Raw genomic sequence first — 1153433 nt, forward strand, 5'->3', positions numbered from 1 at the left:
ACATTTGCTGACTTAAAAGACGAAAGGACAATTACCTCTTAATTCTGCAAGCAGACCACACAGACAATCTCAATCCTATCAGGAGGAGCAGCCAGCGTTTATGTACAATAGATAAAACAATGGAACACCATAGTGACGGGGTGTTAATCTCTGTAAGAACTGTGTGTAAAGAGGCTGCTGTCAGGACGGTATTTTGGGATTCCATCTCCACCTCAAGCTTGTGCAACTTGCGGTTGCTGAATAAAGAGGCTATTTGAACACGATCCCACAACAGGAACAGAGAATGCTCGCCCAGTGCTGAAGGTTGGACAAAAAGGAAAACTAAAGTTTCTGACAGTGGCTGACAATCCGAGTGGCGTTTGTGAGAAATGCCCGGAGCTATGTGGAAATTGTCAGGGTCTGGGCCACACAACAAGTGGCAGGGTAGAGGGGGGAATGTGGACATGGGTTATGTCCCCACCATAGTGCTGGACAGCATGGAAACTGACCTTTCCATCCAACTTGGCCATGCTGACCAGATATCTGAAGTTAATCTCATCCCATTTGCCAACACTTGACCCATATCTCTCTCAATTAATCTATCCATCCAGATGACTTTGAAATGTTGTAATTGTACCAATCCCACCACTTCCTCTGGTAGCTCATTCCATACATGCATCAACTTCTGTGTGAAAAGGTTGCCCCTTAGATCCCCTTCCCCATCTACCTTAAACCTATGCCCTCTAGTTATGGACACCAAAGGGTCTGATTCCATGCTGTACAGCTCTATGAATCTAGTGTAAGTGATAACATATTGGTGGTACACATTTGATGGGCCAAAGGGCCTTTTCTGTACTGTATGATTCTGTGATCAGAAAACTCCTGTAGAGTTCCACAAAAAGGAATGCTCTCTTAATTGGACACTATTTATAACAGATTAATGCAATAATAACTTTAACGTGGAATTTAAGAACAGACATCATTCCATTAGAGCACGTTCTTTCTGTGCTGAAACCATTCTGTTGTTGGTGGGAGATCAGGCTGAGGAGCTTTAACTATTTAGGTTTAGATGTTATGCATATAAGTCTGGAATAACAGTGGATTAGGAATCGTGTTTAGAGAGAATGGTACTCCAAGCCTCTCTAATCCTGTTGTGTTAACGAGAGAGAGAGGATGTCACATCTACAGATCCGACAGAAGAGTTGTGCAGCTTGTTCGGTCAGTTGAGTTGGTTCTGCTCTCAGACAAGACTGGATGTTGATTTTGATGGATCCCTATTAAACGCTACATCAGAACACTCCAAATCCAAGGAATGTGTCATGAGTAGATCAAACATGACATTTGGAGAAATAGGTGCTGACATTTCTATCCTTGTGGGGGCTGGGGGAAGTCTTCAGATCAGGGAACGTATGTGGAGAGAGAATTGGTTAATGTCTCGTGTCTGATCTCACTCTCATTCAGAACTGAAAAGGGCTGGAAAATGCTCATTTTTATGGCATAGACAGAGGGGTGAGTAAGACCGAGGGGAACATCTGGTGAGAAGTACCCCGAGCCAAAGAGATAGATTGCTAATGATAGTGAAGGTGAGATTGAGGTATCATATGGGTGTTAATGGAAGTGTGAAAGGGAGAAAGCATCCACACTGCTCAGAACAAAGTCAACAAGACATGTCTGTGTGAGCAAATGGAACAAAATTGGAGAGGACTAAGCAGGGTAGACTGATACAGTGAATGGTAGACCCCTGGGGATTGTTGCTGAATGAATAGCTCCAGGAGTGCAGACATTAATCCTTGAAAGTGGAGTTGCGGGTAGACAGAGTGATGAAGAAAGTGCTTGCTTTCGTGGGTCACAGCATTGATTAAATGAGTTGGGACGTCATGTGGTTGTACAGGACATTGGTGAGACCACTTTTATAACACGGCATAGAAGTCTGGTCGCCATTCATTTGGAAAGACCCTGTTAAACTTGTGAGGCTGCAGACAAGATTTACAGGGATGTTACTGGGACTGGAGGTTTTGAGTTATAGGGAGAGGCTGGGGCCTTTTTTTACCCTGGAGCGTTAGAGCCTGAGGGGTGACCTTATACTGATTTATAAAATTATGAGGGGCATGGAGAGAGTGAATAGCCAAGCTCTTTTTTTCTCGGGGAGGGGAGGGGGTGGAGGGGAGGGGAGGGGGTGGGGGGGAAGATTCAAAACTAGAGGGCATAGGTTTAAGGTGAGAGGGGGAAATATTTACAAAGGACCTAATGGGATACATTTTCATGCAGAAGGTGATGTTTGGATGGAATGAGCTGTCAGAGGAAGTGGGTACAATTGCACATTTTAAAACGTATCTGGATGAAGGGTTCAGGTTTAGAGAGATATGGGCTAAATGTGGAACTTGGGTCTGGGCCAGATTGAGACATCTGGTCGGCATGGATGAGTTGAACCGAAGGGTCTGTTTCCGTGTAGTGTGACTCTATATCTATCCTGTATGACCAAAACCAGACCTCTTCTCTGATAATCTTCCTGCTGGATTTTTTTTTAGAGCACCCAATTTCAGGAGATTTCTGGTGGGTAAAATTGGCATCTGTCCTGTATCATGGAAATTCTGGAAAATAAAAATAAATAGTTCTCCCTGTGAATGGTACAATCCTCCCCACTGCTACCTCTCCAATGAACAATTACAATCCTTTCCGCCCCCACACCCATTCAGGGTACAGTCCTCCCCTACCCACATCTGACATGAATGGTATGACACTTGCTGTCTGAATTGTATAATTGTCCCCTTCCCATGTGAATGGTACAATCCTTCCACCCCCCACCGCAACCCATGAATAGTAGGATCCTTCTCAGTTCCCCATTCCCCCCAGAATGGTACAATTCTCCCCTGAGAATCCTGAGCTGGGAACTCCCAAGTCTCTTTGTGTTTCCAGCATGGACCCTTTCTGGAACTCCACTTGCCCCCTCCTGAAAAATGTCCCTTTATACCACCACTTTGCCTTCTGCCAGCCAATCCTCAATCCATGTCAGCACCTTGCCCCTAACACCTGGGACTCTTATCTTATTTCACAGCCTCCTGTGCTGCACCTTGTCAAAGGCCTTCTGGAAATCCAAATCACTCTCATCCACTGGCTCTCCGTTTGTCTAACTTACTCATTCGCTGCTCAAAGAATCCTAATACATTTGTCAGACATGACCTCCTCTTGTCAAAGCCATGCCGATTCAGTTCTGTTTTACCACGCACCTCGAAATATTCCACACTCTCACCCTTCAAAATGCGTGTTCAGTTTACCCATTTTACCATAAATAAGCTCTTCTGTTAATTAAAATGTAACCAAGTTTAAAGACATCATATTATGTATGTACACTGTCTTTGCCCCTTGTAATATATTATCCTTCTGAAGAAGTCCTTCAAAAAATATTAGCACAAGGTATGAAATGGACATTGGAGTGAAAAAGGATGAGAGATGTCTTAATAGAGGTATACAAGATGTTGAGAGGCATAGATAGAGTAGATAGCATTGGAAGAAATGATTGTTACAAGTCGGCATAATTTTAAGGTAATTGGAGGAAGGTTTGGGGGAGATGTCAGAGTAGGTTCTTCACGCAGAGTGGTGGGTGCATGGAATCCACTGCCAGCAGTGGTAGTAGAGTCCGATATATTAGCAACATTTAAGCGATAGGCACATGGAAGTTAGTACAATGAAGGGTATGCCTCATCTGAGAGTAGGATAAAGTGCCTGTACTGTTCTGTGTTCTATGTCAAAAGTTTCGGATTTGTGAGCAGTACAGTCAGATCCGAGCAAACAAGGACATGCAGGTCATACGGCGCTTAGACCGAGCGAGGCGTGCAGGGTTACGGCTGCACAAGGGGTGCACAAAAGCAAGGTCAACATTTAGATTTCAAATTGGACCATTTGGATGGTGTTGGACAGAGGAAGGAAGTTGCCGTCTGAGTTAAAGCTCAACCTTCATTCAGAGAGAGGAGCAGGAGCAGCTTCAGAAGCTCATGGTCCACCTTCCGCATTCAGACAATACGGGGCGCTCTGATTGGCCGGATGACTCCTTCCGGTCCTCCAGGGTTTCCCAGAGATTGACCAGAACAATGAGGGGCGGTGCCCCATGCCTATCGGACACATGCGCAACAGCACCTCCCTCTCAGCGCACGTGCACTGTCCGCCATCAGAAGAGGGGTTTCTCCATCGCATGGGAGTGTGGGAGATATAGCTGCCATTAAAGAGATTAAATCAAGTGTCTCATATGCTTCCTTAACTGTCCTACTCGTGTGTTGTTGTAGTACATCTCAGGAACCAACCTTTAATCGATTTTAAATGTATACACTGAATGAAAGACTACAGGTGTTTACCTCTAAACTCTATTTCCAGTTCAGTGTCAGTATGTTGCTCTGTATCTGTCCTCAAATAAGGACCGAGTCAATACCCTCCACCTGTCACTCCTGAACGTTGATTTTGCTTTTTGTTTGCACATTCCAACACTCTGTTTCAATCATTTGTTAAAAGTTATTCGTGGTACATGAGAGTTGCTGGCTGGCCAGCATTTTGTTCCCCTTGAGAAGGTGGTGATGGGCTGCCGTTTTGAACTGCTGTGGTCCACACGCTTCACGATGACCAACAATGCCCTTAGGGAGGGAATTCCAGGATTTAGACCCAGCAACACTGAAGGAACAGCAATATATTTCCAAGTCAATATGATGAGTGGCTTGGAGGGGTACTTGCAAGAGATTGTGTTCCCAAGTAGCTTTTGTCCTGGTCCTTCTAGCTGGAAGTGGTTGTTAGTTTGGAAGGTATTTTCTCAGGTTCTTTGCTGAATTTCTGTGGTGCGTCTTGTAGATAGTACACACTACTGGTTCTGAACAGTGGAGCAGAGGGAGTGCATGTATGTGGATATGGTGCCAATCTATCAGGTTACTTTGTCCTGGATGGTATCAAGTTTTTTTCAGTGATGTTGAAGCTGCACTCATCTAAGCTGGTGGGAGAGTATTCCACTTCACTGCTAAATTGTGCCTTGTAGAAGATGGACAGATGAAAGTATTTGACAAATGCACTGCTTCCACAAGATCTAGTGGATTTGTGCCACTTTTACCCACCAAAAAGCTCCGGACAGTGAGTGCATTATAACAAATCCAGTGGGAAGATTATCACTAAAAAGGTCAAGTTTCGCTTATGAGGGGCATGGATAGGGTAAATAGGCAAAGTCTTTTCCCTGGGGTCAGGGAGTCCAGAACTAGAAGGCATAGGTTTTGGGTGAGAGGGGAAAGATATAAAAGAGACTTATGGGGCAACTTTTTCACACAGAGGGTGGTACGGGTACGGAATGAGCTGCCAGAGGAAGTGGTGGAGGCTGGTACAATTGCAACATTTACGAGGCACTTAAATGGGTATATGAATAGGAAGGGTTTGGAGGGATATGGGCCGGGTGCTGGCAGGTGGGACTAGTTTGGGTTGGGATATCTGGTCAGCGTGGACGGGTTGGACCGAGGGGTCTGTTTCCATGCTGTACATCTCTATGACTCTAAGTGTTATTGACTTATAGAGTCACACTGCACTGAAACAAACTTCAGTTCAACACATCCATGCTGACGAATTGTCCGAGACTGACCCAATCCTAATTTCCAGCATTTGGCCCATATCCCTCTAAACCCAAATGATTCATCCAGACACCTTTTAAATGATGTAATCGTACTCAACTGTACAACTTCCTTTAGCAGCTTGTTCCACACACACACAACCATCAGCATAAAAAGATGGTCCCTTGCATCCCTCGATCTAACCCCCCATCACCCACAGCACCCCTTGTCCATTCCCCTGCCACACATATCGCCCCCATTCATTCACCCCCGTCACCCACAGTGCCCCCTGTATGTACCCCTACCACCCACAACGCCCCCTGTTCATTCTGCCCGCCCCACCATCCACAGTGCCCTATCCATTTCCCCCGCCACCCACAGCACCCCCGTCCATTCCCCTCCCACCCTAAGCACCCCCTGTCCATTCCACTACCCCGCAATTCATAGTACCCTCTGTCCATTCACCCATGGCTCCCATCACCCTCACTGTCCATTCCCCCTACCACCCATAGCACCCCTGTCCATTTAGCCGGCACACACAGCGCCCCCTGTCAATTTCTCCCCCCCCCCGGCCCACATAGCGCCCCCTGTCCATTCTCCCTCTCTACTTCTAACACCCTGTCCGTTGTCTCTCACGCCACCCTCTGCACCACTGTTATTTCTCTTCGCACTCTCTCCCCTCTTTCCATTCTCTCTCCCTCACCCTCTGTCGCCATTCATTTTCCATCACTTCCCCCACCCTCTGCCACACAGCCCATTCCCTCTTCCCCCCACCTTCCATCCCCATCCATTCTCTACCCACCCAGTGCCCCTGTGCATTCTCTCTGTTTCTTTCTCTCCCAACACTCTGCATATCCAATTCGCTCTCTCCTCACCCCATTCTGTATCACTCCTCCCCAGCACTCTGCATCCCCTCCCCCATTTTCTCTCTCTCTTGCCCCTCTCTCATTCTCTGTCACCCCCAGTCTTTCTCTCCGCTCTACCCTCTGCCCCCCTGTCCATTTTCTCTCCCTCTCTCTCTCAATTCCACCCCCCCCCCGAATCTGTCTCTCTTCTCCCCAGCTTCCCCCTCACTCCAGTCTTTCTCGTGTCTTGAGCCCTCTTTGATCGTTGTATCAAGCCCTTCTAAGGAGAGAGACAGAGAGAATGGGTGGTGATGAAGGGAAAGATGAGAAATGGCTGATCTTTACAATTGACAATAGCTAAAATGATATATTCAGAAACATCGTTAAAGTCTGAAAGTGCATACATTCTTTTTTTTTAAATACCTGCTGAAATCTTTCTGAAACTTGCATTTAGGCTACAGCTCAGGACTGGCTGTAAGGGGTGAATGGACAATTTCTAGTCTTGTGTAATTGGTTCCAACTATGTAGAAATAGAGTTGTAGAGCACGGACACAAAGCCTTTCAGGCAAGGCTGACCAGATATCCCAATTTAATCTAATGACCCATTTGCCAGCATTTGGCCCATCTCCTTCTAAACTCTTCATATTCATATACCAATCCAGATGTCTTTTAAATGTTGTAATCGTAGCAGTCATCACCAATTCCTCTCGCAGCTCATTCCAAACGCACAACATACTCTGTGTGAAAAATTTGCCCCTTAGTTCCCTCCATAAATCTATACCCTGTAGTCCTAGACTCGCTCCGACTACCCTGGGGAGAAGGCATACAAAAGTTGAGCAGCCAGACAGAATGCAAAAGGAACTAAAAGTTGAACCACAGGAGAAAAAAAAATGGCTCCACCCTTTTTTTTCTCCTATCGGCATTTGAACACTTAAAAACTGTCAGTAACAGCGACATCTCCACAGATCATACTGCGTGTGCTCCTCGATGTCAGTAAGGCACTACTCATGTTTGGCAGTGTCAGCAAATCACTGCGCATGCTCCTCGCTGAAGAGGCGTGCGACTAACTTTTGACGAATCAATAGAAAGTCAAGGAGGACCGGAAGAAGAATGGTGCTCCTGCCACTCAGAGCTACCCTATTGTCTGAATGCGGAAGGTGGACCATGAGCTTCTGAACCTACTACTGCTCCACTATCTGAAAGATGATCGAGCTCCAGCCCAGACTGCAACTTCCTTCCTCTGTCCAACATCTGTGAGTATGGTACTCTTTTTTTTTTCTCACCCCCTTTTTCATTCTGGGATCAAAGGGCGTGGGTTTTGACCATGCTAAATTGCCTATAGTCATCAGGGATGTGTAGGTTAGGTGCATTATTGAGTAGTAAATGTAGAGTAATACGGTAGGAGAATGGGTCTGGGTGAGTTGCTCTTCGGTGGGTCAGTGTGGATGTGTTGGACTGCAGGGATTCTATAAACTATTGACTTGTAGCAACTGAAAGGAAAGGGAGTGAATCCAAAGGGAGGACAACTCAGGAAATGTTGGTCCAGGTCTGTGTCTCAATTGGTAAATAGACAGGCAGGAGGCTGGAAGAACGTAGCAAGCCAGGCAGCATCAGGAGGTGGAGAAGTTGAAGTTTCAGGTGCAACTCTTCTTCAGGACTTGGGGTGAGTATAGGGAGAGCTGCAGAACAAGGGTGTGCTGGGGTCAGCGTGGTGAAGTGCGAATAGGTGAAGACAGGGAGAGGGTACAACCAGGTTGGTTAATTTGTGGAAGGAATCTGGTTGGTGGCATGGAGGAGTGGAAGGGAGTTGGGGAATGGTAAGGGAGGATATCTGAAATTGGAGAACTCAGTGTTGAGTTCTGGGAGCTGTAGGCTGCCCAGGCAGAAGATGAGGTGTTGTTCCTCCAATTTGCAGTTAGGTTCATTGTGGCAATGGAGGAGGCCAAAGATAGTCATGTCAGAAAGGGAGTGGAAGGGGAATTGAAATGGCCAGTGACTGGGAGGTCCGGTTGGCCTCCGCGGACCCGGCTGCGATGCTTGGCAAACCATTCCCCAAGTTTACACTCAGTCTTCCCGATGTAGTGAAGACCACAATTGGCAAACATGTGGCAAATTCAAGACCTCAAAGTGAAGTTGGAGCCTTTGCTGTGAAAAAATGCAGAAAGGAGGTTTATTGTTTCAATGATGATATATTGAGACGTGGAGAAAGTGAGAACTGCAGATGCTGGAGATCAGAGTTGAAAAGTGTGGGCTGGAAAAGCACAGCAAGTCAAGCAGTATCCGAGGAGCAACACAGCTGACGTTTTGGGCATGAGCCCTTCATCAGAATGATGTGTGGATGTACAAAGGGACCGCAGCATGCTTCTACACCAGTCAATGCCAGTTGTCAGACAGGTGCAGCAAGCAATCAGCAAGGCAAGTGGTATGTTAGCAAGAGAAATTGAGTTCAAAAATCCGAATGTCTTCCTGCAGTTAGGGAGTCATTGAATATATTCAAGGCTGAGTTCAATGATTTTTGAACAGCAAAGAAGTGTATGTTTATGGGGAAAGGCAAGAAAATGGTTGAAAGACCAGTACAGAACAGTTAGTCATACAGCTTAGAAACAGACCCTTCAGTTCAACTTGTTCATGCTAATTATATTCACAAACTAAACTAGTCACACCTGCCTGTGTTTCGCCCCAAATCCCTCCAACTTTTCATATTCATGTACTTATCCAAATGTCTTTTAAACATTGTTACAGTACCTGCATCCACCACTTCATCTGGACATTCATTCCACATACAAATCACTCCCTGTGGGGAAAGAAAAGGTGCCCCACATGTCTTTTTAAAATGTTTCTCCTCTCACCTTCATTATTTGCTCGTGAATCTTGAAAACCCCCACCCGACAGAAAGGACACCTGCCGTTCACCTCATCTACTCCCCCTTATGATTTTATAAACCTCTATAAGGTTAACTCTCAACCTACTGTGCTCCAGCGGAAAATGTCCCAGCCTATTCACTTAGATGTTGGTGGATCCATATCCAGTTATGATTTGTTGAATGCTGGTGCAAGCTTGTAAGACCGAATGGCTTACTCCTGCTCCCAATTTTCTCGCACTGTGTCCAGGATAGCAAGACACCATAAGACATGGGAGTTGAAATTAGGCCATTCAGCCCATCTGGTCTGCTCAATCATTCAAACATGGCTGATAAGTTTCTCAACCCTATTCTCCCGCTTTCTCCCTATAACACTCGATCCCTTTGATACTTAAGAACCTATCTATCTCAGTCTTGAATATCCTAAGTGACCTCACCTCCACAGCCTTCTGTGGCAATGAATTCCATAGATTCACCATTCTCCGGCTGAAGACGTTTCTCCTTATCTCTGTTCTGAAAGGTTTTCCCTTCACTTTAAGGCTGGGCCCTCAGATCCTAATCTCTCCATCCAATGGAAACATCTTCCCAACGTCCACTCTGTCCAGGCCATTAAGTATTCTGTATGTTTCAATAAGATACCCCCGAGTATGGGCCAGTTAATCAGCATGAAACAGACCTTTCAGGATGAGGTACAGCAGGGATTAGGATAGGCAAAGTGAGAGTGGAGGGAGAGTGTGTGGGATGGAGATTTTCAGTTACTTGGTAATAGAAGAGGAAAGAGAGTTCGCTACGAATTAGAATTGATCGGATGGGCCAATAGGCTAAGGAGTAGCAGAGGGACTTTAATTCAGAGAAATGTGATGTTTTGCATTTTGCCATAAGGGGAAAAGACATGCAAAAGCAATAAAATGTCGAGCCACAGGGAAAAAAAACTTGTGGCTCCAACCTTTTTTTCTCCTATTGGCATTTGGACACTCAAAATCTGTCAAGGAACACGAGCATTCCCATTGAGCATTCTATGTATGTTTGCCGGTGTCAGCAACGCAGTGCGCATGTCTGCCGTGTCAGCAAAACACTGGGCATGCTCATCGCTGTCCGCAAAAAAGGCGCGAGACCTTCTTTTGACGAACCAATAGAGAACCCTGGAGGACCGGAAGGAGATTGGCCCTCCTGCCAATCAGAGCCACCCCATTGTCTGAATGCGGCGGTTTCAGCATGAGCTTCTGAAGCTGCTGCTCCTCTCTCTCTGAATGAAGATTGTGCTTCACCCAGACTGCAAATTCCTTCCTCTGTCTAAGATCTGTGAGTACGGCTGTCTATTTTCTCGCCCCCTGTTCCATTTCTTTTTAATTCTGGAGTTCAATTGTTGACTTGCAGAAACTGAGAGGAAAGGGAGTGAATTCTGGAGGGGACAGACTCTGGAAACGTTGGTCCAGGTCTGTGACGCAATGAGCAAAATAGACAGACAGGTGGCTGGAAGAAGAACACAGCAAGCCAGATAGCATCAGGAGAAGGAGAAGTGGACGTTTCAGTTTCTTCATGATGGGGGTGGGGCTGGGGGTAGAGGTGCAGATAAAGGGTGTGCTGGGGGCAGGGTGGTGAAGTGGGGATAGGTGAAGACAGGTAGAGGGTACGTCCTGGTTGGTCAATGGGAGGAATGAATCTGGGAGGGAGGGAGGAATGGAATCAAGGGATGGGAAGGGAAGGGCAGGGCGATTTTGTTTTGAAATTGGAGCACTCAATGTTGAGTTCTCCGGACTGTAGGCTGTCCAGGTGGAAGATGAGATGTTGTTCCTCAATTTGCGGTTTGGTTTGTTGTGGCAATGGAAAGTCTATGATGGTCATGTCAGAAAGGGAGTGGAAAGGGGAATTAAAATGGATGATGACTGGGGAGGTCTGGTTGGCCTCTGTGGACTCAGCTGCGATGTTCAGCGAACCATTCCCTAAGTTTACGCTCTGTCTCCCTGATGTAGAGAAGACCACAATTTGCAAACAGGTGGCAAATGCAGTACCACAATGTGAAGTTATAGCTTTTGATGTGACGAAAAAGCAGAATGGAGGTGTATTGTTTAAATGGTGATATAATGGGATGTGCAGATGCTGGAGATCAGAGTCAAAAGTGTGGTACTGGAATAGCACAGCAGGTTAGACAGCATCCAAGAAGTAGGAGAGTCGATGTTTCGGGCACGAGCCCTTCATCAGGACTGATGTGTGGATGTACAAAGAGGCCTTAGCGTCCTTTGGAACCAGTCAATACCAGTTGTCAGATGGGTGCAGCAAGCAATCAGCAAGGCAAGTGATATCTTAGCAAGAGAAATTGAGTTCAGAAGTGGGGATGTCTTCTTGCAGTTATGGGGACATTTAATATATTCAAGGCTGACTTCATCTAATGTTTGAACAACAAAGAAGTGGATGTTTATGGGAAAAGGCAAGAAAATGGTTTTAAGACCGGTACAGAACAGTTACAGAGTCATACAGCACAGAAACAGACCCTACAGTCGGACTAGTCCATGCTGACTATATTCACACAAACTAGTCCCACCTGCCAGTGTTTGGCCCATATCCCTCCAAATCTTTCCAATATATGTACTTACCTAAATGTCTTTTAAATGTTGTTACTGTACCTGTATCCACCACTTCCTCTGGATCTTCATTCCACACACAAACCATTCTGTGTAAACAAAAAAAAGTGCCTCTCATGCCTTTTTAAAATCTTTCTCCTCTCACCTTCAAATTTGCCGTGTAATCTTGAAGCCCCACCCTCGGGAAAGGATACCCAGCAGTCATCTCATCTATGCCAATCATGATTTTATAAACCTCTGTAAGATCACCTCTCAAACTATGCTTCAATGAAAACTTCCCAGCCTATTCACCTAGATGTTAGTAGATTCATGTCGAGTTAGCATCTGTTGAATGCTGGTGCAGGCTTCAAAGGCCCAATGGCTGACTCTTGCTCCCAATTCTCACAGTCTGTGTCCAGGACGGCAAGAGACCATAAGACATAGGAGCACATTTAGGTCATTCAGCCCATCGGGTCTGCTCTGCCATTCAATCATGGCTGATAGGTTTCTCAGCTCCATTCTCCTACTTTGTCTCCGTAATCCTCGATCTCCTTGATACTCTAGAACCTATCTATCTCAGTCTTCAATATCCTCAATGACCTGTCCACCACAGCCTTCTGTGGCAGTGAATTCCATAGATTCACGTCTGTCTGGCTGAAGAAGTTTCTTCTTATCTCCATTCTTAAAGGTCTTCCCTTTACTCTGAGGCTGTGCCCACTGGTTGGAGAGACTAGAACCAATGGAAACATCTTCCCAACGTCCACTCTGTCCAAGCTGGTCAGGATTTTGAATGTTTCAATTGGAACCCCCCTGAGTGTGGCCCTGTTAATCAGCATGAACCACACCCTTCAGGGATGAGGTTCAACAAAGTGAGAATGGAGGGAGTGTGTGTGGGATAGAGATTTTCAGCTTCAAAGGAATAAGAGAGGAAAGAGAGTTCACTATAAATTAGATTTGATCAGATGGGCTGATGGGCCAAGGAGTGGCAGATGGTGTTTAATTTAATGAAGTGTGTGGTTTGCATTTTGGTCAAGTAATCCAGGCAGGACTGACACAGTTAAGGGGAGTGTTGCAGAACAAAGAGACCTCGAGTGCGGGTTCATAGTTCCTTGAAAGTGGAGTCTCAGATAGACAGGACAGTGAAGAAGGAATTTGGTATGTTTTCCTTTATTGGCTAGAGCATTGAGTATAGGAGTTGGGAGGTCATGTTGTGACTGTACAGGACATTGGTTAGGCCACATTTGGAAGACTGCGTTCATTTCTGGTTTCCCTGTTATAGGAAAGATATTGTGAAACTTTGAATAGGATCGGAAAAGATTTACAAGGCTGTTGCCAGAGTTGGAGGGTTTGAGATACAAGAAGAAGCTGAATAGGCTGGGGATATTTTCCCTGGAGCATCGGAGGCTGAGGGGTGACCTGAAGACGTTCATAAGGGGCATGGATAGGGTGAATACCCAAGGCCTTTTGCCCAGGGTAGGGGAGTCCAAAACTAGAAGACATAAGTTTGAGGTGAGAGGGGAATTTTAAAAGGCATCTAGATGGGTACATGAATATGAAGGGTTTAGAGGGATATGGACCACATGCAGGCAAATTGGACAAGATTAATTTAGGATATCTGTTTGGCACAGACTAGTTGAATCGAAGGGTCTGTTTCCGTGCTATATGAGTTTAATCGTCGGCGGTGAAAGCAAAAGGGTCGTTGTGAAGACTGGACTTTCAAAGCAGCTTTCGAGGATGTTTTGCTCTTACTGGGAACAGAAGAATTTGACTGAAGTGTGTCGGTGTTAATGCCTTGATGTCTCATTTTGTTCCCACCTTTCTGGGGATGTTAACCATTTCATGTCTGGTTGTTCATCAAGAAGCTGAATTGCAGGTTCACCCTGAATTGACAAACTTTTGTTTTGCTTTCCAAAGTCAGACTTGCTCACTGTCAGCAGGAGCCCAATGTTGTGAAAGATATTAACTTTCAGGTGGAGTTACCCAAAATTCAGAGAGGTGTCAGTCTTGATGTTTTCGCTTTTCTGCCCCTGTAAGATCCTGAATCAGCAGCTTCAGGAAGATTAGTTAGAGCAGAGGGAGAGAGAGAGAGTGGGATGGTGTTTTCCTTTTTGTGGAACAACAAAAGAAAAGAATATTCTGCAGAAAGTAGAATTGCTTGTTCTGAATTTCAACCCTGCAATGGTAATAATGACTTTTGTAATCTCTTTTTGCAGAGTATTTGAAGATCTGAAGACAGAAGTTTCAAAATCAACAGAGAATGCCGCCTGCCCAAAACATTGACTCTCCTGCTCCTCGGATGCTGCCTGACTTGCTGTGCTTTCCCAGTGCCGCACTTTTCAACACTGACTCTCCAGCGTCTGCAGTCCTCACTTTGACGTCAATGTCTGACAGTCACTCAATCCATCGGGACCGCAACAATTTTCAACTATAATTCTGAGAGAAGGAGCAAAGCTTTTTGGTTCCTGTTTCGGTACATTTTCAGCGTCAGTGGGACTGGATGAGAAATCCTGTTGGTGCAGCGCACTGAATGTGGATCATGAAACAGCGATACGGTCTGGAAAGAGGAATTCACGACAGAGAGGGACTGTACACGCATTTGTGTGCAGCGCAAGCTTCGGCCATGGAGAAGCCAGAGGAATCCTGCCCTTTGGAGAAACCATGGAAGTGTGGCAACCGTGGAAAAGGCTTTCATGTCCCATCTGTCCTGGAGTCTCATTGGCGCAGCCACACTGGGGAGAAGCCGTTCTCCTGCCCTGTCAGTGGGAAAGTCTTCAGCGATTCCTCCACCCTGCTGAAGCACTGGCGGGCCCTGACAGGACAGCTGAAAGGCCTCTCCCTCGTGGACCCGCCAGTGCTTCAGCAGGGTAGAGGAATTGCTGAAGACTTTCCCGCAGTTGGGGCAGCAGAAAGGCATCTCCTCCAAGTGCAGGAAGGCCTTCAGCAATTCCTCTTCCCTGCTGAAGCACCGGCGGGTCCACACTGGGAAGAGGCCCTTCAGCTGCCTGAGTGCTGGAAGGCCGTCAACAATTCCTCCAACCTGCTGACCCACTGATGGGTCCACACGAGGGAGGGGCCGTTCTCCTGCACCGAGTGCTGGAAGGCCTTCAGCGATTCCTCCGCCCTGCTGAAGCACCAGCGGTTGCACACAGGGAGAGGCCTTTCAGTTGCCACGAATGCGGGAAGGCCTTCAGCAATTCTTCCAACCTGCTGAGGCATTGGCAGGTCCACATTGGGGAGAGTCCATTCTCCTGCCCCGAGTGCTGGAAGGCCTTCAGCAATTCCTCTGCCCTGTTGAAGCACCAGTGGGTCCACACTGGGGAGAGGCCGTTCTCGTGCCCCAAGTGTGGGAACGCGTTCAGCAATTCTTCCACCCTGCAAAAGCACCAGCAGATTCACAATGGGGAGAGGCCAATCACCCACTCTGTGCAGGAAGGGCATCACCCGCACCTCCCACCGACAGAGCCACCAGCGAGTTCATATGCCATCGCAAGGGTAGTGAAGGAACAATGGCCGAGTGCCATTATTGACTGGACCAATAGTAAAAGAAGTGAGGTGGCGTGGGGGGGGAGCGGAGGGGAGTGTGCGCGTTTTGACCTCGAGCTGTTTAAAAAGTAGCTACTTTTTCTACACCTTTTTTGCTGGGGAGATCTGAAGCTGTAACAAAGTTGGGTCACAATAAAGGTTACCTGAACTTACGGCCAGGCTCAGACTCTCAATGAAAGCTTTGAGCTCCAAGAGGTTTTGTTTTAAAGCTGCTCATTTCTTTCCAATGTCGTGTATCAGGTGGAGCAGTGAATGAGTAGCTGGTATTATTAGAAATTGTAAATTTTTCAGGAGCGCAGAGTGCATCGTTTCATCGTCATTGTACAATTTACTGGCAGCACCAAGGTGTGGGCTGCGTTCACTAGAAATGATATGGAGGAGCCAGTGTTCGACTGGGAAGGACAAAGTTAAAAATCACACAACACCAGGTTATAATCCAACAGGTTTATGTGGAAGCACTAACTTTTGGAGCAGTGCTCCTTCATCGGGTAGCTGTGAAGCAGGATCAAAAGGCACAGATTTTGTAGCCAAAGTTCAGTGTCATGCAACTGATAGGATATATTGAACAAACCTAGATTGCTGTTAAGTCATTCACCTTTTAGAATGGGTTGCAGGTTTCAGTTCATTAATATGTAAATCCCAGAACATCCTTTCTGTCACGTTCTTAAGATGACTTAAGATTTCATTAAAAAAAAAAGTGACAGCTCAGAAAATGCGTGAACGGTGTGGGGTTTGAGTCTGTCAGTATCCCAATCTTGAATTAGACTGGTTCTATTTCCAAAGTAGGAACTTTATAAAATATTACATGAATTGGCTGCCTGCAGACTGTGCACATTTTGAGCAAAATTGAAAGTATCTGCAAATGTAATTCTGCCAATACAAATTCACCCCATAGAGTTATATGTGTGTGTGTGCGTGCATGAGAGAGTGTGATTGTGTGCATGAGAGTTTGTGCGTGAGAGTGTGTGTAAGAGTGTTTGCATGCTTGGTAAATTGTGAGTGTGATGGAACATAAGCCTGTGAGAGTGTTGGGGGGTTGTATGTGTGTATGTGTATGAGAGAGGTGTGAATAAAAGCGAGGGATTGCATTTTGCTAAAACAAGGAAGTGCAAGACTTGTACAATTAATGGTAGGACCTTGGGTTGTATTGCAAAACAGTGAGAAGTTCAGCTACATAGTTCTTTGAAAGTTGCATCACTGGTAGACATGGCGGTTAAGAAGTCATTTAGCACCATTCCCTTCACTGTTTCACCATTGAGGATAGGAGATGGGACATCATGTTGAGGTTGTGCAGGATGTTGGTGAGGACACTTTCCAGGTACGGAGAGCATTTCTGGTGGCTCTGTAACAGGAAGAATTCTATTAAGAGGGTTCGATAAAGATCTACCAGGATGTTCCCAGGACTGGAGGGTTTGAGCTATAAGGAGAGGCTGGGACTTTTTTCATTGGAGCACAGGAGGATGAGGTATGACCTTATTGAGATTTATAAAATCATGAGGAGTGGAGGTAAGGTGAACAGCAAAGAGGGAGCTCAAAACTAGGGGCATTTTTTTCAAGATGAGAGGAGAGAGATTTAAAAGGAACCTGAGGGGCAATGTTTTGACAGAGGGTGGTTTGCATGTGGAATGAACTTGCTGAGGAAGTGGTAGATGTAGGGGCAGTTACAACGTTTAAATGATATTTGGATGGGTACATGAATAGAAAGGTTGAAGAGGGATGAAAGCAAATTACTGCAGATGCTGGAATCTGAAATCAAAAGAGAAAATGCTGGAAAATCTCAGCAGGTCTGGCAGCATCTGTAAGGAGAGAAAAGAACTGACGTTTCGAGTCTAACTGACCCTTTGTCAAAGGTTTAAGAGGGATATGGGTCAATTGCAGGCAAGTGGGACTAGTTTAGTTTGGGAATCCTGGTCGGCATGGATGAGTTGGATGAAGGGTCTGTTTTTGTGCTATATGTCTCTGAACCAAAGAAGTGATCTTATTGAAACCAATAGAATTCTGAAAGGGGCTTGACAGGATAGATGCAGATAAAATGCTCCATTGTGGAAGGAGTCATAGAATCCCGACAATGTGGAAGCAGGCCATTCAGCCCATCTATTCCACACTGGCCCTCCGAAAAGCATCCCACCCATACCCATCCCGTTACTCCATATTTCCCATGGCCAGTCCACCCTAACTGGCACATCCCTGGACACTATGGGCAATATAGTACAACCAATCCACCCTAACCTACACCCTTATCTATAAATTACCTTCTCGAGAATGTAATTTAAATGCAGAACTTTTCTAAGAAAAATGTCAGTCTGACAACATTGGGACTCAGACAGAATTCACACCTATTGTCTCGAAAAGGGATATTTCTGCTTATAAATAGGGCAACGTCTCCTCGAAATGTAGATTCATTTAGATATGACTGCGTCACTTTACATATTAAGATATTCCTTTTAATGTGCACGCATCCGTTTGAAATATAATCTTGTCCATTTAAATCTCTTTATTTGCAGAAATAGCCCGTTAAAATGTCCATGCCTTTTAAAATGCAGATTTCCCCCTTTAGATATGACGCCGTTCCGTTAGATGTCGGAATATCTGTTTAAATTGAGCCGTGAGCTTTCCCAATGTAGACAGGGCTCCTGGAAACGTGGCAGTGTCCCCCCTGCAGCTGCAGAGCGAGACAGGAGAGTTTGTTTTTGTGAATGAGCAGTTGTAGCGCGAGGTGGCTGTTGCTTGGTGACGGTGAGGCTCCCCCGGCCCCGCCCATCCCCCCGTGCAGACGTCACGCGGGGGCGGAGGCGGTTGGGAGGAGAAGTCGCTCGAGCGGGGAAGCGGCGGGAGGGCGGCCGTTAGGAAAATGGCGCCGTGCGGCCCGGGGCAGACACCCGTCAGTGGGCACCGCCGCCTTCCTGGCACAGCTGCTGTGTCACGGCCACACCGGCCGGCTGTACAGCAGGCAGGAGCCGGTGAGCATTCTGGAGGCGGATGGGGTTAAGGGCCTGCTTGGGAACTCGTCGGCCGCCTGGGTGGTGGAGTTCTACTGGTCGTGGGGCGGCCCCTGTGTCAACTATGGGGCCACCTGGAAGGTACTGGGCCCGGGAGGTGAAAGGTGAGGCAGGTTGTGGGGGGACGGAGGGGAAGGAATGTGGGGCCTGTCCTGTCATAGTGACATTTTACACTCACTTTCCATCTGCTTTTACTGGCGCTTGTGCTGTTTACCCTCACTGTTACTTGTGCAATTCCTTAGACTAGTGTGTAAATACTAGTGAAGGAGATTATGCACCAGCATATGTTCCTCAGTCATTGAAGGGGCAGGACCTGTGGAGAATGGTTAGTAAAGCATGTGGTGTGCTAAGCCTGGTTAACATGGATATAGTTTGTTATTTGTCAAATTATACTTTGTATTATTTAGAGTCGTCAGAGTTGTACAGCACGGAAACAGACACCTTTGGTCCAACCCCTCCATGCCGACCAGATATCCTAAATTAATCTCGTCCCATTAGCCAGCACTTGGCTCATATCCCTCTCAACCCATCCCATTTATATACCCATCCAGATGCCTCTTAAGTGCTGTAATTGTACCAGCCACCACCACTTCCTCTGGCAGCTCATTCCATACACACACCACCCCACCCTCTGCATGGAAAAGTTGCCCCTTATGTATACCTTTTATATATTTCCGCGCTCACCCTAAACCTATGCCCTCTCGTTCTGAACTTCACCTCGACACTGGGGAAAAGTCAAAAACGTTGAGCAGCCAGACAAGATGGAAAAGCAATAAAATGTTGTGCCGTATGGGGAAAACAATTATGGCTCTACCCTTTTTTTTTCTCCTATTGGCATTTGACACTTAAAATCTGTCAATAATACCAGCAGCGCCACTGAGCATATTGTGTGCGTTCCTGTGTTAACAAGCACGGCCATGTTCACCGGTGTCACCAAAACATTGCACATGTTCCTCACTGTCGGCAGAAAGGTGTGAGACCTTCTTTTGATTGACCAAGAGTACGACACACTCATTTCTCATCCCCTTTTCCATTTATTTTCCATTGTGATGTTCAATTGTTGACTTGCTGCAACTGAAAGGAAAGGGAGTGAATCCAGGGAGGGGACAGACTTGGGAAAAGTTGAGCCAGGTCTGTGACTTAATTGGCAAAATAGACATGCAGGAGGCTGGAAGAACGTAGCAAGCCAGGCAGCATCAGGAGGCCAAGTCAATGTTTTGGGTGTCACCCTTGTTGAGGACTGGGGATGGGTGTAGGGAGAGCTGCAGAACGATGTGCTGGGGGCAGGGTGGTGAATTGGGGATAGGCGGGGACAGGGAGAGGGTACAACCTGGTAGGTCAGTGGTAGGAAGGAATCTGGTTGGTGGCGGCAGGGAGGGGCTAGGAAGGAATTCAAGGGGTGGCGAGGGAGGTTATTTGAAATTGGTGAACTCCATGTTGAGTCCACCAGGCTGTCGGCTGCCCAGGTGGAAGATGTGTTGTTCCTCCAATTTGCGGTTTGGTTCGTTGTGGCAATGGAGGAGGCCAAAGATGGTCATATCAGAAATGGAGTGGGAAGGGGAATTAAAATGGGTGGCTACTGGGAGATCTGGTCAGCCTCTGCGGACTGGTCCCCAAGTTTATGCTCAGTTTCCCCAGTGTAGAGAAGACCACAATTGGCAAACACGTGGCCAATGTGAAGTTAGAGCTTTTGCTGTGTTAAAAAAAAGCAGAAAGGAGGTGCATTGTTTAAATGTTGATATACTGTTTTGGGATATGGAGAAAGTGAGGACAGCAGTTGCTGGAGATCAGAGTCGAACCGTGTGGTGCTGGAAAAGCACAGCAGATCAAACAGCATTCCAGGAGCAGGAGAATTGACATTTTGGGCATGAACCCTTTATCAGGAATGACGTGTGGATGTACAAAGGGGCCTCGGCATCCTTTAGGAGAAAGTGAGGACTGCAGATGCTGGAGATCAGAGCTGAAAATGTGTTGCTGGAAAAGCGCAGCAGGTCAGGCAGCATCCAAGGAGCAGGAGAATCGATGTTTCGGGCATGAGTTTCCTGAAGAAGGGCTCATGCCCGAAACGTCGATTCTCCTACTCCTTGGATGCTGCCTGACCTGCTGCGCTTTTCCAGCAACACATTTTCAGGCCTCAGCGTCCTTCCTCACCAGACAATGCCAGTTGTCAGGTGCAGCGAGCAATGAGTAGTGCAAGTGGTACATTAGCAAGAGGAATTGAGTTCAGAAGTGGGGATTTCTTCCTGCAGTTAAGGGGTCATTGAATATATTCAAGGCTGAGTTCATGTGATTTTTGAACAACAAAGAAGTGGATGTGTATGGGGGGGGAAAGTGAGAAAATGTCTGGACATTCATTCCACACACAAACCACTCTCTTTTTTAAAAAAAATTCTGCCCCTCCAGTCTTTTTAAAATCTTTCTCCTCTCACCTTCAAAATTTGCTGCCTAATCTTAAAACCCCCACCCAAGGGCAATGACACCTGCGATTCACCTCCTCTATCCCCCTCATGATTTTATACAACCTCTGCAAGGTTACCTCTCAACCTCCTGTGCTCCAGTGAGAAAAGTCACAGTCTATCTACCAAGATGTAGGTAGATTAATTCCCAGTTATGATGTGTTCAATGCTGGTGCAGGCTCGAAAGACCAAATGGTCTACTCCTGCTCCCAATTCTGACACTCTGTGCCCAGGACAGCAAAAGACCATCAGACATAGGTGCAGAAATTAGGCCGTTCAGCCCATCAGGTCTGTTCATACCACATAATTGTGGCTGATAAGTTTCTCAATCCCATTCTTTCACTTTCTCACTGTAACCCTCGATCCCCTTGATACTCAAGAACCTATCTATCTCATGTTGTAAATATCCTCAGTGACCTGGCCTCCACAGCTGTCTACGGCAATGAATTCCATAGGTTCATCACTGTCTGGCTGAAGACGTTTCTCCTTCTCTCTTTCTAAAACATCTTCCCTTTATCTAAGGCTGTGCCCTCTGCTCCTTGTCTCTCCTACCAATGGAAGCATCTTCCCAACGTCCACTCTGTCCCGGCTGGTCAATATTTTGACCCTTCAGAGTGAGGTACAGCAGGGATTCGGTTCACAAAGTGAAAACAGAGGGGGCCTATAAGTTAGAATTTTTGGGGTGGGCAACAGGCTGAGGAGTGTCAGATAGAGTTTAATTCAGAGAAATGAGGTATTGCATTTTGGTTGAGCAATCCAGGCAGGACTGACAGTTAAGGGGAGTGTTGCTAAACAAAGAGATCTTTGAGTTGCAGGTCAATAGACGAGTGAAGAAGGCGTTTGGTATGATTTCCTTTATTGGTCAGAGCATTGAATAAAGGAGTTGTGAGGTCATATTGTGGCTGTACATTGGTTAGGGCATTTTTGGAAACTACGTTAAGTTTTGCTCCCCCTGATATAGGAAAGAACTTATGAAACTTTGAAAGGGGTCGTGAGAATGTTTGTAAGGAAAACTTGTCCTTAAGCATTTAGACTAAAATGTAATGTTGAATTATAGAACACATTTGCTCCACACTAGAAAATAGACAGGCAGGGAGGATAAGGCATTTAAGAACATTTGTCTTAACATCAGTGAATTTGTATAAACAGGATATTGGGTGATCACATTCACGGCTGTTCCTTTGTGAAATGAATAAGTGTTTGATTCTGACCTCGAAATGAAACTCTGTATCAATTACTTCTCTCCCGAATTATTGCCTTTCACTGTTATCTGTCTAGTTCAGAACATGCAGTGCTTTTGTAAAAAAAAATTCATATAAAGAAAGCGTGTTTGTCACAGCACCGCCTTTGCAAAAAAACTTGTGTATAAAGATAGTATACAGAGTAGCCCGCCAGGGCTCTTGGAAGAAGAGTGATTGCTACTCTTCTGGGTTAATAGAATCCAGTTAGCTTGTCTTATAGGTATCAGTGTTATGTTGTAACGGTGATGGTATTAATGAAGGGGATAATTTAAAATTAAACTAAACTGTCTGTAAGAGTTTTATTTTTATTCCAGACTTCCAAAGAGTACGATCTCCGGGATGAACCCAGATAGGCTGACAGGTCTGAGTCCACAAGGGACTCCCTGGGCTGTCTCAATTTGGCACTGCGAGCAGGGTTCCAACAAGGGCTACATTTGAGTGAAACTGGAAAAGAGGAGTTCCATCGAAGGGTTGGACTCCAGACCAATGGGCCCATAAGGTAAAATTGTACCTTGATTACTCTCTGTCTACATCTGCGTGGTGTTTCCCCCATTTCACTCTCTCGGTACCCTGACGGAACCCTAAATGAGATCATTTAAATAGGACTAAAAACAGAAACTGTCAGGATTTTACAATGTTGAGAATGTTTTGCAGAAATCATTAGTCTTGTTGTTCATTGTCGGGTTGTTGATTAGTGAAAGTTTTAAGTCGAGATTATCTTCTCTGTTGTATCTGTTCAACTTGGCTTGTCTTGCTTTGCTGTTTGTTGTTTGTTAGTTATTGTTTTGTTCTGTTGGGTGTTCTTCATTTATGAAATATAGAGGGTGGCTGCTGCTTTTGTCATGTAGAAAAGAAAAATGCTGGCCAGTGATAGAATTCTTGCATACTTGGTTAAGCAACTATGTGCCACATCCAGGATTTATGAGACATCTGGAATGTGAGTGCCTAATTTCTCTTAAAATGTTCATGTGTATGTACGAGAGAGCGCGCGTGTGAGACAGACAGAGACTCAGCACTGATTCCCTGCAGCTTGCAGAAAGTTTAATCCTGTGAGATTTGGTTTGGATGCACATTTGCTTGTTGATGAATGAATGTTTGCTTTTGTATTTTGTGGGGTTGGAGCCCTTGTTGATCAGTAGTTTTATGAAGATTTAAAGTAGGTCGGATAACTGAGTGTGCCCCTAGATAAGATGGAAGACAAATGTCCCCTAACAGAAATAACAAGTCTGTATTATTAATTATGAGAAACAATTAAGGAGAATATCAGCTGCAGCTGCTCAACAGAATAAGGATTGGTCTCTAGAAGGCGCACATGATTTAACTCTATTCACTAAAATTGAACAAGGGATTTGGAAAAAAAGAAACGGAAGTAAGCAGAAAGAAGTCTAATCAGAGTGGGAAAGGGGAGCTCGGGGAAAAAATGGGAAAAATCCATGCAATCATCATGGAGACAAAACTGTATTAAAAGGGGAGTTAGTCCATTAACTGAGGAAGGATGTGAACTAAATTGGACAGAACTAAAACATAAATGTGAAGCACATGATTTAGAAGTAGAATTGGAATAGGCAAGGGAGAAAATTACAAAAACGCGAAGATTCAGAATCTACGTTGAAACGTCAAGGGCACCAAAGAAAAAGGAAACTGGTGAATAAACAACAGACTGCAATTGCAGCTGCGCAGGACGAAGCTGACAAGGACTGTTCCTTATACCCCACCCTCCCCTCTTCCAAAGACCCATTACGAAAGAATTCTGATCCGTTTGTAGATGGTGGGTGGGATACTGATTCGGAGGAGGAAATATTTTATGCCTCTAATTCTGTCAGCTGACCACCTCCGGTTCCCTGCCTGAACCCTCCCCCCTTACTCTGATGACGAACGTGCCAAGGCTCATGACCTCCCCCCAGCTGTTCTGCCGAATAAGAATTCGGCTTACCACAAACCCGGTGCCTACTGTACTAGGAGTCAATTAAAATTAAAACCTGGAAGGAACACTGAACAGACTCCTTTTGATTTCCACTGCCCCTAAACTAATAAGTCCCGAAGACACCGATGATTTGCAATCAAAGTCTCAGGACCTTAATATCAGACCTTGCACTCACCCTGATGTGGGAGGGCCAAAAAGAAATTTCCCGAATAGAAGAGGTTCCTAACCCACAGGCTCTGAATCCAGGACAAGCCCAATTTATGGATCTTTACCAACCATGGAAACCTCATGACTCTCAAGCATTATCAATAAGGCTGTAGATTATGGAAGGAATCCTGAGGGATCTGTTAATTACATTAATAGGACTAAGACCATTTATAATGCTGCCTCCCAAGACCTAATTCACCTCAGAATGCAGCTTTTTGCCTGAAAAATGGGCGAGTTCTGAGAAATTTTACAAGGTAATAATCATACCCAGCTTGTAGTCCGGCACCCGGTGGAAACTATCAGATTGGATTATTACCTGTCTCCATCAAGCAGTGCATCATGTAGTTGATGTGGGTAAAGTCTTAACATGTAAACCCAGCTCGGGCGAAGAGGCTGAGGAGTTCCTTACCCATTTTAAGGAATGCTATGGCGCTTCTTCTGGTGACACTAACTACCACAAGGATGATCATCCCAATTTAATGCCCTATGTATGACTCTCTTACCTGATCAGGTACAGAAAGCTATTAAAACACACAATATCCACTGGCAAGATGCTGAGGTTGCACAATTCAGCCGAGAGGTTTGTTATTTCTGAGAACTAAAGGATCCCAAGAGTAAGGCTACCATCGGCACGGTCAAGACAGAACTTGCCCAAACTACAGTGGCTAACCTTAAACGCAGGATTCAAAGAAGACCTTTCCGTCTGCAAGGTCAGTCAAGCTAGCAAATGAAACCCTCATACTATCGTCCAGTATGGCACTTCAGTAGAAATGGTACTGTGTATTCACAACATCCCAATGGACCTTGCGGTCCTCCTATGTATCCTTCCCCAACAGTCCATGATGCCCCTATACATCCCCTCATTACTCTTCCCTGCCTCCCCTACCCCCAAGAGTCCCCCAACAACTACACCTTTGTTTCAATTGCAGTGAACTAGGACATTAGTCCAAGAACTGCCCTTTCCATAGCAGTCCCTGGTTCATCACCGCAGTAAAAACAACAGACAATCTCCTAGTCTCCCTCCCCAGTGACCTCAGCAGGTTGCCCCTTTTACTGCACAAAACCCTTTTCAAAACTGACTCCCGGATATAGGGCAGCTTCCTGCTTTGAATTTTCCCATACTTACCGCTAGCCCAGAGGATGGACCTATGCTAATTCTTAACCATAATGGCCACGATATTGAATTTATGTTTGACACAGGAGCCACTGTTTCATCACTTCCCGTCCATCTTGCTAATGCTTTTGATTTTCAAAACTCGGACGATGATGAAATCCTGCAATGTTTTGATGGTTCCTCTAATAAACATGCATACGCTGTCCATCTGACAGTGGTGTGGAAAAATTGTGCCACGCTCCCTTTTTGCTTTGTTGTTACTAATGGATTATGTATCCCTCTACTTGCTAGAGATCTCCTCTGTCCTCTAAATAGTAAGCTATTGAATGTCATGATGATGGTATCCTGATTCAGGATCCACCTCATTTTGTTCAATGCATCAAAACCAAAGCCTCCTCGATGGTGGTCATTTGATTTGGATCCTTATGCTTTCGATCCTATTTTACATAACGTCCCTCACCCCCACATTACTTTAGCTTATGACTCATCCGGGAATGATCTCAGGTTTGAACACACACTATAATCCCTGACTGGGCACTACTCGGCACGCTTGGGTGATTGGTGAGATCAGATCACTAGCTGGTGGCGTTCTTTTCATGTCAGTTCCTCTTCATAGCTGGAAAACTGGCCCTCTCTTTTTCCCCTGTGTCACCACTCTCTTGAACCCAGAACACAAAGCCTAAGAAGTAGGTTTTGACACCAAACTTGCCGTGAAATTCAGCTGCTCACTCAAGGATCAATCCTATTTTATGCACAGCCTTAGTCGATTCATGGCAGTCTTCATCATCATCATGCCCACCCTCACCCGCAGGACGCAGTATACCCTGGAGTCTGGGTGGACTCTAAAACACAAGTGGGCCTTGCTAAGGTCCCACCCATCATTGTTCTGATCAAACCTAATTCTGTCTTCCTGTCTATACCTCAATACCCCCTGAAACCAGAAGGTGAAGCTGTCATTCAACCTGTCATTGCTTCATTTCTACCGCAAGGCCTTCTAGTCCCATGCCATTCTTCTGTCAATACACCTATCTTTCCGATCCCTACACCGGGATGTCCTGAATGTCGTTCACGACCTTCGTGAAGGAAATAAAATCATTGAGGCTCATAATCCTCCAGTTGCTAATCCTGCTACTATCCTCAGCCAAGTTCCAGTTGATGCCAAGCTCTTCACTATCGTTGACCTCCAACATGCATTCTTTTGTCTTCCTTTGCATCCAGATAGCCCAATACATTTTTGCCTCCTTTTAAGGGTCACCAATATATGTGGACTTGCCTACCTCAAGGGTTTATTCAGTCGCCAACACTCTTTTCAGAGACTCTTCACGCCCAGCTTGAATTATTTGAATTTCCTGGCGATGCTACCCTAGTTCAATACATCGATGACCTCCTCGCTAGCCCTGACAAAGTGTCCAATCACACTGACTCCACTACCTTTCTCAACCATCCACATCAATGTGGCTATATTGTATCCCCAAGCAAAGTTAAGACTAATCAGAAAGAAGTTAAGTTCCTAGGTACACTCATTTCTGAATTCGATTGGTGCTTGACACCTGAACGTATTGATCCTATTCTTTGTATTGCCCCTCTAACCACTCCTAAACATACGGTAGTTTCTCGACCTCATCAATTATTGCCGACAATGGATTCCTAATTGTGCCCTTCTGTTTTAAAAAATTCTCAAGGTCAAGGACCAGGCTCGCAGGAAAGTAGTCTGACACAGAACAAACAGCCAAGAGGCGAGTCTGCTAGAATATAAGTGTTTTATTCCCCGCAGTGTCACCACAACCAGTCTCGTACTTACAACGGGTCTGGTTTATACTCACTCTACACGTTACCCGAACTGGGAGCCGTCAGTTCTCGTCGAGCGGTTGCCAACAACCCACGCTCGGCGGTTAAACGTAACCCCGGAGCAGACTCTACCGAACTGGAGACTTCTCCAGCTGATATACTCTTTTCCAGATATAAACATTCATGTGAACAGCAGAGCAAGGCTAAAAAACACATTCCATTCTGGTTACATACAGATAAGAAGATTCACACGGGAAGGTGTATAACAAGATTCACACGGGACTAAGCGACACCTTCCATTTTCGGTTAGAGCAGAGCAAGGCTAAAAAACACATTCCATTCTGGTTATTCACACGGGAAGGTGTATAACAAGATTCACACGGGACCAAGCGACACCTTCCATTTTCGGTTAGATTCACACATGTATTGGGACACAATTTTAACCCTTTCACCACACCTTCTGACCCAAACATTATCTCCCCTGTCCTCGTCTAATGAGCTTTAACGGTATGAACTCACCCCATAACAACTACAAGTCTTTATGGAGCTTAAAACTACCCTCTCTTCAGCACCCACGCTAGGCCAACGTTTGTATGACTGCCACTTTCATCTTTATGTTGGCATCCTTGATACCTGTGCTTCAGCTGTTCTCACCCAGCAACATGGCTCCTCTTGGCGCCCTATTGCCTATTTTTCTACTAAGCTTGACCCCATTGCTCAAGGTATGCCTTCCTGCACCCAGATTCTCTCTGCCATCCATACTATGGTAGTGGCTGCCTCTAATATAACATTACATCAAAATGTAGAAGTCTGTACCTCACATTCTGCAGTATCCTTGCTGATTTCTAAACATACTCAACACCTCGTTAAGGTTCGTCTCAGTCGCTGTGAGATTTCATTACTTCTGAATCCGTTTCTCTCCTTTCAATGCTGCTCTAACATTAATCCCCTACATTCCTGCAGGAAGAACTGCTTGAACTGCCTGATCCTCCCCATGATTGTGTTCTCATACATGAACTTGTTACTAAACCATGTCCTGATCTTTCGGACAACACAGATGTGATCAACAAAACTGGTCAAGATGCAGGGAAGATACCTGCCCAACTGTCGTCTGATTCATATGGATGGAAGTTTACTTGCTGGCTATGATCGCTGTGTGGATGGATTGTACTAATAGTCCTTGGTCTCATCCTTATGCGTGAAATGGACTGTACATTATTTTTCACCTAAGCCAAAGAAGAGTCTGCTTATTTGACCCTTGTCTACCCCTCTACCTCCATGCCTGAACTTCCATGCTGAAATCCAGTATCTTTCAGACTCTGCTCCTCTGGACGATGACCCGACAGAGGAGGCACTTGACTTATTTGAAAATACAAATTGACTGAATGGACTAATTATTGTTATAAGTAAAGTAGTTGTCATGAAATAACAAAAGAAGGGAATAAGAAAGTCTATAGCATAAAACTTGTTTTTAAACATTTAAACTAAAATATAACATTGAATTATAGAGCACAGTTGCTGCACACTAGAAAATAGACAGGCAGGGAGGCTTGGTAAAAGGGGAGAACTCAAGGTATGCAGAAGATAACCAAGTGATAACAGGATACCCTGATGCAATTAAGTACATTTGCCTTAACAGTGAATCTGTGTAAATAGGACACAGAGTGATAACATTCATGGCTGTTCCCTTGTGAAATTAATGACAGCGTTTGATTCTGACCCCGAAACGAAACTTGGTACTGTCAAAAGCCTTGTAATTGACAGTCAGGTCCTGTGAATTATAATAGATTCCTATTACCCTTTGCAAGCTAGGCAAACAGAGGGAAAACATCTTTGCTGTTAAAAGTCCCTGACTTGAGAGTTCAAAAGGACAAGAGAGAGAAACCATTGTAGCACTGGGGCTCCCGAAGCCATTAAAAAAAACCTGCTTTGGATTGAACATAATTGTATTTTTGAGTTTATGATGGTATTGAGTAGCCATTACCGGTTATTAAATATGAACTCTGTAAAAGATAACATTGACGAAGCTTTAACTTACTTGCAGTTCTTGCAGACCACTCTACAGACCTTTCAGACTACCCCACTGTCAATTCCAACTAATCAGATTTTATGACTTATTTGAATCACAACCCTGAAAAGAGAACATGTTTAATTCGAAGACTAATGAATCAGTTTAAATGCAACCATTTGGTAACATCTCAGCCTCAGGTACAGTATGATTCAGTGCCTAAAAAGCAGGAGTTTACTCCTAGCTTAGAAATTATTCTCAGCCTAACATTGAAGAGATTCAGGCACAATGTGTCAGGAAGCCATTTTATGGTCAAAGGTTTGCCCTCCTGCTAAGAAGCCGTTTTGGAAAATAGTTGTATCTGACTTGTGACCTGTGCAAGGTTAGGAACTCTCCAATTAGCTCAGACTGGTACCTCTTTATGATAGGAGTTAATCTCGCTAGCAGGCACCTAACTCGGCTGGATATGTTTTTCTCACCCTACAGGCTTAGGGCCTGTAGGAGTGATTAGTCAAGCGTACAGGGACCTGTCAATTAACTTTTCTTCCTTACGAATTTAGAACATGCAATGTTTTTGTAAACCTTTGTGTAAAGGAAACCACTTTGTAGCAGTATATCAAAGTAACCTGCCAGGGCACTTGAAGAGTTGGTCCCCTACTCTTCTCGGTTACTAGAACCTAGCTAGTTTAGCTTATCGGTATCAGTGAAGCTATTGCTAAATAAAGGGGTTAACTAAAATTAAACTAAACTGCCTGTAAGAGGATTTTTTTTATTCCAGACTCTCAAAGAGTACGAACTCCGGGACGAATCGTGAGAGGCTGCAGGTCTACGAGGGATTCCCTGGGCCGTCTCAAATCCCTACTTTGACACTCCAACTCATCCATGTTGACAAGTTAGCCTAAACAGTCTAGTCCCATTTGCTAGCACTCGGCCCATATCCCTCTAAACCCTTCCATCCAGATTCCATTCAAATGTTGTAATTATACCAGCTTTCATGACTTCCTCAAGCAGCTAATTTCCATACCCACATCACCCTTTGCGTGAAAAGGTTGTCCCTTAAGTCCCTTTTATTTATTTGCCCTCTCACCCTAAATATATGCCATCAAGTTCTAGACTCCTCCCAACTCAGGGAAAAGACCTTGTCTGTTTATCCTATCAATGTCCCTCATGATTTTATAAACCTCTATAAGGTCGCCTCTCAGCCTCCGACGCTCTAGGAAAAACAGCACCAATCTATTCAGTTTCTCCCAATAGCTCAACGTCCTTCTAAATCTTTTCTGAACCCTTTCAAGTTTCACAACAAACTTCTGACAGGAAGGAGACCAGAACTGCACACAATATTCCAAAAGTGGTCTAACCAATGCCCTGTACAGCTGCAACATCACCTCCCAACTTCAAAACTTGATACTCTGACCAATAAAGGAAAGCATTCCAAACGCCACCTTCGTTATCCTATCTGCCTTTGACTCCACTTTCAAGGAGCTATGAATCTGCACTTCAAGGTCTCTTTGTTCAGCAACACTCCCTTGGATCTTACCATTAAGTGTATAAGTCCTCCTCTGATATGCTTTTCCAAAATGCAGTGCCGCATATGTATCTAAATTAAACTCCACCCTGTTATCCTCTGAGCTAAGCATCTTCACTGTCCACTACACCTCTAATTTTGGTGTCATCTGCAAACTTAGTAACTATAACTCGTATATTGACATCCACAGCATTTATATAAATGATGAAAAGTAGTGGACCCAGCACCCATCCTTGTGGTATACTACTGATCATAGGCCTCTATCTTCCTACCTGTGAGCTGGTTCTGTATGCAAATGGCTAGTTCTCCCTGTATTCCATGATATCTAACCTTGCGAACCTGTCTCCCTTGGGGAATCTTGTCAAACGCCATACTAAAGTCTATATAGTACCCTGGCATGTAGTCCGTCAGGCCCAGGGGACTTGTCTGCCCTCAATCCTAATAGTTTGCTGTGTACCTTTTCCCTCTCAACGTGGATTGTTTAAGTTCTATCCTTTCTATCACCTCTGACTTGCCCATTCCAATAGGAATGGTACTATTGTCCTCCAGCTTGAAAAACTGAGGAAAAGTATTGACTTAGCATCTCTGACATTTCAGTGTTCCTCCTATTAACTCAGTAGTTTCATTTTCCAAGGGACCATAGCGACTCTGTTCCCTTCAGCATGCCAACAGAAGCTTTTGCTATTCTTTTTGATATTTTTCGCTAGGTTTCTTTCGTAATTTATCTTCATTTTTTTTTAGTATCCCTTCGTTTTATGTTTGCAAGTTTTCCAATGTTTCAGCCTTCGAGGTCTGGAATAACATTTCGGAAAAGACTGAAAATGTTTAAAACAACGTTAAAACTTAAAGACAAACCCACCTTTCAGGTGGCTGGCGAGGGGAGCAGGGAACACATTGGCCCCGCCCCCATTGTCTCCGATTGGTTGGATGCCTCGTCGAACCGCGCCCACGACACGTGGGGTGACGTCACGGTCTGGCCACACAGCCCCTTGTGAGTTGGCGCATGTGCAGTGTAGGTCATGTAGCGAGACAAAGGCAGTGTTACTGAGTGGGAGAGGAATGGCGCCGGTGGCTTAAGGAACAAGAACAGGACCCGCTGGGAAAACTGAGCAGCCCTGGCTGCATGTGTCAAGAGAATCCGAGGAAACGTCACGGGTCCAGTGATCCTCCTTCAGAACAGAAACAGGTTTCGGAAACATCCCGGAGAGGTCGCCAGGCCTGAGCGCCCGGGGAGAGGGGACAGTGAGTACCTCCCTCGACACTGTCCTATCCCCCACTAGTCCAGGAACTCCCCACATACGTTCGAGACACCACCCACCTGCACCAAGACTTCCGTTTCCCCAGCCCCCAACGCCTCATCTTCACCATGGATACCCAATCCCTCTACACCTCCATCCGCCATGACCAGGGCCTCCAAGCCCTCCGTTTCTGCCTCTCCCGACGTCCCCAACAGTACCCTTCCACCGACACTCTCATTCATCTGGCTGAACTGGTCCTCACCTTTAACAATTTCTCCTTCGAATCCTCCCACTTCCTCCAGACCAAAGGGACAGCCATGGGCACCCGTATGGGAGAAAGTGAGGTCTGCAGATGCTGGAGATCAAAGTTGAAACTTTATTGCTGGAACAGCACAGCAGGTCAGGCAGCATCCAGGGAACAGGAGATTCGACGTTTCGGGCACAGGCCCTTCTTCAGGAATGAGCAGAGAGTGTTCAGCAGGAGAAGATAAAAGGTAGGGAGGAGGGACTTGGAGGAGGGGAGTTGGAAATGTGATAGGTGGAAAGAGGTCAAGGTGAGGGTGATAGGTCGGAGTAGGATGGAGGCGGAGAGGTCAAGAAGAAGACTGCAGGTCAGGAAGGCGGTGCCGGGCTGGAAGGATCCGGCTGAGACAAGGTGGGGGGAGGGGGGATGAAGAAACTGGTGAAGTCCAAGTTCATCCCCTGCGGTTGGAGGGTTCCCAGTCGGAAGATAAGACTCTCCCCCTCCGACCGTCGGGTTGTTGTGGTTTGGCGGTGGATGAGTCCAATGACCTGCATATCCTCGGTGGAGTGGGAGGGGGAGTTGAAATGCTGTGCCACAGGTTGGTTGGGTTGGTTCGTCCGGGTGGCCCAGAGGTGCTCTCTGAATCGCTCCGCAAGTAGGCGGCCTGTCTCCCCAATATAGAGGAGGCCACACCGGCTGCAGCGGATGCAGTAGATGATGTGGGTGGAGGTGCAGGTGAATCTGTGACGGATATGGAAGTTTCCCTTGGGGCCTTGGAGAGAAGTGAGGGGGGAGGTGTGGGCGCAAGTGTTGCACCTCCTGCGGTTGCAAGGGAAGGTGCCGGGAGTGGTGGTTGGGTCGGTGGGGCCCCAGCTATGCCTGTCTCTTTGTTGGCTACGTAGAACAGTCCATCTTCCATAATTAAACTGGCACCACTCCCCACCTCTTTCTCCGCTACATTCATGACTGCATTGGCGCCATCTCGTGCTCCCGTGAGGAGGTTGAGCAAACTTCACTGCCACATTCCACCCTGACCTTAAATTTACCTGGACCATCTGACACCTCCCTCTCCATCTCCATTAATAACGACCGACTTGATACCAGCATTTTATAAATCGACTCCCACAGCTACCTGGATTACACCTCTTCCCACCCTACCTCCTGCAAAAATGCCACCCTGTATTCCCAATTCCTTCGCCTCCGACGTATTTGCTCCGAGGAGGACCAGTTCCACCCCAGAACACACTAGATGGCCTCCTTCTTAAGATACCGCAATTTCCCTTCCCACGTGGTTAAAGATGCCCTCCAACGCATCTTGTCCACATCCCGCACCTCTGCCCTCAGACCCTGCCCCTCCAACCATATCAAGGACAGAACGCCCCTGGTACTCACCTTCCACCCTACCAACCTTCGCATAAACCAAATCATCCGCCAACATTTCCGCCACCTCCAAACAGACCCCACCACCAGGGATCTATTTCCCTCCCCATACCTTTCCACCTTCCGCAAAGACTGTTCCCTCTGTGACTACCTGGTCAGGTCCATGCCCCCCCTACAACCCACCCTCCCATCCTGGCACCTTCCCCTGCCACCGCAGGAATTGCAAAACCTGTGCACACACCTCCCATCCAAAGCCCTAAAGGAGCCTTCCACACCCATCAAAGTTTTACTTGCACATCCACCAATATTATTTATTGTATTCGTTGCTCCAGATGTGGTCTCCTGTACATTGGGGAGACTGGACGTCTCCTAGCAGAGCGCTTTAGGGAACACCTCTGGGACACCCGCACCAGTGGGCGGCACGGTGGCACAGTGGTTAGCACTGCTGCCTCATAGCGCCAGAGACCCGGGTTAAATTCCCGCCTTAGGCGACTGACTGTGTGGAGTTTGCACATTCTCCCCGTGTCTGCGTGGGTTTCCTCCGGGTGCTCCGGTTTCCTCCCACAGTCCTAAAGATGTGCAGGGTCAGGTGAATTGGCCATACTAAATTGCCTGTAGTGTTAGGTAAGGGGTAGATGTAGGGGTATGGGTGGGTTGCGCTTCGGCGGGGCGGTGTGGACTTGTTGGGCCGAAGGGCCTGTTTCCACACTGTAAGTAATCTAATCTAATCTCATCAATCAACCACACCGCCCTGTGGCCCAACATTTCAACTCCCACTCGCACTCTGCCGAAGACATGGAGGTCCTGGGCCTCCTTCACCACCAGACACCTGAAGGAAGAACGCCTCATCTTCCGCCTCGGAACACTTCAACCCCAGGGCATCAATGTGGACTTCAACAATTTCCTCATTTCCCCTTCCTCCACCTCACCCCACTTCCAAACTTCCAGCTCAGCACTGTCCCCATGACTTGTCCTACCTGCCTATCTTCTTTTCCACCTATCCACTCCACCACCCCCTCCCCCCATAGCTATCACCTTCTTCCCACCCCCACTCACCTATTGTACTCTGTTACTTTCTCCCCACCCCAACCCTTCAGGATCTCTGCCTGTATTCCTGATGAAGGGCTTTTGCCCGAAATGTTGATTTTACTGCTCTTCTGCTGCCTGAACTGCTGTGCTTTTCCAGCACCACTCTAATCTAGACTCTGGTTTCCAGCATCTGCAGTCATTGCTTTTATCGAGAGGAGACAGGTGAGACAGGGGAGGATTGGAAACCCCGGGAGGAGGGAGACTGGGGAGTTTCTAAACTCCTAGGGGAGGTCTGAGGCCGTGAATAAAAGCTCCACAGGCCCAGTGTTTTACTTTGTTTGGGGAAGGACCTCTGGGGGCAACCAGTCGCCATATTCGTGAGGGTAAGACGCATGTTGTCTTGGTTGAAACTTTATTGCTGGAACAGCACAGCAGGTCAGGCAGCATCCAGGGAACAGGAGATTCGACGTTTCGGGCACAGGCCCTTCTTCAGGAATGTTCCCTGGATGCTGCCTGACCTGCTGTGCTGTTCCAGCAATAAAGTTTCAACTTTGATCTCCAGCATCTGCAGACCTCACTTTCTCCTCGCATGTTGTCTTGGGGCGGGGAGCGTGAGCATCCATCTTGGTGAGGGCACCATCAACTGTCATTTCTGCGAGAGAATTCCAACTTTGTGGCAGCCTTTGTGTCAACCAGAATTTTCTCATTCTGGATGTAAGTTTGCTCGCTGAGCTGGAAGGTCATTTTCAGATGTTTCATCACCATACTGGGTAACATCATCAGTGAGTCGAGTTAAGCGCTGGTATTATGTCCTGCTTTCTATTTATGTCTTTTGGTTTTAGGATGGTGATATCATTTCCGTTCTTTTTCTCAGAGCATGGTAGATGGGGTCCAAATCAATAGATTTCCAGTTGGAATGACATGTTCCAAGGAATTCTTGTGTGTGTTTCTGGTTGGCTTATTGGATGGTAGCTTGTCATAGGATGGATGTATGGTCCCAGTCAACATGGTGTCCTCCTTTGTCTGTATGTAAAGATACTAGTGATAGTGGATCATGTGTTTTTGTGGATCAACAGTTTTTGTGGCTCGTTGATGTTCATATATCCTGGTGGCTAGTTTTATACCTGTTTGTCAGATGTAGTGTTTGTTACAGTCATAGAATCCCTATGTGTGGGAATATGCCCTTCGGCCCAACAGCTCCATACCGACCCTGTAGAGAGTATGCCAGCCAAGCCCATTCCTCTACAATTACCCCTGACTTATGTACCACTATGGGCAATTTTAGCATGTCCAATTCACCTAGCCTGCGTATCTTTGGATTGTGGGAGGAAACCGGAGCACCCGGAGGGAACCAACACAGACACTGGGAGATTGTGCACACTCCACACAGACAGTCACCCCAGGATGGGATTGAACCCGGGTCCCTGGTGCTGTGAGGCAGCAGTGCTAACCACTTATATTTCAACAGTCTTTCAACTTTAAACACATTCATCACAGTCTTCCCAGAGGATTAGACTGTTCTCTCTCATTAGAGATGGCTGGTGGTGGTTTATCTTGAGGGTCACCACACCTCAGCCGAGGGGAAAGGCCGAGAAGGAGATCCTCACATTTCTCCAGCTTGGGTGATACATAATGTGAAGCACCTTGGTATACTTTTGTTGAAGTGTGACCATCAGTATTAGCTGCTGCTATTGCTGTCATTTATTGGCAAGACTGATGTCAAGTGAAACAATTTCAGGAAGAAATTGGCAGCTGGCAGAGCTCCCCCACCCAATGCCAAAAAGGTGAATGCTTTTGTTGGTGAAAGAAAATTGGCAAAGAAAAAAAAGTTAAAGTATCATGTACCTTTAGAAAGAGTGGAAGGGTTGATTTTTCAAAATAAATGAAAACAACATTTATGAAATGGAGCAACAAACTAAATTAACAACGCAGGTTTCTTTTCACATAACTGCACTACTGCAAATGTCTGTATTATGGGAAAATGTTATGCACTAAAATCTGTTCTTATTTTGTAAAGAGTCAGGTCAATAGGTTTAATTTTGTCAACAGTGATCAATAAGATCTTGATTTATACAGCATCTATGTGAGATACACTGGGAGTTAATATTTGATCGAGTAAGTCCACTGACCACCACAAGAACAAAGATTTTCCCTGTCTGAACTGTCAGAAAAGATGTGCTTTCTTCACAAATTTTGACTTCTTGGTGTGTTTGTATGTCTTGCAATATTTGATTTTAAAATATGTAATTTACAGTGAAAATGAATTGTTTGTGCTTTTTAATGTTAAGTTTCAGGTACGCTGATAAGAAACGGTGTATGCATTTAGGCCGTCTAAAAATAGAATGCTTTTCATACTCAAAGTTGCTGTGCAAACAAAACACAATTTGGGAGGTGATGGTTGTTCCCTATCTCAAAGCCAATATAAATAATACCTGTGGTGTCAACACATGCAACCACTGCCTTTCACTCTTTTTTTTTGAAAATCATTGGGAATTTAACACACCACACTACTGCAGCAAAATCTGAGCACGTTACATCGGGCTTCCCATCAGGATGCTGTAACAAACCTCAACCTAATTTGGGATGTTGGGGAAAGTGAAAAATAAATGAATCACTGGTATATACCCTGTGGTTAAAGAGCGCTACAACAGTATTGTACGGACATGTCAGCTGTCTTGGTGAGACCTAACTTTACTCTGCGACACCTTGATTGGTTGTCGCTGACTGCATGTAAAACGAAACATTATGGAGTGAAGACATTTTTACGACTGAAACTGTTTTATTTGGCCTTCAGCAGTCACACCTACACTTTTACCATATATTTTGCTGCTTATTTTGATTTAACTTGATGATATGTAACCTCAGTTGCTAAACAACCCTCAGTGGAGCCTCCAGCGTTATTTGAGATCCAACACAAAAGCCAACTTCTTCCGAATACAAAATGTTGCAGACTACAAAGAAAAATCATACAAAAGCATTTATCAACACCCAGATCGATTTACCGCAAGAAATAGCAGTATTGGTCATTCTGCTCCACCATTCAGTGAGATCATGTCTGATCTGATAACCCTCAATTCCATTTTCCTGCCTTTTCCCCAAAACCCTTGATTCCCCACTGATCTTCCATTGACACCTTCAATTTTTCAGAAGCTTAACTTATATAGGACTTTGAATACTGAGACACTTGGACACACAGTACCAACATCAATCCTTGTTAATTGTCCTTGCTTCTGTGCCACAGAAAATTGTTTTCTGGATCCTTGTTTGAGTCTACAAACTGCTCAATAAGCTCAAACAACCCTCCTCTGTTCTTCTAATGAGCCAATATCTCTGATCGCTCCACTTCAATGAAACTGAAAAAGCTTGCTATCAGTTTTGGTTGCAGCCAATAGGGCCAGGATTAAAGATGATTCTCATTTTCCTAAATACTTGGAATAGATTCAATTGATTTTAAACAAACAAGATCTGACACATGTTTGGGTTCGTTTGAGAAGTTTAGCAGAATTGTTTTTCTCAGATGGGACAATGAAACTTCTTTAGATTGTTTCCACTATTGGAGGTCTACCTCCAGTTCTTAGCACATTATAATGATCTTCTGAACTAGTTTTATTTCATTATATCCATCCCTTTAAACAAACCAATTCTTCCCATAAGTAAATTCATCCATCTCCAGCACATTTCTAGGTGATATTTTTCCTTAAATTCCATTAAAATGTCCTATCACTTTCCTTAAATCTATGCCCCCTAATTGCTGAAGCCGTCCACCAAGGGGAAAAGTTTCTTCCTATCTCGACCCTAAGTGTCTTATCTGTACAAACAGGTTCTCACCCAGCCTTCTGTGCTCTAAGGAAAATACCCTCAGCCGATCTAATCACTCTCATAGCTGAGACCCACCAACATGCACCACCCTGGGTTAGTATTCCCTTCTGCACCCTTTCTAGTGCCATGACATCCTTCTAATAATGTGACGACCAGATCCACTACTCCAGCTGTGGCCCAACGAATGTCTTGTACAGTTCCATCATGATCTCCTGGCTCTCATGTTCAATGCCTTAACTATTAAGGGCAAGTATTTCATATGCCGCCTTAACCATTTCATCCACATGTCCTGTTGCCTTCAAGAATCTATGAACACATATACCTTTCTCTGATCTTCAGTATATTCTAAATTCTTGTGATTCATCATGTACTCCCTTGCCTGTTGATCCTCCTGAAATGTATCATCTCAATCTTTTCAGGATTGAACTCCATCTGTCATTGTTCTGCCTATCTGACCAACCCATCTTTATTGTCCTGTAGTCTAAAACGTTCCTCCTTGCCATATATTAGTGTGAGTTCTGAATTTCTTTTGGGCCTGATTTATTTAGGTTGCTATGTGTTTATTTTGTGGGATATTTTAAGAAGATTGGGAGGACACTTGGATCCAGTATCTCTTTATACCCAAAGAAGAAACTCAAACCAGATTTTTTTTTATCCAGTGTTTTCCCTGGTAACATTTTCGCAATGACTTCAATTCCCGCAACACCCTTAGCTTAACTTAAACTATGTTCAAATCACGACATCACTGAATGGAGATCATAACTTCTTGTACTATTAAATCTGTCTCAAGCAATGCTGCAAATTAGGTAACCTTGCATTATTATTTTATAACTGTGCTCAAAACCTTTTCTAAAAAGTGACCGGATGAAGACTGAAGTTGACTGAACTGCTTTCTTCATTTTATAATATTGCCAAAAAAGTACATGTTCGAACATATGCAATCTTTCTCTTTCTCTAAAATAGGTAATGAGGTGAAAGGGAATAATGGACAAAGCAATGAAAACAATGCTGACTCTAATTCAGCAAGTATGTTCTTTTCAATAAGTTTAATTCAATATTTACATTAATTACAGTTATGTGAGTGACACAAATAACAATACTTTAAGGCTGTTAATTAAGTTTAGAAATTCAATCACACTCTGTGTAGATGGCTTAAAATCATTATATCAAAAGCTTAAAGCGATTGCATAAAACACAAAACCTCAGTTATGTTTATTATTTCCCAAAATGGGTTATCAAGTAAAAGGGAAGAATTATTGGAGATTTGATGACAGCGGGCAAAATGGCAACTCTAATTTCGCAAGTATGCAAGGTTTAAGCTTAAAATGCATGACAGGTTTATTTATCCAAGAAATAAGCACCTTTACTCTCTCTAATATTAGCTCCAATTATCAATATTTGATATGAATTTAGAAGATCTAGCTTGAGAAATCTACAACATATTGCCACACGCTTGCCATAAATACGACAGTAAAAGTAGTGAAAATTAAGTCAGATCTTTGTGGTTACTGATCCAGAAGATACAGAAGCAGAATCAGTCCATTCGACTTGTTGAGTCTGCTCCACCATTCGATCATGGCCAATGTTTCTCAACCCCATTCTCCTGCCTCCTCCCTGTAACCCTTGATTTCTTTACTAATCAAGAGCCTATCTTTATCTGTTTTAAAAGCACTCAGTTACTTTCCTCATTTCAGTGGCAATGAGTTCCACAGAGTCACCTCTTTCTGACTGAAAAAAATCTTCCTTATCTCATCCCAGCATTTCTTGCCACGGAGAACTATGGGGGCAGAGTCCATGTCTATACTTCCTTGCATGGTAATTTGTAAATAACATTTGTTTTTTCAGCTTCATTAGCTGCTGCTTAAGTGTGTTGGTAGATTTGTGGGCTACCATGATGCAGAGAGGTTTGAGTTGTCTGGACATCATTTCACAGATGTCTTTGATGTAAGGTAATGTGGCTAGGGTTTCTGCGCGTGTGTCTGCTTGTTTGAGTTTGTTGTTGAGAAATCAGCGGACAGGGTTTATTAGGTACCGTTCTTCTTGAATATGCTGTATAAGTATTTATCTTCTGCTCTTCGTAGTTTCTGGGTGGTGCAGTGTGTAGTGGCTCGTTGAAATAGTGTCCTGATGCAGATTTGTTTGGGATGATTTGCTTCTGCATTAGGTACTTGGGTCTGTGTATGTTGTTTTCCTGTAGATGTTAGTCTGAAGTTCCCTATTGACTGTTCGCTCTACTGACATCTAGGAATGGCACTTTGTTGTTCTCTTTTGTGAATTTTATGCCAGTAAGGATATTGTTGATGGTGTTGTAGGTTTCCTCTAATTTGTTTCATTTTGTGATGACAGGTGTCATCTCTGTGGCGGACCCAAAATTTGGGTTGGAGCGTTGGGAGGGCTGTTTGTTCGAGTCTCTGCATTATTGCTTCTGCTAGGAACCTTGATATTGGTGGTCTCATGGGTGTTCTGTTGATTTGTTTGTAGGTCTTGTTATTGAATGTGAAGTGGGTGATAAGATATGGGTCCACAAGCTTGACAATGTTATCTTTGCTGATGACGTTGGTGCTGTTTGGTGTTTGTGTCTTTGGTGGTTCTTGTAGTGCAGTCAGTGTTTCTTTGGCCACGTTGATGTTAATGGATGTGAACGGGGCTGTTATGTAAAAGGACAGCATTATTTCATCCTCCTCTATCTTGGTGTCTTTGGTGTTCAGGAATTCTTGGGTGGAGTGAATGGAGTGGCATGAATCTTCTACTCAGTGGTTTAGTCTTCACTGGAGGTCTTTGACTAGTCTGTATATTGGTGTTCCAAGTAGTGAGACTATGGCCTGAGGTGGGCTTCTGGTTTGAAGAGGAGGAGAACAACAACAAAGTGCCATTCCTAGATGTCACAGTAGAGCGAACAGTCAATGGGGAACTTCACACTAGCGTCTACAAGAAACAATACACACGGACCAAATACCTAACTACAGAAGCAATCATCCCAACGCCCACAAACGAAGCTGCATCAGGAGATTATTTCAATGAGCCACCACACATTGCAGCCCAGAGGAACTGCGAAGAGCAGAAGAGAAACACGTATACGTATTCAAGAAGAACGGATACCCAATAAACCCAGTCCGCCGATTTCTCATTGATGCTTCCAAGCTAACCCTCAAATTTGGTTTGTCCCTGCATTCTTTCCTGGCTGTCTTTTGTGGGTTTTGAAAACTTTCCCAATCCTCTGACTGAGGATAAGAGTTGGGAAGTTGTGTTGTGGCTGTACAGGACATTGGGTAGACCACTTTTGGAATATTGTGTGCAATTCTGGTCTCGCTCCTATCAGAATGATGTTGTGAAACTTGAAAGGGTTCAGAACGCATTTAAAAGGATGTTGCCAGGGTTTGAGCTGAATGGGCTGGGCTGTTTTTCCTCGTGTATCAGAGGCTGAGGGGTGACTGAGAGTCATTAATAAAATCATGAGAGGCATGGATAGGGTAAATAGACAAGGACATTTCCCTGGGTGAGAGAGTCCAGAACTAGAGGGTAAAAGGTTTAGGGTGGAGGAGGGCAAGATTGAAAAGGGTCCTAAGGAGTAACCTTTTCATGCAGAGGGTGGTGTGTGTAAGGAATGAGCTGCCAGAGGAAGTGGTGGATGTTGATACAGCTATGACATTTAAAAGGCATCTGGATAAGTATATGAATAGGAAAGATTTAGAGGAATATGGGCCAAGTGCTGGCAAATGGGACTAGATTAGGCTAGGATATCTGGTTGGACCGAAGGGGCTGTTTCTGTGCTGTAGATCTGACTCTGGCTTGCCACTAACATTTGCCATGTCTGTATGTTTAGTTTCTCTCGGGTTGTCTGTGTCAATGCCTTGATGTCACATTCCACCCACCACATACCACCACCACCACCACAGGGACGATAACCAATTCATGTCTTTTTTTTTATCAAGAAGCTGTATTGCAGGTTCAACCTGAATTTACACTTGTTTTGCTTCCCAAAATCAGACTTGCTCACTCTCAGCAATATCCCAACATCCTGAAAGATATTAACTTTCATGTGGTGTTATCCAAAATTCGAAGGTGTCAGTCCTGACGTTTTTGCTTTTTCTGTCCCTGTAAGATCCTGAATCAGCACCTTCAGGAGAATTAATTTGAGGGAGTGAGAATAGAGGAAGAGAGAGAGAGTGGGATGCTTTCAATTTTGTGGAACAGCAAAAGAAAAAAATGTTCTGCAGAAAGTGGAGTAGCTTGTTCTGAATTTCTACCCTGGACTGACCGTGATGACTTTTGTAATCTCTTTTTCCAGAGTATTTGAAGATCTGAAGACTGAAGTTTAAAAATCAACAGATGAAGGGCCTATGCCTGAATCGTTGATTCTCCTGCTGTTTGGATGCTGCCTGACCTGCTGTGCTGTTCCAGCACCGCACTTTTCAACTCCGCTCCAGCGTCTACAGTCCCCACTTTCACATCAATGTCTGACAGTCACTCAATCCATCGGGACCTCAACGATTTTCAACTATGATTCTGTGAGAAGGAGCAAAACATTTTGGTTTCTGTTTCAGACCATTTTCAGCATTAGTGGGACTGGATGAGTGTCTCTACTGTTACAGCGCACTGTGTGTAAAGCCTGAAACAGTTATACAGCCAGGAAAGAGGAATTTACTGTGGGCAGGGGCCATACACATGGCTGTAGCTGCGGCCATGGTGAAACCAGAGGAATCCCACACCGTGGAGAAACCATGGAAGTGTTGCGACTGCGGGAGAGGCTTCAATGCCCCATCTGTCCTGGAGATTCATCGGCGAAGTCACACCGGGCAAAGGCCATTCTCCTGCCCCGAGTCCGGGAAAGGCTTTACTTGCTCCTCCCACCTGCTGGACCACCGCCGAGTCCACACTGGGGAGAAGCCATTCTCCTGCCCTGAGTGTGGGAAGGGCTTCACTTACTCCTCCCACCTGCTGGCCCACCAGCGCGTCCACGCTGGGGAGAGGCCCTTCCCTTGCTCTGAATGTGGGAAGGCCTTCAGCAAATCCTCGGACCTGCTGAAGCACCAGCGGGTCCACAGAGGGGAGAGGCCATTCAGCTGCCCTGAGTGCGGGAAGGCCTTCAGTGATTCCTCTACCCTGCTGAGGCACCAGTGGGTCCACACAGGGAAAAGACCGTACTCGTGCCCTGAGTGCAGGAAGGGCTTCACCCGCTCTTCTGCTCCGCTGACCCATCTGCGGGTCCACACGGGTGAGAAGCCCTTCAGCTGCCCCGAGTGTGGGATGGCCTTCAGCAGGTCTTCCCACCTGCTGAGGCACCAGCGGGTCCACACTGGGGAGAGGCCCTTCTCCTGCCTCCAGTGCGGAAAGTGCTTTACCCAGCCCTCCAACCTGCTGACCCACCAGCGGATCCACACCTGCGAGAGACCGTTCTCCTGCCCCGAGTGCGGGAAGGGTTTTGCTGTTTCCTCTCACCTCGTGGCCCACCGGCGGGTCCACACAGGGGAGAGGCCATTCAGTTGTCCCGAGTGCGGGAAGGCCTTCAGCAATTCCTCTGCCCTGCTTCGGCACCAGCGCGTCCACACCGGAGAGAAGCCGTTCTCCTGCCCCGAGTGCGGGAAGGGCTTTACCCGCTCCTCCACGCCACTGACCCACCGGCGGGTCCACACAGGGGAGAGGCCATTCAGCTGCCCCGAGTGCAGGAAGGCCTTCAGTGATTCCTCTGCCCTGCTGAAGCACCAGCGAGTCCACACCGGGGAGAGGCCCTTCAGCTGCCCTGAGTGCGGGAAGAGGTTTACATTTTCCCGCAACTTGCGGAAGCACCAGCGGGGGCACCAGCGCTCACAACAATCAGATTCCACTGCTGACATTGCCATGAGTCCTCCCCAGGACTGATTCTCCTGACAGTGGGTGCAGTGGGAGAGTTGGTGCACTGTATTTGTTTTCCATTGGACTGTAACCTCACGGCTCAGGGGTGGCATGGTGGCTCAGTGATTAGCACTGCCTCATGGCACCAGGAACCAAGGATCAATTCCACCCTTGGGGCGACTGTCGGTGTGGAGTTTGTGGAGGGTAGGAGAATGGATGAGATAAGAAACCGCTGCCTTTCTTGAGACAAGTCTCCCGGAGAGAAGTTGCAGACTGATTGTCTGATCTGTTGATCCTCACAGTGCCCCATTGCCCTCAGTTAACAGGAGGAGGTCCACACAGACGTACCGAAGCCCCTCTTTGGACAGTAGAAGGAAACTGTGCAGACAGGGAAAACGTGCAAACTCCACACAGACAGTTACCTGAGGCTGGAATTGAACCTGGGTCCCTTATGCTGTGAGGTAGCAATGCAAAGCAGTGTGCCACCCCAAAATGTTATAAAATTTGAATAAACCTACTAAGTTGGAAATGTGTCCATACCAAGAACTTCGTGTAAATGTTTGGAAGCAAAAGTCCATCGGAATTGTCTTTGGGATGGATCCAAAACTTACTTCGTTAATACTTTGACCTCTGGAACTGTCTGCCAGAGAGTGTGTTGGAGTCAGATTCAATTATGGATCATTAAACTGAAAAGGAAAGCAAGGTACTGTAGTGGATGTCAGAATATGAGTTTCCTGATTGGGACTGTTCACTTGCTCCTGTTACCATTTCAGGTTGCTAACTTTTCGTTAGCATCCTGCACATGTTGGGATTTTTTCTCCTTTCTAGTATCTACTTGAGTGACTCAGTGACAAATCTAGTTTATGAATTGTTCCTATGATATCTCATGAGAGGGTTTATGATATTCACAGTGTGTCCAAGTGAGGAAAAACAAACTGTTCATCTTAAATATTTGACTTTAAACAATGGAAATAAAATTAATGTTTGGAAAACACACAACTTGCTGTGTAGTAAGATAATCAGAAATAGGAATGAGAGTAAGTAATTGACCGTTGAGATGCTCTGTCTTTCATTTATCTAAATTCTCTTTCCTGCACTTGTTTTTTCATGACTTCATCCACTGAAGTGACTGCACTCCAAAAGCTTGTGATTTCAACATAAGAGCATAAGAATTAGGAGCAAGAGTCGGCCTTCCGGCCCGCTCCACCACTCAATAAGATCATGACGAATCTTTTCGTGGACTATGCTGCACTTACCTGCGTTTTCACCATATCCCTTACGTTTTTGAAAAATAAAAGAATTATCTACTGCTTCGAGTAATTGCTAAAGTAATGTTAAATACTTCCTGCGCAAGGAATTCCATAGATTAACAACCCTCTGGGTGAAGAAGTTTCTTCTCCGTTCAGTTTTCAACCTGCTTCGTCTAATCTTGAGGTCTCAGCTACCAATGCAACATCCTACTTTTATTTCTTTCATAATTTAATATATTTCTGTAAGATCCCTTCCAAACAAACCTGCTGGACTATAACCTGGTGTCATGTGACTTATGACTAAAAACTTATTATTACGCATCCTCATAGTGAAGAAGATAGGGACACTACCACTGCGCCATAAAAAAAAACCTCTGCAGCAAATAGGCCCTCTTCTATTGAATGAATGGGGAGAGGTTTCTTATTAACATGGGATACAAATATTATACCCTCAGAGCCCTTTACACTAAATTGAGCCCTCTTAGGTTGAATGAATGGATGCGGAGGTGCCACAGTTGAATTTGTTGATAACGTTAAAAATCACATCTTCCCCCTGAATATGTGACACTACCGCTATCGCCCCAGAGCCCGTTGCAGTAAATTGGGTCATCTGCTTTTGAATGAATGAACGGGAATGAAAAGGGCGGATACACTGACATGATTGTGAAATTCTCCACCAATCCCAAAGCTTGTGGTCGGTACCGACTAATCGGAGAGAGAGTTTACAGAGGGTGGGACCAACACGACACGGAATGCCAGCTGCCATTGGTCAGTTGATGTAAGGTGCGCTCTGATTGGAGGGGACGCGGATGACGCGCGTCACTGAAGGAGGAGACGGAAAGAAGAAGAAAAACAAAGATGGCGGCGCGAGGCTGCGGTTTTCTCATCGACTCAGCGGGCGGTTTCTGACGGAGGGAGGGGGGCAGACAGGCACCGTTTACCTCAGAAAATACCTTTAAAATACATTTCAAATTAAAGTCGGAACTTTTCAAACAAAAGTTGTGAAGAAAAGGAGACAGTCCCCGGTGGGGTTTATTGTTTATTTGTGTATAATTCCCGGGGCCCGGAAAGGGGGAGGTGACGGTTACCGGGTGAACGAGAAAACAAATTAAAAATGTCGGCGGTGGAGGAGAGAGAGCCGGCGCCGGCGGCTTCTTCGGCGGCGGCCGGAGCCCAGGAGCTCAACAACCCCCCGGAGCTGGAGGAAGGTCCGAGCTCCAAGAAGCGGGGGGTCCGGCTGGAGGCTGGATTTGCTCAAGGCTTGTATCTATTAACTTATTTAAATGGTACCTACTGTATGGGGCTATGGTTTACATTAAAACCGGAGGATCATGTCAGAGTGTTTGTTTATATTGAGCAGTTGTAGGTAAAATACACTCCCTGGAGGAGCACCTTCTATGATGCTGCATTTCTTGCCTTCTGCCCTTCCCCCATTTGTTATCTCTCATTTGATTTTACATTTTATTTGGTCAAATTTAATTTGATGTTAATGAGAGTTGGTGTTCACTGTGTGTTATTAATTTGTTTGTTGAATTATTGTAAGAAAAAAATTAATGGTGTCATGTCATTTCTGATGTCAGAGTTTGACATTGAATGTGCAGATGTGAATACCAGTAAGTTGTGAAAATAAATCAAGAACTTGTGCTTCTAACAAAAAAAGCAGTTCACTGATATTAATGGCATTGTCTCATTTGAGTCTGACCAACAAACCGTTTCATGTAGTCACCCAATTTAATTAAAATTTTCTTTAACTTAATTAAAGAAAATAACTCTAGCAGGCTAAGATTTGTACAATTTGTTTATAAGATTTATTTATAAGTCCATTGCTCTCGATGTGGTCTCTGCCACATTGGGGAGACTGGACGCCAACTTGCAGAACATTTCAGGGAACAGCTCTGAGACGCCAAAACTAAACGACCCCACCACCTTGTGGCTGAACACTTTAACTCCCCCCTCCCAATCCGTCAAGGACATGCAAGTCCTCGGCTGCCTCTCCCTCCAAGCTCTAGCTACCTGACGCTTGTAGGAAGAACACCTCGTCTTCTGCTTTGGGACCCACTAACTACATAGGATCAATATAGATTTCACCAGTTTCTTTATTTCCCCTCCCCCCACCCCACCCACCCCCACACCACACACCTTGTCCCAGATCCAGAGTTGAAAAATGTGGCGCCGTAAAAATGCCTAGAGGCCATGCCTTTAGGAATTCCCTGGCTGTTCTCTGGCATGGCACTCATCCACAGATTCTATCAACAAACACATTGACCTGGACCCAATACACCGTCCAATGCAGCGGACAGTTGGAACTGACAACCGGAAGCGGCAGAGACAAACCACTATAAATGCTGGAGGAAACATCACAGAAGCGCTTCACAAGAGGCTCCCAGGCACTAAGGATGTCACCTAGACAGGGGATGAAACGTCTGCAACAAAAATTCCCAGCTCGGCGAACAGAACCACAACAACGAGCACCCGAGCTACAAATCTTCTCACAAACTTTGAATTGAGCACAGGAGTTGGGACATCCTGTTGCAACTGTCACACATGCCACACAACACAAGGCGTGGCCTGTCTCTGACTTACCATCCCTTTGAATATCAGGGGGAAGACACCCCTTTCATTGTAACATTCAGGAAAGATGCCTTACTTCAACAAAAATGTGCTGTGCTCACAGATGTTTGGACAGAGGAAGGGAGTTGCAGTCTGGGGTGAAGCTCAATCTTCATTCAGAGAAAGAGAGGAGCAGCAGTAGCTTCAGAAGCTCATGGTCCAACTTGCGCATTCAGACAATAGGGGGACTCTTCTGGGTAAAATCTGGGAGTGAAGCAATGTCTCCTCCTTTCCATTCCTTATCCTGGGACGGAGAGAGAAGGGGGGAAGCACTGTTCATTTGCAGCAACGGGAGGCAGAGAGTATGAATCCAAGCAGGGAGCAAACTCTGCAAAAGTCAGTTTCAGTCGGCTTCTTCTGGAATATTGTGTGCAATTCTGGTCTCCCTTCTATCGGAACGATGTTGTGATACTTGAAAGGATTCAGAAAAGATTCACAAGGCTGTTGCCAGGGTAGGAGGGTTTGAACCACAAGGAGAGGCTGAATAGGATGGGGCTGTTTTCCCTAGAGCATCTCAGGCTGAGTGTGTGTTTTTTAAAGAGGTTTATAAAAACTTGAAGGGTGTGGATAGGGTGGATAGACAAAGTCTTTTCCCTGGGATAGGGGGAGTTCAGAACTAGAGGGCATAGGTTTAGGGCGAGAGGGGAAAAATTTAAAAGGGACCTTGCAGTCAACATTTTTTTGCAGAGGGTGAAGCGTGTATGGAATGAGCTGCCAGAGGAAGTGGTGGAGGCATCTGGATGGATATATGAAAAGGAAGGGTTTAGAGGGATATGGACCAAGTGATGGCAAATGGAACTAGACTAATTTTGGATATCCGATTGGCATGGACAAGGTAGATTGAAGGATCTGTTTCTGTGCTTTATGTCTCTGACTCTATGACTGGTGAAAAGCGTTGCCATTCGTCGAAACATTTATGTATCAGAAAATTATAAGAGGGTAAAGATTAGCCTCACGTCATTGATCCATGAATCCTGGTGTAGTATGGATGTATTTCCAGTAATAGAGTCAGTATGGCATGGAAGGAGTCCAAAACGACAGCTTCTTTTACAAAATGTCACAGTCACACTTAAAACTTACATTTCCAGAAGACTCAGATTTAAGACAACCGTGCGTTAAAGAAGACAGATAAGTCTGGGGTATATGTTACATATTTGATGGAATGTTTATAGCTCTCAAAGCCTGATTTGCAGTTGTTGCTGGGCTTGTAATATTGTACAGCAGAATATTGTGTATCTTCAGTAAGAACGTCAATACCGCATGATAGATGTCCATTCAGCAACTTGAGTGGACTCTTCATGGAGTATGCAATCCACCACATTACCCTGCTGTATACATTTACATAAAGATCAGCACAAAGATCTTGGGTATTAAGAGAGGAAAGAATGTTCCACAGAAACTAGAATTGTGTGTTTTGATTTTCTATTGTGGACTGACAGCGATGACCTTTGCAATCTCTTTCCACAGGAATATTACAAGAGAAGAATTTGGAGGCAGAAATCTCAGACCAAACATCACATCGAAGTCTGACAGTCGCTTGATTCACCAGGACTTGGATATTGATGGCCTTGAAAACAAAGGGGAGAAGGTCTGTCTGCTCAGTTAGGTTTTGAATGTCAGTGTGACTGGAAACTCAGAGTCTCATATACCCACACACCAGAGTAGTGACTGGAACATGCTTTACAGACTGAATGAGAGTCCTCCAATTACCAGTTCACCAGTAACACCACACCTATGCTGTAAGTGTGAGCGAGTTTCAACTGATTGTTGAACCTGGAGAAATACGAGTACACCTGCACCATGGAGAAATCATGAAAATGCAGGGAGTGTAGGAACGGTTTCCCTTCCCCTGCCTGCCCGATATTCATCAGCATTTATACACCGGGCAGCGGCCATTCGCCTGCATTCAGCACAGGAAAGGCTTCACTCAGTCGCATCACCTCCTGGTCCACATTGGGGAGAAACTGCTCATCTGTCCTGTATGCTGAAGTAGATGAAGGACATTTTTTTTTTTATCCTGGATGGAGCATACTGCAGGTATTCCTGAAATAGATACATTTGTCTCTGTCCCATTGAGTCTCCAGCACAGGGCCAGGCACAATTGGTCTCTGTGTTTATTCTCCACCTGAGCCTCCATCCCCCACTTTTCGAAAGTTCACTTTACACTACTTCACTTTTACAAAAGACCTACATTAATACCTGTTCTCACAAACCGAAAGAAATCCGAAGAGGATTGTCGCTTTTACAAAGAAAGGCATAATATAAATTAATTCATGGTAATTGCTTCTTCGCTTTAGGCCCATTTCGGCTTATGAAAGGAACACTCTACTTTCAAATAGTGGGGGAAAGCTGTATAATACAATACAACACAGTCACAGGCTCTTCTCTCTTGGTTTCGGCACACACACCTCCTCAAGCCTGTGCTAATTCTTAATCCTTACTTAGACCTGCAATTTATTGCCCATGTGTGGTTTCTGTTCCTCTGTTCACCTCCCCTTCATGTGTCTATCAAGATACACCTTAAACGTTGTTAAGGTGCCTGCTTCCACTACCTCCACTGGCAGTGCGTTCCAGAAACCCACCACCCCTCTGTGTAAATTCCCCACCCCCACCACTTCTCCCCCAAACAGTCCCCCTTTCACCTTGAACCTGTGCCCTCTTTTAGTTGACCTTTCCACCCTGGAGGGAAAAAACGCCTCTGACTCTCACAGAATCCCTCCAGCGTGGAAACAGACCATTCAGCCCAACAAGTCAACACCGGCCCTCCAAAGATTAACACATGGAGACCCGTTCCCTTACCCCTATTATCTACATTTACTCCTGACTAACGCACCGAACTTACACATCCCTGAACATTGGGGCAATTTACACACAGACAATCCAACTTAACCTGCCTCTCCCTGGACACTATGGGTAATTTAGCTTCGCTAATCCACCCTAACCTGTACAAATTTGGATTGTAGGAGGAAGCCGGAGCACCCGGAGGAAGCCCACACAGACACGGGAGGTGGGGTGCAGGGATAATGTGCCAATTCCACACAGACAGTTGCCTGAGACTAAAATCGAACGCAGGTCTCTGGCACTGTGAGGCGTCAGTGCGAACCACTGAGCTACCCTGCCACCCCTGTCCAGCCAATCTGTGTGTCTCATCATTTTGTCGAGGTCTCGTCTCAGCCTCTGTTTTTCCAAAGAAAACAATCCAGGTTTATGCCTCCTCTGCTCGTAACGAGAGCCCTCCAGACTAGGCAATGTCCTGGTGAACCTTGTCTGTACCCTCTATCAGAGCACCCACATCCTTCCAGTTGCACAGTGACCAGAACTGCACACAATATTCCGAATGTGGTCAGAATAAAGAGCTGTATGTAACTCTTACACTCAAGGAAGCGTGCTGTGTGCCTTCTTGACCACCATTCCCACCTGCATTACCACTTCCACGGATCTATATGCCCAGATCCCTCTGTATGCCAGTGCTCCTATGTGTTCTGCCATTTATCATACAATTCTTATATTTTCTTCATCACTATCGAGCTTCACTTTAACTGTCTTTCTCTCTTCATCTCTTTTTCCCCCCTCCTCACCCCTCCACACATCAGCATATCATAAGAACATAGGAGCAGAAATTAGGCCATTCATCCCATTGAGTCTGCTTCGCCATTCAATCATGGCTGATACGTTTCTCAACCCCATTCTCCCCGTAACCCTTAATCCCCTTGATACTCAAGAACCTATCTATCTCAGTCTTAAATATACTCAGTAACTTGGCCTCCGCAGCCTTCTGTGGCGGTGAATTCCATAGATTCACCACACTCTGGTTTAAGAAGTTTCTCTCTCCTCTGTTTTAAAGGGTCTTCCCTTGACGCGAAAGCTGAGCCCTCAGGTTCTAGTCTTTCCTACCAATGGAAACATATTCCCAACATCCACGCCGTTCATTATTCTGTAGGTTTCAATTAGATCCCCTCTCATCCTTCTGAACTCCATGAAGTATAAACCTAGAGACCTCTAATGTTCTTCATATGTTAAATTTTTCATTCCTGGACCACTCTTGTGAACCTCCTCTGAACATGTTCCAGGGCCAGTACATCCTTCCTGAGATATGGGGCCCAAATCTACATACAGTACTCTAATTGTGGGCTGATCGGAGCCTTACAGAGCCTCAGAAGTACATCCCTACATTTATATTCAAGTCTGATCAAAATAAATGCCTTCATTGCATTTGCCTCCCCAACTACTGACTCAACCTGTAAGTTTACCTTGAGAGAATCCTGGAGTAGAACTCTATAGTCTCTCCCCATAATCTTTCTGTTCCTGAGTAGCAGCAGAGATTTACAGATACCTCGATTGTTTTCAGGGATACCAAGGGATCTTGGGAATTGCCAGTATCTCAGGAGGAGGCAGAGAGGATTGTGGTGTGGTCCTGTAAACTGCAGAACTTTCCAAACTCCCTGAGTCAGCAGTAACTCTTTCTGGACCAAGAAACAAAAGGGCCACTGAGAAACTGCTACATCAGAAGACCTCAGAAGCAGAAATGAGGCCATTCAGCTCATTGAGTCTGCTCCACCATTCAATCATTCTTACCTATCAAGGGTTACGGGAGAATTGGGTTGAGAAACATATCAGCCATGATTGAATAGTGGAGCAGACTCAATAGGCTGAATGGCCTAATTTCTGGTAGTTAGTCATCCCTGGGAAGAAGGATGCAAAACAACAAGTTGTTTCCTGGGACCGATGATCTAAGTGTTTAATAACCTCATGACAAAAGGACAATTAGGTTTGTCTGTGGAAGGAAGGCACTGACATAAAGGCGTTTTTTGCAGGAAAGGCTGTATCAAACAAACCACTAACCCTCGAGGATAAGAAGGTAAGCTACAGACCGGAGATCTCCAGAAGTGTGGGGAGGTGGTGTTAGAATCTAAAGAAGCATCACATCACAGATTTGAAAGCGAGGAATCTCCACCAGAATGCAACTCCAGAAAGATGCAGCAGCAGTACTTGGAAGAAGAATGCTGCACTGAATCCCTAGATATTTCCAGAGACAGATACTGTTGGTGGAAACTCAGTTAAATTCTGCCATCAATTGGGTGATAGCCAAGTTGTGAGTGAGGTTGAACTTGTTACTTGAGGAGTTTTATTTTTGGTTGCTGCATACAATAAAGTGTAAATCATTGTTTCAGCTGTTAATTGTGTGCAGTTTCTGAGTTAAGAGCCAAATTAAGACGATTCACCCACAACCACAGAGAGAGGCTGGGATTCATGTTGACTCCATTGCATTCAGCAGTACATCACGTCAATACTCTTATAATGCGAAGGCTGACAGCCCCACCTTTCTCAAACAGAGGAGCGTGTCGCCCAATAATCTGTAAAATTAGCATGAAAAGTGGTGTAACCTGCTCTACTGAGAAGAATAAATCCCCAACACTTTAAAATCAACAATCAGCAATTTATTTATCCAACTCTCATGTGAACAAATGAACAAAAGTATTAACATACTGGATACAGGCCAGGAGCAGATGGGTGGCACTAGTTTAGTTGGGGATCATGGACTGGTTGGTCTGAATGGTCTGTTTCCAGGCTGCATGACCCCATAGCACGGAATGAATGGGGATCCATCCCAAAGATGATAAAGGTTTCAAGCACCACCTTAGGCAAATGTGTGGACACCCCTCCAGATAACTGAGGGCAGTGGGACACTGAGGGTCAGTAGATCAGTCAGCCAGCCAGTTCTCTCCAGGAGACTTGTCTCTCAAGAAAGGAAGTGGTTTCCTGTCCCATCAGCCAGATTATCCAGTTTGGATTAGGTCCTATATTTCCAACAAAATAGGTAGACAGGGCAGTGTCTATAACAAATATGTTATTCAACTTGGAAGCGTGCTGAAGACATATACAAGGATGTTACCAGGACTCAAGGGTCTGTGTAAAAGGGGGAGTTGAAACTTTATTGCTGGAACAGCACAGCAGGTCAGGCAGCATCCAGGGAACAGGAGATTCGACGTTTCGGGCACAGGCCCTTCTGTGTAAAAGGGAGAGGTTGGACAAGCTAAGATATTTTTATTTAGAGCATTAGAGACTGAGAGGGGCCCTTAGAGAAGTGAAGTGATCGTGAGAGGCATGGAGAGGGTGAATGCACTCATACGTTTACCCCGGGGTTGGGGAAGTGAGACTAGAGGGCATCAGTTTAAGGTTAGAGGAAAAAGAATAAAAGGGAATGGGAGGGGCAACTTTTTTTTTAATGCAGATGGTGGTACACATATGGAATGAAATGCCAGCGGAAGTGGTTGAGGTGGGTACATTAACAATACTTAAAAGGCATTTGGACAAATAAGTGGATAGGAAAGGTATGGAAGGAAATGGGCCAAGTGCAGGGAAATGGGCTTAGTGTTGATGGACAGTTTGGTCGGTGTGGACCATGTTGTGCCAAAGGGCCTGTCTCCTGCTGTGGGACTTTATGATTCGTGTCTCTTTGTCGGTCCGACAGTTTTGAGTTTCCAAATGAACATCTTACTAAATCAGGCTGAATAAACTCCAATCTCCAATCTCAACTCTGATGCGGAGGTGCTGGTATTGAATTGGGGTGGACAAGGTCAGAAGTCACATGGCACAAGATGAAGTGATGAAGGAGCAGCACTCATGAAAGAGCAATGCTCCTAAAGTTTGTGATTTCAAATAAACTTGTTGCACTGTAACATGGTGTCGTGTGACTTCTGACTTCTTCAACTCTGGGTTTGTCTCAAACTTGACGGGGTACTTTGTCCAACTCGGCATATTTTATCAGTATCTCTTGGAGGAATTCTTTTTTTTAAGATTAGATTCCCAACAGTATGGAAACAGGTCCTTTGGCCCAATAAGTCCACACTGGCCCTCCGCAGAGTAACCCAGCCAGACCCATTCCCCTATTCCTATTCCTCTACATTTACCCCTGACTAATGCACCACACCTACACATCCCTGAACACTATGGGACAATTTAGATTGGCCAATCCATCCTAACCTGCACACCTTTAGACCAGGGGAAGGAAACCGGAGCACTCAGAGGTAACCCAAAGAGACGTGGGGGGGTCATCGTGAAAGCTACACACAGACTGTCACCCAGAGGGTGGAATTGAACCCAGGTCAGCATCGTGAGGCAGTGGTACTAACCACTGAGTCACCATACCACCCGTGAGCTACATAGGTGGGCTTGGGGAGGGGGGTGGGGGGGGATGGTGAGTCCAGCACAAAACAAAAAAAAGCCCACTGCACCCACTGTCAGAATGGGCAAGAGGTTCAGCCCTTGGGATGACCCACTGCAGCGTCACTGGTGGAATCTGATTGTTGGGTGCACTGGTGCCCCCGCTGGTGCCTCCGCAAGTTGCAGGACAATGTGAACCTCCGCCCGCAGTCGGGGCAGGCAAACGGCCTCTCCCCGTTGTGGACCCATTGGTGGGCCAGCAGTTTGGAGGAGCAGGTGAACCCCTTTCCACACTCGGGGCAGCTGAATGGCCTTTCCCTGGTGTGGACCCGCTGGTGGGACAACAGGTCAGAGGAATTGCTGAAGGCCTTACCACACTCTGGGCAGCTGAAAGGCCTCTCCCCCGTGTGGACCCGCTGATGGGCCAGCAGGTTGGAGGATTTACTGAAGGCCTTCCCGCACTCTGGGCAGCTGAAGGGCCTCTCCCCCGTGTGGACCCATTGGTGCCTCAGCAGGTTGGAGGAATCGCTGAAGGCCTTCCTGCATTCGGGGCAGCTGAATGGCCTCTCCCCCGTGTGGACTCGCCGGTGCTTCAGCAGGTCGGAGGAATTGCTGAAGGCTTTCCCGCACTCGTGGCAACTGAAAATCCTCTCCCCTGCATGGATTCGCTGGTGGGTCTGGAGGTTGTCCACACAAGTGAACCCTTTCCCGCACACGGAGCAGTAAAACGTCCTCTCACCAGTCTGTATATGCTGGTGGGCCAGCAGGACACAGGAGCAAGTAAAGCCCTTCGCCTGCTTGGGGCAGGAGAACGGCCTCTTCCCACTGTGATTGCACTGATGAGCCGCCAGGACAGATGGGACATGGAAGCCCTTCCCGCAGTTGCCACACTTCCATGGTTTCTCAACGGGGAGTGTTGCCTCAGGTTTCTCCATGGCCGAAGCTTCAGCTGCACACACACACACACACGTGTACAACCCCGCCGTGAATTCTTCTTTCCAGGCAGTAGAGTTGTTTCAGGCTCCACACTCAGTGCGCTGCAACAGTCGGGTCTTTCAACCAGTCCCCCCGTACTCAAACAGGAAGCAAAAAGAAAGCTTTGCTCCTTCTCACAGAATCATAGTTGAAAATTGTTGCGGTCCTGATGGATTGAGTGACTGTCAGACATTGACGTGAAAGTGAGGAATGGAGACGCTGGAGAGTCAGAGTCAAAAAATGCGTCGCTGGAAAAGTGCAGCACGGCAAGCAGCATCAGATAAGCAGAAAAATGAACATTTTGGACTTGAGCCCTTTGTCTGTTGACTTTGACACTTCTGTCTTCAGATAGTCTGTAAGAAAAGATTACAAAAATCATCACTGCCAGTCCGGTTAAGAATGAGACATCAAGGCATGGACACTGACACCAGAGAGAAACTGTACATATAGATGTGGCAAATGTTAGTGGCAAGCCAGAGTGATAAAGATATGTAGCACAGAAACAGACCCTTTGGTCTAATTCATCCATAAGACCATAAGACATAGGAGTGGAAGTAAGGCCATTCGGCCCATCGAGTCCACTCCGCCATTCAATAAGATAAGAGACAACATTGCATTCGCTTTCTTAATCACGGACTCAACCTGCATGTTTACCTTTAGAGAATCCTCGACTAGCACTCCCAGATCCCTTTGTGCTTTGGCTTTATTAATTTTCTCACCATTTAGAAAGTAGTCTATGCTTTTATTCTTTTTGCCAAAGTGCAAGACCTCGCACTTGCTCACGTTAAATTCCATCAGCCATTTCCTGGACCACTCTCCCAACCTGTCTAGATCCTTCTGTAGCCTCCCCACTTCCTCAGTACTACCTGCCTGTCCACCTAACTTTGTATCATCGGCAAACTTCGCTAGAATGCCCCCGGTTCCCTCATCCAAATCATTAATATATAATGCGAACAGCTGTGGCCCCAGCACCGAACCCTGCGGGACACCGCTCGTCACCGGCTGCCATTCTGAAAAAGAACCTTTTATCCCAACTCTCTGCCTTCTGTTAGACAGTCAATCCTCAATCCATCCCAGCAGCTCACCTCGAACACGATGGGCCCTCACCTTGCTCAGCAGCCTCCCGTGTGGCACCTTATCAAAGGCCTTTTGAAAGTCTAGATAGACCACATCCACTGAGTTTCCCTGGTCTAACCTACTTGTTACCTCTTCAAAAAATTCCAACAGGTTTGTCAGGCATGACCTCCCTTTACTAAATCCATGTTGACTTGTTCTAATCAGATTCTGCTCTTCCAAGAATTTAGAAACCTCATCCTTAATGATGGATTCTAGAATTTTACCAACAACCGAGGTTAAGCTGATTGGCCTATAATTTTCCATCTTTTGCCTTGATCCTTTCTTGAACAAGGGGGTTACAACAGCCATCTTCCAATCATCCGGGACCTTTCCTGACTCCAGTGACTCTTGAAAGATCTCAACCAATGCCTCTGCTATTTCCTCAGCCACCTCTCTCAGAACTCTAGGGTGTATCCCATCGGGGCCAGGAGATTTATCAATTTTAAGACTTTTTAACTTTTCTAGCACTATCTCTTTCGTAATGGCAACCATACTCAACTCAGCCCCGTGACACCCTTTAATTTTTGGGATATTACTCATGTCTTCCACTGTGAATACTGACGCAAAGTACTTGTTAAGTTCTCCTGCTATTTCCTTATCTCCCATCACTAGGCTTCCTGCATCAGTTTGAAGTGGCCCAATGTCTACTTTTGTCTGTCGTTTGTTTCTTATTATTTCTAATATGACTGGCTAGCCTACCTTCATATTTGATCCTCTCCTTTCTTATTACACTCTTTGTTATCCTCTGTTTGCTTTTGTATCCTTCCCAATCTTCTGATTTCCCACTGTTATTAGCCACTTTATAGGATCTCTCTTTTTCTTTAATACATTTCCTGACTTCCTTTGTCAGCCAAGGTTGTCTAATCCCTCCCCGGTTAATCTTTCTTTTCTTGGGAATGAACCTCTGTACAGTGTCCTCAATTATACCTACAAACTCCTGCCATTTTTGCTCTACTGTCTTCCCGGTTAGCCTCTGCTTCCAGTCTATTTTAGTCAGTTCCTCTCTCATGCCCTCATAATTACCTTTATTCAACTATAACACCATTACATCCGATTTTGCCTTCTCCCTTTCAAACTCCAGACTGAACTCTGTCATATTATAGTCGCTACTTCCTAAGGGTTCCCGTACTTTAAGATCTTTTATAGAGTCTGGTTCATTGCAAAGCACTAGGTCCAGAATAGCCTGCTCTCTTGTGGGCTCCATGACAAGCTGTTCCAAAAAGCCATCCTGTAAGCATTCCATGAATTCCCTTTCTTTAGATCCACTAACAACATTATTTACCCAGTCCACCTGCATATTGAAGTCTCCCATGATCAATGTAACCTTGCCTTTCTGACATGCTTTCTCTATTTCCCGGTACATGTTGCATCCCTGGTCCTGACCACTGTTAGGAGGTCTATACACAACTCCAATTATGTTTTTTTTGCCTTTGTGGTTCGTCAATTCCACCCACACAGACTCCACATCATCCGACGCTATGTCATTCATTACCATAGATTTAATTTTGTTCTTAACTAACAAGGCAACCCCACCCCCTCTGCCCACCTCTCCGTCTTTTCGATAAGTTGAAAAACCATGGAGGTTTAACAGCCAGTCCTGACCCCCTGTAACCAAGTCTCTGTGATGCCTACTACATCATAATCATTCACTATTATCTGTGCCATTAGTTTTTTCGGCTTTGTTATGAATGCTACGAGCATTCAGGTAAAGTGCCTTAATGCTAACCTCCTTATCATTAGAGATGTTGGAAGTCATATGTCCCAAGTTATCCTTGCTTTTTACTGCATTCTCAGTCTGCCTCAATTTTAAATCCGCCTGGAAACATGCTATCCTGCTGCTTATCTTGCCATTTACCTCCATACTCCCTGTCGCTTTCACTTTCCCTTCCCCCCAACTCAGAAGTTTAAAGTCCGACTGACCACCCTATTTATCCTCTTCGCTAGAACATTGGTACCTGATCGGTTCAGGTGGAGACCGTCCCAACGGTACAGATCCCCCCTGTTCCAAAACTGATGCCAATGCCCCATGAAGTGGAATCCCTCTTTCCCACACCAATCCCTTAGCCACGTGTTTACTTGCCTAATTTTCTTGTCCCTATGCCAATTGGCACGTGGCTCGGGCAGTAATCCAGAGATTATGACCCTTGAGGACCTGTGCTTCAATTTCCTGCCTAGTGCTTCGTAATGCCCAAACAGGTCCTCCACCCTAGTCTTGCCTATGTTGTTGGTACCAACGTGGACCACAACAACTGGATCCTCCCCCTCCCGCTCCAATATCCTTTCAAGCCGGTCGAAGATGTCTCGCACCCTGGCACCGGGCAGGCAACACACCATGCGAGACTCCCGATCCGGCTTGCAAAGGATACTATCTGTCCCCCTAATTATAGAATCCCCTATAACCACTACTTGTCTATTCGCTCCCCCCTCTTGAATGGCCTTCTGGATCATGGTGCCTTGGTCAGTTGACTGATCCTGTCCAGAGCCCTTTTCCTCATCCGAACAGGGAGCAAGAATCTCGTACCTGTTGGACAAGGTCAAGGGCTGAGGCTCCTCCACTCCTGAACTCCGGTTCCCCCTACCTGCCTCACTTACAGTCACACTCTTTTGTGCCTGAGATGTCCGTGCCAATGAGATAACCTAACCTAATCTCGGCTGATTTGCCAGCATCTGGCCCATATCGTCTAAACCCTTCCTAATCGTATACCCATCCAGATGCCTTTTAATGTCATAATTGTGCCAGCACACACCACTTCCTCTGACAGCTCTTTCCTTAAACACGCCACTTTCTGCATGAAAGACTTATCCCTTAGGTTCCTTTGTTGAGTTCTTTTGCTTGAGCTTCTTACACTGCAATACGCCAACTTCTGTGAACAACCAAACTTTATTAAGTACAGTACACGCTGTGGAGAAACTCTTAACACTCTTCGCAATGCTGGTACACAACAGTACCAAAATAAAAAACAAACCCCGTAAACAAAGTAAAACTGAAACAGAGGCTTACAGTTGAAGTTAGAAGGGCAAAAGGAGACAGTGTTAGCAGCCTTTCTCCACATAGTCCACTGCTTAACTCACCCAAACGAGACTTCAGCTTTCAGGACTGACCACTCCCCTTTCATTATACAGGTCACTTCTAAAACATAAAAGCTTTGGCCTCAAGTCTCATCTGTTCACATATAACCAAAAGTGCCTCCCAATACCGTTTTTCATCTCTGTACTACACCAGTCGCTTCGGAGCCCGGGTCTTTTTACCACCCCTCTGAATAAAAAAACCAAGGACACAGCATCCTTGAGAAGAAAGACCAGCTTTTAGAAAAAAGGACCAGCTTTTAGTAAAAGGACCAGCTTTGTGACAGAGGGATATAGGCCATACACTGGCAGATGGGATTAGATTAGTTTCAGAACATAGCATGGAGTAGTTGGACTGAAGGGACTGTTTCTGTGCAGTTTGACTCGGTAATTGTTCTGCAATGGTCTGAAAACCATTTTTTTGCCTTCCCCCATAAACGTCCACTTCTTTGTTGTTCCAAAATAAGATGAACTCAGCCTTGAATATATTCAATGATCCCACAACTGCAGGGAGACATCCCCACTTCTGAATTCCATTCCTCTTGCTAATATACCACTTGCCTTGCTCATTGCTTGCTGCACATTTCTGACAACTGGCATTAACTGGTATGGAAGGACGCTGAGGCCCCTTTATACACATTCCTGATGAAGGGTTCGAGCCTGTAACGCTGACTCTCCTGCTCCTCGGATGCTGCCTCATCTGCTGTGCTTTTCGAGCACCACACTTTTTGACTCTGATCTCCAACATTTGCGGTCCTCACTTTCTCCACATCCCAATATATCACCATTTAAACAATGCATCTCCTTTCTGTTTCCCTCCCCACCCCCCACAGGGAATGCTATCACTTCACATCGTGGTACTGCATTTTCCATGAGTTTGCCAACTGAGACACAGACCTGGCCCAACTTTTCCAGAATCTCTCCCCTCCATAAATTGAGATTGAGAGAGAGACACACACAATAAATGTGTCTCTGATTAGTAGGAGGACCGCGCTCCTTCCGGTCCTCCAGGGCTTCCTATTGGCCCAACAAAAGAATTTCACGTGCAGTTTCCGCGGACAACCAGGAGCACGCGCAGGTTTTGCTGACACTGGCGAACATGCGCAGTGTGTGTTGTCACCGACGAGCACGCGCAGGTTTTGCTGACACCGGCGAACATGCGTAGTGTGTTGTCACCGAGGAGCATGCGCAAGATGCTCTGTGACGTTGCTGGTGTTACCGACAGGTTTTATGCCCAAATGACACTCGGAGACCAGAAAGGCTGGAGCGACGTTTTATATTTATCCTGCGGCTCCACATTTTATTCCTTTTGCATTTTATTTGACGACTCATCTTTTCCTCAGGGTAGGGGATTCCCAAACTGGAGGGCATAGATTGAAGGTGAGAGGGGAAAGATTTAAAAGGGACCGAAGGAGTAGAAAAAAAGTGTGAAAGTTAATTCCCCACAAGTGCCCTCTCCAAACCTGCACATCTTTGGATTGTGGGGAGAAACCGGAGCACCAAAGGAATCCCACGCAGACACAGGGAGAAGGTGCAAACTCCACTCAGACAGTTGCCCGAGACTGGGATCAAACCCGGGTCCCCAGCGCTATAAGGCAGCAATGCCAGCCACTGAGCCTGTTCAGAAAAAGCAGCAATTGATTTATATTAGGGTGAGGGGGGAAAGGACTAAAAGGGACCTAAAGGGCAACTATTTTACGCAGAGGGTGGTGCGTGGCTTGAATGAGCTCCCAGAGGAAGTGGTGGAGGCTGGTACAATTACAATATTCAAAAGGCATCTGGATGGGTATATGAACAGGAAGGTTTGGAGGGATATGGGCCAGGAGCTGGCAAATGGGCCTAGATTAATTTAGGATATATGATTGGCACGGAACAAACAGTTTGTTTCCACGCTCCACTACTGTTTCTACATAGTCAGAATTGTTATGACACGGACTGCACCCCCCCCCCCCCCCCACCACTAATTTAAACCCAAAAAAGATTTACCCCATGTGGTAATGTGAAAATTCAAGAGATAAGGAACTGTTTCTAAAAGTCACTATTTAAAGTTTTATTTAATGATCTAGGACACTAACTTGCAAGTGTTTAAATCTGCTGGGATTTTTTGTACTGCCAAATCTATTCAAATCTGTCTGAACCAGTTCAAATCTCGGACAAAAGCCCTCAAATTTTAAAACATTGGGTGCAACCTCCCCCACCTAATTTAAACCAGCAACATAGAGAAGGTTTAACCCATGCAGTAATCTGTGAAAATTCAAGAACCAAGAAACTATTCCCAAAGGTCAGTATTTGAAGTCAAAATTAACAACTTTATTTATTAAAGTCTAATGGAGAATAATTAATTAACAACTATTTACAACTCCTGTCTCTAACCTATCTTCTACTTCCCCTGTACGATACCAGTCCAATAAAAACCCCTGATTAAGATTTACCGAAAGGTTCAAACTTCAAAACCAGCCAGCTGTTAAATCTTCTCTTTGTACCTTCCTCTGTAGATTTGCTCTCCAGGTCGGTGTCGATGTTTTTTCTCTGTGCAGACTCCTTCTCTGGACAGATACATCTCAGGAGTTCTCACTAGCAGCCTACATTTGTTGGTCTTTTGACAGTTCTCATGTAACTGTTCAACTTTTTTTTTTGATTTTGTACTCCAAAGCATCAAATCATTTCATTGGTGTTAATATTAGATTAGATTAAATTCCCTACAGTGCGGAACCAGGCCCTTCGGCCCAACCAGTCCACACTGACACTCCAAAGAGTAACCCACCCAGACCCATTTCCCTCTGACGAATGCACCTAACACTACGGGCAAAATAGCATAGCCACTTCACCTGACCTGCACATCTTTGGACTGTGGGAGGAAACTGGAGCACCCAGAGGAAACCCAAGCAGACACGGGGAGAATGTGCAAACTCCACACAGTCAGTCACCCAAGGCTGGAATCGACCCTGGTGGTGTGAGGCAGCAGTGCTAACCAATATTCTCAAAATACTAAATTCAAACTTGATTGGAATTCAGTATTTTGGGGCAAGATTTAAATCGATTGGCCAAAATTGAGTATGTTTTTGTCTCCAGGCAACCCAGCTACTGAGCTGTTCGACCAAATGTTAAATTGTTACTTTGTTCAGAACGCTTGGTGCTTTGTCAGGTGGTTCTGCTCGCTTTTCAACTCTCTTGAAGATAGAATACACCTCTACACCTTCTAACAGAACCAATTTTTCAAGACTAGGAATCGGCCATTCACCCCTAACAGGAGAAAGTGAGTACTGCAGATGCTGGAGATTAAAGTCAAGAATGTGGTGCTGGAAAAGCACAGCAGGTCAGGCAACATCCGAGCAGCAGGAAAATTGACATTTCGAGCAAAAGCCTCATTCACCCCGAAGAGCCTGTCCTCAACTGCAAATAGTTCAAAGCAAGTTTGAGAAAGATGGCTGCAGCTTTGTCTTAATATAAAATTGAACATGCGTTCAAACTTTAATGCTGTTTCTGAATATATTATTTTAGCTATTCTCAATTTGAAAGATCAGCCAATTCTCGTGCACCCCCATCTCCCAGGCAGTTTCATCACCAACCATTCTCTCTCTCTCTTCTAAGAGCTTGATACAGCGATCAAAGAGAGCTCGAGGCATGAGAAAGTTCAGTGGGAGTTGGAAGTGAGACAGAATGGACAGGGTGACAGAGTGTGGGGGCCATTGACAGACTGGGAGGAACAGAGGGTGGTGAGGGCGGAAAGAAAGACTCGGGGGTCAAAGGGTGGAGGGAGAAAATGGGGGGCTGAGAGTTGCGGGGTGAGAGAGAATGGATGGGGGCAGTGGGTGGGGAGAGACACAGCACAATTCCCACCTTCCCCAGGACTGGGGCAGTGTCCCATGAACTGGAGCCTACTCCTCCCACAGCAGTCATTTCTCAATCCACATATGGCTAAAGGAGAAGAATTATATAATCCCTGCAGGCCATTTCACCTATCAAATTCACACCGACCTTCCACACAGCATCCCACCCAGACTCATCAACTTACTCTACAGCCCTGCAGTTCCCCATGGCTAACCCACTCTAACCTGCACATCCCTGGACACTTTAGCACAGCCGATCCATCCACAACTGCAGATCCTTGGACTGTGGGAGGAAACCGGAGCACCCAGAGGTAACCCACGCAGACAGAAGGGGGACAACATACCAAAGTTCACACAGACAGTCACGAGAAGGTGGAACCAAATCGCTTCTAACAATTCTCCCACACCTGCAAAACCCTGTGCACCATGGGTAATTTAGCAGGGCCAATCCACCCGAACCTGGGCAAAGATAAAAATCACATGACGCCAGTCCAACAGGTTTATTTGGAAGCACTAGCTTTCGGAGCACTGCTCCTTCATCAGGTGGTTGTGGAGTATAAGATCATAAGCCACTGAGTTTACAGCAAAACATTACAGAGTCATGCCACTGAAATGATACATTGAAGAAACCTGGATTGTAAAGTCTTTCATCTTTAGAATGAGTTGCTGGTGTCATTAATATGTAAACCCCAGAACTTCTTATAAGACACCTACTCGAGATAACTTAAGGTTTTATAATAAAAGATGACAACTCAGCTTAGACAATGCATTAAAGGTGTGAGGCCAGAGTCTGTCTGTATCCCAGTTTTTGAGTCAGACTGGTTCTATTTCCAAAGTGGAATTTATAAAATATTCTATGTATTATCTGCCTGCAGATTGTGCATTTTTTGAGCAAAATAGATGGTATTTGCAAATACAAATTCACCCCATAGACATCGGTGTGTGTGTGCACGCGCGCACACACACGAGAGAGAGTAAAAGTCTAGTTCCATACTGTATATCTCTATGTCTATTGCATAACAGATGCTTTATTTCTGTTGATGTAAATATTGTTATAAATCGTAGCTGGGTACTAATACTTAGATGTAAGGGAGAGACAATTTTTCAATTAGGGCACTATAAGAATCCTGGCAGACCCCTATTTCTAGGTTACTTGCCAATGAACAGACACAAGCACCTATTTAATTCTAACTTTTCGCCTTTTTTGTTATATTTTCTGGTATGATATTTTGTGTCTGGATGGTTGACAGGCTGGGAGATTGTGGGTTGGACTTTGATTGTTCCGGAAGGTGTCAAAGGAGGTTAAAGCTTCAGCAGAAATGAAGCAGAGCTGAAAGCGGACAACAACTGTGTGGGAACAGGGAGATCAATAGAGGACAAAGAAACCAGGACCTGAAATCCGAGCTGACACCAGACTACCCTGTGATCAGTGCTTTGATGAGCAGCGTCAACCCGCTACCTTTACCTAGCTTCCCATTCGACTTGAATGCCACATCTCCCCTCAATATTTAGGATCCAATCCTTGTCATCCTGAAGCTATGTCTCTGTAAGGAGTCCCAGATCATAATTATTCTCTTCAATGTGTGCAGTCAATTCATTCACTTTTGTTATGTTGCAGCGCTATTACGACACAGAGTAACCCCCTCTGCTAAATTAAACCAGAAACACAGAAATGATTCACCCCACGCAGTAATACGTAAAAGTTTGAGAGACAAAGTACTATCCCAGAGGTAAATATTTAAAGTAAGAATTAACAACTTTACTCTTTATGTCCAACACAGAGTATTAAAACTCACAAAAATGCCTGGTTTTATAGTCCAAAACATCGGATCATTTTATTGGTATCAATATTATCAAAATACTTAATTCAAACTTGATTGGACTTTGGTATTTTGGGGCAAAATTTAAACTGATTGGCCAAATTTGAATTTGTTTGTGCCTCATGGCAACCCAGTTGCTCTATTTGTGTTGACCAAATATTACATTCTCATCTTGTTTAGAACACTTTGTTCTGCTCAGCTTTTTAACTCCCTTCAAGGTACAGTACCTCTACCCCTTCAAGGTACAGTATCTCTACCCCTTCAAGGTACAGTACCTCTCCCCCTTCATAACAAGCACACATTCAGATACTGAGCTTTTAGTTTTATTGTTTGTAATCTTTTGAATCCAGTATTAATTGCTGGTACGTTTATTCTCCTTGTTCCTTTCTATTTTTCTCTGACGTCCATTTTCCACATCACTACATTGCTTACCAACCTTGATTTGGATTGGCTGTGCTAAATTGCCCATAGTGCCCAGGGATGTACAGGTTAGGTGGGTTAGCCAATGGGAAATGCAGGGTTATTGTTTCATAGTAATAGAAGTAGGAGTAGGCCGTTTGGCCTGTTGAGCCTGCTTCTCCATTTATTAAGATCGTGGCTGATCTATCCATCATCTCAGCTCTTCTTACTTGCGATATCTCAAACTCTTGATTCCCTAAGGGGTGTATGAGCAGGATGCTCTTCGGAGGGGTCAGAATGGACTTGATGGGCTGAATAGCCAGCTTCCACACTGTAGGGCTTCTATGATTTACCGCAGTTGTGTTTGCCTCAGATCACAGCTCCCAGAATCTCCCACCTTCTGCAAATTGAAAGACAAATCCCACCCTGCCCTCTCATATGTACGTTATCTAAATGCTTAATTGTTTCTAGTAAATACAGCCCACACCTCCCTCTGCTGCCAGTAACGTTTACAATGCTGATGAAACAATGCCATTCCTGCAGTACTGAAAATCGTAAGGCTTCTAACAACACCAGTTACTGATTCACCGCTCCTTCTGAAGGACAGTGTTGGAAATACAATGTTGGAGGCTGGCAGAAATGAGCAGTTTAACTCAAAATTCCACCTAACCCTTCACTGGGCACCCCAATCAGCCCACTGTCCTTACTGCTGGTAAACCTTAAAGCACTTCACCCCTACAGTGCAATGAATTCCCACTTTCCACTAAAATCCTAGACGTACTCACGTACTCAGTTGCTGTCTCACCAATGAAATATTTCATTGTCACTTCTTCTGCTTCCAGTAAAGGCAAAACATCTTTGAAAGCTGCTCTGAAAGTCCAATCTTCACAACAACACTTCTGCTTTCACACAAGATGATTAAAGTCATACAGCACAGAAACACAGCCTTCGGTCTAACTCATCCATGCCGACCAGATATCCTAAACCCATCTAATCCCATTTGTCAGCATTTGGCCTGTATCCCTTTAAATCCTTCTTATTTACATACCCATCCAGATGCCTTTAAATGTTGTAGTTGTAGCAACCTCCACCATTTCCTCTGGCAGCTCATTCCAAACATGCACTACCCTCTGTGTGAAAAGGTTGCCCCTCAGGTCCGTTTTAAATCTTTCCCTTTTCACGCGAATCCTATGCCCTCTAGGTTTGAAGTTGCCTACCATGGGGAAAGGATTTTGTCTATCCAACCTATCCATACCCCTTATAAACTTCTGTAAGGTCACCTATCAGCCTCTAATGCTACAGGGAAATTATCCCTGGCGTATTCAGCATCTTCCTATCGCTCAAACTCTCCAACTCTGTCTACATCTTTGTAAATCTTTTCTGAACCCTTTTAAGTTTCACAACGTTCTTCCAGAGGAGGGCAACTGGAATTGCACACAGTTTTCCAAAAGTGGCCTAACATGACCTCCCAACCCCTGTACTCAATGCTCTGACCAATAAAGAAAAGCGTACCAAATGCCTTCTTCACAATCCTGTCTCCCTGCAATTCCACTTTCAAGGAATTATGAACCTGCAAGGACACTTTGTTTAGCAACACTCACCATTAACTATGTAAGTCGTGCCCTGATTTGCCTTTCAAAATGTAACACCTCACATTTATCTAAATTAAACTCATGTTGCCATTCCTCGGCCCATCAAATCAATTCTAATTTATATTGAATTTTATTTCCCCTCTCACCCCTAAAAGCTGAGAATCTCCATCCCACACACACTTCCTCCATTCTGACTTTGCTGAACCTAATTCCTGCTGTAACTCATCCTGAAGGGTGTGGTTCATGCTGATTAACAGGCACACACTCGGGGGAGGTGGAGATCTAATTGAAACAGACAGAATTCTGAATGGCCTGGACAAAGTGCACATGGGGAAGATGTTCCTATTGGTAGGAGAGTCTAGGACCCGAGGGCACAGCATCAGAGTAAAAGGAATATCTTTTAGAACAAAGATAAGGCGAAACATTTTCAGCCGGTAAGTGGTGAATATGTGGAATTCATTGCTACAGAAGGCTGTGGAGGCCAGGTCACTGAGTAGATTTAAGATGGAGATAGATAGGTTCTTGAGTATCAAGGGGATCGAGGGTTACAGGGAGAAAGTGGGAGAATGGGATTGAGAAACGTATCAGCCAGAACTTAATAGTGCTGCACCCCTGATGGGCTGAGAGGCCTAATTTCTGCTCCTGTGTTTTATGGTCTCTTGTTGTTCTGGACTAGGAGTGTGCAAATTGGGAGCAGGAATAGGCCATTTAGCCTGTCAAGCTTGCACCAGCATTGAACAGATCATAAGTAGATCTGAGTATACCGACGTAAAAGGTAAAAACAAGGACTGCAGATGCTGGAAACCAAAGTCTAGATTAGAGTGGTGCTGGAAAAGCACAGCAGATCAGGTAGCTCCTTGGATGCTGCCTGACCTGCCATGAATATACCTACATTCAGGTTAATAAGCTGGAAATTTTTCCACTGGAGCAGAGGTGGATTATAACATCGTGAGGGGTATAGATCAGGTGAACGGCCAAAATCCTCTCGAAAGGCTGGGGGTCAAGATTACGAAGCAAATTTTGAAAGAGAGAGAGGAGAAAGATTTTAAAAGGATATGAGGGTCGCCATTTTCTTCCCCCCAGAGAGTGGTTTGTGTGTGGAATGAATTCCAGACAAAGGGGTGGATGCAGATACAGTTAGAACTTTTAAAAGACATTTGGATTAGTATATGAATGATGAAGTTTAATTTAAATAAATGTGAAGTGCTGGATTTTGGAAAAGCAAATCAAAGTAGGACTTAGCATAAAGTGTATAAGGTCCTGGGGAGTGTTGCTGAATAAAGAGACCTTGGAGTGCAGGTTCATAGTTCCTTGAAGGTCGAGTCCCAGGTAGATAGGATAGTGAAGGCAGCATTTGGCATGCTTTCCTTTATCGGTTACAGCACTGAGTAAAGGAGTTGGGAGGTAGGTGATGTTGCAGCTCTACAGGACATTGGTGAGACCACATTTGGAATATTGCGTGCTTGGAATATTGCATGCAACTCTGGTCTCCTGCCCATCAGAAGGACGGTGTGAAATTTGAAAGGGTTCAGAAAAGATTTACCTGCATGTTACCAGATTTGAAAAAAATAGCTTTCGGGAGAGGCTGAATAGGCTGCGGCTGTTACCCTGGAGCGTCGGAGGCTGAGGGATGACCTTTGAGGTTTATAAAGTCATGAGAGGCATGGATAGAGTAAATAGACAAAGTCTTCTCCCTGGGGTGGGGTAGTGCAGAACTAAAGGTTTTGGGCGAACGGGGAAAGACATAAAAGAGCTTTAAGGGGAGCCTTTTCACACAGAGTAGTGCATATATGAAATGACCAGCCAGAGGAAGTGGTGGAGACTGGTATATTTACAGAATTTAAGAGGCATTTGGATTGGTCTGTAATAGAAGGGGTTCGAAGGATATGGGCCCAGGGCTGGCAAATAGACTAGATTAGGATAACTGATAGGCATGGACAAATTGGACCAAAGGGTCTGTTTCTGTGCTGTACATCTCTATGACTCCAATATAAAAGGTTCAGAGGGATAGAGGTTAAACACAGGTAGGTGGGTCCAGTTTAGTTTGAGAACATAGTCAGCATAGTAAGTGATCTGTACTGGTCTTGCCTCCCCCATAATCATCACTTCTTTGTTGTTCAAAAATCAGATGAACTCAGCCTTGGATATATTCAATTACGCCCAAACTGCAGGAAGGCGTCCCCACTTCTGAACTAAATTCCTCTTGCTAATATACCACTTGCCTTGCTCACTACTTGCTGCACCTGTGTGACAACTTGCATTGACTGGATTAGAAGGACGCAGAGGCCTCTTTGTTCATCCACACATCATTGCTGATGAAAGGCTCGAGCCTGAAATGTCAATTCTCCTGTATTTGCCATTGAAAAAAAGACCTGGACTAACTTTCCCAGAGTCTGTCCCCTCCCTGGATTCACTCCGTTTCTCTTCAGTACCTGCAAGTCAACAGTTCAACCCCGGAATGGAAAAGGGGGTGAGAAAAAAGTGTGTTGTACTCACAGATGTTGGAGAGAGGAAGGAAGTTGCAGTCTGGGGTGAAGCTCAATCTTCATTCAGAGAGAGAGGAGCAGCAACAACCAGCTCAGAAGCACATGGTCCTACTTCCGCATCCAGACGATGGGTTTGCTGTAATTGGCAGGAGGACCAGTCTACATCCAGTCCTCCAGAGCTTCTCATTGGTCCATCAAAACAAGGTCACGGAGTGTTTCCGCTTCTTGCGTGAGCATGCGTAATATTTTGCTGACACCGTGGAAAATGCACACTGCGTTGCTGACACCGAGTAGCATGCGCAGTATGGAGATGTTGGCGTTACTGACAGATTTTCAAAGTTAAAAATCACACAATGCCAGGTTATAGCCCGACAGGTTTATTTGGAATCACTAGTTTTCGAAGCGCTGCTCCTTCATCGGTTGGTTGTGGAGCAGAATCATAGCACACAGTCTTCATAGCAACAGAATTGCAGTGTCATGGAATGGAATATTAAACAACTTTAGCTTACCTCTACCATTTTTTAGAATGACCATGTTAGTTTTGATTCCTTCACATGTAAATCCCAGAACTTTTCAAAAGTTACGTTGTCAAGCTAGCTTTTAACAATAGGTGTCATCTCAATCAGATAATGCATTGAAGGTGTTAAGTTAAAGTTTGTCTGTGTCCCAATGTTAGGTCAGACGGATTCTATTTCTATCGTTGTATTACAGAATCTTACGTCTATGAGTTTATGAGCAAAATAAAATGCGATTCTGCAAGTACAAATTCAACCCACAAACTTTTATGTGTGTGTGTGTGTGTGTGCAGGAGAAACCAAGTGATCATGTGTGTGTGAGAGAGTGTAATGGGGAATAAGTCTGAGAGGGTGTGTATGTGTATGTGTGTCTGTGTGTGTGAGAGAGAGTGTGTAATGGAGTATAAGTCTGTGAGAGGGTGTGTGTGAATGTATGCGTGTGTGTGAGTGTGAGAGAGAGAGAGAATGTATAGTGTGGTGTGACATGAACCCAAGGTCCCGGATGAGGCCGTCTCAATGGGTATTGAACTTGGCTATCAGCCTCTGCCCAGCCACTTTCCGTTGTTGCCTATCCTGAAGTTTACCTTGAAGAATAGTTACCCGAAGGTCCAAGGCTGAATGTCCCAGACCGCTGTAGTGTTCCCCGAGGGAATACTCCCGGCTGGTGATTGTTGTGCAGTGTCCATTCATCTGTTGCTGTAGCCTCTGCTTGGTCTCACCAATATACCAAGACTCAGGGCATCAATGCCTGCAGTGTATGAGATAAACAATGTTGGCTGAGTCACATGATTACCTGCTGCACTCATGGTGGGTGGTGTCCCCACGTGTAATGGTGGTAATCGTGTCAACATTCTGATTCGTCTTTCATCATCTGCCGTGACAGAGTTGTATCGTGTTGTCCTGAAGGCCAGGCAGTTTGCTGCGAACAATTATCTGTTTAAAGTTTGGCGGTTGTTTGAAGGCGGGAAGTGGAGGCGTGTGGAAGGTCTTGGTGAGATGCTCATCCTCATCAATAATGTGCTGCAGGCTCTGAAGAAGATTGCGTAGTGTTTTGGCTCCTGAGAAGTATTGGACAACAAAGGATACAGTTTTGGTTGCATCTCATGTCTGTCTCCCAAAGGAAGTCATTACAGTTTCTTGCTGTGACACATTGGAACTGGCAGTTGATGAGTTGAACATTTTACCCCGTTCTTATGAGAGCATGCTTGTGTACTTCCAAGTGTCTGTCATGTTCCTCCTCACCTGAACAGATCCTATGTATGTGAAGGGCTTGTCCAGAGGGGGTGCATGTTTTAATATGTTTCACGAGAGAAGTATAGCACTGTCAGGTTATCCATGGGTTTGCGGTACAGAGAAGTGCTGAGATACCCATCCTTGATAGAGCTGCATGTGTTCAAAAATGAGACAGATACTAAAGAGTGTGGTGAATGTGATAGTGGGATGAAACTTGTTAATATCACAGTCTCGTTGTTTCAGTGACTCCTCACCATGGGTCCACAGGAAGAAATGTCATCAATATAACTGATGTATAGTGTTGGTTGGAGGTCCTGTGCAGAAAAGAAGCCTTGTTTGAACCTCTGCGTGAAAATGTTGGCATACTGAGGTGCACATTTGGTCCCCATGGCTGTTCCATGTGTCTGGATGAAGAACTGGTTGCCAAAGGTGAAAATATTGTGGTCAAGGATGAAGTGGATGAGTTGTAGGACAGTGCTCAGAGATTGGCAGTTGTTGGTATTGAGTACTGAGGCTGTTACCGTGATGCCATCATCGTGAGGGATGCTGGTGGAGAGTACTGACACATCCACGGATTCAACTCGTCCGTGGATGCTGAACTTCTGGAAGGATTGGATCAGAAGTCTTGATGAATGCTGTCAATTCACGGTTGTGCTCTTTGGTCAGATCAGCTGGTAGTTGCCTGTCGTGTTCCTGGTCAGTTGTTTGTACACTTCCTTGCAGAAGTCCATTCTATTCCGAATTACTCAAAAACTGCATAAATCCATGTAAGATTCTGTAGCTCCCACTTTAGAAATAGAATCAGTCTGACCTAACATTGGGACACAGGCAGACTTTAATGTCTCACCTTCAATGCATTATCTGAGTTGAGATGACACCTATTGTTAAAAGCTATCTTGAGAATGTAAGTTTAAAAAAGTTCTGGGATTTACAAATGAAGGACCCGAAACTAACATGGTCATCCTAAAAGATGCAAGCTCTCCTGCACACTTTAGCACAGCTGATCCACCCTAAGGTGCAGATCTTTGGACTGTGGGAGGAAGCCAGAACACCCAGAGGTAACCAACACAGACACAAGGGGGAGAACATGCCAAACTTCACACAGACAGTCACCCAAGGGTGGAATCAAACCCAGGCTCCTGGCGTTATTAAGCAGCATTGCTAACCACTGAGCCACCATCCCACCCAGTGCTTTGAGGTTCTGCTTTGTCTTTGCAGCTTTTAACTTCTCATGCGCCCTCAGCAGAGGCTGTGTCCTGCTGACATCGTTGGACCACACCCATTGCACCTCCCTTTCCCACTTCTCCAGCCCTGAACGCATCGGTTCCTGAATCCTGGCACCAGATTCCGATACCATCTGTGCTTCTGCTGCCAACTGCAGAGAACGGAGGCAATCCCCGTCACTATTCTGTCCCATACCTCCCCCTCCCCAACGTTGTTCTTACTCCCACCACCCCACAGTTAGCTCCTCCCCCCTGCAGCCCTCTCCCAGATCCCCTTTGCCTGCCTGACCTGGGCTCACACCCTCCTGACCCTGTCCACTGACCCCATCAGAAGAATCTGTATGGAGGGAAAGACCATCTCCCAGAATAAAAAACATCTGATTAACTTTCCGCCTAGCCCTCCCAGCATGTCAGCAAACTGGCTTCCAGCTCCACCTCTCTGAGCCGAAGGTCCTCCAAGTTGTGGTTGCCCTGGATCACATCATCCAGAGCCTTCCACCTTTTGCAAATCGAAAGACAAGTTTCATCCTGCCCTCTCCCGTGTCCATTGTGTAACTGCTTAATCATTTTTCGTGGCCGGGCGAGTTTGGAACCCATGAGGACGGCCTTCACCAGGACATTGGGTTTATGTTACATTACAGGTGACCCCACTGCACTGTACACATTCTGTCTCTCTGTCTCTCACACACAGCCATACATTCTCACATACTCACGCAGCCACTCTCTCAGATATACGCGCTCTTTCAGATGCACAACACATGTACCCACCCAAACTCTCACCCACACACACATCCTCTCACAGACTTATACTCCTGCACACTCTCACTTTACCAAGCATGCACACACGCAAACACACACTCTCTCAGCCAGACTCACGGGGAAGCACACACTCACTCACTCTCATGCATGCACACATAGATAAGACCATGGGATGAATTTGCATTTGCAGAATTATGTTTGTAGATTCATTCTATTTTGCTCAAAAAGTGCACAATCTGCAGACAGTCAATCCATGTAATATTTTATAAATTCCTACTTTGGAAACAGAACCAGTATGACTCAAGACAGACTCGAACCTCACATCTTTCATGCATTGTCTGAGCTGAGATGGCACCTCTTTGTTAAACCTGAAGTTATCTCGAGACTGTGACTTAAAAGAAGTTTTGGGATTTACATACTAATGAACTGAAACCTGCAACCCATTCTAAAGATGAAACACTTAAAAGCAGTCGAGGTTTGTTCAATATATCATTTTGCTACAAATTCTGTGTCTTATGATCCTGCTGTACAGTTACCTGATGAAGGAGCAACACTCCGAAAGCTAGTGCTTCCAAATAAACCTGTTGGACTGTAACTGGAGTTTAACTTTGTTTCCAGTGAAAACAGCCCACCCCTCCCATTGCTGCCAGTAAACTTTACAATGCTGAGGAAACAATGAACCATCAGTCCTGAAAAATGTACAATTCTAATAATACGAGCTACACATTGACTGCTCCTTCTGATATAAGACATTGGAAACCTCGCGCCGGAGATTGAAAGAAATTAGCAGCTTTAAAAGAAAAACCTGTTGGATCTCATAGCCTTCAATGTTTGAGTCCGACGGTAAGTTCAGGTAACTTTTGTTGGGACCCAACTTTGTTGCAACTTCAGATCGTCCCAGCAAAAAAGTGCACAAAAAGTAGCTTTTTATTGAAACTCACACACACACACACACACACACACACACACACACACACACACACACACACACACACACACACACACACACACACACACACACACACACACACACACACACACACACACACACACACACACACACACACACACACACACACACACACACACACACACACACACTCCCCTGCATCCCACTTTCTTCTCTATTGGTCAGCTGAGTTTTCCCTTTGTAATTCGATCCTTGGTGCAGCCTTAGCCTGGAGGAAGTATTGCTTCACTCAGCAATTGCAACCCATAGCCTGTATGCAAGTAAGATTCCCCCCGCGCATTTGCAGATGGGCTGTCAAGAATCAACCACACTGCTGTGGGTCTGGAGTCACATATAGGCCAGGGAAAGGATGCAGCTGGGACGACTGAGTGAATCCTTTCCCACAACGGCAGTTTCCTCCCCTAAAGCATGGGTGAATCAGATTGGGGTATTTGTTCCCAGAAAATGGTTTCATAATGAGATTCTGAACTCCAGTTTTCTGACTGAACTCCAAATCCGCCATCTGCTATGGTGAGATTCAAACCCGGGAGTCCCCAGAACTGGGTTATTAATGCAGTCGATAATGGCACTCGGCCGAAGCTCCTTCAATCCCCCTGCGATGGGAGGTGAACTCACTGATGTCTCTGCAGGTGGGCCGAGCAGGTGAAGCCCTTCCCACACAGAGAGCAAGTGAACGGCCTCTTTGATCCTCCAAGCTGAGTAAATGGTGTGAAGTCCTGTACTTTTCACAGTCACCGCACTGAATCTCCCTCATTCGGGTGTATCAGTATTCTTCCTGCCACACCAGTGTCCAAGCAGACAAAAGCAAACATTTCTTCTCGACTGGAATGGCTGCTGATATTCAAGTCCCAATGAATCAAGTGACTCTGTCAGAAGCTGATGTATCTTTTGGTTTCAGATTTCTTTCCCCATGTCTTCCTGCAAAAGAAACCATGAAATAAGTCACGGTCAGTGCAGTCAAATGAACATAACTTCGGTGACAATTCCTAAGATTGCCAGATACCTGCTGATCATATATTATCCATGACACAGAAACCTGAAAACCCTCATTCAGCCAGATAGCATTAAGTATATAAAGAGGAAAACTTCATTTAGGTGACAATGACCTGGAACAACCTTCCTACAAAGGTGCTGGAAATGGAGCTGAATGAAGGATATGAAAATGAAATGTCACGGCTGCTTCAGGAAAGAAAGCCAGTAAAGTTGCTGAATGATTTCCTGCTGACCTGCTAAATAAAAATGAATACAATAAATACAGGATGTAATTCCATTACTATATTAGAAGGTGAAAAATCATAGCCATGCAGCTTGTACAACAGCGAATATCAGATATACACCATATGAAGCAATCATAAAATCCCTGCAGTGCATAAAGAGGCCATTTGGCCCATCAAGCCTACTCCGCCATTCTTTAAGATCATAGCTGATCTATCCATCATCTCAGCTCCTCTTACCAGCATTATCCTGACTACCTTAAATTCACCTACAATCCAAAATCCCATCGAACTGTGTCTTGAATATGCCTGCTTCTATTGCTTCCTTGGGCAAAGAATTCCATAGATTCACCACTCTCCAGGAAATGAAGTCCCTCCTCCTCTGCCTTAAACCTACCCCTAATCTTGTTACCTAGTCTAACCCACCAGCAGAAACGACGAGGTCGAGTGCGTCTGGGTGGCAAGCTGTTCGATGGGTCAGTGTGGACTTGATGGGTTGAATGGCCTCCTTCCACACTGTAGGGCTTCTATGATTTACTGCAGTTGTGTTTGCGCAGAACCACAACTCCCAGAACCTCCCAACTTCTGCAAATTGAAAGACAAGTCCCACCCTGCCCTCTCATATGTGTGTTATCTGACTGCTTCATCGCTTCCAGTGAATACAGCCCACACCTCCCACTGCTGCCGATAACCTTTACAATGCTGATGCAACAAGCAATACCTGCAGTACTGAAAACCGTAAGGCTTCCGATGGTACCAGTTACTGATTCACCGCTCCTTCTGATGTACAGCATTGGAAGTACATTGTTGGGGGCTGAAAGAAATGAGCAGTTTAAAACAAAAACCCACCGAAACCCTTCACTAGGCTTCCCACTCAGGACACTTTACTTAAAACACTTCAACCCCACATTGCAACAAATTCCCACATTCCAGCAAAATCCTGGATGTCCTCACTTACTCAGTTGCTGTCTCTCAAATGAAAGATTTCATTGTTGCTTCTGCTCCCAGTAAGGACAAAATATCTTTGAAAGCTGCTCTGAAAGTCCAGTCTTCACAATGACACTTCTGCTTTCCTTCAGTCCAAATTGTCTGTGCTGACCAGATATTCCAAATTAACATAGTCTCATTTGTCAGCACATAGCCTATATCCCTCTCAATTCACCCTGTTACCAGATGCCATTTAAAATGCTGTAATTATACCAGCCTCCACCACTTCCTCTGGCAGCTCATTCCATGCTTGCATCACTCTCTGTGTGAGAAAGTTGTCCATAAGGTTCCATTTAAATCTTTCCCCTCTCACCTCAAATCTATGCCCTCTAGTTTTGGACTTCCCTACTATGTGGAAATGTTTTTGGCTATTCACCCTATCCATGTTCCATATGAACTTCTATAAAGTCACCCCTCAGCCTTCAATACTCCAGGGAAAACAGCCCCGGCCTATTCAGCCTCTCCCTATAGATCAAACCTCCAACCTTGTAAATCTTTGCCAAACCCTTTTAAAGGTTCACAATATTTTTCCTGTAGCAGGGTAACAAGAACTGAATGCAGTATTCCAAAAGTGGCTGAATCAATTTTCAGTACAGGGGCAACATGGCCTCCCAACATCTGTACTGAAATGCACTGACCTATAAAGGGAAGCATACCAAACACCTCCTTCGCTATCCTGTCTACCTGTGACTCCACTTTCAAGAAACTATGAACCGGCACTCCAAGGTATCTTTGGTCAACAACACTCCCCATTAACTTCGCAGACCCTTCCCTGATCTGCCTTTCCAAAATCAAAATTTCAAAATGGGATTGAGAAACGTATCAGTTGTGATTGAATGGTGGAGTAGATCTGATGGGCTGAATGGCCTAATTTCTGCACCTATGTCATATGGTCTCTTGCTGTCCTGGACGCAGAGGGAGAGAATTTGGAGCAGGAATAGGTCATTTGGTCTTTCCAGTCGGCACCAGCATTGAACAGTTCATAACTGGATATAAATATACCGGCATCTCGGTGTACAGGATGGGATTTTTTTCACTGCAGCATCGGAGGTTGAGAGATGACCTTAGAGAGGATTATAAAATCTTCAGGGGTGTCGATGAGATGAACAGCAGGTATTCGTTCCCTGGGATGGGTGTTTCAAGGTTAGGGAGCAAACTTTGAAGATGAGAGGAGAAATATTTTAAAAAGACACGAGGGGCACCTTTTTATTTTAAGACAGAGAATGGTTCTCATGTGGTATTAATGTCCAGAGGAGGTGGTGGATGCAGGTACAGTTACAGTGTTTGAAAGACATTTGGATAAGTACATAGAGATGTACAGCATGGAAACAGACCCTTCGGTCCAACCCGTCCATGCCGACCAGATATCCCAAACCAATCTCGTCCCACCTGCCAGCACCCTGCCTATATCCCTCCAAACCCTTCCTATTCATATACCCATCCAAATGCCTCTTAAATGTTGCAATTGTAATAGGAAAGGTTCAGAGAGTCTGGGCCAAACACTGGAAGGTGGGACTAGTTTAGTTTTTAGAACACAGTCAGCATGGACTAGTTGGACTTAATGGTCTGTTTCTGTGCTGTATGACTGTAACTGTTCTATACTGGTCTTAAAGCCATTTTCTTACCTTTCCCCAAAACCATCCACTTCTTTGTTCTTCAAAGTCAAACGAACTCAGCCTTGAATATATTCAATGACCCTCTAACTGCAGGAAGACATTCACACTTCTGAAATCAATTCCTCTTGCTAATATACTACTTGCCTTGCTGATTGCTTGCTGCTCCTGTCTGACAACTAGCAGTGACTGGTATAGAAGGACGCTGAGGCCCCTTTGTCCATCCACACATCATTCCTGATGAAGGGCTCATGCCCAAAACATTGACTCTCCTCCTCCTCAGTTGTTGACTGACCTGCTGTGGTTTTCCAGCGCCACACTTTTCAACTCTGATCTGCATCATCTCACTTTCGCCACATCTCAACATATCACTACCTAAACAATGCGCTTCCTCTCTGCGTTTTTTTTTACATCAAAGGCTATACATTGTGTCACTGCATTTGCCATGTGTTTGCAAATTGAGACACAGACCTGGATCAACTTTTCCAGAGTCTGTCCCCCCCCCCCCCCCCCGACCCCCGCCGCCCCCCGATTCACTCTTTCCTTTTAGTTGCTGCAAGTTAACAATTGAAACCCAGAATGAAACAAAAAATGGAAAAAGTGGGGAGAAACAGACTGTTGTACTCACAAAAGTTAGAAAGAAGAAGGAAGTTACAGTCTGGGGTGAAGTTCACAGATAAGGGATTAGTGCTGCTGGAAGAGCACAGTAGTTCAGGCAGCATCCAATGAGCAGCGAAATCGACGTTTCGGGCAAAAGGCCTTCATCAGGAATAAAGGCAGAGAGCCTGAAGCGTGGAGAGATAAGCTAGAGGAGGGTGGGGGTGGGGAGAAAGTAGCATAGAGTACAATGGGTGAGTGGGGGAGGGGATGAAGGTGATAGGTCAGGGAGGAGAGGGTGGAGTGGATAGGTGGAAAAGGAGATAGGCAGGTAGGACAACTCCGGACAAGTCATGGGTACAGTGCTGAGCTGGAAGTTTGGAACTACGGTGAGGTGGGGGTCGGGGAATTGAGGAAACATTGTGCAGATGAGAAGGCGAGGTGCAGAACAGAGCGCTGTTATACCGAAAAGCTGCTAAAGACGACATTGAATGAATAGGAGAGAATGCTTTCTCAGCTGGGTTATGGTCCCAACACGCACCCGTTGTGCCAGGGGTTCCACCTCGGTTCCACTCTTCCTTCACTCGCAACACCCCACACCCACCTCCCATAGTGCCAAGGCACTTTCCCCTGCAACCGCCGAATGTGTAACACCTGCCCATTTACCTGCTCCCTCCTGAATATCCAAGGGCTCGAACATACCTGCCAGGTGAAGCAGCACTTTTGCCACAACCGAGTCCACTGCATTCGCTGCTCACAGTGTCATTTCCCCAATGTAGCATGAAGCATAAATTGGGTGACTGCTTCGCAGAACATCCCGGTTCTGCCCGCGGCAAAAAAGGCCCTGACCTTGCGGTTGCCTGCCACTTTAACACATCACCCTGTTCCCTGGCCAACATCTCTGTCTCAGGCTTGCAGCAGTGTTCTAGCTCCAGATGAAAGAACAACACCTCATTTTCCACTTGGAGACCTTACAGCCCTCCGGTCTTCAATATCGAGTTCCATAACTTTAGGGCCTGAACTCCCCCATGTCCTTGACCCCTATCACACAAACGACTCCTTGTTATCACCTCGTCTGCTATGACACACTACGTATTGTTAGCCGCTAACAGTCTCCATTAACAGTTATTCGCCCTCTCACGCGGATCGTTATTCACTCCTACGTCCTTCCTATTGTTCTCTCTCTGAGCTGGCGGCAAACACAGCAATGTACACTGGAGACTCTGAGCCAGCTGAAACTTGCTCAGTGTGAAGTACATACCACGTTGCTGCAAGAATTGCAAGCAGCAAAGCGTTTCCAGAACATCTGCTTGTCATTCTGTCCCAGGGGCGCTGATATTTGTCTCATCCCCAGGAACTGGACTACCTCCACTGGTGGATAATTAAACCATTTCATTTCTACTTGCACGTTGTTCTGCGGGGTGGGACGGGGTGTAGGGTGGGGTGCGGGTAGAGTCCATTCGCTCTTCTGCTCTCTCTCTCTCTGAAACCCTTGGGGTGAGAGGTGTCAGTTACATTAATGCGGGGAACATGAACAACTTTGATTGTGAACTTTCTCCAAGGGTCTGTTATCGGAGAGATAGAAAGATGCTGTGCTGGCAGGACAGAAAGAAATGGACACCGAGGACTCTTCGCCCAGGTAAATTCACATTGTTGTGCAGCCTTCTTGGTGTTCAGAAATCGTCTTCATGCAGCAATCTTCCGGAAAGTCTATTGCAAAGTGGGCATCGCTTTCTTTGCTGCGACCGCGCTGCAGTTAACATCTGAGCCCCAAGTGTCCCAGATGAAGAGAATCCGAGTGAAACCTTCACTCACTGAGAGTCATCCCCACGGCCCTGAGCTGAGGGACTGCAGGCAGTCCAACATGGAAGGGACGGTTAAAAATGAACCAGTTTTGCTCCCTCAGCCTCTCTGTCCCAGAGACAGGCAGTGGGACGGCATAAACACGTAGCATCATTCTCGCGCAGACAGAAGCCGTTCAGCCCATCGAGTCCACGGCGACTGTCTGTCACTTGTCTCTCTCTCTCTCTCTGAGGTTATTCACAATCGGTGGTATCCGTCCTAATAGGAGGGGACGATGTCTGAGTCATGGTGCGGTTTCTGACATGCTTGCGATTCTCGTCTGAACCAGGGTGGCGAATTACTGCAAGGAATGGACGAAACCGCAAGGCATGTGTTACAACTTTACCAGCTGATTGGCATCGCAGAGAACGGGTTTGCGATTCAGTTCAGATGAAACAGACGAAGGACAGAAAACCACTGAGACCTCTAAAACCATGCCACTTGAATTGAGTGGATTTGGTGAGTGCATCGATATGCGACATTTGGACAGTAGACGCAAATGCAGCTTGCAGAAGAGCGCACCGATCCAAAGGAAAGCAGCTCGAGGTGACATTAAACAATGGCAGAGGATGGTTTCGATCCAACGACCTCTGGGCTATGGGCCCAGCACGCTCCCGCTGCGCCACTCTGCTGCCGCACGTGGTGTCCCTTCCACAGAACACTTCAGGTTTTCGTCTGGCACGCGGCAGGCACGTTCGAGCCTGATGTCAAAGACCTCCACTGCTGTCGTGTAATATACTGTTTCGCAGACGTATGGAGGCTGTGTAAATATAAACTTATTTCTAAATTCCCACATTCTGTTGGTCGAACTGTGATTTCACACTGAATCACAACATGTGTCACAGCGCAGACGGAGGCCATGCGGCCCACCTTCGCTCTGCTGGTTCTACACTTAAGTAAACGTGTGTCTCTATTCGTTTCAATCTCTCGCCTTCTCAGCATAAATCTGCACATCTGAACGTGACCACCGAATTCCCTTTTGTGCCCATTAAATCTTACTCTTTGTCAATGACAGACAGGGACTTACTGACCCTAACCACTCCCTGTCCGAAAACGTTCTTCCTAATGTCACTTTTACTTCTTTTCATTGTGACTTTAAAATTCTGCCGAATTTTTGAGGTAGAGGTAAACAGCCAAAGATAATCACCGTCACTGCTTCCCTTCCATCAACTCAACTTTGTGAATCAGTATCTTTCACTGGCAAATAAAACACTTTTGTCCTCAAGTGCCTGCTTCATTTTGACCACGACTTCACGCCCCTCACTGTTCTAGTCTCATTTCCAAACACTTGGCTAATATCCTCAAAAGCAGCTCTGCGGGTATCTGCTTGTTCCACCCTGACAGGCAGTGGGTTGCAGATTCCCGACCAGTCCCAATGTGATTGAAATATTTCAACCTCTCCACTGGGTTGCATCTTTAAAAAAGCCGTGGAGCAATCTCCCTTTCCTTTTGACGACAGTTCTCAACTGCAGTCGGCAGGGTTCACACCTGCGTGGGGAAACCGCAATGGATTTCATGTCTATCGCATTCACCTCTCGGCCCACCAATACAGAACCACACTGACAGCTTCATTTCCGAGGTCTCTCAGCCTGTGGAGCTGAGAAAGAGTGAATCATTGCAGAGTTTGTTTGAATACAATCATTTCACAGTTTTCGAAAGGGTTAAATATCTGCACATGGCGAGTCTGAAAGATGAAATGGACGTTCAGTTAAAAAGAAATACAGAAATTGCAGGAGCAACTTAGCAGGTCAGGCAGCATCTGTAGAAAGAGAATCAGAGACAACATTTCAGAACTTCTTTTTTCCTCATCCAGGTGCAGCCAAACCTACTGAGTTGCTCCAGCAGTTTCGCTTTCTGTCTCGGACTGTTAGCATCCGCAGTCCTTGACTTTAGAAATTCAATCAATTCAGAAACCCCTTTGTGCTTCCTCAGTGGAAAAGATTTCCGTTTGGGAAACATTTTCCTGACACCATTAAAAACGCGCAACTTTGCGGCCAAGAAAGCGGCAGGAGCGTGACCAACAAACAAGCCGGCCCTGCGTAGTCTCGAACCATAAACCGCCCGTTTACGAGCCGAACGCGCTGACCAATTGCGCCACAGAGACAGGTCCAAGCATCACGTGCACAGTCTCGTTGAGGAAGCTACTATTCAATTCATAATTCAACCTGCCCCGCCCAGAATTACCATTGTCTTCTATCAGTTCAAACACAGCGAATACTGCAGAAAGCCAACGGGTCGAGCTGCATCTGTGGAAAGGTAAACAGAGCCGACGTTTTGAGTGTGTTACGGTTTTTGTTCAGAACTCAGTGTTTTGCCTCTTCCCGAATTTGGTCCAGGTCTGTGTCTCAATTGGCAAACACATGGCAAGTGCAGTGCCGCAATGTGAAGTTATCGCCTTGGCTGCTTAAAAAAAAAGCAGTGCATTGTTTAAATGGTGATATATTGGAATGTGGAGAAAGTGAGGAATAGAGGTGAAAGTCGAAAAATGTGGCACTGGAAAAGCAGAACAGGTCAGGTAGCATCTGAGGAGCAGGACAGTGAACGTTTCGGACACAAGCCCTTCATCAGGAATGATGTATGGATGTATAAAGGGGTCTCAGAGTCCCTCCACACCAGTCAATGCCAGTTGCCGGGCAGATGCAGCAGGCAATGAGCGAGGCAAGTGGTATATTACGAAGAGGAATTCAGTTCAGAAGTGGGGTCATTAAACATATTCAAGGCTAAATTCATCTGAGTTTTGAACAACAAAGAAGTGGATGGTTATGGGGTGGAGGTAAGAAAATGGTTTAAGACCAGTACAGGTCGGTCACAGAGTATGACAGCACTGAACAGACCCTTCATCCAACTCGTCCATGCTGAGTATGTTCTCAAACTAAACTCGTCCCACCTACCAGTGTTTGGCCCATAAACCTTCGAACCTTTCATATTCATGTACATATCCAAATGTCTTTTAAACGTTGTAACTGTACGTGTATAAAATCATGAGGGGTATGGATAGGATAAATAGACAAAGTCTTTTCCCAGGGGTGGGGGAGTCCAGAACGAGAGGGCATGGGTTTAGCATTAGAGGGGAAAGATACAAAAGAGATCTAAGGGGCAACGTTTTCACGCAGAGGATTGTACGTTTATTGAATGAACTGCCAGAGGAAGTGGTGAAGTCTAGTACGATTGCAAAATTTAAAAGGCATTTGGTTAGGTATATGAATAGGAAGGGTTTGGAGGGATATGGGGCCGTGTGCTGTCAGGTGGGACGAGATTGGGTTGGGACAGTTGGTCAGCATGGACAAGTTGGACCAAACAGTCTGTTTCTGTGCTGTACATCTCTATGACTCTATGACTTCTTCTGGACATTCATTCTGCACTCAGACCACTCTCTTAAAAACGATCCTTGTTCTGTCTTTATAAAATCTTTCTCTACTCACCTCAAAATATTTGCCCCCTGATCCTGAAACCCCCAGCTGAGGGAAAGGACACCTGCTGTTCACCTCATCCGTATCCCTCATGATTTTATAATCCTCTATATGCAGTGTGTAGTGGCTCATTGAAATAATGTCCTGATGCAGCTTCGTTTGTGGGTGTTGGGATGATTGCTTCGGTGGTTAAGCACTTGGTTTGCGTGTGTTGTTTTTCTGTAGACGCTAGTGTGAAGTTCCCTATTGACTGTTCGCTCTACTGTGACATCTAAGAATGGCACTTTGTTGTTGTTCTCCTCCTCTTCAAACCAGGAGCCCCCCTCAGGCCATAGTCTCACTACCTGGAACACCAATATACAGACTCATCAAAGGCCTCCACTGACGTTTAAAACATCAAGTCGAAGATTCACGCCACTCCATTTATTCCATCCAAGAATTCCTGAACACCAAAGACACGAAGTTAGAAGAGGATGGAATAATGATGTCCTTTGACATAACAGCCCTGTTCACATCCATTAACATCAACGTGGCCAAAGAAAACTGGAGACACTACTCGAAGAACCAAAGACACAAATACAGCACCAACTTCATCAGCAAAGATAGCACTATCCACCTCGTGTAACTGTGCCTTAACCACCCACTTCATATTCTGTAACAAGCCACAAACAAATCAACGAAACACCCATGAAACCACCAGTATCAGGATTCCTAGCAGAAGCAATAATGCAGAGTCTCAAACCAACAGCCCTTCCAACGATCCAAACCAAACTTTGTGTCCGCCACAGTGATGACACTTTTGTCATCAAAAAATGAAGTAAATTAGAGGAAACCTGCAACACCATCAACAATATCCTTACTGGCATAAAATTCACAAAAGAGGAGAACAACAACAAAGTGCCATTTCGAGATGTCACAGTAGAGCGAACAGTCAATGGTAAATTCAAAACAGCGTCTACAGGAAAACAACACACACGAACCAAGTACTTAGCTACAGAAGCAATGATCCCTACACATAAAAACAAGCCTGAATCAGGACACTATTTCAACGAGGCAATACACAATGCAGTAGCCAGTAACGACGAAGACCAATAAGGAACTGTACAGCGCATTTAAGGAGAATGGGTAGGCAAAAGATGCACTGAGAAATACTTCCCTGACCGGGAATCGAACCCGGGCTGCAGCGGTGAAAGCGCCAAATCCTAACCACTAGACCACCAGGGAGACAGCACTGCTCCCTCACAGCTCTAATGTAAATTGCTTCCCTGCCCGGAAATCGAACCTGGGCCACGATCGTGACAAGGCTTCCACCAATGTCATTGCTTGTATCCATTGCTCCCGATGCCGTCTCCTCTGCATTGGGGAGACTGGAGACTCCTCGCAGAGTCAAGTCACAGCGCTTGAGGGAACATCTCCAGGACACCCGCAGCAATCAACCCCATCACCCTCTCAACTCCCCCTCCCACTCTGCCGAGGACATGCAGGTCCTGGGCCTCCTCCATCGCCGCTCACTCCCCACCCGATGCCTGAAGGAAGAACGCCCCACCTTTCGCCTCGGATAAATTCAACCCCAGGACATCAATGTGGACTTCACCAGTTTCCTCATTTCCCCTCCCCCCACCTTACCTCAGTTCCAACCTTCCAGCTCAGCGCTGTCCTCATGACCTGTCCTACCTGCCAATCTCCCTTCTCAACTGTTCGCTCCACCCTCCTCTCTGACCTGTCACCTCCATCCTCACCCCAATTCACCTATTGTACTCTTTGCTACCTTCGACCCAGCACCCCCCAATTTATCTCGCCATCCCTGGAAGCGTCCTGCCTCTATTCCTGATGAAAGGCTTAAGCCCGAAATGTCGATTTTCCTGCTCCTCGGAAGCTGTCTGACCTGCTGTGCCTTTCCAGTAACACTCTGAACTAAACTCTGGTTTCCAGCATCTGCAGTGCCCACTTTTGCCTACCCAATAAACCCAGTGTGACGATTTCACATCAACAAACTGACACGAGCAGACACAACGTGTGCAGAAACCCTAGCCACATTACTTTACATGAAAGACATCTGTGAAATGATTTCCAGATAACTCAACCCTCTCAGCATTAAACAACGGCTAGTGAACCTTAAATACCCTATACAAACAACCCGCAAACGAATGTTATTTACAAAATACCATACAAGGAAATAGATGAACTCTGCCGCACAGTTCTCTGTGGCAAGAAATGCTGGGATGAGATAAGGAAGATTTTTTCAGCCAAAACGAATCGGCACTAACTGGACAGCCATTTAAAATCAACGCTGTCAGGCCAGGATGGAAGACCGGAAGGGATAATCAGTTTTCTTATTTCCTGAAGATTTACAAAGCTGAGACTGGGTTTTGGTGTTTGTTCCCTTTCCACTCCCAGGAGCCGCAGTGGTTGGGGCGGTGAGTTGGGGAAAGTGAAATGTGCCCGTGAGCAGCGTGTGGGGCTCTTTCAGCTTCCCCTCCTCTGACAGCGCTGTGACGTGACTTTGATGTTCTCAGGGACACTGACTGACGCGAGACAGTGAAAAGAGTTTCGTTCCTGCAGATCAGGAATTCAAACGGTATGCCGGCTTCAGGACAATGAGAAAGATTAATTGGGGTGTGTGAAGAAGCTGTGAGCTGCATTTCAAACAGGTAGGTGGAGTCAGATGCGTCATCCATTGCGCCCCTGGCACTGTGCGTACCTGACGCCGCCATGCTGCAGAGTTCTGACGTTATACGGACATGCGCAGCAATGGGAACATTCACAAGGTGAACAGCCAAAGATAATCACCGTCACTGCTTCCCTTCCATCGACCCAACTTTGTGAAGCAGTATCTTTCACTGGCAAATAAAACACCTTTGTCCTCAGGTGCCTGCCTCATTTCGACCACGACTTCACGCCCCTCACTGTTCTCGTCTCATTTCCAAACACTTGGCTCATAGCCTCAAAAGCAGCTCTGGAGATATCTGCTTGTTCCACCCTGACAGGCAGTGGGTTGCAGATTCCCGATCAGTCCCAATGTGATTGAAATATTTCAACCCCTCCACTGATTTGCATCTTTAAAAAAAACGTGGAACAATCTCCCTTTCTTTCTGACGGTAGTTCTCAACTGTCGTCGGCAGGGTTCACACCTGCGTGGGGAACCCGCAATGTATTTCATATCCATCGCATTCACCACTCGGCCCACCAATACAGAACCACACTGACAGCTTCATTTCCCAGGTCTCTCTGCCTGTGGAGCTGAGAAAGAGTAAATCATTGCAGAGTTTGTTTGAATCCAATCACTTCACAGTTTTCGAAAGGGTTAAATATCTGCAAATGGCGATTCTGGGTGTTTCATCCCGAAAGATGAAATGGACGTTCAGTTAAAAACAAAACCAGAAATTGCAGGAGCAACTCAGCAGGTCAGGCAGCATCTGTAGAAAGAGAATCAGAGACAACATTTGGGAACTTTTTTTTCCTCATCCAGGAACATCCAAAACTACTGAGTTGCTCCAGCAGTTTCGCTTTCTGTCTCGGACTGTCAGCATCCGCATTCCTTTACGTTAGAAATTCAATCAATTCAGAAACCCCTTTGTGCTTCCTCAGTGGAAAAGATTTCCGTTTGGGAAACATTTTCCTGACACCATTAAAAACGCGCATCTTTGCAGCCCAGAAAGCGGTTGGAGCGTGAACAACAAACGCTCCGCCTCTGAGTGGTCTCGAACCACCAACCTTCCGGTTAACAGCCGAACGCGCTGACCAATGGCGCCACAGAGACAGGTCCGCCCATCGCCCGCACAGTCTCGTTGAGGAAGCTATTATTCAATTCATAATTTAACCTTCCCGCCCAGAATTACCATTGTCTTCTATCAGTTCAAACACAGCGAATACTGCAGAAAGCCAACGGGTCGAGCTGCATCCGTGGAAAGGTAAACAGAGCCGACGTTTTGAGTGTGCTACGGTTTTTGTTCAGAACTCAGTGTTTTGCCTCTTCCCGAAGTTGGTCCAGGTCTGTATCTCAATTGGCAAACACATGGCAAGTGTAGTGCCGCAATGTGAAGTTATAGCCTTGGCTGTTTAAAAAAAAAGCAGTGCATTGTTTAAATGGTGATATATTGGAATGTGGAGAAAGTGAGGACTAGAGGTGAAAGTCGAAAAATGTGGCACTGGAAAAGCAGAACAGGTCAGCTGAGGAGCAGGACAGTGAACGTTTCGGGCACAAGCCCTTTATCAGGAATGATGTATGGATGTATAAAGGGGTCTCAGAGTCCCTCCATTCCAGTCAATGCCAGTTGTCGGGCAGATGCAGCAGGCAATGAGCGAGGCAAGTGGTATATTACGAAGAGGAATTCAGTTCAGAAGTGGGGTCATTGAACATATTCAAGGCTAAATTCATCTGAGTTTTGAACAACAAAGAAGTGGATGGTTATGGGGGGAGGTAAGAAAATGGTTTTAAGACCAGTACAGGTCAGTCACAGAGTATGACAGCACTGAACAGACCCTTCATCCAACTCGTCCATGCTGAGTATGTTCTCAAACTAAACTCGTCCCACCTACCAGTGTTTGCCCATAAACCTTCGAACCTTTCATATTCATGGACGTATTCAAACGTTGTAACTGTGCGTATATAAAATCATGAGGGGTATGGATAGGATAAATAGACAAAGTCTTTTTCCCTGGGGTGGGGGAGTCCAGAACGAGAGGGCATGGGTTTAGCGTTAGAGGGGAAAGATACAAAAGAGATCTAAGGGGCAATGTTTTCACGCAGAGGATTGTACGTTTATTGAATGAACTGCCAGAGGAAGTGGTGAAGTCTAGTACGATTGCAACATTTAAAAGGCATTTGGTTAGGTGTATGAATAGGAAGGGTTTGGAGGGATATGGGGCCGTGCGCTGTCAGGTGGGACTAGATTGTTTTGGGATAGTTGGTCGGCATGGACAAGTTGGACCAAACAGTCTGTTTCTGTGCTGTACATCTCTATGACTCTATGACTTCTTCTGGACATTCATTCTGCACTCAGACCACTCTCTTAAAAAACGATCCTTGTCCTGTCTTTATAAAATCTTTCTCTACTCACCTCAAAATATTTGCTCCCTGATCCTGAAAACCCCAGCTGAGGGAAAGAACACCTGCTGTTCACCTCATCCGTACCCCTCATGATTTTATAATCCTCTATATGCAGTGTTTAGGGGCTCATTGAAATAATGTCCTGATGCAGCTTCGTTTGTGGGTGTTGGGATGTTTGCTTCTGTGGTTAAGCACTTGGTTTGCGTGTGTTGTTTTTCTGTAGACGCAAGTTTGAAGTTCACTGTTGACTGTTCGCTCTACTGTGACATCTAAGAATGGCACTTTGTTGTTGTTCTCCTCCTCTTCAAACCAGGAGCCCCCCTCAGGCCTTAGTCTCACTACTTGGAACACCAACATACAGACTCATCAAAGGCCTCCACTGACGTTTAAAACACCAAGTCGAAGATTCACGCCACTCCATTTATTCCATCCAAGAATTCCTGAACACCAAAGAACTAAGTTAGAAGAGTATGGAATAATGATGTCCTTTGACATAACAGCCCTGTTCACATACATTAACATCAACGTGGCCAAAGAAAACTGGAACACTACTCGAAGAACCAAAGACATAAACACAGCACCAACTTCATCAGCAAAGATAGCACTATCCAGCTCGTGGAACTGTGCCTTAACCACCCACTTCATATTCAGTAACAAGCCCTACAAACAAATAAACGAAACACCCATGAAACCACCAGTATCAGGATTCCTAGCAGAAGCAATAATGCAGAGTCTCAAACCAACAGCCCTTCAAACGATCCGACTCAAACTTTGTTGTCCGCCACAGTGATGACACTTTTGTCATCAAAAAATGAAGGAAATTAGAGGAAACCTACAACACCATCAACAATATCATTACTGGCATAAAATTCACAAAAGAGGAGAACAACAACAAAGTGCCATTTCGAGATGTCACAGTAGAGCGAACAGTCAATGGTAAATTCAAAACAGCGTCTACAGGAAAACAACACACACGAACCAAGTACTTAGCTACAGAAGCAATGATCCCTCCACATACAAACAAGCCTGAATCAGGACACTATTTCAACGAGGAACGACACACTGCAGTAGCCAGTAACGACGAAGACCAAGAAGGAACTGTACAGCGCATTTAAGGAGAATGGGTCGGCAAAAGATCCACGGAGAAACACTTCCCTGACCGGGAATCGAACGCGGGCCGCAGCGGTGAAAGCGCCGAATCCTAACCACTAGACCACCAGGGAAACAGCAGCACTCCCTCACAGCCCTATTGTATATTGCTTCCCTGCCCGGAAATCGAACCTGGGCCACGATCGTGAGAAGGCTTCCACCAATGTCATTGCTTGTATCCATTGCTCCCGATGCGGTCTCCTCTACATTGGGGAGACTGGAGACTCCTCGCAGAGTCAATCACAGCGCTTGAGGGAACATCTCCAGGACACCCGCAGCAATCACCCTCTCAACTCCCCCTCCCACTCTGCCGAGGACACGCAGGTCCTGGGCCTCCTCCATCGCCGCTCACTCCCCACCCGATGCCTGAAGGAAGAACGCCCCATCTTTCACCTCGGATAAATTCAACCCCAGGACATCAATGTGGACTTCACCAGTTTCCTCATTTCCCCTCCCCCCACCTTACCTCAGTTCCAACCTTCCAGCTCAGCGCTGTCCTCATGACCTGTCCTCCCTGCCAATCTCCCTTCTCAACTGTCCGCTCCACCCTCCTCTCTGACCTGTCACCTCCATCCCCACCCCCATTCACCTATTGTACTCTTCGCTACCTTCGGCCCAGCACCCCCCCCCCCCACCCCCAATTTATCTCGTCATCCCTGGAAGCGTCCTGCCTCTATTCCTGATGAAGGGATTTTGCCCGAAACGTCGGTTTTCCTGCTCCTCGGAAGCTGTCTGACCTGCTGTGCTTTTCCAGCACCACTCTGATCAAAACTTTGGTTGCCAGCATCTGCAGTGCTCACTTTTGCCGACCCAATAAACCCAGTGTGACGATTTCACATCAACAAACTGACACTAGCAGACACAAGGTCTGCAGAAACCCTAGCCACATCACTTTACAAAAAAGACATCTGTGAAATGATGTCCAGAAAACTCAACCCTCTCAGCATGAATCAACAGCTAGTGAACCTTAAATACAAACAACCCGCGAACGAATGTTATTTACAAAATACCATACAAGGAAATATATACATGAACTCTGCCGCACAGTTCTCTGTGGCAAGAAATGCTGGGATGAGATAAGGAAGATTTTTTTCAGCCAAAACGAATCGGCACTAACTGGACAGCCATTTAAAATCAACGCTGTCAGGCCAGGATGGAAGATTGGAAGGGATAATCAGTTTTCTTATTTCCTGAAGATTTACAAAGCTGAGACTGGGTTTTGGTGATTGTTCCCTTTCCACTCCCAGGAGCCGCAGTGGTTGGGGCAGTGAGTTGGGGAAAGTGAAATGTGCCCGTGAGCAGCGTGTGGGGCTCTTTCAGCTTCCCCTCCTCTGACAGCGCTGTGACGTGAGTCTGATGTTCTCAGGGACACTTCCTGACGCGAGACAGTGAAAAGAGTCTCGTTCCTGCAGATCAGGAATTCAAACCTTATACCGGCTTCAGGACAATGAGAAAGATTAATTGGGGTGTGTGAAGAAGCTGTGAGCTGCATTTCAAACAGGGAGGTGGAGTCAGATGCGTCATCCATTGCGCCCCTGGCACTGTGCGGACCTGACGCCGCCATGCTGCAGAGTTCTGACGTTATACGGACATGCGCAGCAATGGGAACATTCACAAGGTGAACAGCCAAAGATCATCATCGTCACTGCTTCCCTTCCATTGTACCAAATTTGTGAAGCAGTATCTTTCACTGGCAAATAAAACACCTTTGTCCTCAGGTGTCTGCCTCATTTCGACCACGACTTCACGCCCCTCACTGTTCTCGTCTCATTTCCAAACACTTGGCTAATATCCTCAAAAGCAGCTCTGCGGGTATTTGCTTGTTCCACCCTGACAGGCAGTGGGTTGCAGATTCCCGATCAGTCCCAATGTGATTGAAATATTTCAACCCCTCCACTGATTTGCATCTTTAAAAAAAACGTGGAGCAATCTCCCTTTCTTTTTGACGACAGTTCTCAACTGTAGTCGGCAGGGTTCACACCTGCGTGGGGAAACCGCAATGGATTTCATGTCCATCGCATTCACCACTCGGCCCACGAATACAGAACCACCCTGACAGCTTCATTTCCCAGGTCTCTCTGCCTGTGGAGCTGAGAAAGAGTGAATCATTGCAGAGTTTGTTTAAATACAATCACTTCACAGGTTTCGAAAGGGTTAAATATCTGCAAATGGCGGGTCTGGGTGTTTCATCCCGAAGGATGAAATGGACGTTCAGTTAAAAACAAAACCAGAAATTGCAGGAGCAACCCAGCAGGTCAGGCAGCATCTGTAGAAAGAGAATCAGAGACAACATTTCAGAACTTTTTTTTCCCTCATCCAGGTACAGCCAAACCTCCTGAGTTGCTCCAGCAGTTTCGCTTTCTGTCTCGGACTGTAAGCATCCGCAGTCCTTTACGTGAGAAATTCAATCAATTCAGAAACACCTTTGTGCTTCCTCAGTGGAAAAGATTTCCGTTTGGGAAACATTTTGCTGACACCATTAAAACGCGCATCTTGGCAGCCAAGAAAGCAGTTGGAGCGAGAACAACAAACGCACCGTCTCGGGCTGGTCTCGAACTAACAACCTCCCGTTTAGTAGCCGAACGCGCTGACCAGTTGCGCCACAGAGACAGGCCCAGGCCTTGCTGCACAGTCTCATTGAGGAAGTTACTATTCAATTCATAATTCAACCTGCCCCGCACAGAAGTACCATTGTCAAAGCACTGATAACATGGTAGTCTGGTGTCAGCTCGGATTACAGGTCCTGATTTCTCTGTCCTCTGGTCCCCCTGTTCCCACAGAGTAAAATGTTGTCTGTTCTCAGCTCTACTCGAATTCTGCTGAATCTTTGACCCCCTTTTACACCTTCTGGAGCAATAAAATATTCTGAGCCTCCAGGAAATGACACCTTATTTTTTCCCCCTCCTGATTTTAAAAATCTCTATAAAGTTATCTGTCAACTTGCTAGGCTTCGTTGGAAAAATGTCCCAGCTTCTTCTTCACTCAAACCCTCCATTCCCAGCAGCACGCTGGTAAAGTAGGGAATAGGGATTTGTATCAAATCACATAAATGTACTGTCTGAAAAAATCTGGCTGTGTTCTTGCCTGAGATATTGAGAGTCCCTGGTGTAAGTAATTACGAATGCAATTATTTTGGTCACAGAATTGAACAATCATTTTGCAACAAAGGGGTCGACTCTGATAAGGAGGTAGTGGTCATTTCTAGGGGAAGTGAACAGTTTGTAGATCAGGGAGATGAAGTTCCAGACACTTGGGAAAGGTAAGAAATGACTGTGATAAATAAGACAAAGAACTGTGGATGCTGGAAAACTGAAACAAAAACTGACAACACTGGAAAAACTCAGCAGGACTGGAAGCATATGTGGAGAAAAAGCAGAGTTAAGGTTTCCAGTCCAACAACTCCTCTTCAGGATTCTGAAATAGTTTGTGAGAACCTCTTAAGACTACTGCTCCGCTTTAAGACCATAATACACAGGAGCAGCATGAGGCCATTTGGCCCATCGAGTCTACTCCACCAGTCGATCATGGCTGATATATTTCTCCATCCCATTCTGCTGCCCTCTCCTCATAACCCTTGACCCCTTACTAATCAAGAACCTATCTCTGTCTTAAATGCCCTCAATGACTTGGCATCCTCAACCCTTCTCCTAGTGGAAACATCATCTCCACATCCACTCTATCCGGTCATAGAGTGGCACAGCGCTGCCTGACCCACTGTGATCTTCAGCATTTGTTGTTTTCAGGAAGGATTCCAGCATCTACAACAACGCGCTTCTAAATTTTGTACCCAGTTGGTTAGCTCTCCCTGGATCCCGTGAGATTTAACCTTACTCAACAATCCACTGTGTGGTACAATTAACAAAGTTCCCAGGCCCCACCTCCTTTTGCAGACGTAAGTAGCACGATGGATCAGTGGTTAGCACTGCTGCCTTACCGCACCAAGCACCAGCGTTCGATTCCAGCCTTGGGGCGACTGTCTGTGTGGAGTTTGCACATTCTCCCTGCCGTGTCTGCGTGGGTTTCCTCCGGCTGCTCTGGTTTCCTCCCAAAGTCTAACGATGTGCGGTTTCGGGAGAAGTGACCATACTAAATGGGCCCAGAGTGTGCAGTAAGTGTAGTGTAGTGTAATGGGATAGGGGAAATTGTATGCATGGGTTACACTTTGGATGGTCTGTGTGGACTTGTTTGGCTGAATGGCGTGTTTCCACATTGTAGGAATTCTACGTGGCATTCACCCAACTCCAGAGTCTCAGCACTCTTGGCTTTTCCCATGGACAGTGTTGGGGAGGGAAACAATGTTTTACACGGGAGGGAGGTTCAGCGAGTGTGAAGCTAAAAGTACGCGCAGTGCATTACTTGAGCTGTTTTCCCCGGTATACCAGAGGCTGAGGGGTGACCTTACAGACGTTTATAGAGTCATGCGAGGCATGGATAGGTTAAATAGACAAAGTCATTTCCCAGGGATGGGAGAAGTCCAGAACAGGAGGGTAGTATGTTTGGCGTGAGAGAGGCAAGTGTAAGGCATGATCTGCCGGAGGAAGTAGTGGATGTTTTCCAATTATAACATTTAAAAGGCGTCTGGATGGATATATGAATAGGAAGAGTTCAGAGGGATATGGGCCAAGTGCTGGTAAATGAGACGAGATTAATTTAGGCTCTCTGGTCGGCACGGATGAGTTGGACTGAAGGACCTGTTTTTGTGCTGTGTATCTCAATGACTCTGGCTTGCTCGTAATGTTTGCCATGCCTGTATGTTCAGTTTCTGTCTGGTGTCGGTGCCAATGCCTTGATATCTCATTTCCTCCACCTCACCAGATGTTAACCATTCCGTGTCTGGTTGTTTCTCAAGAAGCTGCATTGAAGGTTCATCCTGAATTGGTACTTTTTTTGCTTCCCAAAATCAGACTTACTCACTCCTACATATCGTGAAAGATACTAACTTTCAGGTGGAGGTATCCAAAATTCAGAGGTGTCTGTCTTGATGTTTTCACTTTTCGGTCTCTGTAAGATCCTGAATCAGTGCCATGGGGAGAATTAGTTTGAGCGGAGTGAGAATAGAGGGGTGAGAGGGGGTGGGATGGTGCTTTCAATTTTGTGGGAAAAGAAAAGAATGTTCTGCGTAAAGTAGAATTGCTTGTTTGGAATTTCTAACCTGGACTGACAGTGATGAGTTTTGTAATCTCTTTTTACAGATTATTTGAAGATCTGAAGACGGAAGTTTCAATATCAATAGCTGAAGGGCTTTGCCTGAAACATTGACTCGACTGCTCCTGGGATGCTGCCTGATCTGTTGTGATTTTCCAGCATTGCACTTTGACTCTGACTCTCCAGTATTTGCTGTCCTCAATTTCACGTCAATGTCTGACAGTCACTGAATCCATCGGGACTATAACAATTTTCGACCATGATTCTGTGAGAAGGAACCAAGCGTTTTAGTTCCTGTTTCAGTACGTTTTCAGCATCAGTGAGACTGGAAGAGAGACCCGACTGTTGCAGCACTTTGATTGTGGAGCCAGTAAATGTTATACAGACTGGGAAGAGGAATTCACGGCAGAGAGGTACTGTACACGCGTTTGTGTGCAGGTGAAGCTTCGGTCATGGAGAAACCTAAGGAATCCCGTCCCGTGGAGAAACCGTGGAAGTGTGGCGACTGTGGGAAAGGCTTCCGTTTCCCATCTGACCTGGAGACTCATGGGCGCAGTCGCACCGGGGAGAGACTGTTCTCCTGCTCTGAGTGCTGAAAGGGCTTCAGCAATTCCACCCGCCTGCTGAGCCATCAGCGGGTCCACATTAGGGAGAGACCCTTCAGCTGCCCTGAGTGCGGGAAGACCTTCAGCATTTCCTCTGTCCTGCAGAGGTACCAGCGGGTCACACAAGCGAGAGGCCATTCTCCTGCCCCGAATGCGGGAAGGCCTTCAGCTATTCCTCCGTCCTGCTGACCCACTGCCGGGTCCACATATTGGAGAAGCCCTTCAGCTGCTCCAAGTGCGGGAAGGCCTTCAACGATACCTCTGCCCTGCTGAGGCACCAGCGGGTCCACACCGGGGAGAGCCCGTTCTCCTGCCTCAAGTGCGGGAAGGGCTTTAACCAGGCATCCCACCTTCGGGTCCATACCGGGGAGAGGCCCTTCCCCTGCCCAGAGTGCGGGCAGGCCTTCAGCAATTCCTCCCACCTGCTGAGGCACAGGCGGGGACCATACCGGGGAGAGGCCGTTCACCTGCCCCGAGTGCAGGCGGAGGTTCTCATCATTCTGCACCTTGCAGAAGCACCAGTGGGCACACCAGTGCTCCCAACAATCTGATTCTGCTGGTGAAACTGCTGTGGGTCACTGCCAGGACTGAACCCCTGCCCATTCTGACAGTGCTTATAGCGGGAGAGTCGGTCGGATTTTTTTGTTTTATGCCGTCGTGCTCCCAACCCCCGCAACTTTGCTTCCAGTGGGCACTGCTGCTCGTTGAGACCAGGAGCTGTTCTCTCTAGTGTTTTCTGTCCAGTTAAAGAATTATTGGCTCTGTCTGGAAACGAGCCCCAGTCTGTAAGAAATAGCTGAATACTTCAGGGTGTCCATTCACATTCAGCAGTGACTTTGAAATTAAATTTACGGTTATGTGCCTGTGAACAACTCATCATCGAAGAATTGCCCAACGGCTTGGCAATCCATTGTTGGGAATTGATTGCTTCAATTGATAATTTTAAAAATTCTCTTCCTTAATTTACCCCTTAATTTTGTGTCTATGGGATGGTGGAGGACTTGATCATAAGGCTTAAATCATCGCTATTAACTGGATTATCTAGTTTAACTTTGCCCTAGTAAATTTGCGGTATTCATAATTGTTTGTTCTTGTTTAAATTATAATTCTGGTGTGCAAGATCTGTTAATCAAGTGTGGCCCTCTTTATGAAACTGCTGTGGGTCACTCCCAGGACTCAGTCCCTGTGCATTCTGACAGCGTGTTTGTGCAGTGGGAGAGTCAGTGGGCTTTTTTGTTTTATGCCCTTGCCCCACCCTGCCCCGCCGCCAACTTTGCTTCCATTGGGCGTTGCTGCTTGTTGAGCCCAGGAGCTGTTCTCTCGAGATTCTACTGTCCAGTTAAAGAATTGTTGGCTCTTTCTGGGAATGAGTCCCAGCCTGTAAGAAATGACTGAATACTTTGGGGTGTCTCGTCACATTCAGCAGTGACTTTTAAATTGGATTTACAGTTACGTGTCTGTGAAAAACTCATAGTCCAAGTATTGCACAAAGGCTTGGCAATACATTGTTGGAAACTGTTTGTTTGAATTGGTAAGTTTTTTAAAAAAATTCTTTCTTAATTTGCCGCTGAAATTTCTATTTCTGAGATGATGGGGGACTTGATCAAAGGGTTTAATTCATTGCTATTAATTAGATTATCTACTTAACTTTGGCCGAGAAAAGTTGCCGTATTTATAATTGTTGGTTTTTGTTTAAATTATAATGTTGATGTGCAAGATCTGTTCTTCATCAAGTCTGGTTAGGAACAGTTGAGAAATTGAGGGACATTGCATGTTTTAATTTCACTGTGTTGTGAATCTGGTGAGAGTGACATTCATTTGTATTTGGTTGCTTACCCTGGGTTGGAATGTCTTTCACCCCAACTATTCACTATGGGAGTGAGTTCCACAGTCTCACCACACTCTGAGGTTTTTCATGAAATCCTTAGTACAGAATTGGAAGGGAAAATGTTGACGAGGGCAGAATATAGGGTCTTAACTGCAAAAGCCAGGAAGTCATTCGACAAAGTAAAACCATGACAATGTAGGGACAAATAAGGAACTTTGACAGCAATGAAGAGGTCACACGTCAGATTTCAAGATAATGGTCGTGACAAAAAGAAAAAGTACTCTGCTGATATTGGATATTGTAATTAAGCAAGTTTCGAGATGCTGCAGTTGGTTGAACATGATGACGTAAGAGATGAAATAACCAAAACCACGAATGTAATTTGATGCCGGTAACCATAAAGCAAGTGTATACTATTGATTGATAGAGGTCAATTGCGTGCAAGTAGGCCATTCAGCCCATCGAGTCAACATTGACTGACCGTCCCACCCAAAACCAGTTCGTTACTCTATCTCTGTAACACTGCAGCTCCCATGGTCAATCTACACTCACCTTCACATCCTTTGGACTGGGGTAGGAGGCCAGAGCACCAGAGGAAACCAACGCAGACACAAGGGGAGAATGTGCAAACTCCTCACAAAGAGTCGGCCCGAGGGTGGGTTCAAACTCAGATCACTGATGCCGTGAGGCAGCAGTGCTAACCACCGTGCCACCACCACATGCTGCTCTCTAATGAAGTGAATTTCAAAGACTTGGGAATACTTGAGAGAAAAACAAAACTCTCCTATCTTAAATGAGAGGCTAGTCTCTGGCTAGAAATGAGTGGACATTACATTTACATTAAGGCCTCTCCAGATGTTATACAGCTTCATCAGATCATCTGTTTCTTCTAAACGCAAATTGATACAAGCCCAGCCTGACATCCCCTTGTCCCCGATTATAAGTTGAGTAAATCAGCGACCCTCGACCTCACTGGCATGACACAGGATGCCCTCAATCCAAGTTGACCTGAATTGTCTCACCTCTTGACGCCCACGCCACCATGTGGTCAGCCGCAACTCAGCCCTGAACGAGAGCAGAGGATTTGAATAGACAGCAGTGAGGTGGACATTGCATTCCCAGAGAATATTGTTCAAGTGAGAAAGTTGTTCAGCTCACATTCAGATCATTGCAGGGATCATATCTTCTCTCATTTAAATATCTTAGATCCCAATAACGGTCTAGTTTTGTTGTACATTGTGTGTGTTTTACCTGATTTTCTGTTGCTGTCATTCCCATTAGGGTGTGTGAATTCAGTACCAGATAATAGGCTCAGTTCTGAATTATCCTTGAGGATTGGTGTAGAACGTACTAAGTGTCAGTCATAATGGAAGAAGCTCTCCTGTTTATTTAACCCTTTGCTGTCATTGTCCAGGGACTGAATGAATGGGGAAGTGTAGAGGGAGTTTTACTCTATATCTAACCCAATGCTCTCTCTGTCTTGACAGTGTTTGTTGGGGACAGTGTTGAGGTAGCTTCACTTTCAATTTAAGAGTAGACGAAGCATTATTCTGATTGTAATCCCATGCTGTCCTTTTCCTGGGAGTGTGAGATGGCATCTGTAATTGAAGTGAATGCAGACTTGCTGTGGGAGTGGAGGGTACTTCTACCTGAGCACACCCATCTTTGAGATTGCTGTGCTAATCAAGACAATCTCAGACACCTTCATTCACTTTTCCAACCAACCACAGGGTGGTTAAGGATGGTATAAATGCAAGCATTGCCAGCGATGCCCACACCCCATGCATGAATAAATACTTTTTGTTTAAAAGTTACATTCACGTTCCAAACCCTCTAATGTATGATGACTTACATGGAAAATTCCTGTCAGTTTGGAATATCATTTTAAAACATAGGAATGTGTCAACCATGTAGAAATATAACAAGAACAACAAATGGAGAAGTTAACAGGTAATGAGCAGGACCAGAATGCTGAGTCAGTCTGACCTCCATGGCTGAGAGAGTTCTCCCAAATGTTGAAGTTACACCAGTGCCTTTTACTCTTGCAGCTTGCCAAAAGTTTGTCCCCGATGTAAGATCATTCAATAACCCGAAGAACTAACTGTTTTTATCTCCATAGCTGCTGCCAGACCTGCTGAGTAATTCCAGCCCTTCTGCTTTATTCTTTTATCGGATTTGAGCTTCCCTAAGTCAATGTAATAAAGAACTGCAATGCTGGAGATCTGAAACACAAAAATGCACCAATTGCTGGAGAAACTCAATATGACTAGAAGCACAAGTGGAGAGAGAAGCAGAGTTAGCATTTCAAGTGCTGTGACCCTTCTTCACAACTGTTCTGGACTCAGGCCAGGATATTGACTCTGTTTCTTTCTCTCTCTCTCTCCACCGGTGTTGCCAGACTGGCTGAGTTTCTCCAGCAATTTCTGTTCTGACACTTGAACAAGGTTGATGTTTGTTATCCATCCTTAAGTGCAAGGTGTCTTGCTTATGCCAATTCAGAGGGCAATTTAAGAGTCAACCACATTGCTGTGTGTCTGGAGTCACATGTAAGCCAGACCAGGTAAGCATGGCAGTTTCCCTCCTGAAAGGACATTGGTGAACATGGGCTTTTATGACAATTGACGTCAGTGCCATCGATACCATACTGAGACTAATTTTGTGTTCCCCATTTATGATTTGAATTATTCACATCTCACCTCTTGCTGTGGTGGGATTTGAACTCATGTTCCCTGGATTACTCATCCTGTGACATTATGTCCACACTGTTGTTTCCCATCCTTTGCTATTTTGTGTTTGCTCTTTATGTCTTAGTCCTCAGATGTTTGGGAAATTGAACCTGTTTAAAAGATTGCCCTAAACCTGCCCCTTTGACCAAGTCTTTGGCCACCTGTCCTAATCTGTGCTCCACTCTTGTGATTTTTAAAGGAATTCTCATTATGTTCACGCGAAGCACTTTGAGATAGTTAACTGTACCACAGGTATTATTTGAATGCAGCTTGTATCCCTATCTTAATATCTGAAAATAGAGGGTCATATTTTAAAAGTAGAAGACAAAAATGAGGATGATTTTTCTTTCTTTCTGATGGTTGTGTGTCTTCCTCAAAAGGCAGTGAATTCAAAATCTTTAAGGCAGATGTAGACAGGTTCTTGCTAACCAAGTGGGTGACAGATTGTCGGGGATGTGGAGGAATGTAGAGCTGAGGTTGTATTCAGATCAGCCATGATCTTATTGAATGTTGCAGCAGGCTCGTAGGGCCGAGTGGCCTACTCCCGCCCTTTGTATCAAGCAGTCTGTGTCTCCCCTCTTATAGCTATGAACTGGATAATTCCTTTCCAATATTGCTCCTTGCAGACAGTTAAGTGAACACCAGGTGGTCTCCTATTGGGAGCAGGCATATTGTAGGAATTGCAATATTTCTTGTGTTAATTTTGTTGCTTCTTACTCAGTATTGCTGAGAATCATCTAAATAAAACCCAAAACACTTCTATAATTATCGCAACAATGGAAGTGTTGGTTTGGATGTAACATTGTTGAATAAGCCATTCCCAGCTTTTCCAGAATTCTGTGTTTAAAGCCCTCGAGTCTGGTTTCTACCCCTGAAACAGTTCTTATCAAGGTCATATTTGACATCCTTTGTAACGGTGACAGGGATAAACATTCCCTCGTCGACCTGCGGACAGCCTTGATCAGGGTTAATGACAGTACTGACCCTCTCCAACATCGCTGTATCCTCTGGGAGGGTCTGCTTTTAGTGTCTTCCGTTCTTATTTATTTAACCGTAGCTGCTGGTGTTGGCATCTATACTGATGATATCCAACTGTGCCTGAACACCACTTCTCTCCCGACTCCTCTTTCATTCATTATTTACCAATAATTTCATCTGAATGTCTGCCCAATTTCCAGCATTGGATAACCATAAACATTCCCTTAGTTAAATATTGTGAAGTGTGAAGCCATTGTTTTAGTCCCCAAGTTCGACCTGAGCACCCCCCGCCCCTCCCCCAACCCCAGTAACTCTGTTGACATCCTTCTTGTCACATTTAAAACTAGGATCGATAGATTCGTGATCAGTCGGGGGATGAACAGTTACAGGAAAAGGGCAGGAAAGTGGATATGGCGAATGCCAGATCAGGCACGATCCTACTGAATGGAGGAGCAGGCTCAAGAGGCTGAATGGCGTATTGCTGTTCCTATTTCTTGTGGATCCCGAGCCCTTACCTCTGATACAAGGCCCTGGCTTCAGTATGTGCCATTACTGAGAGTGCTGATGTTCCCTTGTGTAATATCAACAACTTAGCAGCTGCTGAAACCTCTTGCTCCTTTGTTACCTCTGAAGACAATATGCCAATGTGTTCAGGGGAGGCGATGGCCACTTTATTGTCACCAGACCATTCACCCAGGTAATGTTCACGGGACTTGGGTTCAAAATCTGCCACGGCAGATGGTGGAATCTGAATTCAATATAAATCTGGAATTAAGAGTCAAATGATGAAATCGTTGTGATTTGTTGTAAAAACTTATCTGGTTTCCTGCTGTCCAAACCTGGTCTGATCGACATGTGATTCAGATCCACTGTCAGCTGGTTGAATCTTCACTGCACTTTCAATCAAAACCTCCAGGCGGAGGTTCACTATAACCTCCCTACTTTTGTACTCCATTTAAAGGCCAATCTCCCTTTTGCCTTCCCGATTACTCACTGAACTTGGATGAAGAGTTCATGTCATCCTTACCACCTGCATTCTAATCAACTGTATCTACTGCAGTCTTGGCAATAGTACATTCACTTTACTTATCCAAGTAATTCATATAAATATAGTAAAAAATTTTGTGCCCCAGCACTGATCCCTGTGGAACGTTGCTAGTTGTAAGTTGCGATCCTGAGCATGCCCCTTATCCCTCCTGTATCATTGGTTAGCCAATCATCTATCCATACGATTAGACTGTTTCCAATACCATGTGCATATCATTGGCTCTGCCAGCAAGTCTTCCCAAACCGTTCTTGAAAAAGTGGTGGTGAGCTACCTCTTAAATTACTTCACAAATATGATGTGGTCTATAATAAAGGTTCAGGAGCGAGTTCCAGGATTTTGATCAATAACATCGAAGCAATGCGTATATGTCACACTTGGAATGTTGTGTTCACACTTATCTCCTCTTGCTGGTTGAAGTGATGGAGTGGAAGTTGCTCTTGAAGAGCCGCCACTCATATAATCAAGCCAGACAGATCGATTGTGGCCAGAGACACTGCCATCTTGCCTTCTCATCAATCTACATTCTTTCCATCCAAGTTTTAGTCACATCAAACTGCCTCGCAATGCTGTATGGCCACAGTAAACTATAATAACGTGAAGATCGCTGGGATGACTTTCTACATCCGACTGCAATATAATCACAAATCATTGTTTCCAGTTTTGGTGGAACAAAGGACATCGTATTGGTGGATAATTACAGTTAGTGCAGACACAGCTATCCATCGATATATATTAATTCTGATCACTTCAATGGCCAAATTTCAATTCAGAAACCAAGTGCACTCGGCTGCTTGTAACATAGACAACATGACAAAGTGGCTCATAGGAGGAGAAATGGGGCATTGAGGAGGAGTGAAATGTTTGCTTTTGGTCACCTCCACAATTGTTCGAAAAACAGGTTGAAACGATTCTTCCCAGGTGGCTGAAGTAATAATGTGGCATAACACTTCAGACAGCGCAAAGTGGAAGATCACTTTCTAGTGGAAGAAAAAGATATTTCTTATTTCTGAAAGAACTGGGAAACAGAAGAGGGAATGAAATCTGACTTGGGAGCTATTTCCTATTTGTTGAGAATGTTGCTTCATAACAGTCTTGGTTTAGAGCATAAGCTCTTCATCAGGAATAAAGGGTGGCCCAAGGGGGCTGAGAGGTAAATGGGAAGGAAGTGGGGCTGGATGAATGGCAGCTGGGAATGCAATAGGTAGATGGAGGTAGGGATTGATGGTAATAGGTCAGAGATGATGGTGGAGCAGATAGGTGAGAAGCAAGGTGGACAGGTATGACAGGTCAAGAGGTTGGTGTCGAATTGGAAGATTGGATCTGGGACAAGGTTGGGGAGTGGAAATGAGGAAACTGATGAAATCTACATTGATACCATGTGGTTGGAGGGTCCCAAGTCAGAAGGTGAGGTGTTTTTCTTACAAGCGTCGGGGAGCAAGAGTTTGGCAGTGGAGGCAGCCCAGGACTTGCATGTCCTTGGCGGAATGGGAGAGCGAGCGAAAGCGTTCAGCCACAGGGCGTCGGTCGTTTAGTTTTAGTGTCCCAGAGCTGTTCCCTGAAACGTTCCGCGAGTTGGCGTCTAGTTTCCCCAATGTGGATGAGACCATATTGCAAGCAATGGACATAATCTTATAAATAGATTGCATAAATCTTAGCCTGCCAGAGTTCTTTTCTTTATTTAAATTAATGAAAATTTTAACTAAATTGGGTGACTGCATGAAACGGTTTGTTGGTCAGATTTGAATCATCACTCCCAAATGAGACAATGCCATGAATATCAGTGAACTGCTCTTTTTGTTAAAAACCACAAGTTCTTGATGTATTTTCACAACTTACTGGTATTCACATCTGCACATTCAATGTCAAACTCTGACATCAGAAATGAAATTACACCATTAATTTTGACTTTCAATATTCGAAGAAGCAAATTAATAGCACACAATCAATACCCAGTCTGATTAAGATGAAATTAAATTTAACCAAAAAAAACATAAAACCAAGCTGGGAGATAAGAAATGGGGGAAGGGCATAAAGCAAGAAATGCAGCATCATAGAAGGTGCTCCTCCAGGGAGTGTATTTTACCAACTACCGCTGCTAAATATAAACACTCTGATATGATCCTCCGGTTTTAATGTAAACCATAGCCCCATACAGTAGGTACCATTTAAATGAGTTAAAAATACAAGCCTTGAGCAAATCCAGCCTCCAGCCTTACCCCCCGCTTCTTGGAGCTTGGACCTTCCTCAAGCTCCGGCGGGTCGTTGAACTCCTGGGCTCCAGCTGCCACTCCTCCACTGAAGAAGCTTTGGGAAGCAGATGCAAAGGCAACATACAGAACAGAGCACCATTGTAAATGAAAGCAGCTTACGGAGATATTGGGCAGAAGCATCACATGGTTTTTACCCATCGACCTCTGGGTTATGTGCCCAGCACACTCACGCAGCACTACTCTGCTTCTGGGCTCCCAGTAGCTGGATTGTGGATCAGTTTAAAGTAGGTCCTATATCTCTGACAACATCGGTACACAAGGCAGTGAAGAAAGGTTTCAGCACACTGGCCTTCATCAATTAGGGAATTGAGTATAGATGTTGGCAAGTTATGTTGTAGTTACACAGGACGTTGATGAGGTTGCACCTGGAATATTGTGATCAGTTTTGGTCCCCTTGGTGTTCTGACTTCTGACTTCTTCAACTCTGGGTTTGTGTTGAACTTGATGGGATACTTTGTCCAACTTAGCATGTTTAAACAGTATCGCTCAGATGATTGATTTGAAACTTTTCAGGAAGTGAGCTCAATAAGATTGAACTATTCAAAGTTACTTGGACCCTATTTTAAAATTACATCAGTACCAGTAGTCAAAGACACGTACAGTATGGAAACAGACCCTTCGGTCCAACTTGTCCATGCTGACCTGATATCCTAAATTAATCTAGTCCAATTTGACAGCACCTGACCCATATATTCTGGCAGCTCATTTCATATATGTACCACCCCCTACATGAAGACGTTGTCCCTTTAATATATTTCGCCTCTCACCCTAAACCTATGCCCTCTAGTTCTGGACTCCCCCACCCCTGAGAAAAGACCTTGTCTATTACCCTGTCCATGCCCCTCATGATTTTGTAACCTCTATTAGGTCACTCCTCTGCCTCCGATGCTCCAGGTAAAACAGCTCCAGCCTATTCAGCCTCTTCCTGGACTCAAACCCTACAACCGCCAGCATCATTCCCATAAATCGTTTCTCATGGAGAAGTTAACGTTTCAGTCCTGAAGAAGGGTTAATACCCAAAACGCTGACTACTCCACATTCTGAGGTTGTATTCTCCCAACCTCCTGCTTGCAACTTCAGGTTGCAATATGTAGTGGCTCAGTGGTTACCACTGCAGCCTCACAGCGCACAGGACCCAGGTTTGACTCCAGCCTTGGATAGCTGTCTGTGAGGAGTTTGCACAATCTCCCAGTGTCTGCATGGGTTTTCTCTGGGTGATCCTGTCTTCTTACATAAACCAAAGATGTGCAGGTCATGTTGATTGGCCATGCTTAATTGCCCATAGAGTTAGGTACATTAGTTAGAGGGAAATGGGTGTGGATGGGTTACTCTTCGGAGGGTTTGTGTGGACTTGTTGGGACAAATGGCCTGTTTCCTGTAGCTAATCTCATCTGCACTAATTTTGTCTCTAACGAATGGCAGAGTAGACTCGACGTGCCCAATGGCCTAACTTCTGATCCGATGGTCTTGCGGTCTGAGGTTTATTTGGATCATTTCATTGGCAATGTGCAGTCCCTGGCTCAATGAGCAGCAGTGCCCCCGCTGGTGCTTCCGCAAGTTGCAAGCAAACATGAACCTGTTCCCACACTCGGGCCAGCTGAAGGGCCTCCCACTGCTGAAGGACACACAGGTGTTTCAGCAGGGTGGAGCAATTGCTGAAGGCCTTCCCGCACTCAGGTCAGCAGAATGGCCTCACCCCCCCCCCCCCCCCGCCCCCGTGTGGACCAGCTGATGCTTCCGCAGTGTGGAGGAGCGGATAAAGCCCTTCCCACACTCGGGGCAGGAGAACGGCTTCTCGCCGGTGTGGACGGACTGGTGCCTCAGCAGGGCTGAGGAATTGCTGAAGGACTTCCTGCACTTAGGGCAACTGAACGACCACTCCCCCATGTGGACTCACCAATGGGCCAGCAGGTCGGAGGAAAGAGCAAAGCCCTTCCTACACTCGGGCAGAAGAACGGCCTCTCCTCAGTGTGGACCCATTGGTGTCTCAGCAGGTGGGAAGAACTGCTGAAGGCCATCTCGCACTTGGGGCCGGAGAACAGCCTTCCCCGGTGTGGACCAACTGTTGCGGCAGCAGGCAGAGGAATCACTGAAGGCCTTCCCGCACTCAGGGCAGCAGAAGGGCCTCTTCCCCTCTGTGGACCCACTGGTGCTTCAGAACCCTTTCAAATTTCACAATATCCTTCTGATAGGAGGGAGACCAGAATTGCACACAATATTCCAAAAGTGGTCTAACCAATGTCCTGTACAGCCACAACATAACTTCCCAACTCAAATACTCAGTCAGAGGATCGCGAAAGCTTTCAAAACCCACAAAAAACAAACAGGAATGAATGGAGGGACAAACCGAATTTTTGAGAGTCAGCTTGGAATCATCAATGAGAAATCGGCGGACTGGGTTTATTGGGTACCCGTTCTCCTTAAATACACTATATACGTATTTCTCTTCTGCTCTTCGTAGTTTCTCTGTGCTGCAGTGTGTAGTGGCTCGTTGAAATAATGTCCTGATGCAGCAACGTTTGTGGGTGTTGGGATGATTGTTTCTGTGGTTAAGAATTTGGTTTGTGTGTGTTGTTTTTCTGTAGATGCTAGTTTGAAGTTCCCCCATTGACTGTTCGCTCTACTGTGACATCTAAGAATGGCACTTTGTGGTTGTTCTCCTCTTCAAACCAGGAGTCCCCCTCAGCCCCAAAGCCTCACCATTTGGAACACCAATATGCAGACTAGTCAAACGCCTCCACTGAAAACACCAAGTCGAAGATTCACGCCACTCCATTTACTCCATCCAAGAATTCCTGAACACCAAAGACACTAAGATAGAAGAGGATGGAATAATGCTGTCCTTTGACATAACAGCCCTGTTCACATCCATTAACATCAACTTGGCCAAACAAAACTGAAGACACTACTCGAAGAACCAGAGACACAAACACAGCACCAACTTCATCAGCAAAGATAGCACTGTCAACCTCGTAGAACTGTGTCTTACCACCCACTTCATATTCAGTAACAAGCCCTCCAAACAAATCAACGAAATACCCATGAAACCACCAGTATCAGAATTCCGAGCAGAAGCAATAATGCAGAGACTCGAACAAACAGCCCTTCCAACGATCCACCCAAACTTTGGGTCCACTACAGTGATGACACTTTTGTCATCAAAAAATGAAACAAATTAGAGGAAACCTACAACACCATCAACAATATCCTCGCTGACATAAAATTCACAAAAGAGGAGAACAACAACAAAGTGCCATTTCTAGATGTCACAGTAGAGCGAACAGTCAATGGTAAATTCAAAACAGCGTCTACAGGAAAACAACGCATACGAACCAAGTACTGAACTACAGAAGCAATCATCCCTCCACAAACAAACAAATCTGAATCAGGACACTATTTCAACGAGCCACGACACACTGCAGCACCCAGGAACGACTATAAATAATTACACAGCGCATTTAAGAAGAATGGGTAGCCTGCACCCCTGAAAGTGCTTTCCCTGACCGGGAATCGAACCCGGGCCGCGGCGGTGAGAGCGCCAAATCCTAACCACTAGACCACCAGGGAGATGCTGATTCCGCTTGTCAGCTCTCCTAAAAATTACTTTCCTGCCCGGAAATCGAACCTGGGACGCGGTCGTCAGCAAGCTTTCACCTGTGCATCCAACAATGTCATTTCTTGTATCCATTGCTCCCGATGCGGTCTCCTCCACATTGGGGAGGCTGGAGACTCCTCGCAGAGTCCAGTCACGGCGCTTGAGGGGATATTTCCGGGACACCCGCAACAATCAACCCCATCGCCCTCTGGCCCAACATTTCAACACCCCCTCCCACTCTGCCGAGGACATGCAGGTCCTGGGCCTCCTCCATCGCCGCTCCCTCCCCACCCGATGCCTGGAGGAAGAACGCCCCATCTTCCGCCTCGGATAAATTCAAACCCAGAACATTAATGTAGACTTCACCAGTTTCCTCATTTCCCCTCCCCACACCTTACTTCAGTTCCAAACTTCCAGCACAGTGCTATCCTCATGACCTGTCCTACCTGCCAATCTCCCTTCCCACCTATCCGCTCCACCCTCCTCTCTGACCTGTCACCTCCATCCCCACCCCCATTCACCTATTGTACTCTTTGCTACCTTCGGCCCAGCACACCTCCACCCCCCAATTTATCTCTCCGCCCTGGAGGCGTCCTGCTTCCATTCCTGATGAAGGGCTTTTGCCCGAAAAGTCGATTTTCCTGCTCCTCGGAAGCTGTCTGACCTGCTGTGCTTTTCCAGCACCACTCTGATCTAAACTCTGGTTTCCAGCATCTGCAATCCGGACTTTTGCCTACCCAATAAACCCAGTGTGTCGATTTCACATCAACAAACTGACACAAGCAGACACAACGTGTGCAGAAACCCTAGCCACATTACTTTACATAAAAGACATCTGTGAAATGATGTCCAGACAACTCAACGCTCTCAGCATCATGGTAGCCCACAAACCTACCAACACACTTAAACAGCGACTAATGAACCTGGAATAGCCTATACAAACAACCCGCAAACGAATGTTATTTACAAAATACCATACAAGGAAATATATACATGAACGCTGCCGCACAGTTCTCTGTGGCAAGAAATGCTGGGATGAGATAAGGAATATTTTTTTCAGCCAAAACGAATCGGCACTAACTGGACAGCCATTTAAAATCAACGCTGTCAGGCCAGGATGCAAGATCCAACAGGATGAACAGATTTCTTATTTCCTGAAGATTTACAAAGCTGAGACTGGGTTTTGGTGTTTGTTCCCTTTCCACTCCCAGGAGCCGCAGTGGTTGGGGAGGTGAGTTGGAGAAAGTGAAATATGTCCATGAGCAGCGTGTGGAGCGATTTCAGCTTCCCCTCCTCTGACAGCGCTGTGACGTGACTCTGATGTTCTCAGGGACACTTACTGACCCGAGACAGTGAAAAGATTCCCATTCCCGCAAATCAGGAATTCAAACCGTATGCCGGCTTCAGGACAATGAGAAAGATTAACTGGGGTGTGTGAAGAAGCTGTGAGCTGCATTTCAAACAGGTAGGTGGAGTCAGATGCCTCATCCATTGCGCCCCCGGCCCTGTGCGTACCTGACCCCGCCATGCTGCTGAGTTCTGACGTTAACACGGACATGCGCAGCAATGGGAACATTCACAAGAGGAACAGCCAAAGATAATCACCGTCACTGCTTCCCTTCCATTGTCCCAACTTGGTGAAGCAGTATCTTTCACTGGCAAATAAAACACATTCGTCCTCAGGTGCCTGCTTCATTTCGATCACGACTTCACGCCCCTCACTGTTCTCGTCTCATTTCCAAACACTTGGCTCATAGCCTCAAAAGTAGCTCTGTGGGTATCTGCTTGTTCCACCCTGACAGGCAATGGGTTGCAGATTTCCAACCCCTCCACTGATGTGAATCTTAAAGAAGAAACCGGGGAACAGTCTTCCTTTCTTTTTGACGACATATCTCAACTGTCGTCGGCAAGGTTCACACCTGCGTGGGGAAACCGCAATCGATCTCAAATCCATCGTATTAACCACTCGACCCACGAACAAAGAACCACACTGACAGCTTCATTTCCCAGGTCTCTCTGCCTGTGGAGCTGAGAAATAGTGAGTTATTGCTGGGTTTGTTTGAATACAATCACTTCACAGGTTTCGAAAGGGTTACATACCTGCACATGGCGAGTCTGGTTGTTTCATCACGAAAGATGAAATAAACTTTCAGTTAAAAGCAAAAACAGAAATTGCAGGAGCAACACAGCAGGTCAGGCACCATCGGTGGAAAGAGAATCAGAGACAATATTTCAGAACTCTGTTTTCTCCCACAGGTACTGCCAAACCTGCTGAGTTTCTCCAGCAGCTCCTCTTTGTGTCTCTGATTCTCAGCATCCGCAGTCCTTTACGTTAGAAATTAAATCAATTCAACCTCATGTGCAGGAATGAGAATCCTTTCAATTTCCCAAAAAATTGTCAGAGATTTCAAGGCATTTGGGAAAAAAAGTAAAAGTGACATTAGGAAGAACACTTTCTTGTCCCTGTCCGACCGTGACAAGGAGGCAGATTCAAGAACACAAAAGGGCATTCGGTGGTCATGTCCAAAGTAACAATGTGGAGATTTACAGGGCGAAGGCAAGAGAATGATACGAATAGAGACTCTCATTTACTTGCTGTGTAGAACCAGCAGAACTAATGTGGGCCTCAAATTGCGCTGTGACACGTGTTGTGATTCAGAGTGAACTCACAGTTCAATCAACGGAAGGTGGGGATTTAGAAAAGTTTATATTTATACAATCTCCTCACGTCAACGCAACAACAAAGTGGTTTAATTATCCGCCAGTGGAGAGACCCGGTTCCTGGAGATGGGACATAGAGCTGGCTCAGGGATATCAATCCACATTGCTCTCTTTGCCACTAGTTCAGAGGGAGAACATTGGAGGGACAAAGGAGAGAATAACGATCTGTGTCGGGTTTGACTAACTGTTCATGGAGACTATTCCTGGCGAACAATAAGTCGTGTGTAACAGCAGACGATGTGATAACACGGCCTCGTGTGGATGTGGTAGGGATCAAGGGCATGCGGGAGTTCGGATCCAAATAATATTGAACTCGATCTTGAAGACTGGAGGATTCCAAACGGAAAATGAGGCGCTGGTCTTCCATCTGGAGCGGAGCTTTGCTGGAACACTGCTGCATGCCTGAAACAGAGATGTTGGCCAGGGAACAGGGTGGCGTGCTCAAGAGACAGGCAGCCAGACGGGCATCGCCTCTGGGTGGGCTCGAACCACCAACCTTTCGGTTAACAGCCGAACGCGCTGACCAATTGCGCCACAGAGACAGGCGATGACATGGGTTGCGCCATCACTTAGGGGAGGCTATTAGTGAATTCATAAGTCAGCCTCCCTGCCTCGAATTCCAGTTGTCGTCTATCAGTTTTACTTTTCCATAATAAAGCCTGGGAGTTTTATTGTGGAGACACCGGGGACAGGCTGGAGACACATCCATGTCAGGAGGAACGAGCTTTCTTACTCCGGGGCCGTCGCCCTTCGAGCCTTTCCGTGTTTTGCCTGTTCCCGAGTTCTCTCATTGGCTCGGAGGCGAGAAGGGGTTTGAATTCCTGATGTGCAGGAACGACAATTCTTTCAATGTCTCAGATCAATTCATGTCCCGAGAACATCAGAGTTAATCACCCGGCCTCTTCAACAAGGGGACGGTGTCTGGACTGTCTCTACTCAGTCGGACAGTTCATCTTTCATTCTCCTCTAAATACGCTTCCCAAAGAGTTTCTAAAGATTCACAAAGCTGGAGACTGGGATTTCTGTTTTGCTTCATGAACATTTTTCCATTTCCTAACTGACAATATTTTGCCAAAACCTCTTCCCAATTGTACGCCATGGTTCATTTCCAGAGATGAGGAATTTCCATTTTGGAGAGACATTCCCAAGGTTGGGAATGTTCGCTTTGGAGCAAAGAAGGTTAACTGGAGATTTCCTGGGGCTGTTGGTAATGATGGGAGAAGAAGCGGTGGGAATGGGCAGATTAATGATCAGAAGAATCAATTGCCACTGACCAGAGTCAGTTACCAGAGGACAGGGATTGAAGTTCTTGAATGAAAAGCAGCACTTGTGCCGATTAAACACAGAGAATACTGCAGAAAGCCAACAGGACGAGCAGCATCTGTGGAAAGGTAAACAGAGCTGACGTTGTGAGGCTGGTACGTTGTTTGTTCACAACCCGATTTTCCTGCATGGCAATCAATTCCCAGACATGAGAAAACGTGATTTTATCGAGACGGGTTTTGTGAAGTTTGAGCGATAATGCAGCCAACAGGAAGTCATTTAAAATCGCCAGTGAAGAAAGCATAGTCAGCAGGTTACCACCCTGAGCGGGGGAGCCCCAAAGAATCTCTACGCCAGCACCTTAAGTGTTCGGCCACAACTACACGCCCAAAGTTGTGGTCTAAAATTTCTCATGGAATGGTTCTAACAGGAAAGGTGAGTATTAGGCTTTTCCTGTCCGCGCCATAGTCCCAACGTATCCTGTTCTCCTGGATTTGATCAGGACAGAGGAGGCTGATGGGAGATCGAACTGAACTACACACATTGATGAGAGATAGAACGGGTGGGAAGGATCCATTCCCATGCATAGAGAGATTAATAATCAGGGCCGAAAATAAGGAGCCACTTCAAGAAATTTGGGGTTCATTCAGCAAAGCTAATGTGGAACTGTTCACAGAAAATTGTGATGAAAGTCTCTCGAGTTATTTTGATGAGAAGTGTTGATGATGCTAATACAATCGATAGGATGAACGTAGATTGGTAAATGTATTTGGCGACAGTTCTGTTCTAGCCCTGTGAGCGATACCTGGATCTGAAGGAATAAAAGGGGAATTAACAACATCGATCTGAAATTGGATACGTGACAAGAAACAGACCCATCATTAACAGTTGGCTTTTGAACTGGAGAAGGTTTCTCGTGAAATTAGCTTGAGGCTTAAGGTATGCAAGGTCAAGATAATTTAGGTCAAACACGGAAACGCGATCCTCATTAGCAGACAGTGAAAGGATTACAAGACGCAAATTAAACATTTTCAACAAGTGATACAGTGGACTGGGAAGATAAGTATTATAAACTGTGAACAACAAAGTTGTTGAGCACAACACTTACATTCAAAGACCGAAAACATCCAGGTCCTGATTAATCAGATTGCATTGTGGTGCTTTTCTGCAAAACATCCACTTGCAATGTCCTACAAAAGAGTGACAAAACCCATCCCTGTCAGCCCAAGATAGAAAATCCGAAGGGATGAACGTTTGCTGATTTTCTGAAGATTCACAAAGCGAAGACTGGCTTTTGGTGATTGTTTCCTTTCCACTCCCAGGAGCTGCAGTGGTTGAGGCGGTGAGTTGGGAAAAGTAAAATGTGCCCGTGAGCAGCGTGTGGGGCTATTTCAGCTTCCCCTCATCTGACAGCGCTGTTTCTTGACTCTGATGTTCTCGGGGACACTGACTGACGCAAGACAGTGAAAAGATTCCCATTCCCGCAGATCGGGAATTCAAACCGTATGCCGGCTTCAGGACAATGAGAAAGATTAATTGGGGTGTGTGAAGAAGCTGTGAGCTGCATTTCAAACAGGTAGGTGGAGTCAGATGCGTCATCCATTGCACCCGGGCCCTGTGCGTATCTAACCATGCTGCAGAGTTCTGACGTTAACACGGACATGCGCAGCAATGGGAACCTTCACAAGGTGAACAAACAAAGATAATCACCGTCACTGCCTCCCTTCCACAGGCCCAACTTTGTGAAGCAGTATCTTTCACTGGCAAAGGAAACACCCTTGTCCTCAGGTGCCTGCTTCATTTCGATCACGATTTCAAGCCCCTCACTGTTCTAATCTCATTTCCAAACACTTTGCTCACAGCCTCAAACGAAGCTCTGCGGGTATCTGCTTGTTCCACCCGAACAGGCAGTGGGTTGCAGATTCCCGACCAGCCCCAATGTGAGTGAAATATTTTTCCCCCTCCACTGATTTGAATCTGAAAGAAGAAGCCGGGGAGCAAGTTCCCTTTCTTTTCGACGACATTTCTCATTTTGTACTCGGCAGGGTTCACACCTGCGTGGGGAAACCGCAATGGATTTCAAGTCCATCGCATTAACCACTCGGCCCACGAATGCAGAACCACACTGACAGCCTCACTTCCCAGGTCTGTCTGCCTGTGGAGCTGAGAAAGAGTGAATCATCGCAGAGTTTGTTTGAATCTAATCACTTCACAGTGTTTCGAAAGGGTTAAATATCTGCACACGGTGTTTGCAGATATTTAGGTGTTTCATCCCAAAAGATGAAATGAACTTTCAGTTAAAAACAAAACTAGAAATTGCAGGAGGAATTCAGCAGGTCAGGCAACATCTGTGGAAAGCGAATCAGAGGCAACATTTCAGGATTCCGTTTTCTCCGACAGGTACTGTCAAACCTGCCGAGTTTCTCTTTTTGTCTCGGCCTCTCAGCATCCGCAGTCCCTTACGTTAGACATTAATTCAATTCAGAAACCCCTTGGTGGAGAAGATTTCCGTTTGGGGAACATTTTCCTGACCCCATTAAAAGCGTACAGCTTCGAAGCCAAGGAAGAACAGCGAACACAACGCCCCTGGATGGGGTCGAACCACCAACCTTTCAGTTAACAGCCGAACCCGCTGACCAACTGCACCAGAGAGACAGGCGACGACGAGGGTTGCGCCATCGCGTAGGGGAGGCTATTAGTGAATTCATAATTCAGCCACCCCGCCTAGAATTACATTTGGCGTCTATCAGTTTTACTTTTCCATAATAACGCCTGGGATATTTATTGTGGAGACACCGGGGACAGTCTGATCCCACTCTCTGGAGACTCATCCACGTCAGGAGGAACTAGCTTTCTTACTCCGGGGCCGTCGCCCTTCGAGCCTTTCAGTGTTTTGCCTGTTGGCTCGGAGGCGAGAAGGGGTTTGAATTCCTGATGTGCAGGAACGACAATTCTTTCAATGTCTCAGATCAGTTCATGTCCCGTGAACATCAGAGTCAATTTCCCGGCCTTAACAAAAAGGGGACGGTGTCAGGACAGTCTCTACTCAATCGGACAGTTCATCTTTCATTCTCCTCTAAATCCGCTTCCCAAAGAGTTTCTAAAGATTCACAAAGCTGGAGACTGGGATTTCTGTTTTGCTTCATGAACATTTTTCCATTTCCTAACTGACAATATTTTGCCAAAATCTCTTCCCAATTGTACCCCTTGCGTCATGTCCAGGGATGAGGAATTTCCATTTTGGAGAGACATTCTCAACGTTGGGAATGTTCGCTTTGGAGCAAAGAAGGTTAACTGGAGATTTCCTGGGGCTGTTGGTAATGATGGGAGAAGAAGCGGTGGGAATGGGCAGATTAATGATCAGAAGAATCAATTGCCACTGACAAGAGTCAGTTACCAGAGGACAGGGATTGAAGTTCTTGAATGAAAAGCAGCACTTGTGCCTAATAAACACAGAGAATACTGCAGACAGCCAACAGGACGAGCAGCATCTGTGGAAAGGTAAACAGAGCTGGCGTTATGAGGCTGGTACGTTGTTTGTTCAGAACCAGAGTTACCTGCATGGCAATCAATTCCCAGACATGAGAAAGCGGGACTTTATTGAGACGGGTTTAGTGAAGTTTGAGCGATAATGCAACCAACAGGAAGTCATTTAAAATCGCCAGCGAAGAAAGCATAGTCAGCAGGTTACCACCTTGGGCGGGGGAGCCCCAAAGGATCTCTACGCCAACACCTTAAGTGTTCGGCCAGAACTGCACGCCCAAAGTTGTGATGTAAAATTTCTCATGGAATGGTTTTAACAGGAAAGGTGAGTACTGGGCTTGTCCTGTCCGCGCCATAGCCCCAACGTATCCTGTTCCCCTGGATTTGATCAGGACAGAGGAGGCTGATGGGAGATCGAACTGAACTACACTCATGGATGAGTGATAGAGCGGGTGGGAAGGATCCATTCCCATGCATAGAGAGATTAATAATCAGGGCCGAAAATAAGGAGCCACTTCAAGAAATTTGGGGTTCATTCAGCAAAGCTAATGTAGAACTGTTCACAGAAAATTGTGATAAAACTCTCTCGAGTTATTTTGATGAGAAGTGTTGATGATGCTAATACAATCGGTAGGATGAACGTAGATTGGTAAATGTATTTGGTGACAGTTCTGTTCTAGCCCTGAGAGCGAAACTTGGATCTGAAGGAATAAAAGGGACATTAACAACATCGATCTGAAATTGGATACGTGACAAGAAACAGAGCCATCATTAACAGTTGGCTTTTGAACTGGAGAAGGTTTCTCGTGAAATTAGCTTGAGGCTTGAGGTATGCAAGGTCAAGATAATTTAGGTCAAACACGGAAACGCTATCCTCATTAGCAGACAGTGAAAGGATTACAAGACGCAAATTAAACATTTTCGACACGTGATACAGTGGACTGGGAAGATAAGTATTATAAACTGTGAACAACAAAGTTGTTGAGCACAACACTTACATTCAAAGACCGAAAACATCCAGGTCCTGATTAATCAGATTGCATTGTGGTGCTTTTCTGCAAAACATCCACTTGCAATGTCCTACAAAAGAGTGACAATACAAATCCCTCTCAGCCCAGGATAGAAAATCCGAAGGGATGAACGTTTGCGGATTTTCTGAAGATTCACAAAGCTAAGACTGGGTTTTGGTGATTGTTCCTTTCCACTCCCAGGAGCCGCAGTGGTTGAAGCGGTGAGTTGGGGAAAGTAAAATATGCCCGTGAGCAGCGTGTGGGGCTATTTCAGCTTCCCCTCCTCTGACAGCGCTGTGACTTGACTCCGATGTTCTCAGGGACATTGACTGACGCGAGACAGTGAAAAGATTCCCATTCCCGCAGATCGGGAATTCAAACCGTATGCCGGCTTCAGGACAATGAGAAAGATTAATTGGGGTGTGTGAAGAAGCTGTGAGCTGCATTTCAAACAGGTAGGTGGAGTCAGATGCGTCATCCATTGCGCCCCGGCCCTGTGCGTACCTCACGCCGCCATGCTGCAGAGTTCTGACGTTAACACGGACATGCGCAGCAATGGGAACCTTCACAAGGTGAACAACCAAAGATAATCACCGTCACTGATTCCCTTCCACAGGCCCAACTTTGTGAAGCAGCATCTTTCACTGGCAAAGGAAACACCCTTGTCCTCAGGTGCCTGCTTCATTTCGATCACGATTTCATGCCCGTCCCTGTTCTAATCTCATTTCCAAACACTTTCCTCACAGCCTCAAACAAATCTCTGCGGGTATCTGCTTGTTCCACCCGAACAGGCAGTGGGTTGCAGATTCCCACCAGTCCCAATGTGAGTGAAATACTTTTCCCCCTCCATTGATTTGAATCTTAAAGAAGAAGCCGGGGAGCAAGCTCCCTTTCTTTTCGACGACATTTCTCATTTTGTAGTCGGCAGGGTTCACACCTGCGTGGGGAAACCGCAATGGATTTCATGTCCATCGCATGAACCACACGGCCCACGAATACAGAACCACACTGACAACTTCACTTCCCAGGTCTGCCTGCCTTTGGAGCTGAGAAAGAGTGAATCATCGCAGAGTTTGTTTGAATCCAATCACTTCACAGTGATTCGAAAGGGTTAAATATCTACACTTGGCGAGTCGAGATGTTTCATCCCAAAAGGTGAAATTTCCGTTAAAAACAAAACTAGAAATTGCAGGAGGAACTCAGCAGGTCAGGCAACATCTGTGGAAAGAGAATCAGAGACAACATTTCAAAATTCTGTTTTCTCCGACAGGTACTGTCAAACCTGCCGAGTTTGTCTTTTTGTCTCGGCTTCTCAGCATCCGCAGTCCCTTACGTTAGACATTAATTCAATTCAGAAACCCCTTTGGGGAGAGGATTTCCGTTTGGGGAACACTTTCCTGACCCCATTAAAAGCGTGCAGCTTCGAAGCCAAGGAAGAACAGCAAACACTGCCACCATAGTTGAGCTTGAACCACCAACCTTTCGGTTGACGGCCGAACGCGCTGAACAAATGCGCCACAGAGACAGGCGTTGGCATCCGCTGTGCCATCGCTTAGGGGAGGCTATTAGTGAATTCATAATTCAGCCTCCCCGCCGAGAATTACTGTTGTTGTCTCCCGCGCAGTCTGGCGAGAGATCCCGGCTTTCTTAACTTGGCTTGTGCAAAAATGCCCGATTAAACTTCTCAAAAAGAACCTTCGTGAAACGAGGCTGGGCTCCCTGGAGTACGAATGGGACAGGAAGTGAAATGATTGGAGATAGCATTGAACAGGTTGACGTGTTTACTTCCCTAATTTTGTTATCCCTGTGCCAATTGGCACGTGACTTGGGAAGTAATGTTATTACACACACTGGAGCAGTGGGATTTGAACCTGAGCCTCAGGGCTCTATGGGTGACTACAGCTGCACCACAAAAAAAAATCTCTACTAAATAGGTCCTCTTGAGTTGAATGAGAGGAAACAGCTTCCTCCTCAACATGAGACACGACCACTGTACCCTCCGTGCCCATTACAATAAATTGAGCTGCCTCCTGTTGAATGAATGAGTGGGAACCCCTCTCCGAGCTCCAAGAAGCGGGGGGCCCGGCTGGAGGCTGGATATGCTCAAGGCTGGTATCTATTAACTTATTTAAATGGTACCTACTGTATGGGAGTATGGTTTACATTAAAACCGGAGGATCATGTAAGAGTGTTTGTTTATATTTCGCAGTTGTAGTTGGTAAAATACACTCCCTGGAGGAGCACCTTCTATGATGCTGCATTTCTTGCCTTCTGCCCTTCCCCCATTTGTTATCTCTCATCTCGATTTTACATTTTCAGTCAAATTTAATTTCACATTAATCAGCCTTGGTATTCACTGTGTATTATTAATTAATCTGTTGGATTGATGTAAAACAAAATTAATGGTGTAATTTCATTTATGTTGTCTGAGTTTGACATTGAATGTGCAGGTGTGAATGCCAGTAAGTTGTAAAAACAAATCAAGAACTTGTGCTTTTTAAACAAAAAGACGAGTTCAATGGTATTACTGGCATTGTCTCCTTTGAGGATGATGATTATAGTCTGACCAACAAACCATTTCATGCAGTCACCCAGTTTAATTAAAGTCTTTTGGAAAATAATTCTGGCAGGCAAAGATTTATACAACCCAAAATACGGTTGGTAATCATGTGTATTCTTATCTTTTAAGCCGTAACAGAAGGCATTGCGTGGCGGTTTGAGACTGAAACTTCGCTGGAAAGAATGTAGATTGATGAGGGAAGTCGAAATGGCAGAGTCTCGGGCCACAATCTATCAGTCTGGCTTGATTGCATGAGTGGTGGTTCTTCAAAAGCACCTTCCAAGTCATGACCTCAACCACCAAGAACAAACAAGTGTGAACACAGGCTTCCGACTGCAAGATATATCGCATTGTTTCTTTGTTATTGACCAAAATGCTGGAACTCACTCCTGAACATTGTTGCAGTCCACATCATATTTGTGAAGCAATTTAAGAGGCAGTTGAGCACCACCTTTTCAAGGTGTGTTTGGGAAGAGTTGTTGGCACAGCCAATGACATTCACATCTCATGAAATAGTAAGCAAAGAGCCCACAGTGTTGGGAGGCTGTATGTTAGCATGGATAGAGGATTGGCTAACTACCACAGTTGTGGTAAGGGGCATGTTCAGGATGACAACTTGTAACTCGTGGTGTACCACAGGGATCAGCGCTGGGGCCAACATTATTTACAATATATATACGAATTACTTGGATAAGTAAAGTGAATGTACTATTGCTAAATTTGTAGAAGAGACAGTTGATGTGAAAGCAGGTGGTGAGGATGACATTAGATATCTGGAGAGGGATATAGACAGGTTAAGCAAATGAGCGAAAGCTTGGCAGATGGGAAAATGAGGTAATACAGTTTGTCAGGAGGTGAAGAAATGAATATTAATGGAGAAAGCTTTAGAATAGAGGGATTTGGAATCACGTCCACGAATCTCTTCATCCAATTTCAGTGAGTAATAGGGAGGCAAATGGGAGGTTGGCCTTTTCAATAGAGTAGAAATGTAGGGAGGTTATAGTGAACCTATGTAAGGCATTAGTCAGGCCACAACTGAATACTGTGAACAGTTTAGGGCCCTTTACCTGAGGAAAGATATATTGGCATTGGAGGCAGTCCAGAGAAGGTTGACCATGATGATACCAGGGATGGAAAGAACGTCTTATGAGGAGAACTGAATAGTTTGGGCCTGTGCTTATTAGAAGTTAGAAGAATTAGAGGTAACCTTATTGTCACGTACAAGATTCTGAGGAGACTTGACAGGCTCGACGTGGAAAAGTGGGTGAGACTGGAACCAGAGGAAGTAACCTCCAAATAAGAGATTGCATGTTTAGGACAGATAGGAATTTCTCCTGAGGGCAGTAAATCTGTGGAACTTGATACTACAGAGGGCTGTTGAGCCTGGGTTGTTACGTGCATTCAAGGCTGAGATAGATTTTTTTTAAATCAGTAAGCGAATTGAGGATTATGGGGAAATGGCAGCAAAATGGAGTAAATGTTTCCCAGAATAATCGTGATCTGAACAAATGGCAGAGTCAACTCAATGGGCTGAATTGAATAGTAAATAGTAATTCTGTTCACCGAGCTGGAAGTTTTTGTTGCAAACATTTCGTCCCCTGTTTAGGCGACATCATCAGTGCTTGGGAGCCTCCTGCGAAGCGCTTCTTTGATGTTTCCTCCGGTGTTTATAGTGGTCTGACCCTGCCGCTTCCGGTTGTCAGTTTCAGCTGTCCGCTGTAGTGGTTGGTATATTGGGTCCAGGTCGATGTGTTTGTTGATGGAGTTTGTGGATGAATGCCATGCCTCTCGGAATTCCCTGGCTGTTCTCTGTCTGTCTTGCCCGATGATAGTAGTGTTGTCCCAGTCGAATTCATGTTGCTTGTTGTCTGCGTGTGTGGCTACTAAGGATAGCTGGCCGTGTCGTTTCGTGGCTAGTTGATGTTCATGTATGCGGATTGTTAGCTGTCTTCCTGTTTGTCCTATATAGTGTTTAGTGCAGTCCTTGCATGGTATTTTGTACACTACACCCGTCTTGCTCATGTTGGGTATCGGGTCCTTCGTTCTGGTGAGTTGTTGTCTGAGCGTGGCTGTTGGTTTGTGTACCGTTATGAGTCCTAGGGGTCACACAACAACGAGCACCCGAGCGACAAATCTTCGCACAAACTTTGAGTAAATAGGAAGGAGGAAAAGGATGCAACTGTCAATTACAGACCAGTCAGTGTTGGAAGCCTAGAGATTGTAGGGAGTTGGTGGCATTTGGGCATTGTTACTGGATTTAACATCTGGAGTTTCAAATTGATGCTGCTATGGCCCCGATGCAATTTGAAATCAATTTATGTATCTGGAATATAAACTTATCGCTACTTTAGTGATCTTATCAATTATCATAAGTACCTATCTTGTTCATTAATAACCTTTTTTTAAGGAAGGAAATCTTCAGTCCTTTCCCAGTTTGGTGAATGTGTCACTCTTGATCCAAAGTCATGTGGTTGACTCTTAACTGCCCTCTGAATTGGCACTTGGTTATTTTTTGGGAGACCAAGTGTCACGTTCCATGAATGAATAAAGAAAAATATTCAGGACAAGATTGTCAATGTCACTGTCAGTGAAGGGAAGATTGCGATCTAGTGATACTGGTTAAGTAGCCCAAAGATCTCGGTCTTCTGAGAACAAAAATTAAAATCCCATCATAGATGCTAGTGGACTTTATTTTCAACGAATAAAAAGATCTGGAAATGAGAGTTTATCTCTGCACTGGCAACCAGGAAACCATTATTGGCTAAGACAATGAATTGCAGCTGTTGGAGATCAGCAACAAAAGGCACAATTGCTGGGGAAATGCAGCAGGTCTGGCAGCATCTGTGGAAAGAAAACAGTTAATGTTTTGAATCCAGCCTAATTTTGAAAGGCCACCGGACTCAAAACAGTAACACTGTCGTCTCCTCATAGATGCTGCCAGAACTGTTGTTTTTGTCCAGTCATGACAGAGTGTTGTGAAAGTGTTCTTTTAGGGAGGGAAATCTACCACTCACAACTCTACACACGCGTGCACACGCTCACATCATGTGACTCCAGACCTACTACAATGTGGTTGACTCTCAACTGCCTTTTCGCAGGAAGCCAATCGCTCAGTCCAAAGGCCATGAGGGATGGGGAGCAAATGTTGGACGTGCTAGCAACAATCCCATCCCTCAAAATATTTTCTTATATATTTTAAAGCATAGGTTAATGAAGGACAACCAAAACAAACTGCTTTGGGAAAGTCATGCCCAACTAACCTGATTTGCTTGTAGTTATAAATATTGTTTTAAAATCCTCTTCAGAGAGGACATTGGTTCCATCATTGTTGCAATGCTGCATGCAATTTCTGTGCTTTCTGCTACAGGAAGGGTGTTGTGAAACTTGAAAGGGTTCAGAAAATATTTACAAGGATGCTGCCAGGGTTGGAGGGTTTGAGCTACAGGAAGAGGTTGAATAGATTGGAGCTATGTTCCCTGGAGCTTTGGAGGCTGAGGGGTGACATTAAAGACATTTATAAAATCATGAGGGACATGGGTAAGGTAAATAGGCAAGGTCTTCTCTCTTGGGGTGGGGAAGTCCAAAATTAGAGGGCATAGGTTTAAAGTTAATGGCAAATGGAGTTTAATATAGATAAGTGTGAGGTCTTACATTTTGTATAGTCAAATCAAGGTAGGAATTTCATGGTGAATGGTAGGACCTTAAGGAGTGTAGTGGAACAGAGGGATCTTGGAGTACAGGTTCACAGTTCTCTGAAAATGGAGTCACAGGTAGAAATTGTTTGGCACACTGGCCTTCATCAGTCATGGCATTCAGTATAAAATACCGAATTAGATTTGAGATAAGCACCAAATCTGTTTCATATGCAGTAATTCAAACCAAGGTTCATAGCTCCTAGAAAGTGGAGTCATGGGTAGACAGGTCGGTGAAGAAGACTTTCGGCATGCTTGCTTTCATCAGTCAGAGCACTGAGTACAGGAGTTGGGATGAATTGTTGCAGCTGTCACAGATTCCACACAACAACACAAGACGTGACCCTGCCCTCCCCTGACTGACTGTCCCTTTGCATATCAGGGGGAAGACACCCCTTTAATTGTAATGATCAGACAACATGCCATCCTTCAAAACAAGGTCTGCGTTCACAAATATTTGGACAGAGGAAAGAAGTTCTAGTCTGGGTGAAGATCAATCTTCATTGCGTGAGAGAGAGAGAGAGCAGCAGCAGCTTCAGGCGTTCATGGTCCAACTTCTGAAAAGACCTTGTCTGATTTGCAGCTGTTTGTGGGCTTGTAATATCGAGCTGCAGCATATTGTAGATCTTCAGTAAGCCCTGCCAGTGCTTCTATGTGGTCTGAAATTTATCGTACAATTTGTGTATTTCCTATGTATCTGTATCCAGCTTCACCTTAATTGTATTCCCCTCTTTATCTCTTTTCCCCCATCCTCACCCCTCCACACATCAGCATATCATTAGACTATAGGAGCAGAAATTATGCCATTCAGCCCATCGAGTCTGCTCCACCATTCAGTCATGGCTGATAAGTTTCTCAACCCCGTTCTCCCTATAACCTTTGATCCTCTTGATACTCAAGAAAATATATTCAATGATCTTACCTCCACAGCCTTCCGGGGCAGTGAATTCCATCGATTACCACTCTCTGTCTGAAGTTTTCCTTATTTCTGTTCTAAAACATCTTCCCTTTACTTTAAGGCTGAGGAGGAGGCATAGAGGAGCGTGGTGTGCACTTGTAAACTCCAGAACTTCCCAAACTTCACGACTCAACAATAACGCTTTCTGGAGCAAGAAATGAAAGGGCTGACGAGAAACTGTGACACCACAGGAAGTGAAATTAGGCCATTCAGCCCATTGAGTCTGCTCCACCATTCACTCATTCTTGAGTATCAAGGGGCTCAAACGTTACAGGAGAATGGGGTTAAGAAACATATCAGCCATGATTGAATAGCAAAGCAGATTCAATACGATAAATGGCTTGTTAACCATCCCTGGGAAGAAGGAGGCAACACAATAAGTTGTTTCTTGGGACAGGTAAGATAATGTTATTTTACAATGGTGTGACAAAAGGACAATTAATTCTGCCTGTGGAAGGAAAGCCCTGACATAGAGGGGTTAATTGCAGGGCAGGCTGTTTCAAACAGACAGCTAACCCTCAAGGATAAGAAGGTAAACTACAGACCTGAGGTCTCCAGCAATGTGAGGTGATGTTAGAGTCTTAAAAAAAAGTCACACCACAGATTTGAAATTGAGGAAACGCCACCAAAATTCAACTCCAGAATGATAAAGCAGCAGCAGTACTTAAAAGAATAATACTGCATTAAACCCCTGGACAATTCCAGAGATGGGCACTGTCGGTGGAAACCCAGTTAAATTCAGCCATCAACTGGGTGATAGCCATATTTGGGGGGGGGGGGGGTGGTGAAGCTGAATGAACTTGAGAGGTTTTATTTGTGGTTGCTACGTGCAATAAAGTGCAAATCATTGTTTCAGCATTTGATTGTCTGTGCGGTTTCTGAGTCAGGAGCCAAATTAAGGTGATTCACCCACAACCACACCAAGAGGCTGGGATTAGTATTGACTCCATTGCATTCAAGAGAATGTCATCAATACTGTTATAAAGCGAAGGCTGAACCCCGCCCCACCACTCTCCAAGATCTCAAACCGAAACGTCCAAAGAGTGGCACGTTGCCCTTTAATCTGTAAAGTCAGTGTGATAAGTGGTGTAACCTGCTGTAGTGTTAAAAGTAAATCCCTGACACTTTACAACCGACAATCAGCAATTTATTTAACCAACTCTCACGGTGAACAAATGAACAAAACTACTAACAAACTGAATAAATCCGTCCTAACTACTGAGTATTCTGGAATAAATCAAGATTCTTCTGGTATGCTGTTCCAATCAATGCATGTCCCACTCAGATAACACATAATAGAATTTAATCTCTCAGATTACAACCAGGTTATGTGTCTTCCGGAATATTCTGTGCCATCTTCTGTCGGGGATGCCTCCTCCGATTCCTCTGTCAGGAATGCCCTTCTCTATTTTTCTAAATGATGCTTTCTCTCATACACAGATGACTGAGAGCACCAATTCTTTATGATAGGATTGGTTCTGTTGTCAAAACTTTAGGAGTTAAATTTAATAAGTTTTTGGTAGCCAATGGGGCTGATTTAAATTGATTGGTGAAATTGCAAATGTGTTTTCTTGTCCTGCTAACTGTACAGCCCTTTGATACAAATGTTTCAGTTCAGGTGCTTTTTGTTGTGATCATGCTGCTCCTTTAAGAAGATGACAATGTTGGTTTATTTTCAGGAGGGGTTGCAAATGGCTTCCCATTCATCCAGGTTTAAGGTTTTCGCTAATGGTTAACAGATACTGGCTAAGGCAACAATCCGGGAAAAGGGTTTGACACTTTTTTTTCTAAAACACTTCTACAATGAAAGGGCAGTTGTCCCATTCTTTTCCCCTGCTTTTGGTTTTAGCAAGCAGTCTGTCTGAAGCTGCTGCAGGAAGAGATGTTTCCTGATTCAACAGATGTTTCTGGCTGACTCTAAAGCTTCAGGGAAAATAGTACCAGCGTATTCAGCCTCTCCCTGTTGCTCTAACCTTGCAACCCGGGCAAAATCCTTCCAAACCTTTTCTGAACCCTTTCAAGTTTCACAATGTCTTAAAAAGACGTCTACTTTGCTCGACTAATGTGGGAGAATTTTCTGCATGACGCGTTGTGTCTGAAAGAGCCCTTCCCTGTTCTGTGACAGAGCTGCAGTGACTTTCAAAAGCCTGACAAATGCGGTTATCAGTCAAAGATTCATTGGGAGAAGCTTCTCAATCACATCTGTAAATGGAGAAAGTGTTTTTAATAATGAGACATGAATAAAGGGCTGCATTAATCTTTTGTTCTGAAGATTTACTCATACATCTCAAAACAGAGCATATGAACCCGGTCACAAGAAGTCTACGGGAATATAAGACACCAATGCCTATTTCCTGACCAGGACCGACTTTACACAGAAAACATGGACATTTTAAATGAATGGGGTGCCATTCGTTTTAAGATCAGGTGAACTTAAGAGGCACAGCATTGGCTTAGAAATGAGAGATCCTTGACACACACACAGCCAAAATCATCACTGTCATTATTATCAAATTAGAATTTAGGCTGGATAGGCTGGGATGCTTTTCCACTGGAGCAGAGGAAGTTGAGAGGCAATATTTTCAAACCATGAGGGGTAGATTTGGGTTAATGGTAGCTGTCTCTTCCCTAGGGGGAGGATTTCAAGTCCAAGGACGCGTTTTTATGGCGAGAGGAGAAAGATGGAAGAAAAAATGTGGGGCAAAATATTTACAGAGTGTAGTTCACCTGGGGAAACAGCTGCCAGTGGAAGTGGTTGAAACAGGTACATTAACAATATTGAAAAGACGTTTCAAAAAATACATGGGTAGGAAAGCTTGAGAAGGATATGGGCCAAGTGCAGGGAAATGAGGTTAGTGTTGACAAACATTTTGGTCAGCATGGACCAGTTTGAGCTGAAGGGCCTGTCTCTGTGCTATAGTACTCTGTGACTGGCGTCTCTTCGTAACTCTGACAATGTTGAGTTTTCACATGAACCAGGAAAAAGTGAGGACTGCAAATGCTGGAGATCAGAGTTGAGAGTGTGGTGCTGGAAAAGCACAGCAGGCCTGACAGCACCCGAGTAGCAGGAGAATCGATGTTTCAGGCATAAGGGCAGCCAGATGAATATCTCACTAAATCATGCTGAATAAAATCTGATCTCATTCGTCAACTCTGATGTGGAGGTGCTGGGGGTGGACAGGTCAGAAGTCACACAACACCAGGTGAGAATCCCAATAGATTGATTTGAACTCATGAGCTTTCGAAGCACTGTTCCTTCATCAGGTGAAGTGATGAAGGAGCAGCACTGATGAAGGAGCAATGCTCCCAAAGCTTGGGATTTCAAATAAACCTGTTGGACTGTAACCTGGTGTTGTGTGACTTCTGACTTCAACTTCTTCAACTGCGCATTCATGTTGAACTTGATGGGATACTTTATCCAACTCGGCGCAGTTAACTCATATCGCTTGGAGGGGTTCATTTGAAACCTTTCAGGAGGCGAATTCAACAAGATTGAATTATTCAAAGTTACTCAATTCTAAACTTACATCAGGACCACTAGTCATAGAGAGGTACTGCTTGGAAACAGATCCTTCAGTCCGACTCGTCCACGCTGACCAGATATTCTAAATTAATCTAGTCCCATTTGCCAGCACTTGGCCCAAATCCCTCTAACCCTTTCTATTCATGTCCCCAACCAAATGTCTTTTAAATTCTACCAGCTTCCTCCACTTCCTCTGGCAGCTTGTTCCATACACGCACCACACTGCATGAAAAGTTTTCCCTTTCGGTCCCTTTTAAATCTTTCCCCTTTCACTCTAAACCCATTCCCTCTAGTCCTAACAACATCCTGATAAATCATTTCTGATGGAGTTGTCAACGTTTCGGGTAGAACCCTTCTTCAGTCCTGAGGGATAATACCTGAAATGCTGACTTCTCCACCTCCTGGTGCTGCCTGCCTTGTTGTGCCCAGCCTCCTGTTTGTCTATTTTAGATTCCAGCATCTGCATTTTTTATTTTGTCTCTAACAGATGGTGGAGCAGATTCGATGGGTCAAAATATCCTAACTTCTGCTCCAATAGTCTTGTGATCGTAGGTTTGTGCGGGTCCTGGGCTCAATGAGCAGCAGCGCCCACTGGAAGCAACGTTCACAGAATCATAGAATCACTACAGTGAGGAAACAGGTCCTTCTGCCCAACAAGTTCAGAGCGACCCTTTGAAGAGTAACTCACCCAGATACATTTTCCTACCCTATCACTCTGCACTACCCCTAACTAAGGCATCACACCTACACATTCATCAACACTATGGGACTATTTAGCTTGGCCAATTCGCCCAAACATGCGCACGTTTGCACTTTGGGAAGACACTGCAACACGCAGAGGAAACCCACGCAGACACAGCGGGGAATTACATGCAAACGCCACACTGACAGTCACCCTGAGGATGGAATCAAATCTGGGTCCCTGGCGCTATGAGGCAGCAGTGCTAACCACTGAGCCACCACCCCCACTCCCCCAGTAGAAAACAAAAAAGCCTACCAACTCTCCCACTACCCCCACTGTCAGAAAGGGCAGGAGGTTCTGTCCTGGGGGTGACCCTCAGCAGCGTTACCGGCAGAATCTGATTGTTAGGAGCATTGGTGCCTCCGCTGGTGCTTGTTCAAGCTGCAGGACATTGTGAACCTCTGCCCACACTCGGGGCAGGCAAACGGCCTCTCCCCAGTGTGGACCCGCTGGTACGTCAGTAGAGTGGAGGAGACAGCAAAGCCCTTCTCGCACTCGAGGCAGGTGAATGGCCTCTCCCCAGTGTGGACACACCGGTGTGTCAGCAGGTGAGAGGGTTGGGTAAAGCCCTTCCCGCACACAGAGCAGCTGAAGGGCCTTTCCCCAGTGTGGACCCACTGGTGCTTCAGCAGGTCGGAAGAGCGTGTAAAGCACTTCCCGCAGACAGAGCAGGTGAATGGCCTCTCGCCGGTGTGGACCCGCTGGTGGGTCAGCAGGTCAGAGGAATCGCTGAAGGCCTTCCCACATTTGGGGCAGGGGAAGGGCTTCTCACCAGTGTGGACCCGCCGGTGAATCACGAGGTGGGAGAAGCGAGTGAACACCTTCCCACAATCGGGGCAGCGGAAGGGCCTCTCCCCTGTGTGCACCCACTGGTGCCTCATCAGGGCGGAGGAATCGTTGAATGCCTTCCCACACTTGAGGCAGCTGAAGGGCCTCTCCCCTGTGTGAACCCGCAAGTGCCTCAGCCGGGCGGAGGAATCGCTGAAGCTCTTCCTGCACAGAGGGCAGCTGAAGGGCCTCTCCCCTGTGTGCACCCGCCGGTGCCTCAGCAGGGCGGAGGAATCACTGAAGGCCTTCCCACACTCAGGACACGAGAATGGCTTCTCCCTGGTGTGACTGCGCCGATGTGTCTCCAGGGCAGACGGGACATGGAAGCCTTTCCCGCAGTCGCCACACTTCCATGGTTTCTCCATGGCCGAAGCTACAGTTGCACACAAACGCGTGTATGTCCCCTCCCTGCCTTGAATTCCTCTTTTCAGGCCAGATAACTGTTTCAGGCTCGACACTCAGTGCGTTGCTGCAACAGTAGGGGCTCTCTTCCAGTCCCACTGATGCTGAAAACGTACTGAAACAGGAACCAATTGGATCACAGTTGAAAATTGTTGCAGTCCTGATGGATTGAGTGACTCACAAATGCTGGAGAATCAGAGTCGAAAACTGCAGGTCAGGCAGCATCTGAGGAGCAGGAGAGTCAATGGTTCAGGCATATGCCTTTCATCTGTTGATTTTGAAACTTCATCTTCATATCAAATACTCTGAAAAGAGATTAGATTAGATTAGATTAGATTACTTACAGCGTGGAAACAGGCCCTTCGGCCCAACAAGTCCACACCGACCCGCCGAAGCGCAACGCACCCATACCCCTACATTTACCCCTTATTACCTAACACTAAGGGCAATTTAGCATGGCCAATTCACCTAACCTGCACATCTTTGGACTGTGGGAGGAAACCGGAGCACCCGGAGGAAACCCACGCAGACACGGGGAGAACGTGCAAACTCCACACAGACAGTCGCCTGAGTCGGGAATTGAACCCGGGTCTCTGGCGCTGTGAGGCAGCAGTGCTAACCACTGTGCCACCGTGCCGCCCACCAAAAGTCATCACTGTCAGTCCAGGGGAGAAATTCAGAACAAGCAATTCTACTTTCTGCAGAACATTCTTTTCTTTTGTTATTCCACAAAACTGAAAGCACCATCCTTCTCTCTCTCTCTCCGTCTATTCTCACTCCATTCTAATTCTCCTGAAAGTGCTGATTCAGGATCTGACAGGGACAGAAGAGCAGAACAGTCACAACTGACATCTTTCTGAATTTTGGATCCCTCCACCTGAAAATTAATATCTTCCACGACATTGGGATCCTGTTGAGAGTGAGCAGGTCTGATTTTTGGTAGTAAAAATTAGAGTGCGTTACATTGTGGAAACAGGCCCTTCGGGCCAACAAGTCCACACGGCCCCGCCGAAGCGCAACCCACCCATACCCCTAACCTAACACTGCGGGAAATTTAGCATGGCCAATTCACCTAAACTGCATATTTTTGGATTGTGGGAGGAAATCGGAGCACCCGGAGGAAACCCACGCAGACACGGGGAGAACGTGCAAACTCCACACAGTCAGTCGCCTGAGGCGAGAATTGAACCGAGGACTCTGGCGGTGTGTGGCAGCAGTGCTAACCACTGTGCCACCGTGCCGCCCTTATGTGTAGTGTGTAAATTCAGGATGAACCTGCAATGCAACTTCTTGGCAATCAATCAGACACAAAATGGTTAACGTGCCCCCACAGGAGTTTTAGAATGAAACATCAAGGCTATGACACCAGAGAGAAATTGAACAGACTGGCGTGGCAAACCAGAGTCATCTAGATATACAGCACAAAAACAGGTCCTTTGGTCCAGTGGTCTATGCTGACCAGATATCCTCGCTGAATCTGGTCTCATTTGCCAGCATTTGGCCCATATCCCTCTAAACCCTTCCTATTCATAAACCGATCCAGATGCCTTTTAAATGTGTCATAATTATACCAGCATCTACTACTTCCTCTAGCAGCTCTTTCCTTACACGTGCAATCTTCTGCATGAATTGCCCCTTAGGTTCCTTTTAAATTCCTCGCCCCTCCCCGGGCCACCTCACCCTTAACCTATTACTCTATAGTTCTACACTCCCAGAGAAAAGCCCTTGTCTATTTACCCTATCCATCCCGCTCTTGATTTTATAAACAATGGAAGCATCAACGGCTCAGGGCGGGGATGGGGAGGGGGGTGGGGGGGGGGGCGGTGGGGGTGGGGAAAGGAAGCCGAATGTGCTGGAGCCAACGCGGAAGAAGAGGACTCAAAACCTTGAAGCTGCAATGAGGAATACTGCATGTGCTGTACTTGTCCCTGTTGATTTTATTTGTGGGAATCAAGTGCATTTTAAAAATAAAAACAAGATATCTATCCCTCCCCTTTCACAATCTACTAATGCTGTCCTGGAAACAGAGTGAGAGAATTGGGAGCAGGTGTTGGCCATTTGAGCCTGCACCAACATTGAACACATCATAACTGAATATGAATATACCTACAGTCAGGTGGATAGATTGGGTTTTCTTTCACTGGAGCAGAGGAGATTGAGTGGTGACCTTATAGAGGATTACAATATCATGAAGGGTACAGATGAGGTGAAAGGCAGGTGTCCTTTCCCTAGGGTGGGGCTTTCAAAATTAGGGAGTAAATTTTGAAGGGGAGAGGATAAAGATTTTAAAAAGACATGAAGAGCTCCATTTTTTTCACACAGAGAGTGGTTTGTGTGTGGAATGTGTGTCCAGAGGAAGTAGTGGATGCATGTACTGTGACAATGTTTAAATGACATTTGGAAATGGACATGAATAGGAAAGGTCCAGAGGGATATGGGCCAATCACTGGCAGATGGGACTAGTTGGGTTTGAGAACATAGTCAGCGTAGACCAGTTGGACCGAAGGGTCTGTTTCTGTGCTGTATGACCCTGTAGCTGTTCTGTACTGGTCTTAAAACCATTTTCTTGGAAACCCAAGATGGCGGTGGTTTAAGTGGTCTGCTGTGTTGGGCTCTGTGCCATACCCCCGGACATTTACACCTCCCCCCACCTCATTAACCATCCGTAGGAGAAAACAATTGCTAATATAAACTTACTGAACGTCTGGAGCTGCTATAATTGTGGTTTGACAGCTTTAGGACCAGAATGAAAGCAAATGAAGGAAAGGGGCCGACAGGGGTGCAGCAGGCAGGGCACTCCCCTACTGCATCGGGGGTGCCTGGAGCCATTGCTCAAACTCCCAGGGCAGACCCTTTGGGTTTAATGGGACACCAGCAGTTACTCTCGGAGTTTGCCAAATTCTGAGAAAAGATCGAAGCAGCGGTGGAACCACTATCTGCCACGCTGGAAAAGCATGGTCAGGAAATTCAAATGTTGGCCCGAAGAGAATAGGCAGCGGAGGAGAGGACCGTGGCATCGGAGACCATGGCGGAGGTCTCAGGAGGAAGGATCCAAACGCTGGAAGACCAGGTTCAGGTCCTTCAGGAGCAAGCGGACGACCTGGAAAACTAAAGTAGAAGAAATATGTTACAGCTCGTGGATCTTCTGGAATACGAGGAAGGCGAAGACCTCGTTGGATTCCTGGGGCTGGAGTTGGAGTCGGGCCTGTTGAGTGTGGAGCGGGCCCACCGGATCGAAATGCGCAGGTCCGGATCGGACCTGCAGCCCCGCGTGGTCCTAGTGCGCCTCCTGCATTATAAAGAAAAACAGTTAGTGATTGAAACAGCAAGAAGACTGGGAAGAGATCCACAGGCTTTAATGCACAAAGGCTCAAGAATAATATATTTTCAGGACTTCTCAGGAGCCTGGATTAAGAAAAGGGCATTTGATGAAGTTAAGAGAAAATTAAGGAGAAAATTAAGAATACAATATTCCTTGAAGTCCCTGACCATATTGCTTTTCACTCATGGAGGGACGGTGTATAATTTTGATTCAGCAGTAAAGGCAAAGGACTTTCCGAATTCTCTGAATTAAAGAAATCGAGTCGGGGTGAAGGCGGGAGGGACATCATTGCAGACAATGCTACTTTTTTGCCCCTTTTTTTGTGGTTATTGGCTTTATACGAACTGCCTTGACAAAAAACTGGAATTATTTAGTGTATTGGTCAGTTACATATTGTGTGGGGCCTTTTTCTTTTACTGCTGTCCTTTTGTTTTTGGATTGGGGGTGGCTATACCTGTGCTTAAGATGTATGGAGAAGGGGTGTGGGGAGATAGGTAACCATTGTTAACTCTCAGAATGTAAATAACATGTTTTTTACAATCTGTGAATTGGGGCACAGCCTCAGTGGAAAGGAGCCAGGATGGTGGCAATGGTGGGGTTTGGGGAGGGTGGGGATAAGAGATCTCTACATAATTGAGGGTTATTTGAGCGTTTGCTTAAGTTATATGTGGTGGTTAGATTTTTATTTATTGTAGTTTTTAATAGGAGCAGTTTTTAGACTTTATAGAGTTAATGTCTTTGTTGCTCACTGCACCTCGGATAAGCTTCCTCCTCTTGGGAAACCACGGGCTGCCCTGGATGACCATGGCTACTGATTCGTTCAGGTGGTACACCTGGAATGTAAAAGGGAGCCATTCCCCCGTTAAAAAGAAAGACGGTGCTGTCAAGCCTCAGGAAGGAAAAGGTGGACATCGCCCTGCTGCAGGGGACACATTTAACTGATAAGGAACATCTGAAACTGCAGCAAGGAGGTTATGATAGGGTATTCTTCTCCTCCTTTCGCTCCAAGTGGAGAGGAGTGGCTATACTGGTAAGAAGGAACCTCCGTTTGCAGGTAATAGAGCAAATTAAGGACAAACATGGACTGCCCGTCATTCTTAAAGCTCTAATACATGGAGAAGAGTATGGCGTCCTGAATGTGTATTGTCCCCCCGGTGCACCCTCTTAAATTTCTAATTGATGCAGTTGCTAAATTAATGAGTCTTGGGGTACGCCACATGGTCATTGGAGAGGATTTTAATCGCCTAATAGATCCCGAGGTAGACAGGATGCCAAGGGGCCAGGCAGGTACACCTGCGCAATGTAAGCAGTTGGTGGGCATGTGCGAGGAGTTGGGATTAGTGGATGTGTGGAGGCATCTCCACCCTAATGGAAGAGACTTTACTTTCTCTCCCAACCCACACAAGTACCACATGGGAACTGACACTTTTTAATGCCATTGGATTGCTTGGACAGAACATTGGCTTGTGAAATTGGCAATATAGCTGTCTCGGACCATGTGCCAGTGTATTTATATGGTAAAATCAAGAGTGGTGGAATGGATGCATAGCACTGGTGCATGGACCCATACCTGTTAAGGGATAGCAAATTTGTTGAGTACATCACAAGAGTTCAGAGCCATCTGGGATATCAACTCGGGTACGGCCAGTAATCCGGAAATACTGGAGGAGGCCACTAAGGCATATTTATGAGGCCTGATTATTTTTTATTCAACGACTAGAAGGACAGAAGGATGCAGAGGAAGGAGTAACAACAGATGCTGGAGACCCGTCTGCAGATAGTTGAGGAAGTATATTATAATAGGCCTTCACTGGTCAAGCTGCAGCTCTCCGGGCTGCTCCCAACCCATTGCACACACTGGGAAAAAAACGTCTGCTTTGCTCAACAAAGATTGTTTGAATTTGGAGATGAGCCACGTAGATATCTGGCTAGAAAGAAAAATGCTTCCCAATCTATTATGTCTGTTAGATAGAAGGTTGGCACAGTAACCCTTGAGTTAACGAAGATTAATGTTAGATTTAGTGAATACTTTGCAGAGTTCTATCAGTCAGAGGGAGATGAACACATTGCAGCGAGAATGCAGGCCTTCTTTGAGATCCTGCACCTCCCTAGTATAAATGCGGAACAGGTTTCCTGTTGAATGGGCCTATGACAATACAGGAGGTGCAGGAAGCAATAAAGCATCTCCAAGGTGGCAAACACTGGGGTCAGATGGATTCCCAAGTAAATTCTATAAGGAATTAATAAATGTGTTGGTGAGGCAAACACTGGGGTCAGATGGATTCCCAAGTGAATTCTATAAGGAATTAATAAATGTGTTGGTGGAGCCACCTCTGAGGATGTATAGCGATTCAGATGCACAGGATTATCTTCCGCCCTCTCTTAGTGAGGCTAATATCTCCCTCATTTTAAAGAAGGAGAAAGAGCCCGAAGAATGTGCTTCATACAGACCCATTTCACTGTTGAATGTAGAATTTAAAATTCTAACCAAGACGCTAGCCCTGAGGTTGGAAAAGGTGTTGTTCTGTATTGTGAAAGAAGATCAGATGGGTTTTGTAAAGGGCCGTAGCTCCTCCAACAATATCAGGAGGGTACTGAACATGGTGCAGGTATGCCAGCAAAGGTTGATCCTGGGTTCAGCGGCCTCCCTAGATGCAGAAAAGGCATTTGACCAGATAGAATGGCTATACCTTTTTGGGGTCCTCAAGCGCTTTGGTCTGGGGCCAACTTTTGCTAGATGGGTGGTGGTGTTGTATAATGATCCGAAGGCAGCAGTCATCACAAACGGCAATAAGTCAGATAAATTAAAACCTGGGAGAGGTAGTCGCCAAGCTGTCCTCTTTCACCGCTGCTATTTACCTTGGCAATTGAGCCATTAGCTGAGGCTATCAGGAGGGACCCTGAAATAGTGGCGCCAGGAGTGGGAATGGGGGAACATAAGATTACCCTATATGCTGATGATGTCCTTTTGTTCTTGGCCAATCTGGAGGAGTCCGTTCCTCGATTGATTCAAACAATTAATTTATTTGGCAGATTTTCGGGCTGCAAGATCAAATGTACAAAATCAGAAGCTATGCGGATGGGGGAGGGGAAGAATTAGTGGAGGTGCCTGATCTGAAGGATGGAATGCAGTTCCTGTTTAGATGGTCGTCAAAAGGGTTTTTGTATTTGGGAATTTTTATTACCCCTGCCTTCCACCAGCTGTATAAAGTTAACTATGTACAATTACTCGAGAGGATAAAGCAGGATTTGCAGCGGTGGGACGGATTACCGTTATCATGGTTAGGCCGAATAGCTCTGATTAAAATGAACGTTCTTCCTCGCCTGTTGTACCCCATGAGAATGCTCCTGTTGTTGCTACCCAGATGAGTATTACTGAGGCTCAATGGTTGGCTAGGTTCTTTTATTTGGTGTCGCAGCCGCCCCCTAATTAAGTTTACCAAATTGCAGCTCTCACAGGGTGAGGAGGAGTGGACCTTTTGGACTTGAAGAGATATCAAATAAGCGCTTTCTTAGCATATGTGCGTGACTGGGCAGGAGGGGACTTGGGTAGATTTTGCTTGACGTTGAAGCATTGCAGTCGAGATGTCCCCTAGTTAATCTATTATTCATTGATCAAGATGAAATCCGAGACTGAGCAGTGTAAGAGTACAATCATTTTAAATACAGTGAAAGCCTGGAGGATAATGAGGCAAGACAAGGGCAATTGGCTGAAGACCTCACTGATTACCCCACTGGTGGCAGCCCAAGGATTTAAACCTGGGGCAATGGACTCTGGCTTTAAGTCATGGGAGAATAAAGGAATCTTCTGTCTGGGAGATTTATTCCAGGGTTAGGTCTTGATGTCATTTAGCCAGCTAAGTCAGAAATATGCATTGTCTAATAGGGACCTTTTCCGGTACTTTCAGCCAACGGATTATATACAGAGGAATACCACGCTCCTGGCTCAGCATTACAGGTCAAATGTGGAATAAAGAGTACTCTGGTGTTCAGGTGCTCTTTCAGTTAGTACGTTGTATCATTTACAGAAGGGACGTACCTTAGGGGATGTGGAGGGACACTCTAGGATGTGGAATCGGGAGCTAGGATAGGATATTTCATTAGAAGTATGGCAAGATATATGGGAAAATGTAAGGAAAATTTCAATATGTAACAAAGCACAGGGCATGCAATTGAAGATTTTACATAGGGCTTATGTGGTGCCAGAGAGGCTAGCTAAGTTCAAGATAGGCACATCACCAGGGTGTCCCAAATGTAAAATTAGTATAGGCACTCACACACTGCTATTGGTCATGTTGTAAGATCCAGAGATACTGGAGTGCTATAGCAAGGGAGCTGAAGGGCATCCTGGGGGATTAAAGTTAAAGTGAATCCGGTATTTCTTCTTCTGGGGTTGCCAAATTTGTCTTCTCTCGGAGAACACAGGAACAGACTGTAACATTCTTATGCACTGTGCAAGGAAGAACATTTTAATTAATTGGACGTTGGAAAACCCCCAGGGCTTATGGGGTGGCATATGCTGGTGATGGAGCAACCACCCCAAGATGACCTCACAAATATGGTGCATCACAAAACAGTAGTTTTACAAGACGTGGCAGCCCTTTCTAAATTATATTGATGCAGACTGATCAGCAATATTAATTAGAGCCGTGGTATAGCTGTGGGAATCAGTCTGGGCGCTCATGGGGCCCTGGGAGGGCAAGGCTGGGTGAAAAGAATACGGGTGCAATAACTGGTGCTCCCATGGATGGGAGCCTTAATGGAGGTGTGGTGAGTGAAATAGAATAAAGTAATTTGATAGAATTAAAATTAACTTAAATTATGTTTAATTTTATTTTTATTCAATTTGATTGTAGTTTAGTTTAAGCTAAGTTTGTTCCAGCAGAATAATAGGTAGCTCATTATTAATAGTATCATAATATGACATTGTTGTACTGCTATGTTGCTGTATTTTGGTATTGTTCTTTTTTGTATATGGAGGTGTTGTGAGAGATTTGAAGGTTATTAGGTGGGATGCTCTAACGGGGGTCAGTGTGGATTGTTGGACCAAAGGGCCTGTTTCCACAGTGTAGGGGGTTTGATGATTCCCCCATCGTGTCAGCAGCCTGGCTTCCAGCTGCATCTCTTTGAGCCGAAGGTCCTCCAGCATGTTTTCCCTAGTTTCCAGCACCCAGAACCTCCCACCTTCTGCAAATCGAAAGACAAATCCCACCCTGCCCTCTCCAATGTGTGCAAAGTAACTGCTTATTCAGTTTTAGTGGCCCAGCAGAGGCTGGAAGCCAAGTTCAGAACACATGAGGATGGCCTCAACCAGGACCTTGGGTTCATGTCACATGACAGGTAACCCCACTTCACTGTCACGCTCTCTCACACCCACACAAAGCATACACTCTCACACACGCTCACATTCACACAGATCACTCTCTCAGACACACACACACATATACACCCTCTCTCAGGCTGATACTCTATCACTCACACACTATATCAAGCACACACACACATCCTCTCATGCATGCACACTTACATATAAGGCTTTTGTGTGATTTTGAATTTGCAGAATTATATTTGCAGATACATTGTGCGCTTTTTGAGCAAAGTACAATCTACAGGTAGTCAATCCATGTGAGATTTTATAAATTCCTACTTTGAAAATAGAACCAGTCTCACTCAAGATTGGGATAGAGACCTTAAGTTGTCTCGAGAATGTGTCTTCAAACAAGTTCTGGGATTTACATATTAATGAAACAAAACCTGCAACCTATTCTAAAAGATGAAAGACTTCACAACAATCTAAGTTTGTTCTATATCATTTCTGTTGCATGAAACTGCGATCTTTTGCTATAAATTCTCCTATGATCCTGCGCCACAAACACCTGATGAAGGAGCAGTGTTCCGAAAGTTAGTGCTTCCAAATAAACATGTTGGACTATAACCTGGTGTTGTATGATTTTTAACTTTGTTTCTCATGAATACATCCCACACTTCCCGGTGCTGCCAGTAAACGTTACAATGTCGATGAAATGATGCAATACCTGCAGAGATGAAAAATTTACAATTTCTAACGATATTAGCTACTCATTCACTGCTCCTTCTGATACATGACATTGGAAACTTAGTGCAAGAGGTTGAAAAGAGTGAGCAGCTTTAAAACAAAAACCTATTGGATCTCATAGCTTTCATTGACAGTCTGAGACCAGGGTTAAGTTCAAGTAACCTTTATTGCCACCCAACTTTGTTACAGCTTCAGATCTCCCCAGCAAAAAAAAAGTATATGAAAAGAAGCTTTTTTTTTAAACATCTCAAAGCTCACACACTCCTCCCAACTCCACTTCCTTTACTGTTGGTCAGCGCCGAGTTGTCCCTTTATAATTGGATCCTTGGTACAGCCTTAAGCTAAAGGAAGTATTGCCTCACTCAGCAATTTAAACCCGCACACTGTATTCATTTAAGTTACTCCCACTCATTTGCCATGGGGTGGGGGTGGGGGCAGTCAAGAGTCAACCATGCTGCTGTGGGTCTGGAGTCAGGTGTAGGTCAGACCGGGTAAAGGATGCAGTTGAGATGACTGAGTGAATCCTTTCCCACAATGGCAGTTTCCTTTCCTAAAAGGGACGTAAGTGAATTAGATGGCAGTTTCTCCCCCCAAAAATGGATTCATTATTAGATTCAGAACTCCAAATTTCTGACCGAATTCCAATCTCACCATCTGCCTCGGCGGGATTCAAACCCCGGGAATCCCCGGAACTGGATTGATAGTCCAGTCAACAATGTCACTCAGCCGTCGCTCCTTCAATCCCCCTGCAATGGCACATGAACTCAATAGACAATAGGTGCAGGAGTAGGCCACTCTGCCCTTCGAGCCTGCACCACTAATCGTTATGATCATGGCTGATCGTCCTCAATCAGTATCCTGTTCCTGCCTTACCTCCATAACCCTTGATTCCACTATCCTTGAGAGCTCTATCCAACTCTTTCTTAAACAAATCCAGAGACTGGGCCTCCACTGCCTTCTGGGGCACAGCATTCCACACAGCCACCACTCTCTGGGTGAAGATGTTTCTCCTCATCTCTGTCCTAAATGGCTTACCCCTTATTTTTAAGCTGCGTCCTGTGATTCGGGACTCACCCATCAGCGGAAACATTTTTCCTGCCTCCAGAGTGTCCAATCCTTTAATAATCTTATACGTCTCAATCAGATCCCCTCTCAGTCTTCTAAACTCAAGGATATACAAGCCCAGTCGCTCCAATATTTCAACATAAGATAGTCCTGCCATTCCAGGAATTGACCTCGTGAACCTACGCTGCACTCCCTCAATAGGCAGAATGTCTTTCCTCAAATTTGGAGACCAGAACTGCACACAATATTCCCGGTGCCGTCTCACCAGGGCCCTGTACAGCTGCAGAAGAAACTTTTTGCTTCTATACTCAATCCCTCTTGTAATGAAGGCCAGCATGCTATTAGCTTTCTTCACTACCTGCTGTACCTGCATGCTTGCCTTCATTGACTGGTGTACAAGAACACCCAGATTTCTTTGTACTGCCCCTTTACCTAACTTGACTCCATTTAGGTAGTAATCTGCCTTCCTGTTCTTGCCACCAAAGTGGATAACCATACATTAAACTGCATCTGCCATGCATCTGTCCACTCACCTCACCTGTCAAGGTCACCTTGTAATCTCCTAACATCCTCCTCATATTTCACCCTGCCACCCAGCTTTGTATCATCAGCAAATTTGCTAATGTGACTATTAATACCATCTTCCATATCATTAATATATATTGTAAAAAGCTGCGGACCCAGCACTGATCCCTGCAGTAGCCCACTGGTCACCGCCTGCCATTCTGTAAGGGAGACATTTATCACTAGTCTTTGTTTCCTGTCAGCCAACCAATTTTCAATCCAAGTCAGTAGTTTGCCCCCAATACTATGCGCCCTAATTTTGCTCACTAACCTCCTATGTGGGACTATATCAAAGGCTTTCTGAAAGTCCAGGTACACTACATCCACTGGATCCCCCTTGTCCATCTTCAGAGTTACATCCTCAAAAAATTCCAGAACTCGCTGGTGGCTCCGCAGTTGGGAGGAGCGGGTGAAGCCATTTCCACACTGAGAGCAGATGAACGCCCTCTCCATGATATGGACCCTTTGGTAGATTACAGTGTAGATGTCTGAGTGAACGCCTTCCCGCACACAGAGCATGTGAACGGCCTCTCCCTGGTGTGGATCGGCAGGTGCCTCCACAAGTTGCCCACATGACTGAAGCTTTTCTCGCACTTAGGGCAGGTGAACGGCGGCTCTTTGCTGTGGACCTGCTGATGGGTCAGCAGGGTGTAAGAATCGACAAATCCTTTCCTGCACTCAGAGCAGGTGAACGGCCTCTTCCCCAGGTGAACCCGCTGGTGTTTCAGGACGTGGGATGCATCGATGAATCGCTGCCCACACAGAGAGCAGGAGAACGGCCTCTCCCTACTGTGAACCTGCTGATGTGTCTGCAGGTGGGACGACTGAATGAATCATCTCCCACAATGGTGGCAGATGAACGGCCTCACCCTGGTGTGAACTCGCTGGTGTGTCTGCAGGCTGCACAGCCAACTGAATCCCTTCCCACATACTGAGCAGGAGAACAGCGTCTCCCCAGTGAGAACGCATCTGTGGGTGTCTAGCACCAATGGGGAAGGGAACCCTTTCCCACCGTCCCCACATTTCCATGGTTTCCCCATGAGGGGAGCATTCTTTGTGTCGCGCTGGGTTTGAAATTCAAAAAAGAATGGATACATAGTCTCTCCCCACTGTGAGGTTTGAGATTTTGATCCCCCAAGCTGAGTAAATTGTTTGACGCATTTTTCACAGACAGCGTACTGAATCTCCCTCACTCGGATGTCTCAGTATTATTCCTGCCATACGAGTGTTCAAAATCTCTTACACAGACAAAAGCAAACATTTCTTCTTGAATTGAATGGCTGCTGATATTCAAGCCCCAATGATTCAAGTGGCTCTGTCAGAAGATGACGTATCATTTGTTTTCAGATTTCTTTCTGCATGTCTTCCTCCAAAAAAAAATCACAAATTGAGTGATCACTGTCAGTACTGTTAAATGAACATAACATCGGTGGCAATTCCTGTATATTGCCAGATGAGTGCTGACCATATATTATGCAGGACGCAGAAAACCCTCATGCAACAAGATAGCCTTCAGTGTGTTTGGAGGAAAACTTAATTTAGATTGCAATAACCTGGAACAAGCTGTCGACAAAGGTGCTGGAAATGGAGCTGAATCACGAATATGATAATGAAATGTCAAGACTGCTTGGGAAAAGAAAGCCAGTGAAGTTACTGAATGACTTCCTGCTGTCCTAGTAAATACAAAAGAGACAAGAGATATAGAACGTAACTCTATTTCTGCATTAGAAGGTGAAAAATCATAGCCACAAAGTTTTATAACAGCCAACAATATCAGATATACACCATATGAAGCAACAGATGTCTACATTTGAAATCAATGTGCCAATCCCTTAAATACTGCTCAGTTCCATAAGAAACTACCATTATAATTCTGAACATGAGGAAAGAAGTAAACCTTTTCCAGGGTACAAACTCTATCCGTGCCAAACCGAGGGAATACACAAGGAAAATGTCTTTGAGAAGGACAGAGAGCATCTGAGCACCTTTGGAGAGCCTGCTCCCTCCATTGAGTCACTCCAGTTGCTACATGTGAACAGTCTCCACCCAACACAACCCCCCACCCACGCCTCTCTCTCTCCCCCTCCCAGGATGAGGAATAGAAAGGGGGAGACGTTGCTATGCTCCCAGATGTTGCCCAGAGGGAGGGAGTTTCACTCTGAAATTGACAGGGCTACCTCCACGTTGAGACGTCCACAATGGGGGAGAGAGGGCACATTGGGAGGGGAGGACACTTTGCAAACTCCTTTCGCTCTCCTCCACGTCAATGCAGTTTGAGTTCAAGCAAAGCACAGGGTATAATTTTAGCTTTACACTCTCAGAAAAACCCCACCTCTGTAAATCCAACACTTTACTCCCCCCTCCACTCCATGGAAATATCGATTTGAGAGATTCCAGAGTTGGAGTTGCTACCATACCTGCTGTAGGGGGTTTGGTAGAAGCTGTTTATTTTAATGAACCATTTCATTTCAACCTCATGCTTGCCATTCAAATACTAATTTTATACAGAGGGTGGTTGATGTGTGGAATGAACCTCCTCAGGAAGCGGTGGATGCGGGTACAATAAAAAGACATTTGTTTTAGTACATGAACAGGAAAAATTTGGAGGGATACAGGCCAACAGCAGGCAGGAGAGACTGATTTAGTTTGGGATTATGGTTGGCATGGACTGGTTGGACCAAAGGTCCATGACCATGCTGTATGACTTGATGGTAAGTTCATAGTTCCTTGAAAGGGGAGTCGCACATAGACAGAATAGTGAAGAAGGTGTTTGATATGCCTGCCTTTATTGGTCAGTGCACTGAGTGCAGGAGTCGGGAGGTCATGTTGCGACTGTAGAAGACATTGGTTAGGCTACGCTTGGAGTATTGCAAGCAATTCTGGTACCACCGATCCCACCCTGACACACCATAAACCAGAGATAGTGACTGAAATTGACTCTGATACAAAATCAAATCATTAAATCGCTCCAGTGCAGAAAGAGGCCATTTGACTCGTTGAATGCATTTGGGAGGATTTGGGAGGTCATGTTGTAGCTGTACAAGACATTGGTTCACCCACTTTTCGATTCTTGCATTCGATTCTGGTCTCCCTACTGTAGGATAGGAACGATGTTGTGAAACTTGAAAGTGTGCAGAAAAGATTGATAAGGATGTCGCCAGGGTTGGAGGGTTTGTTGTATAAGGAGAGCCTGAATAGGATGGGGCTGCTTCCCTGGAGTGTCAGAGGCTGTGGGGTGATCTTATGGACATTTATAAAATCATGAGGGGCACGGATAGAGTAAATAGGCTAGAGGAAGTGGTGGAGGCTAGTACAATTACAACATTTAAAAGGCATCTGGATGGGTGTGTGAATAGGAAAGGTTTGGAGGGATATGGGCCAAATGCTGGCAAATGGGACACTAGATTTAAATAGGACATCTTGTCAGCATGGATGTGTTGGATCAAAAAGTCTATTTCCGTGTTGTATATCTCTATGTTTATTTGATGACAGATGCTTTATTTCTGTTGATGTAAATATTGTTAGGGAAAGAGAATTCCTCTAGTAGGGGACGATAAGAATCCTGGGAGACCCCCAATTCTGGTTTACGATCTAATGAACACACTTTAAGCACCAAATGTGCATTTATGTCTCATTTTGTTTCATTTTTCTTGTTTTATTCCCTGCTCCAATGACCCTCTCAGTCTGGATGGTTCTCAGGCTGAGAATATTGTGGATTGGGCCTTGATCGACTGAATGTTTTATTGCTCTGGAAGGTGTAAAAGGGGCTCAAAGTTTCAGCAGAAAGCCAGCTGAGCTGAGAACAGACAACATCTTTTTCTGGGAACAGGGAGAAGAGGACAGAGAAATCAGAACCTGAAATCCGAGCCGACACCAGAGTACCATGTTATTTGTGCTTTGATTAGCAGTGCCAACCCTCGACCTTTACCTCGCTTCCTATTCAACTTGGATGCCACGTACCCCCTCAATATTCAGATCCAATCCTTGTCATCCTGAAGCCATGTCCCTGTAAGGAGTCTCAGATCATAATTATTCTCTTCAATGTGTGCAGTCAATTCATTCAGTTTTGTGACATTGCAGCACACATTCAGCCATACAGTCTTCAGTTTCAATTCTTGTGTTCTGTAGAATCCAGTTTTGATTGATTAGATTAGATTCCCTACAGTGTGGAAACAGGCCCTTCGGCCCAACAAGTCCACACCGACACCTTGAAGAGTAACCCTCCCAGACCCATTTCTTTCTGATTAATGAACCTCACACTATGGACAATTTAGCATGGTCATTTGACCTGACCTGCACATCTTTGGACTGGGACATTTACTTTCCGTGTCCCTTTCTATCATTCTCTGATGTTCATTTCCACATCACTACATTGCTCACCTGCCTTGATACGGATTGGCCATAAAAAATGCATGTTCATACATTCCCAGTAATAGAAGCAGGTCCATCAAGCTACTCCGCCATTCATTAAGATCATGGCTCATCTATCCATCGTCTCAGCTCCTCTTACCTGCATTATCCTGACTATCCTAAATTTACCTACCATACAAAATCCCATTGAACTATGTCTTGAATATGGCTGCTTCTACTGCTTCCTTGGGCAGAGAATTCCAATGATTCACCACTCTACGGGAAAAGCAGTTCCTTCTCCTCTGACTTAAACCTACTCCCCCTAATCTTGTGACCTAGTCTCACTCACCATAGAAACAACTAGATAGGGTGGGTCTGGGTGGCATGCTCGTCGGATGGGTCAGTGTGGACTTGATGGAATGAATAGCCTGCTTCCACGCTGTAGTGATTCTATGATGTACCGCAGTTGTGTTTGCCATGGACCACAGCACCAGAACCTCCCACCTTCTGCAAATCGAAAGACAAGTCCCACCCTGCCCTCTTGTACATGTGTTATCTAACTGCTTAATAATTTCTGGTGAATCCAGCCCACGCCTCCCGCTGCTGCCAGTAATTTTTACAAAGCTGATGAGACAATGCTATACCTGCAATACTGAAAATCATAAGGCTTCTAACGATACCAGTTGCTGATTCACCACTCCCACTGATGGACAGCATTGGAAATACAATGTTGGAGGCTGAAAGAAATGAGCAGTTTAAACAAAAACTCACATAACCCTACACTAGGCTCCCTGCTCAGCACACTTTACTTAAATCACTTCAACTCCACATTGCAACAAATTCCCACTTTCCACCAATATCCTGAATGTCCTCATTCACTCAGTTGCTGTCTCACAAATGAAAGATTTCATTGTAGCTTCTGCTCCCAGTCAAGACAAAACATCTTTGAAAGCTGCTCTGAAAGTCCAGTCTTCACAATGACACTTCTGCTTTCCTTCAGTCCAAATTGTCCGTGCTGACCAGATATCCCAAATTAACATAATCTCATTTGTCAGCACATAACCCATACCCCTCTCAATTCTCCCTATTACCAGATGCCTTTTGAAATGCTTTAATTATACCAGCCTCCACCACTTCCTCTGGCAGCTCATTCTATGCACACAACACCCTCTGCGTGAGAAAGGTGCCTGCAAAGTTCCTTTTAAATATTTTCCCTCTCACCTCAGACCTATGACCTCTAGTTTTGGTCTCCCCTACTCTGGGGAAAACGTTTCGCTATTCACCCTATCCATGCTCCTTATGAACTTCTATAAAGTCAACCCTCAGCCCCCAATGATCCAGAGAAAACAGCCCAGCCTATTCAGCCTTTCCATATAGATCAAACCCTCCAACTCTGGCAATAGCCTTGTAAATCTTTTCCAAATCCTTACAAAGGTTCGTAACACTTTTCCTGTAGCAGGGAAACCAGAACCGAATACAGTATTCCAAAAGTGGCCTAATCAATGTCCTGTACAGCCGCAACATGACCTCCCAATATCTGTATTGAAATGCACTGACCTATTAAAGCAAATATACCAAACACCTTCTTTGCTACCCTGTCTACCTGCGACTCCACTATGAACCAGCACTCCATGGTATGTTTATTCAACAACACTCCCCATCAAATGTGTAGATCCTGCCATGATCTGCCTTTCCAAAATCTATATTTCAAAATGGGGTCGAGAAATGTATAAGCCGTGATTGAATGGTGGAGCAGATCTGATGGACTAAATGGCTTAATTTCTGCGCCTATGTCGTATGGTCTCTTGCTGTCCTGGACACACTGAGAGAATTGGAAGCAGGAATACGTCATTTGTCTTTCCAGCTTTCGCCAGTATTGAACAGTTCATAACTCGATATAAATATACTGCATCTAGATGGATAGGCTAGGACTTTTTTCACTGGAGCATCAGAGGTTGAGAGGTGACCTTAGAGAGGATTATAAAATCATGAGGGGTATGGATGAGGTGAACGGCAGGTATTCTTTCCCTAGTGTGGGTGGTTCAAGATGAGGGAGCAAATTTTGAAGGTGAAGAAAGAAATATTTTAAAAAGACATGAGGGGCACCTTTTTTTAAAGATAAAGAGTAGTTCGTTTGAGCAATCAATGTCCAGAGGAGTTGCTGGATGCAGGTACAGTTACAATGTTTAAAAGACATTTGGATAAGTCCATGAATAAGAAAGGTTCGGAGGGATATAGGTCAATCATTGGCAGGTGGGACCAGTTTAGTTTCAGAACACCGCCAGCATGGACTAGTTCAACTGAATGGTCTGTTTCTGTGCTGTATGACTCTGTAAGTGTTCTGTACTGGTCTTAAAACCATTTTCTTGCATTCTCCCATAACTTCTTTGTTCTTCAAAGTCACATGAACTCAGCCTTGAATACATTCAATAATCGACCTAACTGCAGGAAGACATCCCCACTTCTGAACTCAATTCCTCTTGATGATATACCACTTGCTTTGCTCATTGCTTGCTGCACTTTCTGACAACTGGCAGTGACTGGTGTAGAAGGACACTGAGGGCCCTTTGTCTATCCACACATCACTCCTGATGAAGGGCTCGTGCCCGAAACGTTGACTCTCCTCCTCCTCAGTTGCTGCCTGACCGACTGTGGTTTTCCAGCGCCACAATATTCAACTCTGATCTCCAGCATCTCACTTTTGCCACATCTCAACATATCACCATTTAAACAATGCACCTCCTTTCTGCTATTTTTTTTTACACTGCAAAGGCTATAACTTCACATTGTGGTACTGCATTTGCCATGTGTTTGCAAGTTGACACACAGACCTGGATCAACTTTTCCAGAGTCTGGCCCCTCCTTCGGTTCACTCTTGAACCCCAGAATGAAAACGTGATGAGAAAAACACTGTTGTACTCACAAATGTTAGACAGAGGAAGGAAGTTACAGTCTGGGGTGAAGTTTAACCTTATGCAGAGAGAAAAAAGCAGCAGCAGCTTCAGAGCTCACGGTCCAACCTCCGCATTTCCACAATGGCCGGCTCTGATTGGCAGGAGGACAGACTCCTTCCGGTCCTCCAAGGTTCTCCACTGCTCCATGGAAAGGAGCTCGCGCTCTCCCAAGAGTATGCGCAGTGCTTTGCTGACACTGGCGATCATGCGCAGTACTTGCTGACACCGCGGAGCATGCTCAGTGTGCAGGAATTTGTTTCAAATTTTAAAGTTAAAAATCACAAAGCACCAGGTGATAGTCCAACAGACTTATTTGGAGAACTAGCTTTCGGAGCCCTGCTCCTTCATCAGCTGATTGTAGAGTATAACATCGTAAGACACAGAATTTATGATCTTATATTCCACAACCACCTGATGAAGTAGCAGCGCTCCGAAAGCTAGTGCTTCCAAACAAGCCGATTGGACTGTAACCTGGTGTTGTGTGATTTTTAACTTCGTACACCTTAGTCCAACACGGGCACCTCCATATCATGACAAATATTAAGCGTCCAAAGGCGAATACGAGAGAAAAATGCCGAAGCTATTTTATTTTGGCGATTTTTTCCCCCTGTGCCTCGACATTTTATTTCTTTTGCATTTTGTTTGGCTGCTCAACGTTTCTGTCTTTTCCCCAGGGTAGAGGTATTCCAAAACTAGAGAGCAAAGGTTTAGGGTGTGGGGGAAAGATTTTAAAAGATCCAAAAGACTGGGAATAGAACATTCACCCCTTACTGGGCGAAAGTGAGGACTGCAGATGCTGGAGATTCGGGTCGAGAGTGTGCAGCTGGAAAAGCACAGCAGGTCAGGCAGCATCCGAGGAGCAGGAGACTCGACGTTTCGGGCAAAACCCTTCGTCAGGAAATAGCCATGGGGAACTGCAGGGCTGTAGCGTAAACGAGTGAGTCTAAGTGGGATGCTGTTTGGAAGGTCGGTGTGAATGGCCTGTAGGGATGATATGGTTCCACTGCCTGAACCACGCGTCTTTTGAGAAGTGTGGGAGGAGTGGGTTCCAGTTCATGGGACAGTGACACGAGTCCTGGAGAAGGTGGCATTTGTGCTGTCTCTCTCTTCACATTTTGCCCCCCTGTCCATTTTCTCCCCATCCACTGCCACCTGCCCATTCTCTTTCCTCACACCGCACCCTCTATTCTCCCCCAACCATCTGAACCCCAGCCTGTTCCCCTGTCCATTTCCCTCCCTTCTCCACAACCACCAGCGACCCCCCAACACACGCCCCCAACAATCGTCCTTTCTCGTGCCTCAGCCCTCTTTGATCGCTTTATGAAGTCTTTCTCAGGGGAGAGAGAGAATGGATGGTGATGACTTTACCTGGGAGACACGGCATGTGAGAAATAGCTGATTTTTAAAATTGAGAATAACTCAAACCATATATTCAGAAACTTCGTTAAAGTCGGGGAAAATGTTATTTTTTTCAAAAAAAAGCTGCAGAAATCTTTCTGAAACTTGCATTGATGTTTGTGCAGTTAGGCCACAACAAATGACAGGCTGTAAGGAGTGAATGAGTGAATAAAAGACAAGTCCAATCTTGCCCTCGAGGAGAAAGTGAAAAATGCAGATGCTGGAGATCAGAGTCGAGAGTGTGGTGTTGGAAAAGCACAGCAGGTCAGGCAGCATCCAAGGAGCAGGAGAATCGACGTTTCGTGCATAAGCACTTGGCAATCGGCCATCGCTCCTTCAACCCCCCTGTGATGGCGCGTGAACTCGCTGGTGCCTCCGCAGGTGGGAGGAGCAGGTGAATCCCTTCCGGCACTTACAGCAGGTGAACGGCCTCTCTCCAGGGTGGACCCGCTGGTGGGTCAGCAGTGCAGCTGACTGAGTGAAACCCCTCCCGCACATGGGGCACGTGAATGGCTTCTCTCACTTGTGGACTTACTCATGCGTCTGCTGATGGCTGATCCGACTGAAGCCTTTCCTACACACTGAGCAGGTGAATGGCCTCTCCCGGTGTGAATCCGTCTGTGGGTTTCCAGCAGGGATGGGGAAGGGAATCCTTTCCCAAAGACCCCACATTTCCAATGTTTCCCCTTTGGAGAGAACTTTCCTTGTGTTGCTCTGGGATTGAAATTACAATCAGAACAGGTACATAGCCTTTCCCACCTTGAGGGGTGAGACTTTGATTCCTCCAAGCTGAGTAAATGGTTTGAAGCACTTTTCACAGTCAGCGCACTGAATCTCCCTCACTCGGTGTCTCAGTATTCTTCCTGCCACAGGACTGTCCAAAATCTCTCAAACAAACAAACAAAAGCAAACATGCCTTCTTGATTGGAATGGCTGCTGATATTCAAGTCCCAATGAATCAAGCGGCTCTGTCAGAAGTTGATGTATAATTTGCTATAAGATTTCTTTCTGCACGTCTTCCTGCAAAGAAAAATCACAAAATAAGTGATCACTGTCAGTACACTTAATGAACATAACATTGGTGGCGCTTCCTGTAGACTGCGAGATGTCTGCTGATCACATATTATCCAGGCCACAGAAACCTGAAAACCCTCATGCTGCCAGATCGGCTTAGCTGTGCATGGAGGAAAACTTCATTTCAGTGACAATAACATGGAACAAACTGCCTACAAAGATGCTGGAAATGGAGCTGAATCAAGGATATGAAAATGAAATGTTAAGGCTGCTTGAGAAAAGAAAGGCAGTAAAATTGCTGAAGGACTTCCTGCTGACCTATTAAATAAAAAATTATGACAAAAAAAGGACGTAACTCCATTACTACATTAGAAGGTGAATAATAATTACAACAGAAACTTTTACAACAGCCAACAATATCAGATATACACCATATAGAACAAAGAACAAAGAAAGTTTACAGCCCAGGAACAGACCCTTCAAGCCTGAGGCGATCCAAATGTACTGTCTAAACCTGTCGGTCAATTCCTTAGCATCTGTATCCCTCTACTCCCCACCCACTCATGCATTTATCCAGACGCATCTTTAATGTATCGACCGTGCCTGCCTCTACAACCTCTGCTGGCAACGCGTTCCAAACGCCCTCCACCCTCTGTGTGAAGTAAAACGCGTTTTCGCTTTGAATAAGTGCTGCCCTTGCCGCGTTCATTGTAGTGGTAGCTCTGCCTCATTCCTAATTCAGGCAGTTCGATCTCGTTTGATGAAGCTGCTTTTTGAGAGTATTGACTAGCCGTTTTTGCACAAGGCAGTGTAAGAAACAAAGACTCGTCCGGGATTTGAACCCGGGATCTCTCACAACCCCACGTATCAGAAAACCCGAAGCGAGAATCATACCCCTAGACCAACGAGCCACAGGCCGCAGGCGCCCTACATTTTTTGAGCAATGTGCCAATCCCTTAACTGCTACTCAGTTCCTTGAGAATCTAACCTTTTAGTTGTGAACATGAGGAAAGGACCAATCCTTTTCTAGGGTGCAACTGTATACGTGCCAAACTGAGGGAACACACAAGGAAAATAGCTTTAAGAGAGATAGAAAGTATTTGAGCACCTTTGGAGTGTCTGCTCCCTCCCAGGATTCACTCCAGTTGCTACAAGTGAACAGTGTTTCACCCACCCCGACCTCCCCTGGGAGACATTGCTTTGCTCCCAGATGTTGCCCAGAGGGAGGGAGTTTCACTCTGAAACTGACAGGGCTGCATCCGCATTGTGACGTCAACAATAGAGGGCGGGCCGGATAGCTGTCCTGCAGATGAGGCACGTGTGGAGGGGAGGGCACTTTGCAAATCCCATTCTCCTCCAAGTCCATGCAGATTGAGTTCAAGCAAAGCAAGGGGTTTAAATATACTATATAAAACCTCCTTTGTGCCTTGGGAAAACTCCGGCCGCGGGAAATGCAGTGTTACAGATTCAAAGTAACAGAAGCAGGAGTAGAGCATTTGGTCAAGCCTGCTCCGTCATTCATTAAGATCACAGCTCCACCAACCTGGACTATCCCGACTACCCTTAATTCCCCTACCATGCAAACACCCATCCAACTGCGTCTTCAATAAACTTCATGAAGCTGTCTCAACTGCTCTCTTGGGCAGAGAATCCCATGGAGTCTCACAGAGTGACACAGATGTACAGCACGGAAACAGACCCTTCGGTGCAACTCATCCATGCAGCCCAGATATCCTAACCTAATCTAGTCCCATTTGCCAGCACTTGGCCCAAATCCCCATAAAACCTTCCTACCCTCCAACCTCCAACCCTGGCAACATCCCTGTAAATCTTTTCTACACCTTTTCTAGTTTCACAACATCTTTCCGATAGGAAGCAGACCAAAATTACATGCAATATTCCAAACGTGGCCTGACCAATGTTCTGTACAGTGGCAACATGAGCTCCCAACATCTATCCTCGATGCTCTGACCAACAAAGGAAAGCACACCAAACGCCTTCTTTACTATCCAATCTGCCTGCGTCTCTACTTTTAAGGAACTATCAACCTGAACTCCAAGGTCTCTTTGTTCAGCAACACTTCCAAGGAACTTACCATTAAGTGTAAAAGTCCTGCTCTGATTTGATTTTCCAAAATGCAGCACCTCATATTTATCTACATTAACCTCCAACTGCCATTCCTCAGCCCATTGGCCCATCTGATCAAGGTTCCGTTGTGATCTGAGGTAACCTTCTTTACTGTCCACTACACCTCCAATTTTGGTGTCATCTACAAACTTGCTAACTATACCTCCTCCGTTTACATATAAATCATTTATATAAATGACAAAAAGTAGCGGACCCAGCATCAATCCTTGTGACACACCATTGGTCACAGGCCTTCAGTCTGAAAAGCAACCTCCATCACCACCCTCTGTCTTCTGCCTTCTAGCCAGTTTGTATCCAAATGGCTAGTTGTCCCTGCATGCCATGAGATTAAACCTTGCTCACCAGTCTCCCATGAGGAACCTTGATGACCGCCTTCCTGAAGTCCATATAGATCACGTCCATCGCTCTGCCCTCATCAATCCACTTTGTTACTTCTTCAAAAAATCCAATCATGTTCATGAGACATGATTTCCCAAGCATAAAGCCATGCTGACTATCCCTAATCAATTCTTGCCTTTCCAAATACATGTAAATCCTGTCTCTTAGGATTCTCTCCAAAACCTTGCCCATCGCGGATGTCAGGTTCACTGGTCTATAGTTCCCTGGCTTTTCCTTACCACCTTTCTTAAATAGAGGCACCACGTTAGCCACCCTCTAGCCTTCTGGCACCTCACCTGTGACTATTGATGATACAAATATCTCAGTAAGAGGCCCAGCAATCACTTCCCCAGTTTCCCACAGAGTTCTAGGGTACTCCTGATCAGGTCCTTGGGATTTATCCACTTTTCTGCATATCAAGATATCCAGCAATTTCTCATCTGAAATATGGGCATTTTTTCAACATGTCACCATCTACTTTCTCACATTCTAGATCTTCCATGCCCTTCTCCACAGTAAACACTGATGCACGATATCCGTTCAGTATCTCGCCCGCCACCCCCCCCCCCCACCCCCCCCCCCCCCCCCCCATTCTACTGCAGCTCCACAAAGGCCGCCTTGCTGATCTTTGACGGGCCCTATTCTCTCCCTTGTTATCCTTTTGTCCTTAACGTATTTATAAAAATCCTTTGGGTTATCCATGACTATTTGCCAAAGTTATCTCATGTCCCCTTTTTTGCCCTCATGATTTCCCTCTTAAGTATGCTCGTACTGCCTTCTCCTCTAAGGATTCACTCGATCTCTCTGCCGATACCTGATATATACATCCTTCTTTATCTTAACCAAAATCTCATTTTCTCTAGTCATCTAGCATTCCCCAAGCTACCAGCCTTTCCTTTCACCCGAACAGGAATATACTCAGATGAAGGAGCGTCGCTCAGAAAGCTAGTGTGCTTCCAAGTAAACCTGTTGGACTATAACCTGGTGTGGTGTGATTTTTTAACTTTGTACTCCCCAGTCCAACACCGGCATCTCCGAATCAGGAATATACTGTGCCTGAACTCTTGTTATCTCATATTTCCCATTTTCCAGCAGTCCTTTAACCTGCGAACATCTGCCCCCAATCAGCTTTTGAAAAATTTTGCCTAATACCTGAGTCTTCCTCCAATTTAGGACCTCAACTTTTAGATCTGATACATTATTTTCAATCACTGTTCTAAAGTTAATAGAATTATGGTTTACCCTTAGGTTTTGCACCCACGCCAGTATGTACATCCACATTGTGAATTAGAAAATGTCCTTGTACACACTTAACAAATTCCTCTATTTGGCAGATAGGAAAATGGGCAGGAGTTATACCTTGGGTCCACTCTTCCTTCATTCCCACCAAGCCTAACCCCATTCCCACCCCAATAGTCCAACGGCACTTTCCCCTGCAACTGCCGAATGTGTGACACCAGCCCATTTACCTGCTCCCTCCTCTCTATCCAAGGGTCCAAACTTACCTTCCAGGTGAAGCAGCACTTGACCTGCACTTCCCACAACCCAGTCGACTGCAGTTGCTGCTCATAATGTGGTCTCATCTACATTGGGGAAAACGAAGCATAAACTGGGTGACTGCTGCACAGAACATCTACGTTCTGCCTGCAAAAAAGACCCTGAGCTTCCAGTTGCCTGCCAATTCGACACCCCACCCTGTTCCCTGGCCAACATCTCTGTCTCAGGTTTGCTGTAGTGTTCCAGCGAAGCTCAGCACCAGCAGAAAGAAGAGCACCGAATATTACACTTGGGGAGCATACATCCCTCTGGTCCCAATATCAAATTCAATAAGTCTCGGGCCTGAACTCCATAGTATCCTCGTCCCTTCCACACACACCAAGCCTTGTTATCACATAGTCTGTCATTACACACTACCTATTCTTAGCCACGAACAGTCTCCATTCACCCTCCCACGCAGATCGTTATCAACTTCCTTTCCTGTCCACAGTTCTTCCCTCGCTTTGGGCTCTGTCCTGATCTATCATTAACTGCGTCCGCCTTCCTCCCATATAAACCAACGTTTTCCCAAAATATCTCCTGCATATAAACCAACGTTTTCCCAATCACGTTATTCACACCTGCGATGTGAACAGAACAGAGGTTCTACAACTCAATGAAGTCCAGTTGAAGGCCGAGATTGATAGATTCTTGTTGTCTAGAGGAATTAAGGGCTACGGGGAGAACGCTGGTAAGTGGAGCTGAAATGCGCATCAGCCATGATTGAATGGCGGAGTGGACTCGATGGGCCGAATGGCCTTACTTCCACTCCTATGTCTTATGGTCTTAAGGTAAGTGTCTCCAAGGGACCCTCCAGCAAGGGAGTTCTCGTAGAGATACTTGAACTAAGAGGTGGCGGATCGCCTACCCACTGACCTGTTAGATCACGTACAACATCCTGATCGGGAAAGCCACTGACTGAGTATCGATGCGATCTGGAACGATCTGAGATTATCCTGATGTCATCTGGTGCACCAGACCAGACGCTTTCAACGTGGAGTCGCTTGAACGATGGCGTGAGCTGCCAGAGGAAGTGGTGGGTGCTGGTACGATGACAAGTTAAAAGGCTCCTGGATGGGCATCTGAATATTAAGGGTTCAGATGGGTCAGGGCCAAGTGATGGCAAATGCAACTGGAGTCATAGAGATGTACAGCACAGAAACAGACCCTTTGGTCCTTGCTGACAAGATAGTCAACCCAATTTAGTCCCAGCTGTCAGCATCGGGCCCAGATAGAGGCCAAGTGATGGCAAACGTGACTAGATTAATTTAGGATATCTGGGCAGGTTGGACCAAAGGGTCTGTTTCCGTGCTATGTGACTCTAATTGTCTTCAGTGAAAGCAGAAGTGTGGTTATGAAGTCTGGACTTTCAGAGCATGATTTGCCCTGACTGGGAGCAGAAGAGTTTGACTGAAGTGTATTGGTGTTAATGCCTTGATGTCTCATTTTGCTCTCACCATCCTGGGGTCATTAACCATTTTGTGTCTGGTCCTTCCTCAAGAAGCTGCATTGCAGGTTCACCCTGAATTGTCACCTTTTTTTTGCTTCACAAAATCAGACCTGCTCACTCTCAGCAGGATCCCAGTGTTGTGAAAGATATTAACTTTCAGGTGGAGGTATCCAAAATTCAGAGAGATGTCAGTCTTGATGTTTTTGCTTTTTCTGCCCCTGTAAGATCCTGAATCAGCACCTTCAGGAGAATTAGATAGAGCGGAGTGAGAACAGAGGGGGAGAGAGAGTGGGATGGTGCTTTCAATTTTATGGAACAACAAAAGAATATTCCACAGAAAGTAGAATTGCTTGTTCTGAATTTCTACCCTGCACTGATAGTGATTGCTTTTGTAATCTCTTTTTGCAGAGTATTTGAAAATCTGAAGATTGAAGTTTCAAAATCAACAGATGAAGGGCTCATGCCCGAAACATTGACTCTCCTGTTCCTCGGATACTGCCTGACCTGCTGTGCATTTCTAGCGCCACATTTTTTGACTGACTGTCCAGCGTCTTCAGTCTTCACTTTGATGTCAATGTCTGACAGTTACACAATCCATCGGGACCGCAACGATTTTTGACTATGATTTCTGTGAGAGGGATCAACGCTTTTTGGTTCCTGTTTGAGGACGTTTTCAGCATCAATGGGACTGGACGAGAGCCCCCACTGTTGCAGCGCACTGTGCGTGGAGCCTGAAACAATTCTACGGCCTGGAAAGGGGATTTCACGGCACGGAGGGGCTCTACACGTGTTTGTGTGCAGCTGAAGCTGTGGCCATGGAGAAACCTGAGGAATCCCGCCCTGTAGAGGAACCGTGGAAGTGTGGCGACTGTGGGAAAGGCTTCCGTGTCCTGTCTGCCCTGGAGACTCATCGGCGCAGTCACACCGGGGAGAGGCCATTCCCCTGCACCAACTGCGGGAAGGCCTTCAGACATTCCTCCCACCTATTGGCCCACCAGCGGGTCCACACAGGGGAGAGGCCCTTCAGCTGCCCAGAGTGCGGGAAGGCCTTTACCCAGGCCTCCACCCTGCTGAGGCACAAGCGGGTCCACAGGGAGGAAAGGCCTTTCAGCTGCCCCAAGTGCGGGAAGGCCTTCAGCAATTCCTCCACCCTGCTGATCTACCAGCATGTCCACACGGGAGAGAGGCCCTTCAATTGCCCTGAATGCGGGAAGGCCTTTACCCAGGTCTCCAACCTGCTGAGGCACCAGCGTGTCCATACGGGGGAAAGGCCCTTCAGTTTCCCTGAATGCGGGAAGGCCTTCAGCGATTCCTCCACCCTGCGGAGTCACCGGCATGTCCACACAGGGGAGATGCCGTTCACCTGCTCTCAGTGTGGGAAGGGCTTCACCTGCTCCTCCAATCTGCGGAGCCACCAGCGTATCCACACGGGGGAGAGGCCCTTCAGCTGCACCAAGTCTGGGAAGGCCTTCAGCAATTCCTGCGCCCTGTTGAGGCACCAGCATGTCCACACCGGGGAGGGGCCGTTCACCTGCTCTCGGTGCCGAAAGGGCTTCACCTGCTCCTCCACCCTGCAGAGCCACCAGCGGATCCACACAGGGGAGAGACCCTTCAGCTGCTCTCAGTGCGAGAAGGCCTTTACCCACGTCTCCTCCCTGATGACCCACCAGCGTATCCACACGGGAGAGAGGCCGTTCACCTGCTCTCAGTGCGGGAAGGGCTTCACCTGCTCCTTCAACCTCCAGACCCACCAGCGGGTCCACACAGGGGAGAGGCCCTTTAGCTGCCCAGAGTGCGGGATGGCCTTTACCCAGGTCTCCACCCTGCTGAGGCACCAGCGGGTCCACACGGGGGAGAGGCCCTTCAGCTGCCCCGAGTGCGGGAAGGCCTTCAGGAATTCCTCCACCCTGCTGACCCACCAGCGCGTCCACCCGGGGGAGAGGCCATTCACCTGCTCTCAGTGCAGGAAGGGCTTCAGTTATTCCTCCCACCTGCTGACCCACCGGCGGGTCCACACGGGGGAGAGGCCCTTCAGCTGCCCAGAGTGCAGGAAGGCCTTTACCCAGGTCTCCACCCTGCTGAGGCACCAGCGGATCCACACCGGAGAGAGGCCGTTCACTTGCTCTCAGTGCGGGAAGGGCTTCACCTACTCCTCCAACCTGCAGAAACACCAGCGAGTTCACGTGCCATCGCAGGGGGATTGAAGGAGTGACGGCCGAGTGCCATTATCGATTGGACGATCAACCCGGTTCCGGGGACTCCCGGATTCGAATCCCGCCACGACAGATGGCAGAATTGGTATTCGGTCAGAAATATGGAGTTCGGAATCTAACGATGAGACCGTTTCAGGGAGGGGGTGGTGCGGGGGAGAAAGCCCCCATCTAATTCACTCTCTCCCTTGTTAGGGAAGGGAACCGCCATTGTGGGAAAGGATTCACTCAGTCGTTCCAGCTGCATCCTTTACCCGGTCTGGCCTACACGTGACTCCAGACCCACAGCAGTCTGGTTGACTCTACACTGCCCCTTCCTGGCAAATGAGCGGGGAGAAACTTACTTGGAGACAGGGTATGGGTTGAAATTGCTGAGTGAGGCAATACTTCCTCCGGGTTAGGGCTTTACCAATGATCCAATTACAAAGGGACAACTTGGTGCTGGCCAATAGTAAAGACAGTGAGAGGGGTGGGACAGGGGAGGTGTCGTGTGTGCGCTTTCACCTTGAGGTGCTCAAAAAGCAACTGCTTTTTCTCTGCCTTTTTGCTGGGGGATTCTGAAGCTGTAACAAAGTTTGGTTGCAATAAAGGTTACCTGAACTTACTACCGGGCTCAGACTCTCATTGAAAGCTTTGAGCTCCAAGAGGTTTTTGTTTTAAAGCTGCTCATTTCTTTCAGCCTCCTGCACTAAGTTTAGAACAAAGAACAAAGAACATAGAACAATACAGCGCACAACAGGCCCTTTGGCCCTCGATGTTGCGCCGACCTGTGAAGTATTCTCGGCTCATTCCCTGACATTATCCCAAAATCATCCATGCGCTTATCTAAGGATTGTTTAAATCTCCCTAATGTGGCTGAGTTGACTACCTTAGCAGGTAGGGCATTCCACGCCCTTACCACTCTCTGCATAAAGAACTTGCCTCTGACACCTGTCTTAAATCTATCACCCCTCAATTTGTAGTTATGCCCCCTCATACAAGCTGACTTCACCATCCTAGGAAATATTCTTTCACTGTCTACCCTATCTAATCCTCTGATCATCCAAGATGTTTCTTTCAAATCCCCCCTTAGCCTTCTTCTTTCCAATGAGAACATACCCAAGTCTCTCAGCCTTTCCTCATAAGACCCTCCCTCCAGACCAGGCAACAACCTGATAAATCTCCTCTGCACCTTTTCCAATGCTTCCCACATCCTTCCTGAAATATGGGGGCCAGAACTATACACAATATTCCAAATGTGACTGCACCAGTGTTTTGTATAGTTGCAGCATGATGTTGCGGTTCCGGAACTCAATCCCTCTACGAATGAAACCTAACACACCGTATGCCTTCTTCACAGCACTATCTACCTGGGTGTCAACTTTCAGGGATCTATGTACATGGACTCCAAGATCACTGCCTTCCTGATATTCTTCCCAAAGTGAATCACCTCACATTTAGCTGCATTAACTCCATTTGCCACCTCTCAGTCCAATTCTGCGAATCCATCCACCTATGCCTGCCTCTAAGTCATTTATAAAAATGACAAACCGCAGTGGTCCCAAAACAGATCCTTGTGGCACACCACGAGTAACCGGACACCAAGCTGAATATTTTCCATAAATCATCACTCGCTGCCTTCTTTGAGAAAGCTAGTTTCTAATCCAAACTGCTAAATTACCCTCAATCCCATGTCTCTTCAAAGTTTGGGAGAAGATTTGTAGCTCGGGTGCTCGTTGTTGTGGTTCTGTTCGCCGAGCTGGGAATTTGTGTTGCAGACGTTTCGTCCCCTGTCTCGGTGACACCATCACGATAAATGCTGGAGGAAAGATCACAGAAGCGCTTCACAGGAGGCTCCCAAGCACTGAGGATGTCACCTCGAGAGGGGACAAAACGTTTGCAACACAAATTGCCAGCTCGGCGAACACAACCACAACAACCCATGCCTCTGCTATTTCTCCAACAGCCTGCCATGTGGAACCTTATCACAGGCTTTACTGAGGTCCATGTACACCACGTCAACTGCCCTACCCTCATTTCCATACTGGTCACCTCAAAAAATGCAATGAGGTTTGTGAGACACGATCTGTCTTGATGAAACCATGTTGACTATCTGAAATCAAATTGTTGCTTGCAAGATGATTATAAATCCTATCTCTAATATTCCTTTCCAAAAGCTTTCCTTCAACAGAAGTAAGGCTCAGTGGGCTATAATTACCTGGGTCATCTCTGCTGCCCTTCTTGAACAAGGGCACAACATTAGCAATCCTACACTCTGATACTAAGCCTGTAGACAATAACAACTCAAATATCAAAACCAAAGGCTCTGCTATCTCCTCCCTCGCTTCCCAGAGAAACCTCGGATAAATCCCATCGGGCTCAGGGCACTTGTCTACTTTCACTCCTTCTAGAATTGATAACACCTGTGTGCAACTAACCTCGATCCTTTCGAGTCTAATATCTCGTACCTCATTCTTCTCCTCTACAATATTCTCCTTTTCCTGAGTGAAGACAGATGAGAGATATTCATTAACACCTCTCCAATCTCCACAGGGCCCACACTCAACTTCCCACTTCTATCTTTGACTGGCCCTATTCCTACCCTAATCATCCTTTTATTCCTCACATACCTATAGAAAGCTTTAGGGTTCTCCTTTATGTGTTAAAGACTGCTCATGTCCTCTCTTTGCTCTTAACTCTCTCTTTAAATCCTTCCTAGCTGATCTGTAACTCTCCATCACCTCATCTGAACCATCTTGCCTCATCAACACGTAAGCCTCCTTCTTCTTTGTAACAAGAGATGCAATTTCTGTTGTAAACCACGGTTCCCTTACCTTATCACTTCCTGCCTGACAGGGACATACCTATCAAGGGCACACAATACCTGTTCCTTAAACCAGCTCCACATTTCAATTGTTCCCATCCCCTGCATTTTGCTACCCTATTCTATGCATCCTAAGTTTTGCATAATTGCATTATAATTGCCCTTGCCCCATCAATAACTCTTGACCTGTGGCATGTTCCTATCCCTTTACATCGCTAAATGAAACCTAACTGAATTATGGTCACTCTCTCCAAAGTGCTCACCTTCTACTAAATCAAACATCTGGCCTGGTTCTCTTACCAAGCACCAGATCCAGACGTCCCCCCTTGTCGGCCCTTCGACATGTTGTGTCAGAAAACCATCTTGCACACACTGGACAAAAACTGATCCATACGACATACTAGAGTGAAAGCATGAGGTAAAAACAATGACTGCAGATGCTGGAAACCAGATTCTGGATCAGTGGTGCTGGAAGAGCACAGCAATTCAGGCAGCATCCGAGATGCTGCCTGAATTGCTGTGCTCTTCCAGCACCACTGATCCAGAATCTAGAGTGAAAGCATTTCCAGTCAATGTTGGCGAAGTTAAAGTCCCCCATAATGACCACCCTGTTCCTTTCATTCCTACCCAGAATAATTTTGCAAATCCTCTCTTCCACCTCCCTGGAACTCTGCAGAGGCCTGTAAAAAAAACTCCAAGCAGTGTGACCTCTCCTCTACTGTTTCTAACCTCAGCCCACATTACTTGAGTAGACGAGTTCTCATCAAAAGTTCTGTCAGCCACCGTTATACTATCCTTGACTAACAAGGCCACGCCTCTCCCTCTTTTACCGCTTTGGCTGTTCTTAATGAGAGATCAAAACCCTGGAACCTGCAACATCCATTCCTCACCCTGCTCTCTCCATGTCTCCGAAATGGCCACAACATCCAAATCCTGGGTACCTATCCATGCTGCAAGCTCACCAACTTATTGCGAATACTCTGGCGTTGAAGTAGACACACTTCAAACCAGTTCGCTGTCTGCCAGCACATTCCTGTGACCCTGAAATCCTGTCCCTGTCCTTCCTACTCTCATCCTCCTGTGCATTGCAGCTACACCCCCCGGTTCCCATCCCCTTGCTGAGTTAGTTTAAACCAACCCGAATAGCTCCAGCAAATTTCCCACCCAGGATATTAGTACCCCTCTGGTTCAAGTGAAGACTGTCCTGTTTGTACAAGTCCCACCTTCCCCAGAATGAGCCCCAATTATCCAAAAACCTGAAACCCTCCCTCCTGCACCATCCTTGCAGCCAGGTGTTCAGCTGATATCTCTCCCTATTCCTTGCATTGCTATCACGTGGCATGGGTAACAAACTAGAGATATACACTCTGTTTGTTCTAGCCCTCAGCTTCCACTCTAGCTCCCTGAAATCCTGCCTTACATCCCTATCCCTCTTTCTGTGGGAGATTAGAAATGTTTTTGCAGATGGGTGAGGGGGTGTAGTGGGGGGAAGGGAAGGGGAACATTATACAAACGGTCGAGGAATTCTTGTACCATGTAGCATACTTAAGGCTAAGACTTTATTGAATATAAAGGGTCTTTTAAAGAAAATAGTTTTAAGCTAGGGAATAACTTTAAAGTGTTGTAGTTGACCACAAAAAGAAGCAACAGGGGCATTTCACAATAAAGCTTATAGTATGATAAGAGAAACTGGATAAAAGAACAAACTAACAAACGAGGAACAAACAATACAGACAAGGACAGCAGGATGGCCAGATAAGAAAATAACTGACAAGTGAGGTAATCGGCTTATGATAGGATGGAAAAAGGGAGGCGTGATCCGCAACTTGTAAACTGAATAAGAAAGCTAACAGTCTCTGTTTTGGTGTGCATTTCTGCTTGATTGTAGAAGCGTCCAGTACTTGCAAGACTGTAATAAATTGTTCTTGTTTCCAAGGCTTTGTCTCAGGCTGATTGATTTGTGAGTGAGTTCTGTTTCTCACATTTCTACCTATGTTGTTGGTACCTATATGGACCATGACTTGGGGTTGGAAACCCTCTCCCTTCAGGACCCCAAAGATACGATCCGAGACATCACGCACCCTGGCACCTGGGAGGCAACACACTAACCGCGAGTCTTGTTCATTCCCAACAAACCTTCTATCTGACCCTCTAACTATTGAGTCCCCAATGACTAACACTCTCCTCATTTCCTTCCTTCCCTTCTGGTGCAACAGGGACAGGCTCTGTGCCAGAGACCTGGGCCCCAGTGCATACCCCTGGTAGGTCGTTATCCCCCCTCAACAGTACCCACTGACTTATACAGCAAGAAGGATATACAAATAAATCATCCCTCCTCTCCCAGGAACCTCTGCTCTCTGACTTCAAATTTAAAACCTCAAATCAGTGACTCCCCACTCCTGGGTTGCAGCTGCCGCTGAAAAACAGAAAATGTCACCTTTTTTTTGTGGTTAGCACTGCTGCCTCACAGCACCAGAGCCCCAAGGTTCAATTCCCCCCCCAACGTCTGCGCGGTTATCCTCCCACAGTCCAAAGACGTGCGGGTTAGGGTGAATTGGCCAAGCTAAATTGCCCCGTAGTGTTAGGTGACGGGGAATGGGGCTGGGTGTTTTGCTCTTCGGCGGGTCGGTGTGGACTTCTTGGCCCGAAGGGCCTGTTTCCACACTGGAGGGAATCTGATCTAAAGTTCTGGAATTTATATATTGATGAACTGAAACCTGCAACCCATTCTAAAAGATGAAGGACTCAGCAGCGGTCCAGGTTTGTTCCAAATATTGCATCGGTTGCATGACACTGTCATGTTTTGCTATTAATTCTGTGTCTTATGATCCTGCAGCACAGCTACCCGCAGAAGGAGCAGCGCTGCAGAAGCTCGTGCTTCCAAATACACCTGGGTGGGCGGGGTTTAGTCTGGGGGCGGGTTTTACGATCTGCGTTTGGAAGGGGCGGGGCTTACGCGTCGCCTTGGACGAGGAGGAGGCGGGACCAGGACCAGGGGGCGTGGCCACCCCGAAGCCGGAAGTGTGCCCGCGGCCTGTTTCCTCCGCTGGAGCCTCGGCTGCAGTAAGTAAGGTAAAGCTTTATCAATATTTCCTTTTACAGAGTTTGTATTTAATAACCAGTAATGGCTACTCAATATCATCATAAAGTCCCAAAATGCAATTCTTTTCAATCCATAGCAGATAAGCACTAAGAGTTAATTTTTCCGGGATTCAACAGCCTCAGCACTAAAATGGTCTCACAAGGGAACGGCTGTGAATGTTATCACTTGGTGTCCTGTTCACACAGATTCACTGATGCTGAGGCAAACGTTCTTAATTGCCTCACAGCATCCTGTTATCACTTGGTGAGCCCAGGTGTCCCTATCTTTAAGTTCTCTCCTCTTTCTGAGCCTTCCTGCCTGTTTATTTTCTTGTGCAGTAAATGTATTCAATAATTCAGCATTACATTTTAGTCTGAATGTTTAAAGACAAGTTTTAAAGCTATAGACTTTCTCACCCAGATGCCCACACCCTCATTCCTCCCTTTGATTGCACCGCGATCACTGAAAGAGAAGGCTAGTCTAAACAAATGCCCTTCAAGGTGGTCCAGCCATCAACATCCTGCAGAGCGGCACCACCATCTTCGCAGCTCATTTGTCATATTTATCATCGCCTTCGACACGTGTGGGTGAGCCATCAGATCGCGAAAGCAGCATCTTCTGGGGCAAATCTAAATCACTAAGGGACCTCATAAGCCGAGCAAGTAAATACCTAACAATACCAATACCGACAAGCAAACATAGCTAAATTGATAAGCCAATTGTACCATCACCGCGATCTGCAGTTTCCCCAACTGGTCCCTTCAGTCATTCTGTCAAGGAATGCCTGGATCTCTTCTTGTATCTTAGTAATATTGCGAGTGAGATCGGGAATGGCCATAGTGCATTTATCTTGGACAATGGTGCAGACCTCACCCTCCTCGGCAAGTATATAGTCTAAGGCATACTGATTCTGCACAGAGTAAAGACACAGGTCTGATAATCCCAGTTTACTATGTTCCAGAGCCTCTTTCATCTTATTTCCTCGAAAGGTCAGGCCTTCAAAGAGGGAGTTGCGGTTCTGTTGACTTGTCACTCCTGCCGATCCTTCCAACCTCAGGGTACTCTGGATTCCCCAGCCTATCGGGTGTCCTATATTGTCACCCAGTCCCTTGGGATCCTTCCAGTTGGAGCAAGGTTGGCTGAGACCGACCGCTGCATCCTCCTCAGATGGAGGTTCCATCGACTTGTCCACTGGCCAGGACAAGGTACTGTTGTGGGAACAAGGGCTCCGATAGTGACCTTATGAGGGACATCTTTGCCATCCAGGACAAGGAAATTGGTAGCTTTACCTTAGCTGAAGAAATAATAGTCTGGTTTGGTGTATATTAGGGAGAGTTTGTCAAAATAGGTTACTGAAATGTTACAGCAGGGGGTCTGGTCAGGTCTACAGGAGTAAAGGGTCAACGTTTTGCAAGAGGAGTCGCTTGAGCGCTGTAAAAAATGGGCCAAGTGATTTGAGCACTCGCACTGTATGGGAGACAATGGTCCTCAGAATGCTGTTCCCATTGGGCTCTCCCTTAGCTCTATTGTACACGGTCTTGGTGACAGTATCAGGTTCTGAAAAGAGAAAAGGCCTATAAATGCGCAAGGGAAGGGTTCCGTTCCAGGTCCATGTGCCGCATAAGGCTGCTGTACCCCAGCCGGTGTTACACCAGCTGTTTGTATACACAGAGCAGAGCTATTGGAAAGTGATATTTCTCTTCGCAGGGTCGGCAGTCGGAAGTCTGACGAATGGAATGGAATTGGGGACTGGGGACGGGGCAAGTAAGTCATCTCCCGATAGAGAGGAGTAACATACTACTGCCTCTGTGGTGAAGAGCATTCTGTGGGCCTGTATAAATAAGTTCTTTGTGGATTGAGGAGTTTCCCCTATCAGGCTTCCCTTTTCTCAAGTAGGCCCGACCTGCAAAATGGGATGGTGTTCCTGGACGTCCTTAAAATATTTACCATAATAACGGTTGATCATTTTTATCCTCACTAGGCTTGCGTCTGCAGGTAAAATCAAAAACACATGGTAACGACATGGTGACTCCCACTGATTTCTACTGTCCAGATGGACCATCTGGTCTTTCTGATGTAAGAGTCCATTGCCATAATCAATCTTCATCACGTTCCACACGTCTAAGGCGCCTGGTCCGGTGCAATGGACGACATCTCCTCAGCATGGGTGGTGGATAATCTCTGATCATTCCTGGTCGCATCCATACTTAGTGGCTTTCCCCATCAGGATGTTGTACGTGATCAGAAAGGTGAGGAGATAGGCGATCCCCCACATGTCCCTCCTCTTAGTTCAAGTATCTGCAATAAGATTAACATGAGAACAACAGCAAGATTCAAAAACCCAACTGGACAGGGTCCACTCCTTTTGTTGGGATTCCAGGATTCTCTCCTCCACTTCCCCCTTTAGATTGGTGCGGTCAATCTATTTACAATGGTGCAGTTGGACCCAAGCTGAGTGCCCAGTAACTTTGACCGCCGTAGGGGTGGGAAGTAAAACCTGGAAGGGGCCACACCAACGAGGTTGGAGACCTTTGCCAGTCCAGGTCTTGATTCCTGAAGAAGGGCTTATGCCCGAAACGTCGATTCTCCTGTTCCCTGGATGCTGCCTGACCTGCTGCGCTTTTCCAGCAACACATTTCCAGCAGTTCTTGACGAGCACCAATGAACCAGGCTCTACCCGTGACGAGGCTGAAAGTGAGGGAACATCGCTGTAGGCCACACGCTCCTGGGAGTGAAAGGCACGCATAACACTAGTTAGAGGAAGAACATAACCAATTATTGTTTCGGTCATTTGGAGGAAGTGGACTCAGAAGGGAGTCGAATCGTTCTCAGTGTATGGAGGCGGTGACCAGAGAGACTCTCAGCTGGAGACAGTCGTGTCTTGCCCGCAGATATGGATCGCATCTGAAATAAGGCCACAGGGATTAGCATAACCAGGAGAGGCCAGACTCTGCCATTAATTTGGCAAGTTTAGTCTTGAGTTTGGTTAAAACATTCAACAATGCCAGCCGCCTGAGGATGATAAGCACCATGCAGTTGCCGACAAATACAAAGCTGGGAACAGAGTTTTCCGTTAATATTACCTACAAAGTGTGGTCCATTGTCCGAGCTAATGCACGCAGGTATACTGAAGCGGGGAATTATTTCCTTAAACAAAATCTTCACCACAGTCTCACCAGTAGCGTTAGGAGGAGGTTAGGCTTCAATCCACTTACAAAAGACATCAGCAATAAGCAAAACATATTTACAGCAACTCAACTCATTTCTCCAACTCAATGAAGTCCAGTTGAAGTGTCTCCAAGGGACCCTCCAGCAAGGGAGTTCTCGTAGAGATACTTGAACTAAGAGGTGGCGGATCGCCTACCCACTGACCTGCTTGATCACGTACAACATCCTGATCGGGAAAGCCACTGACTGAGTATCGATGCGATCTGAATCGATCTAAGATTATCCTGATGTCATCTGGTGCACCAGACCAGTCGCTTTCAACGTGGAGTCGCTTGAACGAAGGCGTGAGCTGCCAGAGGAAGTGGTGGGTGCTGGTACGATGACAAGTTAAAAGGCTCCTGGACGGGCATCTGAATATGAAGGGTTCAGATGGGTCAGGGCCAAGTGATGGCAAATGCAACTGGAGTCAGAGATGTACAGCACAGAAACAGACCCTTCGGTCCAACCCGTCCTTGCTGACAAGATAGCCAACCCAATTTAGTCCCAGCTGCCAGCACCCGGCCCATATAGAGGCCAAGTGATGGCAAACGTGACTAGATTAATTTAGGATATCTGGGCAGGTTGGGTCAAAGGGTCTGTTTCCGTGCTGTATGATTCTAATTGTCTTCAGTGGAAGCAGAAGTGTGGTTGTGAAGGCTGGACTTTCAGAGCATGTTTTGCCCTGACTGCAAGCAGAAGAGTTTGACTGAAGTGTGTCGGTGTTAATGCCTTGACGTCTCATTTTGCTCCCACCTTCCCGGGGTCGATAACCATTTTGTGTCTGGTCCTTCCTCAAGAAGCTGCGTTGCAGGTTTACCCTGAATTGACACTTTTTTTTGCTTCCCAAAATCAGACCTGCTCACTCTCAGCAGGATCCCAGTGTTGTGAAAGATATTAACTTTCAGGTGGAGGTATCCAAAATTCAGAGAGATGTCAGTCTTGATGTTTTTGCTTTTTCTGCCCCTGTAAGATCCTGAATCAGCACCTTAAGGGGAATTAGTTAGAGCGGAGTGAGAACAGAGGGGGAGAGAGAGTGGGATGGTGCTTTCAATTTTGTGGAACAACAAAAGAATATTCCACAGAAAGTAGAATTACTTGTTCTGAATTTCTACCCTGCACTGTTAGTGATGACTTTTGTAATCTCCTTTTGCAGAGTAGTTGAAAATCTGAAGAGGGAAGTTTCAAAATCAATAGATGAAGGGCTTATGCCCGAAACATTGACTCTCCTGCTCCTCAGATGCTGCCTGACCTGCTGTGTTTTTCCAGCGCCACATTTTTTGACTGACTCTCCAGCGTCTGCAGTCCTCACTTTGATGTCAATGTCTGACAGTCACACAATCAATCGGGACCGCAACGATTTTTGACTGTGATTTCTGTGAGAGGGATCAACGCTTTTTGGTTCCTGTTTGACTGGACGAGAGCCCCCACTGTTGCAGCGCACTGTGTGTGGAGCCTGAAACAGTTATACTGCCTGGGAAGGGGATTTCACGGCAGGGAGGAGCTCTACACGTGTTTGTGTGCAGCTGAAGCTGTGGCCATGGAGAAACCTGAGGAATCCCGCCCTGTAGAAGAACCGTGGAAGTGTGGCGACTGTGGAAAAGGTTTCCGTGTCCCGTCTGCCCTGGAGACTCATCGGCGCAGTCACACCGGGGAGAGGCCATTCCCCTGCACCGACTGCGGGAAGGCCTTCAGACATTCCTCCCACTTGTTGGCCCACCAGCAGAAACACACGGGGACGAGGCCCTTCAGCTGCCCAGAGTGCGGGAAGGCCTTCAGCACATCCTCCCACCTGCTGACCCACCAGCGGGTCCACACAGGGGAGAGGCCCTTCAGCTGCCAAGAGTGCGGGAAGGCCTTTTCCCAGGCCTCCACCCTGCTGACCCACCAGCGGGTCCACACGGGGGAGAGGCCCTTCAGATGCCCAGAATGCGGGAAGGCCTTTACCCAGGCCTCCACCCTGCTGAGGCACCAGCGTGTCCACACGGGGGAAAGGCCCTTCACCTGCCGAGAGTGTGGGAAGGCCTTCAGCAATTCCTCCACCCTGCTGAGGCACCGGCGGGTCCACACGGGGGAGAGGCCGTTCACCTGTTCTCAGTGTGGGAAGGGCTTCACCTGCTCCTCCCACCTGCTGACCCACCAGCAGGTCCATACGGAGGAGAGGCCCTTCATTTGCGCTCAGTGCAGGAAGGGCTTCAGGTATTCCTCCCACCTGCTGAGGCACCAGTGTGTCCACACAGGGGAGAGGCCATTCAGCTGCCCCGAGTGCGGGAAGGCCTTCAGCAATTCCTCTACCCTGTTGGCCCACCAGCATGTCCATACGGGGGAGAGGCCGTTCAGCTGCTCTCAGTGCGGGAAGGGCTTCACCTGCTCCTCTAACCTGCGGAGCCACCAGCGGGTCCACACGGGGGAGAGGTCCTTCAGCTGCCCAGAGTGTGGGAAGGCCTTCAGCAATTCCTCCCACCTGCTGACCCACCGGCGGGTCCACACGGGGGAGAGGCCCTTCAGCTGCCCCGAGTGTGGGAAGGCCTTCAGCAATTCCTCCTCCCTGCTGACCCACCAGCATGTCCACACGGGGGAGAGACCGTTCACCTGCTCTCAGTGCGGGAAGGGCTTCACCTGCTCCTCCGCCCTGCTGAGGCACCAGCGGGTCCACACAGGGGAGAGGCCCTTCAGCTGCCCCGAGTGTGGGAAGGCCTTTACACAGGCCTCCACCATGCTGAGGCACCAGCGTGTCCACATGGAGGAGAGGCAGTTCAGTTGCTCTCAGTGCAGGAAGGGCTTCACCTGCTCCTCCCACCTGCTGACCCACCAGCGGGTCCACATGGGGTAGAGGCCCTTCACCTGCTCTCAGTGCGGGAAGGGCTTCAGGCATTCCTCCCATCTGCTGACCCACTGGCGGGTCGACACGGGGGAGAGGCCCTTCAGCTGCCCCGAGTGCAGGAAGGCCTTCAGGTATTCGTCCCACCTGCTGACTCACCAGCGGGTCCACACGGGAGAGAGGCCCTTCAGCTGCCCCAAGTGTGGAAAGGGCTTCAGCACATCTTCCACCCTGCTGAGGCATCAATGGATCCACACCAGGGAGAGGCCGTTCACCTGCTCTCAGTGCGGGAAGGGCTTCACCTACTCCTCCCACCTGCAGGAGCACCAGCGAGTTCACGTGCCATCGCAGGGGGATTGAAGGAGTGACGGCTGAGTGCCATTATCGATTGGACTATCAACCCGGTTCTGGGGACTCCTGGGTTCGAATCCCGCCATGACAGATGGCAGAATTGGTATTCGGTCAGAAATGTGGAGTTCGGAATCTAACGATGAGACCGTTTCAGGGAGGGGGTGGTGTGGGGGAGAAAGCCCCCATCTGATTCACTCTCTCCCTTGTTAGGGAAGGGAACCGCCATTGTGGGAAAGGATTCACTCAGTCGTTCCAGCTGCATCCTTTACCCGGTCTGCCCTACACGTGACTCCATACCCACAGCAGTTTGGTTGACTCTACACTGCCCCTTCCTGGCAAATGAGCGGGGAGAAACTTACTTGGAGACAGGATATGGGTTGAAATTGCTGAGTGAGGCAATACTTCCTCCAGGTTACGGCTGTACCAAGGATCCGATTACAAAGGGACAACTTGGTGCTGGCCAATAGTAAAGACAGTGAGGGGGGTGGGACAGGGGAGGTGTGGTGTGTGCACTTTGACCTTGAGGTGCTCAAAAAGCAACTGCTTTTTCTCTGCCTTTTTGCTGGGGGATCTGAAGCTGTAACAAAGTTGGGTTGCAATAAAGGTTACCTGAACTTACCACTGGGCTCAGACTCTCATTGAAAGCTTTGAGCTCCAAGAGGTTTTTGTTTTAAAGCTGTTCATTTCTTTCAGCCTCCTGCACTAAGTTTAGAACATAGAACAAAGAACATAGAACAATACAGCGCACAACAGGCCCTTCCGCCCTCGATGTTACGCGACCTGTGAACTATTCTCATCTCGTTCCCTGATACTATCCCAAAATCAACCATGCGCTTATCTAAGGATTGTTTAAATCTCCCCAATGTGGCTGAGTTGACTACCTTAGCAGGTAGGGAATTCCACACCCTTACCACACTCTGCATAAAGAACTTGCCTCTGACATCTGTCTTAAATCTATCACCCTTCAGTTTCTAGTTATGCCCCCTCGTACAAGCTGATGTCACCATCCTAGGAAATATTCTTTCACTGTCTACCCTATCTAATCCTCTGATCATCTTATATGTCTCTATCAAATCCCCTCTTAGCCTTCTTCTTTGCAATGAGAACGGACCCAAGTCTCTCAGCCTTTCCTCATAAGACCCTCCCTCCAGACCAGGCAACAACCTGGTAAATCTCTTCTGCACCGTTTCCAATGCTTCCCACATCCTTTCTGAAATATGGGGACCAAAACTATACACAATATTCCAAGTGTGGCCGCACTAGCGTTTTGTATAGTTGCAGCGTGATATTGCGGTTCCCCGGAACTCAATCCCTCTACGAACGAAACCTAACACACTGTATGCCTTCTTCACAGCACTATCCACCTGAGTGGCAACTTTCAGGGATCTATGCACATGGACTCCAAGATCACTGCCTTCCTGTTATTCTTCCCAAAGTGAATCACCTCACATTTAACTGCATTGAACTCCATTTGCCACCTCTCAGCCCAATTCTGCTAATCCATCCACCTATGCCTGCACCTAAGTCATTTTAAAAATGACAAACCGCAGTAGTCCCAAAACAGTTCCTTGTGGCACACCACTAGTAACCGGACTCCAGGCTGAATATTTTCCATAAACCACCACTCGCTGCCTTCTTTCAGAATGCCAGTTTCTAATCCAAACTGCTAAATCACCCTCAATCCCATGCCTCTGCATTTTCTCCAACAGCCTACCATGTGGAACCTTTACTGAGGTCCATGTACACCACGTCAACTGCCCTATCCTCATCTTCATGCTTGGTCACCTTCTCAAAAAACTCAATAAGGTTTGTGAGACACGATCTGCCCTTGATGAAACCATATTGACTATCTGAAATCAAATTGTTGCTTGCTAGATGATTATAAATCCTATCTCTAATATTCCTTTCCAAAAGCTTTTCTTCAACAGAAGTAAGGCTCACTAAACCTGTAGACAATGACGACTCAAATATTAAAACCAAAGGCTCTGCTATCTCCTCCCTCGCTTCCCAGAGAATCCTTGGATAAATCCCATCGGGCCCAGGGCACTTGTCTCCTTTCACTCCTTCTAGAATTGATAACACCTGTGTGCAACTAACCTCGATCCTTTTGAGTCTAATATCTCGTACCTCATTCTTCTCCTCTACAATATTCTCCTTTTCCTGAGTGAAGACCGATGAGAGATATTCATTAACACCTCTCCAATCTCCACAGGGCCCACACTCAACTTCCCACTTCTGTCTTTGATTAGCCCTATTCCTACCCTAATCATCCTTTTATTCCTCACATACCTATAGAAAGCTTTAGGTTCTCCTTTATTCTATTTGGTAACGACTGCTCATGTCCTCTCTTTGCTCTTAACTCTCTCTTTAAATCCTTCCTAGCTGATCTGTAACTCTCCATCACCTCATCTGAACCATCTTGCCTCATCAACACGTAAGCCTCCTTCTTCTTTGTAACAAGAGATGCAATTTCTGTTGTAAACCACGGTTCCCTTACCTTATCACTTCCTGCCTGACAGGGACATACCTATCAAGGGCACACAATATCTGTTCCTTAAACCAGCTCCACATTTCAATTGTTCCCATCCCCTGCATTTTGCCACCCTATTCTATGCATCCTAAGTCTTGCATAATTGCATTATAATTGCCCTTGCCCCATCAATAACTCTTGACCTGTGGCATGTTCCTATCCCTTTACATCGCTAAATGAAACCTAACTGAATTATGGTCACTCTTTCCAAAGTGCTCACCTTCCACTAAATCAAACACCTGGCCTGGTTCGTTACCAAGCACCAGATCCAGTGTGACCTCCCTTCTTGTCGGCCCTTCGACATACTGTGTCAGAAAGCCCTCCTGCACACACTGGACAAAAACTGATCCATACGACGTACTAGAATGAAAGCATTTCCAGTCAATGTTGGGGAAGTTAAAGTCCCCCATAATGACCAGCCTGTTCCTTTCACTCCTACCCAGAATAATTTTGCTAATCCCCTCTTCCATCTCCCTGGAACTCTGCGGAGGCCTATAAAAAAAACTGCAAGCAGTGTGACCTCTCCTCTCCTGTTTCTAACCTCAGCCCACATTACCTCAGTAGAACAGTCCTCATCAAAAGTTCTGTCAGCCACCGTTATACTATCCTTGACTAACAAGGCCACGCCTTTCCCTCTTTTATCGCCTTGGCTGTTCTTAATGAAAGATAAAAACTCTGGAACCTGCAACATCCATTCCTCACCCTGCTCTCTCCATGTCTCCGAAATGGCCACAACATCCAAGTCCCAGGTACCTATCCGTGCTGCAAGCTCACCGACTTTATTGCGGATACTCTGGCGTTGAAGTAGACACACTTCAAATCACTTCACTGTCTGCCAGCACATTCCTGTGACCCTGAAATCCTGTCCCTGTCCTTCCTACTCTCATCCTCCTGTGCATTGCAGCTACACCCCCCCGGTTCCCATCCCCCTGCTGAGCTAGTTTAAACCCACCCGAATAGCACCAGCAAATTTCCCACCCAGGATATTAGTACCCCTCTGGTTCAAGTGAAGACTGTCCTGTTTGTACAAGTCCCACCTTCCCCAATTATCCAAAAACCTGAAACCCTCCCTCCTGCACCATCCTTGCAGCCAGGTGTTCAGCTGATATATCTCCCTATTCCTTGCCTTGCTATCACGTGGCACGGGTAACAAACCAGAGATAACCACTCTGTTTGTTCTAGCCCTCAGCTTTCACCCTGCTCCCTGAAATCCTGCCTTACATCCCTATCCCTCTTTCTGTGGGAGATTAGAAATGTTTTTGCAGATGGGTGAGGGGGTGTAGTGGGGGGAAGGGAAGGGGAACATGATACAAACGGTCGAGGAATTCTTGTACCATGTAGCATACTTCAGGCTAAGACTTTAATGAATATAGAGGGTCTTTTAAAGAAAATAGTTTTAAGCTAGGAAATAACTTTAAAGTGTTGTAGTGGACCACAAGATGAAGCAGCAGGGGCATTTCACAATAAAGCTGAAGTAAAGTGATTCCGCAATAAAGTGATTCCGCAACTTGTAAACTGAATAAGAAAGCGAACAGGCTCTGTTTTGGCGCGCATTTCTGCTTGATTGCAGAAGCGTCCAGTACTTAGAAGACTGTAATAAATTGTTCTTGTTTCCAAAGCTTTGTCTCAGGCTGATTGATTTGTGAGTGAGTTCTGTTTCTCACAATTGAGGACCTTGTTCCGGGGTCCAAGACTCAGACCGCTCGACACTCTTGGGATGACCGGGGAGGTGCACCTCGCCGATTTCGGTGATCTCCGACTCCCTTGCTTGTCGTTCGCGGTTTGGGCGAGTACGATCCGGACTGGGAGACCCTGGAAACAAGGCGGGCAGACGCGGCGGGTTAATTCGGGCAGCTCTTGTGCACAGGAACCAGGTAGGGAAAGGTCTTCAAGGATATATCCGGGCGACTGGGGGCAGCGGTATTTACTGCAAGAATTGCTGCGGGACGGGGCGCACCGAAATGACCAGGTAACTCTGTGCACAGACCAAGGTCAGAAGAGAGACCTTTTATGTCTTGCCTTGGTGGTCAGGACATATAAAAGTATGGGGAATTGGTGATATATAAAATTAAGCATATGTCAATGGAAAACAGCCAGTGTCAGAAGGGCTAGTAGTTGAAGGGCTACTGAGGATGCCCTTCATAACTAACTTATGACCAGACGTCCAGATGAATATTCAAAAGCTAGAGGAGTTGTTGCGGAAAGCTCAAAGTGTCTGTGAGACACGGTGTCTGTGTGTGTGTGTGTGTGAGAGAGAGAGAGAGAGAAAGAGCTGTGCAGCAACTAGAAAGTTTAACCCGTTGTGATTTGGTTTGAATGCACATTTGTTTGTTGGTGATTGAATGTTTTTGCTTTGTTCCCTGGAGCTTGAGATCTGGCACTGTTTTGAATCTGATTTCTACTATGGAAATTTTAACATGATTTCTTTTCAGGTTAAGGATTTTACAGATAATGAAATAAAATGTTAACTCCTGTTCTTTTTACAGGTCATGACTGCCTTACTATCAGTTTCTAACTAATCTCTTTTATCCTTCCATAAAAGTGATTTATGGAGAACAGTTGAAGTCTCAAAAAGCATATAGTTAATCAGATTAATTGGACGAGTAAGGTGTCTAGTCAGGACCCTGAAGGGGGTGTGGAAGAAGGTGACACCGGACCTCATTAAGATTAATTAAATGAGCAACAATGGGAGGCACGGGGAGTTGCCTGGGTAACGATCGATCTGTAAATAATGTTAAAGGGGAATATATTTCACCCGACAGTCCTTTGGGGAGAATGTTGGGAAATTGGGAACACAACTCCCCGACACGGGGGAAAGATAAGGCTATAAGGGTAAACTACTATTGTTGTTTTGTCTGGACTAGATAAAGTATTAAGACGCCTGGTATTTTTTGGCCCATATTTGGGTCCGATGAGGATTGGCTGTGTCAAGGTCTTAATATATATGTCAATCGGAAAGAAGTGTACAGTCAAAAAGAGTCCGATTATGCGGCTTGTTGGATAGGGAGTGCGGGAGTAAAATTATGTCCCATGAATAGGGAGGAATCGGGGAAAGAACAGAAAAAGAATGAACAAGGGAAGCCCCATATACTACTCCCCGGAACGAGCCTCCAGCTCCCAAAGTAGAACCGTGTCCAGACACAGAAATGGGAACGGACTCTGAACTAAAAGATGCAGAACCTCGGGGGGGGGGCAGAGTCACTCGAGCCACCACACGTAAAGGAGGGGCAGAGATATTGGAAAATGTAAAATTATGTCCCTTACGAGAGGTTCCGATTGGGGAAGGTACAATCGGATATGTAAACGCTCCCTTAACTAGCAGTGAAGTTAGGGTCTTTACAAAGGAAATGAAAAGTTTATAGAGGATCCGGTTGGACTAGCCGAACAATTAGAGCAATTCCTAGGGCCTAATTTATATACCTGGGGAGAACTGATGGCAATTTTAGGAACATTATTTTCAGGGGAAGAAAGAGGTATGATTAGGAAAGCAGCTTTATAGGAATGGGAAAAGAGGCACCCAGTTGGGGAAGAAGGGGCCCCAGCAGAACAGAAATTCCCAAATGTTGACCCTCATTGGGAAAATAATGACAGAGAAGATCGGGAGTCAATGCGGGATCTATGAGAAATGGGAATATTAGGAATTTTCGAGGCGGCACCAACATCATAAAACTTTGTTAAGGACTTTGAAGTACGACAAGAGAAGGATGAAACCACTTGGCATTTCTTAAAAGGCTCAAGGAGGCCACAAGGAAGTGTTTGGGAATGGATCCCGATAATCAGACAGCACAGGGACTCTTAAAGGTCCAGTTTGTAACTAAATCATGGCCGGACATACAAAAGAAATTACAGAAATCAGATGGATGGAGTGAAAGACAGAAGGAAGAGGTGTTACGTGAGGCACAGAAAGTGTATGTGAAAAGGCAAGACGAGAAGCAGAAACAGAAAGCCAAAATGATGGTGGAGGCAGTAGAAGAAATAACAAAAAGGAGACTGGGATCAAGGGATAACAGGAAGAGTAGGGGAGGACACGAAAGACAAGGGTCAGATACCTGGGAAAGGAGGCAACAAACCAGAGATAACCACTCTGTTTGTTCCAACCCTCAGCTTCCACCCTAGCTCCCTGAAATCCTGCCTTGCATCCCTATTCCTCATTTTTTTGTGGTTAGCACTGCTGCCTCACAGCACCAGAGCCCCCGGTTCAATTCCCTTCCCCCCCCCCCCCCCCCCCCCCCCCACCGCGTCTGTGTGGGTTTCCTCCCACAGTCCAAAGACGTGTGGGTTAGGGTGAATTGGCCAAGCTAAATTGCCCCGTAGTGTTAGGTGACGGGGAATGGGGCTGGGTGTTTTGCTCTTCGGCGGGTCGGTGTGGACTTGTTGGCCCGAAGGGCCTGTTTCCACACTGGAGGGAATCTGATCTAAAGTTCCGGAATTTATATATTGATGAACTGAAACCTGCAACCCATTCTAAAAGATGAAGGACTCAGCAGCGGTCCAGGTTTGTTCCAAATATTGCATCGGTTGCATAACACTGTCATGTTTTGCTATTAATTCTGTGTCTTATGATCCTGCAGCACAGCTACCCGCAGAAGGAGCAGCGCTGCAGAAGCTCGTGCTTCCAAATACACCTGGGTGGGCGGGGTTTACCAAGAGGGGCGGGGTTTACAATCTGCGATCAGAAGGGGCGGGACTTACGCGTCGCTTTGGCGGAGGAGGGCCGGGACAAGGACAAGGGGGCGTGGCCATCCCAAAGCTGGAAGTATGCCCGCGGCCTGTTTTCTCCACTGGAGTCTCGGCTGCAGCAAGTATGGTAAAGCTTTATCAATATTTCCTTTTACAGAGTTTGTATTTAATAACCAGTAATGGCTACTCAATATCATCATAAAGTCCCAAAATGCAATTCATTTCAACCCATAGCAGATAAGCACTAAGAGTTAATTTTCCAACAGCCTCGGCACGAAAATGGTCTCACAAGGGAACGGCTGTGAATGTTATCACTTGGTGTCCTGTTCACACAGATTCACTGATGCTGAGGCAAACGTTCTTAATTGCCTCACAGCATCCTGTTATCGCTTGGTGAGCCCAGGTGTCCCTATCTTTAAGTTCTCTCCTCTTTCTGAGCCTTCCTGCCTGTTTATTTTCTAGTGCAGTAAATGTATTCAATAATTCAGCATTACATTTTAGTCTGAATGTTTAAAGACAAGTTTTAAGGCTATAGACTTTCTCACCCAGATGCCCATACCCTCATTCCTCCCTTTGATTGCACCGAGATCACTGAAAGAGAAGGCTAGTCCAAACGAATGCCCTTCAAGGTGGTCCAGCCATCAACATCCTGCAGAGCGGCACCACCATCTTCGCAGCTCATCTGGTCATATTTATCATCGCCATCGACACGTGTGGGTGAACCATCGGATCGCAAAAGGAGCATCTTCTGGGGCAAATCTTTATCACTAAGGGACCTCATAAGCCTAGCAATTAAATACCTAACAATACCAATACCGACAAACAGACATAGCTAAATTGATAAGCCAATTGAACCATGAGCCTGATCTGCAGTTTCCCCAACTGGTCCCTTCAGTCATTCTGGATCTCTGCTTGCGTCTTAGTTAATATTGCCAGTGAGATCGGGAATGCCCATAGTGCATTTATCTTGGACAATGGTGCAGACCTCACCCTCCTGGGGGAGTATATAGTCTCAGGCATACTGATTCTGCATAGAGTAAAGACAGGTCTGATAATCCCAGTTTACTCTGTTCCAGAGCCTCTTTAGTCTTATTTCCTCGAATGGTCAGGCCGCAAAAGAGGGAATTGCGGTTCTTTTAACTTGTCACTCCTGCCGATCCTTCCAACCCCAGGGTACTCTGGATTCCCCAGCCTATCGGGTGTCCTGTATTGTCCCGCAGTCCCTTGGGATCTTTCCAATTGGAGCAAGGTTGGCTGACACCGACCGCTGCATCCTCCTCAGATGGAGGTTCCATCGACCTGTCCACTGGCCAGGACAAGGTACTGTTGTGGAAACAAGGGCTCCGATGGTGACCTTATGAGGGACATCTTTGCCATCCAGGACAAGGAAATTGGTAGCTTTACCTTTACCTTAAGAAATAATAGTCTGGTTTGGTGTATATTAGGGAGAGTTTGTCAAAATAGGTTACTGAAATGTTACAGCAGGGGGTCTGGTCAGATTTACAGGAGTAAAGGGTCGACGTTTTAGATTAGATTAGATTAGGTTACTTACAGTGTGGAAACAATGATGAATAGATTGGAATCGGAGACTGCGGACGGGGCAAGTAAGTCATCTTCCGATAGAGAGGAGTAACATACTACTGCCTCTGGGGTGAATAGCGTTCTGTGGGCCTGTATAAATATGTTATTTGTGGATTGAGGAGTTTCCCCTATTAGTCCACACCGCCCCGCCGAAGCGCAACCCACCCATACCCCTACACATCTACCCCTTAGCTAACACTACGGGCAATTTACCATGGCCAATTCACCTGACCTGCACATCTTTGGACTGTGGGCGGAAACTGGAGCACCCGGAGGAAACCCACGCAGACACGTGGCGAATGTGCAAACTCCACGCAGTCAGTCGCCTGAGGCAGGAATTGAACCCGGGTCTCTGGAGCTGTGTGGCAGCAGTGCTAAGCACTGTGCCACCGTACCGCCCACGGTCCTCAGAATGCTGTTCCCATTGGGCTCTCCCTTAGCTCTATTGTACATGGTCTTGGTGACAGTATCAGGTTCTGAAAAGAGAAAAGGCCTATAAATGCACAAGGGAAGGGTTCCGTTCCAGGTCCATGTGCCGCATATGGCCTGCTGTACCCCAGCCAGTGTTACACCAGCTGTTTGTATACACAGACCCGAGGTATTGGAAAGTGATATTTCTCTTTGCAGGGTCGACAGTAGGAAGTCTGATGAATAGATTGGAATCGGGGACTGGGGACGGGGCAAGTAAGTCATCTCCCGATAGAGAGGAGTAACATACTACTGCCTCTGGGGTGAAGAGCGTTCTGTGGGCCTGTATAAATAAGTTGTTTGTGGATTGAGGAGTTTCCCCTATCAGGCTTCTCTTTTCTCGAGTCGGCCCGTCCTACAAAAAGGGACTATGTTCCTGGGCATATGTACCATAATAACGGGGTTGATCATTTTTATCCTCACTAGGCTTGCGTCTGCAGGTAAAATCAAAAAAACATGGTAACGACATGGTAACTCCCACTGATTTCTACTGTCCAGATGGAACATCTGGTCTTTCTGATGTAAGAGTCCATTGCAATAATCAATCTTCATCACGTTCCACACGTCAAAGGCGTCTGGTCCGGTGCACTGGACGACATCTCCTCTGCATAGGTGGTGGATAATCTCTGATCATTCCTGGTCGCATCCATACTTAGTGGCTTTCCCCATCAGGATGTTGTACGTGATCAGAAAGGTGAGGAGATAAGCGATCCCCCACATGTCCCTCCTCTTAGTTCAAGTATCTGTAATAAGATTAACTTTAGAACAACAGCAAAATTCAAAACCCAACTGGACAGGGTCCACTCCTTTTTTTGAGATCCCAGGATTCTCTCCTCCTCTTCCCCCCTTTTGATTGGTGCGGTCAATCAATTTACAACGGTGCAGTTGGACCCAAGCTGAGCACCCAGCGACTGGGACCGCCGTAGGGGTGGGAAGTAAAACCTGGAAGGGGCCATCCCAACGAGGTTGGAGACCTTTGCCAGTCCAGTTCTTGACGAGCACCAATGAACCAGGCTCTACCCGTGACGAGGCTGAAAGGGAGGGAACATCGCTGTAGGCCGCACGCTCCCGGGAGTGAAAGGCACGCAAAACATTGGTTAGAGCAAGAACATAACCAATGATTGCTTTGGTCATGTGGTGGAAGTGGACTCAGAAGGGAGCCGAATCGTTCCAAGGGGTACGGAGGCAGTGACCAGAGAAACTCTCAGCTGGAGACAGTCGTGTCTTGCCCACAGACATGGATCGCATCTGGAATAAGGCCACAGGGATTAGCATAACCAGGAGAGGCCACTCTCTGCCATTAATTTGGCAAGTTTAGTCTTGCATCTGGTTAAAACGTTCAACAATGCCGGCCGCCTGAGGATGATGAGCACCATGCAGTTGCCGACAAATACAAAGCTGGGAACAGAGTTTTCCGTTAATATTACCTACAAAGTGTGGTCCATTGTACGAGCAAATGCACGCAGGTATACTGAAGTGGGGAATTATTTCCTTAAACAAAATCTTCACCACAGTCTCAGCAGTAGCGTTAGGAGGAGGTTAGGCTTCAATCCACTTACAAAAGACATCAACAATAAGCAAAACATATTTATAGTAACTCAACTCATTTCTCCAACTCAATGAAGTCCAGTTGAAGTGTCTCCAAGGGACCCTCCAGCAAGGGAGTTCTCGTAGAGATACTTGAACTAAGAGGTGGGGGATCACCTACCCACTGACCTGTTTGATCACGTACAACATCCTGATCGGGAAAGCCACTGACTGAGTATCGATGCGATCTGGAATGATCTGAGATTATCCTGGTGTCATTTGGTGGACCAGATCAGACGCTTTCAACATGGAGTCGCTTGAGCGATGGCGTGAGCTGCCAGAGGAAGTGGTGGGTGCTGATACGATGACAAGTTAAAAGGCTCCTGGATGGTCATATGAATATGAAGGGTTCAGATGGGTCAGGGCCAAGTGATGGCAAATTCGACTGGAGTCATAGAGATGTACAGCACAGAAACAGACCCTTCGGTCCAACCCGTCCTTGTTAGCGCGGAGTGAGAACAGAGGGGGAGAGAGAGTGGGATGGTGCTTTCAATTTTGTGGAATAACAAAAGACAAGAATATTCCACAGAAAGTAGAATTGCTTGTTGAGAATTTCTACCCTGGTCTGATAGTGATAATTTTTATAATCCCTTTTTGCACAGTATTTGAAGAACTGAAGTCGAAAGATTCAAAATCAACAGATGAAGGGCTTATGCCCGAAACGTTGACTCTCCTGCTCCTTGGATGCTGCCTGACCTGTTGTTCTTTTCCAGCACCACACATTTCGACTCTGACTGTCCAGCGTCTGCAGTTCTCACTTTGACGTCAATGTCTGACAGTCACTCAATCCATCGGGACCGCAATAATTTTCAACTATGATTCTGTGAGAAGGAGCAAAGCTTTTTGGTTCCTGTTTGAGTATGTTTTCAGTATCAGTGGGACTGGATGAGACACCCTACTGTTGCAGCGCACTGAGTGTGGAGCCTGAAGCAGTTATACAGCTGGGAAAGAGGAATTGACGGCAGGGAGGGGCTGTATGCGTGTTTGTGTGTAACTGAAGCTTCAGCCATGGAGAAAACAGAGGAATCGCACCTTTTGGAGAAACAATGGAAGTGTGGTGACTGCGGGAAAAGTTTCTGTTACCCTGGACTCTCATTGGCACAGCCACACTGGGGAGAGGCCATTCCCCTGCCCCGAGTGTGGGAAGGCCTTCAGCAATTCCTCTACCCTGCTGACCCACCAATGGGTTCACACAGGTGAGGGGCCCTTCAGCTGCCCAGAGTGTGGGAAGTGCTTTACCCAGGTCTCCACCGTGCTGACCCACCGGCAGGTTCACACCAGGAAGAGGCCGTTCACCTGCTGTCAGTGCAGGAAGGCTTACACCTGCTCCTCTGCCCTGTGGAGGCACCAGCAAGTTCACCTGTAGGGGAATTGAAACAGTGATGGCCAAGTTGCATCCTTGGATTGAAATTGCTGAGTGAGGCAATACCTCTTCCGGGTTACAGCTGTACCAAGGATCCAATTACAAAGGGACGACTGGGTGCTAACCATTAGTAAAGAATGTGAGGTGGTGGTTGGGGGGGGGGAAGTGTATGTGCTTTGACCTTGAGCTGTTTAAAACGCAGCTACTTTTTCTCTGCCTTTTTGCAGGGTGGGATCTGAAGCTGTAACAAAGTTGGGTCACAATAAAGGTTACCTGAACTTACCGCCGGGCTCAGATTCTCATTGAAAGCTTTGACCTCCAAGAGGTTTTTGTTTTAAAGCTGATCAGTTCTTTCAGCCTCCTGCACTAAGCTTCCAATGTTGTCTATCAGGTGAATGAGGAGCCAGTATCATTAGAAATTGTGAATTTTTCAGGATTGGAGAGTGCATCATTTCATCGGCATTGTAAAGTTTACTGGCAGCATCGGGAGGTGTGGGCTGTGTTCAGTGGAAACGATGTGGAGGAGCCGGTGGTGGACTTGGCCTGGGTAAAGTGAAAAATCACACAACACCAGGTTATAGTCCAACAGGTTTATTTGGAAGCACTAGCTTTCGGAGCGCTAGCTTTCGGGTAGCTGTGGAGCAGGTTCAAAAGACACAGAATTTATAGCAAAAGCTCACAGTGTCATGCAACTGATAGGATATACTGAACAAACCGAGATTGCTGTTAAGTCTTCCATCTTTGAGAATGGATTGCAGGTTTTGGTTTTATTAATCTGTAAATCCCAGAACATCTTTTAAGTTACGTTCTTGAGATGACTTAAGGTTTTATTTTTAAAAAGGCTAACAGTTCAGACAATGCATTAAAGATGTGACGTTCGAGTCTGTCATACCCCAATCTTGGATCAGACTGGTTCTATTTCCAAAGTAGGAATTTATAAAATATTACATGGATTGACTGCCTGCAGTTTCTGCACTTTTTGAGCAAAGTAGAATGTATCTGCAAATAATTCTGCCAATTCAAATTAACTTTGTGGAGTTATTTGTGTGTGTGTGCATGTGAGTTTGTGTGCATGCTTGGTAAAGAGTATAAGCCTGTGAGAGTGTTGGGGGGTGTATGTGTGTATATATGTATGAGAGAAGTATGAATAAAAGCAAGGGGTTGCATTTTGCTGAAACAAGGAAGGGCGGACCGATACAGGTAATGGTAGGGCCTTGAGCCTTGTTGGAGAACAGAGACATGGGAGGATTCAGGTGCATAGCTGCATCACTGGGAGACAGGGTGGTTAAGAAGGTGTTTAGCACACTTGCCTTCATTGTTCACACCATTGAGTATAGGAGTTGGGGCATCATGTTGAGGTTGTACAGGATGTTGGTGAGGCCACTTTTAGAGTACTAAGTACAGTTCTGGTGGCCCTGTAATAGGAAGAATACTTTAGAGAGGGTTTGGTAAAGATTTACCAAGACATTGCCAGGACTGGAGAGTTTGAGTTATAAGGAGAGACTGGGACACTTTTCACTGAAGTGCAAGAGGTTGAGTGGTGATGTCATTGAGATTTATAAAATCATGAGGAGTGGAGGTAAGGTGAATAGCAAAGGGCTCTTCCTTAGTGAAGAAGTGCTCAAAACTAGGAGGCATATTTTTAAAAGTTAGGGGAGAGAAATTTAAAAGGAGCCTGAGGGACAACGTTTTGGTACTGGGTGGTTTGCATATGGAATGAACTTGCTGAGGAAGTGGTAGATGCAGGTACAACATTTACAACATTTAAATGACATTCGGATGGGTACATGAATAGAAAGGTTTAGAGGGATATGGGCCAAATGTAAGTTCGTGGGACTAGTTATTTTGGGAATTGGACGAGTTGGACCCAAGGGTCTATTTCTGTGTTGTCTGCCTCTATGAACCAGAAGTGATCTTATTGAAACCAGTAGAATTCTGAAAGGGGCTTGACAGAATAGATGCTGATCAAATGCTCCTTTGTGGTGGGAGTCATAGAATCATACTGGCCCTCTGAAGAGCATCCCACCCATACCTAACCCCTTTTTCCATATTTCCCATGGCTAATCCACCCTAACCTACACCCTAAAATACAGAGGAGGAAGTATTGGATGTCTTGAAACATAAAGGTGGATAAATCCCCAGGACCTGATCAGGTATAGCCTAGAGCTCCATGGGAAGCTAGAGAAGTGATTGCTGGGCCTGTTGCTGAGATATTATCATCAATAGTCACAGGTGAGGTGCCAGAAGACTGGAGCTTGGCTAACATGGTTCTACTGTTTAAGAAGGGTGGTAGACCAGTAAGCCTGATGTCATTGGTGGGCAAGTTGTTGGAGGGAGTCCTGAGGGACAGGATGTACATATATTTGGAAAGGCGAGGACTGATTAGGGATAGTCAAATGACATTGTGCATGGGAAATCATGTCTCACAAACTTGATTTAGTTTTTCTGAAGAAGTAACAGAGAGGATAGATGAGGGCAGAGCAGTAGATGTGATGTTTATGGACTTCAGTAAGGCATTCAACAAGGTTCCCCATGGGACACTGATTAGCAAGGTTAGATCTCACAGAATACAGGGAGAACTAGCCATTTGGATACAGAACGGGCTCAAAGGTAGAAGACAGAGGGTGGTGGTGGAGGGTTGTTTTTCGGACTGGAGGCCTGTGACCAGTGGAGTGCCACAAGGATCGGTACTGGGCCCTCTACTTTTTGTCATTTACATAAATGATTTGGATGTGAGCATAAGAGGTACAGTTAGTAAGTTTGCAGATGACACCAAAATTGGAGGTGTTCTGGACAGTGAAGAGGGTTATCTCAGATTACAACAGGATCTGGACCCGATGGGCTGAGAAATGACAAATGAAGTTTAATTCAGATAAATGCGAGGTGCTGCATTTTGGGAAAGCAAATCTTAGCAGGATTTATTTACTTAATAGTAAGGTCCTAGGGAGTGTTGCTGAACAAAGAGACCTTGGAGTGCAGGTTCATAGCTCCTTGAAAGTGGAGTTGTAGGTAGATAGGATAGTGAAGAAGGTGTTTGGTATGCTTTCCTTTATTGGTCAGAGTATTGAGTACAGAAGTTGGGAGGTCATGTTGCGGCTGTACAGGACATTGGTTAGGCCACTGTTGGAATATTGCATGCAATTCTGGTCTCCTTCCTATCAGAAAGATGTTGTGAAACTTGAAAGGGTTCAGAAAAGATTTACTAGGATGTTGCCAGGGTTGGAGGATTTGAGTTATAGGGAGAGGCTGAACAGGCTGGGGCTGTTTTCCCTGGAGCGTCGGAGGCTGAAGGGTGACCTTATAGAGGTTTACAAAATTATGAGGGGCATGGATAGTATAAATAGACCAAGTCTTTTCCCTGGGGTCGGGGAGTCCAGAACTAGAGGGCATAGGTTTAGGGTGAGAGGGGAAAGATATAAAATAGACCTAAGGGGCAATATTTTCATGCAGAGGGTGGTAAGTGTATGAAATGAGCTGCCAGAGAATGTGGTGGAGGCTGGTACAATTGCAACATTTAAGAGGCATTTAGATGGGTATATGAATAGGAAGGATATGGGCTAGGTGCTGGCAGGTGGGACTCGATTGGATTGGGATATCTGGTCGGCATGGACAGGTTGGACCAAAGGGTCTGTTTCCATGCTGTACATCTCTATGACTCTAAAAGCAATTTGTAGACAAGTAAAAAAGGCTGACCAGGCAAGGAGGTGATTAACCACCTCAGGGCATCCCTCTTAAACCATGCATCCTGTTTGTTTACAAATTAAACATGCTCCAGCTCTTTTCCTATCTGCTTTCTGGAAATCTGGGTGACACCAGGTTTGTAATACAGTACTAACCATTCCCTCCTTGCACATCATGCACATAATCAATTGAAAAAGGCAGCAGCAAAGAAGGAACACAAAGTAGTCCATCAGGGGTCACCCACATTTCGGTTTGAGAATTGAGGGAGAATCCGATTTGAGGCCATAGTTTGTGCTGCTCAGCAGGGGGCCTCCCCTGTGATTTCAGTCCCATACCCAGGCCTGGCGTACCTGTCCCCATATTGTCTCTATCTGGGTTTTGCTGGGGACCCAATGGGACCAGAAGTTTGGGGTGTCAGGCTGCCTGCTTGGCAGCAGCATCCATCTGCTCATTCCTTTGGAGACTGTTAACATTGCCTCAGCGTGAGCTGAACAACTTGATAGCTGCCAGATTGCTTGGACAAAACAGCATTACTATTGATCTGCCCCCTGGGGGTTACAAATCCTCTATGTACCCACAAGTCTCTGTAATCATGGGACACACCAAAAGCACAGTGAGAGTTGAAGATCTCAACACTGGGAGGGGTCTCTCAGTTCCAAGATCGGTCAAAAGAACACTAGGATTATGGTTTGCTTCAGCAAGGTTTCACACTTTAATTTGTAACGGCCGGGCAAAGATTTGTCCAGCAACACAGATATTAAAAGATTCTGTGTTCCTTGGAGAAACTGCATGATTAACTTGGAATAAAATATCAATTTTCATATGTTTCTTAAGAGACAGTACAGTCTTAATTACAGAGTAAATCCAATAAAATTACATAATGGACAACAGGTTAACCCAATGATATTTCCTGGGAAACAATGTTTTTTCACACGCATTATCTCCTCATACTTGTGCTTCAAGGTTAGCTAGGTTGGTCAGTAATATCCTATCTAGCTGAATTAGATCCATACTATGAAGAAGGCATTGTTTGCTTAATCTGTGATTCAGTTAGCTCAGGAATGCAGAAATGCAGCTTTTAGCCATTTTAAACACAGTGTTAATGTGTAGCCTGAAGCCATGTTGTTCTATTACTTTATATTGAGATGCTATTTTGTGGTTAATAAAAGCTCCTGACAACAGCCTAAATCCAGGTATTAGATCCTCATCTGGTGTAGACTTGCTCCGTCACTCAAAAGAAAACTAGATTTACAATTTAAAGCCATACGTGCTATTCTGCTAAATTAATCCAGTTGATTTGTTTTTGTTTAAAAACGTGAAAATCTCGTGAACAGTTCTTCCAATTAATCACTGGATATTCAAATTTCTCTTCAAATTAAAGATCATAACAGAACTGGGTGTTATTGTGGGATTTTGAATCTGGAGGGTGTGCTTGTGAAGCTTGAATGAACAATATTTCAAAGTGAATGTTATCGTGTTCAGTACTAAGACTTTCTGGAGATGAAAAATTTGCCCTTGTGTGTTTTGCAACACTTAACCAAGGTCAGTTCTATAGAATATGCAGACAGGTTGATCCGAGAGTTAAGAGCTGGGGCAAACATCAGAAATCATGGAGGCAAGAGCACAGCAATTAGAGTTAGAAAGTTAGCCAAAAATATAAAAACAGGAAGGAAAGTTTCATCAGCTTTTCTTAAAAAAAGTTAAGAAAAGAAAGTGTTGGTTCTGTAGAAAATGAGTCTGGGAATTCAATAACAGAGGATAAAGAGATGGTAGATGAATTGAAAAGAGCTTGAATCTGTCTTCACTAGAGAGGATACAAGTAACACCCTAGAACTAGCTGGAAATCAGGAACTGAATGGGAAGGAGGAACTAAAGACAATTACAATTACCAGGGAAGTAGTATTGAGTAAACTGTTGGAACTACAAGCTCAAGTCCCAGGTGCCCAAAGAATTTCATTCTAGACCCTTAAAGAAAAACTAGATAGTGAAATAGTTAATGCATTGGTTTTAATTTCCCCAACCTTATTAGTTTCAGGGAAGGTTTCTTTAGATTGGAAAACTCCTTCCTTCAAAAAGGCAGACCGAGAAATGGAAACTGCACACCATTTACCTTAACATATGTCAGAGGGAAAATGTTCAGAGCTATGATTAAAGATGTGATGACAGGGCACTTGTATAAGTTCAGGCAGCGTGAATCTGTTTTTGTCATTGGGAAATAATGTTGTAATAATGTTTTGAAGAACTGCCTCTCCGCACGGCGACTGAGCTGATGAATCTCATCCTCGTTTCAAACTTCCAGCTCAGCACTGTCCCCATGACTTGTCCGACCTGCCTATCTCCTTTTCCTGGATCAATGGTGCTGGAAGAGCACAGCAGTTCAGGCAGCATCTGAGGAGCTTCAGCAAAATCGACATTTCGGGCAAAAGCCCTTCATCAGGAATAAAGGCAGAGAGCCTGAAGAGTGGAGAGATAAGCTAGGGGAGGGTGGGGGTGGGGAGAGAGTAGCATAGAGTACAATAGGTCAATGGGGGAGGAGATGAAGGTGATAGGTCAGGAAGGAGAGGGTGGAGTGGATAGGTGGAAAAGGAGCGAGGCAGGTCGGACATGTCCGGACAAGTCAAGGGGACTGGAAGTTTGAAACTAGGATGAGGTGGGGGAAGGGGAAATGAGGAAGCTGTTGAAGTCCACATTGATGCCCTGGGGTTGAAGTGTTCCGAGGCGGAAGATGAGGCGTTCTTCCTCCAGGCGTCTGGTGGTGAGGGAGCGGCGGTGAAGGAGGCCCAGGACCTCCATGTCCTCAGCAGAGTGGGAGGGGGAGTTGAAATGTTGGGCCACGGGGCGGTGTGGTTGATTGGTGCGGGTGTCCCGGAGATGTTCCCTGAAGCACTCTGCTCGGAGGCGCCCAGTGTTTTGCCCTTACTGGGAGCAGAAGAATACAATGAAGTCTTGCATTTGTGAGAGAGCAACTGAGTAAGGGAGTACATCTGGGATTTTGGTGGAAAATGGGAATTCTTTGCACTGTGGGATGAAGCTCAACCTTATCCAGTTATTTCAGCTCGTGGGTGAGACTCGGCAGTTCATGCAGGCAGTCAATCCAGGTAATATTTTATAAATTCCTGCTTTGGAAATAGAACCAGTCTGATTCCAGATTGGGATACAGACAACCGCTGATCTCACACCTTTAATGCATGGTCTGAGCTGAGATGATATCTTTTGTTATAAAACCTTAAGTTATTTCAATAAAGTGTCTTTCAGGAAGTTCTGGGATTTACATATTAATGATACCTGCAGACCACTCTGAAAGCTGAAAGGCTTAACGATCCAAGTTTGTTCAATATATCATTTCAGTGGCAGGACACTACTGTTTTTCTATAAATGCTGTGCCTTATGATGTTATTCTCCACAGCCACCTGATGAAGGAGTAGCACTCCAAATGCTGGTCCTTCCAAATAAACCTTTTGGACGGTAACCTGGGTGTGTGAGATTTTTTTTAACTTTGTACAGGTTAGGGTGGATTGACCATGCTAAAGTGCTCACTGTGACCAGGGAGGTGCAGGTTTGTGTGAATTGGCTGTGCTAAATTACACATCGTGTCCAGGAACGGATTGGTCATGCTAAATTACCTGTAGTACCCAGGAATGTGCAAGTTAGGGTTAATTGGCCAGACTAACTTATCCAGAGTGAAGATCTAAACCCCTCTTAAGGGGCCTTTTGGTTCACGATTGGTCTAAAGAATCAATGGAATGCAGTCTGTACAAAGCAAGGCTATCAGTTTAATAAGGCATCTTGACACAATTCTGTCCAGCAACACAGCGGTTAAAGCTTCTGTGTTCCATGGTGAAGTTGTGCAATTACATTTGAAAATTACACATTATTTATTTAAGTTTTTTTAAGAGACAGTACAGCCTTAATTTCAAGAAAATACCAATCAAATATAATAAGGTGACATGATTCACAGCAGGTTAATCCAATGATATTTCCTGGGAAAGGAGTCTTAATTACGTAAATCATCATGCCATGGTAGCAGCTCAAGGTTAGTTCAATTGGTCAATTAATGTGTCAGTGTTCATTTTAAACAGACTCCATTGTCCTCTTATCTTTGGATTTTAGCTTAATTCTGCAAAACAGCAGGACAAGATCACAGAGTTCAATCATTATTCTCGGCCATTTTGTTCTATTATTTTAAATTGAAAAGCCATTTTGTGGTTAGTAAAAATCTACATATACTTGTTGCATGTGACAATAACCTAAATTCAAATTTTAGATCCTCACCTGAAGGATCAGAGTCTGAAGGGTGACCTTATAGATGTTTGTAAGAGGCATGGATATGGTGAATACCCAAGGTCTTTTGCCCAGGGTAAGGGAGTCCTACCCTGTTTGAGGTGAGAGGGGAATGATTTCAAAGGGACCTGAGGGGCAACTTCACGCAGAGAGTGGTGCATGTATGGAACGAGCTGCCAGAGGGAGTGGTGGCGGCTGGTAAAATTACAACATTTGAAAAGCATCTGGATGGGGATATGAATAGGAAGGGTTCAGAGGGATATGGGCCACATGCAGACAAATGAGACGAGATTAGTTTTGGATATCTGATCAGATGAATTGGACCAAAGGGTTTGTTTCAGTGCTGTATGACACTAATCGTCTTTGGAGAAAGCAGAAGTGTGGTTGTGAAGACTGGGCTTTCAGAGCAGCTTTCAAAGATGTTTTGTCCTTCCTGGGAGCAGAAGAAGTTCCAATGAAATCTTGCATTTGTGAGACAGCGACTGAGTAAAGGGAGTACATCTGCGATTTTGGCGAAAAATGGGAATTCATTGCACTGTGGGGATGAAGCCGAACCCTATCCAGTCACTTCTGCTGGTGGGTGAGACCAGACCTCAAGACTAGGGGGAGTAGATTTAGGACAGAGATGAGGAGGAGAAAGTGAGGACTACTGCTTTTCCTGGAGTGTAGTGAATCTATGAAATTCTCTTCATTAAGTATATTCAAAATGGGTTTTTACATGGTTGGGGAATTAAGGGTAGTTGGGGCAATGCTGCTAGGAGGAGCTGAGATGATGGATAGATCGGCCATGATCGCAATGAAGAACGGGGCAGGCTAGATGGGCAAAATGGCTGACTCCTGCTTTTATTCCTGAAGAAGGGCTTATGCCCGAAACGTCGATTCTCCTGATCCCTGGATGCTGCCTGACCTGCTGCGCTGTTCCAGCAACACATTTTCGGCTCTGATCTCCGGCATCTGCAGACCTCACTTTCTCCTCCTACTTTTATTACTGTGAAACTATTTCCCACAGCTAACCCATCACTGGGCACTATGGGTAGTTTAACATAGCGAATCCACTCTAACCTGCACCCTACCTGGACACCATGGGTAATTTAGCACAGCCAATCCAACCGAATCCGCACAACACTGAACACTGGGTAATTTAGCATGGTCAATCCACCCGAACCTGGACAAAGTTAAACATTACACAACACCAAGAAGTACTAGCTTTCGGAGCACTGCTCCATAATCAGGTGGTTGTGCAGTACAAGATCATAAGGCACAGAATTTATGGAAGAAGATTAAAGTGTCCTGCCACTGAAATGATATATTGAACAAACCTGGATGGTTACACCTCTCATCTTGTACAGTGGGTTGCAACTATCATTCATATGTAAATCTCGATAACATAAGGTTTTATCACAAAAGGTAACAACATCTGGGTGGCATGGTGGCTCAGAGGTTCTTAATTCTGCCTCACAGCGCTTGGGACCCAGGTTCAATTCCAGCCACTGCCCACAGTCTGTGTGGAGTTTGCACATACTCCCCGTGTCTGCATGAGATTTCTCCAGGTGCTCCGGTTTCCTCCCACAATCCAAAAGTATGCAGGTTAGGTGAATTGGCCATGCTTAAATTGCCCAGTGTGTTACATGCATTGGTCAGGGGTAAATATGGGGAATGGGGCCTGGTGGGTTACTGTTTGGAGGGTTGGTGTGGACCTGTTGGACCTGTTTCCGTACTGTAGGGAATTGAATCCAATCTCAGCTCAGACATTGCGTTAAAAGTCAGAGTCTGTCTTTATCCCCACCTTGAATCTGACTAGTTCTGTTTCTAAAGTAGGAATTTATAAAATACAACATGTTCTGACAGCTTGCAGATTGTGTATGTTTGAGCAAAATAGAATTTATTTGAAAATATAATTCTGCAAATGCAAATTCACCCCATGGACTTGTGTGTGCTTATAGCTAAAAAGTTTATGTCCGTGCTGTGTATCTCTGTCTATTTGGTAACAGATGCTTTATTTCTGTTGGCATAACTATTGTTGTAAGTCATAGCTGGGTACTAATAGTAAGATATAAAGCAAAGAGAATTCCTCAAGTAGGGCACTATCCTGGGAGACCCCTATTTCTGGTTTACTTCCTATTGACAAACATTAAGCATGAGCACCTATTTATTTCTATTTTTTTGTTTCACTTTTCTTGTTTGATTCCCTGGTACGACGACACTCTGTGTCTGGTCGGTTGTCAGGCTGGGAGATAGTGGATTGGGTTTTGATTGACTGAATGTTGTATTGTTCTGGAAGGTGTAAAGGGATGGGGGGGTGGTGTTGGAGAATCAAAACTTCAGCAGAGCTGAGAACAGACCAACATCTTACTCTGTGGGAACAGGAGATCAACAGAGGACAGAGAAACCAGGACCTGAAATCCGACCTTACACCGGATTACTGTGATCAGTGTTTTCATTAGCAATGCCAACTCTCTACCTTCACCTAGCTTCCCGTTTGACTACCCCCTCGATATTCAAGATCCAATCCTTGTCGTCCTGAAGCCATGTCTCTGTAGGGAGTCTCAGATCATAATTATTCTCTTCAATGTGTGCAGTCAATTCATTCACTTTTGTAACAGAGCAGCACACATGCAGACACACTGTTTTCGGTTTACATTTTTCTGATCTTTGCAATCCAGTTTTAATTGCTGGTACATTTACTCTCCCTGTCTCCATCATTCTGTGATGTTCATTTCCCACATCACTACATTGCTCACTGGCCTTGATTGGGATTGGCCATAGTGCCCAGGGATGTGCAGGTTAGGTGTATTTGACAGGGTAATGTAGAGCGGTAGGGGAATGGGTCTGGGTGGGTTCCCCTTCAGAGGGTCGGTGTGGACTCGTTGGGCCGAGTGGCCTGCTCCCACACTGTGGGGATTCTCTGAAGCGAAGGGATATTTGCAAACGGTGCAGGACAGCGCAGGCGCAGGTCGTGCCCCCGGCCTGGCCCCGCCCATCCGCTCCTTTCGTGACGTCACAACGCGGAAGTGACACTGAATGAATGAAAATCCCTCCGTCTGGGCTAATCCTGGGGCGGGAAAATCTGTTCACTTGTAGCAACGGGAGTGATTCCAGGGAGAGACCAGACCCTGTCAACTCAGGTATGGGAGTTAGTTACCAGGTGAGGAGGACAGAGATTGGGAGGAGTAGATATCTTTTCTGTTTTCCTTTTCAAAATGCACCCGATTTCCACAAGTAAATGCAACAGGTATAAGTACAGCAAATGCAGCTTCAAGCCGGCTGTGCATCCTCTGTTCTTCCTCTGCCTTGGCTCCAGCACATTTTTGGCTTCCCCCCCCCCCCCCCCCCCCACCTGCCCGGTGTTCATACCTCAATGTTTTCCCGGTTGTCTTTTGTGGGCTTTGAAAACTTTCCCAATCGTCTGGGTACAGGATTTGGGAGATTGTGTTGTAGCTGTCCAGGACATTGGTTAGGCCACATTTGGAATATTGTGTGCAGTACTGGTCTCTCTGCTGTAGGAAGGATGTCATAGAGTCATGGATGTTGTGAAACTTGAAAGGGTTCAGAAAAGATTGGCAAGGATGTTGTCAGGGTTTGAGCTGATCAGGATGGGGCTGTTTTCCCTTGAGTACCAGAGGCTGAGGGGTGACCCTACAGATTTCTATAAAATCATGAGGGGCATGGATAAGATGCATAGACAAGGTGTTTCCCTGGAAAGGAGTAGAACTAGAGGGTAATAGGTTTAGGGTTGGGGGGAGATTTAAAAGGGCCCTAAGGGGCTACTCTTATATTTAGAGGGTGGTGCATGTAAGGAATGAGCTGCCAGAGGAAGTGGTGGAGGCTGGTACAATTACAGCATTTAAAAGGCATCTCACTGGGTATATGAATAGAAAGGGTTTAGAGGGATATGGGCCAAGTGCTGTCAAATGGGACTAGTGATTTAGGATATCTGATCGGCATGGATGAGTTGGACCGAAGGGACTATTTCTGTGCTGTACATCTGGTAGACAATGGTCCTCAGAATTCTGTTCCCATTAGGCTCTCCCTTAACTCTATTGCTCATGGTCTTGGTGACAGTATCACATTCTGAAATGAGAAAAGACCTATAAATGCGCAAGGGAATAGTTCCGTTCCGGGAGTGTACACAGAGATGGGGATAGTTACTTAGGACGCATAAGGCCTGTTGTTCCCCAGCCGGTGGAACGCAAGCCATCTTTGTATATGGGCAGGAGGTATAAGGCTCCTTTTGTCTTACATGAGTGGGCGTGACAGGTCTCAAGTAGGCAGGTGATGTTATGTGGAACATGAACAATTGCACACCCATAGCCGGTTCCATTAAAGCAATTCTCATATGACCATGCAGTAGAGTGAAAAGATGTCAGCAAACAGGTAGCAGGAGGCTCATGTGGTGTTGGAAAGTGATACTGTATTTCTCTGCAGAGGGTCGGCAGTAGGGAGTCTGATGAATAGAATGGAATCGGGGACTGGGGACGGGGCAAGTAAGTCATCTCCCGATAGAGAGGAGTAACATACTACTGCCTCTGGGGTGAAGAGCGTTCTGTGGGCCTGTATAAATAAGTTGTTTGTGGATTGAGGAGTTTCCCCTATCAGGTTTCCCTTTTCTCGAGTCGGCCCGACCTGCAAAAAGGGAGGGCGCCCTTAAAATATTTACCATAATAACGGGGTTGATCACTTTTATCCTCACTAGGCTTTCGTCTGCAGGTAAAATCAAAAAGACATAACTCTTACTGATTTCTACTGTCCAGATGGACCATCTGGTCTTTCTGATGTAAGAGTTCATTGCAATAATCAATCTTCATCACGTTCCACACGTCAAAGGCGTCTGGTCCGCACTGGGAGACATCTCCTCAGCATGGGTGGTGGATAATCTCTGATCATTCCTGGTCGCATCCATAATTAGTGGCTTTCCCCATCAGGATGCTGTACGTGATCAGAAAGGTGTGGAGATAGGCGATCCCCCACATGTCCCTCCTCTTAGTTCAAGTATCTGTAATAAGATTAACATTAGAACAACAGCAAAATTCAAAAACCCAAATGGACAGGGTCCACTCCTTTTGTTGGGATTCCAGGATTCTCTCCTCCTCTTTCCCCCCCCCCCTTTTGATTGGTGCGGTCAATCAATTTACAATGGTGCAGTTGGACCCAAGCTGAGCGCCCAGCGACTGTGACCACCGTAGGGGTGGGAAGTAAAACCTGGAAGGGGCCATTCCAACGAGGTTGGAGACCTTTGCCAGTCCAGTTCTTGATGAGCACCAACAAACCAGGCTCTACCCGTGACGAGGCTGAAAGGGAGGGAACATCGCCATAGGCCGCACGCTCCTGGGAGTAAAAGGCACGCATAACACTAGTTAGAGCAAGAACATAACCAATGATTGCTTCAGTCATGTGGAAGTGGACTGAGAAGGGAGCTGAATCATTCCAAGGGGTACGGAGGGGGTGACCAGAGAGACACTCAACTGGAGACAGTCGCATCTTGCCCGCAGACATGGATCGCATCTGGAATAAGGCCACAGTGATTAGCATAACCAGGAGAGGCCAGACTTGGCCATTAATTTGGCAAGTTTAGTTTTGCATCTGGTTAAAACATTCAACAAGGCCGGCCGCCTGAGGATAAGCACCATGCAGTTGCCGACAAATACAAAGCTGGGAACAGAGTTCTCCGTTAATATTACCTACAAAGTGTGGTCCATTGTCCGAGCTAATGCACGCAGGTATACTGAAGTGGGGAATTATTTCCTGAAACAAAATCTTCACCACAGTCTCAGCAGTAGCGTTAGGAGGAGGGTAGGCTTCAATCCGCTTAGAAAAGACATCAACAATAAGCAAAACATATTTATAGTAACTCAACTCATTTCTCCAACTCAATGAAGTCCAGTTGAAGTGTCTCCAAGGGATCCTCCAGCAAGGGAGTTCTCGTAGAGATACTTGAACTAACAGGTGGGGGATCGCCTACCCACTGACCTGTTTGACCACGTACAACATCCTGATCGGGAAAGCCACTGACTTGAGTATCGATGCGATCTGGAATGATCTAAGATTATCCTGATGTCATCTGGTGCACCAGACCTGACGCTTTCAACGTGGAGTCACTTGAGCGATGGCGTGAGCTGCCAGAGGAAGTGGTGGGTGCTGGTACAATGACAAGTTAAAAGGCTCCTAGACGGGCATCTGAATATGAAGGGTTCAGATGGGTCAGGGCCAAGTGATGGCAAATGTGACTGGAGTCATAGAGATGTACAGCACAGAAACTGACCCTTCGGTCCAACTCGTCCTTGCTGACCAGATAGCCAACTCGGACAGATTTGGCCATGGGTCTGTTTCTGTGCTGTGTGACTCAAATTGTCTTCAGTGAACGCAGAAGTGTGGTTGTGAAGGCTGGACTTTCAGAGCGTGTTTTGCCCTGACTGAAAGCAGCTGAAAATGTGTTGTTGGAAAAGCGCAGCAGGTCAGGCAGCATCCAAGGAGCAGGAGAATCGACGTTTCGGGCATGAGCCCTCCTGCGCTTTTCCAGCAACACATTTTCAGCTCTGATCTCCAGCATCTGCAGTCCTCACTTTCTCCTGACTGGAAGCCGGAGAAGAGTTTGACTGAAGTGTGTCGGTGTTCATGCCTTGATGTCTCATTTTGCTCGCACCTTCCTGGGGTCATTAACCATTTCGTGTCTGGTCCTTCCTCAAGAAGCTGCATTGCAGGTTTACCCTGAATTGACACTTTTTTTTGCTTCCCAAAATCAGACCTGCTCACTCTCCGCAGGATCCCAGTGTTGTGAAAGATATTAACTTTCGGGTGGAGTTATCCAAAATTCAGAGAGATGTTAGTCTTGATGTTTTTGCTTTTTCTGCCCTTGTAAGATCCTGAATCAGCACCTTCAGGGGAATTAGTTGGAGCAGAGTGAGAACAGAGGGGGAGAGAGAGTGGGATGGTGCTTTCAATTTTGTGGTACAACAAAAGAATATTCCACAGAAAGTAGAATTGCTTGTTCTGAATTTCTACCCTGCACTGATGATCCCTTTTGTAATCCCTTTTTGCAGAGTATTTGAAAATCTGAAGACTGATGTTTCAAAATCAACGAATGAAGGGCTTACGCTCGAAACATTGACTCTCCTGCTCCTCGGATGCTGCCTGACCTCCTCTGCTTTTCGACTGACTGTCCAGCGTCTGCAGTCCTCACTTTGATGTCAATGTCTGACAGTCACACAATCCATCAGGACCGCAACGATTTTTGACTGTGATTTCTGTGAGAGGGATCAACGCTTTTTGGTTCCTGTTTGAGGAAGTTTTCAGCATCAGTGGGACTGGACGAGAGACCGCACTGTTGCAGCGCACTGTGTGTGGAGCCTGAAACAGTTATACGGCCTGGGAAGGGGATTTCACGGCAGGGAGGAGCTCTACACGTGTTTGTATGCAGCTGAAGCTGTGGCCATGGAGAAACCTGAGGAATCCCACCCCGTGGAGAAACCGTGGAAGTGTGGCGACTGTGGGAAAGGCTTCCGTGTCCCATCTGCCCTGGAGACTCATCGGCGCAGTCACACCGGGGAGAGGCCATTCCCCTGCACCGACTGCGGGAAGGCCTTCAGACATTCCTCCCACCTGTTGGCCCACCAGCAGGACCACACGGGGGAGAGGCCCTACAGCTGCCCAGATTGTGGGAAGGGCTTCAGGTATTCCTCCACCCTGCTGAGCCACCAGCGTGTCCACAAAGGGGAGAGGCCCTTCAGCTGCCCCGAGTGCGGGAAGGCCTTTACCGACGTCTCCTCCCTGATGAGGCACCAGCGTGTCCACACTGGGGAAAGGCCCTTCAGCTGCCCTGAGTGTGGGAAGGCCTTCAGTTATTCCTCCAACCTGCGGAGTCACCGACGCGTCCACACGGGGGAGAGGCCCTTCAGCTGCCCTGAGTGCGGGAAGGCCTATACCGACGTCTCCGCCCTGCAGAAGCACCAGCGGATCCACACTGGGGAGAGGCCCTTCAGCTGCCCCGAGTGTGGCAAGGCCTTTACCCACGTCTCTGCCCTGCGGAGCCACCGGCGCGTCCACACGGGGGAGAGTCCCTTCAGCTGCCCTGAATGCGGGAAGGCCGATACCGACGTCTCCTCCCTGATGAGGCACCAGCGGGCGCACACAGGGGAGAGGCCCTTCAGCTGCCCCGAGTGTGGGAAGGCCTTTACCGACATCTCCTCCCTGATGAGGCACCAGCGGATCCACACGAAGGAGAGGCCCTTTGCCTGCTCTTAGTGCCGGAAGGCATTCAGCAATTCCTCCACTCTGCTGATCCACCAGCATGTCCACACAGGGGAGAGGCCGTTCACCTGCTCTCAGTGTGGGAAGGGCTTCACCTGCTCCTCCAACCTGCGGAGCCACCAGCGGATCCACACCGGGGAGAGGCCCTTCAGCTGCCCCGAGTGTGGCAAGGCCCTTAGCGATTCCTCCAACCTGCTGACCCACCAGCGGATCCACACCGGGGAGAGGCCGTTCACCTGCTCTCAGTGCGGGAAGGGCTTCACCCGCTCCTCCCACCTGCGGAGCCACCAGCGAGTTCACGTGCCATCGCAGGGGGATTAAAGGAGTGATGGCCGAGTGCCATTATCGATTGGACCATCAACCCAGTTCCAGGGACTCCGGGTTTGAATCCCTCCCCGACAGATGGCAGAATTGGTATTCGGTCAGAAATGTGGAGTTCGGAATCTAACGATGAGAGTGTTTCAGGGAGAGGGTGGTGCGGGGGAGAAAGCCCACATCTGATTCACACTCTCCCTTGTTAGGGAAGGGAACCGCCATTGTGGGAAAGGATTCACTCGGTTGTTCCAGCTGCATCCTTTACCCGGTCTGGCCTACACGTGACTCCAGACCCACAGCAGTCTGGTTGACTCTACACTGCCCCTTCCTGGCAAAGGAGTGGGGAGAAACTTACTTGGAGACAAGGTATGGGTTGAAATTGCTGAGTGAGGCAATACTTCCTCCAGGTTACGGCTGCACTAAGGATCCAATTACAAAGGGACAACTTGCTGCTGGCCAATAGTAAAGACAGTGAGGGGGGGTCGGACAGGGGGAGGTGTGGTGTGTGCACTTTGACCTTGAGCTGTTCAAAAAGCAATTACTTTTTTCTCTGCCTTTTTGCTGGGGGATCTGAAGCTGTAACAAAGTTGGGTTGCAATAAAGGTTACCTGAACTTACCACCGGGCTCAGACTCTCATTGAAAGCTTTGAGCTCCAAGAAGTTTTTGTTTTAAAGCTGCTCATTTCTTTCAGCCTCCTGCACTAAGTTTAGAACAAAGAACATAGAACAATCCAGCGCAGAACAGGCCCTTCGGCCCTCGATGTTGCGTCGACCTGTGAACTATTCTCGTTCCCCTACACTATCTCAAAATCATCCATGCACTTATGTAAGGATTGTTTAAATCTCCCTAATGTGGCTGAGTTGACTACCTTAGCAGGTAGGGCATTCCCCTCCCTTACCACTCCGTGTAAAGAACTTGTCTCTGACATCTGTCTTAAAGCTATCCCCCCTCAATTTGTAGTTATGCCCCCTCGTACACGCTGACGTGATCATCCTAGGAAAACGTCTTTCTCTGTCTACCCTATCTAATCCTCTGATCATCTTGTATGTCTCTATCAAATCCCCCCTTAGCCGCCGCCTTTCCAATGAGAAAAGGCCCATGTCCTCATAAGACCTTCCCTCCAGACCAGGCAACATCCTGGTAAATCTCCTCTGCTTTTCCAATGCTTCCACATCCTTTCTGTAATTGGGTGACCAGAACTATACACAATATTCCAAGCGTGGCTGCACCAGCGTTTTGTATAGTTGCAGCATGATATTGCGGTTCCGGAACTCGATCCCTCTACCAATGAAACCTAACACACCGTATGCCTTCTTCACAGCACTATCCACCTGGGTGGCAACTTTCAGGGATCTACGCACATGGACTCCAAGATCCCTCTGCACATCCACACTACCAAGAATCTTTACATTGACCAAGTACTCTGCCATCCTGTTATTCTTCCCAAAGTGCATCACCTCGCATTTAGCTGCATTGAACTCCATTTGCCACCTCTCAGCCCAATTCTGCAGTTTATCCAAATTTCCCCCTGCAACCTGTAACATTCTTCCAAACTGTCCAGTACTCCACCGACTTTAGTGTCGTCTGCAAATTTACGAATCCATCCACCTATGCCTGTGTCTAAGTCAGTTATAAAAATGACAAACAGCAATGGTCCCAAAACTAGTAATTGGACTCCAGACTTAATATTTTCCATCAACCACCACTCGCTGCCTTCTTCCAGTTTCTAATCCAAACTGCTAAATCACCCTCAATTCAATGCCTCTGCATTTTCTCCATCAGCCTCCCATGTGGAACCTTATCAAAGGCTTTACTGAAGTCCAAGTATACCACATCAACTGCCCTACCCTCATCTACATCTACCTTCTCAAAGAACTCAATGAGATTTGTGAGACGCGACCTGCCCTCCACGAAACCATGTTGACTGTCTGAAATCAAATTGTTGCTTACTAGATGATTTTAAATCTTCTCTTATAATCCTTTCCAAAATCTTTTCTACAATAGATGTAAGGCTCACTGGTCTATAATTACCTGGGTCAACTCTGCTGCCTACTTGAACAAGGGCACAATATTTGCAATCCTCCAGTCCTCGGGTACTAAACCCGTAGACAATGGCGACTCAAATATCAAAGCCAAAGGCTCTGCTATCTCCTCCCTAGCTTCCCAGAGAATCCTTGGATAAATCCCATCCAGCCCAGGGGACTTGTCTACTTTCACTCCTTCTCAAATTGATAACACCTGTGTGTAACTGACCTCGATCCTTTCGAGTCTAATATCTCGTACCTCATTCTTTTCCTGAGTGAACACCGATACAGGGTCCATGCTCAACTTCTCACTTCTGTCTTTGACTGGCCCTATTCCTACCCTAATCATCCTTTTATTCCTCACATATCGATAGAAAGCTTGAGCGATTTCCTGTATTCTATTTGCTAAAGGCTGCTCCTATCCTCTCTTTGCTCTTCTTAACTCTCTCTTTAAATCCTTCCTACGTGATTTGTAATTCTCCATCGCCTCATCTGTTCCATCTTGCCTCATCAACACATAAGCCTCATGGAACAGCATCATAAGACACAGAACTTATATCAAAACATCAGTGTCATGCAACTGATAGAATATATTGAACAAACTTAGATAGTCTTCATCTCTTAGAATGGGTGTGGGCTTTGGTTCATTAATATGTAACACTTTTAGAGTACTCAGTACAGTTCTGTTGGCCCTGTAATAGGAAGAATACTATTAGAGAGGGTTTAATAAAGATTTACCAGGATGTTGTAAGGACTGGAGGGTTTGAGGTTATAAGGAGAGGCTGGGACTTTATTCACTGGAGCACAGGAAGTTGGGGGGGGGTGACCTCATTGAGATTGATAAAATCATGAGGGTGAATAGCAAAGGGCTCTTGCTTAGCGTCGGCGAGCTCAAAACTAGGGGGCATTTTTTTTTAATGTGAAGAGAGAGATTTAAAAGGAACCGGAGGGGCAACATTTTGAAAGAGGGTGATTTGCACGTGGAATGAACTTGCTGAGGATGTGGTAGATGCAGGTACAGTGACAACATTGAAACAGCATTTGGATGGGTACGTGAATGGAAAGGTTAGAGGGATATGGGCCAAATGCAGGCAAGTGGGACTGGTTTAGTTTGGTATCCTGGTCGGCATGGACGAATTGGACCGAAGTGTCTGTTTCTGTGCTGTATACCTTTATTGAAACTGGTAGAATTCTGAAAGGGGCTTGACAGGATAGATGCAGATAAAATGCTCCTTTGGTGGGGAGGGTCATCGAATTCCGACAATGTGGAAGCGGGCCATTCAGCCCATTGATTCCTCTCTGGCCCTCCTGAACAGTATCCTACTCATACCCAACCCCTTACTCCGTATTTCCCATGGCCAAGCCACCCTAACCTGTACATCCCTGGTCACTATGGATAACTTAGCACGGCCAATTCTCCCTAACCTACACCCGAATCTATAAATTACCTTCTCAAGAATGTAATTTAAATGCAGAGCTTTTCTAAAAAAAATGTCAGTCTGACTCAACATTGGGACACAGACAGAATTCACACCTATTGTCTCTACTTATAAATAGGGCAACGTCTCTTCGAAATGTAGATTCATTTAGATATAACTGCGTCATTTTACATATGAAATGTAATCTCGTCCATTTAAACGTCTTTATTTGCAGAAATACCCGTCAAAATGTCCACGTCCCTTTTAAAATGCAGATTGCCCCCTTTAGATATGACGCCGTTCCGTTAGATGTCGGAATATCTGTTTAAATTGAGCCGTGAGCTTTCCCAATGTAGACAGGGCTCCTGGAAACGTGGCAGTGTCCCCCCTGCAGCTGCAGAGCGAGACAGGAGAGTTTGTTTTTGTGAATGAGCAGTTGTAGCGCGAGGTGGCTGTTGCTTGGTGACGGTGAGGCTCCCCCGGCCCCGCCCATCCCCCCGTGCAGACGTCACGCGGGGGCGAAGGCGGTTGGGAGGAGAAGTCGCTCGAGCGGGAGGGCGGCCGTTAGGAAAATGGCGCCGTGCGGCCTGGGGCAGACACCCGTCACTGGGCACCGCCGCCTTCCTGGCGCAGCTGCTGTGTCACGGCCACACCGGCCGGCTGTACAGCAGGCAGGAGCCGGTAAGCATTCTGGAGGCGGATGGGGTTAAGGGCCTGTTTGGGAACTCGTCGGCAGCCTGGGTGGTGGAGTTCTACTGGTCGTGGGGCGGCCCCTGTGTCAACTATGGGGCCACCTGGAAGGTACTGGGCCCGGGAGGTGAAAGGGGAGGCAGGTTGTGGGGGGACGGAGGGGAAGGAATGTGGGGCCTGTCCTGTCATAGTGACATTTTACACTCACTTTCCATCTGCTTTTACTGGCGCTTGTGCTGTTTACCCCTCACTGTTTGTTTAATCCTTGTGCTGTTTACCCCTCACTGTGTGTTTAATCCTTGTGCTGTTTACCCCTCACTGTGTGTTTAATCCTTGTGCTGTTTGCCCCTCACTGTGTGTTTAATCCTTGTGCTGTTTGCCCTTTGCTGTTACTTGTGCAATTGCTGAGGGTAGTGTGTAAATACTAGTGAAGAAGATTATGCACCAGCATGTATATGTTCCTCAGGCATTGAAGGGGCAGGATCTGTTGAGAATGGTTGGTCAAGTGTGTGGTGTACTAAACCTTGTTAATATGGGTATAGTTATGATTTGGAGATGCCAGTGTTGGACAGGGATGTACAAAGTTAAAAATCACACAACACCAGGTTATAGTCCAACAGGTTTAATCAGCTGATGAAGTAGCATCGCTCCGAAAGCTAGTGTGCTTCCAATTAAACCTGTTGGACTATAACCTGGTGTTGTGTGATTTTTTAACTGGGTATAGTTTGTTCCTTGGAAAATATACTTTTTATTATTTAGAGTCATAGAGATGTACAGCACGGAAACAGACCCATTTGTTAATATGGGTATAGTTATGATTTGGAGATGCCTGTCCATGCCAGCCAAATATCCTAAATTAATCTAGTCACATTTGTCAGCACTTGGCTCATATCCCTCTAAACCCTTCCTATTCATAGACCCATCCAGATGCCTTTTAAATGCTGTAATTATACCGGCTTCCACTACTTCCTCTGGCAGTTCATTCCATACAAGCACCACCCTCTGCATGGAAACGTTGCCCCTTAGGTACCTTTTATATCTTTCTGCTCTCGCCCTAAACCTATGCCCTCTAGTTGTGAACTTCACCCCAACACTGAGGAAAAGACATAAAAACATTGAGCAGCCAGACAAATGCAAAAGCAATAAAATATCGAGGCACATAGTGTAAAACAAATTATGGCTCTAATCCTTTTTGTTCTCTGAGGCATATGGACACTTAAAATTTGTCAATAACGTCAGCATTGCTACAGAGCATATTGTGTACACTCCTCAGTGTCAACACGCAGGGCACATGTTTGCCGGTGTCACCAAAACATTGGGCATGTTCCTCGCTGTCGGCAGAAAAGGGGCGAGACCTACTTTTGATGGACAAATAAGGAGCACTGGAGGACCAGAAGGAGAGTTGTCCTCATGCCAATTGGAGCTCCCCTATTGTCTGAATGCGGAAGGTGGACCATGAGCTTCTTAAGGTCCTGCTCCTCCTCTCACACTGAATGAAGATTGAGCTTCACCTCAGACTGCAACTTCCTTCCTCTGTCCAACATCTGTGAGTACAGCACTCTCTTTTCTCACCCCCTTTTCCATTTACGTTTCATTCTGGGGTTCAATTGTTGACTTGGAGCAACTGAAAGGAATGGGAATGAATCCAGTGAGGGGATAGACTCTGGAAAAGTTAGTCCATGCCTGTGTCTCAATTGGCAAAACAGACAAGCAGGGGTCTGGAAGAATGCAGCAAGCCAGGCAGTATCAGGAGGTGGAGAAGTCGACGTTTCGAGTGTAACCCTTGTTCAGGACTGGGGGTGAGTATAGGGAGAGCTGCAGAACAAGGGTATGCTGAGGGCAGGGTGATGAAGTGGGGATAGGTGTAAATAGGTAGAGGGTACGACTTGGTTGGTGAATGTGAGGAAGGAACCTAGTTGGTGGCAGGGAGGTGGAGGGGCAGGGGCTCGGAAGGGAGGTTATTTGAAATTGGAGAACTCACTGTTGAGTCCTTCGGGCTGTGGACTGCTCAGGTGGAAGATGAGATGTTGTTCCTCCAATTTGCACTTTGGTTTGTTGTGGCAATGGATGGGGCCAAAAATGGTCATGTCAGAAAGGGAGTGGGAAGGGGAATGAAAATGGGTGGTGACTGGGAGGTCCGGTCGGCCTCTGCAGACCTTGCTGCGATGCTCGGCGAACCGTTCCCCAAGTTTATGCTCATGCTCCCCAACGTAGAGAAGGCCACAGTTGGCAAATACAGTACCCCAACGTCAAGTTATAGCCTTTGCTGTGAAATAAAGTAGAAAGGTATATTGTTTAAATGGTGATATATTGGGATGTGGAGAAAGTGAGGACTGGAAATGCTGGAGATTAGAGTCAAAAAGTGTGGTGCTGGAAAAGCGCAGTAGGTCAAGCAGCATCCGAGCAGTAGGACAGTCGAGGTTTTGGGCGCAAGCCCTTCATCAAGAGTGATGCGTGGATGTTCAGGGGGCATCAGTGTCCATCTGTGCCAGTTGTCAGACAGGTGCAGCAGGCAATGAGCAAGGCAAGTGGTGTATTAGCAAGAGGAATTAAGTTCAGAAGCGGGGATGTCTTCCTGCAGTTGGGGGGTCATTGAATATTCGAGGAGATAGTGAGGTCTGCCGATGCTGGAGATCAGAGCTGAAAATGTGTTGCTGGAACAGCGCAGCAGGTCAGGCAGCATCCAGGGAACAGGAGAATTGACGTTTGATTCCTAAAGAAGGGCCTATGCCTGAAACGTCGATTCTCTTGTTCCCTGGATGCTGCCTGACCTGCTGCGCTGTTCCAGCAACACATTTTCAGGTCATTGAATATATTCAAGGCTGAGTTCATCTGATTTTTATGTGGATGTTTATGGGGAAGGCAAGAAAATGGTCTTGAGACAAGTACAGAACCGAGTTACAGAACCATACAAGCACAAAAACAGACCCTTCAGTCCAACTAGTCCATGCTGACTATGTTCACCAGCTAAACCAGTCCCATCTGCCAGTGCTTTGTCCCATACCCTTCTGAACATTTCCTAATCATGTAATTATCCAAATGTCTTTTAAACCTTGTAACTGTACCTGCACCCACCACTTCCTCTGGATATTCAGTCCACACGTGAACCACACTCTGTACATAAAAAATATTGTGCCCTTCAAGTCTTTTTAAAATCTCTTTCTCCTCTCACATTCAAAATTTGCTCCCTCATCTTGAAACCCCCAGCCTAGGGGAAGGACACCTGTCATTCACCTCATCTCTCCCCTCATGATTTTATAAACCTTGATAAGGTCAAATCTCCACCTCCTATGCTCCAGTGAAAAAAGTCCCAGCCCATCCACCTAGATGCAGGTAGATCCATATCCAGTCATGATCGGTTCAATGCTGGTCCCAATTCTCTCTCACGGTGTCCAGGACAGCAAGAGACCACAAGACGTAGGAGCAGAAATTAGACCACCAGGTCTGCTCATTCCATTCAATCATCGCTGATCAGTTTCTCAATCCCATTCTTCCACTTTCAAAAAAGTGAAAACGGACGGAGAGAGTGTGGGATGGAGATTTTCCGCTTCTAGGGAATAATAGAGGAAAGAGAGTTCAGTATAAATTAGAATTTTTGGGATCGGCTGATGAGCCGAGGAGTGTCAGTTGGAGTTTAATTTAGAGAAGTCTGAGGTTTGCATTTTGGTCAAGCAATCCAGGCAGGACTGATGCAGTTAGGGGAATGTTGCAAAATAAAGAGACCTTGGAGTGCAGGTTCATAGTTCCTTGAACGTGGAGTCTCAGGTGAATAGAATAGTGAAGAAGGCGTTTGGTTTGCTTTCCTTCATTGCTCAGAGCATTCAGTTTCGGAGTTGGGAGGTCATGTAATACACCCTTCCCCCTCAAATGTGTGGTATCCAACTGCTTCATTGTTTCTCGTGAATACAGCCCACACCTCCCACTACTGCCATAACATGAAAGCACAAGCTTTTGGAGTTCTGCTCTTTTATCAGGTGGTTGTGGAGAATAAGATCATGATCACAGAATTTATAGCCAAAGGAGTCCAGTGTCATGGAGTTTTGATACATTAAACAATTTAGATTAAATCTTCCATCTTTTAGAATGGGGTTCTGTTCTTTGGTATGTTAATCCCAGAACCTGTTTTCAGTAACTTTCTCAAGAACGTAATTTAAATGCAGAGCTTTTCTATCCAAAATGTCAGGCTGACTCGACATTGGGACCCAGACAGAATTCACACCGATTGAAGGTTAGGCTGGGACTTTTTTCACTGGAGCACAGGAGGTTGAAAGGTGAAGGTGTCGGGTGCCTCATTAGCAAGTTTGCAGATGACATTCAGATTGATGGAATATCAGATAGTGAAGGGGACTGTCAGATGATACTGCAGAATATAGATTGGAGAGTTGGGAAGAGAAATGGAGTTTAATCCAGACAAATGCGAGGTGATGCATTTTGGAAGGCGCAATTCGAGAGCAAACTATACATTAAATGGGAAGGTCCTGGGGGAAATTGATGTACAGAGAGATCTGGGTGTTCAGAACTATTGTTCTCTGAAGATGGCAATGTCTGTCAGTAGAGTGGTTAAGGCAGCATACAACATGCTTTCCATCATCGGACGGAGTATTGAGTACAAGAGCTGGCAGGTCATGTTAAAGTTATATAAGATTTTGGTTCGGCCACATTTGGAATACTGCTGTACAATTCCGGTCGCCAGATTTCCCAAAGGATGTGGATGCTTTGGAGAGGGTGCAGAGGAGGTTCACCAGGATGTTGCCTGTTATGGAGAGCGCTAACTATGAGGAGAGGTTGAGTACATTAGGAGTATTTTCATTGGAAATAAGGAGGTTGAGGAGGGGTCTTGATTGAGGCCTATAAAACCATGAGGCATGTAGACAGGGGTGGATAGGAAGAATTTTTTTTTCCCCCATAGGGGAAGACTTAATTACTAGGAGTCACGAGTTCAAAGTGAGAGGGGAAACGTTTGAGGGAGATCTACATGGAAAGTTCTTTACACAGAGGGTGGTGGGTGCCTCATGCAGTGGAGGCAGTAGGGCTGGGATCGATAGCGTCATTTAAGATGTATCTAGACAGATACATGAATCGGCAGGGAGCAAAGGGATACAGATCCTTAGAAAGTAGGCGGCAGGTTTAGATAGAGAATCTCGATCAGCATAGCCTTGGAGGGCTGAAGGGCCTGTTCCTGTGCTGTAGGGTTCTTTGTTCTCTTTATAGAGGTTTCCAAAACTATGAGGGGCATAGATAAGGTGAACGGCATGTGTCATTTCAAGATTAGGCCGCAAATTAAGGTGAGAGGAGAAAGATTTTAATAAGAGATGAGGAGCACCTTTTTTGTAAACAGAGTGGTTTGTGTGTGGAATAAATGTCCAGAGGAAATAGTGGATGCTGGTTGTGTAACAACATTTAAAAGACATTTGGATAAGTACATGAATAGGAAAGGTTCAGGGGGATATGGGCCAAACACAGGTAGGTGGGACTAGTTTAGTTTGTGAATATAGTCAGCATGGACTAGTTGGGCTGAAGGGTCTGTTTCTGTGCTGTATGACCCTTTAACTGTTCTGTACTGGTCTTAAAATCATTTTACTTGCCTTCCCCCAGAAACATCCACTTCTTTCTTGTTCTAAAATCAGACGAACTCAGCCTTGAATATATTCAATGACCCCCTAACTGCAGAGACTTCTGAACTCATTTCCTCTTGCTAATATACCACTTGCCTTGCTGATTGCTTGCTGCACCTGTCTGACAACTGGCAGTGACTGGTGTGGAAGGACGCTGAGGCCACTTTTTACATTCACACATCATTCCTGAGGAAGGGCTCATGCCTGAAACGTTGATTCTCCTGCTTCTCGGATGCTGTCTGATCTCCTGTGCTTTTCCAGTGCCACACTTTTCAACTGTCATCTCCAGCATCTGCAGTCCTCACTTTCTCCACATCCCAATATGTCACCATTTAAACAACGCACCTCCTTTCAGCGGTTATTTGTTCATAACTGAGGCTATAACTTCACACTGTGGGACTGCATTTGCCATGTGGTTGCCAATTGAGATACAGACCTGATCCAACGTTTCCCGACTCTGTCCCCTCCCTGGATTCACTCACTTTCTTCAGTTGCTGCAAGTCAACAATTGGCTTCTCATTGGTCCATTTGAAGAAGGATTTGCGCCATTTTTGCAGACAGCGAAGAGCATGAATGGCTTTTGTTGAACCAGCATGGAAACAGACCCTTCGGTCCAACCCGTCCATGCCGACCAGATATCCCATCCCAATCTAGTCCCACCTGCCAGCATTTGGCCCATATCCCTCCAAACCCTTCCTATTCATGTACCCATCCAAATGCCTCTTAAATGTTACAATTGTACCAGCCTCCACCACTTCCTCTGGCAGCTCATTCCATACACGTACCACTTTCTGTGTGAAAACGTTTCCCAGTAGGTCTCTTTTATATCTTTCCCCTCTCACCCTAAACCTATGGCCTCTAGTTCTGGACTCCCCAACCCCAGGGAAAAGACTTTGTCTATCTATTCTATCCATGCCCCTTTGTAGACCTCAGCTTCCGACGCTCCAGGGAAAATAGCCCCAACCTGTTTAGCCTCTCCCTATACCTCAAATCCTCCAACCCTGGCAACATCCTTGTGAATCTTTTCTGAACTCTTTCAAGTTTCACAAAATCTTTCCAATAGGAAGGAGACCAGAATTGCACACAATATTGCAACAGTGGCCTAACCAATGTCCTGTACAACCGCCACATGACCTCCCAACTTCTGTACTCAATACTCTGACCAATAAAGGAAAGCATACCAAACACCACCTTTACAGTTCTATCTATCTGCGACGCCAGTTTCAAGGAGATATGAACCTGCACTCTGAGGTGTCTTCGTTCAGGAACACTCCCTAGGACCTTACCATTAAGTGTATAAGTCCTGCTAAGATTTGCTTTCCCAAAATGCAGCACTTCACATTTATCTGAATTAAACTCCATCTGCCACTTCTCAGCCCATTGGCCAATCTGGTAAAGATCCTGTTGTAATCTGAGGTAACCCTCTTCACTGTCCACTGCACCTCCAATTTTGGTATCATCTGCAAACTTACTAACTGTACCTCTTATGCTCGCATCCAAATCATTAACGTAAATGACAAAATGTAGAGGGCCCAGCACCGATCCTTCTGGCACTCCACTGGTCACAGGCCTCCAGTCTGAAAAACAACCCTCCATCACCACCCTCTGTCTTCTACCTTTCAGCCAGTTCTGTATCCAAATGGCTAGTTCTCCCTGTATTCCATGAGATCTAATCTTGCTAATCAGTCTCCCATGGGGAACCTTGTCGAACGCCTTACTGAAGTCTATATGTATCACATCTACCGCTCTGCCCTCCTCAATCCTCTTTACTTCCTCAAAAAACTCCAAATTTGAGACATGATTTCCCACACAAAAAGCCATGTTGACTATCCCTAATCAGTCCTTGCCTTTCCAAACACATGTACCACCTGTCCCTCAGGACTCCCTCCAACAACGTGCCCGCCACCGATGTCAGGCTCACTGGTCTATAGTTCCCTGGCTTGTCCTTACCACCCTTCTTAAACAGTGGCACCACGTTAGCCAACCTCCAGTCTTCTGGCACATCACCTGACATGTGCAGTGTGCTCTATGGAGATGCTGTTCCTGATGGATTTAAAGTGTCCAAATGCCACAATTTCTTCCCCTGTCACTCGACATAACCGCGCACGCTGCTCGCTGTGTTTGATGTTCATCTTCCCTATAACCCTCATGATTTTATAAATCTCAAATGAGGTCACCCCTCAACCTCCTGTGCTCCAGTGAAGAGTGTCTCAGCCTCTCCTTACAACTCAAACCCTCCAGTCCTGGCAACATCCTGGTAAATCTTTACTGAACCCTTTCTAATAGAATTCTTCCTATTACAGGGCCACCAGAAGCGTTCTCAGTACTCTACAAGTGGCTTCACCAACATCCTGTACAACTTCAACATTATGTCCCAGCTCCTTTATTCAATGGTGTGAACAATTAAGGTAAGTGTGCTGAATGCCTTCTGAAGCTTCCTTCCAACCAGTGACGCAACTTTCAAAGAAGTATATATCTGAACCCCCCCCCCCCGCCCCCCCACCATATCCCTCTGTACAAGCCCTGCCCTTCCTTATTTTGGCAAAATGCAACCCCTCACCTTTTATCTATACACATGTTCTCTCTCAGACATACACACATACACGCCCCCCCAACACACACACCCTTTCACAGGCTTCTCCTCCATCACACTCACTTTACCAAGCATGTGCACACATACTCTCTTACACACACTCTCATGCTGCACACATACATATAACAATGTGGTGCATTTGCAGAATTATATTTGCAGATATATTCAATTTTGCACAAAACGCACAATATGCAGGTAGTCAATCCATGTAATATTTTATAAATTCCTAGTTTGGAAATAGAACCAGTCGAATTTAAGATTGGGATACTCTCACACCTTTCATGCATTGTCTGGACTGAGATGTCACCTGTTTTTCAAAAAGACCTTAAGTGATCTTGAGAATATGACTTAATAGTAGTACTGTGATGTACACATTAATGAACTAAAACCTGTAACCCATTCTAAAAGATGAAAGATTTAACAGCAATCTACGTTTGTCAATATATCATCAGTTGCATGACACTGATCTTTTGCTCTTAACTCTGTGTCTTATGATCCTGCTCCACAGTTACCCGATGAAGGAGCAGCACTCCGAAAGCTGGTGCTTCCAAATAAACCTGTTGGACTATAACCTGGTGTTGTGATTTTTAAACCGTGTCCAACCTAGTCCAACAGCAGCACCTCCACCTCGTTTCTAGTGAACACAGCCCATACTTCCCAGTGCTGCCAGTAAACTGCCGATGAAACGATGCACTCCTGAAAAATTTATAGTATCTAACGAAACCAGCTACTCATTCACTGCTCCATCTAATACACAACATTGGAAACTTAGTGCAGAAGGCTGCAAGAAATGAGCAGCTTTAAAACAAAAACCGCTTGGAGCTTTCGATGAGAGCCTGAGCCCAGCAGTACGTTCTGGTTACCTTTTATTTTGTGTCCCAACATGGTTACAGCTTCAGATCCCCCACCCCTCCCCCAGCAAAAAGGGCAGAGAAAAAGTAGCTGTTTTTTAGACAACTCCACCACAGGGGAGAGGAGCAAATGGTGGGGCAAGGCCAACAGCAGGCCCCCACACTACGCCTGCATTGCCTTGCACAGTTTACAAAAATCCCTTCCCCTTCAGAGACTCCCCACAGTGTGGGAGCAGGCCAACTGGCCCAAAGACTACACACCGATCCTCCGAAAGGTAACCCACCCACACAATTCCCCTATTGCTCAACATTTACCCCTGACTAATGCACCTAACCTGCACATCCCTGGGCACTATCTGAACCTGGACAAAGTTAAAAATCTCACAACACCAGGCTAAGTCCGACAGTTTATTTGGAAACACGAGCTTCGGAGCACTGCTTCTTCATCAGGTGATTGTGGACAATAAGATCATATGGCACAGAATTGATAGGAAAACATTACAGTGCCCTGCCACTGAACTGATACATTGAACAAACCCTTCGGCCCAACAAGTCCACACCGACCCGCCGAAGCGAAACCCACCCATACCCCTACATTTACCCCTTACCTAACACTACGGGCAATTTAGTATGGCCAATTCACCTGACCCTGCACATCTTTGAACTGTGGGAGGAAACCGGAGCACCCGGAGGAAACCCACGCAGACACGGGGAGAACGTGCAAACTCCACACAGTCAGTCGCCTGAGGCGGGAATTGAACCCGGGTCTCTGGCGCGGTGAGGCAGCAGTGCTAACCACTGTGCCACCGTGCCGCCCACTAAGTTACAAAATGCGGGGTCAAAGCTTTAACAGAAATCCAGCAAAGCTGAGAACAGACCGACATCTTAGTCTGTGGGAACAGGAGGATCAACACAGGACAGAAATCAGGGCCTGAAATCTGAGCTGACACCAGACCACCGTGTGATCAGTGCTTTGATTAGCAGCATCCTTCTACATCAGTCAATGCCAGTTGTCAGACAGGTGCAGCAAGGCAAGTGGTATATTAACAAGTTGAACTGAGATTAGAAGTGGGGATGTCTTCCTGCAGTTAGGGGGTCATTGAATATATTCAAGGCTGAGTTCATCTGATTTTTGAACAATAAAGTGTGGATTTCTTTGAGCGCAAGAGGTTTTTTTTTATTTTGAATGGTTTATGTGTTGGATGCAGGTACAGTATCCACGTTGAAGGTGGAAGGCAAGAAAATGGTTTTAAGACCACGACAGAACAGTTACGTTAGACAGCACAGAAACGGACCCTTCAGTCCAACTATTCCATGCTGCCTATGTTCTCAAACTAAACTGGTGCCACTTGCCAGTGTTTGGCCCATATCCGTCCGCACCGTGCCTCTTCATATACTTATCCAAATGTCTTTTAAACGTTGCATCTGAATGTGCATCCACCACTTCCTCTTTACATTCACTCCACACGTGAAACACTCTGTTTATAAACAAACTTTTCCTGATTCTGTCCGCTCCGTGAATTCATTCCCTTTCCTTTCGGTTGCTGCAAGTCGTAAATTGAAGCCCAGAATGAAAAACATGGAAAAGGAGTTGTGAAGAGAGTACCATACACTCAGATGGTTGACAGAATAAGGAGGTTGCAGTCTGGAGCAAACTCAATCTTCATTCAGAGAGAGCAGCAGCAGCTTCCGAAGCTCATGTTCCAACGTCTGCATTCAGACAATAGGAAGGCTCTGATTGGCAGGAGGACCAGTCACCTTCCGGTCCTCCAGGGCTCCTGACTGGCCTCTTTCACTACCCTGTCTCCCAATGATGCAACTTTCAAAGAACTATGTACCTGATTTGGAGATGCCGGTGTTGGACAGGGGTGTGCGAAGTTAAATTTCACACAATACCAGGTGATACTCTAACAGGCTCATTTGTAAGCACTAGCATTTGGAGCACTGCTCTTTCATCAGGTGGTTGTGTCTTATGATCCTGTTCCACAAACACCCAATGAAGAAGCTCGTGCTTCCAAATAAGCCAGTTGGACGATAACCTGGTGTTGAGTTTTAACTTTATCCACCCCAGTCCAACACCGGCACCTCCACATCATGTCTAGTGAACCAAGCACACACTTCTCAGTGCTGCCAGGAAACTACAATGCTGATGACATTGCACTCCTGAAAATTTTACAATTTCTAACAATGCTGGCTACTCATTCACTGCTGCAACCGATACACAAACATTGGAAACATAGTACAGGAGACTGTCAGAAATGAGCACAGCAGGTCAGGCAGCATCTGAGGAGCAGGAACATCAACGTTTCTGGCAAAAACCTGAGGAAGGGCTTTTGCCCGAAATGTCAATTTCCCTGGTCCTCGCATGCTGCCTGACCTGCAGTGCTTTGCTAGCACCACTCTAATCTTGACTCTGATCTCCAGCATCAGCAGTTCTCACTTTCACATGTAAAATGAGCAGTTTTAAAACAAAAACCTGTTGCAGTTTAAAGCTCTCAGTGAGAGTCTGAGCTCAGTGTGAAGTTCAGGTAATCTTTATTGTGACCCAACTTTGTTACAGCTTCAGAATCTCCCAGCAGAAAGGCGTAGAAAAAGTAGCAATTTTTTAAAAATCGCTCAAGGTCAAAGTGCAACCCCTCACTTTCTTCATTATTGGTCACCACTGAGTCGTCCCTTTGTAACTGCATCCTTGGTACAGCCTTAACCTGGAGGAAGTATTGCCTCACTCAGCAATTTCAACCTGTATTCCAATCAAGTTGGATGAGCAGCGTAGAGTCCACCAGACTGTTGTGGGGCTGGAGTCACGTGTAGGCCAGACCGGGTAAAGGATGCAGCTGGGACGACTGCTCTAATAACTGCTCAAGTCTTCCCTAAAAAAGAACTGAGTGAATCAGATGGGGGTTTTCTTCCACCCCCACCCCACCGACAATGGTTTCACCGTTAGATTCTGAACTCCAGATTTCTGACCAAATTCGAATTCCACCATCTGTCGCGGTGGGAATCGAACTCGGGAGCCACTGGAACTGGGTTGATAGTCCAGTTAATAAAGGCACTCGGCCGTCATTCTTTCACTCCCCTGCAATGCCACATGATCCCGCTGGTGGCTCCGCAGGTGGGAGGAGCAGTTGAAGGCCTCTCCCCTGCGTGGACTCACGGTGCCTCAGCAGGGCAGAGGCCTGGAAAAAGGCCTACCCCGACACTGTGTAGGGGAACGGCCTCTTCCCCCGTGTGGACCCACTGGTGGATCAGCAAGAAGGAAGCCTGGGTAAAGGCCTACCCGAACTCTGGGCAGCTGAAGGGCCTCTTCCCCTGTGTGGACCCGTTGGTGCCTCAACAGGTTGGAGGATTCGCGGAATGTCTTTCTGCACTCGGGGCAGCTGAAGGGCCTCTCCCCCGTGTGGACCCACCGGTGCCTCAGCAGGGCAGAGGCCTGGGTAAAGGCCTTCCCGCACTCAGGGCAGCTGATTCCCTGCTGTGACTACACTGTGCCTGGATTGTTGACTGGCTGGGAGATTGTGGATTGAGGCTTGATTGACTGAATGTTTGTTTAATCCAGAAGGTGTCGAAGGGGGGGCGGTTCAGAGCTTCAACAGACATCCAGCAGAGCTGAGAACAGACAGACATCCACATGCCTTTTAAATGTTGTAATTGTGCCAGCCTCTACCACTTCCTCTGGCAGTTCGTTCCATACATGCACCACCCTCTGAAGTGGTTGCCCCTCCAATCTCTTAAATCATTCCACTCTCACCTCAAACATATGCCTTCTAGTTTTGGACTGCCAAACCCTGGGGAAAAGACCTTAGGGTTTCCCCTCTATCCATGGCCCTTACAAAGGTCTATAAGTTTACCCCTCAGCCTCGGATGCTCCATGGAAAATGCCCCTGGCCTATTCTTTTCTGACCCCTTTCAAAGTTTCATAACATCTTTCCTACAGCAGGGAGACCAGAACTAACTGCAGTATTCCAAAAGTGGCTTTACCAACATCCTGGACAGCCACAACATGACCTCCCAACTCATCTACTCAATGCTCTGACCAACAAAGGCTATCCTGTCTACCTGAGAACTATGGAACCTGCACTCCAAGGACTCTTTGTTCTGCAACATTCCCCATAACTGTGTCAGTCCTGCCTGGATTACTTGACCAAAATGCAACAACTCACATTTCTCCAAATTAAATTCCATTTACCACTCTTTGGCCCATCCGATCAATTCTAATTTATAGTGAACTCACTTTTCTCTCTCATTCCCTAGAAGCTGAAAATCTCCATCCCACACACACTCCCTCCATTCTCACTTTGCTGACCCTAATCCCTGCTGTACCTCATCCTGAAGGGTCTGGTTCATGCTGATTAACAGGCCCGCACTCGGGGGAGGTGGGGGGGGGGGTGTCTAATTGAAACATACATAATCTTCAAAGCCCGGACAGAGTGGACATTGCGAAGATGTTTCCATTGGTAGGACAGACTCGGGCCAGAGGGCACAGCCTTAGAGTAAATGGAAGACCTTTTAGAACGGAGAAACTTCTTCAGCCAGAGAGCGGTGAATCTGTGGAATCTATTTCCACAGAAGGCTGTGCAGGCTAGGTCACTGAGGATATTTAAAACTGAGACAGATAGGTTCTTGAGTATCAAGGGGATCAAAGGTTACGGGGAGAATGGGGCAGGTGGGACTAGTTTAGTTTGTGAACACAGTCAGCATGGTCTAGTTGGATTGAAGGGTCTGTTTGTGCTCTCTGGCTCTGTAACTGTTCTAAACTGGTCTTGAAACCATTTTCATGCCTTCCTCTTGTTCAAAAATCCAATTAAGATCATGGCTAATCTATTCACCATCTGAGATCCTCCTCCCTGCATTGTCCCAACTACCCTTAATTCCCCTACCATTGCAAAAACCCATCCAATTGTGTCTTGAATATACTTAATGAAGCTGCCTCTACTGCTTCCTGGGGCAGAGAATTCCATCGATACACTACACTCCAGATAAAGCAGTTCCTCCTCATCTCTGTCCTAAATTTACTCCTCCTAATCTTGAGCCTGGTTTCATTCACCAGCAGAAATGACTCAATAAGTAGAGTTTCATCCTCACAGTGCAATGAATTCCCACTTTGCACCAAAACCTCGGATTTACTCACTCACTCAGTTGCTGTCTCACAAATGCAAGATTTCATTGTACCTTCTACTCCCATTAAGGGCAAAACATCTTTGAAAAGTCCTCAGAAACACTTCTGCTCTCACCGAAGATGATTAGAGTCATACAGCACAGAAACAGACCCTTTGTCCATCCACATTAAGGGCAAAGCATCTTTGAAAGCTGCTCTGAAACTCCAGCCTTCACAATCACACTTCTGCTCTCACTGAAGATGATTAGAGTTATATAGAACCGAATCAGACCCTTTGTCCATCCACACATCATTCCTGATGAAGTGCTCGGGACCGAAATGTCGACTCTCCTGGTCCTCAGATGCTGCCTGACTTACCACCTTTTTCAGCACCACACTTTGACTCTAATCTCCAACATCTGCAGTTCTCACTTTCTCCACATCCCACAGTATCACCATATAAACAATACATCTCCTTCCTGCTTTTTTGTTTCATAGCAAAGACTATAACTTCACATTGAGATACTGCATTTGCCACGTGTTTGTAAATTGTGGTCTTCTCGACTTCCGGGAGTCTGAGCATAAACTTGGGGAACGGATTGGCGAGCATCACAGCTGGGTCCGCAGAGGCTGACCAGACCTCCCAGTCACCATCGATTTTAATTCCCCTTCCCACTCCCTTTCTGACAAGAACATCATAGGCTTCCTCTATTGCCACAACGAACCAAACCGCAAATTAGGGAACAACACCCCATCTTCCGCCCGGGCAGACTACAGCCTGCAGGACCCAACATCGAGTACTCCAATTTCAAATAACCTCCCTTTCCATCACCCGACTCCCTTCTCAGCCCCATGCCCCTCACTACCACTCCTTCCTGCCACCAACCTGATTTCTTCCACCCAATGATTAATCTGACCGATTCTTCACCTGTCCCCACTTTAGCTCCCGGTCCTGGCACCCATCCCCAGCCCTGAAGAAGGGTTACACCCGAAATATCGACTTCTACACCTCGTGATGCTGCCTGATTTGCTGTGCCCTTCCAGCCTCCTGTCTGTCTATTTTGCCAATTGAGACACAGACCTCGATCACTTTTTCATAGTCCGTCCCCTCCCTGGGTTCAATCCCTTTCCTTTCAGTTGCTGTAAGTCAACAATTGAACTCCGGAAAGAAATAGAAATGGCAAAGGGGACGAGAAAAGAGAGTGCTGTACTCACAGATCTTAGACAGAGGAAAGAATTTGCAGTCTGGGTGAAGCTCAATGTTGATTCAGAAAGAGGAGCGGGAGTAGCAGCTTCAGAAATTCATGGTCCAACTTCCGCATTCAGACAATGGGGTGGCTCTGATTGGCAGGAGGACCAGTTTTGTTTTGGTCCTCCACGGTTCCCTATTGGACCATCAAACGAAGGTCGCGCGCCATTTTTTGCGGAAAGCGATGAGCATGCCCAGTGTTTAGCTGACACCGGTGGGCATGTGCACTGCGTTACTGACACCGGGAAACATGCAGTATGCTCACTAGGGATGCTGGTGTTCCTGTCAGATTTTAAGAGTCCAAATGCCAATACGACAAAAAAGGGGTCGAGCTACAATTTGTTTTTCCCTGTGATTCGACATTGTATTGTTTTTGCATTCTGTCTGGCTGCTCAACTTTTGTATGTCTTTTCCCCACGTTGCGCGAGTCCAGAACTGGAGGGCATGGGTTTAGGGTGAGAGGGGAAAGATTTCAGAGGGGCAACCTTTTTGCACAGAATGCTGGTGGGGATCAGCCAGAGGAAGTGGTGGAGACCAGTACAATGATAATATTTAAAATGCATCTGGATGGGGATATGAATAGGACAGATTCAGAGGGATAAGGGGCCAAATGCTGGCAAATGGGTCACTAGATTAATTTAGGATATCTGGTCGGCATAGACCGAAGGGTATGTTTCTGTGCTCTGTGACGCTATTTCTAGATAGTTGGAACCAACTTCACAAGACTAGGACTAGGCCATTCACCCCTTACAGTCAAGATCAGAGTGGTGTTGGAAATCACAGCAGGTCAGGCAGCATCCAAGGAGTAGGAAAATTGATGTTTCAGGCAAAAGCCTCGAATGCTGCTTGACCAGCTGTGCTTTTCCAGCACCACTCTAATCTTGACTCTAATCTCCTGCATCTGCAGTGCTCATTTTCGCCCATTCACCCCTTCCAGCCTGTCCTGAGCGGTGGCCTGACTGCGTTTATTTCAGTGAAAGAATCAGACAGATTTCAGCAGCTCTTTTAAAAAATTTGAACACGCTTTCTGGCTTTAACGATGTTTCTGAAGATATCATTTTAGGTTTAGGGTGTAGGTTTGATATCCAGACGTTTCATCACCTGGCTAGGTAACATCTTCAGTGGCGACGCCAAGTGAAGCGAAGCTGTTGTCTCCTGCTTTCTATTAATTTCTTTCTCCTGGATGGGGTTCCTGGGGTTTGTAGTGATGTCATTTCCTGTTCGTTTTCTGAGAGGCTGATAGATGGTATCTCAGTCTATGTGTTTGTTTATGGCGTTGAGGTTGGAGTGCCAGGCCTCTAGGAATTCTCTGGCAAGTCTTTGCTTAGCCTGCCCCAGGATAGATGTGTTGTCCCAGTCGAAATGATGTTTTTTTTCATCCATGTGTAGGGCTACGAGGCCTGGCACTCCAAGCACAACACCATAAACAAACACATAGATCTACATGCCATCTGTCAACCCCTCAGAAAACGAACAGGAAATGACATCACCACATACCCCAGGAACCCCATCCAGGAGAAAGATATAAATAGAAAGCAGGAGACACAGCTTCGCTTCACTTGGAGATCGCCACTGATGATGTTACCTAGCCAGGTGATGAAACGTCTGGATATCAAACCTACAGCCCAGCGAGCAAACCTACACCCTAAACCTCAACCTGAGCTACAAACCTTGCAAAAACCATTTTAGGTATTCTCAATTTTGAAGATCAGCCATTTATCACCCCTCCCAACTCCCAGGTAGAGTCATTACTATCCATTATCTCTCTCTCTCTCTCTGTTCTTTGAAGGGCTTGATACAGCGGTCAAAGATGGTTCGAGGCTTGAGAAAGGACGGGTGTGGTGGGGGCTGGGGAGAATAGAGACCAAAAGGATGGGGGACAGAGAGAGAGAGAAAATGGCAGTCAGAGGGTGGGGGTAGAGAGAGAGAATGAGTGGGGTTGATAGAGAGATTGAGTGGGGAAGAGAGAGTGGGCGTGGCGGAGAGGTGGGGAAGGGCAGGGTGTTACTAGGCACACAGATACACAAGATGGCTACTGAGCCATCAGTTGGCCAACTTGACACACAAGATGGCCGCTGGATCACAATATGGAGAGAAACAGCAGAGCAGATACAGACACTGCCTGGGGCCACCAGAATGCCAGCACAATCGACTCACAACCCAGGTGATTAGTTTAAGGCGGGTGGGGGAGAGAATACACATAAGTAATGAACACTGCCCGCTGAAGTGTCTGGGTCCAGCCAACACCTCTTATAGAAGTGTCAGCGGAGCAGGTAAGGGCTGTTTGGCAGGGGCTGCTTGAAGGCTCGGTGACGTTTGTTTAACGGTTTAAATTTGAAAGTTTTTTTTTTAAAAAGCGCGAAGCGGATCTGGAAGTTGGTGTAGCGTAAGCTTACCTGGGTAGGTTTCTTTCCCTATAAAAGCACGCAGGAGAGGAACCCGAGGCACTGCAGAGGTGCCTAACCTAATAATAAGAACCGTTGTGGTTAGTAGGTAAGTGCTGCATTTTGCTTGTTCTATTCTTGGACCTAGTTTGTTTTTAAAAGGTTACTTTTAGAGGGATGGCAGTGAAGGCAGTGCAATGTTCCTCTTGCAACATGTTTGAGGTGAGGGATGCCATGTTCGTCCCTGCTGATTACTCTTGCAGGAAGTGCACCCATCTCCAGCTCCTCCAAGACCATGTTAGGGAACTGGAACTGGAGTTGGATGAACTTAGGATCATTCGGGAGGCAGAGGGGGTCATAGATCGGAGCTTTAGGGAAGTAGTAACTCCAAAGATTGCAAACAGATGGGTGACAGTGAGGGGGACTGGGAAGAAGCAGCCAGTGCAGGGACCCCTGCGGCCGTTACCCTCAAGAACAAGTATACCATTTTGGATACTTGTGGGGGGGATGACTTACCAGGGGTAAGCAATGGGGTTCAGGCCTCTGGCATGGAGCCTGTCCCCGTTGCTCAGAAGGGAAGGGTGGAGAAGAGCAGAGCAATAGTTCGGGGCACAGATAGGCGGTTCTGTGGGGGCGAGAGAGACTCACGTTTGGTATGTTGCCTCCCAGGTGCAAGGGTACGTGACGTCTCTGATCGTGTTTTCCGGATCCTTAAGGGGGAGGGGGAGCAGCCTGAAGTCGTGGTCCACATTGGTACAAACGACATAGGTAGGAAGAGGGTTGAGGATGTTAGGCAGGCTTTCAGGGAGCTAGGTTGGAAGCTCAGAGTTAGAACAAACAGAGTTGTTGTCTCTGGTTTGTTACCCGTGCCACAGGATAGAGAGTCGAGGAATAGGGAGAGAGAACAGTTAAATGCGTGGCTACAGGGATGGTGCAGGAGGGAGGGATTCCAGTATCTGGATAACTGGGGTTCTTTCTGGGGAAGGTGGGACCTCTATAAACAGGATGGTCTGCACCTGAACCTGAGGGGCACCAGTATCCTTGGGGGGAGGTTTGCTAGTGCACTTTGGTGGGGGGGGGGGGGGGTTTAAACTAATTCTACAGAGGCATGGGAACCTAGACTGTAGCTTTAGGGTGCAGGACCTGGAGTGTAGGGAGGTTAGGAACATGGCATCAATCTCAGAGGAGGGTGCCTGTAAACAGGAAAGTGGCTTGAAGTGTGTATACTTCAATGCAAGAAGTATATGAAATAAGGTAGGTGAACTTGCAGCATGGATTGGTACCTGGGATTTCGATGTTGTGGCTATTACGGAGACATGGGTAGAACAGGGACAGGATTGGCTGTTGCAGGTTCCAGGGTTTAAATGTTTTAGTAGGGTCAGAGGGGGGGGGGGGGTAAAAGAGGGGAAGGTGTGGCATTGCTTGTCAAAGATAGTATTACAGCGGTGGAAAGGACGATGGATGAAGACTCGCCATCTGAGGTAGTTTGGGCTGAGGTTAGGAATAGGAAAGGTGAGGTCACCCTGTTAGGAGTTTTCTACAGGCCTCCTAATAGTCCTAGAGACGTAGAAGAAAGGATTGATTCAGGAGAAGAGTGAAAGTAATAGGGTGGTTGTTATGGGGGACTTTAACTTTCCAGATATTGACTAGGAAAGCTATAGCTCGAGTTCGTTAGATGGGTCGGTGTTTGTCCAATGTGTGCAGGAGGGTTTCCTGACACAATGTGTAGACAGGCCAACAAGAGGTGAGGCCATACTGGATTTGGTTCTGGATAACGAACCAGGCCAGGTGTTAGAATTGGAGGTAGGTGAGCACTTTGGGGACAGCGACCACAATTCGGTGACTTTTACTCTAGTGATGGAGAGGGATAAGTGTGCACTGCAGGGCAAGAGTTATAGCTGAGGGCAGAGAAATTATGATATGGTGAGGCACGACTTAGGATGCGTGGCTTGGAAAAGTAGGCTTCAAGGGAAGGGCGCAATTGATATGTGGAGCTTGTTCAAGGAGCAACTATTGAGTGTTCTTGATAAGTATGTACCTGTCAGGCAGAGAGGAAAGGGTCGTGTGAGGGAACCGTGGTTTAATAAGGAATTGGAATCCCTTGTTAAAGGGAAGAGGGCGGCCTATGTAAAGATGAGGTGTGAAGGTTCAATTGGGGCGATTGATAGTTATAAGGTAGCCAGGAAAGATCTGAAGAGAGAGCTAAAAGCAGCAAGGAGGGGACATGAAAAGTTCTTAGTTGGTAGGTATAGGGAAAACCCAAAGGCTTTCTATAGGTATGTCAGGAATAAAAGAATGACTAGAGTAGGAATAGGTCCAGTCAAGGATAGTAGTGGGAAGTTGCGTGTGGAGGCTGAAGAGATTGGGGAAGACACTGAATGAATACTTTTCGTCAGTATTCACTCAGCAACAGGACATTATTGCCGATGTGAATACTGAGTCACAATTTATTAGAATGGATGGCTTTGAGGTATGTAGGAAAGAGGTGTTGGAAATCCTGGAAAGGGTGAAAATAGATAAGTCCCCTGGGCCTGATGGCATTTATCCTAGGATTCTCTGGGAAGCAAGGGAGGAGATTGCAGAGCCATTGGCCTTGATTTTTATGTCCTCAGTGTCTACAGGAATAGTGCCAGAAGACTGGAGAATAGCAAATGTGGTTCACTTGTTCAAGAAGGGGAGTAGGGATAACTCTAGTAACTATAGGCCGGCGAGTCTCACTTCTGTTGTGGGCAAAAGTCTTAGAGAGAATTGTAAGGGATAGGATTTATGAACATCTGGATAGGAATAATGTGATCAAGGATAGTCAGCATGGTTTTGTGAAGGGTAGGTCGTGCCTCACAAACCTTATTGAATTCTTTGAGAAGGTGAATAAGGAGGTGGACGAGGCTAAAGCGGTAGATGTGGTGTATATGGATTTTAGTAAGGCGTTTGATAAAGTTCCCCATGCTAGGCTACTGCAAAAAATACGGAGGTATGGCATTGAGGGTGAGTTGGAGGTTTGGATTCGGAATTGGCTGGCTGGAAGAAGACAGAGGGTAGTAGTTGATGGGAAAGGTTCATCTTGGAGTGCAGTTACTAGCGGTGTTCCGCAAGGATCTGTTTTGGGACCATTGCTGTTTGTCATTTTTATAAATAACCTGGAGGAGGGGCTAGAAGGTTGGGTGAGCAAGTTTGCGGATGATACGAAAGTCGGTGGAGTTGTTGACAGAGAGGAAGGATGTGTCAGGTTACAGCGGGATATCGATAAGCTGCAGAGCTGGGAAGAAAAGTGGCAAATGGAGTTCAATGTAGGTAAGTGTGAAGTGATTCACTTTGGTAAGAGTAACAAGAAGATGGGGTACTGGGCTAATGGTTGGATACTTGGTAGTGTGGATGAGCAGAGGGATCTTGGTGTCCATGTACACAGATCTCTGAAAGTTTCCATCCAGGTAAATAGTGCTGTGAAGAAGGCATATGGCATACTGGCTTTTATTGGTAGAGGAATTGAGTTCCGGAGTCCTGAGGTCATGTTGCAGATGTATAAGACTCTGGTGCGGCCGCATCTGGAGTATTGTGTGCAGTTTTGGTCACCATACTATAGGAAGGATGTGGAGGCACTGGAACGGGTGCAAAGGAGGTTTACCAGGATGTTGCCTGGTATGGTAGGAAGTTCGTATGAGGAAAGGCTGAGGCACCTGGGGCTGTTTTCATTGGAGAAAAGAAGGTTTAGGGGTGACTTGATAGAGGTGTACAAGATGATTAGGGGTTTAGATAGGGTTGACCATGAGAACCTTTTTCCACGTATAGAGTCAGCTATTACGAGGGGGCATAGCTTTAAATTAAGGGGTGGTAGGTATAGGACAGATGTTAGGGGTAGACTCTTTACTCAGCGAGTCGTGAGTTCATGGAATGCCCTGCCAGTAGCAGTGGTGGACTCTCCCTCTTTATGGGCATTTAAACGGGCATTGGATAGGCATATGGAGGATAGTGGGCTAGTGTAGGTTAGGTGGGCTTGGATCGGCGCAACATCGAGGGCCAAAGGGCCTGTACTGCGCTGTATTTTTCTATGTTCAATGTCTTTGGGATGGATCCAAAACTTACTTCGTTAATGATTGAAAATACTTTGACCTCTGGAACTGTCTGCCAGAGAGTGTGTTGGAGTCAGATTCATTAAACTGAAAAGGAAAGCAAGGTACTGTAGTGGATGTCAGAATATGAGTTTCCTGATTGGGAATGTTCACTTGCTCCTGTTACCATTTCAGGTTGCTAACTTTTCGTTAGCATCCTGCACATGTTGGGAATTTTTCTCCTTTCTAGTATCTCAGTGACAAATCTAGTTTATGAATTGTTCCTATGATATCTCATGAGCGGGTTTATGATATTCACAGTGTTGTGGGTCACAGTGTGTCCAAGTGAGGAAAAACAAACTGTTCATCTTAAATATTTGATTTTAAACAATGGAAATAAAATTAATGTTTGGTTAAACACAACTTGCTGTGTAGTAAGATCATCAGAAATAGGAATGGGAGTAAGTAATTGACCGTTGAGATGCTCTGTCTTTCATTTATCTAAATTCTCTTTCCTGCACTTGTTTTTTCATGACTTAATCTGCTGAAGTGACTACACTCCAAAAGCTTGTGATTTCAACATAAGAGCATAAGAACTAGGAGCAAGAGTCAGCCTTCCGGGCCTTCGAGTCTGCTCCACCACTCAATAAGATCATGACTAATCTTTTCGTGGACTCTGCTGCACTTACCTGCGTTTTCACCATATCCCTTAATTATTTTATTTTTCAAAAACGTATCTACTGCTTCTAGTGATTGCTGAAGTAATGTCAAATACTTCACTGGGCAAGGAATTCCATAGATTAACAACCCTCTGGGTGAAGAAGTTTCTTCTCAGTTCAGTTTTAAACCTGCTTCCTCTAATCTTGAGGCCATGTGCTCTTATCCCAGTCTCACCTACCAATGCAACATCCTACTTCTATTTCTTTCATAATTTAATATATTTCTGTAAGATCCCTTCCAAACAAACTTGCTGGACTATAACCTGGTGTCATGTGACTTATGACTAAAAAATTTGTTATTATGCATCCTCATAGCAGTGGGATTTCAGGGCTCGAAGATAGGGACACTACGCCTTAAAAAAAACCTCTGCAGCAAATAGGCCCTCTTCTACTGAATGAATGGGGAGAGGTTTCTTCTCAACATGGGATACAAATATTATACCCTCAGAGCCCTTTACACTAAATTGAGCCCTCTTTAGTTGAATGAATGGATGTGGAGGTGCCACAGTTGAATTGGTTGATAACGTTAAAAATCACATCTTCCCCCTGAATATGTGACACTACCGCTATAGCCCCACAGCCCTTTGCAGTAAATTGGGTCATCTGCTGTTGAATGAATGAACGGGAATGAAAAGGGTGGATACACTGACGTGATTGTGAAATTCTCCACCAATCCCAAAGCTTGTGGTCGGTACCGACTAATCGGAGAGAGATATTGCAGAGGGTGGGACCAACACGACGCACAAAGCCAGCCGCCATTGGTCAGGTGGAGTAAGGTCCGCTCTGATTGGAGGGGACGCGAATGACGCGCGTCACTGAAGGAGGAGACGGAATAAAGAAGAAAAACAAAGATGGCGGCGCGAGGCTGCGGTTTTGTCATCGACTCAGCGGGCGGTTTCTGACGGAGGGAGGGGGGCAGACAGGCATCGTTTACCTCAGAAAATACCTTTAAAATACATTTCAAATTAAAGCCAGAACTTTTCAAACAAAAGTTGTGAAGAAAAGGAGACGGTCCCCGGTGGGGTTTATTGTTTATTTTTGTATAATTCCCGGGGCCCGGGAAGGGGGAGGTGACAGTTATCGGGTGAACGAGAAAACAAATTTAAAATGTCGGCGGTGGAGGAGAGAGAGCCGGCGCCCGCGGCTTCTTCGGCGGCGGCCGGAGCCCAGGAGCTCAACAACCCCCCGGAGCTGGAGGAAGGTCCGAGCTCCAAGAAGCGGGGGGTCCGGCTGGAGGCTGGATTTGGTCAAGGCTTGTATCTATTAACTTATTTAAATGGTACCTACTGTATGGGGCTATGGTTTACATTAAAACCGGAGGATCATGTCAGAGTGTTTGTTTATATTGAGCAGTTGTAGTTGGTAAAATACACTCCCTGGAGGAGCACCTTCTATGATGTTGCATTTCTTGCCTTCTGCCCTTCCCCCATTTGTTATCTCTCATCTTGATTTTACTTTTTTTTTGGTCAAATTTAATTTCATATTAATGAGAGTTGGTGTTCACTGTGTGTTATTAATTTGTTTGTTGAATTACTGTAAGAAAAAAATTAATGGTGTCATGTCATTTCTGATGTCAGAGTTTGACATTGAATGTGCAGATGTGAATACCAATAAGTTGTGAAAATAAATCAAGAACTTGTGGTTCTAAAAAAAAAGCAGTTCACTGATATTAATGGCATTGTCTCATTTGAGGATGATGATTTGAGTCTGACCAACAAACCGTTTCATGTAGTCACCCAATTTAATTAAAATTTTCTTTAACTTAATTAAAGAAAATAACCCTGGCAGGCTAAAATTTGTACAATTTGTTTATAAGATTTATTTATATGTCCCTTGCTCTCGATGTGGTCTCTGCCACATTGGGGAGACTGGACGCCAACTTGCAGAACATTTCAGGGAACAGCTCTGGGACGCCAAAACGAAACGACCCCACCGCCTTGTGGCTTAACGCTTTAACTCCCCCTCCCAATCCGTCAAGGACACGCAAGTACTCTGGTGCCTTCCCCTCCAAGCTCTAGCTACCTGACGCTTGGAGGAAGAACATCTTGTTTTCTGCCTTGGGACCCAACAACTACATAGTATCAATGTAGATTTCACCAGTTTCCTTATTTCCCCTCCCCTCCCCCCACACCACACACCTTGTCACAGATCCAGAGTTGAAAAATGTGGTGCTGGAAAAATGCCTCGAGGCCATGCCTCTAGGAATTCCCTGGCGGTTCTCTGGCATGGCACTCATCCACAGATTCTATCAACAAACATATTGACCTGGACCCAATATACCGGCCACTGCAGCAGACAGTTGGAACTGACAACCGGAAGCGGCAGAAACAAACCACTATAAATGCTGGAGGAAACATCACAGAAGCGCTTCACAAGAGGCTCCCAAGCACTGAGGATATCACCTAGACAGGAGATGAAACGTCTGCAACAAAAATTCCCAGCTCGGCGAACAGAACCACAGCAATGAGCACCCGAGCTACAAATCTTCTCTCAAACTTTGAATTGAGCATAGGAGTTGGGACATCCTGTTGCAACTGTCACACGAGCCACACAACACAAGGCGTGGTCCTTCTCTGACTTACCATCCCTTGGAATATCGGGGGGAAGACACCCCTTTAATTGTAACATTCAGGAAATATGCCTTATTTCAACAAAAATGTGCTGTGCTCACAGATGTTTGGACAGAGAAAGGGAGTTGCAGTCTGGAGTGAAGCTCAACCTTCATTCAGAAAGAGAGGAGCAGCAGTAGCTTCAGAAGCTCACCGTCCAACTTGTGCATTCAGACAATAGGAGGGCTCTTCTGGGCAAAATCTGGGAATGAAGCAATGTCTCCCCCTTTCCATTCCTTATCCTGGAAGGGAGAGAGAAGGGGGGAAGCACTGTTCACTTGCAACAACGGGAGGCAGTATGAATACAAGCAGGGAGCAGACTCTGCAAAAGTCAGTTTCAGTCGGCTTCTTCTGAAATATTGTGTGCAATCCTGGTCTCCCTCCTATCGGCAGGATGTTGTGAAACATGAAAGGATTCAGAGAAGAGTCACAAGGCTGTTGCCAGGGTAGGAGGGTTTGAACCACAAGGAGAGGCTGAATAAGATGGGGCTGTTTTCCCTCGAGCATCGCAGGCTGAGTGTGTGTTTTTTAAAGAGGTTTATAAAACCTTGAGTGTGGATGGGGTGAATAGACAAGGTCTTTTCCCTGGGATAGGGGGAGTGCGGAACTAGAGGGCATAGGTTTAGGGCGAGAGGGGGAAAATTTAAAAGGGACTTTGCAGTCAACCTTTTTTTTGCAGAGGGTGAAGCGTGTATGGAATGAGCTGCGGAGGAAGTGGTGGAGGCATCTGGATGGTGATATGCAAAGGAAGGGTTTAGAGGGATATGGACCAAGTGATGGCAAATGGAACTAGACCACCTGCACCATGGAGAAATCATGAAAATGCAGGGAGTGTAGGAACGGTTTCCCTTCCCCGCCTGCCCGATATTCATCAGCATTTATATACCGGGCAGCGGCCATTCACCTGCATTCAGCACAGGAAAGGCTTCACTCAGTCGCATCACCTCCTGGTCCACATTGGGGAGAAACTGCTCATCTGCCCTGCATGCTGAAGCAGATGAAGGACATTTTTTTTTTATCCTGGATGGAGCATACTGCAGGTATACCTGAAATAGATACATTTGTCTCTATCCCATTGAGTCTCCAGCACAGGGCCAGTCTGGGCTGCTCAATTGGTGTCTCAGTGTTTATTATTCTGCACCTGAGCCTCCATCCACCCCTCTTCATTGCTCCCCCATCTCCTCTCCATCAGCATAAAGATATCCCCCACTTTTCGAAAGTTCACTTTGCACTACTTCACTTTAACAAAAGACCTACATTAATACCTGTTCTCACAAACCGAAAGAAATCCGAAGAGGATTGTCGCTTTTACAAAGAAAGGCATAATATAAATTAATTCATGGTAATTGCTTCTTTGCTTTAGGCCATTTCGGCTTATGAAAGGAACACTCTACTTTCAAATTGTGGGGGAAAGCTGTATCAATACAATACAGCACAGTCACAGGCCCTTCTCACTTGCTTTAGGCACATAGACCCCCTCAAGCCTGTGCTACTTATTAATTCTTACTTAGACCTGCTATTTATTGCCCATGTGTGGCTTCTGTTCCTCTATTCACCTCCCCTTCATGCGTCTATCAAGATACACCTTAAACGTTGTTAAGGTGCCTGCTTCCATTACCTCCACTGGCAGTGCGTTCCAGAAACCCACCACCCCTCTGTGTAAACTCCCCACCCCCACCACTTTCCCCCCAAACAGTCCTTGAACCTCTTTTAGTTGAACTTTCTACTTTGGAGGGAAATAAACACCTCTGACTATCATAGAATCCCTCCAGCGTGGAAACAGACCATTTAGCCCAACAAGTCAACACTGGCCCTCTAAAGATTAACACATAGAGACTCGTTTTCTTACCATTATCTACATTTACTCCTGACTAATGCACCGAACTTACACATCCCTGAACATTGGGGCAATTTACACACAGACAATCCAACTTATCCTGCCTCTCCCTGGACGCTATAGGTAATTTAGCATCGCTAATCCACCCTAACCTATACAAGTTTGGATTGTAGGAGGAAGCCGGAGCACCCGGAGGAAGCCCACACAGACACGGGAGGTGGGGTGCAGGGACAATGTGCCAACTCCACACAGATAGTTGCCTGAGACTAAAATCGAACACAGGTCTCTGGCACTGTGAGGCGTCAGTGCGAACCACTGAGCTACCCTGCCACCCCTGTCCAGCCAATCTGTGTATCTCAGCATTTGTCGAGGTCTCCTCTCAGCCTCTGTTTTTCCAAAGAAAATAATCCAGGTTTATGCCTCCTCTGCTCATAACGAGAGCCCTCCAGACTAGGTAATGTCCTGGTGAACCTTGTCTGTACCCTCTACCAGAGCACCCACATCCTTCCAGTAGCACCGTGACCAGAACTGCACACAATATTCCGAATGTGGCCAGAATAAACAGCTGTAACGTAACTCTTACACTTAAGGAAGTGTGCTGTGTGCTTTTTTGACCACCGTGCCCACCTGCATTACCACTTCCACGGATCTATATGCCCAGATCTCTCTGTATGCCAGTGCTCCTATGTGTTCTGCCATTTATCATACAATTCTTATATTTCCTTCATCTCTATCGAGCTTCACCTTAACTGTCTTTCTCTCTTCATCTCTTTTTCCCCCCTTCTCATCCCTCCACACATCAGCATATCATAAGACCATAGCAGCAGAAATTAGGCCATTCAGCCCATTGAGTCTGCTTCGCCATTCAATTATGGCTGATACGTTTCTCAACCCCATTCTCTCCCTTAACCCTTGATTCTCACGAACCTATCTATCTCCGTCTTAAATATATTCAGTAACCTGGCCTCCGCAGCCTTCTGTGGCAGTGAATTCCATAGACTCACCACACTCTGGCTGAAGGAGCCTCTCTTCCTCTGTTCTAAAGGGTCTTCCCTTGACGTGAAGGCTGAGCCCTCAGGTTCTAGTCTGTCCTACCAATGGAAACACCTTCCCAACATCCACACCGTTCATTATTTTGTAGGTTTCAATTAGATCCCCTCTCATCCTTCTGAACTCCATGAAGTATAAACCTAGAGTCCTCTAATGTTCTTCATATGTTAAATTTTTCATTCCTGGACCATTCTTGTGAACCTCCTCTGAACATGTTCTAGGGCCAGTACATCCTTCCTGAGATTTGGGGCCCAAATCTACATACAATACTCTAATTGTGGGCTGACCGGAGCCTTACAGAGCCTCAGAAGTACATCCCTGCATTTATATTCAAGTCTGATCAAAATAAATGCCATCATTGCATTTGCCTCCCCAACTACTGACTCAACCTGGAAGTTTACCTCGAGAGAATCCTGGAGTAGAACTCCATAGTCCCTTTTCACATCAGATTTCTGAATTTTCTCCCCATAGTCCTTCTGTTCCAGAGTAGCAGCAGAGATTTCCAGACACCTCGATTGTTTTCAGGGATACCAAGGATCTTGGGAATTGCCAGTATCTCAGGAGGAGGCAGAGGGGAATGTGGTATGGTCCTGTAAACTGCAGAACTTTCCAACTCCCTGAATCAGCAGGAACTCTTTCTGGACCAAGAAACAAAAGGGCCACTGAGAAACTGCTACATCAGGAGGCAGAAATTAGGCCATTCAGCCCATTGAATGGTGGAGCAGACTCAATCATTCTTAAGTATCAAGGGTTACAGGGAGAATTGGGTTGAGAAACGTATCAGCCACGATTGAATAGTGGAGCAGACTCAATAGGCTGAATGGCCTAATTTCTGGTAGTTAACCATCCCTGGGAAGAAGGACGCAAAACAACAAGATGTTTCCTGGGACAGATGAGCGAAGTGTTTAATAAGCTCATGATAAAAGGACAATTAAGTTTGTCTGTGGAAGGAAGGCCCTGACGTAAAGGGGTTTTTTGCAGGAAACGCTGTATCAAACAAACCACTAAACCTCGGGGATAAGAAGGTAAGCTACAGACCGGAGATCTCCAGAAGTATGGGGAGGTGGTGTTAGAATCTAAAGAAGCATCACATCACAGATTTGAAAGCGAGGAATCTCCACCAGAATTCAACCAGAATGATGTAGCAGCAGTACTTGGAAGAAGAATGCTGCACTGAATCCCTGGACACTTCCAGAGACAGATACTGTTGGGGGAAACTCAGTTAAATTCTGCCATCAATTGGGTGATAGCCAAGTTGTGAGTGAGGTTGAACTTGGTTACATAGAAGAATACAGCGCAGTACAGGCCCTTTGGCCCTCGATGTTGTGCCGATCCAAGCCCACCTAACCTACACTAACCCACTATCCTCCATATGCCTATCCAATGTCTGCTTAAATGCCCATAAAGAGGGAGAGTCCACCACTGCTACTGGCAGGGCATTTCATGAACTCACAACTCGCTGAGTAAAGAATCTACCCCTAACATCTGTCCTATACCGACCACCCCTTAATTTAAAGCTATGCCCCCTTGTAATAGCTGACTCCATACGTGGAAAAAGGTTCTCATTGTCAACCCTATCTAAACCTCTAATCATCTTGTACACCTCTATCAAGTCACCCCTAAACCTTTTCTCCAATGAAAACTTGAGGAGTTTTATTTTTGGTTGCTCCATACAATAAAGTGTTAATCATTGTTTCAGCAGTTAATTGTGTGCAGTTTCTGAGTTAAGAGCCAAATTAAGACGATTCACCCACAACCACAGTGAGAGGCTGGGATTCATGTTGACTCCATTGCATTCAGCACGACATTACGTCAATACTTTTATAAAGCAAAGGCTGACAGCCACACCTATCTCAAAGAGAAACACCCAGAGGAGCGTGTCGCCCAATAATCTGTAAAATTAGCATGAAAAGTGGTGTAACCTGCTCTAGTGATAAGAATAAATCCCCAACACTTTAAAATCAACAATCAGCAATTTATTTATCCAACTCTCACAGTGAACAAATGAACAAAAATATTAACATACTGGATACAGGCCAGGAGCAGATGGGTGGCACTAGTTTAGTTGGGGATCATGGACTGGTTGGTCTGAAGGGTCTGTTTCCAGGCTGCATGACTCCATAGCACGGAATGAATGAGGATCCATCCCAAAGATGATAAAGGTTTCAAGCACCACCTTAGGCAAATGTGTGGACTCCCTCCAGATAACTGAGGGCAGTGGGACACTGTGAGGGTCAGTAGATCAGTCAGCCAGCCAGTTCTCTCCAGGAGACTTGTCTCTCAAGAAAGGAAGTGGTTTCCTGCCCCATCAGCCAGATTACCCAGTTTGGATTCGGTCCTATATTTCCAACAAAATAGGTAGACAGGGCAGTGTCTATAACAAATATGTTATTAAACTTGGAAGAGTGCTGAAGACATATACAAGGATGTTACCAGGATTCAAGGGTCTGTGTAAAAGGGAGAGGTTGGACAAGCTAAGATATTTTTATTTAGAGCATTAAGAGTCTGAGAGAGGCCCTTCGAGAAGTGAAGAGATCGTGAGAGGGTGAATGCACTCAGACTTTTATCCCGGGGTTGGGGAAGTGAGGGCTAGAGGGCATCAGTTTAAGGTTAGAGGAAAAAGAATAAAAGGAAATGTGAGGGGCAACGTTTCTTTTCACGCAGACGGTGGTACACATATGGAATGAGATGCCAGCGGAAGTGGTTGAGGTGGGTACATTAACAACATTTAAAAGGCATTTGGGCAAATACATGGATAGGAAAGGTATGGAAGGAAATGGGCCAACTGCAGGGAAATGGGCTTAGTGTTGATGGACAGTTTGGTCGGTGTGGACCATGTTGGGCCGAAGGGCCTGTCTCCTGCTGTAGGACTATGATTTGCATCTCTTTGTTGGTCAGACAGTTTTGAGTTTCCAAATGGAACATCTCACAATCAGGCCGAATAAAATCCAATCTCATTCGTCAACTCTGATGCGGAGGTGCTGGTGTTGAATTGGGGTGGACAAGGTCAGAAGTCACATGGCACCAGATGAAGTGATGAGGGGGCAGTACTCATGAAAGAGCAATGCTTCTAAAGCTTGTGATTTCAAATAAACTTGTTGCACTATAACATGGTGTCGTGTGACTTCAGACTTCTTCAACTCAAACTTGATGGGATACTTTGTCCAACGCGACATATTTTATCAAGATTGCTTGGAGGAATTCTTTTTTTTAAAGATTAGATTCCCGACATTATGGAAACAGGTCCTTTGGCCCAACAAGTCCACACTGGCCCTCCGCAGAGTAACCCAGCCATTCCCCTATCCCTATTCCTCTACATTTACCCCAACTAATGCACCACACCGACACATCCCTGAACACTATGGGACAATTTAGATGGGCCAATTCATCCTAACCTGCACACCTTTAGACCAGGGGAAGGAAACCAGAGCACTCAGAGGTGACCCATACAGACGTGGGGCGTGCAATGTGAAAGCTACACACAGACTGTCTCCCCAAGGGTGGAATTGAACCCAGGTCAGCATCGTGAGGCAGTGATACTAACCACTGAGTCACCATGCCACCCCTGAGCCATGTAGGTGGGCTTGGTGGGGGCGAGTCCAGCACAAAACACAAAAGCTCACTGCACCCACTGTCAGAATGGGCGGGAGGTTCAGCCCTGGGGGTGACCCACTGCAGTGTCACTGGTGGAATCTGATTGTTGGATGCACTGGTGCCTCCGCAAGTTGCAGGACAATGAGAACCTCCGCCCGCAGTCAGGGCAGGCAAACGGCCTCTCCCCGGTGTGGACCCATTGATGGGTCAGCAGTTTGGAGGAGTGGGTGAACCCCTTCCCGCACTCGGGGCAGCTGAATGGCTTTTCCCTGGTGTGGACCCGCTGGTGGGACAGCAGGTCAGAGGAATTGCTGAAGGCCTTACCACACTCAGAGCAAGCGAAAGGCCTCTCCCTCATGTGGATTTGCCCGTGTCTCAGCAGGTCCGAGGAATTGCTGAAGGCCTTCCCGCACACTGGACAGCTGAAGGGCCTCTCCCCCGTGTGGACCCGCTGATGGGCCAGCAGGTTGGAGGATTTACTGAAGGCCTTCCCGCATTCTGGGCAGCTGAAGGGCCTCTCCCCCGTGTGGATCCGCTGATAGGCCAGCAGATTGGAGGAATTGCTGAAGGCCTTCCCACACTCTAGGCAGCTGAAGGGCCTCTCCCCCTTGTGGACCCGCTGGTGGCTCCGCAGGTGGGAGGTTTTGCTGAAGGCCTTCCCACACTCTGGGCAGCTGAAGGGCCTTTCCCCCGTGTGGATTCGCCGGTGGGTCAGCAGAGAGGAGGAATTGCTGAAGGCCTTCCCTCACTCTGGGCAGCTAAAGGGCCGCTCCCCCGTGTGGACCCGCTGATGGACCAGCAGGGAGGAGGAATTGCTGAAGGCCTTCCCACACTCTGGGCAGCTGAAGGGCCTCACCCCCGTGTGGACCCGCCGGTGCCTCAGCAGGTTGGAGGAATCGCTGAAGGCCTTCCCGCATTCGGGGCAGTTGAATGGCCTCTCCCCCGTGTGGACTCGCCGGTGCGTCAGCAGGTTGGAGGAATTGCTGAAGGCTTTCCCGCACTCGTGGCAACTGAAGAGCCTCTCCCCTGCATGGATTCGCTGGTGGGTCTGGAGGTTGTCCACCCAAGTGAATCCTTTCCCGCACATGGAGCAGTAAAACTTCCTTTCACCAGTGTGTATATGCTGGTGGGGCAGCAGGACACAGGAGCAAGTAAAGCCCTTTGCCCGCTCGGGGCAGGAGAACGGCCTCTTCCCAGTATGATTGCACTGATGAGCCGCCAGGACAGGTGGGACATGGAAGCCCTTCCCGCAGTCACCACAATTCCATGGTTTCTCAACAGGGCGTGTTTCCTCAGGTTTCTCCATGGCCGAAGCTTCAGCTGCACACACACGTGTACAACCCTGCCATGAATTCTTCTTTCCAGGCAGTAGAGTTGTTTCAGGCTCCACACTCAGTGCGCTGCAACAGTAGGGTCTTTCAACCAGTCCCCTGTACTCAAACTGGAACCAAAAAGAACGCTTTGCTCCTTCTCACAGAATCATAGTTGAAAATTGTTGCGGTCCTGATGGATTGAGTAACTGTCAGACATTGATGTGAAAGTGAGGAATGGAGACGCTGGAGAGTCAGAGTCAAAAACTGCATCGCTGGAAAAGCGCAGCACGGCAAGCAGCATCAGAGAAGCAGGAGAATCAACATTTTGGACATAAGCCCTTTATCTGTTAACTTGAAACTTCTGCCTTCAGATAGTCTGTAAGAAAAGATTACAAAAGTCATCACTGCCAATCCAGTTTTTTTTTATAGATATTTTTATTAGAAATTTAACATTTTAACAAGTTTACAAAAATAAACAAAACTCTCAGATATAAACATTGATATACAATTAACTCAAATATACAACAGCCAAAATTTAACAAAAAACAGAAAAAAAACAAAAAAGAAAAAAAGACAAACAAAACTCAACTATCTACTAATCTAACCTACAACTAACCAGAGTGCATATTTAAGTCTCTTACATGCTCGGGATGTGTTAGCATCAGATATAATAAAACCCGTATTCGTGCGGGATTCGTCCCCCGAGGGGCCCCGGACCAGCCAGGTTTGTAATCTCAATTAAATAAAAGCCCTTGTTAGGATAGCCGAAATATCTGTATTTATGTAATTCAAGAAGGGCTGCCATATTTTATAAAATAATTCGGTCTTTCGGTGCACCATATTTGTAAGGAAGTCAAGGGGAATACATTCCATAATTAATCTGTGCCAATTTGAAAGTCCAGGGTGGCCCTCAGTCGCCCAGTTCACCAAAATATTTTTCCTTGCACGAAAGAAAGAATAGAAAATAGTCTCTTCCCGTACGTGTCCAGGGAGGGAAGATTTGAAAAGCCCAAGAGGAGAGATACAGGGTCCACTTTAATTTCCGTTCCTAAAATTTCTGTCAGGGTACTTGCTACTTTAGTCCAATATCTACGGATCTTATGACAGGTCCATAGGCAATGTACATGAGTGCCCACTTCTATTTTGCATTTAGGACACATTGGAGATGCTCCTGCCTTAAATTTTGCCAATCGAACCGGTGCTATATGGGCCCTATGAAGTATCTTCAGCTGGATAGCCTGGGTTCTGTTACAGATAGTAATTCTTCTAGCATTTTCCCAAATATCATTCCACGTTTCTACAGAGATTTCTAGTCCCAAACCTGATCTCATGTTTTAAGCAGATTATACATATCTCCCGATACTTTATCATGTAGTAAATGATAAATAGTACTGACGGAAAATACCCCCACTGGTCGTAGGACACTACATTCTCTATCTGATTTATAAAGACTATCTGATAACATGGTCTTCTTCTGTATATAATCTCGAATTTGGAAGTATCGAAAGAGGTCTCCATTAGGTCATCCGAATTTCTGACGCAGCTGTTCAAAAGACATCAGGACCCCATCTTTAAATAGATCCCCTAAACATGAGATACCCCTGGATCTCCAGAGTTTAAAATTGGCATCTGTAAACTCCGGTTGGAATCCCCATGCTCCCACTATCGGTGCATAGGGGAATGTTTTATGTGAATTGCCCTCATTTTGCCGCATTCTATTCCAAGCACTGCCAGTCCAGTTAAGAATGAGATATCAAGGCATTGACACTGACACCAGAGAGAAACTGTACATATAGATGTGGCAAATGTTAGTGGCAAGCCAGAGTGATAGAGATATGTAGCACAGAAACAGACCCTTCGGTCTAATTCATGCGTGCCAACGAGATAACCTAACCTAATCTCGGCCAATTTGCCAGCATTTGGCCCATATCGTCTAAACCCTTCCTAATCGTATACCCATCCAGATGCCTTTTAATGTCATAATTGTACCAGCACCCACCACTTCCTCTGACAGCTCTTTCCTTAAACATGCCACTTTCTGCATGAAAGACTTATCCCTTAGGTTCCTTTGTTAAGTTCTTTTGCTTGAGCTTCTTACACTGCAATACGCCAACTTCTGTGAACAACCAAACTTTATTAAGTACAGTACAAGCTGTGGAGAAACTCTTAACACTCTTCCCAATGCTGGTACACAACAGTACCAAAAAAAAACAAATCCCTTAAACAAAGTAAAACTGAAACAGAGGCTTACAGTTGAAGTTAGAAGGGCAGAAGGAGACAGTGTTAGCAGCCTTTCTCCACATAGTCCACTGCTTAACTCACCCAAACGAGACTTCACCTTTCAGGACTGACCACTCCCCTTTCATTGTACAGGTCACTTCTAAAACAAAAGCTTTGGCCTCAAGTCTCATCTGTTCACATATAACCAAAAATGCCTCCCAATACTGTTTTTCATCTCTGTACTAAACCAGTCACTTCGGAGCCCGGGTTTTTTTTACCACCCCTCTGAAAAAAAAACCAAGGACACAGCATCCTTGAGAAGAATGACCAGCTTTTAGTAAAAAGGACCAGCTTTGTGACTGAGGGATATAGGCCAAACACTGGCAGATGGGATTAGATTAGTTTGAGAACATAGCATGGAGTAGTTGGTCTGAAGGGACTGTTTCTGTGCTGTTTGACTCGGTAATTGTTCTGCAATGGTCTGAAAACCATTTCCTTGCCTTCCCCCATAAACATCCACTTCTTTGTTGTTCCAAAATCAGATGAACTCAGCCTTGAATATATTCAATGATCCCATAACTGCAGGAAGACATCCCCACTTCTGATCTCAATTCCTCTTGCTAAGATAACACCTGCTTTGCTCATTGCTTGCTGCACCTATCTCACAACTGGCATTGACTGGTATGGAAGGACGCTGAGGCCCCTTTATACACATTCCTGATGAAGGGCTCATGCCTGTAACGCTGACTCTCCTGCTCCTCGGATGCTGCCTCATCATCTGTGCTTTTCGAGCACCACACTTTTTGACTCTGATCTCCAACATTTGCAGTCCTCACTTTCTCCACATCCCAATATATCACCATTTAAACAATGCATCTCCTTTCTGCTTCCCCGCCCACAGGGAATGCTATCACTTCACATCGTGGTACTGCATTTTCCATGAGTTTGCCAACTGAGACACAGACCTGGCCCAACTTTTCCAGAATCTCTCCCCTCCATAAATTGAGATTGAGAGAGAGACACACACAATAGGGGTGTCTCTGATTAGGAGGACCACGCTCCTTCCGGTCCTCCACTGGCGAACATGCGCAGTATGTGTTGTCACCTAGGAGCACGCGCAGGTTTTGCTGACACCGGCGAACATGCGTAGTGTGTTGTCACCGAGGAGCATGCGCAAGATGCTCTGTGACGTTGCTGGTGTTACCGACAGGTTTTGTGCCCAAATGACACTCGGAGACAAGAAAGGCTGGAGCGACATTTTATATTTATCCTGCAGCTCCACATTTTATTCCTTTTGCATTTTATTTGACGACTCATCTTTTCCTCAGGGTAGGGGACTCCCAAACTGGAGGGCATAGGTTGAGGGTGAGAGGGGAAAGATTTAAAAGGGACCTAAGGAGTAGAAAAAAAGTGTGAAAGTTAATTCCCCACAAGTGCCCTCTCCAAACCTGCAGATCTTTGGATTGTGGGGAGAAACCGGAGCACCAAAGGAATCCCATGCAGACATGGGGAGAAGGTGCAAACTCCACTCAGACAGTTGCTCGAGACTGGGATCAAACCTGGGTCCCGAGCGCTATAAGGCAGCAATGCCAGCCACTGAGCCTGTTCAGAAAAAGCAGCAATTGATTTATATGAGGGTGAGGGGGGAAAGGACTAAAAGGGACCTAAAGGGCAACTATTTTACGCAGCGGGTGGTGCGTGGATTGAATGAGCTCCCAGAGGAAGTGGTGGAGGCTGGTACAATTACAATATTCAAAAGGCATCTGGATGGGTATATGAACAGGAAGGTTTGGAGGGATATGGGCCAGGAACTGGCAAATGGACCTAGATTAATTTAGGATATCCGATTGGCACGGAACAAACAGTTTGTTTCCACACTCCACTACTGTTTCTATATAGTCAGAATTGTTATGACACGGACTGCACCCCCCCCCCCAACTAATTTAAACCCAAAAAAGATTTACCCCATGTGGTAATGTGAAAATTCAAGAGGTAAGGAACTGTTTCTAAAAGTCACTATTTAAAGTTTTATTTAATGATCTGGGACACTAACTTGCAAGTGTTTAAATCTGCTGGGATTTTTCGTACCGCCAAATCTATTCAAATCTGTCTAAACCAGTTCAAATCTCGGACGAAAGCCCTCAAATTTTAAAACATTGTGTGCAACCTCCCCCACCTAATTTAAACCAGCAACATAGAGAAGGTTTAACCCATGCAGTAATCTGAAAATTCAAGAACCAAGAAACTATTCCCAAAGGTCAGTATTTAAAGTAAAAATTAACAACTTTATTTATTAAAGTCTAACGGAGAATAATTAATTAACAACTATTTACAACTCCTGTCTCGAACCTATCTTCTACCTTCCCCTATACGATACCAGTCCAATAAAAACCCCTGATTAAGATTTACCTAAAGATTCAAACTTTAAACCCAGCCAGCTGTTAAATCTTCTCTTTGTATCTTCCTCTGTAGATTTGCTCTCCAGGTCGGTGTCGATGTTTTTTCTATGTGCAGACTCCTCTGGACAGGTACTCTCAGAGTTCTCACTCGCAGCCTACATTTGTTGGTCTTTTGGCAGTTCTCCTGTAACTGTTCAACTTTTTGTTTTGATTTTGTACTCCAAAGCATCAAATCGTTTCATTGGTGTTAATATTAGATTGGATTAAATTCCCTACAGTGCGGAACCAGGCCCTTCGGTCCAACCAGTCCACACTGACACTCCAAACAGTAACCCACCCAGACCCATTTCCCTCTGACGAATGCACCTAACACTATGGGCAATATAGCATAGTCGCTTCACCTGACCTGCACATCTTTGGACTGTGGGAGGAAACTGGAGCACCCAGAGCAAACCCACGCAGACACGGGGAGAATGTGCAAACTCCACACAGTCAGTCACCCAAGGCTGGAATCGACCCTGGTGGTGTGAGGCAGCAGTGCTAACAAATATTCTCAAAATACTAAATTCAAACTTGATTGGAATTCAGTATTTTGGGGCAAGATTTAAATCGATTGGCCAAAATTGAGTATGTTTTTGTCTCCAGGCAACCCAGCTACTGTGCTGTTCGACCAAATGTTAAATTGTTACCTTGTTCAGAACGTTTGGTGCTATGTCAGGTGGTTCTGCTCGCTTTTCAACTCTCTTGAAGGTAGAGTACACCTCTACACCTTCTAACAGAACCAATTTTTCAAGACTATGGTTCGGCCATTCACCCCTAACAGGAGAAAGTGAGTACTGCAGATGCTGGAGATTAGAGTCAAGAATGTGGTGCTGGAAAAGCACAGCAGGTCAGGCAACTTCCGAGGAGCAGGAAAATTGACATTTCGGGAAAATTGACATTTCGAGCAAAAGCCTCATTCACCCCGAACAGCCTGTCCTCAACTGCACATAGTTCAAAGCAAGTTTGAGAAAGATGGCTGCAGCTTTGTCTTAATATAAAATTGAACATGCATTCAAACTTTAATGCTGTTTCTGAATATATTATTTTAGCTATTCTCAATTTGAAAGATCAGCCATTTCTCGTGCACCCCCATCTCCCAGGCAGTTTCATCACCAACCATTCTCTCTCTCTTCTAAGAGCTTGATACAGCGATCAAAGAGAGCTCGAGGCATGAGAAAGTTCAGTGGGAGTTGGAAGAGAGACAGGGTGACAGAGTGTGGGGGCCATTGAGAGACTGGGGGGAACAGAGGATGGTGGGGGCTGAAAGGAAAGACTCGGGGGTCAAAGGGTGGAGGAAGAGAATGAGGGGGAGAGAGAGAAAATGGGGGGCAGAGAGTTGCGGGGTGAGAGAGAATGGATGGGGGCAGTGGGTGGGGAGAGAGACAGCACAATTCCCACCTTCCCCAGGACTGGGGCAGTGTCCCATGAACTGGAGCCTACTCCTCCCACAACAGGTCATTTCTCAATCCACATATGGCTAAAGGAGATGAATTATATAATCCCTGCAGGCCATTTCACCTATCAAATTCACACCGACCTTCCACACAGCATCCCACCCAGACTCATCAACTTACTCTACAGCCCTGCAGTTCCCCATGGCTAACCCACTCTAACCTGCACATCCCTGGACACTTTAGCACAGCCGATCCATCCGAAACTGCAGATCCTTGGACTGTGGAAGGAAACCAGAGCACCCAGAGGTAACCCGCGCAGACAGAAGGGGGAGAACATACCAAAGTTCACACAGTCATGAGAAGGTGGAATCAAATCGCTTCTAACAATTCTCCCACACCTGCAAAACCCTGAGCACCATGGGTAATTTGGCAGGGCCAATCCACCCTAACCTGGGCAAAGCTAAAAATCACATGACGCCCGTCCAACAGGTTTATTTGGAAGCACTGCTCCTTCATCAGGTGGTTGTGGAGTATAAGATCATAAGACACTGAGTTTACAGCAAAACATTACAGAGTCATGCCACTGAAATGATACATTGAAGAAACCTGGATTGTCAAGTCTTTCATCTTTAGAATGAGTTGCTGGTGTCATTAATATGTAAACCCCAGAACTTCTTATAGGACACCTACTCGAGATAACTTAAGGTTTTTGTAAGAAAAGATGACAACTTAGCTCAGACAATGCATTAAAGGTGTGAGGCCAGAGTCTGTCTGTATCCCATTTTTTGAGTCAGACTGGTTCTATTTCCAAAGTGGAATTTATAAAATATTCCATGTATTATCTGCCTGCAGATTGTGCATTTTTTGAGCAAAATAGATGGTATCTGCAAATACAAATTCACCCCATAGACCTCGGTGTGTGTGTGCATGCGCGCGCACACACGAGAGAGAGTAAAAGTCTAGTTCCATACTGTATATCTCTATGTCTATTGCATAACAGATGCTTTATTTCTGTTGATGTAAATATTGTTATAAATCATAGCTGGGTACTAATACTTAGACGTAAGGGAGAGAGAATTCTTCAATCAGGGCACTATAAGAATCCTGGCAGACCCTTATTTCTAGTTTACTTGCCAATGAACAGACACAAGCACCTGTTTAATTCTAACTTTTTGCCTTTTTTGTTATATTTTCTGGTATGATACTCTGTGTCTGGATGGTTGACAGGCTGGGAGATTGTGGGTTGGACTTTGATTGACTTTTATTGTTCCGGAAGGTGTCAAAGGAGGTTAAAGCTTCAGCAGAAATGAAGCAGAGCTGAGAACAGACAACAACTGTGTGGGAGATCAATAGAGGACAAAGAAACCAGGACCTGAAATCCAAGCTGACACCAGACTACCCTGTGATCAGTGCTTTGACACTGATCGTCAACCCGCTACCTTTACCTAGCTTCTCATTCGACTTGCATGCCACATCTCCCCTCAATATTTATGATCCAATCCTTGTCATCCTGAAGCTATGTCTCTGTAAGGAGTCCCAGATCATAATTATTCTCTTCAATGTGTGCAGTCAATTCATTCACTTTTGTTACGTTGCAGCGCTATTACGACACAGAGTAACCCCCTCTGCTAAATTAAACCAGAAACACAGAAATGATTCACCCCACGCAGTAATATGTAAAAGTTTGAGAGGCAAAGTACTATCCCAGAGGTAAATATTTAAAGTAAGAATTAACAACTTTACTCTTTATGTCCAACACAGAGTATTAAAACTCACAAAAATGCCGTATTTTATAGTCCAAAACATCGGATCATTTTATTGGTATCAATATTATCAAAATACTTAATTCAAACTTGATTGGACTTTGGGGCAAAATTTAAACTGATTGACCAAATTTGAATTTGTTTGTGCCTCATGGCAACCCAGTTGCTCTATTTGTGTTGACCAAATATTACATTCTCATCTTGTTTCGAACACTTTGTTCTGCTCAGCTTTTTAACTCCCTTCAAGGTACAGTACCTCTACCCCTTCAAGGTACAGTACCTCTAACCTTTCATAACAAGCACAAATTCAGATACTGAGCTTTTAGTTTTATTGTTTGTAATCTTTTGAATCCAGTATTAATTGCTGGTACTTTTATTCTCCTTGTTCCTTTCTATTTTTCTCTGATGTCCATTTTCCACATCACTACATTGCTTACCAACCTTGATTTGGATTGGCCATGCTAAATTGCCCATAGTGCCCAGGGATGTACAGGTTAGGTGGGTAATGGAAATGCAGGGTTATTGTTTCATAGTAATAGAAGTAGGAGTAGGCCGTTTGGCCTGCTTCACCATTTATTAAGATCGTGGCTGATCTATCCATCATCTCAGCTCTTCTTACTTGTGTTATCTCAAACTCTTGATTCCCTAAGGGGTGGGGGCGCGAGGGGTGTATGAGCAGGATGCTCTTCGGAGGGGTCAGAATGGACTTGATGGGCTGAATAGCCAGCTTCCACACTGTAGGGCTTCTATGATTTACCGCAGTTGTGTTTGCCTCAGATCACAGCTCCCAGAATCTCTCACCTTCTGCAAATCGAAAGACAAATCCCACCCTGCCCTCTCGTATGTACGTTATCTAAATGCTTAATTGTTTCTAGTAAATACAGGGCACAGGCCCTTCTTCATTCCTGAAGAAGGGCCTGTGCCCGAAACGTCGAATCTCCTGTTCCCTGGATGCTGCCTGACCTGCTGTGCTGTTCCAGCAATAAAGTTTCAACTTTGATCTCCAGCATCTGCAGACCTCACTTTCTCCTCTAGTAAATACAGCCCACACCTCCCTCTGCTGCCAGTAACGTTTACAATGCTGATGAAACAATGCCTTCCTGCAGTACTGAAAAGCCTAAGGCTTCTAACAATACCAGTTACTGATTCACCGCTCCTCCTGATGGACAACATTGGAAATACAATGTTGGAGGCTGGCAGAAATGAGCAGTTTAACTCAAAATTCCACCTAACCCTTCACTGGGCACCCCAATCAGCACACTGTCCTTACTGCTGGTAAGCCTTAAAGCACTTCACCCCCACAGTGCAATGATTCCCAATTTCCACCAAAATCCTAGACGTACTCAGTTGCTGTCTCACCAATGAAATATTTCATTGTCACTTCTTCTGCTTCCAGTAAAGGCAAAACACCTTTGAAAGCTGCGCTGAAAGTCCAATCTTCACAACAACACTTCTGCTTTCACACAAGATGATTAAAGTCATACAGCACAGAAACAGAGCCTTCGGTCAAACTCATCCATGTCGACCAGATATCCTAAACTCATCTAATTCCATTTGCCAGCATTTGGCCTGTATCCCTCTAAATCCTTCTTATTCACATACCCATCCAGATGCCTTTTAAATGTTGTAATTGTAGCAGCCTCCACCATTTCCTCTGGCAGCTCATTCCAAACATGTACTACCCTCTGTGTGAAAAAGTTGCCCCTCAGGTTCGTTTTAAATCTTTCCCTTTTCACGCGAATCCTATGCCCTCTAGGTTTGAAGTTGCCGACCATGGGGAAAGGATTTTGTCTATCCAACCTATCCATACCCCTTATAAACTTCTGCAAGGTCACCCATCAGCCTCTAATGCTACAGGGAAATTATCCCTGGCGTATTCAGCATCTTCCTATCGCTCAAACCCTCCAACTCTGCCTACATCTTTGTAAATCTTTTCTGAACCATTTTAAGTTTCACAACGTTCTTCTAGAGGAGGGCAACTGGAATTGCACACAGTTTTCCAAAAGTGGCCTAACATGACCTCCCAATCCCTGTACTCAATGCTCTGACCAATAAAGGAAAGCGTACCAAATGCCTTCTTCACAATCCTGTCTCCCTGCAATTCCACTTTCAAGGAATTATGAACCTGCAAGGACACTGTTTAGCAACACTCCCCATTAACTATGTAAGTCGTGCCCTGATTTGCCTTTCAAAATGTAACACCTCATATTTATCTAAATTAAATTCATGTTGCCATTCCTCGGCCCATCAGCCCATCCGATCAATTCTAATTTATATTGAACTTTATTTCCTCTCTCATCCCCTAAAAGCTGAGAATCTCCATCCCACAAACACTCCCCCCCGTTCTGACTTTGCTGAACCTAATTCCTGCTGTAACTCATCCTCAAGGGTGTGGTTCATGCTGATTAACAGACCCACACTCGGGGGAAATAGAGATCTAATTGAAACAGACAGAATTCTGAATGGCCTGGACAAAGTGCACATGGGGAAGATGTTCCTATTGGTAGGAGTCTCTAGGACCCGAGGGCACAGCATCAGAGTAAAAGGAATATCTTTTAGAACAAAGATAAGGCGAAACATTTTCAGCCGGTGAGTGGTGAATATGTGGAATTCATTGCTACAGAAGGCTGTGGAGGCCAGGTCACTGAGTAGATTTAAGATGGAGATAGATAGGTTCTTGAGTATCAAGGGGATCGAGGGTTACAGGGAGAAAGTGGGAGAATGGGATTGAGAAACTTATCAGCCAGAACTTAATAGTGCAGCACCCCTGATGGGCTCAGAGGCCTAATTTCTGCTCCTGTGTTTTATGGTCTCTTGCTGTTCTGGACTAGGAGTGTGCAAATTGGGAGCAGGAATAGGGCATTTAGCCTGTAGAGCTTGCACCAGCATTGAACAGATCATAAGTAGATCTGACTATACCGACGTAAAAGGCTAAAACAAGGACTGCAGATGCTGGAAACCAGAGTCTAGATTAGAGTGGTGCTGGAAAAGCACAGCAGATCAGGTAGCTCCTCGGATGCTGCCTGACCTGCCATGAATATACCTACATTCAGGTTAATAAGCTGGAAATTTTTCCACTGGAGCAGAGGAGGATTATAACATCGTGAGGGGTATAGATCAGGTGAACGGCCAAAATCCTCTCTCTAGGCTGGGGGTCAAGATTACGGAGCAAATTTTGAAAGAGAGAGAGGAGAAAGATTTTAAAAGGACATGAGCGTCGCCATTTTCTTCCCCCCAGAGAGTGGTTTGTGTGTGGAATGAATTTCCAGACAAAGGGGTGGATGCAGATACAGTTAGAACATTTAAAAGACATTTGGATTAGTATATGAATGATGAAGGTTAATTTAAATAAATGTGAAGTGCTGGATTTTGGAAAAGCAAATCAAAGTAGGACTTAGCATAAAGTGTATAAGGTCCTGGGGAGTGTTGGTGAATAAAGAGACCTTGGAGTGCAGGTTCATAGTTCCTTGAAGGTCGAGTCCCAGGTAGAGAGGATAGTGAAGGCAGCATTTGGCATGCTTTCCTTTGTTGGTTACAGCACTGAGTAAAGGAGTTGGGAGGTAGTGATGTTGCAGCTCTACAGGACATTGGTGAGACCACATTTGGAATATTGCGTGCTTGGAATATTGCATGCAACTCTGGTCTCCTGCCCATCAGAAGGACGGTGTGAAACTTGAAAGGGTTCAGAAAAGATTTACCAGCATGTTGCCAGATTTGAAAAAAATAGCTCTCGGGAGAGGCTGAATAGGCTGCGGCTGTTTCCCTGGAGCGTCGGAGGCTGAGGGATGACCTTAGAGGTTTATAAAGTCATGAGAGGCATGGATAGGGTAAATAGACAAAGTCTTCTCCCTGTGGTGGGGTAGTGCAGAACTAAAGGTTTTGGCCGAACGGGGAAAGACATAAAAGAGCTCAAAGGGGAGCCTTTTCACACAGTAGTGCATATATGAAATGACCAGCCAGAGGAAGTGGTGGAGACTGGTATAATTACAGAATTTAAGAGGCATTTGGATTGGTCTATAATAGAAGGGGTTCGAGGGATATGGCCCAGGGCTGGCAAACAGACTAGATTAGGACAACTGATAGGAATGGACAAATTGGACCAAAGGGTCTGTTTCTGTGCTGTACATCTCTATGACTCCAATATAAAAGGTTCAGAGGGATATAGGTTAAACACAGGTAGGTGGGTCCAGTTTAGTTTGAGAACATAGTCAGCATAGTAAGTGATCTGCACTGGTCTTGCCTCCCCCATAATCATCACTTCTTTGTTGTTCAAAAATCAGATGAACTCAGCCTTGGATATATTCAATTACGCCCAAACTGCAGGAAGGCGTCCCCACTTCTGATCTCAATTCCTCTTGCTAATAAACCACTTGCCTTGCTCACTACTTGCTGCACCTGTCTGACAACTTGCATTGACTGGATTAGAAGGACGCAGAGGCCCCTTTGTTCATCCACACATCATTGCTGATGAAAGGCTCGAGCCTGAAATGTCAATTCTCCTGTATTTGCCATTGAAAAAAAGACCTGGACTAACTTTCCCAGATTCTTTCCCCTCCCTGGATTCACTCCGTTTCCCTTCAGTTCCTGCAAGTCAACAGCTCAACCCCGGAATGGAAAAGGGGTGAGAAAAGAGTGTGTTGAACTCACAGATGTTGGAGAGAGGAAGGAAGTTGCAGTCTGGGGTGAAGCTCAATCTTCATTCAGAGAGACAGGAGCAGCAACAACCACCTCAGAAGCACATGGTCCTACTTCCGCATCCAGACGATGGGTTTGCTGTGATTGGCAGGAGGACCAGTCTACATCCGGTCCTCCAGAGCTTCTTATTGGTCTATCAAAACAAGGTCACGGAGTGTTTCCGCTTGTTGCGTGAGCATGCGTAATAGTTTGCTGACACCGTGGAACATGCGCAGTGCGTTGCTGACACCGAGTAGCATGCGCAGTATGGAGATGTTGGCATTACTGCAGATTTTCAACGTTAAAAATCACACAATGCCAGGTTATAGCCCGACAGGTTTATTTGGAATCACTAGTTTTCGAAGCACTGCTCCTTCATCGTTGGTTGTGGAGCAGAATCATAACACATAGGCTTTATAGCACCAGGATTGCAGTGACATGGGATGGAATATTAAACAACTTTAGCTTATCTCGACCATTTTTAGAATGACCATGTTAGTTTCGATTCCTTCACATGTAAATCCTAAAACTTTTCAAAAGTTACGTTGTCAAACTAGCTTTTAACAATACGTGTCATCTCAATCAGATGATGCATTGAAGGTGTTAAGTTAAAGTCTGTCTGTGTCCCAATGTTAGGTCAGACGGATTCTATTTCTATCGTTGTATTACAGAATATTACGTGTATGAGTTTTTGAGCAAAACAAAATGCGATTCTGCAAGTACAAATTCAACCCACAAACTTTTATGTATGTGTGTGTGTGTGCAGGAGAAACCAAGTGATCATGTGTGTGTGAGAGAGTGCAATGGGGAATAAGTCTGAGAGGGTGTGGGTGTGTGTGTGTGAGAGAGAGAGTGTATAATGGAGTATAAGTCTGCGAGAGGGTGTGTGTGAAGACATGCGCGCGCGTGTGTATGAGAGAGAGAGAGAATGTATAGTGTAGTGTGACATGAACCCAAGGTCCCGGTTGAGGCCGTCTCAAAGGGTATTGAACTTGGCTATCAGCCTCTGCCCAGCCACTTTCCGTTGTTGCCCATCCTGAAGTCTACTTTGAAGGATAGTCATCCGAAGGTCCAAGGCTGAATGTCCCAGACCGCTGTACTGTTCCCTGACTGGGAGGAAATACTCCTGGCTGGTGATTGTTGTGCAGTGTCCATTCATCTGTTGCTGTAGCCTCTGCTCGGTCTCACCAATATACCAAGACTCAGGGCATCATTGCCTGCAGCATATGAGATAAACAATGTTGGCTGAGTCACATGAGTACCTGCTGCACTCATGGTGGGTGGTGTCCCCACGTGTAATAGTGGTAATCGTGTCAACATTCTGATACGACTTTCATTATCTGCCGTGACAGAGTTGTATCATGTTGTCCTGAAGGTCAGGCAGTTTACTGCGAACAATTATCTGTTTAAAGTTTGGCGGTTGTTTGAAGGGGGTAAGTGGAGGCGTGGGGAAGGTCTTGGTGAGGTGCTCATCCTCATCAATAATGTGCTGCAGGCTGTGAAGAACATTGCGTAGTGTTCCTCCTCACCTGAACAGATCCTATGTATGCGAAGGGCTTGTCCAGAGGGGGTGTCTGGATGAAGAACTGGTTGCAGATCTTTGGACTGTGGGAGGAAGCCAGAACACCCAGAGGTAACCAACACAGACACAAGGGGGAGAGAACATGCCAACTTCACACAGTCACCCAAGGGTGGAATCAATCCCAGGCTCCTGGCGTTATTAAGCAGCATTGCTAACCACTGAGCCACCACCCCACCCAGTGCTTTGAGGTTCTGCTTTGTCTTTGCAGCTTTTAACTTCTCATGCGCTCTCAGCAGAGGCTGTCTCCTGCTGACATCGTTGGACCACACCCATTGCACCTCCCTTTCCCACTTCTCCAGCCCAGAGCACAGCGGTTCCTGAATCCTGGCACCAGATTCTGATGCCATCTGTGCTTCTGCTGCCAACTGCAGAGAACGGAGGCAATCCGCATCACTATTCTGTCCCTTATCTCCCCCTCCCTAACGTTGTTCTTACTCCCACCACCCCACAGTTAGTTCCCCCCCACCCAGCCCTCTCTCAGATCCCCTTTACCTGCCTGACCCGGGCTCACACCCTCCTGACCCTGTCCACTGACCCCATCTGAAGGCTCTCTACGGAGGGAAAGACCATCTCCCGGAATAAAAAACATCTGATTAACTTTCCGCCTTGCCTTCCCAGTGTGTCAGCAGCCTGGTTTCCAGCTCCACCTCTGAGCCGAAGGTCCTCCAAGTTGTGTTTCCCATGGATCACATCATCCAGAACCTTCCACCTTTTGCAAATTGAAAGACAAGTCTCACCCTGCCCTCTCCAGTGTCTATTGTGTAACTGCTTAAACATTTCTGGTGGCCGGACAGAGACTGATAGCCAAGTTTGGAACCCATGAGGATGGCCTTCACGAGGATCTTGGGTTCATGTTACATTACAGGTGACCTCACTACACTGTACACATTCTGTTTCTCTGTCTCTCACACACAGCCATACATTCTCAAATACTCACGCAGCCACTATCTCAGATATACGCGCTCTCTCAGATGCACACACATGTATCCACCCACACTCTCACCCACACACACATCCTCTCACAGACTTATACTCCTGCACACTCTCACTTTACCAAGCATGCACACACGCTAACACACACTCTCTCACCAGACTCACGTATATGCACACACTCACTCACTCTCATGCATGCACACATAGATAAGACTATGGGGTGAATTTGCATTTGCAGAATTATGTTTGTAGATACATTCTATTTTGCTCAAAAAGTGCACAATCTGCAGACAGTCAATCCATGTAATATTTTATAAATTCCTACTTTGACTCAAGACAGACTCGAACCTCACATCTTTCATGCATTGTCTGAGCTGAGATGGCACCTCTTTGTAAAACCTTAAGTTATCTCGAGACTGTGACTTAAAAGAAGTTTTGGGATTTACATACTAATGAACTGAAACCTGCAACCCATTCTAAAGATGAAACACTTAAAAGCAGTCGAGATTTGTTCAATGTATCAATTTGCTACAAATTCTGTGTCTTATGATCCTGCTGTACAGCTACCTGACGAAGGAGCAACACTCCAAAAGCTACTACTTCCAAATAAACCTGTTCGACTATAACTGGATTTTTAACTATGTTTCCAGTGAAAACAGCCCACCTCTCCCACTGCTGCCAGTAAACTTTACAATGCTGAGGAAACAATGAACCATCAGTCCTGAAAAATGTACAATTCTAATAATACGAGCTACACATTGACTGCTCCTTCTGATATAAGACATTGGAAACCTTGCGCCGGAGATGGAAATTGGCAACTTTAAAAGAAAAACCTGTTGGATCTCATAGCCTTCGAAGTCTGAGTCCGACGGTAAGTTCAGGTAACTTTTGTTGGGACCCAACTTTGTTGCAGCTTCAGATGCACAAAAAGTAGCGTTTTTTTTTAAACACACACACACACACTCCCCTGCATCCCACTTTCTTCTCTATTGGTCAGCTGAGTTGTCCCTTTGTAATTCGATCCTTGGTGCAGCCTTAGCCTGGAGGAAGTATTGCTTCACTCAGCAATTGCAACCCATAGCCTGTATGCAAGTAAGATTCCCCCCGCACATTTGCAGATGGGCTGTCAAGAATCAACCACACTGTTGTGGTCTAGAGTCACATATAGGCCAGACCAGGGAAAGGATGCAGCTGGTACGACTGAGTGAATCCTTTCCCACATCGGCAGGTTCCTCCCCTAAAGCACGAGTGAATCAGATTGGGGTGTTTGTTCCCCGAAAATGGTTTCATAATGAGATTCTGAACTCCAGATTTCTGACTGAACTCCAAATCCGCCATCTGCTATGGTGAGATTCAAACCCGGGAATCCCCAGAACTGGGTTATTAATGCAGTCGAGAATGGCACTCGGCCGAAGCTCCTTCAAGATGGGAGATGAACTGACTGATGTCTCTGCAGGTGGGAGGAGCGGGTGAAGCCCTTCCCGCACAGAGAGCAAGTGAACGGTCTCTTTGATCCTCCAAGCTGAGTAAATGGTGTGAAGTCCTGTACTTTTCACGGTCACCGCACTGAATCTCCCTCATTCAGGTGTATCAATATTCTTCCTGCCACACCAGTGTCCAAGCAGACAGAAGCAAACATTTCTTCTCGACTGGAATGGCTGCTGATATTCAAGTCCCAATGAATCAAGTGGCTCTGTCAGAAGCTGATGTATCTTTTGGTTTCAGATTTCTTTCCCCATGTCTTCCTGCAAATAAAATCACGAAATAAGTCACGGTCAGTACAGTCAAATGAAGATAACATCGGTGACAATTCCTTAGATTGCCAGATACCTGCTGATCACATATTATTCATGACACAGAAACCTGAAAACCTTCATTCAGCCAGATAGCATTAAGTATATAAAGAGGAAACTTCATTTAGGTGACAATGACCTGGAACAACCTTCCTACAAAGGTGCTGGAAATGGAGCTGGATGACGGATATGAAAATGAAATGTCAAGGCTGCTTCAGGAAAGAAAGCCAGTAAAGTTGTTGAAAGACTTCCTGCTGACCTGTTAAATAAAAATGAATACAAGAAATATAGGATGTAATTCCATTACTATATTAGAAGGTGAAAAATCATAGCTATGCAGCTTGTACAACAACGAATATCAGATATACACCATATGAAGCAATCATAAAATCCCTGCAGTGCAGAAAGAGGCCATTTGGATATCGAGCCTACTCCGCCATTCTTTAAGATCATGGCTGATCTATCCATCATCTCAGCTCCTCTTACCTGCATTATCCTGACTACCCTAAATTCACCTACCATCCAAAATCCCATCGAACTGTGTCTTGAATATGCCTGCTTCTATTGCTTCCTTGGGCAAAGAATTCCATAGAGTCACCACTCTCCAGGAAATGTAGTCCCTCCTCCTCTGCCTTAAACCTACCCCTAATCTTGCTACCTCGTCTAAACCACCAGCAGAAATGACGAGGTAGGGTGGGTCTGGGTAGCATGCTGTTCGATGGGTCAGTGTGGACTTGATGCGTTGAATGGCCTCCTTCCACACTGTAGGGCTTCTATGATTTACTGCAGTTGTGTTTGCCCAGAACCACAACTCCCAGAACCTCCCAACTTCTGCAAATTGAAAGACAAGTCCCACCCTGCCCTCTCATATGTGTGTTATCAAACTGCTTCATCGCTTCCAGTGAATACAGCCCACACCTCCCGCTGCTGCCAGTAACCTTTACAATGCTGATGCAACAATACAATACCTGCAGTACTGAAAATCGTAAGGCTTCTGATGATACCAGTTACTGATTCACCGCTCCTTCTGATGCACAGCATTGGAAGTACATTGTTGAGGGGCTGAAAGAAATGAGCAGTTTAAAACAAAAACCCACCGAAACCCTTCACTCGGCTTCCCACTCAGGACACTTTACTTAAAACACTTCAACCCCACATTGCAACAAATTCCCACATTCCATCAAAATCCTGGATGTCCTCACTTACTCAGTTGCTGCCTCTCAAATGAAAGATTTCATTGTAGCTTCTGCTCCCAGGAAGGACAAAATATCTTTGAAAGCTGCTCTGAAAGTCCAGTCTTCGCAATGACACTTCTGCTTTCCTTCAGTCCAAATTGTCTGTGCTGACCAGATATCCCAAATTAACACAGTCTCATTTGCCAGCACTTAGCCTATATTCCTCTCAATTCACCCTGTTACCAGATGCCATTTAAAATGCTGTAATTATACCAGCCTCCACCACTTCCTCTGGCAGCTCATTCCATGCTTGCATCACTCTCTGTGTGAGAAAGTTGTCCATAAGGTTCCTTTTAAATCTTTCCCCTCTCACCTCAAATCTATGCCCTCTAGTTTTGGACTTCCCTACTATGTGGAAATGTTTTTGGCTATTCGCCCTATCCATGCTCCTTATGAACTTCTATAAAGTCACCCCTCAGCCTCCAATGCTCCAGGGAAAACAGCCCCGGTCTATTCAGCCTCTCCCTATAGCTCAAACCCTCCAACCTTGTAAATCTTTGCCAAACCCTTTCAAAGGTTCACAACACTTTCCCTGTAGCAGGGTAACCAGAACTGAAAGCAGTATTCCAAAAGTGGCTGAATGATGTCCAGTACATGGGCAACATGACCTCCCAACATCTGTACTGAAATTCACTGACCTATAAAGGCAAGCATACCAAACACCTCCTTCACTATCCTGTCTACCTGTGACTCCACTTTCATGAAACTATGAACCAGCACTCCAAGGTATCTTTGGTCAACAACACTCCCCATTAACTTTGCAGATCCTTCCCTGATCTGCCTTTCTAAAATCAAAGTTTCAAAATGGGGTTGAGAAACGTATCAGTTGTGATTGAATGGTGGAGTAGATCTGATGGGCTGAATGGCCTCATTTCTGCACCTATGTCATATGGTCTCTTGCTGTCCTGGACGCAGAGTGAGAGAATTTGGAGCAGGAATAGGTCATTTGGTCTTTCAGTCGGCACCAGCATTGAACAGTTCATAACTGGATATAAATATACCGGCATCTAGGTGGACAGGGTGGGATTTTTTTCACTGCAGCATCGGAGGTTGAGAGATGACCTTAGAGAGGATTATAAAATCTTCAGGGGTATCGATGAGGTGAACAGCAGGTATTCTTTCCCTGGGATGGGTGTTTCAAGGTTAGGGAGCAAACCTTGAAGATGAGAGGAGAAATATTTTAAAAAGACATGAGGGGCACCTTTTTATTTTAAGACAGAGAATGGTTCTCATGTGGTATTAATGTCCAGAGGAGGTGGTGGATGCAGGTACAGTTACAGTGTTTAAAAGACATTTGGATAAGTACATAGAGATGTACAGCATGGAAACAGACCCTTCGGTCCAACCCGTCCATGCCGACCAGATATCCCAACCCAATCTAATCCCACCTGCCAGCACCCAGCCTATATCCCTCCAAACCCTTCCTATTCATATATCCATCCAAATGCCTCTTAAATGTTGCAATTGTAATAGAAAAGGTTCAGAGAGTCTGGGCCAAACACTGGCAGATGGGACTAGTTTAGTTTCAGAACACAGTCAGCATGGACTAGTTGGACTTAATGGTCTGTTTCTGTGCTGTATGACTGTAACTGTTCTATACTGGTCTTAAAGCCATTTTCTTACCTTCCCCCAATACCCATCCACTTATTTGTTCTTCAAAGCCAAATGAACTCAGCCTTGAATACATTCAATGACTGACCTAACTGCAGGAAGACATCCCCACTTCTGAACTCAATTCCACTTGCTCATATCCCACTTGCCTTGCTGATTGTTTGCTGCTCCTGTCTGACAACTGGCAGTGACTGGTGTAGGAGGACGCTGAGGCCCCTTTGTCCATCCACACATCATTCCTGATGAAGGGCTCATGCCCAAAACATTGACTCTCCTACTCCTCCGTTGCTGCCTTACCTGCTGTGGTTTTCCAGCGCCACACTTTTCAACTCTCATCTCCATCATCTCACTTTCACCACATCTCAACATATCACCATCTAAACAATGCACCTCCTCTCTGCGTTTTTTGAAAGCACCAAAGGCTATACATTGTGTCACTGCATTTGCCATGTGTTTGCAAATTGAGACACAGACCTGGATCAACTTTTCCAGAGTCTGTCCCCCCGCCGACCAACCCCCCCACCACCGATTCACTCTTTCCTTTCAGTTGCTGCAAGTTAACAATTGAACCTCAGAATGAAACAAAACATGGGAAAAGTGGTGAGAAACAGACTGTTGTACTCACAATAGTTAGACAGAGGAAGGAGGTTACAATCTGGGGTGAAGTTCACAGATTCTGAATTAGTGCTGCTGGAAGAGCACAGCAGTTCAGGCAGCATCCAAGGAGCAGCGAAATCGACGTTTCGGGCAAAAGCCCTTCATCAAGAATAAAGGCAGAGAGCCTGAAGCGAGGAGAGATAAGCTAGAGGAGGGTGGGGGTGGGGAGAAAGTAGCATAGAGTACAATAGGTGAGTGGGGGAGGGGATGAAGGTAATAGGTCAGGGAGGAGAGGGTGGAGTGGATAGGTGGAAAAGGAGCTAGGCAGGTCGGACAAGTCCGGACAAGTCATGGGTAAAGTGCTGAGCTGCAAGTTTCGAAGTAGGGTGAGGTGGGGGAAGGGGAAATGAGGAAACTGGTGAAGTCCACATTGAAGCCAACACCTCCTCCCTCACCTCTATCCAAGGCCCTAAAGGAGCCTTCCACATCCATCAAAGTTTTACCTGCACATCCACTAATATCATTTATTGTATCCGTTGCTCCCGACGCGGTCTCCTCTACAGTGGGGAGACTGGATGCCTCCTAGCAGAGTGCTTTAGGGAACATCTCCAGGACACCCACACCAATCAACCACACTGCCCCGTGGCCCAACATTTCAACTCCCCCTCCCACTCTTCCGAGGACATGGAGGTCCTGGGCCTCCTTCACCGCCGCTCCCTCACCACCAGACGCCTGGAGGAAGTACATCTCATCTTCCTCCACGGAACACTTCAACCCCAGGGCATCAATGTGGACTTCAACAGTTTCCTCATTTCCCCTTCTCCCACCTCACCCTAGTTCCAAACTTCCAGCTCAGCACTGTCCCCATGACTGGTCCGGACTTGTCCTACCTGCCTATCTCCTTTTCCACCTATCCACTCCACCCTCTCCTCCCTGACCTATCACCTTCATCCCCTCACCTATTGTACTCTATGCTACTTTCTCCCCACCCCCACCCTCCTCTAGCTTATCTCTCCACGCTTCAGGCTCTCTGCCTTTATTCCTGATGAAGGGCCCGAAACGTCGATTTCGCTGCTCCTTGGATGCTGCCTGAACTGCTGTGCTCTTCCAGCACCACTAATCCAGAATCTGGTTTCCAAGAACTGCTGTTATTGTTTTTACCACCTTGAAGTTCACAGAGAAAGGAGCAGCAGCAGCTTCAGAGCTCACGGTCCAACCTCCACATTTCGACAATGGCCGGCTCTGGTTGGCAGGAGGACCAGTCTCCTTGCGGTCCTCCAAGGTTTTCCATTGGTCCATGGAAAGGAGCTGACGCACAGTTTCTGCGGACACCAAGGAATATGCGCAGTGCTTTGCTGACACTGGCGGTCATGCGCATTGCTTGCTGACACCGCGGACCATGCTCAGTGTGCAGAAATTTGTTACAAATTTTAAAGTTAAAAATCACAAAACACCTGGTTATAGTCCAACAGACTTGTTTAGAAGCACTAGCTTTCACAGCGCTGCTCCTTCATCAGGCGGTTGTGGATTAAAAGATCGTAAGACAGAATTTATGATCGTATACTCCACAACCGCCTGATGAAGGAGCGGCGCTCCGAAAGCTAGTGCTTCCAAACAAGCCGATTGGACTGTAACCTGGTGTTGTGTGATTTTTAACTTCGTACACCCCAGTCCAACACGGGAACCTCCAGATCATGACAAATTTTAAGTGTCCAAATGCGAATTCGAGAGAAAAATACCAAAGCAAATTTTTGTCGAAATGTTTTTTTTCGCCCTGTGCCTCGACATGTTATTCCTTTTGCATTTTGTCTGGCTGCTCAACGTTTCTGTCTTTACCCCAGGGTAGAGGTATTGCAAAACTACAGGGTATAGGTTTAGGGTGAGGGGAAAAGATTTTAAAAGATTTAAAAGACTCGGAATATAACATTCACCCCTTACAGGGCGAAAGTGAGGACTGCAGATGCTGGAAATTAGGGTCGAGAGTGTGGAGCTGGAAAAGCACAAGAGGTCAGGCAGCATCTGAGGAGCAGGAGAATCGACGTTTTGGGCAAAACCCTTCATCAGGAAATAGCCATGGGGAACTGCAGGGCTGCAGCGTAATCGAGTGAGTCTGGGTAGGATGCTGTTGGGAAGGTCGGTGTGAATGGTCTGCAGGGATGATATGCCTTAGCCATGCTTATATTGAGAAATGGTTGCCCCAAATCTGCTGTGGGACGAGTGGGTTCCAGTTCGTGGGACACTGACACCAGTCCTGGGGAAGGTGGGATTTGTGCTGTCTCTCGCTTCCCATTCTGCCCCTTGTCCATTTTCTCCCCACCCACTGCCCCCGCCCTTTCTCCCCTCTTCACACTGCACCCCGATTCTCTCCCCAACCCTCTGAACCCCAGTCATTCTCTGCTCCACAACCTCTGTCTCCTCTCCATTTCTCTCCCTTCTCCACCACCACCAGTGCCCCCGCCCGTCCTTTCTCGTGCCTCAGCCCTCTTTGATCTAGTGGCCGAGCAGAGGCTGATAACCAAGTTTAGAACACATGATAATGGCCTCAGCCGAGACCCTGGGTTCACGTCACACTACAGGAGACCCAGCTACACAATACACTCTCACACACACAAGCACACTCTCTTACATACTCACACGCTCGTGCAGACCCTCTCTGATAGACATGCTCTCTCTCAGACACACAGTAACACATCCCCACACTCAAACCTACGCACACACCATCTCACATGCTGATACTCCATCTCACACACACATAGTACCCAGCATACACACACACTCACACACTGTACCCAGCATGCACACACACACACACACTCTCTCTCTCTCATGCATGCACTCACATATAGAAGTCTTTGGGGTGAATCTGCGTTTGCAGGATTATATATTTGGAAATAGAACCAGTCTCACTCAAGATTAGGATACAGATAGATCCTACCCTCACAGCTTTCATGCATTGTCTGATCTGAGGTGTCACCTCCTTTTATAGAACCTTAAGTTACCTGGAGAATGTGACTTTTAAAAAGTTCTGGGATTTACAGATTAATGAACCGAAATCTACATCCCGTTTTAAAACATGAAAGACTCAACAGCAATCTAGGTTTCTTCAAGATATCATTTATGTTACATGACACTATAATCTTTTATTATATATTCCGTGTCTTATGATCCTCCTCCCCAGCAATTACACGTCCAAAGAGAACTGTCCCAACTTTCCAATCTACCTTCAGAACTGACACTCCTCAGGCACGGCACCATTCACGTCAACCTGTTCCTACCCTGAGACCAACGAGCCACATACCATGGACGCAGCCAGCTCCAGAAGCAGCTGAGACTTGCTCAGTACGAAATACATTGTACATTGCTTCCAGAATTTCAAGCCGCAACGAGTTTCAAGAACATCTGCTTCTCAGTCTGTCTCCCTGCTCCCAGAACACTGCTGTTTGTCCTGTCCCCAGGGACCGGGCTCTCTCCACTAGCGGATAATTGAACCATTTTGTTTCTACTTGCAAGCTGTGCTGGTGGAAGGCAGAGCCCTTCGCTTTTCTGCTCTCTCTCACTATCACTTGGGGTAGGAGACGTCATTGACACGAATACATCAAATGGCAACTTTCAACTTGTTCTAAAGGTCTGTTATCGGAGAAATGACAAGGTGATGTGCTATCGGGACAGACAGAAATGGACACCGGAGACTCTTCCCTCAGGTAAATTGATATGAGTGCCTTCTTGTGCAGCCTGTTTGGTGTTCAGAATTTGCCTTAACAGCAATCCTGCAGAAAGTATTTTGTTACACGGGCGTCTGTTTCTTTACCGCAGGAAATGGACATAAAAACAGCAAGTCATGTGTTTCAACTTCACCAGTTCATTACGATCTGAGGGAAGAGGTTTCACACTTGAGATCAGAACACACCGACAGAAGAGGACGAGGCAACTCAGAGCTTCACAAGGGTACCAGCACAACTGTGTAAATCTGACCCTAACCACTCTCTGCACGAAAATGTTCTTCATAATGTTATTTTTACTTCCTTTCCTCAAGACTCTGCCTAATTGTTAGCGATCCTTCAGGCGTGGTGCCATTTTCACGATATTATTTTCTCTGTCTAGACGCCTCGTGTCTTGGAAAACGTCAACTGGGCCAGATTTCAAACGTATGTTCCTCAAGGAGAGCTGTCCCAACTTTCCAATCTGCCTTAATTACTGACATTCCACACACACGGCACAATTCACGACAACCTGCCCAGCGCTGTCTCCAATCACATCAATTCCCCGCTTCCTGAAATTTCACTCTCAGATTGGAGCAAAAACGCAGTTGGAGGATTCATTCAGACCCGGATTGTGTGGGCGAACAATCTGCAATACTTGTTCTAACTTTGAACAAGTGTTTCCCTTCGCTGTGTTCGCGGCAATGGTAGCTCAGCCCCATCCCCTACTTCTGGCAGTCCGATCTCGTTTAACGAAGATGCTTTTGTGAAAAAGTGATCTCGCACTTTTGCTCTTCTGCTGTCTCCATCACTGAATCCCTTGGGTGAGAGGTGTCAGTTTCACTAAAAAGGCCCTGACCTTGCGGTTGCCTGCCACTTTAACACATCACCCTGTTCCCTGGCCAACATCTCTGTCTCAGGCTTGCAGCAGTGTTCTAGCTCCAGATGAAAGAACAACACCTCATTTTCCACTTGCCGAATCGTTGTGGATCCTTTCAGGTGTGGGAGCATTTTCACAACATTATTTCCTGTTTCTAGGTCCCTCATGACTTGGAAAAGTTCGGTTCTCCGAGGAGAGCTGTTCCAATTTTCCAATCTCCCTTGATTGTTGACATTCCTCAAACACCGCACCACTCACGTCAACCTGTTGAACACTATCTCCAACTATTTCACTTCCCTGTTTTCTGCCTCATTCGTACTCCAAACAGCCCAACCTCGTTTCACGAAGGATGTTTTTTGAGAAACTTAATCAGGCAGTTTTGCACAAGTCAAGTTAAAAAATGCGGGCTCGTCCGGGATTTGACCCCGGGACCTCTCGCAACTCATTCGGCACAGTAAAGGACCCGAAGCGAGAATCATACGCCTAGACCAACGAGCCAGAGAGCCGGCGCGCTACCAACCCCCAACACCGCTTGCGCGACCTGAGACTTGCTCAGTATGAAATACATTTGAGATTGCTCTGAGAATTGCAAGCGGCAAAGAGTTTCCCGAACAGCTGCTTCTCATTCAGTCTCCCTGCTGCTGTTTGTCCCGTCCCCGGGAACCGGGCTCTCTCCACTGGCAGATAATTCAACCATTTTGCTTCGAAACTTTTCTCTGACACCCAAGTGGCCAGTGACAAGCATTGCCCTCCTCAACATAGGATACAGAGAACAGGAGAAGACCACGCAAATCTCCACGAGTGTATCAACTCGACTGTGCACATTGGGCCAGTATATCACTGGGAAATATTTATGTCCAAGCTATTTTCGGCAGCAGATGAGAAGGCGAGGTGCAGAACAGAGCGCTGTTATACCGGAAAGCTGCTAAAGACGACATTGAGTGAATAGGAGAGAATGCTTTCTCAGCTGGGTTATGGTCCCAACACGCACCCGTTGTGCCAGGGGTTCCACCTCGGTTCCACTCTTCCTTCACTCGCAACACCCCACACCCACCTCCCATAGTGCCAAGGCACTTTCCCCTGCAACCGCCGAATGTGTAACACCTGCCCATTTACCTGCTCCCTCCTCAATATCCAAGGGCTCAAACATACCTGCCAGGTGAAGCAGCACCTTTGCCACAACCTAGTCCGCTGCATTCGCTGCTCACAGTGTCATTTCCCCAATGTAGCATGAAGCATAAACTGGGTGACTGCTTCGCAGAACATCCCGGTTCTGCCCGCGGAAAAAAGGCCCTGGCCTTGCGGTTGCCTGCCACTTTAACACATCACCCTGTTCCCTGGCCAACATCTCTGTCTCAGGCTTGCAGGAGTGTTCTAGCTCCAGATGAAAGAACAACACCTCATTTTCCACTTGGAGACCTTACAGCCCTCCGGTCTTCAATATCGAGTTCCATAACTTTAGGGCCTGAACTCCCCCATGTCCTTGACCCCTACCACACAAACGACTCCTTGTTATCACCTCGTCTGCTATGACACACTACGTATTGTTACCCGCTAACAATCTCCATTAACAGTTATTCGCCCTCTCACGCGGATCGTTATTCACTCCCACGTCCTTCCTATTGTTCTCTCTCTGAGCTGACGGCAAACACAGCAATGTACATCGGAGACTCTGAGCCAGCTGAAACTTGCTCAGTGTGAAGTACATTCCACATTGCTCCAAGAATTGCAAGCAGCAAAGCGTTTCCAGAACATCTGCTTCTCATTCTGTCCCCGGGGCGCTGATATTTGTCTCATCCCCAGGAACTGGACTATCTCCACTGGTGGATAATTAAACCATTTTATTTCTACTTGCACGTTATTCTGGGGGGTGGGACGGGGTGTAGGGCGGGGGTCGGGTAGAGTCCATTCGCTCTTCTGCTCTCTCTCTCTCTGAAACCCTTGGGGTGAGAGGTCTCAGTTACGTTCATGCGGGGAACATGAACAACTTTGATTGTAAACTTTCTCCAAAGGTCTGTTATCGGAGAGAAATAAAGATGCTGTTTTGGCAGGACAGAAAGAAATGGACACCGAGGACTCTTCGCTCAGATAAATTCACATTGTTGTGCAGCCTTCTTGGTGTTCAGAAATCGTCTTCACGCAGCAATCTTACGGAAAGTCTATTGCAAAGTGGGCATCGCTTTCTTTGCTGCGACCGCGCAGCAGTTAACATCTGAGCCCCAAGTGTCCCAGATGAAGAGAATCCGAGTGAAACCTTCACTCACTGAGAGTCATCCCCACGGCCCTGAGCTGAGGGACTGCAGGCAGTCCAACACGGAAGGGACGGTTAAAAATGAACCAGTTTTTCTCCCTCAGCCTCTCTGTCCCAGAGACAGGCAGTGGGACGGCATAAACACGTAGCATCATTCTCGCCCAGACAGAAGCCGTTCAGACCATCGAGTCCACGGCGACTGTCTGTCACTTGTCTCTCTCTCTCTCTGAGGTTATTCACAATCGGTGGTATCCGTCCTAATAGTAGGGGACTATGTCTGAGTCGTGATGCGGTTTCTGACATGCTTGTCATCTCGTCTGAACCAGGGTGGCGAATTACTGCAAGGAATGGACGAAACCGCAAGGCATGTGTTTCAACTTTACCAGCTGATTGGCATCGCAGAGAACTGGGTTTGCGATTCAGTTCAGAGGAAACAGACGAAGTACAGAATACCACTGAGACCTCTAAAATCATGCCACTTGTTTTGAGTGGATTTGGCGAGTGCATCGATATGCGACATTTGGTAAGTAGATGCAAAAGCAGCTTGCAGAAGAGAACACCGATCTTAAGGTGATCTTACTGGAGGTGACATTGAACAATAGTAGAGGATGGTTTTGATCCATCGATCTCTGGGTTATGGGCCCAGCACGCTCCCGCTGCGCCACTCTGCTGCCGCACGCGGCGCCCCTTCCACAGAACACTTCAGGTTTTCGTCTGGCACGCGGCAGGCACGTTCGAGCCTGATGTCAAAGACCTCCACTGCTGTCGTGTAATATGCTGTTTCGCAGACGTATGGAGGCTGTGTGAATATAAACTTATTTCTAAATTCCCACATTCTGTTGGTCGAACTGTGATTTCACACTGAATCACAACATGTGTCACAGCGCAGACGGTGGCCATGCGGCCCACCTTCGCTCTGCTGGTTCTACACTTAAGTAAACGTGTGTCTCTATTCGTTTCATTCTCTCGCCTTCTCAGCGTAAATCTGCACATCTGAAAGTGACCACCGAATTCTCTTTTGTGTCCATTGAAAATTCCTCTTTGTCAGTGTCAGACAGGGACTTACTGACCCTAACCACTCCCTGTACGAAAACGTTCGTCCTAATGTCACTTTTACTTCTTTTCATTGTGACTTTGAAATTCTGCCGAATTTTTGAGTTAGAGGTAAACAGCCAAAGATAATCACCGTCACTGCTTCCCTTCCATCGACTCAACTTTGTGAATCAGTATCTTTCACTGGCAAATAAAACACTTTTGTCCTCAGGTGCCTGCTTCATTTTGACCACGACTTCACGCCCCTCACTGTTCTAGTCTCATTTCCAAACACTTGGCTCATATCCTCAAAAGCAGCTCTGTGGGTATCTGCTTGTTCAACCCTGACAGGTAGTGTGTTGCAGATTCCCGACAAGTCCCAATGTGATTGAAATATTTCAACCCCTCCACTGGTTTGCATCTTTAAAAATGCCGTGGAGCAATCTCCCTTTCTTTTTGACGACAGTTCTCAACTGTAGTCGGCAGGGTTCACACCTGCGTGGGGAAACCGCAATGGATTTCATGTCCATCGCATTCACCTCTCGGCCCACCAATACAGAACTACACTGACAGCTTCATTTCCCAGGTCTCTCTGCCTGTGGAGCTGAGAAAGAGTGAATCATTGCAGAGTTTGTTTGAATCCAATCATTTCACAGGTTTCGAAAGGGTTAAATATCTGCACATGGCGAGTCTGAAAGATGAAATGGACGTTCAGTTAAAAAGAAATACAGAAATTGCAGGAGCAACTCAGCATGTCAAGCAGCATCTGTAGAAAGAGAATCAGAGACAACATTTCAGAACTTTTTTTTTCCTCATCCAGGTACAGCCAAACCTACTGAGTTGCTCCAGCAGTTTCGCTTTCTGTCTCGGACTGTCAGCATCCGCATTCCTTTACGTTAGAAATTCAATCAATTCAGAAACCCCTTTGTGCTTCCTCAGTGGAAAAGATTTCCGTTTGGGAAACATTTTCCTGACACCATTAAAACGCGCAACTTTGCGGTCAAAGCGTGAACAACAAACACGCCAGCCCTGCGTAGTCTCGAACCGTGAACCGTCCGTTTACGAGCCGAACGCGCTGACCAATTGCGCCACAGAGACAGGTCCGAGCATTACGAGCACAGTCTCGTTGAGGAAGCTACTATTCAATTCATAATTCAACCTGGCCCGCCCAGAATTACCTTTGTCTTCTATCAGTTCAAACACAGCGAATACTGCAGAAAGCCAACGGGTCGAGCTGCATCTGTGGAAAGGTAAACAGAGCCGACGTTTTGAGTGTGTTACGGTTTTTGTTCAGAACTCAGTGTTTTGCCTCTTCCCGAAGTTGGTCCAGGTCTGTGTCTCAATTGGCAAACACATGGCAAGTGCAGTGCCGCAATGTGAAGTTATCGCCTTGGCTTTTTTTAAAAAAAAGCAGTGCATTGTTTAAATGGTGATATATTGGAATGTGGAGAAAGTGAGGACTAGAGGTGAAAGTCGAAAAATGTGGCACTGGAAAAGCAGAACAGGTCAGATAGCATCTGAGGAGCAGGACAGTGAACGTTTCGGACACAAGCCCTTCATCAGGAATGATGTATTGATGTACAAAGGGGTCTCAGAGTCCCCCCACACCAGTCAATACCCGTTGTCGGGCAGATGCAGCAGGCAATGAGCGAGGCAAGTGGTATATTACGAAGAGGAATTCAGTTCAGAAGTGGGGTCATTAAACATATTCAAGGCTAAATTCATCTGAGTTTTGAACAACAAAGAAGTGGATGGTTATGGGGTGGAGGTAAGAAAATGGTTTTAAGACCAGTACAGGTCGGTCACAGAGTATGACAGCACTGAACAGACCCTTCATCCAACTCGTCCATGCTGAGTATGTTCTCAAACTAAACTCGTCCCACCTACCAGTGTTTGGCCCATAAACCTTCGAACCTTTCATATTCATGTACTTATCCAAATGTCTTTTAAACGTTGTAACTGTACGTGTATAAAATCATGAGGGGTATGGATAGGATAAATAGACAAAGTCTTTTCCCAGGGGTGGGGGAGTCCAGAACGAGAGGGCATGGGTTTAGCATAAGAGGGGAAAGATACAAAAGAGATCTAAGGGGCAACGTTTTCACGCAGAGGATTGTACGTTTATTGAATGAACTGCCAGAGGAAGTGGTGAAGTCTAGTACGATTGCAACATTTAAAAGGCATTTGGTTAGGTATATGAATAGGAAGGGTTTGGAGGGATATGGGGCCGTGTGCTGTCAGGTGGGACGAGATTGGGTTGGGATAGTTGGTCGGCATGGACAAGTTGGATCAAACAGTCTGTTTCTGTGCTGTACATCTCTGTGACTCTATGACTTCTTCTGGACGTTCATTCTGCACTCAGACCACTCTCTTAAAAACGATCCTTGTTCTGTCTTTATAAAATCTTTCTCTACTCACCTCAAAATATTTGCTCCCTGATCCTGAAACCCCCAGCTGAGGGAAAGGACACCTGTTGTTCACCTCATCCGTATCCCTCATGATTTTATAATCCTCTATATGCAGTGTGTAGTGGCTCATTGAAATAATGTCCTGATGCAGCTTCGTTTGTGGGTGTTGGGATGATTGCTTCGGTGGTTAAGCACTTGGTTTGCGTGTGTTGTTTTTCTGTAGACGCTAGTGTGAAGTTCCCTATTGACTGTTCGCTCTACTGTGATATCTAAGAATGGCACTTTGTTGTTGTTCACCTCCTCTTCAAACCAGGAGCCCCCCTCAGGCCATAGTCTCACTACTTGGAACACCAATATACAGACTAGTCAAAGGCCTCCACTGAAGATTAAAACACCAAGTTGAAGATTCACGCCACTCCATTTATTCCATCCAAGAATTCCTGAACACCAAAGACACTAAGTTAGAAGAGGATGGAATAATGATGTCCTTTGACATAACAGCTCTGTTCACATCCATTAACATCAACGTGGCCAAAGAAAACTGAAGACACTACTCGAAGAACCAAAGACACAAATACAGCACTAACTTCATCAGCAAAGATAGCACTATCCACCTCGTGGAAGTGTGCCTTAACCACCCACTTCATATTCAGTAACAAGCCTCAAACAAATCAACGAAACACCCATGAAACCACCAGTATCAGGATTCCTAGCAGAAGCAATAATGCAGAGTCTCAAACCAACAGCCCTTCCAACGATCCAACCCAAACTTTGTTGTCCGCCACAGTGATGACACTTTTGTCATCAAAAAATGAAGTAAATTAGAGGAAACCTACAACACCATCAACAATATCCTTACTGGCATAAAATTCACAAAAGAGGAGAACAACAACAAAGTGCCATTTCGAGATGTCACAGTAGAGCGAACATTCAATGGTAAATTCAAAACAGCGTCTACAGGAAAACAACACACACGAACCAAGTACTTAGCTACAGAAGCAATGATCCCTACACATACAAACAAGCCTGAATCAGGACACTATTTCAACGAGGCAATACACACTGCAGTAGCCAGTAGCGACGAAGACCAATAAGGAACTGTGCAGCGCATTTAAGGAGAATCTCTGCAAAAGATCCACTGAGAAATACTGCCCTGACCGGGAATCCAACCCGGGCCGCAGCGGTGAAAGCACCGAATCCTAACCACCAGACCACCAGGGAGACAGCAGTGCTCCCTCACAGCTCTAATGTAAATTGCTTCCCTGCCCGGAAATCGAACCTGGGCCACGATCGTGAGAAGGCTTCCACCAATGTCATTGCTTGTATCCATTGCTCCCGATGCGGTCTCCTCTACATTGGGGAGACTGGAGACTCCTCGCAGAGTCAAGTCACAGCGCTTGAGGGAACATCTCCAGGACACCCGCACCAATCAACCCCATCACCCTCTCAACTCCCTCTCCCACTCTGCCGAGGACATGCAGGTCCTGGGCCTCCTCCATCGCCGCTCACTCCCCACCCGATGCCTGAAGGAAGAACGCCCCATCTTTCACCTCGGATAAATTCAACCCCAGGACATCAATGTGGACTTCACCAGTTCCCTCATTTCCCCTCCCCCCACCTTACCTCAGTTCCAACCTTCCAGCTCAGCGCTGTCCTCATGACCTGTCCTCCCTGCCAATCTCCCTTCTCAACTGTCCACTCCACCCTCCTCTCTGACCTGTCACCTCCATCCCCACCCCCATTCACCTATTGTATTCTTTGCTACCTTCGGCCCAGCCCCCCCACCCCCCTTCCCCCCCCCCAATTTATCTCGTCATCCCTGGAAGCGTCCTGCCTCTATTCATGAGGAAGGGCTTTTGCCCGAAACGTCGGTTTTCCTGCTCCTCGGAAGCTGTCTGACCTGCTGTGCTTTTCCAGCACCACTCTGATCAAACCTTTGGTTTCCAGCATCTGCAGTCCTCACTTTTGCCTACCCAATAAACCCAGTGTGACGATTTCACATCAACAAACTGACACTAGCAGACACAACGTCTGCAGAAACCCTAGCCACATTACTTTACATTAAAGACATCTGTGAAATGATGTCCAGACAACTCAACTCTCTCAGCATTAAACAACAGATAGTGAACCTTAAATACAAACAACCTGCGAACGAATGTTATTTACAAAATACCATACAAGGAAATTTATACATGAACTCTGCCGCACAGTTTTCTGTGGCAAGAAATGCTGGGATGAGATAAGGAAGATTTTTTTCGGCCAAAACGAATCGGCACTAACTGGACAGCCATTTAAAATCAACGCTGTCAGGCCAGGATGGAAGATTGGAAGGGACAATTAGTTTTCTTATTTCCTGAAGATTTACAAAGCTGAGACTGGGTTTTGGTGTTTGTTCCCTTTCCACTCCCAGAAGCCGCAGTGGTTGGGGCGGTGAGTTGGAGAAAGTGAAATGTGCCCGTGAGCAGCGTGTGGGGCTCTTTCAGCTTCCCCTCCTCTGACAGCGCTGTGACGTGACTTTGATGTTCTCAGGGACACTTCCTGACGCGAGACAGTGAAAAGAGTCTCGTTCCTGCAGATCAGGAATTCAAACCGTATGCCGGCTTCAGGACAATGAGAAAGATTAATTGGGGTGTGTGAAGAAGCTGTGAGCTGCATTTCAAAGAGGTCGGTGGAGTCAGATGCGTCATCCATTGCGCCCCTGGCACTGTGCGGACCTGACGCCGCCATGCTGCAGAGTTCTGACGTTATACGGACATGGGCAGCAATGGGAACATTCACAAGGTGAACAGCCAAAGATAATCACCGTCACTGCTTCCCTTCCATTGTACCAAATTTGTGAAGCAGTATCTTTCACTGGCAAATAAAACACTTTTGTCCTCAGGTGCCTGCCTCATTTCGACCACGACTTCACGCCCCTCACTGTTCTCGTCTCATTTCCAAACACTTGGCTCATATCCTCAAAAGCAGCTCTGTGGGTATCTGCTTGTCCCACCCTGACAGGCAGTGGGTTGCAGATTCCCGACCAGTCCCAATGTGATTGAAATATTTCAACCCATCCACTGATTTGCATCTTTAAAAAAACCGTGGAGCAATCTCCCTTTCTTTTTGACGACAGTTCTCAACTGTAGTCGGCAGGGTTCACACCTGCGTGGGGAAACCGCAATGGATTTCATGTCCATCGCATTCACCACTCGGCCCACCAATACAGAACCACACTGACAGCTTCATTTCCCAGGTCTCTCTGTCTGTGGAGCTGAGAAAGAGTGAATCATTGCAGAGTTTGTTTGAATCCAATCACTTCACAGGTTTCGAAAGGGTTAAATATCTGCAAATGGCGATTCTGGGTGTTTCATCCCGAAAGATGAAATGGGCGTTCAGTTAAAAACAAAACCAGAAATTGCAGGAGCAACTCAGCAGGTCAGGCAGCATCTGTAGAAAGAGAATCAGAGACAACATTTCAGAACTTTTTTTTCCTCATCCAGGTACTGAGTTGCTCCAGCAGTTTCGCTTTCTGTCTCGGACTGTAAGCATCCGCAGTCCTTTACGTTAGAAAATCTATCAATTCAGAAACCCCTTTGTGCTTCCTCAGTGGAAAAGATTTCCGTTTGGGAAACATTTTCCAGACACCATTAAAAACGCGCATCTTTGCAGCCAAGAAAGCGGTTTGAGCGTGAACAACAAACGCGCCGTCTCGGGGTGGTCTCCAACCACCAACCTTCCGGTTAACAGCCGAACGCGCTGACCAGTTGCGCCACAGAGACAGGCCCGGCCCTTCCTGCACAGTCTCCTTGAGGAAGTTACTATTCAATTCATAATTCAACCTGCCCCGCACAGAAGTGCCATTGTCAAAGCACTGATAACATGGTAGTCTGGTGTCAGCTCGATTTCAGGTCCTGATTTCTCTGTCCTCTGGTCCCCCTGTTCCCACAGAGTAAAATGTTGTCTGTTCTCAGCTCTACTCGATTTCTGCTGAATCTTTGACCCCCTTTTACACCTTCTGGAGCAATAAAATATTCTGAGCCTCCAGGAAATGACACCTTATTTTTTCCCCCTCCTGATTTTAAAAATCTCTATAAAGTTATCTGTCAACTTGCTAGGCTTCGTTGGAAAAATGTCCCAGCTTCTTCTTAACTCAAACCCTCCATTCCCAGCAGCACGCTGGTAAAGTAGGGAATAGGGATTTGTATCAAATCACATAAATGTACTGTCTGAAAAAATCTGGCTGTGTTCTTGCCTGAGATATTGAGAGTCCCTGGTGAAAGTAATTACGAATGCAATTATTTTGGTCACAGAATTGAACAATCATTTTGCAACAAAGGGGTCTACTCTGATAAGGAGATAGCGGTCATTTCTAGGGTAACTGAACAGTTTGTAGATCAGGGAGATGAAGTTCCAGACACTTGGGAAAGGCAAGAAATGACAGTGATAAATAAGACAAAGAACTGTGAATGCTGGAAAACTGAAACAAAAACTGACAACACTGGAAAAACTCAGCAGGACTGGAAGCATATGTGGAGAAAAAGCAGAGTTAAGGTTTCCAGTCCAACAACTCCTCTTCAGGATTCTGAAATAGTTTGTGAGAACCTCTTAAGACTACTGCTCCGCTTTAAGACAATAATACACAGGAGCAGGATGAGGCCATTTGGCCCATCGAGTCTACTCCACCAGTCGATCATGGCTGATATATTTCTCCATCCCATTCTGCTGCCTTCTCCTCATAACCCTTGACCCCTTACTAATCAAGAACCTATCTCTGTCTTAAATGCCCTCAATGACTTGGCATCCTCAACCCTTCTCCTAGTGGAAACATCATCTCCACATCCACACTATCCGGTCATAGAGTGGCACAGCGCTGCCTGACCCACTGTGATCTTCAGCATTTGTTGTTTTCAGGAAGGATTCCAGCATCTACAACAACACGCTTCTAAATTTTGTACCCAGTTGATTAGCTCTCCCTGGATCCCGTGAGATTTAACCTGACTCAACAATCCACTGTGTGGTACAATTAACAAAGTTCCCAGGCCCCACCTCCTTTTGCACACGTAAGTAGCACAATCAGTGGTAAGCACTGCTGCGTTACCGCACCAAGCACCAGCGTTCGATTCCAGCCTTGGGGCGACTGTCTGTGTGGAGTTTGCACATTCTCCCTGCCGTGTCTGCGTGGGTTTCTTCCGGCTGCTCTGGTTTCCTCCCAAAGTCTAACGATGTGCGGTTTCGGGAGAAGTGACCATACTAAATGGGCCCAGAGTGTGCAGTAAGTGTAGTATAGTGTAGTGTAATGGGATAGGGGAAATTGTATGCATGGGTTACACTTTGGATGGTCTGCGTGGACTTGTTTGGCTAAATGGCGTGTTTCCACATTGTAGGAATTCTACGTGGCATTCCCCCAACTCCAGAGTCTCAGCACTCTTGGCTTTTCCCATGGACAGTGTTGGGGAGGGAAACAATGTTTTACACGGGAGGGAGGTTCAGCGAGTGTGAAGCTAAAAGTACACGCAGTGCATAACTTGAGCTGTTTTCCCAGGTATACCAGAGGCTGAGGGGTGACCTTACAGACGTTTATAGAGTCATGCGAGGTATGGATAGGTTAAATAGACAAAGTCATTTCTCAGGGATGGGAGAAGTCCAGAACAGGAGGGTAGTATGTTTGGCGTGAGGGAGGCAAGTGTAAGGCATGATCTGCCGGAGGAAGTAGTGGATGTAGGTCCAATTATAGCATTTAAAAGGCGTCTGGATGGATATATGAATAGGAAGAGTTCAGAGGGATATGGGCCAAGTGCTGGTAAATGAGACGAGATTAATTTAGGCTATCTGGTCGGCACGGATGAGTTGGACTGAAGGACCTGTTTTTGTGCTGTGTATCTCAATGACTCTGGCTTGCCCGTAATGTTTGCCATGTCTGTATGTTCAGTTTCTGCCTGGTGTCGGTGCCAATGCCTTGATATCTCATTTCCTCCACCTCCCCAGATGTTAACCATTCCGTGTCTGGTTGTTTCTCAAGAAGCTGCATTGAAGGTTCATCCTGAATTGGTACTTTTTTTGCTTCCCAAAATCAGACTTACTCACTCCTACATATCGTGAAAGATACTAACTTTCAGGTGGATGTATCCAAAATTCAGAGGTGTCTGTCTTGATGTTTTCACTTTTCGGTCTCTGTAAGATCCTGAATCAGTACCATGGGGAGAATTAGTTTGAGCGGAGTGAGAATAGAGGGGTGAGAGGGGGTGGGATGGTGCTTTCAATTTTGTGGAAAAAGAAAAGAATGTTCTGCGTAAAGAAGAATTGCTTGTTTGGAATTTCTAACCTGGACTGACAGTGATGATTTTTGTAATCTCTTTTTACAGATTATTTGAAGATCTGAAGACGGAAGTTTCAATATCAATAGCTGAAGGGCTTTGCCTGAAACATTGACTCAACTGCTCCTCGGATGCTGCCTGATCTGTTGTGATTTTCCAGCATTGCACTTTGACTCTGACTCTCCAGCATTTGCTGTCCTCAATTTCACGTCAATGTCTGACAGTCACTGAATCCATCGGGACTATAACAATTTTCGACCATGATTCTGTGAGAAGGAACCAAGCGTTTTCGTTCCTGTTTCAGTACGTTTTCAGCATCAGTGAGACTGGAAGAGAGACCCTACTGTTGCAGCACTCTGATTGTGGATCCAGTAAATGTTATACCGACTGGGAAGTGGAATTCACGGCAGAGAGGTACTGTACACGCGTTTGTGTGCAGGTGAAGCTTCGGTCATAGAGAAACCTAAGGAATCCCGTCCCGTGGAGAAACCATGGAAGTGTGGCGACTGTGGGAAAGGCTTCCGTTTCCCATCTGACCTGGAGACTCATGGGCGCAGTCACACCGGGGAGAGACTGTTCTCCTGCTCTGAGTGCGGAAAGGGCTTCAACAATTCCTCCCGCCTGCTGAGCCATCAGCGGGTCCACATTAGGGAGAGACCCTTCAGCTGCCCTGAGTGCGGGAAGACCTTCAGCATTTCCTCTGTCCTGCAGAGGTACCAGCGGGTCACACAAGCGAGAGGCCATTCTCCTGCCCCGAATGCGGGAAGGCCTTCAGCTATTCCTCCGTCCTGCTGACCCACCGCCGGGTCCACATATTGGACAAGCCCTTCAGCTGCTCCAAATGCGGGAAGGCCTTCAACGATACCTCTGCCCTGCTGAGGCACCAGCGGGTCCACACCGGGGAGAGCCCGTTCTCCTGCCTCAAGTGCGGGAAGGGCTTTAACCAGGCATCCCACCTTCGGGTCCATACCGGGGAGAGGCCCTTCCCCTGCCCAGAGTGCGGGCAGGCCTTCAGCAATTCCTCCCACCTGCTGAGGCACAGGCGGGGACCATACCGGGAGAGGCCGTTCACCTGCTCCGAGTGCAGGCGGAGGTTCTCATCATTCTGCACCTTGCAGAAGCACCAGCGGGCACACCAGTGCTCCCAACAATCTGATTCTGCTGGTGAAACTGCTGTGGGTCACTGCCAGGACTGAACCCCTGCCCATTCTGACAGTGCTTACAGCGGGAGAGTCGGTCGGATTTTTTTGTTTTATGCAGTCGTGCTCCCCACCCCCGCAACTTTGCTTCCAGTGGGCACTGCTGCTCGTTGAGACCAGGAGCTGTTCTCTCTAGTGTTTTCTGTCCAGTTAAAGAATTATTGGCTCTGTCTGGGAACGAGCCCCAGTCTGTAAGACATAGCTGAATACTTCAGGGTGTCCATTCACATTCAGCAGTGACTTTGGAATTAAATTTACGGTTATGTGCCTGTGAACAACTCAGCATCGAAGAATTGCCCAACGGGTTGGCAATCCATTGTTGGGAATTGATTGCTTCAATTGATAATTTAAAAAATTCTCTTCCTTAATTTACCCCTTAATTTTGTCTATGGGATGCTGGAGGACTTGATCATAAGGCTTAAATCATCGCTATTAACTGGATTATTTTGTTTAACTTTGCCCTAGTAACTTTGCGGTATTCATAATTGTTTGTTCTTGTTTAAATTATAATTCTGGTGTGCAAGATGTGTTCATCAAGTGTGGTCCTCTTGATGAAACTGCTGTGGGTCACTCCCAGGACTGAGTCCCTGTGCATTCTGACAGTGTGTGTGCAGTGGGAGAGTCAGTGGGCTTTTTTGTTTTATGCCCTTGCCCCGCCCTGTCCCGCCGCCAACTTTGCTTCCATTGGGCGTTGCTGCTTGTTGAGCCCAGGAGCTGTTCTCTCTAGATTCTACTGTCCATTTAAAGAATTGTTGGCACTTTCTGGGAATGAGTCCCAGCCTGTAAGAAATAGCTGAATACTTTGGGGTGTCTATTCACATTCAGCAGTGACTTTTAAATTGGATTTACAGTTACGTGTCTGTGAAACACTCATAGTCCAAGTATTGCACAAAGGCTTGGCAATACATTGTTGGAAACTGTTTGTTTGAATTGGTAAGTTTTTTAAAAAAATTCTTTCTTAATTTGCCGCTGAAATTTCTATTTCTGAGATGATGGGGGACTTGATCAAAGGGTTTAATTCATTGCTATTAATTAGATTATCTACTTAACTTTGGCCTAGAAAAGTTGCCGTATTTATAATTGTTGGTTTTTGTTTAAATTATAATGTTGATGTGCAAGATCTGTTCTTCATCAAGTCTGGTTAGGAACAGTTGAGAAATTGAGGGACATTGCATGTTTTAATTTCACTGTGTTGTGAATCTGGTGAGAGTGACATTCATTTGTATTTGGTTGCTTACCCTTAGTTGTAATGTCTTTCACCCCAACTATTCACTATAGGAGTGAGTTCCACAGTCTCACCACACTCTGAGGTTTTTCATGAAATCTTTAGTACAGAATTGGAAGGGAAAGTGTTGACGAGGGCAGAATATAGGGTCTTAACTGCAAAAGCCAGGAAGTCATTCGACAAAGTAAAACCATGACAATGTAGGGACAAATAAGGAACTTTGACAGCAATGAAGAGGTCACACGTCAGATTTCAAGATAATGGTTGTGACAAAAAGAAAAAGTACTCTGCTGATATTGGATATTGTAATTAAGCAAGTTTCGAGATGCTGCAGTTGGTTGAATATGATGACGTAAGAGATGAAATAACCAAAACCACGAATGTAATTTGATGCCGGTAACCATAAAGCAAGAGTATACTGTTGCTTGATATAGGTCAATTGCGTGCAAGTAGGCCATTCAGCCCATAGAGTCAACATTGACTGACCGTCCCACCCAAAACCAGTTCGTTACTCTATCTCTGTAACACTGCATCTCCCATGGTCAATCTGCAGTCACCTGCACATCCTTTGGACTGTGGTAGGAGGCCAGAGCACCAGAGGAAACCAACGCAGACACAAGGGGAGAATGTGCAAACTCCTCACAAAGGGTGGGTTCAAACTCAGATCACTGATGCCGTGAGGCAGCAGTGCTACCCACCGTGCCACCACCACATGCTGCTTTCTAAAGAAGTGAATTTCAAAGACTTGGGAACACTTGAGAGAAAAACAAAACTCTCCTATCTTAAATGAGAGGCTAGTCTCTGGCTAGAAATGAGTGGACATTACATTTACATTCAGTCCTCTCCAGATGTTATACAGCTTCATCAGATCATCTGTTTCTTCTAAACGCAAATTGATACAAGCCCAGCCTGACATCTCCTTGTCCCCGATTATAAGTTGAGTAAATCAGCGACCCTCGACCTCACTGGCATGACACAGGATGCCCTCAATCCAAGTTGACCTTAATTGTCTAACCTCTTGACGCCCACGCCACCATGTGGTCAGCCGCAACTCAGCCCTGAACGAGAGCAGAGGAACTGAATAGACAGCAGTGAGGTGGACATTGCATTCCCAGAGAATATTGTTCAAGTGAGAAAGTTGTTCAGCTCACATTCAGATCATTGCAGGGATCATATCTCCTCTCATTTAAATATCTTAGATCCCAATAACGGTCTAGTTTTGTTGTACATTGTGTGTGTTTTACCTGATTTTCTGTTGCTGTCATTCCCTTTGGGTGTGTGAATTCAGTACCAGATAATAGGCTCAGTTCTGAATTTTCCTTGAGGATTGGTGTAGAACGTACTAAGTGTCAGTCATAATGGAAGAAGCTGTACTGTTTATTTAACCCTTTGCTGTCATTGTCCTGGGACTGAATGAATGGGGAAGTGTAGAGGGAGTTTTACTCTGTATCTAACCCAATGGTCTCTCTGTCTTGACAGTGTTTGTTGGGGACAGTGTTGAGGTAGCTTCACTTTCAATTTAAGAGTAGAGGAAGCTTTATTCTGATTGTAATCCCATGCTGTCCTTTTCCTGGGAGTGTGAGATGGCATCTGTAATTGAAGTGAATGCAGACTTGCTGTGGGAGTGGAGGGTACTTCTACCTGAGCACACCCATCTTTGAGATTGCTGTGCTGATCAAGACAATCTCAGACACCTTCATTCACTTTTCCAACCAACCACAGGGTGGTTAAGGATGGTATAAATGCAAGCATTGCCAGCGATGCCCACACACCATGCATGAATAAATACTTTTTGTTTAAAAGTTACATTCACGTTTCAAACCCTCTAATGTATGATTACTTACATGGAAAATTCCTGTCAGTTTGGAATATCATTTTAAAACATAGGAATGTGTCAACCATGTAGAAATATAACAAGAACAACAAATGAAGAAGTTAACAGGTAATGAGCAGGACCAGAATGCTGAGTCAGTCTGACCTCCATGGCTGAGAGAGTTCTCCCAGATGTTGAAGTTACACCAGTGCCTTTTACTCTTGCAGCTTGCCAAAAGTTTGTCCCCGATGTAAGATCATTCAATGACCCGAAGAACTAACTGTTTTTATCTCCATAGCTGCTGCCAGACTTGCTGAGTAATTCCAGCCCTTCTGTTTTATTCTATTATCGGATTTGAGCTTCCCTAAGTCAGTGTAATGAAGAACTGCAATGCTGGAGATCTGAAACACAAAAATGCACCAATTGCTGGAGAAACTCAATAGGACTGGAAGCACAAGTGGAGAGAGAAGCAGAGTTAGCATTTCAAGTGCTGTGACCCTTCTTCACAACTGTTCTGGGCGCATGTCAGGATATTGACTCTGTTTCTTTCTCTGTCTCTCCACCGGTGTTGCCAGACTGGCTGAGTTTCTCCAGCACTTTCTGTTCTGACACTTTCACAAGGTTGATGTTTGTTATCCATCCCTAAGTGCAAGGTGTCTTGCTTATGCCAATTCAGAGGGCAATTTAAGAGTCAACCACATTGCTGTGTTTCTGGAGTCACATGTAAGCCAGACCAGGTAAGCATGGCAGTTTCCCTCCTGAAAGGACATTGGTGAACATGGGCTTTTATGACTATTGACGTCAGTGCCATCGATACCATACTGAGACTAATTTTGTGTTCCCCATTTATGATTTGAATTATTCACATCTCACCTCTTGCTGTGGTGGGATTTGAACTCATGTTCCCTGGATTACTCATCCTGTGACATTATGTCCACACTGTTGTTTCCCATCTTTTGCTATTTTGTGTTTGCTCTTTACGTCTTTGTCCTCAGATGTTTGGGAAATTGAACCTGTTTAAAAGATTGCCCTAAACCTGCCCCTTTGACCAAGTCTTTGGTCACCTGTCCTAATCTGTGCTCCACTCTTGTGATTTTTAAAGGAATTCTCATTATGTTCACGTGAAGCACTTTGAGATAGTTAACTGTACCACAGGTATTATTTGAATGCAGCTTGTATTCCTATCTTAACATCTGAAAATAGAGGGTCATATTTTAAAAGTAGAAGACAAAAATGAGGATGATTTTTTTTCTTTCTCATGGTTGTGTGTCTTCCTCAAAAGGCAGTGAATTCAAAATCTTTAAGGCAGAGGTAGATAGGTTCTTGCTAACCAAGAGGGTGACAGATTGTCGGGAATGTGGAGGAATGTAGAGCTGAGGTTGTATTCAGATCAGCCATGATCTTATTGAATGTTGCAGCAGGCTCGTAGGGCCGAGTGGCCTACTCCCGCCCTTTGTAGCAAGCAGTCTGTGTCTCCCCTCTTATAGCTATGAACTGGATAATTCCTTTCCAATATTGCGCCTTGCAGACAGTTAAGTGAACACCAGATGGTCTCCTATTGGGAGCAGGCATATTGTAGCAATTGCAATATTTCTTGTGTTAATTTTGTTGCTTCTTACTCAGTATCGCTGAGAATCATCTAAATAAAAACCAAAACACTTCTATAATTATCGCACCAATGGAAGTGTTGGTTTGGATGTAACATTATTGAATTAGCCATTCCCATCTTTTCCAGAATTCTATATTTAAAGCCCTCGAGTCTGGTTTCTACCCCTGAAACAGTTCTTATCAAGGTCATATTTGACATCCTTTGTAACGGTGACAGGAATGAACATTCCCTCGTCGACCTGCGGACAGCCTTGATCAGGGTTAATGACAGTACTGACCCTCTCCAACATCGCTGTATCCTCTGGGAGGGTCTGCTTTTAGCGTCTTCCGTTCTTATTTATTTAACCGTAGCTGCTGGTGTTGGCATCTATACTGATGATATCCAACTGTGCCTGAACACCACTTCTCTCCCGACTCCTCTGTCATTCATAATTTACCAATAATTTCATCTGAATGCCTGCCCAATTTCCAGCATTGGATAACCATAAACATTCCCTTAGTTAAATATTGTGAAGTGTGAAGCCATTGTTTTAGTCCCCAAGTTCGACCTGAGCACCCCCCGCCCCTCCCCCAACCCCAGTAACTCTGTTGACATCCTTCTTGTCACATTTAAAACTAGGATCGATAGATTCGTGATCAGTCGGAGGATGAACAGTTCAAGGGAAAGGGCAGGAAAGTGGATGTGGGGAATGCCAGATCATCCACGATCCTACTGAATGGAGGAGCAGGCTCAAGAGGCTGAATGGCGTATTGCTGTTCCTATTTCTTGTGGATCCCGAGCCCTTCCCTCTGATACAGGGCCCTGGCTTCAGTATGTGCCATTACTGAGAGTGCTGATGTTCCCTTGTGTAATATCAACAACTTAGCAGCTGCTGAAACCTCTTGCTCCTTTGTTACCTCTGAACACAATATGCCAATGTGTTCAGGGGAGGCGATGGCCACTTTATTGTCACCAGACCATTCACCCAGGTAATGTTCACGGGACTTGGGTTCAAAACCTGCCACGGCAGATGTTGGAATCTGAATTCAATATAAATCTGGAATTAAGAGTCAAATGATGAAATCGTTGTGGTTTGTTGTAAAAACTTATCTGGTTTCCTGCTGTCCAAACCTGGTCTGATCTACATGTGATTCAGATCCACTGTCAGCTGGTTGAATCTTCACTGCACTTTCAATCAAAACCTCCAGGCGGAGGTTCACGATAACCTCCCTACTTTTGTACTCCATTTAAAGGCCAATCTCCCTTTTGCCTTCCCTATTACTCACTGAACTTGGATGAAGAGTTCATGTCATCCTTACCACCTGCATTCTAATCAACTGCAGTCCTGGCAATAGTACTTTCACTTTACTTATCCAAGTAATTCATATAAATATAGTAAATAATTTTGTGCCCCTGCACTGATCCCTGTGGAACGTTGCTAGTTGTAAGTTGCGATCCTGAGCATGCCCCTTATCCCTCCTGTATCATTGGTTAGCCAATCATCTATCCATACGATTAGACTGTTTCCAATATCATGTGCATATCATTGGCTCTGCCAGCAAGTCTTCCCAAACCGTCCTTGAAAAAGTGGTGGTGAGCTACCTCTTAAATTACTTCACAAATATGATGTGGTCTATAATAAAGGTTCAGGAGCGAGTTCCAGGATTTTGATCAATAACATCGAAGCAATGCGTATATGTCACAGTTGGAATGTTGTGTTCACACTTATCTCCTCTTGCTGGTTGAAGTGATGGAGTGGAAGTTGCTCTTGAACAGCCGCCACTCATATAATCAAGCCAGACTGATCGATTGTGGCCAGAGACACTGCCATTTTGCCTTCTCATCAATCTACATTCTTTCCATCCAAGTTTTAGTCACATCAAACTGCCACGCAATGCTGTTATGGCCACAGTAAACTATAATAACGTGAAGATCGCTGGGATGATTTTCTACATCCGACTGCAATATAAACACAGATCGTTGTTTCCAGTTTTGGTGGAACAAACGACATCGTATTGGTGGATAATTACAGTTAGTGCAGACACAGCTATCCATCGATAAATATTAATTCTGATCACTTCAATGGCCAAATTTCAATTCAGAAACCAAGTGCACTCGGCTGCTTGTAACATAGACAACATGACAAAGTGGCTCATAGGAGGAGAAATGGGGCATTGAGGAGGAGTGAAATGTTTGCTTTTGGTCACCTCCACAATTGTTAGAAAAACAGGTTGAAACGATTCTTAAAAGGTGGCTGAAGTAATAATGTGGCATAACACTTCAGACAGCGCAAAGTGGAAGATCACTTTCTAGTGGAAGAAAAAGATATTTCTTATTTCTGAAAGAACTGGGAAACAGAAGAGGGAATGAAATCTGACTTGGGAACTATTTCCTATTTGTTGAGAATGTTGTTTCATAACAGTCTTGGTTTAGAGCATAAGCTCTTCATCAGGAATAAAGGGTGGCCCAAGGGGGCTGAGAGGTAAATGGGAAGGAAGTGGGGCTGGATGAATGGCAGCTGGGAATGCAATAGGTAGATGGAGGTAGGGATTGATGGTAATAGGTCAGAGATGAGGGTGGAGCAAATAGGTGAGAAGCAAGGTGGACAGGTATGACAGGTCAAGAGGTTGGTGTCGAATTGGAAGGTTGGATCTGGGACAAGGTGGGGGAGAGGAAATGAGGAAACTGATGAAATCTACATTGATACCATGTGGTTGGAGGGTCCCAAGTCAGAAGGTGAGGTGTTTTTCTTACAAGCGTTGGTTAGCAAGAGTTTGGCAGTGGAGGCAGCCCAGGACTTGCATGTCCTTGGCGGAATGGGAGAGCGAGTTAAAGCGTTCAGCCACAGGGCGTCGGTCGTTTAGTTTTAGTGTCCCAGAGCTGTTCCCTGAAACGTTCCGCGAGTTGGCGTCCAGTTTCCCCAATGTGGATGAGACCATATTGCAAGCAATGGACATCATCTTATAAATAGATTGCATAAATCTTAGCCTGCCAGAGTTCTTTTCTTTAATTAAATTAATGAAAATTTTAACTAAATTGGGTGACTGCATGAAACGGTTTGCTGGTCAGATTTGAATCATCACTCCCAAATAAGACAATGCCATGAATATCAGTGAACTGCTCTTTTTGTTAAAAACCACAAGTTCTTGATGTATTTTCACAACTTACTGGTATTCACATCTGCACATTCAATGTCAAACTCTGACATCAGAAATGAAATTACGCCATTAATTTTGACTTTCAATATTCGAAGAAGCAAATTAATAGCACACAGTCAATACCCAGTCTGATTAATATGAAATTAAATTTAACCAAAAAAACATAAAACCAAGCTGGGAGATAAGAAATGGGGGAAGGGCACAAAGCAAGAAATGCAGCATCATAGAAGGTGCTCCTCCAGGGAGTGTATTTTACCAACTACCGCTGCTCAATATAAACACTCTGATATGATCCTCCGGTTTTAATGTAAACCATAGCCCCATACAGTAGGTACCATTTAAATGAGTTAAAAATACAAGCCTTGAGCAAATCCAGCCTCCAGCCTTACCCCCCGCTTCTTGGAGCTTGGACTTTCCTCAAGCTCCGGCGGGTTGTTGAACTCCTGGGCTCCAGCTGCCACTCCTCCACTGAAGAAGCTTTGGGAAGCAGATGCAAAGGCAACATACAGAACAGAGCACCATTGTAAATGAAAGCAGCTTACGGAGACATTGGACAATAGCATCACATGGTTTTTACCCATCGACCTCTGGGTTATGTGCCCAGCACACTCACGCAGCACTACTCTGTTTCTGGGCTCCCAGTAGCTGGATTGTGGATCAGTTTAAAGTAGGTCCTATATCTCTGATTACATTGGTACACAAGGCAGTGAAGAAAGGTTTCAGCACACTGGCCTTCATCAATTAGGGAATTGAGTATAGATGTTGGCAAGTTATGTTGTAGTTATACAGGACGTTGATAAGGTTGCACCTGGAATATTGTGATCAGTTTGGTCCCCTTGGTGTTCTGACTTCTGACTTCTTCAACTCTGGGTTTGTGTTGAACTTGATGGGATACTTTGTCCAACTTAGCATGTTTAAACAGTATCGCTCAGATGATTCATTTGAAACTTTTCAGGAAGTGAGCTCAATAAGATTGAACTATTCAAAGTTACTTGGACCCTATTTTAAAATTACATCAGGACCAGTAGTCAGAGACACGTACAGCATGGAAACAGACCCTTCAGTCCAACTTGTCCATGCTGACCTGATATCCTAAATTAATCTAGTCCCATTTGACAACACCTGACCCATATATTCTGGCAGCTCATTTCATATATGTACCAGCCCCTGCATGAAGACGTTGGCTCTTTAATATATTTCGCCTCTCACCCTAAACCTATGCCCTCTAGTTCTGGACTCCCCCACCCCTGAGAAAAGACCTTGTCTATTACCCTGTCCATACCCCTCATGATTTTGTAACTTCTATTAGGTCACTCTTCTGCCTCCGATGCTTCAGGTAAAACAGCTCCAGCCTATTCAGCCTCTCCCTGGAGCTCAAACCCTACAACCCCCAGCATCATTCCCATAAATCGTTTCTCATGGAGAAGTTAACGTTTCAGTCCTGAAGAAGGGTTAATACTCAAAACGCTGACTACTCCACATTCTGAGGCTGTATTCTCCCAACCTCCTGCTTGCAACTTCGGGTTGCAATATGTAGTGGCTCAGTGGTTACCACTGCAGCCTGACAGCGCACGGTTTGATTCCAGCCTTGGATAGCTGTCTGTGAGGAGTTTGCACAATCTCCCAGTGTCTGCATGGGTTTTCTCTGGGTGATCCTGTCTTCTTACATAAACCAAAGATGTGCAGGTCATGTTGATTGGCCATGCTTAATTGCCCATAGAGTTAGGTACATTAGTTAGAGGGAAATGGGTGTGGATGGGTTACTCTTCGGAGGGTTTGTGTGGACTTGTTGGGACAAATGGCTATTTCCTGTAGCTAATCTCATCTGCACTATTCTTGTCTCTAACGAATGGCAGAGTCGACTCGACGGGCCCAATGGCCTAACTTCTGCTCCGATGGTCTTGCGGTCTGAGGTTTATTTGGATCATTTCATTGACGATGTGCAGTCCCTGGCTCAATGAGCAGCAGTGCCCCCGCTGGTGCTTCCGCAAGTTGCAAGCAAACATGAACCTCTTCCCACACTCGGGCCAGCTGAAGGGCCTCCCACTGCTGAAGGACACACAGGTGTTTCAGCAGGGTGGAGGAATTGCTGAAGGCCTTCCCGCACTCAGGTCAGCAGAATGGCCTCCCCCTTCCCCCCCCCCCCCCCCCCCGCCCCCGTGTGGACCAGCTGGTGCTTCCGCAGTGTGGAGGAGCGGATAAAGCCCTTCCCACACTCGGGGCAGGAGAACGGCTTCTCCCAGGTGTGGATGGACTGGTGCCTCAGCAGGGCTGAGGAATTGCTGAAGGACTTCCTGCATTTAGGGCAACTGAACGACCACTCCCCCATGTGGACTCACCAATGGGCCAGCAGGTCGGAGGAAAGAGCAAAGCCCTTCCTGCACTCGGGGCAGAAGAACGGCCTCTCCTCAGAGTGGACCCACTGGTGTCTCAGTAGGTGGGAAGAACTGCTGAGGGCCATCTCGCACTTGGGGCCGGAGAACAGCCTTCCCCGGCGTGGACCAACTGGTGCGGCAGCAGGCAGAGGAATCACTGAAGGCCTTCCTACACTCAGGGCAGCAGAAGGGCCTCTTCCCCTCTGTAGACCCACTGGTGCTTCAGAACCCTTTCAAATTTCACAGTATCCTTCTGATAGGAGACCAGAATTGCACACAATATTCCAAAAGTGGTCTAACCAATGTCCTGTACAGCCACAACATAACTTCCCAACTCCAATACTCAGTCAGAGGATTGCGAAAGCTTTCAAAACCCACAAAAAACAAACAGGAAAGAATGGAGGGACAAACCGAATTTTTGAGAGTCAGCTTGGAAGCATCAATGAGAAATCGGCGGACTGGGTTTATTGGGGACCCGTTCTCCTTAAATACACTATATACGTATTCCTCTTCTGCTCTTCGTAGTTTCTCTGTGCTGCAGTGTGTAGTGGCTCGTTGAAGTAATGTCCTGCTGCAGCAACGTTTGTGGGTGTTGGGATGATTGTTTCTGTGGTTATGTATTTGGTTTGTGTGTGTTGTTTTTCTGTAGACGCTAGTTTGAAGTTCCCCGTTTGCTGTTCGCTCTACTGTGACATCTAAGAATGGTTCTTTGTTGTTGTTCTCCTCTTCAAACCAGGAGCCCCCCTCAGGCCCAAAGCCTCACCATTTGGAACACCAGTGTACAGACGAGTCAAAGGCCTCCACTGAAAACACCAAGTCGAAGATTCACGCCACTCCATTTACTCCATCCAAGAATTCCTGAACACCAAAGACACTAAGATAGAAGAGTATGGAATAATGCTGTCCTTTGACATAACAGCCCTGTTCACATCCATTAACATCAACTTGGCCAAAGAAAACTGAAGACACTACTCGAAGAACCAGAGACACAAACACAGCACCAACTTCATCAGCAAAGATAGTACTGTCAACCTCGTAGAACTGTGTCTTACCCCCCACTTCGTATTCAGTAACAAGCCCTACAAACAAATCAACGAAATACCCATGAAACCACCAGTATCAGGATTCCTCGCAGAAGCAATAATGCAGAGACTCGAACAAACAGCCCTTCCAACGATCCACCCAAACTTTGGGTCCACTACAGTGATGACACTTTTGTCATCAAAAACTAAAACAAATTAGAGGAAACCTACAACACCATCAACAATATCCTCGCTGACATAAAATTCACAAAAGAGGAGAACAACAACAAAGTGCCATTTCTGGATGTCACAGTAGAGCAAACAGTCAATGGTAAATTCAAAACAGCCTCTACAGGAAAACAACGCACACGAACCAAGTACTTAACTACAGAAGCAATCATCCCTCCACATACAAACAAATCTGAATCAGGACACTATTTCAACGAGCCACGACACACTGCAGCACCCAGGAACGACTATAAATAATTACACAGCGCATTTAAGAAGAATGGGGAGCCTGCATCCCTGAAAATGGTTTCCCTGACCGGGAATCGAACCCGGGCCGCGGCAGTGAGAGCGCCAAATCCTAACCACTAGTCCACCAGGGAGATGCGGATTCCGCGTGTCAGCTCTCCTAAAAATTACTTTCCTGCCCGGAAATCGAACCTGGGCCGCGGTCGTCAGCAAGCTTTCACCTGTGCATCCAACAATGTCATTTCTTGTATCCATTGCTCCCGATGCGGTCTCCTCCACATTGGGGAGGCTGGAGACTCCTCGCAGAGTCCAGTCACGGCGCTTGAGGGGATATTTCCAGGACAACCGCAACAATCAACCCCATCTCCCTCTGGCCCAACATTTCAACACCCCCTCCCACTCTGCCGAGGACATGTAAGTCCTGGGCCTCCTCCATCGCCGCTCCCTCCCCACCCGATGCCTGGAGGAAGAACGCCCCATCTTCCACCTCAGATAAATTCAAACCCAGAACATTAATGTAGACTTCACCAGTTTCCTCATTTCCCCTCCCCACACCTTACTTCAGTTCCAAACTTCCAGCACAGTGCTATCCTCATGACCTGTCCTACCTGCCAATCTCCCTTCCCACCTATCCGCTCCACCCTCCTCTCTGACCTGTCACCTCCATCCCCACCCCCACTCACCTATTGTACTCTTTGCTACCTTCGGCCCAGCACACCCCCACCCCCCAATTTATCTCTCCGCCCTGGAGGCGTCCTGCTTCCATTCAGGATGAAGGGCTTTTGCCCGAAAAGTCGATTTTCCTGCTCCTCGGAAGCTGTCTGACCTGCTGTGCTTTTCCAGCACCACTCTGATCTAAACTCTGGTTTCCAGCATCTGCAATCCGCACTTTTGCCTGCCCAATAAACCCAGTGTGTCGATTTCACATGAACAAACTGACACAAGCAGACATAACGTGTGCAGAAACCCTAGCCACATTACTTTACATAAAAGACATCTGGGAAATGATGTCCAGACAACTCAACACTCTCAGCATCATGGTAGCCCACAAACCTACCAACACACTTAAACAGCGGCTAATGAACCTGGAATAGCCTATACAAACAACCCGCAAACGAATGTTATTTACAAAATACCATACAAGGAAATATATACATGAACTCTGCTGCACAGTTCTCTGTGGCAAGAAATGCTGGGATGAGATAAGGAAGATTTTTTTCAGCCAAAACGAATCGGCACTGACTGGACAGCCATTTAAAATCAACGCTGTCAGGCCAGGATGGAAGATCCAACAGGATGAACAGATTTCTTATTTCCTGAAGATTTACAAAGCTGAGACTGGGTTTTGGTGTTTGTTCCCTTTCCACTCCCAGGAGCCGCAGTGGTTGGCGAGGTGAGTTGGAGAAAGTGAAGTATGTCCATGAGCAGCGTGTGGGGCGATTTCAGCTTCCCCTCCTCTGACAGCGCTGTGACGTGACTCTGATGTTCTCAGGGACACTTACTGACGCAAGACAGTGAAAAGATTCCCATTCCCGCAAATCAGGAATTCAAACCGTATGCCGGCTTCAGGACAATGAGAAAGATTAATTGGAGTGTGTGAAGAAGCTGTGAGCTGCATTTCAAACAGGTAGGTGGAGTCAGATGCGTCATCCATTGCGCCCCTGGCACTGAGCGTACCTGACGCCACCATGCTGCAGAGTTCTGACGTTAACACGGACATGCGCAGCAATGGGAACATTCACAAGAGGAACAGCCAAAGATAATCACCGTCACTGCTTCCCTTCCATTGTCCCAACTTGGTGAAGCAGTATCTTTCACTGGCAAATAAAACACATTCGTCCTCAGGTGCCTGCTTCATTTCGATCACGACTTCACGCCCCTCACTGTTCTCGTCTCATTTCCAAACACTTGGCTCATAGCCTCAAAAGTAGCTCTGTGGGTATCTGCTTGTTCCACCCTGACAGGCAATGGGTTGCAGATTTCCAACCCCTCCACTGATGTGAATCTTAAAGAAGAAACCGGGGAACAGTCTTCCTTTCTTTTTGACGACATTTCTCAACTGTAGTCGGCAAGGTTCACACCTGCGTGGGGAAACCGCAATCGATCTCAAATCCATCGTATTAACCACTCGACCCACGAATAAAGAACCACACTGACAGCTTCATTTTCCAGGTCTCCCTGCCTGTGGAGCTGAGAAAGAGTGAGTTATTGCTGGGTTTGTTTGAATACAATCACTTCACAGGTTTCGAAAGGGTTACATATCTGCACATGGCGAGTCTGGTTGTTTCATCACGAAAGATGCAATAAACTTTCAGTTAAAAGCAAAAACAGAAATTGCAGGAGCAACTCAGCAGGTCAGGCACCATCGGTGGAAAGAGAATCAGAGACAATATTTCAGAACTCTGTTTTCTCCCACAGGTACTGCCAAACCGGCTGAGTTCCTCCAGCAGCTCCTCTTTGTGTCTCTGATTCTCAGCATCCGCAGTCCTTTACGTTAGAAATTAAATCAATTCAGCCTCATGTGCAGGAATGAGAATTTCCCAAAAAATTGGCAGAGATTTCAAGGCATTTGGAAAAAAAAGTAAAAGTGACATTAGGAAGAACACTTTCTTGTCCCTGTCTGACCGTGACAAGGAGGCAGATTCAAGAACACAAAAGGGAATTCGGTGGTCATGTCCAAAGTAACAATGTGGAGATTTACAGGGCGAAGGCAAGAGAATGATACGAATAGAGACTCTCATTTACTTGCTGTGTAGAACCAGCAGAGCTAATGTGGGCCTCAAATTGCGCTGTGACACGTGTTGTGAATCAGAGTGAACTCACAGTTCAATCAACGGAAGGTGGGGATTTAGAAAAGTTTATATTTACACAATCTCCTCACGTCAGCGCAACAACAAAGTGGTTTAATTATCCGCCAGTGGAGAGAACCCGGTTCCTGGAGATGGGACAAAGAGCTGGCTCAGGGATATCAGTCCACATTGCTCTCTTTGCCACGAGTTCAGACGGAGAACATTGGAGGGACAAAGGAGAGAATAACGATCTGTGTCGGAGGGTGACTAACTGTTCATGGAGACTATTCCTGGCTAACAATAAGTCGTGTGTAACAGCAGACGATGTGATAACAAGGCCTCGTGTGGGTGTGGTAGGGATCAAGAGCATGCGGGAGTTCGGGTCCAAATAATATTGAACTCGATCTTGAAGACTGGAGGATTGCAAACGGAAAATGAGGCGCTGGTCTTCCATCTGGAGCGCAGCTTTGCTGGAACACTGCTGCATGCCTGAGACAGAGATGTGGGTCAGGGAACAGGGTGGCGTGTTAAAGTGACAGGTAACCAGAAGCTCATAGCCTCTGGGTGGGCTCAAACCACCAACCTTTCGGTTAACAGCCGAACGCGCTGACCAATTGCGCCACAGAGACAGGCGATGACATGGGCTGCGCCATCGCTTAGGTGAGGCTATTAGTGAATTCATAATTCAGCCTCCACGCCTAGAATTACAATTGTCATCTATCAGTTTTACTTTTCCATAATAAAGCCTGGGAGATTTATTGTGGAGACACCGGGGACAGTCTGCAGACACATCCATGTCAGGAGGAACTAGCTTTCTTACTCCGGGGCCGTCGCCCTTCGAGCCTTTCAGTGTTTTGCCTGTTCCCGATTTCTCTCATTGGCTCGGAGGCGAGAAGGGGTTTGAATTCCTGATGTGCAGGAATGACAATTCTTTCAATGTCTCAGATCAGTTCATGTCCCGAGAACCTCAGAGTCAATCTCCCGGCCTCTTCCACAAGGGGACGCTGTCTGGACTGTCTCTACTCAGTCGGACAGTTCATCTTTCATTCTCCTCTAAATCCGCTTCCCAAAGAGTTTCAAAAGATTCACAAAGCTGGAGACTGGGATTTCTGTTTTGCTTCATGAACATTTTTCCATTTCCTAACTGACAATATTTTGCCAAATTCTCTTCCCAATTATACACCTTGCGTCATGTCCAGGGATGAGGAATTTCCATTTTGGAGAGACATTCCCAAGGTTGGGAATGTTCGCTTTGGAGCAAAGAAGGTTAACTGGAGATTTCCTGGGGCTGTTGGTAATGATGGGAGAAGAAGCGGTGGGAATGGGCAGATTAATGATCAGAAGAACCAATTGCCACTGACCAGAGTCAGTTACCAGAGGACAGGGATTGACGTTCTTGAATGAAAAGCAGCACTTGTGCCGAATAAACACAGAGAATACTGCAGAAAGCCAACAGGTCGAGCAGCATCTGTGGAAAGGTAAACAGAGCTGACGTTGTGAGGCTGGTACGTTGTTTGTTCAGAACCCGAGGTTCCTGCATGGCAATCAATTCCCAGACATAAGAAAACGTGGCTTTATTGAGCACGGTTTTGTGAAGTTTGAGCGATAGTGCAACCAACAGGAAGTCATTTAAAATCGCCAGCGAAGAAAGCATAGTCAGCAGGTTACCAGCCTGGGCGGGGGAGCCCCAAAGCATCTCTACGCCAACACCTTACGTGTTCGGCCACAGCTAAGCGCCCAAAGTTGTGGTCTAAAATTTCTCATGGAATGGTTCTAACAGGAAAGGTGAGTATTGGGCTTGTCCTGTCCGCGCCATAGCCCCAACGTATCCTGTTTCCCTGGATTTGATCAGGACAGAGGAGGCTGATGGGAGATCGAACTGAACTACACACATTGATGAGGGATAGAGCGGGTGGGAAGGATCCATTCCCATGCGTAGAGAGATTAATAATCAGGGCCTAAAATAAGGAGCCACTTCAAGAAATTTGGGGTTCATTCAGCAAAGCTAATGTAGAACTGTTCACAGAAAATTGTGATGAAAGTCTCTCGAATTATTTTGATGAGAAGTGTTGATGATGCTAATACAATCGGTAGGATGAATGTAGATTGGTAAATGTATTTGGTGACAGTTCTGTTCTCGCCCTGTGAGCGAAACCTGGATCTGAAGGAATAAAAGGGACATTAACAACATCGATCTGAAATTGGATACGTGACAAGAAACAGAGCCATCATTAACAGTTGGCTTTTGAACTGGAGAAGGTTTCTCGTGAAATTAGCTTGAGGCTTGAGGTATGCAAGGTCAAGATAAAACACGGAAACGCTTTCCTCATTAGCACACAGTGAAAGGATTACAAGACGCAAATTAAACATTTTCGATAAGTGATACAGTGGACTGGGAAGATAAGTATTATAAACTGTGAACAACAAAGTTCTGGAGCACAACCCTTTCATTCAAAGACCGAAAACATCCAGGACCTGATTAATCAGATTGCATTGTGGTGCTTTTCTGCAAAACATCCACTTGCAATATCCTACAAAAGAGTGACAAAACCCATCCCTGTCAGCCCAGGATAGAAAATCCGAAGGGATGAACGTTTGCTGATTTTCTGAAGATTCACAAAGCTAAGACTGGGTTTTGGTGATTGTTTCCTTTCCACTCCCAGGAGCCGCAGTGGTTGAGGCGGTGAGTTGGGGAAAATAAAATGTGGCCGTGAGCAGCGTGTGGGGCTATTTCAGCTTCCCCTCATCTGACAGCGCTGTGACTTGACTCCGATGTTCTCAGGGACATTGACTGACGCGAGACAGTGAAAAGATTCCCATTCCCGCAGATCGGGACTTCAAACCGTATGCCGGCTTCAGGACAATGAGAAAGATTAATTGGGGTGTGTGAAGAAGCTGTGAGCTGCATTTCAAACAGGTAGGTGGAGTAGATGCGTCATCCATTGCACCCCGGCCCTGTGCGTATCTAACGCCGCCATGCTGCAGAGTTCTGACGTTAACACTGACAAGCGCAGCAATGGGAACCTTCACAAGGTGAACAAACAAAGATAATCACCGTCACTGCCTCCCTTCCACAGGCCCAACTTTGTGAAGCAGTATCTTTCACTGGCAAAGGAAACGCCCTTGTCCTCAGGTGCCTGCTTCATTTCGATCACGATTTCATGCCCGTCCCTGTTCTAATCTCATTTCCAAACACTTTGCTCACAGCCTCAAACGAAGCTCTGCGGGTATCTGCTTGTTCCACCCGAACAGGCAGTGGGTTGCAGATTCCCGACCAGCCCCAATGTGAGTGAAATATTTTTCCCCCTCCACTGATTTGAATCTGAAAGAAGAAGCCGGGGAGCAAGCTCCCTTTCTTTTCGACGACATTTCTCATTTTGTACTCGGCAGGGTTCACACCTGCGTGGGGAAATCGCAATGGATTTCAAGTCCATCGCATTAACCAGTCGGCCCACGAATACAGAACCACACTGACAACTTCACTTCCCGGGTCTGTGTGCCTTTGGAGCTGAGAAAGAGTGAATCATCGCAGAGTTTGTTGGAATCCAATCACTTCACAGTGTTTCGAAAGAGTTAAATATCTGCACACGGTGTTTGCAGATATTTAGGTGTTTCAACCCAAAAGATGAAATGAAATTTCAGTTAAAAACAAAACTAGAAATTGCAGGAGGAAATAAGCAGGTCAGGCAGCATCCGTGGAAAGAGAATCAGAGGCACCATTTCAGGATTCTGTTTTCTCCGACAGGTACTGTCAAACCTGCCGAGTTTCTCTTTTTGTCTCGGCTTCTCCGCATCCGCAGTCCCTGACGTTCGAAATTAATTCAATTCAGAAACCCCTTTGTGGAGAAGATTTCCGTTTGGGGAACATTTTCCTGACCCCATCAAAAGCACACAGCTTTGAAACCAAGGAATAACAACGAACACACCGCCCCTGAGTGGGCTCGAACCACCAACCTTTCGGTTAACAGCCGAACGCGCTGACCAATTGCGCCACAGAGACAGGGGACCACGAGGGTTGCGCCATCGCTTAGGGGAGGCTATTAGCGAATTCATAATTCAGCCACCCCGCCTAGAATTACATTTGGCGTCTATCAGTTTTACTTTTCCATAATAACGCCTGGGAGATTTATTGTGGAGACACCGGGGACAGGCTGGAGACTCATCCACGTCAGGAGGAACTAGCTTTCTTACTCCGGGGCCGTCGCCCTTCGAGCCTTTCAGTGTTTTGCCTGTTCCCGAGTTCTCTCATTGGCTCGGAGACGAGAAGGGGTTTGAATTCCTGATGTGCAGGAACGACAATTCTTTCAATGTCTCAGATCAGTTCATGTCCCGTGAACATCAGAGTCAATCTCCCGGCCTCTTCAACAAGGGGACGGTGTCAGGACAGTCTCTACTCAATCGGACAGTTCATCTTTCATTCTCCTCTAAATCCGCTTCCCAAAGAGTTTCTAAAGATTCACAAAGCTGGAGACTGGGATTTCTGTTTTGCTTCATGAACATTTTTCCATTTCCTAACTGACAATATTTTGCCAAAATCTCTTCCCAATTGTACCCCTTGCGTCATGTCCAGGGATGAGGAATTTCCATTTTGGAGAGACATTCTCAACGTTGGGAATGTTCGCTTTGGAGCAAAGAAGGTTAACTGGAGATTTCCTGGGGCTGTTGGTAATGATTGGAGAAGAAGCGGTGGGAATGGGCAGATTAATGATCAGAAGAACCAATTGCCACTGACAAGAGTCAGTTACCAGAGGACAGGGATTGAAGTTCTTGAATGAAAAGCAGCACTTGTGCCTAATAAACACAGAGAATACTGCAGAAAGCCAAAAGGTCGAGCAGCATCTGTGGAAATGTAAACAGAGCTGGCGTTATGAGGCTGGTACGTTGTTTGTTCAGAACCAGAGTTACCTGCATGGCAATCAATTCCCAGACATGAGAAAGCGGGACTTTATTGAGACGGGTTTAGTGAAGTTTGAGCGATAATGCAACCAACAGGAAGTCATTTAAAATCGCCAGCGAAGAAAGCATAGTCAGCAGGTTACCACCTTGGGCGGGGGAGCCCCAAAGGATCTCTACGCCAACACCTTAAGTGTTCGGCCACAACTGCACGCCCAAAGTTGTGGTCTAAAATTTCTCATGGAATGGTTCTAACAGGAAAGGTGAGTATTGGGCTTGTCCTGTCCGCGCCATAGCCCCAACGTATCCTGTTCCCCTGGATTTGATCAGGACAAAGGAGGCTGATGGGAGATCGAATTGAACTCCACACATGGATGAGTGATAGAGCGGGTGGGAAGGATCCATTCCCATGCATAGAGAGATTAATAATCAGGGCCGAAAATAAGGAGCCACTTCAAGAAATTTGGGGTTCATTCAGCAAAGCTAATGTAGAACTGTTCACAGAAAATTGTGATAAAAGTCTCTCGAGTTATTTTGATGAGAAGTGTTGATGATGCTAATACAATCGGTAGGATGAACGTAGATTGGTAAATGTATTTGGTGACAGTTCTGTTCTAGCCCTGAGAGCGAAACTTGGATCTGAAGGAATAAAAGGGACATTAACAACATCGATCTGAAATTGGATACGTGACAAGAAACAGAGCCATCATTAACAGTTGGCTTTTGAACTGGAGAAGGTTTCTCGTGAAATTAGCTTGAGGCTTGAGGTATGCAAGGTCAAGATAATTTAGGTAAAACACGGAAACGCGATCCTCATTAGCAGACAGTGAAAGGATTACAAGACGCAAATTAAACATTTTCAACAAGTGATACAGTGGACTGGGAAGATAAGTATTATAAACTGTGAACAACAAAGTTGTTGAGCACAACACTTACATTCAAAGACCGAAAACATCCAGGTCCTGATTAATCAGATTGCATTGTGGTGCTTTTCTGCAAAACATCCACTTGCAATGTCCTACAAAAGAGTGACAATACAAATCCCTCTCAGCCCAGGATAGAAAATCCGAAGGGATGAACGTTTGCGGATTTTCTGAAGATTCACAAAGCTAAGACTGGGGTTTGGTGATTGTTCCTTTCCACTCCCAGGAGCAGCAGTGGTTGAGGCGGTGAGTTGGGGAAAGTAAAATGTGCCCGTGAGCAGCGTGTGGGGCTATTTCAGCTTCCCCTCATCTGACAGCGCTGTGACTTGACTCCGATGTTCTCAGGGACATTGACTGACGCGAGACAGTGAAAAGATTCTCATTCCCGCAGATCGGGAATTCAAACCGTATGCCGGCTTCAGGACAATGAGAAAGATTAATTGGGGTGTGTGAAGAAGCTGTGAGCTGCATTTCAAACAGGTAGGTGGAGCAGATGCGTCATCCATTGCGCCCCGGCCCTGTGCGTATCTAACGCCACCATGCTGCAGAGTTCTGACGTTAACACGGACATGCGCAGCAATGGGAACCTTCACAAGGTGAACAACCAAAGATAATCACCATCACTGATTCCCTTCCACAGGCCCAACTTTGTGAAGCAGCATCTTTCACTGGCAAAGGAAACACCCTTGTCCTCAGGTGCCTGCTTCATTTCGATCACGATTTCATGCCCGTCCCTGTTCTAATCTCATTTCCAAACACTTTCTTCACAGCCTCAAACAAATCTCTGCGGGTATCTGCTTGTTCCACCCGAACAGGCAGTGGGTTGCAGATTCCCACCAGTCCCAATGTGAGTGAAATACTTTTCCCCCTCCACTGATTTGAATCTTAAAGAAGAAACCGGGGAGCAAGCTCCCCTTCTTTTCGACGACATTTCTCATTTTGTAGTCGGCAGGGTTCACACCTGCGTGGGGAAACCGCAATGGATTTCAAGTCCATCGCATGAACCACTCGGCCCACGAATACAGAACCACACTGACAACTTCACTTCCCAGGTCTGCCTGCCTGTGGAGCTGAGAAAGAGTGAATCATCGCAGAGTTTGTTTGAATCCAATCACTTCACAGTGATTCGAAAGGATTAAATATCTGCACATGGCGAGTCGAGATGTTTCATCCCAAAAGGTGAAATTTCCGTTAAAAACAAAACTAGAAATTGCAGGAGGAACTCAGCAGGTCAGGCAACATCTGTGGAAAGAGAATCAGAGACAACATTTCAAAATTCTGTTTTCTCCGACAGGTACTGTCAAACCTGCCGAGTTTGTCTTTTTGTCTCGGCTTCTCAGCATCCGCAGTCCCTTACGTTAGACATTAATTCAATTCAGAAACCCCTTTGGGGAGAGGATTTCCGTTTGGGGAACACTTTCCTGACCCCATTAAAAGCGTGCAGCTTCGAAGCCAAGGAAGAACAGCAAACACTGCCACCCTAGTTGGGCTTGAACGTTTCGGTTGACGGCCGAACGCGCTGAACAAATGCGCCACAGAGACAGGCGTTGGCATCCGCTGTGCCATCGCTTCGGGGAGGCTATTAGTGAATTCATAATTCAGCCTCCCCGCCGAGAATTACTGTTGTTGTCTCCCGCGCAGTCTGGCGAGAGATCCCGGCTTTCTTAACTTGACTTGTGCAAAAATGCCCGATTAAACTTCTCAAAAAGAACCTTCGTGAAACGAGGCTGGGCTCCCTGGAGTACGAATGGGACAGGAAGTGAAATGATTGGAGATAGCATTGAACAGGTTGACGTGTTTACTTCCCTAATTTTCTTCTCCCTGTGCCAATTGGCACGTGACTTGGGAAGTAATGTTATTACACACACTGGAGCAGTGGGATTTGAACCTGAGCCTCAGGGCTCTATGGGTGACTACAGCTGCACCACAAAAAAAAACCTCCAGTAAATAGGTCCTCTTGAGTTGAATGAGAGGAAACAGCTTCCTCCTCAACATGAGACACGACCAGTGTACCCTCCGTGCCCATTACAATAAATTGAGCCGCCTCCTGTTGAATGAATGAGTGGGAACCCCTCTCCGAGCTCCAAGAAGCGGGGAGCCCGGCTGGAGGCTGGATATGCTCAAGGCTGGTATCTATTAATTTATTTAAATGGTACCTATTGTATGGGAGTATGGTTTACATTAAAACCGGAGGATCATGTCAGAGTGTTTGTTTATATTTCGCAGTTGTAGTTGGTAAAATACACTCCCTGGAGGAGCACCTTCTGTGATGCTGCATTTCCTGCCTTCTGCCCTTCCCCCATTTGTTATCTCTCATCTCGATTTTACATTTTCAGTCAAATTTAATTTCACATTAATCAGCCTTGGTATTCACTGTGTATTATTAATTAATCTGTTGGATTGTTGTAAAACAAAATTAATGGTGTAATGCCAGTAAGTTGTAAAAACAAATCAAGAACTTGTGCTTTTTAAACAAAAAGACGAGTTCAATGGTATTACTGGCATTGTCTCCTTTGAGGATGATGATTATAGTCTGACCAACAAACCATTTCATGCAGTCACCCAGTTTAATTAAAGTCTTTTGGAAAATAATTCTGGCAGGCAAAGATTTATACAACCCAAAATACGGTTGGTAATCATGTGTATTCTTATCTTTTAAGCCGTAACAGAAGGCATGGCGGTTTGAGACTGAAACTTCGCTGGAAAGAATGTAGATTGATGAGGGAAGTCAAAATGGCAGAGTCTCGGGCCACAATCTATCAGTCTGGCTTGATTGCATGAGTGGTGGTGGTTCAAAAGCACCTTCCAAGTCATGACCTCAACCACCAAGAACAGACAAGTGTGAACACAGGCTTCCGACTGCAAGATATATCGCATTGTTTCTTTGTTATTGACCAAAATGCTGGAACTCACTCCTGAACATTGTTGCAGTCCACATCATATTTGTGAAGCAATTTAAGAGGCAGTTGAGCACCACCTTTTCAAGGTGTGTTTGGGAAGAGTTGTTGGCACAGCCAATGACATTCACATCTCATGAAATAGTAAGCAAAGAGCCCACAGTGTTGGGAGGCTGTATGTTAGCATGGATAGAGGATTGGCTAACTACCACAGTTGTGGTAAGGGGCATGTTCAGGATGACAACTTGTAACTCGTGGTGTACCACAGGGATCAGCGCTGGGGCCAACATTATTTACAATATATATACGAATTACTTGGATAAGTAAAGTGAAGGTACTATTGCTAAATTTGTAGAAGAGACAGTTGATGTGAAAGCAGGTGGTGAGGATGACATTAGATATCTGGAGAGGGATATAGACAGGTTAAGCAAATGAGCGAAAGCTTGGCAGATGGGAAAATGAGGTAATACAGTTTGTCAGGAGGTGAAGAAATGAATATTAATGGAGAAAGCTTTAGAATAGAGGGATTTGGAATCACGTCCACGAATCTCTTCATCCAATTTCAGTGAGTAATAGGGAGGCAAATGGGAGGTTGGCCTTTTCAATAGAGTAGAAATGTAGGGAGGTTATAGTGAACCTATGTAAGGCATTAGTCAGGCCACAACTGAATACTGTGAACAGTTTAGGGCCCTTTACCTGTAGGAAAGATATATTGGCATTGGAGGCAGTCCAGAGAAGGTTGACCATGATGATACCAGGGATGGAAAGAACGTCTTATGAGGAGAACTGAATAGTTTGGGCCTGTGCTTATTAGAAGTTGGAGAATTAGAGGTAACCTTATTGTCACGTACAAGATTCTGAGGAGACTTGACAGGCTCGACATGGAAAAGTGGGTGAGTCTGGAACCAGAGGAAGTAACCTCCAAATAAGAGATTGCATGTTTAGGACAGATAGGAATTTCTCCTGAGGGCAGTAAATCTGTGGAACTTGATACTACAGAGGGCTGTTGAGCCTGGGTTGTTACGTGCATTCAAGGCTGAGATAGATTTTTTTTAAATCAGTAAGCGAATTGAGGATTATGGGGAAATGGCAGCAAAATGGAGTAAATGTTTCCCAGAATAATCGTGATCTGAACAAATGGCAGAGTCAACTCAATGGGCTGAATTGAATAGTAAATAGTAATTCTGTTCACCGAGCTGGAAGTTTTTGTTGCAAACATTTCGTCCCCTGGCTAGGCGACATCATCAGTGCTTGGGAGCCTCCTGCGAAGCGCTTCTTTGATGTTTCCTCCGGTGTTTATAGTGGTCTGACCCTGCCGCTTCCGGTTGTCAGTTTCAGCTGTCCGCTGTAGTGGTTGGTATATTGGGTCCAGGTCGATGTGTTTGTTGATGGAGTTTGTGGATGAATGCCATGCCTCTCGGAATTCCCTGGCTGTTCTCTGTCTGTCTTGCCCGATGATAGTAGTGTTGTCCCAGTCGAATTCATGTTGCTTGTTGTCTGCGTGTGTGGCTACGAAGGATAGCTGGCCGTGTCGTTTCGTGGCTAGTTGATGTTCATGTATGCGGATTGTTAGCTGTCTTCCTGTTTGTCCTATATTGTGTTGAGTGCAGTCCTTGCATGGTATTTTGTACACTACATCCGTCTTGCTCATGTTGGGTATCGGGTCCTTCGTTCTGGTGAGTTGTTGTCTGAGCGTGGCTGTTGGTTTGTGTACCGTTATGAGTCCTAGGGGTCACACAACAACGAGCACCCGAGCGACAAATCTTCGCACAAACTTTGAGTAAATAGTAAGGAGGAAAAGGATGCAACTGTCAATTACAGACCAGTCAGTGTTGGAAGCCTAGAGATTGTAGGGAGTTGGTGGCATTTGGGCATTGTTACTGGATTTAACATCTGGAGTTTCAAATTGATGCTGCTATGGCCCCGATGCAATTTGAAATCAATTTATGTATCTGGAATATAAACTTATCGCTGCTTTCGTGATCTTATCAATTATCATAAGTACCTATCTTGTTCACTAATAACCTTTTTTTAAGGAAGGAAATCTTCAGTCCTTTCCCAGTTTGGTGAATGTGTCACTCTTGATCCAAAGTCATGTGGTTGACTCTTAACTGCCCTCTGAATTGGCACTTGGTTATTTTTTGGGAGACGAAGTGTCACGTTCCATGAATGAATAAAGAAAAATATTCAGGACAAGATTGTCAATGTCACTATCAGTGAAGGGAAGATTGCGATCTAGTGATACTGGTTAAGTAGCCCAAAGATCTCGGTCTTCTGAGAACAAAAATTAAAATCCCATCATGGATGCTAGTGGACTTTATTTTCAACGAATAAAAAGATCTGGAAATGAGAGTTTATCTCTGCACTGGCAACCAGGAAACCATTATTGGCTAAGACAATGAATTGCAGCTGTTGGAGATCAGCAACAAAAGACACAATTGCTGGGGAAATGCAGCAGGTCTGGCAGAATCTGTGGAAAGAAAACAGTTAATGTTTTGAATCCAGCCTAATTTTGAAAGGCCACCGGACTCAAAACAGTAACACTGTCGTCTCCTCATAGATGCTGCCAGAACTGTTGTTTTTGTCCAGTCATGACAGAGTGTTGTGAAAGTGTTCTTTTAGGGAGGGAAATCTACCACTGACAACTCTTCACACGCGTGCACACGCTCACATCATGTGACTCCAGACCTACTACAATGTGGTTGACTCTCAACTGCCTTTTCGCAGGAAGCCAATCGCTCAGTCCAAAGGCCATGAGGGATGGGGAGCAAATGTTGGACGTGCTAGCAACAATCCCATCCCTCAAAATATTTTCTTATATATTTTAAAGCATAGGTTAATGAAGGACAACCAAAACAAACTGCTTTGGGAAAGTCATGCCCAACTAACCTGATTTGCTTGTAGTTATAAATATTGTTTTAAAATCCTCTTCAGAGAGGACATTGGTTCCATCATTGTTGCAATGCTGCATGCAATTTCTGTGCTTTCTGCTACAGGAAGGGTGTTGTGAAACTTGAAAAGGTTCAGAAAATATTTACAAGGATGCTGCCAGGGTTGGAGGGTTTGAGCTACAGGAAGAGGTTGAATAGATTGGAGCTATGTTCCCTGGAGCTTTGGAGGCTGAGGGGTGACATTAAAGACATTTATAAAATCATGAGGGACATGGGTAAGGTAAATAGGCAAGGTCTTCTCCCTTGGGGTGGGGAAGTCCAAAATTAGAGGGCATAGGTTTAAAGTTAATGGCAAATGGAGTTTAATATAGATAAGTGTGAGGTCTTACATTCTGTATAGTCAAATCAAGGTAGGAATTTCATGGTGAATGGTAGGACCTTAAGGAGTGTAGTGGAACAGAGGGATCTTGGAGTACAGGTTCACAGTTCTCTGAAAATGGAGTCACAGGTAGAAATTGTTTGGCACACTGGCCTTCATCAGTCATGGCATTCAGTATAAAATACCGAATTAGATTTGAGATAAGCACCAAATCTGTTTCATATGCAGTAATTCAAACCAAGGTTCATAGCTCCTAGAAAGTGGAGTCATGGGTAGACAGGTCGGTGAAGAAGACTTTCGGCATGCTTGCTTTCATCAGTCAGAGCACTGAGTACAGGAGTTGGGATGAATTGTTGCAGCTGTCACAGATTCCACACAACAACACAAGACGTGACCCTGCCCTCCCCTGACTGACTGTCCCTTTGCATATCAGGGGGAAGACACCCCTTTAATTGTGATGATCAGACAACATGCCATCCTTCAAAACAAGGTCTGCGTTCACAAATATTTGGACAGAGGAAAGAAGTTCTAGTCTGGGTGAAGATCAATCTTCATTGCGTGAGAGAGAGAGAGAGAGAGAGAGAGAGAGAAAGAGCAGCAGCAGCTTCAGGCGTTCATGGTCCAACTTCTGAAAATACCTTATCTGATTTGCAGTTGTTTATGGGCTTGTAATATCGAACTGCAGCATATTGTAGATCTTCAGTAAACCCTGCCAGTGCTTCTATGTGGTCTAAAATTTATCGTACAATTCTTGTATTTCCTATGTATCTGTATCCAGCTTCACCTTAATTGTATTCCCCTCTTTAGCTCTTTTCCCCCATCCTCACCCCTCCACACATCAGCATATCATTAGACTATAGGAGCAGAAATTATGCCATTCAGCCCATCGAGTCTGCTCCACCATTCAGTCATGGCTGATAAGTTTCTCAACCCCGTTCTCCCTATAACCTTTGATCCTCTTGATACTCAAGAAAATATATTCAATGATCTTACCTCCACAGCTTTCCGGGGCAGTGAATTCCATCGATTACCACTCTCTGTCTGAAGTTTTCCTTATTTCTGTTCTAAAACGTCTTCCCTTTACTTTAAGGCTGAGGAGGAGGCATAGAGGAGCGTGGTGTGCACTTGTAAACTCCAGAACTTCCCAAACTTCACGAGTCAACAATAACGCTTTCTGGAGCAAGAAATGAAAGGGCTGACGAGAAACTGTGACACCACAGGAAGTGAAATTAGGCCATTCAGCCCATTGAGTCTGCTCCACCATTCACTCATTCTTGAGTATCAAGGGGCTCAAACGTTACGGGAGAATGGGGTTAAGAAACATATCAGCCATGATTGAATAGCAAAGCAGATTCAATACGATAAATGGCTTGTTAACCATCCCTGGGAAGAAGGAGGCAACACAATAAGTTGTTTCTTGGGACAGGTAAGATAATGTTATTTTACAATGGTGTGACAAAAGGACAATTAATTCTGCCTGTGGAAGGAAAGCCCTGACATAGAGGGGTTAATTGCAGGGCAGGCTGTTTCAAACAGACAGCTAACCCTCAAGGATAAGAAGGTAAACTACAGACCTGAGGTCTCCAGCAATGTGAGGTGATGTTAGAGTCTTAAAAAAAAGTCACACCACAGATTTGAAATTGAGGAAACGCCACCAAAATTCAACTCCAGAATGATAAAGCAGCAGCAGTACTTAAAAGAATAATACTGCATCAAACCCCTGGACACTTCCAGAGATGGGCACTGTCGATGGAAACCCAGTTAAATTCAGCCATCTACTGGGTGATAGCCAGGTTTGGGGGGGGGGGGGGGGGGGGTGGGGTTGGTGAAGCTGAATGAACTTGAGAGGTTTTATTTCTGGTTGCTACGTGCAATAAAGTGCAAATAATTGTTTCAGCATTTGATTTTCTGTGCGGTTTCTGAGTCAGGAGCCAAATTAAGGTGATTCACCCACAACCACACCAAGAGGCTGGGATTAATATTGACTCCATTGCATTCAAGAGAATGTCATCAATACTGTTACAAAGCGAAGGCTGAACCCCGCCCCACCACTCTCCAAGATCTCAAACCGAAACGTCCAAAGAGTGGCACGTTGCCCTTTAATCTGTAAAGTCAGTGTGATAAGTGGTGTAACCTGCTGTAGTGTTAAAAGTAAATCCCTGACACTTTACAACCGACAATCAGCAATTTATTTAACCAACTCTCACGGTGAACAAATGAACAAAACTACTAACAAACTGAATAAATCCTTCCTAACTACTGAGTATTCTGGAATAAATCAAGATTCTTCTGGTATGCTGTTCCAATCAATGCATGTCCCACTCAGATAACACATAATAGAATTTAATCTCTCAGATTACAACCAGGTTATGTGTCTTCCGGAATATTCTGTGCCATCTTCTGTCGGGGATGCCTCCTCCGATTCCTCTATCAGGAATGCCCTTCTCTATTTTTCTAAATGATGCTTTCTCTCATACACAGATGACTGAGAGCACCAATTCTTTATGATAGGATTGGTCCTGTTGTCAAAACTTTAGGATTTAAATTTAATAAGTTTTTGGTAGCCAATGGGGCTGATTTAAATTGATTGGTGAAATTGCAAATGGGTTTTCTTGTCCTGCTAACTGTACAGCCCTTTGATACAAATGTTTCAGTTCAGGTGCTTTTTGTTGTGATCATGTTGCTCCTTTAAGATTACGTTGTTGGTTTATTTTCAGGAGGGGTTGTAAATGGCTTCCCATTCATCTAGGATTAAGGTTTTTGCTAATGGTTAACAGATACTGGCTAAGGCAACAATCCGGGAAAAGGGTTTGACACTTTTTTTTCTAAAACTCTTCTACAATGAAAGGGCAGTTGTCCCATTCTTTTCCCCTGCTTTTGGTTTTAGCAAGCAGTCTGTCTGAAGCTGCTGCAGGAAGAGATGTTTCCTGATTCAACAGATGTTTCTGGCTGACTCTAAAGCTTCAGGGAAAATAGTACCAGCGTATTCAGCCTCTCCCTGTTGCTCGAACCTTGCAACCCGGGCAACATCCTTCCAAACCTTTTCTGAACCCTTTCAATTTTCACAATGTCTTAAAAAGACGTCTACTTTGCTCGACTAATGTGGGAGAATTTTCTGCATGACGCGTTGTGTCTGAAAGAGCCCTCCCCTGTGCTGTGACAGAGCTGCAGTGACTTTCAAAAGCCTGACAAATGCGGTTATCAGTCAAAGATTCATTGGGAGAAGCTTCTCAATCACATCTGTAAATGGAGAAAGTGTTTTTAATAATGAGACATGAATAAAGGGCTGCATTAATCTTTTGTTCTGAAGATTTACTCATACATCTCAAAACAGAGCATATGAACCCGGTCACAAGAAGTCTACGGGAATATAAGACACCAATGCCTATTTCCTGACCAGGACCGACTTTACACAGAAAACATGGACATTTTAAATGAATGGGGTGCCATTCGTTTTAAGATCAGGTGAACTTAAGAGGCACAGCATTGGCTTAGAAATGAGAGATCCTTGACACACACACAGCCAAAATCATCACTGCCATTATTATCAAATTAGAATTTAGGCTGGATAGGCTGGGATGTTTTTCCACTGGAGCAGAGGAAGTTGAGAGGCAATATTTTCAAACCATGAGGGGTAGATTTGGGTTAATGGTAGCTGTCTCTTCCCTAGGGGGAGGATTTCAAGTCCAAGGACGCGTTTTTATGGCGAGAGGAGAAAGATGGAAGAAGAAATGTGGGGCAAAATATTTACAGAGTGTAGTTCGCCTGGGGAAACAGCTGCCAGTGGAAGTGGTTGAAACAGGTACATTAACAATATTGAAAAGGCGTTTCAACAAATACATGGGTAGGAAAGCTTGAGAAGGATATGGGCCAAGTGCAGGGAAATGAGGTTAGTGTTGACAAACATTTTGGTCAGCATGGACCAGTTTGAGCTGAAGGGCCTGTCTCTGTGCAAGAGTACTCTGTGACTGGCGTCTCTTCGTAACTCTGACAATGTTGAGTTTTCACATGAACCAGGAAAAATTGAGGACTGCAAATGCTGGAGATCAGAGTTGAGAGTGTGGTGCTGGAAAAGCACAGCAGGTCTGACAGCACCCGAGTAGCAGGAGAATCGATGTTTCAGGCATAAGGGCAGCCAGATGAATATCTCACTAAATCATGCTGAATAAAATCTGATCTCATTCGTCAACTCTGATGTGGAGATGCTGGGGGTGGACAGGTCAGAAGTCACACAACACCAGGTGAGAATCCCAATAGATTGATTTGAACTCATGAGCTTTCGAAGCACTGTTCCTTCATCAGGTGAAGTGATGAAGGAGCAGCACTGATGAAGGAGCAATGCTCCCAAAGCTTGGGATTTCAAATAGACCTGTTGGACTGTAACCTCGTGTTGTGTGACCTCTGACTTCAACTTCTTCAACTGCGCATTCATGTTGAACTTGATGGGATACTTTATCCAACTCGGCGTAGTTAACTCATATCGCTTGGAGGGGTTCATTTGAAACCTTTCAGGAGGCGAATTCAACAAGATTGAATTATTCAAAGTTACTCAATTCTAAACTTACATCAGGACCGGTAGTCATAGAGAGGTACAGCGCGGAAACAGATCCTTCAGTCCGACTCGTCCACGCTGACCAGATATTCTAAATTAATCTAGTCCCATTTGCCAGCACTTGGCCCAAATCCCTCTAACCCTTTCTATTCATGTCCCCAACCAAATGTCTTTTAAATTCTACCAGCTTCCTCCACTTCCTCTGGCAGCTTGTTCCATACACGCACCACACTGCATGAAAAGTTTTCCCTTTCGGTCCCTTTTAAATCTTTCCCCTTTCACTCTAAACCCATTCCCTCTAGTCCTAACAACATCCTGATAAATCATTTCTGATGGAGTTGTCAACGTTTCGGGTAGAACCCTTCTTCAGTCCTGAGGGATAATACCTGAAATGCTAACTTCTCCACCTCCTGGTGCTGCCTGCCTTGTTGTGCCCAGCCTCCTGTTTGTCTATTTTAGATTACAGCATCTGCAGTTTTTTATTTTGTCTCTAACAGATGGTGGAGCAGATTCGATGGGTCAAAATATCCTAACTTCTGCTCCAATAGTCTTGTGGTCGTAGGTTTGTGCGGGTCCTGGGCTCAATGAGCAGCAGCGCCCACTGGAAGCAACGTTCACAGAATCATAGAATCACTACAGTGAGGAAACAGGTCCTTCTGCCCAACAAGTTCAGAGCGACCCTTTGAAGAGTAACTCACCCAGACACATTCTCCTACCCTATGACTCTGCACTACCCCTAACTAAGGCACCACACCTACACATTCATCAACACTATGGGACTATTTAGCTTGGCCAATTCGCCCAAACATGCGCACGTTTGGACTTTGGGAAGACACTGCAACATGCAGAGGAAACCCATGCAGACACAGCGGGGAATTACATGCAAACGCCACACAGACAGTCACCCTGAGGATGGAATTAAATCTGGGTCCCTGGCGCTATGAGGCAGCAGTGCTAACCACTGAGCCACCACCCCCACTCCCCCAGTAGAAAACAAAAAAGCCTACCAACTCTCCCACTACCCCCACTGTCAGAAAGGGCAGGAGGTTCTGTCCTGGGGGTGACCCTCAGCAGCGTTACCGGCAGAATCTGATTGTTAGGAGCGTTGGTGCCTCCGCTGGTGCTTGTTCAAGCTGCAGGACATTGTGAACCTCTGCCCACACTCGGGGCAGGCAAACGGCCTCTCCCCAGTGTGGACCCGCTGGTGCGTCAGTAGCGTGGAGGAGACAGCAAAGCCCTTCTCGCACTCGAGGCAGGTGAATGGCCTCTCTCCAGTGTGGACACACCGGTGTGTCAGCAGGTGGGAGGGTTGGGTAAAGCCCTTCCCGCACACAGAGCAGCTGAAGGGCCTTTCCCCAGTGTGGACCCGCTGGTGCTTCAGCAGGTCGGAAGAGCGTGTAAAGCACTTCCCGCAGACAGAGCAGGTGAATGGCCTCTCGCCGGTGTGGACCCGCTGGTGGGTCAGCAGGTCAGAGGAATCGCTGAAGGCCTTCCCACATTTGGGGCAGGGGAAGGGCTTCTCACCGGTGTGGACCCGCCGGTGAATCACGAGGTGGGAGAAGCGAGTGAACACCTTCCCACAATCGGGGCAGCGGAAGGGCCTCTCCCCTGTGTGCACCCACTGGTGCCTCATCAGGGCGGAGGAATCGTTGAATGCCTTCCCACACTTGAGGCAGCTGAAGGGCCTCTCCCCTGTGTGAACCCGCAAGTGCCTCAGCCGGGTGGAGGAATCGCTGAAGCTCTTCCTGCACTCAGGGCAGCTGAAGGGCCTCTCCGCTGTGTGCACCCGCCGGTGCCTCAGCAGGGCGGAGGAATCACTGAAGGCCTTCCCACACTCAGGACACGAGAATGGCTTCTCCCTGGTGTGACTGCGCCGATGTGTCTCCAGGGCAGACGGGACATGGAAGCCTTTCCCGCAGTCGCCACACTTCCATGGTTTCTCCATGGCCGAAGCTACAGTTGCACACAAACGCGTGTATGTCCCCTCCCTGCCTTGAATTCCTCTTTTCAGGCCAGATAACTGTTTCAGGCTCGACACTCAGTGCGTTGCTGCAACAGTAGGGGCTCTCTTCCAGTCCCACTGATGCTGAAAACGTACTGAAACAGGAACCAATTGGATCACAGTTGAAAATTGTTGCAGTCCTGATGGATTGAGTGACTCACAAATGCTGGAGAATCAGAGTCGAAAACTGCAGGTCAGGCAGCATCTGAGGAGCAGGAGAGTCAATGGTTCAGGCATATGCCTTTCATCTGTTGATTTTGAAACTTCATCTTCATATCAAATACCCTGAAAAGAGATTACAAAAGTCATCACTGTCAGTCCAGGTAGAAATTCAGAACAAGCAATTCTACTTTCTGCAGAACATTCTTTTCTTTTGTTATTCCACAAAACTGAAAGCACCATCCTTCTCTCTCTCTCCCTCTCTTCTCACTCCATTCTAATTCTCCTGAAAGTGCTGATTCAGGATCTGACAGGGACAGAAGAGCAGAACAGTCACAACTGACATCTTTCTGAATTTTGGATCCCTCCACCTGAAAATTAATATCTTCCACGACATTGGGATCCTGTTGAGAGTGAGCAGGTCTGATTTTTGGTAGTAAAAATTAGAGTGCGTTACATTGTGGAAACAGGCCCTTTGGGCCAACAAGTCCACACGGCCCCGCCGAAGCGCAACCCACCCATACCCCTAACCTAACACTGCGGGAAATTTAGCATGGCCAATTCACCTAAACTGCATATTTTTGGATTGTGGGAGGAAATCGGAGCACCCGGAGAAAACCCACGCAGACACGGGGAGAACGTGCAAACTCCACACAGTCAGTCGCCTGAGGCGGGAATTGAACCGAGGTCTCTGGCGGTGTGAGGCAGCAGTGCTAACCACGGTGCTACCGTGCCGCCCTTGTGTGTAGTGTGTAAATTCAGGATGAACCTGCAATGCAACTTCTTGGCAATCAATCAGACACAAAATGGTTAACGTACCCCCACAGGAGTTTTAGAATGAAACATCAAGGCTATGACACCAGAGAGAAATTGAACAGACTGGCGTGGCAAACCAGAGTCATCTAGATATACAGCACAGAAACAGGTCCTTTGGTCCACTGGTCTATGCTGACCAGATATCCTCGCTGAATCTGGTCTCATTTGCCAGCATTTGGCCCATATCCCTCTAAACCCTTCCTATTCATAAACCGATCCAGATGCCTTTTAAATGTGTCATAATTATACCAGCATCTACTACTTCCTCTAGCAGCTCTTTCCTTACACGCGCCATCTTCTGCATGAATTGCCCCTTAGGTTCCTTTTAAATTCCTCGCCCCCTCCCCGGGCCACCTCACCCTTAACCTATTACTCTATAGTTCTACACTCCCAGAGAAAAGACCTTGTCTATTTACCCTATCCATCCCGCTCTTGATTTTATAAACAATGGAAGCATCAACGGCTCAGGGCGGGGATGGGGAGGCGGGGTGGGGAAAGGAAGCCGAATGTGCTGGAGCCAACGCGGAAGAAGAGGACTCAAAACCTTGAAGCTGCAATGAGGAATACTGCATGTGCTGTACTTGTACCTGTTGATTTTATTTGTGGGAATCAAGTGCATTTTAAAAATAAAAACAAACAAGATATCTATCCCTCCCCTTTCACAATCTACTAAAGCTGTCCTGGAAACAGAGTGAGAGAATTGGGAGCAGGTGTTGGCCATTTGAGCCTGCACCAACATTGAACACATCATAACTGAATATGAATATACCTACAGTCAGGTGGATAGATTGGGTTTTCTTTCACTGGAGCAGAGGAGATTGAGTGGTGACCTTATAGAGGATTATAATATCATGAAGGGTACAGATGAGGTGAAAGGCAGGTGTCCTTTCCCTAGGGTGGGGCTTTCAAAATTAGGGAGCAAATTTTGAAGGGGAGAGGAGAAAGATTTTAAAAAGACATGAAGAGCTCCATTGTTTTCACACAGAGAGTGGTTTGTGTGTGGAATGTGTGTCCAGAGGAAGTAGTGGATGCTTGTACAGTGACAATGTTTAAATGACATTTGGAAATGGACATGAATAGGAAAGGTCCAGAGGGACATGGGCCAATCACTGGCAGATGGGACTAGTTGGGTTTGAGAACATAGTCAGCGTAGACCAGTTGGACCGAAGGGTCTGTTTCTGTGCTGTATGACCCTGTAGCTGTTCTGTACTGGTCTTAAAACCATTTTCTTGGAAACCCAAGATGGCGGTGGTTTAAGTGGTCTGCTGTGTTGGGCTCTGTGCCATACCCCCGGACATTTACACCTCCCCCCACCTCATTAACCATCCGTAGGAGAAAACAATTGCTAATATAAACTTACTGAACGTCTGGAGCTGCTATAATTGTGGTTTGACAGCTTTAGGACCAGAATGAAAACAAATGAAGGAAAGGGGCCGACAGGGGTGCAGCAGGCAGGGCACTCCCCTACTGCATCGGGGGCGCCTGGAGCCATTGCTCAAACTCCCAGGGCAGCCCCTTTGGGTTTAATGGGGCAGCAGTTACTCTCGGAGTTTGCCAAACTCTGAGAAAAGATTGAAGCAGCGGTGAAACCACTATCTGCCACGCTGGAAAAGCTTAGTCAGGAAATTCAAATGTTGGCCCGAAGAGAATAGGCAGTGGAGGAGAGGACCGTGGCATCGGAGACCATGGCGGAGGTCTCAGGAGGAAGGATCCAAACGCTGGAAGACCAGGTTCAGGTCCTTCAGGAGCAAGCGGACGACCTGGAAAACTAAAGTAGAAGAAATATCTTACAGCTCGTGGGTCTTCTGGAATACGAGGAAGGCGAAGACCTCGTTGGATTCCTGGGGCTGGAGTTGGAGTCGGGCCTGTTGAGTGTGGAGCGGGCCCACCGGATCGAAATGCGCAGGTCCGGATCGGACCTGCAGCCCCGCGTGGTCCTAGTGTGCCTCCAGCATTATAAAGAAATACAGTTAGTGATTGAAACAGCAAGAAGACTGGGAAGAGATCCACAGGCTTTAATGCACAAAGACTCAAGAATAATATATTTTCAGGACTTCTCAGGAGCCTGGATTAAGAAAAGGGCATTTGATGAAGTTAAGAGAAAATTAAGGGATCTGAACATACAATATTCCTTGAGGTCCCTGACCGTATTGCGTTTCACTCATGGAGGGACGGTATATAATTTTGATTCAGCAGAAAAGGCAAAGGACTTTGCGAATTCTCTGAATTAAAGAAATCGAGTCGGGGTGAAGGCGGGAGGGACATCATTTCAGACAACGCTACGTTTTTGCCCCTTTTTTGTGGTTATTGGCTTTATACGAACTGCCTTGACAAAAAACTGTAATTATTTAGTGTATCGGTCAGTTACATATTGTGTGGGGCCTTTTTCTTTTACTGCTGTCCTTTTGTTCTTGGATTGGGGGTGGCTATACCTGTGCTTAAGATGTATGGAGAAGGGGTGTGGAGAGATAGGCAACCATTGTTAACTCTCAGAATGTAAATAACATGTTTTTTACAATCTGTGAATTGGGGCACAGCCTCAGTGGAAAGGAGGCAGGATGGTGGCAATGGTGGGGTTTGGGGAGGGTGGGGATAAGAGATCTCTACATAATTGAGGGTTATTTGAGCGTTTGCTTAAGTTATATGTGGTGGTTAGATTTTTATTTATTGTAGTTTTTAATAGGAGCAGTTTTTAGACTTTATAGAGTTAATGTCTTTGTTGCTCACTGCACCTCGGATAAGCTTCCTCCTCTTGGGAAACCACGGGCTGCCCTGGATGACCATGGCTACTGATTCGTTCAGGTGGTACACCTGGAATGTAAAAGGGAGCCATTCCCCCGTTAAAAAGAAAGACGGTGCTGTCAAGCCTCAGGAAGGAAAAGGTGGGCATCGCCCTGCTGCAGGGGACACATTTAACTGATAAGGAACATCTGAAACTGCAGCAAGGAGGTTATGATAGGGTATTCTTCTCCTCCTTTAGCTCCAAGTGTAGAGGAGTGGCTATACTGGTAAGAAGGAACCTCCGTTTGCAGGTAATAGAGCAAATTAAGGACAAACATGGACTGTCCGTCATTCTTAAAGCTCTAATACATGGAGAAGAGTATGGCGTCCTGAATGTGTATTGTCCCCCGGTGCACCCTCTTAAATTTCTAATTGATGCAGTTGCTAAATTAATGAGTCTTGGGGTACGCCACATGGTCATTGGAAAGGATTTTAATCGCCTAATAGATCCCGAGGTAGACAGGATGCCAAGGGGCCAGGCAGATACACCTGCGCAACCTGAGCAGTTGGTGGGCATGTGCGAGGAGTTGGGATTAGTGGATGTGTGGAGGCATCTCCACCCTAATGGAAGAGACTTTACTTTCTCTCCCAACCCACACAAGTACCACATGGGAACTGACACTTTTTAATGCCATTGGATTGCTTGGACAGAACATTGGCTTGTGAAATTGGCAATATAGCTGTCTCGGACCATGTGCCAGTGTATTTAGATGGTAAAATCAAGAGTGGTGGAATGGATGCACAGCACTGGTGCATGGACCCATTCCTGTTAAGGGATAGCAAATTTGTTGAGTACATCACAAGAGTTCAGAGCCTTCTGGGATATCAACTCGGGTACGGCCAGTAATCCGGAAATACTGGAGGAGGCCACTAAGGCATATTTATGAGGCCTGATTATTTTTTATTCAACGACTAGAAGGACAGAAGGATGCAGAGGAAGGAGTAACAACAGATGCTGGAGACCCCTCTGCAGATAGCTGAGGAAGTATATTATAATAGGCCTTCACTGGTCAAGCTGCAGCTCTCCGGGCTGCTCCCAACCCATTGCACACACTGGGAAAAAAACGTCTGCTTTGCTCAACAAAGATTGTTTGAATTTGGAGATGAGCCACGTAGATATCTGGCTAGAAAGAAAAATGCTTCCCAATCTATTATGTCTGTTAGATAGAAGGTTGGCACAGTTACCCTTGAGTTAACGAAGATTAATGTTAGATTTAGTGAATACTTTGCAGAGTTCTATCAGTCAGAGGGAGATGAACACAGTGCAGCGAGAATGCAGGCCTTCTTTGAGATCCTGCACCTCCCTAGTATAAATGCGGAACAGGTTTCCTGTTGAATGGGCCTATGACAATACAGGAGGTGCAGGAAGCAATAAAGCATCTCCAAGGTGGCAAAGCACTGGGGTCAGATGGATTCCCAAGTAAATTCTATAAGGAATTAATAAATGTGTTGGTGAGGCAAACACTGGGGTCAGATGGATTCCCAAGTGAATTCTATAAGGAATTAATAAATGTGTTGGTGGAGCCACCTCTGGGGATGTATAGCTATTCATATGCACAGGATTATCTTCCGCCCTCTCTTAGTGAGGCTAATATCTCCCTCATTTTAAAGAAGGAGAAAGAGCCCGAAGAATGTGCTTCATACAGACCCATTTCACTGTTGAATGTAGAATTTAAAATTCTAACCAAGACGCTGGCCCTGAGGTTGGAAAAGGTGTTGTTCTGTATTGTGAAAGAAGATCAGATGGGTTTTGTAAAGGGCCGTAGCTCCTCCAACAATATCAGGAGGGTACTGAACATGGTGCAGGTATGCCAGCAAAGGTTGATCCTGGGTTCAGCGGCCTCCCTAGATGCAGAAAAGGCATTTGACCAGATAGAATGGCTATACCTGTTTGGGGTCCTCAAGCGCTTTGGTCTGGGGACAACCTTTGCTAGATGGGTGGTGGTGTTGTATAATGATCCGAAGGCAGCAGTCATCACAAACGGCAATAAGTCAGATAAATTAAAACCTGGGAGAGGTAGTCGCCAAGGCTGTCCTCTTTCACCGCTGCTATTTACCTTGGCAATTGAGCCATGAGCTGAGGCTATCAGGAGGGACCCTGAAATAGTGGCGCCAGGAGTGGGAATGGGGGAACATAAGATTACCCTATATGCTGATGATGTCCTTTTGTTCTTGGCCAATCTGGAGGAGTCCGTTCCTCGATTGATTCAAACAATTAATTTATTTGGCAGATTTTCGGGCTGCAAGATCAAATGTACAAAATCAGAAGCTATGCGGATGGGGGAGGGGAAGAATTAGTGGAGGTGCCTGATCTGAAGGATGGAATGCAGTTCCTGTTTAGATGGTCGTCAAAAGGGTTTTTGTATTTGGGAATTTTTATTACCCCTGCCTTCCACCAGCTGTATAAAGTTAACTATGTACAATTACTCGAGAGGATAAAGCAGGATTTGCAGCGGTGGGACGGATTACCATTATCATGGTTAGGCCGAATAGCTCTGATTAAAATGAATGTTCTTCCTCGCCTGTTGTACCCCATGAGAATGCTCCTGTTGTTGCTACCCAGATGAGTATTACTGAGGCTCAATGGTTGGCTAGGTTCTTTTATTTGGTGTCGCAGCCGCCCCCTAATTAAGTTTACCAAATTGCAGTTCTCACAGGGTGAGGAGGAGTGGACCTTTTGGACTTGAAGAGATATCAAATAAGCGCTTTCTTAGCATATGTGTGTGACTGGGCACGAGGGGACTTGGGTAGATTTTGCTTGACGTTGAAGCATTGCAGTCGAGATGTCCCCTAGTTAATCTATTATTCATTGATCAAGATGAAATCCGAGACTGAGCAGTGTAAGAGTACAATCATTTTAAATACAGTGAAAGCCTGGAGGATAATGAGGCAAGACAAGGGCAATTGGCTGAAGACCTCACTGATTACCCCACTGGTGGCAGCCCAAGGATTTAAACCTGGGGCAATGGACTCTGGCTTTAAGTCATGGGAGAATAAAGGAATCTTCTGTCTGGGAGATTTATTCCAGGGTTAGGTCTTGATGTCATTTAGCCAGCTAAGTCAGAAATATGCATTGTCTAATAGGGAACTTTTCCGGTACTTTCAGTCAACGGATTATATACAGAGGAATACCACGCTCCTGGCTCAGCATTACAGGTCAAATGTGGAATAAAGAGTACTCTGGTGTTCAGGTGCTCTTTCAGTTAGTACGTTGTATCATTTACAGAAGGGACGTACCTAAGGGGATGTGGAGGGACACTCTAGGATGTGGAATCGGGAGCTAGGATAGGATATTTCATTAGAAGTATGGCAAGATATATGGGAAAATGTAAGGAAAATTTCAATATGTAACAAAGCACAGGGCATGCAATTGAAGATTTTACATAGGACTCATGTGGTGCCAGAGAGGCTAGCTAAGTTCAAGATAGGCACATCACCAGGGTGTCCCAAATGTAAAATTAGTATAGGCACTCACACACTGCTATTGGTCATGTTGTAAGATCCAGAGATACTGGAGTGCTATAGTAAGGGAGCTGAAGGGCATCCTGGGGATTAAAGTTAAAGTGAATCCGGTATTTCTTCTTCTGGGGTTGCCAAATTTGCCTTCTCTCGGAGAACACAGGAACAGACTGTAACATTCTTATGCACTGTGCAAGGAAGAACATTTTAATTAATTGGACGTTGGAAAACCCCCAGGGCTTATGGGGTGGCACATGCTGGTGATGGAGCATCCACCCCAAGATGACCTCACAAATATGATGCACCACAAAACAGTAGTTTTACAAGACGTGGCAGCCCTTTCTAAATTATATTGATGCAGACTGATCAGCAATATTAATTAGAGCCGTGGTATAGCTGTGGGAATCAGTCTGGGCGCTCATGGGGCCCTGGGAGGGCAAGGCTGGGTGAAAAGAATACGGGTGCAATAACTGGTGCTCCCATGGATGGGAGCCTTAATGGAGGTGTGGTGAGTGAAATAGAATAAAGTAATGTGATAGAATTCAAATTAACTTAAATTATGTTTAATTTTATTTTTATTCAATTTGATTGTAGTTTAGTTTAAGCTAAGTTTGTTCCAGTAGAATAATAGGGAGCTCATTATTAATAGTATCATAATATGACATTGTTGTACTGCTATGTTTCTGTATTTTGGTATTGTTCTTTTTTGTATATGGAGGTGTTGTGAGAGATTTGAAAAAGTTTCTAATAAAAGTATATATTTTTTAAAATTTCTTGCCTTCCCCCATAACTATTTTTGACATTCAAAAGTCAGATGAACTCAGCTTTGAATATATTCAATATCTCCCTAACTACAGGAAGGCATCCCCACTTTGAACTGAATTCCTCTTGCTAATATACCACTTGCCTTGCTGATTGCTTGCTGCACCTATGTGACAACTGGCATTGACTGGAGTAGAAAGCCTGAGCAGAAGGTAGCTGAGGCACGTTTGTACATCCACACATCATTCCTGGTGAAGGACTTTTGCCCAAAACGTTAACTGTTCTGCACCTCGGATGCTGTCTGACCAGCTGTGCTTTTCCAGCGCCACATTTTTCGACTCTGATTTCCGTTATCTGCAGTCCTCACTTTCTCCACATCCCAATATATCACCATTTAAACAATGTACCTCCTTCCTGTTTTTATTTCATAGGAAAGGCTATCACTTCACACTGCGTTACTACATTTACCATGTGTTTGCCAATTAAGACACATACCTGAACCAACTTTGCTGCAAGTCAAGAACTGAACACCAGAGTGAAAAAATAAAATGGAAAAGGGGGTGAGAAGAGTGTGTTGTACTCACAGATGTTGGACAGAGGAAAGAAGTTGCAGTCTGGGATGAAGTTCAATCTTCATTCATAGAGAGAGGAGCAGCAACACCTTCACAAGCGCATGGTCTAACTTCCGCATTCCGACATTAGAGGGGAGGCTCTCAATGGCAGGAGGACCACACTCCTTCCCGTCCTTCAGGGCTTCCCATTGGTCGATCAAGAATGTTGCGTGCCGTTTCCGCTGACAGCAAAGAGCATGCGTAGTATTTTGCTGACACCAGCGTACATGTGCAATGCTTCCTGACATCGAGAAGCATGCGCAGTATGCCCAGTGGAGATGCTGGTCCAACTGCCAATCGGAGAGAAAAAAAAGCTGGAGTCAGACTTGTTTGTTTCCCTGAGGCTCAACAGTTTATTCCTTTTGCATTTTGTGTGGCTGCTCAATTTTTGAATGTCTTTTCCCCAGGGTAGAGGAAAGCCAAAACTGGAGGGGCATAGGTTTAGGGTGAGAGGGGGTTTAAATGGGACCGAACTCGTAACGTTTTCATGCAGAGCGTGGTATATGTATGGAATGAGCTGCCAGAGACAATGGTCGAGGCTGAAACAATTACAACATTTAAAAGGCATCTGGATGGGTATATGAATAGGAAGGGTTGAGAGAGATATGGGCCAAATGGTGGCAAATGGATTACCAGATTAATTTAGAATATGTGGTTGGCATGCACCGAAAAGTTTGTTTCCCTGCTCTGCAACTCTATGACTCTATTTCTAATTAATCTGAACCAACTTCGCAAGACGAGGAATTGACCATTCCATCCTTACAGCTTGTCCTCAACTGTGGCCTAATTGCACAGATTTCAATGCAAGTTTCAGAAAAATGCAGCTTTTAAAAAAAATTGAATTTGCTTTCAAACTTTACTTATGGTTTTGAAAGTATCATTTTAGCGATTCTCAATGTTAAAGATCAGCCATTTCTCACACCACACCCTCCCATCTCGCAGGTAGAGTCATCACCATCCACGCTCTCTCTATCCTTAGAAGGGCTGATACAGTGATCAAAGAGGGCTCGACGCACAAGAAAGGATGAGAATGGGGGTGCAGGTAGAGAAATTGGACGGGAAACAGAGGCTGGGCGTAGAGAGAGAGAGAGAAATCGACCCGGGGACAGAACATTGGAGTTAGAGAAACACTGGGGGTGCACAGGGTGGGGGCAGAGCGTTTGACAGAGAGAGAGAGAATGGGTGTGCAGAGTGTGGGGAGAGAGAATGGATGTGGGTCAGTGCGTGGGGAAAGAATGCAAGGGGGCAGAGGGTGGGGGAGAAAGAGAGCAACAATGAATGTTAGGAGAGGGTGAGGGAAGAGAGAGGGAATGGATGGAGAGCAGAGGGTGGGGAAAGAGAGAGAATGGAGGGGAGCAGAGAGTGGGAGGAGAGAGAGAATGAGTGTGGGGAGAGGGACTGGATGGAGGAAGGCAGAGGGTGGACGAGAGACTGGACTAGACAGGGGGAAGAGGGTATGGAGATAGAATGGACGGAGAGGATGGCATGTGTGTGAGAGGGGGGAAGCGAGATAGCGAGAGAGAATAGACAGGGGGCGCTGTGGGCATGATTGGATCTTGATTGAATGGGGAGTTGGTGAATGCGTCCCACCCACTCCCATCATCCCCTTCTTTGCACATGTGCAGTGCAGATTTTTGTGAATGATGCGAGAGAGAATCTGGAGCGTGAGCGCAATTCCCCTCAGATCCTGGCATCAGCAAACCACTGCCTTTCTGTTTTAAAAACTAAATAAAGATGTGGGCAATATACTGGGAATGGCAAGAAGTGACTAAGAAACTGAACCGAGAGTCAGCGCTTTCCGGTGAGGGGAGCTGGGCAAAAACAGGAGGATGGAAGGATGAATTCGAGTTGGAATCCATTGAAAGGTGGAGGAAATGGGAGACAGAGATTTCGGGTAGGAGATAGGGAAGGCTGTTCGGTACAAACTAGAATTCTCTTATCCTATTTCCTGCCCTGCACTGACAGCAATGATCTGTTTTCTCAAGGTATTAGCAGAGGAGGATTTGCTGTTCAGGCGTGCACAAAAAATTTACTCAGGGCCTGAATATCAGCAGCGTTTGAATCGAGGAGGGGAAGTTACTTCAAACATCAACGTGACTTGAGAAGCCCCGTGACTACACGCAGCCTGCGTGGGAGTGTTCCAGGGTTCTGACTGTGCAAAGAACTTTAACTCTGTAGCGAAATGTGGACTAGTGTTCTCGCTGTAGACGAGCCCTTCTTTAGATCGTTGAAGCTACTGAGACACAATGACCCTGTACCGTGGAAACTCTGTGGAAGCAAATTCAATTCCCCAAACGGGCTGGAGTGTCACCAGGACTGGCATGAAGCCAATCGATTCCTTCAATCCTGGAATGAAGTCAATCGATTCCTTCAATCCAAGACTGTGGGCGGCGCGGCAGTAGCTCAGTGGTTAGCACCGCTGCCTCACAGTGCCAGGGACTTGAGTTCGATCCCACCCTCATGGTGATTGTGTAGAGTTTGCACTTTTCTACCCTCCCCCCTCCCATCTGTGGGTGCTCTGGTTTCCTCCCAAGGTCCCAAAATGTGCAGCTTATAGTGGATTGGGCGTTCTAAATTCAGGGATTAGCTGTGGAGGTTATTAGGTGGGATGCTCTAACGGGGGTCAGTGTGGATTGTTGGGCCAAAGGGCCTGTTTCCACAGTGTGGGGGTTTGATGATTCCCCCATCGTGTCTGCAGCCTGGCTTCCAGCTGCATCTCTTTGAGCCGAAGGTCCTCCAGCATGTTTTCCCTAGTTTCCAGCACCCAGAACCTCCCACCTTCTGCAAATCGAAAGACAAATCCCACCCTGCCCTCTCCAATGTGTGCAAAGTAACTGCTTATTCAGTTTTAGTGGCCCAGCAGAGGCTGGAAGCCAAGTTCAGAACACATGAGGATGGCCTCAACCAGGACCTTGGGTTCATGTCACATGACAGGTAACCCCACTTCACTGTCACGCTCTCTCACACCCACACAAAGCATACACTCTCACACACGCTCACATTCACATAGATCACTCTCTCAGACACACACACACATATACACCCTCTCTCAGGCTGATACTCTATCACTCACACACTTTATCAAGCACACACACACATCCCCTCATGCATGCACACTTACATATAAGGCTTTTGTGTGATTTTGAATTTGCAGAATTATATTTGCAGATACATTGTGCGCTTTTTGAGCAAAATACAATCTACAGGCAGTCAATCCATGTGAGATTTTATAAATTCCTACTTTGAAAATAGAACCAGTCACACTCAAGATTGGGATAGAGACCTTAAGTTGTCTCGAGAATGTGTCTTCAAACAAGTTCTGGGATTTACATATTAATGAAACAAAACCTGCAACCTATTCTAAAAGATGAAAGACTTCACAACAATCTAAGTTTGTTCTATATCATTTCTGTTGCATGAAACTGCGATCTTTTGCTATAAATTCTCCTATGATCCTGCGCCACAAACACCTGATGAAGGAGCAGTGTTCCGAAAGTTAGTGCTTCCAAATAAACATGTTGGACTATAACCTGGTGTTGTATGATTTTTAACTTTGTTTCTCATGAATACATCCCACACTTCCCGGTGCTGCCAGTAAACGTTACAATGTCGATGAAATGATGCAATACCTGCAGAGATGAAAAATTTACAATTTCTAACGATATTAGCTACTCATTCACTGCTCCTTCTGATACATGACATTGGAAACTTAGTGCAAGAGGTTGAAAAGAGTGAGCAGCTTTAAAACAAAAACCTATTGGATCTCATAGCTTTCATTGACAGTCTGAGACTGGGGTTAAGTTCAAGTAACCTTTATTGCCACCCAACTTTGTTACAGCTTCAGATCTCCCCAGCAAAAAAAAAGTATATGAAAAGAAGCTTTTTTTTTAAACATCTCAAAGCTCACACACTCCTCCCAACTCCACTTCCTTTACTGTTGGTCAGCGCCGAGTTGTCCCTTTATAATTGGATCCTTGGTACAGCCTTAAGCTAAAGGAAGTATTGCCTCACTCAGCAATTTCAACCCGCACACTGTATTCATTTAAGTTACTCCCACTCATTTGCCATGGGGTGGGGATGGGGGCAGTCAAGAGTCAACCATGCTGCTGTGGGTCTGGAGTCAGGTGTAGGTCAGACCGGGTAAAGGATGCAGTTGAGATGACTGAGTGAATCCTTTCCCACAATGGCAGTTTCCTTTCCTAAAAGGGACATAAGTGAATTAGATGGCAGTTTCTCCCCCCAAAAATGGATTCATTATTAGATTCAGAACTCCAAATTTCTGACCGAATGATATGTGGAACTTGTTCAAGGGGCAACTATTGAGTGTCCTTGATGATTATGTACCTGTCAGGCAGGTAGGAAAGGGTCGTGCGAGGGAGCCGTGGTTTAATAAGGAATTGGAATCCCTTGTTAAATGGAAGAGGGCGGCCTATCTCAAGATGAGACGTGAAGGTTCAATTGGGGCGATAGAGAGTTATAGGGTAGCCAGGAAGGACCTGAAGAGAGAGCTAAAAGCAGCAAGGAGGGGACACGAAAGGTCCTTAGTAGATAGGATTAGGGAAAACCCTAAGGCTTTCTATAGGTATGTTAGGAATAAAAGAATGACTAGGGTAGGAATAGGTCCAGTCAAGGATAGTAGGGGGAAGTTGCGTGTGGAGGCGGAAGAGATTGGGGAGACACTGAATGAATACTTTTCTTCAGTATTCACTCAGGAACAGGGCATTGTTGTCGATGAGAATACTGAGGCACAAATAAGTAGAATGGATGGCTTTGAGGTATGTAGAGAAGAGGTGTTGGAAATCCTGGAAAAGGTGAAAATAGATAAGTCCCCTGGGCCTGATGGCATTTATCCTAGGATTCTCTGGGAAGCAAGGGAGGAGATTGCAGAGTCATTGGCCTTGATTTTTATGTCCTCTTTGTCTACAGGAGTAGTCCCAGAAGACTGGAGGATAGCAAATGTGGTTCCCTTGTTCAAAAAGGGGAGTAGGGATAGCCCTAGTAACTATAGGCCGGTGAGTCTCACTTCTGTTGTGGGCAAAGTCTTAGAGAGAATTGTAAGGGATAGGATTTATGCACATCTAGATAGGAATAATGTGATCAAGGATAGTCAGCATGGTTTTGTGAAGGGCAAGTCGTGCCTCACAAACCTTATTGAATTCTTTGAAAAGGTGACGAAGGAGGTTGATGAGGGGAAAGCGGTAGATGTGGTATATATGGATTTTAGTAAGGCGTTCGATAAGGTTCCCCATGGTAGGCTACTGCAGAAAATACGGAGATATGGCATTGAGGGTGAGTTGGAGGTTTGGATTAGGAATTGGCTGGATGGAAGAAGACAGAGGGTAGTAGTTGATGGCAAAGTTTCTTCATGGAGTGCCGTCACTAGCGGTGTTCCGCAAGGATCTGTTTTGGGACCATTGCTGTTTGTCATTTTTATAAATGACCTGGAAGAGGGGTTAGAAGGTTGGGTGAGCAAGTTTGCGGATGACACGAAAGTCGGAGGAGTTGTTGACAGTGAGGAAGCATGTGGCAGGTTACAGCAGGATATAGAGAAGCTGCAGAGCTGGGCAGAAAGGTGGCAGATGGAATTCAATGTAGCTAAGTGCGAGGTGATTCACTTTGGGAAGAATAACAAAAAGATGGGGTACTGGGCTAATGGCCGGATACTTGGTAGTGTGGATGAGCAGAGGGATCTTGGTGTCTATGTACACAGATCTCTGAAAGTTGCCACCCAGGTAAATAGTGCGGTGAGGAAGGCATATGGCGTACTGGCTTTTATTGGTAGAGGAATTGAGTTCCGGAGTCCTGAGGTCATGATGCAGTTGTATAAGACTCTGGTACGGCCGCATCTGGAATATTGTGTGCAGTTTTGGTCGCCATACTATAGGAAGGATGTGGAGGCATTGGAACGGGTGCAGAGGAGGTTTACCAGGATGTTGCCTGGTATGAAAGGAAAATCGTATGAGGAAAGACTGAGGCACTTGGGGCTGTTTTCACTAGAGAAAAGAAGGTTTAGGGGTGACTTGATTGAGGTGTACAAGATGATTAGGGGGTTAGATAGGGTCGACAGTATGAACCTTTTCCCGCGTATTGAGTCGGGTATTACAAGGGGGCATAGCTTTAAATTAAGGGGGGGTAGATATAGGACTGATGTTAGGGGTAGGTTCTTCACTCAGCGAGTCGTTAGTTCATGGAATGCCCTGCCAGTAACAGTGGTGGACTCTCCCTCTTTATGGGCATTTAAGAGGGCATTGGATAGGTATATGGAGGATAGTGGGTTAGTGTAGTTTAGGTGGGCTTGGATCGGCGCAACATCGAGGGCCCAAGGGCCTGTACTGCGCTGTATTCTTCTATGTTCTATGTTCTATGACTGAAGCTCTTCTCGCACTTAGGGCAGGTGAACGGCGCCTCTTTGCTGTGGACCTGCTGATGGGTCAGCAGGGTGTAAGAATCGACAAATCCTTTCCTGCACTCAGAGCAGGTGAACGGCCTCTTCCCCAGGTGAACCCGCTGGTGTTTCAGGACGTGTGATGCATCGATGTATCGCTGCCCACACAAAGAGCAGGAGAACGGCCTCTCCCTGATGTGAACCTGCTGGTGTGTCTGCAGGTGGGACAACTGAATGAATCATCTCCCACAATGGTGGCAGATGAACGGCCTCTCCCTGGTGTGAACTCGCTGGTGTGTCTGCAGGCTGCACAGCCAACTGAATCCCTTCCCACATACTGAGCAGGAGAACAGCGTCTCCCCAGTGAGAACGCATCTGTGGGTGTCTAGCACCAATGGGGAAGGGAACCCTTTCCCACAGTCCCCACATTTCCATGGTTTCCCCATGAGGGGAGCATTCTTTGTGTCGCGCTGGGTTTGAAATTCAAAACAGAATGGATACATAGTCTCTCCCCACTGTGAGGGTTGAGATTTTGATCCCCCAAGCTGAGTAAATTTTTTGACGCATTTTTCACAGACAGCGTACTGAATCTCCCTCACTCGGATGTCTCAGTATTATTCCTGCCATACGAGTGTTCAAAATCTCTCACACAGACAAAAGCAAACATTTCTTCTTGAATTGAATGGCTGCTGATATTCAAGCCCCAATGATTCAAGTGGCTCTGTCAGAAGATGACGTATCATTTGTTTTCAGATTTCTTTCTGCATGTCTTCCTCCAAAAAAAAATCACAAATTGAGTGATCACTGTCAGTACTGTTAAATGAACATAACATCGGTGGCAATTCCTGTATATTGCCAGATGAGTGCTGACCATATATTATGCAGGACGCAGAAAACCCTCATGCAATAAGATAGCCTTCAGTGTGTTTGGAGGAAAACTTAATTTAGATCGCAATAACCTGGAACAAGCTGTCGACAAAGGTGCTGGAAATGGAGCTGAATCACGAATATGATAATGAAATGTCAAGACTGCTTGGGAAAAGAAAGCCAGTGAAGTTACTGAATGACTTCCTGCTGTCCTAGTAAACACAAAAGAGACAAGAGATATAGAACGTAACTCTATTTCTGCATTAGAAGGTGAAAAATCATAGCCACAAAGTTTTTATAACAGCCAACAATATCAGATATACACCATATGAAGCAACAGATGTCTACATTTGAAATCAATGTGCCAATCCCTTAAATACTGCTCAGTTCCATGAGAAACGACCCTTATAATTTTGAACATGAGGAAAGAAGTAAACCTTTTCCAGGGTGCAAACTCTATACGTGCCAAACCGAGGGAATACACAAGGAAAATGTCTTTGAGAAGGACAGCGAGCATCTGAGCACCTTTGGAGAGCCTGCTCCCTCCATGGAGTCACTCCAGTTGCTACATGTGAACAGTCTCCACCCAACACAACCCCCCACCCACGCCTCTCTCTCTCCCCCTCCCAGGATGAGGAATAGAAAGGGGGAGACGTTGCTATGCTCCCAGATGTTGCCCAGAGGGAGGGAGTTTCACTCTAAAATTGACAGGGCTACCTCCACGTTGAGACGTCCACAATGGGGGAGAGAGGGCACATTGGGAGGGGAGGACACTTTGCAAACTCCTTTCGCTCTCCTCCACGTCAATGCAGTTTGAGTTCAAGCAAAGCACCGGGTATAATTTTAGCTTTACACTCTCAGAAAAACCCCACCTCTGTGAATCCAACACTTTACTCCCCCCTCCACTCCATGGAAATATCGATTTGAGAGATTCCAGAGTTGGAGTTGCTACCATACCTGCTGTAGGGGGTTTGGTAGAAGCTGTTTATTTTAATGAACCATTTCATTTCAACCTCATGCTTGCCATTCAAATATTAATTTTACACATAGGGTGGTTGATGTGTGGAATGAACCTCCTCAGGAAGCGGTGGATGCTGGTACAATAAAAAGACATTTGTTTTAGTACATGAACAGGAAATATTTGGAGGGATACAGGCCAACAGCAGGCAGGAGAGACTGATTTAGTTTGGGATTATGGTTGGCATGGACTGGTTGGACCAAAGGTCCATGACCATGCTGTATGACTCGATGGTAAGTTCATAGTTCCTTGAAAGGGGAGTCGCACATAGACAGAATAGTGAAGAAGGTGATTGATATGCCTGCCTTTATTGGTCAGTGCACTGAGTGCAGGAGTCGGGAGGTCATGTTGCGACTGTAGAAGACATTGGTTAGGCTACGTTTGGAGTATTGCATGCAATTCTGGTACCACCGATCCCACCCTGACACACCATAAACCAGAGATAGTGACTGAAATTGACTCTGATACAAAATCAAATCATTAAATCGCTCCAGTGCAGAAAGAGGCCATTTGACTCGTTGAATGCATTGAGTACAGGATTTGGGAGGTCATGTTGTAGCTGTACAAGACATTGGTTCACCCACTTTTCGATTCTTGCATTCGATTCTGGTCTCCCTACTGTAGGATAGGAACGATGTTGTGAAACTTGAAAGTGTGCAGAAAAGATTGATAAGGATGTCGCCAGGGTTGGAGGGTTTGTGGTATAAGGAGAGCCTGAATAGGATGGAGCTGCTTCCCTGGAGTGTCAGAGGCTGTGGGGTGATCTTATGGACATTTATAAAATCATGAGGGGCACGGATAGAGTAAATAGGCTAGAGGAAGTGGTGGAGGCTGGTACAATTACAACATTTAAAAGGCATCTGGATGGGTGTGTGAATAGGAAAGGTTTGGAGGGATATGGGCCAAATGCTGGCAAATGGGATACTAGATTTAAATAGGACATCTTGTCAGCATGGATGTGTTGGATCAAAAAGTCTATTTCCGTGTTGTATATCTCTATGTTTATTTGATGACAGATGCTTTATTTCTGTTGATGTAAATATTGTTAGGGAAAGAGAATTCCTCTAGTAGGGGACGATAAGAATCCTGGGAGACCCCCAATTCTGGTTTACGATCTAATGAACACACTTTAAGCACCAAATGTGCATTTATGTCTCATTTTGTTTCATTTTTCTTGTTTTATTCCCTGCTCCAATGACCCTCTCAGTCTGGATGGTTCTCAGGCTGAGAATATTGTGGATTGGGCCTTGATCGACTGAATGTTTTATTGCTCTGGAAGGTGTAAAAGGGGCTCAAAGTTTCAGCAGAAAGCCAGCTGAGCTGAGAACAGACAACATCTTTCTCTGGGAACAGGGAGAAGAGGACAGAGAAATCAGAACCTGAAATCCGAGCCGACACCAGAGTACCATGTTATTAGTGCTTTGATTAGCAGTGCCAACCCTCGACCTTTACCTCGCTTCCTATTCAACTTGAATGCCACGTACCCCCTCAATATTCAGATCCAATCCTTGTCATCCTGAAGCCATGTCCCTGTAAGGAGTCTCAGATCATAATTATTCTCTTCAATGTGTGCAGTCAATTCATTCAGTTTTGTGACATTGCAGCACACATTCAGCCATACAGTCTTCAGTTTCAATTCTTGTGTTCTGTAGAATCCAGTTTTGATTGATTAGATTAGATTCCCTACAGTGTGGAAACAGGCCCTTCGGCCCAACAAGTCCACACCGACACCCTGAAGAGTAACCCTCCCAGACCCATTTCTTTCTGATTAATGAACCTCACACTATGGACAATTTAGCATGGTCATTTGACCTGACCTGCACATCTTTGGACTGGGACATTTACTTTCCGTGTCCCTTTCTATCATTCTCTGATGTTCATTTCCACATCACTACATTGCTCACCTGCCTTGATACGGATTGGCCATAAAAAATGCATGTTCATACATTCCCAGTAATAGAAGCAGGAGTAGGCCATTTGGTCCATCAAGCTACTCCACCATTCATTAAGGTCATGGCTCATCTATCCATCGTCTCAGCTCCTCTTACCTGCATTATCCTGACTATCCTAAATTCACCTACCATACAAAATCCCATTGAACTATGTCTTGAATATGGCTGCTTCTACTGCTTCCTTGGGCAGAGAATTCCAATGATTCACCACTCTCCGGGAAAAGCAGTTCCTTCTCCTCTGACTTAAACCTACTCCCCCTAATCTTGTGACCTAGTCTCACTCACCATAGAAACAACTAGATAGGGTGGGTCTGGGTGGCATGCTCGTCGGATGGGTCAGTGTGGACTTGATGGAATGAATGGCCTGCTTCCACGCTGTAGTGATTCTATGATTTACCGCAGTTGTGTTTGCCATGGACCACAGCACCAGAACCTCCCACCTTCTGCAAATCGAAAGACAAGTCCCACCCTGCCCTCTTGTACATGTGTTACCTAACTGCTTAATCATTTCTGGTGAATCCAGCCCACGCCTCCCGCTGCTGCCAGTAATCTTTACAAAGCTGATGAGACAATGCTATACCTGCAATACTGAAAATCATAAGGCTTCTAACGATACCAGTTGCTGATTCACCACTCCCACTGATGGACAGGATTGGAAATACAATGTTGGAGGCTGAAAGAAATGAGCAGTTTAAACAAAAACTCACATAACCCTACACTAGGCTCCCTGCTCAGCACACTTTACTTAAATCACTTCAACTCCACATTGCAACAAATTCCCACTTTCCACCAATATCCTGAATGTCCTCACTCACTCAGTTGCTGTCTCACAAATGAAAGATTTCATTGTAGCTTCTGCTCCCAGTCAGGACAAAACATCTTTGAAAGCTGCTCTGAAAGTCCAGTCTTCACAATGACACTTCTGCTTTCCTTCAGTCCAAATTGTCCGTGCTGACCAGATATCCCAAATTAACATAATCTCATTTGTCAGCACATAACCCATACCCCTCTCAATTCTCCCTATTACCAGATGCCTTTTGAAATGCTTTAATTATACCAGCCTCCACCACTTCCTCTGGCAGCTCATTCTATGCACACAACACCCTCTGCGTGAGAAAGGTGCCTGCAAAGTTCCTTTTAAATATTTCCCCTCTCACCTCAGACCTATGACCTCTAGTTTTGGTCTCCCCTACTCTGGGGAAAACTTTTCGCTATTCACCCTATCCATGCTCCTTATGAACTTCTATAAAGTCAACCCTCAGCCCCCAATGATCCAGAGAAAACAGCCCAGCCTATTCAGCCTTTCCATATAGATCAAAACCTCCAACTCTGGCAATAGCCTTGTAAATCTTTTCCAAATCCTTACAAAGGTTCGTAACACTTTTCCTGTAGCAGGGAAACCAGAACCGAATACAGTATTCCAAAAGTGGCCTAATCAATGTCCTGTACAGCCGCAACATGACCTCCCAATATCTGTATTGAAATGCACTGACCTATTAAAGCAAATATACCAAACACCTTCTTTGCTACCCTGTCTACCTGCGACTCCACTATGAACCAGCACTCCATGGTATGTTTATTCAACAACACTCCCCATCAAATGTGTAGATCCTGCCATGATCTGCCTTTCCAAAATCTATATTTCAAAATGGGGTCGAGAAATGTATAAGCCGTGATTGAATGGTGGAGCAGATCTGATGGACTAAATAGCTTAATTTCTGCGCCTATGTCGTATGGTCTCTTGCTGTCCTGGACACACTGAGAGAATTGGAAGCAGGAATACGTCATTTGTCTTTCCAGCTTTCGCCAGTACTGAACAGTTCATAACTCGATATAAATATACCTGCATCTAGATGGATAGGCTAGGACTTTTTTCACTGGAGCATCAGAGGTTGAGAGGTGACCTTAGAGAGGATTATAAAATCATGAGGGGTATGGATGAGGTGAACGGCAGGTATTCTTTCCCTAGTGTGGGTGGTTCAAGATGAGGGAGCAAATTTTGAAGGTGAAGAAAGAAATATTTTAAAAAGACATGAGGGGCACCTTTTTTTTAAAGATAAAGAGTAGTTCGTTTGAGCAATCAATGTCCAGAGGAGTTGCTGGATGCAGGTACAGTTACAATGTTTAAAAGACATTTGGATAAGTCCATGAATAAGAAAGGGTCGGAGGGATATAGGTCAATCATTGGCAGGTGGGACCAGTTTAGTTTCAGAACACCGCCAGCATGGACTAGTTCAACTGAATGGTCTGTTTCTGTGCTGTATGACTCTGTAACTGTTCTGTACTGGTCTTAAAACCATTTTCTTGCATTCTCCCATAACTTATTTGTTCTTCAAAGTCACATGAACTCAGCCTTGAATACATTCAATAATCGACCTAACTGCAGGAAGACATCCCCACTTCTGAACTCAATTCCTCTTGCTGATATACCACTTGCTTTGCTCATTGCTTGCTGCACTTGCTGACAACTCTCAGTGACTGGTGTAGAAGGACACTGAGGGCCCTTTGTCTATCCACACATCACTCCTGATGAAGGGCTCGTGCCCGAAACGTCGACTCTCCTCCTCCTCAGTTGCTGCCTGACCGACTGTGGTTTTCCAGCGCCACAATATTCAACTCTGATCTCCAGCATCTCACTTTCGCCACATCTCAACATATCACCATTTAAACAATGCACCTCCTTTCTGCTATATTTTTTACACTGCAAAGGCTATAACTTCACATTGTGGTACTGCATTTGCCATGTGTTTGCAAGTTGACACACAGACCTGGATCAACTTTTCCAGAGTCTGGACCCTCCTTCGGTTCACTCTTGAACCCCAGAATGAAAACGTGATGAGAAAAACACTGTTGTACTTACAAATGTTAGACAGAGGAAGGAAGTTACAGTCTGGGGTGAAGTTTAACCTTATGCAGAGAGAAAAAAGTAGCAGCAGCTTCAGAGCTCACGGTCCAACCTCCGCATTTCCACCATGACCGGCTCTGATTGGCAGGAGGACCAGACTCCTTCCGGTCCTCCAAGGTTCTCCACTGCTCCATGGAAAGGAGCTCGCGCTCTCCCAAGAGTATGCGCAGTGCTTTGCTGACACTGGCGATCATGCGCAGTACTTGCTGACACCGCGGAGCATGCTCAGTGTGCAGGAATTTGTTTCAAATTTTAAAGTTAAAAATCACAAAGCACCAGGTGATAGTCCAACAGACTTATTTGGAAGCACTAGCTTTCGGAGCCCTGCTCCTTCATCAGCTGATTGTAGAGTATAACATCGTAAGACACAGAATTTATGATCTTACGATCTTATATTCCACAACCACCTGATGAAGTAGCAGCGCTCCGAAAGCTAGTGCTTCCAAACAAGCCTATTGGACTGTAACCTGGTGTTGTGTGATTTTTAACTTCGTACACCTTAGTCCAACACGGGCACCTCCCGATCATGACAAATATTAAGCGTCCAAATGCGAATACGAGAGAAAAATGCCGAAGCTATTTTATTTTGCCGATTTTTTCCCCCTGTGCCTCGACATTTTATTTCTTTTGCATTTTGTTTGGCTGCTCAATGTTTCTGTCTTTTCCCCAGGGTAGAGGTATTCCAAAACTAGAGAGCAAAGGTTTAGGGTGTGGGGGAAAGATTTTAAAAGATCTAAAAGACTAGGAATAGAACATTCACCCCTTACTGGGCGAAAGTGAGGACTGCAGATGCTGGAGATTAGGGTCGAGAGTGTGGAGCTGGAAAAGCACAGCAGGTCAGGCAGCATCCGAGGAGCAGGAGACTCGACATTTCGGGCAAAACCCTTCGTCAGGAAATAGCCATGGGGAACTGCAGGGTTGTAGCGTAAACGAGTGAGTCTAAGTGGGATGCTGTTTGGAAGGTCGGTGTGAATGGCCTGTAGGGATGATATGGTTCCACTGCCTTAGCCATGCATATATTGAGAAATGTGGGAGGAGTGGGTTCCAGTTCATGGGACACTGACACGAGTCCTGGAGAAGGTGGCATTTGTGCTGTCTCTCTCTTCACATTTTGCCCCCCTGTCCATTTTCTCCCCATCCACTGCCCCCTGCCCATACTCTCTCCTCACACCGCACCCTCTATTCTCTCCCCCAACCATCTGAACCCCAGCCTGTTCCCCTGTCCATTTCCCTCCCTTCTCCACAACCACCAGCGACCCCCCAACACACGCCCCCAACAATCGTCCTTTCTCGTGCCTCAGCCCTCTTTGATCGCTGTATGAAGTCTTTCTCAGGGGAGAGAGAGAATGGATGGTGATGACTTTACCTGGGAGACACGGCATGTGAGAAATAGCTGATTTTTAAAATTGAGAATAACTAAAACCATATATTCAGAAACTTCGTTAAAGTCGGGAAAAATGTTATTTTTTTCAAAAAAAAGCTGCAGAAATCTTTCTGAAACTTGCATTGATATATGTGCAGTTAGGCCACAACAAATGACAGGCTGTAAGGAGTGAATGAGTGAATAAAAGACAAGTCCAACCTTGCCCTCGAGGAGAAGGTGAAAACTGCAGACGCTGGAGATCAGAGTCGAGAGTGTGGTGTTGGAAAAGCACAGCAGGTCCGGCAGCATCCAAGGAGCAGGAGAATCGACGTTTCGTGCATAAGCACTTGGCACTCGGCCATCGCTCCTTCAACCCCCCTGTGATGGCGCGTGAACTCGCTGGTGCCTCCGCAGGTGGGAGGAGCAGGTGAATCCCTTCCGGCACATACAGCAGGTGAATGGCCTCTCTCCAGGGTGGACCCGCTGGTGGGTCAGCAGTGCAGCTGACTGAGTGAGACCCCTCCCGCACATGGGGCACGTGAATGGCTTCTCTCACTTGTGGACTCACTCATGCGTCTGCTGATGGCTGATCCGACTGAAGCCTTTCCTACACACTGAGCAGGTGAATGGCCTCTCCCGGTGTGAATCCGTCTGTGGGTTTCCAGCAGGGATGGGGAAGGGAATCCATTCCCACAGACCCCACATTTCCAATGTTTCCCCTTTGGAGAGAACTTTCCTTGTGTTGCTCTGGGATTGAAATTACAATCAGAACAGGTACATAGCCTTTCCCACCTTGAGGGGTGAGACTTTGATTCCTCCAAGCTGAGTAAATGGTTTGAAGCACTTTTCACAGTCAGCGCACTGAATCTCCCTCACTCGGTGTCTCAGTATTCTTCCTGCCACAGGACTGTCCAAAATCTCTCAAACAAACAAAAGCAAACATGCCTTCTTGATTGGAATGGCTGCTGATATTCAAGTCCCAATGAATCAAGCGGCTCTGTCAGAAGTTGATGTATCATTTGCTATAAGATTTCTTTCTGCACGTCTTCCTGCAAAGAAAAATCACAAAATAAGTGATCACTGTCAGTACAGTTAATGAACATAACATTGGTGGCGCTTCCTGTAGACTGCGAGATGTCTGCTGATCACATATTATCCAGGCCACAGAAACCTGAAAACCCTCATGCTGCCAGATCGGCTTAGCTGTGCATGGAGGAAAACTTCATTTCAGTGACAATAACATGGAACAAACTGCCTACAAAGATGCTGGAAATGGACGTGAATCAAGGATATGAAAATGAAATGTTAAGGCTGCTTGAGAAAAGAAAGGCAGTAAAATTGCTGAATGACTTCCTGCTGACCTATTAAATAAAAAATTATGACAAAAAAGGACGTAACTCCATTACTACATTAGAAGGTGAATAATAATTACAACAGAAACTTTTACAACAGCCAACAATATCAGATATACACCATATAGAACAAAGAACAAAGAAAGTTTCCAGCCCAGGAACAGGCCCTTCAAGCCTGAGGCGATCCAAATGTACTGTCTGAACCTGTCGGTCAATTCCTCAGCATCTGTATCCCTCTACTCCCCACCCACTCATGCATTTATCCAGACGCATCTTTAATGTATCGACCGTGCCTGCCTCTACCACCTCTGCTGGCAACGCGTTCCAAACGCCCTCCACCCTCTGAGTGAAGTAAAACGCGTTTTCGCTTTGAATAAGTGCTGCCCTTGCCGCGTTCATTGTAATGGTAGTTTTGCCTCATTTCTAATTCAGGCAGTTCGATCTCGTTTAATGAAGCTGCTTTTTGAGAGTATTGACTAGCCGTTTTTGCACCAGGCAGTGTAAGAAACAAGGGCTCGTCCGGGATTTGAACCCGGGATCTCTCGCAACCCCACGTATCAGAAAACCCGAAGCGAGAATCATACCCCTAGACCAACGAGCCACAGGCCGCAGGCGCCCTACATTTTTTGAGCAATGTGCCATCCCTTAACTGCTGCTCAGTTCCTTGAGAATCTAACTTTTTAGTTGTGAACATGAGGAAAGGACCAATCCTTTTCTAGGGTGCAACTGTATACGTGCCAAACTGAGGGAACACACAAGGAAAATAGCTTTAAGAGAGATAGAAAGTATTTGAGCACCTTTGGAGTGTCTGCTCCCTCCCAGGATTCACTCCAGTTGCTACAAGTGAACAGTGTTTCACCTACCCCGACCTCCCCTTCCCCCTCGCTGCTGGAGGATGGTATATGGAAAGGGGGAGACATTGCTTTGCTCCCAGATGTTGCCCAGAGGGAGGGAGTTTCACTCTGAAACTGACAGGGCTGCATCCGCATTGTGACGTCAACAATGGAGGGCGGGCCGGACAGCTGTCCTGCAGATGGGGCACTTTGCAAATCCCATTCTCCTCCAAGTCCATGCAGATTGAGTTCAAGCAAAGCAAGGGGTTTAAATATACTATAGAAAACCTCCTTTGTGCCTTGGGAAAACCCCGGCCGCGGGAAATGCAGTGTTACAGATTCAAAGTAACAGAAGCAGGAGTAGAGCATTTGGTCAAGCCTGCTCCGTCATTCATTAAGATCACAGCTCCACCAACCTGGACTATCCCGACTACCCTTAATTCCCCTACCATGCAAACACCCATCCAACTGCGTCTTCAATAAACTTCATGAAGCTGTCTCAACTGCTCTCTTGGGCAGAGAATCCCATGGAGTCTCACAGAGTGACACAGATGTACAGCACGGAAACAGACCCTTCGGTGCAACTCATCCATGCAGCCCAGATATCCTAACCTAATCTAGTCCCATTTGCCAGCACTTGGCCCAAATCCCCATAAAACCTTCCTACCCTCCAACCTCCAACCCTGGCAACATCCCTGTAAATCTTTTCTACACCTTTTCTAGTTTCACAACATCTTTCCGATAGGAAGCAGACCAAAATTACATGCAATATTCCAAACGTGGCCTGACCAATGTTCTGTACAGTGGCAACATGAGCTCCCAACATCTATCCTCGATGCTCTGACCAACAAAGGAAAGCACACCAAACGCCTTCTTTACTATCCAATCTGCCTGCGTCTCTACTTTTAAGGAACTATCAACCTGAACTCCAAGGTCTCTTTGTTCAGCAACACTTCCAAGGAACTTACCATTTAGTGTAAAAGTCCTGCTCTGATTTGATTTTCCAAAATGCAGCACCTCATATTTATCTACATTAACCTCCAACTGCCATTCCTCAGCCCATTGGCCCATCTGATCAAGGTTCCGTTGTGATCTGAGGTAACCTTCTTTACTGTCCACTACACCTCCAATTTTGGTGTCATCTACAAACTTGCTAACTATACCTCCTCCGTTTACATATAAATCATTTATATAAATGACAAAAAGTAGCGGACCCAGCACCAATCCTTGTGACACACCATTGGTCACAGACCTTCAGTCTGAAAAGCAACCTCCATCACCACCCTCTGTCTTCTGCCTTCTAGCCAGTTTGTATCCAAATGGCTAGTTGTCCCTGCATGCCATGAGATTAAACCTTGCTCACCAGTCTCCCATGAGGAACCTTGATGATCGCCTTCCTGAGGTCCATATAGATCACGTCCATCGCTCTGCCCTCATCAATCCACTTTGTTACTTCTTCAAAAAACCCAATCATGTTCATGAGACATGATTTCCCAAGCATAAAGCCATGCTGACTATCCCTAATCAATTCTTGCCTTTCCAAATACATGTAAATCCTGTCTCTTAGGATTCTCTCCAAAACCTTGCCCATCGCGGATGTCAGGTTCACTGGTCTATAGTTCCCTGGCTTTTCCTTACCACCTTTCTTAAATAGAGGCACCACGTTAGCCACCCTCTAGCCTTCTGGCACCTCACCTGTGACTATTGATGATACAAATATCTCAGTAAGAGGCCCAGCAATCACTTCCCCAGTTTCCCACAGAGTTCTAGGGTACTCCTGATCAGGTCCTTGGGATTTATCCACTTTTCTGCATATCAAGATATCCAGCAATTTCTCATCTGAAATATGGGCATTTTTTCAACATGTCACCATCTACTTTCTCACATTCTAGATCTTCCATGCCCTTCTCCACAGTAAACACTGATGCACGATATCCGTTCAGTATCTCGCCCGCCCCCCCCCCCCCCCCATTCTACTGCAGCTCCACAAAGGCCGCCTTGCTGATCTTTGACGGGCCCTATTCTCTCCCTTGTTATCCTTTTGTCCTTAACGTATTTATAAAAATCCTTTGGGTTATCCAGGACTATGTGCCAAAGCTATCTCATGTCCCCTTTTTTGCCTTCATGATTTCCCTCTTAAGTATGCTCGTACTGCCTTTATACTCTAAGGATTCACTCGATCTCTCTGCCGATACCTGATATATACATCCTTCTTTATCTTAACCAAAATCTTATTTTCTCTCGTCATCTAGCATTCCCCAAGCTACCAGCCTTTCCTTTCACCCGAACAGGAATATACTCAGATGAAGGAGCGTCGCTCAGAAAGCTAGTGTGCTTCCAAGTAAACCTGTTGGACTATAACCTGGTGTGGTGTGATTTTTTAACTTTGTACTCCCCAGTCCAACACCGGCATCTCCGAATCAGGAATATACTGTGCCTGAACTCTTGTTATCTCATATTTGAAGGCTTCCCATTTTCCAGCAGTCCTTTAACCTGCGAACATCTGCCCCCAATCAGCTTTTGAAAATTTTTGCCTAATACCTGACTCTTCCTCCAATTTAGAACCTCAACTTTTAGATCTGATACATTATTTTCAATCACTGTTCTAAAGTTAATAGAATTATGGTTTACCCTTAGGTTTTGCACCCACGCCAGTATGTACATCCACATTGTGAATTAGAAAATGTCCTTGTACACACTTAACAAATTCCTCTATTTGGCAGATAGGAAAATGGGCAGGAGTTATACCTTGGGTCCACTCTTCCTTCATTCCCACCAAGCCTAACCCCATTCCCACCCCAATAGTCCAACGGCACTTTCCCCTGCAACTGCCGAATGTGTGACACCAGCCCATTTACCTGCTCCCTCCTCTCTATCCAAGGGTCCAAATTTACCTTCCAGGTGAAGCAGCACTTGACCTGCACTTCCCACAACCCAGTCGACTGCAGTTGCTGCTCATAATGTGGTCTCATCTACATTGGGGAAAACGAAGCATAAACTGGGTGACTGCTGCACAGAACATCTACGTTCTGCCTGCAAAAAAGACCCTGAGCTTCCAGTTGCCTGCCAATTCGACACCCCACCCTGTTCCCTGGCCAACATCTCTGTCTCAGGTTTGCTGTCGTGTTCCAGCGAAGCTCAGCACCAGCAGAACGAAGAGAACCGAACATCCCTCTGTTCCCAATATCAAATTCAATAAGTCTCGGGCCTGAACTCCATAGTATCCTCGTCCCTTCCACACACACCAAGCCTTGTTACCACATAGTCTGTCATTACACACTACCTATTCTTAGCCACGAACAGTCTCCATTCACCCTCCCACGCAGATCGTTATCAACTTCCTTTCCTGTCCACAGTTCTTCCCTCGCTTTGGGCTCTGTCCTGATCTATCATTAACTGCGTCCGCCTTCCTCCCATATAAACCAACGTTTTCCCAAAATATCTCCTGCATATAAACCAACGTTTTCCCAATCACCATCAGTTCTGTGGAAGGGTCACCGGCTACTCCTGTTTTTTGTTTCAGATATACAGCATCCACAGTTCTTTCACCTTTTTATTGAGGTAGATTTGGAAATTACTTCGGGAGACAGAAGGAGAGGGGGCAGAGAAGAACACCGATGAACTGTTGATCTCCGTTGTTTCTCATAACGTAAAATCATTGAAGTGCGATCACTTCCCTTAAGCATGAAGAGAGGTCACGGGTTATGCGTGAGCTTGTGGCGCAACGGTAGCGCGTCTGACTCCAGATCAGAAGGTTGCGTGTTCGAATCACGTCAGGCTCACTGACGTCAACTTCTTCCATTTCAAATTAAGAAAGGAGAACTTCACTCCGGTTATCTGTTGAGCCAAATCTTCTTTGCAGAAATTTTCGATCACACGTGAAGCTTTGCTGTCAGTTTGATTTGTGAACACTGTGTCAGGGAGGTGGTGTGCCCCTTGTCTGGGTAAATGCTCAGCTCCCCCAGTTCATCACGGGATTTAAACACAGCCGTCTCCCTCTGGGCAGCCGCTTCAATCAGTTGGTGACAGCGCGGTGTGAATAACGTAATACCGATATTTTTACAACATAATCCAGAGACTCCCAGCTTTATGTTTCAATCTATCAGGAGAGTGTTAGCGAGTTCAGATAGAAATGTTTCCCACCAACTGCAAATCCTTTCCTCTCACTGGACACAGTTAAAATTATCTTTATTCAACAGAAGGAGCGGAAACTCTAGTCTGATGGCCTCTCTCCACATTAACGGTGAGCCTGAATTTTATAAACGGTGTCAGTAAAATCCAGTGGCGGACACTTATTTGGTTCAATCGATTTTTTTTGCCAAGTGTAATTCACCAAGAGGATGCTGCTGTGTGAAACAGCGTGGGGAATTACTGCAGGGCCTCCTGCGCATGAGACACACCGCAACTGATGTGTTTCACCTTCACCAGGCTCAACACAATATGTAAATAAGTGTCTCATTCTGTCGCCTTCTCCCTGTAAATCTGCACATTGTTACATTGAACATGCCCACCGAATTCCCATTTGTGTCAATTGAATCTGCCTCTTTGTCACTGTCAGACAGCGACTTACTGACCCCACTCCCTGTGCGAAAACTTTCTTCCTAATGTCACTTTTACTTATTTTCCTGATGACTTTAAATCTCTGCCAAATTATTCTCGATCCTTTCAGGCCTGGGAGCATTTGCACTGCATTGTTTCCTCTGTCTAAAACCCTCATGACGTGGAAAACTTCAATCAGACCAGCTTTCCGCCCTCTGTTCACCAAAGAGAGCTGCCCCAAACTTTCCAATCTCCCTTCATTGCTGACATTCCTCAGGACGGTACCATTCACATTAACCTGTTCAGCGCCGTCTGCAATCACTTCACTTCCCCGCTTCCTGAAGTGTCACCCTCAGAATTGAGCGTAATACAGGTGGAGGATTCATTCAGACTCGGATTGCGCGGGCGAAAAATCTGCAATACTTGTTTTCACTTTGAACAAGTGTTTCCCTTCGCCGTGTTCACTGCAATGGCAGCTCTGCGCCGTCCCTAATTCAGGCAGTCCGATCTTATTTAACGAAGCGGCTTTTTGAGAAAATTCATCAGGTATTTTTGCTCAGGTCAATTTAAGGAATGATGGTTCGCCTGGGATTGGAACCCGGGAATTCTCACACGGCTGCATATGCTCGAAGACCCAAAGCTAGAATCATATCCCAGACTAACGAGCCACCTCCGGAAGCAGCTGAGACTTGCTCAGTATGAAATCCATTGTGCATTGCTCCCAGAATTGCAAGTAAGGAAGAGTTTCAAGAACATCTGCTTCTCAATCTGTCTCGCTGCTTCCAGGACGCTGCTGTTTGTCCAGTCCCCAGGGACCGGGCTCTCTCCACTGGTGGATAATTGAACCATTTCGTTTCTACTTGCAAAATGTGCTGGTGGAAGGCAGAGCCCATTCACTCTTCTGCTCTCTCACACTATTACGTGAGGCAGGAGAAGTCAGTTACAGTCATGCGGAGGAAATGGGCAACTTTGAACGTGTTCCAAAGGTCCTGTTAACGGAGAGATAGAAAGATGCTGTGCTGTCGGGACAGAGAGAAATGGACACCGGAGACTCTTCCCTCAGGTAAATTGATATGAGTGCATTTTTGTGCAGCCTGCTTGGTGTTCAGAATTTGTCTTAACACAACAATCCTGCAGGAAGTCTTTTGTTACACCGTTGGTTTCTTTACTGCGGGCAATGGACTAAAACAGCAAGTCATGTGTTTCAACTTCACCGGTTCATTGCCATCTGAGAGAAGAGGTTTCACACGAGATCAGGACACACCGTCAGAGAACAGGACAAGACAACTCAGAGCTCCACAAGGGTGCCAGCGCAACTGTGTAAATTTGACTTGTGTATCGATGTGATATATTGAGCTCAGATACCCAGATTTGTTTTGGGAAACAAATGACATGGCAAGGAAAAGAACAGAGCGCCGTTATACGGGAAAGCTACGAAAGACATTAAGTGAGTAGGAGAAAATGGTTTCGCTTCTGGGTTATGATCCCATCATGCACTCGCTGTGCCATTCTCCTGCATTGCACGGTAGCTTTTCCAGAGAAATATTCAGCTTTTCATCTGGCGTGTGACTTGCATGTTCGAGAATGACGTCAAAAGATCTTCACTGCTGTAGTGTCATGTGCTGTTGTGCAGACATGTCGCCGATGTGCAAATATAAACTCAGAGACTAATGTACACTAGAGACTCTGAGCCAGCTGAAACTTGCTCAGTGTGAAATACATTCCACATTGCTCCAAGAATTGCAAGCAGCAAATTGTTTCCAGAACATCTGCTTGTCATTCTGTCCCAGGGGCGCTGATGTTTGTCTCATCCCCAGGAACTGGTCTATCTCCACTGGCGGATAATTAAACCAATTTGTTTCTACTTGTCCGCTTTTCTGGAGGGAGGGAAGAGTCCATTCGCTCTTCTGCTTTTTAACTCCCAATCCCTTGGGGTGAGAGGTATCACTTACACTTTGTGGGCGGCACGGTGGCACAGTGGTTAGCACTGCTGCCTCACAGAGACCCGGGTTAAATTCCCGCCTCAGGTGACTGACTGTGTGGAGTTTGCAGGTTCTCCCCGTGTCTGCGTGGGTTTCCTCCGGGTGCTCCGGTTTCCTCCCACAGTCCAAAGATGTGCAGGTCAGGTGAATTGACCATGCTAAATTCCCCGTAGTGTTAGGTAAGGGGTAAATGTAGGGGTATGGGTGAGTTGGGCTTCGGCGGGTCAGTGTGGACTTGTTGGGCCGAAGGGCCTGTTTCCACACTGTAAGTAATCTAATGAGTGGGAAGTGAGTAACTTTGATTGTGAATTTCCTCCAAACTTCTGTTATTGGAGAGATAGAAAGATGCTGTGCTGGCGGAGCAGAGAGAAATGGACACCGAGGACTCTTCCCTCAAGTAGATTCATATGAGTACATTGTTGTGCAGTCTGCTTGGTGTTCAGAATTCGTCTTCACGCAGCAATCTTACAGAAAATCTCTCGCAAAGTGGGCATCGCTTTCATCGCTGCGACCGCGCAGCAGTTAACATCTGAGCCTAAGTGCCCCAGATGAAGAGAATCCGAGTGAAACCTTCACTCACTGAGAGTCATCCCCACGGCACTGAGCTGCGGGACTGCAGGCAGTCCAACACGGAAGGGACGGTTAAATGAACCATTGTCGCTCCCTCAGCCTCTCTGTCCCATAGACAGGCAGTGGGACGGCAGAAACGCGTACCATCGTTCCCCCGCCGACAGAGGCGGTCCAGCCCATCGTGTCCACGGCGACTCGCTGCCACTTGTCTCTCTCTGAGGTGATTCACAATGAGTGATATCTGTCCGAATACTAAGGGGCTGTGTCTGAATGGTGATACCGTTTCTGACATGCTGATCGTCTTGTCATTCACGTACGAACCGGCGTGGCGAATTACGGCAGGCAAGGCACGAAATCACAAGGTATGCGTCTCAGCTCACTGGCATCTCAGAGAAGTGGGTTTGCGATTCAGTTCGTAGGAAGCCGACGAAAAACAGGAGAAGACCATTCAGACTTCGAAAACCAAGTTACTTGAACGGTGTGAGTTTCGGGATGATCCGGGGCATTCAGACAGTCGTTTGAAAGGCAAGATGCTGAGCAGAGTGCTATCACAAAGGACAGTTGCTGTAGAAGACACTGAACAATAGCAGAGGATGGTTTCGAGCCATCGACCTCTGGGTTATGGGCCCAGCGCACTCCCGCTGCGCCACTCTGCTCTTACGCACAGCACCCTCTTCCACAGGTCCCTTCAGATTTTCGTCTGGCGCCTGGCATGCACGTTCGAGACTGATGAGAAAGTGAGGTCTGTAGATGCTGGAGATCAGAGCTGAAAATGTGTTGCTGGAAAAGCACAGCAGGTCAGGCAGCATCCAGGAAACAGGAGAATCGACGTTTCGGGCATAAGCCCTTCTTCAGGAAGTTCGAGACTGATGTCAAAGATCTCCACTGCTGTCGTCTTATATAGTGTTGCGCAGACGTATGGAGGCTGTGTAAATATAAACTTTTTCTAACTTCCCACATTCTGTTGGTCGAACTGTGATTTCACTCTGAATAGACGCCATGCGGCCCACCTTCGCTCTGCTGGGTCGACACAGTAAGTAAACGTGGGTCTCTATTCGTATCATTCTCTTGCCTTCTCCATGTAATTCTGCACATTGTTACTTTAAACATGACCACCGAATTCCCGTTTGCGTCTAATGAATCTGCCTCTTTGTCAGTGTCAGTTAGGGATTTACTGACCCCAACCACCACTCCCTGTACGAAAGCGTTCTCCCTAATGTCACTTTGGGTTCTTTTCCCCATGACTTTAAAACTCTGCCGAATCGTTGCCGATCCTTTCAGGCGTGGGAGCATTTTGACTACATTACTTTCTCTGTCTCGACGTCGCATGACTTGGAAAGCTTCAATCGGGCCAGATTTGAAACTTCTGTTCTCCGAAGAGAGCTGTCCCAAATTTCCAATCGACCCTCATCGCTGACAGCCCTCAAACACCGCACCACTCACGTCAACCTATTCAACGGTATCACCAATCATTTCACTTCGCTGCTTTCTGTCCCATTGGTACGCCAGGGAGCCGAACCTGGTTTAACGAAGGTGCTTTTTGAGAAAATTAAGCCGGCACGTTTGCATAAGTCACAAAACGCGGGCTCGTCCGAGATTTGAACCCTGATCTCTCGCACGTCTGCATCGACGAAGACCCAAAGCAAGAATCATACTCCTAGACCAACGAGCCACCCAACTGGCGCCCCTGCTCCCACACTCTACCTCTTGAACCAGCTGAGTCTTGCTCAGAGTGAAGTACAGTTGAAATTGAACAGACTGGGGCTGTTTTCTCTGGAACGTCGGAGGCTGAAGGGTGACTTCATGCAAAATTATGAGGGACATGGATAGGATAAATAGGCAAAGTCTTTTCCCTGGGGTCGGGGAGTCAAGAACTAGAGGGCATAGATTTAGGGTGAGAGGAGAAAGATATAAAAGAGACCTTCGGGGCAACTTTTTCACGCAGAGGGTGGTGCATGCATGGAATGAGCTGCCAGAGAAAGTAGCGGAGGCTGGTACAATTGCAACATTTAAGAGGCGTTTGGATGGATATATGAATAGGAAGGGTTTGGAGGTATATGGGCCGGGTGCTGGCAGGTAGGACTAGATTGGGGTGGAATATCTGATCGGCATGGACGGGTGAGACCGAAGGGTCTGTTTCCATGCTGTATATCTCTATGACTCTTTGAACAGCTGCTTCTCATTCTGTCTCTCAGCTGCCGTTCGCCCGTCCTCAGGTACCGGGCCCTCTCCACTGGCAGAAAATTAAACCGTTTTCTTTCTAAACTTTTCTCTGACACCGGAATGACCAGTGACAAGCATTGCCCTCCTCAACATAGGGTACAGAGAACAGGAGAAGACCCCGCAGACCTCCACGAGTGTATCATCTCAACTGTGCACATTGGGCCTGTATATCAATGTGAAATATTTACGTCGAAGTTTTTTGGGAAGCAGATGAGAAGGCGAGATGCACAACAGAGCGCCGTTATACGGGAAAGCTGCTAAAGACGACATTGAGTGAATAGGAAAGATGGTTTCCCTTCTGGGTTATGCTCCCATCACGCACCGGCAGACATATCGCCGGCAAGCAAATATCAACTCTGTCTAAATTGCCACATTCTGTTTTTACGAACCGTGACTTCACTCAGAAGCACAATTTACCCGCTCCCTCCTGAATATCCTTCCAGGCTCGAACATACCTTCCAGGTGAAGCAGCACTTTACCTGCACATTTGCCGCAACCCAGTTTCCTGCATTCGCTGCTCATAGTGTCGTTTCCCCAACGGAGCATGAAGTATAAACTGGGTGACTGCTTCGCAGAACATCTTGGTTCTGCCCGCAAATAAAGGTCCTGAGCTTCTGCTTTCCTGCCACTTTAACACGCCACCCTGTTCCCTGGCCAACATCTCTGTCTCAGGCTTGTAGCAGTGCTCCAGCAAAGCTCAGCTCCAGATGGAAGAACAACGCCTCATATTCCACTTCAAAGCCCTACAGCCCTCCGGTCTTCAAGATCGAGTTGCATGACTTTAGGGCCTGAAATCCCCCATGTCCTTGACCCTTACCACACACATACGAGCCCTTGTTATCACATAGTCTGTTACGACACACTACTTATTGTTAGCAACTAACGGTCTCCATTAACAGTTATTCACCCACCCACACGGATCGTTATTCACTCCTTTGTCCCTCCTATTGTTCTTTCTCTGAGCTGGCGGGAAAGAGAGCAATGTACACTGGAGACTCTGAGCCAGTTGAAACTTGCTCAGTGTGAAATACATTCCACTTTGCTCCAAGAATTGCAAGCAGCAAAGAGTTTCCAGAACATCTGCTTGTCATTCTGTCCCCGGGATGCGGTTTCTGACATGCGGATCGTCTTGTCATTCACGTCCGAAACGGCGATTTGAATCCGGGATCTCTCTCAGATGACAGGAAACATGAGTTTGACTGGGACAACACTACTATTATAGGACAAGCCAAAACAGAGAACAGCCATGGAATTCCTAGAGGCATGGCACTCATCCACAGATTCTATCAACAAGCACATCGACCTGGACCCAATATACCGGCCACTGCAGCGGACATCTGGAACTGATAACCGGAAGCGGCAGGTACAAACCACTATAAATGCCGGAGGAAATTTCACAGAAGCGCTTCACAGGAGGCTCCCAAGCACTGAGGATGTCACCTAGACAGGGGACGAAACGTCTGCAACACAAATTCCCAGCTCGGCGAACAGAACCACAACAACGTTTTTGCTTGCAGGAACTGAATGACATAAACAGGATGCTCTCAAATTTCGATAGGAATTACACTTCCGTATAAGATTTGCGGAAAGCTTTGTAGCTCGGCTGCCGATTGTCGTCGCTCGCCGAGCTGGGACGTTGATTTGCAGCTAGGTGACATCTTCAGTGCGTTGGAGCCACCTGTGAAGCGCTGCTGTACTGTGTCTTCTGGAATGTATTTGGTTCTGTTTCTGCTGCTTTTGTTTGACGGTTCTGGTTGTTCGTTCGCAGTGATTGGCATGTGTCAATGTGTTTATTGGTGGAATTCCTGGATGAGTGCCGTGTTTGTTGAATTTCTCTGGCTGACCTCTGTTTAGTTGTACTATGACCGTTGTGCTGTCTCTGTCGATTTTATCGTCCTTATCATCTGTGTTTGTGTGGGTACCAGAGACAGTGTTTAATGGGTAGATGTTGTTCATGGTTACAGATTGCTAGTTGTCTGCCTGTTTGTCCTGTACTGTTTAGTTTTCGTGCAGCCTTTGCATGGAATCTTGTAAACTATATTTGTTTTCCACATGATGTGGTTGAGTCTTTTGTTCTGGTGAGTTGTTGTCTGAGCGTGGCTGTCAGTTTATGGGCTGTCATGAATCCGGGTGGTCGGAGATGTCTGGCTGTAAGTTCTGTGAGGTTTATTATATAAGGTAAAGTGGTGAGTGTGTTGGGTCGTGGCAGATCCTTGTCCCGTTGTTTGTCTGCTCGGCCCTTGTGGATGAAGTTGCGGGGATATCCGTTCCTGGTGAAGCCTCTGTAGACGTGTTCTTCTTCAGTCACAGGTCGGCAGTGCTGCAGTGTGTAGTCACCCTTTTGAATGGCGTCCTAATGCAGCTTCTCTTGTCTGTGTTTTGATGGTTGTAGTTCAGGGTCTGGTCTGGGGGTGTGGCTTTTCTGTACACTTTTGTAGCACATCCCCCGTTCTGTGTCCTTTCTCCCATGTACCGTCAGTTTCCAGTTTCCTGTCACTTCAACCTCCCACTGTGTTCCCATGACAACATTTCAGTCTCTGATTTGCTGCAGTGCTCCCACAAGGCACAGCGCAAGCTGGAAGAGCGAAACCTCATTTTCTCCTGAGAGACCGCGCTGCCTTCAGGACCCAACGCCGAGTTCAATCATTTTAGAACCTGCCCATCTTCTTCCACGGTCTTTACCCGCCCACTCATTCCATCAGTTCCGAAGACGGATCGTTGGGCTCAAAACATTATCTCTCCTTTCTCTCCACAGATGGACTAGAACTAGACCTGGTGGTTTTGTTCATTTGAAAATGAACAAAATGAGCAGGGAGACAGAATGAGAAGCGCTGTTCTGGAAACTCTTTGGCTGCTTGCAATTCTGAGAGCAATGGCGAATGTATTTCACACTGAGCAAGTCTCAGCTAGTTCAGGAGGTGCTGGAGCCAGCGGCCTATGGCTCGTTGGTCTAGGGGTATGATTCTCGCATTGGGTCTTCTAACGGGCAGACTTGCGAGAGATCCTGGCTTTCTTGACTTGTGCAAAAATGCCCGATTAAACTTCTCAAAAGGCACCTTCGTTAAACGATGCTGGGCTCCCTGGAGTACGAATGGGGCAGGAAGCGGGGAAGTGAAATGATTGGAGATAGTGTTGAACAGGTTGACGTGAGTGGTCCCGTGTTTGAGGAAGGTCAGCAATGAAGGTAGTTTGGAAAATTGGGACAGCTCTCCTCGGAGAACAGAAGTTTGAAATCCGGCTTGGCAAGTTTTCCAAGTCATGAGGGGACTAGAGATTGGAAATAATGTCGTGAAAGTGTTCCCACGCCTGAAAGGATCGAGAACGATTCGGCAGCGTTTTAAATTCATGAGGAAAAGAAGTAAAAGTGATATTCGGAAGAACGTTTTCGTACAGGGAGTGGTTAGGGTCAGTAAATCCCTCTCTGACAGTGACAAAGAGGCAGATTCAATGGACACAAAATTGAATTCGGTGGTCATGTTCGACCAACAGAATGTTCATATTAACACAGCCTCCACACCCCTGCGCAGCAGTATATTACATAACAGCAGTGGAGATCTTTGATATGAGTCTGGAACGTGCGTGCCAGGTGCCTGTCGAAAAGCTGAAGGGTCCTGAGAAAACGCACGGCATACTAAACACAGAGTGACGCAACGACAGCGTGCGGGCCCCACAACCCAGAGGCCCGCAGCTCGAAACCATCCTCTATTGCTATTGCTCAAACTCTCCTTGAGCAGCTTTCCTTTGTCATGAGCCTCTGTTCTATATCTTCACATTGCACCTGCTCCCTAAAACTTCGAGTGTCTGAGTGACATGTATCATACTGATACACTCGCCAAATTCACGCAGGCGAAGTGACTCGCTCCTGGAGGTCTGAGTGGTCTTCTCCTGTTCTCCGTCGAGTTCCTCTGAAGCGAATTGTAAAACCACTTTTCTGAGATGTCAATGAGCTGATAAAGTTGAAACACATGCCTTATGTTTTTGTCCATTCCCTGCAGTAATTCGCCATGCCGGTTCGGACGTGAATGATAAGACGGTCGGCATGTCAGAAACCGCATTACGACTCAGACACATTCCCCCATGATTAGGACAGATCACCAATTGTGAATAACCTCAGGGAGAGGCAAGTGACAGAGAATCGCCGTGGACTCGATGGGCTGAACGGCTTCTGTCTGCGCGAGAATGATGCTACGTGTTTATGCCGTCCCACTGCCTGTCTCTGGGACAGAGAGGCTGAGGGAGCAAAACTGGTTCATTTTTATCGTCCCTTCCGTGTTGGACTGCCTGCAGTCCCTCAGCTCAGGGCCGTGGGGATGACTCTCAGTGAGTGAAGGTTCCTTTCGGATTTTCTTCATCTGGGACACTTGGGGCTCAGATGGTTAACTGCTGCGCGGTCGCAGCAAAGAAAGCGATGCCCACTTTGCAATAGACTTTCCGTAAGATTGCTGCGTGAAGACGAACTCTGAACACCAAGAAGGCTGCACAACAATGTGAATTTACCTGAGCGAAGAGTCCTCGGTGTCCATTTCTCTCTGTCCCACCCACGCATTCGTGTAACTGATACCTCTCACCCCAAGGATTTCAGAGAGAGAGAGAGAGAGAGATAGCAGAAGAGCGAATACACTCTGCCCTCCCCCCAGCCTACACCCCCCCCCCAGAACAACGTGCAAGTAGAAATAAAATGGTTTAATTATCCACCAGTGGAGGTAGTCCAGTTCCTGGGGATGAGACAAATATCAGCGCCCCGGGGACAGAGTGACAAGCAGATGTTCTGGAAACGCTTTGCTGCTTGCAATTCTTGGAGCAATGTGGAATGTACTTCACACTGAGCAAGTTTCAGCTGGCTCAGAGTCTCCGATGTACATTGCTGTGTTTGCCGCCAGCTCAGAGAGAGAACAATAGGAAGGACGTCGGAGTGAATAACGATCCGCGTGAGAGGCGAATAACTGTTAATGGAGACTGTTAGCGGCTAACAATACGTGGTATGTCATAGCAGACGAGGTGATAACAAGGAGTCGTTTGTGTGGTAGGGGTCAAGGACATGGGGGAGTTCAGGCCCTAAAGTTATGGAACTCGATATTGAAGACCGGAGGGCTGTAAGGTCTCCAAGTGGAAAATGAGGTGTTGTTCTTTCATCTGGAGCTAGAGTACAGCTGCAAGCCTGAGACAGAGATGTTGGCCAGGGAACAGGGTGATGTGTTAAAGTGGCAGGCAACCGCAAGGTCAGGGCATTTTTCCTGCGGGCAGAACCGAGATGTTCTGCGAAGCAGTCACCCAGTTTATGCTTCATGCCACATTGGGGAAACGACGCTGTGAGCAGCGAATGCAGTGGAATGAAACAGCAGCAGGGAGACTGAATGAGAAGCAGCTGTTCGGGAAACTCTTTGCCGCTTGCAATCCTCAGAGCAATCTCAAATGTATTTCATACTGAGCAAGTCTCAGGTCGCTCAAGAGGCGTGGGGAGTTGAGTGTGTGTTTGCTGTCTGGCTCGTTGGTCGAGGCGTATGATTCTCGCTTAAGGTCTTTTACTGCACCGACTTGCGAGAGGTCCCGTGTTCAAATCCCGCATGCGCCCGCCTGTCTTAACTTGACGTGTCCAAAAATGCGTGGTTAATTTTCTCAAAAAACACCTTCGTGAAACGAGGTTCGGCTCCCTGGAGTACGAATGGGACAGAGAACAGGGAAGTGAAATGGTTGGAGATAGCGTTGAACAAGTTGACGTGAGTGGTGCGGTGTTTGAGGAATGTCAGCAATGAAGGTAGATTGGTAAATTGGGACAGCTCTGCTCGGAGAACCGAAGTTTTCCAAGTCATGAGGGACCTAGAAACAGGAAATAATGTTGTGAAAATGCTCCCACACCTGAAAGATTCCTCAACGATTCGGCAGAATTTTAAAGTCACGAGGAAAAGAAGTAAAAGTGACATTAGGAAGAACGTTTTCGTACAGGGAGTGGTTAGGGTCAGTAAGTCCCTGTCTGTCATTGACAAAGAGGAAGGAATTCGGTTTTCGTGTTCGACCTAACAATGTGCAGACTTGCCAGGTTTGGAGCATTTGAGCTACAGGGAGAGTCTGAACAGGCTGGGGCTGTTTTCCCTGGAGCGTCGGAGGCTGAGGGTTGACCTTCTAGAAGTTTACAAAATTTTGAGGGGCGTGGATAGGGTAAATAGGCTCCGCCTGGGGTGGGGGAGTCCAGAACTAGAGGGCATAGGTTTAGGGTGAGAGGGAAAGATATAAAAGAGACCTAAGGGGCAACCTTTTCACGTACGTGTATGGAATGAGCTGCCAGAGGAAGTGTTGGAGGCTGGTACAATTGCAGCATTTAAAAGGCATTTTGATGGGTATATGAATAGGACGGGTTTGGAGGGATATGGGCCGGGCGCTGGCACGTGGGACGAGATTGGATCGGGCTATCTGGTTGGCATGGACGGGTTGGACCGAAGGGTGTGTTTCCATGCTGTACATCTCTTATGAGTCTATGTCTCTCAGCCAAGAGAATGATACGAATGGAGACACTCGTTTACTTCCTATGTAGAACCAACAGAGCAAAGGTGGGCCGCATGGCTTCCATCTGCGCTGTGATACATGTTGTGATTCAGAGTGAAATCACAGTTCGACCAACAGAATATCGGAATTTCGACACAGCCTCCACACGTGCGCACAACAGCATATGACACGTGCGCGCAGCAACATCTTTGACATCATTCCCGAACGTGCATGTCACGCACCAGAGGAAAAGCTGAATTCTTCTCTGGATGTGCTTTGGTGCAGCGGGAGAGTGCTGGGAGCATAATCCAGCAGTTGATGGAGCATAACCATCCCCTGCAATTCGCTTAATGTCACCTTTCGCAACTTTCCCGTACAACGGTGCTCTGCTTTTTCCCTTGCCTTTCCCTTACCTTGCTTCCCAAAACTTCGGGTATCTGAACTAAATATGTCATTTCGATACACGAGTTAAATTTACACAGTTGCGGTGGCACGCTTGTGGAGCTGTGAGTTGTCTTGTCCTGGTCTCTGTCGGTGTGTTCTGATCTCAAGTGTGAAACCTCTTCTCTCAGATGGCAATGAACTGAAGTTGAAACACGTGACTTGCTGTTTTTGTCCACTTCCCGCAGGAAAGAAACTAATGCCCGTGTAACAAAAGACTTTCTGCAGGATTGCTGTGTCAAGACAAATTCTGCACACCAAGCAGGCTGCACAAAAATGCACTCATACCAATTTACCTGAGGGAAGAGTCTCCGGTGTCAATTTCTCTTTGTCCTGGCAGCACAGCATCTTTCTGTCTCTCCCTTAACAGGACCTTTGGAACAAGTTCAAAGTTGCCCATTTCTTACGCATTACTGTAACTGACGTCTCCTACCCCAAATGATAGAGAGAGAGAGAGAGAGCAGAAGAGCGAATGGACTCTGTCTTCCACCAGTACAGCTTGCAAGTAGAAACAAAATGTTTCAATTATCCACCAATGGAGAGAGCCCGGTCCCTGGGGTCGGGACAAACAGCAGCGTCCAGGGAGCAGGGAGACAGATTGAGAAGCAGATGTTCTTGAAACTCTTTGCTGCTTGTAATTCTGGAAGCAATGCACAATGTATTCCGTACTGAGAAATCTCAGCTGTTTCAGGACTTCGCTGCACCCTTGGCAGGTTGTTCATTATTCTCGAGGTATGATTCCACCTTTGGGTCTTCTAGCATAAGCAGACGTGGGAGAGTTACCGGGTAGTTTTATTTCTCACATTGGGGGAGCTGAGCATTTACCCAACCAATGGGCACACCACCTCCCTGACACAGTGTTCACAAATCAAACTGACGGCAAAGCTTCACGCGTGTGATCGAAAGTTTCCAGAAAGAAGACTTAACTCAGCAGATACCCGGAGTGAGCGCACGCTTTTCTTGATTTGGATTAGGCGAAGTTAACTTCAGTGAGCTTGACACGACGTGAACGCGCAACCTTCAGATCGGGAGTCAAACGCGCTTACGTTGCGCTACAAGCTCACAAGGCCCCACGCACTTCCTTTCACGGTTAAGGGAAGCGATCGCACTACAATGATTTTACGTTATGAGTAACAACGGAGATCAACAGTTCATGTCTGTTCTGTCTCTCCCCCCTCTCCTTGTGTCTCTCGAAACAATTTCCAACTCTACCTCAACAAAAAGCTGAAAGAACTGCGGACGCTGTTTATCAGAAACAAGAAAAACAGGAGTTGCCGGTGACTCTTCCACAGAACTGATAGTGATTGGGAAAATGTCGGTTAATATGCGAAAAATATTGTGGGAGGAAGGCGGATGCAGTAAATGATAGATCAGGACAGAGCCCAAAGCGAGGGAAGAACTGTTGGACAGGAAAGGGAGTTGATAACAATCTGCGTGGGAGGGTGAATAACTGTTATTGGGGACTCTTCGTGTCTAAGAAAGGCAGTGTGTAATCACAGACTATGTGATAACAAGGTGAAAACAATGACTGCAGATGCTGGAAACCTGTATTCCTGATGAAGGGCTATTGCCTGAAACATTGATTTTACTGCTCCTTGGATGCTGCCTGAACTGTTGTGCTTTTCCAGCACCACTAATCCAGTATGTGATAACAAGGCTTGGTGTGTGTGGTAGGGACGAGGATATTATGGAGTTCAGGCTCTAGAATTATTGAATTCGATATTGGGACCGGAGGGATGTAAGGTCCCCAAGTGTAATATTCGGTGCTCTTCATTCTGCTGGTGCGGAGCTTTGCTGGAACAATACAGCAAACCTGAGACAGAGATGTTGGCCAGGGAACAGGGTGGGGTGTGGAATTGGCAGGCAATTGGAAATTCAGGGTCTTTTTTGCGGGCAGAACGTAGATGTTCTGCGAAGCAGTCACCCAGTTTATGCTTCGGTTTCCCCAATGTAGATGAGACCACATTGTGAGCAGCAAATGCAGTAGACTGGGTTGTGGGAAGTGCAGGTAAAGTGCTGCTTCACCTGGAAGGTAAGTTTGGGCCCTTGGATAGTGCAGAGGAAGCAGATAAATGGGCTGGTGTCACACATTCGGCAGTTGCAGGGGAAAGTGCCGTTGGACTATTGGGGTGGGAATGGGGTTAGGGTTGATGGGAGTGAAGGAAAAGTGGACCCAAGGTATAACTCCTGCCCATTTACCTATCTGCCAAATAGAGGAATTTGTTAAGTGTGTATAAGGACATTTTCTAATTCACAATGTGGATGTATATACTAGAGATGGTGCAAAACCTAAGAGCCAACAACCACAATTTTATTAACATTAGAATAGTGATTGAAAATAATATATCAGATCTAAAAGTTGAAGTTCTAAATTGCAGGAAGATTCAGGTATTAGGCAACATCTTTCAAAAGCTGATGGGGGCAGATGTTCGCAGGTTAAGGGACTGCTGGAAAATGGGAAGCCTTCAGATATGAGATAACAAGAGTCCAAATACAGTATATTCCTGTTAGGGTGAAAGGAAAGGCTGGTAGGTTGGGGAATGCTGGATGTCTAGAGAAAATGAGATTTTGGTTAAGAAAAACAAGGAAGCATATGTCAGGTATAGACAGAGGGATCGAGTGAATCCTTAGAGTATAAAGGCAATACGAGCATACTTAAGAGAGAAGTCATGAGGGCAAAAAGGGGACATGAGATAGCTTTGGCAAATAGAATTCAGGAGAATCCAAAGGGTTTTTATAAATACATTAAGGACAAAAGGGTAGCAAGGGAGAGAATAGGGCCCCTCAAAGATCAGCAAGGCGGATTATGTGTGGAGCTGCAGTAGATGGAGGAGATGCTGAACGAATATTTTGCGTCAGTTTTTACTGTGGAGAAGGGCATGGAAGATATAGACTGTGGGGAAATAGATGGTGACATATTGGAAAATGTCCACATGACAGAGGAGGAGGTGAAGGATGTCTTGAAATGCATAAAAGTGGGTACATCCCCAGTACCTTATCAGGTGTACCCTAGAACTCTGTGGAAAGCTACGGAAAGCATTGTTGGGCCTCTTGCTGAGATATTTGTATCATAGATAGTCACAGGTGAGGTGCCGGAGGACTGGAGGGTAGCTAACGTGATGCCACTATTTAAGAAAGTGGTAAGGAAAAGCCAGGGAATGAAAGACCAGTAAGCTTAACATCCGCGGTAGACTAGTTGTTGGAGAGAATCTGGGAGATAAGATTTACGTACATTTGGAAAAGAAAGAATTGGTTAGCGATAGTCAACATGGCTTTGTGCGTGGGAAATCATGTCTCACGAACTTGATTGAGTTTTCTGAAGAAGGAGAGTTGCTGAACAGAGACCTTGGAGTGCAGGTCCATAGCTCCTTAAAAGTGGAGTCACAGGTAGATAGGAAAATGAAGAAGGCATTTGGTATGCTTTCGTTTATTGGTCAGAGTATTGATTACAGGAGTTGGGAGGTCATGTTGCGGCTGTACAGGACATTGGTTAGGCCACTGCTGGAATATTGCATGCAATTCTGGTCTCCTTCCTATCGGAAAGATGTTGTGAAACTTGAAAGGGTTCAGAAAAGATTTACAAGAATGTTGGAGGATTTGAGCTATAGGGAGAGGCTGAACAGGCTGGGGCTGTTTTCCCTGGAGCGTCGGAGGCTGAGGGATGACCTAATAGAGGTTAACATAATTATGAGGGGCATGGATAGGGTAAATACACAAAGTCTTTTCCCTGGAGTGGTGGAGTAGAGAACTAGAGGGCATAGGTTTAGGGTGAGAGGGGAAAGATATAAAAGGGACCTAAGGGGCAACGTTTTCATGTAGAGCTTGGTACGTGTTTGGAATGAGCTGCCAGAGGAAGTGGTGGAGGCTGGTACAATTGCAACATTTAAAAGGCATTTGGATGGGTATATGAGTAGGAATGGTTTGGAGGGATATGGGCCAGGTGCTGGCAAGTGGGACTAGATTGGATTGGGATATCTGGTTGGCATGGATGGGCTGGAACAAAGGGTCTGTTTCCCTGCTCTACACCTCTATGACTCTAAGTAAGAAAGTGGATTGATGAAGGCAGAGTAGTGGACGTGATCTGTATGGATTTCAGTAAGGTGGTCAACAAGGTTCCTCATGGGAGACGGGTGGGAAAGTTTTGATCTCGTGGCATACAGGGAGAACTAGCCATTTGAAACAGAACTGGCTCGAAGGCAGAAGACAGAGGGTGGTGATGGAGGGTTGCTTTTCAGACTGGAGGCCTGTGATCAGTGGTATGTAATAAGTATCGGTGCTGGGTCCACTACGTTTTGTCATTTATACAATTGATTTGGATCTAAACATTGGAGGTGTAGTTACCAAGTTTGTAGATGACACCAAAATTGGAGGTGTAGTGGATGCAAAGAAGATTACCTCAGATTACAACGGGATTTTGATCAGATGGGCCAATGAGCTGAGTGGCAGATTGAGGTTAATTTAGATAAATGTGGGGTGCTGCATTTTGGAAAAGCAAATCAGAACAGGTCTTTTACACTTATTGGTAAGGTCCCCGGGAGTGTTGCTGAACAAAGAGACCTTGGAGTGCAAGTTGATAGCTCCTTAAAAGTAGAGTCGCATGCAGATAGGATGGTGAAGTAGGCGTTTGTTATGCTTTGCTTTATTGTTCAGAGTATCGAGTAAAGATATTGAGAGCTCATGTTGCCACTGTACAGAACATTGGTCAGGCCACTTTTGGAATATTGCATGTAATTTTGGTCTGCTTCCTATCGGAAAGATGTTGTGAAACTGGAAAGGGTTCAGAAAAGACTTACAAGGATGTTGCCAGGGTTGGAGGATTTGTCCTAAATGGCCTACTCCTCCTGTTACTATGAATCTGTATCCCTGCATTCCCCAAGGGAGGAGGGTTCCCATGGCACAGAGGAGGTTTTCTAGCCTAAAATTAAAGCCATTGCTTTGCTTGAACTCAAGCTGCTTGACTTGGAGGAGAGTAGGAGTTTGCAAAGTGCCCTCCCCTCCACAAATGCCTCAACTGCGGGACAGCTGCTCGGCCCGCCCTCCATTGTTGACGTCACAACGGGGATGCAGCCCTGTCAGTTTCAGAGTGAAACTCCCTCCCTCTGGGCAACATCTGGGAGCAAAACAATGTCACCCCCTTTCCACTCCCCATCCTCCGCAAGTGGGGCAGGGGGAGGGAGGGGGAGGTGGGGTGTATTTTCCTTGTGTATTTCCTCAGTTTGGCACGTTTACAGTTTGCACCCTGGAAAAGGTTGCTTCTTTCTTCATGTTCACAATTAAAAGGTTAATTTCTCATGGAACTGAGCAGCATTTAAAGGATTGGCACATTGATATAAAATGTAGAGGTATGTTGCTTCATTTGGTGTATGTCTGATATTGTTGGCTGCTGTAAAAGTTTCTTTGCAATTATTATTCACCTTCTAATGTAGTAATGGGGTCACGTCCTTTTTTTGTCACCATTTTTTATTTAATCCGACAGCAGGAAGTCATTCAGCAACTTTACTGCCTTTCTTTTCTCAAGCAGCCTTGACATTTCATTTTCCTATCCTTGATTCAGCTCCATTTCCAGTACCTTTTTAGGCAGTTTTTTTCCATGTTATTGTCACCGAAATGAAGTTTTCCTCCATACACACTTAAGGCTATCTGGCTACATGAGGGATATCAGGTTTCTGTGTGCTGAGTAACATGTGATCAGCAGGCATCTGGCAATCTACAGGAATGGCCACCTTTGTTATGTTCATTTAGCTGTACTGACAGTGATCACTTATTTTGTGTTTTTTTTTGCAGGAAGAAGTGCAGAAAGAAATCTGAAAGCAAATGATGCATCAACTTCTGACAGAGCCACTTGATTCATTGGGGCTTGAATATCAGCAGCCATTCCAATCAAGAAGGCATGTTTCCCTTTGTTTGTTTGAGAGATTTTGGACACTGGTGCGGCAGGAATAATACTGAGACACCGAGTGAGGGAGATTCAGTGCGCTGACTGTGAAAAGTGTTTCAAACCAGTTACTCAGCTTGGGGGAATCAAAGTCTCATCCTCACGGTGGGAAAGATTATGTCCCCGTTCTGATTGTAATTTCAAACCCAGAGCAACCAAGGTAAAGCTCCCCCAATGGGGAAACCGTGGAAATGTGGGGTCTGAGGGAAAGGATTCCCTTCCCCATCCCTGCTGGAAACCCACAGACGCATTCACACCGGGAGAGGCCATTCTCCAGCTCAGTGTGTAGGAAGGGGTTCAGTCGGATCTGCCATCTGCAGACGCACGAGTGGGTCCACAAGTAAGAGAAGCCATTCACGTGCCCCATGTGCGGGCGGGGTTTCACTCAGTCAGCTGCACTGCTGACCCACCAGCGGCTCCACCCTGGAGAGAGGCCGTTCACCTGCTGTAAGTGCCGGAAGGGATTCACCTGCTCCTCCCACCTGCGGAGGCACCAGCGAGTTCACGCGCCATCACAGGGGGATTGAAGGAGCGATGGCCGAGTGCCAAGTGCTTATGCACGAAACGGCGATTCTCCTGCCCCTTGGATGCTGCCTGACCTGCTGTGCTTTTCCAGCACCACACTCAACTGTGATTTCCATAACCTGCAGTTCTCACTTTCTCCTCGAGGGCAAGGTGGGACTTGTCTTTTATTCACTCATTCACTCCTTACAGCCTGTCTTTTGTTGTGCAAATACATCAATGCAAGTTTCAGAAAGATTTCTGCAGCTTTTTAAAAATAAATTAACATTCTTCCACACTTTAACGAAGCTTCTGAATATATGATTTGAGTTATTCTCAATTTTAAAAATCAGCTACTTCCCACATTCCCTGTTTCCCAGGTAGAGTCATCATCAACCATTTTCTCTCTCTCTCCTTAGAAGGGCTTCATACAGCGATCAAAGAGGGCTGAGGCAGGAGAAAGGATGGGGGGCGGTCGCTGGTGGTGGTGGAGAAGGGAGAGAAATGGACAGGGGTCAGACTGGGGTTCAGAGGGTTGGGGGATAGAATAGGGGGTGCAGTGTGAGGAGAGAGAATGGGCAGGGGGCAGTGGGTGGGGAGAAAATGGACAGGGGGGCAGAATGTGAAGAGAGAGACAGCGCTGACAGGGTGTCAGTGTCCCACGAACTGGAACGCACTCCTCCCACAGCAGACTTGGGGCAATCATTTCTCAATATACGCGTGGCTTAGGTAGCGCAACTATATCATCCCACATTCACACCGACCTTCCCAACAGCATCCCACTTCGACTCACTCGATTACGCTACAGCCCTGCAGTTCCCCATGGCTATTTCCTGATGAAAGGTTTTGCCCGAAACGTCGAGTCTCCTGCTCCTCGGATGCTGCCTGACCTGTTGTGCTTTTCCAGCTCCACACTCTCGACCCTAATCTCCAGCATCTGCAGTCCTCACTTTCGCCCAGTAAGGGGTGAATGTTCTAGTCCGAGTCTTTTAGATCTTTTAAAATCTTTCCCCCACACCCTAAACCTTTACCCTCTAGTTTTGGAATACCTCTATCCTGGGGAAAAGACTGAAACGTTGAGCAGCCAGTCAAAATGCAAAAGAAATAAAATGTCGAGGCACAGGGAAAAAAAATTTCGGCAAAAAAAATTGGCTTCGGCATTTTTCTCTCGTATTCGCATTTGGACACTTGAACCTTGGAGGACCGGAAGGAATCTGGTCCTCCTGCCAATCAGAGCCGGCCATTGTCGAAATGCGGAGGTTGGACATTGAGCTCTGAACATGCTGCTGCTCTTTTCTCTCTGCATAAGGTTAAACTTCACCCCAGACTGTAGCTTCCTTCCTCTGTCTAACATTTGTGAGTACAACAGTGTTTTCCTCACCACTTTTTCATTCTGGGGTTAATTGTTGACTTGCAGCAACTGAAAGAGTGAATCAAGGGAGGGGCCAGACTCTGGAAAAGTTGATCCAGGTCTGTGTCTCAGTTTGCAAACACATGGCAAATGCAGTATCACAATGTGAAGTTCTAGTCTTTGCAGTGAAAAAAAAACGCAGAAAGGAGGTGCATTGTTTATGTAGTGATATGTTGAGATGTGGCGAAAGTGAGATGCTGGAGATCAGAGTTGAAAAGTGTGGCGCTGGAAAAGCACAGCAGGTAAGGCAGCAACTGAGGAGGAGGAGGAGGAGGAGGAGAGTCGACATTTCGGGCATAAGCCTACATCAGGAATGATGTGTGGATGGACAATGGGGCCTCAGTACCCTTCGAAACCAGTCAGTGCCAGTTGTCAGACAGGTGCAGCCAGCAATGAGCAAAGCAAGTGGTATATCAGCAGGAGGAATTGAATTCAGAAGTGGGGATGTCTTCCTGCAGTTAGGTCGGTCATGGAGTGTATTCCAGGCTGAGTTCATTTGACTTTGAAGAACAAAGGAGTTATGGGGAAAGACAAGAAAATGGTTTCAAGATCAGTACAGAACAGTTACAGAGTCATACAGCACAGAAACAGACCACTCAGTCGAACTAGTCCATGCTGACTGTGTTCTGAAACTAAACTGGTCCCACCTGCCAATGATTGGCCTATATCCCTCTGAACCTTTCCTATTCATGTAATTATCCAAATGTCTTTTAAACATTGTAACTGTACCTGCATCCAGCAACTCCTCTGGACATTGATTCCTCACACGAACTACTCTTTGTCTTAAAAAAAAAAGGTGCCCCTCATGTCTTTATAAAATATTTATTTTCTCATTTTCAAAATTTGCTCCCTAATCTTGAAACCCCACACTAGGGAAAGAATACCTGCCGTTCACCTCATCTATACCCCTCATGATTTTATAATCCTCTCTAAGGTCACCTCTCAACCTCCAATGCTCCAGTGAAAAAAGTCCCAGCCTATCCACCTAGATGCAGGTATATTAATATCCAGTTATGAATATACTGTTCAATGCTGGTGCTAGCTGGAAAGACCAAATGACCTATTCCTGCTCCCAATTCTCTCACTCTGTGTCCAGGATAGCAAGAGACCAAATGACACAGGAGCAGAAATTAGGCCATTCAGCTGATCAGATCTGCTCCACCATTCAACCATGGATGATACATTTTGAAATTTGGATTTTGGAAAGGCAGATCAGGGCAGGATCTACACATTTAATGGGGAATGTTGTTGAATAAAGATACCTTGGAGTGTTGGTTCATAGTTTCTTGAAAGTGGAGTCGCAGGTAGACAGGTTTAGTATACTTGCTTTTATAGGTCAGTGCATTTCAGTACAGACGTTGGGAGGTCATGTTGCGGCTGTACCGGACATTGATTAGGCCTCTTTTGGAATACTGCATTCAGTCTGGTTTCCCTGCTACAGGAAAAGTGTTGCGAACCTTTGCAAGGATTTTGAAAAGATATACAAGAATATTGCCAGAGTTGGAGGGTTTGATCTATATGGGGAGGCTGAATAGGCTGGGGGTGTTTTCTCTGGATCATTGGGGCTAAGGGGTGACTTTATAGAAGTTCATAAGGAGCATGGATAGGGTGAATAACCAAAATCTTTTCCCCAGAGTAGGGGAGTCCAAAACTAGAGGTCATAGGTCTGAGGTGAGAGGGGAAATATTTAGAAGGAACTTTGCAGGCACCGTTCTCACGCAGAGGATGTTGTGTGTATGGAATGAGCTACCAGAGGAAGTGGTGGAGGCTGGTATAATTACAGCATTTTAAAAGGCATCTGGTAATAGGGAGAATTGAAAGGGATATGGGCAAATTGCTGGCAAATGGGACTATGTTAATTTGGGATATCTGGTCAGCATGGACAATTTGGACTGAGGGAAAACAGAAGTGTTAACATTGTATTTCCAATGCTGTCCATCAGTGGGAGCGGTGAATCAGTAACTGGTATCGTTAGAAACCTTATGATTTTCAGTACTGCAGATATTGCATTGTCTCATCAGCTTGTAAAGGTTACTGGCAGCAGCGAGAGGCGTGGGCTGTATTCATTAGAAATCACTAAGCAGTTAGATAACACACATACAAGAGAACAGGGCAGGACTTGTCTTTCGATTTGCAAAAGGTGGGAGGTTCTGGGTGCTGTGGTCTGGGGCAAGCACAACTGTGGTAAATCTTGGAATCCCTATAGCGTGGAAGCAGACCATTCATCCCATCAAGTCCACACTGACCTATCCAAACAGCAAGCCACCCAGATCCACTCTATCTAGTCGTTTCTGCTGGTGGGTGAGACTGGGTAACAAGATAAAGGGTACGTTTAAGATAGAGGAGGAGGAACTCGAGAGTGGTGAATCTATGGAATTCTTTGCCCAAGGAAGCAATAGAAGCAGGCATATTCAAGACACAGTTCGATGGGATTTTGTATGGTAGGTGAATTTAGGGTAGTCAGGATAATGCAGGTAAAGAGGAGCTGAGATGATGGATAGATCAGAGATGATCTTAAAGAATGGCAGAGTAGGCTCGATGGGCCAAGTGGCTTACTCCTTCTTCTATTGCTGTGAATGTATAAACCTGCATTTCTCATGGGCAATCCGAATCAAGGCAGGTGAGCAATGTAGTGATGTGCAAAATGAACATCAGAGAATGATAGAAAGGGACACGGAGAGTAAATGTCCCAGCAATCAAAACTGGATTCTACAAATCACAAAAATTGAACCTGAAGACTGTATGGCTGAATGTGTGCTGCATTGTAACAAAAGTGAATGAATTGACTGCACACGTTGAAGAGAATATGATCTGAGACTCCTTCCAGAGACATGGCTTCAGGAATGACAAGGATTGGATTCTGAATATCGAGGGGGTACATGACATTCAAGTCAAATGGGAAGCTAGGTAAATGTAGAGGGTGGCCACTGCTAATCAAAGCTCTGATAACATGGTAGTCTGGTGTCAGCTCGGATTTCAGGTCCTGATTTCTCTGTTCTCCGGTTGGTCTCCCTGTTCCCACAGAGTAAGGTGTCATCTGTCCTCAGCTCAGCTGGCTTTCTGCTGAAATTTTGAGCCCCTTTTACACCTTCCAGAACAATAAAAGTCGATCAAGGCCCAATCTCCCAGCCTGTCAACCATCCAGACCGCGAGAGTCATCATAGTGAGAACGTCTATAGTCTGAAAACTTGTCTTTAAACATTAGACTAAATGTAATGCTGAATTATAGAACACATTTACTGCACTAGAAAATAGACAGGCAGCAAGGCTCAGAAAAGGGGGGCATCTTAAAGAATGAAAAAGATAGGGACACCTGGGCTTACCAAGTGATAACAGGATGCTGTAAGACAATTAAGAACGTTTGCCTCAGCATCGGTGAATCTGTATGAACAGGACACCAAGTGATAACATTCACAGCCATTCCCTTGTGAAATTAATGACAGTGTTTGATTCTGACCCTGAAACGAAACTTGGTACTATCAAAAACTTTGTAATTAACGGTCAGTTGCTGTCAATTATAATGGATTCTTATACCCCTTGCAAGCAGGGCAGTCACAGAGAAAATAAATCTTTGCTGTTACAAAACCCTGACTTGAGAGTTCAAAAGGACACTAGAGAGAATCACTATTTTAGTGCTGAGACTGTTGAATCCAGTAGAAAATTAATTCTTAGTGCTTAGCTGCTATGGATTGAATTTAATTGCATTTTGAGACTTTTTGATGATTTTGAGTAGCCAATTCTGGTTATGAAATGCAAACTCTGTAAAAAGAAATATTGATAAAGCTTTAACTTACTTGCTGTTTTTACAGACCTTACAGACTGCCCCACTGTCAATTCTAACATTCAGATCTGATGTCTTATTTGAATCACAAACTTGAAAAGAAGGCATGTTTAATTCAAGACTAATCATTTTAAATACAACCTTGCAGTAACATTTCAGCCTCAGGTACAGAACAATTTTGTGCTTAAGATAAAAAGCAGGAATCTGCTCCCAGCTTAAAATTATTCTAAACCTAACATTGAAGAGATTCTGACACAATCTGTCAGGAAGCCATTTTATGGTCAAAAGTTTGCCCTCCTTGCTAAAAAGCCATTTTGTAAAACAATTGTATCAGACATGCGAGATGTGCAAGGTTACCTTATGACATCTCCCACTTAATTTAGACTGGTACTTCTTTATAGGAACTTATCTCGTCACCAGACGCCTAACTCGGTTGGATTTGTTTTTCCCACCTGATGGATAGCTCAAGGCCTTTAGGAGTGACCAGTCAAGCACACACAGATCTGTCAATTAACTTATCTTCATTGCAAATTATTGTCTTTCACTGTTATCTGTCTAATTAAGAACATGCAATGTTTTTTGTAAACTTTTGTCTAAAGGAAGCCACTTTGTATCAGTACATTGGAGTAGCCTGCTGGGGCACTTGAAGAGCTGGTACCCTACTCTCCTAGGAGGAGAAAGTAAGGTCTGCAGATGCTGGAGATCAGAGCTGAAAATGTGTTGCTGGAAAAGCGCAGCAGGTCAGGCAGCATCCAGGGAACAGGAGAATCGACGTTTCGGGCATTCCTGAAGAAGGGCTTATGCCCGAAACGTCGATTCTCCTGTTCCCTGGATGCTGCCTGACCTGCTGCGCTTTTCCAGCAACACATTTTCAACCCTACTCTCCTAGGTTATTAGAACCTAGTTAGTTTAGCATATAGGTGTCAGTGTTACGTTGTAACAGTGATGCTACTAGTGAATAAAGGGGATGACTAAAATTAAACTAAACTGTCTGTAAGAGGTTTTTATTCCAAACTTCCAAAGAGTACGATCTTTCAGACGAACCAAGAAAGACAGGCTTACGGGTCTGAGTCCATAAGGGCTTCCCTAGGCCATGTCAAATCTGTACTTTAAAAATAGCAGGGAATAAATCAAGAAAAATGAAACAAAATTAAACATAAATGCACATTTGGTGCTCGTGCTTAAAGGTTGTTCATTAGATAGTAAACCAGAATTGGGGTCTCCCAGGCGTCTTATCATGCCCTACTTGTGGAATTCCCACTCCCTTACATCTAAGTATTAGTACCCAGCTATGATTTATAACAATATTTTCAACGACAGAAATAAAACATCTGTTATAAAATAGACATAGAAATATACAACACGGAAATAGACTTTTTGATCCAACACATCCATGCTATCCTATATAAATCTGGTGACCCATTTGCCAGCATTTGGCACATATCCCTCCAAACCCTTCCTATTCACACACCCATCCAGATGCCTTTTAAATGTTGTAATTGTACCAGCCTCCACCACCACTCTGGCCTATTTACTCTATCCACCCTTCAGGATTGTATGAACCTCTATCCGGTCACCCTCAGCCTCCGACACTCCAGGGGCAACAGCCCCATCCTATTCAGCCTCTCTTTATACCACAAATCCACCAACACTGGCAACATCCTTATCAATCTGTCCTGCATCCTTTCAAGTTTTACAATATCCTTCCTATCCTATAGCAGGGAAACCAGAATCGAATGCAATATTTCAAAAGTGGCCTAACCAGTGTCCTACACAGCTGCAGCGTGACCTCCCAACTCCTACACCCAATGCATTCAATGGGCCAAATGGCCTTTTTCTGCACTGCAGGGATTTTATGATTGCTTCATATGGTGTATATCTGATATTCACTGTTATACAAGCTGCATGGCTATGATTTTTCACCTTCTAATATAATAATGGAATTACATCCTGTATTTCTTGTAATCATTTTTATTTAATAGGTCAGCAGGAAGTCATTCAGCAACTTTTCTGGCTTCCTTTTCTGAAGCAGCCTTGACATTTCATTTTCAAAACCTTGACTCAGCTCCATTTCCAGCACCTTTATAGGAAGGTTGTTCCAGGTCATTGTCACCTTAATGAAGTTTTCCTCTTAATGTATACTTCACGCTACCTGGCTGCGTGAGGGTTTTTGGGTTTTTGTGTCATGGATAATATATGATGAGCAGGCATCTGGCAATCTACAGAAATTGACACCGATGTTATGTTCATTTGACTGTAGTGACCGTGATCACTTATTTTGTGATTTTATTTGCAGGAAGACATGGGGAAAGAAATCTGAAACCAAAAGATACATCAACTTCTGACAGAGCCACTTGATTCACTGGGACTTTAATATCAGCAGCCATTCACATCGAGAAGAAATGTATCCTTTTGTGTGCTTGAGAGATTTTGGACACTGGTGCGGCAGGAAGAATACTGAGACACCTGAGTGAGGGAAATCCAGTGCGCTGACTGTGGAAATTGCTTCATACCATTTACTCAGCTTTGAGGATCAAAATCTTACCACTCACGGTGGGGAGAGACTGTGTACCCTTTCGGTTTGTAATTTGAAACACAGAGTGACACAAGGAAAGTTTCCCCCCCATGTGGAAATGTTGGTACTGTGGGAGAAGATTCCCTTTCCTATCGATGCTGGAAACCTACAGACGCGTTCACATGGAGGAAAGGGGAGAGGCTGTTCACCCTGCGGACAGGGATTTAGTGAGATGGGCCATCTGCAGAAGCACCAGCGTGTTCATGTGGAAGAGAAGCCATTCAAGTGCTCCATGTGTGGGAGGGAGTTCACTCGGTCATCTACACTGCTGGCCCACCAGCAGGTTCAAACCGGAGAGAGGCCATTCACTTGCTCTCTGTGCGGGAAGGGTTTCACCCGCTCCTCCCACCTGCAGAGACATCAGTGAGTTCACATCCCATCGCAGGGGGATTGAAGGAGCTTCAGCCGTGTGCCATTATCGACTGAATTAATAACCCAGTTCTGGGGACTCCCGGGTTTGAATAGCAGATGGTGGAATTGGAATTCAGTCAAAAATCTGGAGTTCAGAACCTCATGATGAGAAAAACATCCCTATCTGATTCACTCATGTTTTAGGGAAGGAAACTGCTGTTGTTGGAAAGGATTCACTCAGTCGTCCCAGCTGCATCCTTTACCTGGTCTGGTCTACACGTGACTCCAGATCCACAGCAGTGTGGTTGATGCTTGAAAGCCCCTCGGCAAATGAGCAGGGAGAATCTTACTTGGATACAGGGTATGGGTTGCAATTGCTGAGTGAAGCAATACTACCTCCAGGTTAAGGCTGTTCCAAGGATCCAATTACAAAGGGACAACTCAGTTGATCAACAGTGAAGAACGTGGGGTGCAGGGGAGTGTGTACGCTTTGACCTTGAGCTGTTAAAAATACAAATAAGCTACTCTTTCTATGCCTTTTTGCTGGGGAGATCTGAAGCTGTGACTAAGTGGGTCACAATAAAAGTTAGGCAGCATCTGAGGAGCAGGAAAATCGACGTTCCAGGCAAAAGCCATTCATCAGGAATCTGATTCCTGATGAAGGGCTTTTGCCCGAAATGTCGATTTTCATGCTCCTTAGATGCTGCCTGACTTGCTGTGCTTTTCTAGCACCACTCTAATCCAAACTCTGATCTCTAGCATCTGCAATCCTCACTTTTGCCACAATAAAGGTTACCTGAACTTACCGAAGGACTCAGACATGGAAGGCTATGAGATCCAACAGGTTTTTTTTTAAAGCTGTTCGTTTCTTTCAATCTCCAGTGCGAGGTTTCTAATGCCATATATTAGAAGGAGCAGTCAATGTGTAGCTCGTATTATTCGAAATTGTTCATTTTTCAGGACTGCAGGTTCATCATTTCCTCAGCATTGTAAAGTTTACTGGCACCAGTGGGAGTTGTGGGCTGTTTTCATTAGAAACAAAGTTAAAAATCACACAATACCAAGTTATAGTCCAACAGGTTTATTTGGAAGTACTAGCTTTTGGAGCGCTGCTCCTTCATTGGGTAGCTGTGGAGCAGGATCATAAGACACTGTATTTGTAGCAAAATTACATTGAATGATATATTGAACGAACCTAGATTGTTTTGAAGTGTTTCATGTTTAGAATGGGTTTCAGATTTCAGTTCATTAATATATAAATTCCAGAACTTCTTTTAAGTCACAGTCTCGAGATAACTGAAGGTTTTATAAAAAGAGGTGACATCTCAGCTCAGTCAATGCATGAAAGGTGTGAGGTTTGAGCCTATCTTGAGCCAGACTGGTTCTATTTCCAAAGTAGGAATTTATAAAATATTACATGGAGTGATTGCCTGCAGATTGTGCACTTTTTGAGCAAAATAGAATGTATCTACAAATATATTTCTGCAAATGCAAATTCACCCCATAGTCTTATGTCTTTCTTTCCTGCACAGGAACTCCAACCAACACTATACACCAGATATATTGATGATCTTTCTTCCTCTGGACCCATGGCGAGGAGTCACTGAACTAATGACACTAATATTAACAAGTTTCATCCCACCATCACACTCACTACTCTTTAGTATCTGTCTCATTTTTGGACACATGCGTCTCGATAGAAATAGAATCAGTCTGATTAGATTAGATTAGATTACTTACAGTGTGGAAACAGGCCCTTCGGCCCAACAAGTCCACACCGACCCGCCAAAGCGTAACCCACCCATACCCCTACATTTACCCCTTACCTAACACTAAGGACAATTTAGTATGGCCAATTCACCTGACCTGCACATCTTTGGACTGTGGGAGGAAACCGGAGCACCCGGAGGAAACCCACGCAAACAAGGGGAGAACGTGCAAACTCCACACAGTCAGTCGCCTGAGGCGGGAATTGAACCCGGGTCTCTGACGCTGCGAGGCAGCAGTGCTAACCACTGTACCACCGTGCCGCCCACCAAGTCTGACGTAACATTGGGACACAGACAGACTTTAACTTAACACCTTCAATGCATTATCTGATTGAGATGACACCTATTGTTAAAACCTATCTTGAGAACATAACTTTTAAAAAGTTTTGGGATTTACATACGAAGGAATCGAAACTAACATGGTCATTCTAAAAGATGATAGAGGTAAGCTAAATTTGTTTAATATTACATTCCATGACTCTGCAATCCTGTTGCTAAAGAGTCTGGTATTATGATTCTGCTCCACAACCACCCGATGAAGAAGCAGCGCTTCGAAAGCTAGTGATTCCAAATAAATTGGAAATAAATAAATAAACGGTTGGACTATAACTTGGCATTGTGTGTTTTTAACTTTGAAAATCTGTCAGTAATAACCAGCGTCTCCATACTGCGCATGCTACTCGGTGTCAGCAACTTCGCGTGTTGGTCATGCGACACGGGGAAACGCCCCACGATCTTGTTTTGGTGTGCCAATGGGACGCTCTGGAGAACCGGATGGGGACTGGTCCTCCTGCCAATCACAGCAAACCTATAGACTGGATGCGGAAGTAGGACCATGTGCTTCTGAGGTTGGTGCTGTTTCTCTCTCTCTCTCTGAATTAAGATTGAGCTTCAGCCCAGACTGCAACTTTCTTCCTCTGTCCAACATCTGTGAGTACAGTGTTCTCTTTTCTCATCCCATTTTCCATTCCGGGGTTCAGCTGTTGACTTGCAGACATTGAAGCGAAATGGAGTGAATCCAGGGAGGGGACAGATTCTGAGAAAGTTAGTTCAGTTCTGTGTCTCAATTGAAAAACACAGGGTAAATGCAGGAACCTTTTATCAGAAATGATGTGTAGATGTACAGATGTAGATATCATTCTACACCAATCAGTGCCAGTTGTCAGACAGATGCAGCAAGCAAGGCAAGTGGTGTATTAGGAGGAGGAATTGAGCTGAGAGGTGGGGATGCCTTCCTGCAGTTAGGGCGTCATTGAATACGTCCAAGGCTGAGTTCATCTGATTTTTGAACAACAAAGAAGTGGATGGTTATGGGGGAAGGCAAAAAAATGGTTTTAAGACCAGTATAGATTGGTTACAGAAACAGACCCTTCAGTCCAACTAGTCCATGATGATCAATTATCATAATCTCGTCCTATTTGCCAGCACTTGATCCATATCCCTTTAAACCCTTCCTATTTATAGACCAATCCAGACGCCTTTTAAATGCTGTAATTATACCAGCCTCCTCCACTTCCTCTGGCTGGTCATTCCATACACGCACTACTCTCCTGTGAAAAAGCTCCCCTTCGGTCCCTATTATGTCTTTCCCCTCTCACCCTAAACTTTTAGTTCTGGACTCCCCACCTCACAGAGAAGACATTGTCTATTTGCCCTATCCATGCCCCTCTGTAAGGTCACCCCTCAGCCTCTGACACTCCAAGGAAAACACCCTCAGCCTATTTAGCCTCACCCAAGAGCTCAAATCTTTCAAACCTGGTAACATCCCGGTGAATCTTTTCTGAACTCTTTCAAGTTTCACAACATCCTTCTGATGGCAAGAAGACCAGAGTTGCATGCAATATTTCAAATGTGGCCTCACCAATGTCCTGTACAGATGCAACATCACCTCCCAACTCCTTTACTTAATGCTCTAACCAATAAAGGACAGCATACCAAATACTGCCTTCACTATCCTATCTATCTGCGACTTTACCTTCAAGGAACTATGAACTGCACTCCAAGGTTTCTTTGTTCAGCAACATTCCCCAGGACCTCACCATAAAGTGTATAAGTCCTGCACTGATTTATTTTTCCAAAATGCAGCACCTCGCATTTATCTGAATTCAACTTCATCATTCATGTACTTATCCTAATGTCTTTTAAATGTTCTAACTGTACCTGTGTCCACCCCTTCGTCTGGACATGCATTTCACACACAAACCACTTTGTGTTTTTAAAAATAAGTGCCCGTTATGCCTTTTTAAAATCTTTCTCCTCTCACCTTCAAATTTGCTGCCTAATCTTGAACCCCCACCAAGGGAAAAGATATCCGCCATTCACCTTATCTATACCCCTCATGATTTTATAATCCTCGATAAGGTCACCTCTCAACCTCCTCAGCTCCAGTGGAAATATTTCCAGCCTATCCACCTAGATGTAGGTATCTTCATATCCACTTATGTTGGTGCAGGCTCGACAGGCTAAACAGTCTGTTCCTGCTCCCAATTCTTTCTCTGTGTCCAGAAAAGCAAGAGACCATAAAACACAGGAGAATAAATTAGGTGTCTCAGCCCATTGGGGCTGCTCTGCCATTAAATCATGGCTGGTAAGTTTCTCAATCCCATTCTCCCACTTCCTCCCCGTAACCCTCGATTTCCCCCTTGATACTCAAGAACCTATCTACCTCCGTCTTAAATATACTCAGTGACTAGCATCCACAGCCTTCTGTAGCAGTCACTTCCACATGTTCACCACTCTCTGGCTGAAACGATTTCTCTTTATCTTTGTTCTAAAAGGTTTTCCTTTTATTCTAATGCTGTGCCCTCAGGTGCTAGTCTCTCCTACCAATGGAACCATTTTCCCCATGTGCACTCTGTCCAGGCCATTCAGTGTTCTGTCTGTTTCAACTAGATTCCACCCCCTGCCCCCCGTCCCGAGTGTGGGCCTGTTGATCAGCATGAACCAGACCCTTCAGGTTGAGGTACAGCAGGAATTACGTTCAGCAAAGTCAGAACGGAGGGAGTGTGGGTTGGATGGAGATTTTTCAGCTTTTCTGGGCTGAGAGAGGAAAGAAAGTTCAATATAAATTAGAATTGATAGGATGGGCTGATGGGCCAAGGAGTGGTAGAATGAGTTTAATTTAGATAAATGAGGTGTTGCATTTTGTAAGACAAATCAGGGCAGGACTTACACAGTTAATGGGGAATGTTGCTAAACAAAGAGACCTTGCAGGTTCTAGTTCCTTGAAAGGGGAATTGCAGGGAGACAGGATAGTGAAGAAGGCATTTGGTACGCTCTCCTTTACTGGTCAGAGCATTGAATATAGGAGGTGGGAGGTCATTGTCATGGCCGCACAGGACATTGGTTAGGCCACTTTTGGAATAGTGTGTGCAATTCTGGGCCCCCTCCTATGGAACAATGTTGTGAAACTTGAAAGAGTTCAGGAAAAATTTACAAGGATGTTGGCAGAGCTGGAGGGTTAGAGCTATAGGGAGATGCTGAATAGGCCAGGGATAATTTCTCTGCAGCATCGGAGGCTGAGGGGTGACCTTACAGAATTTTATAAGGGGTATGGATAGGGTGAATAGCCAAAATCTTTTCCCCATGGCAGGCGAATCCAAAACCGGAAGGCATAGGTTTCATGTGAGAGGGGAAAGATTTAAAACGGACCTGAGGGGCAACTTTTTCACACAGAGGGTAATGCATGTTTGGAATGAGCTGCCAGAGGAAGTGGTGGAGGCTGCTACAATTACAACATTTAAAAGGCATCTGGATGGGTACATGAATAAGAAGGGTTTAGAGGGATACGGGCCAAATGCTGGCAAATGGGACTAGATTAATTTAGGATATCTGGCCGGCATGGATGAGTTGGACTGAGGGCTCAGTTTCTGTGCTGTATGACTCTAATCATCTTCCGTGAAAGCAGAAGTGTGATTGTGAAGACTGAATTTTGAGAGCAGCTTTCAAAGATGTTTTGCCTTTACTGGAAGCAGAAGAAGTTACAATGAAATCTTTCAATTGTGAGAAAGCAACTGAGTACATGGGTACGTCTAGGATTTCGGTGGAAATTGGGAATTCATTGCACTGTGGGGATGAAGTGGTTTAAGGTTTACCAGCAGTAAGTAAAGTGGGCTGAGCGGGGAGCCTAGTGAAGGGTTAGGTGGATTTTTGAGTTAAACTGCTCATTTCATTCAGCCTTCAACATTGTATTTCCAATGCTGTGCATCAGAAGGAGCAGTGAGTCAGTAACTGGTATCGTTAGAAGCCTTACGGGTTTCAGTACTGCAGGTATTGCATTGTTTCATCAGCATTGTATTGCTCTTTGGAGGGTTGGTGTGGACTTGTTGGGCCGAAGGGCCTATTTCCACATTGTAAGTAATCTAATCTAATCATTACTGGCAGCAGTGAGAGGTGTGGGCGATATTCACTAGAAATGATAAAGCAGTTAAATAATACACATACGAGAGGGCAGAATGGGACTTGTCTTTTAATTTGAAGAAGCTGGGAGGTTCTGGGAGCTGTGATCCAAGGCAAAAATAAGTGCGGTAAATCATAGAAGTCCTACAGTGTGGAAGTAGGCTGTTCAGCCCCTCAAGTCCACGTTGGTCCCTCCGAAATGCTTCCCCCTCACCCCGCCCCCACCCCACCAGCACCACCACCAACCAATCCAGTAACTTCTGGTGGGTAAGATTAGGACTAGAGGTCATGGCCTCGAGATTAGAGGGAATCGGTTTAAGACACAGATGAGGAGGAACTGCTTTTCCCGGAAAGTAGTGACTCCATGAAATTCTCTGCCTATGAAACCTGTAGAGACAGCTTCACTAAGAATATTCAAGACACAGTTGAGTAGGTATTTGCATGGTGGGGAATGAAGGGTAGTTGGGAAAATGCAGGTAGGAGGAGCTGAGACGATGGATAGATCAGCTATGATCTTAATGAATGACACAGCAGGCTTGAGAGGCCAAATGGCCGACTCCTGCTTCAATTACTATGAAACTATAACCCTGCATTTCCCATGGCTAACCTAGCTAACCTGCACATCCCTGGGCAATTTAGCATGGCCAGTCCAAATCAAGGCAGGTGAACAATGTAGTGATGTGAAAATGAACATCAGAGTATGATAGAAAGGGACAAGGAGAGTAAATGTCCCAGCAATCAAAGTTGGATTCTAAAGATCACAAATATTGAACCTGAAGACTGTATGGCTGAATGTGTGCTGCATCATAACAAAAGTGAATGAATAGACTGCACACATCGAACAGAATAATTTTGATCTGAGACTCCTTACAGAGACATGGCTTCAGGGTGCCAAGGATTGGATCCTGAATATTGAAGGGGTACGTGGCATTCTAGTCAAATGAGAAACTAGGTAAAGGTAGAGGCACTGCCAATCAAAGCACTGATCACAGGGTAGTCTGGTGTCAGCTCAGATTTCAGGTCCTGATTTCTCTGCCGTCTGTTGATCTCCCTGTTTCCACAGAGTAAAGTGTCAATCTGTTCTCAGCTCTGCAGGATTTCTGCTGAAGCCTTGACACCCCCCCCCCCCCCCACCTTTTACACCTTCTGGAACAATAAAACATTCAGTCAATCATGACCCAACTCACAATCTCCCAGCCTGTCAACCATCCAGACAGAGAGAATCATCGTAGCAGGGAATAAAACAAGAAAAGTGAAACAAAATTGAGAATAAATAGGTGCTTGTACTTAATGTTTGCTCGTTAGGTCGTAAACCAGAAATCGGTGTCTCCCAGGGTTCTTATAGTGCCCTAATTGAGGAATTCTCGCTCCCTTACATCTATGCCAGGTGCTGGCAGGTGGGACTAGATTGTGTTGGGATGTCTAGTCGGCACGGACAGGTTGGACCGAAGGGTCTGTTTCTATGCTGTACATCTCTATGACTCTAAGTATTACCACCCAGGCACGAATGATAAAAATATTTGCATCAACAGAAATAAAGCATCTGATAGACATAGAAACATACAGCCCGGAAATAGACTGCGATCCAACACATCCTTGCAGACAAGGTATCCTATGTAAATTTAGGCCCATTTGCCAGCATTTGGCCTTTATCCCTCCAAACCCTTCCTATTCACATACCCATTTGGATGCCTTTTAAATGTAATTGTACTGACCACTTCCTCTGGCAGCTCAGTGCATAAAGGCACCACCCTCTGTGTGAAAACATTGACCCTTAGGTCACTTTTAAATCTTTCCCCTCCCACCTTAAACCTATGACCTCTGGTTTTGGACACCCCCAACCTGGGGAAGTATGCTTCCCTATTTATTCTATTCATGCCCCTCATGATTTTATAAACATTGACAAGGTTATCCCTCGGCCTCTGATGCACCAAGGAAACAGCCTCTCTTTATACCACAAACCCTCCAACCTTGGCGACATCCTTATCAATATGTCCTGCATCCTTTCAAGTTTCACAACATCCTTCCTACCCTGTAGCAGGGAGACCAGAATCGAATACAATATTCCAAAAGTAGCCTAACCAATGTCCTGTACAGCTGCATCATGACCTCCCAATTCCTATACCCAATGCATTCAATGGACCAAATAGCCTTTTTGTGCACTGCATGGGTTTTATGATTTTATTCTGTGACCCAGTCAATTTTAGTCATTATCTCTAGTGCATGGCGTGTCAGGGTGGGATCACTGGTACCAGAATTGCATGCAATACTACAAAAGTGGCCTAACCAATGTCCTGTGAAGTGTACCAAACACCACCTTCACTGTCCTGTCTACCTGTGACTAAAAGCCTGCCATAGAGTCATACAGCATGGAAACAGACCTTCAGTCCAACCAGTCCATGCCAACCATAATCCCACATTAAACCAGTCTCTCTTGCGTGCTCTTGGACTGTATCCCTCTCAACCTTTCCTATTCATGTACTGAAACAAATGTCTTTTAATTCTATCGGCATCCACCACTTTCTCAGGAAGTTCATTCCACACATGAACCACCCTCTGTGTAAAATTAGTATTTGAGTAGCAAGGATGGAAAGGTTCAGAAAAGCTTTACAAGGATGTTTCCAGGGTTGGAGGGTTTGAGCTACAGGGAGAGGCTGAATAGATTTTTTTTCCCTGGAGTGTTGGAGGCTGAGGGGTGATCTTACTGTAAATTCATGAGGGGCATGGATAGAATAACTATACAAGGTCTCTTTCCTGGGGTAGGGGGGGTCCAGAAGTAGAGGGCAGAGGTTGAGAATGCGAGGGGAACGATGTAAAGTTCCATGCAGAGGGTGGTGCATGTATTGAATGAGTTGTCAGAGGAAGTGGTGGAGGCTGGTACAATGACAACATTTACAAGGCCTCTGGATGGGTGTTTGAATAGGAAAGGTCGAGAGAGAGATGGGCTGGTAAATGCAACAAGATAAATTTTGGATATCTGGTCAGCATGGGCAAGTTGGACCGAAGGGTCTGTTTCCATGCTGTACATCTCCATGACATTGAGGTTGAATAAGTCCTGATCTGATTTGCATTTCCAAAATGCAGCACCTCACATTTATCTGAATTAAACTCCATCTGCCACTCCTCAGCCCAAGATCCTATTTTAATCAGAGGCAACCTTCTTCGCTGTCCACTGAATCTCCAATTTTGGTGTCATCTGCAAACTTATTAACTATACCTGCTATGTTCACATCCAAATCATTTATATAAATGACAAAAAGTCGTGGATTCAGCACCGATCGTTGTGGCACCACTGGTCACAGGCTCCAGACTGAAAAGGAACTCTCCACCACCATCCTCTTTCTTTTACCTTCAAGCCAGTTCAGTATCCGGTTGACTAGTTCTCCCTGTATTTCATAAGATCTTACCTTGCTAATGAGTCTTCCATGAGGAACTTTGTTTGATTGATTTCCTAAGCACAAAGCCATGCTGACTATCCCTAATTAGTCCTTGCCTTTCCAAACACATGTAAATCCTGTTTCTCAGGATTCCCTCCAACAACTTGCCTATCACTGATGTCCGGCTCGCTGGTCTGTAGTTCCCTGGCTTTTCCTTACCACCGTTCTTAAATAGTGGCACCACGTTAGCCACTCCAGTCTTCCGACACCTCACCTCTGACTATCGATGATACAAATATCTCAGCAAGGGGCCCAAGAGTCACTTACCTAGCTTCTGAGGATTTATCCACTTTTATGTGTTTCAAGACATCCAGCTCTACCTCCTCTGTAATGTGGACCTTTTTCAAGACGTCACCATCTATGTCCCCACATTCTATATCTTCCATGTCCTCCTTCACAGTAAACACTGATGCAAAATACTCATTTAGTATTTCCCTCATCTACTCCGGCTCCACACATAGGCTGCCTTGTTGATCTTTGAGGGGCCCTATTCTCTCCCAATTACCCTTTTGTCCTTAATTTATATAAACCCTTCTAATTCTCCTTAACCCTATTTGCCAAAGCTATCTCATGTCCCTTTTTGCCTCCTGATTTCCCTCTTAAGCATACTCCTACCACCTTTATACTCTTCTAAGGATTCATTCGATTTGTCCTGTCCATACTTGTCATATGCTTCCTTCTTGTTAGCCTACTCCTCAATTTCTCTAGTCATCCAGCATTCCCTACACCTACTAGCCTTTTCTTTCACCCTAACAGGAACGTACTGTCTCTGGACTTTTATTATCTCATATCTGAAGGCTTCCCATTTTTCAGCCATCCTGTGAACATCTGCCTCCCAAACAACTTTTGAAAGTTTTTGCCTAATACCATCAAAATTAGCCTTCCTCCAATATAGAACTTCAACTTTTAGATCCGGTCTGTCCCTTTCCCAAAGTGGTCCAGCACTAACACCTCAGTCACCTGCCCTGCCTTACTTGCTAAAAGTCGGTCAGGTTTTGCACCTTCTCTGGTAGGAACATCCACATACTGCCTCAGAAAATTGTCTTGTCCACGCTTAACAAATTCCTCTTGATCTAAACCCTGAACGCTGGCAGTCCTAGTCAATGTTTGGAAAGTTAAAATTCCCTACCATAACCATCCTATTATTCTTACAGATAACTGAAATCTCCTTACAAATTTGTATCTCAATTTCCTGCTGATTATTAGAGGTTTATATTACAATCCCAATAAGGTGATCATCCCTTTCTTATTTCTCAGTTCCACCCAAATAATTCCCCTGGATGTATTCCCAGGAATATCCTCCCTAAGTACAGCTGTAATACTATCCCTTATCAAAACACCACTCCCCACCTCTCTTGTCCCCCCTGTATCTTTCCTATGGCATTTGTATCCTGGAACATTGAGCTGTCCATCCCTGAGCCACATTTCTGTAATTGCTATGATGTCCCAGTCCCATGTTTCTGACCATGAACCCTGATTTCATCTGCCTTCCCTGTTAGGTCTCTTGCGTTGATGTAAATGCAGTATAACTTCAGTCCTACGTTGTTCTCTGCATTATTCCTTCCTGCCCTGACTGTTTGATTCACTCCCTTTCCCAACGGTACGAATCTCGGGTTAATCTCTTTCCTCACTATTTCCCTGGGACCTATCCCTCACCTTACTCATTCAGCAACTTTCCTGGCTTTCTTTCTGCAAGCAATCTTGACATTTTATTTTCATATCTTGATCCAGCACCTTTGTAGGCAGCTTGTTCTAGGTCATTGTCCCCTAAATGAAGTTTTCCTCCATACACACTTAAGGCTATCTGGCTGCATGAGGGTTTTCAGGTTTCTGTGACCTGGATAATGTGATCAGCAGGCACCTGGCAATCTACAGGAATTGCCATCAATGTATCTTTACTTAACTGTACTGACCGTGATCACTTATTTTGTGAGTTTATTTTTGCAGGAAGACATGCGGAAAGAAATTTGAAAGCAATTGATACATCAACTTCTGGCAGAGCTCATTGATTCATTGGGACTTGAATATCAGCAGCCATTCAAGTTGAGAGGAAATGTTTGCTTTGGTCTGCTTGAGAGGTTTTGGACACTAGTGTGGCAGGAAGAATACTAAGTGAGGGAGTGAGGGAGATTCAGTGTGCTGACTGTGAAAAAGTGCTTCAAACCATTTCCTCAGCTTGGGGGAATCAAAATCACACCCCTCACAGTGGGGACTGACTGTGTACCCGTTCTGTTTGTAATTTCAAACCCAGAGTGACACAAGGAACACTCTCCCCATGGGGAAACCGTGGAAATGTGGGGACTGTGGGAAAGGATTCCCTTCCCCCTCAGTGCTAGAAATTCACAGACGCGTTCACACCGGGGAGAAGCCGTTCATCTGCTCAGTGTGTGGGAAGGGATTCGCAAATTCTTCCAACCTGCGGGCGCACCAGTGGGTCCACACGGGAGAGAAGCCGTTCACGTGCTTGGTGTGCGGGAAGGGGTTCACGCATTCATCTGCACTGCTGACCCACCAGCGGGTCCACACTGGGGAGAGGCCGTTCGGTTGCTCAGAGTGCGGGAAGGCTTTCCGTCGTGTGAGCAACTTGAGGAAGCATGAACGGCTCCACACGGGGGAGAGGCCGTTCACCTGCCCAGATTGTGGGAAAGGATTCATTGATTCTTCCAGCCTGCTGAACCACCAGCGGATCCACACAGGGGAAAGACCATTCACCTGCTCTGTGTGTGGGAAAGGATTCAATCATTTGAGCAATTTGCGGCAGCATAAGCGGGTCCACACAGGGGAGAGGCCATTCACCTGCCCTGAGTGTGGGAAGGGATTTACCAATTCTTCCCACCTGCTGACCCACCAGCGGATCCACACTGGGGAGAGGCCATTCACCTGCTCCAAGTGCAGGAAGGGCTTCACCTGCTCCTCCTACCTCCAGAGACATCAACGAGTTCACGTGCCATCACAGAGAAATTGAAGGAGTGACGGATAAGTACCATTTTCGACTAGACAATCAACCCAGTTCTGGGGTCTCCCAGGTTTGAATCCCACCATGGTAGATGGCGCAATTGAAATCTGGAGTTCAGAATCAAATGATGAAACCATTTTCAGGGGAAGAAAACTCCCATCTTATTCACTCAAGTCCTTTTTAGAGAATGAAGCTACCTTTGCAGGAAAGGATTCACTGTCATCCCAGTTGCATCCTTAACCCGGTCTGGCCTACCCGTGACTCCACACCCACAGCAGTGTGGTTGACTCATGATTGCACCTCCCTCCTGCAAATGAGCTGGAGAAACTAACTTGTATACAGAGTGTAGGCTGAAACTGCTGAGTGAGGCAATACTTCCTCCAGGTGAAGGCTGTTCCAAGGATCCAGTTACAAAGGGATAATTTGGTGCTGACCAATAGTAAAGAAAGTGGGGGATGGGGAGTGTGTGCGCTTTGACCTTGAACTGTTTTTTTAAAAAACGCTACTTTTCGTGCACCTTTTTTCTGGGAAAAATTGAAACTGTAATGAAGCAGGGTTGCAATAAAGGTTACCAGAATTCACCGTCAGACTCAGACTCTCATTGAAAGCTGAGAGATTCAACAAGTTTTTGTTTTAAAGCTACTCATTTCTTTCAACCTCCAGCACTAAGTTTCCAATGTCCTGGATCAGAAGTGAACGAGTGGCAGAATTGTGAGAAATTATAAATTTTTCAGGAGTTTGGGTTCATTGTTTCATCAGCATTGTAAGGGTTACTGGCAGCAGTGGGAGATGTGGGCTGTATTCACTAGAAACAAAGATTAAAAGTCTCACAACACCAGGTTATAGTTCAACAGGTTTATTTGGAAGTACTGGCTTTTGGAGCACCGCTCCTTCATCGGGTAGCTGTGGAGCAGGATCATAAGACAGAATTAAAATTAAAACTGTTAAGTTTTTCATCTCTGCAGGTACTGCATCATTTCATCAGCATTGTAAAGGTTACTGCCTGCAGCAGAAAGTGTGGGCTGTGTTCACGAGAAACAAAGGTAAAAATCAGACAAACGTATTGGAACATAACCTGGTATTATTTGGAAGGACTAGCTTTCGAAGTGCTGCTCCTTCATCAGGTAGCTGTGGAGCAGGATCACAAGACATTGTAATTTTTTGGTACAAATTCTGTGTCATACAACTGAGTTGAACAAATCTAGATTGCTGTCAAGTCTTTCATCTTTTAGAATGGGTTGCAGGTTTCAGTTCATTAATATGTAAATCCCAGAACTACTTATAAGGAACGTTCTCGATGTAATTTGAAGGTGACATTTCAGCTCAGAGAATGTATTTAAGGTGTGAGGTTAGAGCCTGCCTGTCTCCTAATGTTGAGTCAGACTGGTTCTACTTCCAAATAAAAAATGGATTGACTGCCTGCAGATTGTGTGCTTTGAGCAAAATTGAATGTATCTGCTATCTCACACCTCCACACACACATGGGTGCTGGGGAAAAAAAAAGTGAGGGGATTTTAAAAAAAGTTTAACCAAGAGATTTAGTCACCTCAGTAAAAAAAAATACCAATCTCCTCCGTTGAGGACTGACTCTCAGCTGGCTGGCTACAGCCAGCATACTGGGAGCAGGAGAAGAAGAGGAGAGGCATTCAAAGTTTGGGAGAAGATTTGTAGCTCGGGTGCTCGTTGTGGTTCTGTTCGCCGAGCTGGGAATTTGTGTTGCAGACGTTTCGTCCCCTATCCAGGTGACATCCTCAGTGCTTGAGAGCCTCCTGTGAAGCGCTTCTGTGATGTTTCCTCCGGCATTTATAGTGATTTGTATCTGTCCACTGCAGCGGACAGCTGGAACTGACAACCGGAAGCGGCAAATACAAACCACTATAAATGCCGGAGGAAAGATCACAGAAGCACTTCACAGGAGGCTCCCAGGCACTGAGGATGTCACGTAGACAGGGGACGAAACGGCTGCAACACAAATTACCAGCTCGGCAAACAGAACCACAACGAGGGGAGGCATTTTGACCTCAGAATAATTTTTTTCAAAGTTCTAGCTCAAAGGTAGAAGATAGAGAGTGGTGGTGAAGGGGTGCTTTTCAGACAGGAGGCCTGTGACCAGTGTGTGCCACGAGGATCGGTGCTGGGTCCATTACTTTTCATCATTTATATAAGTGGTTTGGCTATGAACATAGGTAGAGTAAGTTTGCAGAGGACACCAAAATTGGAGGTATAGTGGACAGCGAAGAAGTTTACTTCTGATTAAAACAGGATCTTGATGAGATGGGCCAATGGGCTGTGGAGTGGCAGATGGAGTTTAATTCAGATAAATGCAAAGTGCTGCATTTTTGAAAAACCAATCAGAGCAGGACTTATACACTTAATGGTAAGGTCCTAGGGAGTGTTGCTGAACAAAGAGACTTTGGAGTACAGATTCATAATTCCTTCAGAGTTGCAGGTAGATAGGACAGTGAAGATGATGTTTGGTACGATTTCCTTGATTTCCTTTCCCAATAAATCAAGTGGCTCCATGAGGTTGATGTAACATTTGGTTCTTTCCTCATGTCTTCCTGCAACGAAATTCACAAAATAAGTGATCACTGTCAGTACAGTGAAATAAATATAATGTGGGCGGCAAGGTGGTTAGCACTGCTACCTCACAGCGCCAGAGACCCGGGTTCAATTCCCGCCTTAGGCGACTGACTGTGTGGAGTTTGCACATTCTCCCCGTGTCTGTGTGGGTTTCCTCCAGGTGCTCCGGTTTCCTCCCACAGTCCAAAAATGTGCAGGTTAGGTGAATTGGCCATGCTAAATTGCCTGTAGTGTTAGGTGTAGGGGTAAATGTAGGAGAATAGGCCTGGGTGGGTTGCGCTTTGGTGGGTCGGTGTGGACTTGTTGGGCTGAAGGGCCTGTTTCCACACTAAGTAATCTAAAAAAAATGACAACTCCTGTAGATTACCAGATGCCTGCTGATCACATATTATCTAGGACACATCAGCCAGCCAGATAGCCTTAAGTGTGTATTGAGGAAAACTTCATTTGGTTACAATGACTTGGAAATGAAACTGAATAAGGATTGAAAATGAAACATCATAGAGTCATACAGATGTACAGCACAGAAACAGACCCTTCAGTCCAACCTGTCCATGCCGACCAAATATCCCAACCCAATCTAGTCCCACTTGCCAGCTCCCGGCCCATATCCCTCCAAACCCTTCCTATTCATATACCCATCCAGATGCCTTTTAAATGTTGCAATTGTACTAGCCCCCACCACTTCCTCTGGCAGCTCATTCCATACACGTACCGGAGTGAAAAAGCTGCCTCTTAGGGTCCTTTTCCATATTTCCCCTCTCACCCTAAACCTATGCAGTCTAGTTCTGGACTCCCCGACCCCAGGGAAAAGACTTTGTCTGTTCATCCTATCCATGCCACTCATGATTTTATAAACCTCTATAAGGTCACCCCTCAGCCTCCGACGCTCCAGGGAAAACAGCCCCAGCCTGTTCAGCCTCTCCCATAGCTCAAATCCTTCAACCCTGGCAACATCCTTGTAAATCTTTTCTGAATCCTTTCAAGTTTCACACCTTTCCGATAGGAAGGAGACCAGAACTGCACGCAATGTTTCAACAGTGGCCTAACCAATGTCCTGTATAGCAGCAACATGACCTCCCAACTCCTGTACTCTGACCAATAAAGGAAAGCAGACCAAACGCCGCCTTCACTATCCTATCTACCTGTGACTCCACTTTCAAGGAGCTATGAACCTGCACTCCAAGGTGTCTTTGTTCAGCAACACTCTCTGGGACCTTACCATTAAGTGTATAAGTCCTGCTAAGATTTGCTTTCCCAAAATGCAGCAACTCACATTTATCTAAATTAAACTCCACTGCTTGATAAAATAAAGCCAGTAAAGTTGCTGAATGACTTCCTGCTCACCTATTAAATAAAATTGATGACAAGAAATACAGCATGTAATTCCATTACTATATTAGGTAAAAGATCATAGCCATGCAGCTTGTACAACAGTGAATATCAGACTTGCACCATATGAAGCAATTTATATTTAATATAAATCTACATATATCAATTAAAATCATAAAACACCTGCAGTGAAGAAAGAGGCCATTTGACCCACTGAGTGCATTGGGTATAGGAGTTGGAAGGTCAAGTTGCAGCTGTTCAAGACATTGGTTAGGCCACCTTTGGAATGTTGCATTTGATTCTGGTCTCCCTCCTATAGGATAGGAAGACATCGTGAAACTCCAATAGATTGATAAGGATGTCGCCAGGGTTGGAGGGTTTGTGGTATAAAATGAGACTGAATAGGACAGGGATGTTGCCCTTGGGCCGTCAGAAGCAGAGGGTGAACTGGGCGGCACGGTGGCACAGTGGTTAGCACTGCTGCCTCACAGCGCCAGAGACCTGGGTTCAATTCCCGACTCAGGCGACCGACTGTGTGGAGTTTGCACGTTCTCCCCGTGTCTGCGTGGGTTTCCTCCGGGTGCTCCGGTTTCCTCCCACAATCCAAAGATGTGCAGGTCAGGTGAATTGGCCATGCTAAATTGCCCGTAGTGTTAGGTAAGGGGTAAATGTAGGGGTATGGGTGGGTTGCGCTTCGGCGGGTCAGTGTGGACTTGTTGGGCCGAAGGGCCTGTTTCCACACTGTAAGTAATCTAATCTAATCTAATGATCGAGATTTATCAAATCATGAGTGGCACGGATAGGGGAAATAGGTAACATCTTTGCCCCAGGGTGGGGTAGTCTGAAACCAGAGGGCATTGGTTTAGGGTGAGAGGGCAAAGATTTAAAAGCGACCTAAGGCTGGGAGATTGTGGAATGGGCCTTGATCGACTGAATGTTTTATTGTTCCAGAAGGTGTTAGGGCTGGGGGGTGGGGGTGGGGGTGAAGGTCAGAGCTTCAGCAGAGCTGAGAACAGCTGACATCTTCCTCTGTGGGAACAGGGAGATCAACAGAGGACGAGAAATCAGGACCTGAAATCCAAGCTGACACCACACTACCATGTTATCAGTGCTTTGATGAGCAGTGCCAACTCTCTACCTTTACCTAGCTTCCCATTTGACTTGAATGGCACCCCCTCAATATTCAGGATCTAATCCTTGTCATCCTGAAGCCGCATCGCTGTAAAGAGTCTCCGATCATAATTATTCTCTTCAACGTGTGCAGTCAATTCATTCAGTTTTGTGACAATGCAGCACACATTCAGACACACTCTTTAGTTTCAAGTTTTGTGATTTTTAGAATCCAATTTTGAGTGCTGGTACATTTATCCTCCTTGTCCCTTTCTATCATTCTCTGACGTTCATTATTCACATCACTACAATGCTCACAAGCCTCAATTTAGATTGGCCATGCTAAATTGCCCATTGTGTCCAGGGATGTGCAGATTAGATGGGTTAGCCATGGAAAATGTAGGGTTATAGTTTCATAGTAATAGAAGCAGCAGTAGGCCATTTGGCCCATTGAACCTTCTCTGCCATTCATTAAAATCATGGCTGATCGATTCATTGTCTCAGCTCCTCCTATCTGCATGATCCCGACTACCCTTAATTCCCCTATTATGTAAAAACCCATCCAGCTGTGTCTTGAATATACTTAATGAAGCTGCCTCTACTGCTTCCTTGGGCATAGAATTCCAAAGATTCAGTACTCTCCCGGAAAAACAGTTTCTCCTCATCTCTGTCCGAATTCTACTCCCCCTCATATTGAGGCCAATACCCCTAGTCCAGGTCTCACCCACCAGCAGAAATGACTGGATAGGGTGGGAGGGGGATCTGTGAGAAACGTTCTTCGGAGGGAATGGCGTAAACTTGATTGTCGGAACGGCCAACATAAACTCCCGCTTTTTAAACTCAATCCCTTTAGTAATGATGGACAAAATTCTATTTGCCGTCTTAATTACTCGTTGCACCTGCAGACCAACCGTCTGATTCATGTCCAAGGACACCCAGGTCCCTCTGCACAGCAGCATGCTGCAACTTCTCACCATTAAGTCATAGTCCTTTTTACTGCTATTCCCATGAAAATGGATGACTTCACATTTATTAACATTGTTTTCCATCTGCCAGACCTTTGCCCACTCACTCAAAATATCTATGTTCCTCTGCAAAGTTTCACAGTCCTCTGCAAACTTTGACCTGTGACCCATTGTCCCCAACTCCAAACCATTCTTATAAATTGTGAATAATAATAATGCAACCAATGGATCAGATCAAAGCTCTGCAGTCCTACCCTATCCAGTAGTGAATGGTGGTGGACAATTAACAAACTCATTGGAGGAGGTGGCTCCACCAATATCCCCATCCTCAATGATGGAAGAGCCCAGCAGATCAGCACAAAAAAACCAGGCTGAAGCACTCACAGCAATCTTCAGCCAGAAGTACCAAGTGGATGATCCATCTTGGCCTCCTCCAGTGATCTCCAGCATCACAGATACTTGTCTTCAGACAATTCCAGAAGTTTATAAAATGATGAGGGGCACAGATAGGGTGAATAGCCAAGGTCTTTTCCTGTTCTGACTGCCCATAACTGAGCAGGACACAGATAACTAGCCGTGATTAATGCAGCGGAACATAGTTGACAGGAGTTAGACATCTTGGGAAAAATGTTTGCTTAAGATAGTTCTGACAAGTAAAACGATAATAACTCTGTCGACTCTTTAATTATTTAATCAATCTGTTCTAATATTTAGATTAGGTTGCTGAACAAAGAAACCTTGGAGTGCAGGTTCATAGCTCCTTGAAAGTGGAGTCACAGGTACGTAGGATAGTGAAGAAGGCATTTGGTATGCTTTCCTATATTGGTCAGAGTATTGAGTACAGGAGTTTCGAGGTCGTGTTGCGGCTGTACAGGACATTGGTTAGGCCACTGTTGGAATATCGTGTGCAATTCTGGTCTCCTTCCTATCAGAAAGATGTTGTGAAACTTGAAAGGGTTCAGAAAAGATTTACAAGGATGTTGCCAGGGTTGGAGGATTTGAGCTATCGGAAGAGGCTGAACAGGCTGGGGCTGCTTTCCCTGGAGCGTCGGAGGCTGAGGGGTGACCTTATAGAGGTTTACAAAATTATGAGGGGCATGGATAGGATAAACAGACAAAGTGTTTTCCCTGGGGTCGGGGAGTCCAGAACTAGAGGGCATAGGTTTCGGGTGAGAGGGGAAGATATTAAAGAGACCTAAGGGACAACCTTTTCACGCAGAGGGTGGTACGTGTATGGAATGAGCTGCCAGAGGATGTGGTGGAGGCTGGTACAATTGCAACATTTACGAGGCATTTGGATGGGTATATGAATAGGAAGGGTTTGGAGGGATATGGGCCGGGTGCTGGCAGGTGGGACTAGATTGGGTTGGGATATCTGGTCGGCATGGACAGGTTGGACCAAAGGGTCTGTTTCTGTGCTGTACATCTCTATGACTCTAAGATCCTTCAAATATTTATAGATATAGGTCCTTTAGTAGTTACAGATCTACCTGCACAACAAAAAAATCATTAAAGCATTAGAAGAAAAGATTCCAACCAGTTTCAGATAGTGAAAGCAGCCCCATATCATACGGAGAGGAACGAATCATTGATACAGAAATTAGCAGACATTGGAATGTGAGGTGAATGAATACATCATAAGACACCCAAGGATAAAGATAGAGGTGACTGGTAAACATGGGAAGCAACAACTTATTAGCTAAAGAATTCTAACAGTAGGTGTAACCATAAATTTGATGGAACTGATCAAAGATCAATATGCATTTGGATCGTCTTTAATGAGGAATTTAAAAGGTTCCTGAAGCGATGGGCAAGTATCCAATGAATTGGCGGTTGCCACGATGCAGCAGGTAAATGTTACATGAATACAGGATCCAGTGTGAAAAAGCCTCAAGGAGGGAGATCAGAGTCTGGGAAACGTCACAAAGGTCCGGGGCCAGACCACAACCCTGTCCATCTCTTTATCATTCAGTGAAATGATTAACTTCATTGGAAATACATTGAGGTCAGCTGAAACTATACAAGATGCTGCACCAAAATCAGAGGGCTGTTTTCCCTGGAGCATCGGAGGCTGAGGGGTGACTTTAGAGGTTGATAAAATCATGAGGAGCATGGACAGGGTAAATATACAAGGTCTTTTCCCTGCGGTGGGAAAGTCAGAACTATAGGGCACAGGTATAGGGTGAAAGGGGAAGGGACCCAAGGAGCTACTTTTTCAAGCAGAGGGTGGTGCGTGTTTGGAATGAGCTGCCATAGGAAGTGGTAGAGGCTGGTACAACTGCAGCATACCTTTGGCAAATAGAATTAAGGAGAATCCAAAAGGTTTTTACAAATATATTAAGGACAAAAGGGTAACTAGGGAGAGAATAGGGCCCCTCAAAGAATAGCAAGGGGGCCTTTGTGTGGAGCCACAAAAAATGGGGGAGATATAGACTGTAGGGAAATAGATGGTGACATCTTGCAAAATGTCCCGATTACAGAGGAGGAAATGCTGGATGCCTTGAAACGGTTAAAAGTGGATAAATCCCCAGGACCTGATCAGGTGTACCCAAAAACTCTGTGGGAAGCTAGAGAAGTGATTGCTGGGCCTTTTGCTGAGATATTTGTATCATCGATAGTCACAGGTGAGGTGCCAGAAGACAAGAGGTTGGCAAACGTGGTGCCACTGTTTAAGAAGGGGGGTAAAGTCAAACCAGGGAACTATAGACCGGTGAGCCTGAAATCGGTGGTGGGCAAGTTGTTGGAAGGAATCCTAAGGGACAGGAAGTACATGTATTTGGAACGGCAAATACTGATTCGGGATAGTCAACATGGCTTTGTGCTTGGGAAATCAAGTCTCACAAATTTGATTGAGTTTTTTGAAGAAGTAACAAAGAAGATTGATGAGGGCAGAGCAGTAGATGTGATCTATATGGACTTCAATAATGCGTTCGACAAGGTTCCCCATGGGAGACTGATTAGCAAGGTTAGATCTCATGGAATATAGGGAGAACTAGCCATTTGGATAAGAACTGGCTCAAAAGTAGAAGACAGAGGGTGGTGGTGGAGGGTTGTTTTTCAGACTGGAGGCCTGTGACCAGTGGAGTGCCACAAGGATCGGTGCAGGGCCCTCTACTTTTTGTCATTTACATAAATGATTTGGATGCGAGCATAAGAGGTACAGTTAGTAAGTTTGCAGATGACATCAAAATTGGAGGTGTAGTGGACAGCAAAGAGGGTGACCTCAGATTACAACAGGATCTGGACCAGATGGGCCAATGGGCTGTGACGTGGCAGATGGAGTTTAATTCAGATAAATGCGAGGTGCTGCAATTTGGGAAAGCAAATCTTTGCAGGACTTATACACTTAATGGTAAGATCCTAGGGAATGTTGCTGAACAAAGAGACCTTGGAGTGCAGGTTCATAGTTCCTTGAAAGTGGAGTCGCAGGTAGATAGGATAGTGAAGGCGGCGTTTGGTATGCTTTCCTTTATTGGTCAGAGTATTGAGTACAGGAGTTGGGAGGTCATGTTGCGGCTGTACATGACATTGGTTAGGCCACTGTTGGAATATTGCATGCAATTCTGATCTCCTTCCTATCGGGAAGATGTTGTGAAACTTGAAAGGGTTCAGAAAAGATTTACAAGGATGTTGCCAGGATTGGAGGATCTAAGCTACAGGGAGAGGCTGAACAGACTGGGGCTGTTTTCCCTGGAGCATCGGAGGCTGAGGGGTGACCTTATAGAGGTTTACAAAATTATGAGGGGCATGGGTAGGATAAATAGGCAAAGTCTTTTCCCTAGTGTCGGAGAGTCCAGAACTAGAGGGCATAGGTTTCGGGTGAGAGGGGAAAGATATAAAAGAGACCTAAGGGGCAACTTTTTCACGCAGACAGTGGTACGTGTATGAAATGAGCTGCCAGAGGATGTGATGGAGGCTGGTACAATTGCAACATTTAAGAGGCATTTGGATGGGTATATGAATAGGAAGGGTTTGGAGTGATATGGGCCCGGTGCTGGCAAGTGGGACTAGATTGGGTTGGGATATCTGGTCGGCATGGACGGGTTGGACCAAAGGGTCTGTTTCCATGACTCTACAACAAAATTGTATTCGCTTCCACCACCACCTCTGCAAATCTGTTCGAGACATTCTCCACTCTCTCCGTGTAAACGTTTGCCCCTCTGGACCCATTTATATCTCTCCTCCACTCACCTTAAACTTATGTCCTCTAAGTTTAGACCCCCACATGGGGAAAAAGCTTTGGCTGTCAACCTTATCTATGCCTCTCGTGATTTTATATCACGTCTCAGTCCCCTGTGCTCCTGGGGAAAAAAGAAGTCCTAGCCTATCCAGCCTCTCCTTATAACAACCTTCCAGCCAAGTAGCATCCCAGTAAATCTTTTCTGCATCCTTTCTACTTAGTAATATCCTTCCAACAGTAGGGTGACTAGAATTGCATGCTGTACTCCTTACCAACATCTTGTACAGCTGCAACAAGATGTCCCAACTCCTATACTCGATGCTCTGACCAATGAAAGCAAGCATGCTGAAAGTCTTCTTCACCTCCCTGTCTACCCATGACTCCACTTTCTAGGACTTCTTCGAGACACTGCAGTATCACATGCAGTGTCTCGAACTTCTTGGTTGGAGACACTGCATGTGAAATAGATTCAGTACTATATTAAAGGCAGAAAAGAATAACAAAAGTATACGATTAGAGAGCCAGGAATTATGTATCGAGATAAGGTACTGAAATAGTTGAGATAAGCACCAACTAATAATGTCTACCAATAAGCATCGAATCTGTTTCACATGCAGTATTCAAACCGAGAGATCTGGGGTGCAGGTTCATAGCTCCTAGAAAGTGGAGTCACAGGTAGACAGGAAAGGCTTTTGGCCCGCTTGCTTTCATCAGTCAGAGCACTGAGCATCGCAGTCAAGATGTCTTGTTGCAGCTTTCACACATACCACACAATAACACAAGACATGACCCTGCCTTCCTAACTGACCGTCCCTTTGAATATCATATGGAAGACACCCCTATAACTGTGATGATCAGAAAAGATGGCATCCTTCGAAAAAAAAGTGTTGTACCAACAAATATTGGACAGAGGGAGAAAGTTGCACTTTGAGGTGAAGATCAATCTTCATTGAGAGAGGAGCAGCAGCAGCTTCAGAAGCTCATGGTCCAACTTCTGCATTTAGACATGGGGAGGGGGTGGGGAACTCTGATTGGTAGGAGGAGCAGGCACCTTCCAGTCCTTCTGGGCTTCCTATTGGTCAATCCCCAGACATGCGCCTCCTTGACCAGGAGATTCACATGTTAACTATCCAATGGGAGACAGCCAGCCTGGAAATATGGGGATTGTACCTGAAACAACCCCACAGAGGCGTGTCACCATGTTACCCTTTATTTACATGTGCAGAAACCTTGACACTGGTCCAGTTTGCTCAGAGTGAAAAGAACCTCTGACATGCCTGTTTCTGTCAGCCAGGGCTCCCCGATTGGACCAGGTTAACAGCCCCAATCAAGGAACTCATATTCTGTGCGATCCACCTAACTGACATTATAATCACCACAGAACCTAGTACTTCTCTTCACCGAACACTGCAATTACTTTACTTTTCAGTTTAATGATCCAACTCTCTTTTGAATGCCATAATTGAATCTAATTCCAACACATACTCTCGCAGACCATTCCAGAGGTCGAAGCATTTTCAATCATTAGATTAGAATTACGTTTTGGATCACACTCAAAAAGATTTCATTTGGACTATTGCTTCCAATCATTTGCAATAATTTCTTCATACGAACAAATTTACAACTTAGTGGGTTTATTCAAATTTTATAACATATTGGGGTAGTACGGTGCTTAGCACTGCTACCTCACGACGCCAGGGACCCAGGTTCAATTCCAACTTCAGGTGACCGACTGTGTGGAGTTTGGATGTTCTCCCTGTCTACAGGCTTTTCTTCCCACAGTCCAAAGTTATGGAGGGTGGGTGGACTGACCGGGCTAAATTGCTCCATGATGTGTAGGCTAGGTGGATTAGCCATGGTAAATGCAGGGGCATGGGATGATTCTGAATGGGATGCTCTTTGGTGGGTCAGTGCAGACTCGATGTGACAAATGGCCTCTTTCTGCACTGTAGGAATTTTATGCATCTCTGTCTGACGTCTTGCAAATGCACCTTTCTGAAAAGGACAGTTTGCTGTCATGTTCAGTACTGCAGTGTCTATATTTTCCCACATACCTCTAAATTAGTTTTGCATGAAATTCCCCCCATTTCCATTGTATCTTAGCTAGCATTCCCCCTTTCATTCCTTATCAATTTTTCCATTACCGTGACTTATGATCCTTTTCTCTTTATCGATTATTGTAGACTAAGTCTAGTTATCATGTTTACCAAAGTATAAGATGAAAATGCATTTTTTTTTTCTGATCACGTACTTAACTATCCCATAAAGCTTGTTAAGGGGGAGGGGGAGGGTGGAATTGAGGAAACTGGTGAAATCTATACTGATCCCAATTGTTGGATGGTCCCATAATGGAAGATGAAGTGTTCTTCCTCCAGGTGTCAGGTGGCTAGAGTTTGGCAATGGAGGCAGCCCAGGACACACATGCCTTACCTGAGTGGGAGGGGTAGTTAAAGTGTTCAGCCACAGGACAGTGGATCATTTACTTCGCTTGTCCCAGAGGTGTTCTCCGAAACGTTCTGCAAGTCCAGTCTCCCTAAAGCAAAGGAGACCACGTCAAGCACAACGGACATGCAAATAAATCTTATAAATAAATTGTATAAATTTTAGCCTGCCAGAGTTATTTTCTATCAGACTTTAATTAAGTTGGATGACGGGATGAAAGAGTCTGTTGGTCAGACTTGAATCAGCACCCCGAAATGAGACAAAGCCATTAATATCAGTGAACTGCATTTGTTAAAAGCATTAGTTCTTGATTTATTTTCACATCTTACTGGTATTCACATCTGCACATTCAATGTCAAACTCTGACATCAGAAATGACATGACACCATTAATTTTGTCTTACAATATTCCAACAAACAAATTGATAGCACACAGTGAATACCATGTCCGATTATTGTGAAATTAAATTTGACCAAATAAAATGTAAAATCAAATGGGAGATAACAAATGGGGGAAGGGCAGAAGGCAAGAAATGCAGCATCATAGAAGGTGCTCCTCCAGGGAGTGTATTTTACCAACTACAACTGCTCAATATAAACAAACACTCTGACATGACCCTCCGGTTTTAATGTAAACCATAGCCCCATACAGTAGGTACCATTTAAATAAGTTAATAGATACAAGCCTTGAGCAAATCCAGCCTCCAGCCGGACCCCCCGCTTCTTGGAGCTCGGACCTTCCTCCAGCTCCGGGGGGTTGTTGAGCTCCTGGGCTCCAGCCGCCGCCGAAGAAGCCGCGGGCGCCGGCTCTCTCTTCAACAGCTGACATTTTTAATTTGTTTTCTCGTTCACCCGGTAACCGTCACCTCCCCCTTCCCGGGCCCCAGGAATTATACACAAATAAACAATAAACCCCACCGAGGACTGTCTCCTTTTCTTCACAACTTTTGTTTGAAAAGTTCCGGCTTTAATTTGAAATGTATTTTAAAGGTATTTTCTGAGGTAAACGATGCCTGTCTGCCCCCCTCCCTCCGTCAGAAACCGCCCGCTGAGTCGATGAGAAAACCGCAGCCTCGCGCCGCCATCTTTGTTTTTCTTCTTCTTTCCGTCTCCGCGCTCCCTCCAATCAGAGCGCACCTTACTTCACCTGACCAATGGCGGCCGACTTTCGGAGACACGCCCCTTACATGCCGCACCGACTGCAAGTTTTGTGATTGGTGGAGAGGTTCGCAATCGCGGCGTGTCTCCGCCCCTTTCCTCTGAGGGTGTGTCTCCCTGAGGTACATTTGTATGCCTCAAAAATTACCACATTGACTCAACCTAACTCCGAGACTCAATGTTACTGACAGTTTATTTGTGTGTGAACCCGAGGGCCCTATGTGTCTTGTTATAGAGGCGGAGACATACTCAGCAGGGAAACAGACCCCTCAGTCCAACTCGTCTATACTGACCAGAAATCCAAAATTAATCTCGTCTCATGTGTCAGCATTTGGCTCATAAACCCATCCAGATACTTTTAAAATGTTGTAATTGTACCAGCCTCCAACACTTCCTCTGGAAGTTCATGCCACACACGAACCACCTTTGTGTAAAAAATTTGCCCCATGTCTGTTTTTCAAACTCTCTCTCCTCTCACTGTAAAAATGTGTCCCCTGATCTTGAAATCCTCCATCCTTGGGAAGAGGCAACTATCATTAACCCTATCTATTCACCTCGTGGTTTTATAGACATCGCCTCTCAACCTTCTCTGCTTTGGCAGAAAAATATCCCAGCCGATCCAGCCTTAATTCCAATTTGATAATAGTGGCGCAGAGATGATTTCAGCTCTTTGTGTGTCAAGGAGCTCTCAATTGTAAACAATGCCTCTTAAGTTCACCTCATCTTAAAACGAATGGCATACGCTACTTGTGACCAGATTTGTAAGATATGTTTTGAATGGAGGAGTAAAACTCACAATAAAAGATTAATGCAGCCTTTATTCACAACTCATTATTAAACACACTTTCTCCATTTACAGATGTGATTGAGAGGCTTCTCCGAATGAATCTTTGACTGATAACTGAGTTTGTCAGGATTTTGAGAGTCACTGTAGCTCTGTTGTAGCACAGGGGAGTGTGCTTTCAGACAGACCACATTGTGCAGAAAGTTCTCCCGCATCAGACGAGTAAAGTCGACATGTTTGTAACAAGTTGTGAAACTTGAAAGGGTTCAAAAAACATTTGCAATGATGTTGCCAGTGTTGGAGTGTTTGAGGGAGGAAGAGGCTGAATAGGCTGGGATTATTTTCCCTGGAGCATTGGTTGCTGAGGGCTAAGCTTATAGAGGTTTATAAAATCCACAAAGGGCGTTGATAGCGTAAATAGGCAAGGTAGTTTCCTCAAGGTGGGAGAGTTTAGAACGAGAAGGCGCAGTTTTAGGGTGAAAGAAGAAAAGTTTAAAAGGGATCTCAAAGTGGTAAGTTTCTCACAGAGACGAGAGAGATTGAAAAACAGACATGGGGCATTTTTTTTACACAGAAGTGGTGGACATGGGTACAATTACAACATTTGGATAAGTACGTGAATAGCAAAGGTTTGGAGGGAAAGGGAGAGGCTGAATAGGCTGAGGTTGTTTACCCTGGGGTGTCAGCAGCTGAGGGTTTGCCTTATAGAGGTTTATAAAACCATGAAGGACATGGATAGGGTAAAAAGTCAAGGACATTTCTTGGGTTTGGGGGAGTCCAGAAAAAGAGGGAACAGGTTTTAAGTGAGAGGCGAAAGGGACCTGAGGAGCAACCTTTTCACAGAGGGTGATGTGTGTACAGAATGAGCTGCCAATGAAAGCGGTGAAGGGCTGGTACAATGTCAACATGTAAAAGGCATCCTCATGTGTGTAAGTATATAAAGAGTTTAGAGAGATATAAAGACTCTGGTGCGGCCGCATCTGGAGTATTGTGTGCAGTTTTGGTCGCCATACTATAGGAAGGATGTAGAGACACTGGAACGGGTGCAGAGGAGGTTTACCAGGATGTTGCCTGGTATGGTAGGAAGATCGTATGAGGAAAGGCTGAGGCACTTGGGGCTGTTTTCATTGGAGAAAAGAAGGTTTAGAGGTGACTTGATAGAGGTGTACAAGATGATTAGGGGTTTACATAGGGTTGACCATGAGAACCTTTTCCAAGTATGGAGTCAGCTACTACGAGGGGCATAGCTTTAAATTAAGGGGTGGTAGGTATAGGACAGATGTTAGGGGTAGATTCTTTACTCAACGAGTCGTGAGTTCATGGAATGCCCTGCCAGTAGCAGTGGTGGACTCTCCCTCTTTATGGGCATTTAAACGGGCATTGGATAGGCATATGGAGGATAGTGGGCTAGTGTAGGTTAGGTGGGCTTGGATCGGCGCAACATCGAGGGCCAAAGGGCCTGTATTGCGCTGTATTTTTCTATGTTCTATGTAAATGGGTCAAAATGAGCTGGATGTAGGTTTGCTCGCTGAGCTGGGAGGTTCATTTCCAGAAATGGGCGGCACGGTGGCACAGTGGTTAGCACTGCTGCCTCACAGCACCAGAGACCCGGGTTCAATTCCTGCCTCAGGCGACTGACTGTGTGGAGTTTGCACATTCTCCCCGTGTCTGCGTGGGTTTCCTCCGGGTGCTCCGGGTTCCTCCCACAGTCCAAAGATGTGCAGGTCAGGTGAATTGGCCATGCTAAATTGCCCGTAGTGTTCGGTAAGGGGTAAATGTAGAGGGTATGGGTGGGTTGTGCTTCAGCGGGTCGGTGTGGACTTGTTGGGCTGAAGGGCCCGTTTCCACACTGTAATGTAATCTAATGTAATCTAATCTAATCTAAATTTCGTCACCCTACTAGGTAACATCGTCACTGGGCCTCAGGTGAAGCAATGTACATGAGTCCCACTGAAGATGTTACCTAGTAGGGTGACGAAACGTCTGGAAATGAACCTCGCAGCTCAGTGAGCAAACCTACATCCAGAACCTCAACCCGAGCTACAAATCTCAAAATACACTGAGACAAAATGGGGTTAGCATATCTGATCAGCATGGACAAGTTGGATTGAAGGATCTGTTTCTGTGCTGTGCATCTCTGACTATTACTACTGGATACAGGCCTGGAGCAAGTAGGTGGTACTAGTTTAATGGGGCATCATGGACTGGTTGGAGTCATACTGTTTCCGTACTGTATGATTAAAGAGCATCGAATGGTGATTAATCCCAAAGAGATGATAAAGGTTTCGAGCATCACCTTGGGCGCTTGCGTGTGGACCCCTTCCAGATAACTGAGGGCAATGGAGCACTGTAAGGTTCTGTACATCAGACAGTCAGCCAGCAAGTTCCCACTGGGAGACTAGTCTCAAGAAAGGAAGCAGTTTCCTGTCCCATCAGTTGGATTGTGAATACAGTTTGGAGCAAGTCCTATATTTCTGACAACATAGGTAGACAGGACAGTGAAGAAGACTTTTGGCATACTGGCCTTCATCAGTCAGGGCACTGAGTATAACAGTTGGGAAGCTACGTTGCAGTTATCAAAGACATCGATGAGGCCACACTTGGAGTATTGTGTTCAGTTTTGGTCACCTTACTATAACAAGGATGGTATTAAACTGGAAAGATTGCAGAAGAAATTTACAAGGATATTGCTAGGACTCAAGGGTTTGAGTTATAGGGCGAGGTTTGACAAGTTAGGACTTCCTTCTTTAGAGCATAGGAGACTGAGGGGGGAAGCTTATACAAGTGTCCAAGATCATGAGAGGCATGGATAGTGTGAATGCACTCAGTCTTTTTCCTGGAGTTGGGAAACGAGGACTAGAGGACATCAGGTTATGGTTAGAGGGGAAAGAATAACAGGTAACCTGAGGGGTAACTTTTTTTTTTAAACGCAGTGTGGTGTGCATATGGAATGAGCTGCCAGTGAAAGTGGTTGAGGCGGGTATATTAACTACATTTAAAAGGAATTTGGACAAATACATGGATAGGAAAGGTTTAGAAGGGTATGGGCCAAGAGTAGGGAAATGGGATTCGTGTTGATGGACGTTTTGGTTGGCGTGGACCAGTTTGGGCTAAAGGGCCTGTCACTGTGCTGTCAGACTCTATGACTCGTGTCTCTTTGTTGCTCTGACAGTTGAGTTTCCAGATGAGCATCTCACTAAATCATGCCAAATAAAATCCGATCTCATTAGTCAACGCTGATGCAGAGGTGCTGGTGTTGGATCGGGCTAGACCAAGGTCAGAAGTCACACGTCATCAGGTGAGAGTCTAACAGGTTTAGCTGAAGTCACAAGCTTTTGGAGCACTGCTCCTTCCCCTCCTCCAGGGAAAAGACATTGTCTATTTACCCTATCCATGCCCCTCATAATTTTGTAATCCTTTATAAGGTCACCCCTCCACGTCCGACACTCCAGGGAAAACAGCCCCAGTCTATTCAGCCTCTCCCTGCAGCTCAAATCCTCCAACCCCCAGCAACATCCTGGTAAATCATGTCTGATAGAGAAGTCAACGTTTTGGTAGAAGAAGGGCTAATGCTCATTCCTCCATCTTCTGGTGCTGTCTGGCTTGCTGTGTTTTCCCAGCCTACTGCTTGCCGACTTTGGATTCCAAAATCCAACGGGGGGGGGGGGGGGGGGGGTGGGGAATGCAGTCCAGCACAAAACGAAAAAAAAAGCCCACTGACTCTACCACCGCACCCACTGTCAGAACAGGCAGGAGGTTCAGTCCTGGGGGTGACCCACAGCAGGATCACCGGCGGAATCCAATTGTTGAGAACGCTGGTGCCCCCGCAAGTTGCAGGACACCGTGAACCTCCACCCACACCCTGGGCAGGCAAATGGCCTCTCGCCCGTGTGAATTCGCCGGTGGGCCAGCAAGTCGGAGGAATGGCTGAAGGCCTTCTCGCACTCGGGGCAGCTGAAGGGCCTCTCCCCTGTGTGGACCTGCCTATGCTTTATGAGGGTTCACTGAAGGCCTTCCTGCACTCGGGGCAGGGGAATGGCCTCTCACCAATGTGGATCCGCTGGTGGGTCAGGTGGGAGGAGCTAGTGAACCTCTTCCCGCACTCAGGGCAGCTGAATGGCCTCTCCCCAGTGTGGACCCGCCAGTGGACCAGTAGGTTGCAGAAGCGGGTGAAGCCATTCCCGCACTCCAGGCAGCCGAAGGGCCTCTCCCCAGTGTGACTGTGTCGATGAGTCTCCAGGGCAGATGGGACACGGAAGCCTTTCCCACAGTCACCACACTTCCATGGTTTCTCCATGGGGCGGGATTCCTCATGTTTCTCCGTGGCAAAAGATTCAGCCATACACAAAAGGTGTGTACAGCCCCCTCACCACCGTGATTCCTCTTCCCAGGCCGTATAACTTGTTTCAGACTCCACACTCAGTGTGCTGCAACAGTAGGGTCTCTCATCCAGTCCCATAAATGCTGAAAATGTCCTGAAACAAGAACCAAAAAACTTTGCTCCTTCTCACAGAATGACATTCGAAAATTGTTGTGATCCCGATGCATTAAGTGACTGTCAGACATTGATGTGAAAGTAAGGACTGCAGACGCTGGAGAGTCAGAATCGAAGAGTGGCGGTGCTTGAAAAGCTCAGCAGGTCACTGTTTTAAAAAAAATTCTCAAGGTCAGGTTCGTAGGAGAGTAGTCTGACACAGAACAAACGACCAAGAGGCGAGTCTGCTAGAATATGAGCATTTTATTCCCCGCAGCGTCGCCACAACCAGGTCTCATACTTACAACGGGTCTGGCTTATACTCACTCTACATGTTACCGGAACTGGGAGCCGTCAGTTCTCGTAGAGCGGTTGCCAACAACCCACGCTCGGCGGTTAAACGTAACCCCGGAGCAGACTCACCGAACTGGAGACTTTTCCAGCTGATATACTCCCTTCCAGATATAAACATTCATGTGAACAGCAGAGCAAGGCTAAAAAACACATTCCATTCTGGTTACATACAGATAAGAAGATTCACACGGGGAGGTGTGTAATAAGATTCACACGGGACTAAGCAACACCTCCATTCCGGTTAGATTCACACATGTATTGGGACATAATTTTTAACCGTTTCACCACATTCCACTGCTTGGCCCAATACATGTGTTACATTATGATTCACACATGTATTGGGACATAATTTTACACCACATTCCACTGCTTGGCCCAATACATGTGTTACATTATGCTTAATTCAGTTCAATTCGTTTCAGTTAATTTCAGTTCAGTCAATTCAGTGTAGTTCAATTCAGCTCAGTTCAGGTCTGTTCAGTTCAATTCAATTGTGTTCAATTCAGTTCCGTCCATTTCAATTCAATTTAGCTCAGTTCCATTTTGTTCCGTTCAATTTGATTCACTTCAGTTCCACTCAGTTCAGTTCAGTTCAATCCCATTCAATTCTGTTAACTCCGCTTCAGCTTTTTGGACATGCCCACATCCTCCGCTGTACCCCAGGCAAGGGGTTCTTCGGCAGGACTGGGATCCTCTCAAGGGTGGACAGCAGCGACCCTGGGGTTCCTCCGGTCGCCCCCCACCATTTCTCAAACAAACTGCCACGTACATGCCCACATCCATGCCATCCCGGGACGGTCGGGACCTCCACAGTTTGTTCTTCTGGTTTCTTAGTCTTTTTCCAAAACATTGTTCTGTATCAAAATCTCTCCTCAATTGCGATTGACCCTGCTCGCTGAAAATTCTCAAGGTCAGGTTCGTAGGAGAGTAGTCTGACACAGAACAAACGACCAGGAGGCGAGTCTGCTAGAATATGAGCATTTTATTCCCCGCAGCGTCGCCACAACCAGGTCTCATCTCAAACAAAGTGCCACGTCATGCCACGGTCCATGCCATCCCGGGACGGTCGGGACCTCCACAGTTTGTTCTTCTGGTTTCTTAGTCTTTTTCCAAAACATTGTTCTGTATCAAAATCTCTCCTCAATTGCGATTGACCCTGCTCGCAGCGCCAAATGTTTTAAAAAAAATTCTCAAGGTCAGGTTCGTAGGAGAGTAGTCTGACACAGAACAAACGACCAAGAGGCGAGTCTGCTAGAATATGAGCATTTTATTCCCCGCAGCGTCGCCACAACCAGGTCTCATACTTACAACGGGTCTGGCTTATACTCACTCTACATGTTACCGGAACTGGGAGCCGTCAGTTCTCGTAGAGCGGTTGCCAACAACCCACGCTCGGCGGTTAAACGTAACCCCGGAGCAGACTCACCGAACTGGAGACTTTTCCAGCTGATATACTCTTTTCCAGATATAAACATTCATGTGAACAGCAGAGCAAGGCTAAAAAACACATTCCATTCTGGTTACATACAGATAAGAAGATTCACACGGGGAGGTGTGTAATAAGATTCACACGGGACTAAGCAACACCTCCATTCCGGTTAGATTCACACATGTATTGGGACATAATTTTTAACCGTTTCACCACAGTCACACAGCATCCAAGGAGCAGGAGAGCCAATGTTTCAGGCATAAGCCCTTCATCTGTTTATTTTGAAACTTCCGTCTTCAGATTTTCAAATACTCTAAGACACCACAATATTCATCACTGTCAATCTGGGATAGGGAGGTGTGTGTGTGGAGGGGGGGGGGGAGGGGGGGGGGGGGTGGTGGTGGTGGTTGGAATGAGACCTCAAGGTATTGACACCTACATATGGCAAATGTTAATGGCAAGCCAGAGTCAGAGCACAGAAACAGCCCCTTCAGTCCAGCTTGTCCATGCCAACCAGATATCTAATCTAATCTAACCCCATTTGGTCAGCATTGGGCCCACATCCCTATCAACCCTTCCTATTCACAGACCCATCCAGATGTCTTTTAAATGTAATTGGACCAGCATCCACCACTTCCTCTGCCATCTCTTTCCTTGCATGCACCACCTTCTGCGTGAAAAAGTTGCCCCTTAAATTCCTTTGTAACAATACTCGCTCCATCTAAACCTTTCACTCAAAGCAGTCCCAGTCTATGTTTGGAAAGTTAAAATTCCCTACCATAGCCACCCTATTATTCTTGCAGATACTTCTTGCAGTTCCTGCTGACTATTACATGGTCTATAATACAATCCCAATGTGATCATACCTTTTTTATCTCCAGGCTTCACCCAAATCACCTTCCTGGATGTACTCCCAGGAATATCCTTCCAGACTACAGCAGGAATACTATACCTTATCAAAAATACAACTCCCACTCCTCTCTTCCCTCACTTTCTATCCTTTTTTCAATGCAAAGGGTATAACTTCTCATTGTGGTACAGCATTTGGCACGTGTTTGCCGATTGAGACACTGACTTGTACCAAATTTTCCAGAGTCTGTCCCCTCCCTGGATTCACTACCTTTCCATGCAGTTGCTGCAAATAAACAACTAAAGCCCAGAATGAAAAAAAGTATGAAAAGTGGTGAGAAAAGAGAGTGCTGTACTCACAGATGTTCGATAGAGGAAGGAAGTTGCAGTCCGGGGTAAAGCTCAATCTTCATTCAGAAATAGAAGCAACACCAACAAGTTCAGAATCTCGTAATTTTGGATTAGTGGTGCTGGAAGAGCACAGCATTTCAGGCAGCATCCGAGAAGCAGCAAAATCGACGTTCCAGGCAAAAGCCCTTCATCAGGAATAAAGGCAGAGAGCCTGAAGCGTGGAGAGATAAGCTAGAGGAGGGTGGGGATGGGGAGAAAATAGCATAGAGTACAATAGGTGAGTGGGGAAGGGGATGAAGGTGATTGGTCGGAGGCGGGGAGGTGGGTGGAGTGGATAGGTGGTAAAAGAAGATAGGCAGGTAGGACAAGTCATGGGGACAGTGCTGAGCTGGAAGTTTGGAACTCGGGTGAGATGGGGAAAGGGAAAATGAGGAAACTGTTGAAGTCCACATTGATGCCTTGGGGTTGAAGTGTTCTAAGGTGGAAGATGAGGCGTTCTTCCTCCAGGCGTGCAGCGGTGAAGGAGGCCCAAGATCTCCATGTCCTCGGCAGAGTGTGAGGGGGAGTTGAAATGTTGGGCCACAGGGCGGTGTGGTTGATTGGTGCGGGTGTCCCGGAGATGTTCCCTAAAGCACTCTGCTAGGAGGCGTCCAGTCTCCCCTTGTAGAGGAGACCGCATTGGGAGCAACAGATGCAATAAATGATATTAGTGGATGTGCAGGTAAAACTTTGATGGATGTGGAAGGCTCCTTTAGATCCTTGGATGGAGGTGAGGGAGGAGGTGTGGGCGTCGGTTTTGCAGTTCCTGCGGTGGCAGGGGAAGGTGCCAGGATGTGAGGGTGGGTCGTAGGGGGGTGTGGACCTCACCAGGTAGTCACGGAGGGAACGGTCTTTGCGGAAGGCGGAAAGGGGTGGGGAGGGAAATATATCCCTGGTGGTGAGGTCTTTTTGGAGGTGGGGAAATGTCGGCGGATGATTTGGTTTATGCGAAGGTTGGTAGGGTGGAAGGTGAGGACCAGGGGCGTTCTGTCCTTGTTATGGTTGGAGGGGTGGGGTCTGAGGGCAGAGGTACGGGATGTGGACGAGTTGCGTTGGAGAGCATCTTTAACCATGTGGGAAGGGAAATTGCAATCTCTAAAGAAGGAGGCCATCTGGTGTGGTTCTGTGGTGGAACTGGTCCTCCTGGGAGCAGATATGGCGGAGGTGGAGGATTTGGGAATACTGGATGCCATTTTTGCAAGAGGTAGGGTGGGAAGAGGTGTAATCCAGGTAGCTGTGGGAGTCGGCGGGTTTGTAAAAAATGTCAGTGTCAAGTCGGTCGTCATTAATGGAGATGGAGAGGCCCGGGGAGGGAGGTGTCAGAGATGGTCCAGTTACATTTAAGGTCAGGGTCGAATGTGTTGGTGAAGTTGATGAATTGCTCAACCTCCTCGCGGGAGCATGAGGTGGTGCCAGTGCAATCTTCAATGTAGCAGAAGAAGAGGTGGGGAGTGGTGCCGGTGTAATTACAGAAGATCGACTGTTCTATGTAGCCAACAAAGAGACAGGCATAGCTGGGGCGCATACGTGTGCCTATGGCTACCCCTTTGGTCTGGAGGAAGTGGGAGGATTCGAAGGAGAAATTGTTAAGGGTGAGGACCAGTTCGGCCAAACGAATAAGAGTGTCGGTGGAATGGTACTGTTGGGGACGTCGGGAGAGGAAAAAACGGAGGGCTTGGAGGCCCTGGTCATGGCAGATGAAGGTGTAGAGGGATTGGATATCCATGGTGAAGATAAGGCGTTGGGGGCCTGGGAAATGGAAGTCTTGGAGGAGATGGAGGGCGTGGGTGGTATCTCGAACGTTTGTGGGGAGTTCTTGGACTAGGGGGGATAGGACAGTGTTGAGGTAGGTAGAGATGAGTTCAGTGGGGCAGGAGCATGCTGAGACAATGGGTTGGCCAGGGTGGTCAGGCTTGTGGATCTTGGGAAAGAGGTAGAACCAGGCACACCAGATGGCCTCCTTCTTTAGAGACCGCAATTTCCCTTCCCACGTGGCTAAAGATGCCCTCCAACACATCTCGTCCAAATCCCGCACCTCCGCCCTCAGACCCCACCCCTCCAACCGTAACAAGGACAGAACGCCCCTGGTGCTCACCTTCCACCCTACCAGCCTTCACATAAACCAAATCATCCACCGACATTTCCACCACGTCCAAAAAGACCCCACCACCAGGGATATACTTCCCTCCCCACCCCTTTCTGCAAAGACCGTTCCCTCCGTGACTACCTGGTCAGGTCCACGCTCCCCTACAACCCACCCTCCCATCCTGGTACCTTCCCCTGCCACCGCAGGAATTGCAAAACCTACACCCACACCTCCTCCCTCACCTCCATCCAAGGACCTAAAGGAGCCTTCCACATCCATCAAAGTTTTACCTGCACATCCACTAATATCATTTATTGCATCCGTTGCTCCCAATGTGGTCTCCTCTACATTGGGGAGACTGGACGCCTCCTAGCAGAGCACTTTAGGGAACATCTCCGGGACACCCGCACCAATCAACCACACCGCCCTGTGGCCCAACATTTCAACTCTCCCTCCCACTCTGCCAAGGACATGGAGGTCCTGGGCCTCCTTCACACTGCTCCCTCATCACCAGTCGCCTGGAGGAAGAACGCCTCATCTTCCGCCTCAGAACACTTCAATCCCAGGGCATCAATGTGGACTTCAACAGTTTCCTCATTTCCCCTTCCCCCACCTCACCCGAGTTCCAAACTTCCAGCTCAGCACTGTCCCCATGACTTGTCCTACCCGCCTATTTTCTTTTCCACTTATCCACTCCACCCTCCTCCCCTGCCTCCGACCTATCACCTTCATCCCCTCCCCCACTCACCTATTGTACTCTATGCTACTTTCTCCCCATCCCCACCCTCCTCTGGCTTATCTCTCCACGCTTCAGGCTCTCTGCCTTTATTCCTGACGAAGGGCTTTTGCCCGAAAAGTCGATTTTGCTGCTCCTCGGATGCTGCCTGAATTGCTGTGCTCTTCCAACACCACTGATCCAACATCTGGTTTCCAGCAACTGTAGTCATTGTTTTTACCCTCAGAATCTCATAGTCCAACTTCCACATTTTGACAATAGCGGGGCTCTAATTGGCAGGAGGACCAGACTCCTTCCGGTCCTCCAGGGTTCTCCATTGGTCCGTAAAAATTAGTCACGCGGCGCTTCCACGGAGAGATATGCGCATGCGCAATACATTGCCGACACAAATGCACATGCGCAGTGCTTGCTGACGCCGAGGAGCATGCGTCATAAGTCCTTTGGAAATTTTCCGCGGCCAAATTCTCGCAAATGGGACTTGATTGGGTTAGGATATCTGGTCAGTCCGGACGAGTTGGACCGAAGGATCTGTTTCAGTGCTGCACAACCCCATAACTCTGTGGGATTAGGGCGTCACTGGTTAGACCAGCATTTCTTGCCCGGCGGGAGCGAGGACTGTCAAAAGTCAAACTCACTGCTGCGGGTCTGGAGTCATGTGTGGGGCAGACCAGGTAAAGGATGACATTTACCTTCCCGATAAAAGACATTAGTGAATCAGATGGCCTCCCCCCCGAAAGTGATTTCATCGTTAGATTCTAAGCTTCAGACCTCTGACCGGATTAAAATTCCACCATGTGCCACGGCGGGATTCGAACCCGGGAGTCCCCAGAACTGGGTTAATCATCCAGCCAATAATAGCACGAGACTGTCGCTACTTCAATCCCTTCGTGATGGCACATGAACTCACCAGTGCTTGCGCAGGTAGGAGGAGTCAATGAACTCTTTCCCACACTGAAAGCAAGTGAATGGCTTGTCCTTAGTGTGGACTTGCTGGTGGATCAGCAGAGCAGCTAACTGAGCAAACCACCTCCCACACGCAGGGCTGTGAATGTCCTCTCCCCCCGAGTGGACCCGCTGGAGTGTTCACAGGTTGCACATCTGACTGAAGCCTTTCCCGCACTCGGGGCAGGTGAACAGCCTCTCTCTGGTATGAACCCCCTGGTGCGTCAGTTGGGTGGAAGAATCAATGAATCTCTACCCGCACACAGAGCAGGTGAAAGGCCACTCCCCGTTGTGAAAGCATCTGTGGATTTCAAGTGCCGAAAGGGAAGGGAATCCTTTCCTAGCGTCCCCACATTTCCATAGTTTGTTTTTCATGTTTGAGCTTGGGTTCTTCTGGCGTTGTTCTGGGTTTGCCGGCCAGCTGCAATAGCAAACAGAACAGGCACACAGTCTCTCGTGGTGTGATGTTGATACCCCAAGCTGAGTAATTTGGTAAAGCGCTTTTCAGTCAATGCCCTGAATCTCCCTCACTTGGGTATCTATTCTGCTATGTTCTTCCTGCCACACCAGTGTCCAAGATCTCTGAAGCACACAGAAACAAACATTTATTCTTGATTTAAATGACTGCTGATATTCAAGTTCTAATAAATCAAATGGCTCTGTCAGAAGTTGATATTACACTTGATTTCAGATTTATTTCTGCATGTCTTCCACTTGATATCCTTCAGAAAAATTAACAAAGTAAGTGTACAGTTAAATGAAAATAGCATAGACACCAAATTCTTGCAAACTGCCCGATGCCTTCTGATCACATGTTATCCAGGACACCAAAACCTGAAAACTGTCATGCAGCCAGCCTTAAGAATCACCTAAGTGAAGCTTTCCTCCATACACAATGACCTGGAACAAGATGCTGTCAAAGATGCTGCAAATGGAGCTGAATCAAGGACATGAAAATGAAATATCAAGGCTACTTGAGAAAAGAAAGCCATTTAAGTTGCTGAATGACTTCCTTCTATCCTAATAAATGAAAAAGATGACAAGAAATATAGAATGTTATTAGAAGGTGAAACATATTAGCCATGAAAGTTTTACAACAGTGAATAATATTAGATATACACAAAATGAAGCAACACATATGTATTTTTATATCAATGTGCTAATCCCTTAAATGCTGCTCAGTTCCATGAGAAACTACACTTTTAATTGTGTACCTGAGGAAAGAAGCAATCCATTTCTAGAATGCAAATTGTATTCAAATGAATGTGTTAAATTAAGAAAAAAAGTGAAAATACATTTAAGAGGGACAGAGAGCATCTGAGCACCTTGTCCCTCCCTGGGTTCACTGCAGTTGCCATAAGTGAACAGTTTTCCCCCATCTCTCCCTCCCAAGATGAAGAATGGAAAAGGGGAGACATTGCTTTGCTCCTCGATGTTGCCTAGAGGAGGGAGTTTTACACTGAAATTGAATGAAGATAGAGCTTCACTCCAGACTGCAACTTCCTTCCATTGTCCAACATGAGAGTACGGCACTTTCTGAGTGGGTGGGGGGTGGGGGGGGGAACATGTCAGGATAGATGCCGATAAAATACTTCCTTGTCAGAGAATCTAGAACTCGATGACGCAGATTATAAATAAGGGCTTTCCCATATCAGGCAGAATGAGGAATTTATTCTGTCTTCTTTATTGCAATGCTCCCACACAGAGAGTAATAGAGACTGGCTCTTTGAATGTATTCAAGGCTGAATTAAACTGAATTTTGAGAGACAGGGAATGAAAAGTTATTGAGTACAGGTAGCAAATGAAGTTAAGGCCACAGCAGGACATGCATGATCTTCTTAAATGGAAAGTAAGCCTGATGAATGGCAGTGGCAAGAGATTTAACACGTTCCATGTGTGAGTGATCCTTGTTGAAGCTGGACAGAGACATGGATTCCCACATCATAGTGAAACCGTGGAAATGTGAGGACTGTGGGAAGGAATTCAAAATTCCATCTTTGCTTGAACATCATTGCCACGGTCACACCGGGGAGCGGCCGTTCGCCTGCTCCATGTGCAGCAAGGGCTTAATTCATTTATCTAAGATAGTGATCTACCGGCAGAGTTTCACGGGGAAGAGGTCTTTCATCTCCTTTGTGTGGGAAGGAGTTCATTTATTTATCACCCTGGTGACCCACCAGCCGGCTCACACCAGAGAGAGGCCGTTCGCCTGCTCTAAGTGCATGAACGGATTCACCCAGTCATTTGCCTTGCTGATCCACCAATAGGTCCATACGAGGGAAGAGACCATCCTCCTGCTCTGTCTGCCTGAAGGTATTCATTAATTTGTCTGCCCTGCTTATGCACCTTCGGGTTCACACCAGGGAGAGACTGTTCTCCTGCTCCATGTGCAGGAAGGCGTTTTTTTCATTTATCCACCCTGGTGACCCACCAGCTGGTTCACACCGGGGAGAGGTCATTCACTTGGTCCGAGTGTGGGAAGGGATCCATTAACTCCTCTGACCTGCAGACAAACCGGCACATTCACACCAGGGAGAGGCTGTTCACCTGCTTCGTCTGCGGGAAAGGGTTTAGCCATCCTGCTGGCGCACAGGCGCATCCACACTGAGGATAGACCGTTCTCCTGGTCTGTGTATGGTAAGGGATTCACAGATTATTCCAGCTGCAGAGACACCACCGGTTTCAAACTGGGGAAAGTCCTTTCACCTGCTCCGTGTGCGGAAAGGGATTTAGTCAGTCATCCCATCTGCTCAGACACCAATCCAGTCAAGTAGAGCACGTTTGGATTCTTTGTGGGTGTGATTTGTATTAGTATTCAAGAGAAAGGGTAGTATTGCTGAGGCAGGACTGACTGCAGGTAGAGTAGGTGGCGGTGCATGGCTGATAGCATGGAGCAGAGGATCCAGAAAGAGAATTGTTGCTGAAGGTTTCGAATTTGTAGTGTGTACTGGGCATCCTGTCCAGGTTCAAACTGTGTTGGGCTGAATGTGGTCCAGAGTCCATGTGAGATCAGATGGTTCCATAGGCAGTTCGGAGGAATAGCTGATTTTGATGAAGGGCTTCTGCCTGGACATCGATCCTGATGAAGGGCTTATGCCCAAAACATCGATTCTCCTGCTCCTGGGATGCTGCCTGACCTGATGTCCTTTTCCAGCAACGCACTCTCGACTATTAGTACTCAAGAGCGCTTACATTCACTGGTCAGTTGAGCACCTATTAAGACACACTTACTGATTTGGAACATGCAGTGGAGTCGAGAGATGTATACCTGTCATGTTTTATTCTGTGAAAAAGCCTATCCCATGGAAAGATTGGCTTCAGTTTGTCCCTTCCCCAGGAGGCTGTCAGGACGATGACATGGGAAACAGAGAATGCTTGTCCAGTACTGAAGGTTGGACAAATTGGAAAAATGAGAGTTTCTGATAATGTCTTACAATTCTGGTGGCTTTTGGAGGTATTTTTGAAATTGTCATGGTCTGTGTGACCCACTGATGTTCCCAGAGTCTGAGCCACACCAAAAATGGCAGGATGGAGAAGGGTATGCAGACATGGGTTATATCCCTACCATAGAGTCATAGAACCTGACCGCATGGAAACAAACCTTTCCGTCCAACTCATCCATGCTGACCAGTTATCCCAAATTGGTGAGGCCACTTCTGAAATATTGTGTTCAATTCTGGCCTTCTTGCTATCAGAGGATGTTAAAGTTGAAAGGGCTCAGAAAAGATGTACAAGGATGTTGCCAGGCTTGGAGGGTTTGAGCTCTAGGGAGAGTCATAGAGTCTTAGAATCATGGAGATGTACATATGGAAACAGACCATTCATTCCAAATTGTCCATGCTGACTAGACATCCAAACCTAAACTAGTCCCATTTGCCAGCACTTGGCCCATATCCCTCAAACCCTTCCTATTCATATACCCACCCAGATGCCTTTTTGAATGTTGTCACTGTAGCAGCCTCCACCACTTCCTTTAATAGCGCATTCCATACACATGCCACCCTCTGCGTGAAAAAGTTGTCCCTTAGGTCCCTTTTCTCACCGTAACCTTATGCCTGCTAGTTCTGGACTCCCCCACTCCAGGAAAAAAAACCTTGTCTATTTCCCCCATCCATGCTCCTCATGATTTTATAAACCTGTATAATGTCACCCCTCACCCTCTGACACTCCAGAGAAAGTAGCCTTATATTGGTCAGAGCATTGAGTATATGAATTGGGAGGTCTCTGTCCAATGGTCACTTACTGTTCCATTCAATAATTCTATTGGAAGTATATGACATAGCTAAAGGACAAAAATACAACATATAATTGTATTTGAATCTCGGAGACTAGCATATTGAATATATAACCATTAAATAACACTAGATAGATCTCTGTCCCTTCTCAAGTTCCAGTCCTGATAAATGCCTTGCGGACCTGAAAGCCTTGAGAGACAGAGAGAATCTGAAACCCTTTCCATTTGATTCACTTCCTCTTTTTCCAGCTGCTATAACTGAATGGTTTTACTCCTCCCCCTCTCACTCCCCATTTCCAACCCAGGATGAGGAATGGAAAGGGGAGACATTGATTTGCTCCCAGATGTTACCCAGAGGGAGGGAGTTTCCCTCTGAAACTGGCCTCGTCCCGCGTTGTGACGTTCACGATGGAGGGCGGGGCGTCGTGAAGGAGCCAATAGAAATCGCAGCGCCGACCGGTGATGTCGCTGTGTTCCAAGTCCTTTTGGCCAACGGCCCGTACGTCGCACAAAGAATGAACCATACTTGGCGACTGACCATTTGCAAACCCTGGAGGACCCGAAAGGAGTCTGGTCCTCCTGCCAATCAGAGCTCACCTATTGTCTAAATGAGCTCGGGAAGCTGCTACTACTTGTCTGAATGAGATAGAGCTTCACCCCAGACTGCAACTTCCTTACTCTGTCCAGCATCCGTGATTATGGCACTTTCTTTCTACACCCTTCCCATCCTTTTCAATTTCTTTTCTCGTTCTGGGGTTAAACTGATATCCCTGCCCTACCTCAGCTCCTCAGACCACATCTCTGTTATGCTAATCCCAGTATACAGGCGTGTCAGACCGGTTCTGAAGCAGGTGAAAACCTGGCCAGGTGGAGCCATTTCTGCTCTTCAAGACAGTTTTGAGCGCACTGACTGGTGGGTGTTCAGGGAGACGACAAATGATAGCGATTCCATCAATTTAGAGGAGTACATGATGTCGGTGATTTCCTACATTAGCAAGTGTATTGACGGTGTCATTGTGTCCAAGACCATCACTACTTGCCCCAACCAGAAGCTATGAATGACTGTAAAGGTGTGTGCAATGCTGAGGACCTGTGATTCTACCTTCATAGCAGATGATAAGGCGGGCCTAACAACAGTGAGGGCCAACCTGACCCGGGCATCAAAGAGTCAAAATGTGCATACACAGAAAATACACAGCCACTTTCAGGACAGCAGTGATAAACTGAGCGTGTGGAAGGGCATCCAAGCCATCACTAACCACCGAACAGCATTGCCTGGTTGTGCTGGTGGTGCCTCCCCACTGCTGGATGAGTTGAACAACATTTTATGCATAGTTTGAGGCACAAAATGATGTGGCAGCGAGGAACTCCAAGCCCCCACCCACCTCCCAATTCAGTCTCGCACGACCAGACTGTGCAACAGTTTCTTCCCCCAAGCCATCAGACTCCTTAACACTATATGATTGGACTCTTTTTCTATCTGAAATTTTTGCATAACTTTGAATTGCTGCTAGAAAAATGTCTATTATTTATTGTTCTTTTATTATGCCATAACTTGCGTGTTTTGTACTTCTGGTCCCTCAAAGTAGAGGAGATGACAGAAACATTGGATGCTGGTGAGAGAACGTTCACAAAATTAATCCCGGGAATTGACGTGTTTGCTAATGATGCAAGGTTGAGTAGCTTAATTACACATTCATTTGAGTTTGGAAAAATGAGAGGAGATCTTAATGAATAAATATCAGAATCTTAGTGGGCCTGAAAGGTTAGTTGCCAAAAAGGTAGTGTTCATTTGTGGGAGAGTCTCAGACCAGAAGGAATAGTCTCTAATCTTAAGTGTTTGCATATTTATGATGGAGATAAGGTGGATATCTTCTCTGAGGGTAATGACTGACAGGGCTATTGAAGCTCTATCACTAAGTATAGTCAAGGCAGATGGTGGGCAGAATTTTAATCAATAATAAGGCATTAATGTCGATTTGTGGATTATAATATTAGACATTATGGTAATGAATGGTGGAGCAGATTCAATGGGCTGAATGGATTATTTTGGTCGAAGGTTTTGTAAACATCCTGTGGGATCTTGACAGGGCAGATATGGATAAAATGCTTCAACCTATGCATGATATTCAGACCAAGGGTTCCACAGGAACCAGAATTGTCTGTTTTGAATTTCTATCCTGTGCAGATGGTGATGCTTCCTGTAATCTCCTTTTACAGGGTATGAGAAAGGGAAGGAATTGCAGGCTGAAATATCAAAACAAGACAATCATAATCAGCCTTTGAATCTCTCAGGATTTATTATTTCTCTGCTGCCCTGTCTGCTTCGAAAGGTTTCAATCATCAGTGAGACTGAGGCACACAGACCTGAGTGAGAGTGTCCCAGTGAACTGACTGTGGGAAGAGCTCTAAGCGGATACACAGCCTGAAATAGCAACATCCCATTTGCAGTGGCAAGAGACAGAACACATTCCATGTGAGTGGTCTTTCAACTGATTGTCAAACCTGGAGAGAGATCAGGACTTCCACGTGATGGAGAAACCGTGGAAATGCGAGGATTGCAGGAAAGAATTCAAATTCCTGTGTCTGCTTGATTCCCATCATCGTGGTCACACCGTGGAGAGGCTATTCACCTGCTCAGTGCGTGGGAAGGCATTCGTTCACCTATCCACCCTGGTGACTCACCAGTGGGTTCACACCGGGGAGAAGTCATTCATTTGCTCAGTTTATGGGAAGGACTTCACCCATTGGACTTCCCTGCTAACTCACCAGCACATTCACACCAGCGAGAAGCCGTTCTCCTGCTCCACCTGCAGGGAGCACAGATTCCTCTGCCCTGCAGATACACCAGTGTGTTCACACCGGAGAAAGGCCATTTACTTGCTCAGTGTGTGGGAAGGCCTTCAGTCGGTTGTCCCATCGACTGAGACACCTCTTCAGCCACACCGAGTAGAGAGTTTTTTAATTCTTTGTGTAGGTGTGACTTGTATTAGTATTCAAGATAGCACACATTCACTGGTCAGTTGAGCATCTATTTAGAGTCTCTTAATGATTTGGAACATGCAGTGACATCAGGAGGTATATACCTGAAATGTTTGACTCTTTGAAGAAATCTGAGTTGGAAAGTGTGGCACTATAAGAAGTACAGCAGGTTAGGCAGCATCCGAGGGGCAGGAGAGTTGATGTTTCGAGCATAAGCCCTTCATCAAATTCCAGCGCCATACTTTTTGACACTGACCTTCTAGTATCTGCAGTCCTTGCCTCTGAGTCTGTGACGAAATCTGCCCGTGTAAAGATTGGCTCCACTTTCTCCCTTCCCAGTGAGGCTGTCAGGATGATTACATGGGTAAAAGAGAGAGCTCTTCCAGTGCTGAAGGTTGGATAATTAAAATTAGGAAAAAATAAATTTTCTTACTGCGGCTACAATCCTGGTAGCTTATGTGAGAAATGCCTCAAGGTATTTGGACATTGTCAGAGTCTGGTGACCAACTGAGATCCACGGTTTGAACCACACAACAAGTGGAGGATGGAGGGGGGAATGTAGACATGGGTTATGTCCCTACCATAGAGCCATAAAACTCCACTGCACAGAAACAGACCTTTCAGTCCAACACGTCCTTACCGACCAGATATCCCAAATTGATGAGGCCATTTCTGGAATACTATGTTCAGCTCTAGTCTCTCTGCTTTGGGAAGGATTTAACACTTAAACGATTCAGAAAAAGTTTACAAGGCTGTTGCCAGGGTTGAAGGGTTTGCGGTAAAGAGAGAGGATGAATAGGCTGGGACTGGTTTTCTCTGAAGCATCAAAGGTTGAGGGGTGACCTTTATAGAGGTTACAAAATCATGAGTGGTATGGATAGGGTGAATACTGATGCTGTTTCCCCAGTGTGGGCGAGTCCAAACCCCCCCCCCCTCCCCAGGATAAGGAATGGAAAGAGGGAGACATTGCTTTGTTCCCAGATGTTGCCCAGAGGAAGGGAGTCTCCCTTTGAAACGGGTAGATAAGATAGTGAAGAACATGTTTGGTATGCCTTCCTTTTTTGGTCAGAGCATTCAGTATAGGAGTTGGGAGGTCGTGTTGCGGCTGTACAGGATGTTGGTTAGGCCACTTTTTGAATATTGCATGCAATTCTGGTCTCCTTCCTATTGGAAGAATGTTGTAAAACTTGAAAGGATTCAGAAAAGATTTACAAGGATGTAACCAAGGTTGGAGGATTTGAGCTATAGTGAGAGGCTGAAAAGTCTGGGGCTGTTTTCCCTGGAGCGTTGGAGGCTGAGGGGTGACCTTATAGGGGATTATAAAATCATGATGGGCATGGGTAGGTTAGAAATATTGGGTCACAGACTTTAACCTCATACTTTCAATGCATTATCTGAGCTGAGATGGCATCTATTGTTAAAGCTATCTTGAGAATGTAACTTTTTAAAAAGTTCTGGGATTTACATATGAAGGAACCAAAACTAATTCATCTTTTGAAAAGATGAAAGATTTAAGCTAAATTTGTTTAATATTACATTCCTGAACAATAGTCTTGTGTGATTCCAGGCAGCTGGCCAATGACAGACGAGCTGTTTGGAGCATGGAATATCAGTACCTGTCACTGTAGCTCCTATTGGCTCCTTTAGGAAGTTCTCCATATACACTTAGGGCTATCTGGCTGCATGAGGGTTTTCAGGTTTGTGTCCTGGATAATATGTGATCATCAGGCATCTGGCAATCTACAAGAATTGCCACCAATGTTATGTTTCTTTAACTGTACTGACCATGATCACTTATTTTGCAATTTGTTTTTTTTTGCAGGAAGACATACGGAAAGAAATCTGAAAGCAAATGATACATCGACTTTTGACATAGCCACTTGATTCATTGGGACTAGAATATCAGCACCCATACCAATCGAGAAGAAATGTTTGTTTTTGTCTGCGTGAGAGATTTTGGATACTGGTGTGGCAGGAAGAACATTGAGACACAGATACGCAAGTGAGGAAGATTCAGGGCACTGACTGTGAAAGGCACTTTAATGATTTACTCAGTTTGGGGGATCAAAACCACACCACCAGAGACTGTTCACCTGCTGTGTGTGCAGGAAGGATATGTCGATTCTTCCACCTTACTAATGCACCAGCAGGTCCACACTGGGGAGAGACCATTCACCTGCCCGGAGTGTGGGAATGGATTCAGTCAGATGTGCAACCCTGTGGACACGCCAGCGAATCCACACCAGGGAGAGGCCATTCACCTGCTGTCAGTGCAAGAAGGGCTTCACCAGTTCCTCCCACCTGCAGAGGCACCAGTGAGTTCATGTGCCATCGCAGGGCAATTGAAGGAGTGACAGCTGAATGCCATTATCAACTGGACGATCAACCCAGTTCTGGGGACTCATGGGTTCGAATCCTGCCACGGCAGATGGCGGAATTGGAATTCGGTCAGAAGTCTTGAATTCAGAATTGGTAGGGAGGGAAAGACATCTGATTCACTCATATCCTTTTTAGGGAAGGAAATTGCCGTTGTGGGAAAGGATTCACTCAGTTGTCCTAGCTGCATTCTTTACCCAGTCTGGCCTACATGTAGCAGTATGGTTGACTCTTGACTGTCCCTCCTCCCCCCGGGGAGAAATTTACTTGAATGACGGCACGGTGGCTCAGTAGTTAGCACTGCTGCTTCATAGCACCAAAGTTCCAGGTTCGATTCCAGGCTCTGGTGACTGTCAGTGTGGAATTTGCATGTTGTCCGTGTCTGCGTGGGTTTCCTCAGAGTGCTCCGGTTTCCTCCCACAGTACAAAAATGTGCAGGCCAGGTGAATAGTCCATGTTAAATTGCCCATAGTGTTAGGTGCATTAGTCAGAGAGAAATGGGTCTGGGTGGGTTACTCTTCGGAGGGTTGGTGTGGACTGGTTGGGCTGAAGGACCAGTTTCCACACTTTGGTGAATCGAATCTAATCTAATCATATCCGAACCTAATCATATCCCTCTAAACCCTTCCTATTCATATACCCATCCAGATTCCTATTAAACATTGTAAATGCACCAGCCTCCACCACTTCGTCTGGCATTTCATTCCGTACACACACCACCCTCTGTGCGAAAAAGTTGCTTCTTCGGACCATTTATAATCTTTCTCCCCTCACCTTAAACCGATGCCCTCCAGTTTACAACTTCATCTGCCCTGGTGAAAAGACTTACAAAAGTTGAGCAGCCAGACAAAATGCAAAAAGAATACAACGTCGAGCTACAGGGAAAAATAAACTTGTGGCTCCAGCCGTTTTTTCTCCTTTTGGCCTTTAGATCCTTTACATCTGTCAGTAACTGTAGTCACCAAAGCGCACACTGCGCATGCTCCGAGGTGTCAGCGAGGAAGGCACATGCTCACCGGTGTCAGCAAAGTAGTACGCATGCTCCTCGAAGTCCGAAGAACGGCACGCGACTTCCTTTTGATGGACCAATGGTAAAGCCTGGAGGACCGGATGGAGATTGGTCCTCCTGCCAGTTAGAGCACCCCTATTGTCTGAATGCAGAAGGAGGACCATAAGCTTCTGTAGCTGCTGTGAAGATTGAGCTTCAGCCCAGACTGTAACTTGCTTCTTCTGTCCAACATCTGTGAGTACAGCACTTTCTTTTCTCACCCCCTATTCCATTTAGTTTTCATTTTGGTGTTCAATTATAGTCATAGAGATGGATAGTACGGAAACAGACCCTTCGGTCCAACTCGTTCATGTCGGCCAGATATTGCAACCTAATCTAGTCCCGCTTGCCAGCACCCAGCCGATATCCCTGTTCATATAGTGTTGATTTGCAGCAGCTGAAAGGAAAGGGAGTGATTCTCTGGGGTGGAGACAGACTCAGGAAATGTTGGACCAGGTCTGTGTCTCAGTTGGCAAACACATGGCAAATGCAGTACCTCAATGTGAAGCTATAGCCTTTGCTGTAGCAGAAAGGAGGTGCAGAAAGGAGGTGCGTTTTTAAATGTGATACATTGGGATGTGGAGAAAGTGAGGATTGCAGATGCTGAGGATCAGAGTCGCACCCATATTCCTAATTTCTTCGTCTCCGCCGCATCTGCTCCCAGGAGGACCAGTTCCAATACCGAACAACTCAGATGGCCTCCTTCTTCAAAGACAGCAATTTCCCCCCAGACATGATCGACGATGCTCTCCTCCACCGCATCTCCTCCACTTCCCGCTCCTCCGCCCTTGAGCCCCGTCCCTCCAATCGCTACCAGGCCAGAACCCCACTGGTCCTCACCTACCACCCCACCAACCTCCATATACATCGTATCATCCGTCGTCATTTCTGCCACCTCCAAACGGACCCCATCACCAGGAATATGTTTCCCTCCCCTCCCCTATCAGCGTTCCGAAAAGACCACTCCCTCCGTGACTCCCTTGTCAGGTCCACAGCCCCCACCAACCCAACCTCCACTCCCGGCACCTTCCCCTGCAACCGCAAGAAATGCAAAACTTGCACCCACACCTTCAGATTCCTGAAGAAGAGCTCATGCCCAAAACGTCGATTCTCCTGCTCCTTGGATGCTGCCTGACCTGCTGTGCTTTTCCAGCAACACATTTTCAGCCCACACCTTCCCCCCCCCCCCCCTTACTTCCCTCCAAGGCCCCAAGGGATCCTTCCATATCCACCACAAATTCACCGGCACCTCCACACACATCACTTACTGCATCCGCTGCACCCGATGTGGCCTCCTCAACATTGGGGAGACAGGCCGCCGACTTGCAGAACGTTTCAGAGATCACCTCTAGGACACCCGGACCAACCAACCCAACCACCCCGTGGCTCAACACTTCAACTCCCCCTCCCACTTCACCAAGGACATGCAGGTCCTTGGACTCCTCCTTCGCCAGACCATGGCAACATGACGGCTGGAGGAAGAGCGCCTCATCTTCCGCCTAGGAACCCTCCAACCGCAAGGGATGACCTCCGATTTCTCCAGTTTCCTCATTTCCCCTCCCCCCACCTTGTCTCAGTCCCAACCCTCAAACTCAGCACCACCTTTCTAACCTGCAATCTTCTTCCTGACCTCTCCGACTCCACCCCCACTCCGGCCTATCACCCTCACCTTGACATCCTTCTACCTATCGCATTTCCAACACCCCTCCCCCAAGTCCCTCCTCCCTACCTTTTATCTTAGCCTGCTTGCCACACTTTCCTCATTCCTGAAGAAGGGCTCATGTCCGAAACGTCGATTCTCATGCTCCTTGGATGCTGCCTGACTTGCTGCACTTTTCCACCAACATATTTTCAGCTCTGATCTCCAGCATCTGCAGTCCTCACTTTCTCCTAAAAGTACAGCTAGTCAGGCAGCATGAGAGTTGATGTTTTGGGCACAAGCCCTTCATCAACAATGATGTGTAGATGTACAATGGGACCTCAGTGTCCTTCTGCACCAGTCACTGCCAGTTGTCGGACAGGTGCAGCAAGCTATCAGCAAGGCAAGTGGTATATTAGCAAGAGGAATTGAGTTCAGAAGTGGGGATGTCTTCCTGCAGTTAGGGGGGGGGGTCATTGAACGTAATCACTGCTGAGTTCATGTGATATTTTGAACAACAATGAAATGGATGTTTATGGGGGATATTAAGAAAATGGTTTCAAGACCAGCATAGAACAGTTACAGTGTCAGACAGCACAGAAACAGCCCCTTCAGTCCAACTAGTCCATGCTGACTATGTTCTCAAACTGAACTAGTCCCACTTGCCAGTATTTGGTCCATATCCTCTGAATCTTTCCTATTCAGATACTTATCCAAATGTCCTTTAAATGCTCTAACTGCACCACTTCCTCTGGACATTCATTCCACACGCGAACCACTCTGTGTAAAATGAAAAATAATGTCCCTCATGTCTTTCAAATCTTTCTCCTCTCTCCTTCAAAATTTGCTCCCTAATCTTGAAACCCCCACACAAGGGAAAGGACACCTGCCATTCATGTTAGCTATATCTGTCATGATTTAATCAACCTCAGTAAGGTCACCTCTCAACCTCCTATGCTTCAATGAAAAATGTCCCAGCCTGTCCATCAAAATGTAGGTATATTCATATCCAGTTATGATCTGTGCAATACTGGTCCAGGCACGAAAGACCAAATGTCCTAGTCCTGCTCCCAATTCTCACCCTCTGTGTCCAGGACAGCAAGAGACCATAAGACATAGGAGCTGAGATTAGGCCATTCAGCCCATCAGGTCTGCTGATAGCACACAATCGCAGCTGATAAGTTTCTCAGCCCCATTCTCCTGCTTTCTCCCCGTAACCCTTGATCCCCTTGATACTCAAGAACCGGTCTACCTCCGTCTTAAATATTCTCAATGACCTGTCCTTTGCAGCCTTCTGTGGCAATGAATTCCAAAGATTCACTACTCTCTGGTTGAAGAAGTTTCTCCTTATCTCTGTTCCAAAAGGCCTTCCCTTTACTCTAAGGCTGTGCCTTCAGGTTCTTGTCTCTCCTACCAATGGAAACATCTTCCCAACATCCAGTCTGTCCATGCCATTCAGTATTCTGTATGTTTCAATTAGAGTGTGGGACTGTGTATCAGCATGAACCAGACCCTTCAGGGTGAGATGCAGCAGGAATTAGGTTCAGCAAAGTGAGAATGGAGGGAGTGTGTGTGGGATGGAGATTTTCAGCTTCGAGGGAATAAGAGAGTTTGCTATAAATGGGAATTTAGCAGATGGGTCATTGGGCCGAGGAGTGGGAGATGGAGTTTAATTTAGACAAATGTGAGGAGTTGCATTTTGGTCAAGCAATCCAGGCAGAACTGGCACAGTTAAGGGGAGTGTTGCTGAATAAAGACCTTGAAAGTGGAGTCTCAGGTAGCTAGGATAGTAAAGAAGGCATTCAGTATGCTTTCCTTTCTTGGTCAGAGCATTGAGTATGGGAGTTGGGAGGTCATGTGGCCGCTGTCCACGAAATTGGTTGGGCCACTTTTGGAACACTGCATTCAATTCTAGTCTCCTTGATATAGGAAAGATGTTGTGAAACTTTGAAAGAGGTTGGAAAAGATTTACAAGGCTGTTGCCAGACTTGGAGGAATTGAACTACTGGGAGAGGGAGAATAGGCCAGGGATATGTTCCCTGGAGCATCAGGGACTGAGGGGTGACCTTATGGACGTTTGTAACAGGCATGGATAGGGTGAATACCCAAGATCTTTTCCCCAGGATGGTGCAGTCCAAAACTAGACGGTGCATATTTGAGGTGAGAGGAGAATGGTTCACAAGTGTGGTTGTGAAGACTGGACTTTCAGAGCAGCTGTCAAAGATGTTTTGCCCTGACTGGGAGCAGAAGTTGTAACAGTGAAATCTTTCATTTATGAGCAAACAACTGAGTGAGTGAGTACATCCGGGATTTTGGGGGAAAGTGGGAATTCATTGCACTTTGGGGATGCAGCCCTTCCCTATCCAGTCATTTCTGCTGTTGGGTGAGACTAGACCTCAAGATTAGGGGGAGTAGCTTTCAAACAAAGATTAGGAGGAACTGTTTTTCCTGGAGAGTAGTGAATCTATGGAATTCTCTGCCCAGTGAAGCAGTAGAGGCCACTTCAGTATATTGAAGACATGGTTGGTGAATTAAGGGTAGTTTTGACAATGCAGGGAGGAGGAGCTGCGATGGTGCGATTATCTTAATGAATGGCAGAGTAGGCCTGACAGGACAAATGGCCTACTCCTGCTTTTATTACTATGGAACTATAAACCTGCATTTCCCATGGCTAACCCAGCTTCAGGATGACAAGGATTGGATCCTACATATTGAAGGGGTAGTTAAATGGGAAGTTAGGTAAAGGTGGAGGGTTGGCACTGCTAATCAAAGCACTGATCACAGGGTAGTCTGGTGTCAGCTCAGATTTCAGGTCCTGATTTCTCTGTCCTCTGTTGATCTCCCTGTTCGCTTAGAGTAAGATGTTGGTCTGTCAGCTCTGCTGGACTTCTGCTGAAGCTTTGACACCCATTTTTACACCATTTGGAACAATAAAACATTGAGTCAATTGAGACCCAACCCACCATCTCTCAGCCTGTCAACCATCAAGATACAGTGTTGTCATAGCAGGGAATCAAACAAGAAAAACGAATCAAAATTAGAAATAAATAGATACTCGTGCTTAATGTTTGTTCACTAGTAAGTAAACCAGAATAGGGCACTATAAGAATCCTGGGAGAACCCTATTTTGAGGAATTCTGTCCCTTACATCTATTAGTACCCAGCTATAATTTACAACATTTACAACCACAGAAATAAAGCATCTGTTTCTCAATGTCTGTGTGATATGCAGCACAGAAATAGATTTTTTATTTCTCTCATGCGTGTGTGTGTGTACACACAAGTCCATGGCAGTGAATTTATATTTGCAGCATTATATTTGCCGATACATTCTATTTTGCTCCTAAAATGAACAATCTCCAGGCAGTCAATACATATAGTATTATGTAAATTCAACTTTTGAAAATAGAACCAGCCTGACTCAAGGTTAGGATACAGACAGGCTCTGATCTCACACCTTTCATGCATTGTCTGAGCTGAAATAGAGTCGTAGAGATGTACAGCACAGAAACAGACCCTGCAATCCAACTTGTCCATGCCGACTAGATATCCCAACCTATCTAGTCCCACCTTCTCACACCCAGCCCATATCCCTCCAAACCCTTGCTATTCATATATTCCATCCAGATACCTTTCAAATGTTGCAATTGTACAAGCCTCCACCTCTTCCTCTTGCAGCTCATTCCGTACATGTACCACCCTCTATGTGAAAAGGTTGCCCCTTAGGTCTCTTTTTTATATCTTTCCCCTCTCACCCTAAACATATCCCCTCTAGGTCTGCCCTACCCCCCAATCCCTACCCCCCAATCCCTACCCCCCAATCCCTCCCCCCCCACTCTTCCCCCCCTTCCCTCCCTGATGAAGGTTGGTACAATTACAGTATGTAAAAGACATTTGGATTGGTGTATGAATAGAAAGGGTTAAGAAGCATATGGGCCAAGTGCTGGCAAATACAACTAGATTAATTTAGGATATCTGGAAGACTTTGGCTGAAGGGTCTGTTTCTGTGCTGTATGACTCTGGCTTTCTACTAATGTTTGCCACATCTGTATGTTCAGTTTCTCTCTGGTGTCAGTGTTAATGCCTTGATGTCTCATTTTGTTCCCCTCTTCCTGGGGGCGTTAACCATTTTGTGTCTGGTTGTTCCTCAAGAAGCTGCATGGCAGGTTCATCCTGAATTAACATTTTTGTTTGCTTCCCAAAATTAGACCTGCTCGCTCTCAGCAGCATCCCAATGTCGTGGAAGATATTAACTTTCAGGTGGAGTCATCCAAACTTCAGAGAGATGTCAGTCTTGATATTTTTGCTTTTCTGCCCCTGTAAGATCCTGAATCAGTACCTTCAGAATTAGCTAGAATGGAGTGAGAACAGAGAGAGAGAGTGGGATGGTGCTTTCAATTTTGGGGAATATTCTGCAGAAAGTAGAATTGCTTGTTCTGAGTTTCTATTCTGGACTGACAGTGATGACATTTGTAATCTCTCTTTTTACAGAGTATTTGAAGATAGAAGTTTCAAATCAACAGATGAAGGGCTTATGCCCAAAACGTCAACTCTCCTGTTCCTCAGATGTTGCCTGACCTGATGTGCTTTTCCAGCACACTTCTCGACTCACTGTACAGCATCTGCAATCCTCGCTTTGACATCAATATCTGACAGTCACTCAATCCATTAGGACCTCAGCAATTTTCAACTTAGATTCTGTGAGAAGGAGCAAAGCTTTTTGGTTCCTCTTTCAGTACATTTTCAGCATCAGTGGGACTGGATGAGAGACTCTACTGTTGAACCGCACTGAGTGTGGAGCCTGGAAGAGTGATACGGCCTGGAATGCGGAATTCACGGCAGGGAGTGGCTATACACGTGTTTGTGTGCAGCTGAAGCTTTGGCCATGGAGAATCCTGAGGAATCTCACCCTGTGAAGAAACCGTGGAAGTGTGGCGACTGTGGAAAAGGCTTCCGTGTCCCGTCTGCCCTGGAGATTCATCAGCGCAGTCACACCAGGGAGAGGCCATTCTCCTGCACCGAGTGCAGGAAGGGTTTTACCCAGGCCTCCACCCTGCTGAGGCACCAGCTGGTCCACACGGGGGAGAGGCCATTCTCCTGCCCTGAGTGCAGGAAGGGCTTTACCCAGGCCGCCTCCATGCTGAGGCACCAGCGGCGCCACACAGGGGAGAGGCCCTTCAGGTGTCCCGAGTGTGGGAAGGGCTTTACCCGGCCCTCCATCCTGCTGACCCACCAGCGGGTCCACACAGGAGAGAGGCCATTCCCCTGCCCCGAATGCGGGAAGGCCTTCAGCAATTCCTCCCACCTTCTGACCCACCAGTGGGTCCACACGCGGGAAAGGCCCTTCAGCTGTCCCGAGTGTGGGAAGGGATTCAGTCAAGTGGGCGCCTTGCGGAAGCACCAGCTGCTCCACACCGGGGAGAGGCCATTCAGCTGCCCCGAGTGCTGGAAAGCTTTCAGCGATTCCTCTGCCCTGCTGAGACATCAGCTGGTCCACACGGGGGAGTGGCCGTTCAGGTGCCCCGAGTGCGGGAGGGGCTTTAGCAATTCCTCCAATCTCCAGACCCACCGGCGGGTCCACACGGGGGAGCGGCCCTTCAGTTGTCCTGAGTGCGGGAAGGCCTTCAGCGATTCCTCTAATCTCCAGACCCACCGGCGGGTCCACACGGGGGAGAGGCCCTTCAGTTGCCTCGAGTGCGGGAAGGCCTTCACCTGCTCCTCCCTTCTGCGGAGGCACCAGCGAGTTCATTTGCCATCGCAGGGGGTTGAAGGAATGACAGCCTAGTGACATTGTGAACTGGACTAACAACCCAGTTCCAGCGAATCCTGCCACGGAAGATGACGGAATTGGAATTCGGTCAGAAACCTGGAGTTCAGTATTTAATGATGAAATCATTTTTCGGGGCGAAGAAAACTCCCATCTGACTGACTCATGTCCTTTTTAGGGAAGGAAAACTATTGTTAGGGGAAAGGATTCACTCAGTCGTCCCAGCTGCATTGTTTCTCTGGTCTGGCCTACGCATGACTGACTCCAGACCTACAGCAGTGTGGTTGTCTCTACACAGCTCCCCCCACCCATTCACAGGGAGAACCTTACTTGGATACAGGGTATGGATTGAAATTGTTGAGTTAAGCAATACTTTCTATGCGTAAAGGCTGTACCAAGGATCCAGTTACAAAGGGACAACTAGGTGCTAACTAATAGTAAAGAAACGGTGGCACAGCGGTTAGCACTGCTGCCTCACAGCGCCAGAGACCCGGGTTCAATTCCCGACTTAGGCGACTGACTGTGTGGAGTTTGCACGTTCTCCCCGTGTCTGCGTGGGTTTCCTCCGGGTGCTCCGGTTTCCTCCCACTGTCCAAAGATGTGCAGGTCAGGTGAATTGGCCATGCTAAATTGCCCGTAGTGTTAGGTTAAAGGGGTAAATGTAGGGGTATGGGTGGATTGCGCTTCGGCGGGGCGGTGTGGACTTGTTGGGCCGAAGGGCCTGTTTCCACACTGTAAGAAATCTAATCTAAAGTGGGGGGAGTGTGTGGGTTTTGACCTTGAGCTGTTTAAAAAAAATCAGTTACTTTTTTTTCTATGCCATTTTGCTAGGGGGATCTGAAGCTGTAACAAAGTTGGGTCACAATAAAGGTTACCTGAATTTACCGTTGGGCTCAGACTCACATTGAAAGCTGTGAGCTCTAAGTAGTTTTTGTTTTAAAGCTGCTCATTTCTTTCAGCCTCCTGCACTAAGTTTCCAATGTCATGTATCAGATGGAGCAGTGAATGAGGAGCTTGTATCATTAGAAATTGTAAATTTTTCAGGAGTGCAGATACTACATTGTTTCAGCAGCATTGTAAAGTTTACTGGCAGCACTGGGAGGTGTGGGATGTGTTCGCGAGAAACTGTTTTGAGGAGCCGGTCTTGAACTGGGGTGGATAAAGTTAAAAATCACGCAACACCAGGTTATAGTCCAACTCATTTATTTGGAAGCACTCGCGTTCGGAGTGCTGCTCCTTCATCAGGTAGCTGTGGAGCAGGATCAAAGCACACAGATTTTATAGCAAAAGATCACAGTGTCATGCAACTGATAGGATATATTGAACAAACCTTGATTGCTGTTAAGTCTTTCATCTTTTTGAATGGGTTGCAGGTTTCCTTAATGTATAAATCTCAGAATTTCTTTTAAGTTACAATCTCATGATGACTTAGGTTTTATAAAAATAGGTGACTTCTCAGCTCAGACAATGCATGGCAGGTGTGAGGCTTGAGTCTGTCTGTATCCCAATCTTGAATCAGACTGGTTTCATTTCTGAAGTAGAAATTTATAAAATACTACATGGATTGACTGCCTGCACTAACTGGCTGCAGATTGTGTGCTTTTTTGAGTGAAATTGCATGTATCTGCAAATGTAATTCTGTAAATGCAAATTCACCCCATTGTGAATTTGAACCTTGTGCATCAGAGTGCGCGTACCATGCTTTGTAAAGTGTGGGTGTGTTGGAGTACAAGCCTCAGGAGTTGAGAGTGTTGGGGTGTGTGTTTGAGAGGTATGGATAAAAGCGAGAGCTTGCATTTTGCTAAAACAAAGATGTGCAGGACTTGTACAGTTAATGGGAGAGCCCTGGGTTGTATTGTAGAACAGAGAGATCTGGGGGTGTTCAGGTACACAGTAGTTTGAAAGTTGCATCATTGGTAGACTGGGTGGTTAAGAAGGTATTTAGCACACTTGCCTTCATTGTTCACACCATTGAGTATAGGAGTTGGGACATAATGTTGAGGTTATACAGGATGATGGTGAGGCCACTATTGGAGTACTGAGTACAGTTTGTCCTGTTATAGGAAGAATACTATTGGAGAGGGTTCGGAAAAGATTTGCCAGGACTGGAGGATTTGAGTTATAAGGGGAGGCTGAGACTTTCACTAGAGCAGAGGAGGTTGAGGGGTGACCTTATTGAGATATACAAAATCATGAGAGGTGTAGTAAAATTATTAGCAAAAATAGCGAGGTGCAAATGTTGATATGTCGAGCTACCGGGGTGGGGTGGGGGGAGGGGTGGGAGAGGTGTGTGTGTGTGGTGGTGGTGGTCATTGAGGCTCTATCTTTTTTTCTCCCATTGGCCTTTGGATAGTTAGAAACTGTCAGTAACTCCATCTCCACAGAGTCTACCACACATGCTCCTCAGTGTCAGCAAAAACACCGCCCATGCTTGTAGCTGTCCGCAAAAACGGCGCTATGTTGTTTTGATGGACCAATGAGGAGTACTGGAGGACCGGTAGGAGTCTAGTCTTCTTGTTAAACACAGCCTCTCTATTGTCTGAAAGTGGACCATTAGCTTCTCAAGCTGTTGCTGCTTCTCTCTATGAATGAAGATTGAGATTCACCACAGACTGGAACTTCCTCTGTCCAACATCTGTGAGCACAGCGATCTCTCTTCTCTCCCCCCCTCTTCTATTCTCTTTTTTTCATGCAGGGGTTCAATTTGTGACTTGAAGCAACTAAAAGCAAAGGGAGGGAATCCAGGAGGGGACAGACTGGAAAAGTTGGTCCAGGTCTGTGTCTCAATTGGCAAACACATGGCAAATGCATTACCTCAGTGTGAAGTTATAGCCGGTGTTGTGGAAAAAGAAAACAGCACAAAGCATTGTTTAAATGATCATCTATTGGGATGACAGAAGCTGGAGATCAGAGTCAAAAAATGTGACACTGGAAGCACAGCAGGTCAGACAGCATCCGAGGAGCAGGAGAGTTGATGTTTCAGGCACTAGCCCTTCATCAGGAATGTTGTGTGGATGGACAAAGAGGTCTCAGCATTTTTTCACACCAGGAGAAATTGAGGTCTGCAGATGCTGGAGATCAGAGTTGAGAGTGTTGCTGGAAAAGCACAGCTGTTCAGGCAGCATCAGAGGAGCGGGAGAATCGACGTTTTGGGCTGATTCTCCTGCTTCTTGGATGCTGCCTGACCTGCTGTGCTTTTCCAGCAACATATTCTTCCACACCAATCAATGCCAGTTGTCAGACAGCTGCAGCAAGCAATGCGCAAGGCAAGTGGTATATTAGCAAGAGGAACTGAGTTCAGAAGTGGGGATGTCTTCCTGCAGGTATGGGGTCACTGAATACATTCAAGGCTGAGTTCATCTGATATTTTAAACAAAAATGAATTGGATGGGTATTGGGGAAGGCAAGAAAATGGTTGTGACGACCAGTAAAAGAAGAATTAAAGTCAGACAGCACAGAAACAGACCCTTATCCGAGGATGGATGTGGTGTTCCCTACATTGGACAAACAGGCAGAAAACTAGCGACTAGGATATATGAACATCAACTAGCCACAAAAAGACATCACCCACTATCCCTAGTATCCTTACAGATGCATGAGGAAGGACACCACTTCGACTGGCACAACACATCCACCCCAGGACAAGCCAAACAGAGACACGCATGAGAATTCCTAGAAGCATAGCATTCCAACCAGAATTCTATCAACAAATACATTGACTTGGATCCCATTTACACCCCGCCCCCCGAAAAAGAACAGGAAATGACATTGCCATACGAAATGATGCCACCACAGGAAATGACATCACCAACCCAAAGAAACCCAAACATCTAAATAGAAAGTGGGCTACACCACTGGTGCTTCATCTGGAGGCTCACTGCAGATGTTACCTAGTCTAGTGATGGAAAATGAACCTTTCAGCTCAGCAAGCAAACCGACATCCAGAACCTCACCCTGAGCTACAAACCTTCTCAAAACTCACCAGTTTCATGGTCCAATCTGGTTGCTGAGATTCTTCATATTGATGGATCCACTCCAATTAAACACTGGGAAGAATGAAGCCACTGGTTTCCAATTTTTTGCATCCATCTTCATTCCTCAGCCTCCATCTCTCTCCCTTATAACTCTCAGATTCAGCCAGGCTGTTCATAACTTGCTGCATTGGATTCTGAGAGTAGCTTCTGACCTGTGCCAGCACAAAGCCTCCTGTATCCGCCTCTGTCATCTCATTCGAGCCTGTCCCATTCTCAAAATAGCTGCTGCTGCCGGAATCATCTTTGGTCCCTTCCTTACCTCCAGGCTTGACTACTTCACTGCTGCAATCAATAATTTTACGCATTTGCCCTTCTGTAAACTTGAAATCATCTAAGACTTTGCTCTTGTTTCATGGCAACAATTCTCATTCCTCTGTGGCTCATGTGTCCACTGACCTGTGCTGGTGCCCATTCAAGCAACAACCAAATTTTAAAATTCTCATTTTAGTCTTCAAATCTCTCCAATGGTTTCTCCCATCTTTATCTTTGTAATCTCTGTATGTTGAGATGAGTGTGCTGCTCCAATAGTGAGTGTCTTTGAACAGAACTTGCAGGTAATGGTCTCCCATGTAACTGCTGCTCTTGACCTTAACGGTAGTAGTTTGAAAGGAGCTATCTAAAGAGTTTTGACTTTCCAAACATCCTGATATTGCTTTCTTGATAATTGATTCTAACAGCTGCCCATCAACAGCTGTTGAACTAACTGGTCTTCAATTTCTCACGTATTGCTTCTCTTCCTTTTTGAATACAGGTGTTACATTAGTATTTTTCCACTCCAGTGGATTCATAAGATATCAGAGGCCATTCAGCCCAACAAGTCTGCTCCGTCATCCAATCATGGCTGAAGTCAACTCCTTTCTAGCGCTTTCTCTTCGTAACCTTTGATCACCTTGACAATCAAGAATCTACCTATCTCAGTCTTAAGAAAGATTCATTGAGTTTATTTTATGTCCAAGGAATTTTGGAATATTGTAACTAACGTATCCACTGCCTTTAGTACATTAGAATGTAGGCCATTAGGCCCAGGGGACCTGTCTGCCCTCAATCCTGATAGTGTACCTATCGACGTTAATTGTTTAAGTTCTACCCTTTCGATAGCCTCTGACTTGCCGGTTCCAATAGGGATAGTATTGCTGTCCTCCAATATGAAAGCTGAGGAAAGTTTTGATTTAGCAGCTCTGCTATTTCAGTGTTCCCCCCACTAACTCAGCGGTTTCATCTTCCAAGGGACAAATATTTACTTCAGCGATTTTGTTCCCTTCAGCATACCAATACCAGCTCTTGCTATTCTTTTTGATATTTTGTGCTGGGTTTATTTCGCAATTTACCTTACCTATTTTTATGAATTTTATTCATATCCGTTTGTTTATGTCTGAAAGTTTCTCAATGCTTCAGCCTTCCAGAGGTCTGGAATAACATTGCTGAAAATTGAAAGAAAATACGTTCAAACTTAAAAGAAACTCACCTTTCAAATGGCTGGGGACGGGGAAAACGATTGCCCCGCCCCCATTGTCTCCGAATTCTTGGAAAACTCCTCCGACCGCGCCACTTCGGCGGGTGATGACGTCACCAGGAGGTCCCCGCCCCCTTTGAGTTGGCGCATGTGCAATGGGACAAAGACAGTGTGACTGAGTGTGGTAGAGGAATGGCGCCGGCGGATGAAGGAGCAAGAACAGGAGCCGCTGGAAAAGCTGAGCAGGTCCGGCAGCTCGTGTCGGGAGGAATGTGAGGAGGTGTTTCGGGTCCGGGGATCCTCCTTCAGAACAGGACCAGGTTTCAGGAACATCCCGGGGAGGTCGCCAGGCCCGAGCGCCAAGACCTGGCTCCTGCCCCCGGGGAGAGGAGACAGTGAGACAGGGTAGGATTGGGACCCGCGGGAGGAGGGAGACTGGGGAGTTTATAAACTCCTAGGGGGAGGCCTCAGGCCTCCAATAGAAGCCCCACAGGCCCAGTGTTTCCTTCACCGGCGAAGGAGCTCTCGGGTTGCCCGGGCAACCGGCCGCCAACTTTGTGAGGGTCAGGCGCCTGTTGTCTTGGGACGGGGTTGTTGGATTGTTGTATAATATTGATCTCTGTACTTTTAATCTTGAAGATTTTAAAAATGTACACTGGCTTCAATTTATGAATTCTAAGTACAGAAGCAAAATATAAACATCTCCTTGCATGCCTCCCAACATGTACATAGGGGCCAAGACCCTTTTGATTAATGAAGGTGGTGCCCAGCAGACTCCTGCTCACAACCTGTTCTGTCAGCCTTTATGGGAGAGATATGATAGCAAAACCCGTGTAGCCAAGTAATTTGAAGTCACACTTTGGTGCTTTAATCCCCTCAAATTCAGCATTACGTAAAGGCTATAGGTGTACCAGACTCCCTAGGACAGCCAGGATGGATAACAAACAGGAGAGCTGAGGTGTTATCCTCGTCAAGCCTGTAACTTCTGCAAAAAACACCATCAAGTTAGTTAAATGCAATGTCCCCTTCAGCAATCCCACGCTGACTCTTCCTAATCCACCTTTCTCCGTGTGACTACAAATTTTGACCAGAATAACTATTTCTGCTTTTCCACCAAATTTAAACTGGCTGCCCTATAATTGCTGAGCATATATTTACGACCTTTCTTAAATAAGGCTGCAATGGTTGCAGTTTTCCAGTCACTTCCTCCAATTCCATGGAAGACTGTTGAATTATGGCGAGTGCTCCCATAATTTCTGTCGTCCCTTTCTTCAAGATCCTTGGATACATTTCATCGAGTCCCAGTGCCTTGTCAACTTCTAAGTGCCAACAGCTTATCGAAGACTTCTTTCATATTAATTTTGAACTTATACAGTGACAAAGTCACCTTCTTGGTTGCCCCGTAAGAATTAGTTAGAGAGGAGTGAAAACAGAGGGGGAGAGAGAGTGGGATGGTGTTTTCAATTTTGTGGAATAAGAAAAGAATATTCTGCAGAAAGTAGAATTGCTTGTTCTGAATTTCTACCCTGCACTGACAGTGATGAATTTTATAATTTCTTTTTGCAGCGTATTTGAAGATCTGAAGACAGAAGTTTCAAAATGAACAGGTGGAAGCGTTATGCCGGAAACATTGACTCTCTGCTCCTCGGATGCTGCCGGACCTGCTGTGCTTTCCCAGTGCTGCGCTTTTTGACTCTGACTCTCCAGCGACTGCAGTCCTCACTTTGACATCAATGTCTGACAGTCACCCAATCCATCAGGACCGCAACAATTTTCAACTATGATTCTGTGAGAAGGAAACAAGCTTTTTGGTTCTTGTTTGAGTACTTTTTCAGCATCAGTGGGACTGGATGAGAGACCCTCCTGTTGCAGCGCACTGAGCGTGGAGGGTGTAACAGCTATACGGCCTGAAAACAGGAATTCACAGTGGGGAGGGGCTGTACAAGTGTTTGCGTACAGCTGAAGCTTCAGCCATGGAGAAACCAGAGGAATCCCGTACTGTGGAGAAACCATGGAAGTGTGGTAACTGTGGGAAAGGCTTTTGTGCCCCGTCTGCCCCAGAGGCTTATCAGCGCAGCAACACCGGGGAGAGGCCATTCTCCTGCCCAGTCTATAGGAAGGCCTTCAGCAAATCCTCCGACCTGCTAAAGCACCACCAGATCCACAGAGGGGAGAGGCCATTCAGCTGCCCTGAGTACGGCAAGGCCTTCAGCAATTCCACCACCCTGCTAACCCACAAGCGGGTCCAGGCAGGGGAGAGGCCCTTCAGCTGCTCAGAGTGTGGGAAGGCCTTCAGCAATTCCTCCGACCTGCTGAAGCACCAGCGGGTCCACACAGGGGAGAGGCCATTCTCTTGCCCTGGCTGCGGACAGGCCTTCGGTGATTCCTCTGCCCTGCTGACCCACCGGCGGGTCCACACAGGGGAAAGGCCCTTCAGCTGTCCCAACTGCGGGAAGGCCTTCAGCAAATCCTCTGACCTGCTGAAGCACCAGCGGGTCCACACGGGGGAGAGGCCGTTCTCCTGCCCGGAGTGTGGGAAGGCCTTCAGCTATTCCTCTGCCTTGCTGGCCCACCGGCGGGTCCACACCGGGGAAAGGCCCTTCAGCTGCCCCGAGTGTGGGAAGGCCTTCAGCAGTTCCTCCTACAGGCTGAACCACCAACGGGTTCACACGGGTGAAAGGCCTTTCAGCTGCTTAGAGTGCGGGAAAGCCTTCAGCAATTCCTCTAACCTGCTGACCCACCGGCGTGTCCACACACAGGAGAAACCCTTCAGCTGTCCCGAGTGCGGGAAGGCCTTCAACAGTTCCTCCCAACTGCTGACCCATCAGCGGGTCCACACAGGGGAGAGGCCGTTCCCCTGCACAGTGTGTGGGAAGGCTTTTAGCAATTCCTCCAACCTGCTGAACCACCAGTGGGTCCACACGGGCGAGAAGCCCTTCACCTGCTCTCAGTGTGGGAAGGGTTTCACCCGCTCCTTCAACCTGCGGAGCCACCAGCGAGTTCACGAGGATTGAAGGAGCAATGGGTTGGAGGGGTTGGTGGTGGTGATGTTGGGTGTGGAGAGTGTGTGCGCTTTGACCGTGAGCTGTTTTTAAAAAAAAACCTACTTTTTCTATGCCTTTTTGCTGGGGGGAATCTGAAGCTGTAACAAAGTTGGGTCACAGTAAAGTTTACCTGAACTTAACGTCAGGCTCAGGTTCTCATTGAAAGCTTTGAGCTCCAAATGGTTTTTGTTTTAAAGCTGCTCATTTCTTTCAGCCTCCTGCACTAAGTTTCCAATGTCGTGTATCAATGGAGCAGTGAATGAGTAGCTACTATTGTTAGAAATTGTACATTTTTCAGGCTGTAATGAGTACTGCACCATTTCATCAGCATTATAAAGTTTACTGGCAGCAGTAAAGGGTGTGGGCCGTGTTCACTAGAAACGACGTGGAGGAGCCGGTGTTGGACTAGGGTGGGTAAAGTTAAAAATCATAGTTAAGTTAAAAAGCACCAAGATATAGTCCAACAGGTTTATTTGGATGCACTAGCTTCCAGAGCACTGCTCCTTCATCAGGTAGCTGTGGAGCAGGATCATAAGACACAGAATTTAAAGCAAAAGATCACAGTGTCATGCAACAGAAATGATATATTGAAAAAAACCTGGATTGCTGTTAAGTCTTTCATCTTTTAGAATGGGTTGCAGGTTTTGCTTCATTAATGTATAAATCCCAGAACATTTTTTAAGTCAGTCTCGAGATGACTTAAGGTTTTATAAAAATAGGTGACATCTCAGCTCTCACAATGTATGAAAGGTGTGAAGTTTGAATGTGTCTGTATCCGAATCTTGAATCAGACTGGTTCTATTACCAAAGTAGGAATTTATAAAATAATACATGGATTGACTACCTGCCGATTTCTGCTCAAAGCGCACATCGAATGTATCTGCAAATGCAAATTCACCACATCGACCCATATGTATGTGTTTGCAAGTGTGTATGCTTGGTAACGTTTGTCTGTGTGATGGAGTATAAGCCTCTGAGAAGGACAGAATAGTGACAGACATCATCTCTGTTCTCTGCAGTTGGCAGCAGGAGGCCAGATGGCATCAGGATTCAGGAACCAACGTGCTCAGGGCTGGAGAAGTGGGAAAGGGAGGCTGCAGTGGGTGTGGTTCAACAATGTCAGGAGGAGACAGCCAGTCAGAAACTACAAAGACAAAGCAGAACCCCAAAGCTATGGGCAGCACAGTGACTCTGTGGCTAGTGCTGCTGCCTCACATTGCCAGGGACCTGGGTTTGATTCCAGCCTCTGGGGACTGTCTGTGTGGACTTTGTGCATGGTTTACCTCTGGGTGCTGTGGTTTCTACCCACAGTCCAACAATCTGCAGTTTAGGGTAATAAGCCAGGGGGAGCTGCAGAGCTATATGGTAGGTGAGTTGGTCTGGTGGGAAGCTGGTTGGAAGTTTGGTGTGAATTAGATGGGTCAAATAGCCTGCAGGGATTATATGATTCTGCTACCATGACCACGTGTAAATTGAGAAGTGACTGCTGTGGTCCTGGGAAAGGTGGGATTTGTGGTGTCGCTGCCCGCTGTCCATTCTCTCCCTGTCCCCCCAACTCTTGTCCATTTTCTCTCTCTCGACCCCCAGCCATTCTCTTTCCTTACTTCCCCCAGCACCTGTTGTTTCTTGTGCCTCAAGACTTCTTTGATTGCTGTATCAATACTTTCTAAGAAAAGAGAGAGAATGGATGTTGATAAGTCTATATGAGAGATGGGGGTGTAGGAGAAATGGCTGATCTTTAAAATGAAGAATCGCTAAAATGATATATTCAGAAACATCATTAAAGCATCTTCAATTTTATTAAAAAGCTGCAGGCACCTTTCTGAACCTGCATTGAAATATGCGCAGTTAGGCCACAGTTGAGTACAGGCTGTAATGGGTGAATTCCTAGTCTTGTGATATAGGTTCCAACTATGTAGAACAAGAGTCACAGAGTCAGCAACGGACCGCTTATGCTCTTCGGTGTCAGCAAAAATCTGCGCATACTCCTAGATTTCTGCACAAACGGTTTGCCACCTTCTTTTGATGGACCAATAGAGAGCCCTGGAGAATCGGAAAGAGACTGGACCTCCTGCCATTCAGAGCTCCCCATTCTCTGAATGCGGAAGTTGGACAATGAGCTTTGAAAGCTGCTAATCTCTCCCTGAATGATGGTTGAGCTTCACCCCAGACTGCAACTTCATTCCTCTGTCCAACATCTGTGAGTACAGCACTCTCTTTTCCGTTTCTTGTTTTGCATTCTGGGCTTCAATTGTTGACTTACAGCAAGTGAAAGGAAAGGGAGTGAATCCAGGGAGGGGACGGACTACGGAAACGTTGGTCCAGGTCGTTCTCAGTCGGCAAACACATGGCAATTGCATTACCACAAGTGTGATAATATAGCCTTTACTGTGGAATAAAAAGCAGAAAGGAGTTGCATTGTTAAAAGTGACACATTGGGATGTGAAGGAAGTGAGGACTGCAGATGCTAGAGATTAAGAGTCAAAGTGTGGCGCTGGAAAAGCACAGCAGGTCAGACAGTATCCGAGGACCAGGAGAGTCAACATTTCAGACATGAGCCCTTCATCAGGAATGATGTGTCATGTACAAAAGGCCTTCTACAGGCCGCCTCCTTGCGAAACGTTTCAGAGAACACCTCTGGGACGCCCGGACCAACCAACCCAACCACCCTGTGCCTCAACACTTCAACTCCCCCTCCCACTCCACCAAGGACATGCAGGTCCTTGGACTCCTCCATCGCCAGACAATAGCAACACGACAGCTGGAGGAAGAGTGCCTCATCTTCTGCCTAGGAACCCTCCAACCTAAAGGGATCAATTCAGATTTCTCCAGTTTCCTCATTTCCCCTCCCCCCACCTTGTCTCAGTCCCAACCCTCGAACTCAGCACCACCTTCCGAACCTGCAATCTTCTTCCTGACCTCTCCGCCCCCACTCCAGTCTATCACCCTTACCTTAACCTCCTTGCACCTATCGCATTTCCAATGCCCCTCCCCCAAGTCCCTCCTCCCTACCTTTTATCTTGGCACACTCTCCTCATTCCTGAAGAAGGGCTCATGCCCGAAACGGCGATTCTCCTGCTCTTTGGATGCTGCCTGACCTGCTGTGCTTTTCCAGCAACACATTTTCAGCTCAGCGTCCTTCTACACTCGTCAATGCCAATTGTCAGACAGGTGAAACAAGCAATCAGCAAGGCAAGTGGTATATTAGCAAGAGGAGTTGAGTTCAGAAGTGGGGATGTCTTCCTGCAGTTGTGAAGGGTCATTGAATATATTCAAGGCTGAATTCATCTGATTTTTGAACAAAGTGGATGGTGATGGGGGAAAGTTTAAAAAAAAAAGTTTTTAAGACCAGTACAGAATAGTTCCAAAGTAATACAGAACAGAAACAGACCCTTCAGTCCAACTAGTCCATGCTGACTATATTCACAAACTAAACTAGTCCCATCTAGTTTGACCTATATCCCTGCAAACCTTTCCTATTAATGTACTTATCCAAATGTCTTAAATGTTGACAGTTCCTGCATCCACCATTTCCTCAGAACATTGAAAGAGAGTGATTCCACATGTAAACCAAAAGAAAAAGGTGCTCTTCATGTCTTTTTTTTTTTAAATCTTTCTCCTCTCACCTTAAAAATGTACTCCCTAATCTTGAAACCCCCACCCGAAGGAAACAGCATCTGCCATGCACATCAATATCCCTTCTTGACTTTATAAACTAAGGTCACCTCTCAACCTCTTGTGCTGCAGTGAAAAATGTCCCAGCATATCCACCCCGATGTAGGTATATTCATATCCAGTTATGATCTGTTCAATGCTGGTGCAGGCCCAAAAGACCAAATGGCCTACTCCTGCTCCCCTCATGAGTCTAAGGACAGCAAGAGACCATAAAACATTGGAGCACAAAATTAGGCTATTCAGCCCATCAGGTATCTTCATACCATTCAATCGTGGCTGAGAGGTTTCTCAATCCCATTCTCCCGCTTTCTCCCTGTAACTCTCGATCCCCTTGATACTCGACAGCCTATCTATCTCAGTCTTAAATATCCTCAGTGACCTGGCCTGCTCAGCCTTCTGTGGCAATGAATTCAATAGATTCGCCACTCTCTGGTTGAAAGGTTCCTCCTTATCTCTGTTCTAAAAGGTCTTCCCTTTACTCGAAGGCTGGGGCCTCGGTCTCTAGTCTCTTCTGTCAGTGGAAACATCTTCCCAATGTTCACTCTGCCCTGGCCGTTCAGTGTTCGGTATGTTTCAATTAGATCTCCCCTGTGTGGGGGCCTGTGTTATGGACTAAACCAGACCATGCAAAACATTCTTAAGCAGGCAGCCCCACACCATAACTTTGCAATTTGTTTCAGTAAGTGTACAGTAAAAATTACCTGGAGTAAGTTAGCTTGGTTGATTACTAGATTTTAAAACAGACAATAATTATTCACAAAATTACACAATTAAACACAAAGATCAGAATAAAGAACCCCTACAGAACTCAGCCTATCCAACTAGACTTAATTATGCTGTTCGAATATATACAACAGTCCGAATAAGCAAACTCAATTTGAAAACCAGTATAAATAGAACACATGCCTACAGATTGAAGTTGAGAGGCAGAAAAGAGAGACAGAGTTTCCACACAGCTCCCTGTTGAATTTCCAACCAGTTTGAAAGCTGACTACGCCCCCTTTTTTTTTAATACAGGTCACTTCTAAAATATGACCATGTTGGCCTGAAATCTCATCAGTTTACATATAAACAAAAGGCCTCTTAAAATCCTTTTCATCTCAATACCAAACCAGACTGATCGGAGATTGACCCAGTTTATTACCCCTCTGGGAAAAAAGTCAAAGACACAGTCTCCTTGAGCCAAGGAACATCTTTTAGGAAAAAAAGGTACTAGCTTTGTGACACCTGTTAATCAGCAAGAACCAGACACTTCAGGATGAGGTACAGCAGGGATTAGGTTCAACAAAGTGAGAATGGAGGGAGTGAGAGAGGATATGGGGCCTCTGGACGGTAGGATAAAATGGCTGAAGGAGCTGCACAAGATAGCTTCTGCTTTGCTACGTGACGAGCTGCTGCTTGTGTCTGTAGCTGTATAAACAACTAACTACTAAAACCACTAGAATGCAGAAGTAGACCAATGAGAAAGTACTAACCACACTCTGCAAGCTGCAAGCCCTTTGTATCTCAAGATAAAGATGACCTAACCTTTATGACTTAACTTGTTTACCAATTATCATAAGAGTCATAGAGATGTACAGCATGGAAACAGACCCTTCGGTCCAACCCGTCCAGATATCCCAACACAATAGAGTCCCACCTACCAGCACCCAGCCCATATCCCTCCAAACCCTTCCTATTCATCCAAATGCCTTTTCAAATGTTACAATTATATCAGCCTCCACCACTTCCTCTGGCAGTTCATTCCATACACTTACCACCCTCTGCGTGAAAAGGTTGCCCCTTAGGTCTCTTTTTATATCTTTCCCCTCTCACCCTAAACCTATGCCCTCTAGTTTTAGACTCCCTGACCCCAGGGAAAAGATTTTGTCTATTAATTCTATCCATGCCCCTCATGATTTTGTAAACTTCTATAAGGTCACCCCTCAACCTCCGATGCTCCAGGGAAAACAGCCCCAGCCTGTTCAGCCTTTCCCTAAAGCTCAAATCCTCCAGCTCTGGCAACATCCTTGTAAATCTTCTCTGGATCCTTTCAAGTTTCACAACATCTTCTCGATAGGAAGGAGACCAGAACTGCATGCAATATTCCAACAGTGACCTAACCAATGTCCTATACAGCCGCAATATGACCTTGGAGTGTGGAACCTGAAACAGCCCGGAAAGAGGAATTCACGACATGAAGTTGCTATACACTCACTCACTTGTATGCGGCTGAAGCTTTGGCCATGGAGAAACCTGAGGAATCCTGCCCCATGGAGAAACCATGGAAGTGTGGCAACTGCGGATAAGGCTGTTCCTCTGCACAGAGTGCAGGAAGGCCTTCAGCAAGTTATTTGTTCTGTTGAGGCACCAGTGGGTCCACACTAGGGAGAGGCCTTCAGCTGCCCAGAGTACGGAAAGGGCTTTACCCATGCCTGTGCCCTGCCGACCCACAGCAATATGGTTGACTCAAGACTGCCCCCATCCGGGCAAATGAGTGGGGAGAAACTGACTCGGATGCAGTGTATGGGATAAAATTGCTGGGTGAGGCAATACCTCCTCCGGGTTACGGTTGTACCAAGGATGCAATTACAAAGGGACAACTCGGTGGCGACCAATAGTAAAGAAAGTGGAGTGGGGAGTGTGTGAGCTTTGACCTTGAGCTGTTTAAAAAACAGCTATCTTTTCTGTGCCTTTTTGTTGAGGAGATCTGAAGCTGTAACAAAGTTGGGTTGCAGTAAAGGTTACCTGAACTTATCGCCGGGCTCAGACTCTCATTGAAAGCTTTGAATTCCAAGGAGTTTTGTTTTAAAGCTGATCCTTTCTTTCAGCCTCCTGCACTGAATTTCCAATGTCATGTATCAGCAAGAGCAGTGAATGAGTACCTAGTTTTGTTTGAAATTGTAAGTTTTTCAGGAGTGCAGAGTGCTTCGCTTCATCAGCATTGTAATGTTTCCTGGCAACACCAGGAGGTGTGGGCTGTGTTCACGAGAAATGTTGTGGAGGTGCCGGTATTGGACTGGGGTGGGTAAAGTTAAAAATCACAACACCAGGTTACTGTCCAACAGGTTTATTTGGAAGCACTAGCTTTTGGAGCGCTGCTCCTTCATCGGGGAGCTGTAGTGCACGATCATAAGACAGAGATTTTATAGCAAAAGATCAGAGTGTCATGCAACTGATAGGATCTATTGAACAACCCTAGGTTGCTATTCAGTCTTTCCTCTTTTAGAACGGGTTGCAGGTTTCAGTTCAGTAATATGTAAATCCCAGAACACAGAGTCACAGAGATGTACAGCGTGGAAACAGACCCTTCGGTCCAACTTGTCCATGCCGACCAGATATCCTAACCCAATCTAGTCCCACTTGCCAGCACCTGGCCCATATCCCACCAAACCCTTCCTATTCATATACCCATCCAAATGCCTCGTAAATGTTGCAATTATACCAGCCTCCATCACATCCTCTGGCAGCTCATTCCATACACGTACCATTCTCTGCGTGAAAAAGTTGCCCTTAGGTCTCTTTTATATCTTTCCCCTCTCACCCTAAACCTATGCCCTCTAGTTTTGGACTCCCCGACCCCAGGAAAAAGACTTAGTCTATTTACCCTATCCATGCCCCTCAACTTTGTAAACCTCTATAAGGTCACCCCTCAACCTCCAACTCTCCAGGGAAAACAGCCCCAGCCTGTTCAGCCTCTCCCATAGCTCAAATCCTCCAACTTTGGCAACATGCTTGTAAATCTTTTCTGAACCCTTTCAAGTTTCACAACATCTTCCCGATAGGAAGGAGACCAGAATTGCACGCAATATTCCAACAATGCCCTACCAATGTCCTGTACAGCCGCAACAGGACCTCCCAACTCCTGTACTCAATACTCTGACCAATAAAAGAAAGCATACCAAATGCCCTCTTCACTATCCTATCTACCTGCGACTCCACTTTCAAGGAGCTATGAACCTGCACTCCGAGGTCTCTTTGTTCAGCAACGCTCCCTAGGACCTTACTATTAAGTGTTTCGATCAGAGTGGCGCTGGAAAAGCACAGCAGGTCAGGTAGCATCCAAGGAACAGGAAAATCAACGTTTCAGGCAAAAGCCCTTCATCAGGAATACAGCTTTATTCCTGACGAAGGGCTTTTGTCTGAAACATCGATTTTCCTGTTCCTCGGATGCAGCCTGACTTACTGTGCTTTTCCAGCACCACTCTGATCGAAACTCTGGTTTCCAGCATCTGCAGTCCTCACTTTTGCCTAGTTGATCCTTACCATGAAGTGTATAATCCTGCTAAAATTTGTTTTCCCAAAATGCAGCACCTCACATTTATTTTAATTAAACTCCATCTGCCACTTCTCAGTCCATTGGCCCATCTGGTCAAGATTCTGTTGTAATCTGAGGTAACCCTCTTCTCTGTCCACTACACGTCCAATTTTGGGGTCATCTGCAAACTTACTAACTGTTCCTCTTATGCTTACATCCAAAATCATTTATGTAAATGACAAAAAGTAGGAGGACCCAGCACTGATCCTTGTGACACTCCACTGGTCACAGGCCTCCAGTCTGAAAAACAATCCTCCACCACCACCCTCCGTCTTCTACCTTTGGAGCCAGTTCTGTATCCAAATGGCTAGTTCTCCCTGTATTCCGTGAGATCTAACCTTGCTAATCAGTCTCCCATGGGCAACCTTGTCGAACGCCTTACTGAAGTGCATATACATCACATCTATCACTATGCCCTCATCAATCCTCTTTGTTACTTCCTCAAAAAACTCAATCTGACTATCCCTAATCAGTCATTGCCTTTCCAAATACATGTACATCCTGTCCCTCAGGATTCCCTCCAACAACTTGCCCACCATTGATGTCAGGCTCACTGGTCTATAGTTCCCTGGCTTGTCCTTACCACCCTTCTTAAACAGTGGCAACACGTTAGCCAACCTCCAGTCTTCTGGCACCTCACCTGTTGACGATCAACGGTACAAATATTTCAGCAAGAGGCCCAGCAATCACTTCTCTAGCTTCCCACAGAGTTCTAGGGTACACCTGATCAGGTCCTGGGAATTTATCCACTTTTAGGTGGTTTCAAGACATGCAGCATTTTCTCCTCTGTAATATGGACATTTTGCAAGATGTCACCATCTATTTCCCTACAATCTATATCTTCCATATCCTTTTCCACAGTAAATACTGATGCAAAATACTAACTTAGTATCTCCCCCATTTTCTGCCGCTCCACACAAAGACCGCCATGCTGATCTTTGCGGGGCCCTATTCTCTCCCTAGTTACCCTTTTGTCCATATATATATATATCTCATGTCCACTTTTTGCCCTCCTGATTTCCCTCTTAAGTATATTTCTACTTCCTTTATTCTCTAAGGATTCACTATACATAACATATGCTTCCTTTTTCTTAACCAAACCCTCAATTTCTTTCGTCATCCAGCATTCCTTATACCTACCAGCCTTTCCTTTCACCCTAACAGGAATATCCTCTCTCTGGATTCTCATTATCTCATTTCTGAAGGCTTCCCATTTTCCAGCCGTCCCTTTACCTGCGAACATCTGTCCCCAGTCAGTTTTGAAAAGTTCTTGCCTAATGCCGTTACAATTGACTTTTCTCCAATTTACAATCTGGTCAATTCTTTTCCATCATTATTTTAAATCTAATAGAATTATGGTCGCTGGCTCCAAAGTGCTCCCCCACTGACACCCCAGTCACCTGCCCTGCCTTATTTCCCAAGAGTAAGTCAAGGTTTGCACCTTCTCTAGTAGGTACATCTGCATACAGAATCAGAAAATTGTCTTGTACACACTTGACAAATTCCTCTCCATCTAAACACTTAACACTATGGCAATCCCAGTCTATGTTTGGAAAGTTAAAATCCCCTATCATTACCACCCTATTTTTCTTACAGATAACTAAGATCTGCTTACAAGTTTGTTTCTCAATTTCCCTCTGACTATTAGGGGGTCTATAATACAATCCCAATAACGTTATCATCCCTTTCTTATTTCTCAGTTCCACCCAAATAACTTCCCTAGATGTATTTCCGGTAATATCCTCCCTCAGCACAGCTGTAATGTTATCTCTTGCGAAAACAAGGGTGGGCAGGACTTGTACAGTTAATGGTAGGGCCCTGTTGTAAAACAGAGACATGGGGGAGTAGGAGTTCAGGTACATAGTTCTTTGAAAGTTGCATCACTGGTAGATAGGGTGGTTAAGAAGGCATTTAGCACAAATGCCTTCATTGTTCACGCTGTTGAGTTTCTGAGTTGAGACATCATGTAGAGATTGTACAGAATGTTGGTGAGGCCATTTTAGAGTACTGAGTACAGTTCTGGTGACCCTGTAATAGGAAGAACTCTATTAGAGAGGGTTTGGTAAAGATTTACCAGAACGTTACCAGGACTGGAGGGTTTGAGTTATAAGGAGAGGGTGGAGCACAGGAGGTTGAGGGGTGACCTCATTGAGATTTATAAAATCTGAGGAGTGGAGGTCAGGATTTTTGCAAAGGGCTGTTCCTTAGCATCGGGATACTCAAAACGGTGGGGCATATTGTTTTAACGTGACAGGAGGGAGATTTAAAAGGAACCTGAAGGGCAACGCTTTGACAGAGTGTTGTTTGCATGTGGAATGAACTTGCTGAGGATGTGGTAGATGCAGGTACAGCTACAACATTTAAACAACATTTAGATGGGTACATGAAGAGAAAGGTTTAGAGGGATATGGGCCAAATACAGGCAAATGGAACTAGTTTAATTTGGGAATCCTGGTCGGTATGAAGGGGTTGCACCATGCTGTAAACCTCTATGAACCAGAAATGATCTTATTCAAACCAGTAGAATTCTGAAAGGGGCTTGACAGGATAGATGCAGATAAAAATTTTCCTTCGTTGGGGGCGTCATAGAATCCTGACAACGTGGAAGCAGGTCATTCGGCCCATCTATTCCATTCTCGCCCTTTATATTGCATCCCACCCATACCTACCCCCTTACTCCGTATTTCCCATGGCTAATCCATCCTAACTTGCACATCCCTGGCAATAGGACTCAGCGAGAGATGTTCTCACACAATGTCGAAGGCATTGAAACCCATCATTCAGGGAACCCCTAGCTTTTGTCACGACACTACAGATTTCTTACAGAAACTCAGCACCCATGGATCAGTACTCTCAATGTCAGCATCACGGCAACAGCCTTATTATTCCATACCAACAAATGCCAATCTCTGACCACCGTCCTACAACTCATCCACTTTATCCTCGATCACAACATCTTCACCTTTGACAACCAGTTCTTCATCCAGACCATGGAACCAAATTTGCACCCCAATATGCCAACATTTTTATGCAGAGGTTCGAACAAGGCGACTTCTCTACGCAGGACCTCCAACCAACACTATACACCAGGTACATTGACGACACTTTCTTCTTCTGGACACATGGAGAGGAGTCACGGAAAAAGCTATACAGTGATATCAACATGTTCCATCCCACCAACCTCATTTTGGACTATTCTCTACTATCTGTCTCATTCTTGGACACCTGCATCTCCATCAAGGATGGGCAGCAACTCAGCACCACACACAACCTCAAACCCACACATAACCTCACGATGCTACACTTCTCCAGCTTCCACTCAAAACAGCCATCCCCTTATGGACAAGCCCTACGCATACACAGGATCTGTTCAGATGAGGAGGAACATGACGGGCACTTAGAAGTATTCAGGGATGCTCAACTCATTGGCCGCCGGTTCCAACATGCCATGGTGAACCATGGGAAATGCAGGGTTATAGTTTCATAGTAATAGAAGCAAGAGTAGGCCATTTGGCTCACCCAGTCCACTCCGCCATTTATTAAGATCATGGCTGATTTATCCATCGTCTCAGCTCCTCCTCCCTGCATTGTACCAACTACCCTTAAGTCCCTGACCATGCAAAACCCATCCAACCGTGTCTTCAATATACTTAATGAAGCTGCCTCTACTGCTTCCACAGGCAAAGAATTCCATAGATTCATGACTCTCTGGGAATAGTGGTTCCTCCTAATGTCTGTCCTAAATCTACTCCCCCTAATCTTGAGACCTGGTCTCATCCACTAGCAGAAATGTGTGGATAGGGTAGGGCTGCATTCCACAGTGCAATGAATTCCCATCTCCCACCAAAATCCCGAATGTACTCAGTTGCAGTCTCACAATTGAAAGATTTTACTGTAACTTCTTCTGCTCCCACTAAGGGCAAAAAAGTCCATTCTTCATGACCACATTTCTGCTTTCACCGAAGACGATTAGAATCATATAGCAAGGAAACAGACCCTTCCGTCCAACCCGTCCGTACCAACCAGATATCCTAATTAATCTCGTCTCATTTGCTAGCATTTGGGCCACATCCCTCTAAACCCTTTCTATTCATGTACTCAGCCAGATGCCTTTTAAAATGTTGTAATTGTACCAGCCTCCTCCACTTCCTCTGTTAGATTGTTCCATACATACACCACCCTCTGCATGAAAAAAATGCCTCTCAGGTCCCTTTCCTCACCCACCTTAAACCTATGCCCCTCCTGTTCTGGACTCCCCTACCCTGGGAACAAACCCTATCCATGCCCCTTAGAAACCTCTAAGGTCACCTCAGCCTTGAATGCTCCAGGGAAAACATTGCTGGCCTACTCAGCCTCTCCCTGTAGCTCAAACTCACCAACTCTGGCATCAGCCTTGTAACTCTTTTCAAAACCCTTTCAATGTTTCACAACATCTTTCCTATAGTAGAGAGACCAGAACTGTATACAGTATTCCAGACCTCCTGTACTGCCTCAACATAACCTCCCAACTCCTATACTCAATCCACTGACCAATAAAGGAAAGCATACCAAACACTTTCTTCACTACCATCCCTACTTGTGACTCCACTTTCAAGGAAAGGAACCTACACTCCCTGTCTCTTGGTTCAGGAACACTCCCCAGGACCTGACCATTTAATGTATAAGTGTAGAAGTCCTGTCCCAATTTGCCTTTCCAAAATGCAACACCTCACATTTCTCTAAATTAAACTCCATCTACCATTCCTCGGCCCATTGGCCTATCCGATAAATTATAATTCGTAATGAATTCTCTTTCCTCTCTTATTCCTGAGAAGCAGAAAATCTCCATCCCACACACACTCCCTCCATTTTTACTTTGCTGAACCTCATCCTGAAGGGTCTGGATCATTCCGATGAACAGGTTCACACTCGGAGGATCTAATTGAAACATACAGAATACTGAACAGCCTGGCCAAAGTGGACATTGGGAAGGTGTTTCCACTGGTATGAGAGACTAGGACTCGATGGCACAGCCTTCGAGTAAAGGGAAAACCTTTCAGAATAGAGGCAAGGAGAAACTTCATCAGCCAGAGAGCAGTGAATCTATGGAATTCATTGCCACAGAAGGCTGTGGAGGACAAGTCACTGAGAAAATTTAAGACGGAGACAGATCGGTTCTTGAGTATCAAGGGGATTGAGCGTTACAGGGAGAAAGTGGAAGAATGGGTTTGAGAAACTCATCAGCCATGATAAAATGATGGAGCAGAGCTGATGGGCAGAATAGCATTATTTCTGCTCCTATGTCTTGTGGTCTGTTGATGTCCTGGACACAGTGTCAGAATTGGGAGCAGGAGTAGGCCATTTGGTCTTTCGAGCTTGGACCAGCATTGAACAGATCATAACTGGATATGAATCTACTTCCATTTCGGTGGATAGGCTGAGATGTTTTCACTGGAAGTAAGTGAGGGCTGCAGATGCTGGAGATCAGAGTCCAGAGTGCGGTGCTAGAAAAGCACAGGTCAGGCAGCATCTGAAAAGCAGGAAAATCGACGGTTCAGGCATCTGTCCTTCATCAGAGCTTATGCCCAAAACGTAGATTTTCCTGCTGCTCGGATGTTGCCTGACCTGCTGTATTTTTCCAGCACCACACTCGTTTTCACTGGACCACAGGAGATTGAGAAGTGACCTTATAGAGGTTTACAAAATCATGAAGGGGATAGATGAGATGAAAGGCAGGGGTCCTTTCCCTTGGGTGGGGGTTTCAAGATTAGAGAGCAATTTTGAAGGAGAGAGGACAAAGGTTTAAAAAGTCATGAGGGGCATGATTTTTTTTTAAACAGAGTGGTTTGTGTGGAATGAATGTCCAGAGGAAGTGGTGGATGCAGGTACAGTTACAATGTTTAAAAGGCATTTGGATAAGTACATGAATAGGAAAGGTTCTGAGGGATATGGGCCAATCTAGGTGAGACTAGTTTAGTTTCAGTACATAGTCAGCATGGAGTAGTTGGTCTGAAGGGTCTGTTTCTGTGTTATATGACTCTAACTGTTCTGTGGGGAGAAATTGATTGGCCCATATCCCTCAGAACCTTTCCTATTCATGTACTTATCCAAATGCCTTTTAAACATTGTAACTGTACCTGCATCCACCACTTCCTCTGGACATTCATTCCACACAAACCACTCTGTTTAAAAAAAAATCATGCCCCTCATGACTTTTTAAACCTTTGTCCTCTCTCCTTCAAAATTGCTCTCTAATCTTGAAACCCCCACCCAAGGGAAAGGACCCCTGCCTTTCATCTCATCTATCCCCTTCCTGAAGAAGGGCATGTGCCCGAAACGTCGAATCTTCTGTTCCCTAGATGCTGCCTGACCTGCTGTGCTGTTCCAGCAATAAAGTTTCAGCTCTAACTGTTCTGTACTGATCTTAAAACCATTTTCTGCTTTCCCCCATAAACATCCACTTCTTTGTTGTTCAAAGATCAAGTGAACCTAGCCTTGAATACATTCAATGAGCCCCTAACTGCAGGAAGACATCCCCAATTCTGAACTCAGTTCCTCTTGCTAATGTACCACTTGCTTTGCTCATTGATTGCTGCACCTGTCTGACAACTGGCGATCGCTAGACGCTGAGCCCCCTTTGTACATCCATACATCATTCCTGATGAAGGGCTCATGCCCAAAACGTGGACTGTCCTACTCCTCGGATGCTGCCTAACCTGCTGTGCTTTTCCAGCACCACACTTTTCAACTCTGATCTCCAGTATCTGCAGACCTCACCTTCTCCACATCCCAATATATCACCATTTAAACAATGCACCTCCTTTCTGTTTTTTTTTTCACAGCAAAGGCAATAACTTCAAATTGCGGTACTGTATTTGCCATGCGTTTGCCAAATGTGGTCTTCTCTACATCGGTGAGACCAAACGTAAACTTGGGGAATGGTCCACAGCTGAAGCCGTAGAGTCCGAATGGACCTCCCAGTCACCACCCATTTTAATTCCCTTTCCCACTCCCTTTCTGACATAATCACTTTAGGCCTCCTGCATTTCCACAACGAACCAAACCGTAAATTAAAGGAACACCTCATCTTCCGCCTGGGCAGCCAACAGCGCGGAGGCCTCAACACCGCGTTTTCCAATTTCAAATAACCTCCCTTTCCATCACTGACTCCCTTCCCAGTCCTTCCCATTCCACTCTTCCTTACCACCAACCAGATTCCTTCCACCCACTTATCAACCAGGTTGTACCCTCTACCTCTCTCCAGCTATCTCCACTTCACCACCCTGTCCCCAGCACACCCTTGTTCTGCATCCTCCCCTACACCCATCCCCAGTCTGGAACAAGGGTTACACCCGAAACGTCAACTTCTCCACCTCCTGATGCTACCTGGCTTGCTGCATTCTTCCAGCCTCCTGCCGGTCTATTTTGCCAATTGAGACACAGACCTGGACCAACATTTCCCTCCCTGGATTTGTTCCCTCTCCTTTCAGTTGCTGCATCTCAACAATTAAACCCAGAATGAAAAATAAATAGAAAAAGGGGTGAGACAAGAGTGTTGTACTCACAGAGGAAGGAAGGTGCAGTCTGAGCTGAAGCTCAATCTTCATTCTGAGAGAGTGGAGCAGCAGCAGCTTCAGAAGGTCATGGTCCAGCTTCTGCTTTCAGACAGTAGGGGAGCTCTGATTGGCAAGAGGACAAGTCACCTTCAGGTTCTCCAGTGTTCCTTATCGGTCCATCAAAAGAAGATCTTGCGCCTTTTCTGCCGACAGCAAGGAACATGCCAAATATTTTGGTGACACCACTGAACACGCGCCCTGCAATATGCTCTGTGGCGATACTAGTGTTACTGACAGATTTTAAGTGTCCAAATACCAAGAGGAGAAAAAAGGGTAGAGCCACAATTTTTCTTTCCCACATGGCTTGACATTTTATTGTTTTGGCATTTTGTCTGGCTGCTCAATCTCTTTGTGTTTTCCCCAGTGTAGCGGTAAAGTTCAGAACTAGAGGGCATAGGTTTAGGTTGAGAGCGGAAAGATATAAAAGGTACCTAAGGGGCAACGTTTCCATGCAGAGTGTGGTGCGTGTATGGAAGGAGCTGCCGGAGGAAGTTGTGGAGGCTGGTTCAATTACAACATTTAAAAAGGTATCTGGATGAGTATATGAATAGGAAGAGTTTAGAGGGATATGAGCCAAGTGCTGGCAAATGGGACTAGATTAATTTAGGATATCTCGGAGAAAGTGAGGACTGCAGATGCTGGAGATCAGAGTTGAGAGTGTTGGAAAAGCACAGCAGGTCAGGCAGCATCAGAGGAGCAGGAGAATTGACATTTTGGGCATAAGCCCTTGAACAGGAATCTTTTCTGAGGATGTAGAATCTGGGTTGCAGTTCTGGGAAAAGTGAGGCTCTGAGCTTGGGCAGGACTGACTGCAGGTAAAGTAGATGGCTGATAGTGTGCAGTGGAGGATCCAAAAAGAGAATCGTTGGTGAAGGTTTTGGATTTGTAGTGTGTACTGGGTATCCTGTTCAGGTCCAAATTGGGTTGGTCTGAATGTGGTCTGGAGTCCATGTGGGATCAGATGGTTCCATAGCTAAGCAATGAGAAAGGAGATATGGCTGTGGTAGTCAAATTGTTTGAGGACATGGCTGAAGAAATTCTGGGCAGAGGAGAGGACTGGGGGGGGGGGGGTTACAGTGAGAGAGGGACTCTCGGATCTTTATAGACAGAGGAGTAGAACCTCTTCCAGGGAGGCATCCATGGAAGAGACTTCGCAGTAATGTTGAAATCAACTAGGAGAAAGTGAGGACTGCAGATGCTGGAGATCAGAGGAGAGAGAGTGTAGTGCTGTAAAAGCACAGCAGGTCAGGCAGCACCTGAGGAGCAGGAGAATTGACGTTTCCGGCATAAGCACTTCATTATGATGAAGGGTTTATGCCCGAAACATCGATTCTCCTGCTCCTTGGATGCTGCCTGAGCTGCTGTGTTTATCCAGCACTATACTGTCAACACTAATTTTGGATATCTGGTCAGCATGGACAGGTTGGACCAAAGGGTCTGTACAACTCTGAGAAGCATACCTTGACAAATTACAAACTAGTGTATGTCCTTGTTAACAAGGCTTAGTACACCACATGCTTTACTAACCATTCTCAACAGGATCCTACCCCTTCAATGACTGAGGAACATATACATGCTGGGGAATTGCACAGGTAATAGCAAGGAGTAAACAGCGCAGGGATTTTGAAAAAGAGAGGATAAACAGCACAAAGATTAAAAGAGTGAGGGTAAAAATCACAAGCCCCAGTAAAAGCAGATGGAACGAGAGTGTAGGGACGGGACGGGACGGGACGGGACGCACATTCCTTCCCCTCCGTCCCCCCCACAACCTGCCTCACCTTTCACCTCCCGGGCCCAGTACCTTCCAGGTGGCCCCATAGTTGACACAGGGACCGCCCCACGACCAGTAGAACTCCACCACCCAGGCGGCCGACGAGTTCCCAAACAGGCCCTTAACCCCATCCGCCTCCAGAATGCTCACCGGCTCCTGCCTGCTGTACAGCCGGCCGGTGTGGCCGTGACACAGCAGCTGCGCCAGGAAGGCGGCGGTGCCCAGTGACGGGTGTCTGCCCCGGGCCGCACGGCGCCATTTTCCTAACGGCCACCCTCCCGCCGCTTCCCCGCTCGAGCGACTTCTCCTCCCAACCGCCTTCGCCCCCGCGTGACGTCTGCACGGGGGATGGGCGGGGCCGGGGAGCCTCACCGTCACCAAGCAACAGCCACCTCGCGCTACAACTGCTCATTCTCAAAAACAAACTCTCCTGTCTCGCTCTGCAGCTGCAGGGAGGACACTGCCACGTTTCCAGGAGCCCTGTCTACATTGGGAAAGCTCACGGCTCAATTTAAACAGATATTCCGACATCTAACGGAACGGCGTCATATCGAAAGGGGGAAATCTGCATTTTAAAGGGACGTGAACATTTTCAAGGGCTATTTCTGCAAATAAAGAGATTTAATGGACAAGAGCTCTGGGTCCACAGTTAAAATGCTTTAAATAACCGTTTTTTAATTTCACTGCCTTCCCAGGATACAGAATTGCTCTCATCTGAAATTGTTTGCCCAGAAAAAAAATCCAGCAGGAATATGATTGTGGAGCTATCACTAAGAATGTCTAATTTGGGTCACCCAACGTTATTAATGGAAGAACATTATCTCTTCAAGGTTCGATTTGCCCATCAAAATTCCTTGAATTTAAGGTGTTCCATTGTTGTTTCAATTATGATCCATTAAAAAGCAATATCCAGTCTCATCTGAGTGCAGAACCAACTCAACTGGCTGAACAACCGAAACAACTATTCTGTATGAACTTTAGATGTGACATCCTCTCCCTCTCTCTCTGTTGACCCAATGGGATTAACCAGGGCTGGAAGTACCACTCTCAGAATCTACAGTTTGCTTCTGCTGCTGAACATAAGGATTTAAAAGCTGCTCGCCTGATCCCGCACAATGCACAAAAACAGACTGTTCACCCATGTCTGCGCAGAGGATAATTTTCACTTGGAATGGATCACAAAATAACAACTGTTACCAGTCCCACAACTCATGAGTTTCCTATGGACAAAGTTAAAAATCACACAACATCAGATTGGAATCCAACAGGTTTATTTGGAAGCACTAGCTTTCGGAGCGCTGATCCTTCATCAGGTGGTTGTGGAGAATTAGATCGTGATCCCGGAATTTGTAGCAAAAGAGTCCAGTGTCATGAAAATGTGATACATTAAACAATTTAGAATGGGTTTCTGCTCTTAATCCCTGAATTTATTTTTAATTACCTTCTCAAGAATGTTATTTAAATGCAGAGTTTTTCTAATAACAGGTGTGAATTCTGTCTGGGTCCCAATGTTGAGTCAGACTGACATTTTTCTTAGATAAGCTCTGCATTTAAATTACACTCTTGAGAAGGTAATTTATAGATTAGGGTGCAAATTAGGGTGGATTGGCTGTGCTAAATTACCTATAGTGCCCAGGGATGTGCAAATTAGGGTGGATGGTCCATGGGAAATATGGAGTAAGGGGGTGAATTTGTATTGGCAGGATTATTCTTGCAGATACATTCAATTTTGCTCAAAGAGCACGCAAACTGCAGGCAGTCAATCCATGTAATATTTTATAAATTCCTACTTTGGAAATAGGACCAGTCTGATTCAAGATTGGGATACTGATAGACTCGAACCTCACACCTTTAAAGCATTGTCTGAACTGAGATGTCACCTATTTTTTATAAAACCTTAAGTCATCTCGAGAATGTGATTTAAAAGATTTATATTAATGAACCAAAACCTGCAACCCATTCTAAAAGATGAAAGAGGTAACAGCAATCTAGGCTTGTTCAATATATCCTATCAGTTGCATGACACTGTGATCTTTTGCTATAAAATCTCTGTCTTATTACCCTGCTCCACAGCTACCCGATGAAGGAGCAGCACTCCAAAGCGAGTGCTTCCAAATAAACCTGTTGGACTATAACCTGGTGCTGTGAGATATTTAACTCTATCCACCCCACTCCAATACCAGCCCCTCCATATCGTATCTCGTGAACACAGCCCACACCTCCCGGTGCTGCTATTATACTTTACAATGCCAATGAAATGACTTACTCTGCACGTCTGAAAAATTCCCAATTTCTCAAGATACTAGCTTCTCATTCACTGCTCCATTTGATATGCGACATTGGAAACTTAGTGCAGCAGGCTGAAAGAAATGAGCAGCTTTAAAAATTAAAACTCTTGGAGCTCAAAGCTTTCAATGAGAATCTGAGCCCGGCAGTAAGTTCGGGTAACCTTTATTGTGACCCAGCTTTGTTACAGCTTCAGAAGCCCCCCGGCAAAAAAGCGTAGAAAAATGAACTGCTTTTTAAACAGTTCAAAGCGCACACACTCTCCACCCATCCCACCTCACCTTCTTTACTGTTTGTCACCACCAAGCTGTCCCTTTGTAACTGGATCCTTGGTACAGCGTAACTCGAAGGAAGTATTGCCTCACTCAGCAAAAAAAAATTGTCAATTCAGGGTGCAATGCAGCTTCTTGATGAACAACCAGATACGAAATGGTTAACGTCCCCAGGAAGGTGGGAGCAAAATGGAACATCAAGACATTAACACCAACACATTTCAGTCAAACATCTCTGCTCCCAGTAAGGGCAAAACATCCTGAAACTCCAGTCTTCACCATCAGATTTCTGCTTTCACAGAAGACGATTAAAGTCATACAGCACGGAAACAGACCCTTCGGTCCAACTTGTCTGTGCCAAACAGGTATCCTAAATTAATCTAGTCCAATTTTCCTGCATGTGGTCCATATCCCTCTAAATCCTTTCTATTCATGTACCCAACCAGAAGAATTTTAAAATTCCCCTCTCACCTCAAACATATGTCCCTCTAGTTTTGGACTCCTCTACCCTGGGGTAAAGACCTTGGGTATTCACCCTAGCCATGCCGCGTATAAATGTCAACATGGTCACCCCTCAGCCTCCGATGCTCCAGGGAAAATATCCCCAGTGTATTCAGGCTCTCCCTGTAGTTTAAACCCTCCAACTCTGGCAACAGCCTTGTCAATATTTTCTGACCCCTTTCAAAATTACACAATATCTTTCCAATAACAGGGAGACCAGAAACAAATGCAGTCTTCCAAACATGGCCTGTACAGCTGCAACGTGACCTCCCAACTCCTATACTCAATGCTCTGACCAATAAAGGAAAGCATACCAAATGCTTTCTTCACTATCCTGTCTACAGCGACTCCACCTTCAACGAACTATGAACCTGCACTCCAAGGTCTCTTTGTTCTACAACACCCCTCTGAAGTGTGTCAGTCCTGCCTGCATTGCTTGACCAAAATGCAAACCACGCATTTTCATCTGCCACTCCTTGGCCCTTCAGCCCATCCAATCAATTCTAATTTATAGTGAACTCTTTTTTCCTCTCTCATTCCCTAGAATTTGAAAATCTCCATCCCACATACTCTCCCTCCATTCTCAGTTTGCTCAACCTAATCCCTGCTGTACCACAACCTGCAGGCCCACACTTGGGGGGAGGGGGGTTCTAATTGAAACATAAACAATACTGAATCCTGAACGGCCTGAATAGAGTGGACATTGGGAAGATGTTTCCATTGGTTGGAGAGACTAAAACCAGTGGGCACAGCCTTAGAGTGGTATGGTGGTGAGTGGTGAATCTATGGAATTCACTACCACAGAAGGCTGTGGACCTGTCATTGTGGATATTTAGGACTGAGATGGAGACTTTGAATATCCAGGGGATAGAGGGTTACGGGGACAAAGTGAGAGAATGGGGTTGAGAAACCCATCAGCCATTATTAAATGGCGTAGCAGACCCGATGGGCTGAATGGCCTAATTTCTGCTCCTATGTCCTATGGTCTCTTGCTGTCTGGACATAGAGTGTGAGAACTGGAATCAGGAGTAAGCTATTTGGTCTTTCAAGCCTGCACCAGCATTCAACAGATCATAACTGGATATGAATCTGCCAACATCTACGTGGATAGGCTGGGACATTTTCACTGGAGCATAGGAGGGTAAGAGGTGACCTTACCGAAGTTTATAAAATCATGAGGGACATAGATGAGGTGACCGCCGTGTATCCTTTCCCTCAGGTGGGGGTTTCAAGATTAGGCAGCAAATTTGAAGGGGTGAGGAGAAAGACTTTAAAAAGGCATGAAGGGTAACTTTTTTTGGCATACAGTGGTTTGTGTGTGTAATGAATGTCCAGAAGAAGTGGTGGGTGCAGGTACAGTAACAACATTGAAAAGACATTTGAATAAATACATGAATAGGAAAGGTTGGGAGGGGCATGGGCCAAACGCAGGCAGGTGGGACTAGTTTCGTTTGTGAATATAGTCAGCACGGACTAGTTGGATGTATGACTCTAAATGTAACTCTGTAAAATCATTTTCTTGCGTTCACTTATTTGATGTTCAAAAATCAGATGAATGCAGCCTTGGATATATTCAACGACCACCTAACTGGAGGAAAGCATCTGCACTTTACAACATAAGACCATAAGACATAGGAGTGGAAGTAAGGCCATTCGGCCCATCAAGTCCACTCCACCATTCAATCATGGCTGATGCGCATTTCAGCTCCACTTACCAGCGTTCTCCCCATAGCCCTTAATTCCTCGAGACAACAAGAAACTATCAATCTCGGCCTTGAAGACATTTAGCGTCCCGGCTTCCACTGCACTCCGTGGCAATGAATTCCACAGGCCCACCACTCTCTGGCTGAAGAAATGCCTCCGCATTTCTGTTCTGAAATGACCCCCTCTAATTCTAAGGCTGTGTCCACGGGTCCTAGTCTCCTCGTTTAACTGAAACAATTTCCTAGCATCCACCTTTTCCAAGCCATGTATTATTTTGTACGTCTCTATTAAGTCTCCCCTTAATCTTCTAAACTCCAACGAATACAATCCCAGTATCCTCAGCCGTTCCTCATATGTTAGACCTGTCATTCCAGGGATCATCCGTGTGAATCTCCGCTGGACACGTTCCAGTGCCAGTATGTCCTTCCTGAGGTGTGGGGACCAAAACTGGACACAGTACTCCAAATGGGGCCTAACCAGAGCTTTATAAAGTCTTAGTAGTACATCTCTGCTTTTATATTCCAACCCTCTTGAGATAAGAGACAACATTGCATTCGCTTTCTTAATCACGGACTCAACCTGCATGTTTACCTTTAGAGAATCCTGGACTAGCACTCCCAGATCCCTTTGTGCTTTGGCTTGATTAATTTTCTCACCATTTAGAAAGTAGTCTATGCTTTTATTCTTTTTGCCAAAGTGCAAGACCTTGCACTTGCTCACGTTAAATTCCATCAGCCATTTCCTGGACCACTCTCCCAACCTGTCAAGATCCTTCTGCAGCCTCCCCACTTCCTCAGTACTACCTGCCTGTCCTCCTAACTTCGTATCATCGGCAAACTTCGCGAGAATGCCCCCGGTTCCCTCATCCAAATCGTTAATATATAATGCGAACAGCTGTGGCCCCAGCACCGAACCCTGCGGGACACCGCTCGTCACCGGCTGCCATTCTGAAAAAGAACCTTTTATCCCAACTCTCTGCCTTCTGTTAGACAGCCAATCCTCAATCCATCCCAGCAGCTCACCTCGAACACCATGGGCCCTCACCTTGCTCAGCAGCCTCCCGTGTGGCACCTTATCAAAGGCCTTTTGAAAGTCTAGATAGACCACATCCACTGGGTTTCCCTGGTCTAACCTACTTGTTACCTCTTCAAAAAGTTCCAACAGGTTTGTCAGGCATGACCTCCCTTTACTAAATCCATGTTGACTTGTTCTAATCAGACTCTGCTCTTCCAAGAATTTAGAAACCTCATCCTTAATGATGGATTCTAGAATTTTACCAACAACCGAGGTTAAGCTGATTGGCCTATAATTTTCCATCTTTTGCCTTGATCCTTTCTTGAACAAGGGGGTTACAACAGCCATCTTCCAATCATCCGGGACCTTTCCTGACTCCAGTGACTCTTGAAAGATCTCAACCAATGCCTCTGCTATTTCCTCAGCCACCTCTCTCAGAACTCTAGGGTGTATCCCATTGGGGCCAGGAGATTTATCAATTTTAAGACTTTTTAACTTTTCTAGCACTATCTCTTTCGTAATGGCAACCATACTCAACTCAGCCCCGTGACACTCTTTAATTTTTGGGATATTACTCATGTCTTCCACTGTGAAGACTGACGCAAAGTACTTGTTAAGTTCTCCTGCTATTTCCTTATCTCCCATCACTAGGCTTCCTGCATCAGTTTGAAGTGGCCCAATGTCTACTTTTGCCTGTCGTTTGTTTCTTATGTACTGAAAGAAACTTTTACTATTATTTCTAATATTACTGGCTAGACTACCTTCATATTTGATCCTCTCCTTTCTTATTACACTCTTTGTTATCCTCTGTTTGCTTTTGTATCCCTCCCAATCTTCTGATTTCCCACTGTTCTTAGCCACTTTATAGGATCTCTCTTTTTCTTTAATACATTTCCTGACTTCCTTTGTCAGCCAAGGTTGTCTAATCCCTCCCCGGTTAATCTTTCTTTTCTTGGGAATGAACCTCTGTACAGTGTCCTCAATTATACCTACAAACTCCTGCCATTTTTGCTCTACTGTCTTCCCGGTTAGCCTCTGCTTCCAGTCTATTTTAGTCAGTTCCTCTCTCATGCCCTCATAATTACCTTTATTCAACTGTAACACCATTACATCCGATTTTGCCTTCTCCCTTTCAAACTCCAGACTGAACTCTATCATATTATGGTCGCTACTTCCTAAGGGTTCCCTTACTTTAAGATCTTTTATAGAGTCTGGTTCATTGCAAAGCACTAGGTCCAGAATAGCCTGCTCTCTTGTGGGCTCCATGACAAGCTGTTCCAAAAAACAGAATTCCTCTTGGCAAAATACCATTTGCCATGCTGATTGCTTGCTGCGCCTGTCTGACAACTGGCATTGACTGGTGTCGAAGGACGCTGAGGCCCCTTTGTACATCCATACAGCATTCACGATGAAGGGGTCGGGTCCGAAACATCGACTCCCCTGCTCCTTGGATGCTGCCTGACCTATTGTGTTTTCCCAGTGCCACATTTTGACTCGAATCTCCGGCATCTGCAGTTCTCCTTTTCTCCACAACCCAATACATTAACGTTTAAACAATACACCTCCTTTCTGCTTTTTTTCACAACAAAGGCTATAACTTCACATTACGGTATCCATTTGCAAATTGTGGTATTCTCTACATCGGGGAGACCGAGCGTAAACTTGGGAATGGTTCGCCGAGCATTGCAGCCGGGTCCGCAGAGGCTGACCAGACCTCCCCGTCACCACCCATTTTAATTCCCCTTCCCACTCCATTTCTGACATGAACATCTTTGGCCTCCTCCATTGCCACAACAAACTGAACCACAACTTGGAGGAACAACACCCCATCTTCCACCTGGGCAGCCTACAGCCCAGAGGACTCAACACAGAGTTCCCCAATTTCAAATAACTTCACTTCCCATCCCGCGATTCCTTTCTCAGCCTCGACCCCTCCTTTGCACTCCTCTCTGCCACCAACCAGATTCCTTCCTCCCATTGACCAATCAGGTCGCACCCTCCACCTGTCTTCACCTATCCCCACTTCACCATCGTGTCCCAAGCACCCCTTTTCTCTGTATCACTCCCTGTACCCAATTCCAGTCCTGAACAAAGGTTACACCAAGATATCGACTCCTCCACCTCCTGATGTTGCCTGGCTTGCTGTGTTCTTGCAGCCTGCTGCCTGTCTATTTTGCCCATTACGACACAGACCTGGACCAACGTTTCCAGAGTCTGTCCCCTCCCGGATTCACTCCCTTTCCTTTCAGTTGTTGCAAGTCAACAATTGAACCCCAGAACGAAAAAGAAATGGAAAAGCGGGTGCAAAAAGAGAGTACCGCATTCACAGATATTGGACAGAGGAAAGAATTTGCAGTCTGGTTAAAGCTCAATCTTCATGCAGAGAGAGAGGAAGAACAGCAGCTTCAGCACCTCATGGTCCAATTTCCGCATTCAGTCAATGGGATGGCTCTGATTGGCAGGAAGACCAGTCTCTTTCCGGTCCTCCTGGGCGTCCTATTGGTCCATCAAGAGAAGGTCGCGCGCTGTTTTTTCCAGACAGCGATGACAATGCCCAGTGTTTTGCTGACACCGGCAGGCATGCGTAATACGTTTTTTGGAGATGGTGTTATTAATACATTTAAATGTCCAAGTGCCAAAAGGGAAAAAAAGGGTACATCCACAATTGTTTTATTGCTTTTGCATTTTGTCTCGCTGCTCAACTTTTGTACATCTTTTCCCCTTGTTGAGAGAGAGAGAGAGAGAGAGAGACAGACAGTGTCCCCCAGTGAGCTGACTGTGGGAAGGATCTTTAACCAGATACACAGACTGAAGAACTATTACACTATTCGCAGGAGGGAGTGACTGTACGCGTTTCCTGAGTGTGATCACAGTTTCACTTGTTCATCAGAAACAGAGAGCCAAAAGGACACCAGAGCTGCGGAGAAGTCGTGGGAATGTGGGGACTGGGGGAAGGGATACCATTCCCTGTCAGCACTGGAGATTCATCAGCTGAGTCGCATTGGGAAGAGGCAGTTCTTCAAAACATTACTACAACATTATTTCCCATTGACAAAAATACATTCACGCTGCCTGATTACCTTGAACTTATACAAGTGCCTTGTCATAACATCTTTAATTATACCTTTCGACATTTTCCCTATGACATATGTTAAGGTAAATGGTCTGCAGTTTCCCATTCTCGGTCTCCCTCCTCGAAGAAAAAAAAAGAGTTTACCAATTTAAAGAAACCTTCCCTGAAACTAATGGCGTTTGGAAAATTAAAACCAATGTTTTAAACTATTTCACTGGTTAGTGTTTCTTTAAGAGTCTTGGATGAATTCCTTCAGGTACCCGGAACTTGTCAACTCATAGTTCCAACAGTTTCGTCAGTTTCCCTGGTAATTGTAATTTTCTTCAGTTCCTCCCTTCTTTTCAATTCCTGATTTACAGCTAGTTCCAGGGTGTTACTTGTATCCTCTCGAGTGAAGACAGATTCAAGCTCTTTTCAATTCATCTACCATCTCTTTATACTCCGTTATTGAATCTCCAGACTCATTTTCCATAGAACCAACACTAATTTTGTTAACTTTTTTAAAGAAAGCTGAAGAAACTTTCCAACCTGTTTTTATATTTTTGGCTAACTTTCGAACCCTAATTGCTGTGCTACTGCCTGCATTATTTCATCTGTTTTGCCCGAGCTGTCAACTCGAGCATTAACCTGTCTGCTTCTTCTATTGAACTGACCTTGATTAAGTGTTGCAAAACACACAAGGACAAGTCTTTCCTCTCCAGAACGTCTTGGTATTTAACATGATAAAATTCACTTTGAAATATTGTTCATTCAAACTTTACCAAGCACATCCTACAGATTCAAAATTCAACAATGAGATGCAGTTTTGTTACAATCATTCAGTTTGAAGAGAAAAACTATTCATTTTGAAGAGAAGTTTGAAAACCCAGTCATTAACTGGAAGAACAACTTTTTTTTTTGTTTAAAAATGTGAAAACCTAATCAACAGGAGTAACTTTGCAGAATAGTATGTATGGCATTAAATTGTAAATCTAGTTTTCTTTCCTTCCCTGCCATTGTTCCCACAAATCTTTATATGAATCTTGATAGTTCATTCACTTACTGGGAATAGTCCAAGACATGCAATATCTTTCTAGGATTCACTTGAATTCTTCTCAGGATTCCAAGTATATCTGGTAATTTTATGAGGATGCCTCCATTAGCTTTTGGCTAAGTGAACTTCTAGATTTCGTTTGAGACTTCAAGGTTTAGATTGATCAGTTTGAATGTCGGTTGGAAATACCTCTGGTTCCTCATGGCTGTCCGTACTTTTAATCTCACAGCACCTAGTGCGTGAATGACTAAGCTGCTGCTGAACACAAACTGCTTTCTGTCAGCAATGCAAACTGCACGGTGGGTTGTTCTCACCATCTGGAAAAATGAAGGGGCAATCTCAGTCAGGATAGCACAACAACACTTCTTCCTCAGGAGGCTTATGCAATTCAGTGTGTCAATAATGACCCTCACTAACTTTTACAGATGCACTATAGAAAGTCTTCTATCTGGATGTGTAACAACCTCGTCTGGCTACTGCTTTGTCCAGAATGATAAGATACCCAGAAGGTTTTATGCACATCGCAGACCATCATGGAAGTCAACCTACCATCCATGGTCTCCACCTACACTTCTCTTTGCCGCAGAAATGCTGCCAACCCCCTAATGCTCTCTCACAACTTCAGAAGATACAGAATCTGGAAACACATGCACCAACAGATTCAGAAAGAGTTTCTTCCCTGCCATTGTTAGACTGATGAATGGACTCTCTTTGTACAAATGGAATGATCTGCAGAGAAAGTGGTGGAGGCTTGCACAATTACAATATTTAAAAGGCATCTGGATGGGTGAATGAATTAAGAAAGGTTCACAGGGATATGGGCCAAGTGTTGGTAAATGGGACTAGATTTATCCAGATTAACTGGTCAGCATGAACGAGTTAGACTGAGGGGTCTGTTCCCACGCTGGACATCTCTATGACTCTGTCCAATTCTCACTTACCGTCCCCTTCAATAACAGCATAATCGGAAGTATATGACATAGCTACAACACATAATTACAACAATTAATTATAATCGAATGTGAGAAAACCACGAAGAGCACGTTGAATGTTTAACAACTCAATAAAACTAGACAAATCTCTGACCCTTTTCACGTTCCAGTTCTGATAAATGCCATGAGGATCAGAAAGCCTTAAGAGAGCGCGAATCTGAAACCCCTTCACTTGCATTCACACTATCCGCCGCCAGTTGGTACAAGTGTACAGTGCCTTCCCTCTTCTCTCTCCCTCCCAGAATGAGGAATAGAAAGGGGGAGATATTGCTTTGCTCCCAGATATTGCCCAGAGTTGGGGAGGTGTCAGTCTGAAACTGATCGCACTACTTCCGCGTTGTGACGTCCTCATACGGGGCGGGACGTCCGGAGGGAGCCGGCCGATGACGATCCCGTGTTCCAAGATGGTTCTCTTCTATTGACCACGCGTTATGACATCACACAGGTAAACTGTGAGCCAATTGGAATCCCTGGATGACCGGAAGGAGACTGGTCCTCCGGCCAATCAGAACCGCCGTATTGACTGAATGCGGAAGTTTGACAATGAGCTTCTGAAGCTGATGCTGCTCCTCTCTCCCTGAATGAAGATTGAGCTTCACCTCAGACTGCAACTTCCTTTCTCTGTTCACTATCTGTGAGTACGGCACTTTCTTTTCTCACCCACCTTTCTATTCTGGGGTTAAACTGCTCAGTTTCTGACTCTTTATTTCATCCAGTCCATGCTGAACATGATTCTAAACTAGCTAGTTTCCACCTGCCTGGAAGTGGTCTCCCATTTCAGGGAGAAATGAGGAATTTATTCTTTTCTTGTTAGTTTATGGAATGTTCCCCCACAGAAGGTAATGGAGACTGGCTCATGGAATGTATTCAAGACTTAATTGAAGAGAATTTTAAATGACAGGGATATGAAAGGTTATGGAGAACAGCAGGAAATGGAGTGACGGCCAAAACAGCACAGATATGATTTTTTGGAACAGCAGAGCAAACCCCAGAAGCTGAATGGCTCACTCCTGGTTCAATCTGTGACAACCTATGTCCAGGGCAGGAAGAGGTGAGCATAGATCCATCAGTCAACATTTTTCAGCATTTTTAGGAGAATGTGGAGCATGGGGCAATAATACCTAGTGAGAATGGAGGGACACTGTGGCACTGAGAAGAAAGAATGTTCCACAGGTACCAGAATTGTCTGTTTGGAATTTCTATTCTTTGTAGATAGTGATGTCTTCTGTATTCTCTATTTTACAGGATATCAGAATGGATGGAATTGCAGCCAGAAATCTCAAAACAAGATCTGATCGAGACAATCGATTCACTGGCATAGGAATGTTATCAGTCTTTTGAATCTCACTGGAAATTTTATTTCTCTTCTATCCTGTCTGATTTGAAATGTTTCAAACTTCAGTAAGACTGAAGTACACAGACCTCAGTGAGCGTGTACCAGTGAACTGACTGTGGGAAGAGCTTTAAGCGGGTACAAAGTCTGAAATAGCAACATCCCGTTCGCAGCAGCAAGACATAGAACACCTTCCATTTGTGAATGGTCCTTCAACTGATTGTCAACACTAGAAGGCGGTGGGGATTCCCACCTGATGGAGAAACCGTGGAAATGTGGAGACTGCGGGAAGGAATTCAAATTCCCATGTTTGCTTGAAAGCCATCGCCGCCGTCACACTGGGGAGAGGTCGTTCACCTGCTCTGTGTGTGGGAAGGAGTTTACCCATTCATCCGCCCGAGTGACCCACCAGCGGGTCCATACGGGGGAGAGGCCTTTCACATGCAATTTGTGTGGGAAGGCGTTCGTTCGGTTATCCACCCTGCATAGTCACCAGCGGGTCCACTCTAGGGAGAAGCCTGCTCTGTGTGGGAAGGCGTTCAACCAGTCTTCCAACCTCCAGAGTCACCAGCGGGTCCACACCGGGGAGAGGCCGAACACCTGCTCTGTCTGCGGGAAGGAGTTCGTTCAGTTATCCACCCTGGTGACCCACCGGCGGATTCACACTGGGGAGAGGCCGTTCACCTGCTCCATGTGCGGGAAGGCGTTCACCCAGTCTTCTGCCTTGATGAACCACCAGCGGGTTCACACCGGGGAGAGGCCTTTCTCCTGCTCAGTGTGCGGTAAGCACTTCAGCGATTCATCCACCCTGTGGCGACACCGGTGGGTCCACACCAGGGAGAGGCCGTTCACCTGCTCCATGTGCGGGGAGGGCTTCATTGATTCGTCTTCTCTGCGGAGACACCAGCGGGTCCACACCGGGGAGAGACCGTTCATGTGTTCCATCTGTGGGAAGGCATTCATTCAGTCCTCTAACCTGCAGAGTCACCAACGGGTCCACACTGGGGAGAGGCCGTTCACCTGCTCAGTGTGTGGGAAGGGGTTCATTGATTGGTCTTCCCTGCGGAGACACCAGCCTATCCACACTGGGGAGAGACCGTTCACCTGCTCCGAGTGCGGGAAGGGATTCAGTCAGTCATGCCATCTGCTCAGACACCAATCCAGTCACACTGAGTAGTGAACATTTGGATGCTTTGTGGGTGTTACTTGTCTTAATATTCAAGAGCTGAAAATGTGTTGCTGGAAAAGCGCAGCAGGTCAGGCAGCATCCAAGGAGCAGGAGAATCAACATTTCGGGCATGAGCCCTTCTTCAGGAATCCTGAAGGGCTCATGCCCGAAATGTCGATTCTCCTGCTCCTTGGATGCTGCCTGACCTGCTGTGCTTTTCCAGCAACACATTTTAGCTCTGATCTCCAGCATCTGCAGTCCTCACTTTTTCCCTTAATATTCAAGAGGGCATATATTCCCTGGTGAGTTGAGCACCTATTAAGACACACTTACTGATTTGGAGCATGTACTGAAGTCAGGAGGTGTGTATCTGTCATGTTTGACTCCGAAGAAATCTGGCTCCAGTTTCTCCAACGCCACCAGGATGCCAGGATGATAACATGGTGTGACATATTGTGTTATAGGTCTCTTTACTAACTTTCCATTTAGACATTCATAACTCTTTTCTAAGCTGCTCACAGGAGCCCTATATCTAATAATACTGCATTCCCATTTCATTCACTCATAACTCTTTCCTATAACATAGCTTTATTCATTCATTCATAAAATTGCAGTTTTGTAGTATATTTTACTATTACAAAATAGAATAAGTTAAAACACCTCTTTTGACTCATTCCTGCTTTTTCACACCTTCATCCCTTACCAGCTCTTGCTACAAGAAGTGTTTTAGGCCTATTTCTGCATCAAAAGCTACCTCTGAATAACTGTCAACATAGTAATGTTTTCAGAACAATACCTCCCTGCCATCTTATCACCATGAAAAAATACAATATTAATCAGCCCTTGCTAACTGTCTATCGGGACCTGAATCAATACATCAATACATCAAACAGTTTCCCTGACTCGCAGCCACTGTCCCCTTTAAGAAGCTGACTATCGAGACTGTGCTTCTATGAAATTGCAGGAATGAATGAAACTTATGCTGGCAAATACTAAACATATCTCACAATCCAGCAGTGATAAATAGTTTAATATCCTTTATTATTTTATTCAGTGCAGGTACAATGTCTAACTTATTTAGAGCATATAGGCCGAGTAATTTTACTAACATTTGCTGACTTAAAAGACGAAAGGACTAACACCTCTTAATTCTGCAAGCAGACCACACAGACAATCTCAATCCTATCGGGAGTAGCAGCCAGCATTTGTGTACAATAGATAATACAATGGGACACCATAGTGACGGAGTGTTAATCTCTGTAAGAACTGTGTGTAAAGAGGCTGCGGTAAGGACGGTATTTTGGGATTCCATCTCCACCTCAAACTTGTGCAACTTGCGGTTGCTGAATAAAGAGGCTATTTTCGCCAGTTGCTGATTTTGGTCACTATTTGAACACAATCCCACAACGGGAACAGAGAATGCTCGCCCAGTGCTGAAGGTTGGACAAAAAGGAAAACTAAAGTTTCTGACAGTGGCTGACAATCCGAGTGGCGTTTGTGAGAAATGCCCGGAGCTATGTGGAAATTGTCAGGGTCTGGGTGACCCAACGATGTTCCCGGGCTCTGAGCCACACAACAAGTGGCAGGGTAGAGGGGGGAATGTGGACATGGGTTATGTCCCCAACATAGTGCTGGACAGCATGGAAACTGACCTTTCCATCCAACTTGGCCATGCTGACCAGATATCTGAAGTTAATCTCATCCCATTTGCCAACACTTGACCCATATCTCTCTCAATTCATCTATCCATCCAGATGACTTTGAAATGTTGTAATTGTACCAATCCCACCACTCCCTCTGGTAGCTCATTCCATACATGCATCAACTTCTGTGTGAAAAGGTTGCCCCTTAGATCCCCTTCCCCATCTACCTTAAACCTATGCCCTCTAGTTATGGACACCAAAGGGTCTGATTCCATGCTGTACAGCTCTATGAATCTAGTGTAAGTGATAACATATTGGTGGTACACATTTGATGGGCCAAAGGGCCTTTTCTGTACTGTATGATTCTGTGATCAGAAAACTCCTGTAGGGTTCCACAAAAAGGATGCCTCTCTGAATCGGACACCATTTATTTTTTTTTATTTTTTTTTCAATGCCCTAACCTGAGAAGGCTTCTGAATCTCCTGTTTATTTTATTAAACAAATTACAAAACAGTTTACAAAAAAAACATTGACAGCTGTACACAAAAGACAGCAATTTTACAAGGGAGAGGAGCAGCAAAGCTAGGCCCCGAACCCTACCGTTCAACCAATTTACAGGGAGAGGAGGACAAACCTCAAATCCCAGTTCGACATATGACAAGACAGTGACAATGACATTTGTACATTAGACAATACCGTTACATACAAAAGTGCAGACAATACAGACCCAGCAAGCCCCCGCCCCTCCCACCTTCGGACACCATTTATAACAGATTAATGCAATAATAACCTTAACGTGCAATTTAAGAACAGACATCATTCCATTAGAGCACGTTCTTTCTGTGCTGAAACCATTTTGTTGTTGGTGGGTGATCAGGCTGAGGAGCTTTAACTATTTAGGTTTAGATGTTATGCATATAAGTCTGGAATAACAGTGGATTAGGAATCGTGTTTGGAGAGAATGGTACTCCAAGCATCTCTCATCCTGTTGTGTTAACGAGAGAGAGAGAGAGAGGATGTCGCATCTACAGATCCGACAGAAGAGTTGTGCAGCTTGTTCGGTCAGTTGAGTTGGTTCTGCTCTCAGACAAGACTGGATGTTGATTTTGATGGATCCCTATTAAACGCTACATCAGAACACTCCAAATCCAAGGAATGTGTCATGAGTAGATCAAACATGACATTTGGAGAAATAGGTGCTGACATTTCTATCCTTGTGGGGGCTGGGGGAAGTCTTCAGATCAGGGAATGTATGTGGAGAGAGAATTGGTTAATGTCTCGTGTCTGATTTCACTCTCATTCAGAACTGAAAGGGGCTGGAAAATGCTTGTTTTTATGGCATAGACAGAGGGGTGAGTAAGACCGAGGGGAAAATATGGTGAGAAGTACCCAGAGCCAAAGAGATAGATTGCTAATGATGGTGAAGGTGAGATTGAGGTATCATATGGGTGTTAATGGAAGTGTGAAAGGGAGAAAGCATCCACACTGCTCAGAACAAAGTCAACAAGACATGCCTGTGTGAGCAAATGGAACAAAATTGGAGAGGACTAAGCAGGGCAGACTGATACAGTGAATGGTAGACCCCTGGGGAGTGTTGCTGAATGAATAGCTCCAGGAGTGCAGGCGTTAATCCTTGAAAGTGGAGTTGCGGGTAGACAGGGTGGTGAAGAAAGTGCTTGCTTTCGTGGGTTACAGCATTGAGTAAATGAGTTGGGACGTCACATGGCTGTACAGGACATTGGTGAGACCACTTTTAGAACACGGCATAGAAGTCTGGTCGCCATTCATTTGGAAGGACCCTGTTAAACTTGTGAGGCTGCAGACAAGATTTACAGGGATGTTGCTGGGACTGGAGGTTTTGAGTTATAGGGAGAGGCTGGGGCCTTTTTTTACCCTGGAGCGTTAGAGCCTGAGGGGTGACCTTATACTGATTTATAAAATCATGAGGGGCATGGAGAGAGTGAGTAGCCAAGCTCTTTTTTTCTCGGGGAGGGGAGGGGGGTGGGGGGGAAGGTTCAAAAGTAGAGGACATAGGTTTAAGGTGAGGGGGGAAATATTTACAAAGGACCTAAGGGGACACAGTTTCATGCAGAGGGTGATGTTTGGATGGAATGAGCTGTCAGAGGAAGTGGTGGAAGTGAGTACAATTACACATTTTAAAATGTATCTGGATGAAGGGTTCAGGTTTAGAGAGATATGGGCTAAATGTGGAACTTGGGTCTGGGCCAGATTGAGACATCTGGTCGGCATGGATGAGTTGAACCGAAGGGTCTGTTTCCGTGTAGTGTGACTCTATATCTATTCTCTATGACCAAAACCAGACCTCTTCACTGATAATCTTCCTGCTGGATTTTTTTTTAGAGCACCCAATTTCAGGAGATTTCTGGTGGGTAAAATTGGCATCTGTCCTGTATCATGGAAATTCTGGAAAATAAAAATAAATAGTTCTCCCTGTGAATGGTACAATCCTCCCCACTGCTACCTCTCCAATGAACAATTACAATCTTTTGCGCCTCCACACCCATTCAGGGTACAGTCCTCCCCTACCCACATCTGACATGAATGGTATGACCCTTGCTGTCTGAATTGTATAATTGTCCCCTTCCCATGAGAATGGTACAATCCTTCCACCCCCCACCACAACCCATGAATAGTAGAATCCTTCTCAGTCCCCCATTTCCCCCAGAATGGTGCAATTCTCCCCTGAGAATCCTGAGCTGGGAACTCCCAAGTCTCTTTGTGCTTCCAGCATGGACCCTTTCTGGAACTCCACTTGCCCCCTCCTGAAAAATGTCCCTTTATACCACCACTCTGCCTTCTGCCAGCCAATCCTCAATCCATGTCAGCACCTTGCCCCTAACACCTGGGACTCTTATCTTATTTCACAGCCTCCTGCGCTGCACCTTGTCAAAGGCCTTCTGGAAATTCAAATCACTCACATCCACTGGCTCTCCCTTTGTCTAACTTACTCATTCGCTGCCTAAAGAATCCTAATAGATTTGTCAGACATGACCTCCTCTTGTCAAAGCCGTGCAGATTCAGTCCTGTTTTACCATGCACCTCGAAATATTCCACACTCTCACCCTTCAAAATGCGTGTTCAGTTTACCCATTTTACCATAAATAAGCTCTTCTGTTAATTAAAATGTAACCAAGTTTAAAGACATCATATTATGTATGTACACTGTCTTTGCCCCTTGTAATATATTATCCTTCTGAAGAAGTCCTTCAAAAAATATTAGCACAAGGTATGAAATGGACATTAGAGTGGAAAAGGATGAGAGATGTCTTAATAGAGGTATTCAAGATGTTGAGAGGCATAGATAGAGTGGATAGCATTGGAAGACATTTTTGTTACAAGTCGGCATAATTAGATGTCAGAGTAGGTTCTTCACCCCCAGAGTGGTGGGTGCATGGAAACCACTGCCAGCAATGGTATAGAGTCCGATATATTAGCAACATTTAAGCGATATGCACATGGAAGTTAGTACATTGAAGGGTATGCCTCATCTGAGAGTAGGATAAAGTGCCTGTACTGTTCTGTGTTCTATGTCAAAAGTTTCGGATTTGTGAGCAGTACAGTCAGATCCGAGCAAACAAGGACATGCAGGTCATACGGCGCTTAGACCGAGCGAGGCGTGCAGGGTTACGGCTGCACAAGGGGTGCACAAAAGCAAGGTCAACATTTAGATTTCAAATTGGACCATTTGGATGGTGTTGGACAGAGGAAGGAAGTTGCCGTCTGAGTTAAAGCTCAACCTTCATTCAGAGAGAGGAGCAGGAGCAGCAGCAGCTTCAGAAGCTCATGTTCCACCTTCCGCATTCAGACAATACGGGGCGCTCTGATTGGCCGGATGACTAGACTCCTTCCGGTCCTCCAGGGTTTCCCAAAGATTGGTCAGCCATCGACCAGAACGATGAGGGGCGGTGCCCCATGCCTATCTGACACATGCGCAACAGCACCTCCCTCTCAGCGCACGTGCACTGTCCGCCATCAGAAGAGGGGTTTCTCCATCGCATGGGAGTGTGGGAGATATAGCTGCCATTAAAGAGATTAAATCAAGTGTCTCATATGCTTCCTTAACTGTCCTACTCGTGTGTTGTTGTAGTACATCTCAGGAACCAACCTTTAATCGATTTTAAATGTATACACTGAATGAAAGACTACAGGTGTTTACCTCTAAACTCTATTTCCAGTTCAGTGTCAGTATGTTGCTCTGTATCTGTCCTCAAATAAGGACCGAGTCAATACCCTCCACCTGTCACTCCTGAACGTTGATTTTGTTTTTTGTTTGCACATTCCAACACTCTGTTTCAATCATTTGTTAAAAGTTATTCGTGGTACATGAGAGTTGCTGGCTGGCCAGCATTTTGTTCCCCTTGAGAAGGTGGCGATGGGCTGCCGTTTTGAACTGCTGTGGTCCACACGCTTCACGATGACCCACAATGTCCTTAGGGAGGGAATTCCAGGATTTAGACCCAGCAACACTGAAGGAACAGCAATATATTTCCAAGTCAATATGATGAGTGGCTTGGAGGGGTACTTGCAAGAGATTGTGTTCCCAAGTAGCTTTTGTCCTGGTCCTTCTAGCTGGAAGTGGTTGTTAGTTTTGAAGGTATTTTCTCAGGTTCTTTGCTGAATTTCTGTGGTGCGTCTTGTAGATAGTACACACTACTGGTTCTGAACAGTGGAGCAGAGGGAGTGCATGTATGTGGATATGGTGCCAATCTATCAGGTTACTTTGTCCTGGATGGTATCAAGTTTTTTTCAGTGATGTTGAAGCTGCACTCATCTAAGCTGGTGGGAGAGTATTCCACTTCACTGCTAAATTGTGCCTTGTAGAAGATGGACAGATGAAAGTATTTGACAAATGCCCTGCTTCCACAAGATCTAGTGGATTTGTGCCACTTTTACCCACCAAAAAGCTCCGGACACTGGGTGCATTATAACAAATCCAGTGGGAAGATTATCACTAAAAAGGTCAAGTTTCGCTCATAAAAGGTTTACAAAATTATGAGGGGCATGGATAGGGTAAATAGGCAAAGTCTTTTCCCTGGGGTCAGGGAGTCCAGAACTAGAAGGCATAGGTTTTGGGTGAGAGGGGAAAGATATAAAAGAGACTTATGGGGCAACGTTTTCACACAGAGGGTGGTACGGGTACGGAATGAGCTGCCAGAGGAAGTGGTGGAGGCTGGTACAATTGCAACATTTACGAGGCACTTAAATGGGTATATGAATAGGAAGGGTTTGGAGGGATATGGGCCGGGTGCTGGCAGGTGGGACTAGTTTGGGTTGGGATATCTGGTCAGCGTGGACGGGTTGGACCGAGGGGTCTGTTTCCATGCTGTACATCTCTATGACTCTAAGTGTTATTGACTTATAGAGTCACACTGCACTGTAACAAACTTCAGTTCAACACATCCATGCTGACGAATTGTCCGAGACTGACCCAATCCTAATTTCCAGCATTTGGCCCATATCCCTCTAAACCCAAATGATTCATCCGGACACCTTTTAAATGATGTAATCGTACTCAACTGTACAACTTCCTTTAGCAGCTTGTTCCACACACACACAACCATCAGCATAAAAAGATGGTCCCTTACATCCCTCGATCTAACCCCCCATCACCCACAGCACCCCTTGTCCATTCCCCTGCCACACATATCGCCCCCATTCATTCACCCCCGTCACCCACAGTGCCCCCTGTATGTACCCCTGCCACCCACAACGCCCCCTGTTCATTCTGCCCGCCCCACCATCCACAGTGCCCTATCCATTTCCCCCGCCACCCACAGCACACCCGTCCATTCCCCTCCCACCCTAAGCACCCCCTGTCCATTCCACTACCCCGCAATTCATAGTACCCTCTGTCCATTCACCCATGGCTCCCATCACCCTCACTGTCCATTCCCCCTACCACCCATAGCACCACTGTCCATTTAGCCGGCACACACAGCGCCCCCTGTCAATTTCTCCCCCACCCCGCCCCACATAGCGCCCCCTGTCCATTCTCCCTCTCTACTTCTAACACCCTGTCCGTTGTCTCTCACGCCACCCTCTGCACCACTGTTATTTCTCTTCGCACTCTCTCCCCTCCATCCATTCTCTCCCTCACCGTCTGTCGCCATTCATTTTCCATCACTTCCCCCACCCTCTGCCACGCAGCTCATTCCCTCTTCCCCCCACCTTCCATCCCCATCCATTCTCTACCCACCCAGTGCCCCTGTGCATTCTCTCTGTTTCTTTCTCTCCCAACACTCTGCATATCCAATTCGCTCTCTCCTCACCCCATTCTGTATCACTCCTCCCCAGCACTCTGCATCCCCTCCCCCATTTTCTCTCTCTCTTGCCCCTCTCTCATTCTCTGTCACCCCCAGTTTTTCTCTCCGCTCTACCCTCTGCCCCCCTGTCCATTTTTTCTCTCTCTCTACTCGCCCCCCCCCCCGAATCTGTCTCTCTTCTCCCCAGCTTCCCCCTCACTCCAGTCTTTCTCGTGTCTTGAGCCCTCTTTGATCGTTGTATCAAGCCCTTCTAAGGAGAGAGACAGAGAGAATGGGTGGTGATGAAGGGAAAGATGAGAAATGGCTGATCTTTACAATTGACAATAGCTAAAATGATATATTCAGAAACATCGTTAAAGTCTGAAAGTACATACATTTTTTTTTAAATACCTGCTGAAATCTTTCTGAAACTTGCATTTAGGCTACAGCTCAGGACTGGCTGTAAGGGGTGAATGGACAATTCCTAGTCTTGTGTAATTGGTTCCAACTATGTAGAAATAGAGTTGTAGAGCACGGACACAAAGCCTTTCAGGCAAGGCTGACCAGATATCCCAATTTAATCTAATGACCCATTTGCCAGCATTTGGCCCATCTCCTTCTAAACTCTTCATATTCATATACCAATCCAGGTGTCTTTTAAATGTTGTAATCGTAGCAGTCATCACCAATTCCTCTCGCAGCTCATTCCAAACGCACAACATACTCTGTGTGAAAAATTTGCCCCCTAGTTCCCTCCATAAATCTATACCCTGTAGTCCTAGACTCGCTCCGACGACCCTGGGGAGAAGGCATACAAAAGTTGAGCAGCCAGACAGAATGCAAAAGGAATTAAAAGTTGAACCACAGGAGAAAAAAAATGGCTCCACCCTTTTTTTCTCCTATCGGCATTTGAACACTTAAAAACTGTCAGTAACAGCGACATCTCCACAGATCATACTGCGTGTGCTCCTCGATGTCAGTAAGGCACTACTCATGTTTGGCAGTGTCAGCAAATCACTGCGCATGCTCCTCGCTGTTCGCTGAAGAGGCGTGCGACTAACTTTTGACGAATCAATAGAAAGTCAAGGAGGACCGGAAGAAGAATGGTGCTCCTGCCACTCAGAGCTACCCTATTGTCTGAATGCGGAAGGTGGACCATGAGCTTCTGAACCTACTACTGCTCCACTATCTGAAAGATGATCGAGCTCCAGCCCAGACTGCAACTTCCTTCCTCTGTCCAACATCTGTGAGTATGGCACTCTTTTTTTTTTCTCACCCCCTTTTTCATTCTGGGATCAAAGGGCGTGGGTTTTGACCATGCTAAATTGCCTATAGTCATCAGGGATGTGTAGGTTAGGTGCATTATTGAGTAGTAAATGTAGAGTAATACGGTAGGAGAATGGGTCTGGGTGAGTTGCTCTTCGGTGGGTCAGTGTGGATGTGTTGGACTGCAGGGATTCTATAAACTATTGACTTGTAGCAACTGAAAGGAAAGGGAGTGAATCCAAAGGGAGGACAACTCAGGAAATGTTGGTCCAGGTCTGTGTCTCAATTGGTAAATAGACAGGCAGGAGGCTGGAAGAACGTAGCAAGCCAGGCAGCATCAGGAGGTGGAGAAGTTGAAGTTTCAGGTGCAACTCTTCTTCAGGACTTGGGGTGAGTATAGGGAGAGCTGCAGAACAAGGGTGTGCTGGGGTCAGCGTGGTGAAGTGGGAATAGGTGAAGACAGGGAGAGGGTACAACCAGGTTGGTTAATTTGTGGAAGGAATCTGGTTGGTGGCATGGAGGAGTGGAAGGGAGTTGGGGAATGGTGAGGGAGGTTATCTGAAATTGGAGAACTCGGTGTTGAGTTCTGGGAGCTGTAGGCTGCCCAGGCAGAAGATGAGGTGTTGTTCCTCCAATTTGCAGTTAGGTTCATTGTGGCAATGGAGGAGGCCAAAGATAGTCATGTCAGAAAGGGAGTGGAAGGGGAATTGAAATGGCCAGTGACTGGGAGGTCCGGTTGGCCTCCGCGGACCCAGCTGCGATGCTTGGCAAACCATTCCCCAAGTTTATACTCAGTCTTCCCGATGTAGAGAAGACCACAATTGGCAAACATGTGGCAAATTCAGGACCTCAAAGTGAAGTTAGAGCCTTTGCTGTGAAAAAATGCAGAAAGGAGGTTTATTGTTTCAATGATGATATATTGAGACGTGGAGAAAGTGAGAACTGCAGATGCTGGAGATCAGACTTGAAAAGTGTGGGCTGGAAAAGCACAGCAAGTCAAGCAGTATCCGAGGAGCAGGACAGCTGACGTTTTTGGCATGAGCCCTTCATCAGAATGATGTGTGGATGTACAAAGGGACCGCAGCATGCTTCTACACCAGTCAATGCCAGTTGTCAGACAGGTGCAGCAAGCAATCAGCAAGGCAAGTGGTATGTTAGCAAGAGAAATTGAGTTCAGAAATCCGAATGTCTTCCTGCAGTTAGGGGGTCATTGAATATATTCAAGGCTGAGTTCAATGATTTTTGAACAGCAAAGAAGTGTATGTTTATGAGGAAAGGCAAGAAAATGGTTTAAAGACCAGTACAGAACAGTTAGTCATACAGCTTAGAAACAGACCCTTCAGTTCAACTTGTTCATGCTAATTATATTCACAAACTAAACTAGTCACACCTGCCTGTGTTTCGCCCAAATCCCCGAGGAGAAAGTGAGGTCTGCAGACGCTGGAGATCAAAGCTGAAACTTTATTGCTGGAACAGCACAGCAGGTCAGGCAGCATCTAGGGAACAGAAGATTCGACGTTTCGGGCACATGCCCGAAGAAGGGCATGTGCCCGAAACGTCGAATCTTCTGTTCCCTAGATGCTGCCTGACCTGCTGTGCTGTTCCAGCAATAAAGTTTCAGCTTCGCCCAAATCCCTCCAACTTTTCGTATTCATGTACTTATCCAAATGTCTTTTAAACATTGTTACAGTACCTGCATCCACCACTTCATCTGGACATTCATTCCACATACAAATCACTCTCTGTGGGGAAAGAAAAGGTGCCCCACATGTCTTTTTAAAATGTTTCTCCTCTCACCTTCATTATTTGCTCGTGAATCTTGAAAACCCCCACCCAACAGAAAGGACACCTGCCGTTCACCTCATATACTCCCCCTTATGATTTTATAAACCTCTATAAGGTTAACGTTCAACCGACTGTGCTCCAGCGGAAAATGTCCCAGCCTATTCACTTAGATGTTGGTGGATCCATATCCAGTTATGATTTGTTGAATGCTGGTGCAAGCTTGTAAGACCGAATGGCTTACTCCTGCTCCCAATTTTCTCGCACTGTGTCCAGGACAGCAAGAGACCATAAGACATGGGAGTTGAAATTAGGCCATTCAGCCCATCTGGTCTGCTCAATCATTCAAACATGGCTGATAAGTTTCTCAACCCTATTCTCCCGCTTTCTCCCTATAACACTCGATCCCTTTGATACTCAAGAACCTATCTATCTCAGTCTTGAATATCCTAAGTGACCTCACCTCCACAGCCTTCTGTGGCAATGAATTCCATAGATTCACCATTCTCCGGCTGAAGACGTTTCTCCTTATCTCTGTTCTGAAAGGTTTTCCCTTCACTTTAAGGCTGGGCCCTCAGATCCTAATCTCTCCAACCAATGGAAACATCTTCCCAACGTCCACTCTCTCCAGGCCATTAAGTATTCTGTATGTTTCAATAAGATACCCCCTGAGTATGGGCCAGTTAATCAGAATGACACAGACCCTTCAGGATGAGGTACAGCAGGGATTAGGATAGGCAAAGTGAGAGTGGAGGGAGAGTGTGTGGGATGGAGATTTTCAGTTACTTGGTAATAGAAGAGGAAAGAGAGTTCGCTACGAATTAGAATTGATCGGATGGGCCAATAGGCTAAGGAGTAGCAGAGGGACTTTAATTCAGAGAATTGTGATGTTTTGCATTTTGCCATAAGGGGAAAAGACATGCAAAAGCAATAAAATGTCGAGCCACAGGGAACAAAAACTTGTGGCTCCAACCTTTTTTTTCTCCTATTGGCATTTGGACACTCAAAATCTGTCAAGGAACACGAGCATTCCCATTGAGCATTCTATGTATGTTTGCCGGTGTCAGCAACGCAGTGCGCATGTCTGCCGTGTCAGCAAAACACTGGGCATGCTCATCGCTGTCCGCAAAAAAGGCGCGAGACCTTCTTTTGACGAACCAATAGAGAACCCTGGAGGACCGGAAGGAGATTGGCCCTCCTGCCAATCAGAGCCACCCCATTGTCTGAATGCGGAGGTTTCAGCATGAGCTTCTGAAGCTGCTGCTCCTCTCTCTCTGAATGAAGATTGTGCTTCACCCAGACTGCAAATTCCTTCCTCTGTCTAAGATCTGTGAGTACGGCAGTCTATTTTCTCGCCCCCTGTTCCATTTCTTTTTAATTCTGGGGTTCAATTGTTGACTTGCAAAAACTGAGAGGAAAGGGAGTGAATTCTGGAGGGGACAGACTCTGGAAACGTTGGTCCAGGTCTGTGACGCAATGAGCAAAATAGACAGACAGGTGGCTGGAAGAAGAACACAGCAAACCAGGTAGCATCAGGAGGAGGAGAAGTGGACGTTTCGGTTTCTTCATGACGGGGGTGGAGGTGGGGGTAGAGGTGCAGATAAAGGGTGTGCTGGGGGCAGGGTGGTGAAGTGGGGATAGGTGAAGACAGGTAGAGGGTACGTCCTGGTTGGTCAATGGGAGGAATGAATCTGGGAGGGAGGGAGGAATGGAATCAAGGGATGGGAAGGGAAGGGCAGGGCGATTTTGTTTTGAAATTGGAGCACTCAATGTTGAGTTCTCCGGGCTGTAGGCTGTCCAGGTGGAAGATGAGGTGTTGTTCCTCCAATTTGCGGTTTGGTTTGTTGTGGCAATGGAAGGTCTATGATGGTCATGTCAGAAAGCGAGTGGAAAGGGGAATTAAAATGGATGATGACTGGGAGGTCTGGTTGGCCTCTGTGGACTCAGCTGCGATGTTCAGCGAACCATTCCCTAAGTTTACGCTCTGTCTCCCTGATGTAGAGAAGACCACAATTTGCAAACAGGTGGCAAATACAGTACCACAATGTGAAGTTATAGCTTTTGATGTGACGAAAAAGCAGAATGGAGGTGTATTGTTTAAATGGTGATATAATGGGATGTGCAGATGCTGGAGATCAGAGTCAAAAGTGTGGTACTGGAATAGCACAGCAGGTTAGACAGCATCCAAGAAGTAGGAGAGTCGATGTTTCGGGCACGAGCCCTTCATCAGGAATGATGTGTGGATGTACAAAGAGGCCTTAGCGTCCTTTGGAACCAGTCAATACCAGTTGTCAGATGGGTGCAGCAAGCAATCAGCAAGGCAAGTGGTATCTTAGCAAGAGAAATTGAGTTCAGAAGTGGGGATGTCTTCTTGCAGTTATGGGGACATTGAATATATTCAAGGCTGACTTCATCTAATGTTTGAACAACAAAGAAGTGGATGTTTATGGGAAAAGGCAAGAAAATGGTTTTAAGACCGGTACAGAACAGTTACAGAGTCATACAGCACAGAAACAGACCCTACAGTCGGACTAGTCCATGCTGACTATATTCACACAAACTAAACTAGTCCCACCTGCCAGTGTTTGGCCCATATCCCTCCAAATCTTTCCAATATATGTACTTACCCAAATGTCTTTTAAATGTTGTTACTGTACCTGTATCCACCACTTCCTCTGGATCTTCATTCCACACACAAACTATTCTGTGTAAACAAAAAAAGTGCCCCTCATGCCTTTTTAAAATCTTTCTCCTCTCACCTTCAAATTTGCCGCGTAATCTTGAAACCCCACCCTCGGGAAAGGATACCCAGCAGTCATCTCATCTATGCCACTCATGATTTTATAAACCTCTGTAAGATCACCTCTCAAACTATGCTCCAATGAAAACTTCCCAGCCTATTCACCTAGATGTTAGTAGATTCATGTCGAGTTAGGATCTGTTGAATGCTGGTGCAGGCTTCAAAGGCCCAATGGCTGACTCTTGCTCCCAATTCTCCAGGACGGCAAGAGACCATAAGACATAGGAGCACATTTAGGTCATTCAGCCCAACGGGTCTGCTCTGCCATTCAATCATGGCTGATAGGTTTCTCAGCTCCATTCTCCTACTTTGTTTCCGTAATCCTCGATCTCCTTGATACTCTAGAACCTATCTATCTCAGTCTTCAATATCCTCAATGACCTGTCCACCACAGCCTTCTGTGGCAGTGAATTCCATAGATTCACGACTGTCTGGCTGAAGAGGTTTCTTCTTATCTCCATTCTTAAAGGTCTTCCCTTTACTCTGAGGCTGTGCCCACTGGTTGGAGAGACTAGAACCAATGGAAACATCTTCCCAACGTCCACTCTGTCCAAGCTGGTCAGGATTTTGAATGTTTCAATTGGAACCTCCCTGAGTGTGGCCCTGTTAATCAGCATGAACCACACTCTTCAGGATGAGAGACAGCAGGGATGAGGTTCAACAAAGTGAGAATGGAGGGAGTGTGTGTGGGATAGAGATTTTCAGCTTCAAAGGAATAAGAGAGGAAAGAGAGTTCACTATAAATTAGATTTGATCAGATGGGCTGATGGGCCAAGGAGTGGCAGATGGTGTTTAATTTAATGAAGTGTGTGGTTTGCATTTTGGTCAAGTAATCCAGGCAGGACTGACACAGTTAAGGGGAGTGTTGCAGAACAAAGAGACCTCGAGTGCGGGTTCATAGTTCCTTGAAAGTGGAGTCTCAGGTAGACAGGACAGTGAAGAAGGAATTTGGTATGTTTTCCTTTATTGGCTAGAGCATTGAGTATAGGAGTTGGGAGGTCATGTTGTGACTGTACAGGACATTGGTTAGGCCACATTTGGAAGACTGCGTTCATTTCTGGTTTCCCTGTTATAGGAAAGATATTGTGAAACTTTGAATAGGATCGGAAAAGATTTACAAGGCTGTTGCCAGAGTTGGAGGGTTTGAGATACAAGAAGAAGCTGAATAGGCTGGGGATATTTTCCCTGGAGCATCGGAGGCTGAGGGGTGACCTTATACACGTTCATAAGGGGCATGGATAGGGTGAATACCCAAGGTCTTTTGCCCAGGGTAGGGGAGTCCAAAACTAGAAGGCATAAGTTTGAGGTGAGAGGGGAATTTTAAAAGGCATCTAGATAGGTACATGAATATGAAGGGTTTAGAGGGATATGGACCACATGCAGGCAAATTGGACAAGATTAATTTAGGATATCTGTTTGGCACAGACGAGTTGAATCGAAGGGTCTGTTTCCGTGCTATATGACTTTAATCGTCGGCGGTGAAAGCAAAAGGGTCGTTGTGAAGACTGGACTTTCAAAGCAGCTATCAAGGATGTTTTGCTCTTACTGGGAACAGAAGAATTTGACTGAAGTGTGTCGGTGTTAATGCCTTGATGTCTCATTTTGTTCCCACCTTTCTGGGGATGTTAACCATTTCATGTCTGGTTGTTCATCAAGAAGCTGAATTGCAGGTTCACCCTGAATTGACAAACTTTTGTTTTGCTTTCCAAAATCAGACTTGCTCACTGTCAGCAGGAGCCCAATGTTGTGAAAGATATTAACTTTCAGGTGGAGTTACCCAATTGATGTTTTCGCTTTTCTGCCCCTGTAAGATCCTGAATCAGCACTTTCAGGAAGATTAGTTAGAGCAGAGGGAGAGAGAGAGAGTGGGATGGTGTTTTCCTTTTTGTGGAACAACAAAAGAAAAGAATATTCTGCAGAAAGTAGAATTGCTTGTTCTGAATTTCAACCCTGCAATGGTAATAATGACTTTTGTAATCTCTTTTTGCAGAGTATTTGAAGATCTGAAGACAGAAGTTTCAAAATCAACAGAGAAGGCCGCCTGCCCAAAACATTGACTCTCCTGCTCCTCTCCTGACTTGCTGTGCTTTTCCAGTGCCGCACTTTTCAACACTGACTTTCCAGCGTCTGCAGTCCTCACTTTGACGTCAATGTCTGACAGTCACTCAATCCATCGGGACCGCAACAATTTTCAACTATAATTCTGTGAGAAGGAGCAAAGCTTTTTGGTTCCTGTTTCGGTACATTTTCAGCGTCAGTGGGACTGGATGAGAAATCCTGTTGGTGCAGCGCACTGAATGTGGATCATGAAACAGCGATACGATCTGGAAAGAGGAATTCACGACAGAGAGGGACTGTACACGCATTTGTGTGCAGCGCAAGCTTCAGCCATGGAGAAACCAGAGGAATCCTGCCCTTTGGAGAAACCATGGAAGTCTGGCAACCGTGGAAAAGGCTTTCATGTCCCATCTGTCCTGGAGTCTCATTGGCGCAGCCACACTGGGGAGAGGCCGTTCTCCTGCCCTGTCAGTGGGAAAGTCTTCAGCGATTCCTCCACCCTGCTGAAGCACTGGCGGGCCCTGACAGGACAGCTGAAAGGCCTCTCCCTCGTGGACCCGCCAGTGCTTCAGCAGGGTGGAGGAATTGCTGAAGACTTTCCCGCAGTTGGGGCAGCAGAAAGGCATCTCCCCCAAGTGCAGGAAGGCCTTCAGCAATTCCTCTTCCCTGCTGAAGCACCGGCGGGTCCACACTGGGAAGAGGCCCTTCAGCTGCCTGAGTGCTGGAAGGCCTTCAACAATTCCTCCAACCTGCTGACCCACTGATGGGTCCACACGAGGGAGGGGCCGTTCTCCTGCACCGAGTGCTGGAAGGCCTTCAGCGATTCCTCCGCCCTGCTGAAGCACCAGCGGTTGCACACAGGGAGAGGCCTTTCAGTTGCCACGAATGCGGGAAGGCCTTCAGCAATTCTTCCAACCTGCTGAGGCATTGGCAGGTCCACATTGGGGAGAGTCCATTCTCCTGCCCGGGGTGCTGGAAGGCCTTCAGCAATTCCTCTGCCCTGTTGAAGCACCAGTGGGTCCACACTGGGGAGAGGCCGTTCTCGTGCCCCAAGTGTGGGAACGCGTTCAGCAATTCTTCCACCCTGCTAAAGCACCAGCAGATTCACAATGGGGAGAGGCCAATCACCCACTCTGTGCGGGAAGGGCATCACCCGCACCTCCCACCGACAGAGCCACCAGCGAGTTCATGTGCCATCGCAAGGGTAGTGAAGGAACAATGGCCGAGTGCCATTATTGACTGGACCAATAGTAAAAGAAGTGAGGTGGCGGGGGGGAGCGGAGGGGAGTGTGCGCGCTTTGACCTCGAGCTGTTTGAAAAGTAGCTACTTTTTCTACACCTTTTTTGCTGGGGAGATCTGAAGCTGTAACGAAGTTGGGTCACAATAAAGGTTACCTGAACTTGCGGCCAGGCTCAGACTCTCAATGAAAGCTTTGAGCTCCAAGAGTTTTTGTTTTAAAGCTGCTCATTTCTTTCCAATGTCGTGTATCAGGTGGAGCAGTGAATGAGTAGCTGGTATCATTAGAAATTGTAAATTTTTCAGGAGCGCAGAGTGCATCGTTTCATCGGCATTGTACAATTTACTGGCAGCACCAAGGTGTGGGCTGCGTTCACTAGAAATGATATGGAGGAGCCAGTGTTCGACTGGGAAGGACAAAGTTAAAAATCACACAACACCAGGTTATAATCCAACAGGTTTATGTGGAAGCACTAACTTTTGGAGCAGTGCTCCTTCATCGGGTAGCTGTGAAGCAGGATCAAAAGGCACAGATTTTGTAGCCAAAGTTCAGTGTCATGCAACTGATAGGATATATTGAACAAACCTAGATTGCTGTTAAGTCATTCACCTTTTAGAATGGGTTGCAGGTTTCAGTTCATTAATATGTAAATCCCAGAACATCCTTTCTGTCACATTCTTAAGATGACTTAAGATTTCATTAAAAAAAAAAGTGACAGCTCAGAAAATGCGTGAACGGTGTGGGGTTTGAGTCTGTCAGTATCCCAATCTTGAATTAGACTGGTTCTATTTCCAAAGTAGGAACCTTATAAAATATTACATGGATTGGCTGCCTGCAGACTGTGCACATTTTGAGCAAAATTGAAAGTATCTGCAAATGTAATTCTGCCAAAACAAATTCACCCCTTAGAGTTATATGTGTGTGTGTGTGTGCGTGCATGAGAGAGTGTGATTGTGTGCGTGAGAGTGTGCGTAAGAGTGTTTGCATGCTTGGTAAATTGTGAGTGTGATGGAATATAAGCCTGTGAGAGTGTTGGGGGTTGTATGTGTGTGTGTATGAGAGAGGTGTGAATAAAAGCGAGGGGTTGCGTTTTGCTAAAACAAGGAAGTGCAAGACTTGTACAATTAATGGTAGGACCTTGGGTTGTATTGCAAAACAGTGAGAAGTTCAGGTACATAGTTCTTTGAAAGTTGAATCACTGGTAGACATGGCGGTTAAGAAGTCATTTAGCACCATTGCCTTCACTGTTCACACCATTGAGGATAGGAGATGGGACATCATGTTGAGGTTGTGCAGGATGTTGGGGAGGACACTTTCCAGGGACGGAGTGCATTTCTGGTGGCTCTGTAACAGGAAGAATTCTATTAAGAGGGTTCGGTAAAGATCTACCAGGATATTCCCAGGACTGGAGGGTTTGAGCTATAAGGAGAGGCTGGGACTTTTTTCATTGGAGCACAGGAAGATGAGGGGTGACCTTATTGAGATTTATAAAATCATGAGTGGAGGTAAGGTGAACAGCAAAGGGGGAGCTCAAAACTAGGGGCATTTTTATTCAAGATGAGAGGAGAGAGATTTAAAAGGAACCTGAGGGGCAATGTTTTGACAGAGAGTGGTTTGCATGTGGAATGAACTTGCTGAGGATGTGGTAGATGTAGGGGCAGTTACAACGTTTAAATGACATTTGGATGGGTACATGAATAGAAAGGATTAAGAGGGATACTGCGGATGCTGGAATCTGAAATCAAAAGAGAAAATGCTGGAAAATCTCAGCAGGTCTGGCAGCATCTGTAAGGAGAGAAAAGAGCTTACGTTTCGAGTCTAACTGACCCTTTGTCAAAGGTTTAAGAGGGATATGGGTCAATTGTCGGCAAGTGGGACTAGTTTAGTTTGGGAATTCTGGTCGGCATGGATGAGTTGGACAAAGGGTCTGTTTTTGTGCTATATGTCTCTGAACCAAAGAAGTGATCTTATTGAAACCAATAGAATTCTGAAAGGGGCTTGACAGGATAGATGCAGATAAAATGCTCCATTGTGGAGGGAGTCATAGAATCCCGACAATGTGGAAGCAGGCCATTCAGCCCATCTATTCCACACTGGCCCTCCGAAGAGCATCCCACTCATACCCACCCCGTTACTCCATATTTCCCATGGCCACTCCACCCTAACCGGCACATCCCTGGGCACTATGGGCAATACAGTACAACCAATCCACCCTAACCTTACACCCTCATCTATAAATTGCCTTCTCGAGAATGTAATTTAAATGCAGAGCGTTTCTAAGAAAAATGTCAGTCTGACAACATTGGGATACAGACAGAATTCACACCTATTGTCTCTTAAAGGGATATTTCTGCTTATAAATAGGGCAACGTCTCCCCGAAATGTAGATTCATTTAGATATGACTGCGTCACTTTACATATTAAGATATTCCTTTTAATGTGCACGCATCCGTTTGAAATATAATCTTGTTCATTTAAATCTCTTTATTTGCAGAAATAGCCCGTTAAAATGTCCATGCCTTTTAAAATGCAGATTTCCCCATTTAGATGTCGGAATCTCTGTTTAAGTTGAGCCGTGAGCTTTCCCAATGTAGACAGGGCTCCTGGAAACGTGGCAGTGTCCCCCCTGCAGCTGCAGAGCGAGACAGGAGAGTTTGTTTTTGTGAATGAGCAGTTGTAGCGCGAGGTGGCTGTTGCTTGGTGACGGTGAGGCTCCCCCGGCCCCGCCCATCCCCCCGGGCAGACGTCACGCGGGGGCGAAGGCGGTTGGGAGGAGAAGTCGCTCGAGCGGGGAAGCGGCGGGAGGGCGGCCGTTAGGAAAATGGCGCCGTGCGGCCCGGGGCAGACACCCGTCACTGGGCACCGCCGCCTTCCTGGCGCAGCTGCTGTGTCACGGCCACACCGGCCGGCTGTACAGCAGCCAGGAGCCGGTGAGCATTCTGGAGGCGGATGGGGTTAAGGGCCTGTTTGGGAACTCGTCGGCCGCCTGGGTGGTGGAGTTCTACTGGTCGTGGGGCGGCCCCTGTGTCAACTATGGGGCCACCTGGAAGGTACTGGGCCCGGGAGGTGAAAGGTGAGGCAGGTTGTGGGGGGGACGGAGGGGAAGGAATGTGGGGCCTGTCCTGTCATAGTGACATTTTATACTCACTTTCCATCAGCTTTTACTGGCGCTTGTGCTGTTTACCCTCACTGTTTGTTTCATCCTTGTGCTTTTTACCCTCTCTGTTACTTGTGCAATTCCTTAGACTAGTGTGTAAATACTAGTGGAGGAGATTATGCACCAGCATATGTTCCTTAGTCTTTGAAGGGATAGGATGTGGAGAATGGTTAGTAAAGCATGTGGTGTACTAAGCCTTGTTAACATGGATATAGTTTGTTATTTGTCAAATTATACTTTGTATTATTTAGAGTCGTCAGAGTTGTACAGCACGGAAACAGACAACTTTGGTCCAACCCGTCCATGTCGACCAGATATCCTAAATTAATCTCGTCCCATTTGCCAGCACTTGGCTCATATCCCTCTCAACCCTTCCCATTTACATACCCATCCAGATGCCTCTTAAGTGCTGTAATTGTACCAGCCACCACCACTTCCTCTGGCAGCTCATTCCATACACACACCACCCCACCCTCTGCATGGAAAAGTTGCCCCTTAGGTATACCTTTTATATATTTCCGCGCTCACCCTAAACCTATGTCCTCTAGTTCTGAACTTCACCCCTACACTGGGGAAAAGTCAAAAACGTTGAGCAGCCAGACAAGATGGAAAAGCAATAAAATGTTGTGCCGTATGGGGAAAACAATTGTGGCTCTACCCTTTTATTCTCCTATTGGCATTTGGACACTTAAAATCTGTCAATAATACCAGCAGCGCCACTGAGCATATTGTGTGCATTCCTGTGTTAACAAGCACGGCCATGTTCACCGGTGTCACCAAAACATTGCACACGTTCCTCACTGTCGGCAGAAAAGGTGTGAGACCTTCTTTTGATTGACCAAGAGTACGACACACACATTTCTCATCCCCTTTTCCATTTATTTTCCATTGTGATGTTCAATTGTTGACTTGCTGCAACTGAAAGGAAAGGGAGTGAATCCAGGGAGGGAACAGACTTGGGAAAAGTTGGGCCAGGTCTGTGACTTAATTGGCAAATAGACATGCAGGAGGCTGGAAGAATGTAGCAAGCCAGGCAGCATCAGGAGGTCAAGTCGATGTTTTGGGTGTCACCCTTGTTGAGGACTGGGGATGGGTGTAGGGAGAGCTGCAGAACGAGGATGTGCTGGGGGAACGGTGGTGAATTGGGGATAGGTGGGGACAAGTAGAGGGTACAACCTGGTTGGTCACTGGTAGGAAGAAATCTGGTTGGTGGCGGCAGGGAGGGGCTAGGAAGGAATTCAAGGGGTGGCGAGGGAGGTTATTTGAAATTGGTGAACTCAATGTTGAGTCCACCAGGCTGTAGGCTGCCCAGGTAGAAGATGTGTTGTTCCTCCAATTTGCGGTTTGGTTCGTTGTGGCAATGGAGGAGGCCAAAGATGGTCATATCAGAAATGGAGTGGGAAGGGGAATTAAAATGGGTGGCGACTGGGAGGTCTGGTCAGCCTCTGCGGACTGGTCCCCAAGTTTATGCTCAGTTTCCCCAGTGTAGAGAAGACCACAATTGGCAAACACGTGGCCAATGTGAAGTTAGAGCTTTTGCTGTGCTTTAAAAAAAAAAGCAGAAAGGAGGTGCATTGTTTAAATGTTGATATACTGTTTTGGGATATGGAGAAAGTGAGGACAGCAGTTGCTGGAGATCAGAGTTGAAAAGTGTGGTGCTGGAAAAGCACAGCAGGTCAAACAGCATTCCAGGAGCAGGAGAGTTGACATTTTGGGCATGAACCCTTTATCAGGAATGACGTGTGGATGTACAAAGGGGCCTCGGCATCCTTGAGGAGAAAGTGAGGACTGCAGATGCTAGAGATCAGAGCTGGAAATGTGTTGCTAGAAAAGCGCAGCAGGTCAGGCAGCATCCAAGGAGCAGGAGAGTCGACGTTTCGGGCATGAGCTTCCTGAAGAAGGGCTCATGCCCGAAACGTTGATTCTCCTACTCCTTGGATGCTGCCTGACCTGCTGCGCTTTTCCAGCAACACATTTTCAGGCCTCAGCATCCTTCCTCACCAGACAATGCCAGTTGTCAGGTGCAGCGAGCAATGAGTCGTGCAAGTGGTACATTAGCAAGAGGAATTGAGTTCAGAAGTGGGGATTTCTTCCTGCAGTTAAGGGGTCATTGAATATATTCAAGGCTGAGTTCATGTGATTTTTGAACAACAAAGAAGTGGATGTTTATAGGGGAAGGTGAGAAAATGTCTGGACATTCATTCCACACACAAACCACTCTCTTTTTTAAAAAAAATGCTGCCCCTCAAGTCTTTTTAAAATCTTTCTCCTCTCACCTTCAAAATTTGCTGCCTAATCTTAAAACCCCCACCCAAGGGCAATGACACCTGTGATTCACCTCCTCTATCCCCCTCATGATTTTATACAACCTCTGCAAGGTTACCTCTCAACCTCCTGTGCTCCAGTGAGAAAAGTCACAGTCTATCTACCAAGATGTAGGTAGATTAATTCCCAGTTATGATGTGTTCAATGCTGGTGCAGGCTCGAAAGACCAAATGGTCTACTCCTGCTCCCAATTCTGACACTCTGTGCCCAGGACAGCAAAAGACCATCAGACATAGGTGCAGAAATTAGGCCGTTCAGCGCATCAGGTCTGTTCATACCACACAATTGTGGCTGATAAGTTTCTCAATCCCATTCTTTCACTTTCTCACTGTAACCCTCGATCCCCAAGAACCTATCTATCTCATGTCGTAAATATCCTCAGTGACCTGGCCTCCACAGCTGTCTATGGCAATGAATTCCATAGGTTCATCACTGTCTGGCTGAAGACGTTTCTCCTTTTCTCTTTCTAAAACGTCTTCCCTTTATCTAAGGCTGTGCCCTCCGCTTCTTGTCTCTCCTACCAATGGAAGCATCTTCCCAACGTCCACTCTGTCCCGGCTGGTCAATATTTTGACCCTTCAGAGTGAGGTACAGCAGTGATTCGGTTTAGCAAAGTGAAAACAGAGGGGGCCTATAAGTTAGAATTTTTGGGGTGGGCAACAGGCTGAGGAGTGTCAGATAGAGTTTAATTCAGAGAAATGAGGTATTGCATTTTGGTTGAGCAATCCAGGCAGGACTGACAGTTAAGGGGAGTGTTGCTAAACAAAGAGATCTTTGAGTTGCAGGTCGATAGGCTAGTGAAGAAGGCATTTGGTATGATTTCCTTTATTTGTCAGAGCATTGAATAAAGGAGTTGTGAGGTCATATTGTGGCTGTACATTGGTTAGGGCATTTTTGGAAACTACGTTAAGTTTTGCTCCCCCTGATATAGGAAAGAACTTGTGAAACTTTGAATGGGGTCGTGAGAATGTTTGTAAGGAAAACTTGTCCTGAAGCATTTAGACTAAAATGTAATGTTGAATTATCGAACACATTTGCTCCACACTAGAAAATAGACAGGCAGGGAGGGTAAGGCATATAAGAACATTTGCCTTAACATCAGTGAATTTGTATAAACAGGATATTGAGTGATCACATTCACGGCTGTTCCTTTGTGAAATGAATAAGTGTTTGATTCTGACCTCGAAATGAAACTCTGTATCAATTACTTCTCTCCCGAATTATTGCCTTTCACTGTTATCTGTCTAGTTCAGAACATGCAGTGCTTTTGTAAAAAAAAAAAAATTCATATAAAGAAAGCGTGTTTGCCACAGCACCGCCTTTGTAAAAAAAACTTGTGTATAAAGATAGTATACAGAGTAGCCCGCCAGGGCTCTTGGAAGAAGAGTGATTGCTACTCTTCTGGGTTAATAGAATCCAGTTAGCTTGTCTTATAGGTATCAGAGTTCTGCTGTAACGGTGATGGTATTAATGAAGAGGATAATTTAAAATTAAACTAAACTGTCTGTAAGAGTTTTATTTTTATTCCAGACTTCCAAAGAGTACGATCTCCGGGATGAACCAAGATAGGCTGACAGGTCTGAGTCCACAAGGGACTCCCTGGGCTGTCTCAATTTGGCGCTGCAAGCAGGGTTCCAACAAGGGCTACATTTGAGTGAAACTGGAAAAGAGGAGTTCCATCGAAGGGTTGGACTCAAGACCAATGGGCCCACAAGGTAAAATTGTACCTTGATTACTCTCTGTCTACATCTGTGTGGTGTTTCCCCCATTTCACTCTCTCGGTACCCTGACGGAACCCTAAATGAGATCGTTTAAATAGGACTAAAAACAGAAACTGTCAGAATTTTACAACGTTGAGAATGTTTTGCAGAAATCATTAGTCTTGTTGTTCATTGTCGGGTTGTTGATTAGTGAAAGTTTTAAGTCGAGATTATCTTCTCTGTTGTATCTGTTCAACTTGGCTTGTCTTGCTTTGCTGTTTGTTGTTTGTTAGTTATGGTTTTGTTCTGTTGGGTGTTCTTCATTTATGAAATATAGAGGGTGGCTGCTGCTTTTGTCATTTATATATAAAAAATAAAGCTGGCCAGTGATACAATTCTTGCATACTTGGTTAAGCAACTATGTGCCACATCCAGGATTTATGAGATATCTGGAATGTGAGTGCCTCATTTCTCTTAAAATGTTCATGTGTATGTACGAGAGAGTGTACATGTGAGACAAACAGAGACTCAGCACTGATTCCCTGCAGCTTGCAGAAAGTTTAATCCTGTGAGATTTGGTTTGGTTGTTGATGAATGAATGTTTGCATTTGTATTTTGTGGGGTTGGAGCCCTTGTTGATCAGTGGTTTTGTGAAGATTTCAAGTAAGTAGGATAACTATGAGTGTGCCCCGAGATAAGATTGAAGACAAATGTCCCCTAACAGAAATAACAAGTCTGTATCCTTAATTATGAGAAACAATTAAGGAGGATATCAGCTGCAGCTGCTCAACAGAATAAGGATTGGTCTCTAGAAGGCACACATGATTTAACTCTATTCACTAAAATTGAACAAGGGATTTGGGAAAAAAGAAAGGGAAGTAAGCAGAAAGAAGTCTTATCAGAGTGGGAAAGGGTAGCTCGGGGGAAAAAATGGGAAAAATCCATGCAATCATCATGGAGACAAAACTGTATTAAAAGGGGAGTTAGTCCATTAACTGAGGAAGGATGTGAACTAAATTGGACAGAACTAAAACGTAAATGTGAAGCACATGATTTAGAAGTAGAATTGGAATAGGCAAGGGAGAAAATTACAAAAACGCGAAGATTCAGAATCTACGTTGAAACGTCAAGGGCACCAAAGAAAAAGGAAACTGGTGAATAAACAACAGACTGCAATTGCAGCTGCGCAGGACGAAGCTCACAAGGACTGTTCCTTGTACCCCACCCTCCCCTCTTCCAAAGACCCATTACTAAAGAATCCTGATCCGTTTGTAGATGGTGGGGGGATACTGATTCGGAGGAGGAAATATTTTATGCCTCTAATTCTGTCAGCTGACCACCTCCGGTTCCCTGGCTGAACCCTCCCCCCTTACTCTGATGACGAACGTGCCAAGGCTCATGACCTTCCCCCAGCTGTTCTGCCGAATAAGAATTCGGCTTACCACAAACCCGGTGCCTACTGTACTAGGAGTCAATTAAAATTAAAACCTGGAAGGAACACTGAACAGACTCCTTTTGATTTCCACTGCCCCTAAACTAATAAGTCCCGAAGACACCGGTGATTTGCAATCAAAGTCTCGGGACCTTAATATCAGACCTTGCACTCACCCTGATGTGGGAGGGCCAAAAAGAAATTTCCCGAATAGAAGAGGTTCCTAACCCACAGGCTCTGAATCCGGGACAAGCCCAATTTATGGATCTTTATCAACCATGGAAACCTCATGACTCTCAAGCATTATCAATAAGGCTGCAGATTATGGAAGGAATCCTGAGGGATCTGTTAATTACATTAATAGGACTAAGACCATTTATAATGCTGCCTCCCAAGACCCAATTCACCTCAGAATGCAGCTTTTTGCCTGAAAAATGGGCGAGTTCTGAGAAATTTTACAAGGTAATAATTATACCCAGCTTGTAGTCCGGCACCCGGTGGAAACTATCAGATTGAATTATTACCTGTCTCCACCAAGCAGTGCATCATGTAGTTGATGTGGGTCAAGTCTTAACATGTAAACCCAGCTCGGGCGAAGAGGCTGAGGAGTTCCTTACCCATTTTAAGGAATGCTATGGCGCTTCTTCTGGTGACACTAACTACCTTACAAGGATGATCATCCCAATTTAATGCCCTATGTATGACTCTCTTACCTGATCAGGTACAGAAAGCTATTAAAACACACAATATCCACTGGCAAGATGCTGAGGTTGCACAATTCAGCCGAGAGGTTTGTTATTTCTGAGAACTAAAGGATCCCAAGAGTAAGGCTACCATCGGCACGGTCAAGACAGAACTTGCCCAAACTGCAGTGGCTAACCTTAAACGCAGGATTCAAAGAAGACCTTTCCGTCTGCAAGGTCAGTCAAGCTAGCAAATGAAACCCTCATACTATTGTCCAGTATGGCACTTCAGTAGAAATGGTACTGTGTATTCACAACATCCCAATGGACCTTGCGGTCCTCCTATGTATCCTTCCCCAACAGTCCATGATGCCCCTATACATCCTCTCATTACTCTTCCCTGCCTCCCCTACCCCCGAGAGTCCCCCAACAACTACACCTTTGTTTCAATTGCAGTGAACTAGGACATTAGTCCAAGAACTGCCCTTTCCATAGCAGTCCCTGGTTCATCACCGCAGTAAAAACAACAGACAATCTCCTGGTCTCCCTCCCCAGTGATCTCAGCAGGTTGCCCCTTTTACTGCACAAAATCCTTTTCAAAACTGACTCCCGGATAGAGAGCAGCTTCCTGCTTTGAATTTTCCCATACTTACCGCTAGCCCAGAAGATGGACCTATGCTAATTCTTAACTGTAATGGCCATGATATTGAATTTATGTTTGACACAGGAGCCACTGTTTCATCACTTCCCGTCCATCTTGCTAATGCTTTTGATTTTCAAAACTCGGACGATGATGAAATCCTGCAATGTTTTGATGGTTCCTCTAATAAACATGCATACGCTGTCCATCTGACAGTGGTGTGGAAAAATTGTGCCACGCTCCCTTTTTGCTTTGTTGTTACGAATGGATTACGTATCCCTCTACTCGCTAGAGATCTCCTCTGTCCTCTAAATATTACTATTGAATGTCATGATGATGGTATCCTGATTCAGGATCCACCTCATTTTGTTCAATGCATCAAAACCAAAGCCTCCTCGATGGTGGTCATTTGATTTGGATCCTTATGCTTTCGATCCTATTTTACATAACGTCCCTCACCCCCACATTACTTTAGCTTATGACTCATCCGGGAATGATCTCAGGCTTGAACACATACTATAATCCCTCACTGGGCACTACTCGGCACGCTTGGGTGATTGGTGAGATCAGATCACTAGCTGGTGGCGTTCTTTTCATGTCAGTTCCTCTTCATAGCTGGAAAACTGGCCCTCTCATTTTCCCCTGTGTCACCACTCTCTTGAACCCAGAACACAAAGCCTAAGAAGTAGGTTTTGACACCAAACTTGCCGTGAAATTCAGCTGCTCACTCAAGGATCAATCCTATTTTATGCACAGCCTTAGTCGATTTATGGCAGTCTTCATCATCATCATGCACACCCTCACCCGCAGGACGCAGTATACCCTGGAGTCTGGGTGGACTCTAAAACACAAGTGGGCCTTGCTAAGGTCCCACCCATCTCCATTCTGAACAAACTTAATTCTGTCTTCCTGTCTATACCTCAATACCCCCTGAAACCAAAAGGTGAAGCTGGCATTCAACCTGTCATTGATTCATTTCTACAGCAAGGCCTTCTAGTCCCATGCCATTCTTCTGTCAATACACCTATCTTTCCGATCCCTAAACCGGGATGTCCTGAATGTCGTTCACGACCTTCGTGAAGTAAATAAAATCATTGAGGCTCATAATCCTCCAGTTGCTATTCCTGCTACTATCCTCAGCCAAGTACCAGTTGATGCCAAGCTCTTCACTATCGTTGACCTCCAACATGCATTCTTTTGTCTTCCTTTGCATCCAATAGCCCAATACATTTTTGCCTTTTTTTAAGGGCCACCAATATATGTGGACTTGCCTACCTCAAGGGTTTATTCAGTCGCCAACACCCTTTTCAGAGATTCTTCACGCCCAGCTTGAATTATTTGAATTTCCTGGAGACATTACCCTAGTTCAATACATCGATTACCCCCTCGCTAGCCCTGACAAAGTGTCCAATCACACTGACTCCACTACCTTTCTCAACCATCCACATCAATGTGGCTATATTGTACCCCCCAGCAAAGTTAAGACTAATCAGAAAGAAGTTAAGTTCCTAGGTACTCTCATTTCTGAATTCGATCGGTGCTTGACACGTGAACGTATTGATCCTATTCTTTGTATTGCCCCTCCAACCACTCCTAAACAGATACGGTAGTTTCTCGACCTCATCAATTATTGCCGACAATGGATTCCTAATTGTGCCCTTCTGATCAAAAATGATCTCCCCGTCCTCGATTAGTGAGCCTTAACGGTATGAACTCACCCCATAACAACTACAAGTCTTTACGGAGCTTAAAACTACCCTCTCTTCAGCACCCATGCTAGGCCGACGTTTGTATGACTGCCACTTTCATCTTTATGTTGCCATCCTTGATACCTGTGCTTCAGCTGTTCTCACCCAGCAACATGGCTCCTCTTGGCGCCCTATTGCCTATTTTTCTACTAAGCTTGACCCTGTTGCTCAAGGTATGCCTTCCTGCACCCAGATTCTCTCTGCCATCCATACTATGGTAGTGGCTGCCTCTAATATAACTTTACATCAAAATGTAGAAGTCTGTACCTCACATTCTGCAGTATCCTTGCTGATTTCTAAACATACTCAACACCTCGTTAAGGTTCGTCTCAGTCGCTGTGAGATTTCATTACTTCTGAATCCGTTTCTCTCCTTTCAATGCTGCTCTAACACTAACCCCCCTACATTCCTGCAGGAAGAACCGCTTGAACTGCCTGATCCTCCCCATGATTGTGTTCTCATAAATGAACTTGTTACTAAACCATGTCCTGATCTTACGGACAACACAGATGTGATCAACAAAACGGGTCAAGATGCAGGGAAGATACCTGCCCAACTGTCGTCTGATTCATATGGATGGAAGTTTACTTGCTGGCTATGATCGCTGTGTGGATGGATCGTGTGGGATGTACTGATAGTTCTTGGTCTCATCCTAGGAATATACACTGTCGTCCGCTTATGCGTGAAATGGACTGTACATTTGTTTTTCACCTAAGCCAAAGAAGAGTCTGCTTAATTGATCCTTGTCTAACCCTCTACCTCCATGCTCGAACTTCCATGCTGAAATCCAGTATCTTTCAGACTCTGCTCCTCTGGACGATGACCTAGCAGAGGAGGCACTTGACTTATTTGAAAATACAAATTGACTGAATGGACTAATTGTTATAAGCCAAGTAGTTGTCATGAATTAACAAAAGAAGGGAATAAGAAAGTCTATAGACATAAAACTTGTCTTTAAACATTTAAACTAAAATATAATATTGAATTATAGAGCACATTTGCTGCACACTAGAAAATAGACAGGCAGGGAGGCTTGGTAAAAGGGGAGAACTCAAGGTATGCAGAAGATTATCAAGTGATAACAGGATACCCTAAGGCAATTAAGTACATTTGCCTTAACAGTGAATCTGTGCAAATAGGACACAGAGTGATAACATTCATGGCTGTTCCCTTGTGAAATTAATGACAGCGTTTGATTCTGACCCCGAAACGAAACTTGGTACTGTCAAAAGCCTTGTAATTGACAGTCAGGTCCTGTGAATTATAATGGATTCTTATTACCCTTTGCAAGCTATGCAAACAGAGGGAAAAACACCTTTGCTGTTAAAAGTCCCTGACTTGAGAGTTCAAAAGGACAAGAGAGAGGAACCATTATAGCACTGGGGCTCCCGAAGCCATTAAAAAATTACCTGCGTTGGATTGAACGTAATTGCATTTTTGAGAGTTTATGATGGTATTGAGTAGCCATTACCGGTTATTAAATATGAACTCTGTAAAAGGTAATGTTGACGAAGCTTTAACTTACTTGCTGTTCTTGCAGACCACTCTACAGACCTTTCAGACTGCCCACTGTCAATTCCAACTAATCAGATCTTATGTCTTATTTGAATCACAACCCTGAAAAGAGAACATGTTTAATTCGAAGACTAATGAATCAGTTTAAATGCAACCTTTTGGTAACATCTCAGCCTCGGGTACAGTATGATTCAGTGCCTAAAAAGCAGGAGTCTGCTCCTAGCTTAGAAATTATTCTCGGCCTAACGTTGAAGAGATTCTGGCACAATGTGTCAGGAAGCCATTTTATGGTCAAAAGTTTGCCCTCCTGCTAAGAAGCCGTTTTGGAAAATAGTTGTATCTGACCTGTGACCTGTGCAAGGTTAGGAACTCTCCAATTAGCTCAGACTGGTACCTCTTTATGATAGGAGTTTATCTCGCTAGCAGGCACCTAACTCGGCTGGATATGTTTTTCCCACCTGATGAATGGCTTAGGGCCTGTAGGAGTGATTAGTCAAGCATACAGAGACCTGTCAATTAACTTTTCTTCCTTACGAATTAAGAACATGCAATGTTTTTGTAAACTTTTGTGTAAAGGAAACCACTTTGTAGCAGTACATCAGAGTAACCTGCCAGGGCACTTGAAGAGTTGGTCCCCTACTCTCCTAGGTTTCTAGAACCTAGCGAGTTTAGCTTATCGGTATCAGTGGAGCTATTGCTAAATAAAGGGGTGAACTAAAATTAAACTAAACTGCCTGTAAGAGAATTTTTTTTATTCCAGACTGTCAAAGAGTACGACCTCTGGGACGAATCGTGAGAGGCTACAGGTCTGACTCCACAAGGGATTCCCTGGGCTGTCTCAAATCCCTACTTTAACACTCCAACTCATCCATGTTGACAAGTTAGCCTAAACAGTCTAGTCCCATTTGCTAGCACTCGGCCCATATCCCTCTAAACCCTTTCATCCAGATTCCATTCAAATGTTGTAATTATACCAGCCTTCATGACTTCCTCAAGCAGCTAATTCCATACCCACACCACCCTTTGCGTTAAAAGGTTGTCCCTTAAGTCCCTTTTATTTCTTTGCCCTCTCACCCTAAATGTATGCCATCAAGTTCTAGACTCCTCCCAACTCAGGGAAAAGACCTTGTCTGTTTATCCTATCAATGTCCCTCATGATTTTATAAATCTCTATAAGGTCGCCTCTCAGCCGCCAACGCTCCAGGGAAAACAGCACCAACCTATTCAGCTTATCCCAATAGCTCAAATCCACCAACCCTGGCAATGTCCTTCTAAATCTTTTCTGAACCCTTTCAAGTTTCACAACAAACTTCTGACAGGTAGGAGACCAGAACTGCACACAATATTCTAAAAGTGGTCGAACCAGTGCCCTGCACAGCTGCAACATCACCTCCCAACTTCAATACTTGATACTCTGACCAATAAAGGAAAGCATTCCAAACACTGCCTTCGTTATCCTATCTACCTGTGACTCCACTTTCAAGGAGCTATGAATCTGCACTCTTTGTTCAGCAACACTCCCTTGGATCTTACCATTAAGTGTATAAGTCCTCCTCTGATATGCTTTTCCAAAATGAAGTGCCTCATATGTAAAAAAAAAATTAAACTCCATCTGCCACTTCTCAGCCCATTGGCCCATCTGATTAAGGTCCTGTCATCCTCTGAGCTAAGCATCTTCACTGTCCACTACACCTCTAATTTTAGTGTCATCTGCAAACTTAGTAACTATACCTCGTATATTGACATCCACAGCATTTATATAAATGATGAAAAGTAGTGGACCCAGCACCCATCCTTGTGGTATACTACTGGTCACAGGCCTCCAGTCTGAAAAGCAACTCTCCACCACCACCCATAAGACCATAAGACATAGGAGTGGAAGTAAGGCCATTCGGCCCATCGAGTCCACTCCGCCATTCAATCATGGCTGATGCGCATTTCAGCTCCACTTACCAGCGTTCTCCCCGTAGCCCTTAATTCCTCTAGACAACAAGAATCTATCAATCTCGGCCTTGAAGACATTTAGCGTCCCGGCTTCCACTGCACTTCGTGGCAATGAATTCCACAGGCCCACCACTCTCTGGCTGAAGAAATGTCTCCGCATTTCTGTTCTGAAATGACCCCCTCTAATTCTAAGGCTGTGTCCACGGGTCCTAGTCTCCTCGTTTAACTGAAACAATTTCCTAGCATCCACCTTTTCCAAGCCATGTATTATTTTGTATGCCTCTATTAAGTCTCCCCTCAATCTTCTGAACTCCAACGAATACAATCCCAGTATCCTCAGCCGTTCCTCATATGTTAGACCTGTCATTCCAGGGATCATCCGTGTGAATCTCCGCTGGACACGTTCCAGTGCCAGTATGTCCTTCCTGAGGTGTGGGGACCAAAACTGGACACAGTACTCCAAATGGGGCCTAACCAGAGCTTTATAAAGTCTTCGTAGTACATCTCTGCTTTTATATTCCAACCCTCTTGAGATAAGAGACAACATTGCATTCGCTTTCTCTATCTTCCTACGTGTGAGCTGGTTCTGTATCCAAATGGCTAGTTCTCCCTGTATTCCATGATATCTAACCTTGCGAACCTGTCTCCCTTGGGGAATCTTGTCAAACGCCTTACTAAAGTCTATCTAGTACCCTGGCATGTAGGCCATCAGGCCCAGGGGACTTGTCTGCCCGCAATCCTAATAGTTTGCTGTGTACCTTTTCCCTCTCAACGTGGATTGTTTAAGTTCTATCCTTTCTATCACCTCTGATTTGCCCGTTCCAATAGGAATAGCACTATTGTCCTCCAGCTTGAAAACTGAGGAAAAGTATTGACTAAGCTCTCTGCCATTTCAGTGTTCCTCCTATTAACTCACCGGTTTCATTTTCCAAGGGACCATAGCGACTCTGATCCCTTTAGCATGCCAACAGAAGCTTTTGCTATTCTTTTTGATATTTTGCGCTAGGTTTCTTTCGTAATTTATCTTTATTCGTTTTTTTAGTATCCCTTCGATTATGTTTGCAAGTTTTCCAATGTTTCAGCCTTCGAGGTCTGGAATAACATTTCGAAAAAGACTGAAATTTTTTTAAAAAACGTTAAAACTTAAAGACAAACCCACCTTTCAGGTGGCTGGCGAGGGGAGCAGGGAACACATTGGCCCCGCCCCCATTGTCTCCGATTGGTTGGATGCCTCGTCGAACCGCGCCCACTACACGCGGGGTGACGTCACGGTCTGGTCACCCAGCCCCTTGAGTTGGCGCATGTGCAGTGTAGGTCATGTAGCGAGACAAAGGCAGTGTTACTGAGTGGGAGAGGAATGGCGCCGGTGGCTTAAGGAACAAGAACAGGACCCGCTGGGAAAACTGAGCAGCCCTGGCTGCATGTGTCAAGAGAATCCGAGGAAACGTCACGGGTCCAGTGATCCTCCTTCAGAACAGAAACAGGTTTCGGAAACATCCCGGAGAGGTCGCCAGGCCTGAGCGCCCGGGGAGAGGGGACAGTGAGTACCTACCTCGACACTGTCCTATTCCCCCCGAGTCCAGGAACTCCCCACATACGCCCTCCACCTCCTCCAAGACTTCCGTTTCCCCAGCCCCCAACGCCTCATCTTCACCATGGATACCCAATCCCTCTAACCTCCATCCGCCATGACCAGGGCCTCCAAGCCCTCCGTTTCTGCCTCTCCCGACGTCCCCAACAGTACCCTTCCACCGACACTCTCATTCATCTGGCTGAACTGGTCCTCACCTTTACCAATTTCTCCTTCGAATCCTCCCACTTCCTCCAGACCAAAGGGACAGCCATGGGCACCCGTATGAGCCCCAGCTATACCTGTCTCTTTGTTGGCTACGTAGAACAGTCCATCTTCCACAATTAAAACGGCACCACTCCCCACCTCTTTCTCCGCTACATTCATGACTGCATTGGCGCCATCTCGTGCTCCCGCGAGGAGGTTGAGCAAACTTCACTGACACATTCCACCCTGACCTTAAATTTACCTGGACCATCTGACACCTCCCTCCCCTTCCTGGACCTCTCCATCTCCATTAATAACGACCGACTTGACACCGGCGTTTTATAAACCCACCGACTCCCACAGCTACCTGGATTACAGCTCTTCCCACCCTACCTCCTACAAAATGCCATCCCGTATTTCCTATTCCTTTGCCTCCGCCGTATCTGCTCCCAGGAGAACCAGTTCCACCACAGAACACACCAGATGGCCTCCTTCTTAAGATACTGCAATTTCCATTCCCACATGGTTAAAGTGCCCTCCAACGCATCTTGTCCACATCCCGCCCTCAGACCCCACCCCTCCAACCGTAACAAGGATAGAACGCCCCTGGTGCTCACCTTCCACCCTACCAACCTTCACATAAACCAAATCATCCTCCGACATTTCTGCCACCTCCAAACAGACCCCACCACCAGGGATATATTTCCCTCCTCATCCCTTTCCACCTTCCGCAAAGACCGTTCCCTCTGTAACTACCTGGTCAGGTCCATGCCCCCCTACGATCCACCCTCCCATCCTGGCACTTTCCCCTGCCACCGCAGGAATTGCAAAACCTGCGCTCATACCTCCTCCCACACCTCCATCCAAGGCCCTAAAAGAGCCTTCCGCATCCGTCAAAGGTTTACCTGCACATTCACCAATATCATTTATTGTATCCGTTGCTCCAGATGTGGAGACTGGACGCCTCCGAGCAGAGCGCTTTAGGGAACACCTCTGGGACACCCGCACCAATCAACCACACCGCCCTGTGGCCCAACATTTCAACTCCCCCTCCCACTCTGCCGAGGACATGGAGGTCCTGGGCCTCCTTCACCACTGCTCCTTCACCACCAGATGCCTGGAGGAAGAACGCTTCATCTTCCGCCTTGGAACACTTCAACCCCAGGGCATCAATGTGGACTTCAACAATTTCCTCATTTCTCCTTCCTCCACCTCACCCCACTTCCAGACTTCCAGCTCAGCACTGTCCCCATGACTTGTCCTACCTGCCTATCTTCTTTTCCACCTATCCACTCCACCACCCTCTCCCCACATACCTATCACCATATTCCCACACCCACTCACCTATTGTACTCTGTTACTTTCTCCACACACCCACCCTACTCACATTTATCTCTCCACCCTTCAGGATCTCTGCCTGTATTCCTGATGAAGGGCTTTTGCCCGAAATGTCGATTTTACTGCTCCTCGGAAGCTGCCTGAACTGCTGTGCTTTTCCAGCACCTTTCTAATCTCGACTCTGGTTTCCAGCATCTGCAGTCATTGTTTTTACCGAGAGGAGACAGTGAGACAGGAGAGGATTGGAAACCGCGGGAGGAGGGAGACTGGGGAGTTTATAAAGTCCTAGGGGAGGCCTGAGGCCGCGAATAAAAGCTCCACAGGCCCAGTGTTAACTTTGTTTGGGGAAGGACCTCTGGGGGCAACCGGTCGCCATATTCGTGAGGGTAAGATGCATGTTGTCTTGGGGCGGGGAGCGCGAGCATCCATCTTGGTGAGGGCGCCATCAACTGTCATTTCTGGGAGAGAATTCCAACTTTGTGGCAGCCTTTGTGTCAACCAGAATTTTCTCATTCTGGACGTAAGTTTGCTCGCTGAGCTGGAAGGTCATTTTCAGATGTTTCATCACCATACTAGGTAACTTCATCAGTGAGTCGAGTGAAGCGCTGGTATTATGTCCTGCTTTCTATTTATGTCTTTTGGTTTTAGGATGGGTGATATCATTTCCATTCTTTTTTCTCAGAGCATGTGAGATGGGGTCCAAATCAATAGATTTCCAGTTGGAATGACATGTTCCAAGGAATTCTTGTGTGTGTTTCTGGTTGGCTTATTGGATAGTGGCTTGTCATAGGATGAATGTATGGTCCCAGTCAACATGGTGTCCTCCTTTGTTTGTATGTAAAGATACTAGTGATAGTGGATCATGTGTTTTTGTGGCTAGTTGATGATCATATGTCCTGGTGGCTAGTTTTATTCCTGTTCGTCAGATGTCGTGTTTGTTACAGTTATAGAATCCCTATGTGTGGGAATATGCCCTTCGGCCCAACAGCTCCATACCGACCCTGTAGAGAGTATGCCAGCCAAGCCTATTCCTCTACAATTACCCCTGACTTATGTACCATTATGGGCAATTTTAGCATGGCCAATTCACTTAGTCTGCGTATCTTTGGATTGTGGGAGGAAACCGGAGAACCCGGAGGAAACCAACACAGACATTGGGAGATTGTGCACACTCCACACAGACAGTCACCCCAGGATGGGATTGAACCCAGGTCCCTGGTGCTGTGAGGCAGCAGTGCTAACCACTGAGCCACCGTGCCGCCCCCTTATATTTCAACAGTCTTTCAACTTTAAACACATTCATCACAGTCTTCCCAGAGGATTAGACTGTTCTCTCTCATTAGAGATGGCTGGTCGTGGTTTTCTTGAGGGTCACCACACCTCAGCTGAGGGGAAAGGCCGAGAAGGAGTTCCTCACATTTCTCCAACTTGGGTGATACATAACGTGAAGCACCTTGGTGTACTTTTGTTGAAGTGTGACCATCAGTATTAGCTGCTGCTATTGCTGTCATTTATTGGCAAGACTCATGTCAAGTGAAACAATTCCAGCAAGAAATTGGCAGCTGGCAGAGCTCCCCCACCCAATGCCAAAAAAGTGAATGCTTTTGTTGGTGAAAGAAAATTGGCAAAGAAAAAAAAATTAAAGTATCATGTACCTTCAGAAGGAGTGGAAGGGTTGATTTTTCAAAATAAATGAAAACAATATTTATGAAGTGGAGCAACAAACTAAATTAACAACGCAGGTTTCTTTTCACATAACTGCACTACTGCAAATGTCTGTATTATGGGAAAATGTTATGTACTAAAATATGTTCTTATTTTGTAAAGAGTCCGGTCAATAGGTTTAATTTTGTCAACAGTGATCAATAAGATCTTGATTTATACAGCATCTATGTGAGATACACTGGGAGTTAATATTTGATCGAGTAAGTCTCCACTGACCACCACAAGAACAAAGTTTTTCCCTGTCTGAACTGTCAGAAAAGATGTGCTTTCTTCACAAATTTTGACTTCTTGATGTGTTTGTATGTCTTGCAATATTTGATTTTAAAGTATGTAATTTACAGTGAAAATGAATTGTTTGTGCTTTTAATGTTGATTTTAAGGTATGCTGATAAGAAACGGTGTATGCATTTAGGCCGTCGAAAAATAGAATGCTTTTCATACTCAAAGTTGCTGTGCAAACAAAACACAATTTGGGAGGTGATGGTTGTTCCCTATCTCAAAGCCAATATAAATAATACCTGTGGTGTCAACACATGCAACCACTGCCTTTCACTTTTTTTTTGAAAATCATTGGGAATTTAACACATCACACTACTGCAGCAAAATCTGAGCACGTTACATCGGGCTTCCCATCAGGATGCTGTAACAAACCTCAACCTAATTTGGGATGTTGGGGAAAGTGCAAAATAAATGAATCACTAGTACATACCCTGTGGTTAAAGAGCGCTACAACAGTATTGTACGGACATGTCAGCTGTCTTGGTGAGACCGAACTTTACTCTGCGACACCTTGATTGGTTGTCGCTGACTGCATGTAAAACGAAACATTATGGAGTAAAGACATTTTTGCGACAGAAAATGTTTTATTTGGCCTTCAGCAGTCACACCTTCACTTTTACCATATATTTTGCTGCTTATTTTGATTTAACTTGATGATATATAACCTCAGTTGCTAAACAACCCTCAGTGGAGCCTCCAGCGTTATTTGAGATCAAACACAAAAGCCAATTTCTTCCGAATACAAAATGTTGCTGACTACAAAGAAAAATCATACAAAAGCTTTTATCAACACCCAGATCGATTTACCGCAAGAAATAGCAGTATTGGCCATTCTGCTCCACCATTCAGTGAGATCATGTCTGATCTGATAACCCTCAATTTCATTTTCCTGCCTTTTCCCCAAAACCCTTGATTCCCCACTGATCTTCCTTTGACACCTTCAATTTTTCAGAAGTTTAACTTATCTAGAACTTTGAAGACTGAGACACTTGGACACACAGTAGCAACATCAATCCTTGTTAATTGTCCTTGCTTCTGTGCCACAGAAAATTGTTTTCTGGATCCTTGTTTGAGTCTACAAACTGCTCAATAAGCTCAAACAACCCTCTTCTGTTCTTCTAATGAGCCAATATCTCTGATAGCTCCATTTCAATGAAACTGAAAAAGCTTCCTATCACTTTTGGTTGCAGCCAATAGGGCCAGGATTAAAGATGATTCTCATTTTCCTAAATACTTGGAATAGATTCAATTGATTTTAAACAAACAAGTTCTGATACATGTTCGGGTTCGTTTGAGAAGTTTAGCAGAATTGTTTTTCTCAGATGGGACAATGAAACTTCTTTAGATTGTTTCCACTATTGGAGGTCTACCTCCAGTTCTTTTTCTTAGCACATTATAATGATCTTCTGAACTAGCTTTATTTCATTATATCCATCCCTTCAAACAAACCAATTCTTCCCATAAGTAAATTCATCCATCTCCAGCACATTCTAGGTGATATTGTTCCTTAAATTCCATTAAAATGTCCTATCTCTTTCCTTAAATCTATGCCCCCTAATTGCTGAAGCCGTCCACCAAGGGGAAAAGTTTCTTCCTATCTAGACCCTAAGTGTCTTATCTGTACAAACAGGTCCTCACCCAGCCTTCTCTGCTCTAAGGAAAATACCCTCAGCCGATCTAATCACTCTCATAGCTGAAACCCACCAACCTGCACCACCCTGGGTTAGTATTCCCTTCTGCACCCTTTCTAGTGCCATCACATCCTTCTAATAATGTGACGACCAGATCCACTACTCCAGCTGTGGCCCAACGAATGTCTTGTACAGTTCCATCATGATCTCCTGGTCTCATGTTTAATGCCTTAACTATTCAGGGCAAGTGTTTCATATGCCCCCTTAACCATTTCATCCACATGTCCTGTTGCCTTCAAGACTCTATGAACACATATACCTTTCTCTGATCTTCAGTATATTCTAAATTCTTGTGATTCTTCATGTACTCCCTTGCCTGCTGATCCTCCTGAAATGTATCATCTCAATCTTTTCAGGATTGAACTCCATCTGTCATTGTTCTGCCCATCTGACCAACCCATCTTTATTGTCCTGTCGTCTAAAACTTTCCTCCTTGCCATATATTAGTGTGGGTTCTGAATTTCTTTTGGGCCTGATTTATTTAGGTTGCATTGTGTTTATTTTGTGGGATATTTTAAGAAGATTGGGAGGACACTTGGATCCAGTATCTGTTTATACCCAAAGAAAAAACTCAAACCAGAATTTTTTTTTATCCAATGTTTTCCCTGGTAACATTTTCACAATGACTTCAATTCCTGAACACCCTTCGCTTAACTTAAACTATGTTCAAATCAAGACATTACTGAATGGAGATCATAACTTCTTGTACTATTAAATCTGTCTCAAGCAATGCTGCAAATTAGGTAACCTTGCATTATTATTTTATAACTGTGCTCAAAACCTTTTCTAAAAAGTGACCGGATGAAGATTGAAGTTGACTGAACTGCTTTCTTCATTTTATAATATTGCCAAAAAAAGTACATGTTCAAACATATGCAATATTTTTCTTTCTCTAAAATAGGTAATGAGGTGAAAGGGAATAATGGACAAAGCATTGAAAACAATGCTGACTCTAATTCAGCAAGTATGTTCTTTTCAATAAGTTTAATTCAATATTTACATTAATTACAGTTGTGGGTGACACAAATAACAATACTTTAAGGCTGTTACTTAAGTTTAGAAATTCAATCACACTCTGTGTAGATGGCTTAAAATCATTATATCAAAAGCTTAAATTGCTTGCATAAAACACGAAACCTCAGTTATGTTTATTATTTCCCAAAATGGGTTATCAAGTAAAAGTATTATTGGAGATTTGATGACAGCGGGCAAAATGGCAACTCTAATTTCGCAAGTATGCAAGGTTTAAGCTTAAAATGCATGACGGGTTTATTTATCCAAGAAATAAGCACCTTTACTCTCTCTAATATTAGCTCCAATTATCAATATTTGATATGAAATTAGAAGATCTAGCTTGAGAAATCTACAACGTATTGCCACACGCTTGCCATAAATACGACAGGAACACAGTAAAAGTAGTGAAAATTAAGTCAGATCTTTGTGGTTACTGATCCATAAGATACAGAAGCAGAATCAGTCCATTCGACTTGTTGAGTCTGCTCCACCATTCGATCATGGCCAATGTGTCTCAACCCCATTCTCCTGCATCCTCCCTGTAACCCTTGATTTCCTTACTAATCAAGAGCCTATCTTTATCTGTTTTAAAAGCACTCAGTTACTTTCCTCATTTCAGTGGCAATGAGTTCCACAGAGTCACCTCTTTCTGACTGAAAAAAATCTTCCTTATCTCATCCCAGCATTTCTTGCCACCGAGAACTATGGGGGCAGAGTCCATGTCTATACTTCCTTGCATGGTAACTTGTAAATAACATTTATTTTTTCAGGTTCATTAGCTGCTGCTTAAGTGTGTTGGTAGATTTGTGGGCTACCATGATGTGGAGAGGTTTGAGTTGTCTGGACATCATTTCACAGATGTCTTTGATGTGAGGTAATGTGGCTAGGGTTTCTGCGCATGTGTCTGCTTTGAGTTTGTTGTTGAGAAATCAGCGGACAGGGTTTATTGGGTACCGTTCTTCTTGAATATGCTGTATAAGTATTTATCTTCTGCTCTTCGTAGTTTCTGGATGGTGCAGTGTGTAGTGGCTCGTTGAATAGTGTCCTGATGCAGATTTGTTTGGGATGATTTGCTTCTGCATTAGGTACTTGAGTCTGTGTATGTTGTTTTCCTGTAGACGTTAGTCTGAAGTTCCCTATTGACTGTTCGCTCTACTGACATCAAGGAATGGCACTTTGTTGTTCTCTTTTGTGAATTTTATGCCAGTAAGGATATTGTTGATGGTGTTGTAGGTTTCCTCTAATTTGTTTCATTTTGTGATGACAGGTGTCATCTCTGTGGCGGACCCAAAATTTGGGTTGGAGCGTTGGGAGGGCTGTTTGTTCGAGTCTCTGCATTATTGCTTCTGCTAGGAACCTTGATATTGGTGGTCTCATGGATGTTCTGTTGATTTGTTTGTAGGGCTTGTTATTGAATGTGAAGTGGGTGATAAGATACGGGTCCACAAGCTTGACAATGTTATCTTTGCTGATGAAGTTGGTGCTGTTTGGTGTTTGTGTCTTTGGTGGTTCTTGTAGTGTAGTCAGTGTTTCTTTGGCCACGTTGATGTTAATGGATGTGAACGGGGCTGTTACGTCAAAGGACAGCATTATTTCATCCTCTTCTATCTTGGTGTCTTTGATGTTCAGGAATTCTTGGGTGGAGTGAATGGAGTGGCATGAATCTTCTACTCAGTTTTTTAGTCTTCACTGGAGGTCTTTGACTAGTCTGTATATTGGTGTTCCAGGTAGTGAGACTATGGGCCTGAGGGGTGCTCCTGGTTTGAAGAGGAGGAGAACAACAACAAACTGCCTTTCCTAGATGTCACAGTAGAGCGAACAGTCAAGGGGAACTTCACACTAGCGTCTACAAGAAACAATACACACGGACCAAATATCTAACTATAGAAGCAATCATCCCAACACCCACAAACGAAGCTGCATCAGGAGATTATTTCAACGAGCCACCACACATTGCAGCACAGAGGAACTGCGAAGAGCAGAAGAGAAATAAGTATACGTACTCCAGAACGGATACCCAATAAACCCAGAAGAGAAATAAGTTTACGTACTCCAGAACGGATACCCAATAAACCCAGTCCGCCGATTTCTCATTGAGGCTTCCAAGCTGACCCTCAAATTTGGTTTGTCCCTGCATTCTTTCCTGGCTGTCTTTTCTGGGTTTTGAAAACTTTCCTCTGACTGCAGATAAGAATTGGGAAGTTGTGTTGTGGCTGATAGGACATTGGGTAGACCACTTTTGGAATATTGTGTGCAATTCTGGACTCGCTCCTATCAGAATGATGTTGTGAAACTTGAAAGGGTTCAGAACGCATTTGAAAGGATGTTGCCAGGGTTTGAGCTGAATGGGCTGTTCTGTTTTTCCTCGTGCATCAGAGGCTGAGGGGTGACTGAGAGTCATTAATAAAATCATGAGAGGCATGGATAGGGTAAATAGACAAGGACATTTCCCTGGGTGAGAGAGTCCAGAACTAGAGGGTAAAAGGTTTAGGGTGGAGGAGGGCAAGATTTAAAAGGGTCCGAAGGACTAACCTTTTCATGCAGAGGGTGGTGTGTGTAAGGAATGAGCTCCAGTGGAAGTGGTGGATGTTGATACAGCTATGACATTTAAAAGGCATCTGGATAGGTATATGAATCGGAAAGGTTTAGAGGGATATGGGCCAAGTGCTGGCAAATGGGACTAGATTAGGCTAGGATATCTGGTTGGCCCGAAGGGGCTGTTTCTGTGCTGTAGATCTGACTCTGGCTTGCCACTAACATTTGCCATGTCTGTATATTTAGTTTCTCTCGGGTTGTCTGTGTCAATGCCTTGATGTCTCATTCCACCCACCACCCCCCCCCACCCACCACAGGGACGATAACCACTTCATGTCTGGTTCTTTATCAAGAAGCTGTATTGCAGGTTCAACCTGAATTTACACTTGTTTTGCTTCCCAAAATCAGACTTGCTCACTCTCAGCAATATCCCAATATCCTGAAAGATATTAACTTTCACATGGTGTTATCCAAAATTCGAAGGTGTCAGTCCTGACGTTTTTGCTTTTTCTGTCCCTGTAAGATCCTGAATCAGCACCTTCAGGAGAATTAATTTGAGGGAGTGAGAATAGAGGAAGAGAGAGAGTGTGGGATGCTTTCAATTTTATGGAACAGCAAAAGAAAAAAATGTTCTGCAGAAAGTGGAGTAGCTTGTTCTGAACTTCTACCCTGGACTGACCGTGATGACTTTTGGAATCTCTTTTTTTCTAGAGTATTTGAAGATCTGAAGACTGAAGGTTAAAAATCAACAGATGAAGGGCCTATGCCTGAATCGTCGATTCTCCTGCTGTTTGGATGCTGCCTGACCTGCTGTACTGTTCCAGCACCGCACTTTTCAACTCCTCTCCAGCGTCTACAGTCCCCACTTTCACATCGATGTCTGACAGTCACTCAATCCATCGGGACCTCAACGATTTTGAACCATGATTCTGTGAGAAGGAGCAAAACATTTTGGTTCCTGTTTCAGACCATTTTCAGCATTAGTGGGACTGAATGAGAGTCTCTACTGTTACAGCGCACTGTGTGTAAAGCCTGAAACAGTTATACGGCCAGGAAAGAGGAATTTACTGTGGGCAGGGGCCATACACAGGGCTGTAGCTGCGGCCATGGTGAAACCAGAGGAATCCCACACCGTGGAGAAACCATGGAAGTGTTGCGACTGCGGGAGAGGCTTCAATGCCCCATCTGTCCTGGAGATTCATCGGCGAAGTCACACCGGGGAAAGGCCATTCTCCTGCCCCGAGTGTGGGAAAGGCTTTACTTGCTCCTCCCACCTGCTGGACCACCGCCGAGTCCACACTGGGGAGAAGCCATTCTCCTGCCCTGAGTGTGGGAAGGGCTTCACCTACTCCTCCCACCTGCTGGCCCACCAGCGCGTCCACGCTGGGGAGAGGCCCTTCCCCTGCTCTGAATGTGGGAAGGCCTTCAGCAAATCCTCGGACCTGCTGAAGCACCAACGGGTCCACAGAGGGGAGAGGCCATTCAGCTGCCCTGAGTGCGGGAAGGCCTTCAGTGATTCCTCTATCCTGCTGAGGCACCAGTGGGTCCACACGGGGAAAAGACCGTTCTCGTGCCCTGAGTGCAGGAAGGGCTTCACCCGCTCTTCTGCTCTGCTGACCCATCTGCGGGTCCACACGGGTGAGAAGCCCTTCAGCTGCCCCGAGTGTGGGATGGCCTTCAGCAGGTCTTCCCACCTGCTGAGGCACCAGCGGGTCCACACTGGGGAGAGGCCCTTCTCCTGCCTCCAGTGCGGAAAGTGCTTTACCCAGCCCTCCAACCTGCTGACCCACCAGCGGATCCATACCTGCGAGAGACCGTTCTCCTGCCCCGAGTGCGGGAAGGGTTTTGCTGTTTCCTCTAACCTCGTGGCCCACCGGCGGGTCCACACAGGGGAGAGGCCATTCAGTTGTCCCGAGTGCGGGAAGGCCTTCAGCAATTCCTCTGCTCTGCTTAGGCACCGGCGCGTCCACACCGGAGAGAAGCCGTTCTCCTGCCCCGAGTGTGGGAAGGGCTTTACCCGCTCCTCCACGCTACTGACCCACCGGCGGGTCCACACGGGGGAGAGGCCATTCAGCTGCCCCGAGTGCAGGAAGGCCTTCAGCGATTCCTCTGCCCTGCTGAAGCACCAGCGAGTCCACACTGGGGAGAGGCCCTTCAGCTGCCCTGAGTGCAAGAAGAGGTTTACGTTTTCCCGCAACTTGCGGAAGCACCAGCGGGGGCACCAGCGCTCACAACAATCAGATTCCACCGCTGACATTGCCATGAGTCCCCCCCAGGACTGATTCTCCTGACAGTGGGAGAGTTGGTGCACTGTATTTGTTTTCCATTGGACTGCAACCCCACGGTGGCTCAGGGGTGGCATGGTGGCTCAGTGATTAGCACTGCTGCCTCATGTCACCAGGAACCCAGGATCAATTCCACCCTTGGGGCGACTGTCGGTGTGGAGTTTGTGGAGTATAGGAGAATGGATGAGATAAGAAACTGCTGCCTTTCTTGAGACAAGTCTCCCGGAGAGAAGTTGCAGACTGATTGTCTGATCTGTTGATCCTCACAGTGCCCCATTGCCCTCAGTTAACAGGAGGAGGTCCACACAGATGTACCGAAGCCCCTCTTTAGACAGTGGAAGGAAACTGTGCAGACAGGGAAAACGTGCAAACTCCACACAGACAGTTACCTGAGGCTGGAATTGAACTTGGGTCCCTTATGCTGTGAGGTAGCAATGCTAAGCAGTGTGCCACCCCAAAATGTTATAAAATTTGAATAAACCTACTAAGTTGGAAATGTGTCCATATCAAGAACTTACTATAAATGTTTGTTTGGAAGCAAAAGTCCATCGGAATTGTCTTTGGGATGGATCCAAAACTTACTTCGTTAATACTTTGACCTCTGGAACTGTCTGCCAGAGAGTGTGTTGGAGTCGGATTCAATTATGGATCATTAAACTGAAAAGGAAAGCAATTGCAGTGTTTAGTGAAGAATAGTACAAGGTACTGTAGTGGATGTCAGAGAATGAGTTTCATGATTTGGGGCTGTTCACTTGCTTCTGTTACCATTTCAGGTTGCTAACTTTTCGTTAGCATCCTGCACATGTTGGGATTTTTTCTCCTTTCTAGTATCTACTTGAGTGACTCAGTGACAAATCTAGTTTATGAATTGTTCCTATGATATCTCATGAGAGGGTTTATGATATTCACAGTGTGTCCAAGTGAGGACAAACAAACTGTTCATCTTAAATATTTGATTTTAAACAATGGAAATAAAATTAATATTTGGAAAACACACAACTTGCTGTGTAGTAAGATCATCAGAAATAGGAATGGGAGTAAGTAATTGACCGTTGAGATGCTCTGTCTTTCATTTATCTAAATTCTCTTTCCTGCACTTGTTTTTTCATGACTTCATCTGCTGAAGTGACTACACTCCCAAAAGCTTGTGATTTCAACATAAGAGCATAAGAACTAGGAGCAAGAATCGGCCTTCTGGCCCGCTCCACCACTCAATAAGATCATGACTAATCTTTTCGTGGACTATGCTGCACTTACCTGCGTTTTCACCATATCCCTTACGTTTTTGAAAAATAAAAGAATTATCTACTGCTTCTAGTAATTGCTGAAGTAATGTTAAATACTTCCTGTGCAAGGAATTCCATAGATTAACAACCCGCTGGGTGAAGAAGTTTCTTCTCCGTTCAGTTTTCAACCTGCTTCGTCTAATCTTGAGGCCATGCGCTTTTATCTTAGTCTCACCTACCAATGCAACATCATACTTCTATTTCTTTCATAATTTAATATATTTCTGTAAGATCCCCTCCAAACAAACCTGCTGGACTATAACCTGGTGTCATGTGACTTATGACTAAAAACTTGTTATTACGCATCCTCATAGCGAAGAAGGTAGGGACACTACTACTGCGCCATAAAAAAAAACCTCTGCAGCAAATAGGCCTTCTTCTATTGAATGAATGGGCAGAGGTTTCTTCTTAACATAGGATGCAAATATTATACCCTCAGAGCCCTTTACACTAAATTGAGCCCTCTTCGGTTGAATGAATGGATGTGGAGGTGCCACAGTTGAATTGGTTGATAACGTTAAAAATCACATCTTCTCCCTGAATATGTGACATTACCACTATAGCCCCAGAGCCCGTTGCAGTAAATTGGGTCATCTGCTGTTGAAAGAATGAACGGGAATGAAAAGGGTGGATACACTGACATGATTGTGAAATTCCCCACCAATCCCAAAGCTTGTGGTCGGTACCGACTAATCGGAGAGAGAGTTTACCGAGGGTGGGACCAACACGACACGGAATGCCAGCTGCCATTGGTCAGGTGGAGTAAGGTGCGCTCTGATTGGAGATGACGCGCGTCACTGAAGGAGGAGACGGAAAGAAGAAGAAAAACAAAGATGGCGGCGCGAGGCTGCGGTTTTCTCATCGACTCAGCGGGCGGTTTCTGACGGAGGGAGGGGGGCAGACAGGCATCGTTTACCTCAGAAAATACCTTTAAAATACATTTCAAATTAAAGTCGGAACTTTCCAAACAAAAGTTGTGAAGAAAAGGAGGCAGTCCCCGGTGGGGTTTATTGTTTATTTGTGTGTAATTCCCGGGGCCCGGGAAGGGGGAGGTGACGGTTACCGGGTGAATGAGAAAACAAATTAAAAATGTCGGCGGTGGAGGAGAGAGAGCCGGCGCCCGCGGCTTCGGCGGCAGCCGGAGCCCAGGAGCTCAACAACCCGGAGCTGGAGGAAGGTCCGAGCTCCAAGAAGCGGGGAGTCCGGCTGGAGGCTGGATTTGGTCAAGGCTTGTATCTATTAACTTATTTAAATGGTACCTACTGTATGGGGCTATGGTTTACATTAAAACCGGAGGATCATGTCAGAGTGTTTGTTTATATTGAGCAGTTGTAGTTGGTAAAATACACTCCCTGGAGGAGCACCTTCTATGATGCTGCATTTCTTGCCTTCTGCCCTTCCCCCATTTGTTATCTCCCATCCTGATTTTACATTTTATTTGGTCAAATTTAATTTCATATTAATGAGACTTGGTATTCACTGTGTTATTAATTTATTTGTTGGATTATTGTCAGAAAAAATTAATGGTATGTCATTTCTGATGTCAGAGTTTGACATTGAATGTGCAGATGTGAATATCAGTAAGTTGTGAAAATAAATCAAGAACTTGTGGTTCTAACAAAAAAAGCAGTTCACTGATATTCATGGCATTGTCTCATTTGAGGAGGAGGATGTGAGTTTGACCAACAAACCGTTTCATGTAGTCACCCAATTTAATTAAAATTTTCTTTAACTTAATTAAAGAAAATAACTCTAGCAGGCTAAGATTTGTGCAATTTGTTTATAAGATTTATTTATAAGTCCATTGCTCTCGATGTGGTCTCTGCCACATTGGGGAGTCTGGACGCCAACTTGCAGAACATTTCAGGGAACAGCTCTGAGACGCCAAAACTAAATGACCCCACCACCTTGTGGCTGAACACTTTAACTCCCCCCTCCCAATCCGTCAAGGACATGCAAGTCCTCGGCTGCCTCTCCTCCAAGCTCTAGCTACCTGACGCTTGTAGGAAGAACACCTCGTCTTCTGCTTTGGGACCCACTAACTACATAGGATCAATATAGATTTCACCAGTTTCTTTATTTCCCCTCCCCCCACCCCACCCACCCCCACACTACACACCTTGTCCCAGATCCAGAGTTGAAAAATGTGGCGCTGTAAAAATGCCTAGAGGCCATGCCTTTAGGAATTCCCTGGCTGTTCTCTGGCATGGCACTCATCCACAGATTCTATCAACAAACACATTGACCTGGACCCAATACACCGGCAAATGCAGCGGACAGTTGGAACTGACAACCGGAAGCGGCAGAGACAAACCACTATAAATGCTGGAGGAAACATCACAGAAGCGCTTCACGAGAGGCTCCCAAGCACTAAGGATGTCACCTAGACAGGGGATGAAACGTCTGCAACAAAAATTCCCAGCTCGGCGAACAGAACCACAAAAAAGAGCACCCGAGCTACAAACCTTCTCACAAATTTTGAATTGAGCATAGGAGTTGGGACATCCTGTTGCAACTGTCACACATGCCACACAACACAAGGCGTGGCCCGTCTCTGACTTACCATCCCTTTGAATATCAGGGGGAAGACACCCCTTTAATTGTAACATTCAGGAAAGATGCCTTACTTCAACAAAAATGTGCTGTGCTCACAGATGTTTGGACAGAGGAAGGGAGTTGCAGTCTGGGGTGAAGCTCAATCTTCATTCAGAGAAAGAGAGGAGCAGCAGTAGCTTCAGAAGCTCATGGTCCAACTTGCGCATTCAGACAGTAGGGGGACTCTTCTGGGTAAAATCTGGGAGTGAAGCAATGTCTCCTCCTTTCCATTCCTTATCCTGGGAGGGAGAGAGAAGGGGGGAAGCACTGTTCACTTGCAGCAACGGGAGGCAGAGAGTATGAATCCAAGCAGGGAGCAAACTCTGCAAAAGTCAGTTTCAGTCGGCTTCTTCTGAAATATTGTGTGCAATTCTGGTCTCCCTTCTCTAGGAAGGATGTTGTGAAACTTGAAAGGATTCAGAAAAGATTCACAAGGCTGTTGCCAGGGTAGGAGGGTTTGAACCACAAGGCGAGGCTGAATAGGATGGGGCTGTTTTCCCTAGAGCATCTCAGGCTGAGTGTGTGTTTTTTTAAAGAGGTTCATAAAAACTTGAGGGGGGTGGATAGACAAAGTCTTTTCCCTGGGATAGGGGGAGTGCAGAACTGGAGGGCATAGGTTTCGGGCGAGAGGGGAAAAATTTAAAAGGGACCTTGCAGTCAACCATTTTTTGCAGAGGGTGATGCGTGTATGGAATGAGCTGCCAGAGGAAGTGGTGGAGGCATCTGGATGGATATATGAAAAGGAAGGGTTTAGAGGGATATGGACCAAGTGATGACAAATGGAACTAGACTAATTTTGGATATCCGATTGGCATGGACAAGTTAGATTGAAGGATTTGTTTCTGTGCTTTATGTCTCTGACTCTATGACTGGTGAAAAGCGTTGGCATTCATCGAAACATTTATGTAACAGAAAATTATAAGAGGGTAAAGATTAGCCTCACGTCATTGATCCATGAATCCTGGTGTAGTATGGATGTATTTCCAGTAATAGAGTCAGTATGGCATGGAAGGAGTCCAAAATGACAGCTTCTTTTACAAAAAGTCACACTTAAAACTTACATTTCCAGAAGACTCAGATTTAAGACAACCGTGCGTTAATATAAGACAGATAAGTCTGGGGTATATGTTACATATTTGATGGAATGTTTATAGCTCTCAAAGCCTGATTTGCAGTTGTTGCTGGGCTCGTAATATTGTAGAGCAGAATATTGTGTATCTTCAGTAAGAACGTCAATACCGCATGATAGATGTCCATTTTAGCAACTTGAGTGGACTCTTCATGGAGTATGCAATCCACCACATTACCCTGCTGTATACATTTACATAAAGATCAGCACAAAGATCTTGGGTATTAAGAGAGGAAAGAATGTTCCACAGAAACTAGAATTGTGTGTTTTGATTTTCTATTGTGGACTGACAGCGATGACCTTTGCAATCTCTTTCCACAGGAATATTACAAGAGAAGAATTTGGAGGCAGAAATCTCAGACCAAACATCACATCGAAGTCTGACAGTCGCTTGATTCACCAGGACTTGGATATTGATGGCCTTGAAATCAAAGGGGAGAAGGTCTGTCTGCTTAGTTAGGTTTTTAACGTAAGTGTGACTGGAAACTCAGAGTCTCACATACCCACACACCAGAGTAGTGACTGGAACATGCTTTACAGACTGAATGAGAGTCCTCCAATTACCAGTTCACCAGTAACACCACACCTGTGCTGCAAGTGTGAGCAAGTTTCAACTGATTGTTGAACCTGGAGAAATACGAGTATACCTGCACTCGGAGAAATCATGAAAATGCAGGGAGTGTAGGAACGGTTTCCCTTCCCCGCCTGCCTGATATTCATCAGCATTTATATACTGGGCAGCGGCCAATCACCTGCATTCAGCACAGGAAAGGCTTCACTCAGTCGCATCACCTCCTAGTCCACATTGTGGAGAAACTGCTCATCTGCCCTGTATGCTGAAGCAGATGAAGGACATTTTTGTTTTTATCCTGGATGGAGCATACTGCAGGTATACCTGAAATAGATACATTTGTCTCTGTCCCATTGAGTCTCCAGCACAGGGCCAGGCTCAATTGGTCTCTGTGTTTATTCTTCACCTGAGCCTCCATCCACCCCTCTTCATTGCTCCCCCATCTCCCCTCCATCTGCATAAGGGTATCCCCCACTTTTCGAAAGTCACTTTACACTACTTCACTTTTACAAAAGACCTACATTAATACCTGTTCTCACAAACCGAAAGAAATCCGAAGAGGATTGTCACTTTTACAAAGAAAGGCATAATATAAATTAATTCATGGTAATTGCTTCTTCGCTTTAGGCCCATTTCGGCTTATGAAAGGAACACTCTACTTTCAAATAGTGGGGGAAAGCTGTATCAATACAATACAGCACAGTCACAGGCTCTTCTCACTTGGTTTAGGCACACACACACCCTCAAGCCTGTGCTAATTCTTAATTCTTACTTAGACCTGCTATTTATTGCCCATGTGTGGTTTCTGTTCCTCTGTTCACCTCCCCTTCATGTGTCTATCAAGATACACCTTAAACATTGTTAAGATGCCTGCTTCCACTACCTCCACTGGCAGTGCGTTCCAGAAACCCACCACCTCTGTGTAAATTCCTCACCCCCACCACTTCTCCCCCAAACAGTCCCCCTTTCACCTTGAACCTGTACCCTCTTTTAGTTGACCTTTCCACCCTGGAGGGAAAAAACGCCTCTGACTATCACAGAATCCCTCCAGCGTGGAAACAGACCATTCAGCCCAACAAGTCAACACCGGCCCTCCAAAGATTAACACATAGAGACCCGTTCCCTTACCCCTATTATCTACATTTACTCCTGACTAATGCACCGAACTTACACATCCCTGAACATTGGGGCAATTTACATACAGACAATCCAACTTAACCTGCCTCTCCCTGGACGCTATGGGTAATTTAGCATCGCTAATCCACCCTAACCTGTACAAGTTTGGATTGTAGGAGGAAGCCCGAGCACCCGGAGGAAGCCCACACAGACACGGGAGGTGGGGTGCAGGGACAATGTGCCAACTCCACACAGATAGTTGCCTGAGACTAAAATCGAACGCAGGGCTTTGGCACTGTGAGGCGTCAGTGCGAACCACTGAGCTACCCTGCCACCCCTGTCCAGCCAATCTGTGTGTCTCATCATTTTGTCGAGGTCTCCTCTCAGCCTCTGTTTTTCCAAAGAAAACAATCCAGGTTTATGCCTCCTCTGCTCATAACGAGAGCCCTCCAGACTAGACAATGTCCTGGTGAACCTTGTCTGTACCCTCTGCCAGACCACCCACATCCTTCCAGTAGCACCGTGACCAGAACTGCACACAATATTCCGAATGTGGTCAGAATAAAGAGCTGTAACGTAACTCTTACACTCAAGGAAGCATGTTGTGTGCCTTCTTGACCACCATGCCCACCTGCATTACCACTTCCACGGATCTATATGCCCAGATCCCTCTGTATGCCAGTGCTCCGATGTGTTCTGCCATTTATCATACAATTCTTATATTTTCTTCATCACTATCGAGCTTCACTTTAACTGTCTTTCTCTCTTCATCTCTTTTTTTTCCCCCTCCTCACCCCTCCACACATCAGCATATCATAAGACAAGTGGAGCAGAAATTAGGCCATTCAGCCCATTGAATCTGCTTCGCCATTCAATCATGGCTGATACGTTTCTCAACCCCATTCTCCCCGTAACCCTTAATCCCCTTGATACTCAAGAACCTATCTATCTCAGTCTTAAATATACTCAGTAACTTGGCCTCCGCAGCCTTCTGTGGCGGTGAATTCCATAGATTCACCACACTCTGGTTTAAGAAGTTTCTCTCCCCTCTGTTCTAATGGGCGGCACGGTGGCCCAGTGGTTAGCACTGCTGCCTCACAGCGCCTGTAGACCCGGGTTCAATTCCCGACTCTGGCGACTGACTGTGTGGAGTTTGCACATTCTCCCCGTGTCTGCGTGGGTTTCCTCCGGGTGCTCCAGTTTCCTCCCACAGTCCAAAGATGTGCGGGTCAGGTGAATTGGCCATGCTAAATTGCCCGTAGTGTTAGGTTAAAGGGGTAAATGTAGGGGTATGGGTGGGTTGCGCTTCGGCGGGCCGGTGTGGACTTTTTGGGCCGAAGGGCCTGTTTCCACACTGTAAGTAATCTAATCTAATAAAGGGTCTTCCCTTGACGCGAAAGCTGAGCCCTCAGTTTCTAGTCTTTCCTACCAATGGAAACATATTCCCAACATCCACGCCGTTCATTATTCTGTAGGTTTCAATTCGATCCCCTCTCATCCTTCTGAACTCCATGAAGTATAAACCTAGAGTCCTCTAATGTTCTTCATATGTTAAATTTTTCATTCCTGGACCATTCTTGTGAACCTCCTCTGAACATGTTCCAGGGCCAGACATCCTTCCTGAGATACGAGGCCCAAATCTACATACAGTACTCCAATTGTGGCCTGACTGGAGCCTCACAGAGCCTCAGAAGTACATCCCTGCTTTTATATTCAAGTCTGATCAAAATAAATGCCTTCATTGCATTTGCCTTCCTAACCACTGACTCAACCTGTAAGTTTACCTTGAGAGAATCCTGGAGTAGAACTCCATAGTCTCTCCCCATAATCTTTCTGTTCCTGAGTAGCAGCAGAGATTTACAGATACCTCGATTGTTTTCAGGGATACCAAGGGATCTTGGGAATTGCCAGTATCTCGGGAGGAGGCAGAGAGGAATGTGGTGTGGTCCTGTAAACTCCAGAACTTTCCAAACTCCCTGAGTCAGCAGTAACTCTTTCTGGACCAAGAAACAAAAGGGCCACTGAGAAACTGCTACATCAGAAGACCTCAGAAGCAGAAATGAGGCCATTCAGCTCATTGAGTCTGCTCCACCATTCAATCATTCTTACGTATCAAGGGTTACGGGGAGAATTGAGTTGAGAAACATATCAGCCATGATTGAATAGTGGAGCAGACTCAATGGGCTGAATGGCCTAATTTCTGGTAGTTACCCATCCCTGGGAAGAAGGACGCAAAACAACAAGTTGTTTCCTGAGACCGATGAGCTAAGTGCTTAATAACCTCATGACAAAAGGACAATTAAGTTTGCCGCACTCTGGGCAGCTGAATGGCCTCTCCCCCGTGTGGACTCGCTGGTGCTTCAGCAGGTCGGAGGAATTGCTAAAGGCTTTCCCGCACTCGTGGCAACTGAAAAGCCTCTCCCCTGCATGGATTCGCTGGTGGGTCTGGAGGTTGTCCACACAAGTGAACCCTTTCCCGCACACGGAGCAGTAAAACGTCCTCTCACCAGTCTGTATATGCTGGTGGGCCAGCAGGACACAGGAGCAAGTAAAGCCCTTCGCCCGCTCGGGGCAGGAGAACGGCCTCTTTCCAGTGTGATTGCACTGATGAGCCGCCACCACAGATGGGACACGGAACCCCTTCCCGCAGTTGCCACACTTCCATGGTTTCTCAACGGGGAGTGTTGCCTCGGGTTTCTCCATGGCCGAAGCTTCAGCTGCACACACACACACACACACGTGTACAACCCCGCCGTGAATTCTTCTTTCCAGGCAGTAGAGTTGTTTCAGGCTCCACACTTAGTGCGCTGCAACAGTCGGGTCTTTCAACCAGTCCCCCCGTACTCAAACAGGAAGCAAAAAGAAAGCTTTGCTCCTTCTCACAGAATCATAGTTGAAAATTGTTGCGGTCCTGGTGGATTGAGTGACTGTCAGACATTGACGTGAAAGTGAGGAATGGAGACGCTGGAGATTCAGAGTCAAAAAATGCGTCGCTGGAAAAGCGCAGCACAGCAAGCAGCATCAGATAAGCAGGAAAATCAACATTTTGGACTTGAGCCCTTTATCTGTTGACTTTGAAACTTCTGTCTTCAAGATAGTCTGTAAGAAAAGATTACAAAAATCATCACTGCCAGTCCGGTTAAGAATGAGACATCAAGGCATTGACACTGACACCAGAGAGAAAGTGTACATATAGATGTGGCAAATGTTAGTGGCAAGCCAGAGTGATAAAGATATGTAGCACAGAAACAGACCCTTTGGTCTAATTCATCCGTGCCAACTAGATAACCTGACCTAATCTCGGCTGATTTGCCAGCATCTGGCCCATATCGTCTAAATCCTTCCTAATCGTATACCCATCCAGATGCCTTTTAATGTCATAATTGTACCAGCACCCACCACTTCCTCTGACAGCTCTTTCCTTAAACACGCCACTTTCTGCATGAAAGACTTATCCCTTAGGTTCCTTTGTTAAGTTCTTTTGCTTGAGCTTCTTACACTGCAATACGCCAACTTCTGTGAACAACCAAACTTTATTAAGTACAGTACAAGTTGTGGAGAAACTCTTCACACTCTTCGCAATGCTTGAACACAACAGTACCAAAAAAAAACCCTTAAACAAAGTAAAACTGAAACAGAGGCTTACAGTTGAAGTTAGAAGGGCAGAAGGAGACAGTATTAGCAGCCTTTCTCCACACAGCCCACTGCTTAACTCACCCAAACAAGACTTCAGCTTTCAGGACTGACCACTCCCCTTTCATTGTAGAGGTCACTTCTAAAACATAAAAGCTTTGGCCTCAAGTCTCACCTGTTCACACATAACCAAAAATGCCTCTCAATACCGTTTTTCATCTCTGTACTAAACCAGTCGCTTCGGAACTTGGGACTTTTTACCACCCCTCTGAAAAAAAACCAAGGACACAGCATCCTTGTGAAGAAGGACCAGCTTTTAGAAAAAAGGACCAGCTTTGTGACAGAGGGATATAGGCCAAAGACTGGCAGATGGGATTAGATTAGTTTCAGAACATAGCATGGAGTAGTTGCACTGAAGGGACTGTTTCTGTGCTGTTTGACTCGGTAACTGTTTTGCAATGGTCTGAAAACCATTTTCTTGCCTTCCCCCATAAACGTCCACTTCTTTGTTGTTCCAAAATCAGATGAACTCAGCCTTGAATATATTCAATGATCCCATAACTGCAGGAAGACATCCCCAGTTCTGAACTCTTGCTAATATACCACTTGCCTTCCTCATTGCTTGCTGCACCTATCTGACAACTGGCATTAACTGGTATGGAAGGACGCTGAGGCCCCTTTATACACATTCTTGATGAAGGGCTCGTGCCTGTAACGCTGACTCTCCTGCTCCTTGGATGCTGCCTCATCTGCTGTGCTTTTCGAGCACCACACTTTTTGACTCTGATCTCCAACATTTGCAGTCCTCACTTTCTCCACATCCCAATATATCACCATTTAAACAATGCATCTCCTTTCTGCTTTCCCTCCCCACCCCCCACAGGGAATGCTATCACTTCACATCGTGAGTTTCCATGAGTTTGCCAACTGAGACACAGACCTGGCCCAACTTTTCCAGAATCTGTCCCCTCCATAAATTGAGATGAAGAGAGAGACACACACAATAAAGGTGTTTCTGATTAGTAGGAGGACCGCGCTCCTTCCGGTCCTCCAGGGCTTCCTATTGGCCCAACAATAGATCACGCGCAATTTCCGCGGACAGCCAGGAGCACGCGCAGGTTTTGCTGACACCGGCGAACATGCGCAGTGTGCGTTGTCACCGAGGAGCATGCGCAAGATGCTCTGTGAAGTTGCTGGTGTTACCGACAGGTTTTGTGCCCAAATGACAATCGGAGACAAGAAAGGCTGGAGCGACATTTTATATTTATCCTGCGGCTCCACATTTTATTCCTTTTGCATTTTATTTGACGACTCATCTTTTCCTCAGGGTAGGGGACTCCCAAACTGGAGGGCATAGGTTGAAGGTGAGAGGGGAAAGATTTAAAAGGGACCGAAGGAGTAGAAAAAAAGTGTGAAAGTTAATTCCCCTTAAGTGCCCTCTCTAAACCTGCACATCTTTGGATTGTGGGGAGAAACCGAGCACCAAAGGAATCCCACGCAGACACAGGGAGAATGTGCAAACTCCACTCAGACAGTTGCCCAAGACTGGGATCAAACCCGGGTCCCTGGCGCTATAAGACAGCAATGCCAGCCACTGAGCCTGTTCAGAAAAAGCAGCAATTGATTTACATGAGGGTGGGAGGGGAAAGAATAAAAAGGGACCTAAAGGGCAACTATTTTACGCAGCGGGTGGTGCGTGGATTGAATGAGCTCCCAGAGGAAGTGGTGGAGGCTGGTACAATTACAATATTCAAAAGGCATCTAGATGGTATATGAACAGGAAGGTTTGGAGGGATATGGGCCAAGAGCTGGCAAATGGGCCAAGATTAATTTAGGATATCCGACTGGCACGGAACAAACAGTTTGTTTCCATGTTCCACTACTCTATTTCTACATCGTCAGAACTGTTATGACACGGACTGCACCCCCCACTAATTTAAACCCAAAAAAGATTTACCCCATGTGATAATATGAAAATTCAAGAGGTAAGGAACTGTTTCTAAAAGTCACTATTTAAAGTTTTATTTAATGATCTAGGACTCTAACTTGCAAGTGTTTAAATCTGCTGGGATTTTTCGTACTGCCAAATCTATTCAAATCTGTCTAAACTAGTTCAAATCTCGGACAAAAGCCCTCAAATTTTACAACACTGGGTGCAACCTCCCCCACCTAATTTAAACCAGCAACAGAGAGAAGGTTTAACCCATGTGGTAATCTGTGAAAATTAAAGAACCAAGAAACTATTCCCAAAGGTCAGTATTTAAAGTTAAAATTAACAACTTTATTTATTAACGTCTAACGGAGAATAATTAATTAACAACAATTTACAACTCCTTTCTCTAACCTATCTTCTACCTTCCCCTGTATAATACCAGTCGAATAAAAACCCCTGATTAAGATTTACCGAAAGATTCAAACTTCAAGACCAGCCAGCTGTTAAATCTTCTCTTTGTACCTTCCTCTGTAGATTTGCTCTCCAGGTCGGTGTCGATGTTTTTTCTCTGTGCAGACTCCTTCTCTGGACAGGTACCTCTCAGAGTTCTCACTAGCAGCCTACATTTGTTGGTCTTTTGACAGTTCTCCTGTAACTGTTCAACTTTTTTTTTTTGATTTTGTACTCCAAAGCATCAAATCATTTCATTGGTGTTAATATTAGATTAGATTAAATTCCCTACTGTGCGGAACCAGGCCCTTCGGCCCAACCAGTCCACACCGAGCCTCCGAAGAGCAACTCACCCAGACCCATTTCCCTCTGACGAATGCACCTAACACTACGGGCAATATAGCATAGCCACTTCACCTGACCTGCACATCTTTGGACTGTGGGAGGAAACTGGAGCACCCAAAGCAAACCCACGCAGACACGGGGAGAATGTGCAAACTCCACACAGTCAGTCACCCAAGGCTGGAATCGACCCTGGTGGTGTGAGGCAGCAGTGCTAACCAATATTCTCAAAATACTAAATTCAAATTTGATTGGAATTCAGTATTTTGGGGCAAGATTTAAATCGATTGGCCAAAATTGAGTATGTTTTTGTCTCCAGGCAACCCAGCTGAGCTGTTTGACCAAATGTTAAATTGTTACCTTGTTCACAACGTTTGGTGCTACGTCAGGTGGTTCTGCTCGCTTTTCAACTCTCTTGAAGGTAGAATACACCTCTACACCTTCTAACAGAACCAATTTTTCAAGACTAGGAATCGGCCATTCACCCCTAACAGGAGAAAGTGAGTACTGCAGATGCTGGATATTAGAGTCAAGAATGTGGTGCTGGAAAAGCACAGCAGGTCAGGCAACATCCGAGGAGCAGGAAAATTGACATTTTAGGCAAAAGCCTCATTCACCCCGAACAGCCTGTCCTCAACTGCACATAGTTCAATGCAAGTTTGAGAAAGATGGCTGCAGCTTTGTCTTAATATAAAATTGAACATGCGTTCAAACTTTAATGCTATTTCTGAATATATTATTTTAGCTATTCTCAATTTGAAAGATCAGCCATTTCTCGTGCACCCCCATCTCCCAGGCAGTGTCATCACCAACCATTTTCTCTCTCTCTTCTGAGAAGAGCTTGATACAGCGATCAAAGAGAGTTCGAGGCATGAGAAAGTTTAGTGGGAGTTGGAAGAGATACAGAATGGACAGGGTGACAGAGTGTGGGGCCATTAAGAGACTGGGGGGAACAGAGGGTGGTGGGGGCGGAAAGACTTGGGGGTCAAAGGGTGGAGGAATAGAATGAAGGGGAGAGAGAGAAAATGGGGGGCAGAGAGTTGCGGGATGAGAGAGAATGGTTGGGGGCAGTGGGTGGGGAGAGAGACAGCACAATTCCCACCTTCCCCAGGACTGGGGCAGTGTCCCATGAACTGGAACCTACTCCTCCCACAGCAATCATTTCTCAATCCACATATGGCTAAAGCAGAAGATTTATATAATCCCTGCAGGCCATTTCACCTATCAAATTCACACCGACCTTCCACACAGCATCCCACCCAGACTCATCCACTTACCCTACAGCCCTGCAGTTCCCCATGGCTAACCCACTCTAACCTGCACATCCCTGGACACTTTAGCACAGCCGAACCATCTGAAACTGCAGATCCTTGGACTGTGGGAGGAAACCGGAGCACCCAGAGGTAACTCGCGCAGACAGAAGAGGGAGAAGATACCAAATTTCACACAGACAGTCATGAGAAGGTGGAATCAAATCGCTTCTAACAATTCTCCCACACCTGCAAAACCCTGAGCACTATGGGTAATTTAGCAGGGCCAACCCACCCTAACCTGGGCAAAGATAAAAATCACATGACGCCAGTCCAACAGGTTTATTTGGAAGCACTAGCTTTCGGAGCACTGCTCCTTCATCAGGTTGTTGTGGAGTATAAGATCATAAGACACTGAGTTTACAGCAAAACATTACAGAGTCATGCCACTGAAATGATACATTGAAGAAACCTGGATTGTAAAGTCTTTCATCTTTTAGAATGAGTTGCTGGTGTCATTAATATGTAAATCCCAGAACTTCTTCTAAGGCTCAAGATAACTTAAGGTTTTATAAGAAAAGATGACAACTCAGCTCAGACAATGCATTAAAGGTGTGAGGCCAGAGTCTGTCTGTATCCCAGTTTTTGAGTCAGACTGGTTCTATTTCCAAAGTGGAATTTATAAAATATTCCATGTATTGTCTGCCTGCAGATTGTGCACATGAGAGAGAGAGAAAAAGTCTAGTTCCATACTGTATATCTCTATGTCTATTGCATAACAGATGCTTTATTTCTGTTGATGTAAATATTGTTATAAATCATAGCTGGGTACTAATACTTAGATGTAAGGGAGAGAGAATTCTTCAATCAGGGCACTATAAGAATCCTGGCAGACCCCTAATTCTAGTTTACTTACCAATGAACAGACACAAGCACCTATTTAATTCTAACTTTTCACTTATTTTGTTATATTTTCTGGTATGATACTCTTTGTCTGGATGGTTTACAGGCTGGGAGATTGTGGATTGGACTTTGATTGACTGAATGATTTATTGTTCCAGAAGGTGTCAAAGGAGGTTAAAGCTTCAGCAGAAATGAAGCAGAGCTGAGAACAGACAACAACTGTGGGAACAGGGAGATCAATAGAGGACAAAGAAACCAGGACCTGAAATCCGAGCTGACACCAGACTACCCTGTGATCAGTGCTTTGATTAGCAGTGTCAACCCTCTACCTTTACCTCGCTTCCCATTCGACTTGAATGCCACATCTCCCCTCAATATTTAGGATCCAATCCTTGTCATCCTGAAGCCATGTCTCTGTAAGGAGTCCCAGATCAAAACCTGGAGTGCAGGTTCATAGTTCCTTGAAGGTAGAGTCCCAGGTAGATATGATAGTGAAGGCAGCATTTGGTATGCTTTCCTTTATCGGTTACAGCACTGAGTAAAGGAGTTGGGAGGTAGGTGATTTTGCAGCTCTACAAGACATTGGTGAGGCCACATTTGGAATATTGTGTGCAACTCTGGTCTCCTGCCCATCAGAAGGACGGTGTGAAACTTGAAAGGGTTCAGAAAAGATTTACCAGCATGTTGCCAGGTTTGAAAAAAATTAGCTCTCGGGAGAGGCTGAATAGGCTGGGGCTGTTTTCCCTGGAGCGTCGGAGGCTGAGGGATGACCTTAGAGGCTTATAAAATCATGAGAGGCAAGGATAGGGTAAATAAACAAAGTCTTCTCCCTGGGGTGGGGGAGTGCAGAACTAAAGGTTTTGGGCGAACGGGGAAAGACATAAAAGAGCTCTAAGGGGAGCCTTTTCACACAGAGTCGTGCATATATGAAATGACCAGCCAGAGGAAGTGGTGGAGACTGGTATAATTACAGAATTTAAATGGCATTTGGATTGGTCTATAATAGAAGGGGTTAGAGGGATTATGGGGCCCAGGGCTGGCAAACAGACGAGATTAGGATAACTGATAGGCATGGAGAAATTGGACCGAAGGGTCTGTTTCTGTGCTGTACATCTCTATGACTCCAATATAAAAGGTTCAGGGGGATATAGGTTAAACACAGGCAGGTGGGTCCAGTTTAGTTTGAGAACATAGTCAGCATGGACTAGTTGGACTGAAGGGTCTGTTTCTGTAACTGACCTGTACTGGTCTTGCCTCCCCCATAACCATCACATCTTTGTTGTTCAAAAATCAGATGAACTCAGCCTTGGATATATTCAATTATGCCCAAACTGCAGGAAGGGGTCCCCACTTCTCAACTCAATTCCTCTTACTAATATACCACTTGCCTTGCTCACTACTTGCTGCACCTGTCTGACAACTTGCATTGACTGGATTAGAAGGACGCAGAGGCCCCTTTGTTCATCCACACATCATTGCTGATGAAAGGCTCGAGCCTGAAATGTCAATTCTCCTGTATTTGCCATTGAAAAAAGACCTGGACTAACTTTCCCAGAGTCTGTCCCCTCCCTGGATTCACTTCGTTTCCCTTCAGTTCCTGCAAGTCAACAGCTCAACCCCGGAATGGAGAAGGGGGTGAGAAAAGAGTGTGCTGTACTCACAGATGTTGGAGAGAGGAAGGAAGTTGCAGTTGGGGTGAAGCTCAATCTTCGTTCAGAGAGGAGCAGCAGCAGCAACTTCAAAAGTTAATTGTCCTACTTCCGCATCCAGACGATGGGTTTGCTGTGATTGGCAGGAGGATCAGTCTCCATCCGGTCCTCCAGAACTTCTCATTGGTCCATCAAAACAAGGTCACGGAGTGTTTCCGCTTGTTGTGTGAGCATGCGTAATGTCTTGCTGACACTGTGGAACATGCGCAGTGCGTTGCTGACACCGAGTAGCATGCGCTGTATGGAGACGTTGGCATTACTGCAGATTTTCAAAGTTAAAAATCACACAATGCCAGGTTATAGCCCAACAGGTTTATTTGGAATCACTAGTTTTCGAAGCGCTGCTCCTTCATCGGTTGGTTGTGGAGCAGAATCATAACACACAGACTTTATAGCAACAGGATTGCAATGTCATGGAATGGAATATTAAACAACTTTAGCTTACCTCGACCATTTTTTAGAATGACCATGTTAGTTTTGATTCCTTCACATGTAAATCCCAGAACTTTTCAAAAGTTACGTTCTCAAGATAGCTTTTAACAATAGGTGTCATCTCAATCAGATAATGCATTGAAGGTGTTAAGTTAACGTCTGTCTGTGTCCCAATGTTAGGTCAGACGGATTCTATTTCTATCGTGGTATTAGAGAATCTTACGTGTATGAGTTTTTGAGCAAAATAAAATGCGATTCTGCAAGTACAAATTCAACCCACAAACTTTTATGTGTGTGTGTGCAGGAGAAACCGTGTGATCATGTGTGTGTGAGAGAGTGTAATGGGGTATAAGTCTGTCATAGGGTGTGTATGTGTGTGTGAGTGAGTGAGAGAGAGAGAGAGTGTAATGGGGTATAAGTCTGTGAGAGGGTGTGTGTGTGTGTGTGTGTGAGAGGGAGCATTTGAGAGAGCGTATGTGTATGAGAGAGAGTCTGTGTGAGTGTGTTGGTTTGGAGGAGCATGTATTTGTGTGAATGCATGCTTGTGTGTGTGTGTGTGTGTGTGTGTGTGTGTGTGTGTGTGTGTGAGAGAGAGAGAGAGAGAGAGAGAGAGAGAGAATGCATAGTATAGTAGGGTCACCTGTAGTGTGACATGAACCCAAGGTACTAGTTGAGGCCATCTCCATGGGTACCGAACTTGGCTATCAGCCCCTGCTTGGCTAATTTGCATTTTTGCCTGTCCTGAAGTCTGCCTTGGAGGATGGTCACCCGAAGGTCCAAGGCTGAATGTCCCAGACCGCTGTAGTGTTCCCCGACTGGGAGCGAACACTCCTGGCTGTTGATTGTTGTGCAGTGTCCATTCATCTGTTGCTGTAGCCTCTGCTTGGTCTCACCAATATACCAAGACTCAGGGCATCGTTGCCTGCAGCGTATGAGATAAAAAATGTTGGCTGAGTCACATGAGTACCTCCTGCACTCATGGTGGGTGGTGTCCTCACGTGTCATGGTGGTAATCGTGTCAACATTCTGATACGTCTTTCATCATCTGCCGTGACAGAGTTGTATCATGTTGTCCTGAAGGCCAGGCAGTTTTCTGAGACCAATTATCTGTTTAAAGTTTGGCGGTTGATTGAAGGCGAGAAGTGGAGGTGTGGGGAAAGTCTTGGCGAGGTGCTCATCCTCATCTATAATGTGTTGCCGGCTGTGAAGAATGTGGCGTGGTGTTTCGGCTCCTGAGAAGTACTGGACAACAAAGGGTACCATTTTGGTTGCAGCTCGTGTCTGTCTCCTAAAGGAAGTCATTACAGTTTCTTGCTGTGACACATTGGAACTGGGAGTTGATGAGTTGAACATTGTACCCCGTTCTTATGAGAGCATGCTTGTGTACTTCCAAGTGTCTGCCATGTTCCTCCTCACCTGAACAGATCCTATGTATGCGAAGGGCTTGTCCAGAGGGGATGGCTGTTTTAATATGTTTCATGAGAGAAGTGTAGCACTGTCAGGTTATCCGTGGTTTGCGGATACAGAGAAGTGCTGAGATACCCATCCTTGATTGAGCTGCATATATTCAAAAATGAGACAGATACTAAAGAGTATTGTTGTTTCAGTGACTCCTCACCATGGGTCCAGAGGAATAAATGTCATCAATATATCTGGTGTATAGTGTTGGTTGGAGGTCCTGTGCAGAAAAGAAGCCTTGTTCGAACCTGTGCTTGAAAATGTTGGCATACTGGGGTGGAAGTTTGGTCCCCATGGCTGTTCCATGTGTCTGGATGAAGAACTGGTTGCCAAAGGTGAAAATGTTGTGGTTGAGAATGAAGCGGATGAGTTGTAGGACAGTGCTCAGAGATTGGCATTTGTTGGTATTGAGTACTGAGGCTGTTACCGTGATGCCATCATCGTGAGGAATGCTGGTGTAGAGTACTGACACATCCACGGATTCAACTAGTCCGTGGGTGCTGAGCTTCTGGAAGGATTGGATCAGAAGTCTTGATGAATGCTGTCAGTTCACAGTTGTGCTCTTTGGTCAGATCAGCTGGTAGTTGCCTGTCGTGTTCCTGGTCAGTTGTTTGTACACTTCCTTGCAGAAGTCCATTTATTCCGAATTACTAAAAAACTGCATAAATCCATGTAAGATTCTGTAGCTCCCACTTTAGAAATAGAATCAGTCTGACCTAACATTGGGACACAGACAGACTTTAATTTCTCACTTTCAATTATCTGAGCTGAGATGACATCTATTGTTAAAAGCTATCTTAAGAATGTAAGTTTAAAAAAGTTCTGGGATTTACAAATGAAGGAACCGAAACTAACATGGTCATCCAAGACGCAAGCTCACCTGCACATCTTAGCACAGCTGATCCACCCTAAAGTGCAGATCTTTGGACTGTGGGAGGAAGCCAGAACACCCAGAGGTAACCAGCACAGACACAAGGGGGGGAACATGCCAAACGTCACACAGACAGTCACCCAAGGATGGAATCAAACCCAGGCTCCTGGCGTTATTAAGCAGCATTGCTAACCACTGAGCCACCATCCCACCCACTGCTTTGAGGTTCTGCTTTGTCTTTGCAGCTTTTAACTTCTCATGCGCCCTCAGCAGAGGCTGTCTCCTGCTGACATCGTTGGACCACACCCATTGCACCTCCCTTTCCCACTTCTCCAGCCCAGAGCACACTGGTTCCTGAATCCTGGCACCAGATTCCGATACCATCTGTGCTCCTGCTGCCAACTGCAGAGAACGGAGGCAATCCCCGTCACTATTCTGTCCCTTACCTCCCCTCACTAACGTTGTTCTTGCTCCTCCCACCGCACAGTTAGCTCCTCCCCCCTGCAGCCCTCTCTCAGATCACCTTTACCTGCCTGACCCGGGCTCACACCCCACTGACCCTGTCCACTGATCCCATCAGAAGGCTCTGTCCGGAGGGAAAGACCATCTCCCGGAATAAAAAACATCTGATTAACTTTCCGCCTTGCCTTCCCAGCGTGTCAGCAACCTGTCTTCCAGCTCCACCTCTCTGAGCTGAAGGTCCTCCAAGATGTGTTTGCCCTGGATCACATCATCCAGAACCTTCCACCTTTTGCAAATCGAAAGACAAGTCTCACCCTGCCCTCTCCAGTGTCTATTGTGTAACTGCTTAATCATTTCTAGTGGCCAAGCAGAGACTGATAGCTAAGTTTGGAACCCATGAGGTTGGCCTGCACCAGGACCTTTGGTTCATGTTACATTACAGGTGACCCCACTACACTGTACACATTCTGTCTCTCACACACAGCCATACATTCTCACATACTCACGCAGGCACTCTCTCAGATATACGTGCTCTCTCAGATGCACACACATGTACCCACTCACACTCTCACCCACACACACATCCTCTCACAGACTAATACTCCTGCAACTCTCACTTTACCAAGCATGCACACACGCAAACACACATTCTCTCAGCCAGACTCATGCGTATGCACACACTCACTCACTCTCATGCATGCACACATAGATAAGACTATGGGGTGAATTTGCATTTGCAGAATTATGTTTGTAGATAAATTCTATTTTGCTCAAAAAGTGCACAATCTGCAGACAGTCAATCCATGTAATATTTTATAAATTCCTACTTTGGAAACAGAATCAGTCTGACTAAAGACAGACTCGAACCTCACATCTTTCATGCATTGTCTGAGCTGAGATGGCACCTCTTCGTAAATCCTGAAGTTATCTCGAGACTGTGACTTAAAAGAAGTTTTGGGATTTACATACTAATGAACTGAAACCTGCAACCCATTCTAAAGATGAAACACTTAAAAGCAGTCGAGGTTTGTTCAATATATCATTTTGCTACAAGTTCTGTGTCTTATGATCCTGCTGTACAGTTACCTGACGAAGGAGCAACACTCCGAAAGCTAGTGCTTCCAAATAAACCTGTTGGACTGTAACTGGATTTTAACTTTGTTTCCAGTGAAAACAGCCCACCCCTCCCACTGCTGCCAGTAAACTTTACAATGCTGAGGAAACAATGAACCATCAGTCCTGAAAAATGTACAATTCTAATAATACGAGCTACACATTGACTGCTCCTTCTGATATAAGACATTGGAAACCTCCCGCCGGAGATTGAAAGAAATTAGCAGCTTTAAAAGAAAAACCTGTTGGATCTCATAGCCTTCAATGTCTGAGTCCGACGGTAAGTTCAGGTAACTTTTGTTGGGACCCAACTTTGTTGCAGCTTAAGATCGTCTCAGCAAAAAGGTGCACAAAAAGTAGCTTTTTATTGAAACACACACACACTCACACTCTCCTGCATCCCACTTTCTTCACTATTGGTCAGCTGAGTTGTCCCTTTGTAATTCGATCCTTGGTGCAGCCTTAGCCTGGAGGAAGTATTGCTTCACTCAGCAATTGCAACCCATAGCCTGTATGCAAGTAAGATTCCCCCCGCGCATTTGCAGATGGCCTGTCAAGAGTCAACCACACTGCTGTGGTCTGGAGTCACATATAGGCCAGACCAGGGAAAGGATGCAGCTGGGACGACTGAGTGAATCCTTTCCCACAACGGCAGTTTCCTCCCCTAATCATGAGTGAATCAGATTGGGGTGTTTGTTCCCCGAAAATGGTTTCATAATGAGATTCTGAACTCCAGATTTCTGACTGAACTCCAAATCCGCCATCTGCTATGGTGAGATTCAAACCCGGGAGTCCCCAGAACTGGGTTATTAATGCAGTCGAGAATGGCACTCGGCCGAAGCTCCTTCAATCCCCCTGCGATGGGAGGTGAACTGACTGATGTCTCTGCAGGTGGGAGGAGTGGGTGAAGCCCTTCCCGCACAGAGAGCGAGTGAACGGTCTCTTTGATCCTCCAAGCTGAGTAAATGGTGTGAAGTACTGTACTTTTCACAGTCACCGCACTGAATTTCCCTCATTCGGGTGTATCAATATTCTTCCTGCCACACCAGTGTCCAAGCAGACAAAAGCAAACATTTCTTCTCGACTGGAATGGCTGCTGATATTCAAGTCCCAATGAATCAAGTGGGTCTGTCAGAAGCTGATGTATCTTTTGGTTTCAGATTTCTTTCCCCATGTCTTCCTGCAAATAAAATCACGAAATAAGTCACGGTCAGTACAGTCAAATGAACATAACATCGGTGACAATTCCTTAGGTTGCCAGATACCTGCTGATCATATATTATCCATGACACATATATTATCCATGACACAGAAACCTGAAAACCCTCATTCAGCCAGATAGCATTAAGTTTATAAAGAGGAAAACTTCATTTAGGTGACAATGACCTGGAACAACCTTCCTACAAAGGTGCTGGAAATGGAGCTGAATGAAGGATATGAAAATGAAATGTCAAGGCTGCTTCAGGAAAGAAAGCCAGTAAAGTTGCTGAAAGATTTCCTGCTGACCTGTTAAATAAAAATGAATACAAGAAATACAGGATGTAATTCCATTACTATATTAGAAGGTGAAAAATCATAGCCATGCAGCTTGTACAACAGCGAATATCAGATATACACCATATGAAGCAATCATAAAATTCCTGCAGTGCAGAAAGAGGCCATTTGGCCCATCAAGCCTACTCCGCCATTCTTTAAGATCATGGCTGATCTATCCATCATCTCAGCTCCTCTTACCAGCATTATCCTGACTATCCTAAATTCACCTACAATCCAAACTCCCATCGAACTGTGTCTTGAATATGCCTGCTTCTATTGCTTCCTTGGGCAAAGAATTCCATAGATTCACCACTCTCCAGGAAATGTAGTCCCTCCTCCTCTGCCTGAAACCTACCCCTAATCTTGTTACCTAGTCTAACCCACCAGCAGAAACGACGAGATAGGGTGGGTCTGGGTGGCAAGCTGTTCGATGGGTCAGTGTGGACTTGATGGGTTGAATGGCCTCCTTCCACACTGTAGGGCTTCTATGATTTACTGCAGTTGTGTTTGCCCAGAACCACAGCTCCCAGAACCTCCCAACTTCTGCAAATTGAAAGACAAGTCCCACCCTGCCCTCTCATATGTGTGTTATCTAACTGCTTCCAGTGAATACAGCCCACACCTCCCACTGCTGCCAGTAACCTTTACAATGCTGATGCAGCAATGCAATACCTGCAGTACTGAAAACCGTTAGGCTTCTGATGATACCAGTTACTGATTCACCGCTCCTTCTGATGGACAGCATTGGAAGTACATTGTTGGGGGCTGAAAGAAATGAGCAGTTTAAAACAAAAACACACCAAAACCCTTCACTGGGCTTCCCGCTCAGGATACTTTACTTAAAACGCTTCAACCCCACGTTGCAACAAATTCCCACATTCCGTCAAAATCCTGGATGTCCTCACTTACTCAGTTGCCGTCTCTCAAATGAAAGATTTCATTGTAGCTCTACTCCCAGTAAGGACAAAATATCTTTGGAAGCTGCTCTGAAAGTCCAGTCTTCACAGTGACATTTCTGCTTTCCTTCAGTCCAAATTGTCTGTGCTGACCAGATATCCCAAATTAACATAGCCTCATTTGTCAGCACTTAGCCTATATCCCTCTCAATTCACCCTGTTACCAGATGCCATTTAAAATGCTGTAATTATACCAGCCTCCACCACTTCCTCTGGCAGCTCATTCCATGCTTGCATCACTCTCTGTGTGAGAAAGTTGTCCATATGGTTCCATTTAAATCTTTCCCCTCTCATCTCAAATCTATGCCCTCTAGTTTTGGACTTCCCTACTATGTGGAAATGTTTTTGGCTTTCACCCTATCCATGTTCCGTATGAACTTCTATAAAGTCACCCCTCAGCCTCCAATGCTCCAGGGAAAACAGCCCCGCCCTATTCAGCCTCTCCCTATAACTCAACCTCTCCAACCTTGTAAATCTTTGCCAAACCCTTTCAAAGGTTCACAACACTTTTCCTGTAGCAGGGTAACCAGAACTGAACGCAGTATTCCAAAGTGGCTGAATCAATGTCCAGTACAGGGGCAACATGACCTCCCAACATCTGTATTGAAATGCACTGACCTATAAAGGCAAGCATACCAAACACCTCCTTCACTATCCTATCTACCTGTGACTCCACTTTCAAGAAACTATGAACAGGCACTCCAAGGTATCTTTGATCAACAACACTTCCCATTAACTTTGCAGATCCTTCCCTGATCTGCCTTTCCAAAGTCAAAATTTCAAAATGGGGTTGAGAAACGTATCAGTTTTGATTGAATGGTGGAGTAGATCTGATGGGCTGAATGGCCTAATTTCTGCACCTATGTCATATGGTCTCTTGTTGTCCTGGACACAGAGTGTGAGAATTGGGAGCAGGAATAGGTCATTTGGTCTTTCAGTCGGCACCAACATTGAACAGTTCATAACTGGATATAAATATACCGGCATCTAGGTGGACAGGGTGGGAATTTTTCACTGCAGCATTGGAGGTTGAGAGATTTCCTTAGAGAGGATTATAAAATCTTCAGGGGTATCGTTGAGGTGAACAGCAGGTATTCTTTCCCTGGGATGGGTGTTTCAAGGTTAGGGAGCAAACTTTGAAGATGAGAGGAGAAATATTTTAAAAAGACACGAGGAGCACCTTTTTATTTTAAGACAGAGAATGGTTCTCATGTGGTATCAATGTCCAGAGGAGGTGGTGGATGCAGGTACAGTTACAGTGTTTAAAAGACATTTGGATAAGTCCATACAGTCATAGAGATGTACAGCATCGAAACAGACCCTTCGGTCCAATGCGTCCATGCCGACCAGATATCCCAACCCAATCTAATCCCACCTGCCAGCACCCGGCCCATATCCCTCCAAACCCTTCCTAGTCATATACTCATCCAAATGCCTCTTAAATGTTGCAATTGTAATAGGAAAGGTTCCGAGAGTCTGGGCCAAACTCTGGCAGGTGGGACTAGTTTAGTTTCAGAACAGAGTCAGCATGGACTAGTTGGACTTAATGGTTTGTTTCTGTGCTGTATGACTGTAACTGTTCTATACTGGTCTTAAAACCATTTTCTTACCTCCCCCCAATACCCATCACTTCTTTGTTCTTCAAAGTCAAATGAACTCAGCCTTGAATACATTCAATGACTGACCTAACTGCAGGAAGATATCCCCACTTCTGAACTCAACTTCTCTTGCTAACATACCACTTGCCTTGCTGATTGCTTGCTGCTCCTGTCTGACAACTGGCAGTGACTGGTGTAGAAGGACGCTGAGGCCCCTTTGTCCATCCACACATCATTCCTGATGAAGGATTCGTGCCCAAAACATTGACTCTCCTCCTCCTCAGTTGCTGCCTAACCTGCTGTGCTTTTCCAGCACCACACTTTTCAACTCTGATCTCCATCATCTCACTTTCACCACATCTCAACATATCACCATTTAAACAATGCGCCTCCTCTCTGCGCTTTTTTTTTAAACATCAAAGGCTATAGATTGTGTCACTGCATTTGCCATGTGTTTGTAAATTGAGACAGACCTGGATCAACTTTTCCGGAGTCTGTCCCCTCCCTCGTTTCACTCTTTCCTTTCAGTTGCTGCAAGTTAACAATTGAACCCCAGAATGAAACAAAAAATGGAAAAAGAGGTGAGAAACAGACTGTTGTACTCACAAAAATTCCACAGAGGAAGGAAGTTACAGTCTGGGGTGAAGTTCACAGAGAAAGGAGCAGCAGCAGCTTCAGAGCTCATGGTCCAACCTCCACATTTCGACTGGTCCTCCTGGATGGCAGGAGGACCAGTCTCCTTCCGGTCCTCCAAGGTTCTTCATTGGTCCATGCAAAGGAGCTGACGCGCAGTTTCTGCGGACACCAAGGAATATGCGCAGTGCTTTGCTGACACTGGCGGTCATGCGCATTGCTTGCTGACACCGCGGAGCATGCTCAGTGTGCAGGAATTTGTTACAAATTTTAAAGTTAATAATCACAAAACACCTGGTTATAGTCCAACAGACTTATTTAGAAGCACTAGCTTTCTAAGCGGAGTATAAGATCGTAAGACACAGAATTTATGATCGTATACTCCACAACCGCCTGATGAAGGAGCGGCGCTCCGAAAACTAGTGCTTCCAAACAAGCCTATTGGACTGTAACCTGGTGTTGTGTGATTTTTAACTTTGTACACCCCAGTCCAACACGGGCACTTCCAGATCATGACAAATTTTAAGTGTCCAAATGCGAATATGAGAGAAAAATACCAAAGCAATTTTTTTGTCGAAATGTTTTTTACCCTGTGCCTCGACATGTTATTCCTTTAGCATTTTGTCTTTTGCCCAGGGTAGAGGTATTCCAAAACTAGAGGGTATAGGTTTAGGGTGAGGGGAAAAGATTTTAAAAGATTTAAAAGACTAGGCATAGAACATTCACCCCTTACAGGGCGAAAGTGAGGACTGCAGATACTGGAAATTAGGGTCGAGAGTGTGGTGCTGGAAAAGCACAGCAGGTCAGACAGCATCTGAAGAGCAGGAGAATCGACGTTTCGGGCAAAACCCTTCATCAGGAAATAGCCATGGGGAACTGCAGGGCTGTAGCGTAATCGAGTGGGTCTGGGTGGGATGCTGTTGGGAAGGTCGGTGTGAATGGCCTGCAGGGATGATATGCCTTAGCCATGCTTATATTGAGAAATGGTTGCCCCAAATCTGCTGTGGGACGAGTGGGTTCCAGTTCGTGGGACATTGACACCAGTCCTGGGGAAGGTGGGATTTGTGCTGTCTCTCGCTTCCCATTCTTCCCCTTGTCCATTTTCTCCCCACCCACTGCCCCCGCCCTTTCTCCCCTCTTCACACTGCACCCCGATTCTCTCCCCAACCCTCTGAACCCCAGTCATTCTCTACTCCCCAACCTCTGTCTCCTCTCCATTTCTCTCCCTTCTTCACCACCACCAGTGCCCCCGCCCGTCCTTTCTCGTGCCTCAGCCCTCTTTGATCTAGTGGCCGAGCAGAGGCTGATAGCCAAGTTTAGAACACATGAGGATGGCCTCAGCCGAGACCCTGGGTTCATGTCACACTACAGGAGACCCAGCTACATAATACACTCTCTCACACACAAGCACACTCTCTTACATACTCACACGCTCGTGCAGACCTTCTCTGATAGACATGCTCTCTCTCAGACACACAGTAATACATCCCCACACTCAAACCTACGCACACACCATCTCACATGCTTATACTCCATCACACACACACACACACACACACAGTACCCAGCATGCACACGCACACAACACGCTCTCTCTCATGCATGCACTCACATATAGAAGTCTTTGGGGTGAATCTGCGTTTGCAGAATTATATATTTTGAAATAGAACCAGTCTCACTCAAGATTAGGATACAGATAGACCTCACAGCTTTCATGCATTGTCTGACCTGAGGTGTCACCTCGTTTTATAGAACCTTAAGTTACCTGGAGAATGTGACTTTTAAAAGGTTCTGGGATATACAGATTAATGAACCGAAATCTACAACCCGTTTTAAAAGATGAAAGACTCAACAGCAATCTAGGTTTCTTCAATATATCATTTATGTTACATAACACTATAATCTTTTCTTATATATTCTGTGTCTTATGATCCTCCTGCACAGCTTGCAGAAGAGAGCACCGATCCAAAGGGAAGCAGCTTGAGGTGACACCGAACAATAGCAGAGGATGGTTTCGATCCATCGACCTCTGGGTTATGGGCCCAGCACGCTCCCGCTGCGTCCCTTCCACAGAACACTTCAGGTTTTCGTCTGGCACGCGGCAGGCACGTTCGAGCTTGATGTCAAAGACCTCCACTGCTGTCGTGTAATATGCTGTTTCGCAGACGTATGGAGGCTGTGTAAATATAAACTTATTTCTAAATTCCCACATTCTGTTGGTCGAACTGTGATTTCACACTGAATCACAACATGTGTCACAGCGCAGACGGTGGCCATGCGGCCCACCTTCGCTCTGCTGGTTCTACACTTAAATAAATGTCCACTTAACTTTCTCCAAAGGTCTGTTATCATACGCTTAGACCAACAAGGCAGAGAGCAGACATTCGCCTCCCGCCCCACTCCTCTTGAGCCACCTGAGACTTGCTCAGTATAAATGACACAAATCCGAAAATAAACGAAGTTAAGATAATCGGAGTTCTTTTAAAACCCGAAAAGTAACGAAGTTTAACGACGCGAACCCGAAAATATACGAAGGCAATCGGAGTTTCTTTAAACCGAAAAGTCACGAAGTTTAAATGACGCGACCCCAAAATAAACGAAGCTAAAGCAATCGGAATTTTTTATAAACCGAAATGTAACGAAGTTTAATTGAAGCGACCAAAAGGTGGAATGTGTTGGTGAAATTGATGAAGTGTTCAACTTCCTCGTGGGAGCACGAGGTGGCACCGATACAGTCATCAGTGTAGCGGAGGAAAAGGTGGGGAATGGTCCCGGTGTTGCTGCAGAAGACTGACCTTTCTATGTACCCGACGTTGAGATAGGCATAACTGGTGCCCACGCCTGTGCCCATGGCTACCCCTTTGGTCTGGCGAAAGTGGGAGGATTCAAAGGAGAAATTATTGAGGGTGAGAACCAGTTCAGCCAAATGAATGAGTGTGTCATTGGAGGGGTACCAGTGGGGACCCCAGGAGAGGAAGAAACTTGAAGGCCTTGCAGCCGCAGTGCCAGCCAGTGATGTCCATGTGTTTTAAACTGCCTGTCTCGCATTGGTCAACCGCCCTCGCATCATAAAGACCATTGTGAGCTGTGCCTGGAGATTGACCAATTGGAATTCCTGGAGGACAGGAAGGCTGTTAGGTCTTCCTGTCAATCAGAACCCCCTATTGTCTGATTGCAGAAGTTGGACCATCAGTTCCAGAAGTTCCTGCTGCTGCACCTCTCTCTCTGAATGAAGATTGAGCTTTACCCCAGACTGCTACTTCCTTCCTCTGTATGAAATCTGTGAGTTACCACACACTCACTCCTGTTGCAGCTGTTCAGGACTTTGGTTAGGCCACATTTGGAGTACTGTGTGCAGTTCTGGTCGCCTCACTTTAGGAAAGATGTGGAAGCTTTGGAGAGGGAGCAGAGAAGATTTACCAGGATGTTGCCTGGAATGGAGAATAGGTGTACGAGGATAGGTTGTGCGTGCTAGGCCTTTTCTCATTGGAACGGAGAAGGATGAGGGGTGACTTGATAGAGGTGTATAAGATGATCAGGGGAATAGATAGAGTAGACAATCAGAAACTTTTTCCCCGGGTACAACAGAGTGTTACAAGGGTACATAAATTTAAGGTGAAGGGTGGAAGGTATAGGGGAGATGTCAGGGGTAGGTTCTTTACCCAGAGAGTGGTGGGGGCATGGAATGCGCTACCTGTGGGAGTGGCAGAGTCAGAATCATTGGCGAACTTTAAGTGGCAATTGGATAGGTACATGGATGGGTGCTTAAGCTAGGACAAATGTTCGGCACAACATCGTGGGCCGAAGAGCCTGTTCTGTTCTGTATTGTTCTATGTTCTATGTTCTGCTCTTTTCTCACCCCCCTTTTCCATTTATTTTCTCATTCTGAGGTTAACTTGTTGACTTTGCAGGAGATGAAAGTGGGGTAGAGTTTATAGGATGAGAGGGCTTTTTCCAGCTGCTCATGGTATTGGTGAGACCACAGCTCAAATATTCTGTGCATTTCTGGGTCATTTCCTTAAGGAGGGATGTACTTGTATTGGAAGCAGTTCAGAGAAGTTTCACTCAACTGATTCCTGGCATGAAGAGGATTGTCTTATGAGGAGAGGTTGAGCAGATTGGGTAAGCAGTCACTTGAAACCAGTTACTCAGTTTGGGGAATCAAAGTCTCACCCCTCACGCTGGAGAGAGACTGTGTATCCATTCTGTTGGTAATTTCAAACCCAGAGCGACAAAAGGGAAGCTCTCCCCATGGGGAAACTGTGGAAATGTGGGGACTGTGGGAAAGGGTTCCCTTCCCCATCAGTGCTGGTGACTCATAGAAGCATTCACACAGGGGAGAGGCCATTCTCCTGCTCTGTGTGTGGGAAGGGATTCAGTTGGCTGTGCAACCAGCTGATGCACTGGCATGTTCACACCGGGGAGAAGCCGTTCACTTGCTCCAAGTACTGGAATACATTCGTCAATTCTCCTGGCCTGCTGAAACATCCTTGGGTCCACACTGGGGAGAGACCGTTCACCTACTGTCACAGCAGGAAGGGGTTCATGAGTTCATCCACCTTGCAAACATACCAGTGGGTCCACACTGGGAGAGGCTGTTCTCCTGCCCTGAGTGCAGGAAGGAATTTGGTTGGGTGGACAACTTCCGGAGGCACTAGTGAGTTCATGTGCCATCATTGGGATCGAAGGAGCAATGGCCGAGTAGTATTATCAACGGGATTACCGACTCAACTCTGTGAACTCCCAGGTTTGAACCCCGCCACGGCAAATGGGAGATTAGAATTTGGTCAGAAATCTGGAGATCAGAATCTAATGATGCAACCATTTTCACCGGCAAAACATCCTCATCTGATTCACTCATGATTTTTTTAGGGAAGGAAACTACTGTTGTGGGAAAGGATTCACTCAGGCGTCCCACATGCATCCTTTACCTGGTCTGGCCTGCACATGACTCCAAACTCTCAGCAATGTGGTCGACTTTAAATCCCCTGTCCCCACTCCTGCCCCCAGAAAATGAGTGGGGAGAAACTTACTTGGATACAGTATATGGGTTGAAATTGCTGAGTGAGGCATTACTTCCTCCGGGTTAAGACTGTACCAAGGATCCAGTTACAAAGGGACACCTCAGTGTTTACCAATAGTAAATCAACTGGGGTGGTAGGGAAGGTCAGGGGTGTGTGTGTGTGTGTGTGCTTTGAGATTCAGCTGTTGAAGAAAACGAAAGCTACTTTTTGTAATTTTTTTGCTGGGGAGATCATGAAGCTGTAACAAAGTTGGGCCGCCATAAAGGTAACTTAAATTAGGACTCAGACATTGAAAGATATAAAATCCAACAGGTTTCTGTTTTAAAGCTGCTCATTCAGCTTCCAGCACTAAGTTGCCAAAGTCGTGTATCAGAAGGAGCAGTGAATCAGTAGCAAGTATCGTTAGAAACTGTTAAGATTTTCATCTTTGCAGGTTACTGCATCGTTTCATCAGCATTCTAATGTTTACTGGCAGCAGCAGGAAGTGTTGTGGTTGTGTTCATGAGAAACAACGTTAAAAAGCACACAACACCAGAATATAGTCCAACAGGTTTATTTGGAAGCACTAGCTTTCGGAGCGCTGCTCCTACAGCAGGTAGCTGTGGAGCAGGATCATAAGATACAAAATTTATAGCAAAAGATTAGTGTCATGCAACTGAAATGATATATTGAACAAACCAAGATTGCTGTTAAGTCTTTCACATTTTATAATGGGTTGCAGGTTTCGGTTCATTAATATGCAAATCCCAGAATAGGATAGGATAAATAGACAAAGTCTTTTCCCTGGGATATGGGAGTCCAGAACTAGAGGGCATTCATTTTGGGTGAGAGGGGAAAGATATAACAGAGACATAAGCGGCAACTTTTTCACGCAGAGGGTGGTACATGTATGGAATGAGCTGCCAGAGGATGTGGTGGAGGCTGGTACAATTGTAACATTTAAGAGGCATTTGGATGGGGATGTAAAAAGGAAGGGTTTGGAGGGGTATGGGCCGGGTGCTGGCAGGTGGAATTAGATTGGGTTGGGATGTCTGGTCGGCGTAGACGGATTGGACCGTAGAGTCTGTTTCCATGCTGTACATCTCTAAGATTCTATGACTATTTTATTAAAAGAAGCAACAGCTCAGACAATGCATGGAAGGTGTGAGGTTTGAGTCTGTCAGTATCCTAATCTTGAGTTAGACTCGTTCTATTTCCAAAGTAGTAATTTATAAAATATTAATTGCATTGACTGCCTGCAGATTGTGCACTTTTTGAGCAAAATAGAATGTATCTGCAAATATAATTCCGCAAATTCACCCTATTGACTTACGTGTATGTGTGTGTGTATAAGTGTGTATGTGTGTGTGTGAGTGTGTGTGTGTGTGTGTGAGAGAGAGAGAGCGAGAGAGAGAGAGACTGTATAGTGTAGTGGAGTCACCTGTAGTGTGACATCAACCCAAGGTCCATTTGAAGCCATCCTCATGGATTCTAAACTTGGGTATCAATAGCCAAGTTGAACTTGGCCTCTGCTCGACCACCAGAAACGATTAAGAAGTTACATAACACACATTGGAGAGTGTAATGTGGGACTTGTCTTTTGATTTGCAGATGGTGGGAGGCTCTGGATGCTGAGATCCAGGGCAAACATATGCTGGTGGACATTCGGCTCAGAGAGATGGAGCTGGAAGCCAGGCTGCAGACCTTTCGGGATAAAGATAACCAGACATTTTATTCCATTTCTCTCCGGACAGACCCTTCTGATTGAGTCAGTGGACAGGGTCAGGAGGTGTGAGCGTGGATCAGGTAGGTAAAGGGGATCTGAGAGAGGGCTGCAAGGGGGTGGAGGAGCGAACTGGCTGGGTGCTGGGATTACGATCAACATTGGGGAGGTGGTGGTAAGGGACAGAATAGTGACAGGGATTGTCACTGGTCTCCGCAGTGGGTAGCAAGAGGCCAGATGACATTGGTGTCTGTCTGGTGCCAAGATTTGGGAACCAATGTGCTCAGGGAAAGGGAGGTTACAGCAGGTGTGGTCCACAAATGTCAGGAGAGAGCCTCTGCTGAGGGTGCGTGAAACGTTAGAAGCTAACTCTGGACGGCACAGTGGCTCAGTGGTTAGTACCACAGCCTCACAGTCCCAGGGGTCCATGTTTGATTCCATCCTTGGGCAACTGACTGTGTGGACTTTGGCGCGTCCTCCTCCTTGTGTCTCTGTGGGTTACCTGCGAGTGATCTGGTTTCCTCCCACAGTCCAAAGATTTGCAGTTTAGGGTGGATCGGCCATGCTGAAGTGTGCAGATTAGAGTGGGTTAGCCATGAGGAACTGCAGGGCTGTAGGGTCAGCAGGTGGGTCTGGATTGGATGCTTTTTGGAAGGTTGGTGTGAATTCGATGGGCCGAATGGCCTGTCAGAATTATATGATTCTACTGCCTTCGCCACGTATATATTGAGAAATGATTGACCCAAGTCTGCTGTGGGAGGAGTGAGTTCCAGTTCATGAGATATCAACACCGGTCCAAGGGAAGGTGGGATTTGGGCAGTCTCTCTCCACAACCCTCTGCTCCCCTGTCCAATCTCTCCCCACCCACTGTCCCCCTTCCATTCTCTCTCAGCCCCCACCCCTCTGCCCTGCATTCTCTTCTTCCCCACCTCTGCACACCAGTCTTTCTCTTTCCCTCACCATCGGTCCCCACAATCTTCTCCATTCCGATCACCCTCTGTTTCCCCCCACAGCCTTTTTCATCCCCCCACCCTCTGTCCCCTTGTCAATTATCTCTCTCACCCCCTGACACTCTGCCCCTCCGTCCATTCTCTCTCCTTCTCTTCCACCCACTCCCTGTTCTTGCGGATGCCTCAAACCCTCTTTGATCGCTGTATCAAACCCTTCTAGGAAGAGAGAAATAGAATGGATGTTGATGACTCTACCTGGTAGACACGGCTTCACGAGAAATGACTGATCTTTAAAATTGAGAATAGGTAAAATGATATATTCAGAAACATCATGAAAGCATGTCTAACTTTATAGAAAAGCTGCAGACGTCTTTCTGAAACTTGCATTCAAATGTGTCCAGTTAGTCCAAAGTTGAGAACAGGCTATAAGTTGTGGATGGCCTATTCCAAGTCTTGTGAAATTGATTCTGACTATGCAGAAATAGAACCGTAGAGTTGTTAAGTATGGAAACAAACCCTTTGGTCCATGCTGACCACGGATCCTAAATTAGTCTTGATCCGTATGTACCCATCCAAATGCCTTTCAAATTTTGTGATTGTACCAGCCTCCACCACATCTTCTGGCAGCTAATTCAATACATGCACCACCCTTTGCGTGAAACATTTGCCCCTTAGGTCCTTTTTATATCTTTCCCCTCTCACCCAAAATGAATGCCCTCTAGTTCTGGACTCTCCCACCCCAGCGAAAAGACCTTGTGTATTTAACCTATCAATGCCCCTCATGATTTTATAAGGCTTTATAAACCCTCAGCATCCAATGCTGTATGGAAAGCAGCCCCAGCGTATTGAGCCTCTCCCTGCAGCTGAACCCCTCCAACCCTTGCAACATATTTATAAATCGTTTTTGAACCCTTCTAAGTTTCACAACATCATTGCTACTATGATTAATAGGCTGTGAACAATCTATCTTGTTCAGGGCATAAGAGGGGGCATTTGTTGAGGCGAATTAACTTTCAAACTTTTTTTCTGACCCCGAGGTCCCTTTTAAATCTTTTCCCTCTAAACCGAAATCTATGCCCTCTAGCTTGGGATTCCCCTACCCTGGGGAAAAGACATTCAAAAGTTGAGGAGTCACACAAAATGCAAACGCAAGAAAATGTCGAGCTACAGGTTAAAAAAAATGTGGCTTCAGCTTTTTTTAAAACTCCTGTTGACATTTGACATTCAGGTACAAAATCTTGTCAGCCACACCGGCATCTCCACCGACCACACTGAGCATGTTCAACGGTGTCAACAAGAACTGCGCATGCCCCACGCTGTCCGCAATTACGGACCGCGACCTTCTTTTGATGGGCCAATGGGGAGCTCGGGATGACCGGAAGGAGCCTGGTTCTTTTGTAAATCAGAGCCTTGCTATTGTCTGAATACGGAAGTTTGACCATGAGCTTCTGAAGCTACTACTGCTGTTGTTCCTCTCTGAATGAAGATTGAGCTTCACCCGAGACTGCAACTTCTTTCCTCTGTTCAACATCTGTGAGTACGGCCCTTTCTTTTCTCACCCTCTTTTCCATTTTTTTTCATTTTGGGGTTCAATTTTTGTTTTGCAGTAATTGAAAGGAAAGGGAGTGAATCCCGGCGAGGGGAGAGAGTCTGGAAAAGTTGGTCCAAGACTGTGTCTCAATTAGCAAATACATGGCAAATGTAGGAGCACAATGTGAAGTTATCGCATTTGCTGTTTAAAAAAAAGCAGAAAGGAGACGCATTCCTTAAATAGTGATATCTTTGGATGTGAAGAAAGTGAGGTCTGCATATGCTGGAGATCAGAATCGAAAACTGTAGAGCTGAAAAGCACAGCAGGTTCAGGCAGCATCTGAGGAGCAGGAGATTCGACATTTCAGGCTCGAGCCCTTCATCAGGAATGATGTGTTGATGTACAAACAGGCCTCAGCGTCCTTCTATACCAGCAAGCAATGAGCAAGGCAAGTGGTACATTAGCAAGAGGAATTGAGTTCAGAGGTGGAGATGTATTCCTGCAGTTGGGGGGGGGGGGGGAGGGGTGTCACTGAATATATTCAAGGCTGAGTTCATTTGAGTTTTCGACAACAAGGAAGTGGATGGTTATGGGGGGAGGCAAGAAAATGTGTTTAAGACCAGTATAGAACAGTTAGACAGTCAGACAGTGCAGAAACAGACTGTTCTGTCCAACTAGTCCATGCTGACTATGTTCTCAAATTAAACTAGTTGCACCTGCCAGTGTTAGGCCCAAATCCCTCTGAACCATTCCTATTCATGTGCTGATGCAAATGCCTTTTAACTGGACCTACATCCACCACTTGAACTGAAATTATTGTGGTTTGAATCTGCCGCTTCCGGTTGTCAGTTCCAGCTGTCCGTTGCAGTGGTCGGTATATTGGGTCCAGGTCAATGTGCTTCTTGATTGAATCTGTGGATGAGTGCCATGCCTCCAGGAATTCCCTGTCTGTTCTCTGTTTGGCTTGTCCTATAATAGTAGTGTTGTCCCAGGACAAACCAAACAGAGAACAGACAGGGAATTCCTAGAGGCATGGCACTCATCCACAGATTCAATCAATAAGTACATCAACCTGGACCTAAAATACCGACCACTGCAACGGACAGCTGGAACTGACAACCGGAAGCGGCAGATTCAAATCACAATAAATGCCGGAGGAAAGATCACAGTAGCGCTTCACAGGAGGCTCCCAAGCACTGAAGATGTCACCTAGACAGGGGACGAAACACAAATTCCCAGCTCGGCGAACAGAACCACAGCATACATGCAGGAAGCTTATTTAGGTGGAACTGAGAAATAAGAAAGGGATGATCACCTTATTGGGATTTTATTACAGACTCCCCAACAGTCAGAGGGTAATCGAGAAAAAAATTGTCAGGAGATTTCAGTTATGTGAAATAATAATAGGGTGGTTATGGTCAGGGATTTTAACTTTCCAAACATGGACTGGGACTGCCATAGTGTTAAGGGTTTAGATGAAGAGGAATTTAAATATGTACAAGAAAATTTTCTGATTCAGTAAATGGACGTTCTGACTAGTGAAGTTGCAAAACGTGACCTACTCTTGGGAAATAAGGCAGGGCAGGTGACTGAGCTGTCAGTGGAGGAGCACTTTGGGGCCAGTGACCATAATTCTATGAGCTATAAAAGAGTGATGATAAAGTATAGACCAGAGCTAAATTGAAGGATGACTAACTTGGTATTAGGCAAGATCTTTAAAGAGCTAACTGGGAGCAGATGTTCGCAGGTAAAGGGATGGCTGGAAAATGGGAAGCCTTCAAACATAAGAAACTGAGAGTCCGGAGACAGTGTATTCCTGTTAGGATGAAAGGGGAAAAACTCAGTAAAAACAAGGACTGCAAATGCTGGAAACCAGATTCTAGATGAGATGGGCTTTTGCCCAAAATGTCGATTTTCCTGCCCCTCGGATGCTGCCTGAACTGCTGTGTTTTTCCAGCACCACTGTAATCTAGAACCTAGGATGAAAGGGGAGGCTGGTAGGTGTAGTGAATGCTGGATGACTCGAGGAATTGAGCTTTTGGTTCAGAAAAAGAAGGAAGCATATGACAAGTATAGACAGGAGATATCGAGTGAATCCTGACAGTAAAAAGGCAGTTGGTGTATACTTAAGAGTAAACTCAGGAGGGCAAAAAGGGAACATGAGATAGCTTCGACAAGTAGAGTTAAGGACAATCCAAAGGGTTTTTATCAATACATTAAGGAGAAAAGGGTAACTAGGAAGAGGATAGGGCCCCTCAAAGATCAGCCAGACAGCCTATGTGTGGAGCTGCAGGAGTTGGGAGAGATAATAAACAAGTATTTTGCATCAGTGATTACTGTAGAGAAGGACATGGAATAAATAGAATGTGTGGAAACAGATGATGATATCTTGAAAAATGTAAAAATGTCCATACTACAAAGGAAGTGGTGCTGGACGTCTTGAAATGCATGCAAGTGGATAAATCCCCAGAACCTGATCAGTTGTACCCTAGAACTCTGTGGGAAGCTAGAGAAGTTATTGTTGGGTCCCTTGCTGAGGTATTTGTACCATTGATAGTCACAAGTGAGGTGATGAAAGACTGGAGGTTGTCTAACGTGGTACCAATATTTAAGAAAGATTGCAAGGAAAAGCCAGGGAACTATCAACCAGTGAGCCTGACATTGCCGGAGGGCAAGTGGTTGGAGGGAATCCTGAGGGACAGGATTTACATGTATTTGGAAAGGCAAGGACTGATTTAGGGATAGTCAGTATGGCTTTGTGCGTGAGAAATAATGTCTCACGAACTTGATTGAATTATTTGAAGAAGTAACAAGGGATTGACGAGGGCAGAGCAGTAGACATGATCTCCATAGACTTCAGAAAGGCATTCAACAAGGTTCCTTATGAGAGACTGGTTAGCAAGGTTAGATCTCGAGAAATACAGGGAGAACTAGCCATTTGGATACAGGTCTGGCTTGAAGGTAGAAGACAGAGGGTGGTGGTGAAGGGTTGATTTTCAGACTGGAGGCCTGTGACCAGTGTTGTGCCACAAGGATTGGTGCTGGTTCCGCTACTTTTCATCATTCATATGAATGATTTGGATATGAGCATAAGAGGTATAGTTAGTAAGTTTGCAGATGACACCCAGATTGGAGGTGTAGTGGACAGCAAATAAGGTTACCTCAGATGACAACGGGATCTTGATCCGATGGGCCAATGCTAAGGAATGGCAGATGGAGTTTAATTTAGATAAATGTGAGGTACTACATTTGGAAAAGCAAATCAGGTAAGGTCCGCGGGAGTGTTGCTGAACAAAGAGACCTTGGAGTGCAGGTTCATAGCTTCTTGACAATAGAGTCGCAGATAGATAGAACAGTGAGGAAGGCATTTGGTATGCCTTCCTTTATCGGTCAGAGCATTGGGTAGTAAAGTTGAGAGGTCACGTTGTAATTGTATAGAACACTGGTTAGGCCACTTTCGGAATATTGTGTGCAATTCTGGTCTCCTTCCTATCAGGAGGAAGCTGTGAAACTTGAAAGGGTTCAGAAAAGATTTACAAGGATGTTGCCGGGTTTGGACGATTTTAGCTATCTGGAGAGGCAGAATAGACTCGAGCTGTTTTCCTGGAGCGTCAGAAGCTTTTGTGAGGGGGGTGGGTGACCTTCCACGCGTTTATTTTATCCATAATCCTCATGATTTTATAAACAGACAAGGTTTTTTCCCTGGGTTGTGGAGTCCAGAACTCGAGGGCATAGGTTTAGAGTGAGAGGGGAAAGATTTTAAAAGGGACCTCAGGGACAAGTGTTTCATGTAGAGGGTGATGCATGTATGGAATGAGTGTCAGAGGAAGTGATGGAGGATGGTACAATTACGGCATTTAAAAGGCATCTGGATGGGTATATGAATAGGAAAGGTTTCGAGTGATAGTGGCCAAGTCCTGGCAAATGGGACGAGATTAGGTTAGAATAACTGGTCAGCATGGATGAGTTGGACTAAAGGGTCTGTTTCCGTGCTGTACACCTCTACGGCTTTACTTCAGGACTCTGAAATTGTTCATGAAAACCACTTCAGTAATCTGCCCAGTTTTAACACTACAATATACAGGAGCAGAATGAGGCCATTTGGCCCATTGAGTCTGCTCCACCAGTCGATCATGGCCGATATGTTTCTCAACCCCATTCTGTTGCCTTCTCCTCGTAACCCTTGATCCCTTTACTTATCAAAGACCTATCTATCCCTGTCTTAAATGCCCTCAATGACTTGGCCTCCACAGCGCTCTGCAGCAATGAGATCTACAGATTCACCCTCCTCTGGCTGCAGAAATTCATCTTCATCTCAGTTCTGAAGGGCATTCCTTCACCCTGAGCCTGTGTCCTCTGGTCCTCGTTTCTCCTTCTGGTGGAAACATCTTCCCCACATCCACTGTATCCAGTCAGTCACGCAGTACGGAAACAGATCCTTTGGTCCAACCAGTCCATGTCGACCATAATCCCAAACTAAACTTGTCCCACCTACATGTGCTTGGCCCAATATCCCTCTGAACATTTCTTATTCACGTACTATTCCAAATGTCATTTAAATGTTGTGACGGTAAGCGCATCTACCACTTCCTCTGGAAATTCATTCCACATGTGAAGCACTCTGTGTAAAAATGTTGCCCCTTATTTTGTTTTTAAATCTTTCTGTTCTCACCTTAAACATATGTCCGCTAGTCTTGAAATCCCTCATTCCAGGGAAATGACGACAGACAGTCATCTTCTCTGTATCCAGCAAGATTTTATAAATCTCTAAGAAGACCTGAGATGTTAGCTTGCTATCTCTCTGTGGACGCTGCCTGACCAGCTGTGATCTCCAACAAACAACATTTGTTGTTTTCAGGACGGATTCCAGCGTCTGTTGCAATGCACTCCTAAATGTTGGCTACCTCTTTCCAGATCCTTCGAGACTCGACCTTACTCAACAATCCACTGTGTGGTACAGTCAATAAAGTTCCACATTGCATCTCTTTCAGCACACATGGGCGGCAAGGTGGCTCAGTGGTTCGCACTGCTACCTCACAGCACCAGGGACAAGGATTTGATTCCAGCTTCAGGTGACTGACTGTGTGGAGTTTGCACATTGTCCCCCCCCTGTAGCTGTGTGGGTTTCATCCAGGTGCTCCGGTTTCCTTCCACAGTCCAAAGATTTGCAGGTTAGGGTGAATTGGACATGCTAAATTGCCCCATAGTGTCCAGGGATGTGTGGGTTAGGTATATTAGTCGGAGGTAAATGGAGAGTTGTTGGGCCAAATGGCCTCATTCCGCACTGTAGGGATTCGACGTGGCAACCCCCCAGCTGTTTGCATTTCCTGTAGGGAAAGTGGGGACGGGTCGAAAGTTCAGTGAGTGTGAAGCGAAAATTAAACGTAGTGCTTTGCTTGAGCTCAAGCTGAGTGACTTGGTGGCGGGACTGGAAAAGGAAGGTACGGTGTCTGTGGTTAGTGATGCTGCCTCACGGTACCAGAGAGCCAGATACAATTCCAGCCTCGGGGCCGTTGTCTGTGTGGATATTGCACATTCTCCGTCTGGTGTTTGCGGCGGATTTCTTCCAGTGCACCTGTTTCTTCCCACTATCCAAAGATGTGCAGGTTTGGGTGAATTAGCCATGTTAAATTGTCCATAGTGTCCAGGATGTGTAGGTTAGATGCATTAATCAGGTGTAAATGTAGAGCAATCAGAGTAGGGTAATGGTGCTTTCAATTTCATGGAATTACAAAAGAAAAGAATGTTCCGCATAAAGTAGAATTGCTTGTTCTGAATTTCTACCCTGACTGACAGTGATGACTTTCAGAATCTTTTTTTCCAGTGCATTTGAAGATTTGAAGACTGAAGTTTCAAATTCAGTAGTTGAAGGGCTTATGCCCGAAACTGCAACTTTCCTGCTCCCTGGATGCTGCCTGACCTGCTGTGTATTTCCAGCACCACACATTTTGACTGACTCTCCAGCGTCTGAGTCCTCATTTTCACGTCAATGACAGACAGTCAATCAATCCATTGGGACTGTAACGATTTTCGACTATGATTCTGTGAGGAGGAGCAAAACTCTTTGGTTTCTGTTTCAGTCCGCTTTCAGCATCAGTGGAGCTGGATGAGAGACGCTACTGTGGCAGCACATTGAATGTGCAGCCTGTAACAATTATACAGCCTGGAAAGAGGATTTCACGGCAGGGAGGGATTGTACATGCGTTAGTATGCAGATAAAGCTTTGGCCACGGAGAAACCAGAGGAATCTCGCCCCATGGAGAAACCGTGGAAGTGTGGTGACTGCGGGAAAGGCTTCAGTGTCCCATCTGCCCTGGAAATTCATCAGCGCAGTCACACCAGGGAGAGGCCGTTCTCCAGCCCAGAGTGTGGGAAGGGATTTATCCGCTCTTCCCACCTGCTGGACCACCGCCGAGTCCACACTGGGGAGAGACCATTCACCTGCCCAGAGTGCGGGAACAGCTTCACCCACTCCTCCCACTTGCTGGCGCACCAACGTGTCCAAACCGGGGAGAGGCCCTTCCCCTGCTCTGATTGTGGGAAGGCCTTCAGCAAATCCTCTGACCTGCTGAAGCACCAGCGGGTCCACACGGGGGAAGAGGCCATTCAGTTGCCCCGAGTACGGGAAGGCCTTTAGCGATTCCTCTGCCCTGCTGAGGCACCAGTAGGTCCACACAGGCAAGAAGCCGTTCCCCTGCCCCGAATGCAGGAAGGGCTTCAGCAGTTCCTCCTCCCTGCTGACACACCAGCGGGTCCACATTTGCCTGCCATGAGTGTGGGAAGGGCTTTACCCAGCCCTCCCAACTGCTGACCCACCGGCGGGTCTACACGGGGGAGAAGCCGTTCTCCTGCTCAGTGTGCAGGAAGGGCAGTGCGGTCTCCTCCAATCTCGTGGCCCACCAGCGGGTCCACACGGGGGAGAGGCCCTTCAGCTGTCCCGAGTGCGGGAAGGCTTTCAGCAATTCCTCCCACCTGCTGAGGCATCAGCGGGTCCACACTGGGGAGAAGCCGTTCTCCTGCCCAGAGTGCGAGAAACGCTTTAACCGCTCCTCCCACCTACTGACCCACCAGCGGGTCCATAGAGGGGAGAGGCCATTCAGCTGCCCTGAGTGTGGCAAGACGTTCACATTTTCCAGCAACTTGCGAAGACACCAGCAGGGGCACCAGTGCTCCCAACAATCGGATTCCGCCAGTGACGCGACTGTGGACTAAACCTTCTGCCCCGTTCTGAAAATGAGGACTCAGACGCTGGTGGGCTTTTTAAAAAAAAAAAAAAATTCTGGACTGCACACCACCTCACACCCCCAACAGCAACCCCACAGTGGCTCAGGGCGGCATGGTGGCTCAGTGCTTAGCACAGCTGCCTCATAGAGCCATGTACTCGGGTTTGAATCTACTATTTGATTCTCCATGTCTGCGTGGGTTTCCTCAGGGTGTTCCGGTTTTTTCCCACAATACAAAGATGTACAAGTTAGGGTGAGTTAGCCTAGCTAAATTGTCCATCGTGTTCAGGAATGTGTAAGTGTGGTACATTAGTCCGGGGTAAATGTAGACTGGTCAAGCGTGCGGTGCTGGAAAAGCACAGCAGGTCAGGCAGCATCTGAGGCGCAGGAGGATCGACGTTTTGGGCATAAGTCCTTCCTCAGCAATGATGCCTGAAACATTGATTCTCCTGTTCTTCGGCTGCTGCCTGATCTGCTGTGCTTTTCCAGCACCACACTCTCGACTATGATCTCCAGCATCTGCAGTCCTCACTTTCTCCAAGTAAATGTAAAGTAATAGGGTTAAGAGAATGGGTCTGGGTGGGTAACTGTACGGAGGTTTGGTGTTGCCTTGTTGGGCCAAAGGGCCTGTTTACATTCTGTAGGGATTCTGTGATTCCATAAACTTTGCTTCCAGTGGGCGACACTACTGAGTCTGGGACTGCACGTTCCCACTGAAACAATCCGTAGAAAGCTAAGACCACTGGAGCAGACATTAGGCCATTCAGCCAACTGAGTCTGTTCCGCCATTTGTTAGAAACAAAAAAAATTGCGGTTGCTGGAAATCAAAGTAGGCAAGCAGTATGCTGGGAGAATGCAGCAAGCCAGGCAGCATCAGGAGGTGAAGTTAGCGTTTCAGGACTGAAGAAGGGTTCTTCCCGAAACATTGACTTCTGTATCTGGAACAATTTCCCAGATTGTTGCCAGGGGTTGGAGGGTTTGAGCTGCAGGGAGAGGCTATTTGGCTGGGCGAGAGATTTAAAAGGGACGTAAGGGGCAATGTTTTCAGGCAGAGGGGAGTGCATGTATGGAATGAGTTTCCAGAGAGAGTGGAGGCTGGTACAATTATACCACTTAGAAGGCATCTGGTTTCGGACCTGAACAGGAAGGGTTTAGAAGGATAATGGGCCAAATACTGATAAATGGGACCAAATTAATTTAGGATGTCTTGTCAGCATCGATGAGTTGGACCGAAGGGTCTGTTTCCGTGCAGTATATCTCTGTCTACCGGTCCTGATGTAAGTTTTAAAATGGAGTCCAAGTAACTTTGAATAGTTCAGTCTTGTTGAACTCCCCTCTTGAAAGGTTTCAAATGAATCCCTCCAAGTGATACTGTTTAAAAATGCCGTGTTGTACAAAATATCCCATTAAGTTCGACGCAAACTCACAGCTGAAGACATCAGAAGTCACACAACATCAGGTTACAGCTTTAGGAGCATTGCTCCTTCTTCAATGCTGCTTCTTCGTCACTTCACTGACAAAGGAGCAGTGCTCCGAAATCTCGTGAGTTCAAATAAACCTGTTGGACTCTAACCTGGTGCCATTTGACTTCTGCCCTTGTCCAGCCCAATCTAACACCAGCACTTCCAAATCAGAGTTGACTAATGAGATCGGATTTTATTCAGTGTGATTAAGTGAGATGCTCATCTGAAAATTCAAAACTGTTGGAGCGACAAAGAAACACGAGTCAGTGCTACAGCACGGAGACAGGCCCATCGGCCCAAACTGGTCCATGCCAACCAAAATGTCCATCAACAGTAACCCCATTTCCCTGCACTTGGCCACTATCCTTCTAAGCCTTTCCTCACCATGTATTTGACCAAATGTATTTTAAATGTTGTTAATGTACCTACCTCAACCACTTCCACTGGCAGCTCAGTCCATACGCAAACCACACTCTGAAAAAATATGTGGGGCAAAAATTTTACAATCTCTCCCCTCTCACCATACAAATGTGTCCCTCGTCTTGAAATTCCCCCATACTTGGGAAAAGACAACAATCCTTAACCCTATCTATAACCCTCATGGTTTTATAAACGTCGCCTCTCATCCTCCTCTGCTCCAGGGGGAAAACATCCCAGCCTTAATTCCAATTTGTTAATAATGGTGCAGTGATGATTTCAGCTGTGTGTCAAGGATCTCTCATTTCTAAGCCAATGCAGTGCCACTTAAGTTTACCTGACCTTAAAACGAATGGTACCCCATTCATTTAAAATATCTATGGTTTCTGTGCAAAGTCAGTCCTCATTGGAAAACAACCAATAGTGTCTTAAATCACATAGGCTGCTTCTGACCAGGTTTGTATGCTCTGTTTTGAGATGTAGGAGTAAAACTTCACGGTAAAACATAGAACATAGAACATAGAAGAATACAGCGCAGTACAGGCCCTTGGGCCCTCGATGTTGCGCCGATCCAAGCCCACCTAAACTACACTAACCCACTATCCTCCATATACCTATCCAATGCCCTCTTAAATGCCCATAAAGAGGGAGAGTCCACCACTGTTACTGGCAGGGCATTCCATGAACTAACGACTCGCTGAGTGAAGAACCTACCCCTAACATCAGTCCTATATCTACCCCCCCTTAATTTAAAGCTATGCCCCCTTGTAATACCCGACTCAATACGCGGGAAAAGGTTCATACTGTCGACCCTATCTAACCCCCTAATCATCTTGTACACCTCAATCAAGTCACCCCTAAACCTTCTTTTCTCTAGTGAAAACAGCAAAGATTAATGCAGCCTTTATTCATGACTCATTATTAAACACACTTTCTCCATTTACAGCTGTAATTGAGAGGCTTCTCTGAATTAGTCGACATGTTTGTAACAAGTTGTGAAACATGAAAGGGTTCTGAAAAGACTTACAAACATACTGCCAGGGTTGGAGGGTTTGAGCTGCTGCAAGAGAAAATAGACTGGGGCTATTTTCCCTGGAGTGTCAGAGGCTGAGGGGTGACCTTACAGACGGCTTTGCAGTAGAAGCGTTTTAGGAAAAAAAATCTCAAACCTTTGTTGCCTTTGCCAATACCTGTTGGCCATTAGTGAAGTCCCTTCACCCAAACGAATCAGCCCCTCTGCCTTTTACAACCCCTGTTGGGGAAAAAAATCAAGAACAACATAATCTTCTTAAAGGAGTAACATCATCACAACAGAGAGCACACAAGCTGAAACATTTCTATCAAAAGGTCGTACAGTTAGCAGGCCGAGATAATGACTTTTCAATTTAGCCAATTAATTTAATTAGGACTCTCCATGTATTTTAAATGTTGTTAATGTACCTACCTCAACCACTTCCACTGGCAGCTCAGTCCATACACAAACCACACTCTGAAAAACTATGTGGGACAAAACTTTTACAATCTCTCCCCTCTCACCATACAAATGTGTCCCCAGTCTTGAAAGGCTTAGAAGGATAGTGGCCAAGTGCAAGGAAATGGGGTTACTGTTGATGGACATTTTGGTCGGCATGAACCAGTTTGGGCCGATGGGCCTGTTTCCATGCTGTAGCACTGACTCGTGTCTCTTTGTCGCTACCAACACCTATTAAATTTAAATCTGACAACAGAGGACCAATCCTATTCTAAAAACTCAATATAGCATCAAGGGTATAAAAGAAGGGGACAGTTGGACAGAGCCCCAGTGCTAAGAGTCCTCAGCACTAGAGAGAGAAATCAGCCCTGACAGTCATCTGTGAATGAGAGAGCATCATTTACAAAAAAAAAAGAGCAGGAATTGTAGGAGACATTCCGAACAAAAGATTCAATAGAAAGATGCATAGAATATTCTGGAAGACATGTAACCTGGCTGTAATCAGAGAGACTAAATTCTATTTCTTGTTATATTAGTGGGTCTTGTATTTATTGGAACAGCATATGACAAGAATCCTGTTTTATGCCAGAATTGTCAGTAGTTTGAAGGGATTTATTGGGTTTGTTAATAAATTAGTTCAGTTGTTCACCATGCAAGTTGGATACGTAAATTGCTTTTTGTTGATTTTTAAAGTGTCAGGGATTTATTTTTGTTTTTAAGACTAGAGCAGATGACGCCACTTTTCACACTAATTTTATAGATTATAGGGCAATGCGCTCCTCTTTTGGTGTTTCGGTTTGAGATCTCAGAGAGGGGAGGGGATTCAGCATTCGCTTTATAACAGTATTGATGTGCCGTCCTGCTGAATGCAAAGGAGTCATTATTAATCCCAACCTCTCACTCTGATTGTGGGTGAATCGCTTTAATTTGAATACTGACGCAGAAACTGCACAGACAACCAACTGTTGAAACAATGATTTACACTTTATTGTAGGTCCTAAAACCCTTCTACTGCAAAGCCATCTGTAAGGTCACCCCTCAAGTAAGCAAGTTCAGCCTCCCTTCCCCCGCCCCAATCTTGGCTATCACCCAAGTGATGGTGGAATTCAACATTGTTTCTACCAACAATGCCCATCTCTGGAAGTTTACAGGGGTTTGATGCAGTGTTGTTCTTCCAAGTACTGCTGCTAAATCATTCTGGAGTTGAATTCTGGTGGAGTTCCGTCACTTTCAAATTTGTGGTGTAACGTTTCTTTAGATTCTGACACCACCTCCCCACACTTCTGGAGACCTCAGGTCTGTAGCTTACCTTCTTATCCTTGAGGGTTTTCCACCTGTTTGAAACAGCCTGTCCTGCAATTAACCCCTTTACGCCAAGGCCTTCCTTCTACAGGCAGAATTAATTGTCCTTTTGTCACACAGTTATTAAACACCATTATCTCATCTGTCCAAAGAAACAGCTCATTGTGCTGCCTCCTCCTTCCCAGCGATGGTTAATGTATGTTATTTGTTAACTCCCTTGTAGCAGTTTCTCATTGGCCCTTTCATTTCTTTGTCCAGAAAGAGTTATTGCTGACTCATGAAGTTATTAAAGTTCTGGAGTTTACAGGACCACACCACATTCCTCTCTGCCTCCCCCAGGAATAACGATCATTCCTGAGATACTCGCAGTTCCTGACATTCCTTGGTATCCCCAAATACAAGAAGAAAGTGAGGACCCCCAAATACAATTCATATGTCAGGAAATCACTGGTGCTGCCCTGACACCAGATAGTCACTGTTGGAACAAAAGGATTATGGGGAGAAAATGCAGAAATCCGAAGTGCAAAGAGACTTGGGAGTTCAAATCCAGGATTTTCTCAAAGTAAACTTGCAGGTTGAGTCAGTAGTTAGGAAGGCAAATGCAATGATGGTGTTTATTTTGACAGGACTTGAATACAAAAGCAGGGATGTACTTCTGAGACTCTGGCTCTGGTCAGGCCACATTTGAAGCATTATGCGCAGTTTTGGGCCTCCTATTTAGCAAGGATGTGTTGGCCCAGGAGGGTGTTCAGAGGAGGTTCACAAGAATGGTCCCAGGAATGAAAAGTTAATGAGGGACTTTTGAGGGCTCTGGTACTATATGGAGTTTAGAACGATGAGGGGGGTTGCAATTGAAACCTACAGGATACTGAACAGCCTGGAGAGAGTGGATGTTGGGAAGATGTTTCCATTGTTAGGACAAACTAGGACCCGAGGGTACAGCCTTAGAGGAAAAGGAAGACCCTTTTGTTGGGAGACAAAGAGAAACTTCTTCAGCCAGAGAGTGGTGTATCTGTGGAATTCACAGCCACAGAAGTCTGTGGAGGCCAGGTCATTGAGCATATTTAAGATGGAGACAAATGTTTTTAAGTATTAAGAGGATCAAGGGTTCCAGGACGAATGGGCTTGAGAAAGTTAACAGCCACGATTGAATGGTGGAGTGGACTCAATGGGGTGAATGGCCTAATTTCAGTTCCTATGGTCTTATGATATGCTGATGAGTGGGCAAAGAGATGAAGTGGGGAGTAGCCTTAAGGGGAAGCTGGATACAGACACAAGGGAGAAAGAAATACAAGAACTGTACAATAAATTTCAGAACTCTTAGGAGCACTGGCATGCAAAGGGATCTGGGCATATAGATCCCTGAAAGTGGAAACAGAGGTGGGTGTGGTGGTCAAGAAGGCCAATTCCCTGAGTGTAAGAATTGGCAAGTTATGTTACAGCTATTTATTTCAACCACATTCGGAATATTGTATGCAGTTCTGGTCACTACTCTATCAGAAGGACGTGGATGCTCTGGAAGAGGGTGCTTTAGTCAAGGGCTAATGTTGTGTAATAGGAGTAGGTGAATAAGTCTGTGTCAGTTACTCTTCAGAGGGTCAGTGTGCACATGTTGCGCTGAATGGTCTTCTCCACACTAGGGATTGTATGGTACTCAGAGGTTTTTTTTAATTTCCCAGGGTGAAAAGGTCAACCACAAAAGGGCACAGGTTCAAGGCAAGAGGAGGGCAGTCTACAGGAGAAGTGGAGGGGAACGTTTTTTACACAGAGGGTTGATGGGTGGTGGAAGCAAGCACCTTAGCAACTTTTAAGGTGTATCTTGATAGACACACGAATGCGAGATGAACAGAAGGATAGAAACCACACATGGGCAATAAATAGCAGGTCCAAGTGAGAATTAAGAATTGGCACAGGCTTGACAGGGGTGCCTAAACCAAATAAGAAGGGCTTGTGACTGTGTTGTACTGATACAGGTTTTCCCCACTATCCAAAAGTGGAGTGTTCATATGAAGCCTTTCATAAGGCAAAATAGAGTAAAGCGAAGAAGCAATGAACATTAATTCATTTATATCGTATATACTCAAATAATAGTCAAATTTTTGACTACTTTTCAAGGTTAAATTTAGGGGGTCAACTGTTACTTGGATACTACTTGAGGGGTTGAAATTCATGCCTGGCAAGATTCATACCATATCATAAGCAGAAGCTCAACTGATGAATAAAGCCAAAAAAAAATTATGGTAATTCTAAAAACTGAGTGGAACATACTGACAACGGACTGGAAGACAGGAACAGAGCCGACCAACCGACAGACTGCAGAGCTGGAGTGGAACATGACGGCCATCACACTGACTCACAAACATTGGTCTGCTGTCTATGAAGAACTGGGGTCGACTTTTACATGATCAGACTACTTTTCACAGCACTTGCAAGAAAAAAAATCAAACACGTCCAATTGCCATGCATGGTGCACAGGAAATGTACTCAAGGTTTTTTTAAAAAAAGGTTTCCAGCATTCAGGCACAACGCTACATATGCACATGTCCATTTAAATACTGGGTAGGTTGATTCTTTGGAAGATGACAATCGCAAAGAAGTGAAGCTCTTCAGCAAGGTGCTGGATTTGGTAGAATGATTAATTAGTATGCCCATTCCCCTCCCTCCATCACATCATTGGGCAAGACAAAACCGCAGGATCTAAATACCTACATACACACACACAATCCTACCCAATGACTGCATGTGACCACATTTTACGTGCAATTACCTCAAATCACATTTATAAAACAGAACCATAGATGTTTACACAGGCTCTCGTACACAATATTGCCTGTGACCTTCTACAGCGCTGTGAAGTGCTGCAAATCCCATGATGACAGTATTTCATATCCAATGTATTAAATAACATTGTATATTTTATTAAAAAAAACATATCTATACATTATACACAATTGAATATCGGAACAGTTCAGTCAGACGGTACAGCCTGCCCTCCTACATGGATTATAGAAGGAGTATGGAGGATTAGATGGTGATTCTAATAGAAATTATGTTTGTTTTAGGAATGGGAGTGATTGTGGCTCCAGGCTAATGGCGATCCGCCTTATCCCCCGGGTTCCCCCTCAGCCCAGCCCGGTACCTGGTAGAGTGAAGCCGCGGGTAGCTCCAGGCTCACGGTCCAGCACAGCACCGAGTGCAGCCTCTCCTCCAGCTTGTGTTCCGCCGGACTTTACCCCCCGCCGCCGCTCCTCCACCTCCCGCCGCCGAAGAAGCCGCGGGCGCCGGCTCTCTCTCCTCCACCGCCGACATTTTTAATTTGTTTTCTCGTTCACCCGGTAACCGTCACCTCCCCCTTCCCGGGCCCCGGGAATTATACACAAATAAACAATAAACCTCACCGGGCAGTGTCTCCTTTTCCTCACAACTTTTGTTTGAAAAGTTCCGGCTTTAATTTGAAATGTATTTTAAAGATATTTTCTGAGGTAAACGATGCCTGTCTGCCCCCTCCCTCCATCAGAAACCGCCCGCTGAGTCGATGAGAAAACCGCAGCCTCGCGCCGCCATCTTTGTTTTTCTTCTTTCCGTCTCCTCCTTCAGTGACGCGCGTCATCCACGCTCCGCCCAATCAGAGCGCACCTTACTCCACCTGACCAATGACGACCGGCGCTGTTTGTTACTGACAGAGTTTGTGTCCAATTGCCAATTTGGGATAAAAAAGGCGGGAGTCACAATTGTTTTTTCCCTGTGACTGAACATCTCATTCCTTTTGCCTGTCTCTTCTGCAGGGAAGGGGGAATCCCAAACTAGAGGGCACAGGTTTAGGGTGAGAGGGGAAAGATTTAAAAGGAACCCAAGGATTAAAAAAAAGTGTGAAAGTTAATTCGCCTCAAGAAAAGCCCCCTCTTACGACCTGAACAAAATAGATTGTTCACAGCCTATTACTCACGAAACAAGAAGGATGTTGTGAAACCTAATCGAGTTCAGCAATTATTTATAAGAATGTTGCTAGGGTTGGAGGGTTTGAGCTACAGGGAGAGGCTGAATTGGCTGGGGCTATTTTCCGTGGAGCATTGGAGGCTGAGGGGTGACCTTATGGAGGTTTATAAGATCTTGACAGGAAAGGATATGAGAAAAAGATAAGGTTTTCCCAGGGGCGGGGGAGTCCAGTACAAGAGGGCATTAGTTTTTGGGTGAAAGGGGACATATTTAAAACGGCCCCAAGGGGCAACTTTTTCAAATATAGTTTGGTGTGTGAACTGAATGAGCTGCCAGGAAAAATGGTGGAGGCTGGTACAAATACAACATTTAAAAGGCCTCTGGATAGGTACATGAATAGGAAGTTTTAGAGGGAAATGGACAAAGTGCTGGCAAATGGGATGAAATTAATTTAGGCTATCTGGTTGCACATACCGAAGGATTGTTTTTTGTGCTCTACAACTCAATGGTTCCATTTCCAGAACCAATTTCAAAAGGCTAGGAATAGACCATTCGCCCCTTACACACTGTCCTCAACTGTGGCCTAACTGAGCATATTTCAATTCTTAGTGCTATGTAATGAGCCAGACTTTATTAAAAATCTTAAAGCAAATAAACACTTAGGAGGCAGCGATTATAATATGGTAGAGATCAGTGTGCAGTTTGAAAGAGAGAAGGCAAAATTAGATGTAATGGTGTTACAGTTAAATAAAGGGCAATAAAGGAGGAACTGTCAAAAATTGACTGGAAGCAGAGCCTAGTGGGGAAGACAGTAGAGCAACAATGGCAGGAATTTCTGGGTGTAATTGAGGACACAGTACAGCGGTTCATCCCCCAAAAAATAAATATTATCGGGCAGCGTGGGGGGGAAGAAGACTGCCATAGCTGACAAAGGAAGTCAGGAAATGTATCAATGAAAAACAGAGCCTATAAAGTGGCCAAGACCACTGGGAAATCAGAAGCTTGGGAAGACTACAAAAACAAACAGAAGGTAATAAAGAGAGAAATAAGGAAGGAGAGGATCAAATATGAAGGTAAGCGGACCAGTAATGTTAGAAATGTTAGTAAAAGGTTTTTGCAATACATAAGAAACAAACAAGAGGCAAAAGTAGAAATTGGGCTGCTCCAAATTGATGCAGGAAGGTTAGTGATGGGAGATAAGAAAATAGCTGAAGAACTCAATAAATACTTTGTGTCAGTTTTCACAGTGGAAGACATGAGTAATATCCTAACAATTAAGGAGAGTTAAGGGGCAGAGTTGAGTATGGTCGCCATTACAAAAAAGAAAGTGCTAGAAAAGCTAATAGGTCTAAAAATTGAGAACTCTCCTGATCCTGATGGCTACAGCCCAGCGTTCTGAGGGAGGTGGTTGAAGAATTAGCAGAGATGTTGGTTGTAATCTTTCAAAAATCACTGGAGTCAGGGAAAGTCCCAGATGATTGGAAAATCACTGTTGTAAGTCCTTTGTTCAAAAAAGGATCAAGACAAAAGCTGGAAAATTATACGCCAATTAGCCTAACCTCAAATGTAGATAAAATTCTAAAATCTATTGTTAAGGATGAGATTTCTAAATTCTTGGAAGTGCATGGTTGGATTAAAGTAAGTCAGCATGGATTTAGCAAGGGGAGGTCGTGCCTGACAAACTTGAAGAGTTAACAAGTAGGTTAGACTTGGGAAACCCAGAGGCCTTTGATAAGCTGCCTCATAGGAGGCTCCTGAGTAAAGGGAGGGTCCATGGTATTCGAGTTGAGCTACTGGCATGGATTGAGGATAGGCTGCCTGAGAGAAGGCAGAGAGTTGGGACAAAAGGTTCTTTTTCGGAATGGCAGCTGGTGACAAGTGGTGTCCCGCAGGGCTCAGTGTTGGGGCTGCAGCTGTTCACTTTATATATTAATGATCTGGATAAAGTCTACTACAAACCTACCGACTCCCACAGCTACCTGGACTACACCTCCTCCCATCCTGCCCCCTGTAAAAACGCCATCCCATTCTCCCAATTCCTTCGTCTCCGCCGCATCTGCTCCCAGGAGGACCAGTTCAAAATACGTACAACACAGATGGCCTCCTTCTTCAAGGACCGCAATTTCCCCCCCGACGTGGTCGACGGTGCCCTCCACCGCATCTCCTCCACTTCCCGCTCCTCCGCCCTTGAGCCCCGCCCCTCCAACCGCCACCAGGACAGAACCCCACTGGTCCTCACCTACCACCCCACCAATCTCCATGTACAGCGCATCATCCGCCGCCATTTCCGCCACCTCCAAACAGACCCCAGCACCAAGGATATATTTCCCTCCCCTCCCCTATCAGCTTTCCGTAGAGACCACTCCCTCCGCGACTCCCTTGTCAGATCCACACCCCCCACCGACCCAACCACCACTCCCGGCACCTTCCCTTGCAACCGCAGGAGGTGCAACACTTGCGCCCACACCTCCCCCCTCACTTCTCTCCAAGGCCCCAAGGGAAACTTCCATATCCGCCACAGATTCACCTGCACCTCCACCCACATCATCTACTGCATCCGCTGCAGCCGGTGTGGCCTCCTCTATATTGGGGAGACAGGCCGCCTACTTGCGGAGCGATTCAGAGAGCACCTCTGGGCCACCCGGACGAACCAACCCAACCAACCTGTGGCACAGCATTTCAACTCCCCCTCCCACTCCACCGAGGATATGCAGGTCATTGGACTCATCCACCGCCAAACCACAACAACCCGACGGTCGGAGGAGGAGCGTCTTATCTTCCGACTGGGAACCCTCCAACCGCAGGGGATGAACTTGGACTTCACCAGTTTCTTCATCCCCCCTCCCCCCACCTTGTCTCAGCCGGATCCCTCCAGCCCGGCACCGCCTTCCTGACCTGCAGTCTTCTTCTTGACCTCTCCGCCTCCATCCTACTCCGACCTATCACCCTCACCTTGACCTCTTTCCACCTATCACATTTCCAACTCCCCTCCTCCAAGTCCCTCCTCCCTACCTTTTATCTTCTCCTGCTGAACACTCTCTGCTCATTCCTGAAGAAGGGCCTGTGCCCGAAACGTCGAATCTCCTGTTCCCTGGATGCTGCCTGACCCGCTGTGCTGTTCCAGCAATAAAGTTTCAACAAAAGGGACTGGGGGCATTCCCACGAAGTTCGCTGATGATACAAAGTTAGGCAGACAGGCAGGTAGTTCTGAAGAGGTGGGGAGGCTGCAGAAAGATTTTGACAGTTTAGGAGTGTGGTCCAGGAAATAGCTGATGAAATTCAATGTAAGCAAATGTGAGGTCTTGCACTTCGGAAAAAAAGAATACAGCATGGACGATTTTCTAAACAGTGAGAAAATTCATAAAGCCAAAGTACAAAGGGATCTGGGACTGCTAGTCCGGGATTCTCTAAAGGTTGGCTTGCGGGTTGAGTCCGTGCTTAAGAAAGCAAATATAATGTTGTCATTTATCTCAAGCGAGTTGGAATGTAAAAGCAGCAATGTGCTACTGAGACTTTATAAAGCTCTGGTTAGGCTCCATTTAGAATACCGTGTCCATTTTTTGGTCCCCACACCTCAGTAAGGACATAGTGGCACTGGAGCATGTCCAGCGGAGATTCACACGATGATCGCTGGTATCATAGGCCTAACAGACAATGAACAGCTGAGGATCCTGGAATTATATTCATTAGAGTTTAGAAGGTTGAGGGGAGATCTAATAGAAACTTACAAGATAGTGCATGGCTTAAAAAGCGTGGATGCTGGTAAGTTTTTTTCCATTAGGCAGGGAGACTAGGACCCAGGGGCACAGCCTGATAATTAGAAGGGGTCAATTTAGAATGGAAATAAGGAGACATTTCTTCAGCCAGAGAGTGGTGGGCCCGTGGAATTCATTGCCATGAAGCGCAGGGGAGACCGGGTCATTAAATGTCTTCAAGGCAGAGATTGATAAATTCTTGGTATCTCAATGGGGAGAGTATGAAAAGTGGAGTTGAAATGCCCGTCAGTCATGATTAAATGGCGGAGTGGGCTTATGACCTTACTTCCACTCCTGTGTCTTATGGTCTTCAGGAAGAGCTCTTTGCTATTCACTTTACCTCCACTCCTAATGATTTTATAAATCTTAGTAAGGCCACCCCTCAACCCCCTACACTCCGATGAAGACAGTCCCAACCTTTCCTTATAACTCAAACTCTCCAGTCTTGGCAACATCCTGGTAAATCATTACAGAACCCTCTCTAATAGTATTCTTCCTATTACAGAGCCACCAAAACTGTACTCAGTACCCAGAAAGTGGCCTCACCAACATCCTGTACAACCTCAACGTGATGTCCCAACTTCTACACTCAATAGGCTGGACAGTGAAGGTAATGGTGCGAAATGCCTTCTTTACCACCTGTCTACCAGTGATGCAACTTTCAAAGAACTATATACCTGAACCCCCTAACTCCACCCCCCTCCCCCGCCAAAGTGTCTCTGTTTTTCAACACAACCCAGGGACCTACCATTAACTATACATAGCAAAGCTGAAAATTCTTCGCCTGAAGCCCACTAAAGACGTTACCCAGTAGGTAACGAAACGTCTGGAAATGAACCTTGCAGCTCAGCAAGCAAACCTACATCCAAAACCTCAACCTGAGCTACAAATCTTCTCAAAACTCACTATGTCCAGCCCTTCCTTGTTTAGCAAAATGCAACCTCTCACTTTTATTCATACCTCTCTCATAGACACACACACACATACACCCCACAACACACTCACAGGCTTAAACTCCATCACACTCACACTTCACTCTTACACACGCACTCAAACACAAACTCACATGTACACATACACACACACACACACACACACAAAACTCTATGGAGTGAATTTGTATTGGCAGAATTATATTTGCAGATACTTTCAATTTTGCTCAAAAAGCACACAATCTGCAGGCAGTCAATCCATGCAATATTTTATAAATTCCTACTTTGGAAATTCCTACTTAGATTGGAATACTGACAGACTCGAACCTCACATCTTTAATGCATTGTCTGAGCTGAGATGTCACTTTTTTTCATAAAACATTAAGTCATCTCAAGAACGTGACTTTAAAGATGTTCTGGGATTTACATATTAATGAACCAAAACCTGCAACCCATTCGAAAAGATGAAAGACATAACAATAATCTAGGTTTGTTCAATATATCCTATCAGTCGCATGACACTGTGATCTTTTGCAATACAATCGGTGTATTATTCCCCGGCCAACAGCTATCCGATGAAGGAGCAGCACTCTGAAAGCTAGTGCTTCCAAATAAACCTGTTGGATTATAACCTGGTGTTGTGTGATTTTTAACTTTATCTACCCCAGTCCAACACCGGCACCTCCACACCATTTTCAGTGAACGCAGCCCACATCTCCCGCTGCTGCCAGTAAACTATACAATGCTGATGAAACGGTGCAGTACCTGCACTTGTGAAAAATTGACAATTTCTAACGATACCAGCTACTCATTCACTGCTCCATCTGATACATGACATTGGAAACTTAGTGCAGGAGGCTGAAATGAAATGAGCAGCTTTAAACCAAAAACCTCTTGGAGCTCAAAGCCTTCAATGAGAGTCTGAGCCCGGCGATAAGTTCAGGTAACCTTTATTGTGACCCAACGTTGTTACAGCTTCAGATCCCCCCCAGCATAAAGGTGTAGAAAAAGTAGCTGCTTTTTAAATAGCTCAAGGACAAAGCGTGCACCCCCACCCCACACCACCTCACCTTCTTTACTATGGTCACCACCGAGTTGTCAGTTTGTCATTGGATCCTTGGTACAGCCTTCACTGTAGGAAGTATTGCCTCACTCAGCAATTTCAACCCATACCCTGTAAACAAGTAAGTGTTTACCCACTCAATGACCGGTGGCAGTGGTGGGCAATGAAGAGTCAACCATGCTGTTGTGGGTCTGGAGTTATGTGGAGGCCAGACCGGGTAAAGGATGCAGCTGGGACAACTGAGTGAATCATTCCCTACAACAGCAGTTTCCTTCCCTAAAAAGGGATGTGAGTGAATCAGATGGGTGATGTCCCCCAGACAATCATTTCTTCATGAGGTTCTGAACTCCACATTTCTGACCAAAATCCAATTCCACCATCTGCCACGGCGGGATTCAAACCTGGAAGTTCCAGGAACTGGGTTGATAGTTAGTCAATAAGGCTGAAACTTTATTGCTGGAACAGCACAGCAGGTCAGGCAGCATCTAGGGAACAGGAGATTCGACGTTTCGGGCACAGGCCCTTCTTCAGGAATGAGCAGAGAGTGTTCAGCAGGAGAAGATAAAAGGTAGGGAGGAGGGACTTGGAGGAGGGGCGTTGGAAATGTGATAGGTGGAAAGAGGTCAAGGTGAGGGTGATAGGTCGGAGTAGGATGGAGGCGGAGAGGTCAAGAAGAAGACTGCAGGTCAGGAAGGCGGTGCCGGGCTGGAGGGATCCGGCTGAGACAAGGTGGGGGGAGGGGGGATGAAGAAACTGGTGAAGTCCAAGTTCATCCCCTGCGGTTGGAGGGTTCCCAGTCGGAAGATAAGACGCTCCTCCTCCGACCGTCGGGTTGTTGTGGTTTGGCGGTGGATGAGTCCAATGACCTGCATATCCTCGGTGGAGTGGGAGGGGGAGTTGAAATGCTGTGCTACAGGTTGGTTGGGTTGGTTCATCTGGGTGGCCCAGAGGTGCTCTCTGAATCGCTCCGCAAGTAGGCGGCCTGTCTCCCCAATATAGAGGAGGCCACACCGGCTGCAGCGGATGCAGTAGATGATGTGGGTGGAGGTGCAGGTGAATCTGTGGCGGATATGGAAGTTTCCTTTGGGGCCTTGGAGAGAAGTGAGGGGGAGGTGTGGGCGCAAGTGTTGCACCTCCTGCGGTTGCAAGGTAAGGTGCCGGGAGTGGAGGTTGGGTCGGTGGGGGGTGTGGATCTGACAAGGGAGTCGCGGAGGGAGTGGTCTCTACGGAAAGCTGATAGGGGAGGGGAGGGAAATATATCCTTGGTGCTGGGGTCTGTTTGGAGGTGGCGGAAGTGACGGCGGATGATGCACCTCTTGGCCACCCAGACGAACCAACCCAACCAACCTGTAGCACAGCATTTCAACTCCCCCTCCCACTCCACCGAGGATATGCAGGTCATTGGACTCATCCACCGCCAAACCACAACAACCCGACGGTCGGAGGAGGAGCGTCTTATCTTCCGACTGGGAACCCTCCAACCGCAGGGGATGAACTTGGACTTCACCAGTTTCTTCATCCCCCCTCCCCCCACCTTGTCTCAGCCGGATCCCTCCAGCCCGGCACTGCCTTCCTGACCTGCAGTCTTCTTCTTGACCTCTCCGCCTCCATCCTACTCCGACCTATCACCCTCACCTTGACCTCTTTCCACCTATCACATTTCCAACGCCCCTCCTCCAAGTCCCTCCTCCCTACCTTTTATCTTCTCCTGCTGAACACTCTCTGCTCATTCCTGAAGAAGGGCCTGTGCCCGAAACGTCGAATCTCCTGTTCCCTGGATGCTGCCTGACCTGCTGTGCTGTTCCAGCAATAAAGTTTCAACTTTGATCTCCAGCATCTGCAGACCTCACTTTCTCCTCTTAGTCAATAAGGCAATTGGCTATCCCTCCTTTAATCCCCCTGCGATGGCACATGAAGCACGGGTAAAGCCCTTCTCACACTGAGAGCAGGTGAACTGCCTCTCCCCAGTGTGCACCTTCTGGTGGGCCAGCAGGATGGAGGAATTGCTGAAGGCCTTGCCACACTCAGTGCAGAAGAACGGCCTCTCTCCGGTGTGCCCCTGCCTGTGGGCCAGCAGGGTGGAGGCCTGGGTAAAGCCCTTCCCACACTCGGGGCAGCTGAAGGGCCTCTCCCCTGTGCGGACCCGCTGGTGCCTCACCAGGTCAGAGGAATTGCTGAAGGCCTTCCCGCATTCGGGGCAGCTGAAGGGCCTCTCCCTGGTGTGAACTCGCTGGTGCCTCACCAGGTCGGAGGCAAAGTTGAAGCCCTTTCCGCACTCGGGGCAGGTGAATGGCCTCTCCCCAGTATGACTGCGCTGATGAGTCTCCAGGATAGAAGGGACACGGAAGCCTTTTCCGCAGACGCCACACTTCCACGGTTTCTGCACGGGGCGGGATCCATTGGGTTTCTCCAGAGCCGATGCTTCAGCTGCACACAAACGCATGTACAGCCCCTCCCTGCCTTGAATTCCTCTTTCCAGGCCGTATAATTGCTTCAGGTTCCACAATCAGTGCGCTGCAACAGTAGGGTCTCTCATCCAGTCCCATTGATACTGAAGACGTGCTCCAACAGGAACCAAAAGGCTTTGCTCCTTCTCACAGAATCACAGTCAAAAATTGGATTGAGTGACTGTCGGACATTGACGTCGAAGTGAGGACTGCAGAAGCTGAAGAGTCAGAGTTGAACAGTGCGGCGCTGGAAAAGTACAGCAGTTCCGGCAGCATTCCGAGGAGCAGGAAAGTTGATGTTTCGGGCATTAGCCCTTCATCTGTTGATTTTGAAACTTCCGTCTTCAGATCATCAAATGCTTTGTAAAAAGAGATTACAAAAGTCATGACTGTCAGTGCAAGGTAGAAATTCAGAACAAGCAATTCTACTTTCTGCAGAACATTCTTTTCTTTTGTTATTCCACACTGAAAATTGAAAGCACCATCCCACTCTCTCTGCCCCTCTGTTCTCACACCGCTCTAACTAATTCTCCTGAAGGTGTTGATTCAGGATCTTACAGGGGCAGAACAGCAAAAACTTCAAGACTGACATCTCTCTGAATTTTGGATAACTCCACTGCTGAGAGTGAGCAGGTCTGATTTTGGGAAGCTCAAAAAGTAATGTCAGTTCAGGGTGAACCTGCAATGCAAGTTCTTGAGGAACAACCAGACATGAAGTGGTTAATATCCTTGGAAAGGAGAGAGCAAAATGAGACCTCAAAGGCACTAACACCGACACCAGGGAGAAACTGAACGTACAGATGTGGCAAGCCAGAGTCAGAGATATACAGCATGGAAACAGTCCAACTTGTCGATGCCAACCAGATGTTCTAAATTAATCTAGACCCATTTGCCAGCATTTGGCCCATATCCCTCTAAACCCTTCCATTTTATATTTCCGTCCAGATGCCTTTCAAATGTCATAATTGTACAAGCATCCACCATTTCCTCTGGCAGCTCATTCCTTACACGCACCACTCTCTTAATGAAAGAGTGAATTTAGCACAGTGAATCCATCTTACCCATAGTGCCCAGGGGTGTGTAGGTTAAGTTAGCACAGCCAATCCACCCTAACCTGCACATCCCTCGACGATATGGGTAACTGAATACTGCCAATCCACCTGAACCCTTCCAAAACAGAACACTATGGGTCATTTAACATGGTGAATCCACCCCAACCTGGACAAAGTTACATATAACACAATACCAGGTTATAGTCCAACAAGTTTATTTCGAAGCACCGGTTTTCGAAGTGCTGCGTCTTATTCAGTTGGTTGTGGAGTATAAGATCATAAGACACAGAATTTATGAAAAAACATTACAGTGTCCTGCCACTGAAATAATATACTGAACAAACCTGGATTGTTAAGTCTTTCATCTTTTAGAATAGGTTGCAGGTATCAATAATATGCAAGTCCCAGAACTTCCTGTCAGGCTCCTTCTCGAGATAACTTAAGGTTTTATAAGAAAAGGTGACATCTCAGCTCAGATAATGGATGAAAGGAATGAGGTCAGAGTCTGTCTGTATCCCAATCTTGAGTCAGCCCACTTCGATTTGCAAAGTGGAATTTACAAAATATAACATGTATTGACTGCCAGCACATTGTGCATTTAGAGTTATACAGTCATAGATGGACAGCATGGAAACAGACCCTTTAGTCCAACTCATCCATGACGACCAGATATCCCAACCCAATCAAGTCCCACCTGCCAGCAACTTGCCCATATCCCTCCAAACTCTTCCTATTCATATGCCCATCCAGACTAGCCTCCACCACTTCCTCTGGCGGCTCATTCTATACACATACCACCCCTTGAGTGAAGAAGTTGCCTCTTCGGTCCCTTTCACCCTAAACCTATGCCCTCTCGTTCTGGACTTCCCCACCCCAGTGGAAAGACTTTGTCCATTTATCCTATCCATGCCCATCATGATTTTATCAATCTCTGTAAGATCACCCCTTATCCTCTGACGATCCAGGAAAAACAGCCCTAGCCTATTCAACCTCTCCCTATAGCTCAAATCTTCCAATCCCAGCAACATCCTTGTAAATCATTTCTGAACCCTTTCAAGTTTCACAATATCTTTCCGATAGGAAGGAGACCAGAATTGCATGTAATATTCCAACAGTGGCCTAACCAATGTCCTGTGCAGCCGCAACATGACCTCCCAATTCCTGTACTCAATACTCTGACCATTAAAGGAAAGCAGACCAAATGCCTACTTCGCTATCCAATCACTATCCTATTCTTCACTACCTGTGACTCCACTTTCAAGGAGCTATGAAACTGCACTCCAAGACCTCTTTGTTCAGCAACACTCTCTAGGACCTTACCATTAAGTGTATAAGTACTGCTAAGATTTGCTTTCCCAAAATGCAGCACCTCACATTTATCTGAATTAAACTCCATCTGCCACTTCTCAGCCCATTGGCCATCTGATCAAGATCTCGTAGTAATCTGAGGTAACCTTCTTCGCTGTCCACTATACCTCCAATTTTAGTGTCATCAGCAAACTTATAGCTATACCTCTTATGCTCACATCCAAATCATTTATATAAATGATGAAAAGTAGTGGACCCAGCACAGATCCTTGTGGCACTCCACTGGTCACAGGCCTCCTGTCTGAAAAACAACCCTCCACCACCATCACCTTCTACCTTTGAGCCAGTTCTGTATCCAAATGGCAAGTTCTCCCTGTATTCCATGAGATCTAACCTTGCTCACCAGTCTCCCATGAGTAACCTTGTCGAACACCTTACTGAAGTCCATATAGATCACATCTATTCTCTGCTCTCATCAGTTCCCTTCAGTAGTTCTTCAAAAAAACTCATTCAAGTTTGTGAGACATGATTTCCCACACGTAAAGCCACATTGACTATCCCTAATCAGTCCTTGCCTTTCCAATACATGTACATCTTGTCCCTCAGTTGGATTCCCTCCAACAACACCGACGTCTGGCTCACTGGTCTATAGTTCCGTGGCTTGTCTTTACCACCTTTCTTTAACAGTGGCAAAACGTTAATCAACCTCCAGTCTTCCGACACTTCACCTGTGACTATCAATGATACAAATATCTCAGCAAGAGCCCCAGCAATCACTTCTCTAGATTCCCACAGAGTTCTAGGTTACACTTGATCAGGTCCCGGGGATTTATCCACTTCTATTCATTTCATGGCATCCAGCACTTGCTCCTCTGTAATATGGACATTTTTTCAAGATATCACCATCTATTTCCCTACATTCTATATCTTCCATGTCCTTTTCCACAGTAAACTCTGATGCAAAATACCCGTTTAGTATCTCCCCCATCTCCAGCGGTTCCACACAAAGACCACCTTGCTGATCTTTGAGGGGCCCTATTCTCTCCCTACTTATTCTTTTGTCCTTAATGTATTTGTAAAAACCCTTTGGATTCTCCTTAACTCTAGTTGCCAAAGCTATCTCATGTCCCCTGTTTTCCCCTCCCGATTTCTCTCTTAAGTATACTCCTACTGCCTTTATACTGTAAGGCTTCACTCGATCTATCCTGTCTATACCTGACATATGCTTCCTTCATTTTCTGAACCAAACCCTCAATTTCTCCAGTCATCCAGCATTCCCTATACCTACCAGCCTTTCCTTTCACCCTAACAAGAACATATTTTCTCTGGACTCTAGTTATCACAGTTATCCCATTTTCCAGCCGTCCCTTTACCTGCAAACATTGGTGCACAATCAGCTTTTGAAAGTTCTTGCCTAATACTGTCAAATTTGTCCTTCCTCCAATTTAGAATTTTTGAGCAAAATAGAATGTAACTGCAAATGTAATGCTGCAAATTCAAATTCATCCCCAAGGAGAGTGTGGTTCTATGTGTGTAATAGAGAAACCCTGTTTCCATGCTGTATATCTATATGTCTATTTGATAACAGATGCTTTTTGTTGGTGCAAGTATGGTTGTAAATCATAGCTGGATATTAATAGTTAGATGTAAGGGAGAGAGAATTCCTCAGGTAGAGCACTATCAGAATCCTGGGAGACCCCTACTTCAGATTTACTTGGACTGGAATACAGTCTGGGAGATTATGGATTGGGTCTCGATTGACTAAATGTTTTATTTTTCCCGAACGTGTAAAAGGGGGCATTAAAGCTTCAGCAGAAATCCAGCAGAGCTGAGAACAGACCAACATCTTACTCTGTGGGAACAGGAGATCAACAGAGGACAGAGAAATCCGGACCTGAAATCCAAGCTGACACCAGACTACCCTGTGGTCAGTGCTTTGATGAGCAGCACCAACCCTCTACCTTTACTGAGCTTCCCATTTGACTACCCCCTTGATATTCAGGATCCAGTCCTTGCCATCCTGAAGCCATGTCCCTGTAAGGAGTCTCAGATCATAATTATTCTCTTCAATGTGTTCAGCCAATTCATTCACTTCTGTTACAATGCAGCTCACATTCGGTTTTTAGTTTCAGTTTTTGTGACCTTCTGAATCCAGTTTTGATTGCTGGTATATTTACTCTCCTTGTCCCTTTCTATCATTCTCTGATGTTCATTTCCACATCACGACATTGCTCACCAGCCTTGATTTGGATTGGCCAGGCTAAATTGCCCATAGTGTCCAGGGATGTGCAGGTTAGTTAGGTTAGCCATAGGAAATGCAGGGTTATAGATTCATAGTAATAGAAGCAGGAGTCAGCCATTTGGCCCATCCTGCCTGCTCTGCCATTCATTAAGATTATGGCTGATTCTCCATCATCTCAGCTCCTCCTCCCTGCTGTGTCCCAACTATCCTTAATTCCCCAATTATGCAGAAACCCATCTAATTGTGTCTTGAATATACTTAACGAAGCTGCCTTCTCTGCTTCCTTGGGCAGAGACTTCCATAGTTTCACTACTCTCCAGGAAAAGCAGTTCCTCATCATCTCTGTCCTAAATCTACTTCCCCTAATCTTGGGGCCTAGTCTGGATAGGGTAGAGTTTCATCCCCACAGTGCAATGAATTCCCACTTTTCACCAAATCCCAGATGTACTTACTCACTCAGTTGGTGTCTCACAAATGAAAGATTTCATTGTAACTTCTTCTGCTCTGAGTAAGCGCAAAACATTTTTGAAAGCTGCTTTGAAAGTCCAGTCTTCACAACAACACTTCTGCTTTCACTGAAGATGATTAAAGTCATACAGCACACAAACAGACCCTTTGGCCTAATTCACCGTGCCAACTATATATCACAAACTAATCTCGTCCCATTTGCCATCATTTGACTCATCCCTCTAAATCCTTCCTATTCAAGTACCCATCCACTGGCTTTTAAATGTTGTCATTGTACCAGCCTTACCACTTCCTCTGGCAGTTCGTTCTATACACGTTCCACCCTCTGTCTGAAAATATGTTGCCCCTCAGGTCCCTTTCCCTACTCACCTTAAACTTCTGCCCCTTTAGTTTTGGACTCCCCTACCATGGAGAAAAGACCTTCGGTATTCACCCTATCCATGCCCCTTATAAACATCTTTAAAGGTTACCACTCAGCCTCTGATGCTCCAAAGAAAATATCTCCCTGTCCTGTTCAGCCCCTTCCTGCAGGTCAAACCCTCCAAATCTGGCAACAGCTTTCTAAATATTTTCTGACCTCTCTCAAAGTTTCATAACATCTTTCCTACATCGGAGAGACCAGAATTGAATGCAGTATTCCAAAAGTGGCCTAACCAATGCCCTGTACACCTGCAAAATGATCTCCCAGTTCCTATACTGAATGCTCTGGCCAATAAAGGAAAGCATACCAAACACCTTGTTCACTATACTGTCTATGTAAGACTCCACCTTCAAGGAACTATGAACCTGCACTCCAAGGTCTCTTTGTTCTGTGACACTCCCCTTAACTGTGTCAGTCCTGCCTGGATTGCTGGACCAAAATGCAACATCTCACATTTCTCTGAATTAAACCCCATCTGCTACTCCTTGGCCCATCCAATCAATTCTAGTTTATGCTAAACTCTCTTTCCTCTTTTATTCCCTAGAAGCTGAAAATCTCTGTCCCACATACTCTCCCTCCATTCTCTCATTGCTGAACCTAATCCCTGCTGTACCTCATCCTGAAGGGTCTGTTTCATGCTGATTAACAGGCCCATACTCAGGGGGATCTAATGGAAACATACAGAATACTGAATGGCCTGGACAGAGTAGAATTTCAGAGGATGTTTCCATTGGTAGGAGAGACTAGGACCTGAGGGCACAACCTTTGAGTAAAGGGAAGGCGTTTTAGAACGCAGGTAAGGAGATACTTCTTCAGTGAAAGAGTGGTGAATCTATGGAATTCATTTCTACAGAAGGTTGTAGAGGCCAGGTCACTGAGGATATTTAAGACTGAGGTAGATAGGTTCCTGAGTATCATGGGGAAGTAGAGTTCCAGGGAGAGCGCGGGAGAATGGGGTTGAGAAACCTATCAGCCACGATTGAATGGTATGAACAGGCCTGATGGGCTGAATGGCCTAATTTCTGCTCCTATGTCTTATGGTCTCTTGCTGTCCTGGCCACAGTGAGAGAATTGCGAGCAGGAGTTGGCCATTTGGTCTTTCGAGCCTGCACAAACATTGAACAGATCATAATTGAATATGGATCTACTTACATCTAGGTGAATAGGCTGGAACGTTTTCACTGGAACATAGGAGGTTGAGAGGTGACCTTATTGGGGTTTATAAAATCACGAGGGGCATAGATGAGATCAATATCAGCAGTTGTTTCAAGAATTGGGAGCAATCTTTTTCAGGTGAGAGGAGAAAAATTTTAAAAAGACATGAGGAGCACATTTTTCGTTTAAGAGAGTGGAGTGTGTGTCAAATGAGTATCCAGAGGAAGTAGTGAATGCAGGTACAGTGACAACATTTAAAATAAATTTGAATAAGTGCACAAATGGAAAAGTTTTAGAAGGATATGGGCCAAACATTGGCAGGTAGGACTAGTTTAGTTTGTGAATATAGTCAGGATGGACTAGTTGGACTGAAGGGTCTGTTTCTGCGCTGTATGACTCTGTAACTGTTCTATACCATTTTCCATTTTCTTTTTATTCTGGGGTTCAATTATTGATTTGTAGCAACTGAAAGGAAAGAGTGAATCGAGGGAGGGGACAGACTCTGGAAAAGTTGATCCAGGTCTGTGTCTCACTTTGCAAACGGAGTGCCACAATGTCTTAAAACCATTTTCTTGCCTTCCCCCAAAACAATCCACTTCTTTGTTCATCAAAGTCAAATGAACTCAGCCTTGAATACATTCAATGACCGGCCTAACTGCTGAAAGACATCCACACTTCTGAACTCAATTCCTCTTGCTAATATATCACTTGCTTTGCTCATTGCTTGCTGCACCTGTCTGACAACTGGCAGTAACTGGTTTCTGACGCTGAGGCCCCTTTGTCCATCCACACATCTTTCCTGATGAAGAGCTCGTGCCCGAAACGTCGACTCTCCTCCTCAGTTGCTGCCTTACCTGCTGTGGTTTGCCAGCGCCACACTTTTCAACTCTGGTCTCCAGCATCTCACTTTCGCCACATCTCAATATATCACTACATAAACAATGCACCTCCTTTCTGCTTTTTATTTTACATACATCAAAGGCAATACCTTCACATTGTGGCACTCCGTTTGCAAAGTGAGACACAGACCTGGATCAACTTTTCCAGAGTCTGTCCCCTCCCTCGATTCACTCTTTCCTTTCAGTTGCTACAAATCAATAATTGAACCCCAGAATAAAAAGAAAATGGAAAACGTGGTGACAAAAACACTATTATACTCACAAATTTTAGACAGAGGAAGGAATTTATAGTCTGGGGTGAGGTTTAATCTTCATTCAGTGACAAAAGAGCAGCATCAGCGGCTTCAGAGCTCACGGTCCAACTTCCGCATTTCGACAACGGCCGACTCTGATTGGCAGGAGGACGAACCTCCTTCGGGTCCTCCAAGGTTCTCCATTGGTCCATAGAAAGGAGCTCGTGCGCCTTTTCTGCGGAAACCCAGGCGTATGCGCAATACTTTGCTGACACCGACAGACATGCGCAGTACTTACTGACACCGCGGAGCATGCTCAGTATGCTCTGTCACGATGCTGGTGTTTACTGACAAATTTTAGAGTTAAAAATCACAAAACACCTGGTTATAGTCCAACAGGCTTATTTGGAAGGACGGGCTTTTGGAGTGTTGCTCCTTCATCAGGTGGTTGTGGAGTATAACATGGTAACACAGAATTTATGATCTTCTGATCTTACACTCCACAACCGCCTGATGAAGGAGCCACGCTCCGAAAGCTAAGTGTTTCTAACCAAGCCGATTGGACTGTAGCCTGGTGTTGTGTGATTTTTAACTTTGTACACCCCAGTCCAACACGGGCACCTCCAGCTCATGACAAATTTCATGTCCAAATGCGAATACGAGAGAAAAATGCCAACGCCATTTTTTTTTTGCCGAAATGTTTTTTTTCCCCCTGTGCCTCGACGTTTTATTCCTTTTGTATTTTGTCTGGCTGCTCAACGTTCCTGTCTTTACCCCAGGGTAGAGGTATTCCAAAACTAGAGGGTACAGGTTTAGGGTGAGGAGGAAAGATTTGAAGAGATTCAAAAGACTCGGCATAGAACATTCACCTCCTACAGGGCGAAAGTGACGACTGCAGATGCTGGAGATTAGGGTCGAGAGTGTGTGCTGGAAAAGCACAGCAGGTCAGGCAGTGTGCGAGGAGCAGAAGAATCGACGTTTCCGGCAAAACCCTTCATCAGGAAATAGCTATGTGGAATTGCAGAGCTGTAGCATAATCGAGTGGGTCTGCATGGGATGCTGTTGGGAAGGTCGGTGTGAATAGCCTGTAGGGATGATATGATTCCATTGCCTTAGCCACGCGTATATTGAGAAAGGATTGCCCCAAGTCTGCTGTGGGAGGAGTGGGTTCGTTCGTGGCACACTGATACCAGTTCTGGGGAAGGTAGGATTGTGCTGTCTCTCTCTTCACACTCTGCACCCCCCCCGTCCATTTTCTCCCCACCCACTACCCCCTGCAAATTCTCTCTCCTCACACTGCATCCCCATTCTCTCCCCATAACCCGCTGAACCCCAGTCATTCTCTACCCCCCAACCTCTGTCCCCCTCCCATTTCTCTCCCTTCTCCACCCCCACCAGCGACCGGCCCCATCCTTTATGGTGCCTGAGCCCTCTTTGATCGCTGTATCAAGCCCTTTTAAGGAGAAAGAGAGAATGGGTGGTGACGATTCTACCTGGGAAATAGGGAGAAATGACTGATTTTTAAAATTGAGAATAGCTAAAATCATATATTCAGAAACGTTGTTAAAGTCTGAAAGAATGTTCTTTTTTTTAAAAAAAAATAAGCTGTAGAAATCTTTCTGAAACTTGCATTGATATATGCACAGTTAGGCCACAACCAAGGACAGGCTGCAAGCGTGAATGAGTGAATAAAAGACAAGCCCCACCTCACCCATGAGGAGAAAGTGAGAACTGCAGATGCTGGAGGTCAGAGTCGAGAATGTGATTCTTAAAAATTACAGCAGGTCAGGCAGCATCCAAGGAGCAGGAGAATCAACGTTTCAGACATAAGCCCTTCACCTTGCCCTCTCCAGTGTGTGTTGTGAAACTGCTTAACTGCTTAATCATTTCTAGTGGCCGAGCAGAGGCTGATAACAAGTTTGGAACACACGAGAATGACCTTAGCTGATCACCTTGGGTCCATGTCTCACTACAGGAGACCCAGCTACACAATACACACGCAAATTCTCTCTTTCTCTCTCTCTCTCACACACACATACACACACACACACACACACTCAAGTACTCACACGGTCGTGCAGACCCACTCTGATACACAGGCTCTCTCTCAGACACACATTGAGACACCCCTCACACTCACATCCATGCACACTCCTTCTCACACAATTATACTCCATCACACGCACACTTTACCCAGCATGCACACGCACACACACAGACGCTCTGTCTCATGCATGCACTCACACATACAAGTCTTTGGGGCGGCTTTCAATGAGAGTTTAAGCCTGACAGTAAGTTCAGATAACCTTTACTGCGACCCAACTTTGTTACAGCTTCAGATCTCCACATCACAAGGGGGACAAAAACAAGCTTTTCTTAAAAAAAAAGCACCTCAAGCTCAAAGTGCACACACTCACCCCCACTCCCCCACCACACTTTCTTTATTATTGGTCAGTTGAGTTGTCCCTTTGTAACTGGATTCTTCGTACAGTCGGGTAAAGCATGCAGTTGGGACGACTGAGTGAATCCTTTCCCGCAACGGCAGTTTCCATCACTGAAAAGGACATGAGTGAATCAGATGGGTTTTTGCCCTCTGAAAATGGTTTCAACCTTAGATTCTGAAGTTCAGATTACTGACCGAATCCCAATTCTGCCATCTGCCGCGACGGGATTCGAACCGGAGTGTCCCCAGAGCGGTGTTGTTTGCGGCGCTCGCCCATCGCTCCTTCCCTCCCCCTGCGATGGCACGTGAACGCGCTGGTGCCTCCCCAGGTGGGAGGAGCAGGTGAAGCCCTCCCGGCACTGACAGCAGGTGAACGGCCTCTCTCCGGTGTGGACCCACTGGTGGGTCAGCAGTGCAGCTGACTGAGTGAACCCCCTCCTGTACATGGGGCACGTGAATGGCTTCTCTCACTTGTGCGTCTCCAGATGGCTGATCCGACTGAAGCCCTTCCTGCACACTGAGCAGGTCAATGGCCTCTCCCCGCTGTGAATACGTCTGTGGGTTTCCAGCAGGGATGGGGAAGGGAATCCTTTCCCTCAGTCCCCACATTTCCCCAGTTTCCCCATTAGGGGAGCTTTCCTTGTGTTGATCTGGGTTTGAAATTACAATCAGAACGGGGACATAGTCTATCCCCACCGTGAGGGATGAGACTTTGATTCCCCCAGCTGAGTAAATGGTGTGACTTTTCACAGTCAGCGCACTGACTCTCCCTCACTCGGTGTCTCAGTATTCTTCCTGCCGCACCAGTGTCCAAAATCTTTCAAGCAAACAAAAGCAACCATGTTTTCTTGATTGGAATGGCTGCAGATATTCAAGTCCCAATGAATCAAGTGGCTCTGTCAGAAGTTGATGGATCATTTGTTTTCAGATTTCTTTCGGCACGTCTTCCTGCAAAAAAAAATCACAAAATAAGTGATCAATGGCAGTACACTTAAACGAACATAACATGGATGGCAGTTCCTATAGTTTGCCAGATGCCTGCTGATCACATAATACCCAGCACACAGAAACCTGAAATCCCTCATGCAGCCAGATAGGCTTAGGTGTGTTTAGAGGAAAACTTCATTCAAATCTAATCTAATCTAATCTTCAACTAAATGCGTGTACATATATATATATATATATATATATATCAATATGTCAATCCTTTCAGTGCGGCTCAGTTCCATGAAAAACGACACTTTTAATTGTGAACATGAGGAAAAAAGCAACCATTTTCCAGCGTGCAAACTGCATACGTGCCAAACTGAGGGAATACACAAGGAAAATACCTAAAAGAGAGGTAGAAAGTATTTGAGCACCTTTGCAGAATCTGCTCCCTCTCTGGATTCACTCCAGTTGCTACAAGTAAACCTCCCTGGGGGTCAGGCAGCCCCGCATCGGGAAGCACTGGGATGGTCAACTACGACCAGTTTACATGGAGAACACATCTCCACATTAAACAGCCTCGAGGCAAACTTCCCTTCCTTCCACTTAAAGTTCAAGACCCCTCAAAGCGAAATTCCTCAGGTAAGTTTGGAAGAATTTCTTCCAGGTGTTCACTAATCATTTCTATGAGCACTTTGTTAAAGTTTGAATATTGCGAGTTTTGATAATTAGTGATTCTGAGCGAAATCACAGTTCGAAAAACAGAATGTGGGAATTTAGAGAGAGTTTATTTTTGCACATCGACGATATGTCTGCACAACAGCATATGACACGACAGCAGTGAAGATCTTTTGACGTCATTCTCAAACGTGCCTACCTCACGCCAGATGAAAAGCTGAATACTTCTCTGTACAAACTGCCGAGCCATGCGGGAGAATGGCACAATGCGTGCGTGTTGGGACCATAACCCAAAAGAGAAACCATTCTCCCCTATTCATTCAACGTCGTCTTTAGCAGCTTTCCCATATAACGGCGCTCTATTCTGCACCTCGCCTTCTCATCCGCTTCCCAAAAAATCAAGTCTCTGAACTTGATTTGTGCAAAAATGCCCCATTTATTTTCTCAAAACGCACCGCCGTGAAACGAGGTTGGGCTGCCTGGAGAACGAATGGGGCAGAAAACAGGCAAGTGAAATGGTGTCGACCCAGCAGAGCGAAGGTGGGCCGCATGGCGTCTATTCAGAAGGAAATCACAGTTCGACCAACAGAATGTGGGAAGTTAGAAAAAGTTTATATTTACACAGCCTCCATACGTCTGCGCAACACTATATAAGACGACAGCAGTGGAGATCTTTGACATCAGTCTCGAACGTGCATGTCACGCGCCAGATGAAAGGCTGAAGGGACCTGTGGAAAACGGCACTGTGCGTAAGAGCAGAGTGGCGCAGCAGGAGCGTGCTGGGCCCATAACCCAGAGGTCGATGGATCAAAACCATCCTCTGCTATTGTTCAGTGTCTCCTTGAGCGACTTTCCTTTGCGATGGGACTCTGTTCGGCATCTTGCCTTTCCAAAGACTTCCTGACTGTCTGAATGCCCCGTATCATACCTATAGTGTGGCGAAACTCACACCGTTCAAGTGATGGGTTTTTGGAGGTCTGAGTGGTCTTCTCCTGTTCTTCGTTGGTTTCCTATGAACTGAATCGCAAACCCACTTCTCTGAGATGCCAATGAGCTGATAAAGTTGAAACGCATACCTTGTGATTTCGTGCCTTCCCTGCAGTAATTCGCCACGCCGGTTCCGACGTGAATGACACGCAGATGTTCTGGAAACTCTTTGCTGCTTGCAATTCTTGGAGCAAAGTGGAATGTATTTCACACCGAGCAAGTTTCAGCTGGCTCAGAGTCTCCAGTGTACATTGCTCTCTTTCCCGCCAGCTCAGAGAGAGAACAATAGGAGGGACAAAGGAGTGAATAACGATCCGTGAATAACTGTTAATGGAGAGCGTTCGTGGCTAACAATAAGTAGTGTATCGCAGCAGACTATGTGATAACAAGGGCTCGTATGTGTGTGGTAGGGGTCAAGGACATGGGGGATTTCAGGCCCTAAAGTCATGCAACTCGATCTTGAAGACCGGAGGGCTGTAGGGTTTTGAAGTGGAATATGAGGCGTTGTTCTTCCATCTGGAGCTGAGCTTTGCTGGAGCACTGCTGCAAGCCTGAGACAGAGATTTTGGCCAGGGAACAGGGTGGCGTGTTAAAGTGGCAGGAAAGCAGAAGCTCAGGGCCTTTTTTTGCGGGCAGAACCGAGGTGTTCTGCGAAGCAGTCATCCAGTTTATACTTCATGCTCCGTTGGGGAAACGACACTATGAGCGGCGAATGCAGGAGACTAGGTTGCGGCAAATGTGCAGGTGAAGTGCTGCTTCACCTGGAAGATATGTTCGAGCCTGGAGGATATTCAGGAGGGAGCAGGTAAATTGTGCTTCTGAGTGAAATCACGGTTCGTAAAAACAGAATGTGGTAATTTAGACAGAGTTAATATTTGCTTGTCGGCGATATGTCTGCCGGTGCGTGATGGGAGCATAACCCAGAAGGGAAACCATCTTTCCTATTCACTCAGTGTCGTCTTTAGCAGCTTGTTGTGCACCTCGCCTTCTCATCTGCTTCCCAAAAAACTTCGACGTAAATATTTCACATTGATATACTGGCCCAAAATGCACAGTTGAGATGACACACTCGTGGAGGTCTGCGGGGTCTTCTCCTGTTCTCTGTACCCTATGTTGAGGAGGGCAATGCTTGTCACTGGTCACTCCGGTGTCAGAGAAAAGTTTAGAAAGAAAACGGTTTAATTTTCTGCCAGTAGAGAGGGCCCGGTTCCTGGGGACGGGCAAACGGCAGCTGAGAGACATTATGAGAAGCAGCTGTTCATAGAGTCATAGAGATGTACAGCGTGGAAACAGACCCTTTGGTCCAACCCATCCATGCCGATCAGATATCCCACCCCAATCTAGTCCCACCTGCCAGCACCCGGCCCATATTCCTCCAAACCCTTCCTATTCATATATCCATCCAAACGCCACTTAAATGTTGCAATTGTACCAGCCTCCGCCACTTTCTCTGGCAGCTCATTCCATGCACGCACCACCCTCTGCGTGAAAATGTTGCCGCTTAGGTCTCTTTTATATCTTTCCCCTCTCACCCTAAATCTATGCCCTCTAGTTCTTGACTCCCCGACCCCAGGGAAAAGACTTTGCCTATTTATCCTATCCATGCCCCTCATAATTTTGTAAACCTCCATAAAGTCACCCTTCAGCCTCCGACGTTGCAGAGAAAACAGCCCCAGTCTGTTCAATGTCAACTATACTTCACTCTGAGCAAGACTCAGCTGGTTCAAGAGGTAGAGCGGAGGGTGGGGTGGAGGCGCGCTTGCTGTCTGGCTCGTTGGTCTATGGTATGATTCTCGCTTTGGGTCTTCGTCGACGCAGATTTGCGAGAGATCCCGGGTTCAAATCCCGGACGAGCCCGCGTTTCATGAATTGTGCAAAAGTGCCTCTTCCATGTTCTCAAAAAGCACCTTCGTCAAACGAGGTTGGGCTCCCTGGAGAACCAATGGGACAGAAAGCAGCGAAGTGAAATGATTGGAGATAGCGTTGAATCGGTTGACGTGAGTGTTGCGGTGTTTGAGGGATGTCAGCGATGAGGGTGGATTGGAAATTTGGGACAGCTCTCGTCGGAGAACCGAAGTTTGAAATCTGGCATTGAAGCTTTCCAAGTCATGCGAAGTCGAGACAAAGAAAGTAATGTAGTCAAAATGCTCCCACACCTGAAAGGATCGGCAACGATTCGGCGGAGATTTAAAGACATGAGGAAAAGAACCAAAAGTGACATTAGGGAGAACGCTTTCGTACAGTGAGTGGTTGGGGTCAGTAAATCCCTAACTGACACTGACAAAGAGGCAGATTCATGAGACGCAAACGGGAATTCGGTGGTCATGTTTAAAGTAACAATGTGCAGAATTACATGGAGAAGGCAAGAGAATGATACGAATAGAGACCCACGTTTACTTACTGTGTCGACCCAGCAGAGCGAAGGTGGGCCGCATGGCGTCTCTTCAGAGTGAAATCACAGTTCGACCAACAGAATGTGGGAAGTTAGAAAAAGTTTATATTTACACAGCCTCCATACGTCTGCGCAACACCATATAAGACGACAGCAGTGGAGATCTTTGACAACAGTCTCGTCAGACGAAAGGCTGAAGGGACCTGTGGAAAACGGCACTGTGCGTAAGAGCAGAGTGGCGCAGCGAGAGCGTGCTGGGCCCATAACCCCGAGGTCGAAGGATCGAAACCATCCTCTGCTATTGTTCAGTGTCTCCTTGTTCAGGGCCTCCGTTCGGCATCTTGCCTTTCAAAAGACTTCCTGTGTGTCTAAATGCCCCGTATCATACCTATAGAGTCGCGAAACTCACACCGTTCAAAGGACGGGCTTTTGGAGGTCTGAGTGGTCTTCTCCTGTTCTTCGTCGGTTTCCTACGAACTGAATCGCAAACCCACTTCTCTGAGATGCCAATGAGCTGATAAAGTTGAAACGCATACCTTGTGATTTCGTGCCTTGCCTGCCGTAATTCGCCACGCCGGTTCGGACGTGAATGACAAGACGATCAGCACGTCAGAAACTGTGTTACCATTCGGACAGATATCACTGCTTGTGAATCACCTCAGAAAGAGACAAGTGGCAGAGAGTCGCCGTGAACACGATGGGCTGCACCGCCTCTGTCGGCGGGAGAACGATGGTACGTGTTTATGCCGTCCCGCTGCCTGTCTATAGGACAGAGAGGCTGAGGGAGTAACAATGGTTCATTTAACCGTCGCTTCCGTGTTGGACTGCCTGCAGTCCCTCAGCTCAGGGCCGTGGGGATGACTCTCAGTGAGTGAAGGTTTCACTCGGATTCTCTTCATCTGGGACACTTGGGCTCAGATGTTAACTGCTGCGCGGTCGCAGCGATGAAAGCGATGTCCACTTTGCGAGAGATTTTCTGTAAGATTGCTGCGTGAAGACGAATTCTGAACACCAAGCAGGCTGCACAACAATGTACTCATATGAATCTACTTGAGGGAAGAGTCCTCGGTGTCCATTTCTCTCTGCCCCGCCAGCACAGCATCTTTCTATCTCTCCGAAAACAGACGTTTGGAGGAAATTCACAATCAAAGTTACTCACTTCCCACTCATTAGATTACTTACAGTGTGGAAACAAGCCCTTCGACCCAACAAGTCCACACCGACCCGCCGAAGCGCAACTCACCCATACCCCTACATTTACCCCTTACCTAACACTACGGGGAATTTAGGATGGCCAATTCACCTGACCTGAGCATCTTTGGACTGTGGGAAGAAACCAGAGCACCCGGAGGAAACCCACGCAGACACGGGGAGAACCTGCAAACTCCACACAGTCAGTCGCCTGAGGCGGGAATTTAACCCGGGTCTCTAGCGCTGTGAGGCAGCAGTGCTAACCACTGTGCCATCGTGCCGCCCAAAAAGTGTAAGTGATACCTCTCACCCCAAGGGATTGGGAGTTAAAGAGCAGAAGAGCGAATGGGCTCTTCCCTCCCTCCAGAAAAGCGGACAAGTAGAAACAAGTTGGTTTAATTATCCGCCAGTGGAGATAGACCAGTTCCTGGGGATGAGACAAATATCAGCGCCCGGGGACAGCATGACAAGCAGATGTTCTGGAAACACTTTGCTTCTTGCAATTCTTGGAGCAATGTGGAATGTATTTCACACTGAGCAAGTTTCAGCTGGCTCAGAGTCTCCGATGTACATTGCTCTCTGAGTTTATATTTGCACATCGGCGACATGTCTGCACAACAGCACATGACACTGCAGCAGTGAAGATCTTTTGACGTCATTCTCGAACATGCAAGTCACACGCCAGATGAAAAGCTGAATACTTCTCTGGAAAAGCTACCGTGCAATGCAGGAGAATGGCACAACGTGTGCATGCTGGGATCATAACCCAGAAGCGAAACCATTTTCTCCGACTCACTTAATGTCTTTAGTAGCTTTCCCGTATAACGGCGCTCTGTTCTTTTCCTTGCCATATCATTTGTTTCCCAAAACTTCGGGTATCTGAGCTCAATATATCATATCGATACACAAGTCAAATTTACACAGTTGCGCTGGCACCCTTGTGGAGCTCTGAGTTGTCTTGTCCTGTTCTCTGACGGTGTGTCCTGATCTCGTGTGAAACCTCTGCTCTCAGATGGCAATGAACCGGCGAAGTTGAAACACATGACTTGCTGTTTTAGTCCATTTCCCGCAGTAAAGAAACCAACGGTGTAAGAAAAGACTTCCTGTAGGATTGTTGTGTTAAGACATATTCTGAACACCAAGCAGGCTGCACAAAAATGCACTCATACCAATTTACCTGAGGGAAGAGTCTCCGGTGTCCATTTCTCTCTGTCCCGACAGCACAGCATCTTTCTATCTCTCCGTTAACAGGACCTTTGGAACAAGTTCAAAGTTGCCCATTTCCTACGCATGTCTGTAACTGACTTCTCCTGCCTCACGTAATAGTGTGAGAGTGAGAGAGCAGAAGAGCGAATGGGCTCTGCCTTCCTCCAGCACTGCTTGCAAGTAGAAACGAAATGGTTCCAGTGGAGACAGCCCGATCCCTGGGGACGGGACAAACAGCAGCGTCCTGGGAGCAGGGAGACAGATTGAGAAGCAGATGTTCTTGAGACTCTTCCCTACTTGCAATTCTGGGAGCAATGTACAATGTATTTCGTACTGAGCAAGTCTCAGCTGCTTCCGGACGTGGCTGCATCCATGGCTGGTGATCTGATTCTAGCTTTGGGTCTACGAGCATATGCAGCCGTGCAAGAGTTCCCGGGTTCCAATCCCAGGCGGACCATCATTCCTTAATTTGACCTGAGCAAAAATACCTGATGGATTTTCTCAAAAAGCCGCTTTGTTAAATAAGATCGGACTGCCTGAATTAGGGACGGCGCAGAGCCGTGAAAACAAGTATTGCAGATTTTTCGCCCGCGCAACCCGAGTTTGAATGAATCCTCCACCAGTATTACGCTCAATTCTGAGGGTGACACTTCAGTACGCGGGGAAGTGAAGTGATTGCAGACGGCGCTGAACAGATTAATGTGAATGGTGCCGTCCTGAGAAATGTCAGCAATGAAGGGAGATTGGAAAGTTTGGGGCAGCTCTCTTTGGAGAACAGAAGGCTGAAAACTGGCCTGATTGAAGTTTGCCACGTCATGAGGGTTTTAGACAGAGGAAATAATGCAGTGAAAATGCTCCCAGGCCTGAAAGGATCTAGAATGATTTGGCAGAGATTTAAAGTCATCAGGAAAATAAGTAAAAGTGACATTAGGAAGACCGTTTTCGCACAGGGAGTGGGGTCAGTAAGTCGCTGTCTGACAGTGACAAAAAGGCAGATTCAATGGACACAAAAGGGAATTCGGTGGGCATGTTCAATGTAACAATGTGCAGATTTCCAGGGAGAAGGTGATTCTGAGTGAAATCGGAGTTGGACCAACAGAACGTAGGGAATTTGACAACGGGTATATTCTGCCCAACAGGACATTCCATCACAGCAATGAAGGTGTTTTGACATCATTCTCGAAGGTACATGACACAATGCAGATTCAAAACCGAGTATTCCTTTGAATCACGGAGTAATTTGTTTACAGTTATTCAGTTGAGGTGAGCGGAGTTGCGCATTGGGAGCCACTCCAGTTGATAGGTCGAAGCCGTTTTCTCCTGTGTGATAGTCCCACCAGCACTCCAATTTGCTGTGCTTCCAGTCAGTAGATGCAGATTACTATCCCATACTGATACACAGGCCACGATGACCCAGCTGTGGTGACAAGCTTGTGAAGGTCTGAGTGCTCTTCTCCTGTCCTCTGTCTGGCTGCTATGATCCGAATCATCAAACCTCTCTTCTCCGAGATAGGAATAAACTGGTGAAGGTGAAACACATCAGTTGCGGTGTGTTCCATGTGCAGGAGGCCCTGCAGTAATTCCCCACGCTGTTTCACACAGCAGCATCCTCTCGGTGAATTACACTTGGCAAAAAAATCGATTGAACCTAATCAGTGTCCGCCACTGGATTTTACTGACACCGTTTATAAAATTCAGACTCACCGTTAATGTGGAGAGATGCCGTCAGACTAGCGTTTCCGCTTCTCCTGTTGAATAAAGATAATTTTAACTGTGTCCAGTGACAGGAAAGGATTTGCTGTTGGTGGGAAACATTTCTATCTAAACTCGCTATCACTCTCCTGATAGATTGAAACATAAAGCTGGGAGTCTCTGGATTATGTTGTAAAAATATCGGTATTACGTTAATTCACACCTCGCTGTCACCAACTGAACGAAGCGGCTGCCCAGAGGGAGGCGGTTGTGTTTTAATCCCGTGATGAACTGGGGGAGCTGAGCATTTACCCAAACAATGGGCACACCACCTCCCTGACACAGTGTTCACAAATCAAACTGACAGCAAAGCTTCACGTGTGATCGAAAATTTCCGCAAAGAAGATTTGGCTCAACAGATATCCGGAGTGAACGTTCTCCTTTCTTGATTTGAAATGCAAGAAGATGACGTCTGTGAGCCTGACATGATTCGAACACGCAACCTTCTGATCTGGAGTCAGACGCGCTACCGTTGCGCCACAAGCTCACGGATTGCCCGCGACCTCTCTTCATGCTTAAGGGAAGTGATCGCACTGCAATGATATTACGTTATGAGTAACAACGGAGATCAACAGTTCATGTGTGTTCTGTCTCTGCCCCCTCTCCTTCTGTCTCTCGAAGTAATTTCCAACCCTGCCTCAATAAAAAGGTGAAAGAACTGTGGATGCTGTATATCTGAAACAAAAAAACAGGAGTTGCAGGTGACCCTTCCACAGAACTGATGGTGATTGGGAAAATGTTGGTTAAAATGCAGGAGATATTGTGGGAGGAAGGCGGATGCAGTTAATGATAGATCAGGACAGAGCCCAAAGCGAGGGGAGAACTGTGGACAGGAAAGGGAGTTGATAACGATCTGCGTGGGAGGGTGAATGGAGACTGTTCGTGGCTAAGAATAGGTAGTGTGTAATGACAGACTATGTGATAACAAGGCTTGGTGTGTGTGGAAGGGACGAGGATACTATGGATTTCAGGCCCGAGAATTATTGAATTCGATATTGGGACCAGAGGGATGTAAGGTCCGCAAGTGAAATATTCGGTGCTCTTCGTTCTGCTGGTGATGAGCTTCGCTGGAACACTGCAGCAAACCTGAGACAGAGATGTTGGCCAGGGAAGAGGGTGGGGTATGGAATTGGCAGGCAACTGGAAGCTCAGGGTCTATTTTGCGGGCAGAACGTAGATGTTCTGTGCAGCAGTCACCCAGTTTATGCTTCGTTTTCCCCAAATGTAGATGAGACCACATTATGAGCAGCAACTGCAGTAGACTGGGTTGTGGGAAGTGCAGGTCAAGTACTGCTTCACCTGGAAGGTAAGTTTGGACCCTTGGATAGAGAGGAGGGAGCAGGTAAATGGGCTGGTGTCAGACATTCGGCAGTTGCAGGGGAAAGTGCCGTTGGACTATTGGGGTGAGAATGGGGTAAGGCTTGGTGGGAATGAAGGAAGAGTGGACCCAAGGTATAACTCCTACCCATTTACCTATCTGCCAAATAGAGGAATTTATTAAGTGTGTACAAGGAAATTTTCTAATTCACAATGTGGATGTACATACTGGCGAGGGTGCAAAACCTAAGGGCCAGTAACCATAATTCTATTAACAGTGATTGAAAATAATATATCAGATCTAAAAGTTGAAGTTCTAAATTGGAGGAAGACTCAGGTATTAAGCAAGATCTTTCAAAAGCTGATTGGGGGCAGATGTTCGCAGGTTAAAGGACTGCTGGAAAATGGGAAGCCTTCAAATATGAGATAACAAGAGTCCAGACACACTATATTCCTGATTCGGAGATGCCGGTGTTGGACTGGGGAGTACAAAGTTAAAACATCACACCACACCAGGTTACAGTCCAACAGGTTTACTTGGAAGCACACTAGCTTTCGGAGCTACGCTCCTTCATCAGGAGATTGTCTGATGTAGAGTATATTCCTGTTCGGGTGAAAGGAAAGGCTGGTAGGTTTGGGAATGCTGGATGACGAGATAAAATGAGATTTTGGTTAAGATAAAGAAGGATGTATATATCAGGTATCGGCAGAGAGATCGAGTGAATCCTTAGAGTACAAAGGCAGTACGAGCATACTTAACAGGGAAATCATGAGGGCAAAAAAGGGTTTTTATAAATACATTAAGGACAAAAGGATAACAAGGGAGAGAATAGGGCCCCTCAAAGATCAGCAAGGCGGCCTTTGTGTGGAGCTGCAGTAGATGGGGGGTTGTGGGGGGGGGGGGGGGGGGGGGGCGAGATACTGAACGGATATTGTGCATCAGTGTTTACTGTAGAGAAGGGCATGGAAGATCTAGAATGTGAGGAGGTAGATGGTGACATGTTGAAAAAATGCCCATATTACTGATGAGAAATTGCTGGATATCTTGATATGCATAGAAGTGGATAAATCCCAAGGACCTGATCAGGAGTACCCTAGAACTCTGTGGGAAACTGGGGAAGTGATTGCTGGGCCTCTTACTGAGATATTTCTATCATCAATAGTCACAGGTGAGGTGCCAGAAAGCTAGAGGGTGGCTAATGTGATGCCACTATTTAAGAAAGGTGGTAAGGAAAAGGGAACTATAGACCAGTGAACCTGACATCCGTGATGGGCAAGTTTTTGGAGAGAATCCTAAGAGACAGGATTTGCATGCATTTGGAAAGGCAAGAATTGATTAGGGATAGTTATCATGGCTTTATGCTTGGGAAATCATGTCTCATGAACATGATTGGGTTTTTTGAAGAAGTAACAAAGTGGATTGATGAGGGCAGAGCGATGGACGTGATCTATATGGACTTCAGGAAGGCGATCATCAAGGTTACTCATGGGAGACTGGTGAGTAAGGTATAATCAAGGCATGCAGGGACAACTAGCCATTTGGATACAGAACTGGCTAGCAGGTGGAGGGTTGCTTTTCAGACTGAAGGCCTGTGACCAATGGTGTGTCACAAGGATTGATGCTGGGTCCGCTACTTTTTGTCATTTATATAAATGATTTGTATGTGAACGGAGGAGGTATAGTTAGCAAGTTTGTAGATGACACCAAAATTGGAGGTGTAGTGGACAGTAAAGAAGGTTACCTCAGATCACAACGGGACCTTGATCAGATGGGCCAATGGGCTGAGGAATGGCAGTTGGAGGTTAATGCAGATAAATATGAGGTGCTGCATTTTGGAAAATCAAATCAGAGCATGACTTTTACACTTAATGGTAAGTTCATTGGAAGTGTTGCTGAACAAAGAGACCTTGGAGTTCAGGTTGATAGTTCCTTAAAAGTAGAGACGCAGGCAGATTGGATAGTAAAGAAGGCGTTTGGTGTGCTTTCCTTTGTTGGTCAGAGCATCTAGGATAGATGTTGGGAGCTCATGTTGCCACTGTCCAGAACATTGGTCAGGCCACGTTTGGAATATTGCATGTAATTTTGGTCTGCTTCCTATCGGAAAGATGTTGTGAAACTAGAAAAGGTGCAGAAAAGATTTACAGGGATGTTGCCAGGGTTGGAGGTTGGAGGGTAGGAAGGTTTTATGGGGATTTGGGCCAAGTGCTGGCAAATGGGACTAGATTAGGTTAGGATATCTGGGCTGCATGGATGAGTTGGACCGAAGGGTCTGTTTCCGTGCTGTACATCTGTGTCACTCTGTGAGACTCCATGGGATTCTCTGCCCAAGAGAGCAGTTGAGACAACTTCATGAAGTTTATTGAAGACGCAGTTGGATGGGTTTTTGCAAGGTAGGGGAATTAAGGGTAGTCGGGATAGTGCAGGTTGGTGGAGCTGTGATCTTAATGAATAACGGAGCAGGCTTGACCAAATGGTCTAAACGTGCTTCTGTGACTATGAATCTGTAACACTGCATTTCCCGCGGCAGGAGTTTTCCCACGGCACAAAGGAGGTTTTCTAAAGTATATTTAAACCCGTTGCTTTGCTTGATCTCAAACTACATTGACTTGGAGGAGAGTGGGATTTGCAAAGTGCCCTCCCCTCCACACGTGCCTCAACTGCAGGACAGCTGTCCGGCCCGCCCTCCATTGTTGACGTCACAATGCGATGCAGCCCTGTTAGTTTCAGAGTGAAACTCCCTCCCTCTGGGCAACATCTGGGAGCCAAGCAATGTCTCCCCCTTTCCATATACCATCCTCCAGCAACGGGGGGGGGGAGGTAGGGATGGGTGAAACACTGTTCACTTGTAGCAACTGGAGTGAATCCAGGCAGGGAGCAGACACTCCAAATGTGCTCAAAATTTTCTATCTCTCTTAAAGCTATTTTCCTTGTGTATTCCCTCAGTTTGGCACGTATACAGTTTGCACCCTCGAAAAGGATTGCTCCTTTCCTCATGTTCACAACTAAAAGGTTAGATTCTCAAAGAACTGAGCAGCATTTAAAGGATTGGCACATTGCTCCAAAAAATGTAGGGCTCATGGGGCGGTGGCTCGTTGGTCTGGGGGTATGATTCTCGCTTCGGGCATTCTGGTGCGTGGGCATGCGAGAGATCCCGGGTTCAAATCTCGGCCGAGCCCTTGTTTCTTCCACTGCCTTGTGCAAAAATGGCCAGTCAATGCTCTCAAAAAGCAGGTTCATTAAACGAGATACCGTTCCAATGAACACGGCAAGGGCAGCACTTTTTCAAAGAGAATACGTGCTTTACTTCACACAGAGAGTGGTGGGCGTTTGGAATGCATTGCCAACAGACGTAGTAGATTCATTTAAGATGCGTCTGGATAAATGCATGAGTGGGTGGGGAGCAGAGGGATACAGATGCTTAGGAATTGACCGACAGGTTTAGACAGTACATTTGGATCGGCTCAGGCTTGAAGGGCCTGTTCCTGGGCTGTAAACTTTCTTTGATCTTTGTTCTATATGGTGTATATCTGATATTGTTGACTGTTGTAAAGGTTTCTTTGTAATTATTATTCACCTTCTAATGTAGTAATGGAGTTACGTCCTTTTTTGTCATAATTTTTTATTTAATAGGTCAGCAGGAAGTCATTCAGCAATTTTACTGCCTTTCTTTTCTCAAGCAGCTTTAACATTTCATTTTCATATCCTTGATTCAGCTCCATTTCCAGCATCTTTGTAGGCAGTTTGTTCCGTGTTATTGTCACTGAAATGAAGTTTTCCTCTATGCATAGCTAAGCCGATCTGGCTGCATGAGGGTTGTCAGGTTTCTGTGGCCTGGATAATATGTGATCAGCAGACATCTCGCAATCTGCAGGAATTGCCACCAATGTTATGTTCATTAACTGTACTGACAGTGATCACTTATTTTGTGATTTTTCTTTGCAGGAAGACGTGCAGAAAGAAATCTTATAGCAAATGATACATCAACTTCTGACAGAGCCACTTGATTCATTGGGACTTGAATATCAGCAATCATTCCAATCAAGAAGGCATGTTTGCTTTTGTTTGTTTGAGAGATTTTGGACAGTCCTGTGGCAGGAAGAATACTGAGACACCGAGTGAGGGAGATTCAGTGCGCTGACTGTGAAAAGTGCTTCAAACCATTTACTCAGCTTGGAGGAATCAAAGTCTCACCCCTCAAGGTGGGAAAGGCTATGTACCCGTTCTGTTTGTAATTGAAATCCCAGAGCAACACAAGGAAAGCTCCCTCCAAAGGAGAAACCTTGGAAATGTGGGGTCTTTGGGAAAAGATTCCCTTCCCCATCCCTGCTGGAAACCCACAGACGCGTTCACACCGGGAGAGGCCATTCACCTGCTCAGTGTGTGGGAAGGGCTTCAGTCGGATCAGCCATCTGCAGACGCACGAGTGAGTCCACAAGGGAGATAAGCCATTCACGTGCCCCATGTGCGGGCGGGGTTTCACTCAGTCAGCTGCACTGCTGACCCACCAGCGGCTCCACCCTGGAGAGAGGCCATTCACCTCCTGTATGTGCCGGAAGGGATTCACCTGCTCCTCCCACCTGCAGAGGCACCAGTGAGTTCACGCGCCATCACAGCGGGGTTGAAGGAGCGGTGGCCGAGTGCCAAGTGCCTATGCACGAAACGTCGATTCTCCTGCTCCTTGGATACTGCCGGACCTGCTTTGCTTTTCCAACACCACACTCTCGACTCTGATCTCCAGCATCTGCATTTTTCACTTTCTCCTCGAGGGCAAGGTTGGACTTGTCTTTTATTCACTCATTCACTCCTTACAGCCTGTCCTTTGTTGTGGCCTAACTGCACATACATCAATGCAAGTTTCAGAAAGATTTCTGCAGCTTTATTTTTGAAAAAAATAAGATTCTTCCCGACTGTAACGAAGTTTCTGAATATTTGGTTTTAGTTATTCTCAATTTTAAAAATCAGCTATTTCTCACATGCCGTGTTTCCCAGGTAAAGTCATCACCATCCATTCTCTCTCTTCCCTGAGAAAGGCTTCATGCAGCGATCAAAGAGGTCTGAGGCACGAGAAAGGACGATTGTGGGGGTGGAGGGGGTGAAGGGGTCGCTGGAGGTGGTGGAGAAGGGAGGGAAATGGACAGGGGAACAGACTGGGGTTCAGAGGGTTGGGGGAGAGAATAGAGGGTGCAGTGTGAGGAGAGAGAATGGGCAGGGGGCAGTGGATGGGGAGAAAATGGACAGGGGGCAGAATGTGAAGAGAGAGACAGCACAAATGTCACCTTCTCCAGGACTCGTGCCAGTGTCCCACGAACTGGAACCCACTCCTCCCACATTTCTCAAAATACGCGTGGCCAAGGCAGTGGAACCATATCACCCCTACAGGCCATTCACACCGACCTTCCCAACAGCATTCCACTTAGACTCACTCGATTACGCTACAGCCCTGTAGTTCCCCATGGCTAATTCCTGACGAAGGGTTTTGCCCGAAACGTCGAGTCTCTTGCTCCTCGGATGCTGCCTGCTGTACTTTTCCAGCACCACACTCTCGACCCTAATCTCCAGCATCTGCAGTCTTCACTTTCGCCCAGTAAGGGGTGAATGTTCTAGTCCTAGTCTTTTAGATCTTTTAAAATCTTTCCCCCACACCCTAAACCTTTACCCTCTAGTTTTGGAGTACCTCTACCCTGGGGAAAAGACAGAAACGTTGAGCAGCCAAACAAAATGAAAAAGAAATAAAATGTCGAGGCACAGAGGAAAAAAATCGGCAAAATAAAATAGCTTCGGCATTTTTCTCTCGTATTCGCATTTGGACGCTTCATATTTGTCATGATGTGGAGGTGCCCGTGTTGGACTGGGGTGTACGAAGTTAAAAATCACACAACACCAGGTTACAGTCCAATCGGCTTGTTTGGAAGCACTAGCTTTCCGAGCGCTGCTACTTCATCAGGTGGTTGTGGAATATAAGATCGTAAGATCATAAATTCTGTGTCTTACGATGTTATACTCTACAATCAGCTGATGAAGGCGCAGGGCTCCGAAAGCTAGTGCTTCCAAACAAGTCTGTTGGACTATCACCAGGTGCTTTGTGATTTTTAACTTGAAAATTTGTTACAAATTCCTGCACACTGAGCATGCTCCACGGTGTCAGCAAGTACTGCGCATGATCGCCAGTGTCAGCAAAGCACTGCGCATACTCTTGGGTGTCCGCAGAAATGGCGCGCGAGCTGCTTTCCATGGAGCAGTGGAGAACCTTGGAGGACCGGAAGGAGTCTGGTCCTCCTGCCAATCAGAGCCGGCCATTGTGGAAATGCGGAGGTTGGACCGTGAGCTCTGAAGCTGCTGCTGTTCTTTTCTCTCTGCATAAGGTTAAACTTCACCCCAGACTGTAACTTCCTTCCTCTGTCTAACATTTGTGAGTACAACAGTGTTTTTCTCACCACTTTTTCATTCTGGGGTTCAAGAGTGAACCGAGGGAGGGGCCAGACTCTGGAAAAGTTGATCCCGGTCTGTGTGTCAACTTGCAAACACATGGAAAATGCAGTCCCACAATGTGAAGTTATAGCCTTTGCAGTGTAAAAAAATAGCAGAAAGGAGGTGCATTGTTTAAATGGTGATATGTTGAGATATGGCGAAAGTGAGATCTGGAGATCAGAGTTGAATATTGTGGCGCTGGAAAACCACAGTCGGTCAGGCAGCAACTGAGGAGGAGGAGAGTCGACGTTTCGGGCGCGAGCCCTTCATCAGGAGTGATGTGTGGATAGACAAAGGGTCGTCAGCGTCCTTCAACACCAGTCACTGCCAGTTGTCAGAAAGTGCAGCAAGCAATGAGCAAAGCAAGTGGTATATCAGCAAGAGGAATTGAGTTCAGAAGTGGGGATGTCTTCCTGCAGTTAGGTCGGTTATTGAACGTATTCAAGGCTGAGTTCATGTGACTTTGAAGAACAAAGAAGTTATGGGAGAAGGCAAGAAAATGGTTTTAAAACCAGTACAGAACAGTTACAGAGTCATACAGCACAGAAACAGACCATTCAGTCGAGCTCGTCCATGCTGGCGGTGTTCTGAAACTAAACTGGTCCCACCTGCCAGTGATTGCCTATATCCCTCTGAACCTTTCCTATTCATGTACTTATCCAAATGTCTTTTAAACATTGTAACTGTACCTGCATCCAGCAACTCCTCTGGACATTGATTCCTCACACGAACTACTCTTTATCTTTAAAAAAAGGTGCCCCTCATGTCTTTTTAAAATATTTCTTTCTTCACCTTCAAAGTTTGCTCCCTAATCTTGAACCACCCACACAAGGGAAAGAATACCTGCCGTTCACCTCATCTATACCTCTCATGATTTTATAATCCTCTCTAAGGTCACCTCTCAACCTCCAATGATCCAGTAAAAAAAGTCCCAGCCTATCCATCTAGATGCAGGTATATTTATATCCAGTTATGAATTGTTCAATGCTGGTGCCAGCTGGAAAGGCAAATGACCTATTCCGGCTTCCAATTTTCTCACTGTGTCCAGGACAGCAAGAGACCATACAACATAGGTGCAGAAATTAAGCCATTTAGTCCATCAGATCTGCTCCACCATTCAATCACGGCTTATACGTTTCTCGACCCCATTTTGAAATATGGATTTTGGAAAGGCAGATCAGGGCAGGATCTACACATTTAATGGGGAGTGTTGTTGAATAAACATACCATGGAGTGCTGTTCATAGTGGAGTCGCAGGTAGACAGGATAGCAAAGAAGGTGTTTGATATATTTGCTTTTATAGGTCAGTGCATTTCAATACAGATGTTGGGAGGTCATGTTGCGGCTGTACCGGACATTGATTAGGCCACTTTTGGAATACTGCATTCGGTTCTGGTTTCCCTGCTACAGGAAAAGTGTTACGAACCTTTGCAAGGATTTGAAAAAGATTTACAAGGCTATTGCCAGAGTTGGAGGGTTTGATCTATATGGAGAGGCTGAATAGGCTGGGCTGTTTTCTCTGGATCATTGGGGGCTCAGCGGTGACTTTATAGAAGTTTATAAGGAGCATGGATAGGGTGAATAGCCAAAATCTTTTCCCCAGAGTAGGGGAGTCCAAAACTAGAGGGCATAGGTCTGAGGTGAGAGGGGAAATATTTAAAAGGAAGTTTGCAGGCACCTTTCTCACACAGAGGGTGTTGTGTGTATGGAATGAGCTAGCAGAGGAAGTGGTGGAGGCTGGTATAATTAAAGTATTTGAAAAGGCATCTGGTAATAAGGAGAATTGAGAGGGATATGGGTTATGTGCTGACAAATGAGACTATGTTAATTTGGGATATCTGGTCAGCACGGACAATTTGGACTGAAGGAAAGCAGAAGTGTCATTGTGAAGACTGGACTTTCAGAGCAGCTTTCAAAGATGTTTTTGCCTTACTGGGAGCAGAAGCTACAATGAAATCTTTCATTTGTGATACAGCAACTGAGTGAGTGAGGACATTCAGGATATTGGTGGAAAGTGGGAATTTGTTGCAATGTGGAGTTGAAGTGATTTAAGTAAAGTGTGCTGAGCAGGGAGCCTAGTGAAGGGTTAGGTGAGTTTTTGGTTTAAACTGCTCATTTCTTTCAGCCTCCAACATTGTATTTCCAATGCTGTCCATCAGTGGGAGTGGTGAATCAGTAACTGGTATCGTTAGAAGCCTTACGATTTTCAGTACTGCAGGTATAGCATTGTCTCATCAGCTTTGTAAAGGTTACTGGCAGCAGCGGGAGGTGTGGGCTGGATTCACTAGAAATAATTAAGTAGTTAGATAACACACGTTCAAGAGGGCAGGGTGGGACTTGTCTTTCGATTTGCAGAAGGTGGGAAGTTCTGGTGCTGCGGTCCATGGCAAACACAACTGCGGTAAATCATAGAATCCCTACAGCGTGGAAGCAGGCCATCCATCCCATCAAGTCCACACTGACCCATCCGACGTGCATGCCAGCCAGACCCACCCTATCTAGTCGTTTCTGCCGGTGAGTGAGACAAGGTCACAAGATTAGGGGGAGTAGGTTTAAGACAGAGAAGAAGGAACTGCTTTTCCCAGAGAGTGGTGAATCTAGGGAAATCTCTGCCCAAGGAAGCAGTAGAAGCAGCCATATTCAAGACATAGTTCGATGGGATATTGTATGGTAGGTGAATTTAGGATAGTCAGGATAATGCAGGTAAGAGGAGCTGAGACGATGGATAGAGCAGCCATGATCTTAATGAATGGTGGAGTAGCTCGATGGACCAAATAGCCTACTCCTGCTTCTGTTACTGCAAATGTATAAACATGCATTTTTCATGGCCAATCCGAGCAATGTAGTGATGTGGAAATGAACATCAGAGAATGATAGAAAGGGACACGGAAAGTAAATGTCCCAGTCCAAAGATGTGCAGGTCAGGTCAAATGACCATGCTAAATTGTCCATAGTGTTAGGTTCATTAATCAGACAGAAATGGGTCTGGGTGGGTTACTCTTCAGGGTGTCGGTGTGGACTTGTTGGGCCGAAGGGCCTGTTTCCACACTGTAGGGAATCGAATCTAATCAATCAAAACTGGATTCTACAGAACACAAGAATTGAAACTGAAGACTGTATGGCTGAATGTGTGCTGCAATGTAACACAACTGAATGTATTGACTGCACACATTGAAGAGAATAATTGTGATCTGAGACTCCTTACAGGGACGTGGCTTCAGGATGACAAGGATTGGATCTGAATATTGATAGGGTATGTGGCATTCAAGTTGAATAGGAAGCGAGGTAAAAGTAGAGGGTGGGCACTGCTAATCAAAGCACTAATAACATGGTACTCTGGTGTCAGCTCGGATTTCAGGTCCTGATTTCTCTGTCCTCTTCTCCCTGTTCCCACAGAGTAAGATGTTGTCTGTTCTCAGCTCAGCTGGCTTTCTGCTGAAACTTTGAGCCCCTTTTACACCTTCCAGAGCAATAAAACATTCAGTCGATCAAGGCCCAATCCACAATAGTCTCAGCCTGACAACCATCCAGACTGAGAGAGTCATCGGAGCAGGGAATAAAACAAGAAAAATGAAACAAAATGAGACATAAATGCACATTTGGTGCTTAAAGTGTGTTTATTAGAGAGTAAACCAGAATTAGGGGTGTCCCAGGATTCTTATCATCCCCTACTTGAGGAATTTTCTCTCCCTAACAATATTTACATCAACAGAAATAAAGCATCTGTTATCAAATAGACATAGAGATATACAGCACGGAAATAGACTTTTTGATCCAACACATCCATGCTGACAAGATGTCCTATATAAATCTAGTATCCATTTGCCAGCATTTGGCCCATATCCCTCCAAACCTTTCCTATTCACACATCCATCCAGATGCCTTTTAAATGTTGTAATTGTACCAGCCTCCACCACTTCCTCTAGCCTATTTACCCTATCCATGCCCCTCATGATTTTATAAATGCCAATAAGATCACCCCTCAGCCTCCGACACTCCAGGGAAGAAGCCCCATCCTATTCAGGCTCTCCTTATACCACAAACTCTCCAACCCTGGCGACATCCTTATCAATCTTTTCTGCACACTTTCAAGTTTCACAACATCGTTCCTATCCTACAATAGGGAGACCAGAATCAAATGCAATAATCCAAAAGTGGCCGAACCAATGCCCTGTACAGCTACAACATGACCTCCCAACTCGTATACCCAATGCTTTCAATGGGCCAAATGGCCTCTTTCTGCACTGCAGCGATTAAATAATTTGATTTTGTATCAGAGTCAATTTCAGGCACTATCTCTGGTTGGGGGTGGGATCACTGGTACCAGAATTGCATGCAATACGCCAAACGTGGCCTAACCAATCTCTTCTACAGTCGCAACATGACCTCCCGACTCCTGCACTCAGTGCACTGACCAACAAAGGCAGGCATATCAAACACCTTCTTCACTATGCTGTCAATGTGCGACTCCCCTTTCAAGGAACTATGAACTTACCATCGAGTCATACAGCATGGTCATGGACCTTTGGTCCAACCAGTCTATGCCAACCATAATCCCAAACTAAATCAGTCTCTCCTGCCTGCTGTTGGCTTGTATCCCTCCAAACCTTTCCTATTCATGTCCTAAAACAAATGTCTTTTTATTGTACCAACATCCACCGCTTCCTGAGGAGGTTCATTCCACACATCAACCACCGTCTGTGTAAAATTAGTATTTGAATGGCAAGTTTGAAGTTGAATTGAAATGGTTCATTAAAATAAACAGCTTCTACCAAACCCCCTACAGCAGGTATGGTATCAACTCCAACTCTAGAGTCTCTCAAATCGGTATTTCCATGGAGTGGAGGGGGGAATAAAGTGTTGGATTCACAGAGGTGGGGGTCTTCTGAGAGTGTAAAGCTAAAATTAAACTCCGTGCTTTGCTTGAACTCAAACCGCATTGACGTGGAGGAGATCGAAAGGAGTTTGCAAAGTGTCCTCCCCTCCCCATGTGCCTCAGCTGCAGGGCAGTCCCCACCCCATTGTGGACGTCTCAACGTGGAGGTAGCCCTGTCAATTTCAGAGTGAAACTCCCTCCCTCTGGACAATATCTGGGAGCAAAGCAATGTCTCCCCCTTTCCATTCCTCAACCTGGGAGGGGGAGAGAGAGAGGCGTGGGGTGTGTGAGGTGGCGTGGAGACTGTTCACTTGTAGCAACTGGAGTGACTCCTTGGAGGGAGCAGGCTCTCCAAAGGTGCTCAGATGCTCTCCCTGTCCCTCTCAAATGTATTTTCCTTGTGTATTCCCTCAGTTTGGCACGTATAGAGTTTGCACCCTGGAAAAGGTTTACTTCTTCCCTCATGTTCAGAATTATAAGGGTAGTTTCTCATGGAACTGAGCAGTATTTAAGGGATTGGCACATTGATTTCAAAGGTAGACGTCTGTTGCTTCATATGGTGTATATCTGATATTGTTGGCTGTTATAAAAACTTTGTGGCTATGATTTTTCCCCTTCTAATGCAGTAATAGAGTTACGTTCTATATTTCTTGTCTTTTTTTTATTTACCTGGACAGCAGGAAGTCATTCAGTAACTTCACTGGCTTTCTTTTCCCAAGCAGCCTTGACATTTCATTATCATATTCATGATTCAGCTCCATTTCCAGCACCTTTGTCGGCAGCTTGTTCCAGGTTATTGCGATCTAAATTACGTTTTCCTCCATACACACTTAAGGCTGTCTTGTTGCATGAGGGTTTTCTGTGTCCTGCATAATATATGGTCAGCACTCATCTAGCAATCTACAGGAATTGCCACCAATGTTATATTCATTTAACAGTACTGACAGTGATCACTCAATTTGTGATTTTTTTTGTAGGAAGACATGCAGAAAGAAATCTGAAAACAAATGATACATCATCTTCTGACAGAGCCACTTGAATCAATGGGGCTTGAAGATCAGCAGCCATTCAATTCGAGAAAAAATGTTTGCTTTTGTCTGTGTGAGAGATTTTGAACACTGGTATGGCAGGAATAATACTGAGACACCCGAGTGAGGCAAATTCAGTACGCTGTCTGTGAAAAATGCGTCAAACAATTTACTCAGCTTGGGGGATCAAAATCTCACCCCTCACAGTGGGGAGAGACTATGTATCCATTCTGTTTTGAATTTCAAACCCAGCGCGACATAAAGAATGTTCCCCTCATGGGGAAACCATGGAAATGTGAGGACTGTGGGAAAGGGTTCCCTTCCCCATTGGGGTGAGACACCCACAGACGCGTTCTCACTGGGGAGACGCCGTTCTCCTGCTCAGTATGCGGGAAGGGATTCAGTTGGCTGTGCAGCCTGCAGACACACCAGCGAGTTCACACCAGGGAGAGGCCGTTCTCCTGCTCTCTGTGTGGGCAGCGATTCATTGATGCATCCCACCTCCAGAAACACCAGCGGGTTCACCTGGGGAAGCGGCCGTTCACCTGCTCTGAGTGCAGGAAGGGATTTGTCGATTCTTACACCCTGCTGACCCACCAGCAGGTCCACATCGCAGAGGCGCCGTTCACCTGCCCTAAGTGCAAGATGAGCTTCAGTCATGTGGGCAATTTGTGGAGGCACCAGCCGATCCACACCAGAGAGAGGCCGTTCACATGCTCTGTGTGCGGGAAGGGGTTCACTCAGACATCTACACTGTAATCTACCAAAGGGTCCATATCATGAGAGGGCGTTCATCTGGTCTCAGTATGGAAAGGGCTTCACCCGCTCCTCCCACCTGCGGAGCCACCAGCGAGTTCTGGAATTTTTTCAGGATGTAACTCTGAAGATGGACAAGGGAGATCCAGTGGATGTAGTGTACCTGGAGTTTCAGAAAGCCTTTGATAAGGTCCCACATAGGAGGTTAGTGAGCAAAATTAGGGCGCATGGTACTGGGGGCAAAGTACTGACTTGGATTGAAAATTGGTTGGCTGACAGGAAACAAAGAGTAGTGATAAATGGCTCCCTTTCGGAATGGCAGGCGGTGACAACTGGGGTACCGCAGGGATCAGTGCTGCGACCGCAGCTTTTTACAATATATGTTAATGACATAGAAGATGGTATTAATAGTAATATTAGCAAATTTGCTGATGATACAGAGCTGGGTGGCAGGGTGAAATGTGAGGAGGATGTTAGGAGATTACAGGGTGACCTGGACAGGTTAGGTGAGTGGACAGATGCATGGCAGATGCAGTTTAATGTGGATAAATGTATGGTTATCCACTTTGGTGGCAAGAACAGGAAGGCAGATTACTACCTAAATGGAGTCAAGTTAGGTAAAGGGGAAATACAAAGAGATCTGGGAGCTCTTGTACACCAGTCAATGAAGGTCAGCATGCAGGTACAGCAGGTAGTGAAGAAAGCTAATAGCATGCTGGCCTGGAATAGTGTGTGCATTTCTGGTCTCCAAATTTGAGGAAAGATATTCTGGCTATTGAGGGAGTGCAGCGCAGGATCACGAGGTCAATTCTTTGAATAGCGGTACTATCTTATGTTGAAAGATTGGAGCGACTGGCCTTGTATCCCCTTGAGTTTAGAAGACTGAGAGGGGATCTGATTGAGATGTATAAGATTATTAAAGGATTGGACACTCTGGAGGCAGGAAATATGTTTCCGCTGATGGGTGAGTCCCGAACCAGAGGACACAGCTTAAAAATAAGGGGTAGGCCATTTAGGACACAGATGAGGAGAAACTTCTTCACCCAGAGATGGTGGCTGTGTGGAATGCTCTGCCCCAGAAGGCAGTGGAGACCCAGTCTCTGGATTCGTTTAAGAAAGAGTTAGATAGAGCTCTCAAGGATAGTGGAATCAAGGGTTATGGAGATAAGACAGGAACAGGATACTGATTGAGGATGATCAGCCATGATCATAATGAATGGTGGTGCAGGCTCGAAGCGCAGAATGGCCTACTCCTGCACCTATTGTCTATTGAGTTCACGTGCCATTGCAGGGGGATTGAAGGAACGATGGCCGAGTGCCATTATTGACTGGACTATCAACCCAGTTCCGGGGATTCCCGGGGTTTGAATCCCGCCGAGGCAGATGGTGGGATTGGAATTCGGTCAGAAATTTGGAGTTGTGAATCCAATAATGAAACCATTTGGGGGGGGAGGGGGGGAGAAACTGCCATCTAATTCACTCATGTCCTATTTAGGAAATGAAACTACCATTGTGGGAAAGGATTCACTCAGTCATCTCAACTGCATCCTTTATCCGGTCTGGCGTCCACCTGTCTCCAGATCCACAGCAGCATGGTTGACCATTGACTGGCACTCCCCCCCCCCCCCCCCACCCCCCCACCCCCCCACGTCAAATGAGTGGGAGTAACTTAAATGGATACAGTGTGTGGGTTGAAATTGCTGAGTGAGGCAATACTTCCTTCAGCTTAAGGCTGTACCAAGGATCCAATTATAAAGGGACAACTCGGTGCTGACCAACAGTCAAGGAAGTGGAGTTGGGAGGAGTGTGTGAGCTTTGAGCTGTTTAAAAAACGCTTCTTTTCATGCACTTTTTTTGCTGGGGAGATCTGAAGCTGTAACAAAGTTGGGTGGCAATAAAGGTTACTTGAACTTAACCCCAGTCTCAGACTGTTAATGAAAGCTATGAGATCCAATAGGTTTTTGTTTTAAAGCTGCTCATTTCTTTCAACCCCTTAACTAAGTTTCCAATATCGTGTATCAGAAGGAGCAGTAAATGAGTCGCTAATATCGTTAGAAATTGTAAATTTTTCATCTCTGCAGGTATTGCATCATTTCATCGACATTGTAAGGTTTACTGGCAGCACCGGGAGGTGTGGGATGAATTCACAAGAAACAAAGTTAAAAATCATACAACACCAGGTTATAGTCCAACATGTTTATTTGGAAGCACTAACTTTCGGATCACTGCTCCTTCATCAGGTGTTTGTGGAGCAGGATCATAGGAGAATTTATAGCAAAAGATCGCAGTTTCATGCAACAGAAATGATATAGAACAAACTTAGATTGTTGTGAAGTCATTCATATTTTAGAATGGGTTGCAGGTTTTGGTTCATTAATATGTAAATCCCAGAACTTGTTTGAAGACACATTCGAGACAACTTAAGGTCTGTATCCCAATCTTGAGTGAAACTGGTTCTACTTCCAAAGTAGGAATTTATAAAATCTCACATGGATTAACTGTCTGTAGATTGTATTTGGCTCAAAAAGCGCACAATGTCTCTGCAAATACAAAATCACACCAAAGCCTTATATGTAAGTGCGCATGCATGAGAGTATGGGTGAGTGTGTGCGTGCTTGATAAAGTGTGTGAGTGATAGAGTATCAGCCTGTGAGAGGGTGTATATGTGTGTGTGTCTGAGAGAGGGATCTGTGTGAATGTGAGAGTATGTGCTTTGTGTGGGTGTGAGAGAGCGTGACAGTGAAGTGGGGTTACCTGTCATGTGATATGAATCCAAGGTTCTGGTTGATGCCATCTTCATGTGTTCCGAACTTGGCTACCAGCCTCTGCTGGGCCACTAAAACTGAATAAGCAGTTACATAGCACACATTGTAGAGGGCAGGGTAGGACTTGTCTTTCGATTTGCAGAAGGTGGGAGGTTCTGGGTGCTGGAAACTAGGGAAAACACATGCTGGAGGACCGTCGGCTCAGAGAGATGCAGCTGGAAGCCAGGCTGCAGACACGTTGGGGGAATCATCAAACCCCTTACACTGTGAAAATAGGCCCTTTGGCCCAACAATGCACACTGACCCCGTGCCCGCCCTTGGAGCATCCCACTCAATAACCTCCACAGCTAATCCCTGAATTTAAAACACCCAATCCACTCTAAGCTGCACATCTTGGGAGGAAACCAGAGCACCAAGAGATTGGGGGGAGGGGGGTAGGAAAGTGCAAACTCCACACAGACAAACATCCTGAGGGTGGGATCAAACTCAACTCTCTGGCTCTGTGAGGCAGCAGTGCTAACCACTGAGCTGCTGCCGCGCCGCCTAAAGTCTTGGATTGAAGGAATCGACTGACTTCATTCCAGGATTGAAGGAATCGATTGACTTCATTCCAGGATTGAAGGAATCGATTGGCTTCATGCCAGTCCTGGTGACACTCCAGCCCGTTTGGGGAATTGAATTTGCTTCCACAGAGTTTCCACGGTGCAGGGGTCATTGCATCTCAGCAGCTTCAACGATCCAAAGAAGGGCTCGTCTACAGCGAGAACACTAGTCCACATTTCGCTACAGAGTTAAAGTTCTCTGCACAGTCAGAACCCTGGAACACTCCCACGCAGGCTGCGTGTAATCACGGGGCTTCTCAAGTCACGTTGATGTTCGAAATAACTTCCCCTCCTGGATTCAAACCCTGCTGATATTCAGGCCCTGAGTAAATTTCTTGTGCGCGCCTGAACAGCAAATCCTCCTCTGCTAATACCTTGAGAAAACAGATCATTGCTGTCAGTGCAGGGCAGGAAATAGGATAAGAGAATTCTAGCTTGTACCGAACAGACTTCCCTATCTCCTACCCTAAATCTGTCTCCCATTTCCTCCACCTTTCAATGGATTCCAACTCGAATTCATCCTTCCATCCTCCTGTTTTTGCCCAGCTCCCCTCACCGGAAAGCGCTGACTCTCGGTTCAGTTTCTTAGTCACTTCTTGCCATCCCCAGTATATTGCCCACATCTTTATTTCGTTTTTAAAACAGAAAGGCAGTGGTTTGCTGATGCCAGGATCTGAGGGTAATTGCGCTCACGCTCCAGATTCTCTCTCGCTTCATTCACAAAAATCTGCACTGCACATGTGCAAAGAAGGGGATGCTGGGAGTGGGTGGGACGCATTCACCAACTCCCCATTCAATCAAGATCAAATCATGCCCACAGCGCCCCCTGTCTATTCTCTCTCGCTATCCCTAGCTTCACCCCTCTCACACACATGCCACCCACTGCACCTCCGTCCATTCTATCGTCATACCCTCTGCCCCTGTCCAGTCCAGTCTCTCATCCACCCTCTGCCTTCCTCCATCCAGTCCCTCGCCCTACACTCATTCTCTCTCCTCCCACTCTCTGCCCCCCTCCATTCTCTCTCTTCCCCCACCCTCTGCTCTCCATCCATTCCCTCTCTCTCCCCCGACTCTCTCCTAACATTCATTGTTGCTCTCTTTCTCCTCCACCCTCTGCCCCCTTCCATTCTCTCCCCACCCACTTACCCACGTCCATTCTCTCTCCCCACACTCTGCACCCCCATTCTCTCTCTGACAAACGCTCTGCCCCCCATCTTGTGCACCCCCAGGGTTTCTCTAACTCCAATGCTCTGTCCACGTGTCCATTTCTCTCTCTCTCTTCCCCCTAGCCTCTGTTTCCTGTCCAATTTCTCTACCCGCACCCCCACCCTGATCCTTTCTTGTGCCTCGAGCCCTCTTTGATCACAGTATCAGCCCTTCTAAGGATAGAGAGGGAGCGGTTGGTGATTACTCTAAAAGGGAGATGGGAGGGGGTGGTGTGAGAAAGGCTGATCTTTAACATTGAGAATCGCTAAAATGATATTTTCAAAAACATCAGTAAAGTTTGAAAGCAAATTCAATTATTTTTAAAAAACGCTGCAGACATTTTTCTGAAACTTGCATTGAAATCTGTGCAATTAGGCACAGTTGAGGACAGGCTGTAAGGATGGAATGGCCAATTCCTCGTCTTGTGAAGTTGGTTCAGATTAAGTAGAAATAGAGTCATAGAGTTGCAGAGCAGGGAAACAAACCTTTCGGTGCATGCCAAGCACATATTCTAAATTAATCTGGTGATCCATTTGCCACCAGTTGGCCCATATCTCTCAGAACCCTTCCTATTCATATACCCATCCAGATGCCTTTTAAATGTTGTAATTGTTCCAGCCTCGACCACTGTCTCCGGCAGCTCATTCCATACATATACCACGCTCTGCATGAAAATGTTACCAGTTCGGTCCCATTTAAACCTTTCCCCTCTCACGCTAAACCTATGCCCCTCCAGTTTGGGCTTTCCTCTACCCTGGGGAAAAGAATTCAAAAGTTGAGCAGCCAGACAAAATGCAAAAGGAATAAACTGTTGAGCTCCAGAAAAACAAAAGAAGTGGGCTCCAGCCTTTTTTCTCTCCGATTGGCAGTTGGACCAGCATCTCCACTGGGCATACTGCGCATGCTTCTCGATGTCAGGAAGCATTGCGCTCGTACGCTGGTGTCAGCAAAATACTGCGCATGCTCTTTGCTGTCAGCGGAAATGGCACTCCACATTCTTCTGATCGACGCTGAAGGACCGGAAGGATTGTGGTCCTCCTGCCATTGAGAGCCTCCCCCCTATTGTCAGAATGCGGAAGTTGGACCATGCGCTTGTGAAGGTGTTGCTGCTCCCCTCTCTTTGAATGAAGATTGAACTTCATCCCAGACTGCAACTTCTTTCCTCTGTCCAACATCTGTGAGTACAACACACTCTTCTCACCCCCTTTTCCATTTTATTTTTTTCACTCTGGTGTTCAGTTCTTGACTTACAGCAAAGTTGGTTCAGGTATGTGTCTTAATTGGCAAACACATGGTAAATGTAGTAACGCAGTGTGAACTTGTAACCTTTCCTATGAAATAAAAACAGAAAGGAGGTATATTGTTTAAATGGTGATATTATGGGATGTGGAGTAAGTGAGGACTGCAGATACCAGAAATCAGAGTCGAAAATTGTGGCGCTGGAAAAGCACAGCTGGTCTGACGGCATCCGAGGTGCAGAACAGTCAACGTTTTGGGCAAAAGCCGTTCATCAGGAATGATGTGTGGATGTACAAACGTGCCTCAGCACCTTCTGCTCAAGCTTTCTACTCCAGTCAATGCCAGTTGTCACATAGGTGCAGCAAGCAATCAGCAAGGCAAGTGGTATATTAGCAAGAGGAATTTAGTTCAAAGTGGGGATGCCTTTCTGTAGTTCGGGAGATATGGAATATATTCAAAGCTGAGTTCATCTGACTTTTGAATGTCAAAAATAGTTATGGGGGAAGGCAAGAATTTTTTAAAAAATATTTTTATGAGAAACTTTTACGAATCTCTCACAAGACCTCTATATACAAAAAAGAACAATACCAAAATACAGAAAAATAGCAGTACAACAATGTCATTTTATGATACTGTTAATAATGAGCTACCTATTATTCAACTAAAACAAACTTAGCTTAAACTAAACTACAATCAAATTGAAAAAAAAAAATTAAACATAATTTAAGTTAATTTGAATTCTATCACATTACTTTATTCTATTTCACTCACCACACCTCCATTAAGGCTCCCATCGATGGGAGCACCAGTTATTGCACCCGTATTCCTTTCACCCAGCCTTGCCCTCCCAGGGCCCCATGAGCGCCCAGACTGATTCCCACAGCTATACCACGGCTCTAATTAATACTGCTGATCAGTCTGCATCAATATAATTTAGAAAGGGCTGCCACGTCTTGTAAAACTACTGTTTTGTGGTGCACCATATTTGTGAGGTCATCTTGGGGGTGATGCTCCATCACAAGCATATGCCACCCCATAAGGCCTGGGGTCTTTTCCAACATCCAATCCATTAAAATGTTCTTCCTTACACAGTCTGTTCCTGTGTTCTCTGAGAGAAGGCAAATTTGGCAACCCCAGAAGAAGAAATACCAGATTCACTTTAACTTCAATCCCCCAGGATGTCCTTCAGCTCCCTTACTATAGCACTCCAGTATCTCTGGATCTTACAACATGACCAATAGCAGTGTGTGAGTGCCTATACTAATTTTACATTTGGGACACCCTGGTGATGTGCCTATCTTGAACTTAGCTAGCCTCTCTGGCACCACATAAGCCCTGTGTAAAATCTTCAATTGCATGCCCTGTGCTTTGTTACATATTGAAATTTTCCTTATATTTTCCCATATATCTTGCCGTACTTCTAATGAAATATCCTATCCTAGCTCCCGATTCCACATCCTAGAGAGTCCCTTCACATCCCCTAAGGTACGTCCCTTCTGTAAATGATACAACGTACTAACTGAAAGAGCACCTGTACACCAGAGTACTCTTTATTCCACATTTGACCTGTAATGCTGAGCCAGGAGCGTGGTCTTCCTCTGTATATAATCCCTTAGCTGGAAGTATCGGAAAAGGTCCCTATTAGACAATGCATATTTCTGACTTAGCTGGCTAAATGACATCAAGACTAACCCTCGAATAAATCTTCCCTACAGGAGATTCCCTTATTCTGTCATGACCTAAAGCCGGAGTCCATTGTCCCAGGTTTAAATCCTTGGGCTGCCACCAGTGGGGTAATCAGCGAGGTCATCAGCCAATTGCCCTTGTCTTGCCTCATTATCATCCAGACTTTCACTGTATTTAAAATGATTGTACTCTTACACTGCTCAGTCTCGGATTTCATCTTATCAACGAATAATAGATTAACTAGGGGACATCTCGACTGCAATGATTCAACGTCAAGCAAAATCGACCCCGAGTCCACCCGTACCCAGTCACCCACATATGCTAAGAAAGCTCTTATTTGATATCTCTTCAAGTCCAAAAGGTCCACTCCTCCTCACCCTGTGAGAGCTGCAATTTGGTAAACTTAATTAGGGGGCACCTGCGACACCAAATAAAAGAACCGAGCCAACAATTGAGCCTCAGTAATACTCATCTGGGCAGCGACAACAGAAGCATTCTCATGGGGTACAATAGGCGAGGAAGAACATTCATTTTAATCAGAGCTATTCGGCCTAACCATGATAACGGTAATCCGTCCCACCGCTGCAAATCCTGCTTTCTATTCTCCAGTAATTGTACATAGTTAGCTTTATACAGCTGGTGGAAGGCAGGGGTAATAAAAATTCCCAAATACAAAAACCCTTTTGACGACCATCTAAACAGGAACTGCATTCCATCCTTCAGATCAGGCACCTCCACTAATTCTTCCACCCCCCCCCCCCCCCCCCCTCCCCCCCCCCCCCCGCCCCCCACACACACACACACCATCGGCATGGCTTCTGATTTTGTAAAGTTGATCCTGCAGCCCTAAAAACTGCCAAATAAATTAATTGTTTGAATCAATCGAGGAACTGACTCCTCCAGATTGGCCAAGAACAAAAGGATGTCATCAGCATATAGGGTAATCTTATGTTCACCCATTCCCACTCCTGGCGCCACTATTTCAGGATCCCTCCTGATAGCCTCAGCTAATGGCTCAATTGCCAAGGTAAATAGCAGTGGTGAAAGAGGAGACCCCTGTCGACTACCTCTCCCAGTATTAAAGTTATCTGACTTAGTGCCATTTGTGATGACTGCTGCCTTAGGATCATTATACAACACCACCACCCATCTAGCAAAGGTTGTCCCCAGACCAAAGTGCTTGAGGACCCCAAACAGGTACAGCCATTCTATCTGGTCAAATACCTTTTCTGCATCTAGGGAGGCCACCGAACCCAGGATCAACCTTTGCTGGCATACCTGCACCATGTTCAGTACCCTCCTGATATTGTTGGAGGAGCTCCGGCCTTTAACAAAACCCATCTGATCTTCTTTCACAATACAGGACAACACCTTTTCCAACCTCAGGGCCAGCGTCTTGGGCAGAATTTTACAATCTACATTCAACAGTGAAACGGGTCTGCATGAAACACATTCTTCGGGCTCTTTCCCCTTCTTTAACATGAGGAAGATACTAGCCTCCCTAATCCTGTACATATGAGTAGCTATACATCCCCAGAGGTGGCTTCACCAACATATTTATGAATTCCTTATAGAATTCACTTGGGAATCCATCTGACCGCGGTGCTTTGCCACCTTGGAGATGATTTATTGCATCCTGTACCTCATGTATCGTCAAAGGCATATTCAACAGGAAACCTGTTCCGCATTTATACTAGGGAGGTGCAGGAACTCAAAAAAGGCCTGCATTCTCGCTGCACTGTGTTCATCTCCCTCCGACCGATATAACTCTGCAAAGGATTCCCTAAATCTAACTCACGGATAACTGTGCCAACCTTCTCTCTAACAGACATAATACATTGGGAATCATTTTTCTTTCTAGCCAGATATCTACCTGGCTTATCTCCAAATTCAAACAATCTTTGTTGAGCAAAGCAGACCTTTTTTTTCCCAGTGTGTGCAATGAGTTGGGAGCAGCCCGGAGAGCTGCAGCTGGACCAGTGAAGGCCTATTATAATATACTTCCTCAGCTATCTGCAGCCGAGTTTCCAGCATCTGTTGTTACTCCTTCCTCTGCGTCCTTCTAGTCGTTGAATAAAAAATAATCAGGCCTCATAAATATGCCTTAGTGGCCTCCTACAGTATTTCCGGATTACTGGCCGTACCCGAGTTGATATCCCAGAAGGCTCTGAACTCTTGTGATGTACTCAACAAATTTGCTATCCCTTAACAGGAATGGGTCCATGCACCAGTGCTGTGCATCCATTCCACCACTCTTGATTTTACCATCTAAATACACTGGCACATGGTCCGAGACAGCTATATTGCCAATTTCACAAGCCAATGTTCTGTTCAAGCAATCCAATGGCATTAAAAAGTGTCAGTTCCAATGTGGTACTTATGTGGGTTGGAAGAGAAAGTAAAGTCTCTTCCATTAGGGTGGAGATGCCTCCACACATCCACTAATCCCAACTCCTCGCACATGTCCACTAACTGCTTCGGTTGCGCGGGTGTACCTGCCTGGCCGCTTGGCACCCTGTCTACCTCGGGATCTATTAGGCGATTAAAATCCCCTCCAATGACCATGCGGTGTACCCCAAGACTCATTAATTTAGCAACTGCATCAATTAGAAATTTAAGAGTGTGCACCGGGGGGAGAATACACATTCAGGACGCCATACTCTTCGCCATGTATGAGAGCTTTAAGAATGACGGACAGTCCATGTTTGTCCTTAATTTGCTCAATTACCTGGAAAGGGAGGTTCTTTCTTACCAGAATAGCCACTCCTCTACACTTGGAGCTAAAGGAGGAGAAGAATATCCTATCATAACCTCCTTGCTGCAGTTTCAGATGTTCCTTATCAGTTAAATGTGTCCACCCTTTCCTTCCTGAGGCTTAACAGCACCTTCTTTTTAATGGGGGAATGGCTCCCTTTTACATTCCAGGGGCACCACCTGAACGAATCAGTAACCATGGCCATCCAGGGCAGCCCATGGTTTCCCAAGAGGAGGAAGCTTATCCGGGTGCAGTGAGCAACAAAGACATTACCTATATAAAGTCTAAAAACTGCTCCTATTAAAAACTACGATTAATAAAAATCTAACCACCACAGAAAACGTTCGCAAACGCTCAAATAACCCCCAATAATGTAGAGATCTCTTCCGCCCCTCCCCCCCACAACCCTCACCATTGCCACCATCCTGGCTCCTTCCCACTGAGGCTGTGCCCCAAACTCTAGGCAATTCACAGATTGACAAAAACATGTTATTTACATTCTGAGAGTTAACAATGGCTGCCCATCTCCCCACACCCCTTCTCCATACATCTTAAGCACAGGTATATCCACCTCAATCCAAAAACAAAAGGACAGCAGTAAAAAAAAGGTCCCAGACAATAACTAACTGACCGATATATTAAATAATTCCAGTCTTACGTCAAGGCAGTACGTATAAAGCCGATAACCACAAAAAAGGGGTAAAAAGTAGCATTGTTTATAATGCTGTCCCTCCTGTCTTCACCCCGACTCGATTTCACAAAGTCCTTCGCCTTTTCTGCTGAATCAAAATGATATACCGTCCCTCCATGAGTGAAACGCAATTCGGTCAGGGACCTCAAGGAATATTGAATGTTCAGATCCCTTAATTTTCTCTTAACTTCATCAAATGCCCTTTTCTTAATCCAGGCTCCTGAGAAGTCCTGAAAATATATTATTCTTGAGCCTTTGTGCATTAAAGCCTGTGGATCTCTTCCCAGTCTTCTTGCTGTTTCAATCACTGTTTTTCTAACAATGCAGGAGGCGCACTAGGACCACGCGGGGCTGCGGGTCCGACCCGGACCTGCGCATTTCGATCCAGTGGGCCCGCTCCAAACTCAATAGGCCCGACTCCAACTCCAGCCCCAGGAATCCAATCAGGTCTTCGCCTTCGTCGCATTCCGGAAGACCCACGAGCTGTAAGATATTTCTTCTACTTTAATTTTCCAGGTCGTCCACTTGCTCCTGAAGGACCCGAACCTGGTCTTCCAGCGTTTGGATCCTTCCTCCTGAGACCTCCGCCACGGTCTCCGATGCCACGGTCCTCTCCTCCACTGCCTATTCTCTTCGGGCCAACATTTGAATTTCCTGACCATGCTTTTCCAGCGTGGCAGATAGTGGTTCCACCTCTGCTTCAATCTTTTCTCAGAGTTTGGCAAACTCCGAGAGTAACTGCTGCCCCATTAAATCCAAAGGGTCTGCCCTGGGAGTTTGAGCAATGGCTCCAGGGGAGTGCCCCACCTGCTGCACCCCTGTCGGCCCCTTTCCTTCATTTGCTTTCATTCTGGTCCTAAAGCTGTCAAACCACAATTATAGCAGCTCCAGATGTTCACTAAGTTTATATTAGCAATTGTTTTCTCCTACGGATGGTTAATGAGGTGGGGGGAGGGGGTAAAAGTCCACCTTGCTGGGGGTATGGCAGAGAGCCCAGCACAGCAGACCACTCAAACCACCGCCATCTTGGATTTCCAAGAAAATGGTTTTAAGACCAGTACAGAACAGCTACGGGGTCATACAGCACACAAACAGACCCTTCGGTCCAACTAGTCTATGCTGACTATGTTCTCAAACCCAACTAGTCCCATCTGCCAGTGATTGGCCCATATCCCTCTGAACCTTTCCTATTCATGTCCATTTCCAAATGTCTTTTAAACATTGTCACTGTACATGCATCCAGTACTTCCTTTGGACACCCATTCCACACACAAACCAGAGAAAGAAATGGAGCTCTTCATGTCTTTTTAAAATCTTTCTCCTCTCCCCTTCAAAATTTGCTCCCTAATCTTGAACCCCCCCACCCGAGGGAAAGGACACCTGCCTTTCACCTCATCTGTACCCTTCATGATATTATAATCCTCGATAAGGTCACCTCTCAATCTCCTCTGTTCCAGTGAAAGAAAACCCAATCTATCGACCTGTCTGTAGGTATATTCATATTCAGTTATGATGTGTTCAGTGTTGGTGCAGGCTCAAATGGTCAACTCCTGCTCCCAATTCTCTCCCTCTGTGTCCAGGACAGCATTGGGAAATTGGGAAAGGGGAGGGGTAGATATCTTGTTTGTTTTTATTTTTAAAATGCACTTGATTCCCACAAATAAAATCAACAGGTACAAGTACAGCACATGCAGTATTCCTCATTGCAGCTTCAAGGTTTTGTGTCCTCTTCTTACGCATTGGCTTCAGCACATTCAGCTTACTTCCCCCAACCCCCCTCCCCATCCCCGCCCTGAGCCGTTGATGCTTCCACTGTTTATAAAATCAAGAGAGGCATGGATAGGGTAAATAGACAAGGGCTTTTCTCTGGGAGTGTAGAACTATAGAGTAATAGGTTTAGTGTGAGGTGGCCCGGGGAGGGGGCGAGGAATTTAAAAGGAACCTAAGGGGAAATTCATGCAGAAGATGGCGCGTGTAAGGAAAGAGCTGTCAGAGGAAGTAGTAGATGCTGGTATAATTATGACACATTTAAAAGGTATCTGGATAGGGTTATGAATAGGAAGGGTTTAGAGGGATAAGGGCCAAATGCTGGCAAATGAGACCAGATTCAGTGAGGATATCTGGTCAGCATAGACCAGTGGACCAAAGGACCTGTTTCTCTGCTGTATATCTAGATGACTCTGGTTTGCCACGCCAGTCTGTTCAATTTATCTCTGGTGTCATAGCCTTGATGTCTCATTCTAAAACTCCCCCACCCCCGTGGGGGCACGTTAACCATTTTGTGTCTGATTGGTTGCCAAGAAGTTGCATTGCATGTTCATCCTGAATTTACACACTATATTTTTACTTCCAAAAATCAGACCTGCTCACTCTCAACAGTATCCCAATGTCGTGGAAGTTATTAATTTTCAGGTGGAGGTATCCAAAATTCAGAGAGGTGTCAGTTGTGACTGTTTTGCTCTTCTGTCCCTGTCAGATCCTGAATCAGCACTTTCAGGAGAATTAGAATGGAGTGAGAACGGAGGGAGAGAGAGAGAGAGAGATGGTGCTTTCAGTTTTGTGGAATAAAAAATGAAAAGAATATTCTGCAGAAAGTAGAAATGCTTGTTCTGAATTTCTACCCTGGACTGACAGTGATGACTTCTGTAATCTCTTTTCAGAGTATTTGATCTGAAGATGAAGTTTCAAAATCAACAGATGAAGGGCTTATGCCTGAACCATTGATTCTCCTGCTCCTCCGATGCTGACTGACCTGCAGTTTTCTACTCTGATTCTCCAGCATTTGTGAGTCACTCAATCCACCGGGACTGCAACAATTTTCAACTATGATCCAATTGGTTCCTGTTTCAGTATGTTTTCAGCATCAGTGGGACTGGAAGAGAGACCCTACTGTTGCAGCAACGCACTAAGTGTGGAGCCTGAAACAGTTATCTGGCCTGGAAAGAGGAATTCAAGGCAGGGAGAGGACATACCCGCGTTTGTGTGCAACTGTAGCTTCGGCCATGGAGATACCATGGAAGTATGGCGACTGCGGGAAAGGCTTCCGTGTCCCGTCTGCCCTGGAGACACATTGGCGCAGTCACACCAGGGAGAAGCCATTCTCCTGTCCTGAGTGCAGGAAGGCCTTCAGTGATTCCTCCGCCCTGCTGAGGCACCGGCGGGTGCACACAGGGGAGAGGCCCTTCAGCTTCCCTGAGTGCAGGAAGAGCTTCAGCGATTCCTCCGCCCGGCTGAGGCACTTGCGGGTTCACACAGGGGAGAGGCCCTTCAGCTGCCTCAAGTGTGGGAAGGCCTTCAGCGATTCCTCCGCCCTGATGAGGCACCAGCGGGTGCACACAGGGGAGAGGCCCTTCCGCTGCCCCAATTGTGGGAAGGTGTTCACTCGCTCCTCCCACCTCGTGATTCACCGGCGGGTCCACACCGGTGAGAAGCCCTTCCCCTGCCCCAAATGTGGGAAGGCCTTCAGCGATTCCTCTGACCTGCTGGCTCACCAGCGGGTCCACACCGGCGAGAGGCCATTCACCTGCTCTGTCTGCGGGAAGTGCTTTACACACTCTTCCGACCTGCTGAAGCACCAGCGGGTCCACACTGGGGAAAGGCCCTTCAGCTGCTCTGTGTGTGGGAAGGGCTTTACCCAGGCCTCCCACCTGCTGACACACCTGTGGGTCCACACTGGGGAGAGGCCATTCACCTGCCTCGAGTGCGGGAAGGGCTTTGCTGTCTCCTCCACTCTACTGACGCACCAGCGGGCCCACACTGGGGAGAGGCCGTTTGCCTGCCCCGAGTGTGGGCAGAGGTTCACAATGTCCTGCAGCTTGAACAAGCACCAGCGGAGGCACCAATGCTCCCAACAATCAGATTCTGCCGGTAACGCTGCTGAGGGTCACCCCCAGGACTGAACCTCCTGCCCTATCTGACAGTGGGGGTAGTGGGAGAGTTGGTAGGCTTTTTTGTTTTCTACTGGGGGAGTGGGGGGGAAGGGGGGTGGGGGTGGTGGCTCAGTGGTTAGCACTGCTGCCTCATAGCGCCAGGGACCCAGATTTAACTCCATCCTCATGGTGACTGTCTGTGTGGCGTTTGCATGTAATTCCCCCCTGTGTCTGCATGGATTTCCTCTGCGTGTTGCAGTGTCTTCCCAAAGTCCAAACGTGCGCATGTTTGGGCGAATTGGCCAAGCTAAATAGTCCCATAGTGTTCATGAATGTGTAGGTGTGGTGCATTAGTTAGGGGTAAGTGCAGAGTGATAGGATAGGAAAATGTGTCTGGGTGAGTTACTCTTCAAAGGGTCTCTCTGAACTTGTTGGGCAGAAGGGTCCGTTTCCACACTGTAGTGGCTCTATGTTTCTATGAACCTTGCTTCCAGTGGGCGCTGCTGCTCATTGAGCCCAAGACCCGCACAAACCTACGACCACAAGACCATTGGAGCAGAAGTTAGGATATTTTGACCCATCGAATCTGCTCCACCATTTATTCGAGACAAAATAAAAAACTGCAGATGCTGGAATCTTAAATAGACAAACAGGAGGCTGGGCACAATAAGGCAGGCAGCACCAGGAGGTGGAGAAGTCAGCATTTCAGGTATTATCCCTCAGGACTGAAGAAGGGTTCTACCCGAAACGTTGATATATCCATCAGAAATGATTTATCAGGATGTTGTTAGAACTAGACGGCATAGGTTTAGAGTGAGAGGGGAAGGATTTAAAAGGGACCTAAAGGGAAAACTTTTCATGCAGAGTGTGGTGCGTGTATGGAATAAGCTGCCAGAGGAAGTGGAGGAGGCTGGTAGAATTACAGAATTTAAAAGACATTTGGTTGGGGACATGAATAGAAAGGGTTAGAGGGATTTGGGCCAAGTGCTGGCAAATGGGACTAGATTAATTTAGAATATCTGGTCAGCGTGGACGAGTTGGACTGAAGGATTTGTTTCCGTGCTGTACCTCTCTATGACTACCGGTCCTGATGTACGTTTCGACTTGAGTAACTTTGAATAATTCAATCTTGTTGAATTCACCTCCTGAAAGGTTTCACATGAACCCCTCCAAGCGATATGAGTTAACTACGCCGAGTTGGATAAAGTATCCCATCAAGTTCAACACGAATGCGCAGTTGAAGAAGTCAGAAGTCACACAACACCAGGTTACAGTCCAACAGGTTTATTTGAAATCCCAAGCTTTGGGAGCATTGCTCCTTCATCAGTGCTGCTCCTTCATCACTTCACCTGATGAAGGAACAATGCTTCGAAAGCTCATGAGTTCAAATCAATCTATTGGGATTCTCACCTGGTGTTGTGTGACGTCTGACCTGTCCACCCCCAGCACCTCCACATAAGAGTTGACGAATGAGATTAGATTTTATTCAGCATGATTTAGTGAGATATTCATCTGGATGTCCTTATGCCTGAAACATCGATTCTTCTGCTCCTCGGGTGCTATCTGACCTGCTGTGCTTTTCCAGCACCACACTCTCAACTCTGATCTCCAGCATTTGCAGTCCTCACTTTTTCCTGGTTCATGTGGAAACTCAACACTGTCAGAGTTACAAAGAGATGCCAGTCATAGAGTACTATAGCACAGAGACAGGCCCTTCAGCCCAAACTGGTCCATGCTGACCAAAATGTTTGTCAACACTAATCTCATTTCCTTGCACTTGGCCCATATCCTTCTAAAGCTTTCCTATCCATGTATTTGTTGAAACGCCTTTTCAATGTTGTTAATGTACCAGCTTCAACCACTTCCACTGGCAGCTGTTTCCCCAGGCGAACTACACTCTGTAAATATTTTGCCCCACATTTTTTCTTCCATCTTTCTCCTCTCACCATAAAAACGCGTCCTTGGTCTTGAAATCCTCCCCCTCGGGAAGAGACAGCTGTCATTAAGCCAACTCTACCCCTCATGGTTTGAAAATATTGCCTCTCAACTTCCTCTGCTCCAGTGGAAAAACATCCCAGCCTATCCAGCCTAAATTCTAATTTGATAATAATGGCAGTGATGATTTTGGGTGTGTGTGTGTCAAGGATCTCTCATTTCTAAGCCAATGCTGTGCCTCTTAAGTTCACCTGATCTTAAAACGAATGGCACCCCATTCATTTAAAATGTCCATGTTTTCTGTGTAAAGTCGGCCCTGGTCGGGAAATAGGCAGTGGTGTCTTATATTCCCGGAGACTTCTTTTGACCGGGTTTATATGCTCTGTTTTGAGATGTATGAGTAAATCTTCAGAACAAAAAGTTAATGCAGCCTTTATTCATGTCTCATTATTAAAAACACTTTCTCCATTTACAGATGTGATTGAGAAGCTTCTCCCAATGAATCTTTGGCTGATAACAGCATTTGTCAGGCTTTTGAAAGTCACTGCAGCTCTGTCACAGCACAGGGGAGGGCTCTTTCAGACACAACGCGTCATGCAGAAAATTCTCTCACATTAGTCGAGCAAAGTAGACGTCTTTTTAAGACATTGTGAAACTTGAAAGGGTTCAGAAAAGGTTTGGAAGGATGTTGCCAGGGTTGCAAGGTTTGAGCTACAGGGAGAGGCTGAATACGCTAGTACTATTTTTCCTGAAGCTTTAGAGTCAGCCAGAAACATCTGTTGAATCAGGAAACATCTCTTCCTGCAGCAGCTTCAGACAGACTGCTTGCTAAAACCCAAACCAGGGGAAAAGAATGGGACAACTGCCCTTTCATTGTAGAATAAAATGTCAAACCCTTTTCCCGGATTGTTGTCTTAGCCAGTATCTGTTAACCATTAGCGAAAACCTTAATCCTAGATGAATGGAAAGCCTTTTACAACCCCTCCTGAAAATAAACCAACAACGTAATCTTCTTAAAGGAGCAACATGATCACAACAAAAAGCACTTGAACTGAAACATTTGCAACAAAAGGCTGTACAGTTAGCAGGACAAGAAAACAGGTTTTCAATTTCACCAATCAATTTAAATCAACCCCATTGGCTACCAAAAATTTATTAAATTTAAATCCTAAAGTTTTGACAACAGCACCAATCCTATCATAAAGAATTGGCGCTCTCATTCATCTGTGTATTAGATAAAGCATCATTTAGAAAAACAGAGAAGGACATTCCTGACAGGAATCGGAGGAGGCATTCCCGACAGAAAATGGCGCAGAATATTCCAGAAGACACATAACCTGGTTGTAATCTAAGAGATTAAATTCTATTTTGTGTTATCTGAGTGGGACATGTATTGATTGGAACAGCATACCAGAAGAATCTTGATTTATTGCAGAATACTCAGTAGTTAGGAAGGATTTATTCAGTTTGTTAGTAGTTTTTTTCGTTTGTTCACCGTGAGAGTTGGTTAAATAAATTGCTGATTGTCGGTTGTAAAGTGTCAGGGATTTACTTTTAACACTACAGCAGGTTACACTACTTATCACACTGACTTTACAGATTAAAGGGCAACGTGCCACTCTTTGGACGTTTCAGTTTGAGATCTTGGTGAGTTGGGGGGGGGGGCGGGGGTTGGTGTTCAGCCTTCGCTTTGTAACAGTATTGATGACATTCTCTTGAATGCAATGGAGTCAATATTAATCCCAGCCTCTTGATATGGTTGTGGGTGAATCACCTTAATTTGGCTCCTGACTCAGAAACCGCACAGAGAATCAACTGCTGAAACAATGATTTGCACTTTATTGCATGTAGCAACCACAAATAAAACCCCTCAAGTTCATTCAGCTTCACTCCCCAAACTTGGCTATCACCCAGTTGATGGCTGAATTTAACTGGTTTTCCACCGACGGTGCCCATCTCTGGAAGTTCCAGGGGTTTGATGCAGTATTATTCTTCTAAGTACTGCTGCGGCTGCATCATTCTGGAGTTGAATTTTCGTGGCGTTTCCTCAATTTTCAATCTGTGGTGTGACGTTTGTTTTTAAGACTCTAACATCACCTCACATTGCTGGAGACCTCAGGTCGACAGCATACCTTCTTATCCTTGAGGGTTAGCTGTCTGTTTGAAACAGCCTGCCCTGCAATTAACCCCTCTATGTCAGGGCTTTCCTTCTACAGGCAGAATTAATTGTCCTTTTGTCACACCATTATTAAACAATATTATCTTGCCTGTCCCAAGAAACAACTTATTGTGTTGCCTCCTTCCTCCCATAGATGTTAACTAGCAGAAATTAAGCCATTTATCGTATTGAATCTGCTCTGCCATTCAATCATGGCTGATATTTTTCTTAACCCCATTCTCCCTGTAACCTTTGAGCCCCTTGATACTCAAGAATGAGTGAATGGTGGAGCAGACTCAATGGGCTGAATGGCCTAATTTCACTTCCTGTGGTGTCACAGTTACTCGTCGGCCCTTTCGTTTCTTGGTCCAGAAAGAATTATTGTTGACTCGTGAAGTTTGGGAAGCTCTGGAGTTTACAGGTGCACACCACGCTCCTCTCTGCCTCCTCCCAGAATAACGATTCCTCCTGAGATTTTGGCAGTTCTTGAGATCCCTGGATATCCCGGAATACATATCAGTGTGTCTGGAAGTCTCTGCTGCTAGCCTGGAACAGAAGGATTATGGGGAGAAAATTCAGAAATCCGAAGAGCAAAGAGACTTGGGACTTCTAGCCCAGGATTCTCTCAAGGTAAACTTCCAGGCTGAGTCAGTAGTTAGGAAAGCAAATGCAACAATGCCATTTATTTCGACAGGACTTGAATATAAAAGCAGGGATGTACTTCTGAGGATCTTTCAAGTTCCAGTCAGGCCACAATTGGAGTACTGTACACAGTTTTGGGCTCCATATCTCAGGAAGGATGTACTGGCCCTGGAACATGTTCAGAGGAGGTTGATGAGAAAGGTCCCAGGATTGAAAAGCTTAACATATGAAGAACATTTGAGGACTCTGGGTCTAAACTCAATGAAGTTTAGAAGATGACAAGGGAACTAATTGAAACCTACAGCATACTGAACAGCTTAGACAGAGTGGATGTTGGGAAAATGTTTCCATGGGTAGGAGAAACGAGGACCCGAGGCTCAGCCTTCAAGTAAAGGGAAGACCTTTTGGACCGGAGATAAGGAGAACTTCTTCAGACAGAGAGTGGTGTATCTATGGAATTCACTGCCCCAGAAGGCTGTGAAGGCCAGATCGTTGAATACATTTAAGCTGGGGATAACTAGGTTCTTGAGTATCAAGAGGATCAAAGGTAACGGAGAGAATGGGGTTGAGAAACTTATCAGCCATGATTGAATGGTGGAGCAGACTCAATGGGCTGAATGGCATAATTTCTGCTCCAATAATCTTATCATATGCTGATGTGTGGAGGGGTGAGAATGGGGGAAAAGAGATAAAGAGTGGAACACAATTAAAGTGAAGCTGGATACAGATACATAGGAAATACAAGAATTGTACGATATATTTCAGACCACATAGAAGCACTGGCATACAGAGGGATCTGGCCATATAGATCTCCAAAAGTGGCAATACAGGCGGGTAACGTGATCAAGAAGGCACACAGCACGTTTGCCTTGAGTGCAAGAGTTGGCCAGTTATGTTACAGCTATTTATTCCGGTCACATTCAGAATATTGCGTGCAGTTCTGGTCCCTACACTACCAGAAGGACATGGATGCTCTGGGAGAGGGTATAGAGAAAGTTAACTCGGACACTGCGTGGTCTGGATGTCTCATTATGAGAACAGAGTGGGATAAACCTGGATTATTTTCACTGTGAACATGGGGCAGAGAGATGACCTCAACAAAATGATGAGACACACAGATTGACTGGACGGGAGGGGGGGGGGGGGCGTGGTGGCTCAATCATTAGCATTGATGCCTCACAGCGCCAGGGAAACTGGTTCGATTTCATTCCCAGGTCACTGTCTGTGTGGAGTTTGCACATTCTCCCTGTGTCGATATGGGTTTCCTCCGGTTTCCTCTCACAATCCAAATGTGTGGGTTAGGGTGGAGTGGCTATGCTAAATTACTCCAATGCCCAGGGATTGGCAGGTTAAGTTGGATTGTCAGTGCTTAAATTGCCCCACAGTGTTCAGGAATGTGAAAGTTAGGTACATTAGTCAGGGGTAAATGTCGAGTAATAGGGGTAGGGAAATGGGTCTGTGTGGATTATTCTTTGGATGTTTGGTGTTGGGCCAGATAGTCTGTTAGATAGTCAGAGGCTACCCCCACCCACCCCCAGGGTGGAAAAGTCAACTCCAAGAGGGCACAAGTTCAAGGCGAGAGGGGGACAGTCAGGGGGAGAATTGAAAGGGAAGAGTTTTCACACAGTTGGATGGTGGATGCCTGGAATGAACTGCCAGTGGACGTAGTGGAAAGAAGCACCTTAGCAACACTTAAGGTGTATCTGGACAGACACATGAATGGGAGGTGAATACAGGGACAGAAACCATGCATCGGCAATAAATAACAGGTCTAAGTTAGGATTAAGAATTGGCACAGGCTTGGGCGGGGAGGGGTTAGGGGGTAAAGTGAACTTTCAAAAAGCAGGGGATACCTGTATGCTGATGAAGGGGTGGGTGGAGGCTCAGGTGGAGCATAAGCACTGATAGTGGCCAATTGGATCGACTGTGCTGGAGACTCAATGGGACAGAGACAAATGTATCTATTTCAGATCTACTTGCACTTCAGCCGTTTCTGTGGACTGTTTCCGTAGGGAATGTGCAATCCCAGTCTCAGAGAGCATCAGCCCCCACTGGAAGTAAAGTGGGTGAGAGAGCGGCCAGTCAGCATAAAGGAACCCCTTACCCCTCCCACTTCACCCACTAAACAGGGTTCATGGTGTGACTCTCAGCAGGGGTAACAGCAGAGTCCAACCCGAATCCCTGCGCCATCTCACTTGTGAAGTTGCTGGTGTCTCCACAAGTTGCACGACTGGGTGAAGTCCTTTCCATACACTGGACGGGTGAACGGCCGCTCCTTGGTGTGGATATGCTGGTGTTTGCGCAGGATGGAGGAATCACAGAAGTCATTGCTCCACACGGGACAGGTGAGCGGCTTCCCCTCAGTGTGGACGCGGAAGCTGAGCATCAGGTGATACGACTGGGTGTAGCCCTTCCCGTACACAGAGCAGGAAAACAGTTTCTCCCCGGTGTACATACGCTGGTGCGGCAGTAGGTGGTGTGACTGAGTGAAGTCCTGCCCACACACGGGGCAGATGAACGGGTTCTTGCTGGTGTGGACACACTGGAGGGCCAGGAGGTGGTGTAACTGAGTGAAGCCTTTCCTGCACTGAGTGCAGGTGAACAGCCGCTGCCCGGTGTGCAAGCGTCGATGAATTTCCAGTGTAGATGGCGAAGGGAAACCATTCCCATACTCCCCACATTTCCACGGTTTCTCCATGGTGCGGGTGCCCTTGTCTGTCTCAGACCATAACAATCAGTTGAAAGTTCTCTCACGCTTACAGCATGTGTGTGGTGTTACTGGTGAATCCTCTGATAATTGGAAAACTCTCATTCAGTCTGTAAAGCTTGTTCCAGTCACTACTCTGGTGTGTGGGTATGTGAGACTCTTAGAGTTTCCAGTCACACTGACGTTTAAAACCTAACTAAGCTGACAGACCTTTTCCCCTTTGTTTTCAAGGCCATCAATATCCACGTCCTCGTGAATCAAGTGACTGTCAGACTTTGATGTGATGTTTGGTCTGAGATTTCTACCGCCAAATTCTTCTCTTGTAATATTCCAGTGAAGTGATTGTAAAGGTCATCACAGTCAGTTCATGATAGAAAATCTGAACGTAATTCTAGTTACTGTGGAACATTCTTTCCTCTCAATCCCAAAGATCTTTGTGTCGATCTATATGTAACTGTAAACCAACAGGGTTATGGGGCAGACTGCATACCTCCACGAAGAGTTCACATGGACTCAAGTTGCTGAATAGACCTCTTTAGTGCAGTATTGACACTCTTACTGAAGATCTACAATATGCTGCAGTACGATATTACAAGCCCAGGAACAACTTCTGAAGCTGCTGCTGCTCTTCCTTTCCCTCTCTGAATGAAGATTGATCTTCACCCAGACTGCAACTTCCTTCCTCTGTCCAAATATTTGTGAACGCAGCCCTTTTTTTGAAGGATGGCATGTTTCCTGATCATCACAATTAAAGGGGTGTCTTCCCCATGATATGCAAAGGGACAGTCAGTCAGGGGAGGGCAGGGTCACGTCTTGTTATTGTTGTGTGGAATCTGTGACAGCTGCAACAATTCATCCCAACTCCTGTACTCAGTGCTCTGACTGATGAAAGCAAGCATGCCGAAAGTCTTCTTCACTGCCCTGTCTACCCATGACTCCACTTTCTAGGAGCTATGAACCTGCACCCCGACATCTCTTGGTTTGAAATACTGCATATGAAACAGATTTGGTGCTTGTTGGTATGTGTTATTATTTGGTGCTTATCTCGGCTCTAATTCGGTATTTTATACTGAATGCCATGACTGATGAGGGCCAGTGTGCCAAAAATTTCTACCTGTGACTCCACTTCCAGAGAACTGTGAACATGTACTCCAAGATCCCTCTGTTCCACTGCACCCCTTAAGGTCCTACCATTCACCATGAAATTCCTACCTTGATTTGACTATACAAAATGTAAGACCTCACACTTATCTATATTAAACTCCATTTGCCATTAACCTTAAACCTATGGCCTCTAATTTTGGACTCCCCCACCCCAAGGGAGAAGACCTTGCCTTTTTACCCTACCCATGTCCCTCATGATTTTATAAATGTCTTTAATGTCACCCCTCAGCCTCCAAAGCTCCAGAGAAAATAGCTCCAGTCTATTCAGCCTCTTCCTGTAGCTCAAACCCTCCAACCCTGGCAGCATCCTTGTAAATGTTTTCTGACCCTTTCAAGTTTCACAACACCCTTCCTGCAGCAGAAAGCACAGAATTGCATGCAGTATTGCAACAATGATGGAACCAATGTCCTCTCTGAAGAGGATTTTAAAAGAATATTTATAACTACACGCAAATCAGGTTAGTTGGGCATGACTTTCCCATAGCAGTTTGTTTTGGTTGTCCTTCATTAACCTATGCTTTATAATATATAAGAAAATATTTTGAGGGATGGGATTGTTGCTAGCACGTCCAACATTTGCTCCCCATCCCTCATGGCCTTTGGACTGAGCAATTGGCTACATGCTAGAAGGCAGTTGAGAGTCAACCACATTGTAGTAGGTCTGGAGTCACGTAATGTGGGCGTGTGCACGCGTGTGTAGGGTTGTGAATGGTAGATTTCCCTCCCTAAAAGAACACTTTCACAACACTCTGTAATGATTGGACAAAAACAAGAGTTCTGGCAGCATCTGTGAGGAGACGACAGTGTTACTGTTTTGAGTCCGGTGGCCCTTCAAAATTAGGCTGGATTCAAAACATTAACTGTTTTCTTTCCACAGATGCTGCCAGACCTGCTGCATTTCCCCAGCAATTGTGCCTTTTATTGCTGATCTCCAACAGCTGCAATTCATTGTCTTAGCCAATAATGGTTTCCTGGTTGCCAGTACAGAGACAAACTCTCACTTCCAGATCTTTTTAATCGTTGAAAATAAAGTCCACTAGCATCCATGATGGGACTTTAATTTTTGTTCTCAGAAGTCCGAGATCTCTGGGCTACTTAACCAGTATCACGAGATCACAATCTTCCTTTCACTGACAGTGATATTGACAATCTTGTCCTGAATATTTTTCTTTATTCATTCATGGAACGTGACACTTGGTCTCCCAAAAAAAAACCAAGCGCCAATTCAGAGGGCAGTTAAGAGTCAACCACATGACTTTGGATTCACCAAACTGGGAAAGGACTGAAAATTTCCTTCCTTAAAAAAAGGTTATTAGTGAACAAGATAGGTACTTATGACAATTGATAAGATCACCAAAGCAGCGATAAGTTTACATTCCAGATACATAAATTGATTTCAAATTGCATCGGGGCCATAGCAGCATCAATTTGAAACTCCAGATGTGAAATCCAGTAACAATGCCCAAATGCCACCAACTCCCTACAATCTCGAGGCTTCCCAACACTGACTGGTCTGTAATTGCCAATTGCATCCTTTTCCTCCTTAGTATTTACTATTCAATTCAGCCCATTGAGTTGACTCTGCCATTTATTCAGATCACGATTATTCTGGGAAACATTTACTCGATTTTGCTGCCATTTCCCCATAATCCTCAATTCGCTTACTGATTAAAAAAACTATCTCAGCCTTGAAAGCACGTAACAACCCTGGCTCAACAGCCCTCTGTAGTATCAAGTTCCACAGATTTACTGCCCTCAGGAGAAATTCCTATCTGTCCTAAACATGCAATCTCTTATTTGGAGGTTACTTCCTCTGGTGCCAGATTCACCCACTTTTCCACGTCTAGCCTGTCAAGTCTCCTCAGAATCATGTACGTGACAATAAGGTTACCTCTAATTCTTCTAACTTCTAATAAGCACAGGCCCAACCTATTCAGTTCTCCTCATAAGACATTCTTTCCATGCCTGGTATCATCATGGTCAACCTTCTCTGGACTGCCTCTAATGCCAATACATCTTTCCTCAGGTAAAAGGCCCTAAACTGTTCACAGTATTCAGTTGTGGCCTGACTAATGCCTTACATAGATTCACTCTCACCTCCCTACATTTCTCCTCTATTGAAAAGGCCAACCTCCCATTTGCCTCCCGATTACTCACTGAAATTGGATGAAGAGATTCGTGGTTGTGATTCCAAATCCCTCTATTCTGAAGCTTTCTCCATTTAATATTCAGTTCTTCACCTCCTGACAAACTGCATTACCTCATTTTCCCATCTGCCAAGCTTTCGATCATTTGCTTAACCTGTCTATATCCCTCTCCAGATATCTAATATCATCCTCACCACCTGCTTTCACATCAACTGTCTCTTCTGCAAATTTAGCAATAGTACATTCACTTTACTTATCCAAGTAATTCGTATATATATTGTAAATAATGTTGGCCCCAGCGCTGATCCCTGTGGTACACCACTAGTTACAAGTTGTCATCCTGAACATGCCCCTTACCACAACTGTGGTAGTTAGCCAATCCTCTATCCATGCTAACATACAGCCTCCCAACACTGTGGGCTCTATGCTTACTATTTCATGAGATGTGAATATCATTGGCTGTGCCAACAACTCTTCCCAAACTGACCTTGAAAAGGTGCTGCTGAACTGCCTCTTAATTTGCTTCACAAATATGATGTGAACTGCAACAATGTTCAGGAGTGAGTTCCAGCATTTTGGTCAATAACAAAGAAACAATGCGATATATCTTGCAGTCGGAATCCTGTGTTCACACTTGTGTGTTCTTGATGGTTGAGGTCATGGCTTGGAAGGTGCTTTTGAAGAACCACCACTCATGCAATCAAGCCAGACTGATAGATTGTGGCCCCAGACTCTGCCATTTTGACTTCCCTCATCAATCTACATTCTTTCCAGCGAAGTTTCAGTCTCAAACCGCCACGCAATGCCATCTGTTACGGCTTAAAAGATAAGGATACACATGATTACCAACCGTATTTTGGGTTGTATAAATCTTTGCCTGCCAGAATTATTTTCCAAAAGACTTTAATTAAACTGGGTGACTGCATGAAATGGTTTGTTGGTCAGACTATAATCATCATCCTCAAAGGAGACAATGCCAGTAATACCATTGAACTCGTCTTTTTGTTTAAAAAGCACAAGTTCTTGATTTATTTTTACAACTTACTGGCATTCACACCTGCACATTCAATGTCAAACTCAGACAACATAAATGAAATTACACCATTAATTTTGTTTTACAACAATCCAACAGATTAATTAAGAATACACAGTGAATACCAAGGCTGATTAATGTGAAATTAAATTTGACTGAAAATGTAAAATCGAGATGAGAGATAACAAATGGGGGAAGGGCAGAAGGCAAGAAATGCAGCATCACAGAAGGTGCTCCTCCAGGGAGTGTATTTTATAAACTACACTGCGAAATATAAACAAACACTCTGACATGATCCTCCGGTTTTAATGTAAACCATACGCCCATACAATAGGTACCATTTAAATAAGTTAATAGATACAAGCCTTGAGCAAATCCAGCCTCCAGCCGGGCCCGCCGCTTCTTGGAGCTCAGAGAGGGGTTCCCACTCATTCCTTCAACAGGAGGCGGCTCAATTTATTGTAATGGGCACGGAGGGTACAGTGGTCGTGTCTCATGTTGAGGAGGAAGCTGTTTCCTCTCATTCAACAGACGTGGACCTATTTACTAGAGTTTTTTGTGGTGCAGCTGTAGTCTCCCATAGAGCCCTGAGGCTCAGGTTCAAATCCCACTGCTCCAGTGTGTGTAATAACATTACTGCCCAAGCCACGTGCCAATTGGCAGAGGGATAAGAAAATTAGGGTTGTAAATACGGCAACCTGTTCAATTCTATCTCCAATCATTTCACTTCCTGTCCCATTCGTACTACAGGGAGCCTAGCCTCGTTTCATGGAGGTTCTTTTTGAGAAGTTTAATCGGGCATTTTTGCACAAGTCAAGAAAGCCGGGATCTCTCGCAAGATTGCGCGGGAGACAACAATTGTAATTCTCGGCGGGGAGGCTGAATTATGAATTCACTAATAGCCTCGCCTAAGCGATGGCGGAGACCACGCCAGTGCCTGTCTCTGTGGCGCAATTGGTCAGCGCGTTCCGCTGTTAACTGAAAGGTTGGTGGTTCGAGCCCACCCAGGGGCGGTGTGTTGACTTTTCTTCCTTGGCTTCGAAGCTGAACGCTTTTAATGGGGTCAGGAAAATGTTCCCCAAACGGAAATCCTCTCCACAAAGGTGTTTCTGAATTGAATTAATGTCTAACGTAAGGGACTGTGGATGCTGAGAAGCCGAGACAAAAAGAGAAACTCGGCAGGTTTGACAGTACCTGTCGGAGAAAACAGAATTTTGAAATGTTGTCTCTGATTCTCTTTCCACAGATGTTGCCTTATCTGCTGAGTTCCTCCTGCAATTTCTCGTTTTGTTTTTAACGGAAAGTTAATTTCACCTTTTGGGATGAAACACCTCGACTCGCCATGTGCAGATATTTAACCCTTTCGAATCACTGTGAAGTGATTGGATTCAAACAAACTCTGCGATGATTCACTCTTTCTCAGCTCCACAGGCAGACAGACCTGGGAAGTGAAGTTGTCAGTGTGGTTCTGTGTTCGTGGGCCGAGTGGTTAATGCGATGGACTTGAAATCCATTGCGGTTTCCCCACGCAGGTGTGAACCCTGCCGACTACAAAATGAGAAATGTCGTCGAAAAGAGAGGGAGCTTGCTCCCCGGCTTCTTCTTTGAGATTCAAATCAGTGGAGGGGGAAAAGTATTTCACTCACATTGGGACTGGTGGGAATCTCTAACCCACTGCCTGTTCGGATGGAACAAGCAGATACCCGCAGAGCTTCGTTTGAGGCTGTGAGCAAAGTGTTTGGAAATGAGACTAGAACAGTGAGAGGCTTGAAATCGTGATCGAAATGAAGCAGGCACCTGAGGACAAGGGTGTTTCCTTTGCCAGTGAAAGATACTGCTTCACAAAGTTGGGCCTGTGGAAGGGAATCAGTGACGGTGGTTATCTTTGGTTGTTCACCTTGTGAAGGTTCCCATTGCTGCGCATGTCCGTGTTAACGTCAGAGCCCTGCAGCAAGGTGGCGTCAGATACGCACAGGGCCGGGGCGCAATGGGTGACGCATCTGACTCCACCTACCTGTTTGAAATGCAGCTCACAGCTTCTTCACACACCCCAATTAATCTTTCTCATTGTCCTGAAGCCGGCATACGGTTTGAAGTCCCGATCTGCGGGAATGGGAATCTTTTCACTGTCTCGCGCCAGTCAATGTCCCTGAGAACATCGGAGTCAAGTCACAGCGCTGTCAGATGAGGGGAAGCTGAAATAGCCCCACACGCTGCTCACGGGCACATTTCACTTTCCCCAACTCAACGCCTCAACCACTGCCACTCCTGGGAGTGGAAAGGAAACAATCACCAAAACCCATTCTTAGCTTTGTGAATCTTCAGAAAATCAGCAAACGTTCATCCCTTCGGATTTTCTATCGTGGGCTGAGAGGGAAGGGTTTTGTCACTCTTTTGTAGGACATTGCAAGTGGATATTTTGCAGAAAAGCACCACAATGCAATCTGATTAATCAGGACCTGGATGTTTTCGGTCTTTGAATGTAAGTGTTGTGCTCAAGAACTTTGTTGTTCACAGTTTATAATACTTATCTTCCCAGTCCCCTGTATCACTTATCGAAAATGTTTAGGTTCCGTCTTGTAATCCTTTCACTGTCTGCTAATGAGGATAGCGTTTCCGTGTTTTACTTAAATTATCTTGACCTTGCATACCTCAAGCCTCAAGCTAATTTCACGAGAAACCTTCTCCAGTTCAAAAGCCAACTGTTAATGATGGCTCTGTTTCTTGTCACGTATCCAATTTCAGATCGATGTTGTTAATGTCCCTTTTATTCCTTCAGATCCAGGTTTCGCTCACAGGGCTAGAACAGAACTGTCACCAAATACATTTACCAATCTACGTTCATCCTATCGATTGTATTAGCATCATCAACACTTCTCATCAAAATAACTCGAGGGACTTTCATCACAATTTTCTGTGAACAGTTCTACATTAGCTTTGCTGAATGAACCCCAAATTTCTTGAAGTGGCTCCTTATTTTCGGCTCTGATTATTAATCTCTCTACGCATGGAAATGGATCCTTCCCACCCGCTCTATCTCTCATCAATGTGTGTAGTTCACTTCGATCTCCCATCAGCCTCCTCTGTCCTGATCAAATCCATGGCAACTGGATACATTGGGGCCATGGCGCGGACAGGACAAGCCCAATACTCACCTTTCCTGTTAGAACCATTCCATGAGAAATTTTTGACCACAACTTTGGGCGTGTAGTTGTGGCCGAACACTTAAGGTGTTGGCGTAGAGATCCTTTGGGGCTCCCCCGCTCAAGGTAGTAACCTGCTGACTATGCTTTCTTCGCTGGCGATATTAAATGACTTCCTGTTGGTTACATTATCGCTCAAACTTCACAAAACCCGTCTCCATAAAGTCCCACTTTCTCATGTCTGGGAATTGATTGCCATGCAGGAACCTCGGGTTCTGAACAAACAACGTACCAGCCTCACAACGTCAGCTCTGTTTACCTTTCCACAGATGCTGCTCGACCTGTTGGCTTTCTGCAGTATTCTCTGTGTTTATTCGGCACAAATGCTGCTTTTCATTCAAGAACTTCAATCCCTGTCCTCTGGTAACTGACTCTGGTCAGTGGCAATTGATTCTTCTGATCATTAATCTGCCCATTCCCACCGCTTCTTCTCCCATCATTACCAACAGCCCCAGGAAATCTCCAGTTAACCTTCTTTGCTCCAAAGCGACCTTGGGAATGTCTCCACAAAATGGAAATTCCTCATCCCTGGACATGACGCAAGGCGTACAATTGGGAAAAGATTTTGGCAAAATATTGTCAGTTAGGAAATGGAAAAATGTTCATGAAGCAAAACAGAAATCCCAGTCTCCAGCTTTGTGAATCTTTAGAAACTCTTTGGGAAGCGTATTTAGCGGAGAATGAAAGATGAACTGTCCGACTGAGTAGCGACAGTCCAGACACCGTCCCCTTATTAAAGAGGCCGGGAGATTGACTCTGATGTTCTCGGGACATGACCTGATCTGAGACATTGAAAGAATTGTCGTTTCTGTACATCAGGAATTCAAACCCCTTCTCGCCTCCGAGCCAATGAGAGAACTCGGGAACAGGCAAAACACGGAAAGGCTCGAAGGGGGACGACCCGGAGTATGAAAGCTAGTTCCTCCTGACATGGATGTGTCTCCAGCCTGTCCCCGGTGTCTTCACAATAAATCTCCCAGGCTTTATTGTGGAAAAGTAAAACTGATAGACGACAATTGTAATTCTCGGCGGGGAGGCTGAATTATGAATTCACTAATAGCCTCCCCTAAGCGATGGCGCAGCCCATGGCGTCGCCTGTCTCTGTGGCGCAATTGGTCAGCGCGTTCGGCGTTCGGTTGGTAGTTGGAGCCCACCCAGTGGCGATGAGCTTCTGGTTGCCTGTCTCTTTAACACGCCAACCTGTTCCCTGGCCAACATCTCTGTCTCAGGCATGCAGCAGTGTTCCAGCAAAGCTCAGCTCCAGATGGAAGACCAACGTCTCATTTTCCATTTGGAATCCTACAGCCCTCCAGTCTTCAATATCGAGTTCAATATTGTTTGGACCCGAACACTCCCATGCCCTTGAATCCTACCTCGCCCACACGAGCCCTTGTTATCACACCGTCTGCTGTTACACACGACTTATTGTTATCCAGGAATAGTCTCCATTAACGGTTAGTCACCCTCCTACACAGATCGTTATTCACGCCTTTGTCCCTCCAATGTTCTCCCTCTGAACTGGTGGCAAAGAGAGCAATGTGGACTGATATCCCTGAGCCAGCTCTTTGTCCCATCTCCAGGAACAGGGTTCTCTCCACTGGCGGATAATTAAACCACTTTGTTGTTGCGTTGACGTGAGGTGACTGTGTAAATATAAACTTTTTCTAAATTCCCACCTTCCGTTGATTGAACTGTGAGTTCACTCTGAATCACAACACGTGTCACAACACGTGCATTTGGAAGCCCACCTTAGTTCTGCTGGTTCTACACAGCAAGTAAATGAGAGTCTCTCTTCGTATCATTCTCTTGCCTTCTCCCTGTAAATCTCCACATTGTTACTTTGAACATGACCACCGAATTCCCTTTTGTGTTCTTGAATCTGCCTCCTTGTCACGGTCAGACAGGGACAAGAAAATGTTCTTCCTAATGTCACTTTTACTTTTCTTTCCAAATGCCTTGAAATCTCTGCCAATTTTTTGGGAAATTGAAAGGATTCTCATTCCTGCACATGAGGCTGAATTGATTTAATTTCTAACGTAAAGACTGCGGATGCTGAGAATCCGAGACACAAAGAGGAGCTGCTGGAGAATCTCAGCAGGTTTGGCAGTACCTGTGGGAGAAAACAGAGTTCTGAAATATTGTCTCTGATTCTCTTTCCACCGATACGGAGTGGCTCCTGGAATTTCTGTTTTTGCTTTTAACTGAAAATTTATTTCATCTTTCGTGATGAAACAACCAGACTCGCCATGTGCAGATATGTACCCCTTTCGAAACCTGTGATGTGATTGTATTCACACAAACCCAGCAATAACTCACTCTTTCTCAGCTCCACAGGTAGAGAGACCTGGGAAATGAAGCTGTCAGTGTGGTTCTTTATTCGTGGGTCGAGTGGTCAATACGATGGATTTGAGATCGATTGCGGTTTCCCCACGCAGGTGTGAACCTTGCCGACTACAGTTGAGAAATGTCGTCAAAAAGAAAGGAAAACTATTCCCCGGTTTCTTATTTAAGATTCAAATCAGTGGAGGGGTTGGAAATCTGCAACCCACTGCCTGTCAGGGTGGAACAATCAGATACCCACAGGGCTACTTTTGATGCTATGCGCCAAGTGTTTGGAAATGAGACTAGAACAGTGAGGGGCGTGAAGTCGTAATCGAAATGAAGCAGGCACCTGAGGACGAAGGTGTTTTATTTGCCAGTGAAAGATACTGCTTCACAAAGTTGGGACTATGGAAGGGAAGCAGTGATGGTGATTATCTTTGGTTATTGTGAATGTTCCCATTGCTGCGCATGTCCGTGTTAACGTCAGAACTCTGCAGCATGGCGGGTCAGGTTCGCACAGGGCCGGGGCGCAATGGGTGACGCATCTGACTCCACCTACCTGTTTGAAATGCAGCTCACAGGTTCTTCACACACCCCAATTAATCTTTCTCATTGTCCTGAAGCCGGCATACGGTTTGAATTCCTGTTCTGCGGGAATGAAAATCTTTTCACTGTCTCGCGTCAGTAAGTGTCCCTGAGAATATCAGAGTCACGTCACAGCGCTGTCAGATGAGGGGAAGTTGAAATAGCCCCACACGCTGCTCATGGACACATTTCACTTTCCCCAACTCACCTCCCCAACCACAGTGGCTCCTGGGAGTGGAAAGGGAACAAACACCAAAACCCAGTCTCAGCTTTGTAAATCTTCATGAAATAATAAATCTGTTCATCCCGTTGGATCTTCCATCCTTGGCTGACAGCGTTGATTTTAAATGGCTGTCCAGTCAGTGCCGATTCGTTTTAGCTGAAAAAAATCTTCCTTATCTCATCCCAGCATTTCTTGCCACAGAGAACTGTGCGGCAGAGTTCATGTATATATTTCCTTGTATGGTATTTTGTAAATAACATTCGTCTGCTGGTTGTTTGTATAGGGTATTCCAGGTTCATTAGCGGCTGTTTAAGTGTGTTGGTAGGTTTGTGGGCTACCATGATGCTGAGAGGGTTGAGTTGTCTGGACATCATTTCCTAGATGTCTTTTATGTAAAGTAATGTGGCTAGGGTTTCTGCACACGTTGTGACTGCTTGTGTCAGTTTGTTGATGTGAAATCGGCACACTGGGTTTATTGGGTAGGCAAAAGTGCGGATTGCAGATGCTGGAAACCAGAGTTTAGCTCAGAGTGGTGCTGGAAAAGCACAGCAGGTCAGAGAGCTTCCGAGGAGCAGGAAAATCGACGTTTCGGGCAAAAGCCCTTCATCAGGAATAGAGACAGGACGCCTCCAGGGTGGAGAGATAAATTGAGGGTGGGGGTGTGCTGGGCCGAAGGTAGCAGAGTACAATAGGTGAATGGGGGTGGGGATGGAGGTGAAAGGTCAGAGAGGAGGGTGGAGCGGATAGGTGGGAAGGGAGATTGGCAGGTAGGACAGGTCATGAGGATAGCGCTGTGCTGGAAGTCTGGAACTGAAGCAAGCTGGGGGGAGGGGAAATGAGGAAACTGGTGAAGTCCACATTGACGGCCTGGGTTTGAATTTATCCGAGGCGGAAGATGGGGCGTTCTTCCTCCAGACATCGGGTGAGGAGGGAGCGGCGATGGAGGAGGCCCAGGACCTGCATGTCCTCGGCAGAGTGGGAGGAGGGTGTTGAAATGTTGGGCTATAGAGCGATGGGGTTGATTGTTGCGGGTGTCCTGGAAATATCCCCTCAAGCGCCGTGACTTGACACTGCGAGTGTCCAGCCTCCCCAATGTAGAGGAGACCGCATCGGGAGCAATAGATACAAGAAATGACATTGTTGGATGCACAGGTGAAAGCTTGCTGACGACCACGGCCGAGGTTCGATTTCCGGGCATGGAAGTAATTTTTAGTAGAGCCGACAGCATGCATCTGCATCTCCCTGGTGGTCTAGTGGTTAGGATTTGGCGCTCTCACCGCCGCGGCCCGGGTTCGATTCCCGGTCAGGGAAGCCATTTCCAGGGGTGCAGGCTACGTGTTCTTCTTAAATGCGCTGTGCAATTATTTATCGTAGTTCTTGGGTGCTGCAGTGTTTAGTGGTTCGTTGAAATAGTGTCCTGATTCAGATTTGTTTGCATGTGTAGGGATGATTGCTTCTGTAGTTAAGTTCTTGGTTCGTGTGAGTTGTTTTCCTGTAGACGCTGTTTTGAATTTACCATTGACTGTTCGCTCTCCTGTGACATCGAGAAATGGCACTTTGTTGTTGTTCTCCTCTTTTGTGAATTTTATGTCAGCGAGGATATTGTTGATGTTGTTGTCGGTTTCCTCTAATTTGTTTCATTTTTTTGATGACAAAAGTGTCATCACTGTAGCGGACCCAAAGTTTGGGTTGGATCCTTGGAAGGGCTGTTTGTTCGAGTCTCTGCATTATTGCTTCTGCTGGGCATCCTGATACTGGTGGTTTCATGGGTATTTCGTTGATTTGTTTGGAGGGCTTGTTACTGAATATGAAGTGGGTGGTAAGGCACAGTTCCACGAGGTGGATAGTGCTATCTTTGCTGATGAAGTTGGTACTGTGTTTGTGTCTTTGGTTCTTCGAGTAGTGTCTCCAGTTTTCTTTGGCCACGTTGATGTTAATGGATGTGAACAGGGTTGTTATGTCAAAGGACAACATTATTCCATCCTCTTCTGTCTTAGTGTATTTGGTGTTCAGGAATTCTTTGATGGAGTAAATGGAGTGGCGTGAATCTGCGACTTGATGTTTTAGTCTTCAGTGGAGGCCTTTGACGAGTCTGTATATTGGTGTTCCAAATGGTGAGACTGTGGGCCTGAGCGGGGCTCCTGGTTTGAAAAGGAGAACAACAACAAAGTGCCATTCTAAAATGTCACAGTAGAACGAACAGTCAATGGCGAACTTCAAACTGGATTCTACAGAAAAACAACACACAAACCAAATACTTAACCACAGAAGCAATCGTCCCAACACCCACAAACGAAGCTGCATCAGGACATTATTTCAACGAGCCACTACACACTCCAGCACAGAGGAACTACGAAGAGCACAAGAGAAATACGTATATAGTGTATTTAAGGAGAACGGGTACCCAATAAACCCAGTCCGCCGATTTCTCATTGATGCTTCCAAGCTGACTCTCAAAAATTCGGTTTGTCCCTCCATTCTTTCCTGTTTGTTTTTTGTGGGTTTTGAAAGCTTTCCCAATCCTCTGACTGAGTATTGGAGTTGGAAAGTTCTGTTGTGGCTGTACAGGACATTGGTTAGACCACTTTTGGAATCTTGTGTGCAATTCTGGTCTCCATCCTATCAGAAGGATACTGTGAAAATTGAAAGGGTTCTGAAGCACCAGTGGGTCCACAGAGGGGAAGAGGCCCTTCTGCTGCCCTGCGTATGGGAAGGCCTTCAGTGATTCCTCTGCCCACACCGGGGAAGGCTGTTCTCCGGCCCCAAGTGCGAGATGGCCTTCAGCAGTTCTTCCCACCTGTTGAGACACCAGTGGGTCCACACTGAGGAGAGACCATTCTTCTGCCCCGAGTGCAGGAAGGGATTTGCTCTTTCCTCCGATCTGCTGGGCCATTGGTGGGTCCACATGGGAGAGAGGTCGTTCAGTTGCCCTAAGTGCAGCAAGGCCTTCAGCAATTCCTCAAACCCTGCTGAGACACCAGTCCGCCCACACGGTGGAGAAGCCGTTCTTCTGCCCCGAGTGTGGGAAGGGCTTTATCCGCTCCTCCAGCACCAACTGGTCCACACGGGAACGGGGGCGGGGAGGCCATTCTGCTGATCTGAGTGCGGGAAGGCCTTCAGCAATTCCTCCACCCTGCTGAAACACCTGTGTGTCCTTCAGCAGTGGGAGGCCCTTCAGCTGGCCCGAGTGTGGGAAGAGGTTCATGTTTGCTTGCAACTTGCGGAAGCACCAGCGGGGGCACTGCTGCTCATTGAGCCAGGGACTTCACATTGCCACTGAAATGATCCAAAGAAACCTAAGACCGCAAGACCATCGGAGTAGAAGTTAGGCTATTGGGCCCGTCGAGTCTACTCTGCCATTCGTTAGAGACAAAATTAGTGCAGCTGAGATTAGCTACAGGAAACAGGCCATTTGTCCCAACAAGTCCACACCGACCCTCCGAAGAGTAACCCATCCAGACCCATTTCCCTCTAACTAATGTACTAACTCTATGGGAAATTAAGCATGGCCAATCCACATGACCTGCACATCTTTGGTTTATGTAAGAAGACAGGATCACCCAGAGAAAACCCATGCAGACACTGGGAGAATGTGCAAACTCCTCACAGACAGCCATCCAAGGCTGGAATCAAACCTGGGTCCCGGGCGTTGTGAGGCCGCAGTGGTAACCACTGAGCCACTACATATTGCAACCCGAAGTTGCAAGCAGGAGGTTGGGAGAATACAGCAAGCCAGGCAGCACCAGCATGTGGAGTAGTCAGCGTTTTGGGTACTAACCCTTCTTCAGGACTTAAACGTTGACTTCTCCATGAGAAACGATTTACGGGAATCATGCTGGGGGTTGTAGGGTTTGAGCTCCAGGGAGAGGCTGAATAGGCTGGAGCTGTTTTCACTGGAGCATCGGAGGCAGAGGAGTGACCTAATAGAGGTTACAAAATCTTGAGGGGCATGGACAGGGTAATAGACAAGGTCTTTTCTCTGGGGTGGGGGAGTCCAGAACTAGAGGGCATAGGTTTAGGGTGAGAGGCGAAATATATTAAAGAGACAACGTCTTCATGCAGGGAGTGTTACGTATATGAAATGAGATGCCAGAGTATATAGGTCAGGTGCTGTCAAATGGGACTAAATTAATTTAGGATATCAGGTCAGCATGGACAAGTTGGACCGAAGGGTCTGTTTCCATGCTGTACGTGACTTTGACTACTGGTCCTGATGTAATTTTAAAATAGAGTCCAAGTAAATTTGAATAGTTCAATCTTATTGAGCTCACTTCCTGAAAAGTTTCAAATGAATCATCTGAGCGGTGCTGTTTAAACATGCTAAGTTGGACAAAGTATCCCATCAAGTTCAAGATAAACACAGAGTTGAAGACGTCAGAAGTCAGAACACCAAGGGGAGCAAAACTGATCACAATATTCCAGGTGCAACCTCATCAACGTCCTGTATAACTACAACATAACTTGCCAACATCTATACTCAGTTCTCTAATTGATGAAGGCCAGTGTGCTGAAACCTTTCTTCACTGCCTTGTGTACCGATGTTGTCAGAGATATAGGACCTACTTTAAACTGATCCACAATCCAGCTACTGGGAGCCCAGAAGCAGAGTAGTGCTGCGTGAGTGTGCTGGGCACATAACCCAGAGGTTGATGGGTCAAAACCATGTGATGCTATTGCTCAATGTCTTCGTAAGCTGCTTTCGTTTATAATGGTGCTCTGTTCTGTATCTTGCCTTTGCATCTGCTTCCCAAAGCTTCTTCAGTGGAGGAGTGGCAGCTACAGCCCAAGAGTTCAACGACCCCCCGGAGCTTGAGGAAGGTCCAAGCTCCAAGAAGCAGGCGGTCAGGCTGGAGGCTGGATTTGCTCAAGGCTTGTATTTTTAACTCATTTAAATGGTACCTCCTGTGTGCGGCTATGTTTTACATTAAAACCGGAGGATCATATCAGAGTGTTTATATTTAGCAGCGGTAGTTCGTAAAATGCACTCTCTGGAGGAGCACCTTCTATGATGCTGCATTGCTTGCCTTATGCCCTTCCCCCATTTCTTATCTCCCAGCTTGATTTTATATTTTTTGGTCAAAATAATTTCATATTAATCAGACTTTGTATTGACTGTGTGTTATTAATTTGTTTCTTCGAAAATTGTAAGTCAAAATTAATGCTGTAATTTCATTTCTGATGTCAGAGTTTGACATTGAATGTGCAGATGCGAATACCAGTAAGTTGTGAAAATACAGCAAGAACTTGTGGTTTTTAACAAAAAGAGCAGTTCACTGATATTCATGGCATTGTCTCATTTGGGAGTGATGATTCAAATCTGACCAACAAACCGTTTCATGCAGTCACCCAATTTAATTAAAAATGTCTTTAATTTAATTAAAGAAAATAACTCTGGCATGCTACGATTTATGCAATCTCTTTATAAGATTATGTACATTGCTCGCAATATGGTCTCATCCACATTGGGGTAACTGGACGCCAACAAGCGGAACGTTTCAGGGAACAATTCTGGGACACTGAAACTAAACGACCGACGCCCTGTGGCTGAACGCTTTAACTCCCCCTCCCATTCCGCCAAGGACATGCAAGTCCTGGGCCTCCTCCGCTGCCAAACCCTTGCTACCTGACGCTTGTAGGAAAAACACCTCACCTTCTGACTTGGGACCCTCCAACTACATGGTATCAATGTATATTTCATTAGTTTCCTCATTTCCTCTCCCCCACCTTGCCCCAGATCCAACCTTCCAATTCGACACCAACCTCTTGACCTGTCATACCTGTCCACCTTGCTTCTCACCTATCTGCTCCACCCTCATCTCTGACCTATCACCATCAATCCCTACCTGCATCTACCCATTGCACTCCCAGCTGCCTTTCCTCCAGCCCCACTTCCTTCCCATTTATCTCTCAGCCCCCTTGGACCACCCTTTATTCCTGATGAAGAGCTTATGCTCTAAATCAAGACTGTGATGAAACACCATCCTCAACAAATAGGAAACAGCTCCCAAGTCAGATTTCATTCCCTCTTCTGTTTCCCAGTTCTTTCAGAAATAAGATATGTCTTTTTCTTCCACGAGTAAGTGATCTTCCACTTTGCGCTGTCTGAAGTGTTATGCCACATCACTACTTCAGACACCTTTTAAGAATCCTTTCAACCTGTTTTTCTAACAATTGTGGAGGTGACCAAAAGCAAACATTTCACTCCTCCTCAATGTCCCATTTCTCCTCCTATGAGCCACTTTGTCATGTTGTCTATGTTACAAGCAGCCGAGTGCACTTGGTTTCTGAATTGAAATTTGGCCATTGAAGTGATCAGAATTAATATATATCGATGGATAGCTGTGTTTGCACGAACTGTAATTATCCACCAATATAATGTCTTTTGTTCCACCAAAACTGGAAACAATGATCTGTGTTTATATTGCAGTCGGATGTCGAAAATCATCCCAGCGATCTTCACGTTATTATAGTTTACTGTGGCCATAACAGCATTGCGCGGCAGTTTGATGTGACTAAAACTTGGATGGAAAGAACGTAGATTGATGAGAAGTCAAAATGGCAGAGTCTCTGGCAACAATCGATCTGTCTGGCTTGATTATATGAGTGGCGGCTCTTCAAGAGCAACTTCCACTCCATCACTTCAACCAGCAAGAGGAGATAAGTGTGAACACAACATTCCAACTGTGACATATACGCATTACTTCGATGTTATTGATCAAAATCCTGGAACTCGCTCCTGAACCTTTATTATAGACCACATCATATTTGTGAAGCAATTTAAGAGGCAGCTCACCACCACTTTTTCAAGGACAGTTTGGCAAGACGTGCTGGCAGAGCCAATGATATGCACATGATATTGGAAACAGTCTCATCGTATGGATAGATGATTGGCTAACCAATGATACAGGAGGGATAAGGGGCATGTTCAGGATCGCAACTTCTAGCTAGCAACGTGCCACAGGGATCTGTGCTGGGGCAAAAATTATTTACAATATGCATATGAATTACTTGGATAAGTAAAGTGAATGTACTATTGCCAAGACTGCAGTAGAGACAGTTGATTAGAATGCCGGTTGAAAGGATGACATGAACTCTTCATCGAAGTTCAGTGAGTAATAGGGAAGGCAAAAGGGAGATTGGCCTTTAAACGGAATACAAAAATAGGGAGGTTATAGAGAACCTCCGCCTGGAGGTTTTGATTGAAAGTGCAGTGAAGATTCAACCAGCTGACAGTGGATCTGAATTACATGTAGATCAGACCAGGTTTGGAACATAGAACATCGAACAGAGAAGAATACAGCGCAGTACAGGCCCTTTGGCCCTCGATGTTGCGCTGATCCAAGCCCATCTAACATACACTAGCCCACTATCCTCCATATGCCTATCTGCCCGCTTACATGCCCATAAAGAGGGCGAGTCCACCACTGCTACTGGCAGGGCATTCCATGAACTCACGACTCACTGAGTAAAGAACCTACCCCTAACATCTGTCCTATACCTACCACCCCTTAATTTAAAGCTATGCCCCCTCGTAATAGCTGACTCCATACGTGGAAAAAGGTTCTCACGGTCAACCCTATCTAAACCCCTAATCATCTTGTACACCTCTATCAAGTCACCCCCAAACCTTCTTTTCTCCAATGAAAACAACCCCACAGGGGTTTGGACAGCAGGAAACCAGATAAGTTTTTACAACAAACCACAACGATTTCATCATTAGACTCTTAATTCCAGATTTATATTGAATTCGGAATCCACCATTTGCCGTGGCAGGTTTTGAACCCAAGTCCCCAGAACATTACCTGGGTGAATGGTCTGATGACAATAAAGTCGGCCATCGCCTCCACAGAACACATTGGCATATTGTGTTTAGAGGTAACAAAGGAGCAAGAGGTTTCAGCAGCTGCTAAGTTGTTAATATTACACAAGGGAACATCAGCACTCTCAGTAATGGCACATACTGAAGCCATGGCCCTGTATCAGAGGTAAGGGCTCGGGAACCATAAGAAATAGGAACAGGATTACGCCATTCAGCCTCTTGAGCCTGCTTCTCCATTCAGTAGGATCGTGGCTGATCTGGCATTCCCCACATCCACTTTCCTGCCCTTTCCCTGTAACTGTTCATCCCCCCGGCTGTTCACGAATCTATCGATCCTAGGTTTAAATGTGACAAGAAGGCTGTCAACAGAGTTACTGTGGTTGGAGGCGGGGTGGGGCGGGGGGTCAGGTCGAACGTGGGGACTAAAACAATGGCTTCACACTTCACAAAATTTAACTAAGGGAATGTTTATGGTTATCCAATGCTGGAAATTGGGCAGACATTCAGATGAAATTATTGATAAATTATGAATGACAGAGGAGTCAGGAGAGAAGTGGTGTTCAGGCACAGTTGGATATCATCAGTATAGATGCCAACACCAGCAGCTACGGTAAAACAAATAAGAATGGAAGACGCTAAAAGCAGACCCTCCCAGAGGATACAGCGATGTTGGAGAGGGTCAGTACTGTCATTAACTCTGATCAAGGCTGTCCGCAGGTCGACGAGGGAATGTTCATCCCTGTCGCCGTTACAAAGGATGTCAAATATGACCTTGATAAGAACTGTTTCAGGGGTAGAAACCAGACTCGAGGGCTTTAAATACAGAATTCTGGAAAAGATGGGAATGGCTAATTCAACAATGTTATATCCAAACCAACACTTCCATTGGTGCGATAATTATAGAAGTGTTTTGGTTTTTATTTAGATGATTCTCAGCAACATTGAGTAAGAAACAACAAAATTAACACAAGAAATACTGCAATTGCTATAATGTGCCTGCTCCCAATAGGAGGCCACCTGGTGTTTAATTAACTGTCTCCAAGCGGCAATATTGGAAAGGAATGACCCAGTTCATAGCTATAAGAGGGGAGACACAGACTGCTTGATACAGACATACAATGGGCGGGAGTAGGCCACTCGGCCCTTCGAACCTGCTGCAACATTCAATAAGATCATGGCTGATCTGAATACAACCTCAGCTCTACATTCCTACACATCCCCGACAATCTGTCACCCACTTGGTTAGCAAGAACCTATCTACCTCTGCCTTAAAGACTTTGAATTCACTGCCTTTTGAGGAAGACACACAACCCTCAGAAAGAAAAGAAATCATCCTCATTTCTGTCTTCTACTTTTAAAATATGACCCTCTATTTTCAGATATTAAGATAGGGATACAAGCTGCATTCAAATAATACCTGTGGTACAGTTAACTATCTCAAAGTGCTTCACGTGAACATAATGAGAATTCCTTTAAAAATCACGAGACCGGAGCACAGATTAGGACAGGTGACCAAAGACTTGGTCAAAGGGGCAGGTTTAGTGCTATCTTTTAAACAGGTTCAATTTCCCAAACATCAGAGACAAAGACGTAAAGAGCAAACACAAAATAGCAAAGGATGGGAAGCAACAGTATAGACATAATGTCACAGGATGAGTAATCCAGGGAACATGAGTTCAAATCCCACCACAACAAGAGGTGAGAAGTGAATAATTCAAATCATAAATGGGGAACACAAAGTTAGTCTCAGTATGGTATCGATGGCACTGACGTCAATTGTCATAAAAACCCATGTTCACCAATGTCCTTTCCGAAGGGAAACTGCCATCCTTACCTGGTCTGGCTTACATTTGACTCCAGACCCACAGCGATGTGGTTGATTCTTAAATTGCCCTCTGAATTGGCACAAGCAAGACACCTTGCACTTCGGGATGGATAACAAACATCAACCTTGTGAAAGTGTCAGAACAGAAATTGCTGGAGAAACTCAGCCAGTCTGGCAACACTGGTGGAGAGAGAGAGAGAAAGAAACAGAGTCAATATCCTGGCCTGAGTCCAGAACAGTTGTGAAGAAGGGTCACAGCACTTGAAATGCTAACTCTGCTTCTCTCTCCAAATGTGCTGCCAGTCCTATTGAGTTTCTCCAGAAATTTATGCATTTTTGTGTTTCAGATCTCCAGCATTGCAGTTCTTCATTACACTGACTTTGGGGAGCTCAAATCCTATAAAAGAATAAAGCAGAAGGGCTGGAATTACTCAGCAAGTCTGGCAGCAGCTATGGAGATAAAAAACAGTTAGTTCTTTGGGTCATTGAAGGATCTTACATCAGGGACAAACTTTTGGGAAAGCTGCAAGAGTAAAAGGCACTGGTGTAACTTTAACATCTGGGAGAACTCTCTCAGCCATGGGGGTCAGGCTGACTCAGCATTCTGGTCCTGCTCATTCCCTGTTAACTTCTCCATTTGTTCTTCTTGCTTTATTTCTACATGGTTGACACATTCCTATGTTTTAAAATGATATTCCAAACAGACCGGAATTTTCCATGTAAGTAATCATACATTAGAGGGTTTGGAACGTGAATGTAACTTTTAAACAAAACGTATTTATTCATGCATGGTGTGTGGGCATCGCTGGCAATGCTTGCATTTATACCATCCTTAACCACCCTGTGGTTGGTTGGAAAAGTGAATGAAGGTGTCTGAGATTGTCTTGATTAGCACAGCAATCTCAAAGATGGGTGTGCTCAGGTAGAAGTACCCTCCACTCCCACAGCAAGTCTGCATTCACTTCAATTACAGATGCCATCTCACACTCCCAGGACAAGGACAGCATGGGATTACAATCAGAATAAAGCTTCCTCTACTCTTAAATTGAAAGTGAAGCTACCTCAACACTGTCCCCAACAAACACTGTCAAGACAGAGAGAGCATTTGGTTAGATAAAGAGTAAAACTCCCTCTACACTTCCCCATTCATTGAGTCCCAGGACAATGACAGCAAAGGGTAAATAAACAGTAGAGCTTCTTCCATTATGATTGACACTTAGTACGTTCTACATCAATCCTCAAGGATAATTCAGAACTGAGACTATTATCAGGTACTGAATTCACACACCCTAATGGGAATGACAGCAACAGAAAATCAGGTAAAACACACAATGTACAACAAAACTAGACTGTTATTGGGATCTAAGATATTTAAATTACAGGAGACATGGTCCCTGCAATGATCCGAATGCGAGCTGCACAGCTTTCTCACTTGAACAATATTCTCTGGGAATGCAATGTCCACCTCACTGCTGACTATTCAGTCCCTCTGCTCTCGTTCAGGGCTGAGTTGCGGCTGACCACATGGTGGCGTGGGCGTCAAGAGATTAGACAGTTCAGGTCACCTTGGATTGAGGGCATCCTGTGTCATGCCAGTGAGGTCGCTGATTTACTCAACTTATAATCGGGGACATGGGGATGTCAGGCTGGGCTTGTATCAGTTTGAGATTAGAAGAAACAAATGATCTGATGAAGCTGTATAACATCTGGAGAGGACTTAATGTAAATGTAATGTCCACTCATTTCTAGCCCGAGACTAGCCTCTCATTTAAGATCGGAGAGTTTTGTTTTTCTCTCAAATGTTCCCGAGTCTTTGAAATTCACTTTTTTAGATAGCAGCATGTGATGGTGGCACGGTGGTTAGCACTGCTGCCTCATGGCATCAGTGATCTGGGTTTGATCCCACCCTCGGGCCGACTGTCTGTGTGGAGTTTGCACATTCTCCCCTTGTGTCTGCGTGGGTTTCCTCTGGTGCTCTGGCCTCCTCCCACAGTCCAAATGATGTGCAGGTGAGGGTAGATTGACCATGGGAGATGCAGGGTTACAGAGATAGGGTGACGAACTGGGTCTGGGTGGGACGGTCAGTCAATGTTGACTCGATGGCCTGAATGGCCTACTTGCATGCAATTGACCGATATCAATCAATAGCATTCCCTTGCTTTATGGTTACCGACATCAAATTACATGAGTGGTTTTAGTTATTTCATCTCTTCCGTTATCGTATTCAACCAACTACAGCATCTAGAAACTTGCTTAATTACAATATCCAATATCTGCAGAGCACTTTTTCTTTTTGTCACGACCACTATCTTGAACTCTGACGTGTGACCTCTTCATTGCTGTCAAATTCCTTATTTGTCCCTACGTTGTCCTGGTCTTACTTTGTCGAATGTCTTCCTGGCTTTTGCAGTTAAGACCCAATATTCTGCCCTCGTCAACATTTTCCCTTCCAATTCTGTTCTCAGGATTTCATTAAAATCCTCAGAGTGTGGTGAGACTGTGGAACTCACGACCATAGTGAATAGTTGGGGTGAAAGACATTGCAACTAAGCGTAAGCAACCCAATACAAATGAGTGTTAATGTCACCAGATTCACAACACAGTGAAATTAAAACATGCAATGTCCCTCAATTTCTCAACTGTTCCTAACCAGACTGGCTGAAGAACAGATCCTGCACGTCAACATTATAATTTAAACAAAAACCAACAATTATAAATACGGCAACTTTGCTAGGGCAAAGTTAAAGAAGATAATCTAATTAATAGCAATGATTTAAACCCTTTGATCATGTTCCCCACCTTCTCAGAGGCAGAAAGTTAAGTGGCAAATTAAGAAAGGTTTTTAAAAAACTTACCAATTCAAACAAGCAGTTTCCAACAATGGATTGCCAAGCCTTTGTGCAATACTTGGACTTTGAGTTTTTCGTAGACATGTAACTGTAAATCTAATTTAAAAGTCACTGCTGAATGTGAATAGACACCCCAAAGTATTCAGCCATTTGTTACAGTCTGGGACTCATTCCCAGAAAGAGCCAACAATTCTTTAACTGACAGTAGAATCTAGAGAGGATAGCTCCTGGGCTCAACAAGCAGCAACGCCCAATGGAAGCAAAGTTGGCGGCGGGGCAGGGCGGGGCAAGGGCATAAAACAAAAAAGCCCACTGACTCTCCCACTGCACACACACTGTCAGGATGCACAGGGGCTCAGTCCTAGGAGCGACCCACAGCAGTTTCATCAAGAGAACCACACTTGATGAACAGATCTTGCACACCAGAATTATAATTTAAACAAAAACAAACAATTACGAATACCGCAAATTTACTAGGGCAAAGTTAAACAAGTTAATCCAGTTAATAGCAATGATTTAAGCCTTTTGATCAAGTCCTCCACCATCTCATGGACAGAAATTTAAGGGGTAAATTAATGAAGAGAATTTTGAAAATTAGCAATTCAAGCAAACAGTTCCCAACAATGGATTGCCAAGCCTTTGGGCAATCCTTCGATGATGAGTTGTTCACAGGCACATAACCGTAAATTTAATTTCTAAGTCACTGCTGAATGCGAATGGACACGCTGAAGTATTCAGCTATTTCTTACAGACTGGAGCTCGTTCCCAGACAGAGCCAATAATTCTTTAACTGGACAGAAAACACTAGAGAGAACAGCTGGTCTCAACGAGCAGCAGCGCCCACTGGAAGCAAAGTTGCGGGGGTGGGGGAGCACGACGGCATAAAAGAAAAAAATCCGACCGACTCTCCCACTATAAGCATTGTCAGAATAGGCAGGAGTTCAGTCCTCGCAGTGGCCCACAGCAGTATAGCCAGCAGAATCAGATTGTTGGGAGCACTGGTGTGCCCGCTGGTGCTTCTGCAAGGTACAGAATGATGAGAACCTCTGCCTGCACTCGGGGCAGGTGAAATGCCTCTCCCTGGTATGGCCCCGCCTGTGCCTCAGCAGGTGGGACGAATTGCTGAAGGTCTTCCCGCACTCTGGGCAGGGGAAGGGCCTCTCCCCCGTATGGACCCGAAGATGGGATTCCTGGGTAAATCCCTTCAAGCACTTCAGGCAGGAGAACGGCGTTTCCCCGGTGTGGACCCGATGGTGCCTCAGCAGGGCAGAGGTATCGTTGAAGGGTTTCCCGCACTTGGAGCAGCTGAAGGGCTTCTCTAATACGTGGGCCCGGCGGTGGGTCAGCAGGACGGAGGAATAGCTGAAGGCCTTCCCGCATTCGGGGCGGGCGAATGGCCTCTCGCCTGTGTGGACCCGCTGGTGCCTCTGCAGGCAGGAGGAATTGCTGAAGCCCTTTCCGCACTCGGGGCAGGGGAGAGGCCTATCGTCTGTGTGGACCCGCTGGTACCTCTGCAGTACAGAGGAATTGCTGAAGGTCTTCCCGCACTCAGGGCAGCTGAAGGGTCTCTCCTTAATGTGGACCCGCTGATGGCTTAGCAGGCGGGAGGAATTGCTGAAGCCCTTTCTGCACTCAGAGCAGGAGAACAGCCTCTCTCCGGTGTGACTGCACCCATGAGTCTCCAGGTCAGATGGGAAACTGAAGCCTTTCCCACAGTCGCCACACTTCCACGGTTTCTCCACGGGACGGGATTCCTTGGGTTTCTCCATGACCGAAACTGCAACTGCACACAAACGCGTGTACAGCACCTCCCTGCCGTGAATTCCTCTTCCCAGTCTCTATAACGTTTACTCGCTCCACAATCAGAGTGCTGCAACAGTAGGGTCTCTCTTCCAGTCTCACTGATGCTGAAAACGTACTGAAACAGGAACCAAAACGCTTGGTTCCTTCTCACAGAGTCATAATCGAAACTTGTTATAGTCCCGATGCATTCAGTGACTGTCAGACATTGACGTGAAATTGAGGACTGCAAATGCTGGAGAGTCAGAGTCAAAGTGCAATGCTGGAAAAGCACAGCAGATTAGGCAGCATCTGAGGATCAGCAGAGTCAATGTATCAGGCAGAGTCCTTCAACTATTGATTTTGAAACTTCCGTCTTCAGATCTTCAAATAATCTGTAAAAAGAGATTACAAAAATCATCACTGTCAGTCCAGGTTAGAAATTCCAAACAAGCAATTCTACTTTCCGCAGAACATTCTTTTCTTTTTCCACAAAATTGAAAGCACCATCCCACCCCCTCTCACCCTCTATTCCCACTCCGCTCAAGCTAATTCTCCCGATGGTACTGATTCAGGATCTTACAGAGACCGAAAAGTGAAAACATCAAGACAGACACCTCTGAATTTTGGATACCCCCACCTGAAAGTTACTATCTTTCACGATATGTAGGAGTGAATAAGTCTGCTTTTGGGAAGCAAAATCAAAAGTGTCAATTCAGGATGAACCTTCCATGCAGCTTCTTGAGAAACAACCAGACACGAAGTGGTTAACATCTGGGGAGGTGGAAGTGAGGAGGTGGAGGAAATGAGATATCAAGGCATTGGCGCCGACACCAGACAGAAACTGAACATACAGGCATGGCAAACATTACGGGCAACCCAGAGTCATAGAGATACACAGCACAAAAACAGGTCCTTCGGTCCAACTCATCCGTGGCGACCAGATAGTCTAAATTAATCTCGTCTCTATTGCCAGCACTTGGCCCATATCCCTCTGAACTCTTCCCATTCATACACCCATGCAGATGCCTTTTAAATGTTACAATTGGACCTCCATCCACTACTTCCTCCGGCAGATCATTCCTTACACTTGCCTCCCTCACCCCAAAAATACTCCCCTCCTGTTCTGGACTTCTCCCATCCCAGGGAATGACCTTGTCTATTTACCCTACCCATGCCTCTCATGATTCTATAAACGTCTGTAAGGTCACCCCTGAGCTTCTGGTATACCGGGGTAAACAGTTAAAGTAATGCACTGCGTTTACTTTTAGCTTCACACTCACCGAAACGTCTTCCCGTGTAAGACATTGTTTCCCTCCCCCAAACTGTCCATGGGAAAAGCCAAGAGTTCTGAGACTCTGGAAATGGGGGAATGCCACGTAGAATTCCTCCAATGTGGAAACACGCCATTCAGCCCAACAAGTCCACACCGCCTGTCCAAAGTGTAACCCATCCAGACGAATTGCCCTATACCTTTATTCTACATTTACTCCTGACCTGCACACTGTGGGCTCGTTTAGTTCGGCCAATTCACCAGAACATTTTTACATTTTGGGAGAAAACCAGAGCACCCGGAGGAAACCCACGCACACACGCCAGGGAGAACGTGCAAACTCATCACAGACAGTCGCCCCAAAGTTGGAATCGAACGCGGGTGCTTGGTGCTGTGAAGCCGCAGTGCTCACCACTGATCCACCGTGCTACTTTTGCGTACAAACTAGGTGGGGAGTGGGAACTTTGTTAATTGTACCACACAGTGGATTGTTGAGTAAGGTTAAATCTCACGGGAATCTCCTGAAAACAACAAATGCTGGAGATCAGAGTGAGTCAGGCAGCGCTGTGCTACTCTGGACTGGATAATGTGGATGTGGAGATGATGTTTCCACTCGGAGAAGGGTTGAGGATGCCGAGTCATTGAGGGCATTTAAGACAGAGATAGGTTCTTGATTAGTAAGGGGTCAAGGGTTATGAGGAGAGGGCAGCAGAATGAGATGGAGAAACATATCAGCCATGTGGAGCAGACTCGAGTCTGCTCGAGTGGAGCAGACTCGATGGGCCAAATGGCCTTATCCTGCTCCTGTGTATTATGGTCTTAAAGCTGGGCAAATGACTTAAGGGGTTCTCACAAACTATTTCAGAATCCTGAAGAGGAGTTGTTGGACTCGAAACGTTCACGCTGCTTCCTCTGCACAGATGCTTCCAGTCCTGCTGAGTTTTTCCAGTGTTCTCAGTTTTTGTTTCAGATTTCCAGCATCCACAGTTCTTTGTCTTATTTATCGCAGTCATTTCTTGCCCTTCCCAAGTGTCTGCAACTTCATCTCCCTAATCTACAAACTGTTCACTTACTCTAGAAATGACAACTATCTCCTTATCAGAGTAGACCCCTTTGTTGCAAAATGATTGTCCAATTCTGGGACCAAAATTATTGCATTCGTAATTACTTACACCAGGGACTCTCAATATCTCAGGCAAGAACACAGCCAGACTGTTTCAGACAGTACATTGATGTGATTTGATACAATTCCATATTCCAGACTTTACCAGAATGTTGCTGGTAATGGAGGGTTTGAGTTAAGAAGAAGCTGGGATATTTTTCCAACGGAGCCTAGCATATTGAGAGATAACCATATACAGGTTTTTACAATCAGGAGGTGTATAGCTAAGGTGTCATTTCCAGGAGGCTCAGAATATTACATTGCTCCAGAAGATGTAAAAGGGGGTCAAAGCTTCAGCAGAAATCAAGCAGAGCTGAGAACAGACAACATCTAGCTATGTGGGAACAGGGAGATCAGAGGACAGAGAAATCAGGACCTGAAATCCGAGCTGACACCAGACTACCATGTTATCAGTGCTTTGATTAGCAGTGCCCACCCTCTACCTTTACTGAGCTTCCCACTCGACTTGAATGCCACGTATCCCCTCGATATTCCGGATCCAATCCTTGACATTCTGAAGCCATATCTCTGTAAGGAGTCTCAGATCATAATTATTCTCTTCAACTGGTGCAGTCTATTGATTCGCTTTTGTTACAATGCAGCACACATTCACATACTGAGCTTTTAGTTTTATTTTTTGTGATGGTTAGAATCCAGTTTTGATTGCTAGTACATTTATTCTCCTTGTCCCTTTCTATCATTCTCTGGTGTTTGGTTTCCACATCACTACATTTCTCACTGGCCTTGATTTGGATTGGCCATGCTAAATTGCCCAGTGTCCAGGGATGTGCAGGTTAGGTGGGTTAGCCAGGGGAAACGCAGGGTTATAGTTTCAAAGTAATAAAAGAAGTAGGCCATTTGACCCTTAGACCCTGCTCCGCCATTCATTAAAATCATGGCTGATCTATCAATCATCTCAGCTCCTCCTACTTGTATTATCCCAACTACCCTTACTTCCCCTACTACGCAAAAACCTATCCAACAGTGTCTTAATGAAGTTGCCTCTACTGCTTCCTTGAGCACAGAATTCCGTAGATTCACCGCCCTCTGGTACAAGCAGCTCCTCCTCATCTCTGTCCGAAATCTACTCCCCACTAATCTTGCAGCCTAGTCTCACCCACCAGCAGAAAAGACCTGATGGGGTGGTGATGGTGGAGTGGTTGGGAGGTATGTCTGGGTGTTATGTTTTTGGAGGGCCCAGTGTGGGCTTGATGGCCTGAATGGCCTGCTTCCACACTGTAGGGATTCAATTATATACTGCAGCTATGTTTGTCCCAGATCACAGCACCCAGAATGTCCCATCTTCCACAAACGGAAAGACAAATCCCACCCTGCCCTCTTGTATGTGTGTTATCTCAATGCTTAATCATTTCTAGTGATTGACAGCATTGGAACTACAATGTTGGAGCCTGACAGAAATGAGCAGTTTAAAACAAAAACGTACCTAACCCTTCACTAGGCTCCCCGCGCAGCACACTGTACTTACTGTCGGGAAAACTTAAAACACTTCATCCCCACAGTGCAATAAATTCCCACTTTCTAACAAAATCCTGGATGTGCTCACTCACCCAGCTGCTATCTCACAAACGGAAGATTTCTGCTCCTCGTAAGGGCAAAACATCTTTGAAAACTGCTTCTGAAAGTCCACTCTTCACAACGACACTTCTGCTTCGCCAAAGATCATTAGAGTCATGCAGCACGGAAACAGACCCTTCGTCCAACTCGTCCGTGCCAACAAGATATCCAAGATTAATCTCGTCCCATTTGCCAGCATTTGGCCCATAACCCTCTAGAAACGCTTCCTATTTATATACCCATCTAGATGCCTTTAAATATTGTAATTGTACCAGCCTCCACTATTTCCTCTGGCAGCTCGTTTCATACATACATCACCCTCTGCATGAAAATGCTGCCGCTCAGGTCCCTTTAAAGTCTTCCCCCCTCACCTCAAACTTATACTCTCTACTTCAGGACTCCCATATCCTGGGGAAAATATCTCCGTTATTCACCCTATACATTCCTCTGATAAACGTCGAATGGTCACAGACGCTCCAGGGAATACAGCCCCAGCCTATTCAGTCTCTCCCTGTAGCTCAAACCCTCTAACTCTGGCAACAACCTCCTGAATCTTTTCCGAACCCTTTCAAGTTTCACAACACCTTTCCGACAGCAGGGAAACCAGAACTGATTACGGTATTCCAAAAGTGGCCTTTCCAATGTCCTGTGCAGCCACAACATTACCTCCAAACTCCTATACTCAGTGTTCTGACCAATAAAAGAGAGCGTACCAAACGCCTTCTTTGCTATCCTATCTACTTGCAATTCCACTTTCAAAGAACTATGAACCTGCTTTCCAAGGTTTCTTTGTTCACCAACACTCCCCAGGAATTTACCATTCACCACATAGGTCCTGCCCTGATTTGCCTCATCAAAATGCAACAGCTCATATTTGTCTAAATTAAACTCCATCCGCCACTCCTTGGCCCATCGAATCATCTGATCATGTATAATTTATATCAAACTTTCTTTCCTCTCTTATTCCCTAAAAGCTGAAAATCTCCATCCTACACCCTCTCCCTCCATTCTCACTTTGTTGAATCTAATCCCGGCTGTCCTCACCCTGAAGGGTTTGGTTCATGCTGATTAACAGGCCCACATTCAAGGGGGATCTAACTGAAACGTACAGAATATTGTACAGCCTGGACAGAGTGGACATTGGGAAGATGCTTTCATTAGGAGGAGAGACTAATACCCATGGGCATAGCGTCAGCATGAAGGGAGAATGGAGATTAGGAGAAAGTTCTTCAGCCAGAGAGTGGTGAATCTATGGAATTCACTGTCACAGAAAGCTGTGGAGGCCAGGTCACTGAGTATGTTTAACACTGAGATAGAGTATCAAGGATTGAGAGTTGCGAGGAGAAAATGGGAGAATGGGGCTGAGAAACGTAACAGCCAGGATAAATTGGGAGCAGTAGTAGACCACTTGATCTTTCCAGCCTGCACCAGCATTAAACACTTCATAACTGGATATGAATACACCTACATCTAGGGTGGATAGGCTGGAACTTTTCTCACTGGAACATAGGAGATTGAGAGATGACCTGATAGAGGATTATAAAATCACGAGGGATACGGATGAGGTGAACAGCTGGGGGTTTAAAGATCAGGGAGAAATTATTTTGAGGTGAGTAGAAAAAGATTTTATAAAGACAGGACAAGGATTTTTTTTAAGAGAGCGGTCTGAGTGCAGAATGAATGTCCAGAGGAAATCATAGAGTCATAGAGGTGCACAGCACAGAAACAGTCTGTTTGGTGCAACTTGCCCATGCCGACCAACTATCCCAACCCAATCTAGTCCCACCTGACAACACACGGCCCCATATCCCTCCAAACCCTTCCTATTCATATTCCTAACCAAATGCCTTTTAAATGTTGCAATCTTACTAGCCTTCACCACTTCTTCTGGTAGTTCATTCAATAAACGTACCATCCTCTGCATGAAAAAGTTGCCCCTTAGATCTCTTTTATATCTTTCCCCTCTAACCCTAAACCCATGCCGTCTCGTTCTGGATTCCCCCAGCTCAAGGAAAAAACTTCGTCTATTTATCCTATCCATGCCCCTCATGAGTTGATACATGTACAGTTACAACGTTTAAAAGACATTTGGATAAGTACATGAATACGAAATGTTCGAAGGTTTATGGGCCAAACACTGGTAGGTGGGACGAGTTTAGTTTGAGAACATACTCAGCATGGACCAGTTGGATGAAGGGTCTGTTCAGTGCTGTCAGACTCTGTGACTGACCTGTACTGGTCTTAAAACCATTTCCTTAACTCTCCCCATAACCATCCACTTCTTTGTTGTTCAAAACTCAGATGAATTTAGCCTTGAATATGTTCAATGACCCCACTTCTGAACTCATTTCCTCTTCGTAATATACCACTTGCCTTGCTCATTGCCGGCTGCATCTGCCCGACAACTGGCATTGACTGGTGTGGAGGGACTCTGAGACCCCTTTGTACATCCATACATCATTTCTGATGAAGGGCTTGTGCCCGAAACGTTCACTGTCCTGCTCCTCAGATGCTGCCTGACCTGTTGTGCTTTTCCAGTGCCACATTGTTCGACTTTCACCTCTCGTCCTGACTTTCTCCACATTCCAATATATCACCATTTAAACAATGCACTGCTTTTTTTAAAACAGCAAAGGCTATAACTTCACATTGCGGCACTGCACTTGCCATGTGTTTGCCAATTGAGACACAGACCTGGACCAACTTCGGGAAGAGGCAAAACACTGAGTTCTGAACAAAAACCGTAGAACACTCTAAACGTCGGCTCTGTTTACCTTTCCACAGATGCTGCTCGACCGTTGGCTTCCTGCAGTATTCGCTGTGTTTGTTCTACACAAATGCTGCTTTCCATTAAAGAACTTCAATCCCTGTCCTCTGGTAACAGACCCTAGTCAGTGGCAATAGGCTCTTCTGATCATTAATCTGCCCATTTCCACCACTTCTGCTCCATCATTGCCAACAGCCCCTGGGAATCTCCAGTTAACCTTCTTTGCTCCAAAGAGAACATTCCCAAACTTGGGAAATGTCTCCACAAAGTTCAAATTCCTCATCCCTGGACATGATACAAGTGTTACAATGGGGAAGAGTTTTGGGCAAAATATTGTCAGTGAGCAGGTGGAAAAATGTTCAGGAAGTAAAACAGAAATCCCAGTCTCCAGCTTTGTGCATCTTTGGAAACTCTTTGGGAAGTGGAATTCGAGGAGAACGAAGGATGAAGTGTTCGACTGAGCAGTGACAGTCCAGACACGTCCCCTTGTTTAAGAGGCCGGGAGATTCTCTGGACAGGAACTGATCTGAGACATTGAAAGAATTCTCTGCACATCAGGAATTCAAACCCTTTCTCGGCTCGGGACCAATGAGAAAATTCGGGAATAGGCAATACACTAAAAGGCTCGCAGGGCGATGGCCCTGGTGTAGAAGGGCTAGTTCCTCGTGACATGGATGTGCCTGCAGATAGTGGGATCAGACTGTCCCCATGTCTCCACAATGAATGTCCCAGGCTTTATTATGGAAAAGTAAAACTGATAGAAGACAATGGTAATTCTGGGCGGGGCAGGTTGATTTATGAATTGAATAGTAGCTTCCTCAACCAGACGGTGCGAGAGCCGCCGGGGCCTGTCTCTGTGGCGCAATTGGTCAGTGCGTTCGGCTTTTAAACGAAAGGTGGCTGGTTCGAGACCACCCAGAGACGGAGCGTTTGCTGTTCGCACTCCTTCCCCTTTCTTGGCTGCGAAGGTGCGCGTTTTTAACGGTGTCAGGAAAATGTTTCCCAAACGGAAATCCTCTCCACTGAGGAAGCACAGAGGGGTTTCTGAATTGATTGAATTTCTAACGGAAAGGACTGCGGATGCTGAGAGTCCGTGACAGAAAGTGAAACTATGGAGAAACTCAGGAGGTTTGGCTGTATCTGGTTGAGAAAAAAACGAGTTCTGAAATGTCGTCTCTAATTCTCTTTCCATAGATGCAGCCTGGCCTGCTGAGTTACTCCTGCAATTTCTAGTTTTGTTTTTAACTGAACGTCCATTTCATCTTTCGGGATGAAACACCCAGACTCGCCATTTGCAGATATTTAACCCTTTCGAAACCTGTGAAATGATTGGATTCAAACAAACTCTGCAATGATTCACTCTTTCTCAGCTCCACAGGCAGAGACCTGGGAAATGAAGCTGTCAGTGTGGTTCTGTATTGGTGGGTCGAATGGTGAATGCGATGGACATGAAATCCATTGCGGTTTCCCCACGCAGGTGTGAACCCCTGCCGACTAAAGTTGAGAACTGTCGTTAAAAAGGAAGTGAGATTGCTCCACGGCTTTTTAAAGATGCAAATCAGTGAAGGGTTTGAAACATTTCAATCACATTGGGACTGGTCGAGAACCTACTACGCACTGCCTGTCAGGGTGGAACAAGCAGAAACCCACAGAGCTGCTTTTGAGGCTATGAGCCAAGTGTTTGGAAATGAGACTAGAACAGTGAGGGGCGTGAAGTCGTGATCGAAATGAAGCAGGCACCTGAGGATGAATGTGTTTTATTTGCCAGTGAAAGATACTGTTTCACAAAGTTGTGACGATGGAAGGGAAGCACTGACGGTGATTATCTTTGGGTGTTCACCTTGTGAATGTTCCCATTGCTGCGCATGTCCGTGTGAACGTCAGAATTCTGCAGCATGGCGGCGTCAGGTACGCACAGGGCCGGGGCGCAATGGATGACGCATCTGACTCCAGCTACCTGTTTGAAATGCAGCTCACAGCTTCTTCACACACCCCCATTAATCTTTCTCATTGTCCTGAAGCCGGCATACGGTTTGAATTCCCGATCTGCAGGAATGAGACTCTTTTCACTGTCTCGCGTCAGTAAGTGTCCCTGAGAACATCAGACTCACGTCACAGCGCTGTCAGAGGAGGGGAAGCTGAAAGAGCCCCACACGCTGCTCACGGGCACATTTCACTTTCCCCAACTCACCAGCCCAACTACTGAGACTCCTGGGAGTGGAAAGGGAACAAACACCAAAACCCAGTCTCATATTTGTGAATCTTCCAAAAATAAGAAAACTGTTCATCCCTTCGGATCTTCCATCCTGGGCTGACAGGGGTGATTTTAAATGGCTGCCCAGTCAGTGTCGATTCGTGTTGGTTGAAAAAATCTTCCTTATCTCATCCAAGCATTTCTTGCCACAGAGAACTGTGCGGCAGAGTTCATGTATATATTTCCTTGTATGGTATTTTGTAAATAACATTCGTTAGCTGGTTGTTTGTACTGGGTATTTCAGGTACATTAGCCGGTGTTCAAGTGTGTTCGTAGGTTTGTGGGCCACCATGATGCTGAGAGGTTTGAGTTATTTGGACATCATTTAACAGATGCATTTAATATAAGGTTATGTGGCTAGGGTTTCTGCACACGTTGTGTCTGCTTGTGTCAATTTGTTGATGAGAAATCGGCAGACTGGGTTTATTGGGTCGGCAAAAGTGAGGACTCGAGATGCTGGAAGCCAGAGTTTAGATCAGAATGGAGCTGGAAAAGCACAGCAGGTCAGACAGCTTCCGAGGAGCAGGAAAATCGACGTTTCGGGCAAAAGCCCTTCATCAGGAATAGAGGCAGGACGCCTCCAGGGTGGAGAGATACATTGGGGGTGGGGGTGTGCTGGGCCGAAGGTAGCAAAGAGTAAAATAGCTGAATGGTGGTGGGGATTGAGGTGACAGGTCAGAGAGGAGGGTTTCGCGGATAGGTGGGAAGGGAGATTGGCAAGTAGGACAGGTCATGAGGTCAGTGCTGAGCTGGAAGGTTGGAACTGAGGTAAGGTGGGGAAATGAGGAAACTGCTGAAGTCCACATTGATGCCCTGGGGTTGAAGTGTTCCGAGGCGGAAGATGAAGTGTTCTTCCTCCAGGCGTCGGGTGGGGAGGGAGCGGCGGTGAAGGAGGCCCAGACCTGCATGTCCTCGGCAGAGTGGGAGGGTGGTTTGAAATGTTGGGCCTTCGAGCGATGGGGTTCATTGGTGCGGGTGTCCCGGAGATGTGACTTGACTCTCCAGTCTCCCCAATATTGTGGAGATCGCATCGGGGGCAATGGGTACAAATAATTACATTGGTGGATGTACATGTGAAAGTCTTCTTACAACCGGAGTCCCGGTTCGATTCCCGGGCAGCGAAGCAATTTTCAGTAGAGCTACGGAAGCACATCTGCGTCTCCCTGGTAGTCTAGTGGTTAGAATTCGGCGCTTTCACCGCTGCGGCCCGGGTTCGATTCCCGGTCAGGGAAGCAATCTGCGGCGTGTCGATTTGCCACCCGTTCTTCTTAAATAGGCTGTACAGTTATTTATTGATCTTCATAGTTCCTGGGTGCTGCAGTGTGTCGTGGCTCGATGAAATAGTGTCCTGATACATAGTTGTTTGTATGTATAGGGATGATTACTTCTGTCGTTCAGTACTTGGTTCGTGTGCGATATTTTCCTGTAGATCCTGTTTTGAATTTACCATTGTCTGTTCGCTTTACTGTGACATCTAGAAATGGCACTTTGTTGTTGTTCTCCTCTTTTGTGAATTTTATGCCCGTCAGGAGATTGTTGATGGTGTTGTCGGTTTCCTCTCATTTGTTTCATTTTTTGATGACAAAAGTGTCATCGCTGTAGCGGACCCAAAGTTTGGGTTGGTTCGTTGGAAGGGCTGTTTGTTCGAGTCTCTGCATTATTGCTTCTGCTGGGAATCCAGATACTGGTGGTTTCATGGGTGTTTCGTTGATTTGTTTGTGGGGCTTGTTACTGAATATTAAGTGGGAGGTAAGGCACAGTTCCATGGGCTGGATAGTGCTATCTTTGCTGATGAAGTTGGTGCTGTGTTTGTGTCTTTGGTTCTTCGAGTAGTGTCTTCAGCTTTCTTTGGCCACGTTGATGTTAATGAATGTGAACAGAGCTGTTATGTCAAAGGACATCATTATTCCATCCTCTTCTATCTTAGTGGTCAGGAATTCTTGGATGGAGTAAATGGAGTGGCGTGAATCTTCGACTTGGTGTTTTAGTCTTCAGTGGAGGCCTTTGACTAGTCTGTATATTGGTGTTCCAAGTAGTGAGACTATGGGCCTGAGGGGAGCTCCTGGTTTGAAGAGGAGGAGAACAACAATAAAGTGCCATTCCTAGATGTCACAGTAGAGCGGACAGTCAATGGGGAACTTCAAACGAGAATCTACCGGAAAACAACACACACAAACCAAATATCTAACCACAGAAGCAATCATCCCAACACCCACAAACGAAACTGCATCAGGACATTATTTCATTGAGCCACTACACACAGCAGCACAGAGAAACTACGAAGAGCACAAGAGAAATACGTATATAGTGTAATTAAGGAGAACGGGTACCCAATAAACCCAGTCCGCCGATTTCTCATTGATGCTCCCAAGCTGACTCTCAAAAATTCGGTTTGTCCATCCATTCTTTCCAGTTTGTTTTTTGTGGGTTTTGAAAGCTTTTGCAATCCTCTAACTGAATATTGTAGTTGGGAAGTTATGTTGAGGCTGTACAGGACATTGGTTAGACCACTTTTGGAATACTGTGTGCAATTCTGGTCTCCCTCGTATCAGAAGGATATTGTGAAATTTGAAAGGGTTCTGAAGCACCAATGGGTCCACAGAGGGGAAGAGGCCCTTCTATTGCCCTACGTGTGGGACGGCCTTCAGTGATTCCTCTGCCCTGCTGACGCACCAGTTGGTCCACGCCGTGTAAGGCTGTTCTCCGGCCCCAAGTGCGAGATTGCCTTCAGCAGTTCTTCCCACCTACTGAGACACCAGTGGGTCCACACTGAGGAGAGGCCGTTCTTCTACCCCGAGTACAGGAAGAGCTTTGCTCTTTCCTCCGACCTGCTGGCCCATTGGTGGGTCCACATGGGGGAGAGGTAGTTCACTTGCCCTAAGTGCAGGAAGGCCTTCAGCAATTCCTCAGCCCTGCTGAGGCAGCAGTCCGTTCACACGGGGGAGAAGCCGTTCTCCTGCCCCGAGTGTGGGAAGGGCTTTACCCGCTCCTCCACACTGCTGAAGCACAAGCTGGTCCACACGGGTGGTGGGAGGGGGACGCCATTCTGCTGCCCTAAGTGCGGGAAGGCCTTCAGGAATTCCTCCGCCCTGCTGAAGTAACAGGGTGTCCACACCGGGAGAGGGCCTTCAGCTGGCCCGCGTGTGGGAAGAGCTTCATGTTTTCGTGCAACCTGCGGAAGCACCAGCGTGGGCACCAGCGCTCCCAGCAATCAGATCCCACCCGTGACGCTGCCTTGGGTCACATCCCAGGACTGAACCTCCTGCCAGTTCTGACAGTGGGAGCAGTGGGAGAGTAGGTGGGCTGATTTTGTTTTCTGCTGGACTGCAATTGTCTCCCCCACCCACCACAATCACAACCCCATGATGGCACAGGGTTAGCACTGCAGCTTCATGGCACCAGAAACCTAGGAATAATTCCACCCTTGGGGGTCTGTGTGCAATTTAAGGAGTGTAGGAAAATGGATCTGACTGGGTTACTCTTCGCAAGATCAGTGCAGACGTGTTGGGCTGAAGGACCTGTTTCCAAATTGCTGAAGTTCAACCATCCTATGAGCTTTGCTTTCAGTGGACACTGCTGCTCATTGAGCCCGGGACTGCACATTGCAAATGAAAAGATTCAGAGAAACCTAAGACCACAAGACTATCAGAGCAGAAGTTAGGCCATTCAGCCCGTCGAGTCTGCTCTGCCATTCGTTAGTGACAAAAGTAGTGCAGATGAGATTAGCTACAGTGTGGAAACAGGCCATTTGTCTCAACAAGTCCACACCGACCCTCCGAAGAGTAGCCCATCCAGACCCATGTACCTCTGACTAATGTACCTAACTCTATGGGCAATTAGCATGGCCACTGCACATGACCTGCACATCTTTGGTTTATGGAAGAAAACAGGATCACCCAGAGAAAACCCACGCAGACACTGGGAGAATATGCAAACTCCTCACAGACAGCCGCCCAAGGGTGGAATAAAACCTGGGTCCCCGGCGCTGTGAGGCTGCAGTCGTAACCACTGAGCCACTACATATTTCACCCCGAAGTAAGTAAGCAGGAGATTGGGAGAATACAGCAAGCCAGGCAGCACCAGGATGTGGAGTAGTCGGCGTTTTGCGTATTAACCCTTCTTCAGGACTGAAACGTTGACTTCTCTATGACAAACGATTTACAGGAATGTTGCTGGTTGTTGGAGGATATGAGCTGCAGGGAGAGGCTGAAAAGGCTGGGGCTGTTTTCACTGCAGCATCGGAGGCAGAGGAGTGACCTAATAGAGTCTACAAAATCATGAGGGGCATGGACAGGGTAATAGACAAGGTCTTTTCCCTGGGGTGGGGCAGTCCAGAACTAGAGGGCATAGGTTAAGGGTTAGAGGCGAAATATATGAAAGGGACAACCTTTTCATGCATAGGGTGGTATAGATATGAAATGCGCTGCCAGAGTATATGGGTCAGATGCTATCAAATGGGACTCGATTAATTTAAGATATCAGGTCAGCATGGACAAGTTGGACCAAAGGGTCTGTTTCCATGCTGTTCGTGTCTCTGACTACTGGTCCTGATGTAAGTTGAAAATAGAATCCAAGTAAATTTGAATAGTTCAATCTTGTTGAGTTCACCTCCTCAAAAGTTTCAAATGAATCCCTCTGAGCGATACTGTTTAAAAATGCAGAGTTGGACAAAGTATCCCATCAAGTTCAACACAAACCCAGAGCTGAAGAAGTCAGAAGTCAGAACACCAAGGGGACCAAAACTGATCACAATATTCCAGGTGCAGCCGCATCAACGTCCTGTATAACTACAACATAACTTGCCAACATCGATACTCAATTCCCTAATTGATGAAGGCCAGTGTGCTGAAACCTTTCTTCACTGCCTTGTGTACCGATGTAATCAGAATATAGGACCTACTTTAAACTGATGCACAATCCAGCTGCTGGGTGCCCAAAAGCAGACTAGTGCTGCGTGAGTGTGCTGGGCAGATAACCCAGAGGTCGACGGGTCAAAACCGTGTGATGCTATTGCTCAATGTCTCCGTAAGCTGCTTTCATTTACAAAGGTGATCTGTTCTGTATCTTGTCTTTGCAACTGCTTCCCAAAGCTTCTTCAGTGGAGGAGTGGCAGTGCCAACAATTCCCCGGAGCTGGAGGAAGGTCCGAGCTTCAAAAAGCGGGGGGTAAGGCTGGAGGTTGGATTTGCTCAAGGCTTGTATCTATTAACTTATTCAAATGGTACCGACTGCATGGTGCTATGGTTTACATTAAAACCGGAGGACCATATCAGAGTGTTTATATTTAGCAGTGGTAGTTCATAAAATGCACTCCCTGGAGGTGCACCCTCTATGATGCTCCATTTCTTGCCTTATGCCCTTCCCCCATTTCTTATCTCCCATCTTGATTTTATATTGTTTTGGTCAAATTAATTTCATATTAATAAGTCTTGGTATTCACTGTGTGCTATTAATTTGCTTTTTCGAATATTGTAAGTCAAAATTAATGCTGTAATTTAATTTCTGATGTCAGAGTTTGACATTGAATGTGCAGATGTGAATACCAGTAAGTTGTGAAAATAAGTCAAGAACTTGTGGTTTTTAACAAAAAGAGCAGTTCACTGATATTTATGGAATTGTCTCATTTGGGAGTGATGATTCAAATCTGACCAACAAACCGTTTCACGCAGTCACCCAATTTAATTAAAATTTTCTTTAATTTAGTTAAAGAAAATACCTCTGCAGGCTAAGATTTATGCAATCTATTTATAAGATTATGTCCATTGCTCGCAATATGGTCTCATCCACATTCGGGAAACAGGACGCAACGAGCGGAATGTTTCAGGGAACAGCTCTGGGACTCTGAAACTAAACGACAGACCGCCCTGTGGCTGAACACTTTACCTCCCCCTCGCATTCCATCAAGGACATGAACGTCCTGGGACCCCTCTACTGCCAAACTCTTGCTACCCGACGCTTGTCGAAAAAGCACCTCATCTTCTGCCTTGGGACCCTCCAACCACATTGTATCAATGTAGATTTCATCAGTTGCCTCATTTCCTCTCGCCCACCTTGTCCCAGATCCAAACTACCAATTCGACGCCAACCTTGAAACCTGTCAGACCTGTCCACCTTGCTTCTCACCTAGTTGGACCACCTTCATCTCTGACCTGTCACTATCAATCCCTATCACCATCAATCCCCATTTATCTATTGCAATCAAAGCTACCTTCCCTCCAGCCCCACTTCCTTCCCATTTATCTCTCAACCCCCTTGGGCCACCCTTTATTCCCGATGAACAGCTTATGCTCTAAACCAAGACTGTGATAAAGCACATCCTCAACAAATAGGAAATAGCTCCCAAGTCAGATTTCATCCCCTCTTCTGTTTCCCAGTTCTTTCAGAAATAAGAAATGTCTTTTTCTTCCACTAGAAAGTGGTCTTCCACTTTCCGCTGTCTGAAGTGTTATGCTACACCACTACTTCAGCCACCTTTTAAGAATCCTTCCAACCTGTTTTTCTAACAATTGTGGAGGTCACCAAAAGCAAACATTTCACTCCTCCTCAATGCCCCATTTCTCCTCCTATGAGCCATTTTGTCATGTTGTCTATGTTACAAGCAGCCGAGTGCACTTGGTTTCTGAATTGAAATTTGGCCATTGAAATGATCAGGATTAATATTTATCGATGGCTAGCTGTGTTTGCACTAACTGTAATTGTCCACTAATATGATGTCTTTTGTTCCACCAAAACTGGAAACATTGATCTGGGTTTATATTGCAGTCGGATGTCGAAAATCATCCCAGCGATCTTCACCTTATTATAGTTTACTGTGGCCATAACAGCATTGCGTGGCAGTTTGATGTGACTAAAACTTGGATGGAAAGAATGTAGATTGATGAGAAGTCAAAATGGCAGAGTCTCTGGCCACAATTGATCTGTCTGGCTTGATTATATGAGTGGCTGCTCTTCAAGAGCAACTTCCACTCCATCACTTCAACCAGCAACAGGAGATAAGTGTGAACACGACATTCCAACTGTGACACATACGCATTGCTTCGATGTTATTGATCAAAATCCTGGAACTCGCTTCTGAACCTTTATTATAGACCACAACATATTTGTGAAGCAATTTAAGAGGCAGCTCACCATCACTTTTTGAAGGACGGTTTGGGAAGACTTGCTTGCAGAGCCAATGATATGCACATGATGCTGGAGACAGTCTACTTGTATGGATAGATGATTAGCTAACCAATAATACAGTAGGGATAAGGGGCATGTTCAGGATCGCAACTTGTAACTAGCAATGTGCCACAGGGATCAGTGCTGGGGCCAAAATTATTTACAATATGTATATGAATTATTTGGATAAGTAAAGAGAATGTACTCTTGGCAAGACTGCAGTAGAGACAGTTGATTGGAATGCAGGTCGTGAGGATGTCATGGAGAGGGATATCGACACGTTAAGCAAATGAGCAAAACCTTGGCTGATGGAATAGAATGTGGGAAAATGAGGTTGTGCACTTTGCCAGGAGGAAACGTGCTGAATGTTAAATGGAGAAATCTGCTGAATAGGAGGATTTGCAAGCTCGCATCCATGAACACTTCATCCAAGTTCAGTGAGTAGTCGGGAAGGCAAATGGGAGGTTGGCCTTTAAAGGGAGTATAAAAATAGGGAGGTTGTAGTGAACCTATATCAGACACCAATCAGGCCACAACTGAACACTGGGAACAGTTTTGAGCCTTTTAGCTAAGGAAAGATATACTGGCATTGGAAGCAGTCCAGGGAAGGTTGACCAGGATGATATCAGGGATGGAAATAATGTCTTATGAGGAGAAATGATTAGGTTGGGCCTGTGGTTAATAGAAGTTAGAAGATTTCTAGGTAACCTTATTTTCACAAATAAGATTCTGAGGAGACGTGACAGGCCAGATGTGGGAACGTTTACCCTTGTGAGTGAGTTTACAACCAGAGGGAATAACCTGCAAATAAGGGATTGCATGTTTAGGACAGCTGTTGAGCCTGGATTGATAAGTGCATTCAAAACTAAGATTTTTTTTAAATCAGAAAGGGAATTGAAGATTATGGGGAAACAGCGAAAAAGTGAAGTTCAAAAAACTCAATCAAATTCGTGAGACATGATTTGCCAAGCCATGCTGACTATCCCTAATCAATTCTTGCCTTTCCAAATACATGTAAATCCTATCTCTCAGGATTCTCTCCAAAACCTTGCCCATCACGGATGTGAGGCTCACTGGTCTATAGTTGCCTGGCTTTTCCTTACCGCACTTCATCAATAGTGGCACCACATTAGCCACCCTCCAGCCTTCCGGCACCTCACCTGTGACTATTGATGATACAAATATCTCAGTGAAAGGCCCAGCAATCCCTTGCCCAGTTTCCCACAGAGTTCTAGGGTACTCCTGATCAGGTCCTTGGGATTTATCCACTTTTATGCATTTCAAGATATCCAGCAATTTCTCATCTGTAATATGGGCATTTTTTCAACATGTCACCATCTACTTTCTCACATTCTATATCTTCCATGCCCTTCTCCACAGTAAACACTGATGCACAATATCCGTTCAGTATCTCACCCCCCCCCCCCCCCCCCCACTTCCGCGCCTCCCATCTGCTGCAGCTCCACACAAAGGCCGCCTTGCTGATCTTTGAGGGGCCCTATTCTCTCCCTTGTTATCCTTTTGTCCTTAATGTATTTATAAAAACCCTTTGGGTTATCCTTAACTCTATTTGCCAAACCTATCTCATTTCCCCTTTTTGACCTCATGATTTCCCTCTAAGTATGCTCGTACTGACTTTATACTCTAAGAATTCACTCGATGTCTCTGTCGATGCCTGACATATGCATCCTTCTTAATCTGAAGCAAAATCTCAATTTCTCTAGTCATCCAGCATTCCCTACACCTACCAGCCTTTCCTTTCACCCTAACTGGAATATACTGTGTCTGGACTCTTGTCATCTCATATTTGAAGGCTTCCCATTTTCCAGCAGTCATTTAACCTGCGAACATCTGTACCCAATCAGCTTTTGAAAGATCTTGACTAATACCTGAGTCTTCCTCAATTTTAGAACTTCAAATTTTCGAGCTGATATATTATTTTCAATGGGGAGAAAGTGAGGTCTGCAGATGCTGGAGATCAGAGCTGAAAATGTGTTGCTGGAAAAGCGCAGCAGGTCAGGCAGCATCCAGGGAACAGGAGAATCGATGTTTCGGGCATAAGCCCTATTCCTGAAGAAGGGCTTATGCCCGAAACGTCGATTCTCCTGTTCCCTGGATGCTGCCGGACCTGCTGCGCTTTTCCAGCAACACATTTTCAGCATATTATTTTCATTCACTATTCTAATGTAAATAGAATTATGGTTGCTGGCCCTTAGGTTTTGCACCCTCGCCAGTATGTACATCCACATTGTGAATTAGAAAATTTCCTTGTACACACGTAACAAATTCCTCTATTTGGCGGATATGTAAATGGGCAGGAGTATACCTTGGGTCCACTCTTCCTTCATTTCCATCAACCCTCCCCCCATTCCCACTCCAATAGTCCAATGGCACTTTCCCCTGAAACTGCTGAATGTGTGACACCAGCCCATTTACCTGCTCCCTCCTCACTGTCCAAGGGGCCCAAACCTACCTTCCAGGCACATTACCTGCACTACCCACAACCCAATCTACTGCATTTGCTGCTCACAATGAGGTCTCATCTACAATGGGGAAAACGAAGCATAAACTGGGTGACTGCTGCACAGAACATCTACGTTCTGCCCGCAAAAAGACCATGAGCTTCCAGCTGCCTGCCAATTCCACACCCCACCCTGTTCCTGGCCAACATCTCTGTCTCAGGTTTGCTGTAGTGTTCCAGCGAAGCTCAGCACCAGCAGAACGAAGAGCACCGAATATTACACTTGGGGACCATACATCCCTCTGGTCCCAATATCGAATTCAATAAGTCTAGGGCCTGAAATCCATAGTATCCTCGTCCCTTCCACACACACCAAGCCTTGTTATCTCATAGTCTGACATTACACACTACCTATTCTTAGCCACGAACAGTCCCCATTCACCCTCCCACGCGGATAGTTATCAACTCTCTTTCCTGTACAACAGTTCTTCCATCGCTTTGGGGTCTGTCCTGATCTATCATTTACTGCATCCGCCTTGCTCCCACGGTATCTCCTGCATATAAACCAACCAATCACCATCAGTTCTATAGAAGAGTCACCGGCAACTACTGTTTTTTTTTCTGATATACAGCATCCACAGTTCTTTCACCTTTTTATTGAGGTAGAGTTGGAAATTGTTTCGAGAGAAAGAAGGAAAGGGGGGAGAGACAGAATAAACATGAACTGTTGATCTCCGTTGTTACTCATAACGTAAAATCATTGCAGTGCGATCACTTCCCTTAACCGTGAATCGAGGGCAGCTGCTTTCCGTGAGGCTGTGGCGCAACGGTAGCGCGTCTTACTCCAGATTAGACGGTTGCGTGTTCAAATCACGTCAAGTTCACTAAAATCAGCTTCTTACATTTCAAATCAAGAAAGAAGTAGGTTCACTCCGGATATGTGTTGAGCCAAGTCTTCTTTCCGGAAACTTCCAATCACACGTGAAACTTTGCTGTCAGTTTGATTTGTGAACACTGTGTCAGGGAGGTGGTGTGCCCATTGTCTGGGTAAATGCTCAGCTCCCCCAGTTCATCACCGGATTTCAACGCAGCCGCTTCGTTCAGTTGGTGACAGCGCGGTCTGAATAACATAATACCGATTGTTTTACAACATAATCCAGAGACTCCCAGCTTTATGTTTCAATCTATCAGGAGAGTGAATGCGAGTTCAGATCGAAATGTTTCCCACCAACAACAAATTCTATCTCTCACTGGACACAGTTAAAATTGTCTTTATTCAACAGAAGGAGCAGAAAGTACAGTCTGGCATCCTCTCTCCACATTAACGGTGAGCCCGAATTTTATAAACGGTGTCAGTAAAATTCAGTGGCGGACACTGATTTGGTTCAGTCGATTTTTTTTGCCAAGCGTAATTCACCGAGAGGGTGCTGCTGTGTGAAACAGCGTGGGGAATTACTGCAGGGCCTCCTGCGCATGGAACACACCGCAACTGATGTGTTTCACCTTCACCAGTTTATTCCTATCTCGGAGAAGAGAGGTTTGATGATTCGGATCATAGCAGCCAGACAGAGAACAGGAGAAGAGCACTCAGACCTTCACAAGCTTGTCACCACAGCTGGGTCATCGTGGCCCGTGTATCAGTATGGGATAGTAATCTGCATCTACTGACTGGAAGCACAGCAAATTGGAGTGCTGGTGGGACTATCACACAGGAGAAAACGGCTTCGACCTATCAACTGGGGTGGCTCCCAATGCGCAACTCCGCTCACCTCAACTGAATAACTGTAAACAAATTACTCAGTGATTCAAAGGAATACTCGGTTTTGAATCTGCATTGTGTCATGTACCTTCGAGAATGATGTCAAAACACCTTCATTGCTGTGATGGAGTATCCTGTTGGGCAGAATATATCCGTTTTCAAATTTCCTACGTTCTGTTGGTCCAACTCGGATTTCACTCAGAAATACAAAATGTGTGACAGCACAGACTGAGGCTACGCAGCCCACCTTAGCTCTGCTGGTTCAACACAATATGTAAATAAGTGTCTCATTCTGTCGCCTTCTCCCTGTAAATCTGCACATTGTAACATTGCACGTGACCACCGAATTCCCTTTTATGTCCATTAAATCTACCTGTTTGTCACTGTCAGACAGCGACTTACTGACCCCACTCCCTGTGTGAAAACGGTCTTCCTCATGTCACTTTTACTTATTTTCCTGATGACTTTAAATCTCTCCAAATCGTTCTCGATCCTTTCAGGCCTGGGAGCATTTTCACTGCATTATTTCCTCTGTCTAAAACCCTTATGACGTGGAAAACTTCAATCAGACCAGCTTTCAGTCTTCTGTTCACCAAAGAGAGCTGCCCCAAACTTTCCAATCTCCCTTCATTGCTGACAATTCTCAGGACTGCACTATTCACGTTAACCTGTTCAGCGCCGTCTGCAATCACTTCACTTCCCCGCTTCCTGAAGTATGACTCTCAGAATTGAGCAGTAATACAGGTGGAGGATTCATTCAGACTCGGATTGCGCGGGCGAAAAATCTGCAATACTTGTTCTCACTTTGAACAAGTGTTACCCTTCGCCGTGTTCACTGCAATGGCAGCTCTGCGCCGTCCCTAATTCAGGCAGTCCGATCTTATTTAACAAAGCGGCTTTTTGAGAAAATTGATCGGGCATTTTTGCTCAGGTCAATTTAAGAAATGAGAGTTCGCCTGAGATTGGAATCCCGGAACTCTCACACGTCTGTATTCGCTAGAAGACCGAAAACTCGAATCATATCCCAGACTAACGAGCCACCAGCCATGGGTGCAGCCACCTCCGGAAGCAGCTGAGACTTGCTCAGTACGAAATACATTGTACATTGCTCCCAGAATTTCAAGCAGGGAAGAGTTTCAGGAACATCTGCTTCTCAATCTGTCTCCCTGCTCCCAGGACGCTGCTGTTTGTCCCGTCCCCAGGATTCGGGCTGTCTCCACTGGAACCATTTCGTTTCTACTTGCAATCTGTGCTGGTGGAAGGCAGAGCCCATTCACTCTTCTGCTCTCTCATACTATTACGTGAGGCAGGAGAAGTCAGTTACAGTCATGCGTAGGAAATGGGCAACTTTGAACTTGTTCCAAAGGTCTTGTTAACGGAGAGATCGAAAGATGCTGTGCTGCCGGGACAGAGAGAAATGGACACTGGAGACTTGTCCCTCAGGTAAATTGGTATGAGTGCATTTTTGTGCAGCCTGCTTGGTGTTCAGAATTTGTCTAGACACAGCAATCCTGCAGAAAGTCTTTTATTACACGGCTGTTGGTTTCCTTACTGCAGGAAATGGACTAAAACAGCAAGTCATGTGTTTCAACTTCACCGGTTCATTGCCATCTGAGAGAAGAGGTTTCACACGAGATCAGGACACACCGACAGAGAACAGGACAAGACAACTCAGAGCTCCACAAGGGTGCCAGAGCAACTGTGTAAATTTGACTTGTGAATCGATGTGATATAATGAGCTCAGATACCCGACGTTTTGGGAAGCAAATGACATGACAGGGAAAAGAACAGAGCGCCGTAATACGGGAAAGCTGCTAAAGACGACATGAAGTGAGTAGGAGAAAGTGGTTTCGCTTCTGGGTTATGATTCCAGCATGCACCCGCTGTGCCATTCTCCTGCATTGCACGGTAGCTTTTCCAGAGAAGTATTCAGCTTTTCATCTGGCGTGTGACTTGCATGTTCGAGAATGACGTCAAACGATCTTCACTGCTGTAGTGTCAGGTGCTGTTGTGCAGACATGTCGTCGGTGTGCAAATATAAACTCAGAGAGTAATGTACATTGGAGACTCTGAGCCAGCTGAAACTTGCTCAGTGTGAAGTACATTCCACATTGCTCCAAGAATTGCAAGCAGCAAAGTGTTTCCAGAACATCTGCTTGTCATGCTGCCCCCGGGGCGCTGATGTTTGTCTCATCCCCAGGAACTGGACTCTCTCCACTGGCGGATAATTAAACTAATTTGTTTCTACTTGTCCGCTTTTCTGGAGGGAGGGGAGAGTCCATTCGCTCTTCTGCCCTTTATCTCCCAATCCCTTCGGGTGAGAGGTATCACTTACACAAATGCGTGCGAACTGAGTAACTTTGATTGTGAATTTTCTCCAAAGGTCTGTTATCGGAGAGATAGAAAGACGCTGTGCTGGCGGACCAGAGAGAAATGGACACCGAGGATTCTTCCCTCAAGTAAATTCATATGAGTACATTGTCGTGCAGCCTTCTTGGTGTTCAGAATTCCTCTTCACGCAGCAATCTTACGGAAAGTCTATTGCAAAGTGGGCATCGCTTTCCTTGCTGCGACCGCGCAGCAGTTAACATCTGAGCCCCAAGTGCCCAAGATGAAGAGAATCCGAGTGAAACTTTCATTCACTGGGAGTCATTCCCACGGCCCTGAGCTGAGGGAATGCAGGCACTCCAACACGGAAGGGATGGTTAAAAATGAACCATTGTTGCTCCCTCAGCCTCTCTGTCCCAGAGACAGGCAGCGGGACGGCATAAAAACGTAGCATCATTATCGCGCAGACAGAAACCGTTCAGCCCATTGAGTCCACGACGACTCTCTGCCACTTGTCTCTCTCTCTGAGGTGATTCGCAATCAGTGATATCTGTACGAATACTAAGGGTCTGTGTCTGAATGGTGATACAGTTTCTGACATGCTGATCGTCTTGTCATCCACGTCCGAACTGGCGAGGCGAATTACGGCAGGGAAGGCACGAAAGCACAAGGTATGTGTCTCAGCTCATTGGCATCTCAGAGAAGTGGGTTTGCGATTCAGTTCATAGGAAACCGACGAAGAACAGGAGAAGACCACTCAGACCTCCAAAAGCCCGTCACTTGAACGGTGTGAGTTTCGCGACAGTGTCGGTATGATATGGGGCATTGAGACACTCAGGAAGTCTCAATGCTGAACAAAGTACCATCACAAAGGAAAGTCGCTCAAGGAGACACTGAACAATAGCAGAGACTTCGATCCATCGACCTCTGGGTTATGGGCTCAGCACGCTCCCGCCGCGCTACTCTGCTCCTATGGCCAGCATCATAGTCCACAGGTCCCTTCAGCCTTTCGTCTGGTGCGTGGCATGCACGTTCGAGACTGATGTCAAAGATGTCCACTGCTGTCGTCTTATATGGTGTTGTGCAGACGTATGGAGGCTGTCTAAGTATAAACTTTTTCTAACTTCCCACATTCTGTTGGTCGAACTGTGATTTCACTATGAATAGACGCCATGCGACCCACCTTCGCTCTGCTGGGTCGGCACAGTAAGTAAACGTGGGTCTCTATTCGTATCATTCTCTTGCCTTCTTCATGTAATTCTGCACATTGTTGCTTTAAACATGACTACCGGATTCCCGTTTGCGTCTAATGAATCTGCCTCTTTGTCAGTGTCAGTTAGGGATTTACTGACCCCAACCACTCCCTGTACGAAAGCGTTCTTCCTCATGTCACTTTTGGTTCTTTTTCTCATGACTTTAAAACTCTGCCGAATCTTTCAGGCGTGGGAGCATTTTGACTACATTACTTTCTCTGCCTCGACTTCGCATGTCTTGGAAAGCTTCAATCAGGCCAGATTTCAAACTGCTGTTCTCCGAAGAGAACTGTCCCAAATTTCCAATCGACCTTCATCGCTGACATCCCTCAAACACCGCACCACTCACGTCAACCTATTCAAGTCTATCTCCAATCATTTCTCTTCGCTGCTTTCTGTCCCATTGGTACTCCAGAGAGCCCAACCTCGTTTAGCGAAGGTGCTTTTTGAGAAAACTAAACAGGCACGTTTGCAGAAGTGATGAAACGCGGGCTCGTCCGCGATTTGAATCCGGGATCTCTCACACGTCTGCGATGACGAAGACCCAACGCAGGAATCATACCTCTAGACCAACGAGCCACACCGCAGGGCTGCCTACGCCCCCGCTCTACCTCTTGAACCAGTTGAGTCTTGCTCAGAGTGAAGTATAGTTGACATTGAACAGGCTGGAGCTGTTTTCTCTGGAACGTCGAGGGTTGAAGGATGACTTTATGGAGGATTACAAAATTATGAGGGGCATGGATAGGATAAATAGGCAAAGTCTTTTCCCTGGGGTCGGGGAGTCAAGAATTAGAGGGTATAGATTTAGGGTGAGAGTGGAAAGATATAAAACAGGCCTAAGGGGCAACTTTTTCACGCAGAGTGTGGTGCGTGTATGGAATGAGCTGCCAGAGAAAGTGGCGGAGGCTGGTACAATTGCAACATTTAAGAGGCGTTTGGATGGATATATGAATAGGAAGGGTTTGGAGGGATATGGGCCGGGTGCTGGTAGGTGGGACTGATTGGGGTGGGATATCTGATCGGCATGGACGGGTTGGACTGATGGTCTGTTTCCATGCTGTACATCTCTATGACTCTATGAACAGCTGCTTCTCATTCTGTCTCTCTGCTGCCATTTGCCCGTCCCCAGGAACCGGGCCCTTTCTACTGGCAGAAGATTAAACCGTTTTCTTTCTAAACTATTCTCTGACACCGGAGTGACCAGTGACAAGCATTGCCCTCCTCAACATAGGGTACAGAGAACAGGAGAAGACCCCGCAGACCTCCACGAGTGTGACATCTCAACTGTGCACATTGGGCCTGTGTATCAATGTGAAATATTTACGTCGAAGTTTTTTGGGAAGCAGATGTGAAGGCGAGGTGCACAACAGTGCGCCGTTATACGGGAAAGCTGCTAAAGACGACATTGAGTGAATCGGAAGGAGCTGGCGGGAAAGAGAGCAATGCACACTGGAGACTCTGAGCCAGCTGAAACTTGCTCTGTGTGAAATGCATTGCTCCAAGAATTGCAAGCAGCAAAGTGTTTCCAGAACATCGGCTTGTCATTCTGTCCCCAGGATGCGGTTTCTGATATGCGGATCGTCTTGTCATTCATGTCAAACCTCTGTGTCGAAGGACACCCAAAGCGAGAATCATACCCCTCAACCAACGAGCCACACAGCAGCCACTTCTGCGGCCCCGCTCTACCTCTTGAACCAGCTGAGTCTTGCTCAGAATGAAATATGGTTGACATTGAACAGGCTGGAGTTGTTTTCTCTGGAGCCTTGAAGGCTGAGGGGTGACTTTATGGAGGTTTACAAAATTATGAGGGGCATTGATAGGATACGAGCTGAAAATGTGTTGCTAGAAAAGCGCAGCAGGTCAGGCAGCATCAAAGGAGCAGTAGAATCGACAGTTCGGGCATAAGCCCTTCTTTAGGAATCATGCCGCATTGATAGGATAAACAGACAAGGTATTTTCCCTGAATTGAGGGAGTCTAGAATTAGATGGCATACATTTTCGGTGAGAGGTGCAAGAAATAAAAGGGACTGAAGGGACAACTTTTTAACGCAGAGCATGGTGCGGGTATGGAATTAGCTGCTTGAGGAAGTCGTGGATGCTAGTATAATTACGGCACTTAAAAGGAATTAAGATGGGTGCATGTATTGGAAGGGTTTAGGGAGATATGGAGAAAGTGAGGTCTGCAGATGCTGGAGATCAAAGTTGAAACTTTATTGCTGGAACAGCACAGCAGGTCAGGCAGCATCCAGGGAACAGGAGATTCGACGTTTCGGGCACAGGCCCTTCTTCAGGAATGAGCAGAGAGTGTTCAGCAGGAGAAGATAAAAGGTAGGGAGGAGGGACTTGGAGGAGGGGCGTTGGAAATGTGATAGGTGGAAAGAGGTCAAGGTGAGGGTGATAGGTCGGAGTAGGATGGAGGCGGAGAGGTCAAGAAGAAGACTGCAGGTCAGGAAGGCGGTGCCGGGCTGGAGGGATTCGGCTGAGACAAGGTGGGGGGAGGGGGGATGAAGAAACTGGTGAAGTCCAAGTTCATCCCCTGTGGTTGGAGGGTTCCCAGTCGGAAGATAAGACGCTCCTCCTCCGACCGTCGCGTTGTTGTGGTTTGGCGGTGGATGAGTCCAATGACCTGCATATCCTCGGTGGAGTGGGAGGGGAAGTTGAAATGCTGTGCTACAGGGTGGTTGGGTTGGTTCGTCCGGGTGGCCCAGAGGTGCTCTCTGAATCGCTCCGCAAGTACGCGGCCTGTCTCCCCAATATAGAGGAGGCCACACCGGCTGCAGCGGATGCAGTAGATGATGTGGGTGGAGGTGCAGGTGAATCTGTGGCGGATATGGAAGTTTCCTTTGGGGCCTTGGAGAGAAGTGAGGGGGGAGGTGTGGGCGCAAGTGTTGCACCTCCTGCGGTTGCAAGGGAAGGTGCCGGGAGTGGAGGTTGGGTCGGTGGGGGGTGTGGATCTGACAAGGGAGTCGCGGAGGGAGTGGTCTCTACGGAAAGCTGATAGGGGAGGGGAGGAAAATATATCCTTGGTGCTGGGGAAATATATCCTTGGTCACTTCCGCCTCTCCATGTACAGCGCATCATCCGCCGTCACTTCCGCCACCTCCAAACAGACCCCAGCACCAAGGATATATTTCCCTCCCCTCCCCTATCAGCTTTCCGTAGAGACCACTCCCTCCTCGACTCCCTTGTCAGATCCACACCCCCCACCGACCCAACCTCCACTCCCGGCACCTTCCCTTGCAACCGCAGGAGGTGCAACACTTGCGCCCACACCTCCCCCCTCACTTCTCTCCAAGGCCCCAAAGGAAACTTCCATATCCGCCACAGATTCACCTGCACCTCCACCCACATCATCTACTGCATCCGCTGCAGCCGGTGTGGCCTCCTCGATATTGGGGAGACAGGCCGCCTACTTGAGGAGCGATTCAGAGAGCACCTCTGGGCCACCCGGACGAACCAACCCAACCACCCTGTAGCACAGCGTTTCAACTCCCCCTCCCACTCCACCGAGGATATGCAGGTCATTGGACTCATCCACCGCCAAACCACAACAACGCGACGGTCGGAGGAGGAGCGTCTTATCTTCCGACTGGGAACCCTCCAACCGCAGGGGATGAACTTGGACTTCACCAGTTTCTTCATCCCCCCTCCCCCCACCTTGTCTCAGCCGAATCCCTCCAGCCCGGCACCGCCTTCCTGACCTGCAGTCTTCTTCTTGACCTCTCCGCCTCCATCCTACTCCGACCTATCACCCTCACCTTGACCTCTTTCCACCTATCACATTTCCAACGCCCCTCCTCCAAGTCCCTCCTCCCTACCTTTTATCTTCTCCTGCTGAACACTCTATGCTCATTCCTGAAGAAGGGCCTGTGCCCGAAACGTCGAATCTCCTGTTCCCTGGATGCTGCCTGACCTGCTGTGCTGTTCCAGCAATAAAGTTTCAACTTAGGGAGATATGGGCCAAGTGCGAGCAAATGGGACTAGACTGTTTAGGATAACTGGTCAACATGGATGAGTTGGACTGAAGGGTCTCTTTCCATGTTGTAATTCGTGTGACTCTGTGGAATTCTCTGCCCAAGGGAGCAGATAAGGCAGCTTCATTAATTATATTCAAGACACAGTTGGATGGGATATTCCATGGAGGGGAATTAAGGGTAGATGGAAGAATGCAGGTAGGAGGAGCTGAGATGATGGATAGATCAGCCATCATCTGAATGAATAGTGGAGCAGGCTCGACAGGCCAAATAGCCGACTCCTGCTTCTATTAGTATGATACGATAACTCTGCATTTCCCTGTCTAACCTGCACATCCCTGGACATGATGGGCAATTCCAAATCAAGGCAGGTGAGCAATGTCGTAATGTGGAAAGTGAATGTCAGAGAACAATAGAAAGGGACAAAGGGAATAAATGTACCACTAATCAAAGCTGGATTGAAACGATCACAAAAATTGAAACTAAAGACTGTGTCTGAATGTGTGCTGCACTGTAAGAAAAGTGAACGAATTGACTGAAGAAAACAAGTGTGACCTGAGTCTCCTTACAGAGACGTGGTTTTAGGATGACAAGAATTGGATCCTGAATATTGAGGGTACGTGACATTCAAATCAAATGGGAAGGTCGGTAAAGGTAGAGGGTTGGCAATGCAAATCAAAGCACTGATAACATGGTAGTCTGGTGTCAGCTTGAATTTCAGGTCCTGATGTCTCTGTCCTCTGTTGGTCTCCCCGTTCCCACAGAGCTAGGTGTTGTTTGTTCTCAGTTCTGCTGGATTTCTATTGAAGCTTTGACACACCCCCGCCCACCACCCCGCCCGCCCAACCGCACCCCCTTCCCACAACCTCGGCCCGGCCTTTTACACCTTCCCGAACAATAAAACATTCAGTCGATCAAGGCCCAACCCACAATCTCCCAGCCTGTCAACCATCAGACAGAGAGAGTCAACTTGGCGGGAAATCAAACAATTAAAGTGAAAATGTGAAAATCATTGTCCTCAAGTTTCTCTCTGACCTTCGCACTGCCTTCACCTGCCCAACACCCAATTCTAGATACTTGGAACTCTTGCACAATTAAATAATGAGAAGTTCAAATCCATTATGTCCAAATCACACTGCAAACACCACTCTCCAGCACCACTTCCATCTATCCTCATGCCAAATGTGTGAGGCTGAAGTAGCCACTTGAAAGCTTGGCAAATGCGTTCCCTCTCAGATGAGCTACGAGCTGCATGTCCACACTTTCATTGGGATCACCTCTTCAAATCTCAGGAATAATTTCTTACCCTGCCCCACCTCAGTTCATCTGATTCTGAAAATTACATTATGTCTTTGTCACTTCTTGAGTTTGATTCTTCTGTCACACACCTGAAGGTCTGAAACATTCTACTCCCCATAAATCTGAGGTCATCCAAATCGCTAAGCAAGAAACAAATAACTGTGGATGCTGGAAATCTGAAACAGAAACAAAATAAAAAATTGCTGGAGAACCTCAGTAGGTCTGGTAGCATCAATGGGCAGACAGTACAGTCAACATTTCAGGTCCAGTGACCTCCTTTCGTTCCAGATCACGGCTGCTTCTCGCCTTCCTCACACCAAGTTCATTTAATCTATGATTGCTATGCCTGCTGACGTACACAGGTTCGTGGTGACGCAGCAGATCCATTATAAAATGTCAATCTTTGCTCATAGTCTTGCCTCTCGCTATCTCTATCATCTTCTCCAGCTCGAAACCTCTGAACTCAAGGAGCTCAGTAAATGCCCAACATTCTCATTCAAACTGACATCGAACCCCAGTGTTTTCTGATGAAGGGCTTTTGCCCGAAACTTCGATTTTCCTGCTCCTTGGATGCTGCCTGACCTGCTGTGCTTTTCCAGCACCACTCTCTAGAATCCAACTCCAAGGGTCTGAAGTCTGGAACTCAGAATAGCACAATTAGGTATACCAAATAGATGCTAAAGACGTTCAGGTCCCATGTTTGAGTATGATTGAGGAGTGCAGCTTAACAGTCGCAGTGAACTACAAACCACCAAAATTATCATCTGAATGAGACAGAGTCAGAAAGACTCACCACACGACTCCAGTCAAACATTCAATCATTACTCGAGGAAAAGCCTGTAAATGCCCCCCGCCCATTAGGGCGGCACGGTGGCTCGGGCGGTGGTTCCCGCCTCGGGCAACTGTCTGTGTGGAGTTTGCACATTCTCCCCGTGTCTGTGTGGGTTTCCTCCGGGTGCTCCGGTTTCCTCCCACAATCCAAAACTGTGCAGGTTAGGTGAATTAGCCATGCTAAACTGCCCATCGTGTTAGGTGGATTAGCCAGGGGTAAATGTAGGGGAATGGGTCTGGGTGAGTTGCTCTTCGGAGGGTTGATGTTGAGCCGACTAGCCTGCTTCCACGCTGTAGGTAATCTAATCTAATCTGTGAGAGGAGTTTCTCGGAACCATCACTGTCAGTGTTGGACCGAAATTGACATAATTGGCTTCCGGACCATCACTCCGCATATTCCCAATTCCAGTCCATGTGCCTGTAAGCGCGCATTGCGCGTGCTCGTGGGACTCCTGCATTAAGAATGGGTTGCAATCACATTCGCATGCCATTTTGGGTAAAATTTATGTCATGGAAGCCCGCGATTTTACATTCGACAGAGCGATTATAGATTGGTCGCTGAAAAACGTTCAAAATTAATAAACACGGAAATTTTCTGAAAGGTCGCTAGATTCAAGCAAGGGTTTTATAGACTGGAATCTAATCAAGAGCTGGGCCTTGTTAACTGACAGAATAACACAATCAGAAGTGATCTACAGACGGAAAGTTGATCGAGGGAATCAGGATGATTCAATCAAGTATAACAGAAAACTGAGTGTGTAATGCAGGCTATAATCTAATTGAGGGGTTCGGGATTATTTTTATATAGAATAACATACTCGGGAATGAATTACAGACTGGAACCTAATCCAGAGGATCGTTGTGATTATATGGAGAATAACATACGCAGTATTAAATTACATCCTGGAATCTAATCAAAGCACCTTGATGCCACACTGGGTCTAATGCAGCCTTGAGGTCAAGGGCTGTCAATCTCATCTCACCTCTAGGATTAAGCTTTTTTGTCCATGTTTTAACCAAGGCTAGAATGACGTCAGTACCTGAGTGAGACTGTGGTACTGAGAGGATGTTATCCGATATGTTGCATAGCTTTATCGATAATCGAGAGGATACTGATAGGACGATAAATCCTGAGTTGGATGTATACTGCTACTTTTGCACAGGCAATCTGGCAAATTTCCAGATTGTTGGGTAGATGCCAATGTTGTAGCTGCACTGAAAAGCTGAGAAAACTGAATTTAGCTTGTATTACACTCGGAGCAAGTGAATGATCCTCCCTAGTGTGAACTCATTGATGTGTCGGCAGAAGTGAATTCTTTTACACACTCTCACCAGAATGAATGTGTTGATGCATCAGCGGGTTGTGGGACTATCCGAATCCCTTTGCAAACTCTGAGCAAGTAAATAATGTATCTCCAGTGTGAACTCGCTGATGTTGCAACAAGTTTGATGTCCGTGCAAATTCCTTCCCACATACAGGGCACATAAACAGCCTGTCCCCACTGTGAACTCGTTGGTGCACAGTGAGGTTGACTGACTGTGCGAAACACTTTCCACAGGAGGTTCAGCTAAACGGTATCTCCTCAGTGTGGTAAGCAATTTTTTTCTGGAAGCTGGAATACACTGAATCCCTTTCCACATGTAGAGCAGGCAAAAGCTTATTTCCAGTGTGACTGTATCAATCAATTTCCAGCTAGACAGGGTAACTACAATCTTTTCCCATAATCTCCACATTTACATGGTTGCATCATGGTGTTGGAGTCTTCGTGTTCGTTTAGGACAAATGATCAATGCAATGTTATGAAGTCGAAAGCATGCATTGTCAGGTTAAGATAGAGAGTGCTTTTCTCAACTTGAAGTACAGCCACAGCTGCTAGCAAAAGGTCGGGCTGTTTCAAATGTAGCAATTGGCTGTTAAATGGATACCTGTGTTCTTTTTTTTTTGTTTTTACAATAATTCAAATTTAATTAATTTAAGCTATGCTCAGGATACCAGAAGACAATGAGATTTTGAATTTTATTGTTTTGATCCCTGGAAATCAATCAAATAAGAATTTAATGTGTCCTTTGGTGGAAAAAAAACCCTGTATTTTGAAAGTTAGTGGGAGAGCAACTGCCGATCTAATACCTTACTCTCAGATAAATTGAAAACACTCTCGCAGGTACCTGCTCACGTGAAACATACAGTAAAAAGAAGAGCACCCAGGAAGATCAGCAACTAGAAAAGTGAAAACATCAATGAAGAGGAGACTGTGTGGCCTTGAGATTAATCTAATGTAACGTTTAATAAATATGTTATTAGAATAGCATATTAAGTTGCGTCGAGTTGGGGTCAGATAGCAAGTAGTTAAAGAAAGGGGGTGTTGGATTTGTGAACAGGTTTTGTTTAGTGTTCACTATTCGAGTTAGAAAAATATTTTCATTAAATAGTGGAATTTAGGAAGTCTGTCACTCACATTTTAACAGATTATGAGGCAAGATGAGCTTTTCTGGGCGGTTAGTTTAATTAACAGGGTTTGATCTCCATGACGTAACAATAAGTAGTATCCTTACTCACACACGGACTTATGGATTATGATTCTTCTTTCCATATGTAAATCTTCACCCTAAAATCCTGTGAAGGAGTTTTACAGAAGTTATTCCTGTTAGTTCATGATGGAAATTCTGAACAGATACTTCTGGTTTCCCTGAAACATTGTGTCCTCTTGTTGACCAAAGTTGGAAATTCCTGTCTCAGAAGACAGTGGTTTTGTCTCAATGTAACTGGTCTAGTCCTAGCCAACCCTGGTTAATGTTCTGTGAGAGGTATTCAAATATCACCAGGCCAGATAGGGGTGTTCCGTTAAGTCATTAAAAATCTGGACTGTCAATTATTGTAAGATACCATTGGGCTCACCTTTCTCCGGTTAGACTTACCTGTGACTCCATTGTGGTTGACTCCTCACCGCCCTCCAGTCAACGAGGGATGGACAATAAACACACGCCGGTTCAGAGATGAACACATATCTCTTTTATGCTTCAGCTCTTGCGTGACTGACCGCATGTCCTGCCCAATAGAAAGTGGGGCAGCTCGGGACGACATTCTGGAATTGGTGGGATCCCGAGCCAATCAGAGTGAACAAAAGGCAGCGCCGAGTTGTTTATGGAGCATGCGCAGTGCGGGTGTCTGAGCTGGTGGAGTTGAAAAGTGAGAGACAGAGCTGGAGGGAGGGACAGGATGGGGAAGTGTTTGTATTCGAGTTAGTACTGAACTCTGGGAAATTCGTTTACACGAGGTTAGAGTGGAAGAATTTCCTCACAGCAATCTCAAACCAAGAGGAACGTTTGTCTCTCCTGCACTGAGAAGGAGAGGCTTCGGAACGGCTGGTTCTTGAAGGTCAGTGAGCTGCAATTCTCTCTCTCTCTCTCTCTGTCTCTCTCTCTCCCTCTCTCTAAAGAAACAAAAATATGTATCTACAAGAGGACAGTGTGTGTCTGAAAGCGGAGTTTATCGGTGATGCTTCTTCATGCACTCTGATCTTGATCTTCTTGAAGTGAGGATCTGTCAGTTATTCCTGTGATGGAGATGGAGGAAATTGTCTGTAAGTACCCCACTGCTCTCACTATCTCTACTCTCATTGAGGGATGAGTCTTGTGGAGGGCCAGAACACGCCCTTCCCCGAAGGGCATTTGTCAGCTAGTTGAGTTTTTCATGACAGTCCAGTAATGTTTCACACAAATTGCTGGATTCAAAGAACTCCGTGGTGACCCAATCGTTAGCACTGCTGCCTCTCAGCTCTGGGGACCTGGATTTGATTCCAGACTCGGGTGACTGCGTGGAGTTTGCACTTTATTCATATGTCTGTGTGGTTTCCTCTCGGTGCTCCTGTTTCCTCCCACAATTCAACGAGATATGGGTTCGGTGGGTTAGCCATGCTAAATTGCCCATAATGTGCAGGGATGTGCAGGCTGGGTGGGTAAGCCATGGGGAATGCAGGGATATGGGGTGAGTCTGTGTGGGATGCTCTTCAGAGGATGGGTGTGGATTCAAACGGCCTGCTTCCACACTATAAGGTTTTTATGATTCTTAACTCCTTTTAGTATCTTAAACAGTACGATTTCTCAATCTCTAATTTTTCCTGATTTAAGTTTGTTTTACAGAGAATCACAGAGACACATTTATCAGCGAGAATTCCAAGCAAATGTCTTTTCAGGATCTTAGAGTGAATCAATTCATCAGGATTTGAAAACCATTAGATTGTCAATGTTTGTCTGTGGGAAAAGTTTGCAAACATCAGTGTCCTCAGTGACAAATGGACAAGTCCTGCACCAGTCCCACAGATTGAATAGCATCCCACCATTTACAGCAGGGAGAGATTGAATCGCCACAGTGGCTCAATTCCAGCCTCAGGCGACTGTCTCTGTGGAGTTTGCACATTCCCCCTGGGTCTGCATCAGCTCCACCTGGGTACTCCGGTTTCTTCTCACAATTCAAAGATGGGCAGGTTAGGTGAATTGGCCATGTAAAATTGCCCATAGTGTCGGGACGTGTAGGTTAGGTGCATTAGTCAAGGGTAAATGTTCAGTAATGGGGTAGGAGAATGGTCTGGATGTCTTTATCCCCAGAGGGTTGGTGTGGACTTGTGGACTGTAGGGATTCTATAAGTCCATTAACGCTGTCCTGTGTCTGGGTGAGGAATCAGCTGATCATCCAACATTATCTACACCACAGAAACCATGGAAATGTGCAAACTGCGGGAAGGGATGCAAATGCTTATACGTTCTGGAAATTCATTGATGCTGTTACACTGGAGATAAGTCATTCATCTACTGTTTGTGGGAAGGGATTCAATCAATCACCCGTCCTTGAGAAACAAGAATGAATTCAGTGGGGAGAGGCCATTCATCTGTCCTGAGTGTGGGAAGAGATTAAGTGACTCATCCTACCTGCTGACACACCAGTGAGATCACACTGGGGAGAGGCCATTCTCCTGCTCTGAGTGTAACAAGGCATTCTCTGTTATCAACCTCTAGGCACACCAACTGGTTAACACTGAGAGACCTTTCAAATGCTCACATTCAGAGAAAAGCTTTCAACACAGACATGAAATGCTGATACATGAGTATGTTCACACTGCAGAGAGGCCATTCTCCTCTCTGTGTGTGGCAAACGATTTGTCCATTCAAAAAAACCTTCTGAAACTCTAACGAATACATACTGGTAAGAGGCTGTTACCTGCTGCTTTTCTGGGATAGGACTTAATTAGTCATCCCACTTAATGTGTCCACACCTGTCTCAGGCAGCTGTGTGCTGCTACTGCTGTTCTGAATAAAATTCAGGTGGATCTCCCCCCACCGCCCTCCCCGCCACATGAGGACCAGGGAACAGATGCAGTGGAACAGCGAGATTTGGCGCTTGTGATGTCACATGGGTAGGCCAGCAGAAGGCGGCATGGTGTTACTGTACTTCTCAGGAAGAGAGAGAAACTCTGACTTTGAAAGAATGAATTATAAACGTGATGAATCAAAGTTTGTCCCATTGCAGGCAGAACTGGGAACACACCAACACGCACAGGCACAAAATCAGATTCACAGACAGCTATAAATAAACTTTCAGACACACGCTTCCGGGACAAACTGTGCCACTGCAGACAGTTTGTCATTCATACACAGACGGACACACTCAAACTTCCCTCCGACAAAATCTGTGTCCCATTGCTTGCAGAGATAGTCACATCAACACAGAAAAACAGACATTAACACAGAGATGGAAGCGCAATACAATCAGAGTGAGACACAGAATCACTGACTTTTACAAACATGTCCAGAGATATACTCAGACAATGTTGTGCTCAGCTGTGTGAAAATCCTTGTTTCCCTGTGAAATAAATCTGTATCCTTTGGGTGCAGAAGCTTGTGTTTTGTTGTGGCTGCTGCTGGTTTGAAACTGAAGCTTTGACTCTGTATGGATTTTAAGTCTGTAATCTGTGTGTGAGGTGAGGAGGTGGGGGAAGGAGGAGAGGGACAGACAAACAGATAGTTTGGACTAAACTATTGAGCTGCTGCTTTCTATTACCCCACTCCCGCTTCCTCTTAACTCACAAATTGCAATGCTCCATCCCTGGGGAAGGTATACTCTCGGTAGAAGAGCTGAGCTTTGGGCACAGAAAAGTCTTTAAGTCATAGACCTGAAGGTATTTAAAGCAGGTTCTGTCAGTCAGAGTTCCCTTTGCCATGTGGATGGAGCAGGAGGTGAGTATCAAAGGGTGTGTGTGTGTGTGTGTGTGTGTGTGTGTGTGTGTGTGTGTGTGTGTGTGTGTGTGTGTGTGTGTGTGTGTGTGTGTGTGTGTGTGTGTGTGTGTGTGTGTGTGTGTGTGTGTGTGTGTGTGTGTGTGTGTGTGTGTGTGTGTGTGAATGATTGTGGGTACTGTTAGAGTCTCAGTGTCAGTTTTGATCGATTAACCAACGTTCATCACCCCCACACCGTCCCTGAAACATCCAGACTGACGTTGATTCTTGGCGCAGGGCCTGTCTCTCATGGATGAGAGGGAGTGTATGAAACCATAGAGAAAGGTGGGACCCACTGGAATTGTATCCCTTCCTCAGTCTCTCTATGTTTTTCCTTAACTTCTGTTTTTCTGACTTTTCTCCCTTTTCTCGCTCACTCTGTGTCTCTCTTACTTCTTGTCTTCCACTCCCATCCGTCTGTCCCATGGGTTCAGGAACATAATTGTTTGAAGTTTGCGTCACCTCCAGACCCTGATCACTCCCTTAACGAAAACGTTCTTCCTAATGTCACTTTTACTTCTTTTCCTCGTGATTTTAAAACTCTGCTGAATCGTTGTCGATCCTTTCAGGCGTGGGAGCATTTGCACGACATTATTCCTGTGTCTAGAACCTCATGACTTGAAAAACGTCAGGCAGGCCAGCTTTCAACCTACTGTTCTCCAAGGAGAACTGTCCCAACTTTCCAATCTACCTTCATTGCTGACAATCCTCATACACGGCACAATTAACGTCAACCTGTTCAGCGCTATCTGTAATCACTTCACTTCCCCGCTTCCTGAAATTTCACGCTCACAATTGGGCAAGAATGCAGTTGGAGGATTCATTCAGAGTCGCCATGCGCGGGCGAACGATGTGCAATGCTTGTTTTCACTTTGAGCAAGTGTTTCCTTTTACCCTGTTCGCTGTAATGGGAGTTCGGCCCCATCCCTCCTTCAGGCAGTCCGATCTCGTTTAACATAGTTGCGCCGGTGTTTCTGCACACGGAAATTTCAGAAATGAGGCCCCGTCCGGGATCTCTTGCAAGTCTGCCCAACTAAAGGTCCGAAGTGAGAATCATACCGCTGGACCAACGAGACACAGGCCTTTCCAGGCGCGCGCTGCCCTGACCCCGGACGCTCCAAACGCCCTCCCCGAAGCAGCTGAGACTTGCTCAGTGTGAAAAACGTTTAAGTTGCCCCAAGAATCGCCAGCAGGAAAGAGATTCCACAACATTTGCTTCTCATTCCGTCTCCCTGCGCCCAGGACGCTGCTGTTTGTCCCGTTCCCAGTCACTGGACTCTCTCCACTGGCGGATAATTAAACCATTTTGTTTCTACTTGCAACTGTTTTGCGGGAGGGCAGAGCCCATTCGCTCTTCTGCTTTCTCTCAATCACTTGGGACGGGAGACATCAGTTCCACTAATGCGGAGGAAATGGGCAAGTTTTAATTACATTACAAAGGTCTGTAATCAAAGAGACAGCAAGATGCTGTGCTGGTGGGACAGAGCGAAATGGACACCGGAAACTGTTCCCTCAGGTAAATTCATATGAGTGTATTTGTGTGCAGCCTGTTCGGTGCTCAGAATTCGTCTGCACACAGCAATCCTGCAGAAAGACTTTTCTAACACGGGCGTCTGTTTATTTGCTGCGAACGGGCAGCAGTGAACATCTGAGCCCCAACTGTCCCAGATGAAGTTGAAAATGAGCCATTGTTTATCCCTCAGCCGCTCTGTCCCAGAGACAGGGAGAGGGACGGCATAAACGCGTGACGTCATTCCGCCGCAGCCTGAAGTCGTTCAGTCAATCATTTCCATGTGACTCTGTCACTATAATCTCTCCGAGGCGATTCGCAATCGGTGATATGTGTCCTAATCACTTGGAACTGTGTCTGTGTGGTGATGCTGCTTTCGAAATGCTGATCGTCCTGTCATTCACGTCTGAACCGGAGTGGGGAACTATTGCAGGGAATGAATACGACCGCAAATAATGTGGCTTTGCGGCTCAGTGGTTAACACTGCTGTCTCATAACGGGACCTGAATTCGATCCTACCCTTGTGCGGCTTGTTTATGTGGAGTTTGTTCAATCTCCTCGTGTCTGCGTGGGTTTGCTGTGGTGCTCCGGATTCCTTCTACAGTCGAAAGATGTGCAGGTTAGGTGTAGTGACCATGCTAAACTGCCCCATAGTGCCCAGAGGTCGGTAGGTTAGGCGCATCAGTCAGAAGTAAATGTCCGGTCTGGGCGGGTTACTCTTCGAAGGGTTGATTCGGACTTGTTGAGCAGGAGGGCCTGTTTCCGCAGTGTAGGGATTCGAATTCGAATTGTTTCAACTTCACCAGCTCATTCCCATTTCAGAGAGGGGTGTTCGGATTCAGTTCAGTGCAGACTGGCGGAAAGCAACTCAAATCTCCACAAGCACTTCCCCTCAATTGTGTAAATTGGGCCAGTGTTTAGTGACATATTCAGCTCAGATGCTCGAAGATTTGGGAAGCAGAGGCAAAGGTAAGATATAGAACAGAAAACCGTTACAAAGGGAAGCAATAGCAGACGAGAGTTTCGATCGAGGGACATGAACCCAGCACCCTCCTGCTGCGACACTGTACTTTCCCACACGGAGTGTTTTCCATAGATCCCTTCAGCCTTTCGTCTGGCGTGTGGCAGGCACGTTCGAGACTGATGTCAAAGATCTCCACTGCTGTCGTGTAATATGATGTTGTGCAGACGTATGGAGGCTGTGTAAATATAAACTGTTTTCTAAATTCCCACATTCTGTTGATCGAACTGTGATTTCACTCTGAATCACAACATGTGTCACAGCGCAGACGGAGGCCATGTGGCCCACCTTTGATCTGCTGGTTCTACACTGTTAGTAAACGTGTGTCTCAATTCGTATTTCCGTGCCTTTTCCGTGTAAATCTGCACATCTGAACATGACCACTGAATTCCCTTTCGGGTCCATTGAATCTTCCTCTTTGTCAATGTCAGATAGGGATTTACTGACACGAACCACTCCCTGTACGAAAACGTTCTTCCTAATGCCACTTTTACTTGTTTCCCTCCTGACTTTAAAACTCTGCCGAATCGTTGTGGATCCTTTCAGTGGTGGGAGCATTTTCACAACATTATTTCCTGTGTCTCGGCCTCTCATGATTTGCAAGGCTTCTGTTCTCCGTGGAGAGCAGTCACAATTTTCCAATCTCGCTTCATTGCTGACATTCCTCAAGCACCGCATCTCTGGCAAGTCGGAGTAGTAGAAGACCCAAAGCGAGAATCATACCCCTAGACCAACGAGCTGGATACCAGGCGCACCCCATCGCCCGTACCCGCCCCACCTTTTGAACTAGCTGAGACTTGCTCAGTGTGAAATACATTTGAGATTGCTCTTAGAATTGCAAGCGGCAAAGTTTCCAGAACAGCTACTTCTCATTCTGTTTCCTTACTGCTTTTTGTCCCGTCCCCAGGAACCGGGCTCTCTCCACTGTCAGATAATTCAACCGTTTTATTTCTAAACATTTTTCTGATACCCAGGTGGCCAGTGACAAGCACTGCCCTCCTCAACATAGGGTACAGAGAACAGCAGAAGACCACGAAGACCTCCACGAGTGTGTCACCTCAACTGTGCACATTGGGCCAGTATATCACTGGGAAATATTTATGTTGAGTTTTTTGGGAAGCAAATGAGAAGGCAAGGTGCAGAACAGAGCACCCTTCGACGGGAAAGCTGCTAAAGACGACATTACGTGAATAGGAGAGAATAGGACATGGCGGATTTCAGGCCCTAAAATCATCGAACTGTAGGTGGGGCTGGAGGGTCTTCAAGTGAAAAATGAGGCGTTGTTCTTCCATCTGGAGCTGAGCTTTGCTGGAACACTGCTGCATGCCTGAGGCTGAGATGTTGGCCAGGGAACAGAGTGGCGTGTTAAAGTGGCGGGCAACCAGAAGCTCAGGGCCTTTTTTGCGGGCAGAATTGAGATGTTCTGCGAAACAGTCACCCAGTTTATGCTTCATGCTACGTTGGGGAAACTACATTGTGAGCAGCGAATGCAGTAGACTAGGTTGTGGCAAATGTGCAGGCAAAGTGCTGCTTGACCTGGCAGGTATGTTCGAGCCCTTGGATATTCAGGAGGGAGCAGGCAAATGGGCAGGTGTTACATATTCGGCGGTTGCAGTGGAAAGTGCCTTGGGACTATGGGAGGTGGGTGTGGGGTGTTGAGAGTGAAGGAAGAGTGGACCCTAGGTCTAAGCCTTGCCCATTTACCTCCTCTTATATATAAATCCGTGAAGTTGGAAGAACACTCCATTGAATGAGTCAGTACCACGTGACTCATGAACTAATTCGTATTCATGTTCCGGGGCCAGCATCATTATTGTGCCACGGCAGGTGCAGGCCATCACCGGGGGCTCGCTCTATGACGTCACGGTACGGCTGGAAGCTTCGAAGCCAAGGAAGAAAAGCGAACACACCGCCCCTGGGTGGGCTCGAACCACCAACCTTTCGGTTAACAGCCGAACGCGCTGACCAATTGCGCCACTGAGACTGACGTTGGAGTGGGCGGCACCATCGCTTAGCGGAGGCTATTAGTGAATTCATAATTCAGCCTCCCCGCCTAGAATTACAATTGTCGTCTATCAGTTTTACTTTTCCATAATAAAGCCTGGGAGATTTATTGTGGAGACACCGGGGACAGTCTGAAGACACATCCATGCCTTTATTACTCCGGAGCCGTCGCCCTTCGAGCCTTTCCGTGTTTTGCCTGTTCCCGAGTTCTCTCATTGGCTCGGAGGCGAGAAGGTGTTTGAATTCCTGATGTGCAGGAACGACAATTCTTTCAATGTCTCAGATCAGTTCATGTCCCGAGAACATCAGAGTCAATCTCCCGGCCTTTTCAACAAGGGGACGGTGTCTGGACTGTCTCTGCTCTTTCGGACAGTTCATCTTTCATTCTCCTCTCAATCCGCTTCCCAAAGAGTTTCTAAAGGTTCACAAAGCTGGTGACTGGGATTTCTGAGGAGAAAGTGAGGACTGCAGATGTTGGATATCAGAGCTGAAAATGTGTTGCTGGAAAAGCGCAGCAGGTCAGGCAGCATCCAAGGAACAGGGGAATCGACGTTTCGGGCATAAGCCCTTCTTCTCCATTCCTGAAGAAAGGCTTATGCCCGACACGTCGATTCTCCTGTTCATTGGATGCTGCCTGACCTGCTGCGCTTTTCCAGCAACACATTTTCAGCGACTGGGATTTCTGTTTTGCTCCATGAACATTTTTCCATTTCCGAACTGACAATATTTTCCCCAAATCTCTTTCCAAGAGTACGCCATGCTTCATTTCCAGGGATGAGGAATTTCCATTTTGGGGAGACATTCCCAAGGTTGGGAATGTTCGTTTTGGAGCAAAGAAGATTAACTGGAGATTTCCTGGGGTTGTTGGTAATGATGGGAGAAGAAGCGGTGGGAATGGGCAGATTAATGATAAGAAGCACAATTTGCCGCTGACCAGAGTCAGTTACCAGAGGACAGGGATTGAAGTTCTTGAATGAAAAGCAGCACTTGTGCCTAATAAACACAGAGAACAATGCAGAAAGCCAACAGGTCGAGCAGCATCTGTGGAAAGGTAAACAGAGCTGACGTTGTGAGTCTGGTAAGTTGTTTGTTCAGAACCCGAGTTTCCTGCATGGCAATCAATTGCCAAAGATGAGAAAACGGGACTTTATTGAGACGGGCTTTGTGAAGTTTGAGCGATAGTGCAACCAACAGGAAGTCATTTAAAATCGCCAGCGAAGAAAGCACAGTCAGCATATTACCACCCTGGGCGGGGGAGCCCCAAAGGATCTCTACGGCAACACTTTAAGTGTTCGGCCACAACTGCACGCCCAAAGTTATGGTGCAAAATTTCTCATGGAATGGTTCTAACAGGAAAGATGTGTATTGGGCTTGTCCTGTCCGCGCCATAGCCCCAGCGTATCCTGTTGCCCTGGATTTGATCAAGACAGAGGAGGCTGATGGGAGATCGAACTGAACTACACACATTGATGAGAGATAGAGCGGGTGGGAAGGATCCATTCCCATGCGGAGAGAGATTAATAATCAGGGCCGAAAATAAGGAGCCACTTCAAGAAATTTGGGGTTCATTCAGCAAAGCTAATGCAGAACCTGTTCACAGAAAATTGTGACGAAAGTCTCTCGAGTTATTTTGCTGAGAAGTGTTGATGATGCTAATACAATCGATAGGATGAACGTAGATTGGTAAATGTATTTGGTGCCAGTTCTGTTCTAGCCATGTGAGCGAAACCTGGATCTGAAGGAATAAAAGGGACATTAACAACATCGATCTGAAATTGGATACGTGACAAGAAACAGAGCCATCATTAACAGTTGGCTTTTGAACTGGAGAAGGTTTCTCGTGAAATTAGCTTGAGGCTTGAGGTATGCAAGGTCAAGATAATTTAGGTAAAACACGGAAACGCTATCCTCATTAGCAGACAGTGAAAGGATTACAAGACGCAAATTAAACAGTTTCGATAAGTGATACAGGGGACTGGGAAGATAAGTATTATAAACTGTGAACAACAAAGTTCTGGAGCACAACACTTACATTCAAAGGCCGAAAACATCCAGGTCTTGATTCATCAGATTGCACTGTGGGGCTTTTCTGCAAAACATCCACTTGCAATATCCTACAAAAGAGTGACAAAACCCATCCCTGTCAGCCCAGGATAGAAAATCCGAAGGGATGAACTTTTGCTGATTTTTTGAAGATTCACAAAGCTAACAGTTGGGTTTTGGTGATTGTTTCCTTTCCACTCCCAGGAGCCGCAGTGGTTGAGGCGGTGAGTTGGGGAAAGTAAAACGTGCCCGTGAGAAGCATGTGAGGCAATGTCAGCTTCCCCTCATCTGACAGCGCTGTGACGTGACTCTGATGTTCTCAGGGACACTCACTGACGCGAGACAGTGAAAAGATTCTCATGCCCGCAGATCGGGAATTCAAACTGTATACCGGTTTCAGGACAATGAGAAAGATTAATTTGGGTGTGTGAAGAAGCTGTGAGCTGCATTTCAAACAGGTCGGTGGAGTCAGATGCGTCATCCATTGCGCCCCGACCCTGTGTATATCTAACGCCACCATGCTGCAGAGCTCTGGCGTTAACACGGACATGCGCACCAATGGGAACCTTCACAAGGTGAACAACCAAAGATAATCACCGTCACTGATTCCCTTCCACAGGCCCAACTTTGTGAAGCAGTATCTTTCACTGGCAAAGGAAATACCCTTGTCCTCAGGTGCCTGCTTCATTTCGATCACGATTTCATGCCCCTCACTGTTCTAGTCTCATTTCCAAACACTTTGTTCATAGATTCAAAAGATGCTCTGCGGGTATCTGCTTGTTCCACCCGAACAGGCAGTGGGTTGCAGATTCCCACCAATCCCAATGTGAGTGAAATATTTTTCCCCCTCCACTGATTTGAATCTTAAAGAAGAAGCCGGGGTGCAAGCTCCCTTTCTCTTCGACGACATTTCTCATTTTGTAGTCGGCAGGGTTCACACCTGCGTGGGGAAACCGCAATGGATTTCAAGTCCATCGCATGAACCACTCGGCCCACGAATACAGAACCACACTGACAGCTTCACTTCCCAGGTCTGTCTGCCTGTGGAGCTGAGAAAGAGTGAATCATCGCAGGGTTTGTTTGAATCCAATCACTTCACAGTGATTCGAAAGGGTTAAATATCTGCACACGGTGTTTGCAGATATTTAGGTGTTTCATCCCAAAAGATGAAATGAACTGTCAGGTAAAAGAAAACTCGAAATTGCAGGAGGAACTCAGCAGGTCAGGCAACATCTGTGGAAAGAGAATCAGAGGCAACATTTCAGGATTCTGTTTTCTCCGACAGGTACTGTCAAACCTGCCGAGTTTCTCTTTTTGTCTCGGCTTCTCAGCATCCGCAGTCCCTTACGTTGGACATGAATTCAATTCAGAAACTCCTTTGTGGAGAATATTTCCGTTTGAGGAACATTTTCCTGACCCCATTAAAAGCACATGGCTTCGAAGCCAAGGAAGAACAGCGAACACACCGCCTCTAGGTGGGCTCGAACCACCAACTTTTTGGTTAATGCCAAACGCGCTGACCGATTGCGCCACAGAGACAGGCACCGACATGGGCTGCGCCATCGCTTAGGGGAGGCTATTAGTAAATTCATAATTCAGCCTCCCCGCCTAGAATTACAATTGTCGTCTATCAGTTTTACTTATCCATAATAAAGCCTGGGAGATTTATTGTGGAGACAACGGGGACAGTCTGAAGACACATCCATGTCAGGAGGAACTAGCTTTCTTACTCCGGGGCCGTTGCCCTTCGAGCCTTTCAGTGTTTTGCCTGTTCCCGAGTTCTCTCATTGGCTCGGAGGCGAGAAGGTGTTTGAATTCCTGATGTGCAGGAACGACAATTCTTTCAATGTCTCAGATCAGTTCATGTCCCGAGAACATCAGAGTCAATCTCCCGGCCTCTTCAACAAGGGGACGGTGTCTGGACTGTCTCTACTCCAATCCCATGCATAGGGAGATTAATAATCAGGGCCGAAAATAAGGAGCCACTTCAAGAAATTTGGGGTTCATTCAGCAAAGCTAATGTAGAACTGTTCACAGAAAATTGTGATGAAAGTCTCGAGTTATTTTGATGAGAAGTGTTGATGATGCTAATACAATCGGTAGGATGAACGTAGATTGGTAAATGTATTTGGTGACTGTTCTGTTCTAGGAGAAAGTGAGGTCTGCAGATGCTGGAGATCAGAGCTGGAAATGTGTTGCTGGAAAAGCGCAGCAGGTCAGGCAGCATCCAGGGAACAGGAGAATCGACGTTTCGGGCTTAAGCCCTTCTTCAGGTTTCCTGAAAAAGGGCTTATGTCCGAAACGTCGATTCTCCTGTTCCCTGGAAGCTGCCTGACCTGCTGCGCTTTTCCAGCAACACATTTCCAGGACAGCTCTGTTCTAGCCCTGCGAGCGAAACCTGGATCTGAAGGAATAAAAGGGACATTAACAACATCGATCTGAAATTGGATACGTGACAAGAAACACAGCCATCATTAACAGTTGGCTTTTGAACTGGAGAAGGTTTCTCGTGAAATTAGCTTGAGGCTTGAGGTATGCAAGGTCAAGATAATTTAGGTAAAACACGGAAACGCTATCCTCATTAGCAGACAGTGAAAGGATTACAAGACACAACCTAAACATTTTCGATAAATGATACAGGGGACTGGGAAGATAAGTAATATAAACTGTGAACAACAAAGTTCTTGAGCACAACACTTACATTCAAAAACCGAAAACATCCAGGTCCTGATTAATCAGTTTGCATTGTGGTGCTTTTCTGCAAAACATCCACTTGCAATGTCCTACAAAAGAGTGACAAAACCCTTCCCTCGCAGCCCAGGATAGAACATCCGAAGGGATGAACGTTTGCTGATTTTCTGAAGATTCACAAAGCTAACAGTTGGGTTTTGGTGATTGTTTCCTTTCCACTCCCAGGAGCCGCAGTGGTTGAGGCGTTGAGTTGGGGAAAGTAAAATGTGCCCGTGAGAAGCGTGTGGGGCTATTTCAGCTTCCCCTCATCTGACAGCGCTGTGACTTGACTCCGATGTTCTCAGGGACATTGACTGACGCGAGACAGTGAAAAGATTCCCATGCCCGCAGATCGGGAATTCAAACCGTATGCCGGTTTCAGGACAATGAGAAAGATTAATTGGGGTGTGTGAAGAAGCTGCATTTCAAACAGGTAGGTGGAGTCAGATGCGTCATCCATTGCGCACCGACCCTGTGCGTATCTAACGCCACCATGCTGCAGAGTTCTGACGTTAACACGGACATGCGCAGCAAGGGGAACCTTCACAAGGTGAACAACCAAAGATAATCACCGTCACTGATTCCCTTCCACAGGCCCAACTTTGTGAAGCAGTATCTTTCACTGGCAAAGGAAACACCCTTGTCCTCAGGTGCCTGCTTCATTTCGATCACGATTTCAAGCCTCTCACTGTTCTAATCTCATTTCCAAACACTTTGCTCACAGTCTCAAACGAAGCTCTGCGGGTATCTGCTTGTTCCACCCGAACAGGCAGTGGGTTGCAGATTCCCACCAGTCCCAATGTGAGTGAAATACTTTTCCCGCTCCACTGATTTGAATCTCAAAGAAGAAGCCGGGGAGCAAGCTCCCTTTCTTTTCGACGACATTTCTCATTTTGTAGTCGGCAGGGTTCACACCTGCGTGGGGAAACCGCAATGGATTTCAAGTCCATCGCATTAACCACTCGGCCCACGAATACAGAACCACACTGACAACTTCACTTCCCAGGTCTGTCTGCCTGTGGAGCTGAGAAAGAGTGAATCATCGCAGAGTTTGTTTGAATCCAATCACTTCACAGTGATTCGAAAGGGTTAAATATCTGCACATGGCGAGTCGAGGTGTTTCATCCCAAAAGGTGAAAAGAACTTTCCGTTCAAAACAAAACTAGAAATTGCCAGAGGAACTCAGCAGGTCAGGCAACATCTGTGGAAAGGGAATCAGAGACATCATTTCAACATTCTGTTTTCTCCTACGTTTACTGTCAAACCTGCCGAGTTTCTCTTTTTGTCTCAGCTTCTCGGCATCCACAGTCCCTTACTTTAGACATTAATTCAATTCCGAAACCCCTTTGTGGAGAGGATTTCCGTTTGGGGAACATTTTCCTGACTCCATTAAAAGCGTTCCGCTTCGAAGCCAAGGAAGAAATGCGAACACACCAACCTTTCAGTTAACAGCCGAACGCGCTGACCAATTGCGCCACAGAGACAGGCATGGGCCTGCGCTGCAACATCGCTTAGGGGAGGCTATTAGTGAATTCATAGTTTAGCCTCACCTCCTAGAATTACAATTGTTGTCTTCCGCGCAGTCTTGCGAGGGATCACGGCTTTCTTAACTTGACTTGTGCAAAAATGCCCGATTAAACTTCTCAAAAAGAACCTTCGTTAAACGAGGCTGGGCTTACTGGAGTACGAATGGACAGGAAGTGAAATGATTGGAGATAGCATTGAACAGGTTGACGTGTTTCCTTCCCTAATTTTCTTATCCCTCTGCCAATTGGCACGTGGCTTGGGCAGTAATGTTATTACACACACTGGAGCAGTGGGATTTGAACCTGAGCCTCAGGGCTCTATGGGAGACTTCAGCTTCACCACAAAAAAAACTCTACTAGATAGGTCCTCTTCTGTTGAATGCGAGGAAACAGCTTCCTCCTCAACATGAGACACAACCACTGTACCCTCCGTGCCCATTACAATAAATTGAGCCGCCTCCTGTTGAATGAATGAGTGGGAACCCCTCTCCGAGCTCCAAGAAGCGGCGGGCCCGGCTGGAGGCTGGATTTGCTCAAGGCTTGTATCTATTAACTTATTTAAATGGTACCTCCTGTATGGGAGTATGGTTTACATTAAAACCGGAGGATCATGTCAGAGTGTTTGTTTATATTTCGCAGTTGTAGTTGGTAAAATACACTCCCTGGAGGAGCACCTTCTATGATGCTGCATTTCTTGCCTCCTGCCCTTACCCCATTTGTTATCTCTCAGCTCGATTTTACATTTTCAGTCAAATTTAATTTCACATTAAGCAGCCTTCGTATTCACTGTGTATTATTAATTAATCTGTTGGATTGTTGTAAAACAAAATTAATGGTGTAATTTCATTTATGTTGTCTGAGTTTGACATTGAATGTGCAGGTGTGAATGCCAGTAAGTTGTAAAAATAAATCAAGAACTTGTGCTTTTGAAACAAAAAGACGAGTTCAATGATATTACTGGCATTGTCTCCTTTGAGGATGATGATTATAGTCTGACCAACAAACCATTTCATGCAGTCACCCAGTTGAATTAAAGTCTTTTGGAAAATAATTCTGGCAGGCAAAGATTTATACAACCCAAAATACGGTTGGTAATCAGGTATATTCTTATCTTTTAAGCCATAACAGAAGGCATTGCGTGGCGGTTTGAGACTGAAACTTCGCTGGAAAGAATGTAGATCGATGAGGGAATTCAAAATGGCAGAGTCTGGGGCCACAATCTATCAGTCTGGCTTGATTGCATGAGTGGTGGTTCTTCAAAAGCACCTTCCAAGTCATGACCTCAACCACCAAGTACAGACAAGTGTGAACACAGGATTCCGACTGCAAGATATATCGCATTGTTTCTTTGTTATTAGCCAAATGCTGGAACTCACTCCTGAACATTGTTACAGTCCACACCATATTTGTGAAGCAATTTTAGAGGCCGTTCCACACCACCTTTTCAAGGTCAGTTTGGGAAGAGTTGTTGGCACAGCCAATGATATTCACATCTCATGAAGTAGTAAGCAAAGAGTCCACGGTGTTGGGAGGCTGTGTGTTAGCATGGATAGAGGATTGGCTAACTACCACAGTTGTAGTAAGGGGCATGTTCAGGATGACAACTTGTAACTGGTGGTGTACCACAGGGATCAGCGCTGGGGCCAACATTATTTACAATATATATACGAATTACTGAGATAAGTAAAGTGAAGATACTATTGCTAAATTTGCAGAAGAGACAGTTGATGTGAAAGCAGGTGGTGAGGATGACATTAGATATCTGGAGAGGGATATAGACTGATTAAGCAAATGAGCGAAAGCTTGGTAGATGGGGAAATGAGGTAATGCAGTTTGTCAGGAGGTGAAGAACTGAATATTAAATGGAGAAAGCTTCAGAATAGAGGGATTTGGAATCACATCCACGAATCTCTTCATCCAATTTCAGTGAGTAATAGGGAGGCAAATGAGAGGTTGGCCTTTTCAATAGAGTAGAAATGTAGGGAGGTTATAGTGAACCAATGTAAGGCATTAGTCAGGCCACAACTGAATACTGCGAACAGTTTAGGGCCCTTTCCCTGAGGAAAGATATATTGGCATTGGAGGCAGTCAAGAGAAGGTTGGCCATGATGATACCAGGATGAAAAAAATGTCTTATGAGGAGAACTGAATAGGTTGGGCCTGTGCTTATTAGAAGTTAGAAGAATTAGAGGTAACCTTATTGTCACGGACAAGATTCTGAGGAGATTTGACAGGCGAGACGTGGAAAAGTGGGACCAGAGGAAGTAACCTCCAAATAAGAGATTGCATGTTTAGGACAGATAGAAATTTCTCCTGAGGGCAGTAAATCTGTGGAACTTGATACTATAGAGGGCTGTTGAGCCTGGGTTGTTACGTGCATTCAAGGCTGAGATAGTTTTTTTTTAATCAGTACGTGAGTTGAGGATTATGGGGAAATGGCAGCAAAATGGAGTAAATGTTTCCCAGAATAATCGTGATCTGAATAAATGGCAGAGTCAACTCAATGGGCTGAATTGAATAGTAAATAGTAAGGAGGAAAAGGATACAACTGGCAATTACAGACCAGTCAGTGTTGGGAAGCCTAGAGATTGTAGGGAGTTGGTGGCATTTGGGAATTGTTCCTGGATTTAACATCTGGAGTTTCAAATTGATGCTGCTATGGCCCCGAGGCAATTTGAAATCAATTTATGTATCTGGAATATAAACTTATCGCTGCTTTGGTGATCTTATCAATTGTCATAAGTACCTATCTTGTTCACTAATAACCTTTTTTTAAGGAAGGAAATCTTCAGTCCTTTCCCAGTTTGGTGAATGTGACACTCTTGATCCAAAGTCACGTGGTTGACTCTTAACTGCCCTCTGAATTGGCACTTGGTTATTTTTTGGGAGACCAAGTGTCACGTTCCATGAATGAATAAAGAAAATTATTCAGGACAAGATTGTCAATGTCACTGTCAGTGAAGGGAAGAGTGTGATCTAGTGATACTGGTTAAGTAGCCCAGAGATCTCGGTCTTCAGAGAACAAAAATTAAAATCCCATCATGGGTGCTAGTGGACTTTATTTTCAATGAATAAAAAGATCTGGAAGTGAGAGTTTGTCTCTGTACTGGCAACCAGAAAACCATTATTGGCTTAGACAATGAATTGCAGATGTTGGAGATCAGCAACAAAAGGCACAATTGCTGGGGAAATGCAGCAGGTCTGGCAGCATCTGTGGAAAGAAAACAGTTAATGAGGGATGGGGAGCAAATGTTGGACGTGCAAGCAACAATCCCATCCCTCAAAATATTTTCTTATATATTATAAAGCATAGGTTAATGAAGGACAACCAAAACAAACTGCTATGGGAAAGTCATGCCCAACTAACCTGATTTGCTTGTAGTTATAAATATTGTTTTAAATTCCTCTTCAGAGAGGACATTGGTTCCATCATTTTTGCAATACTGCATGCACTTCTGTGCTTTCTGCTGCAGGAAGGGTGTTGTGAAACTTGAAAGGGTTCAGAAAACATTTACAAGGATGCTGCCAGGTTGGAGGGTTTGAGCTACAGGAAGAGGCTGAATAGACTGGAGCTATTTTTCCTGGAGCTTTGGAGGCTGAGGGGTGACATTAAAGACATTTATAAAATCATGAGAGGCATGGGTAGGGTAAATAGGCAAGGTCTTTTCCCTTGGGTGGGGGAGTCCAAAATTAGAGGGCATAGGTATAAGGTTAATGGCAAATGGAGTTTAATATAGATAAGTGTGAGGTCTTACGTTCTGTATAGTCAAATCAAGGTAGGAATTTCATGGTGAATGGTAGGACCTTAAGGAGTGTAGTGGAACAGAGGGATCTTGGAGTACATGTTCACAGTTCTCTGAAAGTGGAGTCACAGGTAGAACTTTTTTGGCACACTGACCTTCATCAGTCATGGCATTCAGTATAAAATACCGAATTAGAGTCGAGATAAGCACCAAATAATAACACATACCAACAAGCACCAAATCAGTTTCATATGCAGTATTTCAAACCAAGAGATGTAAGGGTGCAGGCTCATAGCTCCTAGAAAGTGGAGTCATGGGTAGACAGGGCAGTGAAGAAGACTTTCGGCATGCTTGCTTTCATCAGTCAGAGCACTGAGTACAGGAGTTAGGATGAATTGATGCAGCTGTCACAGATTCCACACAACAACAACAAGACGTGACCCTGCCCTCCCCTGACTGACCGTCCCTTTGCATATCAGGGGGAAGACACCCCATTAATTGTGATGATAAGAAAACATCCCATCCTTCAAAAAAAGGGCTGTGTTCACAAATATTTTGACAGAGGAAGGAAGTTGCAGTCTGGGTGAAGATCAATCTTCATTCAGAGAGAGAGAGAGGAAGAGCAGCAGCAGCTTCAGAAGTTTATGGTCCAACTTCTGAAAGGTTCTTGTCTGATTTGCAGTTGTTTCTGGGCTTGTAATATCGTACTGCAGCATATTGTAGTGTCAATACTGCACTACAGAGGTCCATTCAGCAACTTGAGTCCATGTGAACTCTTCGTGGAGGTATGCAGTCTGCCCCATAACCCTGTTGGTTTACAGTTACATATAGATCGACACAAAGATCTTTGGGATTAAGAGAGGAAAGAATGTTCCAATGTAACTAGAATTACGTTCAGATTTTCTCTCATGGACTGACTGTGATGACCTTTGCAATCTCTTCACAGGAATATTACAAGAGAAGAATTTGGCGGCAGAAATCTCAGACCAAACATCACATCAAAGTCTGACAGTCATTTGTTTCACGAGGACGTGGATATTGATGGCCTTGAAAACAAAGGGGAGAAGGTCTGTCTGCTTAGTTAGGTTTTAAACGTCAGTGTGACTGGAAACTCAGAGTCTCACATACCCTCACACCAGAGTAGTGACTGGAACAAGCTTTACAGACTGAATGAGAGTGTTCCAATTATCAGCGGGTTCACCAGTAACACCACACACATGCTGTAAGCGTGAATGAGTTTTCAACTGACTGTTATGGTCTGATACAGACGAGGGCACCTGTACCATGGAGAAACCGTGGAAATGTGGGGAGTGTGGGAATGGTTTCTCTTCGCCATCTGCGCTGGAGATTCATCGACGTTTGCGCACCGGGCAGCGGCTGTTCACCTGCACTCAGTGCAGGAAAGGCTTCACTCAGTTACACCACCTCCTGGCCCACCAGTAGGTCCACACCAGCAAGAACCCATTCATCTGCCCCGTGTGTGGGCAGGGCTTCACTCAGTCACACCACCTGCTGCCGCACCAGCGGATGCACACCAGGGAGAAACCGTTTTCCTGCTCCGTGTGCGGGAAGGGCTACACCCAGTCGTATCACCTGTTGCTCAGCTTCCACATCCACACTGGTGAGAAGCCGTTCACCTGTCCCGTGTGGAGCAATGATTTCTGTGATTCCTCCACCCTGCGCAAATACCAGTGCATCCACACCAAGGAGCGGCCGTTCACCTGTCCAGTGTGTGGGAAGGGCTTCACCCAGTCGTGCAACTTGTGGAGACACCAGCAACTTCACAAGTGAGATGGCGCAGGGATTCAGGTTGGACTCTACTGTTACCGCTGCTGAGAGTCACATCTTGAACCCCGTTTAGTGGGTGAAGTGGGAGGGGTAAGGGGTTCCTTTATGCTGAATGGCCGCTCTCTCACCCACTTTACTTCCAGTGGGGGCTGATGCTCTCTGAGCCTGGGATTGCACCTTCCCTATGGAAACAGTCCAGAAGCGGCTGAAGTGCAGGTAGATCTGAAATAGATGCATTTGTCTCTGTCCCATTGAGTCTCCAGCACAGTCGATCCAATTGGCATCTGTTAGTGTTTATGCTCCACCTGAGCCTCCACTCACCCCTTCATCAGCATACAGGTATCCCCTGCTTTTTGAAAGTTCACTTTACCCCCATCCCCTCCTCGCCCAAGTCTGTGCCAATTCTTAATCCTAACTTAGACCTGCTATTTATTGCCGATGCATGGTTTCTGTCCCTGTATTCACCTCCCATTCATGTGTCTATCCAGATACACCTTCAGTGTTGCTAAGGTGCCTCGTACCACTACATCCACTGGAAGTGCATTCCAGGCATCCACCATCCAACTGTGTGAAAAATCTTCCCTTTCAATTCTCCCCCAGACTGTCCCCCTCTCGCCTTGAACTTGTGCCCTCTTGTAGTTGACTTTTCCACCCTGGCGTTGGGGTGGGGGGTGGGGGAGAAGCCTCTGACTATGTAACAGACTATCTGGCCCAACACCAAACATTCAAAGAATAATCCACACAGACCCATTTCCCTACCTCTATTACTCGACATTTGCCCCTGACTAATGTACCTAACTTTCACATTCCTGAACACTGTGGGGCAATTTAAACACGGACAATCCAACTTAACCTTCCAATTCCTGGGCATTGGGGTAATTTATCATAGCCACTCCACCCTAACCTACACATTTGGATTGTGAGAGGAAACCGGAGGAAACCCATATCGACACAGGGAGAATGTGCAAACTCCACACAGACAGTGACCTGGGACTGAAATCGAACCAGTTTCCCTGGCGCTGTGAGGCATCAGTGCTAATGATTGAGCCACCACGCCGCCCCCGTCCAGTCAATCTGTGTGTCTCATCATTTTGTTGAGGTCATCTCTCTGCCCCATCTTTACAGTGAAAATAATCCAGGTTTATCCCATTCTCTTCTCATAATGAGACCTCCAGACCAGGCAGTGTCCTAGTGAACCTTCTCTATACCCTCTCCCAGAGCATCCATGTCCTTCTGGTAGTGTAGGGACCAGAACTGCACGCAATATTCTGAATGTGACCGGAATAAATAGCTGTAACATAACTCGCCAACTCTTACACTCAAGGCAAACGTGCTGTGTGCCTTCTTGATCACCTTACCCGCCTGTATTGCCACTTTTGGAGATGTATATGGCCAGATCCCTCTGTATGCCAGTGCTTCTATGTGGTCTGAAATTTATCGTACAATTCTTGTATTTCTTATGTATCTGTATCCAGCTTCACTTTAATTGTGTTCCCCTCTTTATCTCTTTTCCCCCATTCTCACCCCTCCACACATCTGCATATCATAAGATTATAGGAGCAGAAATTATGCCATTCAGCCCATTGAGTCTGCTCCACCATTCAATCATGGCTGATAAGTTTCTCAACCCCATTCTCTCCGTTACCTTTGATCCTCTTGATACTCAAGAACCTAGTTATCCTCATCTTAAATGTATTCAACGATCTGGCCTTCACAGCCTTCTGGGGCAGTGAATTCCATAGATACACCACTCTCGGTCTGAAGAAGTTCTCCTTATCTCCGGTCCAAAAGGTCTTCCCTTTACTTGAAGGCTGAGCCCTGGGGTCCTCTTTCTCCTACCAATGGAAACATTTTCCCAACATCCACTCTGTCTAAGCTGTTCAGTATGCTGTAGGTTTCAATTAGTTCCCTTGTCATCTTCTAAACTCCATTGAGTATAGACCCAGAGTCCTCAAATGATCTTCATATGTTAAGCTTTTCAATCCTGGGACCTTTCTCATCAACCTCCTCTGAACATGTTCCAGGGTCAGTACATCATTCCTGAGATATGGAGCCCACAACAGTGTACAGTACTCCAATTGTGGCCTGACTGGAACCTGAAAGAACCTCAGAAGTACATCCCTGCTTTTATTTTCAAGTCCTGTGAAAATAAATGCCATTGTTGCATTTGCCTTCCTAACTACTGACTCAACCTGTAAGTTTACCTTGAGAGAATCCTGGGCTAGAAGTCCCAAGTCTCTTTGCTCTTCGGATTTCTGAATTTGCTCCCCATAATCCTTCTGTTCCAGGGTAGCACCAGAGACTTCCAGACACACTGATTTGTATTCCGGGATATCCAGAGATCTCAAGAACTGCCAGTATCTCAGGAGGAATCGTTATTCTGGGAGGACGCAGAGAGGAGCGTGGTGTGCACCTGTAAACTCCAGAACTTCCCAAACTTCACGAATCAACAATAACTCTTTCTGGATCAAGAAACGAAAGGGCCGACGAGAAACTGTGACACTACAGGAAGTGAAATTAGGCCATTCAGCCCATTGAGTCTGCTCCACCATTCACTCATTCTTGAGTATCAAGGGGCTCAAAGGTTACAGGGAGAATGGGGTTAAGAAACATATCAGCCATGATTGAATGTAGAAGGAAAGCCCTGACATAGAGGGGTTAATTGCAGGGCAGGCTGTTTCAAACAGACAGCTAACCCTCAAGGATAAGAAGGTAAGCTACAGACCTGAGGTCTCCAGCAATGTGAGGTGATGTTAGAGTCTTAAAAACAAGTCACACCACAGATTGGAAATTGAGGAAACGCCACCAAAATTCAACTCCAGAATGATGCAGCCGCAGCACTGCTTAGAAGAATAATATTGCATCAAACTCCTGGACACTTCCAGAGATGGGCCCCGTCGGTGGAAACCCAGTTAAATTCAGCCATCAACCGGGTGATCGCCAAGTTTGGGGGGGGGGGGGGGCGGAAGCTGAATGAACTTGAGGGGTTTTATTTGTGGTTGCTCCATGCAATAAAGTGCAAATCATTGTTTCAGCAGTTGATTCTCTGTGCGGTTTCTGAGTCAGGAGCCAAATTAAGGTGATTCACCCACAACCAAGAGGCTGGGATTAATATTGACTCCATTGCATTCAAGAGAATGTCATCAATACTTTTATAAAGCGAAGGCTGAACCCACCTCCGCCACTCACCAAGATCTCAAACTGAAACGTCCAAAGCGTGGCACGTTGCCCTTTAATCTGTAAAGTCAGTGTGATAAGTGGTGTAACCTGCTGTAGTGTTAAAAGTAAATCCCTGACACTTGAAAATCGACAATCAGCAATTTATTTAGCCAACTCTCACGGTGAACAAATGAACAAAACTACTAACAAACTGAATAAATCCGTCCTAACTACTGAGTATTCTGGAATAAATCAAGATTCTTCTGGTATGCTGTTCCAATCAATACATGTCCCACTCAGATAACACAAAATAGAATTTAATCTCTCAGATTACAACCAGGTTATGTGTCTTCCGGAATTTTCTGTGCCATCTTCTATCGGGGATGCCACCTCCGATTCCTCTGTCAGGAATGTCCTTCTCTGTTTTTCTAAATGATGCTTTCTCTAATACACAGATGACTGAGAGCGCCAATTCTTTATGATAGGATTGGTCCTGTTGTCAAAACTTTACGATTTAAATTTAATACGTTTTTGGTAGCCAATGGGGCTGATTTAAATGGATTGGTGAAATTGAAAACCGTTTTCTTGTCCTGCAAACTGTACAGCCTTTTGTTACAAATGTTTCAGTTCAAGTGCTTTTTGTTGTGATCATGTTGCTCCTTTAAGATTACGTTGTTGGTTTATTTTCAGGAGGGGTTGCAAAAGGCTTCCCATTTGTGTAGGATTAAGGTTTTTGCTAATGGTTAACAATCCGGGAAAAGGGTTTGACTTTTTCTTTCCTGAATCACTTCTACAATGAAAGGGCAGTTGTCCCATTCTTTTCCCCTGGTTTTGGTTTTATCAAGCAGTCTGTCTGAAGCTGCTGCATGAAGAGATGTTTCCTGATTCAACAGATGTGTCTGGCTGACTCTCAAGCTTCAGGGAAAATAGTACCAGCGTATTCAGCCTCTCCCTGTAGCTCAAATCTTGCAACCCTGGCAACATCATTACAAACCTTTTCTGAACCCTTTCAAGTTTCACAATGTCTTAAAAAGACGTCAACTTTGCTCGACTAATGTGGGAGAATTTTCTGCATGACGCGTTGTGTCTGAAAGAGCTCTCCCCTGTGCTGTGACAGAGCTGCAGTGACTTTCAAATGATTGATAACAGCATTTGTCAGGCTAAGATTCATTGGGAGAAGCTTCTCAATCACATCTGTAAATGGAGAAAGTGTGTTTAATAATGAGACATGAATAAAGGCTGCATTAATCTTTTGTTCTGAAGATTTACTCATACATCTCAAAACAGAGCATATGAACCCGGTCACAAGAAGTCTACGGGAATATAAGACACCACTGCATATTTCCTGACCAGGACCGACTTTACACAGAAAACATGGACATTTTAAATGAATGGGGTGCCATTCGTTTTAAAATCAGGTGAACGTAAGAGGCAAAGCATTGGCTTAGAAATGAGAGATCCTTGACACACACACAGCCAAAATCATCACTGCCATTATTATCAAATTAGAATTTAGGCTGGATAGGCTGGGATGTTTTTCCACTGGAGCAGAGGAAGTTGAGAGGCAATATTTTCAAACCATGAGGGGTAGATTTGGTTAATGGTAACTGTCTATTCCCTAGGGGGAGGATTTCAAGAGCAAGGACGCGTTTTTATGGTGAGAGGAGAAAGATGGAAGAAAATATGTGGGGCAAAATATTAACAGAGTGTAGTTCGCCTGGGGAAACAGCTGCCAGTGGAAGTGGTTGAAGCAGGTACATTAACAATATTGAAAAGGCGTTTCAACAAATACATGGATTGGAAAGCTTTAGAAGGATATGGGCCAAGTGAAGGGAAATGAGGTTAGTGTTGACAAACATTTTGGTCAGCATGGACCAGTTTGGGCTGAAGGGCCTGTCTCTATGCTATACTACTCTATGACTGGCGTCTCTTTGTAACTCTGACAGTGTTGAGTTTCCACAGGAACCAGGAAAAAGTGAGGACTGCAAATGCTGAAGATCAGAGTTGAGAGTGTGGCGTTGGAAAAGCACAGCAGGTCATGCATCACCCGAGGCGCAGGAGAATCGATGTTTCAGGCATAAGGGCATTCAGATGAACATCTCACTAAATCATGCTGAATAAAATCTGATCTCATTCGTCAACTCTGATGTGGAGGTGCTGGGGGTGGACAGGTCAGAAGTCACACAACACCAGGTGAGAATCCCAATATATTGGTTTGAACTCATGAGCTTTCGAAGCACTGTTCCTTCATCAGGTGAAGTGATGAAGGAGCAGCACTGATGAAGGAGCAATGCTCCCAAAGCTTGGGATTTCAAATAAACCTGTTGGACTGTAACCTGGTGTTGTGTGACCTCTGACTTCTTGAACTGCGCATTCGTGTTGAACTTGATGGGATACTTTATCCAACTCGGCGTAGTTAACTCATATCGCTTGTAGGGGTTCATTTGAAACCTTTCAGGAGGTGAATTCAACAAGATTGAATTATTCAAAGTTACTCAATTCTAAACTTACATCAGGACCAGTAGTCATAGAGAGGTACAGCGTGGAAACAGATCCTACAGTCCAACTCGTCCACGCTGACCAGATATTCTAAATTAATCTAGTCCCATTTGCCAGCACTTGGCCCAAATCCCTCTAACCCTTTCTATTCATGTCCCCAACCAAATGTCTTTTAAATTCTACCAGCCTCCTCCACTTCCTCTGGCAGCTTGTTCCATACACGCACCACACTCTGCATGAAAAGCTTTCCCTTTAGGTCCATTTTAAATCTTTCCCCTCTCACTCTAAACCTATGCCCTCTAGTTCTAACAACATCCTGATAAATGATTTCTGATGGAGATGTCAACGTTTCGGGGAGAACCCTTCTTCAGTCCTGAGGGATAATACCTGAAATGCTGACTTCTCCACCTCCTGGTCTGCCTGCCTTGTTGTGCCCAGCCTCCTGTTTGTCTATTTTAGATTCCAGCATCTGCAGTTTTTTTATTTTGTCTCTAACAAATGGTGGAGCAGATTTGATGGGTCAAAATATCCTAACTTCTGCTCCAATGGTCTTGTGGTCTTAGGTTTGTCCGGGTCCTGGGCTTAATGAGCAGCAGCGCCTCCTGGAAGCAATGTTCACAGAATCATAGAATCACTACATTCTGACCAACAAGGTCAGAGCGACCCTTTGAAGAGTAACTCACCCAGATACATTCTCCTACCCTATGACTCTGCACTTACCGTTAACTAATGCACCACACCTACACATTCCTGAACACTATGGGACTATTTAGCTTGGCCAATTCACCCAAACATGCGCACGTTTGGACTTTGGGAAGACACTGGAACACGCAGAGGAAACCCACGCAGACACAGGGGGGGAATTACATGCAAACTCCACACAGACAGTCACCCTGAGGATGGAATCAAATCTGGGTCCCTGGCGCTATGAGGCAGCAGTGCTAACCACTGAGCTACCACCAACCCTTCCCCCTCCACTCCCCCAGCAGAAAACAAAAAAAGCCTAACAACTCTCCCACTACCCCCACTGTCAGAAAGGGCAGGAGGTTCAGTCTTGGGGGTGACCCTCAGCAGCATTACTGGCAGAATCTGATTGTTGGGAGCATTGGTGCCTCCGCTGGTGCTTGTTCAAGCTGCAGGACATTGTGAACCTCTGCCCACACTCGGGGCAGGCAAACGGCCTCTCCCGAGTGTGGACCCGCTGGTGCGTCAGTAGAGCGGAGGAGACAGCAAAGCCCTTCTCGCACTCGAGGCAGGTGAACGGCCTCTCCCCAGTGTGGACCCACCAGTGTGTCAGCAGGTGGGAGGCCTGGGTAAAGCCCTTCCCGCACACAGAGCAGCTGAAGGGCCTTTCCCCAGTGTGGACCCGCTGGTGCTACAGCAGGTCGGAAGAGCGTGTAAAGCTCTTCCCACAGACAGAGCGGGTGAACGGCCTCTCGCCGGTGTGGACCCGCCGGTGGGCCAGCAGGTCAGAGGAATCGCTGAAGGCCTTCCCACATTTGGGGCAGGGGAAGGGCTTCTCACCGGTGTGGACCCGCCGGTGAATCACGAGGTGGGAGGAGCAAGTGAACAACTTCCCACAATCGGGTCAGCGGAAGGGCCTCTCCCCTGTGTGCACCCGCTGGTGCCTCATCAGGGCGGAGGAATCGCTGAAGGCCTTCCCACACTTGAGGCAGCTGAAGGGGCTCTCCCCTGTGTGAACCCGAAAGTGCCTCAGCCGGGCGGAGGAATCGCTGAAGCTCTTCCTGCACTCAGGGAAGCTGAAGGGCCTCTCCCCGTGTGCACCCGCCGGTGCCTCAGCAGGGCGGAGGAATCACTGAAGGCATTCCTGCACTCAGGACAGGAGAATGGCTTCTCCCTGGTGTGACTGCGCCGATATGTCTCCAGGGCAGACGGGACACAGAAGCCTTTCCCGCAGTCGCCACACTTCCATGGTTTCTCCATGGCCGAAGCTACAGTTGCACACACACGCGTGTATGTCCCCTCCCTGCCTTGAATTCTTCTTTCCAGGCCAGATAACTGTTTCAGGCTCCACACTCAGTGCGTTGCTGCAACAGTAGGGTCTCTCTTCCAGTCCCAATGATGCTGAAAACGTACTGAAACAGGAACCAATTGGATCACAGTTGAAAATTGTTGCAGTCCCGGTGGATTGAGTCACTCACAAATGCTGGAGAATCAGAGTCGAAAACTGCAGGTCAGGCAGCATCTGAGGAGCAGGAGAATCAATGGTTCAGGCATAAGCCTTTCATCTGTTGATTTTGAAATTTCATCTTCAGATCAAATACTCTGAAAAGAGATTTCAAAAGTAATCACTGTCAGTCCAGGGTAGAAATTCAGAACAAGCAATTCTACTTTCTGCAGAACATTCTTTTCTTTTGTTATTCCACAAAACTGAAAGCACCATCCCACTCTCTCTCCCTCCCTCTGTTCTCACTCCATTCTAATTCTCCTGAAAGTGCTGATTCAGGATCTGACAGGGACAGAAGAGCAAAACAGTCACAACTGACACCTCTCTGAATTTTGGATATCTCCACCTGAAAATTAATATCTTCCACGACATTGGGATACTAATGAGAGTGAGCAGGTCTGATTTTTGGAAGTAAAAATATAGTGTGTAAATTCAGGATGAACCTGCAATGCAACTTCTTGGCAACCAATCAGACACAAAATGGTTAACGTGCCCCCACAGGGGTGGGGGAGATTTAGAATGAGACATCAAGGCTATGACACCAGAGAGAAATTGAACAGACTGGCGTGGCAAACCAGAGTCATCTAGATATACAGCACAGAAACAGGTCCTTTGGTCCACTGGTCTATGCTGACCAGATATCCTCACTGAATCTGGTCTCATTTGCCAGCATTTGGCCCATATCCCTCTAAACCCTTCCTATTCATAAACCTATCCAGGTGCCTTTTAAATGTGTCATAATTATACCAGCATCTACTACTTCCTCTGGCAGCTCTTTCCTTACACGCGCCATCTTCTGCATGAATTGCCCCTGAGATTCCTTTTAAATTTCTCGCCCGCTCCCCTGGCCGCCTCACCCTAAACCTATTACTCTATAGTTCTACACTCCCAGAGAAAAGCCCTTGTCTATTTACCCTATCCATCCCTCTCTTGATTTTATAAACAATGGAAGCATCAACGGCTCAGGACGGGGATGGGGAGGGGGGTGGGGGAAGGAAGCTGAATGTGCTGGAGCCAACGCGGAAGAAGAGGACTCAAAACCTTGAAACTGCAATGTGGAATACTGCATGTGCTGTACTTGTACCTGTTGATTTTATTTGTGGGAATCAAGTGCATTGTAAAAATAAAAACAAACAAGATATCTATCCCTCCCCTTTCCCAATCTCCTAATGCTGTCCTGAACACAGTGTGAGAGAATTGGGGGCAGGAGTTGGCCATTTGAGCCTGCATCAACATTGAACACATCATAACTGAATATGAATACACCTACATCCAGGTCGATAGATTGGGTTTTCTTTCACTGGAGCAGAGGAGATTGAGAGGTGACCTTATAGAGGATTATAATATCATGAAGGGTACAGATGAGGTGAAAGGCAGGTGTCCTTTCCCTAGGGTGGGGCTTTCAAGATTAGGGAGCAAATTTTGTAGGGGAGAGGAGAAAGATTTTAAAAAGACATGAAGAGCTCCACTTTTTTCTCACAGAGAGTGGTTTGTGTGTGGAATGGGTGTCCAGAGGAAGTAGTGGATGCATGTTCAGTAACAATGCTTAAAATATATTTGGAAATGGACATGAACAGGAAAGGTCCAGAGGGATATGGGCCAATCACTGGCAGATGGGACAGGTTGGGTTTGAGAACATAGTCAGCATAGACCAGTTGGACCGAAGGGTCTGTTTCTGTGCTGTATGACCCTGTAGCTGTTCTGTACTGGTCTTAAAACCACTTTCTTGGAAATCCAAGATGGCGGTGGTTTGAGTGGTCTGCTGTGCTGGGCTCTGTGCCATACCCCCGGCAAGGTGGACGTTTACCCCTCCCCCCACCTCATTAACCACCCGTAGGAGAAAACAATTGCTAATATAAACTTACTGAACGTCTGGAGCTGCTATAGTTGTGGTTTGACAGCTTTAGGACCAGAATGAAAGCAAATGAAGGAAAGGGGCCGACAGGGGTGCAGCAGGTAGGGCACTCCCCTACTGCATCGGGGGCGCCTGGAGCCATTGCTCAAACTCCCAGGGCAGACCCTTTGGATTTAATGGGACAGCAGCAGTTACTCTCGGTGTTTGCGAAACTCTGAGAAAAGATTGGAGCAGCGGTGGAACCATTATCTGCCACGCTGGAAAAGCATGGAGCAGGTAATTCAAATGTGGCCCGAAGAGAATAGGCAGCGGAGGAGAGGACCGTGGCATCGGAGACCGTGGCGGAGGTCTCAGGAGGAAGGATCCAAACGCTGGAAGACCAGGTTCGGGTCCTTCAGGAGCAAGTGGACGACCTGGAAAACTAAAGTAGAAGAAATATCTTACGTGGGTCTTCCGGAATGCGAGGAAGGCGAAGACCTTATTGGATTCCTGGGGCTGGAGTTGGAGTCGGGCCTGTTGAGTGTGAAGCGGGCCCACTGGATCGAAATGCGCAGGTCCAGGTCGGACCCGCAGCCCCGCGTGGTCCTAGTGCGCCTGCTACATTATAAAGAAAAACAGTTAGTGATTGAAACAGCAAGAAGACTGGGAAGAGATCCACAGGCTTTAATGCACAAAGGCTCAAGAATAATATATTTTCAGGACTTCTCAGGAGCCTGGATTAAGAAAAGAGCATTTGATGAAGTTAAGAGGAAATTAAGGGATCTGAATATACAATATTCCTTGAGGTCCCTGACCGTATTGCGTTTCACTCATGGAGGGACGGTATATAATTTTGATTCAGCAGAAGAGGCGAAGGACTTTGCGAATTCTCTGAATTAAAGAAATCGAGTCGGGGTGAAGGCGGGAGGGACATCATTACAGACAATGCTACTTTTTTGCCCCTTTTTTGTGGTTATTGGCTTTATACGTACTGCCTTGACAAAAAACTGGAATTATTTAGTATATCGGTCAGTTACATGTTGTGTGGGGCCTTTTTCTTTACTGCTGTCCTTTTGTTTTTGGATTGGGGGTGGCTAAACCTGTGCTTAAGATGTATGGAGAAGGGGTGTGGGGAGATGGGCAACCATTGTTAACTCTCAGAATGTAAATAACATGTTTTGTTCAATCTGTGAATTGCCTGGCGTTTGGGGCACAGCCTCAGTGGAAAGGAGCCAGGATGGTGGCAATGGTGGGGTGTGGGGAGGGGGGAGAAGAGATCTCTACATAATTGGGGGTTATTCGAGCGTTTGCTTAAATTATATGTGGTGGTTAGATTTTTATTTATCCTAGTTTTTAATAGGAGCAGTTTTCAGACTTTATAGAGTTAATGTCTTTGTTGCTCACTGCACCTCAGATAAGCTTCCTCCTCTTGGGAAACCACGGGCTGCCCTGGATGACCATGATTACTGATTCGTTCAGGTAGTGCACCTGGAATGGAAAAGGGAGCCATTCCCCCGTTAAAAAGAAAGAAGGTGCTGTCAAGCCTCAGGAAGGAAAAGGTGGACATCACCCTGCTGCAGGGGACACATTTAACTGATAAGGAACATCTGAAACTACAGCAAGGAGGTTATGATAGGGTATTCTTCTCCTCCTTTAGCTCCAAGTGTAGAGGAGTGGCTATACTGGGAAGAAGGAAGCTCCCTTTGCAGGTATTGAGCAAATTAAGGACAAACATGGACTGTCCGTCATTCTTAAAGCTCTAATACATGGAGAAGAGTATGGCGTCCTGAATGTGTATTGTCCCCCCGGTGCACCCTCTTAAATTTCTAATTGATGCAGTTGCTAAATTAATGAGTCTTTGGGTACGCCGCATGGTCATTGGAGGGGATTTTAATCACCTAATGGATCCCGAGGTAGACAGGGTGCCAAGGGGCCAGGCAGGTACACCCACGCAACCTAAGCAGTTGGTGGGCATGTGCGAGGAGTTGGGATTAGTGTGGAGGCATCTCTACCCTAATGGAAGAGACTTTACTTTCTCTTCCAAACCACACAAGTACCACATGGGAACTGACACTTTTTAATGCCATTGGATTGCTTGGACAGAACATTGGCTTCTGAAATTGGTAATATAGATGTCTCGCACCATGTGCCAGTATATTTAGATGGTAAAATCAAGAATGGTGGAATGGATGCACAGCACTGGTGCATGGACCCATTCCTGTCAAGGGAAGCAAATTTGTTGAGTACATCACAAGAGTTCAGAGCCTTCTGGGATAACAACTCGGGTACGGCCAGTAATCCGGAAATACTGTAGGAGGCCACTAAGGCATATTTATGAAGCCTGATTATTTTTTATTCAACGACTAGAAGGACGCAGAGGAAGGAGCAACAACAGATGTTGGAGACCCGTCTGCAGATAGCTAAGGAAGTATATTACAATAGGCCTTCACTGGTCAAGCTGCAGCTCTCCGGGCTGCTCCCAACTCATTGCACACACTGGGAAATAAAAGGTCTGCTTTGCTCAACAAAGATTGTTTGAATTTGGAGATAAGCCACGTAGATATCTGGCTAGAAAGAAAAATGCTTCCCAATCTATTATGTCTGTTCGAGAGAAGGTTGGCACAGTTACCCGTGAGTTAACTAAGATTAATGTTAGATGTAGGGAATACTTTGCAGAGTTATATCAGTCAGAGGGAGATGAACACAGTGCAGCGAGAATGCAGGCCTTTTTTGAGATCCTGCACCTCCCTAGTATAAACGCGGAACAGGTTTCCTGTTGAATGGGCCTATGGCAATTCAGGAGGTGCAGGAAGCAATAAAGCATGTCCTGGTGGCAAAGCACTGGGGTCAGATGGATTCCCAAGTGAATTCTATAAGGAATTCATAAATGTGTCGGTTGAGCCACCTCTGGGATGTATTGCTATTCATATGTACAGGATTATCTTCCTCCCTCTCTTAGGGAGGCTAATATCTCCCTCATTTTAAAGGAGGAGAAAGAGCTCGAAGAATCTGCTTCATACAGACCCATTTCACTGTTGAATGTAGATTTTAATATTCTACCCAAGACGCTGGCCCTGAGGTTGGAAAAGGTGTTGTTCTGTATTGTGAAAGAAGATCAGATGGGTTTTGTGAAGAGCCGTAGCTCCTCCAACAATATCAGGAGGGTACTGAACATGGTGCAGATATGCTAGAAAAGGTTGATCCTGGGTTCAGTGGCCTCCCTGGATGCAGAAAAGGCATTTGACCAGATAGAATGGCCGTTCCTGTTTGGGGTCCTCAAGCGCTTTGGTCTGGGGAAAACCTTTGCTAGATGGGTGGTGGTGTTGTATAATGATCCTCAGGCAGCAGTCATCACAAACGGCACTAAGTCAGATAACTTTAAACCTGGGAGAGTTAGTCGACAGGGGTGTCCTCTTTCACCGCTGCTGTTTACCTTGGCAATTGAGCCATTAGCTGAGGCTATCAGGAGGGACCCTGAAATAGTGGCGCCAGGAGTGGGAATGGGGGAACATAAGATTACCCTATATGCTGATGATGTCCTTTTGTTCTTGGCCAATCTGGAGGAGTCCGTTCCTCGATTGACTCAAACAATTAATTTATTTGGCAGTTTTTCGGGCTGCAAGATCAACTTTACAAAATCAGAAGTCATGCCGATGGGGGAGGGGAAGAATTAGTGGAGGTGCCTGATCTGAAGGATGGAATGCAGTTCCTGTTTAGATGGTCGTCAAAAGGGTTTTTGTATTTGGGAATTTTTATTACCCCTGCCTTCCACCAGCTGTATAAAGCTAACTATGTACAATTACTGGAGAGGATAAAGCAGGATTTGCAGCGGTGGGAGGGATTACCGTTATCATGGTTAGGCCAAATAGCTCTGATTAAAATGAATGTTCTTCCTCGCCTGTTGTACCCCATGAGAATGTTGTTGCGACCCAGATGAGTATTACTGAGGCTCAATGGTTGGCTCGGTTCTTTTATTTGGTGTCGCAGCCGTCCCCTAATTAAGTTTACCAAAATGCTGCTCTCACAGGGTGAGGAGGAGTGGACCTTTTGGACTTGAAGAGATATCAAATAAGCGCTTTCTTAGCATATGTGTGTGACTGGGCACGAGGGGACTCGGGTCGATTTTGCTTGACGTTGAAGCATTGCAGTCAAGATGTCCCCTAGTTAATCTATTATTCATTGATAAGATGAAATCTGAGACTGAGCAGTGTAAGAGTACAATCATTCTAAATCCAGTGAAAGCCTGGAGAATAATGAGGCAAGACAAGGGCAATTGGCTGAAGACCTCACTGATTACTCCACTGGTGGCAGCCCAAGGATTTAAACCTGGGGCAATGGACTCCGGCTTTAAGTCATTGGAGAATAAAGGAATCTTCTGTCTGGGAGATTTATTCGAGGGTTAGGTCTTGATGTCATTTAGCCAGCTAAGTCAGAAATACGCATTGTCTAATAGGGACCTTTTCCGCTACTTTCAGCCAAGGGATTATATACAGAGGAATACCACGCTCCTGGCTCAGCATTACAGGTCAAATGTGGAATAAAGAGTACCCTGGTGTACAGGTGCTCTTTCATTTGTACGTTGTACCATTTACCTTAAGGGATGTGGAGGGACTCTCTAGGATGTGGAATCGGGAGCTAGGATAGGATATTTCATTAGAAGTATGGCAAGATATATGGGAAAATGTAAGGAAAATTTCAATATGTAACAAAGCACAGGGTAAGAAATTGAAGATTTTACATAGGGCTTATGTGGTGCCAGAGAGGCTAGCTAAGTTCAAGATAGGCACATCACTAGGGTGTCCCAAATGTAAAATTAGTATAGGCACTCACACACTGCTATTGGTCATGTTGTAAGATCCAGAGATACTGGAGTGCTATAGTAAGGGAGCTGAAGGACATCCTGGGGGATTAAAGTTAAAGTGAATCCGGTACTTTTTCTTCTGGGGTTGCCAAATTTGCCTTCTCTCGGAGAACACAGGAACAGACTGTAACATTCTTATGCACTGTGTAAGGAAGAACATTTTAATTAATTGGACGTTGGAAAACCCCCCAGGGCTTATGGGGTGGCATATGCTGGTGATGGAGCATCCCCCCCAAGATGACCTCACAAATATGGTGCACCACAAAACAGTAGTTTTACAAGACGTGGCAGCCCTTTCTAAATTATATTGATGCAGACTGATCAGCAGTATTAATTAGAGCCGTGGTATAACTGTGGGAATCAGTCTGGGCGCTCCTGGGGCCCTGGGAGGGCAAGGCTGGGTGAAAAGAATACGGGTGCAATAACTGGTGCTCCCATGGGTGGGAGCCTTAATGGAGGTGTGGTGAGTGAAATAGAATAAAGTAATGTCATAGAATTCAAATTAACTTAAATTATGTTTAATTTTATTTTTATTCAATTTGATTGTAGTTTAGTTTAAGCTAAGTTTGTTCTAGTAGAATAATAGGTAGCTCATTATTAGTAGTATCATAATATGACATTGTTGTACTGCTATTTTTCTGTATTTTGGTATTGTTCTTTTTTGTATGAAGGTGTTGTGAGAGATTTGAAAAAGTTTCTAATAAAAATATATTTTTTTAAAATTTCTTGCCTTCCCCCATAACTATTTTTGATATTCAAAAGTCAGATGAACTCAGCTTTGAATATATTCAATATCTCCCTAACTTCAGAAAGACATCCCCACTTTGAACTCAATTCCTCTTGCTAATCTACCACTTGCCTTGCTGATTGCTTGCTGCACCTATGTGACAACTGGCATTGACTGGAGTAGAAAGCCTGAGCAGAAGGTAGCTGAGGCACGTTTGTACATCCACACATCATTCCTGATGAAGGGCTTTTGCCCAAAACGTTGACTGTTCTGCACCTCGGATGCTATCTGACCAGCTGTGCTTTTCCAGCGCCACAATTTTCGACTCTGATTTCCCGTATCTGCAGTCCTCACTTACTCCACATCCCAATATATCACCATTTAAACAATGTACCTCCTTTCTGTTTTTATTTCATAGGAAAGGCTATAATTTCACACTGCGTTACTACATTTACCATGTGTTTGCCAATTAAGACACATACCTGAGCCAACTTTGCTGCAAGTCAAGAACTGAACACCAGAGTGAAAAAAATAAAATGGAAAAGGGGGTGAGAAGAGTGCGTTGTCCTCACAGATGTTGGACAGAGGAAAGAATTTGCAGTCTGGGATGAAGTCCAATCTTCATGCATCGAGAGAGGAGCAGGAACACCTTCACAAGCGCATAGTCCAACTTCCGCATTCAGACAATAGGGGGGAGGCTCTCAATGGCAGGAGGACTACACTCCTTCCGGTCCTTCAGGGCTTCCCATTGGTCGCTCAAGAATATTGGATGCCGTTTCCGCTGACAGCAAAGAGCATGCGTAGTATTTTGCTGACACCAGCGGACATGCGCAATGCTTCCTGACATCGAGAAGCATGCGCAGTATGCCCAGTAGAGATGCTGGTCCAACTGCCAATCGGAGAGAAAAAAAGGCTGGAGCCAGACTTGTTTGTTTTTCTGGAGCTCAACAGTTTATTCCTTTTGCATTTTGTCTGGCTGCTCAGTTTTTGAATGTCTTTTCCCCAGGGGAGAGGAAAGCCAAAACTGGAGGGGCATAGGCTTAGGGTGAGAGGGGAAAGGTTTAAATGGGACCGAACTGGTAACATTTTCATGCAGAGCGTGGTATATGTATGAAATGAGCTGCCAGAGACAGTGGTCGAGGCTGGAACAATTACAACATTTAAAAGGCATCTGGATGGGTATATGAATAGGAAGGGTTGAGAGAGATATGCGCCAAATGGTGGCAAATGGATTACCAGATTAATTTAGAATATGTGGTTGGCATGCACAGAAAGGTTTGTTTCCCTGCTCTGCAACTCTATGACTCTATTTCTAATTAATCTGAACCAACTTCACAAGACGAGGAATTGGCCATTCCATCCTGACAACCTATCCTCAACTGTGGCCTAATTGCATAGATTTCAATGAAAGTTTTAAAAAATGCAGCTTTTTAAAAAAATAATTGAATTTGCTTTCAAACTTTACTGATGTTTTTGAAAATATGATTTCAGCGATTCACAATGTTAAAGATCAGCCATTTCTCACACCACACCCTCCGATCTCCCAGGGAGAGTCATCACCATCCGCGCTCACTCTATCCTTAGAAGGGCTGATACAGTGATCAAAGAGGGCTCGAGGCACAAGAAAGGATGAGGATAGGGGTGCAGGTAGAGAAATTGGACGGGAAACAGAGGCTGGGGGAAGAGAGAGAGAGAAATGGACCCGGGGACAGAGCATTGGAGTTAGAGAAACACTGGGGGTGCACAGGGTGGGGGCAGAGCGTTTGTCAGAGAGAGAGAGAATGGGGGTGCAGAGTGTGGGGAGAGAGAATGGACGTGGATCAGTGGGTGGGGAGAGAATGGAAGGGGGCAGAGGGTGGGGGAGAAAGAGAGCAACAATGAATGTGAGGAGAGGGTGGGGGGAGAGAGAGGGAATGGATGGAGAGCAGAGGGTGGGGGAGAGAGAGAATGGAGGGGAGCAGAGAGTGCGAGGACAGAGAGAATGAGTGTGGGGAGAGGGACTGGATGGAGGAAGGCAGAGGGTGGACGAGCGACTGGAGTAGACAGGGGGAAGAGGGTATGGAGATAGAATGGACGGAGAGGATGGCATGTGTGTGAGAGGGGGAAAGCTAGGGATAGCGAGAGAGAATAGACAGGGGGCGCTGTGGGCATGATTGGGTCTTGATTGAATGGGGAGTTGGTGAATGCGTCCCACCCACTCCCAGCATCCCCTTCTTTGCACATGTGCAGTGCAGATTATAGTGAATGACGCGAGAGAGAATCTGGAGCGTGAGCGCAATTACCCTCAGATCCTGGCATCAGCAAACCACTGCCTTTCTGTTTTAAAAACGAAATAAAGATGTGGGCAATATACTGGGAATGGCAAAAAGTGACTAAGAAACTGAACTGAGAGTCAGCGCTTTCCGGTGAGGGGAGCTGCGCAAAAACAGGAGGATGGAAGGATGAATTCGAGTTGGAATCCATTGAAAGGTGGAGGAATTGGGAGACAGAGATTTCGGGTAGGAGATAGGGAAGGTTGTTCGGTACAAACTAGAATTCACTTATCCTATTTCCTGCCCTGTACTGACAGCAATGATCTGTTTTCTCAAGGTATGAGCAGAGGAGGATTTGCTGTTCAGGCGTGCACAAGAAATTTACTCAGGGCCTGAATATCAGCAGCGTTTGAATCCAGGAGGGGAAATTATTTCAAACATCAACGTGACTTGAGAAGCCCAGTGATTGCACGCATCCTGCGTGGGAGTGTTCCAGGGTTCTGACTGTGCAGAGAACTTTAACTCTGTAGCGAAATGTGGACTAGTGTTCTCGCTGTTGACGAGCCCTTCTTTGGATCATTGAAGCTGCTGAGACGCAATGACCCCTGCAACGTGGAAACTCTGTGGAAGTAAATTCAATTCCCCAAACGGACTGGAGTGTCACCAGGACTGGCATGAAGCCAATCGATTCCTTCAATCCTGGCATGAAGCCAATCGATTCCTTCAATCCAAGACTGTGGGCGGCGCGGCAGCAGCTCAGTGGTTAGCGCCGCTGCCTCACAGTGCCAGGGACTTGAGTTCGATCCCACCCTCAGGGTGATTGTGTGAAGTTTGCACTTTTCTACCCTCCCCCCTCCCATCTCTGGGTGCTCTGGTTTCCTCCTAAGGTCCCAAGATGTGCAGCTTAGAGTGGATTGGGCGTTCTAAATTCAAGGATTAGCTGTGGAGGTTCCTAGGTGGGATGCTCTCACGGGGGTCAGTGTGGATTGTTGGGCCAAAGGGCCTGTTTCCACAGTGTAGGGGGTTTGATGATTCCCCCAACGTGTCTGCAGCCTGGCTTCCAGTTGCATCTCTTTGAGCCGAAGGTCCTCCAGCATGTGTTTTCCCTAGTTTCCAGCAGCCAGAACCTCCCACCTTCTGCAAATCGAAAGACAAATCCCACCCTGCCCTCTCCAATGTGTGCAAAGTAACTGCTTATTCAGTTTTAGTGGCCCAGCAGAGGCTGGAAGCCAAGTTCAGAACACATGAGGATGGCCTCAACCAGGACCTTGGGTTCATGTCACATGACAGGTAACCCCAGTTCACTGTCACGCTCTCTCACACCCACACAAAGCATACACTCTCACACACGCTCACATTCACACAGATCACTCTCTCAGACACACACACATATACACCCTCTCACAGGCTGATACTCTATCACTCACACACTTTATCAAGCATACACACACATACTCTCATGCATGCACACTTACATATAAGGCATTTGTGTGATTTTGAATTTGCAGAATTATATTTGCAGATACATTGTGCGCTTTTTGAGCAAAATACAATCTACAGGCAGTCAATCCATGTGAGATTTTATAAATTCCGACTTTGGAAATAGAACCAGTCTCACTCAAGATTGGGATACAGACCTTAAGTTGTCTCGAGAATGTGTCTTCAAACAAGTTCTGGGATTTACATATTAATGAAACAAAACCTGCAACCTATTCTAAAAGATGAAAGACTTCACAACAATCTCAGTTTGTTCAAAAAATCATTTTTGTTGCATGAAACTGCGATCTTTTGCTATACATTTTCCTATGATCCTGCGCCACAAACACCTGATGAAGGAGCAGTGTTCCGAAAGTTAGTGCTTCCAAATAAACATGTTGGACTATAACCTGGTGTTGTATGATTTTTAACTTTGTTTCTCATGAATACATCCCACACTTCCCGGTGCTGCCAGTAAACGTTACAATGTCGATGAAATGATGCAATACCTGCAGAGATGAAAAATTTACAATTTCTAACGATATTAGCTACTCATTCACTGCTCCTTCTGATACATGACATTGGAAACTTAGTGCAAGAGGTTGAAAAGAGTGAGCAGCTTTAAAACAAAAACCTATTGGATCTCATAGCTTTCATTGACAGTCTGAGACTGGGGTTAAGTTCAAGTAACCTTTATTGCCACCCAACTTTGTTACAGCTTCAGATCTCCCCAGCAAAAAAAAGTGTATGAAAAGAAGCTTTTTTTTTAAACATCTCAAAGCTCACACACTCCTCCCAACTCCACTTCCTTTACTGCTGGTCAGCGCTGAGTTGTCCCTTTATAATTGGATCCTTGGTACAGCCTTAAGCTGAAGGAAGTATTGCCTCACTCAGCAATTTCAACCCGCACACTGTATTCATTTAAGTTACTCCCACTCATTTGCCATGGGGTGACGGGGGGGGGGGCAGTCAAGAGTCAACCATGCTGCTGTGGGTCTGGAGTCAGGTGTAGGTCAGACCGGATAAAGGATGCAGTTGAGATGACTGAGTGAATCCTTTCCCACAATGGCAGTTTCCTTTCCTAAAAGGGACATAAGTGAAGTAGATGGCAGTTTCTCCCCCCAAAAATGGATTCATTATTAGATTCAGAACTCCAAATTTCTGACCGAATTCCAATCTCACCATCTGCCTCGGCGGGATTCAAACCCCGGGAATCCCCGGAAGTGGGTTGATAGTCCAGTCGACAATGGCACTCAGCCGTCGCTCCTTCAATCCCCCTGCAATGGCACATGAACTCAATAGACAATAGGTGCAGGAGTAGGCCATTCTGCCCTTCGAGCCTGCACCACCATTCGTTATGATCATGGCTGATCGTCCTCAATCAGTATCCTGTTCCTGCCTTACCTCCATAACCCTTGATTCCACTATCCTTGAGAGGTCTATCCAACTCTTTCTTAAACGAATCTAGAGACTGGGCCTCCACTGCCTTCTGGGGCACAGCATTCCACACAGCCACCACTCTCTGGGTGAAGACGTTTCTCCTCATCTCTGTCCTAAATGGCTTACCCCTTATTTTTAAGCTGCGTCCTCTGGTTCGGGACTCACCCGTCAGCGGAAACATTTTTCCTGCCTCCAGAGTGTCCAATCCTTTAATAATCTTATACGTCTCAATCAGATCCCCTCTCAGTCTTCTAAACTCAAGGATATACAAGCCCAGTCGCTCCAATATTTCAACATAAGATAGTCCTGCCATTCCAGGAATTGACCTCGTGAACCTACGCTGCACTCCCTCAATAGGCAGAATGTCTTTCCTCAAATTTGGAGACCAGAACTGCACACAATATTCCCGGTGCGGTCTCACCAGGGCCCTGTACAGCTGCAGAAGAAACTTTTTGCTTCTATACTCAATCCCTCTTGTTATGAAGGCCAGCATGCTATTAGCTTTCTTCACTACCTGCTGTACCTGCATGCTTGCCTTCATTGACTGGTGTACAAGAACACCCAGATTTCTTTGTACTGCCCCTTTACCTAACTTGACTCCATTTAGGTAGTAATCTGCCTTCCTGTTCTTGCCACCAAAGTGGATAACCATACATTAAACTGCATCTGCCATGCATCTGTCCACTCACCTAACCTGTCCAGGTCACCCTGTAATCTCCTAACATCCTCCTCACATTTCACCCTGCCACCCAGCTTTGTATCATCAGCAAATTTGCTAATGTGACTATTAATACCATCTTCCATATCATTAATATATATTGTAAAAAGCTGCGGACCCAGCACTGATCCCTGCAGTCGCCCACTGGTCACCGCCTGCCATTCTGTAAGGGAGACATTTATCACTAGTCTTTGTTTCCTGTCAGCCAACCAATTTTCAATCCAAGTCAGTACTTTGCCCCCAATACTATGCGTCCTAATTTTGCTCACTAACCTCCTATGTGGGACTTATCAAAGGCTTTCTGAAAGTCCAGGTACACTACATCTACTGGATCTCCCTTGTCCATCTTCAGAGTTACATCCTCAAAAAATTCCAGAACTCGCTGGTGGCTCCGCAGGTGGGAGGAGCGGGTGAAGCCCTTTCCACACTGAGAGCAGATGAACGCCCTCTCCATGAGATGGACCCTTTGGTAGATTACAGTGTAGATGTCTGAGTGAACGCCTTCCCGCACACAGAGCATGTGAACGGCCTCTCCCTGGTGTGGATCGGCTGGTGCCTCCACAAGTTGCCCAAATGACTGAAGCTCTTCTCGCACTTAGGGCAGGTGAACGGCGCCTCTCCGCTGTGGACCGGCTGGTGGGTCAGCAGGGTGTAAGAATCGACAAATCCTTTCCTGCACTCAGAGCAGGTGAACGGCCTCTTCCCCAGGTGAACCCGCTGGTGTTTCAGGACGTGGGATGCATCGATGAATCGCTGCCCACACAGAGAGCAGGAGAACGGCCTCTCCCTACTGTGAACCTGCTGGTGTGTCTACAGGTGGGACGACTGAATGAATCATCTCCCACAATGGTGGCAGATGAACGGCCTCTCCCTGGTGTGAACTCGCTAGTGTGTCTGCAGGCTGCAAAGCCAACTGAATCCCTTCCCACATACTGAGCAGGAGAACAGCGTCTCCCCAGTGAGAACGCGTCTGTGAGTCTCTCGCCCCAATGGGGAAGGGAACCCTTTCCCACAGTCCCAATATTTCCATGGTTTCCCCATGAGGGGAGCATTCTTTGTGTCACGCTGGGTTTGAAATTCAAAACAGAATGGATACATAGTCTCTCCCCACAGTGAGGGGTGAGATTTTGATCCCCCAAGCTGTGTAAATTGTTTGACGAATTTTTCACAGACAGCGTACTGAATCTCCCTCACTCAGGTGTCTCAGTATTATTCCTGCCATACCAGTGTTCAAAATCTCTCACCAAGACAAAAGCAAACATTTCTTCTTGAATTGAATGGCTGCTGATATTCAAGCCCAAATGATTCAAGTGGCTCTGTCAGAAGATGACGTATCATTTGTTTTCAGATTTCTTTCTGCATGTCTTCCTCCAAAAAAAAATCACAAATTGAGTGATCACTGTCAGTACTGTTAAATGAACATAACATCGGTGGCAATTCCTGTATATTGCCAGATGAGTGCTGACCATATATTATGCAGGACGCAGAAAACCCTCATGCAACAAGATAGCCTTCAGTGTGTTTGGAGGAAAACTTAATTTAGATTGCAATAACCTGGAACAAGCTGTCGACAAAGGTGCTGGAAATGGAGCTGAATCACAAATATGATATTGAAATGTCAAAACTGCTTGGGAATAGAAAGTCAGTGAAGTTACTGAATGACTTCCTGCTGTCCTAGAAAATACAAAAGAGACAAGAGATATAGAACATAACTCTATTACTGCATTAGAAGGTGAAATATCATAGCCACAACGTTTTTATAACAGCCAACAATATCAGATATACACCATATGAAGCAACAGATGTCTACATTTGAAACCAATGTGCCAATCCCTTAAATATTGCTCAGTTCCATGAGAAACGACCCTTATCATTTTGTGTACATGAGGAAAGAAGTAAACCTTTTCCAGGGTACAAACTCTATACGTGCCAAACCGAGGGAATACACAAGGAAAATGTCTTTGAGAGGGACAGAGAGCATCTGAGCACCTTTGGAGAGCCTGCTCCCTCCATGGAGTCACTCCAGTTGCTACAAGTGAACAGTCTCCACCCAACACAACCCCCCACCCACGCCTCTCTCTCTCCCCCTCCCAGGATGAGGAATAGAAAGGGGGAGACGTTGCTATGCTCCCAGATGTTGCCCAGAGGGAGGGAGTTTCACTCTGAAATTGACAGGGCTACCTCCACGTTGAGACGTCCACAATGGGGGAGGGAGGGCACATTGGGAGGGGAGGACACTTTGCAAACTCCTTTCGCTCTCCTCCACGTCAATGCAGTTTGAGCTCAGGCAAAGCACAGGGTTTAATTTTAGCTTTACACTCTCAGAAAACCTCCACCTCTGTGAATCCAACACTTTACTCCCCCCTCCACTCCATGGAAATATCGATTTGAGAGATTCCAGAGTTGGAGTTGATACCATACCTGCTGTAGGGGGTTTAGTAGAAGTTGTTTATTTTAATGAACCATTTCATTTCAACCTCATGCTTGCCATTCAAATACTAATTTTACACAGACGGTGGTTGATGTGTGGAATGAACCTCCTCAGGAAGCGGTGGATGCGGGTACAATAAAAAGACATTTGATTTAGTACATGAATAGGAAAGGTTTGGAGGGATACAGGCCAACAGCAGACAGGAGAGACTGATTTAGTTTGGGATTATGGTTGGCATGGACTGGTTGGACCAAAGGTCCATGACCATGCTGTATGACTCGATGGTAAGTTCATAGTTCCTTGAAAGGGGAGTCGCACACAGACAGCATAGTGAAGAAATGTTTGATATGCCTGCCTTTATTGGTCAGTGCACTGAGTGCAGGAGTCGGGAGGTCATGTTGCGACTGTAGAAGACATTGGTTAGGCCACGTTTGGATTATTGCAAGCAATTCTGGTACCAGCGATCCCACCCTGACACACCATAAACCAGAGATAGTGACTGAAATTGACTCTGATACAAAATCAAATCATTAAGCCGCTGCAGTGCAGAAAGAGGCCATTTGACTCATTGAATGCATTGTGTACAGGAGTTGGGAGGTCATGTTGTAGCTGTACAAGACATTGGTTCACCCACTTTTCGATTCTTGCATTCGATTCTGGTCTCCCTACTGTAGGATAGGAACGATGATGTGAAACTTGAAAGTGTGCAGAAAAGATTGATAAGGATGTCGCCAGGGTTGGAGCGTTTGTGGTATAAGGAGAGCCTGAATAGGGTGGGGCTGCTTCCCTGGAGTGTCAGAGGCTGAGGGGTGATCTTATGGACATTTATAAAATCATGAGGGGCATGGATAGGGTAAATAGGCTAGAGGAAGTGGTGGAGGCTGGTACAATTACAACATTTAAAAGGCATCTGGATGGGTGTGTGAATAGGAAAGGTTTGGAGGGATATGGGCCAAATGCTGGCAAATGGGACACTAGATTTATATAGGACATCTTATCAGCATGGATGTGTTGGATCAAAAAGTCTATTTCCGTGCTGTATATCTCTATGTCTATTTGATAACAGATGCTTTATTTCTGTTGATGTAAATATTGTTAGGGAGAGAGAATTCCTCAAGTAGGGGATGATAAGAATCCTGGGAGACCCCTAATTCTGATTTACCATCTAACGAACACACTTTAAGCGCCAAATGTGCATTTATGTCTCATTTTGTTTCATTTTTCTTGTTTTATTCCCTGCTCCAATAACTCTCTCAGTCTGGATGGTTGTCAGGCTGAGAACATTGTGGATTGGACCTTGATCGACTGAATGTTTTATTGCTCTGGAAGGTGTAAAAGGGGCTCAAAGTTTCAGCAGAAAGCCAGCTGAGCTGAGAACAGACAACATCTTACTCTGTAGGAACAGGGAGAAGAGGACAGAGAAATCAGGACCTGAAATCCGAGCTGACACCAGAGTACCATGTTGTTAGTGCTTTGATTAGCAGTGCCAACCCTCTACCTTTACCTCGCTTCCTATTCAACTTCAATGCCACGTACCCCCTCAATATTCAGATCCAATCCTTGTCATCATGAAGCCATGTCCCTGTAAGGAGTCTCAGATCATAAATATTCTCTTCAATGTGTGCAGTCAATTCATTCAGTTGTGTTACATTGCAGCACACATTCAGCCATACAGTCTTCAGTTTCAATTCTTGTGTTCTGAAGAATCCAGTTTTGATTGATTAGATTCGATTCCCTTCAGTGTGGAAACAGGCCCTTCGGTCCAACAAGTCCACACCAACACCCTGAAGAGTAACCCACCCAGACCCATTTCTTTCTGATTAATGAACCTACACTATGGACAATTTAGCATGATCATTTGACCTGACCCGCACATCTTTGGACTGGGACATTTACTTTCCGTGTCCCTTTCTATCATTCTCTGATGTTCATTTCCACATCACCACATTGCTCACCTGCCTTGATGCGGATTGGCCATAAAAAATGCATGTTCATACATTTGCAGCAACAGAAGCAAGAGTAGGTCATTTGGTCCATCTGACTACTCCACCATTCATTAATATCATGGCTTATCTATCCATCGTCTCAGCTCCTCATACCTGCATTATCCTGACTATCCTAAATTCACCTACCATACAAAGTCCCATCGAACTATGTCTTGAATATGGCTGCTTCTACTGCTTCTTTGGGCAGAGAATTCCAATGGTTCACCACTCTCCGGGAAAAGCAGTTCCTTCTCCTCTGTCTTAAACCTACTCCCCCTAATCTTGTGACCTAGTCTCACTCACCAGCAGAAATAACTAGATAGGGTGGGTCTGGGTGGCATGCTCGTCGGATGGGTCAGTGTGGACTTGATGGGATGAATGGCCTGCTTCCACGCTGTCGTGATTCTATGATTTACCGCAGTTGTGTTTGCCATGGACCACAGCACCAGAACTTCCCACCTTCTGCAAATCGAAAGACAAGTCCCACCCTGCCCTCTTGTACGTAGGTTATCAAACTGCTTAATAATTTCCAGTGAATCCAGCCCACGCCTCCCGCTGCTGCCAGTAACCTTTACAAAGCTGATGAGACAATGCTATACCTGCAGTACTGAAAATCATAAGGCTTCTAACGATACCAGTTACTGATTCACCACTCCCACTGATGGACAGCATTGGAAATACAATGTTGGAGGCTGAAAGGAATGAGCAGTTTAAAACAAAAACTCACCTAACCCTTCACTAGGCTCCCTGCTCAGCACACTTCACTTAAATCACTTCAACTCCACATTGCAACAAATTCCCACTTTCCACCAATATCCTGAATGTCCTCACTCACTCAGTTGCTGTCTCACAAATGAAAGATTTCATTGTAGCTTCTGCTCCCAGTAAGGACAAAACATCTTTGAAAGCTGCTTTGAAAGTCCAGTCTTCACAATGACACTTCTGCTTTCCTTCAGTCCAAATTGTCCGTGCTGAACAGATATCCCAAATTAACATGGTGCTCATTTGTCAGCACATAACCCATATCCCTCTCAATTCTCCCTATTACCAGATGCCTTTTAACATGCTTTAATTATACCAGCCTCCACCACTTCCTCTGGCAGCTCATTCCATACACACAACACCCTCTGTGTGAGAAAGGTGCCTGTAAAGTCCCTTTTTAAATATTTCCCCTCTTACATCACACCTATGCCCTCTAGTTTTGGACTCCCCTACTCTGGGGAAAAGATTTTGGCTGTTCACCCTATCCATGCTCCTTATGAACTTCTATAAAGTCATCCCTCAGCCCCCAATGATCCAGAGTAAACAACCCCGGCCTATTCAGCCTCTCCATATAGATCAAACCCTCCAACTCTTGCAATAGCCTTGTAAATCTTGTCCAAATCCTTGCAAAGGTTCGTAACACTTTTCCTGTAGCAGAGAAACCAGAACCGAACACAGTATTCCAAAAGTGGCCTAATCAATGTCCTGTACAGCCGCAACATGACCTCCCAACATCTGTATTGAAATGCACTGACCTTTTAAAGCAAATATACCAAAAACCTTCTTTGCTATCCTGCCTACCTGCGACTCCACTATGAAGCAACACTCCAAGGTATGTTTATTCAACAACACTCCCCATTAAATGTGTAGATCCTGCCCTGATCTGCCTTTCCAAAATCCATATTTCAAAATGGGGTCGAGAAACGTAGAAGCCGTGATTGAATGGTGGAGCAGATCTGATGGGCTAAATGGCTTAATTTCTGCACCAATGTCGTATGGTCTCTTGCTGTCCTGGACACAGTGAGAGAATTGGAAGCAGGAATAGGTCATTTGTCTTTCCAGCTGGCACCAGTATTGAACAGTTCATAACTGGATATAAATATACCTGCATCTAGATGGATAGGCTGGGTCCTTTTTCACTGGAGCATCAGAGGTTGAGAGGTGACCTTAGAGAGGATTATAAAATCATGAGAGGTATAGATGAGGTGAACGGCAGATATTCTTTCCCTGGTGTGGGTGTTTCAAGATTAGGGAGCAAATTTTGAAGGTGAAGAAAGAAATATTTTAAAAAGAAATGAGGGGCACCTTTTTTTTAAAAGATAAAGAGTAGTTCGTGTGAGGAATCAATGTCCAGAGGAGTTGCTGGATGCAGGTACAGTTACAATGTTTAAAAGACATTTGGATAAGTACATGAATAGGAAAGGTTCAGAGGGATATAGGCCAATCATTGGCAGGTGGGACCAGTTTAGTTTCAGAACACCGCCAGCATGGACTAGTTCGATTGAATGGTCTGTTTCTGTGCTGTATGACTCTGTAACTGTTCTGTACTGGTTTTAAAACCATTTTCTTGCCTTCTCCCATAACTTCTTTGTTCTTCAAAGTCACATGAACTCAGCCTTGAATACATTCAATAACCGACCTAACTGCAGGAAGACATCCCCACTTCTGAACTCAATTCCTCTTGCTGATATACCACTTGCTTTGCTCATTGCTTGCTGCACTTTCTGACAACTGGCAGTGACTGGTGTAGAAGGACAGTAAGGCCCCTTTGTCTATCCACACATCACTCCTGATGAAGGGCTCGTGCCCGAAACGTCGACTCTCCTCCTCCTCAGTTGCTGCCTGACCGACTATGGTTTTCCAGCGCCACAATATTCAACTCTGAACTCCAGCATCTCACTTTCGCCACATCTCAACATATCACCATTTAAACAATGCACCTCCTTTCTGCTATTTTTTCACACTACAAAGGCTATAACTTCACATTGTGATATTGCATTTTCCATGTGTTTGCAAGTTGACACACAGACCTGGATCAACTTTTCCAGAGTCTGGCCCCTCCCTCGGTTCACTCTTGAACCCCAGAATGAAAAAGTGGTGAGAAAAACAGTGTTGTACTCACAAATGTTAGACAGAGGAAGGAAGTTACAGTCTGGGGTGAAGTTTAACCTTATGCAGAGAGAAAAGAACAGCAGCAGCTTCAGAGTTCATGGTCCAACCTCCGCATTTCCACAATGGCCGGCTCTGATTGGCAGGAGGACCAGACTCCTTCCGGTCCTCCAAGGTTCTCCATTGCTCCATGGAAAGGAGCTCGCTCGCCGTTTCTGTGGACACCCAAGAGTATGCGCAGTGCTTTGCTGACACTGGCGGTCATGTGCAGTACTTGCTGACACCATGGAGCATGCTCAGTGTGCAGGAATTTGTTACAAATTTTAAAGTTAAAAATCACAAAGCACCCGGTGATAGTCCAACAGACTTATTTGGAGGCACTAGCTTTCGGAGCCCTGCGCCTTCATCAGCTGATTGTAGAGTATAACATCGTAAGACACAGAATTTATGATCTTACGATCTTATATTCCACAACCACCTGATGAAGTAGCGGCGCTCCGAAAGCTAGTGCTTCCAAACAAGCCGATTGGACTGTAACCTGGAGTTGTGTGATTTTTAACTTCGTACACCTTAGTCCAACACGGGCACCTCCCGATCATGACAAATATTAAGCTGGAAATGCTGGAAAATTATGATTTTATTTCTTTTGCATTTTGTCTGTCTGCTCAACGTTTCTGTCTTTTCCCTAGGTAAGAGGTATTCCAAAACTAGAGGGTAAAGGTTTAGGGTGTGGGGGAAAGATTTTAAAAGATCTAAAAGACTAGGAATAGAACATTCACCCCTTACTGGGCGAAAGTGAGGACTGCAGATGCTGGAGATTAGGGTCGAGAGTGTGGTGCTGGAAAAGCACAGCAGGTCAGGGAGCATCCGAGGAGCAGGAGACTCGACGTTTCGGGCAAAACCCTTCGTCAGGAAATAGCCATGGGGAAATAGCCATGGGAAACGAGTGAGTCTAAGTGGGATGCTGTTTAGAAGGTCGGTGTGAATGGCCTGTAGGGATGATATGGTTCCACTGCCTTAGCCACGCGTCTTTTGAGAAATGTGGGAGGAGTGGGTTCCAGTTCGTGGGAGACTGACACGAGTCCTGGAGAAGGTGGCATTTGTGCTGTCTCTCTCTTCACATTCTGCCCCCCTGTCCATTTTCTCCCCATCCACTGCCCCCTGCCTATTCTCTCTCCTCATACTGCACCCTCTATTCTCTCCCCCAAACCTCTGAACCCCAGTCTGTTCCCCTGTCCATTTTCCTCCCTTCTCCGCCACCACCAGCGACCCCTTCACCCACCCCACCCCCCACCCCCACAATCGTCCTTTCTCGTGCCTCAGCCCTCTTTGATCGCTGTATGAAGTTTTTCTCAGGGAAGAGAGAGAATGGATGGTGATGACTTTATCTGGGAAACACGGCATGTGAGAAATTCCTGATTTTTAAAATTGAGAATAACTAAAACCAAATATTCAGAAACTTCGTTACAGTGGGAAGAATGTTATTTCTTTTTTCAAAAAAAAAGCTGCACAAATCTTTCTGAAACTTGCATTGATGTATGTGCAGTTAGGCCACAACAAAGGACAGGCTGTAAGGAGTGAATAAGTGAATAAAAGACAAGTCCAACCTTGCCCTCGAGGAGAAAGTGAAAAATGCAGATGCTGGCGATCAGAGTCGAGAGTGTGGTGTTGGAAAAGCACAGCAGGTCCGGCAGCATCCAAGGAGCAGGAGAATCGACGTTTCGTGCATAAGCACTTGGCACTCGGCCATCGCTCCTTCAATCCCCCTGTGATGGCGCGTGAACTCACTGGTGCCTCCGCAGGTGGGAGGAGCAGGTGAATCCCTTCCGGCACTGACAGCAGGTGAACGGCCTCTCTCCAGGTGGACCCGCTGATGGGTCAGCAGTGCAGCTGACTGAGCGAAACCCCTCCCGCACATGGGACACGTGAATGGCTTCTCTCTCTTGTGGACTCACTCATGCGTCTGCAGATGGCTGATCCGACTGATGCCCTTCCTGCACACCGAGCAGGTGAATGGCCTCACCCGGTGTGAATGCGTCTGTGGGTTTCCAGCAAGGATGGGGAAGGGAATCCATTCCCACAGACTCCACATTTCCAAGGTTTCCCCTTTGGAGGGAGCTTTCCTTGTGTTGCTCTGGGATTGAAATTACAAACAGAACGGGTACATAGTCTTTCTCACCTTGAGGGGTGAGACTTTGCTTCCTCCAAGCTGAGTAAATGGTTTGAAGCACTTTTCACAGTCAGCGCACTGAATCTCCCTCACTCGGTGTCTCAGTATTCTTCCTGCCACAGGACTGTCCAAAATCTCTCAAACAAACAAAAGCAAACATGCCTTCTTGATTGGAATGGCTGCTGATATTCAAGTCCCAATGAATCAAGTGGCTCTGTCAGAAGTTGATGTATCATTTGTTTTCAGATTTCTTTCTGCACGTCTTCTTGCAAAGAAAAATCACAAAATAAGTGATCACTGTCAGTACAGTTAATGAACATAACATAGGTGGCAATTCCTGTAGATTGCGAGATGTCTGCTGATCACACATTATCCAGGCCACAGAAACCTGAAAACCCTCATGCAGCCAGATAGGCTGAGCTGTGCATGGAGGAAAACTTCATTTCAGTGACAATAACATGGAACAAACTGCCTACAAAGATGCCGGAAAAGGAGCTGAATCAAGGATATGAAAATGAAATGTTAAGGCTGCTTGAGAAAAGGAAGGCAGTAAAATTGCTGAATGACTTCCTGCTGACCTATTAAATAAAAAATTATGACAAAAAAAGGACGTAACTCCATTACTACATGAGAAGGTGAATAATAATTACAAAGAAACTTTTACAACAGTCAACAATATCAGATATACACCATATAGAACAAAGAAAGTTTACAGCTCAGGAACAGGCCCTTCAAGCTTGAGCCGATCCAAATGTACTGTCTAAACCTGTCGGTCAATTCCTAAGCATCTGTATCCCTCTCCTCCCCACCCACTCATGCATTTACCCAGACGCATTTTAAATGAATCTGCCGTGCCTGCCTCTGCGACGTCTGCTGGCAACGCGTTCCAAACGCCCACCACCCTCTGTGTGAAGTAACGCACGGATTCTCTTTGAATAAATGCTGCCCTTGCTGCTTTTTGAGAGTATTGACTGGCCGTTTTTGCACAAGGCAGAGTAAGAAATAAGGGCTCGTCCCGGATTTGAACCCGGGATCTCTCGCATGCCCACGCACCAGAAGGCCCGAAGCGAGAATCATACCCCTAGACCAACGAGCCACAGGCCCAGGGCGCCCTCCATTTTTTGAGCAATGTGCCAATCCCTTAAATGCTGCTCAGTTCCTTGAGAATCGAACCTTTTAGTTGTGAACATGAGGAAAGGAGCAATCCTTTTCTAGGGTGCAAACTGTATACGTGCCAAACTGAGGGAATACACAAGGAAAATAGCTTTAAGAGAGATAGAAAGTATTTGAGCACCTTTGGAGTGTCTGCTTCCTCCCTGGATTCACTCCAGTTGCTACAAGTGAACAGTGTTTCACCCACCCCTACCTCCCCTTCCCCCTCGCTGCTGGAGGATGGTATATGGAAAGGGGGAGACATTGCTTTACTCCCAGATGTTGCCCAGAGGGAGGGAGTTTCACTCTGAAACTGACAGGGCTGCATCCGCATTGTGACGTCAACAATGGAGGGCGGGCCGGACAGCTGTCCTGCAGTTAAGGCACGTGTGGAGGGGAGGGCACTTTGCAAATCCCACTCTCCTCCAAGTCCATGCAGATTGAGTTCAAGCAAAGCAAGGGGTTTAAATATACTATAGAAAACCTCCTTGTGCCGTGGGAAAACTCCGGCCGCGGGAAATGCAGTGTTACAGATTCAAAGTAACAGAAGCAGGAGTAGACCATTTGGTCAAGCCTGCTCCGTCATTCATTAAGATCACAACTCCACCAACCTGGATTATCCCGACTACCCTTAATTCCCCTACCATGCAAAAACCCATCCAACTGCGTCTTCAATAAACTTCATGAAGCTGTCTCAACTGCTCTCTTGGGCAGAGAATCCCATGGAGTCTCACAGAGTGACACAGATGTACAGCACGGAAACAGACCCTTCGGTCCAGCTCATCCATGCAGCCCAGATATCCTAACCTAATCTAGTCCCATTTGCCAGCACTTGGCCCAAATCCCCATAAAACCTTCCTACCCTCCAATCTCCAACCCTGGCAACATCCCTGTAAATCTTTTCTACACATTTTCTAGTTTCACAACATCTTTCCGATAGAAAGCAGACCAAAATTACATGCAATATTCCAAACGTGGCCTGACCAATGTTCTGTACATTGGCAACATGAGCTCCCAACATCTATCCTCGATGCTCTGACCAACAAAGGAAAGCACACCAAACGCCTTCTTTACTATCCAATCTGCCTGCGTCTCTACTTCTAAGGAACTATCAACCTGAACTCCAAGGTCTCTTTGTTCAGCAACACTTCCAAGGAACTTACCATTAAGTGTAAAAGTCCTGCTCTGATTTGATTTTCTAAAATGCAGCACCTCATATTTATCTACATTAACCTCCAACTGCCATTCCTCAGCCCATTGGCCCATCTGATCAATGTCCCGTTGTGATCTGAGGTAACCTTCTTTACTGTCCACTACACCTCCAATTTTGGTGTCATCTACAAACTTGCTAACTATACCTCCTCCGTTTACATACAAATCATTTATATAAATGACAAAAAGTAGCGGGCCCAGCATCAATCCTTGTGACACACCATTGGTCACAGGCCTTCAGTCTGAAAAGCAACCTCCATCACCACCCTCTGTCTTCTGCCTTCTAGCCAGTTCTGAATCCAATTGGCTAGTTGTCCCTGCATGCCATGAGATTAAACCTTGCTCACCAGTCACCCATGAGGAACCTTGATGATCGCCATCCTGAAGTCCATATAGATCACATCCATCGCTCTGCCCTCATCAATCCACTTTATTACTTCTTCAAAAAACCCAATCATGTTCATGAGACATGATTTCCCAAGCATAAAGCCATGCTGACTATCCCTAATCAATTCTTGCCTTTCAAAATACATGTAAATCCTGTCTCTTAGGATTCTCTCCAAAACCTTGCCCATCACGGATGTCAGGTTCACTGGTCTATAGTTCCCTGGCTTTTCCTTACCACCTTTCTTAAATAGTGGCACCACGTTAGCCACCCTCTAGCCTTCTGGCACCTCATCTGTGACTATTGATGATACAAATATCTCAGTGAGAGGCCCAGCAATCACTTCCCCAGTTTCCCACAGAGTTCTCGGGTACTCCTGATCAGGTCCTTGGGATTTATCCACTTTTATGCATATCAAGATATCCAGCAATTTGTCATCTGTAATATGGGCATTTTTTCAACATGTCACCATCTACTTTCTCACATTTTAGATCTTCCATACCCTTCTCCACAGTAAACACTGATGCACAATATCCGTTCAGTATCTCCCCCCCCCCCCCCCCCCCACCCGCCCCCCATCTACTGCAGCTCCACACAAAGGCCGCCTTGCTGATCTTTGACGGGCCCTATTCTCTCCCTTGTTATCCTTTTGTCCTTAATGTATTTATAAGAATCCTTTGGGTTATCCATGACTATTTGCCAAAGCTATCTCATGTCCCCTTTTTTGCCTTCATGATTTCCCTCTTAAGTATGCTCGTACTGCCTTTATACTCTAAGGATTCACTCGATCTCTCTGCCGATACCTGATATATACATCCTTCTTTATCTTAACCAAAATCTCATTTTCTCTAGTCATCCAGCATTCCCCAACCCACCAGCCTTTCCTTTCACCCGAACAGGAATATACTCAGATGAAGGAGCGTCGCTCAGAAAGCTAGTGTGCTTCCAAGTAAACCTGTTCGACTATAACCTGGTGTGGTGTGATTTTTTAACTTTGTACTCCCCAGTCCAACACCGGCATCTCCGAATCAGGAATATACTGTGTCTGAACTCTTGTTATCTCATATTTGAAGGCTTCCCATTTTCCAGCAGTCCTTTAACCTGCGAACATCTGCCCCCAATCAGCTTTTGAAAGGTCTTGCCTAATACCTGAGTCTTCTTCCAATTTAGAACTACAACTTTTAGATCTGATATATTATTTTCAATCACTGTTCTAAAGTTAATAGAATTATGGTTTACCCTTAGGGTTTGCACCCTCGCCAGTATGTACATCCACATTGTGAATTAGAAAATGTCCTTGTCCACACTTAACAAATTCCTCTATTTGGCAGATAGGAAAATGAGCAGGAGTTATACCTTGGGTCCACTCTTCCTTCATTCCCACCAAGCCTAACCCCATTCCCACCCCAATAGTCCAACGGCACTTTCCCCTGCAACTGCCGAATGTGTGACACCAGCCCATTTACCTGCTCCCTCCTCTCTATCCAAGGATCCAAACTTACCTTCCAGGTGAAGCAGCACTTGACCTGCACTTCCCACAACCCAGTCGACTGCAGTTGCTGCTCATAATGTGGTCTCATCTACATTGGGGAAAACGAAGCATAAACTGGGTGACTGCTGCACAGAACATCTACGTTCTACCTGCAAAAAAGACCCTGAGCTTCCAGTTGCCAGCCAATTCCACACCCCACCCTGTTCCTGGCCAACATCTCTGTCTCAGGTTTGCTGTAGTGTTCCAGCGAAGCTCAGCACCAGCAGAACGAAGAGCACCGAATATTACACTTGGGGAACATACATCCCGGTCCCAATATCGAATTCAATAATTCTCGGGCCTGAAATGCATAGTATCCTCGTCCCTTCCACACACACCAAGCCTTGTTATCACATAGTCTGTCATTACACACTACCTATTCTTAGCCACGAACAGTCTCCATTCACCCTCCCACGCAGATCCTTGTGAACTCCCTTTCCTGTCCAACAGTTCTTCCCTCGCTTTGGGCTCTGTCCTGATCTATCATTTACTGCATCCGCCTTCCTCCCACAATATCTTCTGCATATAAACCAACGTTTTCCCAATCACCATCAGTTCTGTGGAAGGGTCACCGGCAACTTCTGTTTTTTGTTTCAGATATGCAGCATCCACAGTTCTTTCACCTTTTTATTGAGATAGAGTTGGAACTTACTTGGAGAGACAGAAGGAGAGGGGGCAGAGACAGAACACCCATGAACTGTTGATCTCCGTTGTTACTCATAACGTAAAATCATTGCAGTGCGATCACTTCCCTTTAGCATGAATGGAAGGGACGGCCGATCTGTGAGTTTGTGGCGCAACGGTAGCGCGTCTGACTCCAGATCTGAAGATTGCGTGTTCGAATCACGTCAGGCTCACTGACGTCAACTTCTTATATTTCAAATCAAGAAAGGAGCACTTCACTCGGGATATCTGTTGAGCCAAATCTTCTTTGCGGAAATTTTCGATCACACGTGAAGCTTTGCTGTCAGTTTGATTTGTGAACACTGTGTCAGGGAGGTGGTGTGCCCATTGTCTGGGTAAATGCTCAGCTCCCCCAGTTCATCACGGGATTTAAACACAGCCGTCTCCCTCTGGGCAGCCGCTTCGTTCAGTTGGTGACAGCGCGGTGTGAATAACATAATACCGATAGTTTTACAACATAATCCAGAGACTCCCAGCTTTATGTTTCAATCTATCAGGAGAGTGTTAGCGAGTTCAGATAGAAATGTTTCCCACCAACTGCAAATCCTTTCTTTCACTGGACACAGTTAAAATTATCTTTATTCAACAGGAGAAGCAGAAACTCTAGTCTGACGGCCCCTCTCCACATTAACGGTGAGCCTGAATTTTATAAACGGTGTCAGTAAAATCCAGAGGCGGACACTGATTTGGTTCAATCGATTTTTTTGCCAAGCGTAATTCACCGAGAGGATGCTGCTGTGTGAAACAGCGTGGGGAATTACTGCATGGCCTCCTGCGCATGAGACACACCGCAACTGATGTGTTTCACCTTCACCAGGCTCAACACAATATGTAAATAAGTGTCTCATTTTGTCGCCTTCTACCTGTAAATCTGCATATTGTCACATTGAACATGCCCATCGAATTCCCTTTTGTGTCCATTGAATCTGCCTCTTTGTCACTGTCAGACTGCGACTTTCTGACCCCACTCCCTGTGCGAAAACGGTCTTCCTAATGTCACTTTTACTTATTTTCCTGATGACTTTAAATCTCTGCCAAATCATTCTCGATCCTTTCAGGCCTGGGAGCATTTTCACTGCATTATTTCCTCTGTCTAAAACCCTCATGACGTGGAAAACTTCAATCAGACCAGCTTTCAGCCCTCTGTTCTCCAAAGAGAGCTGCCCCAAACCTTCCAATCTCCCTTCATTGCTGACATTCCTCAGGACGGTACCATTCACGTTAACTTGTTCAGAGCTGTCTGTAATCACTTCACTTCCCCGCTTCCTGAAGTGTCACCCTCAGAATTGAGCGTAATACAGGTGGAGGATTCATTCAGACTCGGATTGCGCGGGCGAAAAATCTGCAATACTTGTTTTCACTTTGAACAAGTGTTTCTCTTCGCCGTGTTCACTGCAATGGCAGCTCTGCGCCGTCCCTAGTTCAGGCAGTCCGATCTTATTTAACGAAGCGGCTTTTTGAGAAAATTCATCAGGTATTTTTGCTCAGGTCAATTTAAGGAATGATGGTTCGCCTGGGATTGGAACCCGGGAATTCTCACACGGCTGCATATGCTCGAAGACCCAAAGCTAGAATCATATCCCAGACTAACGAGCCACCAGCCATGGGTGCAGCCACCTCCGGAAGCAGCTGAGACTTGCTCAGTACGAAATACATTGTGCATTGTTCACAGAATTGCAAGTAAGGAAGAGTTTCAAGAACATGTGCTTCTCAATCTGTCTCCCTGCTCCTAGGACGCTGCTGTTTGTCCCGTCCCCAGGGACCGGGCTCTCTCCACTGGTGGATAATTGAACCATTTCGTTTCTACTTGCAAGCTGTGCTGGTGGAAGGCAGAGCCCATTCACTCTTCTGCTGTCTCACACTATTACGTGATGCAGGATAAGTCAGTTACAGTTATGCGTAGGAAATGGGCAACTTTGAACTTGTTCCAAAGGTCTTGTTAACGGAGAGATAGAAAGATGCTGTGCTGCCGGGACAGAGAGAAATGGACACCGGAGACTCTTCCCGCAGGTAAATTGATATGAGTGCATTTTTGTGCAGCCTGCTTGGTGTTCAGAATTTGTCTTGACACAGCAATCCTGCAGAAAGTCTTTTATTACACGGCTGTTGGTTTCTTTACTGCAGGAAATGGACAAAAACAGCAAGTCATGTGTTTCAACTTCACCGGTTCATTGCCATCTGAGAGAAGAGGTTTCACACGAGATCAGGACACACCGACAGAGAACACGACAAGACAACTCAGAGCTCCACAAGGGTGCCAGCGCAACTGTGTTTGACTTGTGTTTCGATGTGACATATCCAGCTCAGATACTCTAAGTTTGGGAAGCAAATGACATGGCAAGGAAAAGAATAGAGCGCCAGGAGAGACATTCAGGAAGTCGTTTGAAAGGCAAGATGCTGGACAGGATACCATCACAAATGAAAGTCGCTCCAGGAGACAGTGAACAATAGCAGAGGATTGCTTCGATCCATCGACCTAGGAGTTATGGGCCCAGCACGCTCCCGCTGCACGACTCGGCTCCCAAGCACAGCATCGTCTCCTACAGCCCCCCTCAGCCTTTCGTTTGGCGCGTAGCATGCACGTTCGAGACTGATGTCAAAGATCTCCACTGCTGTCGCTTTATATGGTGTTGCGCAGACGTATGGAGGCTGTGTAAATATAAACTTTTTCTAACTTCCAACATTCTGTTGGCCGAACTGTGATTTCACTCTGAATAGACGCCGTGCGGCCCAGCTTCGCTCTGCTTGGGTCGACACAGTAAGTAAACGTGGGTCTCTATTCGTATCATTCTCTTGCTTTCCCCATGTAATTCTGCACATTGTTACTTTAAACATGACCACCGAATTCCCATTCGCGTCTAATGAATCTGCCTCTTTGTCAGTGTCAGTTAGGGATTTACTGACCCCAACCACGTTCTTCCTAATGTCACTTTTGGTTTATTTCCTCATGACTTTAAAACTCTGCCGAATCTTTCAGGCGTGGGAGCATTTTGACGACATTACTTTCTCTGTCTCGACTTCGCAAGCTTCAATCGGGCCAGATTTCAAACTTCTGTTCTCCGAAGAGAGCTGTCCCAAATTTCCAATCGACCCTCATCGCTGACAGCCCTCAAACACCGCACCACTCACGTCAACCTATTCAACGCTATCTCCAATCATTTCACTTCGCTGCTTTCTGTCCCATTGGTCCTCCAGGGAGCCCAAACTCGTTTAACGAAGGTGCTTTTTTTGTTTTATAGATATTTTTATTAGAAATTTAACATTTTTACAAGTTTACAAAAATAAACAAAACTCTCAGATATAAACATTGATATACAATTAGCTCAAATATACAATAGCCAAAATTTGACAAAAAAAACAAAACAACAAAAAAAACCGAAAAGAAAAAAAAACAAACAAACAAAACTCAACTATCTACTAATCTAACCTACAACTAACCAGGGTGTATATTTAAGTCTCTTACATGCTCGGGATGTGTTAACATCAGATATGATAAAACCCGTATTCGTGCGGGATTCCTCCCCCGAGGGGCCGCGGACCAGCCAGGTTTGTAGTCTCAATTAAATAAAAGCCCTTGTTAGGTTAGCCGAAATATCTGTATTTATGTAATTCAAAAAGGGCTGCCATATTTTACAAAATAATTCGGTCTTTCGGTGCACCATATTTGTAAGGAAGTCAAGGGGAATACATTCCATAATTAGTCTGTGCCAATTTGAAAGTCCAGGGGGGCCCTCTGCCACCCAGTTCATCAAAATATTTTTCCTTGCACAGGAAGAAAGAATAGAAAATAGTTTCTTCCCGTACGTGTCCAGGGAGGGAAAGTTCGAAAAGCCCAAGAGGAGAGATACGGGGTCCACTTTTATTTCCGTTCCTAAAATTTCTGTCAGGGTACTTGCTACTTTAGTCCAATATCTACGGATCTTATGACAGGTCCATAAGCAATGTACAAGAGTGCCCACCTCTATTTTGCATGTAGGACACATTGGAGATGCTCCTGCCTTAAATTTTGCCAATCGAACCGGTGCTATATGGGCCCTATGAAGTATCTTCAGCTGGATAGCCTGGGTTCTGTTACAAATAGTAATTCTTCTAGCATTTTCCCAGATATCATTCCACTTTTCTGTGGAGATTTCTAGTCCCAGATCCTGATCCCATGTTTTAAGCAGATTATCCATATCTCCCGATACTTCATCATGTAGCAAATGATAAATATTACTGACGGAAGATACCCCCACTGGTCGTAGGACACTACATTCTCTATCGGATTTATAAAGACTATCTAATAACGTAGTCTTCTTCTGTATAAAATCTCGAATTTGGAAGTATCGAAAGAGGTCTCCATTGGGTAATCCGAATTTCTGACGCAGCTGTCCGAAAGACATCAGGACCCCATCTTTAAATAAATCCCCGAGACATGAGATACCCCTGGATCTCCAGAGTTTAAAAGTGGCATCTGTTAACCCCGGTTGGAATCCCCATGCTCCCACTATCGGTGCATAGGGGGATGTTTTATGTGAATCACCCTCATTTTGCCGCATTATATTCCAAGCCTTGATTGTATTCAGTATTATAGGGTTTTTACAGTGATCTGTAATGATTTTCCTCTTGTCTGAGAATAAAAGGTTAATAAGTGGGTATTTTACTTGAGAAGCCTCGATGTCCAACCAGATTGATTGTGGATCAGACAAGACCCAATCAGCTATATAACTTAATAGGGAACTTAATTGATATTTCCTAAAATCTGGGAAGTCCAATCCCAGAAGCTGTAGCTTCTTCAGCTTAATGAGGGGCCGCCTATGGTTCCAGATAAAGGAACTCAGCCAGCCGTATAATTTACATAAAGCTGTCCTCGGCAGCATCACCAGAAGCATTCTCATAGGATATAGGAGACGGGGCAGGATATTCATTTTGATTAATGCTATTCTACCCAACCAGGAAATTGGCAGGTCTCCCCATCGCTGGAGGTCCTGCCTTATCCTTTCCAATAAATACACAAAATTAGCCTTATACAACTGACCAAATACTGGAGTAATAAAAATGCCTAAATATAAGAAACCCTCCAGGGACCAGCGAAAGGGAAAAAGGGAACCGTCCGCTAAGCGGGGTATCACAGCAAGGCCACCCATTGGCATAGCCTCCGATTTTGAAAAATTAATTTTATAGCCTGAGAATGCACTAAATGTATTAATAACTTGGATTAAGCGAGGTATGGACATCAAAGGGTTACTGAGGAATAGAAGAACATCATCTGCATAAAGGGTAATTTTATGTTTACCTGTACCAATCCTTGGGGCCACTATATTAGGATCAGCTCGTATAGCTTCTGCTAATGGTTCAATTATTAGCGTGAATAACAATGGCGAGAGGGGACATCCCTGACGGCAGCCCCTACCCACACTGAAGCTATCCGAGCCTAATCTATTGGTAACCACAACTGTTTTGGGATCACTATACAATGTTGAGATCCATTTGATAAACACCTGTCCAACACCAAACCTCTCCAATGTGTAAAACAAATATGACCATTCGACCCTATCAAATGCCTTTTCCGCGTCTAATGAAACCACTACTCCTGGTATCTTTCCCTGATGACAAGCTTGAATCATATTCAGAGCCCTTCTAACATTATTGGATGATCTACGGCCCTTAATAAACCCCGTCTGATCCTCCTTTATAATATGTGGCAGTATCCTTTCTAATCTCAGTGCTAACGTTTTAGAGAGGATTTTAAAATCTACATTTAGCAAGGATATTGGTCTGTATGATGTACAATCTTCTGGGTCCTTTCCTTTTTTAAGGATAAGAGAGATATTTGCCTCTTTCAGCGAAGGCGGGAGACAGCCCTGACTATATGCATAGTTATACATGTCCATAAGTGGACCAACCAGTATTTCTGTAAATTCTTTATAGAATTCAGCTTGAAAGCCATCTGGGCCCGGCGTCTTACCATTTTGAAGGTGCCTAATTGCATCAACTATTTCTTGGGGTGTAAGAGGAGCATTTAGGACCGATACTTGTTCCGGAGTTAGGTCTGGAAAAGTCAAATTTTTAAAAAATGACTGCATCCTCTTCGTCCTATCTTCACAATCCTGTGATTTATATAACTCAGAATAGAATTCTCTAAAGGTCGCATTAATCTTTTTATGATCATGAGTCAAAATACCCGTACTTTCCTTGATAGACATAATAGTCTGAGGGGCCTTTTTTTTCTTTGCAAGAAATGCTAAGTATCTACCCGGTTTGTCGCCATATTCATATAACCTTTGCTTTGCAAATAATATTTCCCTCTTAGCCGTTTGAGTAAGTGTAGTATTTAGAGCTGTCCTAAGAGCTGTAATCCTTTGCAATTTAATAATAGAGGGTCTATCAGTGTATGCTGTTTCAGCCGCTTTTAAGCGGGCTTCAAGCAGACGCTGTTGTTCTCCCTTTAATTTCTTCTGGGTCGCTGAGTAGGAGATGATCAAGCCTCGCGTGTAAGCTTTGATGGTCTCCCACATCATTGACGGGTTGCTAGCTGTACCTGAATTAATTTCTAAAAAAGTTTTAAATTCTTGAGAGAAGTACTTTACAAATTTACTATCTTTCATTAAGAAGGGGTCCATACGCCAATGCCGAGGGGATGTCCCACTGTTCCTCGCCTTAGTTTCCATATATACAGCAGCGTGGTCAGAAATTGCTATATTACCTATTTTACAGGATGATATGGAATTTAAAAAAATTGATGGGGCAAAAAACATATCAATTCTGGTATGACATTTATGTGGATTAGAGTAGAAAGAAAAATCTCTACCCTGTGGATGAAGACATCTCCATACATCTACTAATCCTAATTCTTTGTTCAGATCCATCAATTGTCTAGATCTGGGAGATACTCCTGCAGTACTCTTGGGAATCCTGTCTATTTCCGGATCCATAATACAATTAAAGTCTCCCCCTATAATTATATGACGGGCATCAAAAGCCATCAATTTTGAAAAGGCTTCCGTTATAAATTTAAAGGGGTGTGCCGGGGGGCAGTACAAATTTAAAATCCCATATTCCTCTCCATTTATGAGAGCTTTAATCAAGATATATCGTCCAGATTCGTCTTTTATCTGCTTTAGGATTTTGAAAGGGAAATTCTTCCGAACAAGAATAACAACTCCCCTGCTTTTTGAGCTAAAAGAAGAAAAAAAGGCCTGATCAAATCCGCCCTGTCGTAATTTCAAGTGTTCTTTATCTGACAGGTGTGTCTCCTGTAGGAGAGCTATATCAACTCTTTCCTTCTTAAGATTTGATAATATTTTGTTCCTTTTAAGTGGCGAATTACTCCCCTTGACATTCCAGGTGCACCACTTAACCGATTGATCAACCATAATCCTCTGGGCCAATCCGAGACCCCTCGGGAGGGGGAACCCTATCCAGAACATCCCGAGCATGGAACATGTAAAATTTACAAAAATAAACCCTCTTTAATACACCCACAACAATACAGTAAAAAACTATTTCTAAATAAAAAAAATATAAAACGTATCTAAGTGGAGACTTTCCCCCTTGTTCCCAGGGGGCATCACTTCCTCTCCAAAAATCCCTCATATCCTCTCCCAACCAATGCCCCACCCTTGACCCAGGCACTCCTCAATAAAATGAGGAAAATTCAAATATAATACAAAGCTAGAGTTAACAGTGAGCACCCCACCCCCACCTCTACCAACACCTGGGTATATTTGGTAATGTTAATACCATATATAAACATATAACTATAAAATTACCAGTTCAACAAATAATAATTAAATATGATAATACAAAATAACGAAGGGAAAAACAACCCCGCTCCTAAAGACAGAGGTAAAATCGAATAAGGTAACCACCTCCCCCCACCAACATTAACCAAATCCCCCAGCTTATATATACATATATATACATACACATACATATATATATATATATATACATACATACACACACACACATATACATACACCCCTCATATATACATAAAATAATAACAGAAAACAACTCCAAGGGGGGGGGGGGGAGAAAATCAAATCCCTCTCCCCACTCCCCATAATAATATTAAGCAATAAGGTAAGAAAAAAAAGGGAGGGGATATAAACCAAAACGGTGGGGGGGGTGGAAGGCAGACCAACATCCATTATGTCCTACAGTTTATCTAAGAGAGTCCAAGAATTCCTTAGCCTTTTCTGGTGATCCAAAGTTATATACGGATCCTTCATGGTTAAAACGTAACATCGCTGGGTAGCGTAAGGAGTACTGAACATTTAAGTCCCTTAAACGCTTCTTCGCCTCGTCGAATGCCTTCCTCTTTCGAACCAGAGCCGGGGAAAAGTCCTGAAATAGCATGATCTTGGATCCTTTGTAGATCATAGCTTGGGGGTCTTTTCCAAGATTTCTAGAGGCTTCTAGGAGTATCTGCCTCTCCCTGTAGCTCTGCAGCCGGAACAGGACCGGGCGTGGGCGCTGGTTCGAGCCGGGCCCGCGTACTGCTACCCGGTAGGCCCATTCCACCCTTACCTGGCCTGATCCAGCTTGCGGATTTAAAAGCTGTGGCAGCCACTGCTCCAGGAATGCTGTAAGCTGGCCTTCCTCTTCCTGTTCGGGAAGGCCCAGCAAACGAATATTTTTTCGACGACCTCGATTGAGCGGTCGTCAATATGATTTTCCAAGGTCCGGACTCGCTGCTCGAGAGTCCGGACCTGATCCACGGCCGATTGAGCGGTTGTCTCCGAGGTCGCGGCCTTTAGCTCCGCCCCTCCGACTCGGCGTTCAATTTCTTCAATTTCACGGTCGTGCTTCTGCAGCGCGGCCGAGAGCGACTCCCAACGATTCCTGGATTCGACGATAAAGGCATCGATCTTCGAGACAAGCTTGGAAAGCATTTCTGCAAGACTTGCTACTGTAGGTAAGTCCCCCGGGGCGGCTGTGGACGCCTCTGCTGCAGCTGGAGAGTGTGGGGGAGGGGTTCCTGCTTGCTGAGAGCTGCGGGCTCCCTTCCCTTTAGTCATTTTAACTGAGGATAAAGTTGCTTAAATATAATATTGCACAACTAATTGAGTTACTAAACTGTTAAAAATGATTTATAAATGATTTGGTGAGCTTGGTAGGGGGTAGGTGACCCACTGTGCCCAGGTCTTGGGAGGAGCACTACAGACTCAGTCTTACTGGGTCGCCGCCATCTTGGATCCCCCCTGTTCTGACACTTTAACAAGGTTGATGTTTGTTATCCATCCTTAAGTGCAAGGTGTCTTGCTTATGCCAATTCAGAGGGCAATTTAAGAGTCAACCACATTGCTGTGTGTCTGGAGTCACATGTAAGCCAGACCAGGTAAGCATGGCAGTTTCCCTCCTGAAAGGACATTGGTGAACATGGGCTTTTATGACAATTGACGTCAGTGCCATCGATACCATACTGAGACTAATTTTGTGTTCCCCATTTATGATTTGAATTATTCACATCTCACCTCTTGCTGTGTTGGGATTTGAACTCATGTTCCCTGGATTACTCATCCTGTGACATTATGTCCACACTGTTGTTTCCCATCCTTTGCTATTTTGTGTTTGCTCTTTATGTCTTAGTCCTCAGATGTTTGGGAAATTGAATCTGTTTAAAAGATTGCCCTAAACCTGCCCCTTTGACCAAGTCTTTGGCCACCTGTCCTAATCTGTGCTCCACTCTTGTGATTTTTAAAGGAATTCTCATTATGTTCACGTGAAGCACTTTGAGATAGTTCACTGTACCACAGGTATTATTTGAATGCAGCTTGTATCCCTATCTTAATATCTGAAAATAGAGGGTCATATTTTAAAAGTAGAAGACAAAAATGAGGATGATTTTTTTTCTTTCTGATGGTTGTGTGTCTTCCTCAAAAGGCAGTGAATTCAAAATCTTTAAGGCAGAGGTAGACAGGTTCTTGCTAACCAAGTGGGTGACAGATTGTCGGGGATGTGGAGGAATGTAGAGCTGAGGTTGTATTCAGATCAGCCATGATCTTATTGAATGTTGCAGCAGGCTCGTAGGGCCGAGTGGCCTACTCCCGCCCTTTGTATCAAGCAGTCTGTGTCTCCCCTCTTATAGCTATGAACTGGATAATTCCTTTCCAATATTGCGCCTTGCAGACAGTTAAGTGAACACCAGGTGGTCTCCTATTGGGAGCAGGCATATTGTAGCAATTGCAATATTTCTTGTGTTTATTTTGTTGCTTCTTACTCAGTATTGCTGAGAATCATCTAAATAAAAACCAAAACACTTCTATAATTATCGCACCAATGGAAGTGTTGGTTTGGATGTAACATTGTTGAATAAGCCATTCCCAGCTTTTCCAGAATTCTGTGTTTAAAGCCCTCGAGTCTGGTTTCTACCCCTGAAACAGTTCTTATCAAGGTCATATTTGACATCCTTTGTAACGGTGACAGGGATGAACATTCCCTCGTCGACCTGCGGACAGCCTTGATCAGAGTTAATGACAGTACTGACCCTCTCCAACGTCGCTGTATCCTCTGGGAGGGTCTGCTTTTAGCGTCTTCCGTTCTTATTTATTTAACCGTAGCAGCTGGTGTTGGCATCTATACTGGTGATATCCAACTGTGCCTGAACACCACTTCTCTCCCGACTCCTCTGTCATTCATAATTTACCAATAATTTCATCTGAATGCCTGCCCAATTTCCAGCATTGGATAACCATAAACATTCCCTTAGTTAAATATTGTGAAGTGTGAAGCCATTGTTTTAGTCCCCAAGTTCGACCTGAGCACCCCCCGCCCCGCCCCCAACCCCAGTAACTCTGTTGACATCCTTCTTGTCACATTTAAAACTAGGATCGATAGATTCGTGATCAGTCGGGGGATGAACAGTTACAGGAAAAGGGCAGGAAAGTGGATGTGGGGAATGCCAAATCAGCCACGATCCTACTGAATGGAGGAGCAGGCTCAAGAGGCTGAATGGCGTATTGCTGTTCCTATTTCTTGTGGATCCTGAGCCCTTACCTCTGATACAGGGCCCTGGCTTCAGTATGTGCCATTACTGAGAGTGCTGATGTTCCTTTGTGTAATATCAACAACTTAGCAGCTGCTGAAACCTCTTGCTCCTTTGTTACCTCTGAACACAATATGCCAATGTGTTCAGGGGAGGCGTTGGCCACTTTATTGTCACCAGACCATTCACCCAGGTAATGTTCACGGGACTTGGGTTCAAAACCTGCCACGGCAGATGGTGGAATCTGAATTCAATATAAATCTGGAATTAAGAGTCAAATGATGAAATCGTTGTGGTTTGTTGTAAAAACTTATCTGGTTTCCTGCTGTCCAAACCTGGTCTGATCGACATGTGATTCAGATCCACTATCAGCTGGTTGAATCTTCACTGCACTTTCAATCAAAACCTCCAGGCGGAGGTTCACTATAACCTCCCTACTTTTGTACTCCAAAGAAAGGCCAAACTCCCTTTTGCCTTCCCGATTACTCACTGAACTTGGATGAAGAGTTCATGTCATCCTTACCACCTGCATTCTAATCAACTGTATCTACTGCAGTCTTGGCAATAGTACATTCACTTTACTTATCCAAGTAATTCATATACATATTGTAAATAATTTTGTGCCCCAGCACTGATCCCTGTGGAACGTTGCTAGTTGTAAGTTGCGATCCTGAGCATGCCCCTTATCCCTCCTGTATCATTGGTTAGCCAATCATCTATCCATACGATTAGACTGTTTCCAATATCATGTGCATATCATTGGCTCTGCCAGCAAGTCTTCCCAAACCGTCCTTGAAAAAGTGGTGGTGAGCTACCTCTTAAATTACTTCACAAATATGATGTGGTCTATAATAAAGGTTCAGGAGCGAGTTCCAGGATTTTGATCAATAACATCGAAGCAATGCGTATATGTCACAGTTGGAATGTGGTGTTCACACTTGTCTCCTCTTGCTGGTTGAAGTGATGGAGTGGAAGTTGCTCTTGAACAGCCGCCACTCATATAATCAAGCCAGACAGATCGATTGTGGCCAGAGACTCTGCCATTTTGCCTTCTCATCAATCTACATTCTTTCCATCCAAGTTTTAGTCACATCAAACTGCCTCGCAATGCTGTATGGCCACAGTAAACTATAATAACGTGAAGATCGCTGGGATGATTTTCTACATCCGACTGCAATATAATCACAAATCATTGTTTCCAGTTTTGGTGGAACAAACGACATCGTATTGGTGGATAATTACAGTTAGTGCAGACACAGCTATCCATCGATATATATTAATTCTGATCACTTCAATGGCCAAATTTCAATTCAGAAACCAAGTGCACTCGGCTGCTTGTAACATAGACAACATGACAAAGTGGCTCATAGGAGGAGAAATGGGGCTTTGAGGAGGAGTGAAATGTTTGCTTTTGGTCACCTCCACAATTGTTAGAAAAACAGGTTGAAACGATTCTTAAAAGGTGGCTGAAGTAATAATGTGGCATAACACTTCAGACAGCGCAAAGTGGAAGATCACTTTCTAGTGGAAGAAAAAGATATTTCTTATTTCTGAAAGAACTGGGAAACAGAAGAGGGAATGAAATCTGACTTGGGAGCTATTTCCTATTTGTTGAGAATGTTGTTTCATAACAGTCTTCGTTTAGAGCATAAGCTCTTCATCAGGAATAAAGGGTGGCCCAAGGGGGCTGAGAGGTAAATGGGAAGGAAGTGGGGCTGGATGAATGGCAGCTGGGAATGCAATAGGTAGATGGAGGTAGGGATTGATGGTAATAGGTCAGAGATGAGGGTGGAGCAAATAGGTGAGAAGCAAGGTGGACAGGTATGACAGATCAAGAGGTTGGTGTCGAATTGGAAGGTTGGATCTGGGACAAGGTGGGCGAGAGGAAATGCGGAAACTGATGAAATCTACATTGATACCATGTGGTTAGAGGGTCCCAAGTCAGAAGGTGAGGTGTTTTTCTTACAAGCGTCGGGTAGCAAGAGTTTGGCAGTGGAGGCAGCCCAGGACTTGCATGTCCTTGGCGGAATGGGAGAGCGAGTTAAAGCGTTCAGCCACAGGGCGTCGGTCGTTTAGTTTTAGTGTCCCAGAGCTGTTCCCTGAAACGTTCCGCGAGTTGGCGTCCAGTTTCCCCAATGTGGATGAGACCATATTGCAAGCAATGGACATAATCTTATAAATAGATTGCATAAATCTTAGCCTGCCAGAGTTCTTTTCTTTAATTAAATTAATGAAAATTTTAACTAAATTGGGTGACTGCATGAAACGGTTTGTTTGTCAGATTTGAATCATCACTCCCAAATAAGAAAATACCATGAATATCAGTGAACTGCTCTTTTTGTTAAAAACCACAAGTTCTTGATGTATTTTCACAACTTACTGGTATTCACATCTGCACATTCAATGTCAAACTCTGACATCAGAAATGAAATTACACCATTAATTTTGACTTTCAATATTCGAAGAAGCAAATTAATAGCACACAGTCAATACCCAGTCTGATTAATATGAAATTAAATTTAACCAAAAAAACATAAAACCAACTTGGGAGATAAGAAATGGGGGAAGGGCATAAAGCAAGAAATGCAGCATCATAGAAGGTGCTCCTCCAGGGAGTGTATTTTACCAACTACCGCTGCTAAATATAAACACTCTGATATGATCCTCCGGTTTTAATGTAAACCATAGCCCCATACAGTAGGTACCATTTAAATGAGTTAAAAATACAAGCCTTGAGCAAATCCAGCCTCCAGCCTTACCCCCCGCTTCTTGGAGCTTGGACCTTCCTCAAGCTCCGGCGGGTCGTTGAACTCCTGGGCTCCAGCTGCCACTCCTCCACTGAAGAAGCTTTGGGAAGCAGATGCAAAGGCAACATACAGAACAGAGCACCATTGTAAATGAAAGCAGCTTACGGAGACATTGGGCAATAGCATCACATGGTTTTTACCCATCGACCTCTGGGTTATGTGCCCAGCACACTCACGCAGCACTACTCTGTTTCTGGGCTCCCAGTAGCTGGATTGTGGATCAGTTTAAAGTAGGTCCTATATCTCTGATTACATTGGTACACAAGGCAGTGAAGAAAGGTTTCAGCACACTGGCCTTCATCAATTAGGGAATTGAGTTTCGATGTTGGCAAGTTATGTTGTAGTTATACAGGACGTTGATAAGGTTGCACCTGGAATATTGTGATCAGTTTGGTCCCCTTGGTGTTCTGACTTCTTCAACTCTGGGTTTGTGTTGAACTTGATGGGATACTTTGTCCAACTTAGCATGTTTAAACAGTATCGCTCAGATGATTCATTTGAAACTTTTCAGGAAGTGAGCTCAATAAGATTGAACTATTCAAAGTTACTTGGACCCTATTTTAAAATTACATGAAGACCAGTAGTCAGAGACACGTACAGCATGGAAACAGACCCTTCAGTCCAACTTGTCCATGCTGACCTGATATCCTAAATTAATCGAGTCCCATTTGACAGCACCTGACCCATATATTCTGGCAGCTCATTTCATATATGTACCACCCCCTGCATGAAGACGTTGTCTCTTTAATATATTTCGCCTCTCACCCTAAACCTATGCCCTCTAGTTCTGGACTCCCCCACTCCTGAGAAAAGACCTTGTCTATTACCCTGTCCATGCCCCTCATGATTTTGTAACCTCTATGAGGTCACTCCGCTGCCTCCGATGCTTCAGGTAAAACAGCTCCAGCCTTGGCCTCTCCCTGGAGCTCAAACCCTACAACCCCCAGCATCATTTCCATAAATCGTTTCTCGTGGAGAAGTTAACGTTTCAGTCCTGAAGAAGGGTTAATACTCAAAACGCTGACTCCTCCACATTCTGAGGCTGTATTCTCCCAACCTCCTGCTTGCAACCTCGGGTTGCAATATGTAGTGGCTCAGTGGTTACCACTGCAGCCTGACAGCGCACGGGACCCAGGTTTGATTCCAGCCTTGGATAGCTGTCTGTGAGGAGTTTGCACAATCTCCCAGTGTCTGCATGGGTTTTCTCTGGGCGATCCTGTCTTCTTACATAAACCAAAGATGTGCAGGTCATGTTGATTGGCCATGCTTAATTGCCCATAGAGTTAGGTACATTAGTTAGAGGGAAATGGGTGTGGATGGGTTACTCTTCGGAGGGTTTGTGTGGACTTGTTGGGACAAATGGCCTATTTCCTGTAGCTAATCTCATCTGCACTAATTTTGTCTCTAACGAATGGCAGAGTAGACTCGACGGGCCCAATGGCCTAACTTCTGCTCCGATCGTCTTGCGGTCTGAGGTTTATTTGGATCATTTCATTGACGATGTGCAGTCCCTGGCTCAATGAGCAGCAGTGCCCCCGCTGGTGCTTCCGCAAGTTGCAAGCAAACATGAACCTCTTCCCACACTCGGGCCAGCTGAAGGGCCTCCCACTGCTGAAGGACACACAGGTGTTTCAGCAGGGTGGAGGAATTGCTGAAGGCCTTCCCGCACTCAGGTCAGCAGAATGGCCTCACCCCCCCCCCCCCCCACGCCCCCGTGTGGACCAGCTGGTGCTTCCGCAGTGTGGAGGAGCGGATAAAGCCCTTCCCACACTCGGGGCAGGAGAACGGCTTCTCCCCGGTGTGGACGGACTGGTGCCTCAGCAGGGCTGAGGAATTGCTGAAGGACGTCCTGCACTTAGGGCAACTGAACGACCACTCCCCCATGTGGACTCACCAATGGGCCAGCAGGTCGGAGGAAAGAGCAAAGCCCTTCCTGCACTCGGGGCAGAAGAACGGCCTCTCCTCAGTGTGGACCCATTGGTGTCTCAGCAGGTGGGAAGAACTGCTGAAGGCCATCTCGCACTTCCCCGGTGTGGACCAACTGGTGCGGCAGCAGGCAGAGGAATCACTGAAGGCCTTCCCACACTCACGGCAGCAGAAGGGCCTCTCCCCCTCTGTGGACCCACTGGTGCTTCAGAACCCTTTCAAATTTCACAGTATCCTTCTGATAGGAGACCAGAATTGCACACAATATTCCAAAACTGGTCTAACCAATGTCCTGTACATCCACAACATAACTTCCCAACTCCAATACTCAGTCAGAGGATTGCGAAAGCTTTCAAAACCCGCAAAAAACAAACAGGAAAGAATGGAGGGCCAAACGAATTTTTGAAAGTCAGCTTGGAAGCATCAATGAGAAATCGGCGGACTGGGTCTATTGGGTACCCGTTCTCCTTAAATACACTATATACGTATTCCTCTTCTGCTCTTCGTAGTTTCTCTGTGCTGCAGTGTGTAGTGGCTCGTTGAAATAATGTCCTGATGCAGCAACGTTTGTGGGTGTTGGGATGATTGTTTCTGTGGTTAAGTATTTGGTTTGTGTATGTTGTTTTTCTGTAGACACTAGTTTGAAGTTCCCCATTGACTGTTCGCTCTACTGTGACATCTAAGAATGGTACTATGTTGTTGTTCTCCTCTTCAAACCAGGAGCCCCCCTCAGGCCCAAAGCCTCACCATTTGGAACACCAATATGCAGACTAGTCAAAGGCCTCCACTGAAAACACCAAGTCGAAGATTCACGCCACTCCATTTACTCCATCCAAGAATTCCTGAACACCAAAGACACTAAGATAGAAGAGGATGGAATAATGCTGTCCTTTGACATAACAGCCCTGTTCACATCCATTAACATCAACTTGGCCAAAGAAAACTGAAGACACTACTCGAAGAACCAGAGACACAAACACAGCACCAACTTCATCAGCAAAGATAGCACTGTCAACCTCGTAGAACTGTGTCTTACCACCCACTTCGTATTCAGTAACAAGCCCTCCAAACAAATCAACGAAATACCCATGAAACCACCAGTATCAGGATTCCTCGCAGAAGCAATAATGCAGAGACTCGAACAAACAGCCCTTCCAACGATCCACCCAAACTTTGGGTCCACTACAGTGATGACACTTTTGTCATCAAAAAATGAAACAAATTAGAGGAAACCTACAACACCATCAACAATATCCTCGCTGACATATAATTCACAAAAGAGGAGAACAACAACAAAGTGCCATTTCTAGATGTCACAGTAGAGCAAACAGTCAATGGTAAATTCAAAACAGCCTCTACAGGAAAACAACGCACACGAACCAAGTACTTAACTACAGAAGCAATCATCCCTCCACATACAAACAAATCTGAATCAGGACACTATTTCAACGAGCCACGACACACTGCAGCACCCAGGAACGACTATAAATAATTACACAGCGCATTTAAGAAGAATGGGTAGCCTGCACCCCTGAAAATGGTTTCCCTGACCGGGAATCGAACCCGGGCCGCGGCGGTGAGAGCGCCGAATCCTAACCACTAGACCACCAGGGAGATGCGGATGCTGCTTGTCAGCTCTCCTAAAAATTACTTTCCTGCCCGGAAATCGAACCTGGGCCGCGATCGTCAGCAAGCTTTCACCTGTGCAACCAACAATGTCATTTCTTGTATCCATTGCTCCCGATGCGGTCTCCTCTACATTGGGGAGGCTGGAGACTCCTCGCAGAGTCCAGTCACGGCACTTGAGGGGATATTTCCAGGACAACCGCAACAATCAACCCCATCACCCTCTGGCCCAACATTTCAACACCCCCTCCCACTCTGCCGAGGACATGCAGGTCCTGGGCCTCCTCCATCGCCGCTCCCTCCCCAACCGATGCCTGGAGGAAGAACGCCCCATCTTCCGCCTCGGATAAATTCAAACCCAGAACATTAATGTAGACTTCACCAGTTTCCTCATTTCCCCTCCGCACACCTTACTTCAGTTCCAAACTTCCAGCACAGTGCTATCCTCATGACCTGTCCTACCTGCCAATCTCCCTTCCCACCTATCCGCTCCACCCTCCTCTCTGACTTTTCACCTCCATCCCCACCCCCATTCACCTATTGTACTCTTTGCTACCTTCGGCCCAGCACACCCCCACCCCCCAATTTATCTCTCCGCCCTGGAGGCGTCCTGCTTCCATTCCTGATGAAGGGCTTTTGCACGAAAAGTCGATTTTCCTGCTCCTCGGAAGTTGTCTGACCTGCTGTGCTTTTCCAGCACCACTCTGATCTAAACTCTGGTTTCCAGCATCTGCAATCCGCACTTTTGCCTACCCAATAAACCCAGTGTGTCGATTTCACATCAACAAACTGACACAAGCAGGCACAACGTGTGCAGAAACCCTAGCCACATTACTTTACATAAAAGACATCTGGGAAATGATGTCCAGACAACTCAACGCTCACAGCATCATGGTAGCCCACAAACCTACCAAGACACTTAAACAGCGGCTAATGAACCTGGAATAGTCTATACAAACAACCCGCAAACGAATGTTATTTACAAAATACCATACAAGGAAATATATACATGAACTCTGCCGCACAGTTCCCTGTGGCAAGAAATGCTGGGATGAGATAAGGAAGATTTTTTTCAGCCAAAACGAATCGGCACTGACTGGACAGCCATTTAAAATCAACGCTGTCAGGCCAGGATGGAAGATCCAACAGGATGAACAGATTTCTTATTTCCTGAAGATTTACAAAGCTGAGACTGGGTTTTGTTGTTTGTTCCCTTTCCACTCCCAGGAGCCGCAGTGGTTGGGGAGGTGAGTTGGAGAAAGTGAAATATGTCCATGAGCAGTGTGTGGGGCGATTTCAGCTTCCCCTCCTCTGACAGCGCTGTGACGTGACTCTGATATTCTCAAGGACACTGACTGACGCGAGACAGTGAAAAGATTCCCATTCCCGCAAATCAGGAATTCAAACCGTATGCCGGCTTCAGGACAATGAGAAAGATTAATTGGGGCGTGTGAAGAAGCTGTGAGCTGCATTTCAAACAGGTAGGTGGAGTCAGATGCGTCATCCATTGCGCCCCGGCCCTGTGCGTACCTGACGCCACCATGCTGCAGAGTTCTGACGTTAACACGGACATGCGCAGCAATGGGAACATTCACAAGAGGAACAGCCAAAGATAATCACCGTCACTGCTTACCTTCCATTGTCCCAACTTGGTGAAGCAGTATCTTTCACTGGCAAATAAAACACATTCGTCCTCACGTGCCTGCTTCATTTCGATCACGACTTCACGCCCCTCACTCTTCTCATCTCATTTCCAAACACTTGGCTCATAGCCTCAAAAGTAGCTCTGTGGGTATCTGCTTGTTCCACCCTGACATGCAATGGGTTGCAGATTTCCAACCCCTCCACTGATGTGAATCTTAAAGAAGAAACCGGGGAACAGTCTTCCTTTCTTTTTGACGACATTTCTCAACTGTAGTCGGCAAGGTTCACACCTGCGTGGGGAAACCGCAATCGATCTCAAATCCATCGTATTAACCACTCGACCCACGAATAAAGAACCACACTGACAGCTTCATTTCCCAGGTCTCTCTGCCTGTGGAGCTGAGAAATAGTGAGTTATTGCTGGGTTTGTTTGAATACAATCACTTCACAGGTTTCGAAAGGGTTACATACCTGCACATGGCGAGTCTGGTTGTTTCATCCCGAAAGATGAAATAAACTTTCAGTTAAAAGCAAAAACAGAAATTGCAGGAGCAACTCAGCAGGTCAGGCACCATCGGTGGAAAGAGAATCAGAGACAACATTTCAGAACTCTGTTTTCTCCCACAGGTACTGCCAAACCGGCTGAGTTTCTCCAGCAGCTCCTCTTTGTGTCTCTGATTCTCAGCATCCGCAGTCCTTTACGTTAGAAATTAAATCAATTCAGCCTCATGTGCAGGAATGAGAATCCTTTCAATTTCCCAAAAAATTGGCAGAAATTTCAAGGCATTTGGAAAAAAAAGTAAAAGTGACATTAGGAAGAACACTTTCTTGTCCCTGTCTGACCGTGACAAGGAAGCAGATTCAAGAACACAAAAGGGAATTCGGTGATCATGTCCAAAGTAACAATGTGGAGATTTACAGGGCGAAGGCAAGAGAATGATACGAATAGAGACTCTCATTTACTTGCTGTGTAGAACCAGCAGAGCTAATGTGGGCCTCAAATTGCGCTGTGACACGTGTTGTGAATCAGAGTGAACTCACAGTTCAATCAACGGAAGGTGGGGATTTAGAAAAGTTTATATTTATACAATCTCCTCACGTCAACGCAACAACAAAGTGGTTTAATTATCCGCCAGTGGAGAGAACCCGGTTCCTGGAGATGGGACAAAGAGCTGGCTCAGGGATATCAATCCACATTGCTCTCTTTGCCACGAGTTCAGACGGAGAACATTGGAGGGACAAAGGAGAGAATAACGATCTGTGTCGGAGGGTGACTAACTGTTCATGGAGACTATTCCTGGCTAACAATAAGTCGTGTGTAACAGCAGACGATGTGATAACAAGGCCTCGTGTGGGTGTGGTAGGGATCAAGGGCATGCGGGAGTTCGGGTCCAAATAATATTGAACTCGATCTTGAAGACTGGAGGATTCCAAACGGAAAATGAGGCGCTGGTCTTCCATCTGGAGCGGAGCTTTGCTGGAACACTGCTGAATGCCTGAGACAGAGATGGAGGCCAGGCAACAGGGGGACGTGCTAAAGTGACAGGCAACCAGAAGCTCATCGCCTCTGGGTGGGCTCGAACCACCAACTTTTCGGTTAACAGCCGAACGCGCTGAACAATTGCGCCACAGAGACAGGCGATGACATGGGCTGCCCCATCGCTTAGGGGAGGCAATTAGTGAATTCATAATTCAGCCTCCTGGCCTCGAATTCCAGTTGTCGTCTATCAGTTTTACTTTTCCATAATAAAGCCTGGGACATTCATTGTGGAGACACCGGGGACAGGCTGGAGACACATCCATGTCAGGAGGAACTCGCTTTCTTACTCCGGGCCGTCACCCTTCGAGACTTTCCGTGTTTTGCCTGTTCCCGAGTTCTCTCATTGGCTCGGAGACGAGAAGGTGTTTGAATTCCTGAGGTGCAGAAACGACAATTCTTTCAATGTCTTAGATCAGGTCATGTCCCGAGAACATCAGAGTCAATCTCCCGGCCTCTTCAACAAGGGGACGGTGTCTGGACTGTCTCTGCTCAGTCGGACAGTTCATCTTTCATTCTCCTCGAAATCCGCTTCCCAAAGAGTTTCTAAAGATTCACAAAGCTGGAGACTGGGATTTCTGTTTTGCTTCATGAACGTTTTTCCATTTCCTAACTGACAATATTTTGCCAAAACCTCTTCCCAATTGTACGCCATGATTCATTTCCAGGGATGAGGAATTTCCATTTTGGAGAGACATTCCCAAGGTTGGGAATGTTCGCTTTGGAGCAAAGAAGGTTAACTGGAGATTTCCTGGGGCTGTTGGTCATGATGGGAGAAGACGCGGTGGGAATGGGCAGATTAATGATCAGAAGAATCAATTGCCACTGACGAGAGTCAGTTACCAGAGGACAGGGATTGAAGTTCTTGAATGAAAAGCAGCACTTGTGCCTAATAAACACAGAGAATACTGCAGAAAGCCAACAGGTCGAGCAGCATCCGTGGAAAGGTAAACAGAGCTGACGTTGTGAGGCTGGTACGTTGTTTGTTCACAACCCGACTTTCCTGCATGGCAATCAATTCCCAGACATGAGAAAACGTGATTTTATCGAGACGGGTTTTGTGAAGTTTGAGCGATAATGCAGCCAACAGGAAGTCATTTAAAATCGTCAGTGAAGAAAGCATAGTCAGCAGGTTACGACCCTGAGCGGGGGAGCCCCAAAGGATCTCTACGCCAGCACCTTAAGTGTTCGGCGACAACTACACGCCCAAAGTTGTGGTCTAAAATTTCTCATGGAATGGTTCTAACAGGAAAGGTGAGTATTGGGCTTTTCCTGTCCGCGCCATAGTTCCAACTGATTCTGTTCCCCTGGATTTGATCAGGACAGAGGAGGCTGATGGGAGATCGACCTGAACTACACACATTGATGAGTGATAGAACGGGTGGGAAGGATCCATTCCCATGCATAGAGAGATTAATAATCAGGGCCGAAAATAAGGAGCCACTTCAAGAAATTTGGGGTTCATTCAGCAAAGCTAATGTGGAACTGTTCACAGAAAATTGTGAGGAAAGTCTCTCGAGTTATTTTGATGAGAAGTGTTGATGATGCTAATACAATCGATAGGATGAACGTAGATTGGTAAATGTATTTGGTGACAGTTCTGTTCTAGCCCTGTGAGCGAAACCTGGATCTGAAGGAATAAAAGGGACATTAACAACATCGATCTGAAATTGGATACGTGACAAGAAACAGAGCCATCATTAACAGTTGGCTTTTGAACTGGAAAAGTATTCTCGTGAAATTAGCTTGTGGCTTGAGATATGCAAGGTCAAGATAATTTAGGTAAAACACGGAAACGCTATCCTCATTAGCAGACAGTGAAAGGATTACAAGATGCAAATTAAACATTTTCGATAAGTGATACAGGGGACTGGGAAGATAAGTATTATAAACTGTGAACAACAAAGTTCTGGAGCACAACACTTACATTCAAAGACCGAAAACATCCAGGTCCTGATTAATCAGATTGCATTGTGGTGCTTTTCTGCAAAACATCCACTTGCAATGTCCTACAAAAGAGTGACAAAACCCATCCCTGTCATCCCAGGATAGAAAATCCGAAGGGATGAACCTTTGCTTATTTTCTGAAGATACACAAAGCTAAGACTGGGTTTTGGTGATTGTTTCCTTTCCACTCCCAGGAGCCGCAGTGGTTGAGGCGGTGAGTTGGGGAAAGGAAAGTGTGCCCGTGAGCAGCGTGTGGGGCTATTTCAGCTTCCCCTCATCTGACAGCGCTGTGACGTGACTCCGATGTTCTCAGGGACATTTACTGACGCGAGACAGTGAAAAGATTCTCATTCCCGCAGATCGGGAATTCAAACCGTATGCCGGCTTCAGGACAATGAGAAAGATTAATTGGGGTGTGTGAAGAAACTGTGAGCTGCACTTCAAACAGGTCGGTGGAGTCAGATGCGTCATCCATTGCGCCCCGGCCCTGTGCGTACCTGACGCCACCATGCTGCAGAGTTCTGACGTTAACACGGACATGCGCAGCAATGGGAACCTTCACAAGGTGAACAACCAAAGATAATCACCGTCACTGATTCCCTTCCACAGGCCCAACTTTGTGAAGCAGTATCTTTCACTGGCAAAGGAAATACCCTTGTCCTCAGGTGCCTGCTTCATTTCGATCACGATTTCAAGCCCCTCACTGTTCTAATCTCATTTCCAAACACTTGGCTCATCGCCTCAAAAGAAGCTCTGCGGGTATCTGCTTGTTCCACCCGAACAGGCAGTGGGTTGCAGATACCCACCAGTCCCAATGTGAGTGAAATACCTTTCCCCCTCCACTGATTTGAATCTTAAAGAAGAAGCCGGGGAGCAAGCTCCCTTTCTTTTCGACGACATTTCTCATTTTGTACTCGGCAGGGCTCACACCTGCGTGGGGAAACCGCAATGGATTTCAAGTCCATCGCATGAACCACTCGGCCCACGAATACAGAACCACACTGACAACTTCACTTCCCAGGTCTGTCTGCCTGTGGAGCTGAGAAAGAGTGAATCATCGCAGAGTTTGTTTGAATCCAATCACTTCACAGTGATTCGAAAGGAATAAATATCTGCACATGGCGAGTCTAGGTGTTTCATCCCAAAAGGTGAAATGTACTTTCCGTTAAAAACAACACGAGAAATTGCAGGAGGAACTCAGCAGGTCAGGCAACATCTGTGGGAAGAGAATCAGAGACAACATTTCAAAATTCTGTTTTCTCCGACAGGTACTGTCAAACCTGCCGAGTTTCTCTTTTTGTCTCGGCTTCTCAGCATCCGCAGTCCCTTCCGTTAGACATTAATTCAATTCAGAAACCCCTTTGTGGAGAGGATTTCCGTTTGGGGAACATTTTCCTGACCCCATTAAAAGCGCTCAGCTTCGAAGCCAGTGAAGAACAGCGAACACACCGCCCCTGGGTGGGCTCGAACCACCAACCTTTCAGTTAACAGCCGAACGCGCTGACCAATTGCGCCACAGAGACAGAGGCTGGCGAGGGCTGCACCATCGCTTAGATGAGGCTATTAGTGAATTCATAATTCAGACACCCCGCCTCGAATTACAATTGTTGTCTCCCGCGCAGTCTTGCGAGAGATCCCGGCTTTCTTAACTTGACTTGTGCAAAAATACCCGATTAAACTTCTCAAAAAGAACCTCCGTGAAACGAGGCTGGGCTCCCTGTAGTACGAATTGGACAGGAAGTGAAATGATTGGAGATAGCATTGAACAGGTTGACGTGTTTACTTCCCTAATTTTCTTATCCCTCTGCCAATTGGCACGTGGCTTGGGCAGTAATGTTATTACACACACTGGAGCAGTGGGATTTTAACCTGAGCCTCAGGGCTCTATGGGAGACTACAGCTGCACCACAAAAAACTCTAGTAAATAGGTCCACTTCTGTTGAATGAGAGGAAACAGCTTCCTCCTCAACATGATACACGACCACTGTACCCTCCGTGCCCATTACAATAAATTGAGCCGCCTCCTGTTGAATGAATGAGTGGGAACCCCTCTCTGAGCTCCAAGAAGCGGCGGGCCCGGCTGGAGGCTGGATTTGCTCATGGCTTGTATCTATTAACTTATTTAAATGGTACCTACTGGAAGGGGTATGGTTTACATGAAAACCAGAGGATCATGTCAGAGTGTTTGTTTATATTTTGCAGTTGTAGTTTATAAAATACACTCCCTGGAGGAGCAGCTTCTATGATGCTGCATTTCCTGCCTTCCGCCCTTCCCCCATTTGTTATCTCTCATCTCGATTTTACATTTTCAGTCAAATTTCATTTCACATTAATCAGCCTTGGTATTCACTGTGTATCATTAATTAATCTGTTGGATTGTTGTAAAACAAAATTAATGGTGTAATTTCATTTATGTTGTCTGAGTTTGACATTGAATATGCAGGTGTGAATGCTAGTAAGTTGTAAAAATAAATCAAGAACTTGTGCTTTTTAAACAAAAAGAGTTCAATGGTATTACTGGCATTGTCTCCTTGGATGATGATGATTATAGTCTGACCAACAAACCATTTCATGCAGTCACCCAGTTTAATTAAAGTCTTTTGGAAAATAATTCTGGCAGGCAAATATTTATACAACCCAAAATACGGTCGGTAATCATGTGTATTCTTATCTTTTAAGCCGTAACAGATGGCATTGCGTGGCGGGTTGAGACTGAAACTTCGCTGGAAAGAATGTAGATTGATGAGGGAAGTCAAAATGGCAGAGTCTCGGGCCACAATCTATCAGTCTGGCTTGATTGCATGAGTGGTGGTTCTTCAAAAGCACCTTCCAAGTCATGACCTCAACCACCAAGAACAGACAAGTGTGAACACAGGATTCCGGCTGCAAGATATATCGCATTGTTTCTTTGTTATTGACCAAAATGCTGGAAATCACTCCTGAACATTGTTGCAGACCACATCATATTTGTGAAGCAATTTAAGAGGCAGTTCGGCACCACCTTTTCAAAGTCAGTTTGGGAAGAGTTGTTGGCACAGCCAATGATATTCACATCTCATGAAATAGTAAGCAAAGAGCCCACAGTGTTGGGAGGCTGTATGTTAGCATGGATAGAGGATTGGCTAACTACCACAGTTGTGGTAAGGGACATGTTCAGGATGACAACTTGTAACTAGTGGTGTACCACAGGAATCAGCACTGGGGCCAACATTATTTACAATATATATACGAATTACTTGGATAAGTAAAGTGAAGGTACTATTGCTAAATTTGCAGAAGACACAGTTGATGTGAAAGCAGGTGGTGAGGATGACATTAGATAGAGGGATTTGGAATCACAACCACGAATCTCTTCATCCACTTTCAGTGAGTAATAGGGAGGCTAATTGGAGGTTGGCCTTTTCAATAGAGTAGAAATGTAGGGAGGTTATAGTGAATCTATGTAAGGCATTAGTCAGGCCACAACTGAATACTGTGAACAGTTTAGGGCCTTTTACCTGAGGAAAGATATATTGGCATTGGAGGCAGTCCAGAGAAGGTTGACCATGATGATACCAGGGATGGAAAGAATGTCTTATGAGGAGAACTGAATAGGTTGGGCCTGTGCTTATTAGAAGTTCGAAGAATTAGAGGTAACCTTATTGTCACGTACAAGATTCTGAGGCGACTTGACAGGCTAGACGTGGAAAAGTGGGTGAGTCTGGGCCTGGGTTGTTACGTGCATTCAAGGCTGAGATAGATTTTTTTTAACCAGTAAGGGAATTGAGGATTATGGGGAAATGGCAGCAAAATGGAGTAAATGTTTCCCAGAATTATCGTGATCTGAATAAATGGCAGAGTCAACTCAATGGGCTGAATTGAATAGTAAATAGTAAGGAGGAAAAGCATGCAACTGGCAATTACAGACCAGTCAGTGTTGGGAAGCCTAGAGATTGTAGGGAGTTGGTGGCATTTGGGAATTGTTCCTGGATTTAACATCTGGAGTTTCAAATTGATGCTGCTATGGCCCCGATGCAATTTGAAATCAATTTATGTATCTGGAATATAAACTTATCGCTGCTTTGGTGATCTTATCAATTGTCATAAGTACCTATCTTGTTCACTAATAACCTTTTTTTTAAGGAAGGAAATCTTCAGTCCTGTCCCAGTTTGGTGAATGTGTCACCCTTAATCGAAAGTCATGTGGTTGACTCTTAACTGCCCTCTGAATTGGCACTTGGTTATTTTTTGGGAGACCAAGTGTCACGTTCCATGAATGAATAAAGAAAAATATTCAGGACAAGATTGTCAATGTCACTGTCAATGAAGGGAAGATTGTGATCTCGTGATACTGGTTAAGTAGCCCAGAGATCTCGGTCTTCTGAGAACAAAAATTAAAATCCCATCATGGATGCTAGTGGACTTTATTTTCAACGAATAAAAAGATCTGGAAGTGAGAGTTTGTCTCTGTACTGGCAACCAGGAAACCATTATTGGCTAAGACAATGAATTGCAGATGTTGGAGATCAGCAACAAAAGGCACAATTGCTGGGGAAATGCAGCAGGTCTGGCAGCATCTGTGGAAAGAAAACAGTTAATGTTTTGAATCCAGCCTAATTTTGAAGGGCCACCGGACTCAAAACAGTAACACTGTCGTCTCCTCATAGATGCTACCAGAACTGTTATTTTTGTCCAATCATTATAGAGTGTTGTGAAAGTGTTCTTTTAGGGAGGGAAATCTACCACTCACAACCCTACACACGCGTGCACACGCTCACATCACGTGACTCCAGACCTACTACAATGTGGTTGACTCTCAACTGCCTTCTAGCATGTAGCCAATTGCTCAGTCCAAAGGCCATGAGGGATGGGGAGCAAATGTTGGACGTGCTAGCAACAATCCCATCCCTCAAAATATTTTCTTATATATTATAAAGCATAGGTTAATGAAGGACAACCAAAACTAACTGCTATGGGAAAGTCATGCCCAACTAACCTGATTTGCTTGTAGTCATAAATATTGTTTTAAAACCCTCTTCAGAGAGGACATTGGTGCCATCATTGTTGCAATACTGCATGCAATTCTGTGCTTTCTGCTGCAGGAAGGGTGTTGTGAAACTTGAAAGGGTCAGAAAACATTTACAAGGATGCTGCCAGGGTTGGAGGGTTTGAGCTACAGGAAGAGGCTGAATAGACTGGAGCTATTTTCTCTGGAGCTTTGGAGGTTGAGGGGTGACATAAAAGACATTTATAAAATCATGAGGGACATGGGTAGGGTAAATAGGCAAGGTCTTCTCCCTTGGGGTTCGGGGAGTCCAAAATTAGAGGGCATAGGTTTAAGGTTAATGGCAAATGGAGTTTAATATAGATAAGTGTGAGGTCTTACATTTTGTATAGTCAAATCAAGGTAGGAATTTCATGGTGAATGGCAGGACGTTAAGGAGTGTAGTGGAACAGAGGGATCTTGGAGTACATGTTCACAGTTCTCTGAAAGTGGAGTCATAGGTAGAAACGTTTGGCACACTGGCCTTCATCAGTCATGGCATTCAGTATAAAATACCGAATTAGAGCCGAGATAAGCACCAAATAATAACACATACCAACAAACACCAAATCTGTTTCATATGCAGTATTTCAAACCAAGAGATGTAAAGGTGCAGGTTCATAGCTCCTAGAAAGTGGAGTCATGGGTAGACAGGGCAGTGAAGAAGACTTTCGGCATGCTTGTTTTCATCAGTCGGAGCACTGAGTACAGGAGTTGGGATGAATTGTTGCAGCTGTCACAGATTCCACACAACACAAGACGTGACCCTGCCCTCCCCTGACTGACTGTCACTTTGCATATCGGGGGAGACACCCTTTTAATTGTGATGATCAGGAAACAGGCCATCCTTCAAAAAAAATGGATTTGTTCACAAATATTGTGACAGAGGAAGGAAGTTGCAGTCTGGGTGAAGATCAATCTTCATTCAGAGAGAGAGAGAGAGGAAGAGCAGCAGCAGATTCAGAAGTTCAGGGTCCAACTTCTGAAAAGACCTTGTCTGATTTGCAGTTGTTCCTGGTCTTGTAATATCGTACTGCAGCATATTGTAGATCTTCAGTAAGAGTGTCAATACTGCACTAAAGATATCCGTTCAGCAACTTGAGTCCATGTGAACTCTTCGTGGAGGTATGCAGTCTGCCCCAAAACCCTGTCGGTTTACAGTTACATATAGATCGACACAAAGATCTTTGGGATTGAGAGGAAAGAATGTTCCACAGTAGCTAGAATTACGTTCAGATTTTCTATCATGGACTGACTGTGATGACCCTTGCAATCACTTCACTGGAATATTACAAGAGAAGAATTTGGCGTAAGAAATCTCAGACCAAACATCACATCAAAGTCTGACAGTCACTTGATTCACGAGGACGTGGATATTGATGGCCGTGAAAACAAAGGGGAAAAGGCCTGTCTGCTTAGTTAGGTTTTAAACGTAAGTATGACTGGAAACTCAGAGTCTCGCATACCCTCACACCAGAGTAGGGACTGTAACAAGCTTTACAGACTGAATGAGTGTTCCAATTATCAGAGGTTTCACCAGTAACACCACACACATGCTGTAAGCGTGAGTGAGTTTTCAACTGATTGTTATGGTCTGAGACAGACGAGGGCACCTGCACCATGGAGAAACCGTGGAAATGTGGGGAGTGTGGGAATGGTTTCCCTTCGCCATCTACACTGGAGATTCATCGGCGTTTGCACACCGGGCAGCGGCTGTTCGCCAGCACTCAGTGCAGGAAAGGCTTCACTCAGTTACACCACCTCCTGGCCCACCAGTGGGTCCACATCAACAAGAACCCGTTCATCTGCCCCGTGTGTGGGCAGGGCTACACTTAGTCACACCACCTACTGCCGCACCAGCGGATGCACACCGGGGAGAAACCGTTTTCCTGCTCTGTGTCCGGGAAGGGCTACACCCAGTCGTATCACCTGCTGCTCAGCTTCCGCTACCACACTGAGGAGAGGCCGTTCACCTGTCCCGTTTGGAGCAATGACTTCTGTGATTCCTCCACCCTGCGTAAACACCAGCGCATCCACACCAAGGAGCGGCCGTTCACCTGTCCAGTGTATGGAAAGGGCTTCACCCAGTCGTGCAACTTGTGGAGACACCAGCAACTTCATAAGTTAGATGGCGCAGGGATTCGGGTTGGACTCTGCTGTTACCGCTGCTGAGAGTCTCATCTTGAACCCTGTTTAGTGGGTGAAGTGGGAGGGGCAAGGGGTTCCTTTATGCTGAATGGCCGCTCTCTCACCCACTTTACTTCCAGTGGGGGCTGATGCTCTCTGAGCCTGGGATTGCACCTTCCCTACGGAAACAGTCCACAGAAGCGGCTGAAGTGCAGGGAGATCTGAAATAGATACATTTGTCTCTGTCCCATTGAGTCTCCACCACAGTCAATCCAATTGGGCTCTGTCAGTGTTTATGCTCCACCTGAGCCTCCACCCACCCCTTCATCACCATACAGGTATCCCCTGCTTTTGGTAAGTTGACTTTACCCCCTACCCCCTCCCCGCCCAAGCCTGTGCCAATTCTTAATCCTAACTTCGACCTGCTATTTATTGCCGATGCATGGTTTCTGTCCCTGTATTCACCTCCCCTTCATGTGTCTGTCCAGATACACCTTAAGTGTTGCTAAGGTGCCTCTTTCCACTTCGTCCACTGGCAGTGCATTCCAGGCATCAACCATCCAACTGTGTGAAAAATCTTCCCTTTCAATTCTCCCCCTGACTGTCCCCCTCTCGCCTTGAACTTGTGCCCTCTTGTAGTTGACTTTTCCACCCTGGGGGTGGGGTGGGGGAAGCCTCTGACTATCTAACAGACTATCTGGCCCAACCCCAAACATCCAAAGAATAATCCACACAGACCCATTTCCCTACCCCTATTACTCGACATTTACCCCTGACTAATGTACCTAACATTCACATTCCTGAACACTGTGGGGCAATTTAAGCACGGACAATCCAACTTAACCTGCCAATCCCTGGGCATTGGGGTAATTTAGCATAGCCACTCCACCCGAATTCACACATTTGGATTGTGAGAGGAATCCGGAGGAAACCCATATCGACACAGGGAGAATGTGCAAACTCCACACAGACAGTGACCTGGGACTGAAATCGAACCAGTTTCCCTGGTGCTGTGAGGCATCAGTGCTAATGATTGAGCCACCATGCCACCCCCGTCCAGTCAATCTGTGTGTCTCATCATTTTGTTGAGGTTATCTCTCTGCCCCATCTTCACAGTGAAAATAATCCAGGTTTATCCCATTCTCTGCTCATAATGAGACCTCCAGACCAGGCAGTGTCCTAGTGAACCTTCTCTATACCCTCTCGCAGAGCATCCATGTCCTTCTGGGAGTGTAGGGACCAGAACTGCACGCAATATTCTGAATGTGGCCGGAATAAATAGCTGTAACATAACTCGTCAACTCTTAGACTCAAGGCAAACGTGCTGTGTGCCTTCTTGATCACGTTACCCGCCTGTATTGCCAATTTTGGAGATCTATATGGCCAGATCCCTCTGTATGCGAGTGCTCCTATGTGGTCTGAAATTTATCGTTCAATTATTGTATTTCCTATGTATCTGTACCCAGCTTCACTTCAATTGTGTTCCCCTCTTTATCTCTTTTCCCCCATTCTCACCCCTCCACACATCAGCATATGATAAGATTATAGGAGCAGAAATTATGCCATTCAGCCCATTGAGTCTGCTCCACCATTCAATCATGGCTGATAAGTTTCTCAACCCCATTCTCCCCATAACCTTTGATCCTCTTGATCCTCAAGAAACTAGTTATCCCCAGCTTAAATGTATTCAACGATCTGGCCTTCACAGCCTTCTGGGGCAGTGAATTCCATAGATACACCACTGTCTGTCTGAAGAAGTTTTCCTTATCTCCGTTCCAATAGGTCTTCCCTTTACTTGAAGGCTGAGCCCTCGGGTCCTCGTTTCTCCTACCTATGGAAACATTTTCCCAACATCCACTCTGTCTAAGCTGTTCAGTATGCTGTAGGTTTCAATTAGTTCCCTTGTCATCTTCTAAACTCCATTGAGTATAGACCCAGAGTCCTCAAATGTTCTTCATATGTTAAGCTTTTCAATCCTGGGACCTTTCTCATCAACCTCCTCTGAACATGTTCCAGGGCCAGTACATCCTTCCTGAGATATGGAGACCAAAACTGTGTACAGGACTCCAATTGTGGCCTGACTGGAACCTGAAAGATCCTCAGAAGTACATCCCTGCTTTTATATTCAAGTCCTGTCAAAATAAATGCCATTGTTGCATTTGCCTTCCTCACTACTGACTCAGCCTGTAAGTTTACCTTGAGAAAATCCTGGGCTAGAAGTCCCAAGTCTCTTTGCTCTTCGGATTTCTGAATTTTCTCCCCATAATCCTTCTGTTCCAGGGTAGCAGCAGAGACTTCCAGACACACTGATTTGTATTCTTGGATATCCAGGGATCTCAAGAACTGCCAGTATCTCAGGAGGAATCGTTATTCTGGGAGGAGGCAGAGAGGAGAGTGGTGTGCACCTGTAAACTCCAGAGCTTCCCAAACTTCACGAGCCAACAATAACTCTTTCTGGACCAAGAAACGAAAGGGCCGACGAGAAACTGTGACACCACAGGAAGTGAAATTAGGCCATTCAGCCCATTGAGTCTGCTCCACCATTCACTCATTCTTGAGTATCAAGGGGCTCAAAGGTTACAGGGAGAAGGGGTTGAAGAAAAATATCAACCATGACTGAATGGCAGAGCAGATTCAATACGATAAATGGCTTAATTTCTGCTAATGAACATCCATGGGAAGAAGGAGGCAACACAATAAGTTGTTTCTTGGGACAGGCAAGATAATGTTGTTTAATAATGGTGTGACAAAAGAACAATTAATTCTGCCTGCAGAAGGAAAGCCCTGACATAGAGGGGTTAATTGCATGGCAGGCTGTTTCAAACAGACAGCTAACCCTCAAGGATAAGAAGGTAAGCTGCAGACCTGAGGTCTCCAGCAATGTGAGGTGATGTTAGAGTCTTAAAAACAAAAGTCACACCACAGATTGGAAATTGAGGAAACGCCACCAAACTTCAACTCCAGAATGATGCAGCCGCAGCAGTACTCAGAAGAATAATACTGCATCAAACCCCTGGAACTTCCAGAGATGGGCACCGTCGGTGGAAAACCAGTTAACTTCAGACATCAACTGGGTGATAGCCAAGTTTGGGGAGTGAAGCTGAATGAACTTGAGAGGTTTTATTTGTGGTTGCGACTTGCAATAAAGTGCAAATCATTATTTCAGCAGTTGATTGTCTGTGCGGTTTCTGAGTCAGGAGCCAAATTAAGGTGATTCACCCACAACCACAACAAGAGGCTTGGATTAATATTGACTCCATTGCATTCAAGAGAATGTTATCAATACTGTTACAAAGCGAAGGCTGAACCCCCCCCCCCCCCCCCCTCACCAAGATCTCAAACTGAAACGTCCAAAGAGAGGCACGTTGCCCTTTAATCTGTAAAGTCAGTGTGATAAGTGGTGTAACCTGCTGTAGTGTTAAAAGTAAATCCCTGACACTTTACAACCGACAATCAGCAATTTATTTAACCAACTCTCACGGTGAACAAATGAACAAAACTACTAACAAACTGAATAAATCCTTCCTAACTACTGAGTATTCTGGAATAAATCAAGATTCTTCTGGTATGCTTTTCCAATCAATACATGTCCCACTCAGATGACACAAAATAGAATTTAATCTCTCAGATTACAACCAGGTTATGTGTCTTCCGGAATATTCTGCGCCATTTTCTGTCGGGGATGCCTCCTCCGATTCCTCCGTCAGGAATGTCCTTCTCTGTTTTTCTAAATGATGCTTTATCTAATACACAGATGACTGAGACCGCCAATTCTTTATGATAGGATTGGTCCTGTTGTCAAAACTTTAGGATTTAAATTTAATAAATTTTTGGTAGCCAATGGGGCTGATTTAAATTGATTGGTGAAATTGAAAACCTGTTTTCTTGTCCTGCTAACTGTACAGCCTTTTGTTACAAATGTTTCAGTTCAAGTGCTTTTTGTTGTGATCATGTTCCTCCTTTAAGAAGATTACGTTGTTGGTTTATTTTCAGGAGGGGTTGTAAAAGGCTTCCCATTCATCTAGGATTAAGGTTTTCACTAATGGTTAACAGATACTGGCTAAGGCAACAATCCGGGAAAAGGGTTTGACATTTTATTTTTCTAAAACGCTTCTACAATGAAAGGGCAGTTGTCCCATTCTTTTCCCCTGGTTTTGGTTTTGGCAAGCAGTCTGTCTAAAGCTGCTGCAGAAAGACATGTTTTCTGATTCAACAGATGTTTCTGGCTGACTCTAAAGCTTCAGGGAAAATAGTACCAGCGTATTCAGCCTCTCCCTGTAGCTCAAACCTTGCAACCCTGGCAACAACCTTCCAAACCTTTTCTGAACCCTTTCAAGTTTCATAATGTCTGAAAAAGACGTCTACTTTGCTCGACTAATGTGGGAGAATTTTCTACATGACGCGTTGTGTCTGAAAGAGCCCTCCCCTGTGCTATGACAGAGCTGCAGTGACTTTCAAAAGCCTGACAAATGCTGTTATCAGTCAAAGATTCATTGGGAGAAGCTTCTCAATCACATCTGTAAATGGAGAAAGTGTTTTTAATAATGAGACATGAATAAAGGCTGCATTAATCTTTTGTTCTGAAGATTTACTCATACATCTCAAAACAGAGCATATGAACCCGGTCAAAAGAAGTCTACGGGAATATAAGACACCACTGCCTATTTGCCGACCAGGACCGACTTTACACAGAAAACATGGACATTTTAAATGAATGGGGTGCCATTCGTTTTAAGATCAGGTGAACTTAAGAGGCACAGCATTGGCTTAGAAAGGAGAGATCCTTGACACACACACAGCCAAAATCATCACTGCCATTATTATCAAATTAGAATTTAGGCTGGATAGGCTGGGATGTTTTTCCACTGGAGCAGAGGAAGTTGAGAGGCAATATTTTCAAACCATGAGGGGTAGATTTGGGTTAATGGTAGCTGTCTCTTCCCTTGAGGAAGGATTTCAAGAGCAAGGACGCGTTTTATGGTGAGAGGAGAAAGATGGAAGAAAAGATGTGGGGCAAAATATTTACAGAGTGTAGTTCGCCTGGGGAAACAGCTGCCAGTGGAAGTGGTTGAAGCAGGTACATTAACAACATTGAAAAGGCGTTTCAAAAATACATGGGTAGGAAAGCTTTAGAAAGATATGGGCCAAGTGCAGGGAAATGAGGTTAGTGTTGACAAACATTTTGGTCAGCATGGACCAGTTTGGGCTGAAGGGCCTGTCTCTGTGCTATAGTACTCTATGACTGGAATCTCTTTGTAACTCTGACAGTGTTGAGTTTCCACATGAACCAGGATAAAGTGAGGACTGCAAATGCTGGAGATCAGAGTTGAGAGTGTGGTGCTGGAAAAGCACAGCAGGTCAGGCAGCACCCGAGGCGCAGGAGAATCGATGTTTGAGGCATAAGGACATCCAGATGAATATCTCACTAAATCATGCTGAATAAAGTCTGATCTCATTCGTCAACTCTGATGTGGAGGTGCTGGGGGTGGACAGGTCAGAAGTCACACAACACCAGGTGAGAATCCCAATAGATTGATTTGAACTCATGAGCTTTCGAAGCACTGTTCCTTCATCAGGTGAAGTGATGAAGGAGCAGCACTGATGAAGGAGCAATGCTCCCAAAGCTTGGGATTTCAAATAAACCTGTTGGACTGTAAACTGGCGTTGTGTGACTTCTGACTTCAACTTCTTCAACTGCGCATTCATGTGAACTTGATGGGATACTTTATCCAACTCGGCGTAGTGAAATCATATCGCTTGGAGGGTTTCATTTGAAACCTTCCAGGAGGTGAATTCAACAAGATTGAATTATTCAAAGTTACTAAATTCGAAACTTACATCAGGACCGGTAGTCATAGAGAGGTACAGCACGGAAACAGATCCTTCAGTCCAACTCGTCCACGCGGACCAGATATTCTTAATTAATCTAGTCCCATTTGCCAGCACTTGGCCCAAATCCCTCTAACCCTTTCTATTCATGTCCCCAACCAAATGTCTTTTAAATTCTGTAATTCTACCAGTCTCCTCCACTTCCTCTGGCAGCTTATTCCATGCACGCACCACACTCTGCATGAAAAGTTTTTCCTTTCGGTCCCTTTTAAATCCTTCCCCTCTCACTCTAAACATATGCCCTCTAGTTCTAACAACATACTGATAAATCATTTCTGATGGAGATGTCAACGTTTCGGGTAGAACCCTTCTTCAGTCCTGAGGGATAAGACCTGAAATGCTGACTTCTCCACCTGCTGGTGCTGCCTGCCTTATTGTGCCCAGCCTCCTGTTTGTCTATTTTAGATTACAGCATCTGCAGTTTTTATTTTGTCTCTAATAAATGGTGGAGCAGATTCGATGGGTCAAAATATCCTAATTTCTGCTCCAATGGTCTTGCGGTCGTAGGTTTGTGCGGGTCTTGGGCTCAATGAGCAGCAGCGCCCACTGGAAGCAAGGTTCATAGAAACATAGAGGCACTACAGTGTGGAAACGGGCCCTTCTGCCCAACAAGTTCAGAGCGACCCTTTGAAGAGTAACTCACCCAGACACATTTTCCTACCCTATCACTCTGCACTTACCCCTAACTAATGCACCACACCTGCACATATTTGAACACTATGGGACTATTTAGCTTGGCCAATTCGCCCAAACATGCGCACGTTTGCACTTTGGGAAGACACTGCAACACGCAGAGGAAACCCACCCAGACACAGCGGGGAATTACATGCAAACGCCACACAGACAGTCACCCTGAGGATGGAATTAAATCTGGGTCCCTGGCGCTATGAGGCAGCAGTGCTAACCACTGAGCCACCACCCTCCCTTCCCCCCCCCCCCCACTCCCCCAGTAGAAAACAAAAAAGCCTACCAACTCTCCCACTACCCCCACTGTCAGAAAGGGCAGGAGGATCAGTCCTGGGGGTGACCCTCAGCAGCGTTACCGGCAGAATCTGATTGTTAGGAGCATTGGTGCTTCCGCTGGTGCTTGTTCAAGCTGCAGGACATTGTGAACCTCTGCCCACACTTGGGGCAGGCAAACGGCCTCTCCCCAGTGTGGACCCTCTGTTGCGTCAGTAGAGTGGAGGAGACAGCAAAGCCCTTCCCGCACACAGAGCAGCTGAAGTGCCTTTCCCCAGTGTGGACCCGCTGGTGCTTCAACAGGTCGGAAGAGCGTGTAAAGCACTTCCCGCAGACAGAGCAGGTGAATGGCCTCTCGCCGGTGTGGACCCGCTGGTGAGCCAGCAGGTCAGAGGAATCGCTGAAGGCCTTCCCACATTTGGGGCAGGGGAAGGGCTTCTCACCGGTGTAGACCCGCCGGTGAATCACGAGGTGGGAGGAGCGAGTGAACACATTCCCACAATCGGGGCAGCGGAAGGGCCTCTCCCCGTGTGCACCCGCTGGTGCCTGATCAGGGCGGAGGAATCGCTGAAGGCCTTCCCACACTTGAGGCAGCTGAAGGGCCACGCCCCTGTGTGAACCCGCAAGTGCCTCAGCCGGGCGGAGGAATCGCTGAAGCTCTTCCTGCACTTAGGGCAGCTGAAGGGCCTCTCCCCAGTGTGCACCCGCCGGTGCCTCAGCAGGGCGGAGGAATCACTGAAGGCCTTCCTGCACTTAGGACCGGAGAATGGCTTCTCCCGGGTGTGACTGCGCCGATGTGTCTCCAGGGCAGACGGGACACGGAAGCCTTTCCCGCAGTCGCCACACTTCCATGGTTTCTCCATGGCCGAAGCTACAGTTGCACACAAACGCGTGTATGTCCCCTCCCTGCCTCGAATTCCTCTTTCCAGGCCAGATAACTGTTTCAGGCTCCACACTCAGTGCGTTGCTGCAACAGTAGGGTCTCTCTTCCAGTCCCACTGATGCTGAAAATGTACTGAAACAGGAACCAATTGGATCATAGTTGAAAATTGTTGCAGTCCCGGTGGATTGAGTGACTCACAAATGCTGGAGAATCAGAGTAGAAAACTGCAGGTCAGGCAGCATCTGAGGAGCAGGAGAGTCAATGGTTCAGGCATCAGCCCTTCATGTGTTGATTTTGAAACTTCATCTTCAGATCAAATAGTCTGAAAAGAGATTACAAAAGTCAACACTGTCAGTCCAGGGTAAAAATTCAGAACATGCAATTCTACTTTCTGCAGAACATTCTTTTGTTTTATTATTCCACAAAACTGAAAGCACCATCCCTCTCTCTCTCTCTCCCCCTCTGTTCTCACTCCATCCTAATTCTCCTGAAATTGCTGATTCAGGATCTGACAGGGACAGAAGAACAAAACAGTCACAACTGACATCTCTCTGAATTTTGGATATCTGCACTTGAAAATTAATATCTTCCACGACATTGGGATACTGTTGAGAGTGAGCAGGTCTGATTTTTGGAAGCAAAAATATAGTGTGTAAATTCAGGATGAACCGGCAATGTAGCTTCTTGGCAACCAATCAGACACAAAATGGTAAACGTGCCCCCACAGGGGAGTTTTAGAATGAGACATCAAGGCTATGACACCAGAGAGAAATTGAACAGACTGGCATGGCAAACCAGAGTCATCTAGATATACAGCACAGAAACAGGTCCTTTGGTCCAATGGTCTATGCTGACCAGATATCCTCACTGAATCTGGTCTCATTTGCCAGCATTTGGCCCATATCCCTCTTCACCCTTCCTATTCATAAACCTATCCAGATGCCTTTTAAATGTGTCATAATTATACCAGCATCTACTACTTCCTCTGGCAGCTCTTTCCTTACACGCGCCGTCTTCTGCATGAATTGCCCCTTCGGTTCCTTTTAAATTCCTCGCCCCCTCCCCGGGCCACCTCACCCTAAACCTATTACTCTATAGTTCTACACTCCCAGAGAAAAGACCTTGTCTATTTACCCTATCCATTCCTCTCTTGATTTTATAAACAATGGAAGCATCAACGGCTCAGGGCGGGGATGGGGAGGGTGGGGGGGTGGGGGGGGGGGGGGGGAGGCGGGGGAAGTATGCTGAATGTGCTGGAGCCAACGCGTAAGAAGAGGACACAAAACCTTGAAGCTGCAATGAGGAACACTGCATGTGCTGTACTTGTACCTGTTGATTTTATTTGTGGGAATCAAGTGCATTTTAAAAATAAAAACAAACAAGATATCTATCCCTCCCCTTTCCCAATCTCCTAATGCTGTCCTGGACACAGAGTGAGAGAATTGGGAGCAGGAGTTGGCCATTTGAGCCTGCACCAACATTGAACACATCATAACTGAATATGAATATACCTACAGCCAGGTGGATAGATTGGGTTTTCTTTCACTGGAGCAGAGGAGATTGAGAGGTGACCTTATAGAGGATTATAATATCATGAAGGGTACAGATGAGGTGAAAGGCAGGTGTCCTTTCCCTAGGGTGGGGCGTTCAAGATTAGGGAGCAAATTTTGAAGGGGAGAGGAGAAAGATTTTAAAAAGATATGAAGAGCTCCATTTCTTTCTCCGGTTTGTGTGTGGAATGGGTGTCCAAAGGGAGTAGTGGATGCATGTAGAGTGACAATGTTTAAAAGACATTTGGAAATGTACATGAACAGGAAAGGTTCGGAGGGATATGGGCCAATCACTGGCAGATGGGACTAGTTGGGTTTGAGAACATAGTCAGCATAGACTAGTTGGTCCGAAGGGTCTGTTTGTGTGCTGTATGACCGTGCAGCTGTTCTGTACTGGTCTTAAAACCATTTTCTTGGAAATCCAAGATGGCGGTGGTTTGAGTGGTCTGCTGTGCTGGGCTCTGTGCCATACCCCCGGCAAGGTGGACTTTTACCCCCTCCCCCCACCTCATTAACCATCCGTAGGAGAAAACAATCGCTAATATAAACTTACTGAACGTCTAGAGCTGCTATAATTGTGGTTTGACAGCTTTAGGACCAGAATGAAAGCAAATGAAGGAAAAGGGCCGACAGGGGTGCAGCAGGTAGGGCTCTCCCCTACTGCATCGGGGGCGCCTGGAGCCATTGCTCAAACTCCCAGGGCAGACCCTTTGGGTTTAATGGGGCAGCAGCAGTTACTCTCGGTGTTTGCCAAACTCTGAGATAAGATTGAAGCAGCGGTGGAACCGCTATCTGCCACACTGGAAAAGCATGGAGCAGGAAATTCAAATGTTGGCCCGAAGAGAATAGGCAGCGGAGGAGAGGACCGTGGCATCAAGACCGTGGCGGAGGTCTCAGGAGGAAGGATCTAAACGCTGGAAGACCAGGTTCGGGTCCTTCAGGAGCAAGTGGACGACCTGGAAAACTAAAGTAGAAGAAATATCTTACAGCTCGTGGGTCTTCTGGAATGTGAGGGAGGCGAAGACTTTATTGGATTCCTGGGGCTGGAGTTGGAGTCGGGCCTGTTGAGTGTGAAGCGGGCCCACCGGATCGAAATGCGCAGGTCCGGGTCGGACCCGCAGCCCCGCGTGGTCCGAGTGCGCCTCCTGCATAAAAGAGAAAAACAGTTAGTGATTGTAACAGCAAGAAGACTGGGAAGAGATCCACAGGCTTTAATGCACAAAGGCTCAAGAATAATATATTTTCAGGACTTCTCGGGAGCCTGGATTAAGAAACGGGCATTTGATGAAGTTAAGAGAAAATTAAGGGATCTGAACAGAAAATATTCTTTGAGGTCCCTGACCGTATTGCGTTTCTCTCATGGAGGGATGGTATATAATTTTGATTCAGCAGAAAAGACGAAGGACTTTGCAAATTCTCTGAATTAAAGAAATCGAGTCGGGGTGAAGGCGGGAGGGACATCATTACTTTTTAGCCCCTTTTCTTGTGGTTATCGGCTTTATACGTACTGCCTTGACGTAAAACTGGAATTATATAGTATATCAGTCAGTTAGGTATTGTCTGAGGCCATTTCTTTACTGCTGTCCTTTTGTGTTTGGATTGGGGGTGGCTATACCTGTGCTTAAGATGTATGGAGAAGGGGTGTGGGGAGATGGGCAACCATTGTTAACTCTCAGAATGTAAATAACATGTTTTTTTCAATCTGTGAATTGCCTGGAGTTTGGGGCACAGCCTCAGTGGGAAGGAGGCAGGATGGTGGCAATGGTGGGGTTGGGGGGTTGAGGGGGGAGATCTCTACATAATTGGGGGTTATTTGCGCATTTGCTTAAGTTATATGTGGTGGTTAGATTTTTATTTATAGTAGTTTTGAATAGGAGCAGTTTTTAGACTTTATAGAGTTAATGTCTTTGTTGCTCACCACACCTCAGATAAGCTTCCTCCTCTTGGGAAACCACGGGCTGCCCTGGATGACCATGGCTACTGATTCATTCAGGTGGTGTCCCTGGAATGTAAAAGGGAGCCATTCCCCCATTAAAAAGAAAGACGGTGCTGTCAAGCCTCAGGAAGGAAAGGGTGGACACATTTAACTGATAAGGAACATCTGAAACTGCAGCAAGGAGGTTATGATAGGGTATTCTTCTCCTCCTTTAGCTCCAAGTGTAGAGGAGTGGCTATACTGGTAAGAAGGAACCTCCCTTTCCAGGTAATTGAGCAAATTAAGGACAAACATGGACTGTCCGTCATTCTTAAAGCTCTCATACATGGAGAAGAGTATGGCGTCCTGAATGTGTATTGTCCCCCCGGTGCACCCTCTTAAATTTCTAATTGATGCAGTTGCTAAATTAATGAGTCTTGGGGGACGCCGCATGGTCACTGGAGGGGATTTTAATCGCCTAATAGATCCCGAGGTAGACAGGGTGCCAAAGGGCCAGGCAGGTACACCCGCGCAACCTAAGCAGTTGGTGGACATGTGTGAGGAGTTGGGATTAGTGGATGTGTGGAGGCATCTCCACCCTAATGGAAGAGACTTTACTTTCTCTTCCAACCCACACAAGTACCACATCGGAACTGACACTTTTTAATGCCATTGGATTGCTTGGACAGAACATTGGCTTGTGAAATTGGCATTATTGCTGTCTCGGACCATGTGCCAGTGTAATTAGATGGTAAAATCAAGAGTGGTGGAATGGATGCACAGCACTGGTGCATGGACCCATTCCTGTTAAGGGATAGCAAATCTGTTGAGTACATCACAAGAGTTCAGAGCCTTCTGGGATATCAACTCGGGTACGGCCAGTAATCCGGAAATACTGTAGGAGGCCACTAAGGCATCTTTATGAGGCCTGATTATTTTTTATTCAATGACGAGAAGGACGCAGAGGAAGGAGTAACAACAGATGTTGGAGACCCGTCTGCAGATAGCTGAGGAAGTATATTACAATAGGCCTTCACTGGTCAAGCTGCAGCTCTCCGGGCTGCTCCCAACTCATTGCACACACTGGGAAAAAAAAGGTCTGCTTTGCTCAACAAAGATTGTTTGATTTTGTAGATAAGCCAGGTAGATATCTGGCCAGAAAGAAAAATGTTTCCCAATCTATTATGTCTGTTAGAGAGAAGGCTGGTGCAGTTACCCGTGAGTTAAAGAAGATTTAGGGAATACTTTGCAGGGTTATATCGGTCGGAGGGAGATGAACATGGTGCAGCGAGAATACAGGCCTTTTTTGAGATCCTGCATCTCCCTAGTATAAACGCGGAACAGGTTTTCTGTTGAATGGGCCTATGACGATACAGGAGGTGCAGGATGCAATAAAACATCTCCAAGGTGGCAAAGCACTGGGGTCAGATGGATTCCCAAGTGAATTCTATAAGGAATTCATAAATATGTTGGTGGGGATGTATCGCTATTCATATGCACAGGATTATCTTCCGCCCTCTCTTAGGAAGGCTAATATCTCCCTCATTTTAAAGGAGGGGAAAGAGCCCGAAGAATGTGCTTCATACAGACCCATTTCACTGTTGAATGTAGATTTTAAAATTCTACCCAAGACGCTGACCCTGAGGTTGGAAAAGGTGTTGTTCTGTATTGTGAAAGAAGATCAGATGGGTTTTGTTAAGGGCCGTAGCTCCTCCAACAATATCAGGAGGGTACTGAACATGGTGCAGGTATGCCAGCAAAGGTTGATCCTGGGTTCGGTGACCTCCCTAGATGCAGAAAAGGCATTTGACCAGATAGAATGGCTGTACCTGCTTGGGGTCCTCAAGCGCTTTGGTCTGGGTGCAACCTTTGCTAGGTGGGTGGTGGTGTTGTATAATGATCCTAAAGCAGCAGTCATCACAAATGGCACTAAGTCAGATAACTTTAATACTGGGAGAGGTAGTCAACAGGGGCGTCCTCTTTCACCACTGCTATTTACCTTGCCAATTGAGCCATTAGCTGAAGCTACCAGGAGGATTCCTGAAATAGTGGCGCCAGGAGTGGGAATGGGGGAACATAAGATTACCCTATATGCTGATGATGTCCTTTTGTTCTTGGCCAATCTGGAGGAGTCCGTTCCTCGATTGATTCGAACAATTAATTTATTTGGGTGGGTGGGGGGAGAGAATTAGTGGAGGTGCCTGATCTGAAGGATGGAATGCAGTTCCTGTTTAGATGGTCGTCAAAAGAGTTTTTGCATTTGGGAATTTTTATTACTCCTGCCTTCCACCAGCTGTAAAAAGCTAACTATGTACAATTACTGGAGAGGATAAAGCAGGATTTGCAGCGATGGGACGGATTACCGTTTTCATGGTTAGGCCGAATAGCTCTGATTAAAATGAATGTTCTTCCTCGCCTATTGTACCCCATGAGAATGCTCCTGTTGTTGCTACCCAGATGAGTATTACTGAGGCTCAATGGTTGGCTCGTTTCTTTTATTTGGTGTCGCAGCCGCCCCCTAATTAAGTTTATCAAATTGCAGCTCTCACAGGATGAGGAGGAATGGACCTTTTGGACTTGAAGAGATATCAAATCTGCGCTTTCTTAGCATATGTGTGTGACTGGGCACGAGGGGACTCGGGGTCGATTTTGCTTGACGTTGAAGCATTGCAGTTGAGATGTCCCCTACTTAATCTATTATTCATTGATAAGATGAAATCCGAGACTGAGCAGTGTAAGAGTACAATCATTTTAAATACAGTGAAAGCCTGGAGGATAATGAGGCAAGACAAGGGCAATTGGCTGATGACCTCACTGATTACCCCACTGGTGGCAGCCCAAGTATTTAAACCTGGGGCAATGGACTCCGGCTTTCAGTCCTGGGAGAATAAGGGAATCTTCTGTCTGAGAGATTTATTCGAGGGTTAGGTCTTGATGTCATTTAGCCAGCTAAGTCAGAAATATGCATTGTCTAATAGGGACCTTTTCCGGTACTTTCAGCTAAGGGATTATATACAGAGGAATACCACGCTTCTGGCTCAGCATTACAGGTCAAATGTGGAGTAAAGAGTACTCTGTGTACAGGTGCTCTTTCAGTTAGTACGTTGTATCATTTACAGAAGGGACGTACCTTAGGGGATGTGGAGGGACTCTCTAGGATGTGGAATCGGGAGCTAGGATAGGATATTTCATTAGAAGTATGGCAAGATATATGGGAAAATGTAAGGAAAATTTCAATATGTAACAAAGCACAGGGCATGCAATTGAAGATTTTACACAGGGCTTATGTGGCGCTAGAGAGGCGAGCTAAGTTCAAGATAGGCACATCACCAGGGTGTCCCAAATGTAAAATTAGTATAGGCACTCACACACTGCTATTGGTCATGTTGTAAGATCCAGAGATACTGGAGTGCTATAGTGAGGGAGCTGAAGGACATCCTGGGGGATTGAAGTTAATGTGAATCCGGTATTTCTTCTTCTGGGGTTGCCAAATTTGCCTTCTCTTGGAGAACACAGGAACAGACTGTGTAACATTCTTAAGCACTGTGCAAGGAAGAACATTTTAATTAATTGGATGTTGGAAAAACCCCCAGGGCTTATAGGGTGGCATATGCTGGTGATGGAGCATCCCCCCCAAGATGACCTCACAAATATGGTGCACCACAAAATAGTAGTTTTACAAGACGTGGCAGCCCTTTCTAAATTATATTGATGCAGACTGATCAGCAGTATTAATTAGAGCGGTGGTATAATTAATACTGCTGATCAAGTGGGAATCAGTCCGGGCGCTCATGGGCCCTGGGAGGGCAAGGCTGGGTGAAAGGAATACGGGTGCAATAACTGGTGCTCCCATGGATGGGAGCCTTAATGGAGGTGTGGTGAGTGAAATAGAATAAAGTAATGTGATGGAATTCAAATTAACTTAAATTATGTTTAATTTTATTTTTATTCAATTTGATTGTAGTTTGGTTTAAGCTAAGTTTGTTCTAGTAGAATAATAGGTAGCTCATTATTAATAGTATCATAATATGACATTGTTGTACTGCTATTTTTCTGTATTTTGGTATTGTTCTTTTTTGTATATAGAGGTGCTGTGAGAGATTTGAAAAAGTTTCTAATAATTTTTTTTTTTAAATTCTTGCCTTCCCCATAACTATTTTTGACATTCAAACGTCAGATGAACTCAGCTTTGAATATATTCAATATGTCCCAAACTACAGGAAGGCATCCCCACTTTGAACTAATTTCCTCTTGCTAATATACCACTTGCCTTGCTGATTGCTTGCTGCACCTATGTGACAACTGGCATTGACTGGAGTAGAAAGCCTGAGCAGAAGGTATCTGAGGCACGTTTGTACATCCACACATCATTCCTGATGAAGGGCTTTTGCCCAAAACGTTGACTGTTCTGCACCTCGGATGCTGTCTGACCAGCTGTGCTTTTCCAGCGCCACAATTTTCGACTCTGATTTCCGGTATCTGCAGTCCTCACTTACTCCACATCCCAATATATCACCATTTAAACAATTTACCTCCTTTCTGTTTTTATTTCATAGGAAAGGCTATAACTTCACACTGCGTTACTACGTTTACCATGTGTTTGCCAATTGAGACACATACCTGAACCAACTTTGCTGCAAGTCAAGAACTGAACACCAGAGTGAAAAAATAAAATGGAAAAGGGGTGAGAAGAGTGTGTTGTACTCACAGATGTTGGACAGAGGAAAGAAGTTGCAGTCTGGGATGAAGTTAAATCTTCATTCATAGAGAGAGGAGCAGCAACACCTTCACAAGCGCATTGTCCAACTTCCGCATTCAGACAATTTGGGGGAGGCTCTCAATTGCAGGAGGACCACACTCCTTCCGGTCCTTCAGAGCTTCCCATTGGGCGATCAGAAGAATGTTGCGCGCCATTTCCGCTAACAGCAAAGAGCATTCGTCGTATTTTGCTGACACCAGCGTATATGCGCAATGCTTCCTGACACCGAGAAGCATGCGCAGTATGCCCAGTGGAGATGCTGGTCCAACTGCCAATCGGAGAGAAAAAAAGGCTGGAGCCACACTTCTTTTGTTTTCCTGGGGCTCAACAGTTTATTCCTTTTGCATTTTGTCTGGCTGCTCAATTTTTGAATGTCTTTTCCCCAGGGTAGAGGAAATTCAAAACTGGAGGGGCATAGGTTCAGGGTGAGAGGGGAAAGCTTTAAATGGGACCGAACTGGTAACATTTTCATGCAGAACGTGGTATATGTATGGAATGAGCTGCCAGAGACAGTGGTCGAGTCTGGAACAATTACAACATTTAAAAGGCATCTGGATGGGTATATGAATAGGAAGGGTTGAGAGAGATATGGGTCAAATGGTGGCAAATGGATCACCGGATTAATTTAGAATATGTGGTTGGCATGCACCGACAGGTTTGTTTCCATGCTCTGCAACTCTATGACTCTATTACTACTTAATCTGAACCAACTTCACAAGATGAGGAATTGGCCATTCCATCCTTACAGCCTGTCCTCAATTGTGGCCTAATTGCACAGATTTCAATGCAAGTTTCTGAAAAATGTCTGGAGCTTTTTTTAAAAATAATTGAATTTGCTTTCAACCTTTACTGATGTTTTTGAAAATATCATTTTAGCGATTCTCAATGTTAAAGATCAGCCATTTCTCACACCACACCCTCCCATCTCCCAAGTAGAGTCATCACCATCCGCGCTCTCTCGATCCTGAGATGGGCTGATACAAGAAAGGATGAGGGTGGGGGTGCAAGTCGAGAAATTGGACGGGAAACAGAGGCTACGGGGAAGAGAGAGAGAGAAATGGACACGGGGACAGAGCATTGGAGTTAGAGAAACCCTGGGGGTGCACAGGGTGGGGGGCAAAGCGTTTGTCAGAGAGCGAGAGAATGGGGGTGCAGAGTGTGGGGAGAGAGAATGGACGTGGGTCAGTGGGTGGGGAGAGAATGGAAGGGGGGCAGAGGGTGGGGAGAAAGAGAGCAACAATGAGTGTTAGGAGAGGGTGGGGGGAGAGAGAGGGAATGGATGGAGAGCAGAGGATGGGGGAAGAGAGAGAATGGAGAGGGGCAGAGAGTGGGAGGAGAGGGAGAATGAGTGTGGGGAGAGGGACTGGATGGAGGAAAGCAGAGGGTGGACGAGAGACTGGACTGGACAGGGGGCAGAGGGTATGGAGATAGAATGGACGGAGGTGCAGAGGGTGGCGTGTGTGACGGGGGGGGGAGCTGGGATAGCGAGAGAGAATAGACAGGAGGCGCTGTGGGCATGATTGGATCTTGATTGAATGGGGAGTTGGTGAATGCGTCCCACCCACTCCCAGCATCCCCTTCTTTGCACATGCGCAGTGCAGATTTTTGTGAAAGACGCGAGAGAGAATCTGGAGCGTGAACGCAATTACCCTCAGATCCTGGCATCAGCAAACCACTGCCTCTCTGTTTTAAAAAGTAAATAAAGATGTGGGCAATATACTGGGAACGGCAAGAAGTGACTAAGAAACTGAACCGAGAGTCAGCGCTTTCCGGTGAGGGGAGCTGGGCAAAAACAGGAGGATGGAAGGATGAATTCGAGTTGGAATCCATTGAAAGGTGGAGGAAATGGGAGACAGAGATTTCGGGTAGGAGATAGGGAAGGCTGCTCGGTACAAACTAAAATTCTCTTATCCTATTTCCTGCCCTGCACTGACAGCAATGATCTGTTTTCTCAAGGTATTAGCAGAGGAGGATTTGCTGTTCAGGCGTGCACAAGAAATTTACTCAGGGCCTGAATATCAGCAGCGTTTGAATCCAGGAGGGGAAATTATTTCGAACATCAACGTGACTTGAGAAGCCCCGTGATTATACGCAGCCTGCGTGGGAGTGTTCCAGGGTTCTGGCTGTGCAGAGAACTTCAACTCTGCAGCGAAATGTGGACTAGTGTTCTCGCCGTAGACGAGCCCTTCTTTGGATCGTTGAAGCTGCTGAGACGCAATGACCCCTGCACCGTGGAAACTCTGTGGAAGCAAATTCAATTCCCCAAACGGGCTGGAGTGTCACCAGGACTGGCATGAAGCCAATCGATTCCTTCAATCCAAGACTGTAGGTGGTGCGGCAGCAGCTGCCTCACAGTGCCAGGGAGTTGAGTTCGAGGCCACCCTCAGGGTGATTGTCTGTGTGGAGTTTGCACTTTCCTACCCCCCTCCCCCTCCCCCCATCTCTTGGTGCTCTGGTTTCCTCCCAAGATGTGCAGCTTAGAGTGGATTGGGTGTTCTAAATTCAGGGATTAGCTGCGGAGGTTATTGAGTGGGATGCTCTGAGGGGGGGTCAATGTGCATTGTTGGGCCAGAGGACCTATTTTCACAGTATAGGGGGTTTGATGATTCCCCCAACGTGTCTGCAGCCTGGCTTCCAGCTGCATCTCTCTGAGGCGAAGGTCCTCCAACATGTGTTTTCCCTAGTTTCCAGCACCCAGAACCTCCCACCTTCTGCAAATCGAAAGACAAGTCCCACCCTGCCCTCTACAATGTGTGCTATGTAACTGCTTATTCAGTTTTAGTGGCCCAGCAGAGGTTGGTAGCCAAGTTCGGAACACATGAGGATGGCATCAACCAGGACCTTGCATTCATGTCACATGACAGGTAACCCCACTTCACTGTCACTCGCTCTCACACCCACACAAAGCACACACTCTCACATTCACACAGATCCCTCTCAGACACACACACAAATACACCCTCTCACAGGCTGATACTCTATCACTCGCACACTTTATCAAGCACGCACACACTCACCTATACTCTCATGCATGCGCACTTACATATAAGCCTTTGGTGTGATTTTGTATTTGCAGATACATTGTGCGCTTTTTGAGCCAAATACAATCTACAGGCCGTTAATCCATGTGAGATTTTATAAATTCCTACTTTGGAAATAGAACCAGTCTCACTCAAGATTGGGATACAGACCTTAAGTTGTCTCGAGAATGTGTCTTCAAACAAGTTCTGGGATTTACATATTAATGAACCAAAACCTGCAACCCATTCTCAAAGATGAAAGACTTCACAACAATCTAAGTTGTTCTATATCATTTCTGTTGCATGAAACTGCGATCTATTGCTATAAATTCTCCTATGATCCTTCTCCACAAACACCTGATGAAGGAGTAGTGTTCCGAAAGTTCGTGCTTCCAGATAAACATGTTGGAGTATAACCTGGTGTTGTATGATTTTTAACTTTGTTTCTTGTGAATACATCCCACACTTCCCGGTGCTGCCAGTAAACCTTACAATGTCGATGAAACGATGCAATACCTGCAGAGATGAAAAACTTACAATTTCTAACAATATTAGCTACTCATTCACTGCTCCTTCTGATACACGATATTGGAAACTTAGTGCAAGAGGTTGAAAGAAATGAGCAGTTTTAAAACAAAAACCTATTGGATCTCATAGCTTTCATTGACAGTCTGAGACTGGGGTTAAGTTCAAGTAACCTTTATTGCCACCCAACTTTGTTACAGCTTCGGATCTCCCCAGCAAAAAAAAAGTGTATGAAAAGAAGCATTTTTTTAAACAGCTCAAAGCTCACACACTCCTCCCAACTCCACTTCCTTTACTGTTGGTCAGCACCAAGTTGTCCCTTTATAATTGGATTCTTGGTACAGCCTTAAGCTGAAGGAAGTATTGCCTCACTCAGCAATTTCCACCCACACACTGTATCCATTTTAGTTATTCCCACTCATTAGACATGGTGGGGGGGCAGTCAAGAGTCAACTATGCTGCTGTGGGTCTGGAGTCAGGTGTACGCCAGACCGGATAAAGGATGCAGTTGAGATGACTGAGTGAATCCTTTCCCACAATGGCAGTTTCCTTTCCTAAAAGGAACATGAGTGAATTAGATGGCAGTTTCTCCCCCCCCAAAAATGGTTTCATTATTAGATTCAGAACTCCAAATTTCTGACCGAATTCCAATCCCACCATCTGCCTCGGCTGGATTCAAACCCCGGGAATCCCCAGAACTGAGTTGATCGTCCAGTCGATAATGGCACTCGGCCGTCACAACTTCAATCCCCCTGCAATGGCATGTGAACTCAATAGACAATAGGTGCAGGAGTAGGCCATTCTGCTCTTCGAGCCTGCACCACCATTCATTATGATTATGGCAGATCATCCGCAATCAGTATCCTGTTCCTGCCTTATCTCCATAACCCTTGATTCCACTATCCTTGCTAGCTCTATCCAACTCTTTCTTAAACGAATTCAGAGACTGGGCCTCCACTGTCTCCTGGGGCAGAGCATTCAACACACCCACCACTCTCTGGGTGAAGAAGTTTCTCCTCATCTCTGTCCTAAATGGCCTACCCCTTATTTTTAAGCTGTGTCCTCTGGTTCGGCACTCACCCATCAGCAGAAACATATTTCCTGCCTCCAGAGTGTCCAATCCTTTAATAATCTTATACGTCTCAATCAGATCCCCTCTCAATCTTCTAAACTCAAGGGTATACAACCCCTGTCGCTCCAACCTTTCAACATAAGATAGTCCCACCATTCAAGGAATTGATCTCATGAACCTACGCTGCACTCCCTCAATAGCCAGAATGTCTTTCCTCAAATTTGGAGACCAGAACTGCACACAATATTCCAGGCCAGCATGCTATTAGCTTTCTTCACTACCTGCTGTACCTGCATGCTTGCCTTCATTGACTGGTGTACAAGAACACCCAGATCTCTTTGTACTGTCCCTTTACCTAACTTGACTCCATTTAGGTAGTAATCTGCCTTCCTGTTCTTGCCACCAAAGTGGATAACCATACATTTATCCACATTAAACTGCATCTGCCATGCATCTGTCCACTCACCTAACCTGTCCAGGTCACCCTGTAATCTCCTAACATGCTCCTCACGTTTCACGCTGCCACCCAGCTTTGTATCATCAGCAAATTTGCTAATATTACTATTAATACCATCTTCTATATCATTAATATATATTGTAAAAAGCTGCGGTCCCAGCACTGATCCCTGCGGTACCCCACTGGTCACCGCCTGCCATTCTGAAAGCGAGCTGCTTATCACTACTCTTTGTTTCCTGTCAGCCAACCAATTTTCAATCCAAGTCAGTACTTTGCCCCCAATACCATGGGCCCTAATTTTGCTCACTAACCTCCTGTGTGGGACTTTATCAAAAGCTTTCTGAAAGTCCAGGTACACTACATCCACTGGATCTCCCTTGTTCATCTTCAGAGTTACATCCTCAAAAAAATCCAGAACTCGCTGGTGGCTCCGCAGGTGGGAGGAGCAGGTGAAGCCCTTTCCACACTGAGAGCAGATTAACGCCCTCTCCATGATATGGACCCTTTGGTAGATTACAGTGTAGATGTCTGAGTGAACCCCCTTCCCGCACACAGAGCATGTGAATGGCCTCTCCCTGGTGTGGATCGGCTGGTGCCTCCACAAGTTGCCCACATGACTGAAGCTCTTCTCGCACTTAAGGCAGGTGAATGGCGCCTCTCCGATGTGGACCTGCTGGTGGGTCAGCAGGGTGTAAGAATCGACAAATGCCTTCCTGCACTCAGAGCAGGTGAACGGCCTCTCCCCCAGGTGAACCCGCTGGTGTTTCGGGAGGTGGGATGCATCGATGAATCGCTGCCCACACAGAGAGCAGGAGAACGGCCTCTCCCTACTGTGAACCTGCTGGTGTGTCTACAGGTGGGACGACTGAATGAATCCCTTCCCACAATGGCGGCACATGAATAGCCTCTCCCTAGTGTGAACTCGCTGGTGTGTCTGTAGGCTGCACAGCCAACTGAATCCCTTCCCGCATACTGAGCAGGAGAACGGCGTCTCCCCAGTGAGAACGCATCTGTGGGTGTCTAGCCCCAATGGGGAAGGGAACCCATTCCCACAGTCCCCACATTTCCATGGTTTCCCCATGAGGGGAGCATTCTTTGTGTCGCGCTGGATTTGAAATTAAAAACAGAATGGATACATAGTCTCTCCCCACTATGAGGGGTGAGATTTTGATCCCCCAAGCTGAGTAAATTGTTTGACGCATTTTTCACAGACAGCGTACTGAATCTGTCTCACTCGGGTGTCTCAATATTATTCCTGCCACACCAGTGTTCAAAATCTCTCACACAGACAAAAGCAAACATTTCTTCTCGAATTGAATGGCTGCTGATATTCAAGCTCCAATGATTCAAGTGGCTCTGTCAGAAGATGATGTATCATTTGTTTTCAGATTTCTTTCTGCATGTCTTCCTCCAAAAAGAATCACAAATTGAGTGATCACTGCCAGTACTGTTAAATGAACATAACATCGGTGGCAATTCCTGTAGATTGCTAGATGAGTGCTGACCATATATTATGCAGGACGCAGAAAACCCTCATGCAACATGATAGCCTTAAGTGTGTATGGAGGACAATTTAATTTAGATCGCAATAACCTGGAACAAGCTGTTGACAAAGGTGCTGGAAATGGAGCTGAATCACGAATATGATAATGAAATGTCAAGGCTGCTTGGGAAAAGAAAGCCAGTGAAGTTACTGAATGACTTCCTGCTGTCCTTGTAAATAAAAAAGAGACAAGAGATATAGAACGTAACTCTATTACTGCATTAGAAGGTGAAAAATCATAGTCACAAAGTTTTTATAACAGCCAATAATATCAGATATACACCGTATGAAGCAACAGATGTCGACATTTGAAATCAATGTGCCAATCCCTTAAATACTGCTCAGTTCCATGAGAAACTACCCTTATAATTTTGAACATGAGGAAAGAAGTAAACCTTTTCCAGGGTGCAAACTCTCTACGTGCCAAACTGAGGGAATACACAAGGAAAATACCTTTGAGAGGGACAGAGAGCATCTGAGCACCTTTGGAGAGCCTGCTCCATCCATGGAGTCACTCCAGTTGCTACAAGTGAACAGTCTCCACCCCACACCACACCCCGCCACGCCTCTCTCTCCCCCTCCTCCCAGGATGAGGAATGGAAAGGGAGAGACCTTGCTTTGCTCCCAGATATTACCCAGAGGGAGGGAGTTTCACTCTGAAATTGACAGGGCTACCTCCACGTTGTGACGTCCACAATGGGGTGGGGGGGGGGGCGCACTGCTCCTGCGCTGCCCTGCAGCTGAGGCACATGGGGAGGGGAGGACACTTTGCAATCTCCTTTCGCTCTTCTCCACGTCAATGCGGTTTGAGTTCAAGCAAAGCACGGGGTTTAATTTTAGCTTTACACTCTCAGAAGACGCCCACCTCTGTGAATCCAACACTTTACTCCCCCCTCCACTCCATGGAAATATCGATTTGAGAGACTCCAGAGTTGGAGTTGCTACCATACCTCTTGTAGGGGGTTTGGTAGAAGCTGTTGATTTTAATGAACCATTTCAATTCAACTTCATCCTTGCCATTCAAATACTAATTTTACACAGAGGGTGGTTGATGTGTGGAATGAACTTCCCCAGGAAGCGGTGGATGCGGGTACAATAAAAAGACATTTGTTTTAGTACATGAATAGGAAAGGTTTGGAGGGATACAGGCCAACAGCAGGCAGGAGAGACTGATTTAGTTTGGGATTATCGTTGGCATGGACTAGTTGGACCAAAGGTCCATGATCATGCTGCTTGACTCGATGGTAAGTTCACAGTTCCTTGAAAGGGGAGTCGCACATAGACAGCAAAGTGAAGAAGGTGTTTGATATACCTGCCTTTATTGGTCAGTGCACTGAGTGCAGGAGTCGGGAGGTTATGTTGCGACTGTAGAAGACATTGGTTAGGCCACGTTTGGAGTATTGCATGCAATTCTGGTACCAGCGATCCCACCCTGACACACCATAAACCAGAGATAGTGACTGAAATTGACTCTGATACAAAATCAAATCATTAAATCGCTGCAGTGCAGAAAGAGGCCATTTGTCTCATTGAATGGGTACAGGAGTTGGGAGGTCATGTTGTAGCTGTACAGGACATTGGTTCGGCCACTTTTGGATTATGGCATTCGATTCTGGTCTCCCTACTATAGGATAGGAACGATGTTGTGAAACTTGAAAGTGTGCAGAAAAGATTGAAAAGGATGTCGCCAGGGTTGGAGAGTTTGTGGAAGAAGGAGAGCCTGAATAGGATGGGGCTGCTTCCCTGGAATGTCGGAGGCTGAGGGGTGATCTTATGGACATTTATAAAATCATGAGGGGCAGGAATAGAGTAAATAGGCTGGAGGAAGTGGTGGAGGCTGGTACAACTACAACATTTAAAAGGCATCTGGATGGATGTGTGAATAGGAAAGGTTTGGAGGGATATGGGCCAAATGCTGGCAAATGGGACACTAGATTTATATAGGACATCTTGTCAGCATGGATGTGTTGGATCAAAAAGTCTATTTCCGTGCTGTATATCTCTATGTCTATTTGATAACAGATGCTTTATTTCTGTTGATGTAAATATTGTTAGGGAGAGAGAATTCCTCAAGCAGGGAATGATAAGAATCCTGGGAGACCCCTAATTCTGGTTTACTATCTAATGAACACACTTTAAGCACCAAATGTGCATTTATGTCTAATTTTGTTTCATTTTTCTTGTTTTATTCCCTGCTCCGATGACTCTCTCAGTCTGGATGGTTGTCAGGCTGAGAATATTGTGGATTGGGCCTTGATCGACTGAATGTTTTATTGCTCTGGAAGGTGTAAAAGGGGCTCAAAGTTTCAGCAGAAAGCCAGCTGAGCTGAGAACAGACATCTTACTCTGTGGGAACAGGGAGAAGAGGACAGAGAAATCAGGACCTGAAATCCGAGCTGACACCAGATTTGTTATTAGTGCTTTGATTAGCAGTGCCAACCCTCTACCTTTACCTCGCTTCCTATTCAACTTGAATGCCACGTACCCCCTCAATATTCAGATCCAATCCTTGTCATCCTGAAGCCACGTCCCTGTTTGGAGTCTCAGATCATAATTATTCTCTTCAATGTGTGCAGTCAATTCATTCAGTTGTGTAACATTGCAGCACACATTCAGCCATACAGTCTTCAGTTTCAATTCTTGTGTTCTGTAGAATCCAGTTTTGATTGATTAGATTCGATTCCCTACAGTGTGGAAACAGGCCCTTCGGCCCAACAAGTCCACACCGACACCCTGAAGAGTAACCCACCCAGACCCATTTCTTTCTGATTAATGAACCTAACACTATGGACAATTTAGCATGGTCATTTGACCTGACCTGCACATCTTTGGACTGGGACATTTCCTTTCCGTGTCCCTTTCTATCATTCTCTGATGTTCATTTCCACATCACTACATTGCTCACCTGCCTTGATACGGATTGTCCATAAAAAATGCATGTTTATACATTTGCAGTAATAGAAGCAGGAGTAGGTCATTTGGTCCATTGAGCTACTCCACCATTCATAAGGATCATGGCTCATCTATCCATCGTCTCAGCTCCTCGTACCTGCATTATCCTGACTATCCTAAATTCACCTACCATACAAAATCCCATCGAACTATGTCTTGAATATGGCTGCTTCTTCTGCTTCTTTGAGCAGAGAATTCCATAGATTCACCACTCTCTGGGAAAAGCAGTTCCTTCTCCTCTGTCTTAAACCTACTCCCCCTAATCTTGGGACCGAGTCTCACTCACCGGCAGAAACGACTTGATAGGGTGGGTCTGGGTGGCATGCTCATCGGATGGGTCAGTGTGGACTTGATGGGATGAATGGCCTGCTTCCACGCTGTATTGATTCTATGATTTACCGCAGTTGTGTTTGCCATTGACTGCAGCACCAGAACCTCCCACCTTCTGCAAATCGAAAGACAAGTCCCACCCTGCCCTCTTGTACGTGTGTTATCTAACTGCTTAATCATTTCTCGTGAATCCCAGCCCACACCCCCCGCTGCTGCCAGTAACCTTTACAAAGCTGATGAGACAATGCTATACCTGCAGTACTGAAAGTCGTAAGGCTTCTAACGATACCAGTTACTGATTCACCAATCCCACTGATGGACAGCACTGGAAATACAATGTTGGAGGCTGAAAGAAATGAGCAGTTTAAAACAAAAACTCACCTAACCCTTCACTAGGCTCCCTGCTCAGCACACTTTACTTAAATCACTTCAACTCCACATTGCAACAAATTCCCACTTTCCACCAATATCCTGAATGTCCTCACTCACTCAGTTGCTGTCTCACAAATGAAAGATTTCATTGTAGGTTCTGCTCCCAGTATGGACAAAACATGTTTGAAAGTTGCTCTGAAAGTCCAGTCTTCACAATGACACTTCTGCTTTCCTTCAGTCCAAATTGTCCGTGCTGACCAGATATCCCAAATTAACATCGTCTCATTTGTCAGCACATAACCCCTTCCCCTCTCAATTCTCCCTATTACCAGATGCCTTTTGAAATGCTTTAATTATACCAGTCTCCACCACTTCCTCTGGCAGCTCATTCTATACACACAACACCCTCTGCGTGAGAAAGGTGCCTGTAAAGTTCCTTTTAAATATTTACCCTCTCACCTCAGACCTATGACCTCTAGTTTTGGACTCCCCTTCTCTGGGGAAAAGATTTTGGCTATTCACCCTATCCATGCGCCTTATGAACTTTTGTAAAGTCACCCCTCAGCCCCCAATGATCCAGAGAAAACAGCCCAGCCTATTCAGCCTCTCCATATAGATCAAACCCCCCAACTCTGGCAATACCCTTGTAAATCTTTTCCAAATCCTTGCAAAGGTTCGTAACACTTTTCCTGTAGCAGGGAAACCAGAACCGAATGCAGTATTCCAAAAGTGGCCTAATCAATGTCCTGTACAGCCGCAACATGACCTCCCAACATCTGTATTGAAATGCACTGACCTATAAAAGCAAATATATCAACACCTTCTTTGCTATCCTGTCTACCTGCGACTCCACTATGAACCAGCACTCAATGGTATGTTTATTCAACAACACTCCCCAATAAATGTGTAGATCCTGCCCTGATCTGCCTTTCCAAAATCCATATTCCAAAATGGGGTTGAGAAACGTATAAGCCGTGATTGAATGGTGGAGCAGATCTGATGGACTAAATGGTTTAATTTCTGCACCTATGTTGTATGGTCTCTTGCTGTCCTAGACACAGTGAGAGAATTGGAAGCAGGAATAGGTCATTTGTCTTTCCAGCTGGCACCAGCATTGAACAGTTCATAACTGGATATAAATATACCTGCATCTAGATGGATAGGCTGGGACTTTTTGCACTGGAGCATCAGAGGTTGAGAGGTGACCTTAGAGAGGATTATAAAATCATGAGAGGTATAGATGAGGTGAACGGCAGGTATTCTTACCCGAGTGTGGATGTTTCAACATTAGGGAGCATATTTTGAAGGTGAGGAAAGAAATATTTTAAAAAGACATGAGGGGCACATTTTTTTTTAAAGATAAAGAGTAGTTCGTGTGAGGAATCAACGTCCAGTGGAGTTGTTGGATGCAGGTACAGTTACAATGTTTAAAAGACATTTGGATAAGTACATGAATAGGAAAGGTTCGGAGTGATATAGGCCAATCATTGGCAGGTGGGACTAGTTTAGTTTCAGAACGCCGCCAGAATGGACTAGTTCGACTGAGTGATCTGTTTCTGTGCTGTATGACTCTGTAACTGTTCTGTACTGGTTTTAAAACCATTTTCTTGCATTCTCCCATAACTTCTTTGTTCTTCAAAGTCACATGAACTCAGCCTTGAATACATTCACTAACCGACCTAACTGCAGGAAGACATCCCCACTTCTGAACTCAATTCCTCTTGCTGATATACCACTTGCTTTGCTCATTGCTTGCTGCACTTTCTGACAACTGGCAGTGACTGGTGTGGAATGACACTGAGGGCCCTTTGTCTATCCACACATCACTCCTGATGAAGGGCTCGTGCCCGAAACGTCGACTCTCCTCGTCCTCAGTTGCTGCCTGACCTACTGTGGTTTGACAGCGCCACAATATTCGACTCTGATCTCCATCATCTCACTTTCGCCACATCTCAACATATCACCATTTAAACAATGCACCTCCTTCCTGCTATTTTTTTACACTGCAAAGGCTATAACTTCACAATGTGGGACTGCATTTTCCATGTGTTTGCAAGTTGACACACAGACCTGGATCAACTTTTCCAGAGTCTGGCCGCTCCCTCGGTTCACTCTTGAACCCCAGAATGAAAACGTGGTGATAAACACTGTTGTACTCACAAATGTTAGACAGAGGAAGGAAGTTACAGTCTGGGGTGAAGTTTAACCTTATGCAGAGAGAAAAGAGCAGCAGCAGCAGCTTCAGAGCTCACGGTCCAACCTCTGCATTTCCACAATGGCCGGCTCTGATTGGCAGGAGGACCAGACTCCTTCCGGTTCTCCACTGCTCCATGGAAAGTAGCTCGCGCGCCGTTTCTGCGGACACCCAAGAGTATGCGCAGTGCTTGCTGACACCGTGGAGCATGCTCAGTGTGCAGGAATTTGTTCCAAATTTTAAAGTTAAAAATCACAAAGCACCTGGTGATAGTCCAACAGACTTATTTGGAAGCACTAGCTTTCGGAGCCCTGCTCCTTCATCTGCTGATTGTAGAGTATAACATCGTAAGACACAGAATTTATGATCTTATATTCCACAACCACCTGATGAAGTAACAGCGCTCCGAAAGCTAGTGCTTCCAAACAAGCCTATTGGACTGTAACCTGGTGTTGTGTGATTTTTAACTTCGTACACTTTAGTTCAACACGGGCACCTCACGATCATGACAAATATTAAGCGTCCAAATGCGAATACGAAAGAAAAATGCCGAAGCTATTTTATTTTGCCGATTTTTTTCCCCTGTGCCTCGACATTTTATTTCTTTTGCATTTTGTCTGGCTGGTCAACGTTTCTGTCTTTTCCCCAGGTTAGAGGTATTCCAAAACTAGAGGGTAAAGGTTTAGGGTGTGTGGGAAAGATTTTGAAAGATCCATAAGACTAGGAATAGAACATTCACCCCTTACTGGGCGAAAGTGAGGACTGCAGATGCTGGAGATTAGGGTCGAGAGTGTGGAGCTGGAATAGCACAGCAGGTTAGGGAGCATCCGAGGAGCAGGAGACTCGACGTTTCGGGCAAAACCCTTCGTCAGGAAATAGCCATGGGGAACTGCAGGGCTGTAGCATAAACGACTGAGTCTAAGCGGGATGCTGTTGGGAAGGTCGGTGTGAATGGCCTGTAGGGATGATATGGTTCTACTGCCTTGGCCACGCGTATTTTGAGAAATGTGGGAGGAGTGGGTTCCAGTTCGTGGGACACTGACACGAGTCCTGGAGAAGGTGGCATTTGTGCTGTCACTCTCTTCACATTCTGCCCCCCTGTCCATTTTCTCCCCATCCATTGCCCCCTGCCTATTCTCTCTCCTCACACTGCACCCTCTATTCTCTCCCCCAACCCTCTGAACACCAGTCTGTTCCCCTGTCAATTTTCCTCCCTTCTCCACCACCACCAGCCACCCCTTCACCCCCTCCACCCCCACAATCGTCCTTTCTCGTGCCTCAGCCCTCTTTGATCGCTGTATGAAGTCTTTCTCAGGGAAGAGAGAGAATGGATGGTAATGACTTTACCTGGGAAACACGGCATGTGAGAAATAGCTGATTTTTAAAATTGAGAATAACTAAAACCAAATATTCAGAAACTTCGTTACAGTCGGGAAGAATGTTATTTTTTTCAAAAGTAAAGCTGCAAAAATCTTTCTGAAACTTGCATTGATGTATGTGCAGTTAGGCCACAACAAAGGACAGGCTGTCAGGAGTGAATGAGTGAATAAAAGACAAGTCCAACCTTGCCCTCGAGGAGAAAGTGAAAAATGCAGATGTTGGAGATCAGAGTCGAGAGTGTGGTGGTCTGGCAGCATCCAAGGAGCAGGAGAATCGACGTTTCGTGCATAGGCACTTGGCACTCGACCATCGCTCCTTCAACCCCCCTGTGATGGCGCGTGAACTCACTGGTGCCTCCGCAGGTGGGAGGAGCAGGTGAATCCCTTCCGGCACTTACAGCAGGTGAATGGCCTCTCTCCAGGGTGGACCCACTGGTGGGTCAGCAGTGAAGCTGACTGAGTGAAACCCCGCCTGCACATGGGGCATATGAATGGCTTCTCTCCCTTGTGGACTCACTCATGCGTCTGCTGATGGCTGATCCGACTGAAGCCCTTCCCACACACTGAGCAGGTGAATGGCCTCTCCCGGTGTGAATGCGTCTGTGGGTTTCCAGCAGGGTTGGGGAAGGGAATCCTTTCCCAAAGACCCCACATTTCCAAGGTTTCTCCTTTGGAGGGAGCTTTCCTTGTGTTGCTCTGGGATTGAAATTACAAACTGAACGGGTACATAGCCTTTCCCACCTTGAGGCGTGAAACTTTGATTCCTCCAAGATGAGTAAATGGTTTGAAGCACTTTTCACAGTCAGCGCACTGAATCTCCCTCACTCGGTGTCTCAGTATTCTTCCTGCAACAGGACTGTCCAAAATCTCTCAAATAAACAAAAGCAAACATGCCTTCTTGATTGGAATGGCTGCTGATATTCAAGTCCCAATGAATCAAGTGGCTCTGTCAGAAGTTGATGTATCATTTGTTTTCAGATTTCTTTCTGCACTTCTTCCTGCAAAGAAAAATCACAAAATAAGTGATCACTGTCAGTACAGTTAATGAACATAACATTGGTGTCAATTCCTGCAGATTGAGAGATGTCTGCTGATCACATATTATCCAGGCCACAGAAACCTGAAAACCCTCATGCAGCCAGATCGGCTTAGCTGTGCATAGACGAAAACTTCATTTCAGTGATAATAACATGGAACAAACTGCCTACAAAGATGCTGGAAATGGAGCTGAATCAAGGATATGAAAATGAAATGTTCAGGCTGCTTGAGAAAAGAAAGGCAGTAAAATTGCTGAATGACTTCCTGCTGACCTATTAAATAAAAAATATGACAAAAAAAGGACGTAACTCCATTACTACATTAGAAGGTGACTAATAATTACAAAGAAACTTTTACAACAGCCAACAATATCAGATATACACCATATAGAAGAAAGAAAGTTTACAGCCCAGGAACAGGCCCTTCAAGCTTGAGCCGTTCCAAATGTACTGTCTAAACCTGTCGGTCAATTCCTAAGCATCTGTATCCCTCTACTCCCCACCCACTCATGCATTTATCCAGACGCATCTTAAATGAATCTACTACGTCTGCTGGCAATGCGTTCCAAACGCCCACCACCCTCTGTGTGAAGTAAAGCACGTATTCTCTTTGAATAAGTGCTGCCCTTGCCGCGTTCATTCGAACGGTATCTCGTTTAATGAAGCGGCTTTTTGAGAGTATTGACTGGCCATTTTTGCACAAGGAAGTGCAAGAAACAAGGGCTCGTCCGGGATTTGAACCCGGGATCTCTCACATGCCCAGGCATCAGAAGACCCGAAGCGAGAATCATACCCCTAGACCAACGAGCCACAGGCCCCATGCGACCTACGTTTTTTTGAGCAATGTGCCAATCCTTTAAATGCTGCTCAGTTTCTTGAGAATCTAACCTTTTAGTTGTGAACATGAGGAAAGGAGCCATCCTTTTCTAGGGTGCAAACTGTATACGTGCCAAACTGAGGGAATACACAAGGAAAATAGCTTTAAGAGAGATAAAAGGTATTTGAGCACCTTTGGAGTGTCTGCTCCCTCCCTGGATTAACTCCAGTTGCTACAAGTGAACAGTGTTTCACCCACCCCTACCTCCCCTTCCCCAATCCCGCCCCCCCCCCCCCCCCCCCCCCCCCCCCCCCGCTGCTGGAGGATGGTATATGGAAAGGGGGAGACATTGCTTTGCTCCCAGATGTTGCCCAGAGGGAGGGAGTTTCACTCTGAAACTGACAGGGCTGCATCCGCATTGTGACGTCAACAATGGAGGGCGGGCCGGACAGCTGTCCTGCAGTTGAGGCACATGTGGAGGGGAGGGCACTTTGCAAATCCCACTCTCCTCCAAGTCAATACAGTTTGAGTTCAAGCAAAGCAAGGGGTTTAAATATACTTTAGAAAACCTCCTTTGTGCCGTGGGAAAACTACTGCCGCGGGAAATGCAGTGTTACAGATTCAAAGTAACAGAAGCAGGAGTAGACCATTTGGACAAGCCTGCTCCGTCATTCATTAAGATCACAGCTCCAACAACCTGCACAATCCCGACTACCCTTAATTCCCCTACCATGCAAAAACCCATCCAACTGCGTCTTCAATAAACTTCATGAAGCTGTCTCAACTGCTCTCTTGGGCAGAGAATCCCATGGAGTCTCACAGAGTGACACAGATGTACAGCACGGAAACAGACCCTTCGGTCCAACTCATCCATGCAGCCCAGATATCCTAACCTAATCTAGTCCCATTTGCCAGCACTTGGCTCAAATCCCCATAAAACCTTCCTACCCTCCAACCTCCAACCCTGACAATATCCCTGTAAATCATTTCTACACCTTTTCTAGTTTCACAACATCTTTCCGATAGGAAGCAGACCAAAATTACATGCAATATTCCAAACGTGGCCTGACCAATGTTCTGTACAGTGGCAACATGAGCTCCCAACATCTATCCTCGATGCTCTGACCAACAAAGGAAACCACACCAAACGCCTTCTGTACTATCCAATCTGCCTGAGTCTCTACTTTTAAGGAACTATCAACCTGAACTCCAAGGTCTCTTTGTTCAGCAACACTTCCAATGAACTTACCATTAAGTGTAAAAGTCATGCTCTGATTTGATTTTCCAAAATGCAGCACCTCACATTTATCCACATTAACCTCCAACTGCCATTCCTCAGCCCATTGGCCCATCTGATCAAGGTCCCGTTGTGATCTGAGGTAACCTTCCTTACTGTCCACTACACCTCCAATTTTGGTGTCATCTACAAACTTGCTAACTATACCTCCTCCGTTTACATACAAATCATTTATATAAATGACAAAAAGTAGCGGATCCAGCATCAATCCTTGTGACACACCATTGGTCACAGGCCTTCAGTCTGAAAAGCAACCCTCCGCCTGCTAGCCAGTTCTGTATCCAAATGGCGAGTTGTCCCTGCATGCCTTGATTAAACCTTGCTCACCAGTCTCCCATGAGCAACGTTGATGATCGCCTTCCTGAAGTCCATATAGATCACGTCCATCGCTCTGCCCTCATCAATCCACTTTGTTACTTCTTCAAAAAACCCAATCATGTTCATGAGACATGATTTCCCAAGCATGAAGCCATGCTGACTATCCATAATCAATTCTTGCCTTTCCAAATACATGCAAATCCTGTCTCTTAGGATTCTCTCCAAAAACTTGCCCATCACGGATGTCAGGTTTACTGGTCCATAGTTCCCTGGCTTTTCCTTACCACCTTTCTTAAATAGTGGCATCACATTAGCCACCCTCTAGTCTTCCGGCACCTCACCTGTGACTATTGATGATAGAAATATCTCAGTAAGAGGCCCAACAATCACTTCCCCAGTTTCCCACAGAGTTCTAGGGTACTCCTGATCAGGTCCTTGGGAATTATCCACTTTTATGCATGTCTAGATATCCAGCAATTTCTCATCTGTAATATGGGCATTTTTTCAACATGTCACCATCTACTTTCTCACATTCTAGATCTTCCATGCCCTTCTCTACAGTAAACACTCATGCACAATATCCGTTCAGTATCTCGCAACCCCCCACCACCCCCCCCACCCCCCCGCCCCCCATCTACTGCAGCTCCACACAAAGGCCGCCTTGCTGATCTTTGAGTGGCCCTATTCTCTCCCTTGTTATCCTTTTGTCCTTAATGTATTTATAAAAACCATTTGGGTTATCCATGACTCTATTTGCCAAAGCTATCTCATGTCCCCTTTTTTGCCCTCATGATTTCCCTCTTAAGTATGCTCGTACTGCCTTTATACTCTAAGGATTCACTCGATCTCTCTGCCGATACCTGATATATACCATCCTTCTTTATCTTAACCAAAATCTCATTTTCTCTCGTCATCCAGCATTCCCAAACCTACCAGCCTTTCCTTTCCTGCATCAGACAATCACCTGATGAAGGAGCGTCGCTCCGAAAGCTAGTGTGCTTCCAAGTAAACCTGTTGGACTATAACCTGGTGTGGTGTGATGTTATAACTTTGTACACCCCAGTCCAACACCGGCATCTCCGAATCAGGAATATACTGCGTCTGGACTCTTGTTATCTCATATTTTAAGGCTTCCCATTTTCCAGCAGTCCTTTGACCTGCGAACATCTGCCCCCAATCAGCTTTTGAAAGATCTTGCCTAATACCTGAGTCTTCCTCCAATTTAGAACTTCAACATTTAGATCTGATATATTATTTTCAATCACTGTTCTAAAGTTAATAGAATTATGGTTACTGGCCCTTAGGTTTTGCACCCTCGCCAGTATGTACATCCACATTGTGAATTAGAAAATTTCCTTGTACACACTTAACAAATTCCTCTATTTGGCAGATAGGTAAATGGGCAGGAGTTATACCTTGGGTCCACTCTTCCTTCATTCCCTCCAAGCCTAACCCCATTCCCACCGCAATAGACCAACGGCACTTTCCCCTGCAACTGCCGAATGTCTGACACCAGCCCATGTATCTGCTCCCTCCTCTCTATCCAAGGGTCCAAACTTAACTTCCAGGTGAAGCAGCACTTGACCTGCACTTCCCACAACCCAGTCGACTGCAGTTGCTGCTCGTAATGTGGTCTCATCGACATTGGGGAAAACGAAGCATAAACTGGGTGACTGCTGCACAGAACATCTACGTTCTACCTGCAAAAAAGACCCTGAGCTTCCAGTTGCCTGCCAATTCCACACCCCACCCTGTTCCCTGGCCAACATCTCTGCCTCAGGTTTGCTGTGTTCCAGCGAAGCTCAGCACCAGCAGAACGAAGAGCACCGAATATTTCACTTGGAGACCTTACATCCCTCTGTTCCCAATATCGAATTCAATAATTCTCGGGCCTGAAATCCATAGTATCCTCGTCCCTTCCACACACACCAAGCCTTGTTATCACATAGTCTGTCATTACACACTACCTATTCTTAGCCACGAACAGTCTCCATTCATCCTCCCACGCAGATCGTTATCAACTCCCTTTCCTGTCCACAGTTCTTCCCTCGCTTGAAGCTCTGTCCTGATCTATCATTAACTGCATCCGCCTTCCTCCCACAATATCTCCAGCATTTTAACCAACATTTTCCCAATCACCATCAGTTCTGTGGAAGGGTCACCGGCAACTGCTGTTTTTTGTTTCTGATATACAGCATCCACAGTTCTTTCACCTTTTTATTGAGGCAGAGTTGGAAATTACTTCGAGAGACAGAAGGAGAGGGGGCAGAGACAGAACACACATGAACTGTTGATCTCCGTTGTTACTCATAACGTAAAGTCATTGCTGTGCGATCACTTCCCTTAAGCATGAGTAGAGGTTCTGGGCCATGCATGAGATTGTGGCGCAACGGTAGCACGTCTGACTCCAAATCAAAAGGTTGTGTGTTCGAATCACGTCAGGCTCACTGACGTCATCTTCTTATATTTCAAATCAAGAAAGGAGTACGTTCACTCCGGATATCGGTTGAGCCAAATCTTCTTTGCGGAAATTTTCGATCACACGTGAAGCTTTGCTGTCAGTTTGATTTGTGAACACTGTGTCAGGGAGGTGGTGTGCCCATTGTTTGAGTAAATGCTCAGCTCCCCCAGTTCATCACGGGATTTAAACACAGCCGCCTACCTCTGGGCAGCCGCTTCGTTCAGTTGATGACAGCGCGGTGTGAATTAATGTAATGCCGATAATTTTACAACATATGCAGAGACCCCCAGCTTTTTGTTTCAATCTATTAGGAGAGTGATAGCGAGTTCAGATAGAAATGTTTCCCACCAACAGCAAATCCTTTCCTCTCACTGGACACAGTTAAAATTATCTTTACTCAACAGGAGAAGCGGAAACTCTAGTCTGACGGTTTCTCTCCACATTAACGGTGAGCCTGAATTTTATAAACGGTGGCAGTAAAATCCAGTGGCGGACACTGATTTGGTTCAATCGATTTTTTTGCCAAGAGTAATTCACCGAGAGGATGCTGCTGTGTGAAACAGCGTGGGGAATTACTGCAGGGCCTCCTGCGCATGGGACACACCGCAACTGATGTGTTTCACCTTCACCAGTTTATTTCTATCTCGGAGAAGAGAGGTTTGATGTTTCGGGTCATAGCAGCCAGACAGAGGACAGGAGAAGAGCACTCAGATCTTCACAAGCTTGTCACCACAGCTGGGTCATCGTGGTCTGTGTATCAGTATCGGATAGTAATCTGCATCTACTGACTGGAAGCACAGCAAATTGGAGTGCTGGTGGGACTATCACACAGGAGAAAACGGCTTCGACCGAACAACTGGAGTGGCTCCCAATGGTCAACTCCACTCACCTCAACTGAATAACTGTAAACAAATTACTCCGTGATTCAAAGGAATACTCAGTTTTGAATCTGCATTGTGGCATGTACCTTCGAGAATGACGTCAAAACACCTTCATTGCTGTGATGGAGTATCCTGTTGGTCCAACTCCGATTTCACTCAGAATCACCTTCTCCCTGTAAATCTGCACATTGTTACATTGAACGTGCCCACCGAATTCCCTTTTGTGTCCATTGAATCTGCCTCTTTGTCACTGTCAGACAGCGATTTACTGACCCCACTCCCTGTGCGAAAACGGTCTTCCTAATGTCACTTTTACTTATTTTCCTGATGACTTTAAATCTCTGCCAAATCATTCTCGATTCTTTCAGGCCTGGGAGCATTTACACTGCATTATTTTCTCTGTCTAAAACTACCATGACGTGGAAAACTTCAATCAGACCAGCTTTCAGCCCTCTGTTCTCCAAAGACAGCTGCCCCAAACTTTCCAATCTCCCTTCATTGCTGACATTCCTCAGGACGGGACCATTCACGTTAACCTGTTCAGCGCCATCTGCAATCACTTCACTTCCCCGCTTCCTGAAGTGTCACCCTCAGAATTGAGCGTAATACAAGTGGAGGATTCATTCAGACTCGGATTGCGCGGGCGAAAAATCTGCAATACTTGTTCTCACTTTGAACAAGTGTTTCTCTTCACCGTGTTCACTGCAATGGCAGCTCTGCACCGTCCCTAATTCAGGCAGAGCGATCTTATTTAACGAAGCGGCTTTTTGAGAAAATTGATTGGGCATTTTTGCTCAGGTCAATTTAAGAAATGAGAGTTCGCCTTGGATTGGAACCCAGGAACTCTCACACGCCTGCATTCGCTGGAAGACCCAAAGCTAGAATCATATCCCAGACTAACCAGCCACCAGCCATGGGTGCAGCCACCTCCTGAAGCAGCTGAGACTTGCTCAGTACGAAATACATTGTACATTGTTGCCAGAATTGCAAGCTGGCAAGAGTTTCAAGAACATCTGCTTCTCAATCTGTCTCCCTGCTCCCAGGACGCTGCTGTTTGTCCCGTCCCCAGGGACCGGGCTCTCTCCACTGGTGGATAATTGAACCATTTCGTTTCTACTTGCAAGCTGTGCTGGTGGAAGGCAGAGCCCATTCGCTCTTCTGCTCTCTCGCACTATTACCTGAGGCAAGATAAGTCAGTTACAGTCATGCATAGGAAATGGGCAACTTTGAACTTGTTCCAAAGATCCTGTTAACGGAGAGACAGAAAGATGGAGACTGAGAGAAATGGACACCGGAGACTCTTCCCTCAGGTAAATTGATATGAGTACAGTTTTGTGCAGCCTGCTTGGTGTTCAGAATTTGTCTTGACACAGCGATCCTGCAGAAAGTTTTTTGTGACACGGGCGTTGGTTTCTTTACTGCAGGAAATGAACAAAAACAAAAAGTCATGTGTTTCAACTTCACCGGTTCATTACCATCTGAGAGAAGAGGTTTCACACGAGATCAGGACACACTGACAGAGAATAGGACAAGACAACTCAGAGCTCCACAAGGGTGCCAGAGCAACTGTGTAAATTTGACTTGTGTATCGATGTGACATATTTAACTCAGATACCCGAAGTTTTCGGAAGCAAATCACAAGGCAAGGAAAAGAACAGAGCGCCGTTATACGGGAAAGCTGCTAAAGGCGACATTTAGCGAATAGGAGAAAATGGTTTCGCTTCTGGTTTATCATCCCAGCATGCACCCGCTGTGCCATTCCCCTGCATTGCACGGTAGCTTTTCCAGAGAAGTATTCAGCTTTCCATCTGGCGTGTGACTTGCATGTTCGAGAATGACGTCAAAAGATCTTCACTGCTGTAGTGTCATGTGCTGTTGTGCAGACATGTCGCCGATGTGCAAATATAAACTCAGACAGCAATGTACACTAGAGACTCTGAACCAGCTGAAACTTGCTCAGTGTGAAATACGTTCCACATTGCTCCAAGAATTGCAAGCAGCAAAGTGTTTCCAGAAGATCTGCTTGTCATTCTGTCCCCGGGGCGCTGATGCTTGTCTCATTCCCAGGAACTGGACTCTCTCCACTGGCGGATAATTAAACCAATTTGTTTCTACTTGTCCGCTTTTCTGGTGGGAGGGAAGAGTCATTCGCTCTTCTGCTCTCTCTCTCAATCCCTTGGGGTGAGAGGTATCACTTATACTAATGCGTGGGAAGTGAGTAACTTTGATGATGAATTTCCTCCAAAGTCTGTTATCGGAGAGATAGAAAGATGCTGTGCTGGCGGGGCAGAGAGAAATGGACACCGAGGACTCTTCCCTCAAGTAAATTCATATGAGCACATTGTTGTGCAGCCTGCTTGGTTTTCTAGAATTCGTCTTCACGCAGTAATCTTACAGGAAGTCTATTGCAAAGTGGGCATCGCTTTCATCGCTGCGACCGCGCAGCAGTTAACATCTGAGCCCCAAGTGTCCAAGATGAAGAGAATCCGAGTGAAACCTTCACTCACTGAGAGTCATCCCCACGGCCCTGAGCTGAGGGACTGCAGGCAGTCCAACACGGAAGGGACTGTTAAATGAACCATTGTCGCTCCCTCAGCCTCTCTGTCCCAGAGACAGGCAGTGGGACAGCATAAACACATAACATCATTCTCGCCCAGACAGAAGCCGTTCAGCCCATCGAGTCCACGGCGACTCTCTGCCACTTTTCTCTCTCTGAGGTTATTCACAATCAGTGATATCTGTCCTAATAGTAAGGGGCTGTGTCTGAGTGGTGATACGGTTTGTGACATGCTGATCCTTTTGTCATTCACGTCCGAACCGGCGTGGCGAATTACTGCAGGGAATGGATGAAACCGCAAGGCATGTGTTTCAACTTTATCAGCTCATTGGCACCTCAAAGAAGTGGTTTTGCGAATCAGTTCAGAGGAAACCGACGAAGAACAGGAAACGACCACTCAGACCTCCAAAAAGCATGTTACTTGAACCGTGTGAGTTTCCTGAGTGTATCGGTATGATACAGGATATTCAGGAAGTAGGTGCGAAGGCAAGATACAGAATAGAGTACCATTACAAAGGAAAGCTGCTGAAGGAGACATTGAGCAATAGCAGAGGATGGTTTCGATCCATCGACCGCTGGGTTATGGGCCCAGCACGCTCCCGGTTTCCACAGAACACTTCAGGTTTTCGTCTGACACGCGGCATGCACGTTCGAAAGTGGGCGGCACGGTGGAACAGTGGTTAGCACTGCTGTCTCACAGCACCAGCGCCAGGTTCAATTCCCACCTCAGGCGACTCTGTGTGGAGTTTGCACATTCTCCCCGTGTCTGCGTGGGTTTCCTCCGGGTGCTCCGGTTTCCTCCCATAATCCAAAAGAAATGTTCAGGTTAGGTGAATTGGCCAGGCTAAATTGCCTGCAGTGTTAGGTAAGGGGTAAATGTAGGAGAATGGGTCTGGGTGGATTACGCTTCGGTGTGGACTTGTTGGTTCCAAGGGCCTGTTTCCACACTGTAAGTAATCTAATCTAATCTCCACTACTGTCGTGTAATATGCTGTTTCACAGACAAAATGAGGCTGTGTAAATATTAACTTGTTTCTAACTTCCCACATTCTGTTGGTCGAATTGTGATTTCATTCTGAGTCACAACATGTGTCACAGCGCACACCTTCACTCTGCTGGTTCAACACAGTAAGTAAACGTGTTTCTCTATTCTCTTGCCTTCTCAGCGTAAATCTGCACATTGTTACTTTAAACATGACCGCCGAATTTCCTTTTGCGTCTGTTGAATTTGCCTCTTTGTCAATGTCAGTTAGGGATTTACTGACCCCAACCATTCCCTGTACGAAAGCGTTCTTCCTCATGTCACCTTTAGTTCTTTTCCTCGTGACTTTAAAACTGCCGAATCATTGCCGATCCTTTCAGGCGTGGGAGCACTTTAACTGCATTACTTTCTCTGCCTGGATCCCGCATGACTTGGAAAGTTTCAATCAGGCCAGATTTCAAACTTCTGTTCTCCGAGGAGAGCTGTCCTAATGTTCCAATCTTGCTTCATTGCTGACATTCCTTAAACACGGCACCACTGAAGTCAACGCAATATTCCATCATTTCACTTCCTTGCTTGCTTTCTGCCCAATTCGTTCTCCAACCTCGTTTAGCGAGGTTGAGAAAGTTAATCGGGCACTTTTGCACAAATCAGGAAACGCGGGCTCGCTGGGGATTTGAACCCGGGATGTTTCGCAGGGGAAAACGCAAAGCGAGAACCATACCCCTAGACGAACGAGCGACACAGATCGCAAGCCGCCACTGCCACTCCACGTCTTCAACCAGCTGAGTCTTGCTCAGTGTGAAATACATTTGACATTGCTCTGAGAATTGCAAGCGGCAAAGAGTTTCCAGAACAGCTGCTTCTCATTCTGTCTCCCTGCTGCTGTTTGTCCCGGGCCCGCTCGACTGGCAGAAAGTTGAACAGTTTTATTTCTAAACTTTTCTCTCACACCGGAGTAACCAGTGACAAGCATTGCCCTCCTCAACATAGGGTACAGAGAACAACAGAAGACCACTCAGATCTCCACGAGGGTATCATCTCAACTGTGCACATTGGGCCAGAATATCAATGTGAAATATTTATGTCGACGTTTTTTGGGAAAGAGATGAGAAGGCGGGGTGCAGAACAGAGCGCCGTTATATGGGAAAGCTGGTAAAGACGACATTGACTGAATAGGAGAAGTAGTTTCCCTTCTGGGTGATGTTCCCATCACGCACCCACAGACATATCGCCGTCGTGCAAATATAAACTCTGTCTAAATTCCCATATTCTATTTTTTCGAACTGTGATTTCGCCAAAAGCACAAAATTTCAACACTCGCAACGTTCCAGCTTTAACAAAGTGTTCATAGATATATTTAGCGAACACCTGGAAGAAATTTGAGGACTCTTGAACTTTAAGTCGAAGGAAAGGAAGTTTGCCTCGAGGGCTGTGTAATGTGGAGATTTGTTCCCCATGTGAACTGGTGGTGGTTGACCATCCCAGTGCTTCCCGATGCAGGTTGCCCTGACCCACAGGGAGGTTTCTTTGATAAACTGCCCGAGGGCTTCCAGCCGTGCCGTGACGTTACAGGGCGAGCCGCCGACGATGGCCTGCAGCTGCACAATAATGATGCTGGCCCCGCAACATGAATACAAATTAGTTCATGAGTCACGTGGAACTGAATCATTCTATGGAAAGTTCTTTCAACTTCACGGATTAATATATGAGAGGAAGTAAATGGGCAGGGCTTACACCTCGGGTCCACTCTTCCTTCTGTCGCAACATCCCACACCCACCTCCCATTGTCCCAAGGCACTTTCCCCTGCAACCGCCGAATGCGTAACACCTGCCCCTTTACCTGCTCCCTCCTGAATATCCAAGGGCTCGAACATATCTTCCAGGTAAAGCAGCACTTTACCTGCACATTTGCCACAAACTAGTCTACTGCATTCGTTGCTCACAGTGTGGTTTCCCCAACGTAGCATGAAGCATAAACTGGGTGACTACTTCGCAGAATTATATTGGTTCTGCCTGCAGAAGATCCTATGGCTCTCCAGTCTTCAACATCGAGTTCAATATTGTTTGGACCCGAACTCCCCCATGCCCTTGATCCTTACCACACCCACACGAGGCCTTGTTATCACATAGTCTGTTGTTACACACGACTTATTGTTAGCCAGGAACAGTCTCCATTAACAGTTAGTCACCCTCCTACACAGATCGTTATTCACGCCTTTGTCCCTCCAATGTTCTCCCACTGAACTGGCAGCAAAGGTAGCAATGTGGACTGGTATCCCTGAGTCAGCTGTTTGTCCCATCTCCAGGAACAGGGCTCCCTCCACTGGTGGATAATTAAACCATTTTGCTGTTGCGCTGACGTGAGGAGATTGTGTAAATATAAACTTTTTCTAAATTCCCACCTTCCGTTGGTCGAACTGTGAGTTCACTCTGAATCACAACACGTGTCACAGCGCATTTGGAGGCCCACCTTAGCTCTGCTGGTTCTACACAGCAAGTAAATGAGAGTCTCTATTCGTATCATTCCCTTGCCTTCTCCCTGTAAATCTCCACATTGTTACTTTGAACATGACCACCGAATTCCCTTTTGTGTTTTTGAATCTGCCTCTTTGTCACGGTCAGACAGGGATTTACGGATCCGAACCACTCCCTGTGCGAAAATGTTCTTCCTAGTGTCACTTTTACTTTTTTTCCAAACGCCTTGAAATCTCTGCCGATTTTTTTGGGAAATTGAAAGGATTCTCATTCCTGCACATGAGGCTGAATTGATTTAATTTCTAACGTAAAGGACTGCGGATGCTGAGAATCCGAGACAGAAAGAGGAACTGCTGGAGAAACTCAGCGGGTTTGGCAGTACCGGTTGGAGAAAACAGAGTTCTGCAATTTCTGTTTTTGTTTTTAACTGAAAGTTCATTTCATTTTTCGGGATGAAACACCCAGACTCTCCATGTGCAGATATTCAATCCTTTCGAAACCTGTGAAGTGATTGGATTCAAACAAACCCAGCAATAATTCACTCTTTCTCAGCTCCACAGGCAGAGTGACCTGGGAAATGAAGCTGTCAGTGTGGTTCTTTATTCGTGGCCCGAGTGGTTAATGCGATGGACTTGAGATCTATTGCTGTTTCCCCACGCAGGTATGAACCTTGCCGACTCGAGTTGAGAAATGTCGTCAATAAGAAAGGGAGACTGTTTCCCGGTTTCTTCTTTAAAATTCTAATCAGTGGAGGGGGAAAGATATTTCACTCACATTGGGACTGGTAGTAATCTGCAACCCACTGCCTGTCAGGGTGGAACAAGCAGATACCCGCAGAGCTTCGTTTGAGGCAATGAGTCAAGTGTTTGGAAATGAGACTAGAACAGTGAGAGGCTTGAAATCGTGATCAAAATGAAGCAGGCACCTAAGAACAAAGGTGTTTTATTTCCCAATGAAATATACTGCTTCACAAAGTTGGGACGATGGAAGGAAGCAGTGATGGTGATTATCTTTGGCTGTTCACCTTGTGAATGTTCCCATTGCTGCGCATGTCCGTGTTAACGTCAGAACTCTGCAGCATGGGGGCGCAATGGATGACGCATCTGACTCCAGCTACCTGTTTGAAATGCAGCTCACACCTTCTTCACACACCCCAATTAATCTTTCTCATTGTCCTGAAGCCGCCCTACGGTTTCAATTCCTGATCTGCAGGAACGAGACTCTTTTCACTGTCTCTCGTTAGTAAATGTCCCTGAGAACATCATAAGACCATAAGACCATAAGACGTAGGAGTGGAAGTAAGGCCATTCGGCCCATCGAGTCCACTCCGCCATTCAATCATGGCTGATGCGCATTTCAGCTCCACTTACCAGCGTTCTCCTCGTAGCTCTTAATTCCTCTAGACAACAAGAATCTATCAATCTCGGCCTTGAAGACATTTAGCGTCCCGGCTTCCACTGCACTCCGTGGCAATGAATTCCACAGGCCCACCACTCTCTGGCTGAAGAAATGTCTCCGCATTTCTGTTCTGAAATGACCCCCTCTAATTCTAAGGCTGTGTCCACGGGTCCTAGTCTCCTCGTCTAACGGAAACAATTTCCTAGCATCCACCTTTTCCAAGCCATGTATTATTTTGTACGTCTCGATGAAGTCACCCCTTAATCTTCTAAACTCCAACGAATACAATCCCAGTATCCTCAGCCGTTCCTCATATGTTAGACCTGTTATTCCAGGGATCATCCGTGTGAATCTCCGCTGGACACGTTCCAGTGCCAGTATGTCCTTCCTGAGGTGTGGGGACCAAAACTGGACACAGTACTCCAAATGGGGCCTAACCAGAGCTTTATAAAGTCTTAGTAGTACATCTCTGCTTTTATATTCCAACCCTCTTGAGATAAGAGACAACATTGCATTCGCTTTCTTAATCACGGACTCAACCTGCATGTTTACCTTGAGAGAATCCTCGACTAGCACTCCCAGATCCCTTTGTGCTTTGGCTTTATTAATTTTCTCACCATTTAGAAAGTAGTCTATGCTTTTATTCTTTTTGCCAAAGTGCAATACCTCGCACTTGCTCACGTTAAATTCCATCAGCCATTTCCTGGACCACTCTCCCAACCTGTCTAGATCCTTCTGTAGCCTTCCCACTTCCTCAGTACTACCTGCCTGTCCACCTAACTTCGTATCATCGGCAAACTTCGCTAGAATGCCCCCGGTTCCCTCATCCAAATCATTAATATATAATGCGAACAGCTGTGGCCCCAGCACCGAACCCTGCGGGACACCGCTCGTCACCGGCTGCCATTCTGAAAAAGAACCTTTTATCGCAACTCTCTGCCTTCTGTTCGACAGCCAATCCTCAATCCATCCCGGCAGCTCACCTCGAACACCATGGGCCCTCACCTTGCTCAGCAGCCTCCCGTGTGGCACCTTATCAAAGGTCTTTTGAAAGTCTAGATAGACCACATCCACTGGGTTTCCCTGGTCTAACCTACTTGTTACCTCTTCAAAAAATTCCAACAGGTTTGTCAGGCATGACCTCCCTTTACTAAATCCATGTTGACTTATCAGACTCTGCTCTTCCAAGAATTTAGAAACCTCATCCTTAATGATGGATTCTAGAATTTTACCAACAACCGAGGTTAAACTGATTGGCCTATAATTTTCCATCTTTTGCCTTGATCCTTTCTTGAACAAGGGGGTTACAACAGCCATCTTCCAATCATCCGGGACCTTTCCTGACTCCAGTGACTCTTGAAAGATCTCAACCAATGCCTCTGCTATTTCCTCAGCCACCTCTCTCAGAACTCTAGGGTGTATCCCATCGGGGCCAGGTGATTTATCAATTTTAAGACTTTTTAACTTTTCTAGCACTATCTCTTTCATAATGGCAACCATACTCAACTCAGCCCCGTGACACCCTTTAATTTTTGGGATATTACTCATGTCTTCCACTGTGAAAACTGACGCAAAGTACTTGTTAAGTTCTCCTGCTATTTCCTTATCTCCCATCACTAGGCTTTCTGCATCAGTTTGAAATGGCCCAATCTCTACTTTTGTCTGTCGTTTGTTTCTTATGTACTGAAAGAAACTTTTACTATTATTTTTAATATTACTGGCTAGCCTACCTTCATATTTGATCCGCTCATTTCTTATTACACTCTTTGTTATACTCTGTTTGCTTTTGTATCCTTCCCAATCTTCTGATTTCCCACTGTTCTTAGCCACTTTATAGGATCTCTCTTTTTCTTTAATACATTTCCTGACTTCCTTTGTCAGCCAAGGTTGTCTAATCCCTCCCCGGATAATCTTTCTTTTCTTGGGAATGAACCTCTGTACAGTGTCCTCAATTATACCTACAAACTCCTGCCATTTTTGCTCTACTGTCTTCCCGGTTAGCCTCTGCTTCCAGTCTATTTTAGTCAGTTCCTCTCTCATGCCCTCATAATTACCTTTATTCAACTGTAACACCATTACATCAGATTTTGCCTTCTCCCTTTCAAACTCCAGACTGAACTCTACCATATTATGGTCGCTACTTCCTAAGGGTTCCCGTGCTTTAAGATTTTTTATAGAGTCTGGTTCATTGCAAAGCACTAGGTCCAGAATAGCCTGCTCTCTTCTGGGCTCCATGACAAGCTGTTCCAAAAAGCCATCCTGTAAGCATTCCATGAATTCCCTTTCTTTAGATCCACTAGCAACATTATTTACCCAGTCCACCTGCATATTGAAGTCTCCCATGATCACTGTGACCTTGCCTTTCTGACACGCCTTCTCTATTTCCCGGCACATGTTGCGACCCTGGTCCTGACCACTGTTAGGAGGTCTATACACAACTCCAATTATGTTTTTTTTGCCTTTGTGGTTCCTCAATTCCACACACACAGACTCCACATCATCCGACGCTATGTCATTCAATACCATAGATTTAATTTTGTTCACGTCACAGCGCTGTCAGAGGAGGGGAAGCTGAAATAGGCTGACAAGCCCAATACTCACCTTTCCTGTTGGAAACATTCCATGAGAAATATTAGGCCTCCACTTGTGACCGAACATTTACGTTGCTGCCTTAGACACCCTTTGGGGTTCTCCCGCCCAGTGTGGTAACCTGCTGACTATGCTTTCTTCGCTGGCGATTTTAAATGACTTCCTATTGGTTGCATTATCGCTCAAACTTCACAAAACCCGTCTCAATAAAGCCACGTTTTCTCACGTCTGGGAATTTATTGCCATGCAGGAAACTCGTGTTCTGAACAAAAACCGCAGCACACTCAAAACGTCGGCTCTGTTTACCTTTCCACAGATGCTGCTCGACCCGTTGGCTTTCTGTAGTATTCCCTGTGTTTGTTCAACACAAATGCGGCTTTCCATTAAAGAACTTCAATCCCTTTCCTCTAGTAACTGACCCTCGTCAGTGGCAATAGGTTCTTCTGATCATTAACCTGCCCATTCCCACCACTTGTTCTCCCATCATTGCCAACAGCCCCTGGACATCTCCAGTTAACCTTCTTTGCTCCAAAGAGAACATTCCCAAAAGTGGAAATACCTCATGCCTGGACATGATGCAAGTGTTACAATCGGGAAGAGATTTTGGCAAAATATTGTCAGTTAGCAGGTGGAAAAATGTTCATGAAGTAAAACAGAAATCCCAGTCTCCCGCTTTGTGACTCTTTAGAAACTCTTTGGGAAATGGAATTAGAGGAGAATGAAGGAATGAACTGTCCGACTGAGCAGAGACAGTCCAGACACCGTCCCCTTGTTTAAGAGGCCGGGAGATTGACTCTATTATTCTCGGGACATGAACTGAACTGAGACATTGAAAAAATTCTCGTTGCTGCACATCAGGAATTCAAACCCCTTCTCGGTTCCGGGTCACTATGAAAAGTCGGGAACAGGCAAAACACTGAAAGGCTCAAAGGGCGATGGCCCCGGTGTAGGAAAGCTAGTTCCTAGTGACATGGATGTGCCTGCAGATGGTGGGATCAGACTGTCCCCATGTCTTCACAATGAATGGCCCAGGCTTTAGCATATAAAAGTAAAACTGTAGAGGACAGTGTACATGCTAGGCACGACAGACAGAATTATGCATTGACGAACCGCCTCCTCTAACAGACTGTGCAAGCTGTGCTTTTACGTATCTCTCTATCGCAATTGGCCAGCCTGTAAGTTGTTAATCGGAAGGTTGGTGGTTGGAGACCACCCAGGCACGGAGTGTTTGTTGTTCTCGCTCCTACCGCTTTCTTGGCTGCGAAGATGAGCGTTTTTAATGGTGTCAGGAAAATGTTTCCCAAACGGAAATCTTCTCCACTGAGGAAGCACAAAGGGGTTTCTGAATTGATTTAATTTCGAACGTAAAGGACTACGAATGCTGAGAATCCGAAACAGAAAGAGAAACGGCTGGAGAAACTCAGCAGGTTTGGCTGTACCTGGATAAGGAAAAAAAAGATTTCTGAAATGTTGTCTCTGATTCTCTTTCTACAGATGCTGCCTGACATGCTGAGTTGCTCCGGCAATTTCAGTTTTTGTTTTTAACTGAACGTCCATTTCATCTTTCGGGATGAAACACCCAGACTCGCCATTTGCAGATATTTAACACTTTCGAAACCTGTTAAGTGATTGGATTCAAACAAGTTCTGCAATGATTCACTCTTTCTCAGCTCCACAGACAGAGAGACCTGGGAAATGAAGCTGTCAGTGTGGTTCTGTATTCGTGGGCCGAGTGGTTAATGCGACAGACTTGAAATCCATTGCGGTTTCCCCACGGAGGTGTGAACCCTGCCGACTACAGTTGAGAACTGTCGTCAGAAAGAAAGGGAGATTGCTCCACGGTTTTTTTTTTAGATGCACATCAGTGGAGGGGTTGAAATATTTCAATCACGTTGAGACTGGTCGGGAATCTGCAACCCACTGCCTGTCAGGGTGGAACAAGCAGATACCCACAGAGCTGCTTTTGAGGCAATGAGTCAAGTGTTTGGAAATGAGACTAGAACAGTGAGGGGCATGAAGTCGTGATCGAAATGAAGCAGGTACCTAAGAACAAAGGTGTTTTATTTCCCAATGAAAGATACTGCTTCACAAAGTTGAGACAATGGAAGGGAATCAGTGACGGTGATTATCTTTGGCTGTTCACCTTGTGAATATTCCCATTGCTGCGCATGTCCGTGTTCACGTCAGAGCTCTGCAGCATGGTGGCGTTAGATACGCACAGTGCCAGGGGCGCAATGGATGACGCATCTGACTCCACCTACCTGTTTGAAATGCAACTCACAGCTTCTTCACACACCCCAATTAATCTTTCTCATTGTCCTGAAGCCGGCATACGGTTTGAATTCCTGATCTGCAGGAACGAGAATCTTTTCACTGTCTCGCGTCAGTAAGTGTCCCTGAGAACATCAGAGTCAAGCCACAGCGCTGTCAGCGGAGGGGACGCTGAAAGAGCCCCACACGCTGCTCACGGGCACATTTCAATTTCCCCAACTCACCGCCCCAACCACTGCGGCTCCTGGGAGTGGAGAGGGAACAAACACCAAAACCCAGTCTCAGTTTTGTAAATCTTCAGGAAATATGAAAGCTGTTCATCCCTTTGGATCTTCCATCCTGGGCTGACAGCGTTGATTTTAAATGGCTGTCCAGTCAGTGCCGATTCTTTTTGGCTGAAAAAAAATCTTCCTTATCTCATCCCAGCATTTCTTGCCACAGAGAACTGTGCGGCAGAGTTCATGTATATATTTCTTTGTATGGTATTTTGTAAATAACATTCGTTTGCTGGTTGTTTGTATCGGGTATTTCAGGTTCATTAGCCGCTGTTTAAGTGTGTTGGTAGGTTTGTGGGCTACCATGATGCTGAGAGGGCTGAGTTGTCTGGACATCATTTCCCAGATGTCTTGAATGTAAAGTAATGTGGCTAGGGTTTCTGCACACGTTGCGTCTGCTTGAGTCAGTTTGTTGATGTGAAATCGGCACACTGGGTTTACTGGTTAGGCAAAAGTGAGGACTGCAGATGCTGGAAACCAGAGTTTAGATCAGAGTGGTGCTGGAAAAGCACAGGAGGTCAAACAGCTTCCGAGGAGCAGGAAAATCGCTGTTTCGGGCAAAAGCCCTTCATCAGGAATAGAGGCAGGACGCCTCCAGGGTGGAGAGATAAATTGGTGGTGGTGGGGTGGGGGGGGGGGGGGAGCTGAGCAGAAGGTAGCAAAGAGTACAATAGGTGAATGGGGGTGGGGGTGGAGGTGGCAGGTCAGAGAGGAGGGTGGAGCGGATAGGTGGTCAGGGAGATTGGAAGGTAGGACAGGTCAGCTGTAAGGTTGGAACTGAGGTAAGGTAGGGGAGGGGAAATGAGGAAACTGGTGAAGTCCACATTGATGTCCTGGGGGTTGAATGTATCGGAGGCGGAAGATGCGGCGTTCTTCCTCCATGCATCTGATGGGGAGGGAGCGGCGATGGAGAAGGCCTAGGACCTGCATGTCCTCGGCAGAGTGGGAGGGAGGTGGGGGGAAATGTTGGGCCAGAGGGCGATGGGGTTGATTGGTGCGGGTGCCCTGGAGATGTTCCCTCAGCGCTGTGACTTTACTCTGCGAGGAGTCTCCAGTCTCCCCAATGTGGAGGAGACCGCACCGGGAGCAATGGATACAAGAAATGATATTGGTGGTTGCACAGGTGAAAGCCTTCGATATACCGCGGCTCGGGTTCGATTTTCGGGCAGGTTAGTCATTTCTAGCAGATCTGACACCATGCATTGACATCTCCCTGGTGGTCTAGTGGTTAGGATACGGCGCTCTCACCGCCGCGGCCCGGGTTCGATTCCCGGTCAGGGAAGCAATTTTCTGTGGGGTTTGTTGGCTACCCGTTCTTCTTAAATGCGCTGTCCAGTTATTGATTGGTCTTCGAAGTTCCTGGGTGCTCCAGTGTGTCGTGTCTCGTTGAAATAGTGTCCTGATTCAGATTTGTTTGTATGTGCAGGGATGATTGCTTCTGTCGCTAAGTTCTTGGTTCGCGTGCGTTGTTTTCCTGTAGACGCTGTTTTGAATTTACCATTGACTGTTCGCTCTACTGTGACATCGAGAAATGGCACTTTGTTGTTGTTCTCCTCTTTTGTGAATTTTATGCCCGTAAGGATATTGTTGATGGTGTTGTAGGTTTCCTCTAATTTGTTTCATTTTTTGATGACAAAAGTGTCATCACTGTAGCGGACACAAAGTTGGGTTGGATCGTTGAAAGGGCTGTTTGTTCGAGTCTCTGCATTATTGCTTCTGCTAGGAATCCTGACACTGGTGGTTTCATGGGTGTTCCGTTGATTTGTTTGTAGGGCTTGTTACTGAATATGAAGTGGGTGATAAGGCACAGTTCCACGAGCTTGACACTGTTATCTTGTTAAAGCACAACATTATTCCATCATCTTCGATCTTGGTGTCTTTGGTGTTCAGGAATTCTTGGATGGAGTAAATGGAGTGACGTGAATCTTCGACTTGGTGTTTTAATCTTCAGTGGAGGCCTTTGACTAGTCTGTATATTGGTGTTCCAAGTAGTGAGACTGTGGCCTGAGGGGTCTCCTGGTTTGAAGAGGAGGAGAACAACAACAAAGTGCCATTCTTAGATGTCACAGTAGAACGAACAGTCAATGGGGAACTTCAAACTAGCGTCGACAGAAAAACAACACACGCAAACCAAGTTCTTAACCACAGAAGCAATCATCCCAACACCCACAAACGAAGCTGCATCAGGACATTATATCAACGAGCCACTACACACTGCAGCACAGAGAAACTACGAAGAGCACAAGAGAAAGACGTATATAGTGTATTTAAGGAGAACGGGTACCCAATAAACCCAGTCCGCCGATTTCTCATTGATGCTTCCAAGCTGACACTCAAAAATTCGGTTTGTCCCTCCATTCTTTCCTGCTTGTTTTTTGTGGGTTTCGAAAGCTTTCCCAATCCTCTGACTGAGTATTGGAGTTTGGAAGTTATTTTGTGGCTGTACAGGACATTGGTTAGACCACTTTTGGAATATTGTGTACAATTCTGGTCTCCCTCCTATCAGAAGCATATTGTGAAATTTGAAACTGTTCTGAAGCACCAATGGTTCCGCAGAGGGGAAGAGGCCCTTCTGCTGCCCTGAGTGCGGGAAGGCCTTCAGTGATTCCTCTGCCCTGCTGACGTACCAGTTGGTCCACACCAGGGAAGGCCGTTCTCCGGCCCCAAGTGCGAGATGGCCTTCAGCAGTTCTTCCCACCTGCTGAGACACCAGTGGGTCCACACCGAGGAGAGGCCATTCTTCTGCCCAGATGTCACAGTGCAGGAAGGGCTTTGCTCTTTCCTCCGACCTGCTGGCCCATTGGTGGGTCCACATTGGGGAGAGGTCGTTCAGTTGCCCTAAGTGCAGGAAGGCCTTCAGCAATTCCTCAGCCCTGCTGAGGCACCAGTCCGTCCACACCGTGGAGAGGCCCTTCAGCTGGCACGACTGTGGGAAGAGGTTCATGTTTTCCTGCAACTTGCGGAAGCACCACCGGGGGCACCAGCGCTCCCAGCAATCAGATCCCACCGGTGACGCTGCCTTCGGTCACACCCCAGGACTGAACCTCTGCCAGTTCTGACAGTGGGTGCAGTGGGAGAGTAGGTGGGCTGTTTTTGTTTTCTGCTGGACTGCAAGTGCCTCCCCTACACCCCACAACCACAACCCCATGGTGCCTCAGGGTTAGCACTGCTGCCTCATGGCACCGGAACCCAGGATCAATTCCACCCTAGGGGGTCTGTGTGCAATATACGGAGGGTAGAAAAATGGATCTGAGTAGGTTACTCTTCGGAAGATCAGTGCAGATGTGTTGGGCTGAAGGACCTGGTTCCACATTGTAGGAGTTCTACGATACTATGAGCTTTGCTTTCAATGGACACTGCTGCTCATTGAGCCCGGGACTGCACATTGCCAATGAAATGTTCCAGAGAAACCTAAGACCGCAAGACCATCGGAGCAGAAGTTAGTCCATTCGGCCCGTCAAGTCTTCTCTGCCATTATTTAGTGACAAAAGTAGTGCAGATGAGATTAGCTACAGTGTGGAAACAGGCAATTTGCCCCAACAAGTCCACACCGACCCTCCGAAGACAAACCCATCCAGACCCGTTTCCCTTTGACTAATGTACCTAACTCTATGGGCAATTAAGCATTGCCAATCCACATGACCTGCACATCTTTGGTTTATGGAAGAAAACAGGATCATCCAGTGAAAACCCACGCAGACACTGGGAGAATGTGCAAACTCCTCACAGACAACCACCCAAGGCTGGAATCAAACCTGGGTCCACGGCACTATGAGGCTGCAGTCGTAACACTGAGCCACTACATGTTGCAACCCGTAGCAGGCAAGCAGGAGGTTGGGAGAATACAGCAAGCCAGGCAGCACCAGGATGTGGAGTAGTCAGCGTTTTGGGTATTAACCCTTCTTCAGGACTGAAACGCTAACTTCTCTGTGAGAAACGATTTACGGGAATATTGCTGAGGGTTGGAGGGTTTGAGCTACAGGGAGAGGCTGAATAGGATGGGGCTGTTTTCACTGGAGCATCGGAGGCAGAGGAGTGACCCAATAGAAGTTACAAAATTATGAGGGATATTGACAGGGTAATAGACAAGGTCTTTTCCCTGGGATGGGGGAGTCCAGAACTAGAGGGCATAGGTTTAGAGTAAGAGGCGAAATATATTAAAGGGACAACGTCTTCATGCAGAGGGTGGTATATATATGAAATAAGCTGCCAGCGTATATGGGTCAGGTGCTGTCAAATGGGACTCGATTAATTTAGGATATCAGCTCAGCATGGACAAGTTGGACAGAAGGGTCTGTTTCCATGCTGTTTGTGTCTCTGACTACTGGTCCTGAAGTAAGTTTAAAAGAGAGTCCAAGTAAATTTGAATAGTTCAATCTTGTTGAGCTCACCTCCTGAAAAGTTTCAAATGAATCCCTCTGAGAGATACTGTTTAAACATGCTGAGTTGCACAAAGTATCCCATCAAGTTCAAAACAAACCCAGAGTTAAAGACGTCAGAAGTCAGAACACCAAGGGGACCAATACTGATCACAATATTCCAGGTGCAGCCTCATCAACGTCCTGTATAACTACAACATAACTTGCCAACATCTATACTCAATTCCCTAATTGATGAAGGCCAGTGTGCTGAAACCTTTCTTCACTGCCTTGTGTATCGATGTTATCAGAGATATAGGACCTACTTTAAACTGATCCACAATCCAGCTTCTGGGAGCACAGAAGCAGAGTAGTGCTGCGTGAGTGTGCTGGGCAGATGAACCAGAGATCGATGGGTCAAAACCATGTGACGCTATTGCTCAATGTCTCCGTAAGCTGCTTTCATTTACAAAGATGGTCTGTTCTGTGTCTTGCCTTTGCATCTGCTTCCCAAAGCTTCTTCAGTGGAGGAGTGGCAGCTGGAGCCCAGAAGTCCAACGACCCCCCGGAGCTGAAGGAAGGTCCAAGCTCCAAGAAGCGGGCGGTAAGGCTGGAGGCTGGGTTTGATCAAGGATTGTATTTTTAACTCATTTAAATGGTACCTACTGTATGGGGTTATGGTTTACATTAAAACCAGAGGATCATATCAGAGTGTTTATATTTAGCAGTGCTAGTTGGTAAAATACACTCTCTGGAGGAGCACCTTCTATGATGCTGCATTTCTTGCCTTAATGCACTTCTCCCATTTCTTATCTCCCATCTTGATTTTATATTTTTTTGGTCAAATTTAATTTCATATTAATCAGACTTGGTATTCACTGTGTGCTATTAATTTGTTTCTTCGAATATTGTAAGTCAAAATTAATGCTGTAATTTCATTTCTGGTGTCAGAGTTTGACATTGAATGTGCAGATGTGAATTCCAGTAAGCTGTGAAAATACATCAAGAACTTGTGGATTTTAACAAAAAGAGCAGTTCACTGATATTCATGGCATTGTCTCATTTGGGAGTGATGATTCAAATCTGACCAACAAACCGTTTCATGCAGTCACCCAATTTAATTAAAATATTCTTTAATTTAATTGAAGAAAATAACTCTGGCAGGCTAAGATTTATGCAATCTATTTATAAGATTATTTCCACTGCGCGCAATATGGTCTCATCCACATTGGGGAAACTGGATGCCAACTAGCGGAACGTTTCAGGGAACAACTCTGGGACAATAAAACCAAACGACCGACGGCCCTGTGTCTGAACAGTTTAACTCCCCCTCTCATTCCACCAAGGACATGCAAGCCCTGGATCTCCTACACTGCCAAGCTCTTGCAACCCGACGCTTGTAGGAAAAACGCCTCATCATCTGCCTTGGGACCCTCCAACCACATGGGATCCATATCGATTTCATCAGTTTCCTAATTCCCTCTCCCACACCTTGTCCAAGATCCAACCTTCCAATTCGACACCAACCTCTTGACCTGTCATACCTGTCCACCTTGCTTCTCACCTATTTGCTCCACCCTCATCTCTGACCTATCACCATCAATCCCTACCTCTATCTATCTATTGCACTCCCAGCTGCCTTCCCTCCAGCCCCACTTCCTTCCCAGCTATCTCTCAGCCCCCTTGGGCCACCCTTTATTCCTGATGAAGAGCTTATGCTCTAAACCAAGACTGTGATGAAGCAACATCCTCAACAAATAGGAAATAGCTCCCAAGTCAGATTTCATTCCCTCTTCTGTTTCCCCATTCTTTCAGAAATAAGAAATGTCTTTTTTCACCATTACTTCAGCCAGCTTTAAAGAATCATTTCAACCTGTTTTTCTAACAATTGTGGAGGTGACCAAAAGCAAACATTTCACTCCTCCTCAATGTCCCATTTCTCCTCCTATGAGTCATTTTGTCATGTTGTCTCTGTTACAAGCAGCCGAGTGCACTTGGTTTCTGAATTGAAATTTGGCCGTTGAAGTGAACAGGATTAATATTTATCGAAGGCTAGCTGTGTTTGCACTAACTGTAATTATCCACCAATATGATGTATTTTGTTCCACCAAAACTGGAAACAATGATCTGTGTTTATATTAGGATATAGAAAGTCATCCCAGCGATCTTCACGTTATTATAGTTTACTGAGGCCATAACAGCGTTCTGTGGCAGTTTGATGTGACTAAAACTTGGATGGAAAGAATGTAGATTGATGAGAAGTCGAAATGGCAGAGTCTCTGGCCACAATCGATCTGTCTGGCTTGATTATATGAGTGGCGACTGTTCAAGAGCAACTTCCACTCCATCACTTCAACCAGCAAGAGGAGATAAGTGTAAACACAACATTCCAACTGTGACATATACGCATTGCTTCGATGTTATTGATCAAAATCCTGGAACTCGCTCCTGAACATTTATTATAGACCACATCATATTTGTGAAGCAATTTAAGAGGCAGCTCACCACCACTTTTCCAAGGACAGTTTGGAAAGATTTGCTGGCAGAGCCAATGATATTCGCACGATATCGAGGACAGTCTAATCGTATGGATAGATGATTGGCTAACCAATGATGCAGTAGGGATAAGGGGCATGTTCAGGATCGCAACTTGTAACGAGCAATGTGCCACAGGGATCAGGGCTGGGGCCAAAATTATTTACAATATGGATATGAATTACTTGGAAACATGAAGTGAATGTACTATTGCCAAGACTGCAGTTGATTGGAATGCAGGTGGTGAGGATGACATGGAGAGGGATATCGACAGGTTAAGCAAATGAGCAAACCCTTGGCAGATGGAATAGAATGTGGGAAAATGAGGTTGTGTACTTTGCCAGCAGGAAATGTGCTGAATGTTAAATGGAGAAAGTTGCTGAATAGGAGGATTTGGAAGCATCTATGAACTCTTCATCTAAGTTCAGTGAGTAATAGGGAAGGCAAAAGGGAGATTGGCCTTTAAATAGAGTATAAAAGTGGGGAGGTTATAGCGAACCTCCGCCTGGATGTTTTGATTGAAAGTGCAGTGAAGATTCAACCAGCTGACAGTAGATCTGAATCACATGTAGATCAGACCAGTTTCGGACAGCAGGAAACCAGATAAGTTTTTAAAACAAACCACAACGATTTCACCATTAGACTCTTAATTCCAGATTTATATTGAATTCAGATTCCACCATCTGCCCTGGCAGGTTTTGAACCCAAGTCCCCAGAACATTAACTGGCTGAATAGTCTGGTGACAATAAAGTCGGACATCGCCTCCCCGGACACATTGGCATATTGTGTTTAGAGGTAACAAAGGAGCGAGAGGTTGCAGCAGCTGCTAAGTTGTTGATATTACACAAGGGAACATCAGCACGCTCAGTAATGGCACATACTGAAGCCATGGCCCTGTATCAGAGGTAAGGGCTCGGGAACCATAAAAAATAGGAACAGGAATACGCCATTCAGCCCCTTGAGCCTGCTCCTCCATTCAGTAGGATCGTGGCTGATCTGACATTCCCCACATCCACTTCCCTGCCCTTTTCCTGTAACTGTTCATCCCCCGGCTGTTCACGAATCTATCGATCCTTGTTTTAAATGTGACAAGAAGGCTGTCAACAGAGTTACTGGGGTTGGAGGGGGTGTCAGGTCGAACTTGGGGATTAAAACAATGGCTTCACCCTTCACAATATTTAACTAAGGGAATGTTTATGGTTATCCAATGCTGGAAATTGGGCAGGCATTCAGATGAAATTATTGGTAAATTATAAATGACAGAGGAGTCAGGAGAGAAGTGGTGTTCAGGCACACTTGGATATCATCAGTATAGATGCCAACACCAGCAGCTACGGTTAAATAAATAAGAACGGAAGACGCGAAAAGCAGACCCTCCCAGAGCATACAGCGATATTGGAGAGGGTCAGTACTGTCGTTAACCCTGATTGAGGCTGTCCGCAGGTCGACGAGGCAATGTTCATCCCTATCACCGTTACAAAGGATGCCAAATATGACCTTGATAAGAACTGTTTCAGGGGTAGAAACCAGACACAAGGGCTTTAAACACAGAATTCTGGAAAAGCTGGGAATGGCTTATTCAACAATGTTACATCCAAACCAACACTTCCATTGGTGCGATAATAATAGAAGTGTTTTGGTTTTTATTTAGATGATTCTCAGCAACACTGAGCGAGAAGCAACAAAATTAACACAAGAAATACTGCAATTCCGACAATATGCCTGCTCCCAATAGGAGGCCACCTGGTGTTCACTTAACTGTCTACAAGACGCAATATTGGAAAGGAATGACCCAGTTCATAGCTATAAGAAGGGAGACACAGACTGCTTGATACAAACATACAATGGGCGGGAGTAGGCCACTCGGCCCTTCGAGCCTGCTGCAACATTCAATAAGATCATGGCTGATCTGAATTCAACCTCAACTCGACATTCCTACACATCCCCGACAATCTGTCATCCACTTGGTTATCAAGAACCTATCTACATCTGCCTTAAAGATTTTGAATTCACTGCCTTTTGAGGAAGACACACAACCATCAGAAAGATAAAAAAAAATCATCCTCATTTTTGTCTTCTACTTTTAAAATATGACCCTCTACTTTCAGATATTAAGATAGGGATACAAACTGCATTCAAAGAACTTCTGTGGTACAGTTAACTATCTCAAAGTGCTTCACGTGAACATAATGAGAATTCCTTTAAAATCACAAGAGTGGAGCACAGATTAGGACAAGTGACCAAAGACTTGGTCAATGGGGCAGGTTTAGGGCAATCTTTTAAACAGGTTCAATTTCCCAAACATCAGAGGACAAAGACGTAAAGGGCAAACACAAAATAGCAAACGATGGGAAGCAACACTGTGAACATAATGTCACAGGATGAGTAATCCAGGGAACATGAGATCAAATCCCACCACAGCAAGAGGTGAGATGTGAATAATTCAAATCATAAATGGGGAACACAAAATTAGTCTCAGTATGGTATCGATGGCACTGACGTCAATTGTCATAAAAACCCATGTTCACCAATGTCCTTTCAGGAGGGAAACTGCCATCCTTACCCGGTCTGGCTTACACGAGACTCCAGACCCACAGCAATGTGGTTGACTCTTAAATTGCCCTCTGAATTGGCATAAGCAAGACACCTTGCACTTAGGGGTGGATAACAAACATCAATCTTTTGAAAGTGTCAGAACAGAAATTGCTGGAGAAACTCAGCCAGTCTGGTAACACCGCTGGATAGAGAGAGAGAAAGAAACAAAGTCAATATCCTGACCTTCGTCCAGAAAGTTGTGAAGAAGGGTCACAGCACTTGAAATGCTAACTCTGCTTCTCTCTCCACTTGTGCTTCCAGTCCTATTGAGTTTCTCCAGCAATTGGTGCATTTTTGTGTTTCAGATCTCCAGCATTGCAGTTCTTTATTACACTGACTTAGGGAAGCTCAAATCCGATAAAAGAATAAAGCAGAAGGTCTGGAATTACTCAGCAAGTCTGGCAGCAGCGATGGAGATAAAAATAGTTAGTTCTTCGGGTCATTGAATGAACTTAAATCGGGACAAACTTTTGGGGAAGCTGCAAGAGTAAAAGGCACTGGTGTAACTTCAACATCTGGGAGAACTCTCTCAGCCATGGAGGTCAGACTGACTCAGCATTCTGGTCCTGCTCATTACCTGTTAACTTCTCCATTTGTTGTTCTTGTTATATTTCTACATGGTTGACACATTCCTATGTTTTAAAATGATATTCGAAACTGACAGGAATTTTCCATATAAGTAATCATACATTAGAGGGTTTGGAACGTGAATGTAACTTTTAAACAAAAAGTATTTATTCATGCATGGGGTGTGGGCATCGCTGGCAATGTTTGCATTTATACCATCCTTAACCACCCTGTGGTTGGTTGGAAAAGTGAATGAAGGTGTATGAGAGTGTCTTGATTAGCACAGCAATCTCAAAGATGGGTGTGCTCAGGTAGAAGTAACCTCCACTCCCACAGCAAGTCTGCATTCACTTCAATTACAGATGCCATCTCACACTCCCAGGACAAGGACAGCATGGGATTACAATCAGAATAAAGCTTCCTCTACTCTTAAATTGAAAGTGAAGCTACCTCAACACTGTCCCCAACAAACACTGCTAAGACAAAGACAGCATTGGGTTAGATGCAGAGTAAACCTCCCTCTACACTTCCCCATTCATTTAGTCCCAGGACAATGGCAGCAAAGGGTTAAATGCACAGTAGAGCTTCTTCCATTATGACTGACACTTAGTACGTTCTACACCAATCCTCAAGGATAATTCAGAACTGAGACTATTATCTGGTACTGAATTCACACACCCTCATGGGAATAACAGCAACAGTAAATCAGGTAAAACACACACAATGTACAACAAAAGTAGACTGTTATTGGGATCTATGATATTTAAATGACAGGAGACATGGTCCCTGCAATGATCCGAATGTGAGCTGAACAACTTTCTCACTTGCACAATATTCTCTGGGAATACAATGTCCACCTCACTGCTGTCTCTTCAGTTCCTCTGCTCTCGTTCAGGGCTGAGTTGCGGCTGACCACATGGTGGCGTCAAGAGGTTAGACAATTAAGGTCAACTTGGATTGAGGGCATCCTGTGTCATGCCAGTCAGGTCGAGGGTCGCTGATTTACTCAACTTATAATCGGGGACAAGGGGATGTCAGGCTGGGCTTGTATCAGTTTGAGTTTAGAAGAAACAGATGATCTGATGAAGCTGTATAACATCTGGAGAGGACTTTATGTAAATGTAATGTCCACTCATTTCTAGCCAGAGACTAGCCTCTCATTTAATATAGGAGAGTTTTGTTTTTCTCTCAAGTGTTCCCGAGTCTTTGAAATTCACTTCTTTAGAGAGCAGCATGTGGTGGTGGCACGGTGGTTAGCACTGCTGCCTCACAGCATCAGTGACCTCGGTTTGATCCCACCCTCGGGCCGACTCTCTGTGTGGAGTTTGCACATTCTCCCCTTGTGTCTGCGTGGGTTTCCTCTGGTGCTCTGGCCTCCTCCCACAATCCAAAGGATGTGCAGGTGAGGGTAGATTGACCATGGGAGATGCAGGGTTACAGAGATAGGGTAAAGAACTGGGTCTGGGTGGGACGGTCAGTCAATGTTGACTCGATGGGCTGAATGGCCTACTTGCACGCAATTGACCTCTATCAATCAATAGTATACACTTGCTTTATGGTTACCGACATCAAATTACATTCGTGGTTTTGGTTATTTCATCTCTTACGTCATTATATTCAACCAATTGCAGCATCTCGAAACTTGCTTAATTACAATATCCAATATCAGCAGAGTACTTTTTCTTTTTGTCACGACCATTATCTTGAACTCTGACGTGTGACGTCTTCATTGCTGTCAAAGTTCCTTATTTGTCCCTACATTGTCATGGTTTTACTTTGTCGAATGACTTCCTGGCTTTTGCAGTTAACACCCTTTATTCTGCCCTCGTCAACATTTTCCCTTCCAATTCTGTACTAAGGATTTCATGAAAAACCTCCGAGTGTGGTGAGACTGTGGAACTCACTCCCATAGTGAATAGTTGGGGTGAAAGACATTACAACTAAGGGTAAGCAACCCAATACAAATGAATGTCACTCTCACCAGATTCACAACACAGTGAAATTAATACATGCAATGTCCCTCAATTTCTCAACTGTTCCAAACCAGACTTGATGAAGAACAGATCTTGCACCATCAACATTATAATTTAAACAAAAACCAACAATTATAAATACGGCAACTTTTCTAGGGCAAAGTTAAGTAGATAATCTAATTAATAGCAATGATTTAAACTCTTTGATCAAGTCCCCCATCATCTCAGAGACAGAAATTTAAGCAGCAAATTAAGAAAGAATTTATTTTTAAAACTTACCAATTCAAACAAACAGTTTCCAACAATGTATTGCCAAGCCTTTGTGCAATACTTGGACTATGAGTTTTTCACAGACACGTAACTGTAAATCTAATTTAAAAGTCACTGCTGAATGTGAATAGACACCCCAAAGTATTCAGCCATTTCTTTCAGGCTGAGACTCATTCCCAGAAAGAGCCAACAATTCTTTAACTGGACAGTAGAATCTAGAGAGAACAGCTCCTGGGCTCAACAAGCAGCAACGCCCAATGGAGGCAAAGTGGGCGGCGGGGCAGGGTGGGGCAAGGGCATAAAACAAAAAAGCTCACTGACTCTCCCACTGCACACACACTGTCAGAATGCACAGGGGCTCAGTCCTGGGAGTGACCCACAGCAGTTTCATCAAGAGGACCACACTTGATGAACAGATCTTGCACACCAGAATTATAATTTAAACAAGAACAAACAATTATGAATACCGCAAATTTACTAGGGCAAAGTTAAACAAGATAATCCAGTTAATAGCAATGATTTAAGCCTTATGATCAAGTCCTCCACCATCCCATAGACACAAAATTAAGGGGTAAATTAAGGAAGAGAATTTTTAAAATTATCAATTCAAGCAAACAGTTCCCAACAATGGATTGCCAAGCCGTTGGGCAATCCTTCGATGATGAGTTGTTCACAGGCACATAACTGTAAATTTAATTTCAATGTCACTGCTGAATGTGAATGGACACCCTGAAGTATTCAGCTATTTCTTACAGACTGGAGCCCGTTCCCAGACAGAGGCAATAATTCTTTAACTGGACAGAAAACACTAGAGAGAAAGCTCCTGGTCTCAACGAGCAGCAGCGCTCACTGGAAGCAAAGTTGCGGGGGTGGGGGAGCACGACGGCATAAAACAAAAAAATCCGACCGACTCTCCCACTATAAGCACTGTCAGAATGGGCAGGGGTTCAGTCCTCGCAGTGACCCACAGCAGTTTCACCAGCAGAATCAGATTGTTGGGAGCACTGGTGTGCCCGCTGGTGCTTCTGCAAGTTGCAGAATGATGAGAACCTCCGCCTGCACTCGGGGCAGGTGAACTGCCTCTCCCCAGTGTGGCCCCGTCTGTGCCTCAGCATGTGGGAGGAATTGCTGAAGGCCTTCCCGCACTCTAGGCAGGGGAAGGGCCTCTCCCCCGTATGGATCCGAAGGTGGGATGCCTGGGTAAAGCCCTTCTCACACTTGAGGCAGTAGAACGGGCTCTCCCCGGTGTGGACCCGCTGGTGCCTCAGCAGGGCAGAGGAATTGCTGAAGGTCTTCCCACACTCAGGGCAGCTGAAGGGCCTCTTCCTAATGTGGACCCGCTGATGGCTCATCAAGTGAAAACATCAAGACAGACACCTCTGAATTATGGATACCTCCACCTGAAAGTTAGTATCTTTCACGACATCTAGGAGTGAGTAAGACAGATTTTGGGAAGCAAAAAAAGTATCAATTCAGGCGGGTGGAATTGCTGAAGCCCTTTCCGCACTCAGAGCAGGAGAACAGTCTCTCCCCGGTGTGATTGCGCCCATGAGTCTCCAGGTCAGATGGGAAACGGAAGCTTTTCCCACAGTCGCCACACTTCCACGGATTCTCCACGGGACGGGATTCCTTAGGTTTCTCCATGACCGAAGCTTCACCTTCACACAAACGCGTGTACAGCACCTCTCTGCCGTGAATTCCACCTCCCAGTCTGTGTAACATTTTCTGGCTCCACAATCAGAGTGCTGCAACAGTAGTGTCTCTCTTCCAGTCTCACTGATGTTGAAAAAGTACTGAAACAGGAACCAAAAAGCTTGGTTCCTTCTCACAGAATCATGGTCGAAAATTGTCATAGTCCCGATGGATTCAGTGACTGTCAGACATTGACGTGAAATTGAGGACTGCAAATGCTGAAAGGTCAGAGTGCAATGCTGGAAAATCACAGCAGATCAGGCAGCATCTGAGGAGCAGTCGAGTCAATGTTTCAGGCAAAGCCCTTCAGCTATTGATATTGAAACTTCCGTCTTCAGATCTTCAAATAATCTGTAAAAAGAGATTACAAAAATCATCACTGTCAGTCCAGGTTAGAAATTCCAAACAAGCAATTCTACTTTCCGCAGAACACTCTTTTCTTTTTCCACAAAATTGAAAGCACCATCCCACCCCCTCTCACCCCTCTATTCCCACTCCGCTCAAGCTAATTCTCCCGATGGTACAGATTCAGGATCTTACAGAGATCGAAAAGTGAAAACATCAAGACAGACACCTCTGAATTTTGGATACCCCCACCTGAAAGTTACTATCTTTCACGATATGTAGCAGTGAGTAAGTCTGATTTTGGGAAGCAAAAAAAGTATCAATTCAGGATGAACCTTCAATGCAGCTTCTTGAGAAACAACCAGACACGGAATGGTTAACATCTCGGGAGGCGGAGGAAATGAGATATCAAGGCATTGGCACCGACACCAGACAGAAACTGAACATACAGGCATGGCAAACATTATGGGCAAGCCAGAGTCATAGAGATACACAACACAAAAACTGGTCCTTCAGTCCAACTCATCCGTGCCGACCAGATAGCCTAAATTAATCTCGTCTCATTTACCAGCACTTGGCCCATATCCCTCTGAACTCTTCCTATTCATATATCCATCCAGACGCCTTTTAAATGTTATAATTGGACCTACATCCACTACTTCCTCCGGCAGATTATGCCTTACACTTGCCTCTCTCACCCCAAACATATTAACCTCCTGTTCTGGACTTCTCCCATCCCTGGGAAATGACTTTGTCTATTTAACCTATCCATGCCTCGCATGACTCTATAAACGTCTGTAAGGTCACCCCTCAGCCTCTGGTATACCGGGGAAAACAGCTCAAGTAATGCACTGCGTGTACTTTTAGCTTCACACTCGCTGAACCTTCCTCCCGTGTAAAACATTGTTTCCTTCCCCAACACTGTCCATGGGAAAAGCCAAGAGTGCTGAGACTCTGGAGTTGGGGGAATGCCACGGAGAATTCCTACAATGTGGAAACACGCCATTCAGCCCAACAAGTCCACACAGACCATCCAAAGTGTAACCCATGCAGACACTTTCCCCTATCCCATTACACTACACTTACTGCACACTCTGGGCCCATTTAGTATGGCCACTTCTCCCGAAACTGCACATCGTTAGACTTTGGGAGGAAACCCACGCAGACACGGCAGGGAGAATGGGCAAACTCCACACAGACAGTCGCCCCAAGGCTGGAATCGAACGCTGGTGCTTGGTGCGGTAAGGCAGCAGTGCTCTCCACTGATCCATCGTGCTACTTACGTGTGCAAAAGGAGGTGGGGACTGGGAACTTTGTTAATTGTACCACACAGTGGATTGTTGAGTAAGGTTATATCTCACGGGATCCAGGGAGAGCTAACCAACTGGGTCCAAAATTTAGAAGCGCGTTGTTGTAGATGCTGGAATCCTTCCTGAAAACAACAAATGCTGAAGATCACAGTGGGTCAGGCAGCGCTGTGCTACTCTATGACCGGATAGTGTGGATGTGGAGATGATGTTTCCACTAGGAGAAGGGTTGAGGATACCAAGTCATTGAGGGCATTTAAGACAGAGATAGGTTCTTGATTAGTAAGGGGTCAAGGGTTATAAGGAGAGGGCAGCAGAATGGGATGGAGAAATATATCAGCCATGATCGACTGGTGGAGTAGACTCGATGGGCCAAATGGCCTCATCCTGCTCCTGTGTATTATGGTCTTAAAGCGGAGCAGTAGTCTTAAGGGGTTCTCACAAACTATTTCAGAATCCTGAAGAGGAGTTCTTGGACTGGAAACCTTAACTCTGCTTTTTCTCCACATATGCTTCCAGTCCTGCTGAGTGTTTCCAGTGTTGTCAGTTTTTGTTTCAGTTTTCCAGCATCCACAGTTCTTTGTCTTATTTATCACAGTCATTTCTTGCCTTTCCCAAGTGTCTGGAACTTCATCTCCCTGATCTACAAACTGTTCAGTTACCCTAGAAATGGCCACTACCTCCTTATCAGAGTAGACCCCTTTGTTGCAAAATGATTGTTCAATTCTGTGACCAAAATAATTGCATTCGTAATTACTTACAACAGGGACTCTCAATATCTCAGGCAAGAACACAGCCAGATTGTTTCAGACAGTACATTTACGTGATTTGATACAAATCCCTATTCCCTACTTTACCAGCGTGCTGCTGGGAATGGAGGGTTTGAGTTAAGAAGAAGCTGGGACATTTTTCCAACGAAGCCTAGCAAGTTGACAGATAACTTTATAGAGATTTTTAAAATTAGGAGGGGGAAAAAATAAGGTGTCATTTCCTGGAGGCTCAGAATATTTTATTGCTCCAGAAGGTGTAAAAGGGGGTCAAAGATTCAGCAGAAATCGAGTAGAGCTGAGAACAGACAACATTTTACTTTGTGGGAACAGGGGGACCAGAGGACAGAGAAATCAGGACCTGAAATCGAGCTGACACCAGACTAACATGTTATCAGTGCTTTGACAATGGTACTTCTGTGCGGGGCAGGTTGAATTATGAATTGAATAGTAACTTCCTGAAGGAGACTGTGCAGGTCGGTCCCGGCCTGTCTCTGTGGCGCAACTGGTCAGCGCGTTCGGCTGTTAACCGGGAGGTTGTTGGTTCGAGACCACCCCGAGACGGTGTGTTTGTTGTTCTCGGTCCAACCGCTTTCTTGGCTGCAAAGATGCGCGTTTTTAATGGTGTCAGGAAAATGTTTCCCAAACGGAAATCTTTTCCACTGAGGAAGCACAAAGGGGTTTCTGAATTGATTGAATTTCTAACGTAAAGGACTGCGGATGCTTACAGTCCGAGACAGAAAGCGAAACTGCTGGAGCAACTCAGTACCTGGATGAGGAAAAAAAAGTTCTGAAATGTTGTCTCTGATTCTCTTTCTACAGATGCTGCCTGACCTGCTGAGTTGCTCCTGCAATTACTGGTTTTGTTTTTAACTGAACGTCCATTTCATCTTTCGGGATGAAACACCCAGACCCGCCATTTGCAGATATTTAACCCTTTCGAAACCTGTGAAGTGATTGGATTCAAACAAACTCTGCAATGATTCACTCTTTCTCAGCTCCACAGACAGAGAGACCTGGGAAATGAAGCTGTCAGTGTGGTTCTGTATTGGTGGGCCGAGTGGTGAATGCGATGGACATGAAATCCATTGCGGTTTCCCCACGCAGGTGTGAACCCTGCCGACTACAGTTGAGAACTGTCGTCAAACAGAAAGGGAGATTGCTCCACGGTTTTTTTTAAAGATGCAAATTAGGGGAGGGGTTGAAATATTTCAATCACATTGGGACTGATCGGGAACCTGCAACCCACTGCCTGTCAGGGTGGAACAAGCAGATATCCCCAGAGCTGCTTTTGAGGATATGAGCCAAGTATTTGGAAATGAGACTAGAACAGTGAGGGGCGTGAAGTCGTGGTCAAAATGAAGCAGGCACCTGAGGACAAAGGTGTTTTATTTGCAAGTGAAAGATACTGCTTCACAAATTTGGTACAATGGAAGGGAAGCAGTGACGGTGATTATCTTTGGCTGTTCACCTTGTCAATGTTCCCATTGCTGCGCATGTCCGTATTAACGTCAGAACTCTGCAGCATGGTGGCGTCAGGTACGCACAGTGCCAGGGGTGAAATGGATGACGCATCTGACTCCACCTACCTGTTTGAAATGCAGCTCACAGCTTCTTCACACACCCCAATTAATCTTTCTCATTGTCCTGAAGCCGGCATACGGTTTGAATTCCTGATCTGCAGGAACGAGACTCTTTTCACTGTCTCACGTCAGTAAGTGTCCCTGAGAACATCAAAGTCACGTCACAGCGCTGTCAGAGGAGGGGAAGCTGAAAGAGCCCCACACGCTGCTCACGGGCACATTTCACTTTCCCCAGCTCACCGCCCCAACCACTGCGGCTCCTGGCAGTGGAAAGGGAACAAACACCAAAACCCAGTCTCAGCTTTGTAAATCTTCAGGAAATAAGAAAACTGATTATCCCTTCCAATCTTCCATCCTGGGCTGACAGCGTTGATTTTAAATGGCTGTCCAGTTAGTGCCGATTCGTTTTGGCTGAAAAAAATATTCCTTATCTCATCCTAGCATTTCTTGCCACAGAGAACTGTGCGGCAGAGTTCATGTATATATTTCCTTGTATAGTATTTTGTAAATAACATTCGTTCGCGGGTTGTTTGGATGAAAGGTTCACTAGCTGTTGTTTAATGCTGAGAGGGTTGAGTTGTCTGGACATAATTTCACAGATGTCTTTAATGTAAAGTAATGTGGCTAGGGTTTCTGCAGACGTTGTGTCTGCTAGTGTCAGTTTGTTGATGTGAAATCGTCACACTGGGTTTATTGGGTCGGCAAAAGTGAGGACTGCAGATGCTCGAAACCAAAGTTTTGATCAGAGTGGTGCTGGAAAAGCACAGCAGGTCAGACAGCTTCCGAGGAGCAGGAAAACCGACGTTTTGGGCAAAAGCCCTTCATCAGGAATAGAGGCAGGACGCTTCCAGGGATGACGAGATAAATTGGGGGGGTGCTGGGCCGAAGGTAGCAAAGAGTACAATAGGTGAATGGGGGTGGGGATGGAGGTGGTAGGTCAGAGAGGAGGGTGGAGCGGACAGTTGAGAAGGGAGATTGGCAGGTAGGACAGGTCATGAGGACAGCGCTGAGCTGGAAGGTTGGAACTGAGGTAAGGTGGGGGGAGGGGAAATGAGGAAACTCGTGAAGTCCACATTGATGTCCTGGGGTTGAATTTATCCGAGGTGAAAGATGGGGCGTTCTTCTTTCAGGCATCGGGTGGGGAGTGAGCGGCGATGGAGGAGGCCCAGGACCTGCATGTTCTCGGCAGTGTGGGAGGGAGAGTTGAAATGTTGGGCCAGAGGGTGATGGGGTTGATTGCTGCGGGTGTCCTGGAGATGTTCCCTCAAGCGCTGTGACTTGATTCTGCGAGGAGTCTCCAGTCTCCCCAATGTCGAGGAGACCGCATCGGGAGCAATGGATACAAGCAATGACATTGGTGGAAGCCTTCTCACGATCGTGGCCCAGGTGCGATTTCCGGGCAGGAAAGCAATATACAATAGGGCTGTGACAGAGCGCTGCTGTCTCCCTGGTGGTCGAGTGGTTAGGATTCAGCGCTTTCACCGCTGCGGCCCGGGTTCGATTCCCGGTCAGCAAAGTGTTTCTCAATGGATCGTTTGCCTACCCATTCTCCTTAATTGCGCAGTACAGTTCCTTATTGGTCTTCGTCGTTACTAGCTACGGCCGTGTGTCGTGCCTCGTTGAAATAGTGTCCTTATTCAGGCTTGTTTGTATGCGGAGGGATCATTGCTTCTGTATCTAAGTACTTGGTTCGTGTGTGTTGTTTTCCTGTAGACGCTGTTTTGAATTTACCATTGACTGTTCGCTATACTGTGACATCTCGAAATGGCACTTTGTTGTTGTTCTCCTCTTTTGTGAATTTTATGCCAGTAAGGATATTGTTGATGGTGTTGTAGGTTTCTTCTAATTTACTTCATTTTCTGATGACAAAAATGTCATCACTGTGGCGGACAACAAAGTTTGAGTTGGATCGTTTGAAGGGCTGTTGGTTTGAGTCTCTGCATTGTTGCTTCTGCTAGGAACCCTGATACTGGTGGTTTCATGGGTGTTTCGTTGATTTGTTTGTAGCGCTTGTTACTGAATATGAAGTGGGTGGTTAAGGCACAGTTCCACGAGCTGGATAGTGCTATCTTTGCTGATGAAGTTGGTGCTGTATTTGTGTCTTTGGTTCTTCGAGTAGTGTCTCCAGTTTTCTTTGACCACATTGATGTTAATGGATGTGAACAGGGCTGTTATGTCAAAGGACATCATTATTCCATCCTCTTCTGTCTTAGAGTATTTGGTGTTCAGGAATTCTTGGATCGAGTAAATGGAGTGGCGTGAATCTTCGACTTGGTGTTTTAGTCTTCAGTGGAGGCCTTTGACTAGTCTGTATATTGGTGTTCCAAGAAGTGAGACTATGGCCTGAGGGGGGCTTCTGGTTTGAAGAGGAGGAGAACAACAACAAAGTGCCATTCCTAGATGTCACAGGAGAGCGAACAGTCAATGGTGAACTTCAAACTAGCGTCTCCAGAAAAACAACACACGCAAATCAAGTGCTTAACCACAGAAGCAATCATCCCAACACCCACAAACGAAGCTGCATCAAGACATTATTTCAATGAGCCACTACACACTGCATATAGAGGATTATAAAATCATGAGGGATACGGATGAGATGAACAGCAGGTGTCCTTTCCCTCAGCTGGGGGTTTCAGGATCCGGGAGCAAATATTTTGTGGTGAGTAGAGAAAGATTTTATAAAGACAAGACAAGGATCGTTTTTTAAGAGAGTGGTCTGAGTGCAGAATGAATGTCCAGAAGAAGTCATAGAGTCATAGAGATGTACAGTCATTGGGTTGCTCGGGCCTGTCTCTGTGGTGCAATTGGTCAGCGCGTTCGGCTGTTATCCGGAAGGTTGTTGGTTTGAGACCACCCAGGCGCGGAGCGCTTGTTGTTCACGCTCCTACCGCTTTCTTAGCTGCAAAGTTGCGCGTTTTTAATGGTGTCAGGAAAATCTTTCCCAAACGGAAATCTTTTCCACTGAGGAAGCACAAAGGGGTTTCTGAATTGATTGAATTTCTAACGTAAAGGGCTGCGGATGCTGAGAGTCCGAGACAGAAAGCGAAACTGCTGGAGCAACTCAGCAGGTTTGGCTGTACCTGGATGAGGAAAAAAAAGTTCTGAAATGTTGTCTCTGATTCTCTTTCTACAGATGCTGCCTGACCTGCTGAGTTGCTCCTGCAATTACTGGTTTTGTTTTTAACTGAACGTCCATTTCATCTTTCGGGATGAAACACCCAGACTCGCCATTTGCAGATATTTAACCCTTTCGAAACCTGTGAAGTGATTGGATTCAAACAAACTCTGCAATGATTTACTCTTTCTCAGCTCCACAGGCAGAGAGACCTGGAAAATGAAGCTGTCAGTGTGGTTCTGTATTGGTGGGCCGAGTGGTGAATGCGAAGGACATGAAATCCATTGCGGTTTCCCCACGCAGGTGTGAACCCTGCCGGCGACAGTTGAGAACTGTCGTCAAAAAGAAAGGGAGATTGCTCCACGGCTTTTTATAGATGCAAATCAGTGGAGGGGTTGAAATATTTCAATCACATTGGGACTTGTCGGGAATCTGCAACCCACTGCCTGTCAGGGTGAACAAGCAGATACCCACAGAGCTGCTTTTGAGGATATGAGCCAAGGGTTTGGAAATGAGACTAGAACAGTGAGGGGCGTGAAGTCATGATCGAAATGATGCAGGCACCTGAGGGCAAAGGTGTTTTATTTGCCAGTGAAAGATACTGCTTCACAAATTGGGGTCTATGGAAGGGAAGCAGTGACGGTGATTATCTTTGGTTGTTCACCTTGTCAATGTTCCCATTGCTGCGCATGTCCGTATTAACGTCGAAACTCTGCATCTTGGCGGCGTCAGGTCCGCACAGTGCCAGGGGCGCAATGGATGACGCATCTGACTCCACCTCCCTGTTTGAAATGCAGCTCACAGCTTCTTCACGCACCCCAATTAATCTTTCTCATTGTCCTGAAGCCGGCATACGGTTTGAATTCCCGATCTGCAGGAACGAGACTCTTTTCACTGTCACGCGTCAGTAAGTGTCCCTCAGAACGTCAGAGTCACGTCACAGCGCTGTCAGAGGAGGGGAAGCTGAAAGAGCCCCACACGCTGCTCACGGGCACATTTCACTTTCCCCAACTCACCGCCCCAACCACAGCGGCTCCTGGGAGTGGAAAGGGAAGAAACGCCAAAACCCAGTCTCAGCTTTGTAAATCTTCAGGAAATAAGAAAACTGATTATCCCTTCCGGTCTTCCATCCTGGCCTGACAGCGTTGATTTTAAATGGCTGTCCGGTTAGTGCCGATTCGTTTTGGCTGAAAAAAATCTTCCTTATCTCATCCCTGCATTTCTTGCCACAGAGAACTGTGCGGCAGAGTTCATGTATATATTTCCTTGTATAGTATTTTGTAAATAACATTCGTTTGCGGCTTGTTTGTATAGGGTATTTAAGGTTCACTAGCCGTTGTTTAATGCTGAGAGGGTTGAGTTGTCTGGAAGCCATTTCACAGATGTCTTTAATGTAAAGTAATGTGGCTAGGGTTTCTGCAGACGTTGTGTCTGCTAGTGTCAGTTTGTTGATGTGAAATCGTCACACTGGGATTATTGGGTAGGCAAAAGTGAGGACTGCAGATGCTAGAAACCAGAGTTTAGATCAGAATGGTGCTGGAAAAGCACAGCAGGTCAGACAGCTTCCGAGGAGCAGGAAAATCGACATTTCGGGCAAAGGCCCTTCAGAAGGAATAGAGGCAGGACGCTTCCATGGTTGGCGAGATAAATTGGGGGGTGCTGGGCCGAAGGTAGCAAAGACTACAATAGGTGAATGGGGGTGGGGATGGAGGTAACAGGTCAGAGAGGAGGTGGAGCGAACAGTTGAGAAGGGAGATTGGCAGGTAGGACAGGTCACGAGGACAGCGCTGAGCTGGAAGGTTGGAACTGAGGTAAGGTGGGGGGAGGGGAAATGAGGAAACTGGTGAAGTCCACATTGATGTCCTGGGGTTGAATTTATCCGAGGCGAAAAATGGGGCGTTCTTCCTTCAGGCATCGGGTGGGGAGTGAGCGGCGATGGAGGAGGCCCAGGACCTGCGTGTCCTCGGCAGAGTGGGAGGGGGAGTTGAGAGGGTGATGGGGTTGATTGGTTCGGGTGTCCTGAAGATGTTCCCTCAAGCGCTGTGACTTGACTCTGCGAGGAGTCTCCAGTCTCCCCAATGTAGAGGAGACCGCATCGGGAGCAATGGATACAAGCAATGATATTGGTGGAAGCCTTCTCACGATTGTGGCCCGGGTTCGATTTCCGGGCAGAGAAGCAATTTGCAATATGGCTGTGACGTGCTAATGCTGTCTCCCTGGTGGATTAGTGGTTCGGATTCGGCGCTTTCACCCCTGCGGCCCGGGTTCGATTCCCGGTCAGGGAAGTGTTTCTCTGTGGCTCTTTTGCCTACCCATTCTCGTTAAATGCGCTGTTCAGTTCCTTATTGGTCTTCGTCGTTACTGGCTGCTGCAGTGTGTAGTGCTTCGTTGAAATAGTGTCCTGATTCAGGCTTGTTTGTATGTGTCGGGATCATTGCTTCTGTAGCTAAGTACTTGGTTCGTGTGTGTTGTTTTCCTGTAGACGCTGTTTTGAATTTACCATTGACTGTTCGCTCTACTGTGACATCTAGAAATGGCACTTTGTTGTTGTTCTCCTCTTTTGTGAATTTTATGCCAGTAAGGATATTGTTGATGTGTTGTAGTTTTCCTCTAATTTGCTTCATTTTTTGATGACAAAAGTGTCATCACTGTGGCGGACACAAAGTTTGAGTTGGATCGTTGGAAGGGCTGTTGGTTTGAGACTCTGTATTATTGCTTCTGCTAGGAATCCTGTGGTTTCATGGGTGTTTCGTTGATTTGTTTGTAGGGCTTGTTACTGAATGTGAAGTGGGTGGTTAAGGCACAGTTCCACGAGCTGGATAGTGCTAACTTTGCTGATAAAGTTGGTGCTGTGTTTGTGTCTTTGGTTCTTCGAGTAGTGTCTCCAGTTTTCTTTGACCACTTTGATGTTAATGGATGTGAACAGGGCTGTTATGTCAAAGGATATCATTATTCCATCCTCTTCTATCTTGGTGTCTTTGGTGTTCAGGAATTCTTGGATGGAGTAAATGGAGTGGCGTGAATCTTCGACTTGGTGTTTTTGTCTTCAGTGGAGGCCTTTGACTAGTCTGTATATTGGTGTTCCAAGTAGTGACACTGTGGCATGAGGGGGGTCCTGTTTTGAAGAGGAGGAGAACAACAACAAAGTGCCATTCCTAGATGTCACAGGAGAGCGAACAGTCAATGGTGAACTTCAAACTAGCGTCTCCAGAAAAACAACACACGCAAACCTACTGCTTAACCACAGAAGCAATCATCCCAACACCCACAAACGAAGCTGCATCAGGACATTATTTCAATGAGCGACTACACACTGCATATAGAGGATTATAAAATCATGAGGGATACGGATGAGGTGAACAGCAAGTGTCCTCTCCCTCAGCTAGTGTTTTCAGGATCCGGGAGCAAATATTTTGAGGTGAGTAGAGAAAGATTTTATAAAGACAAGACAAGGATCGTTTTTAAAGAGAGTGGTCTGAGTGCAGAATGAATGTCCAGAAGAGGTCATAGAGTCATAGAGATGTACAGCACAGAAACAGACTGTTTGGTCCAACTTGTCCATGCCGGCCAACTATCCCAAAACAATCTAGTCCCACCTGACCGCACACGGCCCAATATCCCTCCAAACCCTTCCTATTCATATACCTCACCAAATGCCTTTTAAATGTTGAAATCGTACTAGACTTCACCACTTCCTCTGGCAGTTCATTCAATAAACGTACAATCCTCTGCGTGAAAACGTTGCCCCTTATATCTCTTTTGTATCTTTCCCCTCTAACGCTAAACCCATACCCTCTCGTTCTGGATTCCCCCACCCCAGGGAAAAGACTTTGTCTATTTATCCTATCCATACCCCTCATTATTTTATACACGTACAGTTACAACGTTTAAAAGACATTTGGATAAGTACATGAATATGAAAGGTTCGAAGTTTTATGGGCCAAACACTGGTAGGTGGGGCGAGTTTAGTTTGAGAACATACTCAGCATGGACGAGTTGGATGAAGGGTCTGTTCAGTGCTGTCTGACTCTGTGACTGACCTGTACTGGTCTCAAAACCATTTTCTTACCTCCCCCCATAACCATCCACTTCTTTGTTGTTCAAAACGCAGATGAATTTACCCTTGAATATGTTTAATGACCCCACTTCTGAACTGAATTCCTCTTCGTAATATACCACTTGCCTCGCTCATTGCCTGCTGCATCTGCCCGACAACTGGCGTTGACTGGAGTGGAGAGACTCTGAGACCCCTTTGTACATCCATACATCATTCCTGATGAAGGGCTTGTGCCCGAAACGTTCACTGTCCTGCTCCTCAGATGCTGCCTGACCTGTTCTGCTTTTCCAGTGCCACATTTTTCGACTTTCACCTCTAGTCCTCACTTTCTCCACATTCCAATATATCACCATTTAAACAATGCACTGCTTGTTTTTAAACAGCCAAGACGATAACTTCACATTGCGGCACTGCACTTGCCATGTGTTTGCCAATTGAGACACAGACCTGGACCAAGTTCGGGAAGAGGCAAAACACTGAGTTCTGAACAAAAACCGTAGCACACTCAAAACGTCGGCTCTGTTTACCTTTCCACAGATGCAGCTCGACCCGTTGGCTTTCTGCAGTATTCGCTGTGTTTGAACTGATCGAAGACAATGGTAATTCTGGGCGGGGCAGGTTGAATTATAAATTGAATAGTAGCTTCCTCAACGAGACAGTGCCTGGGATGCTCGGACCTGTCTCTGTGGCGCAATTGGTCGGCGCGTTCGGCTGTTAACCGGAGGGTGGGTGTCTCGAAACCACTCAGGGACGGAGCGCTTGTTGTTCACGCTCCTACCGCTTTCTTGGCTGCAAAGATGCGCGTTTTTAATGGTGTCAGGAAAATGTTTCCCAAATGGAAATCTTTTCCACTGAGGAAGCACAAAGGGGTTTCTGAATTGATTGAATTTCTAACGTAAAGGACTGCGGATTCTAACAGTTCGAGACAGAAAGCGAAACTGCTGGAGCAACTCAGTAGGTTTGGCTGTACCTGGATGAGGAAAAAAAAGTTCTGAAATGTTGTCTCTGATTCTCTTTCTACAGATGCTGCCTGACCTGCTGAGTTGCTCCTGCAATTACTGGTTTTGTTTTTAACTGAACGTCCATTTCATCTTTCGGGATGAAACACCCAGACTCGCCATTTGCAGATATTTAACCCTTTCGAAACCTGTGAAGTGATTGGATTCAAACAAACTCTGCAATGATTTACTCTTTCTCAGCTCCACAGGCAGAGAGTCCTGGGAAATGAAGCTGTCAGTGTGGTTCTGTATTGGTGGGCCGAGTGGTGAATGCGAAGGACATGAAATCCATTGCGGTTTCCCCACGCAGGTGTGAACCCTGCCGGCTACAGTTGCGAACTGTCGTCAACAAGAAAGGGAGATTGATCCACGGCTTTTTGAAAGATGCAAATCAGTGCGGGGGTTGAAATATTTCAATCACATTGGGACTTGTCGGGAATCTGCAACCCACTGCCTGTCAGGGTGGAACAAGCAGATATCTCCAGAGCTGCTTTTGTGGATATGAGCCAAGAGTTTGGAAATGAGACTAGAACAGTGAGGGGCGTGAAGTCGTGATCGAAATGAAGCAGGTACCTAAGGACAAAGGTGTTTTATTTGCCAGTGAAAGATACTGCTTCACAAAGTTGGAACTATGGAAGGGAAGCAGTGACGGTGATTATCTTTGGTTGTTCACCTTGTCAATGTTCCCATTGCTGCGCATGTCCGTATTCACGTCAGAACTCTGCAGCATGGTGGCGTCAGGTCCGCACAGGGCCGCGGCGCAATGGATGACGCATCTGACTCCACCTACCTGTTTGAAATGCAACTCACAGCTTCTTCACACACCCCAATTAATCTTTCTCATTGTCCTGAAGCCGGCATACGGTTTGAATTCCCGATCTGCGGGAATGAGAATCTTTTCATTGTCTCGCGTCAGGAAGTGTCCCTGAGAACATCAGAGTCACGTCACAGCGCTGTCAGAGGAGGGGAAGCTGAAAAAGCCCCACACGCTGCTCATGGGCACATTTCACTTTCCAAAACTCACCGCCCCAACCACTGCGGCTTCTGGGAGTGGAAAGGGAAGAAACGCCAAAACCCAGTCTCAGCTTTGTAAATCTTCAGGAAATAAGAAAACTGATTATCCTTTCCGGTCTTCCATCCTGGCCTGACAGCGTTGATTTTAAATGGCTGTCCAGTTATTACCGATTCGTTTTGGCTGAAAAAATCTTCCTTATCTCATCCCAGCATTTCTTGCCACAGAGAACTGTGCGGCAGAGTTCATGTATATATTTCCTTGTATAGTATTTTGTAAATAACATTCGTTTGCGGGTTGTTTGTAAAGGGTATTTAAGGTTCACTAGCCGTTGTTTCATGCTGAGAGGGTTGAGTTGTCTGGAAATCATTTCACAGATGTCTTTAATGTAAAGTAATGTGGCTAGGGTTTCTGCAGACGTTGTGTCTGCTAGTGTCAGTTTGTTGATGTGAAATCGTCACACTAGGTTTATTGGGTAGGCAAAAGTGCGGACTGCAGATGCTGGAAACCAGAGTTTAGGTCAGAATGGTGCTGGAAAAGCACAGCAGGTCAGACAGCTTCCGAGGAGCAGGAAAATCGACATTTCGGGCAAAAGCCCTTCATTAGGAATAGAGGCAGGACGCTTCCATGGTTGGCGAGATAAATTGGGGGGTGTTGGGCCGAAGGTAGCAATGAGTACAATAGGTGAATGGGGGTGGGGATGTAGGTGACAGGTCAGAGAGGAGGTGGAGCGAACAGTTGAGAAGGGAGATTGGCAGGTAGGACAGGTCATGAGGACAGCGCTGAGCTGGAAGGTTGGAACTGAGGTAAGGTGGGGGGAGGGGAAATGAGGAAACTGGTGAAGTCCACATTGATGTCCTGGGGTTGAATTTATCCGAGGCGAAAAATGGGGCGTTCTTCCTTCAGCATCTGGTGGGGAGTGAGCGGCGATGGAGGAGGCCCAGGACCTGTGTGTCCTCGGCAGAGTGGGAGGGGGAGTTGAGAGGGTGATGGGGTTGATTGCTGTGGGTGCCGTGGAGATGTTCCCTCAAGCGCTGTGACTGGACTCTGCGAGGAGTCTCCAGTCTCCCCAATGTAGAGGAGACCGCATCGGGAGCAATGGATACAAGCAATGATGTTGATGGAAGCCTTCTCACGATCGTGGCCCCGGTTCGATTTCCGGGCAGGGAAGCAATTTACAATAGGGCTGTGAGGTGGCGATGCTGTCTCCCTGGTAGTCTAGTGGTTAGGATTTAGCGCTTTCACCGTTGCGGCCCGGGTTCGATTCCCGGTCAGGGAAGTGTTTTTCAGTGGATCCTTTGCCTACCCAATCTACTTAAATGCGCTATACAGTGACTTGTTGGTCTTCGTCGTTACTGGCGACTGAAGTGTGCAGTGCCACGTTGAAATAGTGTCCTGATTCCGGCTTGTTTGTATGTGCAGGGATCATTGCTTCTGTAGCGAAGTACTTGGTTCGTGTGTGTTGTTTTCCTGTGGACGCTGGTTTGAATTTACCATTGACTGTTCGCTCTACTGTGACATCTAGAATTGGCACTTTGTTGTTGTTCTCTTCTTTTGTGAATTTTATGCCAGTAAGGATATTGTTGATGTGTTGTAGTTTTCCTCTAATTTGCTTCATTTTTTGATGACAAAAGTGTCATCACTGTGGCGGACACAAACTTTGGGTTGGATCGTTGGAAGTGCTGTTGGCTTGAGACTCTGAATTATTGCTTCTGCTGGGAATCCTGATACTGGTGGTTTCATTGGTGTTTCGTTGATTTGTTTGTAGGGCTTGTTACTGAATATGAAGTGGGTGGTTAAGGCACAGTTCCACGAGCTGGATAGTGCTATCTTTGCTGATGAAATTGGTGCTGTGTTTGTGTCTTTGGTTCTTCGAGTAGTGTCTCCAGTTTTCTTTGACCACGTTGATGTTAATGGATGTGAACAGGGCTGTTATGTCAAAGGACATCATTATTCCATCCTCTTCTATCTTAGTATATTTGGTGTTCAGGAATTCTTGGATGGAGTAAATGGAGTGGCGTGAATCTTCGACTTGGTGTTTTAGTCTTCAGTGGAGGCCTTTGACTAGTCCGTATATTAGTGTTCCGAGTAGTGAGACTATGGCCTGAGGCGGGGTTGGGGGGGCGGGGTGGTGGGCTCCTGGTTTGAAGAGGAGGAGAACAACAACAAAGTGCCATTCCTAGATATCACAGGAGAGCGAACAGTCAATGGGGAACTTCAAACTGGCGTCTACAGAAAAACAACACACGCAAACCAAGTGCTTAACCACAGAAGCAATCATCCCAACACCCACAAACGACGCTGCATCAGGACATTATTTCAATGAGCCACTACACACTGCATATAGAGGATTATAAAATCATGAGGGATACGGATGAGGTGATCAGCAGGTGTCCTTTCCCTCAGCTGGGCGTTTCAGGATCAGGGAGCAAATATTTTCAGGTGAGTAGAGAAAGATTTTACCAAGACAGGACAAGGATCGTTTTTTAAGAGAGTGGTCTGAGAGCAGAATGAATGTCCAGAAGAAGTCATAGAGTCATAGAGATGTACAGCACAGAAACAGACTGTTTGGTCCAACTTGTCCATGCTGGCCAACTGCCCCAAAACAATCTAGTCCCACCTGACCGCACACGGCCCCATATCCCTCCAAACCCTTCCTATTCATATACCTAACCAAATGCCTTTTAAATGTTGCAATTGTACTAGACTTCACCACTTCCTCTGGCAGTTCATTCAATAAACGTACAATCCTCTGCGTGAAAACGTTGCCCCTTAGATCTATTTTGTATCTTTCCCCTCCAACGATAAACCCATGCCTTCTCGTGCTGGACTACCCCACCCCAGGAAAAGGACTTTGTCTATTTATCCTATCCATACTCCTCATGATTTTATACACGTACAGCTACAACGTTGAAAAGACATTTAGATAAGTACATGAATATGAAAGTCTCAAAGGTTTATGGGCCAAACACTGGTAGGTGGGACGAGTTTAGTTTGAGAACATACTCAGCACGGACTAGTTGGATGAAGGGTCTATTCAGTGCTGTCAGACTCTGTGACTGACCTGTACTGGTCTTAAAACCATTTTCCTACCTCCCCCCATAACCATCCACTTCTTTGTTGTTCAAAACTCAGATGAACTTAGCCTTGAATATATTCAATGACCCCACTTCTGAACTGAATTCCTCTTCGTAATATACCACTTGCCTCGCTCTTTGCCTGCTGCATCTGCCCGACAACTGGCATTGACTGGTGTGGAGGGACTCTCAGACCCCGTTGTACATCCATACATCATTCCTGATGAAGGGCTTGTCCCCGAAACGTTCACTGTCCTGCTTCTCAGATGCTGCCTGACCTGTTGTGCTTTTCCAGTGCCACATTTTTCGACTTTCACCTCTATTCCTCACTTTCTCCACATTCCAATATATCACCATTTAAACAATGCACTGCTTTTTTTTAAACAGCCAAGGCGATAACTTCACATTGCGGCACTGCACGTGCCATGTGTTTGCCAATTGAGATATAGACCTGGACCAACTTCGGGAAGAGGCAAAACACTGAGTTCTGAACAAAAACCGTAGCACACTCAAAACGTCGGCTCTGTTTACCTTTCCACAGATGCTGCTCGACCCGTTGGTTTTCTGCAGTATTCGCTGTGTTTGAACTTACAGAAGACAATGGTAATTCTAGGCGGGGCAGGTTGAATTATGAATTGAATAGATGCTTCCTCAACGAGAGTGTGCGGACAATGCCCGGGGCTGTCTCTGTGGCGCAATTGGTCAGCGCATTCGGCTATTAACCGGACGGTTGTTCGGGCTCCTACAGCTTTCTTGTCTGCAAAGATGCGCGTTTTTCATGGTGTCAGGAAAATATTTCCCAAACGGAAATCTTTTCCACTGAGGAAGCACAAAGGGGTTTCTGAATTGATTGAATTTCTAACATAAAGGAGTGCGGATGCTGAGAGTCCGAGACAGAAGGCGAAAGTGCTAGAGCAACTCAGTAGGTTTGGCTGTACCTGGATGAGGGAAAAAAAAGTCCTGAAATGTTGTCTCTGATTCTCTTTCTACAGATGCTGCCTGACCTGCTGAGTTGCTCCTGCAATTTCTGGTTTTGTTTTTAACTGAACGTCCATTTCATCTTTCGGGATGAAACACCCAGACTCGCCATTAGCAGATATTTAACCCTTTCGAAACCTGTGAAGTGATTGGATTCAAACAAACTCTGTAATGATTTACTCTTTCTCAGCTCCACAGGCAGAGAGACCTGGGAAATGAAGCTGTCAGTGTGGTTCTGTATTGGTGGGCCGAGTGGTGAATGCGATGGATATGAAATCCATTGCGGTTTCCCCACGCAGGTGTGAACCCTGCCGGCTACAGTTGAGAACTGTCGTCAAAAAGAAAGGGAGATTGCTCCACGGCTTTTTGAAAGATGCAAATCAGTGGGGGGGTTGAAATATTTCAATCACATTGGGACTGGTCGGGAATCTGCAACCCACTGCCTGTCAGGGTGGAACAAGCAGATACCCACAGAGCTGCTTTTGAGGATATGAGCCAAGTGTTTGGAAATGAGACTAGAACAGTGAGGGGAGTGAAGTCGTGGTCAAAATGAAGCAGGCACCTGAGGACAAAGGTGTTTTATTTGTCAGTTAAAGATACTGATTCACAAAGTTGAGTCGATGGAAGGGAAGCAGTGACGGTGATTATCTTTGGCTGTTTACCTCTACCTCAAAAATTCGGCTGAATTTTAAAGTCACAATGAAAAGAAGTAAAAGTGACATTAGGAAGAACGTTTTCGTACAGGGAGTGGTTAGGGTCAGTAAGTCCCTGTCTGACACTGACAAAGAGGAAGATTCAATGGACACAAAAGGGAATTCGGTGGTCACGTTCAGATGAGCAGATTGACGCTGAGAAGGCGAGAGAATGAAACGAATAGAGACACACGTTTACTTGAGTGTAGAACCAGCAGAGCGAAGGTGGGCCGCATGGCCACCGTCTGCGCTGTGACACATGTTGTGATTCAGTGTGAAATCACAGTTCGACCAACAGAATGTGGGAATTTAGAAATAAGTTTATATTTACACAGCCTCCATATGTCTGCGAAACAGCATATTACACGGCAGCAGTGGAGGTCTTTCACATCAGGCTCGAACGTGCCTGCCGCGTGCCAGACGAAAACCTGAAGTGTTCTGTGGAAGGGGCGCCGCGTGTGGCAGCAGAGTGGCGCAGCGGGAGCGTGCTAGGCCCATAATCGATGGATCGAAACCGTCGTCTGCTTGTTGTTCAATGTCACCTCGAGCTGCTTTCCTTAAGATCGGTGCTCTCTTCTGCAAGCTGCCTGCCTTTGCGTCAACTTACCGAGTGTCCAAATGTCGCATATCGATGCACTCGCCAAATCCACTCAACTCATGTGGCAAGATTTTAGAGGTCTCAGTGATAGTCTGTACTTCGTCTGTTTCCTCTGAACTGAATCGCAAACCCAGTTCTCTGCGATGCCAATCAGCTGGTAAAGTTGAAACACATGCCTTGCGGTTTCGTCCCTTCCTTGCAGTAATTCGGCACCCTGGTTCAGACGAGAATGACAAGCATCACGATTCAGACATAGTCCCCTACTATTAGGACGGATACCACCGATTGTGAATAACCTCAGAGAGAGAGACAAGTGACAGACAGTCGCCGTGGACTCGATGGGCTGAACGGCATCTGTCTGCGCGAGAATGATGCGACGTGTTTATGCCGTCCCACTGCCTGTCTCTGGGACAGAGAGGCTGAGGGAGCAAAACTGGTTCATTTTTAACCGTCCCTTCCGTGTTGGACTGCCTGCAGTCCCTCAGCTCAGAGCCGTGGGGATGACTCTCAGTGAGTGAAGGTTTCACTCGGATTCTCTTCATCTGGGACACTTTGGGGCTCAGATGTTAACTGCTGCGCGATCGCAGCAAAGAAAGCGATGCCCACTTTGCAATAGACTTTCTGTAAGATCGCTGCGTGAAGACGATTTCTGAACACCAAGAAGGCTGCACAGCAATGTGAATTTACCTGGGCGAAGAGTTCTCGGTGTCCATTTCTTTCTGTCCTGCCAGTACAGCATCTTTCTATCTCTCCGATAACAGACCCTTGGAGAAAGTTCACAATCAAAGTTGTTCATGTTCCCCGCATTAATGTAACTGACACCTCTCACTCCAAGGGTTTCTGAGAGAGAGAGAGAGTGAGAGAGCAGAAGAGCGAATGGACTCTCCCCGCCCCCCACCGTACACCCCTTCCCACCCCCCAGAACAACGTGCAAGTAGAAATAAAATGGTTTCATTATCCACCAGTGGAGATAGTCCAGTTCCTGGGGATCAGACAAAGTGGGCATTCTGCCCCGGGGCAGAATGACAAGCAGATGTTCTGGAAACGCTTTGCTGCTTGCAATTCTTGCAGCAATGTGGAATGTACTTCACACTGAGCAAGTTTCAGCTGGTACAGAGTCTCCGATGTACATTGCTGTGTTTGCCGCCAGCTCAGAGAGAGAACAATAGGTTCCACTCTTCCTTCACTCGCAACACCCCACACCCACCTCCCATAGTGCCAAGGCACTTTCCCCTGCAACCGCCGAATGTGTAACACCTGCCCATTTACCTGCTCCCTCCTGAATATCCAAGGGCTCAAACATACCTGCCAGGTGAAGCAGCACTTTTGCCACAACCTAGTCCACTGCATTCGCTGCTCACAGTGTCATTTCCCCAATGTAGCACGAAACATAAACTGGGTGACTGCTTCGCAGAACATCCCGGTTCTGCCCGCAGAAATAAAGGCCCTGACCTTGCGGTTGCCTGCCACTTTAACACATCACCCTGTTCCCTGGCCAACATCTCTGTCTCAGGCTTGCAGCAGTGTTCCCGCTCCAGATGAAAGAACAGCACCTCATTTTCCACTTGGAGACCATACAGCCCTCCAGTCTTCAATATCGAGTTCCATAACTTTAGGGCCTGAACTCCCCCATGTCCTTGACCCCCTACCACACAAACGACTCCTTGTTATCACCTCGTCTGCTAGGACACACTACGTATTGTTAGCCGCTAACAGTCTCCATTCGCCCTCTCACGCGGATCGTTATTCACTCCTACGTCCTTCCTATTGTTCTCTCTCTGAGCTGGCGGCAAACGCAGCAATGGACACTAGAGACTCTGAACGAGCTGAAACTTCCTCAGTGTGAAGTACATTCCACATTGCTCCAAGAATTGCAAGCAGCAAAGCGTTTCCAGAACATCTGCTTGCCATTCTGTCCCCGGGGCGCTGATATTTGTCTCATCCCCAGGAACTGGACTACCTCCACTGGCGGATAATTAAACCATTTCATTTCTACTTGCACGTTGTTCTGGGGGTGGGACGAGGTGTAGGGTGGGGGGCGGGTAGAGTCCATTCGCTCTTCTGCTCTCTCTCTCTCTCTCTCTCTGAAACCCTTGGGGTGAGAGGTGTCAGTTACATTAATGCGGGGAACATGAACAACTTTGATTGTGAACTTTCTCCAAGGGTCTGTTATCGTGGAGATAGAAAGATGCTGTGCTGGCAGGACAGAAAGAAATAGATACCAAGGACTCTTCGCCCAGGTAAATTCAATTGTTGTGCAGCCTTCTTGCTGTTCAGAAATCGTCTTCACGCAGCAATCTTACGGAAAGTCTATTGCAAAGTGGGCATCGCTTTCTTTGCTGCGACCGCGCAGCAGTTAACATCTGAGCCCCAAGTGTCCCAGATGAAGAGAATCCGTGTGAAACCTTCACTCACTGAGAGTCATCTCCATGGCCCTGAGCTGAGGGACTGCAGGCAGTCCAACACGGAAGGGACGGTTAAAAATGAACCAGTTTTGCTCCCTCAGCCTCTCTGTCCCAGAGACAGGCAGTGGGAAGGCACAAACACGTAGCATCATTCTCGCGCACAGAAGCTGTTCAGCCCATCGAGTCCACGGCGATTCTCTGTCACTTGCCTCTCTCTGAAGTTATTCAATTTGGTGATCTGTCCTAATCGTGGGGGAATGTGTCTGAGTCATAATGCGGTTTCTGACAAGCCGACCGTTTTATCATTCACGTCCGAACCGGCATGGCGAATTACTACAGGGAATGGACAAAAACGTAAGGCATGTGTTTCAACTTTATCAGCTCATTGACATCTCAGAAAAGTGGTTTCACAATTCACTTCAGAGGAACTCGACGGAGAACAGGAGAAGACCACTCAGACCTCCAGAAGCGAGTCACTTCGCCTGCGTGAATTTGGCGAGTCTATCAGTACGATACATGTCACTCAGACACTCGAAGTTTTGGGGAGCAGATGCAAAGGAAAGATATAGAACAGAGACTCACGACAAAGGAAAGCTGCTCAAGGAGAGTTTGAGCAATAGCAATAGAGGATGGTCTCGAGCTATGGGCCTCTGGGTTGTGGGGCCCGCACGCTTTTGTTGCGTCACTCTGTGTTTAGTATGCCGTGCGTTTTCTCAGAACCCTTCAGCTTTTCGACAGTCATCTGGCATGCACGTTCCAGACTCATATCAAAGATCTCCACTGCTGTTATGTAATATACTGCTGCGCAGAGGTGTGCAGGCTGTGTTAATATGAACATTCTGTTGGTCGAACATGACCACCGAATTCGATTTTGTGTCCATTGAATCTGCCCCTTTATCACTGTCAGACAGGGATTTACTGACCCTAACCATTCCTTGTACGAAAACGTTCTTCCGAAGGTCACTTTTACTTCTTTTCCTCATGAATTTAAAACGCTGCCGAATCGTTCTCGATCCTTTCAGGCGTGGGAACACTTTCACGACATTGTTTCCAATCTCTAGTCCCCTCATGACTTGGAAAACTTGCCACGCCGGATTTCAAACTTCTGTTCTCCGAGGAGAGCTGTCCCAATTTTCCAAACTACCTTCATCGCTGACCTTCCTCAAACACGGGACCACTCACGTCAATCTGTTCAACGCTATCTCCAATCATTTCACTTCCCCGCTACCTGCCCCATTCGTACTCCAGGGAGCCCAGCCTCGTTTATCGAAGGTGCCTTTTGAGAAGTTTAATCGGGCATTTTTGCACAAGTCAAGAAAGCCGGGATCTCTCGCAAGTCTGCCCGTTAGAAGACCCAATGCGAGAATCATACCCCTAGACCAACGAGCCACAGGCCGCTGGCTCCAGCACCTCCTGAACCAGCTGAGACTTGCTCAGTGTGAAATACATTCGCCATTGTTCTCAGAATTGCAAGCAGCAAAAGAGTTTCCAGAACAGTGGTTCTCATTCTGTCACCCTGCTCATTTTGTTCATTTTCAAATGAACAAAACCACCAGGTCTAGTCCATCTGTGGAGAGAAAGGAGAGATAATGTTTTGAGCCCAACGATCCGTCTTCGGAACTGATGGAATGAGTGGGCGGGTAAAGACCGTGGAAGAAGGTGGACAGGTTCTAAAATGATTGAACTCGGCGTTGGGTCCTGAAGGCAGCACGGTCTCTCAGGAGAAAATGAGGTTCCGCTCTTCCAGCTTGCGCTGTGCCTTTTGGGAGCACTGCAGCAAATCAGAGACTGAAATGGTGTCATGGGAACACAGTGGGAAGTTGAAGTGACAGGAAACTGGAAGCTAACGGTCTATGGGAGAAAGGACACAGAACGGGGGATGTGCTACAAAAGTGTACAGAAAAGCCACACCCCCAGACCAGACCCTGAACTACAACCATCAAAACACAGACAAGAGAAGCTGCATGAGGACGCTGTTCCAAAGGGTGACGACACACTGCAGCACTGCCGACCTGTGAAAGGAAGAAGGACACGTCTACAGAGGCTTCACCAGGAACGGATATGCCCGCAACTTCATCCACAAGGGCCGAGCAGACAAACAACGAGACAAGGATCTGCCACTACCCAACACACTCACCACTTTACCTTATATAATAAACCTCACAGAACTAATAGCCAGACATCTCCGACCACTCGGATTCATGACAGCCCATAAACTGACAGCCACGCTCAGACAATAACTCACCAGAACAAAAGACTCAACCACATCATGTGGAAAACAAATATAGTTTACAAGATTCCATGCAAAGGCTGCACGAAAGGTCGACAGTACAGGACAAACAGGCAGACAACTAGCAATCTGTAACCATGAACAACATCTACCCATTAAACACTATCTCTGGTACCCACACAAACACAGATGACAAGGACGATAAAATCGACTGGGACAGCACAACGGTCATAGTACATCTGAACAGAGGTCAGCCAGAGAAATTCAACAAACACGGCACTCATCCACGGACTCCACCAATAAACACATTGACATATGCCAATCACTGCAGCGAACAATCGGAATGGTCAAACAAAAGCAGCAGAAACAGAACCAAATACATTCCAGAAGACACAGTACAGCAGCGCTTCACAGGTGGCTCCAACGCACTGAAGATGTCAACTAGACAGAGGATGTAACGCCTGCAAATCAACTTCCCAGCTCGTCGAGCTGCGACAACGGGCAGCTGAGCTACAAAGCTTTCCGCAAATCTTGAACGGAAGTGTAATTCCTGCCGAAATTTGAGAGCATCCTGTTTATGTCACTCAGTTCCTGCAAGCAAAAACTTTGTTGTGATTCTGTTCGCCGAGCTGGGAATTTGTGTTGCAGACGTTTCGTCCCCTGTCTAGGTGACATCCTCAGTGCTTGGGAGGCTCCTGTGAAGCGCTTCTGTGCTGTTTCCTCCGGCATTTATAGTGATCTGTATTAGATTAGATTACTTACAGTGTGGAAACAGGCCCTTCGGCCCAACAAGTCCACACCGACCCGCCCAGACCCATTCCCCTACATTTACCGCTGCACCTCACACTTCGGGCAGTTTTTTTTTTAGCATGGCCAATTCACCTGACCTGCACATCTTTGGACTGTGGGAGGAAACCGGAGCACCCGGAGGAAACCCACGCAGACACGGGGAGAATGTGCAAACTCCACACAGTCAGTTACCGGAGGCAGGAATTGAACCCGGGTCTCTGGCGCTGTGAGGCAGCAGTGCGAACCACTGTGCCACTGTGCCGCCGTGCCACTTCCGGTTGTCAGTTCCAGCTGTCCGCTGCAGTGGCCGGTATATTGGGTCCAGGTCGATGTGCTTGTTGATAGAATCTGTGGATGAGTGCCATGCCTCTAGGAATTCCCTGGCTGTTCTCTGTTTTGGCTTGTCCTATAATAGTAGTGTTGTCCAGTCAAACTCATGTTGCTTGTCATCTGAGAGAGATCCCGGGTTCAAATCGCCGTTTCGGACGTGAATGACAAGACGGTCCGCATGTCAGAAACCGCATCCCGGGGATAGAATGACAAGCAGATGTTCTGAAAACTCTTTGCTGCTGGCAATTCTTGGAGCAATGTGGAATGTACTTCTCACTGAGCAAGTTTCAGCTGGCTCAGAGTCTCCAGTGTACATTGCTCTCTTTCTCGCCAGCTCTTTCCAATTCACTCAATGTCGGCTTCAGCAGCTTCCCCGTATAACGGCGCACTGTTGTGCACCTCGCCTTCTCATCTGCTTCCCAAAAAACTTCGACGTAAATATTTCACATTGATGCACAGGCCCAATGTGCACAGTTGAGATGACACACTCGTGGAGGTCTGCGGGGTCTTCTCCTGTTCTCTGTACCCTATGGTGAGGAGGGCAATGCTTGTCACTGGTCACTCCGGTGTCAGAGAAAAGTTTAGAAAGAAAACAGTTTAATTTTCTGCCAGTAGAGAGGGCCCGGTTCCTGGGGACAGGCAACCGGCAGCAGAGAGACATAATGAGAAGCAGCTGTTCATAGAGTCATAGAGATGTCCAGCATGGAAACAGACCCTTCGGTCCAACCCGTCCATGTCGATCAGATATCGCACCCCAATCTAGTCCCACCTGCCAGCACCCAGCCCATATACCTCCAAACCCTTCCTATTCATATATCCATCCAAACGCCTCTTAAATGTTGCAATTGTAGCAGCCTCCGCCACTTTCTCTGGCAGCTCATTCCATACACGCACCACCCTCTGCGTGAAAAAGTTGCCCCTTAGGTCTATCTTATATGTTTCCCCTCTCACCCTAAATCTATGCCCTCTAGTTCTTGACTCCCCGACCCCAGGGAAAGGACTTTGCCTATTTATCCTATCCATGCCCCTCATAATTTTGTAAACTTCCATAAAGTCACCCTTCAGCCTCCGACGTTCCAGAGAAAACAGCCCCTGCCTGTTCAATGTCAACTACACTTCACTCTGAGCAAGACTCAGCAGGTTCAAGAGGTAGAGCGGGGGCGCCGGGACTCTGTCTTTGTGGCTCGTTGGTCTAGGGGTATGATTCTCGCTTTGGGTCTTCGACGACGCGGACTTGCGAGAGATCCCGGGTTCAAATCCCGGACGAGCCCGCGTTTCATGACTTGTGCAAACGTGCCTGCTCAATTTTCTCAAAAAGCACCTTCGTTAAACGAGTTTGGGCTCCCTGGCGGACCAATAGGACAGAAAGCAGCGAAGTGAAATGATTGGCGATACCGTTGAATAGGTTGACGTGAGTGATGCGGTGTTTGAGGGCTGTCAGCGATGAGGGTCGATTGGAAATTTGGGACAGCTCTCTTCTGAGAACAGAAGTTTGAAATCTGGCCCCATTGAAGCTTGCGAAGTCTAGACAGAGAAAGTAATGTAGTCATAAATGGTCCCACGCCTGAAAGGATCGGCAACGATTCGGCAGAGTTTTAAAGTCATGAGGAAAAGAACCAAAAGTGACATTAGGAAGAACGCTTTCGTTCAATGAGTGGTTGGGGTCAGTAAATCCCTAACTGACACTGACAAAGAGGCAGATTCATTAGACGCAAACGGGAATCCGGTGGTCATGTTTAAAGTAACAATGTGCAGAATTACATGGAGAAGGCAAGAGAATGATACGAATAGAGACCCACGTTTACTTACTGTGTCGACCCAGCAGAGCGTCTATTCAGAGTGAAATCACAGTTCGACCAACAGAATGTGGGAAGTTAGAAAAAGTTTATATTTACAAAGCCTCCATACGTCTGCGCAACACCATATAAGACGACAGCAGTGGAGATCTTTGACATCAGTCTCGAACGGGCATGCCACACGCCAGACGAAAGGCTGAAGGGACCTGTGGAAATGGGCGGGCATAAGAGCAGAGTGGCGCAGCGGGAGCGTGCTGGGCCCATAACCCAGAGGTCGATGGATAGAAACCATCCTCTGCTATTGTTCAGTGTCTCCTTGAGCGACTTTTCTTTGTGATGGCTCTCTGTTCAGCATTGAGACTTCCTGCGTGTCTGAATGCCCCGTATCATACCGATACTGTCGCGAAACTCACACCGTTCAAGTAACGTGCTTTTGGAGGTCTGAGTGGTCTTCTCCTGTTCTTCGTCGGTTTCCTATGAACTGAATCGCAAACCCACTTCTCTGAGATACCAATGAGCTGAGACGCATACCTTGTGATTTCGTGCCTTCCCTGCCGTAATTCGCCTCGCCGGTTTGGACGTGAAAGAGGATCAGCATGTCAGAAACTGTATCACCATTCAGACACAGTCCCTTAGCATTCGGACAGATATCACTGATTGTGAATAACCTCAGAGAGAGACACGTGGCAGAGAGTCGTCGTGGACACGATGGGCTGGACCGCCTCTGTTGGCGGGAGAACGATGGTACGTGTTTATGCCGTCCCGCTGCCTGTCTCTGGGACAGAGAGGCTGAGGGAGCGACAATGGTTCATTTAACCGTCCCTTCCGTGTTGGACTGCCTGCAGTCCCGCAGCTCATTGCCTTGGGGCTGACTCTCAGTGAGTGAAGGTTTCACTCGGATTCTCTTCATCTGGGGCACTTAGGCTCAGATGTTAACTGCTGCACGGTCGCAGCGATGAAAGCGATGCCCACTTTGCGCGAGATTTTCTGTAAGATTGCTGCGTGAAGACGAATTCTGAACACCAAGCAGGCTGCACAACAATGTACTCATATGAATCTACTTGAGGGAAGAGTCCTCGGTGTCCATTTCTCTCTGCCCCACCAGCACAGCATTTTTCTATCTCTCCGATAACAGACGTTTGGAGGAAATTCACAATCAAAGTTACTCACTTCCCACTCATTAGATTACTTACAGTGTGGAAACAGGCCCTTCGGCCCAACAAGTTCACACTGATCCGCCGAAGCCCAACTCACCCATACCCCTACATTTACCCCTTACCTAACACTACGGGGAATTTAGCATGACCAATTCACCTGACCTGCACATCTTTGGACTGTGGGAGGAACCGGAGCACCCGGAGGAAACCCACGCATATACGGGGAGAACCTGCAAACTCCACACAGTCAGTCGCCTGAGGCGGGAATTTCACTCGGGTCTCTAGCGCTGTGAGGCAGCAGTGCTACCCACTGTGCCACCGTGCCGCCCACAAAGTGTAAGTGATACCTCTCACCCCAAGGGATTGGGAGTTAAAGAGCAGAAGAGCGAATGGACTCTTCCCTCCCTCCAGAAAAGCGGACAAGTAGAAACAAATTGGTTTAATTATCCGCAAGTGGAGATAGACCAGTTCCTGGGGATGAGACAAATATCAGCGCCCCGGGGACAGAATGACAAGCAGATGTTCTGGAAACACTTTGCTGCTTGCAATTCTTGGAGCAATGTGGAATGTATTTCGCACTGAGCAAGTTTCAGCTGGCTCAGAGTCTCTCGTGTACATTGCTCTCTGAGTTTATATTTGCACATCGGCGACATGTCTGCACAACAGCACATGACACTACAGCAGTGAAGATCTTTTGATGTCATTCTCGAACAGGCAAGTCACACGCCAGATGAAAAGCTGAATACTTCTCTGGAAAAGCTACCGTGCAATGCAGGAGAATGGCACAGCGGGTGCATGCTGGGATCATAACCCAGAAGCGAAACCATTTTCTACTACTCACTTAATGTCTTTAGTAGCTTTCCCGTATAACGGCGCTCTGTTCTTTTCCTTGCCATGTCATTTGTTTCCTAAAACTTCGGGTATCTGAGCTCAATATATCACATCGATACACAAGTGAAATTTACACAATTGCGCTGGCACCCTTGTGGAGCTCTGAGTTGTCTTGTCCTGGTCTCTGTCGGTGTGTCCTGATCTCATGTGAAACCTCTGCTCTCAGATGGCAATGAACCGGTGAAATTGAAACACATGACTTGCTGTTTTAGTCCATTTCCCGCAGTAAAGAAACGAACGGTGTAAGAAAAGACTTCCTGCAGGATTGTTGTGTTAAGACAAATTCTGAGCACCAAGCAGGCTGCACCAAAATGCACTGATATCAATTTACCTGAGGGAAGAGTCTCCAGTGTCCATTTCTCTCTGTCCCGACAGCACAGCATCTTTCTATATCTCCGTTAACAGGACCTTTGGAACAAGTTCAAAGTTGCCCATTTCCTACGCAAGTCTGTAACTGACTTCTCCTGCCTCACGTAATAGTGTGAGAGAGCAGAAGAGTGAATGGGCTCTGCCTTCCACCAGCACAGCTTGCAAGTAGAAACGAAATGGTTCAATTATCCACCAGTGGAGAGAGCCCGGTCCCTGGGGACAGGAAAAACAGCAGCGTCCTGGAAGCAGCGAGACAGATTGAGAAGCAGATGTTCTTGAAACTCTTCCCTACTTGCAATTCTGGGAGCAATGCACAATGTATTTCGTACTGAGCAAGTCGCAGCTGCTTCCGGAGGTGGCTGCACCCATGGCTGGTGGCTCGTTAGTCTGGGGTATGATTCTAGCTTTGGGTCTTCGAGCATATGCAGCCGCGTGAGAATTCCCGGGTTCCAATCCCAGGTGAACCATCATTCCTTAAATTGACCTGAGCAAAAATACCTGATGAATTTTCTCAAAAAGCCGCCTCGTGAAATAAGATCGGACTGCCTGAACTAGGGACGGCGCAGAGCTGCCATTGCAGTGAACACGGCGAAGGGAAACACTTGTTCAAAGTGAGAACAAGTATTGCAGATTTTTCGCCCGCGCAATCCGAGTCTGAATGAATCCTCCACCTGTATTACGCTCAATTCTGAGGGTGACACTTCAGGAAGCGGGGAAGTGAAGTGATTGCAGACAGCGCTGAACAGGTTAACGTGAATGGTACCGTCCTGAGGAATGTCAGCAATGAAGGGAGATTGGAAAGTTTGGGGCAGCTGTCTTTGGAGAACAGAGGGCTGAAAGCTGGTCTGATTGAAGTTTTTCACGTCATGAGGGTTTTAGACAGAGGAAATAATGCAGTGAAAATGCTCCCAGGCCTGAAAGGATCGAGAACGATTTGGCAGAGATTTAAAGTCATCAGGAAAATAAATAAAAGTGACATTAGACCGTTTTCGCACAGGGAGTGGGGTCAGTAAGTCGCTGTCTGACAGTGACAGAGAGGCAGATTCAATGGACACAAAAGGGAATTCGGTGGGCATGTTCAATGTAACAATGTGCAGATTTACAGGGAGAAGGCGACAGAATGAGACACTTATTTACATATTGTGTTGAACCAGCAGAGCTAAGGTGGGCTGCGTAGCCTCAGTCTGCGCTGTCACACAATTCGTGTTTCTGAGTGAAATCGGAGTTGGACCAACAGAACGTGGGAAATTTGACAACGGGTATATTCTGCTCAACAGGATACTCCATCACAGCAATGAAGGTGTTTTGACATCATTCTCGAAGGTACATGACACAATGTAGATTCAAAACCGAGCATTCCTTTGAATCACGGAGTAATTTGTTTACAGTTATTCAGTTGAGGTGAGCGGAGTTGCGCATTGGGATCCACTCCAGTTGATAGGTCGAAGCCGTTTTCTCCTGTGTGATAGTCCCACCAGCACTCCAATTTGCTGTGCTTCCAGTCAGTAGATGCAGCTCACTATCCCATACTGATACACGGGCCACGATGACCCAGCTGTGGTGACAAGCTTGTGAATGTCTGAGTGCTCTTCTCCTGTCCTCAGTCTGGCTGCTATGATCCGAATCATCAAACCTCTCTTCCCCGAGAGTCGGAATAAACTGGTGAAGGTGAAACACATCAGTTGCGGTGTGTCCCATGCGCAGGAGGCCCTGCAGTAATTCCCCACGCTGTTTCATCCTCCAAGCAGCATCCTCTCGGTGAATTACGCTTGCCAAAAAAATCGATTGAACCAAATCAGTGTCCGCCACTGGATTTTACTGACACCGTTTATAAAATTCAGGCTCACCGTTAATGTGGAGAGAGGCCGTCAGACGAGAGTGATTGAACGTTTCCGCAAAGAAGATTTGGCTCAACAGACATTCGGAGCAAACGTACTCCTTTATTGATTTGAAATGTAAGAAGTTGACGTTAGTGAGCCTGACGTGATTTGAACACGCACCCTTCTGATCTGGAGTCAGACGCGCTACCGTTGCGCCACAAGCTCACGCATACCCTACACACTCTATTCATGCTTAAGGAAAGTGATCGCACTGCAATGATTTTACGTTATGAGAAACAAGGGAGATCAACAGTTCATGTCTGTTCTGTCTCTCCCTCCTCTCCTTCTGTCTCTCGAAACAATTTCCAACTCTACCTCCATAAAAAGGAGAAAGAACTGTGGATGCTGTGTATCAGAAACAAAAAACAGGAGTTGCCGGTGACCCTTTCACAGAACTGATGGTGATTGGGAAAACGTTGGTTTACATGCAGGAGATAGTGTGTGTGGAAGGGACGAGGATACTATGGGTTTCAGGCCCTAGAATTATTGAATTCGATATTGGGACCAGATGGATGTATGGTCCCCAAGTGTAATATTCGGTGCTCTTCGTTCTGCTGGTGCTGAGCTTCGCTGGAACACTACAGCAAACTTGAGACAGAGATGTTGGCCAGGGAACAGGGTGGGGTGTGGAATTGGCAGGCAACTGGAAGCTCAGGGTCTTTTTTGCAGGTAGAACGTAGATGTTCTGTGCAGCAGTCACCCAGTTTATGCTTCGTTTTCCCCAAATGTAGATGAGACCACATTATGAGCAGCAAATGCAGTAGACTGGGTTGTGGGAAGTGCAGGTAAAGTGCTGCTTCACCTGGAAGGTAAGTTTGGGCCCTTGGATAGTGAGGAGGGAGCAAGTAAATGGGCTGGTGTCACACATTCGGCAGTTACAGGGGAAAGTGCCGTCGGACTATTGGGGTGGGAATGGGGTTAGGGTTGATGGGAATGAAGAAAGAGTGGACACAAGGTATAACTCCTGCCCATTTACCTGTCTGCCAAATATAGGAATTTGTTAAGTGTGTCCAAGGACATTTTCTAATTCACAACATGGATGTACGTACTGGCGAGGGTGCAAAACCTAAGGGCCAGCAACTATAATTCTATGAACATTAGAATAGTGATTGAAAATAATATATCAGATCTAAAAGTTGAAGTTCTAAATTGGAGGAAGACTCAGGTATTAGGCAAGATCTTTCAAAAGCTGATTGGGGGCAGATGTTCACAGGTTAAAGGACTGCTGGAAAATGGGAAGCCTTCAAATATGGGATAACAAGAGTCCAGACACAGAATATTCCTGATTCGGAGATGCTGGTGTTGGACTGGGGTGTACAAAGTTAAAAATCACACAACACAAGGTTATAGTCCAACAGATTTACTTGGAAGCACACAAGCTTTTGGAGCGATGGTCCTTCATCAGGTGATTGTCTGATGTAGACTATATTCCTGTTAGGGTGAAAGGAAAGGCTGGTAGGTTGGGGAATGCTGGATGACGAGAGAAAATGAGATATTGGTTAAGATAAAGAAGGATGCACATATCAGGTATCGGCAGAGAGATCGAGTGAATCCATAGAGAAGAAAGGCAGTATGAGCATACTTAGAGGGATATCATGAGGGCAAAAAGGGGACATGAGATAGCCTTGGCAAATAGAGTCATGGATAATCCAAAGGGATTTTATAAATACATTAAGGACAAAAGGATAACAAGGGAGAGAATACGGCCCTCAAAGATCAGCAAGGCGGCCTTTATGTGGAGCTGCAGTTGATGGGGCGGGGGGTGCGGGATACTGAACGGACATTGTGCACCAGTGTTTACTGTGGAGAAGGGCATGCAAGATATAGAATGTGAGAAAGTAGATGGTGACATGTTGAAAAAATGCCCATATTACAGATGAGAAATTGCTGGATATCTTGATATGCATAAAAGTGGATAAATCCCAAGGACCTGATCAGGAGTACCCTAGAACTCTGTGGAAAACTGGGGAAGTGATTGCTGGGCCTCTTACTGAGATATTTGTATCATTAATAGTCACAGGTGAGGGGCCGGAAGGCGAGAGGGTGGCTAACGTGTTGCCACTATTTAAGAAAGGTGGTAAGGAAAAGCCAGGAAACTATAGACCAGTGAACCTGACATCCGTGATGGGCAAGTTTTTGGAGAGAATCCTGAGAGGCAGGATTTACATGTATTTGGAAAGGCAAGAATTGGTAGGGATAGTCAGCATGGCTTTATGCTTGGGAAATCATGTCTCATGAACATGATTGGGTTTTTTGAAGAAGTAACAAAGTGGATTGATGAGGGCAGAGCGATGGACGTGATCTCTCTGGACTTCAGGAAGGCGTTCATCAAGGTTCCTCATGGGAGACTGGTGAGCAAGGTTTAATCTCATGGCATGCAGGGACAACTAGCCATTTGGATACAGAACTGGCTAGAAGGCAGAAGACAGAGGGTGGTGATGGAGGGTTGCTTTTCAGACTGAAGGCCTGTGACCAATGGTGTGTCATAAGGATTGATGCTGGGTCCGCTACTTTTTGTCATTTATATAAATGATTTTTATGTAAACGGAGGAGGTATAGTTAGCAAGTTTGTAGATGACACCAAAATTGGAGGCGAAGTGGACAGTAAAGAAGGTTACCTCAGATCACAACGGGACCTTGTGCAGATGGGCCAATGGGCTGAGGAATGGCAGTTGGAGGTTAATGTAGATAAATATGAGGTGCTGCATTTTGGAAAAACAAATCAGAACAGGACTTTTACACTTAAGTTCCTTGGAAGTGTTGCTGAACAAAGAGACCTTGGAGTTCAAGTTGATAGTTCCTTAAAAGTAGAGACGCAGGCAGATTGGATAGTAAAGAAGGCGTTTGGTGTGCTTTCCTTTGTTGGTCAGAGCATCGAGGATAGATGTTGGGAGCTCATGTTGCCACTGTACAGAACAGTGGTCAGGCCACGTTTGGAATATTGCATGTAATTTTGGTCTGCTTCCTATCGGAAAGATGTTGTGAAACTAGAAAAGGTGCAGAAAATATTTACAAGGATGTTGCCAGGGTTGGAGGTTGGAGGGTAGGAAGGTTACTATGAATCTGTAATACTGCATTTCCCGCGGCCGGAGTTTTCCCACGGCACAAAGGAGGTTTTCTAAAGTATATTTAAACCCCTTGCTTTGCTTGGACTCAAACTGCATTGACTTGGAGGAGAGTGGGATTTGCAAAGTGTCCTCCACTCCACACGTGCCTCAACTGCAGGACAGCTGTCCGGCCCGCCTCCATTGTGACGTCACAATTCGGATGCAGCCCTGTCAGTTTCAGAGTGAAACTCCTTCCCTCTGGGCAACATCTGGGAGCCAAGCAATGTCTCCCCCTTTCCATATACCATCCTCCAGCAGCCAGGGGAAAGGGGATGTAGGGGTGGGTGAAACATTGTTCACTTGTCGCAAGTGGAGTGAATCCAGGGAGGGAGCAGACACTCCAAAGGTGCTCAAGTACTTTCTATCTCTCTTAAAGCTATTTTCCTTGTGTATTCCCTCAGTTTGGCACGTATACAGTTTGCACCCTAGAAAAGGATTGCTCCTTTCCTCATGTTCACAACTAAAAGGTTAAATTCACAAGGAACTGAGCAGCATTTACGGGATTGGCACATTGCTCAAAAAATATAAGAGGCCTGGGGCCTGTGGCCTGTGACTCGTTGGTCTAGGGGTATGATTCTTGCTTCGGGCCTTCTGGTGCGTGGGCATGCGAGAGATCCTGGGTTCAAATCCCGGACGAGCCCTTGTTTCTTATACTGCCTTGTGCAAAAACGGCCAGTCAATATTCTCAAAAAGCAGCTTCATTAAACGAGATCCGACTGCCTGAATCAGGGATGGGGCAGAGCTCCCGTTACAATGAACGCGGCAGGGGCAGCACATACTCAAAGCGAAAACGCGTTTTACTTCACACAGAGGGTGGTGGGCGTTTGGAACGCGTTGCCAGCAGAGGTGGTAGAGGCAGGCACGGTCGATTCATGAAAGATGCGTCTGGATAAATGCATGAGTGGTGGGGAGTAGAGGGATACAGATGCTTAGGAATTGACCGACAGGTTCAGACAGTACATTTAGATCGGCTCAGGCTTGAAGGGCCTGTTCCTGGGCTGTAAACTTTCTTTGTTCTTTGTTCTATATGGTGTATATCTGATATTGTTGGCTGTTGTAAAAGTTTCTTTGTAATTATTATTCACCTTCTAATGTAGTAATGGAGTTACGTCCTTTTTTGTCATAATTTTTTATTTAATAGGTCAGCAGGAAGTCAATCAGCAATTTTACTGCCTTTCTTTTCTCAAGCAGCCTTAACATTTCATTTTCATATCCTTGATTCAGCTCCATTTCCAGCATCTTTGTAGGCAGTTTGTTCCATGTTATTGTCACTGAAATGAACTTTTCCTCCATGCACAGCCCAGGCTATCTGGCTGCATGAGTGTTTTCAGGTTTCTGTGGCCTGGATAATATGTGATCAGCAGACATCTCGCAATCCACAGGAATTGCCACCAATGTTATGTTCATTAACTGTACTGACAGTGATCACTTATTTTGTGATTTTTCTTTGTAGGGAGACGTGCAGAAAGAAATCTTACAGCAAATGATACAACAACTTCTGACAGCCACTTGATTCATTGGGACTTGAATATCAGCAGCCATTCCAATCAAGAAGGCATGTTTGCTTTTGTTTGTTTGAGAGATTTTGGACAGTCCTGTGGCAGGAAGAATACTGAGACACCGGGTGAGGGAGATTCAGTGCGCTGACTGTGAAAAGTGCTTCAAACCATTTACTCAGCTTGGAGGAATCAAAGTCTCACGCCTCAAGGTGGGAAAGGCTATGTACCCGTTCTGTTTGTAATTTCAATCCCAGAGCATCACAAGGAAAGCTCCCTCCAAAGGGGAAACGTTGGAAATGTGGGGTCTGTGGGAATGGATTCCCTTCCCCATCCCTGCTGGAAACCCACAGACGCATTCACACCGGGAGAGGCCATTCACCTGCTCAGTGTGTCGGAAAGGCTTCAGTCGGATCAGCCAACTGGAGACGCACGAGAGGGTCCACAAGGGAGAAGCCATTCACGTGCCCCATGAACGGGAGGGGGTTCACTCAGTCAGCTGCACTGCTGACCCACCAGCGGCTCCACCTGGAGAGAGGCCGTTCACCTGCTGTAAGCGCCGGAAGTGATTTACCTGCTCCTCCCACCTGCGGAGGCACCAGCGCGTTCACGCGCCATCACAGGGGAATCGAAGGAGCGGTGGCCGAGTGCCAAGTGCTTATGCACGAAACGTCGATTCTCCTGCTCCTTGGATGCTGTCTGACCTGCTGTGCTTTTCCAACACCACACTCTCGACTCTGATCTCCTGCATCTGCATTTTTCATTTTCTCCTCGAGGGCAAGGTTGGACTTGTCTTTTATTCACTCATTCACTCCTTATAGCCTGTCCTTTGTTGTGGCCTAACTGCACATACATCAATGCAAGTTTCAGAAAGATTTCTGCAGCTTTTTGTTTGAAAAAAAATTAAATTCTTCCCGACTTTAATGAAGTTTCTGAATATTTGGTTTTAGTTATTCTCAATTTTAAAAATCAGCTATTTCTCACATGCCGTGTTTCCCAGGTAAAGTCATCACCATCCATTCTCTCTCTTCCCTGAGAAAGACTTCATACAGCGATCAAAGAGGGCTGAGGCACGAGAAAGGACGATTGTGGGGGTGGGACGTGAGGGGGGTCGCTGGTGGTGGTGGAGAAGGGAGGGAAATGGACAGGGGAACAGGCTGGGGTTCAGAGGGTTGGGGGAGAGAATAGAGGATGCAGTGTGAGGAGAGAGAATGGGCAGGGGGCAGTGGATGGGGAGAAAATGGACAAGGGGCAGAATGTGAAGAGAGAGACAGCACAAATGCCACCTTCTCCAGGACTGGTGTCAGTGTCCCACGAACTGGAACCCACTCCTCCCACATTTCTCAAAATACGCGTGGCCAAGGCAGTGGAACCATATCATCCCGACAGGCCATTCACACCGACCTTCCCAACAGCATCCCACTTAGACTCACTCGATTATGCTACAGCCCTGCAGTTCCCCATGGCTTTTTCCTGACGAAGGGTTTTGCCCGAAACGACGAGTCTCCTGCTCCTCGGATGCTCCCTAACCTGCTGTGCTTTTCCAGCTCCACACTCTCGACCCTAATCTCCAGCATCTGCAGTCCTCACTTTCGCCCAGTTAGTGGTGAATGTTCTATTCCTCGTCTTTTCGATCTTTTAAAATCTTTCCCCCACACCCTAAAACCTTACCCTCTAGTTTTGGAATACCTCTATCCCGGGGAAAAGACAGAAACGTTGAGCAGCCAGACAAAATGAAAAAGAAATAAAATGTGGAGGGACAGGGAAAAGAAATCGACAAAATAAAATAGCTTCGGCATTTTTCTCTCGTATTCGCATTTGGACGCTTAATATTTGTCATGATCGGGAGGTGCCCGTGTTGGACTAAGGTGTACGAAGTTAAAAATCACACAACACCAGGTTACATAGAACATAGAACATAGAAGAATACAGCGCAGTACAGGCCCTTCGGCCCTCGATGTTGCGCCGATCCAAGCCCACCTAACCTACACTAGCCCACTATCCTCCATATGCCTATCCAATGCCCGCTTAAATGCCCATAATGAGGGAGAGTCCAACACTGCTACTGGCAGGGCATTCCATGAACTCACGACTCGCTGAGTAAAGAACCTACCCCTAACATCTGTCCTATACCTACCCCCCCCCCCGCCCTTAATTTAAAGCTATGCCCCCTTGTAATAGCTGACTCCATACGAGGAAAAAGATTCTCACTGTCGACCCTATCTAAACCCCTAATCATCTTATACACCTCTATGAAGTCACCCCTAAACCTTCTTTTCTCCAATGAAAACAACCCCAAGTGCCTCAGCCTTTCCTCATACGATCTTTCTACCATACCAGGCAACATCCTGGTAAACCTCCTCTGCACCCGTTCCAGTGCCTCCACATCCTTCCTATAGTATGGCGACCAAAAGTGCACACAATACTCCAGATGTGGCCGCACCAGAGTCTTATACAACTGCAACATGACCTCAGTACTCCGGAACTCAATTCCTCTACCAATAAAAGCCAGTACGCCATATGCCTTCTTCACCGCACTATTTACCTGGGTGGCAACTTTCAAAGATTTGTGTACATGGACACCAAGATCCCTCTGCTCATCCACACTACCAAGTATCCGACCGTTAGCCCAGTACCCCATCTTTTTATTACTCTTACCAAAGTGAATCACCTCACACTTAGCTACATTGAACTCCATTTGCCACCTTTCTGCCCAGTTCTGCAGCTTATCTATATCCCGCTGTAACCTGCCACATCCTTCCTCACTGTCTACAACTCCTCCGACTTTCGTATCATCCGCAAACTTGCTCACCCAACTTTCTAACCCCTCCTCCAGGTCATTTATAAAAATGACAAACAGCAATGGTCCCAAAACAGATCCTTGCGGAACACCGCTAGTGACGGCACTCCAAGATGAACCTTTGCCATCAACTACTACCCTCTGTCTTCTTCCAGCCAGCCAACGCCTAATCCAAACCTCCAACTCACCCTCAATGCCATACCTCCGTATTTTTTGCAGTAGTCTACCATGGGGAACCTTATCAAACGCCTTACTAAAATCCATATACACCACATCTACTGCTTTCCCCTCGTCCACCTCCTTAGTCACCTTCTCAAAGAATTCAATAAGGTTTGTGAGGCACAACCTGCCCTTCACAAAACCATGCTGACTATCCTTGATCACATTATTCCTATCCAGATGTTCATAAATCCTATCCCTTACAATTCTCTCTAAGATTTTGCCCACAACAGAAGTGAGACTCACCGGCCTATAGTTACTAGGGTTATGCCTACTCCCCTTCTTGAACAAGGGAACCACATTTGCTAGCCTCCAATCTTCTGTCACTACTCCTGTAGACAACGAGGACATAAAAATTAAGGCCAATGGCTCTGCAATCTCCTCCCTTGCTTCCCAGAGAATCCTAGGATAAATGCCATCAGGTCCAGGGGACTTATCTATTTTCACCCTTTCCAGAATTTCCAACACCTCTTCTCTACATACCTCAAAGCCATCCATTCTACTTAATTGTGACTCAGTACTCACATTGACAACAATGTCCTGTTCCTGATTGAATACTGACGAAAAGTATTCATTCAGTGTCTCCCCAATCTCTTCAGCCTCCACACGCAACTTCCCACTACTATCCTTGACTGGACCTATTCCTACCTTAGTCATTCTTTTATTCCTGACATACCTATAGAAAGCCTTAGGGTTTTCCCTAATCCTACCAACTAAGGACCTTTCATCTCCCCTCCTTGCTGCTCTTAGCTCTCTCTTCAGGTCCTTCCTGGCTACCTTATAACTCTCAATCGCCCCAATTGAACCTTCACGCCTCATCTTTACATAGGCCGCCCTCTTCCATTTAACAAGGGATTCCAATTCCTTATTAAACCACGGCTCCCTCACACGACCCTTTCCTCCCTGCCTGACGGGCACATACTTATCAAGGACACTCAATAGTTGCTCCTTGAACAAGCTCCACATATCAATTACACCCTTGCCTTGAAGCTTACTTTTCCAGGCCACACATCCTAAGTCATGCCTCACAGCATCATAATTTCCCTGCCCCCATCTATAACTCTTGCCCTGTAGTGCACACTTATCCCTCTCCATCACTAGAGTAAAGGTCACCGAATTGTGGTCACTGTCCCCAAAGTGCTCACCTACCTCTAATTCTAACACCTAGCCTGGTTCATTACCCAGAACCAAATCCAGTATGGCCTCACCTCTTGTTGGCCTATCTACATATTGTGTCAGGAAACCCTCCTGCACACATTGGACAAACACTGACCCATCTAACGAACTTGAGCTGTAGCTTTCCCAATTAATATCAGGAAAGTTAAAGTCCCCCATAACAACCACCCTATTACTTTCACTCTTCTCTTGAATCATCCTCGCAATCCTTTCTTCTACATTTCTAGGACTATTAGGAGGCCTGTAAAACACTCCTAACAGGGTGACCTCACCTTTCCTATTCCTAACCTCAGCCCAAACTACCTCAGATGGCGAGTCTTCATCCATCGTCCTTTCCACCGCTGTAATACTATCTTTGACAAGTAATGCCACACCTCCCCCTCTTTTACCCCCACCTCTGACCCTACTAAAACATTTAAACCCTGGAACCTGCAACAGCCAATCCTGTCCCTGTTCTACCCATGTCTCCGTAATAGCCACAACATCGAAGTCCCAGGTACCAACCCACGCTGCAAGTTCACCTACCTTATTTCGTATACTTCTTGCATTGAAGTATACACACTTCAAACCACTTTCCTGTTTACAGGCACCCTCCTTTGAAATTGATGCCATGTTCCTAACCTCCCTACACTCCAGGTCCTGCACCCTAAAGCTACAGTCTGGGTTCCCATGCCCCTGCAGAGTTAGTTTAAACCCCCCCACCCCCCCCAAGAGCACTAGCAAACCTCCCACCAAGGATACTGGTGCCCCTCAGGTTCAGGTGTAGACCATCCTGTTTATAGAGGTCCCACCTTCCCCAGAAAGAACCCCAGTTATCCAAATACCGGAATCCCTCCCTCCTGCACCATCCCTGTAGCCACGCATTTAACTGTTCTCTCTCCCTATTCCTCGACTCTCTATCATGTGGCACGGGTAACAAACCAGAGACAACAACTCTGTTCGTTCTAACTCTGAGCTTCCAACCTAGCTCTCTGAAAGCCTGTCTAACATCCTCGGCACTCCTCCTACCTATGTCATTGGTGCCAATGTGGACCACGACTTCGGGCTGCTCCCCCTCCCCCTTAAGGACCCGGAAAACACGATCAGAGACGTCACGTAACCTTGCACCTGGGAGGCAACATACCAAACGTGAGTCTCTCTCATTCCCACAAAACCTCCTATCTGTGCCCCGAACTATCGAGTCCCCAATTAGTATTGCTCTGCTCTTCTCCACCCTTCCCTTCTGAGTAACGGGGACAGGCTCCGTGCCAGAGGCCTGAGCCCCGTAACTTGCCCCTGGTAAGTCATCCCCCCCACAAGTATCCAAAACGGTATACTTGTTCTTGAGGGGAACGGCCGCAGGGGGTCCCTGCACTTCTCCTGCGCGCTTTTAAAGGGAAAAAAACCTACCCGGCTGCCCCTCCGGTCTTCGTCACTTCCCCCTGCTGCTCCTGCTCTTTCTGTAAAGAGAGAAAAAAACACCGCTGCCCGCTACCGGTAAGTAATTTTAAAACAAACTGTCTTACCTTAGCTGCTGCTCGCACTCAAAAAGTTACAATCCAATAGGTTTGTTCGTAAGCACTAGCTGTCGGAGCGCCGCTCCTTCATCAGGTGGTTGTGGAATATAAGATCTTAAGATCATAAATTCAGTGTCTTACGATGTTATACTCCACAATCAACTGATGAAGGAGCAGGGCTCCGAATGCTAGTGCTTCCAAATAAGTCTGTTGGACTATCACCAGGTGCTTTGTGATTTTTAACTTTAAAATTTGAAACAAATTCCTGCACACTGAGCATGCTCCACGGTGTCAGCAAGTACTGCTCATGACCGCCAGTGTCAGCAAAGCACAGCACATACTCTTGGGAGCGCGTGAGCTCCTTTCCATGGAGCAGTGTAGAACCTTGGAGGACCGGAAGGAGTCTGGTCCTCCTGCCAATCAGAGCCGGCCATTGTCGAAATGCGGAGGTTGGACCATGAGCTCTGAAGCTGCTGCTGCTCTTTTCTCTCTGCATAAGGTTAAACTTCACCCCAGATTGTAACTTCCTTCCTCTGTCTAACATTTGTGAGTACAACAGTGTTTTTCTCACCACTTTTTCATTCTGGGGTTCAAGAGTGAACCGAGGGAGCGGCCAGACTCTGGAAAAGTTGATCTCGGTCTGTGTGTCAACTTGCAAACACATGGAAAATGCAATACCACAATGTGAAGTTCTAGCCTTTGCAGTGTAAAAAAACAGCAGAAATGAGGTGCATTGTTTAAATGGTGATATGTTGAGACGCGGTGAAAAGAGATGCTGGAGATCAGAGTTGAATATTGTGGCGCTGGAAAACTACAGTAGGTCAGGCAGCAACTGAGGAGGAGGAGAGTCGACGTTTCGGGCGCGAGCCCTTCATCAGGAGTGATGTGTGGATAGACAAAGGGCCCTCAGTGTCCTTCCACACCAGTCACTGCCAGTTGTCAGTGCAGCAAGCAATGAGCAAAGCAAGTGGTATATCAGCAAGAGGAATTGAGTTCAGAAGTGGGGATGTCTTCCTGCAGTTAGGTCGGTTATTGAATGTATTCAAGGCTGAGTTCATGTGACTTTGAAGAACAAAGAATTTATAGGAGAAGGCAAGAAAATGGTTTTAAAACCAGTACAGAACAGTTACAGAGTCATACAGCACAGAAAAAATCATTCAGTCGAACCAGTCTATGGTGGAGGTGTTCTGAAAGTAAACTGGTCCCACCTGCCAATGATTGGCCCATATTGGCCCATTGGCAATTTAATGATTTGATTTTGTATCAGAGTCAATTTCAATCACTATCTCTGGTTTATGGTGTGTCAGGGTGGGATCACTGGTACCAGAATTGCATGCAATACTCCAAACGTGGGCTAACCAATGTCTTCTACAGTCGCAACATGACCTCCCGACTCCTGCACTCAGTGCACTGACCAATAAAGGCATACATATCAAACACCTTCTTCACTATGCTGTCTATGTGCGACTCCCCTTTCAAGGAACTATGAACTTACCATCGAGTCATACAGCATGGTCATGGACCTTTGGTCCAACCAGTCCATGCCAACCATAATCCCAAACTAAATCAGTCTCTCCTGCCTGCTGTTGGCCTGTATCCCTCCAAACCTTTCCTATTCATGTACTAAAACAAATGTCTTTTTATTGTACCTGCATCCACCGCTTCCTGAGGAGGTTCATTCCACACATCAACCACCCTCTGTGTAAAATTAGTATTTGAATGGCAAGGATGAAGTTGAATTGAAATGGTTCATTAAAATAAGCAGCTTCTACCAAACCCCTACAGCAGGAATGGTAGCAATTCTAACTCTGGAGTCTCTCAAATCAGTATTTCCATGGGGTGGAGGGTGGAGTAAAGTGTTGGATTCACAGAGGTGGGGTCTTCTGAGAGTGGAAAGCTAAAATTAAACCCCGTGCTTTGCTTGAACTCAAACCGCATTGATGTGGAGGAGATCTAAAGGAGTTTGCAAAGTGTCCTCCCCTCCCCATGTGCCTCAGTTGCAGGGCAGCGCAGGCGCATTGCGTCCCCACCCCCACCCCATTGTGGACATCTCAACGTGGAGGTAGCCTTGTCAATTTCAGAGTGAAACTCCCTCCCTCTGGGCAACTTCTTGGAGCAAAGCAATGTCTCCTCCTTTCCATTCCTCATCCTGGGAGAGGGAGAGAGAGAGGCGTGGGGGAGTGTGGGGTGGGGTGGAGACTGTTCACTTGTAGCAACTGGAGTGACTCCATGGAGGGAGCAGGCTCTCCAAAGGTGCTCAGATGCTCTCTGTCCCTCTCAAAGGTATTTTCCTTGTGTATTCCCTCAGTTTGGCACGTATAGAGTTTGAATCCTGGAAAAGGTTTACTTCTTTCCTCATGTTCAGAATTAGAAGGGTAGTTTCTCATGGAACTGAGCAGTATTTAAGGGATTGGCACATTGATTTCAAAGGTAGACATATGTGGCATATCTGATATTGTTGGCTATTATAAAAACTTTGATGTCATCACCCGTTTCGGGGGCATGTTTGGAGGAGTCCTCCAAGAATTCGGAGTTAAAAATCACAACACCAGGTTATAGTCCAACAGGTTTAATTGGAAGCACACTAGCTTTCGGAGCGAAGCTCCTTCATCAGGTGATACTGGAGGGCTCGATCGTAACACAGAATTTGTAGCAAAACTTTACAGTGTGATGTAACTAAAATTATACATTGAAAAATTGATTGTCTGTTAAGCCTTTCATCTGTTAGAATACAGTGATCGTTTCACTTCTTTCATGTGTAAATCACAAAACCCTTTTTTTATAAAGTTGCATTCTCGGGTTAGCTATTAACAATGGTGATAGCTCGACCATATGTTGAAGGTGTTAGCCCCTTGTATTCTCTGTCTATGACCTGATGTTTAGATTGTTATCTCACGTTTTGGATTAGAATCAGAGTTTTACATAAATTCATGCAGTTTTGAGCTCAGAGTTCTCCATGAATGTATGCAGTTTTTGAGCAAAGTGTAATGTAACTCTGCAAGTACAAATTCACCCCACAAAATATATGTGTGCATGTGGGTCTTTGTGTGTGCGTCTGTGTCTGTCTGGGGTAGGGTGTGTGTGTGTGCGCGTGCGTCTGTGTCTGTCTGGGGTAGGGTGTGTGTGTGCGCGTGCGTCTGTGTCTGTCTGGGGTAGGGTGTGTGTGTGCGCGTGCGTCTGTGTCTGTCTGGGGTAGGGTGTGTATGTGCGCGTGCGTCTGTGTCTGTCTGGGGTAGGGTGTGTGTGTGCGCGTGCGTCTGTGTCTGTCTGGGGTAGGGTGTGTGTGCGCGCGTGCGTCTGTGTCTGTCTGGGGTAGGGTGTGTGTGCGCGCGTGCGTCTGTGTCTGTCTGGGGTAGGGTGTGTGTGCGCGCGTGCGTCTGTGTCTGTCTGGGGTAGGGTGTGTGTGCGCGCGTGCGTCTGTGTCTGTCTGGGGTAGGGTGTGTGTGCGCGCGTGCGTCTGTGTCTGTCTGGGGTAGGGTGTGTGTGCGCGCGTGCGTCTGTGTCTGTCTGGGGTAGGGTGTGTGTGTGCGCGTGCGTCTGTGTCTGTCTGGCGTAGGGTGTGTGTGTGCGCGTGCGTCTGTGTCTGTCTGGGGTAGGGTGTGTGTGTGCGCGTGCGTCTGTGTCTGTCTGGGGTAGGGTGTGTGTGTGCGCGTGCGTCTGTGTCTGTCTGGGGTAGGGTGTGTGTGTGCGCGTGCGTCTGTGTCTGTCTGGGGTAGGGTGTGTGTGTGCGCGTGCGTCTGTGTCTGTCTGGGGTAGGGTGTGTGTGTGCGCGTGCGTCTGTGTCTGTCTGGGGTAGGGTGTGTGTGTGCGCGTGCGTCTGTGTCTGTCTGGGGTAGGGTGTGTGTGTGCGCGTGCGTCTGTGTCTGTCTGGGGTAGGGTGTGTGTATGCGCGTGCGTCTGTGTCTGTCTGGGGTAGGGTGTGCGTGTGTGCGTGTGCGCGTGTGTGCGTCTGTGTCTGTCTGGGGTAGGGTGTGCGTATGTGCGTGTGCATAAAATCAAGTAGTAATCATGACTACTATCGACACCACTAACCGCCGGCTTAAAGTGGAGAGGATCTCCAAGAAGATCGCACATATCGACACAGACATCAAGTTTCTACAGGAATGCAGGCAAGATCCCGAAAGATCTCGAACCCACTTAGGTCAACCTACAACACAGACTACGCAGAGAGACTTTGCCACTGCACCTCTCGTAAACTTCTCAATCATCTCGTGCACCAACTCTACAGCAGTCGCCACAACCTTGAAATTCAGATGGAGTCCACACTCTCAGCCTGCACACAGGATACATCAGTACAATTACGTGACATTGCCAAACAGACAAGGTGACAAAACTACACCACGTACATGCACGCCAAGAACCAAAAACTGGAGAAGCTTGGCATTCTCACCAATAATAGCAAAGCCCGCCCTGAAACCACAGTAGACAACATTATCACTGCGGGGAAGTCTATTGTCAACTTATCGGACCACACCCTTCGACCGGAAGAGATTGAAGTCCTGAGTTGGGGTCTCAACTTCTGTCCCCCCACCAAAATGGACTCGTTGGTTCTGGCAGCAGACACAGAGGAGTTCATCAGACGAATGAGACTCCGGGAATTCTTTCAAGGTGCCGGCAGTGATCCCACGGAGTCCACTGATGAACGAGAACAGTCATCACAGGGATCTGTAGAAGAGCGACCAAAGAAGGTGTCAACATGGACCCCACCGGAGGGCCGATGCTCTGGGCTTGACATGTATGCTCAAACTGTCAGGAAATATCTAACTGCCAGATTCATCAGCCATACCCACAAGGTAGAGCAAAACATCACCCGTTCACAATGCAATGCCATCCAGGCTCTCAAAACCAATCACAACATTGTTATCAAACCAGCAGATAAAGGAGGAGCCATTGTCATTCAGAATAGAACAGATTACTGCAAGGAAGTGTACCGACAACTGAACAACCAGGAACACTACAGGCAACTACCAGCTGATCCGACTAAAGAACACACCCAAGAATTAAACACACTGATCAGAACTTTGGATCCAGTCCTTCTGAGTTTCCTACGCGCCCTCATCCCACATATTTCTCGTGAAGGCGACTTCTACTGCCTTCCAAAAGGTACACAAAGCCAACACACCGGGACGTCCCATCGTGTCGGGCAATGGGACCCTATGTGAGAATCTCTCTCGCTATGTGAAAGGCATCTTGAAACCTATTGTACAGGGGATCTCCAGCTTCTGTCGCGACACTACGGATTTCTTACAGAAACTCAGCACCCACGGACCAATCGAACAGGGAACATTCCACGTCACAATGGACGTTTCCGCACTCTACACCAGCATCCCCCACAATGATGGCATCGCAGCAACAGCCTCAGTACTCAACACCAACAACTGCCAGTCTCCAAACACCATCCTACAACTGATCCGCTTGATCCTCGATCACAACGTCTTCACCTTTGACAACCAATTCTTCATCCAGACACACAGAACAGCCATGGGGACCAAATTTGCACCCCAATATGCCAACATTTTTATGCACAGGTTCGAACAAGATTTCTTCTCTATGCAGGATCTCCAACCAACATTGTACACCAGGTACATTGATGACATTTTCTTCCTCTGGACCCATGGCGATGAGTCACTGATAAAACTACACAGTGACATCAACAAGTTTCATCCCACCATCAAGCTCACCATGGACTACTCTCAACTGTCTGTCTCATTCTTGGACACATGCGTCTCCATCAAGGATGGACATCTCAGCACCACACTCTACTGCAAACCCACAGACAACCTCACAATGCTACACTTCTCCAGCTTCCACCCAAAACATTAAAACAGCCATTCCCTATGGACAAGCCCTACGCATACACCAGATCTGCTCAGATGAGGAGGAACGTGACGGAGACCTGGAAGTACTCAAGGATGCCCTCACAAGATCGGGGTACGATGCTCAACCAATCAACCAACCAGTTCCAATGTGCCACAGCGAAGAACCGTAATGACCTCCTCAGGAGTCAGACACGTGCTGCAACTGACAGGGTACCCTTCGTTGTTCAGTACTTCCCAGGGCCTGAAAAATTACGCCATGTCCTTGGTGACCTGCAACACATTATCAATGAGGATGAGCACCTCACCAAGACCTTCCCCACACCTCCACTACTTGCCTTTAAACAACCGCCAAACCTCAAACAGATCATTGTTTGTAGCAAGCTGCCCGGCTCTCAGGACAACTCCATGCAACCCTGTCACGGTGGACGCTGCAAGACGTGTCAGATTGTGGACATAGATACCACTATTATGCGTGGGAACACCTCCCACCTTGTACATGGCAGGTACTCATGTGACTCAGCCAACGTTGTCTATCTTATACATTGCAGGCAAGGATGCCCGGAGGCATGGTACATTGTGGAAACCGAGCAAAGGCTACGACAACGGATGAATGGGCACCGCACAACAATCAACAGACAGGAGGGTTCCCTCCCAGTTGGGGAACACTTCAGTGATCCAGGACATTCAGCGTCAAACCTTCGGGTGACCGTCCTCTAAGGTGGATTTCGGGACAGGCAGCAGAGGAAAGTGGCCGAGCAGAGGCTGATAGCTAAGTTCGGTACCCATAGGGAGGGCCTCAACCGGGACCTTGGGTTCATGTCACATTACAGGTGATCACCATTGCACTACACACCCAGAGATATTCCTATACACACACACACACACACACACTCAGACATGCACCCCCTCACAGACTTAAGACACTCTGCACTCACTACACACACACTTTCTCAAACTTGCAAACCCCACCCCAGACAGACAGACACACACACACAGACAGACAAAGACCCACATGCACACATATATTTTGTGGGGTGAATTTTTACTTGCAGAGTTACATTGCAATTTGCTCAAAAACTGCATACATTCATGTAGAACTCTGAGCTTAAAAACTGCATGAATTTATGTAAAACTCTGTTATCTCACTTTTTAGATTAGAATCAATCTAAACATCAGGTCATAGACAGAGAACACAGGGGGCTAACTCCTTCAACATATTGTCTAGCTATCACCATTGTTAACAGCTAACCCGAGAATGCAACTTTTAAAAAAAGGGTTTTGTGATTTACACATGAAAGAAGTGAAACTATCACTGTATTCTGACAGATGAAAGGCTTAACAGACAATCAATTTTTCAATGTATAATTTCAGTTACATCACACTGCAAATTTTTGCTATAAATTCTGTGTTACGATCGAGCCCTCCACTATCACCTGATGAAGGAGCGTCGCTCCGAAAGCTAGTGTGCTTCCAATTATAGCTGTTGAACTATAACCTGGTGTTGTGTGATTTTTAACTTTGTACACCCCAGTCCAACACCAGCATCTCCAAATCATGACCCACCAAAATAAAGTCATGATGCGTACCTTCCGTGCAGCCAGGAGCATGCACGTTTTCTTCCTGACACCGGCAGTATGCGCTCTGGCGATGCTGACAGAATTTAAGTGTCCAAATGCCAAGTGAAGTAAAAATAGGGGAGATTCACAATTTTTTTCCCCCGGTGATATTTACCTTTCCAACACGCCTCATGATTTTATAATTCGAAATAAGGTCACCCGTCAACCTGTGGTCGTCAATAAGGTGACCAGAACTGTACTCCCAATCTTAGCCACATATCCCAATCTTGAATCAGACTGGTTCTATTAACCAAAGTAGAAATTTATAAAATATTACATGGATTGACTGCCTGCAGTTTGTGTGCTTTTTGAGCAAAATTGAATATGGCTTCACCAATATTGCAAAAATCCTGTACAACCTCAACATGATGTCCCAATTCTTACAATGAATGGCTTTAACAATGAAAGCAAGTGTGCTAAACGCATCTTTCACCACCCTGTCTACCAATGATGCAACTTTGAAAGAATTATGTACCTGATTTGGAGATGCTGGTGTTGGACTGAGGTGTACAAAGTTAAAATTCACAGAACACCATGTGATACTCCCAATAGGCTCATTTGCAAGCACAGCTTTTGGAGCCCTGCTCCTCCATCAGGTGGTTGTGTCTTATGATCCTGCTCCACAAACACCCAATGAAGAAGCTCGTGCTGCCAACCTGATGATGTGTGAATTTTAACTTTATGTACCGAACTCCTCCACCCCACCCCATGTCTCTGTTCTACAAGATGAAGCAGGGCCCTGCCATTAACTGTACAAGTCCTGTCCTTCCTTGTTTTAGTAGAATGCAACTCCTTGCCTTCATCTGTTACTCTTTCAGACACACCCAATACTCTCACCGTCTCACAGGTTTATACTCCATCCATCACACACTTCATTAGCATGCATGCATAAACTCGCATGCACACACAAGTCTCTGGAGTGAATTTGCATTTGCAGAATTATATTTGCAGATATATTCAATTTTGCTCAAAAAGCACACAAACTGCAGACAGTGAATCCATGTAATATTTTATAAATTCCTACTTTGGTTAATAGAACCAGTCTGATTCAACATTGGGATATAGACTCGAACCTCACACCTTTTGTGCAGTATCTGAGCTGAGACGTCACCTATTTTTATAAAACCTTAAACCATTTCAAGAAGGTGAATTAAAAATAGTTCAGGGGTTTACATATTAACAAACTGAAACCTGCAACCCATGGTAAAAGATGAAATATTAATCCACAATCTAGATTTGTACAATATATCCAATCAGTTGTATGACACTGTGAGCTTTTGTTCTAAATTCGGTGTCTTATGATCCTGCTCCACAGCTACCTGATGGAGCAGCATTCTGAAACCTAGTGTTTCCAAATAAACCTGTTGGACTTTAACCTGGTGTTATGTGATTTTTAACTTTATCCACCCTAGTGGACACAGCCCACACCTCCCAGCGCTGCCAGGAAACTGTACAATGCCGATGACATGATGTAGTACCTGCACTCCTGAAAAATTTACAATTTCTAACAATACTTGCTACTCATTCACTGCTGCAACCGATACACAACGTTGGAAACATAGTATAGGAGGTTATAAGAAATGAGCACAGCAGGTCAGGCAGCAACCGAGGAGCAGGAACATCAACGTTGCCCGAAATGTCGATTGTCCTGTTCCTCGGATGCTGCCTGACCTGCTGTGCTTTGCCAGCACCACTCTAATCTCCAGCATCTGCAGTTCTCACTTTCACCTGTAAGAAATGAGCAGTTTTAAAACAAAAACCTGTCGCAGTTCAAAGCTCTCAATGAGAGTCTGAGCTCGGTGGGAAGTTCAGGTAATCTTTATTGCGACCCAACTTTGTTACAGCTTCAGAAGCTCCCAGCAGAAAGGCGTAGAAAAAGTAGCAATTTTTAAACAACAGCTCAAGGTCAAAGTGCACACACCCCCTCCAAACCCTCACTTTCTTCATTATTGGTCACCACCAAGTTGTCCCTTTGTAATTGGATCCTTGGTACAGTGAGGAAGTATTGCCTCACTCAGCAATTTCAACCCAGACCCTGTCTCCAAGTAAGTTGGACGGGCAGGTGTAGAGTCAACCACAATGCTGTGGGTCTGGAGTTACGTGTAGGCCAGACTGGGTAAAGGATGCAGCTGGGACGACTGAGTGAATCCTCTCCCACAATGACAGTTTCCTTCCCTAAAAAGGAACTGAGTGAATCAGATGGGGGATTTCTTCCACCCCCAGCCCACCGTCAATGGTTTAATCGTTAAATTCCAACCTCCAGATTTCAGACCAAATTCCAATTCCACCATCTGTCGCGGTGGGAATCGAACCGGGAGCCCTGGAATTGGGTTGATAGTTCAGTCGGTAATGATGGCCGTTAGTCCTTCAATCCCCCTGCAATGGCATGTGAACTCACAGGTGGGAGGAGTGGGTGAAGGCTTTCCCACACTCGGGACAGCTGAAGGGGCCTCTTCCCCCCTGTAGACCCGCTGGTGGGTCAGCAGGTTGAAGGAATTGCTGAAGGCCTTCCTACACTCAGTGCAGCTGAAGGGCCTGTCCCCCGTGTGGACCCGCTGGTGGGTCAGCAGAGCAGAGGAATGGCTGAAGGCCTTCCCGCACTGGGGGCAGATGAAGGGTCTATCCCCCGTGTGGACCCGCCGGTGGGTCAGCAGGTTGGAAGCCTTGGTAAAGGCCTTCCCGCACTCAGGGCAGCTGAAGGGCCTCTCCCCTGTGTGGACCCGCTGGTGGGTCAGCAGGTTGGAGGAATTGATGAAGGCTTTCCCACACTTGGGACAGAAGAACGGCCTCTCCCCCGTGTGGATCCGCCGGTGGGTTAGCAAGTTGGAGGCCTGGGTAAAGGCCTTCCCACACTCAGGGCAGCTGAAGGGCCTCTCCCCTGTGTGGACCCGCTGGTGGGTCAGCAGAGCAGAGGAATGGCTGAAGGCCTTCTCGCACTTTGGGCAGCTGAAGGGCCTCTCTCCCGTGTGGATCCGCCGGTGGGTCAGTAGGTTGGAGGCCTGGGTAAAGGCCTTCCCACACTCAGGACAGCTGAAGGGCCTCTCCCCTGTGTGGACACGCTGGTGGGTCAGCAGGGTGGCGGCCTGGGTAAAGGCCTTTCCACACTCTGGGCAGCTGAAGGGCGACACCCCTGTGTGGACCCGCTGGTGGGTCAGCAGATTGGAGGTCTTGGTAAAGGCCTTCCCGCACTCAGGGCAGCTGAAGGGCCTCTCCCCTGTGTGAACCCGCTGGTGGGTCAGCAGGTTGGAGGAATTGATAAAGGCCTTCCCACACACAGGACAGGAGAACGGCCTCTCTCCCGTGTGGATCCGCTGGTGGGTCAGCAAGTCGGAGGAACTGATAAAGGCCTTCCCACACTCGGGGCAGGAGAACGGCCTCTCCCCGGTGTGACTACGCCAATGAATCTCCAGGGCAGACGGGACACAGAAGCCTTTCCCACATTCGTCACATTTCCACCGTTTCTCCACGGGACGGGATTCCTCAGGTTTCTCCATGGCCAAAGCTTCAGCCGCACATAAATGTGTGTACAGACCCTCCTCGGCGTGAATTGCTATTTCTGGGCTGTACAAATGTTTCAGGCTCCACTCTCCATGTACTGCAACTGTAGGGTCTCTCAGCCAGTCCCACTGATGCTGAAAACGTACTCAAACAGGAACCACAAAGCTTTGCTCCTTCTCACAGAATCATAGTTGAAAACAGTTGCGGTCCCGATGGATTGAGTGACTGTCAGACATTGACGTCAAAGTGAGGACTGCAGACGCTGGAGAGTCAGAGTCAAAAAGTGCAGCGCTGGTAAAGCACGGCAGCATCCGAGGAGCAGGAGAGTCAACTTTTCGGGTAGAAGGCCTTCATCTGTTAATTTTGAAACTTCCGCCATCAGATCTTCAAATACTCTGTAAAAATAGATTACAAAAGTCATCACTGTCAGTGCAGGGTAGAAATTCTGAACAAGCAATTCTACTTTCTGTGGAATATTCTTTTCTTTTGTTATTCCACAAAATTGAAAGCACCATCCCACTCTCTCTCCCTCTCTGTTCTCACTTCGCTCTAACCAATTCCCCTGAAGGTGCTGATTCAGGATCTTACAGGGGCAGAAAAGCAAAAACATCAAGACTGACATCTCTCTGAATTTTGGATACCTCCACCTGAAAGTTAATATCTTTCACAACACTGGGATCCTGCTGAGAGTGAGCAGGTCTGATTTTGGGAAGCAAAAAAAAAGTTTGTGACAATCCCTTCTCTTCAGAGAATCCCCACAGTGTGGAAGCAGGCCACTCAGCCCAAATATTCCACACTGTCCCTCCGAAGGGTAACCCAGCCACACCCATTCCCTTACCCCTATTTCTCAGCATTTACCCCCTGATTAATGTGCCTAACCTGCATGTCCCTGGGCACTATGTAATTTAGCACAGTCAATCCATTCTAACCTGGACAAAGTTAAAAATCACACAACATCGGGTTATAGTTCAACAGGTTTATTTGGAAGCACTCGCTTTCAGAGTGCTGATCCTTCATCAGGTGACTGTGGATGAATAAGGTCATAAGGGTGGCATGGTGACACAGTGGTTAGCACTGCTACCTCACAGTGCCAGAGACCCGGGTTCAATTCCAGCCTCGGGCAACTGTCTGTGTGGAGTTTGCATTCTCCCCATGTCTGTGTGGGCACCCTCTGGGTGCTCCGGTTTCCTTCCATAGTCACAAAGATGTGCAGGTTATGTGAATTGGCCATGCTAAATTGCCTGTAGTGTTAGGTGAAGGGGTAAATGTAGGGGAATGGGTCTGGGTGGGTTGCTCTTCGGAGGGTCGGTGTGGATTTGTTGGGCTGAAGGGCCTGTTTCCATACGAAGTAATCTAATCTGAGACACAGAATCTATTGGAAAACATTATAGTGAAATGATGTATTGAACAAAACTGGATTATTAAGTCTTTCATCTTTTAGAATGGGTTGCAGTTATTATTACCATGTAAATCCCAGAAATTCTTGTAGGTCACTTTCTCAAGATAACTTGATTTTATAGCAAAATGTGACATCTCAGCTCAGACAATGCATTAAAGGTGCAAGGTCAGAGTCTGTCTATGTCCCAATCTTGAGTCAGACTGGTTCTATTTCCAAAGCAGAATTTACAAACTATTATATGGATTGACTGTCTGCAGATTGTGCATTTTTTGAGCAAAATAGAATGTATCTGCATTTATCATTCTCCAAGTTCAAATTCACCCCCATGGACTTATAAGTGCGTATGTGCATGAGAGAAAAAAAAAGTCTGTTTCTGTGCTGTATATTTCTGTGCCTGTTTGATAACAGTCATGATTCGGAGATGCCGGTGTTGGACTGGGGTGTACAAAGTTAAAAATCACACAACACCATGTTATAGTCCAACAGGTATAATTGGAAGCACACTAGCTTTCGGAGCGACGCTCCTTCATCAGGTGGTAGTGGAGGGCTCAATCCTAACACACAGAATTTATAGCAACAATTTACAGTGTGATGTAACTGAAATTATACATTGAAAAATTGATTGTCTGTTAAGCCTTTTATCTGTTAGAATACAGTGATAGTTTCACTTCTTTCATGTGTAAATCACAAAACATTTTTTTGTTTAAAGTTGCATTCTCGGGTTAGCATTCTCAGGACAGGCAGCAGAGAAAAGTGGCCGAGCAGAGGCTGATAGTTAAGTTCAGTACACATAGGGAGGGCCTCAACCGGGACCTTGGGTTCATGTCACATTACAGATGACCACCATTGCACTACACACACACACAGATACACACGGACACACATACGCGCACACAGACACTCCCACACACCCTTACAGACACACACACTCCCACATTCACCCCCTCACAGACTGAAGACACTCTGCACTCACCACACACACACACTCAACCCAGACAGACAAAGACCCACATGCACACATACGTCTATTTTACTGCTCCTCGGATGCTGCCTGAACTGCTGTGCTCTTCCAGCACCACTAATCCAGAATCTGTCATAGTGACATGTTACAGTGACTTTCCATTTGTTTTTACTGGGGCTTGTGCTTTTTACCCTCACTGTTTTTTAATTCCTGTGCTGTTTCCCCTGGCTGTTTTTTTAATCCTTGTGCTGTTCCCCCCTCACTGTGTGTTTAATCCTTGTGCTGTTTGCCCCTCACTGTGTGTTTAATCCTTGTGCTGTTTACCCTCACTGTTACTTGTGCAATTGCTGAAGGTAGTGTGTAAATACTAGTGAAGGAGATTATGCACTAACATGTATATGTTACCCAGTCACTGAAGGGGCAGGACCTGTTGAGAATGGTTAGTAAAGCATGTGATGTACCAAGCCTTGTAAACATGGATATAGTTTGTTATTAAGTCATAGAGTTGTACAGCTCGGAAACAGATCCTTTGGTCCAACCCGTTCATGCCGACCAGGTATCCTAACTCAGTGTCGAGAGTGTAGTGCTGGAAAAGCACAGCAGGTCAGGCAGCATCCGAGCAGCAGGAGAACCAACATTTCGGGCATAAGCCTTTCATCACGAGGGTTGGTGGCAGGGAGGAGTGGAAGGGAGGGGGAAGGACTGGGAAGGGAGTTGGGGATGGGAAGGGAGGTTATTTGAATTGGAGAACTCAATGTTGAGTCCTCTGGGCTGTGGACTGCTCAGGAGGAAGGTGAGGTGGTGTTCCTCCAATTTGCAGCTTGGTGTGTTGTGGCAATGGATGAGGTTAAAGATGGTCATGTCAGAAAGGGAGTGGGAACGGGAATGAAAACGGGTGGTGACTGGGAAGTCCGTACGGCCTCTGCAGACCCGGCTGCAATGCCTGGCGAACCATTCCCCAAGTTTACGCTTGGTCTTCCCAATATAGAGAAGACTACAGTTGGCAAATGCGGTACCACAATGTGAAGTCATAGCTTTTGTTTAAACGGAGATGTATTTGGATTTGGAGGAAGTGAGAACTGCAGATGCTAGAGATCAGAGTCAGAAAGTGTGGTGCAGGAAAAGCACAGCAGGTCAAGCAGCATCCAAGGAGGAGACTCGACATTTCGGGCACAGGCCCTTCATCAGGAATGACGTGTGGGTGTACAAAGTGGCCTCAGCGTCCTCCTACACCAGTCAATGCCAGTCATCAGACAGATGCAGCAAGCAATCAGCAAGAGGAATTGAGTTCAGAATTGGGGATATCTCCCTGCAGTTAGGGGGTCCTTGAATATATTCAAGGCTGAGTTCATCTGATTTTGGAACAACACAGAAGTGGATGTTTATGGGGGAAGGCAAGAAAATTGTTTTAAGACCAGTACAGAACAGTTACAGAGTCAGACAGCATAGAAACAGACCCTCCAGTCCAACTAGTCCATGCGGATTGTGTTCTCAAACTAAACTAGTCCCAGCTGCCTGTGTTTGGCTCATATCCCTCCAAACCTTTCCTATTCACTTACTTAATCATAACATTGTAACTCTACCTGCATCCACCACTTCCTCTGGACATTCATCCCACACATGAACCACTCTGAAAAAACATGGCGCCCCTGAAGACTTTTTAAAATCTTTCTCCACTCACGTTCAAAATTTGCTTTCTCATCTTGAAACCACCACCTGAAGGAAATGACACCTGCCATTGATTTTATAAACCTCGATAAGGTCACCTCTCAACCGTCTATGCTCCAGTGCAAAAGTCCCAGTCTATCCACCTCGATGTAGGTAGATCCATATCCAGTTATGATGTGTTCAATACTGGTGCAGGGTCAAAAGACCAAATGGCCATCTCCTGCTCCCATTCTCTCTCTCTATGTCCTGGACAGCAAGAGACCATAGGACATAGAAGCAGAAATGAGGCCATTCAGCCCATCAGGTCTGCTCATACCATTTAATTGTAGCCAATACGTTTCTCAACCCTATTCTCCCACTTTTAGAAAAGTGAAAACTGAGGGAGTGTGTGGGATGGAGATATTTAGCTTCTAGGGAATAAGAGAGGAAAGAGAGTTCACTATAAATTAGAATTGATTGGATCGGCCGAGCAGTGGCAGATGCAATTTAATTTAGAGAAATGTCAGGCTTGAATTTTGGTCAAGCAATCCAGGCAGGACTGACACAGTCAAGGGGGATGTTGCAGAATAAAGAGACCTTGGAGTGCAGGTTCATAGTTCCTTGAAAGTGGAGTCACAGGTCGATAGGATAGTGAAGGCGGCATTTGGTATGCTTTCCTTTATTGGTCAGAGCATTGAATATAGGCGTTGGGACATCACGTTGTGGCTATACATTATTTTGGAATACTGCGTTCAGTTCTGGTCTCCCGGATATAGGAAAGAACTTGTGAAACTTTGAAAGGGGTTGGAAAGATTTACAAGACTGTTACCGGAGTTGGAGAGGCTGAGTAAGCCAGGGAAATTTTCCCTGAAGCATCGGAGGCCGAGGGGTAAACTTGTCGACGTTTATAAGGGGCATGGATAGGGTGAATACCCAAGGTCTTCTCCCCAGGGCAGGGGAGTCCAAACTCGAGGGCATATGTTAGAGGTGAGAGGGGAAAGATTTAAAAGGGACCTAAGGGACAACGTTTTCATGCAGAGGGTGGTGCATGTATAGAATGAGCTGCCAGGGGAAGTGGTGGAGGCTGGTACAATTACAACATTTAAAAAGCATCTGAGTGCGTACATAAATTGGAAGGGTTGAAAAGGACATGGGCCACATGATGGCAAATGGGAATTGATTGATTTCAGATATCTGGTTGGCATGGACGAGTTGGGTCGAACTGTCTGTTTCCATGGTGGAGGACTCTAGTCACTTTTGGTGAAAGCAGAAGTATGGTGTGAAGACTGGACTTTCAGAGCAGCTTTCATAGATGTTTTGCCCTTACTGGGACCGGAAGAAGTTACAATGAAATCTTTCATTTCTGAGACAGCAAGCAACTAAATTAGTACATCCAGGATTTTGGTGGAAAGTGGGAATTCGTTGCGCTGTGGGGATGAAGCCATACCCTATCCAGTTATTTCTGCTGGTGGATTATACTAGGCCAAAAGATTTGGAGGACGGGATTTAGAACACAGATGAGGAGGAACTACTTTTCCCAGAGAATAGTGAATCTATGGAATTCTCTGCCCAAGGAAGCAGTAGAGGCAGCTTCATTAAAAATATTCAAGACACAGTTGGATGGGTTATTGCATGGTCGGGGAATAAAGGGTAGTTGGGATAATGCAGGGAGGAGAAGCTGAGATGATGTAAAGATCAGCCATGATCTTAACGATGGTGGAACAAGCTGGACGGGCCAAATGGCCTACTCCTGCTTCTCTTACTATGAAACTATAACCCTGCATTTCCCATGGCTAACCCACCTAACCTGCACATCCCTGGACACTCTGGGCAATTTAGCGTGGCCAATCCAAATCAAGGCTGGTGAGTGATGTGGAAAACGATCAGAGAACTAAAGAAAGGGACAAAGAGAGAAAATATATCAGCAATCAAAACTGGATTCTAAGGATCACAAAAACTGAAACTAAAAACGGTGTGTCTGAAAGTGTGCTGCATTGTAACAAAAGTGAATGAATTGACTGCACACATTCAAGAGAATGATTATGATCAGAGACTCCTTACAGAGACCCGCCTTCAGGATGGCAGAAATTAGATCCTGAATATACAGGGTTTGGTCAAATGGGAAGCGAGGTAAAGGTAGAGGATTGGCCCTGCTAATCAAAGCACTGATCACAGGGTAGTCTGGTGTCAGCTCGGATTTCAGGTCCGGATTTCTCTGTCCCCTGTTGATCTCCCTGTTCCCACAGAGTAAGATGTTGGTCTGTTCCCAGCTCTGCTGGATTTCTGCTGAAGCTCTGACCCCTGCTACACCTTCCGGAACAATAAAACATTCAGTCCATTGAGACCCAACCCACAACTGACCAGCCTGTCAACCATCCAGACGTGGAGTGTAGTCACAGCAGGGTTAACAAGCAAATAAAATGAAACAAAATTAGAAATAAATAGGTGCTTGTGTTTAATGTTTGTTCATTGGGAAGTGTATTGGAAAATTAGCATTTATTGTGAAATCTATAAAAGCATAGGGGAACAAGAAGTAAGGGCCTGACTTTGCAGAGGGCAAGAATTGCAGACAGACAGAAAAATGCAAAGTTAAACCGACCTAACAGTAGACTTTCAAGGCCAGTAAACTACTATATCAACAGTCAAGTAATGAGAAAAACAATTCCATATATGGAAAGGAACTCTAATGTTCCAGGCTCCTGGCCTTGAGGTGTTGATAAGGAAAAGTCAATTATATTATAAAGGGAATATGGGAAAGCTATCAGGCTCCCCTTACATGAGGCGTCTGGCCAATGTATCGGGTCTCTTTGCAGAGGTTAAAAATACACATTTTCTTTGCTCTTGCTAATAGTCGAGTCGATTTAATTTGCATGATAGTAAACTTGGGGGCTCGCCCAGGACCCCGCAACTGGGGAAGATTCTGAAGATTCCCAGGAGGTGTAGGCGCCAGCGCCTTGAAGGACTTTCACTTCATCTCGAGCGCTAAATTGGCCCCTTTCGCAAGAGGGTTGGGAATCTGTGGATCATCCTGGCGCCGGGATCTGAATCGAATAGGTTCCGGGTAAGAGTCGTGGCTTAAGTAATCCTACATAGAGACTCGTTCTAAGAGAATAAATAAATCAGGAGGAGGGTCCAGTGAACTCTCGCATGGTATTAGAGTAAAACTCAAGGGAAAGGATTGCTGTCTCTAGAATGTTTAAGAGAGAGCAGGTTTAAGGGTGGTTTTAACCCTGGAACCACCACTGGCTGAGTTGGACTTGCCCGGATGCGCCCAATGAGAGGGAACCTCTGGAGATAAAAGTCATATTAGCAAAAAAAAAAAGATAGAGACAGACAGAGAGAGAGAGAGAGAGAGACACACACACACAGACAGACAGACACAGAAAGAGAGAGAGACAGACAGAGAGACAGAGACATTCCCAGTATGAATGGACATGACCAAAATTGCAATGTGTAAACAACACGAAGGTGAGACAGTGTCCCAGTACCTTCCGCGCCTCACTCTAATCCATAATGCCTGGAGTGGACTGACACCACCCGAGGACATAACGACGGCAGAAATCACACCGTATGAGGCACACCTGAGGAACAGCTTCATCAATGGAATGAAGGACAAAATAGCAAAAAAGGTAAAAGACACATTTATTACCTGGGACACGGGAAAGCTCAATTTGATAGAACAACACGCGATACATGCTGAAAAATTGCTGGCTCAAGAGAAGGATAAGCTCAGCTTGCTATGATGCAAATGGTCGCCCAGCCGTTGGAGGGAGATGCTGTGGGAAAAGGGAGAGGCAGAGGTGGAGGTCGCGGAAGAGGAAGAGGGGCTGGCAGAGGTAGATCTGGCAGGGGCTTTGTTTGCGGAGCAATGGACCACCGGGCGAGGCAGTGCCCACACAGACAGCCTCAGTCAGCCCTGGAGGCTGGACAGCAGGGTGACTGACGGGGGAAGGCTAAGGTGGAAGTGGGCAGCCCACAAGGAACAGGTAAGCCTCTTTCCTTTATGCTTGGCAATGAAGACTCGCTTATGCTAATCTCTTCTACTAACCTTACAGGCACTGAAACATGTCCCACCTCCATAGTGAGTGCTGAGATTCACTATAACATTGATGCGTATAAGTTGATGCCTACCTCTATGTCATACGTGGAACATACACCAGTTACCTTTTTGGTAGGTACAGGGGCAACATATTCAGTCCTTAAAATCAAGCCAGTTCAGAGAGTCAATGCAAATAAAGATGAGTGGAAGTTTCCTGAACTCAATGGGTGCATCAGGAGTTGTGATAAGAGAGGGGTTTACCACACCCCTGTTGTGCAAAACCAGTAATGTGCTATCCTGGATACAGAGTGTAGGACAGTGTAATGTGCTATCCTGGATACAGAGTGCAGGACAGTGTAATGTGCTATCCTGGATACAGAGTGTCTGTCAGTGTAATGTGCTATCCTGGATACAGAGTGTAGGCCAGTGTAATGTGCTATCCTGGATACAGAGTGTAGGCCGGTGTAATGTGCTATCGTAGGTAGGGAGTGTAGGACAGTGTAATGTGCTATCCTGGATACAGAGTGTCGGTCAGTGTAATGTGCTATCCTGGATACAGAGTGTAGGCCAGTGTAATGTGCTATCCTGGATATAGAGTGTAGGCCGGTGTAATGTGCTATCGTAGGTAGGGAGTGTAGGACAGTGTAATGTGCTATCCTGGATACAGAGTGTCGGTCAGTGTAATGTGCTATCCTGGATACAGGGTGTCGGACAGTGTAATGTGCTATCGTAGATAGGGAGTGTAGGACAGTGTAATGTGCTATCCTGGATACAGAGTGTAGGCCAGTGTAATGTGCTATCGTAGATAGGGAGTGTAGGACAGTGTAATGTGCTATCCTGGATACAGAGTGTAGGCCAGTGTAATGTGCTATCGTAGGTAGGGAGTGTAGGACAGTGTAATGTGCTATCCTGGATACAGAGTGTCGGTCAGTGTAATGTGCTATCCTGGATACAGGGTGTCGGACAGTGTAATGTGCTATCGTAGATAGGGAGTGTAGGACAGTGTAATGTGCTATCCTGGATACAGAGTGTAGGCCAGTGTAATGTGCTATCCTGGATACAGAGTGTCGATCAGTGTAATGTGCTATCCTGGATACAGAGTGTAGGCCAGTGTAATGTGCTATCCTGGATACAGAGTGTCGATCAGTGTAATGTGCTATCCTGGATAGAGTGTAGGCCAGTGTAATGTGCTATCCTGGATACAGAGTGTAGGCCAGTGTAATGTGCTATCGTAGATAGGGAGTGTAGGACAGTGTAATGTGCTATCCTGGATACAGAGTGTAGGACAGTGTAATGTGCTATCCTGGATACAGTGTAACGTGCTATCCTAGAGTAAAGGGTGCATTGTTGTTACTCTAATGGTCAAAGTCCCATTGGTCTGTTATTCTGGACCAAAAAACAGATTGTTGTTATGTTGGAAAGTACCCTGGAGTGACTGTCAGTTAATTTGTATTACAGGAATGAAAACTCTCATCACCAGTATGTCAACGTTTAAAGTAGGGAAAGCCGTGGGCCAGTCGGCCCCTCAATTCTGTTGCACCATTCACTAAGATCATGGCTATTCTGATTGTAACCTCAGTTCCGTTTTCCCATCTTCCCTCCCTCTCACTCCTCTGCTAGCGAGGGAAGGGCACAAAGCTCGTCTTGCAAAGCTACAATTTGTGCAACAACTGGTGAAGTTCTTAGGTCACTTAATATCTGAACAAGGGAAGGCCATTGGTCAAGACAGAGTTCAAGCAATCCAGCAAATTCCAAAGCCTCACACGAAGAAACAATTGCTGTCCTTTTTGGGCATGTGCTCCGACTGTAGAATGTTAATCCACATTACACAACCCTTGAGGCATCTCTAAGTGACATAGCCCATGGCAAAGGGTTGCTGAGCCAGAGTCCGTTGCAGTGGACCCCAGAGGCCATGAGTGCCTTTGCTGAATTGAAAAAGACCCTCCAAACTACACAGACACCGGGGATTCCGAATCCAAACAAGCCTTTTGTACAAACGGTAGATGTGAAGCATGGCTGCATGACATCTCTGCGGTTGCAGAATCATGGGGCAAAATTGAGGCCGGTAGCTAATTTTTGACTATCTGGGTATACTGGTACACTAAACTAAACCCCATAGTAACAGGATTGCCTAAATGCCTGCGAGCCGTGGCTGCAGCTGAAAAGGGCGTTGTAGCGTCCAGGGACATAGTCGGCTATAGTGAATAAACCCTACTGGCCCCACATGCAGTATCTTTACTGCTACCCACGAGGTAGTCAAAGCGGGATCACTCCCTTCTCATCTGTCAGCGCAAGTAGCAGAGCTGATCGCCAAATTACATGTCTCAGTCAAGGCAAAGGAAAGGACAGTGAATATTTACACAGACAGCAGATATGCATTTGGGGTTGTACATGATTTTGGAACCCTATGGAAACACAGGGGCTTCTTGACCTCCTCTGGAAAGCCTATCACACACCCTGGCCTGATGTCTGACCTCCTGGAAACGGTCCTATTGCCCAAATCACTCGCTGTGTGTAAGTGTGAAGCCCACACAAAAAATAACGATTCCATTTCTCAAGGCAATGTGAAGACAGACTCAGCAGCAAGGACAGCAGCCCAGCAGCCGCCAAGTGATCAGTTTGACGTGTGTATGACAAAACTTTGTGCCCCAACAACAGACATATGGGAGTTACAGTCACAGGCCACGCCGGAGGAGAAGCGTGAGTGGACAACGGCAGGATGCAGCATGAAGGAAGGGGTGGCCCCAATGGTAAACCCTGTCTGCCGCGATCATTATTCCCATTCTATGCCATTCTATGACACGGTAATGACCATGTGCCAAAAAGGGGGGTGGGGGGGCGGAGATGTACAACAGTATTGCGGCACACTGGTACACTAAGGGATTTACTCACTACTCCTAGAAATACTGTGAATGATGTGTTATTTGTGCCACTATTAGTGTGGGGAAGGGAATACAGATGAGTCAGGCAGCACACCCCCAACCCAAAGACCCTTGGAACTTTTACGGTTGGATTTTATTGAACTAACACACAACTAAGGGAAAAGATATTGCCTGGTAATAGTTGGTATGTTTTCCAAATGGGTGGAAGCATTCCCCACGTCTAAACAGATGACAGTGCCATAGCCAAGGCTTTGCTAACTGAAATAATTCCAAGATGGGGCATCCTGAAAGGCTTAGTAGCAACAATGGGACACCATTTGTCAATAATGCTTTACAGCAGATCAGTGATTACTTGGGAATAAACATGAGACAACACTGTGCCTACCACCCAGCGAGCGATGGGACAGTGGAACGAGAGAATGCTACCCTAAAAAATAAATTGACAAAATGCTGTGAGGAACTCGGGGTGACATGGACAAAGGCACTTCCAATTGTGTTAGTGTATATGAGATCTAGAAGGAGAGGAAGACCCAATCTTAACCCGTTTGAGATTTTGTTTGGTAGGCCGCCCAATACAGGAGTTGGCCCAAGACCTAAAGCAAGACAAATAACAGACACAGTGAGGATGAGATGTTGTGTTCCTGTATAAAACTCTAGACTTCTGTCTCAAATACAGAATCAAGTGAGAGCAGCACTACCCCAACCAGCAGGAGGGAAGCTGCACGATCTAAAACCTGGAGATTGGATAGTGATGAAAGACTTCAGGAGGAAAAGCTGGAAGGCGAAGAGGTGGCTGGGGCCGTTTCAAGTGCTCCTTACAACACAGACAGCTGTTTAGATCACTGAAAGAACCACCTGGATACATGCCAGCCATTGCAAATGTGTAGCTGGACCTGAGGAGACATCGGACAGCACCGGAACCAAATAAGTGCAAGCAGTGAAACTCCGATAACCAGATTGGATTTATATACATGGGGATTGTAAAATTGCTAGATGCCTCATATAAATTTGGGGCTGCCCCAGCTCACACTGTCAGGAAGCGCCCTGGCAGGACTATTCCCAAGGGCAGGGGCGTCTGAGATACAGCCGCAGACGGTAATCATAACCGAGGGTGCTAAGGGGACCTTTAAATGCGACTCATGGCTGTTTAGTAACCAGGATGACTATAAATGGGATGATAAATATTTATGCAGGAATCCTTGTGTCCCAGTGACTGGCACTTACTAGTGGCCACCATGGCTACAGGGACACCTGACACGGGAAATAGGTATTCTATCATCAAGGAAGGAGGTCCCAAGACACGGGTAATAATACCAAGACTCAGAAGAATGATGAGGGTGTCTGGTGGTGTGGAATAGATAGACCCTTCTCCAACATTTATGGAAAGGTGAATATAGTGGTACAGTTCCCCCCCCCCCCAACCCCCAACCCGGCAGAAGGTCCGACAGAAGATAGTAGCACCAGGGCACGGCAACCAAACAAACCAAATCATGGACATAACCCCAAGCAGGGCAAAGGGCATTAATGTCACGCCAGAACCTAGAGGGAGTCAGTTGGGGCTCAGGAGCGAGTCTAACTCGGTAGTGAAATTGGCCCCCCATGAGATAAATGGTGTAAATGCGACGCCAGTAGGTTGGGAGGTGCGAAGGGCCATCGCTAGATGTGAAGGGAACAGAGCTTGTGCCTTGGCCCAAATACAACACCGGAGATTAGAGGTTGGCTACCCTTGTTGGATATGTTTGCACATAGCCCAATGGTGGACTGCCGAACCAATCATAGAGCCCGGCAAGAAATGCTAGCTGCCTGCTTCTGCGGGCAGCGACTACCTTGACCCTGATAGGGGGAGCAATAAGGGCAAAACACGCGCCAGCACCCGAACGCAAGGCTAACTGCAGTCCCAAGGCTGACACGCTCCCAACCACATCCTTCCATATAGTGGAAGGCAGGGGAGAAACATGCATTTGCACAAATCAGGGGAGACTCCATTTGGGGATCTCCCAATGTATGACGACATTGTACTTGAACAATGATTATTGCTCAGCAACCTACGCAAATGGTACGATCAACATTACTTGTTCCTTTAATCAGTAATCAGACCATGATGGCAGGTATAATATGGGCCTGTGGAGAGAGAGGGTACCACCACCTCCCTCCGGGATGGAAAGGGTGCTGCTACCCCATGGTACAGTGTTCGTCCCAAAAGCTAGTAATGGGCAAACCCGAAGGGACATGCCACTGCATTGGAAGGGGAACACACTCGCAGACCCCTGGACTACACCAGGAGCGAACATTGGATGGTCTATTCTCTTGGGAGCTGGGACAACATTGGCAATAAACAAGATTAATGGCGTGGCATATAGTATATTACTGTTAGCAAATGAGACGGAGGAAGGTCTAGCACTCACCATTACGGAATTAACAGCAGTAAGGGAAGCAGCGATACAAAATCGATTAGTACTAATCATACTGATGGCAGAGAGAGGGGGCGTCTGCAAATTGTTATGTACCTCCTGCTGTTTTAATATTCCCGATGAGTCCCAGAATATCACTAGTGTGATAAATCATATGAAGGCGACAGTAAGACCGCCTCCCCCAGCATATGACTCTTGGTTCCAACGGCTTACCGCCCTTTGGGGAGCTTGGGGGTATTGGATCCTACACGCTCTACTAGTTGTAGGGCTGGTCATACTGATAGTGCTTTGTATAAGGACCCTGCTTGTGTACCTGCCTATGGCGTTTGCTTATGAGTGCAGCAGGATACCAAGTGGTAAAACGACCAGAGGTTCCACCGCAGGAAGACCTGATTGCGTGGATCCCACCATACAGTAACGCTGAAGTGTGTGACGTGTGAAAATGAGCTATGTACAGGGCAGCAGGTCAGGCAGCATCCAAGGAGCAGGAGAATCGACGTTTCGGGCATGAGCCCTTCTCCAGCATCTGCAGTCCTCACTTTCTCCTATGTACAGGGCACACCAGAGCAAGTGGCGATAACACCAGAAAGCTGTGTTACAGGTAGGTGATGTTGGAGGAAAGGCCTGGTGCTCCCTAAGCAGCCTGATGTATAGCTATCTGGCTCGGTATATTTTCATGTCATTGTTGTCATGAAATGGAAAATTAACATCCATTGTGAAATCTATAAAGGCATAGGGGAACAAAGAAGTAAGGATCTGACTGGAACTAAGGGTATTGCAAACAAACAAAAATGTAAAGGCAAACCGACCTAACAGCAGACTTACAAGGCCAGTTAAACTACCATATCAGCAGCCAAGAAAATGAGAAAATCAACTCCATATATGGAAAGGAACTTGAATGTTCCAGGCCTCTAGCCATGCAGGAGCTGATAAGGAAAAGCGAATTATAGTATAAAGGGGGTACGTGAAAGCTATCAGTGCCCCTTACATGAGGCGTCTTGCCAATGTATTGGGTCCTTTTGCAAAGGTCTGAAATAAACATTTGAATCAAGTTGATTTAATTCCCATGACAGTTGTTACTATGTCATCATGCTCATGTCTGACTATAAACAATGTATATAAGCTCTATACAAACTCTGGTAAAGTCGGCGGATTATTTTGGTGGTCTAGGAGTACTCAGCCTTCTGGGCTGATCAGAGTCTACCGACCCGGCCATACCAAAGAATAAACAATTGCTTGCGTGATTAACAAAGCGTCATTTCCAGGTGCATTTATTGACCAATCCCAGAAACCCAAACCCAGACAGCAGTCCAGATCATCAGAACAACCAGACAGGAAATGGTTAATGTCCCCAGGATGTGGGGAGCAAAATGAGACATCAAGGCATTAACACCAACACCAGAGAGAAACTGAATAAACAGACATGGCAAATGTTAGAGAGTTACAGCAGAGAACAGTCCCTTCCGTCCAACTCATCTATGCCGACCAGATATCCTAAATCTATCTCGTCCCATTTGCCAGCGTTTGGCCCTTGTCCCTCTAATCCCTTCCCATTCATATACCCATCCAGATACCTTTTAAATGCTGTAATTGTACCAGCCACCACCACTTCCTCTGGCAGCTCATTCCTTACACGCACTACCCTCTGAATATAGGAGTTGCCCCTTAGGTTCCTTTTAAATTTCACCCTCACCCTGAAGCTATGACCCATCCAGGGAAAAGACCTTGTCTATTTACCCTATCCATGCCCCTCCCGATTTTATAAAAGTTTGTAGGGTCACCCTCAGCCTCTGGCGCTCGAGAGAAAACAGCCCCAGCCTGTTCAGCTCAAACCCTGACAACATCCCTGTCAATCTTTTCAGAACCCTTTCAAGTTTCACAACATCCTTCCTCTAGCAGAGAGGCCAGAACTGCACACAACATTCCAAAAGTGGCCTAACCAATGTCTGGTGCAGCTACAACATAAATTCAACTCCTATAATCAGAGGATTGGGAAAGTTTTCAAAACCCACAAAAGAAAACTGGGAAAGAACGGAGGGGCAAACCGAATTTTTGCGGGTCAGCTTGGCCATCAGGGCGGGGGATGGGAATGAGGGAAGGAAGCTGAATGTGCTGGAGCCAAGGCGCAGGAAGAAGAGGATGCAAAACCGGCGTGAGGCTGCAATGAGGAATATTGCATGTGATGTAATTGCACCTGTTGCAGTTACTGGTGGGAATCGGGTGCATTTTAAAAATAAAAACAGAAAAGCCATCTGCCCTCCGCCTTCCCAACGTCGATCCTGAGTTTGCGGAGGCTGCTCCCTCCCTGGATGAACTCCAGTTGCTACAAGTGACCAATTTCCCCTCCTGCCATCTCTGTCTCCCTCCCAGGATGAAGAGCTGCCCAGAGGGAGGGGGATTCATTATGAAACTGACAGGGCGACTTCCGCGTTGTGACGTCAAAAATGGAACGAGGGGCGTGGCGAAAAGCGGAGCAAAATGACGGTGAAGGCAGCGGGACGAGACCAAGAGCGACCCACGCACTGCGCATGCGGTGCCCGGCAGCACAAAGGGGAGGGGAATACCCCATAAGACATAGGAGCCGAAGTAAGGCCATTCGGCCCATCGAGTCCACTCCGCCATTTAATCATGGCTAATGGGCATTTCAACTCCACTTACCCGCATTCTCCCCGTAGCCCTTAATTCCTTGTGACATCAAGAATTTATCAATTTCTGTCTTGAAGACATATAGCGTCCCAGCCTCCACTGCACTCTGCGGCAATGAATTCCACAGGCCCACCACTCTCTGGCTGAAGAAATGTCTCCGCATTTCTGTTCTGAATTTACCCCCTCTAATTCTAAGGCTGTGTCCACGGATCCTCGTCTCCTCGCCTAACGGAAACAATTTCTTAGCGTCCACCCTTTCCAAGCCATGTATTATCTCCCCTTAATCTTCTAAACTTCTATGAATACAATCCCAGGATCCTCAGCCGTTCCTCATATGTTAGACCTGCCATTCCAGGGATCATCCGTGTGAATCTCGGCTGGACACGCTCCAGTGCCAGTATGTCCTTCCTGAGGTGTGGGGACCAAAACTGGACACAGTACTCCAAATGGGGCCTAACCAGAGCTTTATAAAGGCTCAGTAGCACATCGCTGCTTTTATATTCCAACCCTCTTGAGATAAAGAAACTTCAAAGAATCCTCACAGTGTGGGAAGCAGGCCACTCTGTCCGACGTGTCCACACCGACCCTCCCAAGGGTAACGCATCCACATCCATTCCCCTACCCCCACTGCTCTACATTTAACCCTGAGTAACGCACCTTAGCTGCATATCGCTGGACATTATGCATGATTTAGCATAACCAACCCACCCTAATCTGCACATCCCTGGGCACTATGGGTAATTTAGCATGGCCAATCCACTTTAATTTGGACAAGGTTTAAATCTGAACTCCAGGTTGTAGTCCAACAGGCTTCTTTGGAAGCAGTAACGTTTGGAGTGCTGCTTCTTCATCAGGTGGTTGTGGAGAATAAGATCATAAAACACAGAATTTATAGCAAAACATTAAGGCATCCTGCCACTGAAATGGTATATTGAACAAACCTGGATTGTTAAGTCTTTCACCTTTTAGAATGGGTTGCAGGTATCATTCCAATGTAAACCCCAGAACTTCTTGTTGTCACCTTCTCGAGATAACAAGGTTTTATAGCAAAAGGTGACATCTCAGCTCAGACAATGCATTAAAGGTGTGAGGTCAGAATCTGCCTGTATCCCAATCTTGAGTCAGACTAGTTCTATTTCCAAAGTGGAATTTACAAACTATTATATGTATTGGACTGCCTGCAGATTGTGCATTTTTTAAACAAAATGGAATGTATCTGCAAATATACCTCCCCACACACGCACAGGTTTGTTGGGTGAATTTGTACTTGCAGAATTACATCTTTACTCAAAACTGCATGAATCCATGTAAGATTCTGTAAATCAGTTTAACCATTGTGGCACAGACAGTATCACACAGGGGAGCTCACACCTTCAATACATTATCTGGGCTGACACGACACCAATTGCTAAAGTTCACATGAGAATTTAACTTTTAAAAAGCATTGTGATTTACATATGAAAGAACTGAAACCAACATGGTCATTCTAACAGATGAGAGACTTAACAAATCCAGGTCTTATTCAATATATAATTTCAGTTACATCACACTGTAAACTGTTGCTATAAACTCTGTGTCTTACAATCTTATACTCCATAAACACCTGATGAAGGAGCTGAACTCCGAAAGCTAGTGCTTCCAATTAAACCTGTTGGACTATAACATGGTGTGTGTGATTTTTAACTCTGCAAATATAATTCTGCAAATACACATTTACTCCCGTGGACTTATGTGTGCGCGAAAGTGCATGAGAGAGAGAAAAGTCTACATCAGTGTTGGATGCCTTTATGTCTATTTGATAACAGGTGCTTTATTTCTATTGATGTAAATATTGTAGTAAATCTTAGCTGGGTACTAATAGTCAGATGTAAGAGAGAGAGAATTCTTCAAGTAGAGCATGATAAGAATCCTGGGAGACCCCTATTTCTTGTTTACTTCCTAATGAACAAACATTACGCTCGATCGTCTATTTATTTCTAATTTTGTTGCATTTTCATTGTTTTATTCCTTGTGGTGATGTGGGAGAATTGTGAGATTTGGGTCAGCCATTTTGTCACATATTAAAGCCTGGAAACCATTTTGAATCTCATCTTAGTGCTTGCTTGCTAAAAGTTATATGTTTCCTAGGCTAAGATTGTGTTTCCCAGGCTCAGCAGAGACGGTTGGCCTTGCAGCTGTACTGCTCCCTGATAAACAAATTCTTTCTTTGCATGGGATTTTATTTCCATCCCCCACAGTTGGCGAGTTAGGCAGGAGATACCCTGGTCCTGCCAGGTCACTGGCTGATACCCTTTGAGAGATGAAATATAGAGGGTGGTTGCTGCTTTTGTTGTGTCCAAATAAAAAGGAAAGCTGGCCATGGACAAAAATGGTGACACAATTCTCGCTACTCAGCCACAAGATACTAGTGAGAGTGTCCTGACGTAATGCTGCTGAGAGCAGCTTATGCTTTAAAAAATTAGTAATGAAGAATTTGCTTGCCCCAGGGTTATGGCTGGTGAAACCCTCTTTGATAAGACCTGGACCCACACGGAGGTCTGCGGCAGGCTTCAAAATGCCACCGATCCATTCAAATGCCCAACATTAGTTTTAATTGGCTAGTAAAATTCTGCAATAAGTATAATTGCCTGCTTCAGGACGTCCAGACTTGAATAAATTTGGCATAGAGGGTGCAGTGGGCAACTATTAAAGACTCTGTTGTATTTCCCCTGGGTTGTGGACTAATGCAGAGACACTAACAACTTGCCTTGAAAACAGTGTACAATTTGCAAATGGAACAGCTGACAGGTATTTAGAGTTTGCACACTTGGTTAGGCAGCTATGTGTCACAGCCAGGATTTATGAGGCTCAACTCCCGAACTTGGACTGTTCTGGAATGAGAGTGTCTCATTACCCTTGGAAGGAAGAAATAAACAAAAACTGACAAACTGAAATTCGAAGAAAGTTGAAAAATATTGCAGAGAGAGATGTGTAGGCAGAGAGAGACGCGCAGGCAGGCAGAGAGAGAGACGCGCAGGCAAGCAGAGAGAGAGAGGGGCGCAGGCAGGAAGAGAGAGAGGGGCGCAGGCAGGAAGAGAGAGAGAGAGACAGAGACAGAGAGACGCAGACAAGCACAAAAAGAGAGAGGCGCATCGGCAGGCATAGAGAGAGACAGACAGGGAGAGACTGACTCAGTGCCGACACCGAGGAGAAAGTGAGGACTGCAGATGCTGGAGACCAGAGTTGAAAAATGTGGTGCTGGAAAAACACAGCAGGCCAGGCAGCATCCCAGGAGCAGGAGAATCGACGTTTCGGGCCTGAAGAAGGGCTTATGCCCAAAACGTCAATTCTCCTGCTCCTTGGATGCTGCCTGGCCTGCTGTGATTTTCCAGCACCACATTTTTCAACTCCGTGCCGACACCCTCCAGGTTGCATAAAGGTTAACACTTTGTAATCTGGTTTGAATGCACATTTGCCTGGGTACGGTGCTGAAATCACAGGGGGCGCCCCTGAAGAAGAGCACAAACTATGGTCTCAAATAGAGTACTCCCTCCACACCCAAACCAAAATGTGGGTGACCCCTGATGGACTGGTTTGTGTTCCTTCTTTGCTGCTGCCTATTCCATTTGATTATACGCAATATTGTACACACTTGGGCAAGGAGGGAATGGTTAATACTCTGTTACAAACTTGGTGGCACCCAGATTTTCAGAAAGCAGCGAGGAAAAGAGCTGAAGAGTGTTTAATTTGTAAATAAACAATATGCATGCTGTAAGAGGGCTGCCCTGAATTTGTTAACCACTTCCTTGCCTAGTGGGCCTTTTTACCTGTCTACAACTTGCTCTTATAGAATTACGTTCCGTATGTTGTTATGAATATTGTCTAATAAGAGTAGATGTATTTAGTAGATGAATCAAAACCATCCCAATGATTGAAACAGCTGCCACTCTAGTGTTGGACAAATGCGAAATATTTGCATCAGTTAACCAAAACTCTTCAAAGTTTGCATTCACAGGTACGCCAAGCCTCAGCATTAGTACCGGGCATATTGGAGCCGAGATGGAAAGGCCCATTCCCAGTCCTGCTGGTCACCCATTCAGCAGTCAAGGTCAAGGGAGGCCGCATGGACACACACAACAAGATGCAAAAGAGCGCCACCTCCTGGAGGAACACAGAAGACCCCCGTCAGAGACAGATCTTCAGCCTTCATCCGTGAATGGCTCAGCCTGATCACTCTGCCTTTCACTGCACTCTTTCTTACCTTTCTTTCATGAACTTTGTTTGATTGGACCTGATAACCTCTAGTAAACGGGAATTACAGTTTAATATTTTTCTTTCTACACAGAAGGTCAACCACTCTAGCTGCTGGGTATGTGCCGATATCCCCATTCATCCCAAACTCGCACCAAGCGAGCCCTTAGAGAATTTGACAGACTTGCAGCTTTCTTTTCCCCAGCCTTTGGAACTGCTCGACTGAAAATCAACGTCACCCCGCAGACAATCCTGTGGACGGCTCAGTTCACTGTTATGGCCCTCCTCTCCAGCGATCTCTCAGATGCCGAGATTTCCCCCTTCCTGATGATGATTCCCAACCCCTGGAGCCTTCTGCCCCTGTCCTTACTGAACCAGAGGACTATCTGTCTGATCTCCAACCACCACCCCCTGACAATCCCCCTGGCTCTGGGTATAATTCCCTTTTTGTTGACACCTCCAATCTCTTCTTTTTAATAATTAAAAGAGGGATTGTGGGAGAATTTGACCAAAATTGACACAAAACTGCGTGGAAGTCATTTTGTCACAAAGCAATGTTTGCAGTAAAATGTAGCCTGTTAACATAATGCTGTCTGAGCCCTGGCTAAGGAATTCTGTTTTGATAGCCTGACCTTGCAGCTGCAGACTGTCTCTGCTCCTCAGGCCATTAGACTGTGCTGCTTCATAGAATGATGGATTGGTTCTCTCTGTTCCTTATCGGTAATTCGAGCCGAGCTAAACCTGCAGTAGAAGATAACATTCAGTTTTGCAGACATTAAGAAATGTGAACCTTACAATTGCCCCTCCGTTGCATAATTAATGGACAGTAGGCTTGTGTTTTACCATAAAACTTGTAACATTCTGTATTTCATTGTTCAACACAAAGTCAACGTATTCCAAATAGGTCTTCCCCATGGCAATGAATACAGCTAGTTAATTGCTCAAAGTCTCCTCTCCTGACTACTTTGCTTTAAATGATTTGGCACACGAGTTACTTTGCCCCAACAGTACTAACAGTTACATCTAAGGGAGACAGAATTCCTCATGTAGGGGACATCAGAATCCTGGGAGACCCCTATTTCTGGTTTACTTCCTAATGAACAAACATTAAGCATTTATTTTATTCTAATTTTGTTTCATTTTTCTTCTTTGATTCCCTGCTATGGCTACACTATGTGTCTGGATGGTTGACAGGCTGGGAGATTGTGGGTAGGCTTTCGATTGACTGAAAAGACATTTGGATAAGTACATGAACAGGCAAGGTTGAGAGGGACATGGGCCAAGCACTGGCAGGCAGGACTTGTTAGGTTCGTGAATATAGTCAGCATGGACCAGTTGGACTGAAGGGTCTGTTTCTGTGCTGTATGATTCTGAAAGTGTTCTATACTGGTTTTAAAAAATCATGCCTTCCCCCATAAACTTCCACTTCTTTGTTGTTCAAAGATCAGATGAACTCAGCCTTGAATATATTCAATGAGCCCCTAACTACAGGAAGACATTTCTGAACCCATTTTCTCATTCCTGATGAAGGGCCCGTGTCTGAAGCATCGACTCTCCTGCTCCTTGGATGCTACTTGACCTACTGAGAGTTTCCAGGGCCACACTTTTTGACGCTGATCTCCATTATCTGCAATTCTCACTTTCTCCACATCCCAATGTATCACTATTTAAACAATACACCTCCTTTCTGCTTTTTTTTTTTCCACAGCAAAGGCTATAACTTCACATTGTGGTAGCGCATTTGCCACATGTTGCCAATTGTGGTCTTGTCTACATTGGGTAGACCGAGCATAAACTTGGGGAACAGCTCGCCGAGCATTGCAGCTAGGTCCACAGAGGCTGACCGAACCTCCCAGTCACCACCTATTTTAATTCCCCTTCCCACTCCCTTTCTGACGTGACCATCTTTGCCACCTCCATTGCCACAATGAACCAAACCACAAGTTAGAGGAACACCACCTCACCTTCCGCCTGGACAGCTTACAACCCAGAGGACTCAATATTGAGTTATCCAGTTTCAAATAACCTCCCTTCTCAGCACCAACCCTTCATTTCCACTGCTCCCTGCCACCAACCAGATTCCTTCTTCCTACTGACCAACCAGATCATATCCTCAGCCTGTCTTCACCTATCCCCCTTCACCCCCCTGCCCTTTGCACCCCCTTTATCTGCTTCTCCCCCTACACCCGTCCCCAGTCCCGAAGAAGGGTTACACCCGAAACGTCAACTTCTCTATCTCCTGAAGCTGCCTGGTTTGCTGTGTTCTTCCAGCCTCCTGCCTGTCTATTTTGCCAATTGAGACACATCTGCACCAACGTTTCCAGAGTCTGTCCCTCCCGGATTCACTCCCTTTCCTTTCGATTGCTGCAAGTCAACAATTGCACGACACAATGAAAAAGAAATGGCAAAAGGGGTGAGAAAACAGAGTGCCGTACTCACAGAAGTTGGACAGAGGAAAGAATTTACAGTCTGGGTGAAGCTTAATCTTCATTCACAGACAGGAGCAGGAGAAGCTCATGGTCCAACGTCCGCATTCAGACGATGGGGTGGCTCTGAATGGCAGGAGGACCAGACTCCTTCCGGTCCTCCAGGGCTCTCTATTGGTCCATCAAGAAAAGGTCGCGCGCCTTTTTCTGTGGACAGCAATGAGCATGCCCAGTGTTTTGCTGACACTGGTGGACATGCGTACTGCTTTGCTGACACCGGCAAACATGCGCGGTATGCGCTACGCAGGTGCTGGTGTTATTGACAGACTTTAAGTATCCAAACGCCAAAAGGAAAAAAAAAGGCAGAGCCACAATTATTTTCCCATGTGGTTCGACATTTCATTGCTTTTGCATTTTGTCTCGTTGCTCAACTTTTATATGTTTTTTCCCCTTGTTGAGAGAGAGTGTGCCCCGGTGAGCTGACTGTGGGAAGGAGCTATAACCAGTTACACAGACTAAAGAAACATTACACTATTCGCAGCAGCGGGGGGACTGTACATGTTTCCCGAGTGTGATCCCAGTTTCAATTGTTCATCGGAAACACAGAGCCAAAAAGTCACCAGAACTGCGGAGAAATTGTGGAAATGTGGGGACTGAGGGAAGGGATTCCATTCCCTGTGGGCACTGGAGATTCATCAGCTCAGTCGCAGTGGGGAGAGGCCGTTCTTCAAAAAAGTTATTACCATCAGTATTTACTGTGGAAAAGGATATGGAAGATATAGACTGTAAGGAAATAGATGGTGACATCTTGCAAAATGTCCAGATTACAGAGGAGGAAGTGCTGGATGCCTTGAAACGGTTAAAGGTGGATAAATCCCCAGGACCTGATCAGGTGTACCGAGAACTCTGTGGGAAGCTAGAGAAGTGATTGCTAGGCCTCTTGCTGAGATATTTGTATCATCGATAGTCACAGGTGAGGTGCCGGAAGACTGGAGGTTGGCAAACGTGGTGCCACTATTTAAGAAGGGTGGTAAGGACAAGCCAGGGAACGATAGACCAGTGAGCCTGACCTCGGTGGTGGGCAAGTTGTTGGAGGGAATCCTGAGGGACAGGATGTACATGTATTTGGAAAGGCAAGGACTGATTCGGGATAGTCAACATGGCTTTATGCGTGGGAAATCATGTCTCACAAACTTGTTTGAGTTTTTTGATGAAGTAACAAAGAAGATTGATGAGGGCAGACAGTAGATGTGATCTATATGGACTTCAGTAAGGCATTCGACAAGGTTCCCCATGGGAGACTGATTAGCAAGGTTAGATCTCATGGAATACAGGGAGAACTAGCCATTTGGATACAGAACTGGCTCAAAGGTAGAAGACAGAGGGTGGTGTTGGAGGGTTGTTTTTCAGACTGGAGGCCTGTGACCTGTGGAGTGCCACAAGGATCGGTGCTGGGCCCTCTACTTTTTGTCATTTACATAAATGATTTGGATGTGAGCATACGAGGTACAGTTAGTAAGTTTGCAGATGACACCAAAATTGGAGGTGTAGTGAACAGCGAAGAGGGTTACCTCAGATTACAACAGGATCTGGACCAGATGGGCCAATGGGCTGAGAAGTGGCAGATGGAGTTTAATTCAGATAAATGCGAGGTACTGCATTTTAGGAAAGCAAATCTTAGCAGGACTTATACACTTAACGATAAAGTCCTAGGGAGTGTTGCTGAGCAAAAGGACCTTGGAGTGCAGGTTCATAGCTCGTTGAAAGTGGAGTTGCAGGTAGATAGGATAGTGAACAAGGCGCTTGGTATGCTTTCCTTTATTGGTCAGAGCATTGAGTACAGGAGTTGGGAGGTCATGCTGTGGCTGTACAGGACATTGGTTCGGCCACTGTTGGAATATTGCGTGCAGTTCTGGTCTCCTTCCTATCGGAAAGATGTTGTGAAATTTAAAAGGGTTCAGAAAAGATTTACAAGGATGTTGCCAGGGTTGGAGGATCTGAGGCTGAACAGGCTGGGGCTGTTTTCCCTGGAGCGTCGGAGGCTGAGGGGTGACCTTATTAGAGGTTTACAAAATTATGAGGGGCATGGATAGGACAAATAGGCAAAGTTTTTTCCCTGGGGTCGGGGAGTCCAGAACTAGAGGGAATAAGTTTAGGTTGAGGGGGGAAAGATATAAAAGAGACCTCAGGGGCAACGTTTTCACGCAGAGGGTGGTACGTATATGGAATGAGAGGGACCGTATTGTTGAAGAGGAGAGTATGAAACGGACTGGTAAGCTTGGGGAGATACTTGTTAGGAAGCAAGATGTGTTGGGCATTTTGAAAAACTTGAGGATAGACAAGTCCCCCGGTAAAAACAATGACTGCAGATGCTGGAAACCAGATTCTGGATCAGTGGTGCTGGAAGAGCACAGCAATTCAGGCAGCATCCGAGGACAGGCAAAATCGACGTTTCGGGCAAAAGCCCTTCATCAGGAATAAAGGCAGAGAGCCTGAAGCGTGGAGAGATAAGCTAGAGGAGGGTGGGGGTGGGGAGAGAATGGCATAGAGTACAATAGGTCAGTGGGGAAGGAGATGAAGGTGGTAGGTCAGGGAGGAGAGGGTGGAGTGGATAGGTGGAAAAGGAGCTGGGCAGGTCGGACAAGTCCGGACAGGTCAGGGGATCGAGTTGCTGGAGGTTAGAAACTAGGATGAGGTGGGGGAAGGGGAAATGAGGAAACTGTTGAAATCCACATTGATGCCCTGGGGTTGAAGTGTTCCGAGGCGGAAGATGAGGCGTTCTTCCTCCAGGCGTCTGGTGGTGAGGGAGCGGCGGTGGAGGAGGCCCAGCACCTCCATATCCTCGGCAGAGTGGGAGGGGGAGTTGAAATGTTGAGCCACTGGGCGATTTGGTTGATTGGTGCGGGTGTCTCGGAGATGTTCCCTAAAGCGCTCTGCTAGGAGGCGCCCAGTCTCCCCAATGTAGAGGAGACCGCATCGGGAGCAACGGATACAATAGATGATATTAGTGGATGTGCAGGTAAAACTTTGATGGATGTGGTTTTACCTGCACATCCACTAATATCATCTATTGTATCCGTTGCTCCCGATGCGGTCTCCTCTACATTGGGGAGACTGGGCGCCTCCGAGCAGAGCGCTTTAGGGAACATCTCCGAGACACCCGCACCAATCAACCAAATCGCCCAGTGGCTCAACATTTCAACTCCCCCTCCCACTCTGCCGAGGATATGGAGGTGCTGGGCCTCCTCCACCGCCACTCCCTCACCACCAGACGCCTGGAGGAAGAACGCCTCATCTTCCGCCTCGGAACACTTCAACCCCAGGGCATCAATGTGGATTTCAACAGTTTCCTCATTTCCCCTTCCCCCACCTCATCCTAGCTTCTAACCTCCAGCAACTCGATCCCCTGACCTGTCCGGACTTGTCCGACCTGCCCAGCTCCTTTTCCACCTATCCACTCCACCCTCTCCTCCCTGACCTATCACCTTCATCTCCTTCCCCACTGACCTATTGTACTCTATGCCACTCTCTCCCCACCCCCACCCTCCTCTAGCTTATTTCTCCACGCTTCAGGCTCTCTGCCTTTATTCCTGATGAAGGGCTTTTGCCCGAAACGTCGATTTTGCCTGTCCTCGGATGCTGCCTGAATTGCTGTGCTCTTCCAGCACCACTGATCCAGAATCTGGTTTCCAGCATCTGCAGTCATTGTTTTTACCTCGTTGATTTTAACCCTACTGCGAATCCTCTTGCAAGGATGCCTGCCTTGAAGACGTTTTCCTCCTCTCTCTACAAGAATCTCAGGGAGTCTCTCTCTCACTGCAACTCCCAGGTCATTTCCTCAGCCCTGAAGCTCTTCAACCATGTCCTGAAACAAACTCGCTATCACAGCCACATTTGCTTCCTCAGTGCCTGTCTCCGTAACCAACTTACCCCACAGGGACTCCGGACCACCTTTAAACCAGCAGAGTTCGGACCCGAACAGGACAAACAGTACAGATTACAGATTCAAAAACACCAGCAACGGTTCTCCATCAAGATCCTCCGCTCCACGCTTGCAGCAATGCGCCGGTACCTAACCTCTCTGCAGTCTGCCCTGCCTCAGCTGAGGGTCACACTCTCTCAGAATTGCAAAGGACCCACTCTGTACTACATCCTCAGGAGAATTCATACTCTCAACAAACAGTATTTCAATTCCATCTCAAACATCAAAAACTGTAAGTACAACAAACTTTTATCTACCCAGCTCCATAACCAGCGCTCCTCAAACATTCCAGAAGATTTCCCTGGCCTCGGAAACACCATTAGCCATGCGGCTGATGCAGCTACCTCCCCCACGCTGATTGATGATGTCACTTCTGCCCCCATCATGGCCACTCCCACAGCCACTTCCGGCCCTCACATCATCGCCGATGCCACACGCTCAGTGACTTCCGCCACCCCTACTGCCGTGTCTGCCACCACTTCCGACCCCACCAGCGCCACTCACCTGCATTCTGCTGACAAGTCCCCCGGGCCTGACGGGATTATGTGGGAGGAGAAAGTGAGGACTGCAGATGTTGGAGATCAGAGCTGAAAATGTGTTGCTGGAAAAGCGCAGCAGGTCAGGCAGCATCCAGGGAACAGGAGAATCGACGTTTCGGGCATAAGCCCTTCTTCAGGAATGAGGAAGGTTTGTCCAGCAGGCTAAGATAAAAGGTAGGGAGGTGGGACTTGGGGGAGGGGCGTCGGAAATGTGATAGGTGGAAAGAGGTCAAGGTGAGGGTGATAGGTCAGACTGGGGTGGGGGCGGAGAGGTCAGGAAGAAGATTGCAGGTTAGGAAGGCGGTGCTGAATTCGATGGATTTGACTGAGACAAGGTGGGGGGAGGGGAAATGAGGAAACTGGTGAAATCCGAGTTCATCCCTTGTGGGATTATGTGGGAAGCAAGGGAGGAAATTGCAGAGCCGTTGGCAATGATATTTTCATCTTCACTGTCAACTGGGGTGGTACCAGGGGACTGGAGAGTGGCGAACACTGTGCCCCTGTTCAAAAAAGGGCATAGGGATAACCCCGGGAATTACAGGCCAGTCAGTCTTACTTTGGTGGTAGGCAAAGTAATGGAAAGGGTACTGAGGGATAGGATTTATGAGTATCTGTAAAGACACTGCTTTGATTATGGACAGCCAGCACTGATTTGTGAGGGGTAGGTCTTGCCTTACAAGTCTTATTGAATTCTTTGAGGAGGTGACCAAGCATGTGGATAAGGGTAGAGCAGCGGATGTAGTGTACATGGATTTTAGTAAGGCATTTGATACGGTTCCCCATGGTAGGCTTATGTGGAAAGTCAGGAGGCATGGGATATTGGGAAATTTGGCCAGTTGGATAGAGAACTGGCTAACCGGTCAAAGTAAGAGCGTGGTGGTAGATGGTAAATATTCAGCCTGGAGCCCAGTTACAAGTGGAGTTCCGCAGGGATCAGTTCTGGGTCCTCTGCTGTTTGTAATTTTTATTAATGACTTGGAAGGGAGAGTCAAAGGGTGGGTCAGTAAATTTGCAGACGATACGAAGATTGGTGGAGTTGTGGATAGTGAGGAGGGCTGTTGTCAGCTGCAAAGGGACTTAGATATGATGCAGAGCTGGGCTGAGGAGTGGCAGATGGAGCTCAATCCTGTCAAGTGTGAGGTTGTCCATTTTGGAAGGACAAATAAGAATGCGGAATACAGGGTTAACGGTAGGGTTCTTAGTAAGGTGGAGGAGCAGAGGGATCTTGGGGTCTATGTTCATAGCTCTTTGAAATTTGCCACTCAGGTGGATAGAGCTTGTAAGAAGGCCTATGGTGTATTAGCGTTTATTAGCAGAGGGATTGAATTCAAGAGTCATGAGGTGATGTTGCAGCTGTACAGGACCTTGGTAAGGCCACATTTGGAGTACTGTGTGCAGCTCTGGTCGCCTCACTTTAGGAAAGATGTGGAAGCTTTGGAGAGGGTGCAGAGGAAATTTACCAGGATGTTGCCTGGAATGGGGAATAGGTTGTATGAGGATAGGTTGAGAGTGCTAGGCCTTTTTTCATTGGAACGGCGAAGGATAAGGGGTGACTTGATAGAGGTTTATAAGATGGTCAGGGGAAAAGATAGAGTAGACAGTCAGAGACTTTTTCCCTGGGTCAAGAGTGTTATAAGGGGACATAAATTCAAGGTGAAGGGTGGAAGATAAAGGGGAGATGTCAGGGGTAGGTTCTTTACCCAGAGAATGTGGGGGCATGGAATATGCTGCCTGTGGGAGTGGCAGAGTCAGAATCATTGGTGACCTTTAAGCGGCAATTGGATAGGTACATGGATGGGTGCTTAAGCTAGGACAAATGTTCGGCACCACATCGTGGGCCGAAGGGCCTGTTCTGTGCTGTATTGTTCTATGTTCCCTAAGCTCCTACAGACCAACAACTGAACCCAAGGATGAGAAAAGAAATGGAATGGAAAAGGGGGGTGAGAAAAAAGAGTGCGGTACTCCCAGATGTTAAACAGAGGAAGGAAGTTGCAGTCTGGGGTGAAGCTCAATCTTCGTTCAGAGAGAGAGAAGCAACAGCAACTTCAGCAGCTCGTGGTCCAACTTCCGCATTCAGACAATGGGGGGGGGGGGGGGCTCTGATTGGCTGGAGGACCAGTCTCCTTCCGGTCATCCAGGGATTCCCAAAGGTTGGTGTCCCCGTCCATCAGAACGATGAGGGGTGGGACCCCACACATCTCACACATGCGCACCATGAACACTGCTCACGGCCGATAGAGTGGTTTCTGGATCGTCTGGGATTGTGGGGGCTACAGCCGCCATTACAGACATGAATTCAAGAGTCCCACATGCCTTCTTAATCGTCCTTTTCCATGTGTTGGTAACGTACACGTCGTGAACCAATCTTTATTCTATTTTAAATTGATACACTGAGTGAAACGCTACAGGTGTTCAACTCTAAACACTATTTCCAAGTCAGTGTCAACACATCGCTCTTTATCTGTCCCCAAATAAGGACTGAATCAAAGCCCGACATCTGTCCCACCTGAACGTCGATTTTTTTTTAAACTTGCGGGTTCCAACCCTCTGTTTCAACCATTTATTAAACGTTATTCGTGGCTGGCCAGCATTTATTTCCCCTTGAGAAGGTGGTGGTGACCTGCCGCCTTCAGCTGCTGTGGTCCACATGCTATACGGTGACCTGCAATGCCCTTATGGAGGGAATTCCAGGATTTAGCTCCAGCGACACTAAAGGAACAGCAAGTTGCTTCAAGTCAAGATGGTGAGTGGCTTGGAGGGGTACTTGCAAGAGGTTCTGTTCCCAAGTATTTGTTGTCCTAGTCCTTCTAAATGGAAGTGGTTTGTGGTGTGGAAGGTATTTTCTCAGTATCTTTAGTGAATTTCTGTGGTGCAGCTTGTAGATCGGACACACTACTGCTTCTCAACAGTGGTGCAGAGGGAGTGGATGTATGTGGAGATGGTTCCAATCAAGCGGGCGACTTTGTACTGGATGGTATCAAGCTGTTTGAATGTTGATGAAGCTGCACCCATCCAAACTGGTGGGAGAGTATTCCATTACACTGCTGACTTGTGCCTTGTAGAAGATGGACAGGTTTTGGGGAGTCAGGATGTGAGTTACTTGCCGCAGTATTCCTGACCTGATTAGATTACCTACCATTATGAAAACAGGCCCTTCAGCCCAACAAATCCACACCAACCCTCCGAAGAGCAACCCACCCACACACATTCCCCTACCCTGTATTTACTCCTGATGAATACACCCAACACTATGGGCAATTTAGCATGGCCAATTCACCTAACCTGCACATCTTTGGACTGTGGGATGAAACCAGGGCACCCGGAGGAAACCCACACAAACATGGGGAGAATGTGCAAACTCCACACAGACAGTTACCCGAGGCAGCAATTGAACCTGGGCCCCTGTTGCTATGAGGCAGCAGTGCTAACCACTGAGCCACCTATAACCTGTTCTTGTTGCCATTGTGGCTGTGGTTAGTCTAGTTGAGTTTCTGGTCAATGGTAAACCCCAAGGATGTTGATAGTGGGGTGTTTAGTGACAGTAACACTATTGAATATCACGGGGCAGTGGTCAGACTATTTCTTTTGGGGATGAGTCATTGTTTGGCATTGGCATGGCATAAATGTTACTTCCCACTCGTCAGCCCATTGGGTATTGTTAAGGTCTTGTTGCATTTCAAACTGAAGTTTGTGAGGAGATGTGAATGGTGCTGAACATTGTACAATTATTGCCGAATATTTCCACCTCTGACCTTATGATGGAGGAAGGTCTTTGATGAAGATGGTTGAGCCGAGGACACTACCCTATGAATTCCTGCGGAGACGTCCTGGAGCTGAGATGACTGACCTCCAACAATCATAGCCATTTTTCTATGTGCCTGGTATGGCTTAACAATTAAGACACACAAATAATATTTCAAAACTAATTGAAGGAATACATACAAGACACCCCTCTTTTGGGAGTCTCCAGTGCAAGCTTTTCTGTTCGAGAAACAATCTGATAAGCGTTGACTTTCATCAACCTTTTTGATCTTTGCCACTCACTGCGCCCCCTGTGCATTCTCTCTCCATCCCCAGCATCTTGTCCATTCTCCCTCTTTTCTCCGACCACCCTGTTCATTGTCTCTCACGCAACCCTCTGCACCCCTGTTGTTTTTATCCCCACCCTCTGCTCCTTTCCAGTCCTCCTACCCACCCTGTGCCCCCATCTATTCTTTCTCATCAAACCTTCTATCCCATGTCCATTCTTCCAGCCCCCCACCACCCATTCTCTCTTTCTCCCTCCCACCCCACCCCCACCATCTGCCACCCCCGCCCATTCTCTCTCCCCTGTTGTGGGAAAAACACTTGGCTCAGAGTCAGAATTGGGGTTCAATGACAGAGTTTATTGGATAATGAAATACTGGAGCTCCGGGGAGAGAAAGACACCAACAACACAGTGTCAGCTGCGGGTCTTCTCTCGACCTGGAGCACATGTCAAGAAACGTTTATGCATCTTGTGATACAATCGATCAGTGATGAGATTATTGTCTTTGTAAAATAGAGTCATAGAGATGTACAGCATGGAAACAGACCCTTCGGTCCAACCCGTCCATGCCGACCAGATATCCCAACCCAATCTCGTCCCACCTGCCAGCACCCGGCCCATATCCCTCCAAACCCTTCCTATTCATATACCCACCCAAATGCCTCTTAAATGTTGTAATTGTACCAGCCTCTACCACATCATTTGGCAGCTCATTCCATACACGCACCACCCACTGCGTGAAAAAGTTGCCCTTTAGGTCTCTTTTGTATCTTTCCCCTCTCACCCTAAACCTATGCCCTCTAGCTCTGGACTCCCCAACCCCAGGGAAAAGACTTTGTCTATTTATCCTATCCATGCCCCTCATATGATTTGCTTATGGTAATCATTGCAGAATCGTTTATAGTTTCGATACAGTCTTTGTCAGTTCCAGCACAACCTCTGTTAATTTCCGCACAGTCTTTTCAATTTCAGTGCAGACATTGTCAATTTCAATGTCTGCATGGAAATCTTTTGTTGTGGTAATGGGCGCTAATTGCTCTTCCTGAGAAGGAGGATTCCTGCAGCCCTGGCCATGAGCATTTCGTATTGAGTCTGTATCAAGCTGTTGGCTGGACTCAGACACTTCGGCGGGCAGTGTTCATTACTCATGTGTATTTTCTACCCCACCCGCCTTAAACTAATCAACTGGGTTGCGATCCATTGTGGTGGGCCCAGGCAGTATCTGTATCTGCTCTGCTGTTTCCCTCCCTATTGTGATCCGGGGGCCTTTTTGTGTGTCAAGTTGGCCAACGGATGGCTCAACGGCCATCTTGTGTATCCGTGTGCCTAGTGTCACCCTGCCCCGTGCCAGCTCCCACTTCTATCCCTGGCCATTCTCTCTATCAAGCGTACTCATTCTCTCTGTCTCTCTGTCCCACCCTCGGTACCCCCCAGTCTCTCTCTACCCCCACCCTCTGCCCCTGATGAAGGGCTTTTGCCCGAAAAGTCGATTTTGCTGCTCCTCGGATGCTGCCTGAACTGCTGTGCTCTTCCAGCACCACGAATCCAAAATCTGGTTTTGCAGCATCAGCAGTCATTGTTTTTACCTAATGAAGGGCTCCTGCGCCTCGGTTACTGTCTGGCCTGCTTTGCATTTCCAGGTGAACTCTAATCTTGACTGTAAAGGGGTGAATGGCCTAGTCCAAGTCTTGTGAAGTAGATTCCGACTATCTAAAAATAGAGTCACAGAGCACAGAAACATACCCTTCGGTCCACGCCGACCAGATATCCTAAATTAATCCAGTGACCCATTTACCAGCATTTGGCCTCTTATTCCTCTGAATCTTTCCTATTCATGTTCCCATGCAGGTGCATTTTAAACATTATCATTGTACTAGCCTCCACCACTTCCTCTGGCAGCTCATTCCATACACGCACCGCCCTCTGTGCAAAAAGGTTGCCCATCAGAAATCTTTCCCCTCTCACCCTCAACCTCTGCCGTCCAGTTCTGGACTCGCGCCCCTACCCTGGGGAAAAGACGCATACAGGTTGAGCAGCCAGACTGATTGCAAAAGCAATAAAATGTCGAATCACAGGGAAAAACAAACAGTGGCTCTACCCCTTTTTTCCCTATTGGCATTTGGACTCTGAAAACACCAGCACCCGCAGTGAACGGACTGCGCATGTTTTCCGGTGTCAGCAAAACTGTGGGCATGCTCATCGCTTTCCGGAAAAAAGCGCGCGACCTTCCTCTGATGGCCAAATAGGGAACCAGGGAGGACCGGAAGGAGACTGGTCCTCCTGCCAGTCAGAGCCAGCCCATTGTCTGAATGCGGAAGATCGACCATGAGTTTCTGAAGCTTCTGAAGGGTCTGTTTCCACTTCTCTCTTTCTGAACCAACATTGAGCTTCACCCGGACTGCAAAATCTTTCCTCTGTCCAAGATCTGTGAGGACGGCACTCTCTTTTCTCGCCCCCTTTTCCATTTCTTTTTCATTCTGGGGTTCAATTGTTGACTTGCAGCAACTGAAAGGAAAGGGAGTGAATCCGGGAGGTGACAGACTCTGGAAACATGGTCCAGGTCTGTGTCTCAATTGGCAAAATAGACAGGCAGCAGGCTGGAAGAACACAGCAAGCCAGGCAGCTTCAGGAGGTGGAGAAGTCGATGTTTCAGATGTAACCCTTCTTCAGGATTGGGGATGAGTGTCGGGGCCGGGGGCTAAAGTGGGGATAAATGAAGATAGGGAGGGGATACGACCTGATTATTCAATGGGAGGAAGAAATCAGGTTGGTGGCAGGAAGGAGTGGAAATGAGGGGCAACGGGCTGAGAAGGGAGTCAGGGGATGGAAAGGGAGGTTATTTGAAATTGGAGAACTCAGTGTTGAGTTCTGCAGGCCATAGGCTGCCCGGGTGGAAAATGAGGTGTTGTTCACCCAATTTGTGGTTTGGTTCATTGTGGCAATAGAGGAAGACTAAAATGTTCTTGTCAGAAAAGGAGTGGGAAGGGGAATTAAAATGGGTGGTGACTGGGAGGTCTGGTTGGCCTCTGTGCACCTGGCTGGGATGACCAGCGAACTATTCCGCAAGTTTACGTTCTGTATCCCCGATGTAGAGAAGACCACAACTGACAAACACACAGCAAATGCAGTACCACATTGTGAAGTAATAGCCATTGCTGTGAAAAAAAGCAGAAAGGAGGTGTATTGTTTAAATGGTGATATATTGGGATGTGGAGAAAGTGAGAACTGCAGATGCTGGAGATCCGAGTCAAAGTGTGGCACTGGAAAACACAGAAGGTCAGGCAGCATCCAAGGAGCAGGAGAGTTGACGGTTCGGGCACGATCCCTTCATCAAGAATGATGTATGGATGTACAAATGATCAATGTCCTTCTACACCAGTCACTGCCAGTTGTCAGACAGGTGCAGCAAGCAATCAGCAAGGCAAGTGGGATATAGCAACAGGAATAGAGTTCAGAAGTGGGGATATCTTCCTGCAGTTAGGGGGTCATTGACTATTATTCAAGGCTGAGTTCATCTGATTTTGGAACAACAAAAAAGTGGATGTTAATGGGGGAAGGCAAGAAAATGATTTTAAGACCAATATAGAAACAGACCCTTCAGTCCAAGCCAACTATATTCACAAACTAAACTAGTCCCACCTGCCTATGTTTGACCCATATCCATCCGAACCTTCCTTATTCATGTACTTATTCAAATGGTTTTTAAATGTTGTTACTGTACCTGCATTCACCACTTCCTCTGGACATTCATTCCACACACAAACCACTCTGTAAAAGAAAAGGTGCCCCTCCTGCCTTTTTAAAATCTTTCTCCTCTCACTTTCAAATTTACTGCCTAATCTTGAAACCCCACCCTAGGGAAAGGATACCCAGCGGTCACCTCATCTATCCCCCTCATGATTTTATAAACCTCTGTAAGGTCACCTCTCAACCTCATGTGGTTCAGTGAGCAAGTCCCAGCCTATTCAGCTTGATGTCGGCAGATTCACAACCAATCTGTTGAATGTTGGTGCAGGCTTGAAAGACCAAATGGCCTACTGCTGCTTCCAATTCTCTCACGCTGTGTCCAGGACAGCAAGAGAACATAAGACATCGGAGCAGAAATTAGGCCATCCAAAGTCTGCTCTGCTATTCAATCATGGCTGATAGGTTTCTCAACCACATTCTCACACTTTGTCTCTATAACCCTCCATCATCTTGATATTCAAGAACGTGTCTGTCTCAGTCTTAAATATCCTCAGTGACCTGGCCTCCACAGCCTTCTGTGGCAATGAATTCCACAGATTCATCACTCTCTGGCTGAAGAAGTTTCTCCTTATCTCCATTCTAAAAGGTTTCTCCTTTACTTTCAGGCTGTACCCACTGGTTCTAGTCCCTCCAACCAATGGAAACATCTTCCCAACTTCCACTCTGTCCAGGCCATTCAGTATTCATTATGTTTCAATTAGAACCCCCCTTAGTGTGGGCCTGTTAATCAGCATGAACCAGACCCTTCAGGATAATGTAAGGCAGGGATTAGGTGAGCAAACTGAGAATACAGGGAGAGCGTATGGGATGGAGATTTTCAACTTCGAGGGAGTAAGAGAGGAAAGAGAGTTCACTATGAATTAGAATTGATCGGATGGGCTGATGGGCCAAGGAGTGACAGTTTACTTTAGAGAAATGTATGGTTTGCATCTTGGACAAGTAATCTAGACAGGACTGACACAGTTAAGGGGAGTGTTGCAGAACAAAGAGACCTTGGAGTGCAGGTTCATAGTTCCTTGAAAATAGAATCACCAGTAGACAGGATAGTGAAGGAGGTGTTTGGTATGCTTTCCTGTATTAGTCAGAGTAGAGAGTACAGGAATTGGGAGGTCATGTTGTGGCTGTATAGACCATTGGTTAGTCCACATTTGCAAGACTGCATTCATTACTGGTCTCCCTGTTATAAAAAAGATTAGATTAGATTAGATTAGATCAGATCACTTACAATGTGGAAACAGGCCCTTCGGCCCAACAAGTCCACACTGACCCGCCGAAGCACAACCCACCCAGAGCCATTCCCCTACATTCACCCCTTCACCTAACACTATGGGAGGAAACCGGAGAACCCGGTTGTGAACATTTGAAAGGGGTCAGAAAAGATTTACGAGGCTGCTGTCAGAGTTCGAGGGTTCAGGCTACAGGGAGAGGCTCAATAGGCTGGGGATATTTTGCCTAGAGCATTGGAGGCTGAGGGGTGACCTTATAGACATTCATCAGAGGCATGGATAGAGTGAATACCCAAGGTCTTTTCCCCAAGGTAGGAGAGTCCATAACTAGAAGGCATATATTTGAGGTGAGGGGAAATTTTAAAAGGCATCTGAATTGGTACATGAATAGGAAGGGATATGGGCCACATGTAGGCAAATTGGACTAGATTAATTTAGGATATCTGTTTGGCCGGACAAGTTGGACCAAAGGGTCTGTTTCCGTTCTGTATGACTCTAATCTCCTTCGGTGAAAGCAGAAGTGTGATTGTGAAGGCTGGAGTTTCAGAGCAGCTTTCAAAGATGTTTTGCCCTTAATGGGAGCAGAAGAAGTTGCAGTGAAATCTTGCATTTGTGACACAGCAACTGAGTGAGTGAGTACATCCGAGGTTTTGGTGGAAAGTGGGATTTCATTGCACGGTAGGATGAAGCCCTACCCTATCCAGTCATTTCTTCTGGTGAATGAAACCAGGCCTCAATATTAGGAGGAGTAGATTTAGGACAGAGATGAGGAGGAATTGCGGTTCCTGGAGAGTAGTGAATCTATGGAATTTTCTGCCGAAGGAAGCAGTAGAGGCAGCTTCATTAAGTATATTTAAGACACAGTTGGATGGGGTTTTGCAATGGTAAGGGAATAACGGGTAGTTGGGACAATGCAGGGAGGAGGACCTGAGACAATGGATAGATCAGCCATGATCTTAATGAATGGCTGAGCAGGCTAGACGGGACAAATGGGCCTACTCCTGCTTCTATTACTATTTCCCATGGCTAACCCACCTAACCTGCACATCCCTGGACACTATGGGCAATTTAGCATGGCCAATCCAAATCAAGGCCCGTGAGCAATGTAGTCGTGTGGGAAATGAACATCAGAGAATGACAGAAAGGGACAAGGAGAGTAAATATACCAGCAATCAGAACTGGATTCTAAAGATCACAAAAATTGAAACTAAAAACAGTGTCTGAATGTGTGCTGCATTGTAACAAAAGTGAATGAATTGACTGCACACATTGAAGAGAATAATTATGGTCTGAGACTCCTTACAGAGACATGGCTTCAGGATGACAAGGATTGGATCCTGAATATCAAGGGGGTAGTCAAATGGGAAGCGAGGTAAAGGTAGAGGGTTGGCACTGCTCACCAAAGCACAGATCACAGGGTCAGCTGGTGTCAGGTCGGGTTTCAGGTCCTGATTTCTCTGTCCTGTGTTGATCTCCCTGTTCCCACGGAGTAAGATGTCGGTCTGTTCTCAGCTCTGTGGGATTTCTGCTGAAGCTTTGACCCCCCCCCCCCCCCCCCCCCCCTTTACACCTTCTGGAACAATAAAACATTCAGCCAATCAACTCCCAACCAAAATCTCCCAGCCTGTCAACCATCCAGGCACAGTGTAGTCACAGCAGGGAATCACACAAAAAAAAGAAACCAAATTTGAAAGAAATAGGTGCTCATGCTTAATGTTTGTTCATTAGGAAGTAAACCCGAAAGGGGGTCTCCCAGGATTCTTATAGTGCCCAACCTGACGAATTCTCTCTCCCTTACATCTAACTATTAGTACCCAGCTATGATTTACAACAATATTTACACCAACAGAAGTGAGGCATCTGTTCTCGAATAGATATAAAGACATTCAGGATGGAAATAGACATTTTCTCTCTCACATGCACACACAAACATAAGTCCATGGGAGTGAATGTATATTTTTGCACAGCTGAGCTGAAGTGTCACTTTTCGTTATAAAGCCTTAAGTTATTTCAAGAAGGTGCCTTACAGGAAGTTCAAGATTTACATATTAATGATGCCTGCAACCCATTCGAAAAGATGAAAGACTTAACAATACAGGTTTGTTCAATATATCATTTCAACGGCAGGTCATTATAATGTTTTTCTGTACATTCTGTGACTTATTCTCCATACCCACCTAATGAAGAAGCAGCGCTCCACATTCTAGTGCTTCCAAATAAACCTGTTGGACCATAACCTGGTGTTGTGATTTTTAACTTTGTCCAGGTTAGGGGGGGATTTGTTACGCTAAATTACCCATAGTGCCCAGGGATGTGCAGGTTAGGGTGGATTGGCGGTGCTAAATTACCCATATGCCCAGGAATGTGCAGGTTAGGTGTATTAGTCAGGGGCTAAATGTAGAGCACTAGGGGTAGGGGAATGAGTGTGGGTGGGTTACCCTTGGGAGGTTCGGTGTGGCCTTGTTGGGCCGAGTGGCCTGCTTCCACGCTGTGGGGATTCTCTGGAGGGAAGGGAATTTCTGCAAACTGTGCAAGGCAGCGCAGGTGCAGTGTTGGGTCCCACTGCTGGCTGAGCCCTGGATCTCGCCCCTCCCCTTTCTCTTGCCCCTTCTCCCGTACCCTACCCCACCCCAACCCATTGATGGCGTCACAACACAGAAGTGGCCCTGTCAGTTTCAGAGTGAAGCTCCTTCCCGCTGGGCAACTCTTCCTCCTGTGTGTGAGAGAGTGGGGAGGGGGGAAATCTATTCACTTGTAGCAACTAGAGTGAATCCAGGGAGGGAGCAGACACTGTAAACTCAGGTATGTGTCTTAATTACCCGGGTGAGGAGGGACAGAAGGATGGGGTAGGGCTGTTTTCCCCATCGCGCCAGAGTCTGATAGGTGACATTATGGACTTTTATAAAATGATGAGGGGCATGGATAGGGGAAGTAGACAAGGCTTTTTCTTTGGGATGGGGAAGTCCAGAATTCAAGGGTAATAGGTTTCAGGTGAGGGCGGAGGAGATGTAAAAGAGATCTCAGGGGCAGCTTTTTCATGGAGAGGATGGTGCATGTATGGAAGGAGCTGCTGGAGGAAGTGGTGGGGGCTGGTACAATTACAACAGTTAAAAGGCATCTGGATGGGTGCATGAATACAAATGGTTCAGACAGATAGGGGCCAAGTGATAGCAAATGCGACTGGTGTCATAGAGGTGTACAGCATGGAAACGGACTCTTCAGTCCAATTCGTCCATGCCGACAAGATAGCCAATCCAATTTAGTCCCACCTGCCAGCATCCGGCCAATATCGGGGCCAAATAATGGCAAATGTGACTTGATTAATTTAGGATATCTGGTCAACTCAAATGAGGTGGGCCAAAGGGTCTGTTTCGGTGCTGTCTGATGCTAATTGTCTTCGGTGAAAGCAAAAGTGTGGTTGTGAAGACTGGACTTTCAGAGCAGCTTTCAAGTATGTTTTGCCCTTACTGGGAGCAGAAGAGTTTGGCTGAAGTGTGTCTGTGTTAATGCCTTGTGTCTCATTTTGCTCCCACCTTCCTGGGGATGTTAACTATTTCACGTCTGGTTGTTCCTCAAGAAGCTGCATGGCAGGTTCACCCTGAATTGATACACTTTTTTTTGCTTCCCAAAATCAGACCTGCTCACTCTCAGCAGTATCCCAGTGTTGTGAAAGATATTAACTTTCAGGTGGAGTTATCCAAAAGTCAGAGAGGTGTCAGTCTTGACATTTTTGCTTTTCTGCCCCTGTAAGATCCTGAATCAGCACCTTCAGGAGAATTAGTTAGCACAGAGGGGGAAGAGAGTAAGTGGAATGGTGTTTGCAAATTTGTGGAGGGGACGGCACTGTAGCTCAGTGATTAGCACTGCTGCCTCCCAGCGCCAGGAACCTGGGTTCGATTCCAGTCTTGGGCGACTGTCCGTGTGGTGTTTGCACATTCTCCCAGTGACTGCGTGGGTTTTCTCTGGATGCTCCGGTTTCCTCCCACAGTCCAAAGATGTGCAGGTTAGGCGAATTGGCCATGCTAAATTGCCCGTATTGTTAGGTCCATTTGTCAGAGGGAAACGGTTCTTGGTGGGTTACTCCTTGGAGGGTCAGTATGAACTTGTTGGGCTGAAGGGCCTGTTTCCACACTGTCGGGAACCTAATCTAGAAACAAAAGAAAATAACATTCTGCAGAAAGTAGAATTAACTGTTCTGAATTTCTACCCTGGACTGACAGTGATGACTTTTGTAATCTCTTTTTACAGAGTATTTGAGATCTGAAGTTTCAAAATGAACAGCCTTGATGTCTCATTTTGGAGGGGACGGCCTTTTGGCCTTATGTCCAAAACAGACTCTCCTGCTGCTCTGATGTTGCCTGACCTGCTGTGTTCTTCCAGTGCTGCACTTCACGACACTCACTGTCTAGCGTCTGCAGTCCTCACTTTGACGTCAATGTCTGACAGTCACTCAATCCATCGGGACCGCAACAATTTTCAACCATGATTCTGTGAGAAGGAGCAAAGCTTTTTGGTTCCTGTTTCAGTACATTTTCAGCATCAGTGGGACTGGATGAGAGACCCAACTGTTGCAGCGCACTGTGTGTCGAGCCTGAAACAGCTATACGGCCTGGAAAGAGGAATTCACACCAGGGAGGAGCTGTACACACGATTGTTTGCAGCTGAAGCTACGGCCATGGAGAAACCTGAGGAATCCCGCCCCATAGAGAAACCGTGGAAGTGTAGCAACTGTGGGAAAGGCTTTCGTGCCCCGTCTGCCCTGTAGACTCATTGGCACAGCCATACCGGGGAGAGGCCATTCTCCTGCCCCCATCTGTGGGAAGGCCTTCAGTGATTCCTCCTGAGGCACCGGTTGGTCCACACAGGGGAGAGGCCCTTCAGCTGCCCCGATTGTGGGAAGACCTTCAGCGATTCCTCCTCCCTGCTGACCCACCAGCGAGTCCTCACTGGGGAGAGGCCCTTCAGCTGCTCAGAGTGTGGGAAGGGTTTCACCCACTCCTCCCACCTGCAGAGGCACCAGCGAGTTCACGTGCCATTGCAGGGGGATTGAAGGAGTGGTGGCCGAGTGCCATTATTGACTGGACTATCAACCCAGTTCCGGGGACTCCCGGGTATGAATTCCGCCGTGGCAGTTGGTGGAATTGGAATTCTGTTGGAAGTCTTGGAGTTCAGAATCTATAAATGAAACCATTTTCATGGTGGGGGGGGATCCCATCTCATTCACTCACATCCTTTTGAGGAAAGGATTCACTCAGTCACCCGAGCTGTATCATTTACCTGGTCTCACCGACAGGTGACTCCAGACCCACAGCAGTCTGTTGACTCTACACTGCCTCAACTCTCCAACCACCCTCCCCCAGCAGATGGGCTGGGAGAATCTTACAGGGAGACAGGGTCTGGGTTGAAATCGCTGAGTGAGGCAATACTTCCTCTGGATTAAGGTTGTACCAAGGATCCAATTACAAAGGGACAACTTGGTAGTTACCAATAGTAAAGGAAGTGAGGTGGGGTGGTGTTTGCGCGCTTTGACCTACAGTTGTTTAAAAAGCAGCCACGTTTTCCATGCCTTTTTACTGGGGGATCTGAAGCTGTAACAAAGTTGGGTCACAATAAAGGTTACCTGAACTTACCGCCGGGCTCAGACTTTCATTGAAAGCTTTGAGCTCCAAGAGGTTTTTGTTTTAAAGCTGCTCATTTCTTTCAGCCTCCTGCACTAAGTTTCCAATGTCGTGTACCAGATGGAGCAGTGAATGAGCAGCTAGTATTTTTAGAAATTGTAAACTTTTCAGGAGTGCATGTACTGTGTTGTTACATCAGCAGTGTAAAGTTTACTGGTAACACTGGGAGGTATGGGCTGTATTCACTAGAAACGATGCGGAGGAGCCAGTGTTGGACTGGGGTGTACAAAGTTAAAATTCACACAACACCAGGTTATAATCCAACAGGTTTATTTGGAAGCACTTGCTTTTGGAACACTGCTCCTTCATCGGTTAGATGTGAGAGAGGTATGAATAAAGGTGAGGGCTTGCATTTCCTAAAACAAGGGTGGGCAGGACTTGTACAGTTAAGGGTAGAGCCCTGGACCATGTTGTGAAACAGAGAAACATTGGGGTGGAGGGGCATTCAGATACATAGTTCTTTGAAAGTTGCATCATTAGTGGACAGGGTGGTTAAGAACGTATTTAGCACCATTGTCTTTATTGTTCCCCCCACTGCATATAGGAGTTGGCACATCATGTTGAGGTTGTACAGGATGTTGGTGAGGCCACTTCTAGAGTACTGAGTACAGTTCTGGTCGCTCTGTTACTGGAAGAATACTGTGCTGTGCATCTCTATGACTCTATAAAAGAGCCATTACAAATTTGATGGACCAAACAATTGCCTTTTGAGAGAGATAAATGGGAGCATCAATATTTAAGTAAACTTCCAATTTTTGTTCTCCTCCCAAAGTCTCTGTTTTGTCGGGGACAGTGCAAGCCAGTAGGCCTTGCAACTCAACCTCATCTTGTCCCCACCCAATATTCAAGGGAAATTAAGGGATGATGAAAAATACTGGCTTTGCCAGTGATGCTCACAGTCCATGAACAAATAAAACAGATTAGGGTGCTGCCATCACTGCATGTGTCAGAATTAAGTGATCAGAAAAATTCTGAACTCACACTACACACAGTTTGCGCACAATGCCATCATGTCTACTAATTCTGATCATTTCAATTGATATTCAGTCTGTACCAAATTCAGAGCAGCCACGGTTTATGTTTCATTGGCAATTCTACATGTTGACTTTCTATTATCACAATCTCTTTGACGTTGTTATATGTATTTAATCTTTAGATTGGTTGTGTCTTTAATTGTGAAACAGACTGAAAATTCACAACTTCACCAAATGCCAAAACGTTTTTATTTAGGATGTTTGGGCACTAGCACTGACAAATAAAATATCAAAGAAATACAAAGTTATCAAGAGAGATACATATCTTGTTTAATCAAATACATTGGCAGTGCAGAGAATTTCAGCAAAGTGCAATAAATATTCACTTTGTACCCCTTACTCAACTCATTCAAGAATTTCAAATTGAGCTTGAGGTAATTCAAGAGAAAATGGCAACATTCGTTTGTTAATACACTCACCATAAACTCTGATAAAAATAATCATTCAAAGTCACAATGTTTAATCCCAAACAGAGCAATTAAGTGCAAAGTTACTTTCAACCATTTAATAAAACACTGCAAATTTTATTTCCTATGAAAAACAATTTTATAGTTTTGATAAGATCTTTACAAATATATTAAACAAAATAGCTTTCCTGTGTATCAATATTTACAACAGTTATGCAGCTATTATTCAGCAATTGACCAACTAATTGAAATAATTTCAGAATAAATTAGCTGCTTCATTATAATACATTAAGATATTTTAATAAAGTCATGAAAAGGAAATCTTTAACACAAAATTAAATAAAATACAAAACCATCTTACAGAATTCAATTCAAATCATATCTGTTGAATCACAAAAAGATGATGCTCAATGTACCAATGACAGACAATCACTGGTAATGAAGGAAAAACATTGTGAAGAACATATATATCTCAATTATATCTTAAATGAATATCTACTTTGTCTTGGACAACAATGACTGAAAGTTTTTTTGGCAAATTGAAAACTACAATAGCAAAGCTTTAGAAAATCCATCACTGAGCCCAACCTTGAATCAATGTTTTTTTCAGGAAATCCTTTTCAGATTTCAGGCTTCTCCAGCTACAATTAGCACGAAGGGAAAGGATGAGCAATAGCAATATCTTGGCTCTCACCCAAGTATTCTCTGAAGAAAAAAAAATGCATCTGGATGGGGACATGAATAAGGAAGGAATCAGAGGGATATGGGCCAAATGCTGGCAAATAGGTCACTAGGTTACTTTAGGATATCTGGTTGGCCTGGACTGAAGGGTTTGTTTCTATGTGCTCATTACAGATACTCCTCTTCTGTGATCCCCAGTCATCTCCCCATACCAGCTGTACTTTTCATGAAATAATTTGACAATTGTTGACTTCTATCAACCTCTTCAATCCTGAGAAATTTCCTCTCTCTGCAAAATGTGGTTCACGTTGGCAAGTTCAATCCTCCTCCGTTCCTCAGGAATGCACTTTATAATGTGCAACGTTCTCAATAGCTGTTTAACATTCAATGGGGAAACTATTTTCAGTCCAACAGTTAGACAGAATTTCTCTGAAATGTTTATAGCAAATGCACTGCTCCCATGAAAGCTTGTGGGGCCACAGTTAAAATGCTTTTAACAGCCTTTTCTTTAAATTTCCCTGACTTCCCAGGATAGAAATTTTCTCCCAAAAAATCCAGCAGTAAAATGATTATGGAGCTATCAATAAAAATGTCTCAGTTGGCTTATCCAAGGTTAGAAATGGAAGAACATCTCTCTTCAAGGTTACAGCTCAATTTGCCCTTTCAGCATTCCTTGAAATTAAGGTGTTCCATCATAGTGTTTAATTATGATCCATTAAAAGCAGTATCTGCTCTCATCTGAGTGCAGAACCAACTCAACTGACTGAACAAGCAAAACAACTTTTCTGTGTGCACTTTAGATGTGACATCCTCTCCCTCTCCCTCTCTCTGTTGACCCAACAGGATTATCAGGGCTATCGAGTAACGATTGCTGATCTACAGTTTGCTTCTGCTGGTTAACATAAGCATTTAATAACTGCCAGCCTGGTCATCCCCAAAGTCAAAGAACAGACTGTTCACCTGTGCCTGCGCAGAGGATAAATTTCACTTGGAACAGATCACAAAATGACAACTGTTACCAGTCCCACAACTCATGAGTTTCCATGGACAAAGTTAAAAATCGCACAACACCAGGTTACAATCCAACAGATTTGTTTGGAAGCACTAGCTTTTGGAGCACTGCTCCTTCATCAGGTGGTTGTGGAGAATGAGATCATGGTCACGGAATTTATAGTCAAAGGAGTCAAGTATTATGGAAATGTGATGCATTAAACAATTTTAGATTAAATCTTTCATCTTTTAGAACGGGTTTCTGCTCTTTGGTATGTTAATCCCAGAATTTGGTTTTAATTACCTTCTCAAAAATGCCATTGAAATGCAGAGCTTTTTGAACAGAGGTGTGAATTCTGTTTGTGTCCCAATGTCCAGTCAGACTGACATTTTTCTTAGAAAAGCTCTGTACTTAGATTACATTCTTGAGAAGGTAAATTATAGATTAGGGTGGATTGGCAGTGCTAAATTACCCACAGTGCCCAGAGATGTGCAGGTTCGGGTGGATTAGCCATGGAAAATATGGAGTAAGGGGGTGTGTATGGATGGGTAGCAATATGGAGGGCCAATGTGGAATAGATGGGCCGAATGGCCTGCTTTCACATTGTCAGGATTCTGTGACCCTCCCCAACAAAGGCACATTTTATCTGCATCTATCCTTTCAAACCCCTTTCAGAATTCTACTGGTTTCAATAAGATCACTTCTGATTCAGAGAGATATACAGCACAGAAACAGACCCTTTGGTCCAAATCATCCATGGATTCTCAAACTGAACTCGTCCCACTTGCCTGTATTTGGCCCATATCCCTCTAAACCTTTCTTTTCATGTACCCATCAAATGTCATTTAAACGCTGTAGCTGTCCCTGCATCTCCCACTTCCTCAGCAAGATCATTCCTCATGTAAACCACCCTCTGTCAAAACGTTGCTCCTCAGGTTCCTTTTACACCTCTCTTTTCACCTTAAAAAAAAATGCCTCCTACCTTTGAGCTCCCCGACACTAAGAAGACCCTTTCTATTCACCTTACCTCCACTCCATGATTTTATAAATCTCAGTGAGCGTACCCCTCAACCTCCTGTGTTCTCGTGAAAAAAGTCCCAGCCTCTCCTTGCAACAGAAACTCTCCAGTCCTGGTAAATCTTTACCAAACCCTCTCTAATAGTATTCTTCCTCTTACAGGGTCACCCAGAGCTGTACTCAGTACCCGGAAAGTGGCCTCACCAACATTCTGTACCTCAACAAGATATCCCAACTCAATGGTGTGAACTGTGGAGGCAATGCTGCTGAATGCCTTCTTAACCTCCCTGTCTAGCAGTGATACAACTTTCAAAGAAATATGTACCTTAACTCCCCCCATGTCTCTGTTTTACAACATGACCCAGGGCCCTACCATTAACTGTACAAGTCCTGCCCTTCCTTGTTTTAGCAAAACACAACTGCTCGCTTTTATTCATACCTCTCTCATACACATGCTCTCTCTCTCTGTCATATACATGTACACACACCCCCACCCCCCGAACACACTCTCAGGCTTATACTCCATCACACTCTACCAAATGTTCACACAGTGTTACGCACACTCGCATGCACAAACTGACAAGCACACAATCACACTCTCATGCACACACACCCACAACTCTATGGGGTGAATTTGGCAGAATTATATTTGCAGATACATTCAATTTTGCTCAAAAAGCACAGAATCTGCAGGCAGTCAATCCATGTAATATTTTATAAATTCCTATTTTGGAAATAGAACCAATCTGATTCAAGATTGGGATACTGGGATAGACTCGAAGTTCACACCTGTAATGCATTGTCTGAGCTAAGATATCACTTTTTTAAAAAAAAAACCTTAAGTCATCTCAAGACTATGACTTAAAAGTAGTTCTGGGATTTACATATCAACGAACTAAAACCTGCAACCCATTCTAAAAGATGAATGGCTTCACAGCACTCTTGGTTTGTTCAATATATCCTATTAGTTGCATGACACTGATTTTTGCAATAAAATGTGTCTTATGATCCTGCTCCACAGCTATCTGATGAAGGAGCAGCGCTCCGAAAGTTAGTGCTTCCAAAGAAACCAGTTGGACTATAACCTGGTGTTGTGTGATTTTTAACTTTATCCACCCCAGTCCAATGCTGGTATCTCCACATCATATCTCGTGAACACAGCCCACACCTTAGTGCTGCCAGTAAGCTTTACAATGCCGATGAAACGACGCACTCTACACTCCTGAAAAATTTACAATTTCTAACGATACTCATTCACTGCTCCATCTGATATACGACATTGGAAACTTAGTGCAGGAGGCTGGAAGAAATGAGCAGCTTTAAAACAAAAACCTGTTGGAGCTCAAAGCTTTCAAAGTCTGAGCCCAGCAGTAAGTTCAGGTTACCTTTATTGTGACCCAACTTTGTTACAGCTCCAGATCACCTCAGCAAAAATGTGTTGAAAAAGTAGCTGCTTTTTAACAGCTCAAGGTCAAAGCACACCCCCCCCCCCCCCCCCCCCCCCAACCACTTTCTTTACTATTGGTCACCACTGACTTGTCCCTTTGTAATTGGATCCTTGGCACAGCCTTAACCCAGAGGAAGTATTGCCTCACTCAGCAATTTCAACCCAGACCCTGTCTCCAAGTAAGTTTCTCCCCGCCCATGTGCCGGGAGGGAAAGAAGTGGGGGGAAGCAGGTGGAGTCAACTACACTGCTGTCGGTCTGCAGTCACGTGTCGGCCAGACCAGTGAAAGAATGCAGCTGGGACGACGGAGTGAATCCTTTGCCACAACAGCAGTTTCCTTCCTTAAAAAGGACGTGACTGAATCAGAATCAGGCTTCCCCCCCACCCCGCCCGATGGTTTCATTGTTAGATTCTGACCTCCAGATTTCTGACCGAATTCCAAATCCGCTGTCTGCTGCGGTGGGATTCAAACCTGGGAGTTCCAGAACTGGGTTGGTAGCCCAGTCCACAATGGCACTCGACAGTCGCTCCTTCAATCCCCCTGCAATGGCACGTGAACTCCTTGGTGCCTCCGCAGGGTGGCTGCCCGGGTAAAGCCCTTCCCACATTCGGGACAGCTGAAGGGCCTCTCCCCCGTGTGGACCCGCCGATGCTTCACCAGGGCAGAGGAATCGCTGAAGGCCTTCCCACATTCGGGACAGGGGAATGGCCTCTCCCCCGTGTGGACACGCTGGTGCTTCAGCAGGTCAGAGGAATCGCTGAAGGTCTTCCCACATTCGGGGCAGGGGAATGGTCTCTCCCCCGTGTGGACTCGCTGGTGCTTCAGCAGGGTGGAGGAATCGCTGAAGGCATTCCCGCACTTGGGACAGATGAAGGGCTTCTCCCCCGTGTGGACCCGCTGGTGCGTGCGCAAGTTGCCCATCTGAGTGAATCCCTTCCCACACTCAGGGCAGCAGAAAGGCTTCTCACCTGTGTGGATCCGCTGGTGGATCAGCAGGACCGACGCCTGGGTAAAGCTCTTCCCACATTCGGGGCAGCTGAAGGGCCTCTCCCCTGTGTGGACCCTCTGGTGTTTCAGCAGGGAGGAGGAATTGCTGAAGATCTTGCCGCACTCTGTGCAGGGGAAAGGCCTCTCCTGCGTGTGGACCCACTTGTGGGTCTGCAGGGCAGAGGAATCGTTGAAGGCCTTCCCACACTCAGGGCAGCTGAAAGGCTTCTCCCCAGTGTGGACCCGCTGGTGCGTCCGCAACTTGCCCTCCTGAGTGAATCCCTTCCTGCACTCGGAACAAGTGAATGGCCTCTCCCCAGTGTGGACCCGCCAGTGGGTCAGTAGGGTGGAGGAGGTGCTGAAGGCCTTCCCACACACAGTGCAGGAGAATGGCCTCTCCCCCGTGTGGACCCGCCTGTGGGTCTTCAGGTCAGAAGAATAGCTGAAGTCCTTCCCACAATCGGGGCAGCTGAAGGGCCTCTCCCCAGTGTGGACCCATCGGTGCCTCAGTAGGGCGGAGGAATTGCTGAAGGCCTTCCCACACCTGGGGCAGGTGAATGGCCTCTCTCCGGTGTGACTGCGCCAATGAATCTCCAGGGCAGATGGAGCACGGAAGCCTTTTCCGCAGTCGCCACACTTCCATGATTTCTCCACGGGGTGGGATTCCTCAGGTTTCTCCATGGCCGAAGCTTCAGCTGTACACAAATGCGTGTAGAGCCCCTCTTCACCGTGAATTCCTCTTTCCAGGCTGTACAACTGTTACTGGCTCCACGCTCAGTGCGCTGCCAACAGTAGGGTCACTCACCCAGTCCCACTGATGCTGAAAATGTACTCAAACAGGAACCAAAAAGCTTTGCTCCTTCTCACAGAATCACAGTCAAACATTGTTGCAGTCAGACATTGACAACAAAGTGAGGACTGTAGTTACTGGACAGTCAGTGCTGGAAAAGCACAGCTGGTCAGACAGCATCTGAGGAGCAGGAGCGTCGACGTTTCAGGCATAAGCCCTTCATCTGTTAATTTTGAAACTTCCGTCCTCAGATCGCCAAATACTCTGTAAAAAGAGATTACAAAAGTCATCAGTGTCAGTCCAGGGTAGAAATTCAAAACAAGTATTTCTACTTTCTTTTCTTTAGTTATTCCACAAAATTGAAAGCACCATCTCGCTCTCTCTTTCTTGGTTCTCACACTAACGTCCCTGGGAAGTGGGGGGAAAGGAGACATCAAAGCATTAAAACCGACACCAGAGAGAAACTGTACATATGTTAGTAGAAAGCCAGAGTCATAGAGATACACAGCACAGAAACAGACCCTTCGGTCAATCTCTTCCGTGCCAACCTGATACCCAAAATCAATCTTGTCCCATTTGTCAGTACTTGGCCCATATCCCTCTGAACCCTTCCTATTCAAACACCCACCCAGATGCCAGCATCCACCATTTCCTCTGGCAGCTCATTCCTTACACACATCACATTCTGCATGAAAAAGTTGCCCCTTAGGTCCCTTTTAAATCTTCCCCCACCTTAAACCTATTACCTTCTGGTTCTGGACTCCCCCATCACAAGGTAAAGACCTTGTATATTTACACTATCCATGCCCCTCATGCTTTTCTGGAAGTCTATAAGGTCACCCCTAAGTCTCTGGCGCGGGAGGGAAAACAGCCCCATCCCATCCCATCCCTCCTCACCCGGGTAATTAAGACACATTCCTGAGTTTGCAGAGTCTGCCCCCTCCCTGGAATCACTCCAGTTGCTCCAAGTGAACAGATTTTACCCCCACTCCCTCCCAGGATGAAGAGTTGCCCAGAGGGAGGGAGTTTCACTCTGAAACGGACAGGGCCACTTCCGCGTTATGACGTCATAGATGAAGCGAGGGGGCGGGGAAGGCCGACAACAGCTCCGCCCACTGCGCCTGCGCAGCCCTGCAGTTTGCAATTGGGTAATCCCTTCCTTTCAGAGAATTCCCAGAGTGTGGAAGCAGACCACTCAGCCCAAGGAGTCCATACCGACCCTCCGAAGGGTAACCCACCTACACCCATCCCCCTATTGCCCTGACTAATGCACATCCCTGAGCACTATGAGTAATTTAGCTTGGCCAATCCAACCTAACCTGGACAAAGTTAAAAGTCAAACACCCAACAGGTTTATTTGGAAGGACTGGTGTTAACAGCGGTGCTCCTTCATCAGGTGGTTGTGGAGAATAAGATCATAAGGCACAGAATTCATGGAAAAACATTACAGTGTCCTGCCACTGAAATGATATATTGAACAGACCTGGATTAAGTCTTTCATCTTTTAGAATGGGTTGCAGGTATCAATAATATGTAAATCCTAGAACTTTCTGTCAGTTACGTGTGTGCATGCATGCATGAGGGAGAGAAAAAGTCTCTTTCTGTGCTGTATATCTCTATGTCTGTATGATAACAAATGATTTATGTTGGTGTAAATATTGTTGTAAATCAAAGCTGGGTACTAATAGTTAGATTTTATTGCTGGAACAGCACAGCAGGTCAGGCAGCATCCAGGGAACAGGAGATTCGACGTTTCGGGCACAGGCCCTTGAAGGGCCTGTGCCCGAAACGTCGAATCTCCTGTTCCCTGGATGCTGCCTGACCTGCTGTGCTGTTCCAGCAATAAAGTTTCAACTTTGATCTCCAGCATCTGCAGACCTCACTTTCTCCACTAATAGTTAGATGTAAAGGAGAGAGTATCCCTCAAGTAGGCAGCTCATTCTTTAAGAATCCTGGGAAGTCTCTATTTCTGGTTTACTTCCTAAAGAACAAACATTTGGGGGTAGCATGGTGGCTCAGTGGTTAGTACTGCTACCTCACAGCAATAAGGACCTGGGTTTGATTCTGTGTGGAGTTTGCACATTCTACCCGGGTCTGAGTGGGTTTCCACCGAGTGCTCCTGTTTCCTCCCACAGTCCAAAGTTGCGCAGGTCAGGTGAATTCGTCATGCTAAATTGCCTATAATGTTAGGTGCATTAGATAGGGGTAAATGTAGGGGAATGGGTCTGGGTGGGTTACTCTTTGGAGGGTCAGTGTGGACTTTTTGGGTGGAAGGGCCTGTTTCCATACTATAGGAATCTAATCTAATTAAGCACCTATATATTTAACTTTGTTTCATTTTTCTTGTTTGATTCCATGCTATGACTACACTCTTGTGCCTGATTGGTTTGAGAGACTGGGAGATTGTGGGTTGGGTCTCAATTCACTGAATGTTTTATTGTTCCAGAAGGTGTAAAGGGGTGGGGGTGGGGTCAAAGCTTCAGCAGAAATCCAGCAGAGCTGAGAGCAGACCCACATTTTACTCTGTTGGAACAGGAAAATCAACAGAGAACAGAGAAACCAGGACCTGAAATCCGAGCTGACACCAGATTACCCTGTGATCAGTGCTTTCATGAGCACCTCTCCCATTCTCTTACTTTCCATTTGACGACCCCCCTCAATTTTCAGGATCCAATCCTTGTCATTCTGAAGCCATGTCTCCATTAGGAGTCTCAGATCATAATTATTCTCTTCAATGTGTGCAGTCAATTCATTCGCTTTTGTTACAATGCAGCACACATTCAGACAAACCATTTTTAGTTTCCATTTTTGTGATCTTTAGAATCCAGTTTTGATTGCTGGTATATTTACTCTCCTTGTCCCTTTCTATCATTCTCTGATGTTAATTCTCCAGATCACAACATTGCTCACTGGCCTTGATTTGGATTGGCCGTGCTAAATTGCCCAAAGTGTCCAGGGATGTGCAGGTTCGGTGGGTTAGCCATGGGAAATGCAGGGTTATAGTTCCATAGTAATAGAAGCAGGAGTAGGCCATTGGCTCATCGAGCCTGCTCTGCCATTCATTAAGCTCATGGCTGACCTATCCATCGTCTCAGCTACTCCTACCTCCATTGTCCCAACTACCCTTAATTCCCCTACCATTGCAAAAACCCATCCAACTGTGTCTTGAATATACTTAATGAAGCTGCCTCGCCTGATTCCTTGGCAGAAAATTCCATAGATTCACTACTCTGCAGGTAAAGCAGTTCCTCCTCATCTCTGTCCTAAATCTACTCCCCCTAATCTTGAGTCCGAGTCTCATCTACCAGCAGAAATGACTGGATAGGGTAGGGCTTCATCCCCACAGTTCAATGAATTCTCACTTTCCAAGATGTATTCACTCATTCAGTTGCTGTCTCACAAATAAAAGATTTAATTGCAACTTCTTCTGTTCCCAGTCAAGGCAAAACATCTTTGAAAGCTGCTCTGAAAGTCCAGTCTTCACAACCACACATCTGCTTTCACTGAAGATGATGAGAGTCATAAGCACAGAAACAGACCCTTCAACCCAACTCATCTGTGCCAACAAGAAATCCTAAATTAATCTAAATCATTTGCCAGCATTTGGTCCATATCCCCCTAAACTCTTCCACTTTATATCCCCATCCAGATGCCTTTGAAATTTTGTAGTAATTGTATCAGACTCCATCATCCTCTGTGAAAACGTTGCTCCTCTGGTCCCTTTTAAATCATTCCCTCTCACCTCAAACATATGCCGTCTAGTTTTGGACTCCCCTACCCTGGGTACTCATCCTATCCTGCCCCTTATAAACATCTATAAGGTCACCCCTCAACCTCCAGTGCTCCACAGAAAATGTTCCTGGCCTATTTAACCTCTTCCTGTGTCTTAAACACTCCAATTCTGGTAACAGCCTTGAAAAACCTTTTTGAACCTTTTCAAGGTTTCACAACATCTTTCCTGTAGCAGGGAGACCAGAACTGAACACAGTATTCTAAAAGTGGCCTAAACCAATGTCCTGTACAGCCACTCCATGACCTCCTAAGACTCACTTTCAAGGAACTATGAACCTGCACTCCAAGGTCTCTTTTTGTTTTGCAACACTCCCCTTCACTGTGCCAGTCCTACCTGGATTGCTTGATCAAAACGCAATACCTCACATTTCTCTAAATTAAACTCCATCTGCCAGTCCTCAGCCCATTGGCCCATCCGATCAATTCTAATTCACAGCAAACTCTTTTTCCTCTCTTATTCCCTGGAAGCTGAAAATCTCCATCCAACGCAATCTCCCTCCATTCTCACTTTGTTGAACCTAATTCCTGCTGCAGGAGAAAGTGAGGTCTGCAGATGCTGGAGATCAGAGCTGGAAATGTGTTGCTGGAAATGTCATTCCTGAAGAAGGGCTAATGCCCGAAACGTCGATTCTCCTGTTCCCTAGATGCTGCCTGACCTGCTGCGCTTTTCCAGCAACACATTTCCAGCTAATTCCTGCTGCACCTCATCTTGAAGGGTTTGGTTCATGCTGATTAACAGGTGTCACAAAGGTAGTTCCGTTTTTGACTAAAAGCTTTTCCCTGGCTCAAGAAGACTCTGTCCATGACTTTTTTCAGAGAGGTAATAAACAGGCCGGGTTCCATTCAGTCTGGTTTGAACAGAGATGAAAAGAATTTTGAGAGGCCTTTTGTTTATATGTAAACAGATGTGACTTCAGGCCAAATTGGTCATGTTTTAGAAGTGACTTGTATAAAGAAAGGGGAGTGAGCTGAGCAGTTTTAGTTCAGTCTTGAACTGGCTGCAAGTTCAACAGGGAGCTGTGAGGAAACTCTCTCTCTCTCAATTTCAACCTATAAGCATGTGTTCCATTTATACTGGTTTTCAAAGGGAGTTGGCTTATTGGGACTGTTGTGTATATTCAGAACAGCATAACTGAGTCTCGTTGGATAGGCTGAGTGTTGTATGGGTTCTTTATTCTGATCTTTGTGTTTCATTGTGTAGTTTTGAGAATAAATTTTAGTCTGTTTTAAAATCTAGTAGTCAACTGAGCTAACTTACTCCAGGTAATTTTCACTGTACACTTACCAAATCAAATTACAAAGTTATGGTCTGGGACTGCCTGCTTAAGAATGTTTTGAGTGGTCTGGCTTAGTCCATAACAGGCCCACACTCTCACTCGGGGAGATACAATTGAAACATACAGAACATTGAAAGGCCTAAACAAAGTGGGCGTTGGGAAGATGTTTCCATTGGTGGGCGAGACCAGGACCTGAAAGAGACTAGAAAAGGGAAGACCTTTTCGAAGGGAGATAAGGAGAAACTTTTCAGCCTGAGAGTGGTGAATCTATGGAATTCACTGCCACATGAGGCTGTGGAGGCCAAGTCACTGGGGATATTTAAGACTGAGATAGATAAGTTCTTGAGTATCAAGGGTTATGGGGAGGAAGTGGGAGAATGGGGTTGAGAAACATATCAGCCACAATTGTGTGGTATGAGCAGACCTGATGGGCTGAATAGCCTACTTTCTGCTCCTGTGTCTTATGGTCTCTTGCTGTCTTGGACGCAGAGTGAGAGAGAATTGGGAGCAGGAGTCGGCCATTTGGTCTTTTGAGCATGCAGCAGCACTGAACAGATCATAACTGGATATGAATATGCCTACATCTAGGTGGATAGGCTGGGACATTTTTCCACTGAGGGACAGGAAGTTGAGAGGTTACCTATGAAATTTATAAAACCAAGAGGGGTGTCAATGAGGTGAGTGGCTGGTGCTGTTGCCTTCTGGTGGGGGTTTCAAGATTAGGGAGCAAACTTTTAAGGAGAGAGGAGAAAGATTTAAAAAATGATATGAGGAACACCTTTTTTTGAAAGAGAGTGGTTTGTGTGTGGAATCAATGTCCTGAGGAAGTGGTGGATATAGGTACAGTAATAGCATTTAAAAGACATTTGGATAAGTACATGAGAAGGAAAGGTTCAAAGGGATATGAGCCAAACTACGTGGGACTAGTTTAGTTTATGAATACAGCCAGCATGGACTAGCTGGACTGAAGTGTCTATTTCTGTGCTGTATGACTCTGTAACTGTTCTGTACTGGTCTTAAAACCATTATTTTTGCCTTCCCCCATCACCATCCACTTCTTTGTTGTTCAGAAATCAGATGAACGCAGGCTTGAATATATTCAATGACTGCCTGATCACAAAAAGCAATCCCAACTTCTGAATTCTTGCTAATGTACCACTCGCCTTGCTGATTGCTTGCTACACTTGTCTGACAACTGGCAGTGACTGGTGTGGAAAGTTGCCGAGACCCCATTGTACATCCACACATCATTCCTGGTGAAGGGCTCGTGTCCATATCACCAACACTCCTGCTCCTCGGATGCTGCCTGACCTGCTGTGCTTTTCCAGCACCACACTTTTCAACTCTAATCTCCAGCATGTGTAGCCCCCACGTTTTCCACATCCAATATATAACCATTTAAACAAATTACCTTTTTTTCTGCATTTTCTTCCACAGCAAAGGCAAAATCATCACATTGTGGTAACGCGTTTGCCAATGGAGACACAGACCTGGACCAACGCTTGCAGAGTCTGTTCCCCCAACCCCCGATTCACCCAATTTCCTTTCAGTTGCTGCAAGTCAACAATTGAAGCTCAGAATTTAGAAAAGAAACGGAAAAGAGAGTGCCGTACTCACAGATGTTGGACAGAGGAAGGAGGTTGCAATCGAGGGTGAAGTTCAATCTTTATTCAGAGAGAGAGGTGCAACAACAGCAACTTCCGAAGCTCATGTTCCAACTTCCGCATTCAGACAATAGGGGCGCTCTGATTGGCAGGAGGACCAGTCTCCTTCCGGTCCTCCAGTGCTTCCTATTGGTCCATCAAAAGAAGGGCGCGAGCCGTGTGCGCGGACACTGAGCAGCTGGCGCAGTTTTCTTGCTGACTCCGAGGAGCATGCGCAGTGCTTGCTGCCACAGAGACGCTGGAGACCCTGGGAGGTGGTATTACTGACAGATTTGAAGTGTCCAAATGCCAATAGGAGAAAAAAAGGCTGGAGCCACTTTCTTTTCCCCATCTGTGGCTCGACTTCTTAGTCCTTTTGCATTTGTTTGGCTGCTCAACTTTTGTATATCTCTTCCCCGGGGTTGGGGGTCCTAAACGAGAGGGCATAGGTTTAGGGTAAGTGGGGAAAATTTGAGGGACTTCGGATTAGAAAGAAAAACAGTGTGAAAGTTAATTGTCCTTAAGAAATACCCTCCCTTACACCCCAACAAAAATAGATTGCTCACAGCCTATTGGATCACTCAGTGGGAAGAATGTTGTGAAACTTGAAAGGGTTGAGAAACGACTTATAAGGATGTTGTTAGGTTTGGAGCTACAGGGAGAGGCTGAAAAGGCTGGGACTGTTTTCCCTGTAGTATTGGAGGCTGAGGGGGTAACCTTATAGAGGTTTATAAAATCATGAAGGGCATAGATAATGTAAATAGACAAGGTATTTCCCCTGGGGTGGGGAGGTCCAGAAGTAGAAAACATTAGTTTTAGGGCGAGGGGGGAAAACTTAAAAGTGTCCTATGGGGCAGCTTGTTTCACACAGAGAGTGGTGTGTAAATTGAATGAGCTGCCAGAGGAAGTGGTACAATTACAACATTTAAAAGGTATCTGGATGGGGACATGAACAGGAAGGTTTACAGGGATATGGGCAAAGTGCTGGCAAATGAGACAAGGTTAATTTGGGATATCTGTTCGGTCAGAACCAAAGGCTTTGTTTCTGTGCTCTACAATTCTATTTCGACATAGTCTGAGCCAATTTCACAAGACTAGGAATAGGCCATTCACCCATTACAGCCTGTCCTCAGCTGTGGCCTAACTGCACATATTTCAATGCGAGTTTCTAAAGATGTCTGCAGGTTTTTTATAAAATTAAACATGCTTTAATAATGTTTCTGAATATATCATTTTAGCTATTCTTAATTTTAAAAATAAGCCATTTCCCAGGTAGAATCATCACCATCCATACTCTCTCCCTCTTCTTATCGGTTCCTGAATCCTGGCACCAGGCAGACACCAATATCATCTGGCCTCCTGCTGGCAACTGCAGAGAACGGAGACAATCCCTGACCCAATCAGAAGGCTGTCCGGAGGGCAATGACCGTCTCCCAGAATAAAGTGTCCGGTTAAGATCCCCCCACCCACCACCACCACCGTGTCTGCAGCCTGGCGTCCAGCTGAATCTGAGCCGAAAGTTCTCCAGCGTGTGTTTACCCTGGATGATAGCATACAGAGCCTCCCACCTTCTGTGAGACAAGTGCCACTCTATCCTCTCCGATGGGTGTTGTGTCACTGCTTAACTGTTTCCAGTGACTGAGCAGAGGTTGATGGCCAAGTTCAGAACCCAAGAGGATAACCTTGGGTGACCCCACTACACTCTACACTCTCTCTCACTCACGGTCTCTCTCAGACACACACAAATCCACCAATGCACACACCCTCTCACAGGCTCATACTCCATCATACACACATGCAAAAACACACACTCACACTACTCTCTCATGCACGCACATACAAGTCCATGGGACGAATTTGCGTTTGCAGTATTATATTTGCAGATAGATTCAACGTGTGCTTTTTGTGGAAAAATCGGCAGGCAGTTAATGAAGGCAATCAATCCATGTAATATTTTATCAACTCATACTTTGGAAATAGAACCAGTCTGATTCAAGATTGGGATACAGACAGACTGAACCTCACACCCTTCATGCATTGTCTGAGCTGAGATGTCACCTATTTTTATAAAACCTTAAGTCATCTTGAGAACATGAATTAATAGTAGTTCTGGGATTTACATATTAAATGAACAGAAACCTGCAACCCATTCGAAAAGATGGAAGACTTAACAGCAATCAAGGTTTGTTCAATATATCCTATCAGTTGCATGAAACTGTGATCTTTTGCTATAAAATCTGTGTCTTCTGATCCTGCTCCACTGCAGCGCTCTGAAAGCTAGTGCTTCCAAATAAACCTGTTGGACTATAACCTGGTGTTGTGAAATTTTACCTTTGTGCACATCAGTCCAACAGTGACACCTCCACAACTTTTCTAGTGATCACAGTCCATACTTCCACCAGGAAACTTTACAATGCTGATAAAACAACGCAGTACGTGCATTCCTAAAAACTTTACAATTTTTAATGATACTAGCTACTCATTCACTGCTCCATCTGATACATGACATTGGAAACTTAGCGCAGGAGGCTGAAAGAAATGAGCAGCTTTAAAACAAAAACCTCTTGGAGCTCAAAGCTTTCAATGAGAGTCTGAGCCCGGCAGTAAGTTCAGGTAACCTTTATTGCGACCCAACTTTGTTACAGCTTCAGATCCCCCCAGCAAAAAGGTCTAGAAAAAGTATCTTTTTTAAAAAAAACAGCTCAAGCTCAAAGCACACACACTTCTCTCCCCCCTCACCCCCACTTTCTTTACTATTTGTCAGCACAGAGTTGTCCTTTTGTAATTGGATCCTTGGTATAGCCATAAATTAGAAGTATTGCCTCATGCACCAATTTAAACCCATACCTTGTCTCCAAGTAAGTTTCTCCCCCCTCATCGGCTGGAGTTGGGGTGGGGAGGGAGAAAGGAGTGCAGAATAGTCATCCAGACTGCTGTGGGTCTGGAGTCACGTGTAAGCCAGCTCGGGTAAAGGATGCACTGGGACAAGTGAGTGAATCCGTTCCCACATTAGCAGTTTCCTTCCCTTAAAAGGTTGTGAGTAAATCAGATGGGGGTTCCCCCTCCCCTCCCTGACAATTGTTTCATTGTTAGAAATCTGGAGTTCAGAATCTAACCGAATTCCAATTCCGCCATCAGCCTTGGCAGCTCCCGGAACTGGGTTGATAGTCCAGGCGATAAAGGCACTCAGCCGTCACTGCTTTAAACTCCCTGCGATGGCATGTGAACTCTCTGGTGCCTCCGCAGGTGGGAGGAGCGGCTAAAGCTCTTCCCGCACTGAGAGCAGGTGAACGGCCTCTCCCCTGTGTGGACCCGCTGGTGCCTCAGCAGGTCAGAGGCCTGGGTAAAGCCCTTCTCGCACTCTGGGCAGCTGAAGGGCCTCTCTCCCGTGTGGACCCGCTGGTGCTTCAGCCTGTCGGAGGAACTGTTGAAGGCCTTCCTGCACTCTGTGCAGGGGAATGGCCTCTCCCCTGTGTGGACCCGCTGGTGGGTCAGCAGGGCGAAGGAATTGCTGAAGCCCTTTCCGCACTCGGTGCAGAGGAACAGCCTCTCCCCAGTGTGGACCTGACGGTGTGCCAACAGGGTGGAGGTCTGGGTAAAGCCCTTCCCGCATGCGGAGCACCTGAAGGGCCGCTCCCCCGTGTGGACCCGCTGGTGCCTCAACAGGTCAGAGCAATTGCTGAAGGCCTTCCCACACTCGGGGCAGCTGAAGGGCCTCTCCCTGGTGTGGACCCGCCGGTGCCTCACTAGGTCGGAGGAATTGCTGAAGGCCTTCCTGCACTCTGTGCAGGGGAATGGCCTTTCCCCGGTGTGACTGCGACGATGAATCGCCAGAGCAGATGGGAAACGGAAGCCTTTCCCACAGTCGTCACACTTCCACGGTCTCTCCACGGGGCGGGATTCCTCTGGTTTCTCCATGGCCAAAACTTCAGCCGCACACAACACGTGTAGAGCTCCTCCCCTCCGTGAATTCCTCTTCCCAGGCCTTATAACTGTTTCAGGCTCCACACTCAGTGCACTCCAACAGTAGGGTCTCTCATCCAGTCCCACTGATGCCGATAACGGACTGAAACAGGAACCAAAACGTTTTGCTCCTTCTCACAGAATCAGTCAAAAATGGTTGTGGTCCCGATGGATTGAGTGACTGTCAGACATTGACGTCAAAGTGAGGACTGCAGACGCTGGAGAGTCAAGTGTCGAAAAGTGCGGCACTGGAAAAGCACAGCAAGTCAGGCATCACCTGAGGAGCAGGAGGGTCGGCATTTTGGGCATAAGTCCTTCATCTGTTGATTTTGAAACTTCCGTCTTCAGATCTTCAAATACTCTGTCAAAAGAGATTACAAAATTCATTACTGTCAGTCCAGAATAAAAATTCAGAACAAGCAATTTGTTTGTGTTGTTACTCCACAAAATTGAAAGCACTATCCCACTCTCTCACCCCCCCGCCCTCCGCTCTAACTCATTCTCCTAAAGGTGTTGATTCAGGATCTTATCGGGGCAGAAAAGCAAAAACGTCAAGACTGACATCTCTCTGAGTTTTGGATAACTCCATCTGAAATTTAATATCTTTCACAACATTGGGATATTGCTGAGAGTGAGCAGGTCTGATTTTGGGAAGCAAAAAAATGTCAGTTCAGGGTGAACCTGCAATGCAGGTTCTTGAAGAACAACCAGACAAAATGGTTAACATTCCCAGGAAGTCGGGGGGTAAGCAAAATGAGCCATCAAGGCATTGACACCGCCACCAGAGAGAAACTGAACATAGACATGACAAACGTTTGTGGAAAGCCACAGTCATCGAGATGTAGAGCACAGAAACAGACACTTCAGTCAAATTCTTCTGTGCCCAACCAGATATCCAAAATTAATCTTGTCCCATTTGCCAGCGCTTTGCCCATATCCCTTTGAACCCTTCCTTTTCATACACTCATGCTGATGACTTTTAAATGTTGTCATTGTACCAGCCTTCACCACTTCCTTTGGCAGCTCATTCCATACATGCACCATCCTCTGCGTGAAAATGTTGCCCCTTAGGTCTCTTTGCAGTCTCCCTCCCCTTGCCCTCACCTTAAATCTATTACCCTCGAGTTCTGGACTCCCCATCCCAAGGAAAAGACCTCGTCTATTTACCCAATCCATGCCCCTCATGAGTTTAAAAAAGTCTATCAGGTTACTCCTCACACTCTGATGCACTAGGGAAAACAGCAGCACCCAATCCTTCCAACCCTCCTTACCCGGGTAATTAAGACACATATCTGAGTTTACAGAGTCTGCTCCCTCCCTGGGTTCATTCCAGTTGCTACAAGTGAACAAATTACTTCCCCCCGCACTCCACCCACCGCTTCCACCCTCCCCCCTCTTTCTGAACAGTTAACAAAAATCCCTTCTCTTCACAGAACCCTCACTGTTCTAACAAGTCTACACCAACCTCCGAATGGCAACCTCACCACACCTATTCCCCTATTCCTATTGCTCTACATTTACCCCTTGACTAATACATCTAACCTGCACATCCCTGGGCACTGTGGGTAATTTAGCATCGCCAATCCACCCTAACCTGCACATCCCTGGGGACTATGTGTAATTTGACCTGACCAATCAAACCTTACCTGGACAAAGTTAAAAATCGCACAACACCAGGTTATCGTCCAATGGGTTTATTTGGAAGCACTAGCATTTGGAGCGCTGCTCCTTCGTCAGGTGGTTGTGGAGTGTAAGATCATAAGACACAGAATTTCTGGAAAAGCATTACAGTGTCCTGGCATTGAAATGATATATTGAACAAACCTGGATCATTAAGTCTTTCATCTTTTACAATGGATTGCAGATACCATTAATACGTAACCCAGAACTTTCTGTAAGGCACCTTCTCAGGATAACTTTATAACAAAAGGAGACACCTCAGCTCAAACAATGCATTAAAGGTGTGAGGTCAGAATCTGTCTGTATCCCAGTGTAGTGTCAGACTGGTTCTATTTCCAATGTGGAATTTACAAACTATTACATGTATTAACTGCCTGCAGATTGTGCATTTTTTGAGGAAAATAGAATGCATATGCAAATATCATTCTGCAAACACAAATTCACCCCCATGGACTTGTGCATGTGTGTGCATGAGAGAGAGAAAAAGTCTGTTTCCATGCTGTATATCTGTATGTCAATTTGACAACAGATACTTTTTTTCCTGTTGGTATAAATATTGTTGTAAATCATAGTGGGTACTAATAGTTCGATGTAAGGGTGAGAGAATTCCTCAAACAAGGCACTGTAGGAATCCTGGGAGAATAGTATTTCTGGTTTACGTCCTATTGAACAATATTAAGCAAAAGCACCTACTTATTTCTAATTTTGGTTCACATTTCTTGTTTTATTCCCTGCTATGACTACACTCGGTGTTTGGATGGTTAACAGGCTGGGAGATTTTGGGTTTGGATTGACTTATTGTTCCAGAAGGTGTAAAAAAAAAAGGGGTCCAAAGCATCAGCAGAAATCCAGGAGGGGTGAGAAATCAGGACCTGAAATCTGAGCTGACACCAGATTACCCTGTGATCAGTGCTTTGATTACCTGTGCACCCTCTACCTTTCTCACCTCCTCAATATTGAGGATCCAATCCTTGTCATCCTGGAGCCATATCTCTGTAAGGAGTCTCATATTTTAATTGAAGGAGTTCCCTTCAACGTGTGCAGTCAATTCATTCGCTTTTGCTGCAATGCAGCACACATTTTTAGTTTCAGTTTTAGTGATCTTTAGAATCCAGTTTTGATTGCTGGGATATTTACTCTCCATGTCTTTCTGTCGTTCTCGGATGTTCATTTTTCACATCACTGTATTGCTCACTGGCCTGGATTTGGATTGGCCATGCTAAATTGTCCATAGTATCCAGAGATGTGCAGGTTAGGTGGGTTAGCCATGGGAAATGCAGGGTTAGAGTTTCATAGTAATAGAAGCAGGAGTAGGTCATTTGGCCCGTCGAGCCTGCTTCGCCATTCATTTAGATCATGACTGATCTCTCCATTGTCTCAGCTTCTCCTCCCTGCATTGTTGCAACTACCCTTAATACCTTTACCATGCAAAAACCCATCTGTGTCCTGAATATACTCAATTAAGCTGCCTCTACTGCTTCCCTGGGCAGAGGATTACATAGATTCACGATTCTCTGGGAAAAGCAGTTCTTCCTCATCTCTATCCTAAATCTACTCCAACTAATCTTGAGGTCTGGTCTCACCTACCAGCAGAAATGACTGGATAGGGTAGGGTTTCATCCCCACAGTGCAATGAAATCCCACTTTCCACAAAATCTCAGATGTACTCACTCACTCAGTTGCCGTCTCAAATGAAAGATTTCATTGTAACTTCTTCTACTCCCAGTAAGGACAAAACATCTTTGAAGGCTGCTCTGAAAGTCCAGTCTTCACAATGACACTTCTGGTTTCACCAAAGACCCAGAGAGTCATACAGCACAGAAACAGACCCTTCAGTCCAACTCATATGTGCCGCCCAGATATCCTAACTTAATCTCGTCCCATTTACCAGCATTTGGCCCATGTCCCTCTTCCTATTCTTGTACCCATCCAGATGCCTTTTAAATGCTGTAATTGTATCAGGCTCCACCCCTTCCTATGACAGCTCATTCAATACATGCACCATCTTCTGCGTGAAACAAGTTGCCCTTCATGTCCCTTTTAAATCATTCCCCTCTCCCCTCAAACATTTGCTCTCTAGTTTTGCATTCACCCTATCCATGCTCCTTATACATATTTATACGGTCACCCCTGAACATCCAATGCTCCAGGAAAATATCCCTGACCGATTCAGCCTCTCTCTGTAGATCAAACCCTCCAACTCTGACAACAGCCTTTCAAGTCTTTTCTGACCCCTTTCAAAGTTTCACACCATCCTTCCTGTAGCAGGGAGACCAGAACTGAATGCAGTATTTTAAAAGTGGCCTAACCAATGTCCTGTACAGCCACAACATGACCTCCCAACTCCGATACTCAATGCTCTGACTAATAAAGGAAAGCATACAAAATTCCTTCTTCACTATTCTGGCTACCTGAGACTGCACTTTCAAGGAACAATGAACCTGCACTCCAAGGTCTCTTTGTTCTGAAACACTCTCTTAACTGTCCTGCCTGGATTGCCTTACCAAAATGCAAACATCACATTTCCCTAAATTAATCTCCATCTGCCACTCCCTGGCCCATTGCCCCATCCAATCAATTCTAATTTATAGCAAACTCTCTGTAATTCTTATTCCCTGGAAGTTCAAAATCTCCATCCCACACACACTCCCTCCATTCTGACTTTGCTGAACCTAATCCCTGCTGTACCTCATCCTGAAGGGTCTGGTTCATGCTGATTAACAGGGTCACACTCAGGGGAATCTAACTGAAACAAACAGAATACTCAATGGCCTGGACGAGTTGATGTTGGGAAGATGTTTCCATTGGAAGGAGAGACTAGCAGCCGAGGGCACAGCCTTAGAGTAAAGGGAAGACCTTTCAGAACTGAGATTAGGAGAAATTTCTTTAGCCAGAGAGTGGTGAACTGATGGAATTCATTGCCACAGAAGGCTGTGGAGGCCAGGTAACTGAGGATATTTAACACTGAGACAGAAACAGCTCTTGAGTATCAAGGGGATCGAGGGTTACAGGGAGATAACAGGAGAATGGGGCTGAGACACTTATCAGTCGCGATTGAATGGTGTGGGCAGACCCAGTGGGCTGAATGGCTTAATTTCTGCTCTTATGAATAGGAAAGGTTCAGAAATATATAGGCCAAACAAGGTAGGACTAGTTTAGTTTATGGATATAGTCAGCATGAAATCAAGTATCTGTTTCATAGAACATAGAAGAATACAGCGCAGTACAGGCCCTTTGGCCCTCGATGTTGCACCGATCCAAGCCCACCTAACCTATACTAACCCACTATCCTCCATATACCTATCCAATGCCCGCTTAAATGCCCATAAAGAGGGAGAGTCCACCACTGCTACTGGCAGGGCATTCCATGAACTTACGACTCGCTGAGTGAAGAACCTACCCCTAACTTCAGTCCTATATCTACCCCCCCTTAATTTAAAGCTATGCCCCCTTGTAATACCCGACTCCATACGCGGGAAAAGGTTCACACTGTCAACCCTATCTAACCCCCTAATCATCTTGTACACCTCAATCAAGTCACCCCTAAACCTTCTTTTCTCTAATGAAAACAGCCCCAAGTGTCTCAGTCTTTCCTCATACGATCTTCCTTCCATACCAGGCAACATCCTGGTAAACCTCCTCTGCACCCGTTCCAGTGCCTCCACATCCTTCCTATAGTATGGCGACCAAAACTGCACACAATATTCCAGATGCGGCCGCACCAGAGTCTTATACAACTGCATCATGACCTCAGGACTCCGGAACTCAATTCCTCTACCAATAAAAGCCAGTACGCCATATGCCTTCCTCACTGCACTATTTACCTGGGTGGCAACTTTCAGAGATCTGTGTACATGGACACCAAGATCCCTCTGCTCATCCACACTACCAAGTATCCGACCATTAGCCCAGTACCCCATCTTTTTGTTATTCTTCCCAAAGTGAATCACCTCACACTTAGCTACATTGAATTCCATTTGCCACCTTTCTGCCCTGCTCTGCAGCTTCTCTATATCCTGCTGTAACCTGCCACATCCTTCCTCACTGTCAACAACTCCACCGACTTTCGTATCATCCGCAAACTTGCTCACCCAACCTTCTAACCCCTCTTCCAGGTCATTTATAAAAATGACAAACAGAAATGGTCCCAAAACAGATCCTTGCGGAACACCGCTAGTGACGGCACTCCATGAAGAAACTTTGCCATCAACTACTACCCTCTGTCTCCTTCCATCCAGCCAATTCCTAATCCAAACCTCCAACTCACCCTCAATGTCATATCTCTGTATTTTCTGCAGTAGCCTACCATGGGGAACCTTATCAAACGCCTTACTAAAATCCATATATACCACATCTACCGCTTTCCCCTCATCAACCTCCTTCGTCACCTTTTCAAAGAATTCAATAAGGTTTGTGAGGCACGACCTGCCCTTCACAAAACCATGCTGACTATCCTTGATCACATTATTCCTATCCAGATGTGCATAAATCCTATCCCTTACAATTCTCTCTAAGACTTTGCCCACAACAGAAGTGAGACTCACCGGCCTATACTTACTAGGGTTATCCCTACTCCCCTTTTTGAACAAGGGAACCACATTTGCTATCCTCCAGTCTTCTGGCACTACTCCAGTAGACAAAGAGGACATAAAAATCAAGGCCAATGGCTCTGCAATCTCCTCCCTTGCTTCCCAGAGAATCCTAGGATAAATGCCATCAGGCCCAGGGGACTTATCTATTTTCACCTTTTCCAGGATTTCCAACACCTCTTCTCTACATACCTCAAAGCCATCCATTCTACTTATTTGTGACTCAGTATTCACATCGACGACAATGCCCTGTTCCTGAGTAAATACTGAAGAAAAGTATTCATTCAGTGTCTCCCCAATCTCTTCCGCCTCCACACGCAACTTCCCACTACTATCCTTGACTGGACCTATTCCTACCCTAGTCATTCTTTTATTCCTAACATACCTATAGAAAGCCTTAGGGTTTTCCCTAATCCTACCGACTAAGGACCTTTCATGTCCCCTCCTTGCTGCTCTTAGCTCTCTCTTCAGGTCCTTCCTGGCTACCCTATAACTCTCAATCACCCCAATTGAACCTTCACGTCTCATCTTGAGATAGGCCGCCCTCTTCCATTTAACAAGGGATTCCAATTCCTTATTAAACCACGGCTCCCTCGCACGACCCTTTCCTCCCTGCCTGACAGGTACATAATTATCAAGGACACTCAATAGTTGCTCCTTGAACAAGCTCCACATATCATTTACACTCTTGCCTTGGAGTCTACTTTTCCAAGCCACACATCCTAAGTCATGCCTCACCGCATCATAATTTCCCTGACCCCAGCTATAACTCTTGCCCTGTAGTACACACTTATCCCTCTCCATCACGAGTGTAAAAATCACCGAATTATGGTCACTATCCCCAAAGTGCTCACCTACCTCTAATTCTAAAACCTGGCCTGGTTCTGGGTAACGAAATCCAGTATGGCCTCACCTCTTGTTGGCCTGTCTACATATTGTGTCAGGAAACTCTCCTGCACACATTGAACAAACACTGACCCATCTAACGAACTTGAGCTATAGCTTTCCCAATCAATATCAGGAAAGTTAAAGTCCCCCATAACAACCACCCTGTTACTGTCACTCATCTCCTGAATCACCTTCCCTATCCTTTCTTCAATGATTCTAGGACTATTAGGAGGCCTGTAAAAGACTCCTAACAGGGTGACCTCACCTTTCCTATTCCTAACCTCAGCCCAAACTACCTCAGATGGCAAGTCCTCATCCATCGTCCTTTCCACCACTGTAATACTATCTTTGACAAGCAATGCCACACCTCCCCCTCTTTTACCCCCACCTCTGACCCTACTAAAACATTTAAATCCTGGAACCTGCAACAGCCAATCCTGTCCCTGTTCTAGCCATGTCTCCGTAATAGCCACAACATCGAAGTCCCAGGTACCAACCCACGCTGCAAGTTCACCTACCTTATTTCGTATACTTCTTGCATTGAAGTATACACACTTCAAGCCACTTTCCTGTTTACAGACACCCTCCTTGGAAATTGATGCCATGTTCCTAACCTCCCTACACTCCAGGCCCTGCACCCTGAAGCTACAATCTGGGTTCCCATGCCCCTGCAGAGTTAGTTTAACCCCCCCCCCAAGAGCACTAGCAAACCTCCCCCCAAGGATACTGGTGCCCCTCAGGTTCAGGTGTAGACCATCCTGTTTATAGAGGTCCCACCGTCCCCAGAAAGAACCCCAGTTATCAAAAAACCGGAATCCCTCCCTCCTGCACCATCCCTGTAGCCACGCATTTAAGTGTTCTCTTTCCCTATTCCTCGAATCTCTATCACGTGGCACGGGTAACAAACCAGAGACAACAACTCTGTTCGTTCTAACTCTGAGCTTCCAACCTAGCTCCCTGAAAGCCTGTCTAACATCCTCGGCACTCCTCCTAACTATGTCGTTGGTGCCAATATGGACCACGACTTCGGGCTGCTCCCCCTCCCGGACCCGGAAAACACGATCAGAGACATCACGTACCCTTGCACCTGGGAGGCAACATACCAAACGTGAGTCTCTCTCGTTCCCACAAAACCGCCTATCTGTGCCCCTAACTATCGAGTCCCCAATTACTACTGCTCTGCTCTTCTTCACCCTTCCCTTCTGAGTAACGGGGACAGGCTCCGTGCCAGAGACCTGAGCCCCGTTACTTACCCCTGGTAAGTCATCCCCCCCACAAGTATCCAAAACGGTATACTTGTTCTTGAGGGGAACGGCCGCAGGGGGTCCCTGCACTGGCTGCTTCCTCCAAGTCCCCCTCACTGTCACCCATCTATCTGCCATCTTTGGAGTTACTACCTCCCTATAACTCTGATCTATGACCCCCTCTGCCTCCCGAATGATCCGAAGTTCATCCAACTACAGCTCCAGTTCCCTAACACGGTCTTGGAGGAGCTGGAGATGGGTGCACTTCCTGCAAGTGTAATCGGCAGGGACGTCGATGGCATCCCTCACCTCATACATGTTGCAGGAGGAACATTGCACTGCCTTCACTGCCATCCCTCTAAAGCTAACTTTTATTTTTAAAAAAACTGGGTCTAAAGAATACAACAAGCAAAATTCAGCACTTCCTCTCCGCGCTTTTAAAGGGGGAAAAAACCTACCCAGGTAAGCTTACACTAACTGCTTCCGGGTCTCGGCTGCCCCTCTGGTCGTCGTCACTTCCCCCTGGTGCTCCCGCTCTTTCTGTGAAGAGAGAGTGAAAGAGAAAAAAAAAACACCGCTGCCCGCTACCGGTAAGCACTTTTAAAACCAAACGGTCTTACCTTCGCTGCTGCTCGCACTGGAAAATGTGTGCTGTACGATTCTGTAACTGTTCTTAAAACCATTTTTTTCCTGTTCCCTCATAACCATCCACTTCATTGTTGTTCAAAAATCAGATGAACTCAGCCTTGAATATATTCAATGACTCCCTAACCGCAGGAAGGCCCCACCCCACTTCTGAACTCAATTCCTCTTGCTAATACACGACTTGCCCTGCTGACTGCTTAGTGCACCTGTCTGACAACGGGTATTGACTGGTGTAGAAAGACATTGAAACCTCTTTGTACATCCACATAACATTCCTGATGAACAGCTCGTGTCCAAAACGTCAACTCTCCTGGTCCTCGGATGTTGTCTGACCCGCTGTTCTTTTCCAGGGCCACACTTGTCAACTCTGATCTCCAGCATTTGCACTTCTCACTTTCTCCATATCCCAACATGTCACATTAAAACAATGCACCTCCTTTCTGCTTTCTCACAGCAAAGGCTATATTATCACATTGTGGTAATGCATTTGCCATGTGTTTGCCAAGTGAGACACAGATCTAGACCAACATTTCTAGACAAAAAAGTGAGTACTGCAGATGCCGGAGATTAGAGTCGAGAGTGTGGTGCTGGAAAAGCACGCAGGTCAGGCAGCATCTGAGGAACAGGAAAATTCCTGATGAAGGACTTTTGCCCGAAACGTAGATTATCTTGCTCCTCGGACGCTGCCTGACCTGCTATGCTTTTCCAGCACCACACTCTCGACCAATATTTCTACACTCTGTCCCCTCCCTGAATTCACTCCCTTTCCTTTCAGTTGTTGCAAGTCAACAATTGAACGCCAGAATTAAAAAAAAGTGGAACAGATGTCGAGAAAAGAGAGTGCTGTACTCACAGTTGTTGGACAGAGGAAGAAAGTTGCAGTTTGGGGTAAAGCTCAATCTTCATTCAGAGAGACAGGAGCAGCAGCAGGGGCTTCAGAAGCTCATTATCCAACTTCCGCATTCAGACAATAGCGGTGTTCTGATTGGCAGGAGGACAAGACAACTTCCGGTCCTCCCGAGTTCCTTATTGGTACATCAAAAGTAGGTCATGAGTCGTTTGTGTGTACAACCAGGAGCATGCACAGTCTTTTGCTGACACCAGCGGACATGCGCAGTGCTTGCTGACACCGAGGGGCAGGTGCATTATGCTCTTCAGAGATGCTTACGTTACTGACAGATTTGAAGTGTCCAAATGCCAATCAGAGGAAAAAAAAGTTGAACCACAATTTTTTCCCCCCTGTGGCTCGACATTGTATATCTTTTGTATATATTTTGTATATCTTTTCCCTCGGTTAGGGGAGTCGCAAACTGGAGGGCATAGGTTAAGGGACCAAAGGATGAGAAAAAACGTGAGACATTTAATTTGCCTCAAGAAATGCCAGAACTAGAGGACATTAGTTTTGGGTGATCGGGGAAAGATTTAAAAGGGACCTAAGGGGTAACTTGTTTCACACAGAGGATGGTAAATGTATTGAATGAGCAGCGGGAATGGAGGCTGGTACAATTACAACTTTTAAAAGGCATCTGGATGGGTGTACGAATAGGAAAGTTGAAAGGGGTTTGGGCCAAGTGTTGGCAAATAGGAGTAGATTAATTTAGGATATCTGGTCGGCATAAACCAAACTGTTTCATTCCATGCTCCATGACTCTATTTCTTCATAATCAGAACCAATTTGACAATATTAGAATGGGCAACTCACCCCTTACAGCCTGTCCTCAACTGTGACCAGACTGCACATTTTTCTACGCAAGTTTCAGAAAGATGCCTGCAGCTTTTTTAAAAATAGAATTGAACATGCCGTAATGTTGTTTCTGAGTAGCTATTCTCAATGTTAAAGATCAGCCATTTCTTGTGCACCCCCATCTCCCAGGTAGAGTTATCACCATCTGTCTCTCTCTCCTTAGAAGGGCTTGATACAGCGAACAAAGCGGGATGGAGGCATGAGAAATAATAGGTGGTGGGGAAAGAGAATAGTTGGGGGGGGGGAGGAGCTGAGGGTGGGTGTCAAGAGAGAGAAAATGGACAGGGGGACAGAAAGAGAATGGACAGAGGACAGTGACACTACAAATCCCACCTTTCCCAGGACCATAGTAATCATTTTTCAATATACAAATGGCTAAAGCAGTAGAATCACATAATCCCTGCAGGCCATTCAGCCCATTCACCTCACACTGACCTTCCAAACAGCATCCCACCAGACCAACCCACTTACCATACAACCCTGCAGTTCCCCATGGCTTACGCACCCGAAAATGCATATCCCTGGACACTTCAGCACAGATGATCCACCCTAAACTGCAGATCTTTGGACTGTGGGAGGAAACTGGAGCACCTGGAGGAAACCCACGCAGACACAAGGGGGACAATGTACCAAAGTCGCCTGAGGCTGGAATCAAACCCAGCACTGTGAGGCAGTAGTACTAACCACTGAGCCACCATGCCACCCAGAGCTTTGATGTTCTGCTTTGTTTTCATAGCTTCTGACTTCTCATGCGCCCTCAGCAGAAGCTCTGCCCTCCTGAGATTTGTGGACCACACCCACTGCAGCCTCCCATTCCCACTTCTCCTGTCCTGAGCACGTCAGTTCCTGAACCTGGTGCCAGACAGACACTGATGCCATCTGGCCTCCTGCTGCTAACTGCAGAGAAAGACGACAATCACCTGTCAATATTCTGCCCCTTACTCCCAACGCCCCCCCCCCTCCCACCACTCAGCCAGGTAGCTCCTCCCCGCTGCCCAATCTCAGATCCCCTTTACCTCTGTGATTCACACTCTCACCCTTCTGACCCTGTCCAATGACCTAATCAGAAGGCTCTGTCCAGAAGGGAATGACCATCTCCTGGAATAAAGTGTCCGGTTAACCTTCCCCGTGACATGTCTGCAGCCTGGCTTCCAACTCCATCTCTCTGAGCCAAAGGTCTTCCAGCGTGTGTTTACCCTGAATCACAGCATCCAGAACCTCCCACCTTCTGCAAAGTGAAAGACAAGTCTCACCCTGCCCTCTCCAATGTGTGAGCGTGTAGATTAGATTTGATTCCCTACAGTATGGAAACAGGCCGTTTGGCCCAAAATGTCCACACTGACCCTCCAAAGAGTAACCCACCCAGACCCATTCCCCTCCCTATATTTACCCCTGACTAATGCACCTAACACTGTGGAATTTAGCATGGCCAATTCACCTGACCTGCATATATTTTGGATTGTGAGAGGAAACTGGAGCACCCGGAGGAAACCCATGCAGACATGGGGAGAATGTGCCAACTCCACATAGACAGTTGCCCAAGTTGGGAATCGAACCCGGATCCCTGGTGCTGCGAGGCAGCACTGCTAACCACTGAGCCAGCATGCCACCCAGTAACTGATTAATTGTTTCTACTGGCCAAGCAGAGGCAGATAGCCAGGTTTGGAACCCATGAGGACGGTCTCAACCGGGACCTTCACTACACTTAACACTGTCTCTCACTCCCACACGCACACATACACACCCAGTCACGCAGACCCTCTCTCACACATACACCTCCCACACTCAAATCCATGCACACACCTTCTCACAGGCTTCTACTCCATTGCATCGACACACTTTATCAAGCATGCACATGCAAACACACACACTGTCTCTCTCATGCGCGCACACACACACAAACCTATGCAGTGAATTTGCATTTGCAGATACATTGTGCTATTTGAGCAAAACACAATCTGCAGGCAGTCAATCTATGTAATATTTTATAAATTCCTACTTTGGTAATAGAACATATGTACTCAAGACTGGGATACAGACAGACTTGAACCTCACACCTTTCTTGCATTGTCTGAGCTGAGAGGTCACCTAATTTTATAAAATCTTAAGTCATCGGGAGAATGTGACTTAAAAGTAGTTCTGGGATATACATGTTAATGAACCGAAACCTGCAACCCATTCTAAAAGATGAAAGACTGAACTGCAACTGGACTGGTTCAGGAAATCTTATCAACTGCATGACACTGTAATGTTTTGCGATAAATTCTATGTCTTATGATCCTGCTCAACAGCTACCTGATGAAGGAGCAGCGCTCCGAAAGCTAGCGCTTCCAAATAAATCTGTTGGGACTATAACCTGGAGTTGTGTAGATTTTAACTTTATCCACCTCGGTCCAACACCAGCAACTCCACATCATTTCTAATTAACACACCCACACCTCCTGGTGCTGCCAGTAAACTTTACAATGCCGATAAAACGACACAGTACCTGCACTCCTGAAATATTTGCAATTTCCAACGATACTAGCTACTCATTCACTGCTCCATCTGATACACGACATTGGAAACTTAGTGCAGGAGACTGAAAGAAATCAACAGGTTTAAAACAAAAACCATTTGAAGCTCAAAGCCTTCAATGAGAGTCTGAGCGTGGCGGTAAGTTCAGGTAACCCTTTATTGTGACCCAACTTTGTTACAGCTTCAGATTCCCCCCAGCAAAAAGGCGTGGAAAAAGTAGCTTTTTATTTAAAAACAGCTCAAAGTCAAAGCGCACACACTCCCTTTCTTAACCTGTAGGAAGTATTGTCTCATTCAGCAATTTCAACGTATACTCTGTATCCAAGTAGGTTTCTCCCTGTTCATTTGCTGGGGAGAGGGAGGGGCCCAGTGGGGAAGAGAACAGAGTGGGGGAGGAAGGGTGGGGAGGAGGGAAGGCAGTGTAGAGTCAACCATAGGCCAGACCGGGTAAAGGATGCAGCTGGGACGACTGAGTGAATCTTTTCCCACAACGGCAGTTTCCTTCCCGAAAAATGACGTGAGTGAATCAGATGGGGGTTTTCTTCCCCCTCCCCCCCCCCCCCAAAAATGGCTTCATCATTAGACTTGGAACTCCAGATTACTGACTGAATTCCAATTTCACCATCGAACCCGGGAGGCCCTGGAACTGGGTTAATACTCCAGTCGATAATGGCACTCAGCCGTCACTCCTTCAATGCCCCTGCTATGGCACGTGAACTTGCTGGTGCCTCTGCAGGTGGGAGAAGCAGGTGAACACCTTACTGCACCTGGGGCAACTGAAGGGCCTCTCCCCTATGTGGACCTGCTGGTGTTTCTGAAGTGTGATCGCCTTGGTAAAGCACTTCCCGCACTCGGGACAACTAAAGGGCCTCTCCCCCGTGTGGATCCGCTGGTGGGTCTCGAGGTTGGAGGCCCGGGCAAAGCCCTTCCCACACTCGGGGCACCTGAAGGGCCTCTCCCCGGTGTGGGACTGCTGGTGTCTCAGCCGGGCAGAGGCCTGGGTAAAGCACTTCCCGCATTCACAGCAGCTGAAGGGCCTCTCCCCTGTGTGGACCCGCTGGTGGGTCTGCAGGGTGGAGGAATCGCTGAAGCCTTTACCGCACTCTGGGCAGCTGAAGGGCCGCTCCCCTGTGTGGAGCCGCTGGTGGATCAGCATGGCAGAGGCCTGGGTAAAGGCCTTCCTGCACTCGGAGCAGCTGAAGGGCCTCTCCCCTGTGTGGACCCGCTGGTGGGTCAGCAGGTGGGAGGAATCACTGAAGGCTTTCCCGCACTCGGGGCAGGAGAGTGGCCTCTCCCCCTTGTGGATTCGCTGGTGCCTCAGCAGGGCGAAGGAATTGCTGAAGACCTTCCCACACTCGTGGCAGCTGAAAGGCCTCTCCCCTGTGTGGACCCGCCTGTGGGTAAGCAGGGCGGATGCCTGGGTAAAGCCCTTCTTGCACTCGGGGCAGCTGAAGGGCCTCTCCCCGGTGTGACTGCGCCGATGAGTCTCCAGAGCAGACGGGGCACAGAAGCCTTTCCCACAGTCGCCACATTTCCACGGTTTCTTCACGGGGCGGGATTCCTCGGGTTTCTCCATGGCCGAAGCTTCAGCTGCACACAAACGTGGGTACAGCCTCACCCTGCCGTGAATTCCTCTTTCCAGGCCGTATAACTGTTTCAGGCTCCGTGCTCACTGCGCTGCAACGTAGGGTCTCTCATCCAGTCCCACTGATTCTGAAAATGTATTCAAGCCGGAAGCAAACGCTTTGCTCCTTCTCACAGAATCACAGTCAAAAATCGTTGCAATCCCGATGTCCCAGTGTCACTGTCAGACATTGATGTGAAAGTGAGGACTGCAGATGCTGGAGAGTCAAGAGTTCAAAAGTATGACGCTGGAAAAGCACTGTAGGTCAGGCAGCATCCAAGGAGCAGAAGAGTCAATGCTTTGGGCGATTTTGAAATTTCCGTCTTCAGATCTTCAAATACTCTGTAAAAGGAGATTACAAAAGTCATTACAATTAGTGCAATGTAACAATTCTGAACAATTCTACTTTCTGCAGATTATACTTTTCTTTTGTTATTCCACAAAATTGAACGCACCATCCCACTCTCTCTCCCCCTCTGTTCTCACTCCGCTCTAATTCTCCTCAAGGTGCTGATTCAGGATCTTACAGATGCAACAAACATAGAGTCATAGAGATGTACAGCATAGAAACAGACCTGAACCCAGGGAAAAGCCTGTCTATTTAACCTATACATGCCCCTCATAAATTTGTAAACCTCTATAAGGTTATCCCTCAGGCTCCAAAACTCCAGAGAAAACAGCTCCAGTCTGTTCAGCCTCTCCCTATAGCTCAAATCCTCCAACCCTGGCGACATCCTTGTAAATCGTTTCTGAACCCTTTCAAGTTTCACAACATCTTTTCGTTGGAAGGAGACCAGAATTGCACACAATATTCCAACAGTGTCCTAACCAATGTTCTGTACAGCCGCAACATGACCTCCCAAGAGTTCAAAATTAACATGAAAGAAGTCTTCGATAAGCATTTGGTACTTAAAGTTTGACAAGGCACTGATGAAATGCATCCAACAATCTTGAAGGAAGGGACTTGGAGGAGGTGCCAGAAGACTGGAGAATTGCAAACATTGCAGCCTGGTTTAAGAAAGGTTGTAAAGTTAATCTCAGCAATTATAGAGTCATAGAGATGTACAGCATGGAAACAGACCCTTCGGTCCAACCCGTCCATGCCAACCAGATATCCCAACCAATCTAGTCCCACCTGCCAGTTTAAATTTGGTGGAGAAGCTTCCAGTAATACTTATTCTGGTCAAAATTAGTAGCCACATGGAGAAAGGTGGATTGATTAGGAAGAGTCTGCATGGGATTTATGACGGGGACACTGCATTTAACTAACTTGTTAGAGATTTGTGAAGACGTTACAGGCTTGATAAGGATAACGCTTCAGCTCTCCTCTTTGTTATCCATCCTGGCTATCTTGGGGAGCCTGGTACACCTATAGCCTTGACATTATTCTGAATGGCATGCGTTTGAGGCGATTAAAGCACCAAAGTGTGACTTCAGATTACTTGGCTACATTGGTGTCTCGGTTTTGCTATCCTATCTTTCCCATAAAGGCTGACAGAACAGGCTGTGTACAGGAGTCTGCTGGACAACACCCTCATTAATCAAAAGAGAAAGAGCTATTGATTCAGCACCTCAGTAAATCTTGAAACAGTCTTGGCTCCTATGCACATGTTGGGATACATGAAAGGAGATGTTTATATTTTGCTTCTGTACTTAGAATTCATAAATTGAAGCCAGTGTACATTTTTAAAATCTTCAAGATTAAAAGTACAGAGGAGATCAATATTATACAACAATCCAACAACCCCGTCCCAAGACAACAGGCGCCTGACCCTCACAAAGCTGGCGGCCGGTTGCCCGGGCAACCCGAGAGCTCCTTCGCCGGTGAAGTAAACACTGAGCCTGTGGGGCTTCTATTGGAGGCCTGAGGCCTCCCCCTAGGAGTTTATAAACTCCCCAGTCTCCCTCCTCCCGCGGGTCCCAATCCTACCCTGTCTCACTGTCTCCTCTCCCCGGGGGCAGGAGCCAGGTCTTGGCGCTCGGGGCCTGGCGACCTCCCCGGGATGTTCCTGAAACCTGGTCCTGTTCTGAAGGAGGATCCCCGGACCCGAAACACCTCCTCACATTCCTCCCGACACGAGCTGCCGGACCTTCTCAGCTTTTCCAGAGGCTCCTGTTCTTGTTCCTTCAGCCGCCGGCGCCATTCCTCTCCCACACTCAGTAACACTGTCTTTGGCCCATTGCACATGCGCCAACTTACAGGTGGCGTGGTCCAGACGGAGTCGTCACCAACTGAGGGGCGTGGCTGGGGGAGCCCTCCAACCAATAGGGGACAATGGGGGTTGGTTTTCCCCGCCCCCAGCCTGTTCAGGAATGTTACTCCAGACCTTTGGAAAGCTGAAACATCAGGAAACTTCCAGACACAAACAAAGGGATTTTCAAAGATGAATAGAAATAGGTAAGGTAAATTACGAAAGAAGGTAAAAACAATGAAATTATGAAAGAAGCCTAGCATAAAATATCAAAAGCTTCTGTTGGTCTGCCAAAGGGAACAGAGTCGCTAAAGTAAATGTTGGTTCCTTGGAAGGTGAAGCAGGTGAGTTAATAAGGGGAACACTGAAATGACAGAGCTGCTAAATCAATACTTTTCCTCAGTTTTCACGTTGGAGGACAGCAGTACCATTCGTATTGGAACGAGCAAGTCAAAGGCTCTAGAAAAGGTAGAACTTAAACAATCAACGTCGATAGGTACACTGTTAGGATTGAGGGCAAACAACTCCCCTGGGCCTGATGGCCGACATCCTCGGGTACTAAAGGAAGTGGCAGTGGAGATTGTGGATTCATCAGTTACAATATTCCAAAATTCCCTGGACATGAGAAAGATTCATTGAGTTTATTTAATACAGAGATAGGTAGGTTCTTGATTGTCAAGGTGATCAAAGAAAGCGGGAGAATGGATTTGGGCGGCACGGTGGCACAGTGGTTAGCACTGCTGCCTCACAGCGCCAGAGACCCGGGTTCAATTCCCGACTCAGGCGACTGACTGTGTGGAGTTTGCACGTTCTCCCAGTGTCTGTGTGAGTTTCCTCCGGGGGCTCCGGTTTCCTCCCACAGTCCAAAGATGTGCAAGTCAGGTGAATTGGCCATGCTAAATTGCCCGTAGTGTAGGTAAAGGGGTAAATGTGGGGGTATGGGTGGGTTGCGCTTCGGCGGGTCGGTGTGGACTTGTTGGGCCGAAGGGCCTGTTTCCACACTGTAAGTAATCTAATCTAATCTAATTTGAGAAACGTTTCAGCCATGATTGAATGGCTTAGTTTCTGCTCCTATATCTTAGGATCTTATGGTTCCAGTGGATTGGAAAAATGCTAATGTAATGCCTGTATTCAGAAAGGGAGGCAGGCAATATGTGGGAAATTGCAGACCAGTTAGTTTAACATCTGTTGTTGGGAAGGTGTTAGGGTCAATTATCAAGGAAGCAATATCAGGACGTTTGAAAAGTCAAAACTCTATCCATCAGAGTCAGCATAGTTTTATGATGGGCAAATCAGATTTGACGAAGTTCTTCACAGATGGAACAAGTGGATAATAGGGATCCTGTAGATGTAATATATCTGGCTTTTCAGAAGGCATTTGCTAAAGTGCCAAGAAAGCGTTAACTCGCAAGGTTAGATCATATGCGATATGGGCTGATTTATCAGCTTGGATAGGTGGCTGGCTGATGGGCAGAAGACAGACAGTCCAAATTGATGGCTTTTTTTTCTGGATGGCAAGAAGTAACTCGTCAGGTGCCACAGGGTTGGGTCCTTGGACCCCAGCTATTTACAATCTACATTAGTGACTTGGATACACGTATAAAAGGCTCATTTGCCAAATTTGTGGATGACACATAAATAGGTGTGATGGTAAATTGCAATGAGGATATATGAACCTTACAAATGGATCTGGATAGGTTAGGAGAGTGGGCCAAAATGTGGCAGATGGAGTTTAAGGTGGATAAGTGTGAGGTCATGCATTTTGATCAAAAACAAAACCAGCAAAGCAACCTATTATCTAAGAGAGGGTTTGGGGTGATCTGGTGCAGAGGGATCTGGGTACCCTCATTAATGAGTCACAGAAAACTAGCATGCAGGTATAGTAGATAAGTAAGAAAGTGAATGCAGCATTCGCTTTTATCGCTAAAGGAATAGAACATAAAGGGAAGGAAGTGTTGCTGCAACCAAACATAGCATTGCTGAAACTGCACCTCGAGGATTGTGCCCAGTTTTAAACTCATTTCCCCTTATATGGTTATGGTAGGGGATTTAACTTTCCAACCATAGACCAGGACTGCCATAGGTTTAAGGGTTTAAATGGAGAGGAATTTATTGAGCGTGTTCAAGAAAGATTTCTGACTTAGTATGTGGATATATCTATGGAGAAGGTGCAAAACTTGACCTACTCTTGGGAAATAAGGCAGGACAGCTGACTGAGGTGTCAGTGGGGGTGCACTTTGGGGCCAACGACCATAATTCTCTTAATTTTAAAATAGTGATGGAAAAGGAGAAACCAGATCTAAAAGTTGAAATTCTAAATTGGAGAATGTCTCATTTTGACAGTAATAGGCAAGAACTTTCAAAAGCTGTTTGGGGGCAGATGTTTGCAGGTAAAGAGATGGCTGGAAAATGGGAAGCCTTCAGAAATGAGATAACATGAATCCAGAGACCGTATATTCCTGTTAGGGTGAAAGGAATGTCTGGTAGGTGTAGGGAATGTTGGATGACTGGAGAAATTGATTGTTTGGTTCAGAAAAAGAAGGAAGCATATGTCAGGTATAGACAGGATAGATTGAGTGAATCCTTAGAGTATAAAGGTAGTAGGAGTATATTTAAAAGGGAAACCAGGAGGGCAAAAACTGGACATGAGATAACTTTGGCAAATAGGGTTAAGGAGAATTAAGTGTTTTTACAAATACATTAAGGACAAAAGAGTCACTGGGGAGAGAATATGGCACATCAAAGATGAGCAAGGCAGCCAATGTGTGGAACTACAGGAGATGGGGGAGATACTAAACAAGTATTTTGCATCAATGTTTACTCTGGAGAAGGACATGAAAAATATAGAGTGTAGGGAAATAGATTGTAACATCTTTAAAAATGTCCATATTACAGAGGTGGTGGTGCTGGATGTCTTGAAACACGAAGGTGGATAAATCTCCAGGACCTGATCAGGTGTACCAGAGAACTCTGTGGGAGGCTACGGGAAGTGATTGTTGGGCCCCTTGCTGAAATATTTGTATCATTGATAGTCACAGGAGAGGTGCCAGAAAACTGGAGGTTGGTTAACGTGGTACCACTATTTAAGAAAGGTGATAAGGAAAAGCCAGAGAACCTGAAATCGGTGGTGGGCAGGTTGTCGGAGTGAAACCTGAGAGACAGGGTTTATACATAATTGGAAAAGCAAGGACTGATTAGGGATTGTCGGCATGGCTTTGTGCATGGGAAATCATGTCTCACAAACTTGATTGAGTGCTTTGAAGAAGTAACAAAGAAGATTGATGAGGGCAGAGCAATGGACACGATCTATATGGACTTCAGTAAGGTGTTTGACAAGGTTCCCCAAGGGAGACTGGTTAGCAAGGTTAGATCTTATGGAATACAGAGAGAACTAGCCCTTTGTATACAGAACTGGCTCAAAGGTAGAAGGTGGTGGTGGAGAGTTGCTTTTCAGACTGGAGGCTTGTGACCACTGGAGTACCACAAGGATCGGTGCTAGGTCCACTCCTTTCTGTGTTTTTTATGCAAATGATTTGGATGTGAACATAGATGTATAGTTAGTAGGTTTACTGATGACACCAAAATTGGAGGTGTAGTGAACAACGAGGAAGGTTACCTCAGATTACAATGGGATCTTGATCAGATGTGCCAATGGGCTGAAGAGTGGCAGATGGAGTTTAATTTAGATGAATACGAGGTGCTGCATTTTGGAAAAACAAATCAGAGCAGCACATCTACACTTAATGGTAAGGTTCTAGGGAGTGTTGTTGAACAAAGAGACCTTGGAGTGTAGGTTCACAGTTCCTTGAAAGTGGAGTTGCAGGTAGATAGGATAGTGAAGGTGGTGATTGGTATACTTTCCTTTATTGGTCAGAGTATTGAGTATAGGATTTGAGAGGTTATGGTGTGGCTGTACAGAAGAATGTTTAGGCCCCTTTTGGAATAAGTGTATAATTCCGGCATCCTGCCTCTTGGAAGGATGTTGTGAAACTTGAAAGGGTTCAGAAAAGATTTACAAGGATGTTGCCAGGGTTGAAGGATTTGAGCTATATGGAGAAGTTGACTAGGCTGAGGCTGTTCTCCCTGGAGTGGAGGCAGCTGAAGGGTGACCTTAGAAGTTTTATAAAATCATGAAAATCATGGATAGGGCAAATAGGCAAGGTCTTTTCCCCCAAGATGGAGGAGTCCAAAACTAGAAGGTATAAGCTTAAGATGAGAGGGGGAAAGGTTTAAAAAGGAACTAAGGGGCAATGTTTTCATGCAGAAGGTAGAGTGTTATGGAATGAGCAGCCAGAGGTAGTGGTGGGTACAATTACAACATTTAAAAAGGTGTCTAGATGAATAGTTCATATTTAGAGGAATATGGAGCAAATGCTGGAACTTGGAACTGGGCCAGATTGGAACATCTAGTCGGCATGGATGAGTTGAATGAAGTGTCTGTTTCTGTGCGTGTGACTCTATAAGTCTATAACTGCTATGACTGAAACTAGACCTTTTTTACTGATAATCTTCCTGCTGGATTTTTTTTAGTGCACCCAGTTTCAGTCGATTTCTGGTGGGAAAAATTGGCATATGTCCTGTATCCTGGAAATTCTGAAAAATAAAAATAAATAATTCTCTCTGTGAATGGTACAATCCACACCCAATGATGTGAATGGTACAATCCTCTCCTCCACAACCCTCCACCTTTGAATGATGCAATCGTTCCCCTCTGAATGGTATAATCCTTTACTCCCCCACAGCCATTAAGGGTACAATCCTCCCAAATCTCAATGGTACGATCCTTTCCACACCACCCGGAATGAATGGTACAATCCTCCCCCTAAGCTGAGATTCCCCAATCCCTTTCTGTTTCACATTTCCGAAGCCTTTCCCATTTTGAGAACAGTCTCTGTTTCTGGTCTTCCCACCAAAGTGCATAACGTCAGACTTTACCACATTGTATTCCATCTGCTCCTTCTCTGACCATTCTCCTGGCCTGTCCAAGCATTCTCAGCATGGACCCCTTTGGAACTCCAAAGACCCCTTTATGCCAACTCTCTGCCTTCTGCCAGTCAGCCAATCCTCTATCCGTGCCAGTAACTTGCCCCTCCACCAGGGACTCTTATCTTTCTTAGCAGCCTCCTGCGCTGCACCTTGTCAAAGGCCTTCTGGAAATCCAAATCGCTCACGTCCACTGGCTCTCCCTTTGTCTAACTTACTCACTACCTGCACAAAGAATCCTAATAGATTTGTCAGACATGACCTCCTGTTGTCAAAGCCATGCAGACTCTATCCTGTTTTAACATGCACCTCCACATACTTCCCACTCTCACCCTTCATAAAACCTGTTAAGTTTACCCATTTTTACCATAAATACGTTGTTCTGCTCTTTAAAATGAATTCAAATTTAAAGATTTCATATTATGTATGTACACTACCTTTGCCCTTCATAATATTTAGCACAAGGTATGAAACTGACTGTGACTGCATCAAGTAAAGGAGTTAGTAATAGTGAGAAAGGAGTGGCTAAATATCTAAACCTACCCATGCAACAGTCAAGAAGGCACAACAATGCCTTTTCTTCCTCAGGATGCTCAAGATATTCGGCATGTCCACAATGACACTCACCAACATTTACAGATGCACCACAGAAAGCATTGAATCTGGGTGCATCACGTCCTGCTACGGCAACTGCTCTGCCCAGGACCGGAAGAAATTACAGAAGGTGGTGTGCACAGCACATTCCATCACGGAAGCCAACCTCCCACTCATGTAATCCATCTACACTTCTCGTTGTCGTGGAAAGGCTACCAACCTCAAAGACCCCTCCCACCCCGGGAATGATCTCCTGCACCATCTTCTGTCAGGCAGAAGATACAGAAGCTTGAACACATGTACCAACAGATTCAAGAATAGCTTCTTCCCTGCCATTATTAGATGCTGAATGGTGCTCTCCAATTTGAAATCTAATGTTGCTTCTGCGCACCTCTTGTGCAGCTGTAACCCTGTATGCCTCACTCTGTCTAAGCGCAGTATGACCTGCATGTCCTTGGTTTGCTCGGATCTGACTGTACTGCTGATAAAACAAAACTTTTAACTCTACTTAGGTACATAGCACAGTACAGGCCCTTCGGCACTCGATGCAGTACCGGCCCTTTATCCTACTCTAAGATCAGACTGACCTACATACCATTTATTGTACTAACTTTCATGTACCTATCCAAGAGTCGATTAAATGTCCCTAATGTATCGGACTCTACTACCACTGTTGACAGTGCATTTCACACAGCCACCACTATCCGAGTAGAGAACCTACTCTGACATCTCCCTGAAACCTTCCTCCAATTACCTTAAAATTATGCCGGGAGTGTGGTGCTGGAAAACCATAGCAGGTCAGGCAGCAGCCAAGGAGCAGGAGAATTGATGTTTTGGGCATAAGCCCTTCATCAGGAACGAGGCTTGTGGGCCGGGGGTGCTGAGAGATAAATGGGAAGAGGGTGGGGTTGGGGACAAGGTCGCTGAGAATGCCATAGGTAGATGAAGGTAGGTGTATGGATGTGTGTGTGTGTGTGTGTGTGTGTGTGTGTGTGTGTGTGTGTGTGTGTGTGTGTGTGTGTGTGTGTGTGTGTGTGTGTGTGTGTGTGTGTGTGTGTGTGTGTGTGTGTGTGTGTGTGTGTGTGTGTGTGTGTGTGTGTGTGTGTGTGTGTGTGTGTGTGAGTGAGAGAGAGAGGTGGGGGTTGGGGTGGCAAGATGATAGTTCGGAGGGGGTTATGGTGCAGATAGATAGGAAAAAATGATGGACAGGTCAGAAGGAGCAGCGCCAAGTTGGAGGCTTGGGACTGGGATAAAGTGGGGGAGGTGAGGAAACTGTTGAAATCCACATTTGTCCTGTGGGGTTGCAGGGTTGCAAGGCAGAATATGAGGTGTTCCTCCTCCAGGCATCGGGTAGTAACGGTTTGGCGATGGATAGGTTGGAGAAGTGGGTGGAGCTGATAGATTGAAAAGTTGATGGACAGGTCAAGAGGGCGTGCTGAGTTGAAGGCACGGGACTGAGATAAAGTGGGGGGGGGGTGGAAACTGATGTCTAGCATCTGCAGTCCTCATTTTCTCCTCCTTAAAATTATAGACATTTGTAAGGGGCATGGATAGGGTGAATACCCAAGGTCTTTCCCCAGGTAGGGGAGTCCAGTACTAAAGGGGCATAGGTTGAAGGTGAGTGGGGAAAGGGATCTGAGGGGCAACATTTTCACGCAGAGGGTGGTGCGTGTATGGAATGAACTGCCAGAAGTGGTGGAGGCTGGTACAATTCCAACATTTAAAAGGCATCTGGATGGGGATATGAATAGGAGGGGTACAGATGAACATAGGCCAAATGCTGGCAAATGGGTCACTAGATTCATTTAAGGTATGGACTGAAGGGTTTGTTTCAGGCTCTACAACTCTATGACTATGTCTACATAGTTGAAACCAATTTCACAAAATGAGGAATAGGTCATTCACCCCTTACAGCCTGTCCTGAGCTGTGGCCTAACTGCACATATTCCAGTGCAAGTTTCAGAAAGATTTCAGCAGCTCTTAAAAAATTGAAATGCGTTTAGACTTCAATGATGTTTCTGAATATATCATTTTAGCTAATCTCAATTTTAAAGATAAGAGTTTCGAGTGAACACAGCCCACACCTCCCAGTGCAGCCAGTAATCTTTACAATGTTGATGAAACGATGCAGTACCTGGACTCCTTAAACATTTACAATTTCTAACGATACTAGCTACTCATTCACTGCTCCATCTGATAAACGACATTAGAAACTTAGTGCAGAAGGCTGGAAGAAATGAGCAGCTTTAAAACAAAAAACCATCTGGAGCTCAAAGCTTTCAATGAGAGTCTGAGCCCAGCAGTAAGTTCAGGTAATCTTTATTGTGACCCAACTTTGTTACAGCTTCAGATCCCCCCCCCAGCAAAAAGATGTAGAGAAAGTAGCTGCTTTTTAAATAGCTCAAGGTCAAAGCGCACACACTCCCCCGCCACACTTTCTTTACTATCGGTCAGCACAGAGTTGTTCCTTTGTAATTGGATCCTTGGTACAGACTTAACCCGTGGGGCCGGGAACGGGGGCAGTGTGGAGTGAAACAGACTGCTGTGGGTCTGGAGTCACGTGTAGGCCAGACCAGATAAAGGATGCAGCTGGGACGACTGAGTTAATCCTTTCCCACAACGGCAGTGCCCTTCCCTAAAGAGGGCGTGAATCAGATTGGGGTTTTCTCTCCCCTTCCCCCCCACCCACAGAAAATGGTTTCATCGTTAGATTCTGACCGTATTCCAATTCCGCCATCTGCCGCGGTGGTATTCAAACCCAACAGATCCCAGAACTGGGTTAATAGTCCAGTCGATAACGGCACTCGGCAGTCGCTTTGTCAGTCCCCCTGCGATGGCACGTGAAGCCGCTGGTGGCTCCGGAGGTGGGAGGAGCGAGTGAAAGCCTTCCCACACTCAGGGCAGCTGAAGGGCCTCTCCCCTGTGTGGACTCGCCGGTGGGTCAGCAGCGAGGAGGAATCGCTGAAGGCCTTCCCGCACTCGGGACAGCAGAAGGGCCTCTCCCCCGTATGGACTCGCCGGTGGGTCAGCAGGGAGGAGGAATAGCTGAAGGCCTTCCCACACTCTGAACATTTGAAGGGCTTCTCCCCCATGTGGACCCACTGGTGCCTCAGCAGGGAGTAGGAATAGCTGAAGGCCTTCCCGCAATCAGGACAGCTGAAGGGCCTCTCCCCTGTGTGGACCTGCTGGTGGGTCAACAAATTGGAGGAACGGCTGAAGGCCTTCCCACACTCGGGACAGCTGAAGGGCCTCTCCCCCGTATGGACTCGCCGGTGGGTCAGTAGGGAGGATGAATCGCTGAAGGCCTTCCCACACTCAGAGCAGCTGAAAGGCCTCTCCCCCGTGTGGATCCGCTGGTGCCGAAGCAGGGCAGAGACCTGGGTAAAGCCCTTCCCGCACTTGGGACAGGAAAACGGCCTCTCCCCGGTGTGGATGCGCTGATGAATCTCCAGGTCAGACGGAGTACGGAAGCCTTTCCCACAGTTACCACACTTCCACGGTTTCTCCATGTCCAAAGCTTCAGCCACAAGCAAACGCATGTACTGCCCCTCACTGCTGTGAGTTCCTCTTTCCAGGCCGTATAACTGTTTCAGGCTCCACTCTCAGTGTGCAGCAACAGTAGGGTCTCTCATCCAGTCCCACTGATAATGAAAATGTACTGAAATCGGAACTAAAAAGCTTTGCTCCTTCTCACAGAATTGTAATCAAAAATCGTGGCTGTCTCAGTCGATTGAGAGACTGTCAGATATTGACGTGAAAGCGAGGACCGCAGATGGGGGAGAGTCAGTGTTGAAAAGTGCGGCGCTGGAAAAGCACAGCAGGTCAGGCAGCATCCGAGGAGCAGGAGAGTCAACATTTCAGGCATAAGGCCTTCATCTGTTCATTTTGAAACTTTTGTCTTCGGATCTTCAAATACTCTGGAAAAAGAGATTACAAAAGTCATCACTGTCAGTGCAGGGTAGAAATTCAGAACAAGCTATTCTACTTTCTGTGGAGCATTCTTTTTTGTTATTCCACAAAATTGAAAGCAACATCCTTCTCTCCCTCTCCCCCTCTCTGTTCTCACTCCGCTCTAAGTAATTCTCCTGAAGTGCTGATTCAGGATCAGAACAGCAAAAACGTCAAGATTTACATATTGGATAACTCCACCTGAAAGTTAACATCTTTCACAACATTGGGATACTGCCGAGAGTGAGCAGGTCTGATGTTGGGAAGCAAAACAAAATGTGTCAATTCAAGATGAATCGGGAATGCAGCTTGAGGAATAACCAGACACGTCAAGGTATTAACACAGACACCAGAGAGAAACTGAACAGAAGAGATGTGGCAAACATTAGTAGAAAGCCAGAGTCATTAAGATATACCGCACAGTAACAGACCTTTTGGTCCAATTAGACTATGCTGACCAGATATTGTAAATCAATTTAGTCCCATTTGCCAGCACTTGGCCCATACCCCTTGGCCAATCCACCCTACGTTGCACATCCCTGGACACTACGTGTAAGTTAGCATGGCTAACCCACACAAACCTGCACCTCCTTGGGCATGATGGGTACTTTAACATGGGCAATCCACCCTCACCTGCACATCCCTGGGCACTATGCATAATTTAGCATGGTCAATCCACCCGAACCTGGGCAAAGATTAAAAATCACACAAACCCGGGTTATAGTCCAACAGGTTTATTTGGAAGGACCATCGTTCGGAGCACTGCTCCTTCATCAGGTGGTTGTGGAGAATAAGACCATAAGGCACAGAATTTATGGAAAGACATTTGTGGCCTACCACTGAAATGATATATCGGTCAAATCTGGATTGTTAAGTCTTTCATCTTTTAGAATGGATTGCAGGTACCATTAATATGTAAATCCCAGAACTTCCTGTAAGGCACCCTCTCAAGATAACATAAGGCTTTACAACAAAAGGTGGCATCTCAGCTCAGACAATGCATTAAAGGTATGAGGTCAGAGTTTGCCTGTATCTCAGTCGTGAGTCAGACTGGTTCTATTTTCAAAGCCGGAATTTATAAAATATTATCTGGATTGACTGCCTGCATGAACTGCCGAGTCTCATCCACCAGCTGAAATGACTGGATAGGAAGGGCTTGATCCCCACAGTGCAATGAATTCCCACTTTCCACCAAAATCCCAAATATCCATGCTCACTCAGTTGCTCTCTCACAAATCAAATATTTCATTGTAATTTCTTCTGCTCCCAGTAAGGGCAAAAAATCTTTGAAAGTTGCTCTGAAAGTCCAGTCTTCACAACCACACTTCTGCTTTCACCGAAGACAATTAGTCATACAGCATGGAAACAGACCCTTTGGTCAAACTCGTCTGTGCCAAACAGATATCCAAAATTAATCTAGTCCCATTTGCCAGCATGTGGCTCTTATGGTTCTAAACCATTCCTATTCATGTACCCAGCCAGATGCATTTTAAAGATAATTGTACCAGCCTCACCACTTCCTCTGGCAGCTCGTTCCATATGTGCACAACCCTCTGCGTGAAAAAGTTGCTCCTCAGGGCCCTTTTAAATCATTCCCCTCTCACCTCAAACATATGCCCTCTAGTTTTGGACTCTCCTACCTTGGGGAAAAGACCTTGGATATTCACCCTATCCATGCTCGTTATAAACCTCTATATGGTTGCCCCTCAGCCTCTGATGCTCCAGGGTAGTTCAAACCCTCCAAGTCTAGCAACATCCTCGCAAATCTTTTCCGACCCCTCTCAAAGTTTCACAAGTTCTTTCCGAAAGCAGGGAGACCAGAACTGGACGCACTATTCCAAAAGTCACCTTACCAATGTACAGCCACAACATGATCTCCCAATGCCTATACACAATGCTCTGACCAATAAAGGAAAGCATACCAAACACATTCTTCACTATCCTGTCTACCTGCGACTCCACTTTCAAGGAGCTATGACCCTGCACTCCAATGTCTCTTTGCTCTGCAACACTCCCCTTCACTGTGCCAGTCCTGCCTGGATGGCTTGACCAAAATGCAAAACCTCATTTCTCTAAATTAAACTCCATCTGCCACTCCTTGGCCCATTGGACCATCCGATCAATTCTAATTTATAGTGAATTCTGCTTCCTCTCTTATTCTCTCAAAGCTGAAAATCTCCATCCCACACACTCTCCCTCCGTTCTCACTTTGTAGAACCTAATCCCTGCTGTATCTCATCCTGAAGGGTCTGGTTCATGCTGTTTAACAGGCCCACACTCAGGGGAGATCTAATTGAAACATTCAGAATACTGAACGGCCTGGACAGAGTGGACGTTGGGAAGATCTTTCCATTGGGAGGTGAGACTAGGGCTCGAGGCACAGTCTTAGAGTAAAGGGAAGACCCTTTACATTGGAGATAAGGAGAAACGTCTTCAGCCAGAGAGTAATGAATCTATGGAATTAACTGCCACAGAAGGCTGGGGAGGCCAGGTCACTGAGGATATGTAAGACTGAGATAGATAGGTTCTTGAGTATCAAGGGGATCGAGGGTTACGGGGAAAAAGCAGGAGAACGTGGATAAGAAACTTAACAGCCACGATTGAATGGTATGAGCAAACCCAATGGGCTGATGGCCTAATTGCTGTTCCTATATCTGACGGTCTCTTGCTGTCCTGGACACAAACTGCATGAATCCAAGTAAGATTCTGTTAATCCATTTTTTAAGATTAGAATCAGTCTAACCGTTGTGGTACAGACAGCCTCACACAGGGAAACTCACACCTTCAATACGTTATCTGGGACAACATGATACCAATTGGGAATGTAACTTTTAAAAAAGGTTTTGCTATTTACATATGAAAGAACTAAAACCAACATGGTTATTCTAAAAGAGGAGAGACTTAACAAATAACCCAGGTCTTTTTCAATATATCATTTCAGTTACATCCCACTGTAAACTTTTGCTATAAATTCAGTGTCTTACAATCTTATTCTTCACAACCACCCGATGAAGGAGCAGCAGTCTGAAAGCTAGTGCTTCCAAATAAACCTGTTGGACCATAACCCTGTGTTTTTGATTTTTAACTTTGGACACACAGCATGAGAATTGGGAGCAGGAGTTGGCCATTTGGTCTTTGGAGCCTGAACCAGCATTGAACAGACCATAACTGGATATGAATCTTCCAACATCTCGGTGGATAGGCTGGGACTTTCTTCACTGGAGCACAGGAGGTTGAGAAGTGACCATATAGAGGTTTATAAAATCATGAGAAGTATACATGAGGTGAATGGCAGGTGTCATTTCCCTCAGGTGGGGGTTTCAGGACTAGGCAGCAAATTTTGAAAGGAGAGAGGAGAAAGGTTTTGAAAAGACTTGAGGCAGCTTTTTTTTTAAATACAGTAGTTCATGTGTGGAATGAATGTCCAGAGGAAGTGATGTTACTTTCAAAAGACATTTGGTTAGTTACATGAATAGGAAAGGTTCGGAGGGATATGGGCCAAACACTGGTAGGTGGGACTAGATTAGTTTGTGAATATATTCAACGTGGACTAGTTGGACTGAATGGTCTGTTTCTTTGCTGTATGACTCTGTAACTGTTCTGTACTTGTCTTAAAAACATTTTCTTGCTTTCTCCCATAAACATCCACTTTATTGTTGCTCAAAACTCAGATCAACTCAGCCTTGAATATATTCAATGACCCCTAACTGCAGGAAGGCATCCACAATTCTGAACACAATTCCTCTTGTCAATATACCACTTGCTTTGCTGATTGCTTGCTGCACCTGTCTGACAACTGGCAGTGACTGGTGTAGAAAGACACTGAGCCCCCTTTCTACATCCACATATCATTCCCTATTCCCTTGTGCCTGAAACATCGACTGTCCTGCCCCTCAGATGCTGTCTGACCTGCTGTGCTTTTCCAGTGCCACACTTACTGACTCTCATCACCAGTATCTGCAGATCTCACTTTCTCCACATCTCAGTATATCACCACTTAAATAATACACTTCCTTTCTGCTCTTTTTCACAACTTCACATTGTTGTACTCTTTCTCACATGTTTTCCAATTGTGGTCTTCTCTACATTGGGGAGACTGAGCATAAACTTGAGAATGGTTTGCTGAGCATCGCAGGCAGGTCCACAGAGGTTGACTGGACCTCCCAGTCACTACCCACTTTAATTCCCCTTCCCCCTCCCTTTCTGAAAAGACTATCTTAGGCCTTATCCATTGCCACAATGAACCAAACAGCAAATTGGAGGAACAACACCTCATCTTCCGCCTGGGCAGCCTATAGCCCAGAGGACTCAACATTGAGTTCTCCAGTCTCAAATAACCTCACTTCCCATTCACCCCCCGCCCCCCCGCCGACGACTCCCTTCTCAGCTCCTCCCCCTCATTTCCACTCATCACTCATGAACCAGATTTATTCCTCCCATTCACCAACCAGGTCAGACCTTTCACCTATCCCCAATTCACCACCCTGCCCCAAGGACACTCTTTATCTGCACCCATCCCCAATCCTGAAGAAGGGTTACCCCTGAAACATCGACTTCTCCACCTCCTGATGCTACCTGGCTTGTTCTTCCAGTCTCCTGCCTGTCTATTTTGCCAATTGCGACACAGACGTGGAGCAACGTTTCCAGAGTCTGTCCACCCCGATTCACTGCCTTTCCTTTCAGTTGCTGCAAGTCAACAACTGAAGCCCTGAATGAAAAAAAAAGAAATGGAAAAGGTGGTGAGAAAAGAGAGTGCCGTACTCACAGATGTTGGACAGAGGAAGGAGATTGCAGTCTGGGGTGAAGCTCAATCTTCATTCAGAGAAACAGGAGCAGCTTCAGAAGCTCATGGTCCAACTTCCGCATTCAGACAATGGGGTGGCTCTGATTGGCAGGAGGACGAGACTCCTTCTGGTCCTCCTGTACTCCCTATTGGTCAATCAAAAGAAGATCGCGCGCCTTTTTGTGCGGACTGCGATGATCATACCCAGTGTTTTTGCTGACACCCGGCGAGCATGCGCATGGCGTTGCTGACACCGGCAAACATGCGCTGTATGCTCTATCGGGATGCTGGTGTTCCTGAGAGATTTTAAGTGTCCAAATGCCAATAGAAAAAAAAGGGTCGAGCCACAATATGTTTTCCCCGTGGTTCGACATTTTATTGCTTTTGCATTTTGTCTCGCTGCTCAACCTTTGTATGTCTTTTACCCTTGTTGAGAGAGTCTCCCCGTGAGCTGACTGTGGGCAGCGCTTTAACCAGTTACACAGACTGAAGAAACATTACACTATTCGCAGAAGGGAGTGACTGTACACGTTTCCTGAGTGTGACCACACTTTCAATTGTTTATCGGAAACACAGAGCCAAAAAGTCACCAGAACTGCGGAGAAGTTGTGGAAATGTGGGGACTGAGGGAAGGGATTCCATTCCCTGTGGGCACTGGAGATTCATCAGCTCAGTCGCAGTGCGGAGAGGCCGTTCTTCAAAAAATTATTACAACATTATTTCCCATTGACAAAAACACATTCACGCTGCCTGATGACCTTGAACGTATACAAGTGCCCTGTCATAATATCTTTGATAATAGCTTTGAACATTTTCCCTATGGCATATGTTAAGTTAAATGGTCTGCAGTTTCCTGTTCTCGGTCTCCCTTTTTGAAGAAAGGATTTTTCCAATCTAAAGAAACCATCCCTGAAACTATTGAGGTTTGGAAAATTAAAACCAATACATTAACTATTATGGGGAGAATGCGGGTAAGTAGAGTTGAAATGTCCATCAGCCATGATTGAATGGCGGAGTGGACTCGATGGGCCGAATGGCCTTACTTCCACTCCAATGTCTTATGGTTTTATTTCACTCGCTAATTTCTCTTTAAGAGTCGAGGATGAATTCCTTCAAATACCCGGGACTTATCAGCTCGTAGTTCCAACAGTTTACTCAGTTCTAGTTCCTTAGTGATTATAATTTTCTTCAGTTCCTCCCTCCCTTTCAATTCTTGATTTACAGCTAGTTCCAGGGTGTTACTTGTATCCTCTCTAGTGAAGAGAAAGTGAGGACTGCAGATGCAGAGGCCTCATTCCTGAAAGGAATGCCCGAAAGGTCGATTCTCCTATTCCTTGGATGCTGCCTGACGTGCTGCGCTTTTCCAGCAACACATTTTCAGCTCCTCTCCAGTGAAGTCAGATTCAAACTCTTTTCAATTCATCTGCCATCTCTTTATCCTCCGTTACTGAATCCCCAGACTCATTTTCTGCAAAACCAACACTTATTTTGTTAACCAACTTTTTTTAAGAAAAGCTGACAAAACTTTCCAACCTGTTTTTATAATTTTTTTTAGCTAACTTTCTAACCCTAATTGCCGTGCTATACTACCTGCATTATTTCTGATATTTTGCCACAGCTCTCAACTCTAGCATCAACTTGTCTGCGTATTCTATTGAACTGACCTTGATTAAGTGTTGCAAAACACACAAGGGCAAATCTTTCCTCTCCAGAAAGTCTTAGTACTTAACACGATAAAATTCACTTTGAAATATTGTTCATCCAAATTTTACCAAGCACATACTACAGATTCAACATCCCACAATGACACCCAGTTTTGTTATGATCTTTAATTCTGAAGAGAAATTTGAATACCAAGTGAGTAACTGGAAGAACTCTTCATTACGTTTTCACATTTTTAAACAAATAAAAATTACCAATTAACTGGAGTAACTTAGCAGAATGGGATGTATGGCCTTAAATTGTAAATCTAGTTTTCTTTACATCCCTGCAAGAGTTCCCACGAATCTTTACAAGAGTCTTGATAGTTCATTCACTTTCTGGGAATAGACCAAGGGATGCAACATCTCTCTAGGATTCACTTGAATCCTTCTCAGGATTCCAAGTATTCCTGGTAATTGTATGTGGGAAAAGATCTGCCACCCTGGCAACCCACAATAGGCCCACAAAAGCAAAATTGGCCAAACTGTACCAAAACACCCAGAATGCCTCAGCAGGGACCAAGCAGGCTGACAAGTGAAACTAAACAGCACTTGCAGACAAGGGAATACCTGTACACTTCAAGCACCCACTAACAATGACAGAGTACCACAGCTATCCCAAAGCCCCGAGGGCAGTTTCACAACCCAGCAAAACCAAAGCCACACAAAGGACAGGTCAGACAGAGAGGCACCAGCAAGAGCATTGCTCCCAGGACAGGACAGTGGAAGTACCTCACCACTTCAGAGGAGACATTAGCACCTGCCTGCGAAGAGGAATGGAAGCTCCTGATCCATCGATACTGTCAGAATGTTGTTTTGTGTAGAGAATTAGGACATTCCTCTGATAACTGTTTTGCGATTAGCATCATTGTAACTAGATTACTCCATTTCCAGCAACAACATTTCACTGCCACCCAGAGAATTGGCTATGAGGTTGCTTTACTATCCAAAGTCATCCTGTCCCTACAACGTGCCCCTGCCCTGAACCCCACCACCCTGCTCCCACTCACTCTGACCACCATTACGGATTACCATGACTGTTTAGACCTTGTCCAGCAGGTCGTTGTCCCGTGCCCTGACCTCTCTGAAACACCTCTAGACAACTCTGACCTCATACTCTATACAGATGGCTCATCCTTCAGGCCCTCAGACCACTGTACACTGGCAGGATGTGCCCTCTGCACTCCTTTCACAGTTCTAGAGTCAGCTGCACTGCCAAATGGCGCATCTGCACAAGCTGCAGAGCTGTTTGTACTTACTAGGGCTTGTGTCATTGCTAAAGGACACACAGCAAACATTTATCCTGACTCCAGATATGCCTTCGGAGTCATCCACAATTTTGCCACATTCTGGAAACAGAGAGGCTTCATCACGTCAGCAGGGAGGCCACTACAACACGCTACGCTAATTTCTAATCTCCTGGAAGCAGCCCTGTTACCCTCAGTCCTAGCAATTATCAAATGCCGCGCCCATACCTCAGCCACTGACCCGGTCGCCCTCAGGAATGCCTCAGCTGACACAGCAGCCCGGAAGTCGCACTGCACCCCACCATCTACATCCTGCAGGCTCCCAGAATAGCGCAGGCCCCAGTATTGCCTGACCCCATGGAGGCTGTGCAAGCTACTCAAGAAACTGCTCCACAGCAGGAAAAGGATAGTTTGGCCTGTATTGGGGCCACACAATCTCCTTCCCTCAACCTGCTAATACACCCTGATGGCCACATCATTTGCCCAAGTGCCCACCTACACACACTGGCCCTAGCAGCCCTCAGCATTGGCCATACAGGCAAGAGGGGCATGATACACACTGTAACGCAGTCCTGGTATGCACCAGGATTCACTGCCGCTGCGTAAGTCCTGCTGTCACAGTGTCTCATCTGCCTGCAGAACAATGCAGGGAAGCCAGTTGCCAAGTACCTGCCAGTTCCTGAGGGGCCTTTCAGCCTCTTACAGATTGACTTCACACACATGCCCCAAAAACAGGATTACAAGTACATCCTGGTCATCAACGACATGTTCTCCAAATGGGTGGAAGCATTTCCCACAAGAAAGGATGATACATGTATGGTAGTAAAATGTCTCCTAAAGGATGTCACCCCCAGACCTGGAGTTCCCAGCAGCATAGAGATGGAGAGGGGGACTCACTCACGGCTTGGCTTGTGACCAGCATTAGCAAGGCACTAGGGATACCACGGCGACACCCCATCCCCAACCAACCCGTCGTCAGGCATCGTCGAGCGGATGAATGGCATCCTGAAGACCACACTGACTAAAACCACCCAGAAAACAGGACTGACCTGGTCAGACGCCTTGCCACTTGCCCTATATGCTACACATGCGCAGCCAAACTGTACAGCTGTGCTCACCCCTTTTCAAGTACTTATGAGTCGGCCTATGCCCACTGCCACCAGACCCCTGACACTCACCACAGACACAGCCCTGCTTCTGACACAAGAGGCCCCACTAGGGTATGTCCAGGCCCTTAGCAGGAGCATTAGTGCTCACACAACCAGGTCAGGGCTGCATTGCCCACACCCCAATCATTGCCCATTCATCTGTTCTGACCTGGGGACTATGTCATGATAAAATCACTAGAAAAAGATTCTCTCTCCCCTCGGTGGAAAGGCCTGTACCTGATCCTGATGACAACCAGACTGCTGTGAAACCGGAAGGATGGCCCGAATGGACACATACCACCCGCTGCAAGAGGGCTCCACAACCTCTGAACAGGGACCACACAGAGGAAGGCACCACTCCGAACACAGAGGATGGATCCAGCTGCTCGCGGCAGCCATCACCATCTGATCTGTCTGACCATCACACTGTGGCTTGCTGGTAAACAGGGCCAAGGGGCAGCACATTTCATAACCCACTGTGATTTTCAGGCCAACTCCTTCCTCAAAATGGCCCATGGGTATGCCCAGCGATTTAATCAGACCCGCTGCTGGATCTGCACTAGGTCCCTGTCCACTCTCACGGGGGGCATTTCCTTAGCCTCAATCCCCTTAAATATCTCTGACATGGTGGAATGGTGCCTGGAACCAGACACGTCCCCTGAAGTTACGACACTCAAAATACCACCAGCAATGACCAAATATGGGGACAACAGTCCAGCCCGCTGGAGGTCTGCGGGTTACCACCTGGAAAAATATAAAGGGTGGTTTTACCCGGCCTACAACCTCTCCCATGAGCCCCCAGCCCTGACCATTGCTGACACTAACACACACGGGCCACCTGCAGGATCCATCTGTTTGAAACACATACAGCCATCTGGATGGGAGGCTGACTGGAGCCGGTGCACTGACTCCCTGCTCCTAACTCCCGCAGCACGCCGATCCGCTGCAGAAGGCAGCATTTTAAACCGACAGGTCCTCAACAGGATCACCCAGAATACCACCTTCCTCACCAGCTGGACAGGGACCCAGACACTCCATCTCCAGACCGACAACGGCACCTATTTTATCTGTGGCCACAAAGCCTACCCCTGGCTGCTGTCATCCTGGACAGGGAGCTACAATGTTGGGTATGCGGTACCATTCATTTATCACTCCCAGTCCCCTCCCTTTCCAAAGCCCATGCCACGCAGCAGACGAGCCCTCGCTGCCATTGAAGCAGCTCTCTACCTGATGTCACCCCACTCTGCAACTTTACACTTACAGGTAGAAGCCCACAAACTCACTGTCACAGTACAGGAGGTGGCAAACTCCACAGCAGACGTATTCGCCCAGCTGAACGTGGACGCTGTTGCCATCTGTACTGTGACTCTGCAGAACAGGATGGCCCTGGACTACCTACTCACTGTGAAAGAGGGCACGCGCAGAGCCTGACTGCAGGGACTGATAGCCCTCATCACTATCATTGCTGGGCTTAAAGCGCTAGCCATGGCTATCCGACTGTGCTGTTCACACCTATGTACAATTCTGTTACCCTCTGTCCCCCTTACCACTCAGCTAGCACAGATCCACTGGGAGAACATCCCTGTCCCAAAAATAGCCTCTCCTGGACCAGACTCGGACACTGAGAGCTATCTGTCTGATACTGAGACCCCCACCCGACAATCCCCCTGGCTCCGGCTACATTGCCCCTTCTCGTCCCTCCCCTAAGCAAAACAAAAAGAAAAGTGGGGGGGAAGTTGTGAAAAAAGATCTGCCACTCTGCCAACCCACAATAGGCCCACAAAAGCAAAATTGGCCAAACTGTACCTAAAACACCCAGAATGCCCATGCAGGCTCGCAAACCAAACCTGACAGCACACACGGACAAAGGAATGCACTTCAACCTCACTAACAATGACAGAGCACCACAGGTATCTCAAAGCCCCAAGGACAGTTTCACAACCCAACAATACCAAAGCCACACAAAGAGCAGGTCAGACAGAGAGGCACCAGCAAGGACTTGCTTCCAGAACAAGAAATGGAAGCACCTCACCACTTCAGAGGAGAAGTTAACACCTACCTGTGAAGAGGAATGGAACCATCGATAGTCAGGATGTTACACTGTGTGAAGGAACAGGACATTCATCTGATAACTGTTTTCCAATTAGCATCCTTGTAACTAGATTACTCCATTTCCAGATACATTGTATATTCCCCATTTCTTAATCAGCCTTATTGTACAGCATTATTATAAAAACTCGTCTCATCCTCAGCTCTTAGAAGAGAAATTCTGATCTACCTGTACAGACTGTCAGTTGTCAGCCTAGTCAGTTTCTCTTCCAGTGACATTGCTTGCAATAAAGTGTTTGTCAATTTCACTTTGAACCACGCTTTGTGATCTCTAACTTATTGGGCAAATTTCTCCGACATGCTATAACAGGGCGACCAGAACTGTACACAGTACTCTGAAAGTGGTCTTACCAACATGATGTCCCAACTCCTATACACAACGCTGTGAACAATGAAGGCAAGTGTAATGAGCGCCTCTTAACCACCCTGTCTACCAATGATGCAACTTTCATAGAACAATGTACCTGAAACCCACCATGTCTCTGTTCTACAACGCAACCCAGGGCCCTATCATTAACTATACAAATCCTGCCCTTCCTTGTTTTAGCAAAATGCAACCCCTCGCTTTTATCCATACCTTTCTCATACACATGCTCTCTCTGAGACACTCACACCCTCTCACAGGCTTCTCCTCCATCACACTCACACTTCAAGCATGCACACACGCAAACAGACACACGCGCTCTCATGCACACACACACTCTCTCATGCATGCACAGGTCTATGGGGTGAATTTGCATTTGCAGATATATTCAATTTTGATCAAAAAGCACACAATCTGCAGGCAGTTGATACATGTAATATTTGTAAATTCCTACTTTGGAAATAGAACCAGTCTGATTCAAGATTGGGATACAGACAGACTCAAACCTCACACATTTCATTATTGTCTGAACTGAGATGAAACCTATTTAAATAAAACCTTAAGTCATCTCGAGAATCTGACTTCAAAGACTTTCTGGGATTTACACATGAATGAACTAAAACTTGCAATCTATTCTAAAAGACAAAAGACTTCACAACAATCTAGGTTTGTTCAATATATCCGATCAGTTGCACGATACTGTGATCTTTTGCTATAAATTCTGTCTTATGATCCTGCTCCACAGCTTCCTAATGAAGGAGTAACGCTCCGAAAGCTAGTGGTTCCAAATAAACCACTATAACCTGATGTGTGATTTTTTAAACTTGATCCAACCCAGTCCATCTCTGGCTCCTCCACATCATTTCTAGTGAAGGCAGCCCACCCCTCCCGGTGCTGCCAGTAAACTTTACAATGCTGATGAAATGACGCAGTACCTGCATTCATGAAAAATTTACAATTTTTAATGATATAGCTACTTATTCACTGCTCCATCAGATACATAACATTGGAAACTTAGTGCAGGAGGCTGAAAGAAATGAGCAGCTTTAAAACAAAAACCTCTTGGAGCTCAAAGCTTTCAATGAAAGTCTGAGCCCGGCAGTAAGTTCAGGTAACCTTTATCAAGACCCAACTTTATTACAGCTTCAGACTCCCCCAGCAAAAACGTGTAGAAAAAGTAGCTTATTTTTTTAAAAACAGATCAAGGTCAAAGAGTACACAGTCCCCCCACCCCCCACTTTCTTTACTATTAGTCAGCACCAAGTTATCCCTTTGTAATTGGATCCTTGGTACAGCCTTAATCCGTAGGAAGTATTGCCTCACTCAGCAATTTCAACCCATACCCTGTATCCAAGTAAGTTTCTCCCTGTTCATTTCCACAGGTGGGGGAGTCAACCAAACTGCTCTGGGTCTGGAGTCACATGTAGGCCACCCGGGTAAAGGATGCAGCTGGGACAACTGAGTGAATCCTTTCCTGCAACGGCAGTTTCCTTTCCTAAAAAGGACATGAGTGATTCAGATGGGGGATCTCACACCCCCGCCCCCAAAAATGGTTTCATCGTTAGATTCCGAACTCCAGACTTCTGACCGAATTCCAATTCCGCCATCTGCCACGACGGGATTCAAACCCAGGGGTCCAGTCGATAATGGGACTCTGCCATTGCTCCTTCAATCCCCCTGCCATGGCATGTGAACTCGCTGGTGCCTCTGCAGGTGGGAAGAGCGGGTGAATCCCTTCCCACACAGAGCAGGTGAATGGCCACTCCCCAGTGTGGACCCGCTGGTGGGCCAGCAGGGTGGAGGCCTGTGTAAAGCCCTTCCCACACTCAGGGCAGCTGAAGGGTCTCTCCCCAGTGTGGACCCGCTGGTGCTTCAGTCTGTCGGAGGAATTGCTGAAGGCCTTCCCGCACTCGGGGCAGCTGAAGGGCCTCTCCCCCGTGTGGACCCGCTGATGCCTCAGCAGGGCTGAGGAATTGCTGAAGGCCTTCCTGCACTTGGTGCAAAGGAACGGCCTCTCCCCGGTGTGGACCTGCCGGTGGGTCAGCAGACTGGAGGCCTGGGTAAAGCCCTTCCTGCATTTGGGACAGCTGAAGGGTCTCTCCCCCGTGTGGACCGGTTGGTGCTTCAGCAGGTCAGAGGAATTGCTGAAGGCCTTACCGCACTCTGTGCAGGGGGACGGCCTCTCCCCGGTGTGAGTGCGCTGATGAGTCTCCAGGGCAGAGGGGAAATGGAAACTTTTCCCACAGTCACCACACTTACATGGTTTCTCTACGGGGCGGGATCGCTCAGGTTTTTCCATGGCCAAAACTACCCACAAAAATGTGTAGAGCCCCTCCCTGCCGTGAATCCCTCTTTCCAGGCTGTATAACTATTTCTGGCTCCACACTCAGTGCACTGCAACAGTACGGTCTCTCATCCAGTCCCACTGATTCTGAAAACATACAGAAACAGGAACCAAAAAGCTTTGCTCCTTCTCACTGGATCACAGTCGAAAATTGTTGCGTTCCCAATGGATTGAGTGACTGTCCGACATTGACATCAAAGTGAGGACTGCAGACACTGGACACTCAGTGTCGAAAAGTGCGGCGCTGGAAAAGCGCAGCAGGTCAGGCAGCATCCGAGGAGCAGGAGAGTCGATGTTTCAAGCATAAGCCCTTCATCTGTTGATTTTGAAACTTCCAAATTCAGATCTTCAAATAATCTGTAAAAAGAGATTACAAAAATCATCACTGTCAGTGCAGGGTAGAAATTCAGAACAAGCAATTCTACTTTCTGTGGAATATTCTTTTCTTTTGTTATTCCACAAAATTGAAAGCACCATCCCACTCTCTCTCCCTCTCTGTTCTCACTTCGCTCTAACCAATTCCCCTGAAGGTGCTGATTCAGGATCTTACAGGGGCAGAAAAGCAAAAACATCAAGACTGACATCTCTCTGAATTTTGGATAACTCCACCTGAAAGTTGATATCTTCCCCAATATTGGAATACTGCTGAGACTGAACAGGCCTGATTTTGGGAAACAAATACTGTGTCAATTCAGGGTGAATCTGCAATGCAGCTTCTTGACGAACAATGAGACACGAAATGGTTAACATCCCCAGGAAGGGGGAGAAAAGGAGACATCAAGGTATTGACACCGACACCAGAGAGAAAGTTAACATGCCGATCAGGTATCCAGAAACAATCTAGGCCCGTTTGCCACCACTTGGCCTATTTTCCTTTAACACCTTCCTATTCATATACCCATCCAGATACCTTTTAAATGTTGTGATTGCACCAGCCTCCACCATTTCCTCTGGCAGCTCATTCCTTACACACACCGACCTCTGAATGAAAAAGTTGCCCCTTACGTCCCTTTTAAACCTTCCCTTCCCCACCCCACCTGCCCACCCTGAACCTATTACCCTTACATTCTGGAGTATCCCACCTCAAGGAAAAAACCTTGACTATTTACCCCATCCATGCCTCTCATGATTTTATCAACTTCAGCCTCCAGCGCGCAAGGGGAAACAGCCTCAGTCTGCTTGGCCTCTCCCTATCACTCAAACTCTCCAACCCTGGCAACATCCTTGTAAATCTTTTCTGAACCCTTTCAAGTTTCACAACATCCTTCTGATAGGAGTGAGACAAGAACTGCACACAACCTTCCAAAAGTGGCTATGGTTCTGCTGAACAATGGCAATTTAATTCCAAAATATTAATTTCTTCATGAGAAGGGAATAATTGGCAATGTAGCTGTAAGAGGCTTCTTGCGGAAGAGTGAAGAACTGAGTGAGAGAACTTTCTATTAAAATGGAGAGGAACAGAGGTGATTCTGAGACTGGGGACTTAAATCTAAAGCAAGGAAATTACAATGGCAGCGGCGCAAACAGGCCACAACAAATTAAGGAACATTTTTGAAAGAAATGACAAACATTTAAAGAGCACCTGGAGGAACTGCAACAGTTGTCCATTCCTGCCTGAAAAAATAAAACACAGAAGGTGACACAGCCACGGCTAACAAGGGACATGATGGATAGGACTAGATTCAAAGGAGTGGTGTACAAATTGGCTCAAAATAAAGTAGCAGATCTGAAGACTGGGAGCAGTTCAGGTTTCAACAAAAGGATTGGTCAAAAGGGGAAAATGGGATATGTGAAGAGGAAAAAAAATAGAGAAAACAATAACAATGAGAACAGGCAAAGTTCTCATGTGGAACAAAGAGATGGCAGACCAATTAACCACATATGTTGCTTCTATCATAAAACACAGGTAACATCCCATGTTGGGGAACACATGGTCCAATGAGAGCAGAACTGAAGGAAATGAGCAGTTGTGGGGAAGTGGTGTTGGGGAAACTGATGGGATTAAAAGTTTACAAATCCCTGTGCTGGTAATCCACACCCCAAACTATGGTCCGAGGTCATGCAATTGGCAAATCTTGGGCTGATCATGGCAGAACTGTTTAATGGTAAGGTCCTAGGGAGTGTTGCTGAACAAAGTGACCTTGGAGTGCAGGTTCATAGCTCCTTGAAAGTAGAGTCACAGATAGATAGGATAATGAAAAAGGTGTTTTGTATGCTTTCCTCCATCGGTCAGAGTATTGAGTACAGGAGTTGGGAGGTCATGTTGCAGCTGTACAGGACATTGGTTAGGTCACTTTTGGAATATTACATGCAATTCTGGTCTCCTTCATATCAGAAGAATGTATGAACCTTGAAAGGGTTCAGAAAAGATTTACAAGGATGATGCCAGGGTTGAGGGATTTGAGCTATAGGGAGAAGTTAAACATGCTGCCGGTTTTCCATGGAGAGTCAGATGCGGAGGGGTGATCTTATAAAGGTTTATAAAATGATGAGGTGCATGGATAGAATAAATAGACAAAGTCTTCTCCCTGGGGTGGGGTAGTTGATAACTCTAGAACATAGGTTTAGGGTGAGAGGGGAAAGATTTAAAGGAGATGTAAGCGGCAACTTTTTCACGCAGAGAGCGGTAAGTGTATGGAATGAGCTGCTGGAGGAAGTGGAGGAGGCTAGTGCAATTGCAACATTTAAAAGGCATCTGGATGGGTATGTGAACAGGAAGGGTTTGGAGGGATATTGGCTGGGTGCTGGCTCAAGTTATCCCTCCTCCTGCATTGAATTTCAAATCCATCTTCATCACGTCTTTCCTCCACTCTTGGCGTTCTCTTTTCTCCTGTCTACAAACTGAAAATAACATCAACACATCAATGCTCTCCTGGTCACTGCGATCTTGGAAGTATCCAGTTTCTGTTCCAGCTCCACAAATGATCAGATTCATTCACCTCAAATTCACAGTCCGCCTTCGTGTCATTCTAGATCTCTCTCTCTCTCTCCCACTCCCTTTTCCTGTTTTAAGGCCACACAGACCAAGTTCAGGGCCAGGTCTCTCAGAGTGAAATGAGGAAATTCTAGTTGAATGACACCAACTGTCACTTCTCTCCCGGAAATGACAGCTGATGGTGCCCTCACCAAGATGGCCGCCCGCGCTCCCCGCCCCAAGCCAACATGCGCCTTATCCTTACAAAGATGGCGCCCTGTTACCCGGGCAACACGAGAGCTCCTTCGGTGGTGAAGTGGGCCTGGGTAGGTTTTATTCGCGGCCTGAGGCCTCCCCCTCGGGGTTTATAAACTCCCCAGTCTCCCTCCTCCCGCGGTTTCCAATCCTACCCTGTCTCACTGTCTCCTCTCCCCGGGATGTTTCTGAAACCTGGTCCTGTTCTGAAGGAGGATCCCCGGACCCGAAACACCTCCTCACATTCCTCCCGACACGCGCTGCCGGACCTGTTCAGCTTTTCCAGCGGTTTCTGTTCTTGTTCCTTCAGCCGCCGGCGCCATTCCTCTCCCACACTCAGTAACTTTACCTCACCGCACGCATGCGCACTGCCAGGGGCCCATAGAGAGGTTTCTCGATCGCATGGGATCGTGGGAATTGAAGGCGCCATTAATGTCGTGAAATCCAGTATCCCATATGCCTTCTTAACTGTCCTATTCACGTGTTAATGAAGTTAATGAAGAAGGGCTCATACCTGAAACGTCGATTCTCCTGTTCCCTGGATGCTGCCTGACCTGCTGCGCTTTTCCAGCAACACATTTTCAGCTCTGATCTCCAGCATCTGCAGTCCTCACTTTCTCCTGCTTAATGAAGTACACGTCAGGGGTAAATCATTCATCGATTTTAGATTTATACATTGAGTGGAACACTACAGGTGTTTAACTCTAAACTCTAGTTCCAATTCAGTGTCAGTATAATCGCTTTTTATCTGCTCTAAAATAAGCACCGAATCAATGCTCTCCATATGACCCTTCTTAACGTTGATTTTCTTTAGTTTGCAGATTCCAACACTCTGTTTCAATAATTTATTAAAATCTACTTCTGGTACATGTGCGTCACTGGCTGGCCAGCATTTGGTTCTCTTTGAGAATGTGGTGGTGAGCTGCCTTCTTGAACCATTGCAGTCCAAACCCTGTACGGTGACCCACAATGTCTTGAGGGAAGGAATTCCAGGATTTGGACCAGTGACACTGAAGGAACTTTTCCAAGTGAAGATGGTGAGTGGCTTGGAGGGATACTTGCAAGAGGTTGTGTTCCCATGTATCTGTTTTCCTGGTCCTTCTAGATGGAAGTGGTTGTTAGTTTGAAAGGCAATTTGTAAGGTACTTTGGTAAATGTTTGCAGTGCATCTTGTAGATACTACACACTACTGCTTCTGAACAGTGGATATGGTACCAATCAAGCAGGCAACATTGACCTGGATGGTATGAAGTGTTTCAAATACAGTTGAAGCTGCAACCCCATCCAAGCTAGTGGGGAGTATTCCATTACACTGCTGACTTGAGGCTTGTAGAAGTTGGAACAGGTTTTGGAGAGTCAGGACGTGCGTTACTCACTAGAGTATTTCTGGCCTCTGACCTGCTCTTGTAGCCACTGTGTATATATGGTTCATCTGGTTGAGTTTCTGTTCAATGGTAAACCCTAAGGATGTTGATTGTGGGGTATTTAGTGACAGTAACATTGTTGATATCACAGGTCAGTGGTCAGATTATCTCTTTTGGGGATGAGTAATTCTGTGACATTTGCATGGCATTCATGTTACTTGCTACTCATCAGCCCATTGGATATGGTTAAGATCTTGTAGCATTTCAAACTGAACTGCTTCAGTTTGTGGGGAGTTGTTTATAGTGCTGAACATCTGCAATTATTGCGATATCTCCACTTCTGAACTTATGATGGAGGAAGGTCATTGATGAAGATGGTTTGGCCTATGAACTCCTGCAGAGTTGTCCTGAAGTCGAGATGACTGACCTCCACAAATCATAGCCATCTTTCCATGTGCGAGGTATGACTTAACAATTAAGACATATAAAACTAATTGAAGGAATAGGTATGAGACAACCTCTTCAGGGTGTCTCCAGGGCAGGTTTTTCTGTTCACGAAACAATCTGATAAATGTTGACATTCATCAGCCTTTTGATCTTGGCAGTTTCCTTTCTCTCCAACATTTGTTTCACGTTAGCAAGTTGAATTCTTCTGCATTTTTCAGGAAAATGTTTTACAGAAGGTAACATTCTTAATATCTGTGTAATATTCCATGGGAAAACTCGATAGTCCACCAGTTGGAGAAAATTTCTTGGAAAAGGTTTGTCAAATGCCCTGCTTCCACAAGACCCAGTGTTCCCAAATTTGAAGTACTTATAACAGCCCCTTTATACTTTCCAGAATTCCCATGATAGGAGACATGTGCCACTTGTAGCCACCACAAATCTCCTGAAACTGGGTGCGCTACAAAAGTCCAGCAGGAAGATTATCAGTAAAAAGGTCTGGTTTCAATCACAGAGTTATAGACATCTAGAGACATACTGCACGGAAACAGATCCTTTGGTTCAACTCATCCACGCTGACCAGATGTCCCAAGCTGATCCAGTCCCAAATTCCAGCCTTTGGCCCATATCCCTCCCAGATGCCTTTTAAATATTGTAATTGTACCCATCTCTACCACTTCCCTGGCAGCTTGTTCCACACACACACACACACACCACCCTCTGCATAAAAAAATTATCCTTGAGGTCACTTATTCCCTTCTTGCTACCACAGTACCTCCCCTCTGTTCCCCACCACCCTCAGCACCCCCTGTCCATCCACAGCGCCTCCTGTCCATTCCCACCCTGCCACCCACAGTGCCCCATGTCCATTTCCCTCTCCCCACCCTCTGCCCACCCATCCATCCTCTCTCTCTCCCCTCACCCTCCGCTCTCCATCTCTCTGTTCCCTGTCTATTCTCTCTCTCCACCAATTCACTGCTGCCCATTCTTCCACCGCTCCCACCCTCTCCTTGCCACTCATTCTCTCTCTCTCCAACCACCCTCTGTCCCCGTCCATTCTCTGACTCTCCTCACATTCTGCACCCCAGACCATTCTCTCTTCTGCCCCCCCCCCAACACTCTACCCCCATATTCTCCCTCTCAGACCCTTCCCCCCATTCTCTGGGTCCCCCACGCTCAGCCCCGCAGCCTTTCTCCCCCCCAAGTCCTTCTCCTCTCCCTCACCCTCTGCTCCCCCGTCCATTCTCTCTCTCTGTTCTCCACAGCTCCACCCAGCCCCCGTCCATTCTCTTTCTGTTCTCCCCAGCCCCACCCTCTAGCCCCCATCAATGAGAGGAGGGAATCTGGTTGGTGGCTGGGAGGAGGAGGAGCTAGAAAGCTTATTTGAAATTGAGTTCCCCAATGTTGAGTCCTCCCAACTCACGCAACCAGGGCGGAAGATGGGATGCTGTTCCTCCAATTTGCAGTTTGATTCATTGTGGAAAGGGAGGAGGCCAAAGATGGTTATGGCAGAAAGGGAGTGGGAAGGGGAATTAAAATGGCTGGTGACTGGGAGGTCCAGTTAGCCTCTGCGGGCCCAGGAACGATGCTCGGTGAACTGTTCCCCAAGTCTCCCCGATGTAGAGAAGTCCACAATTGGCAAAAACATGGCAAATGAAGTACCACAATGTTAACAACCCGAGAATGCAACTTTAAAAAAAGGGTTTTGTGATTTACACATGAAAGAAGTGAAACTATCACTGTATTCTAACAGATGAAAGGCTTAACAGACAATCAATTTTTCAATGTATAATTTCAGTTACATCACACTGCAACTTTTTGCTATAAATTCTGTGTTACGATCGAGCCCTCCACAATCACCTGATGAAGGAGCGTCGCTCCGAAAGCTAGTGTGCTTCCAATTAAACCTGTTGGACTATAACCTGGTGTTGTGTGATTTTTAACTTTGTACACCCCAGTCCAACACCGGCATCTCCGAATCATAAATTAGTCCCAGCTACCTGTGTTTGGCACATATCCCTCCAACAATTTCCTATTCATGTACTTGTCCAAATTTCTTTGAAACGTTGTTACGGTACCTGCATCCTTCCTCTGGACATGTATTCCACAAACAAACCACGCTCTGTGTTTTTTTTTAAATACTGGAGCCCCTCATGTCTTTTTAAAATCTTTCTCCACTCACCGTCAAACTTTGCTCCCTAATCTAGAAACCACCCTAGAGAAAGAAGACCTGCCGTTCACCTCATCTATATCCTTCATGATTTTATAAACCTCTATAAGGTCACCTCGCAACCTGCTGTGCTCCAGTGAAAAAGTCCCAGCCTATCCACTTAGATGTAGTTAGATTCATATCCAGTTATGAATTGTTCAATGCTGGTGCAGGCTCGAAAGACCAAATGGCCGAATTCTGTTCCCAGTTCTCTTACTGTGTCCAGGACAGCAAAAGACTATAAGACATAGGAGCAGAAAGTAGGCCATTCAGCCCATCAAGTCTGCTCCTACCATTCAATTGTGACTCATAGGTTTCTCAGTCCCATTCTCTTGCTTTCTCTCCATAACCCTCGATCCCCTTGGTACTCAAGAACATATGTCTCAGTCTTAAATGTACTCAGTGACCTAGCCTCTGCAACCTTCTGGGGCAATGAATTCCATAGATTCACCACTATCTGGCTGAAGAGTTTTATGTTTATCTATGTTCTAAAAGGCCTTCTCTTTACTCTGAGGCTGTGCCCTCGGGTCCGAGTCTCTCCTACCAACGGAAACATCTTCCCAACGTCCACTGTGTCCAGGCCATTCAGTATTCTGTGTGTTTCAATTAGATCTCTCCTGAGTGTGGGCCTGTTAGTCAGCATGAAGCAGAACCTTCAGGATGAGGTATAACAGGGATTAGGTTTGGCAAATGGAAAGAGAGTATGTGGGATGGAGATTTTCAGCTTCTAGGGAATAAGAGAGGAAAGAGAGTTCATTATAAATTAGAATTGTTCAGGTGGGCCAATGGGCCAAGGAGTGGCAGATGGAGTTTTATTTGAGAAATGAGAGGTGTTGCATTTTGCAGCTGTATAAGACATTGTTTAGGCCACTTTTGGAATACTGTGTTCGGTTCTGGTCTCCCTGCTATAGCAAAGAGGTTGTGAAACTTTGGAAGTGGTTGGAGAAGATTTACAAGGCTGTTGCCATGCTTGTGACCTACAGTGAGAGGCTGAAGAGGCCAGGGATATTTTCCCTGGAGAATTGGAGGCTATGGGGGTGATCTTATAGATGTTTATGAGGGGCATGGATAGGGTAAATACCCAAGCACTTTTTCCCAGGGTAGGGGAGTCCAAAACTAGAGGGCATATGTTTGAGGTGAGAGGGGAATGATTTAAAAGGGACAAGACCGGCAAGGTTTTCATGCAGTGGATGGTACATGTGTGTAACAAACTACCAGATAATGACAACATTTAAAAGGCATCTGGATAGGTACATGAATAGGAAGGATTTAGAGGGATATGGCTCAAATGTGACTCGGTTAATTTAGGATATTTGGTTGGCATGACAAGCTGGGCCGAAGGTTCTGTTTCCATGCTTTATAACTCTAATCAGCTTTGCTGAAAGCAGAAGAGTCATAGCACTTTCAGAGCATCTTTCAAAGATGTTTTGCCCTTACTGGGAGCAATAGACAATGGGTGCAGGACTAGGCCATTCTGCCCTTTGAGCCTGCACCACCATTCAATATGATCATGGCTGATCATCCTTAATCAGTATCCTGTTCCTGCCTTATCTCCATAGCCCTTGATTGCACTATCCTTGAGAGCTCTATCAACTCTTTCTTAAATGAATCCAGAGACTGGGCCTCCACTGCCCTCTGGGGCAGAGGATTCCACACAGCCACCAATCTCTGGGTGAAGAAGTTTCTCCTCATCTCTGTCCTAAATGGTCTACCCCGTATTTTTAAGTTGTGTCCTCTGGTTCGGCACTCGCCCATCAGCGGAAACCTGTTTCCTGCCTCCAGAGTGTCCAATCCTTTAATAATCTTATATGTCTCAGTCAGATCCCCTCTCAGTCTTCTAAACTCAAGGGTATACAAGCCCAGTCGCTCCAGTCTTTCAGCGTAAGGTAGTCCCGCCATTCCAGGAATTGACCTCGTGAACCTACGCTGCACTCCCTCAATTTTCTTTCCTCAAATTTGGAGACCAGAACTGCACACAATACTCCAAGTGTGGTCTCACCAGGGCCCTGTTCAGCTGCAGAAGAACCTCTATGCTTCTATACTCAATCCCTCTTGTTATAAAGGTCAGCATGCTATTAGCCTTCTTCACTACCTGCTGTACCTGCATGCTTACCTTCATTGACTGGTGTACAAGAACACCCAGATCTCTTTGCACTGCCCCTTTACCTAAATTGATTCCATTTAGGTAGTAATATGCCTTCCTGTTCTTGCCACCAAAGTGGATAACCATACATTTATCCACATTAAACTGCATCTGCCATGCATCTGACCACTCACCTCACCTGTTCAGATCACCTGTAATCTCCTAACATCCCCCTCACATTTCACCATGCTACCCAGCTTAGTATCATCAGCAAATTTGCTAATGTTATTACTAACACCATCTTCTATATCATTAATATATATTGTAAAAAGCTGTGGTCCCAGCACTGATCCCTGCGGTACCCCACTGGTCACTGCCTGCCATTCCGAAATGGAGCCGTTTATCACTACTCTTTGTTTCCTATCAGCCAAGCAACTTTCAATCCAAGTTAGTACTTTGCCCCCAATACTATGCACCTTAATTTTGCTCACTAACCTCCTATGTGGGACTTTATCAAAAGTTTTTTGAAAGTCCAGGTACACTACATCTACTGGATCTCCCTCGTTCATCTTCAGAGTTACATCCTCAAAAATTTCCAGAAGATTAGTCAAGCATGATTTCCCCTTCATAAATCCATGCTGACTCTGACCTATCCTGTTACTACTATCCAGATGTGTCGTAATTTCATCCTTTATAATAGACTCCAGCATCTTTCCCACCACTGAGGTCAGACTAACTGGTCTATAATTTCCTGCTTTCTCTCTCCCACCTTTCTTAAAAAGTGGTACAACATTAGCCACCCTCCAATCCGCAGGAACTGATCCCGAATCTATCGAACTCTGGAAAATAATCACCAATGCATCCACGATTTCTCGAGCCACCTCCTTCAGTACCCTGGGATGTAGACCATCAGGCCCCAGGGACTTATCAACCTTCAGACCTAACAGTCTCTCCAACACCAAATTCTGGCAAATATAAATTCCCTTAAGTTCAGGTCCTTCAGCTACTGTTACCTCAGGGAGACTGCTTGTGTCTCCCCCAGTGAACACAGATCTGAAGTACTAATTCAATTCTTCTGCCATTTTTTTGTTCCCCGTAATATATTCCCCTGTTTCTGTCTTCAAGGGCCCAATTTTAGTCTTAACCATTTTTTTGCCTTTCACATACCTGAAAAAGCTTTTACTATCCTCCTTTATGTTTTTGGCCAGTTTACCTTCGTACCTCATTTTTTGTCTGTCTATTTCCTTCTCAGTTATCCTCTGTTGTTCTTTAAAAGCTTCCCAGTCCTCCATTTTTCCCACTTATCTTTGCTATGTTATACTTTTTCTCTTTTAACTTTATATGTTTCTTAACTTCCCGCATCAGCCATGGCCACCCATACCTCCTCCTGGGATCTGTCTTCCTTTTTGGAATGAACTGATCCTGCATCTTCTGCATTATACACAGAAATATCTGCCATTGTTCCTCCACTGTCATCCCTGCTAAGGTATTGAACTTTGGCCAGCTCCTCCCTCATAGCTCCAAAGTTCCCTTTATTCAACAGAAATATTGTCACTTCCGATTGTACCCTTTCCTTCTCAAATTGCAGATTGAAGCTTATTGTATTATGGTCACTACTTCCCAATGGCTCCTTCACTTCGAGGTCCCTGATCAATTCTGGTTCGTTGCACAGAACAAGTTACAGTGAAATCTTTAATTTGTGGGACAGCAACTGAGTGAATGAGTACATCCAGAATTTTAATGGAAAGTGGGAATTCATTGCACTGTGGGGATGAAGTGCTTTAAGGTTTACCGGCAGTAAGTAAAGTGTGCTGAGTGGGGAGCTGAGTGAAGGGTTAGGTGGGTTCTTGTTTTAAACTGCTCATTTCTTTCAGCCTCCAGCATTGTATTTCCACTGCTGTCCATCAGAAGGAGTGAATCAGTCACTGTTATTATTAGAAACCTTACGGTTTTCAATACCTCATTGTTTCCTGAGCATTTTAAAGTTTACTGACAGCAGCGGGGTTTGGGCCGTATTCACTGGAAACGATGAAGCAGACAGATAACACACATACGAGAGGGCAGGGTGGGACTTGTCTTTTGATTTGGTGGAAGATGGGAGGTTCTGCGCGCTGTGATCCGTAGCAAACACGACTGCAGTAAATCATTCAATCTCTACAGTGTGGAAGTAGGCCATTCAACCCTTCTGAAGAGCATGCCATCCCGACCCACGCCCACCAGCTCCCTGCCCTGTCTAGTAGTTTCTGCTGGGGGATGAGACTCGGCCATAAAATTAGGAGGAGTAGATTTAAGGTAGAGATGAGGAGGAGCTGTTTTTCCCGGAGAGTAGTTAATCTGTGAAGGGTGAGGGTGGATTGGCCATGCTACATTGCCCCACATGGTCCAGGGATGCGCAGATTAGGGTGGATTCGCCATGTTAAATTACCCATAGTGCCCAGGTATGGGCAGGTGAGGTCTATTCGGGGGGTAAATATCGGGCAGGAGGGGAAGGGGAATGGATGTGGGTGGGTTACCCTTCGGAGGGTCGGTGTGGTCTCATTGGGCCGGGTGACCTGCTTCTACATTGTGCGGATTCTCTGAAGGGAAAGGATTTTTGCAAACTGCGCAGGGCAGTGCGGGCCGTTAGTCCGGAGCAGGCGCAGTGCAGAGCCGCCGTTCGTCCCGACCCTTCGTCTCGTCACGACCCGTCTCGTCGGTCGTCGCTCGACACTTGCTCCTCCCACTGTCCCGGCCTCGCTCCGCCCTCTCACTCTCCTCTTGTCCCCGCTGCTCGCCCCTCCCCTTCCTGTCTCTCCCTCCGCCGCCTCGACCCAACGATGACGTCACAACGCGGAAGTGTCACTGCTCGGTTCAGAGTAAAACCCTTTCGCTGGGCAACTCTTCAATCTAAGACGGAGAAAATCTGTTCACTGGTAGCAACTGGAGTGAATCCTGGGAGGGCGCAGACTCTGCAAACTCAGGTATGTGTCTTAATTGCCCGGGTGAGGAGGGACAGAGGGATAGGGTGGGGCTGTTTTCCCCAGCCCGCGCCAGAATCTTAGGGTAACCTTATAGAGGTTTATAAAATCATAAGGAGCATGGATAGGGTAAATAGACATGGTCTTTTCCTTGGGGTGGGGGAATCCAGAACGAGAGGGTGATTGGTTTAGGGTGAGGGTGGCGGGGGAGGAGGCGTGGAGATTTAAAAGAGACCGAAGGAGGCAACTATTTCACGAGGTTTGGGCGGGTGTGAATGTGTGTACGGAATGACCTGCCAGAGAAAGTAGTGGAGGCTGGTACAATTACAGCATTTAAAAGGCATTTGGACGGGTGTATCAATACGAATGGTTCAGAGGGACAGGGAGCACGTGCTGGCAAATGTGACTAGATTAATTTAGGCTATCTGGTCAGCACAGAAGAGTTTGACTGAAGGGCCTGTGCCTGTTTCTGTTTCTATGTGTATATGACTCTGGCTTTCCACTAACGTTTGCCACGTCTGTGTGTTCAGTTTCTCTCTCTGGTGTCGGTGTTAATACCTTGGTGTCTCATTATGCTCCCCTTCCCAGGGACATTAACCATTTCTTGAGGTTGTTCCTCAAGAAGCTGAATTGCAGATTCATCCTGAATTGGCACACTTTATTTTGCTTTCCAAATCAGACCTGCTCACTGTCAATATTATGCCAATGACGTGAAAGATATTAACTTTCAGGTGGAGTTTCAGAGACGTTTTTGCTTTTCTGCTCCTGTAAGATCCTGAATCGACACCTTCAGAAGAATTAGTTAAAGTGGAGTGAGAACAGAGGCGGGGAGAGAGAATGGGATGGCGCTTTCAATTTTGTGGAATAATAAAAGAAAAGAATGTTCTCCAGAAAGCAGAATCGCTTGTTCTGAATTTCTACCCTGGACTGACAGTGATGACTTTTATATTCTCTTTTTACAGCGTTTGAAGATCTGAAGACAGAGGTTTCAAAATCAACTGTAACATCAACTCTCCTGCTCCTCTGATGCGACTTGAGGTGCTGTGAATTTTCAAGTGCCGTGCTTTTTGACAGTGACTCTCCAGAGTCAGCAGTCCTCACTTTGGTGTCAATGTCTGACGGTCACTCAATCCATCAGGACCACAAGGATTTTTGACTGCGATTCTGTGAGAAGGAGCAAAGCTTTTTGGTTCCTGTTCGAGTACATTTCCAGTATCAGTGGGACTGGATGAGAAACCTACTGTTGCAGTGCACTGAGTGTGGAGCGTGTAACAGCGATACTGCCTGATAAGAGGAAATCATGGTGCGAAGGGTCTCTACATGCGTTTGTGTGCGGCTGAAGCTTCGGCCATGGAAAAACCTGAGGAATCCCGCACTGTGGAGAAACCATGGAAGTGTGGTGACTGTGGGAAAGGCTTCTATGTCCCATCTGCCCTGGAAACTCATTGGCGCAGTCACACCAGAGAGAGGCCCTTCAGCTGCCCTGAGTGTGGGAAGGGCTTTACCCAGGCCTCTGCCCTGCGGACTCACCAGCAGGTCCACACAGGGGAGCGGCCGTTCCCGTGTCCCGAGTGCAGGAAAGCCTTCAGCAGTTCCTTCAACCTCCAGACACACAGGCGACTCCACACTGGTGAGAGGCCGTTTTCTTGCTCCGAGTGCAAGAAGGCATTCAGACATTCCTCTGACCTGCTGACCCACTGGCGGGTCCACACGGGGGAAAGGCCCTACAGCTGCCCCGAGTGTGGGAAGGCCTTCAGCAATTCCTCCCACTTGCTGACTCACCAGCGGGTCCACACGGGGGAGAGGCCGTTCACCTGCCCCAAGTGCGGGAAGAGATTTAGTCAGGTGAGCAACTTGTGGAAGCACCAGCGTCTCCACACTGGGGAGAAGCCCTTCAGCTGCCCCGAGTGCAGGAAGGCCTTTAGCAATTCCGCCACTCTGCTGACCCACCGGCGGATCCATTTGGGGGAGAGGCCATTCCCCTGCACAGAGTGCGGGAAGGCCTTCAGCAATTCCTCCATCCTGCTGAGACACCAGAGGGTTCACACAGGGGAGTGGCCCTTCAGCTGCCCTGAGTGCAGGAAGGGGTTCAGCGATTCCTCCAATCTCCAGACCCACCAGCAGATCCACACTGGGGAGAAGCCCTTCGGCTGCACAGAGTGTGGGAAGGCCTTCATCCGCTCCTCCCACCTGCAGAGGCACCAACGAGTTCATGTGCCATCGCAGGGTGATTGAAGGAGCAACAACCGAGTGCCATTAGGGACTGGACTATCAACCCAGTTCCTGGGACTCCTGAGTTTGAATCCAGCCGCGGCAGATGACGGAATTGGAATTCGGTCAGAAATCTGGAGTTCAGAATCTGATGATGAAACCGTTTTTAGGGTGGGGTGAAATTGCTGAGTGAGGCAATACTTCCTCCAGGTTATGGCTGTACCAAGGATCCAATTACAAAGGGACAACTTGGTGATGACCAACAGTAAAGAAAGTGAGGTAGGATGGGGGGTGTGAGAAGTATGCGCGCTTTGACCTTGAGCTGTTTAAAAAGCAGCTACTTTTTCTACACCTTTTTGCTGGGGGGATCTGAAGCTTTAACAAAGTTGGGTCACAATAAAGATTACCTGAACTTACCGCGGGCTCAGACTCTCATTGAAAGCTTTGAGCTCCAAGAGGTTTTTGTTTTAAAGCTGCTTATTTCTTTCAGCCTCCTGCACTAAGTTTTCAATGTTGTGTATCGGGTGGAGCAGTGAATGGGTAGCTAGTATCATTAGAAATTGTAAATTTTTCAGGAGTGCAGGTACTGTGTTGTTTCATTGGCATTGTAAAGTTTACTGGCAGCACTGGGAGGTATGGGCTGTGTTCACTAGAAACGATGTGGCAGTGCCAGTATTGGACTGGGGTGGATAAAGTTAAAAAATCACACAAGACCAGGTTATAGTCCAACAGATTTATTCGGAAGCACGAGCTTTCGGAGCGCCGCTCCTTCCACAGGTAGCTGTGGAGCAGGATCATAAGAAACACATCTTATAGCAGAATTCATAGTGTCATGCAACTGATGCCTTTTAGAATGGGTTGCAGGTTTCGGTTCATTAATATGTAAATCCAAGAACAACATCTAAGTCCTGTTCTTGAGATGACTTATGGTTTTATATTTTTTTTTAAAAGTGACATCTCAGCTCACACAATACATTAAAGTTGTGAGGTTCGAGTCTATCAGTATCCCAATCTTGAATCAGACTAGTTCTGTTTTTAAAGTAGGAATATATAAAATATTACATGGATCGACTGCCTGTAGATTGTGTGCTTTGTGAGCAAAATTGAAAGTATCTGCAAATATAATTCTGCCAATACAAATTCACTCCATAGAGTTGTGTGTGTGTGCATGTGAGTTTGTGTGTGAGAGTGCATGTAAGAGTGTGTGCATGCTTGGTAAAGTGTGAGTGTGATGGAGTATAAGTCTGAGAGTGTGTGAGCATGTTAGGGTGTGCGTATATGAGAGAGGTATGAATAAAAGCAAGGGATTGCATTTTACTAAAACGAGGAAGGACAGGACTTGTATAGTTAAAACAGAGACCTGGGAGGGTTCAGATACATAGTTATGCAACCTGCAAAGAACTGGTAGACTGGATGGTTAAGAAGGCATTTAGCACCATTGCCACCCAGACCCACCCCCTTACTTCATATTTCTCATAGCTAATCCACCCTACCTTGCATATCCTGAACAATAAGAGTAATTTAGCATGGCCAATCCAGCCTAACCTACACCCTAATCTAAAAACTACCTTCTCAAGAATGTAATTTAAATGCACAACATTTCTAAGAAAAATGTCCGTCTGACTCAACACTGGGACCCAGAGAGAATTCACACCTATTGTTAGAAAAGCTGTGCATTTGAATGACTTTCTTGAGAAGGTAATTAAAAACAAGTTCTGGAATTAACATGCCAAAGAGCAGAACCCATCCTAAAAGATGAAAGATTTAATCTAAAATTGTTTAATATATCACATCTCCATGACACTGGACTCCTTTGGCTATAAATGCCATGATCATGATCTCATTCTCCACAACCAACCTGATAAATTCTCCACAACTCTAATTTCGCAAGTATGCAAGGTTTAAGCTTAAAATGCATGACAGGTTTATTTATCCAAGAAATAAGCACCTTTACTCTCTCTAATATTAGCTCCAATGATCAATATTTGATATGAAATTAGAAGATCTAGCTTGAGAAATCTACAACGTATTGCCACATGCTTGCCATAAATACGACAGGAACACAGTAAAAGTAGTGAAAATTAAGTCAGATCTTTGTGGTTACAGATCCATAAGATACAGAAGCAGAATCCGTCCATTCGACTTGTTGCGTCTGCTCCACCATTCGATCATGGCCAATGTTTCTCAACCCCATTCTCCTGCATCCTCCTTGATTTCCTTACTAATCAAGAGCCTATCTTTATCTGTTTTAAAAGCCCTCAGTTACGTTCCTCATTTCAGTGGCAATGAGTTCCACAGAGTCACCTCTTTCTGACTGAAAAAAATCTTCCTTATCTCATCCCAGCATTTCTTGCCACCGAGAACTATGGGGGCAGAGTCCATGTCTATACTTCCTTGCATGGTAATTTGTAAATAACATTTGTTTTTTCAGGTTCATTAGCTGCTGCTTAAGTGTGTTGGTAGATTTGTGGGCTACCATGATGTGGAGAGGTTTGAGTTGTCTGGACATCATTTCACAGATTTCTTTGATGGAAGGTAATGTGGCTAGGGTTTCTGCGCATGTGTCTGCTTGTTTGAGTTTGTTGTTGAGAAATCAGCGGACAGGGTTTATTGGGTACCGTTCTTCTTGAATATGCTGTATAAATATTTATCTTCTGCTCTTCGTCGTTCCTGGGTGGTACAGTGTGTAGTGGCTCGTTGAAATAGTGTCCTGATGCAGATTTGTTTGGGATGATTTGCTTCTGAATTAGGTACTTGAGTCTGTGTATGTTGTTTTCTTGTAGACGTTAGTCTGAAGTTCCCTATTGACTGTTCGCTCTACTGACATCTAGAAATGGCACTTTGTTGTTGTTCTCCTCTTTTGTGAATTTTATGCCAGTAAGGATATTGTTGATGGTGTTGTAGGTTTCTTCTAATTTGTTTCATTTTCTGATGACAAAGGTGTCATCACTGTGGCGGACCCAAAATTTGGGTTGGAGCACTGGGAGGGCTGTTTGTTCGAGTCTCTGCATTATTGCTTCTGCTAGGAACCTTGATATTGGTGGTCTCATGGGTGTTCTGTTGATTTGTTTGTAGGTCTTGTTATTGAATGTGAAGTGGGTAATAAGATACGGGTCCACAAGCTTGACAATGTTATCTTTGCTGATGAAGTTGGTGCTGTTTGGTGTTTGTGTCTTTGATGGTTCTTGTAGTGTAGTCAGTGTTTCTTTGGCCACGTTGATGTTAATGGATGTGAACGGGGCTGTTATGTCAAAGGACAGCATAATTTCATCCTCTTCTATCTTGGTGTCTTTGGTGTTCAGGAATTCTTGGATGGAGTAAATGGAGTGGCATGAATCTTCGACTTGGTGTTTTAGTCTTCACTGGAGGTCTTTGACTCGTTTGTATATTGGTGGTGTTCCGGCTAGTGAGACTATGGGCCTGAGGCGGGCGGGGGGCTCCTAGTTTGAAGAGAAGGAGAACAACAACAAAGTGCCATTTCCTAGCTGTCACAGTAGAGCGAACAGTCAATGGGGAACTTCACACTAGCGTCTACAAGAAACAATACACACGGACCAAATACCTAACCACAGAAGCAATCATCCCAACACCCACAAATGAAGCTGCATCAGGAGATTATTTCAACGAGCTACCACACATTGCAGCACAGAGGAACTGTGAAGAGCAGAAGAGAAATATGTATACGTACTCCAGAACGGATACCCAATAAACCCAGTCTGCCGATTTCTCATTGATGCTTCCAAGCTAACCCTCAAATTTGGTTTGTCCCTGCATTCTTTCCTGGCTGTCTTTTGTGGGTTTTGAAAACTTTCCCAATCCTCTGACTGAGGATAAGAGTTGGGAAGTTGTTTTGTGGCTGTACAATATTCCACTTTTGGAATATTGTGTGCAATTCTGGTCTCGCTCCTATCAGAATGATGTTGTGAAACTTGAAAGGGTTCAGAACGCATTTAAAAGGATGTTGCCAGGGTTTGAGCTGAATGGGCTGGGCTGTTTTTCCTCGTGCATCAGAGGCTGAGGGGTGACTGAGAGTCAATAATAAAATCATGAGAGGCATGGATAGGGTAAATAGACAAGGACATTTCCCTGGGTGAGAGAGTCCAGAACTAGAGGGTAAAAGGTTTAGGGTGGAGGAGGGCAAGATTGAAAAGGGTCCTAAGGAGTAACCTTTTCATGCAGAGGGTGGTGTGTGTAAGGAATGAGCTGCCAGAGGAAGTGGTGGATGTTGATACAGCTATGACATTTAAAAGGCATCTGGATAGGTATATGAATAGGAAAGATTTAGAGGGTTATGGGCCAAGTGCTGGTAAATGGGACTAGATTAGGCTAGGATATCTGGTTGGCCCGAAGGGGCTGTTTCTGTGCTGTAGATCTGACTCTGGCTTGCCACTAACATTTGCCATGTCTGTATGTTTAGTTTCTCTCGGGTTGTCTGTGTCAATGCCTTAATGTCACATTCCACCCACCACATACCACCACCACCACAGGGACGATAACCAATTCATGTTTTTTTTTTTTATCAAGAAGCTGTATTGCAGGTTCAACCTGAATTTACACTTGTTTTGCTTCCCAAAATCAGACTTGCTCACTCTCAGCAATATCCCAATATCCTGAAAGATATTAATTTTCACGTGGTGTTATCCAAAATTCGAAGGTGTCAGTCCTGACGTTTTTGCTTTTTCTGTTCCTGTAAGATCCTGAATCAGCAACTTCAGGAGAATTAATTTGAGGGAGTGAGAATAGAGGAAGAGAGAGAGAGTGTGGGATGCTTTCAATTTTGTGGAACAGCAAAAGAAAAAAATGTTCTGCAGAAAGTGGAGTAGCTTGTTCTGAACTTCTACCCTGGACTGACCGTGATGACTTTTGTAATCTCTTTTTCCAGAGTATTTGAAGATCTGAAGACTGAAGTTTAAAAATCAACAGATGAAGGGCCTATGCCTGAATCGTCGATTCTCCTGCTGTTTGGATGCTGCCTAACCTGCTGTGCTGTTCCAGCACTGCACTTTTCAACTCCTCTCCAGCGTCTACAGTCCCCACTTTCACATCAATGTCTGACAGTCACTCAATCCATCGGGACCTCAACGATTTTGAACTATGATTCTGTGAGAAGGAGCAAAACATTTTGGTTCCTGTTTCAGACCATTTTCAGCATTAGTGGGACTGGATGAGAGTCTCTACTGTTACAGCGCACTGTGTGTAAAGCCTGAAACAGTTATCCAGCCAGGAAAAAGGAATTTACTGTGGGCAGGGGCTGTAGCTGTGGCCATGGTGAAACCAGAGGAATCCCACACCGTGGAGAAACCATGGAAGTGTTGCGACTGCGGGAGAGGCTTCAATGCCCCATCTGTCCTGGAGATTTATCAGCGAAGTCACACCGGGGAAAGGCCATTCTCCTGCCCCGAGTGCGGGAAAGGCTTTACTTGCTCCTCCCACCTGCTGGACCACCGCCGAGTCCACACTGGGGAGAAGCCATTCTCCTGCCCTGAGTGTGGGAAGGGCTTCACCTACTCCTCCCACCTGCTGGCCCACCAGCGCGTCCACGCTGGGGAGAGGCCCTTCCCTTGCTCTGAATGTGGGAAGGCCTTCAGCAAATCCTCGGACCTGCTGAAACACCAACGGGTCCACAGAGGGGAGAGGCCATTCAGCTGCCCTGAGTGCAGGAAGGCTTTCAGTGATTCCTCTACCCTGCTGAGGCACCAGTGGGTCCACACCGGGAAAAGACTGTACTCGTGCCCTGAGTGCAGGAAGGGCTTCACCCGCTCTTCTGCTCTGCTGACCCATCTGCGGGTCCACACGGGTGAGAAGCCCTTTAGCTGCCCAGAGTGCAGGATGGCCTTCAGCAGGTCTTCCCACCTGCTGAGGCACCAGCGGGTCCACACTGGGGAGAGGCCCTTCTCCTGCCTCCAGTGCGGAAAGTGCTTTACCCAGCCCTCCAACCTGCTGACCCACCAGCGGATCCACACCTGCGAGAGACCGTTCTCCTGCCCAGAGTGCGGGAAGGGTTTTGCTGTTTCCTCTAACCTCGTGGCCCACCGGCGGGTCCACACAGGGGAGAGGCCATTCAGTTGTCCCGAGTGCGGGAAGGCCTTCAGCAATTCCTCTGCCCTGCTTCGGCACCAGCGCGTCCACACTGGAGAGAAGCCGTTCTCCTGCCCCGAGTGCGGGAAGGGCTTTACCCGCTCCTCCACACTGCTGACCCACCGGCGGGTCCACACGGGGGAGAGGCCATTCAGCTGCCCCGAGTGCAGGAAGGCCTTCAGTGATTCCTCTGCCCTGCTGAAGCACCAGCGAGTCCACACCGGGGAGAGGCCCTTCAGCTGCCCTGAGTGGGGGAAGAGGTTTACATTTTCCCACAACTTGCGGAAGCACCAGCGGGGGCACCAGCGCTCACAACAATCAGATTCCAACGCTGACATTGCCATGAGTCCCCCCCAGGACTGATTCTCCTGACAGTGGGTGCAGTGGGAGAGTTGGTGCACTGTATTTGTTTTCCATTGGACTGCAACCTCACGGCTCAGGGGTGGCATTGTGACTCGGTGATTAGCACTGCCTCATGGCACCAGGAACCAAGGATCAATTCCACCCTTGGGGCGACTGTCGGTGTGGAGTTTGTGGAGTATAGGAGAATGGATGAGATAAGAAACCGCTGCCTTTCTTGAGACAAGTCTCCCGGAGAGAAGTTGCTGACTGACTGTCTGATCTGTTGATCCTCACAGTGCCCCATTGCCCTCAGTTAATTGGAGGAGGTCCACACGGATGTACCGAAGCCCCTCTTTAGACAGTGGAAGGAAACCTGTGCAGACAGGGAAAACATGCAAACTCCACACAGACAGTTACCTGAGGCTGGAATTGAACCTGGGTCCCTTATGCTGTGAGGTAGCAATGCTAAGCAGTGTGCCACCCCAATATGTTATAAAACTGGAATAAACCTACTAAGTTGGAAATGTGTCCATACCAAGAACTTACTGTAAATGTTTGGAAGCAAAAGTCCATCGGAATTGTCTTTGGGATGGATCCAAAACTTACTTCGTTAATACTTTGCCCTCTGGAACTGTCTGCCAGAGAGTGTGTTGGAGTCAGATTCAATTATGGATCATTAAACTGAAAAGGAAAGCAATTGCAGTGTTCAGTGAAGAATAGTACAAGGTACTGTAGTGGATGTCAGAATATGAGTTTCCTGATTGGGGCTGTTCACTTGCTCCTGTTACCATTTCAGGTTGCTAACTTTTCGTTAGCATCCTGCACATGTTGGGATTTTTTTCTCCTTTCTAGTATCTACTTGAGTGACTCAGTGACAAATCTAGTTTATGAATTGTTCCTATGATATTCACAGTGTGTCCAAGTGAGGACAAACACACTGTTCATCTTAAATATTTGATTTTAAACAATGGAAATAAAATTAATGTTTGGAAAACACAACTTGCTGTGTAGTAAGATAATCAGAAATAGGAATGGGAGTAAGTAATTGACCGTTGAGATGCTCTGTCTTTCATTTATCTAAATTCTCTTTCCTGCACTTGTTTTTTCATGACTTCATCTGCTGAAGTGACTACACTCCAAAAGCTTGTGATTTCAACATAAGAGCATAAGAACTAGGAGCAAGAGTCGGCCTTCCGGCCCACTCCACCACTCAATAAGATCATGACTAATCTTTTCGTGGACTATGCTGCACTTACCTGCATTTTCACCATATCCCTTACGTTTTTGAAAAATAAAAGAATTATCTACTGCTTCTAGTAATTGCTGAAGTAATGTTAAATACTTCCTGTGCAAGGAATTCCATAGATTAACAACCCTCTGGGTGAAGAAGTTTCTTCTCCGTTCAGTTTTAAACCTGCTTCGTCTAATCTTGAGGTCTCAGCTACCAATGCAACATCCTACTTTTATTTCTTTCATAATTTAATATATTTCTGTAAGATCCCTTCCAAACAAACCTGCTGGACTATAACCTGGTGTCATGTGACTTATGACTAAAAACTTGTTATTACGCATCCTCATAGCGAAGAAGATAGGGACACTACCACTGCACCATAAAAAAACCTCTACAGCAAATAGGCCTTCTTCTATTGAATGAATGGGGAGAGGTTTCTTCTTAACATGGGATACAAATATTATACCCTCAGAGCCCTTTACACTAAATTGAGCCCTCTTCAGTTGAATGAATGGATGTGGAGGTGCCACATTTGAATTGGTTGATAACGTTAAAAATCACATCTTTCCCCTGAATATGTGACATTATCGCTGTAGCCCCAGAGCCCGTTGAGTAAATTGGGTCATCTGCTGTTGAAAGAATGAACGGGAATGAAAAGGGCGGATACACTGACGTGATTGTGAAATTCTCCACCAATCCCAAAGCTTGTGGTCGGTACCGACTAATCGGAGAGAGAGTTTACAGAGGGTGGGACCAACACGACACGGAATGCCAGCTGCCATTGGTCAGGTGGAGTAAGGTGCGCTCTGATTGGAGGGGACGCGGATGACGCGCGTCACTGAAGGAGGAGACGGAAAGAAGAAGAAAAACAAAGATGGCGGCGCGAGGCTGCGGTTTTCTCATCGACTCAGCGGGCGGTTTCTGACGGAGGGAGGGGGGCAGACAGGCACCGTTTACCTCAGAAAATACCTTTAAAATACATTTCAAATTAAAGCCGGCACTTTTCAAACAAAAGTTGTGAAGAAAAGGAGACAGTCCCCGGTGGGGTTTATTGTTTATTTGTGTATAATTCCCGGGGCCCGGGAAGGGGGAGGTGACGGTTACCGGGTGAACGAGAAAACAAATTAAAAATGTCGGCGGTGGAGGAGAGAGAGCCGGCGCCCGCGGCTGCTTCGGCGGCGGCCGGAGCCCAGGAGCTCAACAACCCCCCGGAGCTGGAGGAAGGTCCGAGCTCCAAGAAGCGGGGGGTCCGGCTGGAGGCTGGATTTGCTCAAGGCTTGTATCTATTAACTTATTTAAATGGTACCTACTGTATGGGGCTATGGTTTACATTAAAACCGGAGGGTCATGTCAGAGTGTTTGTTTATATTGAGCAGTTGTAGTTGGTAAAATACACTCCCTGGAGGAGCACCTTCTATGATGCTGCATTTCTTGCCTTCTGCCCTTCCCCCATTTGTTATCTCCCATTTGATTTTACATTTTATTTGGTCAAATTTAATTTCATATTAATGAGAGTTGGTGTTCACTGTGTGTTATTAATTTGTTTGTTGAATTATTGTAAGAAAAACATTAATGGTGTCATGTCATTTCTGATGTCAGAGTTTGACATTGAATGTGCAGATGTGAATATCAGTAAGTTGTGAAAATAAATCAAGAACTTGTGCTTCTAACAAAAAAAGCAGTTCACTGATATTAATGGCATTGTCTCATTTGAGTCTGACCAACAAACCGTTTCATGTAGTCACCCAATTTAATTAAAATTTTCTTTAACTTAATTAAAGAAAATAACTCTAGCAGGCTAAGATTTGTACAATTTGTTTATAAGATTTATTTATAAGTCCATTGCTCTCGATGTGGTCTCTGCCACATTGGGGAGACTGGACGCCAACTTGCAGAACATTTCAGGGAACAGCTCTGAGACGCCAAAACGAAACGACCCCACCACCTTGTGGCTGAACACTTTAACTCCCCCCTCCCAATCCGTCAAGGACATGTAAGTCCTCGGCTGCCTCTCCCTCCAAGCTCTAGCTACCTGAAGCTTGTAGGAAGAACACCTCGTCTTCTGCTTTGGGACCCACTAACTACATAGGATCAATGTAGATTTCACCAGTTTCTTTATTTCCCCTCCCCCACCCCACCCACCCCCACACCACACACCTTGTCCCAGATCCAGAGTTGAAAAATGTGGCGCCGTAAAAATGCCTAGAGGCCATGCCTCTAGGAATTCCCTGGCCGTTCTCTGGCATGGCACTCATCCACAGATTCTATCAACAAACACATTGACCTGGACCCAATACACCAGCCAATGCAGCGGACAGTTGGAACTGACAACCGGAAGCGGCAGAGACAAACCACTATAAATGCTGGAGGAAACATCACAGAAGTGCTTCACAAGAGGATCCCTAGCACTAAGGATGTCACCTAGACAGGGGATGAAACGTCTGCAACAAAAATTCCCAGCTCGGCGAACAGAACCACAACAACGAGCACCCGAGCTACAAACCTTCTCACAAATTTTGAATTGAGCATAGGAGTTGGGACATCCTGTTGCAACTGTCACACATGCCACACAACACAAGGCGTGGCCTGTCTCTGACTTACCGTCCCTTTGAATATCAGGGGGAAGACACCCCTTTAATTGTAACATTCAGGAAAGATGCCTTACTTCAACAAAAATGTGCTGTGCTCACAGATGTTTGGACAGAGGAAGGGAGTTGCAGTCTGGGGTGAAGCTCAATCTTCATTCAGAGAAAGAGAGGAGCAGCAGTAGCTTCAGAAGCTCATGGTCCAACTTGCGCATTCAGACAATAGGGGGACTCTTCTGGGTAAAATCTGGGAATGAAGCAATGTCTCCCCCTTTCCATTCCTTATCCTGGGACGGAGAGAGAAGGGGGGAAGCACTGTTCACTTGCAGCAACGGGAGGCAGAGAGTATGAATCCAAGCAGGGAGCAAACTCTGCAAAAGTCAGTTTCAGTCTGCTTCTTCTGAAATATTGTGTGCAATTCTGGTCTCCCTTCTCTAGGAAGGATGTTGTGATACTTGAAAGGATTCAGAAAAGATTCACAAGGCTGTTGCCAGAGTAGGAGGGTTTGAACCACAAGGAGAGGCTGAATAGGATGGGGCTGTTTTCCCTAGAGCATCTCAGGCTGAGTGTGTGTTTTTTTAAAGAGGTTCATAAAAACTTGAGGGGGGTGGATAGACAAAGTATTTTCCCTGGGATAGGGGGAGTGCAGAACTAGAGGGCATAGGTTTCGGGCGAGAGGGGAAAAATTTAAAAGGGACCTTGCAGTCAACCATTTTTTGCAGAGGGTGATGCGTGTATGGAATGAGCTGCCAGAGGAAGTGGTGGAGGCATCTGGATGGATATATGAAAAGGAAGGGTTTAGAGGGATATGGACCAAGTGATGACAAATGGAACTAGACTAATTTTGGATATCCGATTGGCATGGACAAGTTAGATTGAAGGATTTGTTTCTGTGCTTTATGTCTCTGACTCTATGACTGGTGAAAAGCGTTGGCATTCGTCGAAACATTTATGTAACAGAAAATTATAAGAGGGTAAAGATTAGCCTCACGTCATTGATCCATGAATCCTGGTGTAGTATGGATGTATTTCCAGTAATAGAGTCAGTATGGCATGGAAGGAGTCCAAAATGACAGCTTCTTTTACAAAAAGTCACACTTAAAACTTACATTTCCAGAAGACTCAGATTTAAGACAACCGTGCGTTAATATAAGACAGATAAGTCTGGGGTATATGTTACATATTTGATGGAATGTTTATAGCTCTCAAAGCCTGATTTGCAGTTGTTGCTGGGCTCGTAATATTGTAGAGCAGAATATTGTGTATCTTCAGTAAGAACGTCAATACCGCATGATAGATGTCCATTTTAGCAACTTGAGTGGACTCTTCATGGAGTATGCAATCCACCACATTACCCTGCTGTATACATTTACATAAAGATCAGCACAAAGATCTTGGGTATTAAGAGAGGAAAGAATGTTCCACAGAAACTAGAATTGTGTGTTTTGATTTTCTATTGTGGACTGACAGCGATGACCTTTGCAATCTCTTTCCACAGGAATTTTACAAGAGAAGAATTTGGAGGCAGAAATCTCAGACCAAACATCACATCGAAGTCTGACAGTCGCTTGATTCACCAGGACTTGGATATTGATGGCCTTGAAATCAAAGGGGAGAAGGTCTGTCTGCTTAGTTAGGTTTTTAACGTAAGTGTGACTGGAAACTCAGAGTCTCACATACCCACACACCAGAGTAGTGACTGGAACATGCTTTACAGACTGAATGAGAGTCCTCCAATTACCAGTTCACCAGTAACACCACACCTGTGCTGCAAGTGTGAGCAAGTTTCAACTGATTGTTGAACCTGGAGAAATACGAGTATACCTGCACTCGGAGAAATCATGAAAATGCAGGGAGTGTAGGAACGGTTTCCCTTCCCCGCCTGCCTGATATTCATCAGCATTTATACACAGGGCAGCGGCCAATCACCTGCATTCAGCACAGGAAAGGCTTCACTCAGTCGCATCACCTCCTAGTCCACATTGTGGAGAAACTGCTCATCTGCCCTGTATGCTGAAGCAGATGAAGGACATTTTTGTTTTTATCCTGGATGGAGCATACTGCAGGTATACCTGAAATAGATACATTTGTCTCTGTCCCATTGAGTCTCCAGCACAGGGCCAGGCTCAATTGGTCTCTGTGTTTATTCTCCACCTGAGCCTACATCCACCCCTCTTCATTGCTCCCCCATCTCCCCTCCATCTGCATAAGGGTATCCCCCACTTTTCGAAAGTCACTTTACACTACTTCACTTTTACAAAAGACCTACATTAATACCTGTTCTCACAAACCGAAAGAAATCCGAAGAGGATTGTCACTTTTACAAAGAAAGGCATAATATAAATTAATTCATGGTAATTGCTTCTTCGCTTTAGGCCCATTTCGGCTTATGAAAGGAACACTCTACTTTCAAATAGTGGGGGAAAGCTGTATCAATACAATACAGCACAGTCACAGGCTCTTCTCACTTGGTTTAGGCACACACACACCCTCAAGCCTGTGCTAATTCTTAATCCTTACTTAGACCTGCTATTTATTGCCCATGTGTGGTTTCTGTTCCTCTGTTCACCTCCCCTTCATGTGTCTATCAAGATACACCTTAAACATTGTTAAGATGCCTGCTTCCACTACCTCCATTGGCAGTGCGTTCCAGAAACCCACCACCTCTCTGTGTAAATTCCCCACCCCCACCCCACCACTTCTCCCCCAAACAGTCCCCCTTTCACCTTGAACCTGTACCCTCTTTTAGTTGACCTTTCCACCCTGGAGGGAAAAAACGCCTCTGACTATCACAGAATCCCTCCAGCGTGGAAACAGACCATTCAGCCCAACAAGTCAACACCGGCCCTCCAAAGATTAACACATAGAGACCCGTTCCCTTACCCCTATTATCTACATTTACTCCTGACTAATGCACCGAACTTACACATCCCTGAACATTGGGGCAATTTACATACAGACAATCCAACTTAACCTGCCTCTCCCTGGACGCTATGGGTAATTTAGCATCGCTAATCCACCCTAACCTATACAAGTTTGGATTGTAGGAGGAAGCCCGAGCACCCGGAGGAAGCCCACACAGACACGGGAGGTGGGGTGCAGGGACAATGTGCCAACTCCACACAGATAGTTGCCTGAGACTAAAATCGAACGCAGGGCTTTGGCACTGTGAGGCGTCAGTGCGAACCACTGAGCTACCCTGCCACCCCTGTCCAGCCAATCTGTGTGTCTCATCATTTTGTCGAGGTCTCCTCTCAGCCTCTGTTTTTCCAAAGAAAACAATCCAGGTTTATGCCTCCTCTGCTCATAACGAGAGCCCTCCAGACTGGACAATGTCCTGGTGAACCTTGTCTGTACCCTCTGCCAGAGCACCCACATCCTTCCAGTAGCACCGTGACCAGAACTGCACACAATATTCCGAATGTGGTCAGAATAAAGAGCTGTAACGTAACTCTTACACTCAAGGAAGCATGCTGTGTGCCTTCTTGACCACCATGCCCACCTGCATTACCACTTCCACGGATCTATATGCCCAGATCCCTCTGTATGCCAGTGCTCCTATGTGTTCTGCCATTTATCATACAATTCTTATATTTCCTTTGTCTCCATCGAGCTTCACCTTAACTGTCTTTCTCTCTTCATCTCTTTTTTCCCCCCTCCTCACCCCTCCACACATCAGCATATCATAAGACAAGTGGAGCAGAAATTAGGCCATTCAGCCCATTGAATCTGCTTCGCCATTCAATCATGGCTGATACGTTTCTCAACCCCATTCTCCCCGTAACCCTTAATCCCCTTGATACTCAAGAACCTATCTATCTCAGTCTTAAATATACTCAGTAACTTGGCCTCCGCAGCCTTCTGTGGCGGTGAATTCCATAGATTCACCACACTCTGGTTTAAGAAGTTTCTCTCCCCTCTGTTCTAAAGGGTCTTCCCTTGACGCGAAAGCTGAGCCCTCAGTTTCTAGTCTTTCCTACCAATGGAAACATATTCCCAACATCCACGCCGTTCATTATTCTGTAGGTTTCAATTCGATCCCCTCTCATCCTTCTGAACTCCATGAAGTATAAACCTAGAGTCCTCTAATGTTCTTCATATGTTAAATTTTTCATTCCTGGACCATTCTTGTGAACCTCCTCTGAACATGTTCCAGGGCCAGACATCCTTCCTGAGATATGAGGCCCAAATCTACATACAGTACTCCAATTGTGGCCTGACTGGAGCCTCACAGAGCCTCAGAAGTACATCCCTGCTTTTATATTCAAGTCTGATCAAAATAAATGCCTTCATTGCATTTGCCTTCCTAACCACTGACTCAACCTGTAAGTTTACCTTGAGAGAATCCTGGAGTAGAACTCCATAGTCTCTTCCCATAATCTTTCTGTTCCTGAGTAGCAGCAGAGATTTACAGATACCTCGATTGTTTTCAGGGATACCAAGGGATCTTGGGAATTGCCAGTATCTCGGGAGGAGGCAGAGAGGAATGTGGTGTGGTCCTGTAAACTCCAGAACTTTCCAAACTCCCTGAGTCAGCAGTAACTCTTTCTGGACCAAGAAACAAAAGGGCCACTGAGAAACTGCTACATCAGAAGACCTCAGAAGCAGAAATGAGGCCATTCAGCTCATTGAGTCTGCTCCACCATTCAATCATTCTTACGTATCAAGGGTTACGGGGAGAATTGAGTTGAGAAACATATCAGCCATGATTGAATAGTGGAGCAGACTCAATGGGCTGAATGGCCTAATTTCTGGTAGTTACCCATCCCTGGGAAGAAGGACGCAAAACAACAAGTTGTTTCCTGAGACCAATGAGCTAAGTGCTTAATAACCTCATGACAAAAGGACAATTAAGTTTGCCGCACTCTGGGCAGCTGAATGGCCTCTCCCCCGTGTGGACTCGCTGGTGCTTCAGCAGGTCGGAGGAATTGCTAAAGGCTTTCCCGCACTCGTGGCAACTGAAAAGCCTCTCCCCTGCATGGATTCGCTGGTGGGTCTGGAGGTTGTCCACACAAGTGAACCCTTTCCCGCACACGGAGCAGTAAAACGTCCTCTCACCAGTCTGTATATGCTGGTGGGCCAGCAGGACACAGGAGCAAGTAAAGCCCTTCGCCCGCTCGGGGCAGGAGAACGGCCTCTTTCCAGTGTGATTGCACTGATGAGCCGCCACCACAGATGGGACACGGAACCCCTTCCCGCAGTTGCCACACTTCCATGGTTTCTCAACGGGGAGTGTTGCCTCGGGTTTCTCCATGGCCGAAGCTTCAGCTGCACGCACACACACACACACACACACACGTGTACAACCCCGCCGTGAATTCTTCTCTCCAGGCAGTAGAGTTGTTTCAGGCTCCACACTTAGTGCGCTGCAACAGTCGGGTCTTTCAACCAGTCCCCCCGTACTCAAACAGGAAGCAAAAAGAAAGCTTTGCTCCTTCTCACAGAATCATAGTTGAAAATTGTTGCGGTCCTGATGGATTGAGTGACTGTCAGACATTGACGTGAAAGTGAGGAATGGAGACGCTGGAGATTCAGAGTCAAAAAATGCATCGCTGGAAAAGCGCAGCACAGCAAGCAGCATCAGATAAGCAGGAAAATCAACATTTTGGACTTGAGCCCTTTATCTGTTGACTTTGAAACTTCTGTCTTCAAGATAGTCTGTAAGAAAAGATTACAAAAATCATCACTGCCAGTCCGGTTAAGAATGAGACATCAAGGCATTGACACTGACACCAGAGAGAAACTACATATAGATGTGGCAAATGTTAGTGGCAAGCCAGACTGATAAAGATATGTAGCACAGAAACAGACCCTTTGGTCTAATTCATCCGTGCCAACTAGATAACCTGACCTAATCTCGGCTGATTTGCCAGCATCTGGCCCATATCGTCTAAATCCTTCCTAATCGTATACCCATCCAGATGCCTTTTAATGTCATAATTGTACCAGCACCCACCACTTCCTCTGACAGCTCTTTCCTTAAACACGCCACTTTCTGCATGAAAGACTTATCCCTTAGGTTCCTTTGTTAAGTTCTTTTGCTTGAGCTTCTTACACTGCAATACGCCAACTTCTGTGAACAACCAAACTTTATTAAGTACAGTACAAGTTGTGGAGAAACTCTTCACACTCTTCGCAATGCTGGTACACAACAGTACCAAAAAAAAACCCTTAAACAAAGTAAAACTGAAACAGAGGCTTACAGTTGAAGTTAGAAGGGCAGAAGGAGACAGTATTAGCAGCCTTTCTCCAGACAGCCCACTGCTTAACTCACCCAAACAAGACTTCAGCTTTCAGGACTGACCACTCCCCTTTCATTGTAGAGGTCACTTCTAAAACATAAAAGCTTTGGCCTCAAGTCTCACCTGTTCACACATAACCAAAAATGCCTCTCAATACCGTTTTTCATCTCTGTACTAAACCAGTCGCTTCGGAACTTGGGACTTTTTACCACCCCTCTGAAAAAAAACCAAGGACACAGCATCCTTGTTGTTTTAAAAAATTCTCAAGGTCAGGTTCGTAGGAGAGTAGTCTGACACAGAACAAACGACCAAGAGGCGAGTCTGCTAGAATATGAGCATTTTATTCCCCGCAGCGTCGCCACAACCAGGTCTCATACTTACAACGGGTCTGGCTTATACTCACTCTACATGTTACCGGAACTGGGAGCCGTCAGTTCTCGTAGAGCGGTTGCCAACAACCCACGCTCGGCGGTTAAACGTAACCCCGGAGCAGACTCCCGGGTCTGGCTTATACTCACTCTACATGTTACCGGAACTGGGAGCCGTCAGTTCTCGTAGAGCAGTTGCCAACAACCCACGCTCGGCGGTTAAACGTAACCCCGGAGCAGACTCTCCGAACTGGAGACTTTTCCAGCTGATATACTCTTTTCCAGATATAAACATTCATGTGAACAGCAGAGCAAGGCTAAAAAACACATTCCATTCTGGTTACATACAGATAAGAAGATTCACACGGGGAGGTGTGTAATAAGATTCACACGGGACTAAGCAACACCTCCATTCCGGTTAGATTCACACATGTATTGGGACATAATTTTTAACCGTTTCACCACATTCCACTGCTTGGCCCAATACATGTGTTACATTATGATTCACACATGTATTGGGACATAATTTTACACCACATTCCACTGCTTGGCCCAATACATGTGTTACATTATGCTTAATTCAGTTCAATTCGTTTCAGTTAATTTCAGTTCAGTCAATTCAGTGTAGTTCAATTCAGCTCAGTTCAGGTCTGTTCAGTTCAATTCAATTGTGTTCAATTCAGTTCCGTCCATTTCAATTCAATTTAGCTCAGTTCCATTTTGTTCCGTTCAATTTGATTCACTTCAGTTCCACTCAGTTCAGTTCAGTTCAATCCCATTCAATTCTGTTAACTCCGCTTCAGCTTTTTGGACATGCCCACATCCTCCGCTGTACCCCAGGCAAGGGGTTCTTCGGCAGGACTGGGATCCTCTCAAGGGTGGACAGCAGCGACCCTGGGGTTCCTCCGGTCGCCCCCCACCATTTCTCAAACAAACTGCCACGTACATGCCCACATCCATGCCATCCCGGGACGGTCGGGACCTCCACAGTTTGTTCTTCTGGTTTCTTAGTCTTTTTCCAAAACATTGTTCTGTATCAAAATCTCTCCTCAATTGCGATTGACCCTGCTCGCAGCGCCAAATGTTTTAAAAAATTCTCAAGGTCAGGTTCGTAGGAGAGTAGTCTGACACAGAACAAACGACCAAGAGGCGAGTCTGCTCGAATATGAGCATTTTATTCCCCGCAGCGTCGCCACAACCAGGTCTCATACTTACAACGGGTCTGGCTTATACTCACTCTACATGTTACCGGAACTGGGAGCCGTCAGTTCTCGTAGAGCGGTTGCCAACAACCCACGCTCGGCGGTTAAACGTAACCCCGGAGCAGACTCCCGGGTCTGGCTTATACTCACTCTACATGTTACCGGAACTGGGAGCCGTCAGTTCTCGTAGAGCGGTTGCCAACAACCCACGCTCGGCGGTTAAACGTAACCCCGGAGCAGACTCTCCGAACTGGAGACTTTTCCAGCTGATATACTCTTTTCCAGATATAAACATTCATGTGAACAGCAGAGCAAGGCTAAAAAACACATTCCATTCTGGTTACATACAGATAAGAAGATTCACACGGGGAGGTGTGTAATAAGATTCACACGGGACTAAGCAACACCTCCATTCCGGTTAGATTCACACATGTATTGGGACATAATTTTTAACCGTTTCACCACACTTGTGAAGAAGGACCAGCTTTTAGAAAAAAGGACCAGCTTTGTGACAGAGGGATATAGGCCAAAGACTGGCAGATGGGATTAGATTAGTTTCAGAACATAGCATGGAGTAGTTGCACTGAAGGGACTGTTTCTGTGCTGTTTGACTCGGTAACTGTTTTGCAATGGTCTGAAAACCATTTTCTTGCCTTCCCCCATAAACGTCCACTTCTTTGTTGTTCCAAAATCAGATGAACTCAGCCTTGAATATATTCAATGATCCCATAACTGCAGGAAGACATCCCCAGTTCTGAACTCTTGCTAATATACCACTTGCCTTCCTCATTGCTTGCTGCACCTATCTGACAACTGGCATTAACTGGTATGGTAGGACGCTGAGGCCCCTTTATACACATTCCTGATGAAGGGCTCGTGCCTGTAACGCTGACTCTCCTGCTCCTTGGATGCTGCCTCATCTGCTGTGCTTTTCGAGCACCACACTTTTTGACTCTGATCTCCAACATTTGCAGTCCTCACTTTCTCCACATCCCAATATATCACCATTTAAACAATGCATCTCCTTTTTGCTTTCTCTCCCCACTTCACATCGTGGTACTGCATTTTCCATGAGTTTGCCAACTGAGACACAGACCTGGCCCAACTTTTCCAGAATCTGTCCCCTCCATAAATTGAGATGAAGAGAGAGACACACACAATAAAGATGTTTCTGATTAGTAGGAGGACCGCGCTCCTTCCGGTCCTCCAGGGCTTCCTATTGGCCCAACAATAGATCACGTGCAAGTTCCGCGGACAGCCAGGAGCACGCGCAGGTTTTGCTGACACTGGCGAACATGCGCAGTGTGTGTTGTCACCGAGGAGCATGCGCAAGATGCTCTGTGAAGTTGCTGGTGTTACCGACAGGTTTTGTGCCCAAATGACACTCGGAGACAAGAAAGGCTGGAGCGACGTTTTATATTTATCCTGCGGCTCCACATTTTATTCCTTTTGCATTTTATTTGACGACTCATCTTTTCCTCAGGGTAGGGGACTCCCAAACTGGAGGGCATAGGTTGAAGGTGAGAGGGGAAAGATTTAAAAGGGACCCAAGGAGTAGAAAAAAAGTGTGAAAGTTAATTCCCCTTAAGTGCCCTCTCCAAACCTGCACATCCTTGGATTGTGGGGAGAAACCGAGCACCAAAGGAATCCCACGCAGACACAGGGAGAATGTGCAAACTCCACTCAGACAGTTGCCCGAGACTGGGATCAAACCCGGGTCCCTAGCGCTATAAGGCAGCAGTGCCAGCCACTGAGCCTGTTCAGAAAAAGCAGCAATTGATTTATATTAGGGTGGGAGGGGAAAGGATAAAAAGGGACCTAAAGGGCAACTATTTTACGCAGCGGGTGGTGCGTGGATTGAATGAGCTCCCAGAGGAAGTGGTGGAGGCTGGTACAATTACAATATTCAAAAGGCATCTGGATGGTATATGAACAGGAAGGTTTGGAGGGATATGGGCCAAGACCTGGCAAATGGGCCTAGATTAATTTAGGATATCCGACTGGCACGGAACAAACAGTTTGTTTCCATGTTCCACTACTCTATTTCTACATCGTCAGAACTGTTATGACACGGACTGTACCCCCCACTAATTTAAACCCAAAAAAGATTTACCCCATGTGATAATGTGAAAATTCAAGAGGTAAGGAACTGTTTCTAAAAGTCACTATTTAAAGTTTTATTTAATGATCTAGGACACTAACTTGCAAGTGTTTAAATCTGCTGTGATTTTTCGTACTGCCAAATCTATTCAAATCTGTCTAAACTAGTTCAAATCTCAGACAAAAGCCCTCAAATTTTACAACACTGGGTGCAACCTCCCCCACCTAATTTAAACCAGCAACAGAGAGAAGGTTTAACCCATGTGGTAATCTGTGAAAATTCAAGAACCAAGAAACTATTCCCAAAGGTCAGTATTTAAAGTTAAAATTAACAACTTTATTTATTAACGTCTAACGGAGAATAATTAATTAACAACAATTTACAACTCCTGTCTCTAACCTATCTTCTACCTTCCCCTGTATAATACCAGTCCAATAAAAACCCCTGATTCAGATTTACCAAAAGATTCAGACTTCAAGACCAGCCAGCTGTTAAATCTTCTCTTTGTACCTTCCTCTGTAGATTTGCTCTCCAGGTCGGTGTTGATGTTTTTTCTCTGTGCAGACTCCTTCTCTGGACAGGTACCTCTCAGAGTTCTCACTAGCAGCCTACATTTGTTGGTCTTTTGACAGTTCTCCTGTAACTGTTCAACTTTTTTTTTTTGATTTTGTACTCCAAAGCATCAAATCATTTCATTGGTGTTAATATTATATTAGATTAAATTCCCTACAGTGCGGAACCAGGCCCTTCGGCCCAACCAGTCCACACCGAGCCTCTGAAGAGCAACTCACCCAGACCCATTTCCCTCTGACGAATGCACCTAACACTACGGGCAATATAGTATAGCCACTTCACCTGACCTGCACATCTTTGGACTGTGGGAAGAAACTGGAGCACCCAGAGCAAACCCACGCAGACACGGGGAGAACGTGCAAACTCCACACATCAGTCACCCAAGGCTGGAATCGACCCTGGTGGTGTGAGGCAGCAGTGCTAACCAATATTCTCAAAATACTAAATTCAAATTTGATTGGAATTCAGTATTTTGGGGCAAGATTTAAATCGATTGGCCAAAATTGAGTATGTTTTTGTCTCCAGGCAACCCAGCTGAGCTGTTTGACCAAATGTTAAATTGTTACCTTGTTCACAACGTTTGGTGCTATGTCAGGTGGTTCTGCTCGCTTTTCAACTCTCTTGAAGGTAGAATACACCTCTTCACCTTCTAATAGAACCAATTTTTCAAGACTAGGAATCGGCCATTCACCCCTAACAGGAGAAAGTGAGTACTGCAGATGCTGGATATTAGAGTCAAGAATGTGGTGCTGGAAAAGCACAGCAGGTCAGGCAACATCCGAGCAGGAAAATTGACATTTTAGGCAAAAGCCTCATTCACCCCGAACAGCCTGTCCTCAACTGCACATAGTTCAATGCAAGTTTGAGAAAGATGGCTGCAGCTTTGTCTTAATATAAAATTGAACATGCGTTCAAACTTTAATGCTATTTCTGAATATATTATTTTAGCTATTCTCAATTTGAAAGATCAGCCATTTCTCGTGCACCCCCATCTCCCAGGCAGTGTCATCACCAACCATTTTCTCTCTCTCTTCTGAGAAGAGCTTGATACAGCGATCAAAGAGAGTTCGAGGCATGAGAAAGTTTAGTGGGAGTTGGAAGAGATACAGAATGGACAGGGTGACAGAGTGTGGGGCCATTAAGAGACTGGGGGGAACAGAGGGTGGTGGGGGCGGAAAGACTTGGGGGTCAAAGGGTGGAGGAATAGAATGAAGGGGAGAGAGAGAAAATGGGGGGCAGAGAGTTGCGGGATGAGAGAGAATGGTTGGGGGCAGTGGGTGGGGAGAGAGACAGCACAATTCCCACCTTCCCCAGGACTGGGGCAGTGTCCCATGAACTGGAACCTACTCCTCCCACAGCAATCATTTCTCAATCCACATATGGCGTAAGCAGAAGATTTATATAATCCCTGCAGGCCATTTCACCTATCAAATTCACACCGACCTTCCACACAGCATCCCACCCAGACTCATCCACTTACCCTACAGCCCTGCAGTTCCCCATGGCTAACCCACTCTAACCTGCACATCCCTGGACACTTTAGCACAGCCGAACCATCTGAAACTGCAGATCCTTGGACTGTGGGAGGAAACCGGAGCACCCAGAGGTAACCTGCGCAGACAGAAGAGGGAGAAGATACCAAATTTCACACAGACAGTCATGAGAAGGTGGAATCAAATCGCTTCTAACAATTCTCCCACACCTGCAAAACCCTGAGCACTATGGGTAACTTAGCAGGGCCAACCCACCCTAACCTGGGCAAAGATAAAAATCACATGACGCCAGTCCAACAGGTTTATTTGGAAGCACTAGCTTTCGGAGCACTGCTCCTTCATCAGGTTGTTGTGGAGTATAAGATCATAAGACACTGAGTTTACAGCAAAACATTACAGAGTCATGCCACTGAAATGATACATTGAAGAAACCTGGATTGTAAAGTCTTTCATCTTTTAGAATGAGTTGCTGGTGTCATTAATATGTAAATCCCAGAACTTCTTCTAAGGCTCAAGATAACTTAAGGTTTTATAAGAAAAGATGACAACTCAGCTCAGACAATGCATTAAAGGTGTGAGGCCAGAGTCTGTCTGTATCCCAGTTTTTGAGTCAGACTGGTTCTATTTCCAAAGTGGAATTTATAAAATATTCCATGTATTGTCTGCCTGCAGATTGTGCACATGAGAGAGAGAAAAAGTCTAGTTCCATACTGTATATCTCTATGTCTATTGCATAACAGATGCTTTATTTCTGTTGATGTAAATATTGTTATAAATCATAGCTGGGTACTAATACTTCGATGTAAGGGAGAGAGAATTCTTCAATCAGGGCACTATAAGAATCCTGGCAGACCCCTATTTCTAGTTTACTTACCAATGAACAGACACAAGCACCTATTTAATTCTAACTTTTCACTTATTTTGTTATATTTTCTGGTATGATACTCTTTGTCTGGATGGTTTACAGGCTGGGAGATTGTGGATTGGACTTTGATTGACTGAATGATTTATTGTTCCAGAAGGTGTCAAAGGAGGTTAAAGCTTCAGCAGAAATGAAGCAGAGCTGAGAACAGACAACAACTGTGGGAACAGGGAGATCAATAGAGGACAAAGAAACCAGGACCTGAAATCCGAGCTGACACCAGACTACCCTGTGATCAGTGCTTTGATTAGCAGTGTCAACCCTCTACCTTTACCTCGCTTCCCATTCGACTTGAATGCCACATCTCCCCTCAATATTTAGGATCCAATCCTTGTCATCCTGAAGCCATGTCTCTGTAAGGAGTCCCAGATCAAAACCTGGAGTGCAGGTTCATAGTTCCTTGATGGTAGAGTCCCAGGTAGATATGATAGTGAAGGCAGCATTTGGTATGCTTTCCTTTATCGGTTACAGCACTGAGTAAAGGAGTTGGGAGCTAGGTGATTTTGCAGCTCTACAAGACATTGGTGAGGCCACATTTGAAATATTGTGTGCAACTCTGGTCTCCTGCCCATCAGAAGGACGGTGTGAAACTTGAAAGGGTTCAGAAAAGATTTACCAGCATGTTGCCAGGTTTGAAAAAAATTAGCTCTCGGGAGAGGCTGAATAGGCTGGGGCTGTTTTCCCTGGAGCGTCGGAGGCTGAGGGATGACCTTAGAGGCTTATAAAATCATGAGAGGCAAGGATAGGGTAAATAAACAAAGTCTTCTCCCTGGGGTGGGGGAGTGCAGAACTAAAGGTTTTGGGCGAACGGGGAAAGACATAAAAGAGCTCTAAGGGGAGCCTTTTCACACAGAGTAGTGCATATATGAAATGACCAGCCAGAGGAAGTGGTGGAGACTGGTATAATTACAGAATTTAAATGGCATTTGGATTGGTCTATAATAGAAGGGGTTAGAGGGATTATGGGGCCCAGGGCTGGCAAACAGATGAGATTAGGATAACTGATAGGCATGGAGAAATTGGACCGAAGGGTCTGTTTCTGTGCTGTACATCTCTATGACTCCAATATAAAAGGTTCAGGGGGATATAGGTTAAACACAGGCAGGTGGGTCCAGTTTAGTTTGAGAACATAGTCAGCATGGACTAGTTGGACTGAAGGGTCTGTTTCAGTAACTGACCTGTACTGGTCTTGCCTCCCCCATAACCATCACATCTTTGTTGTTCAAAAATCAGATGAACTCAGCCTTGGATATATTCAATTATGCCCAAACTGCAGGAAGGGGTCCCCACTTCTCAACTCAATTCCTCTTACTAATATACCACTTGCCTTGCTCACTACTTGCTGCACCTGTCTGACAACTTGCATTGACTGGATTAGAAGGACGCAGAGGCCCCTTTGTTCATCCACACATCATTGCTGATGAAAGGCTCGAGCCTGAAATGTCAATTCTCCTGTATTTGCCATTGAAAAAAGACCTGGACAAACTTTCCCAGAGTCTGTCCCCTCCCTGGATTCACTTCGTTTCCCTTCAGTTCCTGCAAGTCAACAGCTCAACCCCGGAATGGAGAAGGGGGTGAGAAAAGAGTGTGCTGTACTCACAGATGTTGGAGAGAGGAAGGAAGTTGCAGTTGGGGTGAAGCTCAATCTTCGTTCAGAGAGAGAGGAGCAGCAGCAGCAGCAACTTCAAAAGTTAATTGTCCTACTTCCGCATCCAGACGATGGGTTTGCTGTGATTGGCAGGAGGATCAGTCTCCATCCGGTCCTCCAGAACTTCTCATTGGTCCATCAAAACAAGGTCACGGAGTGTTTCCGCTTGTTGTGTGAGCATGCGTAATGTCTTGCTGACACTGTGGAACATGCGCAGTGCGTTGCTGACACCGAGTAGCATGCGCTGTATGGAGACGTTGGCATTACTGCATATTTTCAAAGTTAAAAATCACACAATGCCAGGTTATAGCCCGACAGGCTTATTTGGAATCACTAGTTTTCGAAGCGCTGCTCCTTCATCGGTTGGTTGTGGAGCAGAATCATAACACACAGACTTTATAGCAACAGGATTGCAATGTCATGGAATGGAATATTAAACAACTTTAGCTTACCTCTACCATTTTTTAGAATGACCATGTTAGTTTTGATTCCTTCACATGTAAATCCCAGAACTTTTCAAAAGTTACGTTCTCAAGATAGCTTTTAACAATAGGTGTCATCTCAATCAGATAATGCATTGAAGGTGTTAAGTTAACGTCTGTCTGTGTCCCAATGTTAGGTCAGACGGATTCTATTTCTATCGTGGTATTAGAGAATCTTACGTGTATGAGTTTTTGAGCAAAATAAAATGCGATTCTGCAAGTACAAATTCAACCCACAAACTTTTATGTGTGTGTGCAGGAGAAACCGTGTGATCATGTGTGTGTGAGAGAGTGTAATGGGGTATAAGTCTGTCATAGGGTGTGTATGTGTGTGTGAGTGAGTGAGAGAGAGAGAGTGTAATGGGGTATAAGTCTGTGAGAGGGTGTGTGTGTGTGTGAGAGGGAGCATTTGAGAGAGCGTATGTGTATGAGAGAGAGTCTGTGTGAGTGTGTTGGTTTGGAGGAGCATGTATTTGTGTGAATGCATGCTTGTGTGTGTGTGTGTGTGAGAGAGAGAGAGAGAGAGAATGCATAGTATAGTGGGGTCACCTGCAGTGTGACATGAACCCAAGGTACTAGTTGAGGCCATCTCCATGGGTACCGAACTTGGCTAAAAGCCCCTGCTTGGCTAATTTGCATTTTTGCCTGTCCTGAAGTCTGCCTTGGAGGATGGTCACCCGAAGGTCCAAGGCTGAATGTCCCAGACCGCTGTAGTGTTCCCCGACTGGGAGCGAACACTCCTGGCTGTTGATTGTTGTGCAGTGTCCATTCATCTGTTGCTGTAGCCTCTGCTTGGTCTCACCAATATACCAAGACTCAGGGCATCGTTGCCTGCAGCGTATGAGATAAAAAATGTTGGCTGAGTCACATGAGTACCTCCTGCACTCATGGTGGGTGGTGTCCTCACGTGTCATGGTGGTAATCGTGTCAACATTCTGATACGTCTTTCATCATCTGCCGTGACAGAGTTGTATTGTGTTGTCCTGAAGGCCAGGCAGTTTTCTGAGACCAATTATCTGTTTAAAGTTTGGCGGTTGATTGAAGGCGAGAAGTGGAGGTGTGGGGAAAGTCTTGGCGAGGTGCTCATCCTCATCTATAATGTGTTGCCGGCTGTGAAGAATGTGGCGTGGTGTTTCGGCTCCTGAGAAGTACTGGACAACAAAGGGTACCATTTTGGTTGCAGCTCGTGTCTGTCTCCTAAAGGAAGTCATTACAGTTTCTTGCTGTGACACATTGGAACTGGGAGTTGATGAGTTGAACATTGTACCCCGTTCTTATGAGAGCATGCTTGTGTACTTCCAAGTGTCTGCCATGTTCCTCCTCACCTGAACAGATCCTATGTATGCGAAGGGCTTGTCCAGAGGGGATGGCTGTTTTAATATGTTTCATGAGAGAAGTGTAGCACTGTCAGGTTATCCGTGGTTTGCGGATACAGAGAAGTGCTGAGATACCCATCCTTGATAGAGCTGCATATATTCAAAAATGAGACAGATACTAAAGAGTATTGTTGTTTCAGTGACTCCTCACCATGGGTCCAGAGGAATAAATGTCATCAATATATCTGGTGTATAGTGTTGGTTGGAGGTCCTGTGCAGAAAAGAAGCCTTGTTCGAACCTGTGCTTGAAAATGTTGGCATACTGGGGTGGAAGTTTGGTCCCCATGGCTGTTCCATGTGTCTGGATGAAGAACTGGTTGCCAAAGGTGAAAATGTTGTGGTTGAGAATGAAGCGGATGAGTTGTAGGACAGTGCTCAGAGATTGGCAGTTGTTGGTATTGAGTACTGAGGCTGTTACCGTGATGCCATCATCGTGAGGAATGCTGGTGTAGAGTACTGATATGTCCACGGATTCAACTAATCCGTGGATGCTGAACTTCTGGAAGGATTGGATCAGAACTCTTGATGAATGCTGTCAGTTCACGGTTGTGCTCTTTGGTCAGATCAGCTGGTAGTTGCCTGTTGTGTTCCTGGTCAGTTGTTTGTACACTTCCTTGCAGAAGTCCATTCTATTCCGAATTACTCAAAAACTGCATAAATCCATGTAAGATTCTGTAGCTCCCACTTTAGAAATAGAATCAGTCTGACCTAACATTGGGACACAGACAGACTTTAATGTCTCACCTTCAATGCATTATCTGAGCTGAGGTGACACCTATTGTTAAAAGCTATCTTGAGAATGTAAGTTTAAAAAAGTTCTGGGATTTACAAATGAAGAAATCGAAACTAACATGGTCATCCCATAAGATGCAAGCTCACCTGCACACTTTAGTACAGCTGATCCACCCTAAAGTGCAGATCTTTGGACTGTGGGAGGAAGCCAGAACACCCAGAGGTAACCAACACAGACACAAGGGGGAGAACATGCCAAGCTTCACACAGACAGTCACCCAAGGATGGAATCAAACCCAGGCTCCTGGCGTTATTAAGCAGCATTGCTAACCACTGAGCCACCATCCCACCCAGTGCTTTGAGGTTCTGCTTTGTCTTTGCAGCTTTAAACTTCTCATGCGCCCTCAGCAGAGGCTGTGTCCTGCTGACATCGTTGGACCACACCCATTGCACCTCCCTTTCCCACTTCTCCAGCCCTGAACGCATCGGTTCCTGAATCCTGGCACCAGATTCCGATACCATCTGTGCTCCTGCTGCCAACTGCAGAGAACGGAGGCCATCCCCGTCACTATTCTGTCCCTTACCTCCCCCTCACCAACGTTGTTCTTACTCCCACCACACCACAGTTAGCTCCTCCCCCCTGCAGCCCTCTCTCAGATCCCCTTTACCTGCCTGACCCGGGCTCACACCCTCCTGACCCTGTCCACTGACCCCATCAGAAGGCTCTGTACGGAGGGAAAGATCATCTCCCGGAATAAAAAAACATCTGATTAACTTTCCGCCTTGCCCTCCCAGCGTGTCAGCAACCTGGCTTCCAGTTCCACCTCTCTGAGCCGAAGGTCCTCCAAGTTGTGGTTGCCCTAGATCACATCATCCAGAGCCTTCCACCTTTTGCAAATTGAAAGACAAGTCTCACCCTGCCCTCTCCCGTGTCTATTGTGGAACTGCTTAATCATTTCTCGTGGCCGAGCAGAGACTGATAGCCAAGTTTGGAACCCATGAAGATGGCCTCCACTAGGATCTTGGGTTCATGTTACATTACAGGTGACCCCACTACACTGTACACATTCTGTCTCTCTGTCTCTCACACACAGCCATACATTCTCACATACTAAGGCAGGCACTCTCTCAGATATACGCGCTCTCTCAGATGCACACACATGTACCCACCCACACTCTCACCCACACACACATCCTCCTGCACACTCTCACTTTACCAAGCATGCACACACGCAAACACACACTCTCTCAGCCAGACTCACGTGTATGCACACACTCACTCACTCTCATGCATTCACACATAGATAAGACCATGGGATGAATTTGCATTTGCAGAATTATGTTTATAGATGCATTCTATTTTGCTCAAAAAGTGCACAATCTGCAGACAGTCAATCCATGTAATATTTTATAAATTCCTACTTTGGAAACAGAACCAGTATGACTCAAGACAGACTTGAACTTCACATCTTTCATGCATTGTCTGAGCTGAGATGGCACCTCTTTGTAAAACCTGAAGTTATCTCGAGACTGTGACTTAAAATAGGTTTTGGGATTTACATACTAATGAACTGAAACCTGCAACCCATTCTAAAGATGAAACACTTAAAAGCAGTCGAGGTTTGTTCAATATATCATTTTGCTACAAATTCTGTGTCTTATGATCCTGCTGCACGAAGGAGCAACACTCCGAAAGCGAGTGCTTCCAAATAAACCTGTTGGACTATAACTGGATTTTAACTATGTTTCCAGTGAAAACAGCCCACCCCTCCCACTGCTGCCAGTAAACTTTACAAAGCTGAGGAAACAATGAACCGTCAGTCCTGAAAAATGTACAAATCTAATAATACGAGCTACACATTGACTGCTCCTTCTAATATAAGACATTGGAAACCTCGCGCCGGAGATTGAAAGAAATTAGCAGCTTTAAAAGAAAAACCTGTTGGATCTCATAGCCTTCAATGTCTGAGTCCGACGGTAAGTTCAGGTAACTTTTGTTGGGACCCAACTTTGTTGCAGCTTCAGATCGTCCCAGCAAAAAGGTGCACAAAAAGTAGGTTTTTTTAAAACACACACATACACACATACACACACTCCCCTGCATCCCACTTTCTTCACTATTGGTCAGCTGAGTTGTCCCTTTGTAATTCGATCCTTGGTGCAGCCTCAGCCTGGAGGAAGTATTGCTTCACTCAGCAATTGCAACCCATAGCCTGTATGCAAGTAAGATTCCCCCCGCGCATTTGCAGAGGGGCTGTCAAGAGTCAACCACACTGCTGTGGTCTGGAGTCACATATAGGCCAGACCAGGGAAAGGATGCAGCTGGGATGACTGAGTGAATCCTTTCCCACAACGGCAGATTCCTCCCCTAAAGCATGAGTGAATCAGATTGGGGTGTTTGTTCCCCGAAAATGGTTTCATAATGAGATTCTGAACTCCAGATTTCTGACTGAACTCCAAATCCACCATCTGCTATGGTGAGATTCAAACCCGGGAGTCCCCAGAACTGGGTTATTAATGCAGTCGATAATGGCACTCGGCCGAAGCTCCTTCAATCCCCCTGCGATGGAGGTGAACTCACTGATGTCTCTGCAGGTGGGAGGAGCAGGTGAAGCCCTTCCCGCACAGAGAGCAAGTGAACGGTCTCTTTGATCCTCCAAGCTGAGTAAATGGTGTGAAGTACTGTACTTTTCACAGTCACCTCATTCGGGTGTATCAGTATTCTTCCTGCCACACCAGTGTCCAAGCAGACAGAAGCAAACATTTCTTCTCGACTGGAATGGCTGCTGATATTCAAGTCCCAATAAATCAAGTGGCTCTGTCAGAAGCTGATGTATCTTTTGGTTTCAGATTTCTTTCCCCATGTCTTCCTGCAAAAGAAACCATGAAATAAGTCACGGTCAGTACAGTCAAATGAACATAACATCGGTGACAATTCCTTAGATTGCCAGATACCTGCTGATCATATATTATCCATGACACAGAAACCTGAAAACCCTCATTCAGCCAGATAGCATTAAGTATATAAAGAGGAAAACTTCATTTAGGTGACAATGACCTGGAACAACCTTCCTACAAAGGTGCTGGAAATGGAGCTGAATGAAGGATATGAAAATGAAATGTCAAGGCTGCTTCAGGAAAGAAAGCCAGTAAAGTTGCCGAAAGACTTCCTGCTGACCTGTTAAATAAAAATGAATACAAGAAATACAGGATGTAATTCCATTACTATATTAGAAGGTGAAAAATCATAGCCATGCAGCTTGTACAACAGCGAATATCAGATAGACACCATATGAAGCAATCATAAAATCCCTGCAGTGCAGAAAGAGGCCATTTGGCCCATCGAGCCTACTCCGGCATTCTTTAAGATCATGGCTGATCTATCCATCATCTCAGCTCCTCTTACCTGCATTATCCTGACTACCCTAAATTCACCTACCATCCAAAATCCCATCGAACTGTGTCTTGAATATGCCTGCTTCTATTGCTTCCTTGGGCAAAGAATTCCATAGATTCACCACTCTCCAGGAAACGTAGTCCCTCCTCCTCTGCCTTAAACCTAGCCATATAATCTTGTTACCTAGTCTAACCCACAAGCAGAAACGACGAGATAGGGTGGGTCTGGGTGGCATGCTGTTCGATGGGTCAGTTTGGATTTGATGGGTTGAATGGCCTCCTTCCACACTGTAAGGCTTCTATGATTTACTGCAGAACCACAGCTCCCAGAACCTCCCAACTTCTGCAAATTGAAAGACAAGTCCCACCCTGCCCTCTCATATGTGTGTTATCTAACTGCTTCATCGCTTCCAGTGAATACAGCCCACACCTCCCACTGCTGCCGATAACCTTTACAATGCTGATGCAACAAGCAATACCTGCAGTACTGAAAACCGTAAGGCTTGTGATGATACCAGTTACTGATTCACCGCTCCTTCTGATGCACAGCATTGGAAGTACATTGTTGGGGGCTGAAAGAAATGAGCAGTTTAAAACAAAAACCCACCGAAACCCTTCTCTAGGCTTCCCACTCAGGACACGACTTAAAACACTTCAACCCCACATTGCAACAAATTCCCACATTCCATCAAAATCCTGGAAGTCCTCACTTACTCAGTTGCTGTCTCTCAAATGAAAGATTTCATTGTAGCTTCTGCTCCCAGTAAGGACAAAATATCTTTGAAAGCTGCTCTGAAATTCCAGTCTTCACAACAATACTTCTGCTTTCCTTCAGTCCAAATTGTCTGTGCTGACCAGATATCCCAAATTAACATAGTCTCATTTGTCAGCACTTAGCCTATATCCCTCTCAATTCACCCTGTTACCAGATGCCATTTAAAATGCTGTAATTATACCAGCCTCCACCACTTCCTCTGGCAGCTCATTCCATGCTTGCATCACTCTCTGTGTGAGACAGTTGTCCATAAGGTTCCTTTTAAATCTTTCCCCTCTCACCTCCAATCTATGCCCTCTAGTTTTGGACTCCCCTACTATGTGGAAATGTTTTTGGATATTCACCCTATCCATGCTCCATATGAACTTCTATAAAGTCACCCCTCAGCCTCCAATGCTCCAGGGAAAACAGCCCCGGCCTATTCAGCCTCTCCCTTTAGCTCAAACCCTCCAACTCTGGCAATAGCCTTGTAAATCTTTGCCAAACCCTTTCAAAGTTTCACAACACTTTTCCTGTAGCAGGATAACCAGAACTGAACACAGTATTCCAAAAGTAGCCTAATCAATGTCCAGTACAGGGGCAACATGACCTCCCAACATCTGTACTGAAATGCACTGACCTATAAAGGAAAGCATACCAAACACCCCCTTCACTGTCCTGTCGACCTGCGACTCCACTTTCAAGAAACTATGAACCGGCACTCCAAGGTATCTTTGGTCAACAACACTCCCCATTAACTTTGCAGATCCTGCCCTGATCTGCCTTTCCAAAATCAAAATTTCAAAATGGGGTTGAGAAACGTATCAGTTGTGATTGAACGGTGGAGTAGATCTGATGGGCTGAATGGCCTAATTTCTGCACCTATGTCAAATGGTCTCTTGCTGTCCTGGACACAGAGTGAGAGAATTGGGAGCAGGAATAGGTCATTTGGTCTTTCCAGTCGGCACCAGCATTGAACAGTTCATAACTGGATATCTATATACCGGCATCTAGGTGAACAGGGTGGGATTTTTTTCACTGCAGCATCGGAGGTTGAGAGATGACCTTAGAGAGGATTATAAAATCTTCAGGGGTATCGATGAGGTGAACAGCAGGTATTCTTTCCCTGGGATGGGTGTTTCAAGGTTAGGGAGCAAACTTTGAAGATGAGAGGAGAAATATTTTAAAAAGACACGAGGGACACCTTTTTATTTTAAGACAGAGAATGGTTCTCATGTGGTATCAATGTCCAGAGGAGGTGGTGGATGCAGGTACAGTTACAGTGTTTAAAAGACATTTGGATAAGTACATAGAGTCATAGAGATGTACAGCATGGAAACAGACCCTTCGGTCCAACGCATCCATGCCGACCAGATATCACAACCCAATCTAATCCCACCTGCCAGGACCCGGCCCATATCCCTCCAAACCCTTCCTATTCATATACCCATCCAAATGCCTCTTAAATGTTGCAATTGTAATAGGAAAGGTTCAGAGAGTCTGGACCAAATATTGGCAGGTGGGACTAGTTTAGTTTCAGAACACAGTCAGCATGGACTAGTTGGATTTAATGGTCTGTTTCTGTGCTGTATGACTGTAACTGTTCTATACTGGTCTTAAAACCATTTTCGTACCACCCCCACCCCCCCCCCACCCCACAATACCCATCACTTCTTTGTTCTTCAAAGTCAAATGAACTCAGCTTTGAATACATTCAATGACTGACCTAACTGCAGGAAGACATCCCCACTTCTGACCTCAACTTCTCTTGCTAATATACCACATGGCTTGCTGCTCCTGTCTGACAACTGGCAGTGACTGGTGTAGAAGGACGCTGAGGCCCCTTTGTACATTCACACATCATTCCTGATGAAGGGTTCGTGCCTAAAACATTAACTCTCCTCCTCCGTTGCTGCCTAACCTGCTGTGCTTTTCCAGCGCCACACTTTTCAACTCTGATCTCCATCATCTCACTTTCACCACATCTCAACAGATCACCATTTAAACAATGCGCCTCCTCTCTGCACTTTTTTTTAACATCAAAGGCTATACATTGTGTCACTGCATTTGCCATGTGTTTGTAAATTGAGACAGACCTGGATCAACTTTTCCGGAGTCTGTCCCCTCCCTCGATTCACTCTTTCCTTTCAGTTGCTGCAAGTTAACAATTGAACCCCAGAATGAAACAAAAAATGGAAAAAGTGGTGAGAAACAGACTGTTGTACTCACAAAAGTTAGACAGAGGAAGGAAGTTAAAGTCTGGGGTGAAGTTCACAGAGAAAGGAGCAGCAGCAGCTTCAGAGCTCACGGTCCAACCTCCACATTTCGACAATGGCCGGCTCTGGTTGGCAGGAGGACCAGTCTCCTTCCGGTCCTCCAAGGTTCTCCATTGGTCCATGGAAAGGAGCTAACGCGTAGTTTCTGCGGACACCAAGGAATATGCGCAGTGCTTTGCTGACACTGGCGGTCGTGCGCAGTGCTTGCTGACACCGCGGAGCATGCTCAGTGTGCAGGAATTTGTTACAAATTTTAAAGTTAAAAATCACAAAGCACCTGGTTATTGTCCAACAGACTTATTTGGAAGCACTAGCTTTCACAGCGCTGCTCCTCCATCAGGTGGTTGTGGAGTATAAGATCGTAAGACACAGAATTTATGATCGTATACTCCACAACCGCCTGATGAAGGAGCAGCGCTCCGAAAGCTAGTGCTTCCAAACAAGCCGATTGGACTGTAACCTGGTATTGTGTGATTTTTAACTTCGTACACCCCAGTCCAACCCGGGCACCTCCACATCATGACAAATTTTAAGTGTCCAAATGCGAATACGAGAGAAAAATGCCGAAGCAAATTTTGTCGAAATGTTTTTCCCCTGTGCCTAGACATGTTATTCCTTTTGCATTTTGTCTGGCTGCTCAACGTTTCTGTCGTTTCCCCAGGGTAGAGGTATTGCAAAACTACAGGGTATAGGTTTAGGGTGAGGGGAAAAGATTTTAAAAGTTTTAAAAGACTCGGAATATAACATTCACCCCTTACAGGGCGAAAGTGAGGACTGCAGATGCTGGAAATTAGGGTCGAGAGTGTGTGCTGGAAAAGCACAGCAGGTCAGGCAGCATCTGAGGAGCAGGAGAATCGACGTTTTGGGCAAAACCCTTCATCAGAAAATAGCCATGGGGAACTGCAGGGCTGTAGCGTAATCGAGTGTGTCTGGGTGGGATGCTGTTGGGAAGGTCGGTGTGAATGGTCTGCAGGGATGATATGCCTTAGCCATGCGTATATTGAGAAATGGTTACCCCAAATCTGCTGTGGGACGAGTGGGTTCCAGTTCGTGGGATACTGACACCAGTCCTGGGGAAGGTGGGATTTGTGCTGTCTTTCGCTTCCCATTCTGCCCCTTGTCCATTTTCTCCCCACCCACTGCCCCGCCCTTTCTCCCTTCTTCACACTGCACCCCGATTCTCTCCCCAACCCTCTGAACCCCAGTCATTCTCTACTCCCCAACCTCTGTCCCCTCTCCATTTCTCTCCCTTCTCCACCACCACCAGTGTCCCCGCCCGTCCTTTCTCGTGCCTCAGCCGTCTTTGATCTAGTGGCCGAGCAGAGGTTGATAGCCAAGTTTAGAACACATGAGGATGGCCTCAGCCGAGACCCTGGGTTCATGGCACACTACAGGAGACCCAGCTACACAATACACTCTCTCACACACAAGCACACTCTCTTCCATACTCACACGCTCGTGCAGACCTTCTCTGATAGACATGCTCTCTCTCAGACACACAGTAATACAGCCCCACACTCAAACCTACGCACACACCATCTCACATGCTTATACTCCATCACACACACACACACAGTACCCAGCATGCACACGCACACGCACACACACGCTCTCTCTCATGCATGCGCTCACATATCGAAGTCTTTGGGGGGAATCTGCGTTTGCAGGATTATATATTTGGAAATAGAACCAGTCTCACTCAAGATTAGGATACAGATAGACCCTACCCTCACAGCTTTCATGCATTGTCTAACCTGAGGTGTCACCTCCTTTTGTAGAACCTAAAGTTACCTGGAGAATGTGACTTTTAAAAAGTTCTGGGATTTACAGATTAATGAACCGAAATCTACAACCCGTTTTAAAAGATGAAAGACTCAACAGCCATCTAGGTTTCTTCAATATAACATTTATGTTACATGACACTATAATCTTTTCTTATATATTTTGTGTCTTATGATCCTCCTCCACAACTTGCAGAAGAGGACACCGATCCAAAGGGATGCAGCTTGAGGTGACATTGAACAATAGTAGAGGATGGTTTCGATGCATCGACCTCTGGGTCATGGGCCCAGCACACTCCCGCTGCGCCACTCTGCTGGCGCACGCGGCGCCCCTTCCACAGAACACTTCAGGTTTCCGTCTGGCACGCGGCAGGCACGTTCGAGCCTGATGTCAAAGACCTCCACTGCTGTCGTGTAATATGCTGTTTCGCGGACGTATGGAGGCTGTGTAAATATAAACTTATTTCTAAATTCCCACATTCTGTTGGTCGAACTGTCAAAATGGTCAAAATGGTTGAATTATCTGCCAGTGGAGAGAGCCCGGGAACCGGGCTCTCTCCACTGGCAGATAATTCAACCATTTTGCTTCGAAACTTTTCTCTGACACCCGAGTGGCCAGTGACAAGCATTGCCATCCTCAACAAAGGATACAGAGAACAGGAGAAGACCACGCAAACCTCCACGAGTGTATCAACTCGACTGTGTACATTGGGCCAGTATATCACTGGGAAATATTTATGTCCAAGCTATTTTCGGCAGCAGATGAGAAGGCGAGGTGCAGAACAGAGCGCTGTTATACCGGAAAGCTGCTAGAGACGACATTGAGTGAATAGGAGAGAATGCTTTCTCAGCTGGGTTATGGTCCCAACACGCACCCGTTGTGCCAGGGGTTCCACCTCGGTTCCACTCTTCCTTCACTCGCAACACCCCACACCCACCTCCCATCGTGCCAAGGCACTTTCCCCTGCAACCGCCGAATGTGTAACACCTGCCCATTTACCTGCTCCCTCCTGAATATCCAAGGGCTCAAACATACCTGCCAGGTGAAGCAGCACTTTTGCCACAACCTAGTCCACTGCATTCGCTGCTCACAGTGTCATTTCCCCAATGTAGCATGAAGCATAAACTGGGTGACTGCTTCGCAGAACATCCCGGTTCTGCCCGCAGGAAAAAGGCCCTGGCCTTGCGGTTGCCTGCCACTTTAACACATCACCCTGTTCCCTGGCCAACATTTCTGTCTCAGGCTTGCAGCAGTGTTCTAGCTCCAGATGAAAGAACAACACTTCATTTTCCACTTGGTGACCTTACAGCCCTCCGGTCTTCAATATCGAGTTCCATAACTTTAGGGCCTGAACTCCCCCATGTCCTTGACCCCTATCACACAAACGACTCCTTGTTACCACCTCCTCTGCTATGACACACTACGTATTGTTAGCCGCTAACAGTCTCCATTAACAGTTATTCGCCCTCTCACGCGGATCGTTATTCACTCCCACGTCCTTCCTATTGTTCTCTCTCTGAGCTGGCGGCAAACACAGCAATGTACATCGGAGACTCTGAGCCAGCTGAAACTTGCTCAGTGTGAAGTACATTCCACATTGCTGCAAGAATTGCAAGCAGCAACGCGTTTCCAGAACATCTGCTTGTCATTCTGTCCCCAGGGCAGAATGCCCACTTTGTCTCATCCCCAGGAACTGGACTACCTCCACTGGTGGATAATTAAACCATTTTATTTCTACTTGCACGTTGTTCTGGGGGATGGGACGGGGTGTAGGGCGGGGGGTGGGTAGAGTCCATTCGCTCTTCTGCTCTCTCTCTCTCTCTCTCTGAAACCCTTGGGGTGAGAGGTCTCAGTTACTTTAATGCGGGGAACATGAAAAACTTTGATTGTGAACTTTCTCCAAAGGTCTGTTATCGGAGAGATAGAAAGATGCTGTTTTGGCAGGACAGAAAGAAATGGACACCGTGGACTCTTCGCCCAGGTAAATTCACATTGTTGTGCAGCCTTCTTGGTGTTCAGAAATCGTCTTCACGCAGCAATCTTACGGAAAGTCTATTGCAAAGTGGGCATCGCTTTCTTTGCTGCGACCGCGCAGCAGTTAACATCTGAGCCCCAAGTGTCCCAGATGAAGAGAATCCGAGTGAAACCTTCACTCACTGAGAGTCATCCCCACGGCCCTGAGCTGAGGGACTGCAGGCAGTCCAACACGGAAGGGACGGTTAAAAATGAACCAGTTTTGCTCCCTCAGCCTCTCTGTCCCAGAGACAGGCAGTGGGACGGCATAAACACGCAGAAAGAAGCCGTTCAGCCCATCGAGTCCAAGGCGACTGTCTTTCACTTGCCTCTCTTTCTGAGGTTATTCACAATCGGTGGTATCCGTCCTAATAGGAGGGAACAATGACTGAGTCGTGATGCGGTTTCTGACATGCTTGTCATTCTCGTCTGAACCAGGGTGGCGAATTACTGCAAGGACTGGACGAAACCGCAAGGCATGTGTTTCAACTTTACCAGCTGATTGGCATCGCAGAGAACTGGGTTTGCGATTCAGTTCAGAGGAAACAGACAAAGTACAGAATACCACTGAGACCTCTAAAATCACGCCACTTGAATTGAGTGGATTTGGTGAGTGCATCGATATGCTACATTTGGACACTCGGAAAGTAGACGCAAATGCAGCTTGTCGAAGAGAGCATCGATCCAAAGGAAAGCAGCTCGAGGTGACATTGAACAATGGCAGAGGATGGTTTCGATCCATCGACCCCTGGGTTATGGGCCCAGCACGCTCCCGCTGCGCCACTCTGCTGCCGCACGCGGCGCACCTTCCACAGAACACTTCTGGTTTTCGTCTGGCACACGGCAGGCACCTTCGAGCTTGATGTCAAAGACCTCCACTGCTGTCGTGTAATATGCTGTTTCGCAGATGTATGGAGGCTGTGTAAATATAAACTTATTTCTAAATTCCCACATTCTGTTGGTCGAACTGTGATTTCACACTGAATCACAACATGTGTCACAGCGCAGACGGAGGCCATGCGGCCCACCTTCGCTCTGCTGGTTCTCCATTTAAGTAAACGTGTGTCTCTGTTCGTTTCATTCTCTCGCCTTCTCAGCGTAAATCTGCACATCTGAACGTGACCACCGAATTCCCTTTTGTGCCCATTGAATCTTACTCTTTGTCAATGACAGACAGGGACTTACTGACCCGAACCACTCCCTGTACGAAAACGTTCTTCCTAATGTCACTTTTACTTCTTTTCCTCGTGACTTTAAAATTCTGCCGAATTTTTGAGGTAGAGGTAAACAGCCAAAGATAATCACCGTCACTGCTTCCCTTCCATCGACTCAACTTTGTGAGACAGTATCTTTCACTGGCAAATAAAACACTTTTGTCCTCAGGTGCCTGCTTCATTTTGACCACGACTTCACGCCCCTCACTGTTCTAGTCTCATTTCCAAACACTTGGCTCATATCCTCAAAAGCAGCTCTGTGGGTATCAGCTTGTTCCACCCTGACAGGCAGTGGGTTGCAGATTCCCGACCAGTCCCAATGTGATTGAAATATTTCAACCCCTCCACTGGTTTACATCTTTAAAAAAGCCGCGGAGCAATCTCCCTTTCCTTTTGACGACATTTCTCAACTGTAGTCGGCAGGGTTCACACCTGCGTGGGGAAACCGCGATGGATTTCATGTCCATCGCATTCACCACTCGGCCCACCAATACAGAACCACACTGACAGCTTCATTTCCCAGGTCTCTCTGCCTGTGGAGCTGAGAAAGAGTGAATCATTGCAGAGTTTGTTTGAATCCAATCATTTCACAGGTTTCGAAAGGGTTAAATATCTGCACATGGCGAGTCTGAAAGATGAAATGGACGTTCAGTTAAAAAGAAATACAGAAATTGCAGGAGCAACTTAGCAGGTCAGGCAGCATCTGTAGAAAGAGAATCAGAGACAACATTTCAGAACTTTATTTTTTCCTCATCCAGGTACAGGCAAACCTACTGAGTTGCTCCAGCAGTTTCGCTTTCTGTCTCGGACTGTTAGCATCCGCAGTCCTTTACTTTAGAAATTCAATCAATTCAGAAACCCCTTTGTGCTTCCTCAGTGGAAAAGATTTCCGTTTGGGAAACATTTTCCTGACACCATTAAAAACGCGCAACTTTGCGGCCAAGAAAGCGGCAGGAGCGTGAACAACAAACACGCTGGCCCGGCGCAGTCTCGAACCATGAACCGTCCGTTTACGAGCCGAACGCGCTGACCAATTGCGCCACAGACACAGGTCCGACCATCACCAGCACAGTCTCGTTGAGGAAGCTACTATTCAATTCATAATTCAACCTGCCCCGCCCAGAATTACCATTCTCTTCTATCAGTTCAAACACAGCGAATACTGCAGAAAGCCAACGGGTCGAGCTGCATCTGTGGAAAGGTAAACAGAGCCGACGTGTTACGGTTTTTGTTCAGAACTCAGTGTTTTGCCTCTTCCCGAAGTTGGTCCAGGTCTGTGTCTCAATTGGCAAACACATGGCAAGTGCAGTGCCGCAATGTGAAGTTATCGCCTTGGCTGTTTAAAAAAAAGCAGTGCATTGTTTAAATGGTGATATATTGGAATGTGGAGAAAGTGAGGACGAGAGGTGAAAGTCGAAAAATGTGGCACTGGAAAAGCAGAACAGGTCAGGCAGCATCTGAGGAGCAGGACAGTGAACGTTTCGGACACAAGCCCTTCATCAGGAATGATGTATGGATGTACAAAGGGGTCTCAGAGTCCCTCCACACCAGTCAATGCCAGTTGTCGGGCAGATGCAGCAGGCAATGAGCGAGGCAAGTGGTATATTACGAAGAGGAATTCAGTTCAGAAGTGGAGTCATTAAACATATTCAAGGCTAAATTCATCTGAGTTTTGAACAACAAAGAAGTGGATGGTTATGGGGTGGAGGTAAGAAAATGGTTTTAAGACCAGTACAGGTCGGTCACAGAGTATGACAGCACTGAACAGACCCTTCATCCAACTCGTCCATGCTGAGTATGTTCTCAAACTAAACTCGTCCCACCTACCAGTATTTGGCCCATAAACCTTCGAACCTTTCATATTCATGTACTTATCCAAATGTTTTTTAAACGTTGTAACTGTACGTGTATAAAATCATGAGGGGTATGGATAGGATAAATAGACAAAGTCTTTTCCCAGGGGTGGGGGAGTCCAGAACGAGAGGGCATGGGTTTAGCATTAGAGGGGAAAGATACAAAAGAGATCTAAGGGGCAACGTTTTCACGCAGAGGATTGTACGTTTATTGAATGAACTGCCAGAGGAAGTGGTGAAGTCTAGTACGATTGCAACATTTAAAAGGCAATTGGTTAGGTATATGAATAGGAAGGGTTTGGAGGGATATGGGGCCGTGTGCTGTCAGGTGGGACGAGATTGGGTTGGGATAGTTGGTCAGCATGGACACGTTGGACCAAACAGTCTGTTTCTGTGCTGTACATCTCTGTGACTCTATGACTTCTTCTGGGCATTCATTCTGCACTCAGACCACTCTCTTAAAAACGATCCTTGTTCTGTCTTTATAAAATCTTTCTCGACTCACCTCAAAATATTTGCTCCCTGATCCTGAAACCCCCAGCTGAGGGAAAGGACACCTGCTGTTCACCTCATCCGTATCCCTCATGATTTTATAATCCTCTATATGCAGTGTGTAGTGGCTCATTGAAATAATGTCCTGATGCAGCTTCGTTTGTGGGTGTTGGGATGTTTGCTTCTGTGGTTAAGCACTTGGTTTGCGTGTGTTGTTTTTCTGTAGACGCTAGTTTGAAGTTCACTGTTGACTGTTCGCTCTACTGTGACATCTAAATATGGCACTTTGTTGTTGTTCTCCTCCTCTTCAAAACAGGAGCCCCCCTCAGGCCTTAGTCTCACTACTTGGAACACCAACAGACAGACTCATCAAAGGCCTCCACTGAAGACTAAAACACCAAGTTGAAGATTCACGCCACTCCATTTATTCCATCCAAGAATTCCTGAACACCAAAGAACTAAGTTAGAGGAGGATGGAATAATGATGTCCTTTGACATAACAGCCCTGTTCACATCCATTAACATCATCGTGGCCAAAGAAAACTGGAACACTACTCGAAGAACCAAAGACATAAACACAGCACCAACTTCATCAGCAAAGAAAGCACTACCCAGCTCGTGGAACTGTGCCTTAACCACCCACTTCATATTCAGTAACAAGCCCTACAAACAAATAAACGAAATACCCATGAAACCACCAGTATCAGGATTCCTAGCAGAAGCAATAATGCAGAGTCTCAAACCAACAGCCCTTCAAACGATCCAACTCAAACTTTGTTGTCCGCCACAGTGATGACACTTTTGTCATCAAAAAATGAAGTAAATTAGAGGAAACCTACAACACCATCAACAATATCCTTACTGGCATAAAATTCACAAAAGAGGAGAACAACAACAAAGTGCCATTTCGAGATGTCACAGTAGAGCGAACAGTCAATGGTAAATTCAAAACAGCGTCTACAGGAAAACAACGCACACGAACCAAGTACTTAGCTACAGAAGCAATGATCCCTACACATACAAACAAGCCTGAATCAGGACACTATTCCAACGAGGCACGGCACACTGCAGTTGCCAGTAACGACGAAGACCAAGAAGGAACTGTACAGCGCATTTAAGGAGAATGGGTAGGCAAAAGATACACTGACAAACACTTCCCTGACCGGGAATCGAAACCGGGCCGCAGCCGTGAAAGCGCCAAATCCTAACCACTAGACGACCAGGGAGACAGCAGCGCGCCCTCACAGCCCTGTTGTATATTGCTTCCCTGCCCGGAAATCGAACCTGGGCCACGATCGTGAGAAGGCTTCCACCAACGTCATTGCTTGTATCCATTGCTCCCGATGCGGTCTCCTCTACACTGGGGAGACTGGAGACTCCTCGCAGTGTCAAATCACAGCGCTTGAGGGAACATCTCCAGGACACCCGCAGCAATCAACTCCATCATCCTCTGGCCCAACATTTCAACTCCCCCTCCCATGCTGCCGAGAACATGCAGGTCCTGGGCCTCCTCCATCGCCGCTCACTCCCCACCCGATGCCTGAAGGAAGAACGCCCCATCTTTCACCTCGGATAAATTCAACCCCAGGACATCAATGTGGACTTCACCAGTTTCCTCATTTCCCCTCCCCCCACCTTACCTCAGTTCCAACCTTCCAGCTCAGCGCTGTCCTCATTACCTGTCCTCCCTGCCAATCTCCCTTCTCAACTGTCCGCTCCACCCTCCTCTCTGACCTGTCACCTCCATCCCCACCCCCATTCACCTATTGTACTCTTTGCTACCTTCGGCCCAGCACCCCCCCTCCCCCCCCCCCCCCCCCCCAATTTATCTCGTCATCCCTGGAAGCGTCCTGCCTCTATTCCTGATGAAGGGCTTTTGCCCGAAACGTCGGTTTTCCTGCTCCTCGGAAGCTGTCTGACCTGCTGTGCTTTTCCAGCACCACTCTGATCAAAACTTTGGTTTCCAGCATCTACAGTCCTCACTTTTGCCTACCCAATAAACCCAGTGTGACGATTTCACATCAACAAACTGACACTAGCAGACACAACGCCTGCAGAAACCCTAGCCACATTACTTTACATTAAAGACATCTGTGAAATGATGTCCAGACAACTCAACCCTCTCAGCATTAAACAACAGCTAGTGCACCTTAAATACAAACAACCCGCGAACGAATGTTATTTACAAAATACCATACAAGGAAATATATGCATGAACTCTGCCGCACAGTTCTCTGTGGCAAGAAATGCTGGGATGAGATAAGGAAGATTTTTTTCAGCCAAAACGAATCGGCACTAACTGGACAGCCATTTAAAATCAACGCTGTCAGGCCAGGATGGAAGATTGGAAGGGATAATCAGTTTTCTTATTTCCTGAAGATTTACAAAGCTGAGACTGGGTTTTGGTGTTTGTTCCCTTTCCACTCCCAGGAGCCGCAGTGGTTGGGGCGGTGAGTTGGGGAAAGTGAAATGTGCCCGTGAGCAGCGTGTGGGGCTATTTCAGCTTCCCCTCCTCTGACAGCGCTGTGACGTGACTCTGATGTTCTCAGGGACACTTACTGACGCGAGACAGTGAAAAGAGTCTCGTTCCTGCAGATCAGGAATTCAAACCGTATGCCGGCTTCAGGACAATGAGAAAGATTAATTGGGGTGTGTGAAGAAGCTGTGAGCTGCATTTCAAACAGGTCGGTGGAGTCAGATGCGTCATCCATTGCGCCCGGGCCCTGTGCGGACCTGACGCCGCCATGCTGCAGAATTCTGACGTTATACGGACATGCGCAGCAATGGGAACATTCACAAGGTGAACAGCCAAAGATAATCACCGTCACTGCTTCCCTTCCATTGTACCAAATTTGTGAAGCAGTATCTTTCACTGGCAAATAAAACACCTTTGTCCTCAGGTGCCTGCCTCATTTCGACCACGACTTCACGCCCCTCACTGTTCTAGTCTCATTTCCAAACACTTGGCTCATATCCTCAAAAGCAGCTCTGCGGGTATCTGCTTGTTCCACCCTGACAGGCAGTGGGTTGCAGATTCCCGACCAGTCTCAACGTGATTGAAATATTTCAACCCCTCCACTGATTTGCATCTTTAAAAAAAACGTGGAGCAATCTCCCTTTCTTTTTGACGACAGTTCTCAACGATAGTCGGCAGGGTTCACACCAGCGTGGGGAAACCGCAATGGATTTCATGTCCATCGCATTCACCACTCGGCCCACCAATACAGAACCACACTGACAGCTTCATTTTCCAGGTCTCTCTGCCTGTGGAGCTGAGAAAGAGTAAATCATTGCAGAGTTTGTTTGAATCCAATCACTTCACAGGTTTCGAAAGGGTTAAATATCTGCAAATGGTGAGCCTGGGTGTTTCATCCCGAAAGATGAAATGGACGTTCAGTTAAAAACAAAACCAGAAATTGCAGGAGCAACTCAGCAGGTCAGGCAGCATCTGTAGAAAGAGAATCAGAGACAACATTTCAGAACTTTTTTTTTCCTCATCCAGGTACTGAGTTGTTCCAGCAGTTTCGCTTTCTGTCTCGGACTGTCAGCATCCGCATTCCTTTACGTTAGAAATTCAATCAATTCAGAAACCCCTTTGTGCTTCCTCAGTGGAAAAGATTTCCGTTTGGGAAACATTTTCCTGACACCATTAAAAACGCGCATCTTTGCGGCCAAGAAAGCGGTAAGAGCGTGAACAACAAACACACCGTCTCGGGGTGGTCTCGAACCAACAACATCCTCGTTAACAACCGAACGCGCTGACCAGTTGCGCCACAGAGACAGGCCCGGACCTTGCTGCACAGTCTCCTTGAGGAAGTTACTATTCAATTCATAATTCAACCTGCCCCGCACAGAAGTCCCATTGTCAAAGCACTGATAACATGGTAGTCTGGTGTCAGCTCGATTTCAGGTCCTGATTTCTCTGTCCTCTGGTCCCCCTGTTCCCACAGAGTAAAATGTTGTCTGTTCTCAGCTCTACTCGATTTCTGCTGAATCTTTGACCCCCTTTTACACCTTCTGGAGCAATAAAATATTCTGAGCCTCCAGGAAATGACACCTTACTTTTTCCCCCTCCTGATTTTAAAAATCTCCATAAAGTTATCTGTCAACTTGCTAGGCTTCGTTGGAAAAATGTCCCAGCTTCTTCTTAACTCAAACCCTCCATTCCCAGCAGCATTTGTATCAAATCACATAAATGTACTGTCTGAAAAAATCTGGCTGTGTTCTTGCCTGAGATATTGAGAGTCCCTGTTGTAAGTAATTACGAATGCAATTATTTTGGTCACAGAATTGAACAATCATTTTGCAACAAAGGGGTCTACTCTGATAAGGAGGTAGTGGTCATTTCTAGGGTAACTGAACAGTTTGTAGATCAGGGAGATGAAGTTCCAGACACTTGGGAAAGGCAAGAAATGACTGTGATAAATAAAACAAAGAACTGTGGATGCTGGAAAACTGAAACAAAAACTGACAACACTGGAAAAACTCAGCAGGACTGGAAGCATATGTGGAGAAAAAGCAGAGTTAAGGTTTCCAGTCCAACAACTCCTCTTCAGGATTCTGAAATAGTTTGTGAGAACCTCTTAAGACTACTGCTCCGCTTTAAGACCATAATACACAGGAGCAGGATGAGGCCATTTGGCCCATCGAGTCTACTCCACCAGTCGATCATGGCTGATATATTTCTCCATCCCATTCTGCTGCCCTCTCCTCATAACCCTTGACCCCTTACTAATCAAGAACCTATCTCTGTCTTAAATGCCCTCAATGACTTGGCATCCTCAACCCTTCTCCTAGTGGAAACATCATCTCCACATCCACACTATCCGGTCAAAGAGTGGCACAGCGCTGCCTGACCCACTGTGATCTTCAGCATTTGTTGTTTTCAGGAAGGATTCCAGCATCTACAACAACGCGCTTCTAAATTTTGTACCCAGTTGGTTAGCTCTCCCTGGATCCCGTGAGATTTAACCTTACTCAACAATCCACTGTGTGGTACAATTAACAAAGTTCCCAGGCCCCACCTCCTTTTGCAGACGTAAGTAGCACGATGGATCAGTGGTTAGCACTGCTGCCTTACCGCACCAAGCACCAGCGTTCGATTCCAGCCTTGGGGCGACTGTCTGTGTGGAGTTTGCACATTCTCCCTGCCGTGTCTGCGTGGGTTTCCTCCAGCTGCTTTGGTTTCCTCCCAAAGTCTAACGATGTGCGGTTTCGGGAGAAGTGACCATACTAAATGGGCCCATAGTGTGCAGTAAGTGTCGTGTAATGGGATAGGGGAAATTGTATGCATGGGTTACACTTTGGATGGTCTGTGTGGACTTGTTTGGCTGAATGGCGTGTTTCCACATTGTAGGAATTCTACGTGGCATTCCCCCAACTCCAGAGTCTCAGCACTCTTGGCTTTTCCCATGGACAGTGTTGGGGAGGGAAACAATGTTTTACACGGGAGGGAGGTTCAGCGAGTGTGAAGCTAAAAGTACACGCAGTGCATTACTTGAGCTGTTTTCCCCGGTATACCAGAGGCTGAGGGGTGACCTTACAGACGTTTATAGAGTCATGCGAGGCATGGATAGGTTAAATAGACAAAGTCATTTCCCAGGGATGGGAGAAGTCCAGAACAGGAGGGTAGTATGTTTGGCGTGAGAGAGGCAAGTGTAAGGCATGATCTGCCGGAGGAAGTAATGGATGTAGGTCCAATTATAACATTTAAAAGGCGTCTGGATGGATATATGAATAGGAAGAGTTCAGAGGGATATGGGCCAAGTGCTGGTAAATGAGACGAGATTAATTTAGGCTTTCTGGTCTGCACGGATGAGTTGGACTGAAGGACCTGTTTTTGTGCTGTGCATCTCAATGACTCTGGCTTGCCCTTAACGTTTGCCATGCCTGTATGTTCAGTTTCTGTCTGGTGTCGGTGCCAATGCCTTGATATCTCATTTCCTCCACCTCCCCAGATGTTAACCATTCCGTGTCTGGTTGTTTCTCAAGAAGCTGCATTGAAGGTTCATCCTGAATTGGTACTTTTTTTGCTTCCCAAAATCAGACTTACTCACTCCTACATACCGTGAAAGATACTAACTTTCAGGTGGAGGTATCCAAAATTCAGAGGTGTCTGTCTTGATGTTTTCACTTTTCGGTCTCTGTAAGATCCTGAATAAGTACCATCGGGAGAATTAGTTTGAGCGGAGTGAGAATAGAGGGGTGAGAGGGGGTGGGATGGTGCTTTCAATTTTGTGGAAAAAGAAAAGAATGTTCTGCGTAAAGTAGAATTGCTTGTTTGGAATTTCTAACCTGGACTGACAGTGATGATTTTTGTAATCTCTTTTTACAGATTATTTGAAGATATGAAGACGGAAGTTTCAATATCAATAGCTGAAGGGCTTTGCCTGAAACATTGACTCGACTGCTCCTCGGATGCTGCCTGATCTGTTGTGATTTTCCAGCATTGCACTTTGACTCTGACTCTCCAGCATTTGGTGTCCTCAATTTCACGTCAATGTCTGACAGTCACTGAATCCATCGGGACTATAACAATTTTCGACCATGATTCTGTGAGAAGGAACCAAGCGTTTTAGTTCCTGTTTCAGTACGTTTTCAGCATCAGTGAGACTGGAAGAGAGACCCTACTGTTGCAGCACTTTGGTTGTGGAGCCAGTAAATGTTATACAGACTGGGAAGAGGAATTCACGGCAGAGAGGTACTGTACACGCGTTTGTGTGCAGGTGAAGCTTCGGTCATGGAGAAACCTAAGGAATCCCGTCCCGTGGAGAAACCGTGGAAGTGTGGCGACTGTGGGAAAGGCTTCCGTTTCCCATCTGACCTGGAGACTCATGGGCGCAGTCAGACCAGGGAGAGACTGTTCTCCTGCTCTGAGTGCGGAAAGGGCTTCAGCAATTCCTCCCGCCTGCTGAGCCATCAGCGGGTCCACATTAGGGAGAGACCCTTCAGCTGCCCTGAGTGCGGGAAGACCTTCAGCATTTCCTCTGTCCTGCAGAGGTACCAGCGGGTCACACAAGCGAGAGGCCATTCTCCTGCCCCGAATGCGGGAAGGCCTTCAGCTATTCCTCCGTCCTGCTGACCCACTGCCGGGTCCACATATTGGAGAAGCCCTTCAGCTGCTCCAAGTGCGGGAAGGCCTTCAACGATACCTCTGCCCTGCTGAGGCACCAGCGGGTCCACACTGGGGAGAGCCCGTTCTCCTGTCTCAAGTGCGGGAAGGGATTTACCTAGGCATCCCACCTTCGGGTCCATAACGGGGAGAGTCCCTTCCCCTGCCCAGAGTGCGGGCAGGCCTTCAGCAATTCCTCCCACCTGCTGAGGCACAGGCTGGGGCCATACCGGGGAGAGGCCGTTCACCTGCCCCGAGTGCAGGCGGAGGTTCTCATCATTCTGCACCTTGCAGAAGCACCAGCGGGCACACCAGTGCTCCCAATAATCTGATTCTGCTGGTGAAACTGCTGTGGGTCACTGCGAGGACTGAACCCCTGCCCATTCTGACAGTGCTTATAGCGGGAGAGACGGTCGGATTTTTTTGTTTTATGCCGTCGTGCTCCCCCACCCCCGCAACTTTGCTTCCAGTGGGCACTGCTGCTCGTTGAGACGAGGAGCTGTTCTCTCTAGTGTTTTCTGTCCAGTTAAAGAATTATTGGCTCTGTCTGGGAACGAGCCCCAGTCTGTAAGAAATAGCTGAATACTTCAGGGTGTCCATTCACATTCAGCAGTGATCTTTAAAATTAAATTTACGGTTATGTGTCTGTGAACAACTCATCATCGAAGAATTGCCCAACGGCTTGGCAATCCATTGTTGGGAATTGATTGCTTCAATTGATAATTTTAAAAATTCTCTTCCTTAATTTACCCCTTAATTTTGTGTCTATGGGATGGTGGAGGACTTGATCATAAGGCTTAAATCATCGCTATTAACTGGATTATCTTGTTTAACTTTGCCCTAGTAAATTTGCGGTATTCATAATTGTTTGTTCTTGTTTAAATTATAATTCTGGTGTGCAAGATCTGTTCATCAAGTGTGGTCCTCTTGATGAAACTGCTGTGGGTCACTCCCAGGACTGAGCCCCTGTGCATTCTGACAGTGTGTGTGCAGTGGGAGAGTCAGTGGGCTTTTTTGTTTTATGCCCTTGCCCCGCCCTGCCCCGCCGCCAACTTTGCTTCCATTGGGCGTTGCTGCTTGTTGAGCCCAGGAGCTGTTCTCTCGAGATTCTACTGTCAGTTAAAGAATTGTTGGCTCTTTCTGGGAATGAGTCCCAGCCTGTAAGAAATGGCTGAATACTTTGGGGTGTCTCGTCACATTAAGCAGTGACTTTTAAATTGGATTTACAGTTACGTGTCTGTGAAAAACCCATAGTCCAAGTATTGCACAAAGGCTTGGCAATACATTGTTGGAAACTGTTTGTTTGAATTGGTAAGTTTTAAAAAAAAATTCTTTCTTAATTTGCCGCTGAAATTTCTATTTCTGAGATGATGGGGGACTTGATCAAATGGTTTAATTCATTGCTATTAATTAGATTATCTACTTAACTTTGGCCTAGAAAAGTTGCCGTATTTATAATTGTTGATTTTTGGTTAAATTATAATGTTGTTGTGCAAGATCTGTTCTTCATCAAGTCTGGTTCGGAACAGTTGAGAAATTGAGGGACATTGCATGTTTTAATTTCACTGTGTTGTGAATCTGGTGAGAGTGATATTCATTTGTATTTGGTTGCTTACCCTTAGTTGTAATGTCTTTCACCCCAACTATTCACTATGGGAGTGAGTTCCACAGTCTCACCACACTCTGAGGTTTTTCATGAAATCTTTAGTACAGAATTGGAAGGGAAAGTGTTGACGAGGGCAGAATTTCGGGTCTTAACTGCCAAAGCCAGGAAGTCATTTGACAAAGTAAAACCATGACAATGTAGGGACAAATAAGGAACTTTGACAGCAATGCAGAGGTCACACGTCAGATTTCAAGACAATGGTCGTGACAAAAAGAAAAAGTACTCTGCTGATATTGGATATTGTAATTAAGCAAGTTTCGAGATGCTGCAGTTGGTTGAATATGATGACGTAAGAGATGAAATAACCAAAACCACGAATGTAATTTGATGCCGGTAACCATAAAGCAAGAGTATACTGTTGATTGATATAGGTCAATTGCGTGCAAGTAGGCCATTCAGCCCATCGAGTCAACATTGACTGACTGTCCCACCCAAAACCAGTTCGTTACTCTATCTCTGTAACCCTGCATCTCCCATGGTCAATCTACACTCACCTGCACATCCTTTGGATTGTGGTAGGACGCCAGAGCACCAGAGGAAACCAACGCAGACACAAGGGGAGAATGTGCAAACTCCTCACAAAGAGTCGGCCCGAGGGTGGGTTCAAACTCAGATCACTGATGCCGTGAGGCAGCAGTGCTAACCACCGTGCCACCACCACATGCTGCTTTCTAAAGAAGTGAATTTCAAAGACTTGGGAACACTTGAGAGAAAAACAAAACTCTCCTATCTTAAATGAGAGGCTAGTCTCTGGCTAGAAATGAGTGGACATTACATTTACATTAAGTCCTCTCCAGATGTTATACAGCTTCATCAGATCATCTGTTTCTTCTAAACGCAAATTGATACAAGCCCAGCCTGACATCCCCTTGTCCCCGATTATAAGTTGAGTAAATCAGCGACCCTCGACCTCACTGGCATGACACAGGATGCCCTCAATCCAAGTTGACCTTAATTGTCTAACCTCTTGACGCCCACGCCACCATGTGGTCAGCCGCAACTCAGCCCTGAACGAGAGCAGAGGAATTGAATAGACAGCAGTGAGGTGGACATTGCTTTCCCAGAGAATATTGTTCAAGTGAGAAAGTTGTTCAGCTCACATTCAGATCATTGCAGGGATCATATCTCCTCTCATTTAAATATCTTAGATCCCAATAACGGTCTAGTTTTGTTGTACATTGTGTGTGTTTTACCTGATTTTCTGTTGCTGTCATTCCCATTAGGGTGTGTGAATTCAGTACCAGATAATAGGCTCAGTTCTGAATTATCCTTGAGGATTGGTGTAGAACGTACAAAGTGTCAGTCATAATGGAAGAAGCTGTACTGTTTATTTAACCCTTTGCTGTCATTGTCCAGGGACTGAATGAATGGGGAAGTGTAGAGGGAGTTTTACTCTGTATCTAACCCAATGCTCTCTCTGTCTTGACAGTGTTTGTTGGGGACAGTGTTGAGGTAGCTTCACTTTCAATTTAAGAGTAGAGGAAGCTTTATTCTGATTGTAATCCCATGCTGTCCTTTTCCTGGGAGTGTGAGATGGCATCTGTAATTGAAGTGAATGCAGACTTGCTGTGGGAGTGGAGGGTACTTCTACCTGAGCAAACCCATCTTTGAGATTGCTGTGCTAATCAAGACAATCTCAGACACCTTCATTCACTTTTCCAACCAACCACAGGGTGGTTAAGGATGGTATAAATGCAAGCATTGCCAGCGATGCCCACACACCATGCATGAATAAATACTTTTTGTTTAAAAGTTACATTCACGTTTCAAACCCTCTAATGTATGATTACTTACATGGAAAATTCCTGTCAGTTTGGAATATCATTTTAAAACATAGGAATGTATCAACCATGTAGAAATATAACAAGAACAACAAATGGAGAAGTTAACAGGTAATGAGCAGGAACAGAATGCTGAGTCAATCTGACCTCCATGGCTGAGAGAGTTCTCCCAGATGTTGAACTTACACCAGTGCCTTTTACTCTTGCAGCTTGCCAAAAGTTTGTCCCCGATGTAAGATCATTCAATGACCCGAAGAACTAACTGTTTTTATCTCCATAGCTGCTGCCAGACTTGCTGAGTAATTCCAGCCCTTCTGTTTTATTCTTTTATCGGATTTGAGCTTCCCTAAGTCAGTGTAATGAAGAACTGCAATGCTGGAGATCTGAAACACAAAAATGCACCAATTGCTGGAGAAACTCAATAGGACTGGAAGCACAAGTGGAGAGAGAAGCAGAGTTAGCATTTCAAGTGCTGTGACCCTTCTTCACAACTGTTCTGGGCGCATGCCAGGATATTGACTCTGTTTCTTTCTCTCTCTCTCCACCGGTGTTGCCAGACTGGCTGAGTTTCTCCAGCACTTTCTGTTCTGACACTTTCACAAGGTTGATGTTTGTTATCCATCCCTAAGTGCAAGGTGTCTTGCTTATGCCAATTCAGAGGGCAATTTAAGAGTCAACCACATTGCTGTGTGTCTGGAGTCACATGTAAGCCAGACCAGGTAAGCATGGCAGTTTCCCTCCTGAAAGGACATTGGTGAACATGGGCTTTTATGACAATTGACGTCAGTGCCATCGATACCATACTGAGACTAATTTTGTGTTCCCCTTTTTGATTTGAATTATTCACAATTCACCTCTTGCTGTGGTGGGATTTGAACTCATGTTCCCTGGATTACTCATCCTGTGACATTATGTCCACACTGTTGTTTCCCATCTTTTGCTATTTTGTGTTTGCTCTTTACGTCTTTGTCCTCAGATGTTTGGGAAATTGAACCTGTTTAAAAGATTGCCCTAAACCTGCCCCTTTGACCAAGTCTTTGGTCACCTGTCCTAATCTGTGCTCCACTCTTGTGATTTTTAAAGGAATTCTCATTATGTTCACGTGAAGCATTTTGAGATAGTTCACTGTACCACAGGTATTATTTGAATGCAGCTTGTATCCCTATCTTAATATCTGAAAATAGAGGGTCATATTTTAAAAGTAGAAGACAAAAATGAGGATGATTTTTTTTCTTTCTCATGGTTGTGTGTCTTCCTCAAAAGGCAGTGAATTCAAAATCTTTAAGGCAGAGGTAGATAGGTTCTTGCTAACCAAGTGGGTGACAGATTGTCGGGGATGTGGAGGAATGTAGAGCTGAGGTTGTATTCAGATCAGCCATGATCTTATTTAATGTTGCAGCAGGCTCGTAGGGCCTCGTGGCCTACTCCCGCCCTTTGTATCAAGCAGTCTGTGTCTCCCCTCTTATAGCTATGAACTGGATAATTCCTTTCCAATATTGCGCCTTGCAGACAGTTAAGTGAACACCAGATGGTCTCCTATTGGGAGCAGGCATATTGTAGCAATTGCAATATTTCTTGTGTTAATTTTGTTGCTTCTTACTCAGTATTGCTGAGAATCATCTAAATAAAAACCAAAACACTTCTATAATTATCGCACCAATGGAAGTGTTGGTTTGGATGTAACATTATTGAATTAGCCATTCCCATCTTTTCCAGAATTCTATATTTAAAGCCCTCGAGTCTGGTTTCTACCCCTGAAACAGTTCTTATCAAGGTCATATTTGACATCCTTTGTAACGGTGACAGGGATGAACATTCCCTCGTCGACCTGCGGACAGCCTTGATCAGGGTTAATGACAGTACTGACCCTCTCCAACATCGCTGTATCCTCTGGGAGGGTCTGCTTTTAGAGTCTTCCGTTCTTATTTATTTAACCGTAGCTGCTGGTGTTGGCATCTATACTGATGATATCCAACTGTGCCTGAACACCACTTCTCTCCCGACTCCTCTGTCATTCATAATTTATCAATAATTTCATCTGAATGCCTGCCCAATTTCCAGCATTGGATAACCATAAACATTCCCTTAGTTAAATATTGTGAAGTGTGAAGCCATTGTTTTAGTCCCCAAGTTCGACCTGAGCACCCCCCGCCCCTCCCCCAACCCCAGTAACTCTGTTGACATCCTTCTTGTCACATTTAAAACTAGGATCGATAGATTCGTGATTAGTCGGGGGATGAACAGTTACAGGAAAAGGGCAGGAAAGTGGATGTGGGGAATGCCAGATCAGCCACGATCCTACTGAATGGAGGAGCAGGCTCAAGAGGCTGAATGGCGTATTGCTGTTCCTATTTCTTGTGGATCCCGAGCCCTGACCTTTGATACAGGGCCCTGGCTTCAGTATGTGCCATTACTGAGAGTGCTGATGTTCCCTTGTGTAATATCAACAACTTAGCAGCTGCTGAAACCTCTTGCTCCTTTGTTACCTCTGAACACAATATGCCAATGTGTTCAGGGGAGGCGATGGCCACTTTATTGTCACCAGACCATTCACCCAGGTAATATTCACGGGACTTGGGTTCAAAACCAGCCACGGCAGATGGTGGAATCTGAATTCAATATAAATCTGGAATTAAGAGTTATACAGGACGTTGATGAGGTTGCACCTGGAATATTGTGATCAGTTTTGTTCCCCTTGGTGTTCTGACTTCTGACTTCTTCAGCTCTGGGTTTGTGTTGAACTTGATGGGATACTTTGTCCAACATAGCATGTTTAAACAGTATCGCTCAGATACTGAAACTTTTCAGGAAGTGAGCTCAATAAGATTGAACTATTCAAAGTTACTTGGACCCTATTTTAAAATTACATCAGGAGCAGTAGTCAAAGACACGTACAGCATGGAAACAGACCCTTCGGTCCAACTTGTCCATGCTGACCTGATATCCTAAATTAATCTAGTCCCATTTGACAGCACCTGACCCATATATTCTGGCAGCTCATTTCATATATGTACCACCCCCTGCATGAAGACGTTGTCCCTTTAATATATTTCGCCTCTCACCCTAAACCTATGCCCTCTAGTTCTGGACTCCCCCACCCCTGAGAAAAGACCTTGTCTATTACCCTGTCCATGCCCCTCATGATTTTGTAACCTCTATTAGGTCACTCCTCTGCCTCCGATGCTCCAGGTAAAACAGCTCCAGCCTATTCAGCCTCTCCCTGGAGCTCAAACCCTACAACCCCCAGCATCATTCCCATAAATCGTTTCTCATGGAGAAGTTAACGTTTCAGTCCTGAAGAAGGGTTAATACCCAAAACGCTGACTACTCCACATTCTGAGGTTGTATTCTCCCAAACTCCTGCTTGCAACTTCGGGTTGCAATATGTAGTGGCTCAGTGGTTACCACTGCAGCCTCACAGCGCACGGGACCCAGGTTTGACTCCAGCCTTGGATAGCTGTCTGTGAGGAGTTTGCACAATCTCCCAGTGTCTGCATGGGTTTTCTCTGGGTGATCCTGTCTTCTTACATAAACCAAAGATGTGCAGGTCATGTTGATTGGCCATGCTTAATTGCCCATAGAGTTAGGTACATTAGTTAGAGGGAAATGGGTGTGGATGGGTTACTCTTCGGAGGGTTTGTGTGGACTTGTTGGGACAAATGGCCTGTTTCCTGTAGCTAATCTCATCTGCACTAATTTTGTCTCTAACGAATGGCAGAGTAGACTCGACGTGCCCAATGGCCTAACTTCTGCTCCGATGGTCTTGCGGTCTGAGGTTTATTTGGATCATTTCATTGGCAATGTGCAGTCCCTGGCTCAATGAGCAGCAGTGCTTCCGTAAGTTGCAAGCAAACATGAACCTCTTCCCACACTCGGGCCAGCTGAAGGGCCTCCCACTGCTGAAGGACACACAGGTGTTTCAGCAGGGTGGAGGAATTGCTGAAGGCCTTCCCGCACTCAGGTCAGCAGAATGGCCTCCCCGCCCCCGTGTGGACCAGCTGATGCTTCCGCAGTGTGGAGGAGCGGATAAAGCCCTTCCCACACTCGGGGCAGGAGAACGGCTTCTCCCCGGTGTGGACAGACTGGTGCCTCAGCAGGGCTGAGGAATTGCTGAAAGACTTCCTGCACTTAGGGCAACTGAACGACCACTCCCCCATGTGGACTCACCAATGGGCCAGCAGGTCGGAGGAAAGATTAGATTAGATTACTTACAGTGTGGAAACAGGCCCTTCGGCCCAACAAGTCCACACCGACCTGCCGAAGCGCAACCCACCCATACCCCTACATTTACCCCTTTAACCTAACACTATGGGCAATTTAGCATGGCCAATTCACCTGACCCGCACATCTTTTGGACTGTTGGAGGAAACCGGAGCACCCGGAGGAAACCCACGCAGACACGGGGAGAGTGTGCAAACTCCACACAGTCAGTCGCCTGAGTCGGGAATTGAACCCGGGTCTCTGGCGCTGTGAGGCAGCAGTGCTAACCACTGTGCCACCGTGCCGCCCACTAAGAGCAAAGCCCTTCCTACACTCGGGGCAGAAGAACGGCCTCTCCTCAGTGTGGACCCATTGGTGTCTCAGCAGGTGGGAAGAACTGCTGAAGGCCATCTCGCACTTGGGGCCGGAGAACAGCCTTCCCCGGTGTGGACCAACTGGTGCGGCAGCAAGCAGAGGAATCACTGAAGGCCTTCCCACACTCAGGGCAGCAGAAGGGCCTCTTCCCCTCTGTGGACCCACTGGTGCTTCAGAACCCTTTCAAACTTCACAGTATCCTTCTGATAGGAGACCAGAATTGCACACAATATTCCAAAACTGGTCTAACCAATGTCCTGTACAGCCACAACATAACTTCCCAACTCCAGTACTCAGTCAGAGTATTGCGAAAGCTTTCAAAACCCGCAAAAAAACAAACAGGAAAGTATGGAGGGCCAAACGAATTTTTGAAAGTCAGCTTGGAAGCATCAATGAGAAATCGGCGGACTGGGTTTATTGGGTACCCGTTCTCCTTAAATACACTATATACGAATTCCTCTTCTGCTCTTCGTAGTTTCTCTGTGCTGCAGTGTGTAGTGGCTCGTTGAAATAATGTCCTGATGCAGCAACGTTTGTGGGTGTTGGGATGATTGTTTCTGTGGTTAAGTATTTGGTTTGTGTATGTTGTTTTTCTGTAGACGCTAGTTTGAAGTTCCCCATTGACTGTTCGCTCTACTGTGACATCTAAGAATGGTACTATGTTGTTGTTCTCCTCATCAAACCAGGAGCCCCCCTCAGGCCCAAAGCCTCACCATTTGGAACACCAATATGCAGACTAGTCAAAGGCCTCCACTGAAAACACCAAGTTGAAGATTCACGCCACTCCATTTACTCCATCCAAGAATTCCTGAACACCAAAGACACTAAGATAGAGGTGGATGGAATAATGCTGTCCTTTGACATAACAGCCCTGTTCACATCCATTAACATCAACTTGGCCAAACAAAACTGAAGACACTACTCGAAGAACCAGAGACACAAACACAGCACCAACTTCATCAGCAAAGATAGCACTGTCAACCTCGTAGAACTGTGTCTTACCACCCACTTCATATTCAGTAACAAGCCCTCCAAACAAATCAACGAAATACCCATGAAACCACCAGTATCAGGATTCCGAGCAGAAGCAATAATGCAGAGACTCGAACAAACAGCCCTTCCAACGATCCACCCAAACTTTGGGTCCACTACAGTGATGACACTTTTGTCATCAAAAAATGAAACAAATTAGAGGAAACCGACAACACCATCAACAATATCCTCGCTGACATAAAATTCACAAAAGAGGAGAACAACAACAAAGTGCCATTTCTCGATGTCACAGTAGAGCGAACAGTCAATGGTAAATTCAAAACAGCGTCTACAGGAAAACAACGCATACGAACCAAGTACTGAACTACAGAAGCAATCATCCCTCCACATACAAACAAATCTGAATCAGGACACTATTTCAACGAGCCACGACACACTGCAGCACCCAGGAACGACTATAAATAATTACACAGAGCATTTAAGAAGAATGGGTAGCCTGCACCCCTGAAAATGGTTTCCCTGACCAGGAATCGAACCCGGGCCGCAGCAGTGAGAGCGCCAAATCCTAACCACTAGACCACCAGGGAGATGCGGTGTCCGCTTGTCAGCTCTCCTAAAAATTACTTTCCTGCCCGGAAATCGAACCTGGGCCGCGGTCGTCAGCAAGCTTTCACCTGTGCATCCAACAATGTCATTTTTTGTATCCATTGCTCCCGATGCGGTCTCCTCTACATTGGGGAGGCTGGAGACTCCTCGCAGAGTCCAGTCACGGCGCTTGAGGGGATATTTCCAGGACACCCGCAACAATCAACCCCATCGCCCTTTGGCCCAACATTTCAACACCCCCTCCCACTCTGCCGAGGACATGCAGGTCCTGGGTCTCCTCCATCGCCGCTCCCTCCCCACCCGATGCCTGGAGGAAGAACGCCCATCTTCCGCCTCGGATAAATTCAAACCCAGAACATTAATGTAGACTTCACCAGTTTCCTCATTTCCCCTCCCCACACCTTACTTCAGTTCCAAACTTCCAGCACAGTGCTATCCTCATGACCTGTCCTACCTGCCAATCTCCCTTCCCACCTATCCGCTCTACCCTCCTCTCTGACCTTTCACCTCCATCCCCACCCCCATTCACCTATTGTACTCTTTGCTACCTTCGGCCCAGCACACCTCCACCCCCCAATTTATCTCTCCACCCTGGAGGCGTCCTGCTTCCATTCCTGATGAAGGGCTTTTGCCCGAAAAGTCGATTTTCCTCCTCCTCGGAAGCTGTCTGACCTGCTGTGCTTTTCCAGCACCACTCTGATCTAAACTCTGGTTTCCAGCATCTGCAATCCGCACTTTTGCCTACCCAATAAACCCAGTGTGTCGATTTCACATCAACAAACTGACACAAGCAGACACAACGTGTGCAGAAACCCTAGCCACATTACTTTACATAAAAGACATCTGGGAAATGATGTCCAGACAACTCAACGCTCTCAGCATTATGGTAGCCCACAAACCTACCAACACACTTAAACAGCGGCTAATGAACCTGAAATACCCGATACAAACAACCCGCAAACGAATGTTATTTACAAAATACCATACAAGGAAATATATACATGAACTCTGCCGCACAGTTCTCTGTGGCAAGAAATGCTGGGATGAGATAAAGAAGATTTTTTTCAGCCAAAACGAATCGGCACTGACTGGACAGCCATTTACAATCAACGCTGTCAGGCCAGGATGCAAGATCCAACAGGATGAATAGATTTCTTATTTCCTGAAGATTTACAAAGCTGAGACTGGGTTTTGGTGTTTGTTCCCTTTCCACTCCCAGGAGCCGCAGTGGTTGGGGAGGTGAGTTGGAGAAAGTGAAATATGTCCATGAGCAGCGTGTGGGGCGATTTCAGCTTCCCCTCCTCTAACAGCGCTGTGACGTGACTCTGATGTTCTCAGGGACACTTACTGACGCGAGACAGTGAAAAGATTCCCATTCCCGCAAATCAGGAATTCAAACCGTATGCCGGCTTCAGGACAATGAGAAAGATTAATTGGGGTGTGTGAAGAAGCTGTGAGCTGCATTTCAAACAGGTAGGTGGAGTCAGATGCCTCATCCATTGCGCCCCGGCCCTGTGCGTACCTGACGCCACCATGCTGCTGAGTTCTGACGTTAACACGGACATGCGCAGCAATGGGAACATTCACAAGAGGAACAGCCAAAGATAATCACCGTCACTGCTTACCTTCCATTGTCCCAACTTGGTGAAGCAGTATCTTTCACTGGCAAATAAAACACATTCGTCCTCAGGTGCCTGCTTCATTTCGATCACGGCTTCACGCCCCTCACTGTTCTCGTCTCATTTCCAAACACTTGGCTCATAGCCTCAAAAGAAGCTCTGTGGGTATCTGCTTGTTCCACCCTGACAGGCAATGGGTTGCAGATTTCCAACCCCTCCACTGATGTGAATCTTAAAGAAGAAACCGGGGAACAGTCTTCCTTTCTTTTTGACGACATTTCTCAACTGTCGTCGGCAAGGTTCACACCTGCGTGGGGAAACCGCAATCGATCTCAAATCCATCGTATTAACCACTCGACCCACGAACAAAGAACCACACTGACAGCTTCATTTCCCAGGTCTCTCTGCCTGTGGAGCTGAGAAATAGTGAGTTATTGCTGGGTTTGTTTGAATACAATCACTTCACAGGTTTCGAAAGGGTTACATATCTGCACATGGCGAGTCTGGTTGTTTCATCACGAAAGATGAAATAAACTTTCAGTTAAAAGCAAAAACAGAAATTGCAGGAGCAACTCAGCAGGTCAGGCACCATCGGTGGAAAGAGAATCAGAGACAATATTTCAGAACTCTGTTTTCTCCCACAGGTACTGCCAAACCTGCTGAGTTTCTCCAGCAGCTCCTCTTTGTGTCTCTGATTCTCAGCATCCGCAGTCCTTTACGTTAGAAATTAAATCAATTCAACCTCATGTGCAGGAATGAGAATCCTTTCAATTTCCCAAATAATTGTCAGAGATTTCAAGGCATTTGGTAAAAAAAGTAAAAGTGACATTAGGAAGAACACTTTCTTGTCCCTGTCTGACCGTGACAAGGAGGCAGATTCAAGAACACAAAAGGGAATTCGGTGGTCATGTCCAAAGTAACAATGTGGAGATTTACAGGGCGAAGGCAAGAGAATGATACGAATAGAGACTCTCATTTACTTGCTGTGTAGAACCAGCAGAGCTAATGTGGGCCTCAAATTGCGCTGTGACACGTGTTGTGATTCAGAGTGAACTCACAGTTCAATCAACGGAAGGTGGGGATTTAGAAAAGTTTATATTTATACAATCTCCTCACGTCAACGCAACAACAAAGTGGTTTAATTATCCGCCAGTGGAGAGAACCCGGTTCCTGGAGATGGGACAAAGAGCTGGCTCAGGGATATCAATCCACATTGCTCTCTTTGCCACTAGTTCAGAGGGAGAACATTGGAGGGACAAAGGAGAGAATAACGATCTGTGTCGGGTTTGACTAACTGTTCATGGAGACTATTCCTGGCGAACAATAAGTCGTGTGTAACAGCAGACGATGTGATAACACGGCCTCGTGTGGGTGTGGTAGGGATCAAGGGCATGCGCGAGTTCGGATCCAAATAATATTGAACTCGATCTTGAAGACTGGAGGATTCCAAACGGAAAATGAGGCGCTGGTCTTCCATCTGGAGCGGAGCTTTGCTGGAACACTGCTGCATGCCTGAGACAGAGATGCAGGCTAGGGAACAGGGGGGCGTGCTAAAGAGACAGGCAACCAGACGGTCATCGCCTCTGGGTGCGTTCGAATCACCAACCTTTCGGTTAACAGCCGAACGCGCGGACCAATTGCGCCACAGAGACAGGCGCTGACATGGGTTGCGCCATCACTTAGGGGAGGCTATTAGTGAATTCATAAGTCAGCCTCCCGGCCTCGAATTCCAGTTGTCGTCTATCAGTTTTACTTTTCCATAATGAAGCCTGGGAGATTTATTATCGAGACACCGGGGACAGGCTGGAGACACATCCATGTCAGGAGGAACGAGCTTTCTTACTCCGGGGCCGTCGCCCTTCGAGCCTTTCCGTGTTTTGCCTGTTCCCGAGTTCTCTCATTGGTTCGGAGGCGAGAAAGGGTTTGAATTCCTGATGTGCAGGAACGACAATTCTTTCAATGTCTCAGATCAATTCATGTCCCGAGAACATCAGAGTCAATCTCCCGGCCTCTTCAACAAGGGGACGGTGTCTGGACTGTCTCGACTCAGTCGGACAGTTCATCTTTCATTCTCCTCTAAATACGCTTCCCAAAGAGTTTCTAAAGATTCACAAAGCTGGAGACTGGGATTTCTGTTTTGCTTCATGAACATTTTTCCATTTCGTAACTGACAATATTTTGCCAAAACCTCTTCCCAATTGTACGCCATGATTCATTTCCAGAGATGAGGAATTTCCATTTTGGAGAGACATTCCCAAGGTTGGGAATGTTTGCTTTGGAGCAAAGAAGGTTAACTGGAGATTTCCTGGGGCTGTTGGTAATGATGGGAGAAGAAGCGGTGGGAATGGGCAGATTAATGATCAGAAGAATCAATTGCCACTGACCAGAGTCAGTTACCAGAGGACAGGGATTGAAGTTCTTGAATGAAAAGCAGCACTTGTGCCGATTAAACACAGAGAATACTGCAGAAAGCCAACAGGACGAGCAGCATCTGTGGAAAGGTAAACAGAGCTGACGTTGTGAGGCTGGTACGTTGTTTGTTCAGAACCCGAGGTTCCTGCATGGCAATCAATTCCCAGACATGAGAAAACGTGATTTTATCGAGACGGGTTTTGTGAAGTTTGAGCGATAATGCAGCCAACAGGAAGTCATTTAAAATCGCCAGTGAAGAAAGCATAGTCAGCAGGGTACCACCCTGAGTTGTGGCCGAACACCTGAAGTGTTCGGCCACAACTACACGCCCAAAGTTGTGGTCTAAAATTTCTCATGGAATGGTTCTAACAGGAAAGGTGAGTATTAGGCTTTTCCTGTCCGCGCCATAGTTCCAATGTATTCTGTTCCCCTGGATTTGATCAGGACAGAGGAGGTTGATGGGAGATCGAACTGAACTACACACATTGATGAGTGATAGAACGGGTGGGAAGGATCCATTCCCATGCATAGAGAGATTAATAATCAGGGCCGAAAATAAGGAGCCACTTCAAGAAATTTGGGGTTCATTCAGCAAAGCTAATGTGGAACTGTTCACAGAAAATTGTGATGAAAGTCTCTCGAGTTATTTTGATGAGAAGTGTTGATGATGCTAATACAATCGGTAGGATGAACGTAGATTGGTAAATGTATTTGGTGACAGTTCTGTTCTAGCCCTGTGAGCGAAACCTGGATCTGAAGGAATAAAAGGGGAATTAACAACATCGATCTGAAATTGGATACGTGACAAGAAACAGAGCCATCATTAACAGTTGGCTTTTGAACTGGAGAAGGTTTCTCGTGAAATTAGCTTGAGGCTTGAGGTATGCAAGGTCAAGATAATTTAGGTAAAATACGGAAACACGATCCTCATTAGCAGACAGTGAAAGGATTACAAGACGCAAATTAAACATTTTCAACAAGTGATACAGTGGACTGGGAAGATAAGTATTATAAACTGTGAACAACAAAGTTGTTGAGCACAACACTTACATTCAAAGACCGAAAACATCCAGGTCCTGATTAATCAGATTGTATTGTGGTGCTTTTCTGCAAAACATCCCTTGCAATGTCCTACAAAAGAGTGACAAAACCCATCCCTGTCAGCCCAAGATAGAAAATCCGAAGGGATGAACGTTTGCTGATTTTCTGAAGATTCACAAAGCGAAGACTGGCTTTTGGTGATTGTTTCCTTTCCACTCCCAGGAGCCGCAGTGGTTGAGGCGGTGAGTTGGGGAAAGTAAAATGTGCCCGTGAGCAGCGTGTGGGGCTATTTCAGCTTCCCCTCATCTGACAGCGCTGTGACTTGACTCCGATGTTCTCAGGGACATTGACTGACGCGAGACAGTGAAAAGATTCTCATTCCCGCAGATCGGGAATTCAAACCGTATGCCGGCTTCAGGACAATGAGAAAGATTAATTGGGGTGTGTGAAGAAGCTGTGAGCTGCATTTCAAACAGGTAGGTGGAGTCAGATGCGGAATCCATTGCGCCCGGGCCCTGTGCGTATCTAACGCCACCATGCTACAGAGTTCTGACGTTAACACGGACATGCGCAGCAATGGGAACCTTCACAAGGTGAACAACCAAAGATAATCACCGTCACTGATTCCCTTCCACAGGCCCAACTTTGTGAAGCAGCATCTTTCACTGGCAAAGGAAACACCCTTGTCCTCAGGTGCCTGCTTCATTTCGATCACGATTTCATGCCCGTCCCTGTTCTAATCTCATTTCCAAACACTTTCCTCACAGCCTCAAACAAATCTCTGCGGGTATCTGCTTGTTCCACCCGAACAGGCAGTGGGTTGCAGATTCCCACCAGTCCCAATGTGAGTGAAATACTTTTCCCCCTCCACCGATTTGAATCTTAAAGGAGAAACCGGGGAGCAAGCTCCCCTTCTTTTCGACGACATTTCTCATTTTGTCGTCGGCAGGGTTCACACCTGCGTGGGGAAACCGCAATGGATTTCAAGTCCATCGCATGAACCACTCGGCCCACGAATACAGAACCACACTGACAACTTCACTTCCCAGGTCTGCCTGCCTGTGGAGCTGAGAAAGAGTGAATCATCGCAGAGTTTGTTTGAATCCAATCACTTCACAGTGATTCAAAAGGGTTAAATATCTACACTTGGCGAGTCGAGGTGTTTCATCCCAAAAGGTGAAATTTCCGTTAAAAACAAAACTAGAACTTGCAGGAGGAACTCAGCAGGTCAGGCAACATCTGTGGAAAGAGAATCAGAGACAACATTTCAAAATTCTGTTTTCTCCGACAGGTACTGTCAAACCTGCCGAGTTTGTCTTTTTGTCTCGGCTTCTCAGCATCCGCAGTCCCTTACGTTAGACATTAATTCAATTCAGAAACCCCTTTGTGGAGAGGATTTCCGTTTGGGGAACACTTTCCTGACCCCATTAAAAGCGTGCAGCTTCGAAGCCAAGGAAGAACAGCAAACACTGCCACCCTAGTTGGGCTTGAACCACCAACCTTTCGGTTGACGGCCGAACGCGCTGAACAAATGCGCCACAGAGACAGGCGTTGGCATCCGCTGTGCCATCGCTTAGGGGAGGCTATTAGTGAATTCATAATTCAGCCTCCCCGCCGAGAATTACTGTTGTTGTCTCCCGCGCAGTCTGGCGAGAGATCCCGGCTTTCTTAACTTGACTTGTGCAAAAATGCCCGATTAAACTTCTCAAAAAGAACCTTCGTGAAACGAGGCTGGGCTCCCTGGATTACGAATGGGACAGGAAGTGAAATGATTGGAGATAGCATTGAACAGGTTGACGCGTTTACTTCCCTAATTTTCTTATCCCTATGCCAATTGGCACGTGACTTGGGAAGTCATGTTATTACACACACTGGAGCAGTGGGATTTGAACCTGAGCCTCAGGGCTCTATGGGAGACTACAGCTGCACCACAAAAAAAACCTCGAGTAAATAGGTCCTCTTCTGTTGAATGAGAGGAAACAGCTTCCTCCTCAACATGATACACGACCACTGTACCCTCCGTGCCCATTACAATAAATTGAGCCGCCTCCTGTTGAATGAATGAGTGGGAACCCCTCTCCGAGCTCCAAGAAGCGGGGGGCCCGGCTGGAGGCTGGATATGCTCAAGGCTTGTATCTATTAACTTATTTAAATGGTACCTACTGTATGGGGCTATGGTTTACATTAAAACCGGAGGATCATGTCAGAGTGTTTGTTTATATTTCGCAGTTGTAGTTGGTAAAATACACTCCCTGGAGGAGCACCTTCTGTGATGCTGCATTTCCTGCCTTCTGCCCTTCCCCCATTTGTTATCTCTCATCTCGATTTTACATTTTCAGTCAAATTTAATTTCACATTAATCAGCCTTGGTATTCACTGTGTATTATTAATTAATCTGTTGGATTGTTGTAAAACAAAATTAATGATGTAATTTCATTTATGATGTCTGAGTTTGACATTGAATGTGCAGGTGTGAATGCCAGTAAGTTGTAAAAATAAATCAAGAACTTGTGCTTTTTAAACAAAAAGACGAGTTCAATGGTATTACTGGCATTGTCTCCTTTGAGGATGATGATTATAGTCTGACCAACAAACCATTTCATGCAGTCACCCAGTTTAATTAAAGTCTTTTGGAAAATAATTCTGGCAGGCAAAGATTTATACAACCCAAAATACGGTTGGTAATCATGTATATTCTTATCTTTTAAGCCGTAACAGAAGGCATTGCGTGGCGGTTTGAGACTGAAACTTCGCTGGAAAGAATGTAGATTGATGAGGAAACTGAAAATGGCAGAGTCTCGGGCCACAATCTATCAGTCTGGCTTGATTGTATGAGTGGTGGTTCTTCAAAAGCACCTTTCAAGTCATGACCTCAACCACCAAGAACAGACAAGTGTGAACACAGCATTCCGACTGCAAGGTATATCGCATTGTTTCTTTGTTATTAGCCAAAATGCTGGAACTCACTCCTGAACATTGTTGCAGTCCACATCATATTTGTGAAGCAATTTAAGAGGCAGTTGAGCACCACCTTTTCAAGGTGTGTTTGGGAAGAGTTGTTGGCACAGCCAATGACATTCACATCTCATGAAATAGTAAGCAAAGAGCCCACAGTGTTGGGAGGCTGTATGTTAGCATGGATAGAGGATTGGCTAACTACCACAGTTGTGGTAAGGGGCATGTGCAGGATGACAACTTGTAACTCGTGGTGTACCACAGGGATCAGCGCTGGGGCCAACATTATTTACAATATATATACGAATTACTTGGATAAGTAAAGTGAAGGCACTATTGCTAAATTTGTAGAAGAGACAGTTGATGTGAAAGCAGGTGGTGAGGATGACATTAGATATCTGGAGAGGGATATAGACAGGTTAAGCAAATGAGCGAAAGCTTGGCAGATGGGAAAATGAGGTAATACAGTTTGTCAGGAGGTGAAGAAATGAATATTAATGGAGAAAGCTTTAGAATAGAGGGATTTGGAATCACGTCCACGAATCTCTTCATCAAATTTCAGTGAGTAATAGGGAGGCAAATGGGAGGTTGGCCTTTTCAATAGAGTAGAAATGTAGGGAGGTTATAGTGAACCAATGTAAGGCATTAGTCAGGCCACAACTGAATACTGTGAACAGTTTAGGGCCCTTTACCTGTAGGAAAGATATATTGGCATTGGAGGCAGTCCAGAGAAGGTTGACCATGATGATACCAGGGATGGAAAGAACGTCTTATGAGGAGAACTGAATAGTTTGGGCCTGTGCTTATTAGAAGTTGGAGAATTAGAGGTAACCTTATTGTCACGTACAAGATTCTGAGGAGACTTGACAGGCTCGACGTGGAAAAGTGGGTGAGTCTGGAACCAGAGGAAGTAACCTCCAAATAAGAGATTGCATGTTTAGGACAGATAGGAATTTCTCCTGAGGGCAGTAAATCTGTGGAACTTGATACTACAGAGGGCTGTTGAGCCTGGGTTGTTACGTGCATTCAAGGCTGAGATAGATTTTTTTTAAATCAGTAAGCGAATTGAGGATTATGGGGAAATGGCAGCAAAATGGAGTAAATGTTTCCCAGAATAATCGTGATCTGAACAAATGGCAGAGTCAACTCAATGGGCTGAATTGAATAGTAAATAGTAATTCTGTTCACCGAGCTGGAAGTTTTTGTTGCAAACATTTCGTCCCCTGGTTAGGCGACATCATCAGTGCTTGGGAGCCTCCTGCGAAGCGCTTCTTTGATGTTTCCTCCGGTGTTTATAGTGGTCTGACCCTGCCGCTTCCGCTTGTCAGTTTCAGCTGTCCGCTGTAGTGGTTGGTATATTGGGTCCAGGTCGATGTGTTTGTTGATGGAGTTTGTGAATAAATGCCTTGCCTCTCGGAATTCATTGGCTGTTCTCTGTCTGTCTTGCCCGATGATAGTAGTGTTGTCCCAGTCGAATTCATGTTGCTTGTTGTCTGCGTGTGTGGCTACAAAGGATAGCTGGCCGTGTCGTTTCGTGGCTAGTTGATGTTCATGTATGCGGATTGTTAGCTGTCTTCCTGTTTGTCCTATATAGTGTTTAGTGCAGTCCTTGCATGGTATTTTGTACATTACATCCGTCTTGCTCATGTTGGGTATCGGGTCCTTCGTTCTGGTGAGTTGTTGTCTGAGCGTGGCTGTTGGTTTGTGTACCGTTATGAGTCCTAGGGGTCACACAACAACGAGCACCCGAGCTACAAATCTTCGCACAAACTTTGAGTAAATAGTAAGGAGGAAAAGGATGCAACTGTCAATTACAGACCAGTCAGTGTTGGAAGCCTAGAGATTGTAGGGAGTTGGTGGCATTTGGGCATTGTTACTGGATTTAACATCTGGAGTTTCAAATTGATGCTGCTATGGCCCCGATGCAATTTGAAATCAATTTATGTATCTGGAATATAAACTTATCGCTGCTTTAGTGATCTTATCAATTATCATAAGTACCTATCTTGTTCACTAATAACCTTTTTTTAAGGAAGGAAATCTTCAGTCCTTTCCCAGTTTGGTGAATGTGTCACTCTTGATCCAAAGTCATGTGGTTGACTCTTAACTGCCCTCTGAATTGGCACTTGGTTATTTTTTGGGAGACGAAGTGTCACGTTCCATGAATGAATAAAGAAAAATATTCAGGACAAGATTGTCAATGTCACTGTCAGTGAAGGGAAGATTGCGATCTAGTGATACTGGTTAAGTAGCCCAAAGATCTCGGTCTTCTGAGAACAAAAATTAAAATCCCACCATGGATGCTAGTGGACTTTATTTTCAACGAATAAAAAGATCTGGAAATGAGAGTTTGTCTCTGCACTGGCAACCAGGAAACCATTATTGGCTAAGACAATGAATTGCAGCTTTTGGAGATCAGCAACAAAAGGCACAATTGCTGGGGAAATGCAGCAGGTCTGGCAGCATCTGTGGAAAGAAAACAGTTAATGTTTTGAATCCAGCCTAATTTTGAAAGGCCACCGGACTCAAAACAGTAACACTGTCGTCTCCTCATAGATGCTGCCAGAACTGTTGTTTTTGTCCAGTCATGACAGAGTGTTGTGAAAGTGTTCTTTTAGGGAGGGAAATCTACCACTCACAACTCTACACACGCGTGCACACGCTCACATCATGTGACTCCAGACCTACGACAATGTGGTTGACTCTCAACTGCCTTTTCGCAGGAAGCCAATCGCTCAGTCCAAAGGCCATGAGGGATGGGGAGCAAATGTTGGACGTGCTAGCAACAATCCCATCCCTCAAAATATTTTCTTATATATTTTAAAGCATAGGTTAATGAAGGACAACCAAAACAAACTGCTTTGGGAAAGTCATGCCCAACTAACCTGATTTGCTTGTAGTTATAAATATTGTTTTAAAATCCTCTTCAGAGAGGACATTGGTTCCATCATTGTTGCAATTCTGCATGCAATTTCTGTGCTTTCTGCTACAGGAAGGGTGTTGTGAAACTTGAAAGGGTTCAGAAAATATTTACAAGGATGCTGCCAGGGTTGGAGGGTTTGAGCTACAGGAAGAGGTTGAATAGATTGGAGCTATGTTCCCTGGAGCTTTGGAGGCTGAGGGGTGACATTAAAGACATTTATAAAATCATGAGGGACATGGGTAAGGTAAATAGGCAAGGTCTTCTCCCTTGGGGTGGGGAAGTCCAAAATTAGAGGGCATAGGTTTAAAGTTAATGGCAAATGGAGTTTAATATAGATAAGTGTGAGGTCTTACATTTTGTATAGTCAAATCAAGGTAGGAATTTCATGGTGAATGGTAGGACCTTAAGGAGTGTAGTGGAACAGAGGGATCTTGGAGTACAGGTTCACAGTTCTCTGAAAATGGAGTCACAGGTAGAAATTTTTTGGCACACTGGCCTTCATCAGTCATGGCATTCAGTGTAAAATACCGAATTAGATTTGAGATAAGCACCAAATCTGTTTCATATGCAGTAATTCAAACCAAGAGATGTAGGGGTGCAGGTTCATAGCTCCTAGAAAGTGGAGTCATGGGTAGACAGGTCGGTGAAGAAGACTTTCGGCATGCTTGCTTTCATCAGTCAGAGCACTGAGTACAGGAGTTGGGATGAATTGTTGCAGCTGTCACAGATTCCACACAACAACACAAGACGTGACCCTGCCCTCCCCTGACTGACTGTCCCTTTGCATATCAGGGGGAAGACACCCCTTTAATTGTGATGATCAGACAACATGCCATCCTTCAAAACAAGGTCTGCGTTCACAAATATTTGGACAGAGGAAAGAAGTTCTAGTCTGGGTGAAGATCAATCTTCATTGCGTGAGAGAGAGAGAGAGAGAGAGAGAAAGAGAAGCAGCAGCTTCAGGCGTTCATGGTCCAACTTCTGAAAAGACCTTGTCTGATTTGCAGTTGTTTATGGGCTTGTAATATCGAACTGCAGCATATTGTAGATCTTCAGTTAGCCCTGCCAGTGCTTCTATGTGGTCTGAAATTTATCGTACAATTCTTGTATTCCCTATGTATCTGTATCCAGCTTCACCTTAATGGTATTCCCCTCTTTATCTCTTTTCCCCCATCCTCACCCCTCCACACATCAGCATATCATTAGACTATAGGAGCAGAAATTATGCCATTCAGCTCATTAAGTCTGCTCCACCATTCAGTCATGGCTGATAAGTTTCTCAACCCCGTTCTCCCTATAACCTTTGATCCTCTTGATACTCAAGAAAATATATTCAATGATCTTACCTCCACAGCCTTCCGGGGCAGTGAATTCCATCGATTACCACTCTCTGTCTGAAGTTTTCCTTATTTCTGTTCTAAAACGTCTTCCCTTTACTTTAAGGCTGAGGAGGAGGCATAGAGGAGCGTGGTGTGCACTTGTAAACTCCAGAACTTCCCAAACTTCACGAGTCAACAATAACGCTTTCTGGAGCAAGAAATGAAAGGGCTGACGAGAAACTGTGACACCACAGGAAGTGAAATTAGGCCATTCAGCCCATTGAGTCTGCTCCACCATTCACTCATTCTTGAGTATCAAGGGGCTCAAACGTTACGGGAGAATGGGGTTAAGAAACATATCAGCCATGATTGAATAGCAAAGCAGATTCAATACGATAAATGGCTTGTTAACCATCCCTGGGAAGAAGGAGGCAACACAATAAGTTGTTTCTTGGGACAGGTAAGATAATGTTATTTTACAATGGTGTGACAAAAGGACAATTAATTCTGCCTGTGGAAGGAAAGCCCTGACATAGAGGGGTTAATTGCAGGGCAGGCTGTTTCAAACAGACAGCTAACCCTCAAGGATAAGAAGGTAAACTACAGACCTGAGGTCTCCAGCAATGTGAGGTGATGTTAGAGTCTTAAAAAAAAGTCACACCACAGATTTGAAATTGAGGAAACGCCACCAAAATTCAACTCCAGAATGATAAAGCAGCAGCAGTACTTAAAAGAATAATACTGCATCAAACCCCTGGACACTTCCAGAGATGGGCACTGTCGGTGGAAACCCAGTTAAATTCAGCCATCAACTGGGTGATAGCCAGGTTTGGGGGGGGGGGGGGGTGGGGGTGAAGCTGAATGAACTTGAGAGGTTTTATTTGTGGTTGCTACGTGCAATAAAGTGCAAATAATTGTTTCAGCATTTGATTGTCTGTGCGGTTTCTGAGTCAGGAGCCAAATTAAGGTGATTCACCCACAACCACACCAAGAGGCTGGGATTAATATTGACTCCATTGCATTCAAGAGAATGTCATCAATACTGTTACAAAACGAAGGCTGAACCCCGCCCCACCACTCTCCAAGATCTCAAACCGAAACGTCCAAAGAATGGCACGTTGCCCTTTAATCTGTAAAGTCAGTGTGATAAGTGGTGTAACCTGCTGTAGTGTTAAAAGTAAATCCCTGACACTTTACAACCGACAATCAGCAATTTATTTAACCAACTCTCACGGTGAACAAATGAACAAAACTACTAACAAACTGAATAAATCCTTCCTAACTACTGAGTATTCTGGAATAAATCAAGATTCTTCTGGTATGCTGTTCCAATCAATGCATGTCCCACTCAGATAACACATAATAGAATTTAATCTCTCAGATTACAACCAGGTTATGTGTCTTCCGGAATATTCTGTGCCATCTTCTGTCGGGGATGCCTCCTCCGATTCCTCTGTCAGGAATGCCCTTCTCTATTTTTCTAAATGATGCTTTCTCTCATACACAGATGACTGAGAGCACCAATTCTTTATGATAGGATTGGTCCTGTTGTCAAAACTTTAGGATTTAAATTTAATAAGTTTTTGGTAGCCAATGGGGCTGATTTAAATTGATTGGTGAAATTGCAAATGTGTTTTCTTGTCCTGCTAACTGTACAGCCCTTTGATACAAATGTTTCAGTTCAGGTGCTTTTTGTTGTGATCATGCTGCTCCTTTAAGAAGATGACGTTGTTGGTTTATTTTCAGGAGGGGTTGTAAATGGCTTCCCATTCATCCAGGTTTAAGGTTTTCGCTAATGGTTAACAGATACTGGCTAAGGCAACAATCCGGGAAAAGGGTTTGACACTTTTTTTTCTAAAACACTTCTACAATGAAAGGGCAGTTGTCCCATTCTTTTCCCCTGCTTTTGGTTTTAGCAAGCAGTCTGTCTGAAGCTGCTGCAGGAAGAGATGTTTCCTGATTCAACAGATGTTTCTGGCTGACTCTAAAGCTTCAGGGAAAATAGTACCAGCGTATTCAGCCTCTCCCTGTTGCTCTAACCTTGCAACCCGGGCAACATCCTTCCAAACCTTTTCTGAACCCTTTCAATTTTCACAATGTCTTAAAAAGACGTCTACTTTGCTCGACTAATGTGGGAGAATTTTCTGCATGACGCGTTGTGTCTGAAAGAGCCCTCCCCTGTGCTGTGACAGAGCTGCAGTGACTTTCAAAAGCCTGACAAATGCGGTTATCAGTCAAAGATTCATTGGGAGAAGCTTCTCAATCACATCTGTAAATGGAGAAAGTGTTTTTAATAATGAGACATGAATAAAGGGCTGCATTAATCTTTTGTTCTGAAGATTTACTCATACATCTCAAAACAGAGCATATGAACCCGGTCACAAGAAGTCTAAGGGAATATAAGACACCAATGCCTATTTCCTGACCAGGACCGACTTTACACAGAAAACATGGACATTTTAAATGAATGGGGTGCCATTCGTTTTAAGATCAGGTGAACTTAAGAGGCCACAGCATTGGCTTAGAAATGAGAGATCCTTGACACACACACAGCCAAAATCATCACTGTCATTATTATCAAATTAGAATTTAGGCTGGATAGGCTGGGATGTTTTTCCACTGGAGCAGAGGAAGTTGAGAGGCAATATTTTCAAACCATGAGGGGTAGATTTGGGTTAATGGTAGCTGTCTCTTCCCTAGGGGGAGGATTTCAAGTCCAAGGACGCGTTTTTATGGCGAGAGGAGAAAGATGGAAGAAAAGATGTGGGGCAAAATATTTACAGAGTGTAGTTCGCCTGGGGAAACAGCTGCCAGTGGAAGTGGTTGAAACAGGTACATTAACAATATTGAAAAGGCGTTTCAACAAATACATGGGTAGGAAAGCTTGAGAAGGATATGGGCCAAGTGCAGGGAAATGAGGTTAGTGTTGACAAACATTTTGGTCAGCATGGACCAGTTTGAGCTGAAGGGCCTGTCTCTGTGCTATAGTACTCTGTGACTGGCGTCTCTTCGTAACTCTGACAATGTTGAGTTTTCACATGAACCAGGAAAAAGTGAGGACTGCAAATGCTGGAGATCAGAGTTGAGAGTGTGGTGCTGGAAAAGCACAGCAGGTCTGACAGCATCCGAGTAGTAGGAGAATCGATGTTTCAGGCATAAGGGCAGCCAGATGAATATCTCACTAAATCATGCTGAATAAAATCTGATCTCATTCGTCAACTCTGATGTGGAGGTGCTGGGGGTGGACAGGTCAGAAGTCACACAACACCAGGTGAGAATCCCAATAGATTGATGTGAACTCATGAGCTTTCGAAGCACTGTTCCTTCATCAGGTGAAGTGATGAAGGAGCAGCACTGATGAAGGAACAATGCTCCCAAAGCTTGGGATTTCAAATAAACCTGTTGGACTGTAACCTGGTGTTGTGTGACTTCTGACTTCAACTTCTTCAACTGCGCATTCATGTTGAACTTGATGGGATACTTTATCCAACTCGGCGTAGTTAAATCATATCGCTTGGAGGGGTTCATTTGAAACCTTTCAGGAGGCGAATTCAACAAGATTGAATTATTCAAAGTTACTCAATTCTAAACTTACATCAGGACCACTAGTCATTGAGAGGTACAGCTTGGAAACAGATCCTTCAGTCCAACTCGTCCACGCTGACCAGATATTCTAAATTAATCTAGTCCAATTTGCCAGCACTTGGCCCAAATCCCTCTAACCCTTTCTATTCATGTCCCCAACCAAATGTCTTTTAAATTCTACCAGCTTCCTCCACTTCCTCTGGCAGCTTGTTCCATACACGCACCACACTGCATGAAAAGTTTTCCCTTTCGGTCCCTTTTAAATCTTTCCCCTTTCACTCTAAACCCATTCCCTCTAGTCCGAACAACATCCTGATAAATCATTTCTGATGGAGTTGTCAACGTTTCGGGTAGAACCCTTCTTCAGTCCTGAGGGATCATACCTGAAATGCTGACTTCTCCACCTCCTGGTGCTGCCTGCCTTGTTGTGCCCAGCCTCCTGTTTGTCTATTTTAGATTCCAGCATCTGCAGTTTTTTATTTTGTCTCTAACAGATGGTGGAGCAGATTCGATGGGTCAAAATATCCTAACTTCTGCTCCAATGGTCTTGTGGTCGTAGGTTTGTGCAGGTCCTGGGCTCAATGAGCAGCAGCGCCCACTGGAAGCAACGTTCACAGAATCATAGAATCACTACAGTGAGGAAACAGGTCCTTCTGCCCAACAAGTTCAGAGCGACCCTTTGAAGAGTAACTCACTCAGATACATTTTCCTACCCTATCACTCTGCACTACCCCTAACTAAGGCACCACACCTACACATTCATCAACACTATGGGACTATTTAGCTTGGCCAATTCGCCCAAACAGGCGCACGTTTGGACTTTGGGAAGACACTGCAACATGCAGAGGAAACCCACGCAGACACAGCGGGGAATTACATGCAAACGCCACACTGACAGTCACCCTGAGGATGGAATTAAATCTGGGTCCCTGGCGCTATGAGGCAGCAGTGCTAACCACTGAGCCACCACCCCCACTCCCCCAGTAAAAAACAAAAAAGCCTACCAACTCTCCCACTACCCCCACTGTCAGAAAGGGCAGGAGGATCAGTCCTGGGGGTGACCCTCAGCAGCGTTACCGGCAGAATCTGATTGTTGGGAGCATTGGTGCCTCCGCTGGTGCTTGTTCAAGCAGCAGGACATTGTGAACCTCTGCCCACACTCGGGGCAGGCAAACGGCCTCTCCCCAGTGTGGACCCGCTGGTACGTCAGTAGAGTGGAGGAGACAGCAAAGCCCTTCTCGCACTCGAGGCAGGTGAATGGCCTCTCCCCAGTGTGGACACACCGGTGTGTCAGCAGGTGGGAGGGTTGGGTAAAGCCCTTCCCGCACACAGAGCAGCTGAAGGGCCTTTCCCCAGTGTGGACCCGCTGGTGCTTCAGCAGGTCGGAAGAGCGTGTAAAGCACTTCCCGCAGACAGAGCAGGTGAATGGCCTCTCGCCGGTGTGGACCCGCTGGTGGGTCAGCAGGTCAGAGGAATCGCTGAAGGCCTTCCCACATTTGGGGCAGGGGAAGGGCTTCTCACCGGTGTGGACCCGCCGGTGAATCACGAGGTGGGAGAAGCGAGTGAACAACTTCCCACAATCGGGGCAGCGGAAGGGCCTCTCCCCTGTGTGCACCCACTGGTGCCTCATCAGGGCGGAGGAATCGTTGAATGCCTTCCCACACTTGAGGCAGCTGAAGGGCCTCTCCCCTGTGTGAACCCGCAAGTGCCTCAGCCGGGCGGAGGAATCGCTGAAGCTCTTCCTGCACAGAGGACAGCTGAAGGGCCTCTCCCCTGTGTGCACCCGCCGGTGCCTCAGCAGGGCGGAGGAATCACTGAAGGCCTTCCCACACTCAGGACACGAGAATGGCTTCTCCCTGGTGTGACTGCGCCGATGTGTCTCCAGGGCAGACGGGACACGGAAGCCTTTCCCGCAGTCGCCACACTTCCATGGTTTCTCCATGGCCGAAGCTACAGTTGCACACAAACGCGTGTATGTCCCCTCCCTGCCTTGAAATCCTCTTTTCAGGCCAGATAACTGTTTCAGGCTCGACACTCAGTGCGTTGCTGCAACAGTAGGGGCTCTCTTCCAGTCCCACTGATGCTGAAAACGTACTGAAACAGGAACCAATTGGATCACAGTTGAAAATTGTTGCAGTCCTGATGGATTGAGTGACTCACAAATGCTGGAGAATCAGAGTCGAAAACTGCAGGTCAGACAGCATCTGAGGAGCAGGAGAGTCAATGGTTCAGGCATAAGCCTTTCATCTGTTGATTTTGAAACTTCATCTTCAGATCACATACTCTAAAAAGAGATTACAAAAGTCATCACTGTCAGTCCAGGGTAGAAATTCAGAACAAGCAATTCTAGTTTCTGCAGAACATTCTTTTCATTAGTTATTCCACAAAACTGAAAGCACCATCCCCCCCTCTCTCTCTCTCCCTCTGTTCTCACTCCATTCTAATTCTCCTGAAAGTGCTGATCCAGGATCTGACAGGGACAGAAGAGCAAAACAATCACAACTGACACCTCTCTGAATTTTGGATCCCTCCACCTGAAAATTAATATCTTCCACGACATTGGGATCCTGTTGAGAGTGAGCAGGTCTGATTTTTGGTAGTAAAAATTAGAGTGCGTTACATTGTGGAAACAGGCCCTTCGGGCCAACAAGTCCACACGGACCCGCCGAAGCGCAACCCACCCATACCCCTAACCTAACACTGCGGGAAATTTAGCATGGCCAATTCACCTAAACTGCATATTTTTGGATGGTGGGAGGAAATCGGAGCACCCGGAGGAAACCCACGCAGACACGGGGAGAACGTGCAAACTCCACACAGTCAGTCGCCTGAGGCGGGAATTGAACCGAGGTCTTTGGCGGTGTGAGGCAGCAGTGCTAACCACTGTGCCACCGTGCCGCCCTTGTGTGTAGTGTGTAAATTCAGGATGAACCTGCAATGCAACTTCTTGGCAATCAATCAGACACAAAATGGTTAACGTGCCCCCACAGGAGTTTTAGAATGAAACATCAAGGCTATGACACCAGAGAGAAATTGAACAGACTGGCGTGGCAAACCAGAGTCATCTAGATATACAGCACAGAAACAGGTCCTTTGGTCCACTGGTCTATGCTGACCAGATATCCTCGCTGAATCTGGTCTCATTTGCCAGCATTTGGCCCATATCCCTCTAAACCCTTCCTATTCATAAACCGATCCAGATGCCTTTTAAATGTGTCATAATTATACCAGCATCTACTACTTCCTCTGGCAGCTCTTTCCTTACACGTGCAATCTTCTGCATCAATTGCCCCTTAGGTTCCTTTTAAATTCCTCGCCCCCTCCCCGGGCCACCTCACCCTTAACCTATTACTCTATAGTTCTACACTCCCAGAGAAAAGACCTTGTCTATTTACCCTATCCATCCCGCTCTTGATTTTATAAACAATGGAAGCATCAACGGCTCAGGGCGGGGATGGTGAGGGGTTGGGGGAATGGGGGAAGGAAGCCAAATGTGCTGGAGCCAACGCGGAAGAAGAGGACACAAAACCTTGAAGCTGCAATGAGGAATACTGCATGTGCTGTACTTGTACCTGTTGATTTTATTTGTGGGAATCAAGTGCATTTTAAAAATAAAAACAAACAAGATATCTATCCCTCCCCTTTCACAATCTACTAATGCTGTCCTGGAAACAGAGTGAGAGAATTGGGAGCAGGAGTTGGCCATTTGAGCCTGCACCAACACTGAACACATCATAACTGAATATGAATATACCTACAGTCAGGTGGATAGATTGGGTTTTCTTTCACTGGAGCAGAGGAGATTGAGTGGTGACCTTATAGAGGATTATAATATCATGAAGGGTACAGATGAGGTGAAAGGCTGGTGTCCTTTCCCTGGGGTGGGGCTTTCAAAATTAGGGAGTAAATTTTGAAGGGGAGAGGAGAAAGATTTTTAAAAGACATGAAGAGCTCCATTGTTTTCACACAGAGAGTGGTTTGTGTGTGGAATGTGTGTCCAGAGGAAGTAGTGGATGCTTGTACAGTGACAATGTTTAAATGACATTTGGAAATGGACATGAATAGGAAAGGTCCAGAGGGATATGGGCCAGTCACTGGCAGATGGGACTAGTTGGGTTTGAGAACATAGCGTAGACCAGTTGAACCGAAGGGTCTGTTTCTGTGCTGTATGACCCTGTAGCTGTTCTGTACTGGTCTTAAAACCATTTTCTTGGAAACCCAAGATGGCGGTGGTTTAAGTGGTCTGCTGTGTTGGGCTCTGTGCCATACCCCCGGACATTTACACCTCCCCCCAACTCATTAACCATCCGTAGGAGAAAACAATTGCTAATATAAACTTACTGAACGTCTGGAGCTGCTATAATTGTGGTTTGACAGCTTTAGGACCAGAATGAAAGCAAATGAAGGAAAGGGGCCGACAGGGGTGCAGCAGGCAGGGCACTCCCCTACTGCATCGGGGGTGCCTGGAGCCATTGCTCAAACTCCCAGGGCAGACCCTTTGGGTTTAATGGGGCAGCAGCAGTTACTCTCGGAGTTTGCCAAATTCTGAGAAAAGATTGAAGCAGCGGTGGAACCACTATCTGCCACGCTGGAAAAGCATGGTCAGGAAATTCAAATGTTGGCCCGAAGAGAATAGGCAGTGGAGGAGAGGACCGTGGCATCGGAGACCATGGCGGAGGTCTCAGCAGGAAGGATCCAAACGCTGGAAGACCAGGTTCAGGTCCTTCAGGAGCAAGCGGACGACCTGGAAAACTAAAGTAGAAGAAATATGTTACAGCTCGTGGATCTTCTGGAATACGAGGAAGGCGAAGACCTCGTTGGATTCCTGGGGCTGGAGTTGGAGTCGGGCCTGTTGAGTGTGGAGCGGGCCCACCGGATCGAAATGCGCAGGTCCGGATCGGACCTGCAGCCCCGCGTGGTCCTAGTGCGCCTCCAGCATTATAAAGAAATACACTTAGTGATTGAAACAGCAAGAAGACTGGGAAGAGATCCACAGGCTTTAATGCACAAAGACTCAAGAATAATATATTTTCAGGACTTCTCAGGAGCCTGGATTAAGAAAAGGGCATTTGATGAAGTTAAGAGAAACTTAAGGAGAAAATTAAGAATACAATATTCCTTGAGGTCCCTGACCGTATTGCGTTTCACTCATGGAGGGACGGTGTATAATTTTGATTCAGCAGTAAAGGCAAAGGACTTTGCGAATTCTTTGAATTAAAGAAAATAAGTCGGGGTGAAGGCGGGAGGGACATCATTTCAGACAACGCTACGTTTTTGCCCCTTTTTTGTGGTTATTGGCTTTATACGAACTGCCTTGACAAAAAACTGGAATTATTTAGTGTATCGGTCAGTTACATATTGTGTGGGGCCTTTTTCTTTTACTGCTGTCCTTTTGTTTTTGGATTGGGGGTGGCTATACCTGTGCTTAAGATGTATGGAGAAGGGGTGTGGGGAGATAGGCAACCATTGTTAACTCTCAGAATGTAAATAACATGTTTTTTACAATCTGTGAATTGGGGCACAGCATCAGTGGAAAGGAGCTAGGATGGTGGCAATGGTGGGGTTTGGGGAGGGTGGGGATAAGAGATCTCTACATAATTGAGGGTTATTTGAGCGTTTGCTTAAGTTATATGTGGTGGTTAGATTTTTATTTATTGTAGTTTTTAATAGGAGCAGTTTTTAGACTTTATAGAGTTAATGTCTTTGTTGCTCACTGCACCTCGGATAAGCCTCCTCCTCTTGGGAAACCACGGGCTGCCCTGGATGACCATGGCTACTGATTCGTTCAGGTGGTACACCTGGAATGTAAAAGGGAGCCATTCCCCCGTTAAAAAGAAAGACGGTGCTGTCAAGCCTCAGGAAGGAAAAGGTGGACATCGCCCTGCTGCAGGGGACACATTTAACTGATAAGGAACATCTGAAACTGCAGCAAGGAGGTTATGATAGGGTATTCTTCTCCTCCTTTAGCTCCAAGTGTAGAGGAGTGGCTATACTGGTAAGAAGGAACCTCCGTTTGCAGGTAATAGAGCAAATTAAGGACAAACATGGACTGTCCGTCATTCTTAAAGCTCTAATACATGGAGAAGAATATGGCGTCCTGAATGTGTATTGTCCCCCAGTGCACCCTCTTAAATTTCTAATTGATGCAGTTGCTAAATTAATGAGTCTTGGGGTACGCCACATGGTCATTGGAAAGGATTTTAATCGCCTAATAGATACCGAGGTAGACAGGATGCCAAGGGGCCAGGCAGGTACACCTGCGCAATGTAAGCAGTTGGTGGGCATGTGCGAGGAGTTGGGATTAGTGGATGTGTGGAGGCATCTCCACCCTAATGGAAGAGACTTTACTTTCTCTCCCAACCCACACAAGTACCACATGGGAACTGACACTTTTTAATGCCATTGGATTGCTTGGACAGAACATTGGCTTGTGAAATTGGCAATATAGCTGTCTCGGACCATGTGCCAGTGTGTTTATATGGTAAAATCAAGAGTGGTGGAATGGATGCATAGCACTGGTGCATGGACCCATACCTGTCAAGGGATAGCAAATTTGTTGAGTACATCACAAGAGTTCAGAGCCATCTGGGATATCAACTCGGGTACGGCCAGTAATCCGGAAATACTGGAGGAGACCACTAAGGCATATTTATGAGGCCTGATTATTTTTTATTCAACGACGAGAAGGACAGAAGGATGCAGAGGAAGGAGTAACAACAGATGCTGGAGACCCGTCTGCAGATAGCTGAGGAAGTATATTATAATAGGCCTTCACTGGTCAAGCTGCAGCTCTCCGGGCTGCTCCCAACTCATTGCACACACTGGGAAAAAAAACGTCTGCTTTGCTCAACAAAGATTGTTTGAATTTGGAGATGAGCCACGTAGATATCTGGCTAGAAAGAAAAATGCTTCCCAATCTATTATGTCTGTTAGATAGAAGGTTGGCACAGTTACCCTTGAGTTAACGAAGATTAATGTTCGATTTAGTGAATACTTTGCAGTGTTATATCAGTCGGAGGGAGATGAACACAGTGCAGCGAGAATGCAGGCCTTCTTTGAGATCCTGCACCTCCCTAGTATAAATGCGGAACAGGTTTCCTGTTGAATGGGCCTATGACAATACAGGAGGTGCAGGAAGCAATAAAGCATCTCCAAGGTGGCAAAGCACTGCGGTCAGATGGATTCCCAAGTAAATTCTATAAGGAATTCATAAATGTGTTGGTGGAGCCACCTCTGAGGATGTATAGCTATTCATATGCACAGGATTATCTTCCGCCCTCTCTTAGTGAGGCTAATATCTCCCTCATTTTAAAGAAGGAGAAAGAGCCCGAAGAATGTGCTTCATACAGACCCATTTCACTGTTGAATGTAGAATTTAAAATTCTAACCAAGACGCTGGCCCTGAGGTTGGAAAAGGTGTTGTTCTGTATTGTGAAAGAAGATCAGATGGGTTTTGTAAAGGGCCGTAGCTCCTCCAACAATATCAGGAGGGTACTGAACATGGTGCAGGTATGCCAGCAAAGGTTGATCCTGGGTTCAGCGGCCTCCCTAGATGCAGAAAAGGCATTTGACCAGATAGAATGGCTATACCTGTTTGGGGTCCTCAAGCGCTTTGGTCTGGGGACAACCTTTGCTAGATGGGTGGTGGTGTTGTATAATTATCCGAAGGCAGTAGTCATCACAAACGGCAATAAGTCAGATAAATTAAAACCTGGGAGAGGTAGTCGCCAAGGCTGTCCTCTTTCACCGCTGCTATTTACCTTGGCAATTGAGCCATTAGCTGAGGCTATCAGGAGGGACCCTGAAATAGTGGCGCCAGGAGTGGGAATGGGGGATCATAAGATTACCCTATATGCTGATGATGTCCTTTTGTTCTTGGCCAATCTGGAGGAGTCCGTTCCTCGATTGATTCAAACAATTAATTTATTTGGCAGATTTTCGGGATGCAAGATCAAATTTACAAAATCAGAAGCTATGCGGATGGGGGAGGGGAAGAATTAGTGGAGGTGCCTGATCTGAAGGATGGAATGCAGTTCCTGTTTAGATGGTCGTCAAAAGGGTTTTTGTATTTGGGAATTTTTATTACCCCTGCCTTCCACCAGCTGTATAAAGTTAACTATGTACAATTACTCGAGAGGATAAAGCAGGATTTGCAGCGGTGGGACGGATTACCGTTATCATGGTTAGGCCGAATAGCTCTGATTAAAATGAATGTTCTTCCTCGCCTGTTGTACCCCATGAGAATGCTCCTGTTGTTGCTACCCAGATGAGTATTACTGAGGCTCAATGGTTGGCTCGGTTCTTTTATTTGGTGTCGCAGCCGCCCCCTAATTATGTTTACCAAATTGCAGCTCTCACAGGGTGAGGAGGAGTGGACCTTTTGGACTTGAAGAGATATCAAATAAGCGCTTTCTTAGCATATGTGTGTGACTGGGCACAAGGGGACTTGGGTAGATTTTGCTTGACGTTGAAGCATTGCAGTCGAGATGTCCCCTAGTTAATCTATTATTCATTGATCAAGATGAAATCCGAGACTGAGCAGTGTAAGAGTACAATCATTTTAAATACAGTGAAAGCCTGGAGGATAATGAGGCAAGACAAGGGCAATTGGCTGAAGACCTCACTGATTACCCCACTGGTGGCAGCCCAAGGATTTAAACCTGGGGCAATGGACTCTGGCTTTAAGTCATGGGAGAATAAAGGAATCTTCTGTCTGGGAGATTTATTCCAGGGTTAGGTGTTGATGTCATTTAGCCAGCTAAGTCAGAAATATGCATTGTCTAATAGGGACCTTTTCCGGTACTTTCAGCCAACGGATTATATACAGAGGAATACCACGCTCCTGGCTCAGCATTACAGGTCAAATGTGGAATAAAGAGTACTCTGGTGTACAGGTGCTCTTTCAGTTAGTAGGTTGTATCATTTACAGAAGGGACGTACCTTAGGGGATGTGGAGGGACTCTCTAGGATGTGGAATCGGGAGCTAGGATAGGATATTTCATTAGAAGTATGGCAAGATATATGGGAAAATGTAAGGAAAATTTCAATATGTAACAAAGCACAGGGCATGCAATTGAAGATTTTACATAGGGCTTATGTGGTGCCAGAGAGGCTAGCTAAGTTCAAGATAGGCACATCACCAGGGTGTCCCAAATGTAAAATTAGTATAGGCACTCACACACTGCTATTGGTCATGTTGTAAGATCCAGAGATACTGGAGTGCTATAGCAAGGGAGCTGAAGGGCATCCTGGGGGATTAAAGTTAAAGTGAATCCGGTATTTCTTCTTCTGGGGTTGCCAAATTTGCCTTCTCTCGGAGAACACAGGAACAGACTGTAACATTCTTATGCACTGTGCAAGGAAGAACATTTTAATTAATTGGACGTTGGAAAACCCCCCAGGGCTTATGGGGTGGCACATGCTGGTGATGGAGCATCCACCCCAAGATGACCTCACAAATATGGTGCACCACAAAACAGTAGTTTTACAAGACGTGGCAGCCCTTTCTAAATTATATTGATGCAGACTGATCAGCAGTATTAATTAGAGCTGTGGTATAGCTGTGGGAATCAGTCTGAGTGAAATAGAATAAAGTAATGTGATAGGATTCAAATTAACTTAAATTATGTTTAATTTTATTTTTATTCAATTTGATTGTAGTTTAGTTTAAGCTAAGTTTGTTCTAGTAGAATAATAGGTAGCTCATTATTAATAGTATCATAATATGACATTGTTGTACTGCTATGTTTCTGTATTTTGGTATTGTTCTTTTTTGTATATGGAGGTGTTGTGAGAGATTTGAAAAAGTTTCGAATAAAAGTATATATTTTAAAAAATTTCTTGCCTTCCCCCATAACTATTTTTGACATTCAAAAGTCAGATGATCTCAGCTTTGAATATATTCAATATCTCCCTAACTACAGGAAGGCATCCCCACTTTGAACTGAATTCCTCTTGCTAATATACCACTTGCCTTGCTGATTGCTTGCTGCACCTATGTGACAACTGGCATTGACTGGAGTAGAAAGCCTGAGCAGAAGGGAGCTGAGGCACGTTTGTACATCCACACATCATTCCTGGTGAAGGGCTTTTGCCCAAAACGTTAACTGTTCTGCACCTCGGATGCTGTCTGACCAGCTGTGCTTTTCCAGCGCCACATTTTTCGACTCTAATTTCCGTTATCTGCAGTCCTCACTTTCTCCACATCCCAATATATCACCATTTAAACAATGTACCTCCTTCCTGTTTTTATTTCATAGGAAAGGCTATCACTTCACACTGCGTTACTACATTTACCATGTGGTTGCCAATTAAGACACATACCTGAACCAACTTTGCTGCAAGTCAAGAACTGAACACCAGAGTGAAAAAATAAAATGGAAAAGGGGGTGAGAAGAGTGTGTTGTACTCACAGATGTTGGACAGAGGAAAGAAGTTGCAGTCTGGGATGAAGTTCAATCTTCATTCATAGAGAGAGGAGCAGCAACACCTTCACAAGCGCATGGTCTAACTTCCGCATTCCGACATTAGAGGGGACGCTCTCAATGGCAGGAGGACCACACTCCTTCCCGTCCTTCAGGGCTTCCCATTGGTCGATCAAGAATGTTGCGTGCAGTTTCCGCTGACAGCAAAGAGCATGCGTAGTATTTTGCTGACACCAGCGTACATGTGCAATGCTTCCTGACATCGAGAAGCATGCGCAGTATGCCCAGTGGAGATGCTGGTCCAACTGCCAATCGGAGAGAAAAAAAAGCTAGAGTCAGACTTGTTTGTTTCCCTGAGGCTCAACAGTTTATTCCTTTTGCATTTTGTGTGGCTGCTCAATTTTTGAATGTCTTTTCCCCAGGGTAGAGGAAAGCCAAAACTGGAGGGGCATAGGTTTAGGGTGAGAGGGGGTTTAAATGGGACCGAACTCGTAACTTTTGCATGCAGAGCGTGGTATATGTATGGAATGAGCTGCCAGAGACAATGGTCGAGGCTGGAACAATTACAACATTCAAAAGGCATCTGGATGGGTATATGAACAGGAAGGGTTGAGAGAGATATGGGCCAAATGGTGGCAAATGGATTACCAGATTAATTTAGAATATGTGGTTGGCATGCACCAAAAGGTTTGTTTCCCTGCTCGGCAACTCTATGACTCTATTTCTAATTAATCTGAACCAACTTCGCAAGACGAGGAATTGACCATTCCATCCTTACAGCTTGTCCTCAACTGTGGCCTAATTGCACAGATTTCAATGCAAGTTTCAGAAAAATGCAGCTTTTAAAAAAAAAATTGAATTTGCTTTCAAACTTTACTTATGGTTTTGAAAGTATCATTTTAGCGATTCTCAATGTTAAAGATCAGCCATTTCTCACACCTCACCCTCCCATCTCGCAGGTAGAGTCATCACCATCCACGCTCTCTCTATCCTTAGAAGGGCTGATACAGTGATCAAAGAGGGCTCGACGCACAAGAAAGGATGAGAATGGGGGTGCAGGTAGAGAAATTGGACGGGAAACAGAGGCTGGGCGTAGAGAGAGAGAGAAATCGACCCGGGGACAGAACATTGGAGTTAGAGAAACACTGGGGGTGCACAGGGTGGGGGCAGAGCGTTTGACAGAGAGAGAGAGAATGGGTGTGCAGAGTGTGGGGAGAGAGAATGGATGTGGGTCAGTGCGTGGGGAAAGAATGCAAGGGGGCAGAGGGTGGGGGAGAAAGAGAGCAACAATGAATGTTAGGAGAGGGTGAGGGAAGAGAGAGGGAATGGATGGAGAGCAGAGGGTGGGGAAAGAGAGAGAATGGAGGGGAGCAGAGAGTGGGAGGAGAGAGAGAATGAGTGTGGGGAGAGGGACTGGATGGAGGAAGGCAGAGGGTGGACGAGAGACTGGACTAGACAGGGGGAAGAGGGTATGGAGATAGAATGGACGGAGAGGATGGCATGTGTGTGAGAGGGGGGAAGCGAGATAGCGAGAGAGAATAGACAGGGGGCGCTGTGGGCATGATTGGATCTTGATTGAATGGGGAGTTGGTGAATGCGTCCCACCCACTCCCATCATCCCCTTCTTTGCACATGTGCAGTGCAGATTTTTGTGAATGATGCGAGAGAGAATCTGGAGCGTGAGCGCAATTCCACCTCAGATCCTGGCATCAGCAAACCACTGCCTTTCTGTTTTAAAAACTAAATAAAGATGTGGGCAATATACTGGGAATGGCAAGAAGTGACTAAGAAACTGAACCGAGAGTCAGCGCTTTCCGGTGAGGAGAGCTGGGCAAAAACAGGAGGATGGAAGGATGAATTCGAGTTGGAATCCATTGAAAGGCGGAGGCAATGGGAGACAGAGATTTCGGGTAGGAGATAGGGAAGGCTGCTCGGTACAAACTAGAATTCTCTTATCCTATTTCCTGCCCTGCACTGACAGCAATGATCTGTTTTCTCAAGGTATTAGCAGAGGAGGATTTGCTGTTCAGGCGTGCACAAAAAATTTACTCAGGGCCTGAATATCAGCAGCGTTTGAATCCAGGAGGGGAAGTTACTTCAAACATCAACGTGACTTGAGAAGCCCCGTGATTACACGCAGCCTGCTTGGGAGTGTTCCAGGGTTCTGACTGTGCAGAGAACTTTAACTCTGTAGCGAAATGTGGACTAGTGTTCTCGCTGTAGACGAGCCCTTCTTTGGATCGTTGAAGCTGCTGAGACGCAATGACCCCTGCACCGTGGAAACTCTGTGGAAGCAAATTCAATTCCCCAAACAGGCTGGAGTGTCACCAGGACTGGCATGAAGCCAATCGATTCCTTCAATCCTGGAATGAAGTCAATCGATTCCTTCAATCCAAGACTGTGGGCGGCGCGGCAGTAGCTCAGTGGTTAGCGCCGCTCCCTCACAGTGCCAGGGACTTGAGTTCGATCCCACCCTCAGGGTGATTGTGTGGAGTTTGCACTTTTCTACCCTCCCCCCTCCCATCTGTGGGTGCTCTGGTTTCCTCCCAAGGTCCCAAAATGTGCAGCTTCGAGTGGATTGGGCATTCTAAATTCAGGGATTAGCTGTGGAGGTTATTAGGTGGGATGCTCTAACGGGGGTCAGTGTGGATTGTTGGGCCAAAGGGCCTGATTCCACAGTGTGGGGGTTTGATGATTCCCCCATCGTGTCTGCAGCCTGGCTTCCAGCTGCATCTCTTTGAGCCGAAGGTCCTCCAGCATGTTTTCCCTAGTTTCCAGCACCCAGAACCTCCCACCTTTTGCAAATCGAAAGACAAATCCCACCCTGCCCTCTCCAATGTGTGCAAAGTAACTGCTTATTCAGTTTTAGTGGCCCAGCAGAGGCTGGAAGCCAAGTTCAGAACACATGAGGATGGCCTCAACCAGGACCTTGGGTTCATGTCACATGACAGGTAACCCCACTTCACTGTCACGCTCTCTCACACCCACACAAAGCATACACTCTCACACACGCTCACATTCACACAGATCACTCTCTCAGACACACACACACATATACACCCTCTCTCAGGCTGATACTCTATCACTCACACACTTTATCAAGCACACACACACATCCTCTCATGCATGCACACTTACATATAAGGCTTTTGTGTGATTTTGAATTTGCAGAATTATATTTGCAGATACATTGTGCGCTTTTTGAGCAAAATACAATCTACAGGCAGTCAATCCATGTGAGATTTTATAAATTCCTACTTTGAAAATAGAACCAGTCTCACTCAAGATTGGGATAGAGACCTTAAGTTGTCTCGAGAATGTGTCTTCAAACAAGTTCTGGGATTTACATATTAATGAAACAAAACCTGCAACCTATTCTAAAAGATGAAAGACTTCACAACAATCTAAGTTTGTTCTATATCATTTCTGTTGCATGAAACTGCGATCTTTTGCGATAAATTCTCCTATGATCCTGCGCCACAAACACCTGATGAAGGAGCAGTGTTCCGAAAGTTAGTGCTTCCAAATAAACATGTTGGACTATAACCTGGTGTTGTATGATTTTTAACTTTGTTTCTCATGAATACATCCCACACTTCCCGGTGCTGCCAGTAAACGTTACAATGTCGATGAAATGATGCAATACCTGCAGAGATGAAAAATTTACAATTTCTAACGATATTAGCTACTCATTCACTGCTCCTTCTGATACATGACATTGGAAACTTAGTGCAAGAGGTTGAAAAGAGTGAGCAGCTTTAAAACAAAAACCTATTGGATCTCATAGCTTTCATTGACAGTCTGAGACTGGGGTTAAGTTCAAGTAACCTTTATTGCCACCCAACTTTGTTACAGCTTCAGATCTCCCCAGCAAAAAAAAAGTATATGAAAAGAAGCTTTTATTTTAAACATCTCAAAGATCACACACTCCTCCCAACTCCACTTCCTTGACTGTTGGTCAGCGCCGAGTTGTCCCTTTATAATTGGATCCTTGGTACAGCCTTAAGCTAAAGGAAGTATTGCCTCACTCAGCAATTTAAACCCGCACGCTGTATTCATTTAAGTTACTCCCACTCATTTGCCATGGGGTGGGGGTGGGGGCAGTCAAGAGTCAACCATGCTGCTGTGGGTCTGGAGTCAGGTGTAGGTCAGACCGGGTAAAGGATGCAGTTGAGATGACTGAGTGAATCCTTTCCCACAATGGCAGTTTCCTTTCCTAAAAGGGACATAAGTGAATTAGATGGCAGTTTCTCCCCTCAAAAATGGATTCATTATTAGATTCAGAACTCCAAATTTCTGACCGAATTCCAATCTCACCATCTGCCTCGGCGGGATTCAAACCCCGGGAATCCCCGGAACTGGGTTGATAGTCCAGTCGACAATGTCACTCAGCCGTCGCTCCTTCAATCCCCCTGCAATGGCACATGAACTCAGTAGACAATAGGTGCAGGAGTAGGCCACACAGCCACCACTCTCTGGGTGAAGACGTTTCTCCTCATCTCTGTCCTAAATGGCTTACCCCTTGTTTTTAAGCTGCGTCCTCTGGTTCGGGACTCACCCATCAGCGGAAACATTTTTCCTGCCTCCAGAGTGTCCAATCCTTTAATAATCTTATACGTCTCAATCAGATCCCCTCTCAGTCTTCTAAACTCAAGGATATACAAGCCCAGTCGCTCCAATATTTCAACATAAGATAGTCCTGCCATTCCAGGAATTGACCTCGTGAACCTACGCTGCACTCCCTCAATCGGCAGAATGTCTTTCCTCAAATTTGGAGACCAGAACTGCACACAATATTCCCGGTGCCGTCTCACCAGGGCCCTGTACAGCTGCAGAAGAAACTTTTTGCTTCTATACTCAATCCCTCTTGTAATGAAGGCCAGCATGCTATTAGCTTTCTTCACTACCTGCTGTACCTGCATGCTTGCCTTCGTTGACTGGTGTCCAAGAACACCCAGATTTCTTTGTACTGCCCCTTTACCTAACTTGACTCCATTTAGGTAGTAATCTGCCTTCCTGTTCTTGCCACCAAAGTGGATAACCATACATTAAACTGCATCTGCCATGCATCTGTCCCCTCACCTCACCTGTCAAGGTCACCTTGTAATCTCCTAACATCCTCCTCATATTTCACCCTGCCACCCAGCTTTGTATCATCAGCAAATTTGCTAATGTGACTATTAATACCATCTTCCATATCATTAATATATATTGTAAAAAGCTGCGGACCCAGCACTGATCCCTGCAGTAGCCCACTGGTCACCGCCTGCCATTCTGTAAGGGAGACATTTATCACTAGTCTTTGTTTCCTGTCAGCCAACCAATTTTCAATCCAAGTCAGTAGTTTGCCCCCAATACTATGCGCCCTAATTTTGCTCACTAACCTCCTATGTGGGACTTTATCAAAGGCTTTCTGAAAGTCCAGGTACACTACATCCACTGGATCTCCCTTGTCCATCTTCAGAGTTACATCCTCAAAAGATTCCAGAACTCGCTGGTGGCTCCGCAGTTGGGAGGAGCGGGTGAAGCCATTTCCACAATGAGAGCAGATGAACGCCCTCTCCATGATATGGACCCTTTGGTAGATTACAGTGTAGATGTCTGAGTGAACGCCTTCCCGCACACAGAGCATGTGAACGGCCTCTCCCTGGTGTGGATCGGCAGGTGCCTCCACAAGTTGCCCACATGACTGAAGCTCTTCTCGCACTTAGGGCAGGTGAACGGCGCCTCTTTGCTGTGGACCTGCTGATGGGTCAGCAGGGTGTAAGAATCGACAAATCCTTTCCTGCACTCAGAGCAGGTGAACGGCCTCTTCCCCAGGTGAACCCGCTGGTGTTTCAGGACGTGGGATGCATCGATGAATCGCTGCCCACACAGAGAGCAGGAGAACGGCCTCTCCCTGGTGTGAACCTGCTGGTGTGTCTGCAGGTGGGACAACTGAATGAATCATCTCCCACAATGGTGGCAGATGAACGGCCTCTCCCTGGTGTGAACTCGCTGGTGTGTCTGCAGGCTGCACAGCCAACTGAATCCCTTCCCACATACTGAGCAGGAGAACAGCGTCTCCCCAGTGAGAACGCATCTGTGGGTGTCTAGCACCAATGGGGAAGGGAACCCTTTCCCACAGTCCCCACATTTCCATGGTTTCCCCATGAGGGGAGCATTCTTTGTGTCGCGCTGGGTTTGAAATTCAAAACAGAATGGATACATAGTCTCTCCCCACTGTGAGGGTTGAGATTTTGATCCCCCAAGCTGAGTAAATTGTTTGACGCATTTTTCACAGACAGCGTACTGAATCTCCCTCACTCGGATGTCTCAGTATTATTCCTGCCATACCAGTGTTCAAAATCTCTCACACAGACAAAAGCAAACATTTCTTCTTGAATTGAATGGCTGCTGATATTCAAGCCCCAATGATTCAAGTGGCTCTGTCAGAAGATGACGTATCATTTGTTTTCAGATTTCTTTCTGCATGTCTTCCTCCAAAAAAAAATCACAAATTGAGTGATCACTGTCAGTACTGTTAAATGAACATAACATCGGTGGCAATTCCTGTATATTGCCAGATGAGTGCTGACCATATATTATGCAGGACGCAGAAAAGCCTCATGCAACAAGATAGCCTTAAGTGTGTTTGGAGGAAAACTTAATTTAGATTGCAATAACCTGGAACAAGCTGTCGACAAAGGTGCTGGAAATGGAGCTGAATCACGAATATGATAATGAAATGTCAAGACTGCTTGGGAAAAGAAAGCCAGTGAAGTTACTGAATGACTTCCTGCTGTCCTAGTAAATACAAAAGAGACAAGAGATATAGAACGTAACTCTATTTCTGCATTAGAAGGTGAAAAATCATAGCCACAAAGTTTTTATAACAGCCAACAATATCAGATATACACCATATGAAGCAACAGATGTCTACATTTGAAATCAATGTGCCAATCCCTTAAATACTGCTCAGTTCCATAAGAAACTACCCTTATAATTTTGAACATGAGGAAAGAAGTAAACCTTTTCCAGGGTACAAACTCTATACGTGCCAAACGGAGGGAATACACAAGGAAAATGTCTTTGAGAAGGACAGAGAGCATCTGAGCACCTTTGGAGAGCCTGCTCCCTCCATGGAGTCACTCCAGTTGCTACATGTGAACAGTCTCCACCCAACACAACCCCCCACCCACGCCTCTCTCTCTCCCCCTCCCAGGATGAGGAATAGAAAGGGGGAGACGTTGCTATGCTCCCAGATGTTGCCCAGAGGGAGGGAGTTTCACTCTGAAATTGACAGGGCTACCTCCACGTTGAGACGTCCACAATGGGGGAGAGAGGGCACATTGGGAGGAGAGGACACTTTGCAAACTCCTTTCGCTCTCCTCCACATCAATGCAGTTTGAGTTCAAGCAAAGCACAGGGTATAATTTTAGCTTTACACTCTCAGAAAAACCCCACCTCTGTGAATCCAACACTTTACTCCCCCCTCCACTCCATGGAAATATCGATTTGAGAGATTCCAGAGTTGGAGTTGCTACCATACCTGCTGTAGGGGGTTTGGTAGAAGCTGTTTATTTTAATGAACCATTTCATTTCAACCTCATGCTTGCCATTCAAATACTAACTTTACACAGAGGGTGGTTGATGTGTGGAATGAACCTCCTCAGGAAGCGGTGGATGCGGGTACAATAAAAAGACATTTGTTTTAGTACATGAACAGGAAAAAATTGGAGGGATACAGGCCAACAGCAGGCAGGAGAGACTGATTTAGTTTGGGATTATGGTTGGCATGGACTGGTTGGACCAAAGGTCCATGACCATGCTGTATGACTCGATGGTAAGTTCATAGTTCCTTGAAAGGGGAGTCGCACAGACAGAATAGTGAAGAAAGTGTTTGATATGCCTGCCTTTATTGGTCAGTGCACTGAGTGCAGGAGTCGGGAGGTCATGTTGCGACTGTAGAAAACATTGGTTAGGCTACGCTTGGAGTATTGCAAGCAATTCTGGTACCACCGATCCCACCCTGACACACCATAAACCAGAGATAGTGACTGAAATTGACTCTGATACAAAATCAAATCATTAAATCGCTCCAGTGCAGAAAGAGGCCATTTGACTCGTTGAAAGCATTGAGTACAGGATTTGGGAGGTCATGTTGTAGCTGTACAAGACATTGGTTCACCCACTTTTCGATTCTTGCATTTGATTCTGGTCTCCCTACTGTAGGATAGGAACGATGTTGTGAAACTTGAAAGTGTGCAGAAAAGATTGATAAGGATGTCGCCAGGGTTGGAGGGTTTGTGGTATAAGGAGAGCCTGAATATGATGGGGCTGCTTCCCTGGAGTGTCAGAGGCTGTGGGGTGATCTTATGGACATTTATAAAATCATGAGGGGCACGGATAGAGTAAATAGGCTAGATGAAGTGGTGGAGGCTGGTACAATTACAACATTTAAAAGGCATCTGGATGGGTGTGTGAATAGGAAAGGTTTGGAGGGATATGGGCCAAATGCTGGCAAATGGGACACTAGATTTAAATAGGACATCTTGTCAGCATGGATGTGTTGGATCAAAAAGTCTATTTCCGTGTTGTATATCTCTATGTTTATTTGATGACAGATGCTTTATTTCTGTTGATGTAAATATTGTTAGGGAAAGAGAATTCCTCTAGTAGGGGACGATAAGAATCCTGGGAGACCCCCAATTCTGGTTTACGATCTAATGAACACACTTTAAGCACCAAATGTGCATTTATGTCTCATTTTGTTTCATTTTTCTTGTTTTATTCCCTGCTCCAATGACCCTCTCAGTCTGGATGGTTCTCAGGCTGAGAATATTGTGGATTGGGCCTTGATCGACTGAATGTTTTATTGCTCTGGAAGGTGTAAAAGGGCTCAAAGTTTCAGCAGAAAGCCAGCTGAGCTGAGAACAGACAACATCTTTCTCTGGGAACAGGGAGAAGAGGACAGAGAAATCAGAACCTGAAATCCGAGCCGACACCAGAGTACCATGTTATTAGTGCTTTGATTAGCAGTGCCAACCCTCGACCTTTACCTCGCTTCCTATTCAACTTGAATGCCACGTACCCCCTCAATATTCAGATCCAATCCTTGTCATCCTGAAGCCATGTCCCTGTGAGGAGTCTCAGATCATAATTATTCTCTTCAATGTGTGCAGTCAATTCATTCAGTTTTGTGACATTGCAGCACACATTCAGCCATACAGTCTTCAGTTTCAATTCTTGTGTTCTGTAGAATCCAGTTTTGATTGATTAGATTAGATTCCCTACAGTGTGGAAACAGGCCCTTCGGCCCAACAAGTCCACACCGACACCCTGAAGAGTAACCCTCCCAGACCCATTTCTTTCTGATTAATGAACCTCACACTATGGACAATTTAGCATGGTCATTTGACCTGACCTGCACATCTTTGGACTGGGACATTTACTTTCCGTGTCCCTTTCTATCATTCTCTGATGTTCATTTCCACATCACTACATTGCTCACCTGCCTTGATACGGATTGGCCATAAAAAATGCATGTTCATACATTCCCAGTAATAGAAGCAGGAGTAGGCCATTTGGTCCATCGAGCTACTCCACCATTCATTAAGATCATGGCTCATCTATCCATCGTCTCAGCTCCTCTTACCTGCATTATCCTGACTATCCTAAATTCACCTACCATACAAAATCCCATTGAACTATGTCTTGAATATGGCTGCTTCTACTGCTTCCTTGGGCAGAGAATTCCAATGATTCACCACTCTCCGGGAAAAGCAGTTCCTTCTCCTCTGACTTAAACCTACTCCCCCTAATCTTGTGACCTAGTCTCACTCACCATAGAAACAACTAGATAGGGTGGGTCTGGGTGGCATGCTCGTCGGATGGGTCAGTGTGGACTTGATGGAATGAATGGCCTGCTTCCACGCTGTAGTGATTCTATGATTTACCGCAGTTGTGTTTGCCATGGACCACAGCACCAGAACCTCCCACCTTCTGCAAATCGAAAGACAAGTCCCACCCTGCCCTCTTGTACATGTGTTATCTAACTGCTTAATCATTTCTGGTGAATCCAGCCCACGCCTCCCGCTGCTGCCAGTAATCTTTACAAAGCTGATGAGACAATGCTATACCTGCAATACTGAAAATCATAAGGCTTCTAACGATACCAGTTGCTGATTCACCACTCCCACTGATGGACAGCATTGGAAATACAATGTTGGAGGCTGAAAGAAATGAGCAGTTTAAACAAAAACTCACATAACCCTACACTAGGCTCCCTGCTCAGCACACTTTACTTAAATCACTTCAACTCCACATTGCAACAAATTCCCACTTTCCACCAATATCCTGAATGTCCTCACTCACTCAGTTGCTGTCTCACAAATGAAAGATTTCATTGTAGCTTCTGCTCCCAGTCAGGACAAAACATCTTTGAAAGCTGCTCTGAAAGTCCAGTCTTCACAATGACACTTCTGCTTTCCTTCAGTCCAAATTGTCCGTGCTGACCAGATATCCCAAATTAACATAATCTCGTTTGTCAGCACATAACCCATACCCCTCTCAATTCTCCCTATTACCAGATGCCTTTTGAAATGCTTTAATTATACCAGCCTCCACCACTTCCTCTGGCAGCTCATTCTATGCACACAACACCCTCTGCGTGAGAAAGGTGCCTGCAAAGTTCCTTTTAAATATTTCCCCTCTCACCTCAGACCTATGATCTCTAGTTTTGGTCTCCCCAACTCTGGGGAAAACTTTTCGCTATTCACCCTATCCATGCTCCTTATGAACTTCTATAAAGTCAACCCTCAGCCCCCAATGATCCAGAGAAAACAGCCCAGCCTATTCAGCCTTTCCATATAGATCAAACCCTCCAACTCTGGCAATAGCCTTGTAAATCTTTTCCAAATCCTTACAAAGGTTCGTAACACTTTTCCTGTAGCAGGGAAACCAGAACCGAATACAGTATTCCAAAAGTGGCCTAATCAATGTCCTGTACAGCCGCAACATGACCTCCCAATATCTGTATTGAAATGCACTGACCTATTAAAGCAAATATACCAAACACCTTCTTTGCTACCCTGTCTACCTGCGACTCCACTATGAACCAGCACTCCATGGTATGTTTATTCAACAACACTCCCCATCAAATGTTTAGATCCTGCCATGATCTGCCTTTCCAAAATCTATATTTCAAAATGGGGTCGAGAAATGTATAAGCCGTGATTGAATGGTGGAGCAGATCTGATGGACTAAATAGCTTAATTTCTGCGCCTATGTCGTATGGTCTCTTGCTGTCCTGGACACACTGAGAGAATTGGAAGCAGGAATACGTCATTTGTCTTTCCAGCTTTCGCCAGTATTGAACAGTTCATAACTCGATATAAATATACCTGCATCTAGATGGATAGGCTAGGACTTTTTTCACTGGAGCATCAGAGGTTGAGAGGTGACCTTAGAGAGGATTATATAATCATGAGGGGTATGGATGAGGTGAACGGCAGGTATTCTTTCCCTAGTGTGGGTGGTTCAAGATTAGGGAGCAAATTTTGAAGGTGAAGAAAGAAATATTTTAAAAAGACATGAGGGGCACCTTTTTTTAAAGATAAAGAGTAGTTCGTTTGAGCAATCAATGTCCAGAGGAGTTGATGGATGCAGGTACAGTTACAATGTTTCAAAGACATTTGGATAAGTCCATGAATAAGAAAGGTTCGGAGGGATATAGGTCAATCATTGGCAGGTGGGACCAGTTTAGTTTCAGAACACCGCCAGCATGGACTAGTTCAACTGAATTGTCTGTTTCTGTACTGTATGACTCTGTAACTGTTCTGTACTGGTCTTAAAACCATTTTCTTGCATTCTCTTTGTTCTTCAAAGTCACATGAACTCAGCCTTGAATACATTCAATAATCGACCTAACTGCAGGAAGACATCCCCACTTCTGAACTCAATTCCTCTTGCTGATATACCACTTGCTTTGCTCATTGCTTGCTGCACTTTCTGACAACTGGCAGTGACTGGTGTAGAAGGACACTGAGGGCCCTTTGTCTATCCACACATCACTCCTGATGAAGGGCTCGTGCCCGAAACGTCGACTCTCCTCCTCCTCAGTTGCTGCCTGACCGACTGTGGTTTTCCAGCGCCACAATATTCAACTCTGATCTCCAGCATCTCACTTTCGCCACATCTCAACATATCACCATTTAAACAATGCACCTCCATTCTGCTATTTTTTTTACACTGCAAAGGCTATAACTTCACATTGTGGTACTGCATTTGCCATGTGTTTGCAAGTTGACACACAGACCTGGATCAACTTTTCCAGAGTCTGGCCCCTCCCTCGGTTCACTCTTGAACCCCAGAATGAAAACGTGATGAGAAAAACACTGTTGTACTTACAAATGTTAGACAGAGGAAGGAAGTTACAGTCTGGGGTGAAGTTTAACCTTATGCAGAGAGAAAAAAGCAGCAGCAGCTTCAGAGCTCACGGTCCAACCTCCGCATTTGCACAATGGCCGGCTCTGATTGGCAGGAGGACCAGACTCCTTCCGGTCCTCCAAGGTTCTCCACTGCTCCATGGAAAGGAGCTCGCGCTCTCCCAAGAGTATGCGCAGTGCTTTGCTTACACTGGCGATCATGCGCAGTCCTTGCTGACACCGCGGAGCATGCTCAGTGTGCAGGAATTTGTTTCAAATTTTAAAGTTAAAAATCACAAAGCACCAGGTGATAGTCCCACAGACTTATTTGGAAGAACTAGCTTTCGGAGCCCTGCTCCTTCATCAGCTGATTGTAGAGTATAACATCGTAAGACACTGAATTTATGATCTTACGATCTTATATTCCACAACCGCCTGATGAAGGAGCGGCGCTCCGAAAGCTAGTGCTTCCAAACAAGCCTAATGGACTGTAACCTGGTGTTGTGTGATTTTTAACTTCGGACACCTTAGTCCAACACGGGCACCTCCCGATCATGACAAATATTAAGCGTCCAAAGGGGAATACGAGAGAAAAATACCGAAGCTATTTTATTTTGCCGATTTTTTCCCCCTGTGCCTCGACATTTTATTTCTTTTGCATTTTGTTTGGCTGCTCAACGTTTCTGTCTTTTCCCCAGGGTAGAGGTATTCCAAAACTAGAGAGCAAAGGTTTAGGGTGTGGGGGAAAGATTTTAAAAGATCCAAAAGACTAGGAATAGAACATTCACCCCTTACTGGGCGAAAGTGAGGACTGCAGATGCTGGAGATTAGGGTCGAGAGTGTGGAGCTGGAAAAGCACAGCAGGTCAGGCAGCATCCGAGGAGCAGGAGACTCGACGTTTTGGGCAAAACCCTTCGTCAGGAAATAGCCATGGGGAACTGCAGGGCTGGAGCGTAAACGAGTGAGTCTAAGTGGGATGCTGTTTGGAAGGTCGGTGTGAATGGCCTGTAGGGATGATATGGTTCCACTGCCTGAACCACGCGTCTTTTGAGAGGTGTGGGAGGAGTGGGTTCCAGTTCATGGGACACTGACACGAGTCCTGGAGAAGGTGGCATTTGTGCTGTCTCTCTCTTCACATTTTGCCCCCCTGTCCATTTTCTCCCCATCCACTGTCCCCTGCCCATTCTCTCTCCTCACACCGCACCCTCTATTCTCCCCCAACCATCTGAACCCCAGCCTGTTCCCCTGTCTATTTCCCTCCCTTCTCCACAACCACCAGCGACCCCCCAACACACGCCCCCAACAATCGTCCTTTCTCGTGCCTCAGCCCTCTTTGATCGCTGTATGAAGTCTTTCTCAGGGGAGAGAGAGAATGGATGGTGATGACTTTACCTGGGACACACGGCATGTGAGAAATAGCTGATTTTTAAAATTGAGAATAACTAAAACCATATATTCAGAAACTTCGTTAAAGTCGGGAAAAATGTTATTTTTTTCAAAAAAAAAAGCTGCAGAAATCTTTCTGAAACTTGCATTGATGTTTGTGCAGTTAGGCCACAACAAATGACAGGCTGTAAGGAGTGAATGAGTGAATAAAAGACAAGTCCAACCTTGCCCTCGAGGAGAAAGTGAAAAATGCAGATGCTGGAGATCAGAGTCGAGAGTGTGGTGTTGGAAAAGCACAGCAGGTCAGGCAGCATCCAAGGAGCAGGAGAATCGACGTTTCGTGCATAAGCACTTGGCACTCGGCCATCGCTCCTTCAACCCCCCTGTGATGGCGCGTGAACTCGCTGGTGCCTCCGCAGGTGGGAGGAGCAGGTGAATCCCTTCCGGCACATACAGCAGGTGAATGGCTTCTCTCTCTTGTGGACTCACTCATGCGTCTGCTGATGGCTGATCCGACTGAAGCCCTTCCTACACACTGAGCAGGTGAATGGCCTCACCCGGTGTGAATCCGTCTGTGGGTTTCCAGCAGGGATGGGGAAGGGAATCCTTTTCCAAAGACCCCACATTTCCAATGTTTCCCCTTTGGAGAGAACTTTCCTTGCATTGGTCTGGGATTGAAATTACAATCAGAACAGGTACATAGCCTTTCCCACCTTGAGGGGTGAGACTTTGATTCCTCCAAGCTGAGTAAATGGTTTGAAGCACTTTTCACAGTCAGCGCACTGAATCTCCCTCACTCGGTGTCTCAGTATTCTTCCTGCCACAGGACTGTCCAAAATCTCTCAAACAAACAAACAAAAGCAAACATGCCTTCTTGATTGGAATGGCTGCTGATATTCAAGTCCCAATGAATCAAGCGGCTCTGTCAGAAGTTGATGTATAATTTGCTATAAGATTTCTTTCTGCACGTCTTCCTGCAAAGAAAAATCACAAAATAAGTGATCACTGTCAGTTCAGTTAATGAACATAACATTGGTGGCGCTTCCTGTAGACTGCGAGATGTCTGCTGATCACATATTATCCAGGCCACAGAAACCTGAAAACCCTCATGCTGCCAGATCGGCTTAGCTGTGCATGGAGGAAAACTTCATTTCAGTGACAATAACATGGAACAAACTGCCTACAAAGATGCTGGAAATGGAGCTGAATCAAGGATATGAAAATGAAATGTTAAGGCTGCTTGAGAAAAGGAAGGCAGTAAAATTGCTGAATGACTTCCTGCTGACCTATTAAATAAAGCATTATGACAAAAAAAGGACGTAACTCCATTACTACATTAGAAGGTGAATAATAATTACAACAGAAACTTTTACAACAGCCAACAATATCAGATATACACCATATAGAACAAAGAAAGTTTACAGCCCAGGAACAGGCCCTTCAAGCCTGAGGCGATCCAAATGTACTGTCTAAACCTGTCGGTCAATTCCTCAGCATCTGTATCCCTCTACTCCCCACCCACTCATGCATTTATCCAGACGCATCTTTAATGTATCGACCGTGCCTGCCTCTACCACCTCTGCTGGCAACGCGTTCCAAACGCCCTCCACCCTCTGAGGGAAGTAAAACGCGTTTTCGCTTTGAATAAGTGCTGCCCTTGCCGCGTTCATTGTAATGGTAGCTCTGCCTCATTCCTAATTCAGGCAGTTGGATCTCGTTTAATGAAGCTGCTTTTTGAGAGTATTGATTGGCCGTTTTTGCACAAGGCAGTGTAAGAAACCAGGGCTCGTCCGTGATTTGAATCCGGGATCTCTCGCAACCCCACGTATCAGAAAACCCGAAGCGAGAATCATACCCCTAGACCAACGAGCCACAGGCCGCTAGCGCCCTACATTTTTTGAGCAATGTGCCAATCCCTTAAATGCTGCTCAGTTCCTTGAGAATCTAATCTTTTAGTTGTGAACATGAGGAAAGGACCAATCCTTTTCTAGGGTGCAACTGTATACGTGCCAAACTGAGGGAACACACAAGGAAAATAGCTTTAAGAGAGATAGAAAGTATTTGAACACCTTTGGAGTGTCTGCTCCCTCCCAGGATTCACTCCAGTTGCTACAAGTGAACAGTGTTTCACCCACCCCGACCTCCCCTTCCCCCTCGCTGCTGGAGGATGGTATATGGAAAGGGGGAGACATTGCTTTGCTCCCAGATGTTGCCCAGAGGGAGGGAGTTTCACTCTGAAACTGACAGGGCTGCATCCGCATTGTGACGTCAACAATGGAGGGCGGGCCGGACAGCTGTCCTGCAGATGAGGCACGTGTGGAGGGGAGGGCACTTTGCAAATCCCATTCTCCTCCAAGTCCATGCAGATTGAGTTCAAGCAAAGCAAGGGGTTTAAATATACTATAGAAAACCTCCTTTGTGCCTTGGGAAAACTCCGGCCGCGGGAAATGCAGTGTTACAGATTCAAAGTAACAGAAGCAGGAGGAGAGCATTTGGTCAAGCCTGCTCCGTCATTCATTAAGATCACAGCTCCACCAACCTGGACTATCCCGACTACCCTTAATTCCCCTACCATGCAAACACCCATCCAACTGCGTCTTCAATAAACTTCATGAAGCTGTCTCAACTGCTCTCTTGGGCAGAGAATCCCATGGAGTCTCACAGAGTGACACAGATGTACAGCACGGAAACAGACCTTTCCGTGCAACTCATCCATGCAGCCCAGATATCCTAACCTAATCTAGTCCCATTTGCCAGCACTTGGCCCAAATCCCCATAAAACCTTCCTATCCTCCAACCTCCAACCCTGGCAACATCCCTGTAAATCTTTTCTACACCTTTTCTAGTTTCACAACATCTTTCCGATAGGAAGCAGACCAAAATTACATGCAATATTCCAAACGTGGCCTGACCAATGTTCTGTACAACGGCAACATGAGCTCCCAACATCTATCCTCGATGCTCTGACCAACAAAGGAAAGCACACCAAACGCCTTCTTTACTATCCAATCTGCCTGCGTCTCTACTTTTAAGGAACTATCAACCTGAACTCCAAGGTCTCTTGGTTCAGCAACACTTCCAAGGAACTTAAGTGTAAAAGTCCTGCTCTGATTTGATTTTCCAAAATGCAGCACCTCATATTTATCTACATTAACCTCCAACTGCCATTCCTCAGCCCATTGGCCCATCTGATCAAGGTTCCGTTGTGATCTGAGGTAACCTTCTTTACTGTCCACTACACCTCCAATTTTGGTGTCATCTACAAACTTGCTAACTATACCTCCTCCGTTTACATACAAATCATTTATATAAATGACAAAAAGTAGCGGACCTTGTGACACACCATTGGTCACAGGCCTTCAGTCTGAAAACCAACCTCCATCACCACCCTCTGTCTTCTGCCTTCTAGCCAGTTTGTATCCAAATGGCTAGTTGTCCCTGCATGCCATGAGATTAAACCTTGCTCACCAGTCTCCCATGAGGAACCTTGATGACCGCCTTCCTGAAGTCCATATAGATCACGTCCATCGCTCTGCCCTCATCAATCCACTTTGTTACTTCTTCAAAAAACCCAATCATGTTCATGAGACATGATTTCCCAAGCATAAAGCCATGCTGACTATCCCTAATCAATTCTTGCCTTTCCCAATACATGTAAATCCTGTCTCTTAGGATTCTCCCCAAAACCTTGCCCATCGCGGATGTCAGGTTCACTGGTCTATAGTTCCCTGGCTTTTCCTTACCACCTTTCTTAAATAGAGGCACCACGTTAGCCACCCTCTAGCCTTCTGGCACCTCACCTATGACTATTGATGATACAAATATCTCAGTAAGAGGCCCAGCAATCACTTCCCGAGTTTCCCACAGAGTTCTAGGGTACTCCTGATCAGGTCCTTGGGATTTATCCACTTTTCTGCATATCAAGATATCCAGCAATTTCTCATCTGAAATATGGGCATTTTTTCAACATGTCACCATCTACTTTCTCACATTCTAGATCTTCCATGCCCTTCTCCACAGTAAACACTGATGCACGATATCTGTTCAGTATCTCGCCCGCCCCCCACCCCCCCCCCCCCCCTCATTCTACTGCAGCTCCACAAAGGCCGCCTTGCTGATCTTTGACGGGCCCTATTCTCTCCCTTGTTATCCTTTTGTCCTTAATGTATTTATAAAAATCCTTTGGGTTATCCATGACTATTTGCCAAAGCTATCTCATGTCCCCTTTTTTGCCCTCATGATTTCCCTCTTAAGTATGCTCGTACTGCCTTTATACTCTCAGGATTCACTCGATCTCTCTGCCGATACCTGATATATACATCCTTCTTTATCTTAACCAAAATCTCATTTTCTCTAGTCATCTAGCATTCCCCAAGCTACCAGCCTTTCCTTTCACCCGAACAGGAATATACTCAGATGAAGGAGCGTCGCTCAGAAAGCTAGTGTGCTTCCAAGTAAACCTGTTGGACTATAACCTGGTGTGGTGTGATGTTTTAACTTTGTACTCCCCAGTCCAACACCGGCATCTCCGAATCAGGAATATACTGTGCCTGAACTCTTGTTATCTCATATTTGAAGGCTTCCCATTTTCCAGCAGTCCTTTAACCTGCGAACATCTGCCCCTAATCAGCTTTTGAAAAATTTTGCCTAATACCTGAGTCTTCCTCCAATTTAGAACCTCAACTTTTAGATCTGATACATTATTTTCAATCACTGTTCTAAAGTTAATAGAATTATGGTTTACCCTTAGGTTTTGCACCCTCGCCAGTATGTACATCCACATTGTGAATTAGAAAATGTCCTTGTACACACTTAACAAATTCCTCTATTTGGCAGATAGGAAAATGGGCAGGAGTTATACCTTGGGTCCACTCTTCCTTCATTCCCACCAAGCCTAACCCCATTCCCACCCCAATAGTACAACGGCACTTTCCCCTGCAACTGCCGAATGTGTGACACCAGCCCATTTACCTGCTCCCTCCTCTCTATCCAAGGGTCCAAACTTACCTTCCAGGTGAAGCAGCACTTGACCTGCACTTCCCACAACCCAGTCGACTGCAATTGCTGCTCATAATGTGGTCTCATCTACATTGGGGAAAACGAAGCATAAACTGGGTGACTGCTGCACAGAACATCTACGTTCTGCCTGCAAAAAAGACCCTGAGCTTCCAGTTGCCTGCCAATTCGACACCCCACCCTGTTCCCTGGCCAACATCTCTGTCTCAGGTTTGCTGTAGTGTTCCAGCGAAGCTCAGCACCAGCAGAACGAAGAGCACCGAATATTACACTTGGGGAGCATACATCCCTCTGGTCCCAATATCAAATTCAATAAGTCTCGGGCCTGAACTCCATAGTATCCTCGTCCCTTCCACACACACCAGCCTTGTTATCACATAGTCTGTCATTACACACTACCTATTCTTAGCCACGAACAGTCTCCATTCACCCTCCCACGCAGATCGTTATCAACTTCCTTTCCTGTCCACAGTTTTTCCCTCGCTTTGGGCTCTGTCCTGATCTATCATTAACTGCGTCCGCCTTCCTCCCATATAAACCAACGTTTTCCCAAAATATCTCCTGCATATAAACCAACGTTTTCCCAATCACCATCAGTTCTGTGGAAGGGTCACCGGCTACTCCTGTTTTTTGTTTCAGATATACAGCATCCACAGTTCTTTCACCTTTTTATTGAGGTAGATTTGGAAATTACTTCGGGAGACAGAAGGAGAGGGGGCAGAGAAGAACACCCATGAACTGTTGATCTCCGTTGTTACTCATAACGTAAAATCATTGCAGTGCGATCACTTCCCTTAAGCATGAATAGAGGTTGCGGGCTATGCGTGAGCTTGTGGCGCAACGGTAGCGCGTCTGACTCCACATCAGAAAGTTGCGTGTTCGAATCACGTCAGGCTCACTGACGTCAACTTTCTCCAATTCAAATCAAGAAAGGAGTACTTCACTCCGGATATCTGTTGAGCCAAATCTTCTTTGCGGAAATTTTCGATCACCCGTGAAGCTTTGCTGTCAGTTTGATTTGTGAACACTGTGTCAGGGAGGTGGTGTGCCCCTTGTCTGGGTAAATGCTCAGCTCCCCCAGTTCATCACGGGATTTAAACACAGCCGTCTCCCTCTGGGCAGCCGCTTCAATCAGTTGGTGACCGCGCGGTGTGAATAACGTAGTACCGATATTTTTACAACATAATCCAGAGACTCCCAGCTTTATGTTTCAATCTATCAGGAGAGTGTTAGCGAGTTCAGATAGAAATGTTTCCCACCAACTGCAAATCCTTTCCTCTCACTGCACACAGTTAAAATTATCTTTATTCAACAGAAGGAGCGGAAACTCTAGTCTGATGGCCTCTCTCCACATTAACGGTGAGCCTGAATTTTATAAACGGTGTCAGTAAAATCCAGTGGCGGACACTGATTTGGTTCAATCGATTTTTTTTGCCAAGAGTAATTCACCGAGAGGATGCTGCTGTGCGAAACAGCGTGGGGAATTACTGCAGGGCCTCCTGCACATGGAACACACCGCAACTGATGTGTTTCACCTTCACCAGGCTCAACACAATATGTAAATAAGTGTCTCATTCTGTCGCCTTCTCCCTGTAAATCTGCACATTGTTACATTGAACATGCCCCACCGAATTCCCCTTTGTGTCCATTGAATCTGCCTCTTTGTCACTGTCAGACAGCGACTTACTGACCCCACTCCCTGTGCGAAAACGGTCTTCCTAATGTCACTTTTACTTATTTTCCTGATGACTTTAAATCTCTGCCAAATTATTCTCGATCCTTTCAGGCCTGGGAGCATTTGCACTGCATTATTTCCTCTGTCTAAAACCCTCATGACGTGGAAAACTTCAATCAGACAAGCTTTCCGCCCTCTGTTCACCAAAGAGAGCTGCCCCAAACTTTCCAATCTCCCTTCATTGCTGACATTCCTCAGGACGGTACCATTCACATTAACCTGTTCAGCGCCGTCTGCAATCCCTTCACTTCCCCGCTTCCTGAAGTGTCACCCTCAGAATTGAGCGTAATACAGGTGGAGGATTCATTCAGACTCGGATTGCGCGGGCGAAAAATCTGCAACACTTCTTTTCACTTTGAACAAGTGTTTCCCTTCGCCGTGTTCACTGCAATGGCAGCTCTGCGCCGTCCCTAATTCAGGCAGTCCGATCTTATTTAACGAAGCGGCTTTTTGAGAAAATTCATCAGGTATTTTTGCTCAGGTCAATTTAAGGAATGATGGTTCGCCTGGGATCGGAACCCAGGAATTCTCACACGGCTGCATATGCTCGAAGACCCAAAGCTAGAATCATATCCCAGACTAACGAGCCACCTCCGGAAGCAGCTGAGACTTGCTCAGTATGAAATCCATTGTGCAATGCTCCCAGAATTGCAAGTAAGGAAGAGTTTCAAGAACATCTGCTTCTCAATCTGTCTCGCTGCTTCCAGGACGCTACTGTTTGTCCCGTCCCCAGGGACCGGGCTCTCTCCACTGGTGGATAATTGAACCATTTCGTTTCTACTTGCAAAATGTGCTGGTGGAAGGCAGAGCCCATTCACTCTTCTGCTCTCTCACACTATTACGTGAGGCAGGAGAAGTCAGTTACAGTCATGCGGAGGAAATGGGCAACTTTGAACGTGTTCCAAAGGTCCTGTTAACGGAGAGATAGAAAGATGCTGTGCTGTCGGGACAGAGAGAAATGGACACCGGAGACTCTTCCCTCAGGTAAATTGATATGAGTGCATTTTTGTGCAGCCTGCTTGGTGTTCAGAATTTGTCTTAACACAACAATCCTGCAGGAAGTCTTTTGTTACACCGTTGGTTTCTTTACTGCGGGCAATGGACTAAAACAGCAAGTCATGTGTTTCAACTTCACCGGTTCATTGCCATCTGAGAGAAGAGGTTTCACACGAGATCAGGACACACCGTCAGAGAACAGGACAAGACAACTCAGAGCTCCACAAGGGTGCCAGCGCAACTGTGTAAATTTGACTTGTGTATCGATGTGATATATTGAGCTCAGATACCCAGATTTGTTTTGGGAAACAAATGACATGGCAAGGAAAAGAACAGAGCGCCGTTATACGGGAAAGCTACGAAAGACATTAAGTGAGTAGGAGAAAATGGTTTCGCTTCTGGGTTATGATCCCAGCATGCACTCGCTGTGCCATTCTCCTGCATTGCACGGTAGCTTTTCCAGAGAAATATTCAGCTTTTCATCTGGCGTGTGACTTGCATGTTCGAGAATGACGTCAAAAGATCTTCACTGCTGTCGTGTCATGTGCTGTTGTGCAGACATGTCGCCGATGTGCAAATATAAACTCAGAGAGTAATGTACACTAGAGACTCTGAGCCAGCTGAAACTTGCTCCGTGTGAAATACATTCCACATTGCTCCAAGAATTGCAAGCAGCAAATTGTTTCCAGAACATCTGCTTGTCATTCTGTCCCAGGGGCGCCGATGTTTGTCTCATCCCCAGGAACTGGTCTATCTCCACTGGCGGATAATTAAACCAATTTGTTTCTACTTGTCCGCTTTTCTGGAGGGAGGGAAGAGTCCATTCGCTCTTCTGCTTTTTAACTCCCAATCCCTTGGGGTGAGAGGTATCACTTACACTTTGTGGGCGGCACGGTGGCACAGTGGTTAGCACTGCTGCCTCACAGAGACCCGGGTTAAATTCCCGCCTCAGGTGACTGACTGTGTGGAGTTTGCAGGTTCTCCCCGTGTCTGCGTGGGTTTCTTCCGGGTGCTCCGGTTTCCTCCCACAGTCCAAAGATGTGCAGGTCAGGTGAATTGACCATGCTAAATTCCCCGTAGTGTTAGGTAAGGGGTAAATGTAGGGGTATGGGTGAGTTGGGCTTCGGCGGGTCAGTGTGCACTTGTTGGGCCGAAGGGCCTGTTTCCACACTGTAAGTAATCTAATGAGTGGGAAGTGAGTAACTTTGATTGTGAATTTCCTCCAAACTTCTGTTATTGGAGAGATAGGAAGATGCTGTGCTGGCGGAGCAGAGAGAAATGGACACCGAGGACTCTTCCCTCAAGTAGATTCATATGAGTACATTGTTGTGCAGTCTGCTTGGTGTTCAGAATTCGTCTTCACGCAGCAATCTTACAGAAAATCTCTCGCAAAGTGGGCATCGCTTTCATCGCTGCGACCGCGCAGCAGTTAACATCTGAGCCTAAGTGCCCCAGATGAAGAGAATCCGAGTGAAACCTTCACTCACTGAGAGTCATCCCCACGGCACTGAGCTGCGGGACTGCAGACAGTCCAACACGGAAGGGACGGTTAAATGAACCATTGTCGCTCCCTCAGCCTCTCTGACCCATAGACAGGCAGTGGGACGGCAGAAACGCGTACCATCGTTCTCCCGCCGACAGAGGCGGTCCAGCCCATCGTGTCCACGGCGACTCGCTGCCACTTGTCTCTCTCTGAGGTGATTCACAATCAGTGATATCTGTCCGAATACTAAGGGACTGTGTCTGAATGGTGACACCGTTTCTGACATGCTGATCGTCTTGTCATTCACGTACGAACCGGCGTGGCGAATTACGGCAGGCAAGGCACGAAATCACAAGGTATGCGTCTCAGCTCACTGGCATCTCAGAGAAGTGGGTTTGCGATTCAGTTCGTAGGAAGCCGACGAAAAACAGGAGAAGACCACTCAGACTTCGAAAACGAAGTTCCTTGAACGGTGTGAGTTTCGGTATGATTCGCGGCATTCAGACAGTCGTTTGAAAGGCAAGATGCTCAACAGAGCGCCTTTACAAAGGAAAGTTGCTCAAGGAGACATGAAACAATAGCAGAGGAAGGTTTCGAACAATAGACCTCTGGGTATGGGCCCAGCACGCTCCCACTGCGCCCTCTCCACAGGCCCCTTCAGCGTTTCGTCTGGCGCGTGGCATGCACGTTCGAGACTGTTGTCAAAGATCTCCACTGCTGTCGTCTTATATGGTGTTGCGCAGACGTATGGAGGCTGCGTAAATATAAACTTTTTCTAACTTCCCCCATTCTCTTGGTCGAACTGTGATTTCACTCTGAATAGACGCCATGCGGCCCACCTTCGCTCTGCTGGGTCGACACAGTAAGTGAACGTGGGTCTCTATTCGTATCATTCTCTTGCCTTCTCCATGTAATTCTGCACATTGTTACTTTAAACATGACCACCGGATTCCCTTTTGCGTCTAATGAATCTGCCTCTTTGTCAGTGTCAGATAGGGATTTACTGACCCCAACCACCACTCCCTGTACGAAAGCGTTCTTCCTAATGTCACTTTTGGTTCTTTTCCTCATGACTTTAAAACTCTGCCGAATCGTTGCGATCCTTTCAGGCGTGGGAGCATTTTGAGTACATTACTTTCTCTGTCTCGCCGTCGCATGACTTGGAAAGCTTCAATCGGGTCAGATTTGAAACTTCTGTTCTCCGAAGAGAGCTGTCCCAAATTTCCAATCGACCCTCATCGCTGACAGCCCTCAAACACCCGCACCACTCACGTCAACCTATTCAACGGTATCGCCAATCATTTCACTTCGCTGCTTTCTGTCCCAGTGGTCCGCCAGGGAGCCCAACCTCGTTTAACGAAGGTGCTTTTTGACAAAATTAAGCAGGCACTTTTGCACAAGTCACGAAACGCGGGCTCGTCCGGGAATTGAACCCGGGATCTCTTGCACGTCTGCGTCGACGAAGACACAAAACGAGAATCACACCCCTAGACCAACAAGCCACACTGCTGGTGCGCCTGCGCCACCGCTCTACCTCTTGAACCAGCTGAGTCTTGCTGGGAGTGAAGTACAGTTGACATTGAACAGGCTTGGGCTATTTTCTCGGGAACGTCGGAGGCTGAAGGGTGACTTTAAGGAGGTTTCCAAAATTATGAGGGGCATGGATAGGATAAATAGGCAAAGTCTTTTCCCTGGGTTCGGGGAGTCAAGAACTAGAGGGCATAGATTTAGGGTGAGAGGGGAAAGATATAAAAGAGACCTAAGGGGCAACATTTTCACGCAGAGGGTGGTGCGTGCATGGAATGAGCTGCCAGAGAAAGTGGCGGAGGCTAGTACAATTGCAACATTTCAGAGGCTTTTGGATGGATATATGAATAGGAAGGGTTTGGAGGTATATGGGCCGGGTGCTGGCAGGTGGGACTAGATTGGGGTGGGATATCTGATCAGCATGGACGGGTTGGACCGAAGGGTCTGTTTCCACGCTGGACATCTCTATGACTCTATGAACAGCTGCTTCTCATTCTGTATCTCTGCTGCCATTTGCCCGTCCCCAGGAACCGGGCCCTCTCTACTGGCAGAAAATTAAACCGTTTTCTTTCTAAACTTTTCTCTGACACCGGAGTGACCAGTGACAAGCATTGCCCTCCTCAACATAGGGTACAGAGAACAGGAGAAGACCCCGCAGACCTCCACGAGTGTGTCATCTCAACTGTGCACATTGGGCCTGTGCATCAATGTGAAATATTTACGTCGAAGTTTTTTGGGAAGCAAATGAGAAGGCGAGGTGCACAACAGTGCGCCGTTGTACGGGAAAGCTGCTAAAGACGACATTGAGTGAATAGGAAAGATGGTTTCCCTTCTGGGTTATGCTCCCATCACGCACCGGCAGACATATCGCCGGCAAGCAAATATTAACTCTGTCTAAATTGCCACATTCTGTTTTTATGATCCGTGACTTCACACAGACGCACAATTGACGTGCTCCCTCCTGAATATCCTTCCTGGCTCGAACATACCTTCCAGGTGAAGCAGCACTTTACCTGCACATTTGCCGCAGCCTCGTCTACTGCATTCGCTGCTCAGTGTCATTTCCCCAACGGAGCATGAAGTATAAACTGGATGACTGCTTCGCAGAACATCTCGGTTCTGCCCGCAAAAAAGGCCCTGAGCTTCTGTTTTCCTGCCACTTTAACACGCCACCCTGTTCCCTGGCCAACATCTCTGTCTCAGGCTTGCAGCAGTGTTCGAGCAAAGCTCCGCTCCAGATGGAAGAACAACGCCTCATATTCCACTTCAAACCCCTACAGCCCTCCGGTCTTCAAGATCGAGTTGCATGACTTTAGGGCCTGAAATCCCCCATGTCCTTGACCCCCACCACACACATACGAGCCCTTGTTATCACATAGTCTGCTACGACAGACTACTTATTGTTAGCCACTAACGGTCTCCATTAACAGTTATTCACCCTCCCTCACGGATCGTTATTCACTCCTTTGTCCCTCCTATTGTTCTCTCTCTGAGCTGGTAGGAAACAGAGCAATGTACACTGGAGACTCTGAGCCAGCTGAAACTTGCTCAGTGTGAAATACATTCCACTTTGCTCCAAGAATTGCCAGCAGCAAAGAGTTTCCAAAACATCTGCTTGTCATTCTGTCCCTGGGATGCGGTTTCTGACATGCGGATCGTCTTGTCATTCACGTCGGCGTGGCGCATTACTGCAGGGTAGGCACGAAACCACAAGGTATGCGTTTCAACTTTATCGGCTCATTGGCATCTCAGAGAAATGGTTCTGCAATTCAGTTCATAGGAAACCGACGAAGAACAGGAGAAGACCACTCAGACCTCGAAAATCAAGCTGCTTGAACTGTGTGCGTTTCGCGAGAGTATTGGTCTGAGATACGGGGCACTTAGACACTCAGGAAGTCGTTTGAAAGGGAATAGGCTGAACAGAGTACCATCACAAAGTAAAGTCGCTCAAGGCGACATTAAGCAATAGCAGAGAACGATTTCGATCCATCGACCTCTGGGTTATGGGCTCAGCACGCTCCCGCTGCGCCACAATGCTTCTATGCGCAGCAACTTTTCCCACAGGTCCCTTCAGCCTTTCGTCTGGCGCGTGGCATGCACGTTCGAGACTGTTGTCAAAGATCTCCACTGCTGTCGTCTTATATGGTGTTGCGCAGACGTATGGAGGCTGTGTAAATATAAACGTTTTCTAACTTCCCACATTCTGTTGGTCGAACTGTGATTTCACACTGAATAGACGCCATGCGGCCCACCTTCACTCTGCTGGGTCGACACAGTAAGTGAACGTGGGTCTCTATTCGTATCATTCTCTTGCCTTCTCCATGTAATTCTGCACATTGTAACCTTAAACATGACCACCATTCCCGTTTGCATCTCATGAATCTGCTTCTTTGTCAGTGTCAGTTAGGGATTTACTGATCACAACCACTCCCTGTACGAAAGCATTCTTCCTAATGTCACTTTTGGTTCTTTTCCTCATGACTTTAAAAGTCTGCAGAATCGTTGCCGATCCTTTCAGGCGTGGGAGCATTTTGATGACATTACTTTCTCTGTCTAGACTTCGCATGACTTGGAAAGCTTCAATCGGGCCAGATTTCAAACTTCTGTTCTCCGAAGAGAATTGTCCCAATTTTTCAATCTACCTTTCTCGCTGACATTCCTCAAACACCGCACCACTCACGTCAACCTGTTCAACGCGATCTTCAATCATTTCACTTCCCTGTTTTCTGCCTCATTCGTACTCCAGGCAGCCCAACCTCGTTTCCCGAAGGTGCTTTTTGAGAAAATTAATGGGGCATTTTTACTCAAATCAAGTTAAGAGACGCAGTCTGGTCTCGGATTTGAATCCAGGACCGCGCACAAGTCTGCACAGTTAAACACTCTACCTAGAGAGTCATGCCATGAGACCAAAAAGCCAAACAGCGACTATTTCCCCACCCACCACACACCTCTTGAGCCAGCTGAGACTTGCTTAGTGTGAAATACATTTGACATTGCTCTAAGAATTGCAAGTGACGAAGAGTTTCCAGAACAGCTGCTTCTCATTCTGTCTCCCTGCTGCTGTTTGTCCCGTCCCCAGGAACCGGGCTCCCTCCACTGTTTCGAAACTTTTCTCTGACACCCGAGTGGACAGTGACAAGCATTGCCCTCCTCAACATAGGATACAGAGAACAGGAGACCACTCAGAGGTTGTCACCTCAACTGTGCACATTGGGCTAGTATATCATTGTGAAATATTTATGTCGAAGCTTTTTTGGGAGCGGAAGAGAAGGCAAGGTGCAGAACAGAGCGCCGGTATACGGGAAAGCTGCTAAAGACGACGTTGAATGAATAGGAGACAATGGTTTCTCTTTTGGGTTATGGTCCCAACACGCACGCGTTGTGCCATTCTCCCGCATTGCTCGGCTGTTTTTCCAGAGACGTATTCCGCTTTTCATCTGGCGTGTGGCAGGCATGTTTGAGAATGACGTCAAAAGATCTTCACTGCTGTCGTGTCATATGTGCAAAAATGAACTCTGTCTAAATTCCCACATTCTGTTTTTCGAACTGTGATTTCGCTCAGAATCACTAATTTTCAAAACTCGCAATATTCAAACTTTAACAAAGTGCTCATAGAAATGATTAGTGAACACCTGGAAGAAAGTCTTCCGAACTTACCTGGGGAATTTCGCTTTGAGGGGTCTTGAACTTTAAGTGGAAGGAAGGGAAGTTTGCCTCGAGGCTGTTTAATGTGGAGATGTGTTCTCCATGTAAACTGGTCGTAGTTGACCATCCCAATGCTTCCCGATGCAGGGCTGCCTGACCCCCAGGGAGGTTTACTTGTAGCAACTGGAGTGAATCCAGAGAGGGAGCAGATTCTGCAAAGGTGCTCAAATACTTTCTATCTCTCTTTTGAGTATTTTCCTTGTGTATTCCCTCAGTTTGGCACGTATGCAGTTTGCCCCCTGGAAAATGATTGCTTTTTTCCTCATGTTCACAATTAAAAGTGTAGTTTCTCATGGAACTGAGCCGCATTGAAAGGATTGGCATATTGATATATATATATATATATATATGTACACGCATTTAGTTTAAGATTAGAGTAGATTAGATTTGAATGAAGTTTTCCTCTGAACACACCTAAGCCTATCTGGCTGCATGAGGGATTTCAGGTTTCTGTGTGCTGGGTATTATTTGATCAGCAGGCATCTGGCAAACTACAGGAACTGCCACCTATGTTATGTTCGTTTAAGTGTACTGCCAGTGATCACTTATTTTGTGATTTTTTTTTGCAGGAAGACGTGCCGAAAGAAATCTGAAAACAAATGATACATTAACTTCTGACAGAGCCACTTGATTCATTCGGACTTGAATATCAGCAGCCATTCCAATCAAGAAGGCATGTTTGCTTTTGATTGCTTGAAAGATTTTGGAAACTGGTGCGGCAGGAAGAATACTGAGACACCGAGTGTGAGAGATTCAGTGCGCTTACTGTGAAAAGTGCTTCACACCATTTACTCAGCTTGGAGGAATCAAAATCTCACCCCTCACTAGACTATGTCCCCGTTCTGGTTGTAATTTCAAACCCAGACCAACACAAGGAAAGCTCCCCCAATGGGGAAACCGTGGAAAGGATTCCCTTCCCCATCCGTGCTGGAAACCCACAGACGTATTCACAGCGGGGAGAGGCCATTCACCTGCTCGTTGTGCAGGAAGGGGTTCAGTCGGATCAGCCATCTGGAGACGCACGAGTGGGTCCACAAGGGAGAGAAGCCATTCACGTGTCCCATGTACGGGAGGGGGTTCTCTCAGTCAGCTGCACTGCTGACCCACCAGTGGGTCCACACCGGAGAGAGGCCGTTCACCTGCTGTCAGTGCCGGAAGGGCTTCACCTGCTCCTCCCACCTGGGGAGGCACCAGCGCGTTCACGTGCCATCGCAGGGGGTGGGAAGCAGCGATGGCCGAGCGCCGCTAACAACCCAGCTCTGGGGACTCTCAGGTTCGAATCCCGTCGCGGCAGATGGCAGAATTGGGATTCGGTCAGTAATCTGAACTTCAGAATCTAAGGATGAAACCATTTTCAGAGGGCAAAAACCCATCTGATTCACTCATGTCCTTTTCAGTGATGGAAACTGCCGTTACGGGAAAGGATTCACTCAGTCGTCCCAGCTGTATGCTTTACCAGGCTGTACGAAGGATCCAGTTACAAAGGGACAACTCAACTGACCAATAATAAAGAAAGTGTGGTGGGGGGAGTGGGGGGGGGGGGGGGGAGTGTGTGCACCTTGAGGTTGAGGTGCTTTTTTTGAAGAAAAGCTACTTTTTGTACGCCTTGTGATGTGGAGATCTGAAGCTGCAACAAAGTTGGGTCGCAGTAAAGGTTACCTCAACTTACCGTCAGGCTTAAACTCTCATTGAAAGCTGTGATATCCAACAGCTTCTCATTTCTTTCAGCCACCAGCACCGAGTTTCCAATGTCGTGTCTCAGAAGGAGCAGTGAATGAGTAGCTAGTATTGTTCGAAATTGTAAATTTTTCAGGACTGCAGGTTTATTGTTTCATTGGCATTGCAAAGTTTACTGGCAACAGTGGGAGGTGTAGGCTGTATTCACTGGAAACAAAGTTTTAAAATGACACAAACACCAGGGTATAGTCCAACAGGTTTATTTGGAAGCACTAGGTTTTGGAGCGTTGTTCCTTCATCAGGTATCTGTTGAGTAGGATGGTAAGACACAGAATATATAGCAAAAGATTATAGTGTCATGTAACATAAATGATATATTGAAGAAACCTGTTAAGTCTTTCATCTTTTAAAATGGGTTGCAGATTTCGGTTCATTAATCTGTAAATGCCAGAACTTCTTTTTAGTCATATTCTCCAGGTAACTTAATGTTTTATAAAGGGAGGTGACACCTCAGGTCAGACAATGCATGAGAGCTGTGAGGTTAGAGTCTTTCTGTATCCCAGTCTTGAGTCAGACTGGTTCTATTTCCAAATATATAATCCTGCAAATGCAATTCACCCCAAAGACTTCTATGTGTGAGTGCATGCATGAGACAGAGTGTCTGTGTGTGCGCGTGTGCATGCTGGGTAAAGTGTGCGTGTGATGGAGTATAATTGTGTGAGAAGGTGTGTGCATGGATGTGAGTGTGAGGGGTGTATTAATGTGTGTCTGAGAGAGAGCTTGTCTATCAGAGAGGGTCTGCACGTCCGTGTGATTACTTGAGTGTCTGTGTGTGTGTGTGTGTGTGTGTGTGTGTGTGTGTGAGAGAGAGAGAGAGAGAGAGAGAGAGAGAGAGAGAGAGAGAGAGAGAGAGAGTTTGTGTGTGTATTGTGTTGCTGGGTCTCCTGTCGTGAGACATGAATCCAAGGTCTCAGCTGAGGTCATTCTCGTGTGTTCCAAACTTGTTATCAGCCTCTGCTCGGCCACTAGAAATGATTAAGCAGTTAAGCAGTTTCACAACACACACTGGAGAGGGCAAGGTGAAGGGCTTATGTCTGAAACGTTGATTCTCCTGCTCCTTTGATGCTGCCTGACCTGCTGTGCTTTTTCAACACCACACTCTCGATTCTGATCTCCAGCATCTGCAGTTCTTACTTTCTCCCCATGGGCGAGGTGGGACTTGTCTTTTATTCACTAATTCACTCTTCCAGCCTGTTCTTGGTTGTGGCCGAACTATGCATATATCAATGCAATTTTCAGAAAGATTTCTACAGCTTGTTTTTTTAAAAGAGGAACATTCTTCCAGACTTTAACAACGTTTCTGAATATATGATTTTAGCTATTCTCAATTTTAAAAATCAGTCATTTCTCGCACACCCTGTTTCCCAGGTAGAATCGTCACCACCCATTCTCTCTCTCTCCTTAAAAGGGCATGATACAGCGATCAAAGATGGCTGAGGAACCAGAAAGGACGGGGAGGATCGCAGGTGGGGGCGGGGAAGGGAGAGAAATGGAGGGGGGGACAGAGGTTGGGGGGTAGAGAAGGACTGGGGTTCAGAGGGTTATGGGGAGAGAATGGTGTAGTGTGAGGAGAGAGAATGGGCAGGGTGCAGTAGGTGGGGAGAAAATGGACGGGGGGGCGGGAGAGTGTGAAGAGAGAGACAGCACAATCCTCCCTTCCCCAGAACTGATATCAATGTCCCACGAACGAACACACTCCTCCCACAGCAGACTTGGGGCAATCATTTCTCAATATACGCGTGGCTAAGGCAGTGGAATCATATCATCCCTACAGGCCATTCACACCGACCTTCCCAACAGCATCCCATCCAGACCCACTCGATTATGCTTCAGCTCTGGTAAAAACAATGACTGCAGATGCTGGAAACTAGATTCTGGATTAGTGGTGCTGGAAGAGCACAGCAGTTCAGGCAGCATCCGAGGACAGGCAAAATCGACGTTTCGGGCAAAAGCCCTTCATCAGGAATAAAGGCAGAGAGCCTGAAGCGTGGAGAGATAAGCTAGAGGAGGGTGGGGGTGGGGAGAGAGGAGCATAAGTCCGGAAAAGACAAGGGGACAGTGTTGAACTGGAGGTTTGAAACTAGGATGAGGTGGGGGAAATGAGGAAGCTGTTGAAGTCCACATTGATCTCGGAACGCTTCAACCCCAGGGCATCAATGTGGACTTCAACAGCTTCTTCATTTCCCCTTCCCCCACCTCATCCTAGTTTCTAACCTCCAGCTCAACACTGTCCCCTGTCTTGTCCGACCTGCCCAGCTCCTTTTCCACCTATCCACTCCACCCTCTCCTCCCTCACCTATCACCTTCATCTCCTCCCCCACTGACCTATTGTACTCTATGCTACTGTCTCCCCATCCCCACCCTCCTCTCGCTTATCTCTCCACGCTTCAGGCTCTCTGCCTTTATTCCTGATGAAGGGCTTTTGCCTGAAACGTCGATTTTGCCTGTCCTCGGATGCTGCCTGAACTGCTGTGCTCTTCCAGCACCACTAATCCAGAATATGCTTCAGCTCTGCAATTCCACATAGCTATATCCTGATGAAGGGTTTTGCCGGAAACGTCGATTCTCCTGCTCCTCGCACGCTGCCTGACCTGCTGTGCTTTTCCAGCTCCACACTCTCGACCCGAATATCCAGCAGTCGTCACTTTCGCCCTGTAGGGGGTGAATGTTCTATGCCGAGTCTTTTGAATCTCTTCAAATCTTTCCTCCTCATCCTAAACCTATACCCTCTAGTTTTGGAATACCTCAACCCTGGGGTAAAGGCAGGAACGTTGAGCAGCCAGACAAAATGCAAAAGGAATAAAACTTCGAGGCACAGGGGAAAAAACATTTCGGCAAAAAGAAAAGGCGTTGGCATTTTTCTCTCATATTCGCATTTGGACACTTGAAATTTGTCATGATCTGGAGGTGCCCGTGTTGGACTGGGGTGTACAAAGTTAAAAATCACACAACACCAGGTGACAGTCCAATCGGCTTGTTTAGAAACACTTAGCTTTCGGAGCGCTGCTCCTTCATCAGGCGGTTGTGGAGTGTAAGATCAGAAGATCATAAATTCAGTGTTACCATGTTATACTCCACAACCACCTGATGAAGGAGCAGCGCTCCAAAAACCCGTGCTTCCAAATAAGTCTGTTGGACTATAACCAGATGTTTTGTGATTTTTAACTCTAAAATTTGTCAGTCACACCAGCATCGTGACAGAGCATACTGAGCATGCTCCGCGGTGTCAGTAAGCACTGCGCATGTCTGTCGGTGTCAGCAAAGTACTGCGCATCCACCTGGGTGTCCGCAGAAAAGGCGCACGAGCTCCTTTCCATCGACCAATGGAGAATCCGAAGGAGGCTGGTCCTCCTGCCAATCAGAGTCGGCCGTTGTCGAAATGCGGAAGTTGGACCGTGAGCTCTGAAGCAGCTGATGCTGCTCTTTTGTCATTGAATGAAGATTAAACATCACCCCAGACTATAAATTCCTTCCTCTGTCTAAAATTTGTGAGTATAATACAGTTTTTGCCACCACGTTTTCCATTTTCTTTTCATTCTGGGGTTCAATTATTGATTTGTAGCAACTGAAAGGAAAGAGTAAATCGAGGGAGGGGACAGACTCTGGAAAAGTTGATCCAGGTCTGTGTCTCACTTTGCAAACGCAGTGCCACAATGTGAAGGTATAGCCTTTGATGTATGTAAAAAAAAAGCAGAAAGGAGATGCATTGTTTATGAAGTGATATGTTGAGATGTGGCGAAAGTGAGATGCTGGAGATCAGAGTTGAAAAGTGTGGCGCTGGCAAACCACAGCAGGTAAGGCAGCAACTGAGGAGGAGAGTCGACGTTTCGGGCACGAGCTCTTCATCAGGAAAGATGTGTGGATGGACAAAGGGACCTCAGCGTCCTTCGAAACCAGTTACTGCCAGTTGTCAGACAGGTGCAGCAAGCAATGAGCAAAGCAAGTGATATATTAGTAAGAGGAATTGAGTTCAGAAGTGTGGATGTCTTTCAGCAGTTAGGCAGGTCATTGAATGTATTCAAGGCTGAGTTAATTTGACTTTGATGAACAAAGAAGTGGATGGTTTTGGAGGAAGGCAAGAAAATAGTTTTAAGACCAGTATAGAACAGTTACAGAGTCATACAGCACAGAAACAGACCCTTCAGTCCAACTAGTCCATGCTGACTATATTCACAAACTAAACTAGTCCCACCTGCCAATGTTTGACCCATATCGTTCTGAAACTTTTCTATTTGTGCACTTATTCAAATTTATTTTAAATGTTGTTACTGTACCTGCATTCACTACTTCCTCTGGACATTCATTTGACACACACTCCACTCTCTTAAACGAAAAATGTGCTCCTCAAGTCTTTTTAAAATTTTTCTCCTCTCTCCTTAAAAAGATTGCTCCCTATTCTTGAAACAACAGCTGATGTTGACCTCATCTATGTCCCTCGTGATTTTATAAACCACAATAAGGTCACCTCTCAACCTCCTATGTTCCAGTGAAAACGTTCCAGCCTATTCACCTGGATGTAAGTCGATCCATATTCAGTTATGATCTGTTCAATGATTGTGCAGGCTCGAAAGACCAAATGGCCAACTCCTGCTCCCAATTCTCTCACTGTGGCCAGGACAGCAAGAGACCACAAGACATAGGAGCAGACATTAGGCCATTCAGCCCATCAGGTCTGTTCATACCATTCAATCGCGGCTGATAGGTTTCTCAACCCCATTCTCCCGTGTTCTCCCTGGAACTCTCCATCCCCATGATACTCAGGAACCGATCTACCTCAGTCTTAAATATCCTCAGTGACCTGGCCTCTACAACCTTCTGTAGACATGAATTCCATAGATTCACCACTCTTTCAATGAAGACGTATCTCCTTATCTGCGTTCTAAAACGCCTTCCCTTTACTCGAAGGCTGTGTCCTCAGGTCCTAGTCTCTCCTACCAATGGAAACATCCTCTGAAAGTTGACTCTGTCCAGGCCATTCAGTATTCTGTATGTTTCCATTAGATCCCCCTGAGTGTGGGCCTGTTCAGCAGCATGAAACAGACCCTTCCGGATGAGGTACAGCAGGGGTTAGGTTCAGAAAAGAGAGAATGGAGGGACAGAGATTTTCAGCTTCTAGGGAATAAGAGAGGAAAGAGAGTTTAGCATAAATTAGAATTGATCGGATGAGCTAAGGAGTGGCAGATGGGGTTTAATTCAGAGAAATGTGAGATGTTGCATTTTGGACCAGCAATCCAGGCAGGACTGACACAATTAAGGGGAGTGTCGCAGAACAAAGAGACCTTGGAGTGCAGGTTCATAGTTCCTTGAAGGTGGAGTCTTACATAGACAGTATAGTGAACAGGGTGTTGGGTATGCTTTCCTTTATTGGCCAGAGCATTCAGTATAGGAACTGGGAGATCATTTTGCAGCTGTACAGGACATTGGTTAGGCCACTTTTGGAATACTGCATTCAATTCTGGTCTCTCTGATGTAGGAAAGATGTTATGAAACTTTGAGAGGGGTCAGAAAATATTTAGAAGGCTGTTGCCAGATTTGGAGGGTTTGAGCTGCAGGAAGAGGCTGAATAGGCCAGGGAGATATTTTCTTTGGAGCATCAGAGGCTGAGTGGTAACCTTTAAAGAAGTTTATAAGGGGCATGGATAGGGTGAATACCCAAGGTCTTCTCTCCATGGTAGGGGAGTCCAGAACTAAAGGGGCAGAAGTTTAAGGTGAGTAGGGAAAGGGACCTGAGGGGCAACATATTTTCAGACAGAGGGTGGAACGTGTATGGAACGAACTGCCAGAGAAAGTGGGGAGGCTGGTACAATGACAACATTTAAATGCTACTGGATGGGTACTTGAACAGGAAGGATTTAGAGGGATGAGTCAAATGTTGGCAAATGGGACTAGACTAGTTTGTGATATATAGTTGGCATGGATGAGTTGGGCCAAAGGGTCTGTTTCTGTGCTGTATGACTTTAATCATCAGTGAAAGCAGAAGTGGTGTTGTTGTGAAGACTGGACTTTCAAAGCAGCTTTCAAAAATGTTTTGCCCTTACTCAGAGCAGAAGAAGTTACAATGAAATCTATCATTTGTGAGACAGCAACTGAGTGAGTAAGTACATCTGGGATTTGGTGAAAAGTGGGAATTCATTGCACTGTGGGGATGAAACCCTACCCTATCCAGTCATTTCTGCTGATAGATGAAACTAGGCCCCAAGATTAGGGAAGTAGATTTAGGAGAGAGATGAGGAGGAACTGCTTTTCCTGGAGAGTAGTGTAACGATGGAAGTCTCTGGCCAAGGAAGCAGAGAAGGCAGCTTCGTTAAGTATATTCAAGACACAATTAGATGGGTTTCTTCATAATTGGGGAATTAAGGATAGTTGGGACACTGCAGAGAGGAGGAGCTGAGATGATGGATAGATCAGCCATAATCTTAATGAATGGCAGAGCAGGCAGGACGGGCCAAATGGTTGACTCCTGCTTCTATTACGATGAACCTATAACCCTGCATTTCCCATGGCTAACCTAACTAACCTGCACATCCCTGGACACTGTGGGCAATTTAGCCTGGCCAATCCAAATCAAGGATGGTGAGCAATGTCGTAATGTGGAAATAAACATCAGAGAATGATAGGAACAAGGAGAGTAAATATACCAGCAATCAAAACTGGATTCAGAAGATCACAAAAACTGAAACTAAAAACTGAATGTGAGCTGCATTGTAACAGAAGTGAATGAATTGACTGAACACATTGAAGAGAATAATTATGATCTGAGACTCCTTACAGGGACATGGCTTCAGGATGGCAAGGACTGGATCCTGAATATCGATGGGGTAGTCAAATGGGAAGCTCAGTAAAGGGAGAGGGTTGGTGCTGCTCATCAAAGCACTGATCACAGGGTAGTCTGGTGTCAACTTGCATTTCAGGTCCGGATTTCTCTGTCCTCGTTGATCTTCCTGTTCCCACGGAGTAAGATGTTGATCTGTTCTCAGCTGTGCTGGATTTCTGCTGAAGCTTTAACGCCCCCTTTTACACGTTCTGGAAAAATAAAACATTTATTCATTCGAGACCCAATCCATAATCTCCCAGACTGTCAACCAGTCCAAGTAAATCTGAAGTAGGGGTCTCCCAGGATTCTGATAGTGCTCTACCTAAGGAATTCTCTCTCTCCCTTACATCTAACTATTAATATCCAGCTATGATTTACAACCATACTTGCACCAACAGAAATAAAGCATCTGTTATCAAATAGACATATATATATACAGCATGGAAACAGGGTTTCTCTATTACACACATAGAACCACACTCTCCATGGGTATGAATTTGTATTTGCATCATTACATTTGCAGATGCATTCTATATTGCTCAAAAATTCTAAATTGGAGGAAGGACAATATTAGGCAAGAACTTTTAAAAGCTGATTGTGCACCAATGTTTGCAAGTAAAGGGACGGCTGGAAAATGGGAACCCTTCAGAACTGTGATAACTAGAGTCCAGAGAAAGTATATTCTTGTTAGGGTGAAAGGAAAGGCTGGTAGGTATAGGGAATGCTGGATGACTGGAGAAATTGAGGGTTTGGTTCAGAAAATGAAGGAAGCATATGTCATGTATAGACAGGATAGATCGAGTGAAGCCTTACAGTATAAAGGCAGTAGGAGTATACTTAAGAGAGAAATCAGGAGGTGAAAACAGGGGACATGAGATAGCTTTGGCAACTAGAGTTAAGGAGAATCCAAAGGGTTTTTACAAATACATTAAGGACAAAAGAATAAGTAGGGAGAGAATAGGGCCCCTCAAAGATCAGCAAGGTGGTCTTTGTGTGGAACTGCTGGAGATGGGGGAGATACTAAACGGGTATTTTGCATCAGAGTTGACTGTGGAAAAGGACATGGAAGATATAGAATGTAGGGAAATAGATGGTGACATCTTGAAAAATGCCCATATTACAGAGGAGCAAGTGCTGGATGCCATGAAATGAATAGAAGTGGATAAATCCCCAGGACCTGATCAAGTGTAACCTAGAACTCTGTGGGAATCTAGAGAAGTGATTGCTGGACCTCTTGCTGAAATATTTGGATCATTGATAGTCCCAGGTGAGGTGTCGGAAGACTGGAGGTTGATTAACGTTGTGCCACTGTTAAAGAAAGGTGGTAAAGACAAGCCACGGAACTATAGACCAGTGAGCCAGACGTCGGTGTTGTTGGAGGGAATCCAACTGAGGGACAAGATGTACATGTATTGAAAAAGCAAGGACTGATTAGGCATAGTCAACGTGGCTTTACGTGTGGGGAAATCATGTCTCACAAACTTGAATGAGTTTTTTTGAAGAACTAATGAAGGGAACTGATGAGAGCAGAGAATAGATGTGATCTGTATGGACTTCAGTAAGGTGTTCGACAAGGTTCCTCATGGGACACTGGTGAGCAAGGATAGATCTCATGGAATACAGGGAGAATTTGCCATTTGGATACAGAACTGGCTCAAAGGTAGAAGGTGGTGGTGGTGGATGGTTGTTTTTTCAGACAGGAGACCTGTGACCAGTGGCGTGCCACAAGGATCTGTGCTGGGTTCCACTACTTTTCATCATTTATATAAATGATTTGGATGTGAGCACAAGAGGTATAGCTGTAAGTTTGCTGATGACACTAAAATTGGAGGTATAGTGGACAGCGAAGAAGGTTACCTCAGATTACAACGAAATCTTGATCAGATGGCCAATTGACTGAGAAGTGGCAGATGGAGTTTAATTCAGATAAATGTGAGGTGCAGCATTTTGGGAAAGCAAATCTTAGCAGTACTTATACACTTAATGGTATGTCCTAGAGAGTGTTGCTGAACAAAGAGGTCTTGGAGTGCAGTTTCATAGCTCCTTGAAAGTGGAGTCGCAGGTAGTGAAGAATAGGATAGTGATTGGATAGTGAAGAAGGCATTTGGTCTGCTTTCCTTTAATAGTCAGAGTATTGAGTACAGGAATTGGGAGGTCATGTTGTGGCTGCACAGGACATTGGTTAGGCCTCTGTTGGAATATTACATGCAATTCTGGTCTCCTTCCTATCGGAAAGATATTGTGAAACTTGAAAGGGTTCAGAAATGATTTACAAGGATGTTGCTAGGATTGGAAGATTTGAGCTATAGGGAGAGGTTGAATAGGCTAGGGCTGTTTTCCCTGGAGCGTCAGAGGCTAAGGGGTGATCTTACAGAGATTTATAAAATCATGAGGGGCTTGGATAGGATAAATGGACAAAGTCTTTCCCCTGGGGTGGGGAAGTCCAGAACTAGAGGGCATAGGTTTAGTGTGAAAGGGACCGAAGAGGCAACTTCTTCACTCGGGGGTGGTATGTGTATGGAAAGAGCCGCCAGAGGAAGTGGTGGAGAGTAGTCTGGATGGGCATATGAATAGGAAGAGTTTGGAAGGATATGGGCAAGTTGCTAGCATGTGAGACTTGTTTGGGTTGGGATATCTGGTCGTCATGGATGAATTGGACTGAAGGGTCTGTTTCCATGCTGTCCATCTATGTGCATTTAGTGTTATACAGTCAATGTGCTGCCAGTCAATACATGTAATATTTTGTAAATTCCACTTTGCAAATCGAAGCGGGCTGACTCAAGATTGGGATTCAGACAGACTCTGACCTCATTCCTTTCATGCATTATCTGACTGAGATGTCACCTTTTCTTATAAAACCTTAAGTTATCTTGAAGGAGCCTGACAGGAAGTTCTGGGACATGCATATTATTGATACCTGCAACCCATTCTAAAAGATGAAAGACTTAACAATCCAGGTTTGTTCAGTATATAATTTCAGTGGCAGGACACTGCAATGTTTTTTCATAAATTCTGTGTCTTATGATCTTGTACTCCACAACCAACTGAATAAGATGCAGCACTCCGAAATCCGGTGCTTTGAAATAAACTTGTTGAACTGTAACCTGGTATTGTGTTATATGTAACTTTGTCCAGGTTGGGGTGGATTCACCGTGTTAAATGACCCATAGTGTTCTATTTTGGATGGGTTCAGGTGGATTGGCAATATTCAGTTACCCATATCGTCGAGGGATGTGCAGGTTAGGGTGGATTGGCTGTGCTAACTTACCCATAGCGCCCAGGGATGTGCAGATTAGCATGGATTGGCCGTGCTAACTTAACCTACACACCCCTGGGCACTATGGGTAAGATGGATTCACTGTGCTAAATTCACTCTGTCATTAAGAGAGTGGTGCGTGTCAGGAATGAGCTGCCAGAGGAAATGGTGGATGCTTGTACAATTATGACATTTGAAAGGCATCTGGATAGAAATATAAAATGGAAGGGTTTAGAGGGATATGGGCCAAATGCTGGCAAATGGGTCTAGATTAATTTAGAATATCTGGTTGGCATCGACGAGTTGGACTGTTTCAATGCTGTATATCTCTGACTCTGGCTTGACACATCTGTATGTTCAGTTTCTCCCTGGTGTCGGTGTTAATGCCTTTGATGTCTCATTTTGCTCTCTCCTTTCCAGGGATGTTAACCACTTCATGTCTGGTTGTTCCTCAAGAACTTGCATTGAAGGTTCACCCTGAACTGACACTATTTTTTGAGCTTCCCAAAATCAGACCTGCTTACTCTCAGCAGTGGAGTTATCCAAAATTTAAGAGAGATGTCAGTCTTGAAGTTTTTGCTGTTCTGCCCTGTAAGATCCTGAATCAACACCTTCAGGAGAATTAGTTAGAGCGGAGTGAGAACAGAGGGGGAGAGAGAGAGTGGGATGGTGCTTTCAATTTTCAGTGTGGAATAACAAAAGAAAAGAATGTTCTGCAGAAAGTAGAATTGCTTGTTCTGAATTTCTACCTTGCACTGACAGTCATGACTTTTGTAATCTCTTTTTACAAAGCATTTGAAGATCTGAAGATGGAAGTTTCAAAATCAACAGATGGAGGGCTGATGCCCGAAACATCAACTTTCCTGCTCCTCGGATGCTGCCGGACCAGTTGTACTTTTCCAGCGCCGCACTGTTCAACTCTGACTCTCCAGCTTCTGCAGTCCTCACTTCGACGTCAATGTCTGACAGTCACTCAGTCCATCAGGACTGCAACCATTTCTGACTGTGATTCTGTGAGAAGGAGCAAAGCCTTTTGGTTCCTGTTGGAGCACGTCTTCAGCATCAATGGGACTGAATGAGAGACCCTACTGTTGCAGCGCACTGATTGTGGAACCTGAAGCAGTTATACGGCCTGGAAAGAGGAATTCACGGCAGGGAGGGGCTGTACATGCGTTTGTGTGCAGCTGAAACTTCAGCCATGGAGAAACCCAATGGATCCCATCCCGTGCAGAAACCGTGGAAGTGTGGCGACTGCGGAAAAGGCTTCCGTGTCCCTTCTAACCTCATCAGACTCATCAGCGCAGTCATACCGGGGAGAGGCCATTCACCTGCCCTGAGTGCGGAAAGGGCTTCAGCTATGCCTCTGACCTGGTGAGGCACCAGCGGGTCCACACCAGAGAGAGGCCCTTCAGCTGCCCCGAATGCGGGAAGGCCTTCAGCAAATTCTCTGACCTGGTGAGGCACCAGCAGGTCCACTCAGGGGAGAGGCCCTTCAGCTGCGTCGAGTGTGGGAAGGGCTTTACCCAGGCCTCCACCCTGCTGGCGCACAGGCAGGGTCACACCGGAGAGAGGCCGTTCTTCTGTACTGAGTGTGGGAAGGCCTTCAGCAATTCTTCCATCCTGCTGGCCCACCGGCAGGTGCACACTGGGGAGAGGCAGTTCACCTGCTCTCAGTGTGAGAAGGGCTTTACTCGCACTTCCCATCTGCGGAGGCACCAGCGAGTTCATGTGCCATCGCAGGGGGATTAAAGGAGGGATAGCCAATTGCCTTATTGACTGGACTATCAACCCAGTTCCGGGGACTGCCAGGTTTGAATCCCGCCGTGGCAGATGGTGGAATTGGATTTCGGTCAGAAATCTGGAGTTCAGAACCTCATGAAGAAATGATTGTTTGGGGGACATCACCCATCTGATTCACTCACATCCCTTTTTAGGGAAGGAAACTGCTGTTGTGGGGAAGGATTCACTCAGTTGTCCCAGCTGCATCCTTTACCCGGTCTGGCCTACACGTAACTCCAGACCCACAATAGCATGATTGACTCTTCATTGCCCACCACTGTCACCGGTCATTGAGTGGGGAAAGACTTACTTGTTTACAGGGTATGGGTTGAAATTGCTGAGTGAAGCAATACTTCCTACAGTTAAGGCTGTACCAAGGATCCAATTACAAACTACAACTCGGTGGTGACCATAGTAAAGCAGGTGGGGCGGTGTGGGGTGGGGGTGCACGCTTTGACCTTAAGCTATTTAAAAAGCAGCTACTTTTTCCACACCTTTTTGCTGGGGGGGCATCTGAAGCTGTAAAAAAGTTGGGTCACAATAAAGGTTACTTGAACTTATCGCCGGGCTCAGACTCTCATTGAAGGCTTTGAGCCCCAAGAGGTTTTTGTTTTAAAGCTGCTCATTTCATTTTAGCCTCCTGCACTAAGTTTCCAATGTCATGTATCAGATGGAGCAGTGAATGAGTAGCTAATATCGTTAGAAGTTTTTCAGAAGTGCAGGTACTGCACCGTTTCATCAGCATTGTAAAGTTTATTGGCAGCAGCGGGAGATGTGGGCTGCGTTCACTGGAAACGGTGTCGAGGTGCCGGTGTTGGACTGGGGTAGATAAAGTTAAAAATCATACAACACCAGGTTATAATCCAACAGGTTTATTCGGAAGCACTAGCTTTCAGAGTGCTGCTCCTTCATCGGGTAGCTGTTGGCCGGGGAATAATACAAAAGATCACAATGTCATATATTGAACAAACCTAGATTGTTGTTATGTGTTTCATCTTTTAGAATGGGTTGCAGGTTTTGATTCATTAATATGTAAATCCCAGAACATCTTTAAAGTCACGTTCTTGAGATGACTTAATGTTTTTCAAAAAGAAAAGTGACATCTCAGCTCAGACAATGCATTAAAGATCTTGAATCAGACTGGTTCTATTTCCAAAGTAGGAATTTATAAAATATTGCATGGATTGACTGCCTGCAAATTGTGTGCTTTTTGAGCAAAATTGAAAGTATCTGCAAATATAATTCTGCCAATACAAATTCACCCCGTAGAGTTTTGTGTGTGTGTGTGAGAGAGTTTGTGTGTGAGTGCGTGCGTAAGAGTGAAGTCTGAGTGTGATGGAGTTTAAGCCTGTGAGTGTGTTGTGGGGTGTGTGTGTGTGTGTCTATGAGAGAGGTATGAATAAAAGTGAGAGGTTGCATTTTGCTAAACAAGGAAGGGCTGGACATAGTGAGTTTTGAGAAGATTTGTAGCTCAGGTTGAGGTTTTGGATGTAGATTTGCTTGCTGAGCTGCAAGGTTCATTTCCAGACGTTTTGTTACCTACTAGGTAACGTCTTCAGTGGGCTTCAGGTGAAGAATGCAGGAATTTTCAGCATTGCTATGTACAGTTAATGGTAGGTCCCTGTGTCGTATTGTAGAACGGAGACACTTCGGCAGGGTCGGGGGGGGGGGGGGGGGTGGAGCGGGGGGTAGTTAGGGTGTTCAGGTATACAGTTCTTTGAAAGTTGCATCACTGGTAGACAGGTGGTAAAGGAGGCATTTCGCACCATTGCCTTCACTGTCCACCCCATTGAGTGTAGAAGTTGGGACATCATGTGAGGTTGTACAGGATGTTGGTGAGGCCACTTTCTGGGTACTGAGTACAGTTTTGGTGGCTCTGTAATAGGAAGAATACTATTAGAGAGGGTTCCGTAAAGATTTACCAGGATGTTGCCAGGACTGGAGGGATTAGGTTATAAGGAAAGGTTGGGACTGTCTTCATTGGAGTGTAGGGGATTGAGTGGTGACCTTACTAAGATTTATAAAATCATTAGAAGTGGAGGTAAAGTGAATAGCAAAGAGCTCTTCCTTCGGACCATTAGACATAGGAGTGGAAGTAAGGTCATAAGTCCACTCCGCCATTTAATCATGGCTGACGGGCATTTCAACTCCACTTACCCATACTCCACCCATAGCTCTTAATTCCTTGCGATACCAAGAATTTATCAATCTCTGCCTTGAAGACATTTAATGTCCCAGTCTCCACTGCGCTCCATGGCAATGAAATGCACAGGCCCACCACTCTCTGGCTTAAGTAATGTCTCCTCATTTCCATTCTAAATTGACCCCCTCTAATTATCAGGCTGTGCCCATGGGTCCTAGTCTCCCTGCCTAATGCAAAACACTTATCTGCATCCACGCTTTTTAAGCCATGCACTATCTTATAAGTTTCTATTAGATCTCCCCTCAACCTTCTAAACTCTAATGAATATAATTCCAGGATCCTCAGCTGTTCATCGTCTGTTAGGCCTATGATACCAGCGATCATCGCGTGAATCTCCGCTGGACACGTTCCAGTGCCACTATATCCTTACTGACGTGTGGGGCCCAAATATGGACAGAATATTCTAAATGGAGCCTAACCAGAGCTTTATAAAGTCTCAGTAGCACATCACTGCTTTTACATTCCAACTCTCTTGAGATAAATAACAACATTATATTTGCTTTCTTAAGCACGGATTCAACCTGCAAGTCAACCTTTAGAGAATCCTGGACTACCAGTCCCAGATACCTTTTGTACTTTGGCTTTATGAATTTTCTCACTGTTTAGAAAATAGTCCATGCCTGTATTCTTTTTTCCAAAGTGCAAGACCTCACATTTGCTTACATTGAATTTCATCAGCCAATTCCTGGACCACATTCCTAAACTGTCCAAATATTTCTGCAGCCTCCCCACCTCCTCAGAACTACCTGCCTGTCTGCCTAACTTTGTATCATCAGCGAACTTCGTGGGAATGCCCCCAGTCCCTTGATCCAGATCATTAATATATAAAGTGAACAGCTGCAGCCCCAACACTCAGCCCTGCGGGACACCACTTGTCACCAGCTGCCATTCCGAAAAAGAACCCTTTATCCCAACTCTCTGCCTTCTCTCAGGCAGCCTATCCTCAATCCATGCCAGTAGCTCAACTCGAATACCATGGACCCTCGCTTTACTCAGCAGCCTCCTATGAGGCACCTTATCAAAGACCTTTTGGAAATCTAGATAGATGACATCCTCTGGGTTTCCCAAGTCTAACCTACTTGTTAACTCTTCCCCTTACTAAATCCATGCTGACTTATTTTAATCCAACCATGCACTTCCAAGAACTTAGAAATCTCATCCTTAACGATAGATTTTAGAATTTTATCTCCAATTAAGGTTAGGCTAATCGGCATATAATTTTCCAGCTTTTGTCTTGATCCTTTCTTGAACAAAGGACTTCCAACAGTGAATTTCCAATCATCTGGGACTTTCCCTGACTCCAGTGATTTTTGAAAGATTACAACCAACATCTCTGCTAATTCTTCAACTACCTCCCTCAGAACGCTAGGCTGTAGCCATCAGGGCCAGGTGAGTTCTCAATCTTTAGACCTATTAGCTTTTCTAGCAATTTCTTTTTTGTAATGGCTACCATACTTATCTCTGCCCCTTAACTCTCCTTAATTGTTAGGATATTACTCATGTCTTCCACTGTGAAAACTGACACAAAGTATTTATTAAGTTCTTCAGCTATTTTCTTATCTCCCATCACTAACCTTCCTGCATCAATTTGGAGCAGCCCAATTTCTACTTTTGCCTCTCGTTTGTTTCTTATGTATTGCAAAAAACTTTTACTATCATTTCTAACATTACTGGTCCGCTTAGCTTCATATTTGATCCTCTCCTTCCTTATTTCTCTCTTTGTTATCTTCTGTTTGTTTTTGTAGTCTTCCCAAGCTTCTGATTTCCCAGTGGTCTTGGCCACTTTATAGGCTCTCTTTCTCATTGATACATTTCCTGACTTCCTTTGTCAGCCATGGCAATCTTCTCCTCCTTTCACCCCCCCCCCCCCCCCCCCCCCACCCGATAATCTTTCTTTTTTGGGGGATGAACCTCTGTACTGTGTCCTCAATTCCGCCCAGAAATTCCTGCCAGTGTTACTCTACTGTCTTCCCCACTAGGCTCTGCTTCCAGTCAATTTTTGACAGTTCCTCTCTTATTGCCCTTTATTTAATTGTAACACCATTACATCTAATTTTGCCTTCTTTCTTTCAAACTGCACACTGATCTCTACCATATTATAATCGCTGCCTCCTAAATGTTCATTTGCTTTAAGATTTGATAAAGTTTGGCTCATTACATAGCACTAAGAATTGAAATATGCTCAGTTAGGCCACAGTTGAGGACGGTGTGTAAGGGGCGAATGGCCTATTCCTAGCCTTTTGAAATTGGTTCTGGCTCTGTGGAAATAGAGCATTCAGTTGTAGAGCACAAAAAACAATCCTTCGGTATGTGCCGACTAGATAGCCTAAATTAATCTCGTCCCATTTGCCAGTACTTTGTCCAGATCCCTTTAAAACGTCCTATTCATGTACTTCTCCAGCTGCCTTTTAAATGTTGTATTTGTACCAGCCTCCACCATTTTTCCTGGCAGTTCATTCAGTTCACGCACCAACCTATATGTGAAAAAGTTGCCCCTTGGGGCCGTTTTAAATCTTTCCCCTTTCACCCAAAAACTAATGCCCTCTTGTACTGCACTCCCCCACCCCAGGGAACACCTTATCTTTTTCTCATATCCATACCTGTCAAGATCTTATAAACCTCCATAAGGTCACCCCTCAGCCTCCAATGCTCCAGGGAAAATAGCCCCAGCCAATTCAGCCTCTCCCTGAAGCTCAAAACCTCCAACCTTAGCAACATTCTTATAAACAATTGCTGAACTCTTTTAAGTCTCACAACATCCTTCTTGTTTAGTGAGTAATAGGCTGTGAACAATCTATTTTGTTCAGGTTGTAAGAGGGGGCTTTTCTTGAGGCGAATTAACTTTCACACTTTTTTTTAATCCTCGGGTTCCTTTTAAATTTTTCCCCTCTCACCCTAAACCTTTGCCCTCTAGTTTGGGATTCCCCCTCCCCTGCGGGAGAGACAGGCAAAAGGAATGAAATGTGCAGTCGCAGGGAAACAAATTGTTGCTCCCGCCTTTTTTATCCCACATTGGCAATTGGACACAAACTCTGTCAGTAACAACCAGCGCCGGTCGCCATTGGTCAGGTGGAGTAAGGTGCGCTCTGATTGGGCGGGGCGTGGATGACGCGCGTCACTGAAGGAGGAGACGGAAAGACGAAGAAAAACAAAGATGGCGGCGCGAGGCTGCGGTTTTCTCATCGACTCAGCGGGCGGTTTCTGACGGAGGGAGGGGGGCAGACAGGCATCGTTTACCTCAGAAAATACATTTTAAATTAAAGCCGGAACTTTTCAAACAAAAGTTGTGAAGAAAAGGAGACAGTCCCCGGTGGGGTTTATTGTTTATTTGTGTATAATTCCCGGGGCCCGGGAAGGGGGAGGTGACGGTTACCGGGTGAACGAGAAAACAAATTAAAAATGTCGGCGGTGGAGGAGAGAGAGCCGGCGCCCGCGGCTTCTTCGGCGGCGGGAGGTGGAGGAGCGGCGGCGGGGGGTAAAGTCCGGCGGAACACAAGCTGGAGGAGAGGCTGCACTCGGTGCTGTGCTGGACCGTGAGCCTGGAGCTACCCGCGGATTCACTCTACCAGGTACCGGGCTGGGCTGAGGGGTAACCCGGGGGATAAGGCGGATCGCCATTAGCCTGGAGCCACAATCACTCCCATTCCTAAAACAAACATAATTTCTATAAGGCAAGGCACATACACACCCCAAATTCAATTAATACACAACATTTATATAATTTGATTTCTTTTGTTTTACATTGCTCCTCCCCTGTTTACATCTTCCACTTCCCTAAGACTGACCCCATTTTAAACCCCTGTTTATCTCTTGCCTTATCCGGCCTTGTCTGTGACAAAATGCTTATTTATGGCCTCACAAGGCCGTTTGACTTCATCCCGCTGTAGGTCATTGTTAGGCATGTTCTTTCTTCACCATTATCTACTCCCTTCATCTGTACCTTCCCCTGATCCTTATGACCCTTTTAATTGGGGTTTGTTCCTGTCTTTCTGTAAAAGTGGGAAACAGATGTTTATACCTACTGTTTTTACAGGCGTATCCAGCTTAACTTTCTCCCCTCACAGCATCTTATCTATTCGCCTGTAATATCTACCATTGTTTTGCAGTCACGTTTCATTCTGGCATACAATTTTAGCTAATACAAAAACAATTATGTATTTCCTCCACATAGTTTCCATTCTTGTTGACTCAGCTCTTGGCCAAAACAATTACACACTGGTGTGAGTTCATTTACTTTGTACAAGTAAATGGAATTGCAGAAGTAACACTATTTTTCCCACATCCCACAGTTTCCCCTTTTTCTTTAATTACCATTTGTTATCTTCTGCAATTTTTCTTTTAAGCATCACCCCCGAAATTCGCAAGCATCATTCCGGAGATTTCATCCATCTTGGTCTCACTCATCCCCTCATTATTTAGTCGATAAAGTTCCTCTGCCTGAATCCCTTTTAGGGGCATCTGTTTCATCAAGGCTGTTTTTGGGTGAGCCCTTGTATACAGGGTATGATACAACAGCCAATGGCCACCAATACCCCGACTACTACTATCAAGGAAGTAAGAATAGAAACCACCACCCCCTTCCATTTTCCAAACCATGATTCAAGCCATCCCGTGAGAGATGTGTCTCCTCCTGAATTCTCAGCCAGTTCCTCTGCTAAGGTAGTCAATCCCCTTAAGGCCTGAGTAATTGAACCATCAGGTGCAGTGTTATTGGGAATAAAATTACAACAGCTTCCTCCTAACATCACACACACACACATCCTTTTTCTGCTAAAATCATATCAAAGGCCATTCTGTTTTCCCATGCCATCCTACTTGTCGCATCAAGCTGTTCTGATATTCCTTTAACCGCATTTCTTGTATAATTTATAAATCGCTGTTGACTATAGAAAATGTAATTTATCCAATCTACATTTTTATTAATTGTTACCCACCAAAAGAGAGTGACTCAAAGCCTGCTGCAATCTGGTTACGACCCTTGAATTCATCAGGTACTTCCCTAGGGACTCCTACCGAATCGAGATAAATCCTGTCATCGAAAGAAGTGTCGAACAGTAATCTCTTACCCCTTCCCTTTTTCCCCACTATCTTTTCCTTCTCAAATGCCAGGGTAAATGGAATTGCCAATTATACAATTGCACATATCCCTCTCCAATCCGGAGGTAGCGTGGGTCTCACTATTTTGCCTCCACAGTAACACCACAGATCCGCTCAGGGAACCTTTAGTGCTGAGTAGTTCCTTCCCTTCTCCGTTTCGGTAACATTCTTAATCTCTGTACATAATTTCAGCTCCCCCAAATCTCTCGACCGACTTGTACCTCATCTACGCACACACGACGTGTGATTTCCAACTGCGGCGGAAAATGTGGGGGGGACTTTCTTCACCAAGGGAGGGAACATCAGAGATAGGGAGGTACAATTCCTATCATTCCATGCAGTCTCATCCTGATACAGGGCTATCATACATTTCATGTCCTTCCTGTCTCACTTGCACCTGAGCGGAAAGGGAACCACCTGGGCCACTGGCCTACCGGAGGCACATGCATAGCAATTGCTCTTGTTCAGACTCTTACAGTATACTTTACCCATTCAACCCAGGCATTTGCATTCCCATACCCAGTTTCTATTTTGATAGTCTGTTTCAAGTCCTATACCTCTATAATTTATACTACTTTAGGATCATCGGGAGGGGTGAAAGATTGTATCTTATCACCCAGTAGTTCTACCCGTTTTCCCTGTCCTACGCTAATTCCAAAACAACAGCCCAAGAAATCCTTCCCATTTGCTTTCATTTCTATCCCAAATATTTCATTTAATTGTATCTCATAGGTGCCCCCCCCCCCGCTCCCCCCCGCCCCAGAATTGCTTCGTGCCATGTGGTTTTCTTTATTGTTAGGTATATTGGGTTACACTTTTTATCGGGACAATCGCGAGCTGGTCGGAAGGGGGCCCGGTGTACTGTGACGAGACCATTATACCAAGTACCGTCCCCGAGGCCATCCCCACAGGACTTAAGATGTATCTCAGAGCTGCGGTACTGTCTCTGATTATCTACATCCCCACAATTTACTAAGCTGCATGCATCAGCATCTATTACTTGTGGATTATCAGACTCAGGAACCGCTAATAATACATATGAAAACGATATTTGACCAAATCCCAATACTAAGAGGGCTCGCATCATAACTCTAAGCATTCCCAGTATTCTAAGCATCATGCTGAAGCACAAAAAGACTTAATATACAATCTTGCAGAATTAATCCCGCGCTCGCGTCGCCACTGTATAATCAGTTACTCAAAGTCTCTTTAGTCTGAGTTTCAGCGGGTCTTGCGTTGATTCGGCTGTCCAGACTTCTTCCTCAACTGGAGGGTCCACTGGCCCTTTGATCCGAGTGTAATGAGTCCAGCCTTTCTCCGCCGTCCTTATTGCTGTTTCGATAGTCAAAAGAGCCTGGTATGGCTCTTCCCAGTCCGGCTGCAATTTAGTCTCTATCCATGATTTTACTAAGATCCAATCGCTCGGTCGGATGGAATGAACGGTGAATTCAAGGGGTGGAGTCTGTGCCAATAAACCCTGTTACCTGAGGAAAGACAAAGAGGAGGACAAGCCCAGTATATACTTTTTAAAAAACAAATCTTTAGTTTCGGGAATTGGCAATTCTCTTATTTGTTCCCAGGTAAGGTAATCCAAATAAGATTTCATAGGGGGATAGTCCCAAATCTTTCCTTGGGACTGTTCGTACTCGCAAGAGAGCTATAGGTAAACATTTGGTCCAAGGAGTCTATTATCAATTTAGAGAGCTGTCGTTTGAGTGTTTGGTTCATTCTCTCAACCCTTCCCGATGATGGCGGGTGCCATGGAGTATGGAACTCCCAGGAAATTCCCAACCCTTTCATTACCCCCTGTAACACTTCAGAGGTAAAATGAGTTCCTTGGTCGGAATCTATACGGTTCACTAGCCCATATCGGGGAATTATGTGCTCTAATATTGTTTTAGACACCCCACTCGCAGTGGCAGTAGTTAAGGGGTATGCCTCAACCCAACCGGATAAATGATCTACTATGACCAACTTTTGTCTTCCTGCTCTGGGTAGTTCAGTATAATCTACTTGTATACTCTGGAAGGGTCTCAATCCTGGGTCTCTTCCTCCCGGGGTCTGTTTTCTCAAGACTTTCTGATTTACCTTTCTACATATTATACATCCCTCACATATTTGTTTAGCAATTGTATATATTCCTTAACATCCATATTCCCTAAGAACTAAATCACACATTGCTTGTACTCCCCAATGACTGCCTTGGTGTAGGACGGCCATAATCTCTCGCATCATCATTTTGTTTAACATTTCCCTTCCATCAGGTAACCTCCAATGCCCATCTGCTGTTTTTACAGCCCCTAAATCTCTCAATTCTTTTTCTTCGCTTTCAGTAAATATAGGAGCTTCCCTAGGACCTGGGAGAGTAGGTATTAGGGAATGAATCACCACTTCTTGTGGGTTCAGGGCGGCTTCCCTAGCCACTTCATTGGCTAATCTATTTCCCCTAACTTCTGGTTCATTTCCTTTCTGATGACCATTTACGTGCACCACTGCTATTTCTCGGGGGAGTAATAGGGATTCCAAGACCCGTTTAATCAATTCTTCATGTACTAATTCCTTCCCCCGGCTATTGATCAGTCCTCTTTCCTGCCATATCTTTCCGAAAGTGTGCACAACACCAAATGCATATTTAGAGTCAGTGTATACTGTTCCCTCTTTATTTTCTAATGCCTCAAGGGCTCTTTCCAATGCATAGAGTTTGCAGGTCTGAGCTGACCACCCATTTGGCAACCTTCCTACCTCCACCACACTACCTTTTGTCCCATCTATGACTGCATACCCATTATGTCTTTTCCCTTCAGTCACCCAGGATGATCTGTCTACAAAAAGTCTAGCCCCTGCATGAAGTGCAATATCTCTCAGGTCCATGTGGACCTTAGTTTGGTATTCTATAATGTCAAGGCAGTCGTGCTCTGGATTCTGAGGAGAACCTCCTTCCCTTTCCAAAGAAAGGCAGCTGGATTTAAACAATTGTCCGTGACCAACACTAGATCATCCTTTTCTATTAATATTGCCTCATATTTCAGAATCCGCGAGTCTGTCAACCATCGCCTAGCTTTCTGGTTTAGGATCATTCTCACTTGGTGTGGGTTGCTTACTATTAGGGCTCCCCCAAATGTAAGATTTCTGCTTTCCTCCACCAACAGTGCAGTGGCAGCCTCAGCCTGCACACACTCAGGCCATCCCCGGGATACTGGGGATGCTACTGGCTACTAGCTGTCTCATTCCTCCCCACCTCTGGGTTAATACTCCCAAAGCCGCTCCCTTATCTACAGTAACAAAGAGGTGGAAAAGTTTATCTAGGGAAGGTAAGGCTAACACGGGGGCATGGATCAGATCTCTTTTGAGTTCCTCAACTAGTTCTTTTTCCTCATCATCCCAACTTAGACATTTTGGTTCCCCCTCTAATAGTTTGAGATATAATTTCTTAGTCTTCTGAGCATAGGAATCAATCCACAATCTGCAATATCCCGTTAGACCCAAAAATTTGCGTAACTCCCATTTAGTGCTGGGCACTGGCATCTCCACTATTCCCTCTATCCGTTCCGGGATTATCTTTCGCTTTCCCTTACTAACTAAATGTCCCAAGTATTTCACTTCTTGCTCCACATAATGTAGTTTGTTTTTAGATACTCGCAGTCCTTGCTGGCCCAGGAAATTCAATAATTTGTTAGTGGCTTCTACTGCTCTTTCTCTTCGTCGTCTACATACTGCAACAGGGTAGTCCCCTTGGGGCTGCTAAATTTCTCCAATATTTGTTCTAACATCTGTCCAAATAAATTCGGGGATTCCGTAAACCCCTGGGGGAAGCACAGTCCACCAGTATTGCTGTTTCCGTCCTGTATTGGGTTCTTCCCATTCAAAGGCGAACAAATTCCGACTTTCCTCAGCCAAGGGACAAGCCCAAAAGGCATCCTTTAAATCTATAACACTAAACCATTTGTGGTCATGGGGGATCTTACTTAATCTCTAATCAGTCCTTCAATTACTGGCTGCAGTCCTCGTTTACCTTCTATGGAAATGGGATATTGTCGCTCACAGACAACGTCCATTTTCCTTTTTAAATTTATTAGAAGGGGAGGGATCTGTAGTTTTCCACGATTCCCTTCTCTAGCCCATAAAATAGGGTCTATCTCTCTCTCCACATCCTCTAACAACATTGCCATTTGTACAACTAATTCTTTTTCCTGAATTCCAATCTCCAGTCCTAAGAGGATAATTAAGTCTCTCGCTAATAAGTTACTTCCTCTATCAGGGATATACAGCAGTTCCCCTGTGACCCTATCCTTAGGACCTTCTATTATCATAGGTTCAAATACTGGAACAGTAAATCCTTCCCCTTTTATCCCCGAAACAGTAATTGACCGTGTTGACATTTCTACTTTCTTTGGTTTAAAATTCAGCGATGACCGTGCTGCCCCCGTATCTACTGGGAAGACTACCTCTTCCCTATAGGGTCCCACCTTCAAGTTTATCAAGGGTTCCTGGTGGGCCTCGGAGAGCAGGAACCCCTGACACCCCTATTCTTCATCAAAATTCATAAGCGGAATTGCCCTTTCTTCTCTTTGTAGATCAGGACAGTCCTGCTTAAAATGCCCTATCTTTCCGCAATAATATCATCATGCCTGTGGAACCCTCCATCTCTGCCCCTGTCGCTCGAACCCTCTATCAAATGCTCCCTCTTGTCCTCTCCCTCTTCCTCTCTGTCCTACATGCTGCCACCCGCCGCTCCGGTTGCTCACTATTGGTTCCATTTTTTTCTTAACTACCTCATCAACGGTAGCTACCATCATTTTCACCTTCTGTTTTTGTCTCTCATCCTCTCTCTTTACAAACACTTTCTGTGCCTCTCTTAACAATTCATCTCATGGTTTTTCACTCCACCCTTCTATCTTCTGTATCTTTCTCTGTATGTCTGGCCATGCCTTTATCACAAAATGTACTTTCAAAAGACCCTGTGCCACTGGGTCCTCAGGGTTCATTCCAGAAATTTCCACATTGAGTCTCTTAATCTTTGCAAGAAAGCTGAGGGAGTCTCATCTTTCTCCTGTCTAACTTCAAAGACTTTAGTCAAATTCTGTGACTTCAGAACTGCCTCTCTTGTTCCTTTTAGAATCAGATCTTTCAATTCCCTCATTTCTTCTCTATTCTCCGGGTTTTGGTTTTCCCACTGGGGGTCTCTGAGGGGAAACTTCACCTCTCCCTGTCCAGCATCCCCATCTCCAATCGGATGTTCCCTGTCCCATATTTTAATGGCTGCTCCTCGTATAAGTCCCCTTTCTTCCCGAATAAATAGTATATTCAAAGTAGACATTAACTCAGCCCAGGTATAAAGACTGGGCCCCAAAAATTGATCAATTTGTTCAGACAACCCACCGGATCCTCATTTCCTTTTTAAATGTTCTGACCTCCCCACTGGTGAGGGGGGCACTTACAAACCCAATCTCTTTGTCCCCTATTGGTACCTCCCGAAGGGGATAAGTCGTTACGTTCTTCCCTTTTTTTTGTTTTCCCCCTTAAGCTTTGATTAGATCCTCCGGAGGCCTCCTCTACATCTACTGTAGATTTCCGTTCTTTTGCTGAGGATTGAGGGTCAGGAACAACAACATCCCCGTCCACCGCCCCTTCGTCCTCCTCTTGTGAGTCATCTGTTCCCTGTCCCTGCCTGCCTGTCTCTCCTCCTCCCCCATGTTCACCTAACCTGAGTTTATGGTACGGGGGTGGGGGGGGGGGGCAAACAGCCAAGAGGATCCCAGGGACTAGGTGGGGCAGAGGGGGAATCCTTTGTCTTTACTACCATCATTCCCAAACTGCCCTTCCAACAGAACGCATAGTCCGTCTCCTCTTGACTAAAAGGTTGTTTTTTTATTCACATACAAATCTAAATACTGACAGACCCAATCCTCGTCCGAACCATACTTTGGCCAGAAGACAGCCGGACGAAGGATTGGGTCTTTGGTCCATACTAAACAACAATATTTAATCATTTTCTTTTTATCTTTTGCCCTTGAACAAATATTGCTTGTCCATTCCCGCAACATCCTCCCCAACGGACTTTCAGGAGGAATGTTACCAGGGACATTTTCTTCTTCCTTTCCTCCGTGACAGCTACTCTGCCTACCCTCCATTTCGCGGGGCCCTCGCCAGTCCCTTAGCGAGTAAATACCCCTTTTCCTGGCCACCAAGGCAATACTTAAAAGTCAGGTTTCTTACCTTGGTCTGTGCACAGAGTTGCCTGGCCCCTTTACGCCGTATTTTCTATCAAGCTCCTATCACTGTCTGATTCAGATGTTTCTCTTGTGAGATCCGTACCAGTCGCCCATGGGAACGGACCAAACCAGGACGAGACCGCTCCTCAATTGGGAACGGGACGCATCTTCCCAGTGTCCAAGGCCAGCCCCTCCCCCCGGCAATAAAGAATATCCCGCACAGCCCCCAATTGTGAGAAACAAAGCTCACACACTTCAATAATTGCAGTCCGAGGCAAAATCTGAATCAGTAGTGTCCTTTATTTTACTCTTGCAAGAGGGTGTGATGTCCAGTGTCTATAAGGCAAGGAACATACACACCCCAAATTCAATTAATACACAACTTTTATATAATTTGATTTCTTTTGTTTTACATTGCTCCTCCCCTGTTTATATCTTCCACTTCCCTAAGACTGGCACCCATTACTCCTGTTTATCTCTTGCCTTATCCGGCCTTGTCTGTGACAAAATGCTTATTTATGGCCTCACAAGGCCGTTTGACTTCATCCCGCTGTAGGTCATTGTTAGGCATGTTCTTTCCTCACCATTATCTACTCTCTCCACCTGTACCTTCTCCTGATCCTTATGACCCTTTTAATTGGGGTTTGTTCCTGTGTTTCTGTAAAAGTGGGAAACAGATGTTTATACCTACTGTTTGTACTGGCGTATCTAGCTTAACTTTCTCCCCTCACAGCATCTTATCTATTCGCCTGTAATATCTACCATTGTTTTGCAGTCACGTTTCATTCTGGCATACAATTTTAGCTAATACAAAAACAATTATGTATTTCCTCCACATAGTTTCCATTCTTGTTGACTCAGCTCTTGGCTAAAACAATTACACACTGGTGTGAGTTCATTTACTTTGTATTAGTAAATGGAATTGCAAAAGTAACACTATTTTTCCCACATCCCACATTCATGTTTTATAATTGTGATTTGAGATAATTGCACGTAAAATGGGTAGGATTGTGTGTGTGTGTGTGTGTGTGTGTAGGTATGTTATTTCGATCCTGGAGTTTTGTCTTGCCCAGTGATGATTTGGCTGTGGAGGGAGGAGAGTGAGCATACTAATTAATCTTTCTACCAAATCCAGCATTTTGTTGAAGAGCTTCATTTCTTTGCTATTGTCATTTTCCAAAGAATCAACCTACCCAGTATTTAAATGGACATGTGCATATATATAATTGTGTATGAATGCTGGAAATCTCTTTTTAAAAAAAAATCCTTTAGTATATTTCCTGTTCTCCATGCATGGCGCATTGGACGTGTTTGATTTCTTTTTCTTGCAAGTGCTGTGAAACGTAGTCTGATCATGTAAAAGTGGACCCTAGTTCTTCATAGACAACAGACCAATGTTTGTGAGACAGTATGATGGCCGTCATGTTCCACTCCAGCTTTGCAGTCTGTCGGTCGTTTGGCTCTGTTCCTGTCTTCCAGTCCGTTGTCTGCATGTTCCACTCAGTTTTCAGAATTACCATAATTGTTTATTTTTTTGCTTTATTCATCAGTTGAGCTTCTGCTTATGATACGGTATGAATCTTGACAGGCATGAATTTCAGCCCCTCAAGTAGTATCCAAGTAACAGTCGACCCCCTAAATTTAACCTCAAGTAATAGTCAAATTTTTGACTACTTTTTGAGTATATACGATATAAATGAATTAATGTTCATTGCTTCTTCGCTTTACGCTATTTTGCCTTACGAAAGGTTTCATAGGAACGCTCCACTTTTGGATAGTGGGGAAAATCTGTATCAGTACAATACAACACAGTCACAAGCCCTACTTATTTGGTTTAGGTACCCCCTTCAAGCCTGTGCAAATTCTTAATCCTCACTTGGACCTGCTATTTATTGCCCATGTGCGGTTTCTATCCTTCAGTTCATCTCGCGTTTGTGTCTATCAAGATACACCTTAAACGTTGCTAAGGTGCCTCCTTCCACCACCCATCACCCCTCTGTGTGAAAAACCTTCCCCTCCACTTCTCCTGTAGACTGCCCTCCTCTTGCCTTGAACATGTGCCCTTTTGTTGTTGATCTTTTCACCCTGGGGAATAAAAAAACCTCTGAGAAACATAGAATCCCTAGTGTGGAAAAGACCATTCGGTGCAACATGTGCACACTGACCCTCTGAAGAGTAACCGACACAGACTTATTCACCTACTCCTATTACGCAACATTAGCTCTTGACTAAAGCATCCTCTCCCAGAGCATCCACGTCCTTCTGATAGCGTGGTGACCAGAACTGCATACAATATTCCGAATGTGGTTGAAATAAATAGCTGTAACGTAACTTGCTAACTCTTACACCCAGGAAAGGCAAGCGTCCTGTGTGCCTTCTTGACCACCATATCCACCTCTGTTTCCACTTTCAGGGAACTATATGCCCAAATCCCTCTGCATGCCAATGCTCCGAAGAGTTCTGTCATTTATTGTACAGTTCTTGTATTTCTTTCTCCCTTGTGGCTGTATCCAGCTTCCCCTTAATTCTACTCCCCCTTCATCTCTTTGCCCACTCATCACCCCTCCACACCAGCATATCATAAGACCATAGGAGCTGAAATTAGGCCATTCATCCCATTGCGTCTACTCCACCATTCAATAATGGCTGTTAACTTTCTCAAGCCCATTCGTCCCGGAACCCTTGATCCCCTTGATACTCAAGAACATTTCTGTCTCCATCTTAAATATGCTCAATGACCTGGCCTCCACAGCCTTCTGTGGCTGTGAATTCCATAGATACACCACTCTCTGGCTAAAGAAGTTTCTCCTTATTTCCCAACTAAAGGGTCTTCCTTTTCCTCTAAGGCTGTACTCTCGGGTCCTAGTTTGTCCTAACAATGGAAACATCTTCCCAACATCCACTCTGTCCAGGCCGTTCAATATCCTGTAGGTTTCAATTGTAACCTCCCCTCATCCTTCTAAACTCCATATAGTCCCAGAGTCCTCAAAAGTTCCTCATATGTTAAACGTTTCATTCCTGGGACCATTCTCGTGAACCTCCTCTGAACACTCTCCTGGGCCAATACATCCTTGCTAATAGGAAGTCCAAAACTGCGCACAATGCTTCAAATGTGGCCTGACCAGAGCCTTATAGAGTCTCAGAAGTACATCCCTGCTTTTGTATTCAAGTCCTGTCAAAATAAACGCCATCATTGCATTTGCCTTCCTAATTACTGACTCAATCTGCAAGTTTACTTTGAGAAAATCCTGGACTTGAACTCCCAAGTCTCTTTGCATTTCAGATTTCTGTATTTTCTTCCCATAATCCTTCTGTTCCAACAGTGTCAGGGCAGCACTAGTGATTTCCTGACATGTGGATTGTATTTGGGGATACCAAGGGAAATCAGGAACTGCGAGTATCTCAGGAGCAATCGTTATTCCTGGAGGAAGCACGAGGAATGTGGTGTGGTCCTGTAAACTCCAGAACTTTGATAACTTCATGAGTCAGCAATAACGCTTTCTGGACCAAGAAACGAAAGGGCCAATGAGAAACTGCTACAAGGGAGTTAACAACTAACATACATTAACCATCGCTGGGAAGAAGGAGGCAAAACAATGAGCTGTTTATTTGGACAGATGAGATAATGAGATTCCTGATGAAGGGCTTTTTGCCCGAAACGTCGATTTTTCCTGCTCCTTGAATGCTGTCTGAACTGCTGTGCTTTTCCAGCACCACTCTAATCTAGACTCTGGTTTCCAGCATCTGCAGTAATTGTTTTTACCTTGGCGTAAAGGGGTTAATTGTAGGACAGGCTGTTTCAAACAGGTGGAAAACCATCAAGGATAAGAAGGTAAACTACAGACCGGAGGTCTCCAGAAGTGTGGGGAGATGGTGTTAGAATCTAAAGAAACATAGTGACGGAACTCCACCAGAATTCAACTCCAGAAAATTTCAGCTGCAGTGCTTGGAAGAACAACACTGCATCAAACCCCTGTAAACTTCCAGAGATGGGCACTGTTGGTAGAAACAATGTTAAATTCCGCCATCATTTGGGTGATAGCCAAGATTTGGGGGGTGAGGGTGAACTTGCTTACTTGAGGGGTTTTACATTTTGGTTCCTACCTACAATAAAGTGTAAATTATGGTTCAATATTTAGTTGTCTGTGCAGTTTCTGAGTCAGTATTCAAATTAAAGCGATCCACCCACAATCAGAGTGAGAGGCTGGGATTAATAATGACTCCTTTGCATTCAGCAGGACGGCACGTCAATACTGTTATAAAGCGAATGCTGAACGCCCTCCCCTCTGAGATCTTAAACCAAAACACCAAAAGGGGAGCGCGTTGCCCTATAATCTATTAAATTAGTGTGAAAAGTGGTGTCATCTGCTCTAGTTTTAAAAACAAAAATAAATCCCTGACACTTTAAAATCAACAAAAAGCAATTTACGTATCCAACTTGAATGGTGAACAACTGAACTAAACTATTAACAAACCGAATAAATCCCTTCGAACTACTGACAATTCTGGCATAAAACAGGATTTTTGTCATATGCTGTTCCAATAAATACAAGACCCACTAAAACAACAAGAAATAGAATTTAGTCTCTCAGATTACAGCCAGGTTACATGTTTTCCAGTGGTTATTCTAAGCATCCTTCTGTTGAATCTTTTGTCAGGAATGTTTCCTCCAATTCCTGCTCTTCTGTTTTTTTTTGTAAATGATGCTCTCTCATTCACAGATGACTGTAAGGGCTGATGTCTCTCTCTAGTGCTGAGGACTCTTAGCTCTAGCAATGGGGGAGTTAGCACTGGGGCTCTGTCCAACTGTCCCCTTCTTTTATACCCTTGATGCCATATTGAGTTTTTAACAATAGGATTGGTCCTCTGTTGTCAAAACCATCAGATTTAAATTTAATAGGTATTGGTAGCCAAAGGACCTGACTTAAATTGATTGGCTAAATTGAAAAGTCATTATCTTGGCCTGTTAACTGTACAACCTTGTGATAGAAATGTTTCTGTTTGTGTGCTCTCTGTTGTGATGATGTTACTCCTTTAAGAAGACTGTCGTCTTGATTTTTTTTCCCCAAGAGGGGTTGTAAAAGGCAGAGGGTCCGATTCGACTTGGCTAAGGGACTTCACTAATGGGCAACAGATGTTGGGAAAGGCAACAATCGGAAAAAGGTTTGAGATTTTTTTTTCTGAAACACTTCTACAGCGAAACAGTCTGTAAGGTCACCCCTCAGCCTCTGACCCTCCAGGGAAAATAGCCCCAGACTATTTCCGCCTCTTGCAACAGCTCAAACCCTCCAACCCTGGCAGTATCTTTCTAAGTCTTTTCAGAACCCTTTCATGTTTCACAACTTGTTACAAACATGTCGACTAATTCAAAGAAGCCTCTCAGTTACAGCTGTAAATAGAGAAAGTGTGTTTAATAATGAGTCATGAATAAAGGCTGTATTAATCTTTTATTGTGAAGTTTTACTCCTACATCTCCAAACAGAGCATACAAACCTGGTCAGAAGCAGCCTAAGGGATTTAAGACACTATTGGCTGTTTTCCAATGAGGACTGACTTTGCATAGAAACCATAGAATCAGGTAAACTTAAGGGGCACTGAATTGGCTCAGAAATGAGAGATCCTTGACACAGACACAGCTGAAATTATCACTGTGCCATTATTAGCAAATTGGAATTAAGGCTGGGATGTTTTCCCCCTGGAGCCGAGGAGGATGAGAGGCGAAGTTTATAAAACCGTGAGGGTTATAGATAGGGTTAAGGATTGTTGCCTCTTACCTAGGATGTGGGAATTTCAAGACTGGGAACACATTTGTACGGTGAGAGGGGAGAGATTGAAAAAATATGTGGGGCAAAAAATTTGAGTGTGGTTTGTGTATGGAATGAGTTGCCAATGGAAGTGGTTGAGGTAGGTACATTAACAACATTTAAAAGGCATTTGGTCAAACACATGGAGAGGATAGTGGCCAAGTGCAGGGAAATGGGGTTACTGTTGATGGACGTTTTGGTCAGCATGGACCAGTTTGGGCCGATGGGCCTGTCTCCCTGCTGTAGGACTGACTCGTGTTTCTTTGTCGCTCCAACAGTTTGAGTTTTCAGATGAGCATCTCACTTAATCACACTGAATAAAATCCGATCTCATTAGTCAACTCTGATTTGGAAGTGCTGGTGTTGGATTGGGCTGGACAAGGGCAGAAGTCACAGGGCACTAGGTTAGAGTCCAACAGGTTTATTTGAACTCAAGATTTCAGAGCACTGCTCCTTTGTCAGTGAAGTGATGAAGCAGCAGCATTGAAGAAGGAGTAATGCTCCTAAAGCTTGTAATTTCAAATAAACCTGTTGGTCTGTAAGCTGGTGTTGTATGACTTCTGATGTCTTCAGCTGTGGGTTTGTGTCGAACTTAATGGGATATTTTGTCCAACTTGGCATTTTTAAACCGTATCACTTGGAGGGATTCATTTGAAACCTTTCAAGAGGTGAGTTCAACAAGACTGAACTATTCAAAGTTACTTGGACTCAATTTTAAAACTTACATCAGGGCAGGTAGACATCGAGATGTGCAGCAGGGGAACAGACCCTTCGGTCCAACTCATCGATGCTGACAAGAAATCCTAAATTAATTTGGTCCCATTATCTTTCTGAACCCTTCCTGTTCATGTCTGAAACCAGATGCCTTCTAAGTGGTATAATTGTACCAGCCTCCATTTTCTCTGGAAACCCATTTCATACATGCACTACCCTCTGATTGAAAACATTGCCCCTTACGTCCCTTTTAAATCTCTCACCCAGCCAAATAACCTCTCCCTGCAGCTCAAACCCTCCAACCCCCGGCAACATCCTGGTAAATTGTTTCTGATACAGAAGTCAATGTTTTGGGAAGAACCCTTCTTCAGTCCTGAAGGAGGGTTAATACCTGAAATGCTAACTTCACCTCCTAATGCTACCTGGCTTGCTGCGTTCTCCCAGCCTCCTGCTTGCCTACTTTGGATTCCAGCAACCGCAATTATTTTTTGTTTCTAACAAATGGTGGAGCAGACTCAATGGGCTGAATGGCCTCATGTCTGCTCCAGTGGTCTTGGGTTTCTACGGATTGTTTCAGTGGGAACGTGCAGTCCCAGACTCAGTAGTGTCGCCCACTGGAAGCAAAGTTTATGGAATCACAGAATCCCTACAGAATGTAAACAGGCCATTTGGCCCAACAAGGCAACACCAACCCTCCGTACAGTTACCCACCCAGAGCTATTCTCTTAACCCTATTACTTTACATTTACTTGGAGAAAGTGAGAACTGCAGACGCTGGAGATCAGAGTCAAGAGTGTGGTGCTGGAAAAACACAGCAGATCAGGCAGCATCCTAAGAGCAGGAGAATCAATTTTTCAGGCATCATTCCTGATGAAGGACTTATGCCCAAATCATAGATTCTCCTGCGCCTCAGATGCTGCCTGACCTGCTATGCTTTTCCAGCACCACACTTTTGACCAGTCTACATTTACCCCTGACTACTGCACCACACTTGCACATCCCTGAACACTATGGACAATTTAGCTAGGCTAACTCACCCTAACTTGTACATCTTTGTATTGTGGGAGCAAAACCGGAACACCCGAAGGAAACCCATGCAGACACGGGAGAATTCAAACAGTAGAATCAAACCCGGGTCCATGGCTCTGAGGCAGCTGTGCTAACCACTGAGCCACCATGTCGCCCCGAACCACTTTAGAGAGTTCAACTTGGGGGTGTGAGGCAGTGTGCAGTCCAGAAATTTTATGAAAAGCCCACCAACTTTCCCACTGCACCCATTGTCATAACGGGGCAGAAGATTTAGTCCACAGTAGCGTCACTGGCGGTATCTGATTGTTGGGGGCACTGGTGCCCCCGCTGGTGTCTTCGCAAGTTGCTGGAAAATGTGAATCTCTTGCCACACTCAGGGCAGCTGAATGGCCTCTCCCCAGTGTGGACCCGCCGGTGGATCAGCAGGTTTGAGGAATCGCTAAAGCCCTGTTCACACTCAGGGCAGCTGAATGGCCTCTCCCCTCCATGGACCCGCCGGTGGGTCAGCAGAGCAGAAGAATTGCTGACGCCCTTCCTGCACTCAGGGCAGGAGAATGGCCACACTCCTGTGTGCACCCGCCAGTGGGTCAGTAGGTGGGAGGATCGGTTAAAGCGTTTCTCGCACTCTGGGCAGGAAAACGGCTTCTCCCCAGTGTGGACCCGCTGGTGCCTCAGCAGGTGGGAGGAATTGCTGAAAGCCTTCCCGCACTCGCAACAGCTGAAGGGCCTCTCCCCCGTGTGGACCCGCTAGTGGGCCACGAGGTTGGAGGAGACCGCAAAGCCCTTCCCGCACACTGAGCAGGAGAATGGCTTCTCCCGGTGTGGACCTGCCGGGGGGTCAGCAGTTAGGAGGGCTGGGTAAAGTCCTTCCCACATTCAGGGCATGCAAACGGCCTCTCCCCAGTGTGGACCCGTTGGTGTGTCAGCAGGGAGGAGGAACTGCTGAAGCCCTTCCCACATTCAGGGCAGGGGAACGGCTTCTTGCCTGTGTGGACCCAATGGTGCCTCAGCAGGTCAGAGGATTTGCTGAAGGCCTTCCCACAATCAGAGCAAGGGAAGGGCCTCTCCCTGGTGTGGACACATTGGTGCGCCAGCAAGTGGGAGGAGTGGGTGAAGCTGTTCCCGCCCTCGGGGCAGGAGAACGGCCCCTCCCTGGTGTGACTGCGCTGATGAATTTCCAGGGCAGATGGGACACTGAAGCCTTTCCCGCAGTCACCACACTTCCACGGTTTCTCCATGGGGCGAGATTCCTCTGGTTTCTCCATGGCCAAAGCTTCAGCTGCACACCAACGCATGTACAACCCCTCCCTGCCGTGAATTCGTCTTTCCAGGCTGTATAATTGTTACAGGCTGCACATTCAATGCGCTGCCACAGTAGCGTCTCTCATCCAGCTCCACTGATGCTGAAAGCGTACTGAATCAGAAACCAAAGCGTTTTGCTCCTTCTCACAGAATCATAGTCGAAAATCGTTGCAGTCCCAATGGAGTGATTGACTGTCTGTCATTGACGTGAAAATGAGGTCTTCAGACACTGGAGAGTCAGTCAAAATGTGTGGTGCTGGAAATACACAACAGGTCAGGCAGCATCCAAGGAGCAGGAGAGATGCTGTTTCGGCCATAATCCCTTCAACTCCTGAATTTGAAATTTCAGTCTTCAAATCTTCAAATGCACTGGAAAAAAAGATTATGAAAGTCATCACTGTCAGTCAGGGGAGAAATTCAGAACAAGCAATTCTACTTTATGCGGAACATTCTTTTCTTTTGTAATTCCATGAAATTGAAAGCACCATTACCCTACTCTGATTGCTCTACATTTACACCTGATTAATGCCTCTAACCTACACATCCTGGACACTATGGACAATTTAACATGGCTAATTCACCCAAACCTGCACATCTTTGGATAGTGGGAAGAAACAGGTGCACTGGAAGAAATCCGCCGCAAACACCAGTCGGAGAATGTGCAATATCCACACAGACAACGGCCCCGAGGCTGGAATTGTATCTGGCTCTCTGGTGCCGTGAGGCAGCATCACTAACCACAGACACCGTACCTTTTCCAGTCCCGCCACCAAGTCACTCAGCTTGAGCTCAAGCAAAGCACTACATTTAATTTTCGCTTCACACTCACTGAACTTTCGGCCCGTCCCCACTTCCCCTACAGGATATGCAAACAGCTGGGGGGTTGCCACATCGAATCCCTACAGTGCGGAGTGAGTCCATTTGGCCCAACAACTCTCCATTTACCTGCGACTAATATACCTAACCCACACATCCCTGAACACTATGGGGCAATTTAGAATGGCCAATTCACCCTAAACTGCAAATCTTTGGACTGTGGGAGGAAACTGGAGCATCGAGATGAAACCCACACAGCCACGGGGTGGGGGTGGGGGTGGGGGGTGGGGGGGAGAAACAATGTGCAAACTCCACACATACAGTCACCTGAAGCTGGAGTCAAATCCTTGTCCTTGGTGCTGTGAGGCAGCAGTGCTAACCACTGAGCCACGTGCTGCCCGTGTGTGCTGAAAGAGATGCAATGTGGAACTTTATTGACTGTACCGCACAGTGGATTGTTGAGTAAGGTCAAGTCTCGAAGGATCTGGAAAGAGGTAGCCCACATTTAGGAGCGCATTGCTACAGATGCTGGAATCCTTCCTGAAAACAACAAATGCTGGAGATCACAGCTGGTCAGGCAGCGTCCACATAGAGAGAGCAAGCTAACATTTCAGGTCTTCTTTGAGATTTATAAAATCTTGCTGGATACAGAGAAGATGAATGTCAGGAGTCATTTCCCTGGAATGAGGGATTTCAAGACTAGCGGACATATTTTTATGCTGAGAACAGAAAGACTTAAAAACAAAATAAGGGGCAATATTTTTACACAGAGTACTTCACGTGTGGAATGAATTTCCAGAGGAAGTGGTAGATGCGCTTACCGTCACAACATTTAAATGACATTTGGAATAGTACATGAATAAGAAATGTTCAGAGGGATATTGGGCCAAGCACATGTAGGTGGGACTAGTTTAGTTTGGGATTATGGTCGACATGGACTGGTTGCACCGAAGGATCTGTTTCTATGCTGCGTGACTCTGACTGGATACAGTGGATGTGGGGAAGATGTTTCCACCAGTAGGAGAAACGAGGACCAGAGGACACAGGCTCAGGGTGAAGGAATGCCTTCAGAACTGAGATGAGGAGGAATTTCTGCAGTCAGAGGGTGGTGAATCTGTGGATCTCATTGCTGCAGAGGGTTGTGGATGCCAAGTCATTGAGGGCATTTAGATAGGTCTTTGATAAGTAAGGGGATCAAGGGTTACGCGGAGAAGGCAACAGAATGGGGTTGAGAAACATATCGGCCATGATCGACTGGTGGAGCAGGCTCAATGGGCCAAATGGCCTCATTCTGCTCCTGTATATTGTAGTCTTAAAACTGGGCAGATTACTGAAGTGGTTTTCATGAACAATTTCAGAGTCCTGAAGTAAAGTCGTAGAGGTGTACAGCACGGAAACAGACCCTTTTGTCCAACTCGTCCATGCCGACCAGTTATCCTAACCTAATCTCGTCCCATTTGCCAGGACTTGGCCACTATCGCTCTAAACCCTTCCTATTCTTATACCCATCCAGATGCCTTTTAAATGCCGTAATTGTACCATCCTCCATCACTTACTCTGACACTCATTCCATACATGCACCACCCTCTGCATGAAACACTTGTCCCTGAGGTCCCTTTTAAAATCTTTCCCCTCTCACTCTAAACCTAGTTCTGGACTCCACAACCCAGGGAAAAGACCTTGTCTGTTTATAAAATCATGAGGATTATGGAGAGAATAAACGTGTGGAAGGTCACCCCCCACCCAAAAGCTTCTGACGCTCCAGGAAAATAGCCCGAGTCTATTCTGCCTCTCCAGATAACTAAAATCCTCCAAACCTGGCAACATTCTTGGAAATCTTTTTTGAACCCTTTCAAGTTTCACAGCATCCTCCTGTTAGGAAGGAGACCAGAATTGCACACAATATTCGGAAAGTGGCCTGACCAGTGTCCTATACAGCTGCAACGTGACCTCTCAACTTTACTACCCAATGCTCTGACCGATAAAGGAAGGCATACCAAATGCCTTCCTCACTGTTCTATCTACCTGCGACTCTACTGTCAAGAAGCTATGAACCTCACTCCAAGGTCTCTTTGTTCAGCAACACTCCCTCGGACCTTACCCGATTTGCTTTTCCAAATGTAGTACCTCACATTTATCTAAATTAAACTCCATCTGCCATTCCTTAGCCCATTGGCCCGTCCGATCAAGATCCCGTTGTCATCTGAGGTAACCTTATTTGCTGTCCACTACACCTCCAATTTTGGTGTCATCTGCAAAATTACTAACTATACCTCTTATGCTCACATCCAAACCATTCATATGAATGATGAAAAGTAGTGGGACCAGCACCAATGCTTGTGGCAAAACACTGGTCGCAGGCCTCCTGTCTGAAAATCAACCCTTCACCACCACCCTCTGTCTTCTACCTTCAAGCCAGATCTGTATCCAAATGGCTAGTTCTCCCTGTATTTCTCGAGATCTAACCTTGCTAACTAGTCTCTCATGAGGAACCTTATTGAATTCCTTTCTGAAGTCCATGGAGATCATGTCTACTGCTCTGCCCTCATCAATCCCTTGTTACTTCTTCAAAAAACTCAATCAAGTTCGTGAGGCATGATTTCTCACGCACAAAGCCATGCTGACTATCCCTAATCAGTCCTTGACTTTCCAAATACATATAAATCCTGTCCCTCAGGATTACCTCCAACAACTTGCCCTCCGGCAATGTCAGGCTCACTGGTTGATAGTTCCCTGGCTTTTCCTTGCAATCTTTCTTAAATATTGGTACCACGTTAGACAACCTCCAGTCTTTCATCACCTCACTTGTGACTATCCATGGTACAAATACCTCAGCAAGGAACCCAACAATCACTTCTCTAGCTTCCCACAAAGTTCTAGGGTACAACTGATCAGGTTCTGGGGATTTATCCAATTGCATGCAATTCAAGACATCCACCACCACCTCCTTTGTAGTATGGAGATTTTTACATTTTTCAAGATATCATCATCTGTTTCCACACATTCTATTTCTTCCATGTCCTTCCCTACAGTAAACACTGATGCAAAATACTTGTTTATTATCTCCCCCAACTCCTGCAGCTCCACACATAGGCTGTCTTGCTGATCTTTGAGGGGCCCTGTTCTCTCCCTAGTTACCCTTTTCTCCTTAATGTATTTATAAAAACCCTTTGGATTCTCCTTAACTCTACTTGTCGAAGCTATCTCATGTTCTCTTTTTCCCCTCCTGAGTTTACTTTTAAGAAGACTCCAACTGCCTTTGTACTGTCAGGATTCACTCGATCTCTCCTGTCTATACTTGTCATATGCTTCCTTCTTTTTCTGAACGAAAAGCTCAATTTCTCTAGTCATTCAGCATTCACTACACCTACCAGCCTTCCCTTTCATCCTGGGTTCTAGATTAGAGTGGTGCTGCAAAAACAGCAGTTCAGGCAGCTTCCAAGGAGCAGGAAAATCGACGTTTTGGGCAAAAGCCCTTCATCTAATCAAGAATCTGGTTTCCAGCATCTGCAGTCCTTGTTTTTACCTAGTTTTTCCCCTTTCACCCTAACAGGAATATACTGTCTCTGGACTCTCAGTTTCTTATTTTTGAAGACTTCCCATTTTCCAGCCATCCGTTTACCTGTGAACATCTGCTCCCAGTTAGCTTTTGAAAGATCTTGCCTAATACCAAGTTAGCCATCCTCAAAGTATAGACCAGATCTAAATTAGATTAGATTACATTACATTACAGTGTGGAAACAGGCCCTTCGGCCCAATATGTCCACACCGACCCGCCGAAGCGCAACCCACCCATACCCCTACATTTACTCCTTACCAAACACTACGGGCAATTTAGCATGGCCAATTCACCTGACCTGCACATCTGTGTGGGTTTCCTCCGGGTGCTCCGGTTTCCTCCCACAGTCCAAAGATGTGCAGGGTCAGGTGAATTGGCCATGCTAAATTGCCCGTAGTCTTAGGTCAGGGGTAAATGTAGGGGTATGGGTGGGTTTCGCTTCGGCGGGTCGGTGTGGACTTGTTGGGCCGAAGGGCCTGTTTCCACACTGTAATGTAATGTAATCTAATCTAATCTTTGGACTGTGGGAGCACCCGGAGGAAACCCATGCAGACACAGGGAGAATGTGCAAACTCCACACAGTCAGTCGCCTGAGGCTGGAATTGAACCCGGGTCTCAGGCACTGTGAGGCAGCAGTGCTAACCACTGTGCCACCGTGCCGCCCAAATTGGTCATCATTCTTTTATAGCTCATACAATTATGGTCACTGGCCCCAAAGTGCTCCTCCACTGACAGCTCAGTCACCTACCCTGCCTTATTTCCCAAGAGTAGGTCACGTTTTGCACCTTCACTCGTCAGAACATCCACTTACTGAATCAGAAAATTTTCTTGTACATATTTAAATTCCTCTTCATCTAAACGCTTAACACTATGGCAGTCCCAGTCTATGTTTGGAAAGTTAAAATCCCTGACCATAACCACCCTATTATTATTACAGATAACTGAAATCTCCTTACAAATTTTTTCTCAATTTCCCTCTGACTATTAGGGAGTCAATAAATAAAATCCCAATAAGATGATCATCCTTTTCTTATTTCTCAGTTCCACCTAAATAAGGTTCCTGCATGGATGTTGTGTTTCTGTTCGGCAAGCTGGGAATTTGTGTTGCAGACGTTTCGTCCCCTGTCTAGGTGACATCCTCAGTGCTTGGGAGTCTCCTGTGAAGCGCTTCTGTGATCTTTCCTCCGGCATTTATTGTGGTTTGAATCTGCCACTTCCGGTTGTCATTTCCAGCTGTCCGTTGCAGTGGTCGGTATCTTGGGTCCAGGTTGATGCGCTTATTGATTGAATCTGTGGATGAGTGCCATGCCTCAAGGAATTCCCTGGCTGTTCTCTGTTTGGCTTGTCCTATAATAGTAGTGTTGTCCCAGGACATGCCAAACAGAACAGCCAGGGAATTCCTAGAGGCATGGCACTCATCCACAGATTCAATCAATAAGCACATCAGCCTGGACCCAATATACCGACCACTGCAACGGACAGCTGGAACTGACAACCGGAAACGGCAGATTCAAACCACTATAAATGCCGGAGAAAAGATCACAGAAGCGCTTCACAGGAGGCTCCCAAGCACTGGGGATGTCATTTAGACAGGGGACGAAACATCTGCAACACAAATTCCCAGGTCGGCGAACAGAACCACAACAACGAGCACCCAAGCTACAAATCTTCTCACAAACTTCCTTCATGTATTCCCAGGAATATCCTCCCTAAGCACAGTAATATATCAGTTGTCAAAAAAGCCACTCTCCCTCCTCTCCTGCCCCCCCCCTTTCTATCCTTCCAATAGCATGTGTGTTCTCGAACATTAAGCTGCCAGTGCTGTCCATCCTTGAGCCATGTTTCTGTAACTGCCATGATATCTCAGTCCCAAGTTCCTAAACATCATCTGCCTTCCCTGTTTGGCCTCTTGCAATTGAAATAAATGCAGTTTAATTTACCAGTCCTACCTTGTTCTCTGCTTTGTTACTTCCGGCTTTGATTGTTTGACTCAATCCCTTTCCCAACTGGACCAGTCACAGATTGATTTCTTTCCTCACTATCTCTCTGGGTCCCAGCAACACCTGCCCCCCACCCACCCCCACCTTACTAGTTTAAATCCTCCTGAGCAGCTCTCGCAAATCTCCCAGCAATATATTAATCCCCTTCCAATTCAGGTGCGATCCATCCTTCTTGTCCAGGTCTTTTCTACCCCAGAAGAGATTCCAATATTCACATTTTTGGATCCTTTCTCCCATGCACCAGTTCCTCAGCCACGCATACATCTGCCCTGTCCACCTATTCTCACCCTCACTAGCAACATTCCCCATTAACTGGTTAAGTCCTGGATTGCTTTCCTAAAATGCATCACCTCACGTTCGTCTAAATTAAACTCCATCTGCCAATCCTCGGTCCATTATCCCATCCAATCGATTATAATTTATAGAAAACTCTCTTTCCTCTCTTATTCCCTGAAAGCTGAAAATCTCCATCCCACACACTTTCCTTTTATTCTCATTTTACTGAACCTAATGCCTGCTCTGCCTCATCCTGAAAAGTCTGGTTCATGCTGATTAACAGGCCTACACTCAGGGGGGATTTAACTGAAACATAAGAATGCTGAATGGCTTGGACAGAGTGCATGTTGGGGGAGATGTTTCCACTGGTAGGAGAGATGGGGACTTGAGGGCACAGCCTTCGAGTAAACGGAAGATGTTTTCGAACGGAGATAAGGAGAAACTTCTTCAGCCAGACAGTGGCGAATCTATGAAATTCACTGCCACAGAAAGCTGTGGTAGCCAAGTCACTGAGTATATTTAAGACTGAAACAGATAAATTCTTGAGTATCAAGGGGAGAAAGCTGGAGAATGATGTTGAGAAACTTATCAGCCATGATTGAATGGTGGAGCAGACCCAGTGGGCCGATTAGCCTAATTTCTGCTCCTGTGTCTTATGGTCTCTTGCTGTCCTGGACACAGTGAGAGAAACTTGAGAGCAGGAGTAGGCCATTTGGTCTTTCAAGCCTGCACCAGCATTCAACAGATCATGGCTGGATATGAATCTACCTACAATTAGGTGGATAAACTGGGATTTTTTTTCACTTGAGCCATAGGATGTTGAGTGGTGACTTTACAGAGGATTATAAAATCACGAAGGATAGAGATGTCCTTTCCCTCAGATGTGAGCTTCAAGATTAGGGAGCACAGTTTTAAGGCGAGAGGTGAAAGATTTTAAAAAGACATCAGAAGCACCCTTTTTTAAGAGAGTAGTTTGTGTGTGGAATGAATGTCCAGAGAAAGCCCAGAGGTCAGATCAGTTTTCCTTCGTGTGAATCCAAGGAAAGCGATGGGACCAGACGTAGGACCAGGCCGTGCACTCAGAGCATATGCAGACCAACTGGCAGAGGTCTTCTCGTACACCTTCAACCTCTCCCTGCAGCAGGCCATTGTCCCTGCCTGTTTCAAGAGGGCCAACATCATCCCTGTGCCTCAGAAGACTCATGCAGCACGTCTCAATGACTACCGCCCAGTTGCCCTAACTTTGATGGTCATGAATTGCTTTGAAAGGCTGGTCATGGCATTAATCAATCGGCAAATTGGGATCCACATCAGATACCATATCATTTGCCCTTCCCTCCTCCCTAGAACACCTTGACACCAAGAAAAGATACGTAAGAATCCTACTTATTGACTACAGTACAGCCTTCAACACTATTATCCCCTCGAGACTGATTACTAAACTTAGTGATCTCGGACTAAGCCCCACTCTCTGCAACTGGATCCTCAGTTTCCTGACCCACAGGCCACAATCAGTGAAGACCGGGGACAATATTTGATCCTCACTAACACTCAACACTGGAGCCCTCCAGGGGTGCATACTCAGCTCCCTACTGTACTCAATGTGTACCCATGACTGCGTCACCAAATACCAGACTAATGCCATTTACAAGTTCACTGGCACCATCACAGTCAGTCAAATCTCAGATGGCAACAAAACAGACTGCAGATGGGAGGTGGAAAACCTGAAAAAATGATGCACTGAAAACAAACTAGATCCCAATGCTAGCAAAACCAAGAAACTCGTTATTGACTTTTGGCGGGATGTTACTCATGCACCCATACACATTAACAGCACAGAGGTGGAACGAGAGAAGAGTGTCAAGCTCCTGGGAGTGGTCATCCACAACAAGCTGTCTTGGATTTATCACTACCTGGTATGGCAACTGTACCATTCAAGATTGGAGACGGTTACAGAGAGTGGTGAACTCAGCCCAGACAATCAAAAACGCCAACCTCCCAGCTATTGAATCCATCTACCAGGCCTGCTGTCAAGGGAATGCCGCCAGCATTCTTAAAGATCCATCCCACTCTGGCAATGTTTGTCTACAACCTCTACCATCAGGGAGAAGGTACAGAAGTCTGAACACACGCACCAGCCAGTTTTGTAACAGTTTCTACCCTACTATTGTTAGAACACTGAATAGATTCTCAAACTCTCAGCATTTGCCTGAACCTATGTTTCTGTTTTTGCCGCTGTTTACCTATTATTTACTATCTATGCTACTTACTGTGATCTACCTTTTTGATCGCAAGACAACGCTTTTCACTGTGCCTCAGTACATGTGACAATAAATAAATTCAAGTCAGTTCAAGTGGTGGATGTCGGTCCAGTTAAAAGGGTTAAAAGGCATTTGGATCAGCACATGAATAGGAATGGTTCAGAGGGATATTGGCCAAACACTGGCAGGTGCAACTAGTTTAGTTTGAGAACTCAGCCCAGACTAGTCAGCATGGACTAGTTGGACAGAACAGTCTGTTTCTGCACTGTCTGACTGTCTAACTGTTCTATACTGGTCTTAAACCCATTTTCTTGCCTCCCCCCATAACCATCCACTTCCTTGTTGTCGAAAACTCAAATGAACGCAGCATTGAATATATTCAGTGACCCTCCCCCCCCCCCCCCCCGCCCCCAAACTGCAGGAAGACATCTCCACCTCTGAACTCAATTCCTCTTGCTAATGTATCACTTGCCTTGCTCATTGCTTGCTGGTATAGAAGGACGCTGAGGCCTGTTTGTACATCTGTTAGAATACAGTGATACTTTCACTTCTTTCATGTGTAAATCACAAAACCCTTTTTTTAAAGTTGTATTCTCAGGTTAGCTGTTAACAATGGTGATAGCTCGACAATATGTTGAAGGTGTTAGCCCCCTGTGTTCTCTGTCTATGACCTGATGTTTAGATTGATTCCAATCTTTTTAGAAAATTGAACCCCAGAATGAAAAAAAATGGAAGAGGGTGAGAAAAGAAAGTGCCGTACTCACAGATGTTGGACAAAGGAAAGAAGTTGCAGTCTGGGGTGAAGCTCAATCTTCATTCAGAGAGGAACAACAGCAGCAGCAGCTTCAGAAGCTCATGGTCAAACTTCCGTATTCAGACAAAAGCGGGGCTCTGATTGACAAAAGAACCAGGCTCCTTCCGGTCATCCAGAGCTCCCCATTGGCCCATCAAAAGAAGGTCGCGGTCCATAATTGCGGACAGCGAGGAGCATGCGCAATTCTTGTTGACACCGCTGAACATGCGCAGTGTGCTCGGTGGAGATGCCGGTGTGGCTGACAAGATTTTGTACCTGAATGTCAAATGTCAACAGGAGTTTTAAAAAAAGCTGAAGCCACATTTTTTTTTAACCTGTAGCTCGACATTTTATTGCGTTTGCATTTTGTGTGACTCCTCGACTTTTGAATGTCTGTTCCCCAGGGTAGGGGAATCCCAAGCGAGAGGGCAGAGATTTCGGTTGAGAGGGAAAACATTTAAAAGGGACCTCAGGGTCAGAAAAAAAGTTTGAAAGTTAATTCACCTCAACAAATACCCCCTCTTATGCCCTGAACAAGATAGATTGTTCACAGCCTATTAATCATGAGTAGCAATGATGTTGTGAAACTTAGAAGGGTTCTAAAACGATTTATAAATATGTTGCAAGGGTTGGAGGGGTTCAGCTGCAGGGAGAGACTGAATACGCTGGGGCTGTTTTACATACAGCATTGGATGCTGAGGGTTTATAAAGCCTTATAAAATCATGAGGGGCATTGATAGGGAAAATACACAAGGTCTTTTCGCTGGGGTGGGAGAGTCCAGAACTAGAGGGCATTCATTTTGGGTGAGAGGGAAAAGATATAAAAAGGACCTAAGGGGCAAATTTTTCACGCAAAGATTGGTGGATGTATTGACTTAGCTGCCAGAAGAAGTGGTAGAGGCTGGTACAATTACAAAATTTGAAAGGCATTTGGGTGGGTACATATGGACCAAGATTAATTTAGGATACCTGGTCAGCATGGACCAAAGGGTTTGTTTCCATACTTTACAACTCTACGGTTCTATTTCTGCATAGTCAGAATCAATTTCACAAGACTAGGAATAGGCCATCCTCAATTTATAGCCTGTCCTCAACTGTGGACTAACTGGACATATTTGAATGCAAGTTTCAGAAAGATGTCTGCAGCTTTTCTATAAAGTTGAACATGCTTTCATGATGTTTCTGAATATATCATTTTACCTAATCTCAATTTTAAAGATCAGTCATTTCTCTTGAAGCCGTGTCTACCAGGTAGAGTCATCAACATCCATTCTCTTTCTCTCTTCCTAGAAGGGTTTGATACAGCGATCAAAGATGGTTTGAGGCATCCACAAGGACAGGGAGTGGGTGGAAGAGAAGGAGAGAGAATGGACAGAGGGGCAGAGTGTCAGGGGGTGAGAGAGATAATTGACAGGGGGACAGAGGGTGGGAGGATGAGAACACTGGGGGGAAACAGAGGGTGATAGGAATGGAGAAGATTGTGGGGACCGATGGTGAGGGAAAGAGAAAGACTGGTGGGCAGAGGTGGGGAAGAAGAGAATGCAGGGCAGAGGGATGAGGGTTGAGAGAGAATGGAAGGGGGACAGTGGGTGGGTAGAGATTGGACAGGGGAGCAGAGGGTGGTGGAGAGAAACTGCCCAAATCCCACTTTCCCTTGGACCGGTGTTGATATCTCATGAACTGGAACCCACCCCTCCCACAGCAGACATGGGTCAATCATTTCTCAATATATACGTGGCGAAGGCAGTAGAATCATATAATTCTGACAGGCCATTCGGCCCATCGAATTCACACCGACCTTCCAAACAGCATCCCACCCAGACCGACCTGCTGACCCTACAGCACTGCAGTTCCTCATGGCTGACCCACTCTAATCTGCACACTTCAGCATGGCCAATCCACCTTAAACTGCAGATCTTTGGACTGTGGGAGGAAACCAGATCACTCGCAGGTAACCCACAGAGACACAAGGAGGAGGACGCACCAAAGTCCACACAGACAGTTGCCCAAGGATGGAATCAAACATGGACCCCTGGCACTGTGAGGCAGTGGTACTAACCACTGAGCCACTGTGCTGTCCAGAGTTAGCTTCTAACTTTTCACGCACCCTCAGCAGAGGCTCTCTCCTGACATTTGTGGACCATGCCTGCTGTAACCTCCCTTTCCCACATCTTCAGCCCTGAGCACATTGGTTCCCAAATCCTGGCATCAGATAGACACCAATGTCATCTGGCCTCTTGCAACCAACTGCGGAGACCGGAGACAATCCCTGTCACTATTCTGTCCCCTACCACCACCTCCCCAATGTTGATCTTACTCCCAGCACCCAGCCAGTTCGCTCCTCCACCCCCTTGCAGCCCTCTCTCAGATCCCCTTTACCTGCCTGATCCACGCTCACACCTCCTGACCCTGTCCACTGACTCAATCAGAAGGGTGTGTCCGGAGAGAAATGACCAACTCCTGGAATAAAATGTATGGTTATCTTTATCCCCAAAGGTCTGCAGCCTGGCTTCCAGCTCCATCTCTCCGAGCCGAATGCCCACCAACATGTGTTTGCCCTCGATCACAGCATCCAGAGCATCCCACCTTCTGCAAATCAAAAGACAAGTCCCACCTTACATGCTCCAAAGTGTGTTGTGTAACTGCTTAATCATTTCTGGTGGCCGAGCAGAGGCCAAGTTCAACTTGGCTATTGATACCCAAGTTTGGAATCCATGAGGATGGCTTCAAATGGACCTTGGGTTGATGTCAGTGACTCCACTACACTATACAGTCTGTCTCTCTGTCTCTCTCTCTGTCTCTCTCACACACACACACACACACACACTTATACACACACACATACACGTAAGTCAATAGGGTGAATTTGCGGAATTATATTTGCAGATACATTCTATTTTGCTCAAAAAGTGCACAATCTGCAGGCAGTCAATGCATGTAATATTTTATGAAATTCTACTTTGGAAATAGAACGAGTCTGACTCAAGATGGGATACTGACAGACTCAAACCTCACACCTTCCATACATTATCTGAGCTGTTGCCTCTTTTTATAAAATAGAGTCATAGAATCTTAGAGATGTACAGCATGGAAACAGACCCTACGGTCCAATCCGTGTATGCCGACCAGACATCCCAACCCAATCTAATCCAACCTGCCAACACCCAGCACATATCCCTCCAACCCCTTCTTATTTACATACCCATCCAAATGCCTCTTAAATGTTACAATTGTACCAGCCTCCACCACATCCTCTGGCAGCTCATTCCATATACGTACCACCCTCTGCATGAAAAAGTTGCCGCTTATGTCTCTTTTATATCTTTCCCCTCTCACCCAAAATGAATGCCCTCTAGTTCTGGACTCCCCAATCC

At 46.0% G+C, this 1153433-nt stretch overlaps 16 protein-coding genes, 1 long non-coding RNA gene, 22 other non-coding genes and 4 pseudogenes across 55 annotated transcripts; 17 read left to right on the top strand and 26 right to left on the bottom strand.

Moving 5' to 3' along the window:
- The first annotated feature begins 18202 nt into the window (after window positions 1-18202).
- On the top strand, window positions 18203-510952 carry LOC148144900 (uncharacterized). Of its 2 annotated transcripts, XM_087975159.1 has the most exons (4): window positions 18203-18461; window positions 22369-22553; window positions 39294-39356; window positions 42619-45262. In XM_087975159.1, the coding sequence occupies exon 4, from the start codon at window positions 42996-42998 to the stop codon at window positions 44187-44189; it is 1194 nt and encodes a 397-aa protein (XP_087831285.1). In that variant the 5' UTR covers window positions 18203-18461; window positions 22369-22553; window positions 39294-39356; window positions 42619-42995; the 3' UTR covers window positions 44190-45262. The 2 variants fall into 2 exon arrangements, 1 of the variants encoding a protein (XP_087831285.1); XR_015751670.1 differs by lacking the exons at window positions 22369-22553; window positions 39294-39356; window positions 42619-45262 and adding exons at window positions 211896-212000; window positions 509806-510952.
- On the bottom strand, window positions 55163-119253 carry LOC148144901 (uncharacterized; annotated as a pseudogene).
- trnae-uuc (transfer RNA glutamic acid (anticodon UUC)) lies at window positions 85986-86057 on the bottom strand. The gene has a single exon. It is a non-coding gene; the product is annotated as a tRNA-Glu (tRNA).
- On the bottom strand, window positions 109128-109199 carry trnae-cuc (transfer RNA glutamic acid (anticodon CUC)). The gene has a single exon. It is a non-coding gene; the product is annotated as a tRNA-Glu (tRNA).
- On the bottom strand, window positions 112417-112490 carry trnan-guu (transfer RNA asparagine (anticodon GUU)). The gene has a single exon. It is a non-coding gene; the product is annotated as a tRNA-Asn (tRNA).
- LOC148144905 (uncharacterized) lies at window positions 129458-130372 on the bottom strand (annotated as a pseudogene).
- Window positions 151953-152042, bottom strand: trnap-cgg (transfer RNA proline (anticodon CGG)). The gene is given in 2 exon segments: window positions 151953-151988; window positions 152007-152042. It is a non-coding gene; the product is annotated as a tRNA-Pro (tRNA).
- Window positions 235535-316756, bottom strand: LOC148144907 (uncharacterized; annotated as a pseudogene).
- Window positions 286657-286728, bottom strand: trnae-cuc (transfer RNA glutamic acid (anticodon CUC)). Its single transcript has one exon. It is a non-coding gene; the product is annotated as a tRNA-Glu (tRNA).
- trnan-guu (transfer RNA asparagine (anticodon GUU)) lies at window positions 289939-290012 on the bottom strand. Its single transcript has one exon. It is a non-coding gene; the product is annotated as a tRNA-Asn (tRNA).
- trnan-guu (transfer RNA asparagine (anticodon GUU)) lies at window positions 293310-293383 on the bottom strand. The gene has a single exon. It is a non-coding gene; the product is annotated as a tRNA-Asn (tRNA).
- On the bottom strand, window positions 332862-332951 carry trnap-cgg (transfer RNA proline (anticodon CGG)). Its single transcript is given in 2 exon segments — window positions 332862-332897; window positions 332916-332951. It is a non-coding gene; the product is annotated as a tRNA-Pro (tRNA).
- Window positions 336894-336965, top strand: trnaw-cca (transfer RNA tryptophan (anticodon CCA)). Its single transcript has one exon. It is a non-coding gene; the product is annotated as a tRNA-Trp (tRNA).
- On the top strand, window positions 366383-376724 carry LOC148144913 (uncharacterized). The gene is made up of 2 exons (XM_087975154.1): window positions 366383-366671; window positions 375524-376724. The coding sequence occupies exon 2, from the start codon at window positions 375852-375854 to the stop codon at window positions 376539-376541; it is 690 nt and encodes a 229-aa protein (XP_087831280.1). The 5' UTR covers window positions 366383-366671; window positions 375524-375851; the 3' UTR covers window positions 376542-376724.
- LOC148144914 (uncharacterized) lies at window positions 412973-427574 on the top strand. Of its 2 annotated transcripts, XR_015751667.1 has the most exons (3): window positions 412973-413180; window positions 419116-420732; window positions 427445-427574. XR_015751667.1 is itself a non-coding variant. In XM_087975158.1 (2 exons), exon 2 carries the CDS (start codon window positions 419510-419512, stop codon window positions 420407-420409), a length of 900 nt encoding a protein of 299 aa, XP_087831284.1. In that variant the 5' UTR covers window positions 412973-413180; window positions 419116-419509; the 3' UTR covers window positions 420410-421433. The 2 variants fall into 2 exon arrangements, 1 of the variants encoding a protein (XP_087831284.1); XM_087975158.1 differs by lacking the exon at window positions 427445-427574 and having other exon boundaries at window positions 419116-421433.
- On the top strand, window positions 427586-429281 carry LOC148144915 (uncharacterized). Its single transcript, XM_087975156.1, has one exon. It carries the CDS (start codon window positions 427852-427854, stop codon window positions 428890-428892), a length of 1041 nt encoding a protein of 346 aa, XP_087831282.1. The 5' UTR covers window positions 427586-427851; the 3' UTR covers window positions 428893-429281.
- On the bottom strand, window positions 430703-454451 carry LOC148144916 (uncharacterized). 2 transcript variants are annotated; one of them, XR_015751668.1, is made up of 3 exons: window positions 454365-454451; window positions 444439-444632; window positions 430703-431310 (listed from the first exon to the last, which is right to left on the bottom strand). It is a non-coding gene; the product is annotated as an uncharacterized LOC148144916 (long non-coding RNA). The 2 variants fall into 2 exon arrangements; XR_015751669.1 differs by lacking the exon at window positions 454365-454451 and adding an exon at window positions 446411-446524.
- Window positions 457692-459742, top strand: LOC148144917 (uncharacterized). The gene is made up of 2 exons (XM_087975157.1): window positions 457692-457769; window positions 458381-459742. The coding sequence occupies exon 2, from the start codon at window positions 458725-458727 to the stop codon at window positions 459643-459645; it is 921 nt and encodes a 306-aa protein (XP_087831283.1). The 5' UTR covers window positions 457692-457769; window positions 458381-458724; the 3' UTR covers window positions 459646-459742.
- LOC148144918 (uncharacterized) lies at window positions 479490-505464 on the top strand. Of its 14 annotated transcripts, XM_087975161.1 has the most exons (5): window positions 479623-479759; window positions 483699-483883; window positions 486022-486220; window positions 499542-499604; window positions 502901-505464. In XM_087975161.1, exon 5 carries the CDS (start codon window positions 503296-503298, stop codon window positions 504469-504471), a length of 1176 nt encoding a protein of 391 aa, XP_087831287.1. In that variant the 5' UTR covers window positions 479623-479759; window positions 483699-483883; window positions 486022-486220; window positions 499542-499604; window positions 502901-503295; the 3' UTR covers window positions 504472-505464. The 14 variants fall into 14 exon arrangements, with proteins under 14 accessions (XP_087831291.1, XP_087831287.1, XP_087831286.1 ...); XM_087975165.1 differs by lacking the exons at window positions 479623-479759; window positions 486022-486220 and adding an exon at window positions 479490-479616; XM_087975160.1 differs by lacking the exon at window positions 486022-486220.
- A 72483-nt stretch (window positions 510953-583435) lies between the features above and the next one.
- trnaw-cca (transfer RNA tryptophan (anticodon CCA)) lies at window positions 583436-583507 on the bottom strand. Its single transcript has one exon. It is a non-coding gene; the product is annotated as a tRNA-Trp (tRNA).
- Window positions 583508-611412: 27905 nt separating this feature from the next.
- Window positions 611413-612309, top strand: LOC148144920 (uncharacterized). Its single transcript, XM_087975684.1, has one exon. The coding sequence runs from the start codon at window positions 611413-611415 to the stop codon at window positions 612307-612309; it is 897 nt and encodes a 298-aa protein (XP_087831810.1).
- A 19328-nt stretch (window positions 612310-631637) lies between these two features.
- trnae-cuc (transfer RNA glutamic acid (anticodon CUC)) lies at window positions 631638-631709 on the top strand. The gene has a single exon. It is a non-coding gene; the product is annotated as a tRNA-Glu (tRNA).
- A 23152-nt stretch (window positions 631710-654861) lies between these two features.
- Window positions 654862-654933, top strand: trnae-uuc (transfer RNA glutamic acid (anticodon UUC)). The gene has a single exon. It is a non-coding gene; the product is annotated as a tRNA-Glu (tRNA).
- A 78141-nt stretch (window positions 654934-733074) lies between these two features.
- trnaw-cca (transfer RNA tryptophan (anticodon CCA)) lies at window positions 733075-733146 on the top strand. The gene has a single exon. It is a non-coding gene; the product is annotated as a tRNA-Trp (tRNA).
- A 17074-nt stretch (window positions 733147-750220) lies between these two features.
- trnae-cuc (transfer RNA glutamic acid (anticodon CUC)) lies at window positions 750221-750292 on the bottom strand. The gene has a single exon. It is a non-coding gene; the product is annotated as a tRNA-Glu (tRNA).
- Window positions 750293-756881: 6589 nt separating this feature from the next.
- trnan-guu (transfer RNA asparagine (anticodon GUU)) lies at window positions 756882-756955 on the bottom strand. The gene has a single exon. It is a non-coding gene; the product is annotated as a tRNA-Asn (tRNA).
- Window positions 756956-772847: 15892 nt separating this feature from the next.
- On the bottom strand, window positions 772848-784693 carry LOC148144926 (uncharacterized; annotated as a pseudogene).
- Window positions 784694-794139: 9446 nt separating this feature from the next.
- trnap-cgg (transfer RNA proline (anticodon CGG)) lies at window positions 794140-794229 on the bottom strand. The gene is given in 2 exon segments: window positions 794140-794175; window positions 794194-794229. It is a non-coding gene; the product is annotated as a tRNA-Pro (tRNA).
- A 9816-nt stretch (window positions 794230-804045) lies between these two features.
- On the bottom strand, window positions 804046-898467 carry LOC148144928 (uncharacterized). The gene is made up of 5 exons (XM_087975447.1): window positions 898396-898467; window positions 876308-877150; window positions 828239-828253; window positions 825093-825364; window positions 804046-804349 (listed from the first exon to the last, which is right to left on the bottom strand). Exons 1-5 carry the CDS (start codon window positions 898465-898467, stop codon window positions 804046-804048), a joined length of 1506 nt encoding a protein of 501 aa, XP_087831573.1.
- On the top strand, window positions 812954-813025 carry trnae-cuc (transfer RNA glutamic acid (anticodon CUC)). Its single transcript has one exon. It is a non-coding gene; the product is annotated as a tRNA-Glu (tRNA).
- On the top strand, window positions 840126-840197 carry trnae-uuc (transfer RNA glutamic acid (anticodon UUC)). The gene has a single exon. It is a non-coding gene; the product is annotated as a tRNA-Glu (tRNA).
- On the top strand, window positions 851199-851288 carry trnap-ugg (transfer RNA proline (anticodon UGG)). The gene is given in 2 exon segments: window positions 851199-851234; window positions 851253-851288. It is a non-coding gene; the product is annotated as a tRNA-Pro (tRNA).
- On the bottom strand, window positions 856204-856275 carry trnaw-cca (transfer RNA tryptophan (anticodon CCA)). The gene has a single exon. It is a non-coding gene; the product is annotated as a tRNA-Trp (tRNA).
- A 26665-nt stretch (window positions 898468-925132) lies between the features above and the next one.
- LOC148144933 (uncharacterized) lies at window positions 925133-933299 on the bottom strand. Its single transcript, XM_087975561.1, has 2 exons — window positions 933219-933299; window positions 925133-926796 (listed from the first exon to the last, which is right to left on the bottom strand). The coding sequence occupies exon 2, from the start codon at window positions 926421-926423 to the stop codon at window positions 925287-925289; it is 1137 nt and encodes a 378-aa protein (XP_087831687.1). The 5' UTR covers window positions 926424-926796; window positions 933219-933299; the 3' UTR covers window positions 925133-925286.
- A 2563-nt stretch (window positions 933300-935862) lies between these two features.
- LOC148144934 (uncharacterized) lies at window positions 935863-940058 on the bottom strand. Its single transcript, XM_087975738.1, has 2 exons — window positions 940025-940058; window positions 935863-937338 (listed from the first exon to the last, which is right to left on the bottom strand). The coding sequence occupies exons 1-2, from the start codon at window positions 940056-940058 to the stop codon at window positions 936446-936448; spliced, it is 927 nt and encodes a 308-aa protein (XP_087831864.1). The 3' UTR covers window positions 935863-936445.
- Window positions 940059-950653: 10595 nt separating this feature from the next.
- Window positions 950654-954220, bottom strand: LOC148144935 (uncharacterized). The gene is made up of 2 exons (XM_087975622.1): window positions 954069-954220; window positions 950654-952480 (listed from the first exon to the last, which is right to left on the bottom strand). Exon 2 carries the CDS (start codon window positions 952088-952090, stop codon window positions 951218-951220), a length of 873 nt encoding a protein of 290 aa, XP_087831748.1. The 5' UTR covers window positions 952091-952480; window positions 954069-954220; the 3' UTR covers window positions 950654-951217.
- An 8371-nt stretch (window positions 954221-962591) lies between these two features.
- LOC148144936 (uncharacterized) lies at window positions 962592-963504 on the bottom strand. The gene has a single exon (XM_087975624.1). It carries the CDS (start codon window positions 963444-963446, stop codon window positions 962727-962729), a length of 720 nt encoding a protein of 239 aa, XP_087831750.1. The 5' UTR covers window positions 963447-963504; the 3' UTR covers window positions 962592-962726.
- Window positions 963505-976442: 12938 nt separating this feature from the next.
- On the bottom strand, window positions 976443-980991 carry LOC148144937 (uncharacterized). The gene is made up of 2 exons (XM_087975623.1): window positions 980875-980991; window positions 976443-977907 (listed from the first exon to the last, which is right to left on the bottom strand). Exon 2 carries the CDS (start codon window positions 977503-977505, stop codon window positions 976768-976770), a length of 738 nt encoding a protein of 245 aa, XP_087831749.1. The 5' UTR covers window positions 977506-977907; window positions 980875-980991; the 3' UTR covers window positions 976443-976767.
- Window positions 980992-990770: 9779 nt separating this feature from the next.
- Window positions 990771-992649, top strand: LOC148144938 (uncharacterized). Its single transcript, XM_087975603.1, has one exon. It carries the CDS (start codon window positions 991097-991099, stop codon window positions 992009-992011), a length of 915 nt encoding a protein of 304 aa, XP_087831729.1. The 5' UTR covers window positions 990771-991096; the 3' UTR covers window positions 992012-992649.
- A 4603-nt stretch (window positions 992650-997252) lies between these two features.
- On the top strand, window positions 997253-999453 carry LOC148144939 (uncharacterized). Its single transcript, XM_087975739.1, has one exon. The coding sequence runs from the start codon at window positions 997253-997255 to the stop codon at window positions 998426-998428; it is 1176 nt and encodes a 391-aa protein (XP_087831865.1). The 3' UTR covers window positions 998429-999453.
- A 50330-nt stretch (window positions 999454-1049783) lies between these two features.
- Window positions 1049784-1049855, bottom strand: trnae-cuc (transfer RNA glutamic acid (anticodon CUC)). Its single transcript has one exon. It is a non-coding gene; the product is annotated as a tRNA-Glu (tRNA).
- Window positions 1049856-1066773: 16918 nt separating this feature from the next.
- LOC148144941 (uncharacterized) lies at window positions 1066774-1067670 on the bottom strand. Its single transcript, XM_087975604.1, has one exon. It carries the CDS (start codon window positions 1067668-1067670, stop codon window positions 1066774-1066776), a length of 897 nt encoding a protein of 298 aa, XP_087831730.1.
- Window positions 1067671-1095787: 28117 nt separating this feature from the next.
- On the top strand, window positions 1095788-1095859 carry trnaw-cca (transfer RNA tryptophan (anticodon CCA)). The gene has a single exon. It is a non-coding gene; the product is annotated as a tRNA-Trp (tRNA).
- Window positions 1095860-1153433: the final 57574 nt, after the last annotated feature.

Source organism: Chiloscyllium plagiosum, unplaced genomic scaffold, assembly GCF_037043375.1.
Source record: "Chiloscyllium plagiosum isolate Xiang-an unplaced genomic scaffold, Cpla_swu_hap1 HiC_scaffold_27, whole genome shotgun sequence".
Classification (NCBI taxonomy): Eukaryota; Metazoa; Chordata; class Chondrichthyes; order Orectolobiformes; family Hemiscylliidae; genus Chiloscyllium; species Chiloscyllium plagiosum.

Bases quoted from the DNA above. Each gene is read 5' to 3' on its own strand.
- LOC148144915 (XM_087975156.1), top strand. From the start codon at position 427,852: ATGGAGAAACCAGAGGAATCCCGTACTGTGGAGAAACCATGGAAGTGT.
- LOC148144918 (XM_087975165.1), top strand. From the start codon at position 503,296: ATGGTGAAACCAGAGGAATCCCACACCGTGGAGAAACCATGGAAGTGT.
- LOC148144928 (XM_087975447.1), bottom strand. From the start codon at position 898,467: ATGGGGAAGACCTATTTGGAATACGTTGACTTTGTGTTGAACAATGAA. The intron at 877,151-898,395 runs GTAAAACACAAG...CTGACCCACCAG, and splicing joins AGAATGTTACAAGTTTTATG to CGGATCCACACGGGAGAGAG. The intron at 804,350-825,092 runs GTTCTCATCATT...TTGCGGGGCCAG, and splicing joins TGCCCCGAGTGCAGGCGGAG to CATCATTATTGTGCAGCTGC.
- LOC148144913 (XM_087975154.1), top strand. From the start codon at position 375,852: ATGGGGAAACCGTGGAAATGTGGGGACTGTGGGAAAGGATTCCCTTCC.
- LOC148144933 (XM_087975561.1), bottom strand. From the start codon at position 926,423: ATGGAGAAACCTGAGGAATCCCACCCCGTGGAGAAATCATGGAAGTGT.
- LOC148144935 (XM_087975622.1), bottom strand. From the start codon at position 952,090: ATGGAGAAACCCGAGGAATCCCGCCCCGTGAAGAAACCGTGGAAATGT.
- LOC148144917 (XM_087975157.1), top strand. From the start codon at position 458,725: ATGGAGAAACCGTGGAAATGTGGAGACTGCGGGAAGGAATTCAAATTC.
- LOC148144914 (XM_087975158.1), top strand. From the start codon at position 419,510: ATGGAGAATCCTGAGGAATCTCACCCTGTGAAGAAACCGTGGAAGTGT.
- LOC148144941 (XM_087975604.1), bottom strand. From the start codon at position 1,067,670: ATGGAGAAACCATGGAAGTGTGGCGACTGCGGGAAAGGCTTCCGTGTC.
- LOC148144934 (XM_087975738.1), bottom strand. From the start codon at position 940,058: ATGAACATCCGAGAACGACAGAAAGACATGGAGA. The intron at 937,339-940,024 runs GTAAATATCCCA...TTCTGTGAGAAG, and splicing joins ACGACAGAAAGACATGGAGA to GAGCAAAACGTTTTGGTTCC.
- LOC148144937 (XM_087975623.1), bottom strand. From the start codon at position 977,505: ATGGAAAAACCTGAGCGATCCCGCCCCGTAGAGAAACCATGTAAGTGT.
- LOC148144938 (XM_087975603.1), top strand. From the start codon at position 991,097: ATGCGTTTGTGTGCGGCTGAAGCTTCGGCCATGGAAAAACCTGAGGAA.
- LOC148144900 (XM_087975159.1), top strand. From the start codon at position 42,996: ATGGCTGTAGCTGCGGCCATGGTGAAACCAGAGGAATCCCACACCGTG.
- LOC148144939 (XM_087975739.1), top strand. From the start codon at position 997,253: ATGGTGAAACCAGAGGAATCCCACACCGTGGAGAAACCATGGAAGTGT.
- LOC148144920 (XM_087975684.1), top strand. From the start codon at position 611,413: ATGGAGATACCATGGAAGTATGGCGACTGCGGGAAAGGCTTCCGTGTC.
- LOC148144936 (XM_087975624.1), bottom strand. From the start codon at position 963,446: ATGCGTTTGCTTGTGGCTGAAGCTTTGGACATGGAGAAACCGTGGAAG.